At 43.8% G+C, this 1,095,682-nt stretch overlaps 2 protein-coding genes, 2 long non-coding RNA genes and 3 pseudogenes across 8 annotated transcripts; 3 read left to right on the top strand and 4 right to left on the bottom strand.

The window, feature by feature from the left end:
* Positions 1-152,971: 152,971 nt before the first annotated feature.
* GRID1 (glutamate ionotropic receptor delta type subunit 1) lies at positions 152,972-849,330 on the bottom strand. Of its 4 annotated transcripts, XM_019444809.2 has the most exons (17): positions 848,831-849,329; positions 846,526-846,681; positions 690,819-691,103; positions 620,604-620,809; positions 412,595-412,648; positions 379,540-379,710; positions 366,371-366,532; positions 364,777-364,896; positions 273,277-273,378; positions 271,619-271,816; positions 267,793-268,117; positions 266,454-266,592; positions 195,738-195,933; positions 171,469-171,635; positions 166,023-166,263; positions 165,672-165,762; positions 155,896-156,009 (listed from the first exon to the last, which is right to left on the bottom strand). In XM_019444809.2, exons 1-16 carry the CDS (start codon positions 848,907-848,909, stop codon positions 165,673-165,675), a joined length of 2,691 nt encoding a protein of 896 aa, XP_019300354.1. In that variant the 5' UTR covers positions 848,910-849,329; the 3' UTR covers positions 155,896-156,009; position 165,672. The 4 variants fall into 4 exon arrangements, with proteins under 4 accessions (XP_019300349.1, XP_019300352.1, XP_019300353.1 ...); XM_019444804.2 differs by lacking the exon at positions 165,672-165,762 and having other exon boundaries at positions 152,972-156,009; positions 848,831-849,328; XM_019444808.2 differs by lacking the exon at positions 165,672-165,762 and having other exon boundaries at positions 155,879-156,009; positions 165,937-166,263; positions 848,831-849,330.
* LOC128779014 (uncharacterized) lies at positions 475,653-481,246 on the top strand. Its single transcript, XR_008424851.1, has 3 exons — positions 475,653-476,175; positions 480,788-480,866; positions 480,959-481,246. It is a non-coding gene; the product is annotated as an uncharacterized LOC128779014 (long non-coding RNA).
* Positions 849,331-931,160: 81,830 nt separating the features above from the next.
* On the bottom strand, positions 931,161-1,024,380 carry WAPL (WAPL cohesin release factor). 2 transcript variants are annotated; one of them, XM_019444811.2, is made up of 19 exons: positions 1,023,956-1,024,380; positions 1,020,680-1,021,200; positions 995,107-996,150; positions 992,648-992,748; positions 959,539-959,634; positions 958,103-958,255; positions 957,719-957,855; positions 956,890-957,001; positions 954,785-955,012; positions 951,198-951,309; positions 950,319-950,416; positions 949,292-949,368; positions 944,746-944,921; positions 944,098-944,213; positions 943,513-943,677; positions 940,675-940,882; positions 938,132-938,220; positions 933,829-933,924; positions 931,161-933,513 (listed from the first exon to the last, which is right to left on the bottom strand). In XM_019444811.2, exons 2-19 carry the CDS (start codon positions 1,021,176-1,021,178, stop codon positions 933,448-933,450), a joined length of 3,573 nt encoding a protein of 1,190 aa, XP_019300356.1. In that variant the 5' UTR covers positions 1,021,179-1,021,200; positions 1,023,956-1,024,380; the 3' UTR covers positions 931,161-933,447. The 2 variants fall into 2 exon arrangements, with proteins under 2 accessions (XP_019300356.1, XP_019300355.1); XM_019444810.2 differs by having other exon boundaries at positions 992,648-992,766; positions 1,023,956-1,024,379.
* A 111-nt stretch (positions 1,024,381-1,024,491) lies between these two features.
* LOC109264251 (uncharacterized) lies at positions 1,024,492-1,028,212 on the top strand. Its single transcript, XR_008424852.1, has 2 exons — positions 1,024,492-1,024,893; positions 1,027,852-1,028,212. It is a non-coding gene; the product is annotated as an uncharacterized LOC109264251 (long non-coding RNA).
* Positions 1,028,213-1,053,950: 25,738 nt separating this feature from the next.
* Positions 1,053,951-1,059,296, bottom strand: LOC109264252 (heat shock protein beta-1-like; annotated as a pseudogene).
* A 6,530-nt stretch (positions 1,059,297-1,065,826) lies between these two features.
* Positions 1,065,827-1,066,579, top strand: LOC109264253 (regucalcin-like; annotated as a pseudogene).
* Positions 1,066,580-1,076,219: 9,640 nt separating this feature from the next.
* Positions 1,076,220-1,076,573, bottom strand: LOC109264517 (60S ribosomal protein L34-like; annotated as a pseudogene).
* Positions 1,076,574-1,095,682: the final 19,109 nt, after the last annotated feature.

A 1,095,682-nucleotide genomic window follows, 5' to 3' on the forward strand; every position in this document is an offset into this window, starting at 1 on the left:
AAGGGTACAACGCTCTGAGTCACTAATCACAAAAAGAAGGGCTACCATGTCTCTGCCCAGAGTGGCTGGCAGGAGAGAGTGAAATAAGACAGAAGTACCTGGCATGAGGCGGTACAGATGTGGTGCTCTAAAAACCAGTGTCCTCTGCTTGCTGAGGAGACATTGTCAACGGTAGCAGTTCTGCCCAACAGCTAGGAGGGTGTTTTCCATCCCTCTTCTTCCTTTAAAACTAGTTCGTTTTGTATGTGAGATTCCACTTCCATATGACCTGCCTCCATGTCCAGGTACAGGAAAGGGAGGGAGACTCCCAACCTGGCAGCCGATCCACAATGACAAACCTGGGGGATAGGGGCTCCCAAGAGCTGGAAGGGAGGTGGAGAGGTGCCAGGCTCTGTGGGGCATCTGATTGCCAACCTCATCTGGAGCCTGTCTAGAGCAGGGCTGGGGATCTTATGGATGCTGGAATGGAGAATGAAAGAGGCTGTCTGCAAAGGAAGACAAAAATGCAGCTGGAGGAAAACGAATCAAGCGACCCTGTGGCCCCTAGACAGCAGGCAGTAAGTTTGATTCTTGATTTTTCTAGTTCTGTTGGTTTGCTCCTTGATGTGGCCCTACACCTTGAGCTAACTACAGTATCTTTCCAAGAGAGCCTCCCCTTTGTTCATTGTATTCTAAGAGGGTTTCTGTTCCTTGCTATTCGGTGAGCCCTGAATTGAACAAAACACTCAGCCATTTCTGAGGGACTATGAGTTCTAGAACATTCCTAGCATTCTCTTCTACTGTTGGTGAAGACACACCAAGTCTGGCCCCCCTATGTTCTGATGCTGTGTAGTTTATGGGCTTTAGTAGAAAAACTTGAAAGGTCAGGGTATCCTAACATCACTGAGCAAGAAAAATGCCATGAAAATTTAATGTACAGTTAAGGATCCCAAATTTTAAATATTCTCAAAAGCCGCTGTCCTCATTTCTCCTGAAGATATGACAGCTGCGTGTTATGTTCTGAAAAGACATCACACAGGCAAATACCATGGGTGACACATGACATACATGTGCAGTCAAGAGTGACAGCTTATGTCTCTCTGTTCTTTAATATGTAGATAAAATTGATTCCAAATTTTATGCTATTTCTGTTCTGAAGTTTAATACTTTTACATTTTTGTGACTTCCCAGGGGCTTCTGTGTTTATGTCACCTCATTTCTCGTCTATGGCTTTTTGATAACTTACCGCTTCCAGTGATTTACTTATCTCTGCCCTGAGCTGACCTGACATGGAACTCAGCCCCTGTCCCTTGATTTCCCACAAAAAGCATCCATGCATTTTGGCTGTGCGGCTGCTGTCCTTGAAGAGGAATGACAGCACTGGACAGCCAACAGACTAAAAGCCAGTGACAGATAGCTCATCCTCTTCTTGGGAGGCTTGAAGTCCCCCTGCCCTCTCCCTGCTGGCAAAGCGTGTCTCAACTGCTGACTTCTCCCGGAGCTCCCTTCCCCCTCCTCCTCTCTCCTGGTTCTCCTCCACCTGCGTCTCTGCTCCTCCTTCCGGTTCATCCCTTCCACCCGCACTTCCTATAAACCTTCCATTACACAGGTGCCTCCCCTTGATACACTTCAACCCATTCTGACAATCCCTCCAGGGCCGCCAGTCATATTCAAAGAGGCCCAGTAAGGCTAGTTTTTAAACAAGTACAGTTCTCTCCCTGAATGGAATTCTGCTCCCAACATCCAAAATAACATTATTTTCCTCACCCTGGCACAACCAACTGAAGGAAACAAGGCCCCGTGGAAGAGCTCAGGGACCTCCTTCTGTCCTGACCCTCCTTTGCAGCTCCATCCCGGGCACTTCCCTTCAGACAACCAATCTGCCTGGAAACAGAAGTCCACAGTCCCCACAACAAAGCACAGGCCTTGCACGGCCTGGCTTCTTCCCACAGGCCTCTCCCTCTGCCTGGAATACCTGACCTTTTCAACTGTCAAATTCCCCTCATCCTTCTAAACTGAGCTCGAATACCACCTCCTCTGCAATTTCTCCCCCAGTACTGGGGACAGAGAAGGAATTAGATGCTTCTTCCCCTGAGTTCCCTCGTTTTCATCTCTGAAACAATCGCCCCATAAATCATGATGTACCTGTTTACTGTCACTTCCATGAGAGCCGTTCATGAGAGCCAGGTCTCTAACCCCTGTATCCCTGCATATTTTGCAGCTGGCAAATAACTGCTGCTCTGAAAGTGTGATCTAAATGGGTGTATAAATGGAGAGTAGGTGATATGTATACAGTGCTTACTATATGCCAGGCAGTATTCTAAGCTTCCTGTATATACTAACTCGTTAAACCACCTTCTCACCACAACACTATAAATATTATTGGGTATTTTACATGTGAGCACCCTGAGGCTCATCAGTGTTAACACACTTATAAAAGATGACTCAGGTAGAAAGTGCTGGAACAGAAATCTGAATGCAACCTAGGCTCCTAATAATCATGCTGGTCTCTGAGAAATGAAAATTTTGTTTGTCAGTGGGCAGGGAGTGATGAAGGGGTTCTTCATGGACCACAGTATCAGGTTCACTCAATCGCATAGTAGACATTTACGAGGGGACTGTGTTGACACTCTGCTAGAATCACAGCTCACAAAGGCAACTGTGTTCTTCTAGAGCAGAGACTGTTAGGCTCTCCAAAATCAAGCGGTTTTGGTGGAAATTCCTGACCCATCTTCCAAATGCAATAGGAAGTATCTATCATAAACACGCAGGGCTCCATAAAGGACAGCCATTTTCAGTCTCATTGTTATGTAGTCTAATGTAGGAGAAAGATACACACACACACGCACACACACAATAGTTTCATCAGGCTGGTGGGTGCTACAAACCTTATAGGCTCATGTGAGACCACTAGCTGTTGTAAGGACTTGGGGTACACCTTGGCCATCCAAACAAGTACCCCAAGTACCTTGGCTAGTGCCAAGGAACTAAAGGCCCAACAGGGACCCAGAACCTTGACTGTGGGCCTCTGGCCCTGTTGGACTGGCCAGGTTGGGAGGAAGCTGACACTTTCTAATGCTTTCATGCCATTTGAATTGTGTCCTCTTTGCCAAAAGAAATGTTAGCCTCTTTGCTAAAATCAAACTCTAAAGGCCTCATAAAAACATTCCAGTTCCATAAGCCAATATTGACATAAGGACAATGAGAAGCATGTGTAAAGAAATTTTATTTGAGCCCATAGAAATAAACATTCACTGCTCTCATTTGTTGTTAGAATCACCATCCAGTAGCCAGTGCGGATCCTCTCTTATGGACACATGGGGAGAATGTGAGTTTGCTTATGATATTACTTACAAGAGAGGGGACACTACTTGAGCCCGTTTTTGAGCTTCTCCCAAATAGTACAGATAATATTAATTTCTGACAGTTACCAGTTAGCTGTTGCTGCATAACATACCACACCAAAATTAATAACTTAAATAACAAATGTCGTATTTCTCAGGAGTCAGACAGGATGGTTGGGTGGTTGGTTGATCTTGGCTGGGCTTGCTCATGCATCTGTGGTCAGCTGGCTGGTCGGGTGGGACTTAACTGGTCTAGGATAGTCTCAGCTGAAATGACTGTTCTGCTCTATGTGTTTTGTTTTGTTTTGTTTTCGTTTTTGTTTTCAGCATGCTAGTCCAGGCTTGTTCTCATGGCGGTCGTAAGAGTTTAAGAGAAAAGCAGAAGTATAGAAGGTCGCCTGAGACTGGGAACTGATACACCATCACTTCTGCCACTGTCTTTTGGCCAGAACAAGCCCCAAGGCCAGCCCAGATTTCAGGGTAGGGAAATGAGTGCCATTTCTTGATGGGGAAAACTGCAGAGTCACTTTGCCATCAATGTAACACACTGCTCAGTGGTGACAGGGTGAGCAGTTTAACTACCATTTGCAAAACACCGAAGACCCACTATTACCTAGGTTATTAGTATCCTTACTTTTAAGATGAGGAAACTGAGACTCAGAGAAGCTAAGCAACTTGGCCAAGACTACAGAGCTGGAGATTCAGAAACCTGAAATTTAAAGCGAGATTTACTGGACTCTAAAGCCTATGCTTTTTCCATTTCACCGAATGGACCTGACAGCCCTCTATGCTCTAAAATATTGATGTGAAGGAGCAACTATGCTTGGCACTGGGTGTTCAAGAGGGATGTGTGACGGGGGCGGGGGGGGGGGATTAGCCTAGGCTCTGGGGAATAGGTAGTGTCCAAGCACACAGGCTGGCACAATGGAAAGAAAAATCATTTTAGAATTAAACACCCCTGGGTCTAAACAGCTATAAATCTCTTTCTTCACCTTCAAGACGGTGATAGCAGTTACTCCCTCACAAGGCTGTATGAAGGATAAATATGCTCTGGACCACCTGGTTTCAGGTGCAGGCTCTAACACTGGCCAGGTATTTAACCTCAGGCAAGTTGCTTTGGTTCCCTGTGCCTCATTTTCTTCAACTATAGAACGGGCATAGTGGAGATCCTCGTCTCCCAGGGTTAGCATGAAGATTGAATGCATTAACATGTACAGAGTGCTTAGAATGCTTGGCACCAAATAAATGGTGTTATAATATAATGATTTATAAGAAATAAATATTAGGTCATTCAGATGACCAAAATATATTTCTCAGATATATTTGGTTTTCATCCACAGTTCCTAAAAATGCTTCAGAGCCATAAAAGTGAAGTGGGTGTCTTGTTATTAATAAAGATTACTTTTGGACCCCACCCAAGGATGGGGGCTGATTGCCAGGAGGACCAACTATGTGATCTGAAGGTTGAAACTTGCAGTTGCACTGACCTCCCGGGATGGAAGAGGGGCCGGAGGCTGAATCAGCCAATGACCAATAACTTGTCAATGATGACTATGTATCGAAGCCTCTAGCAAACCCAAGAGAACAGCTGTTTGGCCCTTCTTGGATACCGTCCACACTTGAGGAACCAGAATGCTTGCATGTGCCACTGAGCTGGGCCCCAAGCACCATGAGGACAGAATCTCATTTGTTCAGGACCTCACCCTGTGTATTTCTTCATCTGGCTGTTGATTCATATCTTTTATCATATCCTTTAATAAGCTGGTAGACAGAAGTATTACCTTGACTTCTGTGAGCTGCTGTAGCAAATTAATTGCACCTAAGGAAGAGGTCATTGGAACCTCCGATCTGTAGCCAATCAGAAGCACAGATAGCAGCCTGGGGCTTCTGACTGGTGTCTAAAGTGGTGGATGCGGGGCAATCTTGTAGGATCTGTGGAATCTGATGCCATTTCCAAGTAGATAGTGTCAGAATTGAGTTGAATTTGAGGACGACCTACTGGTGTCCAAGAATTGCTTGCTGTTATGGAGGGAGGACCCCTCACATTGGAACTAGGCTGAGAAACCTGGGAAGAGTCATATAATAATCAACATGCAAACATGCATACGTATGTACCTATGGTGACACAGAGTTAGAAAGGGTCATACAAAGTCAAGGCACTAAGCCCTATACAGAAGCTGGCGAAGGGCTGAGCACAGAGTGAGAACCTGGTAAATGATGACTGTGCCATTAGGGTTTGAGAAGACTGAGGGGGCTGACAATCAAAATCAGACCCTAACATCAGACCCTCTGTAAAGAGTCAGTACTTCTGCCCAGCTGAGGGGCAGTGATGGACGGGGGTTTCAAAGCTGATTTATGGGAATATGCTTGGAGGTATGTTGTCCCTCTGAGGGAGATAATTGTCATGCTCTTTAGAGATATGTAGCTCAGGGGGCTGCTTATGTGTAGTTGTTGAAAACTAGAGGAAACAGACTATAATTAGCAAGAAAATAACCATTTCATATTCACGCATAAATACACGCACATCTACACAAATGCACACATTTCTAACTGGATACTTGCTGTTATTTGAGGGGAAAATGGAAAAAGCTGATGTTATGGGTTGAATTGTGTCCCCCTAAATTCAGATGTTGAATTCCTAACCCCAGCACCTCAGAATGTGACTATACTTGGAGATCAGGCCTTTAAAGATGTAGTTAAATTAAAGTGAGGTCACATGGGTGGGCCCTAATCCAATATGGCCAATGTCCTTATAAGGAGAGGCTATCAAGACACAGACACTCACAGAGTGAAGACCATGTGATCCATAAACCCAGGATAGACGGCTCAGAAGAAACCAACCCTTTGACACCTCAATATTGGACTTCTTACATCCAGAACTATAAGAAAATTAATTTCTGTTGTTTAAGCCACTCAGTCTGTGGTACCACGTTAAGGCAGCCTGAACAAAATAACACAGTCAATAATTGGCCGTTAACTCTATACAGAATTTCCAGTAAAGAATTTCAGCCTGCTTTCCCAGGTCAGGAGTGCCATAGATCCTTGAAGAAAAGGGTGAGGGTCTGGCCCACAGAACTGCGGGGGAAAAGGCTGAGCTGGAGGCACACTTCCATCCTTCTCACCCTAAGAGGTCCTTCTGAGGCAATCCCCCCCCTTTTCCTGCCAGTCAAACCCCTGTTTCCAGGCTCCTCCCCTGGTCTGTGCTCATGGTCAAACTTTGGCTTCATCCATGCCCAAGATCTACCACTGTGGCACCAGCCACTCTCCTCCCAAGCCTGCCTTCCTTCTCCTCTCCCACTGGACATGGCAGAGCTGGTAGACACAGACCCCTGTGGGTTATCCCTGCTCTCCACCCCTCTCCTGACTTCTGACCTGAATAAGTGTGAAGGGAGCACACTACGCGTATGTCCGTAATACCTGCCGGTTCTGCAGGGTCCCTTGGCTTGGAACTCACTTCACATTAACATGAACATGTTGACATTTTTAAGGTTAATGATCCAGTTGCTTATAAGACAGGTGGGGTTTGAAATCAAACCGCTCATATGATTTGGAAGCCTGTGAAACAGGCTTTATTATGCTGCTCAGTAGCATCCGAGAAAACTAACTTGTCCTTTGGCACCAATACAATCATCTAGGACCTGTGTCTTCCATCTAATTTGCACTCGAAAAAATTTCCCCAAGTCTTCTCACTTCAGCAAGTGTCTCATGGTTTTTAAATTGATGTCCATCGTGATCCAACTTGTTGCAGTTGTTGAAGGTAAGGGAGAGACTTGCTGGAATTGAAGAATATAAATCGCTTTACAAGGAATGGTCCGCAATGAAAAACAAAGAAATTATGCTGAGTTATAACAACAGTTACAATTAAAACTGGGAGCTTTTCGGTTGCATTACCGGCAGCACATTGCCATTTTTCTTACTTCATGTTAGGAGATTGTGAAATGTGGGGGTCTTCCGCATGTCCCCCTACCCCTGACATCTCTGGAGAGACAGTCCCTCTTTCTGTCTGCAAAGTGGGTCCTGAGTCACTGCAGCCACTCTGGCACTAAAATAACCACACCACACTGACTTCCACAAAAGGCCCATTCCTCCTACTCCTGAGCCCCAGCTGCCCACCTACTCTCTCCTAATGTAGAAGAATAGGCTGAATTTCACCTCCCTGTTTGATTTTCTATTTTCTTCTTTTGAGGCTGCTTGTATCAATTACAAAATAAGGCATGCTAGTTCTGGCACATTTAAAAATGCAGTTGGAAAAAATAAAGAAATACTAGTATCACAACTTCTCTCCACCCCCCAAGCCCATTGAATTGAGCATTAGCATTTGGGTCAATGTGTATCCTGCCTTGTCTTTGTCTCTGCACGAAGATATAAACAGACACATGAAGTATGAGGATATTGTACACATACCTCTGCACCTTGATTTCACATACTATCCCCTCATGGCCACTCCTCTCACCCACACACTCATTCTTCCTTTCTGACAATAGCATAAAATTTCATAGTAAGAATGTTCTGTGGCTTATTCACCTATAACCTTCCAGTGAATACTTAAGATTGTTTTATCTTTGGTTTTGTTGTTGTTGTTGTTGTTTGTTTTATTTTCCCATTTGCTTTGGATACTGCAAACATTGTTGTGTTAAGCATCCTTGTACATGTATGTTTGTACTATCAACGTCCAGAAAGTCAAAATATATAGATATTTTCATGCACTTAAAACCTTGATATTACTTTCCTAAAAAGCTACAGGGATTTACAGATCCATCAGCAATGCATATATTCCCCCATACCTAAACTCGGGCAGATATTATCCAGCCAGCCTACATATCAAGATGCAGGAATTTCTGATATATTTAGACAATTAACCTTTAGTCCAATGTGCAGTTTGGATTTTCAGCTACAGATGCCTCTAAATTTTCTTTAACTTAAACTAGTTTTACTCGTATTTTTTCACATGTAAGTAAAAGAGGCCTAACCAATATATTACCTATTTTGCTATATTTGGTAATTTTCCAGTCATACACTCTGAGTTTTCTTCCCTAAAATATGACTGCATCCAACCATTCTGCAAGTTTTTCCCCAAAATTTCACCTATAATTTGTGTTTGTTGGGTAGTTTTCCTGCTAGTATATTGGGTTAGATATAAATGTCTTAATAGTTTAAGATTTTCTTGAGAGCAGGAGGCATTGAGCATTTTTTCAGGCCTGTATGACCCTCAATGCCCTGTACTCTATATTTCACCTACAAGTGGTGCAAAAGACATTTTTGGGGAAAAAAGTAAAGGAAATGAGATGGAAGGAAGAAAGGAAGGAAGGGAGAGAAAAAGGGAGGCAGGAAAAAGAAAGGGGATGTGAATAAAAAGGAATAAAAATAGAAATGTGTTCATAATCCTTTATTTAAAAAATAGATTTTTTTCTATATTACCCAAGGTGGTGATGCTAGTCTCTGAGTTTATCATAGCTTTCCTATTTGCTAAGATTTGAGGGGCTGCCTCTACCGATGACAACAATTCATCTGTATTCTTCTCTTTTCAAAAGTTCTTACATGGGAGTTGGGAATATTTGAGTTTAAGATCCTTGATCTTACACTTAATAGCTGATTGCCTTAAAAAAGTTGCCTTGTTCTCTGGGCCTGTTCTCCCCACTTTAAAGTGCAGTCAACAGCAGTACCCTTAAAGGTTACCCGTGAGACTCCAATGGGATTACAGAGGCAGAGGCCTGACCCAGAGGATACAGTAAAGATACATGCCAACCTTGTTCAGTCACTCCTGCTCACCAGATTTATTTTGACAGGCCTCTTCTAACCCAGACGTTTTCAAAAAGAGAAAACATTAGAGTGTGAAGAGGCTCTCACGCATCTCACCTCCCTGCCTACTCTCCTTTTAGTTTCCATGTTTATTCAAGCCCACAGTGTGACTGGGTACCAAGCTGCTCCCTCTGTGCTGTGGATTGTCATCTAGGACTTGGCATTCCTTCAGTTCTTCTGGATCACAAAGCTCCTTGACAAACTCATGAGTGCATTGGGTCCTTAACTCGGAAAAAGATGAACACAAAGCTTTTCATAACTATGTGCATGCAATTTGAGTGCCACAGGCACCCAATGTGAAGCCCGTCCTCAGACCTCATTTAAGGGCCTGGACCTGGAGAGTGGTTGGCAACAGGCAGGTCTACTCCTGCATCCTCTATGGTTGATATTCTGTATCAAATTGGAAGCTTCCATGGCAGCAATGTTTTCATCAGCCAGCATCTGCCCTAATAGCACCCCACATTTGAATTTCAGGGCCTCACCTGCAGTGTGAGTGGTAATGTCCATGTTGGGCTTGGCAGAGCTGACTACCCATCCTCATCCAGCAAGGCCTAGATGGAAGATTATGTCTGGGATAAATGGGGAAAGGAGGTCCAGAGAATTTCCCACACTTTCTCTTTTGCTAACAGGAGAAAATACAAAGTGGCTCTATCTTATTTAAACCCCACAACAAACCTGAGAGGGAGGATGTTGTTCTTTATTCCAGATATGATGTGGGAGCCTGAGACAGAATGTGACTAGGTCAAGGCAACATCCATATTAGAAGGAATCAGGAACCAAATCCATGCCCAAATCCTATGCTTTAATATTCCAGTGTGGTTTAGCCACAATCAGGCTGTGATGCATGTTTTAAGAGTTAATAGCCTAGTAATTAAAAGTAGGATGCTAACCAAGAAGAAGAAGGGAGGAATCCATCCTCAGGAGTGATTTCCTAAATATCCAGAGACAAATCCAGAGGACCTGGTGTTGTAAGAAAAACTGTGTGGGGCTTCACTGACCATTAAGACTCCAAAAGCAAGAATGTAAATGAATGGGATGGAAAGAATCCTCGGGAGAAAAATCTCAGTTAATCTTATCATAAATATAACAGTGCCCTGTCCAAGTTCAATCAGCCAAGTTGTTGTGTGATTTCCTGCCGAGAACCCCATAAGTGCTGGTGGTAAGGATGGAAATGTTAACAGTGCATGGTCCTGACCCCCAAAGAGCTCACAGCCTAATGAGGGGCAAATAGGCACAACACCAAGTAATAATAAAGTATCTGTAAAAGTGTATAAGGGATGATGAGAACAAGTAATTGTGCCTTAAACTGGTGAAAACCCCCTATAAGATGATGGTGCTATGACAGCTGGGTGTTAAATATATATATATATATATATATATATATATATATATATATATATATATATATAACATAATTTATATATTTAATTTTATTTTATACACACACACACACACACACACACACACATAGCTGTTTGTCATGCAGAAAAGAAAAAAGGGAGACATTCCAAGCAAAGAAAAGAACATGTAGGTGGGGACTGTATGTATTAGGAACAATAATCCCTAAAACATCAGGGGCTTAGGGAAAACAAGGATTTACACTAGTTTACTTTACATATACAGTGAGGGTCTGGGATGGGGTTGGGAGCACATGGGTGCTGCTCCAAACAGTCACTTAAAGGACATAAGCTGGATAGGCAATGACCTTTAAGGTCACTCGGGAGAAACACTTGCTGTTAAATAACGCAACCCAGAATTGAAGCATTATCCCCGTTCCTATTTAATTGACTAGAACTAGTCACAAGACCTCACTTAACTGCCAGGGAAATGGGAAGTGGTGTTCTCACAGTACTGAGGAAAGAGAGAAGACCCAGATCTGTTTGCACACTGGCTATCTCTTCCAATTGTCTAGAACAATGTAAAGAGCTGGATTCACTGGAACAAGCCATGTGTTGGGAACATACAAGTACAGTGTGCACTGAGCAGAAGCTTTGGGATCATTTTCATCTCTAGTTTCTGTACATCATTTTGCCCTCACAATTGAATAGGGAAAAATCATATGCATTTGTATAAGAAACAAAGGAAAAACTAATGTTTTTCTTTGTGTTTGTTTTGGGTTTTTTTTTGTTTTTTGGTTTTTTTGGTGTTCACAGACCTTCAGAAACCTAAGCCTGCCTCGAACCCTAACCCTGCACTTGAGCCGCCTTGTGGCATGGGCCCTCACTTCAGCCCTCGAGGGAGATCACGAGACCAGAGTCGCTTCCGTCCTGGCGATGTCCCTCGACCGAACCCTAACCCTAGCTAAGTCTGTCTCTCCAAGGGGATCCAATTCCAACGTCAAGATAATACAGAATCTAAGAAAATGACACATGTGGGTAAGAACGCATAGCACAAATGAGAATAATCCTATTCTGAAAAACTCTTTGAGGTGAACTTGGTAAGATCCTGGAACACTGGTTTCCCAACTTCATAACTCTGACCAACTATCCGAAAAGCATCTTACCTTCTCCATTGTATGCAACAGGCACCTCAGCCTGGCATCTTTCAGAGTACCAGGGTAGCTCCTCGGCCCAAAGCCCTGCCTCTCTACCCTCCACACCCTCCAGCACACTGTGTTCTGGCTTCTGTGGAACTTCCTAGCTCCTCCTAGACCCAAAGCTTTGTTCTCTCCCCACTATTGCTCTGGGGCACACGTGTTCTTTCCTGGTCTTGGCCACCTTCATATTCTCTGTTTCACATCCTAGGGCAGTTTCCCAATATTCTTCCCTGCACAGTCATTTCACACTCCCACTAAACATTTTCTTCCCTGTTTCTGCTCATCCTGTCAAAAGTGGAACTTCAGGGAAAACACACCATACTCCTGCCCAGCCCCAGCGCTCAACAACCCCAACTTAATGGCCGCAGGACCCTCCCATTCAGCTTCTCCACACTCAGGCATGCTCCCTCACATCCAAACTCCCCACCTTTACTGGACCGGAAGCCAGAGAACACAGTGGTTAAAAGTACAATCTCCAGAGTCACACTCAACTCCTAGTTATTTAACTTCTTTGGGCTTTAGTTTCCTCATCTGAAAAAAAATCTGGCTAATAATAAGACCTACTGTTAAGTTTCTGTGATTGGTAAATGCAATTATGTATAGAACAGTCAGCAGAGCCCCATCAAAGTGTAAGTGTTCCATATAATCTAACCACCATCATCATCACCACTACCCCATGCCCAGAATACCAGTCACCCCAGCTTCTCCTGGTAACTGGCCACAGAGCATTGTGAACCTCCACGACTTCATGTACCACAAGTTTAGGAAGGAAATGATCTTGCTCCAAGCTCCTGCCCACAGGCCCCACACTGGCATGTCAGACCCCGAGACAGTGGCCATCAGGTTTAGCACCATGACAGTTTCATAGCAATGGTGGGGAATCGGATTTCACTGTATGACATAGAAGGCCATTCCTCAGGAAACAGACATCACATGCACGTGGGTGAGGCTGAGTTTGAAAAGCCGGAGAAGCAAGCAGGTATCAGAAACAAGATCCAGGAGCTCATGTTATCTTAGAGATACAACTAACCTCAGCCTGTCAGTCTGTAAAGCTTCCTGAATCCTTCTCTCTCGGATGGATAAAATTCCTGGTAAAACACAACTCAGGGGAAAGTTTTGAATTCATATAACACTGTGCTACATTTGTCACAAACACTTGTTTCAACAGAACCGGCTTTGTGTGCTTACTCCTTACCCTGGGGATACAACGTGAACAAGAGACACGAGGGCCCTGCTCTGTGGACTTACCCTTTAGCAAGAGAGCTAGTTACTAAACAGGTGAAACATAAATAAATAATAGAACTTCAGAAGATGGTCAGGTCTGCAGATGAAATATAACACGGTGATGAGGAGAAGGCTAGAGGGAGAGGGGATTGTCCAGAAGGTGGGGGGAGGGAGTAGCATGTGGCCATTTGGAAGACGCAAACTACTGTCACCAAAATCTTGTGTGCATGGGACAAAGACACACAAAAGCAGGGCAGTGTGGAGGGAGGGCACAGTTGATGTGTGCTGACATTCAGGGGGAGTTCAACAAAGTATAGGTGTTATTATGTCAGAATCTATTGAGGGGTCATCAAAGGGTGGCCCAGGAGCAGAGTTTCTGGCCTGGGGGCAAAAAGAGCCAGATAATCATGACCCTTTCGGGGGATCAGGGGGTGCACTGTAAGCAAGCTTGGGGTGGCTGTCCTCTGCGTTCGAGGACACCACAGCTGCTGCCTGCACACGGGGCTTCAGGTGAGTGGGGCTGGCTAGGAGGCAAGGAACCCTTTTTGCATTAAACACATTGCTCTGTTTTGTTCTCAAGTCAGATCATAAGCAAGCGGGTATTGATCTCAGAATATGGGCATCCCTGGCTTTGGTGTGAGCGAAATGCCTGAGGACAGATGATTGTCACCGCACAGGATGACAGAACAGAGGCGAGCGGCCATCTCCGTGGACCAGGCAGCGTTGCAGAGAGGAGCAGCTGGCAGCCTCCGGTGTTTCCCAGGAAGCTACATGAAAATGGCCGAGCCAGAGCATCTGGTGAGGTCAGAGCCCAGGCCGGGCACCTCCAGGCCTTTGTTCTTCCTCACTAATTGTGCTCCTGCGGGTGTCACGGATCAGAGAGGAGGTGCCAGGACCACGGGCTTGGGAAGCACAGGTTAACAAGTGCACATCCACATGCAAGCACCAGAAAATCAATTAGGAAAGGCCAGCAGGCAACCACCGGCCTTCAGCCTCCTCTCCCGGTGCCTTCCCAAGATGTGGGGAAGATTTTCCTGTTTCCTATGAGCCCTGTCACAGGCAACAAAATGAATTCTAGAAAAACTATGAAGGAGGTCACATGGGGCCTTCCAAACCCCTCCCCTCTGCAAGGGATGCCTCCTAGAATGCTCAGCTGAGGTTCCCGGGAAGGGATTCCTGAAAGTGAGAGCCAATATTTATAGCTCAATGTGATTCTTTTCTGGGGAAAAGGTTCACCAATTTCAGGTTGTCTCAAAAGGGCCTATGATCTGAAGGAACTTTAAGAGGCTCTTAGAATTGTCACTATTTCAGATGGTATTCAGAGCCTGGGAATCACTTCTCAGGGAAGGAATCTTTCTGCTGAAGGGTTGGGAGGTGAAGAAGGACAAACAGCCAAAAACTGTACCAGCTGCTTCACACCTGGATCACACAAGTTCACACCTGGATCACATCACATCTCCCATGAGCTGCAAGTTTGCATTATTTTCCCTAATTTACAGACAAGGGAACTAAGGCTCCAAGCAGTTCATCAGCTTGCCCAGAGTGGACACACACTATGACAGAATTTGGACCCAGGTTCTCTGATTCCAAACCGTGTTTTTCCTACCTCGTCACAGTGATTCTTTCAAATGACAGGGGCTGAGGAGTTGGATCTCAAGGTATGACCACATCAACCCACCAGGTCTGTTCAGGGCACTCCTAATCAGCCCACACAAGAGTCTGCCCTCCCACTCACAGTGGGTCCTTCCGGAACCTGTAGGTGCCTGGATGGACTGGTGAATAGAGGTCCTACTGGCGTAAGAGTAGAGGACAGGAACCCAAAGAGCAGAGTTTTCATCCCATTCAAATCCCCATGTTACAGATGAGGGGATTAGGGCAAAACCTGCAAAAGACTTATCCAAAGTCATACCTGGTTTTGGTGCCTGCACACGGCCAGGCTGGAGGGGAGATGTGGCCTTGACCTGCACAATGGAGGAAGGGCTTCTTTCTCTTGGCCTATCTTACCTTCTCACACCACTTGTTGGCTCTGGGTCAGACCTAGGGGGTCTTATTTCACAGTTTAGGTGTTATCCCTGCCTCTATAACAAGGAACTCCGGACAGAGCATGGCTTTGAAGTCAAATCAGTCTGGATTCAATCTCTCTCTCTGCCAAGGCTGACCTATGTTACTTAGGGAAAATGTCTTAACTCCTCTGAGACCCTCAGTCTCTTTCTTTCTTTCTTTTTCCTTTTTTTTTTTTCTCTTCTCAGTCTCTTTCTATAGAAAACGGGGGAAATATTCATCTCACAAGGAGGTTGTGAAGATTCGATGAGATCAAGCATATAGAGCACCCAGTAGGTGCTCAATACATGATAGATACCCTCTTCTTATATTCATACATTTCTCTTGGCTGCAGCTGAGTCAGCAGAGCTGGCTGGACTCAGAGACTGCCCCGCTGGCCCCAGGTGGAATCCTTGCCCTTGGGCTGGTCACATGATCTTCCCTTGCCAGTTGCTCTTTAAGAGGAACCAATTTCACACTTCCAGATAGATCCACACTCCAAATTGTGTTTGTTTTAAAATAATGAATAGTGGCATTATTATCCCCACTGCTCTCCAGGGCGCTCTGTTCTGAATGTATTCCTTTTGCATTAGTAGAGCTTCATTGCGGCAGATAAACGAGCCAGTGCCTGAGCTGAATGCGCGGAAGAAAGGATGGCTCACCCTGCCTGTTTCCCGTCTCTCCTGGTGAAACCTTCCCAGGAGGCTGCCAGCAAGGCTTATGCTGCCTGGGGAAGCAGCCAAACGTTTCAGCAGGCGCCCAGAGCACTGAGCAGACGGGAAAGGAGGGAACAGCCAGGTCCGTGTCATCCCCTGCTTCTCCGTGACTCTCAGGTAACGACCCGCAGCAGGTGGAATTGTTGAGGAAGCCTAAAAGGAACTGAGGCAAGGACAGAATCGTGTATCTTGGATGAAACAAATCAACAAAAGTGTTGCCTGTGCATTGAACACCACGTAAACTCAAGTTGCTCAAACTCGTGACAATGTGGCCTGTCCCAGCAATGTCAATGATGCAATCCCTGCTCAGAGAAATCACAAGCCAGGGGAGAGTCCTGGTTCAGCTATGGTGCTTTTCCTTTTGTGACCTCGACCCCAACCACGTCTCCATGCTTCCTGTGGAGATACTGTATAAGTGGGGGTAGGGTGACAATCATCACAAGGCTTCTGCTGATTTTAGGAGCAGAAGCTGAGGCAACTCTTTCTGTTTGTCATTTTTCACCCTTAGGTGGGTGGAGTGAGAAATCACAGAGAAGCCTCCAGTTGGACAGGCATTACCAATGGATATGTATGTAGCTTAGTGCTGGGTCAGGGCTAGCAAACACGGGGGGATGGTATTTCTTTTTTGTTGCTGGTATGGGTTGAATTGTGTCCTTCCCAAATTCAGCCTAACCCCCCAGCACTTCAGAATGTATTGGAGATAGAGTCTTTAAAGAAGTAATTAAGTTAAAATGATGTCATTAGGGTAGGCTCTAATCCAATATGACTGGTGTCCTTATCAGAAGAGGAAATTTGGACAAAGGCTTGCACAAAGGGAAAACCATGGGAGGTACAGAGAAGAGACTGACATCTACAAGCCAAGGGCACAGACCTCAGAAAAGACCAACCCTGCCAATGCCTTTGATGTTGGACTTCTGGCCTTCAGAACTGAAAGAGAAGAAATTTCTTTTGTCTACGCTACTCAGTCTGTGGCACTTAGTCATGGCAGCCCAAGCAAAGCAATACAAATGCCATCTTCTCTCCCACCCTATAACGAGAGACATGGTTAGGACAGCTCTGAGCCCATCAGGAGGCTGACAAGACAGGACGACTATGTGCACTTTGGATGTTATATTCAAATACCATTATAGATGCGGTTATAAAGCTAACTTGACCAACTGAAGGAAGGAGACACCCATCATAAAGCACTAAATGCATGTTCTTTCCCTCACCACCATCCTATGACATCTTCTCCATGCATATGGTTTTTAAAATTCTGGGATTATATCGCACAAATTTATCTTTGCCTTATTTTTGTTACAACATTAATTTGCTTCAAGGAAACATTATATATATTATATATGGATAATATATATAAATACACATAATATATTATTTTTATTAATATATATCAATAATATGTATATTAATATATATTATTTTTAGGACCCTCTTTTCAATTTCTTCACATTTTTAACATATTAGGAGCCTAAGAAATACGAGTGTCTTGGACCTCGATTCTCGATTAACCTCTCAGTGGCCCTGTGGGAATTTATCTCTCTTTTTTCCCAACTGCTTTCCCTGGCATCTATCTCTTGGGACAAATGCTTCCATCCCTGGCATTCCTCTCTCTTTCTTCCTGCATGTGTGACCTTTCCAGGATGGTGGAATGAAGCTCCGAGACACATTTAGGTTTTCGAGAGGAGGAGGTCAGAGCAGGTTACCTGCCCAAGGTCAAGGATTCTCCAACATGCAAGCAAGCACTCTAGTCATTCCCAGTGACTGGAACCGAAGTGTGTTAGGAAGAAAGTACTGCTTTGCCAGCTTTATTCTCTGCACACATATTTCCCATGAGAACCTCGCAGGAAGAGGTGACTTGTCAGTGGCATCTACAGCTGATTTGATTGTTCCTGATTCCTCTTCCCAAATATCACAAAAATATCAGCTGAGTATTTTCAAATAGCCCTGCCATCCAGCATAGTAGCAGCTATAACATGATTATCATTTTGCATCTATTCCAAAGCCCCAATAAAAGGACCTCCAACCAAGCTGGGGGATTGTGAGGATGCAGAGCTGAGCTTTTACGGATCCATGCATTGATTGTTGTCTGTCCCATGTCATATATCAGCAGAGAAACAGAGCCGCATCCCCCTAATGAGGCCCATGAGCCAGAAGCACTCAGCTGATGGCGTGTCCTTGGATCTCTGGCCTTCAACTGACTTTCCCTTGCTTACAGCCTCTGGAGTGTGAGTGTCCCATCCTGATGCCAGTGTCGGGAATCATGCACTGAGATGTCTCTGCCTGGGCATCTCCCTTGGTTTGCTTTTGTTTAGCATCCATTGGAGAACAAAGCTGTACTAGCTTCATCTAGTTCTTCAGTCTCAGATTTGTGGCATGACCTAGAACTCTTTGTGTAATCCTAAGCAAGGTGCTGGCAGAGCCCACGGGACCATTCTTAATAGGTGGGGCTTAGGTCCTTGCAAGATTATTACTGACTCAGTCATCTTTGCTGAGGAATCCCTAGCCCTCAGCCATCCCAGGCTGTACAACGAAAGAATTTTGGATGGAATTTGAGGCAAGAAAGCTGATTTTTTTGGTAAACAAATGCAGTGACACCTGCACTACCATTACTGAAGGACTCTGTGGCAGCAGAAGGTGCTTAGGTATAGTCCACACACCCTTCCCATCACAAACCTTTGCTGGAGTCTATATGCTGGGTCCTGCTCTGTGCACTGTGGATCTGGTGAGGATGGAGCAGGAGCTCAATGAATACCAGACAATCACACTATCTGTTAGAATCGTGTTAGAAAAGGGATACACACTCAAATTTGCACACTATATCTTCAAAGATACAGGTAGGGTTTAGGAAAAGTGAAGCAAACGGTGGTGCAGTATCCTATGTGGTTTGCAACAACAGGATGGGTTTTTACCTCCCATAAAACAGTGAGGTGTAAAGCAGAAGGCCTGAAAGGGGCCCTGGACTTTACCCAAGGATGCAGCCAGTCTGCAATGATGCCACCAGAAAGAACAGCCAGAATAAATGTCTCTCTTCTTCTTCTTCTCTTTAATCTCCTCCTGGAGCTCCCATTGGACAGACTCAACCCAAAAGCTAGTGGGCAAAGGAAATGATCAATGGACTCCATATAGCTCGGCCTCCAGGGACACAGAGCAGAGCAAAGAAGGGTGGGGAGCAGAATTAGAGAGGCAAATGGAACATGCCCAGCACACTTCCCAAAGACTGGAGCTATATCTAAGAAAAAAGGAACCCTGAGGACAGGCATTTAATCCCAGGTAGAAAGATGGGGAGAAATAGCAATACATGCCAATAAATAACTACTCAACCCAGCATCCTTTGTACTCTTTCAAATGAAATAAAATGTGGCTACAAACTTTAAGGATTGTAAGACACAAAATTCTACCAATGACTCATTTCTCATTACAAGAGCGCCACTTCCATATTCAATACTGGGAAATAAGAGACCGGGACACTAATTAAGAAGATCGATTAAAAAATCTCATATAGGTTTTAAAAAATGTTAATATTTCCTGCAGGCCTGGAAGGGAGAGGAAGCACTTCAATAGGGAGAAGGTCATAGCATGTAGGGTAGAGTTTGGACAAAGGAATCAGAAGAATAAAGGTGTATTCAAGGGTTGGTGAATTGCCAGGAACGTTGCAATGCATAGTATACTGGGAGGGAAATGTGGCGAGATTCATATGAAAAAAGTAGACTGGTGCCAAGTTGGGAAGATTTTGAAATGCCAGACAAAGACTAAGAGACTTTATTATGTATGCGACAGGGTGTGCTTGCGCAGGGAGTAACTTGCTCATTCTGAGATGTTCTGTGGCACCAACCTCACTAGGTATCTTGGGTATAGGACAGATTGGAGGACACTGAGGCTGAATGCAGAAGGTCAGTCAAGAGGCAAACAGTGAAGAGGGAAAATGACTATGGACAGTGAAAGGAGGAAGAAGGACAGCTGCAAAAAAAAAAAAATTATAAGGTTGGCATCAAAGCACATTAGCACCTACACACCAATGTGAGGTGGAAAGGGAAAAACCAAACCTGCCTCTGAAAATTGAGTATCTTTCCATGAAGATGTTTACGTCCTGTGTTATAACATAGCAGGGTTATTTGGGAGGGAAGTGTAACTCAGGTATAAAATTAATTTGCTGCAGGACATCCGAACTGAGATGCTAAATTTGATAGCTGGAGATATGGATCTAATATGAGGAACTGCAGTATGGTGATGGGATTTTCAGAGAAGTAAAAAGTAAGATAAGGAAGATGTAGTCTGGAACCAGTTAAGGGTTTGAGATGTTTGACATAAAGCAGCTCTGGCTGAGAATGGTTCTACAGATTATCTGACAGATACAACGATGAATGTTGAGGGGGAAGTAGGGAAGAAGACTCCAGTAGTGAAAAGGGTTTAGAACTAGGTAACCAGGATTTTAGAAGTGTCATTTGCTAGATGCTAAAATGCTCTGAGATAAAGCAGAGGAGAGGGGTCCCAGGATTACAGGATAAAGTTGTATGGAGGACCAGGCTCTTCCCAGGTTGAAGTCCACTTATCTCTCTGGATCCAGCTGACTGTTTCCTTGCTTTAGGAATGAGAATGTATTAGCTTCCTATTGCTGATGTAATAAATTCCCATAAATTTAGTGGCTTAAAACTATACAAAGTTATTACCTTATACTTCTGGAGGTCAGAAGTCTGAAATGGGTCTCCAGGGTCAAAACCAAGGTTTCAGTAGTGTCACATGCCTTCTGGAGACTCCAGAGGAGAATCCATTTCCTTGCTTTTCCCAGCTTGTAGGAATTGCCAGCATTCTTTGGCTCATGGCTCCTTTCCTCCATCTTCAAAGCCAACAAACTAGCATCATCAGTTCTCTCTCTGATTATGACTCTCCTTCCCTCTCTCACTTATAGGGATGCCTGTGAATTCATTCAGCCTACCTGGATGATCCAGGATAAACTTCCCATCTTAAGGTCCTGACCTCAATCATATCCAATTTACCATGGAAGGGAACCTATTCACAGGTTCCGAGGATTAGGATGTGGACATTTTGGGAGTCCGTTGTTCTTGTTGCCATAAGGAACACAATTTTTCCTACTTGGAATGCCCCAGAATATTCTATGCATGCTTTAAAATACAGCTCAAATAGCATGTCCTCTATCATTTGTTCAGTGACACCCCCAGGCAGAGTTACTCTCTTTCTTCTCCCTGCTATGATGGGATCAGATCCAGCTCTCAGAACACCAAGCAAGTTTTACTGTCACTGTGACCATCCCCTCTGACAGTGAGGGCAAGTAACTTGGTTCAGTCATTTCTGTACACCCAAGGACCAGCACAGGTCCTGGTTTTCAGGATGGGTAGATTTCAGGAAAAGAAAAAGGAAGAGAAAAAGAGGGGAAAATGTAAGATAAGAGAAAAATAAGAAGAAAAGTGAAAATGGTTGAGTCTATCTTATACAGGCCTTTAATTTATTTTCTTGGTTCATCCTCCAAATAATCCAGCATTATGGACATTATAACCCCTATTTTACACATGAGCAGACTGGGCTCAGAAAAGACAATTGCCTTGTCCAAGGTTGAGCTAGGAAGCTCTGAGCTGTCCACATCCTGCCTGGATTTATCACTGTATTATCAACATTATCCCCTTAGTGGACTCCACCCCAGCCATACCAAACTCCATGCTGTTTCATTAAACACATTCACTCATTTCCAACACAGTCCCTTCCAATATGTTGTTCTATCCTCCCGAATATTCTTCCCTCCTTACAGTCACATCCCTCGTTCTATAGCTTTAGGTTGTCTGCTCAAATGTCCTCTCTTCATCAAGGACTTTAACGACCATTTTCTAACAGGTCCTTCCCCACATACTCTCAAACTCCTTACTCTAATGTATTTTTCATCAGAAGTTTTATCAGCTGAAATCAAATAATATATTTTTATTATGATGATAGAGGTCCAGGGAGGCAGGGACTTAATCTATTTGGTGCATCCCTACCTCCCTAAAACCTAAAACAGGTGTCTGGAATACAGTAGGTGGTTCTCAATAAATATCTATTCAATAAATGAATGAATGAGGTGAAAAATACCATCGTGACACAGAAATGTTGAGAGGGAAAGATTCCAAAAAGCACAAGCTGAGGAGGAAATTATTAGGCATTAAGCATTCAGGCTGATTCTTAAGGCAAGATTAGGAAAATAGAAATGGAATATTCAGGGGCACCTGTGTGGCTCAGTCACTTAAGTGTCCAACTTTGACTCAGGTCATGATCTTGCGGTTGGTGAGTTTGAGCCCTGCAGTGGGCTCTGAGCTGACTGCGTGGAGTCTGCTTGGGATTCTCTATCTCCTTCTTTCTCTGCCCCTCCCTCACTAGTGCTCTGTCTCTCTCTCAAAAATAAATAAACATTAAAAATTTTTTTAAAAAAGAAAGAAATGGAATATTTCATTTGCACCAGAAGCAAAGTATGGAGTTTGTCAAATGTGTGAACCCTCCACAGAATATTAAAGACATGTACTCAATGCATATAGACACTTTGTTCCCTGGTGGCCAGCTTAATTCTGATCCAAATGAAATCTAACATTTTGTAAAGCCAAGTTGTGTGGCCATGGACGTGCTCTGGAGCCAGGCCAGCTTGGACTTCATAGCCATACTCTGCTGCTTATCAAACTTTGGCAAATCAATTACCCTCTCTGACCCCAGTTTACTTTCTCATATAACTAAGATGACAAATTCTAGTTTCCAGGGTTTTCCTAAATGTGCAGTTAGAGAAGGTATTTAAATCACCAGGTACTTAGAAAATGCTCAAGAAATCTTAGTTCTTCCCCTTTATTTCAACTTTCCTAACTGGCCTAGACTCCGTCTAGATTTTTTGTTTTTGTTTTTTTTGCAAAGTGTGCTGACATGTTTTTATTCTCAGTAATTTCTTTAAACTTCAGGGTTGGATCTAAAGATTATTACTGTCTCCTTCAGCTGCCCCAAGGGGATGGCTGTGTTTTAATGGAATCGCATTCCTCCACGGAGCCTGCCCTGAAGGGCTGTAACTAGGGGCAGCCATCAGCCCTTGCTGTTCCTCACTCGACCTTGAGTATGAAGGAGGGCATGTAGTTCCCTTGGGCCAGCCAAGTATACAGGGAATCAGATGATGTGAGGCCAGCCAGAATTTGGCTTCCTGTCAGCAAGCCTGCCTCCAGCATCCATCCTCTCCCCACAGACTAAATGTGCCGCAGTGGGAGAGAGTTCCTGCAGAAACCTATAGGCCCTTGGGCAAGAAGCTGATCCCATTACCCATCAGTCTTCATTACAATGAGAGAAATTAGAGCTGGGAGGGTCCCATGGGGTGCCCAAAACTGCCTTCTTCCCTTTCCTGAAAAGGCTTGTTCCCACGTTCATCCTACAGCAAAGGCTTCTGAGAAACACAAAAGGCTAACAGATTTTCTCACCATTTCAAGTCCATTTCAAGGAGCCCAGCTCTCATCCCCTTCCCTGCTTTCTTCCATCACTTCCTGCTGTTTAACCTAGTCACACACAAAAAAGGCCAAAGTAGATACTGGGATTACTTCTTTTTTTTTTTTTTAAATATAATTTCTTGTCAAATTAGTTTCCATGCAACATGCAGTGCTCATCCCAACAAGTGCCCTCCTCACTGCCCATCACCCACTTTCCCCTCTCCCCCACCCCCCATCTACCCTTAGTTTGTTCTCAGTCCTTAAGAGTCTCTTATGGTTTGCCACCCTCCCTCTCTGTAACTTTTTCCCCCCTTCCCCTCCTCCATGGTCTTCTGTTAAGTTTCTCAAGATCCACATATGAGTGAAAACATATAGTATCTGTCTTTCTTTGCCTGACTTACTTCACTTAGCGTAATACCCTCCAATTCCATCCACATTGCTGCAAATGGCCAGATTTCATTCTTTCTCATTGCCAAGTAGTATTCCATTGTATATACAAACCACATCTTCTTTATCCATTTGTCAGTTGATAGACATTCAGGCTCTTTCCATAATTTGGCTATTGTTGAAAGTGCTGATATAAACATTGGGGTACCTGTGCCCCTATGTATCAGCACTCCTGTATCCTTTGGGTAGATTCTTAGCAGTGCTATTGCTGGGTCAGTGTTATTGCTATTAGGGTAGTTATATTTTTAATTTTTTGAGGAAACTCCACACTGTTTTCCAGAGCGGCTACACCAGTTTGCATTCCCACCAGGAGTGGAAGAGGGTTATACTGGGATTACTTCTGAATTAAGAGGGCAGACATCCAGCCCCAGACCATAGAACCCAGAGAAATGCATATCCAGGTAGAAATGCGTATTCCTGGTGAATCTGACCCTCTGCTATGGCTGGGGCTTCTGCTTTCCCCAACCTTTCTGAGCACCAGAGAAAATCAAGAGAAGGTCTTGGTCTGTGGCTCTCACAGTGGGGTTGCCAGACCAGCAGCATCTGAATCATTAGAGAATGTATTCAAAAGGCAAATTCTTGGGACCCAGTCTAACCTACTGGATCCAAAGTTCTGAGGGAGAAGCCAAACCATCTGTGTTTTAACAAGCCTTCTAGGTGATTCTTATGCACATTCAAGTTTGAAAAACACTGATCTAGAAATACTAGCCCTTTGCAAAGTCACTAAGACTCTGAAGGAAAGGGAAAGCTGAGGAGAGAAGTCATAGTGAAGACTGAGACCTGGTGATTGGAAACACTGGCTGGCTTGGGACATACCACTGGCTGACCCTACCCTGAAGCCCAGTAGTTACAGCTCTAAGCAGAAAGACCCCAGAAAAGAGAGAACTCTGAGAGGCTTGTTCTAAGTCACAATGAATTCCTTAGCATTCAGGTTAGTTCTATTTGGGGGATTTGTGAATAATGACCTAGTATCACCTTCTTGATGACCCTCAGGCTTTCCCAGTATCAGATTATAGGAGGGGAAGATGGAAAATCCTAACCATTCGTCCCCGACGTTTACTTGAGCTTTCCTTTTGACTGATTCCTTCATTTTTCTTCCTTTCTTTCTTTCTTTTTCTTTCTTTCTTTCTTTCTTTCTTTCTTTCTTTCTTTCTCTCTTTCTTTCTTTCTTTCTTTCTTTCTTTCTTTTCAGTTCTATCTTCCTCCATGTCCTATGGTCTTAGTTCAGGCAAGTCACCACATATCTTCATCTAATAAACCTTTTACCTTTCCTATACCATCTCTTACTTCCTTTCTGAGAAGCAGGGAACAAATTAATATTTATTCATTTGATATTCACTACACGCTGGCATTTCACCAAGCCAATGACATACATCATCCCATGTAATACCCAGACAATCCTGCAAGGTAGGCATTATTACTAATTTTTTATTTAAATGAAGCAACTGAAGTTCCAAGGAGTGAAGTTACTTGAAAAGGAGACTGCCTGCTATGGAATGGAGCTGTGAGCGATCCTACTGCCCCAACAGCTTCTCTCTCCATGTCTGGCTCCAAAGCAGATTTCTTTTTATATTGAGAAATTTATTACATACAAGGGTAAATACATAAATCATATAAGTGCATTGCATTAGACAGGAATGACCAGTTTATCCTGCGATAACAAACACATCTCAGTAGCTTCGCACGTAAGCTATAGTTCTCACTCCCACAAAGTCCACTTCAGGTCCAGAGATTTCACAGGACACCCCTTCTGAGTAGCTCAGAGGTCCAAGCTGCCCTCATCTTGACATGAAGCCAAGGTGACAGGAGAAGAGAGACATATGAGGTGCTTCCCTCGCAATTCCTTAGCTAGAACTGATGCCATGGTTTTCCCTAATGGAAAGGAGGCTTTTATGTAATCAGGAAGAGGAAAAGGTTTAGTTTAATGATTTTTTTCATTTTTTATGAATATAATTTGTTGTTAAATTGGCTTACATACAACACCCAGTGCTCATCCTAACAGGTGCCCTCCTCAATGCCCATCAACCATTTTCCTCTCTCCCCCACCCTCCATCCACCTTCAGTTTGTTCCCTGTATTTAAGAGTCTCTTGTGGTTTGCCTTCCTCCCTCTCTGTTTGTAACTATTTTTTCCCCTTTTCTTCCCCCATGGTCTTCTGTTAAGTTCCTCCAATCAATTTCTTACTCATCTTTATAGACTCTAACATTTGTCTGTATTTTATAAAAAATAGAGAGATTTTCTGCTCTTGAACCTTATACAAACAGAGTCAAAATGCATATAATTCTTTCATGGCTGTTGTTTTGGTTCAATATTATGCCACTGAAATTTATTCACACTGAAACATGTAACTCTAATTTATTTATTTTCATTTCTTGGCAGTATTGTATAAATATACCAACATTTATTTGTTCTACTGTTGAAGTAAATACAGATTTTTTCCATTTGTATGGTATCATGAATGATGTAATATGAACATTTGTATATGCATGTTCTCATGAACTTTCTCAAGAGTATTTTAGAGTATATACCAATGAAATTATTTGCTAAGCCAAAAGTTATTCTCATTTTAGTTTCACTAGAAACTCAATGACAAATTGTTTACCCATAAATTGAATTGGATGATAATCTGTGTTATTGGTGATGTGTAGCAATGAAGACTATCATCTACTTCCAACAGAAAGATATATCGATAAAAACCATTTTTAAAAACAGTGTAGAAATGAGTCCCATGCTCAGAAGCAATATTGTTTGGGATAAAAGGATAGTGAATGAATGAATTTCACCCATAAATCTCTGGGTGGTGATCCTGGCAAAAGTATTGGGATATTAAAAGAAGTCCATACCTAAAACAAAAGGTTCTCTACTGAGTACAAATACATCCATGATGGAAAGCCCACTAGTGATGGAAGAGGTCATTGTAATTTATCTGCCACTAGGTAGATGACTGATTATTCTGTAGAATGTGATTGTATTGGAGGCTCAACATTGTTTTTTGTCGTTGTCAGGTAAACACATAAAAGAAAAGATGGCCAGGTCAGTTTTCGTTAGGGGAAAATTGTTGAGCCCATATGTAAACCTCCATCTCTGCTACTTTGGTCTCTTCATTCTTGAATTCTATGAACAAGTACTTTAGTGGCCAAGAAGAGAGGTCAACCACAGCCCCAATTGTGTCGTTTTGTCAACCTAATTATCAAAAGACTCCTCTACAGTGGATTCCCTTTGATGTGCATTCACACAAAGAAAATGAGTATCCTCTCATCAGTGTCTATGTTGAGAGATCTTTCCATATACCATTTTTTCAGATTCTTTGTCACTAATCTTCAAATCTTGTCATTCCAAGTCCCTGACCATTAGACATGACCATTAGCTATTGCCCAGGAAGCACTGCACATTTACACCTCTGACTCTTTGCTTTTTCAAAGTGAGTAAACAAATTCACTGACAAGTTTTGCTCAATGAGAGAATATACTTGCCCCATGGTAATTTATGGCTACTTTTAATTGGGCTATAAAACCTGGCTGGTGTGGGCACATTGTCAGAATGAATTCTAAATCAGGAATAAAAAAATTGGCCACAGGAAACTCTTATTAGGTTGAAGATATGAGTTGAATGAGAGATGTTAACGTGAAACGAGTAAATGCCATGGGAATCTGAATCACTTGTTCATTCAGCTCACTTGTTTTTGTCAGTGTCTGCTCAATCCTGATTTCATATAAACCACTTCCAGGCACTATTAAAGTGCTGAAGAACATGGCTGACATCACAATGTGATCGATTAGATAGCAACTTAGAATGTCATTGTCATATATTCAATTACTACCAGGCTCCAGTAAGAAGCCAGAAACCTTCTCAAAACAACAACAACAACAACAACAACAACAACAACACTTGATGAGTGCCATTAGAAAAAGTATAAAGTTGGCAAACACAGGCTCCCGTCTCTCCCCAGAAATACTAAGAAATAAGCAAAAACGGTAAGAGTCAATTTTATTAGAACTCAAAAACAGACCAATGCCTACAACAACTAAGCAAACACTAAATCAAGAAAAGTACAATTCCAAAATAGTAGGAAAACTTTGTGACATTTTTACCTACCCTTGCTTCAATCCCCTTCCCAACACAAGTGTGGCCTCAAAGACTGCAGCATGCACTCCCAATATGAATATATGTTCAACATCATTTATTCATTCGGGAACTGCAAATCAAAACCACAAAGAGGCACCACTCCACACCCACTAGGCTGGCTATGCTTTCAGAAGTGGAAAATAACAATTGTTGGCAAAGGTGTGGAGATACTGGAACCTTCCTACATTGCTGATGGGAATATAAAATGGTTCAGTTGCTATTGAAAATAGTTTGGCAATTTGTCAAAAAATTTAATAGAGATTAATCATATCACCCTGCAATTCTCCTCCTGGATACATACCCCTAAAAAGTTGAAAAGGGGACTCAAACAAGTATGTGTACATGCATTTTTATAGCAACAGTCAAAGGTGGAAACAACTCAAGTGTTCCTTAACTGATGAAAACGGATCAACAAATTGTTGTACAGTGGAATATCATTCAACCAATAAAAAGGAGTAGAGTATTGATACATGCTGTGACATAAATTAACTTTGAAAATATGCTAAGTGGGGGAGCCTGGGTGGCGCAGTCGGTTAAGCGTCCGACTTCAGCCAGGTCACGATCTCGCGGTCCGAGTTCGAGCCCCGCGTCAGGCTCTGGGCTGATGGCTCGGAGCCTGGAGCCTGTTTCCGATTCTGTGTCTCCCTCTCTCTCTGCCCCTCCCCCGTTCATGCTCTGTCTCTCTCTGTCCCAAAAATAAAAAAAAATAAAAAAAAAAAAAAAAAAAAAAAAGAAAATATGCTAAGTGAAGAAGTAAGACATAAAGATCTAGAATATTGTATAATTCTATCTATACGAAATTTCTTTAGTAGATAAATCCATAGAGACAGAACACAGGTAAGTGATTTCAGAAAATCACAGGAAAGAGAATGGGAATAATCCACATAGTAAGGGATTTTATTGTAGAATGACAGAAATGTGTTTGAACTTGATGTGGTCATTGCACGACACTGTGAATGTGCTAAATGCCACCGAATTGTTCACTTTAAAATGATGAATTTTATGTTAAGTAAATTTCACCTCAATAAACTATGAAAGGAGAGTAGGGTAGTCATGTCTGGACAATACATGTCTTTGCTCCAAAAGTCTAGTGATTTTGTGCTGTTATTTTCCTATCACAGTTTGCCAAGAGCTTCATACAGCATCCTACAGACCACAGATTCTTCAAGTCCTATTGGATCTTCTCCACTGCAAGGCACAAGTGGCAAAACAGGAGTCCAGCCCAGTTACAGAAACTCTTTTGCTGTGTCCCTCTCAAAACCAGTGGATTCTTAGACTCCGCAGTAAATGGGTCATAGCACATACTCAAATGAGATATATATTTAGCCTCCGTAATCCAAAACTTCCCATACAAAAGGGTTTTGTGCCTCTTTCTGTGGACATGAACAACATGTTCTTTATTTTGGAGAGAAAAACTCAACATGCTATGGACCACAGGATCCCTGAAAACTTCACCCATGTGTCAGTTCTCTGTAATTTCATTATATTTACCTGCCACCTCCACATGTTTATTTATGTTTCACAATGGAGATGGTAGTGATATTACTGACCACATTAAAGTAAGAAGATAAGGGCACCTGGGTGGCTCAGTCGGTTAAGCGGCTGACTTCAGCTCAGGTCGTGATCTTGCGGTCTGCGGGTTTGAGCCCTGCATTGGGCTCTTTGCTGGCAGCTGGGAGCCTGGAGTCTGCTTCCAATTCTGTGTCTCCCTCTCTCTGCCACTCCCCTGCTTGCTCTCTGTCTCTCTCTCAAATAATAAACATTAAAAAAAATTTAAAGTAAGAAGACAAAAATATGATAAGGCTTCAGTAACAACTTCAAAAGTTAACTTTTTTTTTTAAAATGATGCCTGTGGATGATGATTTAATTCATTCATGCAGAAGTTATACTTATGTAATGAACATGACTTTTCATTTAGATCAAATGACTAGATCTAAATTAATTTCATTTATATCCGATTCCAAATTTTCTTATGAATTTAAAAAGGGGTGCAGAATAGTTGCTATTAAGTTGTCTTCAGTGGCAAAAAGTAGATTTTATAAATAGTTAAATGATGTAAGTCTTATGTAAATATTATCAGATGCTTCAAAAAGAAACCCAGTCAAGTTAATTTCAATAATGGATCAAATATTAGTCCATTCAGAGAAGCTAAATAAAGACTAGTTAGAAGTTAATTCTGTTGAAGGTAAAATATCTGATGTTACTATGACTGCAATTTTAAATTGAGCTAAACATTCAACTTGAAGAATTATTTTGTTTTTCAGTAAAAATACAAGTAAAAAATTTAAAGAAGCACAGCCTCATGACAAGTAGAATATTTCCACTAAGTTACCATACCAAAGAACAAAAGTATACTCAAAATTATTTGCAGTACACACAATTCCTAATAGCATTCAAAGAAGCACCAATATTCTAAAGATGGAGGTAAAAATTATAGAAAAATACATAAATATTTAAATATACACCGAGTAAATAAATTATAGAATTAGTGTGACAAAGATGTTGACTACAAAAATTCAGCATGGCAGCACATACTTTCACTCTTTGTTTCTTTTTTTTTTTTTATTTTTTTAATGTTTATTTTTGGGAGACAGAGAGACAGAGTGGGGGAGGGGCAGAGACAGAGGGAGACACAGAATCTGAAGCAAGCTCCAGGCTCTGAGCCTTCAGCACAGAACCAGACGCGGGGCTCAAACCCACGCAGCACAGGATCATGACCTGGGCTGAAGTCAGACGCTGTTCAACTGACTGAACCACCCAGGTGCCCCTCACTCTGTTTCTTAACATTAACCAGTTTTTAGTTATGTTTGGGCTTCTGAAAAACTACTTTATAAATCAACTTAAATGTCCTACAATGATATTAAACACTGTTTAAATCAATCTTCTCTAACTGGCATGCATTTTTATTAAAAATCAGCTGTAAATCTTTAATCAGCATATTCAACAAGGGGAAGACAAAAAAATTCAGCCTTTGAGTTTTCAGTAAATTGAGACTTTTGAAAGCAAAGCTTGCAAACAGGTAGACATTTAACTATAATCTTGCAAAAGCAAAAGTGAAATTGAACAAATTAAACAAAGAGAACTCAAATGGTGTTCAAGATTTAAGTTTTAAATTCTGTAATTACTCTTTCAAACATCTTAACTGTGGGAGTTATCTTTTGATAGAATTTCTATTTTTATTTCAATAAATTGATATGCAACACCAGAGCAGAACTTAATAGAGATGGCCTCTGGTTTTGGAGCATCTACGTTTGGTGAAACTCTCAAAATAATTTGACAAGATTTTAATTGTAAAAATATTTTTCAAAGAAAGGTACATTTGACTGAGGCAAAGTAACAGTCCTGTGAAAATACATATAGTCTAAAATAGACACCAATTTTATTGCAAAAATTAGAATTATGAACAACCTCCATTTATGTTGCTAAATATAAACATCATCTTTGAAATTGCCAAGTATGTCAATGCTCATAAAGAAAGTAGCTTTTCATTTAAAAATATTATGGTCAATATAAAAAGATTAATTCAAAATATTGCTATTTGAAGTTTATTAACCATAAAATGAAACCTTGAAGAAATTTTCCATTTTATTTTAATAATGTAGTTAAGACCATATGAAAAAAAATACAATATTCAAAAATCCAAATGAGATACATAGGCTAAAAAATTGCTTAAGATACATGAACATACAAGAATACATTATTTTCTTTAATGGTACTTTTTTTCATTTTAGATATTCAACATAAAGTTTGTTTTGTTTTAATATACACAGAAAGACATCCTTACTTTGTTTTAGAAATAATGAAAAATATTTTTGAAAAGAACCATTTTATACGTCTGAAAATATAACAAATCCAAATTGTTAATCGAAAATTACAAATTTTATTCAGTAAATTATATGGTCAGTCTAGCCATCAACTTCCCCAATGCCTGACCTTGAACTAGTAATTATCAGATGCCAAAGATGGGTCATTATGTTTTCTCCATGCCCAGCTGTGAGAAGTAAGGGAGATAATTCATTTTCAGAAATACCAAATAAAAGCTGTGGTGTCTGAATGACAATAGGCTTACAACCTATTGGAAATACGTACAAACTCTCATCCCCACACACACAATGGAGTCCCAAACCCTTAGACACTTCATTTTCTGGTTCTTCTGCCCCTCTCTCTTTTACAGGTCTATTTTCACGGGCTTTGCAATGAACATTCACCAAAGAACAAAGAGAGGAGGGACTGAAAGTCTCTGTGTTACCTCAGGTAATGTACATTTTTTCCAATCAGACTACTTTTTGCCTTACATGGACACAGGCAACATCCAGGTAAGGCTGTAACCTCTATAGTATTCAGCCAGTGAGGAACCGGTGGCGGGACTTGCATGCTAGGAGATAAATTGTCTGCTCTAATTGTCCTGAGTGTGCCTGTCCATCAGACACCTGTTCTTTCAAGAATGTTGATTAAAACTTCGCTTCACGGTGCTCTGAGTCTTTGTGTCCCTCCTTTGACTGGGTCAATAGGCTTATTTCTAACACAATCTCTGACAGCTAAATGCATACAAATAAACATATAGCATGAGATAGAATATAACTTTAGGGATTAAGCCAATGGATCCTGGTGTCACGCCATTAGGGTTTGAAGCCCCAGAACTGCCACTTTCTAGTTGTGTGACCTTGCTTCAATATCCTCATTTGTATAATAGTCTCAGCCACGTGACAGTCAAATCAGTCAATAGGTGTAAAGCATTTACACAGTGTATAGCACATAGTGAAAACACAACAAGAGGGGCTGATCTCAGTTTTACAATCTTTTTTACTTTTTTTTATTTTTTAATGTTTATTTTTGAGAGAGAAATAATGAATACACACGTGCATGAGCAGGGGAGGAGCAAAGGGAGAGGAGGACAGAGGCTCCAAAGTGGGCTCTGTACTGATATCAGAGAACTCATGAACTCACAAACTGAACCATGGGATCATGACCTGAGCTGAAGTTGGACACTTAACTGACTGAGCCACCTAAGTGTCCCTCTGAGTTTTACAATCTAAATAACTACATTATTACAAGCTTGATTAGAATTCTCTGCTATCCACAATTTCCCTTCCACTCATATTGATGTCCCTAAGTCCCTTCTTTCCATAAACATGAGAACTGCCACTGTCTAGCATCTTGAATTCTTTCAACTTCCTTCTATTCCTTGTATCCCCAGCCATTTTTTTTTCAGTTACTCTGTCTGATTCCTTCCATATTTCAGCCTGCCTTAAGGCAAGCCAACCTCAATTTCTGACTCTCTTTGTTCGATTTGCCAAATCTGTGCCTCAACTATAGCCTACCTGTAGCAAGGACACTTCTGAACCCAATCCACCAACAGATAGGGAGGTTGTACGTATGAATCAAAATTTGCTGATGGGACTTTCACAGGCTCAGAGGAAAACTACAATGGATTTCTCCTGCCATGGATCCCCAAGCTAGAAAACAACAGATTCATAGATGGTGTCATCCTTCACAAGTCCCCAGGCTCCAGTCCAGTAGTCCTCCTGTTTTGCTTCAATCCATGGGCTCAACTAATTACTAAGATGGATTCATATGTGAGTATGCCAAACACCATCTTTATTTGTCTGGATTTAGGATTCTAGCAAAAGGGAAGCAAGAATGGCTTCTAGCCCAGGGATGCATTTGCAAAAAGACAAAGCAAACAAAAGGAATAGACTGGCCAGAAGTTCTGAACAAATGCTTCTCTTGATAACACTTACTAGTGAAACAAACACTGAATGGGATGGCTGTGCTTGCTTCTCCAGGTAAGATAAGCCAAGTGTTTTTAAGTCAAATCCTCACCTGCATGAGAGAGGTTAAGACTTCCTGGGTGCAAGGAAGTGAATTCTCATTCTATCCACAAGTTGTATGGGTGTCTGGGTCTAGGTAATTGAATCACAAGTGCCACCCAATTTTACTAAAGCTAAAGTCCTAATAAGAGAGGCATAGAGTGTTTCCTCCAGTTTCAGAATCTTGGGAATTCCAGTGACAATTTCTCTTCTCTTCCTGAGGCATGCTCGTGGCATGTTGGTGACATGTTTGTTTTATCTGTGTTCAAATATATTCATCATATGGCTAAGAACTGGCACCCTTCTCTGTTCCTCCTTAAGATGAATCCCTTTTCCCTATTGGTGATGACCCTTCTACTCTCCCCTAATACCTGGCTTGTTTGCTCCCAGTCTGGTCTTCTCTCAACCCCAGACATTGGTCACATTATTTCCTAGTTTCCTGTTGTGATGTTCCAGCTCTTCTGGCTCCCACATTTATGCATCCACCCAACTCTCTCTGTGACTATGGAGTAGGGAAAGGCTCTCCTATTTCCCAGAGTCCCCTGGAGCAGAGGGCTCTTGTTCCACAACAAGCAAGGCTGCCATGTGCTCTTTCAAATCCAATCTTTGGAGCTCAGTCTTTATTACACTCAGCAAACTAGACTAATCAACTCTAGTACTAGTACCAAGATTACATGCCAAACGTCCTTTTTGCTCTCATCATTCATTCAATGGTCATTTCCTGAGAATTCACCTTTCACCAGGCTCTGAGTTAGAAGCTAAATGTATGGGTATGAAAGATACTGTTTCCATTTGTATTATTTTCCTGGGCTACTGTAACAAAGGACCACAAACTGGGAGGCCTCAATAACAGAAATTTACTGTCTCACTGTTCTGAAGTCCAGAAATCCAGAATCAGTGTGTCAGCAGAGTTGGTTTCTTCTGGAGGGCTCTGAAGGAAAATCTGTTCCATTATTTCCTCCTAGTTCCTGATTCTCGCTGGTAATCCTTGGCATCCCTGACTTGCAAATGCATCACTCCAGTCTCTGCCTCTCTCTTCACATGGCCTTCTTTTGTGGATTTGGAGTCTACCCTGGTCCAATATGACCTCATCCTAAGTTAATTAATTAGATCTGCAAAAATCTTCTTTCCAAGTAAGTCATATTCTGAGGTTCTAGGTGGAAATAAATTAGGGGAAAACACAAAGTGAGTGCACAGCTCTTGGGGAGCTCACAGTCTAGTGGTAGATTGGGATAATTAAGGAAGAAATTGCCATCTCTTTTAATGTGAGCTGTGGGAGAAATAAGCTAGGATGCTATGAAAGCATGAAGGAAGAACACCCACCTAGCTTGGTATTAGAGAAAATTTCTCTAAATAGTTATATTTTTAAATGAGAGTAGAGAGATAAATAAAAATCAGTTAAGGCAGGGCCATTTGGAAGGATTATCAGAAAATACTAATGCCCCAATAGATACTGGTGACCATGAATCTAAAGTAGCACCAGGTCAGGGCACCTGGGTGGTTCAATCAGGTAAGCGTCCAACTTTGGCTCAGGTCATGATCTCACGGTTCATGGGTTTGAGCCCTGCATCAGGCTCTGTGCTGACAACTCAGAGCCTGGAGCCTGATTTGGATTCTTTGTCGCCCTCCCTCTCCCTCTCTCTCTCTCTGTCTCCCCCTTCCTTGCTCACTCTCTGTCTCTCTGTTTCAAGAATAAATAAATTGTCAAAAAAAATTTTTTTTAAGTAGCACCAGGGCACCTGAGTGGTTTAGTTAGTCGATTAAGCATCTGACTCTTGATTTTAGCTCAGACCACCATCTCACAGTTTGTGGGATAGAGCCCACCAACACAGGCTGCACACTGATATCATAGAGCTTTCTTGGGTTTCTTGTCCTCTCTCTCTGCCCTTCCCCTCTCTCAAAATAAATAAATAAACTTAAAAAAAATTAAAGTAGCACCACTTTTCAGGTTTGTCTATTATTCTGTATGTAGGTGTACCCAGAAATCCCAATACAAGAAAAATGAAGGCAGATGATTTTATTTATCCAGGTTCATGGAATTGTTAGGGAGAGAAAATGGGGGTGAGGACATTGGCCAGAATGCTCTATAGGAAATGAATGAACTTGAAAGGACATTGATAGATGGGATGGCATAGAAAAGCAAAGGTCTGCCATCTCAATAATGTGAAGGATTTGATGAAGGCCCTAAGTGGCAGAAGGCATAGAAATTGAGCTCAGACAGTAGAAAGATTCAGATATGAGAAGATCCCAGGTGCAGGGAGGTCAGGTGGATATTTTTGCATGCGACCTGGAATGAAAGCAGGTCTTAGAGGTGTTAAAGACTGTAGACCAGGTGGCCAAATTGCTCAAATTGTGATGAATAACTAAATGGATGGTAAAAAGAAAGCAGCAGAAAGTTTTAAATTTAGACGTCATGAGCCTCAAACGATAACCACCATAGTTGCTAACATTTATGAAGCGCTTTCTGTGAGCCAGGCAGTGATATGTCTATTAACTTAATCCTCAAAATGTCCTTGTGGGGGATCCACTGTTCTCCCCAATTTACAAATGAGCACTGGTCAGATAACCTTCCAGTAAGCAGTACAGCAGGATTTTCTTCCAGGCTAGCTCCCAATTGGGCACATTTAGCCACTGCTACAAATGAGAGAGGACTGGTAAATGTGAATACAGAGTGATAGATTGAAAGGGGAACTGAGGAGTAAAGAGAAGATGAACACTTTCTGGAGAGGTGGCCAGAAATCAGTGTCAGTAGGGGATGTGGAATCTTAGTTTCATCAGGTAGAAAGAAAATTTAGTGAGGACTTTGATGATGGGCATGTACCTATTTCACATATAACAAGATCTTAAAGGTTCCAGTGCTCAAGGAAGGTCAACAATGCAAACGTAGATTTTTGGAAACAGAACTGTAAAACAACATCGGGTGCAGAAAAGGCCTGTACCATATTATAGATAAAGACTTGTGTGGATGTGAAGCAGGATAGATTATCTCATTTTAAGATTTCACAGGTAACCTAACTAAAGAGGTAAAACATCTCTACTCTGAAAACATAGAAGACTTACAAAAGTAATTGAAAAGGATACAAAGAAATGGAAAAGTATTCCATGCTCATGGATTGTAAGAACATTGTTAAAATGTCTACACTACCCAAAGCAATATGTACATTTAATGCAATCCCTATCAAAATGCCACCAACATTCTTCACAGAGTTAGATCAAATAATCCTAAGATTTGTATGGAACCACAAAAGACCCTGAGTAGCCAAAGCAATCCCTAAAAAGAAAAACAAAAGTGGAGGCATCATGATTCCAGATTTTAAGCTATATTACAAATTTGTAATCATCAAGACAGTATGGTACTGACACAAAAACAGACACATAGATCAATGGAACAGAATAGAAGATCCAGAATGGACCCACAACTATATGGTCAACTCATCTTTGACAAAGCAGGAAAGAATATCCAATGGAAAAAAAAGCAGTCTCTTCAACAAGTGGTTTTGGGAAAACTGGACAGCAACATGCAGAATAATAAAACTGGACCACTTTCTTACATCATACACAAAAATAAATTCAAAATGGATGAAAGACCTAAAAATGTGAGATGGAAAACCATCAAGATCCTAGAAAAGAACATAAACAGCAACCTCTGATCTCAGTCTGGGCAACTTCTTTCTAGAAACATCATCAGAGGCAAGGAAAACGAAAGCAAACATGAACTCTTGGGATGTTATCAAGATAAAAAGCTTTGGCACAGCAAAGGAAACAATCAATAAAACAAAAGGCAGCCTATGGAATGGGAGAAGATATTTGCAAATGACATATCTAATAAAGGGTTAGTATCCAAAATCTATAAAGAACTTATCAAACTCAACACCCAAAAAACAAACCACTCAGTTAAGAAATGGGCAGAAGACATGAATAGCCAACTCTCCAAAGAAAACATCCAGATGGCTAACAGACACATGAAAAGATGCTCAACACCACTCATCACTAGGGAAATACAAATCAAAACTATGACAAGATACTACCCCACACTTGTCAAAATGGCTAAAATTAATACAAGAAACAACAGGTGTTGGTGAGGATGCAGGAAAAGGGGAACCTCTGGCACTGCTGGTGGAAATGCAAACTGGAGGATCCACTCTGGAGAACAGTATGGAGGTTCCTCAAAAAACTAAAAATAAAACTACCCTTCAATCTAGCAATTGCACTATTAGGTATTTACCCAAATAATACAAAAATACAGGTTTTAATGCACCCCAATGTTTATAGAAGCTTTATCAACAATAGCCAAACTATGAAGAGAGCCCAAATCCCCATCGATTGATAAATGGATAAAGAAGATGTGGGGTGTGTGTGTATTACTCAGCCACCAAAAAGAATGAAATCTTGTCATTTTCAATGACATGGATGGAGCTATAATGTATTATGCTAAGCAAAATAAGTCAACCAAAGAATGACAAATATAATATGATGTCACTCATATGTGGAATTTAAGAAACAAAAAACAGATAAACATATGGGAAGGAGGGTGTGGGGATAGAAGAAAGGGAAACAAACCACAAGAGACTCTTAATAATAGAAAACAGGGCTTGAACTCATAAACTGTGAGATCATAACCTGAGCCAAAGTCAAGAGTCTGATGCCTAACCGACTGAGCCACCCAGGTGCTGCAAGAGACTCTTAACTATAGAGAACAAACTGAGGGTTGACAGAGGGAGGTGGGTGGGGGATGTACTAAATGGGTGATGGGTATTAAGGAGGACACTTGTGATGAGCACTGGGTGTTGTATGTAAGTGATAAATCACTGAATTCTACTTCTGAAACTAATATTGCACTGTATATTAACTAACTGAAATTTAAATTAAAAAAGGAAAAAAAGAAAGAAAGAAAATAAATTGATACCCTCCCCCCCCAAAAAAAAAAAAGGTTTCACAGGTTAGGGGCACATGGGGCTCAGTCAGTTGTGTGTCTGACTCTTGATTTTGGTTCAGGTCATGATCCCAGGGTCGTGGGATGAAGCCCCACATCAGACTCCACACTGAACATGGAGCCTGCTTGGGATTCTCTCTCTTTCTCCCTTTGTCCCTCTCCCCCACTTGCATGCTCTTTCTCTCTAAAATAAAAATAAATTAAATTAAATTAAATTAAAATAAATAAATAAAAATTAAAAATTAATAAAAAGATTTCACAGGTTAAATATAAAGACTTGGAGAGTTTAAAGTAAAAGCAATAAAATTATGCAATAATGGGTAGACCCATTTTTTAGACCCATTTTTTACTAACGAAAAAAATGACAATCCATTATGATAAAAATGTCATATAACAATTCTATATGTCTAACAGTACATAAAAATTCAATTTTTAAACCCAATAATACACTCTCAAAATAAAAAATTAAGTAGCAAATCCTGACAGATTTATGTATTCAAGTTTAATCAAATAAATAACCATATTGCAGATAATGGGGCTCATGTTTCTCTTCCTCAGGAAAGAAAATTACAAATAAGAAAGTGGAAGAAACTAGAAAGTACGTTTAGGTTTGGTTTTCATTTGGAAGTATGAACATAAACTCATGTTTTTTAAACATAAAAAGATTATATAAATAGATGACAGATGATTGATAGAAGGATAGATAGATAAATATATGATAGATGGATGGATGGATGGATGGATGGATAGATGGATGAATAGATGGATGGAAGGAGGGGAGAAGGAAGGTGGGAAGGTTGCCTAGAGGAGGCAAAGACACCATTGAAGTAATAAACGTACCTAAACCTAAACCTAAACGTACCTAAACCCTGAAGTAGAAATCTTACTTCTACTAAGTTTTTGACTAAAAAGAACCAAGACTTTTTGAAGAACAGTCTGGTTCCAGGGTGAAGGAAGAAAAAATACAGAATCAATATGACCCATCATTCTTTACTGTTAAGTGAGAAAATGCCAGTAGATATGTATCTTGTTGAGATATAATTCACATAACATAAAATTCACCATTTTAAAGTTTTAAAGTGAATAAAAGTGGGTTTTAGTATATTCACAAATTTATGAAACCATTATCACTATATAATTTCATAAATTTTTCACACCCCAAAATAGAAACCCCAAGCCCTATAGCAGTCACTCCTCGTATCCCCCTCCCTGCAGCCCCTGGAAACAATGAAGCCATCTCTGTCTCTATGGATTTGCCTATTCTGGACATTTCACATAAATGGAACCGTATAACATACGTCCTTTGGTATCTGGCTTGTTCCACTTAGCATAATATGTTCAGGTTTATTCATGTTATACTGTGCATCAGTATTTTACCCAGTTTTATTGCTCAATAATATTCCATTGTATAGACATGCCATATGTGTTATCTATCCATTAGTCGAGTTGTTTCCACTTTGTGGCTATTATTAATAATGCTGCTATGACCATTGCTGCATACTTTTCACAAATGTGTAAGAATAAGAGGTTTGAGGATGAATAAGCCAGCTTTGGAGGTGCTGGCAATATGCACTGTTCATTATACCACCTTGCTTGGGCTTCGTGGTGGGCTTAGTGTGGGATGGGAAACAGAATCATGGGTAAACCATTTGCCAAGGGCAAAAGCCGACCTTAAAATTTAATTTAATTAATGACTCATTCTCCTGGGTGGGAGAGCATCTCTGAGCTTCTACCTCTAATCAAGTGTGACCTCATGAAAGGAAAGACAGGCCTGCTCTGAAAAGTCATAGAGCTCCGGCACCAAAAATAACAACTACAGTGCTGTTTCAATGTATACTCGCAAATTCAATATATGAAGATAAAATATTGTGGAGAACGTCAGTGGGCATCCAGTGTTTCCTTCCCTGTATTCACTTTATCCACAAAAAGGGGGACTTTTATTTAACTCCCCAGAAGATGAAAATATTGGAGTGAATACTTAGCTTTTCTCTGAACTCTTGTATTTTCTCTTTCTGTACTTAATTAGCATCTAAGACACTCACTAGCTTTGAGGGAGTGCTTACTTTGCTCCAAAGCTGTAATAAGACACCACCCCATGCTCTCACCAGCCCCCTTACTTCCTGACATCTGGGTCTATGATAAGAGCATTGAACTCTGCTTTCTCACCTCATGCACTAAAACCTGGGCAAGTCTTTGCACCTTGCCCCCTCCCTTGTAGGAGAGAAAACTGGTGGCCCTCTTTTGCCTTTAGCTAACTGGAACCCTTATATTTAAGGATTACAGGTGCATCCCAGAAACACATGAGTCATGTAGATATTCATGTTTTTTGCTTTTGCTCTGTTATAACTCAAGAGAGAAGGAGAAGGTATCTTAGTCACTCTCTCCCGACTTCAACAAAAGCAATTCTATAATTCAAGCTTTCAGAGATTCTAAATCAAAATTAGGTATGCAACAGTTTTTGAATATTGTGACACATCCCCATAGATCAGCTTCATCTTATACCAAGAATAGAAGAGAGAGAGTGTGAGGGAAGACCTAAGAGAGAGTTGGTAGAAGGGAAGGGAAGAGAGTGTTAGGAAACCCAGTGTTTTAGAGTGGGTAGTGCCTCCTGGCTCTGGCTGGCCAGCCCAGGAAGGAGGTGTGTGGGCTGGATGTAGAATTAATTGAATTTCACAACTTGCCTCCCGTTCCTGCTGACACAAAGTGCCTTGCAAGGAGGGAAGCATCACAGGAGGCCAACACAATGGCAAGACCAAGGCTGGGCACTGCTGTGAGCCTTTCTTTATACAACTCCTGGCTCAAAATAGCTTGCCTATTAGCGCCCCAGCCGAGTGCCCCCACAGGCAAAGCAGGAAGAAGTGTGCTGTCTCTAAGATACAGGCTGCCCTCTGCTCCAAGATGAAACCATAGATCTGCAGTAGCCCCTTCTGCTCTTGGAGCCACAGAGGCCTCACCTGTAAAGAAGGTATTCTGATGGCATGAATCTGAAGTTCCTTCTAGCTGTGACACTGTGTTTATCTAAGGATCAGCTCAAGACCTCCTCTAGCATCAGTCTCCCATCCCCATGAATGTGCAGTATCTGTGCATACTTAGGGCACATGCTTCCTGCTTCATTTCTCCACTTAGATATTGACCAAGCACAGGACACGCTTTGTACCTTACATGACTTTCCATAGGTTGCCATATGCCATCTTCACAAAACTTAGTGTGAGGGATGAACAAGGAGTCCCATTTTCCTAATAAGGAGATAAAGGCTGAAAGAATTTAGGGGACTTACCCGATGCCTAAAAACTTGTAAGAAGAGCTGGAATTAAAATTTAAACTATAAACTCCAAAGTCAGGGGCTGTTTCCACAGAGCTATTCTACCTACATGAAAACTGAATTGCTTCTGTGACCATTCCCATTTTGTCATTACTAAATACATGTTTATTAATGAATGGCTGTCTAAATGAATATATGATTTATTAGGTTAAATGCATTGGAGCATTTGATCAGTGAACAGAAACATTATTGCTAATAACATTTTTTGCCAACAAATTCTGACTTCTTCAAATAACATTTCTAAAAATACTCTGTGCGACCTTCATTTATTCATGCATTCATGCATTTAAAAAATGGCACCTACAAGACGTAGGCACTGTGCCAGGGGTTGGTCCAAAGAAGAAATGCTCCCTGAATACATAGCACACACGGTCTTGTGGGAGGACAGCCTAAATTAAATGAGTATGAATTCACAACAGGGATATGTGCTGGGAGGAAAATTTGCCCTGGGAGTTAAGAGTGTGTCCTGGGGAGTCAGGTCTGGCTTTCCCGTGGATGTGTTGGTTCAGCTGAGATGACCAGGATGTGGAGACATTAACCAGGTGGAGGGGGCCCAGAGCAGACTCTGTGTAGCAGACAGCATGTGCAGAGGTGCCTCAGGAGGAAGGAACTGAAAGAAAGCTACAGAGGCTGAGATGAGCCTGTGAGGGAGATGAGGTCCACATTCATTAAGGACAGAGACAGCCTTACTACTGGTAACTGTGAACTTTGCTACGCTTACACTCATCTCAACCTCCGCAGGTACCCTCACTCTGGGGAGCTCCTTCTTTCCAAGGCAGGGCCCTCTATTCACGCCCTGCAGCTCACTCCCACCATCTTCCAGGGCTTCACATTTTGTAATTTCCTCTGGGTTCAACCTCATCGATGTCCCTTTCTCTTGGGCAGGATTATTGCTAGTATGCAAACACACCCTACTATCTCCTATCTTAAAATTTTTTTTTTCAACGTTTTTTATTTATTTTTGGGACAGAGAGAGACAGAGCATGAACGGGGGAGGGGCAGAGAGAGAGGGAGACACAGAATCGGAAACAGGCTCCAGGCTCCGAGCCATCAGCCCAGAGCCTGACGCGGGGCTCGAACTCACGGACCGCGAGATCGTGACCTGGCTGAAGTCGGACGCTTAACCGACTGCGCCACCCAGGCGCCCCAACTATCTCCTATCTTAAACAAAAACTGAATTAACTGATCCACACATTCCCTTAACATCTGTTGTGGTGCTTTCTTTTTATAAATAAAATTCTTTTTTTTTTTTTTCCAAGCGTATTTATTTATTCCAAGAGAGAGAGAGAGCATGCAAATCAGGAAGTGGCAGAGAGAGGGAGAGAGAGAATCCCAAGCAGGCTCTGCATTATCAATGCAGACCCTGACATGGGGCTTGAACCCATGAACGGTGGGTCATGACCTGAGCCAAAGTCAGGCACTTGACTAGCTGAGCCACCGAGGCACCCCTATAAATAAAATTCTTTATAAAGAGAATTCTTCATGAGCAATTTCTCACCTTTCATTCTCTTTTTCTTTCTCCTCCTCTCACACACAGAGAGACAATTTTTTTTATTGGAAAATATAGCACACATTTATAGAACCCCAAGAACCAATTAATTACCACCCAGGTCAAAAACAGAGTAATAGAACAGTGTCACCACCTTAGGGCTCTCCCCTGCTCTTCCCTGTTCTCTCTCTCTCTCTGCTCTCCAAAGTTAACTATTCTTATTTTACTTAACACTTTCTTACTTTGCTTTGTAGTTTTACCACCTGCACTTGCATCCTTACCTGCCATAGTTTAGCTTGCCTGATGTTTTGTATTTACATAAACATAACCATGTGGTAGGAAATTGTTTGAATCTGCTTTCTTCCGATCCACACCACGCTTGTGAGATTCACTATTGTTACACAAAGCTGTAATTTATACATTGTTATTAAAAAAATCTTCCATTATATGAACATTGCTCTTTATTTTAGCCATTTTTTAATGTTTATTTATTTTTGAGAGAGGCAGAGAGAGAGACAGAGAGACAGTGAGACAGAGGATCCAAAGCAGGTTCCATGCGGTCAGTGGAGACCCTGACGTGAGGCTCGAACTTGTAAACCATGAGACTGTGACCTGAGTTGAAGTTGGACGCTTAACCGACTGAGCCACCCAGGCACCCCTCTTTATTTTATTTTTGATAGACATTGGATTTTTCATAGTTTGGGGCTTTGAAAATCTTGCTATGAGCATCCTTGCACCTGCCTATTGGCATATATCTATAAAGGTTCGTTTTCGGATGTACAGGTACAGAAGTGAGGGATTGTAGGCTGTAAATACCTTCCACTTTAACATATAATGCCCAATGTTTTCCAGAATAACTCACACCAGCTTACACTCTCACCAGCAGAGTTTCTTTTGTTGTACATATTTGTCAGCACTTAGAAATAGTAGTCATTTTTTCTTTTTCTCTTAGCCATTCTGGTGAATGGAATGTTGGATTAAGTTATGATTTAATTTGTACTATTCTGATTACTGACATAAAATTGAGCACTTTTTGAAATATATTAATGGCCAATTGAACAAACAACTTTGGTAAATGTTTGTTCAGGTATCTTGCCCATTTTTCTATTGAGTAGTCTATTACATTTTCTCAGTGAAATAGTTAGATTCTATATGTAAGTGCTTTATTGGTTATATGGGCTGCAACACATTCTTCCAGTCTGTAGCTTGTTTTATTTATTTTTTTCATTTCTTAATAATGACCTCTGTTAAACAAAAGGGATTCACTCAAAATAGTCCCATTTTCAATATTTTCCTTTATATTTACAGATATTTATGTCTTATTTTAAAAAGCTTTTCCTACACCAAAATCATGAGCATATTTTCATACATTATCTTCTAGAAAAATGTTATTGTGTTGTAATTCATATATAGATTTACAGCCCTCTTGAGATTTACTTTTGTGGTAGGTACAAGACAGGGTTCAAATTTTGTTTTTGTCCATTTGGACAATTTACCCACTACTATTTACTATTTATTATATTCTGTTTATTTTCCTACTGCTCTGTAATTCTTCCTTAGTTTAAACCAAGTGACTATGTATGAGTAGGTATGAATCTGGGCTGTTTGTGATTCCTTTGGTCTACTTGTATAATTTATAAAATATCATACTGCATTATGTATGGTATTTGGGATAACATTCTTTAAAGATATTCTTTATTAGATCAAGACAATTCCCTTTCATTCCTAGGTTGCTAAGACATCAAAGATGAATGGATGTTCAGTTTTATCTCTGCCTCTTTTGCAATGATCATATAATGGTTCTTTCTTATTCTGTTAGTGTAATAAGTCACATAATTTTTAAATAATCAAACTAATCATTTCACCTGGAATTAACCCAACATGGTCATGATACTTGATACTTTATATATCTATAACAGGTTCTGTTTGCAAAAATGTCTTAGGTTCCCTGATCTATCTTCGCAAGTGAGATTTTCTTCTATTTTTCATTTATATAATGTACTTGTCATATTGTGATATTAAAGTTATTCTGGACACACAAAACAAATACAGCAGTATGTTCCTATTCGGAGGAAAAATTTTTATTTTATTCCAAATGTCAAGAAAGTTTTCATTTTATTGCATTTTATTGTAGTGTTTATTTATTTTTGAGAGAGAGAGAGCAAGAGCGAGTGGGGGAGGGGCAGAGAGAGAAGGAGATAGAGAATCCCAAACAGACTCCACACAGCCAGCGCAGAACCCAACACAGGACTCAAACTCACAAACGGTGAGAACGTGACCTGAGCCAAAATCCAAAGTCAGATGCTCACCCAACTGAGCCACCCCAGTGCCCCTCAACATATTTTTTTTAAAGCAAACAGCTATAAAGGATATTTTAGGGAAATGTGAGTGTAGATTAAACTAATGGTGATTTTTTTTTGATGTATGGTAATAGTGATGTGGTTGTATGGTAAAATGTCCTTTCTCAGGGGAAAAACGTACTAAAATATTTAGGAGTGAAGTGTTATGATGCCTGTAGTCAATGTCCAAATGTTTGACAAGAGTGTGCACGTATATAAAGAGAGATGGAATGAGTGTGGCAAGACATTAAGAATATCTGAGTAGAAGGAGTATAGGAAGATGGCGGCGTAGGAGGACGCGGGGCTCACAGCGCATCCGGCCGATCACTTAGATTCCACCTACACCTGCCTAAAGAACCCAGAAAACCGCCAGAGGATTAGCAGAAGGGAGTCTCAGGAGTCAAGCGCAGACTAGAGGCCCACGGAAGAGGGTAGGAAGGGCGGCGAGGCGGTGCGCGCTCCACGGACTGGCGGGAGGGAGCCGGGGCGGAGGGGCGGCTCGCCGGCCAAGCAGAGCCCCCGAGTCTGGCTGGCAAAAGCGGAGGGGCCGGACAGACTGTGTTCCGACAGCAAGCGCGACTTAGCATCTGGGAGGTCATAAGTTAACAGCTCTGCTCGGAAAGCGGGAAGGCTGGAGGACAAAGGGAGGGAGAGCTGCTGAGCCCCCGGACGGCAGAGCTCAGCTTGGCGGGGAACAAAGGCGCCAGCGCCATCTCCCCCGCCCATCCCCCAGCCAAAATCCCAAAGGGAACCAGTTCCTGCCAGGGAACTTGCTCGCTCCGCGCAAACACCCAACTCTGTGCTTCTGCGGAGCCAAACCTCCGGCAGCGGATCTGACTCCCTCCCGCTGCCACAGGGCTCCTCCTGAAGTGGATCACCTAAGGAGAAGCGAGCTAAGCCTGCCCCTCCAGCCCCCGTGCACCTTGCCTACCCACCCCAGCTAATACGCCAGATCCCCAGCAACACAAGCCTGGCAGTGTGCAAGTAGCCCAGACGGAACACGCCACCCCACAGTGAATCCCGCCCCTAGGAGAGGGGAAGAGAAGGCACACACCAGTCTGACTGTGGCCCCAGCAGTGGGCTGGGGGCAGACATCGGGTCGGACTGCGGCCCCGCCCACTAACTCCAGTTATACACCACAGCACAGGGGAAGTGCCCTGCAGGTCCTCACCACGCCAGGGACTCTCCAAAATGACCAAACGGAAGAATTCCCCTCAGAAGAATCTCCAGGAAATAACAACAGCTAATGAACTGATCAAAAAGGATTTAAATAATATAACAGAAAGTGAATTTAGAATAATAGTCATAAAATTAATCGCTGGGCTTGAAAACAGTATACAGGACAGCAGAGAATCTCTTGCCTCAAAGATCGAGGGACTAAGGAACAGTCACGAGGAGTTGAAAAACGCTTTAAACGAATTGCAAAACAAAATGGAATCCACGATGGCTCGGCTTGAAGAGGCAGAGGAGAGAATAGGTGAACTAGAAGATAAAGTTATGGAGAAAGAGGAAGCTGAAAGAAAGAGAGATAAAAAAATCCAGGAGTATGAGGGGAAAATTAGAGAACTAAGTGATACACTAAAAAAAAATAATATACGCATAATTGGTATCCCAGAGGAGGAAGAGAGAGGGAAGGGTGCTGAAGGGGTACTTGAACAAATTATAGCTGAGAACTTCCCTGAACTGGGGAAGGAAAAAGGCATTGAAATCCAAGAGGCACAGAGAACTCCCTTCAGACGTAACTTGAATCGATCTTCTGCACGACATATCATAGTGAAACTGGCAAAATACAAGGATAAAGAGAAAATTCTGAAAGCAGCAAGGGATAAACGTGCCCTCACATATAAAGGGAGACCTATAAGACTCGTGACTGATCTCTCCTTTGAAACTTGGCAGGCCAGAAAGGCTTGGCACGATATCTACAGTGTGCTAAACAGAAAAAATATGCAGCCGAGAATCCTTTATCCAGCAAGTCTGTCATTTAGAATAGAAGGAGAGATAAAGGTCTTCCCAAACAAACAAAAACTGAAGGAATTTGTCACCACGAAACCAGCCCTACAAGAGATCCTAAGGGGGATCCTGTGAGACAAAGTACCAGAGACATCACTACAAGCATAAAACATACAGACATCACAATGACTCTAAACCCATATCTTTCTATAATAACACTGAATGTAAATGGATTAAATGCGCCAACTAAAAGACATAGGGTATCAGAATGGATAAAAAAACAAGACCCATCTATTTGCTGTCTACAAGAGACTCATTTTAGATCTGAGGACACCTTTAGATTGAGAGTGAGGGGATGGAGAACTATTTATCATGCTCCTGGAAGCCAAAAGAAAGCTGGAGTAGCCATACTTATATCAGACAAACTAGACTTTAAATTAAAGGCTGTAACAAGAGATGAAGAAGGGCATTATATAATAATCACAGGGTCTATCCACCAGGAAGAGCTAACTATTATAAATGTCTATGCGCCAAATACCCGAGCCCCCAGATATATAAAACAATTACTCATAAACATAAGCAACCTTATTGATAAGAATGTGGTCATTGCAGGGGACTTTAACACCCCACTTACAGAAATGGATAGATCATCTAGACACACAGTCAATAAAGAAACAAGGGCCCTGAATGATACATTGGATCAGATGGACTTGACAGATATATTTAGAACTCTGCATCCCAAAGCAACAGAATATACTTTCTTCTCGAGTGCACATGGAACATTCTCCAAGATAGATCATATACTGGGTCACAAAACAGCCCTTCATAAGTTTACAAGAATTGAAATTATACCATGCATACTTTCAGACCACAATGCTATGAAGCTTGAAATCAACCACAGGAAAAAGTCTGGAAAACCTCCAAAAGCATGGAGGTTAAAGAACACCCTACTAACGAATGAGTGGGTCAACCAGGCAATTAGAGAAGAAATTAAAATATATATGGAAACAAACGAAAATGAAAATACAACAATCCAAACGCTTTGGGATGCAGCGAAGGCAGTCCTGAGAGGAAAATACATTGCAATCCAGGCCTATCTCAAGAAACAAGAAAAATCCCAAATACAAAACCTAACAGCACACCTAAAGGAAATAGAAGCAGAACAGCAAAGGCAGCCTAAACCCAGCAGAAGAAGAGAAATAATAAAGATCAGAGCAGAAATAAACAATATAGAATCTAAAAAAACTGTAGAGCAGATCAACGAAACCAAGAGTTGGTTTTTTGAAAAAATAAACAAAATTGACAAACCTCTAGCCAGGCTTCTCAAAAAGAAAAGGGAGATGACCCAAATAGATAAAATCATGAATGAAAATGGAATGATTACAACCAATCCCTCAGAGATACAAACAATTATCAGGGAATACTATGAAAAATTATATGCCAGCAAATTGGACAACCTGGAAGAAATGGACAAATTTCTAAACACCCACACTCTTCCAAAACTCAATCAGGAGGAAATAGAAAGCTTGAACAGACCCATAACCAGCGAAGAAATTGAATCGGTTATCAAAAATCTCCCAACAAATAAGAGTCCAGGACCAGATGGCTTCCCAGGGGAGTTCTACCAGACATTTAAAGCAGAGATAATACCTATCCTTCTCAAGCTATTCCAAGAAATAGAAAGGGAAGGAAAACTTCCAGACTCATTCTATGAAGCCAGTATTACTTTGATTCCTAAACCAGACAGAGACCCAGTAAAAAAAGAGAACTACAGGCCAATATCCCTGATGAATATGGATGCAAAAATTCTTAATAAGATACTAGCAAATCGAATTCAACAGCATATAAAAAGAATTATTCACCATGATCAAGTGGGATTCATTCCTGGGATGCAGGGCTGGTTCAACATTCGCAAATTGATCAACGTGATACATCACATTAACAAAAAAAAAGAGAAGAACCATATGATCCTGTCAATCGATGCAGAAAAGGCCTTTGACAAAATCCAGCACCCTTTCTTAATAAAAACCCTTGAGAAAGTCGGGATAGAAGGAACATACTTGAAGATCATAAAGGCCATTTATGAAAAGCCCACAGCTAACATCATCCTCAACGGGGAAAAACTGAGAGCTTTTTCCCTGAGATCAGGAACACGACAGGGATGCCCACTGTCACCGCTGTTGTTTAATATAGTGCTGGAAGTTCTAGCATCAGCAATCAGACAACAAAAGGAAATCAAAGGCATCAAAATTGGCAAAGATGAAGTCAAGCTTTCGCTTTTTGCAGATGACATGATATTATACATGGAAAATCCGATAGACTCCACCAAAAGTCTGCTAGAACTGATCCATGAATTCAGCAAAGTTGCAGGATACAAAATCAATGTGCAGAAATCAGTTGCATTCTTATACACTAACAATGAAGCAACAGAAAGACAAATGAAGAAACTAATCCCATTCACAATTGCACCAAGAAGCATAAAATACCTAGGAATAAATCTAACCAAAGATGTAAAAGATCTGTATGCTGAAAACTATAGAAAGCTTATGCAGGTAATTGAAGAAGATATAAAGAAATGGAAAGACATTCCCTGCTCATGGATTGGAAGAATAAATATTGTCAAAATGTCAATACTACCCAAAGCTATCTACACATTCAATGCAATCCCAATCAAAATTGCACCAGCATTCTTCTCGAAACTAGAACAAGCAATCCTAAAATTCATATGGAACCACAAAAGGCCCCGAATAGCCAAAGTAATTTTGAAGAAGAAGACCAAAGCAGGAGGCATCACAATCCCAGACTTTAGCCTCTACTACAAAGCTGTCATCATCAAGACAGCATGGTATTGGCACAAAAACAGACACATAGACCAATGGAATAGAATAGAAACCCCAGAACTAGACCCACAAACGTATGGCCAACTCATCTTTGACAAAGCAGGAAAGAACATCCAATGGAAAAAAGACAGTCTCTTTCACAAATGGTGCTGGGAGAACTGGACAGCAACATGCAGAAGGTTGAAACTAGACCACTTTCTCACACCATTCACAAAAATAAACTCAAAATGGATAAAGGACCTGAATGTGAGACAGGAAACCATCAAAACCTTAGAGGAGAAAGCAGGAAAAGACCTCTCTGACCTCAGCCGTAGCAATCTCTTACTCGGCACATCCCCAAAGGCAAGGGAATTAAAAGCAAAAGTGAATTACTGGGACCTTATGAAGATAAAAAGCTTCTGCACAGCAAAGGAAACAACCAACAAAACTAAAAGGCAACCAACAGAATGGGAAAAGATATTTGCAAATGACACATCGGACAAAGGGCTAGTATCCAAAATCTATAAAGAGCTCATCAAACTCCACACCCGAAAAACAAATAACCCAGTGAAGAAATGGGCAGAAAACATGAATAGACACTTCTCTAAAGAAGACATCCGGATGGCCAACAGGCACATGAAAAGATGTTCAACGTCGCTCCTTATCAGGGAAATACAAATCAAAACCACACTCAGATACCACCTCACGCCAGTCAGAGTGGCCAAAATGAAGAAATCAGGAGACTATAGATGCTGGAGAGGATGTGGAGAAACAGGAACCCTCTTGCACTGTTGGTGGGAATGCAAATTGGTGCAGCCGCTCTGGAAAGCAGTGTGGAGGTTCCTCAGAAAATTAAAAATAGACCTACCCTATGACCCAGCAATAGCACTGCTAGGAATTTATCCAAGGGATACAGGAGTACTGATGCATAGGGGCACCTGTACCCCAATGTTTATAGCGGCACTCTCAACAATAGCCAAATTATGGAAAGAGCCTAAATGTCCATCAACTGATGAATGGATAAAGAAATTGTGGTTTATATACACAATGGAATACTACGTGGCAATGAGAAAAAATGAAATCTGGCCTTTTGTAGCAACGTGGATGGAACTGGAGAGTGTGATGCTAAGTGAAATAAGCCATACAGAGAAAGACAGATACCATATGGTTTCACTCTTATGTGGATCCTGAGAAACATAACAGAAACCCATGGGGGAGGGGAAGGAAAAAAAAAAAAAAAAAGAGGTTAGAGTGGGAGAGAGCCAAAGCATAAGAGACTGTTAAAAACTGAGAACAAACTGAGGGTTGATGAGGGGTGGGAGGGAGGGCAGGGTGGTTGATGGGTATTGAGGAGGGCACCTTTTGGGATGAGCACTGGGTGTTGTATGGAAACCAATTTGACAGTAAATTTCATATATTAAAAAATAAAAAAAATAAAAAAAATAAAAAAAATAAAAAAAATTAAAAAAAAAGAATATCTGAGTAAAGGGTAAATGTTCACTGTACAGATTTTTAACCTATTTATGGGCTTGAAAATTTCTAAAAATAAAAAGACAAAATTAATGGGAGGGGGGAAGGAAAGAAAGCTTTCAACTTTCACCATTTTCCCCCCTAAATATTGATAGAACTTTCCAAGGACATTCAATCTAGGTATGAATTTTTCTTTGCTAGAAGTTTTTAAATTCCAGATTAACCTTCTTTAACATTCAGGGTACTCTTCTAATTTTCTCCTTTTATCAAGTTTAGCATTTTCTTTTTTTAGGTATTTCTTTATTTAGTCTACATTTCCAAACTTAATATTGTAATGCCATTCATCATACACTCTCATTATCCACCCTATGTTTTTAGCACCTATGTTGATGTTTCCTTTTTATTCCTCACAATGAATAATTGAGTCTTCTTTTGTGTGTGTATATGTGTGTATGCATGCATATGTGTGCATATGTGTGTGCGTGCGTTTGGGGCATTAACAATTTTATTAGTCTTTTTAAGGGATAGCTTTTACTTTTAATCTCCTCCCTCCATGTTTCCAATCTCACTTCTATTCTTATCTTTATGGTTTCCTTCTCTAAAAGTTTTATGTGAGTTTAATTTGTTTTACTTTCTTAACTTCCTGAGAAAGAGGCTTAGGACACTAACTTTTCAGCTTTTATTTTTTTGTGATATTCATATTTAAAGTCATAAGTTTTAGGGGCACCTGGGTGGCTCAGTTGGTTAAGCGTCCAACTTTGGCTCAGGTCATGATCTCATGGTTTGTGAGTTTGAGCCCTAAGTGTGACAGCCCTTTGTGCTGACAGCTCAGAACCTGGAGCCTGCTTAGGATTCTGTGTCTCATTCTCTCTCTGCCCCTCCCCCACTTGTACTCTGTCTCTCTCTGTCTCTCAAAAATAAATAAATGTAAAAAAACACTTTAAAAAATAAAGTCATAAGTTTTACTCTAAGATTGTATGTACTGACATCTCCAAAATTTTAATGCGAATTTTCATTATCATTCATTTCAAAGATTTTCTAATTTTATTTGATATTTATGTTGATATATGGGTATTTGGAACCATGCTCCTCAATTTTTAGACATATGGGAATTTCCTCATCATTTTTGTTACTTAGTTACAGTTTAGTGTGCCTCTGGTCAATGAGCCTACTCTAGAATTTCAATCCTTCAAAATGTGTTCAGCTTCCTTTTACCACTCAGCACGTGGTCAGTATTGGTAAAGTTTCCATGTATACTTGGAAATAAGGTTCATTCTGTGTTTGCTGCATGTGATATTGTGTAGATAGCCTAATCTGTCAAATTCGCTAATTATTCTGCTCAAATCTTTCATACCCTTACTGATTATTTTTCCTGGTTCTTTGACCAGTTACTGAGAGAAATGTTAAAATTTCTGGATATGATTTAGATTAGTCTTTTTCCCTTTGTACTTGTCAGTTTTGGCATTAAATTAAAAGTTCTGTTAGTAGGAGCATGCATATTAGAATTGATAATAAAGCTGTTAGCATTATAAAATGTCTTTCCCTCACTGAATATTTCCAGAGCTAACCACTTTCTTGAATTCCAGACTTCTACATCCAACTGTCCACTCAACAGGTCTACCTGATGGTCTAACAGGCATTACATATCTGAAACTGAAGTCCTGGTTTTCCCTCTTAAACTCATTCTTCCTCTAGATTTTTCTCTTTCAATAAATAGCACTGCCATTCCTCCAGTTGCTCAGATCAGAAATATAGTTATACTTCATGATTTCTCCCTTTCCCGCCAATGTATTGGCTTAATACCAAAGTGTTGAACAAGCTACTTTCCTTCTGGAGGTTCTAGGAGATAATGGGCTTCTTTGTCTTTTCCAGCTTCTAGGTGTTGCTTGAATTCCTTGGTTTGTGGCCTTTCCTTGCATCTTCAAAACCAGTAGGCTACCATGTTCAAATATCTCTCCTACTCTCATGTTCATGCCTCCCCCTCTTATAGAGACTCTCGAAAATAGAATGGGTCCATTCAGATAGTGCAAGGTAATCTTCCCATCTCAAGATCCTTCACTTAATCACATATACAATATTCCATTTTCCATGTAAAGTAACATATTCACAGGTTTGGGAATCAGTACCTGGGCATCTTTGAGGGTCCATTATTCGGCCTACCACAGTTGGTGTGAAAACTCAGGCTAAATAATAGAGGCCAAGCAAACAAATTTCTTTCTCCATGAACCAAGGTTTACAGAGGTTCTATTGTGTCCATGGCACCACTGTTGTGTGGATATCCAGAAACTCTGGAATATGGTTTGAAGTCTTTATAGCCTGAAATTCAAACTCTCCAAATTTCCCCACTATTTGCTTCACCAAGCAGAATGACCAGATATCTATCCTTCCTATCTCAGACCTGGATCAACATTGTTCCCTCCCTCTCCTCTCTATCCTTTTTTCCATATTCTGATTCCTTCTTTTTAATCATATGGTAGTGCTGTCTCAAGAGTACTACTTTGGAAAAGATGATAGGGGTCTTAGATTCAAATGTGCTAATATTGCATATAGACTTTAAATCCTAATAAGACTGTCAACTTGGAGGCATTTAGTATTTTTTACATAGAAATATAAGAGGGGTGCCTGGCTGGCTCAGTTGGCAGAGCATGTGACTCTTGATCTCAGGGTTGTGAGTTTAAGCCCCACATTTGGCATAGAGATTACTTAATTTTAAAAAAATCTGTTAAAAAAAGAATACAAAAAAGAAATATAAGAATTATTGTCTCTTTCCTTATCTTCTGTAGAACTAATCATATCTTCTCTGTCTCCTGTGCAAGATCAATATTCTCAATGCCATCACTGGAATTTTCAAAGCCTGCATACTTAATCTTTTTCTTTTCTCTCTCTCTGCTCTGTCCTTAAGCAACATTTTTCCTAGTACTTCAATTAAATCTAGATTCAGAAGACTATCAAACTTTCTCCAATCCCACCCAAGATCTGCTACAGTATAGCTAACACAAAGAACTAATTTTTGTGAGTGAAAGAAGGCACTATAGATTATAATACAGGCACAGCTGACATAAAACTGACTATCTGAAGCAAACCTGAACATGTGTCCACTCGGAGTATAACAAAGTTGATTTCTCGGCTTGGATGTCCCTGATATCTCTCAGACTCCATATCTTTAAATTTAAACTCAGTCTTCTTTGCCAGTAAGCAACCTCTTCCAGTATTGCCTACCTTAAGAAATGGCATAAACATTCAGTTGCATAAAAAGAAGAAGCCTAATTGTCATTCTTTACACCCGTTTCTCTCTGACATCAAGGTTTCTCTCCCTCTTCACTTTCATATACCTAGGTCAAGTGAGCATTGGTTCCTTATGTGGACTGGCCTCCATGCACCCATTCTTGCTTTACTTGGGACCCTTCTCCACATACCAGCCAAAACGATATTTTCCAAATGTGAAAAGATCATGTCAAACCCATTTCAATCTTATTCCCTTTAAAATCTTCCTTACTATTAAAATAAAGACTAAAGTCTTTAAAAGGACTTCAAGCCTTTTGTTGGTTTATTTATAAAAACAGGTATCTGTTGACTACTTGCTCTGTAGTTAACATTATTCAAGGTACTGGAGGTGCCTTGAGCAAAAGAGCAAAGCAAACACAGTTCTTTTTGAGGGCCTTTTTCCTACTGGAGGAGACAGACAAACGAACAAAAAGAAAAAAAGAAAAAGAGATAAAGTAATTTTAAGGTATGATGACAATAATGGAAAAACATTAGAATGAGATATTAGGGAATAAGCAGACAGGGAAGAATAGCAGAAAAAGAAGTCAAAGTATAAGGAAGAGTGTGTGAAAATATCTCATGTTGGAAATGACATGGGGAGTTGAAAAAAGTAATGTAGTAGAATACAGTGCATGAAAGGGAAAACAATACAAAATAAGGTAGGAAACATTAAGGCCAGGTCCTGTACAGCTTGGCAGGCCATGGTAAAAAGACTTGAAAGTTCTCGGTAGCCAGAATAATGGACTCTCAAACGCGCCCTCATACTAATTCCCAGACCTATGAATATGTTACCTCCATAGAAAATTACCTATTTGGGAATTCTGACCTCCAGAAATGTAAGAGAAAAAATATGTGCTGTTTTAAGTCACTAAGTTTATGGTAATTTATTAATAACAATAAGAAACTAATATGCCCCCACACACAGGAATATAAATTGATATGTACTTTTTCATGTTCTGCAGTCATAAGCAATGACTCGTTTCAAGAAACACTTTTCAAGTGCCGAAGTCCCCGAATGCCAAGTGGGGCTTTGCCTTAGAAAACTAGCTAATATTACACATACTTTTAGATTTTAAAACCAAGAAAGAATGGAAAATTTGATCCCACAGAGGTTCCTTATTTGAATCACATAGCCAGACATTGCTAAATTAGCAATAGAACCCAGGTCCCCTTATATCACTATCAGTGCTCATTTTTTTCTACTGGCCATTGTTTACCAAACCTGTGCCTATTTTCTAAGTCAACTAAATTTCATTCTGTTTGAAAAGAATATTTCATTCCTTCCTAGAATTGTTGATTTATAATTTATATTATAGGGTAAAACTTAATAGTTAAAATGTATAGTTTATAGAAAAGAAAAATGTCTACTCATTCATTAATTCAGTCATTTGTTTACTCCATAATCCGTTTACTTATTCATTCATTCCCCAAGAAATTAGTGAATGGCTAGGATATGCCAGACATTGTTGTAGAGACTGGATATGTTGTTGACTAGTTAATTTTCATTGTAAAAGGAGAGGACACATAATAAAGACCCCAAACTGAGGTACCTGAGTGGCTCAGTATGTTTAGCATCTGATCTTGATTTCGGCTCAGGTCATGATTCCAGGTTTGTGGGTTGGAGCCTCATGTCAGGCTCCATACTGAGCATGGAGCCTGCTTAAGATTTTCTCTCTCTCTCTCTCTCTCTCTCTCTCTCTCTCTCTCCCTCTCAGCACGTCTCCCCAGTTTGCACTCACTCTCTATAGAAAAAAAAAGGACGCAAAATTAAAAAAAAACAAAAACAAAAAACTGCCAAGCACTGGTAATAGAAGGTACTGGAGACCTAGAGTGGTCATAAGAGGCTCTAGGAGGAGATGATATTTAAGCTTATGCCCAAATGAAAAAAAGAATCCAGCCACAGGAGAAGACTATTCTAGGTAAAGGGAATAACAAGTGGTACAGGGTGCTGCCTTATCACATGGATTTAATATGCAGTATGGAATGCACTGGGTAAGACGGTCTTGGTTATAAATTGCGGTTTTATTGTAAAATGGATACGTCAGCGTAAGCAAGTCACTTATCTGAGACTCCATTTCTTTATCTCTAAAGTGGGAAAAAAGTACTCCACTGAGTTGTGGTGAAGATTAAATTAGATAAAATCTGTGGAAGTGTTTAGCTTATAGTGTAGAGGCAATGCATTTTAGATTCTTTTCCTTGGAAAGACAAAAAACATAATGCTTTGCTCCAGTGCAGTTCTGCATTTCCAAGGCACACTCCTAAGATTCAAAGGGACACAGGAAAGAGGAGCCAGAGGAGAAGAGCCAGCGAAACCACAACCTGTTTGCAGCTGATGGGAGAGACTGAATGGTGAGACTAGGTGGTAGTCAGTCAGGGCTGAGGAAGCATCTCCATTCCAGAAGAGACAGAGCATTGACACGAAGAATGTGCGGCAAAGAATGTGCTGATCAGGTGGTCAGCATCACAGAGGGGAAAAAGTATAAATTGGACAGCATCCACGTCTCGTTCATCAGTTTTAGAACAATGTCCTGTGTTTGATTATTTTCCCAAACCGGCTAATTAAAAATGTCTTTTCCCAGTAACAGACCATGATTGACAACACTGTCTTTTAAACCTACAGCTGTTAAACCGTGTGTTTCACTGATTCTAACATTTGTACTTATAATGGATGACTTGGGCATCACTCTGTGAAATTATCTAAGCCAAACCTTGTGTGTGTTGCAACGCCCTCTCTAGACTCTGTGGGATGAAAAGCATCAAGCCCTGACTAGTGAGTAGGCTGAGGTCAGCCACAGCAGAGCTGGGGCTTATGGCGGAACACCAAAAGCTCACAATGGTGCACGTCAAGCACCATTAGGAGGTACCGTCACAAGGCTCCCGGCAGGAAACCTAGACAGTCCTAGGAGGAGTGCTCAGAGCAGTTCCCTAGAGGAGGCAGAGAAACCCAGACTCAGAAGGGCAAATGAGAATATTATTAAACATCTGCCATGTGCCAATTCTCCACAGGGGATTACTGGGGATTCAAAATTCAGTAAGAAATGCTATTTTTTCCTTAAGGATGAGGTCTCTTTGTGTCAGGATCCCTGCTCCACCACTACCATCTGTCTTCCATTTGTACCTTTCATTGAGACTGACCTCCCCAATGCCATCTCAGCCTGCTACAAGAGCAAGTCCTTGACCTTTTGCCTCTCCCTTGAATAATTATGACAAATGAAGTACCATTTTCTTGTCACTATTTTTCTGTTCTGTCTTAGTCTCCACTCTCGGATCTTTGCCCTTGCCTGCCCCTTAGATATGTTGGTCTCCTGAGACTACTTTCATGTCTCTTCTCTTCTCTCTTTTGCATGTTCCTGCTAGTAATTCCAACCATGCCCATGGAACCAGCCACCAACCAGATGTTGAACACTCTGGTAGAAAGGTTTGTTCCTACTCAAAATTCACTGTCATGTACTTGGGTCATCAATAGACAAGTGAGCATAGGTTTTATTCTCTTGACAGCTCATGACACCAAAGGGACAATTTTACATTAGCTGGCTACCTTGCAACCCAAACGCAGACATCACAAACACAGGTGATTTTAATGAATCTAGAGCAACTTTACCTATGTGTCCAACTTATTTCCATACATGTTAGCAATTTTACAATTAGAAACAGCACAAGTCCTGAGTCCATGGTAAGGAAAAGCACATTAACTCACACATCAACTGGCATCTCCTGGCCTTTTGATACCCTGTTAAGATCATCTAGAATCCCCATCCCATATCTGGTGAAAATTTCACTTTCTCAGATATTGTTTTTAAATACAAAATAGGGGCGCCTGGGTGGCTCGGTCAGTAAAGCGTCCGACTTCGGCTCAGGTCATGATCTCGCGGTTTGTGAGTTCGAGTTCCGCGTCGGGCTCTGTGCTGACAGCTCAGAGCCTGAAGCCTGCTTCAGATTCTGTGTCTCCCCCTCTCTCTGCCCCTTCATGCTCATGCTCTGTCTCTGTCTCTCAATAATAAATAAATGTTAAAAAAAATAATACAAAATAGACTGAGGTTCTTAGGATGGCCTTTCCTCTGATTTCAGCTAGTACTGGAGTTCTATAGTTCCTAAATTACTGCTTCCTTCTATAAATGTTGTTTCTGATTCTATAGCATATTTCTATGAAAAAACATTCTCTTCTTCTCTCTCCGGCTCATTGTCTTGTTCTCACTCTCTCACACACACTCCTTCATTCTTAGCTGTAGATTTTACTGGAAATTGTGTGTGTTTGAATGTATGATAGACTTTACGAAAACTGGTTGTCAATGGGAATAGAAAGATTAAGAAAGGCTTTAACTTAGCAACAATGTGAAACAATAGACACCTTTGTTCTTAAATTTTCTTCTCTTGAGAACTTCCTATCCAAACAAGATGTCATAATCTAGTTTCTCTCTAATTCTTCTAAGAACAACTATAACTCATGGAAATAATGCAAGAGCTGTCAGGAACTCTGAAAGATGGGAAGTGAAAGGCAAACTGGTTAGGAAATCCAGAACTGGAGAAGAAGGTAAGGGCAGGTAGTCTTAGGTGCCCTCACCCCACCCAGCTAAGGAAAGCAGTTCAGGCCCAGCATTTTCCAACATCCAACTTAGCAACATAAAGCAGTCCAGGTAGGATCATTCCTCTGCCAGACTGAGTAAGAGTCTCTCTGATGACACCACATAAGTTTGAAAGTACCGCCAAAGGATACGTTGCCATAACAAGAGGCCAAGTCTGGGAAGCACTCTTCATTCCCATGGGCTGTAGATCCCCTTGACCCACTAAGAGGTACCAGGCAGACCTGCCTGTGAAACCCTTCTAGCTCTTCAAGAAGTATCAGCAGAGATCAGTGAAAGTCCCACAAAACATGATAAAAACTCTGCAAATTAAATTGTCTTTGAAACCAAAGCCACCAAAGTTGTTCAAAACCTTCATGTTATACCTGAACAGGTGACTGCCTGCTAAAAAAACAGATTTCCATAGAATCCTGAGAATCCTAACATAATAGTAAAAATGTCAGGATAAAATTTTTAAAATATTAATTAGTACCAAGAATCAAGAAGTTTACAACTTGAAAGAAAAAAGATAATCAACTCATAACAATATTGAGATGAATCGGATATTTGAATTATCTGATGAGGATTTTAAATAAGCCATGATAAAACTGCCTCAACAAGTTAGTAACCACTCTTTTGAAACAAGTGATAGAAATTCTCACCAAAAAAAAAAAAAAAAAAAGGAAAAGAAAAAAGAAAAAAAAGAAATTATAAAAGAGAAACAAAAGAGAATTATAGACCTGATTAATGTAATAACAGAAATGTTAAAAATTCATTGGGTGGACTCAATCTACAGTAGAGTGGATACGACAAAGGATAGAGTCAGTGAATTTGAGAAGAGATCAATATAATGTATCCAATTTGAAAAAACAAAACATATAAAAAAGCAGATTTAAAAAAATAGTCTCTGCTACTTGTGAAGCAATAACAAAACATCCAATATTTATATGATCAGAGTCCCAGAAACAAGGAGAAAGAGAGGGGGCCTATAAGAGTATTTGAAGAAATAATGGGGCTGAATAATTCCCAAATATAGTGAAAGACATAAACCTTTGGATTCATGAAGGTGACCAAAGCCTAAATAGCATAAACCTAACAAAATCCACACCAAGACACATAATGATTAAACCTCTGAAAACTAAAGACAAAGTACTGAAACCATTCAAAGAGAAACAACACATTTCCTATGGGGGAAATCAGTTCAGTCTGGACAGAACTGTTTTCTTTTCTGACATCATGGAGGCCAGAAGGAAATGACATGATATTTTTTAAGTGCTTATAGAAAAGAACTATCAACCTGGATTTCTATATTCAGTGAAACTCTCCTTCAAAAATAAGGAGGAAATAAAATACACTCTTAGATGAAAGAAAACTAAAAGAATGTCTCACTATTCTCCTGTCTTTAAAGAATAACTACAGGAAGTTCTTCAAACAAGAAGAAAATGACAAAAGAAGGAAACTTGGCACATTATTGAAGGATGAAAACACTGTGGAATGAACATAAATATGGGTACATACAACAGACAATGTTTCTTCTCATGTGTTCTTAAAGTCACATTTGACAGGGGCGCCTGGGTGATTCAGTCGGTTGAGTGTCTGACTTCAGCTCAGGTCATGATCTCACAGCTCATGAGTTCGAGCCCTGGGTCAGGCTCTGTGCTGACAGCTCAGAGCCTGGAGCCTGCTTTGGATTCTGTGCCTCCCTCTCTCTCTCTGCCCCAACCCACTTGCATTCTGTCTCTGGCTCTCTCAAAAATAAACATTAAAAAAAATTTTTTTTAAGTCACATTTGACAATTGAAACAAAAATTCCACACTGCACTTGAAGTGGTAAAATTTTTTCACTTGACTTGACTCACCACCACAGATTTTTCACTGACAATTTTCCTCACAGAGTTCTTGGCCTCACACTATTTTTTCAGGTTTCTTCCCCTCTTTCTAGTTTATTCCACGAAACTCCGTATTTTTCTCCCCCATTAAACTAAGTCATTCAATTCTCCCCACCCTTATCTTTAAACCAACCTTCAAAGCAACCTTCAAAGTATTCAGCAGAATAAGAAGCTCTTTCACCATTTTTAGTACGAAATTGTGTTTCAAATAGGATTTGCTCTCCTTCCCTAAAAAAAATTCTCATGCAACCTTTTGCAAAGATGCTCCATAAATTCTCTCTTCTGAAGGTCAAAAGAGCCTATGCTTTTATGGTTTTTCCTGTTTGCTCTCACATACTTTTAGTGACCTTAACTAGCTTGTCTACATCACAAGGGACAGAACAACCAAACCCTTTAAACTTCCTTTCCTACACTCCCTTCCGAACTGTTTTCCAGCTAGATTCAGGCAAAGGGAAACAAACACAAAGGAAGAAGAAAGAAGTCAGGGTATTCTCTCCCTTCTTTGTTTTATTTATTTATTTATTTATTTATTTATTTATTTATTTATTGGGAGAGAGGGCGCAAGTGAGCAAACGGCAGAGAGAGAGAGAGAGAAAGAAAGGGAGAGACAGAGAGAAGAAGGGCTCACCCAGGGTTCATGCTCACCGGAAGTGGTGCTTGTGCTCACCTGATGTGGGACTGGAACTCACAAACTGTGAGACCATGATCTTGGCCAAAGTCAGATGTTTAAAGACTGAGCCATCCAGGTGCCCTCCCTTCTTTGTTTTAACTTAAGTCTATCAGAAGCAGAAACTCTGGCTGCATCTTTCCCATGATTTCCATTTCCACAAGCCTCCCACTGTGGTCTCAGAACCACAAAACAGGCATGCCACTATACCAATTTCCAGAGACTTGAAGGGCTCCAGGCCTCTAGGGCTCTGAAAATACTACCTATTTCTTTCCATTTTGCACTGTTTAATTCTAGTTCATCTCATTGTCCTCCAGTTAGCTTTTTTAGCTCTTCCAACAGTGACCTATATTCTTTCTTTTCATTCTCTAGTTCAGAAATTCAAGCCGGGTAGAACTGCACAGCTCTGCTTGATCCAAATGGCTTTGGCTGGGGTCACTCATTGGTTGTATTTGGCTGTGGCTAGGCTGAACTTCAAGGTCTAAGAAGGCTTTACTCAAATTTTTGGTACTCTTGTACCAAGACTAGACTGGATTTCTTCACATAATTTTGTTAGGGCTCCAAGAAGAAAATAGAAGATATTGGTTTGAGGAAATCACAAGGCCAGTGCAGATTCAGGAGAGAAAAAATAAATAGGCCCTACCACTTGATAGCAATGGCAAAGTGTCATTTAAGAAGGCATAAAGAATAGGAAACAAAACAAAGGGGTGTATGTGAGAGAAACCAAGAGACTCTTAACTATAGAGAACACGCTGATGTTTACCAGAGGGGATATGGGTGGGGGATGGGTGAAATAGGTGATGGGGATTAAGGAGTGCCCTTGTCATGATGAGCACTGGATGATGTATGGAATTGTTGAATCGCTATGTTGGACACCTGAAACTAACATACATTGCATATTTGTTAACTACACAAGAATTAAAAAAAAAAAAAAAGCATAGGAAATACTGCTTTGGTTGTCTTTGGAAATAATCTACCATAGAATTTTTCTTTTTTCAGTTTTGGACTATTATATAAAGCTTTTATTTACATCCTTGTGTGTAGGTTCACCCATGTTTTGGTGAACATATAAATACACTCCTTTTAACTGTATATCTGTCAATGGAATTGCGGTTAGATGACTGGAGTATTTTAAGCTTTAATAGATAACTGCCAGTTATCCCAAGTATAGATGTTTTGACTGTTGCAAATCCTCATCAACTCTTGAAATCAAGGGCATTACTAATTTTAGCCATATTGGAAATATATAGACATATTCCATTTTGGTTTTAATTTTTATTTCTCTAATGCCTAAAGATGATGACAATATTATCATATATTCATTGGACATTTAGATAGCCTCTTCTGTAAAACACCTGTTGAAGTAATTTTCCAATTCTTAGTTCTATACATTAAGTTAAATTGTTTTCTCTTATTGATTCATATGTATTCTTATGTCAAATTTCTACACAATATCTGATAGATTGATAGGTGTTAGATAGATAGATGAGGCATGCCTATTCATTTTCTTATTGCTGTTTTGGACAAAGAAACTAATTGAATTAAAGTCCAGCTTATTGATTTTTTTCTTTAATTATTTATTTTGATTATGAAATCTTTGTACATTCCACGATCATTGACATTGCCTTATAATTTATTCTAGAGACTTCATTGTTTTATTTATCACATTTAAGTCTATGACCTACTTCAATAATTTTGTATGTATTGTATGAGGTCAGAGTTAAGGTCTATGATTTTTTCTGTCTACAGATATCAAATTGTTCCAGCACCATTTATTCAGGAGAGCAGCTTTCCCTTATCGAACACAAGTAGTGCTCTTCTCCTAAGTCAATATGAAAGCGTGTAAAACAAATATGTTTTCTGAGCACAGGGGCTTGAAATGAGAGATAAGAAGGAGGATAATTTTAAAATCTCTAACTATTTGAAATTTAAACAAAACATTTTGAAATAATCCATATTTCCTAGAGGAAATCCCAACACACATTAGGTAATATTTCAATTGAAAATAAAATCCATAATGAAAGTCAAATATTGTTTGGAGGGAAAAAATTAAAACAAATATGGTAAAATGCTAGCAAGACTAATGATGAAGAAAAAAGACAAAATGAAACTTAGGAACATCAGAATTTTCAAAAGGAACTCATTACCGATCCTCTAGATGTTAGATTATAACATGATATAAACAGGCCTATGCCAACACATTTGTTAATTTATATAAAATGAACAAAGTTGTTGAAAAATCACAATTTACAAAACTCGACACAGAAAGAATAATAATATATAAATGTTTAATTTAAAAATCTTCCCACAAAACTCCTGACCTAGAAGATTTTACTCATAAATTCCTCAAACTTTTAAGAAAAAAAAATAATACCAATTTTACATAAATTCTTGCAGCACATATAAAACCAGGAAAAATTTCCTAATCATTTCTATGAGTCTATCATACACCTGAACTAAAAACTGACAAGAACATTACAATAAATAAAATTATGTATCTCTTATAGGCAAAGATTCAAAAATCCTTTAAAATGTATTACAAATCAAATCAAATCCACACCTACGCACATGAAGGCAGGAGTGACTTATGTTTAACTGAGGCACCAGCATCCAAGAGCAAAAGTTAACAGAAGACGAAAAGAAGTCAACAGAGGCAGGGCTACTAAGAACTGAGATCTTTCTTGAATAAAGTCCTGCATTATCCCACCAGTTCAAGAAGCCCAACCAGCCAAGATGCTGCCTAAGAGCAAAGAGAATATGAAAATTATTGTAGGAAAGACACCATAGCCCATGACTAGGTACAGAAATAAGACTGTAGCAGCTATGCCTAGTTTTAAGTATAAAAGTATCCATCAATCATTTCTTTTATTTTTTCCTTTCCCCTATTGTTTTGAGTGAGGTGTGTTAAGAGGTGCTTACATTTACATTTCACTTTATAGATCAAGAGACCATATCAAGCCACATCTAGAAGTTAAAGCGAGGATGGTATATCACCTAGAGATGTTAGACTTCAAGCTGGGTATAGTGAATAATGGGACATGTTGCCTCCCCTTCTGTCTCATGAAGCTGCTGCTGTGTGCAAGTTAATAAAACTGAAGAATGAACTCTGAGTAGCAGAAAAGCAGACTGTGTTAGTCTAACATCTGTTTGCTTTCAAACCAGAGTCCAGAAAGGAAGCCATGCGAAGGCATGGAAGCAGGATTAGGAAGAAGCAAAGCCCTGGACAAAGGGAAGTCATGTTTTCGACAAGTCCTTAGTGAGGACTAAGGAGAAAAAGCCAGGATTGTAATTCCAGTAAATTTTGGGGGGGCAGCAGCAAACTGCCAACAACAGAGCCATGAGTGAATATTTCAGCCCAGGCAGAAGTTTTAGATCCCTCTTTCAAAACCCATGGCTCCCCTAAGCAACACCAGAAAGAAGCATGGAGCATGACATGGTAAGGCAGAGGAGGCTGGCCACAGCATGTGGTGGTCAGAGAGTGGGGTCATCACAGGAGGATGAAGAAAAGACAAACTTTGGAGTCAGGTAGGTCTGGACTGGAGTCTGAAAACCATCACCCTGTAGTAGCTTGCCTTTCTCGCCTGGATTCTGACTTATTCACATTCAGAGGAGAATGTCGTGAGCTGAAAAGAGGATGTGAGTAGCTTGGGACTTCTGGCCAAGATTTAAATACAGGCAAGAGGCTACTTAAGGGATGAGGACTGCCTTAGCAAGACACTGGGCTCTTCCTCTGGAAACTGGGCCCCCTTCAGAGCAAAGAGAAAGTGATGGGGAGCTAGAGATGAACAGGACTAGAGTTGAAGAATGGATAGGAGCTAACAGACCCAGGTCAAAACAACAATAATTAATGGAGAGAATTTCAGAGGCAAAGTTACTTTCATTTAAAGATAAACTGTAGCCCCAGGGTATGCACTGATAGAGTGTTACCAAATGATACCAAATTCACAGAAAATATCAAATCAAACACTTGGGAAGGGGGGAAAAAAAACAAAGGAAACTATCCTACTGTTTTGAAGGCAACTGGCTTCCTCAACTTTAGAGCGTGTAGCTGCCAGCCCATGCAAGCGAAAATAGATGGGAGGAGAAAAGAAAGATCTGAAAAGACAGCAGGGAGAATAACACTAAACAGCACTGGCCAGCCAGAAAGATGAAATACACTTGATGAGCCTTGAACACAGGAGGCGGTTGGCCTGGGACTTTTCTGCTCTGTGATGGAGGCTACATCTGTGGCCAGAAGGATTGCTGTGTACTGAGGCTGTGTTGGAGAGAATGTTATTAGGGCTAAGAAATAGGAAAAGCTCCCCAGAGCAACTACCCAACCTTCAGAAACGGTCTAAGGAAAAGAAAGTATCTGAAACTCCCTTTCACAAAGACGTTGATCACACCCGCTGTGCTCTTTGCAGTGATTCCGCTACAAAGTCACAGCATCTGGTATACAGAGTTCTGCCAAAGCAAACAATCTTGAGTTCCTACTGTCTGCCCTGGCCTGTACCCTGCAGGGAGGAGGGGGGAACTTAGAAAAAGCCACTGTCCTCAAGAAGCACACTGTCTAAAAGCACACACTTAATTATGTATGCAGAAAAGTCACTGCAGGAACGGAGAGATGGTACTAATATTTTGTGAGCTCCTAGTACATTTCAGCCTGTCTGGTACTGCCCTTTGCAGACTTATCTTGAGAGGCTCTTTCCTTTGGCAATTTATTTGTCTTCTCTTTATACTCATCCCTTGCAATCTAGGGGCTTCGCAATTATATCTGTATGTCCCCCACATCATCCAGTCCAGATCTTATATTGGTGGCTTGGGGCTCCACGCAGGACTGATATTGCAAATATCACCCAGCAGATCAAGCAACTGTGTTAGCAGGGGATTGTGTCAAATCCTAAGTGAACTTTAAGTCTTTCTTCAGCTATGACGTTCATAGCTTGTATAAGCCACAGCACAGGACAGGGTTCATGGTATCTTTTTCAACCTTCCTTCCCAGGTGCAATCACCCCACCATTACCCTTGTTTCATGCAGTGTGCTGCCTTGGGCCCCCCACACCATGCAGAGTGTGTTTGGTTCCCATTACCCCACAGATGTCACACCTCTCTCCAAGCTGCTTCTGCCTGCTTCCAGACTTAGAGCTCAGCAGGCCTGTGACTTCCGTTCTGCTCACCACAGAGGACTTCTGTTATGCTCTGGGCCCCCAAGAGTCTCCTCTTTGGGAGCACAACTCATCCGCCACTGATGTGTTTAAAGCAAAGGGAGATTCATGGCATGAACTCCTCAGTGTTCTCTGTCATCTCATTTAATCTCCATGATATTCTGGGGAGGTCAGGAATGCCATAAGTCATAGTCTAGATTTCATATAAAAATTATTAGAATAAAAAAGTTGACAGGCAGATGGTTATATCAAAAGAGGTAGGAGTTAATATCTGTCTTTTACCAGATAAAAAAACTGGCTCAAAAAATTATGACCTGACCAAGACCAAGGCTCTACTAATATTAAAACAGAAACATGACTCCATATCTGTTGGGATCCCGAGCCTGTAGACAGTGTTACTGTCATGGTTAAAGGGAGCTGGAGTTCCTTCCAGTCAAGTGCACATGGTCCTTATCAGACCTTGAAAAATGTGTAAGGAGTGAGGGCTTTTTAGACAGAGGGAATGTAGATGGGCAAAGTTTTGGAAATCAGAAATACCAGATACATTTCCAGAAAGGCCAGTCCTCCATACTAAAGCATTCTACTCTACATTTATCAGTGAGTTAGTGCATCTATACCCTCAACTTCAATAAATTCACCGCTTTCATTACATATTAGTATGTACCAACCATTAGGTACTGAGAATGCAAAAGATGAATGAAATCTTGTCCTGTCTGTAAGAATCCCACAGACGGAGGAAAAAGCTAACTTAACAAAAATGTTCCCCACTGCCCAGGCTACATTAGAAGCATACAGAAGGACATGATCAACACTGCTTAGAAAAAAAGAAAGTTGTCACCAAGGAGCTGGTTCCTGAATGATACACGGAATCGCAGGAGGTACAAGAGATGAGGGCTGTGAACATCCCAGGATCAGGGAAGAGCACAGGCCAAAGAGAAAAGCACACAATCCTACTTTCACCAATTGAATGTGGTCCTCTTGGCCAGATCCCTTCCCCCACTGGGCGAGGATAGACTTGAGAAGGAATAGGTTAGGCTGGGAGTAGTGGTTTGGGACTCAGTTCTCCTTCGGCTGACCCCAGCAGAAGCTATAGCTCAGGAGGCCTCAGGAACGCACAGGTCAGGAGCAGGTGGGCCACCGGGGCTGAAGGTGCCATGTTGCTGCTCTCCAGTCCCAGGCTTGTCACTGGCCTCCTCCCAGAGTGCTCCCTGAGCTGGTGTGTGGTGTCTAACACTGAAGCGAGAACACTCACTCCTCCTGCTGCCCATCCCTGTCTCCACAGAGCATCCCAGCGACTGCCTTGTTAGCCACTTCCCATGTGAGGCAGAAGCACCCAAAGGGGTGGCTTGTAAGGAATGGTTTCACACTATAGAGCTGTCAAAGCGCTGGTTTTGTGTTGTTTTTTTATCCTGGATACTTGCCAACAAACTGCAAGCCACCTGACGTGCTCCGGGCGAAAGGTGAGGGAAGAGCATGCAAGGAGGAGCCTGACATCCAAAAGAAAGGCCCAGAAGGAGAGGGATTGGGGAAGTGAGGTGGGGCAGGGCGGTAAGGGCGGCTCTCTATGCTGGATGCATTTTTCCTTCTGTTTTTGTTTGTTTTCAAATTCTTCACGTTGTCTGACATCATACCCAGCATGTCCTCTAAGGCCTGTGATGACTATTTCTAAATGCTATTGTTTTGGGCCACTTTTCTTTCAGTCCAGTTCGATAAATGTTGACCCACCCTGCTCCACTGCAGATTCAAGAAGAGGCTAGGAATTGGAATTTAAAAGAAAATGAACTCAATTCTCATGGAACTCACAATCTAATGAGGAAGAGCATCTCACACAACGCATAATATGAATAAAGAGCCCTTAAGTACAACAGAAAAATTAAGCACAGTTGGACTTACCAAATCACTATGTTGTACACCTGAAAGTAATGTAACGTGTCAACTATACTTCAATAAAAAAAAAAAAAAAACATAATTAAATACAAGGGCTGATGGATGTAGAAAAGGGGAGCCTAGGGGAACTGAGCAAGGCTTCTTAGAAGTGGTGCTTCCTAAATTGGATATTTAAAGATAAGTGGGAAGTATATTTAGTATTAATAGCATTATTGATAATGATAATTGCTCTCAATAGACATATCACAAAGTGATTATGCTGAATAACACTTCGTTACCGTGAATGTAACAACTGCTATAATATGAGGGGAAGTTAATGGAACCATAATCGAGTTAGGAAACCAAGCCAATCCTCTAAATCTTTAATAGATCAAATAGACAAGAACAATGGGTTTTAGAGAAACTGAATAATACACTAAATAAAACTTATTTGCTACATGTGTATATTTTGTACTCCACAATCTTTTTAAATGACTGTAGGGTATTGGAAACAAAATAAAACATAATATTACACTGTAGACATACTCAGACGCTAAATACAGCATGAAAGCTGACATTACATTAAAATAAAATATTAATTAATTAATATGAACACCTTTACGAGTCTTTGTAAATATCAATAAAACAAACAACATTCTGATACATTTAACTCAGGGCTGAAAGATAAAACATCGGGAATAAGGTAGTGGGCCCGACTACAGATACAACTGGCTCCTATTTTAAGGATTTTGCATATAGGTTCATGAGGGATGTTTCGTCCTCGATAATGTATGTGTCTCATTTGGGAACAGGATAATACTGAATTCGTAACATGAGGTAGGCATCCTATAAGAGTTGCGTAAGACTAGAATTCTTTCTTCCTGAAATGTTTGATAGAATTTATGAGTGAGACCATTTGGGTCTGGAATTCTTGTCTCTTATAAAGCACAGAGTTGGATCTTGCCTCTTTTTTTTTCCCCCTGAGGGAAAAAAAGAAGCTGTGACTTTAAATTGGAGAGTTTAGTCCGATTACACTCTATGTGACTACTCCTGTGGTTGGTTCAAACTCAGTCTTGTTATTTATTTGCCATTTGTATCTTCTGTTTTTGTTCTTCTATTGCTCTTTTCTCGCCTCTTTCTTTCTTTTTGGTGGGAGTGGGGGGATTAGTCAAATATAATAATCTGTTTTATTTTCTCTCTTAACTTCTTAGCAGTATGTCTTTTGTTGTTTTTTTAATAGTTGCTGAAAGGCTAACAAGATGTATTTTTCACTTTCAATATCTAGTTAGATTAATACTGTGCCACTTCACACCTGAGGCTTTCCATTTCTGATGTTACAACTTTTCACTTTACTTTTCACACCTCCTACTTATCACCTTTCAAATGGAATAACTAAAGTGTAATTTTATGTACACAATCCTTTCTTTAGTGGAGAAAGCTATTGTGCTTGTTTATTTCTATATACACTATAAATTCTACTTATGATGTCATTATTTTTATTTTAAACAGTTAATATTTATAGGTATTATAAGTAGAAAAAATGAATATTCTTTTATGTTTAACTGCTTATTTTCAATTACTGTTGCCTTTTCAACTTCCTAGATATCTGGGTTTCTCTCTGGTATCATTTCCTTTTGGGTTTAGGATATTATTTCAAATTTCTTCTATTGTGGGTCTGCTGGTGACAAATTCTCCCACCTTTTGTTTGGCAGAAATTTTCCTTATTAAACCCTCATTTTTGAAAGATATTTTAGTTTACATATTATTCGGGCAGACTGACTCCACCAATACCCCATGCTTTAAGGATGGCATTCCATTGTACTCTTGCCTCTGTTTTTTCATGAGAAGTTAGTACAGTCTCAGGAACAGAACTAGACTTTTTTAGCACTGAGTGCTTTCGAGATTTTTCTCTTTCTTTTTGGCTTTCAGTGGTTTAACTATGATATGCATTCAAGTGATTTTCCTTGTATTTATGTTGCTTATAGATCACTGAGCTTTTTATAAATCAATGTTTTTCATAACATTTTTGTAACTTTTCAATTACTGTATTTCAAGTTTTTTTTTTTTTCTGAATTATATTAATCTCTTCTCCTTCTGGAAATCCTACTTATGTATGCATTAGACCGTATGATACTGACCCACATATCCTTAAGGCTCTGTTGAATTTTTTAACTATATTGTATCTCTTCTTCTGATTGGATGATTTCTTTGGATCTATAGTCGAATTCACTGTCTGTTTTCCCCTTCTTTCTTCAATCTGCTGATTCAATGAATTTTTCATCTTAAGTCAATTCCCAAATTTGTAGTTAATTTCTTTCTATAGTTTCCATTTTTCTGTAGAGATTCCTGATCTCTTTAATAAATAACTAATTACTTTAAGTTCTTTGAAAATATAGTTTTAGGTGTTTGTTTGTTTTTTTAACCCTTTCATAGTAGCTGCTTTAAAGCTTTGGTTATTTTTTGTTAAATCCATATTAATGGCCAACTTGTGGTCAGCCTCTACTGACTTTTGCCACTGACTATGTGTCACATTTTCTTGGTTCTTTTCTGCATTCACCAATTTTTAATTTTATACTGGACGTGGCTGTTTTAAGTTGTATGGACTTTGGATTCTGTTATCTTCCTCTGAAGAATGTTGGCTTTTGTCTTAAGAGGCAGTATGATTACTGGCTGCTCACCTTTCAAATTGAGTAGGTTTGGTTTACATTTTAATATGGAAGATCTGTTGAAAGCCAAATCTGTTTCCTCAGCCTCTCCAACTTGGCAAGATTCAACCTCCATACTCTGAATCTCGTTAGAGTTTGCTTTCAGACTTTGTTAGAGTGGTCAAAAGTAGGTCTTGCTTTACAGTACAATCCTTCCTTGTGAAGCAAGGCACTTCTGGTGTCTCAGCTAGATGCCTCCAACATCCCTAAGCACTGCTTAAACTCTAGTATCTGTTTCATTCTCCACTCTGTAGCAACTATATCTTCTAGGTCTCACTTAATCCTTATAAAACCATAGTTCTTGGGGCGCCTGGGTGACTCAGTCGATTGAGCGTCCGACTTCAGCTCAGGACATGATCTCGTGGTCTGTGAGTTCAAGCCCTGCTTCGGGCTCTGTGCTGACAGCTCAGAGCCTGGAGCCTGCTTTGGATTCTGTGTTTCCCTTTCTCTCTGTCCCTCCCCCACTCATGCTCTGTGTCTCTCTCTGTCAAAAATAAATAAACATTAAAAAAATTTAAAAAAAAACAAACCATAGCTCTTCACCAAGGATTCATGGGGACCCAGGAGGAAACCTGTTCAGCTTCTACCCTCTAGAGGCTGCCTCTCAAATTCCAACACTTTTAACTTCCTCAAACCCTGATGTCGTCTTCTCTGATCAGGGGTACTGTTGTTCCCTGCCTGGACTCCAGCTCATTCACTGCCATTAGGAAATTATCCCCCAGAAGAGACTCGAAGCCGCGATGGGGTTTTCCCCATGAATATTTCTTCTTTTCCCAATGTGGTATTGCACTAATATGAGATTACCTCATATATTTGTCCAATTTTATGTTTGTGGCAAGAGAGATGATCTAGTGCCAATTCCTCTACCATTGTCAGAAACAGAAATCCCATTACTTTTACTGTGGTAAAAAATATGTAACATAAAATTTACCACTGTAACCTTTTTTTAAGTGTACAGATTGGTGGCATTAAATATATTCAGTTCTCCTCTCTCCCTAGCCACAATTATTCTACTTTATGTCTCTATGAATTTGACTATTCTAGGCACCTCATATAAATGGAATCATACAGTATTTTACCTTATATGAGTGATTTATTGCCCTTACATAATGCCTAATGCCTTCAAGGCTCATCCATGTTATAGCACATGTCAGAAATTTCTCCCTTTTTAAGGCTAAATAATATTCCATTGTGTGTATATACAACATTTTACTTATCCACATGTCTGCAGCTTGAGACTTGAGTTGCTTCCACATTTTGGATAATGCTATTATGAACGTGGGTGCCCAAATATCCCAAGTGTCTTATTGTAATTCCTTTGAATATATACTCGGAAATGGAATTGCTGGATCATATATTAATCCTACTTTTAATTTTTGAGTAACGAACATCCTGTTTTTCCACAACAGTTACCATTTTTATACCCCAACTAGCAGTGTACAAGCGTTCAATTTCTCTACATACTCACTAACACTTTCTGTTTTCTGTTTTTATGATAATAACCACCCTAATTGGTTTGAAGTGGTATCTTATTGTGGATTTGACTTACATCAAATGATTGTAAATGATGCAAATGATTCACACAATCATTAGCAATATGAAGCATCTTTTTATGTGTTTGTTGGTCATTTGTATATCTTATTTAGAGAAATGTCTGTTTGAGTGCTTTGTCCATTTTTAACTTATTTTTAGTGGTTGAGTAGTAAGAGTTCTTTATATATTCTAGTTACCAGTCCCTCATCAGAAGTCCTGATTTCATGCAGTAGCCAAATAAATGTTTTAAAGACTTAATTATACCCTACCCTTCCATTGCTTAAACCTCTTCAGAGGTTACCTGTTGTATGTAGCATGAAAAACTTGTCATTGCCTACCAGGTCATGGTCAGAGCTCTGTCTGCCTTTCTAGCTAAGGGATCTTATGATGATTTCTAAAATTTGGAATCAGTATATTTGTACCTGCCAGCTTCCTGGATTTCAACTGTCTTGGGTCTTCACATGACCCACTCTTTCTCATTTTCTACAATTTAGCTTAAATATCGCCTTCTCAGAAGTCCCCCACGGATCACATTATAAATGTAGCAAAACTCCTCCCCTGTTATTCTTTATCACAGATATTGTTTATTCTCTTGGTGCTACTAACCATGGTGCTAAATGTTGCATTTATTTTCTTACACATTGTTGATTTCTCCTGCTATCAGGGGAGATATATACCTCCCTCACTATAATGTATGATCCATGAAGGGAGGACAGTATAGCAGCCATTCACTCTCATATCACCTTGACCACAAATGCACAGAAGCCTCAATATCCACAAGTTTATCGATATTATTAACCACATTTGCAGAAGAATCTTAATAGTTCCTAAGAAATACTTTGATACAATTAAGCATCTATGCTTGGTAAAACTTGGAAATCTGAGACAAGGTAAGGTAATGTGCTATTGCCAGTGTTACTGGAGGTCAATATGGAAGTGGCACCCAATATAATTGGTGTCAAAATAAGAGCTGTAAATGTTAGAAAGTAGAAAATACACTAACCAGAATAACTTTACAATGGGATTTACTGATAGCATAGGTTAGTAGTTAAATGTTGTACTCTAACATTAGAACACCTTGATTAGAAATCCTGGTTTGCCGTTTACTTGCTTTACCACTTGGTAACTCAACACTTCAGTCTCAGTAGCAATGAGATTTGTAATTCACATAGAGCACAGTGCTCAGGGTCTCAAAACCTAGTAGGGACTTCATCAACGTGAGCTATTATCTTCCTAAATAGTGTTTCTAACATGAACTTCCATTGTGTGTGTAAGAAGAAAGGTCTCTTAAAAACAAATATTGCAAAAAAGGAAGGAATACAGAAGAACCCTGAAATTCAGAATTGATGCTAATGCTGCTGCTGCTGCAATCTTTTCTCTCTTGCTGGAACTTCATCTTTGTCATCAGGGTCTCACCCTTTTTATGGCACTAAATCTGAAAGAGAGCAGTAATCACTGGGGGGGGGGGGGGGGCTGGGGACACACTGGGGTGGAGCAAGGAGAAGGGTATGCTTAGCATTACTCTGCAGTTATTACCAGAGCTAGGCTCTGAATGAAACAGGGTCCCTGGGCTGAACCTTCTGCCATGTCGCCTGTGAATAACAGAAGGTATTGTTCTTGCTTATCTTCTTGTCCTCAGGACCTAGTTTGTGGCCTAGTGCTTGATTAATTGTGTTCGAGAAGGGAAGGAAGAGAGGATACATGGGAAGAAGGAAGGAGGAAGGGCAAGTAGAGATTTTCACAGACCCATTCCGTCATGTCACTAGTGTTATATTGGATTCCTTGCCTTTTCTTCTTTGGCAGTGGTTCTTAAAATAACCTAAACCTATGATCCATGAAACTGAGGAAGAAATCAAATCAGAAGTAATCTGATTTTGCTCTGACTCCCTTTTCCTATTGTCTCTGAGGCAATTGGGAACAACTGAGAGACTGTTCCGAGTGAGGGAAATTAAGTGTGCTCTGTCAGATTTTATGTGTGTGGCTTCGGGATAGGCCTGTGTTTCAAGCCAGTCCTATGGAATTTTCTGGAAAGTATTTAGGCTCAAATTTTCTCTCAATCCTTCAACATCAGGAGAAATAACCCAGTGGGTTAGTTTTTTAATTCATGCTCTTCATCATGTGTACCTCATGTGGCTGAGGAAAGACTTTTCCATCCATCAGAGCACTAAACAATTAGCCAAAGTCTTTGAGTCTTCAGTGACAAAATTAGCCTGTCTTGTTTAGACAAATTAGGTCATGGGCAAAGCCCGAGTTCATAACAGTGGAGATTCCCAAGAAGACACTTCACAGAAACCAGTCACAAGACTTTGCTGTGGTGAAATGGGTCCAGCCCTGTGCTCTGTTTTGCTGATTGTGAGGCTATGGATGAATGTGAGGCAAGGGGGAGAGCAATGCACATCATAGAAGAAGACACTAACCTCTCCCTCCCTTTCCCTTCCATATTCTGTGCACTGTTCTAGATTATTCTGGTCTGGGAACAGCTGGAGGGACAGGACATGCCTAGTGCTGCTCTCAGGTCCTGAGACTGCACTCAGCTGTGCTGAGAATGAAAGCTCTTCCCTTGAGGACTTTGTCATCCCTCAGATAAAACAGCTCTAAAGCTACTGGCACAGAGCAAGCACTGTTTAGTGCCATTAATGGTCACCGACTATACAAGAAACAAAAAGGAAAGCAGAGATCATGAGTTTTGAACTGGTCAAACGGGTGTTTTCTGACACTGGAAACAGTCTAAGTGAGTAGAAAGTAGTAGAAAGAGAGGATACCTGGAGATTGAACAAAAATAATGTGTGCTTTTGGGTGGGGAGAGGATAGCAGGTGGGGCACAGCCAATCTGGTCAGAAGGTGGGTGGCAGGAAGGAAGCAGGTAAATAAAGGCTGGTAGACAAGGGGAGACAATATAGAGGGGACTTGATCTGGATCCCCAACTTCTTAGATTTTAGAATCACTTTGCAAGTTGTAACATTTTTTCCCCCTTAAACTATCATGGCACAGTGACAGATGGTTCAGAAATGCACTTACATTTAATTCTTTCCATGGGCCTGGATAGCAGGTATTATTATTCCCATTGTACAAATTAGGAAGCAGAGATGTTTGAAAGATGTTAAGAAATTTTTCTATGGTCTATTACAAAACTTGTGGGTTTTCTTTTTCCTTCTAGTACAACACCCCTGATTTAGAAATCCCTCCTGCTGGTAATCAGTTAGTCATGTAAGCAACCTGACCTTGGTTTCCCATTTTATGAAGCATGGTTGTCGACCTCAGGGCTCCTTGAGACCTCACCTTACTCCAAAGTTGTAGGCATCTCAGGTAGGGACAAGGGGAGAGGACCTAGTTAAAATGCATCACAAAAACATACAAAAATTGAAGTTCATTCTTGCGTCCCAGAAAACTGATTTGTTGTCTTTTCTATGTAAGAGCATGGTCATTTGAATGCAGAAAATTAGCCCTTCCAATCTCACTTGGGTTGGTAACTGTATGAGCTTGCAATTTCTTTAACATCTCTAAGCTTCTGTTTCTTAATCAAGCAAATGGGGATAATTGTACTGACTTAAAAATCTGTATGAAGGATCAAGTGATATGCTCTTTTCATTGCTTTGTATAATAAGACTACAACCCCTTCCTCCCACATCTTTACGAATCTGGGTCAGTCTGTTGCTAACAAAAAAAGGAGCCCCACTCTGGTGGTTTCTGCTGGCCCAGTTCTCTGTAGAAGGGTGGAAGGGAATTCACCCATGCCTGTCATCCCTCGAGTCTCCAAGAGAGAGATGAATAGTTCTTGCAGACACAATCCCAGTGAGATCTGATGATTGAGGACATATTCAGAATATAGAATCACCTTTGAGTTATTGGGCAGTGGCCATGGACCCTGGGCATGGATGCCCGGTGAAAATGTGCCAGAATAGCAGATATCATGCAGAGCAGAAATGTTTAGAATGCCCAGATATTTACCTTTAAAGGAGGAAGCCAGGCTAACAATGTCACAGGCTCTCATTAGAACGCTAGCACCACTGGCTGAATTATAAATGAATCAGGAATGATCGTTTGGAGTCACTAATACGTGGCAATTTCTACCTATGTTCTCCCCCAGGTTGGCAATACAGAGCTTTGCCCAATGTCAAAGGACAAATGTTATGGACTAAATGTTCGTGTCCCCCCAGATTTATATGTTGAAGTTCCTGCAGGCTTGGAGATCATTTCTGCCCCATGCCTCAACTCCCCATGTGAGTTGGTAGTCATTATCATGTGACCACTGCCTCTCCTACATGTGTCCTAGCTCCACTGCACACCGAGAGGCTGCTTGGAGTTCTCAGCACGATGGCCTGCCTCATGCCCAATACAGACAAAGCTCTGTCACAAAATGGCAATGCCAGGATGACACAGGACACTGCCAGCTGATACAGGATGCCGTGTCTGTACAGCCCATGCTATTCTCACACCTTCCACAAGGAAATGTGGCTCACGTTTCCATGGGGAAGTGTGTCATAAGACACGTGACTTCAGATAACAAAACACGACAATTGTGGAGAACCCACAATTAAATGACAGGCAATTTAACTGCAGTTAAATTTAACTATAGTTAAATTGCCAGACAATGAAGATAGACCAAAACGGCAATCTTGTTTAGGTCTTTGTGCCCAGTCCCCTTAGGCACATCTTGCAGCCTACTGGGATGGAGAACGCAGCTGGAGGCCCAGAGCTAGGCTTTCCCACATCACTGGTGCCTTCCTCTCTTGGCTTATTTTCATCACCTTCCCTGAAGACACACAAACAGAATCCAAAACTACTGTGACCTGAGTGTGTACCATACGGTACAATCAGTAAAAGTGCATTAAGAATCAAATTGGTCCTCCACTGCCACTTTTTGGAAAATGAGAGGGAGGAAAGACTAGGAACAAAATCACAAAGCAATAGCTGGAGGCCAGTGTGAACTTGCCCCTGAAGGAAGCTTCTGTGGGTGGGCTCAGTGTCATGATGCAGGCTCACATCTTGAAGAAGACACCTGTAAAACGTCCTTTCCAGAAAACAGCATTTTCTGGAAAGCAACTTGACAATATGCAGTTGAAATCTTAAAAATGTCTAAAACTATACCTCCACTAACTCCACTCCTAGTTTATTGTAAGGAAACCATAAAGACATGTGAACTGAGGTTGATTTCAACACTGATCGTAACCATGGGAACTTGAGAATAACTTAAAAGAAGAGAAATATGGGAATAGTTAAGGAGATTGCAGTGGGAACAAGCAATGGAAAATTATGCAACCATCAAAAATGATGTTTACAAAGAATCCTTAATAACATAAGGAGATGTCTTTAACTGAATTTTAAACCAATTGCTGCACATAAATCTAAAAATGCCATGTGATCTCAAGTGTTTTATCTACCAGTTGATGGCTACACCTGGCTTAAAAACTCATTGTGAATACATAAAAATTATAAATAGTGGTTATTGTGATTTTGAGTTCCAAGTGAACTAAGTAGTTCTTTTGTTGTTTTTAAGTATCTTGCAAATTATTTGTAAAAGATATACAATGCTTTGATAATCTCAGTGAGAAATACATCATTTGGAATAAAAAAAATGTATCTACTTCCTTGCCTCAACCTTCTGCTACACCAAGTAAGACTGCCTTTGAGATAAAGGGCCCTGTCTTTTTTCTCTATAACCAATGGCCTTCCCTAGCTCCCAGAATGAGGCCTTGATGCCCCATAATGTAGATTCTCTGAGGTTCTCTAATAATTGCTCTTTGCCATTCAAATGGCCAGCTCAGGTGCCCATTCAAAGCAGTTGCTAGCAGGGGAGGGGGCGGGTCAGAACAAGCAAGATAAGCGTCAGGTGGCAGCAACAACAAAAAAATCCTCTTTTGGAAATGGTTTTTATCTCAAAAGGGAACTGAAGACTGGAATCACATTTCCAGCATTTTCTGGATTTTCTAAAGCCTTGCTACTCAAAGTGTGGTCCCTGGATCAGCATCATCAACATCACGCAGGGGCTTGTTAGAAGTACAAATTCATGGGCCTCATCCCAGACCTACTAAACTGGAATCCTCACTTTAACAAGATCCCCAGGGGATTCTGGGCACATTACAGTTTGAGAAGTGTTATTCTATAAGGTATGTTTGCAGCAACCTGGTATAATATAATAAGCACAAACTGATGAGATGGGGTATCTGATCTTTGGTACCAGCTATAGGGATGAAAAACAATTTTCTTCCTCTGCCCCATCTTAGGTTCATTGGCTGGGGCCCTATAAATTAGACTGAAAAAAGATACCTTAACAAGAAAAACAAACAGAAGTTTATTACCATGTACATCCCCCATACACAGGAGAGTATCAGTGATGAGTAACTCAGAGGGGGTGGTTAGGATATGGGCTTATGTAGCATGTTAACACAAGAACAATACATTTTTAGAGAGGCAACATGACAAAAGAAAAAGGACTTTGAGCTTCTAGGGGTGGTAAACTGGAAAAGCAAATATATGGGGAAACTAACAGTAGATAAGGGATGGTTTTAGCCAAGTTTGTTATATAGAGTCCTATGGTACTGTCTCTGGGCTGATAAGAGTCTAGAGTTATCTCTGATGATTAACTTCTGTCCTCCTGGTGGGGTAAAGACACCTGTACAAATGTATGTCCTACTTTTAGGCCACAGGGGGAAGGCATAGAGCTTTTCCTGTATTTGTTTCTTCTCAATTGCCTTCAGTTCAAAATGCCAAAGTGCCAAATATAGGGGTGGTATATTCTTCTACCCTTCCCAGCTCTGTAATCAAAAGGCAGCATGACCTTGAAAAACTGGATGCTTTTAACTGAGGGATACAACACACTTAGATTTTCGTTTCTACATCTGAAAAATGGGGATAATAAAAGCTTTCCATTATAGGGTTTGAGAGAACTGAATTAGGCAGCATAAAACTTCTAGGAAACTGCTTGGAATAGATGCAGTATTAAATAATTTTTATCATCATTATTATGATTATACATGACAGTTATAAGGATCAAAGAAGATAATGAAGATTCAAGGCTGCTACAGATGTAAGAGATTCGTACGCAGATGTGAAGAGAAATTATTTTACAGATGTTAGGAATCATTCTTATCCAGAAAGCCAGCTGTGAAGCGCTAGCTGGGAAAAAGATGGAAAATACACGCTCATTGGAGAGTTTGCGTTCCTGGGGCCTAATTTCATGGCAAGAGTCAGTGGAAGCAGGAGCCCAGCAGAATGAAGGTTCCACAGACCTTCCCTCATTGTTCTCACTCTGTTCCTTCGCGCTCAGGGAGGAGGATTTTTCCTCTTGGATTTCCTTACTAGGAGGGTTAAGAAAAGTTGCAGTGCAACTATCCTCTCACATCCCACCCAGCACCACTGCCAGGCAATGTGCTCATCCCCAAGGCTGCTGGCGAGTAATCTTAGCAAATGTTTTCCATTTTCCAACGTGAGGAGGCTCTGCCTTGATGCCCTTGAATAAGGAGGAAGAAAATGTCTAGGCATTACACTGGCCTCGTCAGCTGTCAAGCAAAGTGGCCAACTGCCTTGGACGGAGAATTGATAAGGGAAAACCTTTCAGAAATGGTTCAAATCAACTCAGCAGGAGTTGAAGAAAAGCAGCAGATGATGTTCTTGGAAGGGGGGCTGAGTTTGAAGGTAAAGAACAGAATGGGCCCAAGCTGGGAATCGTGGACAAAGATAATCCAGTTCCCCTGGGGGTGGGTGAGAAGAGGAGTGTGAGAGGAGCAGAGAGGGAAACCCATGGGGATATGGCTAATCAGTGTTCTCCCTCTAGACTTGGTTCCTAATAATTTAAATAAAATTTCAATTTTATTAATCAGAATTCTGGTGAAGTCAATAATGAAGCAAATGGACTCTAACAAACCTGATTCTTAAAATTCAAAATTCCTGACGGTGCCACAGGGACCCGACAAAACCAATTTGGTTTTGCTCAGTGCCACACTCAAAGGAGGCTGCAGATAAGCATCTTCCCTGATGTTCCTCTGACACTGAACTTGTGATTCTCCCCTCTCCCTCTCTGCTAAGTGGAGATGCTTTCTCCTCACCTCCCTCGTAGCACTCTCTCTGCTCTCCCGTTGCCCCTTTTGGTTTGGTGGTTCCCAAGCTGAGCTGGTGTCTCCTAGAGTTGCATTATCTGTTTTCCAGCAGAGGTTTTAAACTCTAGCACCTTGAGGGTCGGGGAAGGGGAATGAATGTGTTAATGAGGCAGAGTGAGGGCCAGAGGGCCTGGCAGGTGCAGCAGGAGCTGGGGTATAGCCATTGTATCTCCAACTTCACCACGCTCTTTGGATATTTGGCAGGACTATTTCAGGCCTAAAAACAATTTGCAGGCCTGAAGATTTCTTGCTTTTATCTCAATCTTAGCTGGACTTCCTGGCAATAGCTGATGATCCAGGAGAATCCAGTCCCAAAGTCATGTACACAAAGCATGCACACAGATGCCCTCAGTGTCCCCATCAATTGCTCCCAAACTGTCTCTCCTTTCCACCCCAGCTGCAGCGGATGGTTTCATATCAGCTCAGGCTCACCTTGAGGGATAGCATTCCACTTCCAGTAGGAGCCAGGCATCTGTCAGCTTTGCTTCTCGGCCAGGACCTTGTCCTGGACACCATGGTTATCAGCTCAGCCTGTGTGTAAGCACAGCCAGAAGTACAAGGGAATTAGGCCAACCTTTCCATCTCCTTCTCATGCTTTCTTTGTTCCTACACATCAGTCAGCCATGTCTGAGCTGCTCAGTGCATCCCTCAAAATATCACGCTCTCAAAAGCCTATGCTTTGTCCTTCTTCTTCCCTTATCCACCTGGCTGATTCCTACTCATTTTTCACAATTCCACTCATTTTGTAACTTTTCTAGAAAGCCTTTCATCATTCCCCTACCCACCTCTGTTGGGTTCCTTCTCTGTGTTTGCATTCTTTGGATCCTGCCAGCACAGAAGTACTTACCAGATTTTCCTGTTATCAGTAAGATCTTCTTTTTTCCCACATACACTGCAAGCTCTGTAAAGGACAGAAGATGTGTCAGTCACCTCTGTATTTGCATGCCTCTTGCGTGACAAACAGCTGGTACTTGGTAAATATTTGTTGAATGAATGTGTGAGTGCTTTGCAGTTAAATACACTATCTTGCATAAGACCAGTATCAAAATACTTTGTGAGAATGTATTTGCCACAGAGAAATCATTCAATAAATGCTGAATTCTTGAGCTAAAAAAACAAAACAAAACAAAACAAAACAAAAACACTCAAGAGAGTGAGGTAAGTGAATATAAATGTAACAGAACTGATAAGAGTTTTAATTAATGAGTCAGAGAGTGGGTGAGTGTATGACTGACTGCTTCATAGAACCCATGGGGTTACAAGAAAGGGCCAGAATTAGCTGGGGGGAGCAATATTACTAATTTAAGAAATACATATGGGATGCTTAATTCATGCCAGGTGAAATGTTTAGTAAGACCGAGCTTATATGATAAACTACCTCAGTATTCACCAAGATGTAATGTCTTTGAGAATAAAAGAATGCTTACTTGGTTTGAATATGTCTTAAAACTTTTAGTATCTTGAAGGTAAAATTTGAGTTCAGGGCAATAGGAGATCCTGGCAATGACAGATCCTAGTTCCACTGCAGGTTTTGATTGACAACAGGTCACTGGAACCTGATGTTTCTCTGCTTCAGCTTAACCCTGACTCTAACCATTAAGGATAATTGTGAAAATTATCAGGACTAACTGCAATTTTGTTAAATGTAGATAGGAGGAGAAAGTGTCAAAGTCCTTAGGAATCTTTCAGTCAAAAATTTTAATGTGTTGCTACCTGGCCAGAGTCCTAAGATCTTGCTGTTACAAAGGCAGAATTGATGTTGCCCTGGTGTTGATTTTGTAACTTCTCTTCGTCATCTGCAAATGTCTGGTGAGGCAGCTTGTTAAAACAGAAATGTCAAGAGCTTGGGAACCAAACTGAGTCTTCCTTTTACTCAAATGCTTTGTAAACTTGAGCAAATTGGTTTTTCTCTTGGAACCTTGGTTTATTTACTTGAAACAGGGGGCAAAATCATCTTTCTTGCAGAATTGAATGAGTTAAGTCAAGTGGGCCTGGCCTGGTGACACAGATTCTTTGGTTGACCAAATTTTAGTCAGGCTGCTGAGCCTTCTCCTGGTCTCATCTATGTGCACTTGCTTGTAAAATCCAGTTTTAGCAAGAACCCTGCTAAGTCAGTTTAGCAAGAATCCCTTCCCCTCTGTAACTCATTGGCCTTCTCCTCCATGTCCCCATCCCCCCACTCTCTGTCCCCCCAAGGAGAGATCAGATCCACCTAGCCTGGCTCCAGCAAGAATCCTGTTAGGTCTAGCCAGAAGCCCCTTACTCCTGACATTTCCTCTAAGAAATTTTCCATCCACTGGCCTCACCCTGCCCCTTGGCTATAATGTTCCATTTGCACATTTGTATTCAGAGTTGAACCCAACCTATCTCCCCCATTCCCCTGCTGTAAAATCCCATTAAGGTTGGCCCATGGCAATGGTCCTAAATAAATTCAGTCTTAGCATCTTTGACAAATGGCACTGGTTATTTTTTTTCCTTACCACCTGTCCCTGGGAGTGGGGTACTGACAAGTTTCCCCTTTTCCTTTCCCCAGAATCCAGATCCCTGCTGTTGGGATTCTTCACTTTGCCTTCTGAGATTCTTGATGTTTGTTTTTTGTTTTTTGTTGTTTTTTTTTTTTTTTTTTGTGGTTTTTTTGCTCCCTACCTACTCCTCTATTCAAAAGTTCAGTGTTAGAAAGAATTAAGAGGTAAAATAATTTGGAGCAAAGGACCCCCAGGCAAGAATTTCTTATCTTCTCTTTGTACTTTTAAGGTCTCCAGAGTGGCAGAGTTTTTTGACAGCACTCACTATGACTTGGATGACACTGACCTGTGTCCCGGAAAGAACTGGAGATTCTGGAATTTTTGCTTTCCATTATGCAAAGTGAAAACATTTGAAATGCATGCATACACGTCCATTTGTTATCATACTTTATTTCTGATTGCTACTTCATCAGCAATAGCTTGGAACACGTCAGCTTTCCATCTCTTCCTCTGTTAAGCAAGTAATGATCTGTAAACAAACATTTGAAGAAGTGCTATTTAAAAGGACTTCTTCATCCTTTTGTAATGTAAAGACTATTTTTCTTGTGCAAATGAGTCCACACCCACTAATTTAGTTTTTTCAAGCAGTATGTTTAGGGGTTCCATTTACCTCTTCTGTGTAGAGCTTAATTACACATGAAAGGTATGTATTAACTTTCCATTGCCACTGTAAGGAAATGCTTCAGATTCAGCATCAAAAAACAAAATTTTGTTTATTAGCTTGTACTTCTGTAAGTCAGAAGTCTGAGAGGGTTCCGCTAGGTTCTAGGCTCTGGGTCTCACGAAGGGAAAGCAAGAGTGGCCTGCCTGGAGCCTTTCGTGGAGATTCTGGGAAAGGATCCACTCCCAAGCTCATATAGATTGTTGGCAGAATTCCATCCTGGCTGTCAGCAGGGGATGACCTCTGCTTCTGGAAGCCACCTAGGTTCCTTCTCACATGGTCTCCTACCTCTTACTCTTCACAACTCTCTGAATTTTCTTTCTGCCAGAGAAAGTGTTGTGCTTTAAGGCTCATGTGATTAGATCATGTCTACCTGAATATTCTCCCTTTTGTTACATGTAGGGGCCAAGGGGAAGCCACCTCAAAATGTGCGACTTTGGCATATTGATTATTTTAAATTAAAATTACGTAAAAGGCAGCTGGCGCAAGAAGGACACTCAGACCCTCCTCTACCCCCTTCTGAAAGCAGGAAATAAATGTTCCGTGCAAAAGGTATCTGTACCAGGAGGTAAAGACACACCCTTATGACCAGAAATAGGACCTTTAGAGCCAAGAAGGCTGTATTAACAACTTTGGTCACTTTTTACTAATTTACTCCCTCCACCCAAATTCTGATAGGGAAAAGATAGGATAAAATAGACAGAGAGGGAAAGGATAGGAGCTGAGGTCCCAGGGTGAGGAAAAACATGTTTTAGAACAATGCTGGGAGTGTCTGACCTTAGCAAACACCCTCGGGTGTAAGGTTCCTAAGAATGTTATAGAAACCACCTATTCCCTCTTCAAGTTCCCCTCAAGAATTTGACCAAAGACCTAACTAAAAATAAGTAATAGACCATAAAACTATGACCCACAAGGAATGGTATGGCCATAGACCACCCCTCATGCAATAGAAACAAGCCAATCAGGAATGCACAACTCAGCACCTAGAGTTGTCAAGCCAACGGGTAAAACCTGAGAAGGAACAAGGGGGAAGAAAAGGGAGTGGTGATAGGAACCATATAAAACAAGGACCCTCACCTGTGGTCCTGGGCATTCACTTTTGAATGCCCTTTCTCTGTGGAGAGAGCTTTCATACTATTCCTACTTTCTGATCTTATACTCTAATAAACTTTTGCCTGCTGCTCATTTTGTGTCCACCTCTCCATTCTTCAAAGTGGTGAGACAATGAATCCTGGGTTTTGAGGTAAACAATACTGCAACAATTCTATTTAGAATTTCACTTGAGTGTGAAACTCCCTATGTTTTCTTTGTCTTGTCAATTCCTCATAGATTTATTGTCTCTTTGTCTAAAAAGTATAAAAAATGCCTGCTTTGGTTATTTCTTTGGGTTTCAAATTCATTACAGCCAAGCAATGAAACTTTGGGTTTTTTTCCTCTTTAAAATATCTTATGTCAATTTCATTCTTTGTTAAAGAAGACCTTGAAGGGTAGAGGAAGACTTTTTCCTTCTCTACATTGGTCAAGTATGCTATATAGCACAACACAACCATGGGAATAATATCTCTGCATATTCACAGGTTCCAGGTATTAGTATGTAGAATCTTAAGTGCTGTTGTAGAACTTGTGCCTACCACAGATACGTCTCTACAGAAGGATGGTTTCCCTCTCTGTTTCCCCTTTCAGCGTTTTCTTAAATGTTTTTGAGGAGGATACCTCACATTGATAGACAAGAAAGACTGACTAAAAGTGAGCAGGGCACCAGTGGCAAAGTGAGAAATCAAATAAAAACAGAGATTGTTCAACAATTTTCTTGAGTTAACATTGTCGAAAAATCAGAGCTTGTGAGACTGAGTCAAACTCAATTTCCTAACTACCTGGCTGAGACTGAGGAGGAATATATACAAAGTAAAATATCTTTGTGTTAGGAAGAATCATCTTATGGAGCCTGATGTTTTAGCTAGGTTGTCTGAGGTGCTAGATTATGTATATACTGCCTGACAATGCCCTGTGATAGGAGTAGGTAGTCAACATTTGTCTATCAACTATTAAATTATAAAAACAAGACCAGAGTAAACAGTTATGGAGAAGACTTATAGGTAAGAAAATTCCTAATTAAAACTAGATGTTGATTTATGAATTGATTTATAAAAATATTTTAACTATGTATTTATTTATATTTAAATATATGCCACAGTGTGCCATCACCAAGGCTGAAATAGTTTGTTAAAGTCTTCCATGTGCTCTAGGCAGACAAAGCCTCTCCTCATCTAGACAAAATACAGTATGAAAAATATCTAGCCCACAATCCTGGTCATATTCACTTATTTTTCAGCAAATGTCCATGGTTTACAGTGTGTTAGACAACCATACAGTTTCGGGAAACACATTGATGTGGGTTTGAGAAAGTCACAGATGTGGGTCTGGGAAAGTCACCAAGGTGGGTCTGTCCAAACTAGTCCCAGTCCTCATGGAACTTCTATTCTAGACCTGTGTGAAGTAAGCAGCCACACAGGTGCAAAGTTGGGGCCTACAGGACAATGGCAGCTGTCAGAGTAGCGCCCAAGGTAAACATGTATCAAGTGCTGGAGATCGTGTGACAGACAGGCTTAGAGTTTGACAGTTAAAGCTGACACAGTGTCTGTTATGCACGAGGAGTGCTCCATTGCCTCCTGGAAACTCCAGACTTCACCTGACCCTGCCTGGGAAGGTGATAGAATCCATCAGGAAGAGTTAACCTAGTGGTATTAAGCAGGCATATCTAGGAAATGTATGAGCATCGCATCATTCAAAGTATGTAACAAAATTTGGTCTTGCCTAGGACTTTGGGTAAGATAGTGCACAGGGATCTAACTGCCTCTACTTCCATTAATTTTATTAGAAGAATTGATATGCAATAAAAATAAGGAAAGGTTTTCATCAGACTTGGGTTGTAATCAAAAGTAAAAAAATAAATTTCAGATGGGGCACCTGGGTGGTTCAGTCAGTTAAGCATCCAACTTTGACTCCGGTCATAATCTCATGGTTCGTGACTTCAAGTCCTGCGTTGGGCTCTGCGCTGACAGCTCAGAGCCAAGAGTCTGCTTCATATTCTGTGTCTCCCCCCTCTCTCTGCCTCTCCCCTGCTCACACTCTCTGTCTCTCAAAACTGAATAAACGTTAAAAAATTAAAAAAAAAATAAATTTCAGGGCTTTCTAAATTATACCTTATTTTCATCCAGGGGAAAATAAACAGGTGAACCTGAATTTTCAAGAGGGTCATTGAGTAGGCTGATAAAGCACAGTCAATGAGAGAATTGGTTCATAAACAAACTTCAAAAATTAAATTTTATAAAATCTTGGCTGATTAGGATTTGCAGATGCCAAGTGAAAGATGTGGGAGCAATTGGGAATTGCTGTTTTGAACTTAGGTAGGAAGGAGGGAAAAGAGAAAAAAAAACTATCACACCCCCAAGGAACATACAGCCACCCTCCTGGGACCGTTGTGTCCCCATGAGGGACATGAGAAAACCCTGATGGAGTTTCATTCCCCAGTCACCATGAGAGACAAGGGGCAATTCTGCAAGGCAGAACCAACCTCAGGCAGCTCTCCTCCTCCATTCCTCACCTGGCCAGAGCATGTGTTCTCTGATGACCACTGTGAGCACTTGGGAGGGAGCTGGGGCATGTAGGTATGAAGGCACAAAGCTGGGAACTGTAACTATGAGAATGAGACAAACTCATCTTGTATCCATTGCCCAAGGAAGGAACATGGGTAGTGAGGAGAATGCAGAGTCCATGGCCTTCCCTCTCAAAAGCAAGGTACTCACACTCAGGCTATCTATGGGATTAAAGGAGGGATCCAAAGTGAAGCAGCCCTGGGTTCAAATGCCAGCTCTACTGTTTATTACATGAGTGACCGGGACCAGGATGCTGGACTTATTTGTGTTGCAGACTCTTGTACATGGGGAGACTATTGTTATTGATCTCCTGTGTTGATATAAGAATTGAATGTTATAGGTATGTTAATCTAGCAAGTGACTGTCACCCGTTCCCACCCTTATCCACCCCAGTTTATTTTCCATACATCAATACAACACTCAAAGTGAACTTTTAAAATCATGGACAGGACTATGCATTTCCCCCATTTAACTCTTCCATGGCTCATCATCCCCCTGAGGGCAAATCCACAAGCCTCCCCTGGTCTGCACAGCCTGCCCATGGCTGCTGTTCCAAACCCATCTTTTTCCCATTCCCCTTTGACTGTTGGGCTACAGCTCCACTGATGGAATCCCTGCCCTTCTACTTGTTAAGTATGCCCCAACACAGGGCCTTTACACATGCTGTTCCCTCTTATACAATACTCTTCCTCAAATATTTACATGGCTCACCTTCAGTTCATCAAAGTCTCTGCTCACAGGTCAAGCTTCAGAACACTCTTCCCCGACCAATCTACCAAAAATAACCAACTCTTTATGCTTTATCTGCTTGCCCAACTTTTATATCTTTCTTAGACACCATACATTTATTTATTCATCTATTGTCTGTTTTCTGTAACACTCTGTAGGTTCCATCCTCCATACCCCAATGTCTAGATCAGCGCTGGCAAACAGAGATAATCTATAAACGTGAGTTACCTTTGCCCTCATTTTCTCATTCCCCATCCTTTCTCACAAGTATAGAATGTCATTTCAGAAGATAGAAGGATAAGAATTGTGTTTTCATACCCGAAGGAGTCAAGCTGCCCAGCTAGGACAGCTAGCACCTTCACCTGTGAACTCCATATCAAGATTTCATGCTGTCTACTTCCTCCTCTGCACCCTGGCCACACGGAGTTTTCCTGAGCCCTGTGACCATTCCCACTGTCAGGAGGAAGCAGGACATGATAGACCACTCCCAGAACTGCCTGCCCCATCTTTGGGCCTTCCGTTCCTGCTCCCCAGTAAGCGCCTAAGTTTATCAGGAAGTTCTTCAGTCTATAGTTAGTATCATTATAGGTGCCTGGTAAGCTTTATGAACCTTTATGGCACTTGATACACAATAAATAATAATATACTGTCAGATGATTACTGCATGACTGCTGCTATGATGAGCCATTCAGGAGGCAGTCATAACCATGAGCAAATAGAAGAGCAAACAAAGAAACAATCTGTTGTGCTGCACCTAAAAATAAATCTAGCAACACAGAGATTCATCAGGGGTTGAAATATTTTGTTGACAAAGCCACAGGGATAATGGATCTGTTTAAATGTACCTTCTTTTTTTTTTATACAGCTTCACTGTGGCATGCTTACATACCTTTCTTCAGGCCTCACAGTCACATGAAGGCAGAGGGGGCCACTTAGGCCCAGGGAGAGGGCAGGCTTGGATCCCTCCCTGGTCATAGTTTGTGACTTGAGGGAATGACTCAGATATATTTGATCTGGAAAGCTGGTTTCATTCTAACTCCCCAAGGCCAGCAGTTGGGTGCTCAGAAATGGTCAGCAATGAGTGTTTCGTCCTTTAACAGACCCTCGTCACTTTATATATCATGGGCTCTAATTCCTTCTTTCTAATCTCTTCTACTTGTTACAGGGACTGGAGAAAAGGGGGGCAGTATTTTGCAGTTTTTGTCCCAGTAAAGGTATGTTGCTGAATGTCTGAATGCCTAATAGCAGCACAGCACAAAGTGCCAAAGATTGGATTCTATTCAAAAACTGATGGAAGGGCGCCTGGGTGGCTCCATCAGTTAAGCGTCCGACTTCAGCTCAGGTCATGATCTCATGATTCATGAGTTCAAGCCCCGCATCGGGCTCTGTGCTGACAAATCAGAGCCTGCAGCCTGCTTCAGATTCTGTATCTCCCTCTCTCCCTGCCCCTCTCTCTGCTCATGCTCTGTCTCTGTCTCTCTCTCAAAAATAAATAAATCTTAAAAAATTTTTTTTTCAAACTGGTGGATATACTGTAAGATCCCGTTGGCAGAATAACCTGGAAATGACAAAATTATAGTGATGGAGAACAGATCAGTGGTTTCCTGGGGTTAGGGTTGGGGGAGGGTATGACCGTTCAGAGGTAGCATGAAGGAGTTTCTTTGTAGCGATGGAAGAGTTCTATACTTTGACTGTGGTGGTGTTAGCACAGATTTATACCCATGCTGAAATTTCACAGTACTATACGCCGCCACCACCGGCAATGCCAAAACCTGAGGAAAACCAAATAAGGTCTATAGTTTAATCAGTAGTATTTTGCCACCGCCAACTTCCTGGTTTTGAAGACGCACTGTGGTATGTGAAATGCTATCACGGGGGAAAGGTGGATGAATAGTCAGAAACTATTGTTTTTGCAACTTCTGTGGGTCTCAAGTTATTTTAAAATAAAAAGTTAAAAAACTGCAAAAAATTTTTTTTACAAAACCTGATGGCAAGTTTTCAGGTCTGTTAAGTGGAGTAACTATGCTCTCATGTCTCTCTCACTGCTGTGACTTCAGTACCTAGAGGAGCTGATTTGGGACTCTGAAAGTAAATAGTAGCAGGTGGATTGGGAAAGAAGACCAGAATTCAAAATACCATCAAAATAGTGGTGAGTTTACCCCCTTTTTTTCCCCCCTCCAAGATCCCTTGGCCTGTATGTAACTCAAACTGAAACCTAGAGGTGGCCATCAGAAGAGAGACACCTCCAGGGGTGCCTGGGTGGCTCAGTCGGCTAAGTGCCCGCCTTCAGCTCAGGTCATGATCTTGTGGTTCATGAGTTTGAGTCCTACGTTGGGCTCTGTGCTGATAGCTCACAGCCTAGAGCCCATTTCAGATTCTGTGTCTCCCTCTCTCTCTGCACCTCCCCCGCTCATGCATCGTCTCTCTCTCTCTCTCCTTCAAAAATAAATAAAACATTAAAGAAAAAATTTTAAAATAATAAATTTAAAAAAGAGAGAGAGAGAGACACCTCCAGGAAGAACCCTCTGGTCCTCACTCCAGGTGCTGGAAAGGGAAGTCTGAAATTGCAAAGAGAATGTGAAAATCTCCTGGAGTTTTGCTGTTGTTATTTTCATTTGTTTGTTTATTTTCTCTTCTCTGATGTCTCATGCCCAGTTCCCAAGCAATAATATGGTGGAAGTGGCAGAGGCCTCTCCAGTCAGTGCAGTTGGGTTCTCAGGAGTGTAGGGTTAACCACCATTGCTCTTTTTTCCTTGTCCTATTTCCACTTGACCCCAGATATCAGTGCAGTCTTAGAAGTACAGGACAGAGGAGTGAAAATCAAGTCACAGCACTTTGGAAGATAAAAAGGAGGAGCTCTGGGGGCCCCTTGGAATCTGTTAAAAACTGATGGATATATTGGACCCGGGAGACTGTGAAGAAGGAGGATATCAAGAAACCCACCCCACAAAGTAGTCTCGGAACTCCTGGGCTCGCTTCATGTTACACACACATGGATCTGATTCAACTGGAGTATCAGAGAGATTTAGAGAACTGAGCTAACAAGCAGATCATTGTCCAGGTTCCCAGCTGAGTACAGGGTGGCACACACCTGGGACAAATCTGACTAGCACTGTAAGACTTTGAACACTAAGCTGAGATTGGATGCACAGCCCACAGAAGGTAAGTTGAAACTTGTAATCTCTTCCAAGCCAGGGCAGTTGACTACTAAAAGAATAATACCAACATTTTCCATAGTATTTAAGAAGACCCAGAAATACATACATAATATTCAAAATACCAGGAAACAATCCAAAATTACTTGCCTTACAAAACAAAGCAAAACAAACAAACAAACAACAAAACAACACAATGGGAAATGCTCAACTTGCATGGGAAAGATAATTAACAAATGTCAATATAACAGTGATATTGGAATTACCTGATAAAGACTAACAAAAACAGCTGTTATACAAATGATCCAATAAGCAATAGTAAACACTCAAAAAAGGGAAAAACAGAAAGACAGCAAAGAAATAGAATATGAATACATAAAGAAGAACCAAATAGAAATTTTAGAACTGGAAAATATAATAACCAAAATTAAAAACTCATTGGATGGGCTCAATCGCAACAACAGAGAGAAAACAGATTGGGAAAAAAAAAAATGAACAGAGTTCCAGAGACTGTGTGACAATAAGAGAGTTCACATTCATGTCATTTGAATCCTAAAAGTAGAGGAGAAAAAGCACAGTGTTGGAGAAGTTTTTGAAGAATAAATGGCTGAAAACATCCCAATGTTGGCAAAAGACATAAATCTATAAATCCAAAGCCAGTAAAACCTAAACAGGATAAACCTGAGGAAATCCATACCCAAACACATAATAATCAAACTGCTGAAAATTAAGGCAAGGAAAAGATTATGAAAATATTAGAAGAAAACTATACATTATCTTTAAAGTAGCAGTGATTTCAAATGACTGCATATTTCTCATCAGAAATCATGAAGGCCAGAAAAAGTAGCTCTTTCTTTTAGAGTCAAGCGCAGTAGTGAGAAGCTGTGGGGGTGGGGGGGAAGGGGAGGGGAGAAGAGTAAAACAAGGAGTTGGTCTATAAGTGAATGCAAACCATCAGTTGAGATAACTCACTACCTTCAAACCAACCAGAAGCACCACATTTGTTAAATGATGAAAAGAAAAGTCCTATTTACCAAGAATTTTACCTACAGTGAAAATATCCTCTATAACTAAGATAAAATAAAGACATTCCTACACGAAGGAAAATTGAAACAATTTGTTATTTGCAGATTTGCTTAAAAACAATTGCTGGTGAAAGTTCTTCAGACAGAAGACAACTGATATCAGAAAGAAACTTGGAACTTCAGACGTGAAGGAAGAACAACAGATAAAGTAAATATCTTGGTCAATGTGATAGATTATTCTCCTCTTCTCAAGTTCTAAAAATATATTCAGTGGTTGAAAATGAAAAAAATTAACACTGCATAATTAGGTTTTTAATATAAATTGTAGTATGTAAGACCACTATAATGTAAAGGAGGGAGAGTAAAAGTTCTAAATGATGATAAATTTTATAAATTCCACTGGATGTGCTAAAATATTTTGGTGTCAATAAAAAAGTATGCATAGTGTAACTGTGAGAAGAGCCACTAAAAATGCATACAAATAGATAAGGTCAAAATAAAAATACATAAATTAAAATATAATTTTAAAACATAAAATTCACCCAATGACAGCAAGAAAGGAAAAACAGAGGAATGAAACATAAAGGAAATAGTCAGAAAACAGACAAGAGAATACTAGGACTATATCTAAACTCAATAATTAGGTTAAATGCAAATGGTCTAAATGCATTTGTCTCAATTAAATGAAAGAAGTTTTCAGAATGAAATTTTTAATTTTTTAAAATGTTTTATTATTTATTTTTGAGACAGAGACAAAGTGTGAGTGGGGGAGGAGCAGAGAGAGAGGGAGACACAGAATCCAAAACAGGTTCCAGTGAGATCATGACCTGAGTCCAAGTTGGACACTTAACCAACTGAGCCACCCAAGTGCCCCTCAGAATTGATTTAAAAAAAGTTTTTTTTAATGTTTATTTGTTTTTGAGAGAGAGAGAGAGAGAGAGAGAGAGAGTGTGAGCAGGGGAGGGGCAGAGAGAGAGGGAGACAGAATCTGAAGCAGGCTCCAGGCTCTGAGCTGTCAGCACAGAGCCTGATGTGGGGCTGGAACTCACAGACTGTGACATCATGACCCAAGCTGAAGTCAGACGCCGAACCAACCGAACCACCCAGGCACCCCCAGAATGGATTTTTTTTAATGACCCCACTTCATGCTGTCTACAACGACTCACTTCAAATATAACAAAATAGGTAAAAGGATAGACAATTATGTCTCATGAAATCATTAATCAAAAGAGAGCTGAAGTACCTATATTAATATCAGACAAAGAAGATTTCAAGGTAGAGAAAATTACCAGGGATTATAAGGGTCATTGCATATTGATCAAAGATTCGATTCATGAAAAAGAAACAGCAATCCTACATGCATATATACCCAAGAACAGAGCCAATATGCAAAAACTGACAGAAATGAAAAGAGAAATGGGAACTTTCACAGTATTATTTGGGGAATTCAATGCACATCACTGAATAATAGAACTAGAAGTCAGACTATTAGCAAGGATTTTGAAGAATTAAACAAAACCACCAACCAACTTGATCAAAATGACATTTAGAGAACATTACCCGACAATAAAATACACACTCTTCTTACATCCATATGGAACATTCACCAAGATAATCAATATTCCATATCATAAAACAAACCTCAATACATTTAAAATAATTAAATCCTACAAAGTATGTTTTCAGATCTTAATGAAACCAAACTAGAAATCAACAGATAGCTGGAAAATCTCCCAACACCTGGGAATCAAACAAAACACTTTAAAATAACATGTAGGCCAAAGAGGAAGTCCCAAGGTAAATTAGAAAAAAAAAAGTGAATTTATATAAAAATTAAAATACAAAGATATCAAGAGTTTGAGGAATATTTAAACAGTGCTGAGGGTGAAATTCATAGCAACCAATGCTTTTATTAGAGAAGAAAAAAAGTTCTCAAATCAATAATCTGTGCCTCTAAATTAATAGCTGAGAAAAGGAAGAGTAAAATAAACTAAAAATTAGCATAAAAAAGGAAATAATAAAGATTAGAATTAAAGTCAATAAAATTGAGGACAAAAAAATAAATATTAATGAAAGCAAAAGTTGGTTCTTTGAAAGATTAATAAAATTGATAAATGCCTATCAAAACTGATAAAGAAAAAAGGAAGACGACACAAGCTACCAATTGTAGAAATGAAAGAAGACATGTTCCTAAAGATGCCATAGATTTTTAAAAGGATAACAAGTGAATATTCTGTCCAACTCTTTGCATTCTAGTCAAGAATTAACATGAAATCATTCAATTCCTTGAAAATTGTAAACTACCCAAATCACACATGATGAAATAGATAACCTAATAAATATTAGAGAAATGGAATAAATATTACAGAAATGAAATTTATAAGTTGAAAATGTTCTGAAAAAGAAATCCTCAGGCCCAGATTGTTTTACCGGTGAATTATATGAAATATTTAAAGAAATAACACCAATTGTACACAACGTCTCTTAGATAATAGTACAAAAGGAAACATCTCCTAAATCATATTATGAAGTCCACATCACCTTGTACTAAAACTGACAAAGACAATAAAAAAAGGAAAACTACAGACCAATATCCTTTATTAAAAAATACAAAACTATCAACAAAATATTGCCACATTACATGAAGTAATGTAAGCATAATCATAATACACCAAAATCAAGTGGGATTTTCCCCAAGAGAATAAGGCAGGTATTTTGAAAAACATCAATGTGATTCACCATATTCAAAGTGCAAAGAAAAAAGATACATTATCAGAACAATTGATAAAGGAAAATAATTTGAAAAAATTCAGTATTAACTCATGAAAAAATGTAGGAACAGAAGGGAACTGGATAAATTGAACTTCACTGAAATTAAAAGCTTCCGCTCTAAGAAAAACATGGGTAAGAGAATGAAAAACCAGGCCACAAAACTGGGACCAAATAGTTGCCAGTCACATATACATTAAAAGTCTATGAAGAACTTCCAAAATACCTGAACTCCTAAAATATATAAAGAACTCTTAAAACTCCAAAACAAGAATGCAAACAACTCCATTAAAATGGGCAAAAGAGGAGAGGGGCCAAGATGGCGGAACAGCATGGAAGTTTTTTCTGCATCTCTCATCCCTGAAATACGGCCAGATCAACACTAAACCATCCTGCACACCTAGAAAACTGATTTGAGGATTAACACAACAATCTATACAACCTGAACCACAGAACCGGGCAGGTATGCAGCGTGGAGAGGTGAACTGGGGGAGAAAACCATGGAGGGCAGGGAGCTGTTTTTACTAGTAGAGAGAGGATGGAGACCGGGCAAGGGTGGGGGTGTTTGGTGGTGGGGGTGAGTACGGGAAGCATCCCACCACCCAAAAGCAGCTGGAGAGAAAAGAGTACACAGGGACTGAACAAAAAAGGAGAAAGGAGAAAGGAGAGGGTTTAAATTCCATTAAGAGTCTATAAACAGGGGGAGCACAGAGTCTGAAACTCTGCAGCTCAATACCTGGCAGTGCTCTGGTGAAACGGGCAAACCCCAGGAGCGGAGTGAGGTCTGGAGGTCTTCAGGCCACATGGGGAAAAGCTGTTTCCCTGCTGGGAAGACATCTGGTAGAGGCTGTGTGGCTTCCCCACAGGCAAAGGTGCCAGCAGACCCCAGAGAACAACCACATTCGCTGGTGCTGGAACAAGAACATTAAGGGGGAAGCCTGGCACCAGATGTGCTTTGTGATTTTCCATAATCCCTGAAACGCTACTGCTCCATAATCGCATGAACTTTTTCTGGGGCGGGCTGGCACCCAGCTGCAGTCTCTGAGCATCAGAAGCAGCACGGTCTCCCCAAGTTCCTGGGTGTGGCCAGCACCCAGCCATTGCTCGGTGAGACCGTCCCCTAGACGGTCGGAACGGGCCAAAGCCACAGTCCCTCAGAAGTGAGAGGTTTGGAAACACAGCCGCATCTGAGATAAAACTCAGGATGGAGGTGCTGACTGGCAATGTGAGGGCTTAATCACGAACAGTGTGAAAAGGGAGTGGACTGAAGCAGGAGACAAAGGAGGGGTGAGCAAATGATGGTCAGGGAGAACAGAGTTCTGATACTAGAGACTGCGTAGCTGGGTGACGCCATTTTCACTGCTCCCGCACATGCAAATGAATATCTATAGGCGCCACAATAATCCACCCCAGTAAGCTAAGCAGCACCATCTAGTGAAGAATGGAGCCATTACGCTAAGCCCCACCCAACTGGGCCAACCTAGCTCTTCAGGAACAATACAAGTCTCTCTGCCTGCTTAGTTTACAAACTATAAAGTGCCTCATAGTTCAAGTTCTATGGGAAACTGATGTAATTTCAATCATGCTTCAGTCTGTTTGCTGGTCCGTCTACTCATTTTTTTTTCTTTTCTTTTCTTATTCTTGAATACAGAAAGAGAAAAAAATTATTTTTATTTTCCATTTCTATTAAAAATATTTTTCCTTAATTTTTTCTACTATATTTTTTACTTTTCTTGGTACATTTTTTAAATTCTGTTTTTTTACTTCAATCATTTCATCTTATTCTATTTCATCATATTCATTTTTTCAAATTTTCAAGCATTTTCCTTTTTTTTTCTTTTCTTATCTTTCCCTTTTTTTCTCTAATCTGTCAAGCTCCTTTCAACAATCAGACCAGAACACACTTAGGATCTAGCATCCTTTATTTGTTTATTTGTTTGTGTGTGTGTGTGTGTGTGCGTGTGTATGTGAGTGTGTTGTTTTTCATTTTTTAATTTATTTTTTTACGTTATAATTCCTTTCCTTTCTTCAAAATGATGAAACAAAGGAATTCACCCCAAAAGAAAGAACAGGAAGAAATGAAAACCAGGGATTTAACCAACACAGACACAAGCATGATATTTGAGCCAGAATTTAGAATCACGATAATAAGAATACTAGCTGGCATTGAAAAGAGATTAGAATCCCTTTCTGTGGAAAGCTAGTTATGATGAAATAGAAAGTGCTATAACTGAGCTGCAGTCTAAAATGGATACCACAGAGGAAGAGCAGCAAATCAGCAATAGAGAGGACAAACTTATGGAGAACAATGAAGCAGAAAAAAAGAGGGAGATTAAGGCAAAAAAGCACAATTTAAGAACTAGAGAAATCAGTGACTCATTAAAAAGGAACAACATCAGAATGATAGGGATCCCAGAAGAGGAAGAGAGAGAAATAGGGGTAGAAGCATTATGTGAGCAAATCATAGCAGAAAACTTTCTTAAGCTGGGGAAAGACACAGACATCAAAATCCAGGAAGCACAGAGGACTCCCATTAGATTCAACAAAAATAGACCATCAACAAGGCATATCATAGTCAAATTCACAAAATACTCAGGCAAGGAAAGAATCATGAAAGCAGCAAGGAAAAAAAAGTCTCTAACCTACAATGGAAGACAGATCAGGTTTGCAGCAGACCTATCCAAAGAAACTTGGAAGGCCAGAAAGGAGTGGCAGGATATATTCAATGTGCTCAATCAGAAAAATATGCAGCCAAGAATTCTTTATCCAGCAAGGCTGTTATTCAAAATAGAAGGAGAGATAAAAAGTTTCCCAGACAAAAATTAAAGGAGTTTGTGACCACTAAACCAGCCCTGCAAGGAATTTTAAGGGAGACTCTGTGAGGGGAGAAAGGACAGAAAAACAAAATTAAAAAAAAAGACCAAAAGGAACAAAGACTAGAAAGGACCAGAGAACACCACCAGAAACTCCATCTCTACAAGCAGCATAATGGCAATAAATTCATATCTTTCGGTACTCACTCTAAACATCAATGGACCCAATGCATCAATCAAAAGACATAGGGTAACAGAATGGGTAAGAAAACAAGATCCATCTATATGCTGTTTACAAGAGACCCACTTTAGACCTAAAGGCACCTACAGATTGAAGATAAGGGGATGGAGAACCATCTATCATGCTAATGGTCACCAAAAGAAAGCCGGAGTAGCCATACTTATATCAGACAATCTAGACTTTAAAATAAAGGCTGTCACAAGAGATGAAGAAGGACATAATATCATAATTAAGGGGTCTATCCACCGAGAAGATCTAACAATTGTAAATATTTATGTGTCAAATGTGGAAGAACCCAAATATATAAATCAATTAATCACAAACATAAAGAAACTCATTGGTAATAATACAATAATAGTAGGGGACTTCAACATCCCACTTACAGCAATGTACAGATCATCTAAACAGAAAACTAGGAAACAATGGATTAGAATGACACGCTGGACCGGATGGACTTAACAGATATATTCAGAACATTTCATCCTAAGGCAGCAGAATACACATTCTTCTCAAGTGCACATGGAATGGTCTCCATAATAGACCACATACTGGGACACAAATCAGCCCTCAACAAGTACAAAAAGATCGAGATCACACCATGCATATTTTCAGACCACAATTCTATGAAACTTGAAATCAACCACAAGAAAAAATGTGGAAAGATAACAAATACATGGAGGCTGGAAACCATCCTACTAAAGAATGCATGGGCTAACCAAGAAGTTAAAGAGGTAATTAAAAAGTACACAGAAATCAATGAAAATGATAACACCACAGCCCATAACCTCTGGGACACAGCAAAGGTGATTATAAGAGGGAAGTATATAGCAATCCAGGCTTTCCTAAAGAAGAAAGAAAGGTCACAGATACACAACCTAAACTTACATCTTAAAGAGCTAGAAAAAGAACAGCAAATAAAACCCAAAACCAGCAGAAGACAAGAAATACTAAAGATTAGAGCAGAAATCAATGCTATCAAGACAAAACAAAAACAAACACAAAAACAGAACAAAAACAAAAAAACCCAGTAGAACAGACCAATGAAACCAGAAGCTGGTTCTTTGAAAGAATTAGCAAAATTGATAAACCACTAGCCAGTTTTCTCAAAGACAAAAAGGAAAGAACCCAAATAAATAGAATCAAGAATGAAAAAGGAGAGATCACAACTATGACAGCAGAAATACAAACAATAATAAGAAAATATTATGAACAATTATACGCCAATGAAATGGGTGATCTGGAAGAAATGGAAAAATTCCTAGAAACATACACACTACCAAAACTGAAACAGGAAGAAAAAGAAAATTTGAACAGACCCATCACCAGTAAGGAAATTGAATTAATAATCAAAAATCTCCCAAAAAAACAAGAGTCCAAAGCCAGATGACTTTCCAGGGGAATTCTATCTAACATTTAAAGAAAAGTTAACATCTATTCTCTTGGAGCTGTTCCAAAAAAATAGAAATGGAAGGAAAACTTCCTAACTCTTTCTATGAAGCCAGAATTACCTCAATTCCAAACCCGGATAAAGACCTCACTAAAAAGGAGAACTATAGACCAATTTCCCTGATGAACATGGATGCAAAAATCCTCAACAAGATACTAGCCAACCAGATCCAAAAATACATTAAAAAAATTATTCACCACGACCAAGTGAGATTTATACCTTGGGTGCAGGGCTGGTTCAGTATCTGCAAAACAATCAATGTTATACATCACATCAATAAAAGAAAGGACAAGAACCACATGATCCTCTCAATAGATGCAGAGAAAGCACTTCACAAAATACAGCATCCTTTCTTGATAAAAACCCTCAAGAAAGTAGGAATAGAAGGAGCATACCTCAAGATCATAAAAGCCATATATGAAAGACCCACCGCTAATATCATTCTCAATGGGGAAAAACGGAGAGCTTTCCCCCTAAGGTCAGGAACAAGACAAGGATGTCTACTCTCACCACTGTTATTCAACATAGTATTGGAAGTCTTAGCCTCAGCAATTAGACAACACAAAGAAATAAAAGGCATCCAAATCAGCCAAGAGGAGGTCAAACTTTCACTCTTCACAGATGACATGATACTCTATATGGAAAACCCAAAAGATTCTACCAAAATACTGCTAGAACTGATCCGTGAATTTAGCAAAGTCGCAGAATATAAAAATCAACGCACAAAAATCAGTTGCATTCCTATGCACCAACAATGAAGCAACAGAAAGAAATCAAGGAATTGATCCTATTTACAATTACACCCTAAACCATAAAATACCTAGGAATAAATCTAAAAAAAGAGGTGAAAAATCTATACACTGAAAACTATAGAAAACTTATGAAAGAAATTGAAGAAGGCACAAAAAAAATGGAAAAAGATTCCATGCTCCTCGATAGGAAGAAGAAATATTGTTAAAATGCCAATACTACCCAAAGCAATCTACATATTGGATGCAATCCCTATCAAATAACACCAGCATTCTTCACAGAGATACAACAAACAATCCTAAAATTTGTATGGAACCAGAAAAGACCCTGAATAGACAAAGCAATCTTGAAAAAGAAAACCAAAGCTGGAGGCATCACAATCCCAGACTTCAAGCTATATTACAAAGCTGCAATCATCAAGACAGTATGGTACTGGCACAAAAACAGACACTCAGATCACTGAAAGAGAATAGGGAATCTAGAAATGGGCCCACAAACATATGGCCAACTAATCTTTGACAAAGCAAGAAAGAATAGCCAATGGAATAAAGACAGTCTCTTCAGCAAATGGTGCTGGGAAAGCCAGACAGCAACATGCAGAATAATGAACCTGGACCACTTTCTTACACCATACACAAAAATAAACTCAAAATGGATGAAAGTCCTAAACGTAAGACAGGAATCCATCAAAATCCTAGAGGAGAAGGCAGGCAAAAACCTCCTTCACATCGGCCACAGCAACTTGTTACTCAACACGTCTCCAGAGGGAAGGGAAACCAAAGCAAAAATGAACTGTTAGCAGTTCATCAAAATAAAAAGCTTCTGCACAGTGAAGGAAACAATCAGCAAAACTAAAAGGCAACTGATGGAATGGGAGAAGGTATTTGCAAATGACATATAAGATAAAAGTTAGTAACCGAAATCTATAGAGAACTTATCAAACTCAACACCCAAAAAACAAATAATCCAGTGAAGAAATGAGCAAAAGACATGAATAGACACTTCTCCAAAGAAGACATCCAGATGACCAACCGACACGTGAAAAAATTCTCAACATCACTCATCATCCAGGAAATAGAAATCAAAACCACATTGAGATACCACCTCACACCTGTCAGAATGGCTAACATAAACAACTCAGGCAATAGATGTTGGGGAAGATGCAGAGAAAGAGGATCTCTTTTGCACTGCTGGTGGGAATGCAAACTGGTGCAGCCACTCTGGAAAGCAGCATGAAGGCTTCTCAAAAAATTAAAAATAGAACTACCCTACAACCCAGCAATTATAGTACTAGGTATTTATTTGAGGGATACAGGTATGCTGTTTCAAAGGGACACATGCACCCCAATGTTTATAGCAGCACTATTAACAATCGCCAAAGTATGGCAAGAGCCCAAATGTCCATCGATGGATAAATGGATAAAGAAGATGTGGGGTATATATGTGTGTGTGTGTGTGTGTGTGTGTGTGTGTGTGTGTGTGTGTATGTGTGTGTATACACACACACAATGGAGTATTACTCGGCATTCAAAAAGAATGAAATCTTGCCATTTGCAACTACATGGATGGAACTAGAGGGTATTATGCTAAGCAAAATTAGTCAGAGAAAGACAAATATCATGTGATTTCACTCATATGAGGACTTTAGGATACGAAAAAGGTGAACATAAAGGAAGGGAAGCAAAAATGATATAAAAACAGGGAGGTGGACAAAACATAAGAGACTCTGGAGTATAGAGAGCAAACAGAGGGTTGATGGAGGGGTTGTGGGAGGGGGGATGGGCTAAACAGGTAAGGGGCTTGAGGAATCTACTCCTGAAATCATTGTTGCACCATGTGCTAACTTGGATGCAAATTATAAAATATAGGGGCGCCTGGGTGGCTTGGTCGGTTAAGCGTCCGACTTCGGCTCAGGTCATGATCTCGCGGCCGTGAGTTCGAGCCCCGCGTCGGGCTCTGTGCTGACAGCTCAGAGCCTGGAGCCTGTTTCAGATTCTGTGTCTCCCTCTCTCTCTGCCCCTCCCCTGTTCATGTTCTGTCTCTCTCTGTCTCAAAAATAAATAAACGTTAAAAAAAAAATTTTTAAATATAAATAAATTATAGGAAAAATGGGCAAAAGATCTGAACTGACAATTCACGAACAAAGATCAACAGATGGCAAATAAACATATGAAAAAAATGTTAAATATCGCATGTCATTAAGTAATGGCAATTTAAAATAACAATCACATACCACTTCACACCCTATAGCATAGCTTACATCTAGAACACTGGCATTAAATACCAGTGAGGATTTGGAGCAACAGGAACTCTCAATCATTGCTTGTGGAAATGAAAAATAGTACAGCCTCTTTGGAAGATAGTCTTACGGTATCTTACAAAGGTAAACATAGTCTTATCATAAAATCCAACAATAGCTCTCCTCCTTGCAGGTCCACACAAAAACCTGCACATGAATTACATGACTGCCAAATCTCGGAAGCTACCAAGATGTCTTTCAGTAGGAAAATGGGTAAATAAACATTGGCTCATCCAGAAAATGGAATTCAGCACTGGAAATGAATGAGCTATCAAGCCAGCCACATAAAGATGTGTAGGAACCTTAAATGCCTATTACTAAGTGAAAAAAAATTAGTTTGAAAGGGCCACATATTGTGTGATTCAAACCATATGACATTCTTAATTAGGCAAAACTGTAGGGAAAAAAGATCAATGGTTGCTAGGGAGTGAGAGATGAATAAGTGGAACACAGGAGATTTTTAGGACAGTAAAGCTATGCTGTGTAATGGATACTTGAAATTTGCATTGGTCAAAACCCATAGAATTTACAACTCAAAAAGTGAACCCTAATTTAAACTATGTGGTTTCATTAATAATAGTAATATTGCTTCATCAATTATAACAAACGTAGCACATTAATACAAGATATTGATAACTGTGTAGAGGGGATGGGGTAGAGGGGTAGTATATGGGCAATCTGTACTCTATGAATTTCCTGCAAAGCTAAAAGTGCTCTAAAAATAAAGTCTATTAATTAAAAAGTCATAGAATCATACAATAAAATAAAATTCATGTTACTGTATTGATCCTTTAAACAATAAGTTAAAAATAAAAGTCGTTGATTCTTCCCCTTCTTTCACTCCATTCATTAGTGTCAGTTAATCTCCATCTTAGAAGACTTATCAGTCCCGTGGAGAATTTTTCCTTCTTCCACAGTCAGTTTAGATTTTCTAGCTGATCATTTTCTTTACTTTCTTGCCATTACTCTTGCCTCTCTTTCCTTTTTGCCAACCCCACCTGGCAATTGTGCAACCATTCAACTATCTTCCTTCTTTACCTCCACACAGAGGGCACAGAACATGGCTGGAGAAATTCCCCAAAGCAGATCCTTGGGGTGGTGGTCACTTCAGCATCTCTGATTTCTAGGATGTGCCCATCACGACTCATTGTCCCTTTTATATAATTCTCATGAGATCTTCTCCCACAATGGTGACCGTAAAACTTCTCCATTTTTCTTAACTGTCTGACCCTACCATCATGCTTCCCCTCAGCAGTTGGCATTTTATCACAAATGAAATAGAAGTCATCACATGAGATCTATCACAAGTTCCTACTATTGAGCTGACAAAGGTAGCCTCATCCAGAATCACTGTTCCTTGTTTCTGCCTATTAAAATGAAAGGTTTATTCCTTCCTCAAAACCTCATCCTATTAATTACTCTTCATTCTGTTATCATTCTATTATTCTCAAAGCATCTCTCTCTGCAAGACTTCTTCCAAAAGCATTTTATACTTTATCAATTTTTTTTCCACTTGGAAAAAAAAATCCCTCTTCAAATAAACATTAGAGCTTTTATCCTATTCTCTCTTCTCCTTATTAATAGCTATCTACAGTCATTACCTCTGATTCCTCACTTTCCATTCACCTCTCAATCCAACTCATCTGATTCTTTGCCATAAAAATTGTACTCACAAAGGTACAGCAGTCTGATGCCAAATCTAATGGGCACCTTTTCACCTTTATTTCATTTGATTCCTTCTCAGCTTTTAAAACCCTCACCCCCTGGTTTTTGTGACTTAATGACACTCTTATTCCATGGTTCATTTGTATTTATTTGTGCTTCATCACAGCCTCCACTGTCAGCTTTTGTTGTTTTATTATTTTTAAAAATTTAAGTTTATTTATTTTGAGAGAGAGAGTGTGGGCGAGTGAGTACAGGTGGGGTAGGGGCAGAGAGAGGAGAGAGAATTCCAAGCAGGACCCACACTGTCAATGCAGAGCCCAATGTGGGGCTCGAATCCATGAGCTGCAAGATCACGACCCAAGCCGAGATTGAGAGTCAGATGCTTAACCGACTGAGCCACCCAGGTGCCCCATTATTGTTTTATTTTTACATAAACATTGGTCTTCATACTGTACACATGGTCTCTAGACAACTTCTTTCACTCCTGTACATTCAGTTAAGAATATTAATTTCTGTGTAGGTCTCTCTCCTGAATTTCAGTTTTATAATCTACCTTCTACCAGTCTCCTCTGTTTATATTTCCAAAAGTACCTCAAAATTAAAATATAAATCTGAATTCATCACTCACTCTTATTCTCCAATAGTTCCTGTATTAATTGTCAATCAAATGATGCAATCTGTAATCCTTGGGGGATCATTCCTAACATTCCTCTGTCCAACTCTTCACCCCCAGTGAATTCATAAGCCCTGTTGGTTCTACCACCTAAATATCTCTTGAATACTACGTGTTTCTCTCCAACACCAATCAAACCCAAGTCCCCCGCCATCATATATCATGTGAATTATGAAACTAGTCCCCTAACTGGCCTCTTACCTTCAACTTTTCCACCTGTGATGTATTTTTTTCCCCCACACAGCAACCAGGGTTATCTCTCTCAGGCAAGGTTCTGATCATATCACTTCTCTGATTAAAATACTTCAATAACCCCTCTTGTGTTTAAACTAAAATGTTATCTCCTTACCAGAGTTAACAATCTTTCACAGTTTGACCCATCAGAACTGTCATGACTCACCCCTCACCACTTCCCAGAAACACTCTGTTGTCCAGTGCATCCGAACTATGTACAGTATCCAGGGCTCACTGTTCCATCTCATGCCTCCAGGACTTTGAGGATGGTGCCCCCACTCCAGAAGGCCCTTAAACTCATTTTTTTTAAACCACACTAGTGTCTATGTATCCTTTATTGCTCAGTCCAGATACCACCTTCTCTAGAATTCTTTTTCTGGTATAAGTGCTGCAACAATACGCTGTATTTATTTTTATCAGCCCTTGTCACACGATGGTATAATGGTTGGTTATTTGTCTGCTCTTACACTAGTGGAAGTTCTTGAGGGCAAATTTAAAATGCCGTGTCTTACTTATCTCTGTGTTCTTGGTGAGTCCAGTAGATAATAAAAAAAAAAATGTTTAAATAAGTTAGGACATCAGGAGGGAGGGAAGGAAGGAAGAAGGGAAGGGAGAGAGGGAGGGTGGGAGGGAGAGAGGCAAGGAAGGGCAGAAGGAGAGCAGGGGTGGGGGGAGGAGTACTATTCAACCACAAGCCCTCTAAATTTACAGCTATGTAAAGTTGCATAAATACTAACAGATACTTTGTTCCTGGCATGGGATTATGGGTGATTCCCCCTTGTTTTGAAACACTGTTTTTTTAATGTTGTTACATTGCTTCTAATATTAAAAAAAAAATTAATTGTGTTCTGCAGATGCCTGACAGGTACTCCTGGTTTGGCAGAGACTGCTCCCTGTTCTTTAAAAGGTGTTACCTTTTCTTCATGGCACACACTTGCCTCTCTCTGTTAGTATGCCATCAATCAGGTTCTGGCAAAGAGAATGTGAACAGTAGTGATATGTGCTACTTCAAAGCTTAGTCCAAAAATAGCTTCCCACAGTGAGCTCTGTTCTCTCTTTCTGTCTGGAAGGTGACTAGAGAGAACTTCAAGAACCTTAAAAGAGAAGAACCATAGATGAAAGAATCCCAGGTCCTTGAATGATGGCTTGGAAATCTACCCAACTAAAATCCTTGATTGGACTTTAAATGGGTGAGACATTGGTTTCTATTACAGCAAATGGTTGAGGCTTGAGAATTTATATGTATGGAAGTTAAGCCAAAGTAAAACACTTTGTGAACAATTTAATATGGTCTCATCTACAATCTGAGGTCACCTTACTTCATAAATGGCTTGGTCTGAGGCACATGAGAAATTATCACCAAACATGATTCCTGCAGCTCTGGGATCATGAAATTTATAATTTTAAAAAAGATACCAAGAGTTTATTCTTTTTGTTTAATTCTTTTAAAAAATTTTGTTTTTATTTTTAGAGAGAGAGCATGCAAGTAGGGGAGAGGGGCAGAGGGGGAGAGAGAATCCCAAGCAGACTCCATGCTCAGTACGGAGCCTGACATGGGGCTCCATCCCATGACCCTGGGATCACGCATGACCTGAGTTGAAATCGAGACTGGCGTGGGTCGCTTACCCAACTGAGCTACCCAGATACCCCCAAATTGATAATGGAGGTCTTACTGTCCATCCTCTTCGTAATACACGTGAGAACACTGAGGTGCAAAAAGGGGAAGGCTGAGTCCAGAGTGACTGGGTTAAGTCTTGTTTTCAAGTCTCCCACTCACAGGTGAAAATGTCCTATCTGAGACAACTCACACTCCACCGAGTACCCTGGACAACACATGTGCTCTGGTGTTCTAAGTGCAGTCCTTCCCCCTCAAACCCCTGGGACATTCCTCCTGAAACTGAGTCTGTGGTTGACGAGGATCAATTTCCTAGATACAGGAGAACAGTTCTTTGACCAAAAACAAGCTGCACTTGCCTGGTCGAATGATAGAACTTTTAGAGCAACCAGTCCTCAGCCCCAAAAATCTTTGTAACCATGGGTGACAATGAACTTCCTAAATAAGATGCAAAAAAAAAAAGCACCCAATGATGAACTAATTTTGCTACATAACATTTAAGAATTCCTGTTTGACAAAGGATGCTGTAGATTTTGTTTATTGACAATGGACTAAACGATTGTGGCAAAATAGAATCCCTCATCCACTTGTGGTAGAAGTATAAGATGAGATGAGTTCCATTTGGAACTCTGATGTAGAGCTTTCTGGGAATACCTAGTGACATTACATATGTGTACATTCTATGATCCAGCAATGCACGAAGCAAACTCCTGCACAGGTCTACAAGTGAAAAGGTGGAAGGAATTTATCTGTCCCTCACAGGAAGAATAAAAGTAAAATGCAAGGGATGCATACAGGATGCAGAGCAGCCCTTGGAAACATTGAAGAAGTTCTGCATACAGCTACACAGGTAATACTAAAAATGAAACAAAACAAATCCTGAGGGAATAAAGTATAAAACAAAGCAGCATGTGTACATATAATACATACATATATATGTATGTTTGATGTAAATTTAAATACATAGCAAACAGCATAAAATATATATATATATTTTATCAAGGAAGTTTTGGGCAAACAAGTGTATGCACAATGTAACAAAAGCCCATATACCTGCCACTCAGTTTAAGGAATAAAACATTGCTGATAAAACTCACCCCACATGTAGTTGGAAAGTAAATCTCTAAGAACATATTCCTCTCTCTCCTGACCGGAGTTTAAAGCTAGTCTGACCTTGCCGATCATTTCCATTCATGTGCTTATACTTTTACTAAATGTGTATTTGTGCAGAAGCAACCTGTTTTATTACTTTCCGTGTTTAAAGCTTTACAAAACAAAAAAAGACATCATATTGTACATATCCTTCTTTTTGAAACTACCTTGATTTATTCAACATATCTTTTAATTAAAAAAATTTTTAATGTTTGTTTATTTGAGAGAGACACCGAGACAGAGACAGAGCACGAGCAGGGGAGGGGCAGAGAGAGAGAGGGAGACACAGAATCTGAAACAGCCTCCAGGCTCCACCTGTCAGCACAGAGCCTGATGTGGGGCTCAAATCCACAATTGGTGAGATCATGACCTGAGCTAAAGTCAGACACTAAATTGACTGAGCCACCCAGGCACCCATATATATATATATATATATATATATATATATATATATATACACACACACACACACACACATATATATATATATATATATATATATATATATATACACACACACACACATATAGTGCATATATATATATATGAAAAACTTTATATATATATATATATATATATATATATAAAGTTTTTCATTTGAGAGAGAGAGAGAAAGTGTGAGTGGGGGAGGGGCAGAGAGAGAGAGAGAGAGGAGAGAGAGAGAGAGAGAGAGAGAGAGAGAGAGAGAGAATCCTAAGCAGACTCTATGCTGCCAGCACAAAGCCCGATGCAGGGCTTGAACCCATGAATCATGAGATCATGACCTGAGCCAAAGTCAGAGCTTAACCAACTGAGCCACCCAGGTGTCCCAACATTATATTTAAATTTTTTTCTGTTGTTACTGGTACATCAAGTATATTCATTTTGGCGATAGATGTGTATGAATGCACATATATTATTTTTGCTTGTCTTGTTGATGGCCAGATTGTTTCAATATTTTTGACATTACAAATAATGCTGAAACGAGCAGTTTTGGGCATATGGCATAAAACCACAACCGGAATTCCTGTGGCATTGCTGTTCATATTTCCCTAGATATTGCTAATGATTATCCAAGGTGGTAATACCAATTTACATTCTCATCAGTACTGCACAAATGTACCTGTTCCTCTACAGTCTGGTCAACAAGCAATACATTCAGTTTTACATGCAGTACATGTAGTTTTAAAATTTTATTTATCTGATGAATATGAAAAGTCATCTGAGGTTGAAAAACTTATTTTTACTTACTCATTGGGATTTGCCTTTTCCTATCTTTTGTCTATTTTTCCATTTTTGTCTGTTTTCTTATTGCTTTATAGTAACTTTTATATATCGTGAATATTAATCCTTTGTCATTTTTATATATTATAAATAGCTTTTTCCTTTGTGGTTTATCTTTGCAATTTGTTTATGTTTTTGATACAATAACTTTTTTTAATAGTCAAACTAATCCACATTTTACTCTGTTGTTAATATTTTTCTTGGTGGATTCGGGGTCTTCTGAGTGGCTTAGTTGGTTAAGCATCTAACTTCGGTTAGGTCATGATCTCATGGTTCATGGGTTCGAGCCCCACATCAGGCTGTGTGCTGACAGCTCAGAGCCTGGAGCCTGCTTTGGATTCTGTATCTCCCTCTCTCTCTGCCCCTCTCTGCTCATGCTCTGTCTCTGTCTCTCTCTCAAAAATAAATAAACATTAAAAAAAAACTACACTCTTCTATACCAAGGTCATAAAGATATTTTGCTATATTTTCTGCTAAACATTTTTTTGAGTTTCACTTTTCACATTTAGATCTTTGACTGGAACTGATTTGTTTTTATAGTATGAAGAAGGGATACAATATTTTTTTCACTTCAACTATTGACTCCAAAAACATTTACTGACTCATCCCATCTTTCCCAATGGATTTGCAATGTTAATTCTATCACATGTCAATTTTCTGTTCATTCAGCGTGTTTTTATTATCTACCATGCATTTGAATATGTTCAAATATGTATATATGACACTCAGGCATAATTAGTATATATTATAAATATTATAATATTATATATATTATAAATATATATTACATATAGATATATATTTTTATATTTAAAATTTATATACTATATATTAAAATTAAAATTTATATTATATATAAAAATATATACTATATATATATACTAATATATATTATATATATATAGTATATATATATATACATATATATATATATACTATATATATATATATACTATATATATATATATACTATATATATATATAATAATTATGCCTGAGTGGCATTCTGGGTTTCTATTCTATTCCCTTATTTCAGTTAACATCTCTCTTCCTAAAAATATCAAAAGTTTAAAGATCTCTTTTAATGATTATAATATTTCACTTAATCATAATAACTATCAGAGAAGATTCCCTCCTCTTATTACTCTTTTTCAAATTATTCTTGGGCCTTTTATTATATGTATATATATATTTGGTATATTAATATATTTATAATTTATAGTTATTATAATATATTTATTTATAATATTACAATATATTCAAATTATATAATACATTTTAAACTTATGAAACATATAAATCATATAATATTTATAATCATATATGTGAATCACATTGTTAATTTCTGTGACAAATCTGTATCTTCATTTAGATCTTCTAAAAGCAGAGCCTGAGAGAGATGTTCTTGTGGAAATGTCTCTCTTAGGAAGAGAGTGAAGGAAGTAAATAGGGCAGGAGACAGGTCTCCCATGCAGCTAAGGGCAATTCACCAGACAAGGGGCAACTGGGAGTGTTATCAGTCAGCATTCATGGCAGTTAGGGGACGCAGCAGGCTACCAAAACTATCTACTGAAATCTATTCATTTTTAAGCATGAATATATACTCCCAGCCATGTAAATTTTATACATTATGGTAACTGTTCTGGGAAAAAGAAATTGAGTTAGGGATGGGTGAAATAAAAGCTCAGAGGGCATATTACAAAGTGAATTAAGCCAATCTAAAAAATTACATACAATGTAACTTCAACTATAGGACATTTTGGAAAAGGCAAAACTGTGGAGGCAGAGCAGTGAAAATACTTTCTGTGATACTATAATGGTGGACCCATGTCATAAATTTGTGTAAACCCATAGAATATACAACACCAAGAGTGAACCCAAATATCAGCAATGGACTTTGGGTGATCATGATGTCAGTGTAGTTTTATCAATTGTAACAAATGGACCACTCTGGCAGGGGATGTTGATAATGAAGGAGGCTATAGGCAGGGGGCTATAGGGGAGATCTCTGTGCCTTCCTCTCAATTTTGCTGTGAACCTAAAACTTCCCCAAAATTTTTAAGAAAAAAAAGAGGATTTTATACTGGGTGATTGAATGGTAGCATTCTAATGATGCACATCTCTGAGACACAATAAAAGACTGATATAACTAAATACACAGTAAGCAATAAATACACAATCCCTTCCCCAACCACAGTTACACTTTATAAACAGATTTTCCAAAACTGAGGAAATCTTGTGAACAGCCATTGTCTACAATTTAGGTGATTTTTTTCTTAAGCTTTCGTAACTCTGTACTAATGAGTCTGTGTTCAGCCACCATTCAGTTGTAGCTTTTAATTGCAAACTTTAGAACACTCTAAATTAGGGGTGAGTGAAGCCAAATTCACTAAAACCCAATACATGCTGATGGGCTTAAATTTTTCCCCAGTGTAGACTTATATTAAACCTCAAATCCCACATAAATTTGCATTATGGAGAGTGTAATTCTTATGTTCTGATTTATTTACGCTTAACTCCACAGACGCATTGTTTGCTAAGACTTGTTTGATGTCCAAGATGTCTTGGGAGTGGTATTTTTCTAAGTTGGCTGTTTTGCCAACAGAATACAATGTATGTTACACAATTTACCCATTGTGTCTTGATTCTTGATCATCCAAATGCATTCTTTCATTTCTATCATGTCATTATTGACATTGCTACTCCCCTCACTTGAAAATACAAAACAATCATACTTGTCTAACTTGTATAAAGGTAGCCTAGAATCAGAAGTCCAGCAATATGGTGAAAGAATTAGCAGAAACCTCTATCCCAATGAATTATCTATTCTGCAATTTAGAAGAAAAGAAAACCCAGGAACAATGAGCAAAATTAAGTGGAATTAATAATAAGCCCTTTAGATGTCACTGCAGGAGCCTGCAGTAATAGTGTGACAGATTGAGGTCTCAGAAGGAAGATCTGGCATTTCAGTGCTGTCTTAGAAACAGAATAGTTGGCTTTGGGCTCACATGAGTCAAGGCAAGCAAATGAGGTCTATTTCAGAACCAAAATCATGGAAGGGTTATCCTGAATGACAGGAGAAAGAAAAGAGCTGTACCCTTCTCTATGACACTGAGAAATGAGAAGTGAGCATGCTCTTGCCTAGGATTTTGAGTGGGTAAAAATGTCTTCTCTATATCCCATGGAAATTAAACTCATGGTAATTCAAAGAGGAGAAAAACAAAGTAAAATCTAGTTTCAAACTATTGAAACTCTTTGGCAGAAGCAAATGCAAAGAGATTCATATTAAGTGCTATACAAATTAGAGTGCATAAGGTGTCTACAGACAAAAATAGTCTCTGCTGAAGATCTGGTTGCAAAAAATAAGAAAATGATCCACAATGAGGGAGAATCAGAGACAGAAAAAAGAAAATTAAACCCAAAAAGAAAGCCCAAAAGAAATATATGAAGACTGTCAATATGACAAGAAAGAAAGAACTGAAAGAACAAAAATATAACATAAAGCATTGACAAAAACAAACTGTGTTCTTTAGAAAGAGTAAAAAATTATGAAAAAAAAAATTTAATGTAGGGGCACCTGACTGGCTCAGTCAGTAGACCATCTGACTCTTGATTTTGGGTTGTGAATTCAAGCCCCATGTTGAGCATGGAGCCTACTTTTTAAAAACCTTTTTTTAAAAATACTAATGAAAAGAAAAAAGAAAGGAAAAATTCCCAAAACCAGAAAGGGGAGGATATTACAATTAAAAATGGAAGTTATTAAGATCCATTTTTTGACAATAAAATTCATAATGTAGATGAACATATTCTTAGAAAAATCATAATTTACTAAAATTGACATAAGAACTAAGAGAAAATGTAAATAGTCATTTCTGTGTTAAGGAAATTTATCGTTTAAAAAATGGACTCCTCACAAACAAAAGGGTAGTCCCATAGGACTTTTCAAAGTTGCTAAACTTGTATTGGTAGAATAACACCAAGCTTACAGAAATCTTTCCAGAGAATGGAACAAGAGGGAGCACTCACCATTTTATTTTATTAAAACATAATCAACTTGGTTTTAAAACACAATGAAAGCATTATATTAAAGTAAAAATAGGGGTGCCTGGGTGGCTCAGTCAGTTGAGCACCTGACCTCGGCTCAGGTCGTGATCTTGCGGTTGAAGAGTTCGAGCCCCACATTGGGCTCTGTGCTGACAGCTCAGAGCCTGAAGCCTGCTTCAGATTCTGTGTCTCCTCTCTCTCTGCCCCTACCCTGCTCATGCTCTGTCTCTCTCTGTCTCAAAAATAAATATAAACATTAAAAAAATTTTTTAAATAAATAAAAGTACTGGCCAATCCTACTTATAAATGATAATTTAAAAGTTAATATTTGCAAAGATATGCAGTAATATATAAAACTGATAACATTTTATGTCTAATTTAAGTTTATCCCAGGACTACAAGGTTGATTTGACATTAAAAAACAAAATGTAATAGGACTCAGTAACAAAACAAAGATGAAAAATATTATCTCAAAAGATGAGTAGGTATCATTAGATAAAAGTCAACCTCTACTGATGACACAAATTACAAATTCTCAGCAGGTTGCCTGGGTAACTCAATTGGTTGCGATTCTGACTCTTGATTATGGCTCAGGTCATGATCCCAGGGTCTTGGGACTAAGCCCCGCATCAGGCTCTGTGGTGAGTGTGGAGCCTGCTTGAGATTCTCTCTCTCCCTCCACCCCTCTCCCCTGTTTGCTCTCTCTCTAAAAATTAAACAATAAAAATAAAAAACAAAAACTACTAGCAAACCCAGAATATAAACATTTGCCTCAATACTCAAAAATGACTTATGACATTTAGCAACTAACAGGTTTGCTCTTATTCTTTCTATTCAACATTGTAAGGCAAGGAAAATAAAGCAAATGTATAAGGATCAGAAAGTAAGAGTTAATGATTTTTACATGATGTGTAATTTACAAATGCAATTTCTAATAGCAAACATCATTGAATAGAGCAGCACAATAAATTTCATGATATTCATACAATGGAATAGTATGCAGCTATAAAAATGAATGAACTAAGGCTTTTCATGAAATCATTATTGGCTCTTATAAATACATTGTTGAATAAATAAGTCAGACACACAAAAAAATGTCTGTATGCTTTCACCTATAAAATTTCAAAGCTGGCAGGACTAATCATTGATGGTAAAAAGCCTGGATATTTGATGTATTTGAGGCAAAGAAGAGTGTAATAACTGAGAGGGGACATGAGGGATAGTTATGGGTTTTGATTAATCTTTTATTTCTTGGAAAATATAGAGAGCACATGAATGTATTCATTTATAATTATTCACTAGGCTATATTCTTACCTTTTTTTTTTTTACTTTTCTATATTATAGTCAACTTTAATTTTTTTTGTTTACAATCCAACAAAGTAAAAAAAAAAATTTAAGATTGGTACTTCTGTGTAAGAAAATATGGGAAATTAATATCTATCTACCAGCACTATCTATCTACACACACACTTATATTTGAAAATAGAAACACTGAAGAAACAAACAAGAAGCAAAGCACAGTCGTTATTTTTAAAAGGAAAAAAGAAAAATCGAAATAAAAATTCTCACATTACACTTTTTATACACTTTTGGTTTTGAACCAAGTGATTGTTTTACATATTCAAAAATAGACTAAAAAGTTACACCTAAAATGAAAAATCAACTGAAACAGACCTTCTCCTCTTGTTAGTATTTAGAAAGTTTCAAGAATCCATTGTTTTTACACTATCAACAAAAACAAGCTGGTTATGCAAGAAAATTAGAGTTAAAAAAAAATCAGAAACTTGAGAACACAAATGTACTAAATTCCAGAAAAGATTAAACACATTATAGGATAAGAGAAACTTATGGCTCATGGAGATTTGTGAAGGGGGAAATATTCTATCATGGATGAGGTTTAGGAGAATATATGAAAACTGTCAACGTACTTGCCATGGCCGTGAATGGCCTTGTCTGATAGTTCGAAATTCTGAGCCACCTTAGCCACATCTCACCCACCCACCCTCTGGCATGGATCTTCACTGGAGGCTCAACGGTGGCATGTGAAAAGTTGGATGCAGGACAAGAGTTGGGAGAGATCGCAGTGAGGTGCATTGACCCTTCCCCAAGTACACAGCAAATATCCAAGAGCAAAGGCAGGAAAGGAACAAAGAGAGATTAAATGATCAAGACAAATACTCAAGACCAGCCAGGCTTTCAAATGAAAGGCTGAAGGCAGAGCAGGAGAGCTTAACTATAGTTATTTTTACACTCCTCTCTGAGTAATTGATAGAATAAGTATACCAAAATTGGTAAAAGACAAGATGTGAAAAATGCTATCATGCAATTTGACCTAAATGGCATTTATAGAACATCCCACCTCACAACTGAAGATATTCATTATTTTCAGTTGCATATGGAACTGTCACCAATATAGACCAATATTCTAGGTCATAAAACAAGTTTCAATCAATACAAATGAGTGGAATCATGCAGAATGTATTCTCTGGCCAAAAGCATTTTAAATTAGAAATAAACAGCATTAAGAGATCCAGAAAATCCCCAAATATGTGGCAATTTAGTAACACCACTTTAAATAACTCATGAGTCAAACAAGTTATCAAAAGAAAATTGAAAAGTATTTCAAACTGAGTGATAATGAAAACTTGACATTCCTAAATGTGTAGGTTATAGCTAAAGAGGTGCTTAGAGAAAATGAAATTGCTTTAAATGACTATAGCAGACAAGAAAAAAAGGTTGAAACTAATTACTTTAGCTTCCACCTTAAGAAGCTAGGGGGGAAAAAAAGCAAGTTGTACCAAAAGTAAGTAGAAGGAAAAACAATAAATACTGGAAGTCAGTAAAATAGAAAAATGATAAATACAAAAATCAGTAACTCAGTGCTTCAAAAGTAGTAATAAAATGAGTCAAAAATCTTGCAGAATGATTAAGACAAAGAGACAACACTCAAACTGCCAAAATCACGGATAAAAGAGGGGATATCCTTACAGGTCTATAAACATTAAAAGGATAATAAAGGAGTGGTGTGAAAAACTTTATGATAATAAACTCTTTACCATTGCTAAAATGAACAAATCTTTGAAAAGTAAAACTTACCAAGGTTTAAACAAGTAGAAAGAGAAAATCTAAAAATCTAGAAATCTCAAAATCTATTGCAAAATTCAAAAATTTAATTTAATAATTTATAACTTTTTAATAATAAAAAAAATCTTCCACAAAGAACAATCTGGGCCCAGATGTCTTAATAGCAATTCAATGAAACATTAAGAGAGAAAATGCAAATTCTATGTAAGCTTTCTCAAAATACAAGGGCAATTCTTTTTTTTTTTTTAATAAATTTTTTTTTTAATTTTTTTTTTCAACGTTTTTTATTTATTTTTGGGACAGAGAGAGACAGAGCATGAACGGGGGAGGGGCAGAGAGAGAGGGAGACACAGAATCGGAAACAGGCTCCAGGCTCCGAGCCATCAGCCCAGAGCCTGACGCGGGGCTCGAACTCACGGACCGCGAGATCGTGACCTGGCTGAAGTCGGACGCTTAACCGACTGCGCCACCCAGGCGCCCCACAAAGGGCAATTCTTTACACATTTTATAAAACTGTCATAATACTGATGCCAATAACAGACAAAGACATTCAAAGAAAAATATTACAGATCAATATCCTTCATGGACAGGGACACAAAATACTTAATAAATAAAATATTAGTAACTCTTTCCCAGCAGTGTTTAAAAAGGATAATAAATCATGAAGTACAATTTATCTCAGGAGTGCAAGGTTGTTTTAACATTTGAAAATCAAGCAATGCAATTCACCACATTAAAAGAATGAAGAGAGAGAAAAAAATGATTATTTCAGTAAATGCAGAAAAGCATTTGATTGAATTTACCACCTCTTCATGATAATAACTCTCAGGAAACTAAGAACAGAAGAGAAATTCCCCATTCTGATAAAGTACATTTATGCTACAAAAACAAAAACAAAAACTCCTCACTGTAGTTAACATCATGCTTAATTGTGAAATATTGAATGATTTTCCACTAAGTTAAGGAAGAAGGCAAAAATATCTGCTCTCCTAATTTGTATTTAACATTTTATGGGAAGTCTAAACTAGTGAAAATAAAGGTGGGGGAGATGCTGGGAGGAAGGAGAAAAGGAAAATAAGTATTGGAAAAGAAAAGACAAACTTGTTGACTTATTATTTGCAGAGAGATGATTTACACAATTCCCTATGGGTTCTACTAAAAAACTACCAGAAGTAAAAATTAAATTTAGCATGGTCACAGAAGTCAACGTCAATATACAGTAATCAAATATAATTCTAATTCTCGCAAGTAAGAATGGACAAATAAAATTTACAAAACAATAGTGCCACCAACAGTGTCATAAACGTATTTAAGAAAAAATTAAAATATGCAAATTTCCCATACTAAATAATATGCAACATGCAAGTTTCCTGTCCTAAAGACTATAAAATAGTACAGAAAGAAATTAAAGGCAAAAATTAAAAGAAAGAGAGAGGTATCTATTATATCCATATTTTAGAAAACACAACAGGGTTGAGATGTCAATTCTTTGCAAATCATCTAGATTCAACGCAATCTCAGTTAAAATCACGTCAGGCTTTTATTATTTACTTACTTCAGAAATTGGTAATATGATTCTAAAATCACTATGAGAAACAAAGGACCTATAATAACTAAATCAACTTTGACAAAGAATAACAAAATTGGAGAACTTTCAATACTTAATTTGAAAACTCAAAAAATCAGGGGGGTGTATTCTTAGGCTAAAGACAAATAGGTCAACCGAGACACCAGAAATGGAGCCAATAATCAACTAATGTTTTACAAAGTCACTGTATTAGGTATCCCTGTATTGTAAATTACCACAAAACTTAGTAGCTCAAAACAACAAACATTTATTATCTCACAATTTTTGTGGGTTGAGAATTTCAGTACTGCTAAGCTGGGTCTAGGCTCAGAATCTCTTTCTGGACTGCCATCAAGGTATAGCTGGAGCCTTAGTCATCTCCAAATGCTCCTGGAAAAGGATAGGATTCAAGCTCACTCATTTCATTGTGAACAAGATTCAGTTCTTGGCAGGTTGTTGGACTGAGGACATCAGTTCTTTGTTAGCCAGTTTCTTCCCACATGGGCCTTTCAGAAGGGGAGCTCATAACACTGTAGTCTGTCTCATCAAAGCAAGAGAGGAGTCTGAGAGGGAGGGAGGGACTAATGATGTGCAATATTTTTGCATGGAACTAATTCTGTTATCAGTGTTGTGATGTTTCTGTTCAATTATATGACTTTTAAAATTAAGTTGTTACTGCTTTTTATGTATACTGGTTGCAAGTATTTTGTCAGCTCTATGTGCTATAAATATATTTTCCATCTTTGGCTTGCCTACACATTTTACTAAGAATTCTGATCAAAATACCAATAAAATATGATTTATCCATATAGTTTTCTTTTATGGACTTTGCTATCTATGCTTTTTCTAAGAAATTTTTGTCTACATCCACATCACAAAGATATTCTCTTATGTTTTCTACTAAATGTTTTATTTAACTTTTACATGTAGATCATTGATTCTTTTTGAATTAAGTTTTTTTTAAATTTTTTTAACATTTATTTATTTTTGAGAGACAGAGAGCGACAGAGAACAAGCAGGGGAGGGGCAGAGAGAGAGGGAGACACAGAATCCAAAGCAAGCTCCAGATTCTGAGCTGTGAGCACAGAGCTCCATGCGGGGCTTCAACCCACGAACCATGAGATCATGACCTGAGCCAAAGTCTTGACGCTCAACCGACTGAGCCCCCCAGGTGCCCCTTGAATTACGTTTTATGAAGTAGGAGTTGATGTTAATTTGCCTTTCCTTTATGGATATTCTCTTGGTGGTGTTCTCATAACATTTATTGAAAAGATTTTTCTTTCTACATTCAATTGATTCCATGCCAATATTGCATGAGATCACTTATAACAAAAAATTGAACTCATAGAAACAGTGCGTAGAAAAGTGGTTGCCAGACAGGCGTTATGGGTGCAGGAAAATAGGGAGAGGTTGATAAAAGGTACAAACTTTCAATTGTAAGATAAATAAGGTCTGAGGATCTAATACATAACATGGTGACCATATTGATAATACTATATCATATAATTGAAATTTACTAAGAGAGTGGAACTTACATATTCTAAGAAATGGTAAATTTGTGAGGTAATGGGTGTGTTAATTAAGTTAATGAAGGGAAACCTTTCACAATGTATACATGTATCAAATCATCACTTTGTACACTTTAAATATCTTATAATTTTGTCAACTATACATCAATAAAAATAATTTAAAAAATAAAAACATCACCTCTAAAGAAATTAATAGTGCGGGTCTATTTCTGGGCTCTCTTTTCTCTTCCATTAATCTGTTTACCCTTATACCAAAACAACACTATCTTATTACTGTAGCTTTATATTAAGTCTTGAAGTCATAAACTTTAATTTGTTTATATTTGTCTTATTTTTCAAGACTGTTGTAGCTATAGGGTCGTTTGTAAATTTTTACAAAACACTAATTGAGATTTTTATTAGAATTACCATAAACCTACAGATCAATTTGGGAAAACTGAGATGATAAAATATGGAGACTTCCTATTCATAAACATGGCATGTCTTGCCATTTAGGTCTTCTTTAATTTCTCTCAGCTATGTATTAAATTTTTTATTGCATGCCTTTCGATATACCTGTACCTATTTTATTTACTTTTATCCTATTTTTAAATAAATTATCTTTTATCTTTATTACATATTCCATTTTCTAATTATTTGCTGCTACTCTATGGAAATATATATATTTTGTATATTGCTCAGGTATCCTGCAATCTTACTAAATTTACTTACTATCCAAGTTGAGCTTTTCATAGATTTCTCAGAATTATTTATTTAAATATCATGCTGTCTTTGAACAAAGACAGTTTTACTTCTTTATTTTATTTTACTAATTTTTTATGCCTTTTGTTTTTTTACTTCTTGCCTTATTGCACTGGTTGGGACCTCTAATACAATGCTAAATAGAAGTGGGAAGATCAGACACCTTTGCCTTGATCTCTACCACAGCTAACAATGTTTAACATTTTATCATTGAGTATATTGGTAGGTGTAGTTTTTCAAAAAAAAATTTTTTTTAACATGTATTTAGTCTTTGAGAGAGAAAGAGAGAGCATGAGAGAGGGAGGGGCAGAGAGAGAGGGAGACACAGAATCTGAAGCAGGCTCCAGGCCCTGAGCTATCAGCACAGAACCCGACACGGGGTTCCAATCCATGGACCATGAGATCATGACCTGAGCTAAAGTCACTCAACCAACTGAGCCACCCAGGCGCCCCTAGGGGTAGTTTTTCATATGACCTTTTTCAGATGGAGGAATTTTCCTTTTATTCATAGCTTTCTGTGTATTCTCAACATGAATGGGTTTTAAATTCTATCAAATTATTTTTAGGCATCAATAATGACAATCATGATTTTTCACCTTTGTTCTGAAAATCTAGTAAGTTACATTGATTTTCAAATGTAAAAAAGATAATTTAATTCCTAGAATAAACCCTATTTCATTATAATCTACTATATTTTTTTCATACACTCCAGATTCAATTTGCTTATATTAGGCTAAGGATGTGTTTCTGTATCCATGATGCTATTGACCTGTAAATCTTTTTTTTTGGGGGGGGGGGGTTATATCTTTGTAAGATTTTGCTATCTGTGTTATGTTTTCTTTGTAAAATAAGTTGAGAAAATTTCCCTCCTATTTCCTAAAAGAGTTTGTGTAAGATTGGCATTACTTCCTCCTCAAGGGTTTGATAGAATTCACAAGTGAATGCAAATCTTATTTGAACATGACTGAAATTCTTTTTTTTTTTTTTTCTTAAGTTCTTTGGCTAAATAGACAACCATTCAGAACTTCTAATTCCTTTTGTGTCAGTTTTAAGATGTGCTTTCAAGGGGGTGCCTGGGTGGCTCAGTTGGTCAAGCAATCAACTTCAGCTCAGGCCGTGATCTCATGGTTCATGGGTTTGAGCCCTGCATTGGGCTCTGTGCTGACTGACAGCTCAGAGCCTGGAGACTGCTTTAGATTCTGTGTTTCCCTGTCTTTCTACCCCTCACCCCCTTGTGTGTGCGTGCACTCTCTCTCTCTCTCCCTTTCTAACACACACACATAAAATAAAATAAAATAAAATAAAATAAAATAAAATAAAATAAAATAAAATAAAATAAATAAAATAAAATATTTAAAAATGTGCTTTCAAGAAATTAGTTCATTTAAGTGGTAAAATTTATTGGTATAAAACTATTAGTTATAGTTTCTTTCATTTTTTAAAAAAAATTTTTAACGTTTATTTTTGAGACAGAGAGAGACAGAGCATGAACAGGGGAGGGTCAGAAAGAGAAGGAGACACAGAATCCGAAACAGGCTCCAGGCTCTGAACTGTCAGCACAGAGCCCGACGCGGGACTCGAACTCATGGACCGTGAGATCATGACCTGAGCCGAAGTTGGACGCTTAACCAACCGAGCCACCCAGGCACCCCCTTTCATTTTTTTAATAACTATAAAATCTGTAGCAATGGTGCCTTTTATAGTCTTGATACAGTTATTTGTTTTTCCTCTCTTCTTGATCAACCTTGCTCAGGGATTATATATTCATTAAAAAATTTTAAAGAAAATTTTTACATTTGTTAATTTTCTGTTTCATTGGTCTGTTTACTCTCACTGCTTTCTTCTCATTGTCATTTATGTTATTATTTTAATATTTATTACCATTATTTTATGATTGCTGAATATTTCTCATGAGTTGATACTTTCATTATTATGAAATATTCCTCTTTCTTTCTAGTAAATCTCTATGACTTGAAGTCTATTTGGTCTACTATGAATATCACCACTGAAATTTTCTTTTAGCTATTGGTTTCATGGCATTATTTTTATCAATTTTTACTCAACTATTTAAGTATATTTAAATTTTATCTTTTATAGACAGTATATAGCTAAACCCTGTTGTCATTTAAAAAAATCTAACCTGATAGCCTGTGTCCTTTAATTGAAGGATTTCATCCTTTTCATTTAATGTAGTTATTGACATGCTGGATTTAGGTGTATTTTATTTGTTTTCAACTCATATATTTTTTGTTTTTCTATTATTCTTTTCCTCTTTTTTTGTCTAACTTTCTTTTAATACTTGATTTCTCTGTTAGATTTTCAGCTATACATCTTTATATTACATTTAGTAGTTGTTCTAGAAATTACTGTAAGAATCTTAATTTAAAAGTTAATATTATATAACTTTGCCTTGCCATGAATAGAAGAAGCTTGCCATAGCAATAGTTTTATTTTTCATTGTCCTTTGCACTTTTATTCTCATATATATGTAATATAATACTGTATTATACAGCTACATCTATATAATTGGTAAATAACTGGGCAGTGATATTTGTCACTACATGAATTTCTTTATCCCCAGGAACATTTTACCCAAAGGATTTTGCATCCATTTGCTAATATTTGCTTCAATAAGTTTTTATATTTGGGGTTGCAAATTGGCGATTTTCGAATTCTGTCTTGATTAGCTGTCACTTCCCCCACCTTAGAAACATCTCTACAGTAATTAAAAGCTAATGAATAAACAATAGAAAATTATCATTTCAAAGGTAAACATTTGCAGGCCATGTGTTCTTTTTGAAATGTTCTATATAATGTTGGAGTGCTAGACATAAAGGCCAGTCTGACTGGAGTTTCCTTCCTCAAAGCAGGATGGCATCTCCAGGCCTCCATGAAGTTCCAAGAGCCATTACCCAGAGATATGCCATGGAGCTCTAAAGTTCTCATGAGTTGGTTCTGGAAATGTCCCTTCCTTGTTAACTCAGTTAGAAATGATTAATATCCCAATGGGGACACTCCCAATGGGAGTCGGCTTCTGGGTTGCAGTGGATTAAGGTGTATGTATCCGCACCCGATTAAATGCTTGCCAACCAGCTTCTGTAAAAACAGATTTCATACCCAAAGGCATCTTCTCTTTTCTGAGCTGATTATCCTCTTTCAAGCAAAGAAGAAATAATCCCTGACACTCTTGTGCATTAGTGTTGCAGAGCCTATTCCATTTTATCTCTGCCTTATTTGCTTGGAATAGCCAACTTTCTCCTTAACAGGAATTCAAAAAAGTGCTTTTTTAAAAAGAAATATAAATTTTCAGGTCAAAAAGGTCAGCTCTTTTGAGAACCATACGGTACCCTATAGCTCAGACACTTCAAACCAGAGTAATGTCATCCCCAGCCATTCTTCCCAGTAGAAGGGCCTCACTGGGGTAGTGGGATAACCAACTCTGGATTTTTCACAAGTCCTACAGGCGAGTAAATTCTTTCAGCTATGTGTAACTCCTTTTCCCTACTAGCTGACTCTCAAATGTAACTCTACTACTTCCCAGTCATGGGTCCTTGATCCATGGAATCCTTCTCCCTACTTTATATTTAAGGATGCTGAAGCTGAGAGAGATAATCCATTATAGTGACAAGCATTTAGCTGCCCTATCATGTCTCCTTACCTTTTTCCGGAGCCTCTCATGAAATCTGCATTGATGACTCATTCCTGACTCATTCCAGAATGAGGGATTTCCCATACGCAGAATTTTCAGTGCAAAACCATGATAGTTGTAGGCAAACTAAATGGCTGGACACTCTTAACCCTTACTCTTGGGCTGAACTACAATTTCTATCTTTTTTTTTTTTCCTACTAAGTAGAAATCTCATTAATTCTACCTAGTTAACCAAATGCAATATTTCTGCCAGAACCTCTCGAAACCTCATGCACTACATCCTGATACCATCCCAGTGTCATTCTGGTCTTCCTCTGTCATCCAATTTTTTTAGGTTGTTCAAGCCAAAGAAAAAGATGCTTGCCACCCCTCCAGTGTGTCAATCTCCTATGAGATTCAAGGTGGACAGACCTTGATCTCTGATCTTCTTAAAACTTGCCAGGAGATTTCTTATGGACTGTATAGGTGACTATCAGTCCCAGGGATTCTCATCATCATCTTTCCAATAGGCTTTGGGCTCCTGGATGACTAGTACCCTGCTCTTACATGCCAGAGTCTCACCTTGGTCCCAGATGTTCCCCACATAGGTAGGCTCTCAATCTATAAATACATAATCTGTTATTTAATTTGTTCAGATTCCCTAGTAATCCTTGTAAAACAAAAACAAGAAAAACACATATACACATAAAGGGGAAAACACACCAGCAGCCCACTAAGCTTGTGTACCTTAGACTCTGTAACACCTGGATTCACAGCCCAGTTTCACTGCTTTGTGTGATCCTGGGCAAGTCATTTACTTCTTTGAGTCTAGTTCTCCTTGCTGCTGTAGGACAGGGTAATGATTAAATGATTTACTATCAGTAATGTACTCATAACTGTACCTGGGAAACAGTGGGAACTTACGAACTGTTCAGTTTCTTTCTTCTCTTAAGCTATGTACCAGGACTTCTCTTCCCCAGGTCTTTTCGTATTTGGTCACTATGTGTCCTGCATAGAAGATGGAGAGAGTCTGTCCCCTGCAAGATGACACTGGGCTTTAATAAGTTGCCAGCTGGACTGTAGGGGCCCTGCAGGTGCTGATTTGGTCGGTTTCTGCAGGGGTAACACAAGTGTCATCTTGCAGGGGCCAGACTCTCTCCATCTTCTATGTAGGACACATGGTGACCAAATACTCCTGGGAAGTACCTGGAGTCACTCCCAAGCCCTCCTGAGTCCTCACTGACTACACAGTGCTGAAGGCACATGTGGGCACTAATTGAATAAAGCTTTCTCAGAATCAATATGGCTTGACTCCAAGTAAGACGACTATTTAAATAAGCAAAAGGAAATGCTACTCACTGGCCTCTGCTGTTTGTCTCCTAATTGCTAGCATATTGGGCTGACTCGGAACCAATTTATGTACAGAAACCAGACAATTAAAAAGGTCTCATTACTAAAACCTGGGCATCCTTTCATGCAAATGAAGCACTGTGATATACATGGGATGACTTTGATCAAAAAACCTGAACTCGGCTGCACATGTACCTCTAGTTGCAAACAGGTCCCAATGGGGTTAAGCCTTGGGCTACCTTTGCTAAGTTCCTTTTGTGGCACAGAGAAAGCAAGAGCACCATCTCCAGTCTACAGCTGGGGCACCCATGTCGGTAATGGAGACAAAGCAAGGATATTGTCCTCTACCCGTGTGCATTACCCTTCCTGTACCCCTGGTCTCAAGTCTTCTCCACTCCCAAATCCTGCACCTCTGCACATCTTCAGCTACTCACAGTCACAGCCATGCTCTGAGGTCACATCATGATCATCATAAAAGAGTAGAAATATCCACCTGCTCCTACAAAGCTTACCATATTCTACATTGTGCTAAATGCTTCACATGCATTATCACATTTGAGTCTCACTGCAAGCTTGGGACATAGGAACTAATATTATCTCTACAGATTAAGCAACTGAGTTTCAAGTTCACACAGCTAATAACTAAGAGGCAAAACATATACACAGATGTGTATAAGTATATACTTATATCAGTTTCCCACTGTGTCTTTTCTGCAATCTCTGATTTAACATTTTAGTCCGTGTCTAAAGTCTCTCTCTTCACCTGTCCCAATAAAACTGCCCTAATTTATCCTCCTGGAGAACTCCAGTGCCCCTGCTTTTTCTTCCCAATCCACCAATCTCAGCCCAGCTTCACTTCCTTCCCTGTCAACATGGTTACTGATGTCAGTCATTTCAACTACATGCTTACCAATTCCCTCCACTCCTCTGATCCCTTAATCTTTCTCAGCATAGACTCTGATGATGTCCAGACCCCGATTAATACAACCACCTGTTTTTCCCTTTGCTGCCCCAGGGATACAGAGTGCTGCTGGAGAAAATCCATGACACATGCATGAATTCAGGCATTGTTAAGCTTTCAGGCTCACTCAAAAATCCTTTATCCTGCTCATGTTGGATCCCTTTCCTATTCACCACAGTGATGACTCTTAGTCTTGTCTTTATCTTCAGGCACCCCACCAGGCTCCTGCCCTCATTCTCTCAGCTGATGAATAAGTGGTCGGTGTCACTGAGAAAATTGAGATCGTTAAGTGTGAACTCCTTCAACTTTCCTCTAAAATCCCTTTACTTTCTCTATTTATGTACCCACAAGTCCCCCAGATTTCAAATATCCTGGTCTTCAGTAGGACCTCACTTTGTCAAAGAGATCCCTGGACCCTGCCGTGCCACTAAGTGTCCAGTGAGTACTTATGTTTACCATCAATCATTCCATTCACTCCTGAGTCCCCTGCCATCTCCCCATGGTCCCTCTAGAAAGAATAAGTCCATAGTCCCCACTCTATTCCTCATCTTAATGGAAATGTATAACTTTTAATAGTGCTTAGCATACCCTCTTTTTGAAACTTCCTCCTGTGACGGTGCATTTTTTTTTTATCTTAGGGCAGGTTGCTCAGGGTTGTCTCACTCTACCTGCTTCCCCTCCTCCACTGGTTAGATTTTATTTACATATATAACTGAAAATACCATATATAAGCTGATGATTCCAAACCAATTTCCCAAACCCAGACCTCAATTAAACACAGAGACCTGCACTTATATAGCAAATAATTATATGTCAAAAATTAAACCCAACCTCCTCCTTCTAAAATAGTTTTCTGTAATCTCTGTGTTAGTTAATGGCATTCAAATGGGTAAAATGGCTCAAGGTCAAAACTTAATAATGACATTTTATCTTTTCTTATTAGGTACTCCCACACACATGCCCAGTCAATATCAAGTCCCACAGATTTAATCTCATTCATCCATTCCAAAGTATGTATTTGAAATCCTCTGTGTATGAAGTAAATAATTACACCTGCAACAATGCACAACTTCAGGGGTATCATGCATTTTGTGCAACACGATAATTTTGAGGTATTGTACTACACATGGGGGATATAAGGACATGAAATAATTGACATTCTCTGCCTTCATGGCTCTTTAAATCTAACGGGAGAGCATAGGCATCAATAAGGTAACTATCAAGTAAATGAAACACTGCAAAGATATAACAGGAAATGATGATTGAGCCAGAAGTTGAAGGATGAGGGAAAGATAAAGAGTTGAACAGGGTGGGATAAAAGGGTTCATGCAGAAAGTCATACAGGCGAATGTCTTGGGGCAGAAGCACCATGAAGCATACTTGTTACTGAAAGGCCAGTGTGGCTGAAGCAGAAATTGATGGGGCGGGGTGGTAATTGTACAAAATGGGACCAAAGAATAGAGGAGAATCTAACCACACAGAACATTAGACTATATAAACAAGTTATGTCTCTGCCCTCAGAGTACTGGCAAGTTACTGAGGGAAGATGTAGATCATTTTACACCTGGAGACATCTACAGATTTTAAGCAAGTGAGCATGTGTGTGAGAGAGAGAGAGGGAAAGAAGGAAAGAACAAGACAGACAGAGAATCAAATTTGAATTTTGAAAAAAAAAATTCTCTGCTTCAGTGTGGCAACTAACTTGGTGAGGAGCAAGGGTAGATGTCGGGAATGTTAAGGCAGCTATGGCGGAAGAGATGTGATGGTCTCTTGGATCAGTGTGAGGGCAGTGAGACTAGAGACAAGTAGATAGGTTGGTGAGTCATTTGGGAGGTAAAATCAACAGGACACAGTAATGTGTTGAATATGAGGGATAAAGAGGAGAACAAAATATCTGATTCCTACATAGTTTCCTGGCTTTTATAATTGGATGAATGCTGGTGCCATTCACTGGCTCAGACAACAAGGGGAGAGGATTATGTGATGTGGGGGAGTACTAGGAGACTGTTAAGCTGATCTTGATTTAGAGCATATTGGTTTGCAGGGACTTTCAGTCTTCGGAGGAGATTATACAAGTGTGAAACTCAGAAGGGAGATGAGATGAGGCTGCATATATGTGTATGAGCTATCTGTGTGTAGCTGATAACTGAGGTTATGGTATAGGTGAAAATGTTCAGGGAGAAAAACTTGAGTGACCTAGGAAAAAAGCACATGACCAAAGTCTGAGAACAACCTTTACTGGTAGAGTAAAAGAATGAGCTCAGAAAAGAGACAAGTGGCAAGGGAAGTACGAGGAAAAACCAGAAGAGTGCTGTCTCATGGAAGCTAAGGGCTGAGAGTGTTTCAAGAAGTAAGGAGTGATCATCAGAGCCAAAAGGTGCAGGTCAAGAAAGATGGCATACAAAAATACTTCTATTCGGTAGAGCTACTTGGAGGTGGAATTATGTGAACTAAAGTCATATAGGAATGGTTGAGGAGTAAATAAGAGATAGGGACATAAGAACACATTCTTTTGAGAAATTCAGTACAGCCTTCCTTTATTGATTTATTACCCTTCATTCTTTTTCAGAATTATTTTGCTATTCTAGTTCTTTGCCTTTCCATTGCCTTTATAACAATCTTATCCATTTCTACAAAATTTTGCTGTGACTGTTATGGTAATTGCATTAGCCTCATAAACTATAAACTATAAACTTACCTTATAGCCAGAGCTATAGCTGGAGGAAATGTGCAACTAAGATTTGACTTGTATTTAATGCGAAGGGCTTGAGCACAATTAAAATCTAATAGAAAAAATCTAGTTAATAGGAGGAATCTATGTATAAGGGAAAGGAAATGCTGGGGAAAGGAGTGGATGGGATCTAGTATTCAGTAGGAGGTTTGGTGTTGGTTCCCAAGTGGAAAGTCTCCTCTGTTATAACAAGAAAAAGTAAAGGGGGAGCTGCTGAGAGAAGATGTAGGTCATTTTATAGGTTTGTAATTGGGAAGACAAGGGAATTCTTGTTTTGGTGGCCTCTATTTTGTTTCATTTTTTTTTCTGTAAAGTGGACATGAAGTAAAATAGATTGAGCAAGAACTGCTGCAAGGAAAATGGGGTAGACATACCTTTCCCTATTCCTTCCTCTAACTACATTGTATATGAAATATATTCTCACATTATATATAAAGCAAATAGAAGAAGACTCCGAAGTAGAAGGAGAAGATGGCAGACTGACTGGGCATCGGGATGAGAAGGAACAACACCACAGTGAGTGAGTTCCCTGGGTTTTACTTTTTTCTTATACATTCCAGACATGTTGCTTAAAAAGCCCACAACCTAGGAACAGAAATATTCACAGACAAAACAAAACAAAACAAAACAACCTTCAACAAAAACCTGCTCTTTCTAGCCAAAGGACCAGGAAATAGATAGCCTAGCAATACAGAAAACTATAGACAATAACTGCTCTACTATAGTAAAACATAATAGGAAAAAAAGGTATGCCTTTACCTCAACTCATACCAACAAAAGTCATATGAGGATTCTATACTTCTATCCTTGTCAGGTTGTCTTTGGTTGTTGAGAGGGGCATATTGGAATCTACAACTTGATAAAAAAAAAGACCTATAAAAAAATCTACATCTGTCATTATACTTAATCATGAAATAATGAACCAGGAACAAAGCATCCAATTTAACATAGTCCTGGATGTTCTAGGCATGACAAGAAGAGGAAATAAAGGACATACATGTTGGGAAGGAAAAAATAAAACATATTGTCTCTATTTGAAAAGGACTTGATTGCCTACACAGATAATTTCACGAAATGTACAACTTCTTAGAACTAATACATGAGGTTCAATAAAGTTGCAGGATACAAAATAAACATACAAAAATCATATTTGCATATAATAGCAGTGAACACATGGATACCACAATTTAAAATATAATACCATTTAGGGGAGGAGCAAAAGTCGTGGAACAGCATGGAAGTTTTTTGTGTCTCGCATCCATGAAATACAGTCAGACCAACACTAAACCATCCTGCACACCTAGAAAACTGATTGGAGAATTAACACAACAATCCGCACAACCTGAGCCACAGAATTCAGCAGGTATGTGGTGTGGAGAGGTTAACTTGGGGAGCCAGAAGCCGCGGTGGGCAGGGAGGTGCTTTTGTGGGGGGAGAGAGGACGGATATGAGGGGGAGAATATGGGAAAAGCACCCCTCCCCAAAAGCAGCTGGAGAGAAAGTGGATTGGAAACAGCCACAGGGACTAAACTAAAAAGGGAGAAAGGAGAAAGGAGAGGGTTTAAATTCCATTAAGACTGTAAACAAGGCGAGCCCAAAGGCTGCAACTCCTCAGCTCAATACCTGGTGGTGCTCTGGTGGGAAGGGCAAATCCCCAGGAGCAGAGTAGGGTCCGGGAGGTTCTCAGGCCACATGGGGAAAAGCGGTTCCACTGCTTGAAGGACATTTGGTAGAGACTGTTGAAGTCACCTGGTCCCAGCAGACCCCAGAAAACGGCCACGTTTGCTGGTGCTGGAACAAGGTCGTTAAGGGTGAAGGCTGGTACTGGATATGTGTTGTAATTTTCCATAATCCCTGAAAAGCTGCTGCTACACGATCTCGCAAACTTTTTCTGGGGTGGGCTGGCATCTGGCCATAGTCTCGGGGCACCGGCAGCAGCAGGGTCCAGCGGGCATTCCTGGGTGCAGCTGACATTCGGCCATTGCTCATTCGGCCACTGCTTGGTGAGACCCTCCCGCAGAGAGGCGGAACAGGTCAAAGCCGCAGTCCTCCGGAAGTAAGGGGCCGGGGAAAACAGTCGTATTTGAGACAAAACTTGGGAGAGAGGTATCTGCCTGGGGCATGGTCATGAAGACTGAAAAAGCGGGGAGTGGACAAAAGCTGAAGACAGAGGATGGGTGCACAATTGCTGATCTGGGAGAACGGACCAGGTAGCTGGGTGACACCATTTTTACCACTCCCACGCATGCGCATACGCACCTACAAGCCCTGCAACAATCCACCCCAGTAGGCTAGCAGCGCCATCTAGTGGAGAATGGAGCCATTACACTGAGCCCCGCCCAACTGGGCCAACCTTGCTTTTCAAGAACACAAGTCTCACCGCCTGCTTAGTTTATGGACTATAAAGCACTTCATAGTCTGATTTCTAATGGAAAATGAAGTAATTTCAGTCCTATTTCAATCTGTTAGCAAGTCCCTCTATTCAATTTTCTTTCTTTTTTTTTTCTCTTTTTCACTTCTTTTTCTTGAATACAGAAAGAGAAAAACTTCATTTTTATTTTCAGTTTCTATTAAAAATATTTTTCTTTATTTTTTTACTATATTTTTTACTTTTGTATAATTTTTTTCAAATTCTATTTTACTTCCATCGTTATATTTTAGTCTGCTTCAATGTATTCACTTTTTCAAATTTTCAAATGATTTCCTTTTTTTCTTTTTCTTTTTTCCCTTTTTCATTTTTCTTTTTCTTGAATGCAGAAAGAGAAAAACTTCATTTTTACTTTCAATTTCTATTAAAAATATTTTTCTTTAATTTTTTACTATATTTTTTTACTTTTATGTGAGTTTTCTCAAATTCTATTTTACTTCCATCATTTTATTTTAGTCTACTACAGTGTATTCACTTTTTCAAATTTTCAAATGATTTCCTTTTTTTCTTTTTTCTCTTTTTTGTTTCTTTTCTTTTTCTTGAATAGAGAAAAATTAATTTTTATTTTTAATTTTTATTAAAAATATTTTTCTTTAATTTTTCTACTATATTCTTTACTTTTGTGTAAATTTTTTCAAAATCTATTTTACTCCCATCATCTCATTTTAGTCTACTTCAGTATATTCATTTTTTCAAATTCTCAAACGATTTCCTACCTCCTCCCCTTTTTTTCTCTAATCTGTCAAACCACTTTCAACACCCAGACCAAAACACACCTAGGATCTAGCATCATTTATTCAATTTGTGTGTGTGTGTGTTAATTTTTTAATTTTAATATTTTTTTATTTTAATTTTTTTAATTTTAATTTTTCTACCTCATTAATTCCTTTTCTCCCTTCAAAATAACAAAATGAAGGAATTCACCCCAAAAGAAAGAGCACGAAGAAATGAGAGCCAGGGATTTAACCAACACAGATACAAGCAAGATGTCTGAACCACAATTTAGAATCACAATAATAAGAATACTAGCTGGCATTGAAAAGGGATTGGAATCCCTTTATGAAGAGATAAAAGAAGTAAAAACTAGTCAGGATGAAATAAAAAATGCTATAACTGAGCTGCAATCACAGATGGATGCTGTGGCAGCAAGGGTGGATGATGCAGAACAGAGAATCAGCAATATAGAGGACAAACTCATAGAGAATAATGAAGCAGGAAAAAAAGAGGGAGATTAAGGCAAAAGAGCACGATTTAAGAATTAAAGAAATCAGTGGCTCATTACAAAGGAACAACATCAGAAACATAGGGGTCCCAGAAGAAGAAGAGAGAGAAATGGAGGTAGAAGGGTTATGTGAGTAAATCATAGCGGAAACTTTCCTAACTTGGGGAAAGACACAGACATCAAAATCCAGAAGCACAGAGGACAGCCATCAGAGTCAACAAAAACCGACCATCATCAAGGCATATCATAGTCAGATTCACAAAATACTCAGGCAAGGAGAGAATCATGAAAGCAGCAAGGGAAAAAAAAGTCCCTAAACTACAAGGGAAGACAGATCAGGTTTGCAGCAGACCTATCCACAGAAACTTGGAAGGCCAGAAAGAAGTGGCAGGATATATTCAATGTGCTGAATCAGAAAAATACACAGCCAAGAATTCTTTATCCAGAAAAACTGTCATTCAAAATAGAGAGATAAAAAGTTTCCCAGACAAACAAAAATTAAAGGAGTTTGTGACCACTAAACCAGCCTTGCAAGAAATTTTAAGGGGGAATCTCTGAGGGGAGAAAAGATGAAATATATATATATATATATATATATATATATATACACACATACACACACACGTATATATGTATATATATATATATATACATATATAGGAATATATGAATATATATATGTATATATATATGAATATATATATTTATATTGAAAATATATTGAAAATAAGGGGATGGAGAACCATCTATCATGCTAATGGTCAAGAAAAGAAAGCCAGAGTAGCCATACTTATATCAAACAATCTTGACTTTAAAATAAAGACTGTATCAAGAGATTCAGAAGGGCATTATATCATAATTCAAGGGTCTATCCACCAAGAACACCTAACAATTGTAAACATTTATGTGCCAAATGTGCAAGCACCCAAATATATAAATCAATTAATCACAAACATAAAGAAACTCATTGATAGTAATACCATAATAGGAGACTTCAACACCCCACTCACAGCAATGGACAGATCATCTAATCAAAATATCAACAAGGAAACAATGGCTTTGAATGACACACTGGACCAGATGGACTTAACAGATGTATTCAGAACATTTCATCCTAAAGCAGCAGAATATACATTCTTCTGCAGTGCACATGGAACGTTCTCCAGAATAGACCATATATTGGGACACAAATCAGCCCTAAGTAAGTACAAAAAGATCGAGATCATACCGTGCATATTTTCAGACCACAACACTATGAAACTCGAAATCAAACACAAGAAAAAATTTGGAAAGGTAACAAATACTTGGAGACTGAAGAACATCCTACTAAAGAATGAATGGGCTAGCCAAGCAGTTAAAGAGGAAATTAGAAAGTATATGGAAGTCAATGAAAATGATAACACCACAACCCAAAACCTCTGAGACGTAGCAAAGGTGGTCGTAAGAGGAAAATATATAGCAGTCCAGGCTTTCCTAAAGAAGGAAGAAAGATCTCAGATACACAATCTAACCTTATGTGTTAAGGAGCTGGAAAAAGAACAGCAAATAAAACCCCAAAGCAGCACAAGACAGGAAATAATAAAGATTAGAGCAGAAATGAATGCTACCGAAACCAAAAAACAGTAGAACAGATCAATGAAACCAAAGCTGGTTTTTTGAAAGAATTAACAAAATTGATAAACCACTAGGCAGTTCGATCAAAAAGAAAAAAGAAAGGACTCAAATAAGTAAAATCAAGAATGAAAGAGGAGAGATCACAACCAACACAGCAGAACTAAAAACAATAATAAGAGAATATTATCAGCAATTGTATGCCAATAAAATGGGCAATCTGGAAGAAATGGACAAATTCCTAGAAATATATACACTACCAAAACTGAAATAGGAAGAAAAAGAAAATTTTAACAGAACAAGCACCAGTAAGGAAACCAAATTAGTAATCAAAAATCTGCCACAAAACAAGAGTCCAGGGCCAGATGGCTTTCCAGGGGAATTCTACCAAACATTTAAGGAAGAGTTAACAGCTACTCTCTTGAAGGTGTTCTAAAAAATAGAAATGGAAGGAAAACTTCCAAACTCTTTCTATGAAGCCAGCATTACCTTGATTCTAAAACCAGACAGAGACCCCACTAAAAAGGAGAACTATAGACCAATTTCCCTGATGAACATGGATGCAAAAATCCTCAACAAGATATTAGCCTAACTGGAACCAACAATACATTAAAAAAATTATTCACCATGATCAAGTGGGATTTATACCTGGGATGCAGGGCTGGTTCAATATCCATAAAACAATGTGATTCACACATCAATAAAAGAAAGGACAAGAACCATAGGATCCTCTAAATAGATGCAGAAAAAGCATTTTACAAAATACAGCATCTTTTCTTGATAAAAAACCTCAAGAAAGTAGGGATAGAAGGAGCATACCTCGAGGTCATAAAAGCCGTATATGAAAGACCCACCGCTAATATCATTCTCAATGGGGAAAACGGACAGCTTTCCCCCTAAGGTCAGGAACAAGATAGGGATGTCCACTCTCGCCACTGTTACTCAACAAAGTATTGGAAATCTTAGCCTCTGCAATCAGGCAACACAAAGAAATAAAAGGCATCCAAATTCACCAGGAGGAGGTCAAACTTTCACTCTTCGCAGATGACATGATACTCTATATGGAAAACCCAAAGACTCCACCAAAAAACTGTTAGAATTGATTCATGAAGTCAGCAAAGTTTCAGGGTATAAAAACAATGCACAGAAATCGGTTGCATTCCTATACACCAACAATGAAGCGACAGAAAGAAATCAAGGAATTGATCCCATTTACAGTTGCACAAAAAAACCATAAAATACCTAGGAATAAACTAACCAAAGAGGTGAAAAATCTATACACTGAAAACTATAGAAAGCTTATGAAAGAAATTGAAGAAGACACAAAAAAATGGAAAAAGATTCCATGCTCCTGGATAGGAGGAACAAATATTGTTAAAATGTTGATACTACCCAAAGCAATCTACATATTCAATGCAATCCTTATCAAAATAACACCAGCATTCTTCACAGAGCTAGAACAAATAATCCTAAAATTTGTATGGCACCCAAAAAGACCCCAAATCGCCAAAGCAATCTGGAAAAAGAAAACCAAAGCAGGAAGCATCACAATCCCAGACTTCAGGTTATACTACAAAGCTGTAATCATCAAGACAGTATGGTACTGGCACAAGAACAGACACTCAGATCAATGGCACAGAATACAGAACCCAGAAATGGGCCCACAAACATGTGGCCGACTAATCCTTGACAAAGCAGGAAAGAATATCCAATGGAATAAAGACAGTCTCTTCAGCAAGTGGTGCTGGGAAACCCTGACAGCGACATGCAGAAGAATTAACTTGGACTACTTTCTTATACCATACACAAAAATAAACTCAAAATGGATGAAAGTCCTAAACATAAGACAGGAAGCCATCAAAATCTTCGAGGAGAAAGCAGGCAAAAACCTCTTTGATCTTGGCGGCAGCAACTTCTTACTCAACACATCTCCAGAGGCAAGGGAAACAAAAGCAAAAATGAACTACTGGGACCTCATCAAAATAAAAAGCTTCTGCACAGTGAAGGAAACAATCAGAAAAACTAAAAGGCAACCGACAGAATGGGAGAAGATATTTGCAAGTGACATGTCAGATAAAGGGTTAGTATCCAAAATCTATAAAAAACTTATCAGACTCAACACCCAAAAACCAAATAATCCAGTGAAGAAATGGGCAAAAGACATGAATAGGCACTTCTCCAAAGAAGACATCCAGATGGCCAACTGGCACATGAAAAAATGCTCAACATCACTCATCATCAGGGAAATACAAATCAAAACCACAATGAGATACCACCTCACACCTGTCAGAATGGCTAACATTAACAACTCAGGCAACAACAGATGTTGGCGAGGATGCGGAGAAAGAGGGTCTCTTTTGCATTGTTGGTGGGAATGCAAGCTGGTGCAGCCACTCTGGAAAACAGTATGGAGGTTCCTCAAAAAACTAAAAATAGAACTACCCTACGACCCAGCAATTGCACTACTGGGCATTTATCCAAGGGATACAGGTGTGCTGTTTTGAAGGGACACATGCACCCCCATGTTTATAGCAGCACTATCAACAATCGCCAAAGTATGGAAAGAGCCCAAATGTCCATCGATGGATGAATGGATAAAGAAGATGTGGTATATATATACAATGGAGTATTACTCGGCAATCAAAAAGAATGAAATCTTGCCATTTGCAACTACGTGGATGGAACTGGAGGGTATTATGCTAAGTGAAATTAGTCAGTCAGAGAAAGACAAAAATCATATGACTTCGCTCACATGAGGACTTTAAGAGACAAAACAGATGAACATATGGGAAGGGAAACAAAAATAATGCAAAAACAGGGAGTGGGACAAAACATAAGGACTCATAAATATGGAGAACAAACTGAGGGTTACTAGAGGGGGTGTGGGAGGGGGGATGGGCTAAATGGGGAAGGGGCACTAAGGAATCTACTCCTGAAATCATTGTTGCACTATATGCTAACTAATTTGGATGTAAATTTTAAAAAAATAAAAATTAAATTAAAAAATTAAAAAATATAATACCATTTATTTTAGATGTGAGACACTTTAGTGTAAATATAAAATATGTATAAGACTTTATGCCAGAAAACTAAAAACTGTTCATGAAATCACAGAAGATCCAAATAAAGGAAGATACATACCATGTTCATAGGTTGGAACACAATATAGTAAAGCTGTCAATTCTCCCCAAATTTATATACAAGTTTAATGTAATTACTATAACAGTCACAGCAAGCATTTTGAAGATCTGGACAAAACTGTTCTAAATGCAATGGCAAGGCAAAGAAATAGAATACCCATATAATTTTGAAAAAGAATAAACGGTAATAAATCTGTACGTCTGGTTTCAAGACCTATCATATAGCTACAGTAATCAGGATTGTGTGGTATTGATAGGGGATGTGCATATAAATCAGTGGAACAGAACAGTGAACCCGGAAATCACTTATGTAAATATGCCAAACTAGAGATGAAAAAAGAGTAAAAGTAAGTTAATAGAGGAAAGAGAGCCTTTCAAACAAATGGTGATGGAGCAAGTGGACATCCTTAATCAAAAAAATTGAAACTCAACCGAAGTCTTATAGCGTACACGAAAAAATAAGCAAAAATAAATAACAAACTTAAATGTAAAATATAAAAGTATAAAACAACTTATTTAAAGAGAAAATCTTTGAGATGTAAGGCCAGGCAAAGAGCTTTTAAACTTGACATCAAAAGCACTATTCATAAACGGAAAAACTGATAAATTAGACTCTAACAAAATTTAAAATGTTTGCCATACGAGAGATCCTTCAAAGAGGATGAAAAGACAAGCAATAGTCTGGAAGAAAATATTTGCAAACCTGTTGGTTCAAAACCCTCTCAGGGGATTTCTAGGTGAAATCTGTAAATGGACCCTGTATATGAAGGCCAGGGAGAGACCGAAGAAAAGGCAGGTAACTCCAGATCGGTACGTGGCAGTTTTAATAAAAAGGGAACTTACATACGAGGATCATCTTGAGCTGCAGAAAGAGGAATGAATCCTCTCATCCACCCACCTTGCCTGCCAGAATCTCAGAGTTTATAAAAAGGCCTTAATTGGATTCAGGCATGTATACCTTGCAGGTGTTTTCAGTACATCGCTATCTCAAGCCTATGTTCTCGGAGCAGTCTCTGGCAGTGGGAAAGACAAGCAGAACCCACAGCCTAAGGACAGGGGAAGGGTGAGAGGCATCCAAGTGCCCAGGTCCAGCACATGGGTCCCTTGGTGATCAGGTCTTTTCAATGACCTCTCCCAACAAAACTACATAGCTGACAAATTACTAGTATCTAGAATGTATAAAGAACTCTCAAAACTGAACAGTAAAATAATATAATTAGAAAACAGCAAAAGACACAAAAAGACATTTCACCAAACAGGATATTCAGATGGCAAGAAAAGATGTTCGATATAATTGGCCATTAGGGAAATAAAAATGAAAATCACAATGAGATATCACTACAAACCTATCACAATAACTAAAATAAAAAATAATGACAACACCAAATGCTAGAGAAATTGTGGAGAAACTGGATCACCCCCATACTGATGGTGGGAAGGTAAAATGGTGCAGCCACCCTGGAAAAAAATGTGCAGTTTCTTATAAAACCAACATGCGACCATCATTAGCAATCACAACCCAGCAGTTTCACTCCTAGATTTTTACCCCATAAAAATGAATACCTGAAGGGGTGCCTGGGTTGCTCAGTCAGTTAAACATCCAACTTCAGCTCAGGTCATGATCTCACAGTTCATGGGTTCAAACCCCGTGTTGGGCTCCCTGCTGTCAGCACAGAGGTCACTTCAGATCCTCTGTCTCCCTCTCTCTGCCCCTCCCCTGCTCTCTCTCTGTCTCTCTCAAAAATAAATATTACAAAAATAAAAAAAAATAATACTTATATTCACATTAAAATCTGTGCATGTATGTCTGTAGCAGGTTTATTTGTAATAGGCAAAAACTGGAAACACTCAAAATGTCCTTCAATGGGTGAATGGTTAAAATAATAGTGGTATATGCATATCTTTAAATATTACTCAACAATAAAAAGGATCAAAGCATTAATATGCATAACAACCTGGAAGAATCTTCAGGGAATTATCCTGATAAAAGCCAATTCCCAAAAGTTATACACTGCATGATTCCACATAAGTAACATTCTTGAAATGACAGAATTATTTATGGGAAGGAAGAACAAATTAGTTGTTGCCAGGAGTTCAGGAGTAGCACTAAGAAGTGGGTGTGGTTATAAAAAATAATATGAAGAGTGTCATGATGGTAAAGACATTCTCTATCCTGGCTAGATTAATGTCAATATCCTGTGGTAATAATGTACTATAGTTTTGTAAGAGGTTACCGCTAGAGAAAGCTGACCAAAGAGTACCTTGGATCTTTCTGTATTCTTTCTTATAATGACATGTGAATCTATAATTATCTTAAAAAAATTTTTTTTAAGTTTAGTTTAAAAAATGTTCAGTGAGGGAGAAAAAGCATGTTCATGCATTTTAAAAATATGAAGTTTCTGGGGAAAGTGAAGATTGAATTGGCCAGAAAGTCCTGGTAGAATTTCCAGGTCTCTTTGAGACTGGGGATCATGCATTTATAATGACAGCAATCTGCTCAGCTGTGTAGCTTTCATCACTGGTGCTCTACTGTCTGGGTTAGGAATAAAGAAAGCTGGTGGTTGAGTTTATTCAGAATATAGTTGTCACCTAACAGGTGCAACAACAACAAAAAACGAAGGAGAACTTTTCTGAAATTGATCTCTGCTGCTGCCTCAGCTCAGAATCATGGTCTCACTGTCTGAGCTACAGCCAGCTCCTCTCCACTTAATCCCTGCTGTCACCCCTTCCCCCATCCCACCACTTGATCCAGTGCTAGAGAGAGCCTTAGGAAAAAGTAAACTGAAACATATTTTCCCTTGCTTACAACTCCCTGGTGGTACGCCATTACATGGGGAGCATTTTTTCAGAAGTGCAAACAGGCTTTGGCCCTTCAGAGTTTATAGCTCACTACCTCTTCCAGATGCTGCCCACCAGTTACCAGGCACACAATGCTCAGCATCCCCAAGCTCTTCCCTCACCTGCCTTGTTATTTAGATGGCTTGCTCTTCAGATGCTTGGGTCCTGAAGAAACAAAGCCTCCTGTAAATATGTCCCCATAGTCCCTTATATGTAAGTCCATTGTATAAGTCGGAGTTCTCCAAAGAATCAGAAATAGGGTGTGTGTGGGGGACATGGAAAGAAAGATTTATTTTAAGGAATTGGCTCAAGCAGTTATGGAGGAGGCTGGCAAGTATGAAATCCATAGGACAAACTAGCAGGCTGGATACCCAGGAAGAGCTGATGCAGCAACTTGAGTATGAAGGCTGAAGGGAAGCAGACTCCCTCTTTCCTGGGGACCTCAACTGATTGGATTGGATGAGGCCTATTCCCGTTGTGGAGGGTAACTGCTTTATTCAAAGTCTATTGATTTAAATATTAATCTGTTCTAAAACATACCTTCACAATGACATCTAGACTGTGTTTGACTAAATATCTGGGAGCTGTGGCCCAGCCAAGTTGACACATGAAACTATCCAACACATCCACAGGAGCCATGTAATTTGTCCTTCTAATTGAAGCTATTAATAACTTCTGGAACAATAGGCATAATCTAAGACTATCTCTGGCAGACTAGGATGTAAGGTCATTCTCATTACAGCTTCACTGCAGTATACTTTGATATCTCCATGGGTGTTTCTATGCATCTTTGGATCCCCAGAAGACACTGATGCCCTGCATGTGGTTGTGTTTGACAAACGTTGACCATTTCTCCTGGCCCATCCTGGTTTTCATTTATCTCTATGGTTGGTCCTCACCATGCAGTCCATTCGGGTACATGCTCCCCATCCATCTGAGATCTCCCAGACTCATATAACAAAGAACAAATTCTGTTGAACTCTGCTAAGACACATGTGAAACACCTCCAAAGGAATATTACTGAAAAACAAGGAAAGAAAACATAATTATCCCAATCTAAGCATACTCAGGTCACTTGCTCGGGTTCAAGGATAACTGCTTTTGAGCTGATGGCCACTGTACTCAGGCCCCTACTCTTCTGGTCTGAGTATTACATTGAGTCTCTCAGACCTTTATTCTTTTTTTAATGTTTATTCATTATTGAGAGTGTGAGAGAGAGCGCGCGCGTGCGCATGAGTGGGGGAGGGGCAGAGAGAGAGAGGGGGCACAGAGGATCTGAAGCAGGCTCTGCACTGACATAAGTGAGCCTGATGCAGGGCTTAAACTCATGAACCACAAGATTATGACCTGAGCTGAAGTTAGATGCTCAACCAACTGAGCCATCCAGGTGTCCTGAGTCTCTCAGACCTTTAAATTGGCATCCCTCTGTCCTGTTTTGGTGTTACTGCTAGGTTTGCTCAATCCTTAGAATGTTCCAGTTCCTCTTCCCCCAGCTTCCAGTTTTTTGCAAGGGGCCTCCCCACAACTAAGAATATCTGAAGAATCCAAGTTAAAAACGGGCAAAAAACTTGAATAGACATCTCACCAAAGGGGATAATGGCAAATAAGCATATGAAAAGATACTCCCCATCATATGTCATCAGGGAAGTGCAAATTATAACAAGATACAACTACACATCTTTCAGAATGGCCCAAATGCAAAATGCTTGGTATATCTTGGTATAAGGAGCTAATAATCACTGATATTTCAACCTAAAAGAATTGAAAATTTATGTTCACATAAAAACCACACAGATGTTCATAGCAATGTTATTCATAATTATCCAAACTTGGCATCAAGATGTCCTTCAATGGGTGAATGGGTAAATAACCTGTGGTATATCCAGGCAATGGAATATTATTCAGTGCTAGAAAGAAATGAGCTGTCAAATAATAAAAAGACATTGAAGAACCTTAAATACCTATTACGAAGTGAAAGAAGCCAATCTGAGAAGGTGCATGCTGTATAATTCCAACTACATGACATTCTAGAAAAGGCAAAATTATGAGGGCAATAAAATGATCAGTGTTGCCTATGGTTAGGGGGAATAGGAGGTAAATAGCAGGAGCACAGACTTGGAGGGCAGGGCAACTGTTATGTATGATATTTTCGTGATGGACACATGTTAGTATAGGTTTGTTAAACCATGGAATGTGATCAACTCTGTTGTAAACAGAGGGACTTTGGGTGATATGATGTCTCAATGCATATTCATTGATAATAACAAATGTGCCATTCCAGTGTGGAATGCTTATAGTGGGGAAGCCTGTGCATGTGTGAATAGTGAATACATGGGAATTCTAATTTCCGTCCAATTTTGCTGTGAACCTAAAAGTGCCCTAAAAATATAGTCTATTAAAAATAGTGATACTATAATAAGGATGAATATGTAATATGTGAAAGGTACACAAAGCTTTTAAAAACATAGAACAAAAAAGCACATAAAAAACATAGCCAACAGAAAAATATATATATAAAATCAGACACCTAGGTGATCTAGAATTTGGACAAAGCAAAAAAATTGTGATCAGTCTTTAAGAATATCTAGAGTGAAAGAGGTTGTTAAAAAAATAAATGATGGAAAATGCAGCAAAAAGCCTACAGGTATTATAGATCATGATTTTTCAAAAGTACAAGCTTGAGGGGCTCCTGGGTGGCTCAGTCAGTTAAGCATCTGACTTCAGCTCAGGTCATGATTTCAAGGTTGGTGAGCTTGAGCCCTGCATTGGGCTCTGTGCTGACAGCTCAGAGCCTGGAGCCTGCTTCAGATCCTGTCTCCTTCTCTCTCTGCTCTACCCCTGTTCACTATCTGTCTCTCTCTCTCTCAAAACAAAATAATAATAAACATTATTTTTTTTTTAAAAAGTACAAGCTTGAATACACATACAGCCACAGAAGGGAAAGAGGGGTTGAAATTTTACCAAAACTGGTAAGTGATAATAATTCATAGATACAAAGAATTCTAAAGCACCAAGCATAAGAAATTTATTCTAAAAACACACCTAAGCACATCATAGTAGCATTGCTGAAAAGCCCAACACAAAGTGAAATCCTAAAAGCAGCCAATAAAAAAAAGACATATTATGTTCAAAGAAGAACAATAGTAATGAGACATGACTTCAGCAGACACTCTGGAAGCCAGAAGACAAAGGAGTGATATTTTTAAGGTGTTGAGAGAAAGTAAGGGATGACCAAGAATTCTGTACCCAGTGAAAATATCCTCTGAAAGGAAAAATAAAATAAAGATGGATTTCTAGACTTCACCCAAAAAAGGTGGTGATATTTGCCATCAACAGATCAACGGCTAAAGAAATTCTTAAGGGAATTCTTGAGGCAAAAGAAAAATTTCAGAAAGAAGAGACATAGAAAAGATACATATATTGATAAATCTAAATGATTCCAGACTGCATAGAGCCATGATTATATCTCATCTTACTGAAAATAATTGTAGAATCAAAATAACAAAAGGTGGGGAAAAAAGTGATAAATGAATTTAAGGTATTTTAAGGTCTTGGCCTTGTCTTGAGAATAGTAAAAGTACATATTTCTATTTTTAGGGTGTTTCCTTTAAAAGTTTGGAACATATAAGAATGCATAACCAACAAGTTAACAGAGATAGGATATTGAATAACAAAGCATTATTTGAACCATAAGGAAGGCAAAAGGGACATAATTAACATAGAACAGAGGAAGAAATGGAAAAAGTAATATGATTATAGATTTAACCCAAATATATTGAATGTGAATGGACTAATCACTTCAATTAAGGATTTAAGAACCTGTAATAAATTAAACACCCACACACACACGCACTTATGTTAAACTTTAATATGCTTAAAAATGCCAGATCTTAAGTATAAGAATGCAGAAAAGTTGAAAGTAAGGGGTGAAAAGGAGTCAATTTTATTTCTTCAAGTTTGTTTTTGGGTTCAATGCAGTTTACTTTATTTTAACCTTGTTTATTTTTTTAATTTACATCCAAGTTAGTGAACATATAGTTCAATGCAGATTTAATTAAAATCTCAAGAGGATTTCTGTGGAAATAGGATAGTGATTCTAAATCTACGTGTGAATGCAAAGGATGGACTTATACTACCAGATATTAAGACTGACTACAAAACTACCATAACTAAGACCGAGTGGTATTTGTGCCAAATGGACATACAGGGCAACAGAACAAGATATGAAAATGGGCCAATACGTACAAGGTATTTAAGAAAAACGTGAAGCTGCAATGTTGATGGCAAAGGAAAAAAATTTTTTCCTATGGATGGTGCTGGAATAATCAAATATCTGTATTTTTGAAAATGAATTTAACCTCTATTTCACATCATACTTGAAAACCAACTCCAGAAGGGTTATAGATGTAAATATGAAAGGCAAAACAAAGGATAACATCAGAAGAAAACAGAGGAGAATAGCTCCCTGAACTGGGTTAGGTAAAGCTTTCAGAACAGCACATACCAAGCGTTGAGGATAAGGGACAAGTGGATACGTGAGCCTACATTGAAATGAAGCACTTTTGTTCATCAAAAGAAAGGGAGTGAGAAGGCAAGCCATGGTGTGGAAGAAGAGACGTTTCACAAAAGCACACGTAAAGGCTCAATCTCACTGCTCATCAGGAAAATGCAAGTTAAAACCACAAGTAGGCATACGACAGTCCCCCCCTGGAATAGCTGAAATCAGAATACCTGACAGCACTGGTGACAGTGAAGATGTGGAACACGTGTGATTCACAAGTACCCAAATCACAACATCACAAGTACCCAAATCACTACAGGTATTTCTGAAAACCTTTTAGCAGTATGCACTTAAGGTCAAACAGATGCATACCTATGACCCAGCATTCCAACAGAAAGGCATACATAAATTCACCCAAAATCATGCACAAAAAATGTTGATAGGGACACTGTTTGTACTAATTCAAAATGAAAACAAACCAAAAGTCTGTCACCCATAAAATAGACACATTGTGACATTCACACAGTGAAGTCCTCAACAGCAATGAAAATGAACCTCATGCAGAATCATAGATAAGTCTCTAAAGCCAATGTCGAATGAAAACAAAACCAAAAAAGGATAATTGATTCTATGTATACATATTTTAAATGTATATGAAATTAATTAGTGGTTAAAGAACTGATAGTCATGGCTACCTTTGGAGTTCTGGAGGTTTCAATCAGGAAAATGATTGTGTTCTATTCTTGTTTTGGTTGGTGGCTACAGAGAAGCGCTCACCTTGTTAAAATGAATCGAACTGTACAGTTATGATTTGTGCATTTTTTTGGCATGTATTTTGTGATTTTTTTTTAAAAAGTATATTTAAGAACTGTGGCCTTGTAGTCAGGTACTTTGCAACCCTGTTTCCTACATTCATCATGGTCATCTCCAATTGAACACTTGGGCTGAGCCAGCCACTGATGCTGGCACAAGGTGCTTTATTCCAAGTCTTATTTCATCCTTTGAGATGGGATTGCTGCCCTTGTTGTATAGATTTCAAAGATGTGGAAACTGATGTTCAGAGGGGTTAAGTGACTTACTCGTGGTCATATATAGCTAGAAAATAGTAGAACCTGCCTTCAAAACCACATCTTTCTGATTCCAATACACTGCCTTTATATTCTTTGGGGATCCATTCAGAAGAATGGCCTCCAACAACCAAGTTAGCTTTGTAGGATACAGAGGCAGTCCCTCTGCCTCAACTGTGAAAAGGCAGAGGAATCTTTTCTCCACAAATGCCACATACCCCACTCTGCCTACCTTTCCCCACAAATTTACAGTCTGTGGCTGAGCCCCAGATCTTGGGAGGTGACCCTCTGTCTGATGGTGTCTTACATCTATATTTTCTGAACATACAGGGCAATTCAGGGTGGAAAGAGCACAGGTTTTACTTAGACTGACAGGTGAGTTGGATCACCTTGAGCAAACCACTTGATTATTCTGAGTCTCATTGTCCTCATTTGTCAGAAAGAGATTTCTTAATTTTCCAATGTAAGAAATGATTTAATTCTTCTAGGACATGATAGGCATATGATCCACGTGAATCCCTTTTCTTTCCTTTCTGGATCCTGCTGTATTAAATAAATATCTTTCATCTCTCCCTCTTGCCATACCTCCATACTCATTCCCCATCCTTCTCCACCCTGCTCTGTGCCCCAGGTTGGTCAGTGTGAATGCCTCAGTGGGCACCCTGTCCTCTGCTCCTGGAATTTGCAGGAGATTGGAGGCAGGGGGCCCGTGAGTTCAGAGGATGGGTCCCTGCAGCTCGCTCCTGTGGGATCACCATCGATGGCTCATTCTCTGGAAATGGATTCAGACAGCCCTTTCCAACCTTATCTCTCACAGTGAGAAGACATGCCCCCTCCCACTGTCCTTTCTGGCCATGAGAGCATAAGAGATGCTGCTGTTTCAGTTCCCACGTGTCTCCACTATCCTGTGGCTTTCCGTGATGTGTGGCATGCATACATCTTTGTAAATAGTTCCTCTCCCCAGATCCCTCAGTTTCACTGTGTCCTTTCATACTGGACAGGCAGAATCCATGTTGACCTAGTGGTCTGCTCCGTCATTTCCTCCTAAATGTGAAAAGCTCCATTCTCCATGAGGCAACTTAGCTTGTCCATACCACAAGCTGCTGACTGAGGAAGACTCGGCTATTGTGAGCTTCAGACTGAAGGAAGTGGCAGAAACTAAAAAACAGGCACAGACAGAGTGAATGTAAAATTATCTCAGCACATGTGCTTTTTGTCACTCCAAACGGATGCATTATTTTTTCCCCACAAAATGTGAGGAATTTGGGTCTTACCTCAGGAAAAAAAGAAGCTGTCATGCCAGGAAGCCCCCGAAGGTCTGAGGTTTTATGAAATATATCCCAAGGACTCATCAGTGCCTCTACTAGCTTTGGAGCTTCTCTCTCCCGGAGCCTGCTTCTTCTCGTCTGCATTTCATTAGGAGCACACCTGGAAGTCAGGTGCAGCGAGCGCATTGACTGAACAGCTCACAACCAAATCATGCCTCTGCAGGATGCTGGGCTGCTTTTCATTTGTTTTCTAGGAACACTCACCCTGAGTGGGTCTCAGGAACAGAGGTGGGGCCTGCTGGTACCATCAGGTCCCTACAGGACAGGAGTGGGGCATTCAGCAAGCATCCTGGTGCTAAGGGTAGAAGTGGTAATGCTGTTTCTCTCTGCCCCAGCAGGTAATTCCACCTCCTGCCCCAGCTGGCAGGACCTGAACACTTTGCGTGACGTGGTTGGCTAACAGAGCCTTGCAGTTCCCACCGAGAAGAGTAATGCTGTAGGTATGCCGATCACCCCAAGAGCTGCCTTGGGCAAGAGTATGTTTGTGCAGGCGCCTTACCTGCATTATCCCTGGTCCTCACCACAGCTCAGGACTCAGGGACCATTCTATGGGTGGGGGGACACAAGGGAGGTGTCCTTGTGATAGCACGGTCTGGCCTTGATAGCAATGGGACTGGGGATGCCTGTGTGATGAGTGACAAAAGCCAGATTTTAAGCCAGATCTGTCTGATGCCCAGTTTGTACCTATTATGTGAGCACTAGACCACACATTTGGCTCTACCTTAATGCAGAAGAAAGTAATTTCACCTCCATGAAGCAAAGGTAAGTAAGTATGGTCTTGCTTGTCAGGAGTCAGCGCTGGCCTTTGGGATCTGTGTAGGTTTCTAGAGGCTCAGATGTTGGAAGAGGGGAGCTTATAAACTGGGCAAACTTCACTCTGTGGATCACAGACAGCACTGCAGATTCATTCTAATCACTTCAACTCTGAGATCACACAGCTAGAGAATCCAGAACCAAAATGTAAACAGAGTTTCACCTATTTTATTGACCCTCCGCATTTGTCTCGTGTTGGGTCTAAGAGACACAAATCCCTTCTTCCTGAGCCTGCCACTCTGGAGGCCTGGCCTAGGAGAACAAAGCAGGTGCAGATGTCCCACAGGCACCACGCTGACACTGGCAATGCGAAGTACTAATGCTGGGTCACGAGGAGAAGCTCAGTCTCTGCACACAGACTTCCTTGACGTCATATCCCTTCCCCACCAGTAAGCACGTCATTAAACTGCTCGGAGCCTCATTTTCCTCATTAGCTACCACAAACGATAGTAGTAGGAGCAGATGAGATGATACAGGGGAAGCTCTGGTACGTGGTAAGCACTCTATAACTTACGGCTCTCATTATGATTACTAGCTATGAAATTCTCACAGAAGACAGAGATAGATATTACTGTCATTGATATATGATCGAAGCAATGGAATTCAAAAAAGTAAAACAAAAACAATGTGCTCAAGATGTCACAGCCAGTACACACAAGTAGGATTCCAGCCCACAATTGGCCAGTTTCAATACCCTGTGCCTTGTCTGGACCACCTTCCCAGGCATTAGAGCATCAGCATCGGCCCTTTGCCCCTGCATCTTGCAGTTGGCCATGTGTTCTGCCAGTGGGGCTTGCCCGCCTCTGGGTTAAACCTCAGGGCGCCTTATTTGCAATGCATTTCCCACACCCCTTCCTCTGTCCACTCTTCTGTAATTATTACACCCCTCCTGGAGACAGGCACTGAAACAGGATTACACCTAACCACTGGTATTGACAGAATGGCACACCGGGGCTTGCCTGACTCCTGGCTCTTCAGGGCAGTGACTTAGAACTCTTAGAAAAGAATGTCAAGAATATATTGGAATACATGGGCCCTGTTCCTGGAAAAAAAAATGCGTACACATACTAGCAATATGACAAGCAATTGTAGAAGGTTCTCAGACACCTCTGTGATCTATCCAGGGACTTCAGGGGAGGCATTCCTGATCTGGGGGAGAATCCTAAAACTCGTTAGAGTACTCATCAGCCATAGAGCTTCCGTGGACCTGACTCACAGTTTACCCTGTGCAGGAGGGGAGGGGAGAGGGACCGTGATAGAAGCAGGCCATTTTTCCATCTTAAGTGAATCTGGTGGACCCTGATGTCCTGCCTGGCCAAAGGCAGTATCAGTGGAGCAGTTGAGAGTGACCCTGTTATCCCAGGCCAGCCACAGCCACTGCAGGGGTGCAAAAGCAGATACTCACCAACATGCCCTGAGGCCACTGGAGAAGAGGCAGCAGATGTGGAGGCCAAGGGCAGTGGCAGGGCTGGTGCCACTGAGCCTTGGGACAGAGAAGGCCAGCAACTGTTTAGGGGTTGAGAGACAGCCAGTGTGCTCCCCACTCAGGGAGGACCAGCTGCTCTGATAGGAACAAGCGCTACAGAGTCAGATAGCAGAGGAAGTGTGAATCCCAGCACTGCCACTTACCAGCTTTGGACCCATGCCTTTTTGAGTCTCATTTTCCCTTCCTATAACTTTTAGATAGAACTTTCTACCTTGCGGGACTGGTGTGAAGATGAAAGAGCATTTGTATGTAAAGGGTATGATACAATCCCTGCAACACTACACTTGATCAGTAAACAAGCTGCTGATATGAATAAGATAATGGGTGTTCTTATTTGGAAGCCATTATGATGCCTTGGAGAATGCGTATTTTGGGATTCAGGTTGAAAATCAGGAGTAGTTCAGAGCAAGTGTTTGGTGGCAGAGGATGGTTTGCTGTGCACACACCTGGCCAGAGAGAGGCCACTTTGCAGGAGACCTGTCCCCCTCCATAGCAGCTGATCGCAGAGAACCACTTGGCTGATTGCATTGAGATCATACACTGGGCAAGGCGGCCCTGAAGCAGCCTCTTTCCTCCACTGGACTATTTTGCCACATCTGATGAGCATGACTTCATCTGCTTGCATTGCCCAAGTGCCTTGTTGTGTGCTTTCAAAATTTATATACATGTGACTGAACTAACGCATATGGACCTCAGTGTCTGTGTGTACAGGGGTACATGCGCCTGTGTATACTTATTTTGTGTATTGATAAGACTCGCTGTTGGTGAATATTTTGTTTTCCTCTGAGCTTGGACATCTGGTTGCCCTGATGACTGTATTCTTGAATCTGCCAGCAACTCAACCCTCCTTGAGACACATTTGGTTGTTCACCCTGGTACGCCCTCTTCCAGATCCTGACCATTGGTCATTGCAAATTTCTGTAGCAGGAGTTTTTCTTGTTGTGGAGAGAACCTCTCCTCTCTCTGGGGCTCAGCACCCAAGGTCAGGTTCAGAGATGAAAGAATGAAAGCTGGAGAGAAGGTCTGACTGATATCATTGATAATTGTTCCTTCCTCTTTTGTAGGACTGTTAGCCTGATTTATTTGGAATTTGTGCACTTTTTTTCATAACTGATCTCTCTGGCTACGTACCATGGAGAGGGGGGAAAATATAATAATTAAAGTTATTAGCATAGAAAATTTTTGCCTATTTGGAGTTTCCAGGTATGAAGGGTCAGCATAATAAGAACCCAACATGATTTCATTTATTAAAAGCAACTAATGGGGTGAAATAAAATAATGTTTTCGGTATAAGGAATGTTACATTACTAACAGAAATGCTCTCTTTTATTGTGTCTCTTTATCTATTATTTATTTATTTTCCTTAAGGAAAGGTCAGTTAAAAATTCTTGGAACTTTCATCTATCTCGTGTTGCCAAAGCTAAGAGCACAAAACAAGGCTTTTGTTGAGACACAGGTGCTAATTCATGAGCACATGTCTATGGGAGTGAAACGTGAGCTCCCCAAGAAAGGGAACTGAAAATGAAGGCAGATGCCCGTGAGTAACCCCTTCGTCTCAGAAGCATAAGGTCATGCAAAGCCCCACGTTATCCACCAGACCTTGCCCCTCTCTATGATTATTAAATGAGAACCAAAATAGCAGAGGAACCAAATATCCCTTCTGTACCATCATGGCCATCAGGCCCAGTGATCTTGTCTTCCTTGGTGTGTCTTTGGTCTTCTTTCAGTGCTGGAGAAGACAAAATTAAATATGGAATTAGTTCTACCTTGGCAAGATTTGGGAAGATTTAGAATTTAGGAACTGGGCAGTTCCTTAAGGAAACATAGCCTTTGGGAGAGCTGTCCAGATCCATCTGTCTATTCAGATAATCTGGGAGTGTCTGCTGGGTCTCTGCCTCCCTGCCCCTCAGCCTTTGGAATTTGCACCCGTTTGGTGCATTTGGAGATGCCTCTCATTGGTGCAGGGGCACAAGAACAAGGACTAGACGTTATCCTTTCAGTTCCTGGAAGTTGAGATCTTGAGAATGAAAACCAAACTCCTTGGGTTGGCCCTATTTGGTATAAGGCTGACAGAAGAGCCGCTTCTCCCTGGAAGGCCTAGAAGTCAGAGGGGAACCTTGTGATACAAAAAGTTGGGGTGGGGAGTATATGAATCTGGGGCGTCCAGGGCCCATGCTGATGATTCCGGGCAGATTAATATTTATTGGAGAATGGTACCTACAGACACATCCTCTGAGGGTTGGCTATTGAAAAGCCATGCCATGGTCCCTCAAACAATGACAGTCCCTTAGCCCTTAGGCCTAAGCACAGAGAAACAACTTATCTGAGGTCAGAGGAAGTGTAGGGATGAGAGAGGAAACAAAGTCAACTGACAGTTAAGAAGTCGTTCACTCCACGAGGCCATGGGAGCACTTCTCCATGCAGTATGGATAAATTCTCTCCCATGAGTTTTCTAATAACTCACATTTTACAGGAAATTGTTAGGTTAATCGAAAATTAGAATTGTTTCTCAGCCTGTCCCTCACGTTGCCCCCTGGTTGATATGGGGGGACTCTGGACATATACCGGGTAAGGAGGGTGTGCCTCCACCCCCAGGCATGTCTGAGACCCACTTGGTCGGAGAAGTCTCTCTCACCACTGCCCATGCCAATAGGACAGAACTCAGCTCATGACCACAGCATTCCCTGGGAACAAGCAGATAGCATTTCTTCACCGAAGAGAAGAAGAGGGTAGGGAGCAAAGTCAAGTTTTATTATTAAACAACTTTAATCCAAATGCTGATTATTATTTGCAGTGTCTGAAGGCACAAAATATACCTAAAATGTATGGAATAGTCTAAACAGAGTTATAAATCCAAAGAGCAAAGCATGAAAAAAAGATACATTCTGAGCTGACACAGAAATCTGAGTTGGGATTTTTTTTTTTTGAGAACTTACTTGAATATCAATCATTTCCCCTCATGCCAAGGGTAGGAAATTTAAAAAATAACATAAACATGGTGAAGAATAAATAACACCATGAGGTGTTAAGGGCTTTTTTTTTTTAATAAGCAGGATGCCTTTTCCTCAAAGGTATACTCTCTCTCTCTCTCTCTCTCTCTCTCTCACACACACACACACACACACACACACATGCACACACCCACACACACACACACACACACACGCACACACACACACCTGCCATCTCTCTCCTCTCCCTTACACCCACTCTAAGCAAAGCTGTCCAAGAAGACATCCATGGTGTACCCCAGAAGACAGATCATCTCAGGAAAAAACAGACTTGGGAGTGAGATAAGGCAGTGAGACCAGAATTTGATTAAAAAAATAGATATATATGAAAAACTGACCATCCAGGGCAGGGCCCCCCAAAGTGCTGATGGAAAGAAAATGAAGCCTGCTCTTCCTCAGGGTAACTGTCGCCCACCTAGGCTTCACTATGCGCATGCACCCAGCTCCTGGTTCTCCATGCTCTGATTGGAGAAATGTCAATGGATTGCCTGGGTAGCGCTAACATCAGGCCATTCTCAGCATCCAGAGATAAATAACATAATTATAAACACTCTCCTCTCCAGGGTGCTTTTAGCTGACTATGTGATGCAGCCGTTCCTTTCCGCTCAATCATGTCAGTCAGGACTTCAGGAAAGAAATCAATCCGGGGCTAGTTATCACCCTCATAAATACACCTCTGGAGCAACTCTACAAGGCTATAGGAGATGCAGTCAATAGTCTTTGTATTGTTCCATGACCACAGATGGGCTCTCAGCTCCCTGATGACTGCCCAGCCAGGGATGGGGAGGGGAGCCCAGCCCTCTTGGTGCCCAATGTGGGCTGTGTGCACCATCCTGGCAGGTTAGGAGAGCAGAATCACCTTTGTCGTCAGCTCAGATTACTCAAACTGCTCTGCTCCTACTGGTTCTATGTCTGGTTATAAGGTTTAATTGTCCCAAGAAAGACAAGGGAGGGAGGCGTGGCTATCTAGCTGTCTTAGCCTTAAGGAACAGAGCTACCAGTAGGTTCCTTAGCTTGGGGATAATCCTGGGAATCTCAGTGAGAGGGGCCCCTGCCTATTGGCTGGATCACCGCTTGAAGGCTTCTTGTCTGGAGAAGGGGGCAAAGCAGGGAGTAAGGCCTCACACTGTGTTCTGGCCCCATTTGGCAGACTGCCTGCAGGGTTTCGGACCTGGAGACATCCTTTTAATTCTGGAGTTAGTTCCCTGGGTGATGAAGAGTTACTTGTGTTTACATCACACCAAGTTCTGCTGCTCCTTCTCTAGGAGCCAAGGCTCCTTCCTATCTGAACAAACTATTCCCAGCACTGCCCACCGCCTAGAGTACTGGTCTGCTCACCTAAGGCACCTCCCTCCACTCCTCCACCATAACCCTTTGACCCGAAACCACAGGTCACAAATCCCAGGGGTTATTCTCCCTCTGCCTGGTCTCACCACCTCACCTGGTCCACACACTACAGCTAGCATTTCTCTATCCCCATGGACAAGGACAAGCCCACCACTGCCAAGCCTCCCAAGGCAATGATGGAGCCTACCTGCCTTCTCCCACATTCTATCACTTGTTGATTCTTCTAATTAGGAAAAGAAAGCAAAAAAACACAAGGCCAATAGTATGACCCTAGAGCATGTCAGCATCAAAGCCCTCAGAGATGGTCGCCTCATTGTGGGTGCTTCTCTTGGGCCCACTGCACACTGTGTCATGCAGTGGGTGAACAAGAGGACTCCCCAGGTTCTGGAAGTCTCCTAAGTCCCAGGCTGACAGGAACAGCTGATCACCGTATAGCCCTGTGGCCTGGGGTCAGACCAATGCTGGCTCACTGTTTATCTACCCAAGAGGATTAAAGAGGAACCAAGGGCCAAGAGCAGAGGAACTTGGCAGGAAACCATGGGACATGGCAACAAGCAGCATTTGGGGCTCCTCTAAAGGGACTGGCTGCTTATCTTCCCCTCTCCCCCGGCAGGAAGGGGCTTCTTATCTGATCACCCCTCCTGCCTTCAGAAAGGCCCAGGAACAGGGGGCTTCTTTGGCACTTCAGAATGATCACAAGTAATTTGCCTTTTTATTCATATAGAACAAAATTTACAAAGTCATTCATACAGTTTTTGTGGTTTTTTTTTACTGACTTCGAAAATTGGGAATATTCAAAATACACTTTTACCCCACTCCATTCTGTCATTATTTACACATATGTACAAGAAAAATGAAAGAGTCTTTGTGTGTGTGTGTGTGTGTGTGCACGTGTGTGTGGTTTGTGTTGTTGTTTTCTTGTATTAAAAAGCTCTGCTGGTCGGGTGGGTGGATGGGCGGGCGGGAGGGCAGGCGGCGCGGTCAGATGGAGGTGCCATGGGAGGTGTCCAAGGCCTCTGGAAGGACGCCTCCCGGCACAGGCTGGAAGGACATGGGGATGGGGGTCTTCACCGGGCTCTGGCGGAATAGCCCCCCATTGGGCGACCTGTGTTTGCACTGCATGGAGGGCATGGTGGCCGAGCTGCTGAGGGGCAGCGGCAGATTGCTGCTAGGCCCTGACGAGAGTGTCCGGCTGGGGCCGTGGCTGCTTTGCTCTGGCAGAAAAGTGCTGACCGAGAGCTGTGTGTTCTGGTACTCTCGCGTCGGCTCCAAGGCTTGGCTGGGAGCCAGGCCCCCCATCTCCAGGGCCGAAAGCTCAATGGACGCTGGGGAAATCTGCTTGTGAGCAATGTCTTCATCCATTAGACTGTTCATGCGCCGGTGAACCTGCTCCAAATTCACTTCTTTGTCCTGGAGGGAAAGCACAGGAAGGTCAGGCCAAGCCCTCACATGAGCCAAGGCTGGCTTTCTACAAACTCTGGGAGGCCTGGAGACCCTAGGCATGTTAAGCCTGGTAGACACTAGGTGAGCACTGCCCCCCCCATTCCTCCCATACCCCCTCACCTACATCTGGGTGAACTTCAGTTATCTGGGAACTGGTGGCCTAGGACACTGCCCCAAGGTAGCAAAGACCCAGAAAGCAGGCCTTGGCAACATGTACCTTCCCTCCTCACTTGGCCTAGAACCACGGTCACACTCAGAGGCAACCCCTGCGAGAAGATGCCTTGAAGAACTGGCAGAGACAGAAGGAGGAGAAGGGAGTTCCCGTGGGAATAAAAGGAACTGGTCCTTGAGCCCCCAGGGTGTCCTGTGTATTTACCACGGAGTTCATAATGCTCAAAGGGCCTGATGTGATCATCCCCATCAGACACAAAAGGAGGCTTGGGTTCAGGAAGGCCAGTGACCTCCCTGGAATCACCACCCTTGTGAATGGCAGAGGCAGCAAGGGAAGGCTGAAGCAGGAAGTGGGCGCCTGGCTCACCCTAAAACCCTTGTTCTCTCCATCTCCAGAGATGCCAGCAAGCAGGCATGTCCTTGTCTCCAAGGCCCATGGAGCTGGTTCCTGGATGAGGAAGATGGTGGAAATGGTGAAGAATGGGTCTTTGCAGGGCTTAGATGACTTTCCCAGTATCAAGAATGTAGAGACAGCCAAGAGGGTGACCCTGACACTCGACTCTTTCTCCATAATGTAAATGGTGGCAAGGAAATGGTTTTGTTTATTTGTGTGCTTAAGAAAGAGAATAAAATTCACTTCAAATAACTTGATGTTTTGTCTACAATATCAAAATAAATCAAGGAGGCCAAACTGCTTGAAAGCTCCTAAAAGACAAAGATGAGGTACTCTATTTGCTCAGTTCCCCCCAGTGAGGTGGGGCATAAGACCAGGTGTCCACAAAGGAGCCATGCCAGCTCCCCAATGAGGTTCAAAGTTCCACTCCTATTTTTAGGCAGCACGAGTGCCAATGTGACAGGCAAGGTCATGCCTACCACCCATACTTCCCTGATGTCAAACTCCTAGAGAAATACCATGTCAAAGCTCTGCTCTGAGATAGAACACCACAGGCAGTCTAATGGTGACATCCGTACAATAGAGAGAGGAGCCTGTCCCGGGCCCATCTTATAGGGCAGTTAGAAATACCACAGATGTAAAGGCCCTCAACGGGCTTTCAAAAGATAAAAGAAGGAACCACACAAATCTAGGGGGCCATTCCAGTGGCTGTTCTGAGCTCCTAGGAGGCTGGTGGGAGAGGATCTTTCCCAGGAAGAGGCCACCCTGAGTAGCTGGTGTGAATGCCCCTCTCCCATGGGTTGCTAACCCCCATGAAGTCTCAACCCAGCCTTCCTCAGGCAAGGAAGTTGCCTCTGCAGTTTACTCCTTCTTCTCAGTGGCCCCTGGTGTGGAGAAGGCAGGGCCACTGCTCTCTCCACACCTCTGCTGAGCTCAAGACTGGTAGTCAGACATTGGCTTCTGCCTTTTCCAGAACCTTTCACAGAAAAAGAAAACTGACAACCCCCACAAGAAAATAAGAAACTCATCCCAGGCCAAGAGGAGACCTGAGAATAAGAAAGCCAACTGATTTGAGGATGGAAGGTACTATGGGGCATGGCTCCATATCATAGATGGAACAACATCAGAATTCACTGGCATAGCTCCATGGGCAGAGCCGACATTCCAGGGATCTGAAGCCCCACACAGCTGAGCTCAGCTCACTGATGCCGGGAAACCAGCTCCAAGTTGAGGACACCACTGGGTGGCAAGTGTCCTGGGTAAAATCAGGGAAAGTGGCTGGAGACTACCAGGCCTTGACTTAACCTGACTAAATGTAATGCATGCAATGTCTTTCACTGACTCTTTTAAGGCTGTAAAAAACTACAAGACACCAAATTCAAGTTCTCTTAATTACCTTACAACATGCTGATCCAGCTCTGTACAACTTTGCCTTTTTCTTTCTGTTTTATCTGCTTTGTTGTTAGTCTTGCATATGAAACCATTTTAAATAGTTTTTTAAACTGCTATAGTAGTCTCTGGCTGTTTTAAGACCACCAAGCATCAATTATCCCTTCCTAAGACCATGGTCTGTTTGCTTTGAGGGAATTACTTCTCACTGGATAACAGTTTGGAAGGTGCCCTGCCCGCCTGTAGCTAAGACGAAGGACCACTATGCAAACAAGGACAATAGGAATGAACTGAATCCTGAACAAAGAGATAAAGAGACAGAAAAGAGTTGACTGTCCATCCAATAATGCAATAGTACTTCAACAAACTTTCTGCTCCATGACTGTCCTCCTAGATCTTGCCCCCCCCCCCCCCAGGTTCTCTGGACAAGTCTGACTCCTGCCCACCACCCATCCTGCTTCTCCAGCCTTCTCATGGTTGCTGTGTGCCCCTGATAAACTCTGGGACAGATAAATCTGTCATCTCCACTGGCCAAACTCAGTGCCACAGCTGTGTTGGTAAATATCTGCATCTATAGGCTATTTTCATTTCAAAATATGGGAAGGGCAGAAGACAAGTATCAGAGATCCTGGTAGCTGGATTAGTTGAGAGAGAATTTCAGAAACTTTTAGGGTCTCATAATAGAACCTTCCTTTCTCTTTGCAGACAGCAAAGCTTGGAGAAGGCTTGATAGCCAGCTGTCCCTGCTGGCAAAGTCTTCAGTTTCCACTGAAGAAAAACCGATGACCAATGGACCTGGATCGTTGGAAGAATGGGGTAGTTGCATGATCTCACCATTTCCTCCTTTAGATTTTCTTTCCAGGGTTCTAATAATCCTTTTGGGGACACAATGAAGTCACATTTAAAAGTGGACTAATTTGGAGGGGAAGGCAAGTATCTTGGTCCCAGTCCTGTTCACTCTGGCAGTTAAAAGAAAGGGTATGACCCTTTTTCTCAGAAAGTATTCAGGAGATGCTCCCCATTTTGCAGGGGTCTAGAGATAGAGAAAGGAGAACTTCCTGTCCAAGAAGACCACAGGAAAGCAGAGAGTTGAGAGTGGGGACAAAGTGAAAGGAGCCCTCTCTATCGAATGCCAGGGCCACAAAACAGAAGGAGAGCTTTGGGGGAAGACCAACAACCCAAAATACTCTGAAGAAAAATGTGAACAAAGGAGGTCTCTGAGATGAAATCCTTCACCCGAGAAGTATAAGGCAGAAGAGGTTCAGGGGATGGAATTATAAAAGTGGTTGAGACTAGGCACCAATCTAGCATAATAATCACAGCTGTGAGGACTTGATCTGGTACTACCAAAGCATCTAGAATAAAAACCAGCCCAGAGCGTAGGTATGGCTACAGCCCAATTACCTGAGAATCAGTACTTTTGGAGGAAAGAGCTTGAATATAGTTTCCTAAATCCATATATGTTTCTTCTTGCCTCAAGTTAAGGACAAACGAAGCAGTTCCAAGGACTGTAAAGCTGTGCAGTGAGTGTCAGCTTCCAATTGAGGTTAGTCATTAGCCTATAACCTTTCCACGTCAGGACACAGAGAAAACATCCACACTAACTGAACAGACTTTCCTGGGAGACCTTCCCACCCCAAATGGCAGTGAAGTAATTAATCCTCTCTGCACCAGTGGGACCTCATTCTATTCAAATTCTGTTACCGCTGGTAGCTAGCTCCAACACAAAACAAATCCCAGAAGAACAAGGTGGCATCGTGACCTGCCCATATTTGATTGTTTAACTGGACAGAAAATGAGAAAAACTTACGAAAATGCCTCCCCACCCCCCAACACAGGTAGTCTGTTTGAGCCTCCAATCTATTTCTAAGCTTCCTGCTTCTACCGCCGTCTAGAGGTCAGATCTGAAGTGCAGAAAACTGAAGAAAACCACCTTGTATGGTAAAGCCTGGAAGCATCGTCTTGGATCACCTGGGGCCACAGACTTAGCACACACTAAGTCATTTCCAGTAGTCCCCGGCCAAGGAACGAGGAGGCAGAAATAATCCACCTGCTCAAGGAAAGAGGCAGGAGTGATTTGAATAATTATCTATATTTTAGACAAAATGGGACATTCTATTATGTTATGCAAATTCAAATAATGGACTTTTTTATGTGAACTACATCAGTTTACATCCTCATTATCTCAAGTTTTTGGTGTTCAACCGTACGGAAACTTGCTGCTGTCTTCATTAATTTACTGTAGGTAACTGACCTAGTCAAACATCCCTGAATATGACATAAAATCCACGGACTGCATTTATCCACGAATCCGGCTGAATTCCAGCTCTGTGTTTCTCACCTCATATTAAACATGATGACAGATGCACCAAAAGAGGTTACTGGGGACCCTCTCCCAGGCATTGTCTTGCAGAGAGATAAAGTTCTGTAATTAAGCCGCTGTTCACCAACGTGGAAATAATTCAGCGTACTGGAAAATGGTAATTAACTAAACTATCATCTATGTAACAGCCAGTTACACATGGGACTCGTTAGAACAGGCTTTGTTTGGTGTCCAATGGCTTTTACTTTAAGTTGAGCAGGAACAAAATGGGACAGGGGACTTCACACCTGACTGGGATGGTTGTAGAGGTGTTCTCCCATTACCACTGACACCAACCGGGTTGTAAATGAGACCCAATGGCCGGGGGAAATGCCATCAATACGAACTTCTTAAGTGTTGCTCTAAAGACTTGCCCAGCCCTAAAGGACTGGTCTGGAGGTCTGAAAGTAGTGGCTAGGTAAGAGCAAAGAAATTGAGCAGTTAATGAAGTGGTCTCAAGAGATGATGGACAGTTTTCAGAGCATCACTGGGAAAGAGTTCTGATGGATTCTGTCACAGATTCCACAGGGGAGGGCAAAAAGAAGAGAGAGCTGATGGACATCTCCCATCATACGTGGTAGCAGTAGGTGTACCTGGGGTGAACTGAGGCTAAGGGTGAAGAGATTCGCTCAAGGTCACACTACTTCATGCTAAGTGGAGCATCAGGATCAGAGTCCATATCTACCTGCCTCCAAAACCTGGGCTCTTTCCAACTATGCCAAGCTGTGTGTTCCCAATTTCCCCTTGGGAGGATTGTGTAGACCAGTGGTTTTCATCCTTGGCAGGATGTCAGAAGCACATGTGGAGCTCTTAGAAACTACAGTTGTTCAGATCTACCTAATAGGACCCTTTGGGGAATGGAGCCCAAGCATCTGTATTTCTAAAAACCTCCAGGATTAATCACCTCTGATGTGCAGCCAGAACTGAAAGTCATTGATCCAGCTGAAATGATTACACAACAATTTAACATTAATAACGTTTTCTTTATAGGAGCCCAGACTGGTTCATTCATTCGATAAACACTTTTGAGCTCCTACTACCAGATGAGCTAATGTTCTTGGTAAAGCATCCATCTTGGTCCCTGGCATGTAGAAGGTGCTCAATACTTCGGCTATATTCATCACCTCTTAACAAGAGGCTCCGCTGTTCCAGACACTGGGCAAAGTGATGGCAATGCGGAGGTGGAGAAGTGCCAACAGACTCCAAGCAGGGAGAGGCAAGTAAACCATTAGCAGCAATTTGGAATCAGCCAGCATGAGTGCATACACCCAGGGAAGAAGCCCATAGAGGTGAGCAGGGGAGATTTTACAGAGGGGAGTGATGTCTGAGCTGCTTTTGAGATACACATTTGTGTAAGATAAGCATTCACTCTCTTCTTGCTAATAGCTCCTGGGATAAGCGCTTAAATGCACACTTGCTATCCTTACCCTCATGCTAAGAGGTCTGATATCAGGAGTGTAGCCACTGGGCCAGACTCAGTTTGTGGCCGAAGAGACAAACTGGGGTGCAGAGGATGTCAATGCCTCGCTAGGAGCCGGCATCCTGGCTCAAGGAAAAAAGCCCAAGCTACACTTTTAATTCCCCAAATCCTCTGGCAAATGTCAGGCAGGAACCCCTGTTCCTGCACACACCCCATGGAAGGCCCAGTGGCAGACACAGCAATCATATCCCAGTTCTGTCCCCGCCCATTCTGCTGTTCATTTCTCTAGGGCCAAAGATGTCTTCCTCCAATGCTCTTGAAGGCAATCAGGAGAGTTAAGAAGATAACATGTAATCTTTCTGGCACAGAGAAGGTGCCCTAAGATGTGAATTGTCCTCCCCACACCCCTTACTGCCCATCACAAGGTCCTTGGGAGGGAATAGGGCCTTGGCCACCATTCGCCAAGCATGTCCCATGGGCAGGTGCCGCTTATGGCACTTTCCATGCCTTCCCTCATTGAACCTCAGAGCAACCCCGTGAGGCTGGCATTAAGGAAGAGGGGAAAGGTACAGGAGAGAAAAATCTCTACATGGAGTTGGAAGAAGCATCAGAGGAGTGAAGGCAGAGAAGGGTGCAGAGCCAAAGGGGGTGTCCCCTGCCACAAATCCTCCACGGAGAGCAGGCGTGTGCTTCCCGGCCACACAGACAGCAGCTGGCCCGCCGGCTGCTACTCTGCCGCTGCTGCCCGGCCACCCTGGCCTCTGTCAGCTCCTGTCTGCGACGGAAGCAGGGACGGGGTGGGGAGGGCAGGCAAGGCAGGAAGCACAAACATTCCAAGCTCCCAGCCCAGTGACGGATGATTCATCCCTCACTCTTCATGTCATCTCCCATTTGTGCGGTTCTCATCTTTATTTCATGAATATTTTATTCTTAGAGCAATGGCTCCACTTCCCCCATAAATCTAGAGGGTGGCTCTTTACTGCAACCACAGAGTCTGCTGCACTCACCTGCACTGGGTAACTACATAATAGTCTGATTCCTTAGAAAAAATACGAGCTCAAATCCACATGAATATTAAGGGGTTGAACGCACATTACTACTCTTCCTCAAGTAGGTGTCTAAAGTCTGAAGACATCTCAGCACAAGCCATTAAACACAACTAGAACTACACCCAAAGACAGGTTTCTGGCTCTTAAGAAATACAGCCAGTGCCCCAAAATGAAGCATTCTAAGGTAAAGCAGACACTCTCACCTAATTGAGAATGCTGCTCCATAAAACACGGCCAACCAGTAACACAAAGTGGTTCTGGATTAAATACCGTTAATATTTGTGGAAGGTTTGAAAGATATGCTTCTAATATCCTGTTGTTTCAACCCCCTCCTGGTTCTTATTCCCTCCATGATGAGGGCTCAACCACTTGGCCTGACATCCAAGTCCCTTAGAGCAAGTCCCTGCTCCCTGATCCAGTGTCCTCCACTCACATCCCCTTGCTGATGGCGACACTCCAGCCCCCACAGCTCCAGGAGGTGTGATGACTGTTTACCTCCGTGTTGTTCACCCTACCCGAAAGGCAACTTCCAATCTCACCTCCAGCTCTAGGATCTGTACCAACCCTTCAACACTTCACTAACTGGGAGGAGCTCTTCACTAACTGATACCCCTGCCCTCCCTATGACCCCAGGCTGGGCTGGGTGCCCCTCAGTACATCCATGGTACCCTCTGCTCACTTGAGAATAGCCTTGATCAATGGAGGCTGCTTTGGTCAACCTCTCTACCACATCTGCTCCTGCAGAGGTAAGCCCCCTGGGGACATGGACTGTTCCCCCACAGGCATATATTTATGAAAGGAAGAAGAGAGACGGAGAAATTTCATTTGAAAATCAGAAACTCATAAAAACAGAAAAAAGATGGGGAATATTTCCCTCTTCTATCATGCAACCCTTAGCAACACCAGAAGGGGCTGGAGGAAAGGCAGCTACCATGCTTTTGCAACCTGTCTTTTCACTGGTCCTCATTCCTGTCTGGAAGCAAGTTGGGGGCAGGTGCAGAAACTTCCATATTTTCTAGGCAGGACCAATGTATTTCATTCTCTCTTATGCCTCAGATCCTGGGCTTATGCAGAAGCCAGAGGAGAAGACAGAATGCTTTGCTGACAAGAAGAGAGCTGTTCCTCACAGCTGGGTCATTTCTTGGTCTCCTGGTCTTTTCTCTGTATTTCTCTCTTTCACGTCTGCCTTCTATATCTCTCCAAAAATCAATCCACTCACCACTCCTTCTCTCTCTCTCCCCTCTCCCTTCTCTCTCTCTCTCTCTCTCTCTCTCTCTCTCTCTTACACACACACACACACACACACACACACACACACACACAGAGTAATCATTCACTTTGGCTGCCCAGGCTAGGCTTGTCACTAAACACTAAACTAGGGGATGTGAAGGGACATGATGACCAGAAGCAGATGAGAATGCCCTGTCCAAAGGAAGAATGGCCTCTCTCTGCACCTAGTTCATACAGGACATTCTGGAGGGCAGAACCTGTTTCTCCTGGGCACCCACTCTGCCCATGCCATCCCAGGTCAGCACTTCCATGACAGGGAGATGCTCACCCAACCAGAGAGCCTCTCCTGCTCCCCTGACCCAAGGGCATGTGCACTGAGAAGTCAGGCTGTGGCTGATTGGGTCTGGAAAAAAACAAACCCAAACCAAACAATATGGAGAGTGAATGCAATGGGATCTTGTCTTCCCTTGTCCCACTGGGGATGGCTCCAGGACCACACTACCCTGGGTACATGCTGAGGCTTCTGTACATATAGACTTGAGGCTGGTAAGGGGACATATATGCAGACTTTCCTAAAAACTACTCATCGGAATAATTCCCAGTCCCTCTCAATGACTTCTTCACAAAAAAATTTCCAGGAGCAAAAGAAGTTCAAGCAGAACCATTAACTGTTCCTTTCAGTGGCTTTCCCTTAAGTCTCCTCCTTCCTTCTCACCCGTGGCCCAGGGGTGACCAGAGAAGCACTGAGGCCATGGGAGACCCAGGCCTTTTCCACTTTGCACTTCCTTGCAGGGAAGCACACAGAAGGCAGATGAGGAAGATGGATGTCCCCAGAACATTTCCAACATGCTGAATCAAATGGCAAGATCCTTCCAGCAAAAACTAAGTGTGATGACAGAGAGCTTGCTGCCTGGTATGAATGGAAAGTCTGTCCTCACCCCCACCTTGCCAGGCGCTCCATTACAGACTGATATGGGGTATGGCCAACCAGTCTCTCCACGCTGCAGAGATGGTGGCCATGGCGACACTGCCTTTCTGGATTTGGCGCTGGTTACTTTGTTGCTTCTTGTTTGAAATTTACACCTGTTTGTAGCAACATAATCTGTTGATTAGAATTCAGAAGAAGCTGAGGTATAGGCAGCACAGAGGGGCAGCCCTGCAATCCAGTGGCTCGGCTTATGTCTCCCTGCCTGTGTGTAGGTTTCCGCTGGCACAGATCATCCCCAAATGGCACTCCTTGCCACCCTCCCTTAGGGGAACTGGCTCCAGGGTCCCTTGGTGGAGGCTTCATATAAAAAAATGGACTCAAAGAAGAACAAAACCCCAATGGAAGGAAGTGTTGTGGAAAGAATCAGCTTGTGGTTAGCACACATAAGGAGGGATTTTGTGCCAGAACTTGAAGTCTGGACAGAGCCACAAAGTTCCCTGTGCTGGGTGTTCCTGGAGGAACATGGGCAAGGCCGGGCCCTATACGGAGGGGGAAGGGAAGGGGAGAAGGGGCGATGGGAGGGGAAGCGGGGGCCAGGCCCTACTTGCATGCTGGAAGAGCAGAGCCCTGTGGCCCTTGATGTGAAGGCAAAGAGAACCAAGAAGGAATGAGATCTCCTCTCTTACCCTACAGTTGGTCTCTCCAGGTCAGGGTGGAGGCACATGGGCGGGGCAGGGTGGGGAAGGGCTCTCTGGCGCTGCTCATGCTGTACCCGCTCTATAGATAAATACAGGACTTTAGTGGCCATGGCTGGTGCCTCGGCACTTTGTTCAAGCATAAAAACATCCCCTACATTTGTTCTCTTGCTTTAAAATCAAAGTAAAACAATGACACCATCCCCCCAAATAAAACACTGCCGCCTCTAGACAAGTGACTTCGGTAAATACTAACTGGAAGAAAACCGCCCGCCGAGTGGCCCAGTATGACTCTCCTGCCTCTAGGATGCAGAAAGGAGAAGCAGGACTCAGGGCACGGACCTCTTTGGGGGTCTCCTGGTGGCACCGGTTGCTGTTCCACCACAACTCCAGGGCAGCCACCAGGCAGGCCAGGAGGAGGCCGATGGCCAGGATGCAGAAGACCCCAGCGAAGCTGTGCAGCTTGAGGGATTTGCCGTCGGCCTGGGCACTGGCGTGGCTGGTGAGGTCACAGCGGCCCATGTGAGGCCACCACTTTTGCTTGAGCACGTCCAGGTCCCCAGTGTCCTGCAACTCCAGGATCCTGCAAGATACAATCCACATGAGCCACAGCCACCGGCCTCATCAGTGTGGTCATGGGGGCTTTGGCCCATTCCCCACCATGCTGGCCCTTCCACAGACCACGCTGAACCGTGGTGGCTCTTATTCTGTCCCAATTTTTCCCTCCCCAATCCATTCTCCCACTGTGAGACAGTGCTCTTCCCAAAATACACATCAGGTTTGTCTTTCTCCTTAAAAGTCTCGATGCCCCCTCCTACCACTGCCCATGGATAAAGTTCAATAGCAAGCACATAAGGACCCTTCACATGGGACTGGGAGCAAGCTCTGGGGATAAAATAGGAAAATATAGAACTGGATGAGGCGATATTTGGACTGTGGACTTGCAAAAATGCTTTCTTTAAACCTTCAATCCATTGTAAGTTTCTCCCACCAGGATTCCCCAAATCACTCATTCATTCATTCGATTTGAGGAGTATCTGCCTTGCGCTATGTGTGATGTTCAACACTGCTGAGGGTGCAGTCCAGAGACACATACATGGACCTTGAAACAATTAGAGCAATCAATGTGGACACCGAAGCTGTGATCAATACCATGCCACGAAAGTACAGGTGCTAAGAAATGGTGCACTGGGTGGGTGTCCAGACCAGGGGGGTTACAGGGCGGACCTCATCAAGGAAGTGACAGGTAAGCTGCCACCTGAAGGAAGGTTAGTCATCAAATAGCTCACACTTGTCTGGCATATTCTATGTGCCAGGATATATGCTAAGTGCTTGACAGATAGTGTTTAATTGTCATGTCAACCCTTTGAGATGGTTCCTTCCATTCTCCTATTTTTATACAGAAGGAAATGGAGGCACAGAGAGGTGAAATATCTTGCCAAATTCACTTTGTGGTTGGCAGGGATGGCATTCAACAAGAAGGAAAAACTACAGCCATGCTTGAAAGTCTTGTCTGGGCTAAGTGCTCAGCATGTCTGAGATGCTAAAATACGGCCACAGAGGCTGGAGAGTGATGGGTGAGGAGGAAGATGGTGGGAGAAGAAGCTAAAGCAGGAAGAGCAGAGAATGTCGGTTCTGAGAAGGTATGAGAGGGAGTCTGGATTCCATCCTGATCACCAAGGTGGGGCAAACCCCTGGGCTCCTGTAGTCCCCATGCAGGTGTTTGGATGGTGGTTTTCCTTCTTGTGGCATTTTATGGACTCCCTCTGTAATTCAGTGGTCTGAACAGTGAGCTAGTAGAATCTGGTAGTCCCCAGCCTCCTCATACCCAAGCTTTTCCATCTGGGGAGGGAGACTTTCAGCCTGGTACGTGGTGATATATCCAGGTGATAACACCTGCTGTGACCTCTCTGAGCCCATATTCTCAGCTCTCTGGGTGTACACAGTTCAGGAGAAGTGGTTCTGTACAGCCAGGAGAAGCTCACTTCCAACTGTCCAGTTGAGCAGTCTCTGCCCTGGACCTGCATTGCAGGCCACCTGTGACCATAAGCTGAGGCTGAGGTCTATGGGCTGTGCATGCATGCATGGGCTGTGGCTGTTGGAGAGGGAAGGTGACAGCCCAGAGGGGGTCCTCTGACCTTTCACCATCATGGATCCAGCATAGCAAGGCCTTTCATAGGCTGTGAATAGCTTGGCTCGGTACAAGAAGCAGGGAATGGAGGCACCAGATCTCAGCTGGGTATGACGGAACAAGTGACTTGCTCCTGCTTAAGCTTGGCTGGCTCATCTTTGCAAGATAGATCCACGACCCCACTAGGTGAGTAGATCCTTCAAGATGGGCTGTGTGTTACTCTCCATGGTTTCTCCTGAGCAAGCAGAGTGGCGGCACAACTTGGGCCATCAATGGATGTTGGCTGCATCAATATGTGTATGAATATATTAATTGAATCATGAAAACTAATCTAAGCTAAAATGGCCATGGTGAGATAATGAGATAATGTCTGTTAAGAGCCAAGGACACAAGTCAGCACAAAAGACTTAATATGCCACTGGTGCCTGCAGGGACTTGGTCATTGAGATAAATGCATGATTGCCATGTGCACCTGTGCGCCTTGGGTTTGTGTTTGGTATGCCATTGAGCACAAGATATCTCACATGGCACATCCCATGATCACCTGGGCAGCTTCAGTGTCCCATACCTCTGTATGGCGCTGGTCATGTTACAGAAGCTGGCCACTGGTTCATGCTGAAAGGCCACTATTTAAGTCTATGCTGGCAGGTCTGAATAAGCTGGGCCTCCTGGCAGTTATAGAAACCCCAGGGCTGGATATGCAGGATCTCAGGGCTTTGAGAAGACTCGTGGGTAGACTAATGGCTCGCTGAGGAGAGACAGCAGAGCTTTGTATTTAGCACAGATTCTGCTCTGATGGACATCATGCAAACACAGACCGTGCCATCACACAAGCCATGGTATGCAACCTCTCAATTTCAGTGCTGTTATTACTAAAATCTGAGATCATAACAACTCCTACCACAGCATGACTGTGGAAAATGGAAAAGGGACACATGGGCACCACTCAGCTCAAGATATGGCAAGTAATAAGAGCTCCATAAAAGCTGGTAAAATTTGCACAGTCTGATGGCCATGCTGACCAGCAGCCCTATCCAGTCCAGTACTGACATGCACTGCCTTTTATTGAGAACATAGTAGGGACTGATCATTTCCCATTGTTGTAATCCTCCTAGCAGCCTGCAAAGTAGTTCTTAGTGAATCAGTTTTACATCTTGAAGACCTGAGGCTTGGCATCTAGATGACTTGTTCATGGTTGCAATTAGAAAGTGGCAAGATTATTCTTCAGAGCTGGGGCGTGCTGACCCGGGAGGCCATGCTCTTTCCAGATAATCAGGCTGCTAAGTGCAGTCAGCGGGCTCTCTGAGAGTTAGGTTCTGGTCTACGGGACCACGAAACTCTGGCCAGAGCATAGCTGTAGGGTCTGATTTTTACTCCTCCACTCACTGACTGCAACATCAGGCAGGCTGCTTAGTTCTACCGATGCTTCTCTTCTTCCTGCTCCTTTTAATTGTATGCATTTTTATGCCCAATATTATTTCAGGAAGAATGTAAGGCAGTTTATAGGGAAACATAGAATAAAGTAAAAACAAACAAATCAAAAAGAAAATTTAAACATGTAAGCAACAGAGGAAAGATAAAACAAGTCACGGGCACAAAATCAGTCCTAGAACGAGGCTAAACTAATGCACACCATAATAATCTATACTCCTGCTTATGAGTAAGCCGGAGCGATAATAGCCACTTCCTGAAGCCAGTTGTTCTATTTTCCAGACAGATATAATTGCAGGTGCTTTCCTCTGGTCAATAGTTGGGGAGCCTGCTACACAGTAGGTGCTCTATAAATGGCTATTAGGTTGTTAAACATTTATTGAATGCCTGCCCTGCATGCCATGGTCCACAAACAGGCTACAGCACTCAACCCTGCCATACACACTTAGAAGGCACAGCCTATAGAACCTGTCCTCTGCCAAAGCAAGGGCGTGTACCCATATTCAAGGAAACAGCTTAGTTTCCAGGATGAAGGGAAAGAAAGTTACAGCAGTTCCAGATAAGACCGGGATCTGTGATTTCTGTGAGGCCTTTTTTTCCCTGTAAATGGCATAGTGCGTTGCTTCCTGGATCTGCCCCCTCCCTCCTCTCAGGCATGCCCCAACTAGAGGCAGCTCACGGTTCTGTAGGCATCATACAACGGAGAGCCTCTCAAAGAACCACTGGCAGTCGTACATTGACGACCTGAGGTCAGAGTGTTCCTTCTAAGTAGATACCCATCTGCCCAGGTAGGGGAGGGGGGATGCTTTCAGCCCAAGAGAGGCTGCAACACAGAGACTTAATATGCACTCTCCTCCCAACTCTGCCAGGAGCTGGATGAGTGAGCCTCTCTGAACTTCAGGATGTTAAATGAATGACCTCTAACAACTCTCGCCCTTCCAAATGGATTATCCTCAGTGCTGGGATGCCTGTGTTTACCAGTCAACTGGTGTTGCCCCTAAGCCTGGGTACCATGCCAGCTTTTTCATTTGGACACATCTGCTATTTTGGATTTTGGTGGACCAAGATAGCCTGTCCTTTGGGATTCCTCTCTAAGCTCCTTAGTCCTGCCCTCTTCACTCACCAGGATGTCACCTCACAGACATGTGTGGGTGATGGGCCCAAGGCACAGATGTCCTTAGGAACAGGAGCCCCAGTGAGCAGGCCACTGAGCTCACCAATGCTCCTCACTTTCACCTTGTCTGGTAAGGCCAAGACCCCTAGTCAAAGACTAAGATAAGTTTTCTGGCAGTAAAAGCAGGGTGTTGATGACAGACTTTTTTTCTCAAGGAAGCTGGCCAGGAGTTCAGATTGAGCACTTGGAAACTTGATCATGCCCAAGGGTCTAGAGTAGACCAGGCTCAAGAAGGGATGGACTCCCACCAGCAAATTACATGGGAAGCTTAATAGGCCAACACAAACTAGACACAATGTTTCACTTCTGGTGGAGGGTATCCATGTGCCTTTGCTTGGGCTAGAATACCCAGGCCTATAAAGCCCTCCTCCCCTCTTACCCCGGCCCTCCCCCTACCATTTGCTAGTATTAATTACCAGGAGGCTGATCTGGGGAGGATGGGGAGGAGGCAGGTCCCTTGCCTGCCCCAGCAGATAGCGTCTGCCCCCTCAGCCCATGTGCACATGAATATGCAGTCAATCTGCTTCTCTGACCACACTTTTTTTCAAGACCACATTGACTCTTCCCTCACTGACTTTTCCCACTGAAAGCCAATTTTAGAACTTCCTAAAACTTATAATAATAAGTAAGTATTGGGCCCTTCTTAGATCCAATTAATTATTCACTTAATTTTACATTACTGGGCCTATCTGGCTACCTCCTACTCACCCTTCAGGCCTTAGGTGCCCTCCCTGGCCTCCTGGTTCTGATTAGCTGTTTTCCTCTGCCCTCCTCCACTTCTAGAATAGCCTCTCCATTGTACTTACTTCCCTGTGCTGGCATTGCCTGCCTGCATCACAGTTCCCACCGAGACTATGCACCTTCATGAGATGGGACCACATACTTCCTCTTCGTCGTCCCCGGCTGGCATGGGACTAGTTGGGGTGGATGGAGGATCATGTGCTGGTGTACAATCAGGGCTGAGGTCACGTGAGGAAGAACCAAGCTTGTGTTGGCTCCTGCCTCCTAAGAGAAGTTTATCCTCTAAGCCCCCCTTAGCTGACGGTGCCTACCTCTGGGAGAAGAGGTCCCTGTAGGGGCTGCCGTGCTGCAGGGCGATCCCGTAGCCCTTGCTGCTGACGCTGTTGCCAATGACAGTCACAGAGCAGTCATCATCTGTTAGGGCTGCGTACTCCACCACTGCCACATCCCACAAAAAGGCGTAGTTCCCCTTCTTTGCCTGAAAGACCAAAATCACCATGGAGTCAGGTAGGCCTGTATCAGTTTTGAGCACCAAGTAGCTCAGTGATGAAATTTGCAGGACCCTCCAATGCGATCCCCTGCCGACAAGCCAGCACAGCAAGCCACTGGCTTGCCACTCGCTGTGTTTAGACACAAAAGGCTGTGATGCTATCTCCAGTATGCTCCAGGAAAGCACACGTCACACAGAGAGGTAGGAAAGGTGAGTGGTAGGTGAGCTCTAAGGCTAGCCACCTGCTCACAATGGCAGGGACCTATTTCTCAGATTAGCAGGCTCACCTTCAAAAGTGCAGGAAGTCTGACCCAGGGAATTGAGATTTTCTGTTCAGAGATTTAGGGGGAGTGTAATAGTACGCAGTTAGTATTTCTACTTAGAACCTGGCTGAGCCCTGCTTAGGGTGAATGCGGAAGATGGCCCTAGATTTAGTGCCCTGAGTGGCTATGACTTAATATCTAAGTCATAAAAAATATCTATATATAAGTCATGAACTTGAACTTGCTATGCATAGGGAAGAACCCATAAAGTCAGAGTCCTGATTATTATGGTGCCAGGTTGCGTTTCTGCCACGTGCCTTCTACTGCCCACACAAGAGTGTCCCCACACATACGAACATGCACAAACACATACATACATGCGCAGACACACAGGCACACAAGCAAGAGTGCACACACACACGCACAGCCACACACACACAGGAGGTTTCTATATCAGTGCAGTGGTTGCAGATTATTTCATAAGGAATTTGCCCGTGGCCATGCTGAAGTCCCACCCCATCACACCCATCCATAGAAGACCTTCAGTTATATCCTGAGCCTTAACTCTGACTTTGCCTGGAACTTGGACACTCAGGGGAAATGTGAGCTGCTCTGCTTTTTGGAAGGAGATGCAAACTAGACATTGTCACTTGGCCAGCTTAAAATAGAGCATAATGTTCTTAATGTAGCCAAGTGCCTGGTTTTTATTCTAGAGTGAGCACACAGTTGTCTCTTTGCCACTTCGTCCCTCTTACCACAACTCACACTGGGTGCTGTAAGACCTCAGTCTGGGCTTGGTGGCAGGCCTGAAAGATCACAGACAAGAGATCAAGCTGGCACGCTACAAGTTTTGTGGCATCATCATGGGCATTGTGCTGATCTCTTGCTTCAGGTGAGTCTTCATGTCCACTGAGACTTTCCAAAGAGTGCTATTGTTACTTAGGTGAAGGTAGTCAAGATTTTACTTCTTTTAGGACCCAAAGTGCCCGTGGGCCAAAATGGCTCATTTTTTCTTCAGAAGTTTTCCATCAAAAGGATTTGTGAGCAGAGCATGGCGCTCCCCGGCACGAAGAGGCTGCTCCTGGCCATTCAACAATTTTTCCCAAAGACCTTGTAAGAAATGACACACGCACCTGTGCCACCCATGGACTTGTACCTCCAGGAGCAATCCAAATATTACATCAAAGCTGCATTCCATGGCCAAGCCAATTTCAGAAGTCCCTAAAGGACTTTGACCCAGGTTGCAAAATTACACTCATTTCTCTCCTTCCACATGGGAAGATAACAGTCTTTGAAATTTTTTCCTGCTGGCAAACAAGTTTTCTCTTGAAAAGATATAAATTTTCAACCTCTTAGTATCCAAGTTTCTCAGCAAAATGTTGACTTATGACCTAATATTTGGCTTTGGTCTCACTTTGGAGCATTTCACATCCATGCTCGCAATTCAACATGACAATCAGACATTGTTATTTGGACGGTTTCAAAAGGGCATGTCATGTTGAAGGAAGAATTAAGATCAGGTTCGTTTCCACCTTTCAAGTGATGTTCCAAGAAGGAAAAGGAAATAGACTGGCTCAGATTGAGTGGAAACCGACTGACAAAAACCTGGTGCAGCCATTCTATGGGGGTACTTAGCTTCCTTCAAGTCACAAGTGTTTGCGGCTCCGGTTTGGTCTCAGTGACAGGTGAGCGCAGCTGCAAGAAGGAAGCATTTATTGTCTTGCTGACCTAAGCCGAGAAGCCAGGAAACACATGGGTAGGATGCTGACAATGTCTCAGCTGCAAATCCCTTAACCAGGAAGGCTGTCGAGAAAAGAGGGGAGAGTAGTTCTTTCTTGAAGTGGTGAGTCTTCTCATTTTTAAACAGACACTAAAGTTACTATTATGTTTATGTCTGCTTCAAGGAGCATGTGGCCAGTCCCTAATATACTTGACAATGCCTGAACAGGGGGTCTGGAGAGACTAATGTGCCCCATCTTGTTTGTGGACCACATCAGAGGCTCCAGATGCATTGGGCTCTAGCCTTATGAAAATACTCTCCATCCCCAACATCTCTGCCCCAATTCCTCAGCATCCCAGAGCTTCCTATGTCCTCCTCTTAGCCCCATGCTGAGTAAAATGTAGCAACAGATCCCTCCCTGTGCCTCCCAAGTCTGTTAGGCTCCAGGGAAATTTTCTGGACCTTGTAGATATCTCCCCATCTTCCTGGTGTGTCACAGACCCTGTGTAACACAGAAGTCTTCTTAGGCCTGGCCATGCTCTCAGGAATATTCAGATACCAACTATAAGAAGCCCAAACACACTACCCATCATGGTTATGTCCCCTTTATATAGACGTTCTTGTCTCCATGAAGAATGAGCTCCACACACACACCTGCCCCAAATTTGAAGACATGTTTCTCCCTAATAGGGCCCAAACCAGCTTTCCATGGTTTGTAGAAAACCACAATTTGTGGAAAACTACAATCTGTGCTGCTTATCCACAAATCTTGGTGTGTGTGTGTGTGTGTGTGTGTGTATACACAGAAATATACGTATATGCATAAGCATATATATACACAAAATTAAAGTAGTATAAAACAATAGGATAGATACAGTATTATTATTGTTCTGTATACATGTGAAATGTAATATGCCAAAAGATGGATAGGATTATTACATAATGGAGTGGTATTAGTGATTCTTAGGACAAGCTGGTTAAAGGTTTTTCTTTAATCTTGTTACACAATCTATGTTATCACACACTATACAGGCACCAAGTCTGATCTCCGTTCCCCTGTGTGCCCTTGCCCATCAACACAACACAGGGGCCTGGCAGAGCTCTCCAATTTCCCGGCTATTACCCAAATACAGCCCTTATTTCCCTGGGCTGCATCTAAACATTTTGCTTTGTTTCATTCTCCCCTTTCCCTAAAAGGGAAAGAAAAGGCAATTGGTTTAAAGATAAAAAATGAAAAGATGTGAAGATTCAGGGATAGAAGGAAAAGAACAGCTTTGATATTAGACAAAGTCAAAGGCATCTGAGCATCCATCCCCAGGAAGTCAGGATAGCAGCAGGTAGCAGGCCACCCCTGACATATCTCCCTGTAAGTACCTTAGCAAACAGGATCCAAGCCCTTCCCTGAAGTCCACTCTGTGCCCAGTCCACATGTACGCTGGAGTACAACGAATGGAAAGGGATGGAGATATGAGGGTGCCTGGCCCCAGCATTTAGAGCATCCTCCCTAACATTTGGGGGAATGTGATCAGCCTCTATGGCTGGAGGAAGGTTGGGCACAATAAACAAAGCCACGAGTGAGCTGGGATATTGGAGGACTCCCTCTCCATTGCTCCACACCAATAATAAAATGAGATTGCATTGCCTTTCATTGCACAGCTGATTCTGCCCTTCACAGAACTCACTTGGAGCACAAACTTCCAGAGACAACAGCCTTCGAGGCAAGAACTTCATTATGCTCTTCTATTCCATTCTAACTGCTTTTGGAAAGGGACAAGCGACCACATTGTTCCCCCAAACAAGAATGCTGGGACTACAAACAGCGAACACAAATGTAATTGGAAAGAAAGTGCTGAAGGAAATCAGGTGTCTACAGTGCCAGCTACAGGGAAGGTGCAGAGCACCTGCTGGGTGCCGGGACTTTCAGAGCCCTGATTCCTTTGCCATCCCTGGTATAATTCTAAAGGGCAGAACATCCATCCCCTTTGACAGATGAAGGAGAAACAAAGTGAGTTGTCCCAAACAGACCCAGATCATGAAAGGCAGAGCCAGGTTAAGGTAAGCTAGCACTCCGGCTCCAAAGAAGGCTGTGCTGTCCCCTCTGCCCTGCTTGGACCCATGAAGGAAGGGCTGGGGAAGTTGGTCCTGGTGTCCTTGCCCTCTGAGCACTTCCCAGGGCAGTGCTGCTGGTGACAGAACACACTGAGATGGCAATGACTGTCTTTCTCCAGCTTTGGAAACGTGGTGGCTTGTGGAACTGCTGAACCCCTGTGAAATGGAGGTCACGGGCCACACTGTCTCTGGATGGGGTTGTCAGGATATCAGGGACTCCTTGGACACTTGATGCATCCTCATGTGCATTCGCCAACTGGAGGCACACCTTAGTGTCTCTCCCAGAGTCCACTTTCACCCAAAGCAGAGCTTGGCCCTCTCAGGTGTCCCAAGTGTTAGCTCCCATGGTCATTTCATGAACTGGCAATGCATTGCCATGCACAGCCTGAACCCTGGCTACAGTGACACCTGCACCAAATTACAAGATGCACAGTGAAAACCCAGACCATCTGTGGAGAAAAGGACAATTTTACAGTCTGCCGGTAGGAATGTGGGCTGGCACGATATTTCTGGAATGGCAATTTGGTGGGGAGACTCAAACGCTCTTAAAATGTGCATATACAGCAATTCCACCCTTAGGGATCTATCCTAAGGAATTATTCAGTTTCTGAAAAGATGTTTGTACAAAGATTTTCAGAGTAACACTGTTTAAACTAGAAACAATTGGAAATAATCTAAATGTTCAAAACTTAAGAATCAACTGGGCAAATGACAGTATTAAATGATGGAATATTATATTACCATTACCGTGGAGTCTTAAAGAGAGCAATGATCACTAAGGGAAACAATTGTCTGTGGCAAACAAGGGCTAGCCTGGATCTGGCTCCAACAGTATGGATTTGAATCCCAGCTCCACTGCTTTCTGACTGTGTGAGTGCAGGCAAGTTGCTTAACATCTCTGGGCCTCAGTTCTCATGGACGCAAAATGGTCCATTGTTCACAGAGTTCTGATGAGGATTAAATCCCTCGATAAATGTGACATGCTTAGAACCTTGCCTGGCATATAGTAGATGCTAAATACATGAGAACCAGTATTATGCTGTTTAGTGAAAAAGAATCTGTTACACTGGAGTATTTGCACTGTGATATCCTTTTTAAATCATCATGTAAAAATAATGTTTTTATGTTTATGAAGAAATGAAACCAAGCACCAAATACCAACATGGTCATCTTGGGGTGATGCCACCATGGGTGACTTCTGTTGGTTTCTTTTAATCTGCTGTGTTGCCCATGTTTTCTACAGCTTGGCAAGCATCTCTCCTGTGACCGCACTGCCCCAGAGGGGAATTTTAGTGATTCGGCCCCCCTCCTGAGCACAGTGTAGTGAAAAGAGAAGAGTTGTAGACAAAGACAAGTGCAGGGCTACACCCCCAGCTCTTCAAGGAACCAACAATCTTGGGGACCAATAGCTGTTTCCTAGAGACCTATTCTGACTGTGAAATTACAAGACACAATGCACTGTGCCTGGCAATAGTGAGGGCTCGATTCAAGCTCTCTCTCTTCCCTTCTGCAGTCCCCAGCTTGATTCAGGAGACCGATCTGTCAGCTGTTATGGGAACATCTATCTTCCCACACCACCCCCCCCCACATCCATTCCTCCACCTTGACCAAGTCAGCAACATGCTCTGTGGGAGTCTATGGTATGTGTATGGGTGTGTGTAAGTATGAGTACATAAATGTATGCAAATGTGTGTGTGTGTGTGTGTGCGCATGCATGCGTGTGTGCATAAGTACCACAGACCCCAGGGAAGCAGGAGAGAAGTAAACTCAGGTACCAAGTGCCTGGAGAACCACAAAGAGTTTAAGATAAACAGACTAACAGCAGGTAAGGAGCCTACCTCTCCTGGTCTCTCAGAACAATGGACAGATCGTCCAAAATGACATGCACATGTAGGGCAGACAATCAACAGGACTCTCAGAGGTGTTCACAAGCTAATCTCAGGTGGCTGTAAAGAAACCTGCCACCCATGAAGTGAGAGATAATGACCATTTACCTAGACCAGCCCCCAGAACAGGAAAAGCAGGAAAACCAGGGAAGGCTCCATGGGAGGGGGAAATGGCAATATAACACTCCCACAATTCGTGCAATTGCTGCTCTTCTGAAGTGTCCACGGGGCACAAAGTCAATCTGGCTCCTGTCTTCAGACCAGAGTGAACAGGATGGAGCTGGACAGTGAGATAACACAATCAAAGCGGCAGCAAGGCCATCTGGTATGGGGGTGTCCTGAGTGTGTGTGTGTCTGTGGACATGAGTGCAGGTGTGAGGGCAAACACGCAAGTTTGTCATGGTGGTCGCAGTGAGGCTGCCCATTACCTGAGGGACAAGACTGGGATAAGGGAAATGTCATAAGGCTACAGCAGCAGAAAATGGCTTCTGATGGCCAGGCATTAGGCCTGCAAGATTTCTGCAATGATTGCCTGTCCCATCCTAGTATTCTTGTATCCTAGAGTAACAAAGTCAGTGGCAAGGAGCTCACCAAGGGGTAGAGAGAATGGCAAGTAATTCCTCAAGCCACCAATGCCCTTACTCTTATATTGTCTTTTCTTTGATTCTTTAACTTCCTTTATAGAATTTTTAGCTCCATTTCATAATGAGAAAGGCCTGGTATGTCAATGATAGCAAAGGTCTGGACACGGGCAGATCAGGTCTTCCCCTAGTGTTCTTGGCCAGTCACCTGAAATCTGAGCCTACATATCCTCATCTAGAAGGTAGAAATAGCAAGCCCACACAGGCTCATCACAGGAGGAGACAGCATGGAAAGTGTCTGATGCATAGAAGGAACTCAAACAATAAGACACTGTCCTCATGATCATGATAATCATCATCAGCATCATCCTTATAGCTTAAAGCTTGGACCCCCATCAGCCTGGTAAATTAGAAAGACTGTTAGCCTGGGTCACAGTCTTGGCCCGGTTACTGACTCACTACTGATTTGTAAATATGGAAGATGAGCCCAGATGGTCCTTCAGGTCTTCTCCTGCTTTAACATCCTCAAAGTGTATGATGTAGACCAGTGGGTCTCAAAGTATGTTCCCTGAACCAGCAGTATCAGCATCACTGGAGAACTTAATAAGAAATGTAAATTCTCAGGCTTCATGTCAGATCCACTGAATAAGAGACTCTGGGAGTGGAGCTCAACCATCTAATAATCTCTCTAGGTGGTGCTGATGTGTGCTCAAGTTGAGAGATCCAACAATACAGACCTTTGTGTCCATTAATTTCTGACCCTCTCTTGAGAGCAGGTCTAGAAAGGGGGAGAGTATTAATGGCTCTAGGGTCTCGGGTTGGGGCACTAAATGGAGGAGCAGAAGTCATGGAGTCGAGAGACCAAGACTATTGAAAATAAACACTAAAGGAAAGTTATGTTTTACATCTTCTTCCTGCAAAGTGCTCTACTTGGGTCTTTCTCATACATTCTCTTCTTAGAAAGTTCAAAATAAACTTCTACAGCACAGACTGTGTCAATTTCCCAAGAGGATCAAGGCTCAAAACGGACTATGCCCAAGACCACAGAATCAGCTATTGACAGAGATTGAATGTCTCTCCAGGTCTCCTGGACTGCAAATGGCCTTCCACTCTCCCATATCAAAAGTTCAACATCTAAGTAGCCCCAAAGAGTCACACAGAGCCCCCTGAGCAGCTGTCTCTGGTATCATACTGATTTTTTTTCTCTTCTGCTACCAAATTCTTGCCAAGCTTTTGTTAATGATGTTCAGCCTCCAGCACCTGACTCTATGGAAGCTTTATGGTTGCATTCCCTTTTTGCACCTCTAACACTTTGGGACAGACAGTCTTATTTAGTGAATCAAGTATCGTCTTAGTGGAAGGAGGTTTCTCACATCTCCAAGGGAGATGGAGCTGGTTCAGTACAAAGGAAAGATAAAAGTCCTAACTTGGAAGAATCAATGGCTTCTTCCTCAAAGTCTAAAACTGCACACCATCAGCAAAACCAGGGGCCATAAACAACCTTCCCAGCAGGGCAAAGGGACACATTGATTTTCAATGATTTGTCAAAACTTTAAATTGTCCAAAGACCATGATAAACAACAATCTAATCTGAGTTCTTCCATGGGAAAGATTAAGAATGATCTAAAAGAAAGAGTAAATTGGTTTGCTTAGATACAAAATAGATTACAAAGAGAAAATACAGAATGAAAAATGTTATCCTGGGGAAGGGAAACAACTTAAGAATATATGAATTCAGGCAGCATAGAGAACAGGCATCCACGTGGTCAAACATTCTCTGAAGAAGCATAGGGATAGGGCCATGCAGCTACTCCCTGCGCATGCGTGAGTGCATGTGTTCACATGCACACACACCCACACAAAGGAATGTAAGCCCCATGGCCATGCGTGTCCTGTTCATTGCCCTAGCATGATGTCTGGTATACAGTTGGTGCTGAATAAATATGTGTAAAGTGACTAATGAAGAACTGAAGGCATGAATGCAATGATATGGGGAAGCCTGGGGTCTTGAATCAAAGCAAGCTGGGCTGGATATGTCCTGAACGCCCCTCCAGATTTCTCCTTCACCCTTATCCATCCCGTTCTCTCCTCCACAGGCTGACCTTCCTGGACAAAGGCAGGAATGCCTATCAAAAGGCATTCCTGGGCCTCTGGCTAAGAGTCACTTTCTAAGATCCATGTCTAAATCAAATATTAATACTAATAAAGCAACAATCATAACAATAAGCACCACTTGTTCAAGTGCACGTTCTCAAACTTAAGAGGGCATGAGAATCATCTGGAGGGAATGTTAGAATACAGACAACTAGTCTCCACCCTGCTTCCCTCTCTCAACTTCTGATTTACTGGGTATAAGGAGGACTCAAAGATTTCATTTCTAACATGTCCCAGATGATGCTGACATTGCTGGTCCAAGGACCACACTTGGAGAATGACAGTGTTAAAAGACACCCTACAAGGCACTGCACCAAACCCTTACATCACCTCTAATCTTTATGATAACTCTGGGAAGACCCAGGAGTATTAATCCTGTATTTCAGAGGAGGTAACTTTGTCCGGGAATTATCTTACAAAGGTCTCACCTCTGGCACAAAAGGGATGTAAGAACCAAACCCGGTTTTTGTTAACTCAAACCCCTCACTCTCCTCGCCTCCTTCATGCTGCTTTAACTGAGCACTTGACTTCTTGGAGACAAAGTTCAAACGAGACCCATGAAACCACACCCTGAGGCCAAGGTGACTTTGACATCTGCGGCCACTTCCCCCCTCTCTGTTTCTTTAGCCATAAAATGTTGTTGGGAACTAGCAACTCAGACTGTGCCAGAAGGAGAGAAAAGTAGTAAAATTGTGTGTGATCACAATTAATATTAAAGACTACCCCTGAAAGTGTTGGGAGGCCATCTCTGTGGGTTTAATGTTGAAGAGTCTCATTGCTAACCCCATTTGCGGCTTAAGTATTCCTTTATGGCCTTTGCTGAAATGTCAGCCTTGAGAGAAATACCTCACACAATAGTCTGAAAGCACTTTGAGGAGCTACGAAAGAGGTCACATTCTGACCAAAAAGATTGAAATGGAGTCCTATCTCTCACAGAACAAACTCTGAGCTCTACCTGGCAGGATGTACAGCTTTGTAAAGTCAAAGAATCAGAAAGATTCACCACCAGAGGGGACTGGCGGGGGCACTGGGTGAATAGGAGCCTGCCACATGGCCCAGGGACAACCAGCCCTTACTAGAAAGCACTGTGATCACTTCTCATCACTTCTCACATAACTAAGCTGAGGTCTGAGATATGGGCTGTACAGAATGAATCCAAGACCTCTTCCATATGAGGATTCTTCAAATACTAGAGATAGCCAATTTCACAGCTCAGGGTTTTCTTTACCAGGCTCCACACCATTTCTGGTTCCTTTATCTGATTCTTGAGAGGCATGATCTTCAGGGCTTTTACTGCTCTCATTACTGTCCCTGATTTAAGGTCATCTACCCCTCATCACTCTCTCTCTGTCCATCTCTGTGTTTGTGTGTGTATGCTCTCTCTCTCACACACTAAAATTTTAAAATGTCAGGTTCAAAGCCAATCTCAATACCTTTATATTGGAAGGTAAAGAGACGCCTCATTAGAGCTACCCATCCCAGGGAAAACCACTACTTCTACCCAAATAGGTTTTATATTATTTATGATGCTAGGGATGATGTGATGGTAATAACAGTAGTAACAATAATGAACTTGTGGATGGTAGAAAGAGTCTGATAATCTTTTGACAAACTGTTTAACCTTTTTTGTGTTTTGCATTCCTCATTTGCAAAATGAAAATATCACAAAACGCCATCAATGGTGAAGACAGAGTACATAAGCACCATGTCACATGGAATAGTTTCTTTATAACTGTTATTTTCTTCCCTCCCTTTCTCCCTTTGTTTCTGCACAAACAACATTATACCAGCAGAGCGGAAATAAAAATAAGCTAAACAAAAATTGCCAATGATCTGGCTGATGCAATAAATCAAAATTGTTTTCATTAGCAATCGCTTCTTGATTTGGAATCAAATAACAAAACAATTCAAAATGTAAAAAAAAACTTAAATCATAAAACCCAGAGCAATAATACTCAGCGGAACAAACAGAATGGAATCAGCCCACATTTACAGCCAGCACGAAGGTGAAGTGCATCAGACCTGGGTACAAAGCAAATTACGGGGCAGAGCAAATCTGAAAAATAAAATCAGATTTAAGGGGAGTGAACATCCTCCCACCCTCTAATGAGGAGCATGAAAATAATCAAAGTTAGCATGATGGCACAGATATTGGTTCGATTCCAGAGCTTACCCTACCAAATTATTAAAACTGCAAAAGAAAGTAATTGAAGAATTCATAACGAGATTTGCTTGGCAATGCTCAAAACCCAAAGCAAAGTAATTTAATAAGGGAGGCACACTGGGGGCTTTCCTTGATCTTTGGACTGTATTATCCCAAACCAATCATCATCAAACAGAATTAAGCAGCAGGGTGTTATGAAGGGACCAACTTAGTCAATTGTATAGGAACCTGCTCCAGGAGACTGGCTAAGTCCCACTGCCCTCTGTGCCCCTCCTCACCCCCTTCCTGCCCTCTCTGCAACTAGGTACCAACAATCCTCCTCATTTATGTTGAAGAAAGATGCACATGCCTACATTTCTGCACACTCTCATTTGTTACTCATCGAACATTTGTTTGATTTAAAAAGGATAAAAGGCTATGGATGTCCATGTGCTTTGCTGCTATGCCTACCTCTGCTCTAGGCCCTGGGAACAGACGAATGAATAAGAGACAGCCCTGACTCTAAGGAGCCTCTGAATCTAGCGGGGGATATGACAAAGCAGGGCACTAAAGATGGGGTGGCATCTGATGAAGCTGTGCTCTAGTATGCACAATGTGATAAGGAAGCCCCTGGCCCTGCCTGGAGGAAGGAGGAGCTGGGGGTGGGGTGGAGGGCCAGGGACTCAGGAAGAGTGAATGCTTCTGCTAAGGCTGGAGGAATAACTAGGAACCAGCCTGGCCAGCCAAGAAAGGGAATGATGTTCCAAGCATCAAGTACCATGGTGGTGTACCAGGAAAGGGAGAGAGACAGGAAGTGCTCAGGTTTCCAGGTGAGTGGAAGGCAGGAGCCAGTTTTACTCTGATCATGCTTCTCCTTCCATTTCTGCAAGATGCCACAGATAATGATACAGGTGCTGGAGTGAGAAAAATACTGAGCTCAAATCCTGGGTCCCAAACTGACTCAAGACTGATTTTCAGGAAGTGCCTTGCCCTCGTCAAACTTTAGTTTTCTCATTAATAAACAGGTTGTGTTGAAGAACAAGTGAGCTAAAGCATGGCAGAAACTTAACACCACACCTCAGTCATCCTAAGTCTCTCTAATGGTAGCCATCATGGTTATATTAATCTCTGGATTAACATTGACCCCAGACCCAATGTTTGGAAGGAAATCCCTGGATAAAGTAAGAAAGGAAACAAAACTCTTTTATTTTATGAATAACATATGTGCAAAATAAGCCTTTGCCTTCATTTTGACCTTACATCAATTCTCACTCAATTTTAGGAGGAAAGTATCAAGCCCACTTTTATATATTAACCAAACTCAGCAATAGTAAATGAGTTAATGTATGAATGAATGAATGCATGAATGAATAAGAAACAAAATAGTTCAAATAATAAATTGTTGCAGAAATAACACATCTTGGAAGGGGTTTATATGTGTATCAATCTGATTATTAAATAAAGGTAGATGTCTAAGCATGATCTTAAGTCTAAGCAGGATCTTAATTTTCTCAAACCCACCAAAATACATGGATCATTGATGGCAATACCTCATGTGTACCAAGGGTGTGTGTGGGGAGAATGAGTTGAAAAGGAAATGATTTCTTCTTCATTTGAGTTCCCAGAGATAATAAAGCAAAATAAAGCAAAAATACATATGTACCTATATAAAAAGAAAAAGAAAGGGGAAAAAATCACAATCGAGAACATGAGAAAAATAGAAAAATACCAATTTGTAAAAAGATTCTTCCTACCAAAGACAAATCCACGAGGATTTGATGGGGAAAAAAATGTGAAACCTGAGTATTCTTTTGATTCCAAATATAAGAATGTAATTCAAAGTTTTACTTTTGGCAATACTCAGCAATATTTTGTCAAGAGCTTTCAATGTTTATATCCTTTTTTAATAATGTAATTCTACTTTTGAGAATTTGACCTGAAGGGATAAATGTAGTAACTGAAAAAACATTTTACATGAAGGTGTTCATTATAATGCTATTTATATTTGTGAAAAATTAGAAATGGCCCAAATGATAATCAAGAAGAAAATGTTTAAATAAGTTATTTTACATCTATTTGATGAAATATTAATTTGCCACTAAAATAATTTTTATAAAGTTTTATAACAATATTAGAAAAACAGGATAAAATATATTTTCTAAAACATCATAATTATATACAATTTTTGTACAGATTCAAAAAAGACGAGACAGAAATGTACACAAGAATTCCTAGAGCCTTATTTAGGTGATGAGAAAAGTTTGGTTGGTTCTTTTCTGCTTATTTTTAAAAACATTCTAAGCTTTTCTTAATGGTGATATATTTAAATTATAAATGTATATTTATATATAAGATTTCCTCTTAAAGCCTCATTACTTTAAATGTTGGCATGGATTGGAGGATATTTAACTTTAGTGCACTTGGAGTTGGGTTGGGCCACAGAGTTAAAGCAGGTGAATGAAGAAGGCTCAAGTATATTGCATGGCCAAGACAGTTAGGACTAAGGCTGAGACCCCAGGAGGGGGTTCTTTAGACAGCAACTGTTCAGCAGGGAAAACACCACTGCCTTCATTCTTCTACAAGGAAACTATACATTCAGTAGAAATAAAAATGCACTTCGTTTACATGGCATTTAACTGTCTTTTTTGCCTCTCTGGTTTTCCTTCTTTTTCCATGTATTTAATTTTCTGCTAACCAATTTTCTCTCACGTTCTCACACTTGTATTGTCAAAACTGAAAAGGAATTGAGGCGTTTGGATTGCAAAATGTGTGTTCACAACAGGACTACCTTAGGAAGCTTTCCTCAACTTCACTAAACAGAATACATCCCTGCTTTCCGTCCCCATAGCCTTTCCCACATTAAATCACAGCCATTTGCTGTCTTCCAGAACTCAATAGGGATACCTTAAAGAAAAAGACTAAAAGTCTCACACTTCATATTTTGAGCTTAATGAAAATGCAATACATAAATACCATGGGATGCAGCTAAAACAGTGAGCAGAGGCAAATTTACAGTTTTAAATGTTTATATTAGGAAAGAAAATGAGCAAAATTCAATGGCCTAAGTCTCAACATTAAAAAGCAAAAATAAGTAAGAGCAAATTAAAACCAAAGTGACTAGAGGAAAAAAATTTTTTTTAATTAAAAAATTTTTTATTTTAGAGAGAGAGGGAGAGAGCACAAGCAGGGGAGGGGCCAAAGGGGAGTGAGAGAGAATCTTAAGCAGGCTCCACGCTCAGCACAGAGCCCAATGAGGGGCTTGATCCCACAACCCTGGGATCATGACCTGAGCCAAAATCAAGAGTCAGACGTTCAACCGACTGAGTCACTCAGGCACCATTAGAAGAAAAAAAAACTTAAAAAAAATCTGAAGTCAATAAACCATAACAACAGAGAAAATTCAATAAAGTCAAAAGTTGGTGTTTTGAAAGGAAAAACTATGTTTGTGGATTAGAGGAGCCAATATTGTGAAGATATCAATTTTCCTCCAAATGATCTATAGATTCAGTGCCATAGCTATCAAAATCTCAGGCATTTTTGAAGAAATTTGACAAGATGATTCTAAAGTTTAAGTGGAAATGGAAAAGATCTATGAATACTCTTGTAAGAGAAAAGGTTGCAGGACTTATACTACCTGATTTAAGGAGTTATTAGAATTATTATAAAGCTACTGTAATCAAGACAGTTTTGTATCAGCATAAGAATAGATATATAGATCAATGGAACAGAATAAAGAATCCAGAAATAGGCCAACAAATATATGGCCAGTTGATTTTCAGTCAACATATCTATTTGTTAAGTAAACACACACTTTGTTTTTGTCTTTAAAATAAATGCTAGGTCAATGGGACGCATATATGGGGAGGAAAAGTGGACCTGGACCACTTCTTTATTCCACACACAAAAAACTACCTTGAGATGCAACATAAATGTAAAACACAAATATATGACATAAATGTAAAAACTAGAAGAAAACATGCAACTTTAAGGTAGGAAACTTTCTCAGACTAGAAACAAGAAGCATTAAACCATGAAACAAAAAGCCCTGCTCTATGGGGTTTTATCAAAATTTTAAAATTCTATTCCTTGGGGTGCCTGGGTGGCTCAGTCAGTTAAGCATCCAACTCTTGATTTTGGCTCAAGTCATGATCTCATGGTTTGTAAGATAGAGCCCTGCATCAGGCTCCATGCTGAGCATGGGGACTGCTTGGGATTTTCTCTCTCTCCCTCTCTCTCTCTCTCTGCTCCCCTCAAGATAAATAAATAAATAAACATTTTTAAAAAATCCTATTCCTTAAAAAACACCATTAAAAAAATGAATGGGTAAGTTACAGACTGGAACTTGATATTTGATCCTTAGTATTTGATCAAGGACTTACATCTAGAATATATTGAAAACTCATCTAAATCTATAATGAAAAGATGCAGTGCCCAGTAAAAATTGACAAAGACTTCAGCATACACTCCCTGAAAGAAGCTATGTGGATGGCCAATAAGCATGTGAAAGAGTGCCAGATACCATTAGCCACCATAAGAATGCCAATTAAAGGATGGGATACCCTTCACCAAGTCCACATTTTTGCCATAAGCATCTTTGCTATAGATATCTTTGTTGCAAGCATTTCTGCCACATAACTAGTTGGTCATGAGTCACTTTTGCCATAAAAGATAAAAGAATGAAAAAGAAAAGAGGGGCACTAAAAAGCACACAATGAAACATGAAAAAAATAAAATTATTAAGCAGATCCCAATTTTCCAAAAACTAGGGTGCATATTTGCAACTGAGCTTTGCATTGCATTGTGAGAGCCTTTTGCACTGTTGTTTGTTCTTGGCATATTGACACATGTCCACTGATAGATGCTCCAAACTTCTATGGAAAATGTGATAGGCCAATGCTGTAATGCATTTGTAACTAAATTTTGTCATTGTTTTAGCTGATCTGTCATCATTTTCTAGTGTAGTCTAGTGTGCAATCTGGCTTTACCACTCTCTTATTTCACACTACCAGTAAGTTTTATCACTTTACTTTCTATCAAGTCAACATACAGAGTTGTCATCATCCTCTATTTTAAGACCACCATCTCTATGTGTTACTGCATAGACCACTTTGAGGGCTAGCTGAGATTTATATAGATCATTATGAGGACTAGCTAAAATTTATATAATATAAAAATGGAAAATTTTTCAATGGAGAAATGAAAGCGGACTGTCAACTGGTTATTTTATCTTTTATGGCAAAATTGCCTGATGGCCAATTAGTTATTCAGCCAAAATGTTTGCAGTGAAAATTCTTGCAGCCAGATGCCTGCAGCAGAACTACCTCGGACCATCCTTCACACCTACTAAATTGTCTACAGTCAAAAAGGCTACAACACTAAATGCTGGTTAGGATGTACAGCAACTGGAGCTTACAAGTATATAAGTCAGGTATTACTAGTGGGAGTAGAAAATAGAATAACCACGTTGGAGGTGGTTAGGCAGTTCCTTACAGAGGTAAACACACATCTGCTCCATGATCCAGGAATTCTACTCTTTTGTATTTGGTAAAGAAAGATGGAAACATTTCTCTACAAAAATCTCTGTATAAAAACGATCATACAGTCTCATTCTTATTAGCCCCAAATTGGCAATGTATGTCAGCTGAAGGATGAACAAATACAATGAGGTTTGTTCATACAATGGAATACTATTCAAAACGAAGAAAGAAAAAGAAGTATCCGGAATTGCACAGTTAAACCTCACTGCTGCTTCACTGAGGAAAGAAACTGAACACAAATACACACATTGTACACTATTCTATTTATATAAATTACAAGAACAGGTAAATCTAATCTGTGTTACCAGAAAGTTGTAAGTGGTTGCTTCTGGGGGTAGGGAGAAGTATCCAGAAAGTGACACGAGGAAACTTCCCCAGGTGATGGAGAGTTTCTATAGCTTCTTTTGGGTGGTGATTACACAGTTGTATACAATTGTCTAAACCCATGAAACAAATACTTAGCATGTCTGCATTTTACCGTATGTCTTGTTAGAAGACTACATTCTATTTGTCTTTGTATTTTTATTATCTTCTTTTCCTAATACACAGTTTGCTGAGGTCTACTGAATGTCAACCTTATGCTTCCATGACAGACACTTTCTGCTGTATGAATTGGTAAGCTCACAGCTAATCTGGGCAGGCTCTTCTCAGTCTCACAGACAGCTCCGAGAGGTGAATTCACTTGACCAAAGGCAAGCCACAGATTCAATTAAGTCAAAAGTGGAACTTAAATTCACCTCTCCAAACTTCTAGGCAGAAGCTATTCAAACTACATTTCTTGAATGGATGAATAAGTGAATAAATGAATGAATAAAGAGACTACCCAACTTGAAAAACGGATATAGTGCCTTTTGAGCAAGTATAAAAGCTATAGAGATGAATAGTTATCCAGTGCGAGTTCTCAGAAGGAAGAGGTATATAGAATCCCTGGTCTACATTGACTCGGAAGCAGAGAAAGAACAAAATATGTGTCTTAGAGTATGCCTATAAGACCCATGGCTGCTGCGGAGAGTATGTTGTTCCTTTCATTACACAGGGCTACCTAGTTTGTACCAATCCCTTTACCAGGAGTCAGATCTGCATCGAGAGTTCCTTTCATCAACTTGACCAAAACTTCCTGATCACTGCACCTAGCATCCCCCAAATACAAAGGAGTATCATTCCTTAGAAGCTTCTTTCCCCTCCTCAGTAGGAACTTCCAGCATGCCATGGAACCAGGATGCTTCCTCACTTTGCTCCCTCCAAATGAAGAGCACTGTGGGCCACCAAAGTTCCTTGACCTCCCCTGGAATGCTGCAGTCTTTCTGGAGACCTCAAGAAGGACTTTCCTGTCACAGGGTATGGTCTCAGACCCTGTCCTTTTCTTCCATGGGGTACAGTCCCTGACATTGAGCAGGGAGTACGTGCAATGGGAGCAGCCCTTGTCATAGAGCAGTGAGCAAGGGGAAGGGATAAGATTCAGGTGCTAATGGGTGATACCCAATCTGGTCCAGGGTAAGCATTAGATCAGCATGGAAATAAATAAGATTTGTGGGCCTGTTTTCTTCCTGAATTTGCATTCACACTTTATGACCTCAACGATATTTACTGAGTGGAAAAAACCACCTTCTGTTACAACTGCTGGACTCAAAAGCTACTTCCCTCTGAAAAATACTATCTCTAGCCACAGGGTCTGAAACAAGCTACTTGTCTATCTATTCAAAGAGCTTGATGAGCAGTGAAGATTGACATTTGAACCATAAACACTGTATTCTATTTGACAGTGTTATTAAATATTAGGTCTGATTTATGGAAAGGCTTAATAAATTGACAGTCCAGGTCAGCCCTGGCTCTGCACCGAAATTGGGTTATGCTGGATGTTACTTGATAGTGTTGATCAAACTAAAGGAAAAAAAATCCACTAACAACATTCAAGTCTGATTTCTTGTGACAAAGTTATTACCATATAAATTTGAACCACTTGTTAGCCCAATTCTGCATCTCAAAATTTCTCTAATTGATATTCTTAGTAGTTTGGAAATCAAAAGATAAATCCAGAGACTTAGAAAACCTTTGCTAGGGCTTGGAAGGACAGTAAGGCCTTTAAAAATGAATGTCAGGTAAACGTCTTGTTACTTTAGTGTAAAAGAGGAAGGGAAATAAAAGCATGAGTAAAGAGTATGCAAGGGGAAGAGACACACTGAGATACAGAAATGGGAATGTCACCCCATGGGAAGCAAGGTTGGAGTGAGTCTTGGCTTGGATTGTGCCATGGCTTACTCAGGTCCATGTGACTTTGAGCAAGCCACTTCATCCCTCTGTGAGGGGGATCCCTCAGGTCCCATTTCTACACGATGTAGATAATGATAATCAAGTTCTGTTTATGACGAGAAGAATAGTATACGTAGATCCTCTGGCACAGTGCCTGAAACACAGAGACTGCTCAACAGATTTCTGGGGAGACTAGGCCAGGCCAAGAGCAGAGCTGGGTCCTGGTGGAGTGAGGGAGAAGTCCCTGGGCCACCAGAGTTAGACCTGAAGAGGACAAGAAAGGACAGTGTGTAGGCAGACGACACACCACTAGATGGTATAGAGATAAGAGGATATGTTACTAGATATGCCTACGTGCAACTGGGTGGCCTAGAGCTAGGTGATGTGTTACTGCATGTGCCTATGGGCTGTTAGATGATGGACAGCTAACAGATGGTCTCCTTACTTGCTGTGCTCATGCACTCTTAGATGATATAGAGCCAGATAATGAGTACCCGGATATGTGTATGTGCTTTTAGATGACATAGACCTAGGGGTGGTATCCCTGGCACACCTGTTACTCTAGACCAGGGGTCCTCAAACCTGTTCTGTAAAGGACCACATCATATCTATTTTAGGCTTTGGAGACGATATGGTCTCTGTTACAACTACTCAACTCTGTTGAAGTAGTAGGAAAGATACCACAGATAGTTTGTAAATGAAAGAACGTGTCTGTGTCCCAATAAAACTTCATTTACAAAAATAGGCAGTGGGCAAGATTTAGCCCATGGACTGTAATGTTGCTGACATCTGGTCTATTCTTTGCTCAGGTCTGGCAGGAGCAGGTGGCTGAGAAAAATGAAGGCAGCTTCTTTCCTCTTGAGGACCAGCAGGGTTGCTTTCCTAAGAGAAGGCTATTAAGGGACAAGCCTGAAAGGGACCCTGGAGTTATTTTCCTTACCCCTCCCATCGAGAAGTCCATGGAGGGTAACCAACTGATGGTACTGATGGCACCAACTACATTTCAGATTTATGTGTCTCTGCTCAGTCAAACAGTAAACAGATGACTCATTTAGGGACAACCCAGTATTTATTGAGACTTACTGGGTGCCAGGCAGGTCTGTTATAAAAACTGTATGCTGTGGGTTCTTAGTAAATAAATAAAACTTCCTTCCCCTTACAAATTCCTTCCTGTTCTCTTCACCAGGGCCTGGAAAGGGCTGCCCCCTCCTTGTCTGAGTGGCCACCAGCATGAAGGAAAGGGTCACAGAGGTGGGGCAACCATGACATAATCCCTTTCCCTGGTTCTGATACTGTGGAAAAGTAATCACCTCTTGCTAAGCAATTTCCCACATAAATTGGTTTCAAGTCATTAAAATCTGCAGCATTCCCAAGGAAAAAATAATCGCAGCTCTCTGAGGTTACCCTCCACACCAAGCTCCTTGACTTTAGTAGCAATTAGACATCACTCCACTACCAAGTACTCTCCAGAAATGGAGCCAGAGCCACCAAAGAGTAACTGGAAATTACAAGTGAGGTCATCCTCCCTTTGCTTAAGAAGTTTCTGGCAATGTCCCTTGGGGGTATCCCCTCCTCACCTTTACCAGGCTGCCTGTGCTGCACAGAAGCAGGCTCTCTTTGGCTGGATTTCTCCTTATAGCTCCTGAATTCAGGACATGAACCTCACTTGGGGCATGGTCATCCCCAGCCTGGTCTGCAGCAGGTGGGTGGGATTCACAAGGTTTCCAAAGCTGTAGCCTGGGGTTGGGGGGTGGGGTGGGGCTTGAGGGGCAGCTCCATAGGGGCAAGAGATGGGAAGAGTTTTAGGCAAGCATTTAGGTGCAGGAGCCCCCCAAACAGGCACATGAAGAGGACCTGAGAGCAAATCTGAGCTCTCCTTCCAGTAAAAAATGCAGCACACTCCATTTTCTGACAATACCATAAACTTACTTTTATGACACTAGTTATAAAACCCTTAACATTTGTCTAGTGCTGGCAGTTCAGTTTTTTCTTAAAGATCCAAATGCAAGAGAGAGATTTGTGACCCCAAAGCTGGTTTGGGGTTTATAAAATGAAGGTGTCATAAAAGGAACACATCCTATGTACTGGAAAAAAATTAGATTCTGTGCCACGAAGCTATAGGCATTTATAAGGAATCCTTTATTTGCATCTTCCACTACTCACATTTTTTTACATTGTTTTATTCATGAGATAAGACCCTAAATATTACCAGAGGGTGAATGATTTCCAAAGTGCCAGCAATGGGCTAGGGGTAAGTAGGATGACAAGTAAATATTCCCCTGATGACCCATCTCCAGATTTATCACCCTCCAGAGGGCTCTATGGTGGTGTTTGCTGTCTTATGGTACACCGGGAACAACACTAGGCAGGTTTGGAGGCTTTCAGAGACAAAAGGGCCTGACATCTGTGGGAGCCAAACTCTCCCTGGCTTGGTCAGGACTCACTCATTTGGAAGGGAAGGGAGGTGCACAAACTAGGATTAATCACCTGAACCCTTGGGTCAGGACACCCATCCTTTTGTCCAGGAATGGCCCCTTTTTTAATTAACTCATTAGTTATTTATTATAATGAGAAATGAAAAAAAATTTAAAAAACCCCGTGAATCTAAAGCTAACACTGACCTTGACTTGCGATTCAACCATTTGCTTTTCTCCTCCCTGTTGCTCTGCCTCTCCCATCTATATGAACCACTATCATGAATTCTGTATTTTATCATTACTTTCGATGTGTGTATGCGTGTGTTTTATACATTTTACATGGGTATTAAGTCGTATGTTGTTTTCTATTCATTGATCCATATGAAACTGCCTTGAACGCTTTTTCTGACTTAATGTTATTCTGCTAAGATTCATCCAAGGTGTTACATGAAGCTGTAGTCCATTCATTTCATTGCAGGTCATATTTTTTTTATCTTGGTAAAGCTCATTTGGATGGTTTCCAGGGTTCTGACTATAAGCAATGCTACCCTGACCTTTCTCACTTCTGAAGTGCATGCAGGAGTTTCCTTTGGGTAGATACACAGGCGTGGTATCACTGGGTCATAGGGTATGTGGATGTTCTGTTTTATAAGAGAATAACAAATTCATTTCCAAAGTGGTTGTACTGGGTACACTCCCACCAGCAATTAACCACCTGTTACTCCCGTCCTCTCCACCACCTTTCATTTTATGCAGGTCTAATTGGTGTAAAATGATATACCTTTATGTTCTTGATTTGCATATCCTAGACCACTAATGATTTTGAATATCTCCTCCTATAATTACTGGCCATATGCATTCCCTCTTCTGTGAAAGGCCCGTGCAAGTCTTTTGCCCATTTTTCTGTTAAACTGTTTTAATTTTTCTTACTTTTATAAAAGTTCTTCCTCTCATCTTGATATTAATCCTACATTGGTGATAACACGTTGTAAATATCCTCTCCCAGTGTGCGACTTGTCTTTTTATTTTCTTTAAAGTGTCTTACGACAAATGGAAGTTTAATAAAGTCAAAAGTAGCCATCTTTTCTAAGAAGTACTTTTTGTAGCACTGTTGCAATGAATCTTCATAAAAATGCTATATGGATGGGAGTATTGGCTGTCTATGAGAGACAAAGAAAGCAGAGAGCGGAAACTCAAAGGCCATTTGGCCCAGGCCTTACATTCATAAAAAGCCTTAAGTCAACTTTGTATTCATTACTTCCAAATGAGGTCACCTACAACCACAGAGAGTCACTTATTAGGGATGAAGGAAGACCTGGCAGCTCGAGGTTAGAGTGCCATCCTTTGTAAATCACTAAAAACAAAGAGATTTTAATAAATCTCGTAAGCATGGGGATAGCATATTTACATTGCAGCCTATTATTTTTGTTAAGGTATCACTTGGTTCAACGTAAACATTCAAAATTTACCATAACATATAATTTTGAAAATTTTACCTTTAAAAAAAATTTTTTTTAAATATTTTTATTTATTTTTGAAGGAGAGAGAGACAGAGCATAAGTGGGGGAGGAGCAGAGAGAGAGGGAGACACAGAATCCGAAGCAGGCTCCAGGCTCCGAGCTGTCAGCACAGAGCCCGACGTGGGGCTCAAACTCACAAACCGTGAGATCATGACCTGAGCCGAAGTCAGATGCTTAACTAACTGAGCCACCCAGGCACCCCTGAATATTTTACCTTTCTAAGGAGACCTCCAAAGGGCCTCTCTCAACTCTGAGAGGTTCCAGACAGGAAGAGCAGTGTGCTCCATTCACATAGTTGGTTAGCACAGAGCTGGCATTCACACCCAAGTGTGTCAGGCTTCAGAGCCCAGACGCTTTCTACTGTTTCACGTGGCTAAATTACAAGGAGAAGCCATCATGAGCTAACTGCTCTGTGAGAACAGAAGGGAGAAGAGGAGATGTTGAGGCAGGGTGGAATGCCCGTCTGCTCAGAGGCAGGAGTCCTAGCCACAGGTGCACGTCTTTCTTACACCATTCACTAGGGACCTCCGGGACAGTAGGCACCGCATGTGAGGGTCACTGGATAGCAGGATACTACCACCAGTAGCATCCTTAGAGGACACCTGCCTTCATCCTACCACCTTCCTCCTCACTGACCCCTAGGGGCTTTGCAGCATACAATGGGTAAATGCCAAACACAGCCTGGAACCCCAGGCATCAGGACCTAACTACGAGTGTGACCCCACATCTCTGATCCTCACCTGTACAATGGGATAACAATGATTAATTCAGGCCATTGTGGGCAATTAAATGAAATAAATGAGCAGAGTCTAACCCACTGCCGAAGAATGACGGTTGCTACTATGTCCTTCTTCTCTCTGGCCCTGGCTTCCTTGCTCCCTGCTCTCTGTCAGCTTCCCCCACTATGGCCTCCATCCTAGGTTTGCTGCCCTCACCACCATCCCCTAAGAACACCTCTTTTCCAAAGCACAGTTCCACAGACAGGCCCAACTGGCCAGCCCTTGCTCTGGGCCTTCTGCCCCTTAGATGTGGTCTTCCCCTTTCTAACCCCCAGCTGCCCACAGTGTGCTCACCCTCTCCTCAACCTTGTCCCTTCAGTCCCTCCACCTCTTAACTGGTCCTCAGCTTCTGCTTTTGCTGGGTGTTCTCGCTTGGGATGCGCAGGCTCCTCAGGGCTACCATCCTATGGGCCCATGAGGAAGGAGGTCCATATGTGGGGGCTTACTCTGCCTGCTCTTCACTGACCCTTTGGAAACTTAGAATATACTTAATGAGCAGCCCCTCTGCTTCTGTTGCCAAGAATGGGCATCTACCTAAAGAATGTGTGCATCTCCTATGGACACTCAGATGCCTGTGAGAAATTTCTATCAAACTGGCTGAAGATGATCACCCTGTAGATGACAGGGCTACTCAAAGGAGTTGCTCTGAGAAGGTGTCTCCTACCTTGGAGACGATGGTGCCCACAGCCAGTCATAGCACACATGTGGCTAGGTGGCCAGCTCTCACCTACCTTCCTGATGCCTTCCGAAGGGCTGGACACACAGTTGTCAGCCCCTCCGTTCTTGCTGATGGTCCTCCAGAGTTCAGCAAATGTGCTGTCTTGTTCCAGGGGGTTGGTGCCCTTGGCTCGGAAGTACTCATACACAGCAGAATCCCGGACGGTACCGTAAGACATATCAACTTGTTTGGAGAGGTCCTGGAATGTCCTGAAATGCAAAAAGGCAGTGGAGCATGTGTACATGTTGCACACTGCAGGGATATAAATGGGCTGTAAAGTCCTCCTGAGGACCGAGACCAGCTGTGGCCCGCTATCCACATTCATCGCTTCCAACTTCAAATAGCTCGAGTTTCTCAGCCCAGAGCATGACTTATCAGGGCCTAATTCTACCACAGTTATGTTTCTTCACTGTAGATTAATTCAGTAAGGTTATTGAATACCTAAAACCAGGTCCTGTGCTGAGATCAAGGGGCAAAAGGATGAATAAGACATCATCCCTGCCCTCAAGGAGCTTCTAGTCTAGCCAGAGAAATATATAGACAGACAATCACAATATAGGAGACAGGGCAACACGGGAGGCTGGATACTAAAGGTCTCCAACTCCAATGCCTACGGCACAGGAAGGAAATACATGTTGGCAACATGGATGATGATGACTAGTCCCTGACACTTAGAACTGGTGTGGGCAGAGGCACACACTCAGGTGGTGCCAGTGAATACGCATGTCCCCTCCAAAACTTGTGGCTCTTCTAGAGTTCCACCCATTGTTGCACTTTAAGCATTTCCCCTCAGTTTGCCTTCTAATAAAGAAAGAAAACTGGATTTTTATATGAATTCTCTTGATTTTTAGGTGCTATTATTGAAAGATGGTGGAGATAAATCAAAGCATTTCCAAGAGCCTTGGGTTTATTGTACATGAAGGAGAAGCAGGTAGTTCAAGTCAGGTGCATGTTGGAGGCGGAGAGTGCATCGGGAAGGCCCACCAGCAGATGTCTGAGCTAGGGGTCAAGGAGAGGCTTTCTTGGGGGTAGGAAAATAGACCAGGAAGGACCAATTGGCACGAAGCTCTCACTTGCCTTAAGTGAGCATCACCTGGTTCAGTGTGTTGAGAGAATGCCACATATAGAATAAACTGGCAAAAAAAAAAAAATCCCCAAATGCTTTGTGGTGAGCCAGCCTCTCTCTCCAGGCTCCAACTAAATCACTCTTTATTTCTCTTCTAGAAATCTGTTTCTCCTTTGTAACAACAAGGATCATCATCCCCACTTCTCCATGAGTCACCGTTTCCACGAGGAGATTCCATCTTCTAGACCTGATCTACCCAACCCTCCATCTTCTGGTCTCATCTCCAGCTGCTGCCCCTGCCTCCATGCAACTCCACAGCCAATGCTGAAACGAGAAATCCCACACAGTCCCCATCTATGGCACCAGACCATGGTGCTTCCTCAGCCTGGAACCCGTTTATCTCACTCATCCACCAGATATTCTTCTGCAGACACCCTGAAGATCTGGGTGCCTCTCTTCCCCATGTGAAGCCATCACCTCCCTGTGCCATCTCTATACTTTGTACGGTTTCTATGGCTGCATAATATCACTGTGATTTGAGAGAACAGCATCCCAGAGTGAGAGGAAGCAACATTTCTGGAGTCCAACCACCTGCCTTACCTCCTGTCTCCACCAGCACTGATACCGCAGGACTGGCAGGTTAGCTAAACTCTCTGTGCCTCAGTTTCCAAAACACTTAAAACAGGGCTAGAAGTAGAGCTCGTGGCAGAGGGCTACTGTTAAGACTAAGTGAAATAACGTGTGTTTAGCTTGTAAAGCAGCGCCTGACGCAAACTGAGTGGCCAGTAACTAGTAGCAATTATTCTGCATGGTAGACTATAGGAATCTGGAGAACTAGAGCTGAGGCAGCCTCCTTTTTACATCCATGGCACTGGATCCAGGGCTGACACCAGTCTTCACAACATGCACACAGAGGAGCCAAAAATGGGTGCTTCTTCCTGCTTTGGAGATGCACTCCATGGAGTTCCTTTAGGCCCTGCTACATGGCCCAGAAACAGAGCTCAGTGTTTGTTTCAATACATTACAGATGAAAGGAAACACAAAATAACAAATTCGATGAAGAAATCTTTCTAATTATTGTTCATTATTTATATCTAATTGAAGCAAGATGTTCCTTTGCTTGAAGGGCCCCAAGGGTTGTAACTCTGTCGTAATTTGCCTGTAATGAAAGGAAGGGGGGATCTTTTTTCCCACGTTTTTTATTTTTCTCATGGTAATACAAACAAACACAAGGCTTTGATGAATGGGAAACATCAAGATGAATTACACAGTTGAGTCTAAATACTGAACTGCTCTAAATTACTGCAGTTTCCATGAGTATGGAATGAATGCGTAACTGCCAAGGAGCTCAGCACTACTGTTCCATCCCCACATTTGAAATGGAGATTTTCTCTCGCCTCTTAGTATTTATTCATGACGGTGCCCCTGGCCAGAGGCTCAGGGATCATCTCTGGATGACAAGTAGGCAGCCCAAATGTTTATGGCTTCATGTCCATTTCTGTCCCAGTAGACCTCACTGCTCCCGCCCCCAAACACCACCTCCTTTTGCTGTGCCAGCCTCATGGCTCAGCCCCATGGCCTCCATATATCATCTTTCATAGCCATGAGTCCATGCAGAGGGATCTCTCTTATCTCAGATGCACACACACTCTTTCAAGGAAAGTTTCCAAGCTCACTAACATGCCCAGCACACAGTAGGTACTTCCACCATACTTCTGTGTAAATAACACTATCAAAACATTCAGAGGTTTAGGCAGGAGGACTCCACTCTTCATACACCAAAGCCATCATTTCCTTGGGGCACTCATCCTCTCATCAGTTTTGAAAGGGGGAGGAATGAAAGAGTATAGGTGCAATGGGCCAACCAGGCTCCGAGCCAACACTGGCAGTCAGGGAAAGACAGATGTGCACATCAGATAGCACACCCATCTGAACAAGCAAGGGATGCTTAGCTTGGAGAAGGCATCACTAACACACTTAATTTAGCATGTTTCTCAAAGTAGTCTCTTCAGCAATGACTTCTAGAAAGGGTCCCTGCACCCTCAACACAGAGAGATGAAGATCTGCCCATCACTGGTGCTATGTCTATAAACCTCAATCATGCATGCTGACAACTGGTTAGAGTCATTCAAGCAGTTGTCCCACCAACAGCTGCTGAATAGCCACTTGGTAAGGCACCGTGGCACACACAGCAAGGAATGAATGGCAGGCATCCTCATGGGGTTCACAGTGAGGGATGGGAGAATGGTCAGAGGAGTAAAACAGTAGTCACTAAACAACATGAGAGAGCTGACATAGAGCTCTGCATGGGGGACCCTGGAAGCAAAGGGGAGGTGCAGCTGGCTATGGCCAGAGTTAAGGAAAGACTTCGTAGAAGAGAAAATGTTAACTGAGCCATGAAAGATGGGTAGAGGTAGCTAGATGGAGAATCAAGGGGTAAGGTGTTCCACTAAGACAAGATATGACCTGAGAAGGCCCTGGTGGCCCATCTGGAACACACACCATGGGGCAATTCATATCAGCTAACACAATGCAGTGTTGGAATCATGCAGATATGGGTGTGAATCCTGCCTGTGGATACCTTAGCTGTTTGAGGTAGACCAGTAGTTCTCGAAGAATGGTCCTCAGAGTCACAGCATCAGCATCACCCAGGGCCCTTGAAGAAATGCAAGTTCTTGGGCCTATCCCAGTACTACTGAATCAGAAACTTAGGGGTGGTACTCAGCAATCTATATACTTTTTCAGCCCTCCAGGTGAGTGTGGTGCATGTGCAGGTTTCAGAATCACCTACTGAGACCCTAGTTTTATTCACTCATACTTTTCTCACAAATTTGGTGAAGATTAAGGATCACAGACATACGTCTGGTGCATGGTCAACGTTTAAAAATGGTGGCCCTTCTGCTAGGCTGTCAATAAGCAGTTCAAATGGTCAAAACAGAGAACAGTATAAAGGACTAATCAGGGTTGGGGCTGGGATGGTCACACCTGGATGGAAGCAACCGAGGACAGGCAGCTTTTTTAGACTTTTCTACGTTCATGAGATTGAAGCCTGCCTTGGCATCTGCCCATTTGCCTTCCTAGTAAGAGGCCTGTGGTCGAGTTTCTTGCTTCCATGTTATTGCCAAGGTACATGCAAATTCCTCCTCATCAGCATCCAATGGGTTGCCTTGTGAACAGTACACATTTTAGGTACCCAAGATGCCTAGAGTGACAACCTGAGGAATTCTGAATCCAGAGTAAGCATGGAGACACCAAAACTCCTTTGGCAGGCCATATGGACCCTTGTTTTTGTGAACCATGATGGGAACTGCCTAGCAGAGGTTTTTCCCGAGAAATTAGTAAGTGCCTGGGTGAGGGAAGCTTCTGGGGCGGGATGTCTTTATTTATTTATTTTTATTGAAGTATAGTTGACGCACAATGTTACATTAGTTTCAGGTGTATGACATAGTGATTCAACAACTCTATGCATTAGGCTATGCTCACCACAGATGTAGCTACCACGTGACACCATATGGTTTTATAACACCATTGCCTGTATTATGGAAGGAAGTCTTTAAAAGAATCTTCGCCAGGCTGCCCTGTCTGGGTTTGCATTCACTAATGAAGTGCCACATTGCAAGCATGCACATTCTGCAGCTGACCCTGGCTCCCTGTAGTCTACTGCTTATCTCCTTACTTTTTCATCTTTTAACAACCTGTAGTGTTGGAATCCTTCCATGGCAAGGCTTAGCCTTTCCTCCAAGCCTACTTTTGAGGAGGCTTTCACTCAGTTGTGCCCTATGGAAACTGAGTTTGAGACCAATGGGAGATGCTTCTTTATATCTCCTGGCCCGGATGCTAATTTTGGGAGTCTCCCCTAGCTGAAAGCATAGCTGACTCCTACAAACACACCAGACTGCCTTGCAGAAAGACTTTGCAAACATCCTTTGTCTCTGAGAGCAGTTTCCTCCAAATAAACATGCACACGCACTTTCTGGAAGTCCCACAACATCTCCTTCAGCTGTGGCCAAGGACAGTCTACCCAGCTCGGCACCACCTCCCTCCCCATACCTTTCTCCATAAATCAATCTTACTATTTCCTAGATATGTTTTCATTAACAAAGAGATAAATGTGTTTGCCACATGAAAAAAATCAATAATACAGAATTTATAAATACATCTTTGCATGTTACAGAAATATTTATGTTAGCAATGGAGATAAATACACTTGTAACAGGAGCAGAATCAATATACAGTATATGTAAAACAGATTTTAACAGTTGTGGGCTTGCCATAATCACAGGCCTGGTAAATCTAAATCCCAAAGCCCTATTATTCTTCCTTAAAAAAGCAAAGAAAATAGTGGAGTGACCCAAAAGGCATGGGAGGGTGGGGACGCTCATCCTAATGTGAAGCTACATGAACTAAAGCCCACAGATGCCTTGATGATCATCCCAGCAGCCTCCTTTTTCTATTGCTTTTGTTTGACTCTACAGGAGATGATGCTACCTGAGTCATTTGGGATGGCTTGGCTAGGTTTCCACAGGCTGCTTGCAGGACCAGTGCTCTCAACTCCCCACCATTTGTCTGCCCCTCCTCAGTCTCTTCACCAGGGCTTCCCCCTGTGCCTCCAGCCTCTCTGGTTCCTCTCTCATGCAGTGTTCTCCTACCCGAGGCTTTGCCACCTTTCCTGGTCTCTCCTCCCCCACACCTGGGGCCGTTAAGGTGGACAGGACCTCGGAAGAAGGCTGACATACTCTGAGATGCCTCTCAACCTTGGGCTCTGAAAGGCTTCACAGGTGTCTTCATGTTTCCACTGATTCATCCCAAAACACCTTTTCTAAGCATCTGCTTGTGTCGAGCACTGCTCTAGGTGAGGGATACAGCATGAACAACACCAAGTTCCCGCTTCTGGGGCATTTATGTGGTAGAGGTAGGGAGACAGAAACAAACATATGAACAACAACAAAAACAGATGGAATGCCAGGGTCAGCACGCTTTCTGGAAAGGGACAATTTTACATATGTGGGCAATAAGGGCCACATACGAATCTGTCACATATCCCTTGGTTTTGTGTGTGTGTGTGTGTGTGTGTGTGTGTGTGTGTGTGTGTGTGTGTGTGTTTTAGAACACTAAAAATGTTTCAAAAAAGAAAAACAGTGTAGTTTGCAGGCTGCTGATGTGGCCTGTGGGGGCGTAGTCAGCAGACTTCCAATGTCATGTATCCAGTGATCAAAAGTACTATGAAGATTAATAAAGCAGAGTAAGAATTATGGAAAATAATGGAGGACGAGATTAGATCAAGGGTGTAGGGGGCGTTTAAGCCATTGGAGTTCACACTGAAGGCATGTACTTCTCCAGCACTTTGAGGGTGCCCTTGTGGGTGGGACAAGACCTGGAGAAGATGTGCCTTCCAAGAGCAGAGGCTGGCAGGCTGGAAATCTGTCTCCTCCTCAGGAACAGCACCCTCAACATTTGCCAGGGCCCATCATGGAAGCTTGGGGGAAGTTGAGGCGGGGGCATCACACACACTCTTTTGTATCCAGTCAGTCATGCGAGTGACTGCAGTTCTGAATCCCAGGTGGGGAACCCTCTGAGGACATTTAATGACCCATCAGGATGAGGGCGGTGTAGCTCATGACAGGAAGACACGCACTTATAGGATATAGAAGGCCACAAAGCCCTTCTTCAAATATGAGCCCTGGGGCCAGCCACACAGGGCCTGGCATGTACTGAGTACCCAGCAGAGCCACACTCCTCTCCCTCCCCAACCTTCCCTCCACACCGCTTTCTTTCCATAGTCCATGTTTTTGAATGCTATGGAAATAAAAAGATGCCCAAACTAAACTGCTAGGAAAAAATGTATTTGTATACAGCCGATCTGCATTCTGGTAAAAAGTAACCATTAATAAATGTAAATAAATATAAGAATAAACACAGGGGGAATAAGCCCTGAACAGTTGTGAGATTTCCACTTTTTACAAATGTGTTTCTATAAAATTTGCGTTTTTAATTACATTGTAAACAGAACGCAAATCCTTAAAAATTAAAAATCCTTCTGCTACCTAAGTGACAGCTCTGGGCCTTGGGAACTTAACTGTGTGCTGTCCTTGTCCTCCGTGTCCACCCCCTCTGCCAACTGCCCAGCATGGTCCAGATCCACTGCGAGGAGAGGGGCTCCTCTCCTACCTCATCAAATACCTGCCCTTCTGGCTATGAGAAGCAGGCTCCAAGGGGCTCTGATAGTTGTATCTTCAGTCCCCAGAACAAGATGAAAATGCCCAGCCTAACCCAGAAAGGCCTGAGCCATCCTGAGAATCCAGAGCCCATTAGGACTGAGGCTCCCTCACCAAGGCAGTCTGAAATTTCCCTCATGGGTGCATCTTCTGGATTGAGCTCAGGTCTGGTACCCTGGCAGCCAAAGTTTCTGAAAGGAAGGCATATGTGGTCATGTGTTTCAGATTTGGGAAACTCAGTCTGTACCCTGTAAGTGAGCAGGGCTCAGTGACAGGTCCTGAGGGATGGGCTGTGACTGTCACCTCAGCCTGGGTCAGATGCTGCTGAGCCGGGTAGCAAACTGAGGCCCTGGCATGTGTCAGAGGCTGAACGTCCATATCCTCCACTAAGTCAAAACCAGGGCAATACCATTGGCAAAAGATGCTCAGTCTCGATGCCTCCTGCATTCCAGATCCATCGTCTCTAGCCTCTTCTCAGGCCTCCAAGCCTTCCCCTGGGCTCATTATCTGTCCACCATGCTGTGCCCTGCCTTCCTCATTGGACTAAAACCCACCCGCCCTCCAGGAATCATTTCAGCTGACATCTCCAGTAGGAAGAATAGATCCTCCTGGATCCAGGCCCCATTCTTGTGTTCCCAGGGTAGCCTATCTTTGCATCTACCCCTTTGGACTTCATGTGTCCATCAACATGTCTGCTCCCCACCTCAACAGTGAGCTCCCTTGGGGCTGGACTCTGTCCACGTCCAGATCCCTGTCACTCCACATATGGTCTAACAGACAACAGGTGCTGACTTTGTGTTTCCTGAAAGAATCAATTCTGGTTTAAAACAACTCTGTGCTTATAGCTGAATATGATGGAGAAAAAAAATCCAGGCTGGATACCAGCACAGTGATGGGTCTAACTTTAGAAGCACAACTGCTAACCTCAAGTAGACCCTCATGCAGCCTGGTGTGCTTCCAAACTCCCCTGCCCAATTCATCCTCTCACTCTCTTAGATGACTCTCAGACCATGACCCCACTTCCCATTTCTTAAGACAGTAGATGCAATCAGTAGAGAACTTTGCTTCTTTATAAAGAACTTTCTTTCCTAAAACCACTGAATACCTGCTGGCCCAACGTTTAAAATGGTGGTCAGTCCTTGCTCCTATTTCTGTCATACTGTGTCTATCTCCTGGAGCCCACACTTCCTTGCCTTCTCAAATACATTGCTCTTCCAGTTGTCACCTCTATCTCCAACATCATGAAATTGCCTCTCTCTACGGATCATTTCCATCAGCATGAAAACACATATATCTTCTATCTTTAAAAACAAAACAAAACAAAACAAAACAAAACCCCAAAAAACAAAAACTCGTTCTTTGAAATCATACCCTTCTCCAACCACTCTCCAGTTCTTCTGGAGAGTCATCTATGTTAAGAGTCTCCATTTCTCTGTTCCCATTTTTCATGAACCTACCTTGGTTAAGTTTTCATTTCAGCACTGAACTGAAGCTGTTTTTGTCAAAGTCATTGATGATCTCCCAAATATGGTGGCCATTTCCCACTCCACACTCTACCCCAACCAGCAGAATTTGACAAACTTGATCACTCTGTCCTTCCTGAAGACATTCCCTCATTTGGCTTCTGGACATCACTCTTAGTTCTCTCACCTTGCAAGTGCCTCCTTATTCCTCTCCTTTCTACTTCTTCTCTTCCCACACTCTGAATCTTGGGGTGTCCCACGTGCAGCCAATAGATTCCCTCTCTTCTCTAGTGACATCCCTTTCCCCATGATTTGGTCAAGTCAGTTGGCTGTAAATACATCTATACATTGATGCCTCCAGTGGACCACCCCAGCCCTGACCCACCCCATTGACTCTAGGCAACTGCCCACACCTGACAGCTCCATCTGGATGGCTAATAGGTCCCTAGACAGAACACGTTCAAACCCAAGCTCTTGAATTGTGAACCCCAAAATCTACCAGCAAACCTGTTCTTCCTCTACTTTGTCCATCTCAGACAAACACTATTTTCTGAGATGCTGTGGACGAAAGCTTTGGAATCATTGCTGTTCCTCTCTTCCTTGCATATCTCACATATTAACTTAGCATATTTGCTCTCTTCTATCATCAAGAGAGATCCAGAAGCAGATGCTTTCTTATCACCTTCACCATGCACCACTCTGTGTCTTATGTGGATACTGAGATCATCTCCCTAATGGTCTCCCTGTCTCCACCTTTAACTCTACAATATTCCTCAAGGGAATAGGTGGAATGATCGTTTCAATATCTAAGTCAAATCATGTCACCTCTTCGTCCATAACCCTCCAATTTCTTCCTATCTCTCAAAGAAGCATCCAAATCCTCACAAGGTCTGAAAAGTCCCACATGGTCAGAACCCAACACCTCTGCTCTCACCACAATGGCTTCCCTGCCTTCCTGCCTTGGGATTTCTGTAGCTGTTTTCCCCTCAGCCTGATATACACTTCCCTCACATCTTTAATTGGCTCACTTTCTCAGTGTCTTGTGTCTCTGATCAAATGTCACCCTCTCTGTGAGGCCTTTGCTGACAACCCTATATAAAATACCACCCGTCTTAAATTATATGATAAAAGCAAAGAAATATATCACAGGCTTTTGAATGTCAGTTCTTCCCCTGGAATGGGACTTGGTTGTTTGGTTTATTGCTATATCACCAGTGCCTACAACTGCATGACCACACCATCCTGGTTTGCACAGGGCAGAGAGATTTCCTGGGACATAGGACTTTCAGTGCTAAAACTAGGTAAGTTCCAGCCAAATTGGGATAATTTGCCTCCCTACCTACAATACTGCCTGGCACTTAGTAGACACTCTAATAAACATGGGTTATTATGTGCATGAATAATATATTAGTGAATTCATTTTTATCACTTTCCAAATGTGTAGGTTGTATATTGTATTGGAAAGGTCTTTTTCTTGAGTTGACCAGTCTCCTTTCAGGACAGGTGTGGGCTAGTCATCTGCCGAGAAGCAGACATAGTGATGGCTTGAGAGTTTAAACAGAAGAACTGTAGCCTTGGGCCAGGAAACCCAGCACAGAGCTATGTGGTCAGAGCTATCCCAGGAACCAATCACCAAGGAGCTCAGGGATGGGGCCGGGTACTCCCCAGCCTTCCTCCTCAGGATACTGAAGCTTCAAGATCCAGTTTCTTTGTGGATCTAATGGAAATCAGCATTGGCTGAGACAATCCTCTTGAGCCTGAACCCTGCAAGCAGCAGCTGTCTGCTTACCCAGCTCCTATGCCCCTTGGGCTCAGTGGGAGCCCTGCACAAACAGCCCTGCCAGCCGGCCGTACCTCCATGCCAGGAATATGGCAGACTCCCAGCTCTCAACACCCGCAAATATTTGCTGCCACAAATCAATACAAAAGCAGGATGCACCATTAACCTTTAATATATCAGTGCTGGGGCTCTTAATCCATTATGAGGCTGTCATGAATGTGACCGAAATGCAAATCAGGACAGCAGCCCTTCGGGAAGATGTGAAGGTGCCTTCATTGCCTCCTGGCACAGCCTGCATCCCCCTCTGCTCCAGAGAAACAGTCTGAGCCTCTTCTCTCTCTGCTGGCTTTTGTTTTCACTGTCCTTCCCTCCCTCTTCTCCTTTCCAGATGTCTGACTGAGCCCCTCAATTATGTCAGCTTCCCAGGCAGTCAGTCACTTGATATGCTAGAAGAAAGCTATAATAATGCTAACTTCCAGACACTGTGCTAATACATCATTTGTATTGCTTCATTAACTTTGGCCATACTCTCACATAAAGTTATTATTATCCCCCCATTTTAGAGATGAAGAAATCAAGGCTCAAGGAGATTAAGTAACTTATGGAAGGCTACAGAAGCAGCAAGTAGAAGGAAGAGCTGTCTTTCCACTCTGCACTGCTTGACCCCAAAACCCATGCACTTGATTGTCATCCTATAGCAATGTCAAGAAGCCCACAGCCAAGTGTGCAGGATAAATGAGCAAACAGACAATCAAAAATATCATGAAAAACACACTGTTAGAAGTAAGCTCAGAGTTATTGGGACAAGATGTGGACCTGACTAAAGCTCAGCAGATGAGAGACTGGGGTGGGGACGAGGAGCAAGGGTTAGCAGTAAAGGTGAGGCTTAAGTTCTGGCTTAAGGAGAAAGCAGAAACTGACACATGGAGGAGAGGAATAAAAGATGTTCTGGGCAAAGGTGACTGTATTTTCAAACCACTGATGTTTGGAGAGAATGAAAGCTCTGGGAACTATAGCAGGCTACTAGAAGGGAGCAGACATGGTAACATAACTAAGAAGCACTAAGGATGGACCAAGGGCATAATTACTTATAGAATACTAAGAGGGCAGTATGATGGGATAGAAGTTCAAAAATGATGGGAAATGAAGTACTGATCACAGGATCCGAGAATGTGTGAGATGGGCAGGAGGGCACATTCTATGCACAGGGCAATGGGGAAGTTACCACAGAAAGCTGTCACATGTGCTTTAATTTTTTTTTTTTTTATTTTATTAAAAAAAATTTTTTGAATGTTTATTTATTTTTGAGACAGAGAGAGACAGAGAATGAACAGGGGAGGGTCAGAGAGAGAGGGAGACACAGAATCTGAAGTAGGCTCCAGGCTCTGAGCTGTCAGCACAGAGCCCAACGCAGGCCTTGAACTCACAGACCATGAGATTATGACCTGAGCCGAAGTTGGAGGCTCAACCAACTGAGTCACTCAGGCACCCCTAAATTTTTTTTAATGTTTATCTTTATTTTTGAGACAGACAGAGATAGAGCATGAGTGGGGGAGAGGCAGAGAGAGAGAGGGAGACACAGAATCGGAAGCAGGCTCCAGGATCTGAGCTGTCAGCACAGAGCCCAACGCGGGGCTCGAACTCCTCAACTGAGAGATCATGACCTGAGCTGAAGTCGGATGCTCAACTGACTGAGCCACCCAGGCGCCCCTCTCACATGTGCTTTAGAAGGCAAAACTGAAGAGTACTGGTGAACCCACGTGCTTATATGTGTGTGCATGCATGCATGGGCACATGTGTTTAGGGCCTGGGCATGTGCATGTATGAATGTGCATGGAAGGACCCCAGAGCAGTAAGAAGAAAGGAAAGAGGGAAGGGGGGATTGCTGGAGGGCTGGGAGACTCAGACTAAGAGAAGTCATGCACTGTGACAGAGTTTTAAATAAAGGAGCAGCTAGGGGCTCTTCAGTCATGGAATGGTGACCTCGTAGGAGGAAGATTTGTGTGACAGAGAAACCAACCAATGCAGTGAGTGCAGGGATCACAGCACAGGAGACATCTGCCCACCTGAGCTTGTTTATGAACCTGGGTAGTCAGCACTCACAGTGCAAGAAAGCAGGGACTCAAGCCCTCCCCATGTGGGGAAGCTGGAAAGAAAACACTAGCACATGTGAGCCTGTTACTGAACAAAACAAAACCAACTGTAATTAAATGTGAAGCTACAAGATGCTAGCTGTTCTGAATCAGCGTGCAGAAAAATTGCTCAAACAAGATACAGACTGATGGAAAGGTTAGGGAAGGGAGTTGGGAGGAGAAGGTATGTTCTATTATTGATGAGTCTTGTTTGGGTGCAGGGATGGCAGGGGCCCTACCTCGTGCCAAGTGCTGTAATAAGGGAGGGCTCATTTCATCTTCAGACTGTACCTTTGTGATAAATTATTCATCCTACCTTATAGATGAGAAAATTATGAGGTTTTTAGGGCTACTTTGTGCCAGGACCAGGTTGAACTTGCTGGTCTGCCTGATGTTGAGTTTTTCTCTAAGATGCTTGAGGGATCTTCCCACACCAGCTCCAACTAAGGATGGTGTCCATGCCATGGACCATGGACCATTCACTATAGCTAGCTTTCTCTTGGACGAAATCTCTTCAAATGCCATTAGCAATGCCAGGTGCCAGACACACCACGTCAGGGGCCCCATGAGCCTCAGCCTGGCACTCTCTCTGGCAGGCACCACTGGGAGCTATGGGTGCCTTGATCAGAGGAACATGGCATACACTGCAGCACCTGGATGCTGGAAGAACTGAGCACAATCCTGCTTTTAGTTTAAAATAACTACCCATCCCATGAACTTCCCAGGGTTTGGGAAGGACACTCAGGACAACTCTGCCAGTGTCCAACAGTAAACTCTATGATGGGAGCAACACACCCAGGTGCAGAACACTAGATCAACCACCAAGGGGTACTTGTTGGAAAAGCACACTGTGGCTTCCACAGACCAGAAGACAAAGAGAAAGACACCAACATTTAGGGGGCATCCAAACATATCCATGCCTTATGTTATTCCCTCTTTATTGGATCCTTCTAACAACTCTGAAGGAAGCTATCACAGTCCTCATTCTTAGGACCCTGAGAGATGAACTAACTTCCTCAAGAGTTAGAGACTCATACCAACCTACCCAGGACCCTACATCCAGCCAGCACTAGAGTTAGGCATATAAACCAGTCTGTTATGGCTACAAAGCCTGGCTCTACTTGACCTGTTATACTCTTGAGAAGCATGAACAACATGGTCCAGTTTAGTAATATCACACTGCAAGTCTGGTGCCTGGGTTCTGGGCTCTGCCCAGGGTACATGGTACTTTCCTACTCTGAGGGGCATCCATAATGGGGCGACCATACAGGGCAGGAGTCCAAAACCTTGACACTGGAGTCAGACTCTGGTTGCGAATTTCATGCTACCACTTGCTAGCTCTGTGGCCCTGGACAAGCTCAGTCTCTCTTTGCATCATTCCTTTCTATACAACAGGGATCTTCACGGATTGAGTGAATTCAGGAAGCACTGAGGACAGTGCTGGCCCATGGAAGACACTTAGTATACAGTCATATCCATGATCCCAATTATGCAATGAGAGATTTGCACATTATAGTTATAAAATGCCAATCTTCATGACAGGTTCAGAAACAGCTGGTTTGCCTAGCATAGGGTTTGTTTGTTTTGAATTTGAATCCCTTTAATATGAGCATGTGATTTCTGGGTCACCACAAACCCCAGAACTCTCCTTGGTCTTAAACCTGCACTGACATTCTTGCCTGGCCCTGTAAACATTTGTGATTGGAACCCCTGGCCAAGATGAGATCTCAGGTCTTCCCACCATATTTCACGACTCTATGGCCTGGGTTGGCACTAAATCCTTATCTTATTTAGGATTCTCTCTTCTGACAAAGCAGCACCATAAACTGTTTTCTCTGAAACATAGCTGTTTTCTCTGAAAGCTGGAATCTCATTTTGAAGTGTCTGTCGGGACTCAGAGCTATTGTAGGGAAGAGTTCACAAAGAACAGGCCTCTAGCAATTAAAATTCAGTTTGTCTCGACGCCAGGAGCTTTGCTCCTAAGGAGCACTTACAGCCATCTCCCCAGACGCAGGGACTGCTGAGGCTTGTCTTCAAGTCACGTCAAGGCCACAGCCACACCACACCCAACAGGGCAAAGCAAATTAACTACCTTCAAAGGTTGCTGTGGGCCTCCCTGACTCTTAGCAACATAATATTGTCCCCATAGTGCCTTGGGATGAAAGATAATGCATGAAACACAGCCACAAGCCCAAAGCAGAGCCCATCCCTTCCTCAGTAGGACAAGAGGGTCTTGCAGCAGGAAGAGTTGATAGTGAATATTAGGAGGAAGCTGTCTGCAATCTTCAAGAGACAAGAGCCTATCATGGGATCCCTCAAAGGACTGTGTTATTCAAAGTCAGTGTGCTTTCTTTGTCCCTTCAGAGAGCTGTGTCTCCCTGAAATGTCTCCTTCTTGCCACATTCACAGGGAATTGGACCAGGCAGGACAGAAGCTGCCTCTCATTCTCTAGGATTTAGAGCCTGGAGCACCAGGACCAAACTCTATCTGGATGTTTATGTCCAGATCACAAGATTCACTCAGTGAACAGAACAGTTTGTTTGAGTGGATGAATGATGCATAAACCACACATATCTGCTGCCTCATGCATGTTTCCTCATCTTCTCTTCTATTCTGGATGTTCTGGTCAGGTAAATAAACAGGGGATGCTTAAATCTCTGTATAAAGGAATTTTTAAAAATACCCATCATGGGTTTGACCAGCCAGGCTTGACAAAGCAAAAGTAAAGGGAGCACTAAAAGTAAAGGGATCCCTCCCAGTGCATCCAATGCCAAGCAGAGACAGGCTCTAGGCTCCTTGTAGACCACAGTACTTGTCTTTAGGGAAGAGGCCACATCCCTCCCTCCCCCCATGCCTGAATGAGCCATGTGCAGCATTTTCCTGATGGGAGGCCTAGCAGGGGAACTTGGCTGACCAGAACACAGATGCATGCTGAGTTTTAGGAGGTGTGGTTCCCTGCTGCATGGTTTAACAATGTTTTGAGTGGGAGGTTATGATGAGTTCTGACCATGATGATTGTCTAGACAACCTCCATGGCTTCACATTTTTTTCAGAAGAAAGGGGCCCCTCCTAAATACAACTCCCTAGGCCTTGCACAACTTGTGTCCACCTGGTCCTCCAGCCAGCACCCCTACACTTTCTGTCCTGACCACACTGTTCCCTAAGCCCACTGGGGAGCTTCCTCTCACCTCTGGTCCTTCTCATATGCCATGTGGGCCACTTCTCCTTCCTAAACACACAGGTATCTCCTCATATTCTAAGTCTTGGGTTACATATCACTACCTCCAGGATTTTGTTTAAGACATTCTCTCCATTATGGATTGAATCATGTCCCCCAAAATAGATGTGTCAAGAGTTGTAACCTCCCAGTACTTCAGAGTGTGATCTTATTTGGAGACAGAGTCTTTACAGAGGTAACCAATTTAGATGAGGTCATTAGAATAGGTTCTAATCCAACTACTGGTGTCTTTATAAAAGGCAAATTTGGACACAGTCACATACCCAGGGAGAATGCCATGTGAAAATGAAAGCTGAGATCGAGGTAATGCATGCATCCACAAGTCAAGAAATTCCAAAGATTTCTAGCAAACCTACAGAAGCCAGTAGAGACACAAGGAATAGATTCTCCCTCACCGACTTTGGAAGGAACAACCCCACCAACACCTTGTTCTCGAACTGCCCAAGCTGGGAGGCAATGAATTTCTGTGAAGTAACCCAGTTTGCAGTGCAGGCACACATTTTATGGTGCTTCACTCTACTGTGCTTGCAGATGTTGTGTGCTTTAGAAATGGAAGGCTTGGGGTGGCCCTGTTTCGGGCAAGGCCATCAGCACCATTTTTCCCAGCAGCATTTGCTCGCTTCGTGTCTGCCACATTTTGGTAATCCTCATGATATTTCAAACTTTTTCATTAGTGTTCTGTGTGGTAATCTTTGTTGTTACTATTGTAATTGTTTTGGGGTGCCACAACAAAACCCATAGATGATGGCAAACTTAATCGATAAATGTGTGTGTTCTGACTATTCCACTAACCAGCCATCCTTCATCTCTCTCTCTCTCTCTCTCTCTCTCTCTCTCTCTCTCTCTCTCTCTCCACCCCCTCGGGCTTCCCTATTTCCTGAGACACAATACTGAAATTAGGCCATTTAATAACCCTATAGTAGCCTCTATGTGTCCAAGTGAAAGAAAGAGTCACATGTTTCTCACTTTAAATCAAAAGCTAGAAATGATTCAGCTTAGTGAGAGAGCAGGTCAAAAGCTGGGATAGGCCAAAAGTGAGGCCTTTTGTGCCAAACAGCTAGCCAAGCTATGAATGTAAAGGAAAAGTTCTTGAAGGAAATTAAAAGCACTACTCCAGTGAACACACAAATGATAAGAAAGTGTAACAGCCTTATGGCTCATATAGAGAAAGTTCTAGTGGTCTGGATAAAAGATCAAACCAGCCACAACATTCTCTTAAGCTAAAGCCCAATCCAGAGCAAGGCCCTGACTCTCTCCAATTCCATGAAGGCTGGGAGTGATGAGGACTCTGCAGAAGAAAGTTGGAAGCTAGCAGAGGTTGGTTCATGAGATTTAAGGAAAGAGGCCATCTGAATAACATAAAAGTGCAAGATGAGGGTGCCTGGGTGGCTCAGTTGGTTGGACATCCGACTTCAGCTCGGGTCATGGTCTCACGGTTCGTGAGTTCAAGCCCCGCGTCGGGCTCTGAGCTGACAGCTCGGAGCCTGGAGCCCGTTTCTGATTCTGTGTCTCCCTTTCTCTCTGCCCCTCCCCCACTCATGCTCTGTCTCTGTCTCTCAAAAAAAAAACTAAATAAATATTAAACAAAATTTAAAAACAAAAGTGCAAGATGAAGCAGCAGGTACAGATGTAGAAGCTGCAGGAAGTTATCTTGAGTATCCACCTAAGGTAATTCATGAAGGTGGCTACACTCAACAACAGATTTTCAATGTGGACAAATAGCCTTCTATTGGTGAAGATGCCATTTAGGACTTTCAGAGCTAGAGAGAAGTCAATGCCCGGTTTCAAAGCCTCCAAGGATAGGCTGACTCTCTTGTTAGGGGCCAATGCAGCTGGTGACTAAGTTGAAGCCAGTGCTCATTTACCATTCCCAAAAATCCTAGGGCTCTTAAGAATTATGCTAAATCTACTCTGCTTGTGCTCAATAAATGGAACAACAAAACCTGAATGACTGCACATCTGTTTACAACTTAGTTTACTGAATATTTTAAGCCAAGTGTTGAGACCTATTGCTCAGAAAAACAAATTCCTTTCATAATATTACTGCTCACTGACAATGCACCTGGTCACTCAAGAGCTCTAATGGAGATGTAAAATGAGATTAATGTTTTCATGCTTGCTAACACAACATCCATTTTGCAGCCTGTGGATGAAGGAATATTTCAACTCTCAAGTCTTATTATTTAAGACTTACATTTTGTAATATATCACTGCCATAGATAGGAATTCCTCTGACAGATCTGGGCAAAGTGAACTGAAAACCTTCTGGAAAGGATTCACCATTCTAGATGCCATTAAGAACATTCAGGATTCATGGATAGAGGTCAAAATGTAATCAATGTTAACTGGATTTGAATGAAGCTGATTCCAACCCTCAAAAATGACTTTGGGGGTTCAAGACTTCCATGGAGGATGTTAACGGAAGATATAGTGGAAATAGCAAGAGAACTAGAATTAGAAGTGGAGCCTGAAGATGAGACAGAATTACTGCCATCTCATGATAGAACATTAATGGATGAGGAGTTGCTTCTTACTGCTGAGCAAAGCAAGTGATTTCTCAGGATGGAATCTACTCCTGGTGAAGATGCTATGAAGACTGTTGAAATGACAACAAAAGATTCAGAATATTCCACAAACTTAGTTGATAAAACAGCAGCAGCAGCAGCAGGGTTTGAGAGGATTGGCTCCAATTTTAAAATGTTCTGCTGTGGGAAAAATGCTATCAGACATAAGCATGCTACAGAGATATTGTTCATGAAACAGTCAACTGGTGCAGCAAAGTTGACTGTTGTCTTTGTTTTAAGAAATTGCCAAAGCTGCCTCAAGCTCCAGCAAACACCACCCTGATCACTCAGCAGCCATTAATGTAGAGGCACAACCCTCCATTAGATTATGACTCTCTGAAAGCTCAGATGGTAGTTCGCATTTTCTAACAATAAAGTTTTTTAAAATTAAGGTATATACATTGTTTTTTAGGCATAATGCTATTATTGTATACTTAATAGATTACACTGTAGTGTAAACATAACTTTTATATGTACTGGGAGTTCCCCAAAATTCATTTGATTCACTTTATTGGGATTTTTGCTTTATTGTGATGGTCTGGAACTGAACCCCCATATCTCTGAGGTGTGCCTGTCCTCTGTTATGGCAGCCCCAGGAAATGTATACACCTTTGTGCTCTGACAATCACCAACACTTCCTCCATCACACTCTTTCCTCACTGCACTATATTGAGTCACTGGTTTACCTGGTTCTCTGAATCTGCAAGTGCCATTCTATGAAGGTGGAGATGATGTTTTTCTCTTTCACATTTTTATCTCTGGAGCCTAACACAATGCCAGGCGCACAACAGGAACAAAGGATCTCTTTGCTGTAGGAAGGTGTAAATGAATGAGTGAGAGAGTGAATTAACAAATGGGAAGGACAATCTCTGGTTATGGGCCACTCTTATATTATGGTCGTTGTGTCAATTACATGGTAATATTACTTGAGCACTGTTACCTCACTCCTGCCCAGCCCAATAACCGTGTGATGCTCAATAAATGTGTGACGAATGAATAAATGAATAACTGTATCAATGAATGTGTGAAGAGGCCTGGGCTCTCTCCTGGAATGTAGAAATCACAGTTTCCCTTCTAGGATGAGTTCATTCCTGGCATCACACTCCTAGAGATGAACCCAGCCACATGGAATATTCACTCGATCTTGGTGTGTAGAAGAGCAGGAACACGGAGATGTTGAGATTCCCAGTAGAGAGCTCCTAACTGGGAGGCAAAAATCATGGCCCCTTGCACAGTTAGTATGAGAGTCCACATGCATAAGCCTTCAGCAAGTGGAATTATGCTGTTTAAAGAACACTTACTAGAGGTGCCTACGTGGCCCAGTCGGTTAAGCATCTGACTTCAGCTCAGGTCATGATCTCACAGTTTGTGGGTTCAAGCCCCGTGTTGGGCTCTATGCTGACAGCTCAGAGCCTGCAGCCTGCTTCGGATTCTGTGTCTCCCTCTTTCTCTGTGCCCCTCCCCTGCTTGTGCTCTCTCTCTCTCTCTCTCTCAAAAAAAAAATAAGCATCAAAAAAATAAAAAACACCTACTATGTGTCAGACACTGTGTCAAATCCTCATGAAACCCAAGGGAGCTAGGCATAAACATTTCCAATTTCCTATGAGGAAGCCAAGACAAATGGGATAGGGGACTTGTCTATGGTCCTGAAGCCGGCAAGGGCATGAGCAAAGATTTCACAGTGGTGTCTGACTCCAAAATGCTCTTCCTTTGAAACTAGAGGATTACTTTGAGGCTAGACTTCCATCTCCAATTTCACAGTATAGGTTTTCAGTTTTTCATCCCTTGTAATGACTGAATGTGTTCATGTTTTATCATTCCACATGGACTGAAGAAGTATTTTCAAAGTCCCCGCCAACCTTAGCTGTGTTCGGGGAACCCAAGCAATGAGCTCATTCTCTTTGCTGAAGAGTGGAGCTTGAAACCACAGCTGTGGGTACCTTGGAGGTCGTGGAGGCAGCAATACTAGAATCAAAGAAAATGAAACTCGAAAGGGCCAAATAGGTCCCCTCTCTACTTGGAGAATTTCCTTTCAACTTTCAACATGAATATTTTATTAAGTGGCATATGTCAGTGAAAGCACTGGCTTTGATTCAAACAAGCAGACATTTGAATCCAGGCTCTGCTACATACCAACTGTATGAACTGGTTCTCTGCCTTGGTTTCCTTATCTGCAATAATAGCTCAATGTAGTACAAATTAAATAATAGAACGTATGTAGAACACTTAGACAACTTGTAGCACATAACTGTATTGTATAACACAGTGTATATATGACGTACATACCTATATAGAGAACACATATTATATCAGATAATATAGTAAAATAATAGTAATTCTTCAATAAATGATACCCATTGATGTAAATGGGTGTGACTGATATTTCAGTAGACTCCTCCACAGGGGCCACATACTCCAGTTCCCTTTCCACATAAGCAAACCCCAGCAGCTCTCAGGGCCATGCTGGGGCAGTGGTCAGCCCACAGCATGCATTCAAAGCTCTGGGCTGAGCTCACGATAAGGGGCATCAGCACATAGATCCAAAGGCCTCTAAAGCACCACTCTGGTCCACATTGCCACTTTTCTCTCCTTCTTCCCGTGACTGTAAAGAGTTACCATGGTAATTAAAGAGTGAGATCCTAATTCTTATGATATTAATTAAAGTGAAAACCGCAGATGGTGTTTAATAACAACTTAGTCCCAGCAGGTTCCAGGCACTTTACCTAAATCAAACATATCATAAAGTTGGCATGAGAATCACAGAGGCTAGCCCTGCCACATCTGGCCCGGGACACACGTTCTCACCTAGAGTGAAAGTAACAAACCATCTCTATTACTTATGCAGATATGGCCTTAAATTGCCTGACAGTCTGATTCCACCCCACCACCTCCTGGAGCCAAAAATAAAGGAGTATTGATTGCAAAGATTAATAATGGAGCTTAAGAAGGAAAATGGTGCAAAACACCTTTTTCTCTCCTTTAGTGATATAAATGCCTGCCACCCCTGCAACCTAATTTTGTCACCCAGAACACGGGAGTGTATTAATTAAAGTGACACCAAGGACAGGAAAATCTGAGCTCTTGGGGTGATGACTGGAAATACATAAATATGCATCTCCAGGCTGTCTCGGGAAGGGAGGCACGTGGCCAGGCAAGATCAGCATAATTTCACCATGGGGAAGGTGGAGAGGAGTGTGCACAATTTACCCCTGGAGGTCACAGCTCTGATTCCAGTGACTGCATCTCTAGACCAGACGCCCCCTCTTTTGTAAGAAACCAGACCATCACTTTTGTAAATATCCCCTTATATGACCTGGGGAGTAGCTAATATTTAATGGATAGTTATTATATACTCAATTAATTTTCACAATATACTGACAAAGATAGAGTGGTACCATTTTATAGATGAGGAAACTGAGGCCCAGTATGGTTACTCAATGTCTTGGCCAAATATCAACACCATATTTGACTAAAATAGGAGGCAGAAGAGGCCAGGGTAGAATGAACAGGTTTTATCCATGGGAGCAGTCCTGGAACAGGGTTGGAATTTCCCTCTACAAAACCATCACTCGCTACTGTCCCTCCCATCAGCACTGGGACACTCACATCCCAGCCAGGGAGGCCCTTCCCCACAGGGAAGGACAGGTACCAGCTGCCTTGGGTGGAGAAGTGTAAGATTCATGAGGAGATGATGGATGATTTTAGAGACTCTCATGTTTGCATTGTTTTATTCAGGTCAATTTCATTGTGGTCAGTGAATCAGTTTTCACAGCCCCCTGTGCTCTGTGCCCTGATTTCCAAAACTATAAGAGATCTGACCTCAGCTTATCCTGAGCTCCCTTACCATCATCACTTGTTGAGCATCCATAAGCATCTAAAACATCTAGTTCCAACTGGACCTCGTGGTGCCCATCCAACCCTGCTCTTCTCCTAATACTCATGACAGCTATGGGCATCACCAGCCCCCCAGTCCTGGGCTGCCCCTTCACTTCAGCCTTTCTCCCACCTGCCACACCCAAAAAGTCATGACCAATCCATCTCTCTCAGATCTCTCTTCCTCAAACAATGCCACTGCCCTAGTTCAGGAAAATACAGAAAATGTTCATTGGGCTGTAAAAAGAAGAGAGCCCAGCAGAAGCAGAGAGGAGCAGACAGAGGAGTGATAAGTCTCATTAACACAGACAAGTAGAGGAGATCTCACCCCTCCAGTATCCTTCTATGACCCCAGGTTGGGGAAGATGACCTTATATGTAGCACACTCTTCTTTAACCAAGTCTTATATACAGTATATGTCTCATACTTGCTTGATTGCTCCCCTAATAAGCTGTTATCTAAAAAAAAAAAAAAGAAAGGTAAATCAAAGAAGATTATTAGTAAGTGCTTACTAGGTACAGAGCACTGTTCTCAATATTTACAGAATAGCTTTTTAGGTAAAATCTATTATTCTTCCCAATTTACAAAAGAGTAATCTGGGTCCCAGAAGGTTAAGTTGCCCAAAGTCATGCCTCCATTAAACATTGGGTCCAGGATATAAAATCAGGCAACCTGTACTTGTAGTCATGCTTCTGTGCTTTAAGCTCCATGAAAATATTTGACAGGTCTGGCTTCTTCTCCACTGCATCCCCAAAACTGCCTGGCACACAGTAGGTGATCAATAGAAATGTCAGTGGATGAGTAGATGAGTCCAGCCTACCCCAATGCAATTCACGTCATTACATAAACCCTGCAATGGTTCAGGAAGACTTTGCTTCTGGCCCTGCTGCATGACTCGGCTTCCCTTCCCTGCAAGACACGAAACCTTCTCCCTCCTCACCTTTCCATCAACTCAGCCTGAGCCAGTGTCTGCAATGGGAGAGCACCCACCATGCCCAGGCAAAGCCCAGCCCTGCAGAGATCACATATACCTTGGCAGCTGAGTTCTCCCCAGGCTCAGAGGAAAAGCCTGTGACAACCTGCTGTGTATTTTGACCATCATTATTATGATATAAGGCACACTAGCCATGTGAGGGCATCAGGTACACACATGCATCCCAGAGCCTGTCAGACACAGGAAATGCTCTGATGCAGAGGCTCCAAGGGAAATCCTAAACAGACAAATTCAGCTCCAGCCCTGCCCTTTGCAGCCAAAAGCAGAGAGGGGAATAAAAGAAGGCTATACACAGAGATTAAATTTGTTTCTGTGTGTGAGCAACAGAGTGTGTGGTTATGACATTGTGTGTGTGTGTGTGTCCACCTCTGAGTGGGTGTGTGTGGGCTAATGTGTGTCCTCTTGCTGTGAAACTCTGCAGCAGAGGGAAGGAAATGTGTCCATTCTTGACCCTAGACTGAGGCCTGGTTTTCTTAGTATGCTGAGCTGAGAGAAGCCAATTTTGAGAAGTTCTACAGAAACTATTTTGTCAGACCCAAGTCAGAGCTAAGTTGTTGTTAAGCTCACAAACTGTTAGAGTATGGGAAGACACTTCAGGAATCTTGTAAAAGGACAGTCACTTCTCCAAGGACACACAGCTGGTAAGGATGCCAGCACTCTCCGCCCTATTCAGGAGACTTTGTATAATGTCTGAGGGGTTGCAACAGAACCCACCAAAGCTAAAAAGTAGACTTCATCCCATGTTTTAGCAATGCAGTAAGAGAAGGATCCTAAAAGGAAGGCCACCAGTATTCACACTCAACGTGGCACATCAGAGAGTCACATTGGTCACTGTGTTCTCAACAGCTCATGACCCTTCTGTGAGTCCAGAAACCAAGTCATGACAGTGGACTTGGTCTAAGGGGCCCAGATCTCAGGAGGCCAGAGGGAAAAGAAGTGACCCAGGTTGGCAGCCACTGTGGATTTGAGTCTGCAAAGTCAGGTGTTTGGAAAGTATTATCGAAGTTAGGAATCCTCTTGATTCCCGTAGGATTAATACAGGACTAATCACTGGATTCCCGGGTCCAGGCTTGAACAAGCATGAGGCGCTAACCAAGTTTGACTCAACTTCCATGGTCAGTGGCTATTTCATGGCCATAACCCAAATTCAGGACATTGTCTTCTCTTCTGGCTCCACTAAGTCCATCTCAGGTGGGGCAGGGGGTGGGTAGAGGGAGAGTATGATAGTGAGGTCTCCTGCTTATTGAGGACTCCCCATGTGCCAGACACCGTGAAGAGCACTTTACAGACATCATCTCTTTACACAATCATGGCACCCATTGAGAAGATCCAATTTTCTAATCTGGCTTACATTAAAAATTTTTGACTCCACCTTCCTGTGTCTCTATGTGTACTACTTGCCATACCTGTTCCAGTTCACAGGTGACTTCCTTTCTGCTCCTTTCCATCCACTTTTCTAGACTGAATGTGTGAGCTTGCCCTCCTCTCTGGGCCATTTCTCTGGCCCATGTGCCATGACTTGCTCATTAGTTAAAAAGCTGTGTACTGGTTTGTTCTCCTTTTATATGACTTAGAGGAAAAAGTCTACATCTTTCTCCACTTGGAGAACACCTTGAACATATCCTGCTGCACAACTCAAAGCTCTGGAAATATAAATTATAAAAGTGCTATTTTGAAGACTGATAAATGATAAAGGCTTATATCTCACATGACATTTTATAGTATTCCAGGAATCAGCACATAGATTACATTGATTGATCAAGAGGAGTATCCTATGAGATCAGCTGCAGTTAATTATTCCCATTTGAAAGGTGAGGAAATGAAGGTTCTGAGAGGTGAAGGGTTATTCTGGACCACAGAGCTAGTGTTTTGTGGAACCCTATCACCTGTCCTTTTAGTCATACCAATAACACAAGAAAAGCTAAGAGCTGACACTGTAGATTTTTTCAGGTGCTACATAAATCCATCCATAGCAGAGACAAATGGATTTCCTGCCAGTGACACACCCAGTGTATGTTAATATGATGCTCATTCATTATTAATGCAAATCATAACCAAATGCACACCAGGTCTTTTACCCTAGGAGGAGATATATGTAGGACAAATCCTAGGTGTGGAAGTGAGGAATGGAGAGAATCATTCTGCCTTAACTGCTGATAAATTCCATTGGAATTTATTGAAAATTATTTTTTAGAACTCATTTCTGGGTTCACGTTCAATGTTCTATCAATGGCTTTACAGCTGTTTCGGAGGAGATAAGAGACCGTCCATCAGGCTCAATGCTGCTGGTTTGTGTCATTTCCTCTCAGGAAAATTGCCCAGCAAAAAAGAGAAACCTATCTCAGAGAAAGTTTCCAGAAATTATTCACACTATTAGAGCGTCCAGAAGGAGGCTACTGTTAGTGTCTACCCTGGGGCGGCTCACACATGAGAGACGTGGCTGGGAGGGAATGATGAGATACAGCAGGGCTAGCAACTGACCCTGCATGGACAGTCTAGCATGCAAGTGCCCTCCTCTTCACCCAGTTTCTCCCAGTTTAGGGGGTAGTAAAGAACTCGACCTGAGGCAAATTACTCCAGGAGGAGATTGACATTCCAGTTGGAGAGAAGGCTGCTTTGAGGAATGACACTGTATGAGTGTCACTTGAGGGGTTGCCTGATCCAGTCCTGTGGATTGTGGCTCAAGATCCTTAAGGGAGATGTCTGAGAGAAGGACAAAGCAAGTTAATTAAAATGCGTTTATGTGGTGAAGAAGGAACACCTACCTCTCTTCCATCTTTATCTCTCCCAAACAGAGGGAGATCATAAACACAATGAAGTCAGCATTCAAACTTCAGGGATTAGAGGAATGATGTCCCTTCACCATCCAGCAGGGCCCCTGTATAAAAATGCTGCAAAGCTTAGTGTGACATTAACAAGTATAGACAAAATTGGGGGTGTCTGCTGAAGGTGTGTGTGCAAGAGCAGGGCAGGCTTGGTTCTTGACCTGTGAGGGTGAAGTCAGAGGCCAGGGGTGGAGTCAATGTCAGGGGGCCACAGGGAGGCACAGTGAGCATTCCAGGCACCCTGTGAGGGCTGGGACCCGCAGGGGAAGCCATGATGGAGAACTGAAGTTCCAAGATCAGGCCCTGAGTTCAGAATCCTGGGCTTGGTCAAAGGGCAGTTTTCAAGTTCTCCCTCCTGCCCTGTCTGTGGCCAGGTGGTTTTCACTAAGAAGCCTGTGCAGCACATAGGGGACAGCTGCAATGGGAGAATTTTTGTGGCAGCAAAGAACATGGGTATATTCTGAGTCCCTGCTCATAGAATGAAGAACAGTCATATGTGCAGAGGACACTGTTTGCATCCTTCCTGGATCCCTTTTTGCAAGGATGGATCCATCCCTCCTGGAGCACTGCCCTCCATAGAGTGTTGCTGCCTCCCCTAGAAATGACCCCCTCTCCCATCTCCCCTGCAAGGGGCAGCCCATAGCCAACAACTGAATGATCTGGAACTGTAAAAGGCCAGCCCCTTTGCCTGATAATAGGACCAACTCTGTGCTCTGTGGGGCTACCCTCACACCAGAGCTCTCATGGAGGATCAATCTGGAGCTAGTTTTCACTTGATATCACATCCTTGTTTAGCAAGGTTTCCCTGCCTTACCCTATTTCCCTAATTCTGCTTCTCTTGAGACTCTACTTTCACACACACACACACACCCTCCTAAACCATGTGGGCAAGAATCCTGGGCTCAGGCTCTGCTTGCTCAGGTTCCAGTGAGAGGCAAGAGGCCTGGAGCAATGGGGTCAAACACACCATAATGGAGATGCAGACTCCAATGAGCTTCTCTGAGCCCCAGGATGGCAGATGGAAGTTAGAAAGACGTACATTTCCAAGTTATGAGGCACAGAACTGAGCAATGTCATAGGCACCCATTAAATCCTACAGGTCTGACTTAATTGATAAAACTCCATATTTTCACATGGTTGGCTGTTTGCATGCTGGCATCTCTGTTCTCTCCCAAGTCCTCATGACCCAGGATCTATGAGGACAATTAATTTCACTTGCTCACCAGATTCAAGCACAATAAGTCACTGAATTTGCCATTAGTTAATGGCAGGCAGAGTTATCAGAACCATACTTTTTCTGTTTGGGGAAAAGATGAAATAAATAAGGCCTACGATAAAACCTGGCTCCACAGTAGATAATATTTACAGACAAGTTGAGAAACAGATTCTTTAGCCCCTATGTTAGCACATGCTAAACTTTCCTGATGATTTAGGACTGGGTGACAGGCCTCCTCTGGTAATCTCAGAGCAGGGATTCCTAATCCCCAAAACAGCCAGGGTGACTTCAGTGTTAAGCCTGGAATCTATTTCTAAAGCAAAATCTCAAGAGCCAAAGCATTTGATAGGACAAGAGATAAAGTAGGACTAGGGCAGGCGTGATGGCTGTAGACCAAGTCCCTTGTTGGCCAGCACACCCAGTACCAAGTAGCCAGTGTGCAGGAGGAAGAGGGCACAGTCTGAGTCACCCTTGTGATTTGGGAGTTGGAGGAAGAGTAAGGTCAGAGGTCAATGAGTTCCTGGATGTGTCAAGAACTGGGAACTGAAGAAAAGGCAAAGAACAGAGAAGCAGTAATCTTAACGGAGGACATACCATGTGCTAGATGCATTCACATAGTTGTCTTTATTAACGTTTTCATCCTTATAGAGAAAGGATTCATATTTCTATCTAAGAGTCCAAGGAAACAAAGCCAAGAAGATAAGCCTATATTAGTCAAGGTGATTTTCACCAACTATAGCTCTACACTCAATTCTTTTCTGAAATCCTAGAACTTCTAGGATGGGATCTTCTCTGGAGAGAATGGAGTCTTGGGTCTGACCCTGAATCTTCCCTAGGAAGTAGTGCTTATGAGCTGAGCTGTGAATGAAAAGTAGAATATTAGGTGTACATATGCTACAAAGAACATATCAGAAAATAGGAACAACATAAACAGTGATGGGATAAAGGGCCCAATGAACTTTAGACTGTTGAGATTTAGATAAGTGAGTTGATAAAGCTGCATCTTGAGACACAAAAACCAAGATGCTGCAGAGGGTGATGGTGCCAGGGAACGCTCAGACATGAAAACAAAACAAAACAAAACAAAACAAAACAAAACAAAACAAAACAAAAAAACCAAAAACACATGCACAAAAACAAAAAGCAAAAAACAAAATCCCTGGAATCTGTGGAAGGGATTTAACTAGGACACGTGAAGGCAGGATGCTGTTTCTCATTCTTCAGTGACAAGGCACTCAGACGCCAAGAATCCCATTTCTCCATTACTCCTTACCCTGCTCCTGCAACCAAACTTAAAGTTGGCCAGAGCTAAGGCAAGGCCTGGGGTAGGCTTCCTGGCAAGAATGGAGTCATTTTTAATGAGCCTTTCAATTGAAGTCTCAGTGGGGCAGGAGGCTCAGGGCCCTGCTGAGTGCCAAAAGGAATGACCGCCTTCCCACTGGCCAATACACCTTAAGAAGAAACCAACATTGGAATGATTCAGCAGAGAATCATTGTTGATGCCCTAACGGAAAAGATAAAAAGGATGGACATAACACACTCATTTGACTTCTCTTCCAGCCTTCTTTAAACATATTCAAAGACAGTTATGACCTCAGGCTTCCCTTCTGTCCTTTATCAGCTCTAGGAGCACAAATAATAAATGTGGACTTCTAGAAGGATCAATACCCAAAGACAGGCTTAAAGCTTGGCTTCTTCTGCAGCTTGTGGCCTGTGGAGAAGACTCATCTCTTCAGGTGGTCTTTGTACCTCTATTCTCTGGTTCCCTTCTCAATCTGAATCTTACCATTAATCTCATTTCAAGAGACTTTGCCCTTGATCAGCCCCTCTTTCTCTTACCTCTGGTCCCTCTCAATGTAAAAGCATGTTCAGGTCTGCCTCATCTAAAATCCATAACTACAACATTCAAATCTCCCTGGATAGCTCCTCTCCCCACCTCCGACCCCACCGCCACCACCTCTGCAAGCTACTGTCTCCTTTCCCTTGCCTCTCACCCTTTAAGGTCTCAATAATGATATATCCTCACTTCTTCAACTTTGGTTTATACTCCTTGAAATTTAAATTACACCCTTAGCATGCAACTAAATTTCTCTCTCAGTGGATAAAGGAGAATGAGCTACACTCAGCCAAGTCCCACGCTGCTGCTTAACATGCCTCATTATAGGTAATCTACACCTGCCATAAGAGAAAACAGGCTCTCAAAGAATGCTGATGACTTCATATGTCATTTAATCCAGTGTTCTTTGTAGTTTCTCATGCCCCATCAGATACAGGGATAGAATATCCTCCTGTTGGCAGCAAGGCCTGACTATCATGGCAATGGTTCCCATGGTAGTGAGGAGCATAGCTGCAAACCCCAAAGGGAAACTGATATCAACACCAGACCAAATGCCTCCCCTACCCCTACTGCATCCCCACAAAGCCTGCTCCCTAGAATACCATAGCAATCCAGCTCCCTGGGCCTCTTCTCCACCTCCCTAACCACAGACCTCTCCCCTCTTCCTCAGTCACACCTTACATGTTACTGCTGCCCAAGGTCCTATCCAAGCCCTACTGCTTTATAGTCTACAGTATCTCCACTTGAAATTTATTAACTTTCATAATGATGTGTGGAGGTCTTAGCGAAAGACTCTGAAGGCTCTGGGTTTAGCAGTTCTTACTTCTCCCAGATGAACAGGTGCACATTTCTAGCTGTTCCTCAATTCATTCTAGAGGGATACAGGAAGGCCTCTTAAGAAGGTAACAACTGAACTGGTATCAGATATCAGTGCCCTGGAGAAGCAAGAGAGCAGGGCCTTCCAGGGAGATGGAGAAGGGCAAAGAGCATGGGATACAGAGTGAGAGATCCCCTGGTCTGCTAGGCAAAATTGTATTACTGGTAGGGGTAGGGAAGTATATGAGATCAAAATGGTTCTAGAGAAAATGCTACCCAGCTACTGAAAAGTAACAAAAACAGTAGTGATATAACAAAGGCAAAAAGTGTCTCTAAACTAATTTTAGGACACAATGGCAAATGATCTGCAAGAGTCACTGCAGTGATGTTAATTCACTCCAGTCCCCACCACTAAGGCAGTTCCAACCCTGTGTAAGAATAGCCTGAGAGTGGTGAGCAGGTAACAATGATGAAGGCCTAGGGAAGTGGAGTGGGTCAATGTGGGTGGTTAGGAAAGTGTCACGTGGCACTGGGAGGGCAGCTTGATCTCTACTGCATCCACCACAGCCTTGACCGCAATAGACTATAGGGTAACCTACACCACTGACCTGTTCTTCCTTGCTATGCCCAAGACTTTTCCTTCGGCCATTCCAGGGAAGTCTTGGATCTCTCAATAATAATAAAGGGTACATGTGAAGATAAGTAAGCCTAGAGGGGTTACACCAGCTCACAGCCTCTTGCTGCAGCCTATTCACACAAACTCATCTCCCAGATGTGCCATGTGCCGCCATGATCATGGTTGACTCCTGATTGAAACCCTCATTCACTTACTCATTAAGTGTAGAAATCCTTGATCTTGTATGCAAGGCTCTTTGTCCAGGGACATGGCCCAACCTCATTTCAAATTTATTTCCCCAGCTCCCTTACGAGCCCTATTCTCCACCTAATCTGAACCCAGAGAGAGAGAAAAGGAACACTGAATGGATTCTCTGTGCACTTCCTTGGGGTCCAGCACTATATCCAACACTTTTAAATGCATTCTCTTTTTTTCCCAATCCAAACAACCCTCATAAATCAGATATCAGCATTTTCATTTATCTCTGGAAAAAGAAAAATGAAAAATAAGATAAGAAAAGTTTAGTTTCACAGGGTTTATTAATTCCTAGGGCAGGGACTCAGACCTTTGTCTGACAGTTTCCACATCTTTTCTCCTTTCAGTACAACATGATGCTTCCCCAGAATACATTGTGGATTCTCACCTCTGCTATTACCCAAAATGCATTGCATGTACCTGGAATGCCCTGCCACTCACCATCACTTTCTAGATCTTACATCTCCTTTATGGCCCATCTCCCTTCCTACTACCTCAGCCAAGAATAATTATTTCCTCCACACTGCCTTTGACCCACGCATCTGACACATCATTCTGGGTTGTTCTGCTGGAATTTCTGCTTCTTTCCTACTTCCCATGTCAAACAAGAATCTCTCTGATGGAGGGTCCTTTCCAAGGGTGACAATAGTTGCTCTACTCTCCTCACACATGCTCAGCACAGTGTTTACACAGAGCTGATGCTTAACCAGAGTTGAATGAACATTGGGGTACCTCAGGCAATTCATGCTCCCAGTGAAATCCCTGCATGAGTCATGTACTAGCAAGCACGGGGAGAGCATCTCATTCTCTTTCTCATCATGGGATGCAGTTTACTTTAGGTGGGGAAGCAGCAGAGAGAAACAGGTACTGGATGATGATGACTAGAAAGACAGACTTACCCTCTCAGAATCAACAGCCTTCTCTGCAGCAAGAGACAAGGATTCCAAACAAGAGCTCAGGATGAATCCCAGGCCCAGCGCTTCCATGAGCTGTCAGGTAACAGTGAGTAAGTCTCTCAATCTCCTAGATCCTCTGTTTTCCTTTTCAGTGAAATGGGGATAATATGGTACACTCCTCCCAGAGAGTTAAGATGATAATATGAGATTATGTTTGTAAGACAAAATTAGAGGGTCTAGTGCATAGTAGGTGTGCAGCAATTACATCCTATGGTTGATAGGGTGAATATTCAACAATGGACTCTCAAAAATCCATTAGTAAAAGTAAACTTAAACGTAAATTAGAAAAAATCAAAGTAAATTAGTTACCGAGTTAATAAATAAGAAGTCCTGAATTGTAGCATTCACCAATTTCTATGGTATAGATGCTCCTACGATGGCCAATTTTAAGTGAGCAACATGATGCCACAGAACTATCACTGGTCAGCTCCAACACGCCATTGCTTATGACACACACACACACACACACACACACACACACACACACAATGTTAATTCCATTTGCCACTCCCTCCACTTCCTACAAACACAGACAGACTTCTTTGCCAGATGGAACAGGAAACAATAACTATGGTATCCAGTGGAGTGTGAATAGGAGACTGAGACCTGAGGCACCCTTGCCAACAGAGGTTGAGGTCTCCTACCAAACAACCTGCATGGCCTCAGCAATCCAGAGACCAGACTGGATTAGTCTCTGTGTCTGGGTGTGGCCATGCTCATGGAATATAGGTGCTTGGAAAGAACAACAAGGCTGCCTGTTATGAGAATTCTCTTTAAAGGCACAAGAAAAGCCTCCTTCTGGCATCCCCCGAGGAAGATGGATCATGGCTAGACAGCTCTTCAGAAATTTCCCAATTTCCAAGGATATGAATCCTTCATTTTCCTCATGATTCATTTCTACTTTGTTTCTCAGTTTGCCTCAGCCAGTTTTGTAAAGCAACTTCTTTCTACAACCAGTACCTAAGTGGCACTCAGTTTCCATGGCAACAAGTTGGGCTAGTAGCTCTCACACACCCGACTTATCACCACTCCCAGATAAAGAACAATTCCAACAGATATTTCTCCTATCTCTAACTGAAATCTACTCAACAAGAGAGACATCACTTTACAGAAAGTTCTAGAGGTTGTTGTAGATATGCAGAAAAAAATAGAAAAAACAAAATTTCACTGGACAAAAGTGAACATGATCTCCTGCCACATGTTTTGAGGGATGTGTGAATGTTAAGACAGGGTGAAAACCGACTCTCTCTCAGTGGCAATATACAAATCCCATTGGAGAGAGAATCTCTAAACCTTAAGAGAGGAATTTTTAAAAGTTCTGATCTAAGAATATGAATATATCTTCACAATATTGTTTTAGAGCCCTTAGTAACAACTTGACATGGGGCATATTAAATCCTGAGGACTGGAGAGCTAAGATGAGGTGCTATGGACCACACAAAGGTCATGAAATCAACTCTAAGGTATACTTATTTCCTCCTCTCCTCATTAGAGGGAGAAAAAACTTGCCATACAATCCTCAGGGATTTTTCATGGCCACTATACATGAACAAATGTTTGAAAATGCTTCAGAGTAAAATCTAGAAACTGCCTCTAGTAAAATATGACATCAGAAAAGAAAACTTGAATAGTCCTACAAGCATTAAAAAAACGAATTCCAGGGGCGCCTGGGTGGCTCAGTCGGTTGGGTGTCCGACTTCGGCTCAGGTCATGATCTCGCAGTCCGTGAGTTCGAACCCCGCGTCAGGCTCTGTGCTGACAACTTGGAGCCTGGAGCCTGTTTCAGATTCTGTGTCTCCCTCTCTCTCTGACCCTCCCCCATTCAAGCTCTGTCTCTCTCTGTCTCAAAAATAAATAAACGTTAAAAAAAATTAAAAAAAAGTTTAAAAAACAAAACAAAAACAAAAAACAAATTCCATACTTTGAAACCTTCTTACATTGAAAACTCTTGGCCCAGACAGCTTCACTGTAGTGTTCTACCAAGTATTTAAGAACTAAATAGTTCTAGTCTTCAACAAACTCCTGCACATAATAGCCGATGAAGGTTTTCTCCTGTGATAAACAGTGGCTCAATGCTTATTAAACCTATTTCTTCTTAATGGACACAAGGGTACGTTACATCCTGCACCCTTCCTGGCAGTTAGGTTGGGATCATCTGATTAGATACAAATTAATGGCATATGGGCAGAATGTTAATTCTTGGAAACCACACATATGAGAGTCTTACAATATATACATATTATGGATCTCTTAGTCATCCCTATGCCAGTGGGGAGTCACCTGAACTATACTGGACTCTAATGGAAGCCAGAATGAATTGTATTAAGACATTTTGGCATGTGGTTATTACCACAATATAGCCCAGACTAACCTGACAGACACACATATTCCAACACAATTTATGAAACTATCATAACTTTGATAATAAAATCTGACAAAGATAGAAATGAATGAAAACTTATAGGTCAAACTCAAACATAAATATAGATGCAAAAATCCTAAACAAAATACTAGGATAATAAACACAATAATATATTTTTAAAGATAAACATTATAACTTAATTTGGTTTCTTTCAGGAATACAAAGTTGGTACAGCATTAGTTATATCAATGTAATTTACTACATTAATACACAAAGCAGAAAAAGAAAACTCTATGATCATCCTCACAGAGGTAGAAAAAGGATTTAATAAAATGCAATATCTATTCATCTTAAGAAAAACAAAACAAAAACTCAGCTTCATAGGAATGAAGGAAATTCTTAATGTTTATCTATAAAACATAACACACATCATTCTAAATGGCAAAATACTGAAAGGTTTCCCTCTGAGACAAGAAGCAAGATGAATAGGCCCACTCTATTAGCTTGGGCTTCCATGACAAAATACCATAGGTTGGCTGATTTAAACATCAAAGATATATTATCTCACAGTCCTGGAGATTAGAGGTCTGAGATCATGGTAGGGGTTCTGAGGGGACACAATTCTATCCCTGGCCTGCCAAAATTAATGTCCTTTTTACATTCCAAAGACAGTATTCCATTACCACAGTCCCAAAAGTCTTAACTCATATCAGAATTAATTCTAAAATATAAAGTCCAAAGTCTCATCCAAATATTGCCTAAATCAGATATAGGTGAGACTTGTAGTATGATTCATCCCAAGGCCAAATTCCTCTCACTGTGAACCTATGAAATCAGACTAGTGATGTGCTTCCAAAACACAATGGTCTGCCAGGCATAAGATAGGCATAAACATTCTAAAGGAAAAAATTGGAAGGCAGGAAGGCAGGCAGGCAGGCAGGCAGGCAGGCAGGCAAGAAGGAAGGAAGGAAGGAAGGAAGGAAGGAAGGAAGGAAGGAAGGAAGGAAGGATGGGTGATGGGTTGCAAACAAGTCCTACACCTAGCAAGGTAAATTCCATTAGATCTTAAGGCTGAAGAACGATCCTCTTTGGTTACTTTGCCTGTCACCAGCTCTGCAGGGCCAACCTTCTCCTTTGGTTATGAGTGCCCTGCCCCTGAGCTTCTCTGGGTGCAGCGCCCCTCTTCTCAAAGCACTGGGCAGGGTCATCTTAACCCTGTGAAACCAGAGAGATGAGCCCCATTCTTTGAAACCAGGCAGGAAACATCTTTTCCCCCTGGGCCTAGAATGGAAATGGCAGTACTGATGATTTCTGAATCACCTTCAGGTTCATTTTTCTCTTTCCTTGAAGGACAGTGCATATTCACAGCCAAATAGCTCTATGGTTCAATCTTGCAGGATCCAAGAAGTCCAAGATGACTTCCTTCATTCCACCTAATGTTCTCTGAACCCTTTGGTTCAAACTGGAAATGTTTTTGCTGGTATATTCCCACTCTATTCCTGGCTTCTGCTGAGATGGCTGATTAAGTCCATGAGTCACACTCCTGATCTTTTTATTAAATGGTTGTTCATCCACATCCTTAGTGTTCTATTTAGAATAAGCTTTCTCATATTTGGCAATATGGATAGGCTGATAATTTCCCAAATCTGTGAGTTTTATTCCTCTTTGCTTAACAATTTATTCTTCAATTCATCTCTCCTTTCATGTCTTACCATCACCAATCAGGAAGCAGTAAGATGATCCTTCAACACTTTGGTTAGGAATCTCAACTAAATACCTCATTTAATTGCTCACAAGTTTTAGCTTCTACAAAACACCAGAACACAGTTCAGCCAAATTCTTTGTCATTTTATAACTGCCTTTCCTCCAGCTTCCAATAACGTTCCTTATTTTTTTTTTAATTTTTTTTAACGTTTATTTATTTTTTGAGACAGAGAGAGACAAAGCATGAACGGGGGAGGGTCAGGGAGAGGGAGACACAGAATCTGAAACAGGCTCCAGGCTCTGAGCTCTGAGCTGTCAGCACAGAGCCTGACGTGGGGCTCGAACTCACGGACCGCGAGATCATGACCTGAGCCGAAGTCAGCCGCTTAACAGACTGAGCCACCCAGGCGCCCCATAACGTTCCTTATTTTCATCTGACACCTCACCAGAGTTGTCCTTAACATCCGTATTTCTAGCATACACCTAAAATTCTTCCATCCTCTAACCATTATCTAGTTCCAAAGCTGCTTTTACATGTTTAGGTATTTACTATAGTAGCACCCCACTCCTCAGTGCCAACAACTGTATTAGCTCAGACTACCATAATAAAGTACCAGACTGAATGGCTTGCAAAACAGGAATTTATTTTCTCACAGTTCTAGAAGCTGGAAGTCCAAGATCAGGGTGTCACCAGGGTCAGGTTCTGCTGAAGGCTCTCTTCTGGTTTGCAGATGGCCACCTTCTCACTGTGTCCTCACATGTCAGAGATAGAGAAAGAGAGAGATCTCTCTTCCTCTTCTTATAAGGCCACAATACTATCAGATTAGAGCCCCATCTTTATGACCTCATTGAACCTTAATTACCTCCTAGAGACCCTATCTCCAGATACAGTCACATTGGAGCTTAGGTATCTTCAGCCTGTGAATCTTGGGGAGACACAATTTAGCCTATAGCAGCCACTAACATTGCTTTTATTCAAGATTATGCTGGAAGTCGTGTTTTGTTCATTAAAGGGGAAGAGGGAATAAAACTCTAAGAAATGGAAAAAATAAACAAAATCCTCATTTTTCACAAGTCATATGATTATGCACATAGAAATTCTAAGAAAATCTAGAGTTAAATTAGCATTAATAAGACTGTCCTGAAAAGTAACTAGATTTAAAATCAATATGCAACTAAATTGCTTTTCTATATACCAGCAACATAAATATTCAAAATAAATTTAGAAATTATAAGATACCATTTAAAATGCCATGAAAATTTCAGGTACCAAGTAATAAATTTAACAAAAGTTGTCTGTCTTTATGGCAAAATCATTATTGAGAGAAATTAAACTGAGGAAGAAAATACCTAAACAAATGGAGAGATTGCCCTTACATGGGTTGGAACATTCAATACTGAAGAAAAATACAATAAATAAAAAATGGAAAGACAGATATACTATGTTCATGAGTAGAATGACTCATGTCATAATTAGACCAATTATCTCAAAAATTATCTGCAAATATGTGTATCTTTTGTTTTTGTGAAATCTAAGAAGCTGATTTTAAAATGTATATTAAACAGTGATGAAGGCAGTTCTGGAAAAGAAAAACCAAGATGAGTGTGGCAATTACACAGGTATTACAAATAGATCACTGGAAGAAAAAAAAAGAAAGCCCAGTGACAGTCTCTGGGACATACAAAGACTTCTTATGTGATAGAACAGGCACTGGAAACTAGGGGGGCTGGTCAAAATCCTTAAAATTTTATAGCACAAAAAGTGAACAATAATGCATACAAATTTTAAAAATTGGCGGGAATCCAGAATGGAATAGAAATTGCAACATAGTAATCTAACTGTAATACAAATGTGTGGCATAACCTCCAAAAGGCTGGGGGAAGAATAAGCTAACACAAGTAACTATGGAAAATGGTGTTTTACTGTGAAGTGTAAGGGTCAAGACAAAGGAAGTATCCAAAACATTGTGTCCTGATTGGTAAATTTGTCTCTCATGAGAGTATGGGCTAATAATTCTGAAACCGCTGTGCATATATACTGGAGTTCAACAAATAAATAAATGAATGGTGGATAGTTAGATGGATGTTTCTGACCATTGGAGGGAGAAATTACAGAGAAGCAAAGGGAAGAAACCAGAATAAAACACGTGGTACCAGATTAGAGTCAGGGACAATAGTATGAGTTCATGTTTAGCTTAGTCAAGGTCCATATGAATAAATAAAGAAATGATTATAGATACATGAGTTATACACATACAGATACTTCCTAACTCTAACTTCTGAGAGGGTGTAGAAGTGGTGATGCCCAATAGCAATGAGCACACATAGAGCCCATATGTTAGATTCTAATACCATTCTTAAATAAAGATCCTTGGAGAAATGTCTGATCCTGGGGCTGGGGCATGGAATATATAAGATGATTGTGGAGCACCTCTGTAATGTCAGAAAACAAAAAAGTTCTCAGAAATCACAAGAATGGGAGTGTGCAAAAGGGACACAGGAGCCCAACCAAAAGAGCTCTCAATGGCCAAAGGTGAAATAATTTGAGAAACAAAATAGATATAGTAGTACTTGAAGATTATAACTTAAGGATAAAATATTCATGAGTCCATAATAACAAATTAATAACTGAATAAATAAATAAATGTGGACAAGAGGAATACTTCTCCCTTAAAGAATTCCAAATAACTTATGTAGATACTCCCTCCTCCAGGGAGTGGAAATTAATATCCCTTCATACCTGAGTGCAGGTTGTGCTTAATGACTTGCTTCTAAAAGGTAGAATATGGAAAAGAAGGAAAAGTAACTCAACACTGAAGAAACCTGGAGAACCCTACTTTGGCCAGGTGAACAAAACTAATGGAACCAGTAATAAGCAGCGTCTATATAATGTAAACCTGACATGATGTGATGAGAAGGAAAAACCCATGGAAAAAAGAAATCAGGAAAATCCTGAGAAACATTCGACAAAATATCTGACCAACACTCCTCAAAACTGCCAAGGTCATGAAAAACAAAGTCTGAAGAACTGTAAGAGACCCAAAAGACAAAGGAGACATGACAATTAAATGTAATACGTTATCCTGGATGAGATCCTGGAACAGAAGAAAGACACTGGGGCAAACTGGTCAAATCCAAATACACCATTGCATTTAGTTAATAGTAATATACTAATGTTGGATTTTAGGTGTGACAAAATACCATCATAATGTAAGATGTTGACAACAGGGGAAACTAGGTAAAGGGTACACAAAAATTCTCTGTACTAGTTATACAATTTTTACATAAATATAAATTATTCTAAAAAAAGATTTACTTAAAAGCATCAGAGGGGAAAACTTGAAGTCTTCAATAAACAGTGCATAAAAATTGTTTATTCATATGACTTCAATGATAGTCTCCAAAATAAATTCAACATGGATAAAAACATTTATGTGAAAAATCAATAACACACAATTTTTAAAACAAATTACGTGACCTGGAGTTAGGGATGATATTTGTTAAATAACACACGAATAGAAGAAACCTGAATGGGGATAACTGATAAAGTTGAATGTATTAATAATGAATCTTCTTCGCAGTACAAGACACTGTAAGTAAAATAAAATATAAGCCACAGATAGGAAGAAAATATTTGTGCACATGTGACAGATATATGTATGACTGATAAGATTAAAACAAATAATCCAGTTGAACAAAAGCAAAAAATATAAATAAAAGATGTGCAGAAGGATAAACCTAAGTAAAAATAAACTTATGAAAAAATGCTTAGCCTCACTTGTAACCAGGAAACTGCAAATTAATATAGTCATAAAATATCTTGTCATACCCATCAGATTTTCAAAAGTGAAAAGTGTGAAATCATCAAATATTCACAAGGTTGATAAACAAAGGGTACTCTGTTACACAGCTATTAAGAATGTAAATTTCCAAAACCACATTACAGAGCAATTTGGCAATATCTAATAAAATTAAACAGGCCTACATCAATGAGCCAGCAATTCTATTTCAAGGTATGTATCCCGAGAAATAACATCCATGTGTTCATTCACAGGACACATACAAAAATGCATTCCACAGTGCTGTCAATTCTGGCAAAATATTGGAAACAACCCAAATGTTAATAGGGAGACAGGTAATATAAATATAAATATATTATATACTTACATATTAAAATTGTGTATTATATATTACATATATTTACATATTTCAAATATACTGAATATATTAAAGATATAGGTATTAAATATATTAAGATACTAAAATATATTAAAATGTTTTACAGATGCATATTATATACGGTACCATTTTATGTATACAGTTATATGTGAGCTTGGCAGACTCTGAATTCATGTCCATAAATGCCTCTGGATAGAATAGAAAAAAAAATAAAACAGGACAAGTTTCAATGTGTGTTCAACTCTGTAAGATTTTATTTCAAAAGCATAATTTGAAGCAAATTGATTAAGTAACATTGCTTCCATGTGGGTGGTGGGGCATAAGTGTTTGCTATATTATTTTTAAATATTTCTCCCAACTTAAATGTTTTGTGTGAAATCCAAGACAACTAATGAGATGTGAACTGTGATAAAAACACAAATATTGAGCAGGTCCTGAATTAATTTACTTACAGAACTAATATTTGGCAATTCTGGGTTACTGTGGTTACAGAAAAGTGATGCAAATGTCATAATTTTTTTACAATGTAAATATAATAACTAGCAAAAATGAAAAGTAATGCTTAGGAAATGGGAGGCGACCTATGTATGGTAATTTCCTGGTACAGATTCAAATAATGGAAGCCTGTAGTTAAAGTGCACGTGAATTTCTTCAGTTTTTCAGATTTAATTGTATAGCCACAGAAGAATAATTTAGAAACTAATGTTTTCCTATGATAAAAAAAAAGCTATCAAATTTCAGCAATACATTTAGTTTTACTTACATTCATTTTTTCCTCAAAGTTAAAATAAATTATAATCATTTTACTGAAAACAGATTTGATCATATGATCCCATTGTTTTCTAGATTGCCTCTTTCTATCCATCTATAAATATGCAGAGCCAGATATCTAAAATGATTTTCTGCAAATAAAAATATTAAGTATTTAAGGCAAAGTGGAAATTTTTTGATAATTATTTTTTTTTGTATTTGAATTTTTATGGTAAAAATAAAAAATATGGGGCGCCTGGGTGGCTCAGTCAGTTAAGCGTCCGACTTCACCTCAGGTCACGATCTCTCGGTTTGTGGGTTCGAGCCCCACATTGGGCTCTGTGCTGACTGCTCAGAGCCTGGAGCCTGTTTTGGATTCTGCCCCCCCCCACCCCCCCGCCATGCTCATGCTCTGTCTCTCTCTGTCTCTCAATAATAAATAAACGTTAAAATTTTTTTTAAATAAATAAAAATTAAAAATATATATTTATTTTAAAAACATCCATTATTTTAACTCATAAGGCAATGAGAATGAGATGCAATCTGCAAGAAACAGTATGTGACGAGGAATTTTAAGGAAGGGAATATCAACTCAATTGGAAAAGTTCAAGAACAATTTGAGGAAGAGCAGTGTTTACTCCGACCTGGAGGAATGCTCAAATACCACAAAGAACAGAGGATTGAATGTGTGGTGGGAAGTGGAGGAAAGCAATCTGAAAATGACTGGTTTGCCCACAGTGAAATGCCTGCATTTAAAAGTGTAGGGATAATAGTATATTAAAAACACAGTTTCAATAGCAGAAGCTAGCCATTAATACAGCATGTGAAAAGTGCTAGGAAAGTGAGGATTGTTCACCGAGTCTGGCAGATCACAGAAGATTCACAGAGAATGGAACACTGGAATAGATTCTTGAATGGAAAATTATGAGGTTTCCAAGAAGACAAGAGGATTAAAGTATTCTGAGATGGGAAAAAAATGAGAAAGCACAGGAAAGAGAGACAACTTTTTGAAATTATAATATGTGTGAGGAGGACTGGGGAAAGGTGGGGGCTCAAAGGTAGTAAGGATTGTAAGGGTATTCCCTCCTGTGCTTTCTGAAAGAGTTTTGACTTCCAGCAGCGCAACACTAACAGACTTTTTCTTGGGTGCTGGGAAATAACATGATCAAATTTGTCTTTTAAAAAGGTACTTGGAAGGTACTGGATAAAAGAAAAGCAGAGAAGATGGGTTTCAATATATCCAAAGGCAGAAGGAAATCATCCAGGTGTATGAACACATGTTCCCAAGGTACAGTGAAGAAGCGAAGATTTTGGGAAATACGAAAAATCTAAAGGTGGCAAATGATTTCCTGTGGGAAAAGAGGACAGGCTGGGTTAGGGATGACTCTGTGACCAGGTGGACGGTGATGCTCTTCAACTAATGAATAATGTTGGTGGAGTGGTTCGGGGGTCAAGCTAATGAGCTCAGTGTTGAACATGTTGAGTTTAGGTGCCTGGCGGGGACCAGGGCCACAGATGTCACATCTTCAGTATTTGCTGGTAATTGAAGCCTTCAGAGTAGATTAGATTGCCCAAGAAGAGTGAGCTAAGCAGTGAGCTGAATGTGTAAGTCTGGAAATATACCATGTCAGGCATCCTCCAGCCTGTCCTATACTTAAGTGGCTGATTATTTTTAGGTAGCCTGTCAGATTACATTTATCCATTTTGTTGGTTTCAGCACTTTGTTCCATCTTGTTGACATCATTTAGAGTCTTGATTCTACCAGTCAACACATCAGCTATCCCAGACCTTCCATTTTAAAATGGTTTCTCACTATCACACACTACGCTCTCAACCTCCTTATAAAATAACTATAATAGGAATAAATGGTCACATAATCACTTAATAATTACAACTTTGAAAATAGCAAATGTGCCACTTCTTTTACAAAGGTTTTTGGAACTGGTAGAAGATAAAAGCCAGAAGTGAAAAGTCAATAGGATGAAATGTCAAGGAAAATGGTTAATAAAATGAATTACCGGGGGAAAAATTGTAGTTACTCAAATGAAATTCGTACTGATGGTAGAGAAAACAGAATAGGTGGTATGAAGGTGAAGAACACGTCAAAAGTTGCCTCTGAATCCAGAATAAAAGAACAAAGAAATGGAAGGCAAGTGAAAATAAAATGCTAATAGTTACAAAGACTAGAGACCAGAACACTACCTTCAGAATATATTAGTTACAAAGATAGTAAATAACTGTATTTATAATTAAAGGGAAAAAATATCCTCAAATACAACAAACCAACAAAATATAAAAGCATGACAACCGAGAGATTCACAACATTTGATGGAAATTCAATGAAAAGAAACATACACTACTTATGTGTGTACTAATAAGGAACGACAGGAATTCAAGCTTAAAATTGGTAGGAGAGTAAGGAGCCAAAGGAAGAAAAATAAAGTTGGTCATTCACACCCTGTGGAGTCCTACATGGTAGAGATACAAACTTAAATCCAGTCAGTTATCCTTCATATTATAAAGAACCAGAAATGAAACACACATGCAGGAATCAAGGAGTTTAGAAGAGAAAATACCTATATTCTGTTGTTGAAACACCTACTGAAAACATACTTCAACCAATCAAAAGTTAAACTGACAGTAAGAACCTAACTACAGAAAAGCTGTATATAGAATGATATCTAAATTAAAAAAAAAACTTATTGGCAGGAGCTACACCCAACTTATCAAAATTATCTTAAGGAGAAATATTTTAATAATCCATACCTATTAGAATTGGCCATGAATTGAATCTGCAATAAAATAATTACACATTGAAATACACAGTCTTGCATTTTTTGTGCTTTGATATGTGTATTTGTCTTTAATAAGTTATTTACTTTTAAATAACAAGCTTTGTATTAAACATTTATATATCCTTAAATTTTATATTATCTGTGAAATTGATTAGCATGTCTCTGTTTTCTTAATTGAAGTCTTTGATGATTGTTAAATGCTATGGTTCCAGGACTTTGGGCCACTCTCCTAGGCAATCATTTGACAAGTTAAGCCAAGTATTATTTTATTAATGTTCTGGGACCACTTTTAACCAATTGCAAATCTGTGTAACAATAAACCACATTTTCCATCTTATTCAGAAGATTACTGCATATGCCCATCAATTGCACTGCTGAAATCAAGATATACTATGTCTATAGAGTTATCCTAATTTGCTGGTCTAATAACCCTATCAAAAACAAACAAAAACAAATAGGAAGATGTCAGCCTACCCCAACATGATTTTTTCCTGGGGAATTGATACTACTCCTAGGAATCTTTCCTAAGTATTCACAAATCTCCTTTCAAATGCATCATTTATAAGTTTTTCCATGGTTGCACATGAAATTGGCATATCAAATAAAAAATTCAAAATTTCAACTGCTTTTCAAATATTTAACCATCACCAATAATCTGACACCATTCCCATTTTCAAATATGAGCAATATACTTGCATATATTTCCGTAAGTTTCCAATGTCTTGGGATAATTATCCAATTGCATCTAGAAGCAAGATTTTAAAAGGCATCAAAGGAACAATGAATCTATTTATTGAGGACCAGCTGAGTGCCGACATCACGGTGAATCTCACAAAGTTTCCTTTAATTAACTGATATAGCACACCACTGAACTGGCAGAGTTGTGTATATTTTGGAATTGAGAAAGCAAAGACTCTGATCCATAAAGTGACCACCTAAAATCATGCATAAAGCATGCCATGATGCTTAGCACAACATTTGGATCCATTGATTTTTATATTGCAGCAATGATTCTACTTAACCATCCATCAATAGCACGCAGTATTCCCTAAGTACTCACCTTCTCTTTCCTTGAGACACATTTTTAATCAAAATTAGGGCTTAGAAATTAATTCTTCCAAAACTTTACATTTGTTTTCTCAGCAGTTTTCCCTAAAGTGAATTCAGTAACTTGGCCCTACCTGCATGTGTTTTCACAGGATGCCCCCTGTTTTGTGCCCTACCTTTCAACTTCTTGTTTTCTTGTAGCCATCTGACTCCATGGGAGAGCCCCAGGACATCCTCCTCTCTCTTCCTCACTAGGATAATTTGTGATTAGACCACTACCATTTCATTCTTTAAAGGTGTTTCCTTTTAAATTTCCTGTAATCTGAGATAACAGTCAAGTACCCCTAGCTCTTCCTTCTCTTTCATGTCTGTTACAAAAAATTTCAATAAGGTAGTTTCTCTTCCTTTCAAATTTCCATTACTTGCATTGTCAGCAAATCATTTCCTTTTCATAATAATTAAAATGAGAACACCTTCACATGGTTTTAAATTTGCCACAAATATCTTGGTTGTTTTCCAAGATACTTGACCTCATCTTGTTAGAAGACAGTCACTGAACACCAAAAACACCTGGGTTGGCTGGAAGATTAAATGGTCCCACAGTCACTGAACACCAACAGCAGTGACCACTTCATTTAAACTACTTGTTTCCACTTTAGTGGATGCTACAGTCGGGGTCCCATTGCACACTGGGTGGTCTCACTTCAAGTTGTCCCTCTCAGTGGTTCTTGAGACAGCCTCTCTGGCACCCAAATGCCCCCCATCACACAGGACAAGCCCAATAAGGAGTTTGTTCTCAGCAGAAAATATTGTCCCTAATTTCACTGGCAGCCCCATTTATGCTACTTTCTCTCTAAATCCATCCATTTCTTCCTCCAACTTTCAATGCTCATTTTTGTTATTACTTATTTTCTTATTGACTCTAGGTTACCTGAGTCTGTCAAGTTCCCTCATTTATTCATTCATGCATTTACCTGACCCCTACTAAATTCTAGCTAAGTGTCAAGCCCTTTGCCTACTGTGGAGAATTCTAAAATGAATGTGACATAGTTTCCACCCCCAAAGAGCTTGTGGTCTAATGAAGGGAATAACCTATAAATGAATAGTAATAATTCAACTTAATAAGTTCAATGATAGAAACACAAAGAGAAAAAATAAGTGAAAGTTAAAACTGAATTTAAGAAGCTCTATATAGAAGCTGCCATAGGAAAAAAATAAGAAAACCATAGAAGATAAAAAAAAAAAACTAAAAGGAAACAAAACTACATCATGAAAAATACAATTCTTAAATGAGCTAAGTACAGGACATAAAATGAGATACCCACTAAGGCTTAGCATTCGAGGCAGCACAGAACATGCATGTAGTTAAATAAAAGTAAAACTGGAAAGGTGGCCAAGGCCAAGCAAAGATGCTGTGCTAAGGAAGATGAATTTTAACCGGAAATGTATGTGGAGTCCTTGGAGGTTTAAACACCATGTACTGACTTGATCAGAACTTATTTTATAAAAGTGTTTCTGCTGGCAATATGGAGAAAGTGTTGAAGAGGTGAAAAGAGTAGAGATAAAGGAAAGTCTGAAGGCTGTTGTAATAAACTAAGTGGTCATTGAGACCTGGACATGGTAGAGAGACTATAGAAATGACAACTATTTGAAACATTTAGGAGGTAGAATGAATATTACCTATTGACAGAGTAGTCCCAGAGAGTACAGAGCAGGTAGGTATTTAGAATCATCCCAGTTTGAGGGGTGTCTGGGTGACTCAGTCAGTTAAGCATCCGACTTCAGCTCAGGTTTTGAACTCACAGTTCATGAGTTTGGGCCCTGTGTTGGCTCTGTACTGACAGCTTAGAGCCTGCAGCTTGCTTTGGATTCTGTGTCTCCCTCTCTGTCTGTCCCTCCCTCCCCCACCCCTCTCTCAAAAATAAATAAATATTAAAAAAATTAGAATGATCCCAGTTTCTGCTTAATTAATAAAAATAAGATTCAGGGAACCTGGGTGACTCTGTTGATTAAGTGTCCAACTCTTGATCTCAATTCAGGTCATGATCTCATGGTTCATGAGTTCGAGCCCTGTCAGGCTCTGTGCTGAGCATGGAACCTACTTGGGATTCTCTCTCTCTCTCTCTCTCTCTCTCTCTCTCTCTCTCTCTCTCTGTTCCTCCCTTACTCCTGCTCTCTCTCTCAAAATAAATAAATAAACTTTAAAAAATGATATTCGAGAAGAAAGGAGGTTGAATGAATAGGTGGAGCAGAGGACAGTTTCAGTACAGTGAAACTACCCTGTATGCCACTATAATAATGGATACATGTCATTATACATTTATCAAAATCTATGTAATGTATAACACAGTGAACGACCCTTAAGTAAACCATGACATTTAGTTAACATTGTATCTGTGCTGGCTCATCAAATGTACAACACTAACATAAAATGCTAATGAAAGGGAAGTTGGGGGTACCTGTGTGGCTTAGTTGGTTAAGTGTCCAACTTGGCTCAGGTCGTGATCTCACAATTTGGTAGTTTGAGCCCCGTATTGAGCTCTGTGCTGACAGCTCAGAGCCTGGAGCCTGCTTTGGATTCTGTGTGTCCCTGTCTCTCTCTGCCCCTATCCCACTGGTGGTCTCTCTCTCTCTCTCTCTCTCTCTTTCTTTCAGAAATAAAACTTAAAAAAAATTAGGGAAATTTGTGGGAGAGAGTATAAAGGAACTCTCCATACTTCCCATTCAATTTTCCTATAAGCCTGAAACTGTTCAAGAAAATAGTTTACTATTAAAAAACAAAATATAAAGTGCGAGAAGCACCAACTTGAGATCTCCCAGCACACTGGGCATGACACTTTATGTTAGCATTGAGGAGGGTCATCTCTTGAGCATAGTCCATAGAGTAAGTATGGGAAAGCCCTGTCTTTCCACTTCCTTGAGAACCCACCATCTGCCTCAGAGGGCTGGACTCCATGCTTCTGAAATTCTTTCACAACATGATGCTGCAGCTGTTGACGTGACAGGAGAGAATGGGGCATGCACCCCATCACAGGAGCTGCACAATACATCTGCCCCTTACGAACCCAGCTCCCTTGAATCATATGATTTTTGCACTCATAAGCCTGAGCACGAATACTGATTCTACAGCCAGTTTGTGCATATGGATGACTTAGCACAGCTATCAAATCTGGAACTTTTCAATTCATGAATCTCAGGGTTCAGATGTGAAACACTACACACACAGCAAACTGCATTTCACACTATTCTAATGGATCCACGAATATAGGAGCAAAAAAGAATAAGAAGGATGAAAAAAATCAAAAGATGTGGAAAATCTCCAATTTGGCCTTTAGAAAAAGGTGTCCTGTCAACACTTTGCCCAGTAGGAGACCAATATGTATACACAACATATGCATTTGTCCTCAAGATAAAAATAGAAACAAAAATGCCAAAGTCAACTCTTTTTCATTGCATACATACAATATGCACATACACACATTGTTACACAATGTGATAACTTCTAAGAAAGACAAGTACTGGAGTCTCTAAAGAGAAAAACAGAAAACGGTGATTTAAACTGAGGTGTATCCAGGAAGGCCACTCTGGAGGAGATGATATTTGAGCAGAGGCTTAAAGGATGGTCAGAGTTGACTAGGTAAAAATACAGAGACGAGTATTCCAAAAATATAAATTAGCTTAAGTAAAAGCCACAGAGTAGGAAACTACCTGTGACCTTTGATGAGCATACAGGAGCCAGGGAAGCAAAAATATTGAGAAATTATAGCAGGTTAAGTTAGAGAGGGCATTCAGAATGCCCCTACAGCTTTGTAGAAACTCTTGAAATAAGGTAGTATTGGTCTTCCAACTTAGTTCTTCTTTATCAAAATTCTTTCCCCCATACTAGACACTTTGTATGTGCATCTGTATGTATATATACATGTATAGTCTACAGAGTAGACTCTCTTTCTCCTCTCTCTCTCTCTCTCACATACACACACAGTCTTTGGAATTTTGATAGTGGTTGCATTAAATCTATAGCTCAGTTAGGAAGGTCTTCTATCTCAACAATATTGAATATTCCAATCCAATCCATGGATATTGGATATCTTTACATTTATTTAGATCTTTCAATTCTCTTGGAAACATATTTCACTAATTTTTTCACTGAGGAAAAATCTTTTACATCTTCACATCTTTTAAAAATACATTCCTGGGAGGAGCCAAGACGGCAGAACAGCATGGAAGTTTTTTGTGTGTCTTGCATCCATGAAATACAGCCAGACCAACACTAAACCATCCTACACACCTAGAAAACTGACTGGAGGATTAACACAACAATCTGCACAACCTGAACCACAGAATTCAGCAGGTACGTGGCATGGAGAAGTGAACTTGGGGAGCGAGAAGGTGCAGGAAGGGAGGTGCTTTTGTGAGTGGAGAGAGGACAGAGACTGGGGGAGGGGGAGAATACGGGAAAAGCACCCCTCTCCAAAAGCAGCTGGAGAGAAAGTGGAAAATTGGACACAGTCACAGGGACTAAACTAAAAAGGGAGAAAGGAGAAAGGAGAGGGTTTAAATTCCATTAAGACTGTAAACAAGGGGAGTGTAAAGGCTGCAAGTCCGCAGCTTGATACTTGGAGGTGCTCTGGTGGGAAGGGCGAATCCCCAGGAATAGAGTGGGGTCCGGGAGGTTCTTGGACCACACGGGGAAAAGTGGTTCCACTGTTGGAAGGACATTTGGTAGAGACGGTTGAGGCCACCTGGTCCCAGCAGACCCCAGAGAACGGCCACATTTGCTGGTGCTGGAACAAGGTCATTAAGGGTGAAGCCTGGTGCCAGATGTGTGTTGTGATTTTCCATAATCCCTGAAAAGCTGCTGCTACACTATTTCACAAACCTTTTCTGGGGCGGGCTGGCACATGACCATAGTCTCGGGACACCGGCAGCAGCAGGGTCCAGCAAGTGTTCCTGGGTGCAGCCGACATTCGGCTATTGCTTATTCAGCCATTGCTCGGTGAGAACCTCTGACAGAGGGGGCGAAACGGGTCAAAGCCTCAGTCCTTTAGAAGTAAGGGACCAGGGAAAACAGCCGCATCTGAGACAAAACCCGGTAGAGAGGTACTACCTGGGGCCTGGTCACAGAGAGTGAAAATGTGGGGAGTGGACGAAAGTTGAAGAGAGAAGACGGGTACGCAATTGCTGATCTGGGAGAACAGATTGGGTAGCTGGGTGGCACCATTTTCATCACTCTCACGCATGTGTATACACAACTATGAGCCCAGCAACAACACACCCCAGTAGGTCACCAGCGCCATCTAATGGAGAAAGGAGCTGTTACACTGAGCCCCACCCAGTGGGCCAACTTCGCTCTCAGGAACACAAATCTCACCGCTGGCTTAGTTTATGGACCATACAGTGCTACACAGACTGATTTCTAGGGGAAAATGAAATAATTTCAGTCCTACTTCAATCTGTTAGCAGGTCCATGTTTTCAATTTTCTTTCTTTCTTTTTTTGTTTTCTCTTTAACACTTCTTTTTCTTCAATACAGAAAGAGAAAAAAACTCATTTTTTTCAATTTTTATTCAAAATATTTTTCTGTAATTTTTATTACTATATTTTTACTTTTCTGTAATTTTTTTCAAATTCTATTTTACTGCCATCATTTTATTTTAGCCTACTTCGGGGTATTCACCTTTTCAAATTTTCAAAAAATTTCCTTTTTCTTTCTTTTTCTTTTTTTCTCTTTTTTGTTTCTTTTCTTTTTCTTGAATGCAGAAAGAGAAAAACTTCATTTTTACTTTCAATGATAACACCACAACCCAAAACCTCTAGGATGCAGCAAAGGTGGTCATAAGAGGAAAGTATATAGCAATCCAGGCTTTCCTAAAGAAGGAAGAAAGATCTCAGATACACAATCTAACTTTATTGTGTTAAGGAGCTGGAAAAGGAACAGCAAATAAAACCCAAAACCAGCAGAAGACAGGAAATAATAAAGATTAGAGCAGAAATTAATGCTACCGAAACCAAAAATCCAGTAGAACAGATAAATGAAACCAGAAGCTGGTTCGTTGAAAGAATTAACAAAATTGATAAACCACTAAGCAGTTTGATCAAAAAGAAAAAGGAAAGGACCCAAATAAATAAAATCAAGAATGAAAGAGGAGAGATCACAACCAACACAGCAGAAATAAAAACAACAATAAGAGAATATTATCAGCTATTGTATGCCAATAAAATGGGCAATCTGGAAGAAATGGACAAATTCCTAGAAACATATACACTACCAAAACTGAAACAGGAAGAAAGAGAAAATTTGAACGAAACCAGCACCAGTAAGGAAACCAAATTAGTAATCAAAAATCTGCCACAAAACAAGAGTCCAGGGCCAGATGGCTTTCCAGGGGAATTCTACCAAACATTTAAGGAAGAGTTAACACCTATACTCTTGAAGGTGTTCTAAAAAATAGAAATGGAAGGAAAACTTCCAAACTCTTTCTATGAAGCCACCATTACCTTGATTCCAAAATCAGACAGATAACCCACTAAAAAGGAGAACTATAGACCAATTTCCCTGATGAACATGGATGCAAAATTCCTCAGCAAGATATTAGCCTAACTGGATCCAACAGCACATTCAAAAAATTATTCACCATGACCAAGTGGGATTTATAGCTGGGATGCGGGCTGGTTCAATATCTGCAAAACAATTAACGTGATTCATCACATCAATAAAAGAAAAGACAAGAACCATAGGATCCTCTTAATAGATGCAGAGAAAGCATTTGACAAAATACAGCATCCTTTCTTGATAAAAACCCTCAATAAAGTAGGGATAGAAGAAGCATACCTCGAGATCATAAAAGCCATACATGAAGGACCCAATGCTAACATCACCCTCAATGGGGAAAAACAGAGAGCTTTCCCCCTAAGGTCAGGAACAAGACAGCAATGTCCACTCATGTCACTGTTATTCAACATACCATTGGAAGCCTTAGCCTCTGCAATCAGGCAACACAAAGAAATAAAAGGCATCCAAATCAGCCAGGAGGAGGTCAAACTTTCACTCTTTGCAGATGACATAATACTCTATATGGAAAACCCAGAAGATTCCACCCCAAAACTGCTAGAATTGATTCATGAATTCAGCAAAATTGCAGGATATAAAATCAACGCACAGAAATTGGTTGCATTCCTATACACCAACAATGAAGTGACAGAAAGAGAAATCAAGGAATTGATCCCATTTACAGTGGCATGAAAAACCATAAAATACCTAGGAATAAATCTAACCAAAGAGGTGAAAAATCTATATGCTGAAAACTATAGAAAGCTTATGAAAGAAATTGAAGAAGACACAAAAAAATGGAAAAAGATTCCATGCTCCTCGATAGGAAGAAGAAATATTGTTAAAATGTCAATACTACCCAAAGCAATCTACATATTCGATGCAATCCCTATCAAAATAACACCAGCATTCTTCACAGAGCTAGAACAAATAATCCTAAAATTTGTATGGACCAATAAAGACCCCAAATAGCCCAAGCAATCTTTAAAAAGAAAAGCAACGCAGGAGGCATCACAATCCCAGACTTCAAGCTATACTACAAAGCTGCAATCATCAAGACAGTATGGTACTGGCACAAGAACAGACACTCAGATCAATGGCACAGAATAGAGAACCCAGAAATGGACCCACAAACATATGGCCAACTAATCTTTGACAAAGCAGGAAAGAATATCCAGTGGAATAAAGACAGTCTCTTCAGCAAGTGGTGCTGGGAAACCCTGACAGCGACATGCAGAAGAATGAACCTGGACCACTTTCTTACACCATACACAAAAATAAACTCAAAATGGATGAAAGTCCTAAACATAAGACAGGAAGCCATCAAAATCTTCGAGGAGAAAGCAGGCAAAAACCTCTTTGATCTTGGTGGCAGCAACTTCTTACTCAACACATCTCCAGAGGCAAGGGAAACAAAAGCAAAAATGAACTACTGGGACCTCATCAAAATAAAAAGCTTCTGCACAGTGAAGGAAACAATCAGAAAAACTAAAAGGCAACTGACAGAATTGGAGAAGATGTTTGCAAATGACATGTCAGATAAAGGGTTAGTATCCAAAATCTACAAAGAACTTATCAAACTCAACACCCAAAAAACAAATAATCCAGCGAAGAAATGGGCAAAAGACATGAATAGACACTTCTTCAAAGACATCCAGATGGCCAACCGACACATGAAAAAATGCTCAACATCACTCATCACCAGGGAAATACAAATCAAAACCACAATGAGATACCATCTCACACCTGTCAGAATGGCTAACATTAACAACTCAGGCAACAACAGATGTTGGCAAGGGTGCGGAGAAAGAGGGTCTCTTTTGCATTGTTGGTGGGAATGCAAGCTGGTGCAGCCACTCTGGAAAACAGTATGGAGGTTCCTCAAAAAACTAAAAATAGAACTACCCTACGACCCAGCAATTGCACTACTGGGCATTTATCCAAGGGATACAGGTGTACTGTTTTGAAGGGACACATGCACCCCCATGTTTATAGCAGCCCTATCAACAATCGCCAAAGTATGGACAGAGCCCAAATGTCCATCGATGGATGAATGGATAAAGAAGATGTGGTGTACATATATATATATATATATATATATATATATATATATATATATATATACATTATATATATATATACATTATATATATATATACATTATATATATATATATACATTATATATATATATATATATATATATATATAATGGAGTATTACTTGGCAATCAAAAAGAATGAAATCTTGCCATTTGCAACTACATGGATGGAACTGGAGGGTATTATGCTAAGTGAAATTAGTCAGTCAGAGAAAGACAAAAATCATATGACTTCACTCACATGAGGACTTTAAGAGACAAAACAGATGAACAAGGGAAGGGAAACAAAAATAATATAAAAAAGGGAGGGGGACAAAACAGAAGAGACTCATAAATATGGAGAACAAACTGAGGGTTGCTGGAGGGGTTGTGGGAGGGGGGATGGGCTAAATGAGTAAGAGGAATTAAGGAATCTACTCCTGAAATCATTGCTTCATTATATGCTAACTAATTTGGGTATAAATTTTAAAAAATAAAAAATAAAGTCAAAAAAATTTTGTTTGCTACTTGTTGGTTGTTAGTATATAAAAATACAATTGATATTTGTATGGAGACTTTGTTTCTTGTAAACTATGAAGATTTATTTATTAAATTTAATTTTATTAGAAGATCATTAGGATGTTCTTCAAAGACTATTATGCCATCAGAAAACAAAGACAAGGTGGGGTGACTGGGTGACTCAGTTAAGCATCCGACTTTGGCTCAGGTCACCACCTCACGGTTTGTGGGTTTGAGCACTGTGGCAGGCTCTGTGCTGACAGGTCAAAGTCTGGAGCCTGCTTCAGATTCTGTCTCCCTCTCTCTCTACCGCCCCTCCCCCAATAAACATTAAATTTTTGTTTAAAAAAAGAAAAGAAAGAAAGGGTTACTTCTTACTTTCAAGTCTTCTATTTCTTTTATTGCTTGTTGGTCAGGCAGGAACACACAGAACAATGTTGGTGGAAACGCAGTGAAGATGTCATCATTGAGTTAGTAGTCAGTCCCCTATGCTTGTTATCAGCATGGAAGTTTCCTTTAATTCACTTATTTTTTAATAATGAATGGGTGTAGAATTTTGTCAGATGCTTTTCTGTACATTTGAGATGATGATGGAATTTTTGTCCTTGATTTTATTAATATGGTAGTAACATTGATTGGTTCTGAAATACTGAAAGAAGCTTGTATCCCAGGGAAAAAACTCCACTTGAATATGACATATTATCCTGTTTATACATTGCTGGATTCAAATAACCACTACTATTTTGTTGAGGATGTTTGCATCTAGGTTCACAGGGGATACTGGCCAGTAATTTTCTTTTCCTGTAATATCTTTTTCAGCTTTGGGTATCAGAGTTAGGCCAGTTTCATTAAATGAATTTAAAAACATTTTCTCCTCTTTATGTTCTGAAAGAGCTTATGACTTGTCTTAGTTCTTTGAATGTTGGATAGATCTCAACAGTAAAGCCATTTGGCCTCGATTTCATTTGTGGTAAGGCTCACAATCCATTATCTTTAATACATAGATATTCAGATTTCTATCTCTTTTTAAATCAATTTTTGTAAGTTGTGTTTTAAAAAAAGATGTATCCATTTCATCTAAGTTTAATTTATCGGCATAAAGTTGTCAAATAACTTTTAAAATACTGTCTTATTATCTTGTTAATTTTTTAAAAAATTTTTATTTATTTGAGAGAGAGACAGTGAGCATGAGTAGGGGAGGAGTAAACAGAGAGGGAAAGAGAATACCAAGCAGGCTCTGGCTGCCAACAAAGAGCCCAGCGCAGGGCTTGAACTCATGAACCGTGACATCATGACCTGAGCTGAAATCAAGAGTTGGATGTTTAACCAACTGAGTCACCTAAGCGCCCCTGTCTTATTATCCTTTTAATGTCTGAAGGATCTAAAGCAAAATCCCCTCTTTCCTTTCTGATATTGGTAATTCAGTTTTCTTTCATTTATTTTACTGTTTTTTAATTTGTTTTTCTTGATGAGTCTTGCTTGGAGTTTACCACTTGGAGTTTAAACTTATCAAAAAACCAACTTTTGCCTTTGCTACTCTTCTATTATCACACACATTCCATTTCTTTCTTTAAAATTAGTTTGAGTTTGGCATATTCTTATTTCTCTATCTTTTAAAGGGGGAACTAAGAATCATGAACTTAAACATTCTTCTGCTTCTTTTAAAAAATTTTTTTTAACATTTTATTTTATTTTTTGAGAGACAGAGAGAGACAGAGCAAGAGAAGGGGAGGGGCAGAGAGAGAGGTAGAGACAGAATCTAAAACAGGCTCCAGGCTCTGAGCTGTCAGCACAGAGCCTGATGTGGTGCTCGAACCCACTAACATGAGATCATAAGCTGAGCTGACGTCAGATGCTCAACGAACTGAACCACCCATTGCCCCTTGTTTTCTTCTTAATAGGCATTTAAAACTATAAAACTTTTCTTTAAGCACTATTTTAGCAGAATTACACAAATTTTGATATGTTGTGTTTTCATTATCACGTGGTAAGAAATATTTCTTAAACATTTCTTTTGTTTTTTTTTTTCTTTGACCCACAGGTTTAGAATTATGTTATCTAAATTTGACTGGGGATTTTCTAGATTATTTATTTTTATTGCTTTCTAATTTAACTTAATTATACTGATAGAACATACTCTGTAAGATTTTACTTTTTTGAAACTGGGTGAAATGTAACTTTAATGGCCCAAGAAATCATCTGTCTTGGTGGATGTTCCATGTATACTTGAAAGAAATGTCTATTTTGCAATCATTGGGTGTAGTGTTCTATAAATGTCAACCATGTCAAGTTGGTTTATAGTGTTGTTTAGATCTTCTACAACCTTACTGGTCTTTTGTTTACTTGCTAGGTCAGTTTATAATGGGATGAAGTTAAAATTTGGACTATTTTAGATTTTTCTGTTTCTCCCATTAGATTTGTCAAATTTTACTGCATACTTTGATGCCTCCTTATTAAGTGAATACATATTTAGAACTGTTTTTCTGATGAAATTGCTCCTTTTATTGTCACACAATATCCTATTTTATCCCTTGTAATACTGTGTGGTATACAGATGACCTTTGAACAACATAGGTTTGAACTGCATGGGTCCACTTGGATTTTTTTGGATACAGTATAGTACTGTAAATGTATTCTCTCTTCCTTATGATTTTCTTAATAACATCTTCTCTTCTCCAGCTTACTTTATTGTAACAATACAGTATATAATACATATAACATAAAATGTGTGTTAATTGACTATGTTATCAGTAATGCTTCTGGTCAACAGTAGGCTATTAGCAATTAAATATGGGGGAATCAAAAGGTATATGTAAATTTTTGGTTGTGCAGAAGTCAACACCACCAACCCTTGCCTTGGTCAAGAGTCAATTGTGAAGTACTTTACTACTGAGATAGCCTAACCAACTTTCTTATGTTTTTTGTTTGCATGGCATATCTTTTCCCTTCCCTTTCAATCTACCTGTGCCTTTAAGTTTAAAACTCTTGTAGACAGTGAAGTTTTTCCTGTTTATAGTTGTTAATGATGGAAGTTTTAGTCAGGTACCTGCTACTCCATCATGGCAGGTACAGGAATTCCCGCATTCTTTTTTATGAGTACCATTTATATGCACCACCTTCCTTTTCCAGTTTGTGGTGCCCCGAAGGAAGGAACTGATGTGTAGCTCTGTTAAAATGCATTTGTTAGATGCAGCCAGTGACTTCAGTCTATTGTAATTATATAGATCTTTTTTTTCTCATCAGAGGCATTGCTTTCCAAACTTTAATATAAATAAAAGTCACTTGGAGACTTAGTGAGACACAAATTTTAAATCGGGAGATCAAAAACGAGGCCTGAGATTCTAATCTATGTCAGCAATACTGGTCTGTGAAACATGGTTTGAATAGCAATAATGTATAGGATTTGCTAACTTGCAAAGAGTCATTCGGGTCTTCTCAGCAAGGTTACCAACCTAAATGACTTGATGGTAGAAGGTATGTATGTGAGAGTGTGAAACCAACAGATGTAAAAAAAAACACACAAAAAAAACCCAAAAACAAACACACAAACAAAAACAGAGGATAGCAGGACCAGATGTAACCAGAAGAGTGCTAGCACCACCAGTCATTCAAATTTAAATATTTAAAACACTATGATCTACAAATTAAAAACAAACAAACAAACAAACAAACAAACCTTGTGAGGTAAATTCACATCATATCCAACTGTTTATAATTCTTATTCAATGTCTTTATCCATATATTAATTGTAAAAATAAACACTTGATGTCCAACTTAATAATAAGCCATGTGTAAATAGTCTTTAAGTTCATTCTTCAAAGAGCAATTGATCTACCTTGCGTTTGACCATGACTTCTTAGATACAACGCCAATAGCATGATCAATAAAAAAAAAACCCTGATAAATAGACTTCTTTTGGCCTAATTGATAACTAGCCCTATCCTTCATATTATTCCCCATTTTATCCACAAATATATCTTAAAACGAGATAGGTCTTAGGAAAGCCCATATATATATATATATATATATTTCTCTCTTTCTTTCTCTGTATATATTTTTAAATATAAATAATAACTTACTAATATATAAACATAAATATATATTTATAGTTAAATATAAATGATATAAAATAATAATTATAAATAATATATAAATGTTTAATTATTCATCTCTCATAACCCTTTTACTTATTAATACATAAAGTTCTTCCATGTCTTTCCATACCTTGATAGATCATTTAATTTTAGTACTGAATAATATTCCATTGACTGGATGTACCTGAGTTTATTTATCCATTCACCTCTTGCTTCCACATTTAGGTAATTACAAGTAAAGCTGTCATAAAAATTCATGTGCATGTTTTTGTGTAGATATGTGTCTTCAGTTCATTTGGGTACAATGCCAAGGAGTGTGACTGCTGGATCACATGGTAAGAGTAGGTTTAGTTTTGTAAGAAACTCTCAAACTTTCTTCTGAAGCTGCTGTACCATTTTCCATTCCCACCAGAAATGAGAGTTCCTGTTGTTCCACATCCTCACCAGTATTTGGTGGTGTCAGTGTTTTACATTGTGACCACTCTCATAGGTGTGTAGCAATATCTCATTGTTATTTTATTTTTCAGTTCCCTAATGATACATATTACACATCTTTTCATATGGCTCTTTGCCATTTGCCTATCTTCTTGGTGAGATATCTGTTCAGATCTTTTTTCCCATTTTTAAAATGGGTTGTTTGTTTCCTTATTGCTCAATTTTAAGAGTTCTTTATATATTTTAATTAAAAAAAATTTTTTTTACATTTATTTATTTTTTGAGAGACATAGAGACACAGAGCACAAGTTGGGGAGGGACAGAGAGAGAATGAGACACAGAATCCGAAGCAGGTTCCAGGCTCTGAGCTGTCAGCACAGAGCCCAACGTGGGGCTTGAACTCATAAACTGTGAGATCATGACCTGAGCTGAAGTTGGATGTCCAACCGACTGAGTCACCCAGGCACCCCAAGTTCTTTATATATTTTAGATACTAATCCTTTATTTGATATATATATTTGCAAAGATTTTCTCCCAGTCTGTGACTTGTCTTCTCATTCTCTTACCAGTATCTTAGTCACAGTTTTAAATTTTAATCAAGTCCAACTTACCAATTTTTCTTTTATTGATTGTGCTTTTGGTGTTGTAGCTAAGAAATCATCACCACACCCAAGGTCATCTAGATTTCAGTTTATCACAAGACTGCAAATAATTATAAAAACATTTAAAATAAAAAGCTTACAGCAAGTTTTGTGTGTATAAAGATCATTTTTTACATCAGGAAGATTGGAAGGAAAACCAATCGGAATAAATTAGATTGTCAGTGTGTTCAATCTTTTTATTTTCCTTTCTGAAATTGTATGAATGTGTGGGCATAAGACAAAGCTCTTATCATGGATTGCCTATCTTTCCCTAGCTTAGCACAAGAATTTATCTGAAGGAAGTATATGCTTATTTTAGTTTACAAATTTGATGTTTCCAAATTCTATGAAAAGAAGAAGAAACATTTTAAACACCATGACTAGGCCATCTATAGCAACCTCTCCGTTTTATATATACAGAAACTAAGAATGAGAAGGGACAAGTGACTAATGTCATCTACCCAGCTGGTGACAATACCAAAACAGAGTTGTCTATTTCCTAGACTATCATCTTCTCACTCACTTCTCCCAGTCATGCTGCTTTTCCTCAATCCAGGAATCCAAACCTCAGGGCTATTATTTTGACTACCAATATCCTTGTCAGCAACAACAATTGTATCTAGACTTATATGATCTTTTCTATGTGCCAGGTTATATTCTAAACTATAACATATATTTGTTAATCTCCCCTCAATAGTCCTACGAGATAGATGCTATTCTTACTCCTATGTATAGGTGGAAAAGTGAAGTACAGAGAGATTAGGTAAATTACCCAAGATCACACAGTTAGTAAGTGGGAGAAAAGATTTGAACCCCGGCAATCAAGCTTTAGTGTCTATGTCATTACAACCACACTCTGTACATCTCTTAGTCATGCCACTGTGCTTCTGCTTGCCAACATGAGCCTCCAGGCCAAATGGGATCCCTCTGAATGTGATCCTTCTGAATTCTACTCACCTAGAACTTTAACCAAAGCATTTCCTAAATACAGGGCATTGATGCCTGCACTGCCAAACCACCTGCCAATGCTACCATTTTCAAATGAGTCTGCTTTCATCATAACGGGTGAAGATCAATCTGTAATTGCAATGGAGAGGAAAGTAATTACATTTTGAGGCATGTTTAGTGAACTAAAAGTAAGATAGGCCCTCATCCCTGAATGGGCCTCATACACACTCCAAACGAAAAAGCTAAAAATTGCTTAAGGTAACTGTTTTATATATATATATATATATATATATTATATATATATATATATATATATGTATATCTGTTCTCTAAAAAATTTCAATCTCTCTTGGATACCAGCCTTCCCTATGTCTTTAAAGGAATTTATAGGTTTTAAAGACCAGGACATTTACATGGACAGTGACTATGAACATTTATAAGGGGTATTACAATCATTATTGAATGGTTTTATATTAGTTTGAAAATGTATAGGCTGAGATCATTTAGATTAATAAGAAAGATTCATCAGTAAAGAGAGGACATATACCCATCATTAACCTTCCAGATACCTACTAAAATGACTGTGTAATTTTTTAAACTATAGGAAATAATGTATCATGAACTTAAGGAAGGATGCTACCCACTTATCAGATATTTTGGGAAAGCAAATTAGTGGGAGATAGTAATGGAAGATTCAAATTCATCTTGCTTTGAAAGTGCATCATCTCAGTGGATTTCCCTTTGTATATACGTGGACAAAACAGTTGAAAGTAATGGAGCAGTTGAAAGCAATAATGGAAGGCCCTGGAATTCCTCTAACTTCTGCAGAATACAGTGTTCAGAAATCCCAGTTCACTGGCATTTATCTCTGACACAGAGAAGAACATTTCCAGAAAGAAGGTTAAGAAACACTGTGGCTTTTCTTACAGTTGTAGAGACTGCATCAGTCAGGATTCTAGAAACAGAAACTTTATCAGGGCAAAAGCACTAAAAAGGAAAATTTTCCATTAAGGCACAGGACTGGTAATGGGAATTTATGTCACAGTTTCTAGTTAAACTCATCAGTCCAGGTTACGATCTGAGGGGATGATTCTACCTGCAGCCAGGTTAACTATTAGGAGGCTCACAGAGTCTTTACATATCAGTTTATGGAACAAGTTATCCAGAATCAAGGAAGAACAAACTAGACATCAAAACAACAAAATGGAGGTACAAGGAAAGGATTTAGTATGAAATAAAAAATATGTAAATATTTTATATTATATTGCATTGAAGACACTAAAAACATATTGTTTGAAAAGTATATGTTAAAGAAAATATAGTTTTAAAAATATTTGGTTTTGTGTAGGCATAATTCACTATAGTAAAGACTCTTACAACTGAAAATTAAAAATTCCATAAAGAGTGGCAGAGACATAAAAAGAGGTACTAACAGAGTGATAGGGAGAGAAAATGAAGGGTAAATACAAACATAAAAGGAGAATTTATATACTCATTAATGTTGTTGAAAAGGAAATGAACACTGGAAAAAATCTAATCAAAAATTTGGAAGACAAACTGAAGAACTCTCAGAATAAAAAGTAAAAGGATGATGAATTGAAAATTATCAAAGAGAATACAACAGACATGGAGGACTCATAACATCAACATATGAAAAGTTGAATTTCCTGGAAACAAAATGAAAACAAATGAAAAGAATGTAATACACAAGGAAATATTTAATAGATAACAAAATTATTGAGCTAAAGTTATCAGGTTGTTTTTGCATGTAAAAATAACTCAGAATTCTAATCATAATTAATAGCATATAGGCCAACTCATTAAATATTGATGGAAGTTTTTAAATTCAATGATGTTATTAAGGTTAATTACGAGGAAGAAAGCATAGAAAAGGAGGAGAAGTAAAGGAGGAAGAAAAGAAGAAGGAGGGGAGAAAAATGAAAAGGGATTAGAAACAGAGAGAAGAGACAAGGAAGAAGATAAGCAGGGAGATAAGGAAAAAGTGGGAAATAATGGAAAGAAGACAGAGAAGAAGGAAGAAGGGGGAATAGTTAGGAAGAGGAGGGGGAGAAGGATAAAGGGAAGGAGAAGGAGGATAAAGGGAAAAGGAAGAAGAAAGTGATGAATAGAAGGGATAGGTGGAGAAAGGAATAAGAGGGAAGAGGAGAAGGAGAAGGAAGGATTAAAGTAGAGGGAGGAAGAGGAAAGGCAGCAAGAAGGGTATGAAGGAGAGAAGAGAAGGAGGAAGGAGAAGAGGAGGGAGAAAAAGAAGATGGAGAAAAAGAGGAGAGAACAGAGGAAAGAGTGAGAAGGAAAGATAGGAAAAGAAAAAGGAGGGGAGAAGATAGTGAATGGAGTATTCTCAGGCTTCTGTATAGCATTACACACAGGAAAAACAATGGAGCAAATTCTATAGAATCCATACACTAGAGCAAATTCTATACAATATTAAGGGAAAAGTTGTAACACAAGAATATTATACCCAGCTAGGTTTTAATTCATGCATAAATGCAACAGAAAACGATTCTCATATATATTATCTAAGAAAATATACCACTCTTGCTAGATCTATTGCTCAAATAACTACTCTAGCTGAACAAAAAGTCACCAATAAAGAAATGAACAATGGCTAAATTGCAGAATAGAGAGATTCAACAATCACTGAAACCCCTGGAACATAGGCTTCAGTCCAAATAATGACCATAAATGCAGATGGGATAAAACAAAAGAATGAAAATGTCAAACATATATATTAGAGAAACTATTATATATTAGAAGAAGGAGGATGAAGTGGAGAAGGAGACAAGAAATAACAATAGTAAACTGGGCCTAAAAACTCAGATTATAATACCAAAACATGATTGAGTAGGTGGAAGGAGAGGAGGGAAAAAAAGTATGCCAGTATCATCTTCCATAGGAAGAGATACAAATATATGGTTTCACATTTGATTCTGAAAGAGAAATAGCAATGCATGTAGATTAAGCATAAAGGAAACCACTAAAGAGTAAAAGATGATGCTTACTTTCCAGTTGTGGTGGTGGAGGGTGGGGAAACCACAGTAATAATAATGGTAATAGAATGCTAAACATCATAAAAACAATTTAGAATGTATAAGTAGAAATGATAGAAGATTAAATATATTTATATTATACTACCTGTCAATTGTATGCCAATAAATTGGAAAACCTAAATGAAATGAACAAATTCCCAGCAACACACAATCTACACTAAAGAATAATGAACACCAGGATGCCTGGGTGGCTCAGTCGGTTAAACATCTGACTCTTGATATTGGCTCAGGTCATGATCTCACAGTCGTGGGGATTGAGCCCCATATCGGGATCTGTGCTGAGCATGGGCCTGCTTGGGATTCTCTCTCTCTCACTCTCTCTCTGCCCCTCCCCCCTCAAAATAAATTAATAAACTTAAAAAAATAAATAATAATAAACACCAATCATCCTCAAGTTTTTACCCAAAAAATTCAAGAGAAGGGAACATTTCCTAACTTATCCTATGAGGCCAGAATTATCCTGCTACAAAATCCCAAAAAAGGGAAAAGAAAACTACAGACCAATATTCTTGAGTAATATTGATGCAAAAATCCCCAACAAAATACAGTAAACTTGGTTTGCGAGCACAGTTTGTTCTGGAAACATGCTTATAATCCAAAACACTTGTATATCAAAGCGAATTTCAAGAACCATTGGCTCAGTTGTGATCATGTGACATTTGGTGTCACATACTACTCATATTGCAAGACATGGCTCATTTATCAAGTTAAAATTTATTAGAAATGTTTGCTCATTTTGCAGAACACTTGCAGAACAAGTTACTCATAATCCAAGGTTTTACTGTACTAGGAAATTGAATTCAATAGCATAATAAAAAAAATTATGCACCAGGACTAACCAATATATTCTTGGAATACAAGGATGGTTCAACATACAAAGATCTATCAGTATAAAATAGTACGTTACCTGAATGAAGGAAAAAAAACACATCATCTCAGGGGAGGAAAAGCATTTGACAAAATGCAATACCATTTCATGATAAAAACTCAACAGACCAGGAAGAAAAGGAAACTACCTTAATATAATAATGGCCATGTATGAGAAACTCAAAGCTATCGTCATACTCAATGCTTGTCCTCTAAGGTCAGGAACAAAACAAGAATGTCCATTTTCAACACTTCCGTTCACCATAGTACTAGAAGTCTTAGACAATTAGGCAAGAAAAGAAAAGATTTTCAAATTGGAAAGAAAGAAGTAGAAGTATCTCCGTTGTCAGACAACATGACCTGATATATAGAAAACCTTAAAATCAGACACACACCCAAACACACAACTATTAGAATTAATAAATGAATCAGCAAAGTTGTAGGATACAAAATCAATGCACCAAAATCAGTTGCATTTCTATACGTTAACAATGAACAATCTGAAAGGGAATCCAAAAGCAATTCCAGGTAAAATAATATCAAAAAGTATAAAATACCTAGTGATACACTTAAAACCAAAAAAAAAAAAAACAAAAACAAAAAACCACATATAGTGAAAACTAGAAAATTTTTCTGAAAGAAATTAAAGACACAAATAAATGGAAAGACATCTGTGTTCATGGACTGGAAGACTTCATATTGCTAAGATGTCAATACTACCTAAAGCAATCTACAAATTCAATGTAACCTCTATCAAAATTCCAATGGTGTTTCAGGAAGAAAGAGAAAATTTCATTCTAAAATTCCCCCTCCTACAGGGGACCTCAAATAGCCAAAACAATTTTGAAAAAGAACAAAGTTGGAGACCTCAAATTTCTTGAATTCAAAACATATTACAAAGCTATAGTAATCAAAACAGTGTGGTACTGGCAGAAGACAGACACATAGACCAATGGAATAAAGTAAAAGCTCCAGAAATATTATCACATTATATGGCCAAATGATTTCAAACAAAGGTGTAAAAACCATTCAATGAGAAAAGGACGGTGTTTTTAACAAATGGTGCTGGGAAAGCTGGGTATCCTCATGCAAAAGAAGAAGTAGGATCCTTAACTTAGTTCATGTTAAAAAATTAACAAAATGGATCAGAGACCTAAAAATAAAACCTAAAACTGTATAACTCCTAGAAGAAAATGTACGAAAAATTTCATGACATTGGATTTGGCAATGATTTCTCAGAAATAACAAAAAAGCAAAGGCAACAACAACAATAATAAAGAACAGATAATATGGACTTCGCCAAAATTAAAAATTTCTCTGTGCCCAAGGACACTACCAACCGAATTAAAAGGCAACCCATAAAATGGGAGAAGATAGTTACAAATCAATATCTGATGAGATAGTAATACCTGGAATATACATACAAAACTACAACTCAGTAACAAAAACAAACAAACCAATTAAAAATGGGCAATAGATTTAAATAGACATTTCTCCAAAGAAAATATGCAGAGGGACAATAAACACATGAAAAGCTGCTCAACATCACTAATTATTAGGAAAATGGCCAGTCAAAACCAAACTGAGATACCACTTCACACCCATTAGGACAGTTATTATAAAAACAAAAACAAAACAGAAAAACAAGTGAGGGTGAGGATGTGAAGAAACTAGAAATTTTGTGAGTTGGTGGTGGGAATGTGAAATGGTGGAACTGCTGTTGAATATGATAAAGTAGTTCGAAAGAAAGAAAGAAAGAAAGAAAGAAAGAAAGAAAGAAAGAAAGAAAGAAAGAAAGAAAATTAAACATAGAATTATCAGATGATCCAGTAATTCCACTTCTGACTGTATACCTGAAAGTACTGAAAAGATATACTGAACATATATCTGTACACCCACGATTAGAGCAGCATTATTAAATAGCCAAAGGATGGAAGCAACTCAGGTGTCTATCAACAGATGAATGGATAAACAAAATGTGGTATTAGCATACTATGGAATGTTTCTTAGCTTTAAAAAGGAAGGAAATTCTGACACATGCTACAACATGGATGAAACTGTAATATATGCTCAGTGAAATAAGACAGTCATAAAAGGACAAAAACTGTACTACTTCACTAATATGAGGCACCTAGAATAGTCAAATTTATAGAGACAGAAAACAGAATGGTGGTTTCCAGGGTCAGGGAAGTGGGGAATGGGGAGTATTGTATAGACTTTCAGTTTTGCAGTATGAAGTATTCTAGAGATGGATGGTGATGTTTGTAGAACAATGTGAACATACTTAATGGCATTAAGCTATACACTTAAAAGTGATTAAAATGATAAAATTTCTGTTATGTATATATTACCACAATTTAGAAATTAAAATTAAAAACTATAAACATGTATTTTAATAATTATTCTAATATCTAAAGTTGTCTTAAAACAAATTGTGAAGTTTATCCACTAAGTTGAAAACAATAAAAAATAATAATTTAGGGGCACACACCTGGGTGGCTCAGTCGGTGGAGCATCCAACTTTGGCTCGGGTCATGATGTCACGGTTCACGAGTTTGAGTTCTGCATCAGGCTTGCTGTGTCAGCACAGAGCCTGCTTTGGATCCTCTGTCCCCCTCTCTCTCTGCCCCTCCCCACCTGCACTCTCTGTCTTTCATAAATAAACATTAATAAAATAAAATAAAATAATTTAAAAATTAAAAATACAGGAGACTTTCCATTGAATAAATTGGGGAAAAAATGTTTAATCACTTCCTAAAAAGTAAGGGATCAGACAGCTTCAAAAAGGAGATGTTGTGGCAGGGGTGGAGTGGAACAGAGTGACATAGGAGAAACATTTTTTTATACTATTAAACTAAAGTTTGCTTTACTCCAAATTAAATTGTTATGAATTAAGATGTTATTTGAAATGCCTGGGGCAACCACTAAAAATATAACCCAAAAATATATAGTAAAAGAAACAGCATAAGAATTAAAATGGTATATAAAATATATCTATTTAACACAAAAGAAAGCAGTAATGGAGGAAATGAGGAACAAAAGAGGTGTAAGACATAGGGAACAAATAGCAACATGGCAGAAGTGAGTTCTTCCTTATCACTAATTACATTATATGTAAATGGATTAAAGTCTCCAATTAAAACAGAGACTGGTAGAATGGATTAAAAAACATAATTGAACTACATGTTGTATAGAAATGACTCACTTTAGATTCCAAGACAGATTGAAAATGAAAGAATAAAAATATATTTTGTGCAAAGAATAACCAAAAGAGAACTGGAGTGGCTACACTAATATCAGACAAAGTAAACTTTAAGGGAAAAGTTTTTATAAGAGACAAAGAAGGACATTATATAATGATAAAAGGGTCATTCGATAAGAGTATTAAAAAATTACAATTAGAAACAAATCTACACCTAACAATAGAGGCTCAACATATATGAATCAAAATTGATAAAATTGAAGGGAGAAATAGGCAGTTCTGAAAAAAATGGTCAGAGAGTTTAATATCCCACTTTCAATAATTGATAAACAACAACAACAGAAGATCAGCAAGTAAATGGAAAATATGAACAGCACTATAAACCAACTAGACTTGAAGATGAAATAGACAATATGAATTGCCCTATAGCTATGAAAATTTTAATTATTAATTTAAAAGCTCTAAGAATATGAAATCTTCTAGATGGTTTCCCTGGAGAATTATACCAAACATTTAAGGATGAATTAACACCAACTTTATATAATCTCTCCCAGAAAAGAGAAGATAAGGGAAGACTTCCTAAATCATTTTATTTATGAAGCCAGTGTCACCCTGAAACCAAAACTAGACAAAAACAGTACAGTAAATAAAGTGCAAACCTCTATTTCTCGTGAAGGTCAATGCAAAAATCCTCAATCAGAATATCAGCAAACAGAATCCAAAAATATATGAAAAGAATCATAGATAATGACCAGGTGAGATTCATTCAAGGTACGTAACATTTGAAAAACAATCAATGTACTCTATCATATTAATAAGCTAAAGAAGAAAAATCATATGGTCATGTCAAGCAATGCAAAAAAAAAAAAGCATTTGAGAAATCCAATACCCATTCATGATAAATAGTCTCAGCAAGCTAAGATCTATCAGTTTAATGCAATTTCAACTATAATTAATGCAATTCCTATCAAAGCCATGGAAAAATTCTTTATAAACACAGACAAGCTTACTCTAGAATTTATGTGGAAAGGTGAAGGCCCTAGAATAGTTAAAACAATCTTAACAAAGAAAAATAAAATAGGATGAGTCACTCTGTCCATATATTAAGGTTTACTCTGTAGCAATAGTAATCAAGATAGTGTAGTATTGGCAAAGGGATAGGCACATCATCAATGGAACTGAATGGAAAAATGGAGAACTCAGAAACTCACACATGCCCAACTGATTACTGACAAATCACAAAAGAAATTCAATGAAAAAAGGATAGTCTTTTTAATAAATGATGCAAAAGCAATTGGACATTCATAGACAAAACCATGTGTGTGTATATATATATATATATATATATACAGTTTATAAAAAATTAACTCAAAATTGACTGTGGACTAAAATACAAAATGTAAAATTACAAAGCTTTTAGGAAAAACACAAAAAACAGGAGATTATCTTCATGGTCTATGGCTAGGCAAGAGTTATACTTGACACCAAAGGTATGATCCACAAAAGAATAAATTTATAAATTGGGCTTTACAGAATTAAAAACTTTTCTTTGTGAAAGACCTTGTTAAGGGTTGAAAAGAGAAAGTACAGAGTGGAGAAAATATTTACAAACAACATGTTTGACGAAGAACTAGTATCTAAAATATATAAAGAACTTTCAAAACACAACAGTAATAGTTAAACAATCCAATTAGAAAATGGGAAAAATACATAAATGGATATTTCACCAAAGAGAATAATACTATATCGATAGCAATGAGCACATGAAAAGGTGTTCACCACAACTACTCATCAGGGGAAATGCAAATTAAAACCAGAATGAGTTATCAATCCATGCCTATGAAAATGATAAAATAAAAAATAGTGAAAATACCAAACGCTGGCAAAGATGCAAAGAAACTGGATCATTCCCACATCACTAGTAGTAGTAACATAATATTCCACAGTCACTCTGGAATACAGCTTGATACTTTCTTATAAAACATGCAATTACCACATGATCCAGCAATTGCACTCTTGGATATGTAGCACAAACAAGTGAAAATTTCTTCACACAAATATCCATAGTGACTTTATTCATAATTGCACAGAACTGGAAACAACCCAGATGTCTTTCAAAGTGTGAGCTGGTGAACAAGCTGTGGTACACTGGATACCACTAAGTGGCAAAAAGCAATGAACTATTAATAGACACACCAACCCGGATGAATCTCCAGAGAATTAAGCCGAATGAAAAACGCAATCCAAAAGGTTTGATTCCATTTATATAACATATCTGAAATGTCAACATTTTAGAAGAGAGAACACATTAGTGGTCACCAGTGGTTAAGAACAAGACTAGAGGGGAAGAAGTGTGACGCAGATGGGTGTGGTTATAAAGTGAAAACACAAGGGATCCTTACAGGAATAAAATTCTTTAGCACCTTTACTATGGTGGTGAATACACAAATCTACGCATGTGAAAAGATTGTGTAGAACCAAATATGCACACACATGCACAGAGTAATGAGTACAAGAGGAGAAATCAGAATAGAATCAGTCAATTGTATTAATGTCAATACCCTGGTTGTGATAAGATACAATAGTTTTTGCAAAATGTCACCACCAGGTTGAAACCAGTTAGAGAATATCATGAGATCTCTCTGCATTATTCCTTATAACTGCATGTGTATATGTAATTATCTCAGTAAAATTGTAAACCAAAAAATAAAACTGGATAATTTCATACTAAATTTTGAATCCTGCCCAGCATCCGAAGTGTTTTAAATAGGCAGTTGGGAGTTGTATCAGCTGGTTAAATGTGGATGACCAGTAGGGCTATGGATCAAAAGAATCCATATAATGATAGTATGATGAATTCAAGGAGAAATCACCGAAGGCAGGGACACAGAAAACCTTAATCAGGGATCAAGTGAGAGATGACAGTGAAGCCAACAAGGAAATGCAGACTAGATCTGTGCCTTTGGTCACCTCAGCACCCACATTTCCAATACCCCTTCACTTTGCCCAAGTTCATTTGCAATTTACATAATATGTGGGAATCTCCTGAAACAGAGGCATTTCCAATTTATTTCACCATGTTGAACTAATTCTTTTATGCCATATTTTTACCACTTTGATAAAACAAAGAAACGTTCTCATTCCCCGGTTTCAGTAATTTTATAATTTTATAAATATATGTGAAATAAGTTTTCCAATCACTGTGATAATGACAGGTTTTTAAAAATAATTTTAAGGTGTTTGAGGATTTGAAAAAAACATCTTACACTTGTGGTCTTAATTAATTTTAATTTAATGTTTAGAAAATTTTGATTAAATAAGTTTGTAATCAACACTTAAATGCCTGAGGAAATTTAATTTGTTAATTTTTAATGTTTTGATTTCTTAGTCTTACAAGCAGCATTTCAATGTTCAGAGAAGTATTATTTAATTCATTTATACATTTATTTAATTGTGTATGAAATAAAATACAACAGGAGTGAAGTTCCTTATGGGCTAAAGATCATAATAATCAACTTGCAGATCTGGGATCTAAGTCATCTGCCTCCATGACACCAGGCTGCCCTGGACAAGACTACATGCTCTCTTTACAGCCCCTCGGAGCTGAGTGGTCCTAATCTAGAAGGATGACTGGATCTTACCTTATGGGGTTGTCCATCCTGGACACGGTAAGGAATGCAGCAAGATTCGCCGTGTAGGAGGAGCACACGATGAGGGTGAAGAGCCACCAGCTGCCCATCACGATGCGCATGGCCATGGAGTTCACTGAGGATTCGCCACCTGCAGGGGGCCAGCACAGTGGATTGGTCCTGGGCTTCCACTCTTACTCCCATCCCCACAGAAGTACTCCAGCCTGAAGCCTGGCTTAGGGAACCACCACTGGGGATGGGCTGGGGAACAGGGGAGTGATTTGCTGACTGGTTATGGGGGACCACCGTGACAATTCTGGGAAAAAACCCAAAGCCCGCCAATCTCAGAAAGGAACGAAGGCCCACCAGATACGAAAAAAACGTAGGATTGGCCTTTTAGTGATGTGGTGTTTGTCGAAATGCCAAGGATAGAGTTCTGAATATCAAATCTTCCAGTTAGAAGACTCAACCTCCCTGTGTTGTTTCCAGGGCTGCAACCTGCTGTAAGATCCTTTTCGAATTTCAGATTCATAGAGAGTAGTCTCAGGAATTCTGTAAATATAGAATTACCTCCTACCTGGAGGGTTCCCCAGCTTTCTTTCAAACCTCAGAAATGAGATATCACTTTTATTAATATTCAGCCCTCACTAGACGACTTTTTTTTTCCCTAGGATTTTCAGAAATCATTGCCTGTGACTTGCAGTCAGAAGCTGCCCCGTTGAGGCCAATTATTTCTCCCTGGTCCCTTAGGTGGTAGCAGAAGAAAGCTTCTCACTGACTGTTCTTATATAACCTTGCAAACAGGTGCTACAGGCTTTGCCATGGTGCAAATAAGGCCAACACTCACATTAGGGAACTTTGCAATTTGTTGTTTTGGTCCAAACTGCATAATCCTGTAACTCACCAAGTGCTCTCCAGACTTCACAAAGAAAGGGGACTTTGTATCTCAAGAATGGATGGAGTACTGCTTAGATGATTACAAAACAATTGTGATTTTTTTTTCCTATTAAGACTTCAAATTTAAGTGAGATTCAGTTTCATCTGACATACCCCATGTGCATAGCAATCAATCTGATGTGGGAGGGGAGAAAAGTGCAAAGCAGAACTCCAAAGTCAATTTTATCTAAAGTGCAGAATTAGGCTTTGAAGTTGAGTTCCTTGTCACTTCATTTAATTTCTATCTGATATAACTCAGAGAAACTGAGTGCAGCATGATATCAGTATCGTTCTAGAGATTAAATAAAACTGCATTTAAAAGGACTTTGGCAAAACGCATCTAAGGAATCTGCCAACGGGCAAAGTTCTTCCAGGCCCGCGGAGCTACAGCAACATCAGGAAACCAGGAAAGTACCTTGCTGTACGAAGGCGCCGTAGACTATCCAGATGGCACTGTGCAAGGTGGCCGAAGCGGATGGTCGGGGCTGGGCAGCACTTTGAGCCCTCACGGCCTGTATCCGATTCAGCACAAATATGAGCACACCCACCACAGGGATGGCGGCTGCAATGCAGGCCCAGACAGCAAAATCAAATGGAGCAAAAAGAGAGAAGATGCTGATTTTCTCCTCGGGCTTCTTGATTAGGATCCCCACTGAATAGTCCATGTACCGCTTGCTGAAGTCCACAACGCTCTCCCTCTCCGGGGTGATCGTGATGGCAGAGATGGCCAAGTCTGCTCTCTGAAAGGCAAAGTCATCTGATCAGAAAGCAGTCCTCAGGTTCCTGCTGGGTCCCACCCTGTGTCAAGGCTCGCCCTCTGCCCTTTGGGTTACTCGGTCCAGAGGAAATGGATTCAAGAGGTGACACGCCGTGACCTTGAATACTGTAAAAAAAATAATCCAGCACTAAATTGTCTGCTTGAATTGTAGTTTGTCTTTACTTTCTTGTTCTTCTCACAAACTATCACTATCTTCTTCCTTTTGCTGGTATTTCCCTCTACTCCATCCCTGCCCCCCACCAAGAAGTCCCTTCTCTCTTCTTCTAGGCTTATCTGCATCCTTCTTATACCTCCATTAAGCCTCTCCAAACTTCCATTAGCCCACATGATGTCTCCCTTTTCCGAGGTTCTTCAGAAATTATACAGTGAGTTGTACAACTACTTTATATCTCATCAATGTCTCAGTCCCTGGTTGTTTTGTATGTAGACTCTATGCCAGAGAGTAATGTCCTCCAAGCAAAAAGGGGTTATCTACTTCTCTTGATTGTCCACTGCCCTTAATTCATGGCCTCTCAGACATATGGGTTGATTCTTCATATAGTAAAGCCACGTTGTAAAGAGACTCTCTGGGCACTCTGTACTGTGACCTCTAAAGCAACTTGCAAGATTTCTGCTTTCCAAGATGGGATTAATTTTAAAATAGACAAAGACTCCATTAAGATGGAGTTAGATGTGAGATTAAAGCTGCCAAGACTGGTGGAGGTTAGGATACTTATGCCTAGATGGATGGTGGCAGCCAATAATGGGCCTGGAGTCCCCACTTAAACCACTGGAGCACTAAAATGTATAATGACCATCCTGATCTTGACTCTTGGACCTCTAAGTGGGAGGCATCAACAGAACTAGGTTTATTTTAGGGGCGTTTAGGTGGCTCAGTTGGTTGAGCATCCGATTCTTGATTTCAGCTTAGTCATGATCTCAGGGTTGTGAGACTGACCCCTGTATCTGCACTAGGCATGGAACCTGCTTGAGATTCTTTCTCTCCCTCTGCCCCTCCCCTGCTCATGCACAGACACACACACACTCTCTCTCTCTCAAAAAAATAATAAAATAATAAAAGAAAAAAATATCTCCTCAAAAAATAAAAATAAAAATAAAAATAGGTTTTAGAATAACCAGCTCTAACAACTAATTCAACCTATATATGTAAATTGGGAAAACATACACAGAAAGATTTTATCAGAAAAAAAATTATCAGGTCTAATATATGGGCTAGAGGGGCAGCAGATATACTGATATTGTAAACTATGAAATCCAAAAAATAATATAAAAAAATAATAAAATAAAATAAAATAAAATAAATAAAATAAAATAAAATAAAATAAAACAAAACTGAAATCCAACAACATATCTAGAGCAAGGAGAAAAAAATGTTGGAGGTAACGTTGGTGAAGGTCTCCTCTTAGAGTTGTTACATTTGCATCTCTGGTTCTTGCCTCTTTTTTCAAAAACTCAAGATCCAGGGATTTATTTTTAAGGATTTAGAGAGTTCAGACCATAATTAAGGATTAAGAAGAGATCTAGTGGAGCAGGATAGGTTTACAAACATAGGAATAAGGAAAAGTAATTAATTAAACCAGGTCCAGAAGAAGTACAAGGGATCAACTCATGACACAGGTAGAGGGATGGCTTGTAACATGAGGAAAACAATCTCTATGGGATATCGCTGAGGGGCCCAACAGAGGACAAGGTAAGGAACTTGGGCTGTCCTGAAGACCTAGCTGAGGTTAGAGACCACACATTGTTCACATACCCATCTGAGCAAATTTGTGATTTTCTCCTCTAATTCCATGCAGCAACTTGGATGTCAGAGTCAGCGGGTAGATAATATAATCAAGTCAGGGTTTCAGTACAATAAGAAACCCAGAACAAAAAGAATCACAAAAGATGAAGGGAACAGCATTATCTGATCAACCACTGAGGGCACACCAGGCAGGGAAGGATGCAGTATCACAAGGGCACAAAATTCTTACAGAAGGATGAAACTCAGTGGAACAGGGCAGATACAAAAGACCATATATCATATGACTTCATTTATGTTAAATGTTCACAAAAGTATTTCTATAGAGATAGAAAATAGATCAATGGTTGCCTAGGGCTGGGGTTGGGAATGGGATTAACTGTAAATAAGTATGAGGGATATCACTGGGTTGATGGAATTATTCTAAAACTAGGGGCACCTGGGTGGCTCAGTTGGTTAAGCGTCTGACTCTGGCTCAGGTCGTGATCTCATGGCTTGTGAGTGTGAGCCCCACATTGGCCTCTGTGCTGACAGCTCAGAGCCTGGAGCCTCCTTTGGATTCTGTGTCTCCCTCTCTCTCTCTGCCCCTCCCCTACTCATGTTCTGTCTCTCTCTCTTCCTCAAAAATAAATAAACATTAAAAAATTTAAAACTAGATTATGATGATGGTTGCACAACTCAGTAGATTCACTAAAAATCATTGAATTGTATATCCTAAATGGGTGAATTTCATATATAAATTAATACCTCAACAAAGTTTTTTTAAAAAAATCTTAGGGGAAATTGGAGACATTTGGTCTGCCTTTATGAGTTTATAAAGCGAAGCACCAATGTTTTAGGAGCAAAGGTTCAAAAGAGTCAGAAGGTTAACAGGCAGTCGTCATGGAGTGAGACAGTGACAGTAGTATGTAGGACGCTAACAAGATGCATCTGTACGGGTGCTGATTTGGAGCACAAACAAAGGTCACTGGAGGTGAGGCGGTCAAAATGCTGGCAGCCCAGGGTTGTCCATAGGGATGTCAGAAACATCAAAGTTGGTGGCAACATCAACACTAGAGAGGGAAGGCTTTAGCAGATACCACCATCATAAATGATTGTAAGGAAATGACCCAGAGGTCATGGGAGGACAGGAGGCTTGGATGGGAACACAGTGAACTGGCCTCATACCATGAGTCTCAATGAGGATACAGGCTCTATAGGAGACAGGAAGAGTAATTATTTGAAACTAATTTGATGAGGTAGGGAATGCTGTATCACTTACACACAACAATACAGACACATGCACACACCCATTCACACACACACACACACACACACACACACACACACACACTTGCATATACACACCCCACCTGTGGGTCATGAGGGAGAAAAGAATAAGCATTCATTAACTTCCCATGAGAACTAAGTTCTTATTTCAGCCCAAATATGGGGGTAGGTTTCAAGAAGGGTGTATTATAAAGCAGGCTCAGCAGATAGGCTCAAAAGGAAAGACAGCAATGAGCACTGAAGGAAAACACAGAGTGCCAGGAAATGAGAAAAATAAAAGAGCAGAAATGGGTGGGTTGAAGAAAAGAGAGTCTTAGTGAGTGAAGAGTGAGTGGTAGGCTGTGGTTTATTTAGTTAGTTCCAAGGTTCTAACTGCCTAATGGATCAAATTTAGATATCACCCCAGAGGCAGACTAGGGTGCCCCTCCCCATGGTCCTGCTTTTGGGACCTACCTTGCTGATGAGCTCCCCGATCATTCCGTTCCAGGAGGTGTTATGGAGCTGGTGACCATACCTGCCATCAGGGGCTTGGTAAATCTCATATTTGAAGCCCAGAGCTTTGGCCAATGCATCCAGGACATCTATGGAGAACCCTTTGTAGCGCTTGGGCTGTCCAAGGATGTTCTCAGCCACCATCACGAAAGGCTCTTCCTGAGGACAACAGAATGGATGTTCTTCAATTAAATAACAGATTCATTAACACATATATTTCCAGGGTATTATTGGAAAGATCAACCTGATGAATCATAGCTTTAGAATGTTTCCCAACATGGGCATGTATATGCGCAATTTAGGGCTGGAGTCTGAACATCTCTGCCCTTTTTTAAAGCAGTTTATGGAAACTCAGAGCATAGTACGTAGGAAGATCCCTGCAACCAGCATATTGATGGAGGAATGGAGATTTACTTGTCCTGTGTGATGCTATCCCAACTTCTGCCCAGAACCCCATTGCCAGAATGACATGATTTGTTTTTATTCCTTCATTTGTGACATTCAGGACTCCGTCCTTAGGAAATGCCATAATTCTTCAGGAGCCACATAAGAACTGTGGTTACTTCTCATCCAGGATAAAGAACAACAATAAAAGCTCTATGATATTTGATTGAGAGAAGACAGAATTATATCTATCAGATTGTACTAGAAAATGGATTCTGATTCATGGGAGAATGTCATACCATAAGTCAAAGGACAGGACAGAATTAAACCCCACAGTGTCCGAGCCCAAAGCCACATTCACACATTCTGTGCTTTGTCATGTGTGCTCCTGTAGGGCATGCGATCCTCTGGAAAACACCTCAGCCTCCCCCGCCACAATCCTGTGAAACTGACCAACAGTGGACTTTTGGCAAATAGCCTCAGAGAACATACCTCATTAATTTAACTGGGAGTGTGTGTGTGGGGGGGGGGGTGGGTGGGTGGGTGGGTATAATGCCTATTATGTGATGTGCATTCAGGGAATGCAGGAACACTGCTGCCAAAGGCTTCTAGAGCCAAGGAGATGTCAGTGCCTGATGCGACAGAGGGGACATTTGAACCATGTCTGGCCAGCTGATAAGAAGTAAATCTAAAATGTCTCCTACAGCTCTGGAAAGGTGAAGGAAGAAATTGAAAAGAAGATGATTCTAAGGTCTCTTAAAGATCTAAAAGTCTATGATTCCAGGACATCCATGCAGAAAAATTGCAACAAATGGTTTTCATTATAAAGTCTGCGCCACATGGGGGTCATCAGCGGGATTGGGTGCTGGAAGAATGTCCTCCTCCGAGCATCTTTCTGGGGACTCTGGCTACCAGCAAAGTTCTCTTAAGGACCACGAGTAGGTCAACATACTGTTTACATCCAGGAGCAGGTAGAGATGGGCCAGCAGTGGATCCAGATTTGTGATCTTTCTGTAGAGCAGCCCAGTCACCTCCCATGGAAGGCCCTGGGGCAGAATATCCGATCTTACTCTTACATCATTATTTGCAAAATTATTTGCCAAAAAGGCCTTATGAACACTCAAGCCACTACTCAAGATCCCCTTCTCTCCAAACCCGGTATTAAACCAAATGGAGAGAAGCCTCTAGCTCAAAATCCTGAATGGTGAACCTCCCCAATATGCCCATGATCCTACCAAGACAGTCACCACTTTGAGAGTCAGTCCTTGGAGGCGGCTGCCCATGGGCCTCTCTTGCAGGCTGCCATTCAGACCTTTCTCTGAGTCCCACGTCGCCAACTGTGAAGGAAAAAGGGAGTGTGAGGGACAGAATGGGCACCTGTGTGCACCTAGGAACTCGTCTCCTAAACTGGGATCTTGAGTCAGGCAGAAAGGCGGACAGCAGTCCAATCCATTTCCCAGACACTCAGAGCCATCTTCAAACCTTAGAAAGAATACAGGTGTGATAGAAAGTTCCACTTCTTCCATCAGCTCATCTGGAACTCAAGGACCTGCCACGTCTTTAAAATAAAACCAATTGGTAAGAACTTGTTTCTAGAATGAATATTTCTGTATAATTTTATTCTGCCTGCCCACTGAGGTCATGTCACTGTGTCTCCCACAAAGTGTCTTCTTTCTTAATTACAACTTTACTTGCCTGGGCCAGAGGGCCCTTGAGTTCAGCCATCGCTGCCACCAGGGCAGGATGACAATCAGCAGTGAACCAGGTAACAAAGACCCACATGTACAGCTTGTTTTGCACCCTGATGCCTAGTGCAAAGGTCAAGAGCTCACTGCCTGTCTTCACTGTAATGCATATTTCATAATTTTGCTTGATATGCAGGTATAGGCTAAGAATACACATACTCTGATCCACCATATTTTCCTGAGCTTGCAGAGTTTATCCAATAGGCTGATGCATCTCTGGCAGGCACCCTGAGGTGGTCAAGGACACCCTATCCTGGCTCAGAAACAACAGGAGACACAGAAGTTCTTGGGACCTGCTTCCCCTCTCTGCATCCCTGTAGCGTCCGGGCAACCATGATGAACTTTTTTGTCTGATCAATGATTCTCAATCATTAATTGGTGAAATGTAAACAAAATACAGATACCAACCCCCATCTCAAGGGAACTTAATCAGGATCCCAGCACTGAGGGATTTTAATACTTCCCCAGCAATCCTCATCGAGAAACCCTGTTCTTCTAGGTCACCGCATATTAGATTCTCTTAAGAAGGCTTTTAAACATATTGAAGGCTGGGCCTCACCCCCAGAGATTCAAATTTAATTGGTCTGTAGTGGGCTAGATATGAATATTTTAGCTTCCCAGGTGATTCTAATGCACAGCCAGGATTGTAAACCACTGCTATAGATTAAAGCAGTGATCCTCAAACTATAATATGCACACAAATTATCCAGGGATTTAATATGCACTTTCTGATTCTGGAGCCTGTGATTATTCCTGTCTAACAAGCTCCCAGGTGACACTGCTGCTGCTGATCTATGGCCACCATTTAAGTAGCAAGGGGTTAAATAATCAAATAATCAAACCACTGCAGGCAGCATCTACTCTTCGTCAGAGAAAGTCCACAAGTCCCCTAGTTAGGCTGAACAGAAGAACTATTCATCTGTGGAGAAATGTCACCAGGTGTCCTAAAGAAGCCACCAGTAGTACCACCTAAGGACACTTCTATTTTCCCAGCATGTCCTGTAGCCTTGATGTCTACAGCAGGGTCTGCACACTGAGCTCTGACTGTGAGGCCACAGTTGCAAAATCTGTAGGACCATTCTACCTGGAAGATACTAGAACCCCGAGACCTAAAGCAGGAACATCAGAATGAGATACATGGTTGTAACCGGGTTTAAAAGGAACGTGGAAACTCCAGCTGTCACTTTGCACACAATGCCAACTAAGACTCACTCCATCCTAAGTAATAGGATACCTAGTGGTGATGAATGAATCATTTAGTTAAGAGCATGGCCGTGTGCTCTGAGGAGCTCCTCACAGCCACCACTAATTAATTTCAGAGGCACTGCAGTAAAGAGCAAAGTTAAAATCTACCCAAAGTCCTGTTCAAGGATAGCAAAGATACCATGCTCTGGTAACTGGTATCATCAGAATGAAAGCTCATGGCTATTTCTCCACTGGGTCTCAGGAAATAGCACTGGGACCCAGAATCACTTCCTGCATCTGGGTCAAAATTCTGGTCAAAGGGAAGAGACAAACCCAGACAAAAAGAGTCAAGGTGTTGATTCCCTACATTCTTTGGACCCTCTGACATGGACGAGGGGACTCATGATGTGCATTTGGGCTGCCTGCATCTTATTCGCATAACTATCAGGCATTGGAGCTGCTTAGCCCTGATGGGTAACCTGCACCGACTGAGTTGGGTGGTGTTAAGAAGGTCCCTTGGACCACCTCAATGACTGAAAGAGTCATAATGAAGGCTATCTTGTCCTAATGATAACATGTGAGTTCCAAGTACAAGATATTCTGCCTTGCAGCAAGACTTGAATTCCTAACGTGCTGCCAAACCCCCTTGGCACAGGTGAAGGGGCATCTCAACTCTGTGCTACCCTGGCTTAGATGAGCAAGCACCTGGACTGGGGACCTGTTTGGCCTTGATCAAAGAAATTTTACCTGGCTGTCTAGTGGGATTGTAATCAGTCATGGGAATGGAGAACGGAGGCACAGGAAAAAGCAGTTGGAATGAAGCCCTGTCCTTCTAGAGTTTTAGCTCAGCTGTGAGAAAGGCTCTGCCTCTCAATGCCTGTCCATACAACCCTCTTTTTCTAGCCCCCTGCCTGGCTCAAGGCAGCAGCACCTCTGCCCCAGAGTATTGCCATAGCCTCCTCACTGATCTTGTTACCCCCAACCTCTCCCTCTTATAGCCTCCTCCATCATGCTGATATGTATCCTTGTAATAAACAAACTGAGACACGATCTGTGTCAATGAAAATTTTAGAACAACTTCCCATTTCCTACAGAATACATTCAAACATTCTGAAGCTTGGCCTAAAAGAAAGGCCTTCCTCATTGAGATCCAAGCCTGACCATCAGCTTACTTCAGTTTACGTAGGCACAGTCTATGCCAACCCCACCAAACCCTGCACCTTCCTCATGCACCTCACACAGCATGCTTCTTCCTGACCCTACATGTAGTTCCTTCTGCCTGTAATATCATCCCTCTTTGGTTGGGTCTGGTACATTCTTATTCATATTTTTTAAAAATAAGTTTCCACTTTAGAATAGTTTTAGATAAACAGAAAAGTTGTAGAGGCAGTTTAGAGACTGCCCATATACCCTACACCCAGTTTCCCCTATTTAAGATGTTACATTAGTGTCATACATTCATCACAGCTAATGCAATGTTTAGCCCAATTTCCAATTATACACAGCTGCAGTAGAAAGCATCTCCAGTGTCTTCCATATTGGACCTCAGTCCGTGATCCTACTGTGCTATTTGGGTTTGTTATCCTGTCCACTGAGATTAAAACCTTGTCTTCATAAACTGTCTAGAAATTTGGGCCATTGGACTAGACTTTACCTTGCTTATTCTCATCTTAGAGTTTCCAACCTTGCTTTGAATGCCATGTTCTTCTCTCAAATGTCAACTTACTCTGTATGGTAAAGATTTGGGGAAGAAGATAGGAAGTTGGAGATATGAAGGCAGCATATGTTCAGTAGTCAGCTGACTGATATTCTGGTTGTTTCTACCACTTACCTGAACGACCTCAGACAGCATGTTTTACTGTGGTGCTTAAAACACAGAAGGCAGTCTACAAATATTTTTTAAATAAATATGACGCCATTGAGATTCCATTTTCTTATATAAAAAGTAAAATAAAAGTAACTTCCCTGCTTACCAAATGTTCAGGGGCTATTCAAAAGAAACAATTGCTTTGAAATAATCTGTTATAAAATAATAATGACAAAGTAAAGAATCAGGATATAAAAACTGTGCAATAAAACCTTAATTATGTTTCTTTAAAAGGGTGGTGGTAAAAATGGGAGGAGCTTTATTAAAATGTAACATGGGAATATATCCAGGTGGTGGAATTATGAATAATCATTACAACTTCTTGACAGTGTTCTATGTTTTCAACAGGTTTTTCACCTACTTACACAGGAAGGAAAATAAGCTGTTGATTGAAATAACTAGTATATGTGACAAAATCCTGTCACAGGTATCTGTATGACTAAGGACTGAATGGAGGGGAGTGATCAAAGTCAAATAATTTGTTTGTCAAGGCCAGTCTGAGGGTCAGAATCCAATAAATCAGTCCCCTTGGCTGCCAGGAGCTGTGGCCAAGGGGTTCCTAATGCCTAGAAGAGGCAACTGTGGGTTCATCCAGCATGACATCTCCCATTCTATGACCTCTCCAAGATGGTGTGGACCCCATGAGCCTACTGGGTTTGGAGATGGGGAAGTGGCCACTGCTGAGGTCTAGCTCCATGAAGACAATCCTTCTCCACCAAGAAAGAAATACAGCAATCCTAAGGCAAAGCCATTTAAATCAAAGCTCAACTACATGAGAGGGAAAAAAATCCTCCAAGCCTGTAATTACCCCTATTTTTTGTCTGAAAGTATTTAGGACTTAAAGGTTTTTATTTTTGTGTGTTTTTGTTTTTTAATGCAGACCTCTCTCTCCCTGGCCTTCAGGGCATCCTGTACTCTGACAGAGAAAGAAAAGATACTTCAAAGTGAAACCAAAATTCTGCCTTCAAACACATCAAAGTACAACCATGTTCCAGGATCCAAGATCCTTCAGTTGGGCAGGGAAGTTTATTATTCCCTCACATCAGCCTGAAGCCGAGTGCCCCAGGCTGAGTGAATCCCCCCATTTCTACAAAGCCTTGTGTTCTTACCCGAATCTTAAGACGAGAGCAGTAAACCTTCACCATTTCTAATGAGACAGAGAGAGAGAGACAGAGACAGAGACAGAGACAGAGACAGAGAGAGGGGAAGGAGTAGGGGGGGGGGGGCAGAGAGAGGAGACACAGAACTCAAAGCAGTCTCCAGGCTCCATGCTGTCAGCACAGAGCCCAACGCGGGGCTCAAACTGAGGAACTGTGAGATCATGAGCTGAGCTGAAGTTGGACGCTTAACCGACTGAGCCACCCAGGCGTCCCAAACCTTCATCATTTTTGAGCCATCCCTCTGAACACTTGATATATAAGACCAGAAAAATCATGGTCCAAACAGAAGACTCTAGGGGGATTTTTTAAAAAATAAAATAAAGCCTTTAAATAGATTTCCAAGCTTGCCGCCGATCAAAATTAGGAGACTGTATTCTGCCTCCTTCCTGAGGCTGCCTGGTTCTCTTGGCTCAGAATGGCGAGGAAAAAGTTTCAGTCAATGAAACCAAATGAGGCTGATAGGCTTGATAAATGGGAAGCCAGAAAAAGCTTTCCCCCGTAGAAGTCCTGACACTTACTCATACAGCTGCAGACCATTTCATTTGTACATAAGTGCATCTACTCTGACTTCCCCTTGTATTTTGCAGACAGAATTTTGTTTATGGGATCGATGAATTTTATGGCCACAGACACCCACTTTTGACAGCTGACCTGTCAAGATCAGTGCCTGAAAAACTAATTTCCAGCACTGTTAAACAATACGAGAACTGCCACTATTTGATAAGACAGCTCTGGTTCTCATTCATCCAGGAGGTCTGTTCTACCCAGACCAGAAGCATGGATGGAGCCAGAGGTTAGAGCACAATCATCCCTTGAGAGGAGATATATGGTCTCAAAATCTGATTATGACAAACAACTGTTCAAGAGATCAGCCAATTGGAGAATAAATTTCATAACCCACTGGTCTCAGGAAAATATATTTCCTGAGTTAATCGGGGTGTTCTTCACGTTAGCGTTTGAGTTGTGAGATGTGGGGATTTGGGACTCTGTGGCCCTGTATTTAATAAATGCAGGGCTATTAACCATAAATGGGAAAGGCCTCCTTTGGAAGACTGGGCTTTGTGGTCTATAATCTAGTTACAGAGGTCTCTTGAAGTGCCATCTCTTTTCATGGGGAGGAGGGACGAGAGGAGAGGCAGTCTAACTGCTTCACAGCCCAGACACAGGATATGACCAGTTCCATATACAGAGCCTCACCAATTCCTGGGGAGAGAGTGAGGGAAAGAAAGAAAGTAGGTTTGTTTCATCTCAAATCTCATATTTAACTATATCCAACAAGACAGTAGATCAATAACCTATATTTCACATTTTACAACTGGTGACCAATCACTTCAGTGGTAAGCTTATCTCAAGAGAGCACTGAAGGAAGGAAGTGAAGTTTTTACAACCAGGTTGGTCATACCTCACAGCCATTGCCGGAATCCAATTTGAGCTATACCCTCATTGGCCAGTGACTGCTTTCAGCTGAGCACACAGCCCTGGCTGGGATATGGGCATCAGTAGTGATAGCCACAGTGGGTTTATAATTATGGCAGTGCATGGACTTTTCTAAAACCATAATCCTTCTATTAGCTTTTGTTCCATCATCCCTTTTTATTAGAGAATAGATGAGTTCAGTATATGTTTGAAAGGATCATGGCCCTGGGTGGGAATGGCGTAAAGGGGGAACCCACATCTTGAATCAACTTGAGTTGGGGCATTCAGCCAGCAATGATTTCAGAGAGTCAACTGCACATTTTAAGCTTCTAAATGCAGGGACATGTTTAGACACAAAAGAGCATCTTGGAAACAGAATGTAAGAATCTGAGCATAGAAAATAATTTGTAGCCAGGGTTTCTGAAGTATGGTCTAATTTAAAAGTTCATTTGGGAATTCCAGTATATCAGGGCCACTAAGGTATGGGCCTTGGAGAGTATGAACCATAGAAGATGACCATCAGGTCAGATGTACCCATTAGACCACTCTTGAAGCGCCAGATGTACTATAATGAGAAGAGGAGACTCACATGAGAGTGAAGGACTTACAGTGGAGAACTTAAAGTCTCAGCCCAGGACCCTGTATGCAGGGAATTGAGCATGTGGTGAAAGTTACACACTCTTAAAACAAAATCCCTACAGAATTTGTGTTAAAGATCCAGAGGACAGAGCCATGAGAAAATGAAAAGAAGAATAAAATAGGCCAGAGAGCTATCACAAATGGGGGCTTAATGAAAAACCTTTAGCAAGGATGAGAGAAAGATATTCCCTCCCCCCCTCCACAATGGTACTGGAGAGGAGAACCAGGAAAACTAGCAGAAGTGCCATCAATATTGGCAACCAGGTCATTCGTGATGGAGACCATGAACATGCCCCAGTGCTAGCCACCATTATCTAAAAGGACAGACACACAGGACTCACTGTGCCCACAAAGGGATAGAAGGACTGCCCAACTCCAGTGGTGCCAGTGATGGAGTCTTTCTGTCACATTAACAGTAAGGACAGAGGCAGTTCCACTCTGCCTAAGATGTAGAAATCAGCCAGACAATGTTGCATTCATTGAAACAAACAAAAATTCAGATAATCAACAAAACTATATTTAAAAAAATTTAGCTTCTAAGAGACCTGTGGTCACACAACCATCATGAATTTCAAAAGATGAGAAGCCCCTCCAAAGAGTCACAGGACACAAGAAATGTTTCATCTTTGGCAGAGTATGGAACAAGAGATGTAACAGTGGATAAGAAGGAAAAGGACTGAAATTTTACCAAAATTTTAAAGGCCAAGTGTGGGCTAGCATGAGAGTGAGGCTCCCTGGGATCCTAGACACAACAGAGGCCACACCTATTCATCAGCTCTTTCCTCCAAGCCTTTAGGGAATGGAGTGGAAGAAGGAAAAACAGAACAGAGCATCCAAAAGTTGTAGGACAATATCAGATATATGTGTATCTATAATATTATAGGACTTGTATCTGCTATATATGAATAAATCTTATAACTCAATTATAAGAAGAAATTGCAATTTTTAAAAATAAAGGATTTATTTTTCCAATAAATATGTGGAAGGATAATATGAACATGAAACTATATATGCTCAATATCATACGTCATCAGGGAAGTGCAAAACAAGACTACAAGGACATATCACTAACCTCCTTAGAGTGGCCAAAATTAAAGACTGACATTATCAAGTGTTGGTGGGGATCTGGAAAGCAAAGGTACAGCCACACTGATAGACAGTTCGGCAATTTCCTAGAAAGTTAAACACTTCATATTAAGTATGTCCACACAGGGGTCGGTATGTGGATGTTCATAGAAACTTTATTCATAATAGCAAAAAACTGGAAACATTCCAAATGTTGATCATGCTCATCAGTGAATGGATAGACAAAATGTGGCATACTTATACAATGGAATACTACTCAGCAATAAAAAGCAATAGGCTACTGACATGTGCAACAGCACAGATGAAGCTTAAAAGCATCACACCTAGTGAATGAAGCCAGCCACAAAAGACTTTATGACTCTATATACATGATGTCCTTGAAAAGGCAATATTGTTGGTCCTGAAAATAGATCAGTGGTTGTCTGGGGTCAGGAGTTGGAGGAAGGTATTGAATGCAAAGAGGAAGAAGGGCTATGTGGAGTTGTCAGAGCTGATTGAAGAGTGTATACCTAAAGTAGTGAGTTTATTGCACACAAACACAAATACACACACACATTGCTAGTGATTTGGAAAGGGATGAAGCCATGTGCTGGAGAGATGAAGTAGTGGCACTAACCTCTCAAGTGACCCACCTATGACCTTTGGCAAGGATGATGACTTTTAAAGCAAGGATGATGATATGATACTAACTCTGACTGATGTCAGTACACTTGTTCATCATTCTTGGACTAGCTGAAGTTAAATGAGTATCAAGTGGCCAAGAAATTACCTATCAATCTAGAAGAACTGAATGTATCTTTATAAAGGTTTAGGAAGAACATGAGTGCAGCTTTACCTTCAAATAGTTCCTCAGTGTGTGGGGGAGAACATATTTCATAACATTGTATGTAGTATGATCTACCTTTTAAATGTTTATTTCCTTTTGGGTGATAGTTCACATGCATACCTAAGACAAAAAGGTAGTTTTAAGTGGCTATTTCTGGCCTTGGGTAGGACAATAGGAATGTTTACCTCTTGTACTATACTATCCCATGATGTATGGATTGTTTTGTGGACAGGAAGCATCGCTCTTATAAGCAGAAGAAAAGCAATAAAGCTATTTTCATTTTGAAACTGCACTGCAATCTAGCTTGTAACTGTAATGTTGATTTTGTATCTTTCTCTAAATGTTTTAGATGTATTGGTTTTGTCTCTCTAAATAAATGGTATGTTCTAGCAAAGGCAGTGTTTGCAGTTAGCCAAGCCAAGCTGGACACCTACGGCAAGTTACTTGAATTGGTCATATGCTTTCTCTGGCATCAAATATCCCCACCTATTATCAGTTATTAATAGACATTAGTTATTGTTATTGTCAATACTCTCTTTGCTCTTAGGTCTCTACTATGCCCAGGTCCATACCAGCAGCTTACAGAATTCTTGCCAATTTGAACACACTAGAATCACTGGCACCATCCACACTATCTACACTCTACATCAGTCTGAAGTCTGACAAGGTTTACCTCCCAACAGCCAGCACTAGGCGTCTTTGCATTGTTAAGGCAGCATGTGTCTCTCACCATACTCGCTATAAACTCTTGGCTCTCTCCTCTCCCTGAAACACTCTTCTCTTTCTTTGTTCTCTGACTCCTAGTCACCATTTAAAGATCACTCCTTGCACCTTATACCAAGAGTAGGTGTCTCCCTTTGGCAACCCCATCCCATAGCACTTGATGCTGATGGAAATGCTTTTCATGATACATTCAATTCCATGTCTATCTATTCACAAATCTACTATATCACTTGTATGGCAGGGATTATCTGTTCTTCATTTCAACTCACTCAATAAAATTTTATTAGAAAAATTAATGAAATTGACCATCCCCTGCGTACTTCCTCATTAACTGGTCAGAATTTCACACTTTTCTGAAACTCAATCCTCCAGGTACGTCCCATGTCTCAAGTTCTGCAAAAAGGCTTTCTCAGCACTGATTTATTTATGATGGTTGTAAGTGCCCAGGCTGGATTTCTCTTTTTCCTGGTTTTGTTTTGCCAATTTACTTTAAGACTCTGAGTCATGAAAAAATGTTAGTAAAATGAACAATTCAGAAGACATTTCTTAAAACCCACTTTTTATGTCTTTACCTCCAGACCCTCGTTACACAATGTGTGGTCTATGCCAGGTCACCTGGGAACTTGTTTAAATCCAAGAATCTTGACTGTACTCCATGTCTATTGAGTCAGTGTCTGCATTTTAACAAGAATCTCAGGTCACGTATAGGCACGGTAAAGTTTGAGAAGCACAGTGTCTAAATTGTGCCATCTTTATTTCTTACCTGGAATCTTTTTATAAGTTGCTTTACCTATTTCTCACTGCCTCCCTTAACTGCCTTTTATCGAAACCCCACACGGAAGCCAGAGTTTTCTTTCTTTTTCTTCTTTTGCTGAAAATTATTTTATTTCACTCTCCTTTTTAAAATTCTCAAGTGGCTCCCTGTGAAATCAGATTAAAAGCATATATCCTTTTCATAGCCCATATAAGTCTCCAAGCCCTGGTCCACGCCTGCCCTTCAACCTCATCTCATGCCACACGTCCCACCTGCATCCACCGATGCTGGCCACTTTTCAGTTACTCTTCCAAACCAATGTCTTTCCTGCCTTGGGAACTCTGTGTGTGCCCTTCGCTTCCCTGATAACTCTTATCTCTATCCTTCACATCCTATGGTTGGCTCTTTCCCATCTGGCAGATCTTACCCAATGAGTTATCCTCCTGATAAAGCCTCCCAGGTCACTCTTCCAAATTCTCAAGCGCAAGACTTATTTTCTTTATAGCTCTCAAATGTTATCATTTCTAATATCACCCTCCACGATAGGAGGGTGTTTTGCTTGGGTTTGCTCAGCACCATGCGTTAAACATCTGATACAATTCCTGGCATATAGCAGACTCTTAACAAGTTTTTGAGGAATAAACAAATAAATGAGTAACCTAGTCTAGGGGTCAGCAAACTTTTCCATAAAGGGTTAGAGCAAATACTTTAGTCTTCTTGGGAAATATGGCCTCTGTGGTCAACCACCCAATGAGTGTCGTTGGGTTCCAATAAACAAAATAAATGGCAGGCTGGATTTGGCCCAAAGGCTATAGTTTACTAGTCTCTAATAATTGACACCTTTATTTCTCTTGTTCCCTCTGTCTAGAGAGCTCTCCCCTCCAGCTGAACCTTTCAAAACATTATCCTTTTTTCAAGATTTAATTTATCATTAAAAAAATTGTTTAATTGTTATCCTTTCAAGAAGCCTCATTTTATCTCTCCAATCAAAAGTGACAGATCCTCCTACATCCTTAAAGCCTTACCCTTGCTCCTTTTTCATGGCACTGATTACATTCAGGTTTCCTTGACAGTTCCCATAGCAGATTGTATTTTCTAAAGAATGTTGTGACAATATTTCCCACCCCACCTGCTCTTCTATAATGTGACTTCACCACGCCCTATCAAGAAGTGAAGTTTAATTCCTCTCTCTTAAAATCCGGTCTGAATCTGATGCTACTTGTCTTTGAGGCTAGGTTTTTTAAAAAGGCCATTAAAGATTCTGCCCGACTCTTGAGATACTTGCTCTAGGACAAGACTTCTCAACTTTGACATCATTGACATCTGGGGCCAGATAGTTCTTTGCTGGCGGGGCAGGAGTTGGGGGGCGGGGGCTGTACTGAGCATTGTAGGATGTTCAGCAGCATCCCTGTCCTCTACTATATGCCAGTAGCATCCCCTCCACCAGAATAACAACCAGAAATATCTCCAGACATTGTCAAATATCCCCTGGGGGATATAATAGACCCCCATTTAGAATCATTTATCTAGGAGAATCCAGCTGCCATGTAAAAAGTTCAACACCCTGAAACCACATGGGGAAAACACCGGAAAAATCACATGTAGGTATTCTGGGTAACAGTTCCAGATGAGTACAGCCTTCCAGCTACCTCTGCCAAAGTGCTAGACATGTGAGTGAAGCATTTTGAACCCTTAATACCAGCCCATCAGCCGGACAAGTAGCACCAAATGACTTCATATAATGTTAAAAGATTGTCAAGCCAAGCCTTAACCAAATGTCTGACATGCAAAATACATAAGATATGATGAAATTGTTGTTTACAGTAATAAATTTGGGTACATTTGTTATGCAGTAATAATAACTTGAACAGAATTTGGTACCTGAAATGTGGTGTCACTATAAAAAATATATAAAGTATGTAGAATTGGCTTTGAGACGATGTAGCAGAAAAACCTAGAAGGACCTTGAGGAGACTTTTAGTAGAAGCAAAATAAACCCTGAGGGCACAGATTATGAGAGTTTAAAGCAAAGCGAGAAAATAATACTGGAAGTTGCAGGAAACAGTACCATTGTGATATAGTGACAGAAAATTTAACAAAACCATCACCTGCAATAATAAGGAACATCTACTTAATAAGCTGACGGATCTGGCTAAGAAAGTATCAATCAGAATTTTATAGTATTCTGTTTCCTCTTAGCTGCGTATCATCTTGTAAGCACAGATGCATAAATGGTTCCTAGGTGAACTACAGAAGGAATTTTTTTTTCAAGCAAAATTTAGAGAAAATATATAGAAGCCAGGATTTGTAGGATTCAAAAATGAAACTTTCTCAACCCCAGTCTCTTCTAGCCAAAAATTCTAAAATAATAGAGGTTCTCAACACAAAGAACAAATCCCACATACTACCCAGAAAATGTGGCCCCATGAAATCAAGGGTACGACTATAAAATCCTTTCTTAAGGTTTTAGAAAATACTCAGGAAAGCATCTGGTAGACCTTTTAGGGAGACCAATCTCTACAATCTGAAAGGTGTGTGTCTCAGACCATCTCTGTTAGACAACAGAGCTACTGTGCCCCATCACAGCCTGTTGGGGAGCTCCAGATGGAGATGAGCCCGATTCCAAGAAAACTGTGGGTATGGTCTTCATCTGGTATAGCGAACAAACAACACACTTAATAAAAACCCACACAAATTTTAACAGAATTATAATGACAGAAGCATATCCAGGTCAGACTAAATGGGACAGACAGAATGAAAAAGGAAGAGAGACTTCAGATCTCCAAGCTCCTACAGGCAGGAAGCAGCTGTGAAAATGACACAGCTGCAAACAGAGTACACATTTTGTGGAAAAGTAAGGATAACTTAGGAGGCAGAATCAAGAGCTCAAAGGAGATCAGACAGAGAATCATTTGTGGGAAGCAGTAACAGGCCCTAATTAAGGAGCTAATGACATGAGCCCAGGTGGATACGAGAATTACTATGGCCCAGTGACCACTATGTGCCTCCTATCTCCTCCCTCTCTTATGAATGGGGATGTTTATTGCAGTAATACTACTGTGGTCTTATCGTTACATATATTGAATGTGGAGAGGTCAGATAACTTGTCTCTTTAGACTGAGGTCTTCAGATTGAGGGGAACTACACTTGGAAAGCTACATCCAAGAATCTGAACCAAGGAACTTCATTTTTACTTTGACCTAATCTAGATGACAAGATCCTGGACTTTGAGCCAATGCCACAAGGGAACAAGGCTCTGGGCTTCTTGAGGGAAGGAATGAGATTATTTTTCACGTACAGGGGTGTGTGTGGATCATTGTGGTTGGACGAAGGAATGAATCTTCCAGATTGTGTGTTCACAAGAGTAGCAACAAAATCATCTATCTCATATGCTCTTCTAGAATGTGGCTTTACCATGTCCTCATCAACACGTGGAGCCTAACCCCTCTCCTCTCCCTTGAATCTTGACTGGTTTCATGTGTAATTTATAAATTATGGTGGAAGTAACACCCGTGTGATTTCTGAGGCTACATTCTAATGGCCATGCAACATCTATTTGGTTCAATTGTGACACTTGCTCCAGGAAAAGCCAGCTACCATGTAAGAAATCCAACCATACACTGAAGAGGCCACACGTAGGTGCCCTGGCAGATAGTTCTAGATGAGCTCAGCCTTCCATCCTCTCTGTCACAGTGCCAGACACGTGAGTGAAGCCCTCTTAAACTCTCCAGACTGGTCCATCAGCAGGCTGTGCAACTAAATGATCTCAGTCAATGCCACCAGGAGCAAAAAATCACCCAGCCAGGCTCTACTCAAAGTCTTAACCTGTAGAATCTGTGAGACACTGTTGCTTGAAGCCACTAAATTCGGGGGTAGTTTGCTATGCATCAATAATAACAGTTTGCCAAGCATTTGTCCTCATGCCCATCTTACAGGCATGCCTGGGTCATTCCTCTCTGTGTTCTCACAGCACCTAACAGGTGGACTGACGGCACACAACAGGTTAACCTACAAAGGGCTACAAAGCACTACAAAGCACTGCCACACATGACATCTCATTCGAGTGCCACCAACACTTTGTGAGTGAAGTAGAACAGGAATTATTATCCTCAGTTTTGCCAGTGGAGAAACCGAGGCTCAGAGAAGTTACATGACTTGCTGTGTGTCCATTAAATAGTTTTAGGAGGCTGTAAACTCTGGACTTCTGAACCCAAGTCCACTGGACTTCTCTTATAAAATGCTTCCTCAGCACACAGTAGGGTCTGCATGAACATTTACTCGTTTCACAAAGATAGAAAGAATGAATGGGCCCAAGATGTTAATTTTGATGGTAATGGAATCTCCTCTACACTCTGGAGTTACTAATGAGGCATTGAAAGAAGGCACCTCCCTGAGGCCAGCATTTTGCCAGGTCCCATTTTCCCCAAATTTTATTTGATATCTGGGAGCCAGATCATTGCACCAGTATAACTTGGAAACCTCACAGGCCTCAGACCTCCTTCTTCCTGCCCCTTGCTTTTAGCCCAATACTTTAGAGATCTCTCCAACTGCACAGAAGGCAAACAGACTCTTATTCCCTTAGCACCAGACTCAATTATTCTTACCCAGAAAATGTATATAAGGGTGGCGATAAGAGAGCTAAACCCATCCCTGAAAGTGGTTTGTATAGATAACCTGGAGTTGATATTAGGAAATGGGTGTCAAGAGATGGAGATTTTGAAAACATTTCATGTTATGTGGAACAGTGGAAGCCTAGAGCAGAGACAGTGTGGGAGGAGAAAGACAGCTCTTCCCATTTCTAATTTTCCCTTTCACAGTCCATAATCAGAAGGTAAAATGATGTTTGCTTCTGTACCAGTGATTCTTATTTGTATTACACATGTAACTCAGATCTGAAGGTAGCCAAATAAAGCATCTTTGCTTCTACAAGAGTGAAAACACAAAATGATCAGTACTCAACTCTGTAAAATTTGGTGGGTGCTCTGCATTTGATGAGCTTCAAGACTGTGTGCAGGGAAATGAGTCACAGGAATAAAAGACATCTGGCCATCTTGGCTGTGTGCACCTGAAGGTTGGAAACCGAAGAGTGCCTCTTGGTGGCCTCTAGAGACTCTGGACTCACATCGAATACTCAGTAAGGGCATTTCATAAAAGGACATTGACAAGTGAACGGAAATGAATAGAATGGCACAGAATGTTCACGTGACTCCTTATTGAAAGGCACTATGGTAGAGTATAATGTGGTATGGTTGAAAAACTTGCAAATCAAGGGTATGATTGCCTGGAACATAATATATGACCTTGGTCAATAAACTTGAATATCCTGTGTCTCATTGTCATCACTTGAAAATTGGGGTAGGAATTTTTTATATCTACCATCTCTCCTAGTGAAACCATGTATGAAAAAGCAGGTTGAGAGAGCTATAAAATGGAACAAAAAGTTGATATTGTACTAATAATATTAAAGCAATGTTTATCTTTTGCAGAATGAGTTTGGACTTGAATTTGAATCCTACCTCAATCATATGCTAATTAAGATAATGAGCAAGCTGCTTAACCTTTTTTAGCCTCAAGCTTTGCTTCTTTAAAGCAGGGGATATAATAGCACTGATAGGTTTTTATGAGTTTACAATCCACCAATGCTCTCTGATCACTTCCAAATTTATATTCCTAGATCACCTTTCCTTCCTGGACTCCAGACTCCAATGTTCAGATTCCAAACTGACATCTCCATTTGAGTACCTCATAGATAACGCAGAGTGAAAAATCTCCAAAATGTAATTTTTCATCCTCAAACTCCCCAAATATACATGATGCGCTGTTCTTTTGCTTTCTTCCTTGTCTCAGTTAAAGCACCATCATCCGCCCAGTGGCTTAAGCCAAAGATGGCAGCATCATCTTTGATTCTATCTCCCATATACAAGCCATCTGCTTCTTACTCTGCTTCTTAAATACATCCCCAAACCATCTCTACTGCTGCCTTGCAAATCTCAGCCACCATTATCATTTAGATCACTGAAACTGCTTTATAAATAATCCCTACTACTACTTCTGTTCATGGCCAGGCTCATGTGGTCACAGGCAGTTATAGTTGATCAAATATCAATATGTTCCCCTAAACTTCTCAGCCTCAATGAGGTTGGGGCTACCTCTAGGGAATATCTTCTCCATGCAGTGACTCAGGGATCCACGCTACATCTATCCTGTGATTATACCTTATCGACATATGACTTCCATGACACCAGTGGAGAGATGAAAGAATAAGCACACAAACTCGCATATGTGCTGGACCAAAAGTAAGAATCCTCTTGGCAAACATTCTCATTTGTTTGACCTCAGGCACAGGGCCTCATGACGAGTGGATGGATTTCTGCGGGAGGTGAAAACCAAGGATGACTGAAGTTTGCTTAAGCAACCAACTTTGTGTGACCAAGAAATAAACTTATTATATCAAGCCTCTCACAATAACACACTCTGGCTTATCCTGACCATAGTGCATCCTTCACACAGCAGGCAGAGTGACATTTCAGAAGCATCAATGATTTCATATCACTTCTTCATTTAAAAGGCTCCCTGAGCTCCCAATTAAAATAAGATCCAAGTGCCTAAGCATGACCTATTCTCCAAGATCTGGTCCCTGTTTCGTCCTCTCATAGTATTCTATCACTTCTTCCTAGTTATGTAAAACAGCTACACTGGCCTTCTTTCTGTTTCTCAGACATTCCAAAACTATTTCTAGTTTAGATCCTTTGTACATGTTCTTCTTCTGGAAGCGTTTTTACCCTGAATTATTCTGAGTTGGCTTCCGTGCATCATTCGGTCCTCATTTTCTCCAAAGGGATTCCTTGCCAATTCTATCCAAGCAGACTCCCTCTCTATCCTGTTTTCCTATTTCATTTCTGAATAGTATGGATGACTACATGAAATTATCCAACTTATTATTTAATTGCTAAAATGTATATAAATGTATAGTGTATCTCCCCTCACTGGAATACAAGCTACATGAGGACAGAATACTTTTGAACCATGCTCAGCCAGACCCTCAGCACTTATTAAAATGCGGAGCACAGAGCAGGCACTCAATAAAAACTAATGATTATTACCATCATTAAAACAAACAATGCAGAAAGGCATGCCTGTTTTTATAGTTAGCTGAATTCCAACAGGAACATCTATCCCAGTGCAGACAGGTGACTGGAATGTGGATCTGGATGAATCCTAATTTAAGATCATATGGAGCCTTCCCTCACCTAAAATTCAGAGAGGATTCAGCCCTGCTCAGAAGCACATGACTCTTCTGACCCACTATCAAATTTGGGCATCTGATTACCTGTCATGATTGTTTGAAAGGTGTGATACTCTTATGTCAAAAACAGGGAGTATGACCTGGTCTCACAGACAGAATGGCCCACAACATAAAACAGTTTTAAAAACTGAAATGAAAGGAAGCCAGTAATTTTATGGGAAAAAAAACCCAAATATATCCACAAAAGAGAATATGCAATTATCTAACAAGGATGGGAATATGTTCAATTTAATATCACGAAAAAAAATAAGTTGTAGTCATGTGCTATCTCTTGCTTACAAAAATATTTTTTAAATTGTAAAATACCTGGTGCTGACACAGTAAAATGAGCACAATTATAATACAGGCTAAATTGACCCTCTGTGGAGGGTACTTAAGAGCCTAACAAATATACCTCTTGACCAGCCGTTTCAATTCTAGGGGACTTTCATAGGGAAGGAGTTCTATATATGAATGACCAAAAAAAAAAATACCCCCAAAAATGATCCTCAGAGAAATAAATATAATGGTGAAAATAAATAAAAACGAAACTTTAATGCCCAATTATATGAGAATTGTTAAGTAGTTATGGTCCACCCCCAGGTATATTATACAGCATCAAAAATGATTATTAGAGATTGTGATAACATTAGAAAATATGTCCCTAAATGTTGGGTGGTAGTAATGAGAAAGGAAATCTTGTCACTGTTGAAGAAATGTTTAGTTAGTAGGAATAGAATGTGCTCTGTCAGTGGGTTGAGGGGAAGCTCTGGGAGACAAGGACATGAGATTGAAGGAAGATTCTGGGTGTTTACATTCTTACAGTCTCAGGAAAGAAGGGAGCCAAGAGTGGATCAGAATCCAACTAAATGGAGCAGAAAGTCTGGTTAAGTCTGAATTGCAAAACCACCTCTTCTGGTTGCCCCGGTTACTGGCCTCCTTCTCTGGATAATGACATTATAAATGGGCCAAATCACATGCAAATGAAGCAGGCAGATACTAGGGAAGAAAGAGTTGGCCCTAGGAAGCTGTGTCTTGGGGCAGGTCTGAGGAAGTCTGGGAAGGGTCTGTGCAGGAGACAAAAGGTGGCATTAAGAAGAGACGATGGCACATTCAGAACATGAAGGGGTTACTACCCCGAAGCTGGAGAACACCAGATCTGCTGTCACTCCCACCAAGGTGGTCCCATCACAGCCTGGGCTCACACACCTCACCTGTTCAGTCTGGTGTCTTTTGTTACTTGGAGAAGATACCTCAGCTCCAAAGAATGGGACAGCTCACTGTTCTCAGTGGTTTTGGGGGTCATTGTAGGTAAAGGTGGGGAATCAAAACTACATGATTTCAAAAGAAAAAGAAAACGTAAATGATAAGTACATGCTCTTATTACATCCATATATATTTAATAATATATATATGGTATGTGATATGGGGATATATATTTCCAAGATTGATAGATACAAAAGTTAGTAATTATTCCTTTTAGTAATGAAATTATTCCTTAATATTTTTCTTTAGCATTCAATGCATTTTTTAAATGTTCTCTAATGATCTTGACTTGCTTTTATAATGAGAAAAATAAACTGTAATTTTAAATTAGGCCATGCTTTTATGCAAGAAAGCTCAGTGTTCATTGGCAGAGAAGCCCAGGGATAAGGCCATGCCAGTGACCAGCTGAAAGTCATCATCCCCACATTTGTGCTAGCCAGCCCACTCTGGCCAGGGAAGAGCCACATCAGGTTCCCCAAATGGCCTTTCTTTAATCCACATTCCTTAATGAAGCTTGGAATAGACAAACTGTAGAAAGAGTCGATGTGCCCCATGAGTGTATCTTTATGATCCTTGTAATTGGTACAAGACCAAAGCACACACAATCCCAGCACTCAGGCCCTTTATGAGCTAGGATTGTTGGGGAGCACAATCCTGGGCCAGCACTGAGCTCTGCTCTTGGAGACACCCTCCAACTGGAGAAAGAACAGAAATCTTGGCCTGCAAGATTGGGGTTGAGATGTGTCTGACCACCTTCTCCAAGGTTGGGAAGGTTTTGAAGGTGACCTCGTGCCAGGGTCTCCACACTTCCTGGATATTACTCCTTCAGTGAAAGAATGTTAAGCCTCAAAACAATATATGAATGCTTATCTGTCATATGTAACTATATCATATATAAGATACATATATACAAATATATTATATATATTATAAAAGAAATATAATGTAGAATTTCACAAGTGGAGATACAGGTACAATAAGTTATTGTTAAATGTCTTGTTGGACTTGATAGACCATATGATTATTGGAGAATAGTTCAAGAGTCAATATACACTTAAGGCAAGGTTCATTATTAACTACTATAAATTTAATTTGTCATCATAAATAGTTCTATTGATGACTTGGAATTTGCTTTTAAAGTTTATTTATTTATTTTGAGAGAGAGAGAGAGAGCAAGCAGGGGAGGGACAGAGATAATCCCAAGCAGGCTCCGCACTGTCAGCACAGAGCCAGACGCAGGGCTCAAACCCTGGAACTGTGAGATCGTGACCTGAGCCGAAATCAAGAGCCGGCCGCCTAACTGACTGAGCCACCGAGGTGCCCCGATAACTTGGAATTTTTTAAACCAACTTCCTGTAATATCCGGACAAATTATCATTGTTTTTGCTTCCTTATATGGTTGACAGTGAGCTCAGCTTTAGATCTGAAGCAATGTCCACTCTGCCATTTTCATACTGTTAGCTGTGTTTGCCTTATTAGTATTATCTTTAAGCTGTAAATTATTAACAGGTAACTTTTAAGCTATTTTCTTCCTCATTCTTAAGGATTATTGTAGTTATAAATTCAGTATTATCCATAAATTCTTAACGGACAAATATGAATTACAATATATTCTAATTTACTGAAATCAGATAAAAACTTGGGCACTCTGGCAAACCATCTGTGTTCTGAAATCCCTACTTTCCCCTTGGGGTATCCCACATTCCACACATCAGTGCTGCTTAGAGTGTCATCCGTGGAGCAGTGCCAGCCCTCAAACTGTTTCTAGTCCTCAATGAGATAAGCAGAGAAATCAGAAGAAAGTGTGTATAAGCACCTAACACTTTGACAGGTTACACTGTGAGAACTAATTTATTAACTAAGAGAGGTAGGAGGCGCCTGTATATTGCATGTCTTTTTTTTTTTTAATGCTTATTTTTGAGAGACAGAGCGTGAGCAGGGGACCAGCCGAGAGAGAGAGAGAGAGAGAGGGAGACACAGAATCTGAAGCAGGCTCCAGGCTTTCAGCTGTCGACACAGAGCCCAATGCAGGGCTCAAACCCAAAAAACCACGAGATCATGACCTGAACCGAAGTAGGACGCTCAACTGACTGAGCCACCCAAGTGCCCTGCATGTCTTTTATTTCATTTTATCTTTTCAGGAAATTCATTTTATTATGCTTCATGAAAATGTTGGTTGGTGGCAGATCAAGAATAAGAATAATTAGTCCTTTATTACAGATAACTGAGAAGCACTGCCATATGACACGTGGACAGTCGGATATGTGGACAGAGGGCAGAGTCAGGCACACAGGCAAGGCCAGGGCCAAGGCCGAGATTGGCGGGGCTGCTAAAGATACAACAAGCCACCTTTAGATTCAGACAGTTCATTACTTATATGGATAGAGATAGGAAGAGTAGCCAAATGTGCTAGATCCTGGGTCTTTTTGCCACACACCAAAAACGATGGCCCTGAAACAAAAGGGCTTGCATGATTGTATCAGGAACCATGCAGGTGCCCTGCTGCTAAAGAGCCTATTCTAGACTTCAGTTAAGCGGTTTCATACCCCTCAGCTATACTCAGTACACAGAAAGCCCTGTAACTCATCACCGCCTGAGAAGCAATGAGAAAGCATCTCAGGGCAGCCCCCAGGAGAAATAGGGAGGGCAGTGGGAGATTATTATAGCAACTCTTCCCAGGTGTCCCTTCTTCTCCTGTTCCAGGAAGGTCACAAAGTATTCCACTGACACGTACATAAGCTGCAGTTACAGCCTCTGCCTGTGTGGCCTGTCTGGATATGTGCAGGGATGTGAGAGCATCATGGGAGAGCTATTCCCTGACATGCACATAGCAAATACTGTAAAGCTTCATTTCCTTCTCAGGTTTTAGGAAATTAAAAAAACCTATAAAGAAATGTTCTAATTTTATCCTCTATCACCCAACGGTCCATTTTGCTCCTGAGATCATGATCTCGTGAAATCCGCACATGACACCAGAATCCACACGACAGCAGCCTCAGTGACTACTTAGACACTCAACGAGTGGAGGTGGAGGGAGCTCACTTCTATCACAGGCATCATTTTCCAAATCTGGGCAATGGTTCACAGAGTTATTTCTTCTATTGAATCTTCAATATATTCATTAACTAAACAAACATTTATTAAAGCCTGCCACATGCCAGAACCTGACAGACACAGGTCACAAAGATGAATGAAGCACAATCCCTGTCCCAGGGAAATTTATGATCTGGAAGGGAGAAAGATACAATAATGCAGAGTAATTAAAATCATGGGGTACATATAAAAGGAGGGTTTGTCCATTGCATTGTGGAAAGTCTGAGGAAAGAATGATCCTCTAAGCCTTGAATACTAGGGAAAGTTATGGCAAAGAGTGAGATATGATATTAAAGAGTGAATAGGATTTCCCCAAGCAACGAACAGCAGAAAGGTCCTTGCTAGTTAAAGAAGGCCATACACAACATCATGGAGGTCAGAGAGAGCATGCCATGCTGAGAGCACCTCCTTCCATCCAAAAAAAGTCCCCCTTTCCTTGGGTTCCATCCTGTGGACCAAGAAGGAGACTGCAAGGCATAATAGAGGGAGGAGGTTATTCTTGGGAGTCAAACTCAGGTTCAAATGCTAGTTCCCCTGCCCCACTTGCACACTGCGTGATCTTGGGCAAGTAACCTAGCCTCTCTGTTTCTGTTTCTTCACCTGCAAAATAAAGTAATAGCTAAAAGAGTTACTTACAGGATTAGGGTCAGTTGTATATAAAATGACTGGTGTACTGAAAGTACTAAACATATTTTTATCATTGTTATGGTTTTTCTGCAACTACTTGGGCTGTTTCTGAATCAGTCTAGTTTTTCTGACACATGACAGCCCTCCTGGTACACTCAAAGCAGCCTGCTCATGCACCTGGGAGGTTTCAGGCTTTTCTTCCCACCAGCTCCTCCAACTGTTCCTCATGAGGCATGTTTCAGGGTGACCCTTTGCAAACACAATCCAATATTGCTTCATACGTTGGTAGACGAGCACCTAGAAAAGGCCCTGGACTCCAAGCCTAGTCTGACCTGAGCAGGTGTTTCTGTTACCTACTGCAGCAACATAAACCACCCAAAGCCTACTGGCCTAAAGCAGCTACAATTTATGATTTCTAACAAGTCAGTGGGTTAATGGGGCTCGCTGGGGGACTGCATTCAGCTGGCGGAGCAGCAGGGGGCTGGGGTCACAGGGCCCTGCTCTCCTGTGGTTCCAACTTGGGGTCCTCTGGGTGTGGCTCACTCAGGGTAGCATCCTAGTGCATGACGCAGAAGCTGAGTGGCCTCCTGAGACTCTGAAACTTCCGCAGTGTCCCTTCTGCCACTTCCCATGTGTCAAAGCAAATCACTGGCCAGCCTAGTCTCCTGGGGTAGAGCAAGAGACTCCCCGTCTGGAAGGAAAGGAAGGCAAAAAGCAAGCGCCAAGGGCGCACATGCTAAACTGAGGAACCTGCCACCCTTAGAGAGCCTAACACAACAGGGGACAGTGGCATTCTCACCCTTGGGGCTCTAACTTGGCACTGTGTTCAGGCACACATGGGCACCTGTGCAGGGGGCCCAAGGCACAGCAAACCCCAAAACACACATGATAGGGTGGCTCTGATGCCCAGCTCCCTCCAGAGATCTGCATCTTGGTGACCTAGACAGGAAAGGTCTGACATGACTCTACTCCAAATGACATAGGCCTCTCCCCCGGCCCCCCACCTCAGTCCCCTTACTTTAAAACAAGGGAGTGGCATCCAGACTTCTCAGAGCCCTTCCATGCCTCTTCGAGGACACACTGAGCCACCCAATGAACTGGATACTACCAGACGTACCTTTGAAACTTCCCTCACTGTGATCTCCCTCCCACCCATTCCATCCCTCTCTCTCTCTCTCTCTCTCTCTCTCTCTCTCTCTCTCTCTCATCCCCCAGCTACACGTGTGCAAAGGCATCTGGCCATTTGTCCATCTGTCCTGTACACCGGCCTATCCACCTCTTCTCTGTTGATTGAATCACCAAATATATAGGTTATCCCAGGGGCTGCTGAGCCCTGCACAAATATGAACCCCTCGAATCCTCATGACAACCTAAGGAGGTAGGTACCATTCCCGACTCCAGGTACAGTAGGGAGACAGAGGCAGGGAGTCATTTTCAAGCATAAGGGGGGGGGGGATAACATGTATTTTTTTTTTTTTTAATCAAGATGAGCTCATGGTCTGCCAACTACCTGCACAGAGACCCTCTAGGGGTTGAGCTGTTGGGTTGTGTCCCAAGCTAAGAGCAGGATCTAACACATTAGAAACAGGCCTGGGAACTCAGGATCCCCCCGTCTGCAGCTGCTCCTTCACTGGCCTCCTCCCTGCCTGAAGGCCTCTAATGCCTGTGGGGGCTCTGCTGCTCCCTCCCTAGGAAGAATCAGCCCTTCCTCTAGGAGCACCTCGCTGTTCATTATCTGGGGGTAAGAAGTAAAGACTTCAAGGCCCAGCCAGGACTCCATCCTGACAAAGCCCAGCTGAGCTCTGTTAATGCTGAGTGGAGCTGATGCACACGGGCAGGGTCGGGGCAGGAAATCCCTCCATCTGTCCTCTGGGGGAGCTGGCAGGCACGGAAAAAACAGACTCCTCAGTCTCCGATCAGGGAGTTGAGGAGAGGTTTCCAAGTCCAGGTGGTCTTACAAACTTGCAAAGCATCTCCCGGTAGTAGCTGCCCTTAGTCCTGGAGGAAGTGGGGAGGAAGCTGAATTTCGACACAGTTCAGGAACAGCTTCAATGGCGTGACAGCCTGTCTGGGAACACTGGAGAGTGGGTACAGGAGGTGAGGGGGGGCATGTACTATGTACAGAGGTTGAGCTGAACCAGGTTCTAATTCTAGCTGCATTCCAAACATGCCGTGTTAACCTGAACAAATTATTTTTTTAATTTTTTTTTTTTTGCATTTATTTACTTTGGAGAGACAGAGAGACGGAGCACAAGTGGGGAGGGGCAGAGAGAGAAGGAGACAGAATCCAAAGCAGGCTCCAGGCTCTGAGCTGTCAGCACAGAGCCCCGACGCGGGGCTCGAACTCACAAACCACAAGATCATGACCTGAGCCAAAGTCGGACGCCTAACCGCCTAACCCAGGTGCCCCTAACCTGAACAAATTCTTAACTCTCCAAGCCCCAGTTTCCCTCCCTGCAAGGTGGGGGCAATCATCTCATCTGTTCTTAGATTACATTATGAGGGCACTAAAATGTATCTAGCACATCCTTGGAGTTCAGTAAGGCCCGCACATGCCTCTATGCCAGGAAGTATTCTAAGGGGGAGTGGAAGCTCCAGCCAGACCAAGAAGGCCCAGTAGGCAGGGCCGGGGTCACACATCTGAGTACTCCCTGCACAGCCTCACACAGACCAACTGTCCTTGGCACCGAGGAAATCCTTGAAGAGGCACCAACAGAGGGAGTAGAGAATCATGGTCAGAGGGTATCTCTGCACCCAAATTCCTTGATTCAATTTCTGTACCCGCCACTTCCTAGCTACGTCATTTTGGGCAAGTTCCATAGCTTCTTTATACCTCAGATTTTTCATCTGTAAAGTGAAGTTAGTAGGTGTTTCAATTACCTTTTGCTGCATTGTTGAACAATTGCAAAACTTAGTGACTTAAGACAAAAATCGTGTTCAGTTTTTTATTTGCTCATGCTTTTGCAGTTTGGACAGAGTCTGGCAATAGCTCATCTCTGCTTCATGTGGCATCAGCCAAGAAAGGTCGCTGGGGTGGCAGGATTCACTTCCAAAGTGGACTCACTTCCACAGGCTGCAAGGTGGTGGGCTATCAGCTGACAGCTCAGCAGGAGCCACTGGCCAGGGCCTCAGTTTACCTCCACACAGTTTCTCCTCACTGCTGAGCACAGTGGCCTCGGGGTCATCAGACTTCTGATGGGGCAACTAGTTTCTGCCAGAGCACAGAGTAAAGGCTGACAAGTGTCATAAGGCTGAGGCCCAGAACTGTCACAGTGCCACAGTGTCCATTTTGCTACATTCTATTGATTAAAGCAGGTCATAGGTCAGCCCAGGTTCAAAAGGGAAGGGACAAAAAAGGGTGCAAATACCAGGAGGTGTGAGTCATCAAAGACCACCAGAGAAACACTCACCATCGTCCCATCTCCCTCACCAAGAGGATTAAATGTATGGCTCTTGACAAATCGTGAGTGATCTGCTCATACTGAGAGGTGGGACAGTGGAGTAGCCAAAGCCATAGAATGTAGCCAAACTGCCGGAGTCCCACCACTTACCAGTGATGTGACCCACGACATCTAGTTACCCCTATGCCCCCCAGAGTCCTTATATATAACATGTAGGTCATAACAGCACTTGCTTCTAGAATTGCTTATGAGGACTCGGTAAATGGGTGTTTGCAAAGTGTTAACAGCACACTTTAAGGGGCACCTGGGTGGTTCAGTTGGTTGAGCATCCAACTCTTGCTTTTGGCTCAGGTCACGATGCCCAGGTCATGGGATTGAGCCCCACATCGGGCTTTGCTCTGAGCATGAAGCCTGCTTAAGATTCTCTGTCTCTCCCTCTCTGTCCCTCTCCCCCCACCCTGACTTGTGTTCTCTCTTTCTCTCTTTAAAAATAAAAAAAAGGGGGGTGCCTGGGTGGCTCAGTTGGTTAAGCCTCTGACTCTTAATTTCAGCTCAGGTCATGATCTCATGGTTTGTGCGATCGAGCCTGCCTTCGGGCTCTGTGCTGACAACACAGAGCCTGCATGGGATTCTCTCTCCCTCTCTCTCTGCCCCTCCCCTACACATGCTCTCTCTCTCTCTCTCTCTCAAAAATAAACATTTAAAAAATAAATAAATAAAAATAAAAAAACACATACGTTAACACTAAAATGAACAAGCATTAGTGTTTAACAACAACAAAGTGCCTGCCACATAGCACACGAGACAGAAGTGCTTGCTGTTATTATAATCCTAATCAAAGCTAAGTCTAGTCTCAGAGTCTTCCCCTTGATGAAGTCACTAGCATCAGCACTTCCCACCAAGCAAAGTGACTTCCACAGAGATATTGTCTTCTGCCTCATCCCTGAAGATCAGTCAAGGTCGCTGAATGCCTTTCCTGCCCTCTACCATCCTGGTGCTCCCTGCCAGGCAGTTCCGTTTGATGGGACTTGCTCCTGGCTCCCGGGCCAGCCCTCGGCCTGCTATATCCTTGCAACCCCACCAAATGGCTAAATGCACCTGTTCTTGGGGAAAGACCGGGAGCCCCACCCAAGCCGGTCCCCCCCACTCTGTCTTCCTGAGTAGGAGCACACTTGCTATGTTTTCTCCTCTTCGTGAGCAAGCAGCTCCCTCTAGAAATACATCTCCCTGACTTTTCTTTCACTAATCACAGCATGGAAACAACCTCTGGAAAACCAGAGAGAACTGTCCTCCTGGGTGGTAAAAGGCGATTTGCTCAGTGATAGAAAAATAACATTTTTTATCCAATCCATAATTAGGTCTAGGAGAAACAAATTAAGTGAAGGCAAAATTATGTTTCTTTAAAGCATGAATACTGATCTGCATAATGATGTACATTTAATGGTTTTAATTTCCAAGGGAAACTATTTTTAAAATGAGTTTGCAAAATGTATTTTTCCCTTCAATTCTGTGTCTATAAAGTTAAGTCCCCAGGCCTGGTGCTGTATCACTCCAGCCTGTAATCCTAGCTAATTAGTGATGACATTTTAAACTTAATACAGCAAACCATCTTCCACCTCTGAGGGCACCCTGCCACGCCAGGTGAAAAATTAGCGCAAGAAAGGAAGAGTCCCTAAAGCATGGTGCCTGGGGATGTGCTCTCACGTCCCATGTCCCCACCATCTCCTACCATCCCCAGGCCCATGTCTTCTCAGGCGGGGAGTGGGGGGCCTTGAGAATACCAGTGTTGGTTAGTATGAATATGTAAAATGGCAATGCTGACATCCTGTTCTGTCAGGAGGTCTGTAGCTTACCTCCTCGGGAGATGGTGTCATAACAGAAAACTTGGAGACAACCAGCCCTCCCTGACCCCTTAGTTCAGCCACACGTGAGAAATATGAAAATGCTGACCTGAAACTGTTTTTGACCACACATGGCAATTTTATAGGGTTCAGCTTTACTAAACGCCTACATATGGGAAATGCTCAGTAGATTTCAGATGTTATTCTTACTCTCATTCTTACGAACTGCATGATTTCGGCCACTTACCTGGGAATTGAGACAGTAGCACCTAACTCCTCAGGTTGTTTGGAGAATCAGATGAAATTACGTGAGACAATGTACTGAGCACTCTGCCTGACACACCAGCCTATTTCCCAACAATTTCATCCTCCCGCTTTGCCAATTTTGGGTTGGCTCCATTCGTTTGCTGCCAAGAAAACTGAATTAACTACACACAAGTCATAGGGACCTTGCACCCCTCTACCGGTAAGCCTGCCCATGTCTTGGAAAAGCAATTGCAAATGGTCACACTCATTGTATTAGCTAGTGAGACAGAGGTTGACAAAAATATGTATTTGCAATGTTCTCCATGGTTTCTCAAGCACCACCTACATAATTTTCCCATTTTCTCTCTCTTAAGAACTCCATGAGGGAGGGGTTACACCTCAGTTCCCAGTGTGGTAGCCATTCTGCTTGGCCATAGTGATTTGAGGATCATGGACCTTCGTAAAACACCCTTGCCAGGAAAGCTGTATCACATGGATGCCAAACCCCAGCAGGGTCACTGAACCCCACCTGTGGCAATGAGGTATTCAGCCAAAAGCAGAGGCAGAAGGTCTTGCTACAATATCCACACATTTTCCCACTCACCACTCACATCCACAAGATGTGGCTTCAGCCTCACGGCACTGATGATCCACTAATAACACTTTTAACCCAAAGTTAAAGGTTCTGGCTTTTGGATCCCTAATAAATTTTTGGTAAACTCTTTAAAAGATAAAGAGAGTCTGAGCTCATCTGAGCAAATAAAAAGTAACTTTTCGTGCATATCCCAGGAAGGCCAGAGCACCTGCTACATGCTATTTTGGTTTGTCCTCTTAAGGATGCCTGCAGCCAGCTTTACAATCCTCATTGAGCCCCAGAAAAGCTAACCCATTAGCTCCTGTCACACGTCAAGTGGAAGATCCAGGTTTCAAAACACTAATGTTTTTGCCTCAAGTTTTATAGATCACACCCCCAAACCGAAGACCACAGCTTTTGATGACAGCTTGTTAAGGCTTCTGCATGGATAAGGATGTAGTACAGAGGGACGAATGGACTCCTGTTCCTTCCAGTTTCTGATCATCCATTCAAACAGATACTTATGGAGCCCTTTCTATGCTGGGGTGGTGCTGGGAGCTGAGGAGCCAGCGTGCTGAGCAAAGGGTGTGGCTACTTCTCTCATGGCAGACAGACGTCCCATGGTGAACAGAAGAGACAGGCATATAAAGTAGCAGTGGTATTGTTGTGCTGTGCAAGTCAGTGCACGGCAACCAACCCAACCCAAGGTCATGGGGGAAGCCTTCTAAAAGAAGAGACAATGACAATAGGTCCTTAAGGTTAAGTGTTAGCCAGCCACAGGGAGGAAATTGGGATGGAGGCCATGGGACAGATAAATCTGACATGAATCCCCAGCAGGTCAGCCCCCCATAACATAAACTCTGAAAACCTTGGAATCCACATTGCTCTGGTCTATCTGTCCTCCAGTTTAGCAGCTCACTTGACTATTTCTAGCTGAATTTGGCAATTCGGAAGAGGTGAGGATACCACAAGAACACAGGACAAAAGAAATGCTTAAGACAGGGAAACATTTTTATCAGCCTACTTGAAATGTAGTTTGCTGCTCTCCAGTATGTTGAAAACATTGAAAAGCCTTTACAAATATCTCAAACATCTGCCGAGTGGGCCAAACGCCCCCCTTCCCATTCGCTCCACCCACAATCTCTGTATCCATCAAGCCTCATATTACACGACGCTCAATTACAACATGTATAATTTTGCACCATGTTCCTCAATCAAGGGCCCTTGCTGGGGCAGTCTTTCCCCCACCGTCCTCTGGGTGCGCACGGTGATGCTGATGAAATGCACGTGCATGATAATTAAATTTGGCATAATTACTTTTCCAAATGATCACTGACACTCCATTGTTCCAAAAGGATTAATCCTCAGAGCCTTCCAAATGCAGTCTGTTTCCTGGATCTAAATGAGATTTCAAAGAATTTATAATAACCACAATCCCTAATGCACACTTTGATATATCCTTTCTTTGTTACAGTCATTTGCTGGTAAAATCCTGCTGAATTAGAATTCTCCTAGGGTGATGAGGTACCTGTCCACGGATGCCAGCTACTCTGTCACAGACATTTCACTCCCAGATCGGCCCTGCTGGAGGGACTATGCCTCAATCCACTTCTTCCTTTCTACCTAAGCCCTGCCTACTCCACATGCCAGGAAGAAATAGAACAGGCTGCTTGCTCCCTTCCTGCTGACAGAAAAAGCTAACTGGGGCTTGCCAGGACGCAGGGAAGGCAGAGGGGAGAAGAAGAGAATCCTCACTCTTGAGGGTATAAAAACGCCTGATAGTAAGGTTGGAGCATGTGCAAAGAGTGAGTGCCAGCTATGAGACAGGTGATTTGCAAGATGCCTTATATACATTAGCTCACTGATGAAGCAGTGTGATCCCAGGAGACAGCTATGTCTCCCCTCACCTCCCACCCTCCCCACATACAGGAGGCCCTGAGCAGCCTCGCTGTCAAAACCTAGCCTAAAGCCACACCCCTACCACACCTACCTCGGGGCAGACTAGAATTTGCAACTATATCTCTGGGGCTAGAAATCTCATGCTCTTTCTGGAAACCGGGAAGCCACAGCAGAACACAGAGCATCTGGGAGAGGGGCTGCGTGGGGCCCCTCCTGCTCTGGGTGTGGCCAGAGCAAGAGGTGCCACTCTTCTTCAGAACTTGAGATTTGACTTTCAGAGGACAGGCAGAGTGCCCCGGACTCTTGTTCTCCATTCGCCAGTGACCCCCGAGCCAGCTGCCCAGGCCACAGCCCTAATCCCCATTCTTTCTGGTTTCCTCCTCCTCATGTTCTCTGTGTTCTACTCCACAGAAAGGATGCTATGGCCCTCTGCCCAAGGAGGCCCCCTGGGACTGTAGCTAGCTACAGTACGAAGAAAAGACACAACCATAGATCTTCTTCTCAAGGTTATGAGAGGGGAGGACCCAGGGAGGCCCATTTGCCCTATCATGGAAGGCCCCTGGCATTGGGTTGTCTGACTCTCCATTTTCCCATCACACCTGACAACACATCACTATCCTCCCACCTTCTGGTTTCCACAACGCAACCTATCTCACAAAGCATTTCCCAAATGCTAGGTAGATTTTTCATAACAGTACCAATTTATCTGGCTAAGAAGACTCCAAAGTGACAAAACATCAGCAGCAGATATCGCCAACACGGGTCTCATTTATAATACACGTTTGTACCTTATTCACTGAAAATGGATAGCACAAATGGCACTCACAAGGAGATTTGGGTATTCCTGCAATTTTAAATAGCATCCTCTGCATTAGTTAGAATCTTCAGTATTTAGACAGATTTGAATATGTATAACATTTATTAACTGTAACATTAGCTCTGACATTTCAATTTAATCAGTGTTACTACAGACAAGTAAAGTAATTCTCTCATACTCATACATAAACAGTATTATCTTTTCATTTCCAAAAGGTACCATTTTGTGATATAAGACGCTTGGGGAATAATTTTGTCTCTGTGTGAGAAGGTAGATGAGGAAAACACGGCAAAGTCTCTATGAGACTGCATTTAAAGATTAAATAATACATAAATTACAGAGGAGGGCACAGAGAAGACCTCTGGAGACTGCAGGATGCTCCCACATTAGTTCGTAATAAAAGTTAAATAAATATGTTTTCTGCCCACAGGAATCCAGTTTGTTCAGGAAAAGGATGATGAGCCTCTCAAATGATGACACTTTCCATGAAGAATGACAAGAGGTGATCTGAGATGCTCAGTAAATCCTTCCCAGGCCAAGGGGCAGCCGCATTTAATAATCAGAGAGATCCAGTGTCTCTCCACACTGCTGGGTGCCATTCTGCAAAGTGATTGTTCTCAAGGGCAGCACAGAGTCCCTGTGAGGTGCACCATTTTTAGTAGGGGTACATCTGGCAAATCAACCCATCACAGGCCTGAAATAAATGCAGGGCCTTTGCCTGGAAACTCATGGCACTTTTTGGCAGTATTCACAAACCCTCAGTGAGAAACTACAAGGACAGAGAAAGCAAACCCAGGAGGAAAAGACTTCCCTGGTCCCCTGAAGAGCCAGCCTTCATGGCATGGAGAAACCCAGCCACTGGGCTGCTGTAGGAGTCCACAGGTGCCATAGGGTCCAGAGAAAACTAGAATCCAGGATATGGTGGGTAGAAAGAGGCAGATGGATGCCCAGCCTGTGCTAACGGGGTTGCCCCAAACCCTTGAAAACATACTTAAGGCTTTATTTCTGAATCTACTCTAAGTTAGTAAACCTGTGTCCTCGAGTTAGCCTTCGTCCATCTGCACTACGTTAGTACCTTCACCCCAATCACAGAAAGCAGCCAGAGTTTGCTCTGGTTTTAACTTACACTTCTGGTTAACGTTGGATGTTGGCCAGAGTATGGGCACAATTCAAGGAAAAGAGAAGAGTAAAGGTGAAAACAAAAATCAGGATCTACTTGTCTGAAGGCAAGACCTCTATGGTTCTAGAATATTAAAGGGTAGTTTGACTATAAAGCACAGATGCACCAAGCATTTTTCTTGGTCCCATGGAGGCCAAAGTAGTAATGGTTAAATGGTCTCTTTCAAAATGCCTGGTGTATCTTCATACATGGTATTAATTTAGAGCTTATGATGTGCTACACAAAGCAACCGACATATGTCTCATTTAATCCTCAACCTCATACATTCATATGATTATGATGATCTCAATTTTTAAGCTGATGAACTGAGGCCCAGCGAAGTGAAATAACTATCCCACGGTCACACGGCAACATATTGGGAGCTGGTGTCTGCCTCCAAATCCCTTATGTTAAACCCCTCAGAGTGCACAGGAAGCGATCGATCGTGGCCACCCCCCATGGAGTTCTGCATGAGGAGGGAGATTTAACTAAAGGGAATTACTTGGGCCCATGGCTCTTCTGTTGGTCTGGCCTGACCAACTGCTGGGGGCAGGGGGAGGGGGGCCAGCTATGTTCCCCCCTGCCCTTTTGGTTTTATAAAATGTGCAACATTTAATATGTTTAACTGAAATCAATTAAGACCACTGTTCTCTCCAACTCTCTTTAGTCACTTGCTCTTACATCTACTGGTGGTGGAGCAGATGATAAAAATTTGGGGAAGCCAAGTTTCGGTACATTTGGTTTGAGTTTAGTGGGACATATTTGTGTGTCCTAATGTCACTTCGGCGCAGAGTTAACTTATTGCCACCTGACTCAGGGTGGCAATCCAGAATTACTTTTAGCCATGCTGTGTGCTGACTCATCTGGCCTCATAACACCAAGGTGCACAAGTGAGGTCATGTCCAGCCTTGACCATCAGAAGTATGTGGCAGTGGTGGAGAAACTAGGTTTGAAATGAGAAAAATGGAAAAATGTTCCAGATCTTACAACTCACGTATAAAAACCCCAAATTTGACAGTAATCTTAAATTTATAGAACTGCAACAATGATGGGAAGCTAAATAAAACTTTTCTAAATAAATGCTAATATAAAAAACTTTCAATCAACCGTACCGGAGAAAAGATTTAATTATCTTTCTATCCTTGCTATAGACAAATAAATTTAAAAAGATCATCATATGAAGGTAAAATCAAACATTAGCCAAAAAAAGAAAGGGGAAAAAGTATTATAGAACTGTGCACCAGGCAGAGTGTGTGTGTGTGTGTGTGTGTGTGTGTGTGTGTGTGATTTTCTTGTATTTGTCAATTTTTTCATGTCTTTTATGATTTGTGTTATGATTTATATTCTCGGTGTATAAATATTCAATTTCACACCTGATTTTATATTCACAAGTTCATGTCCTTTTCCTTAAAAAACAATCCTTTGATGTTGCATACGCTTCATGTCTCACAAAACGGGGACCTCCCCGGCCTGCGAAGCTAACTAGAAGTGAAGAATCTTTCCTTCACGGGGTAAGGATACATCTACACTCCTCCTGTTTCCTGTAAGCAAATCCACATACGTGATTGTCAATCCCGAGCTCTAGAATTCCTTTATAATGAGCTTTTGGACCTGAGAGAGAACTAGGTCCCAGGCCTTGGTATCAAGGCAAGGTGGACTCCTCACCCACAGTTCTTTATCTTATTGTAAAGGTTGTAACTAGTATTTCCATTTTAGCTTTGCCTGCCAGAGCCAAATCTGTGTGCAAGGTAGCAGGTGAATGAACTTGTATAATCCACATTTCTGTGACTCTACCCTCCTCACACGCCACCATCCTCCACCCCCGGCTTTATTAATCTTTTGTCCTTCATGATCTTGGCTCTAATTCCACCAACTACTCTTATCTTTTTTTTAACTCTCTTTAGCTGCTTCCTCTTCTTTAGTGAATCAGATTCATGAAAAGTACACATAAGTTAAAAAGCATATCTATATACAAGAAGCAAACTTATCTTTACAAGGGGGCAATAAACTTTATACAGAGATGCATAAATAGACAAACAGGACCCAGAAGTCCTGAGTCATCTGCATTTTGCTGGAGTTTTCAGCTCATTGTTAATCATTCCATCAGCAAGAGTTTTAGACCAGGGGACGGATAAGGGCGAGGTGGCATTCAGGGAAGGGACTGGGCATTCCTTCTGTTATCTTTTCATATGCTTGACAGCTGACATTTTCCTCCACCTTTATGCTCTCACTTTCCAAATGTAGCCTCTATTCCACCTGTGGATATTTCTTTGGGCTGGCGGCACCCATCCTATCCTGAGACAGAATCACTTGGTAGAAATCAACAAGCCATGGAGTATTTGCCGAGAGCTCTCTGCTAGCAAATGGCTGTGGCTGGTACTGGTGCTGTAGCCACCATGAAGGCACATTAGACACGTGGAGCATTTAAGGTGATTTTTTTGTATGAAAAGAAGATTGTGGCCCAGGCAGGTAACCACAAAGGCTTGGAAACCCAGCAGGTGATGAAGTTGAGGAGTGCAGAGTAATCCCGGACAGAACAGGAAATGCAAACACCAGAAGCCCTGACAAAAAGATTTATCACCTTCCTAGGAAATCCCAGGCTAAAATCCATTAAGGCAGGATGAAAGTTGAGAATGTTTTGCCCTTAACCAAACCCTAAGAAAGTACAGGAAATATGAATTATTCAATAAACGGTATTGGGACAACCAGGTGGCCATCTGGAAAAATATTAAGTGGGATCCATTCTTTACACTAGGCACACAACACACCACAGTGAATTCCAAAAGGATCAAAGCTTCAAATGGAGTAAATTAAAACTCCAAAAATACTGGGAGAAAACATGGAAAATTATTTAAATCTGGAGTCCATAAAGAGAAAAGAACGGTAATTGGACTACATAAAAACCTTCCATGTGGTAAGAAGGTAATAATAACAACAATAATAATGATAATAAATAAACTACCAATATTCTGAAGAAAATATTAGCAAAGCACAACACCATGGGTAATCTCTGTTAAGTGTAAAAACACCGACAAATGAATAAGAGTGAGACACATCAAAAGCCCAATTTTTAACATGGAAATGTATATGAATAGCAGTTAACAGAAAATGGTTCTAAAATATCTTGGACAGATACACAGAGTCTTGTTTGAGAACAATAAAAAATACAAACTCCAATTATTCTATGTTACAAATTTTCATCTGTCACATTGGCAAACATATCAGGTTGGTAATGCACTGTGTTAACAAGGCTGTGGGGAAATTGTTCCCTCCATACATTGTTGGTAGATGTAGAAAATGACTTGACCCCTATGGAAGGCAAGTTGGCAATATTTAGCAAAATTGCACACAAAATAATCCTTTTAACCAGCAATTCTATTTCTAGGTATTTCTCTTAAAGTGATTCTCACACTCTTCTGAATTAATATACGTTCAATGTTGTTCATTCAATGATGTTTCCAGTAGCAAAAGATTGGAAACAGCCCAAATGTCCCTCTATTGAGTACTGGTAAAATAAATCATGGCCCGTTCACTCACAGGCAAGTACTGCAGCAGTAAACAGAAAAAAAAAATCTGCAGTAATGCACCTGTAAAAATAGAAATTGAGAAGTTCTTTCTGAGCTAATATGAGGGAAATTTTCACTCTACACTTTTACACGCTTTTCAAAAAGAGATTTTTTGAACCATGTAAATGTATTACACAATCAACTATTCACAAGTTAAAAAAATTTCTAACCTGATGAACTTTTAGAGTAATATTTGCCTGACTTCTACACCATCAGAAATACAGGCAAATACTTTACGTTAGCGGTGGTGTTAGTGAGGTGGCTAGATGGAAGCTGTGGACTGAGAGACTTAGGTGTGCCTCCTGACCTTGGCACTAACCCTTCCTTGTTCCGGGCCAACCCACTCAACACCCCTGGGCCTTACATGCTGGAGGAGACAGTGGGTAAGTAAGGACTTTGCTGCTCTGAGGGACGGCTATAAAGATTTAGCAAGCAGCTCCTGATAGTGCCAGCCAAGAACGAGCACTTGACATGTGTGTATGAAGTAGAAGCTTACCTTCAAAACAATTCTGTTTTAAAATAACAAAAGCGAAGCTTAGATCAACTTCATGATTTCCTCAACAAAGGACAGGGGAGACAATTGACAGAAGACAAAATATAAAAGATTAACAAATAAATAAATAATACTCTTCCACTCCCTCCACTTATGAGAAAAAATAGAAACACGCTTTTACAAGACAGGTCCAGGATCTTGGTTGGGGCAGAGCTGATGGTCACCTACGCAAAGCATGGGCATGAGCTGGTGTGGCCTGTGAAACTTGGTACTTACAGTACCAAGGGGACAAAGGGGAGCTGGAGATTCCTAGATGGAGGGCATCTACCAAGCCCCAACTCACGCTGTCATACCTGGATCCTCCTATACAAACAAGCAAGCACTAGTGGTGATCAGAGTGCCTGAGGCCAGGGGTCCATTCTGCCCTGGGCCCCTCCTTTCTCACAGGCAGCCAGTAACTTTGTTACTGGTGCTTTACCCACCTTCCACCTATAGTCCACTCATCAAACCCATTCACAAATGTGTCCTCACAATTCCACATCACAGCGGTCCCAACTCTGCTCTACATGAGAACCTCCTGGGAGTCTTTAAAGTAGATGAATGGCCGGCTCCCACCCCCAGACTTAAGATTCAAGTGTATGGAGTGGGACCTGGACACTGGAATTTTTAAGAGCTCTCAGAAACCCATATCCTATTGCTATCTAATTTTATTTCGTTGAAGGTGTCATTATCTGTCTTCATGGAGATTATAAACTACTGGAGGAGCAAAGATTATTATAACGGCAAATACCCTGACTTTCTTCTACTAAAGAGAATTCTTCATTGGCCACAGCTCAGGATAGAAGGACAAAACAACCCCAGGACTCTGCAAGTTTGATCACTTTTCAAATCCCATCTTTCAGGCAAACTGGGGAAGTTGGTCACTGTAGCACAGGATAGGACATCAGTCAGCAGTAGTAGACAGATGTTTAATATCATTAGATACACACAAAGTTTATACCTGAAATCATGGGAAACATAGAGGAAAGAAAAAATCCACACCCCAAATGTATTTCTGTCCATGGCCACCTCGAGACACATTCACTCAACCAAATTCTTGGGCATCTAAGTACCAGGTTCATGTTGTCCACAGGATCTACAGATGAGGCCATGCCCTCTGTGGAATGCCTGAGATGAGTACACAGAGGATGAAAGCAGGATACAATGGGATAAGGGTGATCACGGAGGAGGGAAGAGGTTCTGAGGACCATGGGGAGCCCCAGCTCCAGTAGAAGGGGCCCCAGAGACATGAGACTAGCTGTGAGCTCAGGCTCTTGGGATGGGCACATCCTATGCACCATTCCATCCTCTGAGGCAGGAGGGAAACCCAGCGGGGCTCACACGCAGGGGAGCAGGGGCATGGAGTGATGGGGTGATGAGCCAATGGCTCGATGAGGTAAGACACAGGCAGCAAGGGAAGCCAAGATGAGGTGGCAGTGGATGACACCTGGCAATGAGACTACAGGTCCAGGTTGTCAAGATTGTGTAGTTATCCATTATATATACATACATGCATGCATATCCACACATGTACACGTACATATACACATATATGCAGGTAGTTCTAGTCACAGCTAGTCACTGTAGGTCCTTGAGACATTATGATGGGCAAAAAAGATACAGTTCCTGACCTCAGGAAGCTCACTTTCCAGTGGATGAGAGAAACCCATAAGACATAATTTCACGGCATGGGGACAAGCATGCCTCACATGCTGTGCTGACATTTTGGGAGTTTAACTCATCGTCAACAGGAAACCAAGAATTCCAAGCAGAAAGAAAGACCTCTCTCAGCAATGACCTTTGGAAAGACTCCTGAGCTGGAAGACAAACATGAAAGCTCCTGAAAGCTGGGGCGTGACAGACATGAACTGGGAAGAGTGTGGAACAATACAATATCCCCGGGACATAACAATATTTGGAAGGGTGTGAAGGGGAAGAAAGCACCAAAGTCTGACAAGGAGCTGACTATTTAAACAGAAATGTTTTTAAGCTGTCATCCTTCAAAATATTTTCGGCGAAGCAGGATGCCTTTCTTTCTTCCTGCTGTTCATGCACCCGAGTTGCTGCTGGAGAAAAAGTTGGGTGAGGGTGCTCTGACACCTTTCATGTGAGGGAGATGTCATAGCTCGCGAGCCCCTGTCCTTGTATCATTTGCTGGTGTCTCTCACTTCACGAAGGCTCCCAGGGCAGACACACAAAACACATCAAATGGAAACAAGGCTCGATTTTTGTTTCCCTGCCTCACTCTTTCAGAAGACTCCAAAGCCTGCTTTGGGAAAGTGTAAACTGTGTTACCCAGTAAGAGCTTTGCAGTTCTCCTGCCAGGGTCTCATCCCCGCCACTGGGCTCAGATGCTTACTAAACACTGACTCGGGGCCAGGCTCCCAGCACCCCCAGCAGACACTACTCCCATGTTCCAGAAGGACAGAGACCAACAAGACCATAAACTGCTCAGCAAATCCCAAAGGACAGGCTCAGCCACTCCTCTCCCTGCCCAGCGCGAGCTTTTCTGTTTTAATTAAAACATGTTGAATACCAGGAAGATTGGACAACGTTTGACAGCGTTATCTGCTCTACCAGCAGAAATGTGATGAGGTTAATCACACCATCTAAAGAGGTCCTAACTGCCCCTTCCAGGCATGTTCCCCTCTCAGTGTGCCCCCGAGTGAGCAGTTGGCAACATCAGCTAATCTCACAGCTGCAGAGACAAGGGTGGAAAGGGAAAAGGAAAGCTAAATGCCGAAATGATGGGTGGCTCCCATGATGCCACCATGTTGACAAAGCATCGGGACCTGCTTGGCTTTGCACACAGGAGCCTGGCGGGGTGATGGAAAGATGCCTGCCTGGGAAGGGCAGGCTGCAGCCTGGGGCAGATTCTGATTTTATCTACCTTCCACAGGCACGAGCCCCAACCGGGTGCTCTGTCACAACTCAGGTGGGGCCAGGTCAAGACAAGGTGAAATAAAGGGAGCAAAGCAGCCCTACCTCATGGCACTGCACAGAGTGGGAAGAGCATCACAGGCCCCTCGCCCAACCCCAGCCCAGGGTTTCAGGGCACATCTGCTAAGTGGAAAAGAGGGTCTGCTAGACCTCCCATGGGCACTGCAGACCAAATGGACTCAAAGCCAAGGCTACCAACAGCTGGAAGTCTGGAACATGCTGACTTTCAACTTCCAACAGATCACCTCAGTCCCAGAAATCAAGTGTGCTTGGAGGAGAACCACTGAGAACCTGTGTCACAGGGAGAGTAAGAGGCTGGTTCTCATCCTTCCCCACTCAGCTATAGGCCCTGTCTCTGCCAGCCACTGCCCATGTGACCTTGGGCACACCACTTAAACTCAGTCTGCCTGAGTCCCCCTAGCAGTAAAATGTGGATGATAATCCTTCCTAGGGGGTAGCTGCCAGGACTGAGAGGTGATATGTATGAGGTGCTGGGAACATAGCAGGCCCGACAAGAGATTAGATGGATCAGTGACACTCATACGCCAACTTCCTTAACACCCCATCTGGAAGCAGACCATCTGGGTCCAGCCCTGTCTCCGCCCCTTTCTGAGCTGTGTGATCCTGGCCGAGCTACACCTCCCTGTGCCTCAGGCCCACATCAGTTCCTAAGTCACAGAAAGATTATGAGGACTCAATCAGCCATTAGATATAAAGTGCTTCGAAGAATTTCTGGCACATAGTAAGGGCTTAATAAAGATCTGCTGTATTACGACTTCCAGGGTATGTGGTCTTGTTGAGAGAGACCAGGATACCCTGCTTGGCCCAGAGGGTGGTTCCATATGGGTACACATGTGCTTAGAAACTCAGGCGGCAAGGGAAGCAAATAATTCTCTGTATCACAGGAAATGTTTCCTCCCATCCCTGCTGAGTGCCAGGAGCTTCTTCTTAACACCCCAACCAGAAGCGGAGACGGAAAGGTAGGTGCTCCCAAGATTAAGAGCTGGCATTTGAATCTCTGCTCTCAGATTGAGTGTGAAGGCAGCAGAGCTCAATTTTAAAAAGTCAGTATCAAATCAAGGATAATTTTTCCTCTTCTAGAAAGGAACAAAAGCTAATTGCCCCAGACTTCTGAGTCCTAATATCATTTGAAGAAGAACATTTCCCTTCAAATATTGAGACACCTCCACACGCTCCCGCTACACTATATAAGCACTTCTGGTACCACCAGAAATGAATTCTTTGTCCTCTAAAATCCACAGTTGTTTTTTTTTTATAGTGTCTCTGACAAATGAATAATCTTTGCTTTTTTTAAATGTGGCACTATTGATGACAGAAGCTACAATCTAGTGGTGGTTGACCAGAATAAAACACAGTTCAGATAAGAAAATGCTCATATGATGTTAATGAGCAGGAGTGCTCATTGGCTCTGGAGTCTTGGCTCTGGAAATGCTAACTTGTTCCTCTAATAGTCTTGAGTAAAACTTGTACTTAATGAACACTTACTACATGCCTGGCCCTGTGGTAGGCATTGTACACAAAGAATCATATTCAATAAGTCTGTGAAGTAAATGCCACTGTCTCCATTTTCTGGCAAAGAAACAGGGATTGATTGTGCATTAACAAAAAATAGTGCAGACTAGTTTTTCACACAGTCAGTGACTGATTGGACCTAGATTTGAACCCGGAAATGTCTGGTCTCAGAAGCCATGATCTTAATCACTAAGCCCTGACAGGGTCTGACAGAACTTGCTAATCGTTCAGGAGGCCAGGAATTCTCAATAGCATTGGTTTGACCTATTTTTGTTAGTCTTTTGTCGAAAAATTAATCTTCCTCAGGGCATAAATTAAAAGTTTAATTATAGTAAATCCAAATTAATATTCTTTTAAGTGTTTCATGACATTCCTATGTTAAAAAGGCAACCAGGTCTGAGAACCACTAGAGTGAGCATAAAATGAAAATGAGAGCAACAATACTAATTACAACAATTAACAATTAACCTTCAGATTAGAAAGGTGTCTGCACACAGTAGTCTGAATCTATATCATAACATTATGCTAAAGAAATGCTTGAATTGTCAGCAACCAATGTCTTTCATGAGATCTCTGTGGGATGGACAGTATTATTGCCTGTTGACAGCCTGAAAACAGAATCTCTTCATTTGGAAAATGTTGATTGAGCATACCAGACATTGTTCAAAACCTAAACAAAACAAGCAAAAATCACAGCTTTCCTGCATGCTATAGGCTAGTGGAGGGAGTTAGGCAAAGAGCAAAGCAAAAAAAGTCAAAATAAAGAGTGTGTTACAGAGTATGATGGTTAGTTTTATGTGTCAATTTGATTGGGCCACAGGGTTGCCAAATATTTGGTGAAACACTATTCTATTTATGTAGGGGTGTTTCTGGATGAGGTTCACATTTATATCTATAGACTGAGTAAAGCAGATTGCTCTCCCCAGTGAGGGTGGGCCTCATCCAATCAGTTGAAGGCTTGCATAGAATGAAAAGGGCTGACCCTCCCCAAGTAAGAGAGAAGTCCTCCTGCCTGACTGCCTTGAGACTGGGTCATCAGCTTTTTCCTGCCTTTGAACTCAAAGTAAAACATCAGCTTCTCCTGGGTCTTGAGTCCGCCAGCCTTCAGACTGGAAGTATACCTTCAGGTCTCCTGAGTCTCCAGCTTGCCAACACAGCCTGTATATTTTGGGACTTGTCAGCCTCCTTAATAATATACATTATATGTGTTTAATATGTGTATAATTATATATATTTAATAATATATTCCTATTTAATATATTTAATAATAACATATATATCATATACAGAATATTTATTTGTCTGTTTATTTATTTCTCCTGTTGGTTCTGTTTCTCTGGAGAACCCTAGCAGACTAATACAAATGGTTGTAGGGGAAGGATGGTGAATGTTCAGGTGTTGACATTTTAAGTGAAGTGAACAAAAAAAGGACTCATTGAAAAGGAGATATTTAAATGAAACCCTGAAGGATTTGAGGAAATAGGCCAAATGAATATCAGGAAGAAGAGCCATTCCAGGCTAAAGGAACAGCAGGTGCAAAAACTCCGAGGAGGTATGTGCCTCATAGATGTAAGGATCAACAAGGAGGCCAGGGCAGCTGTAGTGGTGTTAACACCACTACAGCTGCCCTGGCCTCCTAGAGGTCAGAGGTGACAAGTCACCATGGTCTCGGGAGCCATCCTAGACAAGATTCATGTACAAGCCTGTGTGTATGTCTGTGTATCTGGGTAGGTATAAACCCACTTCCAGGAGAGATTTAGGCCAACTTACAACGCTAACTGCAATAACGCTGCATACATTGACATGGGATCAAAAGAAAGAAAGTAAGTAAGGATGAAAACACACTGGGGCCAGCCCCTGACTAGAAATCAAAGATGGTCTCCACATCTCCAACAGGTGAGCCCCACTTTTGCTCCCAACCTCCTAGGAGTCAGCACGAACAGGGGCATGATGTTAGTCACCGTGTTCCTCATATCCGGAAGATACATGCAAACAAATAGCTCTGGGCATTATGACTATTTTCGGCATGATAATCAGAAAGACTTTCCTGGGGATCATAATCCCAGACTGTGAAAAACGTGGCCAATAGCAGTCGCAGCCTCCTTGCAATGAATGCTATGAAAAGCTTTCCAGATCCTGTTTCTTAGGTGGCAAAGTAGAAGGCACCCTAACCAGTTCTGCCAAGTGTGCAGGGAGGACTGGGCATTTAAGGGCGCCATCTTCAGATGCACAGACTGACTTAAGAATTTATTTTAGTGGTGCCTGGGTGACTCAGTCGGTTAAGTGTCCGACTTCGGCTCAGGTCATGATCTCACAGTTCATGGGTTTGAGTCCCACATCGAGCTCTGCACTGACAGCTCAGAGCCTGGAGCCTGCTTCAGATTCTGTGTCTCCCTCTCTCTCTCTTCCCCTCCCCCATTCACACTCTGTTTCTCTCTCTCAAATATAAATAAACATTAAAAATTTTTAGAAAAAAAGAATTTATTTTATAATATTGAGGAGAGAGACCTCTGCTATTCATGTAATCCTGAGTGGGGCGGGGGGGGGGGGGTTGCAGCTGATTTGTGGACAGAAAGAGCGAGGGTAACCTTGGACTGTCCAGGCACTGCCCACAAACCCTGGGAGTGTAGATCTCTGCTTGCTGGTCAAGTAGTGACCTCAAAGCCTTAGCAGGAAATACAGCCAGGTAGAGATGACATTCTTTTGTAGAAACCATGGGTGCTAACTGACAGTCTCACCTGTGCCCTGAGGCAAGCCAAGGATTATCTCTGGTGGGACCAGGAATCACCTCAGGAAACTACTGGGAGTCAGCTTCCGTGCACAGGCACTTGGGCAATCAGGGACTGATTTCATCTAACACGACCAGAATTCTTTTACTCTGAAAAAATATAGTCATCATCACCAGACACTTGCTTGAGCCAAAATAACCCCCCACAAGAGCACCCAGAGAAGTGCAGCCTTTGAGAAAGGATAGCCAGACCAGAACACATGAGGAGACCATGTTATGTGGAAGAGGTTGGCTAGTTCAGATTGGGGTGCCCCTGACATGGCAGGGTAGATGTGGGCCTATTAAGGATAAGAGGATGCAATGTTTAATTTCTGGGTGGTTTCCTGCGTAGGGTCTGTGATGTAACTGCCCTCCATCATATCAAACGTTCACTAAAATCTGCTACAGATGAAAAAGAGCTGGGGAACACGTCGCAAAGAAAGTAAACGTAGACTTTAGGGAAGTTGAAGAAATGTGGACCTTGTCTTAGAAGAACTCTTTTGGACGGCTTATTGCTCGACCAGGAATCTCCCAGTTCAAGATGTTAAAAGCATGTCAGCTCCATGTTAAAGAATGTTTGACTCTCGTCTCAATAGCGGGGTTCAAGCTTATCTAGTAATATATGTATATACATCAAACACAAGCTCTGATCATTGGTTTATATAAACTGATCCTCAAGCCCCTAATCATACACGCATACTCCTCAGCACCCACCTTGGATGTGGCCGTGGAGGTTGACGGGTAAAGGACAAACCTCTAGAGAGAGAGTCAGGAGCCGCAGAGGACATGAATCAGGAAGTTCCCCCAGAGAGCAGAACTGGACCCTGACTGAGGAGCTTTGTCTACTGCCAGGGCAAAAGAACTCACGGGGCTGCCCTGGGGATTCAGCGTAGCTCCAGATGACTGCTATATGGCTCCTTTTCTTCCTCCTCCTAAGTGGGAGTGTTTATCACATTCATCTTGTCCCAATTCCAGGACTATGGATGAGGGTTTGGGGGAGAGGGCTGCAGACAATCAGAGGTACGGGCTGGCTTGTTTTAGTGCCTAAGGCGCAGCACCACAAGGATCCTCATCATAAACTAATGGAATCCAGAATCCCTGTCCTTTGGACCTGATCCAGAGACTGGATGGGACCTGAGTGCCATTTTTGATGATGGAGTGAGTACGTGCTATAAGAGGGAAGAAAGATGAAATATTATATGGTGACCAGAAGGGCGGATGGTGGCACTGTTGTAACTGACTACCAAATTCTTTTCTCTCTGAACACACAGTTGGACTGCATTCCAGCCTCACTTCCATTTTAGCATGGCCATGTGACTGAGTTCTGCTCAGTGAGATATGACAGGTAATACTTCCAAGCCTGACAACAATTCTCCACGGAGATTCTTGTGCTCACCCCCATCTGTAGACAGGACACTCTTGCCCTGCAAGCATTGCTTTGGGACAAGCTGTTCAGTCTGAGGCCAATCACATTCTGTCTCCGACACTCACATGCAAGAGCACACGTGTATACACATACACACATGATAGTGATCAGGAACACCCATTGTGGATTTTATACGAATGAGAAACTTGACAAGGGTGGAGGAGCTTTTATTTTTTATTTTTAAATTTTTTTAATATTTATTTATTTTTGAGAGAGAGAGAGAGAGACAAAAAGCATGAGCAGGGGAGGGGCAGAGAGAGAGGGAGACACAGAAGCCAAAGCAGGCTCCAGGCTCTGAGCTGTCAGCACAGAGCCTGACGTGGGGCCCGAACTCATAAACAGTGAGATTATGACCTGAGCTGAAGTCAGACACTTAACTAACTGAGCCACCCAGGCACCCCAAGGGTGGAGAAGCTTTTAAATGCTAAGGCTAAATATTCAGGTAGGCAATGCCCTATGCTGGTCTCAGCACACCCCCAAACCTTTACTGAAACTCTGCTAATGCAACAGCCCTGTGTTCGGGTCACTTCTGTACCTCAAAGGATAAGAGTCTGGTTCCACAGTGGTTCAGAGAAACCCCAAGGAAAGAAATGCACAGTAGGACATCGAATGAGCATGAGATGAATCCACGGATGTGGGGAAGAGAGGAGAAAGACAGTGACGGGGAGCAAAGCAAGCTTCCCTGAGAGGCCCAGAGCTCCCGGTATGGACAGGGGGAGGGATGGGGTTGCCACCACAGCCTGGATGAGGACTCAGCCATTTTTACATATTGATAGAAGCATGACCTCCAGAGTCTGAGGCTTGCAGGTGGAAAGAAATCTGTCTCCACCAGTCCTTGAGGACAAAGCTGGTGACTTCCTTTTTCCCTGTTTCTGGTGGCCTGTGCATCCAGAGAAGCAGCTCCATTGGACTTAACGGCAAAGTCTCCAGTAATAAATGGTTGGCACTCGACTCTACCACCATGACCAGCATCATCCCCAGACTTCCAAACCCTGGAATTGCCCTGGGAAATTTGTCTGGCTCAGGATAAGATTGAAGACAGAACATTAGCTCCCTTTCAATGGGAGGAAAAGGAAAAATAGCCACCAAGGTACATCAAACAAGTGCACACATACACATACAACACACCATATTCACATGCTCACACACACACACACACACACACACACACACACACACACACAATTTCTGGCCCAACTACATAATGCTAGATAAAATGAAATGTTTTTCATAAGTTTTTCCACCAAGCAATCATCTTTCCAAAAATGCACAGGCAGTGAATCCCAACTCACAGATAGAAAGCTGCCCAGATCAATGGCCAGACTAAGTGGCATAACATTTTTTTAATACTGCTTTTATGTCATTTGCCAAGCACTCATTAGGCACCTACCATGTGCCAGACATCACGTTAGGCATTTGAGAAACTGGGAGTAGAGGAGGGCATCCCCATCCTCGGAGGACTTCGCAACCAGACTACAGTGGCCACCTCCTGGGAGCTGGAGCCAGTGGTAACTCTGGCTCTCACGTCCAAAAGGACCCTGTGCCTGGGGAGTCACGCCTGGAGTTGATGTGACAGTCCTGCCTCTTTCCCAATGGCTCATTGGGCCACCCATCTGCAGGTACGCTGGACTCCAGAAGAAAGTGGGGGCGTCCTGGGAAGGTAGCAAGGAGCTCAAAAAGGCAAAGGTAGTCTCCACGAGCTGTGAGGCAGGCTTCTCCCCTTCATCCCTCCCCACTCTCCCACCTCACCCAGGGGCTTATTTCTATTGGCAATCTCAGTGGTGCACATCCACATTTAGATAAGTGGCACTAAAATAAAATGGACTGTAATTATTGTTATAGATTACAGTAATTACAGAGGGGGAAAGGGCCGATTAGATTAGCACGCCCACCCCCCACCAGGACCCGGCTGATATGAAGGAGATTTGTGCAGAGGGCGATAAACCTGCTGTGAGCGTTGGATGTCACTACAGCCTCCCAGGGCCCAGGCTGCAAAGGGCAGGGAGGCTGAGGAGGGGCAGTGGGAGGGAGAAGCTTTTAACGTGGAAATAAATGAGCCATTAGAGAATGAGTCCTCTTGCCAGGCTGCCTAGGGGTCACACGTAGCCAACCCTGCAGTCCATGTGAGGGGCAGAGTGATGGTTGGGCTTCGCACCATGATCTAGTGCAATCGGGGACTGAGTCCTCCCAGCTCCAGTCTGCCATCTCCCATCAGGGCTACAGAGGTCTGTCTAGAGCACAAGACCTACCAAGGATGACTGAGATACTGTCAAGTGACTTAGACTCTCTCTGAGCCTTGCTGTCCTTCTTGGTGGATGCAGAGACCATTCCCATTCATGCAACGTTGTAGTGAGATCACAGAAATACAATGTCTAGGACAGACTATGCCTCGCAAGGAGAAGGGTCTGGTAAATGTGACTGCTCCTTCCCCTGTCCCAGCCACTCCTGTCTCCATTGAATCTACTGGGACTGTCATCCTCAGGGCCAGTCTGGCCTCCTGACCTGAACAATGCTGACCTTGGGTGGAAGAACACAGCCAATGGTTGCCTTGGCCATGAAATCTGCATTGTCCTCTGAGTAATGGCTCTGCTGTCCACCTGTACCCCATTCATAAAAGGTCCTGTGGGTAAGGCTACCACCTGAGCAGCTCCTGGCTTATTCATGGATTGGGTATCCACCTTGGTGCTGGCCTCCAGTGTTCCCTCTCATTCATCTGTCCTATAGGAATTACAGCCCTATTTTGAGTCCTGGGTCAGGATAACTGGGAGCTGATGTCATGGGTATCTCCTACCCAACCAACCCTATTTCTCTTCCCAGAGCCTGCCTAGCTTCAGTGACATTTACCACTACTTGGACACTCAGGGCCACCCATTTGTCTGAAACAGGCATATGCCCAGCCAAGCGTACTGCCCCACCTGCTGGACCCCCGCCATCTCCCAGGTCAGACCATCCTTTGGCCAGCCTCAGTAGGTGTGTCTACTGCCAAGGCCCAACACTTTATTTTTTTTAATGTTTTATTTTTGAGAGAGAAAGAGAACCGGAGTATGAGCAGGGGAGTGGCAGACAGAGAGGGAGACACAGAATCTGAAGTGGGCTCCAGGCTCCGAGCTGTCAGCACAGAGTCCGACACAGGGGTCAAACTCGTGAACCGTGAGATCATGACCTGAGCCGAGCCAAAGTTGGACCCTTAACCCATTGAGCCACCCAGGTGCCCCAAGGCCCAACACTTTCTGATGCTCTGCCTTCTGACATGCATCAGCTGAGGGCCCCCCAGAATTCCTTCCCATGCATGATATTTCTGCCCCTGGATCTGAGAAGGGGATCTATGGCTCACAGAATCCATTCCAAAATCACTGCCCAGGGTTTGCTACTGGTTACACTCTCTGCCCTCATCTCCAACTACGCCTGCAAAATGCTCATCACATCATAAGTATCTGCTTACTCATCGGTCACCCTCAGAAGGCTATAAACTTCATGCAAAAAAAAACGTTATTTTGCCTTTTAATTACCACTTAGCAGAGTGTCTGACACATGGTAGACTCCAATTAAGAGTTGATGAATGAATGAAAAAAAAAATAAGAAAGTATTAATGTCTAGAATCTTCCCAGCCTTTAACTTTCTTCATTTACTTCTTCTCTGTTGGGGGAAACTTTCCTTATGGAATGCAGTCAGGGGTAGGGAGGCTCAGTGAGTCTGGCCAGAGGCAGAAAGTGCTCAGTGCAGGACTATACGGTGCACTGACAGACAGTGATATGAGTACAGTGCTATATGGTGCACTGGGCCCAGCAAGTCAGGAAGGAAGGAGGATGACTCCCATTTGCTCTGCGGAAATAACACATTTGAACGGAGTCTGAAAGCACTGGAAACTCTTGGCTATGTCAGGCTTATCATAAGGCCTGGAGACACAGTCTTTGTCAATGTAAGTAAACTAGGAGGTCTGAGATTCTATATGGCCTCCTCTTACCCGGTAAGGGTGGAAACCCTAGGCTTGACATGGGGCTTGTACAGCTTGGCTTGTGTTGCTCATCATCTCTGCTCCTTATGTTCACCAAGAAAACTTGAATCCAATTTAAACGCTTTTCTGAGAATCTGCAAGTGGCTACCAGGCCAGTTTTTCAGGCTCGGTGTTTTGCTTGTTGGCCCCTGCCCTCTGAATAGAAAAACAAAGTACTGATATAGCCATGAACTGAGAGCATTGGCAATGCTGCCACATCACCTCACCAACCAAGCTCCCATCCCTATTTCCCACTGTCACACATATTTAGGCTAGCATTTCCAACACATTCAACCAACCTTGACCCAGGAGCATCCACAGTGATATAGAGCCTCAGAAGGATAACTGCATAGTGGAAAATCTTGGAACCCTGCCTCCCATGGAACAGACCCCACCCAAGGTAGCCTCTCTGGTTGCCCTCCACATTCTCCTGATGTCCCTGTTGGCCTCTCTCAAAGCTAATATCTGATAAGGTAAGTCTGATGTGGGTCCTTCTGTACCATGTAATGCCCATGATCAGATCTCACTAGTAGGGGGAACAAGGCAAGGTCAGTCACTTTCCTCCATGTCCTAAATATACTGCTGAGTTTGACCCCCGTGGCCTTGGTTCTCTACTCAAATCCTTATCCCCAAATCCTTAAGAGCCCCCTCAGGCATGCAGGCTCCTATGCCAGCACTTTGCTCTTCTCATGAGGCGGAGGCGGGGAGGGCAATCATGATCAGAGAAGATGAAGTCCCTCTGTTGAAACATAGCTGCCGTACCCCGGCATCCACCCAGCCAGATAAGCTCCCTCTGCTTTAAGAGGCAGAACCATCAAATCCTCCTGAGCCCCTCATGCCTCCAAGAGGACCCAGACTCTCAACTGGACTAGTCTCAAAGTCAGGCTCTCAGGCAGAAGTCCCGGGAGCCCTTGGGTAGAAACAGAAGTTGTAAAGCCAAAGACATCATAGAAGCCATCCAACTTCCATCAATCCCTAGAACTCTCAAGATTTGTCACACCTTGGCGCCTTTGTCTCTTCCTTTCCTCTGCCAGCAACATAGTTCCCAAGCCTCTTTATGTGGATTTCATCCACTCAATGTTTAGGCTTCCATTTGTATACTACATCTTCAGAAACAACCCAGCAGAGCACCAGTGGGAGCACAGCCTGCCCCATCAGAACTGTCCCATCAGTTCTGTCTCCATCAGAACTCCTCCTGTTTCCTTCTTAGCATTTATCACGACCTTTAATTCTTATGTTTAGGGTGTTCTTGCTATGGTCTGTCTCCCTGATGTCCTCTCTGCAGCACCTGACACAGTGGCTGGACCAGAGGAGGGCCAGTGACAATTCGCTGGCTGGTCACATGAATTTATTCTCTGATGGAAGGCAAACACTAAATGTTTCTAAATATAAATCATCAATTGAAGATGTCTTCAGTCCCGACTATCTGGGAAAGCTCATCACTTCCTGGGGTACCTGATTTGTTTTTGCCATAGAACACCCTGGTACTCTGACTGGAACTTGTTTCCTTCTTCAGTGTGGTTAGTAGCAGGCTCCCAGGTACATAAGAAGTATCTGTAGCTGACCTCTAATAACTGCACCATCTGAGAGGGTTTGGGCAGCTTTAAAGGCTTCAGCTCAAGTCAGGACTTGCCTGGGAAATACAACTGGGCTAGAGAATGTGGGAGGTGGCAGGCAGAGTGGGCGCATGCGTTTTGTATTCTAAGTTTTCAGCTGACTTCATCTCGCATCCCTGCCCTCATTTCTCTTTGCCCTGATTTCCCCCATTTCTTGATTATGGGGGCGAAAAACCAACTTCCAGTTGTACATGAATATTTCTGTAAGCTGCCACTAATCCGTTTTTGGCATGAGGCAGGATATAAATAAATAAATATAAATAAATAAATAAGCTCTGTCTTCCCCCCAGGGTGCCCCACTCCACTTGGATTTAGGTCATCCACATGTCTATGATCTATTTTCGAATTTCAGGATTCTGGCTATGTAAGCAGGAGCCACAGAGCTGGCTCTGGGACCAAGACACCTGCCAAAGCCGACACTCAGCAGGGCCCTGCCACTAGTGTGCAGGCTGAGACCAGCCCCAAGGGTCTGGGAAGATGCCAATGCAGCCCAGAGTGATGGGCAGCCCACAGGAACTGGCAGCACAGCAAATCCAGAGGAATAATTGGGGGTCGCATCTCTCCCTGGCCTGGAAAATGGGGCTTGGGGACAAAGACGGTCTCTGAGGGTGAAGAGAAGGTTTCACAGCTCCTGGTGCAGTGGCCAGGATGAAGTGTGGCACCTGGTATCCAATACCTCACCTGGCTGCACAGGTAGGTTTCAGGTGATGACCTCTAAGCACGGCCTTATGGATTCCATTGCCAAGGTTAAAGCAGCAAGCACCCTCAAGTTTCACAACAGAGAGGGAGGTTTGGGCTGACTTCAGACCTGCCCACGGGGTGACAGTCACGGAGGCACCCACGCGATTTCGGTGCCTCTCAAGCCAGCTGGCAGGGGTTCACAGCAGAGGAGCAGCAGCAGCCCAGGCCCCAGCCTCAGCCAGTCCTCAACATCCCCACGCTGTGGCAGATGCAAAGCCTCCCTCTACCCTGGGAATACAGTCCAAGTGCACAAGTGTGGTTTACAAGCAGCCGAGTGGTTTGGGCCTGCTGCTCTCCTGCTCCAACCACCCTGAGGAGCCTCGGTTCCACGATGGCAGCAACCCCCCTTCTCGTGCCTCTCAGGCAGTCACACCTGCTCCACCACCTGCAGGGAGGCCTCTCCCTCTTCCACAATCTTGCCTGGATCGGCTCCAGGACTCCTGGCTTAGATGTTACTTTGTCCAAAAGCTTTTCTTGATGCCACCCCCCTTCCCCAAGCTGGGCTGGGACCACTGTTGTATGTTCTGTAGCACCCTGTCCCCCCCTCACCCCCCAGGCACAGCACTTAAAGCATCACAAGAAACATCTACCGGATGGGGTAAGGACCAGCCTCTAAATGTGGGAGGGCAAGGCCACGTCTCCTTTTGTCCCCTGCCATTTCTCTAGCACCTAACCCCATGACTGGCAGATATCAGGAACTCAATAAATACAGATTGAGCAGCAGAATGATTAAATGAGATGACACTCCGCCAAGCAGCAGCACTTTGTCACCAGGCAATTGTCCTCAAGGGACCTAGTTCAACACTCAGGGGCCATTTCAGGCCCTGACAAAGGGAAACTGGCAAGAAACAAACAAGGTCTAGGTCTGTGGGGGGACAGCAAGACAGAGGAATTACAGGGGAGATTAGGAACTGGCCAAAAGTTAGCAGTCATAGAGAATGGGGCTAGTGGGGCAGAGAGGAGGGCAGCAGGTGAGATAAGGTGGAGACGGTTCAAGCCCCATCAGGAAGAGGACCAGGACACATTGGAGTCACTGGCTTAAGTGGCTCCACACACTGGGTCAGACCAGAAGATGCCTTGGAGGAAGTGGCCAGGTGCTTAGTCCAACCTGCCTTCTGGCTTGATCAGGCCACAAGGGGATAGACACCACCCTACTCGATGAATAGACACCCAGAGGCTGACAATGGAGGTGGCTGCTGAAAGACATAAGGCTTTTACAGAGTCAGGCACCTTGTTGTCCTAGGGATCTCTGGCTTGTCATTCCTCCTCCTCAAACCCTTCCTCCCTTCCCCCCACCTACTGCCCTGACCAAGCCCTCATCACGGCCTGCGCAGAGTTTTCTGCCCCTCAGCTCTCACTCTACTGTTAGAGAAGCCCTCTGAGAGGCCAGCTAGCCACATTCCGGCACTTTCCAAGCAGGGATGAGAGGCTCATCGCCTGTGGCTCTGGTCTTTCTGTGGGCCTGGTGGAGGGTGGGGGTGGGACACACTCTATTGCCTCCATAATCTGCTTTCCTTCGAACTCTGCCTTTCCCAGAGACGATGAGGGCCGCTCACCCCAAGGTAACTGGAGCACACCTGCTGGGCGGTGGCACTCGGGTGAAATGACAGACGCTAAAGAGCAGAACACAGGTGTCCCCACATGAGTGTTGCAGGGAGCCCATGGAAGAAGCGAGCAATGTCACCTAAGAGGCCAGGTCAGGCCCCCCCACCCCACCCCGGAACAACAGGGGGCTGGGCAGGGGAGAGGCCATGCTGCGGCCTCTCCCAGTCCCAGCCAGGAGACATGCTTCAAGATGTGGTGGAGCGAAGGAGTCGAGGACAAAGAGCTCAAGTCATAACAAGGAGAACGTAGATCTGAAGGCAATATTCTGAAAGCCCCTTCAAATTTTGAATGCTTAAAATTATGGAGACAAACATACCTTGCACCAAGTGAGCTCAAACTCTGTGAGAGGGCATCACCAGTTCCCACGGAGCCCAAGCATTGCCCCAATTCCCCCAACCCCAACCCCGATCCCTCCCCTCACTTAACAGGGAGCAGGTGCCCCTCAAAGAGGGGCAACAACCAGGAAGGAATCAATAATGAGCAGAATTTTCCCCCAAAATGGGCAGAGGAGGCAGGGGCAGGTATGGGGAAGAAAGGAACGTCTCAAAGAGCAGACGATAAAAATGTAAAATCCACCACTAGGGATTATCCTTCAGGGAGAGGAAAAACAAATACAAGGATAAAGAGTTTAGATAAATATTCTCTCCAGTCTAAGAGACGTTGTAGACAACACAGTCTCTGAAAGGGAAAGGAAATCTGGAAGACTAGAGTAGAGGGAAGAGAGATTATAAAACCACAGAGATGATGAAAGGAAATGGTGGGGCTCTGGAAAGAGAAGCCTGGGAGACCCTGGGCCTCAGTGCAGGGGCTGCAGAGGGAGGGCAGCTGCGAGGTCCCAGCCATGGGGCAGAGAGCAGAAAGGTGCATTTATGGGCTAGGCTGTAACTAAAGCTCTCTGTCTACTTCCAGCCAAGTCACAGAGCACACCTTTCCCCAAACCCTCCTTCCTCAGGCCTGGGACCTCGGCCCCCACTGGAACTGTGGCCCAGCCTGCTGGATGATCATGACGATGATGTCCCCACTGTCAGTGCCACCGGAGAGCCATCTTGACATGCAAAGTTCCTGAAGGCTGCCGCAGGAGAAACAAGCTGTAGCTGTCAGTTCTGAAATGCAGACAGTGTTGTCCCTGTCTCCGGATGATGCCACAGGACCCGGGGCCTCAAATAAATCTTGTATTGATATTTCCACCAGTGGAGGGAGCCCTGGCGAGGTGCCTTTCAATATTTTTTAAATGATTTTTCCTCTTGGCTGTACTTCATAATAAGTCATCAGACACTGAAAGCCAGAATCCTCTTTCTTGCTGAAATGATTTGTTCTCTGGCAGGAGGCAGGGTTTATTACTCTGGAATACAGCTCACGATCCAAGCTGAGAGTTGCCGAAGGCCTCGGGCCCCAGTCTCCCCCTGCCCTCCTCCTGGCATGGGCTAAATAGAGCGACAGCTGAAGCTCTGTCTGGGCACCTAGATCCGTGGGGCAGGTTCCGAGGCAGGGCCACCCCAGGCCTTCTCAGTGGAAGGTGGAAGCCTCTCCTGCATGACATCCCCGTGGCATGACAGAAATAACACCCCAGAGTTCTGCAGGGGGAGCCACCAGTGACTTGGGTCTGATGTCCCTTCCAAGAAAACCACACAAGAGTGCAGGGCTCCTGAGAGAGCGGGCCAGCAGAGCAGAGGGCGATTCAGGTCCTTGCCCAACAAAAACACAACAGTGACCCTGCTGCAGATCAGCTCAGATTTAATCAGATGGCTTCTCGGGCTCTACCACACGCTCGCCCCACACCATTCCCACTCAAGGCAGGCACCCGGCAGGAAGGAAGGAGAGCTGCCCGTGGAGAGTGGTGTTCCCCATGGGTCAAGATGTCCAGGTCTCTGGGAGCCCTGGCACCACCAAGTCCTGCTGAAAGCTGTTGATATGGCCCCTTTCTTTTTACCACCTTCAAACAAGATAACTGTTGATGGATGGTGTGCCTGATGCTCAGACTCCACAAAGGAGGGCATCCATGTGGGCATCAAGGAGATGGTATGCAAAGCCCATCGTACCTGGCTCTGGTCTCTAACACGCACTGAGGTTGCGATCCCACAAATGGTGAGCAGGTACCTCATCCTGCCACCAAGCACCCACATGGCCTGATACAGGTATTAATAGGCTCCCAATAGGCTTCCAATATCAAGGATATGAGATTGCCCAGCCTGGATCCAAATATGCAGAACCCTCCATCATGACAGATAAGAAAATGCTGTGTTGCTTGTTATTTGTCCGGTGTGGTATTAAATCTGTCTCCATCTTTATGACTAGTTTTAGGAACCACTGACTACCTCAGAATCTGGAAGAGGCTCACAATTACAGAAACTTAGAATTGGATGGACTTTTGGAGGCCAATAGCCAAAAATCCCACTGGCAACAGAAATCCCCTCATAGCATCTGGACTCTACTTGAATACCCTCAGTGATGGGACACTCACTACTTCACAGGGCAGCCCCCTATCTTCTGACAGCTCTGTTAGAAACTTCCTTTAGTTGAAAACTGTCTTCCTATAATATCTTCCTTCTGGAAAAACACAGAGCACACTCCCCCTCGTTTCTAAGACATACTGTCCTAGGACTACTTCTAGGGACATGTGTGCTTTTAGGAGGTAAGGCCTTAATTATCAAAGGTCACCTAATCCTCCCAGGCAGTCTCAAGAACCATCTCCTTTCTTGGATTCCGTCAAACCCTTCAATGCTTTCCAGCATCTCTGCCAGAGCCTTGGTGGATGAACGTCTCTCTCCTAGACTATTTCGGCCTCCACATCTTCCCTCATGCCTCCAGGCTCTCTTCTCCCAACCCCTCACCACACAAAGTGATCTTTCTACAGTGAAACCTAGATATTATATAACAGGTAACCTGCATGGAACTCAGAGAATATGACAGGCGCTGGGCTAAGCCCACCATCTTATTTTAAAAGTCCCCATTTAATAAGTGAAGAAAAGGGTCTTTACCACATCTCTAAGTAGCTTTCTCAAGATGAACCATCTGGCAAGTGCCAGATGTTAGCTCCCAGCTCCAGTGTTCCTTGCACAAAGTGGGTGCACCCCCACCTGTTGTAGGTCAGCACCCGAAGATGGCCCTTAGCAGCCTCTTTAGGCCCATTTTCCATCTTCCATCTTCCTTTCCTCAAGGGTTCTGTGTCTGGCCACCCTGAACCCACTGCCCCCAGCAGCAGCAGCTATGGCACTTTCTGACACACACCTGTGTGCTTCAAGCTGCACACCCATGGCCCCTGCTTCCTCTGCAGGGAGTCCTTAAGCCTGCCACCACCCCGGCAGCTCCCGTCCACCCAGCAACTCAGGTGTGGTCTCCTCAGTCAAGTTTTTCCTGAACCTCGAATAATCACTTCCTCTTCTGGAGCCTTCTGCCCCAGCCCCTGTTACATGGCAGGCCCTTGTGTGTTCATGTATCTGTCCCCACTCCAGATGTGAAGCCCTTGGAGTCCACCCCTACCTTTTATTCATAACTTTATTCACAGAATCTAGCACAAGCCTGGAAGGTCAATGAAGATGTGCATGAAGGAATCCAGTCCTGCTTCTAGACTGCTGGCTGTCACATGCTGTTCTCCAACCTCAGTGCAAGGTGGTCTCTGCCGGGCCCCGTCTTCCAGGCTTCTTGTTTTGGTTTAATATCAAAGTTAATCGATATTATCTTTGCCCAAAGTGTAACATGTCCTAGACACCCCATAGATAGTAACCGCTACAGCTATTGCAAAGAAAACAAAGTTCCAGGAAGATAAGGAAGAGTATATTGAAACATAAGAGCATTATTATCTTAGGAGACAGACCCTGGTATGAGGAAAAACCCACAGGTCTTAGGTTGAATGATTTAACCCAGCATTTTCTAAAGTGCACTCTACAGAGCACCCCTCAAACAGTACCGGATCCTACGTGGGGGATAGTAACGGCAGCAACAGCAAGGAAAGTCCTGTGAAAAATAAACTTTGGAAGAAAAAAAAATGGTCATGATGAAAATTAAACAGATTTCTTTACTACAAACTTCTAATATGCTAATGTGTGCTGTGAATCATCATAAGATAGATTGAACATACAGTGTTCCTCATACTTAGCTTTCCCCAGAGTCCCCTTCCTTTGGGAAGCATCTTCTTGAAGTGCTGTTGCTCAGAACATACTCTTGGAAATTCTGTATTAATCTCTCTGTCAGGACAGGTGTTTCAGTGGATTGTTTTTACCCAAACGAAGGCTGTAGATTCTCCCCTGCTGAGGTTATTTGGTTAAGCCTCCACCAGTCTGCCATAATGATTTGAATATCAACTCTGTCACCCATCATTTTAACCACTTAACATGATCAGTAATCTAATCATTTACACAATTTATAATATCATAGGACAAAGACATGCATAGCTATTTCTATCCCGGAGACTGAATCTCAGTGTGTCAGTGTTTACGGAGAAAACGTGTGTCAGACAGAGTTTTCAAGCTCATGTGCACAAAGAAGTCAATCCTGACTTCCTTAATTCTTAAGCATGTTTCTAACCCTGTCCCTCAGCGACAGCCAATGACATCACACCAAAAATATTTCACGAAATAGGTGTCCATGAAAGAAAGCGACTCTCAACAAAGGAGGCATGCTCCATGTCCGTTTCCTCAGAATATAAACATTAGAATGTCTAAAGGATTGATACAGTGAAGAGCTTTCAGGTAATCTACTAACTGTATCGGTTCTCCCCCCCCCCCCCCAGATGCAGATGTAGTGACAAGTTCATGGTTTTGCTTCTAAACAAGTACCTGGGGTGCAGCCAGTACTTACCACTGGGTGCCAATAGAGCCAGGTGCTCTGAAAGCAGCTGAGCCATAGATAAGACCATGCATTTGCCTGCTGTAATCATGAGGCCACAGAGCTGTGCCCTTGAGGTCAAGCACTCATGGAGAAGCAGAAGCTGGCACACTTCCAAGTGATTACTCTCCCAGCCCCCAAAGAGATAACAAGTTCAGTGTGGATTATTTACCAACCTTTTGCACTATTTAGCTAGGTCTCTGGGTTTAAGATGGCAGATGGCACATTCTCCCCCAAAATCTAACTAAAGTATTTATGAAGACACAGAAATGATTTTTAAAAAAATCGGTTGAGCATCTGACTTCTGCTCAGGTCATGATATCGTGGTTCACGAGTTCGAGCTCCCACTTCGGGCTCTGTGCAGACAGCTCAGAGCCTGGAGCCTGTTTCAGATTCTGTGTCTCCCTCTCTCTCTGCCCCTCCCTTGCTTGCACTCTGTCTCTCTCTCTCAAAAATAAACATTAAAACATTTTTCAAAGAAAAAAATGAAGACAATGCGTCAATTCATCTTATTGTAAATATTGGGGAAATTTCCATTGAATAGAAGTTTGATGGATAAGGATTGAGAAATACAATCAGTGGACTGCCTATACTTTTCTGCAAAAGACAGGACAGCCTCGTTTTTCTGAAACATCATCAGTGGATATTCTAACATCCACTTCTTTGCTTGCTCTTGAGATTGGAGCCAGGGTCTACACTAACTTGAATAGCGTGCATCAATTCCCTTCATGTGTGCTTCCTGCTCCTGGGTGGCCAGATGATCTTCTAGATTTTCCCAAACATGTGACAGCAAAGGTAACCAGAAAGTGTCCTGTAGAACATCAGTCTTACAAGGGGCATCTCAAAGAGCTTCATCTAGCCCCCATCCCAATGAGCTACACAGCCATCAAAGGCTCTCAGAAGCCATTTACCAAAAAGTCTTTTAGAGTTTATTTCATTCGATTTCTTTTTTTCCTTTTAATTCACATCCAAGTTAGTTAGCACATAGTACAATAATGATTTCAGGTATAGATTCCAGTGATTCATCCCCTATGTATAACACCCAGTGCTCATCCCAACAAGTGTCTTCCTTAATGCCCCTTACCCATTTAGCCCACCCCCTGACCCAAACCTCTCCAGTAACGCTCAGTTTATTCTCCGTATTTTCTCTGTATTTTAAGAGTCTCTTATGTTTTGTCCCCCTGCTTGTTTTTATATTTTGTTCAATATTTATTATATGCATTTGAATTCATGGCATTTTTACTTTCCACTTAACATCTACACACATTGGAAGAACTACTGTTCCCTGAAACATATTTTCAGAAAACGCTCTAAATTCATTCAGGGAAAACAGTTTCCAGAGAACTACAGGGCAAGAAGTGGAGAAGAAAGGGAACAGGCAAGGATACACTGTATCCCAAGAAACGTAGTCCCCACCAGCAAAGCTCATTTGGCCAAGACACTTTCAGAAAGAATCTTAACATCTTACAGCAGGCACCGTGGTGATTACCAAGTAATCTGTGTCAAGTGCCAGGGAGAATGACCATAAGTAGAACAACGTATAATATAGTAAACAATGGCTGCAAAATAATTCCGAGGACATTTCTTTTTTTATGAAACTGTTACAAAGAACCAAAAGAAGAAAACGAGCTAAGAGAAAAAGTCACAGGAAAAGACACAAATATAAAAGCTGAGCTCAAGAGGGGAGTTGGTGAATTAAAAGAGGGAAGGCTTGCAAATAAAACCAAACCTCTAATCCCCGTGTTCAAGTCTACACTGGAATTGACAAAGAAGCTATAGAATGGGTGCAGTGACACCTCCTTTCCCTGGCAACGTGACAGACAGAGGTGACAAGGGCTAGGGTGAAAAGCAGGGGGAAGATAGAGAATGAGGAGCAACACCAGAATTACAGAAGACTCTTGGGAATATATGCACAAACCAGCAAATATGCACAAATGTTAACAAAACCAAGGAAGACACAAAGAAATGCTTTTTGAATTTTAAACGAATCGATGGTAAATCAAAAGGATTTATAAGGCTCAAAACGAAATCATTTCAATTAAATCTAGACACATTCTGGTAAAAAAAAATACTTTAATTGAACAAAGAGTATATGCTGCGATAAATTCTCACAAAAAAAAAATACTGTTGACTAAAATGCATCTGATTTCAGATTTTCCCTTTTTTACATTACAAACAAAAAAAAAGTAAATGTCTCCAGCTTGTGTAAGAACACAAGAAGTACATTATAGGTTAAGGAGGGCACTGTCAGATATAAAAGGCTCAGAAATGAACAAAAGGTGACATACTTGGAAAAATTCCAAGCATATAACCCAGCCACCTGAAAGAGATAACAGGAGTCCAGAAATCAAGATTTGCAAATCATGGCAGAAAAACGATGACACTGAACACTGAAATAACTGAAGCAAATAGTTTATATGTCTTAATCTCTGCCTTTCCGATAATTATATGCCAATTTGCCTCTTTCATCTGCCATGCAAGTAGAATATCAAAAGACAAACAACAACAACAAAAAACCAAAACCCATATTAAATGCCCTCATTTGGAACACCGGAATGCAAGGGGTGGGATGGTAGTAGAGGCCTTCCTGGGCCATGCTGGTCATCACAGAAAAGGAGAGGAGAAGAGCAAAGGAAGAAACGGGAAAAAAAAGCAGTCTAGGGGTGAGGGGGTGAGGCATGGTGGAGGAGAAAATAATGAGGGAAGTCTGGAGATAAATTTTTCAAGACTTAAATAAAGACCCTGAATGCCCTGAATTGAAAGCACAACATGGTTAAGATACAGGGAAGTAACAAAACGTACGAATCGGTATTGTAATGAAATTTAAGGATACCCAAAACAAAGGAAAATATTTGAACTGTTTCCTCAAAGAAAGAGCAAATAACCTATCAGAACCATTCGACATCAGACTTCTCAGCAGCAATGCTGGGTTCACGAGACAACGGAGTTGTCTTAAGGCTTTGAAGCAAAGGGACATTAAATCTCGAATTTTATATCCAGCCAAATTGCCTTTCAAATACCATAAAATAACTGTCAGACCTACAAAGCTTCATTAGGTTTGTCGCACAAAAGCACATTTTAAAAAGACTCTGTGAGAAAGTACTCAAATACGAAAAGGAACAAATCTAGAAGATGTTGTAAGAGATTCATAAAGTAGGGGAGAGAAATACCTGTAAAATTGTCTTTTGTATTTCAAAAGGATAAGAGCACCCCCAAAAGAAAAGGACAAAGTAGATCCATAAGAAACCAAAATGAAAATTCTAGAAAATAGCAAGATGATGTGGGCAATGGGAAAAGCTAATAGTACAAAGTAGCTACATATTTATCACTTGGGAAAAGGCAAAAGACATTTTAATTTTTTTAATGTTTATTTATTTTTTTGAGAGAGAGAGAGAGAGGGAAAAAGTGCGAGCAGGGAAGGGGCAGAGAGTGAGGGAGACAAAGAATCTGAAGCAGGCTCCAGGCTTTGAGCTGTCAGCACAGAGCCCAACGCAGGGCTTAAACTCACAAACTGTGAGATCATGACCTGAGCCAAAGTTGGACACTTAACCAACTGAGCCACCCAGGTACCCCTAAAAGGCAGAAAAAGTCAATAATTTAAATCAAACCTTCAAAGAATAGAAAAATCCATATTTCTTAGTAATCATAATAAATATTATTTTCAGTTCAAAGACAATGATTGGGGGGGGGAAATCCACTGTGGGTTGTTTACAAATTGTGTTTTAAAGGACACAGAGAACTTAAAAGAAAAAGGATGAGAAAAAAATATATACCAAGCAGTACTAATTAAGAAAAAAAATTAAACCAACATTAAGGCAAAAAGTATAAAGAATACAGAGAGTCACTACAAAATGTTGAAGAGTTTAATCAAGAAGATATATGATATGTCTAAACAAACATATACCTAATAATTAGCCTCAAAATGTATAAAGCGAACATATACAGAATTGCAAAGAGAAATGTAAAAATCTAGCAACATAGTGATTAATTTCCAAGAAGCTACTTCAATCACTGGTCAAGTAGACCAAATAATTACCAAAAATGTAGATGTGAACAGCAAAATTTAATAAACATATAATTACGCACTGGAAAATTTAAAAATATACATTCTGCTCAGATACATAATGGTATATTTTTAAAAACCAGTGCATACTAAACACGAACAAATTATTTTTGACCAAAAGTATAAGTTAATAATAAAAACATAAATAAGATATTCCTGTGCGTGTGTGTGTGTGTGTGTGTTAAGTACATCTAAATAACTCAGAGATCATAAAAAAAAACTCACAGTGGATAATTCAAAACCATATAGCACTAAATAATCACCACCAACACTACCATATAACACAATTTATAGGATGTAGCAAGTGATAATATGAGGGAAATGTATAGCTTCCAATTCTTATATTGAAAGAGAGAAAGACCCGAACATTTAGAAAGAAGATGACAATAATCCCAAAAACATATAAGAAAGGACATAAAGGTAAGAACAGAAAAAAACAAAATATGTGTATTTATTTACTAAAAAATTATTTTTATAGAACTATTTGCCACACACTGTTTTAAGTGTCTTACATTTTAGTAACTCATCTAATCCTCATAACAACTATATTCTTTAGGAAAAGGTGGAAACTGAAGCACAGAGAGCTTAATTAATTTACACAAGACCACACAGCTAATAATTGCTATAGCCAGAATGTGACTACAAAGTCTGGGCTATTTGTTTTGTTAAAATAGAAAGAATCAAATCAAGGATGAAAGTTATTTTTTTAAAAAAAGAATAACAAAATAGATACACTTCTTGTGTTATTGATTTTTAAAGAAAAAGAAAGAGAGGGAGAAAAGGTACACATAAAAAATATTATGGGGATGCCAGGGTGGCTCAGTTTGTTGAGTGTCTGACTGGATTTCAGCTCAGGTCATGATCTCAGGGTCATGAGATGAAGCCCCGCGTCAGACTCTGCACTGAGTGTGGAGCTTGCTTGGGATTCGCTCTCTCCCTCTCTCATGCTTGCTCTCTCTCTCTCTCTCTCTCTCTCTCTCAAAATAAATACATAAACTTAAAAAAATATGAATGAAAGGGTAACATAGCAGAGATTAAAAAGATGAGAATATTAACTCTTTTATGGGAATAACTTACAAAAATTTGAAAAAACATTTGTTAAAACTAACACATAAATAAGCCAAGAAGAAATAATACATGAAAGTTTCTATAACTCTTACAGAAATTTTTTTTCAGAAATTTTAAAGCAGTAAAATTTTTCCCACACATAAGTTCTTGACGGTTTTATAGGCAACTTACAGTAAATTTATAAAGCACATGTTCTTTTTTTTTTCAATATATGAAATTTATTGTCAGATTGGTTCCCATACAACACCCAGTGCTCATCCCAAAAGGTGCCCTCCTCAATGCCCATCACCCACCCTCCCCTCCCTCCCACCCCCCATCAACCCTCAGTTTGTTCTCAGTTTTTAAGAGTCTCTTATGCTTTGGCTCTCTCCCACTCTAACCTCTTTCTTTTTTCTTCCCCTCCCCCATGGGGAAGGGAAGTTAAGTTTCTCAGGATCCACATAAGAGTGAAAGCATATGGTATGTGTCTTTCTCTGTATGGCTTATTTCACTTAGCATCACACTCTCCAGTTCCATCCACGTTGCTACAAAGGGCCATATTTCATTCTTTCTCATTGCCACGTAGTACTCCATTGTGTATATAAACCACAATTTCTTTATCCATTCATCAGTTGATGGACACTTAGGCTCTTTCCATAATTTGGCTATTGTTGAGAGTATAAAGCACTTGTTCTATAAAAGATCTAAGAGGGAACAGACCTAGCCCATCTCCTGATCCAAGATAATTCTGATCCCGAAAGACACAAAAATAGTGCAAGAAAATTTCACCAAGCCATTTCTCATTTATAAACACAGATGCAAAATACCTAAACAAAAATATCTGAAACAAAATTCTGAACAGCTGATGGAAAAAGCCATGTCATCACCTCACAGAGGCAGAAAAAGCTTTCCATGATACTCAATACTTATTCATGATGACAATCAGGATACATTAAGAAAAGTTCTTTAATCTGGTAAAAGCTATCTGCAAAGTACCTTTAATAAACACAACTTTAATGGGAAAACAGAAAAGCAATCACTTTAAAATCAGAAGGATGAGAGGATGCTCACTATTACCAGATTATACTAGAGATTACAGAATATACAATAAGAGACAGAGAAAAAAAGACTTAAGTATTATTGATGAGGAAATGAGTCATTATTTTTAGACTACACATTCATTTATATATAAAACAAAATAATCTTGAGAAAAATTACTAGCTGTAACAGATGAATTTAGCAAGAAGAATGATTATAAAATCTATTCCATCTGAAGTCAATTGCATGTCTATGCACCAAACCATTAGAAAAAAATATATTTAAAGGACAGCACTTACAAGATAATTCTATGAAAATATGTACAAGATCTATATGGAGAAAGTTATAAAAAAATCACTGAACATCATTAAAGAACTGAGAAAGTGAATATTTAACCCATGATGAAGGAAAGACAGACATAATATGCTGAAGATATCAATCATCCCTAAGTTGATCTACATAGGTAAAGAAATTCTAACCAGAAAAGCAATATTTTCCAAGGAACTCAGAAGAATAAAGAGCTAAGAATGCCTAGGATATTTCTGAAGAACTCAAGGAGAGGACCCAACTTAAAATATAGTATAATTCATATGATTCATTATCAGGCCATAGAAACTATGATAGTTCAGTATTAGTACAGGGATAGACCAACTGACCAACATAACAGCATAGAAGGCCCAGAAAAAGATCCACATATATATGGAAATTTGTCACGAGGGAAGAGGAGGCATGATGTATTATGCACAAAAATCACTTTCTGATAGATTCAGACCTTGAGTTTCAAAGGAAAACATTTAAACTTTAATAAGAAGTACTCTTAATCCCAGTCATAACAGAGTAATCAGTACCATATTAGCCCTTCCAACACAAATAACTAAAAAGTTGCACTAAATAATATGCAACACCTATTTCAGATATCAGACAAGAGGCAGTGAAGAACTATGATCCTTGAGAGGAAAGAGACAGATGAGGAGAGCCTTACAGAATCAAGCAGGGTAAACACACACACACACACACACACACACACACACACACACACACGTCCCACCAAGGCACATTATAATCCAACCGCTAAAAGAAAGAGAAAATCTTAAAAATCAACCATAGAAAAAAGAAATACTATTTAGAATAGGAAAATGTATGAAAATGCTACTGCAGACGTTTTACCAATCCCAGTACAGGCCGGAAGATAATAAAGCAAAATTGTTAGTGGCGAATTTTTTTTTTAATTATCAAAGTAGAATTCTCTATGCGGCAAAAATAAAATCCCTCCAAAAATAAGAAAAAGTAAAGCATATTTACAAACAATGAAACTCCCAACAAAAACTTTTACAGGAAAATTTTCAGGCTGCTGGAAAGTCATATCACATTGAAATGTGGATCTATAAATAGATTTTATCTTTGATTTATCTGATCAATAAGGGGCGAAGGAAACGATATATACATATATGTGATTTTTAATTTTTTTCATTTTTAAAAGACACTTGAATGCGTAAAACAAAATTAATAACAGTAAACTGTGGCTTTAAAAAGTAAGTAAAAACAAAATTAATGACAATAAAGTATGGGATGGTGGAAACTGGAAGTATTATCAAGTGTTCTTACATTGTACATGAATTGGTACAATATTATTTGAGGGTAGAAGGTGATAAAATGAAGATTATTATAAATCCTATAACAAGCATTAAAAATAAATGTAAAAATTAAAGACATATATCTAATAAACCGATAGAGGAGATAAAATGAAATACTAGACATAATGCAAAAGAAGATAGTAACAGAGAAACAACAAAAAAATCCAGATGATACAGATAGACAAACAGCAAACTTGTAAGTTTGGACCTAGTTTAGTTTAGATTTAGTAAGTTAAACTTACTAAACCTAGTAAGTTTAGACCTAGATCTAACCATATAAATACTTACAGCAAATGCAAATAAAATAAACACACAAATAAAAGGTAAAGGTTGTTAGAATAAATTTAAGCCAAATATGTTGTCTAATAAAGAAGTGTTTACATATTGAGGAGAGCACCTGTTGGGATGAGCATTGGGTGTTGTATGGAAACCAATTTGACAATAAATTTCATATTAAAATAAAGAAAGAAAGAAACAGATTAAAAATACAAAGATTAAAAAAGATATACCATGCGAACCCTAACCATAAAAGGGGTGGGGGGTAGTGGCTAAATTAATATCTGATCCAGTACCCTGGAGAGCAAGAAATACAGATTTTTCTTTTCTTTTCTCTCTCCTCTTGCCTCTCTCCTCTCCTCTCCTCTCCTCTCCTCTCCTCTCCTCTCCTCTCCTTTTCTACCCTCCCCTCCCTATGCCTTCCTTTTCCTTCCTTTCTTGCTTACTTTCTTTCTCTTTAACTCTCTGTGTCCAAGGACCAGCAAGCAAAAAGAGAAGACACCACACTTATGGGGAGGTGGTATAACACTATTTACATGGTGGGGGCAGAGAGGAAACCTGTGATCCATTTGGGTGCCTCTTGGTGCTGCCTTGACCAATTGTGACTGTGAATTACAAAGTACAGCTACCCAGCCTGAGAAGTATTATTCCTAGGAGCTCAGACTTCTTAGGGTTAGGGTTTAGTTCATACCACTAGATAAACCGTTGAGCCCAGCAGAGATGATATACGAGGGCAAAGAGAATTAGAGTGGATCAAGAAGTGAGGGAGGGAAGCAAACCATAAGAGACTCTTAAATACAGAAAACAAACTGAGGGTGGATGAGGGGGTGCGGGAGAGGGGAAGATGGATGAGAGGCATTGAGGATGGCACTTGTTGGGATGAGCACTGGGGGTTGTATGTAAGCGATGAACCATGGGAATCTACCCCAAAAAACCAAGAGCACACTTTACACACTGTATGTTAGCCAATTTGATAATAAATGATACTTAAAAAAATAAAAAATAAATAAATTACATTAAAAGAAAAGAAGTGAGGGAATGAGCACCAGTTGTGGCTCTGAGTTCAAGGCCTTTTTATAGTAATAAAAGTAATGATGCATCTATGTATGCACCTGATAAAAAACTATTGAAATACAGGACCGAAAAATGACAGAAAATTCTAATATCCTTTTCTCAGCAATTGGTATTTTAAAAATATCAGTAGTTACACAGAAGACTGAAGCAATACTCTGTACAAACTTGACCTAACAGGCATGTATGGACACTCCATCTAACAACTACAGTGGAGATGAAGTCTACTCACCCAGATAAACTATTGTTCTTCCACCAAACAAGTCTCAATAAATTTAAAAGAAATGAAATCATACAGATAATATCCTGTGACCAACAAAAATCAGTTAAAAAATTAGTAACAAAATATTTTTTTAAAAGCTCTAAATAATGAAAATGTTCAAATATATGTATAAATAAACAATGGGTCAAAAAATCACAATGAAAATTAGGAAATATTTTGAACCAAAACAAAATGCACAACCGATATAGCAAAGTTTGTGGGAAATACCTAAATCAGTACTTAGCAAAAAAGCATAGTTATAAATACTTGGGCAGCTCTAAAAAGAAGAAGGCATGAAATCACTAGCCCAAACTTTTCTTTAAGGAGATAAAAAGAAGAGCAAATTAAAACAGAGTAGGTAGAATTCAGAAAATATTAATATGGGAAATATATGAAATTGAAGAAATGGAAAAAAATATAGTCATAAATTGGTTCTTGAAAATGTCAATTAAAAAATGATAAAACCCTTCTGGACCCATCAAGGGGAGAAATAAAATGAAAGAAAGTATAAATTACCAATATAGGGAATAAAAGAGGGGACAGCACTACAGATTCTACAGAGATAGAAATAATGAAGAAATGCTAAAAATAAAATATGCTGATAAGTTTGAAAGCCTAAATGAAGTGGAAAAAAACACTTTGAGATTAAAATGACCAAAACTGACATTAGAAGAAATAGGAATTCTGAATAGATCATAACTATTAAAGAAATTAAATTCATAATTTGAAAGTTTCTGACAAAGAAAACATAAAATTCCTTTTGAGGAAGAAAAAAATATCAATTTCACACAATTTTTTTAATTTTTACTTTTGCTTTTTTTTGAGAGAGAGAGAGCACAAGCAGGGCAAAGGGGGGGAGAGAGAGAGAGAGAGAGAGAGAGAGAGAGAGAATATCCGAGACAGGCTCCAATGCTCAGCACAGAGCCCAACACAGAGCTCAATCCTATGACCCTGGGATCATGACTTGAGCTAAAATCAAAAATCAGGTGCTCAACCAACTGAGCTACCCAGGTGCCCCTCACATAAATAATTTTAGACAACAGAAGGATACTTTCTAACTCGTTTGATATGGCCAGCAGTATCCCCATTCTAATAATAAAGACTTTACAAGAAATAAAAATGACAGATCCATATCCCTCATAAAAGTAAATTAAATCCACCTATGTATAAAAAAGGATACATCATGATAATGAGGGCATTTATCCTACAAGTCCAAAGTTGTCTTACCATTCAAAAATCAATCAATATAATTCACCACATTAACAGAATAAAGCCACAAATTAACATGATAATCACAATAAGTTCAGAAAAAAACTTGATTACATTCAAAGTTTATTTACGATAAAAGTCTCAGCAAAGTCAGAACTGGATAAGAGCATGTTGAAAAAACTTTCATTTCACGTCATACTTAATGGTAACAGTCTGAATACTTCCCCACTAAGATCAGGATAAGGAAAGAATATCAACTCTCACCATATCTTTTTTTTTTAAATTTTTTTTATTTAATGTTTACTTACTTTTGAAGGAGAGAGAGACAGAGTGCGAGTGGGGGAGGGGCAGAGAGAGAGGGAGACACAGAATCCGAAGCAGGCTCCAGGCTCTGAGCCGCCACCACAGAGCCTGATGCGGGGCTCGAACCCACAAACCGCGAGATCATGACCTGAGCCGAAGTTGGACGCTCAACCGACTGAGCCACCCAGGCGCCCCTCACCATATCTTTTTGACATCTTATTAGAGATATAAAAGGAAAGGTGGGGAAAAGAAGAGAGGAGGGAGGAAATAAGGGAGGCGGAAAGAAGTTGGCTGCCTTTATTGGTCATCTATGTAGAAATCTAGGAAAAAACTACTAGAACTGACATATAATTTTAACAAGATCATTGTATATAATGTCAATATGTAAAAATCTAGTGTATTTTACATACCAGCAGTTACCAATTAAAAAGTGAAATTTAAATAACATTTGAAACTGTACAAAACATAAAATACATAAAGATAAGTTAAATAAAGTATATGTAAGACCTATATGTTAAAAACTTCACAATATTGGGGCACCTGGGTGGCTCAGTCAGTTGGTGTCTGACTTTGGCTCAGGTCATGATCTCACAGTCTGTGAGTTCGAGCCCCGTGTCGGGCTCTGTGCGACAGCTCGGAGCCTGTAGCCTGCTTTGGATTCTGTGTCACCCTCTCTCTGACCTTCCCTTGTTCATGCTCTGTCTCTGTCTCAAAAATAAATAAACATTTAAAAAAAAATTTAAAAACTGCACAATATTGTTGAGAGAAATGAAATAAAACCTAAATTATTTGCTATGTTCATGGATGAAATACTTAATATTAAGATGTCTAATAAACCCTGTATTGATCAAAATATTTGACAATCCTCCAAAATATCCCAGCAGGTATTTTGAGAAACTGACATTATAATTCTAAAGAAATTTTATTATTATAAAAATGTAAAGGACCTAAAATAGATAAAATAGTTTTTACTGAGGAGAACAAAAGTACAAAATTTTTATTACCTAATTTCAAGGTTTACCATAAAGTTTCAGTAATAAAGTGTGGTATTAGCATAAGGACAGATGTATAAAAAAATGAAACAGAATAGAGTCTAGGAAAAAAAAACCACATGTACATGCTCAATTGATTTTCAGTGAAGATACCCAAGCAATTCATTAGAGCAGCTTTTTCAACTGTTAGATAGCATATGTAAATAAATAATAACCTAATAACCTTGATGCCTACTTCACACCATATGCAAAACAATAATTCAAAATAGTTAACAGACAGAAAAGTAAGACCTAAAACTACAAATTTTCTAGAAGAAAATGTAGGGAACAACATTTATAGCTTTGCGGTAGGTAAATATATATATATATATATATATATATATATATATATATATATATATACACACACACACACACACACACACACATACACAAATTGGATTGCATCACCATTAAACACTTACCCCCTTTAAAGAATACCATTAAGGAAATAAAAAGGCAAACTATAGGCTGGGAAAAATATTAATATTACATATATCTAAAAATGACTGGTATCCAGAATATTAAAGAAACCATACAACTCAATAAAAGAAGACAAGGAACCCAATGTTTTAAATGGGCAAAAGATTTGAATAGACACTTCAGAAAAGAACACATTAGGAACTGCAAATAAAATGATGCTCAAAATCATTAGTCATTACAGGGGAGGGACTGGAAAACACAGAGATGCTACTGTACAACTCCTACATGATAAAAAATGATACAAATTTAGTAGCCATACCAAGTTTTGGCAGAATGTGGAACAACTAGACCTTTCACACATTGCTGGTGACATTGAAAAATGGTATAGTCAATCTGGAAAACAGTTTGGTAGTTTCTCAGAAAGCTAGACACACAAGTGCCATACCCCTAGATATTTACCCAAGACAAATAAAAGCATTAAGTTCACATCCACATCACAAATTGTATGTGAATGTTCTTAGTGGCTTTATTCATGATCCAGAATTGAAAAGAATCCAAATGTCCATAAAATTGTGCTTCTATTCATGTAATGGAATACAATTCATCAATAAAAAGGAACAAACTACTCACATGCAAAACAACGCAGAAAAACTCACAAACATCAGGCTAAGTAAAGAAAGTTGATAGGAAAGAGGACTATGCACTTTACTTACATATTCCAAAAATAGATAAAACTAATCTGTAATGACAGATATGAGATCATCACTTGTGTATAATGTAGGTGGGCACTGAATTCAAAGGAGTATGGAAATGTTCTACACCTTAAATAGAGTGGTGATTCTCCAGATGAACACATTTACTATTACTCATCTAAGTGTGCAGTTAAAATGCATACATTTTATTGTCTGCAAATTATGTCTCAACAAAATTTATTTTAAAAGCTCTTACTAGAGGGGTGCCTGGGTGGCTCAGTCACTTAAATATCAGATTCGTAATTGGCTGGGTCATGTTCTCAAGGTTCATGGGATGGAGCCCCATGTAGGGCTGTGTGCTGATAGAATGGAGCCTGCTTGGGATTCTCTCTCTGCCCCTCCCCCACTCACATGTGTAGGTGTGCGTGCATGTGCTCATGCTCTTTCACTCTCTCTCAAATAAACATTGAAAATTTTTTTTTTAATTTTCAAACTTTTACTAGAAAATATAAAAAAACATCTTTTTACCTGAGATTTAGACAAAAAATACTAATTTTAAAAGTAAAGAGAAATCATCCTTGCTTTATTAAGAATTTATTTTATTTATTTATTTTTTAAAATTTTTTTAACGTTTATTTATTTTTGAGACAGGGAGAGACAGAGCATGAACGGGGGAGGGTCAGAGAGAGAGGGAGACACAGAATCTGAAACAGGCTCCAGGCTCCGAGCTGCCAGCACAGAGCCCGACGTGGGGCTCGAACTCATGGACCGCGAGATCATGACCTGAGCGGAAGTCGGATGCTTAACCGACTGAGCCACCCAGGCGCCCCTATTTTATTTATTTTTAAGAATGAATTATTTAAAACAATTTTTTAACGTTTATTTTTGAGAGAGAAAGAGAGAGAGAGAGAGACAGAGTGGAAGTGGGGGAAGGGCAGAGAGAGAGGGAGACACGGAATCCGAAGCAGGCTCCAGCACAGAGCCGTCGCGGGTCTTGAACCCGTGAACCATGAGATCGTGACCTAAGCTGAAGTTGGAGGCTCAACCGACTGAGCCACCCAGGCACCCCAAGAATGTATTATTTTAAAGACACCATAAAGATATGGAAGAAAAAAAAAACCATGATACTAAAGACAGATGATAGCTGCATGACTTAAAGCCAAAAAGGCATAAGTTCCAGGAACAGATGAACACTGAAGAACTCCCAGGAACCAGTGAGAAAATCAGAAATAATCCAATAATCAATAATAAACAGAAAAAAATGAGAAGTGAACATTAACAGGAAAAATGTGCACTAAATAAACATGTGAAGAGACACTCAATCTTCACGGTGATCAGGAATATGCAGATCAAGGTGGAAACATGATAACAGCTGTACACGGTCTTGACCAGCAAAAATAAGAAGTCCAAGATATAGTCAGGGTTCAGAAGATGCAGGGCAACGGGGTATCATATATACTGCTGGCAGTGTAAATTAATACAGCCACTTTGGAAAACAAACCACTATTATAAGTTGATTTTTTAGTTAATTATTCACAACCCAGCAATTCCATGTCTGTATACAGTCAAGGGAAACTCTTGTACATAACCACATGTATGCCAAATAATATTCAGAACAAGAAGGTTTATAACAATGAAAAAAACAACTAGAAATAAATCAAGTGTCTATGTCCAGGCAAATAGATAAATAAATCATATACTCCAAAAATAAAACATTATACATCTGTAAACATTAAACAACTTGTCTACATGTAACAAACTTCATTAACATAATGTTAATTTAAAAGTTAAGTACCAAGAGAATATTATAACATCATACCCTTATTTGAAAGTTCAAAACTATTTAAACAATGCATCAAGCTAGGGTGCGGGGCACAAATAAATATGTGAAAAATCATAAAAATAAGTAAACTACCATGAAACTTATTCAAATGCATAAAATAACCATTTTCAGGCCTTTATATACCAACCAATACAAGACTGCGTTTGAGATAATGAAAAAAAAAAAAAAAACATGAGACGAGCCTGATATTCACACTAGATCTTCTTACCTGAAGAACTTTTTCCATCCATTTTGCATGGAAATCAAACAAGGGCATGGGATGGCAATCTCACTAGGTGAAGAGAACAGCTTGTAGTGCTGAGGTGAAACAAAATTCTGAAGGATGTTAAGAAAGGGAAGAAACTGAAGTGACAAAGTACAAAATACCTCTGTATAAATTATGCACATGTTCGTAGATGACTCCTAAGGTATGAATCCAGCTTGCAAAGAATCTACGAGGATGTGATTGATGCACTGGGAGAATGGAGAAATGAGCAGATCTCTCAGAGGACACAGAATAGTAGAGACAGGTTAAACCATAGGCTAAAAACTTGAGTTTAAATATCTTGATGCATACCAATCACTTTCAACTGAGACCACAGGAGGCCATGTCCTAAGTCTAAGAATCCAGTTCTAAGAGTGAGGGAAAGACTACAATAGAATCATTATAACAAATTCTAAAACTAATCTCAATAGTATTAAGATAGTATGTTGGTTACTCAGATGTCTTCAAGTACAGCATTTCATAACCATCAGAGAAACACAATATAAGCCAGATCCTACAACATAAATCCCATACTGTCAAAGATAAAACAAAAATTACTACTATAAGTGTTTAAAAAAGAGTAACCAATAATCAAAAAAAATAAATCTTTAGTAGATTAATACTGGAGATAACATACCAAGATTTGAACATAAATAGTACATCTAGGTCATGTCTATATGTTAACATAAACAGAAGAAATGAGAAAGAGTCTGGATAGTTGTAATTTTTATACAGGTAATCTGAATCCATAAAAAAAGAATTATAAAGACAGTCAAGAATTGTAAAATAAAAAATGTAAAATTAGATATTCACTGAATCAGTGCAAAAACTGGTCCCAAGAGAAGATGGGGCTAGTTAACTCAAAGACATGTTTATACCTGATATTCAAATAAAGCTCAGAGAGTGGAAAAAAGGGGGAAATACAGTACAAAAGACATAGGTTCCTGTTAAACATATCTAATAAATGTTTAATTGTCTGAAAAAAAGAGAGAAACTGTCATAAGCAACATTTAAAGAAATAATAGCTGAGAAGTTCTCAAATCTAATGAAATACATCAAACCATTGAATATAGCAGGATAAAGGGGAAAACACTATACCTTCCTAGATACATTATACTCAAACTTCTGAAAATCAAAGATGGAGAAAATCTTGAAAGCAGCTTAAAAAATTGTACACACACACACACACACACACACACACACACACATACTCCCTGGAAAGGTGCAACAATAAGAATGGTGACTGACTTTTCAAAATAAAATTTATGTAGATAAAAGACTAATGAAATTATATTTGTAAAGTATTTTTTAAAATAACAGGAAACCTGATTTTGATACCTGGAGAAAATATACTTCAAAAAAAAATGATGATGAGGGTACCTTGTGATAATGGCCATGAAATAAAATGGTTGCAGAAACCCTCTTGTAGCTAGCAAATTATAAGCACTTTTATTAGTTATTTTCTTCTCTTAATTTATTTAAAAGACCAATGACTGGAGTTCTAGCTAGTTCATGTTGGCATAAATCTACTCTAGCCCATAGCTCCTGCTTGATGGACCTCTAATTTCTCGGCAAAATGCAAAAAACAATCACTTGAGGACTCTAACAGGTGACAAAAAATGTAGGCAGAATGTGGAAGGGCGTCCAAAGTTAGAGAAGCAAACTGCATGCAGACGAGCTTCCTCTCTCTCTCTCTCTCGACAACAGACAAAGAGATGGACTAGACACAGATAGAGATATATGTATTACTTAATTGCACATATATGCATATGCATGTATATATAATATATATACATATATATTACATATACATTTATATATATATATATATATATATATATATATATACACACACATAAACCCCACTCCCCATTCTTGCTCCATTTTACCCTTTAGGGGGCTCTTATTATGATCAACATGGTGGTGTTGGTGATAGCAATGGTACCTAAAGGTAGCATGGAAACCTGTCATTGCTCTACATTCAGTGAGCCTGAACATAGAACAAAAAAAAATTATCCAATCTGAAGAAACAAATAGGGGCAGAAAAGGTTGAGAATGAGAGAGCCTGAGAACCTATTGGACAATATTAATATTGATATATGTACCATTAGAACCCCAGAAGAAAAGAAAAAGGTTTTCACACAGACACATACATACACACACACACACACACACACACACACACACACACACACGACATTTAAAGTAATAATTACAGAAAATTTCCCAGTATTGGTAAAAGCTATACATTTGTGAATTCAAGACATTCAATGAACTTCCAAAAGCCTATACACAATACATCTTAATCAAGTTGCTGAAAACCAAAGGAAAAAAATTTTGCAGCTGGAGGAAAACAACACGTTACATACAGGGGAACCAGGTTTGGGATGACCATGGGTGTCTTGCAGAGAATACAGAGGTCAGGATAAAAAGCTGTCAACTTAGAATTCTATACCAAGTTAAAATATCCTCCAAGAATAAAGAATTAAGATCTTCTCAGAAAAAGGGAAACTAGGAGAATTTTTTGCTAGAAGACCTGCACTACAAATAATGCTAAAGGAATTGTTACAGGCTAAAGAAAAACAATTTCAAAGGGAAACGTGGATCTCCCAGGGTAAAAGGTGAATAAAAAATAAATGGTAAATACTTAAAGATTTTTTTCCCCACCGGAAGTACTTTTAAACAAGTATGACTGCTGAAATTTAAAAAAAATCATTATATTGTATACCTTGGTTTTCCAATGTATGTAGATATATATAACTCCTATAATAACACATAATAAATTAGAGATAAGCTGAGAGAATTATAGGAACCTATATGTTACAAGGTTTCTACATTTTATGTAACATAGTGCAATATTAACTCTAAGTAAACTGTGAAATACAGATAAATATAGATACAGACATATAGGTATATAATGATAGATCCCTAAATAAGGCCCTTAAATATTGGTACAAAGAGATAAGACCCAAAATGAAATAAATAAACTAAAATGGAACATTAAAAATATTCAAATATGTAATCCAAAAGAAAGCAAGAAAGGGGGCACAAAATACCAACATATAAAGAAAATAAAACAAATAACAAAATTGTAGACATAAATGCAACTCTATCGATAATTAGCTAAGATGGTAATGGTCTGAACAGATCTTGACAGGGTGGACAAAAAGGAGCACCTTACTATGAGCTCCCTATAGAAGTCATAATTTAAACTTAAATGCTAGACAGATTGAAAGTAAATAGGTGGATAATGGCAAAACTTATTAAGTTTTATGGAATGTAGCCAAAGCACTGCTTATGGAGAAATGTGTAGCTTTTAAAGCTTACATTAGAGAAAGACTAAAGATACAAAATTAGTAACCTGTTTCCATCCTTAATTAGAGAAAAAAAAAGAGCAAATTAAATCCAAAAAAACAAAAAAGAAGGGGAATAATAAAGTTGAGAGAAGCAATCATTGAATTTGAAAACAGAAGAACAATAGAGAAAAATCAATGAAATCAAAAGCTGGCTTTTGAAAAAATCAGTAAGACTGATAAAACTAGTAAGACTGACCAAGAAATAATGACACAAATCACCAATATCCCCAGTGAAAATGAGACATCACTACAGACTTTAAAATGATAAGGAAATATGGGGTGCTTGGGTGGCTCAGTCAGTTGAGCATCTGACTTTGGCTCAGGTCATGATCTCACAGCTCGTGAGTTCAAGCCCCATGTCGGGCTCTGTGCCAACAGCTCAGAGCCTGGAGCCTGCTTTGGATTCTGTGTCTCCTTCTTTCTCTCTGTCCCTCTTCCATTCACTCTGTCTCTGTCTCAAAAATAAATAAAACATTTAAAAATTTGTTACATAAAATAAAATAAAATAAAATAAAATAAAATAAAATAAAATAAAATAAAATAAAATAAGTAATAAGGAAAAAACAACTTATATGATTAAGGACCAGTTCCTTAAAAGACATAAACTATCATAATCCCTCATGAAGAAATAGATAACCAGAATATCCCAAATATATATTAAATGCATAAAATTTATAATTAAAAACCTTTCAAAAAAGAAAATTTCAGGCATAGATGATTTCATTGATGAAATCTACCCAACACTTCAGGAAGAAATAATGGCTACTTTATACAGTCTTTTCCAGAAAATGGAGGGAGCACTTGTGGGTGTATGACACAAAAATATTCGTTGTACAAACTGAATAGTAATAGCTTGTAGGGTTTTAAAATACATGCAGATCAACAGTTATGAGAGAGAAAATAATATTTTAAAAGTAAACCACTCAAGGCAAAAAAGGAAGAGAAAACAAAGAATATGAAGTATGTGGATCAAACAGAAAATGAATAAGAAAATGATGACCATAAACCCAAACAGATTAGCCATTACTTGGAATGTAAACAGACAAAATAGCATCAATCAAAAGTCGAGAATTGTACTGTACCGAGAAGGGGATTAATAGCTTTAAAAGAAAAGAAGAAAAACAAAATTAAGTTATGTAACCAAACATATCAAGAAGCCATTGAAAAGAATAACAAATCATAGTAAAATAAATACAACTAAAAGCCCTGGACATTATGTAAGAGGCAACCAAAGGAGACCTTTGAGAGATAGGAAGCAGACAGCAAATGGGTCAGGGACCTTAGGACTGGAAGCACACAGTGGCAGAGTGTCTTATGGCCCCCAATCACCAGAAGAAAACATCTCAGGCCTGGAATTGGAAACTTCCAATCTAGCCCGAGGAGGCTAATTCTTCCCCAGTCAGTCCAGCCCAGAAGCACTGGCCTGGGAAATCCCTCAGGAGCTTCTCCAGCAACAAATGGCCCAGCCTATGAAATGCTTCTCTTCCACATCAGCCTGAGTCTCTGGTGACCCATCATGAGACACCTGGGCAGTTGGGCAATCACCAACAGGGGTGATTCCACCACTACAAGTGCCCAATCCACTAGGCCTCATTGTCTCCATAGGTCTGAGAATCCCCATCTCACTGACAGTCACCAGGTAGCATTAACAGGGTGAATCCTGCCATAATCAGGGCTCAGCCAGGGAAGTGCCCTCTATTCCCCAGAGGCAGGGTGATCTGACCACAAATGCCCAGGCTTGGGACGTGGTCTTCACCTTCATAGGCCAGAGACTCCCTTCCTTTAACAAGAGGTAGCAGGTGACCCATCCTAGAGAAAACGCATTCACTCTCTCAGGAAGCCTGAAGAGGGAACAACAGAAACCCCCGAAGCACCAGATAAACTAAGCCAACCAAAATAACATCAGCACTTAAAATTAAGTAGTCATTGGAAACACAGCAGACAAAAGTAGGACAGACTTATGTGCTAAAACTAAAGAGGGTAACTCCCTACTAAAATAAAAGATTTAAATAGAACACAGCCTCCTAAGAAAATTACCACAATGTTCGGAATATAGTAAAAAAAAAAATTACCCATCATACCAAGAACCAGCCAAATAACAATTTGGATGAGAAAAGACAATCAACCAATGCTAAGACCAAGATGATCAGATGTTTGAATTATCTGATAAGGATTTTAAAGGTCACCATAAAAATGTTGCAACATGCAATTACAAAGTCTTTTGAAACAAATGAAAAAAAAAAAGTAGAAAATCTCAGTAAAGGGAGTATAAAACAGAACAAAATGGAAGTCATGCAACTGAAAAAATACAATAACAAAAATTTAAAAACTCACTGGGTTGAATCAATCATAGAATTTAAATGGCAGGATATAGAATTGGCAACTAGAGAACAGAGCAACGAAATTTATCCAACATGAGTGGCAGAGAGAAAATAGACTGAGAAAGAGATGAATAGGACCTCAGCTAGGGACTTGAGGGACAAAAGACCTAACCTTCATTCCACTGAAATCCTGGAAGGAGAAAAACAAAAAAAGAAAGAAAGAGTATTGTTAGCAATTTCCTGAATTTCATGAAAGACATATAAACCTACAGCCTCAAGAACATAGGAATGCAAACAGGATAAATTCAAAGAAATCCACATCAAGACACCTCATGAGAAGACTTCTGAAAATCAAAGATGAAAAAAAAAAATCTTTAAAGCATCTAGAGAGAAACTATCTAGAAGAAAACCAATTTCAATGACAGTGCATTCTCCTCTGAAACCATGGAGACTAGTAGAAAATGGTACAACACTTCTCCACGTATCACTTCTCCAGAGGAAAAATAAGAACTCTCAACCACAAATTCTGTATCTGGCAAAACTATCCTTCAGGGATGAAGAAGAAATAAAGACATGATCATATGAAGGGAAACTAAAAGAATGTGCGGCTAGCAGACCCTTAAGATTGCCAAAGGACATTTATTAAACAAAAAGGAAAGGATAAAATAATTCTTGGAGCATCAGAAATACAAAAAAGAACAGCAAAGAGCAGAAATGAGTATACACATACCATAGACCGTCCTCTTCCTAAGTTTTATAAACCATATTTGATGATTAAGACATAAAATATAACACCCTCTGCTACTCAAGACAGTGATATTTGAAAGTGAAGAAGGGAGAAGGGATGTAAATGAAAGGAAGATTTCCAGACATCACTTGAAATGACAAAATGCTGATATGAGTAGACTGTCACATGCGCGCATGTGCGCACACGTACAAATGAAACTGAGGAAGTCTGAAACTGAATCAGATTCATGAACTGTATCAATGTCAATATCATGGCTGCTTTGCTGTACATGAGTATTACAAGATGTTACCACTGGGAGAAACTTAATAAAGGGTACACTTGATCTCTATATTTCTCTATATTATTTCTTATAATTGAATGCTAATTATGTTAATCTCAAAATAAAAGTTTAATGTAAAGAAGAATATTCTAAGAAGAATGAGAAATCAGAAGGTACCAAACTTTCCAAGTATTGGAACATATTATAAAATATGAACATATTATAAAATAATAATCCAAACAGCAAGGTATAGGATTGATATAGAAAAAGAAAAATCATAAACAGCATCCAAAAGGGAAAAAAATCTATATGATTTACTATATTTACAGGAAAAAGGAAAAATATAAATTTTATAATTATCTTAGTAGATGTAAAAGAGCCTTTGACTGAATTAATACCCCTTTCTTTTTTTTTTAAATTTTTTAACGTTTATTCATTTTTTCATAGAGAGAGATAGAGGGTGAGTGGGGGAGGGGCAGAGAGAGAGGGAGACACAGAATCTGAAACAGGCTCCAGGCTCCGAACTGACAGCACAGAGCACGACGCGGGGCTCGAACTCACAGACCGTGAGATCATGACCTGAGCTGAAGTCGGGCGCCCAACCAACTGAGCCAACCAGGTGCCCCTTAATACTCCTTTCTTGATAAAACTGTTAGCAAACCAGAAACTCAGGGGAATTTTCTCAATCTTAAAACAAACACCTACTAAAAATGTGCAGCAAATATAATGTAAAATTGTGCATTATAAAAAGCTGTCCTCTGAGACCAAGAACAGGATAAGAATGCCCACTATCCCTACATTTATTCATCTTGAATTAAAGACCCTAAGTAGTGTGATAAGGTAACAGGAAGGAATAAAGCTATAAAAATGGGAAAGAAAAAATAAAATTCTCATTTTTCATATATGATGTGACTATGTATACACAAAATCTTAAGAATCTGTAAGTAAACTATTGGAATAAAGCTGAATACTTCACTAGAAGCAAGTTTAATATACAAAACCAATATTTCTATATACATACAACAAACAAGTAGAAAAATAAGTTTGATTATATACTATCTACAATACAATCACAAATATTAATATGGGGTGGGGATCAAACAAAAATTATTCAAGATCTCTACAGTACAAAACTACAAAACTTTCCTGAGGGAAATTAAAAATCTAAATAAATTGAGGGGTATAGTATGTTCACGAACTGGATCACTCACTCAATATTTGTAAGATGTTAACTCTCTAAGGTGATCCAGAGTCCATGCAATCTCACTGAAAATCCCAGATTTTTGTGGGGTGCCTGGGTGGCTCAGTTGACTGAGCATCCAACTCTTGACTTTGGCCCACATCATGATCTTATGGTTTGTGAAACTGAGCCCTGCATCAGGCTGACATTATTTCTTTAATATATCTTGCCTCCAAAACACACCATACACAGAGACTGATTCCAGATGTAATGGAGATACAAAGGAGAAGTGTAAAACAAAACATTTAGAAGAAAATATAGGATGACAGCTTCACGTTCTTAAATAGGTATACATCTTTTAAACAGCACACCAAATGTAGTAAACAAATAGGGAAAAAATAGTCAACTAGATAAATGAAACCACATTAAAATTCAGGATTTCTGTTCATTAAAAGATGTCATTAAGAGCATTAAAGAGGCAAGGCACAGCATGTGAGAAAACAATTCCAATATATATAAAGGACAACATATCTAGTTCACCTACAAATCACTAAGAAAAAGGCTGAAAACCAAGTTTTTAAAAAAATGCATGAAAGACCTGAACAGGCATCTCACAAAGGAGATCTCCAAATGACCAATAAACACTTGAGAAGAAGCTCAACATCATTAATCATCATGGAAATGAAATAACCCCAGTGAGAAACCATTACCTACCCAGCAGAATGGCTAACATGTGAAGGACTAACAATCCACGTTAGTTCACTGAGGGTGAGTGAAGGACAGATGACGCTCTTAGGGAAAACCCATAGGTATGTAAGCTGAAAACAAGCATTTTAGAAAAGTGTTTAGCTGTATTTGTTGATCACACACATACTTTCTGACCTAGTAATTCCATGCTCAGGTATATATACCCAACAGAAAGACATATACAATGCATCTAAAGACAAAACCATGCACTTAAGAATGTATGTTCCCCAAAAACATGCATCTAAGAATACTTAAAGTGGGATTGTTGGTAATAGAAAAATCTGGAAACAGCTCAAGTGCCTTCAACAACAGAATAAAGTATGAAATAGTCACAAAAGGTATATTATACATCAATATATATTAATTATGTCTTTTTATTTTCTGTGTTTCTGATGCTTTGCTATCCAGGGTCCTGCTAATCCTTAGAGAGACAGCCCCTTCTAGGACTAGCCAATTCCCAGTGACAGTAAATGACTCTCTTGCAGGGGTGCCTTTCATATGCAAACTAACCAATCCAGAGCCTGTCTCACCACCCCCAACCACCTGCTTTATGGAGCATTTTCACTCTGGGCTACTATTCCTTTGCCCTCATCCTAGGGTGAAATATCAGACAACTCAGAGCAGCCCCTACATCCCAGAGCCTGTTGAAACTAATGTCATTTCAAACCCAATACTGACTCTGCTTACCCTGTCTCACTATTCCTGCAAAAACCACCATAAAGGCTCTTGTCCACATTTTCCCCCGCGCCCTTTGCCTCCTGACTGACTCTGGTGCTTCCCTTTGTAGCCCTGTGTGGTGTGACATTTGGCCACCTCCAGGGAACTGTTAACAAACTATCTTTTCAACAGTAGGCATCTCCTGATCTGGTGCCCTCACCATACTTGATTAACAATAAAACCTACATTTAAAAAATTTTTTTTTAATGTTTATTCATTTTCGAGAGACAGAGACAGAGTGTGAACGGGAGAGGGGCAGAGAGAGAGGGAGACACAGAATCTGAAGCAGGCTCCAGGCTTCAAGCTGTCAGCACAGAGCCTGATGCGGGGCTCGAACTCATGAACTGCGAGATCATGATCAGATATTTAACCGACTGAGCCACTCAGGTGCCCCAAAACCTACATTTTAAAATACAGTAAGAATGAATAGACTAAAAGTACATACAATAATAATAATGAAACTCACAAATGTGACATTGAGCAAAAGAAGGCAGTTACAAAAGAGTATGGAGTGTGTGCATTAGATGTCAATAGTATTTCCGCTGGTGGATGTAGTGACAAGAAGGAGGCACAAGGGTTATGCTGTAGTCACTGACGATGTTCTGTTTCTTGATGGGGATGCAGACATGCATGAGAATGTTCATTTTTTGAAAACACACTGTGATTTACTCATGATTTAGGCACTTTGCTATACGAGTGTTACATGTCAGTTTACATTAGGAAAACGACTAAGATTCAGCCACAATTATATTCAGAATAAAATAGAATGCATTCCAAAACGGGAAAGAACAAATTATCTGATACCTCATGGAATAAGTTTAAAAATCAACAATAAGACAAACACTAGGCAGCAGGGAGACGCGAAGAAAAACAAATCAATTAATTAGAGAACATAAAATACAACAAAATTGATTAAACAAATTAGACCTAGTTCTTTGAAAAAGATCAATAAAGAAATTCTGTCTAGTCTAACCAAGAAATAAAGGGAGACAACACAAATACACAACAGTAGCAATGAAAACAGAAATATTTCAACATATAGATACTTTCTAAATTGTTGCAAATATTATACAGAGTTTTAGTAATGAATTTGAAAACACCAGTGTTATACAAGATTTTCTGTAAAGTAGACTACTAAAAATTACTCAAAGAAATGTAGAAATCAGGAAAGAGAATTTCCAAAACATCAGAGTAATAGCTCTAAGACCAACAACCAGCCCAGGTAACTTTAGGAGTTAAATGCTTTCCAACTTTACAGAGCTCTGTCCCTCTAAGTGCAAGAGTGAACGATTCTCTACCCATGTTATGCAGGGAGTACAAGCCTAACACAAGTTGAACACAAGCATCTGAGAGGGAAACTATAGGTCAATGTCACATATCCATGTAGGTGGAAAATCTCAATAGCAATAACAAAAAAGCAAAACCATCACTATATAAAAATGGGTAGCCAGGCTCAACTCCTGGGAGAGGTTTCCTCATTTATAAAAAGGAAACAACACACACAAAAAAATGACCCTCTTCTTCCACTTGCTACTGTCTCTCTGGGTATGACAGCTGGAACTACCACAGCCATCCTGAAATTATGAAGAAAGCTCAGACTACACCCTGGGGACAGGCAAGTAGAAAGATGAAAAAGACCCAAGCCTTTGATCTGGGCACAGAACGTCTGCCTTGGCCAACTCTGGAGCTACCCTAGCACCAGTTCTCTTTTTATGTGAGATAATAAGTCTTCCTTATTGTATAATCCACAGGAGATGAGCATTCTGTTACCTGCAGACAAGTGCATTCTAAAAGTATACAAAGATTAATTATATTGAGCCTGAGAGGGGAAAAAAGGGAGAAAAGAGTCTAAGAATGTTTTAAAAGTCAATGGTGAGATATGGCAAACTTAGCAGAGCACATGATAAATGTGATGTTCAAGTCAACAGGGAAAGGAAGGATTCCTGAATAGTAGGAACCAACACTGAATAACGTAAAAGTTAGGTCATCACATCACAATTTATCCCAAATCAATCCCAAGTAGATGGCAGATTACACGGAAATAAAATCAAACCGTAAAAATACTAGAAGAAAGTATGGGTGAATAGTATCTACTCTGTGAATTGGGTACGACTTTCTAAAAAATACCAATACATAAACTGTTAAATGTCTCTGTGTGAAATTATTTTCTTCAGAGGCAAACAGTTAATGGGAAGAAAATATTTGACACAAATAACTATCAATTCCCTTCTGAAAGACTGGTTATAGGAACTGACAAGAAAAACTTCATCCCCAATATAAAACAACAAAGGATCTAAGGTGTAATTTACAAAATATGAAATACAACTGACCAATGACTATATTTTTAAGTGCACAATTCCACAAGAAATGGAAATTTATCAACATTATTTTTACATGCTGCTATCAAATTGGCAAAAATGTTTAATATATCACTCAATGTTTTAAGCATAGGATCCAACAGAAACTTCCATATACTACTAGTGGATGTGAAAATTATTAAATCTTTCTATAATCAATTTGAAAATAGGTATCAACTATATAAAGAACTTTAAAAAATTATTACCCTTGGTTTGGTAATTCCCCTCCTTAAGAGGTAGAAGGACATAAATATAGATGCAATAAAATTGCATATATTTTGGAAGTCCATTCCAACATTATTCCATAGTATTATGATATAAATGCCTAAACATTCACCGTATAGGAAGACAAAATAAGTGATGGCTCCTTGTAAGCTGAGAAATGTGTTTCCATTAAAAATCATAGTAAAGAAGAGTGAAAGCAATGAGAAAATGCTTCCAATATAGCATGAAGTGGGAAAGTCAGGATATAAAATGTATGTACAATAAACAGCAATTTGATCAATATACATATCACTTTCTCTATCGCTATGAACAGAGCAAGGGAAAAAAAGAAAAAAAAAGAAAAAAGAAGGCAAAAGCACCAGAAATGCCAGCAGTATTTATTCCTCGATTCAGAGATCATGGCTGACTTTTATATTCTTCTTTTCATTTATCTGTATTTTCTAATCATTCTACCCTAAATGAGCATGTATTGATGCTATCTTCAAAATGAAGTGATACATGTACTTAAAATGAAATACTTAATTGTATCTTTTCCTTATCCCTTTACTCGGATCAAGCTGCAGGGTTTGTTTTGGTTCTCAGCTCTATCAAAAGTGGTTCTGCACAAGGGTTCGGAACGGTTGACATTTTACTCGGGAAATATGCTTCAAGAATGCTAATCCATGACGAGACTGAAGTTTATTTCTCTTCTGTGACTCACTGGGCACAGCTGGGAGCCTCAATCAGAGCAGCTTCATAGACACACTGCACAATACTCTGGCTGGATTCTCCCAGCCCCACCACTGCCCATCTCTCTTTCCTCACTGCTCAATCTACGACGTAGCTCCTGGTACCAGCTGCTGGAGCCGCCAGGTAAAGGATTCCACCTGTGCTCTAAGAGGCAGTCTCTACTTCATCACTAGAGCTATCCTATCTACTGGCTGCTGCCTCTTCCACCTGGCCTCACTGCTTAGAACTTCTGAACCCTGAGAATGTGGGACGATTTGTTAACACAGTGTGGCAGACCTGGGCAAGAATGTTAATGATGCATGTTCAAACCCCTGGAGGGCTGGGGTCCTAAGGCATGGCGATCACTACATGATGAGCAATTATGACTCTGAATTATCAGCAGTCACGGACCCTCCCAGGGACATGATATCAAGGAGGGCATTTGATTCCTGTCCAAAGCCAGCTTTCATGAAGAATGGAAATTGACAGAGAAAACGGAAGAAGCATCTTAAACTGGTTAAAGGAGAATGAAGGCCTCCTAGTTCCTCGGGTAATTACTGGAATGAGGAGGCTGAGCCAAAGGCGTTGGTGGAACTTCAGCAGGCTCTAGACCAACAGGAAAGGGCTCTGAGGCCCTAATGCTGGCTCTGGAGGTGGTGGGTAGGGTGGGATGACAGGAGGATGGGGTGGAAAGTAGTCTAGAGGGGGTCATGGAACTACATTGTCCTGAGTTCAGAAAAAATGCCCCAGGTCCTCTGCTACAATCACCCTCAGGTAATCTGCCCTCCAGCCCCAGCACAGTCACATGATTGCTGGTGCTACATAACTGAGTCTTTCCAGTCTCTGGGCCTCAGTTTCCCAAGAGGAGCTGCTCAAAAAACCACAGAGATACTGGGGATGGGAAAGATGGTGCAGGGGAGCTCAGGGTCCCCTACCCCAATTCCCTATCTATGGCAACCACTCCATGTGTGCTTCTACAACTATTTAATGTATTTGGGTTCCAAGAAGATTCTGCTGGAACAGATTTTCTAGGACCAAAGTAAAGCTTGAAAACACTGGACTAAATTCTTTCTCAGTCTCTTGGCTCTCTGTCACAAGGAACAGAAACAGCCCGTTCTCTCTCATCACACCAGAGTATTCTTTGTCCTGGAATGCCAACACATACAGCAAACTCATAGGCTTTCCTGATGCTTTCTGCCCACCTTCCCACCCTCCTGGCCAAGGAGACAGGCCAGCCTCCACGAAGCCAGTGAATCAGGTGGATAGCGCCCATGGGAAATGAAGTTCAAAGGGCCTTCGGGCAGCTGGCAGTTTCCCTAGGGTGTCACTGCTGCAGGGACTCTTGTGTTAGTGGAAGAAAATGTGTCTCCCACATCAGTATCATTGGGATGGAAAAGGGTGGAGATCCTCAGCAATCATGTCACAGAAAAATGTTTCTGCAAGGCTGTAGCTTGTGTCATACTTGTGGGGAAAAAAGACACCCACGTTTTCCTTCTTCCTTTAATCACACCAAAACAGTTTTAAAAACAAAATTTCATCAGAGGCCAAGTTCCCAGCACACTCTCCCTCATGGTCTTTATATAAGGAGTAGATATCTGGTCCCATGCATGGAAGGGGGAACGGTCAGTGCCGGTCACACAGAGCCCTCCTCCTGTCTCTGGCCTCAGGCTTTGGGTATAGCCCAGGGAGCTTCAAGGTGGAAGGCCACGTTCTTTTTTTTTTTTTTTTTTAAGTTCATTTATTTTGAGAGAGACAGAGACAACATGAATGGGGGAGGGGCAGAGAGCAAGGGAAAGAGAGATGCCAAGCAGGCTCCACACTGTCTGCACAGAGTCCGACATAGGGCTTGATCCCATGAACCGTGGGAGTATGACCCAAACCGAGACCAAGAGTTGGATGCTTAACCAACTGAGCCACCCAGACACCCCATGGAAGGCCATGTTCTAAGCCTGCCTAGAAGTGTCTGCTCTTTTGGGGTCTGGGATGGAATGCTCGGAGATGGGGTGTGGCCCCACCTGCCAGAAGCTGATGGCCCACACCACACAGGAGAGTACTCACTGCCCAGCGCTGTATCAGGGTCATTACACCAACTGACCCCCTGATTCGACCAGGAGACCTGTATTATCTGCACCTCCCATCTGAGAAAATGAAGGTTCAGAGAAGGGAAGTGGCTGCAAAAACTCAGGAGAAGCAGATTCAGGAGTGACACAAAGGCCCCCAAGTCAGTGAGACAATATATGTGTAAGGCACCTATGTTCACAGTAGGTGTTCAATAGTCCCTGCTCTGTTCCCTCCTGTCCTATGCTAAACAACTTTCCATATCCCAACCTTTGGTAACTTCCTGACAGGTGGTTTCCCACAATCCCACCCAGTTCATGTCATAAGCTAAGGACATTTGCCTGAGTAAGCCTGTGCGTGGGACTCTCCTTTGCAGATTTCTGTCTGAACAAAGAGAAAGCCAAGTAGAAATCTGTGGAGCTCTGATAGTAACAAGCATGCACCTCCAGGTAAAATGCCAGGCCAAGTCCTATGGGAGCCTGACGTGACTTTCCAGCAAAGCCTGCTCCCCATGGGGTTGCTTGGTGATCACCCATGCCAGACAGCTCCAAGCCGAACACAGAGATGATTGATATTTTGCCGGGAGTTACACAGCAGGCTCGTGACATAGACCTTTGATTTTGCCATCCAGCACTCCCTCAACAAGAATGCACTTCCTGGATGAGATAATTTAATTAGTATTTGTCCAGCACCCTGCAGCGAAAGGCAATCACCTACCCCTTCCATCCTCTGAAGGGGCTGAGTAATCCACTGTCTCTTGATGCCATTTAATCTAAAACGTCTGGGTGACTCACCCTCCCTGAGATTTCCCTCCAGAGTATTTACCTTAAGAAAACATCCATTTGTTCCCTAATTTAAACAATTCCTCTTGGTTTAAATCTTAAAGAAGCTACTTGGTTTTTGTTTTTGTGCCCGTGTTTGTTTGTTTGCTACAGTTATTTTTAAAGTTATAAATACATATGCGTATTTATATATACCTATATACTTGTATATACATATGTACGTATAGGTATACATATATAATTAAGATATATTTATTATAATAACAGCTTATAGAATATATAAGATATAGAATTTATATAAATATAAGTAGAGAGAGAGAATAGAATATATACATATATTGAGATAAGCACCATTTTTGCAGAAAACCCCTGACCCTGCTCTAACATGACAGCATCTAGCAGTCAGCCCAATTGGCTCCTGTAACCATTCTGAATTGGGTGTGGCCAAAGAGATGCAGTTGAGGGGGGCTCCTCAGAGGTGCCCCTGCTTCCTTAGAATGAATGATCTCTGCCTTTGTGTGTTTCAGGACCCTAACCCTCAAATCTGCTCTCCACCCTAAACTTTACTTTTAGGTCACACCAATTTCCCAGCCCTACCCTTCACAGCTCTGTCTTCTACCAGGAACCATAGCCCAGAGCTGCCTTCAAATGCTGCCCTAAGCCTAAGCACTCTGCCCCAGTCCCCTTGCCTTGCTTCATCCTGAAACCTCCCAGACCTTGTTTGAATGCACCCTGGGCCTGAATAACAAACATTTGCTATGGTAAATCCCATTCCCCGCTTTCCAGATAACTTCTCCTTAGCAGAGATAAGCTGCCAGGCAGACAGATAACAACTGGGATATGCAGTTATTAAGGTCAGATTTTAAAATGACAAAAGGATACATTTTAAAATAAAGCCCACTTGAAAATCAGCTTCCCTTCCAACTCAATTACATTCAGGCCTCCTGCTCTCCGAAGCTCCTTAGACTGAGAGATTCCAGCTCCCACTGGCTTCGGGGGTATTGAAGGAGAGTTGCCATGGCAACATGGAAGGCCCAGACACCTGAAACAGGAAGTGGAGGACACGGTGCCTCTGGGTCTCTCAGGCACCTGGAGCTGCCAGTGTGGCCCTATGAGGCAGGGGCCCCCACAGCCAATGTTCCCACCTACTGTGGGACCTTGTTGAAGCTAAGCTAAAAGAAGGGTGATGGGGACAGCAAGGGAGCCAGCAGGCAGGGCCTGAGTGTCTCCAGCCTCTCAGGACCACGGGGATGAAGGCACGTATGGTAGCAGATGTGAATAGTCGCTTTAGCAGGTAGCTACACTCTGCAAGACCGTGTTGTAACAGAGTGACTAAAAGGGCTCCCCGATGCTGGTTTCTCCTCACCAGGTGGAAGTCCTAACACAAGCCAACTTCTGTTGCCATCATGACTGACCCAGACCAATGCTGACCACCCATCCCTGGCCCCAACCAAGCCTCACAGCTTTGGGCATCCCTAGTAGACATCACAAGCCACCCCTGATGCCCTTGACATTCCACATCACACCTTGGTCCTCCAGGGTTATCACACCATAGTAGCCAACTCACTTTACGATGGCACAAACAAACCTCTGAGCTCGAAAATATCATCAAACCATGTTTGTCACTGTTGCACCATGACCAATTATTGAACCTCTTATTATTTAAATGACCAACCTATGACTCCACCTTCTGTCATAAGATGGGCTGAAACCCCCCAACTCCCACATCACATATGGACCCCCAGCCATCCCAGTCTCTTGGTGGTGACAACCATCCCCAGCATGTCCTCTAGCCCTTACACCCTCCACCATTCCATACATGTATCCTTCTACCTGCTCCTCAAGGAGCACAGCCAAAGAATCCCCTCACCCAGATTCTCAATATCCCAACAGCACGTTAGCTTTTCCTGCCCCTCCACCACCCCCAGCTAATGCTGGAGGCCAGGCTAGAGGGCTCATTGCCAAGAGAGCTCACTATGCCCTATTCATCTTTTGGGCACTAATTAGTAGAGATGTCCTCCTTTCAAGTGTATAGAAATATATGTGTGTGTGACTATATGAGCCTGTGCCCGAGTGTATGCCAACTAGTTAATGGCCCAACAAACACTGGGCCTTCTATGAGGACCATTCCTAGGAGTGCATCTAAGCCAGCTGGGTGACCTGGCCCTGGGCAGCCAGCCACAGGCCTTTACCTGCAACCCCATCATCAGCCCCATACTGGCTCACAATGACCACATCTGAAGTTCTTGGATAACTGTTCCAATAACTTTCTTGCTACATTGACTTCTTGGTCCTAATACCTACCAGGCTCTTGACTTCACAAGCCTCCCCTTAACTTTGGGGTTCCAACTCTGAGGAAAGGCTACCTTCCTCACCCCCAAGTCTTCAGCCCTGAAAATCTCCCATAGGAGGAGAGAGAAAAAGGCAAAGTATCACCAGAAAGAGACCCCAGGCCAGCCACTTGCATTAGCACCAAATAAAGTAGACTAACCCCACCCTGAGCTATGTGGCTTGTCTGCCTCTCCCATCTCCCTCCGCTGGGCTCCACTGCTCCCTGCTTCCCACACTCCTCGTGGCTCATTTTTCTGTTCTTAGATCTGGGGGGGAACTGGCCGTAACCGCAGACTCCTGCCTCAGCCACAGTTACACCTGTCCCTGCGGTTGGGCTAATTTTGGCCACTCTGGGGAAAATACATTGTCCCTTCCAGCCTCAGCCTAGGCCTGCATGGTTGGCCATCCAGGGCCAAGCAGTGAGACCAGGTGGTGCCAGGGGCCCTGCTGTACTCAGAGACTGTATTAGCAGAACTTCCTGGCTGAAAACTACTCTTAGCCTTCTCCACACTGTGCCCCATAAACACCAGCATCAATGGCAGCATCATCAGAGAGAGACAGGAAGAGGGGATTTTTGTGCTGGTTAACACCTGCTCAGAACACAGAGCCAGGGACCCAGCCACCGGAGGAGAGGGAGAAGGGTGCCCTGATGCTTACCTTCCGCATGTCTTTGCCAAAGGTCTCACTATAGGTTGTGCCGAGGATTTCAAACTGGACGTAGGGATTCGAGCTGTCCTCCCGAAACTCCATCACCCCTGTGAGGCCAGTGATGTGGCCCTGCAGGAGAGAAGGAAAACCCATTGAGGAAAATGTGGATGGAAGGGATAGAGTCCCAAAGACAAAGAAGGGAAGGAAGTAGTCACCAAGAAGGGGACAATCAAGATCTCGAGGAAGCACCAGACAGGCTATAAATGAGGACCGGGCTGCTAGCAGTCCTATAGCCACAGAGCAAGATTGACACTTCCTAGACCGCTGCTCACAGGGGAAATCCCTAAGGCTTGCACTTGACATTCATGTGGTCAGTATGATTAGAGCACATGCTCTGTGCCACATATCGTGCTTGCTATATAGGTCAAAAAGTGACAGTTCTGTCTCCACCCTCCTGGAGCTCACAGTCTTCCCGTGCATCCTGCTCCATGGGTCACCTTAGCCTGAGCCAAAAGAAAAGTCAAAGGTCAACAGAGCCTTTGGGCAGCAAAGCATGAGCACTAGAGGCCAACACCAGCTCAAGTCCTGGTTTTGCCACCTGTGTCACCTTGGGCAAGCCATCTCCCATCATCTCCAGCCTGAAGTTATTTAGATCCACATCACAGGGCCTGCAAGGGCCAAAGGATAAAATGTGTACAAAGCACGGTGTCTGGCACAGACTGGCTGTGGTGGGTGTGCAAGCCCTGCCCCCTTCTCAGGCCATTCAGTGGGTTCTGTAGAAGCAGGTGGCAGAGGGGCTGAGGGAGCCTATGGCAAACCCCCTCTCCCTTCAACCCCCCCTCCCTAGGGTGGCAGTTCCATCCAGCCTTGTTCTCCCATAGACCATGAGCTGGGAGAGTCCCAGATCCTGAGCTGGCCAAAGAGGGGCCCCAGCTCTGGCTCAGGCTGCAATAGATTCAACCAACACCAGAATACGTTCACTGCTATTGACAGTGCACACAATTTATTGTGACTACAATTCCTAGCACTATAGATTTCCCTAAATGCTCTTTTGAAGCCTCTGAAAGCCAATTCACTCTAACAAGTCTTCTATGGATTACCCAATTCACTTCAAATTCAGCCTTCCAACTTGGTGTCATGCCTGAGTGTGTGCGACAGGTCATAAATGCAGAACACATGTGCATACACACGAACACACACAAGCTAAAGTCTTAGCGATCAGCACGTGTACTGCATACTGAGACAGCCTCTCTTATGAATAGTGGCCACCTGCATGGTAGGGTATCTGGCTCACAGGAGCTGGGCAGTTGCCTCCATTGGTTGCTTAAGCAACTCTAAAGTCCAATCTCCTTGTAGAAAACAGAGAAAACAATAATAATAAATCTATGAAGCCCAACTCACCAGCCCTAAATGCTGGGAAAGGAAGAGTGGCAAGGAGGGAGGTCTGTGGGGGGCCTGCAGGGACAACCACACAAAGAGCTCAGTTTCAGACCACCTGCTCAAGGGTGTGTGTGTGTGTGTGTGTGTGTGTGTCTGCACACATGTGCATGCAAGGAAGGACCTGTCTTCAGCCTTAGCCCAATGGGTGTCCCCTTATACACACCTTTTTGATCGTGTCCAGCATGGACCTTCCTCCATTCCATGGCTTGGTGGACTTGCGTATACAGTTCAGGCTCGCCATGCTATGCCACTTCCGGTCCTCCAGCTTCCGGTGGAAGGCATTGGCCAGCATCAGGACACTGTCATACAGGTAGAGGTTGGAGATCTGCAAACACAAAGGCAGTGAAACCCTTTTCACTGATGCATTTTCAGAGAAGGGGAGCAGCAGAGGCCTTGGGTGATCCAGGATGCCAACACTAACAAGTGGTACCAGTATCTATACCACAATCCTCTAGCTTCTAGTTGTTCATTCAAAAACCTTGGGGCACCTGGGTGGCTCAGTTCGTTAAGCGACCAACCTTGGCTCAGGTCATGATCTCGCAGTTCGTGAGTTCAAGCCCCATGTCGGGCTCTGTGCTGACAGCTCAGAGCCTGGAGCCTGCTTCTGATTCTGTGTCTCCCTCTCTCTCTGTCCCTCTCCCATTCACCCTCTGTCTCTGTCTCAAAAATAAATAAACGTTAAAAAAAATTTTTAAACAAAAAAACCAAAAACCTGGCCAGGCACTGGAGTCTTAAGCAGAATAAGAACTAGCCCTGATTCAGGAACTAGAGTGGGAAGTGGATCTGTACATCATGAGAACCAGCATGGTCATCACCATGGTTGAGACTTGCACCCAGGCTTTGTGCAAGACTGGACTGGGGCATCCTGCTCACATAACACAGGATGGAGGGAAGGATAGACAGAAAGCTTGGTCTAGAAGGATTAGTAGGATAAAGGGTAGAGAGCATTACAGGGAGGCAGAATTATGCAAAGACATGAAGGTACAAAGGAGTGGGGTCAGATAGGGCAGGGTTCACCAGCAGTGATCATATATGAAAGATTTTAGACTTTGTGGACCTTATAGTCTCTTTTGCAATGCTCAGCTCTGCTCTTACTGCAGAAAAGCAGCCAAAGACAGTATGTAACAAAGGATGTGCCAATAAATCTTTATTTTAAAAAATAGGCAGTAAGCTGGATTGAGCTGAAGACTACAGTCGGCCAAGCCTTGGGGTAGAGGGATTGAAAACAGTGCCAAATATCTGTATTAATGGGTACAGTAGAGATGAAGTGGGATCAAGGGGGAGGTAGGGATCAGGGATCTAGCCATGTTGAGCCTCATGGGCCATGCTAAGGAGTAACAACATAGGTGACTTTAGGGAGAAGGATGCCATTGGTGGGATCTGTGCCCAGAAATCAGATATGTGCCTTGGAAAGCCTGCTCTGATCCCCAGATAGGCCTGGGGTCAATGATGGCCTGAGTGACACTGGCAGCTTGTGGTTATAGAATATCTGAGGACACAGAGTCTGCTCTGCAGTGGCATCACTGCCAGCCAGGGGATACGTTTGGGAATTTCAACTGTGCACATATGAGAACTATCCCTCTGCTTAGCTGCTAAGTAGAGATGGCTCATAGAAGAAACAAAGCCCATCTCAGAGCTCTTGAGAGCATGATTGCAAGGGAAAAGCTGGTACACTGGTGAGGAGAGCTGTACAAGAGCCCTGGTATCCAGGGATGGGACAGGTCCAGCTCATCCTCCTGACTACAGTTCAAGACCCTGATCCAGATGAATCTGAACACCAGCACCTGCCTTCTCAGGGGCCCATCAAGAGTCCTCTGTAGGATGGAAGGCAGCCCTGTTCTCAGATGTTACCTGCACACTATCACTCTCCTCCAAGGGAGGTGTCATGAAGCACAAAGGTAGGAGAGTCAGGGGAGGGCATGGGTAGGAGGTAATGTCCACCCTTGTTCAGGTGTGTGGTCCCTCCTGGGTAACTGGTGCACAAACAACCATCAGCCAAAGTGGGTCAAGGGGATGATTCTCTGCACACCTAAGCAGCAAGGTGTCTGCTAAAAATATTTCAGAAAAACAAAATCACTGGATATAAATAGGAAAATGTGTCAACCTCTTAGGACTCCTGGGAGAATCAAATAAGATCCTTGGTCTGCAGGACGAACCCCTGCTGCCCTCCAACTTTACCCCTCACCACTCCCCAGTATGGCCCTCACACCCCAGTATCTACATGCCTTATCCTCCACCTGCAGTTTCTTTCCTCACCTGTCTTGGACTGGGTGCTCCCAAAGCACAGCCCCAGGCAAGAGCTTGGGTAGCATGGACCGTTTTCTACAAGTGAAATCAGAGATGGGCTAAGAGAGCCGGTACTGGACATCAAAACTATCTGCTCCATCACAACTGTCCAGTAACTCATGCTAACCAACCCTCAGGGGCATTTCTGCTACACCATGTCAAGCAGAGCTGACTATTTCTTCTGTGGGTGTCCCTGTGTCCTGCCCATTCCTACAGAGCCCTGCCTTATCCACCTTCAACCTATGTCCTTACAGTGGACACAGGGATGTATGCCACTAAGGCCTTCATAAGAAATGGGTGGAGGATGGACAGGCGATGTTGCAGATGTGGCAGGAGTGTGTCTGGGACACCTGAGCACCGCTGACTTAACCAAGGCCTCCAAGTATTTTGGTGCCTGGTGACATTTTCCGGGGCCCTGAAATACACGTGTGCTTACCTGACAGCAGAGAGAAGTCACTGCCATCACGAAGAATTGACCTCCTGCCTTACAGGCAACACCAGGGTAGAACCGTACCTCTCGATGCTCGAGCCCTGAGCAAGCATTTCCCTCCTGAGAAGGACTAACCCACTCTCTGTGCTTGTCAAATCCCCAACCCTCAGGAGCCCCTACCACTGCAAAATTATTTTTGACAAGTCCACCTCCCCTCTGGAATACAAACTCATAATGGAGATGTTGTTTTAGGCCACTTGGAACAGCACAGCCCCAGTTGTGACCCAGACCAGCACCCAAAGGAATCCCTTTTTGCCTCCAGCACTTCTATTCACAAGGAATTAAGGTACTTAACAAATGAATGAATGCAAAGAGGCTGGCAATGAAGAGGCAAAAACAGGATGTGACTCAGAAAGGCCAAAGGAAGCCCTCAGCCTTCCCACAAGTATGTCTGCTGGGAAGGATGAACACATTTTAGTTCAAAGGAACAAGCTTTCAGTTCAAAGGCTTTAGCAATGTTCTTTTCCAGATAGATATATGTATCTGGAAATATATATATATATATATATATATATATATATATATATATATATATCTCAAACATGCATATATACAACTTTTATATAAATATGTATATATTCATATATAACTCGTATATAACTTTTATAAATGAAACATGTGTGTGTGTGTGTGTGTGTGTGTGTGTACATAATGTATGTATGTATGCAACTTTTTTCTTACTATCTCTAAACACAGCATCCAGCACCAACCAAAGCATACAGATGGTGTTTAATATACATTTGATGGATGGATGGATGGATGGATGGATGGATGAATGGATGGATGGATGGATGGATGGAAGGCTAAATGAATAGATGAATGAGGGGATGGGTAGGTGAAAGGGAGGAGGAGTGGATGGATGGAAGGATAGAGGGGGAGATGGATGGGTGGATGGATGGATGGATGGATGGATGGATCTCCCGCTAAGAGGATACACAATGATCTTGGTTCCCCAAAAGAGAAAACAGTAGGAAGAAGAGATTGGGCGCCTCCACTTTGACTTGGCAGAGAACCTCCTTTGTTCAAACAGCATCTTGCTTTTCATTTACAGCCTGCTCAAAATGTCTTCTCGATCCCCACTTGGAGCTCCACCTTCTCTCACTCCTGTCCCTTCTCCTGATAAGATGCTATGTCAGTACTTCTCCCTGCTGTGGGCAGACACTAACACCCTGTGTTGATCTGTGGCCCTATCTCTGCTGTTCAACTTCAGCATCCTCACACTGAGAAGACATGTGTGGGGATGCAAAGGGAGAGCACTACCCTCACAGTCTTGTTGTCTGGAGACTGGAGACGGGACCTTCAGGGGAAAAGATCAAGAGCAGATAGCAGAAAGGCAGCCTCTGCTTGGGGCTCTGTCTGGGTCCTGATAAATATAAGGCAAGCCTTTTCTCAGGGTGGGTGGGTGGAGACCAGCATCAGGGCATGGTCATGAACAGCCCCTGAGCCAAGAGTGGTCTGGAAGGAGAGAGGCTCCAAACTGTATGAACACTCACTCAATGTCAGGTTCAAGGGGCTAACAACCCAAGCTGGGAGCCCCAGGCCACAAGGGCAGAGAAAAGGGGCCTGGTTTGAGGGAATGCTTGCCTCTTTTCCCTCACTTCTCAGGTAAGACACAGCACAGTTCATTCAGAGCAGACAGACAAGCAGAGCAGATACTGTCACTATTTAAACCCTCATCCCCTCTGGCTGGCCTAGGGACATTGCAGCACAAAAGTGACAAGGAACCAAAAAAAAAAAAAAAAAAAAAAAAAAAAAAAGACATTTCAGGTGAAAGTAGACCTGAAAAAAAGACAGACCAAAGTTTGAGGCCAAGGGCATGGCAGAATAAAGACCTGGATGCAAAGCAAATGACCTGGGACCAGGTCAGACAATATAAAGTCAGAGGCAGACAAAAGCCACAGCCAGGCAAGGGGCCTGAGGCTGGAGCCTATGGCCTCCATTCTGAGTGGGGACAGAGCTAGAATGGAACCCAGCTGGTTCAGTTAGCCACCTTAGAGGTGTATGCCTGATCCCTCTTTCACTGCCGTACAGCACAACTCTTACTGTACTGAGTGTGCAGCTTAGCCGGGTGGCCTTGCAGGATGAGCAAGAGTTTTGGATTCATCCCAGCCTGGGCCAGCTCTGCTCACTGCTATTTCTCCTCTAGTGCATGGAGACAGCAGGTGCTCAATAAATGCTTATTGAATTAGTGAATTGAATCTCCACTTGCACTCATGCAGAGTGATGTTGAACAAGTCATTTAATGCTTAAGACTCACCTTGATGACAAGAAAATACAATGTGATCAGCAGCCCTGGAGAGGTGCACCCTGGAGGGGTGGCCCTGAATAACTCCCCTGAGAACTGTGGGATGGTAGTACTCATGCGTGCCAAGTACGGTCCTAACTTCTTTGTGTGCAGCTTTATTTTAGGAAGGAGAAGAAACAGGAAGAAATGGAAGGGGGAATACAAGACCTACACAGGCTGCTGACTTCAATGTGGATGGTCTGAGAGCTCCTCCATCCAGAGATGGTGCCCCATCTCTGAGCCCAGCATGAGTCTGGGACACAGAAGCCTCAGAACCACTGGGAAAAGAACTTGTATCTGCCAACACCACTCGTCCTCTTCCCCAATGCCCCTTGGCCTGAATGCTTTTCAAGGAGGAGCAGGAGTTGTGTCTGGATTTGTAGCTTGTGGCTGGGAAGACTGAGCAAAGATCCCCCTGAGCATTATATCCCCAGTTCTGCCTGCACACTGCTCACCTGGACACATGTCCCTGGTCTCCTCCTTGCCCCAGCAGCCCCGTCACAGCTGCCATAGCCCCCTGGCCTGAGCCAGACCTTTCGGGTCTGCAAGGGCTGAGGTGCTGCAGAGCATCTCTTTATGGGAAAAGCCAGTCCTCTGCCTCTGGGGTGTTCTGTAAAAGGTTCCAATATCGGAAGGCCCAGAGTGGGGGCCTCACTATGCCTGACTCAGGCTCCTGAAAGGGAGGTGGCTTGGCCCATTGCAGTTGAAGGTCTGACATGTGTCCTGCAGGGCTGGCTCAACCACAGGAGACCACCCAGGTGTGCAGGAGAAAGAGGGAGGCAGGCAAGCAGGGCTAGAACAGGGGCAGCTCCAGCCCAGCCCTGTGGGAAGCACCATGCTCTGTACTCTGCCCTGTCACCTGTCCCTCGCCCAGGCTTAGGGGCTTCAATCCCAAGGAAGCTTCCTTATGTCCTGTCTATGTGGTCATCTCCTACAACCACAGTGTGGTTCAAGTGCCCTCATTTCTCCCTGAGGAAATAGTAACTACTGGTTACCTTGTCTCCCAGCCTTGGGCCCTCCCCCACCCCTGCACAGAGTTGTCTTTCCTGGATGCACATCCTGCCCTGTCACATCTCCAAAGGCCACACCCTGGTCCTCGGCACCCTAGCGGCTATCCCCCTTTCTGACTGAATTCCCAACATTTCCCACCTCCCACCTCTAGCCTCAGACACACTGAACTCTGTCCCTGTTCTCCTGGGCCCCTGGGCTTTTGTATATGCCATTCTTCCCAACTGGTACCTGCTACGGAATAGAGATGAAACTTCCCCATTTATGCAGAGTTTGTGGGAATTAAGACAGAGAGCATTTTTGAATGTCTAACATAGGAACCGTCACATAATCAGCGCATAATGAGGGTTTGTGGAATTAATGAATGCTGAATGAATAGATGTAAATCTGTTTTTAGGACAAAGAACACCAAAGTAAAGATATACCAAGGTATTTGCAAAAAGAATGCTTCTCAGAATACGACTGATGGAGGGCGCACCTGGGTGGCTCAATCGGTTAAGCATCTGACTTTGGCTCAGATCACGATCTCACAATCCATGAGTTCGAGCCTGGAGTCAGGCTTCGTGCTGACAGCTCAGAACCAGGAGCCTGCTTCAAATTCTCTGTCTTCTCCTCTCTCTGCCCCTCCTCTGCTCACACTCTGTCTCTCTGTCTCTCTCTCAAAAATAATAAACATTAAAAAAAAAAGAATATCATTGATGGAGGATACAAGCCATGCTGAGAAAAGGGTATAGGAGCTCTGGACCAATATATTCCGTGGGGAAGTGTCCATCTCCAATCAGAATCTGGGGTATGCATTTCCAGGAGATGGGAGCATCCTAGCAAACTTGTATTTCCAAAGCCAATAACCTGTGCAGGAAGTGGGTCTTTGGAAGGGAAATGGGAAATGTGAGGACACATTTCTCGGAGGTAGAGGAGAGAATTTGGCCAGGAGGCCTTGATTGGGGCTTGCAGCCCTTGAGAGACCCAGGTAGACCTCTTGGCTGCCCAATGATCAAAGACCAATCCCATGAAGCCAACTGAGGACCTTGGATATGGAAAAACAGATTTTATTCTTTTAAGAGTTGGCACCAGAATCCCCACTACATCAGTAATTATATTTTATATAGTTATATTTTATATTCCTGTGTTAGCAGGGGCAAAGGCTACCAGAAAGATTGTTAAGTTTATCTTCATGAAAAAATAAGGAGAATTTACTTTGGAGTCAAGACCCAGAGGAAGAAAATAGAGGATGGATAGAGAAGTCAGCAGGAAAGAGAGTGTGAGGTCCCGGGGTGGGGGGACAGGCAGAGAACATTCCTCAGCAGGAAAGGACTGAGGACATCACAGGCTGTCTGTGCCACTACAATGCCAATACCCTACCCTGACTCTTACCATATGTGACAGCATATTCAAGACTTAGATTTGTAGGCAAAGCCAGGAAAGGTGCTGGTTTCACATCTGAGTCAACCCTAATTTGAAGGCAGCCCCATGAGAAGGCTGGATGATCTGTTTACTTACATGAGTCCCCAGAAGCAGCATTAGGACCAGGAGTAATGAAAAGATAAGCCCCCCCACCCCACTCATAAAATATGCTAAGGAGACCTATACTCTTCAGATCCTATTTGGACCCTGCAGGCCAAGACTTGTGTCCACCTCCAACAGACTGGAAGAGACAGGCCCCCAAAAGACAATGGCCCCATTGTGGAGCCAGCTGCCTGACTTTCCAGTGCTCCGTGCATGTTTCCCTGTAGTAAGTGTGAGGGTGCTCCAGCCGTGTCTCCGTTATACTCCAGGGCCCAGGGTATTTGCTGTGCAGCCACATTATCAGGGGAAGAATCATGCTTGAAGGCAAAGGAAGATGAATGGCAGGCCAGGGTCACAGCCACGCGAGCCAGCTGCATCTCAACACCAGACCATTATCCACCCCACACCAAAGATAGAAACATAAGAAATGTTTTCATTAAGGAAGTCTGCATTTCCTCCAGGCTTCTAAAGAGCCCAGTTTTCTCTTCCCTCCATCATTAATCAAGCCAAGTGGACTGTTCAGGGAGACCTCACAGGGGCAAACAGCAGGAACTGACCTCCGACCAGATCCTCAGACAGGCTCTGGTCAACCAGCAAAGTCAGACAAACAGCCGGCAGAGGGTCCAGCTGGGAGGACAAGCTGACGCCCAGATGTCGCAGCTTGAGAAATCCATCTCCAGGCGAGGCCTTTCTGCCAGACTGCTGCCAGCCTGCCCATCCTGAGACAGGGCACCACAGCCAGGCCTAGCGAGGGAGCAGATGGTGGCAGAGGGCAAAGGAGCTGGGGCTCTCTGCTCATCGGTGAATCCAAGGGGATGGAAGGCAGAGTGGGGAAGGGCATTTGTCCGTACCTGAGGCTCTCTGGCCTCCAAATGTGCATGTGGACATCTGTGGCCAGAACAGCAACCAACTGCAGCCAGAGAGACCACCTGCGCAATTGTCTCTGACAAAGGCATTGAGGATCGTGCCCCACCATGCTCCCGTTATGCTTCATGACTGACTGTTGCTACATATTCAACCAGGGTGTTTAGGGTAAAAAAGGAAACCAGTGAAAGTGACATAAAGTCCAAGATAGCTATGGTGTGGGGTGGCCCACTGCTACTCCAGAGAAAAGGATTCTACTGGCAGGCTGACAAACAACTTCTAGCCAGAGAAGAATACAGAAAGCCCTAACGAAATAGGGGCATGTGGGAAGGGGGGGTTTCCACATGTTTTAGTAGACTGAGCAAGGGAAGAATTATTCCATCTATCAAGCCATTCAACAATTTAGAAATTCACAAAGAGGAGAAATTCCAACTCGAGGGAGCATTTTATAATAATACCACATTAGCCCCCACAGCTTAATTCAAGGATCAGGCTCCATGGTGACCAGACAACACAACTTCTATCAGTTGTCTGTCCCCCTTTGGAAGCCCATTTGAATAGAAATGACATGACAATGTGACAATATGTCTGTTGCAGCCCTGAAGTCACCGGACAGGGCAGTCATGGAGACCGAGTGCTTTACAGATTCTCCTCTCAGCAAGGCTGCCCGTGAAATCTTAGCAAAGTCTCAAGGTTCTTCCAGACTGGTTATCACTTTTATTACTGGCTGAGTCAGACAAGCTCTAAAACAACTTGTCAAGGGAACAAGAATGAGAAATACCCAAATGAGACAGTGCTTTGTAGGGGAAAATAAACAACAGCACACCGGCAAATGCAAAGCTTTTGGAGCTACTACAAGTCACTTATTTTGGTATTTTTCCTCCAAGGGACTTTGTACTAAATAGGAATCAAATTGATTTGCTATAATAGTGCTTGGTTGGCTCTGGAGCACAGAAAGCTCTGACCACAGGACTAATAGAAGAAGATGGAGTTTCTGAGACCAGTGCAGTGGAGAAGCCAAGAGACGGACGATCTTGTAAAAACTCCCCATTCTTGATGGTTCTCCTGAAAACATCTAACCCAGAATTATCATCCCAAGAGCAGCCATCCGGGGGAAGAACTAAAAGATGGACTTGAGAGCTCCACTTCCCAAAGGATCTTCATTAATTTCATCAAGACAAAGTTAATAATCCATGACACAAATGTTTTATTTTTTCTTGAGTTAGTTGTTCTAAACATGTTAGAGTCTTCTCGATAAATCTCACAGCTAGAGGCTAGTAGAAATTAGTTTGTCTTCTATACTGTCATTAAGAAATAAAGAAGTGGTAATAGCTACTTGGGAAACTCGAAGAGAATGGCTTATAAATGAGATGAATCTAGGAGCTGCCCAAATGGTTGTTGGGCGGGGTGAGTAAAGTAAATCCATGTATTTTCCTCTCACCACACCCCTTCTCGAGGCAGAGGCAACAAATGGAGATGGAGATTCTTTTCATAAAGTTTTTCATTTATATAAATATATATAAAGAGACTTCTAGAGACAATTTAACTTGTGTTAAGATCTGCATTATTAACAGATCCACCCCATCAGTCCTTACTGAGGGTTTCCAATGAGCAGAGTCTTGTAAAAAGGGCTCAATGGGTCTCCCCAGACATGGCCTCTCCTCTCCCACAAAAGGCAGCTCTGCCTGAGTGCCTGCAGGAGTGGTGTGGACAGAAAGCAGTACACAAGGCCTGTGATATGGGTCTAGACCCAAAGGAAATGCTCTCCTACCTGCTGTGTTGCTCTTACAGAGCATGCTCAGGGGGGTGCCTGGGTGGCTCAGTCAGTTAAGCTTCTGACTTAGCCTCTAGTCATGATCTCGCGGTTCACAAGTTCAAGTCCCGCATCTGTCTCTCTGCTATCAGTGCTTTGGAGCCTCTGTCCCCCTCTGACTCTGCCCTACCTCCAGGGGTTCTCTCTCTCTCCCTCTCTCTCACAAAATAAATAAATAAATTTTAAAGAGCATGCTCAGGAAGACAAGTGGATTATACCTTACAAAATTTAAAAAAAAAATGAGGGGTGCCTGGGTGGCTCAGTCGTTTAAGTGTCCGACTTCGGCTCAGGTCACGATCTCACAGTTTGTGAGTTCGAGCCCCGCATCGGGCTCTGTGCTGACAGCTCAGGGCCTGGTGCCTGCTTCGGATTCTGTGTCTCCCTCTCTCTCTGCCCCTCCCCCGCTCATGCTCTGTCTCTCTCTCTCAAAATAAATAAAGATTAAAAAATTTCTTTTTTTAAATGAGACCATGTTTGCTGGAAACCCCGAACACACCTGACCACCTCCTCTGTAATGACATGAATAGGTCAGTCTTATTCTAAATGCTTTCTATACATTCCCTCACTTAATTTTTATTATGTCCCTAGGGGGTAGACACTTTACATTCCAATTTACGGGACAGGAAATGGAGGCACAAAATGACAAGTAAATAATAAATATTTCGTTAGTTACTGGAGTTCCTGGGATTTGAACCCACACAGTATGGCTCTTGAGCTGCTGCTGCTGTGCGGCTGCTACTCTTACTATTATTGCTGCTACTGCTATTACTACCAGTACTGTTACTGCACCGCTATTACTACTCCTGCTGTTATTACTACTGTTGCTACTACTAACACCACTCCTGCTACTACCACTGCTGTCGCTTCCACCACCACAAGATGTCTCTGATGTCACTCTTCCGTCTTGCTCTTGATGGAGTGCCTGGGTATCAGCAGGAACAGACAGAGGGAGGTAGGGTGGCCAGGGTTCCAGGTGTGATATTGCATTTACCATATTTGATGATAACCAGCCACACACCTCGGAGCTGTGCCTTTGTTTACCCTCTTCACAGCTGTGGGCCATGTTAGTATGCTCTCCGCCAGATTCCTCATCCAGACTGCCGGTCTCCTTTTCTCTCCTGTCCTCCTGGACACATGCTTTGCATCTAGAGTATCTAGTATGCCACCAAAGAGCCCACATTTTAGTCCGTGAAAAAATAAGCAATCATAGGCCTTAATAAGAAGAACTTCCATTCTCCCACCACTCACAACCTATACAACACATACTTGTGCAGTGGAAAGGGGCCCCTCCTGCTCTCCTTAAGTAGAAAGAGTGCAGTGACCAGGCAAGAACTGGGAAAAATTGATGGGGCAGTGGCGTGGAGCAGGGACAAGGCTGGAGAGGGATGAAGCCCATCAAGGGGAGACCACGCCTGGGAGTAAGACCCTCCTAGGGTCTGACCACCCAGAGAGTGATGGGGTCCCCGCACCCTCCTGCCCCAGGCGAGGATACAGGAATGGGCACACACTGACTGGAGTCAATCATCTCACTCTGCTTCCATCCATGTCGAGAGCACGGAGAGAAATGCAGAGGCCCAGTGAAGGGGACTTACTTGGTCCTGACCTCTTCTTCCAAGCTCCAAAAAAGGAAGAAGGCAGAACAGGCCAGCCGCATCCAAACATATAAAATCTTGCATTAAGCACCTTCCACCCCTGCCCCATATGCCCAGGACTCTCGGGTCCATGAGCCCTGCAGGGGCCTTGGTCTGCTCTCTTGGCCAATCCTTCACCATGTTAGAAAGACCCCAGACATTGTGGTGGCTCCCGGGAGCAGTGGACATGGGGGTAGTGGGAATTACTCCAGCTAAAATCTGTGTCTGCTACATTCCCTCCTCAACCAAGAACATATTTCTAGTGTTTGCCATCTTTTAGGGTATGTTTCCCTTCCCCCTCCCCAAACATAAGATTATAGAATGGATTTGATGCTTTGGCAAATTACACATGTACCCAGACCACTCCAGAGATTCTAATACTCCCCCTCCCCAAAATGTGTGCCTCCTGATAAGGTTAATACCAAAATGTCCTGGGATGCAACAGATACTCAGGTGGTAAATACAGCATATCTCTGTCCTGAAACCTGATTTCCACTCGTCATGCCTGGCTGGGTAAAGAAGGTATAACTAGTTTCAAATGCTGAATGGCAAGCATATCACATGCACAAACTTCTGGGTAATTTCTGCAAACCCAACTGGGAGAAATTTCCTTCTGTTATGTGTCTCCCACCAAGCATCAAGCGAAAGTTTCCTTATGCATGGAAGTCTTAATGGAGAAGTGGATTCTGAGCTGCCAATGGGCAGTCTCCACTGTGTTTCATTGCTATCCTCAAACATCCAGAGGGAAAACGACCTCTCACAATAGGTACACAACTCGCCATCCTACTCCCTGGCCCCAGGGGAAGCTAACACTGATTGCATATATGGCATCAGGTGTGGTAGAAGCACTAACTGGAAGCACTCTGTACCTGTTGCGTTGGATGGAGTACAAGAGCTAGGCATGTCATGGTCCTGCCCTCGGGCCTCCCCCCGCTCAGCTGGGACTCCAGGAATGTCCTGGTTGGCCTACACCTTAGCACTCAGCAGATGAGCTGGGACACTCCCTAGTTGTTTCACAAGAGCTATGTCTGTATTACTGACTTTCTACAGGGAAGACCCTAAAACAGTTTCAAAATGCTGACTCCCCACAGGAAGGCTCCATCTCCAATCCTGCCAGACGAACCCATCACCCACAAAGTAGTCAGCGCAGAAGCCTGAGAGACAGTAATGTCTTTACTCCCTGAACATGTAACTTTTAAATACAAGAGGCACCCAGTGAGCTCATATGGCCCGTCTGCTGACAACAGGCATAATTGCCTGCTAATGCGGCTCAGAGGCACTGCCCAGTTGACTGGTTTCAATTTCAGCAAATGACAGGGTTCCAGTAATTAAAGTTGGTGGGCAATAGTGCTCAGCTGAAGCTGTGGCACATCTTTGCCCGTTACCTGCGGCAGGCCAAGGGCATGAGTGAGACTCCCTTCTGGAGGGAGCTTGACAGGTGAGCACTGACCTGCAGCATCTGGAGGTAGCCTTCCTGGGGGTCACAGAGCAGGGAGGAGATGCGATGGTTGTTCCTCATGCATTTCTGGTTGTCCTTTGCAGATGGGAAGATCTGCCTGACCACAGTCATCCTGCCAAGGGCACTGTGCACCAGATCCAGGATCTCTGGGTCGCTGATTTCCTGGGAAGATAATCAGACCCATGCTTACCATAGACTCACAAACTGCGCCTGCAAAAGGCCCATCAGGAGGTATCAATGGCCAACAGCCTAAATAGACAAAGGGGTCAAGGGACTGGGCCCACGTCACACAGTTCATTAATAGGTTATTTTTAAATAATACTTGCTAACCCTTAAAACCCACACAGAATTACTCAACAGCTGTCCTGAAGACCAGAAAAAAGATGTCTGTGGCCAAGCCACCAGTGCGTTAGCTTCTATAGGGTCAAGCTCTGAAGAACCCATGCTGTCAATGTCATGGTAGGCATCAGTTGGAAGTAAAAGCTAAACTTCCTGTTGGGGGTCATCTCCCTGAGAGAAACAAAACTGGTTTTCTCAGACAAAACTGACCAAAATGCCATGAGTTTCCCCTAATTCTTTAATGATTAGCTTCGCTTTTTAAGATCTGCATACAAATTTTGAAAATATATACACTCATTCATTCACTCATTCATTGCACAAAATCTGCCCAACATCTCCTGTGTGGTTTGTTCTGTACTAAGTACTGGGGACACAGCCTTGAATGAGTCAGGCCTAATCCCACCCAGTAAAGCTCAAGGTTTTCGTAGCATGAAATAGGCTGAGTGTTGCAATAAGGAAATCTAGGGGCACAGGAAACCCATTGTGCTTCCATGTTAGATGTCTGCTAAGCTCTTTACACACATTATCTCATTTGGTGCTCACAACAATTTCAGGAATTCTAGGAGGTACATCCTATTACTATCCCATTTTGACTGAGCACTTTCAAGCATGGAAATAGTAAAGGCAGCTGGCCACAGGGAGCTCCTTCCAGAACGAGGCTTCGATGAGGAATTAGCACTGAAGCTGAACCTGAAAGATGAACTTGTTAGGCAAAGTGCTCAGAAGTATATGTAGAGGGAAGGGGCAGTTCAGAGCTGAGTCGGTGGCAGTGCTGCTGAAGACAGAGGCAGCGGGTGACACCCTGTGGCACCGGATTCCTGGAGCGGCAGCAGGGCATGTGAGTGCCTCGGGCAGAAAGGTGCAGTGGTCAGACGCAACCCTCAAGCTCCTGTTCAGGGCCAGATGTGGGGGAAGGGAGAATAGACCCAGCTAAGGGCAGTGAGGAGCTCTGGCAAGGTTTAGGTACAAAGCAGCTACACTCAGATTTCCATTTCAAAACCCTGTGGCTGCTTGCCATACAATGATATGAGAAGACAAGAAGGAATTAGAATTGCTTCAAGGCTAGGAGCAACACAGGAATGACAAAAAATACAAACTAACACAAATAAAGGGTTTTAGAGGTGGAGTCAGGTTAAGAAAAGTTCTTGTTTATTGTCTCTCAAAAGGGATGGCTAAATCAGTGGTTGGTTGCAAGTCAAAATTTGAACTGTGACTATCCGTGTTTTAAAATAGGTCTTGGGGCGCCTGGGTGGCTCAGTCGGTTGAGCACCGACTTCGCCTCAGGTCACGATCTCGCGGTCCGTGAGTTCGAGCCCCGCATCAGGCCCCTGTGCTGACAGCTCAGAGCCCGGAGCCTGTTTCAATTCTGTGTCTCCCTCTCTCTGACCCTCCCCCATTCATGCTCTGTCTCTCTCTGTCTCAAAAATAAATAAACGTTAAAAAAATAAATAAAATAAAATAAAATAAAATAAAATAAAATAAAATAGGTCTTAAATCTTCCTCATTACAGATGACACATTCTAGCTTTGAGGCAATGAACTGGTATAAGTGGAGGTAATAAGGTTAGAAATTAGTGATGGGGAGGGTTCAAATCACTTAAACAAGAATGTTGATGGGTGAACTGGGGTAAAGTCTCTGTTCCAGGAACTCTCTTAGGAACCTGACATAAGCATGAAGACTGACCAGTTGAAACAACATGCTGGATCTGGGAGAAAGTAAGACATTGAGAGTCATATCCTTTTAGAATGATCGATAGATATAGTTCCCAAGGATGTGGAAATGCAGTAATCTCAAAAGAATTCAAGTAAATCTGGGTTTAAACTACTAAACTTTGTATTTCAGACCAAAGACTATTTCAGGGAAGATAATCTTGTTGGATTGGGACCAAAAGCCCAGAGGTGGGGGAAAGTGCAAAGGTGAGATGGGCCCAGAACCAGCTAGGCTTCAGGAAACAGAAGACAGACTATAGTTGAGCAGGATGTTTGTACTCTGCTCATAGCTGCCTTGCTAACAGGTCCCCTGCCCTGAGCATCCAACAGTGGGGTGAGGGAAATCACATTCTGATCGAACAGTATGTAGGACCGTACGAAAGGGCAACGATGGGCCAGTTAGCTCTACTTGGAGAAGGAATACAGAAGATTGGGGGAGGAAATTGTTTTTAACTCAAAAAACCATGAGGTCAGGAAGAACATAATTTGAACTATGCATAAGAGGGTTAATCAGAGCCCGCACACCTTGGAGAGGAAACGGGAAGTCACATACCTTTTGTTTTTCTCACATACTCATTGATTGCAGAGCCATTGTAGAGGCTCTTTTATTGAACCTCTCCTGCATTCTCAACTTCCTGGTAGGTCAGTGACACTGCACCCCAAGCGGGACCCTGCAACTCTGTAGGGAGTCTGACTTACAGGGTACATAATACCTTTCTGGAAAGCACGCCCATCATCTTCCCTGGCAACCTGCAGCAGAATCAGGGGTGAGTGGCTAAGTGAGCCAAGGGCAGCCCCAACATAACGGGGTGGGGGACTTTGCTTCTGCTCCCAGCTGCTGTGGTCTCTATACTGTTCTTTCTCCATTCTTCCTGCCCAGAAATCCTTACAAACTTGGCACAGTTCAACCCAACCCATTAGCTGCATCAATGAGGATCTCTGCAGACCCCGTCTCCGATGGCCCAGTTCTCATCCACCCCCTCTGGGTCAAAGCACACACACCATCTTCCAGTGTACTCCTCCCTGCCTCCCCATCCTTCTGGGCCTATTCTTAGTGTCCAACACAGAGATAGTTGCAATCAGAATGTAAGAAGTGCAGGTAAAAGAACAGAAGAACAGAAGCAACTCCCTCGGGTCCCTTGAGGGCAATGAAAAGAGTCACCTCTTCTCCCAAGGATGTGTCCCTCCCCTTGGAGAATTCCAACCCTACACCATCTGTCAATTCCAGGAGCTCTGTGTCAGGCTCTCTCCCGTGCTGTTGGTACCACTGTGTACCAACAGAGTACAGACAGGGGTTCACTCACTCCCTGCACCCAGCCTCCACAGTTGGCCAGCCTCTGGACCCATGTGAAGACATCCAACCTCTGGGCCTTCCTATGGATGCAGAAGGCTATCCACACAGTCACTTTATACAACCCACCTGGAGAACAAACTTTCTCTTTGTCCCAGTTAAACATTCCTTCCAGAGAGTGCTGGTGATGAGCCGCAGAAGAAAGACAATGTGTATATATATACTGTGTGACCTCCACTACCCTCACTAAAATCAGCAAGTCTGCAGTAGCAGCAATAATGTGTCATACCCAGATGCCTACTGGGGTGCACAGGCTCAAAATAAATCTTGCTTTTGTTTTATGACTTTGTAAGTTTACACCGCGAAATATATATTAGGCACAAACATTACATACATTAAGTATGAATAATCAAATGATCAGTGTGCCTTCTGCCAAACTAAGAAATAAAGTATACCTTGCATCTTGGTTGGATCCCTCCCCCCAAATGCTTACCCCTTCCTCCTTACCAGCAGCTAACTTTGTCATGCGATGAGTTATGTGTATAGCCCAAATAACGTATAACTTTGCCTTACACATTTTTGTTTAGCTTTGTGCGAACTAAACCACCTGCAGGTCCCCTGTGATTGTGTTTTGACACAATTGGTTCTCAAACTTTGTTGTGTATCTGCATCACCTCAGGAACTTGATAAAATGCAGGTCCCATTCTTCACCCAGCAAAGTTTTCTGTTTTCTCCATGAGCTCTCCAGATAATTCCAATATTCAACAAACATTTAAAACCCACTGGTTTAACATTTCCCTAATCTGTTCATGGCAATGGGTACAGCTTAGTTTCATCGTTTTCTTAGCTGTACCCTACTGCCCTGTATGCCTCTGTCACCATTAATCCACTCGAGTGTTGCTTACCATTGGAACATTTGTGTCCATTTGCTACTACAAAGCTTCTGTGCACGTTTTCCTTGTGCACGTGTGTTGGTGACTTGTATGAGAATTTCTCTAGGATATATACCTAAAATTAGAATTCCTCAATAGGAGAACATAAATATGTTCAAATTTACATAGTAATATCAAATCTCCAAAGTTATTGTACCAATTTATAATCATGTCTGGTAAAGAGATTTCCTGCACCCTTCCCTGCACCTGACATTATTGTAGGACTTCCTAATGTTTGTCATCCTGGTGAGTATGAATTGGTGCATCATTGGATTTTGATTTCTACTTCCCTAATTCTTAATAATATTAAATATCTTTCATATGTTTATGAATTATTTGTGTTTCTTTTCTTGTATTTGTGTTTTTGTCCCATTTCCATTGGGTTGGGTCTCTTGCATATGGATTCATGGGAACTTTTTTTTTAATTCCAGATAATTCTTTGTCACATGTTATAATTATCTTCTCCAGTTTCTAGAACGTTTAGTAGAATTGGCCTATAAACTCATCTAACCTGGTATGTTCTTTGTAGGAAGTTGCTTTATTACTCATTAACTTTCCTTTTGTATATAGGGATTTTGCTCATTTTTCCTTCTGTCCTTAGTCATGTTTTCTTCTAAAAATTCAGCTATGTTGTCCAAACTTTCCAGTTGATTGGCATATGTTGTTCACAATGTCTCTCTACTTCCTCACTCTCTAATGTATCCAAAGCCATGCGCTCCCATCCATTGCTAACAATATTTATTTGTGCCCTCTGATGACAGAAGTTTATTTTATAAATACTTTTTAAAAGGTAAGTTTTGACTTAACTGATACTTTTTTATGTGTTAGTCTTCTGTTTCATTAATTTCCACTCTATTATTTTTCTAGTTTCTTTGGATTTATTAGGTGTTATTTCTCCAACTGTTAAGGTATGCAGCTCAGCTGTGGAATCTTACACATTTTTTTCTTTTCTAATAAAGTGGTTAAGACAATAAATCTACATCCAAACATTGCTTTAGCTGTGTCCCATAAATTATACATACAAATTGTATCACTCATTTTAAAATCCCATTTTGATATATTTTTGACCCATAAGTAATTTACTAGGGATTTTTCAAAATTTTCCAAACATTAGGGTATTCTTTTTACTATCATCCTATTGATTTCTAATTTAAATGCATTGTGCCCTGAGAACATGGACTGTTTGAAGCTAATCTTTTAAAATGTATTGAACTTTTGCTCTGTGGCTTATCACGTGGTCAGTCTGCATGAATGTTTCATGTGCATTAACTGTCCTGCTGTTGTTGGTTTCTGTGGTCTACTTTTAGGTCCATTAGATTAGGAATTAGTCTATTTCTTTCTGTATTCAGCCTATATTTTCAAAAATTCAAAAAACATATTCTGAGTGTTTTATTAGTTATGCATAAGTGGAGAACTAAAACTCCTTCCTGAATTGAATCTTTTATCATTATTTAGATATCCTCTTTATTTCTAGTAATTCATCTTGCCTCCTACTGTATTGTGTCCAATATTAATACAGTGATACCAGTTTTATTTTGGTTACGAGCTGCCTGCTCTAACGTCTTCCGCCTCTTTGCCATCATCCATCTTTCTCTGTCTCACACTTAAGTTGGAGACTATTAAAAACAAAATATACTACATGCTTTTTACATCCATCTTTGACTTTTTAGTAGAAATCTCAATCCATTTGTATTGGACTATGATTATCTATACATTTACATTGATTTGTACCATATTATTTACATTACATCTTATTGTTTCTTTTTTGTGTGTTTTTTTACTTCCCCTTAGAATGATTTTTCCCCTATTTTCATTATTTTACCCTCTTTTGGAAGTTTTGTTCTCTATATTATTTTTTTCTTGGTTATCTTAGATATTTTTAAATGCATACTGAACAAAGCATGAGGCTAATCAGTATTTTATTCTCTTCTCTTCAACATTTCTTTCCAATCACCATCATCCTGACTAATGTGATAATAATATCCAGCATTTTAATTCTTTCTTTATGCCTTCCTATTACATATAATTCCTATTAATTTCCCATTACTTTTAGAATTTCCTTTAATGTCGGTTTGTTAGTGATAAACTTAGTTTTTATTTGCTGGAAAATACCTTTTGTAATCTCACTCTTGAAAGATAAAAATCACAGTTGATTACTAGTTTCTCTTAGCACTCTGAATTTCATATGACACTATCATCTGCCTTCCATTTTTGTCCACTATATCTGTTTCCTATGGTTGTAATACCAAATTATCACAGAGTTAGCAGCTCAGAACAACAGAATTTTATTCTACACAGTTCTGAAGGCTAGAAGTCCAAAATCTGTTTCACTGGGCTGGAATCAGATGTTGGCAGGGATGTGCTCCTTCCAGAGGCTCTACAAGAGACGGTTCCCTGCCTTCCACAGCTTCTAATGGCTTCCAGCAGTGCTTGGCTTGTGGCCACATCACTCCAGCCTCTTCCTCTGTGACCAATTGCCTTCTCTTCTGTATTCTTAAATCTCCCCATGCCTCCTTTTATAAGGACACTTGAAATTGCATTTAGGACCCACTCAGATAATCCAAGATAATCTCTCTACCTCAAGATCATTAATTTAAACACTTCTGCAAAATCTCTTCTGCCATGTAAGGTAACACACAATTTCCAGGGATTTAGGCCCTGGATATCTTTGGGAGCCATTATTCAGCCCACTAACTCCAGACATTAGGAATCCATTTAACTGCCATGTTTTTGAAGAAGACCTGTGTTTTCTCCCTGGATGCTTTCTAGATTTTTCTCTGTCTAATGACGTCTCTAGGCATGGATGTTTTACTTTTATTTTTATCCTTAGGATTCCTAGATCTGGGGTTTAGTTTCTGTCAATAATTCCTGAGAATTCTTGACCATAATATCCTTTCATGTTATTTCTTCCCCATCATTTCCTATTTCCTCCTAGAAATCTAATATTATCATTCTATCTTCCATGTGTCTATATCTCCCTTTCATATTTTCCATCTCTTTGTATCTCTGGTATGTCTTCTAAATAATGTCTTCACATTTTCCAGTTCACCAATTCTCCCTACGTATGTGTCCACTTTGATTGTTAATTCATCCTTCACATTTTTTAACATCAACTATTAGTTCTTTTAATTTCCTGAAACTGTTTATTTTTCAATTCTGCCTCATTTTTAAATAGCTTTTATTCCTTGCTTATGTTTCCAGCATCTATTTTTAAACATATTTCAGCATACTTACTTAATAGTCTATGTCAGATAGTTATAATATCTAAAGTTATTTGAGATCTGATTAAACTGTCCTTTTCTCCTCCCTGGCTCTCACTCATGGTGGTTTGTTTCCTTCTTTCTTTCCTTTGTCTCTATATTCCTCTTTCCTTCCTTCTCTCTTTCTCTCTCTTTTTCTTTTTTTCTTTCTTTCCTTCTCTTGTGTGTACTCTTAGTTTCCTTAGAACTTCCTTATGAATTCCTTGAAGTCTGACTGGAATTCACATTACTTTATTTGCATTCACTTCTACAACCTAATCTACTAAGGTTAGAGCACTACTGGCCTACAGCCATTGAATTTAATATTAAACCTTCTTCAGAGCTTCATTAGGCACCACAGGTGGTATGACTTGGGTCACAAACTCAATGGGACTCATCAATTGTCAAGAAAATTCATTCCCATCATGCAACTCCAAAGCCAAGAGAGAACATTTCCTTGCTATTCCCTTCTGTGCAGTGAGTTCATTTCTAGTTAGCCTGTATACCAAGGATCTAAGTTTCTAGCTTTATGAGGAAATCTCTCATTAGGCCCCACATCTGATTGGTTCTTACACTGATCTCATGTGTTTTGTGCCCCCAAACAGCCAGAAAAATAAACGTTCAAGGTTTCTGCAGTTTGACCAATAGATTCAAGGCCAAAACTAAATCTGAAGCTCATGTATTTCCCAAAGTTTCAATTTTCACCTCATATTAGTCCTCTGTGGACATTACTTTTGACTGCTAAGTGATCCATTTCAAAATACTTTTAAAGTATATTATACCCTGCTTTTCTAGTTCTTTTGCATTTGGGGGCATCATTCAGGCTAAATACTACTAATCCTTTTATACAGAATTTTCTTTTCTTAGAAGAATGACTCCACCCTTTTCCTGGGACACACACCCACCTCCCAAACTCCTCATATGTTTTGGCTGTGTGACTAACTAAACCTCAGTTATCATGCTACAATTTCTATTTACTTCATTTGACTGCCTTTCTCTAAGTTCTTTGTCATTAATATTGGAAGGAGAGCCATTTCTGAGGGACCCAAGAGAAGCACGTGCAATCTTCTCCATTTGCTCAAATCCCAATTGTATTCTTCAATCATCTCCCATTGTGCATACAAAAAGGTAAATATTCTGCAGGTCCCAAATTAATATTTTGTCTCTTGCTCCAGAAACATTTCCCTAAATTACTGTTACCTTGCCCTCCTGCAACCTAATAGCTTCCCCCCATAAATCATCTCTCATCAATATTGCTCACTCAAGAGATCATCTCTGTGAAAGATGATGGCATCTTGGACTAGGGTTGTTGCAAATGGACCATCTTTAGACAGAGCTTAAATGCTGAAGCTAGACCACATGCTGACTATGGGATTGGAAGAGAGCGATGGCAAAGATCGCTGAAACTTTTTTCAATGTAAGAAATATTTGTAGTTTGATAACAAAAACATTGTAACAGCTAAAACAAGCAGAGGAAGAAAACGGGGATAGAATTGCCAGTGAACACCCCATTCTTCAAGTTATCAGCGGGGAAGAAAGACTCTTATGCTTTGTAGCATACTTAAAGGAAGATTTCTATGAACACAATAAAATGTGAGACCGAATAATAAAAATACTCACTGCCTCTAATTTTGTCCTGAACATGCACACTGAAACCTAGACTATCTTCATTTGGAGGCAAGTAAATTATCAGGAAACCTCCACACATCTCCTTGTACAAAGAGGTAAGACTAAAGAAAAGTCTGACAAATTCGAAAGAAAAACCAAGCCTCACATCCTCTCAGAAGGCATTACTTAATTCACTGATTGAAAGCAAAATTGTCCTTCATAGAGGGCACAATAAGGAACCAAATGAGACCTGATTGTCTCCATTCAGAGACAACCTGTGTCTCTAGCCAGGGCCTCTGGCTGCTTGGGGCTGGGGGTGGCGGAGGGTGGCGGGGCTGCCATTCCAAAAAAAATGTTAAGCATACAAGTATGTGTGAATTTTCCTGTGGAGAAAGCCCATGAGCTGTATTCAATTTTCAAAGAGGCCTTTGACCCCAAAAAGCTGAGGAACAGGCAATACCAAAGCCAGTAATGGTTTTGAAAGTGCCCCTTGTTGCTAACTATGGGAAGAACAAAAACGATGAGGAAACATCAACAGAAAAATTGGGAGTTTTCATGTCTTTCAGATTCCTCTGCTTCCTCCTCACTTCCACACAGGCCTCTGAGGTAATAACAAAAACCAGAGGCAATGGGATTTACATGATGAACTATGATGCAGCTATAAAAATCACTGAGTAAACCCATAATACTACAGTATCACCTGCACCATGCAGATAATAGAGTTAAGGAAGACAGACCAGAAAGGAAAAAAAGGAAGAGCAAATTACAGAATGATACATCAAATACGGTACATTTATAGTAGAGATATGTGTAATGCAGTAAAAACAAATGTGAAGGACACATGGCAGCTTCAAGAGAATGGTTGCCATAGGGGAAATAGAGGGGAATAGCAAACCGATTTGCTGCCTCACTTGCAGTCTTGCCCCTCCTCCCCTATGCTGCCATAACCCTAGGGTGAACAGCTGCCCTTCCCTCCACCATGGGATTTGGGGTGGTGGGACGTCATGACCGCTGCACCCACAGCCACAGGTGCATCCTGCTTGCTCTGAGCCAACCTGGATGGTCCTACTACTTTAGGCAGTCCTTGGAGAGGGGACACAACTCTATTTCTGTTCAGATGTGAAGGGGGTTCTCCTGGAAGGATTCTGAGATGGTTTGTTCAATCCTAAAATGACCACCAAGAAAAGACAGCACCTTTCAGCCTCTGGAGGTTGACTCATGGGGAAATTCCATTTGATGGTGGGCCAAGCACACTGAACACAACAGACCCCTGAGGAAACTAGTTAGCTTCTGAATCACCCTGCCCTGTAACCTCATGACCTACCTATGAGCCTCCTCTAAGGTGAAACGATAAAGCTTCAGACCATTTAACGAAACTAGATTCATACTTTTCTATTACTTGTGGTAAAAAAAAAAAACAAAAAAACCTGACTGACACAGAATTTAATGGGACTTAATGTAAGTGTGTATAGACAATTATATCTGAAATGGTCAGCTTCTTAAAAATTGAGATCTCAAATATGGCAACATTTGAATGATGGACAAGGTGTTTAGATATCATGCCCTGTAGCTCTTGGAAATTTTTATTTAAAACAGAGAGAATCACTGAAGAAGCCTCACTCCATGTCTGCTTGAGTAGCAAAGAGGATAAATTTTCATAATGAGGAGAAATCTTCAAAATAGCAATTAAAATGGTAAGGATCTCCTTTTTCTAAATACACGCTTTGGCAAACCTGATGCAAAACTCATGCACAAATAAGTTTCTGTCTGATCTTTAAGACTTCAGTAAAATTTCTGAACCCTCTGATACCAGGGGAAAATATTATTAAACATTTATATAGAGCTCTAAACTTATATAGGGCTGTGTAATCACATTATTAGTCATTTCCTTTTATTCTTTAGAAAGGCCTAGATCTATCAAACATCTGTGTGATACCAGCATTATTCCATTGCTGGAGAAATAATAAAGTTTGTTTCCCTCCTAACAACCATAGTGCCAGTAATCTAAAGTTGATGATAGTAAGGAAAACTTCACAGACAAAGCTGGCTTGAGAGAAGTTGAGAAAAACAGAAGGAAGATTCAATAAAGTCGTGATTAAAGATTTCCTCCCACTGAAGTCAACAGACTTTTTAGAATGTCTGCTGTTTTCAGATCCCCACAGAGTGCTTAAGGCAAGGCAAGCTAAGGCTCCATAGAGACTAGGACATCCTGGTGAGGTGGAGAGGGTGGGAGGAAGCTGCCGAAGCTTGGTGCTGGTTACATTTCCAAGACAGAGAAGGTGGGAGGAGGGCACTTTCTGCATGGTGGTTCTGACCAGAGACATCCTGTCTCATTCATCATCCCCTAAAAACTCATGGGGTATGCAGCAGTCTCCCTATTTTACACAGGATATGGAAAGTTGCCATAGAGGATGCCCTTGCTCCCCAGAGTGTGGTCCAAGAGCCAACAGCATCAGTATCAACTGGGAGTTTGTTAAAAAAAAAAAAAAAAAAAAAAAAAAAAAAGGCAGAATCTCAGGCCCCACGCTGGACCTATCTACCCAGAATCTGCATTTTGACAAGATTCTCAGGTGACTCATAGGCATGTTCAAATTTAAGAAGCACTGGTCTATATTATACAGTGAAGTGAAAAGAGTGTCGAATCTGGAATCAAGTGTGTATGGGCTCCAGTCCTAGCTTATCCTCTCTCTGGTTGTAGAACTTGGACAAGTAACTTAATTCCTTTGAGTGTCATCTGGAAATGGGGTAACTACTTCCCCAGGAGCTCTGCCTTAATTCAAAGACTTTCATCCAATGGGACCCAACATGTCTAGCACAGAGTCTTGCGGTGAGTACTTCTTATCCTTCTACCTCAGAAGCTAAAGCTCTCTGTACAGCCTTTGAAGGCCGGCAAAACATCTGCCACAGCCTGGCCTCAAGGAAGACAGACCAGCCCTCTTTCTGCCCCTCTTTCCACTCCATGGCCCCATGCAGCCTCATGCACACCCCTAAGGGAGCCCATAGCAGACCACCCCAATCTGCACATACGGAGCTCTTTCCTGTCCCTCCTCTCCAAGAGATCCTGGGGTTCACTTGACTCCCTGCCAAGACATCAAATCAGAACTCAGCCATCCTATCACTAAATATAATGGCCCATTAATTGAAAATTCATATGGCTTCTTTTATTTTCATAAATGACACAAATGGGTTCTGTTCACAGGAAAGCCAGCATCCTATTCTGCCTGCCCTTTTCACCCAGGGCTGCCCAGACAGGCGGCAGAGCTCTCCCCCCATCCCACCGCCTCCATCACAGTCCATTTTCCTGAGTGGTCCAGTCAGAACGGCCAGTAGTGAGCAGCTGGCCCTGTTCCCTAAAGACCTGCCCCTAACCTTGGCCCTAGGGTGAAACAGATGTCCCCTCAGGTTCTCCCCAGGCCTACCAGCTTATCAGGAGAATCTGCAATCTCACCCAGAGAAGACCAAAAAGTCCCCTGGGGTCTTGCATTTTTAGTGGCTCTTTTGTTCTATTTCATTTAATTGAGTTTTTATTTCATCACATTTTATTCTATTATATTTGACCATGAACACAAGGTGGACATCTGCCCTCCAATGAGCCAGGGGACCCACACATGTCCCCAACATTTACTGGAGACAGTAAAGCTTCTGGCTGCAAGTTATTTATGGATGACAGCTGGGCTGGACTGGGCTGTCTGTGAGATTTACCCCTGCTCTCTCTCCTTTTTTTTCTTTCATGTCTCTTACTTCCACTTTCTCCTTTTCCATTTCAACTCCCTCTCCTGGATCTCACTCTTCCTTCTTCCCTGTGTGCCCTGCCCCCATCTTCTCAGGTCTTCCTGCTCCCAGCAACCTTGCAAGTTCTGAATTCCCACAACCGGTATCACTCACCTCTGCTCAGGCAGTTTCCCTTAATTCCAAGGGACTCAGAACATCTGAGGTAGGTCAAAGCAATTCCCAGAAGTGGTTCGCTGACTGCTAACCTTACCCTCACTTCTTCAGATGGGATATGCCTGAAATATCCTCTATATTGGGCCTGAAACCTATTCTTCTGCGGGTCTAGGCCCGTGTATTAAAAGCACTAATAATTGTAGGGACAAGCTAAAAATAGTTAGTCTGCCATTTGGAGGGAGGAGCAAATCTAGTGTCTACACAGTTCAACAACTCAGGTCAGAGTCTGAGAAAGAGTTCTCCAGGTAACAAACCCGGCAGGCAGTCACAGGCAGAAAAGTGATCCTTCACGCAACCATATGCCCCCAGGAGAACACTACAGACGTCACCTGGAAAAACGGGTGTCAAGAGCTGAATAAGGCAACTCCATTAACTTAGATCCAAAATCCATAATGAGCCTCTGGCCCTTTATTGTATACCCACAACCCTGATTCAGATGTGGAGGCACTGTGAATTCTGTGTTCCCCACAGAACCAGAAGGAAGCTGCAGGTGCTAATCCATTGCTCCATCTACACTGGGCTCAGAACTAAAACCAGCTCCTTGAGGCCAAGGTGTATGTCTCTCATATTCTGTTGTCTTTCTGATACTGAGCACCAGGCCTGGTAAACACTTAGGAAGAAAGAAGGGAAGAGAAGGAGGAAGGAAAGAAGGAGGAAAAGGGAGAAGAAGGGAGGGAGGGAAGGAGAGGAGGGAGGAAGAGAGAAAGGAAGCAAAAGTGACCCTCAAAAATTTTAGTATTTGAAACTCTGACCTAAGTAATTCTCTAACATAAAGCCAACGCTCTTCAGTCTGTTGTTAAATTTTTAAAAGCTGATCGGGGTTTCAATTTTCAGCTTACTCCCCAGGCAAATATTCAAACAGAAAAATAAATATAATAGCCGCTGATCCTTCATGGCATTCATTTGCTTGCTTGCTACAAACCACTTCAATTATTTTGTTTGCAATACCTATTTGTTTGTCTCAGGAGAATATTTAAATCTGCTTTTATTTGTGCACAACTCTCCCCACCACCAGGAAAATGTTTCACATTACCACTTCATGGTTTTTTAATCCCCAAGGAGCTGATAGAAAATTATAATTGTTAATTGCATTATAATTTAAAATCCTGAAATATTATTTAAAAAATTTCCAAATATGATTTTAAAATAAGACTTCATGATTCAGAGCCCTGGAATGGATGGCTCTCAAGTTTACAGCCCCATGTTTACCATATCAAAGCCCTTACATCTGAACTGGAGCCCACTGTGTAGATTTAAATGTAAAGATCTGAGAATATAAATTTGGAAGAATAGAAGGTATGTAGCATGGTACTTAACTGACCATGATGGACTTATAGGGACTGAACTTACCATTCACTTTAAATAAAAAACAAAACATGAAATGACAGTTTTCAGACATTAGACAACAGGCATAACTAAAAAGTGTTAACCCCCAAAAAAAGAAACAAATGAAGTGAGCCTGAACTTCATGCTAACAGAGACTTTCCAGGTTGCAGCAGAGGAAAGGGAAACCTAGGCAGAGCCTGATGGTCTCCATGAGTTGAAGAGAGAGTCTGGGTTTTGAGGAAGCCAAAACAATTGCAATTCATAAGGCAGAATTCCAGAGAAGCGAGAGCTACACAGAAAATGCCCTCCAGAAATCTACTGAAAGTTCCCTTTGAATCTTCAGCTGAGTATTGGTTAGTGCATGTGAGTGAGGTAACTACCTGAGTCTAAGGAAAGAACCACCTGGTAGGATCAGGTTTAACAATCCGTAATAATGGGTCACATTAGCAACAGCAACAGACCAAAACTGTTTTTGACCTAACAAAGCTTCAAAGCAATTCTCAAAAAAATAAAAATGTTCCAAAATAACTTAACCCTGTCCTGGGGGAAGAATAGAGGTGGGGGTGGGGCATACTTAAAGAAGAAAAGGAATCAAGCACCCAACCATGTAAAATTCACAATGTCTGGCATCTAATCTAAAATTACCAGGCATGCAAAGAAATAGGAAAATACTCTCCATAATGAGAAGAAAAATCAATCAGTGGAAACAGACCCAGAAATAATACAGATGGCAGAATTAGTAGAACAGGACATTAAAACAGATATTATAAATAGTATAAACACACACCATATGTTCAAGAACATAGAGGAAAGTATGTACATGACAGGGAGAAAAATAAAAGACGCAAATTGAATTTCTACAAATAAAATATGCAATGTCTGCAATGAAAATTACTCTAGATGAAATCAACAGCAGATTAGAAGAAAAATAAATGAACCTGAAAGTACCAAAACAAAAACTCCCAAAATGAATCACAGAGGGAAAAAAAAAAGACTGGGAAAAATCAACAGAGCATTAGTGAGCAATGGAACAATTTTAAGCAACCTAATATACATGTCATTTAAGTCCAGGAAATAAAAGAGATAAAGGGAAAGACAGAAAAAATATTGGGAGAAATAATGGTTAAACAGTTTCTAAATTTGATGACATCCACACCTAAACACACAATCAGAGAAAAAGAAAAATCTTAAAACAACCAGAGGAAAAAGATCCAATATGCAGAGAAAAATGAAGATAAGAATGATAGCTGATTTCTCATCAGAAACAAGGTGAACCATAAGTCAGTAAAATAACACCTTTAAGGAATGAAAAACACAAGGTGAAGAATTTATCAGAAGCAGATCAGAACTATGAGAAACTTAGATACAATGGACAACTTCCTTGAAAGGTGCAAACTACCAAACCTCACTTAGAAAAAAAATGTATAACCTAAATATATCTACTAATAAAGCTGGACTTGTTGTTAAAAATCTTCCCATGGTGGAGGTAGGTGGGTAGGTGAGGAAATTTCAAGGCCCAGGTATCTTCACTGGTGAATTCTACATATCAATTCTACACAAATTCTTTCAGAAAACTAAAGAGACGAAACAGATTCTTGTTTCAGGAGGCTAGTACTACCCTGATAACAAAACTAGACAAAGGGTTTACAAGATAAGAAAACTACAGATGAACATCCCTCATGAACATAGATACAAAACTTCCTTAAAATATATTTGCTAATATTTTAGGTAAGTGTAAATCCAACAACTCAAAACAAAACAAAATAAAACCCAGAAACATGATGAGGGCAAGTGGGGTTTATCTCCAGGCTGTAAGGTTGGTTTCACATTTGAAAATGAATTAATTTAGTACTCCATATCAACAGAATAAAAAAAGAAAAACCATGTGAATATATCAATAGATGCATAAAAAAACTGGCACAATCCAGTCTCTAATTCTGTTAAAAACCTTCAGGAAACTAATAACAAAAGAGAACTTCTTCAACCTTATCAAGCATATGTATGATCAACCTATACCTAACATCATAATTAATGGTATAAAGCTAAATGTATAGCCCTAAAATCAGGAAAGAAGTAAAGATGTGCAGTCTTTTTTTGTTTAATTTTCTAATGTTTATTTACTTTTGAGAGACAGAGACAGGGAGTGAGTGGGGGAGGGGCAGAAAGAGAGGGAGACAAAGAGTCCAAAGCAGGCTCCAGGCTCTGAGCTGTCAGCACAGAGCCCAATGCAGGGCTCAAACTCATGAACCGTGAGATAATGACCTGAGCTGAAATTGGACTCTTAACCAACTGAGCCACCCAGGCATCCCCAAATATGTGCAGTCTTAATAGTTCTATTCAACATTGTGCTGGAGGTTCTAGCCAATGCAGTAGGGCAAGAAAAGAAATAAAAAAGATCTGGATTTGAAAGGAAGAAGTAGAACTGTCTTTATTCACATATGACATGATTGTCTATGTAGAAAACTGTAAATCTACAAAATAAAGCCACTAGAACTAATGTATAAGTTTAGCAAGGTTGTGACACAGATGCAAGGTCAATATTCAAAAGCCCTTTGTATTTTCTACATGCTAGAAACAACTGTAAACTTAAATTGAAAAAGCAACACCATTTACAATTATATCAAAAATATTAGAAACATAGGGATGAATTTAACAAGACCTGTGCATTTAACATTGCAGAACATTGCTAAAAATAATTGAGGATATACATAAATGAAAATATATATCTTGTTCATAGATCAGAAGACTCAATGTTGTGAAGCTCTCAATTCTCCCTCAAATGAGCTCTAGACTCAATACAATTGAAATTAAAATCTTAGCAGGCCTTTTCTACAAACTGACAAGTTAATTCTAAAATTTATATGGTCGGGGCACCTGGGTGGCTCAGTCAGTTAGGTATTCAACTCTTGATTTTGGCTCAGGTCCTGATCTAACGGTTCATGAGTCAAGCCCCACATTGGGCTCTGTGCTTCCAGCACCAGCATGGAGCCTGCTTGGAATTTTCTCACTGCTCTCTCTCTCTCTCTGTCCCTTCCCTGCCCTGTGTGTATGTGTGTGTGTGCGCACGTGCATGCGCATGCACGTGGGCACGTGTGTGTGTGTGTGTCTCAAAATAAATAAACAGTTTTTAAAAATAAAATGTATATGGAAATGCAAGGCAAGAACTAAGGTGAGGTACTTGCACAAACTTGAGGGTGAGTTCCCCCTTAAATTTTTTGCCTTATTAGGTGCCTCACTTGCCTCATCCTAGTCCCAGGCCTGTGAAAATGTGAAGGATGTAGATGGGTAAAAGCACATTTTTAAAGAAGAAAAAGGTGAAAAACTTACTCTACTTCATTTCAATACTAACTATAAAGCTACAAGCATAAAGACAGCATGGTACCAGTGTGAAGATAGACATATAGGTCAATGAAATAGAAGAGAGACCCTAGGAATAGATCCAAACATTGAAGGCCAATTGATACTCAATGAATGATCCAAAGGGGAAAGAGTACTATTTTCAACAAATGGTACTGGAAAAATTAAATATTAATGCAGAAAATAAATCAGAAGAAAATAAAAATTAATCTCAGCCCTTACTTCACACCATATACAAAAATTAACCAACAAATATACATAACAACATGAATGCATTTCAAAATTATTCTGAGTGAAATAAGCTAGACAAAAAAGAGTATGTACTGTATGATTCCACTGATCTAAAATCCTAGAAAATGCAAAGTAATCTACACTGACAGAAAATGGATCAGAGGTTACCTGGGATTGGGTGGAGAGAGAGAGAAACTGGTTACGTGGGAACAGGAGAAAACTTTTGTGGGTAATAGAAAGGTGCATCTTCATGATTACTGTGATAGTTTCACAAATGTATATGTCAAAACTCCAAGACATAACTCATCAAACTGTGCAGTATCTTTAATGTCAGTTACACTTCAAAAAGTTTGTGAAATAATAAGAGTGTATGCACTAGAGTCATACTGCTTGGTTAAAATCAAGAACACCCTACATAAAATACCACTCCCCCCCACAAACACCCTAAAGCCTCCTTTTCCCTTCCTCAGCTTTAACACTTGCTACATGCTTGCCCTTTGGCTAGTCATTTGTCCTCTGTGTATATCAGTTTGGTCAGCAGTGTCTGTCAGCCCTGTCTTCAAACTTTCAGAATCTGAGTGCATCTTACTACCTCTGCTCACTTATCTCATCCTGGTCCAAGCCATCATCATCGCTAATTAAAGGCACTAATTTTTAAGCTTTCTTTTTCCTTTTTCTGTCCTTTCCCACCCTAATGCCTACAGTGTATTTTCAACACAGAATTTAGGGTGGTCCTTCCAAACCATAACTCAGATGGCATCACTCCTCAGCTCAAAATGCTCCAGTGGCACCTCAGCTCACTCAGGTTAAAAGCCCAAATCCTTGTAGGAGCAGATTCAGCAGAATCTCCTCGTGCCCCTCCTCACATATTAGCACCCTGCACTCCAAACCACTGCCCAGTTAGATGTCTACCCATAATTTCATCCCTCAAGCTCACCACACTGCCCAGACCTACAGCTCGTTGCTGTGACTACTTTTCACCTGAGGGGCACATCCTTCCCTGGGCTGTGTTATGTGAGCAGAGGTACAAAAACTTAATGGATAATAGATCCCTTCTTCCTGAAACCAATATCTGGAAGAGGAAACAGCATTTCATATTAAACGAAACCATTATGCTAAATTGGAATTTCCCTTGGAGGCACCAAGCTTTAATGATATGAAATTCCATAGTGAAGAGCCTGGCACACATGCAGATTCGCCAAGGAAAATGAGAATTAATTTCTTGACTAAAAAACCAGAAGAGTTAAAATCGAGGAAAAGATGATTTAGTGAGGAACGTTTCCTTGAGGGGGAAAGGGGAACAGGGATGTGATTCCACTCCTCATGAAAGGAAGGAGGGCGCCTGCTCCCTCACTGCAAGTCTGCTTGGGGGAGCTTCACTGGGGCCATTGAAGACTCTCACAAAACAGAGCCAGGGCCTTAAGCACAATACTGTGAGTTTAATCATAAAAGCTACTTTATGTGTCTTCTATGAGCCCACTGATGCTGCTCATTCCCTTCTATTGGATAAAAATTAGAGAAATTTTCATGACTTTTCTGTGTATTAACCAAGGTTAATAGAAAATTCTTTTTTTAAAGTTTATTTATTTTGAGAGAGAGAGAGAGAGAGAGAGAGCAGGGGAAGGGAAGAAAGAGTGGGAGAGAAAGAGAATCCCAAGTAGGGTCTGCACTGTCAGAGTAGAGCCCCATGTGGGGCTCGAACTCATGAACTGTGAGACTATGACCTGGACCAAAATCAAGAGTTGGACACTTAACCAGCTGAGCCACCCAGGTGCCCCAAGGTTAACAGAAAATTCTGTCTGGGTACTTGGGTGGCTCAGTCAGTTAAGTGTCTTGATTTAGCTCAAGACTCTTGATTTTGGCAAGTCATGATCTCACCGTTCCCGAGATTAAGCCCTGACTTGGGCTCGGAGCTGACAGTGCAAAGCCTGCTTGGGAATCTCTCTCTCCTTCTCTTTCTGCCCCTCCCCTGCTCACTTTCTCTCTCCCTCTCTCTCTCTCTCTCTCAAAATAAATAAATAAACTTTTTTTAAATATGTAATTTATTGTCAAATTGGTTTCCATACAACACCCAGTGCTCATCCCAAAAATAAACTTTTTTAAAAAAAAGAAAATTCTATGCCACTTTAAGTTGTAAAACCAACTTTTGATTCAGGAATTGATCTAATCCAATATAACAATTGGAAGGTTTATTTCTTCAGTGCAGAAATTTTGTCCCTTATAAGATAAATGAACATGCATCTCCATTTAAGGTAGGACTGGACTGGCTCAAAGGCAGCACCACATTGAACAAGACCAACTTGAGCTTAAAATTCCAGCTTGTCTTTATACAGTTGTGAGACCTTAGTCCTTTTCTGACCCTCAAGTTTATAATCTTTATTCCAGTGTTAGTAACATCTCTCTCAGAAGGTGGATGCAAGGGTCAGTCATATAACAAAAGACTAATATCTCTGCACAAAAGACATGAGCAACTAAAGTCACAAAATTAGAAACATGCATGATCAAAAATTAAATGTCCAAAGTGTTTGGCTTGGCTAATAAGCAAAGAAATACAAATTAACACAATGCAGTGAGCCTTTTTATCTATAATATTGATAAAGATGAAAAACAATGATAGTCGTGTTCATAAAACACAAGAGTGGGACGAGACAGGCACTCTGATAAAAGAAGCTTAGGCTCATTGAGGGCTCCCATACTTTGAAACAGTATTTTTACCATCACTAGGAATCAGACATGTCAGATCTAGGTTGAAGTATGTTGACTGCAGCATTATTTACAACAGCATTAACCAACCTAAGTTTCTAAAAGTGGAGAAGGTTTGCAAAAATTATGATTCCTCCAAATGACAGACTACTACAAGACCATTAAATATTATTCTGAATGCTAATTACTGACAGGATAAATTGTGAATGATACATTCTTAATTGAAAACAATAAGATACAAAGCTGAACATAACAGAGAAACCTCAATTTGGCAAAATAAACTACATATATAAGGCTATTGGAAAGGATAATTCATTAGCATCTTAATTTGTATTTTGTTTTACTATTGTAGAAGATTCAGAAAAGAATAGAGCAATTTCCCCCTGCTTTCCTTCTACCCATGTCCTTCCCTCCCTACCATGCATGTGCCCACATATATACATGGAAGTAAGCAATACTACAGACTCTAGAAAGTTTGTGCTCTTCTTTCTCCCAAGATATTTTCTTTCAACAAAGATGTGAACTGACAATGATATTGGCTGGGAAGTTTCTGTGGCTTAGAGAATGGGAATAGTCAAAGTGGCTTCAGCTGGGAAGCTTCCAGTTAAGATAGAAAGGGGACAGTAGAGGGGTCTATGGGTCTTCCCATTCCCTGATACGTGATAATCCAGGATGGGGTATCAGACAGGAGTGGCTGGTAGCCATGTAGGAAGCCTGAGCCCAATGCCTGGGGTCCTTCAGGCTCAGAAAAAAAAACAAAAACAAAAAAAAACAAAACACCATGTCCAAGCTTGAGACCCAAAGTGGGTTGAAACTTCCTGAGTATCTAGACAGATTCTCTATGATTGATCTTGACAGTGCAAAATCCAAGGACCTTTGCACAACCTTCAAGAGGAAAAGGAGGAAGCTATCCTGTTGTAATGGGTTCAAATTTCTTGCCATCCCTTTAAATGGGATTTCACGGATAAATTTAATTTGTTTTGAAATAATGTCTACAAAGCATCCAAAGCAGGGCCTGGCACATAGTAGGTACTCAAATGTAAGTTTCCTGCTTCGGGGAGCAACCACTTGGCTCACTGTTCCTGCAGTACCCCACAGCAGATAAGCAGAGATCTGAGGGTAAGAAAGGAGGTCATTCAGACCCCACTGGCCTCACAAGGTGGGCTCTTTAGCAATTCTTGACCAGAAGCCCCACTCTGCAGCTGGCCAGGAGGAGCACTTGGCTCCTCAGCCCCTCATCACCTTGGCAGCCAGCAAGCCAGTCTTCAGGGCTGCAGGAAACTGCGGCCTAGTACTGATCAATGACAAGTAAAGGGTTTCTTCCCTCCTCTTGCTGAAATTGGACAATATTCATATGGGATTCTTCAACCAGCTTAAGAGACAGTCTTCCCCAGTCCACAGAACATCTTCTGGTTTGAGACAGTGGAAAAAATAACCAAAGCAAAGCCTACTGTCTTTATGAGCCCTTGAACGTTATTTAAGACACTTCACAAAAAGTTTTGGTGTTCTGAATTGTCTCCTGCCTCCACCTCTGCTTCTATGTTCCAGTTTTGAAAGCACACTCCTTGGGAACCCCACCAGGAGCCTCCTATCCCTCCCCCGCCCCACGCTGCGTAAAGGCGGTAGCTGCGTGGCGCATGAGCATGCGCGCATGTGCTTGCTGCTCGCCTCTCCATGTGGCACACGGTGATTAACCAGCCTGGCACAGGAGGTGTAATAACAGACTAGAAGACACAGATAATAGGATCTTTCTGGCATAAGCAGTGAGTTCATCGGAATCCATCAGAACCCATTTGTGAGAAGAGCAATGGATGGGAATGCACAAAGGTAGACGCTAACCTTTAGTTTTTGGATGCATTTGCTGCACATGGGGAGTAAAGCTATTTTTAAAACTCCCTAAGTGTCAGTACTCCCTTTCCCAAGCATCCTTCTGTCAAAACTCTGCAAAAGGATAACGTACTTGTTGGGGACAATTGATTCACATCTAAAACATGGAGTCTGATTCCACATCAATGGCAGGAATCTAGCTGAGCCGTTCTGTCTGCAGGAAGCTTGAACTTGGTTGCAAAAGGTAGAGGATCTGGAGTGGCCCCTACAAGCATTGCCTAGCTGTAGGTTTGTGATCCAAGAGTATATGTTTCTCACCCATGATGCCATAAGCTCTCTGAGAGTGAGGAGGATATCTCTCAAATGTGCATGAGCATCCCAATGCCTCAGGGGTGGTCAGTACATGTATGACAAACGAATTATAGATTGTCAAGAGTTGCAGATCCTGGTAGGGAGACAGGACATGGAGGAAGAAGTTAAGGACCAATGAAGAATCACTGCCTGAGTTCTCTGGGGGAGTTGGAAAAAAGAAAGGTTATGGAAGAAATTCATAGGTGTTGCAAAGTGAGGGGAGGGTAATTGGATGGAGTTTTAAAGGATGTATAGGAGTCTGAAAGGGAGAACTAGGGCCCCAGGAAGCCCCAAGCACAGTTAGAAATGTTCCAATCCGAGGTCACCCAGACGATGAGTTAAGCCATGGCTCTGTCCCCTGGCACTCCTCATGAAGACATGCACTGACCTGTTATCAATTCCTCAAATCTGGGTATTTCCTTAAGTTCCAAAGATGAACTCCCCTGCAGGACATTAGTGATTGGTTAATAAGAGGAACGCTCCTTCAAGAGTACTTGCTGTGTGCCAGACCCTGTGATGGGTCACTTCTGGTGAGTTATCTCACCTAATATTCACAACTTTCCTAGGAGGTAGTATCATGAACCCCATTGAGCAGATGAAGAAAATAAGGCTTAAGGAAGGAAGTATCCATTGCGTGTTCCCAAAGATTGATCTAAAACACAAGGGTACATCACTACTCTCTTAGTACTATCCCCCAACTCATCTGTACAGCTCCAAGTACTCTTCCCATGGGGCTCTGAAAAGGGCTGGAGAATGATGTTAACGTTATACACAATGACAATTTCCTCATGTATCTACAACCATAAGTGTTAAATTTCATAGATTCCTTTTGGCTGAGGAAGGATAATAGGTACATTCTGAGTAATGACTGGAAGTACATTTTTAGCAAATATGGTTTGTTCCCTTCAGATACTACTCATGTGACAGGTATTAGCTTAATTGTATGGGCTTTTGCAGGGCTCTTTCATTATTTCCACAGGAAATCTAAAACAAACAAAAAAAGGTGGTACTATGTAAAGTAACATAAAGGGAAGAACTCTAATAAAGGTTTTATAAGAAGAAATTTCCATAAATGAGAACTGTATTACCACTTCCAAATGGTAAAAACATTCTAATATTACTGGGGTTCAGTCACGTACTTAGTGTTTAGTTAGTACTGAGTATGAGGAGGAAAGGTAAGAGAGGGGCAGTGTGGCATAGGTATTTATTTCTTAAATTTGGAGTCACCTACACCTAAGTTCATATCCTGACTGCCACTTCCTAAGTGACATTGAAAAGTCAGTCCATCTCTCTGAGCCTCTGTTTCCTTATCTGTAAAATGGAATAATATAAGTTGAGGTACATGGAGACTTGGTCCTCCAACTCTTTCCAACCATTGACCCCACAGGTCATCACATCCTCATAACAATAGCACTTGGCACCAATGTTCTCTCCCTCACCTCAGAAATGTTTTTTTCATTTGACTTCCAGGTAAAGAAACCATAGATACTAATCATATTAATATTCACATTAAATTTAAATCATCTAAGCACTGCAATTAAAAGGCCAAGTGTTACAACAGATAAAATAGCAATATCAAAGTATGAGTGGCTTTCAAGAAACATGCTATATTTTAAGCACAAGGAAACAAGTAGGTTAAAAGTAAAAGAACGGAAAAAGACATATTAGGCTAACACTAGTCAAAATAGATCTGTAATAGCTGCAGTAATATCAAATTATATTTCAGAGTGGAGAACATTTCAGAGCAGAAGGATAAAGAAGGTCATTTTGTAATGATAACAGATCAATTAATCAACAGGACATAAAATCCTAAACATTTATGCCTCTTGTAACGAAGCTTAAAAATACATTAAACAACAACGGATAAAACTACAAGGAGAACAGACAAACTCACAATTAAAGTTGAATATTTTGATACTCCCCTCTCAATAAATGATAGAACAAATAGACAAAAAGTCATCAAGGATACAGAAGACATAGACAACCCTATCAACTAAATTGACCTAATTGACATTTATAGAACATTCCACACAACAACAATAGATTACACATCTTTTTCAAGTGCACATAAAACATTTATCAAGACAGAAAGTGTACTGGACTATCAAATAAGTCTCAATAAATTTTAAAAGGTGTAAGTATGAGAAACTATATTCTTTGACCACAGTGGAACTGAATTAAAAATCAATAAGAGAAAAATCCTTTAAAAATCCCCAAATATTTGGAAACTAAATAACACACTTCTAAATAACCCATGAGTCAAAGAAGAAATCAAAGGGTAATATAGAAAGTATTTTAAACTGAATAACAGTGAAAACACAACATAGCAAACTTTGGGGGATGCCATTAAGTCACTTGAGGGAAAGTTTATAGCACTAAAGAAAAAGTTCTCAAATCAATGATCTCAGCTCCCCCCCCCAAGAGAGATATAGATATAGATGGCAAATAGACACATGAAAATATGCTCAGTATCATTAGTTAGTAGGGAAATTAAAATTACAATCATAATGAGGTACCATTACATACCACTATAATGGCTAATATCAAAAACCTGATCAAACCAGCTACTTAACATAATGTGAAGCAATTGGAATTCTCATACCACTTGAAAGATTCTTAAAAAGTTAAACATACATCTACCATATGGCCCAGCAATTCCACTTGTAAATATGTACCCAAGAAAAATGAAAGCATATGTCCATACAAAGGCTTGTACATGAACATCCACAACAGCCTTATTTGTAATCACTAAAAAATCTAGAACAACCCAAATGTCCATCAGTGAACAAACAGATACTCAAATTGTGATGAATTCATACATTTGAATACTCCTCAATTAAAAAAAGAACTATTGGTATACATCGCAATATGGGTGAATCTCAAAATAATTATCTGGATGGAAATAGCCATAGCAAAATAGGAAAAAGAGTACATACTGTGTGATTCCATTTGTATAAAACCCTGGAAAGTAGGAATAATCTGTAAGTGCCAGGAACAGATCAGTAATTGCTTGGGGAGTGGGAGAAGGTGGGGCTGGAGGTGGGATTACCAAGGGGCACTTTGTGGGTCACAGACATGTTCACTATCTTCATTGTGGTAAGAGTTCATGGGTGACTCATATGTCAAATGTAAATTGTACACTTAAATATATGCATTTACTGTACATGAATTAAACCTCAATAAAGTTGTAAAATTTAAGTGAAAAAATAGATGAAGAAAGGAATGCTGAAAACAACAGTGCTGGGTGCTTGGGTGGCTCAGTTGGTTAAGTGACCGACTTGGGCTCAGGTCATGATCTCATGGTTCATGAGTTCAAGCCCTGAACTGGGCTCTCTACTCTCAGCACGGAGCCTGCTTCAGATCTTCTGCCCCCGCTCTCTCTGCCCATCCCCTGTGCACGCTCTCTCGCCCTCTCTCAAAAATAAATAAACATGAAAAAAAAAAATGTCTGCATCTGTAATATCTGATAGATCCGCTGGCGTTTCAGAGGTGGATAGGATGTGGCCCCTGTCCTCAAGGGCTCCTCGGTGGGGCTGAGGAGAGAAACAAGCGGCCCAATTACAACAAACATAATTGGTTTTGAGTGTTCCTAAATTAAATTTGTAGACAGTAAATGGTACAGGGACTTCATATCCAAGCAGAATTGGAATCTTCAAAATGAAAGGAAGAAAAAAATTGAATCTTCTCCTGACCTTTCTCTGTGTCCCAAATAGAGATTTCTTAAAGCTATTTGATTCCATGTTCATATCATGGTCTTTCTTCTTGTTTTCTTCAATTAGTGTATTAGCATTTCTTTCCCCCTCATTATTCATGTATAGCCTCATCTCATTTTCATTTATTTTAACTCAGCATGTGTTTGTGGGTGGGGAAGATTTGGAAGTCTGGACTAACGTTTTTCTGGACTGCTGACAGAAATGCCCTTTGGGGCAAGCCGACGTCTGCACCCAGGGATCCTCATAGAGTATATGTTGGTGGCAAACCAGTGAAAGTAATAAGGTGGGGGCTGAGGCCTGAGGGGTCACAACACAACAGCATTCTGGGCAGAGGCTCGCTGAAGAGGTCCAGACCCTAGGATGACCCTGTGCTTGGGGTAGTGATCTCTTAGGATACACTCAGAGCAGCCCTGTAAGATAAGAGGTGGTTGGAACTAAGACCAGAGAGGGCTCTGAGGTCAGCACATGAGCAACCTCATGAGTCATGTGGAAGAATGTGCACTCTAGCCTCCGGGTCCTGACACTCCACCACCTGCCAACAACCTATTCAAGAGCAGAGGGGAGCACACTGAGAGAAAATGCACGAGTGCAATTGGAACAAATGCACGTGACAGTGTGCACGGCCCCATCCTTGGAAAGCACATCTTCAGAGACCGAAGATGCCTGTAGGAGACACCCATTTCTCACTCTTTAACTCTAACTTAGCCACCCTCTTTGATCACAGAATCCTTTTTCCACAAAGCACCTACAAATTAGCAGAACATATGCTCCCAAATGCAATTTGGAGACTGCTGTAGGAAGCCCAGCCAGCACTTCCCCTGCCCTTCTCCCTGGCTGCTCCGCCATCGGCTAATGGCTTGGACTGGGGCTGAAGGGAGCATGCGTGTGCCTCAGAGGAAGAGCTTGTGCCCCATGGGACTCATAAGTGCAGGGAAAGGGGATGCCGAGAGCAGGGGGTGCTGACAGCTGTAGCTCATAGAGCAGAATGACAGCTTTCTGAGTCCATGAAAGATAGGGACAGTTATAAATGCTCTTCTTCCACATGTAGGCAATTAGACAAGCAGAGTCAAGGTGAGGAAGCAGGAGGCCGGCCAGCAGCAGGAGCCTTGATGCACACAAATTCTCTGTGTGTGACTCCCTTGTGCTGGGAACTCTAGGCAGCCTGACAGAAAGGAGGTCCACTTACAGGTTGTTCAGAGAATCAGGCACATGCATCATAGTTGCATGCACAGGGAATCAGGCACAGAGCATCATAGTTGGGGCAAGGAGTGTACGACAGTAAGACAATGAATAACTCTAATGGGGAAATCCAGGAAGACTTTTTGGCAAAGGAGATGTTTAGCAGACCCCTGCTGGAATGTAAGACCTTGGCAATCAGACATTCAGGAAGAGCATGCCAGGTATAAAGGGAGATCCCGGCAAAGACAGAGCCAGGAAAGGAAAATAAATAGAGAAAACAAGTCACTCCTCTGCTTGCAGGGATGAGTCATGGGAGAGTGAGTAGAAGGGTAAGAAGTACATGAAGGTGTACAGGTGCAGTCAGGGTCACCCTAGACAGGTTCTGAGGCAGGGCCCATGATGTTGGCTTTTCTTCACTGAGTAGGAAGCCAACCAGAGGGGTGGAGACATGGGCCCCTGGGAATGGAACGCTGAGTGAGGGAGCATTGGGGAGAGATGCATTGAGCTGGAAGTGGTCACAAGGCTTCCAAGCAGCTGAGTCTAGAAGGCATCTGGACCTCTGGATCTGGAGCTCAGACACAAGTTCTGAAATGGGCATGGGATGTGGTGGTCATTGATGTCTGCTGGAAATGTGGCAGGGGTGCCTGCCAATTCTGTCTCTTCCACCTACACAGCCCAGAGCCTCACTCACTGAGAAACCTAAGAACAAGGGTTACATATGAGCTTCTGAACTGCTTTCTAAACATCTTAAACCATTTCCATCAAAACATGCTTTGGGTGCATGTCTGGAAGAACTACTCTAACAGTCTGAGCTGTTCAGCAACAAACAGAGCACTCCAAGTCCCATCACACTTAGTTCCGGAAGACGCTGAAAATTATATATATATATATATATATATTCCATAAAAGAATTTCCTCCAAAAAGTTCCCAAAAGACATATCCTCATGGAAAGGGCATTCTCTTCTGCATTCAGACTCCACCTTGCATTGAGGACACCTGTCCTGCACACTGGCTCACCTGGGATCTGCTGAAAGCCATATGGAGAAGAGACACTCCAGACCAGCTGGTGAAGAGGTTCTGGAAGCTACCTAGCTCATCCAGAGCCATGTGTGACTGGTCCTCAACTGGCAACTTCTGGTGAATGACCCAGACTAGTCCCCTCCATCCCTAAGCCTCGAGTTCAATTGTTGCCTTTGTCTTTCCTCGAAAGCCTACTGAGAAATGTTCTTCAAAGGAACTTGCTCTATCCTAAGTATATCAACCTGCCTTCAACCAAACCTTATTAGGAACCTATTATTTGGGGAATGTTTGGGTGGCTCAGTTGGTTAAGTGTCCTAGTTGTGATTTCGGCTCAGGTCATGATCTCACAGTTCATGAATTCAAGCCCCATGTAGGGCTCTGTGCTGACACCAGGGAGACTGCTTGGGATTCTCTCTCTCTCTCTCTCTCTCTCTCTCTCTCTCTCTCTCTCTCTCTCTCTCTTTCTCTCTCTCTCTCTCTCTCTGCCTCACCCAACCTCCCCTCAAGCATATATACATGTGCTATCATTCTCTCTCTCTCTCACTCAAAATAATTAAATGAACTTAAAAAAGAAAAGAACCTACTCTTTGCATAAGGCACTAGGATTCAGTGATTAGCTAAATTCTGACCATGTCTTCTAGGGACTCATGACCTAGTGGCCACCTTGACAACTGGTTCAATTTGCTTTCCACAGGTTTTTTCGAATCCCCCACCCTCCTCCAAACTAACATATAATTTAAATAATCAATGAAAATATAGTTTAGACCCAAAAGTACATCTGCTTGCCAGTGTTCCCACAGTCAAGCCCAGAGACCTGCAAAATCTAAAAACTATCAGTGAGGCTCACATGCTCACAAGCCTTTCTCTGCATCCAATTACCCCTTCTCCAAATGAAATAGACCTCATGTATACAACACCAATATTCACCAGTGAAGGAGTATATGTATTAAGAAAACCACCAGATTAAGGAAAAAACAAAACAAAACAAAATCACGTGCCTTTGAGTGTTTCTCTTGAATCCAGGAAAATTCATTAAGGAAGTCAGATATAGAGGGAGAAACTAGAAGACACAGCCTGTGAGGAATGAGGGAGCAGGGGCAGAGCTGGGGACCACAGTGCAGGCCTCCTTGGGGGAAAGACATGAGGGGAAGAGGCACCAACCTGAGTTTGTCAAACAAACTGAACTTGCTTCTAAAGAAGTAGGGAGCAGCTCAGGAAATGAGAAGATGGGGCCCCGATACTGTTGCTGAATTCTGGAGACCATGTCGGAAGCACCAAATGCCTTCCCCTGCTTCTCTTCTTCCCACTTTATTTTATCCTATCCATCACATACGACAAACAGCAAAGCAACTGGTAAACATTGTCTGTGGCTCTGTATTTAGATAGAGTCTAGAATGATACAACTATCATAAGAATAATAGGACTTTTGTTTCCAGTGGGGCCATTATGTAACAGGAAACAGCAGTTCTGAATATGGCTGGATCCTAAGGGTAAATCTACATACAATTGAGAGAACAGCTTGCTCATTAACCAAAGGCCACACTGGGACCTAAGGGTCAAAGCTTTATAGGACGACATACCTCCAGATCACAGACTTCAAGAATGTACATGAGCTGACACCAAAGCCAAGAGTGTCTCCATAAGTGTGCATACCTGAGTCCTACCTACTGGCCTCACTGAATTAGACCTTGACCACAGTTTAAGGATCTTTGTCAGGGCCGTATGCATAATAGCATCATTTGGTAGAAATGGCTTTGTAGTCAGTCTTCATACAGAATCCCAAATGCACCATTTAATCATTGTATGACCTTGGGCAAGTGATTTAACCTCTTGGGCCTGCCCTTTCCCAACTGTAAAATGGGGATGATAATAACTGTCATATAGGGTTGTTGATGAGGTCTAAGGATGGTCCCAAATATAAAATGCTCTGACAAGTGCCTGGCATATAATAGGTGATCAAGAAATGGTAGGTGTTGGAGTGCCTGGGTGGCTCAGTTGGTTAAACTTCGGACTCTTGATTTTAGCTCAGGTCATGATCCCACGGTCATGAGATTGAGCCCTGCATCGGGCTCCAAGCTGACAGTGCAGAGCCTGCTTTGGATCCTCTCTCTAGCCTTCTCTCTGCCCCTCCCCTATGTGTGCTTTCTCTCTCTCTCTCCTTCAAAATAAATAAATAAACTTTAAAAATTAAATAAGTAAGGGATGCCTGCTAGCTCAGTCGGTTAAGCATCCAACTTCAGCTCATGATCAGGTCATGATCTCGAGGTTTGTGAGTTCGAGCCCCACGTCAGGCTCTATGCTGACAGCTCAGAGCCTGGAGCCTGCTTCGGATCCTGTGTCTTCCTCTCTCTCTGCCCCTCCTGCACTCATGCTGTGTCTGTCTGTCTGTCTCTCTCTCTCTCTCTCAAATATAAAAGTAAAAAAAAAAACATAAAAAAATAAAAATAAATAAATAAGAAATGGTAGGTGTTACCCTTTCATTCTGAAGAAGAATAGCCTCCTATAGAAAAGGAAGCCAAGAAAGGAGATCACTTCTGGAGGAGGATACACTTAGCCCGGGGATATTCACATGATGTGTGCCCCAGCCCACAATGTGCTGCTGACTGTCGTGGGGCACAGCTATCCTCTTGGATGAGGCTGTTCTAGTGTGGCTGACATCTGTCAGCCTGACTACTCCTGGTGACCCTAAGTAAGTCCTGGGGTCCAGCTGCCCCAGCAATGCCCTTGCGGGCACTTCAGCACTAACCATTCTGAAGTCACTCCTAGCCATGAAGAGGGGCTCAGGAGGGACAGAGGACCCTGGAGGTGAGTCAGGATGCAGCGGAGAAAAAAGCATACAGGTTAAAGATGCAAAATCAGAGTGCTTTTTGAAGACTGACAACAGAGGAACACTGACGATTCAGTTTGGAGGAGTCACCAAAATATTCAAGCTAGCACCAGACATTTGCCTTAAGAGGCACATGAAATGCATCCCTTCTCTGGAACAAAGAAAAACAGACTTTGAAGAACCCATAGAGAAGATGACAAAGCCCAGAGGATCAAAACTTCCCAGGACCAAGGAGGACTCCAGCAGGCTCTGAAGAACGGGGAGGTGGCCAACATGTCCCTTCTAATTAGCAGCACAACCAGCCACAACCCGAGGTAAATGGACAGTTAACTTGCATTGTCCAACAGGCCCGGGTAAAGCTAATAAGATGTGAATTTATGGAGGAAAGCCATGAAAAGTGGGCCTTGCAAAAGTTACTATCTGATACTACCTGCAAAATTATTAAAATAAGCCACCCAAAACTCTTCCAGCCATAGAGCACTGAGCTAATGAAGAAACACACATCATAAAAGAATAAATTACCTCTATAATAAACCTTGCATCTTCTAGAATGAGGCCATTAGAAATTGATCAGTTAATTTAGGAGAAGCTGAAGGCCAAAGCCCTGATGAAAGCATGCACCAGGAACCGTCTTCCGGAATCAGCTCTGTTAACAGCATGCTGGGGTCACACAGGCTGCCCTAGTGGTGTTTCCTGAATGGGCATGTGGTTAAAGACCACTCACTTGGAATGTCTGCAGTGTGGAGGAGGTCAGAGCCAGGCAGGTAAAACAGGTGAAGAGAGGACCGGGCCACAGTGAAAACTTGGTGTTCCCCTTCTTCCCAGCACCCAAAGCAGTGGGATGGCCTGTCATGGGAGAGACTTCTCATCTACCCGCTTTAAATGGCTACACTGATTCCTGCCCCCGCTAGGTCCAGGGGCGTGTGCACACACGTACACACTCACACACATATACATCTACACTGTCACATATGCTGACATACGTGTTTTCACATATACTCCCACATGCAGGCACTCATACATACACACATTCACAGTCATGTAACACACAGAACTGCAAACTCCTGCATGAAATGCAGCCTCCTCCATCCCCCCTCACTCCTCTGCCCCACTCCCTCTCCATCCCATCTTTTAACCTGCCCCAATCTCTCCAGCCCCCAACCCCCTGACCAGCTGTCTCTCCTCACTCTGCACATCTAATGCCTGAAACCACTTCTCTTCTGACTTCATGTACTCCAATCTTGACTCTTTCCCTGGTTCTCACCTGCTCCCCTGAGCATCTTGGCAGGTCAGGTCCAACTCTCTGAGACCCTGTGCTGCACGGTGGGGCCCTGGAATTCACTCCAGCATCCCAAGTCAGAATTGGCCCCAACAGCTTCCCACTGAGCTTTCTCAAGGGGCTGGGGGCTCAGTGCAGGCTGCACCCCTTCCCACTCTGGGGCTCTTACCTCATTCACAAAGACCCAGTGGCTGTCCTTGGAAGCCAGATTGGTCTCTACGGCCTGCAGAAAGAAAAAGAAAACAAACATGAATAGAAGCAAGCCAGAAGCTGGTAGACACGCAAGATGATTGCCGAGACGGGGTTTGATAAACATTGTTCTTGGAGATTTTTTTCTTCACAAAACATGCCATCCCCTGAGCTTTCCCTGCCTTAGCTACAAGACGCATCATTTGAACACAGATATCTGATTTCCTGCTGTTTTCCAAGCTCTTACGCAGTAGCCCTCAGCAAGGTGGAAGCTCTGGTTCCTACAGGCATCACAGGGCCACCAAAGGTGAGGGCTTTCCTCTCCCCTCTCAAAAGAGTACCTGCAAATGCTTTTCTGAAGGGGAGCTTAGGGGGATGATTCTCATTACTGCCAGAGGCTAAAAATCTGAAATCTGGAATGAGGGATTTATGGCAGCTTGTCCAGCTGCAATGAATGACACCTGGGAGAACAGCAGCTCACAGCTGGGGTTCTGAGCTGCCTTCAGTTCTAAAGAACCCATAAAGGACCCATAGAACTGGCTCTTTCTTGCTTCTGGGCAATGACCCTACTCCCATCATTCTCTCTTCTAGCACTTTGTTCTGTTTCTTTATAGCACGTGCTATTTCTGTGCTTGAATATTAGTGGCTTATTTATTTCGTACTATCTATCTCTTTCACCAAGTTGGGGTCTCCATGACGACAGGGGCCACATCTTGCGTGGTATCCCAGAACCTTACCCTTTAACTGGCACATAGTGTTCAATATATGAGTGAATATTGCTGTTGAATACGTGAAGAAAGTGGAAGAGGGTGAAAATAAGGGTTCCTTATTTCGTTTCTCATATGTTTTATGGGTGCTTTTATCCTCCTTTAACTGGAAAGCCATCAGATTGAAAGGAGAGAAGGAACTGATCATTGTCAAGCATGTCCTGTGAGAGCTCTCACAGCTAGCATGTGTCAAGTACTTGCTGAGTACCAGGCACTGTGCCAGGCCACCTATGAACGTGGGAGAGAACTATCAGATTGTAGTCCTCTTTTATTTTTACTTTTTTGTGTGTATTTTTGTGATGTAATTTTTATTACTCTTTTTTATTTGAAAAAAAAACACAGAGAAGTAAAAATGTTCAAAATCATCCCATAACCTTGCCCCCTTTTTAACAATGTGCTAAATGGGGTGCCTGGGTAGCTCAGTCGGATAAGTGTCCGACTCTTGATTTCAGCTCAGGTCATGATCTCAGGGCTCGTGGGTTTGAGCTCCATGTTAGGCTCCATGCTGGCAGCACAGAGCTTGCTTAGGATTCTCTCTCTCCCGCTCTGTCTGCCCCTCCCCTGCCTCACATGCGCACGCTTTCTCTCTCTCTCTCAAACTTTAAAAAATAAACTTTAAAAGACAAAATAAAATATGCTAAATGGTGAAATGTCCCTTTTACCCCTCCGCATTTATCCTCCAGAGATTGTTAAGGTGTCCTCTTCTAGAAGGTTGTGGTCACATCTGCAAGTACATATCTATGTACCCATATCAGACAGATGTTTTTATTTAAATGAGATCACGAAATATGCATCAGGTTACAACTATCATTTTTTTACTTATCAATATATCAAGAATATCTTTCCTCATCAGTACACAGAGCTCTGACTCTTTCTCCTTAACCATGAGGCATAGAGGGCTAAAGAGCCTGCCTGCACCAGCAACCCAGCTATATGTGGGAGGTACATCATTGCACTGTCTGTGCACGGGCTTCTGTTAAAACTTCATCCACACAAAGAATGGACACGTTTGTTGGCCAGCACAACAAGCATGTGGAAATAGAGTCTGTGTGAGTGTCCCAGCTCTAGCATCCCAGTCCTTTACAGAAAGCTCCCACAGGACACCAATGGTGGGCACAGGGGTCTTTCTGGGCCATCTGGGGGTTAAAGACACAAACTCCCCTTCTCCAGCCTAGAAGTGAGAGGGTGCCAGCCCCTGTGAAGACAAATTAGGATGGGAGTCTGGACTGGGCTGGAAAGGACTGCCTCCACCAGCTGTCATTTAACCCCTCTGGTCTCAGTTTGTTCATCTGTAAGACATATATAACGCTTGCTTCCTCTTGTCTGCCAATATCTTCAGTCCTCAATCTCAAGAAGCAGCAAATACAAAATGGCGTCCATACAAATCCCAAGCCTTTTTCACAAAGCAGAGAAGGGAAGTGGCCATCCCCCACCTTTTGTAGGTTCCACCCTTATTCCTTGATCCATCACATTCTTGGAACCTGGAAGTCTTCTGGAGCCACACAAGTCCTCCTCCTTATGAGCCATGCCCCCACAAAACTCTCCCCTCCTAGGCTGCTCCATCCCCCACCTCAGGAAGGAGGCTCCAAGTCTTCTCTGTTCTGCCCCTGAAAGAAAGGATCTCCAGAGATGCCAAACTCCTGTGGGGCCATGTCCCAAAGATAATTTCTCCCCATTCTACAAACTCCACAAACCAGGCCCTCTCCCTAGAAGCTATGAGGACTTAAGGGCCAGTTGCCCTCTGAGGAGCCTCAGATCCTCAGAGGAGGTAACTATCAGGGAACTTATAGGTTCCAGAACACTGGAACACTGAACTGAATCTAAAGAGATGTAGATTAACAAGGCTGCACTCAAAGGCCTGCTCTGGGTTTCCAGGAACAGAAGGGCAACTGGGGAGAGGAGACTTAGAAGAAACACTGCTGGGGCCAGGAGTTGACTACTGGGCTACACCACTTAATGGAGGACACCACAAATTAGACTTGGTCACGGAGTAGGCCAGTGAAAGTATAGGTGTCTTTAGGCACGTGAAGAATTGTCATGGGCAAGAGAGACTGGAATTGCTCTTTGCAGCCTCTCAGAGTTTATTTAGGACCAAGGTCTCCAGTAATCTGGGAGGCAGGTATCAACACTATGTAAGACAGAATTTTCTGATTTTCCAAGTAGTTCAAGATGGAATGGGGCTGCCTCAGGAGCAGTGAGGTCTCATCAGGGGAAGTGCCTTAGTGGAAGGTGAACGGCGTGTCCCTGAAAGGTATTTAAGTATCAGCATAGAAGCTGACCATGGGCAAAAGGCAAGACTTAATCACACACTGACATTCCAAAGCAATGATTTTCAAGTCTGGCTGCATGTAGGAATCTCTTAGGGAGCTTTTAAAAGTGAAGACCTTGAGGGGTACCTGGGTGGCTCAGTTGGTTAAGCATCTGACTCTTGATTTTGGCTCAGGTCATGATCTCACAGTTCATGAGTTCGAGCCCAGCATGGGGCTCTGAGCTGACAGCATGGAGCCTACTTGGTAATCTGTCTCCCTTGCTCTCTCCCCCTCCCCCGCTTGCTAGGTCTCTCTCTCTCTCTCTCTCTCTCTCTCTCTCTCTCAAATAAAAACCTTTAAAAATTTTTAAAAAGATGTATTTTTAACAAATGTAGACTTTGGGGCCCAATTCCTTGGGATCCTAATTCACTGGGAATGGTGATATGCCTGAATCCTGTGTTATTTCAGAGCTCTGACCCTGACTCTTGGCCTCTGCAGCTGGGAACACTGCTCCAGAATGTTTGGTTCTGTGAATCTGAAGGTACAGGTGCACCTGTGCAGGAGAACGGTCCTCTGTGTACCCACAGAGCCAGCAGTGCAGAGGACCTGCCACAGCTGCTGGGACATCCCAGGGAACAGGTGGGACCCTGGCTACCCTCAGGAGTTTTTCTACCTGGTCTCAGACTCATACATGAAATATACTGATGGAGAGAATTGATCAGAAAACCCCACAGGACAACTGGCCAACTTTTCTGTCCTACTTTCCTCATCAATTAAGCTCAGCTAATTTGTTAAGCCTCTTTTCCCCACACAGAGATAAATAGCATTTGGCTGTAGCCTTTTCCAGAGGATGCAACTCACCCAGAAGCTGAGCTAGACTGTAAGAAGGAGAAGCTACTGCAGATTTGGAAAGAACACCTCCCCCCCTACCCCCTAGTTACTGGTGAGCTGCCAGCTCTGTGGGAAGAGCCCTAAATGCTCACAGCCCAGTGGGCAGTGCCCCTCGCAGCACCACTAATTCCCCGTCTAAGCGCTATCCTTTCCTCTTCCTCCTCAGCCATGTCTGCAGCAGGTGCAGCTGAGTCCTCCCTTCCGTGGCAGGGCCAGCAGGGTAAGGGGGAAGCAGGCAGGCAGAGCATGTTGGAATCCCAGTTCTGGCACTGCTTGGTTGCGGGCTGCTGGCTGAGCTACTCCACCTCCCTGAGTGGCAGCTCCACGCCTTTAAGGCGTTCGAATGCCAACAGTGCTATCGATGCTCTGCCCACATTCCCCCTGAATCCCATTAGGGTTTTTGAGCACACTGGCTCCCTGTGTGCATTCATGCCCAACGGCAGATACCCGTGGCTCAGGCTGCCAGAACCCCGCACAGCACTCACTGTGCCTGGGAATTTACACCCCTCAGCAAGGACAGAGAGTGTCACATATACAAGTCCCAGATGCCCTGTTCCCAGATGGGGACTGCTTCAAGTGTGAGCTCTGCTGGTTACAGAATTTCTCCATGGACTGAGCCCAAACTGCCTCATTGCTAGCACACCAGCTCTGGCTTCCTTCATTTCCCTGCCACATTCCCACTCCCCTGCTGTCTTTCTTTCTTTCTTTTTTTTTTTTTTTTTATTCCCCTGGGAACACTTCTTAATAAATCATTGTCACACAAATCCTCACTCCAGATTCTGCTTCTGGGAACCCAACCTGAGACACACACCTCCCACCCTGGGGTTATCATGGGAATTCAATGAAATTATGTGAAGCTTCCAGCCCAGAGAGTTGCTCACTACAGATAATGAGTGAACATGAAGGTGTCCTCATTCCTTCCACTCAAGACCCCAGCCTGGTCTTTGTTCAATGGTTTCTTGAATGTGTAGACATGTATAGTCTCTCATCTATTCCCTCCTTCACTCAACACACTGTGCCTGCCACACACCAGCTATTGTCCTAACTCTCCTCAATACGGGTATGAGCCAGGAGCCTCGTCCGTGCCATCATGGAGCCAACAGTACCAAGATAACCGACAATAAACACAATGTGGCGAGTGTGATAAGTGCCCTCTCCTCCAGGAATCCACAGACCCTTTAAGGCAGCACAACGTGGGGCCTCACTTCACCTCGGCAACGCTGTGAGTCCATTGCTATGAAACACCATCGGCACGGGCAGAGAAGTGTTGAGCTGACTAGACAAACAAAGGGCAGCCCTTCATTCTGTGGGTGGGGAAGGGAGTGGAGTAGGCTATTTGCTCTGGGTGGGTTCTGGTCACTCGTCTCCAGCAAGTAGGGAGGCTACGTTCCTACAGCTGGGCTTCTCTGCAGGAGCTGGGCACCAGGACTGTGGGGCAACCCTCAAAATAACACAGTGGTAGGCAATAGAGTCCTGCGCAACAGTAGGAGCTCCACCTAGACCCTGTGGGAGGCAGGAACGAGGTCACAGTGACCCCAAGGAGTCCCTGCAGTGTCATGATGCCTTGACACAGCACCAGCAGCCCTGGTTAAGTTGCTGCTGTGAGTCCCACAAGGCCTGGCCAAACCATCAGTGGCTGACTTTCCAGCTCTTGTGGTCCATCAGTAGATTGGCCAACACAGAACTTTAGAAGAAGAGCTGAGGAGGTGGAACCTTCCAAGGCTCATGCTGACTCCTGTTTGAGCCACTTTTATTTTTTTAAAATGTTTATTCATTTATTTTGAGAGAGAGAGAGAGAGAGAGAGAGAGAGAGAGAATCCCAAGCAGGCTTCATGCTATCAGCATGGAGCCCAGTGCAAGGTTTGATCCTACAACCACAAGGTCATGACCTGAGACGAAATCAAGAGTCAGACGCTAGACCAACTGAGCCATCCAGGTGCCCTGAGCCCCTTTTAAATAGAAGACCCAAGGAGCTTACCATGGCACGTAGCTCATAGAAAGGGCTGGAATGGTGGACACAGGTAGCCAGCGGTGAGGGGCATCACCTATAGAGACAGAGCCAGGTGTCTACACTTGTCCTGACACCCACACACCACCTTCTTGAGAGAAAAGCACACTGTCATAGCTACACGCCTCTTAGGGAAGTGGAAGGCATCTGTCCCTCCCACACCTAGAGAAGAGAAAGTGTCCCCTCATCCATGAGCAGCAGCCCCTGTCTGAACCTTGCTCCAATCGCATCACCAGAGCTCTCGTATAGGTGATGCAGGACACCAACAGGCCATCCTGCAGGCCCCCTGGAGGCCAGGGGACATTTGAATCCTGTCCTGGCTATTCAGCCACTCTGGTTCCACAGTTTCCCTAGAGAAGTAGATACAGACAAAAGCCCCCGCTCCCAGCTCCCCAAAGCTCTGGACAGGAAGCAGTCCCTAGTGCTAACGGGAATCGTATATGCAGGGTGGCCCGTCTTGGCCACATACAGGTGGAGATCAGTTCTAATATCCAAATCCCTCTAAGGAGGCTGAGAAGACAGCAGTTCTGAGGGGCCGGAGGAAGCACCTCCAGTCCAGTCCCCTGCCTCTGCCTGCAGCCTTTCGCACAGGACCAAGTCAGGGCCATTTCCTCCAATCAAGCACCCCACCAGACTCTTCGATACTACATCTCCCCCACTTCACAACACACACACTTTCCTTTACTCACACGCCCTAATGAGCCAGGCAGAGTTCTCATCCCTGTCTGTGTGGCGGGGAGCCGGGACCTAGATCTGGCCTCGTAGCTCACACAGGTCCCTCCGCTAGTACCTGGCAGAGACTGGATTTGAACTCGGGTCTCTCAGTCTCCAAATCCTGAGTTCTTTTCCATCAGTCACGCTGCTCCTCAACAGGCCCACATAGCTATCAGAGCAAGAATGTGAGCCTTTGGGCCTGTGCCCAGCCCCTGACAATGGGGACAAAATGATCTTTTTTCTCATAACCGAGAAAACACCGTTAGGAGCGGCAGTGCCTTCCTTCTCCAGGTTAACTTGTTCTCATAAGCCTGAGACCATTATTCTACTTGCATTTCTTAAGTATGAGCCTGTTTCACTTTATCTTGGCCTAAAGGAATAGTAAATGGAGTGGAAAGAAACCTCCACATGGAAGCCTTCCAGCAGCATAGCTGAGGATTTATTTCACAAAGTGCAAATGCCACCGATTATTTATGTATGTGTTAATTGTTGGCCACTCTTCTCTAGGCACCCCCCAACACTGGGAGCCTGAGATAATGAAAACTTGTCAACAATTAGCATCTTTTTAAAACCCCAGCTTGTAACATTTCAGAACATTCCCTCCATGGAGCGCACAGCCTGGCATTTTCCCAAGGACAGATAGCACGCTAACTTTAAAGACCCACTGCTGCCTTTGCAACAACATGCTATTTAGGAACAATTCTCTGTGTGCGATGTCACCCTTCCGGAGCATGAGGGAGTGCAATGCCCCCCATCGGCAAAGAAGGGGAGTAGCTGGCTACAAGACTACAGATGATTCAAGGAGCCCCTTTACAAGGAAATCAGCAAAGCAGCCACCATGTGGCCCAACTTCAGAAGCTATGCCCAGAACCATGAGCAAACCCATAAAGGGCAGCCACTGCTGAACTACTTCTGGCCACTCTGGGCTTTCCAGAGACTTGCCTCCTCAAGAAAAGGGCCCGAGATGCTGGCCCAGCTACTTCTCCTGTTTACCCTAGCCTTGTTTCCAGAACTTCCTGGGGCCTTGCTCTTACTGGAAAACTGCCTTAATGTTCTCCCCAAGTCGATGGCTCTTACTGCTGGCTCCATCCTTACTCCTAGGTCCTACTGGGGAATCCTGGACCATATGTGGGTTTCTTTTCTAGTTTCTTCTCCCAGTCTCTTCCCAGGAAACAGCTCCTCCTGACCAAGCAGGAGTTACCTGTTCCCACCTCACCCATCACTCTGCTAGAGCTTTCTTGAAGCCGAGGGCCCTCACCCTTGGTGGAAGCAGGAAACACAGCCACCTGAGCACACAGACAGGCAGTTTAGCCTGTGTGAGTTGTTGGGAAGGTTGGTTGCTGGAGGATGGTGAAGACAAGGCAATTGCACCAGGCTACACAAGGCCATCTGGGGAAAGTGTGACAGAATTAAGCCTGTGTGGCTTTCCAACCCGACTCTGGGGGACACTAAGAGGGCATTTGCTGAGGGAAATCTGAGCCTGCTATTGGGAGTCTGGGGAAGGTGCTGGCTGCAGACTGGGTGCAATTGTTGGCACTTTGTGAACACCCCCCTATACCCAGACCCTGAATTAAGCCCTCTGCACACAATACTTCAATGAGTCCTCACAACTGTCCACTGAAAGTGGCTTCTGATCTGAACAGAGAGATGGGGAAACTTGCCCAAAGCCTCCCTGCAAGTCAGCATCACAGAGGCACACAACCTGCCCTTCTAGTGTGTCATGCCAACTTGAGGACAAACTCACTCTGGCCACTTCTTGGGGATGTTTCATACAGAAGCAAGAGTCGAGATGGAAGGCAATGCAGATAGTGATGAGGCCCGGATAGGAAATCTGGGAAGCCACAGAGACTTCTGCAAAGTTGGGTCCCGGATTCTACAGTTTCCTGCCACCGTCAATGCCGTGATCCTCCAAACTCCTGGGTCACGTGGTCCTCTGGTCGTACATGGGGAGGAGCCTCCAGTCCCTCACTAAGGGCTAAGGCCTGGTCTAGATACCATGCAGGCCCTTCCCAATATGGCACCTGACAGACAATGAACTTTGAAAGATGTCCATGGAATCAATGAATAAGTGGATTCACACTCCCGCAATACTTCCCTGGTGTTGAGTACGACAAAGGCCAGGGACATCAATAGGAAGCCCCCAGTACTCAGAAGGGGTACTGACATACAGGTATTTTTTCCTTTGCATGGTACTATGTTAACAGAAACCCACGCATCCAGGACCTGTGTCCTCATTTTGCACCATTTGGATATGTACTTGAGTTTTGGTTAACACTGTTCTGTCAAAAAAGTACCGCCTATTTGAAAATAGCACCCTTTTCCTACATATCTGAGAGAAGGTGAAATGAAACAAAGTGAACTTGAAAGGTGGATAAATGCAAGACATGGTGACCTTTGGAAACATGATCACATTTTAGAGTTCTATATGGGGATATAACTGTTTCTTCATTTGGGCTGAGTGCTGGAACTCCTGATGTAAGCTCCCTTATATCCTGCTTAACAACATAGTAAGTTTTGGAGTAGTCTGGTCAATCAAATGGCATTTGAGGGAGGGGAGGGTGGGTGATGGGTATTGAGGAGGGCACCTTTTGGGATGAGCACTGGGTGTTGTATGGAAACCAATTTGACAATAAATTTCATAAATTTAAAAAAATAATAATAATAAATAAATAAATAAATAAATAAATAAATAAGAACGCCTTAAACTCAAAAAAAAAAAAAAAAAAAGACAGCCCTGTAATGTAGTTTGGTCAATCAGCTGGCATTTTAAAAGCACTGTAACACTGAAGAAAGGATACTCATTGTTAGGTTTTTGGGGTTTTTTTGTATCGTTGTTGTTGTTGTTGTTTGTTTTTTACACTGGCTTTGATCTCAGAAAAACTATTATGTTGCTATTGAAAAAAAAAAGCAAGCAAGCAAGCATAATTGACTAAACACATGTAAAAATCTGATAGATCTGGACAATTTCTCGTCGATCATTAGACCTCCCTGGCCTTCGTCTTCACTGTTTACCAAGTTTGAGATAAACAGCTCTTTCAAACCGCCTTCCCACTCTGTGTGGAGGGCAGAAGTGCCAGCTCACAGCCTCCGGGGATGAAGATTCATTACAGATCATTTGTGGATCCTTCAGATGAAATAGAGACAGGTTCCAGGGCTGTGCTGGAAGTGCAATTTACTGTAATAAAAAGTGAGAATATGCTACATGTGGACAATTTATGAGGAAACGTTAATATCAGCAGAAAAATGAAATGGAGTCTGCTCACAGGCACGACCTGCTTAATAAGAGCAACTTGGAGAAAGTAAAGCCAGGCGCTGCCGATAAGTAGCAACTGATGGATACTCGGATTTTAATAAATGGTCCATAATTTCCCCACCATCTGGAGGGCACAGACGCCAAATAAGACCCTCCCATGTTCGACTCTTACAGACACCCAGGCTTTGTCCTGCTGGGAGGGCAACGGGAGCCGGCTTTTCTATCGGATCTTGTCTCACGGAGAAGAAGGGCATTCCCACCATTGGCCGCATGGCCACGACCGCACAATGCCTTTTGAGGACGGAGAGGTACAAGAGAACAAATCACTTCTGAGCTTATTTACACTCCGGTTTGGCGAGAACAGCCGCCAGCCTCTGCAGCGGGCTGTGAACAATCTCGTGACGCGGTCCCCCAGAGGCCAGGGGACACAGCTCTTGGGTGGCAGGTGGCTGCGCTGAGCCATTTCTCATACGCCCTGCTGTTCAGCTCTAGCTTAAGTGATTTTCAGATATAAGCAAAGCAAGGTCCAAACCTGATTAAAAATGTTTTCTTCTCCCTCCCAGGGGTATTTACACGTTCATGCTGGAGCTTGAGAAGGTGCTGCCTGCATCCAAAGACTGGCTCTAGGGACTCGCAGCATGAGGGGCTATGAAAGGAAAGGAAGGGGTGGGGACCATCTGGGGCAGAAAACTCCCTCCTAGGGCCACTGGGTCACATAAGGCCCCACAGACCTGCCCCCTTGTGTGGCTGTCAGCCCCAGAGACCAGACCCACAGCAGACGTCCACTGGGAGAATATCTACACTGCCGGGGCTGCTCAATTAAAGCATCAGCGTTCAAGGTTAATACCGTGACCCCTTCAAATCCTGCCAGGCAAGCGGCTTCTGCACACGGATCTAATTCCTTTTCTCAACCTAAATTGTTTTTAAAAGATGGAAGCGTTTGAATTCTTTTTAAGGCAATAAAGTTGAAAGTAGCAATTCTTTACCAAGCTGATAAGAGCTGCTGGGTGTAATTTGTATTCTTTTTTATGAGCCTGACTTTTTGGAGAATGGAATAGAAAGAAAAATATCTTCTTTTCAGTTCTGGAGACAAGAGCTGCTTCTTCCTCAGAGTGCCGGGGAGGAGTTCTCTGGCTCAGGAATTGTCAGGAAACAAGTTCCTGATTTGTGACATGGGAAAGCCAGGGAGGTGCCCTGCATTGGAGAGGGGGCATAAAGCTTACCCAGGCATTCTGGCCCTAGTGAAAATGCTTCTAAGAGGCCATGGGCGGGGCTGTGAGGTCCTGGGGAGTAAGGAAGAGAGGATATTGCAAATTCACTGAAAAGAGAAAGGGGAGGATCTATTTCCTTTAGAATCCACAATATAAACTATTCTACAACCTTTGAGACAGTTTCTCTCCAAGTACAAAGCCTCTGTGCAGTTGGGTCCCAGACCTGGACATGGCCAGGAACCTAATTTTAGCCCCAAATCCTCTGGGCCCAACAATAAAGACACGTTAACTCTTGGGGTATCTGGGTGGCTCAGTCGGTTGAGCATCCGACTTCAGCTCAGGTCATGATCTCATGGTTAGTGAGTTGGAGCCCCACATCAGGCTCTGTGCTGACAGCTCAGAGTCTGGAGCTGGCTTTGGATTCTGTGTCTCCCCCTCTCTCTGTCCCTCCTCCACTCACACACTGTCTCTCTCTTGCTCCTCAAAAATAAATAAACATTAAAAAAATTAATAAAGCCATGTAACTCTACATTCAGCTGCTAGAAGGGGTAGACACAGAAGCCAAATACACATAAGCTTTGTCCTCAGGGGGGTGTGGCCCACCTACCCCACCCTCAACCCCCTTGGATAGCACAAAGCACTTAGAAAGGCCCTACCCATGAATGAGACATTGCTTGGAGATAAAACTCTGGGCACAGGGCTTCCAGGCTCAGTATCTCGAGTAGAAAAAGCAGTGAGAAAACTTACCATAACCATGTCCTACACTTGCCTTAGAGCTGCAGATCTGAAGCACTACACTGGTTTCATCTAATTTGATGATCTCGGTGACAAGCATAAGAGTAGGAGGCAATCCTATCTGACCCCCAGGGCAACTCTAAACCTTGAACTCTCCAAATACTCCCATCCATGTGCGCACACACATATACAAACACACACACACACACACACACACACACACACAATTCCATTTCATACACCTTATAGGGGGAAATGGGGCACAAGTAAAAAGATCAATGAAACAACAGGCACAAAATGCCAAGGGTAGGCATTATTGCATCCTTACCAAATTCCTATGTCAGATTCACACTGGTCTTTCTTGTTTTCACGACCAAATGTTCCACATGGCCTCCAAGGTGCTTATTCCAAAATGTAAGTTTTCTATCTATATCGGCACTATTTCTTGCAACAAATCCTGAAGGTGACCATTTATGATCCCCTTTGAAAGAAGAAGAAGGTGAAGCTTACAAAATAATAAATGTCCAAATAGCTAGCTCTTTGGGTTCACAGACAGGAAGAGCATCATCTCTGCCCAGACTGGAGAACTCAGGAGCACAGCTCAAATAATGATAGCACGAGATAGCCTGTGAGCACATCTGGAGTAGCTATGTGTCCCACCAGACACCAAGGATGGGGAGACGCATGAGGTCTCAGCCCCTCCCCTCCAGTCATTCAGTGTAGACTTGATGTTTCTTGACTCTGTACTTCCTAGTACCAGGTTGGCTATAGCCCAAGGGAAGGGCCAAGTGCCAACCAGTGCTGGTCTGGCAGTTCAGGGCTTGGGGGAGTGGGGACGGGGGAGGACAACTGGCACAAGCCAAGAGGCCTCAGGCTAGAAAGGGACCCAGTCCCTATAAGCTTCCTAAGGAATCTGCCTTATCTAGAGAGAGAGCAAGGCTTCAGGGAGGCCCAGAGGTGAAAAAGAGGCTTTTTGGATTCATCTACTTTGGGGAATCATGGGATTAAAAAGTCAAAGAAGCAGGTGTCAACCTTGAGAAAATCCATGAGCAGGTATGAGAGAGATAACAGCAGGGTCCACCCACCCATTTAACAACCGTGTACCTGGGCTCCTAGGAGGGGCCAGGTGCTATAATCAATCTGGAAAAGGAAGTAAGGGAGTCTTGGGCCTTATCTTTGAGTGAATCCAACCCATTTCGAGAGACGACCCATCCAGAGAGAAAATTCTACTAGATAAAAGGAGAGATTGCAGTGATTGGGGAATGTTCAGTTAATGAGGATCGAGATACCAACTTCCTCCTGGAGAGTAGAAGTCCCCATGCTGGGGCTAGGCAGTAGTGGGGCAGATGGCTATCCCAGTCTAAATTGACAGCATGTGTAAGCCTGAAGGTGAGAGGGGCCATTAGGTTAGGGAATGGTGGCTGAGTCACATCTTGTGAATAAAAATTTGATTCTGAAGTTAGTAGGGGAGCCAAAAATCAATTATAATCAAAATTGGCCATGAAGACTTCTTAGCTCATGGATAAAGTGTAGTACAGAAAATATAATTTGTGTAAAGAATCCTGGATCCATTCCCCTCACCTTTATTAATCAACGTTTCTTTCTCACCCTCAATTAGAGCTTCATTTTCTTCCCTGAGTGTATCGACTAAACTATCATCCTCGACCCTTGTCCAGCCCTCGAAAGCCATGCTCCCAATCCTGTCCTGTCAGATTGCTGTTCTGTCCAGTCAATTGAACCAGATAGCTTTGGAACCTCTTCCTACCCTACAAGTGAAGATGGGAGATCTGCATTCCAGAGAGGTCAGATGGGCCATGTGGAGAAGCCCTGGACACTATGCATGCATTCTTTCTACCACTTTCTTTTACTGTGTCCAGCTCTACTGTGTCCATTGTCTATTGATGAGGTCAATTGAGAATTGTCTGGCCTAAGTACCTATTGTCTAGAGTTAAATCTGCACATGAAGCATCCCCACAAGTGGTTATTCTGTGGCTGAAAATCAAAGGAGGGAGGATCAGTGGCATGAGGCATGAGCTCTGACCTGAAATACTGCCAGGTCCCACACAGCAGGGCCTATGCAGTGGAGCCTGGCTTTTACTCTGTTAAATGGGAGCCCCAGATTGTGTCCTATGGAAGAGAAGAGGCTTAGGAGTTTCCAAGAGTTCTCCTATTGTAAAAGAAAAAAAAATCTATGCTCAGAAAGTGTGGGATATACTGCACCCTGAAGAAACGCAAAGGACACTAACAGAAACATCCTTAGAACTTTAAGGGCTACGTTGTGGACCCTCCAGAACATTCATATGTTCAAGTCCCAATCCTCAGTCCCTCAGAACATAACTGTATTTGGAGATAAGGTATTTAAAGTAGTGATTAAGGTAAAATGAGGCCATTAGGGTGGGCTTAATCCAATATGACTGGTGCCCTTATAAGAAGAGTAAGAGATGCCAGGGTTACATGCTCACAGAGAAAAGGCCATGTGAGGACATGGGGAGATGACAGCCATCTACAAAGCAGGAAAGGAGGCCTCGAAAGAAACCAACCCACCAGGCACCTTGATCTTGGACTTCTGGCCCCCAGAACTATAGGACAATATATTTTTGTGGTTTAAGCAACCCCGACTTGGTACTTCGTTACGGCAGTCCTAGCAAACTGATGCTAAAAGTTGTCTTGAAAACAAATTGTGATCAGAAAGTTTGAAGAACCACAAAGCACACTAACAGAAAAGTCCTCATATTACAGAAAATCATCGAACTTGGCTGAACCCCATGTTTATCAAACCCATCTCCCTGGAATACTAAGTTTCTTTGTTCAAGGAACATACAGGTATTTCACAGGATACTAAGGTTGCAAACAGTACGGGGTGGGATAAATGGTACTCCAGGCCTTGGGAGTCTGGGAGAGGACATTCAGATGGGAAGTATATGGTCGATGTGAATTCCAGATGGGCCAGACTGGCCACATGGAAGTTCACAAGCATGAGAAGTGTAGGGAATCAGTTGGGAAGCAGTCCCAGTGGTCTAGAAAGCTGGTGGTGAGGGCCAGAACAGAGTGAGGTCACCAGGCTGGAGCAGAAGGGATGGGGTGTGAAATGTTTAAAAGAAAAACATTAACAGGATATGGTCATCAGTTGGAAATTGAGCGAGGTGTGAAGGACAAAAAGAAATCAGAAATGACACTAGATGCAATCACATAAAAACAGAAGGTGGATCAGGCTCAGTGAAGAACATTAATTCAGGCATAACCTCCTGGACAGCAGGAAGTCAGATAGGTAAGTCCTAAAAGTTTGGAAGAGATCAGTGATCACGGGAGTGAAGAGGGATCAGGCAAGGGCTTACCTCAGGCAAAAGGTGAAGGTGCACAGGACAAGGCAGATGACAAAGCATCAAGTTAACCTAGAGTCCCCATCTTCTAGTGTGAGCACTGGCAGTGTCTAGCTTGATCTACAGACACATTCAAGTGGCTCCAGTTGTAGGACCAGTGACCTGTGGAGGCTGGGAGCCAGACAAGCATGCCAGGAGGACAGGGACTTCTTCACCTTAACCTTGTACCACTGTTGCTTCTACTGGTGCAGGTCAAGCCAGCACCTTCCTGGAGACTGCACAGCACACACCCAGTTGTATCACTTTCAACCCCCAAGAATGTATTTTTTTTAAATGAGGCGTTTACACACACATGCGCACACACACATACTCCCCTACCTCCCTTCTATACCCTGTACTGATCCAGAGGGTTCTAAACCTAACTGGAAGACTTCACAGTATCCTTGTAGATTTCATGCTTTTAGAATCACTCTGCCACTCTATCTAAACTGTTGAGACCACTTTGGAACATCTTCCTGCTTTGCAACATCATCAGACTTCTCTGGGCTTCATAGTTTTCATCTGAAAAGTCTGATAGATAGGCAAGAGTGATTCTTCATTCTCAGTATATTCTAAGATTCTATGGGAAGGTCCCTGATGGTTTGGGGAGCTGAGTGGTTTGGGAGAAAAGAAAAGGGTGTCCCATATGGGAATGAGAACCAGTTGTAGGGTCTTGGCCACCCAATACCAGAAAACTCTTGATTTGTAGAGATGCCCATTGTATGTGTCTGGGCCAGAGGTAAGGGGCTTCAACGGGAGAAGGACCCTCTTCCCAGCATACACAGGCCAGCACAGAACCTAAGCTTAGCACAGTAGATTCCCCTGAATTGTGAGAAAGTGACACATGATCTAATTGAAAAGTTAATCCCAGGGATGAGGGCAGTGTTATGAGTCCAATGATGGTGTCTTATCCAGACTGGGCTCAGAACTGACCTTGACCATCTCCCCATCATCTGGCCTTCCATAGGTTTCCAGCCCTGATTCCCCATCCTTCTGCCCACCTTTGTGAGCTGCCCAATATCATCTGAATACCTTCCTTTCATTTCCTATTAACTCTGTTTTAAAACTTTTTACAGGCAATAGGGAAAATAATACTTATTTTTAAAATCTGCCCCTGATGCATAGGGGCAGATTTTAAAAATAAGTATTATTTTCCCTATTGCCTGTAAAAAGTTTTAAAACAGAGTTAATAGGAAATGAAAGGAAAGTATCCAGAGCCTAAATGTCCATCAACTGATGAATGGATAAAGAAATTGTGGTTTATATACACAATGGAGTACTACATGGCAATGAGAAAGAATGAAATATGGCCCTTTTCGTGGATGGAACTGGAGAGTGTGATGCTAAGTGAAATAAGCCATACAGAGAAAGACAGATACCATATGTTTTCACTCTTATGTGGATCCTGAGAAACTTAACAGAAACCCATGGGGGAACGGAAGGAAAAAAAAAAGAGAGGTTAGAGTGGGAGAGAGCCAAAGCATAAGAGACTCTTAAAAACTGAGAACAAACTGAGGGTTGATGGGGGGTGGGAGGGAGGGGAGGGTGGGTGATGGGTATTGAGGAGGGCACCTTTTGGGATGAACACTGGGTGTTGTATGGAAACCAATTTGACAATAAATTTCATATATTGAAAAAAAATGGGGAAAGAACACGAAAAGGCAGTTATCAAAAGACATACAAATGGGCAATAAACATTTATTTTAAAAATAAAAAAAAAATAAACAGAATCTGGATATCAAACACTAGTAAGACCAATGTGCCGAACAAGAACATAATCAATATTTTTAAGGGAGAATAAATGGAGTAATTGCAAAGCACAATGAGACAATCATAAACCATAGTTTATAAACATATTATCCTTTACAAAATCATAGTTTAAAATGAAGCGGTATTAAAAGCCCTCCTTTGGCAGATGGCAATCCCTGGCCCTGCCCCTACCCCTCGCCCTGCCCTCCAGAGGCAAACACTTGTAACTCTTTTAGCTATTTCTTTGAGATTTACTTCCATGTTTTTCAATCTTATGTTCACACTGCTACACTTGGTTGCTCGATTTTAGACATTAGCATTATCCATTATCCTCCTGATATGGTGATGAGGACTTAACTTTCTACACGACCCCTCATCCTTTCATTTTCTGTCCTACTATTCTCCACTTACTTGTATCACAATTTTTAAATAAAATCAAAAGTGGTGACTTCATTAGGACTATGAAATACTATCCCCTACTCTCTCTCTCTCTCTCTCAAAATGAAGCTGCTTATACAACTTCAGCTTTTCTTGCATCAACAAGTGCCTTGATTTGTATTTATTTACACACGTGCTGTATTAAACGTGCCCAAATGCTCAACCATATGAAACAGTCTTCCAGTTTCCTTACATCTCAGAAATGGCCTGTCGGAGCCCTCCCTCCCCTGCTCCTACGCAGATGTCTGGTCTTCGGTTAGATCACCTGACCCCTTCCTTTCTGCTCTTCTGCTTGGAATTTCTGTATCTATTATTGTTTACTTTCATCTTTTTGGGCTTTCATTTTATTTTTCTGAAGTCTATCCTACAGTATCTTCCTAAGAAATGGTACATGAGGCATAAACTTTTTAGGCTTTGCCTATATGGAATTTTTTTAATGTTGCTGCTATATTGATTGATTGATTGATTGATTGTTGATTGATTCACTTAGTACCCTTAGACACGGTAATCTGAATTCTTCCACAGAAAGTTTCTCCAGTATCTTCTAGCATCCGGTGTTACTCTTTAGCATCCTAATGCCATTCTGATTTCTCTTGTTCCTGTTCCTTTTACATCACCTGCTCTTCATCCTCCTCCTTCTCCTCCTTTTCTTCTCTCTGCCTCTGTCTCCCTCTCTCTCTCCCTCATGCTCTGAAACTTGCCATTGCAGTGCCTTGAGATGGGTGTTCTTTTCACTTATTTTGGCTAAGAGCTAAATGGTCCATGGGGCTTTTTAGTCTGGAGACACATGTCCTTTAGTTCTGAGACATTTTCTTGTTTGTTTCTTTGATACTGGCCTTTTCTCCATTAGTTTCAGTTCTCTCTCCAGAATTTTTCTTAGAAGAATATTGAACTTCCTGAATTAAGCCACTCATTTTCGTCAACTTTTCTCTCTCAACTTATACTATTACTTTACCCTTGGTTTTACCTTTCTCGATTTTGTCTAATACTTTAACTGGATTTTTACAATTTCAATTGTCACACTTTGTTAATTCAGTTGCTATTTGGTGTTCTCTGTTCTTTTTCATAGTATCTTGTTCATGTCTTAAGGATACACATTTATTTTAGCTCTTTAAGATTATCAGTGATAGGGTGCTTGACCTTCTGTTCCATGAACTAAGTTTTGCCCTGGATTCCTTTTTATGTTTGTTTTATATTTTTTTATTCCTCAAATGCACTGTGATCCTGAGCTGTCCATTTATATTTAAAGTGAGGCATTCCAGAGTGTAGCCACTCTGGAAAACAGTATGGAGGTTCCTCAAAAAAATTAAAAATAGAACTACCCTATGACCCAGCAATTGCACTACTAGGTATTTATCCAAAGGATACAAAAATGCTGATTTGAAGGGGCACATGCACCCCCATGTTTATGGCAGCACTATCAACAACGGCCAAAGTATGGAAAGAGCCCAAATGTGCATCAACTGATGAACAGATAAGGAAGATGTGGAATATGTACATATATATGTATTTAAAATGTGCTAAATGGGGTGCCTGGGTGGCTCAGTCAGGTAAGTGTCCGACTCCTGATTTCAGCTCAGGTCATGATCTCATGGTTTGTGGGTTTGAGCCCCTTGTGGGGCTCTGCATTGACAGCACAGAACCTGCTTGGGATTCTCCCTCTCCCTCTCTCTCTGCCCCTTCCCTGCTCATGACAGAGACTCAAATGTCTGTCTCTCTTGGAATAAATAAACTTGAAAAAAAAAGAATGCATTTTCAAAAGCTTTGGGGTGGTGAGGCAGCCTGCCCAAACTTTGGGGTGAGGGAGGGACAGCTGCCTTCTCTGCTCTAATCTCCAGCCTCTGGAGGCTGTTGGGGCAGCATGTTCTTTGGTAGAACATGCAGCTGAACAGGTACAATTTCACAGAGAATTCTTGATCAAGTCCACGGCCCATTTTAGGCTTAGGCTCTGTTTATCACTCCTAGAGGGGAAGGATGTCAGATTCTTATCTGACAACTTCATTCCACAGCCCATTTAAATAAACAGGCAACCCAAGGTAAGATGAGGAGAAAATCCATCGGTATCCTCAGATTGACATTATATCAATGGATGTGCATGAGGTCTGGGGATTTATAATAGCTTGTTCAAAGAAATAGTTCAAACATACTGGCTCACTTTGATCAACACATTCCTCTAGAAGGATGAATGATTTACAAATCTACAGAATACAGGGATCTGGGCTCCATCAACAGAAATCCAGGATGAGGGTTTCTTAAGCATACTGCCCTTGGTAAGGGTGAGCCTGAGGGCAACAAGGCAAGCCATACATGATGTCTCTTTCCCCAGTTGTTATGAGGAGAGGGATGACGGACAGAGAATACATGTTATTTGTGGACAGGCGAGCTTTCTGGAGGGCATCTGACAGGGAAGTGAGAGAAGACTGGAGGAGTAGGAAAGGCTTCATGGATAGGCTGGGTTGGAAGGGTGAGGAGCCTCGGAGAGACTTGAAGGAAGAAGGAGGTCAATAAAATCCTGGGTAGGAAGAGTGATGATGAGTAAAACTGTGTAGGCAAGAGACCAAAACATCCCCCGTTCTCAAATATAACAAGTATACATACAAATTGCTCTGCATCCAAAGTGCCTACAGTATGCCTCCAAATAGTGGCTGTAAGTGCCCCTAGTGGCAGAGATGGGAAACACCAAAAAACCCACAGCAGAGATTGCCGCTCACCGAGAACATGCTCAACCAAAATGACGGGTCAGAGCTAGAGTCTCGGCCATTCCTCTGAGAGACTCAATTCTCATGTATGGCCCCCAGCACCATGCATATTCAGGAGTGTGTCCCTCCAAGGCTAAGATTTCTTTGCAAAACCTAAACATATGGCTTCTTCTTTGACTCTAGTACATGATATACTACAACTACAGTAACAAAATCACATTTTCCTCAACGAAACTACTTCATGTATCATTTCCTGTACAAGTATGATGAGAATTTAATTTTTCCTAATCCTTTCAAGTAAAATACCTGTGTGTCTTTTAGAACAGAAGATGCAGTTAGTATGAACAAAGCAGTGAAAAGCTTCTCCTGACCTGGACGTACTCTGGTAGATGGGATGCCAGCAAGGTCAGCTGAGGTCACCAGCCAGGCCCAAGCCCAAGTGCCAGATAGCCTACCTACTGTAGGAAGTTCTTATGGGAGGGGGTGTGCGGGGAGGTCCTGTACCTCTAGGCTCAATTTGGTGGGCACTAACCCCTACCCACAATTGAGCCCCAAGGACCTTGGTTGGGATAAACCCACCTTGGAACTTTAAGGCTTCTTGAGTTTTCCTGGCTATTTTGACAAAGATGAATTCTAAAGTGAGTTCATGTCAAGAAGAAAAATGCCAGAGGAAGACTTCAGAGAAGTGAGTTTCACAAAGTCTAGAGGAATAGGTTCTTACACTGAATGTCCACTAATCACAAGCCATGTCCTAGCCAAGTGTTGTACATAGATGACCTTCATGAATCCACACAACAGCCACCTCCTCAGGGGGTACCATCATCCCTATCATTAAAGAAAAGACAGTTGAGGCCGCAGATGTTACATTACTCACCCTAGTTCACATAGGAAATAAGAGAGTGAGAGCCAGGAGAAGATCCCAAGTCTACTGGTAGCCAAAGATTCCTCAATTGTTTCCTGAGGGAAACTGAGGCAGGGTAAGACACTACCTGAAGAAGGCTGGAAAGCCTCAGAGATGGAGCTCCAGCCTAGGAATCACAATATCCTTCCTCTGTGTGGCTGGACAGGGAGCTCTGAGAAGGACACATGGGGTTGCCCACTCTCTAAACAGAGGCAGCCTGGAGAGCCAGCGAGCACAGACTGTCAGCCTGGTTCCCAAGGAACAGGAGCTGTTCTTGAGTGACCACAAGTAAGCCTGTGTGCCAGGCCCAGCATAGGCCACAGCTCAGCCCATCTGTCTACTAACCCTGGTAAAAGAGCTGCTAGGACTTCAAAGATACCAGTCATCATAGCTAATTACACTCACAGCAATATCTATACACCAGGCACTGTACTAAGTGTGTTCCATACGCTGATTCCCTTAATTCTCTCAGCAATCTTATAAGGTGAGTACTGTTATTAGCTCCATATTACAGAGCAACAAACTGTGGCATAAAGTAATTCTTGAACTCATCCAAGGTAGCAGAGCTAGATAGTGGTAGAGGCCCAAATTTGAATCCAGCAATCTGGTGCAAACGCCCAGATTCTAACCATTCTCTGTACTACCTCTCCCTATACCAAGAACGTACGAGTTCTGACATGCCTAACTGATACACACAAAGGCCTATAATATCCAAAACCACTGTGTGAGCTGGGAATACAAATATGATAATGGCCACGCCTACCATTCAGGATCTTACTGCCTTTAACACAGACAGAGAAACAGGTATTATGAGACAGGAGCTCTCTGGAGGGGAGGGGTACACAGGGCATTAGGGAAGTGCATAGCAAGGTACCTAACTTGACCTCAAAGAGTCAGGGAAAGTTTCTTGGAGCAGACCATGCTAGAGCTAGATCTTAAAAATGAAATAGAAGCTAGCCAGCAAGACAACCTAAGAAACACATTTTAATTCTTCTAAAGCTTTTAAGCTCTACCTTGTGCCAAGTCAAATACCTAGGAAGCTCCAAGTCTGAATGATATCATTTCAACTTTCCACAGAAAAATTTGCACTGAACTAGAATATCACATTGTTTATGCCTTTGGCTTTCAGCCAGGGCTGATATAAGAAGCAGTCATATGAATCACATTTGCATTGTTTGTAAAACTGCTAGCAAAGACACTATCCATTATGTTGTTCTATGTCCCTTATCTACAGACTGATGTGATAAATGTCTCCCAAAGCACTAAACTAAAAAAAAGAAAGAGAAAAAAGAAAAAGAAATAGAAACCTCTCTCCCAATGGATTGGTATTCTTCTTTGTAGTAAGCACTGAGGGTTATGCATTCTATCCGGTCTATCATTGTCCTGCCTACCAGGAAGCTCAGAACCGAGGTCAATATTAGGAGTTTCCTTTAGCTTATGTGTTTTGGCACAAATATCCCTTTTGCCCTTGATTATCTGGCTCTTAACATCATAACTTTATTTTAATGGATTTAAGGTGTTAGGTCTTTTTGTAACTAGGCCTCTACTTATTACTATTACTGTGGCACAGTGCAGCATATAGAAAACAGTTGAGCAGGCTGGCTTAACACTCAAGGCCACGCTGCTCCCCAGCTCACTAATACCTACAATATCCCATTATTTATTTTCTTCAAACCCTGAGTGTCCCTTCATAACCAGAAGGGATGGGTCCAGATCTACAGTTAAATATGAAAGGCCCACGAGCCAAAATGGCCCCCATCTGCTGCCTGTGGGATCTGTGATGCGGGGTCTCCTCTCGGAAGAGAAGAAAGAGTTGTACATCAAAACCCTGCAGGCATGACCCCCTTCAGGGCTTCAAGAAAATTCTGAGGACAGGTTTTTCAAGAACTCCAAGCATCAGCACCAGCTGCTGAGAGGCATTTGAGATAACTCTGGCGAAGAGGGTTGTGTAGCTAGGTTCACAATGTGTGTGCTCATGCATGCGTGTGTCTGTGTCTCTCCAAATCCCCCCTAACTCTTGTGTTCCATCTTAGCATGACCAAGGCTTCTTTTATTCCCATTCACAAAATGAGGTGGCTATGAAGCATTACAAGGACGATACATATGAACACCTGCCATCAGCTGGCACTTAATAACGATTACCTCTTTATTTGCTCTCTCCATGCTAGACTGCAGTCTCCAGGAGGATGAGGACTGTTACTGACTGTTTTAGTCCCCAGTGCCTAAAGCAGATCCTGGCCTTTAGAAGCCACCAGACAGATACTCATGCTAAGAACACAATACTCACTTGATAAATATTGCTGGAATGAATCAATGACAACAAACAACAGATCTAAACAGATGACATGATATATAGCTGAGTTGCAAATTTACTCCTTTACTCAATGTGCAAAGATAACATAGCCTCCATTTTCCAGAACGTTCTTCACAATTCTCCATCCCCACCCTTGAGCACCAGAGAAGCAGATATGTCTATATGTGTGTCTCAGGCACTTCGCGTTCAGCTGTCTCTAGTGGATGTCTTCTAGATATCTTCCCCTTGGCCCTGTTCCTTCTTCCCATGATGGGTTTTCATGACCTAGTGGTAGGGAGGGCTTTGGAATGGAACATCCAGCTCATCTGATCTAGTCTGTCTGTTCCTTCACCCCATATGATGGTCTAATTGGCAAGTTTGGTGGTCAGTTCCCTGGTTGGGTGAGGACCTGGTGGTCTTGCCTCGCTAACCTGGTTCCCGTGACATTCAGACTTCTGTTAAGTTTCTGCCATGTCTTCCCTTTGACCACAGATAACATAGTCCTGCCCCAGTACAAAGGACATTTCATCCTTCTCTGGGGCAGTTCTGAACCCAGTGGTTTTCCGCCATCCCCAGAAGACATTTGGGAATGTTCAGCTCCCTTATCTATTTTACATACCTCCTGGTCTGGCACTGGACACATGGATGGATAAACAGTCCTAAGGCATAGTGTATGTTCCTTGCATCTTACACAGTCTCAAAAGGCTGTTCTTTACCCATCTGCCTCCCAACTTCTAGGACTGTGCCGGGCACATAGTGGGCACCACGGAGTCCTGTTAAACTCAAGTGAACCGTCTGGAACTAAAATATAACTGAACTGATTTGGAGTGGATATGGTTCACTCCTTATTTCTGAGTTCATATTAATGAAAACTGGACCTTTTGAATGCTAGCTTATAAACTCTTTTCAGGAAAAAAACTTGGCTCTAGTCTGAGAGAAAAACCTTACATTCAATATTTTTAGTGAGCTATTTTGGGGTTCAATTAAAAAACAGTTAAAAGAGAGTGTGCTTTAAAATGATATGAATAGGGGCGCCTGGGTGGCTCAGTTGGTTAAGCGTCCGACTTCAGCTCAGGTCACGATCTCGCGGTCCGTGAGTTCCAGCCCCGAGTCGGGCTCTGGGCTGATGGCTCAGAGCCTGGAGCCTGCTTCTGGTTCTGTGTCTCCCTCTCTCTCTGCCCCTCCCCCGTTCATGCTCTGTCTCTCTGTTTCAAAAATAAATAAACGTTAAAAAAAAAACATTTAAAAAATAAATAAATAAAATGATATGAATAAAATCTCTTCTGGTACTAAGTTTTAAGAGTACTTTAATAAGTTAATTTTAATTCATATTTGTTTTTTGAATCAAAGGAGTTTAATTTTATAAATTAAAACAATGCTTTGGTTGCCTAGAAGTGGCCACTTCCCAACTTTACTGGTGGGAACCGGCCCAGCCCTGGAGAGCAGATTTTGAGAGATGCAGTAAACCATCATCCCCACCTGCTTCGCCCAAAACCTCCCTCAGTCTCTTAAAAGTACATCAGATTTGCCTAGCAAGCTTTAAAAAATATCTGCATCCAGACTCCACCTCTTCTGGCTTAATTAATCTGGTGGGGTGTGACCAAGCACTAGCACTTTGAGAGAAGAGCAAGAAAGCTAGAGAGGTACTATGGGGCAATCAGAAGTGAAAACCTCCCACACTCACACGCTAAAAACAGCTGTAGAAAGTCAAAATGTAGAGCAGTCTGGGGTCATTCGCTATAGGCACAAAAAAACAGCACCCTCTGATTGGCCCCTGTGAGTTTCAGGAAACCAAAGCTGATATTCAAAACACTGACCTATAATTAGAACAAATGAGTCTTCTGCCTTTGTATCCAGCAAAGCAGCTGTAGTGAAGGCACTGGCCACCCCCGGCCCATCTCGATCTTAAGAAAGATAAGGATCTCCCATATGGCTTCAGCCCAGTGGTTAGTCTAACTGTTACTCTCATGGCCCAATGCTTGTGGTGGGGGAGGAGGGTCTCCCCTCCAAATTGTGAGATTTTTGATGGCAAAGGTGGAATCTGATAAGTTTCTGTAACCCCATGTCTAGCCCAGTGGTCCTCAACCAGGAGCAGTTTTGGGCCCCCAACCTCAGGGAACATTTGGGAATACCAGGAGATTTTGTGGTTGCCACAACTTGGGGAAGGAGGTGTTACTGGCATCTAGCGGGTAGAAGTCAGACACACAGCTAGACATCTTACAATGTACAGGGCAGTCCCCCACCACAAAAAATTATCTGGCCCAAAATGTCAATAGTACCTAGGTTGAGAAACCCTAGTTTAGTCTAACACTTGACAGAGCTGACACTAAATATCAGAAAGATATTCCCATTAGGAATTTTTTCTTCCCATACATATCCATCATCCAGATAAGGCCAGCATGATCTATAAACATCTAGAATCCTCATGCCAGATTTGTTGGCCATCTGGTCTCAATTTGACAACATTTTGAACTTAATACATAAACCAACGGAGTTCCTTCAGGAGATCTGAATGCCTCCATTCCAAAGATGCTCCCAAAGCTCTTGCCAGAGGAAATGTGAATGGGAAAGACTGGCTCCCTAGGGCCAGTTCTCCAGGAATATTCACCTGAATTAAAGATGGAAATACATGAACACATTTACCTATAAATAGGGTCCAATACTGAGGGAAGGATTTTGGTCACACTCATGACCCCCTATTGGATCACCAGCATCTAAATGCTCAGCTGGGATGAAACTCTATCCTCTACACTTGCCCTGACCCTCCATACAGCAAGTATTCTCCAATTTTTCATATTATAGATTCTAAATTTAGAAAAAAAAAAAGGAGAGAAACTGTTATTTTTATTTGAGCACTTACTACGTGCTAGGTGATGTTTTATGTGGCTTAGCTCCTTGAATGCTCACAGCAACCCTATGGGGTGGTCTCTATGGTTATGTCTATTATACAAATGAGAAAAATGAGGCTCAGAAACATGATAATATGCCATAATACAAAACAACCAGGATTTCACTCCAGGGATAGTGAGTAAATACATTGAAAATGTACAAAAGCCTTTCCAGTTATAACCCACAGTATTTAGAAGGTTTGAGTGGTTGTCAACAACCCAGTCCTCTATGGGACATCACCTATAGCAACGTAACAACAGTGGAGTGGGACAATCAGAGATAGTCACTTAACCTTTGACTCAAAAAGTTTTAAAAGATTAAAACATACTGGGACGCTTGTGTGGCTCAGTCAGCTAAGTGTCTGACTTCCGACACAGGTCATGAATTCCCAGTTCGTGGATTCAATCCCCACGTAGGGCTCTGTGCTGACAGCTCTGAGCCTGGAGCCTGCTTCCGATTCTGTGCCTCCCTCCCTCCCTGTACCTCCCCTGCTCATGCTCTGCCTCTCTCTCTCTCTCTCTGTCTCTCAAAAATAAACATTAAAAAATTAAAAAAAAAACCTAAACATGCTAATGCCAGCAATAAAAAAAAATCTCTCATATTGAACCCAAAGTAGTCACACAGAAATGCATTATGTAGTATTACTTTTTAAAATTAATTTCCTAAAAGTAACAAAAATTAATCAAATAAACTTGAGCATAACTGTTCAGAACTGCCAAGGGCTGGCTATTTTAAGAATGGGCAATGATAGGTGTAGCCCCTTAGAAAACTGGACCTTGCCAAAGGACTGTGCCCTGAGGTCAACCCTCTATAGATGGGTCATTGCTCAGGTCATGTTTCACCTGGTGCCTTGTCAGTAGGATCCCCTCTCTGCCAGCTCACCCAAACTGTGGAGGCGTGGAGTAGGGGGGTGGGCGCGTTCCCTCTCACCTGAGTCAACAGCTAAGTCCAGTCATTTCCTTCCCATCTCACTCTATCCAAGCAAGAAAGCCTTGCAGTGCAGACTGAGGTGTTCTTACTGGTTTAAAGGAAAGTCACCTATCTTAGTTGTCCATTAATGCTGCAACAAATTATGCCAGATTTAGAAGCTCAAACAGTGCAAATTTATTATCTTGGGGTTCTAGAAGTTGCAAAGCCAATATGGGTCTCCCTGGCTAAAAATCAGGGTATTGGCAGGGCTGTATTCTTTCCTGGGCGCTCTAGGATAGAACCCATTTCCTTGCTCTTTCCAACTTTCAGAAGCCACTCTCATTCCTTGGCTTATGGCGCCTCAAAATCAGCAGCATTGCATCTTCCTGTGCCTTTCTTCAGTAGTCACACCCTCCTCTGACTCTTCTGGCTCCCTCTCTAACTTTTCAGGACCCTTGTGATTACACTGGGCCCACCTGAATACTCCAGGATACTCTCCCTACTTTACGGTTAGAGGATTAGCAATCTCAATTCCATCTGCAACCTCCCCTTTGCCATGTAATCTAATATATTCACCCGTCCTAAGGGTTAAGACATGGCTTTGGAGAAAAGGTGACAGGGAGGCCGTATTCTACCTACCACACCACCTCTTAGATGGGTAGCAAACTGTCAGAGAACTTTGGCCCCCACAAGAATTTAATTGAATTTGAAAGCCTTGCTATGGGGACATGCCCCATCCAGTTTGCCCAGTTCCTACCACTCTCTAATTCCCCAGCCTCCTGCCCTCATTTATCTTATTTGTCTGGACCAAGGAGGCATTTGGGTTTTCCAACCCAGGTTTAGTTGAATCTTCAAGAGGGAGGACCAGTCTTGCTTAGCTTGGGGCTCTTTTCTTAAGAAGCCAAGCTCACAGGCGTGATCTTGTGAATGGACCCCAAGAGCTCCTGGCACCATGCCATCCTCAGGGCTCTCCAATGCTACTGGAGTGAATAATGAATGTAGATTCTGGGATACACATGCGCTGATGTGACTTCCAAAAAAGAAACTGGAGAAGCATTTGTTTCCATCGATGTCTGGGTGACTTACAGCTTTAAACATATATCTCCAGGATGATTTATCTGAATTTTATAGATCCTAGACTTTTCTCAGCTGAAACCCAGTTACTGCTTCCACAATAACTCATTGGATTGATCGCTTTAAATTTAAAGGGGCACTGGGAGAACTCTGGCTGCCCGAACTGTTTAAATCTTGTCCTCTGTGGAAGGTTCTGTTATACTTCTGGATGATCTGAACACAAAGCACTACAGGTCCATGGTAACAACATGGCGCCAGTGGGGTGGGAAGTGCAGCAGAGACAGAGGCAGAGCTGGGATGGAGAAGAGTGTCAGCCAGAATCCCCGAGAGCAGAGCAAGGCAGAGGCTCTGGTGCCCAAGGCTCTGAAAGGAGCAGCTCAAGTGACAAGAGCTTCTGTGCAAGAGTGGTCATAAACCAGAACACAGAAGGAAGAACCTGGTAGGACCTAAGAAATGCCCTGCCTGGAAAAGGCAAGGCAGGATGAGGGAGAGGAATTTTAGTTATTAAGCACCCACACATGTCAGGTACTTTATGTCTACCTGTGACATTCATTTATTCTTCCAACCTCGGGAGGATTGGCCTTAACAGTTAGGAAGGAATAGGTTCAAATCTCAGCTGTAACTTACGCTAGCTGGGTGTCCTTGGGTAAGTTAGTTAGCCTTTCTGACCCCCGTCTTCTCATCTGTATTTAAAAACTACTATTCTGGGGCATCTCGGTGGCTCAGTCAGTTAAGCGTCCGACTTTGGCTCTGGTCATGATCTCATGGTTCGTGAGTTCGAGTCCTGCATCGGGCTCTGTGCTGACAGCTCAGAGCCTGGATCCTGCTTCCAGTTCTGTGTCTCCCTCCCTCTCTGCACCTCCCCAGCTTATGCTCTGTCTGTCTCTGTCTCTGTCTCTGTCTCTCTCTCTCTCAAAAATAAATATTACATTTTTTTTAAAAACTACCATTCTGTATTTAGAAATTATTATATATCAAATATAATATATACCTCACAGAGCATGTATCTTTTAAAGGGTGTTTTCAAAAAACATTTAATAGCATGGGAAAATGCCCTTTGACAAAATTAACAGGGAAAAAAAGTAGATGGCAAATACCAATATAATTCTTATTTCGTAGAAAGAATATATACACTTTGAATAGATGCCCATCTATATATTTTGAATACATATGCACGTATACATATGAAAGAAAATAAAAATATTAACGGTAGTTATTTTCATGGTGGGAATTCAAATGATTTAATTTTTAAATGTACTTTTCATATTTTCCAAATTGCCTACAATGAACATGACGTACTTTGAAATATTTTTCTAGATTTGCATTTTTATTGCAAAAGTGATCCATGTTCAGGATAGGAAATTAAACTTTGCTACCACTGGGAACAGCTTGTTATGAATTCTTGCAGATGTTTTTCTCTGCATATCTAAATATATATGTAGACGGCATGAGTTTCACAGGCCAAAAATTCAGGTGTGCAAAAGAGGGCAGCTTTAGTTTTCTATAACCGAATTTCCTTTCTGTCTCAAGCCCCCAATCCACCTAGTGGCAGAAACTTTAAGTAAAAGAAAGTACACTCAGGCAAATAAGGGTTTTCTCTGTGTATTTAACTTAATCCCCCCACTTCTACCTGGACTTGCATCTTCATCCAAGGGGGCTGACATGGTAGCCAGGTTTGTGGGGATGTCTCGTGCTGACTCATGATCCAATTTTGCTAAAGCGAGCAGAGGTCTACCTTTTGCCTGGCCTTGGTCTGCAGAATCTATGCCAACTGACAGGTCTGGGAGACCTCAAGTTTCCCAAATCTACTTAGCAATCATGTTGAATATTCTGGAACACCCCTTTCTTGACTGGAAGCCCCCTTCTGGTCGAGCAGCTTTGGACCTCCATTTCACACGGAAAACTTCTGCATGCTCTCCCACATACCCCTGAAAGGTGCTTTCTCGGGCTCTCTCAGACTCCGAAAGAAATTTCTACTCTTCTGAAGCTGCAGCCACCTCGCTCTGCTCAGGAGACGTTTGCAAGGTCTGCCAGCTCACTGAGTTCTGGTGGGGTCTCTTTGACTCACATCACCAGTGATCTGGGACCTGTGATCCAGACTTCCCTTCTTCACTCTGGGAGAGACTCAAAGACAAGTCCTCCCCAACACCCCACTACACTCCAAGATCACTCTCCGCTCAGATCCTCCCCTCTCTGAGGCAGGTATGATCTGTGATCTTCACCTTCTCTCTCTGGGTCAGACAGCCAATTTGGGTATCTGAGGTGTATGACATGAACCTGATGTCGAGAGCCCTTTGACTCAGCCTGGAGACGACACAAGCCTTTGCTTCTGGCCAAGACTTTTATACTTTGCTTCACAGAGTATAAAATTTGTTTCGAAATTCCAAAGCTGAAAATTAACTTTCGTCCTGTGGTCTCGTATTCTGCACTGGCATTATACCCCTTCCTTGCAGCAGGACCAAGAAATGATCAAATTTGAGGGGGCTGCAAGCGGGGAGGGGCTTGGCACAGAAAGAACAGAAAAACAAATCTGTGAATATTTTAGAATACTCACTTTATTTGTGCCTTTGGATATGGGAATATAAATACCCTGAGAGTTTAACAGTAGTATAACACTGGAATCATACCACACATACTTTCCAGAGATCTTTTCTTCACTGAACAATATGTCTGGAAATTATTGGGCAAATAGATTCTTTGTAACAGCTGAGTAATATTCTATTGTCCTGTTTGGTTATCTAATCCTCTTTTCCAAAAATAGAGTAGTCCCCAATTTGTCACTATTATAATGCTTCAATGAACATTCTTGTTCATTATCTCTTGTTCACTTGATCATCTGTCTCTGCAGGATAAACTCCTAGATGTGCAATTGTTATGTCAAAGGATATCTATTGCTCAATAGCCCCCATCAACAACATATATATGGGAATATTATAGGTTTAAAAAATTCAAGTCCATGTAAAAAATGATATTTTACTTAATAAATCAATGTAATAAAGAACGACTGAACGAATCAGAATAAACCAAAGATGTATGTATATATATCATATTAAAAAAATAAAACCATATGTCAGATAGATTAAAATGGAAATAATAGAAGTGCCTGGTGGCTCAGTCAGTAAGCATCTGACTTCAACTCAGGTCATGATTTTGAGGTCTGTGAGTTCGAGCCCTGCATTGGGTTCTGAGAGCTTGGAGCCTGCTACGGATTCTATGTCTTCCCCTCTTTCTGCTCCTCCCCCGTTCATGCTCTGTCTCAGTCTCTCTCAAAAAAATGAACAAACATTAATTTTTTTTTTAAACTGGAAATAATAAAATGGCTAAACTATGAGGAGAAAAAATACCAGAAACAGGAGTATAACCTCACCTTAAAATAAAGAAGAACTTCTTACCCCAGATTATTTTTAGTAAGATACCTATAAGATACAGTAAGATACCATAAACAAAGCCAAGTGGTACATGAAAGTCAGGGAATATATTTATAGGGTATATGACAGGCAACTGGTTAAAAACATAAACAAAGAGCTCCCTCAGAATTAATAAGAAAACAAAAGGGCAAAGATTGCAAAAAGCAATGCAGAGAAGAAGAAATTTAAAAAGACTAATGTGGGAGATGGCCAACAAGAACCACGGATTCCACCCACCCATCAAGAGATGGAGTCTATTTCTGCAACCCTCTCCCCACCGCCAGTCAACCGGCCACGTGACTTGCTTGGCCAATGGGAAATTAACAAATATAATGCAAGCAAAGAAAAGCACTTGGTGCTGAGGCTTGCCCTGTGTTGCTCCTCTGAAGAACCCTGCCACAGTCACCCTGTGGCCCTAGCTATCGTGGTGGATGATGAGAGACATATGGCCCACTCATCGCCCCCCACCCCCACTCCAGCCAACAACTAGCAACTGCCAACCACCAAAGCTGCTTAACTGACCCACAGCTAACCACAGACCCCTGAGGGGGCTGAGCCAAGGCCAGTAGTATAAGTGCCCAGCTGAACCCAGCCTCAATTGCTGACCCACAGAATCATAAGCTAAAGAAACAGCTGTTGCTTCAGGCTACCAAGTTTTGGGGTGGTTTATTATGCAGCAAAAGCTAACAAAAGCAGCTAATAAATAAAATGTTCAAATTCACAACCAGCAAATTTAAGCAGAACATCATTTTTTTTTTTACCCATCAAATTGACAAAAATGAAGAAGAATGATCACTTCAGTTCAGGCAAGGATGTGAAGAAATAAATATTTTCATTCATCGCTGACAAGAGTGTAAGTTGTTGCAAACTTATTTGAGAAGTAATGTGACAATACCGATTAAAACTGAAAATACATGTACCCTTTGGCCACTTTGGGGGGTTTATCTTTCAGGGAAAAGATGTATAAGAATGTTTATTGGAGCATTGCTGGCATCTGGTGGGGGGTGGGGGCGGCGGGAATCAACACAGAAAGAACAGAAGAAAGGAGAAGGAAAGAAGAGAGTGAAGGCAGGGCATGTACATTATGGATTATCATATAAATATTAAAGGAATGAATTAGAGCTACATCTACTAATTTGGAGGAATAAATTTGATTTACTGTTGAATTTTTAAAGCCATTTACAATGTAATGGATATAATTCTATTTTTCAAAAATAAAAAAGATGACATATGTGTACATGTTTTAGCAGAATACTATTTCATTTCACCAATTCCTTTTATGCAGTGGCCCCCTAAAGACATAATAATGGAAATAATGCGTGCCATAGTGTATTATAGAAACAGAGGTTAATTCATGGCTTTTGAGTTTCAAATTGAGGTCCTCATCTAAACTATGACTGCTAAACATCCTACCTGTGTACACATATCAGTAAGACCTTTGAAGCAGGTGTCCCATTACACGTGTATAAAGTACTTAAAACTTAGGTACATCAATTACCACACAGTATAAAACATATGCAAAACTATGAATATTCAAAAAGAGCCAAAAAGGGAAACTATTTTAAATAAAATATATTATATAATGCATTAATAGTACCAAATCGCTTTTGCTATTGCTAAAAACACATCCTCAATCATAAATAATTTTTAGTTAGAGCAGTGTAATTGAAAACGCTTTCCTTTTTAAAAAATATCTTGGTTTCACTCTTTGTGAATCAAAGCCCTGATACCAGCTTCGATTGAATTCAATACTTCATTTTAATCGTTAGTGTAACTGAAAGTGGGAACTTACAGAGTTTCATAAGTCCAAATGGAAGAAGTTCATCTTTGGTGGTATTGCTTTGCTCAATCTCAGCCACAAAAAAAGATGCTCAAAGTTGGCTAAAACATTTTCATCTTCCCAGGCGTTAATCATTCCTTCTTGCAAAGGCTTCAGAACACACTGAAATTTCATGTTTTTAGGAAATCATTTCAAAACACTGAAACTTTCCACTCTGGAAGATTTTTATATATGGGTTAGAAAATACTGTTTCCCAGGTGTTTTTTTTTCCAATTGCAGATATGAGAGGGGTTTCTTAAATTATTATTTGTGGATGACATATGTTGTTTTCAGCAGCAGCGAGATAATAGAAATATTTCCAAACATTCATTTTCAAAATGCTCAAGAGTGAGAGTTTCTTTCAAAAAGCAATTATTTCTCATGCATTGTTAAAACAGGATATCCCATTGAAGGGACAGATTGAATATATTTAATTTTTTCAAAAATAGCTGCCTGGTAGCATTTGACTAATACTGGCATCTCAAACATAGGTCAGTAAACTTGAGTATCTGTCTTTTTGTGAAACAAAAATATCTTAACATCAATTTCAGCAAGTCTTTTAAACACTGTGCCGTGAGGTCTTCACTGAAGCTCTGGGTCATGGGAGAGATTTCAAAATCTCTCCCCATTTCATTACAAAGTATTGTAAAGAATGCTACCCTTTAAAGGTGTTGTTGTTAGCAAAACAATCAACCAGTGGTATCCCACAGCAGGTCAAATGGGATGTGCTGCAGGACCCTGAAGACACAGACCGGTGTGGTCACCACTCCAAACGCTCCTCACTGCCCACTCCATTTAGCCCAACTACCAACTCATATTAAATAACTGGAAAGTTTAGTTCCTTTCTTTTTTGATTAAAACCATGGAAGTTTTAACATTTTCCTCTCATACCCGAGACAATCAACCATACAACCCACTCTGGAGATCACTGCTCTAAATAACCCATTTGGAAAAATACTTTCTATGGCACAAGGAGATAAAAACACCTTGCTAAGGCAAGAAGAGAGAGCATGAAGCACTTGAACAACAGAATCCAATGCGGTCTCTGAAAGGTGTGCTGTGCCAGCTCACTGGGTCCTGACACCCAATCCAAAGCCATCCCTGTGGAAGAGTGTTGAGGGAACTTCCCGGTCTTGGGTGGTTGTAAGGAAAGGGGACCTGGCCTTTGATTTCACTGGGAGACTATGATAGGAAGAAGCCTAGTGCTCCCAGGCATCCAGGAAGGCAGATGTGCAGCAGCCCACAGAACCCACACACACTTGCCAGTGTAGCACCCAAAGCTGCCTGGTGACCTGGGAGTTGTGGATGAAAATAATCACAGATGCAGATGAGAAGGTCACAGCAGAAGTGTCCACAATTAAAGACGTGGAAATGAAAATATAGCAGGAGAGACGAGAGCAAGCAAATTCTAGAAGGAACAGAGGAAGGGGTAACAATTTCCCTCAAGGTAAAAATTTAGGCCATCTATAGACACAGAAAGTGACATGGTCTTCATTTCTGAACTTGTGGCATGAGATTAATATGCACTATGCATGTTATAAATTTGTACCTACATGGAGATGTGCAAGGATATCCTCCAGGCTGGGAACAGGGACTAGTTCAGCAGGCTGGGATTGGAGGGTGGCATGCGGTGGGGGTGGAATCACTGATTCATGCTCCTTTACATTGTTTGACTTGTTCTGATGGCCATTTATAACTTTTTCATTCAGACAAAATATAATTTAAAAACATATATGTGAGTGTTTCCCTACAGGCTGGCTGGTTTTTTGAGTGAAGCTGTGTTCGCAGATTGCCCCAGAACACCCAACAGATGCCCTGAGGAGTTGTGGTTTGCCCCCAGGCCTCCACCGAGCAACACTGCACACGGGATGCCTGTTGATGTTTCTACAGGCTGTTGTTCCACAGGAAGATGGCCAGAAGAGGCACCCAGATGCTTCAGTCAACTTCACAGAATTTTTCTCCAAAATGCTTAATAAGGAGAGAACCACCATGTCTGCTAAAGAAAGAGGAAAACTTGGATGCACGACAAAAGTATACGAGAATAGCCTCCTGTGACCTTGTTCTTGTTTCGTACTTCATGTCACCCAGACGTCATGGGAGAGCATCTCGGAGATGTTGCAAAATTACTGGGGGAATGTTGAACAACTCTGCAGATGGTAAGCAACTTCATCATAAGTCTGTGATCCTAAAGAAAATTTTGAAAACAGTATTGCTTTGCGCGTTCAAAGAGATTCTGACCTAGGAAGAAAGGAAGCTGTCCTAACTGCAGTGTGGTATCCCAGATGGGATCCTGGGCCAGAAAAAGGAAATCAGTGGAAACACTAGTGAAATCCAAGTAAAGTCTGGGGTTTGATTAATGGTAATGCACCAAAGTCAGTTTCTTAGTTTTGACAAATGTACCGTGTGGGGTAACAAGATTGATGAGATCAGATCATTAACATTAGGGGGAACTGGGTGAAGGGAGATGGAGAACCCTGTGTACTATGTTCAATAACCAAAACTTATTCCAAAATAGAGTGTATTTTTAAAAAAGAGAGTGAGAGAAGTTGGGGCGCCTGGGTGGCTCAGTTGGTTTACCGTCAGATTTTGGCTCAGGTCATGATCTTATGGTTCGTGAGTTCCAGCCCCACATCAGGCTTATTACTGTCAGCACAGAGCCTGCTTTGGATCCCCTGTCTCCCTCTCTCTCTGCCCCTCCCCCTGCTAACACTCTCTCTCTCTCTCAAAAATAAATATACATTTTAAAAAAGAGAAGAGAAACAACAAAAGGAAGAGAAAGAAGAGGAAGATGAGGTAGCCAAAGATAAATTGATGGATTAGTTGTTTCTAATGCAAGTTTTCCTTTTCTCCAAAGGAATGAACTCATGTGCACATCTCCCATGATTTTTACAAAATATTACTGAAATAACAAAGATATAAAAGATCATTTGTTTGCAGAGTACTAAATCTAGCATTAAGATAACCCTGTCTTTCAGGAAGATTTGCAATAGCCATTAACCTCCTATGATACAATTTGAGGGCTGTAAATTGGCATGGAAATTTAAAGCAGGCCGTGTATAACACAAATTATATATGGGATGGCAGTTTTGCTTCTGATACAACTTATATTAAATCATTGCTCTGTGAAATGAACACAGTTTATAATTGACAAAAAAAAAGTTGCAACTGTCTTGACATTCTGAATGCTCCTAAGCATATGTTATTTTTTAAATCAAAACATGTGTTTCATGGAAAAAAAATTTGTATGTAATAACCTCCCCTCCTCAATCACTTGAATATTCTGAAAGGTAATGTGATAGTGCATTGTTGCCTGAATTTACATTTTTATTATTAAATACTACTTTTTATGATCAAGAATGTATACAAAATAAAAGAAGCTTCAAGCCCACATAGGATGGCAGACAAGTGGAGCCATGAGGACACAATGCTGACTCTGGGCAGAGAGGACAAGGGAAGAGTTCTTGCTGTGAAAACAGAAGAGATGCCCAGGAAGGAGGCGGTGGGGTGGGGAGGGGAGAGGTCAGCCCTCCCTTGGTATCAGAGTGAGAAAGTCATGAAATAGGCTTTTAAATTTTTATAATAAAAATATTAAAATTATTAAATATTATTATTTATTATTAATCATTAAATAATTATTTAATTATTAAAATAATAATATTTATTAAAATAATTATTAAAATAATATTTATTAAAATATTATTAAAATGATAATTATTAAAATATTTTATTATTAAAATAATATTTATTATTAAATAATATATAAATATATAAATAATAATATTTATAAAAATTCCAAACAAGTCTTCATTAAAAATTCCTTTCTCTCCCCTAATCTCATTCCCCAGAAGTAACTGCTGGTAACTGCACACTTTTGGGCATCCTTCCAGACTCTTTTTATGCATATACAAAGATATAATATTAACAGAAATGGAATCATACACATACACTATTGTATAATTTGCTTTTTTTTTTCATGAAACAATAGATCATGGACATTTTCCACCCTTTGTGTATGTAGGTCTAAGTTATTCTTTTGAGAAGCTGCATTGTATTCCGTTTTATGGATAAACCTTAAATTATTCATCCACTCTCCTATTGATTTTCATTTACAGTGCTTCCAGTTTCTTGCTATTATAGATGATGCTGCCACATTGTTTGTGCTCTAATGAGCACAATCTTTACATCAAGCCCTCTGAACTACCATCCTTGCACTTCCAAAACTAACTCTGTGTTTTTAGACAGATTATTTAACCTCCTTGAAACTCAATGCCCTCATTTCAATTGGAGATAACGTCTACCTCTACAGGGAGGTTGTGTGAATTAAATGAGTTTATGTTAATGAGTGAAATTGAATGAAAAAAAAATGCCTGGTGGTTTACCTAGTACGTGTGTGTGTGTGTGTGTGTGTGTGTGTGTGTGTGTCTATAGATGGAGGAGGAAAGAGAGACAGACAGACGGAAACAGACACGGAGGGATATAGAGATAAAAATGGGTGGACCAACACATGGATGGATGGATGGATGGATGGATGGATGGATGGATGCATGGATGCATGGATGGATGGATGAATGAAAGGATGGAGAGACCAACCGACAGATGAATATATGCCTGTTAAGTAAGGAAACCTAACAAGAGTTACTCCTCACTAACAGGACATGGGGGGAATTTCAATGATCAATAAACTTAAGTTCCTTCCTTTTCCACTTACAGAAATAGAGAGCAGAAGCAATAGGGAATTTAAATTCTCTAAAGGTATCTGCTTGAAGAGCCATTAAACCAAGAACAGTGGTTAAGACACCTGGAGGTGACAGTTGCCCACCTCAGAAGGTAGAGGAAGGGATGGAGGAGATGGTACTCTTCTGGATCTAAGAAGTGGTTCAGGGAATAGGAATGGCCAGAACATTGAGAAAAAGTGGCCCTGTCATTTTAATAGCATGCACTAGCCAGGGAGGGTGAAGCTCTATATAATCACAAATGTATTCCAGACTTTGGCCAGAGGGATTGTAAAACACCCAGAGAAAAGCAAGACTAAGACTCTTAAAAATGATACAGCTTCAGATGTGGGAGGCTCCCAGAATCCAAACCTGACCAGACTATAATAAATAGTCCTGGCAAGGAATAAAAGGGGAGAATATCTCAAAAGGCCTATGAGATAACAAAATATGCACAGCCTTGCAACCAACTTTGATTCATCCTCTAATTTAATCAGTTCTCAAATCCCATAAACCTTATGCCTGGTATAAACCTCCAGCAGAAGTGATCTTCCTAAACTCACTGTTAATGATGCCAGGCCCTATATTCCTCTGTGATTTACAGAATAAAGTCTGAAGTCCTGGCCTAGAATTCAGAATCCTCCTAAATCTGGTCCCATCCTGACTTGTACCTTGGCCTAGAGTATATACACGGTGGACACCTAGCGTTTGGGGCCTGTCTAGCTCACCCATTCCATCTGGAAATGGTCCCTATAGAACCTCATCTGGTTCTAATCAAATAGCACTCACAAGATACCACTCCAGAGTTGGCCACTAGAGGATCCCAACCTCCTCTTCTCAGTGACCAACTCACAGCATAGGAACATAACCCAAGTCAGACCAAGCCCAGCCTTTCTAAGAGAGGTGCCAGATGAACGTAGGGACAGATTCACCCTCTATGTTCCTTGGGATGAGAAGTCATTAAAATATGGGCTGGGGCTACCAGCCACCATCCTACCCACCATGGGGAAAACTGGTCCCTGAGCCCCATAAGAGCAGGGGAGTTCTGTGTGGCACACAGTGCACCCTTATTTGTCGAATGAATGGATGAATGAATGAGACAGAATTGAGTTTGATCAGCAGGCAAATAATAGGACAGACAGATTCCTGAACGTGTGCCTTTCAGACCTCCAAATTAAGTTCACTTACATATCCCATTTCCGCATTTCTGTGCACACTAACTGAGCTGGGTTTCTGTCACATACAACCAAAAGACTCGCCCCAACACATGTTCAAAAGCTCAAAGCTCTCCAGATTTTTTCATTTGCTAGGTCTCTTATGCAGTCTTCCCAGATGCTCCCACATCCAGGTACCCTCTATGTTTTTTAAACTCCAATCGCACGTTATTTAAACCTTTAAACATTTATTATTTTCTACCTTGATCTAAAGCTCTTTATTGCCACAGCTGCAACAGATGCCATTGGTGCCCCACCTAGATGTCCCCCAGGATCCCCTTTACTGGGCCAGCTGCTACAAGCCTGCCCCAGAGGGTACGGGTGCTGGGCTAAAGGCTCAGACCTACAACCTTCCCCAGGGACAACTGAACCCCAGAGGTACCTGGGAGTCAGTTACCTGTAGGGCCACAACCCAGCGAGCATTGGCTGAAGAACCAAAGCTGGCCATCACACCTCAAGGCATGCTCCAAGCATCACTCCTGCTCCAGGGGATCAAGCTGGGTTTCTCCGGAATCCACATTCTAGAGTAGGCCCACCCCTTCCTCCGTGCCACGCCCCTCCCTCCTTCTGAGTGTTTCGCTTCCCCAGGAAGTAAAATGCTCACTGATCTGCAGGCCATGCTGTGCAAATAAGGAATAAGGTCTAAGGTAATGTCCCATCTCCCCTAACAAATCTCTTAAAAACAAGCTGTATGTTGACCCCTTTCCATCCCTTGTAGCGCAGTGCGTTCTTGGAACTGTGAGACACAAGCATGAGGGGCTGTGTGAATGAGGAACGAGGGAGCACTCAGCAGAGTTAACAGTCTGGAGTAAATGAGGAGGAGTAGATGATAGGCATGGTGCAAACCTGTAAACACAGCACAAGGAAGCCAGCTTCCAGAGCAGGGCGGAAATTTCAAATCAACTCAGAGAACAACAAAAATGGCCTTTTAAAAAGCTCTATCCAGAGGGGAAGCTAGACAAATGTGCTGTTTTAGAAATTCTTTTCTTTTACTGATCCTTTTCAGTGTTTCCTAAATCCCCCAGTTTAAGTAAATTCCCAATGTATCCGAATTCCCCCAGTTCATCTGTAATGAGATGGGCACTTTTGTATCAAGCGTGACATGGAGGCAATGCCTTCAGTATCTGTGTGAAACCTGTTTTTTAAGGAGGTTTGATTTCCTCCAATACTTTCCTCCCTCTCCAAATAAACTCTTCTGCCACTTTAATTAACAGAAAGGGGTCTCGCACATTGAACTACAGTTTGGTGCTGTGGGCTCTCTGGTATGCATTTCCCCCCACTGATCTGAGCTGTCATCTTAAGAGAATTATATAGTTTATAGAATATTTGGTAAGAAGAAACTCCCAGACTACAAAAAACAAAAAAGGCTTCCCCCTGGGCAGAATCCCTGGACTCTGGAGTATTCTTGGCTTCCCAACATTAAACTTTTAGCATGTATCTTTCTGCCTTGCTTCAGCCCCTGTGGGCTTTTAAGTGTTTAACCATTTCACAGTGTCTCTAACTTAGGTACATCCATAATATGCAAGAAGGCACAGACATAACTCCTTCCCAGCATAATACATGCACACCCTCACATAAATGTTCATCCAGAAACATCATACTCTCCGGTTTTAATATTCATCAGCTTCTTCTCCACCCAGAATTTCTAATTCTCAGTGTGGGACAATGTTTTCCTATTAAACATTTTCCCCTAAGCCTCATTACCTCTCTGTGGTAGAAAATCATTGTAGTGCTTTGGCTGTCTTTGCAGGAAAGGAAATTAATTTACAAAAGAGGGAAAAATAATTTCCAAATAAATTCTTCTAAACTTGGGATTCGGCACTTCACAACCAAGTCAGATAGAAGGGAGGCTAGGACTGCTCCACAAATTTCGGAGAGCAGGTGAAACTGACCCAGAATTAACAAGTATACAAAATGGAGGCAAGAAGGAGAGCCAGCCAGAAGCTCTGGCCCCAGAAAACCACACCATGAAATGCCATTCATGAAGATAATAATTGGGTGGTACTCTCAGGATGTTCAATTAAATATAAACTTTAAGAGCAAGGACTGCACTTCCACTGCAAATCAGTAAATGCCAATCATTGTATCAAAGTATGCCAAGTGATTATCAACATCGTCTCTTTCCCATGTCCTAACTATTTAACAAACAGAGAGTGACTAATAGTAGTGGGGAAATCTTCAGAAATTAAGGCTACATTAAAATATTAAGTCACAAATACAGAAAATACAATGACCCTTTAATTAGCACTCCTGGCAGGCAAAAAAAACATCTTTATACCTTTTTATTATAGAAGAGATTAACTCACCAAATACAGATAGTTGGCCCTTGCTAGAGTTGAGAAAGCTGTCCCTAAACCAACAACATCACTATGCCACGTGGCTCCTCTGATAAACTCTGCACTCTAATATGACCAGAAAATAACAAAACCTGGTGATGTTCATCCCTACATCAGCCTTCCAGGTCCTCACAATCTTGCTGAACTGTGTTAAACCCCAAAAATGAAGATCAAGGGAGTAAATTACGTGGATGAGTGTTGAAGTCGTGTGAACTCAGACACTTACTAATTGTGCAATCTACAATAAGTCATTTAATCCCTCTGAGCCACAATTCCCCAAGGTGTTGTTGTGAAATTCAAATGAGGTCCTGGATATAAAGTGTCAAACCCATTGCAGACACTCTCTGAACGTTAGGTTTTTCTCTCTTTCTAGCACATACTCTGAAACAGGTGTAAAAGATTGGAGTTTACAGATACAAGTATACTAAATGCTCCTACACGTAACTATGGAAACTTGGCCCCTTCCCCTGGGAAAAGCATGCATGTGCTGGAGTGGGGAGGGGAGGACCGCTGACCCCCCTCAGTGACTTATGGCTTCAGATGATGAGCTGCTGGGGGTCAAAGGAGAGAATCCATCCACCTGTCCCTTGGATGGTGCAGAAAGAACTTGCTCACCCATCAAGAACTAGGACAACAGAAGCTTCCAGGACCTTGGCCCAGAATCCCAGCTCACAGGGACTGGTGGTAGTATCAAGATGACAAACCCCTAGCCATGAATAAGCAACATATACAGAAATCAAGAGGCCCCTCAGAACATGCATCTAGATTGCATGGAAGTACCAAGAACCTGCATGCAAGGGCCTCCTTCAGGAATAAAACTGGTGAAATCAGTAAAGGAGGGTCTAGCCCCATACCTGGCCCTCTGCCTAGAAAGGTCTCTGCAGTCAATGCAAGAATAGCATGGCCTGGGAACATGAACTCATTAAGGGGATTGTTCTGCTAAAAGACATGGGCAGGGCAAAGGAAAGAAAAGTATTTCCAGGCCTCCAGTTTTGCCTGGGATAAAAAAATAAAAAAAAAAAAAAAGAAAGAAAGAAAGCTCTAGCCAGCTACCAAAAGAGTCCAGTGAGGCAGAAAGGTCTCTGTAGACAGACAGGTGGAGGCTTTGTGCCTCCAATTCCTTCATTCAGCCCATCCATTAGTTAATAGCTTTACTGGGCATCCTACATGCCAGATACTTTGCCCCTATCTGCCAAAGTCATAGCACACACAGTACAGCCAACCCGTCCCTCAGTCCTTTCCTTCTCACCCACCCCCAGTACCCATATGCTGCTGGACTCCCAGAGAGCTCCTCCAGCTCAGCTCACAAGAGGGCCAGCTGGCCAGCTACCAGCCATCATGGGCCCCCAGGCCCTTCCTAATTCTCAGTATGACAAGAAAACTGGGATCTGACAAGCACAACAGTTTCTTGTGAGCTTGACCAGCTTGAGTGGCCTCCAGACACCCTGGCAGAATTGAGTCTCAATTCTGGACCTCTATGTAAGGGCTAAAGTCCAGACATGGTTACTCAGGATGTATGATGCTTGATATACTGGACAGCCTCACTACCAGCCAGACATCTCATCCTTTCTCCCTTCAACACCTGTTATGCTCATGTTCCATTATACACATATTTTTTTCTCATTTTAATTTTAACCAAAATAACTTCCTGAATCAGACTGTAAGCTACTGCCTCAAATGGTCTGTCCCTGCCAGACAAATACTGGACTCTAGAAGTCCAGAGCAAGGTCCTTACAACTGGGCACCACTGACCACCTGAGCCTTTCTTTGGCTGTGCCAACTCCTTTCCCAAACAATTCCTATTCCAGCAAGCTCCTTCTAGCCCAAACCTCCCTAATACTCTTCTTCCCTGGACACTCATGAGACGCTAATCCTCACTCTTTTCAAAGTTCAGGAGGAGGTTTGCAACTTCCATACGTTCTATGAATGTCATGTATTAAGAATTTAAAATAGATGTTCCGGATTTCTCTTTTAAAATGGGAGCATATGGGGATTAAGTGCAGTTTTGACCCCAAGAGACCATCCTAGCCTTGTCTGTGCTCATGCATGTGGTCTGATCACCATAAGCCGACCAAACATTCAGTAGTATCAGAGAAACCGTCCCTACATGGGCCGGTACTCTACAAAATCTAATTCAAAGAGGTCCACCAAGCTAAACTGAAGATGCCCTTGCTCATGTTCATGAGGTCAGTGCAGAACAGGTGGGGAATGGGAAGCATCAATTTGAAAAGGGTCCAGAAAGCTACCATCACCACTGGGTTTTTTAGTGTAAGCAACAGAAATTAATTCTAATTAAAGTTGGGGAATTATTGGAAAGAATCTGGGAACTCGCAGAATCACTGCCAAAGGCTGGTGAATGAAGCTGGGATATAAGGCAGCTCCAGAGGATCAAAGAACAAACTACAGAAGTGGACTTTGGATCAGGAACGGGGTAACCAGTCTGCTCCCAGACCCATGCCCCCAGATGAACGAACTCTAGCTGGTTCTTTCACCCTCCAATTTTCCAAGCCCCACAAAAAGCGTGTGATCAGTCAGGTTAGGCCTTGGTGCTCCCTCTGGTTGTCCCAGTCAGTGAGAAGAAACAGGCCCTTCTGGCATCTGTAGATGGGAAAACCCACCCCCCGCCCGTCCCCAGAATATACACAGGGGTAAATGGCAGTTCTCCAAAAGGAAATCCGAGAGCCACGGAAGGAGGAAAGGATAAATATGCCCCACAGAGAAAATGAAAATAAGAACATCCCAAACACCCAGGGCGCACCTGCCTCAGACACCCCACCTCCCAGCCAGGGTTGGCTTCACAAGCCTCCACGTTGTTTGCTGTGCACCATGCTCTCTCCCTGCACCCATCTCAGAGGTCAGCCACACTCCCCCCAACAACAAACGCTTCCCCAGAGGTGGAGAGACCAGGGGTTAATGGGAAGGAAGTAAGGGTTAGGATGTTTTGTCTGTCTGATCAGATGAAACTGCCACTCAGAGGCAGCTTTGCAAAGTCAGCAATCACCTGCCATGGTGAGACCAGCTGGAAACAGGGACCTTCTCCCAAAAGGAGGATTACAACTTTTGATTAAAATGAAAATGGAACATGTGAGGTCAGGAAATGTGCTTGCTAGTCATGTTAGTGATGCCAGAATCCAGCGAGTGGGCAACAAAAGCAAACCTCCCAGACCTGGGGCCATCGTGCTCAGGACAGCCCCCACTGACACCCTGCTGGTTAGGTCAGCCAGGCCCACTCCTGGATCCCACATGGCTCCTTCATGGACAGGTCTGCAGTTTGAATTAGAATTCCTTGGGTGACTATTTATGGATGATAGCCTCTCGCTGGAGCACAATCTCCTCAATGGCAGGGACCCTGTCTGGTCTTTGCTCCCACAAATGTCACCAGCATTTAGCGTCTGATACACATAAGTAGGTGCTTAGTAAATGTGTTGAGTTAGGCAATGAATGAATAAATGAATGAACACATGGAGCCTGACTCGCTTGTTTTCCCACAGCTGCATTATTCATGTATCACTCCTACCTCAACGTGGCCAAGGTTCTATAGAAAATACTGATTTTCTTGAATAGTGTGGCAGCAGAGATTCTAAACGTGGATTGAAGGGAGAGTGTGGGATGGAAAGCAGGTGAGCCTGTGCAGGGAAATCGGATTCTATTGGAGAAGGGGGTTGTTACAAACTACCTTCCCTCCCCCACAGGTAGCCCGGTACACTGAAAGTAAGTGCACACAACATGAAATACCATACCCATCTGCTGCTCCAAGGCCCTTGATGATCCCTGTGATGGTTAATTTTAGGTGTCAGTTTGACTAGGCCACGGAGTACCCAGACATTTGGTCAAACATTATTCTGGGTGTGTCTGTGAGGGTGTTTCTGGATGAGATTAACATCTGAATCAATAGACTGAGTAAAATCAGTTGACCTCACTAATGTGGGCGGGCCTGATGCAATCAATAGAACACTAAATAGAACTAGAAGGCTGAGCAAGAAGGAACTCCTCCTGCCTGGCTGTTTGAGCTGGGATATTGCTCTTTTCCAGTCTTTGGACTCAAACTGAAACATCAGGTCTTTATGGGTCTCCAGCCTGTTGGCTTTCAGACTGGAATTTGTACCCTGGCTCTCCTTGAGTTCCAGGCCTTTGGCCTCAGGCTGGCATTACATCACTGGCTCTCCTGGGTCTCCAGCTTGCTAACTGCAGAGCTTGGGACTTCTCAGCTGCCATAACTGTGCTCACACAGTTATTCCTCATAATAAAGGTTATTCCTCATAATAAACCTCTTTATATATATATATATATATATATATATATATATATATATATATATATATATATATATTGTGTTTCTGGAGAACCCTAATATAGCATTCCTCAGTAACACCTCTCCACTGATTTGGTGACTATGGACCCTGTCCTGGGAAACATTGGGCCTCCCTCTAACCCAGCAGACAAAGCAGGGGAGACGTGGTACAGCAGGGGGTCTCCAGGACATTGCCCAGCGCTCTGCCAGCACCAGCTTTGAGGTGTGCAGGTCACAGTGTTGACAAATGGATACATCTATGCGCCCACCACCATAATCATCACCCTGGAAAGTTCTCTGTGCCCTGAGTAGTCAGCTCCCACCCAACTTCAGCCCAGGAAACCAGTGACCAGCTTTATATCACCATAGATCAGATGAATCTTTTCTAGGGCTTCACATACATGAAATCATAGGTACATCTGGCTTCCTTTGCTCAACATAATGTTCTTGAGATTCATCCTTATCACCATATGTATCAAGAAGCTATTTCCTTTCATTACTGTGTAGTTTTCTGTTACCCGAATATATAACCATTTCTTCAGCTATTCACCTGTTGATGGGCATTTGGATATTTCCAGTTTTTTTCTGTTATGATTAAAGCTTCTCTCAACATTCATGTCCAAGTCTTCATGTGAACCTATGTTTTCATTGCTTCTGAGTAAATATTTAGATGCAGAATAGTAGGCTCATAAGGTAAATTTATGCTTAGCTTAATAAGCAATGGTCAGACTGTTTACCAAAGTGATTACCCTATCTTCCATTCCCAGGAGCAAAGTTTTCGTACACTCTGCCCCCCGCCCCAACCCTGAGACAGGTGGAGAGGTGCTCATGCCGGGTTTATAGGGCATGCAAGCCAGAAGACATTATGCCTGTATCACTGCATGGTGGGCCTTCCCAGCCAGGTCTGGAGCCCCCTCCTTGCTGAAGGCTTCCTTGGCCCTCAGTTTTGTGCTCTCCTCTGTACCTCCATGTGCACAGTGACCCACATGTACCCACATGGCAATGGCCATGCTGGGGAGGGAGAGCACTGTATGTTTCTACCAGCCAAGGGCTCAAGGACAGGGCTCTGTTTTATTTACCTGGGTATCTCTCCTCCTGACCCCCAACCCCTGACAATCTTGCACCATGCCTGGCTTTACCACTTTCTGGTACATGTGTGATGAATACCTGAATGAATGAATGAATGAATGAAGTCTGTTTTAATAACTTCTATCTCTATGCCCACCTCACTCAGTTGGACCATTGCTTTCTCCAGTTGGGTGTGTGATTTGAGCACTGACCTCTCTTGGGGAAAACCTTCCTTTCAGTCTTCTGAGAACACTAAACCTGATGTGGACTTGACCACTCGGGGAGGGAGAGGGGCTTCTGCTGCATTCCCTACTAACCCCTGCCTTCACCAAAAGGACTGCCAGAGGGAGGCCTCCCTGGTGGAGCCTTTCTTTCCACACACACAGTCTTTGCTTCCACACTGGAAAACAGGTCTCCTGTATGGTTGTCCTGGTCATGGGAGTAAAGAGCTCCAGAGTTGGGCCTCAAGAATCTCAGGAGAGGTCCCCACCTTGGTTGAGTGGCAAGACCATTCTAAGCCCAGGTTTTCTCCTCCAGAAAGAACAGAGTGGTAATAACACATTCACAGCACTTCTCTGAGATTAGAATGAAATCATGTATATGAAAGTGCTTTAAAAACACTAAATTACTCCCCAAACGTAAGGCCTATTATCATGCAGGACTTGGTTCTCCTCACACAGCCTGCCCACCAGTATCACCAGGCTCATTAGCTGTGCTGAACACATCCTCATGTATCTGTCAGTCTAGAAGCCATGAACAGACTCACTGTCAGCACCCACCGGCGACCTTGTATGAGGAGCACTGTCAGGCCGAGACCAGTTAAGGTGGTTTCCCACCACTGGGGCTCTGAGGCCAAAGGAAGCATATGCTCCAAGGCTTCAGACCTCAGGACCTATGAGTTACACCATCCTTCTTTCCTTCCTTCCTTCCTTCCCTCCCTCCCTCCCTCCCTCCTTCCTTCCTTCCTTCCTTCCTTCCTTCCTTCCTTCCTTCCTTCCCTCCTTCCCTCCTCAGTGTTCTTTCCCAACATCCACAGATTTGCATTTTTGGCGACAAAAATACTTAATATCTGGTGGCTGGACCTGGGTGGTCCTCCCTACAGCCTTCTCTTCCAGTTTCCACTTTGCTTCTCCATTTAAATATTTTTTTTAATGTTTGTTTATTTTTGAGAGAGAGACAGAAAGAGCATGAGCAGACTCCAGGTTCCGAACTGTCAGCACAGAGCCAGATGTGGGGCTCAAACTCACAAACCACGAGATCGTGACCTGAGCCAAAGTCAGATGCTCAATGCTCAAGTCTGGGTGGCTCAGTTGGTTGAGTGTCTGACTTTGGCTCAGGTCATGATCTCGCAGTTCATGAGTTTGAGCCCCACATTGGGCTCTGTGCTGACAGCTCCAAGCCTGAAGCCTGCTTAGATTCTGTGTCTCCCTCTCTCTCTGTCCCTCCTATGCTCATGGTCTCTCTCTCTCTCAAAAATAAATAAATATTTTTTTAATTAAAGAAAAAAAAAGAAGTCAACCTATAGCTGCCTATCTCTCAAATCAGAAAAAGTCCTTGCTCAACTAAGTGGCATTACTAAGTACCCGGCAAACCCCATGACTGTTCAAAAGCTACACTTAAAAGTGATGTCCAGGGAAGCTATATTGCTTACAGCCAGACTAGCTCCCCAAATGAGGATGGAGGAAAGAATACACCATCACAGTGTATCCAGGCACTCTCAGAGCTCTCAGCAGGGATCCTGAAAAGCAAGATGAGGGAGCTGGAGAAACCACTATACCTCAAGGGCCACCCTTGCTCCAATGAGGTTAGGTGCCTTAAGCTCTGAGGAGGGCCATGACAATCTCGTACCTAACTAGTATGCAAGGGCCCAGTCCCAGAAGGTGACCACAGTCCTGCTAAGCATGCAGAAGCAAATATGGGAGCCCTAGTTCAGTAAGCCTTTCCTCCCAAGTTAGCGCAGACCTCACAAGCTCCTGGAGGGAAAGTGTCTATAGAGGCTGGGAAAGGGGCCAAAGTCTCACATGACTTCAGCAGATGAACAGAACAAGGACTGCAGATGCAAATTAGGCACTGGACAAGTTGGAATGGGACATCCTGAGTCAGAAGGCTAAAGTTTCTTATTCAATATGTAATCATGATGCTGCCTACTCTGGGCACATTGATCACTGGATATCAGGGCCATAATCTGTGGACTCTCAGCTCTTTGGGGTGAAGACACTAAGCATACTGCTCAGGTTTGGGAGGTCCTGAACTGGCAGAGGGATTTAGGAACTGATGGAATCAATCAGTACTAGCCTGCTAGATTCCCTCTTCCTCCCAACCTACTATACCTACACTTAGTTCAACACACAATTGTGAAGCCCCTACTCTGGGACAAGCTAGCAACACAATGATGAGTTTCTATGCTTAAGGCACTCACAGTTTACAGGGAAATATAGGCACATGGGCAGATAGTTTAAAATATTATGCTAAGTGCTCCATGGGAGATAATTATCTGTGAGCCTAAGAAAAGATGCCCAACCCAGTCAGGGGAGTCTGGAAGAATGATCTGTGTTGTTGATGCCTGAGACAAGTATTGTTTATCTTTTATTCACTGCTGCTACAACTGTATTGTGGATTCTGAGACATGTTGCTAAAGGCAGCTGAAGCATAGATTCCATGGAATTCTTCATGTGGAACAAGCTACATTTTTCAGACACAAAATGATTCTTCTGACTTTTTCCTCCATGTGCAACCAGGTCCCAGGCCCTAGGGATTCCACTACTGAATTTCTCTCTCCACTCCAACCGTTCCTGCCCTAGTTCACTGCCACTGCCTTAGTCATCACTTCTCTGGTCATCACTTTTCCACTTAATTTGTATGGCAATAATACTACAAACAGCTATATTAAAGTTTTTATATAATATTAAAATTAAGCCACTATTAACCTGAACTAGACTGTTTTAAGTTAAAATGTTAATGTAATCCTCAGGGCAACCACTAAGAAAATAACTCAAAAAATGTATAATAAAAAACAAAAACAGAATTAAAAGGCTACACTAGAAAATATCTACTTAATGTAAAATAAGGCAGTAATGTAGGAATAGAGAAACAATGATATAAGGTGTACAGAATGCAAATGGCAAAATGGAAGATGCAAATGATACTCCATCAGTAATTACATTAATTATAAATGAATCAAATACTCCAATCAAAAGGAAAAGACTGGGATTTATGAATTTTTTTAAAAATCCAACCAGATGCAGTCAATAAGAAACACACTTTAGATTCAAAGATACAATAGGTAAAAAGGAAAAGATGGGAAAAGATGTACCATGGGAACATTAACCAAAAGAGACTAATATCAGAGAAAATAGACTTTAAGATGAAGTGTTAGAATAGATAAAGACAGATATTTTATAATGATAAAGTGTCATTCCATCAGGAAGATATAATAATTATATCTAATTGCATTACATATATAATTCTATTTAATTCTAATTTTATTACACATATATCATATAACTAGAGGTAATATGTTATATATGAGATATACACATGTAACAACAGATCCCCCAAAACACATGAAAAAGAAACTGATGGAATTGAAAGTAGAAAATGATCACTGAACAATAACAATTGGAAACTGTAATACCTCATTTTCAATAATTGATAGAACAACTAGGCAGAAAGTCAACATGAAACAGACCTGACCAACATTATAAACCAACTGGACCTAAAAGACTTCTGAGGACCCTCCATGTGAAAAGAGAAGAATGCGTATACTTCTCATGCACACATGGAACATTCTTCCAAGACAGATCATATACTATACCATTAAACAAGCCTCAATGAAATGAAAAGGGTTAAAATCACATAAAGTGTATTATCTGGCCTTAGTGAAATTAAATTAGGAATCTAAAACAGAAAGAAATGTTAAAAATCCATGAATGTATGGAAATTATACAACACACTCCTCAATAACCAATATTTCAAAGAAGAAATCTCAAAGGAAATTTAAAGATACTTTGAGATAAATGAAAAAAAGAAAAACATGGCATGCAGTGAAAGCAGTGATTAGAGGGAGACTTCTTTTTTTAAAAAAGAAAGATCTCAAGTAAGCAATCTAGCCTTCCCTTTAAGTAACTGTTAAAAAAAAAATTAAGACCAAACTAAATGCAAACAAGCAAAAGGGAAGAAATAATAAAGCTTGGAGTAAAAATATATGAAATAGAAAATAGGAAAACAATAGAGAAAATAAGTAAACAAAAAAGTCAGTTATTTGATGAGATCAGCAAAATCAACAAACCTTTAGCTAGACTGACCAGGGAAAAAGGACAGAAGACTCAAATTAGTAGGATTGGGAAAGAGAGGACATCATTACCAACCTTACAAAAATAAAAATAATTATAAAAGAATTGTATGAATAACTGTATGGGTAACAAATTATATGACTTTGGTGAAAGGACAAATTCCTAGAAAGACACAAACTATTGAAACTGTCTCAAGAAGAACTAGAATGTCTGAACAAACTTGTAAGTTCATCCAGTAAGTAAGTAAATTGAATTAGTAATTTAAAACCTTCCCACAAAGAAAAGCCAAGGCCCAAATGTCTTCACTGACAAATTTTTATTTAAAGAAGAATTAATATCAAGCTTCCACAAACCTTCCTCCACCCACCCACCCGCCTATCCCCCCAAAAAGGAAGGAACACTTCCCAACTCATTCTATGAGGCTATTATTACCCTGACACTAAAATCAGGCAACAAGATCACAAGAAAGGAAAAATGCAGGCCAACATCCCTTATGACTATAGACCCAAAAGTTTTCTTTTTTTTTTAAATATAATTTATTGTCAAATTGGCTAACATACAGTGTGTACAGTGTGCTGTTGGTTTTGGGGGTAAATTCCCATGATAGACACAAAAGTTTTCAATAAAATAATAGTTAACTAAATCTAGCAGCATATAAGAAGGACTATACACAATGATCAAGGACATTTATTCCAAGAATGAAAAGATTTGTTTAACGACTGAAATCAGTCAACTCACTATATTAACAGATAAAGGACAAAAACCACATGATTATCTCCAATGATGCAGAAAAAGCGTCTGAAAAACTCCAACACCCTTTCATAATAAAAATATTAAACAAATTAGAAATAGGAGCAAACTTTCTCAACCTTTGTAAGGACATCTATGAAAAATCCACAGCTAACACACTTAATGATGAAAGACTAAATGCTTTCCCTCTAAGATAATGAACATGACAAGGATGGATGTCCACCATTGGATATCACTTCTACTCAGCATTGTATTGGAGATTCTAATCATGCCAATTAGACAAGCAAAGAAATTAAAAGGCATCTAGAAGTAGGAAGGAAGAAGTAAAACTATCTCTATTTGCAGATGATAAAAACTTGTATATAGACATTCCTAAGGGACCCCCATAAACAAAACAGAGCTAAAAACTATAAAATATATATATATATAATAAAATAATGATTTTTAGTTATCAGGGAAATAGAAATTAAAACCACAGTGAGACACCACTATACTGCCTTCCAAAGACCTAAAATTAAAAAGACTGACAACACTAAGTGTTGGTGAGAATGTAGAGTAGCTGAAACTTTCACACATTGTTTGTGGGAGTAAGAACTCCTGAAACCATTTTGGAACAAAGTTGGGCAGCATCTTCTAAAGCTGAACATATGCCTATTTTATAACACAGCAATCCCATTCCTATATATACATCTGAGAGAAATAAACATATGTCCACCAAAGACATGGACAAACACATTAGCAACAGACTTATTCATAATATCACAAAATTAGAAATAACTCAAATGACCATCAACTAGGAAATGGATAAATGAATTGTGGTATACTCACATAATGGAATTCTACAAAGCAACAAATACCAGATAGACATAACAATACAGAGCAGTCTCAAAACATTATGTTGCACGAGAGAAGTCAAACATAAAAAGTACAGCCTGCATGATTCCATTTATATGAAGTTAAGGCAAAACAAACTGACAGTGAAAGAAGTTAATGGTTATCACCAGGTGAGAAATAGATGAGAATTGGACTACTGATGGACTAATTGATGGACTAATTGATGGACTAACTGAACATGATGGAACCTTCCGGAATACATGGTGTTCTACATCTTGATCCAGGTGCCAGTTACATAGGAGTGTACATATGTAAAAACGGAATCAAGCTGTACATTTAAATATCAATGTTTTTATGTACTTTACAAAACTGGGATTTAAAAAGTTTTTTAAATGACATTATCAAAGATGAAATTAAAATATATTAAATAACATCAAACAAAATGAATTATTTAAAAAACTGCATCCAGGATTCTAGCCTAGGTCTGCCCCAGCACCTAGCACACATGTCTATTCCCCCATGTCCCATGGGCCTCAGGCTGTGTCTCAATAAAAGCAACCAAGGATTTCCTACGCATTTTTTACTGACTCAAAATATTGATGGCTCATAGTGAACTCTTAGTCAACTAAAATTTCCAAGTCTGTTTTCCCCTATGCACAGCTAGGACCCATTGTCCTCATTCTGTCCTTTTACAACTTTAAAACATTTTTAATATTATTATTATTGTTACTTGTTACTGCAAGATGTAACAACCCTAATGGAAATCAAATGCAAAGGGAAAAGGAAATTCTCCCCCAGGCCAACCATCTCACAAATTGTCAAGTTCCAGAGCCCTCCAGTCCCTGTCCACTTACATATTTAATTTTTATGTACTTATAATCACCCCATAGATACAAGTCTGCTATTCTTTTTTAAATGTACATACTGTTACATCATAAATATTTCCCATAGTCTTTATAATTATAATTTTTATTGGCTGCAGAATAAGTCTATAGGGTGACTACACCCATAATTTTCTTGGCTATTCCCTGCACTGAACACTGAGGTCATTTCCAATTTTTCAGTATGATAGATAGCACTGCAATGAAATGCTTATGTATTCGTGCATTTCTCATTTAAATTATACCATTAGTCTAAATTCTTAGAAGCAAGATTATTGGGTCAAAAGGTATGATTTTAGGTATGTTTTGCAAAATGGTTTCCTAATTGACTTGGCCACCCACAATGAATAAACAGTTTTACCACAACCTTGACAGCATTATTATAACTTTTAATCACAGGCAATACACATAAAATTATTTCATAAATTCCATTTTATTTTGTAATTCTGTGATTACTCAAGTAGTTCTCCATCTTGCCATGTTTGTTTTTGAAATGCTGGTATCTGACACAGGGCCAGGTACAGAGAAGGAATTTGATAAACGTCTTTTGAAGTGAACTAACTTTATTTTTTGGGATGTCAGTTGTTCATTCATGCCTTTTGCCCATTTTTTAAATCTAAGCTCTAATGTATGCCTCACTGATTTGAAAGAGGCAAAGTAAGTACTTCCAACTTGTCATATATATAGCATTTGTTACTCTACCCTCCACTATCTTTCTTCTTTTTTTTTTTTCTATAAAATTAGTTCTAAATTTTTTTAAAGTTGTGTCTGCAGTAGACCCTCAAACAACATAGGTTTGAACTGTGTGGGTCCACTTATATTTTATATGTGGATTTTTTGGACAAATACAGCACAGTACTGTACTTTCTCTTCTTTATGGTTCTCTTAACATTTTCTTTTCTCTAGCTTACTTTATGCTAAGAATATGGTCTATATATAACACCGGTAACATATAACATATGTGTTAATCAACTGTATATGCTATCAGTAAGGCTTCCAGTCAACATTAGGCTAGGTAGTCAAGTTTTAGGGGAATCAAAAGTTAAATGCAGGTTTTTGACTGCACATGCGAACCCCCACTCTGTTCAAGGGTCAACTGTATTTGCCTTTGTAATATTTTTTATCACTTTACATTTTCGAAAATTATCTGAAAAATCTTGTGACCTATCTTTTCCTTATTTTCCAGGATTTTTTTTCCTACTTAATTCCTTAATAGAACTGTTACTTATTTTTGGCACACGATGAGGTGTGTAGCTTTTTTTCCCCCAAAATAACAATAAATTCTGCCAAAATCATTTAGTCAACAATCCTTCCTTTCTCCATGGTGTTTGATTCCTCCTTTATCTTCTATTAAGTTATTTTATGTAATAGGATCTCCTACAGACTTTGTTGTTGCTATAAATTTGTTTTGCACAGTGTCTCTTTATGTCTCTGATTTAATTATTGGTATATATGTTCTAGAGTCTGTTAATAGTTGTCCCCTTCATTATTTCTTGTTTTTTAAGTATTTTATATTGACCAGGTTTCCCTTGCCAGTGTAATTTTCTTTTTATTTATTTTTTTAAGAGAGAGAGAATGCGAGTGGGGGAGAGGGACAGAGAAAGAGAGTCTTAAGCAGGGGCTCCATCCCACGACCCTGGGATCATGGACCTGAGCCGAAATCAAGAGTTAAACACAGCTGACTGAGCCACGCAAGTGCCCCTTGCCAGTGTAATTTTCTAATCAATTTGTAAAAGTCCAATTAAAAAAATGATTGGGATTTTGATAGAGATTGAACTACAATTATAAATTGAGAATAGACTTTTTTATATTTACCCGAAAGACTCTATCTGGGACTATTGTAAGTCACCTCAATTATTCTTCTTTATTTTTTTTAGTGAGATATGGTGAAATGCCAAAGAGCATGGACTCTGGAGTAGATTATCTGGGTTTGAATGTCAGCTCATCTACAAACTGGAGCTATGTATCAGTTAGTGTTGCTAGGTGACGACCAGAAAATCTTGGTGGCATACAACACTGAGGACATACTTCTCCCACTGGCAGGTCTTTGGGTCAGCTGAGTGGCCCCGTTCCACATTCTCATTCCTGTGGCTCAGGTGAGAGGACACTGAGTACCTGGGGCAGGCTCTTCTTGTTGTGGTCAGAAATGGAGGAACAAGGGGAAACATTCCCCACCCCTGAAAGCTTAGACTCAGAACTTTCACATTCACTTTTGCCCACATAACATGAGTCAAAGCAAGTTCATGGCCAGGTCCAGTATCAATAGTGCATGGAAGTAACTTATTGGAGGATATTTAGGGATAGGAATGAATACTTTCTGGACAATAATTTCATCTACTATACCATATGACCTAGGGAAATTTACCTAAAACCCAAGGTTCAGTTTTCTTTTTTAATAAAATAGAGATTATCACCCTGCCAACTCATGGGCTGCCATGAGGACTAAATAGAATAATGTCTGAAAATCACTCAGCATCATGCCTGATGAGTAGCAGAACTCAGTAAATGTCAGGTATTATTATTCTTTATAATTCTAGGCCAAACACTGCAATTGGCCTTTCGAACCTTTCAGGTTTTGCATGTTTTAGATTTTATCTTGTGTTCTCTGACACATTGTGCCAGTCATTGGAGATATTTGGAATCATCATCTCCCAAGTAAGTAAACAAATTCTGACAGCACCATATTACTTAGGCTTCTATATATTACACAGTGGGCTTGTGTGGCACTGATTACAGAGCCATCCTTCTTGACTTGTCATCATGTAATGTTTGATCTTTGTGCCATAGCTCTTCACAGACAGTGGACATGTTGAAGGAGACAGAGCCAATATTGAAGTCCTCTTTTGATTGACATCAATCAGTGGATCAATAACCTCTGGATATATGCTTAAAGTTATACATCAACCTAATTGACCTGTTTAAAATTCTATGCTTCCCTGTTTCCTCTAGAAGGGCCTCATACAAATCTGAATAGGCATCCCCAGTCCTATTATATATTCTTGTCCTGAGTATGAATTTCTCCAAAATCTCCATGTATGGCTCTGTTGGTTTATTCAGACATTCCCTATCTCCACTAGAGGTATTCACGATTATGTGCCCACATTCATTTCAGAGCCTCTACAGCCCAAAGAGTCATCTTTCCTTATTTTGACAAAAATATTGGGATTTCTTTGGGACTTTTGCAATTCCCCTTACCAAGTTGTAGGGTGAGAGCATCTTTTGCCCAGCCTTCCCTTCCTGGCTTCAGAAACTGAAAGGTCATCTGGGAAATCTGTCACAAGGCTCCCCTCACTTCCACTTCACCAAATGGTTCCTCCACACTGTCCACATTTAGGGCCAAGATAGCAATTGTCTTCATCAAATCCTCTGTCATATAGGAAATAAAATTGCCAAAAAGCTATAAGATGCTTGATGAGACCTAGCAGATGGCTAGTTTGTGACTGGGATCAGCTTAGGGGTCATCCTAGAATTTTCAAACAGGGGAAGCCAACTGGCCTCCCTGTGGACATTGAGCTGGGGCCAGTTTATAGTAGGCTAGGCTGGAACCCCAAATTCCAAGGACTGGCTTTTCTTGGTCCAGACTTGTGGTCAGTGAGTCTCCAAGTAGCCCTACTTCAACAAGTTCTCATAAGGCAAGAGACCATCGAGAAGATGATCAAGAAAGTCAATGCTCAGGGCACCTGGGTGGCTCAGTCAGCTGAGCATCTGACTCTTTATTTCGGCTCAGGTCATGATCCCAGAGTTGTGGGATCGAGACCTACATCAGGCTCAGCACTGAGCATGGAGCCTGCTTAAGATTCTCTGTCTCTCTCTGCTCCCCTCCCCAACTCATGCTCTCTCTAAAGTAAAAAATAAGGAGTTAATAAAAAAAGAAAGTCAATGCTCAAGGCCAAGCTCTTACATAGGCCATCTGCCCAAAAACTAGGTTCATTTGTGCTCCCCCAAAAAGATGATAGTGATTTTTTCTTGTAATATATATTTCACCTATAAGAACAGTTTAACCTATTTAAGACTTTTTCCTTTATTACTCTTCCAAAATCTATCACTTGAATGGCGTGCCATTGGTGAGAGTAAGGGGAGCCCTGAGAGAGCTCACCGAAGGTGCAAGGGCCCTCTCTCTCTCTGTTCACCTCGCCAGCTAACCGCTGGGTTGGCGAGCATCGTCTAATAGACATGAATGCCTCCGCACTGTATGTCTCATCCTTCTCAGAACCTGGACAAGATTGTGCTATTCTCTTCCTTTCTTCTCATTAATATAAAAGCCTTTATTTTCTCTAATTTGATTATTGAGTTTTTGTTCTGTTTTCAAGCAAAAACAAAATGACCAGCGATCAAACTGTGATCATTTCCTGCAGAGATTAATCTGTCTGTAAGGCCGTGTTCTGCTGAGCACTTTGATCCACATTAATCATGCCTCAGGACCATGCTCCATCAATACAGCACAATTACTAGAGTGGCCAGCAATGAAACGATTTGGAATCACTGCCCCAAGAAGTAGCGATTCCTCTAGACCAAGGGAAGGCAGTGAGAGCTATTGCTCATCAGACCTATGCCTGGTCCTCTTCAGAGATGAAAGAGCGAGCTACTGCCTCCTTGTCTTAGAAAACCTAACCCAGCCAGCTAGCCTCCCTGCCCCTTGTCACCCCTTGCCCTGCCCTGCGTGTACACCAACAGAGGGGTGCTCACATTCCAAGCTGATTCCCAGGAGACAGAGCCCTCCTATCTCCCAGTGTCCCTACAGCAGCTGCTCTGTCAGCCATAGCCACATCTCCTTCTTTCTGTGTATGCTCTGCAAATTTGTGCCTTCAGTCCTGACAGTCTTCAAAAGCCCCAGATAACAGGCAAAAACAAAAATCCAGAGTTCCTCAGTCCCCGGGAAAATATACCACATTGGAACAGTTTGCTCCAACCATAATGGGTACTGATCTGTGAGCCATGGGACCGTAAGTGATCTGAAATCATCAAAGGAACCATTCTCCTCCTCTTGCCGTATATGGAAGGCACTTAGGGAGGACTTATTTCTAAGCAGCAAGCACTGGCCCATGAATTCCAGTGCAGTCTTCTCCCTGAAAAAACCCAGCTCTCAGGGGAGAGGTGAAGCCCATAAAACCTATGTAGGAGCCAAGGATGCTTAACACACTTGATTTGGGGGACAGCCCCTCCTCTGTGAATGTCAACGAATGTCTACGTTGTAGCGTTACTACAGTTGGAAGAAGACTCGAGATGTAAAAATGGTTGGAGAAGTGAGTGACGTGTAGTAGATGCTTAGAAAAGGTTTTTCTTCCACTCCACAGCCTCTTGTGGTGAAAATGCAGATGGTAGAGGCCACACATACTCTGCCCCAGGCAGATCAGATGGTGAGGAGAGAGGGAACAGGCTTCAGGGAAGAGTCCACAAGGAGGGCTAATAGCCAGGCCTGACCCAAGGGTACACACCCCATCTAAAGGGGCTCCAGTAGACACGGTGAAAAACACTGTGTAGGCCACACAAACACATCTCTGAGCTGAGTTCAGCACACGGGCAGTGAGGTTTCAATTCCAGAAGAGAGAAAGATCTGGAAAATGCAAATAGTTGTGGAACATTTCTAGCAACATAAAGGGAGCAGGCCGAAGCAAGATCCCCATGCAAACCTGCTAAGCCTAGAAGCTCTCACTTTTGCACATGCACCCTCAAGGCTGACCCCTCAGGACACAATGCTGTGAGATTATCTCCTTTGCTTCCCTGGATTAGATTACAAACCCTCAAATCCCATGTGGAAACACCAGGCCAATCTATACATCGCAAAAACCCACTACCTGCTAAAGTCCCTCCACTGAAGGTGAAACACTAACTACTATTTAAACAGACTGGCAAGGCTGACCTCAGTATCCAATGCACTGGAGGATGGGCATGATGGCAGATATGATAACCGATGGCCATGGCAGGGCCCTCATGAGAACCAGTTCAAGTTGGACCAGAAGGCCAAAGCGGCCCTGGAACTTATCCAACTCTCTAAAAGCATTTTGCTAACCTTCTGGAGCTCCCCCAAAAACCTGGGGTTATCCTTATAATTCTTGCTTGCTATATGAAATAAAGCCATCAATAAATGGTGGAGAGATGGACATTTTTCCAGACCATCCAGCATCCCCCCCTCCCCCCACTCACCCTGTGATCAAAGAAATATCCCGAAAGCCACATCTTTGGGGTTTGGGTTCAACTCCATGTAGCTGCCAGGGCTACTCCACTCATCTCTGACTGGCTGCCAGACTAAAGGACGCAGAACAGCCACATGATATGCTGGCCAAAGTCTGAAAACATATTGCATTTGCTTGTAAACATTTTCTCAAAGGAACCGGAGTAGCTTACACAAAGAATTTATCTAATCAACTGATACAACATAAATAAAGCATAATCAATTAGAACAAGAGAAAAGGGAACTACAATTGTACCAACATAAGAATTAATGGCCTTGATCTTCCTGATAGTAAGAACAAAAAAGGGAAATACATTCAGTTGCTTGGCTCATGATGCCAGGGAGGAGGAAGCAGATATTCACTAAGTTCTGAAAGACACACCTCCAAGTTGTGTAACGAAGAGTTTCTTCAAGGGAAAAAGCAAATACTCATTGAATACCAACTACATACTGGGAATGCCATGACACCCATGACATACAGGGACATCCCAGCCTGTAGGAGTTTATGAGAACATGACCAGTGTGGAAGGGGTGGTGACCAGTGTGCCAGCCAAGTCCAGCTCTGACTCAGCCCCTGGCCATCCTGTGCAGAACACAGCCTGCCCAACTGTGTAGGAAGCCTTGTTTATGCACATCCTCCCTGCATCCTTATAGGGACCCTGCAAGGACATGGCTCCACTCCACGGGTTTTAAAAAAGGAGAGAGACTCAGAAAGAGTAAGCATCTTGGCCAAGTTCAAGTCAGTGAGCGGCAGAGCTGCATTCTCTGACTCCCATGTCCAACCTCCTCCCACTACACCTAAATAAATAACAGTGCCAGACACAGAGACTATGGCAAATTCCATACCTTGTTTTCTTGTGGGACCCATGACAAAAGCTACCACTGTATAGGGGACTCTGAAGGCCCTAGGGGCATAATGAATACCAAGTTCAGAGCTTTCTAGTAGACTGGCTCCATGGATAGATCTGAGGACTAAGGGTGCAAAAGCACAGAAGAAGGGTTGCATGAGACCTGTGCTCTGCAACCCACCCTCCCCATGCCCCTGATACTCATCAGCCCCACCCAGAGAGACCCCACCCACAACCACATCTGCATCTCCGAGAGTGGGACCCAGGTGCTGATGTTTTGTAGGTCTCCAGGTTTCTCTATAAAGAGAAAAACAGGTATTCATTTGTTAGGATTACTGTAACAAAGTACCACAGACCTGAGTGGCTTAGACAGCAGAAATTCATCTCTCCCAATTCTAGAAGTTCAAGATCAAGGTTTCTGTAGGCTTAGAGGATAAGATCTGTTCCAGTCCTCTCTCCTTAGCTGTGAATGGTGTCTTCACATCGTCTTCCCTCTGTGTGTCTCTGTGTCTCTGTGTACAAATTTCTCCTTGTATAAGGACACTATTCACCCTATAGTGTTCCCATATAGTCACCCTAAAGGCCTCATCTTATGTTTTTATTTTATTTTTGAGAAAGAGACAGAGTGTGAGCAAGGGAGGGGCAGAGAGGGGAGACAGAATCTGAAGCAGGCTCCAGGCTCTGAGCTGTCAGTGCTGAGCCCGATGCGGGGCTTGAACTCACAGAGTGCGAGGTCATAATCTGAGCCAAAGTCAGACACCCAACCAACTGAGCCACCGAGGTGCCCGCCCTAATGACCTCATCTTAACTTGATTATCTACACAGACGCTATTTCCAAATAAGGCCACATGCTTAGGTACTGGGGTTAGGACTCCAACAGATCTTTTTTGAGGGGACACAACTCAACCATAACCAAGGGCTACAGCATGGATATCCTCAGCGACAGATGATAGTCCACAGGGATCAGGAAGCGGCCAGGAGGCCAGGCTTCCTGCCAGGTTCCAGGTCTATCCACTGGCCTAAACCAAGCCACTTTTGTCTATTGGCAAAACAACCTCAATAGCCTCCTACCTGGTCTTCAATAGTCCACAACTGTCACCTCTATCCAAGCTCTACATAGCAGCCAGAATGAACTTTTCAATCAAACACAAATATCATAATAGCAGTCATGGCTTCAAAGCCCTCAATGGCTGCCTATTAGTCTCAGGAGAGACCAAAGCCACTCCATCTTTGTTATGTTTCAAACGTTGTACTAGGTCCTGAAATGCTCTCCCCTTCCTTCCCCTCCCACCTGGGACTCACCTAGATCGGGTCACAATTAGGTTCCTCACCCATCAGATCCCAGCTCAGAGGTCTTCTCCCCAAGGGTCTGGTACCACACCACAGCCCCCAGCCTGACAGTATCAAGGTGTTTTGCTCCCCACTGGATCCCCAGCACCTACAACCAAGCCCAGAATGACAGTGTTCAGTATTTATCAAGTGAAAACAAAGTATGGCAGTGATGCATTTAAGTGTATTATCCTGGATTACTTTCTCTTCTTCTGTGAATGTTTAAGTACTTATTATGCCTAAGGCATCACACTAGGAGCCTTAGATATCAAAACAAACTTTAATTCCATGTAATAGATGAAGAAACTGAATTTCTGAACCAGGTGACTGTGCAAGGTCACACAGCTAACACATCTGACTCCAGACCCTGAGTTCTCAACTACAAGGCTCTACTGGCTCTCACAAAGCTGGGAGTTATCCAGGACAGCTCTGATTCCTCCTTCTGTAGCTCATCTCTGGGTGTTTCTTGGGCAGCAGACAAACCTCTGCTCCTTCTCCATGGAAAAACACCCATGTGTTCCCATCCAGAGGTCATGAGGCAAAAGGCTGATAAGAGAATAATACAGCCAACAGTGCTGGATGTGTCCCAAGTGGGATGGAAAAGGGGACCTGCCTCCTAAAGACATCATCATGAATTGAGCCCTGGATCTGGAATCCCAAAATGAGGCATCAGGTATTACTTCTGCTACTTATGGAACAGGAACTTGGGAAAGTTACATGGCTTCCCTGAATCCCGCTTTCCTTCTCTGTAAAATGTGACAGAATATTTCAGTGAGAACTCAGGACACCATGAACACCTAGCCCTTGGTTATGGTTGAGTTGTGTCCCCTCAAAAAAGATCTGTTGGAGTCCTAACCCCAGTACCTAAGCATGTGGCCTTATTTGGAAATAGCGTCTGTGTAGATAATCAAGTTAAGATGAGGTCATTAGGGCGGGCACCTCGGTGGCTCAGTTGGTTGGGTGTCTGACTTTGGCTCAGATTATGACCTCGCACTCTGTGAGTTCAAGCCCCGCATCGGGCTCAGCACTGACAGCTCAGAGCCTGGAGCCTGCTTCAGATTCTGTCTCCCCTCTCTGCCCCTCCCTTGCTCACACTCTGTCTCTTTCTCAAAAATAAAATAAAAACATAAGATGAGGCCTTTAGGGTGACTATATGGGATCACTATAGGGTGAATAGTGTCCTCATACAAGGTTTTTAGGGAGAACATGCCAGCCACCGTGGGCACACAGGAAATGACAGCTGTAAATCTCAGGGGTAATGACAGGGATAAATCTCAGCAAACCACCATTCAACAGCAGCCAATGGCTGCAGAGAATCAAGAATTAACCCACAGGCTGCATGTTCCAGTTCAATCCCTGGAAGAAATGACCACCAGTAGCCAATCACAAGATACATACCTCTCCACACCTGGACAGGAATAACCCACACTTCTGCAAGCAACACCTTTGGTCAGACATGCAGCTGCAAGGTAAGGCCTGCTTGCTTTTGCTCCATTTTATGCCTTGAAATGTGCAGGCAAGGGATATGAGCCACAGTCACTCTGGGGGAAAAACCCTCATGGAGTATCAGCCTTTGTGAAAGGGAATCTGGAAGTATCTGGCTACCAAGGCCGCTGACTTCACAAGAGCTTCATTGGCTGTCCAGCTTTAGATCAGTGCTCAGCAGCCACTAGGAACCTTGGCAAAGGACTTTATGCTGGTCTCCTTCAAATGGTGCCAAAGTTCCTCCAAGTTCTGCCTTCTTGCCCTGGGGTCCCATAGGCCTGAGTCCTAATGCCCAGATGTCCATATTTGGATCTTCTCTTTCCTTTACTGTCACTGTATTCCATCCCCCATCCATCACTTCTTGATCCTGGTGTCCGTTCAATGAGTCATTCCTTCACCAAATGCCTTGAGTGCCAACTGTGTGTCAGCACTATCACCAACATAGAGGACACAACAGGAGCAAGAAAGATACAGTTCCTTTTATTGCAGCCTGGTAGGAGAGAGACAATCAAGTGACCTTCCAACTAACATGTGATATAATATTGGGTCATGACAAACACTATGGAATAAAGCAGGGCGAGGGCCAGAGGAGAACAGGGACAAGAAGGGCGGTCAGGGAAAGCCTCTCTACGAAGCAGTATTGCACAGAGGTTCCAACAAGGTAATGAAATCAACCTGAGGCCATCTGGGAAAAGAGTGATCCAATTAGAGGGGACATCCAGTGCAAAGGTCCTGAGGTGGGAGCTTGCTTAGCATATATGAGGACCGAAAAGGAGGCACCAGAGGAGCATGGAGGGATAGAAGTCAGACAGAGACAAGGCCAGGGGGAGTAGTGGCCATTTTGTGAGGGCATTGGAGGTGATGAAAAGGACTCTGGATCTTTTTCTGAGTATGAGTGGACATCACTGGAAACATTTTGAGCAAAAATGATCTGGGTTATATTTAAGAGGGTCAGTTCAGGTGCTCTATGGAAACTGCCTATAGAGTTCAATGGTGAAGTGCAGCTACCCTTGAGGACTCCTGTGGGCATAGTCAGTCAGTGAGAGCTGAGGGTGTCACAGACAGTATTGCTGACAAGGAGGAGGGGAGCCTAACCTTAGCAGCTGTGTGATTCCAGACAAGTCAGTGGTTTCTCAGAGCCGCTCTCTGCCTCGGACAATCCCATTATGACCTCAGTTTCTAATAGGAACACAACAAGATAACATATGCAACCAGCTTTGCATAGTGCCTGGCTCCTATCAGGACTGTGTTCCTGCCTCCACTAGTGTCTCTAACTTTCCAGCAGAATCCCTTCCCATCATGGCTGTTGCAGCTGGAAAATACTCCCTCCGAGGAGGCTGGAAGTTTTTTAGTGAGAGCAACTCATGGGCAAACATAGGAAAACTCAAGAATCTCTTACATCAGGACCTAAAAACCATCACAAAAAAGAAATCCTGGCACTTTTATGGCTCCCTAAAAACCCTTTAGAAACACACGTGGTATTTTTCTCTCAAGGCCCTCTGTGGTTGAACCAATTAGCCAACTTGAAGGCCAGGAACAACATAGATCTCCAGAGGCTGGTGGTCCCCAGAGAAGGAGGAACTGCCTGAGTGGGAGTGGACGTTGACCATGAACTGGATACAGGGCTCCAGGGTAGCAGGTGGGCAACCCTACTCCTGTACCCACCACCTTGCCTAAGTGAGTATGACTGGGTTGCCTCTGCTGAGTCGATAAGTGAGATGATGGAGTCTCTCCCCACATGCTGGTCAGCCCTGGGTGCAGGCTAGGACCCAGCTCAACCAGGAAATCTGGGGAAGCCATGTGCACAAGACAGGGAAGAGAAGACAGAGCAGGGCACATGTGCTAATTCACCAGGTGAGACTGCGCTGTGTGCCCCATGCGCTGGAGTAACTCCTAAGTTCATAGTGGCATATCGCCTCAGAAATGAGCCTAGTTAATTTTCACAGACTCTAATTTTCACCCCTCTAAGATGGGCAGGACATAAAGGATTATCCCATTTTAAAGGGGAGAGAACTGATGTTCAGAAAGGGGTTGTGGAGACTTGCACAGAATGAACCTCCTTCTGAGACCATTTGGGAGTCCTAGCTGCCAACCTCTCCTCAGCCAGTGTGTCACATCCAGGGCTGTCAGACTGAATGAGCCTCTGGGCTCCATGGATGGGCCAAGGGAGATCCAGGGAGTCTCCCAGGTGGAGCCTGGCTCCTCCTCAAGGCCATGCTCCATTGATCAGAGACCTTCCCTTGCCACAACTCTATCAAGCGCGAGAGAATCAAGGCTTGTCACTAGGCCATGGCCTTGGGGGACTGCACAGAGAAAAGGGCTCCTTCTCTTTGTTCTTCATGGCACAATATTGTTTTCTCCTGTGGCGCCTGGACTCCTCAACCTCAACATAACCAAACTGTCCCTTCTCCTACATTCCCCTGTCTCCTCTAGATACCTGGGCTTCAGCCTCTCCCCTCCACCCCCTGCCAATCTTCATGGCCACTGGATTTCAGGAAAGTTGCCTGAACCCAGCCTTCCTCTCCACCACCAAGTGGTTTCAGTCACCACTCTTCCTGGCCACACCGGGAGGCCCTAGCATACACCCCTGGCCTCCTCCCTACCCTGCTAATCTTTATGCTTATTGCTAGCGACTTTTTCATAGGCTCTTAACAGATTCCCTTTACCCCTGACTGCACAGCCTGGTGGCCTCAGAAAAGACCTGGGACCAGACAATGTCGAACAAGGAAAAAATACAAGTTCTCCCTCCTTCTTATAGACTCAGCATACCCAGCCTATGCCCAAACCTGGTGAGGTCTAATCCATCCACCATCTGAACACTTGGGACCAAGGCACAAACTGTTGATGCCTATTAATAATGAAGCCCAGATGCTGAGGGGTCCTGGGGAGGAGAGCCTCCCCCAAATGCTGAGACTTCTCCTCAACAGTACAGGCAGGTGAGATGGGCCTGGTCCAGAACCTGGAGCTGAAAGGCAGCAGGCAGGACCCCTGTGAAAAGCTCTCAAAAACCTGGGTGCTGGTCAGAGCCCAGCATGTGCCAGACCCTGGGAAGAAGTATCAGAGCCAGACAGCCCCACAGAAGTCATCAGATACATCACATTAAGGTAGTGAAACTGAGGCCCGGGAAAGGGGGAGGGAAGCGTCCTCCGTCAACAGCAAACCCAGGAGCCCTCATACTCCAGACAAAGAATACCTCCTACTTGCAGCACCTCATAGTTGAAGCATCCCAAACTTAATGGAGAAAACCCTGAAAAGGTAATGAAGTTGTCTCAGACTGCCTTTGTCTTAAAGGCAATTGCCTGCAGATGGCTAGCCCAGAATATTTCCAAATGAGATGCCCTGGGAGAACCCTTGGTGGGCACCAAAGCAGTCAGTCCAAGAGAAAAAATAATAATGCAGGTTGTTGTCTAAAGCACTTGTGTGCGCATTCTGTTTGGGGAAATAGCATTAGTCACAGAGGCAGCACTGATGGGGGGTGGGGAGAGGGGGCACAACTGGGGAGAGCTTGGGGGAGGCAGCAGCATAGAGAAGGTTAGCATCTCCGCCAAAGCCTGCCTACAACCTGCCCCACCCGCCACCCACACTGGTGGAAGGGAACTGTCTGATGGGGTGAAAGCATATCAGGACCCTGCACACTGAGTGAGGAAGTGGGCAAGGATGCTGGGGTCTCCTGAAACTTTCCCCAGCTCCTTGGTCAGCTCAGCCTGCCTTTGCACATGAGTGTAACACATGTACGATATTCATTCATGTGCTCAAGCATTTGCTGAGCAATAAATCCAGAGAACTGTTCTAGGTACTGAAGATACAGCAAAGGGCAATGCAGATAAAGCTTCCTTCTCTCATGTGAATGGGGGGAAAAATAACAATGCCCATTTGTTCATTTCATGGAGCTAGGATTCTTCCCATTCCCCTGTTCCACACCCTGCCCCAGAGCAGCCCCATTCTGGCATGTCTGCATCTCCCAGCTATGAGTGCTGATTCTAAGGGAAGACCACCAGCCTGAGCTCCAGGATGGCTCAGAACTTCCCTCCCTGCCACACCCTAAAAACCCCATCCATCTAGGGCCAGTCACTGGAGGAGGGGGTGCACCACAACAGACACCAGAGTAGTCACTCGATGCCCAGTCCTTGTTGCTCCCAGCTCGCCAGCCTTCCAGCCCAGCAGCCCGAGTGGTCTCTATAAACCTACCCTGGATGGGGTTGCACACCCACCTTCTAAAAGCTCACTCATTGAAAATCAGACCCTCTCTCTTCCTCTTCCTCACTCACACAAGGCCTCATCTCCCTCCTCCGGTCCCCCCTCTCTCCTCTCAGCCTCCCTGCTTCCTCCCAGCCTCCTTACCTCCTCTTAGTCTCGCATCCCTCCTCCCAGCCTCACCTCCCTCTTGTCAGCCTCACCTCTCTCTTCTCAGCCTCCCCTCCCTCCTCACCTCCTCAGCCTCCCTGTCTCCTCCCAGTCTCACCAACTTCCTCCCAGCCTTACTTCCCTCTTCACAGCCTCACCTCCCTCTCCCTCATCTCCCTGCTTCCTCCCTGCCTCCTCTTAGCCTCACCTCAGGCTCCTAGCCTCACCTTACCCAGTTCTTTATCTCTCTAGGCCTCCATTCCTTCTACCTGAATCCAGGATGCTCTTCCCCCATCACTGCCAGCGTCAAGCTAGCCCTTCAGATCCAACTGTAAGTGACACTTCTTCAGGAACCTTCTCAGATGTGCATCCAGAACAGACCCCTCACAACCCATCTTAACACACTTCACTTTTCCTTCACAGACATCGTGATTTATACTGTTTTGGGGACACAGCAATTATTTGCCTGATGTCTACATCTCCTACCCACTGAAAACTCCATGAAGGAAGGTAAAAAGCTGAGTTTGTTCACCAATTAATCCCCTGCACCTAACACAGACTGTACAGAGGCCCTTGTGAGGAGTTTGAGTTTTATTTTAAGTTTAATAGAAAACCTTTGAAAAATCTTACACAGTAGGTGATGAGGTCACATTTATTGTCAGTGACTTATTGAACAACCAAAACCCAAGAGGATAAAAATATTAAAAGTTTCTTTTCCTTTAGTCATTCACCTTGGTTCCAGAATGACACCCAAAAGTTTAAGTCACTTTTAATTATCAAGAGGTCCAAGCTTATTTCACCCCTTTTCATGCCTTCCTCCACTGTCTCTCATGCCATGGCTAATCTTTGTCCTGGGGAGGAAGCATGATTTCTAAGAGATTCCTTTCATATCCTTCCCTACTCCTCAGGCCTCCCTTCCTAGGGCCTGCAGGAACAGGGGGCAAGGATAGAAACATGGCCAGTGTTGTCTGAGGTGTCCAATCACCTGTATATGAGGTGAGGTGTCCCTGGCTTCCATCTGGTTGGATCTAGTTCCTTATTATGTTGGGGGGTCTACTGCATGGAATGTGGAAAGTGAGGAAAAGAAGGATCAGGGAGATTTCTGTTTCAGGCTCAAGTATCTAGATGGTTGTTGGAGACATTTTGTGAGGTGGGATGTTGGGAAAGGAGGAGGCTGGAGAAATCCCTCTGGGGTCTCTTAAGGCCAAGGTATGTGGGAAACATGCCTGCAGATGTCAAGGCTCAGAGGAAACGTCTGGGCTAGAGACCAGCATTTGGAGTAGTTTGATGTGTAGAGATGACAAGCCCCTGGGATAGATGAAGTCACCAAGAAAGGAGAACAGAGGAAGGAGAAGTAGCACAGATCTGCCCCTTGGGAACTGTCAAAAGTTCAAGTTTGGGCAGGACATTGGGGGGAGCCTGTGAAGCAGAAAGTTGGCAGCTAATGACAACATGGTGAAAACCAGAGAAGAGACTATCATGGAGGTCATGCTCAACCTTGTCAAATGTCACAGCAAGGGCACCGAAGAGGGAAAGGAGCTTGGGGCGGAAATATAAAGATGGCTGGCTTTGACAAAGGTAGTTTCAGCGAAGGGAGGGTGACATCAGTAGCCACACTGTGGTGGGTTGAAACGTGGACAGAAGGAGAGGACATGGAGAGGTAAGAAACAGGGCAGTAGCTGGAAGGGAATGGAAAAACGGGTAAGGGGTTTGCAGTTTTGCTTTTCTGATGGAAGATTCTAAGACAAGTTTCTAGGCAGCGAAGCAGGAAAGTGGGAGAGGTGGAATGCAGGAGAGAGGTATAAAATGGGGAAAGGCAAAATCCCAGGGAGGGTAAAAGCTTGGATCCAGAGCCCAGGGCAGGAAGTGGCCTTTGCAAGGGGAGGGAGACCTACTTCCTCCAGGACAACAGGATGGGGTCATGAGCCACAGGATGCAGATGCAGGTGGGGTTATAACTTGGGAGCCTGGAGATGAGACATGGCTGGGAAATGGGAAGGGCAGTGGATTGGGGATTGAGAGCAGAAGACAGAGTACAACACAGGGGTTTCGGGAGGACATGTGAATGCTATAGAGGTGAGTGCTGAAGAGTCAAACCTGACACCCAGCTCTCCTCTTCATGGAACACCATGCACCTGTGCAAGTTGGCCTCCAGGTTCATCAGGAGTTTTGTCTGATAAATATCACAAAGAAAAGTGAACAGGGAAATTGGGCAGGCAAGGGAAGGATTATTAATGAAACAAAATCATGATGTTTAACTCAGGAGACAAGGGTTTTGTGAAGAATGTGGGGTTAAAGATCTCACTGTTCCAGCAGAAGAACTGAGGGTAGTTGGAGAACGGTAGGTTGTGCTTGTGATTTTGGATACGGGGTAGCTGTCGCCAGTGGGCTTGTCTAGAATATGAACTCCACGAGGCTGAAAGGCTCAGGTAAGTGAGGAGGTGCAACTGGAGATGAAGAGGTTATGGAAATGAAAGGTCGAAATGTGAAAGTCATCAGGAATGAGGCAGATCTGGGATGGGGAGAGAGCAAGCCCGAGAGGGAATAACACCCTCAACTTGACAGGCTGTCCATAGAGGATAACCAGGTGTCGGTTAAGGTAAGTAGGGGAAGAGAAGAGGTGGAGGTCAGGGTGTCTGTCGGCTCCAGGGTGGCAGCTGCCGAGGGAGAGAGGATGGGTGGGGAAGCAGATAGCAGGTGGAGGTTTGTGTAGGCTCAGGGACAGCTGTGACTGAAGTCAGAACAGTAGGATGGAAATTAAAAGATGCAGAGCAGTTGGTAAAGTGTCCGACTTCAGCTCAGGTCATGATCTCACCGTCCTTAAGTTCGAGCCCTGTGTCGGGCTCTGTGCTGACAGCCCAGAGCCTGGAGCTTGCTTCTGATTCTGGGTCTCCCTCTCTCTCTGTTCCTCTCCCGCTCATGCTCTGTCTCTCTCACTCTCAAAAATGAATAATTGTTAAAAAAAAAATATGCATAGCAGAGACGGGACAGTTTTAGAGCCGACATCTCTAGTGCTCTGGTTGACGGTGTGATTAATCCCAGGACACTACCTCAATTGGGTGATTCTCTGTACAAGGGCCACCTTTCTTTGTATTGTAGCCAATGTTTTCAAAGGACAAATATGTATGTTAATCAAAGAAGGCTAGGGAGGGAATTAATATTGAAAAACTACTGGTCCCAGGACATTTATATTTATGTCTGTTTAATCCTCTGATAAGTACGCAGAGAAATTATTACTGTTCCACTTCACACATGAGAACAAGGTTCAGAGAAAGTAGGTACCTCATCCAGGGGCCCCCACTAGCAAGTAACAGAAGAAGAAGAAGGAGGAGGAGGAGGAGGAGGAGGAGGAGGAGGAGGAGGAGGAGGAAATGATGAAAAGGGTATTATTTAGATTTATTTAGAACTTCCTGTCATAGGCCTGCCATGGCTAATTGCTTTTACTCACACTGTCTTATTTAATTCTCATGATGAAACTAATAAACTAAATTGCATTATATACCCATTTTATAGATGGCATAATTATGACTTAGAGAGTAATGAGATCTGTCCAAAGTCAAAGGCAGACACCCATATCCTTTGTTGGACATGATGTCTTTTACCCACAGAAGTCATGCTCTAAGCCCCACTCATGCAGAGAAATGCCCCATCAAGAGACCAGTTTAAATATAGAGCAGGTGCCCCTGCCATGGAGATGGACGCCACATCTTTTAACCTCATTGGACTCTGGCCTGCTGAGCCATCCTCCATGATGAGTCAGCTAATCAGACACATGTCCTGGGCCAGGGGCTACAAGCTGTTTCAATTTTTCAAACACAACAAACAACAGGAAAGAAAAATGATCAAACCAGATCCAGAAAGAGGCTCGACCCAATGCCCCCAAATAGCTCTTCCAGTCAAGAGACAGACCCTCCATCTGGGCTTACAGATGTTGTTCAGTGACCCTCAGTCAGGCAGCCTGGCCCCTCAGGGGAAGCTGAGAGGATCGCATAGTGACGGTGCCTGTGAGTGGGCAGTGGCAAAACAGGGCGGTTCCCTGGGAAGAAAGTTGCAGGATTGAGGTTGCCTGAAATCCAGCTGATAACTGCCAATAACTGCAATTTCTACACCCAACATGCCTGCCCTTAAGTCGTGTACCTGGAATCAGAAGCTGAGGACCACAAGATCCCCAGCTGTTCACTTCTGTGTAACCCTAAAACTGACCAACAGTGAGATACTGGTAGACCCTGGGATGAAGAAATAGAGGTATCTCATGGCCAGAGCATCATGCCTGCACTTCATCAATTGGTGAGGTATTAGATGCTCAGCACAAGTATGCATCTGCAAATGGACTGAATGCTAGGTTCACCCCAATGGTCTGGGAATAGTGCTGAAACCTTATCTCCAGGTGCCCAGGCAAGATTAGGAGTGGTGGCCTCTGGTTTTAATGAGAGAATCTTCTACAGACAAGAATTCCCTACTTCTAAATGCAATATAAGGTTCTTAAAGCAATGAAAAGCAACTAACGTTGGGAGTGTTAATAAGAACACAGTATCTTCAGTCCAGATGCCATTGGGCTTATACTTTTTAACATTTCTGCCAGCCCACACTTGGCTGAAACAGATGCAAATGTAAAACCAACTTTGATATCCCCTGTTTGGTTTCATAAACTTACTATAAATGTTTCAAAAGCACATTTTTGTGTTTTATATTCTTTTTGTTTATTTTCATGTTAGACTCGGGGTTTTATCTTATAAAGTTGTTTTCCAAAAGTAGAATCTTGCACCCACAGAATATTGAGGCTTCACATACACAACTCAATGTAGAGGCATCATCTAGAAACAAAGTAGTTCTCTGGTATCATGAGCCAACTCTTTGATGTGCCCTCTATCAGCTATCCTATATTTTGTTTCTGGGTAGACCAAATGTTCTAAGAGCATCTGGCTAGTGGAGCAGTCCCCAACTAGTGAGCAGCTACATCCTCTGCATTCCATCTGTTGGCTCTGTCTTAGTTCCAGGGACTTCACCACTATGGCTACACTATTCAAGGGTCTCCACCTCAGAGGCAAGGAAAGGTTATAAATCTCACTTAGAGGGCTCCATTCAAACTACTCAAGGGAAAAAACATCCCACAGCTGATTGAGAAATGCACATCTGGTTAAGAAGCATTGATATGGCATGTTGGAGTAATCACACCCAACCATGATTCTTTCCCTGGATGTAGCCATAAAACCTAGACAGAATGCATGGATCAGTATTAGAGGAATCTGAAAAATAAATAGTGGCAGTCAGGTAAGGGAAGAGGACAAGAATTTTAAGTTCCACTAAACTGGATTGAAGTTTAACAAGTTTTCATTTTCTGTTCCCCTTGCTCCTCAGCCTTGGAGATAGGTACAGCCACAAAAGTGTACAGCAGGGCAAGATCACAAAAGCCACAGCTATCTGACTGAAGGACCATCACAGGAGATCCATAAGAACAGGAAAGTACTGGGGATATCACACAGAGGGAGGAGCTTGGGAAAGCAGTTCCATCAAGTTGTTTATAAACTTCTGGGACACACCCCTGAGCTTCTCATAAAAGGATAAGATACTAAACAGGATGTAAAAAAAAAACCTGTGAAAACAAAATTTAAAGACAAGTTACCATCCAGATTCTAGACTGGTCACTGGGTGATACACAAATGGGACATATCAAAAGAGCACTGCAAGTGCTTTGAAACTGAACTGATTTTAGAAACAGTCCATAGGCAACACGCTAGAACTTGTGGCCTTAACCTAACCTGCTAAAACAAAAATATTAGTATCCAAAGAGATCAAGAGTTTCATAGCATAATATTCAAAATGCCCAAGATAAAATCCAAAAATTCCCAGAATAAGAACCAGTAAAATCTCAATTCATATTTTAAAAAAAGACATTAATATCAAGAGGAGATATTGGGGTGCCTGGGTGGCTCAGTTGGTTAATCATCTGACTTTGGCTCAGGTTATGATCTCAAGTTCATGAGTTTGAGTCCTGCGTCTGGCTCTGTGCTGACAGTTCAGAGCCTGGAGCCTGCTTCAGATTCTTTGTTTCCCTCTCTCTTTGCCCCTCCCCCACTTGCACTCTGTCTCCCTCTCTCTCAAAAATAAGTAACATTAAAAAAAATTTTTAAGAGAAGATGTTGAGATGTTCTAGCAAAGACTTTAAAATGACCTTTAAGGGGCACCTGATTGGCTCAGTAGGTTAAGCATTCAGCTTTGGCTCAGGTCATGATCTCACATTTGTGAGTTAGAGCCCCACATCAGGCTTTCTGCTGTCAGCACAGAGCCCACTTCAGATCATCTGTCTCCCTCTCTCTACCTCTCCCCAACTCTCTCTCAAAAATTAAAATAAACATTTAAAAAATAAAAAAAATAAAATGACTATTTAAAAAGTTCTAACAAACAATTGTGAATACTCTAAAAACAAATGGGAAAATAAAAAGTCTCAGCAAAGAAATAGAAGATATAAAAAAAAAAGTAGAAAAGTTAAGCTAAAATATACAGTAATTTAGAAAAAATAAAAACTCATTGGATCAGCTCAATACAAATTTCTCAGTAATAGCATCAGCAGACAGATAATCAAAAAAGATATAGAAGAACTAGACAGTCCCATCAACCTACTAGATCTTATTGGCATTTATAGAACACTTCAAACAACAACAAAATACAATTTATTACCAAATACACATGGAACATTCGTCAAGAAAGACCACATCTCATATTATAAAGAAATCTTTAAAAATTTAAAACAGTTAAATCATAAAAAGGCTTTCTGGCCATAATGGAATTAAACTAGAATTGTTGAGTAACAGAAAAATAAAAAAGGAAATGTCTAAACATTTGAATACACTTATAAATAATCCACAGATCAAAGAGAAAGTCTAAAGAAAAATTCAAAAATATTTTAAACAAAAATAAAAATTTGACATTTTACAATCTGTGAAATGCAAATAAAGTAGTGCTTAGAGAGAAATTTGTAGCACTGAAATACGTATATCAAAAAGAAGAAAGAACTCAAAACAATAATCTAAGCTTCCATCTTAAGAGACTAGAAAAGGACGAACATATTAAACCCAAAGCAAGCACGAGGCTGGAAATAAAGATAACATCAGAAATCAAAGACATTGAAAACATAAAAACAACACATAAAATAAATGAAACAAACCAGATTTTTTCAGAAGACCAACAAAATTGATAAACCTCTTGAAAGACTAACAAAAAAGGAGGGCACAAGTTACCAATGTCAGACATGTAAGGAGACATCACTACAGACTCCACAGATGTTAAAAGGAAAATAAGGGAATAAAATGAACAACTCTACACCCATAAATTCAGCAACTTAGACGATGCAGAGTAATTTGCAGAAAAACACAAAAACCAAAATTCAACCAAGATAAAATAAATAACCTGAATATTACTGTAACTACTAAATAAATTTAATGCATAATTGAAAGCTTCCCCCCCCCCACAATCTTCAGTCATAGATGATCTTATTGGAAAATTCTACCAAACGTTTAAAGAAGAAATAAAACCAACGTTACACAATCTCTTCCAAAATACAGAAAGGATACACTTTCTACTTATTTTATAAAGCCAGAATTCCCCTGCTATAAAAATCAGACAGTACAAAACGGAAAACTGCAGATCAATATTCTTCAATAACATAGACAAAAATAGACAAAGACCAATACCATATGATTTCACTCATATGTGATATTTAGAAACAAAACAAACAAGCAAAGGGAAAAAGAGAGAAAGAGAGAGAGGGGCAACCTTCTTAATTATAAGGAACAAACTGATGGTTACCAGGGAGCAGGTGAGGGGATAGGTTAAATATGTGATGGGGATTAAGGAGTGTACTTGGCATGATGAGCACTGGGAGATGTATGGAACTGTTGAATCACTATATCGTACACCTGAAACTAATATAAAACTGTATGTTAACTAACTGGAATTGTAATAAAAACTTTTTTAAAAAAACATACACAAAAAGATCTTCAAGAAAATATTAAATATAAACAAATTGAATCTAGCAACATATAAAAAGAATATTATGACCATGTAATATATAACTCAGAAATACAAGACTAATTCAATCCTTAAAAGTAAAGCAATATGTTACACTATTTTAACAGTCTAAGAAACAAAAACTACATCAAAAATGCAGAAAACTCATTTTGCAAAATTCAGCATGATTCATGATAAAAACTCTCAGCAAACTAAGAATAAAAGATAACTTCCTCAACTTGATAAAGGGTACCAACACACACACACACACACACACACACACACACACACACACGGCTAATATTATACTTAATATTGAAAGACTGAAAGATTTTCTCCTAAAATAAGAAAAAGGCAAATATCTCTACTCTCACCATTCCTATTATACATCTTATTAGAAGTTATAGCCAGTGCAATAAGGTAAGAAAAAAAACAAAATATGTATTCCAAGATAGCAGCATAGAAAGACCCTGAACTCACCTCATCTGACAGAAACACAGAATCTATAGCTACATATTGAAAAATACTCACCAAAAAATACTGAAAACTAGCTGAATAACTCTCTTCAAAATAAAAGATAAAAGAACCATATTGAGACAGGAAAAGCAGAGATGTGGTCTTCCACAGTGCAAGGACACAATAGAGAGGACTCAAAATCACAGTGAAAGAGAAGTTACAACTGATACCACAGAACTACAAAGTATCATGATCACTGTGCATAATTATATGCCAACAAACTGAAAAACAGAAAAAAATAGATAAATTCCTGGAAATATACAATCTTCCAAGACTGATCATGAAAAAAATAGAAAATCTGAATAGACAGACTACTAGTAAAGAGATTGAAAAAAAATAACCAACAACCTCACAACAAATTAAAGTCCAGGACCAGACGGGGTCACTGGTGCATTCTACCAAATATTCGAAAATTTCATACCTATCCTTCTAAACTCTTTCCCCAAAAATTGAGTAGATGAGAATGCATCCTAACCCACCTTACAAGGCCTATATTAGCCTGATATCAAAACGAAACAAAAACACCACAAAAAAAGAAAATTACAAGCCAATATACCTGATGAGCATAGATGCAAAAATTCTCATCAAAATATTAGCAAACCAAATTCAACAATACACTAAAAGTACCATGTCCCAGCACCAAGGGGGATTTAGGACACGATGCAAGGTTGGTTAAACATCCACAAATCAATCATGAAACACCACATTAACAAAATGAGAATACAAACATATGATGATCTTGGTAGATACAGAAAAAACATTTGACAAAATTCAACATCCATTTATGATAAAAAAAAATACTCAACAAAGTGGGTACCTCAACCAATAAGGGCTATATATGAGAAACCCATAGCTAACATCTTACTTAATGGTAAAAATATCAAAGCTTTTCTTCTAAGATCAGGAACAAGAAAGGATGCCCACTCTCATCACTTTTATTCAACATAGTATTAGAAATCCTCATCATGACATTTAGGCGAAAAAAAAAAAAAAAGGCATCCAAGTTGGAAAGGAAAAAGTAAAACTGTCACTATTTTCAGATCACATAATACTATATACAGAAAACCCTAAAGACTCCACACACACAAAAAAAAAACCTGTTAGAACTAATAAATGAATTCAGTCAAGTTGCAGGACACAAAATCAATATATAGAAATCTATTATGTTCCTATACATTAATAACAAACTATCAGAAAGAGAAACTAAGAAAAGAATACCATTTACAAGTGCATCAAAGAGAATTAAATACCTAGGAATAAATTTAACCGAGGAGGCAAAATATTTATACACTGAAAACTATAAGACATTGATGAAAGACATGGAAGATACACAAATAAATGGAAATATATTCTGTGCTCATGGATAGGAAGAATTACTATTGTCAAAATGTCCATACTACCCAAAGCAATCTACAGACTCAATGCAAGCCCTATCAAAATTCCAATGACATTTTTCATAGAACTAGAACAAATAGTTCTCAAATTTGTATGAAACCACAAAAAAAAAAAAAACCCATGAAAAGCCAAAGCAATATTGAAAAAGAGGAAAAGAGCTGGTGATATCACACTTCCTGATTCCAAACTACCCTACAACACTATAGTAATCAAAACTGTATGGTATTGACATAACAGACACATAGATACAGAATAGAGAGCCTGGAAATAAATCAATATGTATATGGACAATAAACTTATGACAAAGCAGCCAAGAATACACAATGGAGAAAGGATAGTCTCTTCAACAAATGATGTTGGAAAAATTTGGCAGCCATATGCAAAAGAATGGAACTAGATCACTGTCTTAAATCATACACAGAAATAAACTCAAAAAATATTTGAATGTAAAGCATGAAACCATAAAACTCCTAGAAAAAAAAAAAACACAGGATGTAAGCTCTTTGACATTGGTCTTGGTGTTTTTTTTTTTAAATCTGACTCTAAAAGCAAAGGTAACAAAAGCAAAAATAAGTGGAACTACAACAAACTAAAGAGCTTCTTCACAGCAAAGGAAATCAACAAAATGAACATCAACTTACTGAATGAGAGAATGTATCTTCAAATCATGTATCTAATAAGGGGTTAATAACTAAAATATACAAAGAATTCAAACACCTGAAACTAATATAACACTGTATGCTAACTATATTGGAATTAAAAGAAAAGAAGCAATGAAAGGAAGGGAGGGAGGGAGAGAGAGAGGGAGGGAGGCAGAAAGTACTCAACTCAACAGCAAAAAAACAATCTGATTTGAAAATGAGGAAAAGATATAAATACTTTTCTTTTTTTAAAAAAAAATTTACATTTATTTATTTTTGAGAGACAGAGGGAGACAGCATGAGCAGGGGAGGGGCAGAGAGAGAGGGAGACACAGAATCAGAAGCAGGCTCCAGGCTCCGAGCTGTCAGCACAGAGCCCAACACAGGGCTCGAACCACAAATCGTGAGATCATGACCTAAGCCAAAGTCAGACACTCAACCAACTGAGCCACCCAGGTGCTCCTAAATAAATACTTTTCAAAAAAAGACATAAAGGTGGGCAACAGGCATATCAAAAGATGTTCAAAATCACTATCAGGAAAATGCAAATCAAACCCACAATGAGATATCACCTCACACTTGCAAGAATAGCTATTATCAAAAATTCAAAAGATAACAAGTATCGAAGAGAATGTCGAGAAAAGGGAACCCATATACGCTGTTGATAGGAATGTAAATTGGTATATCCACTATTGAAAACAGTATGCAGGTTCCTGAAAAAATCAAAAACAGATCTACCATATGATCCAGCTATTTGCTTTCCAGGTATTTTTTTGAAGACAATGAAAACACTAATTTAAGAAGATATACACACCCTTCCATTCATTGCAGCATTATTTATAATAGCCAATATGTGGAAAACAACCTAAGTGTCTTATTGAGGGATGAATGGATAAAGAAGATGTGGCATGTTTGTACAATGGAATACTACTCAGCCATAAAAAAGGAAACATTACCATTTGCAAGAACATGTATAGACCTGGAAGTTATTATGCTAAGTGAAATAAGTCAGAAAGAGAAATACAAATACACATAAGAGACTGTTAAAAACTGAGAACAAACTGAGGGTTGATGGGGGGTGGGAGGGAGGGCAGGGTGGGAGGGAGGGCAGGGTGGGTGATGGGTATTGAGGAGGGCACCTTTTGGGATGAGCACTGGGTGTTGTATGGAAACCAATTTGACAGTAAATTTCATATATTAAAAAATAAAAAAAAATAAAAAAATAAAAAAAAGAAATACAAATACAGTATGATTTCACTTACATGTGGAATCCAAAGAACAAAACAAAACTCACAGATACCGAGAACAGATTGGTGGTTAGGGGTTGGACAAAAGGGCAAAGGACAAAAAGGGTCAACTGTATGGTGATGGATGGCAACTAAACTAATTGTGATCATTACTTTGCAGTGTATAAAATATTAAATCGTTATGTTGTACACCTGAAACTAATATAATGCCATATACCAATTTTACCTCAATAGCAACAACAAAAAATTAAAGCACGTGAATTGAAAAGGAAGAGGAGTGCCTGGGTGGCTCAGTTGATTAAGCATCCAACTTTGGCTCAGGTCATGATCTTGTGATTTGTGAGTTTGAGCCCTGCATCAGGCTCTGTGCTGACAGCTCGGAGCCTGGATCCTGCTTTGGATTCTGGGTCTCCTTCTCTCTCTACCCCTCTCCTAATCATGCTCTGTCTCTGTCTCTCTCTCAAAAATAAATAAACATTTTAAAAAAAATTTTTTTAATAAAAGGAAGAAATAAAACTGACCTATTAACAACCAATAAGATTTCTATGTAGAAGCCTCAATTAACCTACAAAACAATTCCTAGAATCAAAAATTAATTTTATCAAAGTTGGAGAATACAAGGTCAACACACAAAATATCAATAGTATTTCTATATACCAGCAATGTAGAACTGAAAAACAAAATTTAAAAATAATGCTATTTACAATAGCTCCCCAAAATGAAATAAATTATAAAGCTAATATAACTTATGAAGGATCTGTACAAAACACTAATACAGGAAATCAAAGACCTAAATAAATGGAAAGATAAACTGCGTTCGCAGATGGGAAGACTCAACATAGCAGTGATGTTAATTTTCCCCAAATTGGCCTATAGATTTAAAGCAATTCTGATTAAAATCCCAGAAGGATTTTTTAAATATAGACAAGTTGTTTCTAAAATGTATATGGAAAGGAATGGAATTAAAATAGCTAAAACAATTTTGAAAAAGAAGTTGAAAAAATCACTATCCAATCTTAAGACTTACTATAGAGCTGTAGTAATCAAGACAACATGATATTAGTGAACAGATAGACAAGTAGATGAGTGAAACAGAGTAAAGAGCCTAGAAATAGAACCACATAAATATGGCCAATTGACTTTAACATTTCAAAAGCAATTCCATGCAGAAAGGATAGTCTTTTCTACAAATAGTGTAAGAACAACTACACATCCAAAAACAAACAAAAAAAACATTGAATTCAGCCTCACAACTTATACAAAAGTTAACTCAAAATGGATCATCCATTCTGGAAAAGTCTGGCTGTTTTAATAAAGTTAAATATACACTTACCATATGATCCAGGACACCCACTCTTGGGTGTTTATCCAAGAGGAATGAAATTGTCAGACAAAAACATGAACATGAGAGTTTTTAGAATCACTATTCATAGTCACCAAAAATTGGAAACAAACCCAAACATCCTTCAGCAGGTGGATGGATAAACACACTATGGTTGGTCCAATAAAATACTATTCTACAAAAAGATGAGTGAACTATTGACACATACATGGATGAATCTCAAAGGCATTATTCTGAGTGAAAGAAGCCAGTTTCAAAAGTCTACACACTGTCTGATTCCATTTATATGACAGTCTTGAAATTATGAAACTATCATGAAGGAGAACAGATCAGGGGTTAGGAAATTCTGAGGCCATAAAGGAATAGCATGAAGGAGATTTCTGATGAAATTGTTGTGTATCTTGATTGGGGTGGTGACTCCATGTATCTCCACGTGTGTTGAGATTCAGAGAACCATAAAAAAATAATAATGAAATAAAATCACAACAAAAACATGACACAAATAGGACAGGCCACTGTAGCAAACCTCAATCAACCTCCGAGGCTTTGTGCAAGAGCTTCTTAGGTTAAAAACTTACAAACAAGACAAAAAACACATTTGAACCAGAAGACACAGAAGTAGATTGACAGAGCATTGAAGAGACAGATGTGGACCCTTGAGGATGTCCCCTGACTTCACATCCAAGCTTACTCCTCCCAAGCCTAGAACACTGCTCAGCCACATTTCCCTGAACACAGTGAGTCCTATGAGCACTGGTCCTCAAGTTTGTTTGTATACAGAGTCTGAACTAAAGGAATTTGGCCTTGCAACAGAAGGGCATCTATTATAAATGCAGAGATGCGGCTTCAGTAGTGTCTGAGATACAGCCACAGAATGTAGCTTCCAGTGATCCAGAAAGTTCCCTTATCATCTGCGGGATGTATGTCTTACAATTAGCTGGATTGTTGAAATGACAGGTAGAGCAGCCCTGTTAGTTTGCTAGGGCTTTTGTAACAAGGTACCATAAATTTAAAACAAAGAAATATATTCTCTCACAGTTCTGGAAACCAGAAGTCCAAAATCAAGGTGTCGGCAGCATCATGGTCTCTCCAAAGCCTCTGGGGTAAGATCCTGCCTTGCCTCTTCCAGTTTCTGGTAACCTCGGGCATTCCTTGGCTTGTGGCCATATGACTCCCAATTTCTGCCTCCATCTTCACATGACTGTCTTCCCTCTGTGTCTGTGTCATCATATGACATTCTCCTCTCTGTGTGTCTGAATTTCTCTTTTCTTATGAGGACACCAGTCATATTGGACTAAGGCCCACCTCAATTAGATCTCATTTTAATTTGATCACAGCTGCAAGGGCTCTGTTTCTACATAAGGTCACATTCACGGGTACAAGGAATCAGAACTTCCACATAACTTTATACAATTCAACCTATACCATCAAAATTTCATAGAAAATAGGAAATGAAAGGTAAAACAACAGTACTGGCATTCATTTGTTGAATGTACTGATAGCAATTGATTCTAAAGAGGTTGACAAGCATTGAGTCTCTGCTCTCCTTATCCTAAATCGCCTTTTCAACTTGTTGGGAAAAACAAACCTTCCCTTGAGTTGTATGTTTTTATATAATGCAGGCTGCACCTCTTTTTAAAGTTTTCAAACCAGCCCTCACTGATGTACAATTTAATGATTTTTTACACTTGCTTCTGCTATGTTTCGATTTCCCAAGTCTCAGCAAAATCCTTATTTAACCACTTGGCCTTTTCACAAAATTATCACGGTACTTACTGGGCCTGGGAGGGATATAAACAAATCTCTCTCCCCTTACAACCCCCCAGACTCAGCCACGTATTCTATGAGGAAGGAGCCATATTTGTCGCTGTGTTCTTTTGTTTAAAGGTACTATGCTACTATGTCAAACTATGCATACCTGAAAACATGGAATTAAAAATTTTTAATATACTGAAACAAAAATAACTTTTCAAAACTATGGTTGGCGAAGATCCTTGGACCTTCCTCCATTGGTTTATATACTCACCTGGTAAACATTCACTGAGCGTATAGGATGCTCTGCACCCTATATCATACTAGGGGTACAAATAGGACAAGCCATAACACTGATGAAAATTCAGTATTTTGAGTGTTTTCACGGGGTGAGCATAAGGTATCTTAGGATCTTGGTGCTGCTCCTAACTCCTCCTGAGAGTAAAGTGTGACTGTCCTCCAACTAGTTCAATTCTTGTCACCAATTCAATGGCAAACCCATAAGGATAAGAAATTCTTCCTCTCCTTATATCTCCCTCACCAAAGCAACCCAGAATCAGACCAGCTCAGGACCTCTAGGGCAACCAGAGGCACCTGACGCATTCATTTAACAAATAGAAGTATACAGAGGCACCTGGCTGGGGCAGTAGTTGGAGAATATGACTCTTGATCTTGGGGTCATGAGTTTAAGCCCCACCATGGGCATAGAGATCACTTAAAAAAATGGAAGTGTACAACTGCAATATGCCAACCATGGTGTCAAGCAGTGGAGATAGAGGAGAATGGCAGGGCAGCTGTCCTTCCTGAGCCATTGTCTACTGCAGACTGGCTCCTAGGAAGTCAGGGAGCTGGGAGAATGGGGAGGCCTTGGCACATCAGCTGGCTGGGAGAGCCCACGAGGCAGCCAACAGCTGCTCATCCAGATATAGCCCTGCTGTCCTGAGAACATGTCACCTTATTCAAAAACAAGAAATATTTTTAATTCTCTGGCACTTATGCTCCACTTAGAATTATTACTTCAGTCACTAATCAGGGGAACCCAACCGCTCCAGACTCCTGAGAGTTCAGGCAGCTTGTCAAAGGTACAAAGGCTACCAGCAGCCATCAGGACTCGGGGAAGCTGGCTCATGCAGCCCCAGGTGGGCCTGATCATTCCATCAGGCCCAAGGGATTGGCATCTAGTTTGCCAATCTCCACCAGGCCCAAGTACATGGAGAAGGCTGCCATAGCAGACCCCAAATATGAGAGTGGCTCTCTTTCTATAAAGCTTTGGAACCCAATGGCCAATGACTACCCAAACAGATGTCCAAACATCTGCAAATAGGGAGATGTACATTATAACAAAGCACCACTTATACCCATCTGACAGACAAGGATTTTAAGTCCAGCAACACAGGTGTGCCTGAGTGGCTCAGTCGGTTGAGCGTCCGACTTCGGCTCAGGTCACTATCTCATGGTTTGTGAGTTTGAGCCCCACGTCGGGCTCTGTGCTGGCAGTTCAGAGACTGGAGCTTGCTTTGGATTCTGTGTCACCCTCTCTCTGCCCCTACCCTGCTCATGCTGTCTGTCTGTCTGTCTCTCTCTCTATCTCTCTCAAAAACAAATAAACATTTAAAAAAAAAAAAGCTTTCAACTCCAGCAACATCAACCAAGAGTTGCCAGGATGTAAAAAACAGAGTACAACTAACTTGGAGAGCTTTTTGTCCATACCCAGGGAATCTGCCAGCATGAATGAGCTACAGGGCAGCCCATCACACAGGGCACAAGGGAAGCCATAGGATGTGTTCATCATAGTGCTGCCTATTACAACAAAACATTAGAAACTCCCCAGCGTCTACCAGTAGAGGAACAGGAAGGTAAACTATGCATCCAGAGGAATCCAATCAGCAGTTAAAATGAAACAAATCTCTGTCTATTCAGATTTGTTAGATTCCCCCAAACATATTGCTATGTGAAAAAAAAGCAAGTTATAGAATATTATGTCCAATATGCTACCACATTCTATCATTTGAAACAGAAAACACTGCTATATCTTGTTAGTGAATATGTAGTTAAAATGTAGAAAAAATAAATGCCAAAGTAGATGCCAAGTTTAGGACAATGCTGCATTTGAACAAGAAGAAAGGTATAGGAGTTTGAGGATAGAAACAATGGAGGCTTCAACTATAAATTACTTTTTATTTAAAAAATTGGAAGCAAACACATCATATCATAATGGTAGGACTTATCAACCTTTGGAGCTGAGTGATAGAAACACCCATGTGTCATAGGCACTAACTTATGCTTTACATACACTACAGCATTTAACTCTCACTACAATGCTGTGAGGGAAGGTATTATTTACCCCCATTTCACAAATGGGGCAACTGAGACACTGAGAGGCTAAGTAACTTGCCCGAAGTTACACATCCAGGATTTAAACCCAGGCCATCTGGCCCCAAATCTGTGCTCTTAACCACTCTGGAATCCTGACTCTGTGGAATGGACATGGAGGTATATTGCAATTCTCCCTGACGTTTACATAGGCTTGAAAATTTCCCTAATTAAAATCAAAGAAGATGTAGAAGTGCTACAAGAAAGAGCTTCCCAAAGCCCCCAGTTAACTTCATGTGTCAAGTTGGCTGGACCACAGTGGCCAGATATTTAGTCAAATATGATTCTGGATGTTGCTGTGAGGATGTTTTTGGATGATATTTACATTTAAATCAGTGGACTTTGGGTAGAGTAAATTGCCTTCCAGAATTTGAGTGAGCCATCTAATCACTTAAAGGTCTGAGTAGAACAAAAGGCTGACTTCCGCCAAGCAAGAGGAAATTCTCCAGCAGATGGACTTCAGAAGTGGTCGGCGATATTAGCTCTTCCTGGGGCTCCAGCATGCAGACCCACTCTGCAGAATTTGGATTTGCCAGCCTCCATAACTGCATGAGCCAATTCTTTCAAGATCTCTCACTCTCTCCAGATAGATAGATAGATAGATAGATACATACATACATACATACATACATACTATATAGAGAGATACACATTATATATACATATATATACATACACACATGTATGTTCATATATACACACACATGCACACACACGCATGTGCACATCCTACTGGTGTTGTTTCTGTGGTGAACCCTGACTAATACACCCCCCTCCAGCTCTTGCCTAGAAGAATGTAGTACAGCTGTCAAAGGACAGATGGAAAGAGTCCTGGCTGGGTTGCTCCTACTCCCTCCTATCTGTGGAGTCTTGAGAGAAAGAATCCTAAAGAAGCCATTAATTATCAGAACATCACACTCCAAGGTAGCTATTGCTAATCCCATCTTATAGGGAGGAAAACTGAGGAGATAAACAGCTTGTCAAGTTCTCCCATCAGGCAAGGAACAAAGCACATTTCCCTAAAGCATACAGCAAGGGCTATCTGTGGGTGCACCTTGACTTTGCCAACAGTCAAACCCAAATCAGACAAATCCCAGGAATCCTAAGAGTTGATCAGTTTGGGTACTAGGGCCACTGATGTGAATTTGTTTTTCACTACAGAGATCCTATGCTTAGCCCACAGCCTGGTCACCCTCTTCCCCCAGGACAAATATTTGTATGTTTTCCAGCAGTCTACTCAATAAGTACCTTTTAAATGGACATGTACTTGTTAAATAAAGCAAAACTTATAGATACCCCCTACCTCATATGGGGCTTCCCTTAAAACAGTAAGAAGAGAAACCAAGGACAAGGGTAAATCCTGCTGGGGAGTGTAATCATGTAGATTAGGTAGCAGATGGAAGAAAGTGTGGTTTCATTGAAATATCTAATAACAAAGAACAAGATACCCAGACTACAAGAAAATAGCACAAAGAGAAGTGAAAGCAAACATCTACAGAAATCATTATTAAATTAACTGCCAAGTTCACGGGGTGCCTGGGTGGCTCAGTCATTTGAGCATCCGACTTCGGCTCAGATCATGATCTTACAGTTTGTGAGTTTGAGCCCTACATTGGGGTCTGTGCTGACAGCTAAGAGGCTGCAGCCTCTTCAGATTCTGTGTCTTCCTCTCTCTCTGCCACTCCCCCACTCATGCTCTGTCTCTGTCTCTGTCTCTCTGTCTCTCCCTCTCAAAAATAAATAAACATTTCTAAAAAATTAACTGCCAAGTTCAGACAAGGAATCTCACAGCACAGTCAAAATCCTGATGGGGACACAGTGATGGCTCCAATATACACACTCCTCAGTGTCAGAAAACAACAATCACCTAGGAACCTTGAGTAACTGAGCAGACAGTGAATTAAGACAATATACAGGAATGTCTAATTATGGGGCATAGTTCCTGTGATGACTATGCAGAAATATATGAAGACTCACAGCAGCAGACAAAAGAAATATTGCAATACGAGGTCCTGTCTGATCTATGAAAACCTGAAATAAATGAAGATACATACCATACTCATGGATAGAAATATGTACAATTATGTAGAGTAAATTCTTCCCAAATTTATCTGTATATTTAATTCAACTCTAGTCAAGATTCTAACAGTATTTTCATGGGCCCTAACAAGCTGATTCTGAAATTTACATGGAAGAATAAAGAACAATGAAGAGCCAATACACCTCTGAGAAAGAAGACTGCTGAGGAGAGAGTTTTTTACTAGGTCTCAAGAATTATTAAGTCATAGGGATTAAGACATTGTGGTACTAGTGCAATAATAGACAAAATAACCAACAGAATAGAATACAAAGCCCTGAAACAGATGCTAAAGTTATACGAAAATTTTCTAGATGACAGAAGTGGCAGATCAGGTCATGGGACACATAAGGAACCAGTCAATGAATGGAGCCAGAAAATACAGGTGTCCACTTGGGAAAAAAAAGTGAACTTCAATTCCTAACTCACTCCAAACACAAAAATTAACTATAGTTGGATGAAGAACTTAAATGATAAAAGTCAACTTTCACTGTTTTATGTAGATAAATATCTTTCTGATCTGGGGATGAAAAAAGACTTCTTAGAAAAAAAAGAAAAAACAACATAAAATAAATGGTTGATAAATTTTGACTATATCCAAATTAAGAATTCCTATATATCAATGAAAACTTTCAAGACAATAAAAAGGCAAATAGGAAAATAATATTTGTTAACATTATAACTGATAAGGGATTAATATCAGTAATATATAAAGAACTAAAAATCAGTAAGGATCTTTGAACCAATAGAAAAAGGATCAAAAGACATAAATAGGCAGTTCACAGAAAAGGAAACACCTGTGAATAATAAAGCTATATAAGATCTGTATTCTCTTTGGTGATCAGAGAAATGCTAATAAAGACCATAATACCATTTTACACAAATTCTGTAGACACAGATGAAGAAGCCTCTGTGTGTTGTAGAGTATATGGAACAAGAGCATCTCCTATATGTTGCTGGTAGGAGCATAAACTGATACAGTCAGTTTAGAAAATAATTTGTAATTTTCTTGTAAAATTAAACATTCTGTCCCCGACAATCCAACAATGCCACTCCAAGAGAAACTTGGACATGTATAGCAGGAAACATGCACAAAAATGTTCATAGCAGCACAGTTCATAATAGCAAAATCTTGGCATCATGCCTAATGCCCATCAACAGGAGAATGGATTAAAAGGAGACACCATTCACAATAGCATCCCATTGTAATGTACACTACTCGAATATTATGTAATGAACTCTGGCTACATACAGTAATAATGAGAGTGTGTCATAAACCAGAGATTATGATTAACCCAAATCTGAGGTGTCCAATATAAATGAAAAGGAGTAGGAAAAAAAAATTTTGAAAGGACACCTATCTTTCCCTGGTCAGACAAATGCTGTGATCTCATCCTTGCAAGGGACATAAGTGTTTATTGAAGGGGAATTTTTTAACAGCAAGTCCCTTCTGACATTCCTCAAACCAATACCATAAATGAAATTTCTATGCCAGCATCCCAGAGTGAGATAAATTGGGATTTAAATGGCAGAGAATGGGGGCTTAGCTGCAGCCATTTTTATATATGCATGCATTCAGGCAGAGCAAAGAGAGGATACTACAACCCTGATGGTAAAAGTTAACAGGAACACCAGGCTACAGAATTTGGGAAGGAAATGGCTTCTAATCAGTCTGTCTGATGGAACCGATTGCCTGAGATAAAGCCAGGCCATGCTGTTGAAGATGGATAATTGAGACTTTATTGGACAAATCAGCAGTGATAAAAGAGGTAACCTTGTTGCCAAGAAGGAAGGTAAATAGAGCTGGAATAATGGTAAAAGCTGTTGTTAGATTCCAGTTTTCCAAGCACGATTTATGCTCCTCCTCTGCAAAGTCTTCCTCACTTTCCTAAACAACTTCAGAGAACCAGGATCATGGACACATTACCCAACCCAACCTAAGCTGAGGTCTGTAAACTGCCTAAATTATCTCTATCAGACACCAGAATGGACAAAAATGGGGATAAACCCAAAAGTTCGGTCACTATCATTAGGAGATAAATAAGCAGAGAGGTTTACAGGGGTGAAAACCCATGTCTCAATGGTCTCCAATGGCTGTCACAAAAGTGCTATCTCTTTCCACTTCCTGCACTCCAGACAGTGATTTCAAACCAACAATTACCTCATCCAGTTTTGATCAGGCACAGACTAGGATCCAGAACAAAAAGATCCACACTACTGTCAAACATCCATTCAGAAACAAATTCAGTTCACTTCTTGGCTCAAACTCCCCCTTCCCCCAGGGGAACTCCCCCTTCCCCCAGGAAGCTATCTCTGATTGCCCCTAAAACCTTTGAAGGGCCTCGTCCAACGGCTGACTACAGTATCAGTACTGTGCATACTTTGATACTTAGACAATGAGCAATCATTAGAATGAGTATCATGATGTTATTAATTCATTAGACAAATACCATTAAATATTACTCTGTGCCAGTCAGTGCACTGAGAACTGGGAATACAGCAGAAAATGAACACAAACAGGGCCCCTGCTGTCTGGGGGCCACTTGCTGGCAAAGGAAAAGCCCTTCATCAGATAGTCATAATACTATCATGATTAAAAATCAAACTAAGGGCAATGAAGGGCAAGCAGGACAATGAGGGACCAGATCTTGTTGGCAGGAGTGGGAGTGAGGTTAGGAAGTATTGTCTAAATTGTTTTTGAATGATGAAAAAGAAGTAATCTATTGAAGGGGTGTGTGCATGTGTATTTACACAATGTACGTGTGTGTGTGTGTGTGTGTGTGTGTGTGTGTGTGTGTGTGTGTTTGGTGGAGGAACAAATAAGGCAGAGGAAATAAGTGCAAATTTAGGTAGTAGATGGACCATAAAGGCCACATTTTCAAGATTCCCAAGTGTCCACTGAGAGCTGAATGGATACATAAAATGTGGGGTGTATATATATCTATATCTATATATCTGTATCTATATATCTATATCTATATCTGTATCTATATCTATAGGTATATATCACACACACATACACATATATATTTATATATAACAGAATATTACTCAGCCATAAAAAAACAATGGAATCTTGCTATTTGCAACAACATGGATGGATCTAGAGGGTATCATGTTAAGTGAAATAAGTCAAAGACAAATACCATATGAGCTCACTTATAAGTGCAATTTAAGAAACAAAATAGCAAATGAACAAACAAGAAAAAAGAGTCAACAGAAATCAGACCCTTAAATACAGAGAACAAACTGGTGTTATCCAGAAAGGAGGTGCATGGGGGGGGGGGCGTGAAATAGATGAAGGGGATTAAGAGTCACTTATCGTGGTGAACACCAGGAAATGTATATAATTGTTCAATCACTGTACATACTGCACGCCTGAAACTAATATAACACTGTAAGTTACCTATACTTGAGTGAAAAAAAAGATTCTGGTCTTTACTCAAATTCAATGGAAATCTTAAAAGGAATTTGGGGTAGGAGACAGTAGGCGCAGGAAATGACTTCTGCATTTTGCCTTTTGGAAAAAATCACTCTGAATAAAGAATTGAGGTGGTCACAGTTAATATGTGAGAATAAGTTAATAGTCTATTGCAATAAGAAATAATGGATGATATCTGGGACTGATATTTGGGCCCCACTGGGGGTTATGGTAATGAAAATCTTAGTGGGATTCGGGAACGAGAAGCAGAAAATGAATACTTTGCCATGATGAAATAACTCCTTAATTATCACCTGTAATCATGTGAAATAAAATGTCTGCTAGACTTGGAACTCCATGAGGTCAGGGATTTTCCTCAGCTACTTTTTTTTTTAACCTCTGCTGTATCCTAACACTTAGAATAACACCTACTAAACAATAGATACTTGTTAAATAGTTGTTGGGTGGATGGATGGATGGATGGATGGATGGATGGATGGATGGATGGATGGATCCTAATTGAAGGTAAGCCTTTGGTCAACTAAGGCTCCACTCCCCAAAAGCAATATGAAAGGCTTGAAGAGATAAATGATGATGGAGTGAGTTATAGTGACAGTCTCTGACTGTACTGTGTAAATGGGAGAAAAAACAACAACTCAGATCTCTGTAGAAGCTGAATTATAATATAGCTGCATTCACAACCTCACCAAGTCTTTTATGGTGAAGTTGGGGCATTGGCTGGGAACCAGGAGGGAGCTGAGAATTAAAAGGGATATTAATGGGAGAATGTAAGATGACTAAGAATGGCCTCACTACCCCAACCCTGCAAGTCCCCATTATGAGCTGAAACAGCCTCTCCTCCCTTCCCTATTGCATAGTCCTTCTTTGCTTGAAGACCCAAACATCCCTTCAATTTGGGTTCTACTTTGAAACAAGAAACTCATTTCCATCATCCCTAACACCACTCCCAACTATAACACACACACACACACACACACACACACACACACACACACACACACTTCATTGTCTCTATATCTGTAATGAGATTATTACCCCAGCATCTCCTGGAAGATCAATTACAAAGTTAAGCGTGGGAGAAGAAGGCTCACTCATACAAAAATATAGCAGGTCTTAGCTAATTTACACCAGAAATATATATATAATGGGCCCTGAGAGGACCAGAACAAAGACAGGGGAACTTTGTCTGACAAAGACAAAGACAGAGGACCAGAACAAAGACAGCTGAGATGCCAGAACTTCCTTGACATAATGGAGATGAAGTAGTCCAAAGACCACAGAATACTGACACCAATTTACCACATGCTGTCTCCCCCTACTCACCCTTAACCACACACACTCCCAAAAGCCACACCCTTCCCCAACTGTCTATATATAAAATGGTGGGAGAGCCACCAGCATTTTGGGAAAATAATTCAGTGCCTGGTCTATATAGGCTAAAAAGTGCTTGTTCAACTGTAGTTGAGGTCCCTGATTTCAACAGAGATGGGCAGAGGCCAAGTGAAAGCACCCAAACCCCAGGGGTAAAGTGTGCTGGGTGCCTACAGGAAGCAACAGGACCAGAGGGGTCCATTGTTCTCATCCACAGGGATTGCTGATGGTGATTAATTGACCCTGAGGTCCCAAAAACAAAAGTAAATTCAGGCGACCTACTAAGATCTTACTTAATTTGTATAACTGAGGGGAAAAAGAGGCCTTGTTTAAGCCATAAAAAATGAAACCACAGACTGTTTTCATACAATCTCCAAATCCTAAATCTCTTCAATAACCCTGAACCTTTTAAATGAAAGGAAGCCCTGAACTCTCCCTCGAGTATCACAAATATTGTGAATATTCTTCTTAGCCTTTCTCAAAGGGACGTGAAACTACTTATCAGGATCAATTTGCACTGGCAGACAGGAAAAACCATGACCTACTGGGTATTATTGAATCTTGTATCTTGGCTCATCCTGATTCCTAGAAACCTGGCTCATCACTGGTGCATCCGTCAGAGTGGGGGCTATTGGAGGTCAAAAGAAAAATCGAGTTTTGACCTAGGTCAGCCTCATAGAACGTCCAAGGGACCCCAGACCTTCTCAATGGTTGTTTCCCCATTTCTAGAGTGAATGTGTGAAAAAGACATCTTCAGCAATCTGATAAACTTCCTAATTGACTCCCTGGAAATTGACTAAGGGCTAATAACGCAGAAAGGGCAAATGGAAGCCATTTATTTCCCTCTCCGTGCTAAGATCAGAAAACAAAGCACTGCTCCATCCCAAGGGAAATCAGGGAATGTAGCATCGTTACTAAATATTTGAAAGGTGCAAAGCAGAGATCCCAATTACATCCCTACATAACTTTATAGGCTGGCAGATGCAAAATATGAGTCATATGGAGTAACAGTGGATTATCATGAACTTAATCAATGGTAACTCCAATTTAGATCTGCTGTTTCTGATATAGTCTCCTTATTGGATCAAATCAATGCAGACCTTAGCAACTGGTACACACTTATTGATCTGTCAGTATATTTTTCCACTACCCCCAACAAGCAAAAACTGCTATAAGCAGTTAGCTTTCTCCAGGAAGATATAGCAATAAAGCTTCACTGTCCTACCAGAGGGCCATATCAACTTTCTGGCTCTAAACCACACAGTCCACACAAATTTGACTGTCCAATCATCTAACAGAACACCATCCTAGTCCAAGACATGGGTAACTTCATGCTGATATATATATATAATAAGGTCAAAAATAACTTCAGTGAAAGTGTAGGAACTTGAAAACTTGGTTAAGGTTTTTGGACTCCCAGTGCTCTGGGGTCTTTCAGAATATGCACTGCAAAATAAAGATTAAGATGTTGCTCCTTGTATCCCACGTTATTAATAAAGAATCAATGCTGCATGGGTCTCCTTGGATTTTGGAGGCAATAGATACCATGTTTAGGTGAGCTGTTCCCATCCACTCACTGGATGAGTTGAAATTCTGACAACTTTGAATGGGGCCCCCAAAAAAGAGTAGGCTCTCTGCCTTGTCCTGGCTGCAGTGCAAACAGCTCTGACACCTCTCCTAGCTCAGGATTCAAAGTGGCTACAGTAACTCAGGATGCTACATGCAGCCCGCATAAGTACAGCATGCCTCCACATGCATCCACATCCCCACAATAAGGTCTTCTCATTTGCTATCCACAACTGGGAAATATCCTTTCCCCAATTATTCAGATAGCCCACTTCTTCAACTTTTACATCTTTGTTCAAGTTCCAACTTCCTAATAGTCCCTCCCCTTACCACCATATTTGAAACTGAATTTCTCTTAATGGTTTACATCTCCTTTTCCTGTATTTTTTCCCATACAACTTGTCATCAAATGACATACTATATCCTTATTTATTCTATTTATTGCCCATCTCCCCAGAATTTCGCCTGAGCGGAAATTCTCCTGGGTTGTTCACTGCCCCAGGCCTCTAAAGCCAAGCCATTCACATAGCAGGTGCTCATAATGTATGTGGGTATTGGGCAGCCACACGAGGATAATGTAGTGACCATTTGGCTTTGTTTTGGCTCTGTAGCATCTGAACTCCCTTCTAATTTGGGGACAATTCAACCATAGCTTTAGTATTTCCAGAAGAAAAGGTCATTCCTCTTACTAAGGATGTTGAATGGGGCCAGATATTTTCTCTCCCAACACCCTTGCAGCTACAGTGAAAAGTGGGGATTGGATAATCTTGCCAAACTCTTCAACTCTGAGGAAAGTACACAAAGAAGTTTAGGAGAGATTGGCACCATCATAGTGCAATCAAGAGTGCCACCATGGTGGAAGTGATGAGGTGGAGTAGAACTGGTAGCCAGAGTTCAGCAATGGCCCTGACACTTCAACCAAGGTGTCACTGAATGTGTGACTTCACTGTGTCCTCTGTGGCTCACACTCCCTTGGTTGGTGCCCATCTCCCTGATCAGATTTTCTAGACTTCCCATTGATTCTGTGAGCTGTCCAACATCATAACATTTCACTATTCTCACAATTTAGGTTACGGGAGTGACTTGCGCTGTTTGCAAGCAAAACCCCAAAGGTACAAGAAGCGAGGGAGAGGGAAGGATCAAGGATATGGTCAGAAAGTAGGGGCTGGGATGAAATAGTTTCAGAGGATGCTAAAGGCCAAGGTGGCCATGAAGGTAGGAAGCTGAGGGGCAGTGGAGGGGAGGGTCACCGGAAACAAGGCCAAGGAAATAAAAGGTCATAGAGTTGAAGAGTCACCACATGGTCAGTGAAGTCACCCAGCATTATGTCTGGACTGGGGCTGGCAAAGGAAGATAGTTATCCAGTTATCCAGGGCCAAAAACCTTACACAAAAGAGAGGAAGTAAACAGTGAGTGTGTTAAGTCATCACATTGACCCCAAGGCAGCATATCTTACAAGGGTATCAGAGATCTCCATTCCTGAATCTCTCAGACCTAGAACAGCACGTATGTGCTGAGGAGTCACAGGAAGCCAGCCTTCTTCATGTTTAACCACATGAGTAAAAGTTATAAATAAGAGTTCATCTCTAGAACTTCTCTTTAAAGTACACGTATGTGAGCATACAAATTTTTGTCTCATTCACCCTATTTTTATGGTTTAGTTATTTTTTTATTTTATTTTTTTAGCTTTTAATTAGGTTTTTTTAAATTTCAGAGCAGTTAACATATAGTATTATATTGGTTCCCAGTGCACAATGAATATAGAATTCAACAATTCTATACATCACCCAATGCTCATCATGATAAGTGTACTCTTTAATCCCCTTCAACCATTTCCCCCATCCCCCCACCCACCTCCTCTCTGGTAACCATCAGTTTGTTCTCTATAGTTCAGAGTTTGTTTTGGGGCGCTGGGTGGCTCTACTGGTTAAGCATCCAACTTCAGATCAGGTCATGATCTCACGGTTCGTGGATTTGAGCCCTTCATCAGGCTCTGTGTTGACAACTTGGAGCCTGGAGCCTGTTTCGGATTCTGTGTCTCCCTCTCTCCCTGCCCCCCACCCCCCATGCTTGGGCTCTCTGTCTCTCTCTCTTAAAAGTAAATAAGCATTAAAAAAATTTTTTAAAGAGTTTGTTTCTTGGTTCATCACTTTTTTTCTTTGTTTTATTTCTTAAATTCCACGTATGAGTGACAGCATATGGTATTTGTCTTTCTCTGATTGACTTATTTCTCTTAGCATTATACTCCTTAGCTCCATCCACGTTTGCAAGTGGAAAAATGTTATTCTTTTTTATGGATGAATAATATTCCATTGTATATAGCTACCGCATTTTCTTTATCCATTCATCTGTGGATGGACACTTAGGCTGCTTCCATAGTTTAGCTATTGTAAATAATGCTGCTATAAACATAGGGGTGCATGCACTCATTTGAACTAGTGTTTTTGTTTTTTTTGGGGGGGGGGAAATACCCAGTAGTGTGATTCCTAGATTGTGGAGTAGATCTAAGTTTTTGAGGAAACTCCATACTGTTTTCCACAGTGGCTACACCAGTTTACATTCCCACCAACAGTGCAAGAGAGTTCCCTTTTCTTCACATCCTTGCCAACATCTGTTGTTTCCTGTGTTGTTACTTTTAGCCATTCTAACAGGTGTGGAGTGGTAGCTCATTGTAGTTTTGATCTGCATTTCCCTGATGGTGAGTGGTGTTGAGCATCTTTTCATATGTCTGTTGGCCATTAGAATATATTCTTTGGAGAAATGTCTGTTCATGTCTCCTGCCCATTTTTTAATTAGATTGCTCATTTTTTCAGTGTTGAATTATATAAGTTCTTTATGTATTTTGGATACTAACCCTTTATCGGATGTGTGATTTGCAAATATCTTCTCCCATTCTGTAGGTTGCCTTTTAGTTTTGTTTTTCTTTGCTGTGCAGAAGCTTTTTATTTTGATGTCGTCCCAATAGTTTATTTTTGCTTTTATTTCCCTTGCCTGAGGAGATATATCCAGAGAAAATGTTGCTTTGGCCCATGTCAGAGACATTACTGCCCAAGTTCTCTCCTAGGATTGCCTTGTTCACTCCTATCACCCAGGGGCCTAGAACAGTGCCTGGCACAGAGCAGATCCTGCATAAATATTTATGGAATATAAAATAAATGAATGAACTTAAATTTCTCTTCCATCCATTTCATGTCTTCCTTGTTTCTGTAATACTTTATTTCTGCGGCTCTAAAGAATAGCTGGCCATATACCTTGGTCCCTTTCTCTCTCTCAGAGCATTGGCTTCCATTTCTGAACTCACCTCCCTCTTTTATATGTACTATTTTGTCTTTCCACAAAGCCAGAACCATTGGGCAGAGAGACCACAGACTTGAGAGCCAAGACATCATTTCTCACACTCAGCATCCACAGGACAAGTGTGCTCTGATGAGGGGCAATTATCAGTCTTAAGTCTGGCACTGACTCATTCATTCATTCAATAAACCTTTACTGAGTGCTACCACCTGGCCATATGCTGCTAGGCTGGGAACTAAAAAGGGTCTAAAACCCCAAGAGGAGGCCATGCGCACATAACCATGGAGATCAAAGGGTGCAGAAAAAGATTGGACTTGCTGACAGGTATTTCTGGGTACAAATTCTACCCCAACACTTATTTGCTATAGGGAGACATTAAGCAAATGTCCAAACCTATCTGAGGCTCAGTCCCCTCATTTATCTGTGAGGATACCTAAATCTAAAAGTCCTGGCATGTGGGTAAGTATCAAGAGACATCTCTCACCTCTCTTTGCTCTCCTGTCCCCTTCTTTGCATGTCTCGTTAAGACTACTTTGTGGCTGGGCACACAGCAAGTGCTCAAAATATGAATTGTTGGAGAAGGCTGGGCTGAAGGGTCCTATTTCAGATTTTGGTGAGCCTTGGCTCAGCCCTGACCACTGACTCACCTTTTGCTGCAGACTCAGTTACCAGTCTGTGAAGGCAGGAATAGGCTTCCCATTGCCCCAACCTTATTTGCAGAAACTAGGATTCACCAGCCACTTTCTCTGGAACCCTTGAACAGGCACTCCTGGGTCACTGCCCAACATCACAGCCCATTTGGCTGTGTTGGTCCTGGTATCCCCAGGACAAGGGGTGGGTATGAAGGGTCCACATCCAATCTGGAGAACCATACTGTCCAGCTGACAACTCAAACATCCTTTTAAGTTTGAACCATTTGAATAGATATAGCAGTCTTGACAATTGAGAATGATTTGACAGCTATGCATGCTGCAGCAAGAAAAGCTACCATGGGGGTTCCAAGTGGGGAAGACAAGGAAGAGGTGGGGAAGATGCTGGTCCTTTGCATGCTTTGGAAAGCCACCAAGAGAGAAGGAGGAAGAAAGACAGGGAGGATACTGGCACACCCTCCAGTGTTTGGCCCAGATGCCACACCATGTCAGCATAGACCTGCTGCACCCATGCTGCTCAAACAGACTCTTCCAGGTACCTCACCCCCAGCTGCAAGATGGTTTGCTTGCCTCACATCTCTGGGAAAGGAGGAACAGTCTAGGACAATGGTCACACCCAGGCAGAATGATCCCAATGTGGCAATTCAGGGGTGAGCTGGCTCTGGGTCACCCTCTTGGCCATGCGGATACAGACTCCTCATGAGCTCCTTTCCACCATGAGCCATAACCAAACCCCAGCATCAGAAATGTCTTCCTGTAATACACTAAAACTGCCTCAGCTTGGTCACAATTCTGTGACCACCTGTGGTAGATGCAAGTGAATCGGTGACCCACTCTCTGGCCCCCACAACTCTGTGGAGTGAGACAAGACAGGCCTGTGTGAAGCAGTCAGCAGATGCTGCAAGACAGACAGCAACCCATGCCCGAGCATCTGGGGAATCTGTATCTAGTTACATGCAGCCTTCTTAGCACCACGTGACAGCATGCCTCCCATTCCAGCAAGCCATTGGTTCTTTAGTAAGCCTCCAAGGCCAAAAGCAAACAGCTGGCTTGCTACAGCCCACATGACTACAGGTGCCCATGTCTTCTGCTGGGCCCAGACTCAGCCTTCTGGAGCTGCAGAAGCTGTACCTTCCAAACTTCCAGGGAGCATCCACGGGCCCACCAGTTCTGCACAGATAGCCGGAATGCTGGGACTACAGACACACCCCCAAAACTTGCTGTATGGGGGCTCTGGCCTGTCTCCCAGCCCTGTCAGAGGCTGAATGGCAGAAGACTGCCGTGGGTTCAATGGTGGCCACCAGCCACAAATCTTGGGTTCTGACACCATTGACAAAATACGTCCCCTCCTTCCTCATGATGCAACCAGATATTTTTCCACACTTGGAAAACCCCCAGAGAGCATGCACATCTAGTCCACAAAGGACCTCCTCCAAAAGGACTGAGGAGCTTGCAACCCCAAATTAGGATGCATAGTCAGGAGACCTAATACTGGATGCCAGACTGTGAGGACAATCCAGGACACTGTGGCTCTTATCAGACAGGAAGGTGCCTCATGAAGGCGGAGCTTTCTCTCTCCAGTGACAGTGCATGGGGTGGACATGAGCAGCCCGAGCCAGGGGCTGGCAGCTCTCTGGAACCCACTTGGGAACACATCTGGACCAGGCTTGGCTTCTGCACTGCAAAGCCGCCTAGGCACCTCAGCACACCTCCTGCTCTCCGTGCTGACGACGGCAAGCCCTGCCTCACAGCTGCTCCTTCCACCCGAGGTGCCCTCTGCATGACACCCCCTTGACATGACGGTGCTCCCACAGGCACCACAACAGCAGGCCCCCCAGTGCCTCAGCTATAGGCTCTCATGGGATAGTCACTGCATCTCTGTCAGGAAAGAGGCAGCAACCTTGAGCTCCTGTGGAACTTGGTGGGGGGAGCTTTAAGACCTAGGATGTGTCCCCTTTTCCTGCCCATGACCCCATGCCCACTCCAATCTGCTCAACTCCAACCAGGCTGGGTAAGCAGGCAGCCTCTGTGCTCTGAATTGACAGTGAGGAAAAGCAGTTCCCACGCATGGAACATCCTTGCCAGGCCCTTGTCAGACTGTCCACCTGATCCTCCCAGAAGCCTCTCAGTGCAAGTTAGCATTCAGGTGCAGAACAGGTATGTGACCTGCTTTGAGCCACACTGTCATGCGGTAGCTAATAAGTAGCATAGGATCCAAACAGGGGTCTGACTCCAAGCCAGGTCTTCACCAGCCAAAAGAAGGCAGACACATTTACTCAGGGCCACAGGGCATCCTGGTGGGCACCCTGGGCAGGCATGCCGACAGTAGGGGTGCCCTAGCTGACCACCTGCCCACTGGCAGCCCAGGGCCCTGCTGGCTCCATCCCAGCGCTTACAGATGGGAAACAGCAGTCCCAAACACACCGAAGCCTTGGCAATGCCCTAACCCAGAATAAATTAGCTCTCCTCTAATTGTCCTACCACGGGGAGAAACGTGACAGACCTCATACATCATCTAAAGCCAAACTCAATTTGTACCCATTTATAACACAAACATGTCTCAGGTGTAACATCAAAGGATCTCATTTAGTATTCTGCAAACTCACCTTCAAGAGCTGGCAATGCACTGGCACAGGCGAGATGGCACAGATCACTTATGAGCAAACTTGTTCCAACGTGGGAGAAAAAATTAGTTGACTTTAGATGGCAGGGGGGAGACCCCTCCCACATCTGTAATGTGCCCAACAGGAGTGAGGATGGAGTCTGGCACAGGACAGGAACATAAGTTGCATTGGCCATTCCCACCTCCCATGATCGGCAGGATGGCTCCAGGCCACTGACAGATGGACAGATCAGCCTGAGTAGGGTGAGCAGCCCACCCACTCAGTTCCAGCCCGCGGGTCCCTCGGTGATCATGGACATGGCACTAGGCACAGCCTGTAGGGTCCAGGGGACTCGAGCTGAACTAAATTCAAGTCTTTGCCCAGGGACCTTGTTGCCATTTCTTGGCTTCTCTAAGCCTCCCCTTCCAGCCTATTAAAATGAAGTCAAGGGCAGCCTGGGTGGCTCAGTCAATTAAACATCTGACTCTTGATTTCAGCTCAGGTCATGATCCCTGGGGTGCGGGACTGAGCCCCAAGTTGGGCTCTATACTGGACATGGAGCCTGCTTAGGATTCTCTCTCTCCCTCTCCCTCTCCCCCTGCTCTCTCTCTCTCACTCACTCTCTCCCTCTCCACCTCGCCCCCACTCAAAAAAAGGAAGTCAAGTGTGTGAACGTGACTGCACATCAGAGGAAGTAACAGAATGGGAGAAAAAGTAGAAAGTGCTTTGTAACCCACCATCATTAATTCCATCCCTGCCATTTGCAAAATCCTAAAGCACTATGTCATTTCAGCCAGCACCAGGGCCAGCATGCAAAGCCAGCCAAGTACTACCAGGCCTCCCTGGGGAGGTAGGATAGCACCCCCTGGGAGCAGCATCCTCCTGGCTTCTAATGGGTTTGGCCACCATGGCAGCTAACTTTGGGGCCTTTTGTTAAATAGACTATGTCCACTGAATATGCAAACAGAAAAGTGCAAAAATCCTAAGACTGATGCATTTTTATAAGAGAACACACAGCAATAAGAAAATTGGATATTAGCAGCCCCCCGAGAACTCTTGGGGACCACTTTGCAAAGTGTTACCACCCTTTCTGATTCTCAAGCCTGGGCCAGCCTGCCTGGGAGGAGGATCAAAGTGCCAGAAAGCGGATCTCCAATGCAAAGACGGCATCCGTGATCAAAGCTGGAGACGAATCCGCTTGTAATCGCGAGGTTTGATTTAAGGCCTTGATCTCCAAAACGGAGGCCAGTCAAATTAAGAAAAGGCATTCTTTTCCTTTCTGGACCCCTCTGGGTTTCTTGGTGAGACTCTCAGGAGAGACTCCTTGATGGGCAGGCGGCTGCTGCCCACAGCTCAGCCCTGTGCTGCGTGCCGGGCGGCCTCGGGAATGCTCTGATGATAAGAGGCTTTGATGGAGCAGGTGCCTGCCCTGATGAGCAGAGATTCAATGAGCAAATTTCTTTCCCCCCAAAACACATGGATGGCACTCTGAGATGTCTGGTTTTTTTTTTTTAATTTTTTGTTTGCATGTTTGTTGTTTGTTTTTCTTACTCTTCTGCTTGAAGTTTTTTGAATAGACTTCATTTTTTTAGAAAAGTTTTAGGTTCACAGCAAAATTGAGAGGGAGGTACAGAGAGTTCCCCTATGCCCCCTACCCCCCACACCCTCCCCAATTATCAATATTCCCCCACCAGAATGGTCTATTTGTTAGAGCTGATAAGCTATGCTGACACATCACTATCACCAAAGTCAGTAATTTACATTATGGTTGGTGTCTGTTTTAAACCTACAAATTTGTCTTATTTACCACAAAAGAGTATTCTCTAGGTGAAGCCATAGGCTTCTCAGACCAGAAACTGAGCCAGGCCTCCTCAATTTTCTAATTTTCTAGTAGCCACCTTAAAAAGACATAAAGAAATGGGAGAGATTAATTTCAGTAACATATTTTCTTCACCCCAGTATATCCAAAATATTCACATGTCCACATGTAATAAATATAAAAATTATTAACAAGATATCATACACTTGTACTGAATCTTCTAAACCAATGTGTATTTTATGCTTATAGCACATTTTAATCTAAATGCTAAATTTTCATTAGAAATACTTGATCTAATTTTAGATTTCATAGAATTTGCCCTGGAAAAGTACAGTCACATAATCAGGTTGTTCCAAACATACTTACAATTTTTCTAATGCTTAAGTTGAACATGATTTTTTTTATTTAAATTAATTAAAATTAAATATTATTTAAAAACTCAGGTCCTCAGTTGCACTAGCCACACTTCAAGCACTCAGCAGCCACATGTGGCTGGTGGCTCCTGTGTCAGACAGGGCAAGGCCAAGGGAGGCCCACAAGTCAGCCAATGCTGGCTTTCACCCACAGTGGCCATTATTCCATGGTCCCAAAGCTGATTAAAGGTGTGAAAATGACAGCAGATCTGAAGTTCTTCTTTTCTGATGGTCTCATTGAGGGGCAAGTTCAAGGCTATGAGACTACCAGGGACTGGATGGTACTGCAGATGGCATTTTCAAGATGAGCAGAGACCAGGCCCAAACCATGGTCACATGTTGGGAAGGCCCACAGGAGATTTTAAACCCCTCCCTCCTGGGCAGACCGACTCCAGCTCTCCTGGCCTCCTGTCCAGCCCTGGGCACTCAGAGGTTCCCCCGCAACCTTGCACTGCCACCTCCCACTCTGTCCTCAGGATCTCCCCTGCCCAGCTGAGGAATATGCACAAGAGTCCCAGCTCCCCTCCCCACTAATGTCTGACTTGCTCCAAAGGTGAAATGTGTGCTCCAGAAAAGGTTGAGAAACTAATCAGTTCAGGACAATCATTGCCATCCACAAGAGCAGTGAAGCTGGCCTGCAGACTCACAGTGGTCTGTGCTCTGCTACAAGCACCTGGGTTAAGGCGGGGGGAGGGTGAGCACCACCTCAATGAATATTCACAATTCCAAGCTGAGCACTATTACGGTCCCATTTTGCAGAGCAACCTTCACCTCCACTACCTTTGCCCAGCCCATCTTCCCTGTCTCCGTCCCTGGGTCCTTTTCCTTTTAGACTATCTCTCTGATCAACTTGTTCCACACCCACTGCTCCTACCACCCAAGTCTCCAGTGCAGACCCCTCTCTTGAATACCACTTCTTTACCACCATCTGCCTACTAAAATTACCTGCGCGTGTATCCCACACAAACACTGAAGGCTCAAAAGGCCCAAGGCTGGACTCACCATTTTCCCCTGGCCAGACACCTTCCTCCTCCTCACTACTTGTTCTCCACGAATCATGTACAATTCACACAGCCACACAGGTAAGCACCCAGGCCTCATCACGGCCTCTCACTTCTGTCTCATCTGTCTCCTACCAAAGTCAATTACATGTGTCCCCTGCACGTGACTCAGTTCCCCTTCCTACCTCTAGCTGCATATTAGAAGGGGCCTCCCCAGCTCTCACTTAGGTTACAGACAACAACAACAACAACAAACTGCACACACTTACACACAAAATAATAATCACAACCACATCTGAATACCAAGTACACAGTGATCGAGTGCTCATTGATTGTGCTGAATTAATAATGCCTTCCTCTTCATTCCATCGTCTACAGCTCTGTGAACCAAGGCCAGCCAGTTATGTCTCCAGGGGTTGCGGATGGTCTAAGAGCTGTCAGATTTCCCAGTCAAGGGCCTCCACCTTCCCTCAGAGGATGGTGAGGAGGAGATGGGTGCCCACACTCTGCCAACCCACTAGCCATGGACCAGTGGAGCAACAGCCGGAATGGTCAGTCTGGGATGAGACTCCTCACCCCAGTTCCCAGATTGGTGACCAAAGACAGCTCTACCTGATTAGCATCCTGCAGAGTAACCTCTCTGCTCTCTGTGCTACCCCTCTTCCACTGCCCCCCAGCTGTCGGGTGAAAACAACCCATTTAAACAAGTCCGAAGTAATGGCAAGAAACAGGATAATGAGGTAGCCAGCCCCAGGCCCCCAGGCAGCGATCACTGTGTGTGCAGAACAGAGTGCACAGGCCTCTCCGTCGCTCTCATCTGTCACACATCAAGTAAGAAAAGATCTATTTTTTCCCCAGGCAGCATGCCTACAACTTCAATTGGCCCAAAATATGCTTGGCTAAATTTGCTTGTGTGATTCTCTAAATGGTACACAGTGTTCTATAAGAAGGCGTGAGAAACCTCAGCACAACATGGTGGGAGCTGGGGTTCTGCAAGGTGAGTAGTTCTGAACAAGGTGCAGGGTTCCTGCCAGCAAACAGCACCCCTGAATTCTGAGCCTCACTCCTCTGGCTGGCTGCAGTCAGATGGCCCTATGGCCACCACACTTCTTCCCAGTGGCCTCACAGTAACCCTCTCCTCTCTGCCCCTGGAGGCCTCCTCTCTGAGCACGTAGCCCAATCTTATCACTCATTGCTCGTCCAGGGGATAGGGGAGGCTGCTGGCTCCCCAGCACAGGGAGACAGTGGGGGTGGGGATGGAGAGGTGGTCGGTCCCATCTGCCAAGATGTAAACAAGGAAAACACCCAAACACATCATCTGAGGCTCAGGGGTCTTTACACCAGACTAAATCCAGAAAGCAGGCCTGGGGAGCAGGGGTTGGGGGTGGGGGTTTGCAATGTCAGTCCCAGTGAGCAGAAACCTGAAACAGCACCAGGTTCTGAAACTGCTTTAAACACAGAGCATATGATGAGAGGGGCTCCAAATACAGAAATGTGTCCCCAAGTGGCCAGCAATCTTTGGGAAGAGGATGTCCCAATGGAAGGAGAGAGCCACAGAGCAGCCTCCCTGGAGTCCGACAGGACTGGACTCAAATCCTGGATCAGTCAGTGACTGGGGGACACAGCTGCCACTCCACTCCCTGAGCTGCAGCCTCCTCAGCTCTGGGCCAGGAATAGAAACAGTATCACCTCTCCGATTTGGGGGGATGGGATAATAAAATGCATATAGTGCACTTAGCGCCTGGCACATAGTGGGTCCTTGAAAACAGGTATTCAGGCAGTTCCCTTGTGTGGGGACTGTGTGATGGCAGGAGAGAAGTTTGCATCCTGCTAACTACTCAGCAATGGTGTGCTTGACATCACCTGGCTCCAGTAAGCAGACCAAGCAGTCTTCTGCTTGGTGACAGAAGTGACTTCTCCCTGGTAGGCCTCCTACAGTCATAGTCACGGGACCCACCGGGTGGGCATCGCTATACATGCCAAGTTCTTTTCAAATGATATCACTTTGGTCCCCACCACAGCCCTAAGAGAGGACCCAGACTCTCTTCATTTTACCTTAGACAGGGCAAGCGTTTCCTTCAAGTGTCATGCACACAACCAGGAAGTGGCAGGGCTGGACTGGGAAACCAGGGCACAGACATCAGGGTCTGTTCTCTGCACTGTGTCAGCAAGGGGAGCCCAGGCTACTCAGCCAAGGTGAGCCCAGCACACACTGGACTCCTCACTAAGAGTAACCCAGTCTGGGCACTCCCGTCAACCTGCAACAGTATATCTGGTCCATCCACTCCCCAGGGCCCCGGTAAAATTGAATTTCAAGCCCTCAAGACTGAAAGCCAACCCCTGGCCTGGGGAACCTGTTTCTTAGCCTCCTGCCTCAGGATCTAGCCCCTCTGCACCCCAGAGCAGGCAGCCAGCCCCTCTCCCATGCCACATTACGACGCAGGTCCCTAGTGCAGTGAGACCATCCACAGCACTTCTCCCAGGCCCACAACTATGTTGCCAACACATGCAACACAAACCCATCTAAGCCCAGAGTTTTGATGACAATTAGCTCAAAATAACATATGTGCAACATCTATATTATTGCATAATTTATATACATTTCACACTGTTTGTGGGGGATATATGCACCCAGAACAAGCTATTTGCATATAGATGGCGGGCTGTAGACATATGCTTGTATCTGATAGGTAATATCTGAAATACACACACACATTGCTCTTTCAAGAGCTGAAATTTGCTTGCTTTCTACCACGACTTGAAGTGCACTGATCCTTTAACAGTTTTTTTTTTCCTTTTTAATTATTACAATACTGAATTGTCCATCTCTGAACACATAAATAATTTTTAACAGCTTGATGAGCTGGAGCCGCCAAGTATCAGGGAAAAAGAGGACGACAGCTTCACGAAGCTTCACCTCAGAGAACTTAGGAGTCAAGTTCACTTTTGTGAAAATGGCTCATGCTAATGGTTGCCAAAGAGAAAGCCATTCCCCCAGTCCGGGTCACAATCAACTGCCAAGTCGATAAGCTCAATGACAAAAAACCCTGTCATTTATTGATTAAACGCACATGCGGTTTCTGGCCTCTGCCAGAGGTCAGACACTGCACTAGGCATAGGGATCTCAGAGCGAGCCCAGAGGTGAGAGACAAACCTCTCACAGAACCTCGGACAGAACCTGGTACACTAGGTGCTCAACGATTGGCAATGACTGCGATGTGTCTACGGTGGCAAGTCTGGCCCTAAAGTGGAGACGGACACAGGCAGGGCTTAACTGCGAGCTCAGTGCATGTGGCCTCTGAATGCCCCTTTCTCAGCCTCCGTTTCCTGGTCTGTAAAGTGGGACCAATGCCTCCAAACTCATAGACATGCATGAAGATTAAGAAATGACATGTCTTTTTAAAAATTTTTTTTAATATTTATTTTTTTTTAGGTGCGGAGAGCCAGAGATAGAGGGAGACGCAGAATCTGAAGCAGGCTCCAGGTTCTGAGCTGTCAGCACAGAGCCTGATGTGGGTCTCGAACCCACGAACCACGAGATCATGACCTGAGCCGAAGTCACACATTTAACTGACTGAGCCACCCAGGCGCCCAAAGAAATGACACGTCTAAAGTGCACTGCCCTGTGTCCGGCCCATGGAGGAACCAAGGGAGGCAGGAAAAAGAGTCCTATCAGAGAATCTCCTAGCATTAGGTTATTTTTTAACTGCTGGAAAATAGGCATAATAAAAACTTCACCATTATAGCCACTCTAAAGTACAATTTCATGGCATTTAGTACATTTACAGTGCTGTGCAACTACGCCATGTGTCTTGTTCCAGAATATGTGCTTCATCCCCAAAGGAAACCCCATGACCACTAGCTGTCACTCTCTCTTTCTCCTTCCCCCCAGCCCTGCCAACCACCAAGTTGCTTTCTCTCTATGGAGCTGCCTATTCTGGATGTTTCATATAAATGGAGTCATATGGTATCTGCCCTTTTATGTCTGGCTTCTTTCACTTAGCATAATGTTTTCAAATTTCATCCAAGTTGTAGCATGATCGACACTCATTCTTTTTTATGACTGAAAAATATTTCATTGCATGGATATACCACATTCTATTTATCCAGCCATTTGAGTTGTTTTCACTTTGGGGCTATTGTGAACAATGCTGCTATAAAACCCTCTCTGGTTTTAGTGGCCGGGACCAATACTGCTTCAATTTCAGGTGCTGTGTTCCTTAACTCACATCATCCTATCATCCTTGTGGGGTCTGGAGCTCCTCCTCCCAATAAGGCCAAGACTTCTTCAGGTGAAGCCAGCAGCTGATGGCTTTTCTATTCGAACACGGTCTTTGTTTTGCCTACACATCAGCCACCACCTTGTGTTTCCTCGGTTCCAGCTTCCTAATTGATTTATTGACATAAAATCCACCCTCGCGTCACTATAACAGTCATTACAGAAACCGCTCATCATCAACCTGTAACTATCACCATCGTGAATTTCTTGTTGGCTGCATACAGATGGGGAAAGAGAAGAAACATTGGGTGAGCGCTGAGTTGGTGCCAGGTGCTGTGCTGGCTCCTTTATCTGAGGGGGAGGAGTTAACATCCCCTGTCACATGAGTGAGAAAACTCAGACTCAAAGAGATGAAGGGATTGTCTCAAATTACACAGCTAATGAAATGCTAGGGGAGCATTCAGCCCCACAGGTGTGTTTGGCCCCAGAGCTGCCCTTGAAATACAGCGCAATGCTTCCTTGATGGAATAATTATTAACAACGGGCCGTCTTAGCCTGCTTCTCTGATTGTACCTGTTTGCTTTCCGCCCTCTCAAACTGAGTACCACTGCATCTCCGTGAATAAACAAAGCTCCTGTCTTTGTATGCTGGGTTTGGGGGCAATTCTACCCACTTCCTTCTGAGAAGGTAATGGAATTTTATATACTAGGCAAGGTGGAATTGGGGTCCTGGGCCAAAAGATAAGACCAGGTCTCTGCAGCATCCTTAGTTACCGTCTGACGTGAGGGGAGCCAGTCCACCAAACTGGTCCTCATCTTCCTGTCAGCAAAATGGGCTTCCGTCTGCCCTTATAACGCCCTAGGAGCTGTGGGAATTGTCTCTAGATATTGGTATCTTTAGCTAGTTGTGTGCATATTCACATGGAAGACCTGAGCTTAAATCTAGAGAAGGGGAGTGTGGGATGTTTACTTACCAGAGACAAGCTAATCAGAACAGCAAGGGCTTCCCTTTAGGACCACCCTTCAGCCAGCACCCAGAGCCCTGGGACATCCATTCTCTGAGAGACCATCTGGTAGAAGGAATTCAGGAGCCGTGGAAAAGGGTATATTATCCATCTCAAATGGCAGCCTTGTAACTAACTAAATAATGTTTGTACCATCATGAGCCAAATACCCATACTTTTTAGAAAATGTCCCAGGTTTTCTAGCTGGAGACTTCCAAATTGGGATATTCAAAAGTCAACATGTTCCCATGAATTCTCAGGGGTGACAGGCAGGAAAGTGGGCTGCTTCAGCTCCTATCTTCAGTTCTTAAAATAGCCCTTCTGCTACCAGTCCCCAGACCTCTTCTCTTCTTGACTTTCACTCCTTCCCTCAAGGTCCGCCTCACCTAGTATCCTGGCTTTTTTCATCTGTGTGATGATAAGTGTCAAAGTTGAATCTGCAGCCCTGACCTCCCCTTGATCCCCAACACAGTATATCTAACTGCCTCCTCCAAGCCTCCGAATGGATGTCTAGGGTGCATCTCAAATGTAGCATGTTCAAAACAAACTTCTGGTTTTCATGTCCCTCCTAAGACCTGCTCCTGTACAGTCTTCCTCATCAGGCATGGCCACAGCATTCTTCTCGCCACTAGGACCCAAAAGCAATGTGCCATCCTTGGCTCTTCTTTTCTCAAGACTCACATCCACATTGTTGGCAGGTCTGTCAACCTGCCTTCAAAATGCATCCAGAGTCAGACCATTTTCCAGGTTTTCCACCTCTGGCCCACTCCCAAGTCAAACTCCCTAACACCTCTGCCTGGATTATCTCAGTAGTGTCCTAAGAGGCCTTCCTCTCTCCCTCTCCCAGTAAGGTCTGTACTTCCCGGTGTACCTACTCAAAACCCTAGAATAGCTTCCATCCTGGAGTAAAATCCAATTTTCTTACCAATCCCACAAGGCCCTACCCCACCTGCTGCCAGCCTACTTCTCTGACCACAGTTCCACACCCAATTGCTTCCAGTTTCTTGAACATACTAAAGACACCCCTATTCAGTCTCCGCACTTGCCATTTCCTTTGGACCCCTGCTCAAATGCCCCCACATCAGGGACCTCCCCTACCCTTCTCTCTAAAATAGGACTCTCACCCCTTTCTCTTTTTTTTTAAGTTTATTTATTTATTTTGAGAGAGAGAGAGAGAGTGCACGAGCGTGAACAGGGGAGGGGCACAAAGAGAGGGAGAGAGAGAATCCCAAGCAGTCTCCACACTGTGAGCACAGAGCCTGATGTGGGGCTTGATCTCAGAAACCGTGAGATCGTGACCTGAGCTGAAATCCAGAGTTGGATGCTTAACCAACTGAACCACCCAGGTGCCCCAGACCCTTTCTTTTCTCCTTATCTTTTTTCCTTCACTATATGTCTCTTATATATTTTTATGGCTATCTGGTTATTATCTGTCTCACTTCACCAGAACATAAGTTCCATGATGAAGGGGGGCTTAGTCTGGTTCACTGCAGTATTTCACTGGCTGGCATATAGTAAGTGCTCATTAAATATTTATAGGAGGGGAGAACAAGGGAGGCAGCGAGCGGGGGGCCGGTGGGGGAGGAGGATTTTATAGACTCAGCAAGGTTATGGAATCAGAATCCTAAACAAAAGAGTAGAAGCCCAGCCCTGATTTACTGTGTGACTTCTGGTGAGCGAGTCCACTGAACAGGTCCCAATCTTCCTACCAACAAAATAAATATCTGTTGACTGCCCTGGAATGTTTTAGAGATGATGAGAATTGTCTTTTGATACTGGCATCTTCACCAATCATGGAAATTCAAGCCCGTAAATGCAAGCTCACCCAAATTCATCCAGCTAGAAAGTAGAGAATCCAGAGTGTGAGCCCAGATTGTGATGCTCTAAAACCTGTGCTCTTTCTCCAACAATGAATTGCATCTCTGGGCAACATTCTTTGTAGAAATTGAAATCACTATCCCGAGTCAAGCAGGGCTGGAGACAGATAACATTTCCAAGAAAAATGTGAAAAATAAATGTTATGGTAACAAATTGCCCATGATCTAATTATCATCATCAAACATTTATTAAGGGCCCATGAGCACATGGTGCCCTGCTTGGCAGGCTCCTCAGAGGGATAGAGAAAACTAGAACAGCAGACAATGGGAGGCCCATTAATATGAATGATGCTTCAGCCTCTGTACTGCCCATGGGCTGAGGAAGAAAGCAGAGAGTCAAAGAAGGCTGGGAATTAAGTGTAGACAAGATGGAAATTGGACTAATTTTTAAAAAAACAATCTAGGCCTGCAAGAAAACCTCCTGAAGCCCTTATAAGAGAACAGCACCCTTGTCCTACAGAAGCAAGGACTGGAAGACAGCCCCAAGGAGCACCCAGGCAGACAGACTGCTTTTTTCCCACCACAGCCCCAAGCTGATGAATCACCCAAGCCTTCTCAGTTAGGGGCTGGAGCTCCAGCCCTGACCAACTACCAGGACAGCAAGAATGATAGCTCTCTCCCACTGCACCCAGAGAACGCATGGCCCATTGAGGGTCCCACCAAATGAAAATGGTAACCACTCCCTGTCACAGCAACAGGTGCCAAATCCCCACAAATATCAGCTCCGATGTTAAGATGTGCTGACTACACTTCCTAAGAGAGGCATCACCCAGTATCACCTCATCCCCATCTTCCCTGGTGTCTCCCCTGCAGAAAATGCAGAATCTATTCTAGACTTGGCTTCGTCAGGAAAAGTTTTCAGGAGACAGGTTTATTCAAGTTTATAACTTCAGAATTACAAGTTAGCTTATATTAAGCAAACTTACCCTTCAGAGTAATCAAACAGAAAGCCCAAGGCTCCTGCTATGTGTGTTAATATTTGATTTTTTTTTAACGAGGTACTTATATGTGTGCTAACACAGCTAATGGCATTGAGGTAACAGATGTCCTTCTGAGTTGCCTGGGAAAAGGGAGGGCTTTAATGCTGAACTGAGAATTTTAAGTTCTATGGATGTGTATAAGTGTGTATGTGTAAAATATGGGATATGTAAATCTTTAAACAGGATCTGTATTTTATAAACAAATGAACCAAAGGGAGGCTTAGCATAGGACAGGGAAAGGGAAGGAAGGATACTCCCCCCCAGCCCAAGCTACTAATGGCAGACATTCTGCTGAGACTTTTCACAGACATGACTTCACTGAATCCTCCCAGAGCCCTGCTGGATGGCGTTGTCTCCATTTCAGAGGTGAGGAAAATGAAGGCTCAGAAAGGTTCCATAACTTGCCCACAGTCACTCAAGCCCATTTCCAACTAGTTCCAAAGCAAACATTCTTTCCGCAATACCACACTGTCTCCCAGGAACCAGCTGAAACTTCACTTCTTGCTAAGGGGCCCTCCCCTGAGCCCCCACAGCATCTGGAAGACTCCCTGTAATCATGTACTATTTAAACTGTCTGTTTTCTCATTGGTCTCCTTTACCAGACTATCCGTTTCTGAGAACAAGGGCCTTGTCTATCTTTTCACTTTTGTATTCCCAACTGTGCCTGTGTGGACGGGCAAATAGACAGGCAAGGGGATGGATGGATGGATGGATGGATGGATGGATGGATGGATGGATGGGCAGACAGACAGATAAGCAGATGGGTGGCTGGATGGCTGAGTAGATGGATGGGTGGACGGATATATGGAATCACTGGGGGCTGAGTGGGTCTAGGTTCTAGCTTTTGGGGATCATGGTTATTTGTTCAGAAGCCTTTTGGGAGCCAGGCCACCTTGGACAAGGGCCTCTCTACCTGGCCAAAGGGCAGTGACCATAGCCACCCTTTATCAGCCCCCTTTATTTTGTCTACTCTGTTCTAATAGGCCTGTTATCCCTCCATCACAGCTGATGATGAGATTTTACCTAATAGCCCAGGGATGGATTTCTCTGGTCAAAGAAGCTTTCTGCTAATAGATGCTATTCTTATTCATAGAGGTTTCTAATCCTCTCCTTAGTCATGCTGAATTATTTGCCTCAATGTTATCCTGCAGGATTGAGTTCCAAAGGTTGATTAATTGCATGTTGCCAAAAAAGGGGGTTCCCGCGTGTCTATTTTAAATTTGCAGGCTTTTAATTTCATCAAGTGTCCTCTTGACTATGAAAGCACTGAGAATGAGAGTGCACTATGCAGGATCCAGTGCGAGCTGGGGGCCTGCAGGTCTCAGAAGAGGAAGCACCAGCCTGGCGATCACAGTGAACAGGGTCCAGAGTCAAGAGCTGGCAGTGCAGAGTGGGTTTATGAGGTATTCCTTGGGTCCCTTCTCTCAGGACTAAACTTTTTGGGCATCCAACATTCATTTTAGTGAGCACCTATTAGATGCCAGGCCTTGGGCTAAGCACCAGGTACACCCTGGTGAACAAAGCATACATGGTCCAGGAGGCAGACAAACCATGAGAATAAAGTAAATAAATAAATATGCTCATAATTTAATACATATAGCATAAATACATAAATATTAATAAATAGATATTTATAAGCTGAGATACACACTCCCAAAGAAAGTAGCAGGTGCTTTGGTAGAATAACATGGCAGGGGGGGACAAAATATAGGGAAATATCAAAAAACTGACATCATCAGACACTTGGAGCCTAGACTGCAGCTTTGGAGAGCCTCCTGCCATCCACACCAAGTGGCCCTGAGTGTGACCTGAGAAGGCAGGACTGTGGGGGCATCTTGCTAAATGTATTATAATCAGTTTAGGGGGGACAGAGGGGAAGGCAATCAGCTTGGAACTGGGGAGGGAAGCTCAAAGGGACAAAAGTTGGCAGCACCCATTCGGGGGCTACCAGACAAAGGGTACCTAGGACCCCAGATGTGGGGCACACAGGTCCTGGGTGATGGTTCAGACAGGAAACACTCCCACTGTGAGACAGGGCTCCCTGGCCAGGCTCTCGGTAAGGGCAGAAGGGACAGGTTTTGCAGTCCCAGGAATTCTGGCCTGGGGTCACACACGGGTTTCCTTGGCTGGAGGTTTCCTTGCTGGGCATTTATCCTGGGAAGGGAGTTCCTCTAAATGTGCAGACAAAATCAAGCTTCTAAGAATTCATTCCAAAGACCTAAGCCTGGGGGCGCCTGGGTGGCTCAGTCGGTTAAGCGTCAGACTTCAGCTCAGGTCATGATCTCACGGTTCATGGGTTCGAGCCATGCATCAGGCTCTGTGCTGACAGCTGGGAGCCTGAAGCCTGCTTCACATTCTGTGTCTCCCTCTCTCTGCCCCTCCCACTCATGCTCACTCTCTCTCTCTCTCTCTCTCTCTCTCTCTCAAAAATAAAATAAAATAAACAAACAAACAAAAAAAGATCTAAGCCTGCACCCTGGTGAATCTTCCCCAAAATGCCATTCCCTAGAAGTCTTGAAAGCTAGTCTCTGGCACTCTGACCACACCCCTGTTCACCTTGATCCTGTCATCTCTGGCCCCAGGGAGGCCCAGGTATAGAGCTAGTGTTTCTGGAGAGCCAGGACACTCCACTGTGGCCAGCAGAGGCCCAAGGAAATAACCCCATGCAGCCTCTCAGTTCTCAGTGGGCTTGGAAACCAAGGGCTTTGGACCCACCCCATGAGCCCCCGCTCAGAACTTTGCAAGCCACGTGAAAGCATCCAGCAGCCAACAAGCAGGGGCCCTGCCCCGCCCACTGAGTGTGAGAGGAGCAGCCTGGGGAAGCACAGAGTCCAGGCAGACTTATGGCCTTACAGGGCACAGTGACCATGAGCTGCAATATGCATTCATGACACAGGTAGCCGAGACACCAGGCCCAGGGCTTCTGTAACCTGGAGGGAATGTTCTACTCCCCCACACCCTGCCACTTCCCATTTAGTGGTTCAAACAATGCAAGCTACATTACAAATCAAAATAAGCAACATTGCATTTTATAATTAGCCACAACTTGACAAATTAATTAATACAGCAGCACAGTGCGTTCCCTGAAGCATGGCTTACTATATTTTGCTTAGAGAATATATGTCTCAAATTACAGATGTATTATTAAAAGAACTTATGCAATCAGAGTGAATTCTAAAGGTGCCCTTTTGGTGCCACTTTCTGGGACAGAACAAGGGGTTCAAGGCAGCTAGAAATATCATCAAACCCGCCATCCAAGCTTCCAACCACAACGGTGTTTGCAAAGATTTGCTTTTTTTCCTGGAAGGGGAACAAAGGCTGTCAAGGACCGAGACCTGGCCTCTGGAAAAGAGTTAATAACAATTAGTTACTTGAGGCAATGTAAAGTGAGAAATGCTGAGCCTTGGGAGCAGGCTAATGATCGAGGGCATCAGGCTTTGGGGCTGGAATCCTGACTCAGCCATCTGTCAGCTGTGTGGTGTTAGGCAGGCTTCTCATCCAGAAATTGATATGGTAATAATAATACCTGCCTTGAAGGCTTACCGTCAGGACTGATGTGTTACTTCATGCCAAGTGTTTAGACCAGGGCCTGGTCCATAAGAAGACGACGATGCACTTCCATTGGAAGACTGAAAGCATGTTGTCTTAGGGGAAGCCTTATGGGCTGGTGGCCTAGATGCCTCATCCTTTCCTCCAGGGACAGTCGAGGGCCTGTTCTTAGCCTTATTCATTCAGAAACTTAAAAACTGCTTCTCTTTGGGGAAACACCAAGTCACTCAAATGGATGTACACACCAAAAAGTGAGTAAGTGGCAGTGAGAGCAATAACCAATGGTGTGCTAGTAAATGTGCAACAACTCTCAGGTGGTGGGGGTGGAGGTGAGGGGGAAGCCCTGAGTTGGAAATTTGCCAGGCTGGAAATCCTCCCACCATGACCGATTCCCAGCTGTCAGTGTGATGTCACTGAACACAGCAGAACTGGGAACAGATACACACAATCAACACGCCCAAGCAGGTACGAGCTGGTCCGGTACACCAGCAGCTAAAACTGAGCCTGGGGTTGCAATCTTGTATCCACGAGACAAGCCACATTCCTGGGAGGGGCGGGGGGCGGGAAGGAGAACTCCGGGGCTGCTCAGAGGTAGCAGGTGAGTCATGGGATAAGTGGAGTTAGCCAAATGCACAATTCTCTGTAGAGCTGATGGTCTTCCAGAAGAGCCTGGAAGTCCACTGGCTTCCGGTGCTGTGCTCACAGTGGTGATGACACCATCATGCTCCTGCAAGCCCAGGGGTGTCCCCTTCCCCACTTGCAGGGTGTTTAAATGGACGCAGCTAATACTGGCCCCTGCAACTCTCCTTTGCCTTCGCCTCTAGGAGGCAACCTCCGCTTCTCAGTCCTTCTGAAGTTCCCATTTTGTCCTGACACCAAAGCCACTGCTCTCTCTCACACATGTCCATGCAGCTCTATTTTGTGTTGGCTAAAGTGGTAACTCTCAGAAGATGGTTGTTGCTCCTCTTTCCTCGTTCTTGGTGTAGGGGAGTCACTTGCAACAGCCCTTACTCTTCTCTTCAACAGGCTAGCTTTGTAACTCCGAATCCTACTCAAAGCCATTGTTATCCTTGTGGTGACAAACCAAGCTATTAGCAAGTCCCATCATTTGGCTTTCTAAGTGGTACACTCCGTCTCTACTGACACTTCCTTCCCTTAGACCCTCATCATCTTCTGCCGAGACTACTCAATGGTCCCCTGGCTAATCACCTTTCTTTAATCTCACTTCTTCTCATCCTTCCCTCCTCTACTCAACTAGAAAAAGAATTCAAAATGGAAATCTGACCTTGTCACACACACCCCACTTATAAGCTCTCTAAGGTAATTTCTCTGTTCCCCCCCAACTCCTACCCTCAACTTTGGTAGTTCTGGACTACATGCTGGACCCCATGACAGCTTACAACTCTGTGTCTTTGCATGTGCAGTTTCTTCCACTTGAAGTTCCCTTCCCCACCCCAACCGGACCACCTGGACAATTCCTCTTCACCCTTCAAAACCCCTTTCTGGGCATGCCTGGGTGGTTCAGTCAGTTAAGTGTCTGACTGTTGGTTTCGGCTCAGGTCATGATCTCATAGTTGTGAGTTCGAGCCCCACTTTGGGCTCTGCGCTGACAGTATGGAGCCTGCTTGGGATTCTCTCTCTCTCTCTCTCTCTCTCTCTCTACCTCTCTCTCCTTCTCAAAATAAATAAATAAACTTAAACAAGAAAAAGAAAAACCCTTTCTGATGGTAATAAATCATTACGAGAAACAGCTTGCTCTCTCTACCCATGTTTTGTCCTCAAATCTAAAGAAGGACTTTCACCCCTTTAAATATATTAAGGAAAAAGCTGCTGTTCTTCCTTTCACCTTTCCCAGCTCCTTCCCTTAGGAAGGGGGAGGTTTAGGGGTCCCTGGGTGGCTCAGTCAGTTAAGCATCCAACTTTGGCTCAGGTCATGATCTCACAGTTCATGAATTTGAGCCCTGCATCAGGTTCTGTGCTGACAGGTAAGAGCCTGGAGTCTGCTTTGGATTCTGTGTCTCCCTCCCTCTCTCTCTCTCTCTGCTCTTCATGCTCTGTCTCTCTCTCAAGAATAAATAAACATTAAAAAAAATTTTTAAAGGAAGGAGGTAGTTTAACCTGCTTGGTAAGGGGGCAAGAGCTTGACACCCACTGGCTCACTTATCTCTAGTGAGTGAGGAGAAGAGTGAGGCCCGAGGCCCAGGCCAGTTGCCTCCGCAGTTGCTTGAGTGGAGGCTGGATCTACAGACAGACTGTCCCCACATGTAGGGCCCAATGAATGCATTTAGGGGAAAAGAGCAGCAAGTCCATTTTGACCTCAGCTCTAAAACAGGTCTTTTATTCAACAATAAAACAGTGTATTTTATCCCTATCTGTCTCTTCTGTATGTTCCTCAATGATCCAGAACTCACTGAAGAGTCAAGTATGAACAATTAGCCCCGAGAACACAGAACTTGTGTGTCAGGAAGAGATCTGTATTCAGAGTAGTGATTATCTGCTAATTTGTCAGTTTCCCCCAGTGGACAGTGAGCCCTAGAAGGATAGGGACTGAGTCTTTTTTGAATGGAATGCACTCTAGAAGCACAGAGTGCCCGTTCCTTTTCAGGTGGGACATCAACAATTCTAGGACCTGAATGCTTAGGAAGAGCAGGGCTAAGATGATCTCTGGGCTGCAGGACCCAGGCCTCCTGCAGTGCAAGGCAGGGATGCACCAGCCATGGAGGGATCCAGATGTGGCTCCTAGCCCACTTTCTCCATGGTCCTGCCACCTCCTCTGTTGCTTGGTCTCTTCTCACCCTGTCTCTCTCTCACTCACTGCACATCTGTGATATGGCTGCTCCTTGGTGCTAAGGTGTCAACCATGCCTGGATCTCAGAGGCAGATGAGTCGTGTTCTACCGACTCAACCACACAGAGACCACTCAGAATACCTCAGACCAGTTTTTAGGGCAGATCTGCTAAAATATGCTTCTGCAAACCAACCCAGAGTGTCAGTAGTTCTGCAAGGCCTCGAGCCCCTGTACAGCCTCCTTCAAGGACTGAAGTCTTGCAAACACCACAGCAATAGAAGAGACCATCCTCCTGCTTCTACCATCACCATCAACAAGGGCTCAGAGACAGGTGTAAGTCCATGAGCCAAAGCCTGTCCATGACCCACAGGGAAGAGGCTGATCTTATTTAGAAACTTCCCTGGCTGGTGCTATTTATGAGGTGGCAACATAAAACAGGGTAGAAAGAGGTAGCTGATGGTTTTCTATTCCTCGTAAAGCCAGTTGGGGAATCCACCTGAGACAGCCTGGCTTTCTCAGAGAGCATGGGCTCTGCATTCACACTTCCTGGGTTCAAATCCCAGCTCTCTTTCATCCTATCCAGGTAACCTGGGCCAGTCCCTTGACCACATCAAAACTCAGTTTCCTAATCTATAAAACCTACTCTGTCACTCACAGTCATTGAGAGGTCTAACAGGGAGCACACATGTAAATTTCATTAAACCCCAGGGTTATCCACTTTGATATCTTAAGGGAGTATATAAGAGCTGTGCTGTCTGCTGGAACCCTGATGAAGTCCTGCTTCTGTTCCATCACTTTTCAGCTGGGATGTTAACACCTCACACAGCCTGTCACTGAGGGACAGCCTGCCAGGCCCTCCTACCTGGTAGGCCCTCCCCTCTGGTTCTAGCCTCATCCTGGGCACCTCTCCAAGGAGACCAAGCAAAGCCAACCATCTTGTCCAGTGGCGGCCTCTCCAAGCAGTCTCCACCCTGAAATAGGAACAGGTCCACCAGCCCCTCAGGCTGGACCACATGCAATGGGGAAACTGTGTAGGTGCCAGAGGGGCTTAGATGGGCTTCAGTCAATCCTATAAAGTGCTGTGGGGAGCACAGAGGTTCATCTAGTCCTAAGCCTTCCATCCAGAAGACTGTCACCACCCCCACTGAGTTAGACAGGAGGGTTGTCTCTGTGTTTGGAGTCTTTTCTCAGCCAGAGGAAGTCAGCCTGGACTGGCAGCCTGGACTGGCAGCCTGGCCTTGGGGCTCCCAAACACCACACTCATGGCCCACACAGCTTCTGGCAGCTCCGGGCCTCTGTCCCAGGCACTCAGCCCGGGGTGACTCTCTCTTCTCTCTACACCCTGGATCTTCCACCTCTCTGGCTCCCTCAGATGACCACAAAGAATCTGAGGACCAAGAACAAGAAAAGCGCTCCCTCTCAATCCTGATGGAATTAGATCAGCATAAAGAAGATCTTCCTGACCAGCCAGTGGGTTGGGAGCACACACTGAAGGTATCAGGAAGCCCAAGGCAGCCTCCCCTCGGAATGTGGCCTGAGGCTCCCTTGCAAGGCCCTTGCCCGCAGCCCACTGACCCCTGCCCTCATTACTGGCTGGATGGGGCCTGGAGGCACAGGAAAGGGCAAAGGTGGGCAGGCTGCAGGCTATAGGTGACCTACCTCAGTTCAGCATCCAACTGGAGCTTCAATTCAACCTCTCGCAAATTCGCAGCTCAACTGAATTTAATAAACCCCCCTCCGGAACTGAACACTGCATCATAAACAACCCGACTACCAGATTTTTGACCACTCTCACAAAAACAATTTCTTCTTACATCTCCGATTTCTGTTTCCCAAACACCAGCCGTCATACCGAATTTCACCAATCTACAAAAAGTTGTACTTTCTGGAAACTTAAATAACCAGAGCCTTACCTGAAAGGTGAGTTATCCCATGTGATATGCACCTATGGGATTTTACACTTCAGTGGGAATTAATGCATGGCAATAGAAAATGAAAAAATATTTTAATATGATAATTGAGGACTTACTAAACACCATATACAACATGTATTCAATATTAAGGAAGCGAGTAATATCTTCTCATGTTATACCAGATTCACATTTGTTTTCGACAGTGCACAAAAGAAACATCAGTTGTTTTACCAGGTTCCAATATGGAAACACAGCTCGACACAGTAGGATTGTGAAGGTTAAGAACTAAACTATGCTGTGTTAAATCTCTACACCCAGTGCCTAACAAGTGCCAGGTACATAATAAGTGCCAGTGTTTGCTGAATGAAGGAGTGAAGAAATTAATGGCATTCCAATGCATCAAGTGTTTAATTTTCAAATCCCAGGCGAACACCCACACAACCTGCCTCCTTTCCCTACTCAGTAATCACAGCACATAAACTTGTAAACCTGCATTGGCCTAACCATTTCTGACGTGCCAGCGAGTGACTCTAACTTTGATTATATTTTAATTGCCAGCCCTTCTGCAGAGCCAGGAAGGCCTGAAACACTGTTAATCTACAGAGGATACACAATTTGCTTAGAAAAGAAGAACTAGGTGTTTGTAAAGGCAACTCTGTCCCTGCATCAGGCTTGTCTCTACTACAGATCTACCAAGAGCTATTACAGATCACCCAGTTTTCCCAAGGATCCCGACACCTCACCTCCCATCGAAGACCTCACACAAAGGGGAAAAAAAGCCTACTAATCACAGCACAAAGGTGCCATTACAGGGTCCCCCAGGGACTGCCTGGGATGTGTAGAAGTAACATGGGACAGGGAGGAGAGGAATGTGAGTGATTTCCAGACTTTCAGGGAGCCTCATGGAAATCACACATTCCTCTGCAAAAGGAGAAGTCCAAACTCTTCGTTCTCGGGTAGAACTTGGAGGTCATTTTGCCAAGTTGTCTCATACAGGTCAAAAATACATTCCATCGACACTGCCGAACTGGATGCTGCAGCAGGGAGCCCTGGCCCAGTGCTCGACATCCTTGGGCCCTGTGTCAATGCCAGACAGAATCATGCAAATTCATCACACATTCATTCCCTGGATGTTTACCTGGAAACTGCCATATGCCAGGCCCTCCTCACAACAATGGGACATAATGATTTACAAATCCCTGCTTTCATGGATCCTGTAGCCTACTGGAAATTATTTCAGCACAGATAACACTTACTGAGTGCTTATCATGTACCAGATACTGTTCTTAGAGCTTTATTTGTATTAACTCATTTAATCCACAAGTAACCCAATATGGTTGATTCTGTGATTATCTCCATTTTTCACATGAGGAAACTGAGGCACAAAAAAGCTAAGCAACTTGCCCAAGGCCACACAACAGTTAAGGGCAGAGCTGGGATTGGAAGCCTGACTTTTTGCCTCTGGAGTCGTCACTTATAATCAATACAGCAGTTTAACGGGGCAGAGGTCTGGATGTTCTGAGTTACCACATCCATGTGTTCTCCAACAGTTACTGCAGAGCAAAATGAACATATAATGTGGGGATCAACAGGTGGTCAATAGGTAATGAGGTGGGGAAAATTATCCTGACAGGTTAGACTGGGATTTTTCTCAGGGAGAGAATTGTCTACTGAGGACAACATTTAACATTTGTTTAGGGCAACAGATAAGCTGCATAAGGCCTGCATGTTGACTGGCCCCACACTTCTGAGAAGCTTGTAAAATAGAGAATTTGGACTTCCTGGGACAGTCTGGGGGACACAGGATAAGGAACAGACATGGAGGGAGGGAAAGAGAGAGCAAAATGAGGGCAGGAAGGCGAGGCTGACCTCCTCAGGATGCCCCACCGGTAAATCTTGAGGCAAGTCTACCAATTTCATGGCTGATTAGTGTGAGGATTGTTCTGTCTGTTGTTGGAACCAGAGGAGGGCTAAGGTTCCCAATGGAGAGGCACGGTGCCAGGCACAGGCTGTACTTGCTGAAACCGTGGCTCAGAGAGAAAAGAGGCCAGCAGATTATATGGTTATATGATGAGCTTTGGACTACCACTGGCCATGGACTTGGACACCTTGGTCTCAAGATACAAAGTGGCCCGTGACTGTGTTCTTGGTTATAGCCAGCATGACCATGTCAGATGAGACAGTCAAGAATTTCTGTCTTCCTTCTCTTCTTAAAGTTTATTTACCCAAAGAGTTGTCTGATAAAGATCATACATAATAGTTAAACCCTAGGGGCGCCTGGGTGGCTCAGTCAGTTGAGCGTGTTCAGCTCAGGTCACGATCTCACAGTCTCTGAGTTCCAGCCCTGCATCGGGCTCTGTGCTGTCAGTTCAGAGCCTGGAGCCTGCTTCGGATTCTGTGCCTCCCTCTCTCTCTGCCCCTCCCCTGCTCATGCTCTGTCTCTCTCTCTCTCTCTCTCTCTCAAAAATAAATAAACATTAAAATTTTTTTTTAAATAGTTAAACCCTAAACTCATCTTGATCTATCTGGATTGGTCTGCCCATGCCAACAAAGGAGGAAAGAGGGCCAATTATCCTGACAAGTGACACTGACAAAGAAGGAAATACCATTTGCTCATCCCTGGACAACTACCCCCATAAAACTCCCAATTATTGATCACTTGTATGCATTTAAACGTGTGCAAAGAATCCCTGCAATAAGGCTGCAAATGCTTAGGCCCATTTCACATAGAAGACATGGAGACTCAGCGAGGTCAAATCCTTGCTGAGGCCCCATGGGTAGCAGGCAGTCAAGTGGGGATACCATCCAGGTCCGTCTGTTCGACAGCAAAGGCCACGTCCTGTCCCCACTCACACTTCTCTCTAGACGGGCCACTGGAACACTGGTGGCAGACTTCTCCACAGCTCAAGCATCAGAACAAAGGACTGCCTCAAAACTAATTAGCTGCTCATATTCAAAACCAATTAATCTTAGTTAAGCTCACTGAAATCTCACCCTCAGTGACTGAAACTACTAAACCTGAATTTGTCATCAAAGACAACTCCTCAGCAGGAAACCTACTTGTCTAAATAACTAGGCCTCCCGAGCCACCTGGGCCCTGGTGGGAGAAGGGAGAGCAGCAAGGGGCTGAACACTAATCCACGAGCATGGAGCAGAGCCAAGCCCCAAGTACATGGACCCGAGCCGCGCGCACATTATTAAAACATAGGCTGAAAATCATTTATTCTGCATTAGGTGATTAATAGTGCCAGTCCTTTCCTTGCACATGGCAGCAGCCCTGAGAAATGATGAGATTACTCCCAGCGAATGGAGATGTTAAGGGACTGGTTACTACCAGGGCAGAGTGTACGATTTCATGGTTAATTAGGACTTGTGGAGGGGAGCCCTGTTACATTACCCATCCTAAACAGAGTTCCTAACCCTGCCCCTCTCCTTGCCTTTACATTGTGATGAAGTAAACTTTAAGGGTTGGGAAAAGCCAAGCCGCTCTGGGCTGATTAGAACCCGGCAATGATTGCCGGAGATGATTTTCGTCGTCACCGTGGGCTGGCCAACTCCTGGTGGCCTCTGAGCCACACCCCGTGCCCTCCGTAGTAGTACAGCAGAAGCACTGGAGACGTGGTTTCCAGGGAGAAAAATGACTTTTAATCAAGACTGGGAAATGGAATTACATGTGTAATTAGATAGACACAGCCACAAAACCACAAGCAAAGGAACGCGCTGTAATACTGCGCTTCCGTTCTCCGCGGCCAGCGAGAACTTAGGCATAAACTATGCTGATGAAAGCATTTGGATTTGCGTTCTCTGGCTGACCGGAACTTCCCAGGAGGAAAATAAAGGCTGCTTTGTCCTCATTGGAAACACCCCATGTGGCGATGCGGTGGCTGGTGGCTGCATTCCCTTTGTCGGCTCCTGCTTTTTGCTCTCCTGGCCCCAGACCTTAACCTTATCACTCGGGCAGACAAATAAACACATGTATAGGTTTTCTTCACTTTGGAAAGCAAACTCTGAATGCCTAGTGAAGAAGATAAACTATTTTGGGGCCCCAGGATCAAAGGTCACCAGTTAAGGGCTCTAAGTGCTATTCATTTCATTTCAAGTTCATTGGCATATGAAGCAGAGCGCCATATTTTTTTTTTTAATAGAGACACTGACTTCTTTGACCTCTGAAGGATCGCTTGAGTACCAGTCTTAGGCAAAAGTAGGGCAGACAGGCAGCCACTGCCTGAGATTATGAGTCTATTAACACAATCCTTTCCTTGGAGGTTTGAAAAGCCTCACAGGGGCCTCCAAGAGAAAAAGCACTAAAACCCCAACAGCTGCAACTGAATATTCTAAGTCAGAGAGACTGGTAGGGTAGGCCAGAGCGGCTCCTCCAGGACCAGAGGCAGGAACACACAACAAGACTTGGAAATAAAACCATTTCAAGGAACAGTGGGGCCAGGTCAGTGGCCTGGGCTTAAGACCCCGAGCACAGGGTCCATGGCAGAACTTCCAACTTGCTGCCAGAAGGCCTCTCCCCTCCCAAGCCAGGAATCTGAGTGAGTGCTTGTGCGTAGAAACGCCATTTAGGACAGGAGGAAGAAGATCTGTGAATGTGGCCTAAGGCCACATTGGCAGTTTATTCGTGACACATCACGCTGAAGACTCACCTTGTTTGTAATGTCAAGAAATACTACTGCTGTGGCTATGGGACACCGCAGGACATGTGGAAAGTGTACCAGCTATAGAGCCCTACAGGCCTGGGGACTCATCTGTTATTCCTTCTCTGTTCTGAGACTCAGTCTCTTCCTCTATGAAACAGAAGCAGTGACACACCTTTCTCACAGAATTAGTGCAAGAATTGAAAATAGAAAAAAAAAAAAAAGAGTCCTTCTGTATATGTCAAGCCTCTTGCCAGTCACCTTATATATGTCATCTCACTCTGGTCATTCCATGAGTGTGGCATGGAAGTTGATGTTCAGAGAAGTTAAGCAATTTGGTCCATTACTCAGAAAACAGCAGAGCTGAGATGGGAACTTGGTGTGTCCACAGCAGCTCTAGGGTGTATCACCACCACATGATGCTAAGTGAATGAGTGAATGCCAGGCCTGCAGCAGCTTCTCGTGTAGCATCATGACCTCGCTGTCCCCCACCCCCACCAACAGCTTAATCAGATGATCAGGACGGTGGTGGGGAGGTTCTCTCTTACATACTGCATTGATCCAAACCAAATTTTATCCTGTTACGTCTGACCCAACATGCTAGCAACATACATATTTTTGACCCATAGGATTTCCTTCTTAAAGACATTATTCCTGAATAAGGAGTCCTGATACTAGTGAGGGGGCTATTGTGTGGCCCAGAAAAGCCTGGCCTGATAGTGAGGTTGGGGGGACTAAGCCAGAAGGCAGAAAACAAGTCTGGTATTATAAACCAAGGACAGACATATGTATGCATAGGTTAGGCAGAGGCTGCTTCTCACCACCATTGAGAGAATTCAACCATTAGATAGCAATAGGGACCCCACCAGAATCAGGGTGATCCCAGATGTCATGCATTTTCCAACATACCAGACCTGTTGGTGGGTCTGGCTGCATTGCTTGGCTTTGACTACCACTGCGACCAGGTTCCACCCTAGGAGTCTTACTTGTCCAAGTCCTTAAGAAATACAAACTCTTCTTGAAACACATTCAGGCCCTGCCTGCAGCTCCACCCTTCCCTTTCTTGTTGCCACTCAAGTCTGTCACACTGTTGTCAGGTATTCTTTAACAGAATGTCCACATCACTCCTTCCATAACATAGAATGTCCAACTTGGTCCTTACATTACAAAGAATGTCCACATTGTCCCTCATGTTACACAGAATGTCCACATCCCCCCATTACACAGAATGTCCATGTTGGCCCTTACATGGCTGGTTTTAAAAGGTGAGAAGTTCTCTCACCTTTCCCAGAGAGTCATGCTTGCATATTAAGCACTTGCCAGGGCTCAACCTCAAATGGTCTGCTTATACAATCCTGTCAAAACCTGGCAGGCAGTTGGGAAATGACAGGATCTATGCACACAAAAATCTGGATACAGCCCCACAAGACTCAGCCAGGTGTGATTTCACAGGGCATATCCAGGAATCTCTGGAGAATTAAATCAATAAATGCATGAGGGTGACCATGTGACAGGTTTATAGTGACACTTTATAAGAAATATCTGTTTCCAATTATTCAGTTTTTTAAAATGAAGCACAGAATATCTCAACTGGCAAAATTGATTTGGACCATGCAATGCTTGAAAGTTTGTCACTAAGTGATTTTATACATTTTGAACATTTATTTATTTAAAAATGGGTGGGAACTTTTTTTATTTTTAATGGGTAAATGGCTGACCCTGTAGAAGAATTCTGGAAACAAATGAAAAAATGCTGAGCTACTTCTAGTAAGCAAAAAAGGAGACAATTTAGTAATATATCAGGAAATGAAACCAACCCAAAAAGGTCAGTAATTCTTATCTTTACAAAACATGACTAATTACAAACATTTAGGAATAAAAAAAGAAGATTCACAAACAAGGGTAGAAAATGAAATACTGGGGCACCTGGGTGGCTCAGTTGGTTAAAAAAAATCCCAAATCTCGACTTCAGCTCAGGTCAGGACCTCATCAGTTTGTGAGATCCAGCCTCTTGCCAGGTACTTACAGTACGGAGCATGCTTGGGATCCTCTCTCTCTCTCTCTCTCTCTCTCTCTCCCTCCCACACATGCTCTCTCATGGGCACTCTCTCTCTCTCTCCCTCTGTCTCTCATTCTCTCTCAAAATAAATAAATGAACTTTAAAAAAAAAAAAAGAAAATACCTAGGAATACACCGAACTAGAAATGCATAAATCTGCATGAAGAAAATGTTTAAACAGTACCAAAGGATGCAAAAGAAGGCTTGAAGAACATGGAAACACATGCCATTTTTTGAGAGCAGGACTCAACATCACAAAGATTTGGATTGTCCCTAAGTTAGTTTACATATTGAAAGCAATTTCAATATGATGGCCATAGGCTGTTTTTCTGGCACTAGACAAGCTAATTTTGAAGCTCAAAAGAAAAAACAAACAAGAAAAAAACTTTGAAAAAAACCTAATAATAATAATAATAATAATAATAATAATAATAATAGGAGGGGGTTCAGGGAGACATAATCCTACCAGGTATGAAAATATACACATTAGAAAACATCACTAATTAAAATAGTGAAGCACAGACATGCGAAAGATCACAGGAAAGAGTGGTCAAACAGAAAAGGATTTCCAGAAATAGACACAATATATGCAGGATTTGAGTATATCATAAAGGTGCTATGGCAAATCAATGAGAAAAGATAAAATTTTCAGTAAATGGTATCAAGAGTCCACATTTTCTAAATGGATCTTAGATTTAAGAGTTTTAAATGCAAGCACAGAAGTACTTGTAAGAAAAATAGAGAAAATCCTTTATCACTTTGTATTGGGGTGTATTTTCCTGTGAACTAAAATTCAGAAGCCGTAAACGAAACGATTGAAAATTTGACTATATGAATAAGAAAACTTTGTCATGAAAAAAAAGCAAAGTGAAAACAACAGCAGACTTGGGTAGAATACTTCCAACTCATGCCAAAGACCAGGGGAGAAAATCCCTCATATAAAGAGCTTCCCAAAACCAATAGAAAAATAAGCAAAGTATATGATTCACAGAAAATGAAATACAAATAACTCCTGAGCATGTGAGAAGATGCTTAATCTCACTCAAAATAGAAATGCAAATTAAAACTCTGCTCTCATACTATTTTTAATCCACCAACCTGGCAAAAATCCAAAAGTTTGAGAACGCATTCTGTTGACAAAACTATGGGGAAAAGAGGTACGCTTATTCATTGCTGGTGAGAGTGTAAATTGGCATAACCCTTCTGGAAGGGAATTTTGCAATATCTATCAAAATTACAAATGCAAAAATCCTTTTACTCTGCAATTCCATTTTTAGGATTTTATCCGATACTTGCAAAAATACAAACTGACCTGATTACAAGATTATTCTTTGCAGCACTGCTTTTCACAGCAAAAGACTGGATAGAACCTAGATGTTAGCATTAGGAAGCTGGTTAAAAAGGCTATGGCACATCCATACAATAAAGTACGGTGCAGCCGGGAAAGAGAGTAGGAAAGTCCTTATATACTAATACAGAAATATGTTTAAGGTGGGTTACTGAGTACAAAAGTGAAGTGTGGAACACGTATAGACAGCATGCCCCCGTTTGCACAGGATGTTGGGTGGGGGTATGAATTTATATTCACGTCTGCTTCTAATTCATAGTGAAACTCTGGAAGGACCCCTTCCCAAAATTAATAATGTGTTTATCTGAGGGACTGGGAAGGGGTAGAGCAAAATGGAGCTTAGGAGAATTCTGACTCTACAAAACTGACTTTTACAAAAACCGTTAATTTTTGAACCACGGGAATCCATTATCTATTCAAAAAGTAAATAAACATGTTAAAGTTACGTTTTCAAATGAAAAAAAAAAATGCTAATGGAACAGATCACAGAGTCCGCAAAAATAAAGTGACACTCCAGAACTGCAGAGACAGAGAACATGCAAGAGGGGAGGTTAAAAAAGAGAAAAGAGCCCACTCTGCAGGACAAAAAAAGGCAGAAGTGCCAAATGCAAATATTCGGCACCATTTAGGAATAGATTGAAAAGACTGAATAGACGAAAAGATTGAAATACACACCCCGGGTGTTTCTGAACTAGTCATACACTTTGTATAAGACTGACATGTGTGTCTGCATCTGTATATATTTCATAATTCAGAGCATTTTAATGAGCAATGAATGCCCTCTGCCCCCAGCAACTGTACATCTCAAAATCTTTTTTTAAGGAAATCATTAGGAAGGTGCTCAAAGACTTAGGTACAAAGCTGTATCTCACACTCAGATGCTCAACAATAAATGACTCGTTAAATAAATCATGCCCTCCTGCACAATGGAATGCCAAGCAGGCACCGAATTTATGCCAGAGAATATTTAGTGATTGTGAAAGATGTTTACTCTCTGCTGGCAAAGATATACACTAAAATATTCACCGCAGTTATCTCTGTGAGTCGTATTATGGATGACTTTTATTCTTTCTGCATATTAATATTTTCTAATTTTTCTACAATGAGTATGTATTACTTGTGTAATAAAAAAACAATAAAAGTTATTTAAAAGAGGGAAAAAAAGGAAAAGCCCAGCTTAGTTGATCGATATCCAAGAGAGTGGCTCTAATGGCCACCACTTGTCTAGATTCTCTGCTTCAATATTTTTAAAATTGTGCCATGGTGAAATCCAAAAGCTTTCCGCAGAGGCTGCAGAGGGCAAGAGGGAAGGAGGCAGGAAGCTCTGCTCCACACCCAAGCCCTCCCACCCCTGTGCACACAGACACACCCACAGTAACACATACACTCAGTCAGAGCAGCTCCACTTTCTCAAGTTTTATAAAGAGGTGTTCTGCCTAAGATTTAACTTTAATAAAAGAGCCTGCAGATGAAAAAACACACATACTATCCCATGAAGCTTTGTCCGGATGCCATGTCTGAGCACCAAGAAAACACTTAACTCTCATTACCCCTGAAAAAGACTTCTCGGAACTGAAGTAATGAGTCTGAAGGGCTTTTATCCTGGGCGGATGAAAGCACGAGCGAAGGCCCGGAGGTGGGATTCAACAGGACTCACTGGGAGAAAAGGGTGGGCTTGTCTGCCTACAAGAGAGCAGAATGGGGGGCAGGCAAAAGCACAGTGGGCATCTGAGAAACAGAGAAGTACTGAAGCAGAGGCCTAGTCCCTCCTCTCAGCAGGTGCCGGAGCATAACATGGGTCAGTCTTTGAGAATATGCTAGCCACATCTCCCATCCGAGATGCCTTGGTGCTGGAAAGTCAGACTCGGGCTGACCTTCCCGAACTCTAAAAGGTCGAAGTCAGCATCTTGCTGACTCCCCTTCTAGGGGAGGGCCCCACGTTTATCCACAGCTTCTGTCCTCCTGAATGTAAAGGAGGCATTAGTGTGTCCTGCCAACCTGAGGTCAGATGTGCTTCTCACTTTGGTCACTGGCTGGATAAAGTGACTGACCCTGTATTAATTCTGAAACGTCATCCAGCTAATAATAATGTAATAGCAGCTATCACCTAACATGTTTTCACTACTGGTCAGGCACTGCGATATCATCAACAATTTTATTTAAGCCTAATAGCAAGGGTAAGAGGTATCGTAAAGACTCACTGTGAAAATGATCCCACTTCTCTACTACTTCCTGTATCTGTTCTCTTTGTCATGTGACTTTGCAGCTCCTCCCATTACAAGGTGGGGTCTATATTTCATCTCTTGACTCTGGACAGATATTGTGACTTTCATGGCCACAGACATGATGAAGTGCCAATTTTTTTTTTAACTTTATTTATGTATTTAGAGAGAGACAGAGACAGGGTGTGTGTGTGTGTGTGTGTGTGTGTATGTGTGTGTGTGTGTGTGAAGTGGGGTGGGCAGAGACAGAGAGAGATGGAAAGAGAGAATCCCAAGGAGGCTCCCTGCTGACAGCACAGAGCCTGATGTGGGGCTTGATTCGATGAACTGTGATATCATGACCTGAGCAGAAACCAAGAGTCTGACACCCTGATGAAGGGCCAATTTTTTTTTTTCAGGTTTATTTTTGAGAGAGAAAGCACAAGTTGGGGAGGGGCAGAGAGAGAGGGGTACAGAAAATCCCAAGCAGACTCCATGCTGACAGTAGCAAGTCCGACATGGGGCTCAAACCCACAGACCATGAGATCACAACCTGAGCCAAAACCAAGAGTCTGATGCTTAACTGACTGAGCCACCCAGGCGCCCCTGAAGTGCCAATTCTAGGCCCAGGCCTCAAGAGCCATTGTAACCTTCCATTCACCTCTATTTCCTTCCCTTGGGATCCTGACATCCCATGAGAACAAGCCTGGGCTAGCTTGCTGGATGATGACAGACCATGTAGAAAGGAACTGACCCAGCCGAGGCCACCCTAACTCAGTCAGCTGGCCACAGACATGGGTGAACCCATCCAAGACCAGCCAGGCTGGGCCCAGATCAGCAGACCTACTCAGTGGACCTATAGATTCATGAGGAATAATATATATAATTGGTCTGTTCAGGGACAGTTTGTTTAACTGTATTATTGTGATAGTAGATACCTGGATACAGGTGAGTACCATCAGTGCTGCCAAACTCGAGAAAAGAGAAATTTTCCTGCTATGGAATGAATGTCAGTGCCCACCCCCCCAAATTCATATATATGAAGCCCTAATTCTCAGTGTGTTGGTATTTGCAGATGGGGCCTTTGGGAGTTAGCATTAAGTGAGGTCCTGAATGTGGGGCCCGTCTGATGGGATTATTGCCATTATAAGAAGAAACAACAAGAACTAGTGCTCGCTTGCTCTCTTAGTCTCTCCCCACCTCTAACTCCCTCCATCTACCATGAGAACAGGCAGCAAGAAGGCAGCCATCTGCAAGGCAAGAAGAGGACCCTCGCCAGGACCCAACCACGTTGCACCCTGATCTTGGACTTCAGCCTCCAGAACTGTGAGAAATAAATTTCGATGTCTAAGCCCCCCCAACCCAGCCTGTGGGATTTTGTTACTGGAGCCTAGGCAGATCTCACAGCTAGTAGGTGACAGAGTGAGGATCCAAAGCCTGCACTCCTAACGAAGAGTCCAAGGCTTCCTGCCCAGCCCTGGGGCAGTGAACAGAGAAGGAAGACTCCACTTCCAGGAAATTTTTCTGCCACACCCTTGGGGCAACTCTCTGCCTTGAGCTATCCTGGAATCCCAAATGTCTTAGGCACATGGAATTTCAATGCTGGAAACAGACTTGGAGGGCATTAACTCCAACTGCCTGGCTACGTAGATGATGCCGAAGACCAGGTGATTCAAATGAATGGTTCAAGGTCAGACTGTATATAAAAGCAAAGAAAAGGTTAAAGTAAAGGTCTCTGAGCCCCCAGGGAAGTGCTCACTTGTCCACACTGGGCTCATCTGTCTCTCCAGGAGTAATTTAAATGAGAAGGATCATTCTTCAAGAATTCTCATCTTGCTCCCAGCCCCAGCACCGCAAGGGTTCCAGTCTTGAGCTCCAGCAGCCAGAACTCCTATGAGCTACTTATAAATTCCAACTGAATCTAGTCCCTTCCCCAAACTCTTCTCCACAAATCAGCCTGCTGAACCATGCAGTCAACATAGCATGGGCAGATGGTAGGGCCTGGCTCCCTATTGGACATCCAGGGGAATGAAACTGCTTTGGCCTACCAGCGTCATAAAGGCAGCAGCACCCTGTGCCCACATAAAAGACAGAGCCCCTCGGTTACTTCTCCAAGGCCATGCAGAAGATCTGGTAGCAGAGACTGCAGCTTATGTAGGCAGTTTGGCTGTTGCCATGCATATGGTAGCCTGGCAGCTACTTCCAAGAGCTTGCAAACCACATAGCAATCAGGAGCCCCTAGGGCCTGGGGCCCATCTGCTGTGCAAAGATAGAGCTTCATTTCAGATGCCACGAAGCATCAGAGGACATTGTATGCTTCCCTCTGAGCTGGAGCACTGCCCCAGCCTTTAGGCTGTGGTGGAACTCTTAGAGAAGATGAAGTTCACTCAGCATACAGGCAAAGTGCTGGGGCTCTGGGGCTCTGGGGACATTCTGATGAATGAGGTATGACTCTGGCCCTCAAAAGCCCCCAGTCAAGTAGTGAGAGTCCTACAGAGGTTTATACAATTGTGGGCATGCACACACAGCGACTAATTCTGGTCTGGAGAGAGCGAGGACAGGAAGGGCATTCCAGAAGGTTTTGGGGGGACACCTGTCTGGCTCAGTTAGTAAAGCATGTGACTCTTGATCTCAGGGTGGTGACTTCAAGCCCCATGTTGGGCATGGAGCCTACTTAATTTGAAAAAAAAAAAAAAAAAGAGGACATGACCTTTGGGCTGGGAGTCCAAGAAGATCTTTCCTGCCATCACGTCTCTGGAGATTGCGCAGGAGCTGTCTAAGATTGAGGTCAGGCGTGATGTACATGAGAACTCTGTCTCCGGTGTTCCCCAAATGCTGGCCTCCTATATGTGCCAGGCTCTCCAGCACCTGGGCTCACCTCTTCCTTCCATGACCCACAAAATGGCTTGGATTCCCACTCTACTTACTGCCACTACGTTGCTTAAAACCACACCATGGCTTTCCTTTTTATCTGAAATGAGGTTACAGTCTTCAGTATGGTCCCAAGGGCCTGCAGGTGTGGCCTTTGCCCACTCCACTATGGCCAGTCTCACCCTGCTTCTCGGGTTTCCCGGCACGGTGGTGTTCCCTCAGTTCCTCAAGCCGAATCCTCACCTGCAGGATTTGACACATGTGTCTCTTGCCCTTCAGTCTCGGCACAAAGGTCACTTCAACAGGGGAGTCTCCCCTGACCCTCCAGTTTGGGTCAGCTTTCTCAGATTTAATCCCTCATAGAACCATGTCCCTTTCCTTCACTGTATTTTAATACATCTTGAAGTTATATCCCTCTCATAGTTTTTCAGTTAATGTCTGTCTTTCCCACTAGTCAGTAAACCTCATGAAAGTAGGAATCACATCTGCTTTTGCTTACGTTTGTAGGCTCAGTATCTAACACAGTGCCAGGGACATGGTATACACTCAGCAAATACCTGATGAATTAATGGGTGAATGGATGAGCACTGCAAGAATTCTAACTGGGAGTTCTGCTCCAGGGAATGGAGAATCCATTGTGTCTTAGGTTGGGCGTCTCCAAAAGCAGAGCCTATGACAAAACCTTGAGTATAAGTCAACTTATTTTGGCAGTGAAACCAAGAAGTGCTAGGGGAATGGGAGGGAAGGGAAGGGAAGGGAAGGGAAGGGAAGGGAAGGGAAGGGAAGGGATCCAGGGTGCATAAACGGGACTCCTGGACTAGAGGGCTGGGGCAAAAGGGAGGAAGAGAGAGAGAGGCTGGTGGAGCCGCTGTGTGTATGACAGGTCAGGTGGGAGAAAGGAAGAAATCTGCCCATTTCTGCTTGGTTTTCTACTTGATTTCTGGTGACTCCAGCCCCAAGACCCAGGCTTACTGACACAAAGGTTATCAGGTCCAACCTCTCTGTTTCTACTACTGGTTCCCCATGAGCACACAATTTCAGGTGGTCCAGTACAGGAATCTTTTTAGAGAACTCTCAATTCCCGGCTCCATGGAATACCAAAATTGGCTGATTGCACTGAAAGATCCAACTCATTCCCTCCAGAGGAAGAAGTGGTACTTTATAAGGAGACCATGACCCACACAGGTGAGACTCCAGGTGTCCATGTGCCTTTATTTCCTGAACCTATCATATTTATGCAAAATGACAGAAACCAACATCTGCCAGAGGGCGTTCAGGACCCAGGAAGCAGGTCAAGATTTTACGAATAGCATTCCTCCTCCACCAAACTTCTTAATCCACAAGCACCATGTGCTCAGCCAAATGTCCAGCAAATGTCTGGGATGCCTACTCTGTGTCTGGCACTACATGGAGCACTGGTAGCACAGCTGTGAAGGTAGAACAAATCCCTGTCCTTGAAGAGGTTCTAACCCAGGGGAGAGGACATGTAACCACCAAAATGCATGTTGAAGGAAAGTATTCAGACCTACAAGAGCATAGCATGGGGCAGAGCACTTGGCGGGGGGGGGGGGGGGGGGGGGGAGGGAGGGAAGGAGCCTCATCTAGAGGCCAGGGAGGCCTCCCTGAGGATGGATCATCACCAGATCGACGTAAGTGTTAATGGGAAGATGAAGGAGAGGGGAAAGCATGCACAGCAGAGGAAATGGTATGTACGAAGCCCTTTGATGGGAGAATCGTGACAAAGTGGACAATGAAGACAGGTGTGATCTGAGACAAGGCAGACAGGGGAAGCAGGTGTGGCCAGTTCAGGTCTTGAGTCCCACTGTGCAGGAGGATATCAAAGAACCCCACTTCTAGGGGGCCCGCCAACCTCAGATGTGAGAGAAGGTAGGCAAAGGTGAGGCAGGGCAGATGCAATGGGACCCGGGCAAGTGGGTAAAGAATTGGCCTTTCCGGAGCACCTCTTATGTAGCAGGCACTGTGCCACATGCAAGAATTTAGAAATTCTTAGATTCATTCATTCATCCAATTCAACCCAGAGCTACTGAGCCACTACTTTACTCAATGGCCAAGTAGAAGGCAAGGGTAATTTTTTTCCAAAATCATCACTCAGAAAAAGAGTGAGAGAACTTATATTCAAATTCCTGACAAACTTTCTCCTATTAAAGGCCAGTTCTCTCATTTAGTTTATTTTCCACAACAAAGTACTGTTTGGGGAAAAGACATTAGCCTGAAATGACCTCAATCAATGCTAGTTTTGGATGCCTATAAGAGGTTGTCTGATAGAATCGTTACAGAAAGAGGCAAAGATATTTAACCCTACTTAATAATTTTTCCTGAGTATGACCTTAGAATTGTAAACTGGGGATATTGTTCTAAACAAGCGTTAGTACAAATCACTTTCAAAAGCAAGTTTTATTGTGGAGATCATGACCATGAACATACCTACAGAATAATGTGGAAGGAAGTGGTTAAAAAGGAAACACTCTCCTAATGTTGTGCAGGTAAGTGCAGGTGGCTTGGGATAAAATCTCCAGTGACAGAATTTTACACAGATCCACAGGGTGCCAGATCTCAAACAACTATGACAGAAGTGGAGATTTCTGTGGCTTGGAGAACTGGGTTAGTCGCTCCATACAGTGGCTCTGGCAGTGACAGTACTATTGCCCAAGAGGACTGGGAAAGCTTTGAATAAAATTACTCCATGAAATGCAAGAGGAAGAAAGCAGTATTTCTTAGTGCACTATTTTATATAACATATGAGTTTAAATATGTATTGGTAGCTAAATTAATAAATCTAATGCTACAGATAGACATGTGACTCTTTGATCTACCTCCCTAAGAGTTTACATGTTCAACTTCAAGTTGACCCTCTCCCCTGACTACAGGATCTCCCCACTGCGAAAATGCAAAAAGCACTTTCTATTAGGAAAGGAGCTGCTCTCTATTCCAGCATTTATGGGAACTGGTGACAGGGGACGGAATGGAAGCTCACCCAGTTCTACACACCAGATGGAAATGGCCCTGCCAGCCAGAGCACCCTATATGCGCACCCAAATTTTGCAGGGAGCAAACCCCCATTTACTGATGAGGAACTGGGTCCAGAGAGGCCCTGGAAGCTGACCTGCTCAAGAGACTTTAGCCCAATTTGCTCCACTCTGAAATCTTTCACCTAGCTGCTTCCCTGCAGCAGGACTTGGCCTTGGTGACCCACCTTCCTATTTCAGCACATGAAGAGTGCTCCAGAGCTAGACTAAACCCCTAGCTGTTTTCTCTGTCTCTCCTGAGAATATGACACCCAATCCAAGCTCAAGAAACATAGCCTCCAGGCCACAGGCAACCGCCCCATGTGTGGCAAGCCCCTCGGGTTCCTTGGATCCTCTTGGGCTAACTTTTGAACCTGTCCTCCATCCACTGGTGGCTCTCTCCTTTACAGAGGTCACTGTCCTGTTAGTATAGCTGATCCTAACTGAGTCAGAAGATGAGTGAACTGAGCTTTCACCTCTCAGCCACCAGCAGATCAATGGGCCTTTCCCAAGCCCTTCCCAAAGTCCCCAAGGGAAGGAGCAGAGCAGCCGTGCCCTCGGCAGGGCCCCCCGCCCACCCCCTGTTGCCTGCACCTTCCTTCTAGTGGCCTCATGCTCCTTGGTACCAGACCATCCACCTTCAGGAGATGGAGGAAGGAGGGAGGCACCAGGATGGCCCAGTACTGATAAACTACAACCGTGGACCTGTTGTTATAATAAAGTTATATTAGAACACATGCATACCCTTCCTTTATGAATTTTCTGTGGCTACTTTCAGGCTACAAGGTAGAGTTGAAGAGATACAACAGAGACCTTAGGGTCTTCCAACCAGTGATATTTAGGTTCTTTAAGAAAGAGTTTGCTAGCTCTGGTTTAGAAGAATAGATAGCAAATGTTAATATCAAAATGTTAATGATGTTTATCGCAAGATAGAGGAAAGATAGGTAATTTTGGTTTTCTTGGGCTTTTTCCTTTATGGTTAGTTATATATTTTTATTTATATATATTTATATACATATACATATTTCCATTTTTCTACCACAATAATGTGTAATCTTCTAAAAAGCACATAACTTAAAAAAATAATTTCTTGGCATATTTACATTAAAAATAACTTCACTAATGCTCACAGTGATTTTCCTCCATTTTACAGTCGAGGAACCAGATTTGAGAAATGTCTAGCAATTTGCCCAAAGTCACACAGCAAGTGGTACACGTGAGACCCCAATCTGGGTCTGTCTGGCCCAAAGACCTTCACAGAACCACAATGGAAGAAAGGCCCCAGGCTCCCCTCCTGAGAAGATAGCGACAAAGTGCATCTGTCTGAGAAGCATCACCACCATAAGCCCAGAGCCCCTCCTCCCAGAAACTGGCCTTGATAGGAAGCATCTCGCTAAGCCTCTCTCGAGGCTTCAGAACACTGCATGTGGCTCACTGAGTGCACAGTGCCTACCTCAGCCTGGCAAGACCACCATAGTGGATACCAAACTGCTCCCTCTATCCCAAGCACGGAAGCCCTGAGGTCAGCAGGAAAAGCTGGCCATGCTGAGGTCAGAGACCACATCTAAACCTCCCCAGAGCTCCAGGGCTCTTCCCTGCCCACCTCCCACCTTCTCCTCCAGCTCCACCTCCCCACCACCCCTCCCCAGGCATCCACTCACTGCTCCAGCCAATTAGAAGGCTCTGCACTTCCCCACTCGCGGTGTTTGCACACAAGGTTCCCTTTGCAGGACAAGTGCTTTCCCTCCCCGGCCACTTGGCAAATTCCTACTCTTTCTTCCAAAGACAGGTCACAAACTAAAAATGCATGGCGGCTACAGATGTGCTTTCTCAGACTCGCATGGCATTGTAAAAATCAGGGCATTTTATGTAAAAAAAAAAAAAAAAAAAAATTGAGATTCCCAGTCTTCCCAGACCAAATGAAAGATCTAGTAACACTCATCCCACATTCCCACACGGCAACCATAGGCTGTGGCTGAGTAGCAGCTGTTCTTTTGATAGGGTGCATGCTTCTCAGTCGGCCATGGACCCCACCCATGCCCACATCTATTTACGACTACAATCCCTGCATTAAGTGCTCTGGCACAATGACTCTCTGTGCCCAGCAGTAGCAGCACCACCTGGAAACTTACTAGAAATGCAAATTCTTGACCTACGGAATCAGAAACTCCAGGGGCAGGGTCCAGCAATCCATGTTGTACCAAGTGACCCAGGGGACTCTGATGACCACCCCAATCTGAGAATCCCTGCTCTGGCACTGTAGGGTCTCACCCAAGCAAGAGGCCAGCTGTGTCTCCCACCAGCCTTCTCCACCCCTGACTTCCAATCTTCCATCCTCAGTCACAGCACAGCTCGGTCCTGTGTCAGCTAATGACCACATGCATTGCACCTCTGTCACATACACTCACCTGCCCTGTGGCCACCGGCCATTTACCTGTCCATCTTCCTACCCTGTGAAATCCTTTTGGGTGAAGGCTATCCTGATCCCTCCCTCCCCAGCACCGAGCACAGAGCCAGGCCCCCAGTGGGAGCTGAGGGTCTTCTCCAGAACACAATCAACTCATTTGGTGATATTTATGTTCCCTTAATTACTGAAGCAAGAGTGACCGTGAGGCAGCCTCAGCCCTCCTCTGACATGACAAGGATATCGAGAACCAAATGCTTGCAGCTCCAGGAGAAGTGATATTTCAGCAGAAGATGAAGTAATTCCTATTCACAGCATCTGTTAATCACTCAAGATCCTTCTAGATTCAAGGGGCTATAGAATGAAAGGTGTTATTAATGAAACCATACAGACTAGGAGGCAGTTCTGAATAGCAGCCCTCCTTCCTAACAATGCCTTCCCCGGCAAGTTAATCCCCTTCCATTATTTCAAATTCTTCAAGTGCTAGAGAAGTCATGTAGGTTGTTTTCCGAATAGTCACTTAGCTGACAAGCATTTTCTAATTGACAGAACACTCTGAAAAGACAGATTGAAGAGGGGGGAGAGAGGTATTAAGATGGTGCAATTTCCCACACACAGCAGGAGGCTAAGTTGACTGAAATGTAAGATTTGGAAGAAAAGTTATTCATCATACCCCTCAATCCCACAGCCCCTTCCAGGAGAGAATTCAGAGATATTCTTCCATGGGTGGCTCCGATCCAAAGACCAAGGATGTGCCCAGAGGGACCACATGCCACCCACAAGCTCAAACCCAAGCTGAGAATTGAAATCCAAGAGCAATAATAAAAACTGTTACTAATAGTTGAGCAGCTAATATGTGCCAGGAGCTTTCCAATAGGGTGTGTGCTGTGGGGTGGGGGCCCACACTTATCCCTAAAAGGGAAAGATTTTTCCCCATTTTCCAGATAAGAAGATTGAGGAAGGCATTCAAGTTCACAGAGCATGTAAATGGCAGAGCTGAGGTCAAACCCAAGTTTGCTAACTTGAGAGGCTCTGTGTGCTCTTTCTGTCACTGGGCCACCTCCTCCCACCTCTTAAGGAAATGCACTTGGTGTGACTGCAGAGTGGTGATGGGCTCGGGTGGCAAATACCCTAGGCCACTGCGCAGAACCTGTCAGGCACCATAGGTGCTGGCAGGGCCTGGGGCTTTTCGTGGGCTGTCGTCACACAACCTGGATGCCCCTGGTGCTCACAGAGCCACTGGACAGCGCTAACCTATCAATCACCCCTCCTTTAATATCACGTGGCCTGATGGATTACCACCACGCCCCACTGGCCTTCAAACCATGCGTGCTTTGAACAGCTAGTGAAACATGCAGGATGGCTCCTCGTCTAATGTTTTCAGATTTCCCGGAGTGAGATAATGCCTCTCAAGAGGGAATGCACACTGAGTTGTCCCAAGCACTGATAAGGTGTTAATAAACCTCAGCAAATGCTGATTAGAGGGGGCTCCAGCAGCACAGAGGTGCTGGAGGGTTGGCAATGAAAGCTGGGGAGCTTCTCAATTTGGAACTGATCCCTGGTTGGCAGCAGAAAGCATTTCCAGCGCCCCAGGGCTGCCCCCACAGGTCCGGCAGTCCTGTGACTGGTCCAAGGCATGGAGTCTGAGCTCCACAAGAAGGAACAGATAGTGTCAGCAAGGAGAGCCTCACAAACCCCACCCCAAAATGCCAGAGAAATCGACACACGTCCCTCGCGCCCCAGGTAACCATGAGGTACTGGGTATTTGGGAATATAGTTACAACTTCCTCGAATGGACTTCCATTTATAGCTGATGGCAAACTCTTGGGATAAGAAGTTTCAGAATAGGCGCGGGGGCGGGGGGGAGGGGGTGGGTGTAGTGGATGCTGCTGGTTCCATGCCCAGATCCCTTCTACTAGCTGGTGTGCCCATCTCCAGCTGCTGTTCATGCAGGCTCTGCCTTGCCCAGAAACACCAGCAGGTTACCTCCTCCTTCTGGGAGTGGCCTGCAGCCAATGAATGGCTGCAATGCGACCCAAAAGTGCAGACCTTCATCCTCGAGTTGGGATAACTTTGTGGTACAATTCCTACTCCAGGAGCCCCCAGCTTTGCAGAGTTTCTTCCCCTGCTCCATCCCGCTTCCTTCGTACCCCAAAGGCTCTCACCTGAGGGCTGTCCCAAACACATCACTTGTGGGGTGCCAGGCTCTGCTTCCAGGAGACCAGACTTAGCCAGAGGAAGGGAGAGAGATGAGAACTACTAACTTGTGAGCACTCTTACGCACTGGCACGGTGTTAGACATTTCCCATACATAACTTCACGAGCCTTCCTCAGTAAACTTGTGAGGTATGGGAGAACATCACCAACCATAGAAAAGGAAATGGAGGCTCTGAGTGGGAAAGTGACTCAGCCAAGGTCACACGGTACATAAATGGCAAAGGCAAGATTGATGTTGAAGTCAAAGCAAGTCTGTTTCCATGACACCACATTGTTCCTCATGTTTTCTATGAGCTGTGTGACATCAGAAGAAGAGAGGATGGAGTTTATAATAAGGATACAGATCTGAAAAGGTACATAAGGGTAAGAGCTGGCAGACCAGCAGGAAGAAAGAAAACCTCCCACACTGAGTTGAAGCAGGCGCTCAGATCACCATTCTGTATGTTCCTCGTCACCCCCAGTGGAACCTAAGGATATTGCCTGGCAAGAACCTAATCACTTGCCACCTCTCTGATTCTCAGTTGTACAGCATATCCTACATTTTAATTTAGCATGCATATTTCACTGGCCATAGACTGAAGCAAATGTTTCCACTTTGGGCTCCTGCCTAAAGGAGCTAATAGTTTCCATAAAGGTAAAGAAGACTTCTGTCAGCGACAGTGCCTTCTGATACTGTCACACATTCTAGCTTAATTAAAACGTGCTCCACGATGCACATCTCGGGAGAGACAACCTGCTCAGATGGTGTCACCCAAGGATACCATCCTTCCTACTAAGAAGGCAGGTAGGCTAACTGCAGTCCAAACAAACCAACAGTGAAATGTGCCACCTCTGTGCAGGTATTAATTACTGTCCCAGGGACCTGCTAGCTGACAGGCAGAATGCCGTGAGCAGGAGTCAAGAGGTGGATGGGAAGCCCCTTTCTCAAAGTCTCACCACTCTGCAACCACACACCCTGCCCCCAGTGTCTGGCAAGTCCTGGTTCCCATTGCCACAATCAGCAATTCCCATCGGGTCTGCGGTCCCTTTGCCTCTGGCTTGATTTGACCTGAAAATTTCCCAGGAAATCCAAGGGCAGGGGGAGTGTGTGCAGACAGTTGGGGAAGGCTGGGCCATGGGGAACCCAGGACAGGCATAAAACATGTTCATGTATCCCTAATGAGAGCTGCAGGCAGGAGGGGGCTCCACTCACCCAGGCCAGGTTTGCAGCCACGTCTGCTGCTGCAGACACAGAGATGGCTGCCGGGTGCACTTGGCCCCAGATGTGAGCAGAATTCTAAGTAGGCTCCAGCTCAGGGGTTGGGGAACTCCAGAACACAGAGCCAGGCCCTGAGAACACTGCATTTGAGAGCACTACCCTCCCTCACAGAGGCCCCAAATAGCCAAGAAGCTTCATCAACAAGACAATGCCAAATTCCATTTTTAGTGTAGAAAATGTCCAGGAAGTCAAAGGCAAGCTAGTCCAGCACTGTCTTCATTTCCCATTGGCCAGAATATTCCTCTATGCCTTAGTCGGGGTCCCATGGAGGGCTGAGGTTGTTCCTGGTGCAGAAAACCCAGAAAGCCCAAGCGGCTGGTGGGTGTGTGAAGGGAGTGAGGCCACTTGTTCTTGACCATGGAGAGAGAGGGATACCCAAGAGGAAACTCCTGGGTCATTGTGGGTCTTGATATGGTGCCTGCCAAGGGTAACAAGCTTATAGAAGGAAAGGAAGGAGCCCAGGTAAGAAGTTGTTGTGGCCATGCCAGCTCTCAGCTTTGGAGCCAGAGAGACTATCTCTCAGAAGGTATGTGGAACAGAAACCAGTTTATCAGCCTTAGTAATGACAGCATTTTTATGTATATTTTATGCATACCTTGTGATTACCTCATTATTTCCCTTCAAAGTTCAGAAAAGTTGAAGTTCAATTCTTTCTTGGCTGGTCTAACCAGAGGAATACCAAGCATGCAGGCTTAGAAGACAGCATTGTGTGGTTGGGAGTGGTCATTGCCAGCATCCCCAGGAGCAGAGGAAATCAAAGCATGAACCCCTGATGGGAGCAGAGTTGGGCTTTATGGGCCACCCCCTTTACTTGGCCCAACCTCTCATGGAGAGTTTTACTCCCTTTCCATTAAAGGTACACAGCTTCCTTTGGATCAAATGAAGATTGACATCTTTCTTTTTATAGGTTATGACAAACATTTTCTGAGCACGATTATATGTTGAGTTGTGTGCTACCTGTGTGAGGGAGATGAGGCAAGGATGCTGCCCTTGAGGAGTTCATGGTCTACTCAGAGAGAGAGATACCCCTAAACAACCCACAATGTTACTACAAGATGGTGGCCGGAGAGAGTGGAGGAAGAAGCACCACAAGAGCAGAGGCCAGGAGAGGAGAGGGTGATGAGGACAGGACTTGGGTCACTTGGTGTTGATGACAGAGAAGAGGAAGGTGAGAACAATGGGGGGGGGGGGAGTGACAGAAGAAGGGTTGACAGCTCTTTGAGGACCCTATCAGGGATAAAGGAACATGACATTATTCTGGGGCAGTGGAGAACCACAGAAGGGTTTTACGCAGAGGCGTGACAAGGTAAGTTTCATATTTTAGACTTTCAAGTTTAAGACAGTGTCTGGCAACAATCCATAAGTCAGCCAACTTCCCTCCAAAAAAAATGTATGACAACTCAGACCAAGATGAAAATGGTAAACTAAGATTTATCACTAACCAAGGGCCAGATGCCAGGAGAAACTTCTGCAATTTGTAACATCTAAGTTGCTAAAAGAAGACTCATGGACAAGACATTGCTTGGCAATTTTTCAGGCCAGTAGATTTTTTTTTCCCAGACAGTACCAGGTATTTCTTCATCTTATCCAGAGGAATCAATGCCTACTCTCTCTATCTCTTCATTCTATTGAGTAAAGAAATACAAGCACATTTCAGGAAACATAGATATGCTTTTTTAAATAGCATAGGTAATTAAAGACCATATTGTAGGAGTAAAATAAAATATTCATTCCAAATTACTAAAGAAATCACCTATGGAATCTCAAATCACATATCAAAATATAAAACCAGAAAAACAGCAAGAAAACAAAAATATAAATAAAATATCAGAAGTAAGACCAAATATATCTTTTAGGAAGACAAATACAAGTAAGTTCTCAAGCTGAGCCAAGAACTAAAATCCAAACACATGCCAACATTAGTAGCCATGCTTAAAACAAAGCAGTTCCATCCTGATCAGCATGGTGAATTTATCTTTCTAATGTGCCTTTGTTCATGTGTTTTCATCAATCTATCCTACACTCTTTCATGGTCTCAGACCTCAGTCTACACCAAGGAGACATGTTAACCCCTTTGCTAGTGTAAGAAAACAACTAACCCACTTGCCCTCACTTCAGCCGTACTACGGCTGCTTGTGAAATGTACAGATCCCTGTATAGCACACACTGTGTCTACACAGCATGCAGGTGACATGAAATTTTTTTATTCTATTTTCTCATCCACCCAATGCCAAAGCCACAATATTTAGAAACACAGAGCTAGCTGATAGAATTTTCCCTTCTTCTCCAGATGTGTGGCTTTGTGAGTCTTAAGAATCAGGAATAAACAGAGAGCAACAGCTCCATTTACATTTCCTACTGGTAACTTATTAGTAAAGGAAAAATCTTTGCTTGTTGACGGGATTGAGGAGGAGACACAACACATTACACCCCCAGATATTTCAGCAAGTAAAACAAATTCTAAATAAAATGATTAGCATCTATGCAGATTAATACACATGTTCATAATGTCATCTTTCTCTCCATCAGAGTGACCCTTAGGATGGGACCTGTTCATTCAGATCTTTGCAGCAGGAAACCCAGTGCTTACTTCACTTACACACCAGAACGGGGTGGATGGAGGTATTTTCCGTGTCCTGGGACAGTGGATGCCACTCAGATAGGAGCCGCTGCCTCCTGCAAGTGTCACCTGTGGTCCCCATTGTTCACCCAACAACAGAACTTTGTCTGGTGGAGTTCATAAGGATGCGGTTATATAGCCTAGAAACAGAGTTTGCTAATGAGGCTGTTTTCTTGCCTCCTGAACCAGAGGAAAAAGGAGGGCCAGGTGTCCTGCCCTGCTAGTGGGAAGTTGGAGTGCATATCTTTCCTCCAGAGACAACCAAGGACACTCCCAGGCCTCCAATGAACTCCAGGTCACAACGTAGACACCACTCAAATGCCTGCTTGAGGCTGGGCCAGACAGCAAGAACCTATGTCACTGGGCCCTAATCTTCTCAAGAGCAAAACTCAGGATCTGGACAAAAGCAAGGATAGGAGGAAAGAACATACACATGCTGCATGGCTGACCAGTGTGAGTGCCCAGACTCTCCTCTTGCTTAGAGAAGTGTGGACAGTCAGGGCAGCAGCTGACATGAACCAGATTTCAAAGGAGTGTATCCCAGCAATCTGTGATGGGAAAGCAGAACACAGCTTGCCATCCCTGCCTGGGAGACATCCCCATTATTCTGAGCAGAAGTGGCCAAAAAATCAAGTGTACATGCAGTCTGTAGACCCATTCTTCACCAAACCATTATTTTCTTTCAGTCTTGGAAAAGCACACCACTCTGAAGACAAAGATAGCTGTATGGTTCAATTGTCAAAACACAGTAGAGAAAACAAGCCCCTCCCTACCTTCTGAATCCTGGGGAATGTCTTTAGGAAAGGGCATGGGTGTTATTACAATCTGACCTCAGCTCCTAGCACAAGGATGGGGCAGGAGAGGGCTCCAATGCCTTTGATGGGGGACTGAATGAATGAAAGATTGAATGAGTGTTCATGTATGGATGTTGGAAGGAAGGAGTAAAGAGTGAATATCATTGTGGTTGATGAATGAATGAATGAATGAATGAATGAATGAATGAATGAATGTGTGACTGAGTGAACCAGAGTAGGAATGATTAATTGAATGGATAAATAACTGAGCATTATGTGCATGTTGAATGAATGACTGAAATATATAACATGAATGAATGAGCTTCAACCTGAGCATAACTTTCCACAGTGAGAGGTCTGAGAAGCAGGGTCCCTGGCTCAGCTCACTCGCCATGGTGCTCACCAAAGGCTCCTCACTCACCACCACCTCACCGTGCCACTTTGACTCAGTGGCAGTGCTTGCAGCCTATAATGGGTTGAATTGTGCCCCCTAACAATGTATATGTTGGAATCCTAACCCCAATGACTCAGAATATGACCTTATTTGGAAATAGAGTCTTTACAGAAGTATTCAAGTTAAAATGAGGTCATTAGGAAGAGAAGATTGGAATATGACTACTGTCTTTATAAAAAAGTAAAATTTGGAGACAGACATGCACCCAGGGAGAATACCATGCAAAGAAGGAAGAGATCGGAAATGCTTCCATGAGCCAAGGAAGGCCAGAGACTGCCAGCAAACCACCAGAAGCCAGGAGAGGCATGGGGCATATTGTACCTCACAGCCCTCAGAAGGAATCAACCCTTCCAACACCTTGACCTTGGACTTCCAGCCACCAGGACAGTAAGATGATAAATTTCTGTCGTGTAAGCCATCTTATTTGTGGTACTTTGTTACGGCAGCCCTGGCCAACAAATACACAGCCATGATGAGATTCCCCTCAGGACCAGGAAGCACTAATGGCCACCATGACACCAGCAGTGTGGATAGCTTGTTTCAGAGCAGATGTCCAAGGGAAGAGGCAGGCACATGGCAGCTCCTTAGGGAAAACACAGCAGATCCCTCCACTCATACACAAAGGAGAAAGACACTGCAGACTGTGAGCCTGGCCAGGTATTTGGAATATGTTCAGAGGAACTGGAATGTGAGGAGCGCCATTAGGCAGCTGGAAAGAGGCCTGCTGCCCACTCTGCCCCAGCCCTCCCTGTACTGTTGTAACTGCTGAAGTCTTCACTCTCCCCATAGAGCCCAGCCAGTCAAAGCCAAGACTGTTATGCATACCCCCAATTCCTGCTCCAGGACTGGCACTTAGTAGGTGCTCAGTAAAGTTTTGAAGGACAGACAGAAGCAAGAAGTTAAGGCTCATGGAAACTAAACCAAAATTGCTCCTGGTGCCCAGAGGAGGCCCCACTACATTTCTCAACTTGTTCTCCACCACTACAAGTGAGTGAGAGATGACATTAGGTGGTATATAGGCAGACATTTTTAATAGTTACATATTTAATTGGTTTTCATTGGGAAACTATTCACTGCTACTATATCAAATCCATGATTTCACAGAAATTATTTCTGAAGATGAGGCAACATTGAAGAAGTGAATGGGTTTGAAGAAAAATGGTACATAATGAACAAGATATGGCAAACTGTGAAAGTCAGTCATGAATCACTGGGGCTTGAGCCTGCTGCTGCTATCAGCCAATAGCCTGGCCAAACCTGGTGTATCCATCAGCGTTCTCCAAAAGAAACAAAATCAACAGCAAGTGTACTTAGAGAGAGCAAGAAAGAGATGTACTTGAAGGAATTGGCTCACATGATTATGGAGGCTGGCATGTCAAAATCTTTAGGGTGGGCGGTCAGGCTGGAAATCCAGAGAACAGGTGATGCTACAGTTCATGTCTGAAAGCTGTCAGGTTGCAGACCCAGAAAGGACCCAATGTGGCAATTCAAGTCAAAAGCCAGCCATCGCGTGTAGAATTCCCTGTTGCTCAAGGGAAGTCAGTCTTTTGTTCTATTCAAGTCTCATCCATAAACACCCATAAAGAAACTTCTAGAATACTATTTGCTTTCATATCTGAGCACCATGGCCCAGCCGAACAGACATAAAACTAACCACCACACCTAGGGAACGGAAGTTCCAGGAGCTGATGGAGAGGACTGAAGGCCAACACAGAATGGTTCCCCCAACCTCAGTCTAATCAGTGGTCAACACAACACTGGAGAAGAGTAACGCTGACCTTCATTCCTGGACCCCAGGCCAACCCCCCTCATTGCTCTCCTGACTTCCAGCCTAGTCCGCTCCAAAACTGATCCATAGGTCAGATTTTAGCATTCACAACTCAAAGGCCGTTTCTTTGACACCTTCCTCCTCCCTCCAAATCACCTGCAGCATAAGCTTCCACTCCCCACCATAGTCTCCAAAGTCTTCCTGACTTGATGGCCACCAACTTTTTCATGTGAAGGCTCCTGATCCAATCATTCTAAACCATGATGCTCCACCTGAGTGCCCCCTATAATCCCCAGCCACCACATCCTTGCACACCTTACATCTTGCCCCGGGAGTGCCCGCCCCCTTCTCACTCGATCTCATCTGCCCCTCATTATCTGGGACTACTGCTCCATGAAGCATTCCCTGATCCCTGCAGACAGAATCATGTCTTTATTTTCTACGTCTCCATATGCACAGACCTGCATTAAAACACACATTGTGTGACTCTGGTGATTTGTATATATTCAAAGAAAAAAGAGGGGTCTGTCCCCACCCTCATGTGACCACTGGCTGAGCCATCTCCACTTGTAGATTGGGAGCTCCTTGTGGCCTTCTGGGGACATATATTGGAAAACAAACATCAGGATGGGAGGCTGGTGAACAAATGGCCGGAAGGAAGACAAATCATGGATGGGAAGAAACCTTGGTTTCAGAGCCCAGACAGGGCCTGGACATTAAGTGAAAAGTAGAGTGGCTCACTTGGCCTGGCCTACAAGCAAGCCCAGGTAGCTCCAGTTCCAAAGCTCATCCGGAAGATTCCTCTGAGGCTGCCCCAAGGGCTTGCAGGAGCCAAATCCTGACCCACAGCCAGCCTGTTGGCTTTAGCGCTCAAGGGCTCTCCAATACATGGATTAAAGAGGGATCTGGCTGTGCCGGGGCTGGCACTCACCTCTCCCTTGGCAGGGCCTGACCAAGAGCACCTGCAGGCCGTCTCCAAGGAAATGCACGGGGCTTGATTTTCAACGCCATCACTAGAAAAGGGCTGCAATCACACAGCTTATCTTTCCCAAAGGCCAGGAGACAGTGACACCTCCAAGGATATGCTTAGCAAAGCCCTGGAACGAATTGAACGGGCAACACAGTCAATCCTTTCCTGCCTGGGCTTTGTGCCTCCTTTTAGTGTCCTGCCTTGTTCACTGCAAAAACCCCTAAGTGTAAACCCTGTAAATCAGAAATGTCCCCGTGTCATGGTCAGCAGCTGGTCGCCCCGGGCACAGTCAGGAGACGGAGCAGGTGTTCCCTGCGCCTGCAGCAGCCTCTCCACACGCCACCCTCTCCTTGCTCTGCTTCCCTCTCAGTCCCTCCTCTTCGCCCTGTCATGTAAATCAGGCTTCACACCTTCTCTCTCAAAAGCCATGATGTTCTGGAAAGCCTTGCCTCATGTCCTCTGTCTCCCCTGAACAAGGGATCAGACACGGGATCGATATGGGAGCACGCCGCTCTGCGTGCAATGCCATCCCATTCCACTGTTCACGGAGCTCTGGGCACGACTCAGGGCCAGGGCCGGCTGGGCAACGGGAGACACGCGCGAGAGCGCAGGAGAGGCAGGCAGGCGTCCAAGCCCAGCCTTGTCCAGGAGGCCAGCCCCTCCCCTGGGCACTGCAGCAAACCCCCTGGGGACTGTGCTCACCTTCCCCCACCTCTCCCAGCACCAGTGGCAGGGAGGGGAGCCAGCAAGCCTTTCCTTGTGCAGCCTGCCTGGAGCAGGCCCCGTGTCAGGACCCATATGGACTCGCATCCACCTCTGGAAGGGCTCAGCAGGCACAAGCAGAGGCGGCTTCCAGAGCAGAGGTGCTCAGCAGTGCCCTAGCCCAGGGACCTAAGTGACAGACCAGCAGCTGCAGTTCCCTTCACGGACATGAAGGGGTTTCCCTTCCTGGGGCCTCGTGCTCCCTCACGGGGCCACAGAGTGTGTTTCAGAGAAGTGAGGGTGGGGAGGTGGGCCTGTCACTTCTAGGAAGCCCCATTACCAGCCTCCACAGCTCAGGCCAAATTGCTGGGGCTGTCTGGGGTGAGCTTACTCAGGGTGAATTACTCAGCCCTGTTTCGGCAGTGGCCTGGACTATAGGGGCTGATTACCCTTTGAACACAGCTCAGAAAGGGAATTTCAGAAGTCAGCCTCATTCTCCCTGATGGAGGTGGAATGCTTCGGGCGGATGGGGGTGAGGCCTGCCTGCAAGTGGCCAGGGCGATGCACTATTGATGATTTAATCATCCATTTTTCTCTGGGGCTTATTCCACGGCTCAGCCAAATCAAGGGTTGGAGCACTGGGCTAGAGGGAGTAAGGCATCCATCAGACCAGGAAATGAGGGAGAAAGAAGAAGGGAAAGAAGTCAGGGTCCAGACAGCAGAGCTGTCTCAGGATGCAGCTCCCTCCACCAAGAGGAAGGAGTTGGACAGCCTGAGGCCCGAATCCCAGTACCACCAGTGAATGCCCTTGACCAAGCTATTCCACCTGTCTGACCCTCTGTTGCCTCCCATGTATTTGGTGATAAATAATATCTCCGCCATGGGCTGGTTGTCAGGATCAAATGAGTTAACAATGCAAAGTGCCTGGCACACATCAGGCCCTCGATAAATGGGGTCACTGCCCCCCCTCGACCTAACAGGCACAGAGAAAATTAACAGCCATTCTGTTTGAAGTGGTGTTATCTCCTTTCTGTATATTTTGGCTGAGCTCCCTGGCAGTGGGTAGTCAGTAAAGTAAACCAAGGGTGGAAGTGTCCCAAAGTCCAAGTGAAGGAAGTGTTCTCTGTGCAGGAAGGTAACAGGCAGAACCAAAGACCGTGGAGAGGTGGAGTCAGATGAAGGCTTGGGCCCACAGAGGTCACTGTTGGCCACACAGGAGCAATGCCTGGGATGGCGGGCATCACCTGACTGGAAAGCATCTGAGTTTGGGTCTCCAGAAGCAAACTCTGACATAAAGATTCAAGTGCAAGGGGTTAATCTGGGAGGCTCAATAAACATCATCAGGGAGTAGGGAAGCGATACAGGGAAGGGAAGAGAGCCAAAAATGGGGATTATTAGGAGGCTTCCACATAGAGACTGGCACTTCCTCTTGCAGGGAATCCCCAAGAAGCAGTGTGGGCCTTGGGATTATGCCACTGTGGGACAGGGGACGGAGTATCTATATACCACTCCCAAACACTCTTCAGGTGAGGGCAACTCCCAGGTGTGTTACTTCCCCGGTACTTCCTGCCTGCTATGAGGGCAAGCAGAGCATGGCCTTTGATGTTCCAGAAAAAAAAAAAAAAAACCCTTGGGCACAGAGGGGCAGACGTAGGCAGAGCCGTAGGAAATGGGAGGATCTGGAGGGTGTGGACCAGTCATGGCCAGCGCCTGCTACACAGGAACTCCATAGGAGAACAAGAGGAGATGAGGTGCAAAGAGCAAGCACAGATAACTGTCTTTGAAGAGTTTTGCTTCAAGGGGAACAGAGAAACGGGGCAAGAGACAAATATGGGGCACAGAGAGGACTGTGCAAAGGTGAAAAGCATTGCAGCGTGCTCGAGAGCTGGTAGATATGGTCCACCTGGAAAGGAGATATTAACAGAGAGGGAGTTCTACCCTTGAGCAGGTGACAGGGAATGGCTTCGAGCATCCAAGGAGAGGGGATGCCTTTATCGGGCCCACAGAGTTCATGCACAGCATCAGGAGCTCATGGGTACCACCAAGGGAAGCCGGAGGGCATGGCAGAGGGTACACAGATCAGCCTCCGTCCTCATCCATCCTGTTTTCTCAGAGATTTAAAACGTATGGTAATCCGGGCTATAGCAGCTTCATTCATGATTGCCAAAACTTGGAAGCAACCAAAATGCCCTCCAGTAGGTAAATGGATAGATAAACTGTAGTACATCCATACAGTGGGATATTATTCAGCCTTAAAAGGAATGAGCTCTCGAGCCATGAAAAGACATGGAGAAACTGTATATGCATATTACTAAGCCCACTGTTACTAAGAAGCCAATCCGAAAAGCTATAAAATGCAAGGCTCCAACTATAGATACCCTAGAAAAGGCAAGACTACAGAGACTGTAAAAACATTAGTGGTTATCAGAGGTTAGGGAGAGAAAGGGATGAATAAATTGAACACGGGATTTTTAGGGCAGTGACACCACTCTGTATGATACTACAATGGTGGATACATGTCATGATACATTTGTCCAAACCCAGAACATGTACAACACCAAGAGTGAACCCAGATGTCAGCTATGGACTTCGGTTAATGACAACGTTTCATTATTGGCTCACCAGCTGTAACAGACGTACCCCACTAATGCAAGTGTTAATAGGGGAAGTTGGGAAGGAGAGTGAGGGGGCGTATGGAACTTTGTACTTTCTGCTAAATTTTCTTTAAACCTAAAACTATCCGAAGAAGTAACATCTATTAATTTTTTTAAAAGAAAAAAAAACAGCAAAGAATAAGTACAGAATAAGTTTTGGAGAGTTGAGGAGAGGGAACATGTGAAATATTCATCTAGGAAAGTGGGAAAATGAGCGGCCTGGGGAGGGTGGTGGGATAGCCAGGAGGCATTAAGGGTCTACAGGACGTGGGCAGCCAGATCATAGAGACACCAGCTCCAGCCTGGTTGCGTGTTTTTCCCAGCCAGGTACAACGGCAGGTGCACAGCAGGGAGGGAGCTGGGTTTAACCAGGACCGGGTTGTCCTAGACAAGCGGGCTTCTTCAGATGTGCTTTGTCCCCCACCTCCCATCCTCGTCATCGCTCACCTACATCACTGTAATCTGTGATACTTTCTCCCTGGTTCCTCTCCATTGAGACTCCAATCCATCCCCAACATGCCTACCAGAGGGAGTTTCAAAGAAAATGCATCCAAGAGGGTCACTTCCACTCTTCACAATCTCTGCTGGTGCCCGGCTGCCTTACAGGATAGACACCAGGCTCCTTCCTCCATGACACACAAGGAAACTGTCAGCCACCCTGGTCCAAGCTGACTGTCTTCCTCATCTGCCCATTCTCCCCCATACCCTCTGCTCTTGCCATGCAGAGTTTCTCACATGACTCTGCTTTTGCACACACTGTCTCCTCTGTCCACCCTGTCCTGACCTTTCTTTGCCTTTATCCTCAACACCCGGCTCACGTGGTCACTCCACAGAGTGACACAGGTGGCTTGTGGCAGCAGTAGTCTGGGCTTCTGTTTCTATTCCCGCAGCTCTGATGGTGCAATGGAAGGGCTTGTCTGCCTTTCTGCTCCACTAATCCAGGAGCTTCTGGGGGTGGAAGACATCACATTATTCATCTTGTCACCACACCCAACATAAAGCCAGACACATCGTGGGGGCTCAGGAAAGTTTGCAGAATGACCGAGTGAAGGTAAAGGATGGAAATACCACCTGGCCCAGCTCCCACCCAAACTTGACATTGAAAGCAGCATTTACTTCCTCTCTTGACCATTATATTCTCGTGCGGAGTGATTTCTGAAGCATCACTTGCTGGCAGCTGCCAGCTCTGAGAAGGGCACAGGGGCTACGTGGGGCTTGGCCCTGAGCAAGCCACAGCCTGAGAGCTCTGGCAGCCATTGCTACCGTGGCACGCCCGGCAGAGTTCTGTTTCTGTCACTGCCTCGCGCGCTGCTGTGAGGCCACAGCCAGATAAAGTGCCCCGAGGATTTCACCAGTGCTGACACACAGTAGGTGCCTAATTACTGCCATTTAACTCCCTTCATCGAGGTAATGGGACAATTCTTGTCAAGAAGTCTGCTCTTTCAATCTTGTTTCAGGAGCAGTCATTCCCCTAGGTGATAAAAGATAGCTCTAACTTAGACTGCTTTTTCACATGATACAGTAAAAGGCCATCCTAACTTCAGATCCAGATCTCTTGGCCATTCTGAGATATGAAGGGGCTGCCGCTAAATCACAAGTAATATAAGTTATGTCATTGTCTTCATCACTGGGAAGAAGAATGATAAATCTGCCGCCATTAGCTTCAGGAATTGGGCCACCTTGGCCAACACCGCCAATGACCTCCGCTCAGCACATACCTCGCATGCAGCTGTCTGCCTGAATACCCCACCTCCACACAGGCCAAACTCCGGTGCAGCTCACATAAGTTGTGCTTCTGTGTTCTCAGCTACAAGGCCCTGCGGCAGCATTAGGTGCTTCCGAGGATTGTGCCAGCACCCATGAAAAGCTCTTCTGGTGTCCTAGGTCCAGCAGCCCCAGGGGAGGAGACCAGGCTCTTCTCCCTGAGTCTAGAGTCTCTGTTATCAGACCCTGGGGACCCTCTTGGGTCTAGGTGTTATGCATTCAATCCACAAAAATGCCTGAGCATATCCTGTGGGTCAAGCCTGGACATGACAGGGAGAGTAGTGCTGGATGTCCACAGCATGTTCCCTCTAGAAGCTTACAGACTAGCAAGGCAGGAAATACACACACAACCAAACATAACCAAGGGAAGCACAGTGGACTGAGGGAGTGTGGAAGACAGGAGCCTGAGCAGGCTGAGCACATCAGGGAAGACTTCCTGGAAGAGGTCATGGCTGACCTGTGTCTTAAAAAGTAAAGAGGCCTCATACCCACTAGGTTGGCTACTATCAAAACAAAACAAAACAGAAAATAACAAGTGTTGGTGAGGATGCAGAGAAATTGGAATCCTTACTGTTGGTGGGAATGTCAAATGGTACCGCCACTATGGAAAACAATGTGGCGGTCCTTCAGAAAATTAAAAATAGAATTACCATATGATAAATCCTTCACCCAATGTGTCCTCATTGTTCATTGCACTACTATCAAAACCAGAACATTGACACAGCATTATTAATTGAACTACAGACTTTATAACAATTTTGCCATCCAAAGTGACTAGTTTTTAGTTTTGTGAGCTGAGGTGCTACCAGATGAAGTCTGGATCTCAGGGGAATAAAATTTATGATGAAGAAAAAAAAAGAACTACCATATGCTACAGCACTTCCACATCTGGGCACTGTCTAAAAGGATTGAAAGTGGGGTCTCAAAGAGATGTCTATCCACCCATGTTTATAGCAGCATTACTCAGCATAGCCAAAAGGTGGAAGCAACCCAAATTTCTCTCAATGGTTGAATGGATAAACACAATGTGGTACATACATAGAGTGGAATATTATTCAGCCTTTAAAAAATGAGGAAGATTCAAGGGCGCCTGGGTAGCTCAGTCATTTAAGCCTCCGACTTCAGCTCAGGTCATAATCTTGCAGTTTGTGAGGTCAAGCCCCACATCAGGTTCTGTGCTGACAGCTCAGAGCCTGGAGCCTGCTTCAGATTCTGTGTCTCCCTCTCTCTCTGCCCCTTGTCCGCTCACACTCTCTCTCTTTCTCAAAAGTAAAGAAACATTAAAAAGAAGATTCAACTTAAAAAAAAATGAGGAAAATTCTGACATAGGCTACAATATGGATGAACATTAAGGATGTGATGCTCAGTCCACAGTCACAATAAGAAATAAGGTAGTCAACCAAGAGATAAATACTCTGTGATTCCCCAGATATGAGTGGAATATGACTACCTAGAGTAGTCACAGAGAGAGGAAATAGAAATATGGTTGCCAGTCCACTCTGGAAAACAGTATGGAGTTTCCTCAAAAAATTAAAAATAGAATTGGGGCGCCTGGGTGGCGCAGTCGGTTAAGCGTCCGACTTCAGCCAGGTCACGATCTCGCGGTCCGTGAGTTCGAGCCCCGCGTCAGGCTCTGGGCTGATGGCTCAGAGCCTGGAGCCTGTTTCCGATTCTGTGTCTCCCTCTCTCTCTGCCCCTCCCCCGTTCATGCTCTGTCTCTCTCTGTCCCAAAAATAAATTAAAAACGTTGAAAAAAAAAAATTTAAAAAAAAAAAAAATAGAACTACCCTACGACCCGGCAAGAGCACTACTAGGAATTTACCCAAAGGATACAGGAGTACTGATACATAGGGGCACGAGTAGCCCAATGTTTATAGTGGCACTTTCAACAATAGCCAAATCATGGAAAGAGCCTAAATGTCCTTCAACTGATGAATGGATAAAGAAGGTGTGGTTTATATATACAATGGAATGCTATTTGGCAATGAGAAAGAATGAAATCATGCCATCACAGCAACATTGATGGAAGTGGAAGGTATTATGTTAAGTGAAATAAGTCAGAGAAAGACAGATATTATATGTTTTCACTCTTATGTGCAACTTGAAAAACTTAACAGAAGACCATGGGGGAAGGGAAGGGGAAAAATAGTTTCAAACAGAGAGGGAAGGAGGTAAACCATAAAAGACTTTTAAATACAGAGAACAGACTGTGGGTTGATGGGGAGAGGGGTCAGGGGGGAGGGGAAAATGGGTGATGGGCATTGAGGAGGGCACTTGTTGGGATGAGCACTGGGTGTTGTATGTAAGCAATGAACCATGGGAATCTACTCCTGAAGCCAAGAGCACACTGTATACACTTGTATGTTAGCTAACTTGACAATAAATTATATTTTTCAACAAAAGAAAGAGAGGAAGGTGGCTGCCAGGGGCTGGGGAAGGGGGAACAGGGAGTCAGTGTTTAATGGGGATGGAGTTACAGTGGGGAAGATGAAAAATCTCTGGAGATGGATGGTGGTGACAACGGTCGCACAGCCATGTGAATGTACTTAATGTCACCGAACTGTATGCTTAAAAATGGTTAAAACGGCAAATTTTATGTTATGTGTACTTTACCGCAATTTAAAAACTAAAGTAATAAAAAAACAAAAAGGAGTCTCCAGGGGATAGCGTTTCTGGAAGAGGCACCACGATAACTCACTCCCACTGCATCTAAGAAACTCAGAGTTGGGAGAGTAGGAACACCTGTCCTTGGAGACAGCAGGAGAAGCCTGCAGGGACAGCTGTCAGTGAGCCGTCAGGGTCCTCAGTTTGTTCTCCTGGGGTTTGGGGGCTCATCCCGCACTGCAGTGTGCTCTGACCACCCACATATGCCTGCCCTCAGAGCTTCTGCCCTTCTCCGCCCATTGCATGGGCCCTACCACACCAGTCCGAGGAGGACACAGTGCCACCAAAGGATAAGAAGTTACAATGGGACTAGAGGGGCAAGCAGGTGTGAGAAAACACTGAAATTAAGAGGAAAAGTAGAAATGCACCTAGGCCAAAGTCAGGAGAGGAAGGTTGCTGAGGCCAGCATGAAAGTTAAAGGGAACCCCGTACACACCCCCCCCCCCGAGTAGACAAAGCCAATAGAGTCGAGTCTTCCCGTAAAACAAACAGAATCACAGAGAATGTCCGACGTCTCCTTCATTGCTTGGCCACCCAGGAAGGCCAATGGCACTGTCACCGCACCCAGCAGTCCTCGTGATCTTGTGGGTCCCAACAGTGCACAGAGCATCCAGGCACAAGACATCCGCCCCACATGCCCTGCTGACCACACATTCCGTGGCACTAAGCTGGGTGCAGGCTGGGGATTGGGAAGGCTTCCGATTGTCTCTGAGCACAGTGCCCTGGAGCAGAACCCAGGCCTCCTCCACCACCATCAGGGCACCCACGTCAGGCACTGCTCAGAGCCCAGACCTCTCCTCAACCCATGGACTCTCCAGCTGTCTGTGCTGCAGTCCTTTTCTGTGCCTCAAATTTGCCAAGCCCTTTGGAACCTCACAGCCTCTGTTCTTAGGAGTCTCCCCCACCAGGAATGCTGCTTCCTGATCCCAGGGCTGGCTGGTGCTCGTCCTTCAGGCCTTGGCTCAAATGTCACTGCCTCTGAGGGTGCCTTTCTCTCTACATCCTCACCAACGCTTGTTACATCTTGTCTTTTGATTGGAGCCCTTCTGCCAGGTGTGAGGTTATATTTCATTGTGGGTTTGATTTGCATTTCCCTGATGATGAGTGACATTGAGCATCTTTTCATGAGTCTGTTGGCCATCTGTAGGTCTTCTTTGGAAAAGTATCTATTCAGGTCCTCTGCTCACTTTTTCAAATTGGATTCTTTGCAATTTTTTGTGTTGAACTGTATAAGCTCTTTATATATTTTGGGTATTAACCCTTCAGCAGATATATCATTGTAAATATCTTCTCCCATTCAGTAGGTCATCTTTTTGTTTTATTGATGGTTTCCTTCACTGTGCAAACACTTTTTATTTTGATGTAGTCCCAACAGTTTATTTTTGCTTTTGCCTGAGGAGACATATCTAGAAAAATGTTGCTACAGCTGATCTCAGAGAAATTACTGCCTGTGCTCTCTCCTAGGATTTTTATGGTTACAGGTCTGACATTTAGGTCTTTAACCTATTTTGTGTTTATTTTTGTGTATGGTGTAAGTAAATGGTCCAGTTTCATTCTTTTGCATGTAGCTGTCCAATTTTTCCCAGAAGCATTTATTGAAGAGACTGTCTTTTCCCCACTGTATATTCTTGCCTCCTATGTTGTAGATTAATTGGCCATATAAGTGTGGGTTTATTTCTGGGCTCTCTATTCTGTTCTATGATCAATGTGTCTATTTTTATGCCTGTCCAGACTGGTTTCTTTTCTTTTTCTTTCTTTCTTTTTTCTTTTCTTTTCCTTTTTTTTTTTTTTTTTTTTTTTTTTTTTTTTTTTTTTTTTGCTTAGAGATCTTTGTATTTTTCCATTTTATTTTTTTACATACTTTTTATTTTTTAATTTATATCCAAATTAGCTAGCATATAGTACAATAATGATTTCAGGAGTAGAATCCAGTGATTCAGCCCCTACAAATAACATCCAGTGTTCATCCCAACAAGTGTCCTTCTTAATGCCCCTGTCCACACTGTTTTCACTACAACAGCTTTGTAGCATATGTTGCAATCTGGAATTGTTATACCTCCAGCTTCGTTCTTTTTCAAGATTGTTTGGCTATTCAGAATCTTCGGAACCATCAGGCACTGCTGGTGGGAATGTAAACTGGTGCAAAAACAGTATGAAACCACTGTCAAACATTAGGGAAGTTCCTCACAAGCTCAGAAATACCATATAATCCAGTAATTCCACTACTGGGGAGCTATCCAAAGAAAATAAAAAACACTAACTTGAAAAGATATATGCAACCTTATATTTATATGGACGCAACATGAATGTCCATCATCAGATAAATTGATAAAGAAAATGTAGTATACACAATGAAATACTACTCAGCCATAAAAAAGAATGAAATCTTGATATTTGTGACAGTAAGGGTGGATCTAGAAGGTATTTTGCTAAGTGAAATTAGTCAGACAGAGAAAGACAAGTACCATAGGATTTCACTCATATGTGGAATCCAAAACACAAAACAAGTGAATAAACAAACAAACAAAAAGCAGAATTAGACCCGTAAATATAGAGAATAAACTGATGGTTGCCAGAGGAAAGGGGATGGGGGGGTGCAAAATGAGATAAGGGGAGCAGGAGATACAGGCTTCCAGTTATAAAATGAGTAAGTCACTGGAATGAAAGGTACAGCATAGGAAACACAATGATGTTATAATAGCATCATATACTGAAAAATGGTACCTACACTTGTGAGCATAGAGTGACATATAAAGCTGTTGAATCACTGTGATGCATACTCACAACAATGTAACATGTGTCTCCACTATACACACATACATACATACATACATGAAATGTCACCACCTCTGAGAGGCCCTCCCTGACCACCCAGCTATTTTCTCTGACATCCCCCGCTCCTTCCCTCTACAGAGTTCATCCCTCTCCTTAATTATCTGTCCCACTTACATTATCTCCCTTGATTCACTCAGTCATTTACTTTCTGTCTCCTCTAACAGCATATTAGTTCCATGACGGCTGGGGTCTTGGCTGTCATTTTTGGCCAAGCACTCAGATTCAGTACTGGGCACACAGAAGTCAGAAATATTTGTAGAATAAATGAACAAATGAATATTATCTGCCCAGCACTTTTGTGCCTGTCATCTCATTTGATCTATCAAGAAATCATTTTGAGATAGGAATTACTGTCTCCACTTTATAGATGAGGAAAGTGAGCCCCAGGAAACTGAGGGCCAGTCATACAGCAAAGCAGTGGCAGGGCTGGGATCCAAAGTCACGTCTGTCTGAGGGTCCTGCAGAGCCCAGGGGGACACAAGAATCAAATGACAGAGTGTGTATGTGAGCACGTGTGTGTGTGTGTGTGTGTGTGTGTGCGTGTGTGTGTTTGTGTTTGTGCCTGTGCCCCTAGGCCTGGACCTGGCTCTATCCCAAAGGCCCAGGAGCTCTTGGAAGAGAGAGACCTCATCATTTTCATACTTCTCAGTCCAGAACATTCCACGGGACTTTCAATTGAGCTTCAGTAACAGTTTGCTGAACTATTACTCAAGAGCTGCGTACATGTGAGCTCTCATTGAAGTCCCTTTGTTTTTCAGCATGTATGTCAGGGGGGAGTCAGTGAGCCTCTAGGAACCAGCTTAGCAACAGTTTAGGGTTAAAAAATGAATGTGCTTACACAGAGAGCATGAAGCATGGAACCAACACAGTCCTCTGATGTTTCTTCAAGGGCTCTACACACAACCTGTCTGGGCCTCTCCATCCAGCCTACTATGTCACCTTTGTATTGGAAGATGAAATGTATATCTGCGTGAGTGTGTGTGTCTGGGTGAGTGGAGTCTTGTGTGTGAATCTGGGAGTGTCTGTGCATGTGTGTGTGTGGACCTGCATGTGATGTATTGCTGGGTCCATTTATGGCTATGAATCTACATGCAGATCTGTATGTATGTGTGTGTGTATGAGTGTGTATGTATCCTGCCTCCCCCTCCAGACTATAAAGTCCTGACAAGAGAGATACCAGGTGGGATCTTTCTCTGTTTTCCATCACTGACCACTTCCTGGGTATCCAATAAGTGCAACTGATTAATTTGTTAATTAGCAGATGAGCACAGGGCTCGCCTTTCCCCTGGATCCCTGTCCACACAGCTTCCCAGAGTCACAGTGAGACAGCCCCCACTCCTCCACCCCACACCCATTTGGCCCAGCTCCCTCCATCCCCCTTGGACCGCTGATACTCCCCCCTGAAAAGTTCTCAAGGGTCTGCTCCGGCTGGTGGTGCAATCACCAGCGAGGCCAGTGCTCCCCACCCCCTACACCCTCCATCCACTCATGCAGGGCACGTCCTGCGGTCAGTGCAGAAGGAGGAACTGTCTGCAGAGTCCCCAACACTGGCTGCCTCTGTCCTCACCAACAACCGCGGACTGTTCCAGCCCCACAAACGCTTCCGTGGCTTTGTATCCATTAAAGGCACAATCTTGCTCAACCAATTAATGAAGCACCTTCTCTCCCACAATTCTTAAATTTCCCCAGAGCCAAATGTAAAGTGTATACAATTACACAGCTCACAGTTTGATAAAGGAAGGCTGACATCTTTAATAATTCTCAATGAAGGAACATCCTGCGAAGGAATTGTTTAATTAAAAGACAACAATGGGATAAAAAGCAAATAAAAAGGAAAAAAAGAGAAAGATTGCAACTATTAATTCAGAACTAAACAAATACCTTCCACTTGAGATTCCTTAAATACCTTCCTAGAGTTCAGATATACTTGTTTAGCATGCAAATGTCCGGCATTAAACATGTCTGAAAAATGAGCAGCTATACTTTGACTAAATTTCTATCTCCCCATTTAAAGAACAGCAGAAATGTCCCAGGAACACTAGAATTCCAGCTCTGAAGGAGGGACTCTGCTCTGACTCTCCAGGACAAATTTGTGAGGCTGAGGGAAACCTGGACTCAACAAAAAGATGCTTTACTAATTGAGGGCAGGCCAGAATGCAAAACTCTGCTTCAGGGAAATGGAGTTAATGTACATTTCCTTATTCTTCCCAGTAAGTGCAAGTAAAAAAAAAAAAAAAAAAACAAAAAAAAAACCAAACATCATACAGAAATAATTTAAGATGAATCTGAGGAGAGGAGTAAAGGTAGACCAGCTAGGGACCATGGGACCTGAAGAACATGGGAATTAGATCTCCAGGTTTTCTTTTCACTTCATATATTCTAGACCCAGAGCTGAAGAGTTGGCAACCCAGAAACACCAAAAGGCATAAGCAAAACAAACAAACAAACAAACAAACTGCTATTTCTAGCCAAAGGTCCAGGAAATGGACAGCCTAGCAAGACAGAAACAGACAATAACCACTCTACCCCAGCCAAACACCACAAAGCACAGTGTTGCCCCTGCACTCACCCATACCAGTGAAGGCACAGTGGACCCCTTAGACTTCCACCTTTGCAGGCTGTAACAAGTTTCCATTCCTCAACCAAGATGATGTCATAGGAGGTTTAGCAGTGAGTCAGGATGTTCACCACCACCCAAGGATAAAAAGGCCACCCTCCTCTCCCCCTGTGGAGGCCAGATGGGACCTCAGGAAGATGGAGTTGAGATTCCCAAGTTTTCTGCCAAGGAGAAGCAAGAAACCCACACCTCCGCTGTCAGCAGAGGCTAGGAAAGCATCCTGTCCTGGACTTTATCTTCCCTTACCAGTAATGAGATGACAGCACCACCCCAGAGTGGTGTCATAAGGAACCAATGAAAACAGAAGGTCTAAGTAAAACCCAGAGCTTCATAACATAGTACCCAAAAATGTCCAGGATTCAAATGAAAATCACTATTCATACCAAGAACCAGGCAGAACTCAAACTGAATGGAAAAAATCAAGCAACAGATTCCAACAGTAAGATGATGGAAATGTTAATAACAATCTGGCAGAGATTTTAAAGCATCCATCATACAAATGCTTCAATGGACAATTGCAAATATACTTGAAACAAATGAAAAAATAAAAAGTCTCAGCTAAGAAATATAAGATATTAAGAAGAAACAAATGGAAATTTTGAGCCAAAAAATACAATAACTGAAAATAAAGCTCAGTGGAGGGGATAAACAGCAGAATGGAGGGAATAAAGGAAATACTCAGTGAACTGAAAGATACAACAATAGAAACCACCCACTGTAAACAACAGAGATAAAATAAACTGGAAAAAAAAGTGAACACAGCTTCAGGGACTTGAGGGACTGTTAGAAAAAAAAAATCTAACATTTGAGTCATCAGAGTCCTAAAAGGAGAAAAGAAAGAGGGTGGGGCTGTAAAAGTGCTTGAAGAAATAATGGTTGAAAACTTCTCACATTGGGCAAAAGATATAAATCCACACATTCAAAAATATGAGTGAACTCCAAGCAGGAAAAACACAAAGAAATCCATAGCAAGACACATCAGTATCAAACTTCTAAAAATTAAAGACAAAGAAAAATTCTTTAAAGCAGCAAGAGATAAAAAGTACCTTATCTACAGAGGAAAAGCAATTCAAATGACAGTAGATTTCTCATCAGAACCACAGAGGCCATTAGGAAGTGACACAACATTTTTCAAGTGCTGAAAAAAAAAACTATATCCTGTAAAAATATCCTTCAGGAATGATGGGAAAATAAGGGTATTCTCACGTGAAAAACTTGAGAACTTGTTGCCAGCATACCTACCCTAATGGCTAAAGGAAGTTCTCTGAATAGAAAGGAAATGACAAAACAAAACACCTTGGAATATCACAAAAAATAAAAGAATGAGGTAAGCAAAAATATGAGTATATACAGTATACTTTCCTTCCCCTCTTTAGCTTTCTAAATTATGTTTGAAGGTTGAATAAAAATTATAGCACTGTCTAATGTGATTCTAAATGTACAAAGAGTAAATATGTAACATAAGATAATTACATATTATAAATGGGAAAGGTAAAAAAAAATAGAGGTAAGGTTTCTGCACTTCACCTGAACTGGTAAAATGTCAACGCAGATTGTAACGAGAGACAGAGAGAGAGAGAGAGAGAGAGTGTAGAGAAAAAGTGATACTTAGAGCAACCACTTTCACAACTAGGCGAAGAGAAACACCTAAAACCTCTACAGATTAATCAAAATGGAATTCTAAAAAACATTGAAGTAATCCAGGGGAGGCCAGAAAAAGGAAACAGAGAAGCAAACAAAACAAACAACAAAACAATAAATAAAATGGCAGACTTGTGCTCAAATATATCAATTATGACATTAAATGCAAATGATCTAAATACAACAACTGAAAGACAGAGACTGGCAGAACAGATTAAAATTTATAAGCAACTGGGGCACCTGGGTTGCTCAGTCAGTTAAGCGTTCAACTTCGGCTCGGGTCATGATCTCACAGTTCATGGGTTTGAGCCCCACATCAGGCTCTGTGCTGACAGCTCAGAGCCTGGAGCCTGCTTCAGATCCTGTGACTCCCTCTCTCTTTATCTCTCCCCTGCTCGTAATCTGTCTCTCTCTCTCAAAAATGAACTTTTTTCTTAAATTTTTAAAAATTATAAGCAACTATATACTACCTATAACATTTGTTGTAGGAACATCATTCCAATATAACAATATAGAGGTTGAAAGTAAAAGGATGAAGAAAAACATAGCATGCAATCAAAAGAAGGCACGAGTGATAACATTAATATCAGATAAAGTAGACTTCAGAACAAAGAAAATTACCAGAGACATAAGGGACATTACATGATAATAAAAAGGTCAATCCATGGGGCGCCTGGGTGGCTCAGTCGGTTGGTCATGATCACTCAGGTCATGATCTCACAGATCATGAGTTCAAGCCCTGCAACGGTCTCTGGGCTGACAGCTTGGAGCCTGGAGCCTGCTTCGGATTCTGTGTGTCCCTCTCTCTGCCCCTCCCCCACTCATGTTCTGTCTCTCTCCTTCAAAAATGAATAAACATGAAAAAAATTTTTTTCAAAGGGTCAGTCCACCAAGAAAATACAGCAATCCTTAATGTGTATACACCAAATAGCAGAACTGTAAAATATGTAAAGAAAACCTGATAGAACTAAAAGGACAAGTATTCATATCACAATTATAGTTGGAGGCTTCATCCCATCTCTCTCAACATTTGGTAGAACTAGACAGAAAATTAGCAAAAACAGATAAGTACCTAACAGCACCGTCAACCATATATGTATATATCCTTATTTATAGAACACTCCATTCGACAGCAAAATACACATTTTTTTTCAAGTGCCCAGAGAACATAGACCAAGAGAAACCATGTCCTGAACCATAAAACAAATGCCAACGAATTCGAAAGAATGGAAACTTTATAGAGTACATTCTCTGACCACAACAGAATCAAACTAGAAATTAATAACAAAAAATAACAGTAAAATATCCAAATACTTGGAAAACAAACAGCACACTACAAAGCAGCCTATGGGTCAAAGAGGAAGTCTCAAGGAAAACCAAAAATACAGTCACCTGAATGAAAATGAAAATACAACCTATCTAAATTTGTGGTGCACAAAGTAATAACAAGAGGAACATGTATAATGCTGAAAGCACACATTAGGAAAGAAGAAAAGCCTCAAATCAATAAACTAAGCTCCCACAACAAGAGTTTAAAAAAAAAAAGAGCAAAATAAACCCAAAACAAGCAGAAGGAAGAAAATAATAAAGATAAAACCAAAATCAATGAGACCAAAAACAGAAAAACGTAGAAAGGATAAAAAACAAAAAAAACAGTTAGTTCTTTGAAAAGATCAATAAAATTGACAAACCTCTAGCAAGACTGACAAAGAAAAAAGAGAGACACAAATTACCAATATCAGCAATGAAACAGGGAATATCTAGACCCACAGACAACCATAGGAGAAGGGAATATTGTGAACAACTCTACACATCAAGATTGGACATCTTAGATGAAATAGCCCAATTCCTAAACACACACACAAACAACAGCAACAACAACAACAACAACAACAAAATATACAACTTACCCAATATGGACTAGAGAATCTTCTAACCATTAAGAAAGTGAAACCATAATCTTAAACGCCCCCCAAAAAATCTCCAGACCTAGATGGTTTCACTGAAGAATTATATCACATGTTTAAAAATGAATGCTAATTCTACACAATCTCTTCCAAAAGATAGAAGACGGGGAAATGTTTCCCAATTCATTTTATGAAGCTAGCATCACCCTGATATCAAACCAGACAAAGACCATAGGAAAGAAGGAAACATTAGGCCAATATCACCCATGCATGCAGATGCATAAATCCTTAGCAAACTATTAGCAAATGGAATCCGGTAATATACAAAAAGGACTAGACAACATGACAAAGTAGGGCTTATTCCAGGAATGCAAGGATGTTTCAAAATTTGAAAATCAATCAGTGTAATAATCCACCATATTAACAGGCAAAAAGAAGAAAAGTCACGTGATCATATCCATCAAAACAGGGCATTTCACAAATTTCAATATCCATTCATGATAAAGACTCACACAAAAAGGAATAGAGGGGACTTCCTCAACTTGGCAAAGAGCATCTACCAAAAGACCTACTGCTAATATCATATTCAATGGTGGGAAAAAAACTGAATGCTTTCCTCTTTCGTTTTCTCCTTATTTGATATGGCAAAAAGCAAGAATATCTGTTCTTACTCCTCCTATGCAACTTAGTACTGGAGGTTTCAACCAGTGCAATAAAGCAAAAAATGGAAATAAAAAGCCTACAGATGGGAAGGGAAGAAATAAAACTGCTCCTGTTTGCAGATGACATGATTGTAAAGAAAATCACAAGGTATCTAGAAAAGAACTTTTAGAAATAATAAATGAGTTTAGCAAGGCCATATCATACAAGATACACATATAAAAACCATCTGTTTTTTATATACTAGCAATGAATATATGGACACTGAAATTAAAAACACAATACCATTTACAATTGCAAGAAATAAAAGAAATACCTAAGTGTAAATCTAAACAACACATGTATAGGACTTGTATGCTGAAAACTACAAGATGCTATTGAAAGAAATAAAAGGAGAGAGATTTAAATAAATGGAGAGACATAGAATGTTTATGGATTGTAAGACTCAACATCAATTCTACCCATATTGATATACAAGATATCAATTCTACCCATACTGATATACAGGTTTAAGTAATTCCTATCAAAATCTCAACAAGATTTTCCCTAGATGCAGACAATATTAATCTAAAAAGCAAAAGAACTAGAATAGCTAAAACAATTTTGAAGAAAAAATAAAAAGAATAGACAGGGAAGAATCAGCCACCTCAATTTCAAGACATATCATAGAGCTACAGTGATCAAGATTGTGTGGTATTGGTGGAAGGAGAAACACACAGATCAATGGAACAGAATACACAACCCAGAAATAGTCCCACACAGCTGTGCCAAACAGATCTTTAGCAGAAGTGCAAAAGAATTCAACAGAGGAAGAACAGCCTTTTTTTTAAGTTTAGTTATTTATTTTGAGGGGGGAAAGCAGAGAGAGAGAGAGAGAGAGAGAGAGAGAGAGAGAGAATCCCAAGCAGGCTCCTTGCTGTCAGCACAAAGCCATCAACATGGGTCTGAATCTCACAAATTGTGAGATCGTGACCTGAGCCAAAATCAAGAGTCGGACACTTAACCAACTGAACCACCCAGGTGCCCCAGCACAACAGCCTTTTTAACAAATACCGCTGGAGTAACTGGACATCCACAAGCAAAAAAAAAAAAAAAAAAAAAACTAAATAATTAAAAAACTAACCTCAAACTAAGTCTTATACTGTATACAAAAATTAACTCCGAATGGATCATAGACTTAAATGTAAAACCTAAAACAATAAAATTGTTTTAGGAAAACAATATGAGAAAATCTTAAGGATGGAGGGACGCCAAGGCAAAGTATTCTTAGACTTGACACTAAAACATGATCCATGAAATTAAAAATTAATAAATTGGACTTCATCAAATTGAAAAACTTCCTGTACCTGAAAGATCCAGGGACCTTTCAAGCTGCAAAAGGATGAAGAAAAACAAAACAAAACAAAACAAAACTAGGGGCGCCTGGGTGGCTCAGTCAGTTAAGCATCTGACTTCGGCTCAGGTCATGATCTCACGGTTCGTGAGTTCAAACCCCACTTTGGGCTCTGTGCTGACAGCTTAGGACCTGGAGACTGCTTCAGATTCTGTGTCTGCCTCTCTCTCTCTGCCCCTCCCCCACTGGAGCTCTGCCTCTCTCTCTGTGTCTCAAAAAAAAACATAAATAAACTTAAAAAAAACTAGACTGGGAGAAAATATCTGCAAATCACATATCTGACAAGGAATATGAAGAACTCCCAAAACTCAACAGTAAAAAACCAAACAATCCAATTAGAAAATGGGCCAAAGACATGAAGAGACATTTCGCTGAAGAGCCTATACAGATGGCAAATAAGCACATGAAAAGATATTCAATATCATTAGCCACTGGGGAGATGTAAATTAAAACCACCGTGATCTATCATCAGGTACCTATTAGAATGGTTTAAATTAAAAAATAGTGACAACATCAAATGCTCATGAGGATGAGGATAAACTAGATCATTCACACATTGCTGGCGGGAATAAAAATCGCCACAGCCACTGTGGAAAACAGTTTGGCAGTTTCTTAAAAAAAAAAAAAAAAAAAAAAAAAAAAGCAACTACTACATGACCTAGGGGCTGCACTCCTGAGCGTTTATCTCAGAGAAGTGAAGATATGTTCACACAGAAAGCTACACATGAGTGTTTACAGCATTATTCGTAACAGCCGAAAAACAGGTAAAAAAGAAAAATGTCTTTAAATGAGTGCCTTGTTAATAAGCACTTCTTGGTACATCAGACCATGGAATACTACTCAGGTCTGAAAAGGAATGAACTATGGGTACAGGCAACAACTGTGTGCATTATGGATGTGTGCGACAATCCCCAGGGCATTGTGCTGTTATGAAAGTTAACTCCATCGGCTACGTGCTGAATAATTCCATTTATACAACATTCTTGAAATGACAAAATTACAGAAATAGAGAACAGATTTGCAGTTGCCAGGGGTTAAGGAGGGATGGAGCTAGGAAGGGGAGTGTGTGTGGACATAAATGGCAAAACACAGCATCCTGGTCATAGAAATATTGTGTATCTGGATTGTATCGATGTCAATATCCCAGCTGTGATACTTTACGGTAGTTTTACAAGCTGTTACCATTGGGAGAAACTGGATAAAGGTACAATGGACCTTTCTGTATTATTTCTTACACCTGCATGTGACTCTACAATTACCTTAAAACAAAAAGTGCAATAAAAAAAAAAGTTGAGGGTAAAGTCCAGAATCCAGGATGTCAAGCATCCCTAAAGGTCACCTGTATGAGCCACCAGAAACTGCAGAAACAAGTAACCCAGTTCCTGAGTCTCATGGCACTGAAAAGTGGCTCATGGCACTGAAAGAAGGGAGAATGATGAAAGCAGGATTGTCCTCCCAGAAGACCACTTCTCCAAGGTGCCCAGATGGCAGAGGGTATACTCCATGGCATCCCATCGTGGCCACTGTCCTTTGCTGCCCTCACAGCACTCTGCCTTGACAGGAGGAAGGCATGAGGCTGGGATTGTGAGGGAAATGATGGCAGAATCACCCAGCTCCCAGGGCACAGCTCTGGCTCATGAATACACTAGCAAGATAATGACTATGAAGTGGGCAACTCTGGAAAGACCTTCCAGCCGAGCCATAGACTCTAAACATGCCAAGCTGAAAAGCTGCCCAGCAAGTCTCCTGACCAAGGTACCTTCTGGGGAACCCTAGGTTTACAAGATATTCTGGGGGAAAGGTTTCAATGGTCAAATTAGTTTGGGAACCATTGTATTTTGCGTGCCGTTCTGACAACTCATACTGTAAATTAGCATATTAAAGGCACTACCTTTAGTATAGAAATCCTACCATAAAGAATCTGTTTAAGTGTATTCAAGCCAGCCTTTCACAATTTGATTGGTCAGAGAAGTCTATTGCCATACAACTTCCTTTTTAATTACAAAAAACACACTTTGAAAAATGATGACCTATTCCTACCTTCCACTGGATTCAAGTGACCCAAAAGAATGGTCACTGGCCTCTGCTTGGACACATGTGGCAGTAAGGAGCTCCATCTCACTAAGCAGATCCTTCTATCAGTGAACAGGACAGTGGACATGGCTTAAAAAACAAAGGCTCTGAAGAAAAATCATCGTGTACCTGAATTTGACTATAGTACAAGAAGGAGCTACGGGGCCTTGGACAAATGGTGTAAGTGCTCTATTCCCTCATCTGTAAACTGGAGCTAATAATGCCTGCTTCACGTGGTGGCTATGAGTATTCACTAATAGTAATCGTGATCATACTGACTTTTATTGATCACTTATTATGGGCCAGTAATGTGCTTGATGGTTTCCACCACCCTAAGGGCAGACATTCCCATGGTCAGAGAAGGAAGCCGAGACTTGGAGATGGTAAAGAGCTCCCTGAGGTTACTGTCAATACTGGTAAGTCGCTGCACTGAAATCTGAACACAGACCATCCAACACCAATGTTTGTGCTCTTCAACAGAGCGAATGCAAAACACCCAGCATACAGTGGATACTCAGTGGAAACATTCTGTCACTTCTCACTTTCCAAAGCCCTGTTAAGAATGCAGTGCCTGGACTTAAACATTGTACCCAGATGTGCCCTGCTCACTCCAACAACACCAGGGCTCTCATCAGCTAATGGTGCCTCAGCCCCACTGAGCTTCTGTGCAACCTCCCATGACTGCCCCCAGGAACGACCTACCCTAGCCTTGTCCCACAATGTGGGGCTCACAAAAGCATTGTCTTGATTTGCCAGAAACCTAAGGGCCAGTCTGGGGATATAATAATTAGTGCGAAATGAACATGCCAGTAGTTATCTCTTTGTGGAAGTAGGTCTTAATCATCTTGGGCTGCTATACCAAAATAGCTTAGTTGGGTGGCTTAAACAATAGGCATTCATTTCAAACTGTTCTAGAGGCTGGGAAGTGCAAGATCAAGGTGTCAACAGATTCAGTTCCTGGTGAGAGCTCTCTTCCTGGCGTGTAGATGGTTGCCTTCCTGTTACACCTTCATGTGGCATAGAGAAGAAGCTCTCCAGTCTCTTCTAACAACACTAATCCCATGGTCAAGGCTCCATCCACATGACCATATCTCAACCTAATTACTCCCAAAGGCCCCACCTCCAATACCGTAATGCTTGGGTTAAGGCTTCAACATACAAACATTCCATCTATAGCAGGGTGTTGCTAAAGGACACGGTCTCAGGGCGCCTGGGTGGCTCAGTCAGGCGTCCAACTTAGGCTCAGATCACAAACTCGTGGTTCATGAGTTTGAGCCCGGCATCGGGCTCTGTGCTGACAGCTCAGAGCCTGGAGCCTGCTTCGGATTCCATGTCTCCCCCTCTCTGCCCCTCTCCCACTTTCACTCTGTGTCTCACTCTCTCAAAAATAAACATTTTTTAAAAATTTTAATAAAATAAAAAATAAAAGACACAGTCTCAGGAGTAGAGTCAACAGAAGAATTTTTCATTATAATAGATATTGCTAAATTACCATCCAAAATATTTATACCAATTTACACTCACCAAGAGTGTATTAAAGGGAACATTTGCCTGCAACTTCTCTATAACTGAGATAGAAAAATGTCAAAGATATGTTGCTAAATGAAAGAAAAAAAAACAAGCAAATGCATGCTATGATCCAACCTTTAAAAAAACTATAATTACATGACACTGTATATGTTGGGAAAGATGAACAGATGTATACTCAACTCTTGATGGTGATTATCTGTGAAGGTGGGAGACAAGCCTTGTTCACTTTCAATTGCATAGGGAGTGATCATGGTTGAAGTTTATGAAACTGTTTTATTAAGTCTATAAGGAGAAGAAAAATATTCAAGTTACTTAAAGAGAGAGAGAGAGAGAGAGAGAGAGAGAGAGAGAGAGAAAGTGATAAGGTATTAAATGTAAAACAAAACTAAAAAATTCCAGACGTGAAGAAAATGAAACCAAGTGATTATTCTCCAGCACAGCTCATCATCAGAAACCACCCCTGGGTTTTCAACAGAACGAATTCCAGATGAAAACACTACATAAGAAGGCAGTTTCTTGACCCAACTTTAGTGACCATAGCACTTCTATTCCAGCAGCATCCAAGTCTCCATTTACACAGCTAAATGAATAGCTCCTAAGCTGTTGGTCTATATGAAAGGGGTGCATGCTTACTATTAAAAACAAAATTAAAATCCCCATATTCATTCTACTCTGAGGCAACCATCATTACCTACTTCATTTTACTTACTTCCAGATTTGGTTCTCTGCAAGGATCCCTAGGGTATCTTACATATTTGTAATAAATGATATGTATGTAGTAAGATGATACAATCTTGTGGCTTGCTTTTTCCCTCCCAGTCTAATATGCTCATCTCCTGCATCTTGGCAAATGTTCATGGAATGGCTGCAGGCACGATACTCCATCACGTGGCTATGCCATACTTTCCGGAAACACTCTCCTAATGCTGGCTCTTCAGATTATCACCAGTTTTTTTTTCATTCAGCTGTTTTGAACTACGTCATCCAGTAAGCTTTCTGTGTAATTAGGATAATCCCTTAGGAGAGATTCCTAGAACTGAGATTTCCAGGTCAAAAACAATATAAACATCTTTACAGTTCCAGATAGTCATTACTAAATTGTCTTCCAGAAAGTCTTCCCCAGTATGCAGCGGAAGAGACAAGTGTCACCAAAGTCTCACCAGCACGGGGTGTTCTGTAATTGAGTGGTGAAAAATGGCATCCTGTCTTAATTTGCTTTGCTTTGATTACAACTGAGGTTTTAGTGGTTTTCCATATGTTTGTTAACAAGCTGAATTTTCTCCTGTGATTTGCTGGATCCTGTTCTTTGCACAGTTATCTACTCAGGATAATCAGTATCATATCTTAGTTTCTCTGAGTCTGCTTTCTCACACTTCCGCTAAGACTCCCCTATTTCCTGACTCCTATTGGTGCCCACTTCAAATAATAATAGGAGTGAAATTTTAGATCTATGGGGCACTCAACACAAGCACTCTGGTCTGATTTGCACAACAGCCCTATTTGTAGGACGAATGGGATTTGTAATCCCCATTTTACAGAGCAGAAAGCAGAGGCCTGAAGTGATTACATTGGCTTCTCCCCATCACATGGCCACTAACTGGCAGGGCTGGGACCTGAAAGTGCCCTTCAATTTCAGGAGAAAACGTAGCACAGGGTTATGAGTCCAGGTCTATATACCAGCTCTGCTCTAACCACTTGCACCACCCCGGACAAGTACAGACCTCTCCAAGCCCCAGGAAAACAGCAGCAATTTCCTCCAGGGGCAAGTGAAAGGGCCAAATGAGATCATGGGCGTGCGAAGCCAAGCACGGTTCCTGGCTCACCATAACTGCTCTATAAATCATTCATTTCATTTCATTGCTGATGTCATGGGGGCCACTCTGCTTGGCCCTGGGAATGCAATGATGAGCAGGAGTTCGAAGTCTGGCAGGGAAAACAAACAGACATAGTCCTAACTGCCAATCCACGTGGCAGGGCCCTCACAAAAGCATGAACAAGGCACTGAGCGGGCACAACCCAGACCCCCTGTCCCCTCAGCAGGGCAGACTCCATCACTCAAGGTCAAATTCATCCTTCTGAAGCTTCACATTTGAGCAGTCTGGCTCCTCCAGCCCATTGTCATCCATGAGGGGTCATCAGACCAAACAGAATGACTCTCATAAATTTTTACATGCCCCATCCATCAAGCCCTCCCTCCATGACTCTGCTCTCAGCCGAAGGAGCCTAGATTTTGCCTGACAATATGCGTCTCTGATTCTCTCTGCCCAGAGACCCAGCCACCCATTCTCAGGGTCTGACTGCTTCAGAGTCTGCAGAGAGCTGTCCCTCTGGGGGTCTCAGTCCCACACTGCACCTGGCTCCTGGGGAGCCAGGAGGGAGCTAACCTTCAACATGACTGAGGGACTAGGCTCTGATCCGGTCATTTATTCTGACTTCACAGGGCATTCTGATGCACAGGAAGAGGCCAGAGCCCTGTAACTAGCATGAAGGGAGATATGGAGGTGGCAAAGCATTAGAAAAACAGGTGAGTTCTCCATCAAAGAGATCCTGGCCTACCAGGTGACTCAGAACGAATGACAGTCTCTCTGTGCCTCAATGCCTTACCTCTGAAACCAGAACTAAAAACAGATCTTGCTTCAAAGGTCTACTATGCGAATTATCGTAATCATGGACATAACTGAGGCCTCAACTGTCCCAACAGCATTCAAACTGTAGAGTAATAAGAGCCACCAATTACTGAGCACTTCCTGTGTGCAGGAATGTAGTTTAAGCGTATCTCATATATCATGTTAATAATGTCTTAGCATAACCCCATTCAATCATTTAGCCAAATATTTATTGAGCATGTTTCTAGGTGCTGGAGATACAGTAGTGAGTGAAACAGACAAATGTCCCTGCTCTGATGAAATATACATTCCAGTAAGAAAGACAGAAAATAAACAAGATAAATAAGCAAAATGTATGATAAACTATACTGCCATGAGTGTTGAGGAGAGAAATAGCTAATGTCAAGTTGGGGGTTAAAGTCTGAGAAGGTTGGTCAGGGAAGGCCTCACCGGGAAGCTGACAGTGACAGTTTGGGTTATCGGTAATAAATTCACTCCTCCACCACGTGGGTGGTATATACTACGTAACTCCACTTTGGCAAATGGAATGTTAACAGACATGAGACAAGCAAAAGCTTAAGATATTTTTGTGCAGGCACTTGCCGTCTTGTGCTTCTGCCATGGCCAAAAGAGAGCATTCCTTGGGTAGCTACTGTTCCTCCATATTTAGCTCCAGATGAGATGCCAGGAAGCAGACCCACAGGTAGAAAGAGAACCTACCAAGTCCAACTGGGATCAGTCAGCCCAGCCAGCTGGCAGGGATGCACGAGATGCTGGATCTCAGTGGGATCTGGGGTTATTTGTTACATAGCATTATGCAGTCATTGCTGACAGAGGAATTTTGAGTAAAGACCTTAAGGAAGTGAGAAAAGCAGCTACATGACTATCCAGAGGAAGACTGTTCTAGGAATTGAGGAAAGCAAGAGTAGAGACCCAGCTGGCATATTCAAGAGATAGGAAAGAGGCCTGCGTGACTGCAATGGAGAGACTAAGGAGAAGGGCAGTAGGAAATGAGGCCAAAGAGATGATAAATGGCTAGACCAAGCGAGACTTTACCTGCTTGGACGAGCAGGTAATTTATCATCCAAACCAAAACACATTTTTAAAATTGAAGTATAATTTGCATGTAGTAAAATAGATTCTTTTTGTCCAATTCTATTTGTTTGATAAACTTAGACAGTCATGTAACCAGCACCATAATGAAGATATATAACACAAAAATTCCCTGTGCCTCTTTCAGTCAATGCCCCTAGCCCCGGAAAACACTGAGCAGGTATCTGCCCATATAGTTTCACCTGTTTCCAAACATCATTAAATGGACTCATGGAGTACAAAAACCTTTTGGATCTGGCTTCTCCCACTTGGCATATGCTTTTGAGAATCATATCATGTTATTGTGTGTATCAGCAGTTTGTTCCTTTTCAGTGCTGAATGATACTCCATTGTATGGATATACCACAATTTGCTACCCATTCGCCGGCTAAAGGACATATAGGTTATTTCCAGTTTGGAACTTTTATGAATAAAGCCGCTATAAGCATTTGTATGCAGCAAACCAGAACAAGGCTGAGAGTGAGTAATTCTTCTGGGGCAAGAGGTGTAAATGGGGAGCAGCCCAGGCAGATCAGAGAGGGTCTGCCTTCACCTGACTAGGGTCAAGGCAGGGACTCTGGCTGTCACCCCTGTGAGATGGGAAGCTATGGAAAGATTCTGAGCAGAGGAATGATGTGGTCAGCTGACATTGTAGCAGGTTCATTCTGGCTATAGGAGGCAAAGGCAGAAGCAGGAAGACCAACTACAAAGCTACTGCTGGAACACTGGTGGCTTAGACCAGGGAGCTGGACTCCCCAGTGGCCCGGAGTAATCTAATTCCAGATACCTTGAAGATAGAACCACTAGAATTGTTGATGGACTAATTATGACGTATGAGAAAAAGAAGCATCAAAGACAACACCAAGATTTTTTACCTGAGCAACTGACAAAAAGGGTGATTGGCCCATTTTACAGAAAAGGCCACCACCCCAGGCTTAGAAGGGAGAAGACATTTGCTCACAGCCACCCATCAAAAGGGTAGAGCCAGAACTCATGTTCCAGTAGCAAGCTGCTTGGCATCACCACACCATTGGCCTATGTCAATGAGAGAAGCAACTGTCCTCCTAAGGAGAAATCACACATAGGGAGGAATCCTAACATGCACCCAACCACACAAAAACCACCTCAGTCCAGGGCTAACCATTCATGGGAGAACTGACCTCCCTCCCCCGAGGGAGGGAGCTGGGCCTATCCCTCAACTGTTCACTATCAGAATACAATGCCCAGGGATGGGCAGGGGAACAGGAGTACAAAGTGAGGACAGGCAGACAGAAGGGGCTAGCCACCCTGGTCACACTCCGTGCTCATCAGTCTACTGAGCCAGTGTGCATCACAGGGGAGGAAGGCCAGGAAAAGAGGCAGTGTTAGAGCCAGCCTCCACTCTGCCCCCAAGGCCATCCACAGCAGCCTGGCTCCTTCTGAGGACAGAGGCTGGAGCTAGCCCTGAAATCCCTCTGGGGCCCAGCTGGGAATTCTGGACCCCTCAGTAGTTCCATGTGAGCCCGTGATGCGGGGTATAGCCCTACCTGCCCGTGGGCCTCAGCTCAGTGCCCGGAACAAGATTCACAATTTGCCATCTAGGAAGACTCTACCGCACTCCCAACCAGGACCATCATCCTGGCTCAGGTGCCCAGGCTCCCAGATGCAAGCATCAGCCATGGGGGCTGGGAACTCCTGTGGGTGAACAATGGCACTGTGACACATGCAGCAGAGACATGACTCCGCTGCTGAGCGTGCAACACCATTCAGGAAGGGACAGGCCCCCCTCATTTCACAGCACCTCACATTCTTCCCAGCCAAAGTTCTTCAGAAAGAGTATGCCCTACACCCCAAGGGTAGCAAAGCAGAGGGCACAGTCACCCTGATACACTGTGCACCTCCCCACACCCCAACCATGTCATTGGGAGGAAGAAAATCATTACTAAGCACTGTTGGGTTGATCCCCGCACACTGGGAAATAAATTAGTCATCCAATGATGGATGCTGGACACATCCCTCAGCATTCCCACCTCCATCTCTACACATTTATCACAAATTGTTCATCCCGAACCTCAGAAGGATGGTCCCCTCTGCCATACTTCCCTTGTAAGCACTGCCTTATGGTGTGGCCTTCAGAGTCTGTTCTGGCCACAAACACACACACTCCAGTCTGTAGAGGGGTAGATCAAGCTCATTCCACTGGATAAAGCAGGATCCCACTGTCTGATGGACTCTTCAATATCACGCTTGAGTAAAGCAGACTTGAAGACACATGAACTGGATTCAAATCCCAAACCTGCCACTCGCTGGCTGTGTAACTTTGTGCAGGTTACCTAACCCCCAAGCCTCGGCTTCCTCACCTATAAGATGTCTCTCTTGGGCCGCGAGAAATAAATGTGCTCATGTATAAACATGCCCTGCGGATAGAAAGATCTTGCTCTTCTTGCAAAACTGCTGGCCAGCCCAGTTCGGAACCTAGGGGGCACCTGCGTCTGTGTCCATCCTCCACCTGCAAACCACCTCGGCTCGGAAGGCGAGACCTCAGCCAGTGCAGGGCCTCCTGGATTCTTCTGAGAAGTCCCAATAACAGTCCCACACCTGTATCATTTAACCTACGGGGGGCACAGCTCACACCCACTTGCTTGGTGGCAACCTGGCATCCTCTCCTAGGGTGCAGGTCTCTGCTACAAGGACAGCCCAGACAGGGGCATGCCCTCCACATCAATGTGTCCCAAATTCCCAAGGCCCAGCCCTAGCTGGAATCAAGCAGGCAAGATAGGTAGGGCCAGCTCATTTGTGTCCAGAAAACAGCTCATGTCATACCTCAGAGGCAACCCTCGCCAGACTGAAAGCCAGGAGCTATCTATGCCTCTCTGTGCCTTCTTCGGTGGGACCCCCACTCCCATCCCATATCCCCCAGACCACAGGCTCTATCTTGGTCCTTCACTCTCAGACACATGCCTGCACCCAGGCTCACACCAGGTTCAGCTGAAATTCAGCCCCAGTACCTTACTCCCATGACCCTCCAGAGCCCGAGACAGTGCACCAGGCCTTTCTGTGTGGCCAACCATCGGGCAGCACACTGGAAGGTTGAGGGGTGGGGAGGCTAGGAGGGCAGAAGGCAGCAAGCTGGAGCTGGAAAGTGAACAAGACCCACAGCAGGTGACAGGGCTGTGACAGGTCCCGTGCCCCCACGCGCCTCCACCTGCTGCTCAGATTAATTTACCTGACGAATCAATCCTGCCCACTTCTGACTTCATGATTTATTCACATAATTACACCCAAGTTTTTGGGAAAAAATTATGATTTACAGGAGCTGTGAAGTTCTAGATGAGGGTATCACCACCTTCCCAGGAAGTTGAAGGAGTGCTTCCAATTCAATGGGCTATGTTTGCACAAAAAGTGTTACCCCAAATATCTGGCAAGAAAACCGAATGACACGGGCACTGGGGTAGCTTCAATACGCCCAAGAAGACCCTGAGGGAAGGAAGGCCAATCCCAAGCCCAGAGGGCCACAATGTATGCCCATTGCCCAGGTGAGAAAACTGAGGCCCGGGGCACTAAATGCTCTACTTGAAGTCCCACAGTCAGAGTTGGTCAGAGGAAATGTCTCTGCTACAAAGGGCTTGTTTGTCTCATCATACTTTGCTGTCTCCCAAGAGCATCGTGGATTCACTCACTATTCTTGCCTTCCATGCCTCCCAGTCCTCACGCTTGAGACATAACCTCTGAGGCACACATCTAGATTATTTTTCTTCAAGGAAAGCAGAGCACAAGTGGCCAGCTGCCCCTTGCCAGGGGTGTCCTGGGCACATGGAGCCTTCCTTCCTTGTTCAGCAAGCACTTAATAAGACCCTTCTGTATGCCAGGCACCAGACTGGCACTGTGGGGAGAAAGGCAGCCACAGTTCCCTTCTCCAGTGCAGATGAGAATCCTGTAGGCAAGACTGACATTAGTCAAATAATTATCTGACTGATATATCATCGCAGAGGGAATCAAGGAAAAGCACAGGGAGACGTAAGCATGTCTAACAAGCCTGGGTTCCTCAGGATGCCCAGGAAAGGCTGCCCTAAGGAGCAGCCAACCAGGCTGGTAGAGAAAGGATGACTGGGGTTACGGAAGTGTGCAAAGGGGGCACAGAGCAATGGGAGCTGCTCCAGGAAGAGGAAGGCAGTGTGAGAAGATTCTGGAAAGGCCCGTTTTCTCATTTGTAAAAGGAGGGTGATGATACCCACCACTGGGTGTGGTATCAAGACAAAGATGATGCCCGTTCAGGAGCCCAGCACCCTGACCCTTCTGACCCACTCCTGGAAATTTCCCACCAGCAATAATCCAAGGAGAAAAATACAATGTGACACACAAAGATTGTCACTGAAACACTGTCCGAAAAAGAAAATTGACTGAAGAGTTGGAAACAAGCATGATGTCCAATAACAGGAAACATTAGGTGGGTTATGGAACATCAATTCTTCATCTCAATGCAATCATTAAAAATGATCATTAGGAAGGCTTTGCAACAACACAGGAAATGTTTATGCCAGGATGTTGGGTCAAAAAAGCAGAACATAAAATTGCATCTAGATTATGAGTATCTCTATCTAAAATAGGTGCGCATATGGTCAGAGAATACAGAAAATGAAAACAGCAACTGGGCTAGGCAGTGAGGTTATGAAATTCTTCCTGATGTTGTCATAGTGGTTTTAAATAAGCAAAACAGGAGTTAGGGTATGAAGAGGGACCTGCCTGCAGGAGTAGGGTTGGGGGGACCAGCCTGCAAGTATGAGGATGGGAGGAGGGACTCACCTGCAGGTGTGAGAACGGGAGGAAGGACCCACCTGTAGGTGTGAGGATGGGAGGAGGGACCCTGCCTGAGAGAGTGAGGGTAAAGGAGGGTCCTGCCTTCAGGTGGGGGTTGGGAGGAGAGAGACATGAGTTCAAGTTAAAGTTCTGTTCCTGGGAAGCACGCTTGGGCCAAGTCTTCTACTTCTCATTCCTGCTCATTGATAGATGAGCACAGGGGTGTCTCCGTGAGGTCAAAGGGCATGTCTAGGGATATAATGGAGCAGGATGGAGGTTTGAATGGCAGAGTCAGGAGGTGGAGCAGGTCTGGGGCTGGGCGAACTTCCAGGATGAGGTCATAGGAGTTGGCAGCTCAAATGAGATATGAATAAAAGGGTAAAGGCACCTAGAGGTGAAGGAGAAAATGAACTGATGGTGGCAACAAGGTAAGGAGAGGGGTGGGTTCTTGAAGAGAAGGTTTCCAGGTCAAAAGAACCCAGACACCTCTGGTGGCTGGGGTCTAACCTGCCTATGGAGACCCCAAACTCTGGCCAGGTTACATAACTTTTCTGTGTCTCAGTCTCCCCAAATAAAATGGGTAGAAATTTTAAAACTACCTCCTGGAATTGAGTGGCTTGAATGAGACAAGACACAATAAATGTTCAGAAAGCAGCTGGCCTGTGGTAAGCCTCAGCAAGAAGGAGCTGTTATCACTGCCTGCTTGGAATAGAGCTTCATTCACCGAATTGCCCTGTTATCTCTCTGGGACCGGAAACTTCCATGAGCAAAAAGGTACACACATGCGCGCGCGCGCGCACACACACACACACGCACTCACACACACGTTTATAGATAATATGCATACACACACATGCAGGCATGCATGCATGTAAATACACACGTGTACGTACATAATATGCATACATATGCATATGCACACACATGCACAGGGACCTAGCTCTGTGCCCACCAAGGAGGGACGTGCAAAGGTGGAGTGGCACCAGGCTCACTCTCCAGCATTCCCACCAGACCCCTCTCTTTTTTTCCACTCAGCGGTTGTTTACATTTTCTTATCTGTCTTACTTAGAGTCTCTTCTGATTTCCCACATTCTTTGATTTCTCCATCCTGTGTTTGACAGGGGAGGTCTCTGATCATTTTCAAAATCCAGTCGGCACTGTTGGGAAAAGGCGCACGCATCAGAGGGCCACGGCGCCTCGGAGTCCGGCCATGGTTTTGTGTGATGACTTGGTTTCCCTGAGTTGTTTTGGTGCAGCTGCCACCTTCCCCCGTCCCCACCCTGGCCCACCTGCCTCTTGGAGCCCCTTCCCTCCTTCCACGCTACTGTCTTGTTTCCTCCTCTGCCCAGTCTGGATGGCCTCCCACATTCAAGACCAAAAGGTGATTCTACTTTCTCTTTTCATCCTTTTCTTCTGCTTTCCTCCTGACCCTTTTCTAAGCAAACATTCCTCCAACTGTAGTCATAGATTTATCCTGCTTCCAGGTGGCTTCCTTCCTCGGTAAGTCAAAACAACCATTCCCTTAACTCCAGTGAGGGCCTCTGCCTGGCAGTTATCAGGACCTGGTGACCGAAGGGAGGAAGGAGCAAATCGATGTGCAGAAAAAAAGAGAAACTCCATGTTCAGGGATGATACTCTCACCCCTGCCCTGCCAGGCATGAGCACGGCTTAGAAAGCTCTCAGCAAAGAGCTCGGGCTCCCAACATGCAAGGCCTCATTAACCTGCTCCAGAAGTCTCTGTCATCAAGCCCAGGGACAATGGCTGCCCTCAAGGTCACAGTGACCACACAGGTTCAAGGCTCTCTCCACGCCCATCCCAGCTCCTTCTCACACACAACTCCACAGAAGGACAACCACACTCACTACTTTGTGTCCCAAAGCCAGACAGGCCCTAAAGCCACTACAGGCAGTAAGACCAGGACATGGCAGGACTGGCCTCAGCCCTAGGGCTCCCTCTTACTTGGTCGATGTTCAGGCCTGGGACTCAGTGTTGTTGAAAGCTCTCTAGATGCCTCTAATGTGTGGAATAGGCTGGGACCACTGGGCTTCCAAAATCTGGAACTATGGATCCAGATGGATGGGATCCAAACCCTATTTCCACAAACAATCTCCAGGAAGTTACCAGCCTCACTAGGCTGCAGCATCCTCAGCTATCCAAAGGAGAATCAAAACAGCACTTCTGGTAGGTAATGAAGAAAATACATACAAAGAGCCTCACACAAAGTAAGCATTGAATAACTATTTAATATTACCATTCTTAATTTACCCCGGGTCATCCCATCCAAGTCCAATTCTCTCTCCATTCAGTGCAGCCTCCGCAAAGGGCTTTTCAGATGGAATGGAAAGGCCTCCAGGGCCCATCTATGGGGTTGAGCCCACTGCTCCAGGTAATGAGAAAGCTGGTTTGGGTCACAGTACCTGCCACAGGGCTCTCGAAATACCCCACTACAGCAACCACCTGCTGGGAATGGAGGGATAAATGGTAGGCTGCCTAGACATGATAAGCAGTAGGCTAAGCACTAGCCTTAATAATAGCCGTGACTTCTACTAGACCTCCAGTCTCTACCACCCAGAAGCCCAGGTTTCACTGCAATGCTCCTAAAGGGGCCCAAAGGGACAGCTATAACTGAACCAGGCTTGGAACTCCATGTTGGTTCTCATGGTCCATACCTCTTGCTCACTTTCCCCAACTGACATTGAGAAAAGAACTGGCCTCATACCTTCCATCTGAATGAAACTCTGAAAGAGTCAGCCAGATGGGGTGGGTACCTCAATAGCAGCCAACAGACCCTCAGGCTCAGAGTGTCCATATATGTGGCAACTTAAAGAAAGGATCAATGCAATAATCAGGTTTAACAACCAGATAAAATTCTTCACCCATTCATTCATTTGTTCATTCAGTAAGCAGTTATAAGAGCCTCCTCTGTGTCAGGCATAGTGCTGGAGTAAGGAACACAGAAATGAATATGACTCAGTGTATCAGTTAGCTATTGCCAAAATAATGCTGTGTAACAAACCACCCAAAACTCAGTAGCTAAAACAACCATCAATTACTCTCTCAGATATGTGGGTTGGCTGGGGAAGATCTGTTCCTCACTGCCAGTTTGTGGGTCAGTCATTTCAGTGGCTCTGCTCTGACTCTTGCATTTCTCATGCTCCTGGGACCAGTGGGTTATCCAGGGCTTATTCTTTCTCTTTGTGGTAGAAACTCAGGAGAGGTGGAAACATCCAATACCTCTTAAGGTCCAGGCTCAGAATGGACACATTGTCACCTCTGCTACATGCTGCTGCCACAAAGAAAGTCACGTGGCCAAACCCAAAGCTAAGGCACAGGGAAGTATACTCTACCCACCATGAGGTCACAGCAAGAGTATGATGAACTACTGAGGTTGACCATTCAATTGGCCACACCTGGCCTCTGCTGTTCAAGAGTTCCTACTGGCCTGCACAGAGAATGCAATGTATCAAGAATAATTTAATGTGGCCAATCACTGGGGTCATTTGGGACCTGGAGTCCTTTCTAGTCTGAAGGACACCTGTCCCTGTTCTCATTCCCCCTTTGCAGGCATTCTGTAAATTAGACTGAGCAATTCTCACCCCATTTGACATGTGGAGAATAGGCAACGCGGAGGGATAAAGGGACTTGCCCAAGACACACTCAACTGCTCAATTCTCCCCTATTATTTGCATTTGGTGAACATACTTATTTGAAAAAGGAAATGGATCTGGTGTGTGTAGCTTCCCAGGCTAAGAGAAACTAAAGCCAGACTAGTCTAATCAGTCATGCCACTTAAGGAGGTCAAAAAATTCAAACTGATGGGAAGAAGCACTTATGATATGGCACAGCCTTAACCCACAGGAAAGCACCATCTTTTGGAAAGAAAACAGAAATTCTAAAGGGCCTTCCATGCTCTGGGCAGGTTATAGATGTCATCTCATCAAACTCTCCCAAGAGCCCTGTGAGGTGCCCTGAGGTGCTAGCTCCATGTGATGGATGAGGAAATGGCCAATCATAGAGACTAGAGTCCATGCCAATAGTCTCACAGCTGGTGAATGGCAGGGGCAAGGCTGCAGGGCGACTCCTTCTGTTGCAAGACCTGAGTTGTCACTAAATGCCGTAGATGACTCAACTCAGGAGTCGTCCCTGTCGGCCCAGGTGAGGACAGAGCACAGGCAAGGCCAACAAAGAACAGATGGGCTTGCAGAGAATCCTCAAGCACGTCCTCAGGACAAGGGGTGGCCCGGCTCCCACTCACAACTTCCTGGAACCGATCTCATTGGCCAGTTGCAAGGATATGTATTCTCTTCCCAGCTCCTCAAGTGAACATCTGTTTTTCTCAAAGCTGTGAATGTCACGTCAAGAATTTCCAATTACCTTCCCCTTGGTTTTATTTAGCATCAGTGTATTGGAGGCATAATTAGTCTGAGATGAAAACCTGTATTGTTCCCTTCTCCTCTGCAATGAAATAGGTTTCCAAATGTGCTAACAGAGAGGATCCTTCTCCAAAAATGACAAACAGCAAGTGAAGGATGAAAGCAGGAGTGAAATACAGATTGATGACAACCGTGGCTGGGTTGAGGCGGGAGTGGGGGACGCGATGGCGGGATCTGCCACAGAGCTCCTGCTTCAAATCTCACCTCCTCCTTGCCTTCTAATGAGGATGGGCCTTTTCCACAACATAAAAGTGATGCTGATGGAGATGAAAGACCAATTTCCACTGATATGTTTTCTAATGATGCATCATCAGAAGGAAGTGCCTCTGGGGACTGCTGACGTGAAGGTATCGTGAGAATTCTTCTCTGTCCCCACCATGCTCAGAGCCTGAGGCCCTTGGCGGAGGTGTGTGAGCTTCACATTGGCTCAGTTTACTCAGAATTGGAGGGGGAAAATACACTCACATTTTTACACAAGTCGAAAATGCCCCTAGAGTTCAGTACTCAAGGTACGACAACTCAGAGGCTCTCATTGACCCCAGGACTTGCGGGAGACTAGATCTTTAGCCTCTGGTTTGTCCAGTACTTATCAAATCAAGTCTTCAAGGGGAATTGATTCCTGGAATGTCTGCAGTGATATGTATTTTCCTCCCATTCTTATAGGCCCGTCCCCACAAAACAGCCAGAGGAATCACAAAATGGGACACAGGTCATGTCACTGCCTTATAAAAACCCTCTAATGACTCTCCATTGCACTTAAAATTAAACGCAGCTCCGGGGCGCCTGGGTGGCTCAGTCGGTTGAGCGTCCAACTTCGGCTCAGGTCATGATCTCACGGTTCGTGGGTTCGAGCCCCACGTCGGACTCTGTGCTGACAGCTCAGAGCCTGGAGCCTGCTTCGGATTCTGTGTCTCCCTCTCTCTCTGCCCCTCCCCCACTTGTGCTCTGTCTCTCTCTATCAAAAATAAATAAAATATAAGGCTGATTCCAATTTAAAAATGCAGCTCCTCACCTGGGTTGCAGACCACAGGTGGCATACCCTCGCCCACCTCTCTCACCTCGTGAGCTCTCTCTCCCCACCTCCCGCGAAGCTCCAGCCACACAGGCATACTCTTTCTGCTGTTCTTCCAACCAGCCAGCCTTTATTACCACCTCGGGACCCTGACAACGGAAAAGGTCTCCCTTATGAAAGCAAAGGACTTCACAGGCCTGACTCCACCAACCAGGTTCTCAACTCAAAAGGCAGAGAGGATGGCCACACAAAGTCAAAAGTGGCTCCAGTCACCCCCTATCACCTCGTCCTGTTCTTAGGGAACTCTTCAGCTTTATATTATCTTGCTGTTGTTTCTTCCTATTGCACTTACAAAGTAGGTTCCAGAGGAATAAGACCTCACCTGTCTTATTCTCTGCCCGCTACCTCAGCACCTTACAGGGTTGCAGAGTATCTGACACACAGGACGTGCTCAATAAGGATTGAGGAACTCAAGACCAATGAGGGAGCTGGTGGGATCTGGCTTTTCAAAAGGACCACAAGGTACATGCATGTTATCTTCAGATGACTGAGGGGCTGACATGGGGAAAGAACAGTAAAATTACCCTGTAGCCCCAAAACACTGATCCAGGACTAACAGGGAGAAGCCACGAGACAGATTCTTCCTAACATCAAGTAGAAGTTCTCTCACTGTTGAGCTGCCCAATGACACAATAGGTTTCCTTAGTAGATAGTGAGTTCCCCATCTCTGGAGGTATGTAAGCAGAGGCCACTGCTGGAGTCCATGTACTGGAAAGATAAACATCCTGCTAAGTTCCTGAGTCCACGAACCATCCTCAACACCCACTGTGGTTTCTTTCATCTTGGTCTTTTATTCTCACTGCCAGATCACAATCCCCTGAGCATGGCAGAGACTTGCTCTCTGGCATGGCCCCACAGGACCTTGCACCAGGCAGGGTCATGTTAATGGATGGAACACACACGTCCATCAGACACAGTGGAATAGATGTGTCTGACTCTCTGTAAGTGAAACCAGGAGGTTCTAGGCAGAGCCAACTCCATGGGGCCCTGGGTGGGGGTGGGCACCATGCTGACAGAAATGAGCTTGGAGCCTCCACCTTCCTCCAGGGACACAAGCCTCGAGAGCAAACAGGGAAGGAGGTGTAAGAGGTGGCAGTCACCAAACGCCAACACCTGGACCCCAACTGCTTAGCTTAATCGGTCCTCCTGCCAGCCGCCATGAGGGGGTGACATGACTTCCATACCACAGACAATGAAACTAAGGCTCAGAAAGGTCAAGCAGCTTGTCCAAGACCTACAGTGCATCCGGGGAGCTGGGAGTTGAGCTCAGTTCTGACAGATGCCACAACCTGCATTCCTGCCACTTGGCCCCCACCAGATCAGTCACTTTGCTTCCAATCTCGGGCCTTCCAACCTCGGAAACATTCTCAAGTCATTCTGTCTTTTCCTCTCCCCATCTTCTGAGAAGCTGAGGTCCCTCAAATACCCCCCCCCCCAGGTTGAGCCCGTCTTAACTGCACTCAGCTCCCTGTTCAATCATCCAACCCCAGACCCATTCAGAGGAAGCTGGTTGAATGAGCATGTTCCCACAACGCCTCCTTCCACCCATGTGCAGAGCTTCCTGCACGTGCCATAGTCTCCTTCCCATCACCTGGCACAGGTGCTCACAGAGGTGCTCAGCTCAGATGTGCCAAATAACCATGGCAGGACAAAGGCACATCGGAATATCCTCCCTCCCAGCCCACGAACAGGACCCAACAATGGCCCCTGTGTCTTCTCCACCTCCTTGGGCTTCCTAGGCTGGTTCCTGAACTTTTGTGGGGGTAAAAAGCGGGGGGGGGGGGGGCAGAAAGGAGGGGAGGGGACCAGAAGCAAGAGCACATGTGGACCATGTGACATATCTGGAGATTTGGGGAGCCCCTGTCTAGTAAGAGATAAGGGGGAAGAGAGTGACAGAGAACACAGATTCTAAGCATTGTTGCTGTGAGTTATGAATTGAACCCTCCGACTCTCTTCAAAAGATACCAGAAAAGAATTGCTAGGTACAGCATTACTTTTGCTGGTTTTCCTCCTAATATGACTTTACTGACACTGGGATGTGAGACACCATAGTTTCATTTGGATTACAAAGGAATGAAACACCATCTCCTGGGAAAGTACCTATGACTTACTGTGCTGGATGTATTTAGAATTCGTCATGCAAAAAAGCTTAGCTCTTTTTTCATCTCATAGAAGAGCCTATTGCCTCCATGCCACCTTCTGCTAAAAAAAAAATCCTTTGAGCAAAAATTCTGAAACTATAAATGTCTATTTTAGTACTCAACTATGAAAGAATCTGCAAATATATGCAAATACATTTAATAAAATGTTTTGGTCATGTTAAAAAAAATTCAAAAGAGATGAATAAACGAACACATGAATGAGAACCTGAAATCCATTGTTTAGCTCACAAAGTTTTAAGTCTTTCCTGCCTATGTTTGAAATGATCACAGCTAACACTTCCTAGGTAAAGGTTTGCCCTAGGTGAGGCAACTTTTTGCATATATTAACTCGTTTAATCTTGACAACCATCTATGAGGTAGGTAATAACATTACCTGCATTTGCAGGTGAGACATTGACCTTAGGTCCCACCATTAGTGAAGGGTAGAGCCAGAATTCCAACTCAGGAAGATGGCTCCAGACTCCTTTGCTTAGACAACTCTACTAACCTGCGCAGAGATCCAACTCGCTTGCCAAAAACGCCTTACAGAGCCAGCTACCCCACCACACAAGGTCAGTCCCATCCCAGCCACTCCTGGAAGAAGAAGGCTACAGGGTATTACCCTGGGAGGCCAAAATATGTGTATATCTTCCAACAGCTTCAGGATACATAGCAGAAAAATCAACCAAATGCAGCCACCCCCTCCTTGGCTATAATCAATAAGTGCTTACAAAATGTTATTTCCTAGAAACACAGTAAAATAACATGACAGATAGGAGTGTGGAAAGGACGGAGCCTCGAATGTTGAGGCTGAGGCACGTCTGCCATGCCTCCCCCCAGAACCCATCATGTAAATGCCCAAAAGCAACAATGCTGCTCTCTTTCCTTGTCCCCAAAAGGGCATTTAGGGAGAAACACTTCAACACGCGTAAAAGTGCTTGTGGGTTTGACTTAAATTGAATGAAGTCTCTACTTTGTGGGAAGAAGAGCACAAACAGGCCACGTGGCCAGGGGCTACGGCTCACAGAGCGGAGGCTGAGACTTGCCCACCTGGGAGACCCAGGCTGTGGCTCAAGTCATCCATCCACCAGCAATCAGACTGTCCCTTGGAGGCAGGCCCAGAGGGGCACAGTTGGCCCAAGGCATGAGTCGTCAAGGAAACTTTGAGTCTTCTGCCACTACCCTGTCTACCACCAACCCCATAGGCCACACCTAGCTAATTTTCCCATCAGAAAGAGAATTAGAATCTCCTGTGCCAACAAATTCCAAATAAAGTATGTAGATATTGCACCGTCAAGGAGGTAGAACATAACCCCCTACTCCTTAAGTGTGGGCTGCACATAGGGACATCTTTCCAAGGAGTACAGAAAAGGGAAAACGAAGAGTAACTTTAGAGTGGAGAAACGTGACAAACGCTACCTCAGCCGGGTGGTCAAGGTCAACACCAATAGTGATCAGTCATGTTGATAACACGCACACTTGATACGACGTGATAAGAATGGCAATTTACCTCCGTGGTCTTTCTCCCCCAAACCTATAATCCCAGTCTAATCATGAGAAAATATCAGATAAATCCCAACTGAGGGGTATTCTACAAAATACCTGACCAGGACTCTTCAAAACTGTTAAGGTCATCAAAAGCAAGGAAATTCAGAGAAATTGTCACAACCAAGAGGGGCCTAAGGTGACAGGATGACTAATGTATTGTGACACCCTGGGTGGAATCCTGGAGACAAAAAAGCACAGCAGGTAAAAACTAAAGAAATCTGAAAGCATGAACTTCAGTTAACAAAAATATATATCAATAATGTCATTAAAGGTGACAAATGCACCGTACTAACATAAGATGTTCATAATAGGAGAAACTGGGCGTGGGGTATGTGAGAACTCTGTGTACCGTCTCTGCAATTTATCTGTAAATCAAAAACTATTCTAAAATTAAAAGTTTATTTTTAAGAATTGGAGTCTCATCCTGAGTTCTGTAGAATATGCTTCCAAGACAGTCCTCAAAAGTGTTCCTTCTCCCCAGTTATCTCTGACTTCCTCAGTGCTATGTCAACATTCACCCAAATATTGGCAACACACTTCCTCCCTGGCCCCAGGCCCCCCCATCCAATCTATCAGGTTCCCGGAGGCCACTCAGAGCTTTGACAACTCAGATGTGATGAGGCACACCTGTGTTGCAATGGCTCCCTCCGTCTTCAGGATTGCATCTGATCCCCAGCATGGAATCTGGGGCCCCTACTCTCTCACAGCCTTGCCCTTACTCTTCCTTGACATCCCTCTCTTTTTTTTATTAGCACTGTTTTTCTTTTAACTGAGGTATAGCTGACACACAATGCTACATTAGTTTCAGGTGTACAACACAGTGATTCAACAACTCCATACGTTATGCTGTGCTCATCACAAGTGCAGCTACCATCTGTCACCATACCATGCTATTATAATACCATTAATTATATTCCCCATGCTGTAGCTTTTATCCCCATGATTATATTCATAACTCAAAACCTGCAGCTCCCACTCCCTTTCACCATTTTGCCCAGCCTCCTAACCCATCCTCCCCTCTGGTAACCATCAGTTGTATTTATGGGTCTTTTTCCGCTCTTTGTTTCTCTTTTAGATTCCACATATAAGTGAAATCATATGGTATTTGTCTTTCTCTGTTTGACTTATTTCACTTAATAAAATACCCTCTAAGTCCATCCATGTTGTTACAAATGGCAGGACTTCATTCTTATTTATGGCTGAATAATATTCCATCCCGCAATCGCGCACTCGCGTGTGTGCGCCCGCACACACACACACACACACACACACACACACACGCACCCCACATCTTCTTTATCCATTCGTCTATCGATGGACACTTTGGTTGCTTCATATTTTGGCTATTGTAAATAATGCTGCAACAAGCATTGGGTGCCTGTATCTCTTTGAGTTATTTTTCTTTTCCTTGGGTAGATACCCAGTAGTAGAATTATTTCTATCTCTAATTTTTTTTGAAGCACCTCCATACTATTTTCCACAGTGGCTGCATCAGTTTACATTCCCATCAACAATGCACAAGGGTTCCTTTTTCTCCATATCTTTACCAACATTTGTTATTTCTGGGCTTTTTGATTCTAGCCATTCTGACAGGTGTGAAGTGATATTTCATTGTAGTTTTTATTTGCATTTCCCTGATGATGAGTGATGTAGAGCATCTTTTCACGTGTCTGTTGGCCATCTGTATGTCTTCTCTGGAAGATGTCTTCTTTGGAAATGTCTATTCAGGACCTCTGCCCATTTTTAAATTGGGCTATTTGTGGGAGATTTTGGTATTAAGTTGTATAAGTTCTTTTGTTTTGGATATAAATCCCTTATGAGATCTATCCTTTGCAAATATTTTCTCCCATTTGATAGACTGCCTTTTTTGTTTTGTTGATGGTTTCCTTTGCTATGCTTTTACATGCCTCTCTTGATGGTATCATATCAAAATATCTATTGCTTTTTCTCCAAAAAACTAATCCTCTAGCTCACCTGTGCTTCCCTTCCATGTTCCCACGTTTGCTAGTCCATCACCTGGGATGGCTTCTCTCCACTGTTTTCCCTGATTGTCTTGTACCTGTCCTTCAAGATTCAGATCAGACACTGCTTTCTACAGAAAGCCTTCCTTCACTCCAGGATGGATGTGTTGGCTTTGGTGGATACCCCAATCATGCCTACACTTACATCTATCCCCCACTGTTGACGGTTGCCTTCTCTCCGTGAGTACAGTTACAGTGCTCTCACCATGCATCTCTGGTGCAATCCTCACCAAATCCTTCTTTAATAATGAGTACATCACTGGAGGAAAAAGATGCAGTGAAAAATCACAACCAGCAGTCCAGACCTTTTGTTCCTAGGTATTAAATTACAAATTCTACTCTTTAGAACTCCATTATTCTCACTAGAGTCCTATATAACTACATTCCATTATATGGCAATGTAACGGATTACTAGATTTAATTATAACAGGATAATTAATGTCAAGATATTGCCCGTTTGGACATAAATATTAAATACTGGCTTCAGTGTAACTATTCTCTAACTGTGATTACCGGGCTTAGAAACACCAGTTTTTGATGAGAAGTACCTTTGTCATGAGGGAAGCAATGCCAAGTAGAACACCTGTTTTGCAGGCTGCTACTGGACCCGAGGCAGCATGTCTCCTTCCTGGCTCGAAGTTGGGCTCCCGGCATCCCTGACCCTGTGATGAGCTCCATCTCTCACACCCTCCAGTGCAGAGCACCAAACCTTGCCTTGCTCTGGCGGAACTGAGGACCTTAGGCAGAGGAATTTCTCAAGGGATCATCCAGGCCCATTGGGAGGTCCCTGAGTCACATATGCCTTCATGACCTCCTTTTCCCTCCAAAACAAGAAGTAAGAGCAACCACAAGGAGTAAGGGGCTCTCAGAGGCTATGATAAGGCAGAGACAGCACAGCCAAGCCCCAAGTGTGCTAAGCTTGCTGTGGAAAAGGAAGGCCCCACCTTGGTATTCCATCCTTCTAGCATGCCCTCTCCCTTAGCCACCTGGCTGGGGCTCCAAATTTACAATGACTATGATTTCATTCTGTGCCTTGACAAAAACATTGCCTCCTGTGAGTCACCTTTAGGCCACTCTCACATAATAGGACTATGAATGTCCACAAAAGCTAAATACAGGATGCAATATCCCACCTGACGCCCTCTTTCACCCTGGTTCTAGCCAGAATTATGGAACAGATATGTCCAAGCTTCCACTTAGCTTATACCAGAGCTGTGGGCAACTATGTAAGAAATCCTGCCACCCTAAGGCCACCCTGCTTTGAGGAAGCTCAAATAGCAAATTCAGACAGACCACAAGAAGAGGGAGAGATGCCCAGCCAGCTTCCGGCTTCTCCCATCCCTCACTCTTCCTGATCCAGGGGTTGTATGACTGACTGAAACTTCATGACAGCCTCTGAGCCAAAACCACCAAGCTGAGTCCTTACCAAAATTTCGATCCAAAGGAAACAGGTGAGATAACAAAATGATTTTTGTTTTAAGCCACTAAGTTTTGGGGTGGTTTATCACACAGCAGCAGATAACCAGAACAAAGGTCCAACCAACATCAGAGCCATGGTAGTGAACAAATAGCCCTTAGATCCTTCTTCCATGAGCCAAACTTGACTTCAGCTTCCTACACAGCCCCAGTCCTGTTGTGAACAGAGAAAGATGCTCTGTCTTTCCCCAGTGTGCTGATGCTCCTGGAACAAACATCTCCCTGAAATAGTCATTCAGACCCCACAATCACAGGGCCTGGGATCCCCAGGCCCCTTTAACCCCACATAGCAAGGACTCCTTGTCCCTACCTCAATCTCAGTCATCAATCCAGAAACAAAATAAAAATTTCCTTTGAGCATGCTATGATCGAGCTGAGACCTCTGGGTTACTCGTGTCTCCAAGTAAGATCAAGATAATGCCAAAGGCAGAGGTTCTTTTTTTTTTTTAACATTTATTCACTTTTGAGAGAGAGAGAGAGAGAGAGGGCACATGAGTTGGGGAGGGGCAGAGAGAGAGGGAGACACAGAATCCGAAGCAGGCTCCAGGTTCTGAGCTGTCAGCACAGAGCCCGACATAGGGCTCAAACCCATGAACTGTGAGATCATGACCTGAACCAAAGTTGGATGCTTAACTGACTGAGCCACTCAGGCACCTCCAAGGGCAGTGGTTCTGATGGGAAGCAAAGCTGCATCATCATCATCATCATCATCACTGCCACCACCACCAGCATCACCATTATAACTATCGCCATCATGATCATCATTATCACTATCACAATCACTGTCATCATCATACCCATTGTCATTATCACCAGCATCACCATCATAATCATCACCATCATCATCACCGCCATCACCATCACAGTCATCACAGCCATCATTACCATCACCATCACCACCAACATCAGCATCACCATCATCATCACCACCACCACCACCACCCTCATCATCAACACCATCACTAACATCATCATAACCATCACCATAATAACCATCATCACCATCACTGCCAACATCATCATCATTATCACCACCACATCCATCATCATCACCATTACTATCATCATCATACTCATTGTCATCATTACCAGCATCGGCATCACTGTCATCATCAGCCACCACCACAACCATCAGTATCATCAACATCACCACCACTGCCATGTAATACAGGGACATGTACTGAGTACTCATTATGTACAAGAAACTGACCTAGACACTTCAAGAATACTAGCTTGTCAAATTCTCATCACATCCTCATGATGTGGTCCTCCCTATATGCTACTATCCCCACCTTAGAGATGAGAAAACAAAGGATTGGAGCAGTTTTTAATTTGCTCACAGCCACCAGCCTTAAGAGCAGTGCTGGGATTCTAACTTCAAATGCACTAACTCCAAACACCATGTGCAATCTTACTTTCCCTGGCTCCTCTCTCCTCAAGCCCACTCCATGGTTCTTCATCCAGAGTTTCTTTAGAAATACTCTAGTGGAGACCCCAGGCCCCCAAGTACAACCTTGCAGGGCCTCAGTCTCATCATCTGGAGTGGTGACAACAGCCTGGCTCTGGACAGAGTGTCAGACCAGAGTGAGGGGCACCATACCATGGGAGGGAACAGGGTGAAGTCATTTACTAAGACCTACTCTGGGTCAGACAACACTGGGCATTCACCCCACACATTGTCTCATTTAACTTCACCACAATCCCGGGGGTAAGTAGGGATAAGCTTCCCTATGTTGTCAGTGCACTCAGATAAAGAGAGTAAGCCCAGCTGCATAACTTCCAAGCCTTTACTCCTGTTGCCCCAAATGTCCTTCCACCTTGAGGATGGGTCCCACGTGCCACATGCCAAATCCCCTATCTGACCCTGTCAGAGAAGCAGAGTTTTTCTCTGCACATTGACTTAGAGCAATTAATGAGTCAGGGATATGTTTGCTTTGCATTTCCTGGGCAGGTGACCATTCTGGGCATGGCTCTTTTCTCATTGAAAGATACCCCAGACAAGTGGAAGAGAGACAGACGCACAGCCCTGGACTAGATTGTCCTTGCTCAACCTCTTCCTGGCTCCAGAACCCAATCTGAGTGCCCAACTAGCTTATTATGCAACTTCCCTTCTTTTGGAAGCTGAAACTTGCCAGATTTGAAAGGATACCTCCCTTCATAGAAAGAAAAAGTCATGATTTTTTATAAGTGCCCACTAAATGAAATGTGCAAATAGCATTCCCCATTACACAGAAAAAAATTTATGTCTGAGGTTTCCCACTCTGCCATGACTATAGCCCAGGTCCCCTGGAGAGTGGAATGAGAGGCAAGAATAGGATTGGAATCCACAGCATGAGAAGGGGCACTATGTAAGTCTATCCTGTCCTAAGGGGAATGCTGCCGCCCAAGCCCAAGGAGCAGAGGTCACAGCTGTGGCCACACAGGCACGGCCTAGAACCTATGGGTGATGCTGAGAGCTGGCAGGGGGGTGGGGTGCAATTGGGAGGAGCAATGGGTGGGATGGATGGCAAGGGAATCCCACAGTACTATCTCCCACTACACTGGTGGGCCCACTATGGGGGCGGGGAGTGTCACACAGGCCCCAAAGTGTCAGTGTGGAAGCAGGTCAACAAGGGCAGGAGATGTGAGCAAACTCTCCCCCATCATACAAACATATGCACACAAACATACAATGGCAGCACAGATTTGTTTACCTATTGGCACAAGTGCAAACAAACGGAAGCCCACAGGGGGCGAGGCCTGCGCTGGGCTCAGGGGCTGTCCTACCCAACTCCCATTAAGTGGTAGCGGAAAGTTAGCTGTGGGTTGGGTTAGCTCTTGTTGCTGCTTGCCTGAAATCCCTGGCAAAGGATGGGGAAAGGCCGTTCTGCAAAGGGTGTGTCCTCTCAGCCCTTCCAGAAAGAGAATCCTTGGAGCAGCAAAGCAGTCCCATTTTCACATACATTAATAAGATGCAAAGCTCTTTAGGCTGATTGCTTGCTCCTCGCAGGAAGTCACCATGGGTGGCTGCCAGGAGGCTGTGCTCACCCCTGAGAAGTCGCTGGGTTGTCACATGAAGCAGGGGCCTGCGTGATTTCCTGCAGCAAGGGCCCATGCAGGGAGTCCCAAATAAGGCTACCTACCCAGGGCCTGTGCCATCCCCATGGCCCCAGCAAGCCGAGGGGGCAGAGGGAACACCTCCCCCAGAGTAGCCCTAATCAGCTCCACAAACATCGGCTCCCTGTGGCCTGACAACTATGATCTACTATCTCCTTAGACTTCCCATGTCCCTGAGTTACTTCCTATAGAGTCGAACAATGGCAGAGAGGACACCTGCACCCTGGTCCCTTTCCAGATTGTGCTGCTGACCTGCTCACAACCCTCCTGTGACTCCCCATTAGATTGAAACCAAGTTCAAAGTCCTCCAATGACCTGAGAAGTCTTCTGGGCTTGGACCCATCCCATCACTCTTTGTCTGACTCACCCAGCACCAGGCATACCCTCCTCCTCCCGGATCCTCCATCATGCCACGCTCATTCCAACCTCAGGACCTTTGCATGTGCCATTCCATCTGCTGAAATTGCTCTGCGGTCAGATCTTGCTTTACATGTTCCATCACGCCCTTCTGGTCCCTCCACAAACACCTCCTCCCTGGTAGCACCATCCCTGATCACTGCATCTAAAACGATGTCACCACAGAACCACTCTCTTCTTACCTTGCTTTGTCTTTCTTCATAGAGGTTATCACTACCTGAATTACTGTGGCTTTATTCATTTGCTTATTTATTTAGTGACCACCCTCTGCCTCCTCTGGAATGTCAATCCTTTGAAGTCAGGGACCTTGTCTGTCTCAGTCACTCTGTATCCATAGGACCTACAATAGGGCCTGATCCATGTTAGCTGCTCAATGAACTTTTTGATCCATTTGAAGACCAGCAAACTGAGACCTGGAGAGGCGCTAGTCTGTAGGGTGCAGCATCCCAGGCAAATCTGGGCTGGGCTGGCTCAGACATTTATTGCCTGGGACTGTAGGCTCACTTCCTGTTCTCTAAATCACATCTCACTTGCAAGAAGAGACTAACCCCCACCTTTCAGGTGCCTCCCCAGTCCTCAGAAATGGCTAGGCAGAGTAGATTCGCAGCGAATCCCCAAATGCATCAGCCAGGCCTTTAAAAAATTGCCCAGTTCCCTTTATCATACTCAGTAGCCCTCCCAGAGCCCTGGAAAGCTATGACAACGCCCATGAACAGAGCTACCTGCCAGGGTCAAGGAACTACCACCAGCACTGTCGAGCACTATTAGGGGCACAAACCAAAACCCAATGATAACCCTCTGTCTAAAGAGCTGACCTCCACATGCTTAAAGACCAAGACCTTCTTGCAAATACAAAGAAGGATCCTAAGGTAGTTTAGCAACACCCTGGCACCAGCCAGCAAGGATAAGAAGAGTATGGGATGCACAGAAAACAAGGGTGGTACCTAGAGGATCCAGGGGAGAAGCAGGAACTCTCAGGAACAGTGCACTAAGGATGACTGCCAGTGCTTAGTGAGAAAGGCCTGAGAAAGGAGAACGGGGCTTACTTCACTCCATTCCCGTATTTAATATGCTTACGTTGATGGCATATAAGCCATAAATCAGACGTTGCCACTCAGCGGTCTGCAAGCCTTATCAGCCCTGCCACAGGCAGAGCTGGCCAACAGAGAGCTTAAAAGTTTTGTAATTAGTTGCCAACATTTAAAAATTAAGAGATTTCACAGTAAAGTCCAGATTTCTGGCTCCTTTTGAGACACAGAAAGCACTGGCTATACCAGGCCTTCACGTGGGAATCTCAAGGGCAACCTGACTGTCCCCTTCAGGGAAGGCTGTGCCCTCCAGGCACCCACGGTTGGTACAATCTCGGCCCTTCTTACAGCCCACCTGCTCTACACTTCAGTATTCCTGTCTGGAGGTCACAGGCATTAGGATTTGTGACTTGGTTGTCCCTGGCTGGTGTTCCAAAGGGAGGCTGCAGCTATTCTTATCTAATCCTTTGTTTGTCTTCAAAAGCCCCAAGTTACAGAGCGCCCAAGAGTGGTTCATGTGGTTACCTGGGCTGGGTGGACCCACCTGACTGCCACCGAGCAGCAAGAGGACAGCAGACACACAGCTCCCTTGCCCGCTCTGCTGTGCTAGCCATGGGGCTGTCTCCAACTGGGTGCTCACGGTTTGGGCACCCACTTCTCTTGCTTGTGGTTCTTCCCAAGCAGTTAAGCTTGCTAGCTCTTCAGGGGCAGGGCCCGTGTCTTTCTCCACCAAAGAATCCAGTGCAAGGGGTCCAGGGAAAGGGGCCCGTTGTGTTGGTGGTGGTTGGCCACCCAACAGGCTGTTAAAGGAGGGCTTCTCATCCCCAGAGTAATTCTGCAGGCAGAAAGTACAGCAGCTCTTTCTCCTTCTATCAGCCCAGCAAGCAGCAGCTCTGAGAAGCTACTAGTAGCTGTGCCTGCTTGGCCTGGCAAGGGAGAGCCCAGACGGCGAGGGGGGGGGGGGGGGGGGAGATTCCCTGAATGCTCCCACCTGCTCCTGGGCACCAACTGCAAGTGCCCAGCCAGCACAAGGGGCCTGAGGGGGCGCTGAGATGCCCTCTCCTCCCCCATCCCCCCATGGACTCTAACATCTCTCCAGGTGAGCACTGGGATGACAGGCCAGTCTGCAATCCCAGCTGCACTGGCCGAGGGCCGTGAACATTCTGTCACTTTTTGCTAATCCCATCCCTTACCACCCGGTTTTCCTCACCTGGTTCCAGGAGCTGTGCTTTCTGACATAGAATGCGTGAGGAGCCATCCTGCCAGACTGGCCATAGCCCTGCTCCTCTGAGCCGCTAACACATGTGCCCTTGACCCCAGCAGCCCAATTGGTTCTACAATCCCAGCCAAACACTTTCTACAGACACAATAACAAAACTACCATTCACAGAGCACCAGCCCTGCACTGGGCCTTCTCATGGGCTTTATCTCATTTCAGATCCCACAGCAACCCTCAGGGAAAGTAATACTATTCCAGTTGACAGACCAGTAAATGGGCCCAAAAAGATGGCACTGAGAGTGAGCTGGGACCTGACTGTGCATCTATGTGTTCCAAAGGCAATGCCCCTTCCTCTCTGTGTTGCCAGCAGCCCTCACCCCTGGGGAAGCACCATTGTGCCCCCAGCTAAGCATCACAGATTCTCAGATTTCTTCTGCAAAGAAGGGAAAAGGTGGGGTGTGGGAAGGAGGAGGCAGAGAAAGGGGACACACTCAGGGGTCTGCCCTGTGCCTTGTTGCTGAAATTAAAGTCATTCCTGTCCTGCCTCTCCCATTCAGGAGGAGCTGAACCCCTCCCCTCCACACCTGCCAGCATACCAGGGCTTTCTATAAGGGGCTGGGGGATACATGCATGTTTCTCCCGGTGCACGTTTTCCTCGACATCCTACTTCCAACTGGTTCTCTTCTCTCATACTGTCACACGGGTCTGTCCCAGCAACTCCTTTCTCCCCAATCTCCATGGCTCCAACCACGGACCACAGCCCCTGTCCCTGGCTTTCTCCCTGACATCACTCACCAACACAGACACTGAAGATTCCTAACACACTATGAGGAGGGAGATGCCACAGCAAACAGCCGAGAAATGAGCATTAGACATGCCTGTTAACAGGCCATCAACCATGCCCACTTCTCTCCTTTGGTCAATCGACCCAGCAGCAGGTCACCATGAGAACCCCTAACATCAACGATGAGTGCACTTCAAAATTCAGAATGTTGACCTTGCCTGGAGTCAAGCAGATTTTTCACTTTTCTCAATGCTCTGTGTGGCCCATATCCTTACATTGGCTAAGACTCATCCGTTTCCCTGTCTAAGCAGCAGTCACTGGGTACCTTCTGGTGCCCAGCTCTCTGCTAGACAGCCCCTCTGGGGCCCAGCCCTATGAGGGAGGAAAAGGAGAGAACTGCAACCCAGAATATTCCCCACGCTTAATTATTACAGTAACCTTGTAGGTCAAGTGTCATTTTAAAGCCACTGTACAGAGAGAGAAGCAAAGCTCAGAAAGCCTCATGGTGAGGACACAGGACCTGAACCAGGTCTGTCTGGAACTCTGCCCCATTGACCACACCACAGAAGGGTTAAGGGGACCTTGGGGTCCTATGGACGTTGCTCTTCCAGTTACCAAGCAGGGAGGCACAGGCAGCCTGCCCAGCCCCTCGTGCTCCCTGCAGGTGTGTTAGCAGAGACAGGACCATGGGATCCAGGGGGGTGTCCTGCATTCCCCAGATGATCTCTCAAAGGTGCCCAGTCCACATTCCCCCTTCCCACATGATCTTCAATGGCGATGTTCATCAAGTCCACCCTTTGTCATGTTCTTGGAGGAAAATGGGCTTCCCCTTGATCTGTCAAGAACAAGCTTCCTCCTCCTCCCAACAGCACATAGTAGAACAGAGCTGGGCTGTGAGTCAAGGAGTTCTGAGCTCACATCCCAGCTCTGTCACATAATCTGGGAGCATGAGCAGGTCCCACAACCACCAGTTTCCAATGCTCTGTGATAGCCCTTCCTTCCTAGCATTGCTGAGATTGGGTGAATCAGTGGGTCCTACATAAGCAAGCTTGATAAATAAAGGCCTGTTCCATCTCTCCCTCTGTTCCACATCCCCCTCCTCACCACTTTCACCCCAAAGTTGAGCCAGGTTGAAACAAAGTAGGAGAAAGGAGGTGCCTGGTCCTCATCATCCACACACCTGCAGGACACCTGCTTGCTCCTAGGAAGCTCGTCTGCACACTGGGACATGGAAGACAGATTACAAAATGCCCCCAAGTCACTACCCTTTAGTGTACTACCCTCTTTGCATTGTGACTTTGCACTTCCCCCAAGAGGAGTGTCCCAGGAGGCTCCCTCCTCTGCCCCTTAAATCTGGGCTGATCTCTTGGCTTGCTTTGGCCAAGAGATCGTACAAAAGCAATAAGGCACCAGGTCTGAGCCTGGGCCTCAAGTAGCCTGGAGCACTTGCATTTTCTCTCTTGGAACTCTGCTGCTGTCACATGAGTAAATGTGGATGAGCATGTACCATGAGAGACCCACGGCCTCGTCACCCCATCACCCTAAAACTGCCCTCCTAACTGGCCAGCCCAGCTGAATGGCCAGCTGACCACAGATGCATCAGCAAGCCCAGACAAGATCAGGCATGGCTACCCCAGGTCTGCTGACTGCCAGACTTAGGAATAACAACAAAGGCTTATTGTTTCATGACACTGAGTTTGGGGTGGTTTGATGGCGGGTGTCTGAGGCCAAGTTCTTGGTGGCACCAAGCAAAGGCACACTGGGAGCAATGCAGAAGACGGCAACAGAAAGCTTCTCTGTGGGTTTCTCTGTGGGCTGCACGGCACAGAGAGCTTTTCTGAGATGAATCCAGGCAATTGGAATAACCTGGCCTCACCTCTGCCTCTCTTAACACAGCTCAGCCTTCCTCTGGCTTCCTGCAACGCTGGGGAAATTCTGCTGCTTCCCTTCTGGGCTCCCCACCCCGCCCTTCAATCAACAAATGGGCTGACTCACCACCTCAGGGGAGGCCCCCCAGGCGGAACACCCTTGGGGATCCAGGAGCAGAAAGGGTAATTGAGTCATTCCACTGCTACAGGCTGTTTCCCTTTGTAAATACCTATTTCTCATGTTTGCTGCCTCCCCAGCCAGAAGGGGCTGAGAGACGCCCACAGGGAGGAAGTGACAGTTTGCTGGCTATTTAATGGCCCACAAAGGAAGAAGGAAAGAACACCAGGTGTCTCCAGACCTGCACTTCAGGTTCATGATCTCACTCTTTGACCCCAGGAAGAGACAGAAAGGCCTCCCAGACAGCCAAGTAAGACCTTCCTGAGCACCAGGAATGGGATGGCATGATTCAAGATGCAACTCAAAATAGAAACAGCACTCGAGCAGAAAACAAACACCAAAAGACCCAGAAACATTCAAGCATTGTCCCTTGATGAGAGCTTGGATGCCTGTTTAAAATATTAGAAACTCAAACATTAAATGCTTTCAAAACACTATCTTACTCAGGTGCCCCTGCTTAGCTACAGTATTAAGAATGTGTTTTGTCTGCCCACTAGGCAATCCAGCTTCTAGAGAATGTTTGCATGCAGCCGAGGTCAGAGCTCCTGGGATTGATTGCACCCTTCATCCACCCGTGTGCCAATCATCATCCATAGGCTCTGAAAAGGTGATTCACAAAGATGAACATGTCCCACCTCCTAACCTCACACGTTCCAAGGCCCCATGGGGAGGGGAGTACAAATGACAAGTAGTCACAGCAAGAGTGGTGGGTACCGCGGATGCCCCCGGATGACAAAAGGCAATAGAGGTGTGCTAGGAATGTGGAAGGTCCCACAGGGAGGGAGCCCACAACGGCTTCCCCAGTACGCATGGGGGTCCACAAGGATCAAGGGCAGTGCGGACAGAGAAAGAAGGGGACAGCGGCCATGTGGAGTCTCTGTTCTCTTCCCCATCTCAGCCCCAGGCCACCAGTTCTGGCTGCCTTGAGCATTCCTGAGCTCCAAACCTACCAGAACAAACTCAACACAGTATCTTTTCCTCATAAGCTTATTTCTAAGAATTTCGGGGGGGGGGGGGGCGGGGGGAGGAAGCATTTCTCAGACTCATAGCACTTTTGCTGAAGTACTAAGGCTTTAAAATCCGTAAACAGTAGGATATAATTAAATGCAAATGCAGGGCCACATTTAAAAATTAATCTTCTATAATTAATTAGTAATTTAAAATATTCTGGTAAATGATACTTAAATGGCACAGAATTATCCTAGCTCTGAGTGATAAAGTCGCCTGCTGAAGCTTTACCATGTTGGAGTAAGAAATATTTGCATATATCATGTGGGACAACAGAACACTGAGATTACTTAATTTTCCTTTGCTATAAATGTATTAAAAAAGCACAGTCTTTATATTCAAATTGTGGGAGCAAACTCACTTGCTGCAGCAAACTCTGAGAAGCAATTGATTCAAAGCCAGGAGTTAACCCAGCCTGTGCTTCTAGTAAGGATTAAATTGGCCTCCAGCCACACTCCTTGCCCGGGAAGCCACTCTGAGCAGAGTTGAGGAGAAATTTGGGGAGTGGCCTTTTCCACCTCCGTCCCTTATATTCACCGGTGCCTCACAATCTGGGTGAAAGGGGACCCCCAGTCCCAAGCAATGGGGAGCTGTCCTACCAATAGGCTGCTCCTCTCACTGTTTTTCTCTCCCATCCTTCTGGCTACAGAAAGAGATCACCGATATCTAACTGCAAAAGCTAACTGCCACCTGCTGTAACCATCACTTGCCATTTCTCTCCCAACATTGCAATGCCTTCCCCAGACTGCTCTGCCACCAGCAATGCCTTTACCCTGGTGTGTGTGTGGGTGTGTGTGTGTGTGTGTGTGTGCACATATTTATGTATAGGTGTGGGGGCTGAGGGGCTGTCTGTTAGGCTGTGCTCGTCTGAGGGTCTGCTTGTACGAGCTATGAGGCTGGTTAGCCGTATCATTGCATCAGCCTGTGTCTGTGTGCGTGTGTGTGTGCATATGCGTGTGTGTGTTTGTGCCTGTGTCACAAATGTCTAGTCTCCCACACTGGCCTGCATGGCTGCTTATCGTCAGTCCTCTCCCAACACACTCACCTCTCTGCACACTGCTCCCCCTACCCCGTGCCAAAGCTGGGCCTGGGAATGTCCCACCCACAGGGGCAGCCACTGCCATTTGCCGACCCACCCAGGCCTAAGGCAGGGTTCTTAAGCAAACTTCACCCTTCCCAATAGCAGAAGTTTTAAGACCAAGGCCCTTGCTGACAGGCTGGCCGAGGACTTGAAGACAAGCTGAAAAGGCAACGAAGGTACACACAAGCTCTTTCTATTAGAGGTAAGAAATATAAAATATCCATGCATTTATTCCCTCAGCAGCCATTGTGGGCTAGCCTTGTGCTGCTCTTGAAAGACACAAAGGTGGACACCACCCAGCCCTGTCCATGAGGGGCTCACTTTCTTGTGGGAGGGACAGGGTGCCCAATATCTACAGGCCGCACCGAGCTGGATGGTGTGCGAGCTGCCGGGACCTGCTGGCTGCTGTCTGCCTCAGGAACTGGGCAACTCTTCTCCAAGAGTGCACAAATGTTTCAAATACTTTGTTTCTTACTCTTTCCAGAAAAATGAAAGAGACAGGGAGGGAAGGGAGAGGAGGAAACAAGGAGGATACAATAGGAAAGAGGGAGGCCTAAGTCCATCTAGAGGCAGGGGCACACAAATGACAAAAAAGAGCTGAAAGAACAAAGTCCTGGAGTACCCCACCCCCACCTCTGGAGGAATCCTCAGTGGATGAGAGCTCTGGGATGTGCCACCTAGGCCAGCCACTGCGAATGCCCAACACGACTATGGTCATGGTGGTGGTAGCCACAATATTTAACATCATGTGGGTCTCCAGGAGGAGACACCACCTCTGTGTCCCCAGCCAGTACTTGAAATGGCTCCTGGTCCATAGTAGGCACCCAATCTGTAGTAAATGGTTGGGTGTTTAGGTAGGAGGATGGATAGATGGATGGAAGGATGGATGGATGGATGGATGGATGGATGGATGGATGGATACACGCATGCATGCATGGACAGATGGACACATGGACAGATGATGGACAGATGGATGGAATCACCTCCAGGAAGACGAGATGAAGCCCAGGACCAAAACTGAGTGTGCACTGGAGGTCTCCCCATCAAACCTGGCCCAAGAAGAAGGGACAATAAGACATACATACCCTTCTCAGCACTGGGGCCGTGGTTATGGAATGCACTGTAAGCTGTTAGCCTCAAAGACTCTGAAAAGGACACCAAGAACAAACTGGTCCTGAAGTTTAGACTCCCCACCTTGGATCAGGGACCCCTTCCTGCTGATACCCCAGACTCAGCCTCAGCCACTCTCCACCCTGTACATCCATTGCTGAAACCACATGACGCACAAGTCCCTGAAAACACTGGGGCTCTCCAGACTTCTGTCCCCCAGCATCCCCTTTGGCCATGGAGTTAATGAAGGTTCATTCCTGTAGACCCAGCCCCAGTGTCACCTACTCCAGGAAGCATCCCTGAGCATCTGGCCACCCCCATCTCTCCCTGGCCAGAGGGCATTTCTTCATCCTTAGCACTCTCACAGAACCTGGTCCACACCTCTGCTCTGACAGGTGAAGGAGTCTGTTCACACCTCTCTCCTCCCCACCAAACTGGGAGCTCCATGTGAGCAGGGACAACAGCCTCAGTGCCCAGCACAAAACTTGACATGGCACTCAGGCTCATTAAATTCTAGAGAAATGAAAGATGGAACCCACAGACAGAAGGAAGAAGGTTCCAACAGCCACAGACAGGATTCCCAGGCAAAGCCTCTGCCCTCAGCCCCTCTCAGGACTCCCACGGCCCTGGAGTGAGGAGAGGACACTCACATCCCCAAACCCCTAGCGGGTGGTTCAGGCTGACAGGCTACATGGGGACAGCAGCATAGTGGGTATCACTGCATAATGAAGCCCCACTTAGCAGTCAGTGGTCTACAGACATATCAAGGCCCAGCTGAGGATAGAATGAGTCCAACTCACTTCCCAGTTAGGGTGATTAAAAAGTGCTGCTTACCCTTACTCAGAGATCCAATGGCAATCCCAGAGCAAAACAAGCCTTTCAGGAAGAAGGATTCTCTATGGCCTGTGCCCTCAGCAGTCCCCAAGGGCACTCCACAGTGGGCTCCAGGTCTGGGACCAAGGGACTAGAGTGCTGTCACCCCTGAGCCCAGTTTCCCCAAGGGAGGCCTTTTAAAAACAACGCACTAGTGTGGTGGTTGTGTAGACTGTGATAAAAAGATCCCAGAGGAGGGAATGTGGATTCAAGACTGAGTGATGGAAGGTGAGGGGATCTTGAGGTGGGGCCTGTTATATGAGCCCACGTGCCTCCCCCCATGGCCTCGGCCTGCTTGTTCTGCTGACACCCACCCACTACCAAGGCCAGACTCCCCCACGGCTCCCAGCCAGGATGGCTTCTCATAAAGTGGGATCACAGAGATGCCGGTGGTGCGTGGGCCCCCAGGCTGAGCCCCCCACAGGGAATGCACACATCCTGGACACTGGACAGAGACACAGCTCCCAACACAGCATGTGGACAGCCTGGCAAGTCCCAGGCGGCCAAGTCCACATCATACAGAATTTGTCACTAGCGATAGCGAAAGTGCCAGCCTTCCCAACAGATTCACATGTAGCAAAATGTAGAAGATTCAGGCAGAACCATGTTTCTCCCTCCTCCCATCAGCCGGGCTTTTTGAGTGGGGAAGGGAGAAATTACAGTCGGGAGAGCTACATACCCCACCACTACTGTCCTGACTGGGTATAATATCCACGTGTCTTCAATAGCTGTGGGGCTCTCAGGCCATTTACTGCCCCATAACAGTGTTCTGAGTTTCTTAAAATTTAGGATCTGTCCCATCAGTGGATCAGCCTTGCTAACACCCTCTATCCTCATTATAACAAACAAGAGGTGGGCTCGGTCTGCTCAGAAAGCCCAAGCAAGGCCTCCAGGCAGTGAATGAAGGTTTTGTGCAGTGATGACCTCCCCAGGTCTCTCCCAGAGGATCTTCTGGACTAGCCAGCCATACATGTCACATTCACCTTCCTTCTCCTACTGTGTTTAGTAGATGCCCTAAAATTCTTTGAGCATAAGCACCCTAAAATCCTCTGCCAGACCTTGGACAGAGGCAGTTGAGCCATATCCCCCAGCATGAAGGGAGCATGGCCACACTGACCTACCACCGGCACTATAATATTCTCTCCTCCCAACAACATGGCAAATGGGGACCCTGGAGTGGGTAAAATCTGGATTTGACTCCTGCCCAATTACCCGGTGGCTACTTATGTGACCTAAAGCCAATCATTTAACTTCCTCAGCTTCACTTGCCCCATTTGCGGACCATGACAATTAGGGAAAGCACACAAAGGGCCAGGACCATGGTGGGTACCCAGGAAATGAAGCCTCCCCACCCCCACCCCAGGCATATGAGATCAAAAACCAAGACCCTGACCAGCTGGAGCTGAAGGCAACAAAGCCCAGGTGCCATCCTTCCCCACGGTCTCCGGCCAGCACTCCCAGGGGCTTGTCACTCTTGCCCTGCATTCAGAGTAGCCCCTCCTGGGGCATCCCCAGCTCTGCAGCACCCAGCAAAGCAAAGACTTTGCAAACACAGTCGGGGGGGGGGGGGGGGGGGGGTTAAGGGGGGGAGATCAAGAAGGCAACAGGCCAAAGCCAAGCCAAGTATTTCCAACACTGCAGAAGTTTGCATAATTATCCACTTGGAAATAATATCTTTAGGCCAGTCTTGTTTGCATCTTAAATCCTTGCAGGGCCTAGAAACAGAGCAAGGGCTGAATTCATCTGGAAGGGAAACAGTGAATATGATGTTTCCTAAAAAGCTATGTACCAAATGCTTTACCATCGCTCTAGTCTCCTTCATCCCTACTTTACAGATGAAGAAACTGAGGTCTCACCGGTGAGGCAAATCACCCAAGGTCACAACGATACTAAGTGGAGGAGTTGGGACTTGACCCCAAATCTGCTGAACTCCGAAGCCAATACTCTTCCCACTCCCAAGCTTAACAGCAGAGCAGTGACAAGGCAGAAAGGAAGCAAGCAGAGGAGGCAAGATGTGGGCAAGAAGAGAGAGGAAGAAGCCCAGCAACAGAATTAGTGGACACCATCACCAGAGCAGACTCCGGCCGGGGGAATTTAGCAAGGACAAAAGCTTTCCTGTGAGCAGACACCGACACATGCGCCGCTGGGAACATTCTGAGAAAGCCTGGATGCATTAGAGCCGATCCCGGGCTGCCCATTACTGGCCTGAATCACTTCCTACAGGGAAACGTGTTCCCGAGAAAATGCCGGGCGCCGACAGGACATCATAGCCTGGCTGACCACCAGCGTGATCTGGGCACTGATTAGGCCAAGAGCGGCAGGGCTGGCAGCCAACTGCACCAAATTAAGCGTTCCGAATTTTAAGTTCTCCGGCGGTAGGCTCCGTGCCGGTTCCTGATGCGTAAGGTAGCATTCTGAGTAATAATTAATTAGAGGGGAAAGCGGAATAAGCAACCAAAGTACATCAACTGGAATTAGTATAATTCTTTCCCTTCATTTTCCTTTCAATCAGAGAGAGCCAAACAGGTGACTGGGGTTGGAAAGGAAATCGCAGGGAGCATTTGGGCACCGGGCGACCCCTCTGGTCCACCCCTCCTCCCAGGCACACCACACCCCCAGCACAGCCCCCGCCCCCAGAAACCAACCCAGGCCAGAGAGGCACCTGCCGCTTCCAGCTCGTCACCTTTCTGCCATCAGGCCGCCAGGGCTGGCACCATGAGCCAACTCAGAGAGTATTTCTCGTTGCCTATTCTCAAGACACCAAATTCTTTGTTAAGCTGCTGGGCCCTGTCTTCATTAGAAGGCCCTAACCCCCGATAGAGGTGTTTAAAAAAAATGCACTGATTAGCCCAGGCACCAAAAATACAAGCACGCACACCAACTATCATTTGAGATTATGCAACCAACACCTCCTCCAGGTGCTAACAAATACCAAGGCAGAGCTGCCCACCTCTGCAGAGAGCTGGAAATTTATTTTATCCCTAGAGGCTTACACCTGTCAGCAAAGAGAGGAAAATTAAAACACCACCACCACAAACAAACCACAGCCTGGGTTTGGCCTCAGGTATCCCTGGCAGAGACTTGTAAACGGGCTTCCCGCCAGCTGCCCCCAGCCTCTCAGGGTCCATGAAGGCCTTGGGTCACCTGCTGGGGATCAGTCGGGAGCCAGGTTGTGCTCGGGGTCTCTTTCTGGAACATGCTGTGGGCCCAGCACCCAGGAGTCCCCACGTCCAGTTTGCTCCTGCACGAGTGGGCTGTGCCTGGCGGCCACCTGGGCCACCCCACAGCACCCCGGGGAGAGGCTCCTGCGGCCCCAGGCCCCACCACCTACCTCATTGATGAAGGAGTGGGCCCCCTGCGGGCTGAGCAGAAGGATGGCTCGGCGTAGTGTGTCCCGGTAGCGGTTCAGCTCCTCCGTCTTCATCGTGGTGAAGAGACTGGTGAACACGTGGCTAATGTTCTTGTCCACCTTTTGCAAAGAGACGTCAAGGCCCAGCCGCGAGGCCTGATCCAGAAAGCTTTGGAGCCCACGGATATCTAAGCAGTGGAGAAGGGGGAGGAAAGAGTGAGCTTTAAGCAGGAAGGGTCTAACTCCAATGCTCCACGCCAGGTACAGGCCGCTGCCACAAGCCACGGCTCACGTCTGCCACAGTGACCACTGAACAGAGATGGAAAACACCCACACATCTGTTTGGCCCCAGGGTGAGTGTCTCCCACCATGAGGAGCATGGCCCACCATCCAAAAGGTCCTGTGGCCGGAAAACCCTTTGTGATGACCTCCCTTTCTCTCCCTATTGCTTCCACCCAACAGGAGCGAAAGTTCTAGCAGTTCTGTCCTCCACACCTGAGCTGCCCCCTCTACAGGATGCTCTGGGCCTGCCCATGTCACACAAGGTGCTCTCTCCCGGAGCCTGGGATGCCCATGGGCCACCATGGGCACACCCTGCCCCATCCACTCCCCCAGAATCAAATTCACAGTAAACAGTATTAATTCAACAAGAGCGCCTTTCCCAACCCATTGCTCTCCCAGACTTTCCCTTCATGCCCATTCCACAAACTTCTTGAGCTTGCCAGGCACCATGCAAGCTGCTATAGTGAACCCTCAGATGCCCACCTTTCCAGGATGACAGATTCACCAGTAAGTCTAGTCCCAGCGAGACGTAACAAGAGTGGTTATGGAAAACCAGACACAGTGCCAGGGAGGAGACCAGGGCGCCATGGAAGTCATGACTGGGGTGCTGGGGGGAAATGTGCAGGGGGTCCCAATTTCCCACCACGGGGGAAGCCCTGGAATAGGCTCTAGGAACTTGCCATGGACTCTGACACTTAGAATTTTAGATAGTTCCTTAAACACATGGGCAAATCTTCCATCCACTTTGTGCCTCAATTTGCTCATCTATAAACTGGGGATGTAAATTTCTGACTTCCATTTTCACAGGACTATGAGGAACCACAATTCTTCAGGGTCCCAGTTGTTTGTGTCCCAGGGGCCAGCACCTAGGAGGCACAGAGAACCAACCTCCTAATGGTTTGCGGGGAGGGCACAGTAGTGCCCCAATAAGAGCCCTGAGAGCCTTTCTAGGGATGGTAAATGCAGGACTAATATTCAATCCTGTGGCACCTGTATTCAAGTCCAGCCATGACCTCAGCCAGCTTTGCCCATCGGCAACCAGGCCCCTGAAGCACAGACACTTACCCAGAGCTGCTTGCCTGCAATGCACGGGGGTCCCAGTGCTGCTCTGCCCACTGAGTCACACAGGAAAATGGCACCAGGCAGCAGGTCAGGCTCTCTTCATCAAGCCCTTGCCCCCTCCCCCAAAGCTATGAAGTATGAAAAGGTAACAGAGATCCTGCCACAGCGCCAGAGGCTCCCGACACACAGGCCCCTGGCTATCGACACCCCTCAGATTCCCAGGGAGGCCAAGCAGTCCTCACAGCCTGCTTGGGTCCTTAGAGACCTGGAGTCCCAAAGCCTCTTGAAAGAGAAGCTAAAAGAGGTTTTTAAGAAGTCCTCTTAACCGAACAGAGAGAATGACAGGGCAGAGGTGCAGAGATGGCTCAGGGTGTGGAGGTGCAACAGGTGGAGGGGACCCCCAGCTAAAAAACTCAGTCAACCCCAGCCACCCCCTCTCCTGAGCACAGCACAACCCGCCAATAATAAGCTTGAACACCTCGGCCCAAGCAGACACCCAGGTCCAGCAGCCGCTCCCATGCTAGGCAGGCAACGGCCTTCTATCTGTGCCCAGGATGGTCTCCCCCTGGATCTGGGCTGTTCAATAGAGCAACCACTAGCTACATGGGGCTGTTTAAATTTAAACTTAGATTCATTAAAATTAAATAACATTATACCTCAGTTCCTCAGTCACACTAGCCACATTTTAGGTACTTACCCACCACATCTGGCTGGTGGCTACCATAGCGGGCACCACAGATAGCCATCATCTATGATGGATCACTGCAGAAGTTCTATTGCATGGTACTGCCTGAAAAACTATCTCGTAAACAGCATGGTGTAAATGATGTTCCCAAATATGGGAGATCAGCTGTATTTAGGCCCCTGGTAATGGCCTCCCTCTTCCTGTGCCTCGTGCCCTGTCACTCTGAAGACCCTTCGAGCCTCTACTCTGGGACACACGACCTGCTCTGACCTATAAGACAGCTGTGACTTGGTGCAAGCAGAGGTCTGAATAAGCATTTGTGCATTCTGCTTCCGCTCTTGGAGCCTGCCACCACCATGAGAACACCCGGGGCTGGCCTGCTGAAGGGATGCGGACACACGTGGAGACTCAGGTGGGCCCCCAGGCAGCCACCCTCAGTCACAAGTCAACCGCATCCAGCTACTCGAGCGAGCCTAGAGCAGAACTGTCCAGTTGATCTACAGACGCACAACAAATAATAAATGACTTGTTCTAAGCCACTAAATCTTGGGATAGTGTGTTTCTCAGCAATGCATACTGACAGAGCGAGTTGATCAGACAACTTTATCTCGTATAGCGTATGAGAACTTCAATGAAAGAACAGGGCTTATGTCTTAAAAGTAACTCCACACACAGCTTTCCCATGGCACTGCCCACGTGGAGCTGAGCGTGAGCCAGATCAGGCAAGGTCACAGCCTCTGTGGCCCTATCCCTTCACCTGGACACCAACAGCCTCACTGCCCCCATGGCTTAATCTGACCCAGATGTGAGCACAGCTGACAAGACACTGAGGGCTGACTGGGACAGGCATGAAGGTGGCACCCTCAGACCCACATCTACCAGTTCCCACTCCTCTTCTGCACCTTGCAAGGCCATCACAAGTCTTTAAAGTGGCAGAGGGGCACCTGGGTGGCTCAGTCAGTTGGGCATCCAACTTTGGCTCAGGACATGATCTCACAGTTCATGGGTTCAAGCCTGGCATAGGGCTGTGTGCTGACAGCTCAGAGCCTGGAGCCTGCTTCAGATTCTGTGTCCCCCTCTCTCGCTCTGCCCCTTCCCTATTCTCTCTCTCTCTCTCTCTCTCCCTCTCTCAAAAACTGAATAAACATTTAAAAAAAAAATTTTAAGTGGCAGAGACTAACCATGTCTGCAGAGGCATGCTTTCTGCACCTCAACATGAGCACATGCACAATGAGGGCTCCAGCATGGCTCTGTGTCCATGCCCTTGTGTCCATGAGTCCAATAGGGCTCTAGGGACCTCATACGTCATGCCAGCATGGCTAGTCCTCCCAAACAGGGCGAGAAGTCCCCTGAGGTCCCTTCCCTGAGGTCCCCCTGCCTAAAACCATCTCACCTATAGGACTGTTCCACTTTCTTAGGGAACAGGAGGTGCCACTGTGTGCAGGCAACTGTCTTGGGACCCCCAAGTAGACACAAGGACATGCACACATGGAAAATACAAGTCGTCAGAGCTCCTGCACACCTTCACCTGCTCTGCTTCTGCCTACTGTTCCAGGCAGCCCCGGCTGGGACTGAGCCATCACAGAGAATTTAAGTTCCCTGTCAGCAGCTGGCTCCTCACCCCTGGAACAAGCGATGAGGGCTGAAGGCACACTCCCCAGGGACCACAGCCCCTGGCTATAACCACCTGCTCCCACTTGGCTGAAAAGGTCAGCTCTCAGCCTCTGAAGCTCTTATTCAACTCCACATGGTGAGGGCTGGGAGCACAGAAACATGTGAGAGCTTATGCTAACTTTGCAGCCCTCCTGACATTCCCCAGGAACAGGGCCAAGGAAGCCCACTTCTCCAACACAAGTCCTTTTCTCCCTACAACAGACTGGGTTTGCAATGCCCCCTACCCCCATCCCCTCAAGAAATCCATCTCTCCACTGCTGCTCCCCAGGAAGGGAAATTCTCCAAGAAGGTAGACTAGGGAACAGAGCTGGGGCTACTCCCATGAGCAGCAGAGTGTGCACCCCAGGAGCCCCTTGGCCCCCCTGGAGTTCTGGACCTTGGCCCAGTTCCTCCCCTGCAAGGTCCCTGTGCATAATGCCAGCCCAGGCACCACTCCTAGTGCACCTCCTCCAACCAGACCCACCCCCACTGGGCAGGGAGCCGATGGGATATCCCCAGCCCCAGCCCCAGCCCAGAAAGGGCAGGAAGAGGTAAATGGCCCACAGTTGTCCAAGGCCACAAGGAGAGGCATAAACCACGAAAGAGGGCATCGGTCACCCATGGGGATGGGGAGAGGGTCCCAGGAGAGGCATCCAGCTCCCCAGAGAAAAAAAACCGTATAGGGAGCATAGGCAAGTGCACTCCTGTGAGGAATGTGATACGACGGTGCCCCACCACAGGCCTCAGCTTCCTTGGCCCGCCCTACGGGCTCTCAAGTCTTTCTAATATCTGAAACTGAACAAGCCATCCAGTGGAAATTTATTCATCCCTTATTTTCTCCTATATTAACTAAGAGCTTTCTCCATGTTGGTCCCTCTCCTAGGTGCTGAGAAACAAGAATGAATGAGCCCACGGTGTTCCTGCTGTCAAAGAACTTACATTTCAGGGGCTGGAGAACAGACCGGAACAAATAAACACCATGCTAAATAGATAATTTCCAACAGTGGTAAGAGCTCTGAAGAAAATAGATGTTGGGCTGGAGGAAACTGCAGGAGGTGGGGGTGGGAAAAGCCTCTGCAAGGAGCATCAGTGAAAGAAGACAGCTCTGGAAATCTCTCAGAGAAGAACGCTGCAGACAGAAGAAACAGCATGTGGAAAGTTCCAGAATGAGGCATCTGCGACACTACAGGAAGAGGGCCTTGCTCACTTCACGATGGGGGCCAGGAATAGGGAGGACCAAGAAGCCCGAATGGTGGAGCTGCAAGGGAAGGAAGCTGGGTTCCATGGGCACCGGGGAGCACCTCCCACAAGTGGAGGAGGGAGAGACACAGGTCCCAAGCGCCCGAGTCCTGGACCTCCTCCCTCAACACACCAGCTTCCTAACTGAAGGCCCATGTGCCCTCTGGCACTTCCCCACCACTCACCTCTCTGTCCAGTGCCACCCACACCATGCTGCTCTAAAGTTCATGCCCATGTCATCAGCAAACAGGGATCCTCCTCTTCATATTCCACAGTGCCCAGCCTGGAGCACCGGTCTGTGAAGGCCTCTCCTCCCTGGGCTTCCTGACACCGTGTGCTCCTTCTGCTCCCACTGTTCCCCAGTCCCATCCCCCAACACACACTCCTGTCCCCATTCCCAGATACTCCTCGGCTTCCCTCTGGCATCACCCACTGGCCAGTCCAGGTGGGAGAACATCAACACCAGACACACAATCCATCCCCACAACCCCTTTCCAGTTTCGGGTACCATCAATACCTCCCCTGGGACTTCTGCCACAGCCTCCTAAGAGGTTCCCCCAACCCTGGGGTCTTCCCCTCCAATACCTTATGCCAGGATGGCTTCTAAGTTCACATCTGCTCACAAAAGAGCCCTTCTCTAAAACTTTCCATGAATAACACAAGTTTATTTTAAAGTTGCCAGGAAATTAACATCCTCAAAAGCATCAATCAATTACAAACAAACAAAAAGCCTTCTAGAGACTCTATTATTGTACATAAAGAAACCCCATACACCTTAGCCTGTGCATAAAAGACTCTGTGGCCCTAACAGCTTTGTCTGTGTTGCTTTTGTATCACCAACACCTACTTCCAACACCACCACCAGAAACCATGCACCTAAACTCCAGGAGAAGAAGCTCTTTGCCCTTCCCTGGACATTCCCCATAAACACACACACACACACACACACACACACACACACACACATTCATACCCCCACTCATGAGTGCATACTCTCTGCTCCCAATTGGGGTGCTCCCAATTGCAAATTGACACAGCCCCACCCCTCCGTCAAAACCTAGTGAAAGTCATGCTCCCCTCAGAGTTTCAAAACTCACGGACATGGGAAGCAGAAACTAGGGCTTTCCCATTTCTCTCTCCCATCCCCGGGCTCAGTGCCTAGCACAGGCTCAGGGACAGTGTAAGTTTGTGGAATCAAACTGACCCAGAGCAAGAACCAGCCTGAAGCCCCGCATATCTTCCGCAACCACGCAATGTCATGTACTTGGTAGAAGCCCAGCCATTGGCAAGGAATTGAAATTGGGCAAAAGTTTTTTTTTCAAAATCTAAGGTTGTAGCTGTGATTATCCCACCACTCCTTCTGGAAAAAAAAAAAAAATCAGATAATCACGGGTACTTTAAATACTTTCATTCTGGAAAGTAATTGAAACAAAAGAACACATTTCAAATTGCTTCTCCTACTATTTTCAACTTCGAGAAAGGTCCAAGCATTGAGAGTACTTATGAAGAATATTTTACCATCTGTGATATACAGATAAATGTATAAAGGCCACCACCTCACACCCTGGAGAAGTTCAGTTACAACTGCTTAGGGATTATTGGCAAATCTTCCAGAAGCTGAGACACAACTTTGATTGTATGGACATTTTTTTTTTAACTTTTTTCTTGGGATGTCTGGGTGGCTCAGTCAATTAAGCATCAGACTTCAGCTCAGGTCATGATCCACAGTTTGTGTGTTCAAGCCCCTCATCGGGCTCTGTGCTGGCAGCTCAGAGCCTGGAGCCTGCTTCAGATTCTGTGTCTCCGTCTCTCTCTTCCCCTGCCTGCTTATGCTCTGTCTCTCTCTCTCAAAAATAAATAAACATTAAAAGAAAAAAAAACTTCTTTCTTATCTGGCCCCCAAATATAGGTTTCACAATTTTTCCCAGATGTAGTTTATCTTAATCCAAGCTCACTCCAAAGACCCCTGCCCGGGCTCCTCTCCTCTTTCATTGCCCTCCCCTCTCCCCACCACCAACCCAAAATGCCAGCATCTTTGTCACAGGCACAGAAGGGCTAGAGAAATGGGTGTGGATGGAAACTGGGTCTGCAAGTGAGGAAGCATCCACCATTTCCAAAAGAAAGGATCACAAAGGCCTACCCGCTGTGGCTCCAATCAAAGTAATAACCTTCCCTTTGCTCAGAATCCATTGTGTGCCTCACCTCAGTTTCCCACCTATGCGTTTCCTGCTTTACTTCTTCCTTCCTTCTTTCCTTCCTCCCTCCCTCTTCCCACCCAACCACCCTCTCTGCATCCTTCCTTCCATCCCGTCTTTCTTCCTTCCTCAAATACTTCCTGAGCACTGTCCTGGGCCAGACAGGCTGGGCACCAGAGCAGCAGCATTTTAAGACTTTGCAGCCCCATCCTCAAGGAGCACTCAGTCCTGCAGGTAAGACTGAGCCTGAAGCAGAGTGGCTCCCCTCCCCCATGTATTGAGCATCTCCTATGCGCCAGAATGTGTTCCGTTTGCAGCCTGCATTTCATGGATGAATTAATTCATTGCAGTCAATCTATGTAGGTGTGATTTTAAAAAAAAATCTCTATGGGAGTCAGGCGGGCACAAAGCAGGCTCTCAAGAGTTCAGCAAAGGGAGGAAGAGATGTGGCACATCCAGCCAGTTTCGGTAAAACAGGAAGACTGTCAGGTGGTGTCCCACAGTCCTCACAGCACAGTGCCACTGCTCTGTCTTCTTGCCGAGGGTCTCGTCTGGGAGGGAGAACCATCTGTCCTGGTCACAGTCTCAGCTGCCCAGAAAACAGCCACAGCCGACCTGGCACTGGGAGTCCTCCAGGGTGACATCTCATCCCCAACCCCCCAAAACGCATTAACCATGACTTTATTTTCTATATTCTGATGCTGTGACATCCGGGGTCTTGCTGACCCGAGAGGGACCACCCCTCACAGGATTAGCCAATCTCTAGAAGTAGGAAACTGCCTACTCCAGAGCACCCCTTTCATGTGCAAACCAGCCCCTCCACAGCCCACACACAACCACCTTGGGGTGCTCTCACACTTGGAGTGCTCTAATCACCCCAGAACCAGGTGACCGGGGACACCCTTGTGCTCCCGGGCCTCCTGAAATTATTCAAACTAGGTCATCTTAAACCCACTTACTCTACCTCACCCTTCCTTTCCCACAGAGGTCACATTAAGGGCTCTTGCCCACAGTTCCCCTTCTCCCTCTGCCTCCTGACCAGCCCATGTGCTTCCCCTGGTGGCCCCCCATGGCGTGGCATGCCCCCTCCTCCTGGGAACCATAACAAACTATTTGCAATGGCTGTCATGCTATGTGTTGGTCTCACCATACCTGAATGATAACAAAATACCCTCCCCCCTGGAGACCTGGGATAGAGCTTGGGGAGAGGCGCATAGAAGCAGCCCATTGGCCCCCCAGTGGGGGACACAGAATAAGCACAGGTGTGGGTTCAAATCCCACCACGCACTAGCCAGATGAGCTTGGGCAACCACCCATCTGAGCCCATCTTTTCATCTGTAAAACAGAGCAAAGCCCACCCTCCTCACAGAAGCACTACGGTCCTTCCGAGAGGGGCAGACGTTACTGCTGGCACAGTGCAAAATAGATGTTCAGTGGCTGTCAGCTGCCTTCCAATCTCCTCATCAGCACCAGGAACGCTCCAAAAAGGGTTCCCAAAGGAACAAATCATCTCTCTTGTTCTAGAGGCTCATCAAGAAGGGAGGTGCCATCCTGACAATCGGATGGCACAATGGAAGACAGAAAGTGTCACTTCTCCATTCTGCGATAATGGAAATTCCAAAGCTGTAAAGTGGCTGAAGGAAACGGTCTGTCATTGGAAACTCTCTGAGAAAGAAATCGAATATCTGCCTATAATAGGGGCCCATAATATCCACAAGACTTCCACTCAAACAGGTTTCAGAGCCAGCCAGGAGGCCATATGAGAGGAGATTCCACAAAGGGGAAGAAGTGTTCTGGATAAATCCTCATGAGGGCATTCACAGGGCGTGTGCACACACATGGTATTTCAGACACAGGGATCCATGAGTGAGCCCTACCCACCGCCCCTGCCTGGCCCTGGGAATGGAAGGCATCACCTGATGAGAATATGCTCATTTCTAGCCATTTCTCTGTTCCTTTCCATTTGAAAAACAAATATAAGGGAAAAACATTTTAAATAATCAGGCTGGAAGATCGAGATTAAAAACAATTTAAAATAAACATCTACTCTGGCACTTTGGAAAAAACATACCACGCTGCATTAAGTGCTTTGAATTAAGTAAATTACACCAAGTAACTAATTTGCATAATGATCAAAATTTGCATTTTACACATGTTATGATGAAAATGGGTTTATAAAATAATTCTTCACCAACTTCTGCTCCAAGTTGGGTTCCAGTATTTGGATAAAACTCCGTGGTGCTGATCTGCTACTGTCTTTCATGTTTCAACTCTCTGGCTACTTCAATATTTTTTTTTCAATCTGGCAGGTCCCTTATCCCCACTGTAATAAATAGTGCCTTTGATTTGCAATTCTCTTCCATCAACATAGTGAGATCATATTCGTAAAGAATCTGTAATATGCTAATCATTCTTAGAATTTTCACAAATAAAGTTTGATGTTCCTGACACCTTTTACTTACAAGGTATTTGGTATTGATTTTAGCACTTCTACTCCAAGATTTTTAGAACTGGTTTGCAAACCCCTGCAGCTTTTCAGGGGTTTTCAAACTCAAACCTTTTCTTCCACCCCATCGTGTGTTCCCACTACCCTTTGTGGCTTCTTTCCAGGGCCAACAGGCACGTTGGGAAGTGAACAAAACCCCACTGGACATGTCCACAGGGGACTGAGCACAAGGTCCTCAGGAGACTGGTTGCCAGCCCCATCAGGCCACTGCACACCTTCAGGTCCTTAGGACCTATGAGACTGGCCCAGAGCTAGACTCCCTCTCCCAGAGCTATTGGGCGCTTAGATGCTTCACATCGTTTCTCCTCCATACCCTGTGCAGCAGGCATAACCATCCCATTTCATAGATGAGAAAACAGAAGCCAGGGAAGTTGGGACCCTCCAGCAACACCACATGTCCAGCAAGAGGAACAACCCATGTTCATGCTTTGAGAAAGTTCTAGGTATTTTCCTGGACTTTTCTCTAAGTTAAGTAGGATCCCAAAGCAAATCCAGAAAAGTAGCTTCCAAGTATTTACCCAGAAGAGCCCCATTTGAATTTCTAAGGGGCCCCAAATCCAAGGACGTTTCTTTTTGTTAATGCCACAGACAGACGGCCTCCCCCCATGGCATGGCAGAATGGACGCCACACACAATAAGGATGATGAAATACATAATGGCACTTGCTGATTACGGTCTGACTTTGTGCAGGGCACGACGCTAAGCATTTTGCATATATTGTCTCTTTTGATCCCCACGACCCCCTGATGTCTGGTCAAAGTCATCCAGCCAGTTAGGGTTCAAATCCAGACCTCTTCCCCCACATTCACCAAGCAGTCAAAGACACCTGGAAAGGGATGAGAAGGAGGCAGGTCAGTGCCCCCAACCTCATGCAGATGCTGAGCTAGGTGCCTGACACACAGTTCGTCTGAGCCTGGAGCACCCCAGGGAATTACCAGATTATGCCCATTTCACAGATAAATCCCAGGCTCAGAACATAGCTGAGATTCAACTCCAGACTCACCCACCGCCAGAGGCTCTGCTCTCTGTGCCTCATCAAGGCATGGGACTAAACTGGTAGAGGCCAGAGCCTCCCCCTGACCCCGGCCCAGGCTTACAGAATAGCTCCACATGAAGCTCCAGGGAGACCACACAGCATGTGGTCAAGTGCCAGAGTCTAGCTTTTATGAAGGGCAAGAAATGAAAATGTGATGGCATGCCGTACCAGCTGTTAATTTGCAATCAGTATTAATAACTGACATTACACAGTGAACTGCAGCATCTTCATTAATTCTGTAAATTATCACTCTGAGGAAAAGCCCACACTCCTGGAAACAGCAGCCTCAACCGGTCTGACTTGGGAGCAACCCTGGGCTGGGTTCCACATCTGCAGACCTGCTCAGGGGATGCCCAGGGACGCTGCCTGCTGACCCTACTCCTGGCCCATCCCAGGACCAGCAGCAGCCTCCCACCTCCCAGTGAAAGGGATGTAGGGCTGGCCCCACAAGCACCTCACTCACTCAGGCTTTCTCCAAGCTAAAATCTAGTGCCCACACCTTGCCATGCCAATTGTGGGGACTAGAGAAATGGAACAGAGAAGCAGCCCAATGGAAATAGAGGAGCGATGCTCAAAGACATGCTAGGACCCATGGGAGGTAACCAGGAAGGAGCCTCTTTGCCCAGACAGCGTCTGTGGGAGCTAAGGCCTCCAGAAAACCTTCAGAGAGCTTGGCACAGAGGCTGGGGGTTGTAGGGTGGGGCAGTCTTTTCTGTGTCAACAAGAGAGGGAAGATTACTCCAGGCCAAGAGGACAACAGAGGCAAAGACCTCACAGAACTCAACGGCCCACCTAGGGGACCTGCTGATGACTCTGTTTGGCCCTGACAGTCATGTGGCCTGCTGTACCCCCAAGGAGGATGGCCAGGGTGGCACTCTTGGGACTGGCCAGAAAGCAGCAGGACAGTAGGAGGAGCAGGGTGGCCTATAAGTTAGCTGAGGCCAAGGCCCGTGGCCCCAGCTATGCCAATTCCACCCCTCCTGTCCACTCTACACCAAGTCTCTGAGGCACAAAAAGGACCAAGGGAGAGCAAAGTCCATGCTCTGGAGTCAGTCTAGAGCCCCAGTGTGTACCTGAGTGCCCTCCATGGCCAAACCCACACGGCCTGAGCAGCTGCTGGCCCCCTCACGTGGGTGCCTTTTCAAAACAGGGCTGTGGCTCCCACACGGGAGAAGGATTTGGGCTTTGGGGTCTGACACCAAGAGATGGACTCAGCCATGTTGCCATCTCTTGCCTTGACTGGTCTCCTCTGCTCTCTGAGCCTCAGTTGCCAGCTCCATAAAATGGGCAGAGTGATGCCTCTGATGCAGTACTATTGTAAGGAGCAAAGCAGATGACACACACAAAGCACCTGAGACAAAGTCCAAGTGTGGGAAGGGCTGCACACGATGAGCTCACCTTCCCAGGGACACTGCCACCTACACTGCCACCCCACCCTTCCTGCTCCCCACCAGTCCTGGCATAGGAAGCCTCTGTCTTCACGGCTCTCTGTTGACCTCATGACAAATGTTCTTTTATTTATGTATTTAATTTACATAATGACTCTCTGATATTTACTCAGATTTCATTTGTTTCGTTTGGAACTTGCCTTTGAAGAAGCAGTGCCAACCAGAGCCAGGAGTGAATTGCAGCAAGGGGCCCGGGGATGCCATCATCCCTCCCCAGGAGCCTCCAAATGCCACCTCTGCAGAAGTACCCAGCTCTGCCCAAGCATGGGCACCATGCAGAGCCTCACACTCCCTATGCCAGAAGGATGCCGGGTTGGGGTGGATCGCTGCCCCCAAAGCAAGCGGGAGAGACACATAAACACCTGTCCCAGAAACAAGTCTATGCCAGCCCCAGAGGGAAGTGTGGACAGTGCCAGGCAGAAGGAGGGCAGGAGTCCTTTGCTCAGGGAGCTCCGGGGAAGGGGCCGAGCTGGGCATCAGGCTATGCTGGAGTCAGGGGGCAGCAGGTATACAGATGGCACTGCCAGGGCCCTCTTTGGTGCAGAGAGAGTGGGGTCCTGGGGTGTCATGCAGATGAGGCCAGACTCCAGGGCAGGGTAGGCCACAAAGGGAAGTGGGAACACACGATGGGGTGGAAGAAAAGGTTTGAGTTTGAAAACTTCATTTGGCAGTTCTGTAAGAGGGGGTATGACCTAGAGGGCAAAGGCCCAAAGGTTACAGAAAGCCAAGGCCACAGTGCAGGCAGGGCCCAGTGGAGCCCAAACCTGGATGGGAGCACTAGAATGGAGAACAGGGCCTTTGGCTGCAGAGAAGGAAGGCAAGAAGGAATAAGGGATGACAGATGCAGGTTATGCCTACAGGGCCGATGGATGGGGAACAAAGGACAGAAAGGAGGGAGGCGGGAGGAGGGGGCAGGAGGCTCAGCCCTGGAAAAATAGCCACACACAGCCCAGGCCCCTGCTGGGCCTCCCCTCCTTCACCCTGCCCCACACACACACACACACACAGACACACACACACACACACACACACACACACACACACAGACACACACACATGTGCACACTCACAAGCAGAGACACTCATGTTCGCACTCACACCTTCACATATACCCTTGCTCACAACACGTAGGCTCACTTGCACACTCATGCACTCACACACACATTCACTCACACAGTGGTGTGCTGGAACCAGCTCGTGCCACCTCATGAGAGCCTGTTGTTAAATTCTCAATTTTGTGAGCCAGGTATTAAACACTGCCCCTGTCGATTAAATTATACAAATTTATAACTGAACAAATGATATTACGAAACAAACTGATAAATACGCCAAGCTCACCACTTCCTAATTCTCTGCTGCATTTTACTCTTATCTATGTTATCAATGTCCATTGTGCCTGAAATACCACGTAATGGCACGTCACGTCTTCCCAACTCAACACCCGGTGACATCATGGCGCTCCAACTCAGCCACTGTGGGAGTATTTACACCCCAGGAACCAGCAAAAACTGTAAATCAGGGTTTCCTGTTTTCTCGGAGAGCTGCTTGTTAAGCATCGACCAGCACAGCACTGCTCCCCAAGCTCACACACTGTCACTGCCCACTCACTGGCACGCGTGCTCACATACCTGCACCCACACTCACCCATCCACACATACACTCATGCCCACACCAACACATACCCCCACGGCAGCACTCAGCACACATATACACACGCATGCACGCGCACACATTCACACACACAACGCACTCCCCCCTCTTACACACACACCAGCATGTCATCTCCCCTAATGTCACGTGGAAGGTCGGAAACCATACCCACGCCCCCGCAAGACCAGAGGCTGCTCTGGGGATGAAGGATCGGAGCGGCACATCCTGCTGGCCCCGGTCTCCCCCAGCCTCCTCGGGGCCCGGGAGCTGACTCCCCCAGAAGGTGTCCGTGCTCCACCCAACTCCCCTCCCCAGGCTGCCTGGCAAGCAGAGGCTCGGCGTCCCACTCTGGTGCCTCACTTTGGCAATTGCAAATAAGTCGATGGTATAATCAGTGGCCAGTGGAGGCTGGGAGCCCTGCAAGGAGGGATAACATGGCTGGATACCCCAACCCAGGCAGCCAGGCCATTCTGGGAACAAGCCCACACAACTCCACTTTCAAAACATGCCTGCTAAATCCCAAAATTAAACCCACATCTATATTAATTAAGAGCCAGGATCCGCAGGCCTGATAGGACTGCCGGTCCATCCATCACCAGCTCATTAACTCCCACCAGAGCCTCTCAGGCCAGATTACAAATGGGACTCAGGGTGGGGGCCAGGGGAAGCAGGGTATTATCCTGAAATATAATTTGAACTTTCCTTCTAAAATACCATCCTCAGGCTGGTCCATCACACATCCACACCCGCTGGGGCCACAAGCAAGGGCTGGACTGTGGGGCCGTCCATCACCAGCTGCCAGAAGGCTCTGGAAATGCCACAGCAGCTCGAGAGCTCCAAAAAGGATGGGGACGACTGGACTAACAGTATGATCAATGCCAGTGGGACAGGCCACAGAGACAGGAACACGACTGCCAGGGTCAACGCCAACTCTGCTCCTCTTCCCAAGGATAAATATCTCCCCACTGGGAGTGCTGGATGGAGAGGAGGGGAGCAAAGTCCCAGTTAAGAAGCACCTTCCGCGTGCATCCCCATGTGCTCTCCTCACAGCCAGCCTGTGAAGGCTCTATTCTTTACAGATGAGAAATCTAGAGCCCAGAGAGCTTCCGTCACTTGAGTAATAGAGGCTGATCCAGGCAGATCTGACTCCACCCTACTCTGCTGCCTCCAGGAGAGCAAACACAAGAGAACGTGGATCCCCAGGGACCACAGTCCCATTCTCCAGGAAGACCTGTGACTCCTGTCTGACTGTGAACTGGCCTCAGTACCCAAGGGGGTCCATCCCAGCAGCAGGAGGTGTCTCTGGCCAGTGGCCCAGGATTCTGAGTGTCTCATCCACCACTGCATATGCTGAGCACCACACACAGTGCTGGCATATAAGAGCAGCCCAATAAAGCCACATGGGGAAAATGTGTGAATTAACTAATGAAAGGCAATTCTCTGTCCAGAGGTGGAAGCTAGACCCAAGAAGATCCCCCTGGATTGCAGCAGAAGCCATGCAGGGGCTGGGTTGTGAAGCCGATGCAGAAGGACTGGCAGGGTTGCCATTGTAGGCTGTCTATGGCATCATCTCCAGGAGCAGCAACCACAGAGGATGTCCTGACATCTCCCCATCACATCGACCACCCAGCAACCCCAGAAGGGCAGTTCTATCATTGTCCCCATTTTCCAGATGGCAAAACTGAGACTCAAGAGAGGTAAGTTCTAGAGCCATGATTCCAAAGAGTCCCTGCCCTTAGCCTCGGCTTTATGGGGACACTTCTGCCATGCAAAAGCCCCTCGTTGATAGCCTCCTTTGCCTTCCAGGAAAACCAATAATCAAAAATAAACCCACACTCTGCCCCGTGTCTTCATCCCAGGCCAACACCACAGGCTGTACAGTGCACTGAAGGCTGGGGACAACCCTACGGTGGCCCTAGGACCTGGCCCCCCGAGACTGAGCTGAAGGTTCAGCACCCACATTATCAGGCTCTAGCGAGCCAGGTCAGCGGCCAGTCTGCTATTCTCTGCAGCAGGGGCCAGGCAGCCTCCATCAAATGGGCTCTTTCACAGCCCACAGCTGCCTTTTCACCAACCTTGCAAGGGCAACTGGAAATGCACATTCCGATTCTGAGTCAGAGTTTTCATTGCGATCATAGTGATTTTCAGTTCAGAAGGAAATGAGCACCCCAGAAAGCATTTAGAATTAATCCTAGCATTCTGGAATAGCAATAAAACCCTGTTAGGAATGAAATATTTGCAGTTTATCACAAGCCCTGTCACCAGGAGAAAAGAGAGATCCAATTGTCTGTTGGTTGGCATGGGTTCCTGGGGCTGTCAGAGGTGACAGAGCTCCTGCAAAGCTCCCCCTTCTCATCTGCACTCCTTGCCCTTTCCCTCTGACTACATACATCAGCACAAGCGAGGGACAGGTTAACAGTGCCCAGGAGTCTCTTGTGGGAGGGAGCTGCAGACTGCGGGAGGGAGGAGAGCCGTTTGTCTCCTGTGGGGCTCCGCTATGTGCCCTGGAGGCAGGTCTGAGGTTCTGCTGCACAGAATGCTGGCCTGGGGAGGATGGGAAGGTGGGGAAATAATCAGCGAATGAGGATAGTTCAAGGCCTTCAAGTGTTTCCACAGCTGCTGATGGGTAGGACCAAGCTAGGACCAAGTCCCCCAGACACATGCTTTGGATCTCATGCTCCTTCTGAAAGCCAGGAGGTCAAAACCTATAGAATGCCATGCATATGCTGGCCTACTAACTCCTTTACAGAGACCCTCTGGCTTTCAGAGGACAGGACCAGCATGGGATCCCACAGGGTAAAGAGGGGCTCTAAGGTGATGTGGTTATAACCACAACACCTGCAGCAGTGGGGACAGAAGCTGCCCAAGGGGCCTGTGTTTTACTGAAATTCACAAGTCACCTTCTCTTCAGGGTCCTGACCAGCCCCTCCTCTCCCCTAGATGATACCATTCAGTCCCATGGCTTCCAACACCATCCGCACCTGACTTGTATCATTACCCTGGACTCTGCCAGGATTTCCGAACTCACCTCTTCACTTGGGAACAGGCATTACAAATGTAATCCAGCCCAGAATGAACTCCTGACTTTCAATCTCCACTCCAATAAATATCACCACCCACCCAGCTGCTCAGGCCAAAAGCCTGGGAGTCTTCCTGGAGACCTCCCCTTTCCTCACTCCTCACCTGCAGTCCACAAGATAGTTGAAACCCAACCTCTCCTTGCCTCGCTGGTCCATGCCAGCTCCTCTCCCAGATTCTGACAGCCTCCTACCCGGCCTCCCTGCCTCTACACCCAGACAGTGGTTTCTCTAAGCATGAAGCAGACATGTCTCTGCTCTGCTCAAAATCCCGTCAGTGGCCCGATAGCGTGCTCAGGATGAAACCCCAGCTCCTCACCCAGGACCTGAGAGGCTCCACATGGCACAGCCCCTGACCTCATCTCCAACCCAGCTTCCTTCTCCTTTCTCTACCCCCTTTCCTGCCCTGCGGCCACACAGCACCACCCCCACCCCTTTCCTTTCTGAACACTGAGAGCTTGTTGCCACCTCAGGGATTTCGCACCTACTGTTCCTTCAGCTGGGAACAGTTTTATCTTACCCAGTTTTTATCTCACTGCCTCCTTCCAAGCACTGCGGTATCGATTCACATGTCGCTTCCTCAAAGGGACCTTCCTTGAGCCGCCAGCTGGCCCCTCTCACCCCTACCTGTCACTCTGCCATACCCCTGCCCCTCTTCCTCATAACACCTCTCATCCCCTAAAATGATCATCTTCATTGATCAGTCCTCGTGTCATCTTCCACTGTGTCCCCAGGACCCACAGCAGTGCCTGGCACAGAGCAGGCACTTTGGGGATGTTAACTAAAGGCCCAGGTAAAACCTAGGGGCAGCAGGCTGCAGTGGGAAGAGCCCACGTTTGGAACTAGACTGCTCCGGGTTTGAAATCCGCTCAGCTCGGTGCCTCCTGGCCACGTGGCCTTGGACACATCACTTCAAACCTTTCAAGGCAGCAATTTTCTCATCTATAAAATGAGAATAACAATACCTGGAGAAGTTGATGCCAGGATTAAATGAGATAGCAAGTTGTAAGGCGTTTGGAATGAACTTTGCCAACAGTCACTATTTTTATTCATACCAATAACAGCAGATGTGAAAACACCTAAGTGAAAGTGGAAATTGGAAAACTGACAGGTGAGCGGGGAAAAAGGAAAGGCATGTACGTCCACCAGCGTCCACTCTGCTGGCCCGGGGGGAAACCACGGAGATGAATACGCATGCACGCTGCCCTCAAGCAGCCGGTGGGCCGGGGGAGAAGCCAGATGTGGAAATGCTATGTCACGCGGCCAAATTAATAGCCACATCGGAGGCACACGTGGCAGCCACATGAGCACCAGGGAACGCCCCGCCTCTACGGAAGGCCTGCCGCAAGGGAAAAGCATGGGTGCACAGCTTGTGGTCTGCCACACCGATCCCTCTTCTTCTGGAAACACCTTCCTGCCCTTATTCTGGGGAATGTCTCCCTACTCTCCCCCAATCCTGCAGTTCTACGGGAGCTGCCAGCCAGAGCCCCCTGTGTCCCACATGCTGGTTCAGCGGCAGGCACGTGATCCAGGCCAAGCCAAAAGAGCTGTCCCCGACTTTCTCTAAGTGGAACCAAGAGGGATAAGCACTCTCACGACAAAGCTCACTCGCCATGTGAGCTCAGGGGGTGAGAGCTGCCATGTTTCTTGCCAGATGGAGAAAGCAAGTCTGAGGGAATTTGCCAGTGTGCCGATGGAGACACAAAGGAGGGGAGAAAGCCCTGACCATACCTAAAAAAAAAAACTGGCTTATGTAACCATGGGGGCTGCAAGTCTGAAATCTGTAGGGCAGACTGCAGGCTGAAAACCCTCATGTAGCAGCAAGACTGCAGTACTGAAGGAGAATTTCTTCTTCCTCAGGGAAAGTTCTGGTCTTAGGGCTTTGCAGTTGATTGGACGAGGCCCACCCAGACTATCAAAGATCATCTCCTTTATTTAAGGGCAACTGATGGTAGATGTTAAGTCCACCTACAAAACACCTTCCCAGAGACACCTAGATTAGTTTGACTGAGAAACTGAGTATTATTGCCTCAGCGAGTTAACTCATAAAACCAACCACGGCAGGCGTTAGGAAGAATATCTTTGAGGAGGCAGTCAGGGCAGTAAATACTGATGACATTTTCAAGACACCTGGCTCTGAGGGGCTATGGGAGCTTGGAGAAGAGGCAAGATGGATGGCAGAGAAAGGAGCTAGGTTTCTCCTTGCCCTGTGTGGATGGGGGAAATGAACAGGAAGGACCTGAAACAAGGAAAGACTGAAATTACAAGAAACAGAGAAACTGATCTGACGGCAAGGCCCCTGAACAGAGCAGAGAGGATGAGCCCGGGGCAGGGGCGGGGGGGGGGGGGGGGGTCTCTCATTATCCACTGCATCAGAGTGACAGCCAAAATCTTCACAAGCAGCCCAGCATGGAAATACATGCTGGAACAATAAATGTGCTCCAAATCCTCACCACACCCTCACCACACCATCACCCCAATGTTGTAGATAAGGAAATGGAAGCCCAGAGACATTGAGTGACTTAATCAGGGTCCCATCTCTAGGAAGCAGGGCTGTGGAACTTGATACAGGAAGGAATGAGGAGGGGATGGGGCAGATTCTAAATACTGTATCCTTCTTGTTGGGACACCTAGAAACCTACACAGAAGCCCTAAGACCCTCTGCCTTCTCTCCAGCTGAGCTGGAATAAAAGGAAGTTTGCCCTGAGGCCCAGGGCCCTGGAGCCTCTGAAATCTCTCCTAAAGAGGAAGCGCTCAGCACAGATCTGAGCAGGACTCCCCATGCTCTGCAGGGTCCCTCTGTCAGACAACACAGACACACAGTAGGTCCTTCAAGAAACCCAGTATCCCAGTGTAGAGGCCATGGGGCAGGGAGATGACCAACCTTTTTCTCCTCAAAGCACAACTGGTGGCTTTCCACCTGCATGACTTCCTCCCACAGGCAGCTCAGAGTGGGGACACTTGCCAGTGACTTAAGTCCTTGGGCCACTTCTGCCGTCCCCATGGAAGAAAGCAGGCAAAAAGAGCAGGGACTGAAAGTGAGGTTACCCTGGGAAAAGCTGGAATCTGCCCAATTTATAAACGCTAGTTGATAGCAGGCAGTCAGTGAAGGTGTCCATCATCCTCTCCATCAGTATCAGTGGTGAATATCAGGGGGACTGCCCGCTGTGGACAGGCTCACAGGGGTGGTGCATCCTGACCATCGGGGCAGCCTGTCTCTGTCTGACTCCCAGCTGCACCCACAGGCTGGCTGAGTGTCTCCCCCAGAGGGATACTGTAGCCCTGGAGCATGGACCCCAAGAGTCTAATAGTTAACAGTTATTTCAAGGGGCCCATCCAAGCTGAGAGTGTTCCTGGGACTTTTACTGTGTCATGTCATGCCACCCCCAATTTATCCAGTGAGCTAAAGAAGATGCTGCCTCACCAGTCCTCCCTCTGCCATATTTGTCCCCTGGGCAAATATGTTCACAAGCCCCAAGGGCCCCTGGTTCCTTTCGAGAATAATCCCCAATCCTTGACCTGAACTGAGCCTGGGTGTGCTGACCAAAGAAAGGCCTAGCCTTGGGAGTCCAACAGCCCTGGGCCTCAATCTTGGCTTCCCCATCCAGTGGCTGAGGTGCCTCTAACCTCTCTGAGACTCAGTTTTCCTGCCAGTAAATCCACTGATTACAATAAAAGAGCGAATTACTCTCTGGGGTTATTGTGAAAATTAAGTGGAAAATGCCAAGATGTTGTACAAATGGCAGCTACAATGACCATCACCAGAAATTCCCCGCCCCAGACTCACCCACCTCCTGACCCCCCAGAAAGCAACATGTATGATTTGCCCCTGCCTGCTTTGGCCTTCAAAGGCACCCCCAGTCCTGACCTTTCCAAATTCTCTCTGAGCTGCAGGACTCAGTTCCATCCCCTCCTGAAATGATACAAAGGAGCATGTGAAGTGCTCAGAGATACAACAAAGGTGGGAAGCTGTTCGATCAAATGCAAAGCAAAAATCAGGGGATCTGTCTCCCAGTCAGGCTGTGAGCCACAAGAGGACAGGGAATGGGTGTTCCATAGATAGCCACAAGCCACAAGTGGCCACTGAGCACTTAAACCATGGCTAATCCAACTGAGAACGGCTGTAAGTGTAAAACAGACGTCAAATTACAAAGGCTTAGTACAAAAAAAGAATATAAATGATTTCATTAATACTTTTTTCTGTTGATTACATGTTGGAGCAACATTAATGAACTAAATGAATACACTGAGCTAAATGAAATATCTTAAACAAATTTCACCGGGATCTTCTTACTTTTTAAATTTTAAATTATACATGTGGTTCACATTATATTTCTGTCAGACATCCTTAGGCCAGAGCCTTGTCTGCCCCACAGGACACTATCTTGCTCAGCATCGCTGGTCGGCATGCTTGGAAGAGAGGCAGGCTGGTACAGTAATTAAGTCAGCCAGGGTTCAATATCACACTCCACCCCTTGACATTAGACACTTCGCTGAATCTCTCTCTGCCTCTGTTCTCCATCTATGAAGTGAAAATAATAAAATAGTAAGCTCATAGGATTCTTAAAAGAACTCAATGAATTAATACCCATGTAAAGCAAGCAGATAAGTAACTAGCATGTCCTAAGTCCTGAACTGGCTCTATTAACACTACCACAATCCCCTTCATCAACATCACCAGCATCACCACCATGATCACCACCACCATCCTCACCATCACCATCACCATCACCATCACCACCATCACCATCACCACTGCCAGGACCACCATCACCACCATCATCACCATCACCCTTGCCACCACCACCATCACCACCATCACCATTACCACCACCATCACCATCACCACCGTAATCACCACTATAATCACCACCATCATCACCACTGCTATCACCACCATCACCACCATCACCACCATCATCACCACCATCATCATCACCATCACTACCATCACCATCACCACCACCATCATCACCATCATCACCTTCATCATTACCACCACTATCACTACCACCACCACCATCACCACCACCACCATCACCACCATCACCATCACCACCATCACCACCACCATCATCACCATCATCATCACCACCATCACCAGCACCCGCACCATGTGTGCCAAAGCACACCTGTCCATCCCATATGGACTTCAATCTCTAAACTAGGGTATTGGTCAGGCTGGGTCTGATTTCCATCCTGAGGGCCCATTCATAGGTATATACTAAGCCCAGTTCTTGCTGCAGTCCCTGAGTGAGGGCAAAGGTACCCTGCATATGCCACTGTGTGCCTATCCTCTATCCCTGTTAAGCAAACTTCTCCAAAGCATACATTCCATCTCAACCATGTGGAATTCCCAGCTTGGTCCAGATCACCTACTCTGCCCCTGCTCTCCCGGCTGCCATGCCTTCTGCAGGCCAACCCTAGCACTACCACTCTGCAGCTACCCTTTGGGAAAGCTGACATCAATGGCTTATACAACCATGCCACGAGGAAGGAAGTTTGATGTGTACCTTCTGCCATTCAGAGGGAAGGAAAGAATAAGGCATAGTCAACAAAACGTGTGAAGACAGAGTGGCCAGAAGCTAGCAACCTGCTAATGGTCACCACTCTCAAGCCTGAGCGCCTGCCCAAAGCTCTGCTCCAGACATCCTGAGCAGTGAGAAGCTCAGCAGTAGCAGCCCCCAGCATTACAGGGAGAAAAAAGCCATCTGCATGCATTAAGGGCCTGCTATGTGCCAGGAGCCATGCCCTACCCATTTAGCCTTCAAAACAAAATCCTTCCAGGTGGGAATAAGCACCCTCATTTTTTTAGATCAGTAGCCTGAGGCTCAGAGAGGTGAAGTAACTCGCCCAGGCTCACACAGGGCATAAGTGAGAAAGCGAGGAATGGAATTTAGAGGAGTCCAGCTCATAAGCTTTTCTCTTAGAATCGTGTAGTCTATTGTCGAAGTACACACTCACACACTGAGAATCAAAGCCTCTTATTCTTAGAGGCCAAAGCCTTCAGCGATTTCTCAGCATCTGTGTGGAAGTTCTTCCCAATGCTCAAGATCCAGGGAGTTCTCGTTAAGAAGTGTTTGCCCAGCTGGTTCTCAGGAAAGCTGTGCCTCCATCACCGGCCTGCCACTTCTCAGCTATCACTACCAGCAACGACAGACAGTCTGACTGCATGAAACCTGAAAAAAGCTACAACCACACAAAGCCCTCTTCCCCTGGCCACCTGAACTAGTAACCCAGAGAACCTGATGTGAGCCATGCCCCTTGCAGTAAGAGATGGCATGAGAAAATAAGCTGATGCCAGGGAGTGTCCGAAGAGAAAAACAAATTCTGGGCCACAGTCTGAGATCCTACCACATTCAGGTGGCTCTGGAAATGTGAAGATTTTTATGCTCAGATTTCTTTTTTTTTTCCATCAGATTTTTTAAAATTTAAATCCAAGTTAGTTAACATATCATGTAATAACGGTTTCAGGAGTAGAATTTAGTGATTCATCACTTACATATAACACCCAGAGCTCATCCCAACAAGTGCCCTCTTTAATACCCATCACTCATTTAGCCCATCCCCCACTCCCCTTCCAGCAACCCTCAGTTTGTTCTCTGTATTTAAAAGTCTCTTATGGTTTACCTCCCTCTCTGTTTTTATCTTATTTTTCCTTCCCTTCCCCTATGCGCATCTGTTGTGTTTCTCAAATTCCACATATGAGTGAAATCATATATTTGTCTTTCTCTGACTTATTTCACTTAGCATAATACACTCTAGTGTAATCCACATTGTTGCAAATGGCAGGATTTCATTCTTTTTCATCGCCAAGCAGTATTCCAGTGTGTGTGTGTGTGTGTGTGTGTGTGTGTGTGTGTGTGTGTGTGTGTATCACATCTCCTTTATCCATTCGTCAGTCAATGGACATTTGGGCTATTTCCATAATTTGGCTATTGTTGATAGTGCTGCTATAAATGTTGGGGTACATGTGCCCCTTGGAAGAGGGGAGTAGGAACACTTGGAGAAGTGACTCGGTCTGAGAAGTTGAGCCAGGACAGGCAGCTTATAGGAAGGGACGGCATTTGTGAAACTTACTCTGTGCCAGGTGTGGGGGCAAGTAGTTGACATGTGTTTACCCACTGAGCACTCCTGGTTCCCATGAGAAATGCCCTAAAGCCCATCACACCACACACACAAGAACACTGAGGCTGAGACAGTACCCTGAGCCAGGAAATAACCTCTACAGCTGAGGCTGGGACCTTGCGGGAGGGTCGTTCTAGGGCACAAGTGCTTGAGGGGGTCTCCAGGAGGGCTTGTCTCTGCATCGGCCAGAATTCACCTTCCCAAATGTACTGCAGACCTCTCAGTGGAGAGGCTCGTGAACGGATCCTGGTGGTCACGAAGGAACCGAATCGCGGAAAGGGCCGGGGGTGGGAGGGATTGATAACAACATCTCTATCCACTCAGAAACCAAGAGGAAAATGAAACAGAAATTACATCCAGACCCTTCCTGCTAAAACCAAATCAATAGAGAAGGCAGAAAAACAAGTGTGTTTTATTTTCTACGAACATCCAATTGTCACACTCTGTTTACAGAAGGAAAATGCTGGTGGCCACACAGGCAGCACTCAGGGCAGCTGGCTGAAACCAGACCTGTTCTGAGGATGGCAAGACATAGAACGAGCAGTGGGGCTGGGCCTGGATGAGTTTTTTGAGGGTGCAATTAGCACTTCTAATTGAAATTAAGTGTTAAATAAACGGAAGTGTGTTGGTATTAGCAATTGATGCAGATGGCTCCCAGGGTCCTGGGCAGCAAGGCCCAAGGAGATAAAAGGGAAGAGAGTGTGGCCATCACAGGGAGGGACTGACCCAGGAACAGAGACACGAGAACAGGCCGTCTTCACTGTGTCCCTGCAGAGGGTCCGGGAACCCTCACCTTTCCTGGACCCAGGAGGAGGCACTGATGTACCTGCAACGGTGACTGACTAAGAGCCCAGTCTGCCAGTTTCCAGCCACGGCCCCTTCAAGAAGCCATGAAACCAGGAGTGTCTACAAGGCGAGATAGGATGGCAGTGTCGAGCACACCCCTCCTCAATGTTCCTTCTCAACTGTCCTACAGGGTCATCAGCAGGGATAGCCAGAAAGCCCCAGGCCGGCCAGGGCTGACTAAACCTCACAGAGCTCCCACACAGGACCAGGCTGTTCTGTGCGGGGCAGGGGTGCAGAAGGAGTCACTTTCCACTGCCCCAAGTCTGAGGCCTGCCCTCCCCAGGCCCCCCAGGCTGCCCAGGGTGAATGGAGGGTGGGGACTGAGATCAGAAGGAATGTGGATTCTGCATCTCAAGGGAGAGATTGCCACTTTCCCAATACACTCATGGTATCTCAGCCCACAGGCCTGACAGCTTCCTTTGGGGCCCTGGACGTCCTGTTCTGCTCTTCCAGCCACAGCCACAGCCCTGCTCTGGCTTGCAGGGTCTCCATGCTTCTCCCAGCATACCTGCTCAGTCTGCCTTTGGGGCTCAGCCGCCTCTCCCTGCCAGGGGTCAACCTTATCTCATCTGCTCCTCCCCACCCCCAGGCTCCAAGGCCACCATGCCCCTGCTCTGCCAGGAAGCCCAGCACGAAGGAAATCCATATGCTCTGCTAGGCGGGTGGGGGCCCCAAGCCAGCACCTGCCTTGCCCCAAGCCTTCCTACTCCATACTTCTTAATCTGCACTGCTCCACAGGTGGGCAACCTTTCAAAGACCAGGGAGGTGGTTTCAGAACAGTAAAGTGGTGTGCCCCATGCCCCTCAGCCTGGAGTGTGACAGAATTTGAAGTCACACCAGGCAGGCAGGTGCTGCCTTAGAGCTTCCCTGCTGACATGCAGGCAGAACCGGATGCTGCCCCATGGACCCAGAGCTCCAAACCAGCTTTCTTCCGTCATCGGGCCTTCCCATAAAATACAGCGTCTGAGCAAAGGCCCTTCCTTCCCCATCACCCAGACCCATCCTCGCCCTCTCCAGGACCCAGGGGCGCTTCACTTCTCCACAGCCCCCCACACCCTTGCCCACCCACCAACACATGCCCAGCTCCATGTCCAAACACTCGACGGCTTTACGCTTTTGAAAAAATGGTCCCCAAGACCCTTCTCATGCACAAGAATCCCTCTGTTTCCAAAGACTGGATTTGCAGAGCTGGGAATGGAAACTGGGGTTGCACCACCATAGGCCTTACCTAAAGTAAGCTCCTGAAAACAAAAAAAAGTTGGCTGGGTTACGTTTGTGTGCTACAGCTCTTTTCGCTGGGGGCATCCAACTACCCTTTGTTTTCAAGTGATACGCAGTCTGCTGGCTGCTGGTTACCTGGTCCTGTCCACACCTGGAGGACTCACGCAGGAGAGGACGAAGTGGGTGCCACACCCGCTGAATCCCTGCTCAGTGGCAGGGACTGTGGGGGCCACCTGTCTGTGGTCTCTTATTTAATCTTCTTTCTGCGGAAGTACGATCAACTCAGCTGCATGGGATGAGGGGATGAAGGGCAGAGGGGATAAGCAGCTGCTGAGTGACTGCCTTCAGTGTCACCACACTGTCCATCTCAGAGGGTGCTGGTGTGGCAGGGAAGGGTCTCCGGCCTGAGGCCCCTGCACCACCACACCAGCCCAGTGGGGGCCTTTTTGGAGACAAACCCCAGCAGCACTTTTGTGGACGCACCAGGCCAGGCAGAGTGGGAGGGGCCGTGTGAGCTCAGCGAATAGATTACCCGCTTCAATTATTTTATCTAACGATGACATTTGTACTGTAAAAGTCAGCACAAAAATCAATGAGTTTTAAAGGACAAAATCTGGGGGAGGCTCCAGCCCAGCGACCTGGAACAGCAGCCCAGGAACCAGGAGGAAAAAGTCTTAGAACTGGGAGGAGAAGGAACTCCCAAGCTGCCAGAACCTGGGTGGGCCCACCTCCACCAGCCCCCTGTAGCAGAAAACAGAAAAGTCGGTGCTGAGACCCGGCCCTGGACCCTCAGCTTGGGACAAATACGTACCGAGTGGCACCTGCGTTCCAGGCAGCCTGCTCAACACAGGCACAGAGGGCAGTCCCTGCCCTCACCCAGCACAGCGGAAGAGACAAGATATGTAATGAAACTGATAACTGCACAACTACTATCAAACGAGAGCAAAGTCTGCTGGTCGGAAAGGTCAGGGAAGGCTTCCAGAGAAATGACTTTAAGATGACGCTTGGAGGAGGGGTATGCAAGGGAACAGCATTCAGGCAGATAGAAGAGTAAGAACAGAGGCTATGAGCTCAGTCTCCTCGAGGACCTGAGAAAAGCCCCTTCCTCCAACCCCCGGGATCCACATTATCCAGCCACTCCCCCGGGGCCCCAAGGGGTAGAGGATAAAGGTGGGTGTGCGGCCTTCCTCCTTGCACATCAGCAGCACAGGGAGGCCACATAGGCAGTGGTAAAGCACGGCTGTGCATGGTCCTAGAGGTTTGCTCTCAGTGCACATTTCCTGCTCTCCTTTATTACGTCCTGGGGGTGAGGAGCCCCAAGATGGGCCGCGAACCCTGGAACAAGGTAAAGAGAAGCAATCGTGTCACATTGGCAGCTCGTGCTGTGTCACTCATGCTCAAGCTTTGTTAAGGAAATGCATGAGGAGCTCTAGTTCTCTGTGAAGAACAGAGGCCCAGGCTGCACCAAGGAGGAAGAAAAACAGAGCTCATGGGCTGTGCAGGACCAAGAGGCAGAACTGTGGCACTGTTTGCTGGCTTCCTGGAGACAGCGGGCTGGGAGAAGGGGAGAGACACAGAGCATCTGGATAGACCCTGACAGGCAAGGACTAAGAGTCAGAATCTGCTGGAGCCCGGGGGCTGAGGAGGTGCCTGGGGCTGGAATAGTTTACAAAGAGATGGACACAATTTTGAGATCGTGGTTAGGTAAGGTTGGGACTGTGGCTAAAGATAGGAGTTAGGACTGGGGTCAGTCTGAGGATAGGGGTAGGATGAGTGTTGGAGCTGGGATTCAGCAAGGTGAGTGGAATCCCTTCCTTTATTCCCAAATGTTAAGTGAGAATCCATCGCATAGACCTCTTTGTACTAGGGGTGAATTGGAGGAGGAAGCATGGGGTAGGGGGAGTTCTGATGCAGAGGGGAGGTTCTAAGGCAGGGCAGGTACAGCTATGAGTTTCTGGTAGTCCTGGGAAGTGATACCCAAGCAGGCCCCTGGGATTTGGGAGGTGAGACTCACCTCCCTGCTCACACCCCCAGAAAGCCTGAGCGGTGTGGTGGCTCCCACCACACTCAGATGAGGTCTGAGTCACACTGTTGGACATCAGAGCCCAGGGAAATACCTGGGCTGAATGCTGGTAGAATTCTGAAGACTGGAAGAATGCTGAAGACACAAGAAAACATTTCAGAGCTCATTATGCCCAAGCCAACCATGGAGTAACCTCCAACCCCCGGACTGGCCTCCATAACAGGAGATGTATCGTTCTCAACTGTGCTTTTTTGTCACTCTCATCATGTAGCACCATTCACTGAGCCCCGAGGCCAACTCCACTGGCACTTTACATACAGTTTTTCACTTAGTTCTCACGAGAGCTCTGGAAGGTCCACATGACTGTCCCATTCTGCAGATGAGCACCCTGAGGTTTGGAGAGCATATGTCACTTTGTGTAGTCCCACAGCTGGGAAGTGTCAAAGCAGACCCTGCAGCAAGGATGGCCAATGGCTGGCCCAAGAAGTTGGCTTGACCGACATTTAAAGTTTAGGTAAGAACAAATACGCTATCTCTGCTTTCTCAACCCTGAAGGTTAAGTGTGACCAGAATGCAGTTTCTATCTGTCCCCACAGCCATAGCAAAGTTTTTTGCTGGGAAGTCTCTATTTCCACGTTGTCTGTGGTAGTAGGTCTGCTTGGATCCTACCCCCAGCACCTCCTCACTTCTCAGGTAAGTCTGAGCCATGCCTCAAACCCAAAGTCCTATGTTCTCAGGCTCCCAACCTGCCTTTGTGTTGGGAACCTATGGGTGCCTCCACCTGCCTACTGCAGGAAGGATGCTGGGGTTCTTCTGGCAAGAAGGGAGGCTGAATGATGAGTACCCCCTGCCAGCCCAGAAAAGGCCCAGGCAAGTGGGGCAGAAGGAGAAGACCCCTCCCCCATTACAGCACTGCAATCTTACCCACAACCCCCAGAGCCATGTTGTCGGGGAGCCCACAGTCATTCCACAGTCTGAGTGCTGGTTGGTCAGAGAACCAACATGGGGCTTCCAGTGAGGAAGAACAGAGGACCTGGCCCTGGGAGTGAATCCAGCTACGGGTGGAGGCAGACTGCTAGCCAGTTGGAATCTGGAGAGGTCCCCCCCTCCCTGCTCTGTTTTCCTGGGGATGGGCAGTGGAGAGGGGGCCACATAGGCAGCCTACATGCCTTCATATCTTCGGAATCTCTAAGGCAGCCCCACAAAGAGTACTTGTCCCCTCTGGAAGAGAACCATGACTCTCCCCAAGATGCAGAGAATAGCTCCCATAGGTCACACACACCCCTGTCCCTGGCTCTCCCCAAGGACACCAGAACCAGGCAAATGGACCCAAGGTCCTGTGGAGAGAGAGGAACTGCCACAGGGGTGGCAGAAGGGAGGGCTTCTCCAGAGCATCCTCAGTTCTGACCAACAGGCTGGGCCTGGACCATCCCATTTAGTCCTCACCAAGGCCAGGCAGGCTCCACAGCATTGTACCTGTTTTCCAGATAAGGAAGCTAAGGATCTCCTAACTTCTCCTCCTCACAGTCACTGTGGGGTCAATCCTCCCCAATCTATTCCTCAGCCTGAGGTTTTGGGACACAAAAGAGGGCTGACTGAACAATGGTTTGGGCCAACTACAATCTGGGCATCCTGCCTGAGCAGCTGGGGCATCTGTGAGACAGAAGACGCTACCTTCAAGGGGAGGAAAGATTCAGGACTGAACCACTGGGACCAAAGGGAAGTATGGGTTTTCAGGGAAGGAAGCAGCAAAAGAAGCCACATGGACCCCATAGCTTCTGAGCACACCATTCAAGGGCACGAGCTGTCTGAGTATGGTGAGGGCAAGAGAAGAAGAGAGCAGTCAGGGCAGGCTGCCTGAAAGAGGCAGACATAGGCATCAGTGGTTTGAAATTCCTCACAGGCATGAGTGCAGCCCAAGAGGTCCAGACTCCACAACACCAAAGGGCAAGATCAGCCTGCACGTGGCTGGGCCTTGGTGTCGCTGCCTCAGGCAGTGTGGTGACAAGAGAAAAAGAACATGGGCCCTCAAGTCCAAGACAAATCTTTCCCCCGGCATTTATGGGCTTGTGACTTTGGACAGAAACTGAATTACGCCGAGCCTCGGTTTCCACTTCTGAGAAATGGGCACAATGACACGTACCTCACCAGGCTGGTGTGCAGAGCCAGTGAGACAATGCAGTCTCGGTAAAGCAAGTTGTTCCTGCCTTTGTCCATCACATAGAGATGGGCAGGCCCTGCCTCAGCGGAAGTCTGTGTTCCCCTAGGGTGCATCTGAGCCTGGGAGTGAGATACCCCACCACTGGTCCCAAGATAATTGCCAGCACCCAAAGAGCCTACTGTTCACACAGCTGCTGAGGCGGCATCCTCCTCACATACTCCAGCCCCGAGGCAGCCCCAGCAAACCCAGGGAAAGCAGCAGGGGCAGTGGTGAACTGGTGAAGGTTTAACCATGGGCTCTCTGCAAGTGAATAAAAAGATAGGTAGGTGATAGATTGATAGATCGATAAATCGATCGATTGATAGATAGATAACAAGTCCTTGATTCGCAGTGTTTGCAGACTTCCTTGGTGTAAATGCTTCTATTATGATCAATTTCAAGCTACCAAAGTGACATCGCCAAGCACAGAGTTAGGAAGCCAGCTGGTGGGAGCCACTTCCTGCGCACTCCTGCCTGGTGGGGGCGTCCGGGGGGGTGTATCCGCTTGTGCCTGGTTCTATTTCAGAGGTGCAGAGCAGACGCCACCAAGGAGAAAACAGGAGTGGAAACCAGAGAGACCCCAGGGGACGCTAAAGAGCAGTTGGCAAGGCCTGGTGAGTCAAGCAAGTCAGAGAAAAGCCAAATTCCTCCTAAAGTTTCCCAGCAGAGATCCAGGCTGCAGTTTCAGAAACATAGCCCCTCCCACACCGAGGAAAGGCTCCCATTCTAGAGTCAAAGTGCCACCACATCGTGCAGACGCCACATCCCAAAAGAAAGAGCCCAGTGGCCACCCATGCAACTCAGCCTGGGGCTCTGAGAACACATCTTCTTCAGGGTACAGTCACCTCACTTGTCCTGTTTGCTCAGGGCGCTGTTGGTGAGAGCTGGCAGGGGAGGAGAGGGGCGAGGAGGGGCCCATGCACGGAGCAGCCACCTGGCCCTCCGCGGCTGAGAGCAGTGCTGGGGCTCTCGCCGGGCACCCCTTTCCCACCATCCTTAATGAAAAGCAAATTTCCCAAGGCTCTGCCAGGAAGTTCCCAGGCAAGGCTAGGACTCAAGGGAATCAGGAAGCCAGCAGGCAGTGACGTGCAAGCCAGCACCCAGTGCCCCGGGACTGGGCTCCTGCACCAACTCAGCCAGAGCAGCGGTGGGCATCTGCTCCGCAAGCACTCACCCCGCCTACTGCTGCCCGCAGAGAGTATGGTTCTGACCTGGGCTCTACCACCCACGACCTGGAAGTCCTTGTGCACATCCCGCAGTTTCAGTTTACTCCCCTATAATGTAGAAATGACAGCCCTCCTCTCCAGAGTGTGAGTGACCTAGCACACTGCCTGCCTCCAGAGGTCCCTACCTCAAGAGATGCCCACATCCTGCCCTTTGATGAATGGGCCCACTCTCCTCCCTGGCGGGCAGCTCTTCTCCAGAAGGATACACGCCTCTGCTCCCCCAGGGCCAGGGGAGCCACAGAGAAGCAATCAGCAAAGGGCCCAGGGCTGAGCAAAACCTCACCAGTGTCCTCCGTGCGCACACGCTCTGAGCACCAGAGGACAACCCCACTGACATGTTTGGTTGACAAAGAAGGAAGAGTCCTGCCCGAGGATGTGTCAGAGCAGAAGGGAAGCTATTTTTGTCCGTGTTCTAAAAGCTGAATGGATTACTGGACCCGAGCTTCCTTCTATTTTCAGTAGAAAACCAGTTATAAACAGCATGTTTACTCACAGGTTTTGCTCTTCACACAAGTCAGGAGAAATGTTTACTCTCCATCCTTCCGCCCCCTACTAATTAAGTGCTCTTGATTTCCCTGCCTTCAGACCTCCCATTTGGCATGTCTTCTCTCTGAGACAGTGGTTCTCAAACTCTGCGGCATATCTGAATCACCCAGAAACTTTCACTAGTCTCTGTACCCTGTACCAATTACATCAGAGCACCCAGAGGCAGGGCTCAGGCATTGATGTCCTTTAATTTTTTTTTTTAATGCTTATTTATTTTTGAGAGAGAGAGAGAGAGAGCACACGAGCAGGGGAGGGGCAGAGAGATGGGGAGACACAGAATCCGAAGCAGGCTCCAGGCTCTAAGCAGTCAGCACAGAGCCCAATACGGGGCTCAAACTCACAAACTGCGAGATCATGACCTGAGCTGAAGTTGGACGCTTAACCAACTGAGCCACCCAGGCACCCCCGGTGTTCTTTTAAAACCCCCAAGTGATTCTGATATGCAACCACTACTGGAAGCAGGCTTTGGCCCTGCCAAGGCAGCCAAAGTTTATACTGAAGGGACAGTACTCCTTTGCCTAAGGGACCTGGGGCAGCAGAAGCTGCTTAGACCTTCCACCCTGAGCCCAGGGCTTTGGTCAGCAAGCCTGAAACCCCAACATCAAAGCCAATTCTGCAGGTCAGGTCTCTCTCTGTCTCTCACCACAGTTTAATCAAGTAAGGAATTATTGAAGGGAGAGAGATAAATTAGGAGATGGTGAATCGATTAGATTAATTACTATTGGCTCTATACCTGTTAATGGAGGCGAGAATCTAAAGGGTGAAGCTGTACTGAGATTCAGATGTTCCCCTAAGTTCTATGACCTAAAAAACCACTGCTGGGAAATACAGGACAGTCTAAGGACAAAGGTATGAAGGAGAACAATACAAAAAAATACCACACTGCCCAAATACTGCCCAAAAAATTCTCAAGCTTCTTTAAGAGACATTTTTTTAAAGACCAAAACTGTGGAGAAATGAACAATATATTTTAGGGATACTTAGTAGGCTTTTTTTAAGTTTACTTATTTATTTTGAGAGAGAGAGAGAGAGAGAGAGAGAGAGAGAGAGGCGGAGAAGGAGACAGATTCCCAAGCAGGCTCCACGCTGTCAGTTTGAAGCCTGATGCGAGGCTCAATGCGGGGCTTGAACTCACAAACTGTAAGATCATGACCTGTGCTGAAATCGGACACTTAACCGACAGAGCCACCCACTCACCCCTGCTTAGAAGGCTTTTAATTCCAGACCAGAGTATGATCATTAAAACCCTGAGATGGTAATTCTGCCTAAACCACTGACTTCCAGAGTAATCATAGCATGATACGTATTAAACACTTCAGAAAGTAAATGCTGGAGGAAAATGCCCCCCCAATGATTTCAGTAAAGCACCTAGAATTATTAACCCTGCATGATGTGCTGGGCCCTCTTCTAAACATGTTGCACATGGTATATTATTTCACCCTTAATTCTATGATGTGGGTGCATTTTTTTTTCAAACAGCTTTATTGATATATAATTTACATGCCACAAAACTCATCCATTATATGTGTACAAGTCAATGTTTTTTTTTAATTTCATTCAGAGTTGGGCAGCCATTACCACAATCTAATTTTAGAACATCCCATCATCTTAGAAAGAAACCTCAGTCCATTAGCAGCCACCCCCTGCTATAATCTAAACGTCTGTGCTCCCCTCCCCCATGCAATCCTAATGTGATGGTATTGGGAGGTGTTTAGGTCATTAGGGTGGTGCCTTCCTGTAAGATCAGTATTGGGAGGTCCCTCAGTCATGAGGCTGGAACCCTCTTATGAGGTGAGACCCCACAGAGCCCCATACCCCTGTCTACCACGTGAGGACAAAGCCAGAAGTTGGTAGTCTCCAACCCAGAAGAGAGCCTTCAGACACCGAATTTGCTGGCACCAGGGTCCTGGGTCCGCCAGCTTCCAGAACTGTGCGAAATAAATGTTTGTTGTTAATAAGCGACCCAGTCTATGATATTTTTTTATAGCGGCCTGAATTGACTGGGATACCCCTTATACCCCTCATCCCCACACAGCCCCTAGCACTCTCGGTCTCTATAGATTTTGCTATTTTGGGCATCTGGTATAAATGGAATCACCCAATAGGTGGTCTTTCATGACCGTCTTCTTTCACTTAATGTGTTTGAGGTTCATCCACATTGTAGCATTTTCCAGTACTTTATTCCTTATTGTGGCTGAATAATGCTCCACTGTATGTGTATATAGTGGTTGCTAGCATAACCCTCACTTTGCAGATGCAGAGCTACCCAAGGGCAGAGGATGAGTACGTGCACAGCCAGGAGTCTGCCTCCAGAGCCTACCCTTAAGCCACCATGACCCCCCCCACCATAAAGTGCTGGCCTATTTAAGCCCACAGTATGACTCATTTTCCTGCAAAACATAATATGACTATATTATATGCATGTAATTTTGCAGAAGTATCCAGAGATAAAAGCAAGCTGTCTAGGAAACCCGATTGATAGTTTCCTGTTCTCATTAATAGTTGTTCGTTACTTATCCATTCATCCTGCCTGCCATCTGCTCCTCTCTAGCAGGCAAGTGATAACACCACCTAAGATTCCGGGAAAGTTAAGACATAAAACCTAAAATAAAGACAAGCAATATTCTTTGCATAACTACAGAAGGATTGCTAACATACGCTTTTATTTTACTGTATATTATAGAAAATTTCAAACATTGAAAATGTGTAAGGAACCCCCAGGTACCTCTCAGTGTCAAGTCCTACCACGTATACGTTCAAAGAAATCTCCAACACCATATCCTTCATTTGCAAACATTTCAATTGTATCTCTAAAAGACAAGGGATTTCTTTAAAATACATAAACACCATGCCATGAGTACACCTGAAAAAGTGAAGAATCCCCTCAACATGTTCCAGTATGCAGTCAGTATTCAAATTTTCCATAAGCAGTATTTGTATGTTTTTTTTTCAAATCAGGATCTTGATAAAGTCCATGATATATGGCCAATTGGTGTATGTATCTCATGTATCTTGGGTCACTTCAGTCTCTACTTTGCCTCCTCTGTCTGCTTTTGTCCCCTAGAGCAGCACACCAATGTTCCCCGAGGCCTTTGAGAATCATGAGAAGTTCTATAAAGACGTGCACGTGGATGTGTGTATGGATGCACATATGTAGATAAAGATGTCAATATAGATACAGATACAGTGCCTCGGCATACTGATCTGGTTATGCCCTCTGTTTTTCTCTCCCCCTGTTCTTACTTCCTTACTCCCAGGGGGCATTTCCTCCATTTCCCTACCCCCACCGAAGCGGGGGGTGGGGGGGGGGGAACCTCAAGGAAATTGCTGCCCTTAAATTTGAGAAGATTCAGGGCTAGTCTTTCATTTCTCACTTCTGAAATTCTAGATGGATCCAGCTTGGGAGAGAGTAAGCAAATGCCAAATGCAACTAAAAAAAGCCAACTGGAAAGAGGGGAATACAGGATCAGAGAAAACTTTTGGTAAGAGGGACCAGGAGAGAGAAAGAGATTTGGAGAGGCCCACAAAGCCAGGCTTCCCTCTCCCCCCTGGTTTACCACCCACAGGCCACCCATCCTTCAGCCATCCTGCACACTTTTTTTAATGTTTATTTTTGAAAGAGAGGGAGAGACAGAGTGCAAGTGGGAGAGAAGCAGAGAGAGGGAGACACAGAATCTGAAGCAGGCTCCAGGCTCTGAGTTGTCAGCACAGAGCCCAACGCGGGCTCAAACCCACGAACTGTGAGATCATAACCTGAGCCGAAGTCGGACACTTAACTAACTGAGCCACCCAGGCGCCCCCATCCTGCACACTTGAGAGACCGCCCCCCAGAGGATAAGGGTCTGGGAATGGGGGACCAGGAGGGCCGTAGGCCCTGCCCAAGGTAGACAGGAGCTATTAGCAGGGGCAGTGGTGGCCATATTGCCCCCATTACACAGAACATAAGAGCATGAACTGACATGGAGATGGAGACAGGCATCATCTGAACAAACACTGATTAAGTACCTACCCTTCTCTGCCAAACACTGGAGATACAGAGATAAGCAAATGCTGGATATAGATGGACAGACCAATACACCAACAGATACAGACGGACGGAGGGATGCACACTTTCCAGATTGCTGCCCACACACACACTCACGTACATGTACATATGCACATGCACAAACTAGCTGCTAGATACAGAAAGAACTAGAGGCACAGATGCTGAGTACCCTGGGCCCAGTGGGGCAGGGGGAGGGGAGTGCCTAGAGCCACTTCCTGTCCAGGGCACCCACCCCCAACCCCCATGACTCTGGGCTCTGATTCATGCTGTTCACTCTGCCACAAACACCCCTCACCGTGCCTCCTGTCCTCTCCACCTCAGACTCCAGGGGGCCCTTCTAGACCCTACCCCCTCTTCAACTAACTGTCATCCCACTACACTGCCTGAAACTGTCAAGGACAGTCTTTACTTTGTCCATAAATGAACACACCAATGAATTTAGACACATCGATCCCAACCCTAATAGGAGCTAATGGCTTAATGGTCAGCAATGAAGGTTCTGGAAATTTGGGGTTGTCAGGCAGACCTGGTTCCTACACCAGAGCTGCCTCTCACGCACGAATTATGTGGTCTTGGATGAGTTGCTCATCCCTCCTGTGCCACAGTTTTCTCAACTGTAAAATCAGGTGATGATATTGCCATGAGCATGAAACCAGATGAAGAATGAAAGGTTTCCGGCACAGTATTTTCCACGGAGTAGGTGATCAATAAATGTTTCCTGAAGAGCAGCCCTGTGTCAAATACATCAGGGACGTCCCCAGCTGTCATGCCAGGAAGAAGCAACCTCAGATATAGCAAAGAGCTTCAGCCATCAGGAGCCCAAACCTGCCCTCCCCCCCACACCCTGAGCTCTGACCATCAGCAACAAAGGCAGCAGGCTGCCAGGTGAGGTCCTGGTGCAACCTGCATGACCAAAGAGCAGATACAAGATAGGGATACTAGCTCACACCCTCCCTAGCTGCCAGCCTTTGCATCCCTCCTGTGCCCTGGCTGAAGCCATGTGACACCCCAAAACACACATATACACACACACACACACACACACACACACACACACACACACACCTTTGCAGGACTAAGAACCCACCCTGTGGGGATTCAATCCCCTGTGGGGATTCAAGCCCTCAAGCCACCTGGGCTCCAGGATCACGTCTTCCTGGCATGGAGCATCATACTATAACAGAAGCCTGAATGTTTTGCCATTAAATAGCTGGGACCTTGGGAACATTATATAATTCTGCTAAGCCTCGGTTCCTCATCTGTAATATGGGTACAATAATTCCTTCCTAAATGAAAAACAGACTAGATGCGAGAAATCCTTGTTGAATGAATGGGTGGATGGGTAAATAATCTACCCAAGAGCACAGCACATTAAACTAATAGTTGTGAGCTCCCTTTCCCAGCTGATCTGGCATAGATATTGTGTGAAACCCTGCTAAGTGGGCTCTAGCCTGGTCCCCACACTGCCCCACCTCCCATGACAGGACATCCACCCTGCCTTGCTCTGCCTAGCTCCCACCTTGGCCCACGCACTGCTGACTAGCTCCTGAACTTGGCTCTGACTTGTCCCTAGTTACTTTCAACCTTCTTCAACAGCCATTGGTAGCCTGAATGTAGCCTTGGTCTCAGCCTATGGACTGCTCTCTTCTAGTGTCCCCACCAGCCTGGACATTGGTGCACCCCACTCCAAATGCAACCACCTCTCAGACACCACACAAACCATTTCTTCTCAAGCGAACCACAGCCAAACCTGCCTCCAGTGCCGCTCATCCACCTTCTTGCCTGCTCTGACTGTCCTGTTACCAGAGCTACGCTGCCACATCCCTGGAGCCAGCACTGCTCCACCCCACCCCTGCTCATGCTGGGAGTCCTGGAGGTCATGACCATGACACTCAGACAGTGGGGAAAGGACAGCCCTGCAGATTTCTTCAGTGCGGAGCTCATTGGCGGCCAGCTGGTTAATGGTGCCAGGAAAGGCCAGACGAGGCTCATCTCACTTATGACTTATGCATCTTGAGTACCAGATCTCATCCCCTGCAGCCAACTTAAGGGCCTCATACAGCCAATTGTCCCTTCTCTCTTGTAGGCAGCATGCTTTCTGCAGAGGCCTTCCATCAGACCACACAGGCACACTGTCATTCCTCCTATCTTTATAAAATCATCCCTCCCTGACACCACCCCCCCCTCCAAGATTTTGCCTCCCTTTACAATAAGATGTCTACAAAAGGTTGTCTATACCTGCTGGCCCCACTCCCTGTCTTCCAATTCCCTCTAGAACCCACTCCTGTCAGCTTTGGTCCCACCACCACCCCGCAACAGCTCTTGCCAAGGACCTCAAGGACAACTCTGTTGTAAATCCAACAGTCAACACTCACGCATTTTCCTCCACAACCCATCTGAACCACTGGGTGATGCTCATTCCACTCTCCCCCAAAATGCCTCTTGACCTCTCCTCCTGGTTATCCTCCTACTTTCTTTGGTTTTTAATTTAAATTCATATTAGTTAACAGAGTGTAGCGATGGTTGCAGGAGTAGAATTTAGTGATTCATCACTTATATATAGCACCCAGTGCCATCCCAACAAGTGCCCTCCTTAATGCCCATCACCCATTTAGCCCATCCCCCCAACCACATTCCCTCCAGCAGCCCTCAGTTTGTCCTCTATATTTAAGAGTCTCTTATGGTTTGCCTCCCTCTACATTTTTATTATTTTATTAATGTTTATTTATTTTTGAGACAATGCGAGAGACAGAGTGCAAGCAGCAGAGGGGCAGACAGAGGGAGACACAGCATCTGAAGCGGGCTCCAGGCCCTGTCAGCCCAGAGCCCAACGTGGGGCTCGAACTCATGAGCCGTGAGATCATGACCTGAGCCAAAGTCAGACGCTTAACCGACTGAGCCACTCAGGTGCCCCCCTACATTTTTATTTTATTTTGCCTTCCCTTCCCCTATGTTCAGTGTTCATCTGATGAATGGATGAACGAATGGGTATTCGTTCACCTGAACAAATGGATGAACTATATATATATATATATATATATATATATATATATATATACATATATATATATACACACACACACACGTATGTATATATATCTGTATGTATATATATATCTGTAAATATACATATATTTATATGTATACATATACATATGTATACATATTATATATGTATATACATACATATGTACATATATACATATGTATATGTATGTACATGTACATATATACATATGTATATATGTATATATATCTGTAAATATACATATATCTGTAAATATATGTATATTTACAGATAATATATAATGGAATATTACTCAGCAATCAAAAAGAATGAAATCTTGCCATTTGCAACAACATGGATGGAACTAGAGTGTATTATGCTAAGTGAAATAAGTCAATGAGAGAAAGACAAATATCATAGGATTTTATCCTCCCAACTTTCTTGGCTGCTTCTTCTCAGTCCCCTTCACTGATTTTTGGGGGCATCATCTCACACATTTATCTGTTTATTTGTCTACTATCCACCTTTCTGCACTAGAATAGAGTCTCCATGAGGTCATGTTCGTTACCATATTCACAGTGCCTAGAGCTGTGTCTGGTGTATGTTTGATAAACATCTGTGAAATGAGCCCATTCGGGGAGACTGGACCACCATTCTTGAGGACTAGCATGTGTCCAGTCCTGGGCCAGATGCTAGGATACAGAGGTAGACATAGCATGGTTCCTGCCTTCAAACATCACTCTCTGGGGGATGGGAGTAAGAGGATAGAATATGGAAACAAATTAAATATAGCACAGTGTTAGAAGCAATGTAGGAGTCATCAAAAAAAAATGTTGGAAGAAGAAAAGAGGAACAGAGATGTTCCTTGAGCTGGGTCTTGAAGGGCTGTTAAATTCACTGGATTATAAAGTGAAAGGAAGGCTTTCCTAGGCAGGAAGATGAGCATGTGCAAAGGCACTGAGACATAGAAAGGTGGAGGCATGAGTAGGGAGCAGTGTACAAGTATTCTGAGAACTCAAGCACTGCAGGCTGCTGGAGAATACCAGCAAAAATAGGGAGTATGGAGAGACAATATCAAGGAGGAAGGGAAAACTGGGTTAGGAAGGGTCCCAGGTGTCATGCTGCAAACCTGAACTGGATCCTGAGTCAAGGGAGAGACACCAAAGATTTTCAGGCTCAGATCTGACCAATCAGATTTATGTTCCCAACTCCCCTCTCTTGGCCAAAGGAGTGGATCAGAAAGAAAATATGGTTGAGAAAGAAGAAGAAGAAGAAGAAGAAGAAGAAGAAGAAGAAGAAGAAGAAGGAGGAGGAGGAGGAGGAGGAGGAGGAGGAGGAGGAGGAGGAGGAGGAGAAGGAGGAGAAGGAGGAGGAGGAGGAGAAGAAGAAGAAGAAGAAGGAGGAGGAGGAGGAGGAGGAGGAGGAGGAGGAGGAGGAGGAGGAGGAGGGAAGAAAAGATACCAGTTGAGGTCACTGTCACACTAATCTAGGTAAGAAACGATGACGGTCTGCAATGGTGGGGAAGGAGAATAGATTCAAGAATGCTCAGAAAGAGCTGGGGATCAATCGGCAGAGTGCCACGAGGGAAAGCAAGGAGTATCACCTGGGTGACAGTGGTGCCACCAGCCAAGCCAGGGGGGGATCAGATCTGGAGCAGAAATGGTGAGTTCAGACACTGTGTCTGTGAGACAGCCCCAGGCACATACGGGACGGCCTCTGTCATGTCACTGTCTGGTGATCTGATCGTACAAGCAGGAAATACCAACAGCTCCTCTCTCCCCCACCCACCCTGAGCGGGGAGACAGGAGCAAGTCCTCCAGGAACAAGCACTTCCAAAATAGTAAGAAAATCCAAGGAAGGAAAATGCTGTGTCTGCTCCTGGAGAACTTATTTGTTTTTAACACTCAGTGAGAAGGGTTATTTAGACCAATTATAGTGCATTGTCTTTTCCCTACTCCCTCCAACTATGGTTGTTTTCTGAGCCACCCCTGGGAAAATCCTGCCCAGCCTCCAACTTATTCCTCTGGTGGCTTCAGGCAGAAGTGTGTGTGCGTGAAAGAGAGACAGAGACAGAGACAAACAGAGAGAGGGAGGACCTCAGTCCATACAGGGCGGAACATGCTGCCTGCAGGAAGAGACTGAGTCTCAGCCTTGAGGGGCACAACATGTGAGTATGTTTTCCAGGTAGGAGGCCTCTGGCTTCCTGTAAATTTTCCTGACGTTTCACTTCAGAAGTCAGGTGAACGCAACAAAAACCAAATCTCCAAAGTCAGTTCCCCACATGACAAGATTAAACGACTAGTTTTAGTAGCCAACTCACCAGAAGCCAAACATCCCCTGTCTCTCAAATGCCAAATGGCAATAGCGAGGGTTTTTCCCCAAGTTTTATCCTCATCTTGCTCCTCCTCCCACCCATCATTTGCATATAAACCAGCATGAGAGGGAGGGGCAGGTGGAAGAAGACATCCAAGGCAGAGGCAAGGGCTGAGGCAAAAGCGAAATTTGAAAAACACCTTCAAGCTCTCAGCAAACTGGTTATTCAGTGACTGGCTCTAAGGGAACATTGTCTGACTTTTCTCAAATGGGTGCAGGGCCACTGGTGAGAACATCCAGGGCGTGCCCATCCACATCCATGGGCCGTGTGGCTGCAGCTGGTGGGCCCCAGGAAGGGTTTCAGACAACTGCCACGGAGGACAGACCCATTAGAGACCTCGCTCCCACGTGCCGTCCTCCAGGTGACCAACATGTAACTTCTTCCTCAGAACCACCTTCTGCACATGGTGAACCAGAGGTCCTTAAATGAAGCAGCCCCTCGATCCACCTTTGGAGCCTGGGAGCCACAGCCAGGCATTTCCCAGGCCTCTCTGACTTTGAGAGACTATTTTCTCTCCCCTCCCTAACCCACCTTCCTTGCAGCAGACACCTTCTCCCCAGCATCCCAGCTTAATTCTGAGTGGGATCTTCTATCCCAGAGACCCTTAAAATCTGGGCCATGACAAGGAAGGCCTCAAAAAGTTTTCTGATGGGGAGGGCTTCAGCTTTGAGCTGAGGGCTTTGACTTTGGGCAGGCAGGCACTACAGAGGCTGCAGGGTCTAGTTCATCCTCGGGCCTTACTCCAGCCCCATTCTCCTCAGGCCAGTCCAGGGTCCTAGCCTGGCCAGAGCACAGAAAGTAATGGAAAGCACAAGGGTTCAGGTCATCAGATCGAGATGGGCGCCTACCAGTCTCCAGCAGCTCTGACCCCTTCCCCTCCATCCTTCTCACTCTCCTGGGACCCAGTGGAACACTTAGCCATTCAAACTCACTCAGGCTGTCCCTGATGATGTGCCAGGCATCTTCACCAAGGCTACATCCTCTAATTCTTACCACAGCACAAGCAGGAGGTCACTTCCCTGCTTAGCTTTCAAGGGAGGAAACCGGTTCAAAAAGTATCCCTCCCTTGCTGGAGGTCACACAATTTGCAGGTACAGAGCCACAATGTAGTTTTGGATTTCACTTTCCCTGACAGATGATGGTATTTTGTGGAGCCCCAAAGCCCCTTCTTCGCCTTGGCTCCCCCAGTCACTGCTCCAACTGGCCGTGGGACAGTGTCCTTCCATCTATGGGAACATCTTTATGAAGCATGGAGCCATGGCTCACATAAACTCTGCCCTGTCCCAGGCCCATCCATCATCAACAGCCCCAGATGACCCTGCTGGCCCAAACCAGTGAATCATGTCTTAATAAATGTTGGCTAGGATTTCAGCCACCTTAACCAAGACAGATTTGACAGTAAAAAGTCACCACATGACCATCCCCATACAATCCTCCAGGGGATCATGAGGAAGCCCATCTTCCCCCTAAAAAAGCCAGCTTCCTACAAAGGGAGAGGAGAAGGGGACTCGCATTATTCATCAGCCACCCCTGCCCAGATCGCTCTGCTGCACATGGGAGAGTCCCAGGCTCTGAGTCCAGGAAGACTCCCAGCAGGGTCTATATCACTCTTCAAGACCTAGGGCATCACTAATAAAATGGAGTGCCATCAACCCAAAACAGGCAGAGCAGTGTGGGGCCCACTAGGGCAAGGCACAGCAAGAGCAGGGCTAGACAAAGGAAGGGTGCCTCAGATGGTGGCCAAAGGTGAGGTCACCCGCCAGCAAGCCTGTGAAAGGGAGGCTCCAGCTGGTACCTGGGAAGGAGACCCAGGGAACACATGGCCAGCACTATGTGAGGGGTCTTGCAGGGATCACCTCAATTACTTCTCTCCTCAACCACACGAACAGGTATCCCTTTCCCCATTTTACTGACAAATGGCATGGAGCCTCCCGGTAACCAAATGGCTGCCCAGGGTATGCTTGGCCTTATTCTCTCTGTAGGGAAAGTGACTCTGAGATCCCAAAGGTTGTCCTCAGAGTGCCTCATACTGACCACATACCAACAACAGTCAGAACCTCTGGTCTGCTGAGCACATAGGTCAGGTCCTAGGGTCAAGGGCAAGGACCATTTGAGGGACCAATGGTGTTAACACCGCGTGCTCCCTGCTCCAAGCTGGGCTGGGGCAAAGGCACAGGCACCAGGAAGCCTTACAGGAGAAAACCCAAGTGCACCTACTCCTAAGTGTTCCCCTGAATACTCCAGAAAAGGCCCCATCTCCTTCTGGGCTAGAGGCAGGAGCAAGGCAACTATCAGAGCCTTCTCTAATGCCTAAGGACAGGCCCTGAAACTGGGCAGTGAAAGTCCTCTGAGACTGAGAATGAGAATCACAATTGGTGCTCCCAAGGGTGCATGCAGCATCCTCCTGAGAAGGGCCTAGGGAAATTGGGGCCAGACCAGAGAGGCCATGGGCCCTGGCAGAGACCTGGTTGAGCTCAGAGCAGGCTAATCTGGAGGATCCAAGATGGCGCTAGGACCAAGGGCAGGCAGGGTGGGAGTCCTTGTTTGGACGTTAGCCATGTGGAAGGCAGCAAGGCCCAGAACTTGAGGCTCCCTCAGGCACATGGGCCATGAGCAGGACAATCTTTCAGACTTGGTGCCCAGGGGGCTCCTGACCAGCCTTTGTTGAACTGGACCAGCCCAGGAAAGCAAAGGTTTCTGAGCATGACCCATTTCCTGCCCCCTCCCAGGTGACTATTGACATCTGCAGGCCCACACACCCTGGCTCCAACCAGTACCAGTGCTCTATTTAAATTAAGTAAAATGTTCTTCATCATCTCTCAGGTCTTCTGACCATTTTGTTCGACAGCAGATGTCCTGAGATGCTCAGCACCAGATGGCAGTAGACATTCCATGGCTTCCTGGGACCCTCCAGCCAAAAGACATTCTGACTGTGACCCACACAGGTGAAAAGTGCCCTGGACTTGGGGGCCTGAAGATTTGGGGAGGCTTCCAGGGGAGGCAGACAGGAGCCTAGTACATCAAGGTCATCCACAACCAACACCACCAAAGAGTGACGAACTAATGGTCACAGACATCTGCCCTGCAGCTCTGGGAAATGTGTGCCAGGCATTGGCAAGAGGTTCAGCATTGAGCCTCTGCATATGGCACAGTTCTCTGCCCAGGCTGCCCAGGTGGGTAGGGAGAAGAGAGAGAGGCTGGCACTGGTGGTGCAACTGCAGAGAGCCCCAGAGGCTGGTGTGCAACACCCAGAATGGGGCTCAAATGACCCACAAGACACCTAGAATGATTCCCGTAGTGTCCATGTCATCTCCCAACAGAGGTGCAGGAGCAGGACACATTCCCTAATATGCCCCAAGTCTCAGCGCCAGGTGGGCTTACTTTTGAAGCCCTCACCCAGACCCCCAAGATGTGCTTCGTTACCTGCACCTGCCTATGTGGCCAGCACTCGAGGCCCCACGCTGCACCCTACAGAGCCAGGCAACCAGGCTGCCTGTGGAGCCCTGGGCACGGTCCCACAGGAAGCCAGATAAGAAGCAGCTTCCAAACATACACCGATGTGAACCGGGAGAGGGTAGCAACAGCTCAAAGCTCAAAGCCCCACGAGGAGAAGCGAACACAGGTCTCTCCAGGAGTGAGCTGAGATAGAGGGACAAGGAGTAAATGGTCATGGTGGGCCCAGGAGAGAGTGAGGAATAGACACACCTGTGCCCATGGATATGAGGACGGCTGGTGAACTAGAGCCACAAGCTTCCTCTTCCTTGGAATGTGGCCACTTCAAGCATTTGGTGAAGACTATGGACTTTTCCCAGAGAAAAAGTAGAAAACACATGGGCACACACATACTTGTGCACACAGACACAGGCACGCTTTTCCATACAACCTCATGGAGCTTCTAGAGCTTATGAACCCAAGAAGACAGCCCCTGAAGAGAGGACGTCAGATGTATTTTGTGCATTAATAAGAACAAGTATTATTAATCACTTTTTGTTTCCTTACTTATTGATTTTCTGTCTCCTAGGCTAGACTATAAGTTCCATGAGAGCAGAAACCTGGACTCTGTCATTCTCTGAATCCCCAGTACCTAAAACAGAACTTGGCATACAGAAGGCACATAATAAATACTTGCTGGTTGAATAAACAGATCTAGAACTTTCTGCTTGCGCACTCAGAAGCCGCTACGGCCTTGCTCTCATTAATCACCAAAGTGGCGTGGTGCTAACCACAGAAAAGATGTGAACTTCTTTATGAGCTGGACTCGGCAACTTCAGACTCCCTGGCACCAGAACTAGACCCTGGCATCAATTCCACATCAGCCTCCTCAGAAGCAGACAGCCCTGGAGCCAATCGCTAGCCCTTCCTGTTGGGAGTCTGGGCTGAGACGGTAGGGCATGCAGAATTCCAGGGTCTGCAGGTGCCGCCTGGAAGCCTTGCCCTGAGGACACTGCCCACTGGCCCTGGAGCCTAGCATGTGTACCTCTGCCTCTGGGCCTTGGTATTGCAAGGCAGTGGTGGGGGTTCCACACTGCTCACCATTGATATCCACTAATGAATTTCTTTGTGGAAAGGAACAAACTGCTCCACAGTGAGACTGGCCAAGGCCGCCCCAGCGTGCAGGCTGGTGTCTCGGGCATGCTAATTACTGAGCTGTCTGAGTACATCTGATCAGCCTCCCCCACCACTGTTCCATAACCAACACGCTGATCTGTCCCCACCTGATGGCTTCCAAGCAGGCCGGGGGACCTACTAATCAACCCTAATGTGGACAGTTGAGAAAGGAAGAAAATTATAACCCTGAGATTAAACACCGTGATGTCAGCTCCTAGAAGATCGTGATTCACTTAGCTTCCTTTGTAGTGCATTTCAAGGACTATTAGCTGAAATCGCTCATTGCATTCAGGTCCCCAGATATAATCCTGGCTGTTCCACTCTTTCTTTCCCATGTGTGACAGAATTCCAGCAAGCCAGCATGACACAATTGTGTGGTGGACGTTATACAGGTGGATTATCAAACTAACACACCTTTGGAAAGCATAAAGGGTATGCAATTGTTTGAACGAATTCAGGCATGATCATTTTCTTAGCATGGAAACACAACCCCTGTGATGGGCAGCAGGGTATCTGGAAAAGGCAATGGAATTTGTTTAACAGCTTTATGGTAGTATAATTGATATGCAATAAATTACAAATACCACAGTGTACAATTTAAAATATTTTTGACATACATATCACCACAGTCAGGATGGTGAACATATTCATGACCCCCCCCCAAGTTGTCCTTATGCCCCTCTCTGTTCCTTCCTACATACACCCTGTCCCCAAGCAACCACTGATCTGCTTCTGTCCCTATAGAATTATCACTATAATTATCACTATAATTCTAGAGTTCAATATAAATGGAATCATTCAGTATACATTCTTTTTGGTCTTCTTTCGCTTAGTCTAATTGTTTTTAAATTCATCCATGCTGTTGCTTTTACCAATAATTGTCTCCATTTTATTGCTGAGTAGTATTCCACTGCACAGATGCACCACAATTTATCCATTCACTTGTTGATGAACACTTCAGTTGTTTCCTATTGGGGGCTATTACAAATTCAGCTGCTATATAAGTTTTTGTGTGGACAGGGGCAGCTGGGTGGCTCAGTCAGTTAAGCATCTGACTTTGACTCAGGTCATGATCTCGCGGTTCATGAGTTCAAGCCTGCCTCAGGCTCTGTGCTAACAGCTCAGAGACTGGAGTCTGCTTCAGATTCTGTGTCTCCTCCTCTCCCTGCCCCTCCCCTGCTCATGCTCTCTCTCTCTCTCTCTCTCTCTCTCTAATGCTCTCTCTCTCTCTCTTTCTCTCTCAAAAATAAATAAACATTTTTAAATTTTTTTAAAGAAGTTTTTGTGTGGGCATAGGCTTTCATTCCTACAAATAGAATGACTAATATGATAGGTGTGTGGCTTGTATAATAGGTAACTATTTAAGGAACTGTGAAATGCCTGGGTGGCTCAGTTGATTGAGCATCCAACTCTTGATTTTGGCACAGGTCACGATCCCAGGGTTGAAGGATTGAGCCCCATGTCGGGCTCTGTGCTGAGCATGGAGCCTGCTTGAGATTCTCTCTCTCTCTCTCTCTCTCTCTCTCTCTCCCTCTCTCTCTCTCTCCCTCTACCCCTCCGCAGCTTATGCGCACTTTCGCGCACACACACATGCTCTCACTCTCTCTCTCTCTCAAAAAAAAAAAAAAAAGAAAGAAAGAAAGAAAGAAAGAAAGAAAGAAAGAAAGAAAGAAAAAATAAAGAAAAGAAAAAAAAACCGTCAAGCCCCTTCTCCAAAGGGGCAGTGCTATTTTATATTCCTAGCAGCAGTGTATAAGAATTACAGTTGCTCTGAACCTCACTAATGCCTGGTATTATCCTCCTTCTTTAATCTCAGCCACTCTAATAGGTACGTGGTAGCTTTTAGTTGCAAATTTTTTTAGTTTATTTATTTATTTTGAGAGACAGAAAGTGCATGTACGTGAGCAGGGATGGGGGGTGGGGAGAGAGGTGGGGGGGTGGGAATCCCAAGCAGGCTCCACACTGTCAGAGTGGAACCCGACACAGGGCTGGAACCCAGGAATCTGCAAGATGATGACCTGAGCCGAAATCAAGAGTCAGATGCTTAACTGACTGAGCCACCTGGGAGCTACTTTAGGTGCAGTTTTAATTTGCATTTCCCTAATCACTAAGAAGCATCTTTCCATGCGCCTATTTGCCATCCATATATCTTTGTTTGTAAAGTTGTATTCAAATATTTTGCTCATCCTTCATTATGGTGTTTGTTACCACTGAATGTTAAGAGTTTTCTACCTTCTATATGTGAATCCTTTATTATATATGTGATTTGTAAATATTTTCTCCCAGGCTGCGGTTTGTCTTTTTATTCTCTTAACAGTGCCCTTCAAAGAGCTTAATTCTTAAAGAGGTCTTAATTTTCATGAAATCCAGCCTGTCATTTTTTTTTTTAAGGATTGTGCTTTTGGTGTTTTATCTAAGAAATCTTTGCCTAACCTAAGGCCACGACAATTTTCTATTGTGCTTTCTCATAGAAGCTTTATAGTTTCAGACTTTTCACATCTGTGATCCATTCTTCACTTATTTTTTATATATAGTACAAGGTAGGGATTGAAGTTTCTTTCTTTGCACAAAGATATTTGCTTGTTCAAGCACCATTTGTTGAAAAAAATATACTTTCTCTACTGAATTACCTTTGTGCCTCTGTTGAAAATCAATCATCCATATATGTGGGAGTCTATTTTGGGGTTCTCTATTCTGTTCCAGTGGTCCACCTGTCTATGTTTACAGCAAAAACACACTGTCTTCATTAATGTAGCTTTTTAATATTCTGATGTCATGAAGTTAGTTCTGCAAATTTATTCTTCCTTTTCAAAGTGGTTTTGGCTATTTGGGGTACTTTGCATTTCCTTATTAATATTAAAATCAGTGTGTCAATTTCTACTCCACACAAAAGCACACTGGGATCTTTATTGGGATGCAATGAATCCATAGAGTAATTTGAGAAGAATTGATATTTCAATACTAATGAGTCTTCCAATCTGTAAACATGGTGTATCTCTCCATTGATATACGTCTTCATTTCTTTCAGTAATGTTATATAGTTCTCAGTGTACGGGTCTTGCTGATTTTTGTCAGATTGATCCCTAAGGATTTCACATTTTTATGCCATTATAAATAGTATTTAAACAGTATTGTTTTTGACTGCAGTCATCGATTCCTAGCATATAGATATAATTGATTTTTGTTTATTGATATTTTTTACATTGTAATGTTGCTAAACTTGTTAATTCTAGTAGCTTTTTTATAGATCACATTGAATTTTTCACCTAGATGATCATGTCATCTGTAAATAAAAAGCTTTAATTTTTCCTTCCTAATCTAGATGTTTTGTTTTGTTTTGTTTTGTTTTGTTTTGTTTTGTTTTTGGCCTAATTGCACTGGCTAAAACCTCAGATACAATGTTGAACAGATACAGTGAGAGTGAACCTTTCTGTTTTGTTCCTGATCTTAAGGAGAAAGTACTGTCTTCATCATTAAGTAGGAGGTTAGTTGGAGGTTGTTCATACATGCCCTTTATAAGATAGAGAAGTTCCCATATATCCCTAGTTTGCTGAGGGTTTTAATAGAACCAGATGTTGGATTTTGTCAACTGCTTTTTTTCTGAAGCACAATCATATGGTTTTTCTTTTTAAATCTGTACTCATGGGGGAATCACATCAATTGAATTTTTAGTGCTAAAGCAAGCTTGCATCACTGGACTAAGTAAGCCCCACTTGGTCATAATACATTATCCCTTTTATATGCTGTTGATAACATTTTGTTGAGGTTTTTATGGGTCTGTGTTTATAAAAGATAATGGTTTAGTTTTTTGGTAATGTCAGTTTTAGTATCAGAGTAATACCAATCTCATAGCATTCCCTTCTCTTCAATTTTCTGGAGGACCATATAAAATTGATAATATTTATTCCTCAACTATATGGCAGAATTCAAGAGTGAATCCAGCCTGGTCTGGAGTTTTCCTTCTCACAGATTTTTTAACTATATATTCAATTTCTTTATCAGATAATAGGACTGTTCAAATTTCCCATTTCTTCTTGAGGGTGTTTTAGTAGTTCGTGTCTTTCAAGAAATTAGTTCATTTCAGCTTGCTTGTCAAATCTGTTGGTGTAAAGTTTTTCACAATAATCCCTTATTATTCTTTTAATGCCTGTAGAATCTGTAGTAATGCCACTTCTCTCATTCCTGATGTTGGTAATTTGTGCTTTCTCTTTTTTCCTGATCAGTCTGTCTAGAGGTTTATCAATTTTATCTTCAGGAAGAACCAGCATTTGGTTTCATATATTTTCTCTATTGTTTTTCTGTTTTCTATTTCTTTGCTTTCCACTCTGATCTTTTTTTTTCTTCTACTTATTCAAATTTCATTTGCTATTCTATTTCTAGTTTCTTAAGTGGAAGGTGAGATCATTGATTTGAGACCTTTCTGCCTTTCTAAGAGGCAAAAGAACTTGAAGCCACATAGACATCAGTTTTTGTAACTTTTTGGCTACATGACCTTAGTCTAATTAAAATAACATGTCTGAACTTCAGTTTTATCAACTGGAAATGGGAGCAAAAGTACCTACCTTTTTTTAAAGTTTATTTATTTATTTTGAGAGAGAGTGTGTGCACAAGTGGAGGAGGGGCAGAGGGAGAGGGAGAGAGAGAATCCCAAGCAGGCTCTGCACTGTCAGGAAAGAGTTCAGTGTGAGGCTTGAACTCACACCGTGATATCATGACCTGAGCCAAAGTCAGACACTCAACTGACTGCGCTACCCAGGTGCCCCGAAAGTACGTACCATTTAAAGCTGTTATGAGAATTCGTTGAGATCGAATTTCAAACCCAGGACCAAATTTTAAATCCAATACTAGCACAGTAATTCTTCAATATGTGCTTCTTACCTTCCTATCACAAGCAATCATCCCCATCACCTCCTTGGGTGACACCTAAGGGCATATAAGTACCCCACAGCCACAGATACAGAAATTGATGCAGTCACAAAAGTCCAGCAGACCTGATCTATTCATTCAGAGAGTGCAGAAACCAACTCCCAAACAGAACCACCTGTTCCTGTGGATTAACTTTAGAGGTACAACCAGAAACCCAAAGACAACGTTCCATGACACCAATGGGCTTTGTGGGCATCCCAGAGAATAACCAAGAAAAGGTATCCCTAGGCCCTTTCAACTCACCTTAGCATTTAAACCTTCAATTAAAAATCTTCAGAGAGGGGCACTTGGGTGGTTCAGTCGGGTAAGCCTCCAACTTTGACACAGGTCATGATCTCACAGTTAGTGGGTTCAAGCCCTGCGTCGGGCTCTGCACTGACAGTGCAAAGCCTGCTTGGGATTCTCTCTCTCTCCCTCTCTGTCTGCCCCTCCCCCCTTCTCAAAATGAATAAATAAACTTTAAAAACAATCCTCAGACAGCACAGATCTTTATGGATTGTAGTAGGGAAAATATGGTCTGGATCTGTGACCTCAGACTAGTTACTTAATCTTCCAGAGGCTCAACTTCATCACCGGCAAAATCCGAGACATAGATGGAGTACCTTACCCAAGTTTGCATTAGCTACAAAGGGTGGCCTCAGACAGTCTGCACCAGAGCCCAAGTGCTAAACCACCATCCACTGCTGCTAATTACACTATCCTCCCAGGGTTTCGTGAGATTTAATGAACATATCCAAGGGGCCCAACACTGAACAAGGCCAGGAAATGTGAGATCCCGGAAGGAACCAGAGGACCGGGGAGCCACAGGCAGAACAGGTGACATTCGCGGCAGCTGCACAGGTGGGGAGATGCACTGGGGCCACTCTTGGGGCTGCTCTTGTTCCAGTGGAGATATTTACACTGCAGGAGGCACCACGTCTGCTCGGGCTGAGCTGAGCCTCGAGCTGATTTGCACCTGGAATTGACTATTATTGATTCATTTCCATATGGCAGCTTCACGGGAGAAATAATTCAAGAAGCGCCCACCACCCATTTCTAAGAGCTTCTACTCTGCACCTGCTACCTAAGACGTGCAAGTAGAGATGCCAGAGCCATAGGAACCACCGCAGTCCTACTAGTGGTAGGGAACTAAGAAGAAGAGATCCGCCCACAGTCCACTGATTGGTGATGGTGGATCTGGGTGGAGACGAGGGTCTCCAGGCTTTTGCCCTGCCCTGTCCTGCCCATCTTTTGCAGGCCCAGGAGACAGATCCTCAAAGAGCACTGATGAGTGACACATACATGCTCAAAGTGACACATGGGACAAAGTGAATATTAGAGTGAGCATGTGTGGCCACACACACACACACACACACACACACACACACACACACAGAAAAGGAAGCTGTGGCTGTTCCACCGACAGATACCTCAAGAAAATGTCAGTGGTGCCCTCAGGGCAGGAAGGTGTGCACAAAGGGGAGGGTGTGCAAAAGGGAATTTGATTTTTAGTTTGTACAGGTCAGTGTTTACCCCTTCACATATTCTCATTGCCAGAGAAACCTATTTACTTTGGGGAGCCACTGAGAGCCCTTGCTTTGGTGCTCTGGGTGAGGGGGGAGCTTGCAGCTGATGTCACCTTCCAGGCCCTTCATTTTTGTCTGCAAACTTACCTGACTTTATCTGCCACAACCCCCAGACTCAGACATTTGATGCTTTACTGAGGCCTGTCTCCTCCCAGGGAGACCCCTCCTTGTCTCCATCCACCCAAATCCTCCCTGAGCATCAGGGTCCAGCGTGGGTTTCCTCGTGATCCAGCCCCAGGCTGGATCCACTATACCCTTAATAATCCTCTGCGTCACCATCTCGTCCCCACCTCGAAGCAGACAATAAATACTAGAGAGTGGGACATGCGGTGTGGCACTAAACTGACTCCCCAAAATAAAAAGCCCTGATGTGTGTAGCACCTGCTGATCTCCATGGTGTGAATACTCACACATGGCCGATTTCTGCTACCAAAGTGCTGTCACTGAGAAGAGGCAGCCCAGTGGTCCTTGTAAGCCCATGCACAGGGTTCCAGGGGACCATGCAGACCTCCACCCCTCACTGCCCCTGTCCCAACACAGGTGGGGGTCCAAGCCTCACTGTGTCATGGCCACAGCCTGGCTTTATGGCCAGGGCCTCTGGTCACTGCAGCTCCAAAGTGGACCCCCTGGGCGGAAAGCTCCCACAGCCCCTGTTCCAGTAGGGAACAGGCTGTCCCTGGCACACCGGCCCTGTCCTGCAGGTCCACCTGCTACCTCATACTCACTTTGATCTCCCCCCACCACAACAAGCCAGGATAACTGGAAGTTCACAGAAGAATTTCACCTTGAGCTGCCCTGTGCCCTCCAGGGAAACCTTGTGCCGACATGGAAGGAGGGAAATTTATTGATCTTCCTCAGTGACTGTTAGCAAGATTCATAGCCGTGGAATACATTCATCTGCACCTATGAGTCTAATTACCACAGGCATCTGAGATGCATGTATGTGTGCATGCATGCTCGTGTGTGTGTGTGTGTGTGCGCGTGTGTGTGTATGAGCCTCCAGATCTCTGGTCCTTTTACTTCTGTTACATCTAACCCATTTCACAAAATAAGCATTCGCTCAGTAACTCCTCCATGCTCCCAGCTCCCTTAGGGTGGTCCCTCTGGGAAGTCTCCGCTCCCACTTGGCAGTCCTGGCTCCCGGACCATCTCTCCCATTTGTCTCCTAGCCCTGGGTGTCCTGGTACCTTCCTACAGTTGTTAGTCTGGGATGCTTCCACATCACCCCTGCCAAAACGTGTCAGTGGCTCGCCATGTTAAACTCCCCCCTCTGAAGGACGCAGAGTGGGCTGAGTCTCCCTGACTGCACCCTGCCTAGTAGCCAGGACACGAGGAGTCTCAAGGAATAATGAGAACAGGCTGGAGAAAGGAGGTGAGGGACAGACCTTGAAGGTCATAGGACCACCTGAAGGGATCTGAACTAGGCTCCTGAGGAGGAGGGGTGCCACTGTCAGGCTCTAAGCAGAGCGCTGAACTCAGGAAGGTGACTTTTGGTGGCAGGGTGAAGAATGAATGGATGTCTTCCGAAAGGTACAACATGTGAATCTACACCACACACACACACACACACACACACACACACACACACACACACGTGCGCGCGCGCACACACACGCACACAGGCTCCCAAGAGACCACACTCTTCTCCAATAACCTCAGAAAGCAAAGTGGACAAAGGTGGAAACAACCCAAATGTCTACTGACAGAAGAATGGCCAAATAAAATGTGTTCTGTACACACCATGGAACATTATTCGGCCTTAAAAAAGAAGGAAATTCCCACACATACTATGACATGAAGGAACCTTGAAGACATGGGGCTGTAAAATAAGCCAATCACAGGCAGATAAATGCTGTGTGATCCCACCTGTGAGGTACCTAGAGCAGTCAAATTCACAGGGACAGAAAGAGGGTGGCTGCCAGGCACTAGGGGGCACTAGTGTTCACTGGGGACAGAGTTCTGGTTTTACAAGGTGAAGAGTTCTGGAGATGGATGGTGGTGATGGCTGCTCAACGCTGGGAATGTACTAAATGTACTGAGCTACACACTTGAAAATTACTCCAATGGTAATTTTTATATTGTATATGCTTTACCACAATAAAAAAAAAAGGCAAAAAAAATGCAAAGTGGGAAGTTCCCAGTGTTGAGAGATGATGCAAAGATCTTGGGAGAAGGGGAAGCCTTTGATTATGACTTGTCACCCAAAGACTCTTGCCCCCATTGGAGGTGAACTAAGAACAAGGACCTTTCCTGCCACAGTGCCCCTGGGGGACTCTGAGACATGGGAGAAGTCCCTTCTAGTCCAGACCAGCTCTGACTGGTGGACAGCTCCTAATTCCTGAACCACCTTTCCTGACCAGAGGCCCTGCTCCTGGGGCAACTTAGAGTGGACTGGACTCCTCGACTCACATCAGCCCTGCCCCCAGGCCCATCCACTGCTCCTGCTGAGAGCTTGGGGTCCCTCCTCTACACGCTCATGTCAGCCTGAACTCATCAGCACCAGACAGGCGTGATCCCTTCAAAGCAAGACACAGGGACCACCCCCCTCCCCCACTGCCCGCCCCCACCGAGCGACCCAAATTCCCAAATCGTTTCTCACGAGAGCTGCGGCTGACCTCAGAGGGCCCCTGCTCCATTTCATCTGGTTCTCTGATTTTGGATTTTGGCCCTGAATTTCTGCCTAATCACATTTCTCCTCAGTAACATCGCAGCCAAGAATTTATCTTCCTCCAAGCCATCAAAAAGCCGGGGACCAGGACAAGGTCTGTTCTCCTCCAAAACACTTCTCTCCCTGTGTGCCTTATTTTGGTACCTGGCAGCTCACCACCATCCTTCTAGATTCCTAATTAGAAAACAGAGTCCCCTGGAACTCGGCAACCCTGCTTTCTAGCAATACATCCCACAGAAATACGCAGACACGTGCACGAAGCTGTACGTTCCACGCAGAGCCGCCTGCAAGTGCACAGTAACTAGAAGCCACCTAAATGAGGAAACGGATCAATAAAGCCCACAGTCCACCCTGCGGAATGCTGGGCGGCAGGTGACGAGAGCAAGCGAGAGCCAAGTGGGCCGGCACGGAGTGAAAAGCTCCAAAGCACCCCAAGCGGAAAGCTCGACACAAAACAATACACGAAGCGTGGTCCTGCTTCTGCTTTTGAAAAGAGCCACGTGCATGAATGTGAACATCTGCACGTATGTGTGACGTGACCAGGAAAGTCCTCTAATTACCTCTCAAGAGGAGAGCAGGTATGTGGGAGAGGGAGAAGAGGGAGCGTGGGGGGCGTATAGTTTTCCTTGATGCCCATGTCGTTTGCGTTTTTTCAACAAGAACAGATTCATTTCCTGTGTTACTTACAGAATTAAAAGTATCTTCAAGGAAAAGAAAGCAGAGTGGTCTACCTTTCCATGTTTCCTCACCACCCTTAGGATACACAGCCCCTCAGCCACCTGGTTGGGCACTCCATGTCAGTCCTTGATCCCAGAGACTAGACTCCAGCCAGGCATAAACCTAGGCCAGCCCAGAACATCTCTGTTTTCTCTCAGTCTGGGCCCCACACCTGCCCTCCACCCCCTGCCCAGGCCTCCTCACTCCACCAGGACTCAACTCAGCTCCAGCAGGCCTCCCCAGGCTCTGCCAGGCGGGCAGAGCTCACCCCCTACAGCTCAAATGGCCCTCATCGCTCGACCTCCATCACAAGCCTTGTCCCCGCTCATGGCAGTTACCCTTGGGGCCGAGGAGGCAAAGGCCGCACCCGCCTCACTCACCTCCAGCTCTCCACACAGCACCTGGGCCTCACACAGCACCTGGAGTTCAATGGGCATCTGTCCGATGGAGCCAGGCTGACTGGGTACAGGAGGCCCCGCTCTGGACAACCAAGAACGCCAGAACAGGTATCCACAGATTCCATGACCTCTTTCAAAGCCAGCCTGCAGGAAGCTCCCATAGGGCAGTCCGGCCCCTGCCCTCTGGGGCTCTCCTGGTCCTGCAAAAGTGGGACCTGCTAGGGACCCACCAGACCATGAGAGGGCTATACTCTGAACAGTCAGCGAACTGGGCTCGACTGAGAAACAGCCAAACAAAGCCCACCTCTGCACGTGCTTTAAAGCGAGCCAGGGCACCGGGGTGGCTCAGTCAGTTAAGCCTCCAACTCTTGGTTTCAGCGCAGGTCATGATCTCATGATTCATGAGTTTGAGCCCCGCATCAGGCTTCATGCTGACAGCGTGGAGCCTGCTTGGGACTCTCTCTCTCACCCTGTCTCTCTGCCCCTCCCCCACTCACTCTCCCTGTCTCTCTCCCAAAATAAGTAAATAAAAACTAAAAAAAATAAATAAATAAAGTGAGCCAGAGCTACCGCCCATCTGTCCTCGGTCCCTATGGCATAGATCCGGTTGCTCTGGGGGAATCCTTTGAAGTGCTGCAGAAGCCTGGTCCCTCTGAAGAGCCAGTCACCCGGCTTCTTTCTTCCAGAAGACTCAGAGCCCTGCAAGCCTCCCTTCCTTGCTGCCAAGAGAAGGTGGTTGCGGGGGTCCCTGCCACCCTCCCAGCCAGCACAACCACGGTGGCCCTGTCTTGATTTTCTAACTGCCACTTTCTTAACCTCAGCATCTGTGAGCCTCATTAGAAGCCTCTGCAAACCCTCTCCGGATGTGCACAGGAAAGAAACAAACAAACAAGCCAACAGGCAGACAAGGCAACCCAAAACAATTAAACCAAAAAATTAAAAGACAGCATGCCAGGCCGATGTGAGGAGGTAGGTAAGGACAGCAGGCAAGTCCTCATGGGCACGACATCAGGCCACTTGGAAGATGACTTCCAGCAAGGAATTGGATAAACAGAAACCCACAGGGAAAGCAGTGTGTCAGGTGTGACCCTAGCTTCTGGTTCTGAGTGGGCTTGTCACCACTCCCAGAGCCTCCAGTGAGGTGGACAGCTGCCACCAAAATCAAAACTCCCAGTCTTCTTCTTACAATGGAGAATGGCCATGCAATGCAATTTTGTGCAATTTCGTGCAATTTCAGCTTTTTCACATTCCAGGATGAGGCGACCAAGGAGGTCAGGCTTCCGTATTGCCTGACATTGCCACCGGGCAGGAGAGTTCCCACAGTTGGGCAGGCCTCCGTGTCACAGCACACATCTCACATCAGAAGAGGGGAAAGCCGACCACGGACACGAGTCACCCCTGGCCAGGCCACCTGAGTCTGCATGTCCCAGCCCCACCCACCCTTCTCACGGATGCCTCACTTCCCAGCACTTGGTCATGTAAACTGCCGGCCCCCCCAAACCTCCCTCCTGTTGAGCACGCCATTTCACATCCTGATTGTTCCTGGGATTTCCTTGCCCCCTCCTCTGCCCGAAACCCTCCTTGCTCCCAGCTATAATTCAAACTCCACCATCTCCCTGGGCAGTTTGTTCAGCACTAGGCTCAGAGGCCAATAAGCTGGTGCTGTCCTGGGTACTGAGGAGGAACAGGAACAGTGAAAAGTGGCCTGGGGTCACCGGGAGCTCCATCCTTCAGACCCAGCATTTCATTTCGACTTCCCCAGAACCCCTGAGGTAGGCATCTTTATTATCCCCATTACCGAAGGGAGAAAACTAAAGATGAAAAAGATTTGTCCACGTGCCCAGAAATAAGTCTGAAGAAGGCTGAGGCAGGAATGACACCCAAGTCCTCCAGCAGGCTCCCCACAAAACCAAGGCAGAGACTACAGCCTTCATCGTGATATGAACATTTGTTCCTCCTGGGAAACTGTGGAGAGAACTTTCAGGTGAACTGAGCCTGTTTGAACTCTCGTCGGGCCCTGGCCTCCAGATACACAGAATCTCCCTACACACCTGCCAAAGGAGGAAAATATAGGCAGAAATTCAGTGGGCTGAACACACTGGTTCACTGCTGACACTGGAGGAGGGCGAGTCTTTGGCTTTGTACATCTTTGGACTCCATAGAAATTATGTATCACTGTTGTAACTGGAAATTTTAGACAGACTTCCAGTTATGGAATGAGTAAATCAGGGAATGAAAGGTACAGCACAAGGAATATAATTTGTAATAATGTTATACCTTGACAGAATGCTGCTACATTTGTGGCGAACACACCATAACATACAGCCTTGTCCAATCACACTATGGTGTACCTGGAACTAATGTAACATTGTGAGTCAACTATACTTCAATTTAAAAAAATCTCAAATAGGGACACCTGGCTGGCTCAGTCGGTTAAGTGTCTGACTCTTGATTTCAGCTCAGATTATAATCTCACGGTTTGTGAGTTCGAGCCCCACATGGGGCTCTGGGCTGACAGTGTGGAGCCTGCTTGGGATTCTCTCTCTGCCTCTCTGTCTTCCCCTCCCCTGCTCGCTCTCTCTCTCTCTCTCTCTCTCAAAAATAAATAAATAAAATAAACCTTAAAAAAAATCTTTTAAAAAATCTCAAATAGGGGTGCCTGGGTGGCTCAGTCGGTTGGCATCTGACTTCAGCTCAGGTCATGATCTCACCGTTCATGATTTCGAGCCCCACGTCGGGCTCTGTGCTGACAGCTCGGAGCCTGGAGCTTGCTTCAGATTCTGTCTCCCTCTCTCTCTGTCCCTCCCCACCTCTCTCTCTCTCTCTCTCTCTCTCTCTCTTCTCTCTCAGTAATAAATAAACATTAAAAATTTTTTTTAAATCTCAAATAAACAAATGCTTCCTAGAAGAATAAATGGGCAATGAAATGTCCCAAAATACTGATTCCTTCATTCACTCTCTTGTCGAATATTTAATGAGCACCTACTATGTTCCAGCTGCTGTTCTAAATGTTGACTATGCAGCATCATTCAACAAAACAGACCAAATCCCTGCCTGTACGGAACTCACATTCTAGTTGGGGTAAGACACACATCAAAAAATAAATAAATGGCAGTGGATTTAATGAAAACAAATAAGGCAGGAAGGGAAAAGGGGTGCCAAGAGGAAAAAGAGTTCATCTTCAAAAGAGTTAGTGAGGGAAGGCAGATGGGATTAAAGCCAGGCCCTGAAGGTGAGGAAACAGCCTGAAGATATATAACTTCTTGGTGGGAAGAGTGTCCCAGCAGAGAAAACAGCCAGCACAAAGGTTCTGAGGCCAGACTGCATCTGGTATGTTCACATAGCAGCAAGGAACTAGAGTGGAATAGATAGGATTGGGGGGAAAGGGGCCATGACAGTGGGCAGGACATGAAGGCAGGGCAGTGGCTGTTACTCCCGTACAAAATGGAAAGCTCCAGTGGCCATAGTGGACCTTTGGGTTAACATCTCAGGTTCCCACAGGACACTTCACACCTTCACACCTTCGGGTGCCCCAGTACCTTCCTGCCTCCTGAGACTCCCAAGGGGAAGGATGTTCCAAAAACTGTTTCAGAGATCCTGTCTGGATGCAAGCCAAGCCAGTCCCACCAGCCGCCCACCCACAGAACCCTGCTGTAGCCTCCAGCCAGCCTGGTCAGCGCTGAGCACCAGGCAAGAGAAACCCACTTCCCAGGCCTCAGCTGAGATCCCCTTGCAAAAGGCAAAGGAAAACTTTTAAAGCATAAGGTCCCAACCCCACTACTGTGTGCCAAGCACATGCTAAAGGCCAGGTCCCACCACCAGCCTAGGAGGGAAGTGCTGTGATGCGCATCTTACAGACCAGGAAAACCAAGGCTTCAAAGGGTACACGGCTCCCCCAGGATGCAGTAAACAGTGCAGCAGGGACTTGAACCTAGTTCTTTCTGACACTACAGCCTGTGTTCACCATCACCCCAATGAGAAGGCTTCTCTGTCCAGTGACCAGATGTCAGAGCTCTCATCCTGGCTGGAGACGGCTTTGGCCTGAGTACCAGCCACGGTTGCCAAAGGGCTTCCCTGTCTCTCCTTGCCCCTCCCCTGCCATCCACACCTCCCAGTCCCACTCCCTCTCTCCTGGCCAGCCACACTGACACTCTAGGTCCCTAAGAACCCTCTTTAGGAACAGAAAGGCAGCTACAGGGAGGCTGCACATGGGCCCCAGGCACAGGGCCTGTGGCCACCCAACCAGTGCTGAAGTGACTGGGGCCAAGGACAGGTGACCTACAATTCTTTCTTCAAAACATATGTTGCTATATCTGGCAATATTCTACCCCTTCATTGGGCTGGTAGTTACTCTGGTGCATACATTTGTCAAACCCATAATATCACACACCTAAGGAGCATATTTTATTGCATGTCAGTTACACCTCAATATAGTTCATTACAAAAAATGAAGGCGCTCTCGTGACATTGCTGGGTCCTGTTAGGAAACAGCCATGCTTTCCCTGACAGAATGGTAGGAGGTGATTTAACTGAGGCCTTGAAGAGGACACGGTATTTCATTTCACCGAGGGGCGGGGGACAGATCCAATCTGAGCCAATGGTCTTCCCAGATGTTGGGGCCACATCACATGGTACTCTTCCTGGAATTCTGGCATTTAACAACAAAACCTATTTCCTCTTGTGTGCTGGGGTCAATGGGATCAAAGCAATCAGGACCAGCAGGAGAGGGTTGACAATGGGGCCATATCTGTCTTCCAAGGGGGACTTTCTGGCATGGTGTAGAAGAGGAAAGCACAGAAGGTCTGGCCAAGTTCTTGCTGTGGCAGCTACTGTGGCCTCCAGCTGCATAAGGGGGCATATGTGGGGGCCAGTGCAGGCTTGTCTTCCCGTTCTTTATCCATGCCTGTATCAGGCCTTTCCTCCCATCCCCAGATGCACTCTGGAATCTGGCAGAGGGGTGAGGGAACTTCAGACTTAATGAACTTTAATCTTCTAGGGAATGCTACAATTAACATGCCCTGAAGTATAGTTGCTTTGTAATTAGATGGAAGAACAAAACCCAAAACACTCGTCCTGGTAAAGTTATTGTCGAACTTCTTGGTAGGTTTCCTAGCAATTAAACTCACTTACTCATTTCATCTAGAAAAAGCATTTATTACTTCAATTTAAACTAATGCCATAATGATACAATGTGTGTTATTAATGAGATCCTCAGTTGTCTGGCCTGCTTTGCCAGGGGCCAGAAAGAAGACGCTGTTGGTGCAGAGCATTAAAACAGCATTTGGTCTGGGGTGTCTGGGTGGCTCAGTCAGTTAAGCATTGGAGTCTTGATTTCTGCTCAGGTCATGATCTCACAGTTTTTCAGATCCAGCCCCACACTGGGCTGTGTGCTGACAGTGCAGAGCCTGCTTGGGATTCTCTCTCTCCCTCTCTTTCTCCCTCCTCCCAACTCTCTCTCAAAATAAATAAATAAACTTTTTTTAAAAATAGCATTTAGTCCAAATGATTCTTTCTTCTGGGGAGTTTCACTTCAAGAAGACTCAGGGGTAAGGTCCAATGGCTGACGGATGTTTGCTATGAAAACCAGTCAGGCTGTCCGGCTGAGGAGGTGTGATGGCTCACTAGAGCCACCTGTGACCATGTAGTGAATGTCCCCTGCAGGCGAGACACCTGACCCCCAAACTCTGTCTCCCTATGTACCAAGAACACAACCAAGATGTGGTCCAGGCCTCAGAACAAGCCACAGCAGAGATTCACCAGCTCAGAGGCCAAGAGAAAAGAAGCAGCAATGGGGCCCCACACTGGCCACAATTCCTGAGTAAATAAGTCTGACCGAGCACTTAAACATGTGCCAGGTGCTGGTCTGAGCCCTTTGCATGTTTTAACTAAATTAATCCCCACACTGACCCTATAAGCAGGGATCGTTATTTTATCCCCACTTTATAAACAAAGAGACTATGGCACGACTTGGGGGATATGCCCATTGTCACAGCTATAGAAGCAGAACTGGGATTCAACCCCGGCAGACTGTTCTTGAGCCCATGCCCCTAACCGCTACACTCAAGGTAATCCTGAGCCAGAGTGGAGGGGCAAAGAGCTGGACCTCTCACGGCAACCCTCTGCAGAGGCCCTGTCGCCACACCCAGTCCTCCGATGGAAGAGCGCCATGTACCTCCACTCCCGGTTCCCACACACAGTTTGCTATTATCACACAGACCACCTGCTTTGTGCCACAAACTCCGCTGAGTGCTTGCTCTCATAGCCTATGAATTCCCATCCCCTTCCAAAGGTGAGGAAACTGAAGCTCCAAGAAGGTCTCCATGGGCAGTAAGAAGGAGGGAGGGGTGGCAAGCCACATTTTTTTTCTGTTTACTTATTTTTTGTACTTGGTACAAAACTCAAAAGGTATTTTTTTTAAGTGCTGTGAAAAGCAGATCTCCCGTGTCTGTCCCAAGTCATTGTGTTTCTCTCTCTAAAACAACATTTCACCACACGGATGGTGTGTGTACTCAAATACATATACACAAGCTTGCTTTTACACCGAGCAACCCTCCACACCTTTGTTCTCACTTTGCTATTGTCAGCTAACAGCGTCACGTGTTCGAACTCTTGCCTCACAGTACATAAAGAACTAGTATTCAACTATATATGTATATCCTAATAGATTAACCAATTTGCTGAAGATGAGCATTTAGGTTGTTGGCAATTTCTGCTGTTACCAACAATGCTACAATAAATCTTTGTGTATTAAGAAGAGAGTCTACCTGCAGTGTTTGCCATGTGGACCCAGAGGCAGTGAGCACAGCCATGATACCCAGCTTTGGGAATCAGACGTGGCCAGCCCCCTGTTCCTCAGCTGTATGACCTAGAGTGAGCCTCTTTACTTCTCTGAGCCTCAGTTTCCCCGTAAAACAGGAATGGTGCGAACCCACCTGGAAGTGTTGCCAGGAAATGATGTAAGCTGGCACTGTTAAAGTGCCTGCATCGTGCTTGGCGCAGAGCGAGGGCTGGAGAGACAGGAGCTGTTACTCACTGACACCTAAGTCAGCTGGGGCATTCAGGTCCTGCCAGCAGCTTGGACTCCAGGCCTGGGGCTTGTCCTCAGTCTAATCACAGTTCCTCTCTATGCGTTACTTCCTTCTCTTTCATGAGCAGCCAGTGAGTCTGGACACAAGAGCTGAAGGACTGGGGCCATCCAGAGATGAAGACCCCCATGTCCTCTATCTGCCCTCAGGCCTCTGAATGGGCATGAGAAATAGGCCCAACGGCACCACCCGAGGTAGCAAGGTACAGCTTCCAGGGATTTCTGGGGGTCCTAAGCTCACTGTGAGCCTCTAAGGCCTGCCTGGACTATAGTCCAGCCTCACCCCTGGCCACTAACCACAATCCAGGCATATGATCTGTCTCTTCTTCACTGCTTCCAGGCCTTCCAGTGTGCTCTTCCCTCTTCCTGGGACACTCTTCCTACTCTCCTCCCTTTTGCTCCCAAGCCCTTTGTTTACCCAACTCCTAATAGTCCTTAAGTCGTTGCTTACATGTCACCTCCTGCAGGAAGCTCTCCTTAACCACCTTGCCACAGGCTGCTCAATCACCACCAAGAACAAGATTGGCCCTGGGCCATGGCAGAGTCATGGAGGAATGTCAGGCCACGGCTTCAGGGAAAGAGGCAGCCTAGCATCAGGAGCCACATGTGTCTTATGCTGGGACCTAACTGTAGGTACCCAGCCAGGAGGGCAACATCTGTCCTCAGTGCAGAGAGTGAGTTTTTGGAAGGAGAATATGACATTTGGGCAGGGAAGGACTCCTTAAATGAGAAGAAAAAGAGCTAACTGTATAAAAGGTGAATAAATCTAACAACAATATAATATAGAACTTCTGTGCATTAAGACAACTAACTGACAGAAGTTATCTCCCATACTTAAAAAAGAAAAGTCTCAATGTTTTGAAATGGGCAAAAATTTTAAATGGTAAACAGGCATTTCATAGAAAACAAAAATAGTTCATAAAGATAGGAAAAAATGCTCAATTTCATCTGTTATCAAGAAAATGTAAATTTAAATCATACTAAGATACCATGTCACATGAAAATCTTAAAAGTAAAAAGAATACCAGGTGTCGGTGAGGTTGGGGAGCTTTGAGAATTCTGGAACGTTGCAGACAGCAGTGTAAACAGGTAGAGATGCTTTGCAAAACAATGTGAAATAACCTAATAAATTGAAACATGCCTGGATAAAATACTCCAGCAATTCTGCTCCTCAGGATGGACTTTCAAAAAACTCTTTCACAAACTAGTGCAGCCACTCCAGAAAACAGTATGGAGGTTCCTCAAAAAGCTAAAAATGGAACTACCCTACGATGCTATAATCACACTACTGTGTATTTACCCAAAGAATACAAAAACACTAATTCAGAGGGATACAAGCACCCCAATGTTAAAGCAGCATTAATTACAATAGCCTAGATATGGAAGCAGCCCAAGTGTCCACCGACTGATAAACGGATAAAGAAAATCTGCTATATTATACAATGGAATACTACTCAGCCATAAAAAAGAATGAAATCTTGCCATTTGCAATGACATAGAAGGAGTTACAGAGTGTTATGCTAAGTGAAACAAGTAAGTCAGAGAAAGACAAATACCACACGATTTCACTCTTATGTGGAATTTGAGAAACAAAACAAATGAGCAAACGGAGGAAAAAAGAGAGAGACAAACCAAGAAATAGACTCTTAACTGTACAGAATGAACTGATGGGTTATCAGAGGGGAGGTGGGTAGACAGATGGGTTAAATAGGTGATGGGGATTAAGGAGTGCATTTGTTGTGATGAGCACTGGCTGATTAAAATAAAAACTTTTAAAAAAAAGAAATATTGAGAATATTTAAAACTTTAAACTTTAATAAATTAAAATGTGAATAAGTAAAAAAAAAAAACCTCTTGCACAAACATCAAAAGAAAAGTACAAGAATGTTCTAATTAGCATTATATGCAATAGCAAAAACCTGGAAATAACTCAAATGCCCATAACAATAAAATGGATAATAAATCAGATGATACTATGCAACCATAGAAAATGATTGAATACACCTGAATTGGATGAATGGCTCTCAAAAATCTAATTTTGAGTGAAAAAGGCAGTCACAAAAGTGCATAGAAGTGCTATTCCATATATTTAAAGTTCACAAACAGGCCAAACCTAAGCAATATGTATTTCAGGATCCATACCTGTATGATAAACTATCAAGAAAAGCAGGGAACTGGCTAGCACACTATCAGGTTAGTGGTTACGTCCCCTCAGTAAAGGAGGACATGATAGGAAAGGGATGCACATGGTTCCTTTACATTTTTTAAACTGGTATGGATTCATGGGAGTTTACTTATTATCATTCTTGTAACTTGGCATATACATTGTTACCATGTGTGACTTTTAGTTGTTTTTAATAATTTAAAAACTAGCACAAGGGGTGCCTGGGTGGCTCAGTCGGTTGAGTGTCTGACTCTTGATTTCAGTTCAGTTCATGGTATCGTAGTCTGTGAGATAGAGCCCCGTGTTGGGCTCTGAGCTGACAGCACAGAACCTGCTTGAGATTCTCTCTTTCCTCTCTCTTTCTCTGCCCCTTCCCGGATCATACTTGCACGTGCTCTCTCTCTCTCTCTCTCTCTCTCTCTCTCTCTCAAAATAAATAAATAACCTTTATGTATGTACATAAATACATAAATACATAAGAGCACAAATAGACAGTGGGCACTCACGCAGATCCTGACCCACCCCCAGCCTGCAGGCTGGTCCAGGGGCCAAGAGCAAGCTGCTGCACACTGGAGACGCTATAGAGAAAAGAGCTCTGGTGTCCCGACTTCACATCCCAACCCTGTGTAGCTTTAGCCAACTTCCTCTGTTTCTTTATCTGTGAAGAGTTCTTAGCAAAATCATCGTCCGTGGTGGGGACACGGTGAATATTTGTTGAATGAATGAGTCAAGACATCCAAGATTCCATCGTAACTACCACCCTCATCCAAATGTATTCCTGAGGGGGAAATAGTGGCTACAGCTTCTAACACCCACCTCCCCACACACACAAATGAATATCCCAGAATTTGAAGTGGCACATCAGAAAGTTCTCTGTTCTGTTCGATCCAAACTTTTGGTATTTTAATGTTACAGATTTTCTCTCCCAAATGTCAGCTTCTCTTCTATTTTTCCTTTCACTGTCACAACAAGCATACAAGTATTTTCAATGGAATTTTACCAAATGGCACATCTTACATTTTGTAAACTATATACATGCACACTCCTCTTCTCGCCCCTCTGCCAAGTTCTGTCTCAGGGCCCGGTGATTTTGCTTCTTTGACCCTCATCTCCTGATTCAAATGCCCAGTCCTAAGGTTCCACCCAGAGCAGATTATTCCTGGGCTTAAAGGGAGGCCAGGGGGCAAATGAGGAAGCATCAGGCCTCCTTAAGCAACAGGGGGAGCTTCTGTGTGACATTCACTAAAGCCCTGAGCACACCAGCCTAGGAATGCCAAGTCCATTCCAAATCACTCTTCCTTCCTTCTTGGCATCAACTTGCCCGGCTGGGGACAGGAAAAGGAAGCTGGAGCCTAGCAAACCTCAGATTACAGAAATAGGATGGTGTCTTGGCTAAGGGCGTGGGCATTAAGGTCAAAAATAACCTCTCTGGGCGTCATGTTCTTTATCTGTAAAACACAACAATAATCCCACCTCAGAGAGTTATTGAATGGCATAAATATATATATATATATATGTAATATACATTTAATATACATAAAGATACTTGCAGATCAGCATTTAAAAAAAAAGTTGCCATATCCCCAAACCACTTCTGTTTGACTTTGGAAGGAATAAAACAGTCTTTACACTCAATTTGCTTTTTAATTGGGCTCATCTGCAGCTAGTGCTGTAGTGGTGGGGTGGAGGAGGGGACCTAAAGAGCTCTGGAGGCACCATTTGTCTTGGGCATATCAGCAGTGTAAGCCCACCTACTACTCTCAGACAGGCCAATGCCAGCCATGCTGAGAAAGCACTCACAACCCGCACTCATGAGCTGGAGATACCGCATCAAACAGCACATGGGTTGGAAAACAGGCCAGAGACTAGACTGTTGCATGAGCAGCACAGCCAGGACAAGCAGTGGAAGTCAAAGTGGTTACAGTTTACAGAGAATATTTTGGAGCAGAAACCTGGCCTCAGAAGCTGTCAAGTCAGCGGACCGACGTCCAGGGCCCACAAAGGTAGGAGGTGTTGCACAGAATCCAGTGAAAGAGCTTTGGTCTCCAGAAAGCCTAAAGCCAAACAGATCAGCACCCAGGACAGCGACAATCAAATGTATGGCAGCACTGAGACATCGCATTCACCCCCACCATCCAGATCAGAATCAGCAAACATAGCAGGTTGCCGCCAGTCCCTCCCCTGCACCATGCAAACCTCATGGAGGAGTCATGGCATTTTCTATGGCTGAGCCCACATACAGCCTCAGAATCCTTCTGAATCCTTCCCAATACAGCTTTCAAGGCTCAACCAGTTGCTGGTCTACTAGAGGAAAGCTATTGGTTTACCCTGTCTTCATGGAATCACTGACAAAGGCCAGTCTGGTTGAAAACTAACTTCAAACCTCACCAAAGGTAGCAAAAGTATCCAAGTCAGAAAAAGAGGCACATCTTTAGGCTTGATTGGAGGTGTTGGGTAGGAGGGGAGAGATGAGGGGCAGGGAGGTGTGTTTGCAGAATGAAACATCCTAGCCCACCTCCCCCACCTCAGAGGTCAGACTACCCGGTGCCTTGTCTTTCTTCCCATTTTTTCCTTTGTCTTCTGTGAAAATTTCTTGAAATATCCATGTCCTCATAAATTAGATGCTTCATTCACACACTGATAATTTCTTGGGGCCAACTCTGTGCCAGGCATGGTACTAAGCAGCAGGGACACAGTAGTGAATAGCACCTGGCCTGCTCCCCCGGAGCTTACAGCCTGGTGTGAGAGTCAGTGTCCATCAACAATTAACCCTCATTAGTTTGTCAGGACAAGCTAATAGCAGGCCAAGAGAGTGAGATGTGTACCTCACACATGTAACCAAGGAGCCAGCTCCATAGGAAAGAGAGGAGCCTTCAGACAGGTAGGGATCAGGGCCCCTTTCCTTGGAAGTTCCCACCTCCCAGGCCTTGGGGAAAACCAAGGCTTGAAAAGTTCCTGTAGGCTACAGCACAAAGGGAACAAAGATGTTGGAATAAGGGGGGTTAGGGGGCTTACAGACCCTACCCCACAGCATCCTCCAGCCCTGGTGGTGTCCACACCTCCCAACAGCCCAGCCTCAGAGCAAACTGGATGCCTGGGTTGAAACATCAGTATGAAGCATTCTCAGGGAAGGCTGAGCCTCTGAGAGACACCCTGTGGGCTCCGGGGGGCTATGCCATGACCTCCAATGCCCCCCCCCACCACCACCCAGGGCCAGAGATTGAATGCAGGTGGGAGGGAGAGGTCAGGCCTTGGACATAGTCTAGTTCAAGTGCTTGAAGCCTTGAGTCACCCTTGTCTCCATCACCACCTCATTTCACTTCAGCACAGTGACTGTTTGCTCTTCTAATTCCTCCTGGAAGACTCTAAACAGCATATTTGCTCAAGAGCTGGGGACAACATTCCAGTCTTAGAGAAGCAGAGTATTTAGGCAAATGCAAACATATGCTGGTTTCTCTTCTTAGTTACATTCTTGGCAAAGGAATTATTTCACCAAGAGACAAATCAGGACTTTCGAGGGCCCATTCATTCCAACCTGGCCCCAGCAATGGGACTGCTGACCCTTACCAGTCCCCAGACCCTTTAAAGACATGTAATGTGAGTGGCAGCAGCTATAAAAGGGTGGCACAGGGATCCCTGTGAGGGAACTACTCTATGTCCTGACCCTAGTGGTCACCTAGTGGTGATAAAATTGCACAGAAGTGAATACAGACACCCAAGTGCCTATAAACTGGAGAAGAATGAAAAAGGTCTCTGGATTGCATCAATGTCAAATGCTGCTTATGATATGATATGAGTTATGCAACGTGTTGCCCATGGGGAACCTGGGTGAAGGGTGCAAGGGATCTTTCTGTATTATTTCTCATAATTGCATGTGAATCTCAGTTATCTCAAAAGTAAGTCTTTTTTAAAAAAACACATAATGCGGAAACCGTTTCATCTTGGGAGTAGGACTGGCCTGTTTTCACAGAGCAGCCATAAGAAAACCTAAAACTATTTCTCCAAAGCCCATTTTTGTGCATTTTTAACAAAGTATGATTTTTTTTTCACATGGGAGGTCTTCAAAAAAGCCACATTCAGCGACATCCACATGACCTTACCTGGCCCAATGACCCTTAGGGTGCCCCTCCCCTGACCTATGCCCCAGCCTGTGACTCTGAAACTCAGGGCAGACCATGGTAGAGGGAGGCAAGGGGCTGGGAGGGCCAGGTGACTGTCCAGTGTGAAGGACAGTCTTTGAAGAGGAGTCTTCTGGGAGGACCATGCTGGCTGGCCTCTGCCTCTACCTATATGCAGCCCTTCGGATCCCTGCCAGCAGTTTATTAATATTTTATTGAAAACTCTAAGATGATTCAAACTTCAGCTGTCATGATAAGGTGTTGTTGCTAGGCAACATTCGTGCTTGTCTACAGATCTGTTTTTGCAGCTCTTCCCCCACTGGCAAAGCTCAAGGTTAGGCCCTAGCACCCCGAGACCCATACCGCTCAGACCCCCAACCACCATGTGCACCCAGCCCACTCTGAAGCACTCAGCCACCAGCCAATGGCCTGGCTCATGGGTCTCCCAATGCCCAACGTGCCTCCCAGGAGCCACAGAGTAACCCCTGCCCCCAACTCACCATACTCGCTGTCGTAGAACATGACAAACTTCTGCCAGCGCAGCTCTGTCACCAGCCTGAGCATGACGTCATTGAGGCGCACGGGCGGTCTGGAGGCCAGCGTGTAGGCCTCACCGTCAGGGCTGGGGTTCAGGTGGCAGGCAGTGCGCGGAGACCCCCCTGGGTTGCGCTGGACAAAGAGGTGTGGGATATGCATCGCATCTGTGAGTGACTGCAGGGCGTTGGCAGACGCACAGCCAGTGGACGTGACCAAGGCCAAAATCCCCTGGGTCATGAGGTCACAGGCTAGAAAGAGAGGGAAGAGAGAGGGAGGGGTCAGCACGGGGACAATGCTGCACTGGCTTCGATCCACATGGCCCATGCCTAGCAGCTCATGCCCGGGGCCCCAAGAAATGCTGCCTGCCTCCAGAGACAGAACTACCCCGGGCCAGGCCAGGAGCTCTCACATGCAGAGTCTCACTGATGCTTTCAGGGATCCTGCCACCCAGATGTTCTTACACCCATTCAGCAGATGAGGAAATGGAGGCTGGGTGAGGCAAAATCATTTGCTCAAAGGCTACTCAAAGAGGGACGGTAGGACGAGAATCCAATGCACATCTGCTTGAAACACCCATCAGGGTTGCTAAATTAGCCATCCTGTTTCCCACCTGGGATATGAGCCTTTTAAGAGCCAAGAATTCATTTTGTGGATCTGTGTGTCTCCAAGGCCAAGACATAAGCCGTGAATATACTGTGTGCGCTATGATTGTTGGCTAGACTGAACTGATTGAGGCTGAAGGGAATAGATTACATCAGAAAGTCAGGGAGACACTTACCCCAGAGGACTCAGGTTTCAGGCAAAAAAAAAAAAAAAAAAAAAAAAAAGACAGCACTCCTAGGTCTTCTGGCCAAGTCCACTTAATTTATATCATAAAATACTGGGTCAAACCCCAGATGAAGCAGTCAGTTCCAGAAGCCCAAGATTATTCAAAAGCCAGTTGATAATAACAAAGGAAGATGCACAGCAACTAGGTGGAGGAGGAGAGGGAGGGAGGGAGCCGCCAGCAGCCTGTTCTTGGGCTGAGGCCCTCGCAGCGCATCTTTTGAAGTCATCCAGTATTCGTGAGGGGTGCCCCTTTTAGCCACAGACTTACGTCTTTGGGGGACATCAGACCAATTAATAGAAACATGCACCGCCCAACACTGCAACCCACTGCTCTGGTTTTGAAGCAAACATTTATTAATAATGCTTATGTGATGGAGGGATGTGGGAGAGCAGACGCAGCTTCAAAACACAGCCTGGGAATGTCAGCAGGCCATCTGCCGCAGACGGCAGACTTTTGAGCAACTTTGACAATGCGGTTCTTTCGGTTGAGAGCCTTTGGGTTTATGTAAACGTCTCAGACCAGGCTGAGAGGAGACCAGGAGCAGAGGAAACAACCCCAAGGAGAAGGGAGTGGGGGCCTGGGAAGGTGAAGGAGGAGAGAGGCCCTCCACACCTCCAAACCCCAAAGGCCGGCTGCTCCCCACGCAAGGGCGCTCACTGGGCACATTCATGAGCATCAGCAGGACGGTGACTCAAATGCCCGCAGTGCTCCCTGCTGGACCCTCAACCCGCACACACAATGCAGGGGCAGGGGCAGGGGTGGTGAAATGAGATCCTCTGATGTCTCTTGGGAGTCACACAGCCATCCAAATGCTCTGACCAACTCCCATGCAAGCTTCACATGGCAGTTCTCTCCCAAACAAAAATCCAATTGCGTCATGCTCCTGTTTAAGGCCTTCAGTGGCTCCCAAGAGCTTTGGGGACAGTCTTGTAGGCTTCCCAATGCCTGTAGCTTCCTGCTCTTCACATGCCCCTGCCCACTATGCCCAGGCCAACCAGCCCCGTTTGAGCCCCTGGAACCCTCCACATTTTCTGTTCCCTCTTGCAACTTTCAACTTGAGTGAATACTCAAGACTCAGACTCTATATCCCCAGACTGGCCAGCACCCCCCTGTCTTGAGCTCCCCCTACACCCACACCTTCCCTATCAGGGCATGATGCATGGCTTGTGTAATTCTCTGTCTCTCCTAGGACCACACACTCCAGGGAGCCATGTGATGCGCCTGTTCTGTCCATCATCCTTCCCTAGACACACACCGTGTCCAGCACATGGCAGTTGGCAAAGACTGGTGCAAGAATGCAGTAAGCCTGGACATTTTCATGCCCTCTGGTCAATAATTCCACTTTAGGCACCTATCAAAATTATGGGAGTGGCTCTGGATCCCAAAACATTCATAGGATACTTACCCATGCTGTTGAAATATTGCTCACAATCTAAAAGATGCAGATAGGTGACTGGTTATGAAAAACACTCCATTTGTTGAAAGCATATGTAGCCTTTAAAATTATTGATGAAGATACTAAGGTAACATGGGAAAGTGCTTGTCATAAAAAAGTTATGTGAAAATAATACAAAACTGTATGTCTTTTATTACATCGATGAAATAAAACTCAACACGCATGAAAGACAAGGAGAAAATATTGCAAAATGCTAAAAGTGCATTTTACAAGAGGCCTGAACTGATTTTCCTTCTTTTCCATATTTTGCCAAAATTTCAAGTCATGAACAGATAATTCTTTTAGAAAAGAAAAATAATCTTCCAATAATGGGTAAGTTGTGAAGCTATATAGGAGGAGGGACTATTTTCTGAGAATTTTCCCTGTGCCAAATACTGTTGAGTACGTGTGTGTGTGTGTGTGTGTGTGTGTGTGTGTGTGTGTGTTGAGTACTTTATGTATGTGTCATTGTGTCCATTTTCCAGATAACAAGTTGTGAGGCCACACAACCAATAAGAGACAGGGCTGAACTGAAATGCCATCCAATCTAGAAAACACTTCTGAGAGGCAGCTAAGTGACAACAGCAGGGCACGAAATTATACACACCCCAGAACTGTAACTAGATAAAAAGCTTGCTTATGGAAAAGGCAGGAGAAAACACCAAAAGGCAAAAAAATAACAAGGTGTGGTGATGCTGAATGGATTTCTCTTTATTCTCTGGTACATACTTTCTTCAATGCCAATACACTGAATTTCTAACTCTAAGAAGTAATCATACAAAATAAACTGGACATCACAAGGATGGAAAGCTGTCCAGACACCCAGCCCAGGACACCCACAAGAGTGCTCCTGGCTGCCATCACTCACTCCCGGCCCTCCACTTCCCACCCCATCCAACTCCCTCCCAGGTCATCACCTGACTTCTGATGGCAAACCCTGTGCCCATTCCATATACACCAGTTCTGAAGTCATTGAACCTCTCTGAACCTCAGTTTCCCCATCTGGGCAGACATCCCACCATCACTGCAGACTGCTTCCTTCCCCTCTGTGTGTTTCATACATATACTCAGCGCCCCCTACTGTGTGCAAACCCCTGCAATGGGCACTGGGGGAGCACAGGGCACCAGCCCCAATTCTGAGAAGCTTGGATCCACCAAGAAGACAGACCCCATGATTCAGCCTGTGGGGAAGGAGAGATGAAGCTCCTTGGGACCCAGAGAAGGGTGACCTCAGGGTCTCAGAGAAAGAGGATTTAAACCAGCTGAGATGAAGGAAAACAGCATGACAGAGGGATGCAGCATGACAAAGACACAGGGGCCAGGCAGCAAGAACATGCTCAGGGAACAATTGCCTGACTGGTCACTTTGCCCCAGTCCTGCTGGTAGCCAGGGACACCAACTTCTTGGCTGGGCCTGGGCTCACCAGGGCAGCAGAAGAAGCCCTAGAATCTCACTAACCAAGGTTCTGGTTTGGGCTCCTCTGGTCACATGGGGTGAGAGCTCCAGTGATCCCGTCTGTCCTATGACGTGGCCGGTGCTGTGCCTGGCATGTCCTACCCTGAGAGTCCCGGGTCTGGAGAAGCCTGGATCAGCAGGATGCTGGCATTTCAGGGAACACTGGCAGGACTGTGATTGTGAGACTGTCCCGGAATGCTGACGGAGCCCATGGGTCCTTTGTGAGCCTCCGTTTTCTAAATGAGGATAAGAATCTCTACCCAGCAGAGCTAGGGGAATATGGACTTAGGACATGGACAGCAAGTGCCAACCCTTGCTGTGTACAGGAAAGAGGTTAAATAGAAGCCAGTTTCCTGCCACTCTCCTTGGGCATCCCCATCTCCCCCATCAACGTCCCCACCCAAGTCATGCCCAGGATCCCAAGAAACAGTAGTTAAGACAAAGAGCGCCCTCACTCCTGCTGCTGACAGCCCTCGCCGTAGAGGTGGGCACTACTGCCCCACCCCTCGTACAGCCACCTGCAGCATCATGCAAACTCCTCAAGCCGCCAGCCTCGGAAACTGGGTGGATAATTAAGGCTGGAAGCTTCTCCCAGGCGCTAATGGAGAGGCCCGATGCAAGTCAATTTCCAATCCGTTGTGAATGGCCTGCTAATTGGGGCACTGTTGAAATGATGGTTATTTAGAGGCTCCTAACATAAAAATAATATGATCAAAATACATCAGATCAAAGCCAAATCAGCTATTAGCTTAATCAAGGTTGTGTGCTCATTCCGGGACAGGACATACCCCCAGTGCAGAGAGAGATGCTGAACCCCAGTGACAGGGTCCCCTGGCCTGAGTCTGAATCTGGGCCCTGCCACAAACATGCTGTGGGACCTTGGGCAAAGTGCCGGCCCTCTCTGGGCCTCTGTGTTTTCTCTGTCATGTAACAATGATTGCACCCACTTCACAGGGGTGTTGTGCTCATTCCGTGAAAGGTCTTGGTATGTGAAGAGCCATTCGCACCGCCTGGCACGCAGTAGGGATGCAGAAGTCACCACTGTTATTACCTCTCCTGCTTAGACGTGTTTCCGCAGCTCACTACAAGATAAGAGCCTTTGTTATAATTCTTTGCCTCCAATATCATGTGGTCATAAAGCTGATCTCTCTCTTGATTGCAACAATGCATGCTTGATGGCTTGATAAGGACACCCTGAGAGTGGCTCATCAGCTGGGAAAGCAAGAAGCAGAGCTGAATGTGATGATCAGATTCGAGCCCCCTCCCCAACCCTGGTGGCCTAGGAGAGCAGAGGGTCTCTGCAAAGATCTATGCACTGCCCAACAGCGTCCCAGGAATCGGGAGAAAGAGGGTGCTCAGAGCTCAAGCTTGGGCCCAAATGAAGAGGACCCATGGGCTCTGCCAGCATTCTGGGACAGCCTCACAATCACGTTCCTGCCAGTGTCCCCTGAGATGCCAGCATCCTGCTGATCCAGGCTTCTCCAGACATAGGACTCTGAGGGTAGGTCATGGCAGGCACAGCACCGGCTATATCACAGGACAGACAGGATCTCCAGAACTCTCACCCCGTGTGAGCTTTCTGATCTCCTGGGGAGAACACTGCAGCACAGAGAGGGCTGGCCGGTCAGCCAGGGCCACCTAGCCAGAGAGCACAGAGCAAAGAGATCATCAGAAGCAGACCACCAGGAGCCTCTAGAGCCAGTCCCAGAAGAGACGGTGGCCAGCAGGGGACAGAGCCCAGGATTCCGTGGCTAATGCTAGCCAGCACTTCCCTGGACAGAAACGCCTAGGACAGCTCCACACTCAGGGCAGGCCCCAGGGGAGGAGCTGGCCGGCAGGCACAAGGCCTCTCTCTCTGCTGACAGCAAATCCTTGCCGTATCAAGTCACTCGGTGCCTGCAGGTGGACACTATTGAGAAGAGAAGTATCCCCAGACATTGAGGTCACTCCAGGTACTACCCCCGTTTCATGTCCAGTCTTCTCCATCCCCATCAGGATTCCTGGAAAATTCTCAGGCTAAAATTGGTTGGGAGAAGCAATACCCCAGAAGCCTTGGGCTAGAAGAGACAATTTGTGGTGCCACCACTCAGAAATGATGGCCACAGCTGTCCCAGGCCTCCCCTCCACCAGGTGCCCCTGGCATATCCACACTGCTCCTCCCGAAAGACCAGATGTGGCCCGGCATAAGTGAGATCCACCCACGTGGGCCCCTCAACCTCACGTGCCAACTGGCCTCTGGCTAGCCCCTTCAAGAATCATGAGACTCTTCCAGATGGACAAGGCAAGAGAGAGGGCACTCCACCTGGATAGGAGCAGAGGTGCCCGGGGAAGCCTGCCAAGGCTCTGCTCATCTCAGCAGGCAGCAGATGGGAGAGCCAGGCTCTGGGCAGCCCAGGGCTTCGCCCTACCCTACAGAAGGAAGGGTCTCTCTCTCGGGTGGGAGTCCAGCAGGCCAGCCCCAGGAGCTCTAGCACCTCTGCCTGCCCCGTAAGTGGGGCTCCCAGTGACAGCTCGTTATCGTAATCATCTTAACAGCCATGAGCACTCACCCTCCCCTGAGCCACCCTCATTATTGGTGCCCTTCCTTTCCTCCTTTAAGCTGGCACTGCTTTATTAATATTTGAATTCTAATGGCTAATGCTTTAAATTAAGGTAGCATTTATAAATACTTTATAGTCAATGAATAATTGACCAAATTTAGTATTGTCATAACTCATAGTAAATTATTGATCTATGAAGAATAAATATTTTTTCATGTTTTATTAAGACACTTAAAAGGTAAACAATACCATCAAATGGTGGGGGGCGGAATGGGTGACAGTTCCAGACAAAGGCAGGTGCTAGAGCTCTGGTCCCTATAGTACATCGACCCTCCCTAGCCACTTACCATCAAAGGGCACCCCCCCCAAAGGGGAGAGTCACCAGGGTCTTTACCCTCCTCCCTCTTGCGCATCCTGTCCTACAGACCTGCTTACATAACACTCCCAGTGGCTTCCTCCTGCCTTCACTCCCATCTCCTTGCTCAGTTCAGTGTCTGTCCATCTGTCACTACAGCCACTCCATTGCAGACAACCTCACTCCCCTCTCTCTCCTTACGTGGCACAGCTGGTGAAATCCCAACCCGGGGTCAGCCCCCTTTCCCAGGTCTGTGAGCAAACAGTGGAGAGTCAGAAAGACCCACATGTCCAACAACGTGGTGACCCTTGCAAAGCTGTGTCACCTAACTCACCCTGCCATTCACCTTACACCCTCTCCACCACCTTCTCTGCCCACTCTCAGACCTCCCCAACTTCTCCCCCAAGTGCAGCTGATGACCTTGCTTCATTCTTCATGGATAAATGGAAGCCGCAATCAAAAGGAACGCACTCCACTTCTTGCCACCACATTTTCACATCTGTCTGCATTTGTGTTAGAAGCTGAAGAAGGCAGCCTCTCCCGTCGGAGGCCGGGCCCTGCTCAGGAGCTCTGGGTGCTCCCACCTCTTGCTTTCTCCCAGACCAGACCCATCACTCACCCATCAGTCACGCCCTCTCTCTACGAAATCATCAACCTTCCTTGTATTTGATCTGTCCATTTACAAGTTAAACCTCAGCCATGTGGATGGTTCCATAGCTGTGACTCCAACCCACAGCCCTCTCCTGGGGTGCCAACCCCCAACCAGGGGAGGCTCCCTTGCTGAGTTCACTAGCAACTCAAACTTGGTTTATCAACACTGAGGTCCCTGGGGTGTGACCTTGTCCCTCCTGGTCACCAATCTCTTCAAAAGAGGCACCCCTCTCCACCACTTGTTCTTGACCCTTCTCTCTCCCTGACCCTCTGCACCCAAGCCATCATAAAGTCCTGGATGTTTTATCCCCAAAATATGCTTGGGTCTGTCAACTTTCTTCCACCACCTTGGTCTAAACCACTACGACATCCCTACTGGACCCACATGCATCCAACCTCCCCCTGGGATCTACACACCATCTATGCCAGTGGAATGGCCTTCATGAAACACCAAGCAGACTGTGTTGTCCCTGCTTAATTACCCACATTAGCTTCCCACTGGCCTTAAAATAAAATCAACATCCCCAAACAGGCCCTGCAAGGCCCTGCATAACCCACACCCATGCCCTGGTAACTCAGACACTGTAACTCAGACACTGCTTAACTGCTGTACTGCTTACACATGCTGTAACACATGCTTACACACTGCTTACACATGCTGTAACTCAGACACTGCTTCTCCTGCTTCTGGGTCTCTACGAACTCCCTCTGCTTACAGTGCTCCTCCTGCTAGCTCTCTCATTCTGTGCTTTTGTGGGTAACCGTCACCCCCCAAAGAGAACTTTCCACAACCCTTATTTTCCCTTGCTGTACTTGGCCTGCACACCACCCACCAACATTTGCAGTTGTGGACTATTTTGAGCAGCCGCCGCCAGTCATCTTTCTCTGAACCATGAGCCCATGAGCAAAAGCGCCTGCATACCGCTTACCCTCCGAGCCCCTGGCCCAGCGCCCGGCGCAGCACAGCAGAGCAACAAACTATTTAATACTCCTAACAACTCCGCAAAAGAAGCACTATCGGGGTCCATATTTCATTGGTGACACAGAGTTTTCAAACCTACCAAGGTCCCCGGATACTCATGTCCTCCCAAAAGGGTAGCCATGTTCCAAAATTTGGAGAAGGGGAGTTTCTTAATTCACCAAAAGCTCAGAGGGTGCCAAGGGGACACTGGGAGAAAAGTTGGCTGGGCCTGAGGAGGAGGCTCCTCCAGGAGGAGGCTCCTCCAGGGGGAGCACCCCCAGGGTAGGAGATCCCACACCCCTCTGGCCTCACGGTCAGCCCAGGCCAGGGGACCAACAGCAGCAGGGCCAAAAGGTCCCACTGGATGTTGGACTGTAGCCTGAGGCAGGTGGGAAGCTGGGGCAGGCAAGATGCACAGAGACAACCAGGAGGGTGGGGTAGAGCTGGCAACACCATGCCAATCTCTGGGGCCTCATCCTTATGCCAATTAATGAATCAAAATTGATTCCCTGCCCCCACAGATTGGAAACACAGGGAACACTGGGTGGGATCGTGCTGGCTTATTTATAGCTCTCCAGCTCCTCGTTAATGATTTTTACTGCTCCGCCAATGGAACGCCAGGCTCCCGGGCCGGATTCGTACAAAGCCTACACTGTGGAAGTTAAATCAGGACAGTGACAAGTCCTGGGAGACTGAGAGAACCTCGAAAGCAGCCAGGCACCCAGGAACCTCCTGTGGCTCTCTCTGCACCCCAAGCCCAGACCTCCCTTCCTGGACGCCCCTCACCCTGCCTCCAAATGCCACTCCCTACACCTGATCACATCTCTTATCGCCTACTTGTTTCCCTGCCTCCCAGCATTTCTTTCTCCAACCCACTCTGCAGACCAAAGTTCAGCAACCAAGCATGCCCCAAAATACCTGCCATGCTCCCCACTGCCTAGGAGTCAAAGTCCAGTTTGTCAGATCCCCCAGGACCCCTCAACTCCACACACCACTTGGCACCCATCTGTTGACCAACCTTCACAAGCCCTGTGCTCTCCGCTGGTCACCACACCCATCCTAATCTCTAACTTTGCACATGCAGATTCCTTTTGCTTGAAATGCCCTTCCTCCACCACTATGACCTTCAAACTCCTACTTCTCCTCCAAGACCCACCCCAAATGCCTCTTTCCCTATGGAACTTTCCTTGACTTCCCCTTGCTAAGGAAAATTAATCATCCCTTTCCCTGCAGGAAAGTACTGCGTCCTAGCATACTTCTATCAAGCATGTATTATTTAACTTCATGCTTAATTGCTAGGGTCCAAGAAAAGAAACTGAGTTTCATGGCTTTCTGTATCTCCAGGCTCAGGGCCTGATACAGAGATGGTCAGGGGATGTTCACGGAAGGCATGAGTAAGTGAAAGCACAGATGCATAGAGAATGAGTGAAAAGCTGGAAATGCCAGTGCTATAAGGTAAACGAGTCACCCAGAGAATCCGTGGGATGGGAAACATGTCAGGAATGATGCAATGGAAAAGTCTGCCTTGTCAAAGAGCAGGGCTAGCTCTGGGCAGCACAGTGAGTGGGCTCTGGGGCCTCCTGGACTTGGCTCAGAATACAATCCTTGCATGGATGAGCCAGGGCGCCATGGGATACTCACTTCATCTAATCCTGCCCAAGACGGAGGGACTGCTTAGAGGAAGAGGAGAGTTGGAACCTTGGAGGAAGCAACAGCACTGTTCTGGACCTGGCGAGGCAAGGGAGAGACACAGCCAGATCCGAGGAGCACCGGTTCCACAGGCCCCGGAGGAGGGACAGTTCGGGGCCTGAGCCCGGGTGGCAGCCTGGCTCCGAGAGAACAGCAATGGACAACTGGCAGCACAGAGAGGTCTCTGGAGAACTCGGTATTCCCGGGACACGCACTAAGGGACATGGGGCACCCCTGCATGGCCATACCTCAGAGTACCCAAGAAGGTGTTTTCAGCTCTAGAGCAAGAGTGAGAAGGAAAAGACTGTGGCAGTGTCTGGGCTGGGGATAAGGACACAGCCCTTCTGCTTCTCTGGACTGTGGAACGGGAAGATGGGAGCCTGGCCACAGATTGCCACCAGGTGCCATCCATCTAATCACTGAACCCATAGCCTCCCTGGGAAGTGGGTACCACTACCTCACTCTAGACAGGGGCAGAGACCCACAGTTAGGGTGTTGCCTGAAGTCACAGGGGAGCCTGGGTTCAAACCCTGAGCTGCCTCTCACCCCAAAGTTAAACACAGGGGCCCAGGAGACAGGCAGGCCCACTGCTACAGCTGTGTGTTCTCAGGCAAGTCACTTAAGCTGGCTGAGCCTCAGCCTTCACTTATAAACAGGCTAATAACAGCCCCATCTCTAGGGCCACCACAAGGAATAAATGAGCTAGAGGCCAAGGATGGATGTACCCAACAGGCCGGATCACGAAGCCTGACCTCAGCCCCACCCACAGCCCTGGGCTGCCCAAGGCCAGTTCCATGTGTGCCTCTCCCCTTCCTCCACCTGCATTTTTCTTCCAAAAGTGAAGGCCATCCAGTCACCAGGCACCCCCTGGCCTGTGGTCCTTCCAGGCCCAACACAGCCCTCTGAGACAGGGAATTGAAGCTCAGTGAGGCTTCTGGATCTCCCTTCCCATCTCAACCTATGTCTGACTTTTCTAGCTCTCTCTGGCTGGCTCTCTCATTCTCCCTGCTATTGTTTCTCACTTGCTGAGCCTCAGTTCTCCCTCAGAGTGCACACGTGGTGTGTGTGTGTGTGTGTGTGTGTGTGTGTGTGTGTGTGTGTGTGCGTGTGCATCTCTCTCCCCCACCAGCCTATGCCCTCTCTCCCCAGTAGGACCGACTGCCCTGGAGGGACACAACCCCATGTCTACGCTTCAGCTCCCAATCCCCGTGCTGGGTTTGGAATTTGACCCGTGGATGCCCAGCTACTAGGCCCTCAGCACTCCAGTCTCTCCACCCACAGAGGATTAGTGTCACAGGAACAAGTGTCACCTCTCAGCCTGCGCCCCTTCCAAAAAAACTGGGAGGGCACAGAAATGTCCCCATCCTGCCAAGCTCCAGCTCTAAGTTCTAGCTCCAAGATCTTGCACTTATCCTGTACTTGGCCTCCCCACAGACAGACAAGAGGCAACCTCCAGGCTCTGAGGTGCAAAGCAGGGACTCGGAGGCTATCCTGCCTGTGTCACATTCATATCTCCGTTACCTGCATTCCCCTGCAAGCAACTCACCATTCCGGACCCAGGCCAAGTGGCTCTTCCTCTTCAGGGGCCTTCTTCACCCAGTCAGGACAACAGAGGCCCTGCCTCTACTGTCCCCCTGCTTTACACACAAGTGCAGTTCAAACAGTATCATTGTTTGTTCATAGACCTCTGTCACATACTGGACTGACCCCTAAGGATCTCTCTGTCCCTAGCACCAAGTCTGGGGCTGGACCCTCAGATGCCTCAGGGGAGCAGCAGGGACAATAGGACAATGGGGGATGGGCATGCTGCTGGCACTGGTCCACCCGCCATCACAGGGGCAGCCCAAGATGGCTGCTCTCACCAGGCAAACCTAATGGCAATAGGTCGTCACCACTCTGTGGGTCCGTCTCTAGGGTGAGTGCCCACAGGGATGCCCACACACACCTCAACAGCCTGGGCAGGTCAGGTACGAATGGATCCAGTCCTCTGTGCTACTCTGTGGCCTGTCACCTGGTGAAGACCAGCACTGAAGCACTGGCCCAAAGCCATCCCGATGGGCAGGGACAGCCTACTCTCAAGGGGAGAATGCCAGCACTGAGCCCCCAGCTTCTGGCTTTACTGACCCAGATAAGCCACTAGTCCATCCTGCCACATTCCCTTACTCTCCCACTGGGAGGGCCACGCCTGACCTCCAGATGGGAGCCTTGAGCTCAACACTGTCACCTGCACAATGTCCCTCAAACAGGGTGTTTGGACTCCCTCCTTAGGCATCACCCCTCCACAGCTCAGCCCCTTCTCTCACTCTGCCCAGCCTAGATGCCCCCCACCTTGGCTGCCATCAAGCCCCCATGCCTTGCAGCCAAATCCAGGGAAACAGACAGCGAGAGGCAGCCCCTCATGCCTCCCTAACCCCTCTGCCACACAGCACCCTACATGGTAAGGGCAGGAGTGGGGAGCTGGGGCAAAGCCAGAGAGGTGGCTGTGACAGATGGGGCTGGTTATACCCCAAGGCCCTGCTGTGTTCACCATATCTTTGTCATGCTTCTTACATGGAGTGGTCCAAGAAGGCTGGTGTCCACACTTACTGGTCCAAACCCACAGCTGATTGTGAACAGAACATTGTGGGGGGTGGGGGGTGGGGGTGGCTTCACAAATTCCTGACATGTGTCTTACAAATGAACTTCTTTCCATTCAGCCCATTACTCTTCTCAGGAGGCAGCAATTACAAAGCCCAAACCCTATCCTGTCACTTAGCATCCAGGAGCCTGGGCCAGTCCCTTTTCAGAATATCGGTGGCGTGTTATCTTTTAAAGTAGGAGGACAAGGGGCGCCTGTGTGGCTCAGTCGGTTAGGCGTCTGACTTCGGCTCAGGTCATGATCTCACGGTCCGTGGGTTCGAGCCCCGCGTCGGGCTCTGTGCTGACAGCTCAGAGCCTGAAGCCTGCTTCTGATTCTGAGTCTCCCTCTCTCTCTGCCCCTCCCCTGTTCATGCTCTGTCTCTCTCTCTGTCTCAAAAATAAATAAACGTTAAAAAAAAAAATTTAAAGTAGGAGGACAAGGAGGAATGGGTCACAGCACCCGCATTACACACAAGACATGAAAACAAAGCCTCTGGCACAAAGTACATCTTGAATCAATTCTATGATGCTAATTCCTTCCCCCTTGGGAAGGATCCATTCGCTCATCCATCATTCATTCACTTATCAGGTACTTAGCACCCTCCCTCCCAGCTTCTTTTAAACTAGGCACACACGGCTGCAGAGGACAGCCAATGACACAAAGGGGAGGGTGGCGGGCTGCTGTCCAGCCCACTGGGGCTGAAACAGAAAGAAACGAAGCACTCTTTCCCTCTTAGAGAGATGGAACAGCCCAGTGGTAAGATGATGGGTGCCAGAGCTGAACTGTCCAGGCACCCCAATCCCTGCTCTGTGCCTCAGGCTGCGTGTGGCTCTGGGTAAGTCACACCCTCTCCTCGAACATGCCCCACCTCGAACACAGGCTAACCACAGTAATTCCAAATCAGATAAATGCATTTAACCAAGCAAAAGCAAACACACAAACAAGACCCACAGCAGCTACCTCCTAGGATACTAACAAGACTCAAATGAGTTAGCCCCCACCAGGAAGTACAACTAACTGATCATCTGCACAAGGAGTGAACTAAGTAAGACCAGAGAAGAAAGCAGCCCAGCCAGGTTCAAAAACAGGCTGCCTGTGAGTGTCCCAGGCCACCCTCGGCCCTTCTGTGCATTTCCCCAGCAGGGGCAGTTCTGCTGGCCAGGGACGAGTGGGGCAGCATCCAGCCTGGCCTCTACCTCCCAAAGCCTGCAGCTGCTTTTCTCATTCACCCCAAGGCTGCACATGGCCTTGATATCTACCTCCGATCTCATTATCATCCTAACAGCCATCATGACAGCACACAGCCTCCAAAACTGAAGAGACAGTGCCACTTTTAGAGAATGAGTCTAGAGGGGGCAGCTGCCTCAGCTCCCAGCAGCCACCACCTGACAGTCTCCCAAGTAACGGGGTTGGTGTGGGTACTGGCCCAGCCCCCGAAGGCAGCTTTCCCTGCATCACCAGGGAAAGGAGGCAAAGCCCTCAGGACACAGACGATGGCCCATGCTACCCTGGCCATTCAGGCCAGGCCTGCTGAGCCCAGCTCTGAGGAGGCTCACTCCTGAGATGTGCAAAAACGTGCCCAGCTGGCCTGGGGACATTACCTTCCTTGGCTCCCAGGTGCTTTGGAGCAGACAGGGAGAGAAATCAGAAATCTCCTGCAGCCAGCAGGGATGAGAGGGGATCCTTGCCAGTGATAATGAAAAATTTCACAGTAGCAGATGCTTGGAGAAAATTGAAAAATACAACAAAATTCACAAACCAGAGAGGAACTTAAGAGAAACGTGATCAGTGGGGCTGTTTTCCCATTGGCACCTTTCCAGGCATGAGAAGACTGACTGGGAACCAGGTCCTCCTTACTAGGTAATTCAATTGCCCCCCACCCAGAGCCCCAGAGGCCACCACAAATCTCTCCAAGCACCTACTATGTGCCCAGCCAGGATCCATGCCAGGAACACAGAGGATGCAAATATGGCCCCAGGTCCTAGAAACGCCATCTGGAGAGGGAGCTGGGGCATGGGCCGGGACATTGTGGTCCCGTATCCATGGAGGGATGTCAGGCAAGAGGAGTGTGGGTAGGTAGTCATGAGGCCTGGGATGGCAAGGGGGCTTCACGGGGGACAGGGCAGCTGATGCCGGGACAGAACACAGACAAAAAGGGCACCAAGAGAAAGAGAGCAACTAGGCTAGCAGCATGCCATGAGCCGAGGCATGCACATGAATGGCATCTGGGGATCTGCCAGGAGGGAGCCACTCATGCTAGGGTGAGAGGGAAACAAGGAAGGTGGGTTCAGAGTGGAGGTCTTGCCCGCTCAGCTGAGGGGCTTTGTTTTCATCCCATGAAGGAGGCTTGGAGGGTTCCTGAGCACAGGCAAGGCCTGCTCAGAGCTTACCTATGGAAAAATGGCCCCAGTGAGGACACAGCAAGAAGACTAAAGGCCTAAGCTGACTCCTCCTGCTTCCTGTCCTGGCAGGACCCAGGCCAGGAAGTATGGAGGCAGAAGGCAAGGAAGACAGTCAGGGCCACTGCAGATCAGAGGACAAAGTCAGCTAGATGCACAGAATGGGGGGCGGGCAGTCAGGCAGACCTAGGAGCCAGGCTCCCCCACAAAGCCAGCAGGACTGGGGGTGAGGCACCTGTCGCCTAGTGGCACACGCTACCCTTACACGCCATTGCCTGGCATCCTCCACAACCCTAGGAGGGCATCACCATCCCTCCCCTCTACAGAGGGGAGAGCTGAGGCTTGGCAATGTGAGATCTCTTGTCAGGTGTGGACCACCCACCTCCCCCCTCCCGCTAGTAAGTATGAGGCCAAGAACTCAGGCCTCCCAAGAGGCACAAGCTGCCCACCCCAAGCCTGGGCTGAGGGCCCAAGGGGCAGGGCAGGATAGGAGCTGGTGCCTTCCGGCCCTGTGGGGAGTAAGGCCAGCCCTTCAGCCCGCAGTCGGCGTCTGTGATGTCCCCGGAGGCTTGAGAGAGCTCTAAGAGAGAGAACTGTATGCCAGGAAAGGAGCCAGTGGAGGAGAGTGGATGAGGTTGGAAAGGAAAAGCGGGCCCCTCACCCACCTCTAAAGGAAACCCTATGGAAGCCATTCATGTCTGGGGCTGAGCCTGAGGGACACAGACACACTGGCACACCTGGCACCCAGTAGGCAGGCTCACCTCCTGAATGGGGTAGAGAGGCCTCTAAAAGATGCACTCCACGAGAGCCGGCCTGCCACGCAGGGCATGAGAGTGGAAGGAAGACCCTAAGTGCAGGGGGTCTGTCACCGGGACTGATCACGTGTAAGACCGCTGACAGGGACAGAGGGTATAGTGTGGGCAGAGCCACGTCATGAAACTCTCCAAGCCACAGTGGGCACAGTGGGTACATGAGCCTTTCCCTGGAGCCCAGCTGGAAGGGAGTGGGCGCCCCTTCCTCACCATCATCCAGGCAGGAGCTGGCAGTGCCAGGGGCACGTGCACAGAACAGCACCATCACCAGGTGGGGGCACGCCAGCCTCCTGTGTGAGTCTCCGCTGGCCAGAAGAGGAGCCTGGGGACTACTGTTCCGTGCCGCAGGCCTGCTTCTGGAGGGCGCTGTGGCACATGGAACCAGGGCAGGGAGGCTCTGAAAACCAACGAGAACCACCCTCCTGCCCCCAGAATCCCAACACGATATGCGCTCGTTGTGATTTGCACTCCCTCGGGGCATTTTCTTGCTATGAAGCAGGCTCCACTTGGATGGCTAGGCCTAGAAAGCTCCAGAGGTTTAAGTGAAGCCCAGCTCCAGCCCTGCCCTGGCCATAAAAGTCAGCGCCCCTCTCTCCTCTGCTCAGACACCCTCCCTGGAGAGAGACAAGGAGGCAAAGGGGTGGGAGGACACGGCCACCAGCACACACAGCAGGACACGCCCCACACACCAGCGAGCACACACACACCCACTTGGCACTGAGACTTCCCATGCGGTGCGGGCGCCTTCATGCTCCAGCCCACTGACCCCTGCCAGGATTTGGCAGGGATGGTTCTGGGCAGATCTGGAGATATCTGAACTCTGCGGCCTCCTCAGCATTGTCTCTCCTCTGCAGGGACCTCCACCCCAAGGAAGGGCAGTCCAGCTCAGCCCTTCGGACAAGCCCTTCCATAAGCCCACAAAAGTGGGCACCCCTCAGGCGGTCCCGAGACTGCTCTCCAACATGTGGCTGAGGTGGCACAGGCAGCAAGTGACAACCATGTGCTGTGTCTCATCACAGAGACACAGTGATGCTGTGGGCAAAACGGGCCAAGGGAAAGACCTACCTTCCTGAGCAAACTGCTCTGTTCACAGCAGCTCCCCTTCCTTTTCTTGTTTGGTTTGCCTTACAATCTTTTTAAGTTGTTTTTTTTTTTTTTAATTCTGAGAGAGAGATAGCATGCATGAGCAGGGGAGGGACAGAGAGAGAGAGAGAGAGAGAGAGAGAATCAGCACTGACAGTGCCTAGCCCGATGTGAGGCTCAAACTCACGAACCTGTGAGATCATGACCTGAGCCAACATCAAGAGTCAGATGCTTAACCAACTGAGCCACCCAAGCACCCCTTGCCTGACAATTCTGAGGTAAGGATTATTGTCACCATTTTTCAGACGAAGACACTGAGGCTTAGAGAGCCAAGTCACTCCTTTAAGGTCACATAGCAAAAGGCAATGGAGCCTGAGTCCAAACTCAAGTAAGTCTGATTTTGCAGATCCTGCCATTCCCACACTCCCAAGTGGTACAGGTGAAGACCGAGAAGCAGCAGGTGAAGATCAAGGACCAACAGGCAATAGATCGATGTGCAAAGTCCCCCGGAAAAATGAAAGAAGGAAAACCTTCCTGTTCTCATCCCAAGCACATATCCCCACTAACTGGCCTCCATATCCTACCAAACCCCCAGAACTCCCACCCACTCATGCCCCCTCCCCACTCCTAACATACACAGACTCACAAAACTACTTCCTACACCTATTTAAACTATTGGTTGAAGGAAAGTGCTGCCGACCAGCTGAGTGAGGCTATGCATCAGCACCTGTCTGGGCAGAGGCTTACCAGAGAAGAGTATCACTCCCCACCCCGGCTGCCCACACTCCCACACAGTTAATAGGAAGATGATCCCTAAAGCTCAGAGCCTAGCAATGTGCACAAGGAGATACAAGAAGACGTGGGCACTGGGTTGCTGCTGTCTATCCTGGCCATGGTCAGATCCACAGTCACCCTACCCTACCAGCCTTGCCTGGGCCTTCCCAGTATGGCAGCTTCTGCTCTAACAGGGCCATATGGAGGCTGGGCATGATGGGATATGGGGGGACACACAAATAGGTCAGACCCAGCCCATTCCTCCCACATAGCACCTGAGCCCTACACCTCCATCATGCCCCAGGGGCCCTGACCTCACCTGGGGAGACAATCAGCTGACATCCATAATACACCCAAGATGCACTCCCTCAACATAGCCTTCCAGAGCACTGGCCATTGTCACACCAACACCCAAGATCCCTGTCCCTCTCCTCCTCCTCCTTCAAAGCTCACCTCAAGTGTGCCCTCCATGAAGCTTCCCGGGACCTTCTCAACCACCCCCCCCACACACACACATACACACACACATACACAGAGTTCAGCTCAGTCTGGCACCTGTCATTCTGAATGATCGCCCTCTGTCTCTGCCACCAAACTGTTAAGGCCACTACAGGATCCCCAAGGTTCAGGTGACCAGGGAATGTTTATTGAAGGAATGAATGAAACTGTTGAGTTAGATCAAGCGGAGATGCTGAGGACTAGCACATACCACGTATTGATTTTGCCCTACAGAGCTGTGACTCAAGTTGTCCAGCTGAGGGCCCTGGTGTGAAGCAGGGGGAGGAAGAAGGAGGGATGCCATTTCCCAGTCCTTCCCACAGGCCGGCAAGTGAGCTGGACATACACAGAGACTTGGCTAGGGCCCCAGGTAAACCACAGACCTGAGATCCAAGCGGCGCTCACCGCCTCCACTCACTCCCTGCATTTCTGCAGCTGAGGCATCAGCAAAGGTGGATGCCCAGAGCAAATGCAACACCTTTTTGCCTTAAGTGGGTGACTTCTTGAATGGTTTTTACCAGGATATAACACCAAGGGAAGCACCGTGCAAGGCTGAGAATTACATATATTTATAGTGTTTAGGCAGATCTGTACTCAGACAAGGACTATCTCATTGCTCACCACAATTTGCACTCTCCTTTGAAGCAGGTTTTTTTGCAAGGAAGGAGGCCTGACACCTGGCAGTGGCCGGGAGACAGCAGTGTCTGGAGGTGCCTTAAGAGGTGTTGCTATCCTGGCCCCAGCCCCACCCTAGGCCTAGCCTGAAGCAGGGACAAGAAAGCCGAGAGGCCCTAGGTTGTCAGAGAGAGACACGGGAAGATCTGCTAAGAATCTACCTTCACGGCATGGAAATCCACACCTCTTTGAGTGACAGGACCATCTCTTAAAGTTCAAAAATGGCTCCGACCTGAGGTACTTGTACTTTAAGTTTCCATTGATTGAGAACATTGCTAATGAGCAGATAAGCCTTCAGTATGTGTGTGCCAGGGTCAGGCTGGGAGCATTCGCGGATTCATACCCCCTTTCTACGGACCTGCAACTGGGTAGCTGGGCTGACGGGGCCCAGATCGAAACACGAGGAGCAAGGAGAAGGTATGGATAAAAGAGAAGAATCACATCAAAGACATCCCAGAAGACTCCCAGGGTCATACACCTGGAAAGAGGGGAACACTCTACTCCTTCCCACTCAACCCTGGCCACCACACATAACACACATACACAACGCATGCGCGCGCGCACACACACACACACACACACACACACACACGCCTGCACCATACACACCCATAGCATTCACATACCCCCACACACACACACAGAACTGACACATATGTGAAACTATTGGAAGAACCATAGGCAGAGCCCGCCCAACCCTCCCACCCTCTGTGCTGCCCAGAGGAGTGGGAGTCTTTGCCGCAACAAGAGGCCCCCCCTGGGCAGGAACCCCAGAGTCCGAGCCAACCTCCTCTCTCCTGCCTTTCAGAAGAAGCTCAGAGGAGCGGTCTCAGCAGATAGATGACCCAACCGCATCTCTCCCACAGCCCACCCTGAGTCCAGCCAGCCTGCAGCACTAATTAGGAAACTGAGAGCCAGAGGTCACCAGGACAGACAAGTGTGGAGAAACGCCATGCCTTGGCCTTGCCATTTTCCCTGGTTTGATGCTGTGTGCCCCGCCCCCACGGGCTCCGGTGCCCAAAGTTCACCCTTCTCGGCGTAACCAGACACCTGGGGCAAGAGCCACCCTGAGCTGTGTTTATGCAGCTCATAGAAACAGCCCACGACACAACAAAGAACTGCCAGGAGAATGCGGTCATCTCCAAGATGTGCCTCCCCTGGCTGCCCGTGGGGCTGAGTGTGGTGGCAGTGGGTCCACCTCCTGGTGGGGAGAGGAATGACAGCAGGGACCTAGCGGTGGGAGGTGTGGTCAAGAAAAAGAAGTCACAGGACAGCGGTACCCTATCCATTTGAAGAGGCCCTCCTTCTGGGGCAGAGGGTGGGCCTGAGGTACCTCAGGAAATGCACAAGCCCAGCATTAAGAACTCCCGCAGAGCTAGCTGGACAGTGGCTCAACCTACACTCTTTGAGAAGAGAGAGAGGGTCCCAGCACAAGGCAGGGAGAAGGGCTCTGAAGCAGAGCTCATGGTCCTTTCATCTTCCTGCCTCCAGCCTTGCCCCTCTGGCACATTCCTCACCCAGGCAATCTTCTAAAACCCTCAAGGATCCCCATCCCTATGGGACCTGCCACTCCAAGGCCTGGCCCAACACCCTCATAAACTGAGCCTCATCCAGCTCTCCACTCCTGTCCCCAACACCTGCCCCACCCTCATGCTGCATCACACAGGTGACTTCCTGCTCTCTGCTGCCCTTCTTCCCACCTCTGAGCCCTCATCCATGCTGGCCCTCTGCAGGGAGGGCTGTCAGCCCAAGTCCCACCCATGAAGTTCCTGTGGGGTTCCCAAGACACAGCTCAAGCTGTGGACCACCTCCCAAGGTAAGCCAGTGCTCCCTTCCATCATGGGGCCTCAGCGCATCATCCCCACCACTAGACCATGCACAGTGCCTGGCATATAGTTCAGTGAACACTGAAGGAGGCAAGGAATGAATGACAATAGAAGGATGGATGGATGGATGAATGGATGGATGGATGGATGGATGGATTGGTGGATGGATGGGAGGTAGATGGATGGATGGATTGGTGGACAGGTAGATGGGTGGATAAAAGGGAGGGAAAATGCAGACAACCAGGGGAAGTCTGACCTTGCTCCAGCCTTGGCCCCCCACCCTCACTCCACACTGCCAGAGCACAAAGGCACTTAGAAGGATTAAGCCTCCTTGATACAATTGGAGCGGCTGGAAATAGCTCTGTGCAGCCTGCAGACGCTGCCTCCCAGCAATCAGCCTCAATCAACACCCACCTGTCCCCGCTGCCAGTTAATTCCACCTGACACCCTGGCCGGGAAACTCGAAGCCGCCAGGTGTCGGCCCCATATGAAGGATCGCAGGGGCTGGATATGCTCAGCCAAGGCCAGAGCAAAGTCACCCTCCTGGGTCCCCAATGTCCTATAGGGACAACAGTATTCATGAGCTGCGGCCCACAGCTGAGCTCAGAGACCTCAGGAGATCATATACCCCCAAGGGAACTAGGTCAGCCTCAGGAAACAAACGTGTTCCCCTTCTGCCCCAGCCGCTCTCCTCTCATATACCCAACACAATTCATGCCTTTATTTTTTTTTTCAATATATGAAGTTTATTGTCAAATTGGTTTCCATAAAACACCCAGTGCTCATCCCAAAAGGTGCCTTCCTCAATACCCATCACCCACCCTCCTCTCCCTCCCACCTCCCATCATCCCTCAGTTTGTTCTCAGTTTTTAAGAGTCTCTTATGCTTTGGCTCTCTCCCACTCTAACCTCTTTTTTTTCTCTTCCCCTCCCCCATGGGTTTCTGTTAAGTTTCTCAGGATCCACAAAAGAGTGAAACCATATGGTATCTGTCTTTCTCTGTATGGCTTATTTCACTTAGCATCACACTCTCCAGTTCCATCCACATTGCCACAAAGGGCCATATTTCATTCTTTCTCATTGCCACATAGTATTCCATTGTGTATATAAACCCACGGAAGAGGGTAGGAAGGGCGGCGAGGCGGTGCGCGCTCCACGGACTGGTGGGAGGGAACTGGGGCGGAGGAGCAGCCTGCCGGCCAAGCAGAGCCCCCGAGTCTGGCTTGCAAAAGCGGAGGGGCCGGACGGAGTGTGTTCCGACAGCAAGCGCGACTTAGCGTCTGGGAGGTCATAAGTTAACAGCTCTGCTCGGAAAGCGGGAAGGCTGGAGGACAAAGGGAGGGAGAGCTGCTGAGCCCCCAGGCGACAGAGCTCAGTTTGGTGGGGAACAAAGGCGCTCACCAGCACCATCTCCCTCGCCCATCCCCCAGCCAAAATCCCAAAGGGAACCAGTTCCTGCCAGGGAACTTGCTCGCTCCGCGCAAACACCCAACTCTGTGCTTCTGCGGAGCCAAACCTCCAGCAGCGGATCTGACTCCCTCCCGCTGCCACAGGGCCCCTCCTGAAGTGGATCACCTAAGGAGAAGCGAGCTAAGCCTGCCCCTCCTGCCCCCGTGCACCTTGCCTACCCACCCCAGCTAATACGCCAGATCCCCAGCACCACAAGCCTGGCAGTGTGCAAGTAGCCCAGACGGGCCACGCCACCCCACAGTGAATCCCGCCCCTAGGAGAGGGGAAGAGAAGGCACACACCAGTCTGACTGTGGCCCCAGTGGTGGGCTGGGGGCAGACATCAGGTCTGACTGCGGCCCCGCCCACCAACTCCAGTTATACACCACAGCACAGGGGAAGTGCCCTGCAGGTCCACACCACTCCAGGGACTATCCAAAATGACCAAACGGAAGAATTCCCCTCAGAAGAATCTCCAGGAAATAACAACAGCTAATGAACTGATCAAAAAGGATTTAAATAATATAACAGAAAGTGAATTTAGAATAATAGTCATAAAATTAATCGCTGGGCTTGAAAACAGTATACAGGACAGCAGAGAATCTCTTGCTACAGAGATAAAGGGACTAAGGAACAGTCATGAGGAGCTGAAAAATGCTTTAAACGAAATGCAAAACAAAATGGAAACGACGACGGCTCGGATTGAAGAGGCAGAGGAGAGAATAGGTGAACTAGAAGATAAAGTTATGGAAAAAGAGGAAGCTGAGAAAAAGAGAGATAAAAAAAAATCCAGGAGTATGAGGGGAAAATTAGAGAACTAAGTGATACACTAAAAAGAAATAATATATGCATAATTGGTATCCCAGAGGAGGAAGAGAGAGGGAAAGGTGCTGAAGGGGTACTTGAAGAAATAATAGCTGAGAACTTCCCTGAACTGGGGAAGGAAAAAGGCATTGAAATCCAAGAGGCACAGAGAACTCCCTTCAGACGTAACTTAAATCGATCTTCTGCACGACATATCATAGTGAAACTGGCAAAATTCATGCCTTTAAAGAGTTGGTACCTCGAGGCAGGATTTTTAAGGGCTTCAGGTATTGGAATATGGAGTGTCTTCAACACCAAAAAATGACAATGCAAGGGAATGAAGGAGAGGGGTAATCCCCTCCAGATCCTCTACTTGCCCAAGGGTGCCCCAAACAAGGATGGGCAGTATGGAGGCAACTGGCACCCCCAGTGGGGAGGGGCCACCTTGGTCCAGAAGGGGCTTCTGTGCCTTCAAAATAGGGACTATGTGAAACTCAGGAAAGGGGCCCCTTGTGACCTCCTCTAGGCCTTTTACTTTGTAACCATGCCTCCCGGTCCCCTAACCCCTCGGTCTCTCCAGTCATATACCTTCCATGCCTCCCACAATAACCCCAGCCACTCAGCCCCAGCAAGTGCACAGGGCCAGCATGGACAGTGCCCCACCTCCTTGGGCAGAAGGGAGACCCCCAAAACACCAGGGACCACTCAAAGAGGGGGTAGGGTTCTGAGTAAGGACAGGGAGTCAGGCTGCCAAGTTCAAAGCCAAGCTCTGCCACTTCGTGAGCTGTGTGACCTTGGGTAAGACACATAACTTCTCTGTGCCTAATTTCCACACCAACAAAATGGGCTAATAGTAGACCCACATTCACAGGGCTAAGTGAGTAAATATTGATAGTCCCCAATTTACAGTGATCGGACTTAACAATTTTTAAATTTTACAACCGTGTGAAAGCAATAAGCATTCAATAGAAAGTGTACTTTGAATTTGAATTTTGATCTTTTCCCAGGCTAACGATATGTAGTATGATACTCTCTTGTGACGCTGGGCAGTGGTCTGGAGCCTCAGCTCCCGGTCAGCCACATAATCATGAGGGTAAAAAAGCAACACATTTACAACCATTCTGTTTTTCACTTTCAGTACAGCATTCAATAAATTACAGGAGATACTCAGCATGTTGTTATAAAATTGGCTTTGTGTTAGATGAGTTTGACCATCTACAAGCTAATGTCAGTGTTCTGAGCACATTTAAGGTAGGCAAGCCTAAGCTCTGATGCTCGGAGGGTTAAGTGTATTAACTGCATTTTCAACTTAAGATATTTTCAACTTACAATGGGTTTATGAAGACATAACCCTGTCATAAGTCAAAGATTTATAGTATGATGGGCTAGGAACAGAGCCTAACCCTCAGGGTGTCCTCCGTGTACTTTGTTATGATCTGGAGGGGGCAGTGGAGGCGCTTCTGGGAGCAAGGGGACTCCCATCATTCCATCCCATGGAAGCTTAATGCCTAAGGAGGTCTGTCATGCCCAGCGCTGCCTGGAACACACAACTATACAACTGTCTCACACCTCTGTCTACTGCTGCTGGAGGTCATGGGATTTTCCTGGATTCTGCTCCACTGTGGGGGCCCCAGTGAGGCTCCAAGTCATGCTCTGCTGAGTGACTGCAGTTCTCAGGCATCCCACCCATTCCCCAACCCCTGTACCCTCCAGGAGGGCTTCCTGGAAAGGACAGCAGAGGCAGGCACTGTACCCCCAATGCTGCCCTGAAAGCATGGCCAAGGCCAAGTCCAGGGGGCTGAATAGCCAGGCCAGTCCTCCCACTCTGGCCTTGGTACCTGCCGTAGGCTCCTCCACAGCCTCCCCCTCACCAAGTCTGGCCTGGACACCTCTTCTCCAGGGGACTTCCCTGACCTGCCCCAGCCCCCAGTCTAGGCTATGTCCTCTGTACGGATGTAGCCACCATACACCCTGCCCTGTTCTCAGAGCACTCTCTCGGCACCTGGACACACCTGTCTGGTTCACCTTGCAATCACCACAGCAGGCCCTACGGGTGTTTGTTGACTGAAAAATGACCGCTAGTAAGTTATGGAGCAACTCCCTCCAGGGCATCCCAAGCTCCTGGGACCCAGTTAATGGAAGACACTCCTCCTCCCTGCCTCAGCCCTCCTATCTGTCTGGCACACCCACCTCTTCACACAGCCCAACCTGCCCCCGCTTCCTCAACCTGGCTCCAGACTCCACCTGGCCTGGCCCTACAGTTCCCGCCCCATCCCAGAGCCTCTGCTTGCCTCACCAAAAGAGTGACAGGGGACAGAGCCATCACTGGCCCCCACTATTCTCTGGTCATACTCACGGCCACCTGTGGGAGTTTTCATCATGATCTCCATTTCACAGATGAGGAAATGAGTCTCTGAGTGGGGAAAAGAACGAGAGGAATCCCTGTGCCACCTCTCCCCAAATCCTCACCTCCCCCAGAAGCCATCAGGTTACATGATACACAATGCAAGAGCAGCAGACAGATCTCTTATGGTTTTTCCTGATCAATTCTGGATGAGCCACCATCAACACCAAGCCCAGAGCAAGGAAGTATGCACTCCCCTCTGTCTCCACACCTGAACCACCTCACCATTCAAGATTTTGCCATTTTGCGTGCCCTATTACTTCAACCCTCAGAATTCTCCCCTGGCCACTATAAACTATAAACTATAAACACTATAAACTTGAGGTATATACTCATACCTCAAGAACTTGCTCAGTTATCACCTCCTCCAGGAAGTATTCTCTGGTTTCTCCTAGGTCCTTCTCTGTGTTCCCAGAGCTGCCTCCCACTCTGGTCTGTGAGCTGCTCCAGACAGGGCCATGTCCCAGCTATCTATTCATCCTCTGCCTAGGACTGGCAGGAAGGAGCTTCGGCAGACGGGCTCCTTCCATGGATGGGTACATGAATGATGCACACTCACCACTGTCCTGCAGTGTAGACAGAGATGGGCACCAAGTGGCCCTGCATCCATCCAAGCTGCCATCCCAGATTCCCTGAGACTTTCCTGAGGACCGAGTCTCTCAACAGTGGGCTCTTTCCAAGGTCTCTAAACACAACTCTGGCTCCAGCAAGCCTGGAAACCTGTAGTGATGGCTGGGGACAGAGGAAACGCTACCTGCCTAGTCAGGCTTCCAGAAGGGGCTTGTGATGCACATTTTGCAAATGGCAGGAGACATGCATGTCAGAAAATTGTCCTCGATCGATTTAAAATTCTAAATGGAAATGGTTGGTTTGCTGAAGTCCCTATTAAGTTGCCTGAAAATCTGAGGAGAGTGTCTCCTGGGAGAGTGGCAGAGGGTCTGAGGCCAGTTCCTGCAAAGTCAGAGACAACTTCTTAACCTCCTGCACCCAAGACAGAGAGTCCAGCTCTAATGACCCCTGAACTAGCAGGCCACCCATAACCCTGTTCCAGCCCCACCCTGCAAACCCTTGTGCCTCGAGCCAGGAGCAGACTGAGCTTCAGCAGGCACAGGAGTCCTACTATTCAACCATTCTCTCACACCGCAAGCACCCACAAAAAGACCACATCACAGTAGGTGTCCAAACAGGGCCACACTTGATGTTTTGCACGAATGGCATAGTTGGATCTTGGTGTCTCTCAGGGCCTTGGTTTTCCCAGCTGACAAATGGGAAGAATACCCTTTCAACTCTTCCAACTCTGTCTCAAAAGCATATTTGCTACCATGGGAGATAGCAGAGGGCTAGCAGCTATCACAAACCACTCCCAGGGGTCATTAGCCACCCAATGCCGATCCAGTACGTATCCCCTGCGGTTCACTGACTCACCAGCAAAATCCTCCACAGTAATCTGCATTTGTCAGTCTGCCTCCCCAAGAAAGCAGGCACTCAGAGCCTCTGTTACAACTCCCCATGAGCAGCACACAGAAGGCACTCAGTAAGTGCTTGCAGAGTGGGAGACAGAGTGAGGGCTGAACCCGTACTGCAAACCCTCATGTGCACCTGCACTGACAGCTCTTCTCCCTCCTGAGGACTGGGGGGCCCTGTTCTCACTGTTCTCACTGCACTTGGAGATCAGAGAGGGGAAGAAAAGATAGAATAAGAAGTCGTGGGAACCCCGAATCCTAACTCCCCTCCTCTGTAAGAATGCAGCAATGGAAGGCCAGAAAGGGGCCTGGAGTAACAGAACAGCCATCCTATGGGGGCCATGAGAAACACAAGGCTGAGCAGCTCTTGTCCTCCAAACACAGGAACATTGCTCCTTTGGGAACTGATACACTGTGGATTCTCCAGCTGGCAGTCTTTTGGCATCTCTCTGAGCCTTGGTTTTCCAGTCTCTATAATGGGGACAGAGTTGACGTGAAGACTCAGTGATGTTTCATAAGCCCGGAGTCTGCACAGTACCAGGTGAGGTGAGGCAAGGCGGGACTTGGTACAGCCTAGCCTCCTCACCTACTCTATGTCCTGCCCTCCCCACCACTACACCACCAGTGGGACAAATCAGGCCAGCCTCTGAAGGACAGAAACACTGAGAAGCAGTTGGAATGCAAGGAGGAGGGTTTAGTGGAGGGAAGAACACTATGGTACAAATGCCCATTTTTAAGTTTTTCTCAAAGAATAAAGAATGCTTAGCAGGGCTCAGAGTGAGGCTTCCTTTTCAGGGTATTAACAATTTGTATTTTTTACTATCCATCTTCCTCACAGTCCTTTGCAGGGAGGGGAAGTCTATAAGTATTTTTTTTTTTTTAAGATACGACTGAATTTTGATGAACTCAGCTAAGGGAGTGCTTTGCATATGAATGGGAACTGATTAGCCCCACACTTTCCCACAGCCGAGTGGCCTCCAACTTCAAGCGTTCAGAGAGTTAAAAAGTTGAAGCAGCCACATTTATGTGGCTCCTCTAATAAAAAAATCATGCAGCATTTATTATTAATGCCCGGCTCTGATAAATATCCTCATCTAAAATTCTTCACTTGCCGAAACCCTTCTGTATAATTTCTTAGGATAACCAGAGGGAGCACTTCAGCCAGACCTTTGCAGAGACCATGGTGTCTGTTGGTGGCAGGGGGACAGGAAGCAAGACCAGCTAAGTGCGAGGCAGCCGTGTTCGGGTGGGAGCTGTGTCAGCCTCAGATGGGGCTCTGGCTCTGCTGTCACAAATCCACCCTGGCTCAGCACAGCTAATGAAAAGATTGGACAGATTAAATACCCATGTGAGGGGCACCTGGGTGGCTCAACCCGTTAAGCTCATGATTTCACGAATTCGTGAGTTCAAGCCCCACGTCAGGCTCTGTGTGAATGGTGCAGAGCCTGCTTGGGATCCTCTCTCTCTTTCTCTCTCTATCTCTCTCCTCCCCTGCTTGCACACTCTCTCTCTCAAAATAAATAAACTTCAAAACAGAAATACCTATGTGAGATGGCTGGGAAGCAAGGCACTGGCTTTCTATAATCTGGAGGCATCTGCTAATTGACACTAGCATCCCCCAAATCATGGTGTGGTGTGGCGGTCATTCTCGAGAGGGCCATCCTCCCGTTCCTGCCTGCTCCAAGTGTTGGGCTCTGATGGTCATAGCTGCCCCTTCCCCAGCAAATCATCCTCGCCTGAGGGAGCCGCCTTGCCCAGAGTTGATGGCCTCACTTCCCACCTGAGGGTAACTCACACCCAGTGGCCAACAGTCATGGTAGGAGAGAAGCCTCCTCCGCTTCACCCCTAGAGGGGACAACCCTATGTCCCAGAGTCCCCACACAGGGTCAGGCTGCCCTTACATGACACCATGTCCTTGCTTGGCACTTTCCCCTTCTCTAACCTACTTCTTTCAATAAACCATACCCCCCAACCACTGTCCCAGGCTCTGCAACCAGGGAGATTGAGCGGAGATGACGTGACCTCCCTCCAGAGCCACGCCTCTGCTCTGGAAGGCAAACCACTAAGGACAGTAGTATCATCAGGACTTCTTGTCTTCTGGCTTCCTTTGGAATCTGGCCAAGAGGACCCAGGCAGGAAATGACAGGGTGAGAGGAGAGAGGTGGGGTTCTCCCCTCTCCCTCCTTGCAATGGCTGCCTCTGTGCCTAGAAACTGTCCCCACCACCCCCCCCCAACTCCCAAAGGAGTAGGGAAGGAAACAGCTCCCCCGTAGCATGACCCCAGGTGCTTTAACAAATCTGTTGGTCTCCTTAACCTTGCCCGCACTTTTGTAGAGACTCACTCATTTCATTAACCTCGCTCCGATTACCCTTTGAGCACACCCTCCCTTTCCTGCCAGCCCTTGACTGGTATGAAACCAAAGCTCCAGCCCTCCCTTGCCTTCTCAATGTAAAATGGGTAGTTTCGTCACAAGTAGCCCCAGGAAGAGAAGCACGCAGCTCTCAGGGTTATTGAGACTCCCCCAACCCCCCACTTCTGCTCCCAGCTAATTTACCTTACACGGAGCACAGCTCTCTGCACTATATAATGGGCTCTCCTCCCCAGCGGGGCCATAAGAATGAAAGCCAAGCAAAGGAATTGATTTTCCCAAAATCCCCAGTGCATCCAAACACTCGCAAGTGCCTGAACCCTCAGCTTACCCGCTCCTTAGTAACTAACAACTTATCAAGGATGCAATGTGAAGCAATGGATTAAAATTTCATGCATTTTGCTTCAAAAATCTATAAAAACTAAGTTTCTTGGAAGGAAAAAAGAAAACCCTCTTCTCCAAGCAACACAGAAAGCAAGCCCTCCCCTGGCTGGTATTTCAGTGTAAATCTTTAATTTCATTTGCTGCTCTGTCCTCTGACCCCCGCAGTATTCCATAAATATTTAGGCAGCAAGCACCAGGCTTGTTTTCCACTTTGGAATGCTAATGATGGAAACAGGGCGCGAGAGAGAGCGGCTTCTGGAGTCCAGGGCCCATCAGCAAAATACAACAGACGTTCTGGAGGCCCAGGGAGCCACAGGCTTCCTTAATGAACCTGCAGGTGCACTGATGGCCAAACCACCAGCCCAATCAATAGCACTAAAGACACCTTGAAGGGAGGGAGGTGCCGTGGAGAGGAGAACGGACGTGCAAAACAGACTTCGCAGAGAGGACCGAGAGCTGCCAAGCCAGCACCCCCAGGCTCCCCACCCCTAAATCCAGACCCTCACATATCCCTGCCACATGTACACACATCCCTGAAAATCTGGGACTTCCAGATGGCACTTCCCAACTTCCCAGTCCTTCACCAGCCGCCAGACGTAATCATAACTTCACCCGTCCCTCCACTGCAGAGACCAGACATCTCTTGACTCCCGTCCAGGCTCATCTCTCCATCTCTACCTGGCACTGGGGGGCCAGAGGCCAGGGCTCTGCAGGAGGTGAGCCTTGGTTTGAATTCCGCCTTGGCCATTTGCCAAGCTGTATGGTCTTCAGTAAGATTTCATTTAACAACTTTCTAGAGGTATAATTTATATACCAAGACATTCACCCATTTTAAGTGTGAAGTTCTTTGAGTTTTGGGAAATGTATACAGTTGTGCAACCATCATGACTATCCAGTCCTCAGACACTTCCATCACCCCCAGGAAGCTCCTTCATGCCCATCTGCAGTCAATCCTTACTTCCAGCCTCAGCCCCAGGCAACCAGTAATCTGCTTTCCGCTTCCACAGTTTTGTCTTTTCGAGAAATTTCACATAAACGGAATATACAACATGTAGTCTTCTGTGCCTGGCTTTTTTCACTCAGAATGAAGCTTGTGAGGTTTTATCCATGCTGCGGTATGTCTCAGTGTTTCATTCCATTTTACTGCTGAGTAGTATTCCACTGAAGAGATATACCCAGTTTTGTTTACCTGTTCACCAGTTCACCAGATGGACATTTGAGTTGTTTTTAGTTTGGAGCTATCATAAATAATGCTGCTAGGAACATTCTTATACAAGTCCTTGTATGGACAGATGTTTCCACTTCTCTCGCGTGAGTTCCTAGGAGTGGAATTGCCGAATAATATAGTTAAGTATATGTTTTTCTCTTTAAGAAACTGTCATAGTGTTTTACATTTAACGGCAGCGGATGAAGATTCTGGTTGCTCCACATCCTTACAACACTTGTTACTGTCTGTCTTTATTACAGCCATCCTAGCAGGTGTGAAACGGCATCTCTGTGTTTTGATTTGCATTTCCCTAAGGACTATTGGTGTTGAGCATCTTTTCATGTGTTTACTTGCAATCTGTATGTCTTCTTCGGTGAAGTATTCGTTCAAATCGTTTGTCTATTTGGTCCTGGGTGGTTTGTGTTCTTGAGTTATAAGAGCTCTTTATATATCCTGGATACAAATTCATGATCAGATATGTGCCTTGTAAATATTTCCTCTTAGGCAGTATTTCCTCCTCTCTATTTCTTCATCGGCAAAATGGAGCTCATCATAACAACCTGCCACGCAGAGATGATGGTGTGAAGTGCCTGGCATGAAGCCTGCCACACAGTAGCCTTTCAATAACTGGAGATGTGGTCTTTACCTTTGACTTGAGGTGCCCAGTGTGAGCCCTGGTGCAGAGGAGGACCTCAGCCAGGTCTGGTTCCCAGCCATGCTGGTATCCTCCTGCACATTCTCTCCAGGATCCCCCGTCTACCCTCAGCAGCACCAGCCCTGGTCCTCGCAGAGCTAAGTGCAGGGCAGCAGACAGGACCTCATGTGAGCACTGAGAAGGGAGCCCAATCTCAGGGGTGATGGGATATTAGCAGGGGTAGAAGGGTAAGATATCCTGGCAGAGGAGAGAGCATAGAGAGCGACAAGGTGCACGGCACATTCTAGATACCCAGAGCAGAGGTGCACACCTGACAGGGAGTGTGGCAGACCCAACGGTCAGGCTCACCAGGGGCGTGAGGGGTGCTCTGGAGAGCCAGCCATCCTGGAGCCCCTGGGGCATCTCTGCTGAGATAGTGACACGTCAAGATGCATTCGTGAAGAATCTTTAATTCTTTAGTCCTCTGCTCCTGCTTCTACACCCCCTCTCCCTAGAAGGTGTCCACAGCCCAGGGAGAGCCAGAAGGTAACCCCCGGTGCCAGGGTCTGTGTCTGGACACTGTATCATCCCTTCACTATAGTCATGAGAGGAGGTGACATTATCCCATGTCACGAGCAGAGCTGTGCCCCCAAAATCCATATGTTGAAGCCCTAACCCACAGCATCTCAGAATGTGACTATATTTGAAAAGAAGGCCTTTAAAGAGATCATTGATTTAACATGAGGTCATCAGGGTTGGTCCTAGCCCACTATGACTGGTGTCCTCATAAGAAGAGGGGATTAGGACATAGATTCACACAGAGAGGCAAGACCGTATCAGGACGCAATGAGAAGATGGTCCCTCACAAACCCGGGAGAGAGGCCTCAGAAGAAACCAGTCCCACTAACACCTGGGTCTCTGTCGTCCAATCTCCAGGACCATGAGACAATAAATGTCTGTCACCTAATCCCCCAGTCTGTGGTACTTTGCTACAGCAGCCTGAGCAGACTGATACATTTCCAGATCAGGAAATGGGGGCTCAGAAGGTGGCAGGATGCCTGAGGCCCACAGCTGGGGAGAGGCCGGCCTGGGCCATCTGGCTTCAGGCCCTAGGTCTCCATCCTGTCCCCCCGACGCCACCCCAGCACACACCCCACTAGAACGCGGAACCTTGCCTGGGACCGTGCTGGGCACACAGATGGGCTCAGGGCACCATGAGGGGCGGGGCACGTGGAGGAGAGAGTGGAGAGGGAGGCAGGTCAGTGAGCAGATGGGAAGCAGGCTCCCAGCAAGACCTTAGGGACTATGTAAGGACGTGCCCTGGGGCCCTGCTTCTTCACAGAGGGAGCAGCCGGCCATGCCCTGGGGCCCCAGGGGCATATCCAAGACCCACAAAAAGTGGATTTTAGCTCCAGATGAGGAAAAACCAACTGCCGACCCATAAGATGTGTTCCATGGTAGAGAGCCAGGGCAGCCACAGCACCCAGAGGGGCCACACACAGGCCTGGAAGCTGAGGGGATGCTTTCCAGACCCCTCCACCTCTGGGGCAATACCAGCTTGGGCTCCCCTAGCTGCCAGCACACAGCAGAACAGCAGCCAGAATGTTCCAGCATTCCAGCCACGGCATCAAGGCCACTGCCAAGCAGTGGCTCACCTATGCCTGTCTCCAGAAGAAAAAGGATGGGAACCCCAAACTAGCCTCAGAAAGCCCAAAGCACAGAACAGCAGGAGGGCCACATGCAAAGCCATACCCCACACACACACCGAAAGGCACGGAAAACACCCTTCCTTCCCCTGAGCACCCCTAAACACCACCTGCCAGGTGGAGTCTAAGCCCCTGAGAAGGGCCCTCAGTCTCCTGAGGAGCTGCAGCCTGAGTGGACACTCTCTCTTTATAGATGCACATGAGGAGACAGTCTGATGCTGAAGTCCAGGCAATGGGGCTTTGGGGAGAGGTCACCATCCTGCTGAGTGGGTGGCTGTCACCCATGCTCCTGGAAGGGATCCGAAACTCATGCTTCAAGCTGCCCCCATCGCCCACCAGATGAGAGTCATTCACTCTCCGACCATTCCCATCCTGCTCAGCCACCTGCCCTGGGCTGGCTGCTTCCTGCTTCCCCGACCTGCTCCAGGCCTCTGAGCCATGTGTGGTTACTCTGGTTCTTCGTGGTAACTCCAGCCCCCACCCCAACCCTTCCACAGAAAGGCTCTGACCCCTCGCTGACCCTGGCCACAGGGACCCCTTCATCCCAGGCAGCTTAGAAATGAGGCATCCCTTACAGGTGTGCTGTTTCAAAGTGGGTACATGCACCCCAATGTTTACAGCAGCACCATCAATAATAGCCAAAGTATGGAAAGAGCCCAAATGTCCATCGGCGGATGAACGGATAAAGAAGATGGGGTATATATCTACAATGGAGTATTACTCAGCAATCAAAAAGAATGAAATCTTGCCACTTGCAACTACGTGGATGGAACTAGAGGGTATTATGCTAAGCAAAATTAGTCAGAGAAAGACAAATACCACATGACTTCACTCATATGAGGACTTTGAGATACAAAACAGATGAACCTAAGGGAAGGGAAGCAAAACTAATATAAAAACAAGAAGGGGGACAAAACCTAAAAGACTCATAAATATGGAGAACAAACAGAGGGTTACTGGAGAGGGTGTGGGAGGGGGGATGGGCTAAATGGGCCAGGGGCATTAAGGAAGACACTTGTTGGGATGAGCGCTGGGTGTTATACCTGGGGGATGAATCACTGGAATCTACTCCTGAAATCATTATTGCACTATATGCTAACTAACTTGGATGTAAATTAAAAAATAAATAAATGAATAAATAATTTTTTTAAAAAAGGAAAAAAAAGAAAGGAGGCATCCTTATGTTCCCCCCCAACAGTCACTCTGGGCAGCACCCCAATAAGACAGAGCACCACCATCAGCCTGTCCCCCTTCCCAATGGGCAACCAGAGTCCCCAAGTCTTGGCCAGTCCACACTTCCCTTAAGCAGGACTCCTTCACCACTATCTGACCATCAGGGAGTTAATAGCACTGACTTCATCCCAGACTTTACATAGTTTTTTCCACTTTTTCGTTCAATTAATTATTGCAATATCAATAGATCTTTAATTTTCTCATCAGTGCGTAATGGGAATAAGTTTCAATTCCACAATATAATTAATTAGTTATGAGTGCACAAGCACAAGGTCCTACTCAAAGTCCTGCATGTACAAACTTCTGGCTGCTGCCCCCAGGAGGCCGGCACCAGCAGACAGATGTCCTTCCCAAAGCTTGAGGACACATGGCCCAGCCTGCCCGGAGAGGTGACAAGAATACCCCAACCCGACCTGCCAGAGCCCAGGGAGTTCACCAGATCTTCAGGGGGCATCTCCTGCGTGCTGACACCCACACTGGGCCCCTGGGCGAGGGACCAAGCTGACACTCAGGGGCAGCCCTGCCTCAGGGGCTCACATGTTAAAGATCACAGAGATATGGCACAGACAGCTGGAAATAATGGGTGCTAATTCAGTTACACAAATCTTTGTTGAGCATCTACAATGCGCCAAGCCCTGTACCAGGTTTTGGTGACACAGCGGTGTCTGATGGAGGCAATGACCCCACTTGGCAGAGGTTAGGGGTTTCTAAAAGCATGACTCAGCTTTGAAGACTGAGGTGGGTTTACCAAGTAAAGAACAGGGTCAGGCATCCCAGGCAGAAGGAACAGGATGTACGAGAACCTGGAAACGGAAGGACCATGCGGTCCAGGGAAATGCAGTCGGTTTTTAGATCCCAGAGGGAGTATTGGGGGCCCATACAATGCCAAGAAGGGTATAGAAGGACAAGACTTCTTCCCCATCCCAGCGCTGGTCACAGAGAGCCTTGGGGAGCCAGGCCAAAGGTCAACCAGGCAGGAGGCCCGACACACTTGCACTTCCAGGAGGGAAAGGGGGTGTGGGGGAAAGAGTTGGGGTGGGAGCCTCCAGAGCTGCCTGCTCCAGGTGCGATGCCCCATGGGAAGCTTCTTCCTGACGGGCCCCGGCTCAGCCTCACTTGGATGGCTCCTACAAGTCCATATGGGTAAGACAGCTGACAGTGTGGGGCCCAAGCTCGGAGGCCCCCAGTAAGGGAAGTGGTCCATGCCAGGCCCACGAGCTTGGTGCCAGCACCAGGCCCCCTCTTCCCAGAGGGCCCCCAGGAGCACATGCTCCCCACCCCTCAGCCCCCAGCAATCAGAGCCTTCCCTGTGCCTGATACGGGGCTAATGGCTTTACATGGGTGAACGTACCCCTCCATGTGATGACACTGCAGGTCACAGACGAGGAACTCAGGCACAGCAAGGTGACTTGCCCCCAGTCACAGTGACAAGTGGCTGGGTGAGGATCTGACCCTGACGGTGGACGAACAGATGGACACAGCCTCTCCACCAGCCCCTCACCTGGTCCCTCCCACAGCCCTGCCCACACACCCACCCCTCTGGCACGGCCTGAGACCTGGCCCAAGCTCCCTGTGCCTCATCTGTAAAATAAGGGTCCTAAGGGCACCCACTTGCCAGGGTGAGGATGAGGATGTCATTCCAGGGACAGCGCCTGGCACATGGCACAAGCACAGTGCATGTCGACAGTCATTCTTGGTGCCATTGCTGCTATGGTGGACGTTGTGGTTGGTAGCAAGGATCCTGGCACAGGTGTAGTGCCATCAGGAATGGGCACCAACCCTAAGGAAGAGGAGGAAGTCTGGCTTGACAAACCAGAGCTCAGTGGGGCAGGTCTCCAATGGGGGAGGCCAGAACAGGAGTCAGGTGTCCTCAGATGAAGCCTTTGAGGTCTCAGTCACTCTCGAGCCCCACCACAGGCCTGTGAACCACACTGCCAGCCTCCAACCACCCTTCCACGTTCATCCCCATGGCCCCCAAGCCACCCGGCCAACTAGGTTCTGCGTGCCAAGCTCCAAAGGGGGCTCAGCTCCTCACATCACCCTGTGAGCAAGGCAACATCACCCCATTTAACAGATGAGGAACCTGAGGTAAAGTAACAAAAGGAGAATGAAAGGAGCTCACAGTTGTTGAGCAATTGCTCGATGCTAGGCCCTGGAGAAAGAGCTTCAATTGCAATCTTTCCCTTAATTCTCAGAAACAGCCTCTGAGCTAGGGACGGTTGCTGCCAGTTTGCGGATGGGGAAGTCGAGGCTTGGAGATGAGAGTTACCTACCCAAAGTGGCACAGATACTCACAGGCAGGTGTGGGATCCCCACCCGCAGGCCTATTGGCGGCCACCCTTCTGTCACTCACAGCCCCCAGCACAAGCTCAGGCTCCAGGGTGGAGAAGGGGCCACCCGATCCTTGAGGATGTCTGATGTGGTCTCCCCAGCCCTCACTGCCACCCCTTCCACGCACACACACACACACACACGCACGCACGCACAGGTGCACACACACTTCCTCCCTTCCTCTCTGTGTCTCTGTTCCCAAACCAGAGGCATAACTAGGAGGACACTGGAATTTTTTTAAAGCAACCCCACTCCCCACCAGCACCACCTTCCCCAGCTACCCCCAGAGGAGACAGTGGCTACACGGGAACCCCTGGCAATGTCAGTAATCCCATCAAAGTCCCCAATTGGCAAAAGGGGTCTCGGGGAGGGGCAGACTCTTCTTCAAGGCATCCAAGGCCAGGCTCAGGGCTCAGCAGGGCCAAGGCAGCCCCCAGCCCCCTGAGAGGCCCAAGCACGTGGCAGAACAAGAACTAGAATTTGGTAGAGTGACATGGGGATTTGACGCTAGAGCCCTGATTTCTCTGACTGCTACAGATTAAATCAGGGATAATGTCCCCCATCTAGGAACCGGATTCGATGCAGCTTAAAATCTGCTCAGATGCCGCACCATTATGCTAAGCAGCTCGGCCGTGAGGGGGCTGCACTGCCTGCCTCGTTCATCATCCCTGGCAGCAGAAGCACAGCCAGCCAGGCCACCACCGCTCCAGTGGGAAACAGGAGGGGCAGCGAGGCCCAGGGTACCTTCCCCCTCTCCTGGACGGACAAACAGATGGAGGGCAGCCAGGGCCCCCTCTCTAGTCCCACAGGCCCAGAGAGGCAGCCACGATGAGAGGCTGCGTTGCAAGACACCATTTCTGAGAGCCTGAGCTGAGCTAGTACTCGAATATCCTCTGAGATGTAAATTATGTGGGTTGAACTAATGAGCTATATATGTATCTTTCATCCCCTAATTAACTGTGGTTTAATGAATTTCTCAGCGCATTGCTGCCAGAATAGCCTTGCAGCCCAAAAGATTTTTTCCCCTCCATTTCAGGTAAATATTTAAACACCCCAAATTAAAGAGAGCACCCGGGCCCAAAATTGGAGGTTTGATGCTATCCAGAGTAATTAGACCCCTGTCTCATTGATTCAGCATTTTCATTTCTTCCTTTCTCTTCCGAGGGCAATGGCGGGTAACTTTGGCACCAGGAATGTGGCCCAGTGCAGGGCCTGAGGCTCCTTGCAGACCAATGGGCCTGTGTCCAGCTCTCCTCACTTAGAAGTTCCTCTCCCAGGCTCTGGGGGACTGGCTCCACCCAGGGAAAGGGTGCAGGAGATACTATCCACCCGCCATCCTGAGTTGGCACAGAAATCCTCAGGGCAAGAGGGCCCGTAACGTGACCTAGTGTCCTGGGAGATAAGGATGCTGCCCACCCATCTTAGTGGGCCATCCTAGGGCCCACTCCTCCCCTCAGATGGTCAACTATTCCCAAGGTTCATTAGCATTATTATCGTTATCTCCTATTATGATTAGCTTTACTCTATTACTTACAGCCAACATGCATCCGATGTTTAAGGCACTATAATCTGGGGACCAGGCCTGGCCAGAACCATCCCACTCCAGGCCTCTCCGCCTTGGGCTCAGGGCCAGCTAGGGAAGCAGAGGACACTCTGCCCTCACCTCTCTCCACTGACCCTGCCACTTCCTGCCCTTTCTGACCAGAGCCACTCAGGCAAAGCCAAAGGCTCCTGGGAAGCCGCATAGCCCACCTGTGTTCCCTGAGGGCCTGCTGTGGGCATCTCTCCTCACTCTCCCCTAGCCTCTCTGGTGCCCGGGACATGTGTCTGGGCCCTGAGAGAAGCCCAGGTAGGGGCTAGACTCCAACCACCAGAAGAAACAGGCAAGGGAGTTCCTGATAAGGATTCCATCAGCTCTCAGTACCCCAAACCCAGGCACCCAGAGGCCAGCTCCCAGAGCAGTGGAGTATAACCCTGGAAGGAGCTGGGGGTCAGTCCAACCACACGGGACTACAAAGCCCAGAGATTCCCCTCACTGACACCCCCATTGCCCACCCAATGCCCCTGTTCCAGCCTACTGGCCTTGTCTCCTCCACACCTGTCCCTCGCCCCAGGGGTGCTACTGCCCAGGTCTCCCCAGGTCACCACTGCCCAGAGCCCCTTTCAACCCCATGCACCCTGCACAAGAGACCCCCTCATCTTCCTGACACCACCTAAAAGCTTATTCCAGGCCTCCGTGTCCTCACCACAGTTACCTATTCATAGCCACACCCCACCCAGGGCCTCCCCCAGCCAGGGTAGGCTCCTGCCCGCCCCTCCAGCCCACCCTGCTCACATCACGTTCACCTAGATACCATTATGATGAGTCAACCTATGCAGAGCCCTTAGGCAGCTCACCATGCCTGTGACAGCTTCCAGTCACTAAGTAATAACTCACACCAGCCCCATGAGGGTGACTGATGGCCCCTCTGCACAGACGAGGAAAGGGCTCTCCTCTCCAACTGCAGACAGGACCCATCTACTTTAGAGTCCCCAGTACCTGGCACTGTGCCTGGAACACTGTAAGTATCAACAAATACTTGCTGGCTGGATGAGGAGACAGACAGATGGACAGACAGACAGACAGAGAGATAAGTGGGTGGGTGGATGTATAGATGAATGGATGGATGGATGGATGGATGGATGGATGGATGGATGGACAGATGGACAGATGGGTGGGTGGAAGAACGTAAGAATAGAGGGATGGACAGACAGAGAGACAGATAGACACAAAGACTCTCAAACTAATCACTAAAAAGAGACCCCAACCAGTCTCCCAAAACCAAAGGGTTGGCTGTACACTGTCTCCAAGGACAGCAAGCCAGGAAGAGAGGCCCCGGGGCTCCAACAAAAGGCCATGACTGGCAGCTATGCCCTCTAAGGATCGCTCCAAAGTGGGGGAGCCAAGATGCGAGAGGCAGGAGCTAGAGTCCGAAGTCAAGAAGGGGAAATGAGAGGAGTGTGGGAACCAGCAGCACTAAGCACAGCAGAGACCAGCTCAGGCCAGGCCCCAGGAGGCCCCAAGGAGCATCACACCATGAGCTGGAGAAATGGGCTGGGCCAGAACTCCACCCTCGAGCAGACCTGGCAAAGTCTGAAAGGGCCAGCATGGGCCCGATGCCAGGCCCTCTGAGCACCTAGCATGAGTTGGTAGCTGTGTTTACCTGTCTCCAGGCCCTCCAGGCCAGACTGGAATGTGTTTCTCACCACTCTAAAGGCCAAATGCCAGCACAACCTCTAGAGACAAGTGATCAAGAAGTCCCTGCTCTGGGGATGCCCAGGTGGCTCAGTAGGTTAAGCATCTGACTTCAGCTCAGGTCATGATCTCACGGTTTGTGGGTTCGAGATCCACATCAGGCTCTGTGCTGACAGCTCAGGACCTGGAGCCTGTTTCAGATTCTGTGTCTCCCTCTCTGTCTGCCCCTCTCCCACTCAGGCTCTGTCTCTTTCTCTCTCTGTCTCTCTGTCTCTCTCTCTCTCTCTCTCTGTCTGTCTCTCTCTCTCTCTCTCTCAAAAATAAACACTAAAAAAATTTTTTTAAAAAGTCCCAGTCCTGGAGGCCCCAGCATGGCTGGGCAGTGGAGGGACACTGTCCCAGGGCCCAGGTGAAGTTAGCACTAGGCTGGCAGGGAGGAGCGGGTGGTACGTCCTGGACAGAGCTAGGGCTCCTCCTTTGAGCAGAACAGGAGGCCAAGGGGTTTGGGCCTGCATCTGTATCCCTTCTCTGGAGCCTAGGGAATGAGTCTTAGACTCAGGGACCACTAATAGAGGGGGCTGCCCATGCCTCCCATTGCCTCCCACCTCCACTGGAATGTATAGAATTTCCATCCTTGCTTATTACACTCCTTCCCAAGAACCCACAAGCAAAGCATGGAGATGGCACAGAAAGAGTGGCTTCCGAGGCAAAGGCAATAATGAGATGGCTTCCGCCAGCCAGCAATCGCCTCCACCCACCGACACTCCCCACCTCAGCAGGCTGGGGGCCGCCTGAGCACCGAGGCCTCACTCACTCAGGGCAAGGGAGCATATTCCACACATCTGCAGCACCAAACTAGGAGGAAGAGGGCTGGGGAGGGGTGCTGCCTGGATGGGTCGAAACAACAATATTGTATGGATCAACCAAAAATAACCATGAGTTTCAGAATTAGCAGATTTGGAAGAAATCTCTACTTTCCGCTCTGGTCATATAACCTGGGATAAATCAGTCACTCTAGGCCTCAGCCCCCATCTGTAAACTGGGTGTGACAATCCCCGCCTTCCAGTTACCACCAGGATTGAAGAGGCTGGAGCAAGCACATCAGGCCACAGTGCCCTGGCCCGCTGTGGGTGCCAGCACCTGCCCCTCTACAGGAGGAACCAAGACCAGAAGGGGACGGAGGCCCGTACTCTGGTGCAGAGCAGCACACGCGGGTCCCCAGAAAACCCTCCTATCCCCAAATACTTTCCCCTTCAGATGGGAAGAGGGTCCCATATTCCTTTGGAGATGGAGGGCTCCCAGAGTGCCCCTTCCTGACAGCAGGGCCTGTGCTCTGGGGTGAGGACTCAGGGGCAGGAAAGGACCCAGCATTTGGCCACCACAGACCACCAGTCCTCCCTTGCAGAGCAGAGCCAGATATTCCCCCCATCCAGGTCTCCACTTTACCCTCTCCAGTCTCTGAACACGGACCTGACTGTGCCCCTGTTCGACCCTCAAACCAAAGGCCAAACAGTTCATTTCCTCACTGAGGGTCTTGTCTACCGTCCAAGCTCTTCTACCACTCTCCACCTCCATTTGTCCTCCACTGATCCCGACTCACCTCCCTTTCTCCACCCTCTCCCCTCCCCCACAAGCAGAGAGCTGTTCCAGGCCTCTACATCTCTGTAGACAGAGGGGACTGCCTGGGACCCCTTTCCTTCAACCACCATTGGCTCCATAGAGCCAATACCTTCTTTAATTTCAGACTCAGCCCAGCACCCCCTCCTTGACAAAACCTCCAATTTCCACCCAACTACTGCACTTCCAGGTCCCCTTACACAAGTTTGCTTGTATGTCTGTATTTCTAATCCCTAGTTACATAGAGGGCCTCATCAATGTTTGATGAGTGGATATAGCTATGGATAACTAGACAGATGGATGGATGGATGGATGGATGGATGGATGGATGGAAGGAAAAAGGGATGAATGAATGATTACACAAAGAGATGAATGAATGATTTCATAAGATGGATGAATCGGTTGAACAAGAATGCCACCTGAATAAGATGCGAAGGCAGGAGCCAATATGGACATGGTTTCCAGGGTCAAAGATTCCCTCCATGCAGATGGGGCTCCACCAAAGTGTGAATATGGCACATTTCCCTCTTTTCAGAGCATTCGGGGCAGCCCTATGCAGAAGCAGAGGGCTGGACGAGGTGACCTCCCCAACATCGCTTAACATTAAGCTTTCCCCGTCTGCTGACTTCCAGCAGCTCCTTCATTTCCACGGTCACTTTCTCAGTGCACAGACTGGGATAGATGGGGAGGCCTCGGCACTGGAGTGGGCAAAGGGAAACCCTTCCAATAAGCAGCAGGATGCCAAGCCTCCAACTGTTTCTACAGATCTCATCTCCGCAAAGGGACACTCAGCAGGCTTGTCCAAGGGCTATTTTAAAATGGTGTGTATTTGACATGCAATGTGACGACATAACAACAAAGGATGCAGTCTTGGGGCTACAGCCTATTTCTACAGGCCCTCCCCTCTGCCAGGAGCTGGTGCCCTCAAGCCTTGAAGGGCCACCTCCCAGCTCTTCCTGGAAAATCCTAGATTTGTGACCTTCCGTTCAGCTCCTATAATGCCAGACCCCAGAAGGAGAGGCCTGCGGGTCTGGAGTCAGCACTGCCACCGGACTTCACTCAATCCACGACCAGGAAGGGCAGCACAGGAGTGCCTCCTCCAACGGCCTCACACTTTGGAATTTGTCTGCTGATCACTGCCAACAAGATTCAGAGCCAGGATGAGGTGGCAGCCAGAGTGAAACAGGCCCGCAATTACCCAGCTGCCTCAACGGTCACTCAACAGGATCACTGGAAATCAGGGAGCACGGACACCTGACCCAGACATGGATACCTCCCACCCACCTGCGCATGCAGGCGACAGCTCAGGGTCAGGCACCTGCTGAGGCTTCTCTAGGTCCAGCTGAGCCAAGGGCTGTCCTGGAAAGCTCTGTGAGCCAAATCTCCTACAGAACATCCTGATGGGCGCTCTCAGATCCTCAGCGAGGTGCCTTCAGCAAGACCTCTCGCAGCACACGCATCCTGATGCATCTCACATCATCTTCACTGCCACTCTAGGAGGTGGGATGAGGGTCCCCATTTGATATGTGGGGAAACACACGTGTGGGGCCTACCTGAAGTGGCCCTGCTACTAAGTGGCAGAGATAGGCGTAGAGCCCGAGTCGTGCTGACCCCCAGGCCCACTGGGGCTCTCCCTCAGTCCCGCAGACCTCTGAAGAAGTGATGGGCTCAAGGGGAGGCAAGGTGATGCCAGTCCTCTCTCCGTCCAGATGCTGGACTTGGTCCAAGAAGAGTTCTGCTATCATGCCCAACCTGGAGGACCTGCCTTCAGCCTCAGGCTGCCCAGCTCCCTCACATCCACTTAGACCCCTGGTGAGTGGCACCTACCCAGTGAGCCTCCTTGGACTCCCCCAGGCAGCTCACATGCCTGCCCTCGCCATGCTTCCTCCTGTCCCAGCACCCCTGGTCCTCTCCATCAGAACACCCGGGACATTGCACCATACTAATTATTGATGGGGCTATGCGACTGGATCTGGAAGGTGCATGAATAAATGGATGAACAAACGAATATGTGGTTTGGCACCAACTCTGCGTTGGTGTGCAAATCCTTCACGAATCCAGGAACAGACAGGAAATGCGTCTTCCCCTAACAAGCTACAGCCAAAGACTTCTATTTTCCTAGGCCAAAGATGCTCAGCATCTATCATCTGTGATGGTAGCTGAGTGACACCGTCTGACGCCTACCGTGGACGAGTGGCGGAAGGATGTATTTACATAGTTTGTGCTCCCTGAAATAACATTACATCTCCGGGGGCCTCCAGCTGCGTGTGATACTGGTGCACAGTCTGAATTACCTCCACGATGATTTCATGCTGAATTTGCTGAGTCTCCAAGCAGAGTCATAAATGTAAAGGAGGAGCGTTTCTCTGGGCCTTCACCACATCTTTCATCCAGAAAATAAGTGGTGATAATATTTGTAATATGTTTACTGACAGGACCAGGGGCTCTGTGCAGATAACTCTTTTATGACACAAAGTACTTAACTAAGATGGAAAATGGCATTACTCATGTTAAATTCAAAATGAGCATTTTGTCCCAGATTGCTAGAAACCCAGTAAATGTCATTAGCTATCTGAGGTTACAATGAAATCCGCAAAGGGTTACTCTTTGGTAATTACATTTACTGTAGCTATAGAAACAAGGGACATCAGACTCAGCCGGCTGACAGCTCTGTCTTTTCCCCCAAAAGAACGGCTCATCTGCGTGTTGTCGTCTCCAAAGACCAGGCTCCAAATCATGCATCTCAGCAGCCTGCTCTTGGGAGGATTGTTTTCCCCACAGGCACCAGGCCGGAGCCCCAGGACACGGGCTGCTGTGATTCTCAATTGGAAACTGATGATAAAAGACAGAGATGAGGAAAGATGCCCTTCCTGTGGTTTCTGCATTGAAATGTGCCTCCTGAATGTGTGTGGGGAAGTTATGCTTCCTGGGGCCCTCCTTCTGTGGCAGATGCATTATTCATGGCCAGCCTGCTATTGTGCAAAGCACTTCCCCCCACAATGCCCCACGCTGCCATTTCCCAGCCTGACCTTAACACCCTTCCCTCCAAGACCAAGAAACATGCCCAACCTAAAGGAGGCCTCGGGTCTCCACTGGCCTTCTTAGACCCATCTGAGCTGCAGGCAGGACCTGAAGGCTTCAGGACACAGAGGACACGACGCACAACTTGGAGCCAGAGGTCACTTCTGCCTCCATGGCAAATGGACTGATGGAAGGACCCTATTAGCCAAATAGACGGACCGGCACCTTCCTTCTTCACCTGTAACTGCCAGCACCTTCCCTCAGATCTGTGACAAGACACCCCCTTCCCTCATTTCATGTGTGTGATGGCCAACAGCTTTCCTCACCAGCTGGTAGCCCAATACCTTCCCTCTCCAGCCACACATAAAGCCACCAGCTCTCCTCAGCACCTACTAACACTAACACTTTCCTTCGCCCCTGTCACAGCCAGCACCCTCCTTTGCCTCTTACATCTATAGCCAAGAGCCTTCCTCATTACCTGATATAAGCCAACACCTTCTACCACTACCTGTGTGAGCCAGCACCTGTGGGTGTGACAGTAAACACCTTTCCTTGCAACTGGGTGGCAAGCAGCACCTTCCCTCACCACCTGTGACAGCCAACCTCGTCCCGTAGCACTTTGACAAACATCTCTCACCACCTCTGTGTGACAGTCAACACCTGGCCTCACCACCAGGAACAGCTGACACCTGCCTGCCCTCATCACCTGGAAGTACCGGGATTTTCCCCAATCACCTTCCTCTGGGTCAGGGGTTCTCAAAGTGTGATTCCCCAGACCAATAGCATTAGCATCTCCTGGGAACTTGTCAGCATTCAATTTCTTGTAAATTCTCAGGCCCCACCCACACCTAATGAATCAGAAACTTTGGAGGTGGGGCCCTGCAATTTGTGTTTTCTAGAAAGATTTCCAGGTGATTCTCATGCATATGAAATTTGAGAACCACAGTGGCTGCTCTTTAAAAATCACCTGGGGAGCTTTCAAACACCCTGACACGCTGGTTGCACCCCCAGAATATAGAGGCCCCAGAGTCACTGATTTTACAAGTTCCCGGGTGGTTCCATGTGCGCCTGGGGCTGAGGGCCAAGCTCTGGACCGGCATGCTTCTCCACAATGGCACATAGGGCCCGGCAAGCTCCTAGCTGTGCTGCTGGCCATCATCTGTCCAATATCCAACAGCTGCCTCTAGGCCACAGAAATGCCCAGGGGACCAGAGTTCCCGGCAGCAGAACTGCCAGGCCCCACGCCTGTCACATGGGCCCAGTCAGTGTCCCTGAGAGCAGAAGGATCCCGCTGGCTGTGCCTGTCAAGGCACTGCTCATCACCTCACTGACAGCTGCCTGCACTGACAAGGGAAAGCCTCTAGGACCCAGATTAAGGACCAGCCCCCAGGGCAGGCTGCATGAGGGAACCCACTGTGACAAGTCCTGCTTGGGCCTGTACCCTTGAAGCCCAAGACCAGGCCTGCCCTCAGTAGCCAACATCTCTCCCTCATGCTCCCCACCAAATCTCCAGCCCCGTAGACCCTCTACCACTTGAATGTCACCCCACTGTGATCCCTGCCCTCTGCTTCCTGAGAAATCACGATTATTTGAGAAAGGCCTAGAAGAAAACAAGCCAAAATGCAACCCTGATTGGGTCGCAACGCAGTGGGTTTTTTTTTCTTTCTTTCATTTTCAAAGATTCTGTCACACAAATATTATAGTACACTTATACTTTAAAATTAATAACAAAAACAGATTTACTCTATACTTTGTGGCCTACGTCAATGTCATACACGCACACACACACACACACACACACACACACACACACATGCACACACCGGCCCCTTCAGGGATACCTTCTCTGGCCTCTCCACCCTTGGGATCCCTTGGCATCTGGGTGCACACATGGCTAGGCTCTGAGCACCCACAGCTTGGGAGGCCCTCCTCCTGCTGCTGTCACCAGCTCTCTTGCCCAGTGCCCAGCCTTGGGCGGCAGAAGAGTCCCACGCTCTCCCTAGGAATCCTGGGATATCCTCAGCCTTGAATGTCAGGTAGAGGCCCTGCATATGGCAGCTATGGAGACTAACCATGTGCACTCACCTGTGCTGGGCAGGGCCGGCAGGTGGATAGACAACTCAAGAGGAGTTCCAGGGCCCTCGCCTCAGCTGCCCAGCCCAGAACACACTCCATCTCAGCTCTCCGCAACCCACACACCCCGGAGCACCACACCACCTGCCCCAGGATGGACACCATAGCCAGTCACCAGAGCTCCTGGAGAAACAGGATCATTCAGATCACAACCCGACCTTCCCTTCAGAAGCAAGCCTGGAACAGAAACTGCTCAGCTCTTCAGAAGTTAATCAAGTCCCCCAGCCCCACAGGTGTGTCTGCTTGAATTCTATCCATGTGTCTTGCTCCCAACAGCGTCAGGCAGAGGGGCAATTCCATGGGCACCCATCAAACCCTCCCCCTCCTGGGGGCTCTCCTCCCACAGGAATGGGCCAGCTAGCTCCCACAGCATTGACTTGCAAAAATCAAGTATCATCATATCCCCACAACCATAATTAAAGTCACTCCGCTGGCAAGAGAATCCACAGGTGACAACAGACAAAGAAGCCCTCTCTCCATTTCCGGGAACCAGCTCCCAAACAAATATTTAATTCACAGAATCTGGGGGGACCTTAATAAGTAACTGCATGTAGCACCACACGGAGGTTCGGTAGCACTTTTGTAGAAGCACGTGCAGTCAGAGCCTGACTTGGGAAGCTGCTTATTCTGCCTGCACCTCACGATCCACCCTGGTAAGTGTCCCATGAGGCTGGCCTCCAGGGACTCTACTCCCGGGCTCCCTCGCTCCCCTGGCTCCTCCTTGGCTTCAGCCACTAAGAGGCATCAGCAGAGAGAGAGCTGAGCTGGGCCCAGATTTGCAATGGCCGTGTTCCCCCATCTGAGGCCAAGGCTCCCATCGGGCAACTTCCTCTTGCCTTCTGCATCCTTCTATCCTTCTCGCAGGCTCCGTAACACTGCCCCTTCCCCTGCCCCTTCAGGCCCACAGATGGTGTAGCTCCCTGTGACTGCTGGTCCCTCAGTGTTTCCCTGTCTCTGGTTGGTTCCTCTTCATTCAACTCTGTTCAGTGATCCTTGGGAATGTGTGATCAGTTTCTTGCCCAACACTAATTTACCTGAAGAATCTGCACATTAAGGTTTAGAGCTGGGTTTCGGCAAAGTAGTCCAGAGTCTTCTCTGAGGTGGGGTGGGTGCTAGTATAATTAGGTGGATTCAGAGATTAACCAGATCCAAAACAGGATGATTCATAACAACCGGCAAAGTGTCTCTAGTGACATGCCTCAGGGCTCTGTCCTCAGATCTGTCCATTCGACTTTTATGAGTGACTTGGCAAAGGACACTGATTGCTACTGATCCCACTGCACAGAGAGTTAATTTACTGAATGGCAGTGTTGGTATCCAAAAAGATTTTGGCCGTCTGAAACAATGGCCCATATTCAGCAAAATATAACTCAGAGATAGATAGAGACTTAAAGGTTTAGAAGGCCAAAGGCATAAGCACAGAAAAAGACTCAGTGAAAAGCTTTGGGGCAGACTTGGGTTCAGCCACCTTGAAGCTGAGTGTGAGCCAACAGACTGATGTGGCCACTTCTGGGTGAATTAACGGTATGACAGCCAGGATAAGGAGAGAGAGCCTCCACCCCCCGCCCCCACCCAGCCGTGGCCAGTTTAACAGGCCAGATGTCAGCTGAGAGCTGAGTTCCACTCTGGTCTGGGCTCTAACGGAGCAGGGACAGTGGTACTATGGGGAAGGCTTGGAAGGCAACAGCCAGGCCGGGTGTACAGGACACAGAGACTCGTCACGAGGTGTGGCTGAAGAGACCAGAGAAAGCCTGGGAAGAGGCCAGCCAAGTGAGAAGGTGACATGAGAGCCAGCTCCAGACACCTAAAGGGATTATCTCCAGGAAGATAAAGAACAGGGGAGCAGTGCCAAGGACTTTCTCCCTCTGATCCAATTAAAACCGTCTGCAATCACTGAAAAAAAGAGCACCGGCAGCACCCACAGTGACAAGCTGAAAACGTGCCCAGCCTCAAACCACACACTTCCTCCCACCAGCCAGGGTGCTGGGTGGGTGTCCCGCTCCAGGCTTACAACCCCTAGCTTTCCACCCCGAGGCAGCCACCAAATCCCACAGCAAAGCAGGGAGGAACAACCAAGAAAACACAAAGAGGAATAAATAGGTAAAGGAAGTAAAATCTCTACAGTCCAAGAAGAGAAAAGAGGGAAGAAAAGAAAAGAAGAGAAAAGAAGAAAAGAAAAAAGAGAAAAGAAAAGAAAAGAAAAGAAAAAAGAAAAGAAAAGAAAAGAGAGCAGGACAATTTCAGAGCAATCATCAACCCTAAAACAGACCCACATAAGAAGATTTTGGAAAAATGCTACCAGTTGTTTTCAATGAGAACAAAAAATACATTACATCAATTGAATAATAGAGTTCAAAACAAATTAATATCTCTATATAAATCGGTGGTTGCCAGAAGGGAAGGTGGGTGGGGGAATGGGTGAATACAGAGATAAAGGAGATTAAGAGGAACAAACTTCCAGTTATAAAATAAATAAGTCACGGAGATGAAAACTACAGCACAGGGAATATAATCAATGACATCGTAATAATGTACAGTGACAGATGGCAACTACGCTTATAGTGATGAGCGGTGAATAGCATATAGAAGTGTCGAATCAATATGCTGTACACCTGAAACTAATAGAACACTGTAGGTTGATTATACTTCAGTACTAAATTTTTGTTTCAATACAAAATTTTTTTAATTAACATCTCTGTGATCGGAAGCAGCAAAAAACAGAATCGGCATTATTGTATCAGAAAACATTATTATATCAGAATTATATCAGAAAACAAATTATATTTATATAATTTATATCAGAAAACAAAATTATATCAGAAAACAAAAATCACATTTGAGACAATTAGTATTAGTATTGTATTCGTCAGTTGAAGCTAAGATATGCTGTCATAATAAGCAACCCCCACATCTCAGTGGCCTGCATCAACCAGAGGTTATGTACCCCTCACGCTACGTGTTTATTGCAGCTTGGCCACAGCTCTGGTTTATGGCATCTTCATCCGGGCTGAGGAAGCAGCCCCCACCTCCCCAGGCAGAAGAGAGGACAAACATGCCAGAACCATGCGATGGCTCTTAAAGCTTCTGTTCAGAAGAGGTTTAAGGTATCCACACCCCTGTTTCATTGGCCCAAGAAAATCACGTGGCCAGAGATGACACTGTCAGAGCAGAGCCTGTACATCCTCCCACTGACAGAAGCACTGAATATCTTGAACAATAAGACAGGCTACCACACATATCCAGAACATGGGACGAATGAATAGAAGCCTTGTTTCACGGGGAAGATGATCAACAGAAGAGAAAATGCTGGAAGAACCCAATGTGGGGGCTCTGATTCACAGAGAACACGTAAGAAACAGACTGCAGCTATATTCATAAGCCCATCAGAAGAGTTACAGGAATTGAACAAAGAACTGATATTAGAAATCAGAAGGACACAGTGTGCCAAGGAAAAGTTTATACACAAAACGGCATGCTAAGTTTCATGACTGAATAACGTTTAAATTTCAAAGAAAAAGAGAGGGAGATATTCTGATGAGGGAAACGGTGCACTTGTGGGCTTCACAGAAGTGGGTGCTGACAGGGGACTCGTCACATGTCCTCCCCAGCTCTGCCTTCAACGCTTCAAGAGGGGGCACCTGGGTGGCTCAGTGGGTTGAGTGGCTGAGTATCCAACTCTTGATTTTGGCTCAGGTCATGATCTTGTGGTTCATTAGATCAAGCCCCGCATTGGGCTCTGTGCTGAGAGCATGGAGCCCGCTTAGGATTCTCTGTCTCCCTCTCTCTCTCCCTCTGCCCCTCCCCCACTTGCTCTTACTCTCATGCATGCGTGCTCTCTCTCTCTCTCTCAAAATAAATAAACTTTAAAAGAAAAAAAAAGGCTCGAGAGAACCCATAAGAACATGGACTTGCTTCCTTTCATGAGCTCAGCCCCTGCCCACGGGCAGATGAGCCAGGCCACCCCCCAAAAAGTACAAAGACCAGACTGGTTGCTCTCAAACCTCAGCAGCTCTCCTGTCACTCAGAAATCTGGATCTGCCCACATTCACTGAGGACAGTCTAGTGCCCATCCTTCCTAAGTTTTATCTGCAAACTATCTGCGTGCAAAAACAAAATGTCTCTGAATCATTAAAATGATTAAACCATACACATGTATATAATCATATATAAAATTACATAAAGATATTAACACATAAATTATAAAGAAAAACAGGGGAAACGCAGGTACCACCAACATGGCGGGAAACACCTGGAAGTGTCAAATCAGAACAAGAGTGAAATTACTTCCAATTTAATCAAGCCGAGAGCCCCGCTGGAAAACTGCACCCCCAACAGTTTACGTCTGTGTCAGGGCATGTGTAGGAGAAGGGGGACAGATGAGAGAGGGAGAAGGAGGCAGAGGTAAGAGGAAGGAGAAGGATGGGAAGAATCCAGTACGAATGGAGCAAGCCAAGGAGGCTGGTTAGAGGCCATGTCCTGACCTCTGTCCAGAGAAGGCTCCCAATGGTGATCAAGAAGGTCCTTGGAACCACCCAGTAGGGTCCCCCCCGCAGGAGAGATGGATGTGGGAAGCACACAGGAAGGACCTGGCTCCTGGAGAAGCTAGCTAAGATAGGACTTCCCACCGCAATACCTTTCGGGGGGAGCATGTGAGAACCCAGGCAGTGGTTTCTCCCTGGGAATTAACACGCTGACATGTATTCAACAAAAAATCAGTCTCTCATGAGCTTTTCAGTGGGAGTCATTCCCACCCAGTCCTAAGACAGCCAAGAGTCTGCCCCTGCCCTCTCCCCACCTACGGAGTGGCCTGGGCAACAACCACCCTCCTCTCCTATGCCCCGTTCTCTGCCCTACTTCCCACAGGGAAATTCAAACACTGCCTACATGGCTTCTTGCCACTTTTGACCCAGCGTTTCTAAGCACTGACCCCTGTGCCAGGCACTAAGCTACGCACCGTGGATATAACTTCATGATAACCTTTATACCAACTCTTAACAGCCAGCAGGTACCCGTATCACCCTCATTTTAGAAATGAAGAAAACAAGGCTCAGAGCAGTTAGGTAACTTTCTCCAGGTCATGGAGCAAGTAACAAAGCTAGATTTAGAACCCAGATCTGCCTCTGAAACCTGAGATCCCCACAAGTGTCCTGCTGAGTGCTCCTCATCAGAGCTTTTCAGTGATCCCTGCAGCACACGTCAGCCTGGACCCCAGCAAGGTCTTCAGGAGTTCATGATCTCAGTGGGGACACAGACAGACACACTGAAATGAACTACACCAATACCAGGTGACATCACAGGAGGCTCGAGGTGAGGCCTGAGAGGGCCATAAGGAGCTGGGCCAGTGGAATAAGGGAGTGAGAGGAGGTGGGAGCTGCACCTCCAGAAAATGGAAAATCACTGGTCAGCCCTGCTTCCCCAGAGTCTGCTTGGGAATGTGATAACCATGATAACAGACATGGACAGTGATGGAAAGCAAGCCTCCCAGGGGAGGCCCCCACAGCCAGACTCCACAATTACCAGCAGCTCACCGGCAGCTCTGGAGCTGACAAGACAGACAGTTCCTTCACTTGCGATACAGGAAATATTTTGTGTTTTCTGCCTCGGCTTTAATTCTAAGCTAAACAAAGACAAGGTGGGTGGGAGATGGAGTGCTGCCCAGGGAGCCCCCTTCATGCCTCCCAAACATGGTTCCAAAACCAGAGGAATAGTAGGGACTGGGGCTGCAGGGGACATGGCTGCAGTCCTGGGAAGCAAAACACTACCTGGGGAGCAAAACACTCAGCCACTTCGGGCAAGCCCCAGGACCGTCCAAGCTCTGTGCATGGTGGCTTCCCTCTCATACCCCTGGGAGGCAGTATAAGTATTATCCCAATTTTGTGGATGAGGAGATGGGCTCACATGGATTATGTGACTTGCAACATCAGAGGAGGACAGAGCCACATTCCAACCCACGAGCCCAGAGCTCTATCTTGGTAGGGCTTGCGGGACCCTAGGAAAGAGGCAGGTCAGACAAGGCATGCCAGCATGGGAAAGGAGTGGGGTTCAATATCGGCCACAGACTGTCCATTTTGCGGCGAGGATTAGATGTGAAAAGCACTAACACCAAGCCTGGCACTGGGAAACTGGTCAGTAATTGCCACCACTGAGAAGACTGAAAGCTCCTTGAGGGCAGGGACCTCATCTGCTCTGCCCACCTGGGACCCTAGTGCCCAAAGGGTGCCTGATGATCCTGCTGGGAGACGCCTAGGGATCTGTGCCCCATGGATCTGCAGCAGGCTTCATCTCACCAAACCCAACCCCAGGACATTTTCTGGACTTTCCTTTCCCAACCTCTGGGCTGGATCAGTCAGAAACTCTGGGGCAGCAGGTGAGGAGCAGGGAGAAGGCACAACAGAGGAGGAAGAAGGCAGAGCAAGACGCAGGCAGCCCACTGCCCCAAAGGCCAGATTCTGCCACATGCAACCCAACTTTGAGGGCTCTGGGCAGGTGCACATAAGTGGCTCACAGGGACATGCGTGCATCCAGGCAGCCACCGGCACACTGGTCAGCCCTGCTCCCCAGTCCAACTCCCAGAAACCATAACATGGCTGCCCTGCTCACCATCACATGTCCAGAGACCAGCCCTAGGCATTTCATAAACATTGTTGCAGAACATTACTGCCCAGAGCCTACTATGTGCCTGGCACTGCTCCAGGAGCTTCCCTCTTCATAATCAGTCTTGCAAAGTGAAAGCAGGTGGTGAAACTGAGGGTCAGAGAGGAAGCAATTTGCCCAGAGTAACACAGCTAGAAGGTGACAGCAAAGAGTCTGGCCTCCACTCATGCTCTATCAACTGCCACACATGGCTTCTAGAAGGAGGAGAAGGAAAAGGGAGAAAAGGGCTGTTCTGGAACAGAAAGCAGTTACGCTCCCCTGACCAGCTTCTCTGAGCCACGCTCTTACTGTGCCCAGGGCAGCCAGGGCAGCAGCTCGAAATCTGCCTTAAATTTAGCCCAGGCCAGGGGCGCCTGAGTGGCTCAGTCAGTTAAGCGTCCGACTTTGGCTCAGGTCATGATCTCACCGTGAGTTCGAGCCCTGCCAGGCTCTGTGCTGACAGCCCAGAGCCTGGAGCCTGCTTCAGATTCTGTGTCTCCTTCTCTCTCTGCCCCTTCCCTACTTGTGCTCTGTCTCTCAAAAATAAATAAATGTAAAAAAAAAATTTTTTTTTTTTTTTTTTAATTTAGCCCAGGCCAAAGCCAAGTCTCCCCTAAGATTCTAGTCCCACCCAACCAGGAGCCTGCCAGGCTCCGGGCTGACCTTGGTGAGCCAGGAGGAAGGCCTTGTTCGCCCAGCCACCTTGAGGAGCTTCGATCTTTCAGCCCAGCCCCCTGGTCCATGCCACGGGGTCAAAGTCCAGAAGCACGCACCACCCCAGAGTCCCCATCCCTCCCCTCTGCTAGGACACCAAGCTTGCCGAAGCAGGAGGCGGCGCCTTGGCGGAGCTGCGCCCACAGCTCCGCCCCCAAAGGTTGGCTGTGGCTGCCTGCGCTGTCCAGGGTTCCCGCACTCCCCGTTTGCGTTATCTCATTATCCCTCCTCACCCTAGGTTCAAAGCGCCGTCAGCCCTATTTCAAGGATAACAAGAGCTCAGAGAAGTTAAATAACTTGCCAAGATCGCACAGCTGGTGAGCCGACGTGCAAACCCAGGGACGTGAAAACGCAAAGCTCTAACCACAACGCAGCTCACTGCCTTTCAACGCGCCCAAGTTGCAACCGCATGCCTCATGAGACTCCTGCATTGTGCACACAACTGCAGGCTCCTTCCCCCCAAAGCACAGAGGCTGGCGACGGAGAGCCCGGGAGCCAGAGCCCCTGAGGCCGGTACCCTCGCCCCGGGCAGGAAGCGCCCCTCGCGGCGTTCCCAGGCCCGCACCGGCCCCCTCCCCCGGCGAGCGGAGCCTGGAGCATAGGCTGCATTTGTGGGAAACAGGGACTCAGCGCGCTGAGAGGGAGTCAATTTATTCTGGAGAAAACATCTTTGTTCTGCGAGTGAAGGGGAGCCATTCCCAACAATTTAATGCTCTGTTCGCGGGCCCGGGTGCTGGGGTTGCAGCGCGAGGCTTGTTCTTCGAGGCAGAGCCGCACATAATGAGGCTTCTCACTGCCGCTCCCCGCCATCCTGCCAAAAACCAGAACGGTTATTTATCCATTAATCTGACATTACACCCCCTGCATTTTATCTGCTTAAATAAATTTGGTGGTTAGAGTGTGTGCCTGGCGGAGAAACTCCCGCATTCAATTTCCTACGCGCCAACGCGTGCAACGTTGCTGTTATAAACTCGCCTTTGCCATCTTGGGGCCTCCGCGGTCCCAGCAGCGGAAGATAGGCCTCTCCCAGCTCCACCAGATCCAGAGCCCAAGGGGCAGTTCTCCAGAGACTGTCTCGGTCTGCACCTGCAGAAATGAGTTACCTGCTGGATGGTCCTTCTACCAGGAGACAAGCCACCTCCTTCTGCTGTCACCTACAGACAGCAGGGAAGTGGGGGGAAACCTCAAATCTAGACCCCTAGCTTGGGCTGGAATTCTGGCTGTGCCACTCAGGAGCTGTGTGACCTTGAGATGTCACCACCTTTCTGTGCCTCTCAGTTTTGCCACCTCCTTCCTAGGGCTATTGTGAGAAATAAGAGCTAATATTTGTTTAAGTGCTTAGAACAGTGCCTGGCACATAGTAAGTGTTCAATAAAAGTTGGTTTAAAATATACATAATGTTTAAAATCCATGACAAGCATTTGTAAGCAGGGTTTTAGAGATGAGCTAGACTACTAGGTCCTAAATGTGTCCTGAATTAAGAAGAAAAGTGAGTAGAGCACTGACTTTCCCCCCCTCCCCCCCACACACACCACCATTTCACTCGGTTAATTAAGAGTGGTCATGGTTAGGAGGATTCATGGAATATTTCATTTGAACAAAGGGTTCTGCTGCTTGAAAATGTTTGAAATCCTTTTTCCCCTCTATGGCTTGCATTTTACAGAGGAGCAAATGGAAAGCCAGAGAGGGGAAGGGACTTGTCCAGAGCCCCCAGCAAGTCCACAACAGAACTGGAAGCAGAATCCAGGCCTTCTATGCCCAAGGTCAAGTTTTTGTTTTGGGTTGTTTTGTTTGTTTGTTTGTTTGTTTGTTTGTTCTGCAGCATTAGACCTCCTGCCCATTCACCTCAATTTCAGTAAGGATCTCACCAGGTACCCAAGGCCGGGTCAGAATGACCCAGGACGAGGTCCAGCTGGGCCCCCCCTCCCATCAGCTGCAGCACCACCACCACCCCCCACCAGAGCTGGAGCATAGCCCAATGGCAGGTGAAATCCTGTAACCCCCAGACTTTAACATCCACACTCAGGAGCCTGGCAACCCCCTGCCCGTTTGTCCTTCATTTATTTCCTTTCATCCTCTGCTTCTCTGCAGCATCTCCTTGGCCTAGAAACTTGATGGAACTACCTACCTTTCCTCTCTACATCTTGTCTGCCCCTTAACACCCTGTACCCTCAGCCCCATGGCTGCCTGTGCCCTGCCCGACAGACCGGAACCCAGCACTGAGTGACACCTGGGCCCGGCTGCCCCACCCTCACCCTCACCACACAGCTTTGGATGTAGGCCCCTTGGGTGCAGCACTGCCCAGCTCACACCCAGCCGGAGCTCACTACACTCCTCCAGGGGCTGTCCCCAGCCAGGCCCATTCCCTGAACACCTCCCAGAGGGCTGGCAGCTCCACCTAGAGAAGGTCATTTCCACAATCTTCTTGCTCAGGAGAGGCCGGCCCAATGCCCCACGCAGACTGTTGAGGTGAGTGGAGAGCGAAGCGGTGAGTCTGGACCAGAGAGAGGAGCTGTGTCCCACGCAGGAGCCGCTCTGCCCAGGCAGCTGCAGGCCCAGCCCCTGCCTCCTTCAGAGCAACAAAGAGGCAGGCATGCGGGCAGACAGACGCCCAACACAGAACCTCCCACTCGCTCGCTGTGCCACTACTCGCCCCCTCTTCCCCGACCCCACAGATGAGGAAGCCCCTCCAACCTGCAGCCAGCTGTACCCTTTGCCAACCAGAAGCTCCCAGGGGAGGATGGCTGCCCACTAATCTCCAGAAAATCCCCTGAGGCCTGGGACCAGCCAGGGCTAGCTGAACTAGGCCAGCCCTTTTCTTTCTAGCCACATTTAAGCAAGTAAAAGTGTTCCAGGCAAGAAGAAATCCCTCCCCCGGGGGGGGGGGGGGCGGGGGCGGAGAGTGGTTGCAGGCAGACTGGAGCTGCTCATCACTCCTGGGCAGCTGGCCTGCCTGGACCCCGGTAGGCACATGCTCCTGACACAGTCTCATCTTAACTGTCCTCACTAGTCTCCTACTTCACTTACCTGACTATTCCCTCTCTTTTGACTCACGTCCGCCCTCAAGCTCACCCCTGATCAACAGCTGCTCCTGGGAAAGTGAGCAGAGTCCTGAATCCCATCAGCTTCTGTCACCAGCAGGACCCAGCCCCATCCCCTGATAACCTGTGCCAGGCACTATGCCAAGTGCTCTGAAATCTAAGACTTAGCGAAGTATAACCACCCCCCCCGCCGCCATTTTACAGATGAGGACACAGGTTTACCCAGAGCACAAAGCCTCTAAGTGGCCCAGTCTGAATTTAAACCCAGATGTGTCTGAATCCAGAACCCCAAGTCTCACCACCAGCCCTGCCAGCAGCCAGCCTGCCCACAGACCTGTTCTTGCCTCATGAATGAAATCAGACATGGAGTCTCACTCCCACAGCCACAGAGGATGGAGGAGAGCTGGGCTCTGTGGGTTCTGACTGGGGGTCTGTCTTCCTTCAGGGCCACTAAGACTCACCTGTCATTGGCAGCAAATGGAAATCAGCATTTTGCAGCAATAAAAGGCTGCTCCTGGTTAGACATCAAATGAATCAATCTTCTCTGACAGTTAATTTTCATTTTGCAACTTTCCCTGGTGACAACGGCAAGTAATGACCCCTGAGCATCTGCAAAGTCGTGGAGCAGCAGCCCAGCCTCCCACACCCCTGGCTCCTGGCTGCCCTGGCTCAGACCCTCCCTCCCCTTCTGTGCCCACTGCTTACTCCTGCCCCTTTCCCTGGCCCCCAAGACCCAGCCCACAGAGACACCTCTCTGCCCAGGAACCCCTCAAAAAGGCTCAAGCCCAAGCTGTCCTCCCAGGGCAATGAGACCAGAAACAGACGCTGCAGAGCTGGGACAGGCACGGAGCTCCCTCATCCTCACTGATCCCTCCCCACCACCACACTATCAATGATCTTCTCCAAATACCCCATCGTCAGACTCCGCAACATACCTCTGGCCCCAGCTGTGACCCCGGGACCTGCCATCAACCCCCAAGGCACAGCACCAATGACTCTATCAGGAAGTTCCCCAAGTACATCCTTCTCCCTCCCCCAGGCCCCATCACAGAGCATTCACATAAATGGCACCCCTGACTACCCCCAAGTGTCATCAACAACCCCAAAACCACCACATCTGACCCCCCAAATGCACTTCACAGATTCCTGGCATTTCCACACATCTGAGGAGCCCCTGCATCTGGCCCAAGGCTTCCCCTATCTGTGCGTGGGGGTGGCAGGGGCAGATGGGACAGATCCTTTCCCGGGGGAAAGCTGTCTGCCCCATTCGCCCGACCCCCAATCTCTGATGGGCTGTCAGCTCAGCTCAGGGCCTCCCGACCCAGCTCTGCACCTGCTAAGAGATGATGAGGGAAAGGCCCACTCTGCCCTGGACTGTGACTCCCTAGTGGGCCCCAAAGCCAAATGCAGCCGCTTTCCCTGGCTCAAAAAACCCTCTCAGCCTCCCCCAAACCCTGGGACCCACAGCCATAAGGAAGCCTATGTTCACGGAAGCGTCTTCCAATGATCCCCAGGCCCTTTCCAGCAGGGCAATGGCATCAGGGACTGGACCTCCCTCTATCCCTCCACTTCCCAAAATACTCAAACTCTTAGAGGAACTCTTCCCCTAGCAACCCACCCCCATCCGCAGAGCCCCTGACCTCAAGAACAATACTAACTACCACTCAGTGAGTGCTCCTGTGTGTATTAGCACAGCTCCAGCTGGGCTGTCTATTCATCATGGGGCCACGTCAGCCTCACGTCACTGCATGGATCCCAGCCCTGGGACAGTGCTTGGCACACATCAGACAGCAATAAGCATTTACTGAATAAACGAACAGATGGAGGGCTTTCCACCTATGTTCTCACGAAATACCTCAGCCACCCTGCAGGCTGGGTATTACCCCAATTTGAGGAAACAGAGCACAGACTGGGGCCCTAAACTCACACGGCCGTCAACTGGCAGAGCCACATTCCAACACAAGTCTCTCCTAGTCCAGAGCCTCTGCCCAGCTCTGACCCACAGAGAGCCCCATTCAACAGGGATGCCACCGAGAGGCGGCTCAACACAGCCTTGCCCTGCTCAGGACAGAACTCCGCTCCAGGCACTCTGAGTACTCATTTCTTCCTGACACCAAACCACAACTCCAGGAAGTGCAGGCGGCAGCCCCTGGCATCTCCCTGGCAACCTAGGAGCTTTTGTTCTTGAAGAATGAAGCTGATTCATCTCCCCCCACCCCCACCCAGGGTGAACAGCAGGGGCTGCCAGCAGCAGAGAGGGGTCTAGACCCCTGCTGCAGCCAGGAGCAACCCAGGCTGAGCTGATGCACGCAGGGAGGGGCCCTAGCCGGGTTTCCAAACCAAGCGTTCCCAGTGCCCTCCATATCCACTAGCCAGCACCCCACAACCAGGGCCCAGCAGGGAGCCACGGCAAGCCAAGAAAGCCTCACTCCTGACCCTCCCACCCCTCCGGATTTTTCCTCTCCACCATAATCCCACAGGCCTCCAGGGCTCTAAACGAGTAGCCCACTGGCCCTCACCCAGCACCTTGCCCTTGGCTCCACGCCTTTGCACACCTGTCCCTCAGGCTGCAAAGCCCCTTGCTTTCTTCTCCCTTGCTGGGGATTTCTCATGGTTGAACCAAGGGCTCAGACATCGCTTCCCCACCCCCAGTTATTCTCCGTAAGCAAAATGCCTCACTGTTCTTGTGTACCCCACAGTCCTGCGCTCCCCCAGAGGCATCCCTTTCTTAGGGCTGGGGCGTCCCTCCACTAGATGGTGAGCTCCTGGAGGCAGAGAGCAGGGCCCCTCTCCACCGAGCAGTCCCAGCTCCAGCATGGAGTGAGGGAACACCCACAGGAACTGTGAAAGCCAGTGCTGAGGGGACGGCACAGAGCATCCACTGTAGACTGTTACTGTCCGACATAATCCCGTATACCACTCAGTCAAGCCCGGTGACTGACCTACTCCGGCCAGTGAAACGTAAGCAGTTGTGACAGATGCATTCATTCCAAGCAGAAGTTTTGGGTCTCAGAGCTGGTTCTTGCTTCTCTGCCCGTATCGTGAAAGGCACTTTGGATGGTGGTTGCTTCTCAGCCTGGCTCCTGAAGGGAGGAAGATGGCAACGGGCCAGCAGTGCCCCCACACCAGCCCATGATGGACATGTAGCCTGTGTGAGAAATAAGTCACCGAGATTGGAGGCTGCTGTCACTGCCACATAGGCTAGCCAGGCCGGGTAATGCAAGGAATGAGAAAGCATATGCCTCCTGCACCTGCCCAGGACAACATAGGTGTCAGGACTTTGCAGGATGCCACTAACACGCCCCTGGCTGCCTTTCTAAGCAGCCCTAGTGCACTATGATGACCCCATGACAAATTTCTAAAAAAGGAAGAGAACCAATGGGGCATGTTAGAAAGATTGAGGTTTGGAGGCAGGCAGATCTGAGTTCAAATCCAAGCTAGGACATATCCATGACTTTAAGCAAGTCTCTTCACCTCTGTGAACCTCAGCTTTCTTATCATACAATCAATACCTACCCCCCAGGGCATTCTTAAGATGTGAGGAGTACAAACACTGCATGTAAAGTGCTTAGCACATTGGGCAATCTTCCATTGCCCATACTTGCCAGTCCCTCCCATTAGCTCCAAGATGCCTGAGGGGTGGGGAGCAGGGTAACTCCATCCAGCCAACTTAGGACAGACTGTATCTGAGATGATGCCACCTGTCACCTACACCTGGCATAGAGAGGCCCAGGCTCCTGCTGTGCTCAACTCGCTGAGATCATCAAGCCAGTGCCCCAAGTTATATCCCCCACCCCCACACCCATGCACACAGACAAATGGTGGTATTCTGAAAGATCCCATCTCGGCCTCCTCTGGGGCACCTGAGCCCTGGCCTGCATGGACCCTTTGTTCATTAGTAGTCCTCCCATCCTCATCCTCATGCCTGCTCTGGTCCTTAGTCCTTCCTCTCCTCCTCCCTGACCATAGCTGGCCCTTTTCTCAGGCTCAATTCCTAAACAAAAAACACTTTAGAGGCAGGTTGGCAGCAATGTTGTGAAGATAGGAACACATCCTGTTGCTTCCTGCTGTCCTAAGCTTTCAGACTTGTCTAATTAAGTGGAACAAGAGGGAGTGATTCCTTTAAAATTTTTTCTTTTAATGTTTATTCAATTTTTTTAAGAGAGAGAGAGCATGAGTGGGGTAGGGGCAGAGAGAGAGGGAGACAGAGGATCCAAAGTGGGATCTGAGCTGTCAGCACAGAGCCCCACTGCGGGACTCAAACCCACGAGCTGTGAGACCACGACCTGAGCCAAAGTCGGACGCTTAACTGACTGAGCCACCCAGGAGCCCCAAGAGAGAATGATTCCTAATGAACAAGGGTCCCCACAGGAGCCAGAAATGGCATCTCTCAGAATGCAGTGCAGAAACCAAAGCCACCATAGCCCCTGTCTGTGGAGGCTCCAACTCTGGCAGGCACAGGGACTTGGGACTCATGAGAAATGCCCATCAGAGCATCACACTGTGCAAAGACACAAACCAAGGATTCATATGCAGACACAGAAACCACATTTGCTGATCACCTCCTAGCTAGCTGCCTAGCTGTTAGGCACGCTGAGGGGTGCTTGACGTGTTCACCCCGTGAAAACCCTGCATGATGCCTGCCATTATCCCGTTTTACTGTGCACGAGGGCACCAAGGCTTCCTGCAGGGGAAGGGCCAAGGAGGCTCACATGTGGGTCTCAAGCTCCTTCCTACAACCACCTCACACAATTAACCATCCTCCTCCCTTAATGGCTGAACGAATCTATCCTGATTTGTAGGCTTTCCTGGAACAGCATTTATAATTGCGTTCAGTGTAAAATGTTTTAAATGAATCTAATTCTTCATAGTTTGGAAACACGAAACATCTGCTTTGTCTCAGCCACTGTACCTCTTGATTAAAACAACTATAAACCATTTCTCCCACCCCTTTAGCCCTTTAGATCATGGGCTCCTTGAAGGTAGGGGCTATGAATTATTCTACCCAATACCCACAGGAGCCTGGCAGAGAGTATCAATCAAGAGCAGATTAAAAAACCAAATTTTTCCTTCTCCTCTCATTCCAGCACCTACCTCCTCTCCACCATCCCTCACATCTTCACCCTCTCCATTCCCTCCATCATTAAATAAACTCAAATTATCAATATTAAAGGAAAAACCTCGACTTCTGCTTCTAACCAAGATGGATTAACAGGGACCAGATTTACCCTCCTTCTTGAAACAACCCCCCAAAATGGGTAAAATATATGAAACAATGGTTTTCAAGATACTGTCGATGAGGCAACAAAGGACAGTGATCCTTGAGAGACTAAAAAAAACAAGGTGAGCCCTACAATGGCCTCAGCTTACTACCTTAAGTTTCCAGAACAACACAGGAGGGGGAGGGCACAGGCAGAGTCCAGGAGATGCCGTGAGTTGATGATTTGAATCTGAGTATCCAGGGAGACTGAGGCAGCCAGAGGCACAAGACAGAGTACCAAAGAGAGATGTACACAGGGAGAGAATTCTGGGGATTTTCCAAAAGACCCCACTGAAATATTCAGCAGAGCTGATCTTTTCCAAGGTCAGGAAAAGAATCACCAAAAAGATTTGAGGGACTAGTACTTCACACAGGGCCACGAACAATGCTATTTCCAATAAGAATCCCATGATCCACATTGGGTAGAGTGCATAGAAAGCTCCTGCCTCAGCAGTAATAGCTGTGATCCTGCCCAACAAATGGTAAAAGCAAGACTCAAAAGGATCAAACTGTTTCTAAGTAATTTAACTGCATCCCAGAATAAAGCTCAGGAATATTTCTAGGAATACAAAAATATCCATCACAATATTTGGAACCACATCAAAACTCACGAGGTTTACAGAAGTAGGAAAACACAGTTGACCTTTGAACAACGTGGGAGTTAGCGGTGCCAATCACCTATGCAAAAATTCATGTATAACTCTTGGTTCCCCCAAAACTTAACTACTAATAGCTTACTGTCAACTGGAAGCCTCACCAATAACATAAATAATTGATTTACCGTATTTTGTACACAATATGCATTACATGCTGTATTCTTACAATAAAGCAAGCTAGAGAAAATGTTATTAAAAATCATAAGGAACAGAAAATACATGGACAGAACTATTTGATATTTATTTTTTAAAAAATCTATAAGTAAGTGGATCCACACAGTACAAACCCATGTTGTTCAAGGTCAACTACACTACCCATATGAAGAGAAAATCAATCAATCCAAACCAAACCAGAGCTGGCAAAGATGTCAGAATTAGCAAACCACGGTATTAAAACAGTCATTATTACTACATGCCATATGTTCAAAAGTTAAACAGAGGCATGAAAGATTGAAAACAAGATGCAAATTAGACTTCTAGAGATAAAAACTAAAATGTATGAGATTAAAAAATAAACTGAATTGGATTAGTGCCAAATGAGATATAGCAGGAAAAAAGAACTTAAAAAGATGACAAAAGAAAGTATCCAAAATGAAATACAGAAAAGAGGAAAAAGAAAGTGAAGGAGGGAGAGAAGAAAAGAAAAACAGGAAGAGGAAGGAAGGAAGGAAGGAAGAGAAAGGAGTGAAAAGAAAAGCAGATTAATGAGCTGTGGGGCAACTTCAAATGGTCTAACATATGTGTGATTCAAGTCCCATAGAAGAGGAGGGGGAGAGGGAAAAGAAAATATATTTATAGAAATAATTCATGAAAAATTTCCAAGTTTTATTAAAACTATACACCCACAGATGTAAGAATATTAAGAAATCTCAAGCACAAAAAACATAAAGAAGAAAACCACATCAAGGCATATCATAATCAAACGCTCAAAATTGGGATACAGAGAAATCATAAAAGCAGCCAGAAAAACAAGAAAACTTATTACAAAGAGCAAGGATAAAGATGACAACAAATTTATTATCAGAAACAGTGCAAAGGAGAAGACAATGGAGCAACATGTTTAAGGTGCTGAAAGAGGAAAACTATAAACCTAGAGGTTTTTTTGAGAAAGCATGTGTGTGTGCACGCATGCAGGGGCACAAGCAAGTGGGGAAGGGGCAGTGGAAGAGAAGAAAGAGAATCCCAAGCAGGCTCCACACCAGCATGGAGCCCAATGTGGGGTTCAATCCCATGACCATGAGACCACGACCTGAGCCAAAATCAAGAGTCAGAGGCTCAACCAACTGAGTCACCCAGGAGCCCCTCAACCTAGATGTTTATATCCAACAAAAATATCTTTCAAAAAATAAAGGCAGAGCAAATAGCAGAGTAAGCAACTCTAAGTTCTTATATCCATAAAGAAACATGAAAACACATACACACACACACACACACACACACACACACACACACACACACACACATACACACACGTAGAAATGGCCAGAACTGAGGCCCCTGACTGTCTCAGTCGGTAGAACATGCAATTCTTGATCTCAGGGTTTTAAGTTTGAGCCCCACACTGGTTGTAGAGGTTACTTAAAAGTAAAATATTAAAAAAAAAAAAAAAAACGAAAGAAATGGCTAGAACCAACTTTGTCAGAACTCTGGAAAACAGTCAAAGGTTTATAGCAACAAAGAGAATAGTTCACCAAAAAAAAAAAAAGGGGGGGAACGTGAAAACAACAGGAAACCATTGTGACATTTCTACTCGCCTTTGCTCCACTCAATCTCCAGCATGACGGCAGTCTTGAAGTGGTCACAGCCCATGTTCCCAGTTAAAAACCTTAATCCCCGATTCCACAGAAAGCAGAACAGAGCATGTTCACAAATTATTCTACATGTCTATTATAAGATGTCTGGGAGCTACCCGAAGGACTGACACAAGGCACTCATCTATATTTTGCAACTCAGAATGTAAACCAAAACTCACAGGCATTGGTTGGAACACTGCAAGATGAACTAATAACCCACACACAGACACCTGGGGCAAAAGATACACTTGGGAAACTACTTGAGACTCAGGAGGAAAAGCTGAAAGAGATTCTTTGGGAAATTAAGACATTCAAAAGTACCCATTGATAGGAGGGAATTTGGAAAGCCACACCATACCCAAGGAAAGATACATGCCCACAAGAGACCTGAGAAGACACTAAGATTTCACCTCAGGCTGATCCACAGACTCGGAGCAAGCCTGGCTAAGTGCTCAAGGAGTTCTCTAGCAGAGAGGCAATCTGCAAAAACTGGGAGAAATGTTTGGGGTTTGGGGTTTGTTTGTTTGTTTTTCATTTTTACTTGTGTTTGTTTTGTTGTTGCTGTTGTTATTTTTCTTTGATTTGTTTTGTTTTTAACTCCTGGCGTTCAAGGAAATCTCTCTCAAACCATTCGCTGAGCACAAGCTAAAGGAACAGAGACATCAGTATAAAGTCTTTTCTGGGTTTTTTTTTTATGCTTATTTATATTTGAGAGAGACAGAGAGTGAGCAAGGGAGGGACAGAGAGAGAGGGAGACACAGAATCTGAACCAGGCTCCAGGCTCTGAGCTGTCAGCACAGAGCCCAAAGCGGGGCTTGAACCCACATTGGTTCGTGACCTAAACCGAAATCAGACACTTAACTGACGGAATCACCCAGGCGCCCCATAAAGCACAACATAAAGTCTTTTCAAAAAAAGTTTGAGGGTGCCTGGTTGGTTCCGTCAGTTAAGTATCCAACTTCTGCTCAGGTCATGATCTTGCAGTTTGAGAGTTCAAGCCCCATGTCGGGCTCTGGGCTGACTGCTCAGAGCCTGGAGCCTGCTTCCGATTCTGTGTCCCCTCTCTCTGCCTGCCGCTCCCCTGCTCATGCTCTGTCTCTCTCTCTCTCTCTCTCTCTCTCTCTCTCAAAAATAAATAAACATTAAAATTAAAAAAAATAGTTTGAAGGGCATCTGGGCGGCTCAGTTAATTAACCATCCAACTCTTGATTTCCACTCAGGTCACGATCTCATTATCATGAGATCAAGCCCCTTCTCAGGCCCCGTGCTGGGCATGGAACCTGCTTAAGATTCTCTCTCTCCGTCTGCTGCTCCCTCCACCACTCTCTCAAAAAAGTAAAAATAAAGTTAAAAATAAATTTAAAAAAATAGTTTGGATGGGGCACCTGAGTGGCTTAGTCGGTTGAGGGTCTGGCTCTTAATTTCGGCTCAGGTTGTGATCTTGCAGTTTGGGGGATGGGGCCAGCATTGGGCTCTGCATTAACAGTGTGGAGACTGCTTGGGATTCTATCCCTCCCTCTCTTTCTACCCCTGCCCTGCATGTGGACACTCTCTAAATAAACAAACAAACAAACAAACATTTTTTTAAATAAATAAATAGAAATAAAAATTGTTTTAAAAAAATCACTAAATAATAGACTACTCAGCCTTCAATAATTTAAAAAATATTAAAATTTGGGAAAGGGGGAGAATCTAATTTCTCAGCTCTAGCTGAAAACCAAGAGGAAGGCTCAAGTCTTCATTTTAAATATTAAGTAATTAGAGGGGGCACCTGGGTGGCTCATTCGGTTAAGCGTCCGACTTCGGCTCAGGTCATTCATCTCACGGTTCGTGGGTTCGAGCCCCACTTCGGGCTCTGTGCTGACAGCTCAGAGCCTGGAGCCTATTTGGGATTCTGTGCCTCCCTCTCTGCCCCTCCCTGCTCACACTCTGTCTGTCTCTCTCAAAAATAAACATTAAAAATTTTTTAAAAATAAATAAATAAAAATAAATATTAAGTAATTAGAGACACCAAAGAAGCAAGATGTTCATTAAAGTACCTAATTATCATAATAATGTATTCTGCTTTGGTTTTGTTTTTGAAAAAATAAAATAAAATTATAAATATAAATGTAAATATAGGGGCGCCTGGGTGGTTCAGTCGGTTAAGTGTCCGACTTCGGCTCAGGTCATGAAATTCATGGTCTGTGAGTTCGAGCCCCACATGGGGCTCTGCGCTGACAGCTTGGAGCCTGAAGTCTGCTTCAGATTCTGTGTCTCCCTCCCTCTCTGCCCCTCCCCTGATCATGCTCTGTCTCTCTCTGTCTCTCAAAAATAAACGTTAAAATGTAAATATAAATATTCTCCCAGGAATGTATTGGACTCTATTTATAAGTAATACAAATTTTCAAAACTTAAGTGTGATTGACGCAATAGAAGGCAATGTAAATAAATGTTCAATTAAAGCCACAAAAGGCAAAAGATAGAACAGGAACAAAGAACAAGGGCAACAAACAGAAAACAGTAACAAATTTGATAGATATTATTCCAACTATATTAATAACTATTTTGTCTTTTTTAATTCTGAATTTTTTTTAATTTTTCTCATGAACCATGAGATTATGAGCTGAAGCCAGAGCCACTGAGCCACCCAGGCACCCCTCAATAATCACTTTGATGGGAATGCAAACTGGTGCAGCCACTCTGGAAAACAGTATGGAGGTTCTTCAAAAAACTAAAAACAAAACTACCCTACAACCCAGCAATTGCACTAGTAGGCATTTATCCAAGGGATACAGGTGTGCTGTTTCGAAGGGACACATGCACCTCCATGTTTATAGCAGCACTATCAACAACAGCCAAAGTTATGGAAAGAGTTCAAATGTCCATCGATGGATGAATGGATAAAGAAGTGGTATATATATACAATGGAGTATTACTCAGCAATCAAAAAGAATGAAATCTTGCTATTTGTAACTACATGGATGGAACTGGAGGGTATTATGCTAAGTGAAATTAGTCAGAGAAAGACAAAAATCATATGACTTCACTTATATGAGGACTTTAAGAGACAAAACAGATGAACATAAGGGAAGGGAAACAAAAATAATATAAAACCAGGGAGGGGGACAAAACAGAAGAGACTCATAAATATGGAGAACAAACTGAGGGTTACTGGAGGGGTTGTGGGAGGGGGGATGGGCTAACTGGGTAAGGGGCACTAAGGAATCTACTCCTGAAATCATTGTTGCACTACATGCTAACTAATTTAGATGTAAATTTTTAAAAATAAAAAATAAAATAAAAAATAATAAAAAAATAAAATAAAGAAATTTCAAGCTAAGGATTTAGAGGAATATTTTAATTGAATGGACTGACTCTTGGTTACGGAATACAGAATTAACAAAACCACTCTGTCACTGAGGACTGTTATCATTAAATACTGCTGAAAAAGTAAAAGACCTAAATAAATGGAGAGATCTACTGTGAAAAAATAATAATAATAATAATCACTTTGAATCTCAGTGGTCTAAATGCACCAATTAATAGAGATTGTCAGAATGGATCAAAAAACATGACCCAATTATATGCTGTCTATAAGAAATCCACTTTAAATATAAAGACATGTATAGATTAAAAGAAAATGATTAGATAAAAATATACCATGCTAATACTAATCAAGAGAAAGCAGAAGTAACTATTAATTTCAGACAGAGCAGACGTGAAACTAAGGGAAAATATCAGGGATAAAAAAAGGTATTACATAATGATACAGGGGTCAATTCTCCAAGAACACATAACAGTTTTTAATGTGTATGTACCTAATGATACAGCATCAAACTATGTGAACAAAAACTGATAGAACTGTATGGAGAGATAGATGAATCCGCTATCATAGTTGGAGACTTCAACACCCCTCACTCAGACATGGACAGATCCAGCAGGCAGAAAATCAATAAGGATATAGTTGGACTCAACAACACCATCAATCAACTGGATTTAATTGACATCTATAGACTACTTCATCCAACAACAGCAGAATACACATTTTTCTCAAGCTCACATAGAATGTTCAAGATAGACCACATTTTCAGCCACAGAACACACTTCAACACATTTAAAAGGAAAGAAATCACACAATGTCTTTACTGAGACCATAATGGAATTAAACTAGAAACCAATAAAAGATAGCTGGAAAATCCCAAGTACCTATAAATTAAACAACACCCATCTAAATAACACATGAGTCCAAGAATATTTAAAATATTTTGAACTAAATAAAAATGAAAGCACAATTTATCAAAATTTGTTAGATGCAGGGAAAACAGTGCTTAGAGGGAAATTTATAGCATTGAATGCATAAATTAAAAAAGAAGAAACACCTAAAATCAATAATCTAAGCCTCACCTTAGGAAACTAGAAGGGCAAATTAAATCTAAACCAAGCAGAAAAACATAATTGATAAGATTAGAGCTGAAATCAATGAAATTTAAAACAGGAAATCAATAGAAAAAAAATCAACAAAACCAAAATGGTTCTTTGAAAATAAGAAATAAAATAAAATCTACAAAGTCTCTAGCTAGGCTAATTTAGAAAAAAAGAGACAAGACACAAATTACTAATACCAAAAATTAAAGAGTGAATATCACTATAGACCCCATGGAAATTAAAAGGATAATAAAGGAACACAATGAACAACTCTATGCCCACAAATTTTATAACCCTGATGAAAAGGACCAATTGTTTAAAAGACAAATCCCACACAGGAAGAAAGATAGATGATCTGTCTAGACCTACTATCTATTAAGGAAACTGAGTCAATAATTAATAACCTTCCAAAATAGAAATCACCAAGCCCAGATAGGTTCACTGGTAAATTCTACCAAACACATAAAGAAAAAATTATACCAGTTCTCAACAATCTCTTTCAGAAGACAGAAGCAGAGGGAATACTTCCTAATTCATTCTATGAGGGCAGCATTACCCTGATACCAAAACCAGACAAAGACCTTAGGAGGAAAGAAAACTACAGACCAATATGTCTCCTGAACATAGATGCAAAAATTCCCAACAACAGAACATCAAATCCAAAGAATCATACCCCATGATGAACTGGGACTTGTCCAAGGTATGCAAGGCTGGTTCAACATTCAAAAAATCAATTAACTCAATCCACTACATCAACAGACTAAAGAAGAAAATCACATAATCATACCATCAGATGCAGAAAAAGCATCTGACAATATTCAACACCCCTTTGTAATAAAATAAAAAAAAAGTCTCAGCAAACTTAGAAGGGAGCTTCCTTAACTTGATAAAGACTGTCTACAAAAAACCTACAGCTAACATTAAACTCAAAGCTTTCCCACTAAGATCAGGTACAAGGCAATAATGTCTTCTCTCATCACTCCTTTTCAATATCATAGTGGAAACCCTTACTAAAATTCAGTAATGCAATTAAAGGATATAAAAAGGTATACAGATTGGGAAAGAAGACCTAAAACTCTTAATTCACAGATGATATAATCATCTATGTAGAAATTCCAAAAGAACTGACAAAAAAATCCTGGAACTAATAAATGATTCCAATAAGTTTGCAAGATACGAGGTTAATATACAAAAGTCCATTGCTTCCCTATATACCAGTAATGAGCATCAGAATTTGAACTTAAAAACCTAATACCATTCATATTCACACCCAAAGAAATGTTTAGGTGTAAATATAACAAAATATGTATAAGATCTATATGAGGAAAACTGAACAAAATAAAGAACTAACTCTATGGAGAGATTTTCCATGTTCATGGATAGGAAAACTCAGTATTGTTAAGACATCAGTTCTTCCCAAGTTGTTCTATAAGATTCAGTGCAACCCCAATCAAAATCCCAACAAGTTATTTTATGGATATTGACAAACTGAATCTAAAGTTTATACGGAGAGGCAAAAGATGCAGAGTAGCCAACATAGCATTGAAGGAAAAAAACAAAGTTGGAGCTCTGATGCTACTTACTATAAAACTACAGTAATCAAGACAGGGTGGTACTGGCCAAAGAAAAGACAGATCAACAGAACGGAGATCTCAGAAATACTCACATATAAATATAGTCAACTGATCTTCGACAAAGGAGAAAAGGCTATCCAACGGAGCAAAGATTGTCTCTTCAACAAATGGTGCTGGAACAATTGGAAATGCACATGCAAAAAACTGAATCTAGACACAGACAAAAATCAACAGCCTTCACAAAAATCAACTCAAAATGTATCATAGACTTAAATGTAAAACACAAAACTATAAAATTCCTAGAAGATAAAATAGGACAAAATCTAGATGACCTTGGGTATGGTGATGCCTTTTTAGATACAACACTAAAGACATGATCCATGAAAGAAATAATTGATAAGCTGGACTTCATCAAAATTAAAATCTTCTGTTCTGTGAAAGCCAATATCAAGAGAATTAGAGGCAAAAGCTACAGAGTAGGAGAAAATATTTGCAAAAGACACATCTAACAAAGGACACTTATATAAAGTATGCAAAGAACTCTTAAAACTCAATAATAAAAAAACAAGCAACCCAATTTAAAAAATGGGCCAAAGACCTTAAGTGAACCCTCACTTAAAAAGATATACGGATGGCAAATAGGTATATGAAAAGATGCTCCACATTATATAACATCGGAGAAATGCAAATTAAAACGAGATACCACCATATACCTATTAGAACAGCCAAAATCTGAAACACTGACAATAGCAAATGCTGACAAGGATGTGGAACAACAGGAACTCTCATGCATTGCCTGTGGCAATGCAAAATGGTCCAGCCACTTTGGAAGACAGTTTGGAAGTTTCTTACAAAACTAAAAATGCTCTTACCATGCAGTCCAGCAATCATACTCCTTGGTATTTACTCAGAGTTAAAAACTGTATCCACATAAAAACCTGAACAAAGATGTTTATAACAGCAGCTTAATTCATAATTTCTAACGCTTAGAAGCAACCAAGATGTCCTTCAGTAGGTGAGTGGATAAATAAGCTGTGGTACATCCAGACAACGGAATATTATTTAGTGCTAAAAATAAATGAGCTATCAAGCCATAAAAGGATATAAAGGAACCTTAAATACATCTATGGGTTTGGTTCCAGACCACCACAAAAAGCGAGTATCACTATAAAGCAAATCAAATGAACTTTTTGGTTTCCCAGTGCACATAAAAATTATGTTTACACACATTATAGTCTATTAAGTGTGCAATAGCATTATATCTAAAAAAAGAATAATGTGCATACCTTAATTTAAAGATACTTTATTGCTAAAAAATACTAACCATCATCTGAGCTTTCAGCAAGTCATAATCTTTTTCTGGTGGAGAGTCTTGCCTCAGTGCAGATGGCTGCTGACTGACTAGGGCGGTGGCTTCTGAAGGTTGAGGTGGTTTTGGCAATTTCTTTAAATAAAAGAATGATGAAGTTTGCACATCAACTGACTCTTCCTTTCACAAACAATTTTTCTGTAGGATGCGACGCTGTTTGCTACCATTTTGCCCACAGTTGAACTTCTTTCAAAACTGGAGTCAATTTTCTCAAACCCTGCCACTGCTTTATCAACTATGTTTATGTACTATTCCAAATTCCTTGCTGTCATTCAACGATCTTTACCACATCTTTACCAGGAGCAGATTGCATCTCAATACACCACTTTCTTTTCTCTACCATAAGAAGCAAATTCTCATCTGTTAAAGTTTTATCATGAGACTGCAGCAATTCAAATATGATAATAATGAAAAGGTTTGAAATATTTTCATCGTTACCAAAATGTGACACAGAGACACAAAATGAGCAAATGCTGTTGGGAAAATAACACCAATAGACTTGCTTGACACGGGGTTGCCACAAACCTTCAATTTTTTAAAAAATGTATTATCTGTGAAGCTCAATAAAGCAAGGCATGATAAAAGTATGCCAGTACTAAGTGAAAGAAGCCAATCTGAAAAAGCTACATACTGTATGATTCCAACTATATGACATTTTGAAAAAGACAAAATGATAGAGACAATAAAAAGACTAGTGTTTGCCAAAGGTGGGGAAGAAGAGATGAATAGAAAGAATACAGAGGATTTTTAGGGCAGTGAAAACACTCTGTATACTATAATAATTGATATCACATCATAATGATTGTATATGTCATTACACATTTGTCCACACCCACAGAATGCACAACCCTAAGTTAAACTACAGACTTTGGGTAGTTACAACACGTCAGCATAGGTTCAGCCTCAGTTAAAAAAAACAACTATGCTTCTGGCATTCTGGTGAGTAATGTTGATAATGGGAGAGGTTATGCATATGTGAAGGCAGAAGTGTATGGGAATTCTCTGTACCTCCCTCTCAACTCTTTTGTAAACCTAAAATTGCTAAAAAAAAAAAAAAAAAAAGTGTCTTTAAAAACAAAGAGCAAATTACATCCAAAGTAAGTAGAAAAAAGGAAATAATAAAGTTCAGATCAAAAACTAATAAAACAGAAAAACAATAGGAGAATCAACAAAATGAAAAACTAAATTTTTTAGATTAATAATATGGATAAACCTCTAGCCACACTGATCAGGATAAAAACCAGAAGATACAAATTATTAATACCAGGAATGAGAGGGGCACCTGAGTGGCTCAGTCAATTAAGCACCCAACTCTTGATTTCGGCTCAGGTCGTGATTTCACAGTTCGTGGGATCAAGTCCTGCTTCAGCTTGTTTGGGATCCTCTCTCTCCCTCTCTTTCCAACCCTCCCCCCACTCATATGTGCACTTTCTCTCTCTCTCTCTCTCTCTCTCAAAATAAATAAATAAACTTTTAAAAAATATATCTGGAATGAGAGAAGTGACATAACTACAGAAGCCACAGATATTAAATGGATAATAAGGGCATATTATGAACAACAATAAATTCAGCAACATAGATGAAATCAACCAATTTGAAATATATAAACCACTAACGCTCACTCAAGAAGAAACAGGTAACTTGAACAGACTTAATACCTACTGAAGAAATGGAATTTGTAGTTTAAAAACTTCCAACAAAGAAAACTCTAGACCTCTGTGGCTTCACTGGTGAATTCAATCAAACATTTCAGAAAGAAATGATACCAATTCTACATAGACTCTTCCAGAAAATTTTAAAGGAGTGAATACTCCCCAATTCATTCTACTAAGCCAAAATTACCCTGATAACAAGTTATCCTGACAATCCCAAAGATATTATAAGAAAAATAATGAATTATATCAATATCCCTCATGAATACAGATTGTTTTTTTAATTCAGCAAATCAAGTCCAACAGTATATAAAAATGGTAATAAATCATGATTAAGTGAAATTTAATCCCAGGAATGCAAGAGTAATTTAATACTTGAAAATCAACTGATGTAATAAACCATATTAACAATTATATATATAAATAATTTATAATACATATATATGTGTATGTACACACACACACACACACACACACTCATTCATCCTAATAAAAACTCTCAGAAAACAAGACAGAGAAGGAAACGACTTGATAAAGGACATCTACAAAAAACCTATAGGTAACACCATACTTAATGGTAAAAAACTGAATGGTTTCCCTCTAGGATCAGGAAGAAGACAGGGATATTCACTCTCATCACTTTTATTTAACACTTTACCAGAAGTTCCATCATTTCAATAAGGCAAGAAAATGAAATAAATAACATCAAGAATGGAGAGAAATAAAACTGTCTTTATTCACAATGTGATTATTTATGTAGAAAATTGGATGGAATACACACACACACACACACACACACACACACACACACACCCCTAAAACTGAGTTTAGCAACATTGCTAGATACAAGATAAATATATAAAAGTCGTATATAAAAGTCAGGATACTAGCAATCAGAAGTCAAAATTTTTTTAAATACAATTCACTATAACATCAAAAACATCATTTAGAGACAAACCTGACAAAAGTTCTACCATGACAACCTCCTCCTTTTCTTCTTCCTCCCTTTCCTTCCCTAACTTGCTGCTCCTTCAATGATTCCTTGTTCTTTCATTTCAGGAGCAGAGTCAAGGCTAGACTCAACAACTCCTCAGCGTGGCCAGCAAACTCAGGGCATCATTGTTACTAACTGCAATGAGACTTATAAAAGTTAACATGGGGATCATTCTTTATAAGAATCCTTATGAAAGCCAGAGGAGCAAGGCCCTCCTCTCTCAGTCATGAGTAACCTGCATTGTAATGGTCTGGTGGCTCTCCATGTGTTCCATCTCTCCTCTCAATTTATTTTACAAAAGTTCTCATCATATCCCCTCCACTATGAAACCAAGTATAGCCTATCACAGCTTTCAAGGTTATGATCTGGCCCCTACCTACCTTTCCAACCTTATTCCCCTTTTCACTGACCCTTCCACCAGCTAAACTGATTCACAGTTCCCCAAACATACCCCACAGCGTCCCCTGTCAGTTCATAAAATTTCCAAGTATTTTCTCTCGGCCCCTTCCTCCTTCCCTCCTTGGATGGTCCCCACCCAACAACCTCAATTACTCTTCCTTCTACTCACATACAAGTTCTCCCCTGCACTCAGAGATAAGCTGAAAATGTCTCTTCCTCCAGGAAGCCTTACCTGACTCTACCAGTCAAGGGAGTCGCTTCCTCTGAGTTCTCAGGGCACTCCGTCCCTCAACTGGGCTGGGAGCACTTTCCCTTTGGGACATGTTCCTTATCCGATACCTGTACTGAAAATTTAATAGACAGAGGCAGAGACTGTATCTGGCTTATCTCTACAACCCTAAAGCACTTCCAACAGGGCCTGGCACACACAGAAGAAACCATCAGTAAGTGCTGGAAGGAAAGAAGGACGGTTGCTCCTTCCGGGAGGAAGAAAATGCAACACTTGGATGAAAAGAAGCAGAAAATGGTTATGGGAGGGTATCTGACATTCATCTTGTTCCTAGCACTGAACTGCTCTGATTGCAGAAGCTGAGGTACACAAAGGAGTTGCACCCACCACCAGAGTCAGAATCTGCTAAAGGGTTCCAAGGTGCAGCAAGGAGGGTAAGCTCTTCAGGGAGAATTTCTCACCAGGGCGGTGCTAGGCTGGAGGGAAACTACAGCACTCACATGTCTGCATCTACTCTACTCTCCTGCTCACTAGCCAGGTGGTTCAGCTTAACGCAGGCCTTTCCAGAGTTCATTTGAAAACTCAGTACAAAAAACTATCACCAAAAGTGACTTTGTCCTTCATGAGATTTTCCAGACTCAGGAGAGAGTCATGTCCAGCAGCTAGAGGGAGGAAGCAGCAAGGACTCTAGACTCCCTGCTGCCCACATACCACCTGCCTGAGGCCTGGGGACCAGTAGTCTTAAGCCTTCACTACAAAAGACAATCAGCTGGGGCATTTAAAAAGTGTAATTGTCCATGCCCCACCTCAAGAAATGGAATTTCAAATACTCAGAGCCTGGGCCCATCCTAAAAGCTCCCAAGGGGATTCTCCTGAGCAGCCAAGTTGGAAAGCTTGGCCAACCTACAGGTGCATAGAGAGGGCACCTGCCACTATCTGCAAGGCCTGCTTAAACACCATTCCTCCCTGTACCCCTCAGTGGAAAGCAGGATAGCCCAGTGGTACAGAAAGACCCTACCATCAGTCACCTAGGTTTGCATCCCTACCCTACAGAGTGGGACCTTGCAAAGTGACTCTAACATTTAAAGTCTTGGCTTGCTCATAGGTAAATTAAGAAAACAATCCTCACCTTGCATGGATGCTAGGAAAACTAAATGGGAAGGTATAATTCAAAACCCCACAGAGACCCTAACACACTGTACATGTTCAAGCCATGCCCTCACATGGTCAGCCTGGCCTCTAAAGGTACAGGTAGAGGTCCAGGTGTACCCCTCTCTCCATGGGTGACTTGGGTAAGCCATCAGACCCCCCTGGGCTTCTGCTGCCTTATCTGTAAAATGAAGATAACTACAGACAGTAGCTGAGCCTTTCTCCTTCCCCTTCTTCTTCTTCTTCTCCTTCTCATCCTTATTATGATTATTATTATTATTATTATTATTTTATTTGAGCCTTTCTTTTCTTCACCCTATCAGGGAAATCAGACACAGAGAGCCTTTGAGCATAGCCCTTCCATGGCGTCCATCCTCACAGGGGCCCTATGGTCCATCTCAGGCAGCAAGTCAAAAAGTACAATCTGTCAGCAATCTCTTAAATCTCCACCAGTAGAGGGAGAAGGTTGGTACATAATTAAGGAGTCACTGTGAGCAGCAACAAGATGCCTTAGGATGTGGGAACCCAAGGATGGGCACAGAGGGCTCTTGCCAGAGAGCTGCTGTGGACAATAACTTCCCACCCCCCAGACATGCCCTAATCCAGGCATCTTGGCCCCTCCATCTTCCTCCTCATCTCAGCAGTCCCCAAGCCCTCCCTGGAGGGTCCCCCTGGGACCTCAGAGGCCTCCTCTCCCCACTGCTATGGCCCCATATCAGTCATTGTCTCTCACCTAAATATTCACACCAACCTGCTTCCAGCCCACTTTCCACTCTTAGCAAGAAGGACCCTCCTAAAATTCAAGTCTGTTCATATCACTCACTCTTTTGCCTAGAATCACTCAGCAGCAACCCATTTGGCTGCAGTGGCATGAAGGGTCCTTCATGGTCAGAGTCAGACCTCTACCTACCAGTCCACCCTCACCTCTTCCCATCCCCTAACTCATACCAAACTGCTTGCACTTCCTCTAAGACACCAACGCCCCCTATCCTGGACATCGCTGTGCCTATGCATGCTGTTCCTTGGCCTGGAATGTCCTCCCCAACCTGTGTGCCTGGCTGATTCCTCCAAGGCTCTGCTTTGTCACCACCTCCACCAGGAAGCCTTGCCTGAAGACCCCTCCCCAGGCCGGGTTAAGAAACCTCTGAGCCAGCCCAGTTCCTATGCTGTCACTGCAGTTGTGCTGCTGTTGACAAAAGTAAGAGAGAACTCAGACCCTCAGAAAGCTGGGGAGGACTCAGACCCTCTCAAGACCAAGCCCAGGACTTTCACTCCATTCAGTTCACTACAGGTGGCAGGTGCACACAGAGTCTAGCCCACTGCCTGGCCTGTGGGAAGACTTCAGAAGAGTTGAGCCAATTTTAATGGAACTGGCCTAGTTGGGCAATGAGAGCTGGGCTCAGGCACTCAGTTAGAACAAGCTGTAGTTGTATAGCATGCTTCTCTCTCTCTCTCTCTCTCTCTCTCTCTCTCTCTCTCTCTCTCTCACACACACACACACACACACACACACACACACACCCTGGCACATACACCTACACACACATGCCTGCACACACACCAGCACACCTGCACACATACACCTGCCCTTGCACATTATGTGCACAGACACACAGCCTGTGCCTCTCTTACAACCACTACATTTCAGTTACAGATGGAGACCCCTCCCAGCAGCTCAGCCGCCTCCTAATCAGGTTCTACTTCATGGAAGCTCAGGGACTGCAAGGTTCAGTCTCCAAGCCAGAGACTCCAAATGCTCCTCTTTGAACAAATCCAGAGCACCAGCTGGCATAAGAGCACCCACTTCCACCACTGCTAAGCTGAGGCCACCCGATCCACTGCTGGAATAAACCAATACTTCTGCCAGCTCCTGGGGTGGGAGTGGAAAAGGCAGGGTAGTAAAAAGGCCACCAAGCACCATCACACACCAGGGCCACTCAGACAAGAGCAGGCCTGAATGATGCTGACCATGCTGTAGCATAGCTCAACAGGTGACAAGTGGGGCGGGTGGGGCAGGCAGAAAGGTCAAGTGAGCTCCCCAAGAAGAGGCGGATGCTATGGGGGAGACCAGACGTGGACACTGTCTGCTGTCAGGCACCAACATCCCAGGCCAGAGTCTGAGGAAAGGGCAGCATCACAGCAGAGGGGTGAGGTCAGATGCCCGGTGGGCACAGTGGTACAGGGGTCACTCGGGTCTGGTTCCATCAGACCCACAGGGTGGCATGGGACAGCCTTATCACTCACAGTCTTAGTGCCAACACCTACACAACAGGGACAATAGCAGTGGAGTTGCCGGAGGGTGCAGAGAGGCCATGCCCAGGCTTGTACCAAGCCCCATGGGCTGACAGCCCTCCCTCCGTGGTGAGGTCAGGAGAGGACCTGGCCCTTCTGGTGGTCAGGGACCTTTGCCCCTGCCCATCCCAGGCCATGGGAAGGATCCAGGATGCTCCTGTAAACACCCCCCCCCCCAGTACCTGGTGAGGCCTTGTGTCCCCCAAGCCAGGGCACTGTTGCCATCAGAGTGACACGTAGGCATCAACCACGGTCTTGGGCTGCCAGCGGGGGAGTTCCTGGATGGTGTCCAGAGGGTTTCCCTGTGCATGATGCTCACAGAGAAACCCCGTGGTGACATGCTTGCCTAAACCAAATGTGACATTCTTAATGACCCCCAAAGGAGATGCAGCCAGGGAGACTTCGGACACAGAAACAAAGGGAGCGGCTTCAGCAAACCTGCTGCTCAAATGCCCAAGCCCAGAGCCCCTGCTTAGCGCATCAGCAAGAAGGGAACCTGTGCCAGGTGACCTGCAGGTCAGGCCTGGGGGCAGTGCGGGATGAGGAGGAGACAGAGGGCAGCATGGGGTGGGCAGTACAGGGTGAGCATGCTTCCAGGGCCTCAGAGAGACCCAACACCGCACCCCTGAACTTGGCCTTCCGTTAATAATAATCCTAAGTCCACTAACTTGTGCACAGTGTCACCACACACCAGCACTGCTCTGAGATAAGTAGATACAGATGCAGGTGTAGATGCAGGTGTAGATGAGTGCAGGTATAGGTATAGATATAGATCAGATATATGGATAAGCATAGAAAAAGGTGTAGATTAGACGTAGCTATAGAGATAGGTGATAAGCATATAGAGGGAGGCAGGCATATAGGCTCAATCTTAATCCTCACCACAAACCCGTAACAGGACTGATATTCAACTGTACCACTTTACAGATAAGGAAACAAGGCTGGGAGTGAGCCTGGACCACTACCCAGCAGTGACTGTGGGAGTTTGGCCCTCATCAAGGACCTAGGAAAGACACCTCGGGGACCAGCCTGTTAACCCCACCTCTGGACAGCCAAGGGACAGATGGAGGCAGTCACTACCACCACTCTGTCATCAGGGAAGATTCCTGGACCAGATATCCTGCCCTCCCCTGCCTTTTCACCAGGTTCAGAGAAACCACCATGGGCTCCACAGGGCGCCAGCTTCAGCCCACAAGTAAGGCCACAGCTGCCGAGAGGGAATTTGCAGCAGGAATGCCCTCCACAAAGGGCAAAGAGGGAATGCTTCTCAGTAGCTCAGCATATGGTTAAGATCCTGGAATCAGATCAAAAGACACAGGATGAAATCACAGCCCTGCCAGGCATCAGCTATGTGACCGAGAGTTACCTGACTTCTAACCTCGCTTCCTCATCTGTACGGTGGGGATGACAGCAGTATCTACACCACATGATGGACTCGACACAGCTCTGCTCAGGGCCTGGTGCCCCACAAATGCTTCATCAGCATTGCCTGCTTTCCTGGTTACTGAGAAGCAATCGGTGTCCCAGCATGTGGAGAACCAGAGGGGGAGAAATTAGGGCCCTGTGGGAACCCCCCCAGTCAAGAAGCCCCTGGGATTGGGCCACCATTGCCTGGGCACCTACAAGGCCCCAGGCCCTGAGCCACGGACATGGTCATGTGTGTTTGCTGAGTCAAACTGGGCTCCTGTAGGTCATGCTCCCTGTTCCCGGGAACCCCTCAGGCCAGTGGGGGAAGTGGACACAAGACACATGACTCCTCCTGGTGCAGTGGGGACCTGGGGAGCAGGACAGAGTAACCACCCTCCCCAGGGACTGGAAGGCTCCACAGAGCAGGAGCCTCAAGGAGGAGAAGCTGGGATCCAGAAGGATGCACAGGACAGGCCTGGAGACATGGAAGTAGCTGGAACACCTGGGGCACAAGAGGCAGGGTGGAGGGGACACAAAGCCAGACGGAAAGCAGGTATGCCACACGAGAAGCCTGAACTATAAAAGGTCACCAAATTCTCCAAAGTATTCCTAAAGAGCTGGATCAGGTCATTCACTAATTCACTCCCAACTGACAAGCCGGTGCCCATCCTCAAGGCAAGAGATAATTAAGGACAAGTCCAGAGTACTGTGCCCAGCCCAAGTAACGGATCGCTCAATTAAAGGGAGCTACTGCTATTGTTTTATCAAGTGCTTTTTGCAAAAAAGAAAAACATGCACATGAACGACTGCACAGTGGTTCAAATGAGCTGTATGGACTGTGCCAGGACCACACAGCAGCAGCCCCAGCAGTAGGCTCATCCTGAGGACACAATGCTCAGGCAGGCCTGCCACACATCAGGGGCTTGCCCCCCACCCCCCGCCTCTGACCACGAGCAGCTGGGCCATCAGAGAAACCACAGGACAGAGCTGGCCAACCCCCTCTGCAGAGCCCGCCCCAGCAGGATGACCGCCCATCCTGGTTCGCCTGGCACGGCCAGCTGCACTTGTTGTCTGGAATAGTTATTAATAGCACCACCTTTCCCTTTCAGAAGTTTCTAGGTTTGGGTGACAGCTCATGTGATCAAACTCACCTCTGAGCCATGTGCTTTTAGCTCAGAACTCCGTTGCCCTGGGATTTTCTGAGATTACCTAGACACCCAAGTCAGAAGGCAGCTGCAATCCAGATCAATAGAGGAGGCACGGAGACTCCAGGAAATTTCTGTTCAGTACCTCACTGAGGCAGGGCCCGGAATTTCAGGGTCACATCCTCCAGCTCTGACATAGGCCCCATGCAGACCCAGGGCCCCTACCACGGCTGCTCCATCCCTGCTGTGTTCTGCCTCCACCAGAGGTGCTGATTGCTGAGTCATACCATTGCCTCCTGGGGAACAGGCACCCGTGGCTGTGCCTGTGGCAGCCTGAAGATGCCATGCCTAGCGAGACCAGAGTCTGTGCACACAGAGGGAGGATGGGGCTCTCACTGTGACCACGGGGTTGCATTCACCCCCGGTCAGAATCTCACCAGTGATGCAGTTCCCTGCCACGCTAGAGCTGTGCTCTGCAGCAAACACCGAGACCTCAACGTCTCCTGAACAATCACCCCCTCAGCTGGAAGGACCAGGCACAGCCTGCCAAGAACGTGCTCAAGGAGGTTGAGAGAGCCCATTGTCTCCAGTTAGGACTTTACAAGGATAACAATGGTGCCTTTGGCTTGGAGAGTGTGTGTTCATTTACATATCTGAGGGAGGACGTTCTCTCTAGCAACATTCAGCTCAAGACATGGGTAATATGCCCATGAGGGAGGCTTTTATGGGGCACTGTCATTCTAGTACATGATCACCATTCACTTTAGAAACTTGCTCTTACTTGCCTCAGAAAATGGAAACAAGGTAGAACCTCATGAGGACCCAGAAGTCCTGCTGAGCACCCATGCTGGCCCTTCAGGTACCTTTGGAGAAAAGTGTCTTGGTTGTATCATAGCCGCCTCAAAACGGCACCTTGGTCTTCAGGTTCCCTCTCAAACCCCACTGCAACCATTACTACCCCAAGCCCCAAGACGGCAGCACACAAATTGCCAGGAAACGTTGCCAGGGCCTTTCTCTAAGCATCGCTAATGGCTGCGCCAGCCTCATGAACAACAGGCAGTGTAGGCAGTGTAGACGCAAGACAGCCAATTCAGCCCGCCACCCCGTTCAGCCACAGGACCTGGCCCTATACACCACTCGCCTCCCTTATGTCCGCCCCAGCTTAGATGTGAACAAAAATGTGCTCTGCCCCACCCTTTTGCTCTCACTGGGCCCCAAGGGCCTACCTTCACTAGAACTACAAGTGTGACAGGTGAATTCCTAAGTCCCTGTCATTCAAGTTCAGCAGACAGAGACCAGTAGACCCCACCATGCTGATTGGGAAAAGTGTCTGACAAAGATCAGTCAGTATCCATGAACGTCAGCCCCAGCCCATGAGAAACAGAACTCCTGAAGCATGCAGCTGCTTAAGGAAGACAGGAAGGTCTCATGAGACCATTGCCATGGTTATTAACATTTACATATGAATCCCTGATAAACAAAACATTAACAAGCTGAACCATCCATAATTTACAATCCCCCTCACTCTCCTGTTGTGTCCTTAGTGATTCAGTGCAGACCAAAATCAAGCTCTCTTAACTCAGCCTCTTCCACCCTCTGTGGACCCAGGCCCACCCAGACCAACCCACTCTCCTAATTGTTGCTGGCTTAATCTTCTAGAGACAGCTCTGATCTCCTCAGTTCCTTGCTTACCAACCTCTGATGGCTCTTGCAGGGCCATCCCCTTCCCAGTCTCCTATCCCCAATTGTTTTCGCAGGGCCACACACCTCTACTCCTAGCCCAAGACTTCTGGGGGGCTGGCCCCACTCCCCTACAGAGCGGTGGCCCACCCCAACCAGAGTGCCAACCCTCACTGATTGGTTCAGGGATGGGTTGGTGACCCAAGCTTGGCCTCACAATATCCCCAGAGCCTGTCTGGAGCTTTTAGAACAGAAGCCCTCACTCGTGTTGAGATTGTGGACACCAAAGCCCAGATAATCTGGTGCATCTGGTGATCGCCTTTGTCACCAGGTAGGAAGGGCATTCCTAGAGTGAAGACAATTGAGAGGAGAAGCAAGACACACAGAAGGAGCAAGAAAGAGAAAGCAAGAGTCTTAAGGATAATATTTAACCACTGGATCCAGCCATGCCTGAAGCTAGACATGCCCTTGAACCACCCAGTCTTTAAGCTTCAAAAACTTCTCTTTTCTACTCAAACCAGTTTATCTTGGATTTCTGTCACTTGTAACTAAAATAGTCCTGAGGAATACAGCTTGGACCATGACTCCAAAAGGAAGTGGACTTGATGACAGATAAATAAGTAATCATCCTGAACTAGAAGGCTAATACAATGAAGGGAAACCGCAAAGTGCTCTTGGGAGCACTGAAGAGGGAGTATATACTCTGTCTGAGAGCTATGGGGTGTCATCCAAGTTGTCTCTTAAAGGACATTCCAGGTGAGGGAACAGCAAAGACAAAGCATGAAAGGCCACAATGTGTCAGGGAAACAGGAAATAGTACCATGGGGCAAGGCATGGGGTCACTATGGGAAGCACACATATCTTACTGCAAAGACAACAGAGAGAAAAGTTGCCATCAGACCACACTACATCCCTGAGGCCCAATCCAGAGAGAAAGCAGCCCTGGAAAGAAAGCCCTCCCAGGGAGGGCAGTGAGATCCTGACAGTCCAGTTCCCAATCCAGCAAGGCAGAGGAAAGAACAGCAAAGGTGCCAGTCTCCAAGAGTCTCACGGGACCAGGAGAGCTCAGAAAGATCATAGGAGTCCTAGCACCCTGCTCCCAGCAGCCCAGAGCCCACCAGGAGTGTGGCCACTCCAGGCCACGTACATGAGGCTCAGTGATAAACCACAGGTGCAGGGGAGGTGGGAAGCAATGCACAGGAGTCTCCAAGTCCACAACCCACACAAGCAAGTCAGAATGGAAGGAGCCGGGAACCCAGGCCCCCACCCCCGGGCCCCATACACTCTACAGCCCTTGGCCTGGCCCAACGTTTACCCCAGAGACAGCATCGGAGGCTGGCGGGAGAAAGGGGAGCTGAGGAGCCCAAGGCAAGCAGGGGTCCCTCAGAAAAGGGACAGGCTGAGTTAGGGACCACGTCTCCTCAGGCAGCACCAGGCAGCAGCCTGCTCATCACCAGCCCTGCCTCAGCCCAGGGACACAGGGCAATAACCCCACTCACCCTTTGGGCCTTGGTGTAGGCCATAATCCTCCAGGAAGCCCTCCTGACACTCCTTCCTGGGCTGCTCTCGGCTGCCATTTTGCCCCTCAGCCCCGGTGCTCATCTCATCTGCTGTGGGGCTCAACAAAGTGCTGAGTTTCTGTTTTCATGTCCATCACCCCTCCAGACAGGGTTCCTGGGAACAAAGATGGCATCCAGCTCATCCCCACGCCCGGAGCGAAGTACTGTTCAATAAATGCCAATCGCACACCCTGACCTCGCCATGTACAGACACAGCACATACCAAGGTCCTTCGGGTGAGGGTGGGTGGCAGAGATCCAACACACAGGCCCTGGTGGAGGGGTCAGCATGCCCATTTGACAGAGAAAAACAAGGGCCATGACCCCACCAGGGCCCCAAAACTAGGACTCAAACCGAGGCCAGAGCTTCCTCCTTCCCTTGGTTGTCATCATCACCTGGAGTCTGGGCTGCCAACCCTGGAAACCAGGCAGAGACGGGGGCTGCAGGGCCCACACACCATAGGAGAAGCCAGAGGCTTCCCCTCCACAGACACCCCTCATCCCCTGGCAGGCACGGGGGAAGCAGAGACTGCAGGCCTGTCTGGGGAAGGAGGCTGACCCCAGCACACTCAGGGGTACACACCCACCATTCTGCCCACCAGCCTTGCTGCGGGGATGGTGGCCCATCCACAGGCTCCAAGCTGCAGGGAGCTCTTTGTTTGCTCATCTGCAAGCTCCATTTCAAGATCTGTCAGGACTGATGGCAGCCAAGATGCACAGGGTGACAGAGTGATAAGAAAAATGGATTCCTCTGTCGCCCTGCAGCCACATGCCCCAGGGAAGCATCAGTGGGAAGAAAGACTGTGATCTCAGGAAAGCAGAGCCTACTGAATTTGTTGGTAAGCTCATATTGACGGCTCAGGGGTAAGTGTCGGCCACGGGCTCATCATCCTCTGCACCTCGCTGCCTGGAGAGAAACAGAAACCCACTGCCCCAGGGCTGAGAGGAAGCCTACCTGGGCCCAGGGCCGTCTCTTCACCGGCTCCCTCCTGCCTTTCCTCAGGGGACAAGGTGTTTCTGCGAGTATGTGAGTGTGCATGTTTACGTGTGTGAGAGAGTGTATGTGAGCATGTGAGTGCAGATGGTTGTGTGAGTGTAGAGTGAGCATGGGTGTGTGTAAGTGTTTGAGTATGAGTGTGTATAAGAGGCAAATGGGGACAGACAAACGGACTTACTGAAAGATAGTGCACGGGGCCTGGGCTCTAAGAAAACCACAGGCCTTACTGCCCCAGTGGCCTGGCCACGAAACACCCCACTACAGATGCAGGCCTCGAATTCGCTCCTGTCCCCGGCACAGTGCTCAGCCCAGAACAATGTCCAACAGTTGTTGTGGGAAGGTCCCATGATGCCCGGGTTCTCCCAGATACCCAGCCTTTTGTACAGACATACAGTCACTTCTCTTCTCTCAGAGGCCCCCTTCAGGGCTGCCACAGGATTCCTGGGGGCTCATACACACACCAGCAGGCGGGGAGAAGGAGCAGTCCCTGCCCTCCCTGTGTCCTGCCCCAACCGGCCCCTCACAGGTGGGCACCCTTGAGGCCCCACAGCCCTGGTCCCACAGCCGCCCCCACCAGCTTGCTCACAAAGCCCCACAGGAACTTTTCAGAGCCAGCAAACGCCCTGGGAATCAGGGTGGGCATAAAAGAAGAGCCATTTGATTTGATTACTTGGCTCTGACAAACAGAGCCATTTACATGTTAAAGACTTTTTTCTTTTATTTTATTATTCTGTATATTACATTTCAAACAAAACCCTCAAACCAGTACTGGAGCAAAAGCCTTTTGCATTTTCCACAAAGCAAGCTGTTGTTCCTAGCCCTAGGCCTCAAGCTCAGGGGTGTGGCACCATTGGGAGTGGGGACAGCAAGTATTCACCTTGTAGGAGGGCTGGCAACACTGACTCCATCTTTGGCCCTCTGTCTTGCTCAATGTTTGCTCAATGGCCTCTCTTGGGGCTACATGTTCTGGGCCCCTTGGAGACTAACACACAAACCTTAGAAATGCCCAGCAAGGCTGGGATGGGGGGAGGCTTGCTTTGGCTTCCCCAGAATCTGTTAGGAATAACACAGACCTTCCCCTTCCTGATGCACAGAGAATGCCACAAGATCTCATTAAAGGTTAGCTGTCAGGTGCACACAAGCCCTTTGAAGTGCATGTGAGCCCTCTGATCTCACTACAGTGCCCTTCTGTGTGTCCCCTCGCTCTATAAACTGCAGACTAAGGTCCGGATTTTGTGGAGAGAGAACCATCCAGCTGCTGTGGCTCATCGTCTGCCTGATGCCCCCCATCAATGCGTTACCCTGAACAAACTCTGTGTAAACTGCACGGAGTGGCCCCAAAAGTTTTCTGGCCCCAAAGTACCTTCTCAGTCTGGGGGAACTTTACTGGCCCCCACCTTCTAACAAACCCGCATCCAAATAAAGCTTGCAGAGTAAAGACACTGTCCTTCAGAGGAGTGTCACCACCAGCCATGCAGAAGGTAGGCGACACCTGGGTAGGCAATGCAAGGACGCAGGTGGAGTGGAAGGCATTCATTCATTCATTCACCACTCATTCATTCCACAAACACCACAGGCACTCACTCTGGCCCAGGCGCCGTGCTGGTTGCAGTCGATTCACACCAGACACACCTCTCTGATGTCTCAGACTCACACTCTAGTCCAGACAATACCAAGTAGATTATAGAGCATATTCATTGGTGATCCCAGTGAGAGTAAAACTAAATCAGAGAAGGGGATCTTGCAAGCCAAGGGTGGGAGATGGAGGGGCACTGAAAGGAGGCTGGGGACCCTCCTCCAGGGAATGCTTAAGCAAAGCCCAGTGGACAAGGGAGGAGCTTTCTGAGCTCTGGGAAGAGCCGCTGGGGCAAACTCCTTATGGAAGGCATATCTGGTGCTCGAAGGCAGCAAGGACCACTGTGGCTGAAGGCAGTGAGCAAGGGAGCCTGTGGGAGCTGGGCAGGGGTGGAGAGGCAGGGCTGCAAAGGGCCTGCCCACCACCACCCCACCACCTCACCACTTGCCCCCCCCCACCCCTGTCACAACCTCAGCTTTTGCCCTGTGAGATGGGGAACCACTGGGGGCTTTGATCAGAGGGGTGGGGAGATACAAGTTGTTTGTATCGGCATCACTCCAGCTGCTGTGTTGTAAACAGATGGAAGGCGTGAGGACAGAGGCCATTCTGATAATCTGGGTGAGAGATGGCAGTGGCTCAGAATACAGCCGCAGCCTGTGGGGTGGGAAGTGTCACCAGCAGGAAGGATGGGTGCCTGGGGCATGAGAAAAAGAGGAGAGTGAGGGGGACCCCAAGAGGTTGGGCCTGAGCACTGGGAACGACGGGCAGATGAAAAGGATTCAGGAGCCTGCTTGGGCCAAAGAAAGGGCTTGGCTGGGGACCTGCATATCTTAGAAGCCTATTAGCCACCCAAGGAAGCAACCTGGCCGTCCAAGTGACAAAAGAGTCTGGAGTTGAGGACAGAGGCCCCCAGAGTGGCACACTTAGGAGTCATTGGTGTGTATGCAGTATTTAAAGGTATCAGAAGGTTCAGACTACCAGGGAAGGGAGTGTAACTGGAGAAGAGAGACATCCAAGGTCTGAGGTGTGGGACACCACAATGTGTGGCTATCAGGGAGATGAGAAGGACCTGGGACACTGCACTGTGTGGCAGTCAGGTGACTGAAAGATTCAGGAACGAGCGGAAGGGAAGGCATTGGAGGTTGAGGGCAGATCAGCAGTAAAGGGGTGGGACATGGGGCAGTAACAAAGGCAGAGTAGGACCAAGGAAGACACTGGCTGAGGCAGGAAGCCTCCAACACCTTCCCTCTCCTGTGCTAGCAGAAGACCATCCCCTGCTAGCAGAAGACCTGCTTCCTACATATTTCATTGAGAAAAGAGAAGCCCGAGGAATAGAAATAGAACCATCCCGTGCTCACGGGAAGGTGTTGGAGGGAAGACAAAGAAAGTCAAAAGCAACAGCAGAGTGAATGGACTAGAGAAATGCATTGTGATGCAGCCAGCATGCACAAGTGTCCCCTGAAGTTGGCACCAGTGAGACTGGTCGACGTGGATGTCCCTGTTTCTCCACCAGGAGTAGCTGGTTAGGGCTTGGCCAGTGATGGTATCACATCTGAGCTTGCCCTGTTCATCTGTATTTCCAGTACCTATCAAAATTCTACAGGTACTCAACAAATGTTTGAGAGAAGGAACAATCACATATACCAACGAGACATATACCGTGACCACCTGGCACCACAGCCAAAGAGATCTGGAAATCACAGTGTTCATCCAGGCTGTGGAGGGCCATTTCAATCAGTTGATTCCGAAGTCACCTCCCCCACTTCTCCTGCAGACTGTACTTCTGATTCCTGGCTCCTTCACCAGGGAGGTACCTGAAGCTAGGATCGGCCTTGCCCTAGCAAGCCTTACTGGGAAGCAGGCAGCCTCCCCCGTGCCCACTCTGCCAGCCTCCTGTTATTCACTGAGCCTTCCACACCATGGCCAGCAGCTACAGCCAGTCTCCCATGCCCCACACACTCCTCAGGATGGCTGAGAACCTACATTCAGTCCCCATGGTTCACCATTAAATGGGATCGTTAGCAAAACTCTGCAGCAAGAGGGGAAAATGCTTCTGAGATAATATAAGAGAAGCCACAGGGTGTAAAATGGATCACCACTGCGGTTATAGCTGTGTACATCTGTTTGCAGATAAGTTCTAGAAGGAGCCACAAAAAAAGTGAAATCATTTGCCTGTTAAAATGATGAGATTGTGGGTTACTACCTTGTTTGTTTTTTTAATTCTGAAAATGTTATTACCTTCTTGGTTATACAATAAATACAAAATATAATTTTTATTATTTTTTTTTTATTTTAGAGAGAGCACATGTGAGCAGGGGAGGGGCAGAGAGAGGGAGGGAGACAGAGACAGAGACAGAGAGAGGGGGAAAATCCCAAGCAGGCCCCACACTCAGCACATAGCCCAACGCAGGACTCGATCCCATGACCCTGGGATCACAACCTGAGCTAAAATCAAGAGTTAGATGCTCAACCAACTAAGCCACCCAGGCACCCCAAAAAGTATAATATTTTAAAAATGAGTTATTCTACTACTATATTCTAGACAGGCATAAATATAAAATAAAGTGAAAGGAGATCCCATTCACAGAGGCAACAAAAAATATAATTATTTAAAAATAAATTTGGGGCACCTGGGTGGCCCCATCGGTTAGGCGACCGACTTTGGCTCAGGTCATTATCTCATGCCCCGTGTCGGGCTCTGCACTGACAGCTCAGAGCCTGGACCCTGTTTCAGATTCTGTGTCTCCCTCTCTTTCTGACCCTCTCCCATTCATACTCTGCCTCTATCTGTCTCAAAAATAAATAAACGTTAAAAAAAAATTTAACAAAAATAAACTTAACTAGAGATGTGCGTGACCTACTAAAGAAAACTAGCAGGGGCATCTGGGTGGCTCAGTCGGTTGGGCGTCCGGCTTCAGTTCAGGTCATGTTCTCATGGTTCCTGGTTCGAGCACCGCGTCAGGCTCTGTGCTGACAGCTCAGAGCCTGGAGCCTGCTTCTGATTCTGTGTCTCCCTCTCTCTGGCCCTCCCCTGCTCATGCTCTGTCTCACCCTCTCTCTCAAAAATAAATAAACATTTAAAAAATAAATAAATAAATAAATAAATAAATAAAAGAAAACTAGCAAACTTTATTGGGAGTTATAAAAGATGATTTGACTAAATAGAGAAAATAACCATTCCCAGCTGGGAAGACTGTGTTATGAAAATGTCAATTTTCCCCAAAAGTTAATTTATAAATTTAATTCAATCCCAATCAAAATCTCAAAAGGGTTTCCTAAAGGAATTAAATAAAATCATTATAAAATCATTTTGAAAATAAACAGATGAGAATATTAAATAAAATTCCATAAAGGAAAAAAATGAGAGGAAACTAGATATAAAAATAGGTTATACAGCAATAATAATTAAAGTACTATATAACTGGCACAAATACAGAGATATGGATCTGAATTTAAAAATCCAGAAATAGACCGAATTGCCCATGATAATTTCATGTATTACAAGGTAGACATCACCAAACAATGGAGACAGGAATTCTTGATTAATAAACTGTGCTGTGGCAACTGGCAGTTTCAAGGAAAAGTAGTTAATTCAGAAACGCGCTTTACCTCACACGCCAGAAAACAAACTCTGGAGGGATTAAAGAGTCAAATGAGGAAGTCAGACGAAAGAACAACTTAGCAGGAAATATTTATCTGTTCTCTGGAGGGAGTGATAACTTTTCAAGTTTCAAACTGATAAAAGGAAGTACGAAAAAAATAAATAACAGATTCAACAACATAAAAGCTTTGTAGAAAGGGAACAAGATAACTAAAATTAAAATAGTCTAAGAGAATATTTGTGGCAACGTGTCAGGCTGAGTGTTGATAGCACCATAATATAAAGAGTTCACACAAACCGGCATGAAAACTTCAAGATGCCAACAGATGAATGGGCGGAAGGAACAGAAATCCGCACGAGGAGATAGCTGAGGCAAACACACACAAGGAGAAAGGCTCCATCTCTCTGGTAATCAAATGGGAAATCACTTCACGTCTATTAAAATAGCACTAAAGAACAACAAAGGTTTGTCAACGCAGTGCCAAGTGCTTGTTGAGTTATAGTAAAACTGGTCTTCTCATGCAGCTGATGGGGAAATGATCCTTTCGGAAAACAACTTGGCTTCACTATGGTTCAAGTACCATGAACATGGCCAAACGATCTGACCCAAGAATCTCCCTTTTTCTGAGAAAACAGTTAGAAGGAAAAGGCTACTTCAAGATGTTCAACATGGCATGAAGTAGAATACCCAGAAACCAGAAACAGTCTCAGCAATCTAAACCTCTAACAAAGGGGCATATTTAAATAAATTAAAGAACATCAACTTTAATGGCCAATTTATGCAGCCATTGAAATGATAATTAGGAAAACTCGGTAGCTACAGTGAAAAATGTTTACAGGATAATAAAGAAAGCTGTAACCAAATCTGCAGTTGTGCTATGATTGAAAATATGCCTATGGACCAAGGGCTGGAAGGGAATAGAGACAATGAAAATAGAATCATGGGGCTTGGTTCTATTCTTCCTCTTCCAATGGAATAGCATTTTTGTGTGTTACATAAAAACTTAGACACAGGAATCTCTTTGGCTGTGTGGTCAGCCTCACCTGACACTCCTCTCTGAGCTCCAGAAACTGTCCTGGGGCTGAGGGGTCATGTCACCTCCTGGCCATTCTGTCAGGACCTGGGGCCCATTAGGACTGGCCGGCCTGGGCTCTCTGGGAGCTCCGGACCTCTGCTGTGCTTCTCCTAGGATGCTCGAAACACTAACCCTAACCCTGGAACAATCCTGGGAACAATCCTGGAACAATCAACAACATAAAAGCTTTGTAGAAAGGGAACAAGATAACTATTGTTAATAGTTAATAGACAAATTAAAACAGTCTATCCTCAGGATTCATCCTGAAACACGCTCCATGAAGCTTCCTCAGCAACCTCCCTCGACCATATACAAACTCCACTTCATAGCACAAACAGCTGTTCTGGACACAGAGCTCCCAGCACGTCTGTGTTGTGTTCCTGTTTAGCCTCAGGGGCTCCTTAAGGACAGCGATTCTGTCCAGTCTGCCTTTGGAAGTCCAGCACTGAGCTCCCACCAGGCACAGAAAGTGTATCAGCAGAGACACTCTGCTTCTCACTGACACTCACAGCATCAATGGCCATCCCAACTGGATGATGGGACAGACCTGCAAGCTGGAGACGGTCTTGAGGGCAAGAAATGCTGGCACCACTAACTCGCCTCTCCCTGGGTTGGCCAAGCTTCTGCCTGGACCCAAACAGAGAGGATATGTAGTGCGTTCAGTAGTCTCCCCCAAAAAAGTCACATTTACAGGGAACCTCAGAATGCAACCTATTTTTGGAAATAGGATGTTTGCAGATATAATTAGTTAAAATGAAGTCATATTGGATTTGAGTAGACCCTAAATCCTTATATGGCCCAGGGTCCTTATGAGAAGAAGAGAGCACACCCAGAAACACAGAGAGGGAAGGTCTTGTGACAATGGTCATAGAGACCAGAATGATGCATCAACCAGCCACGGAATGCCAAGGGCTGCTGGAAGCCACCAGAAGCTAGGAAGAGAGAGGCAAGGAAGGATTCTTCCCACAAGCCTTCAGAGAGAGCATGGCCTTGCTGACACCTTGATTTGAGACTTCCAGCCTCCTAACACCGGGAGATAAATAAATTTCTGTTGTTTTAAGTCACCCAGTTTATGGTAGTTAAATACGGCAGCCCCGGGAAGATGGAACAGGATAGTGCCCCAGTCTACCTGGAAACAGCCTTTCTTCATAGGGAGCTCCAGGACCTGGCCAGGTCCTGCCCTGAGGCCCACCCACCAGCCAAATCAAGGTCCCACTAGAGTCATCAAACACTTATAAATGAGGCTGCAGTAATTTGGAGTAGAGCCTCTGAGGCCCAGGGACTCAGAGCAAAGCATTTGCCTGGGCTCCACCCCAGTGGAGCCAGCCATTCCCCACCCCAACCTCCCTGCCTCTACCTGAGCACAGCATGGGGCCCAGGAAGCCTGGGCCAGGAGGAAAAGATAGAAGACAGGCCCACAGCATCATGGGGCACAGGAAGGGCAGAAGCTTTGGAAGCAGGCAGACTGAGTTCAAATTCCACCTCCACCATTTACCAGCTGGGTGGTCTTAAAGAAATCACTGAAAATGGAGGATCATGTGAGAGTAGGGAGCCTGGCATTCCTGTTCCCCTCTACTGCTGGTCCATTCCATAGAGCTAAAATATGTGTGCAGGACCTGGAGGGTCCTCCCTCCCTCCCTCCAAGGAAGGCAAAAGGAATAAATCCTTATTTGAAAAGTAAAATAAACCCTCCACAAGAGCCAAAAAGAGGCAGCTGAGCTAGTTCACCATGGGGGCCAAACCACAAGTCACAGGTAAGCTCAGAGGTACACTGGCCTACAACCTAGAGGCCACGACGCCCCAGCCTGGCCGTGCTGCTGGGGCCCTAGCCGACTCTGGCTCAGGGCAGCTCATTGACTTTCTGCTTCAGGTTGCACTGAAGAAAAACCCAAAATCAATCAGCCCCATCTATCTATATCTGCCACTGACACCCTTCATTTCCACTCATTTTCCTTCCTGTTGTGCTAATGGTGTGTGGCTAAGCCACAGTATAAAAGAAGATATAAAATTATACAGCATTATCTTTCCCCCGAGCCTGAGCACATGTGCTTTTCTCTCCAGCTCTGCTGATTCTTTCAACAAGGGAGTGGACACAAATCTCACCCAGATTTAGACCCATTTCTCAAGGGGCCCGCTGGTCCAACAGATGGGCCCTCAGACACAGAGTACCATTCTAACCTGTATCCCAACTTTTCTAGGGAAAGGAGCAGCAGGGACCACAGAAGCCTGGGCAGGAGAGAGCCAGCACACGAGCCCCTTGCTTTGACTTGCCTCTGAGCTGTGTTTGCCTGAACCACTGGCATCAGGGGTTCCAGGGGTTGGCAATCATCACTAGTAACTGACCCCAGGATCCTCCTCCACAATCAGGCTCTTCACCCTTCTTGAGAGCCCAGTACTATTAAAGAGAACAGCTGATCTGATTCCATAGAGAGAACACATTCTAAAATCTTCGGTTGTTCTGTACCTGAAGGAGCCTCTTAAGACATCAAGGCGACCCCCACACCCCCAAAAATGGGCTTCTGACTCAGGGCATGGTTCATTACCTCCGGCCCACATCCTACAAGCCAATGTCATAGGAAAGTAATAGGGGGGATTGTTCTAGACCTTTGCTACTCAAAGTGTATATCCATGGACCACCTGCAGCATCACTTAACAGTTAGAAATGCAAACGCTTGGGCCCCTCCCCAGCCCCCTGAATCAGAATCTGCATTTCAGCAAGAACTCCAGGTGCCTGTACATACATACGAAAGTCTGACAAGCACTAGTCTAAATAAGAAGAGACTTAGAAGAAATAACAACAAATGGCAACATACAGTCCTTGATTGAATACTGACTTAAGCCAATCAGCTGTAAGAGATACTTTGGGGGCAACTGGGGAAATTTGAATATGGAATGTTAGATTATAGTAAGAAATTATGATTATTCTGCTAGGCATGATAATGGTGTTATGATTATATAGGAAAATGTCCTTAAATTTTTAGGGATACGTACTTGAGTATTTAGGGATGAAGTGTCATGTCTGCAATTTACTTTAAAATATTTCAATAACAGGGCACCTGGGCAGCTCAGTCAGTTAAGCATCCGACTTTGGCTCAGGTCATGATCTTGCAGCCCGTGAGTTCAAGCCCTGCGTCGGGCTCTGTGCTGACAGCTCAGAGCCTGGGGCCCACTTCAGATTCTGTGTCTCCCTCTCTCTGCTCCTCTCCCTTCCTTCCTCCCTCCCTCTCGCTCGCTCTCTCGCTCTCTCACTCTCTTGCTCTCTCAAAAAATAAACATTAAAAAATTTTAATACTTAAATAACAACAAAAAAATAGATGAAGCATATACATAGCAAAATAGTAACACCTGTTAAATCTAGGTGATGGATGTGGGTGTCCATTATATTATTCTACTACTTCTCCGTATGCATGAAAAATTTGTATAATAATCAGAAATAAAGGGTTCTTTTACTTCATTAAATAGATCTTTCTAAACAAAGAGAGAGAGTAGTGCTCAGGTAGGAGCCTGCTCCGGTGAGTCCCCCTCTTGGCAGGGATTAGGTTCAGCAGGTAGGCAGTGAGTGCGGAGGGTGTAGGCAACAGGTGAACACATGTTTCTTGAGCACCTACTACCTCCTAGGCACAAGAGTAGTTAGTATTTGTTTTCCTCATTTATCTTCACATCACCCCACAAGGTCGGTCTTTTTTTTTTTTCAAGAAAGAGAGAGAGCATGAGCAGGGGTGAGGGGCAGAGGGAGGGAAACAGAGGGAGGGAGTGGAGAGAGAGAGAGAGAGAAAGAGAGAGAGAGAGAGAGAGAGAGAGAGAGAGAGAGAGAGAGAGAATGCCTCCCAGGCAGGCCCCACGTTCAAAGCAGAGCCTGACACAGGGCAATCCCACAACTCTGGGATCATGACCTGAGCCAACACCAATAGTCAGATGCTCAACAGACTGGACCACTCAGGTGCCCCAAGGTTGGTCTAATTAGCTCCATTTTATAGATAGAGACACTGAGCTGCCTACCAGACACCATATCACCCCACATCACACAGCTATTAGAGACTAGGGTAGGACTTTTGGTGATAGCCCCTGTCCCCTCCAGCATACCAGCAGCCCGCCTGGCTCCACAGGGAGCTATTTCAAAGGCCTCACCCAAACTCCCTTCTGGCCACCACAGTGCTGGCAGGACGTGCAACAAGGCTCATCGTGAGCTGTTCCTACCTACACTGGTGTCTTTCCAGACACTGCCTCCTAGTCCCGCCTCTGCACCATGTCTCCTGGCTAATTGACCTCACGGCTGCTGACCTTTTAAAGACCCAACAAATTTTCTCCTTTTAGTCTCAGATCATTACTTCTTCTTGCACTGCCCTTTTCAATCTCCAGCCTTTCCTCTGGCTGGATGCTCGCACAGGGTATCCATTGGCTGTGCCATGTGAAGATATAATCTTAAGTGTTCTCAACCACCTCCCTAGCAGGCTGTTAGGGCCCCTGACCCTGGTGGCGACCCTCCCTGCTCTCCACCTCACTCAGAGGAGGCACATCCCCAGCTCACTCCACTGCACTTTTCCATACTGCCGATCTGCCCCGACTCCTCCATAACCTGCTTCAAAATGCACTCTGCCCCTTGGCACACCACATGATCTATGCTGGGGAGCCCAGGAGCTGCATATTGAAAATGCACGAAGACAAAGGGAGGGCATGAGCAGGGACCTGATTAAAATGAGGAAGACATCAGCAGAAAGAATTCCTCACCCCCTTCCTACCCTTGAACTCATGCTTCATGTATACCATCTTCAGCTGCCGCATTTGGCTTCTCATTTCTATACCCCCCAGGTCTGCTGCCGGAGTCCCGCAGAGGGCCTCACCTGCTCCTGGACCCCAGATATGGACCCAACAGGAACATGCTGAGCCCCACAGAGCTCTGTATGTCTACTTCTCCCAGCCCAAAGGGCATGACAAGTGCCAGAGCTTCAAGCAGAGGTCCCCCCAAAGACAGGAAGAGAAATTCAGAGGAAGCTAACACTGTGCCTACTCTGCCATATCTGTGATCTCAATCTCCAGCATTCCTGTAAAACACAAGCTATTGTCTTCATTTAGCAGACAGGAGAAATAAAGAAGGATGAGGTGTCTTGTGATTTCCAAGAAAGTGGGGAAGCAGACATCAGAGCCCATACTGCCACACTCAAGAGCCACATGCTCTCCGTGGTCAGGGTGTAAAGTGTCCGCAGATCTAAAACTCTCAGATTTAAACATGGACTACAGGAGCATTTTTAAACCACTGGATGCCATTGTCCCCATCTTTGATGACTGCTTTTGTGTGTCGACTTGCTAGGCTATAGTGGCCAGTTATCTTGTCAAACACACTAGTCCACACGTTGCTTGCTGTAAAGGTATTTTTTAGATGTGATTAAAATTAACATTTAAATCAGCAGACTTTGAGCAAAGCATACTATCCTCCACAATATGTGTGGGCCTAATCTAAGCAGTTGAAGGCCTTAAGAGAAAAGATTGAGGTCTTTGCAGAGCTTCAGACTTGAGTCTGCTTTCAGATCCAAGACTGCAACTTCAGCTCTCTCCCCTGGGACTCTGGCTTGCTGGCTTGCTCTGCATATTTTGGATTTGCCAGTACCCACAATCACATGAACCAATTCCTTAAAATTAATCTCTCTTTCCCACTCTCCCTTGCTCTCTCTCCCTGTTTGTCTCTCTGTCTCCATCCCTGTTTCTCTCTCTCTCTCTCTCTCTCTCTCTCTCTCTCTCTCTCTCTCTCTCAATGGATGGAGAAAAGAAAGAGAGAGAAATATGCATGCCCATTGGCTGTGTTTCTCTGGAGAACCCTGACTAATACACCACCTCCTAGAAAAAGCCCTCCCTCAAGATCCTGCTACTGGTCAGAAGTATGAGGGTGCTGAAAGACAAGCAGAGAAGCAGGGTCTGTGCCTGCCCTGATGTGTGCCCCATAAACCTTTCTTTATTTCTCTTAAAGTGACTGGAAAGTGACATGGCTAAGGATTGATCTTGGCTTTATGATTGTGTAAAACTCAAAAGAACTGTTAGTTTATAACCATGTGGTTTTCAGACCTCACTCCCCATCCCTCATTCCCTCCTTCCCTTGGAAGCAACAGAATATCTAACATCTATATCAGAGTCCCCAAAGGCTGTAGGAGTGGAAGCACAAGGGGTGGTGCCACCAGAGCTGAGAACATCTCTGCACAGAGAAGCTCCTCCATTCAGCCTCTCTGGACGGAGAGAAGAGGGTGGGATCATTAGTCCTGGCATCAGCTCCCAGAAACTATGGGAACTGGGAATTCCAGTGAGGTCTTCCTCCAAGGCCAGACCACTGTGACTGCTATGGAGACTTCAGAAAGGAGGATCAGACAATGTCTTCAATGCCCTGGGAAGGTAGGGCTGAGACTCCTACTGAGCACTTTCTATAATTTGTCTCTACGCAATTACTCTATAAAGTAAGCAACACAGTCCCCATTTACAGCTGAGGAACAAGCCTCAACCTGAATCTACATTTGAGGAACAGGCCTCAGCAAGAATTGTCACAAGCCCTCTTTCCAAAGACCTTGTAACAAGATGGTAGGAAGCCAGGTTTACAAATGGGTGTTTTGACTTCAAAACGCATGGTCCTGTGTTCCAGCCCAAAGCCTTCTACCAACACTTGGGGATGATCAGTGCCCCAACATTTACCTTGACCACATTTTTAAATTATCCTTCCTCAGATGTCTCCCAGTCAAGAAAAATGCTAACTCCACCTGACACGTGAATGTAGAGAAGAGGAAATGCCTTCAGGGATCATCCCACCTAGACCTCTCAGTGAATCTTTAGGCAAACATGGGATCCCAGCCTTTACTCCAAAACTTGAAAGAAGAGTCATCCAACCCAGTTGGCCCAGTTTGGGGCCTCTCCTGCTACAGCCCCAGGCCCCAGCTGACCCCTGCTTTGACCCTGAAGCACACAAGACCTGTAAGTATTAATGGACCCTGGTAGCTTATCTAGGGCTCTCTTGAGCCAAGGTCAATGGAGAAGGCTCTTTGTTTGGGTAACCTTCCCCACTCACTGTCCTCTGATTTAAAATAGCTCCTAATCACATTTGGCATTCCCTTATCTGCTTCTAGGAGACTTCCAAATCCCAGGGAAAGACAGAGGCAATATTTGGAAACTCCCAAACATATACCTGTGGCAACCTGGGCTCAGAAGACAAAGAAAGGATCTCCTAGATGGTAAGACCCCATATGTCTGGGCTCAATTCCCCCCATTCTCTCTCTTGCCATAAGTCTGGATCCCTAAAGCCAATGGTCAAATCAATGGGAAAAAAAGAGAAAAAAAAAGCCACACTCTGTCCATGGACAGGATGTGGGGTGTTCTCAGATTTGAGCCTCGTGGATGTAAACATGGACTAAAGGATCATTTTTAAGCCACTGGATGACACTGTCCCCAGTTGTGGTGGTTAATTTTGTGTGTCAACTTGGTTAAGCCATGGTGACCAGCTGTTTGATCAAACACTAGTCTAGATGTTGTTGGAGGAAGAGAGGGGGACAGGGAGGAAGGAGGTCCATTTCCCAGGCCAGAAGACAAGGACCTCCCCTGACACAGAGATCCAAACTCCTAAAGATATGCAACATAAAGAGCTCCAAGTTCTTGTAACAATAAAAGTCCCAGAGAGAGGGCAGAGCATCCTCGGCAGTCTGGACTCTGGAGCCAGATAGTTTGACCCCAGAAGTACTGGAGATAATGGCTATCCGAGGTGCTGACCTGCATTCCTGAAGTGTGCTTTGATGAGCACGGGGATTGGAAGAACCATTCTTTATCCCCACACCTTGCTGCCACTTTGATGTGAATTCTACTGTCCAGAATTCAGGTGCCAGGTCTGTCCTCACCTCCTGAAAACCTATCCTTCTTGCCTGCTCTCCCCAGGCACTTAACTTTCCATCTGGACTCTGCTCCAGAAGCAGCTTATCTTTAGCTTCATGGACCCATGAACTGAGTCCACATCTGAGTGGCCAGCTGGGTTCTTCCACTCCCAGACCTGAACTAGTGTCCACCATACTTTGGAGTGAGACCCTGACACTTGGCTGTGGCCCTAGAGCCACTTCCAGAATTTGTGAATATTTGGTTCAAGTGGGCTATTGCTTCTATACATTCTGACGAGTTGGGGAGTCTATGCCCAAATGTACTAGTGGAATAAGAACACAAAACACCCAGCCTCAAGTCATAAATCCTCCTACATGGTGGTGTTGATCAAAAGAGAAATATGTTGTGCTGGAAAAGGAAAAGATATTAGGTTCAATAGCAAGTATATAGAATATTCTTGGCTAGAGGGATTCTAAACATATAATTATTTCATTACTTATGTTTGGAAATAGTCCCTATTTTATGTTAATAGGATGATGATATAGTAAATTAGTGGATTTAGGAGAACTGGTCTTAGAACTTAGGATTTATAAAGTCATAGGAGAGATAAGGGATGGGAAGCTGCAGAACATTAATTTTCTTGAGACTACAAAAGTGAGGTGAGCACTAAACACAGCTGGTTTTGAAAGAGTGAAAAAGTGGAGCAGCTGACTCTGAAACCTGCAGCCCAAAAATGGGCTTCCTCCTCATGCTAATGAATGATAATTAACAAAGCCATAGTAAATGAAGTAACCAACAGCATTTGGTCCTCTAAAAACTACCCTGGAGGAGATACTAGGATGGAGTCTGGAGGTGTTGAGTAACAAAGAGAGGGCATAAGGGTAAGAACCATGGTGATCCATAAAGGAATCAAGTGAACCTGTGTTCTAGAGGGTGCTGGGCATGGTACCTGTCTGTCATGTCTCCTACAGACACAGTTTCAACCAGGGTAAAGAATCAGAGATGTCCACACTGCATCATCTGTTCTATCCACAGCACCCCCACCTGGAAGGAACCCTAGACAGGAGAGGACAGCATTTGTTCCCATGAAGGCTCTTATGAAGGACTTAAATTACCAGCAGTGTAGCCTCTGGTTTCCATAATTAACACTAACAAAGAACCCACCCAATGGAAGTCCAATAAGTGGAGTGGGGTCAACATCCTTCAACAGAATTCCTTCTGAAACATACCTGTGCAATTTGCACACAAAGGTTGCACTAAAGTTCCTCCTACAAACCCCCCTTGCTTTGAGAGACCATCTTCTCCATGTGTCTTTGAAGCCAATCCTCAATGAGCTCAGCCTATAAAACCCTGCCCACCACTCCATCCCTGCAATATGCACAAACCCAGGACTGAGCCAACTCCACTCTATTTCCCCACCCCCACCTTCTCAGAACTCACAGCCAGATCTGTTCAACCCCACCACCACTCCCTTAGGTCCCAGCTGGCTTGCCTGAAGCCACCTGGAGAGTAATAGCCTCAGGTCCACCATCAGGACTGCTTCAGGTTGTTTCTATTGTCACCCAAGCCAGAACCCAATGCACAGGCCAGTGCCCCACCATCCTCCTCTCCTGACGGCTCCACCCTGACTCAGAGCAATTTAGTGACAGCCCTCACACCCTCCTTTCCCCTTCCCCAAGCCAAGATCCTTCTAACCAGGCCCACAGTCACTAATGAATTCTCACTATGAACAGACACAGCCCAATGCCTCAAATCTTTCCATGCCCTTCTCAATGGACTAGACCCCAAGGTGCTTCCCAGGACAGAGTCATGGAGTTTCTGCATACACTTGGACTTGGTATCTCCTGCAAAGCACTCTCATCAGGGCCAGCATCTGCAGTGGGTGTTTTCCAGCCCAAGGTGGGGAACAGCAGTGGGAACAGGGCTCAATCAGCTCGCAGCCTGTGCATGACCCCAACAAGGAGCCTTGAGTCCCCAGGACCCCAATCACAGTTTGATGCATCAGCCAGCCCTGCTCTTGCAGGGAACCCCAGTATCTAAGTGATGTGCAGAAGGGTAAATACAGGTCCAGACTCCAAGTTTCCCACTGCCTAGTTTATGGTGTCTGCAAAGAGGCTAGAAATTCCAGAAGAGGCCGTTGATCGCACTCAGGCCCCAGCTAGACACACCTACTGCCCTTCTGTCATCTTGTCCCAGAGACTCCACATGCACTCCAGTCAGCTAGAGCCTGAAATGTCCCCACTTTTATTTCTGAAGCTTCCAAAAAGCCAAAGTCAGAGGAATTCACAACTTGGCCAGCTTTGCTAATACCGTGCAATGGTCTGCACAGTAACAGCCTGTTATCTCTGAGCCCAGATCTCTCCGTCCCAGACAGTAGAGGCTATAGGAAGGTGAGCATGATAGATTTCCAGCCAATCCATCCTGAAACAGCCTCGTGGGTCAAGAGGGAGGAGGAGAAGCAAGAAAAGGAGGTGGGGAAGAGGACGAGGAGAAACAGCAGAGAAGGAGGAAAAGGGTTAGGAGGGACAGGCTAATATTTTCTGAGAACCTCCTCTCAGGTGCCACCCTGTGCCAGCCAGGGAGCTAAGACATCATGTATTGCTATCTTGTTCAAACCCCCAAGAGTCTGTTAGGTTTCCCTGAAGTTTTCAAATGCCAGTGGGAGAAAACCCTGGGGCAGCCGGAAGAGCTGGTCACAGCAGATGGGGGCCACCCACATCCTTTTTCCCATAATGTTCCATTGTATCACGCACGGGGTGTGATCCCCCCTCCACAAAAAATGCTCCATCAAAGCCTAAGGGTGTTACTGATTCCCACACAGACCTCCCTACTCCAGCCAGGCAGGACAAATACCTAGACCACACCTTTCTGACCCAACACTAGACAGATGTCAGGGGCTTCCCAGTTCCTGAGAACACTGGACCACCAGAGGGAAGAAACGCACCATGATTCTTCTCTATCCTCCCCCACCCCCTGTCCCTCCATCCCTCCAACTTGAGCTCAAGTTCAGAAGCTAAGTCAAAAACCCATCAGCAGCACAACTATCTGTTTTGATGAACAGGTTTTAAAACCCACGGGTCTACAGTTCTGAGGGTCCCAAATGACTCAGTCCAAGGTACCTGCCCCACATGGATGAAGTGGGGAGCCCAGAGACTCCCTTGGGCCTGGCCTCCGCTTCCCAGCACTTGTAATTTGTGCAAAGTGCCTCCTGGCTGAGTGCCACCGTGCAGGCTCTTTCTGCTGACAGGGGCACTTTTGTAAAGTTCAGACAGCCTTGGCTACTGTTAAGTTAAATGTGGGCGAAAACAAAGCAAAGCTATTTCCAAATGTTTCCAGGTGGTTTAGCTCCATCAAGCCCAGATGACATCAGAGTCATTTCACTTTCAAAACAGAAATTCCCTCAACCCGGGGAAATGACTTTCCATGGTAGTGCTGAAAAGGGAAGGCAAGAAATGCACTCTGTGGACCCCTCCCCCTGCCCTCAGCTCGGTGTTCCTTTCTCTGTGGACCCCCACCCCCCTGCCCTCAGATCTTCGTCCCTTTCTCTGTGGACTCCCCCTGCCCTCAGTTCTCTGTCCTTTCTCTGTGGACTCCCCCTGCCCTCAGCTCATTGTCCCTTTCTCTGTGGACCCCCCCTGCCCTCAGTTCTCTGTCCCTTTCTCTGTGGACCCCCCCCCCGCCCTCACCTCGCTGTCCCTTTCTCTGTGGACACCCCCTGCTCTCACCTCGCTGTCCTTTTCTCTGTGGACCCCCCCTGCTCTCACCTCGCTGTCCCTTTCTCTGTGGACCCCCCTGCCCTCAGTTCTGTCCCTTTCTCTATGGACCCCCCTGCCCTCACCTCACTGTCCCTTTCTCTGTGGACCACCCCTGCCCTCAGCTCTCTGTCCCTTTCTCTGTGGACCCCCCTGCCCTCAGCTCGCTGTCCCTTTCTCTGTGGACTCCCTCTATCCTCAGCTCATTGTCCCTTTCTCTGTGGACCACCCTTGCCCTCAGTTCTGTCCCTTTCTCTGTGGACTCCCCCTGCCCTCAGCTCATTGTCCCTTTCTCTATGGACCCCCCTGCCCTCAGTTCTCTGTCCCTTTCTCTGTGGACCCCCTGCCCTCAGTTCTCTGTCCCTTTCTCTGTGGACTCCCCCTGCCTTCAGCTGTCTGTCCCTTTCTCTGTGGACCCCCCTGCCCTCACCTCACTGTTCCCTTCTCTGTGGACTGCCCCCCCACCCTCAGTTCTGTCCCTTTCTCTGTGGACTCCCCCTGCCCTCAGCTCGTTGTCCCTTTCTCTGTGGACCACCCTTGCCCTCAGTTCTGTCCCTTTCTCTGTGGACTCCCCCTGCCCTCAGCTCATTGTCCCTTTCTCTGCGGACTCCCGGTGCCCTCAGTTCTCTGTCCCTTTCTCTGTGGACTCCCCCTGCCCTCAGCTATCTGTCCCTTTCTCTGTGGACCCCCTTGCCCTCACGTCACTGTCCCTTTCTCTGTGGACCCCCCCCCTCAGTTCTGTCCCTTTCTCTGTGGACTCTCCCTGCCCTCAGCTCGCTGTCCCTTTCTCTGCAGGAGCTCCGGATGAGAGCATCCACCAGCCCCTCCCAACGAGCAGATGCACCCTCTCTTAGTCAGCCAAGGGGAAGTGACTGCTTTCCTTTCCTTCCCAGCTGCCCCGCCAGTCCTGCCTCTCCACAGACCATACAAGGGGGGTCGCCTCAGACCTCAGACCCCAAAGGCCAGGCTCAGTCCTGAGGCAGGGAGATGGGAAGAGCTGGAGCAAGGGAAGGGATGCAGGAGGCAGGTTCGAATCCTGGCTTTATCACTTACCAGCTCTGCAACTTGGACAAGATGCTCCCCTTTTCTGACCCTGGAAGTCACAGTTGGTCACATCTCACAGGAGAATAGGGAGACTGAGCTCTTTGTAAGTGGTTAAGTATAGTCAGGGCTACCACCTGCCACACCCTGGAAGCACCATGATCAGTGACTACAGTGACCAGTGCCCAGGGTTGTGCCCCCTGCAGTGGAGGGCGTGGCAAACAAATCCCAGTGACAACATGAGCAGTGACACACCCACACCGGTGCCGCAGGACAGGAAACCAAGACAGAGGATACCAAACCCAGGGGCTCCTTCCCCAGTACCACAAGGCACTGTGGCAATGGTACCACAGGATGAGCCACAGGCTCAGCCACAGCATGGGCTCCAGGGCTGAGGGAGAGACTGAGAGACGGGGCAGACCCAGGAGGAGAAGCAGCCTAGGCAGGAGGCACATCTTGTGCACGGAATAAGGCTGAGGGTGAGCAGTGTGGGGAGGGCACCAGGACCTGGGACATAGCAGGCTCTCTTTTACTCCCCTGCCATTAATAACACATTGATTATCCCAACAGCTGCCATTACCCAGCACTAACTATGTGCCAGGCACTGTGCCAGGCTTTTTACACACACCTTCTCAGGCCATCCTCATGACAGCCCTGAGATGCTGACAGATAAACATACAGAGGTTCTGAGATGCTCCACAACTGCCCCCAAGTTACTCAGCCACCGGGTGGTGGGGCTGTAATTGGAACCCAGGCCCTCCTGCCTTGCCCATCTCTTGGCCTCAGCTGAGTATAGGGATGTTTACGTGATGAATGGAGGACTCTCCAGGTCTCTGGGCTTCTCAGCTCAGGTCCTCTGTCCCCCAACCTTTCAATGTGCACAGGATCAGTAAGAGCCACCTGGGATGCCTCCTTCTCCAGGTCTCCATGGCAGTGCAGCATGACCTAGCACAGGATGCCATGATGTCCCAGGACTGAGCTGCACCCTGGGTCTCACTCATCCCTGACCACCCCTACCCATTGCCCAGGCTTTGCCCCCACCAATCCTGACCTCTCAGTCTAGGTTCCAGGCTCCAGAACCTCAGTGCCAAAACCCAGGAAACTCACAGGACAGGAACAGCCTCCTCCTGGCTGGGGAGGAGGTGAGAGCTGGGCTGTCCCCCAGCTGGGGCACCCTGCTGCCCCCGCATCCTCAGCCCATAGACTTGCTGTCCTGGTGGCTGGCTCTCTGATGGACAGCCGGGCCTGCCAGTGCTTGTTGTTTCTGCTAAACTTGATGCTATTACAACAAAACCCCTGTATTTCTTGCAAACAATTTTCCCCTTTGCAATCTCATAAATTAATTCCCTCCTTTCGAGCTGACTGGCTTCCTGCTAATCTAACCGCTAACCTATCACCATCCGTAAACTAAATGATCCGTAAACACTCTCACATCTGTAGCCTAATGCACTAAAATTACTTTTCTGTTTTTTCCTACTTTATCTTTCTTTGCTAAGGCCAGCTCAGGTCCAGCTTCCTCTCTCCTTCCTCCCAAAGACGGGGCTTGCTGCTCTTCTCTCTTGAGGCTCCATTCCTCACCCCTTGGGCTCCTCCACCAAGAGCCCTGGGCACCAGGGTCTAAGTGATGAGGACTGCCCTGCCTGAAACATGGGTGGCATGGAAGTGGCTCTGAGACCAGGGCTCCTCCCAACCCTGTGCACCTATGTCCAGTGGCCAGCTGTTCCCCCAACCCCTCGAGATAGGATCAGCTGTGCCCACTGGGCCTAGCCTGGGAACATATCAGAGGAAACCCTGAGCTGGCCTAGAGACAGGGGCAAGGAAGCTTTAGGAGTCCCGGGGATGTTTCCCGCCAGGCCTGGGAAATCCTGACAGAGTGCCCTTGGAATGAAAGGGTGAAGGGGCTGCAGGAAGCATCTGCTGGTCACCAGAAGACCCCTGAGGAGGTAGCTCTCTAAAGGCAGCGCTATTATGAAGCCGCTTTGATTCTTAGGCCCACAGTCTCTCCTCCCAGCACCTCTCACAGGTAAGCCAGCTGTCCAACCCTCTGTGCTTAGCGGGAATATGGTGCTGCCTTTCCATCACCCTGCCCAGTCCCCTAAGACCCACTGCAGGAGCATCAGAAAGGCCACACGGGCATGGAGCCCAGACAGAGGACCCAGGGCCTCATGTCTCAGCCAACAAGTCGCTATGTCTGTTCACTCCACAGGGAGCACTCCTGAAGAACCACCCTCTGTCTTAGCCTGCAGTCAGGGATCCCCACATAATCTGTCCTCCCAGGACTGACCTCCTGCCCTAGACCCATTGCTGATCTGATCTCACTGTGATGTCTCTAGTTCAGAGCCGCCAGTCTCTGCCAGATCTCCAGGCGCTGCCCCTGTCAAATAGCATGACCTTGGACCAGCCACCCACCCTCCCTCAGCTCCATCTCCTCCTCTATGGGGCTGACACCTCCCCAGATGTCATGAGGATGAAGGTCATGGCTTCCCCTCAGCCTTTGTCCTCCAGACCCCATGTCATGGCTCTCATCTTGTCACTCAGGCCAGGCACAGCCATATCCCAGGCAGGACTCTCAGACTCCAGGTAGCCACACTCACCAAGGAAGGATGGCAGAGGCCACAGGTAAGAGAGAGACTTTCAGGGCAGGAACCTGATCTGGGTGGCCCAAGGAGCAGTGCAGGGCTGCTTCCTTTCATGGGTCTCAGGCTGGGCAACTCCTCCCAGAACCTCTACAGCCTCTCCGAGTCCCACAATGGGGCTGAATTTTTGCACATCTGGCTGTAGCTTAATTTTATATTATTTAGTCTCATCACCCACCCGATCTGCCTCCTACCCAGCAATCCATCCTTCCACGCCCACTAACCATCCACCTGTAGATCCATTCATCCATTCGCCCTACTCTTCATCCATCCAGCTTCCCACCCACCCACACATATATCTCCACCTATCCATCTTCTCCTTCAGTCACTCTTATATATCTCCCTCCAGTCATCCAGCCATTCATCTACTCCCATCTATACTCCATCAATCCACTCATCCACCCAGCCATCCCCATCCTCCATCCCATCCATCCATCCATCCATCCACCCATCCAACTCTAATCAATCCTCCATCAGTCCTCCATCTACCCACCCACCCAGCCAGCTGGCCATCAACTCAATTAACCATTCATCCACCCATGCATGTATACATACATCTACCATCTTCCTAAACACCATCTGTCAACTCTATCCACTCATCCGTCTAGCCCCCATCTACCCATCTATCCATCTACACATCCAGCCATTCACCATTATCCACCCACCTGTACCATCCAACCAACCTCCATTCCCCCTGCTCGTCTCCTAAGACCGAGAAATCCTGTCATAGAATGCAACATTGGTGGGCGGTGGTTAGCATGGCCATGGACCCAGCCCATGGCTACCCTATTCCACTCTGGTTGATACTGGGAACCTCTACTCAGTCAACACCCCTCACAACCATTAGGCACAACACTCTTGGAAGTCTTCCCTGATCCCCCAAGCAAATTCTGTGCCTCCAGCATGTTCTATAAGGATCACACTGGGCTCACTCTGCACCCTATCTGCACACTCCCATAAGCCAGGGCTGCCACCTGCTTCATGTCAAGGACTTCACAGCCCTGACTTGCAAGTAAGTCAAATCATATGTCACTGCCCCCTCCAGAGTCTCCAGAGCTGTGTGACCACATATAGCAGTCCAGCCTGGCCCTTGAGGCTCTATACATTCCTGAAACCAGATGAAAGAACCTTTCCCTAACACTGAACCCCAAGGCCCCTCAAAACTGCCCCCAGCCAAGTTAGAACAGCACAAGCAAGATCTTCAGGCTTGGTAGGGCTAGACCCTACAGAAGACAGGTACACAGAGCCCAGCCTAGAATGACTCAACAATAAGTGCGTAAAACCTGAGTGCTCCTGGACCCCGGCCATCTGTTGCTCCAAGGTCATCTTTATGGGCATTGCTCACAAACATATAATCCCTAAACTACTACCCTGTTCATCCTCCAAATAAGGGACTTGTCTTGGTCTTGTGTAGTTTCTGCTGAGGCAAGGACAGGCTGAAGTTCAGAACAGCCTACTCCAAGCTAGTGCTCCTCACACTACAGTGTGTACAGAATCACAAGAACCACCTTGGCTAAAATCCCAGGCCCTTCTGCAAGAGACTTGATAGGATTGGTGGGCACAGGAAACTGTATAAAAGTCCAGCCTTGGTGATTCCATGATACCAGTGGCCCCTGGGCCACTCACTAAAGAACTAAATATCTAGGGGTGCCTAGATGGCTCAGCAGGTTAAGTGTCCAACTCTTGATTTCAGCTCAGGTCATGATCTCATGGTTCGTGAGCTCAAGCCCTGCACTGGGCTCCACACTGAGAGCACGGAACCTGCTTGGGATTCTCTCTCTCTCCCTTTCTCTCTGCCCCTCCCTCTGCCATGCATGCGCCCCCTGAGCTCTCTCTTTCTCTCTCTCAAAATAAATAAACTTTAAAAATACAATTAAAAATACAATTAAAATAAATAAATGAAAAAATAAAGAACTACACATTTAAGTCCCCTCAGAAGAGAACTGTCTGGTTGCCATCCCTCACCTCCATGCAAAAGGCAGACCCCCCACTCATTCCCTCCACAACTCAGCCCCCCACCCTCTGCACCAGCCCACCCTGGGCCCTTGGTCAGGGCCTCAGGACTCAGCCCAAGTATGGAAAGCTGACTCTTTGTTCTGACTTCCTCATTTCCTGATTCTGAACGCTGGGCTTGCAGCTCACTGCTAAGACCAGGCTGTGCCTTGTCCTGCAGGGTCAGACCCCTGAATCCAGAACCTTCTCCATCCAGGCCTACATGCTCCCACCTGCATGGATAGCCCCTCTTCCCCCTGCACCTACTCTGAACAAGATAGACTCTGCAGAGTACAGGAATGCAGTGAGTGTGTGCTCTGTGGGCCTGGGAGTTTCTCCAAGTGTTATGAATAACCTAAGGAGAAAGCACTTGTAAAAATTATGACAAATAGCTTGACAGTGTTTTCAATTACCCACAATTACATCTCACCTTCTAAAAATGGTTTGTCCACACTGCCATTTTTCTTGAGGCACCCATCTGGCATTCTCACACCCTGCCTCTGCTGGGATAGCAAGGAGAGGTGAGCAGCCCAGGTGCGTGAGGAGCCCCTGTATGTGGCGATCTAGCCAGTGCTCCTGGCTGGGCCATGAGGGCATGTGGGCCCCCTCCCTGAGCTCTGCTTTAGTGAGCAGCCAAGGGATACCTCCTGGGTTGTGTCCATTTAGCTTATACAGTCTGAAATGGCTTCCCAAGTGGAAATAAAAGGCCCCAGGTGCTTAGGGTACTTCACCCAGCTGTCAGCCAGCTCTTCAGAAGCATGAAAAAGGATGTAGCCCACCTCAATATAGGCAGGTACTAGCACTGACTCAGTACCTGAGTACTGGTACCATGTGGCTGTTTGGCCCCTACTGCTATGGACCCCAGTGCCCACTCTGCAAGGGTGAAGAACCCAAGGGCAGAGGTGTCTTTAACCGACACCCCCCAGGCCCTTCTGGTGGTCTTAACCTCCTTCCAGCTTATCCTACAGCAAAGACACCCCAGCCTCTCTCTTAGATCATGAGGGACCAAGCCTTTCACTATTCTGTCGATAGATTCTGACCCCTCTTTCCAGCTGTCCCCATTGTTCCTGAGCAAGCATACGAGGCTGGTGCCTCCCAAAGTGCCATGCCCCCTGTTAAGAGTCAGCACAGTCAGGCATCAGTAGGACCCTCAGGGTGAAAGAGGCAAGGGGCAAGGACTTTGGGGCCAAGGGACACACTGGAGCTAAGCAGCCAGCTCCCGAGCTGTCTACCAAAGTCCCTCTCCATTATGGAACAAGGTTGACCCCAGAAACTATGTCTCACTCTGGCTTTCATTCTACACATTTCACTTAACTTGGACTCGGTCAAGGCCACAGCTGCCACACAGAAGCCATGCCAGGGCTGGAAAATGCCTCCTCTGTCCTCAGCAAAGTGCTGTGCTCTGCTCCCATGGCTACCCCAAGGCTCCTGCCCTCTACCTGCCAGGGCCAGCCACACCCACGGCGACCAAGCTGGTGAGCTGCAGGTAAAGTTCACACCGTTGCCCCCTCCTGCTGTGAAAATCCCACTGCCAATATCCTAGGGATGTTCTGGGGACTGTCCCCAGAGAACACAACCAGCTAGGCCTAGCATCCTCCCCATCCACCCCCTGCTGAGACACATCCAAGCCATGGGGCTGGGTCTGAGGTCATGGGCAGAAGAAGAGAGTGTGGGAGAAAAAACAACTAACTCTTCCTGAGACCCTATCATGAGCAGGACCACTTGCTAGACACTTCATTCATTCATTCATTCATTCATTCATTCATTCAACTGAACACCTACTGTGTACCAAGCACTTGGGATTCATCTGAGAACCAAATAGATTTAGAACCCTATCCTCATGGAGTGTGTATTCTATCAGAAAGAGGGTGTGAAATCATGAAAAGATGCTCAATGTCACTCCTCATCGGGGAAATACAAATCAAAACCACACTCAGATATCACCTCACGCCAGTCAGAGTGGCCAAAATGAAATCAGGAGACTATAGATGCTGGAGAGGATGTGGAGAAATGGGAACCCTCTTGCACTGTTGGTGGGAATGCAAATTGGTGCAGCCACTCTGGAAAACAGTGTGGAGGTTCCTCAAAAAATTAAAAATAGACCTACCCTATGACCCAGCAGTAGCACTGCTAGGAATTTACCCAAGGGATACAGGAGTACTGATGCATAGGGGCACTTGTACCCCAATGTTTATAGCAGCACTCTCAACAATAGCCAAATTATGGAAAGAGCCTAAATGTCCATCAACTGATGAATGGATAAAGAAATTGTGGTTTATATACACAATGGAGTACTACATGGCAATGAGAAAGAACGAAACATGGCCCTTTGTAGCAACATGGATGGAACTAGAGAGTGTGATGCTAAGTGAAATAAGCCATGCAGAGAAAGACAGATACCATATGGTTTCAATCTTATGTGGATCCTGAGAAACTTAACAGAAACCCATGGGGGAGGGGAAGGGAAAAAAAAAAAAGAGGTTAGAGTGGAAGAGAGCCAAAGCATAAGAGACTCTTAAAAACTGAGAACAAACTGAGGGTTGATGGGGGGTGGGAGGGAGGGGAGGGTGGGTGATGGGTATTGAGGAGAGCACCTTTTGGGATGAGCACTGGGTGTTGTATGGAAATCAATTTGACAATAAACTTCATATATTGAAAAAAAAAAAGAAAGAGGGTGTGAAAAATAAATAAGCAAATACCTACATCTAGAATAGTGTGTTATATGTGATAAGCATTTGATGAAAAAATCAGGGAAAAGGAAATAGGGACTGGTGAGTGAGCTTTAATTTAAAATAGAAGGTTAGGGTAGCTTTCCCTGAGAAGGTGACATTTGAGAAAATACTCCGAGAAGATGAAAAAAGAAGCCATGTGAGGGTCTTGAAGAAAGCACTCCAGACACCAGGAGCAGGGAGTACAAAGGCCCTGAGGCCAGACCATGCCTGGGTGCTTGAGGAGCAAGGAGAAGGCTAGTGTGGCTGGCATGAAAAGCACACAGTGAAAAGAGGCAACAGAGGGCCAAATACTGAGGGCCTCATGGGCTTGAACTCCAAGAGAAATGGAGGGAGCCTTGGCAGGTTATAAGCAGAAGAATGATGTGACCTGCTTTTGGGTTTTTTGTTTGTTCTGGGGTTGTTGTTGTTGTTGTTGTTGTTGTTGTTGTTGTTTGGTCTTATTTATATTTAAGTAACATTCTTGAATACCAGTATGTAATGGCTGGAAGAAGAATTTGAGTTTAAAACTAATTTTCTCCTAGAATATAAAGACATTCAATATTGCTGATTAGGAGTTTGATGTCAATCCCATTCTCAATGTTTTGAGGATGACTTTTTTTTCTTTATTGACATATAGTTGACATACGTTATACTATTTTCTGGTATACCACATGCAGATTCAACAGCTCTCTGCACTATGCAATGCCCACCACAAAGTATAGTCACCATCTGTCACCATACGAAGTTATTACAATATTATTCACTATATCCCCTATGCTGTACTTTTCATCCCATGACTCATTTATTCTATAACTGGAAGTTTGTACCTCTTGATCCCCTTTACCTAGTTCACCCATCCCCCCCTTCTTCCCTCTGGCAACCACCTCTTTGTTCTTTGCAGTTATGATTCTGTTTCTGTATCTGCCTTTGTTTTCAAAGCATCTCTATGACAACTAGTCTGAGAAGAAAAGCCCAGAGACCAGGCAGACAGATCAGCCTCACCAAAACTCAGCACAGACCAGGGAGGAGTACAACAGGGCCGAGTCTCAGAGAGGTTAAGTAGCTGACCCCAGATCACTCAGCCAGAATCAGAGGGCCAGGAATCCATTCTGGGTCTCCAGCTTGTTGTCTCCAGGACCCTGCAAAGGCTCTGCCTACCACCACGTGGCTGGCCCAGCCCTGCACATTCCTGGAGACAGCCCCTGAACTGGGCAGGAAATAACGCAGTGACTGAACTAGCTGAGTTCTGCAGTCCCTTCCAGGCCTGCTCTGGGTGAGCCCAGGGGGTGCAGAGTGGGAGTGTATGGTTCTCCCTCTCTCCACCACTCATTCTGCCTCCACCAAGTCCCCGTGGACCTCTGACTGCCCACATCAATCCCAAGAATAAAGCATCCAACCTTCCAAGAGGCACTAACTTGAGCCATGACTCTGAGCAAGGAGCCTCCGTTTACCCATCTATAAAACGGTCATGCTAATGGCCCCCTCTGAGGATTCTTGAGACAATCTGGGAGGTGGGAAGTCTTGGGGCCTGCAGAGTTGCTGATGAGGACAGTGACTGCGGCAAAGATGCTGATGGCTTTCAGGAGCACTTGCTGGTCCTGGTACTCAGGATGCTACAGGTGCTGCCCTCCCCTCCCCTTCCCCAGACTCTATCAAATTCCCTCACAGAGTCAGATCTTAAAGCATGAACTGCAGTGAGAAACAGCTGTACCAGGAGCCCCCTCACTCCTCAGGACAGAAGCAGCAATAATCAAGCGATAAAAATGCAATTACATCTTTAAACCGCACCCCTCGTGATCACTATCCCCACCCACCCCCTGGGCACAGGGCATTCCAGGGCCGCCCCTCACATCTGGGCCCCGTGACACGTGGCGATACATGTAGCAGAAGCAGGAGAAACAGAGCAGGCACCATGATAAAACTCAACGTATAGATTACTGTAAAGCAAGTTTATAAGTACAAACTTTCAGACCAGCCCTGCTGGGAATGAAATTCCATTTCATTTGGCTCTGGCTCTGAGATGAATCACTAAGCGAATGAGGCTGGCAGAGTCTCCGGGAAAAGCCCTCTCTCTGCACACGAATGAAGAGTGATACCCAGGCCACCTCCCGGGAGAGCACTGTTGATTCCCGAACATGGACTGGAGGTGGGGAGTGGGGGTGGGGGGCCCTCGGTGTAGACGGGGGCAGAGTGGACACTTTAAAACACACAGTGACAATACGGATGAACCTTGAAAACATGGTAAGTGAATAAGGTAATCACAAAAGGACAAATACTGTATGATTCCACTCCTATGAGGCACCTAAGGCAGTCCAAATCAGAGATGGAAAGTAGAGTGGTGGTTACCACGGGCTGCAGAAAGAGGGAATGGGAAGTTGTTCATTGGGTGTGAAAACGACAAGGATCCCCTAAGGATTCTCTTAGGAAAACACCGATCTTCCTGGGCTTATATGATAGGGGCTCATCGCAATAAACCCATTTTTTAAGCTTATTTATTTATTTTTGAGAGAGATAGAGAGCGAGCAGGAGAGGGGCAGAGAGAGAGAGAGAGGGAGAGAGAGAATCCCAAGCAGGCTCCATGCTCAGCACAGAGCCCTACGTGGGGCTCCATCTCATGACCTGAGCCAAAACCAAGAGTCACACACTTAACCAAATGAGCCACCCAGACACCCCTCAATAAACCCATTTTAAGTGGAAAATATCATAAGTTGAAAATGCATTTAATATACCTAACCTACCAAACATCATAGCTTAGCTTAGCCTACTTGAAACATGCTCAGAATGCTCACTGAATTCTGAATGTGTACTGAATGTGTACTGAATGTTACAGTAAACACATTCAGTAAAGTGTTATTCTGTCTGTCCTAATACCTCTATATCCTCAGGTGTTAGTTCTGGTAGTTGATGGATTTGACTTGCCTCTTTCAATGTGTAGCTTTTCTTAAATATTGGTGGTTGATTCTGGGTTGTGTTCTTCTCTTTGGGTTTGAAGTCCTGTTGGACTATCTGTGAGGCTAAACACAGCCCCAGCAATGGGGGGCTGGGTTGGGTCCCTGGGTTGCTGCATTGGTGGTATCAGATTCTCATGTTTGGGGTGTGAGGATTCCACCTCACTGAATGTGTACTGACAATGAAAAACAGAATGGTTCTAAGTGGATCAGTCATTTACCTGTGTGACCGTGTGGCTCACTGGGAGCTGCAGCTTGCTGCCACTGTCCAGTGTCACAAGAGAGGATCATACTGCATGCCATTAGCCCAAGTAAAAATCAAAATTCAAAATTCAAAGTGCGGTACTGAATGTTTATTGCTTTTGCACCATCGTAAAACTGAAAATTCGTTAAGTCAGACCATTACTACTCAGGGACTGTGTGTAGTCCCAAATGTACACAAAGTTTCAGGTATAAGATGTTCACTGCTACATTTTTTTATTATAGTAAAATGTTGGGAAGTAAAGGGAACTGGATGAGTCAATTAAGGTATTGCCACTAAAAGAAATATTATGCAGTCACTGAAATAGTGATTACTTTTAGTGACCTGGGAAATGATTACCATATCACAGTAATTATATGGAAGGAACTGTATGCAACATCATGAGGCCCTTCTAGTACAAGGTCATCCATAAAAAAACGAACAGAGATTGGATCAAAATGGCAGCCCAAGGACATGTTCGACCTCTCCTTCCCAACACAAATGCCTTAAAATGACAACATTAAAGGTAAATAATTTTTTAAAAACCTGCACCAGTGATAGGAAACAAGAATGGGTCTCTTAAGAGGGCATTAATCATGAGGAATCTCTGAAAGGATGAAGGCTCATGGGTTCATATTGGAAATGGCACCAAAGCCCAAAGACACTCAAGAGATAGCTGCCATGAGGTGGCAGTTCTGAGTTGGAAAGCTGAGGGTATGGTGGCACAAAGGAAAGCTCTGAACAAATTTGAGAGTGGTTAAAAAAAATGGAAAGTGGAAATGGTAGGGTCTTGGGAAAGGCATTCAGGTGCACCCCACAGTGCAAAGCAGCGAACTACAAAAGTGACTGCCCACAGGAGCAAGAAGTGGGAGGTACTTGATTTCCAGGGGGCAGGCAGCTTGACAGTGGCACCAACACCCAGGAATCCTGGTGGAATCCTCACACCCCAAACATGAGAATCTGATACCACCAATGCAGCAACCCAGGGACCCAACCCAGCCCCCCATTGCTGGGGCTGTGTTTAGCCTCACAGATAGTCCAACAGGACTTCAAACCCAAAGAGAAGAACACAACCCAGAATCAACCACCAACATTTAAGAAAAGCTACACATTGAAAGAGGCAAGTCAAATCCATCAACTACCAGAACTAACACCTGAGGATATAGAGGTATTAGGACAGACAGAATAACACTTTAGAACAAGGAAACTCTTAGTGATGGGAGAGGTATCGCATCCACTAAAGAAGGAAGAAGAATGAACTAGATCTGGGAACCAAACACTTCGTTATCAAAGTATAAAAACAGGCTGAATAGCAGCACGGAGCAGCTGAAGATCAAATTCCTGACCTGGAGACTGAGACAGGAATTCTCCCAGATGGTGGTACAAAAGCTCAGTGACAGAAAGGATGAAAGGAAACAAAAGGGAATGGGGGTTTGGGAGGGTATAAACTCTCACCACCACCTAAAAGGAATTCTCAGGAGATATCTGAAAGAATACAGGAAATTAGTAAAATAAATAACCTCAGAAGGACGCAATCCTCAGACTGAAAGTACTCACCACATGCAAAGCCAGATTCTGTACAAAGACAATTATTTAGGCACAAAGTGGAGAAATTTCAGACTCAAGGGAAAAAGGAAAAATGGCAAATTCTTCCAAAGAAGAAACAACACAGATTGCATTGCCTACAGCAGAACAGAAGTTACTGACTGGTGTCAACTTCTTGCAAACCAGGCAGCAGGGTGTGCACTGTACCCCTCTTTCTTTGTTGCGGGGCCCCTCCTCACTCTGCCTCACTTTCCCCATCCAATGTGTGGGGAACAGTCCCTACAACAGTTTCACATCGTTGATGTCAGAGTTACATGGGTTGACATGCATAAACCCCAGACACAGAGTGCCGGCTAAGTAAGACTTAGCTCTTACTATTTATGTGATCAAACACACACAGGCCAATGAAACATTAGTATCTCAAAAGGCGTGTTTAGGGGAGAAATGGCATAAAACTTGAATACTCAGCCTTTGGAAAGAAAACAGGAATTTTCTGACATGTGAGAAACCTCATCGCCCACAAACCCTCTTGGAAAGAATTACCAAATGGTACGCTCCAGCAACTACAAAAATGAATCCAGACAGAGACTAGACAACTGGTTGGCAGGCGCTGGGGGAGAGAGGAATGGAGAATGACTGCTAACAGGGAAGGGGTTTCTTGTGGGGGTGATGAAAATGTTCTGGATTAGGTAGTGGTGATGGTTGCACAACCACTGCAAGTGTACCGGAAATTACTGAATTATACACCTGAAAATACTTAAAATCATGATTTACAGTATGTGAATCTTGCCCTAATGACAAAAAAAATGAATCTGAGAACAGGATGTGGAATACAAGAGCAGCAGTGGGAAAATTTTTCTAATTTACTGTTAAAACCATTTACTGACTATTATTAAAATTTGGAACAAAATCCCAGTTGGGTCTCATCTTTTAAGTGGTGATAAAATTCAAGTGTGGAAGCGTCAAGGCGTATTAAAGTTCTTGATTTGTTCAGGAAGATAATGGAAACACTGATTATGTGGTGAGAGACAAATGGGAGCCTAAATAGATCTTTAAAATACATGTCATCATACAACAAAAATATAACGTATTATTTGAACCCTTAGCAGATGGCTCTCCACTGGGAACAGAGGGAAGGGGCATTTGGGATTGTCATAGTGACAGGCAGGGGTCTACTGTAATTCAGTGTCCAGAGCCAAGAATATTAAATGTCCTCCAAGAAGGCAAAAGTATCACATCCCAAAGGACAGTCTTTCCAAAATGATAGCAGTGCTCCTATTGAGAACATTGCTTTAAGGAACAAAAAACCGGGACAAGGAAACCCCAATCAACCTAACAAAAGGCAAGAAAGGGGGAAAACTGCCCAAGAAAGCATAGTAAGTGAGAAACACAAAATAAGATGGCAAGAAAAGAGTCCAAATGTGGCAGTAATCTCATCAAATGTAAATAGGGTAGCTTCGCCTAAAACCTCAATAAACGAATCAGATTTTTTAAATTATTTTTACAAAAGATACAAACACCCAGAAAGGCTTAAAATAATAGGTTGAGAAAGGCAATACTAAGCAAAAGGTAAGCCAGAAAAAGGAGGTGTTTATCAGACAAAATGGAATTCAAGGTAGAAAGCACTCAAAGGAATAGCCAGGGAAATTTCATATTGATAAAAGATAAAAGCCACACCAAAAAAATGGAACAGCTGTGGCATTTTATGAACTTTACAACACATCTGCAAAATAAAGCCAAACTAACAATAATTAAAGAGGATTCTGACAAACCCACAATCATAACAGTGACTTCAATATTTTTATTTCTGATTCAGTAGGCAAAAAACAATAATATGGAAGATTTGCATATCTCACCTATAAGTTTATCTAATAATATATATTTATTAAATACTTCAACTATGTTCCAGCTTTTGTTTTATAGTTTTGTATATATTAACTAATTTAATCCTTCCACAATGCAACAAAGTAGGCACTACATGATATCCATTCTACTCATGATCAAACTAATGCCCAGCCACCTGCCCACCATCATGCAGCCAGTGGGAGGCAGGCTAGGACCCAAGTCTGCCCTAATCTGCTCTCAACTCAACTCTGGGCTTACTCACGAGACCCAACAGAGACAGCACAATCTCTCCCATGCCACCCAGCTCTCCAACAGTGGAAATCTCAGTGAAATCCTAGAGAAAAAACTATTCAGAAATCCATCATACATTAACTGAGTCCAATGCAATAAGGTTGGAATTAACAACAAAAAGAAACTGCCCCCATCTACCTACTTAGAAAATTTAAACCTTTTCTTTATGTGTGTGTATATGTATATATATATATGTATATACGTGTGTGTATATATACACATATATATGTGTGTATATGTGTGTGTATATATACACATATATATGTGTGTATATATATGTGTATATGTGTGTATATGTATATATATATGTGAGTGTATATGTATATATATGTACATATACATATATATACGTACATATATATATACATATATATGTACGTATATATATACATACACACCCGTATATGTGTGTGTATATATATGTGTATATATACATACATATATAACTGCTCGCTTATGAACTCATCACACACACACACACACACACAAAATTCCAAAGTATTTAGAAATTAATTTGAATCAGGTCACCTGTGGTATTTGACCAAAATAATACTCTCAGTAAAACCCTTGGTAACTCTTAATGAAGAAGGGATCAAAAAGAACTACCCTAACCAAATAAAGGCCATCTCCTAGAAACCCACAGCAAGCATCATACTTAATTGTGAAACTTTAGAATATTCTACCACTATCAGTCCTAGACAATGTGATAACACCTGAAAAAGAAATACGAATAAACGTGAAAAAGGAAACAAAATTGGCATGAATTGTAGAAAATATGAGCATCTACCTATAAGCTTCAAAATAATCAACTAATAAACTGTTAGGAATTCACATGAAAGTTCAACAAAACTCACGGATAAAAAAAAAAAAATCCATAGGCAAAAATCAATAGCTTTCGTGTATGCCAGCACTCCCAATTAGAAAATGCAATCCAAAAGAAAGTTCATTCATATCAGAAAAAAAAAAAAATCTATAAAATCCCTGGGGATAAACCTAATAAGAAATGTGCAAGACCCATAAGAAGAAAAACATAAAACTTTACTAAAATCATTAAAAAGACTTCCAACTAAATAGAGAGACTCACATGCCTCTGGATGGTAACTATCAGTGTATCAAGATGACAGCTCTCGCTTTATTAACCTATATATTTAAAGCATTCAGTGACAGACACACCATTTCATTTATAACCAGTGGGTGACAAGTAGATGATTGTTTATGAGAACTACATTCATTTTCTGAGCATTTATTTAGTTAATCAAATGTTTGAAAGTTCTAAGAAGGACAAGATGGTCTGAACCACATGAACAAAAACTGAGAAATCAGAGAACATTAATGAAATCGTGAAAAGCAATTCAAATAGACCACAATGACACCAAAGGGCATAAAAGAGAAGAATGGCCACTGGAAGAAAAGTAATGGAGCACTACTGGCCCAAGCAAATGGTAGTACCAGGCTCCGGTTAGAAGCGAACGTAAAGCCCCACAGACACACATAACATAGGAGGTACACCCCACGGCTACAGGCACCTCACAGGTTAAACTGAAGGCAAGGGTCAAGCATGTGCCAGACTACCCAGCAGGCAACCAGCAAAGTGGGAAGCCCCAAAACAAGAACATATTTTAAAAATAATTTGGTTTCAGGACATCTGGGTGGCTCAGTCAGTTCAGCATCCAACTTTGGCTCAGGTCATGATCTCATAGTTCATGAGTTTGAGCCCCTCTGTGCTGACAGCTCAGAGCCTGGAGCCTGCTTTGGATTCCGTGTCTCCCTCTCTTTCTGTTCCTCCCCCACTCATGCTCTGTCTCTCTGTCTCTCAAAAATAAATAAACATTTTAAAAATTTAATTTAATTTAAAAAATAAAAATAATTTGGTTTCACAGTCATCCTGAAAAAACCTAATACTTTTCTTGGACATCCTTGCATATATGTTACAGTTTGGTGCTGTTTTTATTCTCAATTAAATATGAAGGTAGAGCAGCCTAAAACCCCAGGGCTCAGAGATTCCACAGGTCTCACTGTAACTCTGGATATACACTAGTTATCTCTACCCAGTTACTCTGCCTACTGCTGGAGACCACACGCTTCAACAACAGCATCTTAAAGAATTTATACAAGCAGCAAGAAAGTGCATCAAATCCACATGAGAACAACCCCACCACGTCAGTGGGCCCCCATCAACCCGTCATCGTCAGTATTGAGTCTTGGGCAGCATATACTGCCCTTTTAAAAGTTTCATCATTGAGGGGCGCCTGGGTGACTCAGTTGGTTGAGTATCCAGCTCTTGATTTCAGCTCAGGTCATGATCTCACAGTTTGTGAGATCGAGCCCTGCGTCAGTCTCTGAGCTGACAGTGTGCAGCCTGGTTGGGATTCTCTCTCTCCCCCTTTCTCTCTGCCCCCCCCCCTCAAAATAAAAAAATAAACTTTAAAAAAATAAATAAAATAAATAAAAATAGAAAATAAAAGTTTCATCACGGAGCACTGAGGCCAATGCCTCTGTTAACTGTGTTTGCAATGAACTATTTGGATCAATAAATATGTGATAACATTTTGATTAACAATTAAGATCTACTAGAATGGCATACATGATGTATGTGATATAAAAAGACTCACATCAATTAGGGAAATGCAAATTGAAATAACAATGAAGTACGGCATGTCAGCTATCAGATGGGCAAAACTCAAAAGGCTGATAATATCAAGTGTTGGCAAGAATGTAAGAAAGCTGGTGTTCTTCTTACAATGTCAACTGGGAGCGCATATTGATTCATTTAGCTTTCTAGAGCACAATTTGGCAGAAGCTACTGAAAAATTTAATTGTGCATGCCATTCAGCCAACCAGCTCCACATCTTGGAATCTACCCTGATGAATACTCATCAGCATGTGTAAGAATTTTCATCACAATATGGTTTGTAATTGTGAAAAATCAGAAATAACTTAAATATTTCTTAACATGGAAACATGTTATGGGATTTTTTAAAAAGTGATAGATTTATGGGTGCTTGGGTGGCTCAGTCAGTTAAGCATCCGACTTTGGCTCTGGTCATGATCTCATGGTTTATGAGTTCAAGACCCACATCAGGCTGTGTGCTGACAGCTCAGAGCCTGGAGCCTGCTTCGGTGTCTCCCTCTCTCTCTGCCTCTCCCCCACTCACACTCCGTGTCTGTCTGTCTCTCTCTCTCTCTCTCTCCCTCTCTCTCTCAAAAATAAACATTTTTAAAAAGTGATAGATTTATATGAAATAACACAATGAGCTCACCAAGACATATTAGTGAATAAAAATTAGCAAGGTAGAGTATAATATGGGTAGTCAGCATTATTTATATATTCAGAAGCATTATTATTATTGCTTATTATTAGGTATTATTTATATATACAAAGCAAAACTCTGTGCAGTTATCCCTGCTTTCCAAAAGTTCTCAAGATGCCATTTCAATTTCACCAAAGACCTACATTAGTACAGTAACAGCTTTTTTTCATAAAAGTGCAAATCCTCTTTGGGTTTCTTTCGGTTAGCAAAACAGATACTACTGTAGGTCTTTCATAAAAAGCAAAATGGTGTCATTTGAACTTTTGGGAAGTAGGGGATACTCTTTGCTTTATACCATTTTGGCCCATGAAAAGTTTCAGAGGAATGCTCTTATCTGTATTCCATTTTGTATGTACATAAATGTAAATACCGAGAGAAAGTTCTGGAAGGATATACAGCAAACTGATTTCAGTTTTCCCTCTGAGGAGGGAAATGGGACTTCTATTTCTTTTCATTATCCTTAACTCTTTTACAGTGACACTTATCTGTGTGTTATTTGTGACATTTAAAGAAACAGAAGGACTAAGGTTTAAGACAAATCCAAGTGAAGAGAATGAGCTCAACCATATGAGAAGGAAGTCTGCAAAGACCAGAGGCTAGAAGATGTAAACAGCAGTTCTCTGTATGGTTGTGGTCCTGGCAACATTTATCTATTTTCTTGTGCTTTTCATTAGGTCCTAATTTTTCTATGAAGTCTAGGTATTGCTTTTACAACCGGAAAATTTCAGGAAACATGTTCATATGCAAATGGATGGTGCCCCATTGCTCCCACTGGGAGAAATTCCCTATAGAGTCTCTCACATTTTGAGAATTAACTCAGGGTCAAGAGCCCCAGGACTCAGCACCTGTCTTGGCACCCTCAGACTTGCCATGCCAGTGGGCCAAGAGACACTGGACTCAGGGACTCACTGAGTGAGGCCCTTTAGCTCTGTTTATGGCCCTCTCCATGAGGGCCCTGGCTCTCCTCTCACCCCCAGCCCTCTACCTGTCAATAAGCCCAGAACTTCCCCATGCTGCCGAGTGCTTGCAAGAGAATAGGGCTTGAGATTCAGACAATGAACCGCACACCCCCAAGGTTGCCACCCCGGCATGGGTAGACAAAGCCAAGAAGCACCAAGTGAGGAAAGAAGCATGGGCATGGAGTCCTCAGCAAATATCTGCCAGCATCTTCTTCCACATGTGGGGATAGACGCAGCAATCTCTTCCCACCCTCTGAAGTGAAATAATGAGCTGGCTGCCTGGCTCACCTGCCCTCCCCAGCCCTGCCAGCCTCACACATGCATGCTGCCTGTGGCAGGCTCCACCAGGCTGCCTCTGCCCCCCGCTGTGGCCCTGCCACATCCCTAAGGACCATGTCAGGATTTCAAGGACCCTCTGAGGCAAGTGAACATGCTGTGGTTACAGAGCACCACCAACCCCTAACGAGCCAGGGGTCTATGGCCCATGTGGTTGGAGGACAAGAACCCTAACATGTCACCATGAAACCAAGGAAGGAAGACAGTTATGTCCAGAATCAGAGCCTGTGGGCTGCCTTCCATGGGTAGAGCTTGGGGCAAGGCACGCCCTGCCTTTCAGCCAGAGGATGAGAGCAGGCCCAGGGAAGGTGGGGGGAGGGGGGATCACTCCATCTGGCACTGAGAGAATGGCCCAAATGACCTTCAGTATGTATATGCTACCTTCTGTGCCCATCTCCTGCGCTAGGCCACTGACCCCGTCACCAGCAACTGGCAGTACGTGCATGTCCCAGCTGCAAAATCCCAGGGGACGGGGCCCTGCTGGGGTCTTGCTGTTCGACCCCACATTCCAGCCTCCTCCTCACCCATACTTTGGACAGGTCCAGATTTAACCCCAGGGACCCAGAGCCTTGATCTTCCTGGAGAAGTTGGAGGGAACCTCCTCCAATGCAAATCAGCCACAACAGGGCTTAGCAGCCACATCATCAAGGGCTCCTCACTGTCCTTAGATTCAGTTCAACAGCCTGAGCATTGCAGCCTCCTCCCCGGCTCCTGTCCAGACCCCATGAGGCTGCCTCCATGATGCCCCTTCCCGACACAGAGCTGGCCAACAGGCCTTGCCCTCCCTTCCCATTACCTGTCCCTGAAGTCCCCCACCCTGTCTCTGGAGCAGTCAGGCATCAGGGCCTGTATCATGGATGTGGCTGTGAGCTCCCTCAGGACAGGCCCTCATCTGTTTCCTCTGAGTCCCCAGCCCCAGGGAGAGGCTCAATAAATGTCAATGAATGAACCAGACACCCAGGGCTTCCCTCTGACCCCAGACTCACCATTCCCATCCTGGGGAGTTGTATGCATACCCCTTCCCTCCTGGAGCCCTTCCCTTCCTCCTCTGGCTCTCCATCCTGCCCAGTGGAGATCTTCAGGCAGGCACAGGACACCCCTGGCAAAGAGCAGGTGGCACTGCCCTGCCTCACAAGCTTTGTCCCCAGTCAGCAGGCTGGCAGTGCCACCAGGGCTGAGCAGGTCTCCCCCTACACAAGTTCACCCACAGCCTGGAGCTCAAGAGAGGCCATGGGAGCAGAGCCCTGGAGACTGCACAGTAACAGCATGGTTGACCATACCCACTCCCCAGCCCTGACTGAGCTGAGTGAGGCAGTGGCCGTTAGGGTCCCCACAGTGCCGAGCAACAGGAAGGCCTAGACAGTCCTCATAGTTCGTGCAAGGCCACGTAGCCGGAAAGCAAGGCTGGAAACTAATCTTGGTGTGGCACACGGCAAAGTCCAGGTGAGGCCAGGTGCAGGGTTTCCTGGAAAACAGAAGCCAGGAAAGCCTGGCTGGGAGTTGACCCACAAGTACGGGGCGCCTCCTTCATGACAGGCAGGCCCACTAAACATCGAGCACGTCCCAGCATGGGAAGTGAGGCTGGAGGACCAGCTCAAGGCCATGCAGCAAAGGGGCAGATTGCAACGCCCAGGAGGCAGCCTGTCAGCCTATAACCCTGCTCGCTGTGGTGAGCACAAAGGAAGAAGAGAAGAAAAGCAGGGTGGCAGGAAGGGAAGGCAGGCTGTGTGTCCTGGGCTGGGCTCAAACCCAGGCCTCCTGAGAGGATGTCCCATCACAGAAGGACTGCAGGGGTAGACAAGCGGGGGAGGCTGTGACCAGGCCAGCGCACGCAGGCAAGGGCCAGGAGACGACCACGGTCACCAGTGCAAAGCTGCAGGCGTGGCTTGTTCTTGTGGGATGTGCTACAAACCCCACTTCTCCTCACCCCTCACATCTCCAGCTGTCAGAGCACTGTGATTTCTGTAAGCACCTCCCCAATTCCCCCTGGGCATTCTGGTCAGGCTGGGCACCACTGAGTGGGGCAGGAAGCACACCCAGAGCTGCCCTGACAGGGTCTCCCACCCCGGCCACTACACGACTGAGCCTGAGCAGCTCCAAGAACAGCGAGGAGGGTGGCTCAGAAGATCAGTTGCCACGGCGGTGCCCCCTACCCCCCCACCAGGCACCCACAGCACCATTTGAAACTTCACAGCCGGAGTCAACACTGCTGAACATTCCCACCAGTGCCCCAGCCACGCAGGGCTGGAGGCGGACAAAGACTGCCAGGCTCCCCGCAGGGTTACCCCAGGACCCCAGGAGCAGGTAGAATAAGAGCCCAGACTTTGGGGTGACCAGACCAGAGTCCCCAACTCAGCTGTCATTTCTACCCCAGCTCTGTTCCCCGGGGCAGGCACTGAGTCTCTTGGTTTCCTCACACGTACACAGGCTGTCCTGAGCAAAAACACACTAGTGCCTGTAACGCACCTGGCACAGAGCGGATAAAACAGGGCTGCTTCGTCCTCTCCAGAGAAACGGGTAGCCGGCCCACCGTCACTGTTAGATCTCACTGGACATAGCAGGGTAGGCAGAGCTGAATCAGATACAGACCCACTGCCCCGGACACTGGTCATCTTGTCCGATGGGGATGTCACAGCAGGAATTGACTGTAGGGGACAGACCCGACACAAGCTGGGGAAGTGTGGGGGCAGACCTGCAAACCAGAGCCACCTACATATGTGAAAACAAGCTGAGTCCAGACCATTCACTTCAGAGCTTCAGAGATGGAAAAACTGGATCCCAGGGGTAGTACGACTTCCCTGAGGTCACACAGCCAGCCAGTAGGAGGGCGGGGCGTGGAGATGGCTGGCCGTGGCCTTCCCCACCCTCTCGGGTGGACTGGCTCTCTCACAGTCTTCTCCTACTCTCTAGAATCAAGATGGACTTCCTGCCTGAGGAGGGAAGGCTACTCGGGTGAAGGATGGGGAAGACAGTCCATGGAGAGAACAGGGAGACATTCCAGGAGGAAAAAACAAGACAGACAGAAGCCAGCAAGTGGGAGAAGCAAGGGTTAGTGGGGCCCTGGGAAGGGAGGCTGGGGATCCCCTTCTGTCTCCTTCAACACCACGTGTGGTGGACACTGTGCCCCAGATGCCTCTTCTGGAATTAAGGATTCCTGGGACACTGCTTTCTGATGCTCTTTGCCGACAGCCTCCAAAAGGGACCGCCCCAGCTGATGAGAAACCCTGTGCCCAAGCCACATCCCATTCCTGAGGCAGCCGCCCCAGGGCTGAGTGGCAGGGGGCATGAAGGTCCAGCCCTCTGTCCCTGAGTCAGGAGGCCTCTGTAGGGTCACTGCATCTTGTCTTCAGAGCCCCCCGGGTGTCCTCCCCTGGGATGGCCTCACCCCCCTCTTGCCTCTTGCCCAGGACTCTGTCCCTTTCGTTCCTTCCCCAGGTGTGGACCCCAAGAGTGCCTGCTAATAGAACCTTAAGAGCCAAGCTCCGCATATATTTTGGAAATTAACCCCTTGTTAGACATATGATTTGCAAATATTTTCTCCCATTGCCCCCTGTTGACTGTTTCCTTTCCTGGGCAAGTTTGTAAGTTTCTAAGTAGTTCCATTTGTCTGTTTTTGGTTTTGTTGCATGTGCTTTAGGTGTCTTATCTATGAAATCGTTGACAAGACACTTATCATGAAGCTTCCCCCTGTGTTGTCTTCTAGGAGCTTTACAGTTTTAGGTCTTACAGTTAAGTCTTTCATCCATTTTGAGTGGATTTGGTGATTTTTGTGTATGGTGTAAGGATCTGATTTCATTCTCTTGTATGTGGACATTCGGTTTTCCCAACACTACTGGTTGAACAGACTACCCTTTCCCCATCGTGTGTATTATTGGCACCCTTGTCAAAAATCAGTTGACCAAACAAATGTGGTTTATTTCTGGGCTCTCTACACTGTTTCATTGGTCTACGTGTCTCAATAGCAAACAAACAAGGACAACAACAAAGACACTAATAACCCAATGAAAAATGGGCAGAGTACCTGATCTCCAAAGAAGACAAACAAATGCCCAACAGGTACATGAAAAGATGCTCACATCATCATCACAGAAATGCAAACCAAAACTACAAATGAGGGGCACCTGACTGGCCCAGTTGGAGGAGCGTGCAACTCTTGATCTCGGGGTTGTGAGTTCAAGCCCCACACTGGGTGTAGAGATTAGTTAGATAAATAAACTTCAAAAAAAACCCTACACATGAGATATCACTTCACACCCACTAGGATGGCCACAACCACAAACAAACAAGCAAAGAAGAACAACAAAGTAAAGGGTATGGAGAAATTGGAGCCCTGTGCACTGTTAGTGGGTCCAGCCCACTTTTGAAAACAGAATGGAGGTTCTTCAAAAAAAAATTTTACAAAGAACTACCATATGATCCAGCAATCCCACTTCTGGGTATATATATCCAAAGGCAATGAAAACAGGATATCAAAGGGATATCTGCACTCCCGTGTTCATTGCAGCTTTATTCACAATAGCCAAGATGTGGAAACAAACTACGTGTCCATCAATGGATGAATGGATAAAGAGAATGTGGTGTGTCTGTAAAATATTATTCAGCCTTTAAAAAGAAGAAAATCCTGCAAGATGTGACAGCATGGATGAACCTTGAAGATGTCATACTAAGTGAAATAAGCCAATCATAGAAGGACAAATACTGCATGATTCCACTTATATAAAGCATAAATGACAAAGTCATAGAAACAGAACAGAATGGTGATTGTCCAGGGCTGGAAGGAAAGGAGAGGTGAGGGACACCGTTCAAGAGCTATAAAGTTTCAGTTGTGCCAGATGAATAGGTTCTAGGTTTATGCCATCAGTCATGTACCTACAGTTAACAAAACTGTATCACGCACTTAACCTGTTAAGATGGCAGCTCATGTTAAGCATGCTTACCACAATAAAATAAAAATTTTAAGTCATTTAAAAAATGTTTTAACTTGTTTTCCAAACTCCCCGCCTCATCTCTGTGGGGGATGCCTTTCCCCACCTTCCAATAATGCTTTCCGAAGTGCTGCCTCCGGGACATCTCAGCCAGGAGCTCTCACAGGCAGCCCCAACTCATCAACTTCCCCAGCTCCTCCCCAACTCCTCATCTCAAGGATGGCAACCTCTACAGGCCTGAGCCCAGACTCAGCCTTCAGCCTGACCCCCCCTTCCCTTACCCCAATGGCCAGAATCCAACCTCCATGCTCTTTCCCTGACCTTCACAAGCCCCTCCTCACTTCTCCTGGCTGCATCATCAGCCTCTCTGTCCTACCTTCCACCAGGGTGATCTCCCAGAAACACAAATCTCATCAAATAACTCCAGCTTCAAATCTCACCCAGCTCCTCTTTGAGATCCAGCTCCTATCCTTGGGATACCCACTTATCACTCAAACCTCCAGCCACATCTCCTTCCAGACCTTCTCTCCTGGCAATGACCCAACAAACCACTAGGCACTCCTTACACATCCCATACAACTCCCCAACTCTGCTTAGATGCCATCCCCCCACCACCATCTCCTATCCTTAACTTCAGACAATTTAGCCAACTCCTATTCACACCTCAAAACCCCAACTCAAGTGTCCCCCAGGAAGCCCTCCCTGACATCACTAAAAAACAAAACTTCTCCCCTAGTCTAAGCCACTTCTATGATAATTTTCCATTTATTCCATGAACTGTAATTGTTTCTTTCCCACATAGATCCACTCTTCCCCACCAGACTGGGAGCATGTTGAGGGGAAAAATTGTACCAGAGTCATTCTGGAATCCCCTGCATTTAGCACAGAGCCTCCTTTACAGCAAGCTCTCAATAAACATTTGTTGAATGAATGAATGAATGAATGAATGAATGAATGAATGAATGAATGTTGAGAGTATAACTGAATGAATAAATGAATAAATCCACTCTAGCACTGGACGCCAGCCATCTCCTTGTCCCCTCCCCCTTCCTCTCCCTCCCCTCTCCTCCCTCGCCTCCACTCTTTCTTCATGTTGTGCTCAGCCTGTCCAGGGCAGGACCCTCACCTCCTACATCACTCAGAGCAAAGGCTGCTTCCCCTCCCTTTTGCCCCCTGCCCCCTTGGCTCCCTCCCAGCCCTTCTAGCCCATCCATCTGCTTGACTAATGAATAGAACAACCTGTGCTCCTTTTCCAGGGAATGTGCCTGCCTTAAACTGCTTTGAAGAGCACAGCACCTGCTCGCATATCAATTAAAATTATAATTAGGTGGTGAAAGTATATAATTAAAATAACACGTTCCATCTCCCTCATTTATTGCTGCTGCTGGCTGTCAGGATGAAGTGAACCCGTTCTTCAGAGTGGGGTGGGGGCAGGAATCACTCTGGTCTCTGAACACACCATGCTTCCCTTCCTAGTGTCTCTTCTCATACAAGAAGCAGATTCTCAAGGCTGCCCTAATCAACCTGAGTGAGAAGTGTTTTCTGTCACTTAGCCTTTACACACTCCCTGTACCTCATTACATATGGCTCATATCACATGTCAGATTGTCCAGGCCTCCATGACTTTGTACATGGAGTGCTATCTGCCTAGAATGCCCTCCTCCCATTTGTGTGTATTAGAAACTCCTATTTACCCTTGAAAACCCAATTTTGATTTTCACCCATGCTGGATTATGAGAACACAACGGGGAAAGATGTGTTATCTACTCTGAGGAACATACATTGTTGTCCATGATGGTCCCCGTGCTCCAGAGAAGTAAACTGAGTCTTCCTGATCCTTCCCCATGGCTGGAGGGATCTCCACAGGCCCCCAGTGGAGGGCAGGGAGAGGAGGCGCCCTCCCGACATCTTTAGAGAGGTGACCATGGGTCGTGCAAGGAGTTGGGAGGGCTGTCCCTGCTCTCCCCCATGTGCCATTCACAAAGCATCTCTTCACACAACTCCTACTCATGTGTCAAGGGCCTGCCGTGTGGGGTCCCTGTGCTGGGTGCTGGGGATACAGCAGTCAATAGGAGAGACCTCATGAGCCTGTGTTGTTATTTTTAAGATGAGGACAATCATAGCTACTTTCCAGGGCTGGTGAGGAATAAAATGACATAGCAGCATGTCCCAAATTGAGTTCTGCACAACTAATTCTACAAACTGCTGTGGGAGAAACAGTCTCTGTTGTTGCATACATTGTGACCCAGCTAGATGCTTCTCTTGGAGACATCACCATGTGCATTGGCATACTTAAGGCTCTGAGAAGTCCTGCAGTAAAGAAGCCTGTTAACTTTTGTGAGCTCAGTTGTGAACTCTTGCGGGCTCAGTTGAATGTGGAACTTTCTTTGGCAGAGCGTTTAATCTTGTATAATTACTGCTTCACAAAACCCATTTTGGAAACGCCAAGACAGCATATGTAATACCCCACGGAGTACCCTGTACCTGGGAGGCACTCAATAACCGTGAGTCTCTCTCTGCCTTGGTGTCCTGAAGAAGGCAGAGGGACAAAGCAGGGCCTCAGCTGCCCACAAATCAGTGTGGTGCAGCTGCCAGTAGCTGTCACACTCAGATTTTAGTGGTGTTAGCAATGAAAGTCAAAGTAAGTTTAATTTTGAAAAGGCAAGGAGTGATTTCCCCTATACTATGCCAAAACAGGACTGCAGCAGCATGAGCTGGGTGCTGGGCACAGCTCCTGGCTGGGAAAATCTCCGCATAGCACCATCAGATAGCAGCTGGCTTCTCCCAAGCCACACTCCTGTTCTTCTTAGCAGAATATGCCACTTGATGGATTTACCTGTCAGGGCCACTAGCTGGCCCCCTGGATGGCTGTGGATTTAACAGGCCTGTGTTCTGGAAAAGATGTCCCTGCAGCCACCAAAGTGGAAAGGGACTGAGGGTCTGGGAGACCCCAGGTTTGGCTGAGCGTGGTTTCCGTGAGTCCTCAGGAGCCAGGGAAGGGACGGGAGCCCAGTGGTCATGTGAACATCACACCTGTTGAGCACAAATGTCACCCCTAATGGAGTCAGGAAGGTGGCAGGGCCTGTGCTGGCCACAGACCACTTCAAGTTGCCTTCCTAGGAATTCGATCATTGGACTTCTGGGGTTTTTTTTTTAATTTTTTTAACATTTATTCAATTTTGAGAGACAGAGTGTGAGTGGGGGAGGGACAGAGAGAGAGGGAGACACTCCGAAGCAGGCTCCAGGCTCTGAGCTGTCAGCACAGAGCCCGACGTGGGGCTCGAACTCACAGACCATGAGATCATGACCTGAGCCGAAGTCAGACGCTTAACTGACTGAGCCACCCAGGCGCCCCAGATCATTGGACTTCTTAATCCAATGCCATGTCCTAGAAGGAGATTTGTTTCATTGTGCTTGCAATAAAATATACATGTGCACACATTAGAAATCACCAGTGGAGATCAGGCTGGAGTGAGGGCTTCTAGGACCATCAATGTGCCAGGATCACAGCATGTGAAGCCTACTGGTTCACGTACTCTTCTGAAGAGCCCAAGCAGGCAGCCGAAGAAGAAATCGGAGTCTCTCTACCACCTGGCCTGCCCGCTGTGACAACGAGGGCTCCTTGACACCCCTACCAGCTCCACACCTTCCCAGACATGGACGGGCTCCCTGCCGCCATCCCCTGGGTGCTGGAGCCCAGTGGTGCCCCTGCCCAGCCCAGCCTCAGGGCTGGCTTTCATAATAGGTACTAAAGTGCAATGATCAGATGACAAAACTCATTTGCCAGGAGGCAACATGCAAAGTCATAACCAGGCCTGGCTCCATGGGAACATGGCTACAAATTATTTTTGACAGTTGTTTTATTTCGTGTGAGCATTGCCCATTCATCTGTACACATTCTAGAAAGACCCTGTCCCACACCACAGCTGACTGCCTGGCCCACTCTATCTCACTGACTGATCAATCAACAAACAGACTGACCACAAGCCCAGCCACCAAGAATGCAGCCCAGCACTAGCTAGAGAGGCCCCCAGCAAGTCCACCACCCCTCCAACCTAAGTGTGGGCAGGACCAGAAGCTGCCTCAGGGTATGGCAAGAGCTGGGCGCCTCTGACCCTTGAACTGTGTGCCCAGGAGCCTGTGCCCAGGACATCCCTCCAAGGATGTTGTCCTGTAAAGGACAGGCAGTTCCAATCACAGCTAAGCCCCAGCTACAACACCACAGAATCCCCTGTCTGGGGGGGAGACACTGATCCACCTTTGAGACACCCCTTGGAGCTGTAAAGGTAACAGGTGCTGTCCTGACCTAAGGGAACTCCTTAGCAGTAGGGAAAGCCCAGGCCAGCCCTCAAAACAGCATGGTGAGGACAACAGAGTCCCATGAGGAGTACTAATCCTCACGGAATGGCCTCTGGTAGTGGCTGTACCAGTTACAGTTCGGAATGACCAGCACATTTATTCATTCACATTATTCTGCCAACAGCCCTTCTCTTGCCCTTTGAGTACTTTTTCTTCCAATTCCATGCAGTCTCAAAGAGGAGTGAGGCACACTGCTAATCAATAAGGATACCCACATCCCTGGTGCACTCACTGGTTCCTGGATGGGCGTATGACTCAGGCTGAGCCAATCAGGATGCTCCCATCCCTAGTAGACCTGACTGGTTCATGGATGGGCTCATGACCCCAGCCAAGCCAGTCAAAATCTTCTGAGGTCCTCTTCCCTTGGGGTGGAGAGAGAGAATAGGTCTCTTTCCTCTGGCATTTTTGCTAAGGAGGAAAAATGACCTTCAAATAAGGAGAAAGCCTGGCAAAAAAATGAAGTCAGATAGACCCACACAGTCCACTCCAGAGCCCAAGATCCAGTCTTGCCTGAGCCCCTTTTGGCAAATGCCAGGGTGAGCTGGATTCTTGTCTCCTGTAAGTGAAGGAGCTCTGATCAGTATTCATTTAGGAAACTTGTTGCTCCTTCCCATCTCAGGAGTCTACCTGCCATCAGAACCCCATTATGATGCCCACCCAACACCTACACAGTGCCTCCCCTGTTCTATTCCAAGTTCAGCCTAATCCTTAATGTCCAGCAGCACAGGCATCCCTGTCAGGGACCCTGGAGACCCTGGCTGACCCCATGACCACTGGTAGTTGAACTTTCAACTCTGTCCTACTCCTCTGTTACTTTGCCTCGCACAGCTCTCTCCTTGCTGCTCCGCCCACCTACCCCCCCCCCCCCAAGCACACACACAACACACACTCCTTCCCTCTGTCACGAGTTCCTAAAACTGTAAGGCCAGGTCAGTCACCTCTGCATTCCTCATAGCACCTAGCACACAGCAGGTGCCTGGCATGTGCTAGCTGCCCTAATATGTGTTGGGATGGGGATGGGGCCACCTTCAGTGAGCACAAATACCCCAAGTGCCAGGTGCTATGTTTATCCCCATTTTATAGATGAGGAAAGTGAAGCTCAGGGAGCTTAAATAAGTTACTCAAGGTCAAAAGCTGGAAGAGCTGGGGTTCAGACCTAGCTGGCCCGCCTTCAAAGTGCTATCTCTCACCCACTCTTTCCATTAGACAATGAGCTCCATCCATGCACCTGCCATGTCCACTGCCCATCCCAACACCCAATACAGTGCCTGGCCAGACCAGACACCAGTAAACACCTACAGAAGTGAAGGTGCCCTCCTCCCCCCCACACACCCAGCAAGACTGCACCTGGGCATCTCCCAGCAGCCTCCCAGGGGTCCTGCCCTCCAGAGAAAAGCCCCCTGGGAGGAGCTGCAAGGGAAGGCAGGAAAGAAGGCAAAGGATGAGACAGGAGAAGCCTCCAAGGCTGGCAAGGGCCAGGCCAGAGCACCTCAGAGCCCCATGCAGGAGGATGGGGTGGGCCAAGCTGGGGTGAGTGAGAACTGGGGCAGGCACACGCTGCTGCCCTTGGGATGGACTCAGTGATTACCCAGTGCTAGCTGTAGCCACACGAATGAACCTGCTGCTCCCAGAGGTGGGGTAGTTCCCACTGGACTCTGAGGCTGAGCCAGGGGCTGTACGGAGGGGGGCGGGGAAGTTCTCCTGCTGAGAAGGTCCTGGAGCCCTCAGGGATGGTCACACTGAGCACCCTGAAGAGCAGTGATTAGGCCGACCACACCTACCTAAAGAGCCCAAGAAAACAAAAGAGGGAGAGAGGAGAGGAGGAAGGCTGGGAGTCAGCAGCAGACCCCAGGAGACCTTTACAGGGAAGTAACCTGGGGCGCCAGGGTGGCTCAGTCGGTTGAGCAGCCACTTCAGATCAGGTCATGATCTCATGGCTTGTGAGTTCGAGCCCCAAATAGGGCTCAGTGCTGACAGCTCAGAGCCTGGAGCCTGCCTTGGATTCTGTGACCCTCTCTCTCTGCCCCTCCCCGACTGGCACTGTCTCTGTGTATCTCTCCCTCTCTCTCAAAAATAAATAAACATAGGGAAAAATTTAAAAAAAAAAAAAAAGAGGGAAGTAACATGAGGAAGGAGGTGCCAAGGAGCCAGCAGGTGGGGAGAGAGGCCGCTCTGAGAGATCACAGGACAGCATTCTGCACCGGGGTCTGGCAACCAGCTCAGAGGTATTCAGTCCTGACTGGGCACCTGCTGTGTGCCAGGTGCTGTCCAGAGACGGGGACCCAAAGACAGCAATCCCTGCCCTCCCACAGCTTCCACTGGTGATGGGGGTGAACCAACAAAAAGAAGGTCAATCATCTAGATGAATGGCCTGTTACAAGGACGCTCATGACACACTACAGAGAAAAACAGGGCAATGTGGGAAGTGCCAGGGAGTGAGATAGGTACAGAGTGAAAATCTAAAGAGGGTGTCGGGAAAGAACTCTCAGAGGTGGGGACATTCTGAGCATAGACTGGGGAGAGATGAGAATGAGCCCCACAGATATTTTAAGGGAGAGTGCCCCGCCCCCCCCCCCCCCCCCCCGCAGCAGTCAGAAGGCTCCAGGGGTCATGGGTCAAGAGGTGGCATGGAAACCACACCTGATGCAAATGAGTGGAGCAAGAGGGAATTTGGATGACCCACCAGCTGAGAGCGTGGGAATGAATTAGCATGAAATGCATGGAAAGCGAAGCCCCAGACGGCCACAAAGTCAGTCATTAACTCCAGGGGAAACGAAATGTATACAAGAAAGGCAAAGGCTTCCCCCGCTGGGCTGGGGCTGAGCTGCGATGGCACAGGCCTAAGGCAGCATCCCAGAAGGTGCGACACAGCTGGGAGGAGATGGGAAGTGAGGGTACAGGGGGAGGCAGAGCCCGAGAATTGAATCCCTCCCCTGAAGCAAGAAGCCCGTGCCAGAAAATCACAGGTGCAAGCCAAGCCCGTTCCTGGGATCTACGCAGGTAAACACCTAACATCCACTCACAGACAGGTGCTGCCACTGGCGGGGACAATGCAGGGAAGGGAGCTGCTGTTTTTCTAAACTTTGTGGAAATTGTCAACTCTTTAAACTACCTGCATGTATAATTTTGATTTAAAAAAAAAATGAGAGAGTGAGAGAGGAAGACAAAGAGTGGACAAGAACTCCCTGCTCCTTGGGGCTCCCAGGGCAGCCAAAAGCCTGCAGGGGAGAAAGAGCAGAGCGGCTGGGGTGAAGACTGGAGGCCAGAGAGGCCCCCTGGAGGAAGTGGCCTGAGGAATGCATGGAGGGTGCCCATCGAGGAAGGAAAAGGCCAGAGCTCTCTGCCTCCCAGAGCCCACCCAGGTCCATGTTTCAAGGTAAGCCCTAAAACACAAGAATAAAGGGAGCACAGTGCTCTAGGAACAGAGAGAAAATCCTACTGCTGACACAGAGATCCTGAGGGCATGCTGGGAGGTTCCCGGGTCCTCCATGCCCCACAAAACTAGCCAGAAGGACAGCAGAGAAGATGGGGCTAATGCCCCATGGCAGCCACACCCCCTCTGCAGCCAGAGGCTCTGGGCACTCACACTGCACTCCCCTCAGCGCATTTCCAGAAAGGCCTGCTCAGGGTAATACTTCACCTGAAAGAGCTGGAAGGTGGCATTTCTGCAGCCAGTGAGAGTGGACAGTCCTTCCCTGCAGAGCCCCCAGCCCCACTTCAGCCTGAGCATCCCCTTTCTTATACTTTCCAGAGCTACTCCACTTGTCACCAGCTGTAAATGGCAGACCACATGTGTGTCGTGAAACCCTACAGGAGAGACCACGTATCGTGAAACCTCAGTTACATTTCACAACACGTGGTCTCTGGCTGTAGGCTCTGCATTTACATCTGTGTATGCAGTGATCAGGTGCCCCTATTCCCCAGGCCTGCCCGCCCGGAAGAGTGGGGGGCTGTGCTGGGGCTCTGGGCTGGGGCTGGCTTCAAGAGCATGGTCATGGGACTCTGTAGCCTTAGCTTGGAGCATCTGGGCTGCGTGGCTTCCAAACTGCATCTCCAGGCTAGACGGTTCTGCATCTACATCTCTTACTCTGAGGAGCTGATATAGAGGTTTGGACCCTGGGGTTTTGCCATGGTGATTTTTAGCTTGCTATTCTGGGGTTTCTGAGTCTAGCAAAGGGGTCCAGTTAAGGGTGCCAATTCTAGAAGTTCTAGCATGGGTCAGGAGGGGCTTCTGAGCTTGAAGTTCTATGCTGGGGGGAAGGGGCTTATAAAAAGGAGTTGCTCTGGGCTTTTCCAATGGAGGGGTTGATGTGGGTGAGGGGCAGATGGGCCTCCCAAGTCTTGCCCACCTCTGCTCACTCCTAAACCCTTGGGGAAGATTCTGGCCTTTTCCCCACACCACTGCTAAAAGACCATTAACCAATGGGACCCCAAACACAGTGCCCTTGTATTCCAAGAGGTGGGACAAGAAGCAAGGTCTGAAGAAGGAGGGATTCTCACTGCCCTCATGGTGAAAGGCACACACCCCCTCCCTGAGATTTCAGGAGAGGCACCACTGAGCAAGTTGCCACAGCCAGCATCCGGAACAGAGAGGGCAGCAACACACAAAGGCCACACAGCACTTCTAGCTGATCCCAGATACTGATCCCACCAATGCCTCAGCCCTAGGCAGGATAACCAAGGAGGCTGAACCCCACTCCCCACAATGCACACACATGCCCACACACAACATCTCACTGGGTCCCCAGCCAATGGCCAAGAGGACCTGGAGCCTTATCTTCCAACCTGATTAGCCTGACTGGGGCAGCCCCACCCAGTTACAAGGTGGCCTGAACCAAGGCTGGGCCCTGATAAATACCCACAGGGGTCCTGAGACAGGGCCAGGCCCCCAAGACAGAGTAGGGAGGGCAGGGCTAAGGGACATTCTGGGTCTGCAGAACAGGAGATGTGGCCTGGTCCAGCCCACCCTCCAGGAAGCCCTAGGGACTCCAGCCTGGGTCAGACCTCGGTAAGCCCTTGTCAGTCTGTACCATCCACAGAGAGCGAGCCCTGGGTAGCCCTGTGTGCCGCGAGTCCTGTCGGGCAGTCCAACCCAAGGAAGCACTGACCATTGGAGACGTCTCACTTGAGAGGCATACACACAAGTGTTTGTTTCTCTGGAAAGTGCCAGATGTTCAAGGATAAAGATCATGGCTTTCCTTGTTGCGTATCCTCAAGTTCAGGGCCAGGCCCACAGTAGGCACTCAGGACATGAATGAGTGAATTACTGTATATTTCCTTTCTAATACCTTCACTGAAGGATCAACAGAGAAATTTATGTGAATGCGGTCAGAGCATCACTTGTGCTCTCAAAACCTTATTCCAGGGATGGGGAGACTCTCCGAATTCTATCCACGGTTTGGGCTGAGTTTTCTGCAGACATTTATTTGCCTTCTCCTAAGGTGATAGAACCTCCCAACACTCCTCTGGAGCTACCTCATCGCTAATTCTCTCAATTTCCATATATAAAATAAATCTCTTAACAAAAACCTGTATCTACAGTGTATGGAACAAAGGGAGATTTCAAAGCCCATTAACTCACAGAGATGGTATGTTACTGGGAGAATATGGGCTGTATAATTAAAAACAATTTAAATCCGATTATAAAAACACAGTGGGCTTTACTGTCTGCCACCATCTCACTAAATGGAAAGAAAACCAATATCTTGAGTTTTTTTTAAATTACTGTAAAATTATGAATTAGAACATGCACAGACCACTGCTTTACTGCTTCACGTTACTGATAAGATGAAGTGAAATACTCCTTGCAGAGAAATATTCCTTACAGAGAACATAAGCTATCTTCAGCTCAGAGCTCTGTGGGGTGTATGTAGTATCTGGCAGGTGAGACGCCTGAGTCAGGAAAGGAGATGGTCTCCACGCAGCCAGTGTGAGGATGGGTCCTTTCTGAAGACCCCAGTCTCAGCATTAGTGATGTCTGGCTGTCACTGTCCTCCCTACGCTGAACTCCAGAGCCCAGTGTCTGGGGGAGGGAAAACCAAGGGACAAGGGGTTTGTGATGAAGGAAACTGGCAGTGAGAAGCACCCCCATGAGCTCACCTACCATGAGCCAGGAAAGAGTCCAGCTTTCCTGGCTGAGGGCGATGCCCAGCCCTCAGCATCCCACCTCTCCATCACCAAGGGCGGTGTTGATTGGCTGGTCCTGTCTGCATATAAGCATCAGCCAGGAAGCTCCTAGAGAATATTGGTGCCTGGGCCCTACCTGGGCTTGTAAAATCAGAATCTCAGGGGTGAGCCCTGGGCACAGGTACTTGTCTGAGATCCCTGTGGGTGGGGACTGGGTCTGCTATGCTTACACAGCCCTAGCACAGTGGCAGGCACAGGGTTAGCCCTTGGTAGACATGTAAGCAAGAAATGAATGGGCACATACTGTGTGCATGTCCTCTTTATATACCACTCCTTTGGATTTCATAACCATTCTTCAAGCTAAATGTCAGTATCTCCACTTTACATAAGAGGAAATAGAAGCTAGGAAACATAGAGAAAGTGCCATGGATCACAAGCCAACAAGAAGCACAGGAAGAATTCAACCCAACCAGGTTACCGGCCAGGGCCAAAGGCCATTCAGGAACTTCCCATTACGCTTCTCCCCTCCCCATCTCAGTCCATCAGAATTGGCCAGGGGGCTTCATGTGCCCCCACGCTAGGCCAGAGGCTGGTGGAGGAACAGGGACAAACAAGACTCAGTTGCTAGGCTGTCCAACTCTAGTGATGTCATCAGATAGATGACACTGGGGATAGATCCAGACACCAAATCCTCCTATGCCAGTCCCTTTGGGGGCCAAAGCACACTTGCAGGATATGATTTCAGGAAAGTCCCTGCCCTGATGCCTGAAATTTCACCATCAAGTCATTCTAGGAAGTCTGGCAGAATCTGAGTATCAGTCAACTTTTATGGCCCAGGTCACATCCCCTTAGTCCACCTTTGGACTGTTGCCGTGGTGACTGGCTGCGAGCAGGTATAATGCAGCAGCGCCTCACCTCCCCTGCACCAGGGCTCCCTGCCTCTGCTGGCACCACATGAGCTGCACACAGGGGCCCACACAGCCAAGCTGCTGTGCAAACCTGGAACAGCCAGGGAGGGAATGCCCTTGGACCACCCTGACCACTGGGGAGTTGGCTGGTGGATAAATACTCTCCTGTCCCTTTGCTAGGGGGGCAATCCAAGAGTTGGTCTGCATGGTCCTGATGGGGATGGGCCCCACTGCTGGGACTGGCTCCGACTAGCTTTCTCTCCTTCCCTGGTTCATACTTCCTACCCCTTTAGAACACATTCCAAAGTATACTGCTACACATCTGCCTTTGTCTCAGGCTCTGCTTTGGGCTTGGACAGGGGACCTCAGGCTTTGATATCTGTGAAAGGCAGGTACTCTTGTCATTAGCAGATGTCATCAGGTGACTCCAAGAAAGGCCCAGCTTGGGTTGACAGGAACAGAAAAGCCTGGGGTTACCTCACCTGCCAGCAGGAATTTGGGGCTCTGGGCCCTGCTCCCCCAGCCTAGGTGGGGCCAGGTGGCATTCCCAGAAGAGCCTAGCAACCTGCCCCTCCTCTCCCCTCCACCTGACCCATCCATGGATGACCAGGCAGTTGTGGGCATGAGAAACAGGAGCCAGACATATAGGAAGGGCCACACTATGCAGAAATCCTGAAATCTCCAATAATGACTCACTCTATATCTGGGATCTTCAAGGACAAGCCTCTATCCTCAGCCCCTGGGAGCAGAGCATGGAGGTCTACAAGGGAGGGAGTAGAGTGGAGGGAACTGACTGTCCCCTTGTGTTCCCCATCGTCATGGGTCTCCTCCCTCATGACTCAAGGCCTACATCTAGGTATACATCTCTGGGCCCCGAAGCCTACAGCCTACACCCCCTGCCTGCCCTAGGGGCTCAATCCCCAAAGCCTGGGCCACTTCTGCCAGGACAACAGAGCAGAAGCTCTAAGACCCCCGTAGACCTTACGAGGCTGTCAGTACCCTCCTCCTCCACTTAATCCCAGTCACCCTGGTCAGATCAGTGAGCTGATCTGTGATCTGAGCCTTTGCTCAAGCTCTTCCACCACCTGGAATGCCTACCTCCCTTTCTTTGCCTGACCAACCCCACCCCACCCCCCCATTCCTCACTTAGGACTTGACTCAGGAGTCACTTCTTCCAGAAAGCCTCCCATGATTGTTCCCAAGCCCCGGCTAGGTTAGGTACCACATCATTGCCTCCTTGGGCTGGCTTCATTCTCTTGTAGCACAGGTCACGTTCCAAGCCCACTCGACTATCCCTGCCGCTCCCAGCTCTGTGGCCGCAGCGTGCAGGATGGTCAGTCCGGAGGGCCTGGCCCTCACTGCTGGACACAGCCCGCCAGGGCTCTCCCAGAGAATAGTCTTGGTGGGGCTGGAGACCATCCTCTCAGTCCTGGCCCACCTCACACCTCATAAGGATGTTCATATTTCTTCCTCGACCCCTACCACCTGCTTTCTCCAGCTGAAGTTAATAATTTGAAAGTAATTAAGTCCAGCAAACCGAAACCGATTAAGTACAGACTGGCAGTGGCCGGCTGAGCTGCACGGCCTCACGTCTGCCTGGACCTGTATTTGGAGGGCAGTGGGGTGGGGGCCTGATCCCAGGTCCAGCCTCCAGGGACCTGACCACCCTGTGGCAGAGATAAACCTCTCCACGCAGCCAGCCACCTAATGAGACTGTCAGGGGACCTCTTAACGAGATTAGGCAAGGCCGGAGCTCTGCCTCACGGTGTGTGGAGGGTTTCTATTCAATTAGTCATTCAGAGCAGGGCAGACATGGCCCAGGAGGCTGCAGGAGCCCTTGACGATAGGGCCAGCAACTCCTAGTTTGTCGTGGTGGCCCAGCCTCCGGGGGCAATGGCCCCACTATGCAGAAGGATGAGCAGAACCAGTCCAGGACAAGGGGCAAGGCCAGGTCTCTGGCTACCAGCCCAGGGCTCCTTCCCTCCTTTGGAGGGAGTTCTCGGGAGCAGCCACAAATGGGCCACTTGGAAAAGGGAGGAAAGACCCCAGCCCACAATCGGTGTGGGGATAGAAAAGACCTACTGGGTAGGCAAGGCTGAGCCTGGGTCCAAGGGAAAGGTCTGTGGCTACGTAAAAACTGGGGGCCGAGTGTGTAAGGCCATGACCCAGTGCCCTGCTCTCTCCTGCAGACAGGGTGTTCACATCAAGCTCAGAGAAAGGGAGAGGACCGAGGTCACCCAGGAGCTGCAAGAGCCCAGGGAGCAGTGAGTGACACCTCCTGAGAATAAGGCCCTGCCTCCTATCAGGACTTGGGGGTGCTAAGGGAGGCCTGGGTCACACCACACCCACAGAGACCCTTGGGACACTGGGGAGAAAGGGACTCAGGTCTCAGGTCCCCTCCTATCTTCCCGCTCCCCAGCGCTGGCCCCACCAGTCTAGTCCCAACTCTTCCCTCACTGTCCTAAACCCACCCTGAAACAAGTGTCACCCGCCTCTCTCAAAGCCCCCTGGCCCTCAGGCCAGCACAAGTGCCCCTCCCCCAAGGAAACCTTCCAGAAGGGCTCAGCCGCCAGCCTCCTCTCCTTTCCCCACCTACCCCGAGCTCAAACCCTGGCTCCTCCCTCTCTCAACCCTGCCCGAAAGAGAGGTTTCTAGTCAGCATGCTCTGGGATCTCTTGGCGTCCACTGGGTATGGCTCCAGGGCTTTCAGTCCAATCCCAATCCCAGCGGCCCATGGGCAGAAAGCTGCTCAGGGCAGCAAAGAGAAAATGTGAGGGCATGCTACTGTGGGCCCAGCATCCTCTCTCCTCTCCCAGTGACATGACCACATATGCTCTACCCCTTTCAGTCTTAGCAGGGGTGCTGAGGCAGCACAAGCCTGACCCATCAGGGCATCCCACTCCTCTGGCACAGGACTGATTCCGGGAGGAGCCCGTCCCCATGCCAGACCAATGAGTGGCAGTCCTGGGACTCTTATGAGACTCCTTTTAAACAACCCCCCTCTTCCCATGGGCAGGGACCATGGGGCTGGGCTGATTAGACAGCCTGCAGCAGGCAGGAGCACTGAGTGGATGGGGCTGCCTGGGAAGGAAGCTCCACAAGGATGTGGAGATGGAAGCAGAGTCCTGGGGATACAACTTGAGCCCCTGGATCCAGCCATGTCTGAAGTTACACAACCTCTGGCCTTTGCCATTACATGGCCTGATAAATAGCCCTGTTTTGCTTAGGCCAGTACCTAAGGGTTTCTAACTCCCACATGATTAATACAGCTAATAGAGACGGTGATTTCAGACCCTCAGCAGGTTTCCCTGATGTGAGGTTAGGATGTGGTTTTTCAGATGGTCCAGCTTAGAATTCCCACAAATGCATGGGGCAACAACTTCCTCCCAGGCCATGAGAGGCAGAAACTCTCCACAGCCTCTAGGGCACTGTGGGTCAGCCGCCTTGCCACAGTCCCAGCGGGGTCCTCAGAACATACTCTCAGCAGGCAACCTGACATGCTCCCCCAGGGAGGGGTTCTCTGGGGAGATGATCCCTGGACCCACCCACCACTGGGGTCTCAGCCAGTGTGCAGGCGTGTGTCTGTGAGTTCAACGGGGCACTAGGTATACACTCCTGTGTGTATTTGCAGGCCCACACGTGTAAGTGCCAGAGGGACAGTCAGATAGCCATTCAACAAACAGTTGCCCCAGTACTGCATGTGCCCAGGAGTCCTGAGATGCGGAGCTCATGGTGCCTGCACTCACAGACCTCACAGGCAGTGACTAGGACATGATGGGAGACACACAGGACAGTGTGGCAGCAAACAGGAAGCCCCAGCTAACGGAGAAGAGCAGCCAGGGGAGGCCTCCTGAAGAACCTCCCCAGCTAAGACTGCAAAGTGATGGGGAGACTGGGGCACAGGGGCAAGTGGGTGGACAGAGTCAGGGGAGAACCAGGCCCTCTCTGCTGGCACAGCAAGTGCACCAGGGCATGCAGCAGGGACAAGGCTGGACCCCAAGGACCCAAATGCTGAGCACAGACATCATCCTGCAGGTCAGGAGCAGAGGGGTCTGGCCAGACACGAGCGTCAGGAAGAGGCCCTGTTGAGCTCTGAGGGGCAAGGCGGGGCAGGAGCCTCCCCACTGGTGGCAGGCGCCTGGATGTCTGTGCACAAACAGTGTCCCGGAGGTGAGGGCAGGGCACAGCAGGCATGGGGCCCCCATCTAGCTTTACCCCACCATCTAGAAGCTGCCCTGGAGCATTCACCAGGACTGATCAATGGGTGCTGATACTCATCACAAACCTGCCGTCCTCCTTTTAATGAAGTTAATTTTCTTGACAGGAGCTAAGCAGCCTGACACAGTCAGACCCCCTGAGCTGCGCTCAGGCGGGCATCTCCTGATGAGGTTTTGATCATTAACAACAGAGCTTCAAAGCCCCTCCAGCTCCCGAACACTGTGAGGGCTCCAGCTCCTGCTTCCTCGGAGGCCAGTGTGGCAGGGATAGCAGCTACATCTCTCGTTGTACAGAGACAGCAAGTTCTCTGTTCTCTTCTTATGCCTGACCCCACCATGAAGGGCCCTACCCTCAAGGCCCCATCTCAACCTAATCATCTCCCCAAAACCCCACTTCCAAATACCATCATGTTGGGAGTTGAGGCTTCAACATATGAATTTGGGGGGGACCCATGCAGTCCACAGCACTTCCAAACCTTCGCTGGCCTTGGCTTGCAGGCCCTCCTCCAGCTCTGGATACCAGAACCCTGTGCTGGCTGCTGACCCATGTGGCTGGGACCCCCAGAGGGCCACTCCCTGGGGTGTGCAGGCAGGCTGGCTCCCACCCTCACCCCACTGACATGATGCCAAAGTACCACCGTGGATGCCAACAATAGGGAAGGGCCCAGGCTGTGGCCCTCAGCCTCTTCCTGAGCTTAGTCAAGTCAAGGTTCCACAACCACAATGACCATCCATTGGAGTGATCTCCAAGGGGCCCAGGGGCAGGAGCACATATCTGGGTCCAAGGATGTGCCTGCCCCAGGAGGAACGGGGAAATGATATTTATTGATCGTTCCTCATGAGTGTCCCTCAGAGCTGAGGACATAATAGGGCACAAAAGAGAGCAAGTCCCTCCCTTCCCACAGCCCACAGCCTCCAGGAGACATCACCAAACACAGGAGGATGGGGGCACGGGGCAGGGCCAGCCTCCTCTGGGCATGGGGGGACTCCCCAGGGATGCCACATCTGAACTGAGACCTGAGGAGGGTAAAGAGGGACAGGACTAGAGAGGCTCCAAGCAGCGGCTGGAACTGCTGGCTCTTTCTGCAGAACTTGCCCAGACAGCATGTGTATCTACAACACACACACACACACACACACACACACACACACATGCTCGTGCACACATACTCACAAGCACACATACTTGTGCACACGCACATACATGTGCACACACATGTATACACTCACATACACCCCCATACACACACACTTGTACACACACATGCACACACAGGGCAGAGGTGCTCTGCCTCGATTCCATGGGATGCCCGAGGACCTCCTCAGCACTGCCCAGAGGTGTGGCCACCGTACTTGCCTGTCCCTGGAAGAACATTGGCCATAGGTGCCCTGTGCAGCCTCAGTTCAGCGCTGTGAGCCATGCAGTTTCCTGTGTCAGCCCTCGAGAGCCTTTATCAGATACACAGGAGAAGCCCTGAGCCAGCCCTGAGCCAGCCCTGAGCTGAGGCTCCAGCTGGGGGCTCAGTGACAGGGAGAGACGTACCCTCAGGCTGGCAGCCTACATACAGGCCTCAGGGGCAGCCCAGGGAGTTGTTTGGACCACAAGAGCCCCAGGGAGAGGCGAGTGAGAGCAGGTGCCCTGGGAGCCAACCAGGACTGAGGAGAAGTAACATTTGATGTCCGCAGTCGTGACAGGAATGGAAGGCAGCAGGACCTAGCTCTGAGCTAAGTCAGGATCACCTCAGCTCCTGGCCCCAGCCCTCTAAAATGGACACCAGACAGACAAACGCAGGGAGCTCAGACCAGGGCCTAGAAAGTGACCCCTCTCTCTCTCTTTCACTGTGCCTCTGGGTACCCAAACAAAAGGACAGAAGACAGTCCCCAGCCCCAGTCCAGGGACAGAGCCAAGGCAAGACCTCAAGACTGAGCAGGAGGAGCTCATGGGAAGCAGACAGCCTGCAAAGCCAGGCCAAGGTCAGGTCCACAGGGGCTCAGGCCATGCAGGGCGAGCAGATGCATAGGCTAAGCCAGGAGCACCGGCCACAGTGGGGTGAGGATGATGTCCACCCAGCAGGGCCCATGTCTCTACCCTGACCAGGCAGTTGGTGGCACCCAGGCAGGCCCAGAGACCAAGGAGTATCATGTACCCTTATCAGGGACCCAGGAGGACAGGACAAATGGTGGCCAGGACACAGGGAAAACAAATGCCTACGGAGTGTCCTATGTGCCACCACCCACACACTTAACCCCAGCACTAGGCTGAGCACTCCTCTGCTGGGCATTCCGAGGATGACCGCTTGCCGAAAGCCTCCTTCCTTCCAGGCATACCTCACCTGTGTAGATCTATCAACACGACACCAAGGTAACCCCACTTCACAGATATTGAAATTGAGGCTCAAAGAGGGCAAGTGACCTTTCAAGACCATACAGCTAATCACTCACAGAGCTGGGATTTGATTCCAGACCTGTCTGAGCCCTTTCTACCCATACAGAGCAAGTAGGCTGGGCCAGGCAAGCTGGATTCTGGCTGTTCCATGCACTCAGAACAGCAAGGTTGCAGCATGATTGCAACAGTGTGCAATGACAGTCTCCAGGGTCCCTGAGCTCTGGCCCACACAGATGGCTCCAGGTAGCTTCCATATGAGCCATGTCATCAACAGCAACCTGCTTCCCTGCCCTTCTGGGACACCAAGAAAGGCCAGACTCAACTCTAAGCTGCCCTAAATGCTACAGGGGCTGGGGGAGCCTGCCCAGCCCAGGTCACAAAGGGGAAGGGGGCCAAGAGCCCCTTGGGACCACTCTTCTACCTCTTCTACCTCTTTGCTTGGCCTTTAGCCAGGCATTTTATTAAATTTCCTCAACTGACCCTGTGAGCTATCTGTCCTCTGTGTTGTCACTCCCATCTTCCAGTTGAGGACACTGAGGTAACCTGCCCAGAGTCAAACAGCAGAGCAGGGACAAGAACCCCAGTCTATGAGTGAGAGCACAGGGCTCCTTCTGCCCCCATCTTGGCTTCTGAGCACCACATCCTCCCGTGTGGAGGAGTAGGAGGGCCGGGCCGAAGAACAGAGGTGGAGAGGCAACATCCGGCTGCCCCTGCCTGGGACCAGCGAAGGACTGATGTGAGGGAAGCAAACAGGGTAGACGGGACTGGCCAAGGCCACATATGCCAGATCTGGCTGGAGGGGGGGCGGTACAGCCTGGGCTGAGGACCACCCTGGGGCCCCAAATGGCAGTCCCTGGCTTCACCCCTTGGGAGCCTACCTCACCCACAGTCTGGACCCAGAAACAAACAAATGGAAGCCATCTAATCACTGCACAGCTACCCTGCCTGTGCTCTAGGCCCAGAAGGGACAATCATGGGTCTTTCTCTTCCCACCCCATGGCCATTGGCCACAAAACTGGCTGTTTATAGGTTGGAAAGAAGGTCTTTAGAGAACTTAACTGATGAGATATTGGACACGGACCCAGATGCCTTCCTGGGCCCCATGCCTGTCAGAAAGGCTAGACCCCAGAGAGAGAACCTGTCACTGGCCAGCCCATGGCAGTGATGAGTCTCTGCTCTAGCCCAAAGCTATAGTGAGAGCCAGCTGCTGCTGTGTGGGGAAGGCAGGGGTGAAGATGGCCTGGGGCAGGGGAATTCTGTGAAAGGAACAGGACCACAGGAAACCCTGCCAAGGCCACAGGCAGCTGAAGTCTGGCTGCGGGGGCTCACGGATGCTGGGTTCAGTGATGGCCAGGCCTTAACCCCCATCTTCACCTCAACACTTAGGAAGCAGCTAACCCAAGCCTTCTGAAGCTGTGCCTGTCTGGTCCCTAGTTTACAGAGGACAAGGCTGGTAGACACAAGATTCTCTCTCTCTCTCTCTCTCTCTCTCTCTCTCTCTTTAAAGTTTATTTATTTTTGAGAGAAACAGAGCATGAGCAGAGAAGGGGCAGCGAGAGAGGGAAACACAGAATCCAAAGCAGGCTCTAGGCTCCAAACTCAGCACAGAGTCCGACATGGGGCTCAACCTCACGAACTGTGAGATCATGACCTGAGCCAAAGTCGGACGCTCAACTGACTGAGTCACCCAGGTGCCCCAAGATTGTCTCTCTTTTGAAAGTCCAGTGGGGGCTGGGAACCCAGGCTTCCTGACTTCCCCCAACACCAAAGCCCAGAGTTTTCCGGAGCAGAGGGACGTGTAAATGAGTGGACAAAGGGGAAGTGATGGGAGCAATGGATTTGGCCCAGATGGGATCCAATACCTAAGCCTGTTTTGGGTTGTTTCTCTGTTGTTTTAATAAGTCCCCAAGGAAATGGAAGGACTGTTTTGATATGAATAAGTATTTGGTTTTTTGTGTTTATTTGTTTGTTAAAATTTTTTAATTTAAAAAAATTTTTTTAACATTTATTTTTGAGAGCAAGACAGAGTGCGAGCAAGGGAGGGGCAGAGAGAGGGAGACAAAATCTGAAGCAAGACCCAGGCTCTGAGCTGTCAGTACAGAGCCTGATGACCCACGAGATCATGACCTGAGCCCAAGTCAGACACTTAACCGACTGAGACACCCAGGCGCCCCTGTTTGTTTGTTTTTTAAAGTTTATTTATTTTGAGAGAGAGAGCACGTGAGCAGGGAAGGGGTTAGAGAGGGAGAGAGAGAAAATCCTAAGCAGGCTCTGTGCTGCACAGAGCCTGATGCAGGGCTCGAACTCATGAACCCAGAGATCATGACCTGAGCCAAAATCAAGAGTTGGGTGCTTAACCAACTGAGCCAGCCAGGTGCCCCATGAATACGTATTCGTGTCATTCACCAAATGTTTCCAGTTGTCCCTCCTTCCAGGCCCACAGTAGGACTGTGCTTCTTGGATGACTTATGACTAGCTGGAACCATGTGAGTAGTTTTGGCCAATAAGCTATAACCAGAAGTGACACATGTCCTCCCCCCCCCCCCCACTTTCAGCTGAGACCCCCAGAGCTCTCTTTCCATGTGGCACAGCAACTGGCAATATTCAAGCTGAGTGACCATCATGAGCCAAACTCCATGCTGACCAATGCCGGACATGTAGAATGAGAAGGAGATAAATTTTTGTTATGTAAAGCCACTGAAATGTTGAGATTGTTTGTTGCTACAGCTTAACTTAAGTCTTCCTAGCTGATACAAGGGAACCATAGAACAAAACCAGGGGGCAGGGACCTCAGTAGCCAAGTCTGAAAAAATTCATATCCAAGGATCGCACTGGGTTATAAATGGTTCAGGAATAGGCAATACAGACTAAATGTTTCAAGTTTTTAGCATTTTCTGGTAATGAAAAGGCAAAGTAAAGAGGGAATATGGCTGCTAGAGGGGACCAAGCTAGGGGATTTTTGACCTGGAAACTACAAGAATTTGGAAGGAGTCTATCTGCCCTTATAAGATACAGCTCCAGGTGCTAAGGGCCAGTCTTAGTTGTCCTCCACAAGAAATCTGGAGAAATGGCCCCATCAAGCTGCTCCAGACAGGACGGTTGTTAAAGTCCCCCTGTCACCAAGAAAGGGACTAGCAGCAGCTCAGAGGCAGCCTGAGGACAAGTGTCTCACTAGACCCACACACCCCTGGCCTACATGCCTGGCACTAATAACCATCTATTCACAAATTGCCAGTTAGGTCCAAACTCCCAAACTGGGGATAAGGATATGGCAACAGGGATACTAAAAGGAAGCCTCTAAAACCCAAACTATGAGGATGTGAGTGAGGCAGGTGTCCATAAAGTGAGAGAGTGTGTGTGCATGTGTGTGCCTGCCTGTTTGCACACACAGGAGTGACCCTAGAATGAAGGAGAATTCTGGAGCCCGGTTACTCAGCTGAGGGAGGGATGGAGACCACTCCTTGACACAACCACAAGCTGGTGAGCAATCCAGAGAGGGGACTAGATGGTTCCCTGTCCCCAGGCCCCCTCCAGAGTGGAGCCATCACTGCCTGAAGCCACGGCCACAACCATCTTCCAGCCCAAAAGTCTTGCTGGCAGCAGGCCCTATGGGACCAGGAAGAGCTCCAAGCAGCAGCCAAGTAAGACGGACTCAGTTAAGGCCCCCCACCTTGGGCTCTAGGTGGGCATGGTGGATGACGTGGGGGAGGAAGGAGGGTTTGAAGCACCTGCCCAGAGAGAAAAGGAGGTATGGGCCTGTGTGGTAGATGGGCCTTACAGTCTGGCTCTTCAAAAAGAAGATTCTCCTGGGACCTTCCTTAGGCACAAGCAGCTTCCAGGCCCAAGGAAGGAAGTCAGTGCATCACTGGAGAGCACAGGTGAGTCTATAGAGGCCTGCAGGCTTACTGCCACCTCCAGAGCAAGCTTGGTAGACATGGAAACACGGCCATAGGTCCCACGTGCCTCTAGCAGGTCTGGCTAAGACCAGAAGATGCCCCCCAGCAAGCAGGAGAGCAGTCAACCGTGCAGAAGAAAGGAAAGAGGAGACAACGTGCACTGGCTATGATGGGCACTGACAGGTGTGCCAACATGGCAGCAGGGCGATGGCCCGCAAAGACCCCCCACACCCTAATCCCCACAACTGTGACCACGTGAGGCTTCACGTCAGAGAATTAAGGTTGCGGAGGGTTAATTAATCAGCCAACTATAAGACAGGGAGGTTGTCCTGGATTATCCTGGCGGGCCCAGTGAAATCACAGGGTCCTAGGGAGGGAAAGGCAGAAGAGTCAGAGGCCAACAGGAGATAGGAGGACAGAGGCGAGATCAGAGTCACTCTGTGAGAAGGACCCCACCCACCATTGCTGGCAGAAGACGGTGGAAGGGGTCCAAGAGCTGAGGAAGACAGGCAGCCTTTTGAAGCTGCAAAGGCAAAGAGACAGATACTCTCCTAGAGCCTCCAGAGGGAATCAGCATCTGGACTTCAGTCCAGTGAGACTTGTATCAGGCTTCTGACCTACAGAATCGTAGATGATAAATTCCTGCTTTTGACCAACTAAATTTATGGCAAAATTTGTTTCAGCACCTGGGGAAAATTGCTCCGGCCAAGTGGCTGGGAATGACGGTCGCGGACCTACACACATCTTTATGATATCACCAACATCACACTCAGAAAGCCCCTGCTGGTATCTCCTGGGCAGGGACCCATAAAGCCCCTCCCAGAGACAAGTGGGTCGGCCAGAGGGTCTAGATGGATTTGCCCTCACTGGCCTTATCCTTCTGAAAGGAAGCCATGGAAGATGCCAGAGGCATCAAAGCTCAGGGCAGGAGACCTTCTAGCAGAACGTCTACATCCCAGCATGGCACACAGGAGGCAGGATGACCATCTAGGAGAGACCAATATAAAATGAATGACCAAGGCCATCAGATAGGCACCAACATGCTCACTGTTTTACTTTCACTTTATTTCATTGTCTCATTGTTTTATTAGGAACACCAAGCTATACTTGGGTAATTTTTACCTTGTCTTCCTAAAACACTTTTGTGCTTATTGGAACTAAAAGGAATATTGCCTCCCATGCACATTCCTCTTTCCTTCCTCTTCCCTAAATTGTTATCTTTCCACTGTATGATAGATATGTCCACAGTATAACCAATAACTCAAATCTTTTACTTACAGTAAAAGATAATACTGTGAACAGAGAAGACTCCTGCTCAGCCAGTTCTTTTATGCATTTACTCATTTATATGATATTCTCTTTGAGCAAGCACTTTAAAACAATATGAAATTTTTTTACTTGACAAATTAGTGTTTCTTCTAGTATCCAGAAGACAAATTTTCACTTACTATGAAGATGGGCTTTGCCAACTGAATCTCAGGCACAACATTATAAAGATTTAAATGTCATTTCGGTGTTACCATTTGCTAACTTTAAATCCTCATCAAACGCATATTTTATTAAATGCGACCCATTCTTTTACATCAACTGACCAGGTGTCTTGAAAGGTAGTTTGTCAGGAGCTTGTACAAAACCAGCCTGAAGAAATCGTAGGTATAAATCTTAGTACCAACAAATCAAAGCAGAGTTTCTTGTTCTCTTCAGTGACACTTAAGCATACCTTAGCATATAAACGACTTCATTTTTTAAAAAATTGATTGTCTTGAATATTGAAAAATATATGCAGCCGCTAAGCAGTGTTTACATGTATGTTGTAGCAATTTCAGAAAGAGCCAATAAGATGTTACATGGAAGAAGAAAAAAAAACAGGGTATCCAGCTGAACAGAACAGAATGGGAGCTCTCACTCAGCACTTAACAAAATACAGTGAGTGAAAAAAGACTGGAAGGAACTGGTAGGATTCTGAACGATTCTGTTCTGCCTCGTGAGGCTTTCCTGTCCCTTTCATGTTTTATATAATGAACATGCATGGCCTTTTCCTTTTCTACATTTTTTAATTGATTCATGCTCACTGTAGCGATGCGTTTCTTTTATAATCAGGGGGGAAAAAGTTTAGCAAAATGCTGAAAATGGAAAGGTCAGTGAGAGTGTGCTCTCAAGGAATTCACCAGCTTGAGAAACGATGTGGCTGAAAATATCAACAGCCTCAAGAGAAAGTGAGATGGATTCACAGCTGGGTCAGGGGACAGAGAGGGAATTCATATTTACTGAACACCTACCACAGGCCTTCTGCAGACAATTTATACATGTCTTGTCTCATTTCATCTGCATGATAATCCCATGAGCCAGGTACTATGGTTGGTTCCTTTTAACAGATATGGGAACAGAAGCTCGGAGCAAGGCTAGGACATCTCCATCTTGCACATGAGGTAAGACAAATTTGAACCCGGTTTCTTGGACTGTAGCGACCAAGCTCTTATCCTTGCATGGTGCTGCCTCGAAGGCAAAGTAGGGACAGGATCACCTCAATCCCAAATGTACTGGGGGTCCATTGGGATCTTGTCCAGCCCATGATGGAAACTGAACCCCGGTGTGCCTCTGCCCTCGGTCCATGGCCACTCTCCACCAAGAAGTCCTTTCCTTTCCCACCCAAATTATATCCACCACCCACGGCCTGCTGCAATGATCATCCAGGCCCAGGAAAGAGAGAAGATATCCACCAAGCAGGACCACACCACAGGATGGACAGCAGCCCAGAGCACAGAAGGAAGGACATGCAGAGAGTTGAGTGCCTGCCCAGCTGAGCCCCAGGCTAGGGACAAGGAGCCTCTGAGCACTGCTCTGCACTCCCTGAGGCCGTTGAGGGGCTGGCTCTTCCTATCCCTTGTCAACATCCAAGGTCTGTGCAAGGTCATGGGATAACAATGTGGATTTCTGCCCACACGGCTCATCAGTTGAAAGCACATACCAGCTTTAACCAGCACACACTCTCTGGGCAGCAGGCATCCCAGTAGCACCCGGTCAGTATGCTTCTACCCGGATGTCATCAGACATCCCTCAGTCACGAGGATCCAACTCCCTCCTTCTGGACAGGTACACATGCTCCCCCTCACACCCTCTGAGACTGTCAGCCTGTATCCCTGGAGCCTGAGACATTCTTCCAATCATAAAAATACAGAAACTGAGATCCAGAAAAGCAAGACCCCGGGTCTCCAGGACAAAGGTGCCCTGGGGCTTGAAGGTTGAATGGCCCACAGGTATGTTTTGTTTGGCTTATTGTTTAAATGGTTTGATTCGTTGACAACAGTTAGAAATCAGATTTTATAATTAAAGTCCAGATTTGGGGCTCCCCTTACAAAAAAAATCGGCACATCTACTATACTAGGATTTTCATTCCCAAATGGCAAAATCGGCTACGGCTGTATAACAGCTGCTCCTTTTAACAGAGATGACCTCTCCAGACCGCACGCTACAGGCCCTGCAGGGTCCAGCTGCCCGGTTCACCTATGTGTGTCACCTGCCTAAGACTGTAACCCTGGGCAAGAGCATCATCTTCATTCCCTGGAGACCTGCTGTTGGAGGGAGGGGGGATGGGCGTCATTCAGGAGCAAAATGAATGAACATGGAATACTCCAAACAGCAGAGGGGAAGTCAAAAGAAGCAAAATATGTCAACAGAGAATGTGGAACAGCCAAAGCAGCATGTGGAACACAGGCAGGATCACCACCACACTGTGAGCCCCTGGGTGCAAGAAATGCATATGTCCACCTGTGTCCTCAGCTCCCAAGCACAGAGAATGACTGTCCACAGAGACAAATGTGTAGAAACAGTGTCAAGGGAGCAAGAAGCACTGTCAAAATCATGGCATGTGACTGGATAAGTCCGTGTCACCCCGGATCCCCACCCCAGTTAGGGTCATTCCTGGCTAAGGAGGCCCCACCCTCCCTGGCTGGAGCTCACACCAGATACTTGCAAGGAGGTGTAAGGAGATCACACAGAAAGGAAGTCCAGGGGTGGGCCATGTGAGGGCAGGGGCTGTGGTAGGCCACACAGACACCAAAGGATGGGGATTCCCCCTTCTGTACCTCAGTGGACATCAGACAATAGACGTCTGCCAAGGCTGGAAGCAGCAGTCCCCACGATGGCCAATGCCAGCTTCACCCCACTCGCCACCACTCCAAAAACACACTCAAAACTCCAGGCCTATACACCCACTTTAAGGCATCCTTGGGCCTTCAGGACTCACAGTTGAGCCTCCCCCTTCTCTGCTGCACCCAAGAATAGGAGACTCCCAAAGACCTCCTTCTAGCACAAAGTTCTCTCCAGCACCAGCTCTGACCTTCTGGACACAGATCAGAGGCTTCACTGAATCACCCTACCTGTGCAGGTACCCAGGAGCCCAGCAGCCAACATATAACCCAAGGCAGCAGGAGGGCTCTGGGCCCAGCCACTGGAGGGATGGGCTGGGGGGTGCAGGAGCTGGCCTGGAACACTCAACCAAGCCACCTCTTACCTTTACCGGCTGTCCTGTCAGTCCCTCCTGGGAGGAATCCCTGCATCCTGTGCCACCAGCTGTGTCCCCTATCCTCACACTCCAGGGCAAGGGCCTCAGAGTCAACCCATGGATACGGAGAGCAAGGCAGAGCATAGAAAAAGGTACCTAGGCTAGGCAGATGCCAGAGGTGGAAGGAGCCCTAGGCCCTGATCAGGAAGGTGGCTAGTGACATGGAGGAGGAACGGGGCTCCAGAGCCCAGCCCTGAGCCAGGTGAGAAGGAAAGGAAAGAGAGACGAGGGGGAAACAGAGGGTGCAGCCGTTGAGAACACCCCCGCCACGCACCCGTTAACCCCCTGCTGGCGGGTCCAAACCGAGGCAGCGGCTGCAGGCCACGGCGGCCGCACAGGCAAGGGCTAGGATTCCCTCCCCGCAACCCGGCCGGCCCAACTCCGCTTCGTTTCTGGTCAAACAGCGCCCACCTCCGGCCCAGGCGACGGCGCCTCCGCCCGCGGCAGGGACAGCGAGAGAGAAACCGGTTCCTCCAAACCCGGAGGAGAAGCACGGCACAGACACGCCGGCCGAGGCACTCAGTGGGCGCAGGGCACAACATGCCGTACGTAACAGATTGTGCTGCGTCGAGGGGAGTCGGAGGGCTCCGGCGCCAGGCGCTCCTTTGCTTCCAGACGCGGAAGACCCCTGCCCATGGAGGTCAGGGGCGGTGCACCGACACAGGTACCCGGCACGCAGACACGCCCACCCACAAACACTCAAGAAACAAAGACGGCCCTGAGCTACATACGCCTGCGCCGCCAGCGCTGGGCGCACACACGCGCGCACCCAGCTGTAAAAGAACCGCACAATCCCGCAACACGCCCGGCAAAGAGCCCAGCTCGCTGTGCTCACAAGCTCCCGGCTCCAGCTCGCCGGCGCAGAGCACTCCTCGCGCCACCGTTTGGTGGGCGGGCGAGGGCGCGCGCAACGTGCTTGGCACCGCGCGTCTGCCCAGGTGCACAGGGGGCTTTGGGTGGCCAAGCCCGTCCCAACCCCGCGGGTCTCCGCTGCTGCGCCGCCTGGCAGGCCGCGGCCCTGTTTAGTTAGCCCTGGGCGCCGCGGCCACTCACCTTCCTGAACGGCCTGGAACGGGTTGTTGGCCTCGATGACCTTGATGGAGTAGGTGATCTTCTCGCTCTGCAGGATGTCATCGTTGAGGCTCAGGTCTGATACGGCCAGCTGGAACACCCTGTCGTCCTTGGCCGCGTTCTCCTCGAAGATGGCACCTAGAGGAGAGGAGGGGTCAAGACCCGGCCTAGAGAGGAGCTCTCCCTCCCCACCCCACCCCCACCCTAGCCTTGGCCCTCGGGTCATGATGCTGGCAGGTCGGCTGGTTGCCTGGTGGGGAGTTTCTCGGACTGGGGTTTCAGCTTGACAGGACAGTTTAAGGCTCTCCTCGTCAACCAGCACGGGAAGACGTCCCCCACACACTGAGTACATGTGCACACAGTTGACACGAGTTACACATTGCATATGCTGCCACCAGGTCACACATGTGTCTCACAACCAAGCCACCTCGTGTCCCAACCATGCCCCACGGACTGAGGCAAGCTGGAGTGGCCTCAGGCAGCACCTAAATGCCTTGATATGGCCCCTTGAATCCCATGGCAGGAGCCAGGAATTTCCCCTGCAGGGCAACGGTCCCAGACCCCAATCCCAAAATGGAATGATGACTTCCTTCTGCCCTGAGATCCCCCTTTGAGTGAAGCTGAGTAAGCAGGTCAACATTGAGTTTGCTGCACCTGGGGGCTTCTTTACGCAGGGGCCTGGATGACCAGCAGGTCAGTCCCATCCTGGTTCCACTTAAGGCTACCCAGCCTGGCTCCCTGGGCTCCACCCCTCCTTGCTTATTCCTGCGTGTATGTGGAAGGAGAGGGGACTGTACCCTAGACCACTTCCCTTCAGACCCAGTAGAGCTGAGGCCCTCATAAGGTACTGCTCTTGAAAGGGCCTTCTAGAACCGCGAACATCTCCAGGGCAGCCTCGGGCTGGCCCTTTGCGCGCTTAGCACCGCCTTGGCGGACTCTGCGCTTCCAGCGGAGATCGGTCCGATTCGCCAGAGCTTGGCCCTGCAGCCTGGGCAACTCTGGAGTCTCCCCAGCCTCGCCAGGCCCCGAGGGTCCCCACGGTCCCAGGACTGGGCCCGATGATCCCGGGAGCTGGGGACTGGGCGGGAGGAGGGAGGCCCGGGTTCCACGTTACACCCAGAGCCGCAATGCTGACCGCGAGACCCGAGGCCACCCTCCCCCCGGGCGGGAAGCATGTTTGGCGCCGGGCCCCTGCGGGGGGCGTTGCAGCTCACCCAGCCGAGGCCTACTCCCTCACCACTCCTCCCCACCCCCCACCCCACGCCCTGCCCGTCCCATCATCCCTGCCTTCTCACACCTCCCAACCCCCAGTTTCTCTGTGCTCGCTGGTCTTTCCCAACTTCCGGAAAGGCGACTGCAGAGGGGCTCCCCCAAAGCAACCGCTCTCAGCCCCCCAACCTGGCCCAACTTCCTGGGATTCCTCCCCTGTCGCCACCAACTCCCACACACTCCCCTTCCGCGCGCCCCCTCCTCTTCTCCTCTAGCTCATCTCTCCTGGTTCTATCCCTCCATCCATCTCTTCCCGCTCAGCGCACACACACACTCCTCCCCACCCCCCGCCGCCCACGCTTTTTCCCCCGGCTCCCACCACCTGGACCGTCTGCCGGCCCCCAAGACTTGGACCACGGGAAACTCTGGAACTGTCCAGGATTGGGCTGCAGTCGCCACAACCAGAAACACAAACACCCACACATATACTGCGAGATACACAGACACACACCGGGGAAACAGGCAGACACTGTGTCCACTCTAACAGGCTGACAGTCGTGCACGCACCAACGCTGGCTCAGATGGACCCACACATCCCAACGCCCTCTCGCAGTGACACCAACACGGTGCCAGGCGCACACACAGCGATACACGCTGACAACACCCACCCACCCACATTCACACACGGTTCCGGTCGGGGCCTCTTTGATCCTGCCCTGCCAACTTGGCGAGACCCGGGGCCGTGCCCGCCCCCTGCCCCCCGCTGCTCGGAGCCCGCCGACGGCCCAGCCATGGGCGCGGGTCCGGACGCGCGTCCAGCCCCGGGCTCCCCGCAGCCGCGGCCCTAAGTGTCGGCAGAGGCCGCAGGGATTGGAGCCCCGGGGAGCGGCGAAGAGCCCGCGGGAGCGCGGCGCGGCCCATGCACAGCTCCTCCGCGGGGCGGCGCGACACGGCCCTTCGGGGGAGCACCGCCCGCCGAGCCCCTCGGCCCGGGGAACCGCCAAGTTTGGACGCCGCGCACCCCCCACGCCGCTGGGGCCCCCGCCCAGCCTCGACCCCAGCTGCCCGCCGCGCTCACCGATGTGGATGATGGAGTCGGCCCGCACCGACACGCACTGGCATATCCAGGGGAGAAGCCACAGCGTCAGCGCTTCCATGTCCCCCGGGCGCGCGGCTCATCCGCCCGGGCCCGGGGCGAGGCCGAGGGCAGCGCGGAGCGGGGAGGCGCCGGTCCGGGTGCAGTCCCGGGCCGCTCCCCGGGAGAGCCGAGCCCGCCCGTGCGTCTTCTCCCGCGCGCCCGCCCCTGCGCCCTGAGCCCGCCCCAGCCCAGCCCAGCCCAGCCCAGCGCGGTCGGGCTCCGGCTCCCGCTCCCGCTCCGGTGGCGGCTGCGGCGGCGCTGGCAGCCCGAGCCGAGGCCGGCGAGGCGGGGGCGGCCCGCGGCGGCGGCGGCGGCGCTTCCCGCGGCTCGGGCGGCTTCGGAGGCGGCGGAGGCGGCGGCCGGGCCGGCGCGGCGGCTCCGGGCTCGCTGTGTGTCTGAGCCCCAGCGAGGAGCGAACTGCGGAGGACGCCCCCTCCCCTCCCCCTCCCCCTCGGCTCCGCTCCCCCTCCCCTCCCTGCCCGCCTCCCTCCCCTCCGCCCTCCTCTCGGCCACGTGACTGCGGAGCCTCAGCCTCGCCGCGCGGCGCTCGCCCGCTCGCGGCTCGGAGGGGGCGCCCGGTGCTCCGCGCTCCTGGTCCGGGGGACACTCGGGGGCCGGCATGGCAGCAGGGACCGGCCGAGTCCGCGGCGCGCAGACACTTGGCGGCCCTGGGTCTTATGCCCACCGTTCGCTGGGGGCAAGAGGATGGAGAAGGGTCGGCCACAGCCTGCCCTCGGGGGATCTCGGAGCGCCCGCCGACCTCAGCCTCCGAGCGTCTCGGGCCATGCCCCCCGCCCCGGACAGAGAGCCCTAGCGGAGCAGCACCAGGGGTAGCGGAGAGAGAGAGAGACGGGGCGGGTCTCTGAGGCAGGCTCCGGGATGCAAGGGGAGCCAAAGGGGACCCGACGCAGCCGAGCGTCGCGGAGCAGAGCCAGAGCCGAGGCTCGCACCCTAGCTAGCGGCGCAGACCTCGGTGGGAGCCCATCCCCCGCCCCGCGGTCCCGGCGTTCAGCCGCGAGTCAGGCAGAAGGCTCGGACTCTGAAGCCTAATTCATGGCCGGAAACCGGCGCAGCCGTGACCGCGGCGCCTGGACGTGAGGAGCCTTCCAAGCGGCCGGCGTACTCAGACTCCCCACTCTGCACGGAGCCTTCACGCGCGAGCCCGGGCTGAGAGCCCGCTCCTGGCGGCCCGCGCCGAACCAGCTCTCTCTGCCGCCTGGTGAATGCCTCCGGCGGGCCACCACCAGATGCAGGGTTAACCAGTCTGGGCTCAAAAGCCTGGGAGGAGGTGGCAAGACTGATACGCAGCTCCCCCACCCCCAAGTCCCAGACTGGGCTCCACGTGGCACACCCAAGATTTCGCGGAGACAGCTGAGACTTCCTGGACCCCAATTCAGCGGAAGCTCGGTCTGGGCGCGCCTGGCAGAGCCTAGTGTAAGGGGCCGCTGGAGAAAACCCAGGAGCGCCCCTTGGCCCTGTAGTCGGTCAGCCAGAAGGTACCTGCCATGCCTTGCGCTGGAAGCAAGGGACCTGGAGAGGCTTAGCAACAGACCTTGCCTGGAACTCCCCGTGCAGTGGGAGAGGCGGACACCTAAACAGATCATTAAAAGATGTCAGGAGGACCTTGAATGAGCCATGTATACACGTGGCCAAGCATGCGAAGAAGAGCCAGGGATGGCTTCCTGGAAGAGGTGACAGTTCTAAAAGCTGAGTGGAGGTTACCAAGGGAGAAGGAAGAGAGGCCTCCAGGCATTGAACACTGGTTATCCAGCCAAGGCAGGAAGATAAAGAAGTGTGTGTGTGTGTGTGTGTGTGTGTGCGCGCGCGCTGTGCGCGCACACGCGCATGGGTGTGTGTCTCTCAAGCTGCCAACCACGGAGGAGTCATTGACAAATGTTACTTTGGAAAGGTGGGGGAGGTGGCTGTGCAGAGAGGACCAAGTACAAGCTTGGAGAGCAATGAGGCAGCCCTTGCAGTGGCTGCTGGGGCTGACTCAGCCTGGTGGGGGCAGCCTGGTGGAGAGTAAAAGCTGGGGTAGAGAAATAGCAAGGAACCACACGAGCAGGCAAACAGCTTCCAGGATGAGGGACCAATGGGCAAGAAGAGAGGAATGACCAGGCCTGAAGGCAGTTGGGCTTGGGGGCTGGGTGTGGTGCCCACACAAATGCACTTCCTCGAGAAACCTATCTTTGGGGCCTTAAAGTATAAAGTATGCCCCACCCAGCCTCTCCAAACCCCCACTCACCCATGCCTCCATTCTTATCCTCTCAAAATTCCACCATTTGCTGGCCAAAAAGTTATAGAAAGTAGAGAAATAAAGGATGGACTTTATTATATAACAATTTGGTTCTTATGAGACTGTCCACCTTGAAAAGATAGTGGGTGTGGTCGTCCAGTAGGTGCTCAAACCTGAGGTCAAGAGCCACAGGGTCAGAAATCCCCAAACTCAACTTGTTTGGGCCTCTGCAGTGTGTTAGTAAAGTATGTGATACTTCTAACCCAGTTAGAAGTTTCCTTGGTGTATGTAGTAGCACTAAGAAGAGGTAGCATGATTGTAGCAGGCCAATCCTCAAGACCTCCCTTCTAAATATTAAGAAAGCAACCTATCAATACACAGTTTTGAGGAGACTTCTGTCAGTTTCTAGTTTGGATGATGAGGTCCCTCTGTTTGGGGCCATGAGGGTTGTGACTCGGGTTGGAACCCCCTGGGAAGCTGTTGGCCTGGGGCAACCTCCCCTCCTGTCCTAGGTAGCCTCTCCTCCTCTACCTTCCACAGAGTGGGGTCCTCCGCCATCCCCAGATGCTCATCTCCTAGTGCTCATACTCCTACACTCCCCAGCCGGGCTGGATTTCCCTGCCAGGCTGGAATGGCCTGGGTTCCACTTGCCTGGCCACAAGGGGAAGTCTGCACAGGTCACATTTCTCCTGGAGCTGGGAGGCAGGCCCAAGGGTCACTCCTCCCTATGCACACCCACCTCTAGGCAAGACTGTTAATCCTCTCTGCCACCTGAGGTTGGGACTGCCAGCTTTCAAGGACATTGGCTATTATTGGGGGCTTTATCAGGCTCATCAAACCCTTAATTACTTATTGATCCCAGCCAGTCTAGTCCCTCTAAGCCCTAATAACCCCCTGACACCACAAAGCTGCCTCCCCAAAACCAGGCTCTTGGTGAAGCGGTTCTACCTGATGAGTAAGATCACCCCCACTGTAATAACTTGGCTGAAGAAGATAGATTAGCAAACTCTGGGTCATATATTACCTACCCATTGCACAGAAAGGAAAACCAAAACTCAGATAAAGGAGTGACTTACCCGACGCATCAGGTCAGTTGCTGGCAGACCCAGGACTCAGTCTTCTTGATTTGCTCCTAACTACACAAAGATGTATTCACAGAAATTAAAAGTGAGTCAATAAATCCTTCTTTTGCACAGAGTTCAGCCAATACAGGTGATTACTTTTACTAAAGAGATATTCAGTTATACTGATTGTAACTACATTTATTTAGCATATACCACAGGTGGGCATTGTGCCCAGTACACTACATCTTACCTGTGAGGTGGCACTCCCATTTTGCATACAAGGAAATAAAAAAGGCCATAAAAAGATCGATTGCCCCTCAGGAATCTCAACTGGAAGGCTGCTAGAAGCCAGTAGTTTACTGCTGAAGCTACAGACAAACCTCAAGGCAAAGTGAGAGGCCATGGTGGTTGGCTAGGAAGCCATGATCATTGTAACTTAAAGCTTTGTCATTCCAGAAATGCACACCTCTCCTTTCTCAACCCAGCCAATAACTGTGCTACGGAAGGGCCAGCTGGAATCCTGTCTGCCCAACCCCTGCAGAGGTGCCCCTCCCCAATGTTTCCTCCCAGAGAGCCCCCCAAATGAGATATGATACTGTACCCTGAAAAACTGCCTTCCTCTTCCCTCCCCAGCATAGAGCCCACCCGGAACTTCTAAGACAATTCAGCCCAGGCCCTACGTGAAGGTTGCTGCTGGCAAGAAAGACCAAAACCCGGCTTGGGGGGATTCTCTGCAGGCTTTGACAGAGAAGACATGGTCTCCCAAGTACACTAGGAGGAGGCCAACCCAAGTCCTGAGGTCATCTCCCTAAGGTGGGGTCTGCCAGCAACTTAGAAAGAGCCAGGCTTGGAGCCCTGCAGCCTGAGTTCCAGGCTGGGCCCGTGGGCTCCAGAAAACCCACCCTCTGCCAGGATTCTGAGCTCAGAAAACTTCACTGCCACTTGCCCCTTTTAATCCACTGGGTTTTTCTTTAAAACAAAAACAAAAACAAAACAAAACAAAAAAACAAAAACCTGTATTTATCGCTTATTCCCCCTTTGGCTCTCCAGTTCTATGTAAATGGCCCACCTCCACTTTGTCTTCCTTACCCTTTCTTGCCAACCTCTTTCATCTCACTTTCACGGTTTCTCAGCTTATATTTATTTTATTTGATCTTCTTTTATATTACCATATTTTTTTATTTTCTTTTACTCTTGGTTAGCCTCATGGGCTTTTACTTTCAATTTCCCAAGCCAGCAATCTTTTGCATCGCTCGTTCTACTATTTGAGCCTTCTATTCATTTGGTTTTCCTGAGGTTGGGGATGGGGGAGTGGAGTCACCAGGGCAGGACCCACTTGTATGCCCCATTCTCTGCCCACACTCAGGTGCTGCACCTTCTCCGGGTACCCTCTCTGCTGCACTGCCAGTGGCACAGTATGGCACCCATGGCTGGCAGCCCAGGTAGAGGAGGACTTCTGCTTGCTGGAACCATTCCCAGTGAGGAGGAAGAAAACTGTACATTAGTGTGTCCTCCCTAGATAGAGCACCTTATTTTTGCAGGGTAGAGACCCCTTCTTTATCCTCATTATATGGTCAGGAAACTAGGGCCCAGGACAGGGCTCTCAGTCTGCTTAAAACCAAGGTAGTCTAAACAGTTACCCGCATAAAAAGTTACTTCCTTCGAAAAAACAAGCTGGACCACAGACGTTTGGTCCCTGGACCCATGCTCTCTAGGCAGGGTGGGTGGTAGAACCAAATACCAGCTCAGGCCCATCTGGGGCTCTTATACTGACTTCCAGGTTCCCCTTGGCCTCCTGAGAGTCCAGCAAGGTCCATCCTTTCTATAGGCTCCTCTGAAGATCAGACAAGGCAGGCCAAAGAGCACAAAAGCATTACCGCATGCCAAGGGAGAGCGAAAAGAAGGAAGGAAGGCTCCCAGGAGGGATCCCTGTGGCCTGTCATTCTTAGTCTCAGGCCTCCTGGGGCAGTCTGAGTCCCAACCTCCTCCAAAGCAGTGATCCTCCAGGTGTGTGTTCCCCAGCCTGGATCTGGAAGGTCTTCAGAGGAGGCTCAGGGCCTTTGGGGCTCTAGACCCACCCCACTTCCCATGTCTTGCACGTGGGTATTCTGGATCCATTGCTTGTGAGGAAAGCGTTCCACAGATGAGAGTCTAAAGTGTAAAAATCACAGCCCCAATGAGTCTCTCCCTGAGCACAAAACCCCTCCCATGTTGCCTGTTGGAGTCCCTGCTTCCCAGTTACACGGCCTGGGGAGGCTTTTCCCTCTTTCCCCAGCCCCTGAGCCTTAGCTTTTTTGCATTCGGAGGAGCTCCCAATTCCCCAGGAAGGACCAAGTAGCAGGGAACTGAACCCTGGCCTGTCTGTCCGTCCCTACAGCCAAACTCAGGGCTCCACACCCTCAACAGCCACTGTCCAGGGCTCCAGATCCAGGACACAGAGCTCCGCAGATGCCCCCGTCCCTCCCACCACCGCCCAGGGCTCTTCCTGCCCCTGCCCTCCACCGCAGTGGGCTCCATGCAGGTTGAGCTGAGACTGTGGACTAAGGAGAAAGGTACACATTTCAAGCAGAGAGAACAGCAAGAGGGAAAGAGTGGAGGGAGAAGCACATGAAGAAATGCACAGGGGAGAGAATGTGAAGGACAAGTTGGTGGAATGCCCTGGGCAGAAGTTGCCAGAATAGCCCAGGTGAGAGATGCTGAGGCTAGATTCACTGGTCCCCATACACAGAGCAGCACCCCGGGTGTCTCCACAGCCAGAAATGTGTCAACTCTGTGTCTTCAGTGGGTGTCCTAGGGGAGGGAGCCAGAATGCCACTGGTGTGCAATGGAGAGTCACGATAGAGGGGTGAGGCCCTTGTCCCCGGCCACCAGGGAGCTCACAGGAGACTCCAACCCTGGCTCTACCAAGAACACTCTGTGCCAATCATATGTCCTCTGCCCTCCGCAGGGATGGGGCTGCAGGTGTTCACAGGTGAGGTGAGGCTCACTAGACCCCAGTCCTGGCCTGCTCCACACCTGTAATGGGGTACTCAAGTGTCAACCCGCACACCGACTGGGAGCTATACAGTGGAGACCCAGGCCACTTTGTTGACTGAATGTGAGAGGCCCACCGCCTCCCACCTCATCCCATCCTAAGCCAGGTGCAGCCCAGCAGCTCGCACCAACCCGGACCTGCAGTCTCTCAGAGCTAGCCCCTCCTATTTTCCCATCTGAGTGGGGATTAGGGAAACTGTATCTGCCTGGAGCCCTGGGTCGTCTGGCAGATAACCTCTTCCCCAAACCCAGGCCTCCTGCTAGAAACAAGCCCTAACAGATCAGATCACCCTGCTCATGGACACACCTATTTCCATAAGGAGGTTTTCTGGCCTGTAAACCTCTTCTTTTATCTGGAGATGAAATGAAATTGTGATTGATTTTTTTCCAGTCTAGTTGTCATGACGCATTTAGCACCCTGTAAACCCAAAGGACGAACGTTCTACCTCCCAGGGATGTTCCTAGGGACTCGGCTTGGAGCAGGGGCTGCCCAGTCGACTTCAAATGAGGTGGGGAGACAACACAGGCCCTGGAACCACTGGTAATAGGCTGTGCAACCTTGGGCAAGGTCCCTAACTTCCCAGAGACTGCTCTGGAAAAGAGAGTCCCAGGGTGTTGGTGGGAAAACAGGGATGGTAGGAGGGGGCAGAAGCCCCAGCAGGAGGCCCCCAGGGGAGGAAGGGAGCCTGTCTGTGTCTAACCCTTGCCACATTCCATGCCTGGGCACCACAAACACCTCACTGAGAGGGGGTGCCCACAATGCAAGAAGGAGAAACAGTGGAGATGGGGACAAGGGTCTGCAGACTGGAGGCCCTCACAGTCTACGCCTCCCAGCTCCTCTTCAACCGTCTCCGGGATCAGAACAGGTCAATGACAAAAGGGAAGGAGGGGGACACTTCCTTAGGAGATGAGAACAGAGGGGAGGGGCAGGGCTCCACCACAGAGAGGCCCAGACCTCCTGCTCATAAGGTTGGTGGTTACCACAAGGCGCTGTGAGAATGGGCTTCTCATCCCCAATCTGTAGACACGATCACTGAGGCTCAAAGCAGTAAAGTCACTGGACAGTTAATGGGTATGATATACTGAAAGGTGGCCCCTCAAAAGATATCCACATCCTAATCCTCAGAATCTGTAAATGTGACCTTATTCAGGAAAAAAAAAAAATGTCTTTGCCAATGTAATTAAGGAATTAAGACGAGGAGATTGTCCCGGATTACCTGGGTTGACAACAAATGCCATCACAAGTGTCTTTATAAGAGAGAGACAGAGGTAGACACACAGACAGAAGGTGACGTGATCACAGAGGCAGGGATTGGAGAGATGCAACCATAAGCCCAGGGACCATCAGCAACCACCAGGACCTGGAAGAGGCAAGGACACATTCTCCCCTAAAGCTTCTGGAAGGAACGTGGTCCCACCAGATTTCAGACCTCTGGCCTCCAAAACTATGAAAGAATAAATTTCTGTTGTTCTAAAGCACCCAGTTTGTGGTCATTTGATACAGCAGCCATAGGACATGAACACAAAAAGGAAGCCAGGATGCGAAGCCAGGTGGGTCTGGCGTGAGCCCCCGGGGGCCTGTGCAGGGGGACAAACTCCAGCTTGTTTGCAGAGAGAGACCCAATGGCCAGTGGGCCCAGCTTTGCATTAACACACATCCACCCCTCTTGCAGACCAGCAAATAGAGACAGCTAGGGCAGGCCGGCAAGGCAGCCCGCGGAGGGAACAGCCCTTATGGGGCAGCCATGGACTTGCACTTCACTGCGTGTTCTCAGAGCAGCACTAGCCTGAGGTGGTCCACACACCAAGAGGCACCGGAATCATCAGGAGAGACCTCCAGCAGTCCAGCTACTGTGGCCTTCGCTCTGCTCTTGTGTCCCATGTAGCAATCTACTCCTACCCCCTTTTTAAACCCCCAAAAGCCCTTTTCTCCTCTATGCAAAAGCTTGTTTTAGGGTCTGGCTTGATTTAGAAAATGCCAGAAGACGTGGAGAAGAAAATTATAATCACTCATCACACCACTTCCATTTTCTTCTGCAACCTCCTTCAGCTAAAAGCAGCCATGTGACTCTTTCTGACCAATCAGACATTGGCTGAAGCTCTGCTCCTGGGTAATAAAAAGGCAGTGCCTCGAAGGGGAAAAAGTTGGCTCTTCCCCCTTCTTCTCTCCAACCTGGAATGTGGATGGGAGATCCAGAAGAGAGGCTGCCATCTGGTGACCTTGAGAAGCCAAGCGTGGGACTGACAGCCTCATCCCAGGATGGCAGAACCACCGGATGAAAATGGTAGGCTTTTTCAGCTTTGGACACATGAGACAGTTAAGCCTTTGACTATTTAAGGTACTGCAGTAAATTGTCAGTTATTTGTAATACAAATCCTAACTGATATCACCAACCAGACATAGCCACTGTTGACATTATGAGTGTTTCCTCTGTGCTTTTTTCTACTCAGATATTTTTTTTTAAATAGAAGCAGACAGAAGTACCACTATCTGAAATTATTTAATTTTTGCTTGTTTATTGTCTGTCTCCTCCCTCTAGAAGATAAGCCTCATGAGAAGAAGAATAGTATCTACCTTGTTTATAATTGTATTCTCTGTATCTAGAACAATGTCTGGTATGTCTAGATGTTCAATAAATGTTAGTTAAATCAATGAATTAATTAATAAGTGAATGAACATTCTAATATGAGCACTTCCCTCGCCATGAAATTGTTTTCTGAAAACATGATTTTTAATGACAGATTGCAATTCTAGTTCACAGACCTATCATACTTTATTTAACCAGTCACTTGCTGTGGGATGGTTTTTTCCCACTTTTACCATTATAAACAATGCCCCTGTAAAAGTGCTTATACAGGCATGTTCAGCTTTTATGCAATTACTTTTTTTAGGATAAATGCCTAGAAAGGTTATGCATAATTTAAATCTCTTAATATGTATTTCTAAAATTGCCCTCAAAAGCTGTTTTTTAAAACCAATTTACATTTCCATGACCGATTTATGAAAATGTTTCTCTGTACCTTCACAACACTAGGCATTGTTAATTTCTTGTGTTTTGTTTATTTTGGTAAGTGAAAAGTTGGCTCTCAAAGTTGTTTTAATGTGCATTTCCCGCTCACTGGGGTCACTGAGTGCTCTCTGTCAGTTCATGGTGCTTTGACAGGTCTTTTCCTGTCCCAGGTTCCTAAAGAAGGTGAACTGCATCTGTCATCATCTGCTAGAGGTGTGTGACCACAGATGGTGACGGTGGGGTCCCCTTGGCCAGTGTTCAAGCCCCTCCAGGAACTATGAGGGAGGGTAGCCAATGGCTAGAACCCTAGAGTCCTTGAGACCCCAGGACAGGGATCACTGACCTGAGACCTTCTTTAACTCATGCCAGGCCACTCCTGTGGTCCACTACTAAGAGCCATGTGAGACAGATAGGAGTCCTGATGCGAGGCCAAGAGCCTGGCACAGGCAGGGCCAGGACTGATGTTGGAGCCAAGGGAAGCTGATGCCAGGCCCTGGGACACCTAGGAGGCTGTTAAAAAACTTCTGAGGAGCATAGAGTAGGTTAGAAGAACAAACAGGGGAGCATTCCAGGAAGGACAAGCAAAGGCGCTGAGCAGGTTCAAGAATGGCATGTGCTCACGCCCAGATCAGCCCTCTCTTTGGGACCACACAACCAGCCACAGACTGGATCAGAAGCCAGTGGCCACACTTTCCCTCAGTTGGTCGCACTTGCCCAGATAACCCCCGGCCTGACGCCAGCCCTGTCTAACCTACTTTCTACGGAAAGCCGTGGCGGAGGTTAAAACATTTCCTGCCCGTCACTCTGCAGCCGGCCTGAGCCAGGCCCTAGGACACTGTGCCATTACTCCCATTTCACAGATGGGGAGATGGTGCATGGGAAGCAGAGCACGCGAGAGCTCCTCCGGGCTGCACAGAGGCAGAGAAATAAGGAAGTCGCGGGGGCCAAGAGCCTCGCGCAGGTGAAGGAGAGACGCCAGGCCAGGAGAGGAGCCCGGGGTCCAGCAGAGACCGCGCTCACCGAGCCCTCTTGCTCACGGCGCCGGGACAGAGGGGACAGTGCGAGGCAGCTCCCAGCTTCAGAGGCTGGACCTACTGCGCTGCCCAGAGGCAGCCGTGGTGCAATGCTGCCCCCTGCTGGCGGCTGGGGAAGCAGGCCCGGCTGCGACCCGCAAGAGGTCACTGGAGAGAGGGGGGAACAGGGAAGCAGGCGCCTTGACAGGACCTGGGAGAGCTGAGGGCAACTGGGCTGTTGGTCAGAAGCCAGACAACCCTGGTCTCAATGAAAATAACAGTAATAGCCAACATTTACTATGATCCAGGCACAGTCGTAATACTTTACACACATTCACTCATTTAATCTTCACCCAATCCTTAATTAGGAAGGCAGGCTAGTTATTCCCATTTTGCAGAGGGGGAAACTGAGGTACTAGAAGGTTATGTAACTTGCCCAGCTAGTAAGTGGCAGAGTAGGATTTGAACTCAGGCAGTCTGGCTCTACAGCCCTTTGAACCATTTGCTAGTCAGAAAGGGGACTGGGAGAGTTTGCTTTTATATGTCCCAACATAGTGTCACTTTCTGCGATTTCCTCCCAAGGCCAGGCGACCTCTGCAGAACAGCAGACAGGTGTCCTATAGCACCAATTATAAACCCACCCTCTGCTTGGCCACGTGGAAGGACTGAAACCCTGGATTTCCTATGGACCTGGGACTACTCCGAGCCTCTCCAGGGAGCTTCCAAAGGCTAGGATCTAAGCTTGCCCCAGAATCCAAGGAAATGGGCTGGGTCGCTCTCATCTGAGGCCACCCAAGATCCAGAGCAGGAAGGGGGCGCAGGTGAGCCTTTGTGAAGAGCACTGTGTGCAGTGTTCTTCCTCCCACAGCTGGCGGCTCTGGTTCTCATCGTCTCTCAACCTGGTTACTGCAAAAGCTCAGTTCTCTCCAAACCACAGATCAAATTATGACATCCTGCTTAAAACCCTTTCCTACAATTCAACAACAACAAAAAACAAACAACCCAATTAAAAAATGGGAAAAGGGGTTTGCCTGGGTGGCTCAGTTGGTTAAGCGTCCGACTTCAACTCAGGTCATGATCTCATAGTCTGTGAGTTCAAGCCCCGCATCGGGCTCTGTGCTGACAGCTCAGAGCCTGGAGCCTGCTTCGGATTCTGGGTCTCCCTCTCTCTCTGCCCCTTCCCCGCTCACACTCTGCCTCTCTCTCTCTCAAAAATAAATAAACATTAAAAAATTATTTTTATTTTAAAAAATGGGAAAAGGAATTAAACAGACATTCCCCCAAAGAAGATATATAAATGGCTAATAAGCATGTGAAAGATGCTCAACATCTTTGTCATGAGGGAAATGCGAATCAAAACCACAGTGAGATAGCACATCACACCCATAGGATCAAAAAAATATCAATCAATCAATCAATAACACATGTTGGCAAGAATGTGAAGTAATTGGAACCTTTATGCACCATTGGTGGGAATGTAAAAAAAGTGTAAGTGCTTTGGAAAATAGTATGGCAGTTCCTCAAAAATTAAAAATAGAATCACCACACAAGAAAAAGAACTTTGTAATTATGTGTGGTGATGGATGTTAACTAGACTTATTGTGATTATTTTGAATCATTAAGTTGCACACCTGAAACTAGTATGTCAATTATATCTCAATTTAAAAAATCCTAGCAAAATACAGACTTAAAAAAAAAAAAAGGATTACCATGTGGTCCAGCAATTCCACTTCTGGGTATATACTCAAAAGAATTGAAAGCAGGATCTCAAAGGGATATTTGTATACCAATGTTCATAGCATTCACAATAGCCAAAAGGACAGGGGCGCCTGGGTGACTCAGTCGGTTAAGCAGCCAACTTCAGCTCAGGTCATGATCTCACAGTTTGTGAGTTTGAGCCCCATGTCGGGCTCTGTGCTGACAGCTCAGAGCCAGGAGCCTGCTTCAGATTCGTGTCTCCTTCTCTCTCTCTCTCTCTCTGCGCCTCCCCAGCTTGTGAGTACTCTCTCTCTCTCTCTCTCTCAAAAATAAAAATTAAAAAAAAAATTTTCACAATAGCCAAAAGGAGGAAGCAACCCAAATGTCCATTTGGTAGATACGTGGATAAACAAAAGGTGTTATATATATTTATTGAATATATATAATACGTATACTGAATAATGGAATGTTATTCAGCCTTAAAATGGAAGGAAATTCTGATGATTTTTATCAGAATTGTGGATGATGTTCATTATGTGAAGTGAATAAGCCAATCACAAAAAGGCAAACACTGTATAATACCACTTAAATGAGCTTCCTAGAGCAGTCAAATTCATAACAACAGAAAGTAGGCTGGTCATTGCCAGGAGCTGGGGGGAGGGAGGAGGGGGAGTTGTCTAATGGGTACAGATTTTCCGTTTGGGAAGATCAAGAAGTTCTGGATAAATGTTCAACTCTGCATTTCTGTGATAGCTGTTTTACTCAAAATTGATTTGAAAATTAATTTTGTTGAAATTTTTTCTATTTAATCATACAAAATGGTGTTTAATGTATGGAAGTATGAAACACATAACTGAATTGTCCAAATAATATTTCAATCCAGTGTATTTAGGTACCATGAATGTTGTGAATGATAAAGCATACTAAAATGAGTTATATTTCTCACCACTAATAAACATAATAGCTCCATTTTTTTAAAAGCTCCATTTGTTTTGTTTCTTATATTCCTCATATGAGTGAAATCATATGGTATTTGTCTTTCTCTAACTTATTTCACTTAGTATTATACTCTCTACCTCTATCCATGTTGTTGCAAATGGCAAAATTTCATTCTGTTTTATGACTGAATAATACTCCATTGTGTGTATTTACCACTTCTTCTTTATCCATTCATGTATCAATGGACACTTGGGCTGCTTCCATAATTTGGCTATTGGAAATAATGCTGCAGTAAACATAAGGGTGCATGTATCCCTTTGAATTTATTTTTTTGTATTTGGGGGAGGGAGGGTAAATACCAGGTAGTGCAATTACTAGATCATAGAGTAGTTCTATTTTTAACTTTTTGAGCAAACTCCTTACTGTTTTCCACCAATTTGGCTGCACCACTTTGCATTCCCACCAACAGTGCAAGAGGGTTCCTTTTCCTCCACATCCTCCCCAACACTTATTCTTGTGTTTTGTTTTGTTTTGCTTTGTTTTAGCCATTCCGACAGGCATGAGGTGATATCTCATTGTAGTTTTGATTTGCATTTCCCTGATAATGAGTGATGTTGAGCATCTTTTCATGTGTCTGTTGGCCATCTGTGTGTCTTCTTTGGAGAAAAGTCTGTTCATGTTTTCTGCCCAATTTCTAATTGGATTATTTGGGTTTTGGGATGTTGAGTTCTGTAAGTTCTTTATATATTCTGGATACTAACCCTTTATCAGATATGCCATTGGCAAATATCTCTTCCTTCACTAGGCTGCCTTTTCATTTTGTTAATGGTTTCCATTGCTGCGCAGAACTTTTTACTTTAATGTAGTGTCAACAGATTATTTTTGCTTTTGCTTCCTTGCTTCAGGAGACATATCTAGAAAAAAGCTGCTACAGTTGATGTCAAAGAATCAACTACTGCCTGTGTGCTTTTCTAGGATTTTTATGGGTTCAGGTCTCACATTTAGGTCTTTAATCCATTTTGAATCCATTTTAGTGTATGGTGTAAAAAAGTGGTCCGGTTTCATTCTTTTGCAAGTAGCTGTCCAATTTTCCCAACACCATTTGTTAAAGAGAATGTCTTTTTCCCATTGAATGTTCTTGCCTCCTTTATTGAAGATTAATTGACCATGTAATTGTGGCTTTGTTTCTAGGCTTTTTATCCTGTTCTATTGATCTATGTGTATATTTTTGTGCCTGTATCATACTGTTTTGATTACTACAGCTTTGTAGTATAACTTGAAATCTGGAATTGTGATACCTCCATCTTTGTTTTCCTTTTGCAAGATTGTTTTTCCTATTTGGGGTCTTCTGTGGCTCCATACAGATTTTAGGTTTATTTTTTCTAGTTCTGTGAAAAATGCTATTGGTATTTTGATAGGAATTGCATTAAATCTGTAATTGCTTTGGGTAGTATAGACATTTTAACAATGTTTGTTCCTCTAACCCATGAGCATGGAATATCTTTCCATTTGTTTGGGTCATCTTCAATTTTTTTCATCAGTGTTTTATAATTTTCAGAGTACGGGTCTCTCACCTCCTTGGTTATGTTTATTCCTAGGTAGTTTATTATTTTTAGTGCAATTGTAAATGGGATTATTTTCCTAATTTCTCTTCCTGTGGATTCATTATTAGCATATAGAAATGCAACAGATTTTGGTACACTGATTTTGTATCTTGTGACTTTAATGGATTCATTTATCAGTTCTAATAGTTTTTTGTTGGAGTCTTTAAGGTTGTCTATAGAGAGGAGCAGGCCATCTGCAAATACCGAAAGTTTTACTTTCTTACCAATTTGGGTGCTTTTATTCCTTTTTCTTGTCTGATTGCTGTCACTAGGACTTCCAGTACTATATTGAATAAAAGTAGTGACAGTGGGCATCCTTGTTTTGTTCCTGATCTAAGGGAAAAGCTCTGTTTTTCCCCATTAAGGATGATGTTAGCTGTGGGGTTTTTATATGTGGCTTTTATTATATTGAGGTATTTTCCCTCTAACCATACTTTGTGGAGGGTTTTTATCATGAGTGGATGCTGTACTTTGTCATGTACTTTTTCTTTGTTTATTGAAATGATCCTATAGTTCTTAGCCTTTTTCTTACTGATGTGATGTATCACATTGATTGATTTGTGAATATTGAACCATCCTTGCATCCTAGGAATAAATACCACTTGATGGTGGTAAATGATTTTTAATGTATTGTTGGGTTCTGTTCTGTTGGCTAATATTTTGTTGAGGATTTTTGCATCTATGCTCATCAGAGATATTTGCCTGTAATGCCTTTTTTTTTTTTTTTTTTTTTTTTTTTTTGGTAACATCTTATTCTGATTTTGGTATCAGAATAATGCAGGCCTCATAAAATGAATTTGGAAGTTCTCCTTCCTCTTCTATTTTTTTGGAATAATTTGAGAAGAATAGATATTAACTCTTCTTTAAATGTTTGGTAGAGTTCACCTGGTCCTGGACTTTTGTGTGTTTGGAGTTTTGGATTATTGATTCAATTTCATTGCTGGTAATTGGTCTGTTCAAATTTTCTATTTCTTCCTGATTCAATTCTGGGAGGTTATATGTTTCTAGGAATTTATCCATTTCTTCTCTGTTGTTCAATTTGTTGGCACATAATTTTTCATAAATTATCTTATAATACTTTGTATTTCTGTGGTATCAGTTGTCATTTCTCTTCTTTCATTTCTGATTTTGTTTATTTCAGTCCTCTCTCTCTCTGTCTCTCTCTCTGTCTCTCTTTTTAAACTGAGTCTGGCTAAGGGTTTGTCAGTTTTATTGGTATTTTCAAAGAACCTGCTCCGGATGTAATTGATTTGTTCTACTGTTTTTTTACTTTTTATTTCATTTATTTCTGCTCTGATCTTTATTATTTCCTTCCTTCTACCGGTTTTAGATTTTGTTTGTTCTTCTTCTAGATCTGTTAGGTATAAGATTAGATTGAGATTTTTCTTGCTTCTTTAGGTAGCTTGTATTGCTATAAACTTCCCTCTTAGACCAGCTTTTATTCCATCTCAAAGATTTTGGACTGTTGAGTTTTCATTTTCATTTGTTTCCATATAATTTTTTATTTCTTCTTTGATTTCTCCATCGACCTACTCATTGTTTAGTAGCATGCTATTTAACCTTGACATATTTGTGCTCTCTCCAGATTTTTTCTTCTGGTGGACTTCTACTTCCATAGTATTGTGGTCAGAAAAGATTCATGGTATGACTTCCATTGTTTTAAATTTGTTGAGACTTGTTTTGTGGGCTAATACAGAATCTATTCTAGAGAATGTACATGGGCACTTGAAAATAATGTGTATTCTGTCTTAGGATGAAATGTTTTGAATATATCTGTTAAATCCATCTGGTCCAATGTGTCATTCAAAGCCACTATTTCCTAGTTGATTTTCTGTCTGGGTGATCTGTCCATTGTTGTAAGTGGGGTGTTAGAGTCCCCTACTATTATTGTATTACTATCAATTACTTCCTTTATGCTTGTTATTAACTGCTTGAAGTATCTGGGTGCTCCCAGGGGAAAGTGGGTGATGGGTATTGAGGAGGGCACCTGTTAGGATGAGCACTGAGTGTTGTATGGAAACCAATTTGACAATAAATTATATTTAATATAAAAAAAAGTATCTGGGTGCTCCCATGTCAACTGCATAAATATTTACAATTGTTATATCTTCTTGTTGGATTATCCCCTTAATCATTATATAGCATCCTTCTTTGTCTCTTATTACAGTCTTTCTTTTAAAGTCTATTTTGTCCAATATAAGTTTTGCTACTCTAGCTTCCTTTTCACAACCATTTGCATAACAAATGTTTCTTGACCCCTTCACTTGCAATCTGCATATGTCTTTAGGTCTGAAATGAGTCTCTTATAGGCAGCATATAGATGGGTCTTGGCTTTTTATCTATTCTGTCACCCTAGAGACATAACAATTTTAAGTTTATATGTACTGAATAACAGAGTCTCAAAATATAAAAAACCTAAAATTATAGATCTACAAAAAGAAATAGACAAATCCAAAATCATAATGAAAGAATTTAACACACGTCTCTCAGTAATAGAAAAAGCAGTCAAAATCATTAAAATTCAGTGAAGAAGTAGGCAATTTGAATAATATTATTATTAACACATTTGATCTAATGGACACATATAGAATTCTGCACCAATGAGAGCAGACTACACATTCTTTTCAAACATACATAAAACGTTTACAAAAAGATCATGCTTACTTGAAATAGTATTAAACATAATTCCTGAAAATAATGTAATTAACTTGGTAACTGATAACAAAAAGATAATTAGAAAGCCTCCATGTATTTGAAAATTCAGAAATCTACTCCTAAACAGCCCAGTGGACAAAAAGGGAACGACAAATGGAAACTAGAAATACTTAGAACAGAATAACAACAAAAATACTACATATCAAAATTTGTGCTTCTGTCAAAAATACTCCTTAGGGTACTTAGAAAAAGATTTATATAGTCTTGAATGGAGAAAGGCAGAAAATTAATGAGAAAGCATCCATTTCAAATATTAGAAAAAGAAAAGTAAAAAACTCAAAAAAGTAAAGAAAATAATATAGAGTATAAATTAATAATATATAAAGCAAGCATACAATACATACAATAGAACAATAGAGATGTTTTTAAAAAAGCCAAAAGTTGGTTCTCTGAAATTATTAATAAAGTTGAAAACCCCTGGTAAGACTGATCAAAAAGGGAGAGAGAGAGAGAAAGAGACAGAGAGAGAAAGAACACACACACACACACACACACACCCAAGACTAAGAAGAGAAACTTAAGATCCTATAGACAATAAAAATAATGAGGAAATATTATGAACACATATTTGAAAATTCAGATGAAATGGATAAATTTCATTGAAAAATACAAATTACCAAAACTTATACCAAAAGAAATGGAAAGTCTGAGTAGTCCTATAATTATTAAAGAAATGTAGGTTGAGTGTCCAACTCTTGATCTCAGCTCAGATCTGATCTCGTGGTTTGGGGTTCAAGCCCTACATCAGGCTCTGCGCTAATGGTGTGGAGCCCGCTTGGAATTCTGTCTCTCCTTCTCTCTCCCCCTCCCCAGCTTGTGTTTTCTCTCTCTCTCTCTCTCTCTCTCTCTCTGTCTCCCTCTCTCTCTCAAATAAATAAACTTAAAAAAAAGAAAAAAAAAAAAAGAAATGTAAATCTTCCAGGCCCAAATGGCTTCATTGGTGAATTCTGCCGAACATTTAAGAAAGAAATAATGTCAATATTACAAAAACTTTTCCAGAGAATAAAAAAAAGAAAAAGAAAACACAGCCCAGCTTATTTATGAAGGCAGTCTAACTTTAATACTAAAACTTCACAAAGAGAGAGAAATAAAAATTACAAGTCAATCACTTTCATGAAAGTAAACACAAAAATTCTAAACAAAACATTAGCCAACAAAATCCAACAATATACAAAGAGGATAATTCATTATGACTAAATCTGGTCTATTCTAGGAATGGCGGTTGGTTTAACATTAGAAAATCAATTAGTGATATTCACCACATTGTAACGGACTGAAAGAGAAAAAAAATAACATTTATAGTCATACCAAAAACTATGAAAAACGTATGGATTAAATGGGACAAAAAATGGAGTGCCTGGGTGGCTCAGTTAGTTGAACGTCTGACTTTGATTCAGGTCATTATCTTGTGGTTCGTGAGTTTGAGCCCTGTGTCAGGTTCTGTGCTGACAGCTCAGAGCCTGGAGCCTGCTTCAGATTCTGTGTCTCCATCTCTCTCAGCCCCTCTGCTGCTCACACTCTCTGTCTGTCTCTCAAAAGTGAATAAATATTAAGAAAGCGGGGGGGGGGGTGGGGGAGGAGACAAAAAGTGGGCAAGTAGAAATCTATTAATAAGGATAAAGGAGTACCTAAATAATGGCAAAAACATATGATCAATAAATATTGGAAGACTAAGTATGGAGTAGGTGTCAATGCCAATCAAAATCCTAGCAGAGGTGGGAATGCAAACTGGTACAGCCACTCTGGAAAACAGTATGGAGTTTCCTCAAAAAAACTAAAAATAGAACTACCCTACGACCCAGCAATTGCACTACTAGGCATTTATCCATGGGATACAGGTGTGCTGTTTCGAAGGGACACAGGCACCCCCATGTTTATAGCAGCACTATCAACAATAGCGAAAGTATGGAAAGAGCCCAAATGTCCATCAATGGATGAATTCATAAAGAAGATGTGGTGTATATGTACAATTCAGTATTACTCGGCAATCAAAAAGAATGCAATCTTGCCATTCGCAACTACACCAATGGAACTAGAGAATATTATGCTAAGCAAAATTAGTCAGAGAAAGACAAATATCATATGACTTCACTCATATGAGGACTTTAAGACACAGAACAGATGAACACAAGGGAAGGGAAGCAAAAATAATATAAAAACAGGGAGGGGGACAAAACATAAGAGAATCATAAATATGGAGAACAAACTGAGGGTTACTGGAGGCGTTGTGGGAGGGGGTATGGGCTAAATGGGTAAGGGGCATTAAGGCATCTACTCCTGAAATCATTGTTGCACTATATGTAAACTAACTTGGATGTAAATTTAAAAATTAAATTAAATTTTTAAAAAATCCCAGCAGATATTTTGGTGGAGCTTGTCAAGTGATTCTAAAATTTGTGGGAAGTGTAAAGGGCCAAGACAGCTAAGTCACCCTTAAAGAACAAGATGGGAAAACTTACTCCACCAGATAGTAAGACCTATTACAATGCCAAAGAAGTTCATTGGTATTCATGAGCTAAGGACAAATAGACTGGAACAGAATGGAGGGCCCAGAAAGGACACTTACAGAAACAGTTGATATCTGGCAAAGTGGACCACAGAGCAGTGCGGAAACTTTATTCTTCCTCATAGATGGTACTTAAATAAACTAAATAAACATATGGGGGAAAAAAACTACTACTTCACCACCACACACTAAAGTAAATTCTGGGTGAATTAAATACCTAAATAAGCAAGACAAAATTAGAAAGCTTTTAGAAGTTTAGAAAGTTTTTTTTTTAATGTTGGTTTTTTTGTTTTGTTTTGTTTTGTTTTGTTTTGTTTTGTTTTGTTTTTTGAGAGAGAGTGGCAGCAGGGGAATGGCAGAGGGAGAAGGAGACACAGAATCCAAAGCAGGCTCCAGGCTCTCAGCTGTGAGCACAGAGCCTGATGCAGGGCTCCAACTTGTGAACCTCGAGATCACAACCTGAGCCAAAGCTGGTTACTTAAGCTACTGAGCCACCCAGGTGCCCCAGAAAGTTAGAAAGTTTTTAAGAGAATATTTTCATGACTCGGAGAGAAAAACTTCCTAAACAAGATTCAAAAAGCATTAGCCACAAAGCAGGGCGGGGATAAAAAGAGTGAAAAGAAAGCCATGATGGAAGAGCTCATCCCAAAACATGTAACTGACATTGGACTAATACAAAATATACACAGAACTCCTTAGTAGGAAGGAGTTTTTCAATAAGAAAAGCTCTACAACTGCAAGAGATGAAAATGATTATAAATTTTTCCTGCTCCTCTCATTGAAAGGTGGCATCTAATTCCCCATTCCCTTGAATCTAGATTGGCCTTAGTGACTCGTTTGACAAATATTAAGCAAACCCTACACCCAAAGTGGGGTTTGAATTCACAGCACCAAGATCAAGAGCCATACACTCTACCAACTGAGCCAGTCAGGCACCCCACATTTGACAAATAGAACGCTGCTGGGACGTGCAAGACTAGATCAAAAGAAGCCTTGCATTTTCCACCTACACCTCTTGCAATGTTTGCTGTGGGGGAAACTGGCTACCATGTAAGAAGTCTGATTGCCCTGAGACTTTGATGCTGTGAGGAAGCTATTCTCCAGCAGGTCCAAAGAGCAGCCATTGAAACATCCCAGCTGAGGCTGCACCCTGCTCAAAGTAAAGATCCATGAGCCAAGTAAATTATTGTTGCTATTTAAATCATTAAGTTTTGGAGTGGTTTTTCATGCAGCAATAAAGAACCGAAATAGCAACCCAATAGAAAAAGGGGCAAAAAATTTGAATAGGCACTTTTCAAAAAAGGAAATCCATCAATGATGAGGGAAATGCAAATTAAAACTGGAACGAGAAACCATCAGACATCCACCAAACTACCAGAGTGTAAATTTGTATATCCACTCTGGAAACAGTTTGCTACCATCTATCCAAGCTGAGGATACACTAGGCCCTCGTCCAGCAATTCCACTATCCCCTAGAGACACTTCCACACGTGTACACAAATGACAGACACATAGATAAGCTAAAACTACAGAAAATATGAATGCTTAGACAGCAGGATGTCCACCTTTGTTTCATGCGTGAAGAAAGAGCAATTTAAAAACAGGTGATGTTGAGAAGGGCAAATTTTTTGTTCAGAAGTGTGCCCAATGCCATACTGTGGAAAAGGGAAGCAAGCCCAAGACTGAGCCAAGTCTCCATGGTTTCTTTGGACAAAAGGCAGTCCAGGCCGCTAGGTTTTCTTTTTTCTACGTGGGACTCCATCCCACGACTGTGAGATCATGACCTGAGCCGAAATCAAGAGTCAGACACTCAACCGACTGAGCCAGCCGGGCACCTCAGGCCCCTGGATTTTCTTACCTGGATGCCATGAAGAACAAAGGCATTGCTTGGGAGAAGAGACACTGATGGAATATTGGAGAATCCCAAGAAGTACATCCCTGGAACAAAAATGATCTTCACTGGCATTAAGAAGAGAGGAGAGAGGGCAGATTTGACAGCTTATCTCAGGAGCTGCTAAGGAGTAAAGTTGGCCACTGCCTTATTTATTACAAAACAAAAATGTCTCATGACTCCTTTTATGTGTACCGTATTTAAGTTGATCTCATACACCAGAATCCAGATCATGAATGGCTGATAAAATATTTCTTTTGGACAGTCCTGATTTAAATAAGATTGGCTTATGGTTAAATGCATGTGATCAGTTTTTTGAACTTTGATAGTAATTCTGGGTCAGCAAGTGCTGTCACTGGTTTCCCCTTCTAGAGATACGATTGGAGGGGAGCCTGGCCGGCTCACTTGGTGGGCGACTCTTGACTCAGGTTGTAAGTTCGAGCCCCACGTTGGGTGCAGAGATTACTTAAAAATAAAATCTTAAAAAAATAAATAAAAGGATTGGAATTGATCAGTAATATTCGTCCTTTCATAGAGATGGTAAATGCCATCTCTGAACCTATCGGAGATTGGTTTTATATTTAGATTTATGTAACTGGTCATATTAATATATTTAAATACTGAGGAAATCTTTTCACTGTCTCATAGAATAGCAAGATTTAGCTGTATTTCAGGTTGTGTTCGTTAGCCTGTTAAAGGTAAGGGCTGAGGATAAGCTGGCAATGTCCACTTTATCTTTTTGATCTTAACTGTGCCAATTTAATTAAAATTCCCTGCATCTAAAATGTTGCCTTTTGCTTAATGAAAGGCATTTTAGTATGGTTTATGTATAATATTACATAAAGAATATTTACTACTTCACACATTTTACAGATAATCTATAAGCTCAGATGCTTTTAAAATTCAGTGTGACAAGTTATAGTAGCAAACTTGGCTTCTGAATTCTTTACTAAGTCAGACTAAGTTACAATTCAGGATTGTCTTCTAAGCAGCTGTTCAGGAATGCAACTGCAGAATTACGGCATACGCACGATTGGTAATGGTGCTTTTGCCAGCTCATTAGAAGGATTAAAGTAGAGGAGATATATCATCAGCACAAATTTGTAAATTATATGATAAAGCTTAAGATAATTAAAAACAAAATCACAGATCATGAAAAAAAAGAAGATATCATGTTCAGAAACATAATGTTGAACAAAAGAAATGGAAACAAAACAAAACAGAAAGACTATATGTAGTAGGGCTCCATTCAAATGAAGTTAAATAAGGGACACCTGGCAGTTAAGCACCCAACTCTTGATCTCAGCTCAGGTCATGATCTCGCTGTTTGTGAGTTCAAGCCCCGCATCAGGCTCTGTGCTGACGGCACGGAGCCTGCTCGGGATTCTGTCTCCCTCTCTCTCTGCCCCTCCCCCACTTGCTCTCTATATCTCTCCCAAAAGTAAATAAAAATAAACTTTAAAAAAATGAAGTTGGGGGCACCTAGGTGGCTCAGTTGGTTAAGCAGCTGACTGGGGCTCAGGTCATGATCTCACAGTTCAAGAGTTCGAGCCCCGCATCGGGCTCTGTGCTGGCAGCTCAGAGCCGAGAGCCTGCTTCGGATTCTGTGTCTCCCTCTCTCTCACTTCTCCTCCCCTGCTTGTGCTCTGTCTCTCTCACAAATAAATAAACATTTAAAAAAATGAAGTTAAATAAGCCAGAGAAAGACAAATATCGCATGGTTTCACTTCTATGTGTAATGAAAAACAAAACAAAAAAGAAGTTGAAATCCTAGAAACAAAGAGTAGAAAATTGGTTGCCAGGCAGAGGCTGGGCCTGGGGGAAATAGAGGTGACAAAAGGGTACAAACTTTCAATTATAAGATAAGATCTGAGGCTGTCGTGTAACATGGTGACTGTACCTGATCACACTGCTTTGTGTAACTAAAGCTTGATGAAAGAGGAGAAATTCAGTGTTCTCGCACACACACAAAAGTGAATACAAAACGCTTGGGTGGTTCAGTCAGTTGAGCATCTGACTCTTGATCTCAGCTCACGTCTTGATTTCAGGGCGCTAAGTTCAAGCCCCACACTGGGCTCCACACTAGGTGGATATTATTTATTTAATATATATATTAATAATTAATAATAATTATATATATGGTGGATAAATAAATATTATTTAAATAAATAAATAAATAAATAAATAAATAAATAAATAAATGTGGTGATGGATGTGTTAACTCAAAGGGATACCTTTCACAGCGTATACGTGTATCATATCATAACATTGTACACTTTACATGTCTCACGAGACGAGCACTGAGTAATGTCTAGAAGGAGCAAATCACTGAGCTGTACACCTGAAACTAACATAACATTGCATGTCAAGAGTACTTCAGTAAATACATAAATAGATAAATGAATAAACATCTTACAATTTTATTTGTCAGTTATACTTCAATAAAGCTGGGGGGGGATTAAGTTTTTAAAAATCAAATGAAGTTAAACGGCAGCCCAAAATGATTTAGGCATACATTTAGGTGGTAAAATTAATATTTAAACTGTTATCAGTGAGGCCAAATGGTGGTTACACCTAGGAAAGGATTCTGATTGGAGAGGATCACTGGAAAGATTTTTTAGGGTGTTAATAATGTCCTTTTTTTTTTTTTTTTTTTGCCCTGGGTGATGGTTACATAAGTACTTACTTTATTCATAAAATGGTACACATGTGTTTTGTGTGCCTTTCTATAAACACATTTCACAAGTTAAAAAAAAAATCGTGGCGGGGGGGCAGGGAGAACTTCCACAAGTTGCATCTTGGCACACATATCCGTTCTCTCTCTGGTTGCTATGAATAAAGTGTACTCACTCCTGGAAAATCAAGCGTTCCAACATAGGATATTGTGTCAGCAACTCTCGCCTCTCTCGCATCAATATGTTTCTCTCTCTCTTGTAATTGGGTGCCTCCCATCCCCTTTAGTCATGACCCCATCTCTCTCCTTCCCTTTAAAGCAGACATCATCAGGAGCGCTTGGGTGGCTCAGTCGGTGAAGTGTCTGACTTTGGCGCAGGTCATGATCTCACGGTTTGTGGGTTTGTGCCTTCCGGCATCGGGCTCCATGCTGACAGCTCAGAGCCCGGAGCCTGCTTCGGATTCAGGGTCTCCTCTCTCCCCCTCCCCCACTCGTGCTCGGTCTCTCTCTCAAAAATAAATAAACATTAAAATAAATAAATAAACATTTTAAAAAATGTTAAAGCAAACACTGTCGGAGGTTTGTTTAGACTCACCTCCAACTCCTCTCTCCTGGCTCTCTCTAGAACCCACTCCAGTTAGGCTTTACCCCCACCATTCACCCAGACTGCTCTGCCAAGGTCACCAGTGGCATCCATGTTGTTACATCCAGTGGTCACTTTGCAGTCTTCGTTTTGTGCCATCAGCAGTTGCTACAGCTGACCATCTCCTCCTCTGTGAAACACTCTCTTCACTTGGCTCTTGGGCTCCCCCTTCCTGGTTTTTCTCTCACCACCCCAACTATTCCTGTCCAGTCTCCTCTGCTCCCCCTCCACCCCCACACACATGCCTTTGCTCTTTTCTTTCCACACTGACTCTCTGGATGATGTTATCCAGTTCCAAGGCTTTAAATACCATCTACATCATGACTCCCAAATCTTGATTTCCAGCCTTGCCCTCCCATGCATTTCCATCTCTTTAACCAATCAGCATCTAACCAGCATCACCACTGATAGGTCAAAATTCAGCTCTAACTGGACATGTCCCAGGGGAGCTCCTCATCTCCCTGTCCCCAAACCTGCTTCTCCTACACCCTTCCCCATCCCAGATAATTGCATCCTCCCGGAAGTTCAGAAACCTACGCCTTTCCCTCAAACCCGGCATCCAATCCAGCAGCAAATCGTATCCTCTCTAGCTTCACCTTACATCTGAAATCCAGCCACTCCTCACCCCTCCACCACTACCGCGGGTACTGGCCCCACCTCTCCTCTCCTGTGCCCTGCAGTGTGTTCGCCATAGCAACAACCACGGAGATTCAGTTATTGTGTATCAATCCTGTTCCTCCGGGGTGGAGAGCCCTTCCCCCCTCCTCTTTCTCCTTTCCTTTTAGAGAAAAAGTCCCCCTCCTCATGAGGGTTTCCTCCCTGGCCTCATCCCAGGTGCTCTGCCCACCCCTGCCTCTAGCACCTTGGCCTGTTTGAATCCCTTGAACACACCTATGCATTTGCTGTTTGCTCCACCAGAAGGCTCTGGGCCCAGATATCTACCTCTTCAAGTTTTAATCACTCGCTCCCTGTCAGGGAAGCCTTCCCAAATCGCCCGACTTAAATTTGCAGCCCTCTTTCCAAAGTCCCTATCCTCCTTTCCTGTTTCATTTTCCCCCAAGGTCTTGTTAATATACCATGCTTTTTAAAGCCTATGTATTTTATTATCAGCCTCTCCACACTAGACTGTAAGCTCCAAGAGGCAGGCTTTTTGTCAGTTTTATGCACTGCAGCATTCCCAGTCCCTGGCACATAGAAACGATCAGCCGCCACGTATCAAAAGAAAAAAGGTGATTTGCATAACCCGCACTGTAAAGCTGCAGGAGTGAGGACTTGCATCCATCAGCGATCTGATGAAGACCTACCTGGTTAACCACTTAGGAAACTGAAGGGGCGGGGCCTGAGATGGGCGGGATCCGTATCGGGAAGCCACGCCTCCAGTTCCGACCTTGCTTTTTCCAGGAATTCCCTAAATTCCTAGTGGAAGCCAGCTAGGTGGCAGGGCCAGAGGAACAAGAGGGCGCCTCTTCTCCTGGGGTGGCGGTCCGCGCCAGGCCTCTCAGGGCCGGTTGGCAGGACCAGCGTGTAGATCCGCTGCTGCCGCCAGGGGGCGACAGAGCCCGCTGGGCACACCTGAGCGCACCTGGGCGCAGGGGGCGAAGGGAGCCGCAGGGCTCCTCGCCTGAGTTTGCCTGGAGCCGCAGCCTCCCGCCCCTTCCTCATCTGAGCGCTGGGGCCGAGCAGGCGCATCTGACTGCTCTGGACCAAGACATGGGGGAGGAACTGCGGGTCCCAAGCGGAGGGACTCCGGCATTTGAGCTTAAACCTGACGGGTGAGTCGTTATCCAGATAAAGTGTTCGAGTCTGGGGCGTTTGAAACTGGGTACGGGACTGTTCAAGGGAGAACAGTCAAGGCCAGTGTGGCTCAGCTGAGGGGAGCAAAGCAAGGAGGGCTGCCAAGCGGAGGAGAAACTCGAGGTCTGGCCGAGGATTTGGGCTTTTTCTGAGAGAGCCACTAATAATTTTACTGTTTGCTAGCAGAATGACAGGATCAGATTTGTCTTTTAAGCATCCCAGATACACCTGACAATCTCATTTACTGCTCCCTTTATATTTCTGTCCGTAAGTGCCTCTCCCAAAAACTGAGGCTGGCTGTAACACCAGATGTTTCTGGTGATGGCAGGCTGTCATCTGCCTGCCTATCCCTGTGCCACACTATGTGCCCAGTCAAAGAAGCCGACCTTGCCATCCTCAGTGCCCAGTGAAGGCAGCACCCTCCCTGCCCCCAGCACTGTGCTTATGGGTGTGAACAGCCGAGCCAGACTGGGTTTGTGATGTCAGTTCCTGCTACCTGCATGGCCTCCGGCAAGTTTTTGTGTCTCAGTTTCCTTGTCTGTAAAATGGGAATTATATCCATGTCATATGATTGTAGGGAGGCACTTAAAACAGTGCCCCGTATATTGTAGAGGGTTTGCTATTTGATTAGGAAGAACCGTGACGGGGGCGGGAGGGAGGGGAGCGAGTCCCTTGGACCTACTCTAACTGCAACCACAGATTTCTTTAATAAGCTCACCAGATTTTACAAGTTAAATTTCTTTGCATCCCACCGTACGTCCTGTGAAAGCCGCCAGGTGGAGCTCTCACACTGGCAGCCCGAGCTCCGCAGAGGAATCAGGTAGGGAAGGAAAGTGGGCGTCAGAAAGACCTGGGATAAAAGACCAGCGACCCCGCCCCTCCCCTGAGGGCTGCGATGCAAATGGCCTGGGCTCCCGCGTTTACCGAGCTTCCCAGGCGATTGTAGTGCACCGCTAGGGCTGAGAAGCTCTGACCGAGAGAGGTCCAGCTGGGAGAGAAGCGGTGGTGGAGGAGGGCGGGGTGCTGTGTGAGCGGCGAGCTCAGGAGGAGGAGCGAGGGAACAACTGCGACTCCGGCCCTAGCGTGGGAGCTTGCAGCATGCTCCGGGAGCGTGCAGCACCGGGGGGACTGGGGAAGAGGCAGGCGCTCGAGCTGCGGAAGTCAGGGGCAGCAGGGCTTGGACGTGGCCCCCAGAGGTCACGGGGGACCTTGGCAGACAAGACGCTGGGTGCAGATAGAAGCCAAAACCGAAAGCAGAGGCACCGAGGGAGATAGGCAGAGGAGGGTGTGAGCAGCAGGGCGAGTGTAGACAATTCCTCTTAGAAGCCTGTAGGCGTAAAAAGAAGGGGAGGCAGCAGACGGTAGCTGGAGGGACCTGTGGAGTCAAGGGAAGTTAGACTTGTTTTTTTTTCTAGGGTGGGGCCTCCTGGGCATGTCGGGGTGCAGGGAGAATCCTCCAGGAGAAAGAGAAAGGAAGGCGGGGGCGTGGGAGCAGGTCCCCGCGGGAGGAGAGGGCGAGGCTGAGCACTGTGGGCCCTTCTCGGAAGAGGAGGCAGGTGCTGTGGGAAGGCCCCGTAGCTTTGGTATGTAGTATCGGTTACTGGGTTAAGTACTGCGCTCTAAGCCCTGGTTGACTTTTCTACACTTTGATAGATATCTGTTTCCGTTAATGATGTATATTTCAGTTTCAGTGTGTTTTTTACATAAATTATTATAATGGGATGCATAGCGTGTTGCCACTTGCTCTTTCCTTGCATTTTTTTTTTTTTTTGATATTTAAATGTGTTGCAGGTGGAGTTCTTTCTCTCTGGCTTTGCTGCTTTACAGCAATCCATAGTTCACTTACCCATTCCCCAACCAAGGTAGAGTTGAGTCATTTCCATCCACATTTCTAGGATGATCACTAGTGACCCGGTAAACATCTTGGTGCACGTGTCCTAATGAAGATGGGAAAGGGCTTCTCTAGAGCAAACACTTACAAATGTCTCCATCGTTGTTTGCAGACCTAAGTAGAACTGCCAAGTTCCTCTCCAAGTCCACTCATTTATATTCCAACAAGCAAAGTATAAGTCTTCTGATTCCATCAGTCTTACCAGCTCAGTGTATTATCAGGCGTCTTAATTTTTTGCCAAATTTATGGGTATGTAAAAATATATATCTCGTTTTTTAAATTAGCATTTCCCTGTTATTACTAAGGTGGAGATTCTTCAAGCCAGTCATATTTTCTCCTTAGGGAAATGCCCGTTCTTATCCTTCACATATTTTTGATAGAGTTGCCTATCTTTTTCTTACTATTTTCCAGGAATTTGTCATATGTAGGCTAATTGTCAATTATATGCACTGGAAGTACCTTCTTCTAGTCTGTATTTTGCCTTTTCTCTTTATTATTTCTTTATAAATTTAGTATCAGATTTATCATTATTTTATTTTTTAGGTTTTGCTTCTTATAGCCTGCTCTTCCTTACCTCTGATGCCATAAGAAATATTTCTACATTTTCTTTAAAACATTTTACAATTTCATGGTTAGATTTTTTAATCCATCTGGAAATTTCTCTGGAAACACTAGCTAATGCCACTAGTTTTGATATGCAGTGTTTTCAGTATAGTTTAGTTTTAAATGGTTTTCTAATATCTATTGTGTTTTTTTGACCCCTAGATTATCTAGGATTCTTTTTTTTTAATATTTATTTATTTTTGGGAGAGCACAAGCAGGGGGGATGACAGGGAGAGGGGGGCAGAGGATCTGAAGCCAGCTCTGCGCTGACAGGCTGACAGCAAGACTGATGTGGGGCTCGAACTCACAAGCCTCCTAGGAACTGAGAGTTCATGATCCGAGCTGAAGTCGGATGCTCAACCCACTGAGCCACCCAGGTGCCCAAAGGGTTGCACTCTTGATCTCGTCTCAGGTCATGATCTCACAGTTTGTGAGTTTGAGCCCTGTGTCGGGCTCTGCACTGAGAATGGAGCCTCCTTGGATTCTCTCTCTCTCCCTTTGTCTCTGCCTCTTCCCCGCCCCCCTCAAAATAAATAAATAAACTTAATAAAATAAATATAAGTATACTTGCATACAATGTTCTATTCCTTTCAAATGCACAACTAGTGAGTCAGCAATTCTGTTCATTACTCAGTGCTCATCACCGTAAGTGTTGTCACCATCTGTCATCACACGGCATTCATGCAGTATCATTGATGATATGCTGCCCTTTTCATCCCATAAGTTATTTAATTTGTAAATGGAAGTTGGTATCTCTCAATCTCCTTCAACTCTTTCACCATCCCTCCCCCTCCCCCACCTGTCTCCCCTCCAGCAACCACCAGTTTCACTCTGTATTTATGAGTTTATTTGGGAGGTTTTGGGGGATGGGGGGGGGGGAAGAGAAGCTATTTTGTTTAGTTTTGGTTTTCTTGTTCATTTGTTCTGTTTTTTAGATTTCACGTCTAAGTGAAAACATGTGGTATTTCTTTTTCTCTGTCTGACTCCACTTGGCATTACCCTCCAGGTACATCCATGCCAGGCTCTCATCCTTTATTATGGCTACCATTCCATTGTATGTATATTTCCATTGTATGTATATACAGCACATCTTCTTTATCCATTCATCCATCAAGGGACAGTTAGGTTACTTCCATATCTTGTCTATAGTAAATAATGTCGTGATAAACGTAAGGGTGCATATATCTTTTCAAATTAGCGTTTTCATTTTCTTTGGGTAAACACTCAGGGGTGGAATTACTGGATTCGATGATATTTCTGATTCTTTGAGGAGCTACCATATTCTTTTCCATGGTAGTTTCACCACCAATAGTTCACAAGGGCTATTTTTCTCTGCATCCTTGCCATCGTGTGTTTTTTGTTGTCTTTTGGATCCTAGCCAGTCTGCTGGTGTGAGGTGATACCTCATTGTGGTTTTGATGTACTTTTCCCTAATGATGAGTGATGTTGAGCAACTTTTCATGTATCTGTTGGCCATCTACATGTCGTCTTTGGAAAAATGTCTATTCGGGTCCTCTGCCCATTTTTAATCAGATTCTTTGTTTTGTATATGTGTGTATGGGGGGTTGGGAGTTGGTGTTGAGTTGTTCTTTATATATTTTGAATATTAACCCCTTATCAGATTCACTATTGGCAAATGTCTTCTCCCATTCAGTAGGTAGCCTTTTCATTTGTCAGTGGTTTCCATTGCTTTACAAAAGCTTTTATTTTGGTGTGGTCCCAGTTGTTTATTTTTGCTTCTGTTTCCTTTGCCCAAGGAGACATACCCTGAAAAATGTTGCTAGGGCCAATGTCAAAAGTTTGCTGCCTTTACTTTCTTCTAGGAGTTTTATGGTTTCAGGTCTCACATTTAGGTCTTTACTTTTAGTTGTTTTTTGTGTCTGTTGTAAGAAAGTGGTCCAGGGGCACCTGGGTGGCTCAGTCAGTTAAGCTTCTGACTTGGGCTCAGGTCTTATCTCACTGTTTGTGAGTTCGAGCCCCACATCAGGCTCTGCGCTGATAGTTCGGAGCCTGGAGCCTTCTTCGAATTCTGTGTCTCCCTCTCTCTCTGACCCTCTCCTGCTCATACTGTGTGTCTCTCTCTCAAAAATAAATAAACATTAAAAAATTTTTTAAAAAAATGGCCCGCTTTTGTTATTTTGCATCTATCTCTCTAGTTTTCCCTGCACCTTTTATTGGAGAGACAGTCTTTTCCCCTTGTATGTTCTCACCTCCTTTGTCATACATTAAGTGACCATATAAGCATGTGTTTTCTATTCAGTTCCATTGATCTATGTATCTGTTTTTGTGTCAGTACCATACTATTTTTGATTACTATAACTTTGTAGTGTATCTTGAGATCTGGCATTGAGATACCTCCAGCTTTGTTCTTCATTCTCAAGATTGCTTTGGTTATCTGGAGTCTTTGGTAGTTCCATGCAAGCTTTAGGATTACATGTTCTAGTCTGTGAAAAATGCCATCGGTATTTTGGGGATTGCATTGAATCTGTAGATTGCTTTGGATAGTACAGACATTTTAACTATTAGTTCTTCCAGTCCATGAGCATGCTATACTATTCTATTTATGTAGCCTTCAATTTCTTTCACCAGTATCTTCTAGTTTTTAGAGTATACGTCTTTCACTTCCTTAGTTAACTTTGTTCATAGGTGTTTTATTATTCTTTGTACAATTGTAAATGGCATTGTTTTCTTAATTTTTCTTTCTACTCCTTTGCTATAAGTTCATAAAAATGCTTCGTTTTTCCATATATTAACTTTGTGTCCTGCAACTTTACTGAATTCATTTGTCACCTTTAATAGGTTTGGGGGGGGGGGCGGCGGCATGTGGGTGGCTCAGTTGGTTAAGTGTCCAACTTCAGCTAAGGTCATGATCTTGTGGTCCATGGGCTCGAGACAGCGCGGAGCCTGGATTCTGTGTCTCCCTCTCTCTCAAAAACGAACATTAAAAAAAAAAAAAAAAAAGATTTTTTTGCCTTTGGTGGAGTCTTTAGGACTTTCTGTATGTAATATCATCTGCAAATAGTGACAGTTTAACTTCTTCCTTACCAATTTGGATGTCTTTTATTTCTGTTTCTTGTCTGACTGCTGTGGAAAGGACTTCCAGTACTATGTTCAATAAAAATGGTGAGAGTGGACATCTTTGTCTTTTTTTTTTTTTTTTTAATATATGAAATTTATTGTCAAATTGGTTTCCATACAACACCTAGTGCTCATCCCACAAGATGCCCACTTCAATACCCATCACCCACCCTCCCCTCCCTCCCACCCCCCATCAACCCTCAGTTTGTTCTCAGTTTTTAACAGTCTCTTATGCTTTGGCTCTCTCCCACTCTAACCTCTTTTTTTTTTTTTTTTTTTTTTCCTTCCCCTCCCCCATGGGTTTCTGTTAAGTTTCTCAGGATCCACATAAGAGTGAAACCATATGGTATCTGTCTTTCTCTGTATGGCTTATTTCACTTAGCATCACACTCTCCAGTTCCATCCATGTTGCTACAAAGGGCCATATTTCATTCTTTCTCATTGCCACGTAGTACTCCATTGTGTATATAAACCACAATTTCTTTATCCATTCATCAGTTGATGGACATTTAGGTTCTTTCCATAATTAGGCTTTTGTTGAGAGTGCTGCTATAAACATGGGGTACAAGTGCCCCTATGCATCAGTACTCCTGTATCCCTTGGGTAAATTCCTAGCAGTGCTATTGCTGGGTCATAGGGTAGGTCTATTTTTAATTTTTTGAGGAACCTCCAACTGTTTTCCAGAGTGGCTGCACCAGTTTGCATTTCCACCAACAGTGCAAGAGGGTTCCATTTCTCCACATCCTCTCCAGCATCTATAGTCTCCTGATTTGTTCATTTTGGCCACTCTGACTGGCATGAGGTGATATCTGAGTGTGGTTTTGATTTGTATTTCCCTGATGAGGAGCGACATTGAGCATCTTTTCATGTGCCTGTTGGCCATCTGGATGTCTTCTTTAGAGAAGAGTCTATTCATGTTTTCTGCCCGTTTCTTCACTGGATTATTTGTTTTTCAGGTGTGGAGTTTGTGAGCTCTTTATAGATTTTGGATACTAGCCCTTTTGGACATCTTTGTCTTGTTCCTGATCTTGGGGGAAAGCTCTTGTTTTTTCCCTAATGAGTATGGTATTACTATGGATTCATCATGCATGGACTGTTTTGTGTTGAGACATGTCCCATCTAAACCCACTGCTATGAGAAGTTTTATCATAAATAGATGTTGAATTTTATCAAATCCTATGTCTGCATCTATTGAGATCATATTGTTTTTATCCTTTGTTTTGTTAATGTGATATATCATGCTGATTGATTTGCAGGTATCAAACCATCCTTGCATCCACAGAATAAGTCCCACTTGACCTTGGTGAATGATCCTTTTTTTTAAAAAAAAATTTTTTTTAACATTTATTTATTTTTGAGACAGGGAGAGACAGCATGAACGAGGGAGGGTCAGAGAGAGAGGGAGACACAGAATCTGAAACAGGCTCCAGGCTCTGAGTTGTCAGCACAGAGCCCGATGCGGGGCTCAAACTCACGGACCGCAAGATCATGACCTGAGCCGAAGTCGGATGCTTAACCAACTGAGCCACCCAGGCACCCCAGTGAATGATCCTTTTAATGTACTGTTGATTCATTACGATATAATTTAATGTATTATATTCAGTTTGCTAATATTTTGTTAAGGATTTTTGCAACTATGTTCATGAGGGATATTGGCCTGTAGTTTTCTTGTAGTGTTTTTCTCTGGTTCTGGTCTCAAGATAGTGCTGGCCTTAAAGAGTTAATTTGGAAATTTTTCTTCTTTCTGTTTTTTTTGAATAGTTTTAAAGAACAATTAATGCCTATACTTCTCAATGCTTGATAGACTTCACCTGTGAAGCCATCTGGTCTTGGACTTTTGGGAATTTTTTGATTATCAATTCAATTTCATTACTAGAAATTGATATGTTTGTATTTCCTATTTCTTCCTGATTCTACTTTGGAGGATTCTGTTTCTAGGAATTCATTCATTGCTTCTTTGTTATCCAATTTTTGGCATATAATGTTTCATAGTACTTTTCTTTAATGCTTTGAATTTCTGTGGTGTCAGTCACTTCTCTTTAATTTCTGATTTGAGTCTTCTCTCCTTTTTTTTTCTTGGAGCTTGGTCAAAGGTTTTATCAATTTTTTTTTTTTATGTTTTCAAAGAACCAGCTCTTGGTATCATCGATCCTTCCTAATAGTTTTTTGTTTTGTATTGTTTTCTAGTCTTCATTTATTTCCTTTCTGATCTTTGGTATTTTTTTCCTGCTACTAACATTGGGCTCTGTTTGTTCATCTTTTTTTCTAGTTTCTTGATATGTAAGACTGTTCATTTGAGATTTTTCTTGTTTCTTGAGATAGGCCTGTATCACTATAAACTTAAAACTGCTTTTGGGGGCGCCTGGGTGGCTCAGTCGGTTGAGCGTCCAACTGCAGCTCAGGTCACGATCTCGCGGTCCGTGAGTTCGAGCCCCGTGTCAGGCTCTGGGCTGATGGCTCAGAGCCTGGAGCCTGCTTCCGATTCTGTGTCTCCCTCTCTCTCTGCCCCTCCCCCATTCATGCTCTGTCTCTCTCTGTCCCAAAAATAAATAAACGTTAAAAAAAAAAATTTTAAAAAAAAAACTGCTTTTGGTGTGTCCCAAGGATTTGAGACATTGTGTTTCCATTTTCATTTGTCTCCACGTTTTGTTTTGTTTTGTCTTGTTTTTTGTAATTCTGGTTTCATACTGCTGTGGTTGGGAAAGATGTTTGATATGTTTTCATTCTTCTCAAAGTTTGGGAGAATTGTTTTGTGACCCAACATATGATCTATGCTGGAAAATATTTCATGTGCACTTCAAAAAAAAAAAAGTATATTCTGCTATTTTTGGATTGAATGTTCTGTGTATATCAGTTAAGTCCATGTGGTCTAATGTGTCATTTAAAGCCAGTGTTTTCTTATTAATTTTATGTCTGGATGATATTATCCATTGATGGAATTGGGGTGTTAAAAGTCCGCTAGTATTATTGTGTTATTGTCAATTTCTTCCTTTATGTCTGTTAACATTTGCTTTTATGTATTTTTGTGCCCCTGTGTTGGATGCATAGATAATTACAATTGCTATATCCTCCTGTTGAAGTTATTCCCCTTTATCCTCTTTGTTTCTTGTTACAGTCTTTGTTTTGAAGTCTATTTGGTTTGATGTAAGTTTTGCTACCCCAGGTTTGTTTCATTTCCATTTACATGGGGTATCTTTTTCTATTCCTTCACTTTTGGTCTGTATGTCTTTAGGTTTGAAATGAGACTCTTGTAGGCAGCATGTAGAAGAGTCTTCCTCTTTAATCCATTTAGTCACCCTTTGTCTTCTGATTGAAGCATTTAGTCCATTTACATTTAAAGTAATTATTGGTAAGTATGTACCATTTTGTTCATCCTTTTCAGATTGTTTTGTAGTTCTTCATTGTTCTTTTTCCCTTCTCTTGTTTTCTTCCTTTGTGATTTAATTACTTACTTTGTGTTATGCTTGGATTTTGTGTGTGTGTGTGTGTGTGTGTGTGTGTGTCTATCTCTTATAGGTTTTTAGATTGCGTTACTGTGAAGTTCATATATAACACTGTATATAGCAGTCTGCTTTCAGTTGATGGTCACTTAGGTTCAAACACATTCTAAAAACACTTAATTTCACCCCTTCTTTTACATTTTATTTTCACGATGTCATGTTCTATGTTTTATTTCATGAGCCTCTTAACTAATTTTTTAATGTTTATTTATTTTGAGAGAGAGAGAGCATGCATGTGAGCAAGTAAGCAGAGGAGGGGCAGAGATAGACAGAATCCCGAGCAGGCTATGCACTGTCAGAGATCTCACAAAGTGTGAGATCATGGCCTGAGCTGAAATCAAGAATCAGACACTTAACTGACTGAGCCACCCAGGCACCCCTCTTATCTAATTTTTAGACATAATTGCTTATACTTCTTTTGTCTTTTGACCTTCATACCAGATTTATAAGTGATTACTCTATTTCCTTTATTTTATGTTTGCTTTACTCATGAAATTTTTTTCTTTTCATAATTTTTTTCTAGTTATGGCCTTTTCTTTTCTGCCTAAAGACCCTTTAACATTTCTAGTAAATTTAGTGGTGATTAACTTATTTAACTTTTGTCTTGGAAACTCTGTCTTCTTCAGTTTTGAATGATAACTTGCTGGATAGATAATCTTGGTTGTAGGTTTTTTTTCTTTCAGTCCTTCTCACCTGCAAAGTTTCTGCTGAAAAAAAAAACAACTGATAGCTTTATGGTTCCTTTGTACATAACTAGTTGCTTTTCACTTGCTGCTTTTAATATTCTCTTTAATTTTTGATGTTTGAATTTTTACTTGTCTTGGTATGGACCTTCTTGGGTTCATCTTGTTGGGGCCTTTTGTGCTTTCTGGACCTGGATGTCTCATTCCTCTTCCAGGGTAGTAAATTCTTCAGCTATTATTTCTTCAAATATATTTTCTACCTCTTTTTTTCTCTCTTCCTGTCTCTTAAGCAAATGTCATTACACTTGATGTTGTACTAGAAGGCTCTTAACCTATCATCTTTTTAAATTCTTTTTCCTTATTTCTTTTTAGCTTAGGTGCTTTCCATTACCTTGTCTTCCAGACTGCTTGTTTTTTCTTGCATCTTCTATGCTACTTTTGATTTCCTCCAGTGTATTTTTCATTTCAGTTATTATATTCTTCAGCCTTGATTCTTCATAGTTTCTCTCTTTTTGAAAATTTCACTGAGTTCTTCTCTCCATTATGGTGAGTTTTTATGACAATTACATTGAACATTTCTTCTGGTAGACTTCTTATCTCTGTTTCATTTAGTTCTTTTTTGAGGTTTTGTCTTGTTCTTTCATTTTTTGCATATTCCTTTCATCTCATGTTGTTGATTTGTTGTGTTTCTATGAATTAGAATAGCTAGTCTCCTACTTTTGAAAGAATGGCCCTGTGTGGGAACTTCCCTTGTGTATACTATATGTACCTACCTTCTTTGGCTGGCTGGAGCTGTAGCAAGTGCAGGCTGGGGTCACAGGGCACTCTGCATTGGGGTCACCCTGTTGAGGTGGCTGGAGCTGAAGCAAGCACTGGCCACTGGGTCCAGGGTGCTCTGTGAAAAAGATGCAGGATAGCTGGCAGGATAGCTGTAGCTAAAGCAGTTGTGCGGTCGGTGGTTCTAGGGCCCTCCGTACAGAAGGCATCCTGGTGGGTCACCAGAACTGAAGTGGGTGCAGGCCACAGAGGGGAGAGTCCTAGGGTGCTCTCTGTAGGGGGTGCCCTGGTGGGATGTCTGGTCCAGTGCATGCTTGGACCAGTGATCCCAGAGTGCCCCATGTTGGAGGCACCTTGGTGAGATGGTTGGATCTGAGGTGGACACAATCCAGGTAATCTCACGGTACTCCATGCCAGAAGTGTCCTAGCAAAACAACTGAGGCTGACACAAGTGCAGCCTGGGAGTTCCTGGGGAACTCCACACAGGAGGTGCCCTGATGATTCATCTGGAGCTGAAGCTAGTGTGGGTTGGGATGTCCCAGGATGATTTGTACCTGTGTAGCCTTGATGGGATGGCTTGATATATAGTGGGTGCTTTCTGGTGATTTCTCAGTGTATACCACACTGTCACCACAGTGGTGGGAGAGCCGAGCTCTGGTGGGCACAGGTATTGGAAGCCGTCTTGGAGGAGCAGCTGGAGCTGGCATTGGATAGTAGCCTGGGACTCACTGAGATGGCAGGCCAGGTAGACAGCCTGGATCCTGCTCTGTCTGTGCTTTCAAGGTGGAAGAAAAATGAAAACACTGATGCTCACCAGCACCTACAACACCAGAGAGCATTCCAGCAGCTCCCCCATCATTTGGCAGAAGTTCTATGGCTAGTTCCTTTATCTTCTAGTTTCCTTTTAACTCACGGCTTATTGTTTTGTGCCCCAGAGCTGCCAAAGCTCATGTGCACTAGCGGCCAGAAGCCCCTGAAGCAGCAGGTTGGCTAGAGCACTCATTCCTTGTTTTGTCTGCGCCATCAAGGTGGAGGGGGAATGTAAACAGTGGCACTCACCAGCCCCTCCAACCCTGGAAAGCATCTCGCAGGTCCCCCACTGAAAGTAAATTCTTTCATATTCTGGTTGCCCTTTTGTACCATGGCTTTCTCCCTATAGCTCCTGGCAGAGGGATCTGCTCCAGGTTTCTCATACTATCCTCCTCACTGTGGTTCACGGCATCAGTGTGGAGTCCCTGTGTCTCCATCTCTCCTGCCACTCTCCATGTGATCCCTCCATCCCTTGTTGTGCAAAAGCTGTTCAGTCTGCCCTCATTTCATCTTCAGGAGAAATTACTCTATATGTAGGTGTAGATTTGGTGGGTTCGCACAGGAGGTGTGTTCGGGGTTTTCCTATGTCGCTATCTTGGAGCTTCACCCTCCCTTAACCAATTTTTGTAGATATAGTTGATTTGACTGCTTTTGTTTTTTAACCTTCATAGTAGGTGTATTGGTGATTACTACCTCTTTGTTTTACAAAGATTACTATCTTTGTTTTTACCAGTGAAATTTTTTCCTTTTTATAATTTTCTTCAAGTTATGACCTTTTTTCTTTTCTTTTTTTTAATTTTTTTTTAATGTTTATTTAGTTTTGAGACAGAGAAAGACAGAGCATGAACGGGGGAGGGGCAGAGAGAGAGGGAGACACAGAATCGGAAGCAGGCTCCAGGCTCTGAGCCATCAGCCCAGAGCCCGACACGGGGCTCGAACTCACGGGCCGTGAGATCATGACCTGAGCTGAAGTCGGATGCTTAACTGACTGAGCCACCCAGGCGCCCCGCTGACCTTTTTTTTCTTAAAGAAGTCCCTTTAACATTTCTAGAAAGGTTGGTTTAGTGGTGCTGGACTCCTTTCACTTTTGTTTGGGAAACTTTTTATCTCTCCTTCAATTTTCAACACTAACCTTGCTGGATAGAGTATTTCTTGGTTGTAGGTTTTTCCCTTCAACACTTTGAATACATCATGCCACTCCCTTCTCACCTGCAAAATTTTTGCTGAAAAATCAGCTGATAACTGTATGAGCATTCCCTTGTGCATAACTAATTGCTATCCTCTTGTTATTTTAAGATTCTCTTTAATTTTTTACTTTTTAATTCTGTGTCTTCATGTGGACCTCTTGGTGTTTATCTTCCTTTGGGGCTCTCTGTTATTCCTAGAAGTGGATGTCTATTTACCTTTCCAGGGTGGGGAAGTTTTCAGCTATTATTTCTTTAAATAAGTTTTCTGCCCCCTTTACTCTTCTTTGGGGATGCCTATAATGTGAATGTTAGTGTGCTTGATGCTGTTCCAGGAGTTTCCTAACCTATCCTCATCGTAAAAAATTCTTCTTGCTGCTTAGCTTGGATGATTTCCACCACCCTGTCTTCTAGATTGGTGTTCCATTCTTCTGCATTCTCTAGTTTGTCATGGATTCCCTTTAGTGAATTTTAAACTTAATTTTTTAAAATCTTAATTCCAGTATAATTAACATAGTGTTATATTGTTTCAGGTGTACAATATAGTGATTCAACAATTCTATACATTACTCACTGCTCATCACAATAGGAGTATATTCTTATTTTACCTATTTCACCCACCCCACACCTACCTCCCCTCTAGTAACCATCAGTTTCTTCTCTATAGTTAAGAGTCTGTTTTTTGGTTTGTCTCTTTTCTTCTGTATTTCTTTTCAAAATTATTATCATTATTATTGTTGTTATTATTATTATTTTAGAGAGGGCACGCAAACAGGGGAGAAGTGTAGGGGTGGAGAGAGAGGGAATTTTAAGCAAGCTTCGCACCTAGCACAGAGCCTGATGTGGGGCTTGATTCCATGACCCTGGAATTGTGACCTGAGCTGAAATCAAGAGTCAGACACTCAACCAATTGAGTCACCCTGGTGCCCCTGTTTTATTTCTTAAATCCACTTAGGAAGAAAATCATATGGTATTTGTTTTTATCTGACTTATTTCACTTCACATTATACCCTCTGGATCCACCCATATTGTTGCAAATGGCAAGATTTCATTCTTTTTATGGCTGAATAATATTCCATCCAATACACAACATTTTCTTTATCTGTTCATCTATCAATAGACACTTACATTGCTTCAATAATTTAGCTATTGGAAATAATGCTGCAAAACACAGAGATGCATGTATATTTTCAAATTAGTGTTTTTAAATTCTACAGGTAAATATCCAGCGGTGGAATTACAGGATAATTCTATTTTTAATTTTCTGAGGAACCTCCATTCTGTTTTCCACAGTGGCTATAACAGTTTTCACTCCCACCAACACTGCAGGAGGGGTATTTTTCCTCCACATCCTTGCCAACACTTATGGTTTCTTGTGTTTTTGGTTTTAGCCATTCTGATAATTGTGAGGTGATATCTCATTATAGTTTTGATTTGCATTTCTATGATGATGAGTGATATTGAACATCTTTTCATGTGTCTATTGGCCATCTGTATATCTGTGTTAGAGAAATGTCTGTTCATGTATTCTCATTTTTAATTGGATTATTTACATTTTGAGTGTTCAGTTGTATAAGTTCTTTGCATATTTTGGATATAATCAGATATGTCATTTGTAAATATCTTCTCCCTTTCAGTAGGTTGCCTTTTCATTTTGTTAATCATTTCTGTTGCTGTGCAGAAGATTTTTATTTTGATATATTGCCAACAGATTATTTTTGCTTTTGTTTCCCTTGTCCCCTCAATAGACATATCTAGAAAAATGTTGCTATGGCTGATGTCAGAGACCTTACTGCTTATGCTCTTTTCTAGGATTTTTATGGTTTCAGGCCTCACATTTAGGTCTTTAATACATTTTGAATTTATTTTTGTGTATGGTGTGAGAAAGTGGTCCAATTTCATTCTTTTGCATGTAGCTATCCAGTTTTCCCAGCACCATTTATTGAAAAGACTTTCTTTCTTTCTTTCTTTCTTTCTTTCTTTCTTTCTTTCTTTCCTTCTTTCTTTTTCTTTCGAGGAGACCATCTTTTACCTGTTGCATATTCTTACCTCCTTTGTCAAAGATTAATTCACCATAAAATCGTGGGTCTATTTCTGAGCTGTTTGTTCCATTGCTTTGATTACTACAGGTTGGTAGTATAACTTGAAATTTAGTATTCTGATATCTCCAGTTTTGTTCTTTTTAAAAATTTTTTGTTTTGTTTTGTTTTTGTTTTAGAGAGAGAGAGCACATGAGTTGGGGAGGGGGCAGAGAGAGAGAGAGATTGAGAATCAATCCCAAGCAGGCTCCATGCCTGGCATGGACCTCAATCTCATGATTCTGGGATCGTGACCTGGCTGAAATCAAGAGTCAGACATTCAACTGACTGAGCCACCCAGGCACTCCATTATTCTTCTTTTTCAAGGTTGCTTTGGCTATTGGGGTCTTTTTTGTGGTTACATGCAAATTTTAGGATTATTTGTTCTAGTTCTGTGAAAAATGCTCTTGTTATTTTGATAAGGATTGCATTAAATCTATAGATTGCTTTGGGTAATATAGACATTTTAATAACATCTGTTCTTCCAACCATGAGCATAGAATATCTTTCCATTTGTTTGTGTCATCTTCAATGTTTTTCATCAATGTTTTATAGTTTTAAGAGTACAGGTCTTTCACTCCCTTGATTAAGTTTATTCCTAGGTATTTTATTGTTCTTGCTGTAATTGCAAATGGGATTGTTTTCCAAATTTCTCTTTCTGCTACTACATTATTGGTGTATAGAAATGTAATGAATTTCTATACATTTATTTTGTATCCTGGGACCTTACTGAAGTCATTTATCAGTTCTAGTAGTTTTTTGCTAATCTTTAGGGTTTTCTACAGAGAGTATCGTGTCATCTGCAAATAGTGAAAGTTTTACTCCTTCCTTACCAATTTGGGTGCTTTTATTGGTTTTTCTTGTCTGATTGCTATGGCGAGGACCTCCAGTATTATGTTATATAAAAGTGGTGAGAGTGGACATCCTTGTCGTGTTCCTGATCTCTCAGTTTTTCACCATCATGTATGATGTTAGCTATGGGTTTTTCATATATGACCTTTATTACGTTGAGGTATGTTCCCTCCAAATATACTTTGTTGAGAGTTTTTATCATGAATGGATGATACTTTTGGATTGTACTTTTTAAAGTACAAAGATGATACAATGGATTGTACTTTTTAAAATGCTTTTTCTGCATTTATTGAATGGTCATATGGTTTGTATCCTTTCTTTTGTTTTTGTTTTTTTTTTAATGTTTACTTATTTTTGAAAGAGAGCGTGTGTGTAGAGTGCAAGCAGGAGAGGGGCAGAGAGAGAGGGACACAGAATCTGAAACTCCAGGCTCTGAGCTGTCAGCACAGAGCCCAATGTGGGGCTTGAACTCACAAGCTGTAAGATCATAACCTGAGCCGAAGTCGGATGCTTAATCAACTGAACTACCCAGCATCGCATATCCTTTCTTTTGTTGATGTGATGTGTCACATTCTTTGATTTGTGAATATTGAACCACCCTTGCATCCCAAGAATAAATTCTACTTGATTGTGATGACTCATTTTTTTAATGTATTGTTTTGAGTTCTGTTTGCTAATATTTTATTGAGGACTTTTGCATCTGTGTTCATCAGAGATATTGGCCTATAGTGAACTTTTTTTGTAGTGTCTTTATCTGGTTTTAGAATCAAGGTAATGTAGGCATCATAAAATGAATTTGGAAGCTTACCTTCCTCTTGTATTTTGGGGGATAAATTGACAAGTATAGGTGTTAACTCTTCTTTAAATGTTTGGTAGAAGTTGCCTGTGAAGTCATCTGGTCTGGTTGGGAGTTTTTAGATTAGTTTTTCAATTTCTTTGCTGGTAATCAGTCTGTTCAAACTTTCTATTTCTGCCTAATTGTTTTGAGACATTATATGTTTCTAGGAATTTATCCATTTCTTCTAGGTTGTCCAATTTGTTGGCCTAAGTTTTTCATATTCTTATAGTCCTTTTCAAAATTGTTTAAGTTTCATTCTTTATTTTGAGAGAGTGTGAGCGGGGGAGAGGCAGAGAACAAGGGAGAGAGAGAATCCCAAGCAGGCTCTGCTCTGGGAGCACAGAGCCTGATGAGGGGCATGAACTCATGAACCACAAGATCATGTTTCTGTGGTATCAGTTGTTATTTCTCCACCTTGATTTGTGATTTTGAGTTCTCTTTTTTTATTTATTTTTGGATGAGTCTGGCTAAAGGCTTACCAATTTTGCTGGTCTTTTTAAGGAACCAGTTCCTGGTTATATTGATCTATTGGTTTTTTAGTTTCTATTTTGTTTATTTCTGCTCTAATCTTTTTTTAAAAAAAATTTTAAGTTTGTCTATTTTGAGAGAGCAAGCACATGCCAGTGAGTGAGGGCAGAGAGAGGGGGAGACAGAGAATCCCAAGCAGGCTCCATACTGTCAGCACAGAACCTGATGCGGGGCTTGAACCCATGAACCATGAGATCATGACCTGAGCCAAGATCAAGAGTCAGATGCTTAACCGACTGAGCTGCCCAGGCACCCCTTTCTGCTCTAATCTTTATTATTTCCTTCCTTCTACTGTTTTATGTGTTATTTTTCTAGCTCCTTTAAATATAAGGTTAGGATGTTTAAGATTTTTCTTAGGCCTATATTGCTGTAAACTTCCCTCTTAGCACAGCTTTTGTTACTTCCCAAAGATTTTTGGACCGTTGTGTCTTCATTTCTATTTGTTTCCATGTATTTTGTTTGTTTGTTTGTTTCCTCTTTGATTTCTTGGTTGACTCATTCATTATTTAGTAGCATGTTATTTAATCTCCATGTATTTGTGTCCTTTCACATTTTTTCTTGTGGTTGATTTCTAGTTTCATAGCATTGTGGTCAGAAAAGATGCATGGTATGACTTTGATCTTTTTTGATTTTGTTGAGGCTTGTTTTGCGGCCTAATATGTGATGTGTTTTGGGGAATGTTCCATGTGCACCCGAAAAGAATGTGTATTCTGTTTTAGGATATAATGTTCTGAATACATCTGTTTGATCCTTCTGGTTCAATGTGTAATTCAAAGCCACTGTTTCCTTATTGATTTTCTGTTCAGATGATCTATCCATTGATGTAAGTGGGGTGTAAAGTCCCCTACAGTTATTATATTACTACCAATTACCTCCTTTAAGTTTGTTATTAGCTGCTCTATATATTTCTGTGCTTTCATGTTGGGTGCATAAATATTTATAAATGTTCTATCTTCTTGTTGGATTGTTTCCTTTATGATTATATAGTATACTTCTTTATCTCTTGTTACACACTTTGTTTTAAAGTTTATTTTATCTGGGGTGCCTGGGTGGCTCAGCTGGTTGAGCGTCCATCTTCAGCTCAGGTCATGATCTCTCAGTTTGTGAGTTCGAGCCCTGCGTTGGGCTCTGCTGACAGCTTGGAGCCTGGAGCCTGCTTCGGATTCTGTGTCTCCTTCTCTCTCTGCCCCTCCCCCACTTGTGCTCTGTCTCTCTCTGTCAAAAATAAATAAAATATAAAAAAATTTTTTTAAATAATAAAGTTTATCTTATCCAACGTATGTAATGCTACCCCAGATTTTGTTTCACTTCCATTTGAATAATAAGTGGGTTTTTATCTCTTCACTTTCAGTCTGCATGTGTCTTTAGGTTGAAATGAGTCTCTTGTAGACAGAATATAGATGGGTCTTGCTTTTTTATCTGTTCTATCACCCTATGTCTTGTGTTTGGGGTGTTTAGTCCATTTATATTCAAAGTAATTATTTATAGGTATGTACTTGTTGCCATTACTTGTTTTATGATTGTTTTTGGAATTCTTCTCTGTTCCTTTCTTTTCTTCTCTCATGGTTTGCTGGCTTTCTTTAGTGATAGACTTGGATTCCTTTCTCTATTTTTTACGTATCTATTACCAGTTTTTGATTTGTGGTTATCATTAGATTTATATATAACGTCTTCTGCATATAGCAATCTACACTAAGTTGATGGTCGCTTAAATTTGTTACTGAAGGCACTAAATTGTTACTCCTCTCTCCCTCCACATTTTAAGTATATGGTATCATACTCTACAACCTTTTATTTTGTGAAAACCTTGACTGATTTTTTACAGATATACTTGATTTTACTGCTTTGTGCTTTCTGTTTTTCTTACTCCCACTTATGCTCTTTCCTTTTCCACTCAGTCTCCTTTAACATTTTTTTTAAAAAAACGTTTTTATTTATTTTTGAGAAAGAGAGATGGTGCAAGCAGAGGAGGGGTAGAGAAAGGGAGACACAGAATCCAAAGCAGGCTCCAGGCTCTGAGCTCTCAGCACAGAGCCCAACGCAAGTCTAAAACCCACAAACTGTCAGATCATGACCTGAGCTTAAGTTGGACGCTCAACCAACTTAGCCACCCAGGTGCCCCCCCTTTAACATTTGTTATAGGGCTGGTTTAGTGGTCATGAATTCCTTTAACTTTTGTTTGTGTGAGAAACTCTATTTCTCCTTCTATTCTGAATGACAGCCTGCTGGCTAGAGTATTCTTGGTTGTACCTTTTTTTCTCTCAACACTTAGAATATATCCTGCCACTCCCTTCTGGCTTGCAAAGTTTCTGCTGAAAAATCAGCTGATAGCTTTATGGGTTTCCCTTGTATGTAACTATTTTCTTTCCTCTTGCTGCTTTTAAAATTCTCTCTTTGTCACTACTTTTTTGCCATTTTAATTACTATGTGTCTTGGTGTGGACCTCCTTGGGTTTATTTTGTTGGAGACTCTCTGTACCTTGTGGATCTGGATTTTTGTTTCCTTCCCCAAGTTCAGGAAGTTTTCAGCTATTATTTCTGTCCCCTTTTTGCTCTCTTCTCCTTCAGGGATTCCTGTAATGCAAATGTTGTTATGTTCAATAGTATTGCTGAATTCCCTTAATCTATTCTCACTTTTCATTATTTTTATTTTCTCCTGTTCAGCTTGATTACTTTCAATTACTCTGTCTTCTAGGTCACAGATCTATTACCTTATTCATCCAATGGCATGGTCATTTCCCTGGCTTTTTGAGAGGAGGGTTGTAGAAATTCTTTTTATGTATTTTTTTTTTGTTTTTCCATTTTTTCATTGGTTTTTCATATTCTCTAATTCACTTATGGTTTCAGTGCAGTCATTTAGGTCTTTAACCTAATTTTATATTTATATTTTATAACTTAATCATGTTGTATAGTTTTATCAGATTATTCTATTTCCCGAATTTTCCCAAAATTCTGGAGGTTCTAATCCCCCCATTACCACTTTATTAAATGGGTTTCAATCAGAAAAGAATATTGAATCTTCTCAAATGCATTTTTAGGCCCCAGGGAGATGAACATATAGTACTCTTCTTACATATCATTTCCTTTATGTTCCTCCTGGACAAAGACTTTACTTAAAATAAAATGTTAAAATAAAATGTTCCCATCTCCTTCCTCTATTTTATTTATATCCATAACACTTATCAGACAATAGCTGTCCAAATCACAGTCTGCCTTATTCCTTTGGGGCTGCTGTAACAAACTGCCACAAACTGGCATATAAACAACAGAAACTTATTTCTCACAGTTTAAGAGGCTTGGAAATCCAAGATCAAGATGCCTGCAGATTTGATGTCTGGTGAAGGCACATTTTCTGGTTCATAGACAGCCATCTTTTCACTGCACATTCACATGGTAGAAGGAGCAAGGTGGCTTTTCCCAGGCCTCTGTTAAGGGCACTTATCCCATTCCTTAGGCCAAAGCCCTCCTGAAGACCCCTCATTCTAATATCACTACCATATGGGTAGGATTCCAACATATGAACTGGGGGGGTGGGGGGGGGGTGGATATAAACATTCAGTCCATAGCAGAGGCTTAGGAATTCTTCTCCCTCAGGGGAGTCTTTTCCTTCCCCAGAGCCCAGACAATAAAGCTTCCTTGATGAGTAGAATGTTTTCTTTTTTGTTTTTAAACATGTTTTATTATTTATTTTTGAGAGAGAGAGAGAGAGAGAAAGAGAGAGAGAGAGCATAAATGGGGGAAGTGCAGAGAGAGGGGGGTCAGAGGATTGATAGCAGGCTCCGCAGACAGCAGAGAGCCCAATGTGGGGCTCGAACTCACAAAGCGGGAGATATGACCTGAGCCAAAGTCATACACTCAACTGACTGAGCCACCCAGGGGCTCCAAGTAGAATGTTTTCAAGTCAATCTCCTATTAGGGGCACAAACCACCCAGGGACCTGGCCTATTGTATGTGTATCCCCATCCCTAATCCCTGCCTCCCATCAGAAAGCAATGAAACTTAGTCACCTTGGCAACATAGACCCATAGCTGAACCCCCACCCTGGCAGCTGAAATATTGAATCATAGTCTTGCAACCCAGGATTTTCCCTTTCCTCTTCACTAAGGGGACTTTGCCTTTCTTCTGAGCTTGTCTAGGCCGTCACATGTCTGGGTGTTTGTAGCACAAGGGGGTTTGGACTGTCTTGCCTGGACCAGGACCTGTTACATTCCCAACAGTTGCAATGTCCCTTGTTAACAATGAGAACAGACCCAGGCCTTGAGTAGACAACAGTCTCTGTTTTTTATGCAGTCATTTTTTCTTTTAATGCTTTGTGTACATGAAAAAATAATTCTGGCTCTCCATTGTTTTCTTTTAAAGTATCCTGTTAAAAATATAAGAATTCTGGGAAGATGGCGGTGGTAGTGGAAACATAGTTTTGTGCCTTCCAAAATTCCCACACAAATACAAACAGAGCAGTAAGAAATTAAAACCAAAACCCATGGACAGTCTTTACAGGACTGGGTGATATGGTATATCCCCCATCACCACAAAATAGAACTGGGTGGACAAGAGCCATGAGACCTGTAGTACATCACGATGAGTATTAGGGAAAGCAAAAGGAATCAATAGGGTAACTAGAGGCCTGAGGGCCCTGCACACTCTCAGTATAAGAGCAGAATGAGCCCCCACTCACTCCTGGCAGGAGAGCCTCTCCTGGGCACAGTACGGGGGCAGAGCGAGGATGTGCAGCTGAGACTGGGAGGGCGTGGCTCACCCCACCGGTGGGCGAGGTAAGGCTGTACAATAAGGTCTGAAGGTCTGTGAATTCTCACACTAAGCTGCCTGAGCTCTCTTGGCAGTGGACCCGACAATAGACGGCAGCTGACAGGAGTGGAATCAAAATTAAGTGGGATGGGAAGAGGAAAGACAAAGGAAAAGCTCCAATTTAGGGCTGGAACCAGAGTGAGGCCAGAAAGGCTCTGTCCTCAGGCGCAAAATTTTAGGGAGCCTCAAACAACTCAGTAATCAAGGTAAATGAGATTTTAATGCAATACTTTTTTAAAAAGCAAATTTAATGCCAAAAAATCCTTGATGAGCAAAATCTCAAACTTTTAAATGAAGAGAGAATCATTAACAGTTCTGTGCTGAGCCAGATGGGAGCCTGAGTCAAAGGGGAAAATCAGTAATACTGACCCTGCCTTTATTATGCTGTTATAGAAGAGTGATCCACCAGCCCCCCTGAGGAATGCACTGAATAATCAGCTTCCAAACCAGAATAACTAAAGAGACATTATGGTAAGAGGTGGTGGTGAGCAGTAAATCCATATAGTTACTTGTAGAATTAAGATTACATGAGAGTCAAAAAGAGATGATACTATGTAACGGCTTTACGTCCTGAGAATGTAGTTATGGTACAAACAGAAGAAATGGAGAGTGGAATTTAAATATTATGCAGAAAGAGTTAACTGTTTTCAGAAGTCTAGTTCTGCTATTTTTTCCTAGGATATAGTAGTTTTTATTTTTTTAATTGAGGTACAATTGACATAGAATATTAGTTTCAGGTGTACAGCATAATGATTTGATATTTGTATATGCTGCAAAATGATCACTACAGTAAGTCTAGTTAACATCCATTACCATACAGTTACAAAAATGTTTTTATCTTGTGATAAGAACTTTTAATATCTACTCTCAACATCTTTCAAATATGCAAGACAGTATTAATACTGTCTGTAGTCACCATGCTGTACATTCTATGCCCAGGACTTATTTATTTTATAAATGGAAGTCTGTACCTCACCTTCACCCATTTCCTCCCTGTCCCCACCCGTGACACCATTAGTCTGTTCTCTGTATCTGCGAGCTGAGTGTTTTGTTGTTTAATTCCACATATAAGTGAGATCATGTGGTATTTGTCTTTCTCTGTCTGACTTATTTCACTTAGTATAATGCCCTCAAGGTCCATCTATGTTATAGCAAATGGCAAGATTTCAGTCCTTTTTATGGCTGAATAATATTCCAGTGTGTGTGTGTGTGTGTGTGTGTGTGTGTGTGTGTGTGTGTGTGTGTGTACACACCACCATTTTTGTAATCCACTCATTCATCTGTGGACACTCTGGTTTCTATATCTTGGTTATTGTAAATAATGCTACAATGAACATGGGGGTGCAGATATCATTTTGAGTTAGTGTTTTTGTTTTCTTCAGAATAAATGCCCAGAAGTAGAATTGTTGGATCATATGACACTACTATTTTTAAGTTTTTGAAGACTCTCCATACTGTTTTCCACTGTGGCTGCACCAATTTACATTCCCGGCAACTGCACACATCGGTTCCCTTTTCTCCACATCCCAACATTGGCTATTTCTTGTCTTTTTGATGCTGGCTATTCTAACAGGTATGAAGTGATATCTCACTGTGGTTTTCATTTGCATTTCCCTGATGATGAGTGATGTTGAGCATCTTTTCATGCGTCTGTTGGCCATCTGTATGTCTTCTTTGGGAAAATGTCTATTCAGATCTTCTTCCTATTAATTGATTTTTTTTTGGTATTGAGTTGTATGAATTCTTTATATACTATGGATATTAACCACGTAGCAGATACATCATTTGCAAGTATCTTTTCCTATTCAGCAGGTTGCATTCTCATTTTGTCATTGGTTTTTCTGGGCCAAAGTTTTTTAGTTTCGTGTAGTCTCACTTGTTTGCTTTTGCTTTTGCTTTTATTTCCTTTGCTTTTGGAGTCAGATCCAAAAAAATCTTCACCAAGACTGATGTCATGGTGCTTACTGCCTATATTTCCTTCTCAGAGTTTCATGGTTTCAGGTCTTACATTCAAGTCTTTAATCTATTTGAGTTAATGTTTGTGTGTGGTATAAGATAGGGATCCAGTTTCATTTTTTTATGTGTGGCTATTCAGTTTTCACAACGTCATTTACTTTTTTAAGTTTGTTTGTTTATTTTGAGAGAGAAAGAGTGTGAGTAGGGGATGGGCAGAGAAAGAATCCCAAAGCAGGCTCCACACTGTCAGCACAGAGCTCAGTCTCACAAACCATGAGACCACGACCTGAGCCAAAACCAAGACTGAGCCAAAACTGACTGAGCCACCCAGGCGCCCTCCCACAACATCATTTATTAAAGAGACTCAGTCAGTTGAGCATCCAACTCAGTCAGTTGAGCGTCCAACTTCGGCTGTGGTCATGATCTCACAGTTTGTGAGTTCGAGCCCTGTGTCAGGCTTTGTGCTGACAGCTCGGAGCCTGGAGCCTACTTCAGATTCTGTGTCTCCCCCTCTCTCTACCCCTCCCCTGCTCATGTTCTGTGTCTCTCTGTCTCTCAATAATAAATAAATGTTAAAAAATTAAAAAAAAAGAGAGACTGTTCATTCCATTGTATATTCTTGGTACCTTTGTTGTAACTTAGCTGGCCAGATATGCATGGGTTTATTTCTGGGCCCTCTATTCTGTTCCACTGATCTAAGTGTCTCTTTTAATGCTAATACATACTGCTATATGAGTATGGCATTGACTGATATAGCTTTGTAATATACTTTGAGTGTAGGGAGGGCAATGCCTCCGGCTTCGTTCCTCTTTCTCAAGATTGCTTTGGCTATCCAGGGTCTTTTGTGATTCCAGATAAATGTTAGGATTATTTGTTCTGTGGGAAAATGCCATTGGAGTTTTGATAGCGATTCCATCGAATCTGTAGATTTCTCTGGGTAGAAAGAACATTTTAACAATATTCTTCCAACCCAAGAGCATGGAATAAATTTTCACTTATCTATCTTGAATTTCTTTCATCAGTGTCTTTTGTGGTAGTACTGTGATTGTTATTTTGAACCCATGTGTACATAAATTGAGATAAAAAAATAAGTGACTAATTGGATATTCTAATGTAATTATTCACTGTGTCCTTGAGAAGCAGGTTTCCCTGTGTGGAAGGGGAAATATAGATGTAACAGAAAAGGTTAAGTAAGAACCCTGGAGTCCTCAGTTGGAATTGGATGGAGAAGCATGAGTATTTTATCATATATGCTATTTTTAGGTTTTCTCACCAAAAAGACCGTTCTATGAGCAACCCAGCAGTAAGGAGGATTCCTAACATTCCAGCCGTGGTCTTCACTATTATTTCCCATTAAAAGAAACCAGGGCTTCTTGGAGAAATGGCTGATTCTAGTCTTGGGCAAGAAATAATACAAGATGAGCTGGAAACATCTGGATAGCAAGGAAACCAGATAGCAAGGAAACACTCATCCTAATGGGGTCATGTAGGAAGGACTTAAGAGTTAACCTGAAGAAGTTCCCGCTGGCCAAAGATGGGACAGTTTGAACATCAGTAATGATAATAACTGCAATGTACTGAAATCCATCAAATATGTTTAAATCCTTAACTTCCTCGCGGTATTCTTAAAAACTAATTTATCGAGGTGCCTGGGTGGTTCGGTTGGTCCAACTCTTAATTTTGGTTCAGGTCACGATCTCACAGTTGTGAGCTAGAGCCCTGTGTCAGGCTCATGCTGAACGTGCAGCCTGCTTAAGATTCTCTCTCCCTCTCTCTCTGCCCAACCCCCTCCTCCCCTCCCCCCACTCATGCACACATCGTCCCTCTCTCTCTCTCTCTCTCTCAAAATAAATAAACATTTGAAAAATAAAAATAAAAACTAATTTATCATCTTTGGAGGATGACAGTGTAGCAGTTCATTATCTTGATTATGGGCAAATAAATGAAAATTTTCAGCTATCCTGCCTTTCCTCCAGGAACTGTTTGGGTGACCAAATAGTAAATGAAGGGAGGTGTCCTTATAAAATCAACCCAGCTCCTAAATGAGAAAGAAATGATGGAATTAGAATTTCGCCATTTTTCGCAATGAATTAATGAATGTAAGCCTTGAAAAGTTGAATATCCTCTCTGCCAACATCTTGGAAAAAGAGACAAGCAGACATTATGTGCTCCCCAATGAAAGAGCACATCAACACCTAGAGTATCATCAAAAATCTCGATCCTGAGTCTGATCAAGCCTCTGGATCTAGTGGTCAATTTGTAGGAGCTCTAGGGACCAGGGGATGTGCTGAACTGTACTGAGAAGGCCATCTGCAACATCCGGGCTGGAAAACCCTACAGGGGAAATGGCTCACTTGCTTCCCCAGATACATTGTAATGAAAAGAGAGATGCAGAAGGAACCTGCAGATTAAAACTTTTAAAAGACATGAGCAAGGCTAACCTCTAGCATCTAGAGAGGCACCTGAATGATAAACACTGTAAAGAACCTCAAGGGGAGTAACAACTATAAAGTCAGGGCACTGGGTGGGTACTTTTGGAAGGAGGCAAGTGGGTGAGATTGGGATGGGACTTAGGGTCGGTAATATGGAGAGGCCGGAAAAGTACTATTTCTTGGTGATGGCAAGGTTGTTCATTTCATCATAATTTCCTAAGCTTCACATTTGTTTTGTGTCATTTCCTGTATATTGGACATTGGATTCAAACTAAGAACTAATAACCGCCCACAGAGGCGGAGAAGAGAGGAAGGCTCTGGGGGCCTCCACTCATGGCTGGGTTGGGGAATGTCTCGGGACTCACTGCAGGGGGCGCTGCAGGCACCTGGGACCCAGGCCGGGACTGCAGTCTCCGGTGCGGTCAGAAAACTCAGAAGTGGAACGAGGGAGGAAGAGTGGGGCCAGCTCGCGGGGAGCGCAGCCGGGAGGCCGGCGGGGAGCCGGGGTCGGGCGCGCAGGCCGGGAGAACCAGCCCGGCAGGCAGCAGGTGGTCCACCCCGCGCAGCTGCCCGAGCCACCGATCCTTTAGTGACCCGACTTTTTTCTCCCCAGAAACCTTTGGGGATTTCCCCAGTGTGGCGCTTGGGGGCCCCACACCCACACCTTCCAGGCGGGGAGGGCGGAGGCCACCGGGGAGGATGGAGGCCGGGACTGGTGGTGCGGGGACGGAGGGGGGCGGGATGGGGGCTGATGACCCCCGCCTCGGGGGAAGAAGCAGGAGAGGTGGCTGGGCCCGGCTTCCCCTGTCGGACGCCCACAGACTGCACGCCCTCCCGATAACTCCCCCGAGCAGGGGACACCCGCCACCTCGGGCCCAGCGCCGCCCCAGGGTGCTGGCAAGACTCCAGGACAGGACCGAAAAGGGCAGGACAGGCGCGGGACCTGAGGCCTTGCTCCGCACCCTCCAGCCCCCGCCAGCTTCCTCTCCAGGCAGCCCCCCCCCGGGGGAGGGGGAGGGGCGGTGAGGCCCTTCCGGGGCCTCCGATGGCACCACGGGGACGCAAGCTAAGCGGGGCTTCTGGTCCCGCCGCGCTCTCTCCACCGGCCAGCCTGCGTAGAGCCGCGCCCGGGGACAGGCGCTGGACTCTGAGCCCACCAGCGGCAACTCCCACCCTCGCCGCCGCTGCTCCTTGACAGGTTTGAGCTGGGTTTGGGGACCGAAGGCGGCCCAGCTCGGCCGGTCTCCAAGGAGGTTGCACCTCGGGATGGGCCGATGGGAGGGGAGGACACACCAGTAGCCCTGAGCAGGGAAGTGCCCGAGAAACAGAACCAACCAGACCCGGTGCCCAGGGTTGTCCCCACCCTACCCCGGTCATCCTTCAACCCCTCATCCTTCCCTCCTTCTTCCGCTTGAACCTCTGTCCTCAACTCTCTTCTGTGCCCTTCCTCAAAGGACATCACTCACTCCCAGGACCGCACCTTCCAGAGCTCTCCCCCACCGTCACTGCCCCAGACTGCCAGATCCGCCTTCGACTCCTCAGTCTGCTTTCTATTGGGCGTGGGGCGCTGTTCTAAGAGCTAGGAGAGGCTCTGGGCGAGACAGACTCGGTCCCTTCTCTGTTGGTGGCCTCCAATCAGTGCCGGGGACAACAGAAACTGGCGGGTATACTTCTGTGTCAGCTAGCAACAAGGACCTTGAAAACAAGTTAACCAGGCGAGGGATGGGAAGAGGTGTCTTAGGTGGAGAAGGCCTCTGCTAAGGGACAGGGGTAGCCGAGATTTTTCGTTGCTTATCCTTTTCTACCTGGTGAATGTTGGCCTATGTACATCTCTTAACCTTCCAAATTTCTCTTCTTCTTTGAAGAGAAAGTATTTCAAAATAAGCAACAATAAATAAGGCTGTGGGGGTCATCTGTACATAAAATAGGATATAATTTATGGAAAAAAAAAAAAAAAGGCCAGAAGACATCCCAAATGGGTACCTCAGAGAAGAGAAACCAGATTAGAAGAGTGAGTCAGTGGGACTCCAGCTTTATCACTGTTTTGGTTTTTTCACTTTAAAAATTAAGTTTAGGGATGCCTGGGTGGCTCAGTCGGTTAAGTGCCAGACTTTGACTCAGGTCATGGTCTGTGTTCTTGAATTCGAGCCCTGCATCAGGCTCTGAGATAGCAGAGTTTGCTTCAGATTCTCTGTCTTCCTATTTTTCTGCCCTTCCCCTGCTCATGCCAGCGCTCGCTCTCTCTTTCTCAAAAATAAATAAACCTTAAAAATTTTTTTTTTTAATTTCAAAATACAGTAAGCATATATATCCAGTAGGGAAACCTGAAGAAGAAAAGAAAGGCAGTTATCCTGGAGAGGAATCCCGGAGGACTGTGGGCATCTTTAGGAACCGCAGGTGCTTCTGAAGAAACGATGTGGGCAGAACCTTCTTAGTGAGTGGCAGCTTCAGCGGTTGAGAGTCAGGTGTTGGTAATGCCTCTGAAGTAGGGACAGAGGGGCTTGTCGATGGAGCAGGGGAGCCATAGCAGAACATAGGAGTCATGGGAATAGCAGGACTGCAGGCAGGGGACCAGTGTACATGTGCTCCTGAGGGCTGGTCACCATTGCTGAGATGTGTCCTGACTTCCAGCGTCTCCATCTCTAAGGGACCTGAGAGGGTGGTGGTTCTTTGCAGCCTGAGAGGACCTAAGGAGAATCAGCCTGCAGGTGAAGCAAGGGCTTCTGGGGAGCAGAGTGTGAGCGCACTGACACCCAAAGCAAATATGGTTTTGTCGCAGTGTGGGTCACTTGTAGCTGAGAGGTAAAAAATGTTTGAGAGGTAATGAGAGCAAACTGCGCGGATCCTTGAATGCCAAGGTGATGTGTTCAGATTTCGGAAAGGCTGGACAGCCATGGCCAGTTGTTAGTTAGGTTAGGGCAGAGGCAGTTTCAGAGCTAGGCTGCAGATTGATGCATCTGGAAGCCAGGGAAGGTGATTGCCTAAGGGCCAGCCTAGAGACTTGTTTGCCACCAGCATGAGAGTTCTACAGAGACATGAAAAAGACCTGAATGAGGTTCTGGGGATGGAAAAGCAAGGGTCAGTGTGACAGATGCTGTGGAGGTCAGCATCATAGGAACTGATGTGGCAGGAGATATGGGTCAGGCTTGGTTAATCGTGTGGAGAAGCCCAGTGAGACAACTAGTAAGAGGAAAAGAAATTTTCTGTAAGAGCAGAAATGAAGCAGAGCCAGGCTTCATGAGAACAAGGTTGGGATCTGAGAATCATTAGGATCAAAAGAGGCAACTCTTTGCGTGTGTGTGTGGGGGGTGGGGGGGTGGGGTGGGGAGTCTACGTATCTCCTTCCTGTGACTCTGCCCTATGCTCCATGGTTCCAGGTTTCTGCTCCCTGTGACTTCATCTTGCAGTGATCCAGCATTGCCATGACCAATTCTGACCCCTCATCTCTGTGGCTTGGAAGCTCCTAGGCTCCACACTTTTGAACACAGGTTAGGGTCTTGACATTGGAATACTTGGCCAGCATCGAGCCACATGTGCATTGGGTCATATGTCTACTCTTAGCTGAGATCACCCAGGACTCCCCTTCCTGAGCTTTGGCAAAGCACATTAGGTCAGAAGTTGAATGACATGTCTCATAGAGATGGCAGAGAGAAGCAATCAAAGACAACAGCAGGGACAGTCCATTCTTACTAGAAAATGTTGCTGTATTTCACTGGAAGGAAAGCATGAGGAGGACCATTTGATGAAGTTCAACACCAGATCATAATTTAAAAAGAATCTATACCAGATATTATTGTCATGGGAAAATGTTAAAATTCCTTTAAAACTAGAAATATAGAAAGGATTGTCACAATTACCACTTCTATCAATGTTATATTGGTGATGCTAGCCAATGCAGTAAGAGAAGAAAAAAATGTATTTAAAAAATGTATAAAAAAACAGTGAAATCAAACTTTCATTACACAGGTGATATTGTCTAATAGAAAACCAAAAATAATCTATAGACAAATTATTGTAGTAAGAGATTATATGAAAAAAAAATTTAATTACATTTCTATATACCAACAGCAGTTAGAAAACATAATCTTAAGGGGCACCTAGGTGGCTCAGTTGGTTAAGCACCGGACTCTTGATTTGGGCTCAGGTCATGATCCAAGGATCGTGCGATCCAGCCCCGTGTGGGGCTCTGCACTGATAGCATGGAGCCTGCTTGGGATTCTCTGTCTCCTTCTCTCTCTGCCCCTCCCCCAGTTGCATGCTCTCTCTCACTCTCTCAAATAAATAAACATTAAAAGAATGAGGTCCGTTTTCCCCAAATTGACTATAGAGTCAATGTAATTCTAAGTAGAATTCCAAAAGTGTCTATTTTGAGGAACTTGACAAGTGGATTCTGAAATGTATCTGGAAATGCAAAAGCCTAAGAAGAGTCAAGTAGCCAAGACATAGGGAGAAGGTGAATGAAGGATCTGCTTTACCAGGTATCAACATTTATTATAAAGTTACTATAACTAAAACAGCGTGGTGTGGGCAGAAGAATAATGGAACAGATAGCCCAGAAACAGCCTCAGAAGAGCATGAAACCTTTACATATGACAAAGGTGAGGTTGAAGACTATATTAGTTTCCTGTTGCTGCTGCAACCATTTGCCACACATTTAGTGGCTTAAAGCAACACAAATTCATTGTCAGTTCTGGAGGCCAGAATTCTAAATATGTCCACAAGGCTGTGTTCCTTTCGGAGGCTCTAGGGCAGAATGTGTTGTTATGCCTTTTCTAGCTTCTAGAGGCTACCACATTGCAATCCCATGGCTCATGCTCCTTTCCTCTTTCTTCAAAGTGCATCATCAATGTCTACTAAGTCTACTCCTCACTCTTATGAGGACCCTTCTGACTACATCAGGCTCACCGACACAATCCAAGATAACCTCCCCTTCTCAAGATCCTTAATCATAGCTGCCTATTTCCTTCTGCCATATAAAATAACATTTGCAAGTTCCAAGGACTAGGAAGTGGACATCTCTGAGGAACCATTATTCAGCTTATCACAAAGACTGACAGAGAAGGGTCAGAACTGGTGCTGGGCTAATTGGTTGTTCACATGGGAAAAATGAAATTGATATTTTTAACATAAAATCAATTCCAAATAGATCATGCACTTACATGTGAAAAGGAAAGTTCAATATTTTTAGAATACAGAAGAATGTCTTTATCAACTTGGGTAGAGAAGGATTTACAGACATACCCCATCATAGGGTGTGCCTTGTTTTATTGCGCTTTGCAGAAATTGAGGTTTTTTTTGCAAATTGAAACGTTGTGACACCCCTGCATCCAGCAAGTCTATTGGAACCATTTTCCCAACAGCATTTTCTTACTTTGTGTCTGTGTCACATTTTAGTAATTCTCACCATATTTCAAATTTTTTCATTATTATATTATGATGATCTGTGATCAGTGATCTTTGATGTTATTATAATCGTTTGGGGGTGCCACAACTGTGTCCATCTAAGGCAGCAAGTTTAAATCATAGATGTGTGTTTTCTGACTGCTCTACTAGCTATTCCACCCCCTCCTTCTGCCCCAGGTTTCCCTCTTCCTTGAGACACAGCAATATTGAAATTAGGCCATTAGGGGCAGCTGGGTGGCTCTGTCAGTTGAGCATCCAACTCTTGATTTTGGCTCAGGTCATGATCCCAGGGTTGTTCGATCGAGCCCTGCATCAGGCTCCACATGGGGCCTGCTTAAGATTTTCTCTCTCTCTCTCTCTCTCTCTCTCAAAAAAAAAAATGAGAAATTAAAAACAAAAATAAATTATCCCAATTAATAACTCTACTATGGCCTCTAAGTGTCCAAGTGAAAGGAAGAGTCACCGTCTCTCACTTTAAGTCCAAAGCTAGAAATGATTCAGCTTAGCAAGGAAGGCATGTCGAAAGCTGAGATAGGCTGAAAGCTAGGCCTCTTGCACCAAATAGTTAGCCAGGTTGTGAATAAAAAGGGAAAATTTGCAAAGGAAATTAAAAGTGCTACTGCAGTGAATACATAAATGATAAGAAAGCCAAACGGCCTTATTTCTGCCATGGAGAAAGTTTTAGTGGTCCAGGTAGAAGATCAAACCAGTCACAACATTCCCCTAAGCCAAAGCCTAATCCAGAGCAAGGCCCCAACTCACCTCAATTCTGTGAGGACTGAGAAAGGTGAAGAAGCTGCAGAAGGAAAGTTGGAAGCCAGCAGAGGTTGGTTCATGATGTTTAAGGAAAGAGGCCATCTGCATAGCATAAAAGTGCAAAGTGAAGCAGCCAGTACTGATGCACGAGCTGGAGCAAGTTCTGTAGACGATCTAGGTAAGATAATAAAGACAGCTACATTCAACAACAGGTTTTCCTGTAGAGGAAACAGCCTTATATTGGAAGAAGATGCCTTCTAGGACTTTCAGAGCTAGGGAGAAGTCAATGCCTGGCTTCAAATCTTCAAAGAACAGGCTGACTCTTTTCATAGACATTAATGCAGCTGCTGACTTTGAGTTGAAGCCATAGCTCATTTGCCTTTTTGAAAACCCTAGGGCGCTTAAGAAGTATGTTAAATCTACTCTGTGCTCTGTGAATGAAAGAACAAAGCCTGGTGACAGCACATCTGTTTACAAGAGGCTTTCCTGAATGTTTTAAGCCCACTGTTGAGACTTATTTCTCAGAAAAAGGGATTCCTTAAAAAATATTACTGCTCACTGACAATGCACCAGGTCACCCAAGGGCTCTGATGATGTATGCTGAGATTAATGTTTTCGTGCCTGCTAACACAGCATCCATTCTGCAGCCCATGGACAAAGGAGTAATTTCAACTTTCAGGTCTTGTTATTTAAGAAACGTATTTTGTAAGGCTGTAGCTGCCATCCATAGTGACTCCTCCAATAGATCTGGGCAAAGTAAATTGAAAACCTTCTGGAAAGGAGTCACCATTTCAGTTGCCATTAAAAATATTCGCGATTCATGGGAAACTGTCAAAATATCAACATTCACGGGACTTGGAAGACGTGTATTCCAGCCCTCATGGTCAAGGCTTCTGTGGAGGAAGTAACTGCAGAGGTGGTGGAAATAGCAAGAGAACTGGAATCAGAAGTGGAGCCTGAAGATGGGACTGAATGGTTGCAACCTCATGACGGAACTCCAACAAATATGGAGTCGCTCCTCATGGATGAGCAGAGCAAGTGGTTTCTTGAGATGGAATCTACTCCTGGGGAAGATGCTGTGAGATTGTTGAAATGATGATAAAAGATTTAGAATATTCCATAAATTTAGTTGATAAAGCAGCAGCAAGTTCTGGGAGAACTGACTCCGATTTTTAAAAGAGTCAGACTGCGGATAAAATGCTATCAAACAGGCATCACATGCTCCAGAGAAATTGTGAAAGGAAGAGTCAATAAATTTTACTGTTGTCAACAGATTTTACTGTTGTCTTATTTTAAGGAATTGCCACAGTCGCCCAGCCTTCAGCAACCAGCACCCTGGTCAGTCAGCAGCCATCAACATGGAGACAGGACCCTCTACCAGCAAAAAAATTATGATATGCTGAAAGCAAGTCTAAAGTATTAATTAAGGGGTGTACATTTTTAAGATTTAATGCTATTGCACACTTAAGAGACTGTGGTATAGTATAAATATATATTTTACATGCATTGGGAACCCAAAAACTTCATTTGACCCACTTTATTGTGGTGGTCTAGAACTGAACTCTCAATATCTCCAAAGTATGCCTGTATTAAACAATATAAAATAGTTCTAATCATAATAAATGCAACTACACAAAAATTAAGAACTTCTATTAGAAAACACTGTAAAGAAAGTGAAAAGTCCAGCCCCAAACTGGGAGTGTATGTGTGTGTGTGTATGTATGTATGTGTGTGTGTGTGTGTGTGTGTGTGTATATATATATATATATATATATATATATATATATATATATATATATGGCATAGAGCTTATTTAAGAAAAAAATATTTAAATAAAACCAGAGATTTTTTTTAGAAATATGAAGAAATGACATTTTATGTCCACAAAATTAGAAAAACATTTAAAATCAGATAATTCGAAGTGTTGGGGAAAACATGGGACAATGGGGGCAACTTTAACTGCGGGTGGAAGTATAAATTGGTACAACCATGTTGGAAAACATTCAAAGGCATTTGGAAAACCACTCTGGAAAATTCAGTATTTTGTAAAACCCAGTATGTGCACATCCCATGATCAGGAGAGTCCACTCCTAGGGATACACCGTAGAGAAACTCTTGCACAGGTGAACAAGGAGATATTTGCAAGATGGACCACAATAGCATTCTTTGAGAAAAAAAAATACTGAGAACAAGCCTTATTTCCATGGATGTGCGAAAAGCACAAGTGTGAAAACTCCATGTAATAGAATATTATCCAGCTGTGGGACTGGACCTACACCTATCTGCAGCAATAAAGATGAATCCTAGAAGCAAACAATGAGTGAAAAAAAGAAAGCCTCAGAAGACAACAAAAACACTGTGAGACACTATTTTTATTCACCTCCATGACAAGCAAAACTGAGCAACCTGTTGTTTAGAGATGGACTCATACTAGGTGACAGTTTTTTAAAGCATGGGAATGTTACAGTAGTTCTCTCTAAGGGAGCAGTTCACTTAAGAAGGAGCATGCTACCCCAAAGCAGGGCTCGTGTTCTACTTTGGGATAGCTTTACAAGTATTCATTTTATCATAACGTACATATACATTATATATTTTTAAAGTTCTGGTTCATTAAAATTAAGTGCTTATGTTAAGCTAAAGACATCACTGATAGGAAAGCCAGCAACTGAGAGAATGCGTTTGTCTGACACAAGAGCACCGACGGATCACCAAGAAGAGGACAAACAACTCAATTAGAAAATGGGTAAAGGACCAGAGGCACTTCATAAAGAGGGTATCCAGATGGCTAATAAGCACATGAAAAAGTGTTCAACCTCATCACTCATGGGGAAAATGCAAATTAAAACCTCAGTGAGTTACCACTACCTACCCGACTGGGCAGCTAACATTTAAAGACTGACAGTATTAAGTTCTGACAAGGATAGGATAGCACCCAGAAATAGTCTTTAATAGACTGGGGCAGGAAGGGATGCCTGGGAGACTCAGTTGGTTAAGCATCCGACTCTTGACTTCAGCTCATGTCATGATCTCACGATTCGTGGGATCGAGCCCCACATAGGGCTCTGTGCTCACAGCGTGGAGTCTGCTTGTGATTCTCTCTCTCCCTCTCTCTCTGCCCCTCCCACACTCGTTCTCTCTTCTCTCTCTCTCTCAAAATAAACATTTTTTTTTTAAATAGAGGGAGCATAAATTGGTTTACCCAGTTCAGAAAACTGTTGGACATTATCTACTGAAGTTAAACCAATGCCCAGCCTTATGATCCGACAATTTCACTCCTAGACATTTGCCCAAGAGAACTGAATGCATTATGTCCACAAAAGACATGCATGAGAATATCCATTACAGCTTTATTCATAATAGCCCCAGACTGGAAACAACGTACACGTTCATTAACAAGGTAAATAAATTGTGGCACATTCATACAGTAAAAAAGAAATTACTGATACAACAACATGGATGAATCTCTGATGTTATGTTGAGCAAAAGAAGTGAAACACATACATGCTGTGTAATTCCATACATATGAAGTTCAAGACCAAGTTATTCTGTGAAGATGGAAGTCAGAATAACGGTTACCTCGTGGTGCCGACGAAAGTGCACAAGGGAACCTTCCGGGACAATGGAAATGTTCTCTAGATTTGATCTGAGTGGTAGTTACATGGTGTATACATAGGTAAGCAATTAAGATTTGTGTATTCTGTGTAGGTGATATCTTTTTTTAAAAAAGTCCTAGTACTGCCTTCCAACCAGGTTTCTCCTCTCGGCATGCTCTGTGCAAGAATCCTGGAACCCTTGACATTTTGCCTGAGGAAAACTGCAGTCACAGTGAGCAAGCACAGCAAGGAAACCCAGTATCATTGGGGGCACAAAATGGCTTGCAAAATAAATAAGAAACCAGAGGACACCATCGAGAGGAATGTATTTCACTGACGAAATGGAGATAGGTAGAACAGGAGAGCTGACTGCCTCCTGAATTCACTTGTTTATTCGACAAAGACTTCTTCAACTTTTGACACGTGCACACATCGTACAGTTCTCCACTAAGAATCAGGCCACCTTATTCACCCCTCAGCAACAGAGCTGGCTTGACCTTCCTTCCCCTTCATGACCAGGCTCCCTCTGTGCCTGCCTCCACTCCCTCGCCTTTTCACCCCCTTCTCTGTGCACCTTGTATATCTCATGAGTTTAGCTTACTTGAATTCAGCCTTGGCCGATGAATCTATGCATCTTCCCAGCTCAGGCTCTTCCTAATTAGTGTCTGTCTTAGCTGTAGCTGTGTAACAAAGTACACCAGAATTTAGTAGCTTCAAACCGTTTTGTCAGCCCTGGTGCTGGGGGTCAGGGATTTGAGCAGGACTCAGTGGGTGTGGCTTCTCCTGCACATGGTGTCATCTGGGTGGCTCAGCTGGGGCTTCCCCCTTCTTAACAAGGCTGACTCATTAGGAATTACTTGAACACATCAGCTCCTTCCCCACTGAGCTCTTACAAAACTTGCAGATAATGCCTGCAGATAATCCCTAACCCAAACATAAACAAATGTCAGATGTCCTCTGTGTTTCTAAACAACCATGCTTAAGGAAACACACAGAGGGGCGCCTGGGTGGCTCAGTAGGTTGGGCGCCTGACTTCGGCCCAGGTCATGATCTTGCATTTTGTGGGTTCGAACCCCACATGGGGCTCTGTGCTGACAGCTCAGAGCCTGGAGCCTGCTTCGGATTCTGTGTCTCCCTCTCTCTCTGCCCCTCCCCTGCTTGCATTCTGTCTCTCTGTCTCCCCAAAATAAATAAAGTTAAAAAAAATTTAAGGAAACACACAGGACAGTGTCCATTCTATGATAAGAGACTAAGGCTGGTCTAAAAATATTTTCTTTCCTTTTTGTTTTTTAAATTTTTTAATGTTTATTTTTGAGAGAGAGAGAACACGTGCTAGAGGGGCAGAGAGAGAGGGAGACAAGGATCCTAAGGGGCTCAGTGGGTTAAGAGTCAATGTCGGCTCAGGTCATGATCTTGCAGTTCAAGTTTGAGCCCCGTGTCAGGCTCTCTACTGTCAGCATGGAGCCCCCTTAGGATCCTCAATCTCCCTCTCTGTCTGCCCCTCCCCCCTACACATGTGCTCATTTCTCTCTCAAAAACAAACACTTAAAATTAAAAAAAAGGAGAAGAAGAAATTTTATCTTGGGTAAACCCCATACTGAATGATTAAGTCACTCCCTTCCCTTGAAGGGAGTATTCCCCACTTTACCCAGCTTCTTCCTCAATTTCTCTTCAGATAAGATCTTCATAAAATCAAGGCATCAGTACAAATGGGGGTGGAGCAAAACAGAAATAAATGTCAAAGCTGCACAGATAAAATACATCCATCAGCCTTCTGATCCAGCAGATTATTTCAGGAGACACCCACGGAGCTCTGACAGGAAGTTCCTGTGCCCTGCACGGCTGGCAGACTCAGGGAGCACCTGCTGTCACAGGACAGGCTTGGAGAACTGGGTCACAGCCCTGAGTTTAGCCCTTCCCTTCTAACTGTGAGCCTGGCCTTCTCTAGGCCAGAGTCCCCACACCATCGGTGTGACCGTGAATGAGACGGGGCACATACAGCCCGCGGCACTGAACATAGCACCTCATAGGTGTTCAGTAAACGTTGGCTTCTACCGGGACACCTGGAGCAGCCCCACCCTCCGGACAGCTGCCCGAGTCTGCCCACTTTATCAAACCAGGATAAAGTGGAACCAGGCCGTGGGCTGTCCGCACTGGGCACTGCCTTTTGCAAAGGAGTGGTTCATTTTCCTACAGCACGAGGCTGTACATGCCTGTGGCTCCCCGCCTCCACCCGCAATACGTACATCACCATCAAGTCATTTTACCAGGTAGATTCGATTAAAACAACACTGCATTACTTTGATGGGCAGAAGAGATGTGTATGCCACATCATAAATGACTTGTTAACATCTAGGCAAGGCGCAAAAAAAACCTTTTTTTCTTTTTTTCTTTTCTTTTTTTTTTAATGTAAGCTCTATGCCCACTGTGGAGCTTGAACTCACAACCCCGAGATCAAGAGTTTCATGCTCTACTCTAAGCCAACCAGGTGCCCCCTCGCCTCCTTTTTTCTCTTAACTTCACATTGCCTCGAAAATTAGTTAGAAGATAGCTGGTACACATTTCATGAACTCTTCCAGCACGGACCTGGAGCCCCAGAACTGAAACAACAGCTTCTTCTGGAGGTATCTAAAAATTGAAACCTGTGCCAGGCACACCCTAGAGGCTCAATAAACATTAGCAGTTTATCCTAAAAATTATCCTCCAAAATGCACCCTAGGTTTGGAAAGGAAGATGAATGAGGTAGTAGTTGGAAAAAGAACAGGTACTTTAAATAGATGGGCTTCCTTTACTCTGGTCTCTCATGTATGTGATTTTGCTATGTCACTTACTCCTAAAACCCTAAAAATAAATGTCGTATTTAATATTAGGCCACCGAAGCTATTTCGGGACGGACACGCTAGATTGTGCAGTCACTCACGCTTACCAGTTCAGAAACTGTTCAGTGATCCAAAGGTCAAAGGCAGGATGTGGTTGACAGGGGTCTGGCATGTGTAGAGGGAACGTTCAGTACAGGTGGGCCATTTTTATGAAGATAGGCTTTCATTTTCCCCTTGGAGAACAGCCACGGAAAACAGGAAAATCTTGGAGCAAGCACATGTGCTTAAGTAGCGTCCCGCTTTGCATTATTTTATTTTCCGTGATATGCTGTATCGAGAGAGTACTGACGATGACAGTACTGAAGCCCTGAGACTTTTTTGACATTTCAGTTTAGCCACCAAAAACGATTTGATGTTTCCCGTGGCCAATCATGTGAGCATTCATGCTCAAGTGCTTTAGAAATTGTTCCATGGTCTGAAGGTTCAACTCAGGATGTGGTTTCCACCCCGAAGCCAGGCTCAGCTGCCACTCACTTGACTTTCACAATTTAGGTTTTCTCTCTCCCAAATTGTGTGTGTATGTGTATGCACTTTAAAAAGTCAAAACTTTTACCATGAGGGACACCCAGCTGGATCAGTCGGTAGAGCAAGCGACTCTTGATCTCAAGGTCATGAGTTCAAGCACCACGTTGGGTGTAGAGATTGCTTAAAAATAAAATATTAAAAAAAAAAAAAGTTTTACAGTGAAAAAGCTTACAATGAAAAATAATAGTTCTCTGGGCTCTCCTCCAATACATGCTGAGCTTGTTCCCCAGAAGCATCCGGCACCGGCCCTTTTGGCTATTTCTTCAGCTCATGTCACCTCTGTATTTCTAGACAATATGCTTACACTATTTCTTGATTTTTCCACGGATTGGCTGACCTAGAAGATTAGGATTTCTCTCTCCTATGTCCCCTGCCTCCACATACTTATTCTCCCCAAACAGCTAGATCACAGGTTTGGGGGAATCAGTGGTTAATATTCATTACTGCAACCATGTACGCATATATTACTCCCAGACGAGCCATATATACATACCACAATTGCACTTCGTCTTTCCTTGTGCAACTTTTTTCTGACCTCTAAATTAATAATTTACTTTCTTTTCTAAGTATCTCTGATTCATCCCACATTGCCAAATGTCATGTAAATCACTTCTCAAAACATTCAAACCAATGAGCTATCCTATCAGCCGAATTTTTTTTTTTTTTTTCTTTTTCTTAACTGTGTCTGTCCTTCCTGGAGTCCTGCTTCTAATTAGTCTCATCCCTGGAACTTTAAATGGTTTCTTCCTTGCTGTAAGAAATCAGAATTTATTTTAGAAATTGGTGGAGATAAAAATAAAAAGTTATTTTAAGCTAGTTCCATCGGGACCCTGTGCATTCAAACATGAATAAATCCTGCTTCCTGCTCTCAACGAGCTCAGTCTGGACCAGGAAAGCCGTGAAACAGAAAGATGCAGGGATACTTACAGACAAGGGAAATACGATGAGAGGTTACCCCAGAGAGGACAGCATGGGGTACTGAGGCCCCTGCCTTTGGAATCAGGCAGATCTGGGTTTGAATCTTGATTCTGCCTCCTCTGGGACCTCAGTTAACCACTTAACCTGCCAGAGCCTGGATTTATTTCTCTGTGAAATGGGTACCACTCTTCCTCCCAGGATGTTGCAGAGGTGATGTCAGAGAAAAGACACATGAAAGCACATGGTACCAAACTGGACCCTTGAAATGGCCCTTCAATCTCAGCAGTCTCAGAAACACTCTCCAAATAGAATCCAAGGGTTACATACCTTATGATTTATGTCAATATTAATTGAATGCTGCCATCATCCTCCCAAAATCACCATAAAATTTTCTTGCACTTTTACAGTTTTGTAAAAGAAAAGGAAAGAAAAGCCAAATGTTACTGGAAGGCAATGACTTCATTTCAGTTTACGCCCACTTCAGAGCTTGACTCAAGTTTTGTGTGTCAGAAATTCCTTGCAGTGGTTGTGAGAAAAATCCCCCCAGTAAAAATTCTGATGTTTCATATTCTAAGAGAAGTATACATTTTTTTAAGTTTTTAAAATTTTTTTTAATAATTTTTTTAAATGTTTGTTTTTGAGAGAGACAGAGCACGAGTGGGGGAGGGGCAGAGAGTGAGAGGGAGACAGAGAATCCAAAGCAGGCTCCAGGCTCTGAGCTGTCAGCACAGAGGCCAATGCCGGGCTCGACCCCACAAACCATAAGATCATGACCTGTGCTGAAGTTGGACACTCAACTGACAAAGCCACCCAGGCGCCCCTAAAGATTTTTTATTTTTAAGCAATCTTTACACACACTAGGGGGCTCGAACCCATGACCCCAAGATCTGGAATTACATGCTCTACTGACTGAGCCAGACAGGAGCCACAAGAAGTATATATGTTTTCAATCAACCGTCCATTAGTATTACTTGAAATTAAAGGGACGGTTTTAACAGTGTGATGATCCTATGGCACCTCGCTCAGCTTGGCTCTCCATCAGAGGGTCAGGCTCCTGCTGTTCATGCTCCTGCTTTTCCTCCCAAAGTCTTCGTTGGTTGTCAGCAAATAGTTGTCACATTCTCATCATATCCTTGCATAGAGTTACTTTGAATTACATCCTTGCTCCTGGTGTTTTTCAAACACGTTATATACCTTCAATTATTTGGAAATGGACTCTGTTTTCAGTAGTATTTGCTCTTTTCCAGGATAGTTTATTTTTTTTAATTTTAATGTTTATTTATTTTTGAGAGAGAGAGAGACAGAGTGTGAGTGGGGGAGGGGCAGAGAGAGAGGGAGAAACAAAATCCGAAGTAGGCTCCAGGCTCTGAGCTGTCAGCACAGAGCCCGACACAGGGCTCGAACCCATGAACCGTGAGATCATGACTTGAGCCAAAGTCGGATGCTTAACTGACTGAGCCACCCAGGTGCCCCTTTCCAGGGTAGTTTAAAAGGATCAAGACATGCACAAAAAGAACAAGAATTATTTCCAAGGTTGCGTTTATCTATTAATATTATGCTCATTGAAATATACATTGCATGTTAGCCCCTCAAGAATTCTTAGTTGCAGATACCATGTTAATATTTACCACTTGCCAATGGCAATAAGTGATGATTTGCTCCCACAAAAGTCAAGTTTCCACTGACCTATTAGGACAGTTTTAATTAAATTAAGTGTGGTTTGCTGGGACACTCTTGAATGTAACCAGATCATTTATGATCAATACTCGATACTTAGCACCCTTTGTGGACAACTACTAAGTAGCAATGCCAACAATACCAACTTTTTGTCTGTTCATGATTTTCTGTCCTTCTAATTTTAATTTTCAATACATATGAACAAATATATTTTCAGTAAAAAGAAATCAAAGCATTAAAGATTTTTTTAATGTTTATTTTTGAGAGAGAGAGAGAGACAGAGAGAGAGAGACAGAGAGCACAAAGAGCACAGGGGCAGAGAGAGAGGGAGACAGAGAATCCCAAACAGGTTCCATGGTGTCAGCACAGAGCCTGACAGGAGGCTGAAACTCACGAATGGTGAGATTGTGACCTGAACCGAAATCAAGAGTCAGATGCTTACCTGACAGCCACCCAGGTGCCCCAAGTCAATAAAGTTTAGACGAAGTTCACCTTGACATCTCCCTCATCTCATCTTCCCCCCGAAATAATCACTGTTATCGCTTGGCTATGTAGCCATCGAGAACTTTTCTATCTATGCACTCACAAGCATACATGCACATTATCTATACTTTAACTGATTATTGTATACTGTACATATTACTATGCAACTTAAATTCCCCCCCCCCCCCAACAGTATGAGGTTGAGTCCTTGTCAGTATAAGGACAGTGCATGATATTTCAGAGATTCCCCTTCTAGGGAACATTTGGGTAGTTTTGATCTTTCACTATTCTGATGTTGTAGAGAACATATTCATATTCACTCTTTGTGTACAATGCAAGTGTTTTCTCTGGTGGATTGCTAGAAATCAAATTTCCAGGTCAAAGATAGACATCTGTAAAATTTCAACTGACCCCATTAAATTAACCTCTAAAAATTTTATACTCAGACCCACAGTGTATGAATGTGGATCTATGGCCCTACATCCTTACAGAATTGGTAATATCAATCTTTTAAGTTTTTGTGATGTGTGAGAAGTTACTGTAGGTCATTAATTGTAAAAATATTGATTGGACGCCTACTATGTGTCAGTCGCCGTCTGGACACTAGAATTTAGCAGTAATGAAAAAGACAAGGCCCCACCTTCATGAAGTTTGCATGCTAGTAGGGGAGAGAGATGAGAAACAGATGAATAATAAAAATATATCTGGCAATGAGAAAAGGTGGTGAGAAATAGTTGGATTCCAGGTATATTTGAAGATAGAGATGAGAGGATAATGGATAAATTCAATGTAAAGCCAGTGGGAGGGTCAAAATTATTCCAAGTTGGGAGCATAGGAGCTCAATGGAAGCAAAGAGACACGAAAGTTGGATGGGTTAAGTACAGTTGGGGGTGAGGAGGGACCCAGAGTTCACTATAGACCTTAGGTATGAGATATCCTAGTGGGAAGGGCGAATAGGTACCTGGATATAGACGTTCAGGGAAAGGTTTGGATTGAAGTTCTCAATTTGGGAGTCATCAACACAGAGACAATACTCAAAGCTATGAATTTGTATAAGACCACCAAAGAGTGAGGGAGAATCGAGGGCCATGAATGGAGATCACGGGCGCTCAAGAAGCTTCTATACCTGCACCCTGATTGGTGTTTGTCCTAACGTAAATTCAACTTGTTTGTGAGGTATTAACATTTTTTTATATTTTGCTAGAATCAACTCACTAATATTTTATTTAGCGTTTCACATCTAAACATGGAAGACTGGATTATAATTTTTCTTATAATGTCCTTGTCAGGTTTTGATATCATGGGCAAACAGTGGTTTGGTTGGGAAGTATTTCCTTTTTTCCCCAATTCCCTTAAAGCATTTGTGTAGACTGTTATTTTTTTCTTAAAATGGTGAAAAGTCAGGTGCCTGGGAGGCTCAGTTGGTTAAGCATCCGACTCTTGACTTCAGCTCAGGTCATGATCTCATGGTTCGTGGGTTCAAGCCCCACATCAGGCTCCACACTATCAGTGTGGAGCCACTTAGGATTTTCTCTTTCCTCTCTCTGCCTCTCTCTCTCTCAAAATAAATAAGTAAAGATTCAAAAAACTGGTGAAAAGTCACCAGTAAAGGTAAATGGGCCTAGTGTTTTCTTTATAGGAAGATTTATTATTTTTTAAGAGATTCATTGAGGTATAATTGATATATAAAAAACTACATTTATTTAAGGTATACAATTTGATAAATTTTGACATAGGTATAACCCATGAAACCATGACCACAGTCAAAATAATGAGTATTCTTATCACCCCCAGAAGTTTTTTCATGCTCCTTGGGAATCCCTCCCTCCTACTCTTCCTTTCCCTTACAAATCCACATAACTGTTGATGTGTGTATTGTATTTACTTAAAGATTTTATTGAAATCTCTTGCCCATTTGTTATTGAGTTGTTTTCTTATTATTGAGTTTTGACAGTTCTTTATATATTCCGGTACAAGTCTTATCTGATAGGAGATTTGCAGATATTTTCTCCTAGTCTGTGGCTTATGTGTTGGCTCTCTGAGCAGTGGCCTTCTAAGAACAGAAGTTCTTAATTTTGATAAAGTCCAAATTATAAATTTATCATTAGAATTCTGAAAATTGGAGCGCTTGGGTGACTCAGTTAAGCATCTGATTTCAGCTCAGGTCATGATCTCGCAGTTCGTGGGTTTGAGCCCCGCGTCAGGCTCTGTGATGACAGCTCAGAGCCTGGAGCCTGCTTCGGATTCTGTGTCTCCCTCTCTCTCTGACCCTCCACCCACTCATGCTCTGTCTCTCTCTCTCAAAAATAAATAATAAACATTAAAAAAAATGTTTAAAGGAATTCTGAAAATTATTGCTTCATATATTTTGAGGTCATATTACTAGGTAAAAAAAAAAATTTTTAATTTTTGTATCTTCCTTGTGAATTGACCATTTTATCGTTAGGAAATGAGAATCTAATGCTTATGACTTGTAGTACTTTTTGCTTTAAAGTTTCACGGTTATTTCTTCTGGAATGGCAAATCCCTCAGGGCAAAAGTGATTGTGAGTGCTGGGTTCTTCCTCCTCACCTTTTCTGAGGCCAAATAATGTCTTACTAGTCTGTTAACCTCGTCAATTCTTCTGTAAAAAGATTTTTCTTTTGATTTTTTTCCAGTGTTTTAACTGTCTTCAGCAGAATGGTTGGTCTGAATTCTGTTGGCTGCTTGTCTTTTGAATTTCCACCTACCACATTGCTAAGCTATCTTTTTATTTCTAAAAATCATCTATGAACATTTGGATTTTCTATGTAGACAACATCTACATAGATCATCTGTAAATACTTTCAGGCTTTATGTATTCCTTTCAAACTTTTGCATCTATAACTATTTGTCTTATCACACTAGATAAGACCTTTAATATAATATTAAATAGAAGTACTAACATTGAAAATCCTTGCTTTGTTCCTGAATTTAAAGCAAATGCTTTTAGGATCTTACTTAAGATGAATTTCTGTAGGTTTTTATTGGATACTTTCAATTGTTTCAAGGAAGTTCCATTCCTACTTTGTTAAAAGATTTTTTTTCTTTCAATATCTTCACTTTTGGGTGTGGAGGAGATAAGTTAAATAGGTGATGGGGATTAAGGAGTGCACTTGTTTCGATGAGCACAGATATCTATCTTTGCATTTGATTTATTAATATCAAATCTTCAAATAAAATATTTCTTTTAGCTACTCTTTTGATTTATTTTGAATATATATCTTTTTTTTAAATTTTTTTTTTTTAACGTTTATTTATTTTTGAGACAGAGAGAGACAGAGCATGAACGGAGGAGGGTCAGAGAGAGGGAGACACAGAATCCGAAACAGGCTCCAGGCTCCGAGCTGTCAGCACAGAGCCCGACGCGGGGCTTGAACTCACAGACCGTGAGATCATGACCTGAGCCGAAGTCGGCCGCTTAACCGACAGAGCCACCCAGGCGCCCCTTGAATATATATCTTTGAGTAGTACTTGAGTTTAATTTTTGTGCATCCACTTAGAAGAACCCATGGTTTTCTTCCTTTACTCTGTTAATGTGATGAGTTGTTTTTTTCTGATGTTCACTTACTGTTGCATTCCTGTGATAAATCCAACTTGGACATGTTGTATCTTTTCTATATTTTCTAAAATTGCCATACTCAATTTGCTAGCATATTTTAAAGGAATTTAGTGTCTATGGTTATGGGTGGGATAACCTTACAATTTCTTTTTTCCCTGTTGTCCTTATTTTGTTGTATACAGTTCACTGAGTTTTTAGGGTGTTTCTCTCTTTTTCAGTGCTCCAGAATAATTTGCATAAGATTCAGATTATTTACTTCCTGAAAATTTAGTGGTAACAGCTTTCAAAACCATTAACTTTGTTATATGTGTTACAGAATTTTTTTTAACACTAATTCAATTTCTTTAGAAGTTATAAAACTCGGGCGTCTGGGTGGCTCAGTTAAGCATCCGACTTCGGCTCAGGTCACGATCTCCCCGTTCATGAGTTCAAGCCCCACGTTGGGCTCTGTGCTGACAGCTCAGAGTCTGGAACCTGCTTTGGATCCTGTGTCGCCCTCTCTCTCTGCCCCTCCCCCTCTCACACTCTCTTACTCTTTCAAAAATAAACATTAAACAAAATTTTTTTAAGTTATAAAACTCTTGTTTCCATTTCTTTTGGTGTCAATTTTTGTTCACTTTATTTTTCTAGATACTTATTCACTTCATTTAAGTTACTGAGTTCATTAGCATATATTTAGTCCAGTCTTCAGTTAATGTCTTTTTTTCCCCCCCAGTAAGAGTTTTCAATAGGAAGCTACCAAATTCCTTCGCCACAGTTTCTGGCCAATATCTGAGCAATGAATAGCTCCAGAAAGTGCTTCAAAAATATTTGCATAGGGGCACGTGGGTGGCTCAGTGGGTTAAGCAACCAACCGTTGATATCGGCACAGATCAGCTATCTCAGACTTATGGAATGGAGCCGCGTGTGGGGCTCTGCACTGACATTGCAGAGTTCGCTCGGGATTCTGTCTCTCCCTCTCCCTCTCCCCTGCTGGTGCTCTCTCTATCAAAGAGTAACGACAACATTTATATAACTCAGATGTTGCAAAGGAAATATTGGTTTTATTTTAACAATTAAAAGAAATTTGAGGCACCTGGGTGGCTCAGTCAGTTGAGCAACCGACTTTGGCTCAGGTCATGAATTCAGGGTTGGTGAGTGTGAGCCCCACATTGGGCTCGTTGCTGACAACACAGAGCCTGCTACAGATCCTCCGTCTCCCTCGCTCTCTGTCCCTCCCCTGCTCACACTCTCTCTCAAAAATAAGTAAACATTAGGGGCGCCTGGGTGGCTCGGTCAGTTAAGCGTCTGACTTTGGCTCAGGTCACGATCTCACGGTCCGTGGGTTCGAGCCCCGCATCGGGCTCTGTGCTGACAGCTCAGAGCCTGGAGCCTGTTTGGGATTCTGTGTCTCCTTCTCTCTGTGACCCTCCCCCGTTCATGCTCTGTCTCTCTCTGTCTCAAAAATAAATAAACGTTAAAAAAAAAAATTAAAAAAAAAATAAGTAAACATTAAAATAATTGACAGAAATGATTGCAGTTTAAACAGTCTTACCAGAAAATCAGTATTGCCAGTGAAAATTGGAAACAACTTAGGAGTAGAAGCTGGAACTCCTATAATTTCTTCATTGCCCCTTTATTTACAGTCTATCCAAATATGACTCACTAATGTTATTCGTTTGTTTAGCTGAAGTATGATTAACATACAATATTATATTCATTTCAGGTGTGCAACATAATGATTCAACAATTCTGTATATTACTTATTACCACAGTAAGGGCAGTCTCCACATGTCAGCAGGCAACATCATTACAATATTACTCACTGTATTCCCTGTGCCATACTTTTCATCTCTGTGACTTCTTTATTTTATAACTGGAAGTTTGTACCTCTTAAGCCCCTTCATCTAGTTTATTCATCCCCTACCCACCCACCTTCTCTCTGGCAACCATCAGTTTGTTCTTTGTATTTAAGGGTCTGGTTTTGTTTTGTTTTTTAGATTCTGCATATAAGTGAGGTCAGATGGCATTTGACTTTCTCTGACTTATTTCACTTAGCATAATACCTTCTAGGTCCATCCGTGTTGTCACAAATGACAAGATCACATTCTTTTTTTATGGCCGTGTAATATTTCATTGTATGTATTTCCCACAATTCAATAGATTTATCCATTCATCTGTCAGTGGACACTTAGGCTGCTTCTGTGTCTTGGCTATTGGAAATAATGCCGCGATAAATATAGGAGTACATGTATCTTTTTGAATTAGCATTTTCATTTCCTGGGGGTAAATACTCAGTAGTAGAATTGCGGGCTCCTATGGTGTTTCTTTTTTTAATTTTTTTTGAGGAACCTTCACCTTGTTTTCTGGGGTGGCTGCACCAATTCACATTCCCACTGACAGTGCAAAGGGTTTCCCCCGCCACCCCCCCCCGCCACATCCTCACCAACACTTGTTATTTCTTGTCCTTTTGATTCTAGCTATTCTGACAGGTAATATCTCATTGTGATTTTGATTTGCTTTTCCCTGGTGATCAGTGGTGTTGAGAATATGTTCATGTGTCTGTTGGCCAGCTGTACATCTTCTCTGGAAGAATGATGATTCAGGTCCTTTGCCCATTTTTAAATCAGATTCTTTGTTTCTTTGGTGTTGATTTGTAGATGTTGGATATTAACCCCTTATTGGACATATCATTTGCAAGTATCTTTTCCCCTTCAGTAGGTTGCCTTTTCATTTTGTCAATGGTTTCCTTTGCAATGCAAAAGCTTTTTATTTTACTGTAGTCTCAATAGTTTATTTTTACTCTTTTTTCAATTGCCCAAGGAGATATGTCTAGAAAAATGTTGCTATAGCCACTGTCAGAGAAATTACAGCCTGTGTTGTCTTCTAGTTTTATGTTTTAGGGCTCGAGTTTACGTGTTTAATCCATTTTGAATTTATTTTTGTGTTTGGTGTAAAAAAGTGGTCCTGTTTCGTTCTTTTGCATGTAGCTGTCCAGTTTTCCCTTCATCATTTATTGAAGACACTGTCTTTTCCATGTTGGATATTTTTGCCTTCTTTGTCATACATTAAGTGGCCATGTAAGCATGTGTTTCTTTCTGGGCTGTCTATTCTGTTCCATTGATCTAAGTGTCTGTGTGCCAGTACCATACTGTTTGGATTATTGCAGCTTTGTAATATATCTCGAAATCTGGGATTGGGATATCTCCAGCTGTGTTGTTTTTTTCTCAAGATTGCTTTAGATATCTTGGGTCTTTTCTGGTTCCATACAAATTTTATTTTAATTTTTTTTCATTTTATTTATATGAGAGAGAGAGAGAATGCCAGCAGGGGAGGGGCAGAGAGAGAGGGAAAGAGAATCCCAAGTAGGGTCAGCACTGTCAGTGCAAAGCCCAATGCAGGGCTTGATCCCATGACCCTGGGATCATGACCTGAGCTGAAATCAAGAGTCAGACTCAACCGACTGAGCCACCCAGGCACCCCCATACAAATTTTAGTATTTTTGTTCTAGTTAAGTGCAAAATGCTGTTGTTATTTTGATAGTAGTTGCATTGAATCTGTAGATTGCTTTGAGTAGTATGGACTTTTTACCAATATTAATTTTCTAATCCATGAGCATGAAATATATTTCCATTTGTTTGTGTCCTCTTTAATGTCTTTCATCAATATCTTTTAGCTTACCGAGTACAGGTCTTTTACCACCTTGGTTAAATTTATTCCTAGGCGTTTGAATATTCTTGCTGTACATGTAAATGGAATTGCTTTCTTAATTTCTCTTTCTGCTACTTGAAATATATTCTGTGTATAGAAATGCAATCGATTTCTGGGGTGCCTGAGTGTTCAGTTGAGCATCTGACTTGATATTGGCTCCAGTCGTGATCTCATGGTTGTGAGATTGAGCCCCACGTTGGGCTCCGTGCTGAGCGTGGAGCCTCCTTGGGATTCTCTCTCTCCATTGCTCTCTGCCCTTACCCCGCTCTTTCTCAAATTAGATACAGAAACTTTTTTTTTTTTAATGTCTATTTTGGAGAGAGAGAGTGTGAGCAGGGGAGGGGCAGAGCAGGGATGGGGGTGGGGAGCAGGGACAGGATCTGAAGTGGGCTCTGCACAGACAGCAGTGAGCCTGATTGGGGGGTGGGGGGAGGCGGGGCTCGAACTCACTGTGAGATCACGACCTGAGCCGAAATCAAGAGTTAGATGCTTAACTGACTGAACCACTCAGGCTCCCCAATAGCTTTTTCCTTTTTTATTAAGTAATCTCTATGCCCAACTTGGGGCTCAAACTCATGACCTTAAGACCAAGAATCACACACTCTACTGACTGAGCCATCTGGGCACCCCTCTAGTGTTATTACATTAATAATAGCTATCAACATTTTTTCTGCAAGTTTTTTTTTTTAATGTTTGTTTATTTGAGAGAGAGAGAGGCAGGGGGAGGAGACAGCAAGCAAGCGCTCAATCAGGAGACAGGCAGAGAGAGAGGGAGACACAGAATCTGAAGCAGACTCCAGGCTCTGAGCTGTCAGCACAGAGCCTGATATGGGGCTCAAACCCACAAACCCATGAATTGTGAGATCATGACCTGAGCCAAAGTTGTACGCTTAACCAACTGAGCCACCCAGGCACCCCTCCCCAAGTTTTTCTGTTGAATGTTTTAATGTCTCCTGGACAAAATGGAAATGGATTGAAAGACCAGTTGTATTTTTAATTTTACAAGGAATTTATAATTTGGAAAATTTTTCTAAAGTGATGGTAATTTACATTCCCAGCAACTACATTAAGAAAGTTTTAATCTTGTGCCAGCATTAACATCTTTTGAATTCTGTCTGTTCTACTGAATACAAGTACTATCTTGTGATTTAAATTGGCACTTCCATGATGACTAATGATGTTGAGCACTTTTACATGTATTTATTTTTCATATTTTCATCCTTTATGAAGTACCTATTCAGGATTTTTGCCCATTTTAAAACTGGATTGTTTGCTTTTTATTATTGAGTTGTGGTTCTTTACATATTCTGGACACAAGTCCTTTGTCAAGCATACAATTTGTGGATATTTTCTCCCAATCTGAGACCTGCCTTTTCATTTTCTTTTGAAGTTTATTTATTTTGAGAGAGAGAGAGAGAGAGTGAGAGAGAGAATCCCAAGCAGGCTTCACACTGTCAGCACCAAGCCTGATGTGGGGCTCCGACTCAGAAACTGCAATATCATCACCTGAGCTGAAATCAGTCGATGCTTAACCCACTGAGCCACCCAGGCGCCCCTTGCCTTTTCGTTTTCTTAATGGTGTCTTTTGATAAAAGTTCTTGATTTGGATGAAGTCTAATCCATTTTTTCCTTTGTTGGTTATCCTAAAAAATCTTTGCCAATCCCCAAATCATGAATATGTTCTTTCATGCTTTCTTGTAAAACCCTCACGGATTTAGCTTTTACACTTAGGTCTATATGATCCACCTGGTATTAATTTTTGTCTTTGGCATGAGGTTGTAGGGGGTCAAGGTTTTTTGGTTTCGTTTTAATGGATATCCAGATGTTTCAGAACCATGTTAAAAATACTTTCTACATTAAAGAGTTTTGGTGCCTTTGCCAAAAATCAATTGACCATTACATGTAGGTGTTCATCTAGGCTCTTTTTGTACTGATTTTTTCTCCCTGCGGTAGGTAATATCGCATGGTTTTGACTACTGTAGTTTTATAGTGAAACAAAGTTCGGTAGTATATATCCTCCAGTTTTGTTATTCTTAAAAGATTATTTTGACAACTTTAGCTCCTTTGCATTTCCATGTGAATTTTAGGTCAGTTTCTAAATTCTAGTTTAAGAAAAATAAAAATAGAAGTGTTGAGCTTGAACATCTCTGCCTTGTTCTTGACCTTAGGAGTGAAGTATTATACAACGGCACTTTTTATATATGCTCTTTATCTGATTAAGGTAATTCTCATCTATTTCCAGTTTGCTGAGGTTTTTAAATTTTCATTTTAATTCCAGTATACTAATTTGCTGAGGTTTTAAGATCATAAGTGGTTATTGCATCGTCAAATACTTTTTCTCTGTGTAGAGGGGATCATATGATTTTAGTCCTTTGGATATAGTTCATTATGTTGATTACAAATGTAAAACCAACTTTGGACTCCTTTGACAACTCCTTGGTTGTCATGTATTATGCTTCTTATATACGAGTGGGTTTTATTTTCTAATATTTTATTATTAAAGACTTTGCATCTATGGTCATGAAATGGTCTGGTTTTTTTTTTTGTTTTTTTTTTCTTTCCTTTTGCCTCTAATATTAGGGCATTATGGGTGAGCCTCATACCACGACTTGAAAAGTACCTCCTTCTATTCTTTCTCGATAAGTCTATTTAAGATTGATATTTTCTTAAATGTTTTACAAGGTGCCACTAATCTTCTGGGATAGTACTTTTATTTGTAGGAGGTTTTTAAAATATAAATTGCTTTTTGAAGATACAGGGCAAATAAATTTGAGTCCGTCTTAAATTTTTCAAGGAATTTGTCCAATTATAAAACTTAATGACTTAATCATAATGTTAATATCCTTTTAAAGATCTGTAGCGTCTATAACTGATAGTCCACTTTTCATTCCTGACATTGCTAATTTGTGACTTCTCTTTCTTCTTGATTGGTCCTGCTAAGTGTCTACCAATTTTGTTAATTTTTCAAAGAACCAAATTTTGGCTTAGGTAAAATTTCTCTTTAGTTGTTTTATTCTTATTGCTTTCTGCTCTTAGTTTGCTTTCTTTCTTTCAGCTTACTTGGGCTTAAATTGCTCATTTTATCCCTTTAGTTTCTTCAGGTAGAAATTTAGATGTTAAGCCTTCTTCCTAAACATTTTAAGCTAATTTTCCAAGCACTATTTTACCTGCATCCCATAGATTTTATTTGTATTTTGTTATTCAATTCCAACTATTTTCTAATGTCCTTTGTGATTGACTCATAGGTTATTTAGAAGTATATGGGCGCCTGGGTGGCGCAGTCGGTTAAGCGTCCGACTTCAGCCAGGTCACGATCTCGCGGTCTGTGGGTTCGAGCCCTGCGTCAGGCTCTGGGCTGATGGCTCGGAGCCTGGAGCCTGTTTCCGATTCTGTGTCTCCCTCTCTCTCTGCCCCTCCCCCGTTCATGCTCTGTCTCTCTCTGTCCCAAAAATAAATAAAAAACGTAGAAGTATATATGACTTTTTAGTGTTATTTTCTAGATATTGTACTGTATTGACTGATAGAATTCCTTGCAAAGGGTCCAGTCATCTGAAATATTGAGATTTGTTTTATGACCCATCATGTAGTCTGTCTTGGTGAAAGTTTCACATGCATGAGAAGAACTGCTGAGTAGCGTCCCATAAATTTCAGTTAAGGTAGTTGATCACTCAGATCACCTGCTCCTACCGATTTTAAAAAATAAATCCTATCGATTCCTGAGGGGCGTTAAAATGTCAAACTATAGTTGTGACCTTGTCTACTTCTACCTTTTGGTTTTTGCTGTATTTTAAAAGTTCTGCTAGGTGCATAATTATTCCTTACTGATACATTTTCCCTCTCCCCTAATCATTATGAAATGTTTTTAGTCCTAATACTCATCTTTTGTCTTAAAACAGTCACTCCAACTTAGTGCTTGCATGGTCTATCTTTTCCCATCCTTTTTCCTTCAAAAACTATTTGTATTTAGCATCTCTTTCTCAAAGGATTTTTTTAATGTTTATTTTTAAGAGAGAGACAGACAAGGGAAGGAGGGGCTGAGAGAAGACAGAGGATCTTAAGCAGGCTCTGCACTGTCAGTGCAGAGCCCAATTGCAGGGCTTGAATTCAAGAACTGTGAAATCATGACCTGAGCCGAAGGCAGATGCTTGACTGACGGAGCCCCCCAGACACCCCTAGCACATCTCCTTTTCAGTCTGACAATCTCTGCCTTATCATTGGGAGTATTTGGTTACTTACATTCATTAGAATTATTGGTACTGTTAGATTTAGTGGATATTCTTGACTTATTCCTGTCTTATAAAAGGATTTCTTTGCTTTTACTTAAATTTGCTCTTGGTATTTGTTTTCTGTTGTTCTCATTGGTTTTTGTTTTTGTTACTCTTCCCCGTCTTCCTTTGGTATACTCAAATACTTTTCAGTGTTCCATTTTCATTCTTGTAAGCAGCTCTGGCTATATGCTTTCACATTGTTTTTTTACTAGAGGCTGTAGGGGTTAGAACATGCATCTTTATTACAATCTACTATTAAACTACTTTACACTAAGATTTATGAACCTTTCAACAGCATAGTTCCATCTACCCACACCCTCTGTAATACAACTGTGGCTAACAGTTCATTTTAGACCATTGAAAACTAGGTAATACACAGATACTGTTTTCTATTTTTGCTCACATCAGTACAGGGCCTTTGGGGTATTCAAATTGCACAGAAGCTAAGGGAAGAGACGTTTGACCAGGACACTTGATATTCTTCTTTGTTCAAAGATTTTTCTAGGGGAGCCTGGCTGGCTCAGTTGGAAGACATGGGACACTTGTTCTCAGGGTTGTGAGTTCAAGCCCCATGTTGGGTGTGAAGACCACTAAAAAAAAAAAAAAAAAAAACAACTTCATCTAGAAAAATTTTAATCTGTGCATCCAATATCAGATTAATGGACACTGAATTATGCAAACTCTTCCAGTTCTTCCTCCTAACGTAACAAAATACCAGTGGTACGTTTGAAACATTTTAATCACACTGGTTTGTTCCATTTTCTCCCTGCTTTAGTCACTAACAAGGTATTAACTACTTTAGAAATAATTTTAGAGACTTGCAGTTAAAGGGACCCAAACCCAAGGACCTCAGCAATAGGAAAGCTATTATCCCAGGTGTGGACAGAGTCACAGTAGTCTACTCTGTTTAGAACATTTTCATTTCCTGACCGTGGAAACAGAATTGTTTGGTGAAAGCTACCATTTACCAAGACCTAGGTTTGAAACAGGGTGCTAATGCTTCATACGCACGGTTCCGTTTAGTCTTCACGGTCCTGAGGTCAGGGAGAGCCCCATTTGTGGCTGAGTAAGCAAGATGCAAGTCGTTTGGGAAACTGCTCATACATCAGCACTTATTTTCCAAATGTATGTGTGTGATTTAGGTCTTTCTATATGCATAGCCTGCCCGCTTCCACATGGTTATACATGTTGTGTATGTGTGCAAAAGGGGAGAGTGGATGCGAGCTCACGGGAGAGGCCCCTTCAAATCTAGTTTTGAAAGCAGTGAGGAGAGGTTGACGAATCCACTTGTGCAGCAAACTTAGAATCTGACATCTAAGAAAACTGAAAAACTAAAAGCAGCTGTAAAACAAATCAACAAAGTCTTGGGTCATATTCAGAGGGGCAAAAAGACTAAGGCAACTTAACAAATCCATCACGGGCCTAACTACATACAAGCAGAAAATCACCATCCCTAAACGAATCCAAGTTAAGAGTTGACATTCGGATGAGTATGAGGAAGGGAGAAGTTATGTAACGTTTAACAAAAACTGGTTAAATTTTATGTGTATGTTGAAAGGGAAATTCACGTAACACATCATATCTCCCCTTAGTCAGCTATATCAAGTTCATGAGCTTTCTTCCTCCAAAACAGTTCAATAGATTTATGTTAAAGACAACATGTGTATTGAAAGTAGCAATTTTATTTGAGTTAAAATTATTTACAAAAACCCAAAGACATACTTCATGAAACTGGTACAAACTATTTTTTTCCTGCCGTTGGCTTTTGCTCCAAAGATCACAGCTGAGAAATACTGTATAAAATAAAAATAGGATTGGATTCAGAAAAGTACTCTACTGTTCTAATTTCCAATTGGTAGTATTTACAGAAATATTTACAATGGAAAAAAGGTTACTTTAAAACTTTAATTTGCAAGTCAGCCTCAAGTACCCTAAAATGCAGAGTTCTCTGAGGGTTAAAAACACACAAATGCACTGCAGTTGGTGAGGTGATTTCTCCCCCACCACCCCCACCACAATCTGCATCTCTATCAGTGCTTGACAATTAGTTATTATTTAAAAAACAAAACAAAATAAAAAAAACCTGTTAAACACGGAGGTAAATCAATTCTCAAATGATTACCAGTGTAACAGAAAAATGTAGTTCGCCCTGACTGTTCTCATCCAAACATTTTAGAAGACTCTTTACCATCTGCCACAAGTCAGGTTTCTTAACCAAAAATCTGTTCAATTCCTAAAGCCAATGATTAATATCAATGCATTTTAAAATTATTAAACAAAATATATCTAATTCAATTTTATGGATATCATTTACTGATATACTTTTAAAATAGGTCACTACACTAGCATTTATACTCAGGGCAAATAAAACCTCGGTCCTTCCCAAGTTACACTGGCATAACTAGAACTATGCTGTTAAGAGGTGATGGGTGGGGGTTGGGTGGGTAGGAGGAAGAAAACAATTTGCCTGGAATCAGTTACTTCCTTATAGATTTCCCAACAATCTGCATTATCAAAAATAGGAAGACAATAGAAGGCAGCCACTGCATTAAAAAACATTACAGCTGGCACTGATACAAGAGCCCCGATTTGTCACTTTATACAAGGAAATAACAAAGTCTAAATGGATAACAATTAGACTTTTAGCTATTTTCCTCAATACACACCAAACTAATATATTTTTATGGCTTCAAGTTTTACAAATCCAATGAAGAAACATGATATAACTACCTGAAAGGTATTTAAAAGTATTTATGAAAGAAATCTCTGGAAAGCCTGTATTCAGGCCCAATCAACAAAAAAAGTTTAACCAGTGGTCTGAACAATAATTAACATAAGGAAGAGTTGCAATGTTGTGAAATTAAATATATAAAATGTGTTTTGTGTGTTCCATGACTGTTTTCCAAACACACTGTTCTATGAACTAAGAATTTGAATGAAAAAAAGGATCTTCTCTGAACCAGCAATTTAAGGCTTTGCGTTTATGCATTTGATCCTGTCACTCTGTAGAAGAATATACACATTATCTGGAAACATGAATTCCACATTGGTGTTTTAGCTTCCTTATATTTATTGTACTGAACATTAGAAAATATATCTAGAGAGCCCTCCCTCAAAACAATGTTTCAAGAGCCTCCTCTAGCATTAAGCGTAAACTACCCTGGGTTTGTTTGTCTATTTTGCTTCATCCTTTAACAGGGCACATCATCTTACATAATATTCCCTCAAACTGTTGTTTTCTTGTGTCTATAGCTATGACTCATTATGGTATGATAATATGGTCATGGTCTCAAAAGTGAAAAACAGCTCAACAACCCAAACCAAATCAAAAATAAAAAAATATACTATTAATCCCTTGTGTCTTTGGATTCCATCTAATTTTAAATATAGACAGTAGTTCAGGGAACAACAACAAAAAAAAATTCACAAAATTATTAAAAGCTTTATTTACGATTGGAATCATTCAACAAAAAAGCAAAAGCAAATGAGCCTGAAAAAGGAACTAAGCTGTTGTCTAGAATGTCCTCAAAACATTCGATACCTCAGTAGCTAAGCTGCCTTTGCACCTGGCTGGCATGACAACAGTGGCTCAACATACACAGCAGTTGCACTAACAGCAGCACAAATTTTCCCCTTAAAACTTGCCCAGAATGAAGCAAGAGAAGAGGGGAGAGTATAAACTCTGCCAAAGTTAAGTGTATTTAAATACTGCATGGAATTGTTAACAGCCTGAACCTTTTCCCTCATTTTTGATAGTTGCAGATTGATGTAGTAACTGTCATTTAGCAAATGCAGAATGCATGACGAAGAAATCAGGTGGCCTTAAAAATCCAAACATGAATGATACGGATGAATGTTCTTGGTATATCTTCAAGGACTTCTTTCATGACTTTTCTTTGTCTAAGAATAGCTCCAGCATTACCGAGCACCTGAAGCAAAGGTAAAGCAGCTAGCAATGTTCCAAGTATTCAATCACTCTAGAGATAGATTTCTGGCCTGTGGTTCCAACAGCACACTGAAGGGAAGGTGGGGAGGGGCAGAAAGGAAGTAACAGTTAATATTTAACCAATTTTATCAAGCATCAAATCAAAGCTTAGAATCTTTGGCTTTACTAAACTGAACACTATCAATCAGAACATAAGAAGATTAAATTGTGGCTTTGATAACATAATGCCAATATATTTGGCCATAGTAATGAACCTTAAAAGAACACATTAAAAGAGAATCCCTTTTCGCTTCTAGTCACTATGGCCATACAGCATTTTAATTCCTACCGTTTAATGACAGTATCATATTTAAGACCACACAAGCTGCAACAGAAGCTACTTACAGTAAGATTCATGAAGCTCAGGAATTTTTTGAGCATCTCTGTCATTATTGAAAAGTCCCCTTCTGGCAGATATTCCCGCACCGTGGTCACATTGATCTGAGGAAACAGATCAAAGAAACATGGGTCAGGCAGCAGAAAACAGGAGTCTGCCCCCGGCACTGGGTTGTTGGTGTTGGCACACACCCTGTTCGAAACTTCCACAAGGTCCTTGAACTCCTTGGTTAATGTGCAATTTCCTTTTCTACCCTCCTAAATCTGCCGGTGTAGGTGTCCATTCCCTACTCCATCCCATCCTCAGAAAGGTAAAACTGGGAAAGGCTACAATGAAACACTTGTGTCCTTATTTACTTTTGTAAACCTACAGAGAAAAATGCCTGAGATAACAAAATGCACTGTTGGGGCGGGGGGCGGGGGGGGGGGGGCGAGGGGGGGCAGGCATGTCAAGAAGACAAGAGGGAAGTTGAAAATGTCCTCAGAGGTGCTTATGAAATAAAAAAAAAAATTCCTCATGTTCCTATGTAGGCTAGGAATTAACTAGATCTTTCCAAAGATAATCTAGTTTCATGAGAGAATGTCAGCAATGCCAAGAAAGGACATTAAGGTGTTTCCCTTCACTGTTAGCAAGAAGCAGCCAAACTATATATATATAACCAATCTGTTACAAGGAAAATATATAACTTGCTTAAAAAACCTGTTCTATTTCAATATATTTTTGAACTGTTTTAAAGGTTCATAATAAAAGGAAAGGCTCTTTTAAGAAGGTTCACCTATAATAAAAAGGCTCTTTTAAGAAGGTTCACCTATAATAAAAAGCACAAAAGAAAATATGTTGTCCTGAGTTTGGGGCCAGAAGGTGGGGGCTGAACTTCGGATTTTCGTGATGGGGGCAGGTAATGAGATTACATGCTATGTTTTTAAGACATTTGCCAGCAGTCCCCTCTCTCCCTTTGTAAAACAAATTCCTGTCAGGGTACTTTTGAAATTATAAAGAAACAAAATAATGTATGGATACAGTTTCAGAAAAGATCTAATAAATGTTACTAAAATAACTACGCTAAGTTATGTGCTATCAATCGCCCATAATCTAAGTGAACCACCTCCCCACCGAAAGCCAACTAAGCCCCCAGCTGTGCATATTTACTCTGGAGTTAATCTTGCACCTAAAACAGATTTTACAAAATGCTTAAAAAATATACTGAAGTGATGAATGTTATAAGGACAATCATGATGGAAACTATAGAGCTAAATGAAAGCTAATTTAAGAATGTCTTTAAGCAATTTCTAGGAGAGCAGCATGCTAGCATAGTGGTGGCAAAAGCAGTAGCTATGGTGCTATGAAGACTGCTCAGTAGAAAAGCGATTTCTATGACACAGAATAAATGATTAGATCCAAGGTTTTGAGTGAAAGCCTCAATAATCAAATCCCTTTCCATCAAAACAGAATGCAACATATAGTGGCTGGGGCGTGGGAAGGACAGTCACAGCATTTATTTTTAAACAGAGAGCAGCAAGTACAAAAAGAAAAAAATGAGAGGGGCTCTGTCAGAAGAACATGCGACTCAATCTCGGGGTCATGAGGTTAAGCCTCATGTTGGGTTGTAGAGATTACTTAAATAAAAAGAAAAAAATGAGAAATGGCATGGCCTATTTGGGAAATTTAGAAAAGTACCCAAGGGGAAGAACAGATTTGGAAAATGGAGAAGGCAGTTTTAACAAGTTTTACATGAAGCCATAAACAAAGTTATGATTCCCTAAATGACTGGGAGACAAGAAAGGTGGTCTTAAGAAAGCTAGCTATGGTGCAGTGTCCAAGATTTCAGGAATGGAGTCAAGAGAGCAGGAAAGACAAAAACGAGTGAGGAGACTATTACAATGCACTAGATACATGGTATGCAATGGAAAATGACCTAAGCTCCTGGGGTTCCAAAGCATGCAGCCCTTTCCCACAGGCAGCTTTTACTATAATATAACCACCTGCTTTCTTGTGTCTCTTTTACTTACACATTCAGCAAACCAATTTCCATTACATTTTATGTATCAGCTAGCTTTCTGGGGTTAATCATAATAATACCCCAAGGCAATAAAGACATCCAGGGTTCTATGAATTCACAACTGCCTACAATTTAAGGACCTTATGACCTCTTTAGAGATAAGAGATACAGACAAATAGAAATTTATACATGAGAAAAATGGCCAAAGGTAAATTATATGTGGTAATACCACAAATTAATTTCTAGACCTGTTATTTAAGAAAGAATATAAATGAAACTAGGGTGTGTGCAAAACAGAATACCTAAAAATTGTTAAATTTAAATAGTATGCCCACTGTTTTTGACACCTGCCTCTTCCTCTTTCCCCTCTGCTTGATAAGCATTTCTCATCTACCCTTAAAATCTCTGAATTCAAGGGGGCGCCTGGGTGGCTTAGTAGGTTAAGCGTCTGACTTCAGCTCAGGTCATGATCTCAGGGTTGGTGGGTTCCAGTCCTATACTGGGCTCTGTGCTGACATCTTAGAGCCTAGAGCCTGCTTTGGATTCTGTCTGCCTCTCTCTGCCTCTGCTCGTGCTTGCTTGCCCTCTCTCTCTCTCTCAAAAATTAAACATAAAAAAAAAAAAAAAAAAAAAAACAAACCCTTTTTTAAATCTCTGAATTTAAGGAAACAAAGAAAAGGGCTGAGCTGAAAAAATCTTGCAGGGCCTCTAGAGCCATGATGAGAACTTTGGTCTTGATCTTGAAAGCCATGTGCCAGGAAGGGCCACAACGGAGCAGGCTAGTCTGCATTTAGATCAGAGCTTGACTAGAATATAAATATGGAAGAGATGGATAAGAAAGGATCAGAAAAAACATTTAACACAAAAGAGAAGCAAACTTGGGGCACCTGGGTGGCTCAGTCAGTCAAGAGTCAATCACCTCTTGATTTTGGCTCAGGTCATGATCTCAGGGTTTGTGAGATCCACATGGAGCCTAACTTGGGATTCTGTCTCCTCTCCTTCTGCCCCTTCCCCTGCTTGCACATGCTCTCTCTCTCAAACATTAAAAAAAGAGAGCGAGAAGCTAACCCAAAATTTCACTATAGAATAGACTTCCATTCTTGCCTCCTGAATGCCCTTGCTCCCAAGGAAAAGAACTTCCCTTTCATTTTAAAATTTGGCTCGGCTCTTCACTAGACCTTCCCCTTAAAAAGTCCTCCCAATGACTGTCTCATTAGCCAGAACTGTCTGCCCTCATGCTGACTCAGCCCTACCATCTGGACACTAATACTTCTAGTTAAACCATCATAATCTAAATCTTCCATAGTAATCCCATTTTCCCTGCCAGTAAGTAAGTTGTTTAAACAAAAGCCATGTGAGCCAAAGTTGGCCAAGATAAGAGGACGTCTACTTGGTGCAGTGGGTGTGGAGGGATGGGGGGCGGAACTCTGCTCTTAAAAAGAAATATACAGGAGGGAGGCTACCTTCTTCTATTGGACCTTATTTAACTAGAGGAGACTGGTAGCTAGAGCCAGTATGGGGCCAGGAGGAGACCAAGCACAAGACAAAACAACATGCAGAGGGCAGTAGGGTTTAAAGACACATTATCTGAGTCCTTAATAATAATATCACTGAGACTAGAATTTTCCTTCCCCCCACTCCCCCAGCCCCTCTGAGACTAAAGCCAGCTCAGCACAGGTTTTATATTATGCTTTTACTTCAACCAAAGCCATTTCAATAAATTCATCCATCCATCAAAAACTTTCTCATTGGGGCGCCTGGGTGGCTTAGTCAATTGAGCATCCGACTTCGGCTCAGGTCATGATCTCGTGGCTCGTGAGTTCAAGCCCCGCATTGGGCTCTGTGCTGACAGCTCAGAGCCTGGAGCCTGCTCCATATTCTGGGTCTCCCTCTCTCTCTCTGCCCTCTCCCGCTCATGCTGTCTCTGTCTCTCAAAAACAAACATTAAAAAAACAAACCAAAAAAACCTTTCTCATTAAATCCGATGTACTCTTATTTTGGAATAAGAAATAATTAATACCTTTAAAAGTTCACCAAATAAGGGTGCCTGGGTGGCTCAGTTGGTTAAGTGCCCAATTCTTGACTTGGGCTCAGGTCATGATCTCATGGTTCATGAGTTTTGAGTCCTACATCCTCTCTCTCCTTCTCCCACTCTCTTTCAAAATAAATAAGCTTTTTAAAAAAAGTCATAAAATATTTGAAAGCTTTAACATGAAGATGAAAATAAAGTAATACATAAGTAAATTAGGTAATGGTATGAAGCTGTCACAATGGAATCTTTTCAAGACACATAATACTGAACCATTACTTACTGGACTCTCCTGGCAGAGACACCCGAGAAGCAGCGCTGTGTACGAGGCCACTATGCAATCTTCCATGTGTTTGCCAGCATGCTGAAGGGCTAAGAATATTTAAACAAAAAACTGTAACGGTATATCAAAACAAACAAGAAACCACCCCACAAAACCACCAATTCTGTTATCTTTTCTTCAGAACTGCTTAAACATCGATAAATGCCACTAGAAAAATGGGATATCCACACAAATTAACAAAAAATTACTCAAATAGAAGAGGGACCTTAATATAAGCATGAAAACCATAAAACTCTTAGACAAAAATACAGGACTAAATCTTTATGATCTTGGGTTAGGAAATGGCTTCTTAGCCACCACACCAAATCCACAAGTGACAAAATTAGATAAACCAAACTTCGTCAAACTCAAAACTTTTGCATTTCAAAAGACACCATCAAGAAAGTGAAAAGACAACATAGATAGGTAAATGAGCAATAAGCAGGTGAAAACATGCTCAATACCATTTATTCAATAGGGAACTGCAAATCAAGTAACATATACCTTCACACCCACTAGGATGGCTAAAATGAAAAAGACAAATAACTATTCGTAAGGATTTGGAGAAACTAGAACCCTTGTTATGTGGCTGGCAGGGACGTAAAATGAGGCAGTCACTTTGGAAAACAGTTTGATAGTTCCCTAAAATGCTAAACATTGAGTTAACAAATAAGCCAGCACCTTCCACTCTTAGGTATATACCCAAGAGAACTGAAAATATATGTTCACACAAAAACTTGTATGTGAATGTTATGTCATGGCAGCGTTATTCATAAGAGCCACAGGTGGACCCAACCTGAATGTCCATCAATTGAAGACTAAAGTGTGGTACATACCAACAATGGAATATTATTTGGCCATAAAAAGGAACTTATGTACTGGTAACATGTTATAACATGAAAAACATTGAAAACATTGGGCTAAGTGAAAGAAGCCAGTCACAAAGGGCTACTGTTATTATTCCATTTACAGGAAATGTTCAGAATAGGCAAATCCAGAGACAGAATTAGTGGTTGCCACTGGCCAGGGAGGGGAGAACAGAGAGTGGTGGCTGCTAAATGGGCATAGGGTTTCTTTTGGGGATGATGACATGTTCTGAAATTAGGCTGTGGTAATGGTTGCACCTTGTGAATACAGTGAAAACTACTCCAAAGTTTCCTTTAAAAGGCTGAATTTTATCTTGTTGTGGGCTGAACTATTACCCCACCCCCTGAATATGCTGAGCTCCTAACCCCCAGTGCCTCAGGGTAGGAGGTGGATAGGGTGTTTAATTAAACAGGAAGTTGGTTTAAATGAGGTCACTGGGGTGGGTCCTCATCTGTCTGTTATCCTCATAAGAGGAAATAAGAACAAAGATACATTAAGTGAAGACCATGTAAAAAGACAGGGAGAAGATGGCCATCTACAATCCAAGGAGAGATCAGCTCTGAGACCAACCCTGACACCTTGATCTTGGACCTACAGCCCCCAGAAGTGGGACAGAATCAACTTCTGTTGTTTAAGCTGCTCGTCTACAGTTACAGCAGGTCCTCACAAGCTAACACTTAGGCCAATAAAGCTATTATTTAAAAAGAATGCTACACAACCAAAAATATTACCCCAAAGGAAACATGAACACTGAGAAAACGGAACAGCTGGGGCGCCTGGGTGGCTCAGTTGGTTAAGCGACCAACTTCGGCTCAGGTTATGATCTCGCAATTCAGGAGTTCAAGCCCCGTGGTGGGCACTGTGCTGATGGCTCAGAGCCTGGAGCCTGCTTCAGATTCTGTGTCTCCCTCTCTCTGCCCCTCCCCTGCTCATGCTCTGTGTGTGTCTCTCTCTCTCTCTCTCTCAAAAATAAACATTAAATTTTAAAAAATTTAGAGAATGGGACAGCAATTTTTTACAATATTAGAACTAATGGCATTAGTGGAACCGTGGACATAAGAGAAAGACTAGGCTCAGAAAAAGACATTTGCTGGGGCTTGCCTCCTAGCTTGGTAAAGCTCACCATATTATTTAATTTCATAACCAGAGTGACATGAAGTTACAAATGGCTATTTTGCAGTACGTGCATAAAAAGTAAACCCAGTATCAGCTGCTGACAACAGTGGATAATAAATGTAATGACTCCATCAGTTTATTCCTTACAGTGCTTGCAAGCTAATACCATTTGAGAACTGTTACTGTAATTTCTGGTAACAGATCTCACTTTATAAAGTGAGACCCATAAAAAAATCTCAAAACTGTAAAAACCTTTAGGAGTCCCAATGTTCAACCACTCTCTTTTCACTGAGTAAAGCCCAGCCTGGGAAAGGCAGACCTTTCGTACACTGCACACGTGCCTTCCTCACCGCTAGGAAACCAGCAAAGAAAAATTCCTGTGAGCACCGAAATATGAAAGCTTGTCTGCACTGAACTAGAGAGGCCGAACAATCATAGCAAGATTATGACAACACACGAATTAAAAAGGTGTTAAGAGGGAAACATTTTCAATTTGAATACACGACTTAAAATAAATGTACCTTTATTGAGGTCAAGTTCTTCATCGTCCTCCTCCTTCTTCTGTTTCTCTTCTGTACCATCGGTCTTTTCAGTTGATACCCACTGTATTTCTCCACTTGTTTCTTGCCACTCTCCACTCTTATCATGCTGAGTGGTGGGAGCATCTTTGATCAATTCATCTGTTTTACTTTCTGCCAACTGAGCTGCTCGTTCTCGCTCAAGGAACAGCTGATAAAAATTTTTTTTTGAAGATCATTAAAAGAACACCAACCAACATGTATGTACCCAAATATAAGATCTGTTTGCTTTCAAAATCACTAACCCTAAGAAGCGTGCTGTCTGGTTAAAAAGGGTAAGTTACGATAAAAGGCTTTGTTCTACATCCACCTGAAGGCAAAAAAGAAAGTATAAATGCTATTGGGATTCAACCAAGTAAATTAAATGTATCTACTAATGTTATAGGCATTCCGTTTATAAGAATGCAAATCTCAACATGTGCCCTTAAATTGGATAATAATGACAGGATATTTCAAGCAAAAATACAAACTTGATTTAAAAAAAAAAAATTTTTTTAAGCCTGAGCAGACGGGATAAAATTAAGAAAGGACACTAAATAAAATTATATAACATTAACACACACACACACACGCATGCACACACCTATGTAATATTAGGGAAAAGCAACATGGCTTCTTTAAAAGAAATCTAAAGAGATAAACAAACACCAGTAAAAATAAAAAGCAAAAGGTCTCAGAGAAAACACTCAGAACTGGATCGATCTCAACTGATATTATTAACAATGAAAATGTAATGGTCAGTGGAAGTACACAGGGAAAACTCTTAAGTCAAAAGGGAACGTACTGAATTCCTTGCCTTCATGTACTTTATTTTCCTTGTGCTGGGCTAGTGCTGAATGTACAGAAAGTATTTACTGATAGAATCTGGGGAAAACTCCAAGTTACTAAAAACAACTACCTGAAAATCAAATGCCAAGTAAATCTCAAAAAGTTGCTGAGTATACAGAAGAGTGGTATAGAAACTTTTAATACCCTTAAGAAAATAAAATTTGAGCTTTATACAAAAGCCGTATTTCTTAAAATTGGTTCAAGAATCTCTAGGGGTCCCCAAAATCCCTTTAGAAAATCTGTGAGGTCAAAAATCACATTCATAACAATAAGAGGTCAACTGATTTCTTTCATTCTCTCATGAATGTACAGTGTTTTCCAGAATCTACATACCATGTGATTATGTTAGTGCTTTGATGGCTAAGGGAACGAAGGCCTCTGTTTTATAATTTTCTGCTTTGATTTCAAATTCAGTAAATATCAATAGATCAAACACACAAACAAAAAATTTTTATAATTTTTTTTTTAATGCTTATTTTTATTTTTGAGAAAGCGAGTGAGTGAGCGAGAGAGAGCGAGAGCACGAGCAGGGAAAGGGCAGAAAGAGAGGGAGACACAGAATCTGAAGCAGGCTCCAGGCTCCAAGCTATCAGCACAGAGCCTGATGCAAGGCTCGACCATGAACCGTGAGATCATGACCTGAGCTGAAGTCGGACCCTTAACCAACTAAGCCACCGGGGCACCCCAAACCAAAAATTCTTTTTAAGTTCCCAATAATTTTTAAGAGTATAAAAGAACTCCGGGATCAAAATATTTGCTAAGAGAATGATGGGGTCATAGTTATGACTCAGGAAAAGATCAAGTTGTTGTGGACTGATTACCTTCTTTAAAAAGGTAGTTTCAGGGGTGCCTGGGTGGCTCAGCTGGTTAAGCACTGACTTTGGCTCAGGTCATGATCTCACACTTCGTGAGTTCAAGCCCCATGTTGCACTCTGTGCTGACAGCTCAGAGCCTGAAGCCTGCTTTGGACCCTGTGTCTCCCTCTCTCTGCCCTTCCCCTGCCTGCACTCTGTCTCTGTATTTCAAAAGTAAAATAAACATTAAAAGAAAAAAAAAAGGTATTTTCAAAAAGGCCAAAAGGATTAACAGGATAGTAAAAGTTTTGGAAACAATGAAAAGGATAGTTCATTATCAATTCTAAACATGCAAATTGTCATTTAAGGAAAGAAAAAGGTAGTTAGGAACCTAACCTGTTAGACTGGAAAAGAAAAACTACAGTGCCCACTATTGTTCAAGAAACACAGCCATGCGGTTTTTTGGGAGAAGCATAAATTGAGGACAGGGAGTGTGTTTGGTAACCGGGATCCACTGAATTGAGGACATCAATTTTTACTTATTTATTTATTTTTAAGTTTACTTATTTAATCTCTTCACACAATGTGGGGTTCAAACTCCCAACTCCACGATCATGCTCCTCCAACTGAGCCAGCCAGATGCCCCACAGGGACATTAATTTTTAAATACAGTTATTCGTAACACAATTCCTAAGCCAGGAAATTACTCCACAGACATACTCTGAAAAGTGTGCACCCCACCCCCGCTTCCAAAAACGGGAAAGGTATGGCCCAATATTTAGAAACACAAAAGTCCGAGACACGGATCACACGAAGAAGTAAATGCTAGAGGACTTGAACTGGATGGGATTGGGGCTGGAAACGGATTCTTGACCTGCAATCTTTTGATAAAACAAATACGCCTTGTTTCTGCTTTTCACTAACAACGCCTAAGGAGTGATTATTATAGTTAAACTGTCAGTGGAGTGCAGTAAGGAAGGGTATACATTCTAACCCGGTGTACCTTTCAGTGAACTGGCGAGGGTGAGCTAGAGTGAGACACCCATACACACCCACAAAAGAAAAGGGGAGGGAGAGAGGCGGGAAAGGCACAAATGATGAAGAAGTTGGACAACGCAACAAACTGAAGGTGTTAGCTTGTTTTGAAGTTGTTGCTTACCTGCACTAAAGCCTGAACGGCATGAATTTGTCCAGCTATCCTTAAACTATCATCTCCTTCTCCACTACAGAGGGAAGAATCAAAAGAACATGATGTTTCCATGTTGACAAGACAGTGCCGATTCCGAGCACTATACTCCACTAGATTTATCAGTAGACCTAAGCCCTACAAAAATTAAAACATGCATATTACCACAGGTGAGAATTAAAAGCAAATCAACACAGTATACATAACTTTTATTGGCAGCTAGAAACCTGTGTTCTGCCATCCACTAAATGGTTAAAAACCAGTGTGAAAGATAATGATCTTCACAATGATTTCACTGCTTTTTAAAAATCACAACTTTTAGGTTTGTTAGTTTTGTTTTTTTTTTAACTTTTAGATTGTTTTCATACTTAATACTTTTTTTATTTTTGCACAGAGCCCTTCCTGGCTCTCTTTTGTATAATATGAGGTGTGTTCACAAGTAGTCCACTGAAACCCTCAATATACTGAACAGCTGGTTCTTAAACCCAAAACTAAGATGAAGTTTTTATCATTTTAATAGATTAAATACTAATTTCTGAAATAGTCACTCCAACTCACCAGCACTCGGATATCAAATCTCTGCTCCTGAGGTAGGTACTTTGGAACCTGAAGCACACAGTTCATTGCTGTGCCAATCAAGCCATCCTGTTCTCCCGTTTTGGTGCTGCCCCACTCTGAAAGAGTTAGGAATGTAAGGAATATGAAAATTGTTATGGATTCTTCTCTAGGACACTACCAACCAATATTCATTAACACTGATATAAAAAGTTAGAAATACATAACTATTTCTTTATTAAAAAATATTTTTGACCATACTATTTCCAAACCAAGCTACCAGGCTGACCCTAAAAATACTGGGGTGCCTGAATGGCTCAGTAAAGCATCAGACTCTTGATTTCAGCCCATGTCATGATCTCACAGTTTGGCAGTTTGAAGTTCCATGATGATAGAGTACAGCCTGCTTGGGATTCTCGCTCTCTCCCTCTCTCTCTGCCCCTCCCCTCCTCCCACACATGCTCATTCTCAAAAGTAAACTTAAAAAAAAACAAAAAAAAACCCCTACAAGTAGTTAAATCTATACATGAGTGAGTTACATGATGGCAATTAAAAAATCACTACATCGAGAAAAGAAATAAGAGGAATAACTTGTTTTTACATGTAATATACAATCTTTCAATGAGAATACATGTAGAAAATATAACTTACCATTGTCATTAGTTAAATTGAGCAATACCCCAATGATGGCCCTCATACAGTCTTCCACTGCTTTGCCCACATGGTTGGTTACATTCTGGTGAGGCAGAGGCTTACTGTCAGGTAAGCATATACTGTTCTCAGCACGGTTATACTGCTGAATCAATCCTTCACAATGTTGTAATGCTCTTAAGAGAAAACAAAATGTAGACTATTATGCTAAACAAAATTAGTTATACTAAGAATTTCTATTTACTTGGACCTTAATGTTTTAAATGTCATAAATGCTGCCAAATTAATCTCTATTAAAGAGGTATAATGTATTAACTATTTAATCATATACCAAGTAGGTGTAATATCACACTAAGTGCTAAATTTTATTTTGAGAAAACTCGATAATTTAAATTTTTCTAAGTTAAAACTATAAACTCAGTGGAGAAGCTTACACCTGTACTACTTACAGTTGTCCCCACTTTACCAATCTCTCCAAAACAGACCTACCACAATCCTTCCCTAAACAAGATAATTTAAGAACTATACTTCTGAATTTCATTTAGATGATTTTCATTTAGGATGCAAACTCTGAGCAGGTAAAGAATATTATTTGTGTTAATAATGCATAATAGGGGCGCCTGGGTGGCGCAGTCGGTTAAGCGTCCGACTTCAGCCAGGTCACGATCTCGCGGTCTGTGAGTTCGAGCCCCGCGTCAGGCTCTGGGCTGATGGCTCGGAGCCTGGAGCCTGCTTCCGATTCTGTGTCTCCCTCTCTCTCTGCCCCTCCCCCGTTCATGCTCTGTCTCTCTCTGTCCCAAAAATAAATAAAAAAAAAAAAAAAAAAAAAACTACCTTTAAAAAAAAAAAATAATGCATAATAAATAACCTTGTATAGATGATATTAAATACTTCATAAACATTAGAGTACATCATATTTTTTTAACATGAGGTCATTTAACTGACATGTCTCCTGGCAGCCATAAGGTTTATCAGTTACATTCCAAGGATTTTCCAGATGCTACCCAAAATAACAAGGAAATATAATCTTTAAGTGAGCCTAGTATTTATGAAGACTGTCTTTAAATCACCAAGTCCATTAGTTCAAAAAAGTATATGCTCTCTCAGTTGATTATATATACACCACACAAAACTCCTAAAGAAAACTGTACTGTAACTCATCCTTCTCTAGCCTCTCCTGTTAAAACACATTATTAGGAAGGTGTTCCTCATGTCTAATCTAAAATAATTTGTTGCTCGGGCTTGTGGATGGCTCACTCAGTTAAGCATCCAACTTCAGCTCAGGTCACGATCTCGTAATTTGTGGGTTCAAGCCCCACGTCAGACTCTGTGCTGATAGCTTCAGATCCTGTGTATCCTTCTCTCTCTGCCTCTCCCCTGCTCACACACACTCTTTCTCTCTCAAAAATGAACAAACGTAACATAAAATAAAATGAAATAAAATGAAATGAAATAAAAAATAAAATAAAATAATAAAATAAAATAAATTTGTTGTTTAGATGTTTGAGGATGTGAGCCAGAACTAACTGTGCTATTATTGTTAACTGCCTTCAGTAGTACTGAGCTAAAACATGGTTTTGGTTGGTAAATGAGGGGAAAACATCAGAGGTATATCATTTTATCTTTCAATATGCTATCCCTGCATTTATCAGGGTCCTACTGAAAAGTTTAAAAAGTCAGAGGAGTGTTACTTCACAAACATCCAATTCTGACCCTTACGGCTACTTCTAAGATTTTTGACAGAAAATTCCTAATCACAATGAAAGAGATGAAAACTGTCATATTAAATACCTCCTGAAAGACACCATGTGTACAGGGGTCATGAAATATACGTTTTTAAAGGAAGAAACTGATTTAACCTGCAGGAATACTCTTTGGTAAGGGAGAATAAAACATAATAACAACTAGAACACAAGCCTTAAAGGTACTAAATGTGATACAAAATTTACAAATGTAAGGCCAAAAAATAAGACCCAGGGGAAACCTACAGATCTACTGGAAACTAAATACTACCAGAAATTTGAATACTGACTGGATGTATGATAACATTAAGTCAATAATTTATAGGGTATGAAAACAGTATTGGGGTTACACCACTCATTCATTCATTCATTCGTGTGTTTAGAATTTTGGGGCCAGTGCCTGGGTGGCTTAGTCGGGTAAGTGTCTGACTTTGGCTCAGGTCGTGATCTTGCAGTTCCTGAGTTTAAGCCCTGCATCGGGCTCTGTGTTATCAGCCCAGACTGCCAGATGATTTTAACTAAGAAATTAACTTTAAAAAATTTTAAGTAATATTTACACCCAACGTGGGGCTCAAACTTACAACCCTGAGATCAACAGTCACAAGCTCCACTGACTGACCCAGCCAGGCATCCCTGTGGTTACATCTTTTAAAGAGTCCTCTTTTAAGAGACTTTATATACTCAAGTATTTAATGGATTAATGAAATCTGTAATTTGCTTCAAAATAATTAATACAGAAGAGTTATCAACAGGGTTACAAATGGAAACAAGACGGGCCATGGTTGATGATTATCCAAGCTTAATGGTACATACATCAAGATTTATCATATTAGTGGGGCACCTGGATGGTTCAGTCTGTTAAGTGTCCGATTCGTGATCTCAGCTCAAGTCATGATTTCAGTTTTTGTGAGTTCGAGCCCTGCCTGGGCTCTGTGCTGACAGTGCAGAGCCTGCTTAAGATTCTCCCTCTTTCTCGGCCCCTCCCTGGCTCGCACTCTCTCTCAAAATAAATAAATAAACTTAAAAAAAAAAAAAAGGATTTATCATACTACTTTGTCTATTTTTGTCTTTGTTTGAAATGCAGTAAAATAAGGATTAAAAACACATGAACTCGAGTCAGGCTACAGTGGGCTTTTGATTTCATTCCAAAGACTATGAACACACATCCAAGGCCAATAAGGAACCAGAGATTTGGGCCATTTGCAACTATGTGGATGGAACTAGAGGGTATTACGCTAAGTGAAATTAGTCAGAGAAAGACAAATATCCTATGACTCGACTCATATGAGAACTTTAAGATACAAAACAGATGAACATAAGGGAAGGGAAGCAAAAATAATATAAAAACAGGGAGGGGGACAAAACATAAGAGACTCTTAAATATGGAGAACAAACAGGGTTGCTGGAGGAGTTGTGGGAGGGGGGATGGGCTAAATGGGTAAGGAGCACTAAGGAATCTACTCCTGAAATCATTGTTGCACTATATGCTAACTTGGATGGAAATTAAAAAATAAATAAATCCTTAAAAAAAAAAAGGAACCAGAGATTTGGCATTGGGGATTGTATTTACAAAGCAGAGATTTGGGAAAGTTAAGCCCCTGTGGTATTGGGCTGGACAGGCTGAAGGTGAGATATCAAGAACTAAGATGGAGATATTAGGAAGAGGCTGTTGTACTAAACTTGAACCAAGGCTGGAAACATAACTGGAAACTTTATGTGAACTGAAGTGATAGCATTAACCTAATGTCATGCAAGTTGGGCAGAGAGAGTACAATAGAGAGAGCTACATATAGATCTGGAAAAACACATATAAAGGACAGGAGAGGGTTAGAAAAGGTCATTTACAATAAAAATAAGGACTAATACTTAGTTTTTACCATATCTAAGAATTATTTATGCATACACATATATATTAACATCGTAATATATACATTGTATACAATAAGACATTTAAAGACATTTAAAAATCATTTAAAATATTTTAATATTTTACAAATATACCATTTAAAACATATTTTTGAAAATGTTATATATAACATATATTAGCATATATACAAATTATTTTTAATAACAACAACCTTAGGTAGGTAGATGCAATTATTACCCCCTTCTAAATCACTTGTAGCAAGTAAATGACTTGCCCAAGGTCACAGGGCTAAAGTTATGAAGCTGGGATCCATACTCAGTCTTTCTGGCTCCATAATCTGCACTCCTAACTTTTGTACTACACTCTACTACCTCTTGTTCACAGAACTTGACAAAAGTGTTTTATGAAGGAAGGTGATACAATCATACTTCCTTTATGGTCAACTCAAATGCCTTTTTTTTTTATATATACACTTTATTTTTTGAGAGACAGAGAAGAGACAGAGTGCAAGTAGGGGAGGGGCAGAGAGGGAGACAGAATCCAAAGCAGGCTCAAGGTTCCAAGCTATCAGCACAGAGCCCAACAGAGGGCTCAAACCCATGAATGCGAGATTATGACCTGAGCTGAAGTTGGATGCTCAATTGACTGAGCCACCCAGGCACCCCCTTTTTAAACTGTTTTTAATGTTTGCTTATTTTTGAGAAAGAGAGACAGAGACAGAGTGCGGGTGGGGGAGGGGCAGAGAGAGGGAGACACAGAATCCAAGGCAGGCTTCCAGGCTCTGAAATGACAGCACAGAGCCCGATGTGGGGCTCAAACTCACGAACTGTGAGATCATGATCTGAGCCGAAGTCGGAAGCTTAACCAACTGAGCCACCCAGGCGCCCCTCAACTCAAATGCTTTGAATAAACAGCATGATATTTCAAAAAAACTTACTTAGCTGAAGAAACAATGAGCTGTGAATCTTTATATGCTATCAAGTAGCTTTGATTCTCTGGGTTATGTACTGTTACCTAAAAGGGAAAAATATGAAATAATTGTGGCAATACACAGCTTTTATTCATTTACATACAACATACGATCCCTTGTACAGTAAAGACAAAGATAGGGAAGAATCAGCCCTTGTCATCTAAGGGAATAACCAACATGTTCCATATTTAGAATAATAGAGCTATTCCTTTGTTATAAAATTAAAGCATTTTTACAACTGTTTGCTCATAAGTAACATTCTGAACTACACGTTCACTGTAATGAATTACCAATCACTCTCAATGTCAGAAAAGAGCAGTCTCTAACTTATAAACTATTAAAGTCCCTAAATGGATTAATTTAGAATAAAAAAATGCTACCTGTTTAATGTAATGCACCTGAAGCACTCTAAAAGAGCAGGAAAAATTTCAATTTTGTCTACACCAAGAACTTTTAATTCTATATTATCCTGAAATGCACTGCCAGCATAAATTATAACCTACACCGAACTAGGTTTAATCATTCATAAAAGCCAAAGAACAAATATACTTATGGCATACACAGTTCAACAGTAGCATTCTTCAAAGTCAAATATTATTAAGAGCTGTGATTACGATCTGGCTCAAATAGCTAAATCAAGAAAATCCTTATTGATTAAAAAAAAAACAAAACAAAAAAAAAACCTGACAGCTCTTAATTATCATTTTCCACAAACAATATATTTAAGCAGAATTCCACACTAAGGAAAGAACAAGGACATTTTATAATAAAAACAAACTTAACCTGCAAGGTTTCCTAAAGAGTGACAATATGCATCCTTAAACCAAACTGGTTATTTAGCTTGTTCATTAACACTGGCTGCTCAACGAATGCATTATAATTTCAGTTTGGATTAGCAAAGTAAACTTTTGGGATACTTCATAAAAAATATCTGACGGTCTCTCACCCACTCAGTCACAATTTTCTCAACATAGTTGTCCATACTTATACTCACACTTTCTAAAACTCGTAAACATCTCTCTGCTCCCCATAATGAGGCTACTAGTTTCTCTTCATCTTCATCACTACTTAAATGATCCACACATTCTTTCACTAGGAGAAACAAAATGGATACAAAATTAGTATGTCTCATCACCTCAATATTTATCTCCTTAACTAACATTAAACGCCATCTGCACCCACGAACATGCCAGAACCTCTCTGAATATAATTTATTCTGAGTTTTATAGAACACCGAAATGTTGAAATATAGGAGACTCTTATTGTTGCTCTTTTATTTCCATAACTCCCCAATATCAGAGTGCTAATGGCTTTTCCTTTAAAAGTCAGAGATTTGCAAGATGCTGCTAAAAGAACAGACCTTGGGGCACCTGGGTAATCAGTAAGTTGAGCATCCAATTCTTGATTTTGGATCAGGTCAGGATCTCACGGTTTGTGAGATCAAGCCCCACGAGCAGAGTCTGCTTAGGATTCTCTCTCTCCTTGCTCTCTGCTCCCCCCCTCCCCCCCGCCCCGGTTACATTCACGTGTTCCCTCCCTCCCTCTTTCAAACAAACATTAAAAAAAATAAAATAACAGGGATGCCTGGGTAGCTCACTTGGTTAAGCATCCAACTCTTGATTTCGGCTTAGGTCATGATCTCACGGTTTATCCCTTTGTGGGATCGAGCCCCGTGTCGGAGCCTACTTGGGATTCTCTCTCCTCCCTCTCTCTCTCAAAATAAACAAACATTTAAATATATATATATCTTAAAAAAAAAAAAAAGTAAAATATGTTTAAATTGATGCCATTATTTTTTTGAAGTATGTAAATAGATTATTTTCTTCAGGCTTTAAGTAACATTAAAAATGTTATATACATGTGTATGTCATACCTTTATCTACAATATGATCCAGACCACCCAAAAGCCGGAGTTCTTCTTTAAACCAGTCTCCTGCTCGTTTAGAAGTAAGGGACAGCAAGGTCTCCATAGCTAAATGCCCAGTCTAAAAATCAGAGGCATCATTAATGAATATTGAATCTTGGTGAGATTTCTGAGGCAACACTTCTACAGATTGTTTTACTTTAGAAAAGTTCACTGCATGCTACCAGCCCATAGTATTTTTTGTAACAGTAAGTGCTTTCATAAGTAAAACTGAACTAATTTTTATCAGACTAGTCTAAGTTGAAGAAACACTTTAAACCACTGGCTTGTTTTTACAGAGAAAACCCCTTATTAAAAGTAGTCTATCTAGGAGCAGCTGGGTGGCTCAGTCCATTAAGCATCCAACTTGTGGTTTCAGCTCAGGTCATAATTCTGCAGTTCATGGGTTTGAGCAGCCCTGCATCGGGTTCCGCACTGACAGCGTGGAGACTGCTTGGGATTCTCTGTCTCCCTCTTTCTTCCCCTCCCCTGCTCGAGATCTCTCTCTCAAAACAAATAAATAAGCTTAAAAGAAAGAAGTCTATCGACCCCTGGCTGGCTCAGGACATAGAACATGCGGCTCTCGATCTTAGGGTTGTGGGTTAGAGCCCCACATCAGGCACGGAGCTCACTTTAAAAAAAAAAAAAAGTATCATTTGTCAATTCAATAAAATAAATGCTGATACTGTTCTTTCTATAGAACAGAGGCACAAAGATAGAAAAATAGGACTGTTGAATCAAAGTGCCTATGTATTAACTGTAATACACTATATTGGAATAATTTACCACAAAGGTTGTAACATTTAACTCTAGGAACAAAGTGTGGGTGTTATCAGTACACCTTGCTTTTGAATCCTCAAAAGCACTAGCTATCACTTTAAATTTTTGCCAAAGGATAAAAAATGATTACCTTATTGCTTTGGTTTGAATTTTTCAAACTACAGTAAACTTGTACATTTTTTCCACATATTTATAAGCTAACTGTATTTCTTCTACTCTGAGTCCCTGTCAGTAATTCTTTATTTTCCTTGCAAAGCTGCTTGGGATTTTTTGTTTGTTTTGTTTTTAAATTCTGTATATTTTCTTATCTCTTCTGAATAAAAATCCTGTTACTTTTAGGGTTTCAGATTCACTAGTCTTGAACTTGACATGCAGTGTTAGCAGCCTGGATACACATGATATGTCTATCATGACAAAATTATATGTAAATAATGATTGAAGACCAGCACTACAGTAAGCCCAGGACAGTAAAGTCAGTAGTATTTACAACCGGACTAGAGTTTTTCTTTCTCTTCATTTGCCTTTAATTATTCATTTTCTTTCTTATTATGTTTCTTTTTAAAAGCATACAGCCACCCCCCCAAGAAAGAACAATCTGGTTCCTGTAACAATATGGAACTTCAGCTTAACAAAATTAGCAAAGCTGATAAGACCTGGTTTTCTTTCCAAAGCTTCTTTCCTTTCAAAGATACAAGTTTACATTAAGTCCTCCTGGTTTGGAACTGAATATAAATATTTAGAAATTGAAAAAACAGAGCTTACCAGCAAAAATCTTACTAGTATTACAGATTTAGAGGAGATCTAGAATATTTTAGTCTATTCATTAAAAAAACAAGGTTGATGTCCAAGGTGACATATATAGAATGAGAAATTGTCACTATAAAAACAGATTCCGTTTTGCCCAATTCTCATTCTAAGTCCCTGAAAGAGTAATTTAATGAGATCAGTTCAGGTATATTAGCTCAAGAGTCATAGTAGTAATAAAGCTGAAGCCTAATGAGGATTTCTTTGTTAAGGACGAAAGGGAATAGTAATTTGATGCCAATATACAGCAAACAATCATTAAGTTTTTATGCTAAAAGAGGCCTTGGTTTGTCTCTATCAACATAAAAAGGATTGTTTGATATGTTAAGCTATATTCATTAAAAACAGCCTACAAATCAAACATTTTATATGCAAACTGGAATAGTCCTTAAAGAGTTAAAGCACAATCAAATCATTAATCAGAATACTAACCAGCAATTGTTAGCTCTCAGTTATGTGAATTATACCTGAAAACATAATATATTTTAAATTCTCTTCCCAAGGTGCATCAGGAATAGGAATGTATTTTTAAGAAGTTAAGCAGTTAATAAAAAACCAAAACTAATGTGTAGGGGAACAGTCACTGTACAAAACAATGTCTACTGTACAATTTAAAACAAATACAATATTCAAGTATAGCTGAAGTTGGGAGGAAAAAGAGGCATCCTAAAATTAGCAACTGTGTTCTCATTTTAACCATGTAAGTAAATTATTTAATACAACATAAGAAAGTTATTATACCGCTATTTGCCACCCTAATAAATTCAACAAACCATAGAGAAATTTCAAGGAACAAGTTTATCATCATGCTATTTAACAGCAAATGCTTGGAAAGGATCTAAATGTTGAACAATATGGGAAACCCCCACAAAAAAGATACATTTATTCAATGATGCAGAAAATAAAAATCTCAAATTTATTTTCATTATCATTAAAAAATTTGTACACATTGCAAAAGGTTAAAGGAAAATAAAAATTACATATATATTTTAATGTAGTATACAATGTGGTGACGTACAGGGATCTTTATCCACCAGCTGAGCATAACAGCTATTTTCCCAACTTTACTAAGTACTGAATACATTCAATTCTATATCTTGTCTTTTAGTGTTAACCTACTTTCCCCTCAAACCCCACTTTATACAAATCACTCTACCTTAATTAAACAGAGCACTACCCCTAAATCATATTTAATTAGTACAAAGCATTCTATAATTTTTGAGGCAAATGCTGCAGTCTTCAGTTTATTAGTAGTCAGTAGAAAAAACAATGCTAATACAGTTTTGAGATTGGAAATATCTCAAAGTCAGATTATATATAAACAAATAACCTTTTTTCAAAATGACAAGGCCAATTATCTTCTACTGACCTAGTAACCTGTGGGGATACTACTGATTCTACAAGTAAAGCAGCCAAAGGAAAGGAGAACTAGAATCAACCAGAAGCAACACAGTCATCTTAAACTTCGGGAGTTGTGTTGAGCCTAAGGGTTACTGGCCATGACCCCAATTGCTGCAGGCAGGAAACTTCTTTCAGAGCCTTGGGCCCTTGAGGAGTTAACCAGACACCTTGAGATACTCTGGAATATGTGAATGCTCATTTAAACGGCCCCTGAAAATCCTCTGGATCTTTATTCCTGAAACCTACAGAGAATAAGAATTCAAATTCCTAACAGTCTAAATATAGTTAATACACTAAAAAAATAAACAAAACAAACAAAAAACAAACAAACAAAAACAAAACAAAAGGACAGACAGAACGCAACAGAAAATTTACTGGCAAAAAATCTAAATATAGATGGGCTAGTTTAGGCAGGGAACAGAATCATGCTCAGAGCTAAGCCTTAGAAGAACTTGCCCAATTGTTGACCAGGAGATTAAATGATCTGTCCAAAGTCACACACCTGCTGTGACTAACTTAAAACTTTCTGAAAGTAATTTTCATTTTATAATGGACGGAAGGAAGAAACCTACCGTTATATTTTCTAGATCAAGATGCTTGTTGTGGACAGTTTCACACAGTCTTCGAATTTTCTCTTTGATTTTGTTCATGTCTTTTTCATTCAGTAGCTTAGCTGAAGAAGCATCTTGTTCCAGTTCCAGAAGTCGAATCATTAGATCTAGGCTAGCTCTATCAAGATCCATGTTCAAACGATCTCTACTCAATATGTACATGAGGGCTGCTGTACAAAGGGACAGATTCTTCAACAGACAAAAATAAAAGTTAATGTACACAACTGGTGACAATTTCATTTATGAGACTGTTTTGAGATTTGTTGGAAGCCTTAAAAATGTTATATTCAGTGCAAACTGCCCCCTTAAGGGGCATACTCTAGGAAAATATAAATTAAATGAATAAAGGTCTGTTACTTAAAATTTTCCTTTCTATCACTACTTAAAATTTTCCTTTCTATCAGTGCTCCCTATATGCATGCTCCCAAACTAGAAAAATGTTAAGTGGAATTACATATTTTCTTAGCCATTCTGTGCTAAGAGTTTATAAAACATTTTTTACACACACCTGTTTTTATACAATAGTTCACCTTAGGATATAGTTGATAAAGTTGAATTTCAATTTTAAATCAAGAGCATGTTTTAAAATCTGTACCACTTAGGTTATTTTTTTTTTTTTCTATGAAATAAACACAGCTGAGTTTGTGTCAATACTATAAAGTTAAAATGCTCAAATAAACATATTTAGACTCATTTCTTTAAAATAAATCAAGCAGGAGGTGCCTGGCTGGCTGGCTCAGTCAGTGTCTGACGCTGGGCTTAGGTCATGATCTTGCAGTTTATGGGTTCAAGCCCCACATCGGGCTCTGTGCTAAAAGCTCAAAGTCTGGACTGTGCTTCAGTTTCTGTGTCTCCCTCTCTCTCTCACCCTCCTCCACTTGCACTCTGTCTCTCTCTCTCTCAAAAATGAATAAACATTTAAAAAAAATGTTTTCACATTAATATAATGTGCTCTCAAAATCATTGAGATCAGGCAGTTATTAACATACTCTGCTTATAATAGATACTAAAAGCCAGAGTACTGAGGTAATATATTTTAGGTAACCATTAATATTAACAAAATGGTCTACGTTGGGATAGTCTAACATTTGGAATATTTTGTACTTACACTTATTTCATATGTACAGAAACTTAATTATCTAAAGATTTAAACTCTGATTCTCCCAAAGTAGAAAATTTTTGACTAGGTGACTAATTAAATGCTTACAGAACAAATTATTTTTAGAAATTAGGATGTCACAGTATAGGCCTTGGGAAATCCACTGCCCCCAAGAGCACACACTAATGCCTTGGTCCTCTCCTAACTGTGTAACAAAGCAAATTAATTCTTAGTTCTTTTCTCTTCCTCTCATTGTTCTGTATCTGCTACAACTTGGCAATGGAGTTCTCCCAACTCAGGGTTAAGTACACTGTTTTCAGTTTCAGAATATTCACTATCAAACTGTGTCACCTAATCTGCATTTAAAACATAATTTCCTTGAGCAAAAATATAATAAAATGATCTGAAAACACCACTACTGATAATGATAAATAATTTTTTTCCCAATTTGAAAAATGTTAAACCCAACTTTTATTACATATGCTTGATTTTTAAGAGATAGTGTCAAAGCCATAATGAAAATGAGATTTCTTTTCACAATGGGCTAGAACTAGATTCAACATCCAAACAAAATGTCTAAATATTTTTTTTAATTTCAAACCATTTTTCTCATGCTTTCAATAGAGTAATTAAAGATTTTTTTTTCAGCATCTTATGATTAAAGGAAATCAATGCATACAGAATTAAATATTCAGTATAGCATGGCATAGTATGTTAGGTATGAAATCAGAATGATGTTTTAATAGTATAAATTAACAAATTAAGAGAAAACAGGGTCATGAGAAAACATCCTTAAATAATGTATTAAGCAAAAAACTTCTAGCATTAAGCTCTATATATTCAGCAAATAAAACTAACTGAAACCAAAATTAGGAAATACTCATATATGAATAACCAATATTTTTCAATAGCTAAATAGACTAAAATTTTAAAATAATGCTTCCTAATCCCAGAAACTTAAAAATACCTGATGGTGCTGGGAATCATCCAAGGTTTTAAAAACCATTGCTACCATTCCGTGTGCTCTCAGGTGCATTCGAAAACTGGGCATGGCACATTTAGTAGCCAAGCTAATAACACTAGGAGAAAACAGACTAGGTTAGGGGGACTGAAAATAGCTAGTGCATTAGTTTTTTGTTTGTGCAATACCAAAACAAGCAAATGGGGAGAGGTGAGGGGTGTCAAAGCACTACCCATTGAGATCACAATATAAAACACATGGGCAAAATGAATTATTAAAAACCTGTTGATGCACAGTGATTAGGTATGCTATATTAAAAAATGTAACTAACACACAGTAGTCTTTAGTGTATTACTACTATCATTAAAAGCGAAAGGTCTCAGCTACTTTTTGTAACTAACACTTTTGTTGTATCAGGACTATAGATAATGTTTGATTGGATATATTCCAATTGACTGGATAATTCAAACTAAGATATTCAATCTATTACAGTATGCAAAAGATGATCCAAATCAAAACATGCTTAAAACAAATTTATTACTTGTCTAAAATTTAGGGATGAAAAATAACTTTTTTAATGATTTTTTAATGTAACACTTCTTTTAAGCATCTGTAAACTGAAGCCTGTACTATGCTAAATGGCTACGATCATCCAACTTTCCATTGTCCATGTAGAATCAAGTTCCTCATGAGAAATCAATCACATTCTAACTTATCACTGACTATAAAATACATTCATGATAATAAACTCACAAATGTTTGGCTCTACTCGGCTGGAAAGTGTTAATAAGATATAGCATGCACATAATTATCAAATATAAAAATAAGATCTTACCTAAGGCAACGTGTGTTTAGAGGCTGAGTGCTCTTTAAGCCACTTAACAGGTACTCAATGTCATCAGTGAACTCTTGATTTTCACCAAATTCCACCACATCATTGAAGTGCTTCACATGCTGAACAACTGTATATAACTGCCAAGAAAAATAAGTCCACCTCTTTTATAACCACGAACTAGCAACTTAAATCTACGGGCTTGCTGTACTTCGTTTAAAAGTGTATAAAACAATTCAATAGATGGCAACTAAAAGAAATGTTTTTAAAATCATTGGTAGTACTAGGAAAAGATAAGTTTGTGGATATCTGTTCAAGACATTAAAAGGCTAAATGTTACATACAAAAATCTATCCACGTGCAGTAAAACTGTATATAGCTGCTTACTTCTTTGTCTTCTTTTCTGCATTTCAGTGCAGTAACTATATCTTGGTAGGGCTGAGTAGGTATTGTCACAGTTTTTATCACTTTGGGTGGTGGTGCAGGAGCCTTAAAAACTCCATCATCTTTTTGATTTGGTTCCTTTGAAGACAGCCTCACCTATTAATAAAGGTATTAAATTATTGTTCTAAATAAATATAAAAAAATAGTAATAACTCATCTACCTAGTAAATTTGGCTTAAAAAAAAAAGTGGGAAAAGCCTCTGAAAGGTCATAAAGGGCTACTTTGAAATTCCATGCACTACTAGGTAAGACTCAACAAAAGAACCACTCGGGAATTCTTTCTGGTCTTTTTTAACCTCAGATTTCACAGACAATCTATTATTTGTCTCCAGGACCATTAGAAGGAATAAAGAACCACAATTACATACATAACACTGAGAAAAGCTAGGAAAGGGAGAATCGAACTACAACAGATAGACAAAAGAACTTTTAAAGTACAAGAATCCGGGGGCGCCTGGGTGGCTCAGTAGGTTAAACATTCGACTTCGGCTCAGGTCATGATCTCGCGGTTTGTGAGTTCAAGCCCCGCGTCAGGCTCTGTGCTAACAGCTCAGAGCCTGGAGCCTGCTTCAGATTCTGTATCCCCCCTCTCTCTGCCCCTCCCCCAATCATATAATGTCTCTCTCTGTCTCAAAAATAAACAAACACTAAAAAAAAGAAAAGGTACAAGAATCTTCAATTTAGGGTATAAATAGTCATAATAAAAGGCTGGTATATAATTACTAATACACACAATGATGATTCTATACTAGTAAGCACAGTTGAATATACTCAACTTAAGGAGACAGGGAACTGTATATATAGAGATATCTATCCCTAACTCTTTTGAATTCATCACTTGATAGCTCCAGATGACTGAGGTATTATCATTAACCTAGAAATATTAATCTACGGTCCTTTCAGTTATTCTGAAGAAAATAATTTGATAACCGTTTCAAATGTGTTTTGAACTGAAAGGTATTACTGGAATGAAGGATAAAGCTCTCCTCTGAAAAGTAAATGAACCACTCAAAGCTACTCTAAGATCTATGTAGGATGTAATTTATAATATAGCTCTAGTAGCTAATTACAAAATTCAAATATAGAATAATTTACCCTTAAAACACTAAATACAGTAATTCCAGAAAATGTGGGTCAAGGGTAAAAAGTGGTCCAATATTTTTTAAGGCTCTTATCTATAAACTAGTAGCACCAGATTTTCCATTATCCTGTCCATAATCCTCACTTTTCCAATGATTAAACTGAAGCCACTCAATTTTAATGAGGAAGTCCAAAACACACTGTTGAAATCAAAGATTTTCAAACTGTGAATAAAGATAGCAATGGCTTAATTTATAATCTATTAAACAAAAATGAAATAAAATGTACAGTTCACTTACTGTGGCACTCTGAGGTTTTACTATTGGTGGCCCAGGCAGCTCTTCCGAGTCTGGATGGTTCCAATGTCTGGCATTATATACAGCTTTTGTAGGAGACTAGAGAGATGAGAAAAAGGTCGCCTGTTTCCTTATTTTGCATCATTATAAAAGTAACTCATTTAATAAATAAAAATTCACTAAGAATAACTTAAATACATAAACATATATCCTAGACAAAGCAGGACAGACAATACCTAGCTTGTATTCCCACCATGCTCTCATGCCTATGGAATCACTGTGGTATTCTGCCACAAAATCAACAATTAGTGCTGTGGGCAACTATTACCAATCTTGTACTAACTTACTTATCAACACAGTCTACTGTATACACGTATACTGTATTCCTCCTACTACTGGTTCATGCTCCATATTCTTCCAGTGGTGGAAATAAAGCAGCTTATGAAAAGTAATAAAGTTCTGTATATTCATATGTAAGTGAAACTATGGGGGGCCAGATGAATACCATTACTGAGAAGTTTTCAAATTTTTTAAAAGTAGTTACATATATTTAAATAGTTAAGTATTAGTAGTAACTATTAGTGTAAATTAGTAGTTACAAATTTTTAAAAAGTAGTTACATATATATATTTTAAAAAGTAGTTACCATATATTACATAACATATATTACATACAGTGGAATCTAAAGCAGTACTACGTAATACATATATGATTTCTGCAGCAAAATGTCTGCATATTCACATGAAGTGGGATAAAGATATAAACGAACATGCTCCACCTCAGTCCAGGTTAGTGTGCTGGCAAATTAATTTAATATAAACTTAAAATAACTTTCAATTTTAACATTCTCAATTTCAGAATTGAGAATAAAGAACCATGAACCCCTATAATCAAATCCATAGATTAAATCTGTATGAAAAGCACAAAAATCTTCACTTTTAAAAGGTGACTGATTGGGGCGCCTGGGTGGCTCAGTCGGTTAAGCGGCCGACTTCGGCTCAGGTCATGATCTCGCGGTCCGTGAGTTCAAGCCACCGCGTCGGGCTCTGTGCTGACAGCTCAGAGCCTGGAACCTGTTTCAGATTCTGTGTCTCCCTCTCTCTGACCCTCCCCCATTCATGCTCTGTCTCTCTCTGTCTCAAAGATAAATAAACATTAAAAAAAAAAAAAGGTGACTGATTAAACAAAAGCTGAGAACACTTTTGCCATTCTTTACAAAAGTTATGTTTCAAGTTTGTTCTTTAATCGTCAAATAAATGTTTGATCTCCTTAAGAGATCTTCTGTTTATAAGAATATAACTCACACTTTCAGTACTACAGACAAAAAATAGAAGTACAAGTTGGGAGGTGCCTGGGTGGCTCAGTTGGTTAAGCACCTGACTTGATTTTAGCGTTCAAGTCATGACCTCATGGTTCTGTGGGTTCGAGTCCCATGTCAGGCTCTGCGTTGATAGTGCAGAGCCTGCTTGGGATTCTCTCTCTCTCTCCCTCCCCTGCTGGCACTAGCTCACTCTAAATAAATATACAAACTTAAAAAAAAAAAAGTACAAGTTGGGAAACATACTTTTAAGACAGGCCAAAAATTTACATAACAAATAACCTTCTTCCCTTACTAGCTGCAGTAAACGAACATAACAGGAATCAAGCATCAAAGTTATCTTTTTCCAAATACTATCTTTAAAACAACCATGTTGTGACATCAAGGTAACAGTGTAAGCTCTACAATAACTAGTTTATTGAAAGATAAAGTTTAAGTTGATTTGCCTATTAAATGTGTCAGAAAAATCGTAATACTAAAAGGAATCCTACTTTGAAACTTGCATAGTCTCTCACCTATACTACGTATATAAACCCATTATTCTTACAAACCGGCTTACATAAAGTGAGGATGCATTAGTAATCTAAAGCAATTTATGCACTCCAACAATGATTTAATCAGGCCTCTTGAGGTACTACCACATAGAGAAGATCCAGCATGAATTTTAAAATCTAGCTCTCAGGGTGCCTGGGTGGCTCAGTCGGTTAAGGGCCGACTTCAGCTCAGGTCACGATCTCGCCGTCCGTGAGTTCGAGCCCCGCGTCGGGCTCTGCGCTGATGGCTCAGAGCCTGGAGCCTGCTTCCAATTCTGTGTCTCCCTCTCTCTCTGCCCCTCCCCCGTTCATGCTCTGTCTCTCTCTGTCTCAAAAATAAATAAACGTTAAAAAAAAATTTTTTTTTAAATCTAGCTCTCTACTTCTTACTGTTCTTCTCTCAAACATCAGCTATATAATCCATATGCCTGCTAGTTGTTAGATTCTTCATTTAAGCAACTTCTGACACCCAAAGCATAGTATTGAGCCCAGGAAGATAAAGGACATTTGGAAAGAACAGGTGCCTCAAAGCCCAATCACTATACTTCTTTTTAAAAAGCACTGATCTCCAATAATAATCTTCTGGATAATAATAAGGTATCTGGTTTCACAGGTAACAAAACAGCAGGGCAGATCTAAATTAAATAGACCACCTTCCAATTAACTGTGAGTGGTGATATACCTAAGCAGACTTAGGAACCAGATGGTCTGTATTAAAATCCAGATGAACAGTGAGCTCTACTATTAGTTACTAAACATTTTACTTATCTGAGGATTAAATGAAAATATATAAAACATTTAGAAGAGTGCCGAAAAGAATATGTGCTCTGTTAAGTATTACCTATTATCAATAATATTAATGGTAATAGTTGCTAAGTGATGATGTGTAATTCTGACACTAGCATCTCCAAAAGAAAATTGGGAGTATGTGGTCTATTCATCTAACAGAGAATTGCAATGAAGAAATGAAATAACTGACATGAAAACACATCTTACCAAGTATTACTGTTATAAAAATCAGACTGGGATACACTATTCTAACTCATCTCAAAAGTCTTTGAACAATATCATTGATGAATACAGATGGAAAAACTCTCAACAGAATACTAGAAAACTGAATTCAACAGCACACTAAAAGGATCATATACCATGACCAAGTGGGATTTATCAGTGGAATGCAAGAAAAATTATCAATGGAATGCAAGAATAATTCAAAATATGAAAATCAACCAGTGTGATAAATCAAACTAACAGAATGGACAAAATTCTGTCCATCATCACAATTTGGTGCAAAAAAAAAAAAAAAAAAAAAAGCATTTGACAAAACTGAACAGCCTTTCATGATAAAAACACTCAACAAACTAGGAATACAAGGAAATTACCTAAATATAATAAAGGTCACATATTAAAAGCCCCAAACTAACATACTCAACAGTAAAAAACTGAAAGGTTTTCCTTCAAGATCAGTATTAAGGCAAGAATGGCCATTCTCACCAATTCTATTTAACATAGACATACCAAAAAGGAATTAGGCAAGATAAAAAAAATAAAAAATATACAAATTGGAAAAGAAGTACAATTTTATCTGTTAATAGATGACACAATCTTGTGTGTAAGAAAACTCAAAAGATTCCACCAAAAAAACCCCAAACTGTTAGAACTAATAAATATATTCACTTAAGTTGTATGATACAAACTCAACATACAAAAATCTGTTGCATTTCTATACAATTAAAAAAGAACAATCCAAATCCAAAAAGGAAATGAAGAAAATCCCATTTACAAAAGCATTAAAAAAAAAAAAAAAGAAAGAAAGAAAAAAGAAAAAGAAACCTTAGGAATAAACTAAGGAAGCAAAAGACTGTACACACTGACAGGTACAAAACATTACTGAAATAAATTAAGGAAGACACAAATAAATGGAAAGACATCTTGTGTTCATGGATTGTAAGGCTTAATATTGTTAAAATGGCCATACTACCCAAAGGGATCTATAGGTTCAATGCAATTCCTATCAAAATCCCAATGGTATTCTTTACAGAAAAGATAAAACACAAACTTAAAATTCATATGGAATCACAAAAGACCTTGAATTGCCCAAACGATCTTCACAAAGAACAAAAAAAACTGGAGGCCTCACACTTCCTGGTACCAAAACACATTATAAGGCACCTGGGTGGCTCAGTTGGTTGAGCACCCGGCTGTGGCTCAGGACTACATCAAACTGAAAGGTTTCTACACAGCAGAGGAAACAATCAAAAGAATAAAAAGGCAACCTATAAACGGAAGAAATATTTGCAAACCATATATTTAATAAGGGGTCACTATCCAAAATATATAAGGAATACCTACAATTCAATCTCACAAAAAACCAAATCAAAACTGATTTAAGAAATAGGCAAAGGACTTGAACAGAAATCGCTCCAAAGAACAGAAAGAAACAACAGGTTTTTGAAAAGTTCATCATCACAAATCACATGTGAAATGTAAGTAAAAATCGTAATAAAATATCACCTTACACCCATTAGAATGGCCATTATAAAAAAAAAAACCCAGAAAATAACAAGTGCTGGCAAGGATGCAGAGAAAAACTGGAATACACGTGCACTGGCTGGTGGGAATTTAAATGGTGCAGCCACTATGGAAAACAATTGAGGAACAGGAGATTCCTCAAACACGTTAAAATAGAACTTCCCTCAATAGCCAAACTATGGAGAGAATCCAAATGTCCATTGATTTATGAATGGATAAAGATGTAGTGTGTACACACACACACACACACACACACACACACACACACACACACACGATGGAATATTACTCAGCCATCAAAAAGAATGAAAAAGAATGAAATCTTGCCACTGGCAATAACATGGATGGAGCTAGAGAGTATAATGCTAAGTGAAATAAATCAGAGAAAGGCAGATACTATTAGATTTCACTCATATGTGGAATTTAAGAAACAAAACAGATGATGGGGCAGCTAGCTGGGTGGCTCAGTCAGTTGAGCATCCAACTTCAGCTCAGGTCATGATCTCGTGGTTCATGGGTTCAAGCCCTGCATTGAGCTCTGTGCTGACAGCTCAGGGCCTGGAGCCTGCTTCAGATTCTGTGTCTCCCTCTCTCTCTCTCTGCCCCTCCCCTGTTCACACTGTCTCTCTCTCTCAAAAATAAATACACATTAAAAATTTTTTAATTAAAAAAAAAACAGATGAACATATGGGAAGGGGGAGAGAAGAGAGGGAAACAAAACACAAGAGACTCTTAATGAAATCAAACTATGGGTTGACGGAGGAAGGTGGGTGGGAGATGGGCTAAATGGGTGATGGCTATTAGGGAGGAAACTTGTGATGCGCACTGGGTGTTGTATCTAAGTAATGAATCACTGAATTCTATCCCTGAAACCAATACTGCACTGTATGTTAACTAAAAAATTTAAATTAAAAAAAAAAAGGAAAAAAAATAGAACCAATTATCAAAAAAATTCAAATCAAGATCTTGAAAATTTTTTACTCTAATGGTCACTGTAGCATTATTCACAATAGCCAAGAGGTGAAAACCTATCAAAAGATGAATGGATAGGGGCACCTGGATGGCTCAGTTGGTAGAGCATGCAACTCGATCTCAGGGTTGTGAGTTTGAGCCCTACGTTAGGTGTAGAAATTGCTTAAAAATAAAATTTTAAAAAAGAAAAAAACCACGGATACAGAGAATGTGATATATCCATACAATAGACTATTATCAGCCATAAAACAGGAAAATCCTATCATATGCTACAAGACTGATAAACCTTCAGGATGTTATGCTAAATGAAGTAAGCCTAACAGGACTAATACTGCATGATTCCACTTATGTAAGGTATGTTAAGTAGTCAAACTCATACAAAAAGAAAGCAGAGTAGTAGCCAGGACCTTAAGGGAGGTGGGAAATAAGGGGCTGCTGCTATTCATTGCATACAAAAAAATAATATAAAATGAAAAACTTCTAGTGTTCTGTTGTATAACATTGTGCTTATAGTTAACAATAATACTGTATTGTACACTTAGAAATTTCCTAAGAGGGTAAATTCCATGTGGTGTTTACCAAAATAAATTCTTTTTGAAAAGCCCCTAAAGCCTAACAGGATACAGAATAACCAAATAACTTATATTAAAGGGATATATTCAAGGAACTTTCTATTTACTCTGTTGAACAAAGAGATTTAGTAATACTGTTATTTTATTTTTTTAATGTATTTATTTATTTATTTTTGAGAGAGAGCGAGCAGGTATGGAGGCACACATGGGGAAGGGGCAGAGAGAGAGAGAGGGAGACATAAAATCCAAAGCAGGCTCGCAGCTGCCAGGACAGAACCCTATGTGCGGCTCAAACTCATGAAAAGATGAGATCACGAGATCATGACCTGAGCCGAAGTCGGACACTTAACTGACAGAGCCACCCAGGCACCCAGTAATGCAGTTATTTTAAAAGTTTTTGTAGGGTGATTGGGTTGTTCCATTGGTTAAGCATTCACCTCTGGATTTCAGCTCAGGTCATGATCTCAGGGTTTGTGGGATCAAGTCCCACATCTGCTTGGGATTCTCCTCTCTCTCTCTCTGCCCTTCCCCCCACTCATGGCTCATGCTCTCAAAATAAATAAACTTTAAAAAAAGGTTTTGACTTTTTACCATTTTAGTGCTTAACTAAATGAAAGTGGATCTAATTAGATCCTCAACTATTATTTCAAAGTTTTACGTGATTAATATAGGTTTAATAAAGGGAGGAGATGAAGATACATACTATTATCTAAAAATTAAAATAAAAAAATCTGCAGGTAGCATGCACATGGACACACAAGGGGCAATGGTTGGGGGGTAAGGACAACACTGACAGACTCTGAGCTCTTTACATCATTCCAAAATGATATATGACAACTGCACATGCACTGAAGTGAATTGTTTATGGAGACTACACAAAAATACTACGTCACATGCTAAGGTCACTCAGTGAAAGTGACTGTGTATAGTACCTGCAAAAATACCACTTAAGAATTGACTTTTCATGGAAGATGAAATCATCCTTATCATTCAGCAACCTAGCTAAGTTTAAACTAGGTCATTCTGACTGCACCACTACACTAGGCTTACCTTTAATCTCGTTAATTTTATTCTCGCTTAAAAACCAGACATATCACATTAAACAAATTCCTTAACTTTTCGCTGTGTTAAAATATTTGTGGGTTCTGTTTGTGCTGTAATCTAATAAGGAGAATATTACAAAATAAGTAAGAAAGCTCCTTAAGAATACTCAAACATTTGGGGTGCCTGGGTGGCTCAGTCGGTTAAATGTCCGACTCTTGGTTTCAGCTAAGGTCATGATCTCACAGTTTGTGGCTCAGAGCCTGCTTGGGATTCATTCTCTCTCTCTCTCTCTCTCTCTCTCTCTCTCTCTCTCTCTCTCTCTCTCAAAACAAACAACAAAAAAGGAGCACTGTAACATTTTTTAAAGTTAAAATGTTCATTTATTTTAGACAGGGACAGAACGTGAGTGGGGAAGGGGCAGAGAGAGGGAGACAGAATCCAAAGCAGGCTCCAGGCTCTGAGCTGTCAGCACAGAGCCTGATGTGGGGCTCAAACTCACAAACCATGAGATTGTGACCTGATCTGAAGTCGGAGGCTTAACCAACTGAGCCACCAAGGCGCCCCTTATATTTCTTTACATTTATTTATTTTGAGAGAGAGAGAGAATGTGAATAGGAGTGGGCAGAGAAAGGGAGAAAGAGAGAATTCCAAGCAGGCTCCACACAGAGCCTGATGCAGGCTCAAACTCACAAACCGTGAGATCATGACCTGAGCCAAAACCAAGAGTCAGACTCTTAACCGACTGAGCCACCCAGATGGCCCAAGAATACTCTAACATTTTAAAGATCTGGAATCATTTTAACATATTTCAATCTTAGTAATCTTAAACACATACTATTTTATTCAACTATCCAGGGGCACGACAAACAAGAACCCTAAGTACAACACTCTACTAGAGCTAAGGGAAAAACATTCCAGTAACAGACCTATGGGAGCATTTATCCATGAGAGAGAATCCAGTTTCTATGAGAACAATGGATAAAAATTGGGTCTTTACAATTTTAATGCCAAGGCCATGCTTAACAGATTGGCTTATTGAATCATAATTACAAAGCAGAGGAAAGAATTCCTTCACCAAAAGCTAAGAAGAAATGACAATATTATGCTATCCTTCACTGAGATGGCTCCCAAAAGGGAAAAAAATTGGATAATTGCTTTTAAGCCATATGAATTTTTTTAACAGTACCAAATTTATTTCTGAGTTTTAAAGAAGACTATGTACTAAATGAGGACAAAAATAGTAAGCTGATTAGAATTCATCTAGTCTTACCCACACAAGGATATCATGAGAACAGAATCACACTCTAACCAGTAATTCAATCAGCAGGCTGTACAACGAAATGAGTTCTGAAAGAATCAAGTGCTGCAACACACAACTGTGTGTGTGTGTGTGTGTGTGTGTGTGTGTGTGTGTGAGTGAGAGAGAGAGAGAGAGAGAGAGAGAGAGAGAGATCACATGCACACATGCGCCTGTGGTACTTTAGTGGCAATTCAAAAAGGGGAAATTAAGTCTGGCTTTAAAAAAACGTTAAAGAGTTAAAAAAAATTTTTTTAATGTTTATTTATTTTTGAGAGAGAGAGAGACGCAGAATCTGAAGCAGGCTCCAGGCTCTGAGCGGTCAGTGCACAGCCCATGCGGGGCTCGAACTCACGGACCGTGAGATCATGACCTGAGCCAAAGTCAAACACTCAACCGACTGAGCCACCCAGGTGCCCCTTAAACATTAAGGAGTTTTTTAAAAGATGGATGATAGCAGAGGAAATCTGAGGGAGAAAGGTTTACAAAGATTAAGATAACTGGGGCGCCTGGGTGACTTAGTTAAGCATCCAACTTCGACACCTCACGGTCCCTGAGTTTGAGCCCCGTGTTGGGCTCTGTACTGACATCTCAGAGCCTAGAGCCTGGAGCCTGCTTTGGATTCTGTGTCAATCCCACCCTCCCCAGCTCTCTGCCCTTCCTCCACTCATGTTCTGTCTCACACAAATAAATATTTTTAAAAAAAAATTTTTTTTAAACAAAGATTAGGATAACTTTTAGCTTTTTATTTATTTTTTTTAAAGAATGAGTGATATCTTTTTTTTTTAATTTTTTTTAATGTTTATTTATTTAGTTTTGAGACAGAGAGAGATAGAGCATGAACGGGGGAGGGTCAGAAAGAGAGGGAGACACAGAATCGGAAGCAGGCTCCAGGCTCTGAGCTGTCAGCCTAGAGCCCGACGCGGGGCTCGAACTCACGGACTGTGAGATCATGACTGGAGCCGAAGTCGGACGCTTAACCGACTGAGCCACCCAGGCACCCCCTTTTAGCTTTTTAGAACTTTCCTTTAATTATAATCACATAATCTCAAGTTGTTCCACCCTATTACAAAAAAAACCCTTAAAAAGATTTTCATGTGTTATTAAATATTTAGGTTAAATTATTTGAGGAAAAAAAGGCAGATATCCCTAAATTAAATAGAAAATGTACTTCTGTGATGCCTGGGTAGCTCAGTAAGTTGAACATCTGACTGTTGATTTCAGCTCAGGTCATGACCTCACAGGTTCCTAAAATGGAGCCCTGCATTGGGCTCTGCACTGACATCATGGAGCCTGCTTGGGATTCTCTCTCTCCCCCCTCTCTCTGCCCCTTCCACGTACATGCAAAACCATGTGCACGCATGCACACTCTCTCTCAAAATAAACAAACACTGGAAAAAAAAAAAAACACACTGCTAAGAACAAGACATTTATAATAGATTAATACAGAGCACTATGCAGAGAATACAGTCTATAAGTACAAGGGAGAAATCTGAGCTTAAAATCTCTTCTACTGTATTCAATTAAACTCCGTAAATACCTTTGAAAGAAATGGCCTATTTTTATGAAAAAATTGTTAATTCCTAGCTACATGAAGAACAAGGCACACTACTACTCAGTTATTTGTTGAGTATACATCAAAAGTGTAACTGGTAGCAATGACTTTATAGAAACAGGCCATGACCGGGGCACCTGGGTGGCTCAGTCGGCTGAGCATCCAACTCTTGATTTCAGCTCAGGTCATGATCCCAGGGCCATGGGATCAAGCCCCATGTCAGACTCTGCACTGAACGTGGAACCTGCTTAGGATTCTCCCTCCCTCCCTCTCTCCCCCTCTCCCTCTAAACTAAAAAAGAGGTGGGGGCAGGGGGGACGCTTCGGTGGCTCAGTCGGTTAAGCATCCACTTCAGCTCAGGTCAGGATCTCAGGGTTCATGAAGTTCGAGCCCCTCATCGGACTCTCTGCTGTCAGCACAGAGCCCACTTTGGATCCTGTCTCCCTCTCTCCCTGCCCCTCCCCTGCTTGTGTGCTCTCTCTCAAAAATAAACATTAAAATAATAATAATAATAATAATAACAACAACAACAACAACAAAATCTTTTTAAAAAGAGGCTGTTGTAGGGGTGCCTGGGTGGCTCAGTGGGTTAAGCGTCTGACTTCGGCTCAGGTCATGATCTCGCGGCTTGTGAGTCTGGGCCCCAGGTCAGGCTCTGTGCTGACAGCTCAGAGCCTGGAGCCTACTTTGGATTCTGTGTCTCCCTCTCTCTCTGGCCTCCCTCACTTGTGCCCTGTCTCTCTCTCTCTCCCTCTCTCTCTCCTTCTCTCTCAAAAATAAATTTTAAAATGTAAAAGAAAAAAAAGTTAAAAAAAAAGGTAGGCTATTGTCATGTTAGAATTTAAAATATCATAATTTGTGCATAAACTGCAAAATATCCAGATAACAAAGCATAAATTCAATCCTTGGCACTTTATGAAAACTATTACAACTTAGCCTACAATTCAACAACTATAAAAAATACTACAATGAGCCATGATAAAATTATCAGCTGAATTAGGGGCATCATGTTTTATAACTAAAAATGTCATTAAGTATATAATGGACCAGATGCTTTAAGCTGAGGATTATCAAATTTAGAAATATGAAAAGAGAAGACATAAATATCCTGAGACACCTATGGCTTGACAACATTCATTTCCTCTTCTTTTTCTTTCACAATATGTAGTTAGAGGAACACCTGGGTGGCTCAGTCAGTTAAGTGTCCAACTTTTGGCTCAGGTCATGATCTCACTGTGAGTTTGAGTCCTGTATTGGGCTCGCTGCTGGCAGCAGAGTCCACTTTGGATCCTCTGTCCCACTCTCTCTCTGCCCCTCCCCTGCTCAAGCATGCAGGCGCTCACTCTCTCTCAAAAATAAATACACATTTAAAACTGTCTTAAAAAAAAAAAATAGGTAGCTGCACACATGCTTGTCCTGATTTTCCAACCTCTCTTGCTGCTTGTGTGGCACATGACTAAGTCCAAGTCAATGATGAGTGAACAGAAGTACAGTACACCTTGTGGGTCCTGGTCTAGGAATGGATCACTGCTCACACCTTCCCATTCCTTCTATACGCTTTAATAGTATAGAGATGACAGAACACTATCACAGAGGAAACTCGACTCTGACAATACAGCAACTTGAAAATAGTCCAGAGGTAAACAGCCAAGGACTGAGAAAAGTAAGCTACCTACTTAAAAATTTATTTGGGGTGTCTTTTATAGTAAGCAAAGCTAAATCCTAAAACACCTGAATAATCTTCAGCTGAAATTAGGACCAAATAATTATAGTGATGTACTGAATATACAAAATTTTACCAATACTGTATTTGTGTATCTACATAACCTACACATGTGTAACTACAATTTAAAAGATGTAAACAGGGGCACCTGCTGCCTGGGTGGCTCAGTTGGTTAACTGTCCGACTCTTGATTTCAGCTCAGGTAATGATCTCACAGCTCATGGGTTCAACCCCACATCAGGCTCTGCATTAACAGTGCAGAGCCTGCTTGGGATTCTCTGTCTTCCTCTTTCCCTGACCCTCCCCTGCTCACACATTCACTCTCTATCTCAAAAATAAACAAACGTTAAAAAATAAATAAATAAGAGATGTAAACATGTAAGAGAATGGACAAACAAAAAAAAAAAAAACAGGAAAAAATGCAATCCAAACCCAACATAAAAAAAATTAGAACTATATATACTCTGAGGATAAACCCAGAGTGATTTCCAAGAGTTATTAAATTTAAAAAAACACAAAAGAGCACATACAGATGCTACCTTTTATATAAGAAGGAAGAAAAATGAGATAATTTGTGCTTATTTTTTAAAAAGGAAACACAGGGGTGCCTGGCTGGCTCAGTAGGTAGAGCATGCGACTCTTGATCTCGGGGTTGTGAGTTCAAGCCCCATATTGGGCATGAAGCCTTCTTTTAAATAATGAATAAGATAGGAAACACAGAAAGGATAAAGTAGAAAATAATGAAGTTGGTTCTCTACACAAGGTAGGTGATGGGCTGAAACATATCTCAACGACGTGACTCTTAACTTACCTTTTTGTGTATTTGTGACTTTTGGAAGCATGTTACCACTGTAAATATTCAAAAAACAAATCAATAAGAATGGAAGGGGAAAAAAAAACTAAAACTGGAAGCAAGCCAGAAAAAAAAAAAGAAACGTATTCATAATTCAAATGAATACCAAATACACTGAAGAAAAAACAGAAAGACAGACTAAGAGGCAGACAGACAGAACTAATCAAAGCAACTTACAAACATACTATTTCACTTAATATCCTCAGTGGGTAGCAGCATTGGGTGGGGCAAATACAGGATTGCAAAAATTAAAATAAAAATCCTGAGTACATTAGACTTATTGTAATACATGGACAAAGCAATTCTCTATTTTAGGTGTATTGTAGATATTGTATTGTAGGTGCATTGAGTCAATGTGTTGATGTTGCTGGGAGTCAAGGTTAAGAAAGAAGGCAAGAAAGAACCCTATGGGGATAGATTAATATTGGAGATAGTATGCATTCGTGATTTTTAGAACAGATATATGCATATGCAGAAACATGTATGCAGGTGAACATATACATGCATGTTTTCTACTGTCATCTGCTAAAAGGGCCAAGAAGCAATGAGCACATCTAGTGCCCAGATCCTAGTCTCTAATACCACTGCCCATAGGGAAGAGGGACTCATTAGAGAATGAAACTGATTCCAGGGCTAGAGCAGAGGTACAAGATGAACCTGGAATATTGTGTTCTGCCAAAAAAGTACAGAAGTGCTCATACAGAAGATGGTATGTTACAGGCACAAAAGAGTCAGCTTTAAGAGGCCAAAAGAGGACAAATTTAGCTCCAAAATAAGTAATGAATTATAAGCCATTAAAAGAGAGAGAGATATTCATAAGTCTATACTGATAAAAGAAAAAAAAAGGGAGATGGGCTCATGCAGAGTGCTGAAGAATGTGGAGGGAGTGTGAGAGATGGGGATTATTTTGTAACCAGCATAGTAATAAACACTGGATCATCAAAGAATCATCATGTATACTAAATCTAAGAGTATAGTCTAATGAAAGGGTATTTGAATAGTCTTAAAGTATCTCCTCAAAGACTGCTTTTTAGTTGCAAGGGAAAAAAATAGTTATATACAGTAGAGGAATAGACAACCCCTTGTGTGGGTGATCATAATGAACATCCTCCAGATGTGATACACTGAAAAGAATACACCATCACTTATGCAGTATCTGGATCTAGAATGAATAACATGAATCCAATCAAGATGAAGCTTGAGACTAAACCAAAATGAGATGCTTTTTCTTTAAGGGATCAGGTGTGTCAGAGTCATAAAAGATAAAGATTATGGAAACACTCCAGTTTTAGAAGAGACTAAAGAGATTTAACAGCTAAATGAAATACCTCGCCCTAGACTGGATCCTGTACCAGAAGAGAAGAAAATGCTACAAAGGACATTATTGTGTCAGCTAACTAAATTGAAACAACAGTTTAGGTAAAAATATTGGAACAATGTTAAATTTACTAGTTTGAGTACTATGATGTGGACCTAGCACTGAGTAGGAAATGCACACTGTATTTAAGGGTAAAAGGCCAGGATATATGTGACCTAAATATCCAAAAAAAAAAAAAAAAAAAAAAAAAGTACGCAAGTATATGGATGTATACAGACAAATATAGACAAAGAACAAATGAAAAAAATACATGTTACGTTAGGATAAGGAGTGTTCTTTGCACTATTTTATTTTTCCAACTCTTCTGTAGTTTTGAAAATATTTCTGGGGCACGTGGGTGGCTCAGTCTGTTAAGCATCTGACTTCCACTCAGGGCATGATCTTGCAGTTCGTGGGTTCGAGCCCCACATCAGGCTCTGTGCTGACAGCTCAGAGCCTGAAACCTGCTTCAGATTCTGTGCCTCCGTCTATCTCTGCCCCTTCTCCACTCACATTCTATCTCTTTCTCTCAAAAATAAACACATTAAAAAAAAAAGGTGGGGGGGAAGTATTTCCAAATAAAAAATTTTAATTTAAATTATTTTCCAAATTAAAAAAAATGTAAGTTCTCTTAGGGACACCTGGGTAGCTCAGCTGGTTGACTGTCAACTCTTGATTTCAGCTCAGGTCATGATGTCGTGCTTCTTGAGTTTGAGCCCTTCATCAGGCTCTGCACCGACTGCAATATGAATGCTGGGATTCTCTCTCTCTCCCTCTCTCTGCCCCTCCCCAGATCCTGCTTGCTCACACGCATGCCTCCACTAACATGCACTCTCTCTCTCTCTCTCAAAATAAGTAAACTTAGAAAACCTGTAAAATAGAGAAAGTAGAAATTAGGGCACCTGGTTAAGCTGGTTAAGCGCCCAACTCTTCGTTTTCACCTCAGGTCATGATCTCACGCTGACAGCATGGAGCCTGTGTGGGGTTCTCTCTCCCTCTCTGCCCCTCCCCTGCCCATGGTCTCTCTCTCTTACTAACTTAAAAGAAATTTTTAACTTTAAAAATAAAACAAGGTAGAAATCTTTTACCATTGTATCAGTTAATATTTTAATTTCCATGAAGCAATTATATCAAATGCAGATAAATTAAAGAAAGTAGGAAGTCAAAGAGTAATAAAAAAATGAATACAACCTTAGAACAGGCAATCTTACAAGTGGGAAGGGATAAAGATATCCTTCACTAATAAGCTGAAATTACTGTTAATTAAGTAACCTACCAATAACAAATGAAAGTTTTTTTAGGCTTATTTTTTTTCCCAATAATTTCTACACCCAATGTGGAGCTCAAGTTCATGACCCCAAGATCAAGAGTCGCATGCTCTTCCGACTGAGCCAGCCAAGTGCCCCAACAAATGAAAGTTTAATAGCAATACCTTACTTGGTTGAGATACAGAAAAAAATAAAAATATAACCCATACTTGGCCCAAGGGTGGTAAGGGTTTTCTATTTTTAATAGTCCTTCCTAAAAAGTAAAGGGGCCACTAACAACCATCTCTGCCCCAGCTTCTAAGCTTGAAGTTGTATTTGTGGTAGGCCCTAGGAAATCTATCAAGACAAAAGGCTTGAATTTTGTCTTCACCTCATTCTATTCCTTACTGTTTCTTAATATAATTTCCTCATTTATTTTTAACCTGGTCCTACCAAACTTCTATCTGTATATTTTCTCCAATGTTTTTTATATAGGCAACATATAAATCATAATTAAGCATAAATAGATACAACTGTATTTCAATTTAATATAAAATTTCAAATCAAGTCAAATTAAAAGGCTAAAACAGAAAAAACAAGAGACAGAAACAAGAGTGGACCATTAGTTTTGGAGATAATTCTTATATGCTTTTTTTTTTTTTTTTTTATGCTATTTTGAGAGAGCGAGAGAGTGAGAGCGAGAGAGCGAGAGAGCGAGGGCGAGAGAGAGAGAGCGCGCGAGAGAATCCCAAGCAGGCTGTGGAACCTGGAGCCTGATGCAAGGCTCGATCCCAGGAACCATGGAATCTTGACCTGAGCTGAACCAAGAGTCAGATGCTTGGGGAACCTGGGTGGCTCAGTCAGTTAAGTGTCAGGCTTCAGCTTGGGTCACGATCTCATGGTTTGTGGGTTCGAGCCCGACACTGGGCTCTGTGCTGACAGCTCAGAGCCTGGAGCCTGCTTCAGATTCTACGCTTGCCTCTCTCTCTGCCCCTCCCCCACTCTGGCTCTCTCTCTCTAAAATAAATAAACATTTAAAAAAAGTTAAAAAAAGAGAGTGAGAGAGAGAGAGAGAGAGAGAGAGAGAGAAATGCTTAACTGATTGAGCCACCAGGTGCCCCGATTCTTTTATTCTTAAGTCCTCATGAAGAGAAAAAAACCTTATTTTTTAGACTTCAAGGATATAGAACATAATGACTATCATAACACATACATGAATCTAGAGTTTACATTTCTGGACACAATGTTGTAACAGGGACCAAATTCACTTTGCCACATGAAAATAACAAACTGAACAAAATCTATGAAACAGTTTTCAGACAACGGACATCAAATAGCATATAGCACAATGATCCCTAAGAAGGCAAATATATAAGGTAAGCCCTATAATTGCCTGGGTTCCCAGGGAGTGACACAGGAAGGAAGAATTCACAGTCCAACCAGTAGCAGTCTCTCTTACGGAGATGGAACCAGGAGCCCGGGGAGATGAAGGTGGCTAGTTTGTACAGCACAGTACCAGAGAAGAGAGCTGTTCAAAGAACTCTGGATATACAAAGGGGCCCCACCGAATATGTAGCTGAGTAATGATGAGCAAATATGTGAAGAAAGTACCTAAGGGAAAGAACTTCCCTCAGAAAAGCAAGGAAACAATCCCTAGGCTGTTCTTTCTCAGAGCTGGGGCAAGTTCATGTCCCCACTAGCCACAGTGTAAAGCCTTGTAATTCAGGGGAATCAGGTGATACATTTTTTTTGGGGGGAGGGTGAACCCTAAAAGCTGCTCACCCATCTAAAATTTAAATGCCTTGTAAGGATCAAACATAACTTAAATGTATCTCAGAATAAGTCAAATCATATAAGGAAATATCCAATGCCCAACAAAGTAAAAGCCTAAATGAGTAGGATTCAATCAAAGATTATGAGGCATGCAAAGAAGTAGGAAAATACGACCCATAATACGAAAAATCAATCCACAGAAACAAACCCAGAAACAATACAGATGATAGAATCAGTAGACAAGAACATTAAAAAATAATTATAACTATATTCCAGATATTTAAGATAAAGGAAATACTGAATATATGAAGTAGACAATAAAAATACAAAACAGATCTAAACTTTCAGGATGAAAATTGTAATGGTTGGGATTAATACCTGATACACACTACAGAACATCAAAATGCAATAGCAGAAACAATCAAAAATACAACAGAAAACAAACAGACTCTTAACTACAGAGAACTGATGGCTACCAATGCGGAGGTGGGTGTGGGTGGGGATGTGTGAAATAGGTGATGGGGATTAATGATACACTTATCACAATGAGCACTGAGTAATGTTCAGAACTGCTGAATCCCTATACTACTGGGAACTAATAGAACACTGTACTGTTAGCTATACAGGTAAATAAAAATACAGTAATACAGATTTTTGATTCATTAAAAAAAAAGAAAAAGGTGAAAATATCCCATTCTAGCTTGGAGGATCTAAGTTACTTTGAAGAGATGCACAGCTTTAAATAAAGAGTTTCTGGACACAACCCACAATTACTTTAACTTCATAATTTCCAAGTAAACTGGACCCCTGGGTCCACTTTGCAGCCCAAACCTCAAATTGATCTCTTCACAAACAGCACCACTTTGCTGTGAGCCTCTCAGACACCGTTTCATTTAAGTTTCACCCAAACTCCCCAGTTCCCCCAAAATTCTACAAAAACTATTCTTTGGTAAGATGCTCCATCATTCTTCTGGTGTGCAGTATGCTTTATTGCCATAAGCCAATAACATTCTGTCAGACTACAGGTTTTAGCAGCTGATTTTTGGCTGACTGAGGTAGGACTAGTGTAACTCAAGTTCTGAAAGGGGGATAAAGAAAAAAGTATTTGAAGGATATTGGCTGAAATTTTTCCAAATCTGATAGGCTTACCAATTTTGAAATAATAAATATATATGTATTTAGTACTAAATATTCCTTGCTGAAAGATACTTCCATGAATCCCAGCAATAAACATTTATGAACTCGTTCTGTAGCTCAGACACTGAGAATGTGAAGGTAAAAAAATATGGTCACCATCCTCAAAAAATTACACATCTTTTGTTAACTTGTGATCATCATTAGCATGAAGTCATCAGAGCATCAAGAAAATAAAGTCTAGCTAAGAGTTTTCTGGATGTCTGAATCCAATGAACTCTAAATAAAATATATTACAAACTGGAAAGACAAATTCCAAAAAATAAGCACCCTAATACGCATGTACACACTCTTTGGCTAAGTGTCAAATGTATGTCAAAGCTATCAGGTTCTTGATAACCTACAGCTATTATTTTTTCATTTCAAACTTCATTTTCCAGGAAATAAGTTACAGAAAAATATTTGGAACTTTCAAACTTTAAAGGCACTTGAACTATAGAAAATGAAAAGATTAATAGTACTTTTATTCTTTATTAAAATCCTTCCAGACTAAAATATTACAAGAAAAAAAAAAACACCACAAGAATTAATCAAGAAAATAATTTGTATTTTCCTAAGTCTTTATGTAAATCAGATCAACAATTTAAGTACCTGATTTACTATTTAAGCTAAATTCTACCTATATAAAAAGGTGACAGTTGCTTCTGCTTTGAAACAAACACAATGATGAAATATTAAGACTAACCAAAAGTTCTCATAGAGAGAAAAACATTCTACCTCAGACAGCCTTTTACAGACTTATTCTTTTTTGTATCCTCAGCACCTAACACAGTGAAAGCAAGTATTATATGTTTAATAATAAAAACAATCACAAAGAAAAGCCAACTAAAACTGACCTTCTTTCACACCCTGGATCAGCCAGAACATGCTCAGCTTCAACAACTCTTTGGATCAGCCACCTAGGAGCTATAAATGGGTAGTTGTGGCTTTTTACTTGTACACTTTGGCCAGTACCCCCATTAGCAAGCTGATGGCTAGAGTCTTTTTTTTTCCAGGCACCACACCCATTTATATCTCAGGTTTCTAGTCCATGAGAATATAGTAAATTTCACACTACCACCTTGATGACTGGATCCCAGGATGATCAGTGAATCCCCAGGCACAGAACAAAGGTAATCATGGGTAAAACAATTTGATAGAAAAATAAGCTACTTTATGAGAGTGAATTTTAACTGCTGAAGGAGGATACTGTGAAGGAACATCTGCTCTTGGGTGGGAGGTGGAACTACTTGTCCTTTAAAAATCTCTTCTGTTGTAAGAGTTGACAACCTATATAAATTCATTTTATGAAACAAAAAAATGGGCTTATAAAATTATAAAGTTACACTTAACTTTAAAACTGCAGCTTTATGTAATCTTAACAAGTATAATATATAGCCACAATTTACACTGATAATCAAATTTTATTTTATTTTTTTTAATGTTTATTTTTGAAAGAAAGTGAGAGAGTGCGGTGGGGGGGGGGGGGGTGGGCAAGAGGATCTGAAGTGGGCTCCTCACTGACAGCAGAGAGCCCAACATGGGGCTCAAACCCATGAACCATGAGATCATGACCTGAGCTAAAGTCAGATGCTCAACTGCCTCAACCCAGGAGCCCCAATCAAATTTTAATTCAATTACTCAGAAGCCCACTATTCAGTATCATACTGAATGACAGAAAGGAAGAAAAAAATAAAGTCCACAAAGTTCCTTTGAGAGTCAGATAAAAGATGCTACCAGATGGGCCCAACACTAAACTATAGGAAAATGATAAAAATGAAGATACTGGGTAAGTATTTGAGAACTGAAACAGAGACTGACAAATACAATTAGTTTCATCAGTGACCCAGCAGCAGTCTTTACTAGCAAAATAAGATGGCCAAACTCCCAGGTAAAATATAACCCTCCAAGCACTGAAGATTAGTTAGGATGATCACACAGATAATGGGGCAGAAAGAAAAGAGGGCAGAAAGGCAGCAGCTGAATGGAAAGCTAGAAATCAAACAAAAAGCAGGGAAAGCAAAAGAAATTAAGTATATTAGCACATATATGACAACTGCAAATAACAGAATGCAGGAAAACGATATCCAACAATCAGAAATAGGATGGCACTTTTTTTTAATGTTTATTTCTGAGAGAGAGAGAGAGAAAAAGAGTACAAGCAGGGGAGGGGCAGAGAAAGAGGGAGACAAGAGAATACGAAGTGGCCTCTATGCTGGCAGCAGAGAGCCCAATGCCGAGCTTAAACACACGAACCATGATATCATGACCTGAGCCTAAGTCTGACACTTAACCAACTGAGCCACCCAGGTGCCCCAGGATGGCACTTTAAAAACAAACAAAAAAAAAGGCATCAAAATTGACAAATGACCAATAAAACCATATATAGAAACAACAGGCACTTAAATACAGATACATTCCAACCTAATTCCTCAAACTCTCATTTTTTCCCTCCCTAGCAAGTGACAACTTTTCTGGGTAATCATTTCAACTATTCTTTTTTTTTTTTTGGTAAAGTTTGTTTGTTTATGTATGTATGTTTATTTTTGAGAAAGAGACAGAGCGTGAGTGGGGCAGGGACAGACAGAAAGACATGGAATCCAAAGCAGGTTCCAGGCTCTGAGCTGTCAGCACAGAGCCTGACGTGGGGCTTGAACTCATGAACGTGAGATCATGACCTGAGACGAAGTTGGATGCTTAACTGACGGAGCCACCCAGGCGCCCTTTATTTATTTATTTTGAGAGACAGAGAGAGAAGGAGGGAGAATCCCAAGCAGGCTCCACAATGTCAGCACAGAGTCCTACTCGGGGCACCACAAACCGTGAGATGACGACCTGAGCCAAAATCGAGAGTCAGACGCTTAACCAACTGAGCCACCCAGGTTGCCCCTCAACTATACTCTTACCAGAAGTTTTCCTCACCCTGCTCATCTTCATTCTGCCACATGTGTTCCCCTACCCAGCCCTCAATCCTGTGAACAACCCTTCTCTGTATCCCTGGTTAGGTGCTGGGAAAGATTATCACAGCAGCATACTTAAAACATAAATGTTTTCAGGGTGCCTGGGTGGCTCAGTCAGTTAAGCATCCGACTTCGGCTCAGGTCATGATCTCACCACTCGTGAGTTCGAGCCCCACATCCAGCTCTATGCTGACAGCTCAGGGCGTGGAGCTTGCTTCGGATTCTGTGTCTCCCTCTCTCTCTGCCCCTCCCCTGCTCATGCTCTCTCTCTCAAAAATAAACAAACATTAAAATTAAAAAAAGTTAATGTTTTCTAACATGAGCAGATGGGGAGAGGGAAGAGGGACCTCCTCTTGACTAGTGGCACTAAAGCTGAGGAGATGGCCTGTGTTGTCAGGAAACTGGTTATTACACGAAGATTGAGAAAATATATAAATATGTCGACAATAATGGAAACCAGATTTCTGTCAGCAAAGTGAAGTAAAATGTGGAAAGGCTAGAATAAAACATGGTGTTACACTCGAATTTGAGTTATCAGTGTGAACTCATGGTTCTAAATATAGATACAAAGTGTATGTGTGTGTGTGTGTGTGTGTGTGAGAGAGAGAGAGAGAGAGAGAGAGAGAGAGAGAGAAAGGAAGAGATGCATATATTTACATGTGGAGAGAGAGAGAGAGAGAAAGAGATGCTTCCCAGCTCTGTCAACTCAAAGAAGGCCTAGAATGACAACACAGGAGAAACAACCATACCTAATGACCAGACTTTTATTTCTAAATACCATTTTCCACTTTTCCACTGAACAAAACAGGGGCCTTTAGATAAATGGGTGATGTCAGGGCTAGGAATGTATATGATGAGTCTTGAACATCTCAGCAGGTCAGTAAGAAATGCAAAACAGTTGGACACATCACAAGTCAGTTTGAAGAAACATCCACCTGCCAAATCCACAACAATCTGAGTGTTGAAATAATGGTAGTATCATTTAAATAACAGTAACAGGGGAGCCTGGGTGGCTCAGTCGGTTAAGCGGCCGACTTCGGCTCAGGTCATGATCTTGTGGTCCATGAGTTCGAGCCCCGCGTCGGGCTCTGTGCCGACAGCTCAGAGCCTGGAGCCTGTTTCGGATTCTGTGTCTCCCTCTCTCTGACCCTCCCCTGTTCATGCTCTGTCTCTCCCTGTCTCAAAAATAAATAAAACGTTAAAAAAAATTTTTTTTTTAATAACAGTAACAAATGATTAAATAAAACAGGAATCCATGTTCATACTGACATAAAGAAATGAATATATAAATATATACATTCACATATTCTTACATACATGGATGTGAGGAAAAGATCTATCTTAGAGGAAAAGGCCAACTGCTAATAACTGTAGAAGGAATGATGTAATTAGGAAAAATCACTCAACAACCATCACAGTAAAAAACTGATCTGGGCAAGAATGAGTGCTAAAACTAGTGGATCAAAGTTTAATGAGGAAAGCTGAGGAACCTGACCAACACCAAGGGATCAGTTAATATCAATAGTAATGGTACAAACACAACTGTGTGCCACCTGATATGATGCAATGAGAACAGAACATCTCTTCTGTGGTATTTCTACCAAATACATATAACCTAAATCACAACACAAATTGAGGGTCATTCTACAAATAACTGATCTTAACCCTTCAAAGATGTCAAAGCCATAGAAAGACCAAGAAAGAAAGATGTTCCAGATTGAAGGAGACTAGAGACTTGTCACAACAAAACACAACATGTGATTCTGGACTGGATCACGGGCTCTTTGGGAGAAATGTGGGGCATTTATTTTGCCATAAAGCCATTATTGAGGCAATTGGTAAAATCTGAATGGATCTGTGACTTAGACTGTATTACAGTATCAATGTCAAACCAACTTCCTGGTTGGGAATGCTGTAGCTACAGAGGAGAGTGCTCTTGTGTTTTAAAAGTACAGACTAAGGGATTTAGGAATAATGGGCATCAAGTCTGCAACTTATTCTCAAGACACACACACACACTCCAATGGGAGGGAAGCCCACTTTGATCCCCACAAGACATTTAGCAATATCTGCAGACATTTTTGGTTGAAACAACTGGTGGTGGGTTGGGCAGTGGGGAGAAGGATTGGAGTGGGAAGCAGGTTCTACTAGCATCTAATGGATAGAGGCCAGTTACTAAATATCCTCCAATTTACTAGGGCCAACACCACAAGTAAGATTTATTGAGTCCAAAACATCCACAGTACCAAGCCTAAGAAAAGCCCAATAGGTAGGAAGGCTTGCCACCACAAGCCACCTCTTCACTTGGAAATGAGGTCATTAGTGTCTTTAAATCTAATCAGATTAGAGAAGACCCAGATACTCCCAGTGACCTATCAGCTACATGAAGGTGTTTCTATTATAATGGAGAACTGGAAAACGGGAACAACGGCTGAGAACATTTTCTACACCCAGCTACTTACCGCCCCCCCTTCCTTCTCCTCTGGAGATTTGGGGTAACCTACATAAAAATTCCTTTGAGAATTGAGCTTATCTATTTTTTTTGCACAGACAACATGAATCCTAATTTTTATATATAAAACACCTATCATTTCCACTGTATTAATTTACACATATGTTTTAACTAAATGCTTAAAATTTTGATCCACTTATTTCCTCTATTCCTTTATACTCATCAAAACTCTACAGGTAAAATTTCCCTTATTTCTGTTTCTCAATGGCTCTCTCCTTTTTAACAACTCTGAAGTAGTCTTTTAGTGTCCTGAAGGTAAATGGATGACCTATTTCCTATGAGCTATTTTATACCATTTAACTTCTTGTTGCTCTCTTCCTGAAGTAAGCTTCTAAATCCTTTACCTAGATATTTTCATAAGAGTACGTAACTTCCATGGGATCTAAAACATTTTTATTATTTTTATTAAGGTACAGTAATGATCAAAGTTTCTTTTTGAAAACTGCTGCTCCACCTAAATAGTACTAATATATGTGAAGAAATTGTGACACAATCCCACTTAAAATAAAGAGGGTTTCGGCAAATATTTCAGTAGGCTGTTAAAAAAGGAAATCAAGGGGCGCCTGGGTGGCTCAGTCGGTTGAGCGTCCGACTTCGGCTCAGGTCACGATCTCACAGTATGTGAGTTCGAGCCCCGCGTCGGGCTCTGTGCTGACTGCTCAGAGCCTGGAGCCTGTTTCCGATTCTGTGTCTCCCTCTCTCTCTGACCCTCCCCCGTTCGTGCTCTGTCTCTCTCTGTCTCAAAAATAAATAAACGTTAAAAAAAAAAAAAAAAAAAAAAGGAAATCAAAACACTGAAGTTAAGCCTCTTCAGGGAATAAAATGTTATTTAGGACTATTGTTTTTAGGTGTGCTTCACCCATATTACATTTTTCAAATGAGTTCAATTTCATAAGTTCTTTTGGTTTTATAAATTAACAATCACTTTCTGGGGGCGCCTGGGTGGCTCAGTCGGTTAAGCGTCCGACTTCAGCCAGGTCACGATCTCGCGGTCCGTGAGTTCGAGCCCCGCGTCAGGCTCTGGGCTGATGGCTCAGAGCCTGGAGCCTGTTTCCGATTCTGTGTCTCCCTCTCTCTCTGACCCTCCCCCGTTCGTGCTCTGTCTCTCTCTGTCTCAAAAATAAATAAACGTTAAAAAAAAAAAAAAAAAAAAAGGAAATCAAAACACTGAAGTTAAGCCTCTTCAGGGAATAAAATGTTATTTAGGACTATTGTTTTTAGGTGTGCTTCACCCATATTACATTTTTCAAATGAGTTCAATTTCATAAGTTCTTTTGGTTTTATAAATTAACAATCACTTTCTGGGGGCGCCTGGGTGGCTCAGTCGGTTAAGCGTCCGACTTCAGCCAGGTCACGATCTCGCGGTCCGTGAGTTCGAGCCCCGCGTCAGGCTCTGGGCTGATGGCTCAGAGCCTGGAGCCTGTTTCCGATTCTGTGTCTCCTTCTCTCTCTGCCCCTCCCCCGTTCATGCTCTGTCTCTCTCTGTCTCAAAAATAAATAAACGTTTAAAAAAAAAAAAATTAAAAAAAAAAAACAATCACTTTCTGAATTTTTCTCAGATACTATCCATCAACAGTAAATAGGTCTTCAGCCTACTAGGTTATATGACCCGATTTACTTTAGGCCAGACAGATTCCTTCATAATCGGGTCAAGTACGTATACACTGCTGCCTTCTAAGCCACATTAGTAGCAAAGAAATGACTCCAATATTAAAATTAAAACTAAGTTAAAAACCTGAACACAAATGAGTAAAAATGATTGCAAATGAATATCAAATTAACAAAAGCACACAAGATAAAATTACTTCAAAATTTGGGAACACATTACTATGACTTCATCCTTAGTGAAATAATCTAAAGACCACAAGAACTGGAAAAATCTTAAACTTCACTCAATGTACTTATTTTTCATAATAATACTAGTATCGCCATTTTAAAAATAACATATACTGTAAGAATAAAGCACGTAAACTAAGTACAAACTTTCATAATCTTAACATTTGAAATGAAAACTATCAACATGAACTCATAGTTTATTTTTCTACATGTTTCAAAAGAAACTATAAGAAACAAATACAGCCAGCACTCAGATCTGGGTTTCAAAATACTATACCCATACAAAAAGAACCAAGGATCCTTGCATAAATGGATGATTCTGTGACTAAAACAGGTAAAATATAAGAGGAGTCTCAGGGGCGCCTGGGTGGCTTAGTCAGTTGAGTGTCCAACTCATGGCTTTGGCTCAGGTCATAATTTCATGGTTCAGGAGTTTGAGGCCTGTGTCGGGCTCTGTGCCTCTAGTGCAGATGCTTGGGATTCTCTCTCTCTGCCCCTCCAGCACTCTCGCAAAATAAATACATAAACTTAAAAAAAAAAAAAAAAAAGGATGAATCTCAAGTCATCTCTTGTGCAGGAAGCAAGGGAAGTACTCAAAGATGATGGGGTTGGGACTCCTGGCTGGCTCAGTCAGTGGAGCATGCGACTCTTGATGCTGAGGTTGTGAGACTGAGCCTCACATTAGGTGTAGAGGTTACTTTTAAAAATAAAATAAAATCGTAAAAATAAAATAAAATAAAAAGATGATGGGGTTATAGCAAAAGGACACAAGAGATACCTTGAAATGGTTCACACTGGCCAAATCTATTGTAAATACATTTAATAAGTAAAAGTTATTGAGTCTTCTCTGCTGTCAGCACAGAGCCCACTTTGGATCCTGTCTCCCTCTCTCTCTGCCCCTCCCCTGCTTGCTCACTCACTCTCAAAAACAAATAAACAATTAAAAAAAATAAATAAAATTCTTTTAAAAATTGAGGGGCGCCTGAGTGGCTCAGTCGGTTAAGTGTCCGACTTCGGCTCAGGTCATGATCTCGTGGTTCATGAGTTCAAGCCCCACATCGGGCTCTGTGCTGACAGCTGAGAGCCTAGAGCCTGCTTCAGATTCTGTGTCTCCCTCTCTCTCTGGCCCTCCCCTGCTCACGGTCTGTCTCTCAATAATAAATAAATGTTAAAAAAAAATTTTTTTTTAAATTACTGAGTCTTGAGGCATGTGGGCAGTTCAATCAGTTAAGCGTCCAACTTCGGCTCAGGTCACGATCTCGCAGAATGTGAGTTCAAGCCCTGCATCAGGCTCTCTGCTTTCAGTGAAGAGTCGACTTTGGATCCTCAGTCTCCCTCTCTCTCTGCCCTCCCCTACCATGCATGCACACGCGCTCTCTCTCAAAAATAAACAGTTAAAAAAAGTATTGAGCCTATAGGGTAGAAGAGAATGAGAGCAAAGGAGTAGGGAGAGGAGGAAGAACATTCTTTACAGAATTCCAGTTTTTAAATGCAGAAGAAACGGCAATTAGAAATCTCACCATTCTGCAACCATCAGTGTAATAAATGATGCAAGCAACAGTGGATGCTAAAATGATGAAGTGAAACATAATGGGGAACAGGATATTCGCATGGTGCCAAGGTGGCACCTAGAAGCTTACTTCTAAATTATTACTAAATTATAAAAGGAAAAATATGCCTTTATTGGAGAGCTGGTGATCACAACCTTCATTTGGTGGTCAAACAATATTAAGAGTAGAATAACCAGGTGTTATGTAGCTTCTGACGTAAAGCAGCATACACAATTATCACTTTGACTTAGTCTTGTCGAAATGTTTAACCCAAACCTAATCAAACTTACAGAATTCCAGTGGTCTATGCAACTAAGCTACTTTAATATAGTGGAGTAATGACTTAAAAGACATCACCAGAGGAAAAATCATATAAATTCTGAATGTGGAACATTCTGTAAGGAAAATAACATGAATTCGTTAAAATAAAATCAGTGCCACAAGAATTTTTAAAAGATGGGACTGTTTAAGACTCAAGAAATATTAACAACTAAAAGATTATGGTTTGAGGGAAAAAGAAAAACTAAAAGACAATCAGGAGATAGCTGGAGAAAATGAAATACGGGCTAGATATCACATAATATCAAAGAATTTCTATTTTTAAAAAGTTCATTAGAGAGAGAACACGCAAGTGCAAGCAGAGAGAGAGAGGGAGAGAAAATCCCAACCAGGCTCTGCACAGTCAGCGTGCAGAGCAGGCCTTGAATTCACAAACCACAGTATCAGGATCTCAGCTGAAATCGAGAGTCGGATGCTTAAAAGACTGAGCCACCCAGGCAATGCACAGAATTGCTAATTTTTTTAAGTACTGTAATCATATCACCACAGTTGAATATGAGATTGTCTTTTTTCTTTAAAAATGTATGCCATCTATAACTCCACAACTTTCAAATAAGACAGAAAAAAGTTACACATACATTTATATACGGTAGGGGAGGAGATCATGTATATGCAACTGAGTCAAGATATTAACTGGGAATCAATCTAAATAGAGGATGTGGGTATTCATCATACTGCTTTCACATTTTCTAAATATTTTGACTTTTCATAATAAAAAGTCTAGAGGGAGGAAAATAAAGTAGAATGCTATAAATCAGCAGTTCTCAAAACATGTGCTAGGCATCCACGAAACTCAACCATTTTCACAACAAGATGGTTATTTGCCTTTTTCACTGTCTAGTCATTCATAAGGACAGTGCAAAAACAATAGTAAACAACAGGTAAAGCTGTTGGAATCTTAGCATGAATCTAGATAGGGGCTCCAAACTGTGTAAGCAGTCATATTCTTTACTGCCAGATACTTCGTAGTTTAAAAATAAAATGCAGTTTCATATAAGAAAAAGCCTCTGATGAAGGAGTAAAAATTATTCATTTTATTAAATCACAACTATCAAATACACTAATATTCTGTGCAACAAAAAAAGTATGCATAGGGGCGCCTGGGTGGCTCAGTCGGTTGAGCGGCCGACTTCGGCTCAGGTCATGATCTCGCGGTCTGTGAGTTCGAGCCCCGTGTCGGGCTCTGTGCTGACAGCTCGGAGCCTGGAGCCTGTTTCAGATTCTGTGTCTCCTTCTCTCTCTGACCCTCCCCCATTCATGCTCTGTCTCTCTCTGTCCCAAAAATAAATAAACTTAAAAAAAAAAAAAAAGGAAAAAAAAAAAAGAAGTATGCATAAAACACTCTTGCTGCATACAGGGGCACCCAGGTGGCTCAGTCGGTTAAGTTGGTTAAGTGACTGAATCTTGATTTCAGTTCAGGTCATAATCTCACAGGTTCGTGAGTTTGAGCCCCATTCCACGCTGACAGCGCAGAGCCCACTTGGGATTCTGTCTCTCCCCCGCTCTCTCTGCCCCTCCCCTACTCGTTCTCTCTCTCAAAATAAACTTAAGAAAAAAAAACCCACTTCTGCTACATACAAAGTACAGTGGTTTTGTCGAAGAAGAACATGTAACTGCTCAAGCTGCAAGCTGAACTACTCACATTTTGCCTGGAAAACCATTCTTTTTTAGAGTTGGGGAGGGGCATAAAGTGAGGGAGAGAGAGAATGCCAAGCAGGCTCCACACTCAGTGCAGAGCCCGATAATGGGCTCAATCTCACAATCCTGAGATCATGACCAGAGCCAAAATCAAGAGTTGGACACTTAACCAACTGAGCCACCCAGGCACCTCTGGATCACCATTCTCTATCTGAAAAACTAATTGACAAGCTATGCTTACAGGGCTGTAATACAGACTTGGTATTAGGCACACATTTTCTCAAATATGAACAAAGTGGACCTATCACTGTCATTCACCCTGAAGTATTTTCTGCCAATGAAAACATTTCAACTTTTAAGCAACTAAAATTTTAGGCCTTTTACCTACCACTATGAAACTGATAGCTTCCCAATACTTAAGACTTCTGATGACTTTGGCAGTGATACTGTGATTCTGATACCATATAATGAGATGTGTCACCATTCGAAAGATCTGCACATCAATTAGTGTAACCAGTATTTTCCAAATGACCAATGGATGATGTCACAAAGTATGTACGTGTAAAAATTCCATTCAAAGTGAAGACAAAAAAAAAAGTGAAAGACCGACAGATTTCAATGTAACAATATGAAAGGTTCATTGGCATGCTTTTAAATTCCAAACTGCAACTAATCTTTAAGAAACTCCTATTTGTTGAGTCTTGGTATCTTATGGAAGAACAACATTCACAATTACCTGAAAAGGCTATTAAAAATATTTATCTGTGTGAGGCTGGATTTTCTTCATATATTTCAACCAAAACAGCATTAATGAAATATATTGAATGCAGGGGCTATGAGAATCCAGCTGTCTTTCATTAAGCCAAACTTTAAAAAAGATTTGTAAAAAATGTAAAACAATGTTATTTTTCTCACTTTGAGAAAGTAATTTTCATAAAATGTTATACTAACATGTAATGGGTTGTCATTTTAAGTGAATTATTAATATGTATTTTTGAAATGTTTTCACTTATAATTTGATACTGATCTGCACATATAATCAAAAGGTCTTTAAAAAACAAAAGTTCTTTGTGATTCTCAGTAAATTTTTTAAGATTATAAAGTAATCCTGAGACCAAAGAAGTTGATAACTATTGCTCTGGAATTAACACATGCCATGCACAATTTCATACAAACCAAAGCGGCACCTAAGCATTAATGACTATAGTCTATATATTCCATACAGACTATATCCCACACTGCCCTGGCCCCTGGGCTCTCACCCCAGAGCAAAGCTCTGAAGTTTTAAGTTTGTTGATATTAGCACCGGGGCGCCTGGGTGGCTCAGTCGGTTGAGCGTCCAACTTGGGTTCAGGTCATGATCTTACAGTCTGTGAGTTCGAGCCCCGTGTCGGGCTCTGTGCCGAGAGCTCAGAGCCTGGAGCCTGTTTCGGATTCTGTGTCTCCCTCTCTCTCTGCCCCTCCCCCACTCGTGCTCTGTCTCTTAATGTCTCAAAAATAAAGATAAACATTAAAAAAGATTAAAGAAATAACTCGAGTTCAAAAAAAATTAAATTAAAAAAAATTAGCATCAAGCACTTTTTTTTTTTTCTGGTGAGGGGTTGGTCACATGAAGGGGTACAAAAGTATAGCACAATTACTTTGAAAAGATTCCAAATTAGCTCTTTACAGAGGTAAAAGAATAAAAATAAAATGAGGCCATTAAGACTTGGCTTTACTCATTCTTGGACACCCTCATTCTTGAGCTGCTCAAAAGCAGTTCAATCTGCAAAAGATGTTGACAACTTGCAACTTTCAACAACAAAACAAAGAACAAGTTATATAAGGAATTTTTTATTGAACAGGTAAAGTCAAGCAAATTATTCTGAATACCCATGCTGGACCATATTAAATGACTTACATAATGCATAAGAATGGACACCCCCCACACCCAAAGAATGAAGTTGGACCCTTAACTTACACCATATACAAAAATTAACTCACAATGGATCAAAGACCTAAAACTATAAAATTCTTAGGAGAAAACATAAAGGAAAAGTCATGCATCTGATTTGGCAATGACATTCTGGCAGCAAAAGAAAAAGCAAATTGGGACTTTACTGAAATTAAAAACTTGTGCATCAAAGCATACTATCAAGAGAATGAAGGGACAAGTCACAGAATGAAGGATCTATGTGCAAATTATTTATCTGAGATTAATATCTAGACTACATAAAGAACTATTAACAACAACAACAAAAAAAACTCAATTCAAACATGCACAAAGGAGCATCTGGGTGGCTCAGTCATTTAAGCACCCAACTCTTGTTTTCAGCTCAGGTCATGATCTCACGGTTCATGAGTTCTGATGTGTCACTGCAGAGCCTGCTTGGAAGTCTCTCTCCCTCTCTCTCTCTGCCCCTACCCTACATGCTCCCTTTCTCTCTCTCTCTCTCTCAGAATAAATAAACTTAAAAAAATTTTTTAATTAAAAAAAAATTTAAGGAAAAAAATCAGGGGTGAGAGGCATTAAGGAGGATACTTGGGATGAGCACTGGGTATTATTATATGTAAGTGACGAATCACTAAATTCTATTCCTGAAATTATTACTGCACTGTATGTTAACTAATTTGGACTTAAATTTAAAAAAATGTTAGGGGCTCCTGGGTGGCTCAGTCGGTTAAGCGTCTGACTTCAGCTCAGGTCATTATCTCACACTCCGTGAGTTTGAGCCCCACGTCAGGCTCTGTGCAGACAGCTCAGAGCCTGGAGCCTGCTTCAGATTGTGTCTCCCCCTCTCTCTGCTCCTCCCCTGCTCATGCTCTGTCTCTGTCTCAAAAATAAATAAAAACGTTAAAAAATGTTAATGAACAATTTTGTAAGATTAAAAAAAAAATCAAACATGTACAAAGGACTTGAAAAGATATTTCTCCAAAAAAGATATACAAATGACCACTCAGTACCACAAAAAGATGCTCAACATCACTAGTCAGGGAAATGCAAATCAAACCATTAGATATCATTTCTCACCCATTAGAATAGCTATTATAAAAAAAAGAAAGAAAGAAAAAATAGCTATTATCAGAAAAAAGGGGGGAGCACATGGGTGGCTCAGGTGGTTGGGCATCTGACTCTTGATTTCAGCTCAGGTCTTGATCTCAGGGTGTGAGTTCAAGCCCCGCATTGGGCTCTGCGCTGGGCGTGAAGCCTACTTCAAAACAAAACGAAACAACACAACACAACCCAGAAAATAAGTGTTGGTGAAGACATGGAGGAAATGGAACCCTCTGCTGGTGGGAATGTAAAGTGGTTTAGTCAAGGTATAAAACAGTGAGCTAAACACACACCTACTCACTCAAAAATTCTACTCCTATTTATCCAAAAGTATTGAAAGCAGGGACTCAAAATGGCCAAAAGGTGAAAACAACCCTAGTGTCCACCAACAGATGAATAAACAAGATGTGATAAATACGAAATGTTCCTCTAAGAGAAAGAAGACAGGGAAAGAGGGAGAAGGCCATGTGACGGAGACAGACAATGGAGTTACGCAGCATAAGCCAAGAAACACCTGGAGCCACCAGAAGCTGGAAGAGGCAAGGACAAATAACCCCCTTAGTGTCTTTTAGAAAGCAAGACCCTCCCAACATCTTAATTTTGGATTTCTAGCATGCAGAACTGTGACAGAATAAACATGTTTTAAGCCAGCCAGTTTATGGACAACAGTAACCTTCAATATATTTATATCACATAATAGAGGAGTTGTACCAGTGGATGGCAGAGTCTGGTCTTCTCTTCAATAAAATACCCTTGAAAAACAACAACAAATGTAGTATATACATACAATGGAATGTTCTTCCACCATAAAAAAAGGACTGAAATTCTGATATGTGCTACAATATGGGTGGACCCTAACAACATTATGCTTAGTGAAATAAGCCAGACACAGATAAGGTAAGAATTGTAAGATTCCACTTACACGAGATAACTAGAATAGGCAAATTCATACAGACAAAAAGTAGAATAGTGTTTACCACAGGCTGGGAGGACAAAGGGGGAGTTATTGTTTAATGGGTAGAGTTTTTGCTATGATGAAATGTTTTGGATATAGATAACGGGATGGTTACAAAACACTGTGAATGTATTTAACGTTACTGAATTGTACATATAATAAAAATTATGCTAAGTATATATTTTACCACACTTCAAAAAAATGCTTACAATTTTTTTTAAAAATTGACTTACATTCTTTGAACCCAAAATTTGTTAGTAATTTTCAGATTAAAAACTCCAGAACTGAGTCCTCCAATAATATATAAATAATACAAATCACTGATAATGCTTTACTTACCCGTTTGGGACCACTAAAAATCTTTCTGGTGTTTTCTTTTGATTTATCTCCTTGTTTATTTGGGGGCTTCTTCACACTTTCAGGCACACCAGGCAAATCCTCTGTAAAATCCAAGTTTTCTGAAATGGTAATCAAAACTAGCTAGCTTTCCAATATTTCAAATTATCTCCCAAACAACCTATGAACATTTGGGGAGTGGCATTTTGCAGGGTAAAAGAATACAGGAATAAAAAGCACCATTCAGTTGACAAAATATCCCTAACGATATTAAGTCTCATTTTGCCATTCTCACCCTCCTGGCCTGCGACCCCAACTTTAGAAGAAAATCAGAAACCAAGTTAGTATGTATGTGCTTCAGTTTTATTTTCTGTAAATGGCAAAACTGATTCTTTTCTAAAATAACTGCTGGGTATCTACGGACACTGACATTGGGCAGTCTAGTTTAAATATACACACAGTTATCTACCTTTAACATTTTTCTAGAGCTTAAGTATACTGAATCATGCTGGCCTTCAAAGAATGTCTGCTTGCACCTACAAAAGTCACATTAAAAAAAAAAAAAAGACAGCTATTTTTGGCAAAAGATATAAAATGACCTAGTACAATGTAGCTCAATGATTTGTGGGTCTTCATACAAAAATAACCAAATAATTAGATAAATTCCTAAGCAGTTAAAATTTCTTCTAGCCTAAACAAAAAAGTAAAATAGGAAGACTTTTCACTATCACTAGCCCAACCATTAAAAATGTTCGCTATTTCATGGGGCACCTGGGTGGCTCAGTCAGGTAAGTATCCGACTTCGGCTCAGGACACGCTCTCAACCGTTTATAAGTTCGAGCCCCGCATTGGGTTCTGTGCTGGCAGCTCAGAGCCTGGCGTCTGCTTCAGATTCTGTGTCCCCCTCTCTCTGCCCCTTCCCTGCTCATGCTCTGTCTTTCTCTTCCAAAAATAAACAAACATTAAAAAAATTTTTTCAAAATGTTTGCTATTTCATACATCAGTTGAAGACCCTGGATGTATCAAATGGTCTCTAATTTTTTAATTTTATTTGGTAGCAATATGAAAGAAGTTTTTGAAAGGGAGCCTGATGATCTCACATTTCAAAGCTTAAAAAGTTACATTACCCCAAAATGTAAATTTCAGCCAGAGATTTTTCAATTGCTGATCAAAATAACTTGCTACCAAAGTTAGAAGAAAGAGCTAAGTAAATTGCAGGAAGAAAGGAGCTCAGGTTTTGTGCATGATTACTTATCATCCTCCTGACAAAGCAACCCTAAGCTGTCTGCCCAGTCATCTCATGTGACTAGCAAGGATGCTGCAAACTTCAATTCTCCAGAAGAGATTCAAGACAACACTGGCTGAATTGATAACCCCCTTATTTATTTATTAATTTTTACAGTTAGAGGAGTAAGGAGTGAGCCCTTAGGGACTATTCTTATATGCCTCTAGTTTTGAAGAGTGACTCTAATCTAACAAAACTATTTTTAGGCCAAATAAAGCAAAATAGTAGGTAGTCTCAAGTATGACTTATAATGTACACAAGAATCTATATGTAAGAATACTATTAGAATTCTAACTCACCATAATGACACTTCTTATATGACTTAACAAGACAAAAACGTTATTTAACAAGTAAAGCGATACAGAGAAACTATGTATTTGGTTAAATATATATAAATATAGCCCCTGGATCCCAGAGGCTTTTGCTTACTCTTCCTCACTCAACAATCAATCCACTTCACTAAGCCCTTGTCAGGTAGTGACTTAATTATAGCGAAGCTAACCTACTTGTGTTGGTCTCTCACAGTAGTAACTATCAACTCCTTGAGAGCCTCCAGTCATTACTGGCCCTACTATCTTAAGAGACAAATTAAATTTCACTGGTAAGAGTGAATAAATACTTAACTAGCACTTTTCAATTTTATTAAATCAACTCAAGAGGATGATTTTTAAGATTAACATTTACTTTCTAACTTTAAACTTAAGATTTCTTGACAATGTTTTAAAACATTAGTTTACTTTTGAGCCAACTACAAATGCTTTTAATCAATTTTAATTTTCTAATATTTCCCTCATTACAAACCATCTATTATCTATGTAGTTCTAAATGTCCAAAATCTACCAAGTCCCCAACTGCATTTGGATTTTCAAAGTTGAAACATCAAGATGTCTAATATCCCTGTACACACACACACACACTAAAATTCTCAAGTGCTAAAGGCAGAATTAAAACACAAATATTAAAAAACCCAATCTATAAATTGATCCTTACAATGTGGAACTTGATTATGAACATTTAAAACACTGTACCTCTGGATAAGGTACAATCTGTGGTTCTAAATAATACTTCTATTAAAATTAAACATAACAAGTTAAAATTAAGTACCTAAGCAGAAACTCAGTAGCTGTTGACTTAAACTTAAAATGCATTTACTTGTAATAATTTTTTTAAGTCTTACCTGCATTATTAGTACTAGACTGACTGTCCTGGGAATTATCACTGTTTTCAGGAGGAGGCTGCAAGGAGGGTGATGGAGCTGTTTTAGTTCTTTTTTTGCTTGTCTTTCTTTCCACTTGACAGTCATCTTCATCATCATCTTCACTTTCACTGAGATCATCAAAGCCAAAATACTTAATTTTGTAATTAGAACTCCCAGAACCTCCTTCATCACCTCCTGTCTCATCATGATCTTCAAAACCAAAAAATTCAAGTTTAACATCCTTTTTGGATTTAGTATTACTAGGTCGAAATCTAGTAGTGGTCTTAGAAGTCGCAATATCTGCCTTTTTTCTTAGACGGCCAGCTTCTCCCAAATCTGCAGGGGTTGATGCAGTGAACTCATCCATGCTACGTTCCATAGTATCCTGTATGGTAACATTACAAACTGACAAGCAAGATGGATGTAAAACAGTGTAATCTCTAGTCCGTCCAACCGTCCCTCTAAAACTGGTCCCAGAACTTACACTGCCTTTCTTTGCCTGATTCAGGCCATCTTTACTTGATTCACTGTTTGCTTTGGCTAAGGCCTGACTGGTGCCGTCCATTAGCTTATCAAAACTTGATGCTCCTTGTGAGGATTTTGCTTTATTCGCCCTACAGTACGTCCTACAGTTGCTTGGCCTAAGAACACTTTGCACGATGTCTTCTTCAATGGCTTCATTTAGATTTTCCAACCGGTTTTTAAAATCTTCATCCTTCATCTCCAAAAGAGGATCACTATCCAAACCTAAAATACAATCTTCTGATCTGATATCTTCAAAATCATTATCCCATTCATACAAACCAGTTCTTACAGATCCCTTGATGGAAGATATTTCTGATGGAGATTCTGACCTTTTTCCAAGTTGGGAGTTCCAAGTATCATTTGTTTCCTTGATTTCATCAGCTTTGTATCCAGAAGCTACTGTTGTTTCTGCATTGGATTTCTTAGTACTGTCTTCAGCATTTTTGTAAATATGGTGACTATTCTTTTCATATTCTTCACTAAAATTCTCCACTTTATCTATAAAAATTAAAAATAAGTCAAGGATAAAAATTTAAGTGACATCAATGTAAAATTTAACAAATAATGATATCTGGCTAAGAGCACAGAATCAGTCTTGAAATAACTGCAATAAGGTTAAACTGTAAAGAAATTAATGAATGTTTACATATTTGACATTTCCCCTTCCACCTTTTAGTGACCTCTCCCTAGTCATTCAAGTCCCTTAAAATCGTTATCCTTAATTCAAGAGATTTCAACAGCGTTAAGCAACTAGATCAATTCAGAATTAAAGGACTCAGCAAACCTTCTTGGAGATTATTATGGGTTTTTCAAATAAAAATGCTTGAACTAAAATTTATTTAGTAGAATCTAAACAGTGTAACACAATAAATGAAAACATTCCAGCAGTTTATTTCTCTGGTGTAGGGCTGCCCATAAGGTATGCCAGCTCTGTCTAGAAACCCATCTCAGGGTCAGGTTTCTTTCTCTAATTCTGTTTCCATTCTTTCTCCTAACCCTAAAAGCCATATAACTTCAAAGATTTTTTTTCTTAACAGCTGCTCTGGTGCCTAAGTGACTACAGTGGCTATCTATGCATATCCGCAAGTAGTAAATCTTACAGTTACTATTCATTTTGTACTTGGGCAATTCATTTTTACTATCTTTAATTTCTATCATCATAAACATTTTTTGTTAGCCTTTCTAAACAAGATGAAAATATGACTCAAACTGGTATTATGATTAATTCTCCCAGAACTTAGCAGTAGAAAAACAATGGCAAAATGTTTATGCCAAACTTAACTGTTTATACTTAAAAAGTGCACTTACATTTAAGAAAAGCCAAATTACAGATCCCAATTAACAAACCATCAAATATAGGCAAAGGGATGATTACATGAATTCAATGCACAATTTTTAATACTACCCAATGGCTTTAAATCTAATTTAACTTGTTAGATTAATATTTACTTACCTTTAGAAGGGACCTAATACCTGTTTTAGTCTTAGATATTTTCCAGCAGAAAGAAAGGAACTATAGCTTTCATAATCTCAGAAGTACCAATCACTAAGCCTAAGATACTGAAAAGTTGAAAATTAAAAGGTGACTCTGACATCTGAGTCAAGCAAAGTCAAGTCTAAATCAAACCAGAAGAAATACCACCACAGCTTTTACTAACAAGTGAAAAGAGTAGGGTAGCTGAGTCTGGAGACTTACGATGCCCTGGTTAAACGAGCTCTTCAGAGCTCAGGCAAGACCCCTAACTTCAGGAGTTTTCCTGAGGGCTTTAATTTCCTCATCTGTTCAGAAGGGAAGTCACTGACCTAGGCTACTTTACAGCCTTACCGAAGGAATTATTTCCTAATGAATACATTATGGGAGTGCTTAGTATGTTTAGCTTCACAAAGGTCTGTGAGATGTCATTAAATGTATTATCACATCACTTTTGCCACTGCATAGCACTCTACCATCTTAATGCCAAATTTTATGTAGGCTGTTTCTAATTGTTTTATGTAATAAATATCTTTCTGACTAAAAAACAAAGAACAGCATTTACATGAACAATAAATGTCAGTATCCCTATTTGTAAAAACTAATACTTCAGGAAGCACCTGGGTGGCTCAGTCAGTTAAGCATACGACTTTGGCTCGGGTCATGATCTCACAGTTTCTAAGTTCAAGTCCCACATCAGGCTCTGTACTGACAGCACAGAACCTGCTTCCGAGCCTCTGTCTCCCTCTCTCTCTCTGCCCCTCCCTCCCCCAAAATAAACAAACATTAAAACAAATAAAATATAACAAATTAAAAAAAAAAGAAACAAAGAAAACTACTACTTCAGGGCACCTGGGTGGTTCAGTCAGTTAAGGTTAAGCATCCAACTTCGGCTCAGGTCATGATCTCGAGTTTGAGCCCTATGTTGGTCTCTGTGCTGACAGCTCAGAGCCTGGAGCCTGCTTCTGTGTCTCCCTCTCTCTCTGCCCCTCCTCTGCTCATGCTCTGTCTCTCTCTCAAAAATAAGCAAAACATTAAAAATTAAAAAAGAAACTACTTCAAGTTTCACTTTTATTACTCCCATTTCTCCTAAAATCAGAGAAAATACATGTTGTCATGTTGTGTTACTATTCTTATAAATAAGCCATCTTTCCTATGTCTAACTTTGTTGTGTGCTTATTATATAAATCTACTTTAAGTACAAAGTAATAAAGAGCCCTACAGAAAATATTCTCATTAAAAGTTGTAACTAAAAGTTACATTAGCAAGTATAATCAACTCATCTATTCAATTGTATAGCAAAAACAACCCTACAGATGAATTATTAAAATACATTACCTATTTTTAAATTTCTAAACATACATTACCAACAGAGTTCTGCATAATAAATGCTGTCCAAGTTCTCCACAAGAGTATTCTAATATATAAAATAAACACCTTCCCTTCATCATTTAGCTCTGCAACAAGTATTTACAACTATATCTTTAGAAGAGAGAGCAAGGCTATCTTATCCTAAAATGCAGAACAATTACTTTCAACTGCTTTCCTCCCTCAAATATCCCAGCTTCTCTGTCACATAAACTCATTTGGTATCTTAAAACATCAAGTGTTAAAAAAAAAAAAAAAAAGTAAATAAATATCAGTTATTTTCTTCCAGAGAAGCTATGCATTACTGTTTTAATCTAAATTGACTATATAAACAGAAACATGTTCCTAGCTAAGACAGGTTTAGGAGTTCAATGAACGTGTGCCAATTCTGCCACTTTCTGGCTAAAACAAAGCCTTAAGAAGTTCAGGCTATTTCTTCAGCAAAAAATTAACAAAATATTTCTGAAGGGCAGGTTGAACAGATAAGTATATTTTACAAGTTATACAACATCACATAGATGCAAATTAACATAGCTATTACCACTCTGCCATAATACAGGACGTATTTTTAATAATCTTTTAGCAAGATTTTTCTTAGTGGGCTCTAACCTGTAAGTTCATCAATTCTCCTTTATGCGCCCTGTGTCTACCAGCTTCACGCAAGGAATCCAAAACTACATTCTAAGTCCTACTGTTCCTCAAGCTAAGTGTGAAGACTGGATGTATAGAAAGTTCTTAATTTAAAACTTAGCCCAGCACTATCCGCTATCAGATACTTAATAAATGTCTCTTAACATCACTTGATTTTAACATTTTCTTATTTAAGTAATCTCTACACCCACCATGGGGCTCGAACTCACAAACCCAAGATCAAAAGTTGTACACTCTTCTGACTAAGCCAGCCAGGTGCCCCAACATCACTAGATTCTAGCATCACTAGTTACTCAATCTTTAGTACGTTAGCTAACATATAAAGGAGGGAATTTATCGTAATGAAGGAAACACATGACAAGCATGATGTTAAACAACATAGCTAAGCCAGTAACTAGATGTGCAAAAGTTTGGCAAGCCGTATTATCTCTCTAGGCCTCATACTGCTTATCTAAAACACAGAAAGCAATGGCACATAAAAGATTAATTAAATGCCCACTATTCCCTTGAGGATTCTTAATTTGAAAGGAAATGGATGATTCCCTTAGCAACAGAAACACAAACATTATCAGTCATTAAAATACTAGGAGTATACATAGTTTTGTAAAGAAAAATAAATAGGTGGGGTAACAAGTCTTCTGTGAATGAAGGATACTCCTTGAAGTATTTAAAAAATTGGTAAGTTTGATCAGAGATTTATGAATGGGTTTCACAGTTTCTTCACATTTTGTGAAACTGTATGAAAATGTGCACACATGTCTCAGGGAGAGTATGCATAGTTTCAGCAAATTTTCAAACTAAAAAATATTTTTACTGGCTTAAAAGAGAGAAGGAGCAAAATATATGCAGGACATCAGTGTATATTGATTGTGGAATTTCAAATCTCTATGGGAAAGATGGATTATTCAATAAAGGTACTGGAATATCTCAGGGAAATAAAGTTGGATTTTTACCTCAAGTATTACAATATATCCTGGATTAATCAAAGACTTAAATACAGAAAATGAAACTATACATACATTATAAAAGAGAATTTTAAAAAATACATTACACTGGAATGGGGAAATTCTCAGATACAAAGCCCATAATCCATATTAATTTACACAAAATCTAAAATTTGAGCATGTTAAAGTTAAAAGAAACAATAAAATGTGAAAAACCTAACTGCAACTAGTATTACCAAAAAAGAGGTAAATTTCCTTCACTTAACAAGAGTTCTTACCTATCCAGATGCATTAGAGACGTACATATGGGGGTAAATGCAAAGTTTTTAGAATACAGGAGTGTATCTTTAGGACCTCAGGCGGGTTAAGTTTTTTTAAACCAGATACAAAAAGCACTAACCATAAAGGAAAAGAAAGAAATTTCACCAAAATTAAATCTGTCCATAAAACAATACTATTTAAGAACTACCAAACTAGAGTGGAGGGTATTGAGACTATATAAAGAATGCATATAACTAATAAAAAGATGCCTAATTAAAACATGATCAAGAGACTTGACAACTCACTCAAAGAGAAAGGATATTCAATAAACATATAAAATACATTAAAAGATGCTTAATTCATTAGCAAATTAAAACCATAATAAGATACCACAACACAACCATCAAAAGAGCTAAAATTCACAATATCAAGTATTGTGGGGAAGGTAAAGCAGCTTCAACTGGTGGTAGAGGAAACTGAACTTTGGCATTATCTATAAAAACTAAACATAACACTTAGGACACAACAATTTCATTTCAAAGTACTTACCAAATAGATACTCGTGCAAACATACACCAAAAGATGTATTCAGCTGAACCATATGAAATCTCTGTTTTAAAAATAATCAACTAATAGCAATTCCACATGGTTCAGCATAACAGAACTATGCCCATAGCAACATCATTCTAAAACAATGAGATCTAAATATTCATTAACAGGACAGTCAATAAAGTGGTCTGCTCATTCAAAGAAATTCTACAGAGTAGTAAAAGCCAAACTACATTTCTAGGGCAACTGGGTGGCTCAGTTAGTTAACCCTCTGACTCTTGATTTCAGCTCAGGTCATGATCTCAGGGTTTGTGAGATCGAGCCCTGCATCAGGCTCTGTGCTGACAACACAGAGCCTGCATGGGATTCTCTCTCTCTCTCTCTCTCTGCCCCTCCCCAGCTTGTGCACACAAGCTCTCTCTCAAAATAAATGTTTTCAAAAATGTACATGTCAGGGGCGCCTGGGTGGCGCAGTCGGTTAAGCGTCCGACTTCAGCCAGGTCACGATCTCGCGGTCCGTGAGTTCGAGCCCCGCGTCAGGCTCTGGGCTGATGGCTCGGAGCCTGGAGCCTGTTTCCGATTCTGTGTCTCCCTCTCTCTCTGCCCCTCCCCCGTTCATGCTCTGTCTCTCTCTGTCCCAAAAATAAATAAAAAATGTTGAAAAAAAAAATTTAAAAAAAAAAAATGTACATGTCAAAGAAATAGACTTACCCTTGAAGCAAGCAGTTTTATTTACACGCATTTACTCTAAAATGAGTATGAAATTAACATAAGTGAAACTCACAACTTTGTTTCCTGGTTTTTGCTTTCATACACAATATGAACACCTACCAATAAAGAACAACTTAAAGTATCATACAGCCACATATCTAAATACTATGTAGCTATTTAAAAAGAATGAGGCAGATCTGTGTTATGTAGAGATAAGGTCATTGTTAAGGATGGGATGAGGGACAAGACTTTCCTATCTCTTGAATTGCCTACAGTCTGAGAATAGTCTGTTCATACGCTTAAAACATAATAAAAACTGCCAAAGATACATATTAAGTACCTTAAAGAGTAACAATGGTACTGCAGTTATCTTTTTTGGAATCCTTATCTTTTAAAGAATTCTATCTATGTATGAAATACAATGTCTGGAATTTGCTTCAAAATAAGGGAGACTTTAAAAAGGAGAGTAGACAGGAGCGCACGAGTGGCTCGGCAGTTAAGCATCCAACTTTGGCTCAAGTCACGGTCTTTGGTTCATGAGTTCGAGTCCCTCATTAGGCTCTGCTGACAACTCAGAGGCTGGAGCCTGCTTCAGATTCTGTGTCTCCCTCTCTCTCTGGCCCTCCCCTCCTGGCACTCTGTCTCTCTCAAAAATAAACAAACATTAAAAAAAAAAAAGTATATAAGAATAAAAATGAAACAAGACTGACCATGAATTAATGTTTACTGAAGCTAGATACATACAGATATACACATGTAACTGTATGCTAGTATGTATATGCATACTAACAACATATATACTTCTTTCACCCTTGTAAGAAAGTGAATATATTTCCTTTCACTTTCACCAAAGCCATCAACACAGATGAGGAAAAACAGGCCCAGCGAGGCTCATGACATGAACAGTTACCAATTAAACAAATGGCCAAAACACCCCATAAAAAGATCCACCCTGAGTTCTATTACATTTTACTACCTTTGGTAGCAGCTAAAAATTGAAATACTAAAGCAGATAAACCATCATAATCCACATTAATAGAAGAGATCCAGATAAAGAACTTAAACATCTAATGTTTTGGACAAATGTGTATCACATGATTTGCTGAAGGTTAAATTTAAACAAAACCTTTGACTTTTGACAAAGACGACTGCACAGACAGATAAAGAGGCTTTGGAGACGATTACTGACTAAATACAGGTGAGGTAACTAGAAAAGTTAATTTGGGCAGTAAGGGGTACCTCCATCATATGCAAGCTGCCTTTAAATATCAGAGTGGTTGTCATGAGAAGAGAGAACAAACATATTCAATGTGTAAAGATCATTCAATTCATTGAAACTATAAGGACTAATGAGCAAAAATACTAAAGATCAATTAGAACTGTCCAACAAAGGAATACCTAGGGAAGAAGAAAGTGTACTCCCTTGCCATAAAAGAAGTATTTGATAAAATGGGACTTGATTAAAATCAGTTCTGCTCTGCAGAAGACACTGTTAAAACAATGCAAAGACAAGCCACAGACTCAAGAGAAAATGTCTGCAATAAATATACTTGATAAAAGACCTTTATATAAAATATATAAAGAACTCTTTAAAGTTCAATGAGAAAATAAACAATCCAATTAAAAATGAGCAAAAAAATGTGAACAGGCATCAGCCAAGAAACTATACTGACATCAAATAAGCACATGAAAAATGCTCATCATTAGTCATTAGGGAAATGCAAAAAGCTAATAATTTCCTTAATATATTAAAAATTCTTGGGGCGCCTGGGTGGCTTGGTCGGTTAAGCGTCCGACTTCGGCTCAGGTCACGATCTCACGGTCCGTGAGTTCGAGCCCCGCGTCGGGCTCTGTGCCGACAGCTCAGAACCTGGAGCCTGTTTCAAATTCTGTGTCTCCCTCTCTCTGTGACTCTCCCCCGTTCATGCTCTGTCTCTGTCTCAAAAATAAATAAACGTTAAAAAAAAAAAAAATTTTAAAAAAATTCTTGGGTGCCTGAGTGGCTCTCAGTTGGTTAAGTGCCTGACTCTTGATTTCAGCCCAGGTCATGATGCATGACCTCGGTTCATGAGTTCAAGCCCCACATTGGGCCCTGCTTGGGATTCTCTCTCCCCTCTCTCTCTGCCTCTACCACGCTCATGCGCTCTCTCTCAAAGTAAACTTAAAAATTTTTCTTTAATTAAAATAAATTCGTACACATTAGTAAGTCCAACATCTCACACACACAAAAAAGTTGGAGACATAGACAATTTATAGAAAAAGAAACAGAAATGAATAACTTATGAAAAGATACTTTATTTCATACACAATTAAAAATCAAAGTACAAAAAAGGGGCACATGGGTGGTTCAGTCAGTTGACCATCTGACTTCAGCTCAGGTCATGATCTCCCAGTTCATGAGTTCCAGCCCCACATTGGGCTCTCTGTCAGGTTGTCAGTGCAGAGCCCACCTCTGGATTCTCTGTCCCCGACCCCCCCCCCCCAGCTCCTTCCCTGCCTGCACTCCCCCCCAAAATATATATATATATACACATAAATAATCAAAGTACAAAAAAAAAAAAAATCAAACTAGAGGGGTGCCTGTTTGGCTCAGTCAGTGGAGCATACAACTCAATCTCAGGGTTGTAAGTTCGAACCCCACATTGGATGTATGGATTACTTAAAAATAAAAAATAATAAATTTTTAAAAATCAAAAACTAAAAAAGTACCCAATGTTATATGTTCATTATTTCTCAATAAAGCTGGGGGGGGGGGGGGGGACGAAATAAAACCAGGCTGAACTATACCTATACTTACTTAGCCCTCAGTATGTGCCTGGTACTGTTATAAATACTTTCTGCATCTTAATTCATTTGATTTCACAGTAACTTTTTGTGGTAGGTACTACTACCAGTTCATATGCTTTTATCACAATTTCAACACCCAGAAAGCTCTGAAAACTAAATTTTTTCATAATACATTCTGAAGCAAAACCTGACCTCACCTAAGTGAGGCTATTTAGAGTATCCTACTTAGAAATGTATTTTCTTTTTCTGAACAAACACTGATTAGAATGCTGTCTCAGACTCTGATGGGGTATTGATGTAAAATATACACACTTTCTATTTTCCAAATTAATCCTGAATTCCAAGACAAATCTGGTCCCAAAGGTTTCAGATAAAGAAATGTGAACCTGCATCCCATTCTGCAGATAAAGGATAAGAGACATAAGTTACTGTCTGACAGTCACACAGTTATTAAGTGGTATCTGAAAAATAAAGCAACTTAAAAAGAAAACAAAAATACCGGAAGCAACCCAAAAGTCTCACATCAACAGAAACCATTTAAGGAATTTATAGCACATACAGAAATGGACGTGACCATGCAGCAGCATTTTAAATTAAAAAGGGGGGGCACCTGGGTGGCTCAGTTGGTTAAGCATCCGACTTGGTTTCCACTCAGGTCATGGTCCTGTGGTTTGCATGTTCAAGCCCCACATCAGTCTCTGCATTTTACTTAAAGATTTGAATGGTAAAAGGCATTAAAAAAAAAAAAAAAAAAAAAAGCTTTAAATGGTAATTTAAGACATCTTTATATTTTGGGAAGGGAAACAACCAAAAATGAACTACTGGGGCACCTCATCAAAATAAAAAGCTTCTGCACAACAAAGGGAACAATCAGCAAAACTAAAAGGCAACCAACAGAATGGGATAAAGTATTTGCAAATGACATATCAGAGAAAGGGTTAGTATACAAAATCTATAAAAAAAATCAAACTCAACATCCAAAAAACAATTCAGTGAAGACATGGGCAAAAGACATGAATAGACACTTCTCCAAAGACATGGCCAACCAACACAAGAAAAAACTCTCAACATCACTCATCATCAGGGAAATACAAATTAAAACCACAATGAGATACTACCTCACACCAGTCAGAATGGCTAAAATAAACAACACAGGCAACAACAGATGTTGGTGAGGATGCAGAGAAAGATCTCTTTTGCACTGCTGGTGGAAACACAAACTGGTGCAGCCACTCTGGAAAACAGTATAGAGATCCCTCAAAAAATTAAAAATAGAACTACCCTACGACCCAGCAATTACACTACTAGGTATTTATCCAAGGAATACAGGTGTGCTGTTTCGAAGGGGCACATGCACCCCAGTGTTCATAGCAGCTGACAATAGCCAAAGTATGGAAAGAGCCCAAACATCCATCAACGGATGAACGGATAAAGAAGATATGGTATATATCTACAATGGAGTATTACTCAGCAACCAAAAAGAATGAAATCTTGCCATTTGCAACTACGTGGATGGAACTAGAGGATATCATACTAAGCGAAATTAGCCAGTCAGAGAAAGACAAATATCATATGACTTCACTCATATGAGGAATTTAAGATACAAAACAGATGAACATAAGGGAAGGGAAGCAGAAGTAATATTAAAACAAGGAATGGGGCAAAACATAAGAGACTCTTAAATACAGAGAACTGAGGGTTGCTGGAGGGGTTACGGGTGGGGAATGGGCTAAATGGGTAAGGGGCACTGGGGAAGACACTTGTTGGGATGAGCACTGGGTGTTGTACGTAGGGGATGAATCACTGGAATCTACTCCTGAAATCATTATAGCACTATATGCTAACTTGGATGTAAATTAAAAAATAAATAAATAAATTTAAAAATAATAAAAATATTTTTAAAAAACAAGAAAAAGGCATCTTTATATTTTATAAAGTATACCAAAACACCAAAGTTACATGTAATTTAAAAGATAAAGCCATAAAAAAAAAAGATAAAACAGTAAATATCAAACAGCTTTCAAAAGTGCTACTCAGCTGGGCCCACTACACAGATAGTCCAAATCACAGAGCAGTCCTGGTCAATTTAACCTTCCCACATGCCCCATCAACATTACCTATGGAAAGCCTTAACTATGACAACGTACCAGCAACGAAGGAGCTTGTTCACTCCAGTGGCTTTTTTTTTTTTAAATGTTTGTTTATTTTTCAGAGAGACGGAGACAGAGCTCCAGTGGGGGAGCAACAGAGAGAGAGAGAGACAGAGAGAGACAGACAGGGAGAGGGAGGGAGAGGGAGACAAAGGGGGAGGGGGCGAGAGGGGGAGGGGGAGAGGGGGAGGGGGGAGAGAGAGGGAGAGAGAGGGGGAGAAAGAGGGGGACGGGGGAGAGGGGGAGAGAGAGGAGAGAGGGGGGGAGAGAGAGGGGGGGAGAGAGGGGGGGAGAGAGGGGAGAGGGAGAGGGAATCTGAAGCAGGCTCCAGGCTCTGCGCTGTCAGCACAGAGTCTGACTGCAGAAATCAAACCCACAAGCAGTGAGATCATGACCTGAGCTGAAGTCTGACGCTTAACTGACTGAGCCAACCAGATGCCCCTGCTCCCATGGCTCCTGCTCAAGATGCCCATCTCTGCCTACCTACCAGGAGACAGGAAACATACCCCAGTCACTCCTCGACCAATGCACCTACCTTCCAAGTGGCAATTAACTCTTCAAATTAATACAGACACACCCAGAACTACGCTAAAACCTTTCAAAACATATATAGGCACAACTGAGGTTTAAAGATATTCATTTCTCAGGCAACTGGGTAGGTCAGTTGGTTGAGCATCCAACTTCAGCTCAGGTCATAATCTTGATATTCATGGGTTCAAGCCCCATATCCAGCTCTCTGCTGACAGCATAAGCCTGCTTTGGATCCTTTGTTCCCCTCTGCCACTGCCCCACCCTTCCCGTGCACGCACACACACACAAATACATACATACATACATACATATACACACACAAACACACACACACACACACACACACACACACACACACCCTCTCTCTCTCTCTCTCAAAAATAAACGTTTAAAAAAAAAAAAAGAAAAAATTCATTTCTAAATCCTCAATTCCACATGTACTCTGGTCCAAAATCTGAAATGCCAACCCACCTGGGATTTAATCATTCTCCCACATTATAAATAATGGCATATTGCTCACCCATTCCTAATCTTACTGTGATACATTGCTCCAATTCTGGCATAACCTATAAAAAAATAATATGATAGATTACCGGCTTCTGTGCTTACTACGTAACTCTAACGTATGGGTAACATCCTTTGCATGTCAGGCAGTTTCCAATTGTTGCTTTCAAATAGAAACTGCTGTAACAACTCTTCCCCTTACTTTTGTCACTATGCTTTCTCAATATTTACATGTATTAAGAAACAAGAATAGATTGATACCAAAGCTTTTTATTATCTAAGCAATGACATTCATACACATGCACTAATTGGAAAAAGTCCTGCCCATCAAGATGTACATTTCCAATAAATTCCAAAATTTCAATAAATTTTGCCTTTAAAATGTATAGTATTCATAGTTGACCAACATGCACTAATAACTGTGCTCATAACAATCTAGAAGAATTTTTAAATTTAAACATATATACATATTCCTGTACAAAGAATTATGAAAAGGATGAATTATTAAATAAACATAAATACGTGCATTAGGATAAAATTCTGAAGGCAAAGTGGAATAGAAATACAAGCATCCGACTCCTGATTTCAGCTCAGGTCATGATCTCAGGGTTCATGGGATCAAGCCCCGCGTCAGGCTCTATGCTGACAGTATGGAGCCTACTTAGGATTCTCTCTCCCTCTGTTCCCCTCACCAGCCCCTGCCACGTGGATGCTCTCTCAAAATAAGTAAATAAAGTTAAAAAAAATTACAATTTCAAAAAGATAAAGGGGCACTGTAAATCTTCTGGCTGTGAAAGAACTTGTTTTGTTTTTTTTTTTAATATTTGAAAGTGAACAGCAAATAATTTCAACATTTCCAAGTAAGAAGGCGATTATGATAAAAGACAGGAAAGCAGTCATTCTGGGGGTGAAGGAAGAGACAGATGGAAGAGATTCTAGAGTGGTTGCCAAAATTCTATTTCTTAATGTGGGTGGTGGTTATAAGCATGTTGCTCTTATAAATAATTCATTAAACCAAACAGGTATTTCTATACATTGTATTGTATGGTTTTCTGTATCTGTGTTTTTATAATAGAACGGTCAAAAAATCACAGATACTTAAATGTTTTATTTTAAAACATCAATATTCATAGGAAATTCTTTTTTTTTTTTTACAGGAAATTACATCTTTTGCAAGCATTTAAATTTAAGATCAATATTTTCATAACCTAGGTACTTACCCAAGAGAAATGAGGAAATATGTCTAACAAAAATCTAAATGTGAATGTTTATGGCAGCTTCATTCATAATTGCCCAAAACTGAAAACAATCCAAATGTCCTTCAACTAAAGAAAGAATTTGGGCATATATAGAATGGAGTATTACTCAGCAATTAAAAAGGAATGAACTACTGTTACGTGGAATACTCTTAAAAGCATTATGCTAAATAAAAGAAGCCAGACTGATTAGACTACATACTACATGATCCCAGGTGTATGACATTTTGGAAAAGATAAAAACTACAGGGACAGAAAAGAGATCAGTGGATGCCAGGGGTTGGAAGTGAGACAAGAGACTGACCAAAAAGAAGCATGAAGGAACTTTTGAGGTAACAGAAATATTCTATATCTTGATAGTAATCAGTTATATACATTTTCATAGAACTATATGGGTTTGTTTTTAAAATACTACACCAGGTATATTCCACTTGTCCTTCCAGATCCACTCACCACCCGAATCTCAGCCCCAGGAGGCTGACCTATATCAAAAAGTTTCCTTCCTTCTTCCACTGGGTTTTACCCATAAGGAGCCCCAGCAGGATGAATGGAGGAACTTTAGGTTCAGGTATGATACCACCCTGCCCCACCCCGCCCCACCCCCCCCCCCCACCTCCCCACCCCCCCCCCCCACCTCCCCACCCCCCCATCCCCCCTCCCTCCCACCAGCACTTTCCTTATTAGGCCTCTCAACAAAAGGATACTGCTCCCTTAAGGTGGCTTCCTCTATACAGCTCAGATATTCCCCCTGTCCCTGTGAAAATGGGTGATAATAGCTTCACTGCTTGCTAACCAAGTCTAGGGCACCACCCCTTGTGATTTCCGTAACATTTTCCCCACAACTTTGTAAATAGTCCCTTTATAAATACACTTTCTTGGTATTAGCCTAATTGGGGCATGCCGCCTATTTCCAGCTGGGATCTTGACTGATAAGACTCAAACTTAAAAAAATATATAGGGGATATATGAAGCAGGGACAGTTTTCAAACACTTTTCAGACAATGAGTGAACAAAGAAGGTTTGAAAATTGCCATCAGAAAATTTGGTTCTAAAGACACCATGCTTCTCATCTGTTTCTCTGGGTCATGATCCAAAATGTAAACTCATCTTGTCATCTACCTTCTCCCAAACACTTTAATACTCAAAACGTATCGGTACTTCTTTCCAATCTCAAAATCCAACAACCAACTGCCATCACCACCCAAACCCTTAAGTCTAAATCACGCAGGACTCAGTGATCAGCACACTCACATATACCTGGGGGCTCATTCCCTCTACCACTTCCGGGCCCTAGCTGAACCCTGACTACATACATATGCCTCTTACCCTGCAGCCCCATTCAGTATCTGAGAGTAGGATGCTTTGGGGTCACTAGTATGCTGACTCTCCAGAGACTTTTTATAAAACTATTCCTACTCCACCCTCTTATAAAAGCCCATCCTTTTGAGGCTTGTGTCACTTAGCTAGTTACCCTCTAATCTTCCCCAAACTCGTCATTTAACAACCTCTTATTCTTCATTTAAGGGTTTTACATAGGATTTATAACCTATCCCTTATGCCAGTCTTGCTACCATCCTGAATTCCATCAAATCCCAATCCCCTGACCTCACAGTTCTTTAAGCTTCTCCCAAAGACAGTCTTTTACATTCCAGCTCAGCCACCAGTTCTCAGTTTCACCCGGAAACTTGTCATGTCCTAGAAGGCTTCACCTCTTAAATATTAAAATCTAGTAACTCACTTCTCAATCACAACCTACCAACTATCCAACCTGTTCCAGTAACCCCATTCCTGACTTTTATTTAACAAGACTCTCAGGGGGCGCCTGGGTGGCTCGGTTGGTTGAGTGGCCGACTTCAGCTCAGGTCATGATCTCATGGTCCAGGAGTTCGAGCCCTGCGTCGGGCTCTGTGCTGGCAGCTGGGAGCCGGGAGCCTGGAGCCTGCTTTGGATTCTGTGTCTCCCTGTCTCTCTGCTCCTCCCCTGCTTGTGCTCTGTCTCTCTCAAAAATAAATAAATGTTGAAAAGAATTAAAAAAAAAAAAAATAAGACTCAGTATACTGACCTCTCCTTTCTCCTATCCACCAGCCTTGTCCAACTCCTAAAAGTTTTAAATTTCACAATCATTTCACTCACTCTGGACAATACCCTAAATTCTTTCTTCTCTACCTATTCACACCACATCTTGTCAGACAAAAATGACAATCCAGGATAATTCTAATTTTCCTAATATTCTACGTTCTGTGCAGGTTCTGGCTAACAGGGCCTACTAAAGCAGCGGGGGGGGGGGGGGGGTTTGCACTCACAATGAGGTAAGTGACCATAAGTTTTTAATGATACAGACTTCACTAAGGCTTCATTGACGTCCAGAAATTCTCTCTATACAGCTCCTGCTTTCATTTTCTGCAACACCTGCTTGAACCCTTTATCCCTCCACTCTAGCCCCCACATTTCCTTGCCCTTATCTTCCTTTCAGGGATAATCTCTTCTATCATTTCATGGGGGAAAATAATGTCTTCATCCATAAAACCACTCTATCTTCCATCCTTTCACTAAGTTCACATTCTCATCCATCTTTCCTCCTACCCAGGAAACATGGTTCTCTTCTTCCAAGACCAATCTCCCCACCTTGTGCTTTGAATCCTATGCTCTAAGGCTCTACTTTGCAATCAAACCTTCCAGAAACCCTCATCACCTCATAACTTTTCAGAACCTCTCTTCTCCCCTTCAAATATCTTTAATAAGTTGTGTACACTTGCTACTCCCATATCCTATGTACTCACTACTCAGACTGTTCCAACCCAAGCTGCACACTCCAATGCCAATTCTGCAGTCCTCATTCTTGTTGATTTTGCAAGTAGCATTCCAGTTCAGTTGATCCTTCATGAACACCTCTCTACTGGCTTCTATAAAATACCACTGGCTCAATTTTCCTACTGGTGCTCTAGCTGCCTCTATTCAATTTTCTAATCTAGTTTTTTTTTCTTCTTCTCTCCATCAATTAAGTATAACAAGTTCTTCATTATTCAGTGCTTTCTCCTCTTACATTCTCCTTAATGACTTCATCTAATCATATAATTTCAAGTAACATTTACATGCTGAATCTCAAATTTATCATCTCCAACCAAGTCTTATCTACGTTCATACCAGCATACCCTATGCCTCACAAATGTCTCAAATCCAATGTGCCCAAACCTACACTGATGAACCTGCCCTCAAAACATCCCCTTATCTTGGGGCACCTGGGTGGCTCAGTCAGTTAAGGTCTGACTTCGGCTCCGGTCATGATTTCACAGTTGGTGAGTCTGAGCCCCGTGTCTGGTTCTGTGCTGACAACTCGGAGCCTGGAACCTGCTTCAGATTCTGTTTCCTACCCCCCCCCCCGCCCCTCCCCCATTCGCACTCTGTCTCTCTCTCTCTCTCTCAAAAATAATAAACATTAAAAAAGTAAGTCCCCTTATCTCAATACCACCATCTGCTCACATGTTCACATTAGATAACTGAGAGACATTCTTAATGTCTCCTCCTTCCTCACTGTCCACGCCACTAAGTTCTGCTACTTTCATGCTTGCTCAGTGTAGCAGTAGGTCCCAACTTAAGGGTCAGCTTTGGGGGACCTGGGGGGCTCAGTTGGTTAAGCATCTGACTCTTGATCTTGGCTCAGGTCAGGTCTCACGGTTAATAAGATCGAGCCCCATGTCAGGCTCTGTGCCGACAGCATAGAGCCTGCTTGAAATTCTCTTTCCCTCTCTCTGCTCCTCACCCACTCTCACTCTCTCAAAAAAAACGAGTAAACTTGAAAAAAAAAAAAAAAGTTGAAACACTGTTACAAAATTTTCAAGAAGTCAGCTTTGCCCCTATCCCTCACTCAGACCATACACTCTTAAAGGACCCCACATTTTTCTTTTCTTTTTTTTAAAGTTTATTTATGTAATCTCTACACCCAATTTGGGGCTTAAACTCACAGCCCTGAGATCAAGAGTCCCATGCTCTTCCAACTGGACCAGCCAGGCACCCCAGATCCTATATTTTTCTGTAATTTTCAGCACACTTCTTATTCTCTATTCAATCTCTGTCTTGCCCACTAGAATGTGAATAAGGCAAAATCTTGTTCATTGACATACATGAGCATTCAGCATACACAGGACACTAAAATAATAGCTGAATGGCTGGAAGGAAAGCAACCCCCAGACTTTCCTATGAACAAATTCATCCTCCTCTACCATCAGCGCTCTGGAAAAGTTGAGGACTGTTTCCTGGAGTCAAAGATTGGGCAAGAAAAATGTGTGAATCACCTGGCTCTAAATTCTAAAAATATGGAATGCATATGGAAAATCTCTGAAAAGCATCAAGTGTTGTACAAATGTGTTGTCACCGTTTTAAAAGCAGTTATTACCAGCAGAAATCAGTAACTCCATTCCTAGAAGGCATGGACTATGCTCACAGTTTCTACATACTACCTCCTATGGCTGGTATTCAACCTGGATCCGAGAAGAAACTTGTCAGTGGTCACGTGCACTTTTGTTATTGCTCAGACCTTGAAAATAATCCTCCTTTTGGGCGCCTGGGTGGCTCAGTTCATGATCGGGTCATGATCTCGTGGTTCATGAGTTCGAGCCCCACGTCAGTCTCCGTGCTGACAGCTCGGAGCCTGAAGTCTGCTTCCGATTCTGTGTCTCCCTCTCTCTCCCTGCCCCTCCTTTGCTCATACTTTGTCTCTCAAAAATAAGTAAATGTTAAAAAAAAAAAAAAATTTTTCCTAAAAAGAAAATAATCCTTTTACTAAGAAAATATTTTACAAGAAATTAAAGTTCTGGGGCACATGGCTGGCTCAGTCAGAAAAGCATGTGCCTCAATCTCAGGGTTGTCAGTTCAAGTCCTATGATGGGTGTACAGATTACTAAAAAAAATAAACTTTAAAAGAAATTAAAATTCCACTCATAAACAAAATTTAAAATTACAGTGTGTCTTTCAGAATTTGCATACTAAATTTCCATTTGTATAATATATATTGCAAAAAATGAAAAAAGTAGAAAATACTTATTACTTGTAAAAATAAGGTCAGTTTTATTTGCTAAGTATTATAATTACTTAGGCCACATTTTTCTTTTTAAGTTTATTTATTTATTTAGAAACAGCAAAAGCAGGGGAGGGGCAGAGAGGGAGGGAGGGAGAGAGACTCTCAAGCAGAATCTGAGCTGTCAGCATACAGCCCCACACAGGGCTCAATCTCATAAACTATGAGATCATGACTTGAGCCGAAATCAAGAGTCGGACACTTAAAGGACTGAGCCACCCAGGCACCCCAGGCCACAATTTTTATTGAAAAGAAAAGTATTCAGGGTCACCTGGTGGTTCAGTTGGTTGAGCGACTGACTCTTGATTTCGGCTTAGGTCAAAAGGTGCTTGGGATTCTCTTTCCCCTCCCCTGCTTGCTCATAAGTGTGCTCTCCTCTCAAGATAAATAAATATTTTTTTAAAAAAGAAAATTATTTAAATAGAGGCAAGAGGGAATCTAGAATGTGTTCCTATCAATTATCTCCAATGCCAAGATAAAACTAAAACTGTACAGTGACACTATTTTTTTAATATACAAAATTTATTGTCAAATTGGTTTCCATACAACACCCAGTGCTCATCCCAAAAGATGTCCTCTTCAATACCCATCACCTACCCTCCCCACCCTCCCACCCCCTATCAGCCCTCAGTTTGTTCTCAGTTTTTAAGAGTCTCTTATGCTTTGGCTCTCTCCCACTCTAACCTTTGTTGTGTTTTTTTTTTTTCCCTTCCCTTCCCCCATGGGTTTCTGTTAAGTTTCTCAGGATCCACATAAGAGTGAAAGCATATGGTATGTGTCTTTCTCTGTATGGCTTATTTCACTTAGCATCACACTCTCCAGTTCCATCCACGTTGCTACAAAAGGCCATATTTCATTCTTTCTCATTGCCACGTAGTATTCCATTGTGTATATAAACCACAATTTTTTTATCCATTCATCAGTTGATAGACATTTAGGCTCTTTCCACAATTTGGTTATTGCTGAGAGTGCTGCTATAAACATTGGGGTACAAGTGCCCCTATGCATCAGTACTCCTGTATCCCTTGGGTAAATTCCTAGCAGTGCTACTGCTGGGTCATAGGGTAGGTCTATTTTTAATTTTTTGAGGAACTTCCACACTGTTTTCCAGAGTGGCTGCACCAGTTTGCATTCCCACCAACAGGTGACACTGTTATTTTAAATGTAAGCCTCTAAATATGATAAAATTAAGTTCATTCACATCAGAATACAGAAGAGAACACTTTGTTTCTCGAATCTTCTATTAGTAATCTAAGTTATTCACTGAACTGTGATTTACCCTCCATAAAATGGAAACAAAGCCTGACTTACATAGTTTTGATTAAGAATCAATTGATATATAAGATATAAGAGCTCAACACAAAAGTAGGAACTAAATAAATAATTGGTCTCATTACTTCCCTTAAAAGAATTTTAGGTGTGACATATACATTCTAAACAACAGGGGCGCCTGGGTGGCTCAGTCGGTCAAGCGTCCGACTTCGGCTCAGGTCACGATCTCGCGGTCTGTGAGTTCGAGCCCCGCGTCAGGCTCTGTGCTGCCAGCTCAGAGCCTGGAGCCTGCTTCAGATTCTGTGTCTCCCTCTCTCTCTGACCCTCCCCCGCTCATGCTCTGTCTTTCTCTGCCTCAGAAATAAATAAACATTAAACAACAAATATGTCCAATACCTAAATAAGGGTTAGGAGCTCTTGGTGATGCTACACTTTCAGAATTCTTTACTAATTCTCATTAGTGGTACCTGAGTGGCTCAGTCGGTTCAGTGTCTGACTTTGGCTCAGGTCATGATCTGTTAGTGAGTTTAGCCCCGTGTCGGGCTTTGTGCTGACAGCTCAGAGTCTGCAGCCTGCTTCAGATTCTGTGTCTCCCTCTCTCGCTGCCCCTTCCCTGCTCGCTCACTCGATCTCTCTCTCAAAAATAAATAGACATTAAAAATTAAAAAAAAAAAAAACACCCTCAATCATCTGTACTTTATCCAATGCGCAGATGAAAATCTCATCTCACCTCACAAGTTCCTGGGCTACTTTAAGTTTTCAGGAATAGAACAATTTATTTCCCTTTCCTAAAATCATCTTCAGGGGTGGCTCAGTCAGTTAAGGGTCTGACTTAGGCTAGGCCATGATCTCGCGGTTTGTGAGTTCGAGCCTTGTGACAGGCTCTGACAGCTCAGAGCCTGGAGACTGCTTCGGATTCTGTGTCTCCCTCTCCCTGCCCCTCCCCCGCTCGTTCTCTCTCTCTCTCTCTCTCCCCCCCCCTCAAAAATAAACATTCAAAAAATAATAATCATCTTCAGTTCCAAATCAAAGTTCTTAAATTCCTGACAATAATATCCCTAACACACAAACACTCAGTACAGCTTTAAGCAAATGGAAAAAATGCATTGGCTACAAAACCAGTCATGCAAATTAAGAGCCTATGCAGTAGTTATCTCAATATTTGGCAAGATGTGTAGACTGAATCCCAGCTGGCTGGCAAGGAAAGTGTGCCAAGTGGAAATATAAGTCTTTGCATACTTTATTCTAGAGTCCAGATTAAAAACCTGTAGCAGAAAGCACAAAGATGGAAAATGGAAGTAGCCTCATATAAAAGGCAAGAGAAACCTTTCATCCTTAATGCACACAGCCCTGGATACCACACTTTACAGAATATTCCAAGATCTTTTAAAAGGACAAAACTTTAGGTACTGCTAACAGTCATTTTTAAGTGGCAAAGCTGTTTGAGAACTCAACTTAAAAGCAATTACAACTGAAGTATTTGCACATAAAATAAGAAGTCCTGAATCTGCATTAAAATAATCCAGGGATTAGAGGATAGGAAGTGGAAAGAGTAGTGTGTAGAGTAGATAAAATAAGGTTTGCCATATATTGACAACTATTGAAGCTGATATAAGTTTTTTATTTTTTAAATCAAGAGTTAGGACATTGAAAAAATTGTTTTTAATCTCTATTTTTGCGGGGGGGGTGGGGAGAGACAGAGTGTCAGCAGGGAGGAACAGAGAGAGGGTGACACAGAATCCAAAGCAGGCTCCAGGCTCCAAGCTGTCAGCACAGAGCCTGATGCGGGGCTCAAACTCACTAACTGTGAGATCATGACCTGGGCCAAAGTCAGACGCTTAACCAACTGACTGAGCCACCCAGGCGCCCCAAGAGTTAGGACATTTTAGCAACTCAATCCTTCTCTGCAGTTCTCATTCACAGTTTATAATCTAGATTCTGGTTCTCATACCTATCAAAAATCTATCTGGGGGGTGCCTGGGTGGCTCAGTCGGTTAAGCGGTCGACTTCAGCTCAGGTCATGATCTCGCGGTCCGTGAGTTCGAGCCCCGCGTCGGGCTCTGTGCTGACAGCTCAGAGACTGGAGCCTGTTTCAGATTCTGTGTCTCCCTCTCTCTGACCCTCCCCTGTTCATGCTCTGTCTCTCTCTGTCTCAAAAATAAATAAACGTTAAAAAAATTAAAAAAAAAAATCTATCTGGAAAATGGCAACTATAATACATTTTATCATAACCTTATTCTGTGTTTCCTCTTCAAATGAGCCACAGTTTTTAAAAGTAATACCTGGTATAAAATATTTTACCTATAATTTTAAAAGTAGCTAAAAATTAACCACATATTCCCCTGTAGAGAAAGAGATGCACTTTAAAACTTGATGCCAGGAGAAATTTTTACAGTAAATTTGAGCTTGGATAAGCCCTTTTCACCGAAATAATTTCACAGTGAAAATGATCTGAAGGAGCAGGCACTTCCCACAGGAAGGATACAATGGAACTTAGCTACTACACTACGAACAAACTACAATAAAATTTCTCAAAGGTTCTTTCTTGAATAAAGTGTGTAAAAACGACCTGCAAGGGTTTTCTGAGACATTACATGTACAAGCAGTTTCATCTTAAGTCCAAAACATTGTCATTCTCGAAGAATCTTTAATCCAAAAAGACCCCCTTTATCAAAAATTTAAGTTTAGTAGGGTGCCTGGGTGGCTCAAGTCGCTTAAGTATCCTTTTGGCTCAGGTCACAATCTCACGACTTGTGTGATGGAGGCCCGCGTTGGGCTCTGTGCTCATTGGGCTCTGTGCTCACAGCGTGGAATGTGCTTGGGATTCTCTCTCTCTCTGTCCCCACACCCCAACAAATAAATAAACATTAAACACAATTTTTTTTTCACAAATTTAAGTTTGGGTTTCTAAACTTCAATTACAACCAGAAGGCTTCTTTCTGCATGAGAGTAAAGGCAATAACAATATGACAGACAGTAATGCAAGAGTCTAGATACAGGGAAACGCCCAAATGTTAGAGGGGAGGGGGAATGAAAAGCAAGGTCATACCATGTAAAAATATTTCCAAAACTATAACTAACTTACACAAACCTATAAATGGTTTTTAAGACCTCAGAACTACAACTACCATGAGAACTAAAAGCACTCCTTCAAAGTTCCCTTCTTATCCTACAGGGGGCTGCTAGGGTTGCTGTAGCTCTAGGTGGCCAAGGGAAAGGAGAAAAAAATGTTCATAGTGCTACCCCATTCCCTTTACACTAAGGATGACCTGTGAAGGAGGAAGAGGGATAAGATGTTCTTGAACATCTATCTGTATTTTAGTACCCATTTTCTACTCATAAAACCATCACATGGAGTTTGGATTCTTAAGTCCACAGTGTCAGCATTAGAACTACAATTTAGCTTTATCAGACTGGGAAGCTAATATCTCATTTCTACAGAAAACTGTTTCCAATTCCCACCAAACAACTTCAAATGGCAGTTTGGACATACACAGATGTATATGCAATATAAGCAACTTCTATCTATGTAGATTTAATTTCTATTGTCCCTCTACCTAAACACTTTGCCTGCTAGTGATGCCCAGTTCTCCAAAAGTTAGCACTTGGGGAAGCTGTGTCTGCCTTCTTGACCAGTTTCGCCACTTCCTCAGCCTCACGTTCCTTCCTCCAGCCTATCTGCCCCCATTGTGGATTAACTATCAGAGGACAAGAGAGCAGTAAGAATACTGGATAACGCAAGTGGAACAGCACTCTCACAGCCTATCACAGTGGAGGTAATGTAGTATGTGCTCAATATGTTGAAAATCAATAAATGAATATTATTCCAAATCTGCCACTAGCCAACCTTGGACAGTCACTTGACCTCTTTGAGCCTCATCTGTACAGTAAGGAGAACTGAGTTAGTTTATTTTGGTTCAACAGTCCTGTGACTTATAATACATGCTTAGAAGCTGAATTGGGAAAGTTTTTAAGCTGTTTTTTATTTTTTTTAATGTTTATTTATTTTTGACAGAGAGAGTGAGTGCAAGCAAGGGAGGGGCAGAGACAGAGGGAGACACAGAATCTGAATCAGGCCACAGGATCCAAGCTGTCAGCAGAGCCTGAGGTGGGGCTTGAACTCACAAACTGAGAGATCATGACCTGAGCTGAAGTCAGACGCTTAACCGACTGAGCCACCCAGGAGCCCCTAAGCTGGTTTTTTTTTTAGTGAAAGATTAACCTAACCTTAAGTTTTGAACAATGTGTCAAGAGAAATGTGGGCAAAGCATAAGGACAGCCAAATCAGAATTAACCAAGAGGATCAAGGGAATGACAATAACAGCTGGCTCGCTCATCCTCTCATCCAAGGGTGAGAAAGAGTGAAAAATGTCCAGCATTTTTAGTAAAACTATGCAAGGCAAAGTCTTTTATTATATTGTTTGAGGCACTTATATTAAGCCTCGAGGACAAACTCCTCTTGAGAATTCAGTACTAGGAAAGTTTTGTCTTTACTTCCTTTCAAAATATGAGATCTATATAACCTTTCGTATCACCAAACTTTGCCAAGAAGTCGGAAACTAAGGTCTGTTTTCAACTACAGTGCCATCCTTGTCCTATTGCTAATAAAGCAAGCACACTGTCTCTCCTGCTACCTCCAAGCTTAGTTCTTTAGTGTTTCAGTTAATTGCACTTTTACCGTTTACCCGAAGTCTCAAATCCTTTACGAAGGGAGTAGAGGTAAAACGGATAGAATATGTTATTTTTCGAATGAAGCCTAGATGCCAGATTTACAAATTAACACTTTAAAAATACAACTGGTTTTGTGGATTAAAATATATTAATACAAGTTGCTACTGGCACCAGACTCCACAAATCTCAAATTGCAATGAAGTTCAATTCCTCAATGTTTCCACAATACCTCCTTAATCTTTCTAAACTAGTTTTGAAAAAAAGTCTAACACTCCTAAACCTAATCCTCATTGTAAATGCTCATCTCATTTTCATTATCAGTAACAATACAAATCTTCCCCACTAATGTAAGATACTGTGTCATCCTAACACAACAAAAAGACATGTTTCTTACTAGAAATGGAGTTGGGGAGGAAGGAAAAACTGTTCCCAAAATGCACCACAAGTAACAGTCTGGAAACATTAATATCCAAGCTGCTTAAGTAAAATTTCAACCCCCAATTGGTTTCTTTAATGTTTTTAAGTCTCTTCTACAAATTATCTAAAGCCCCCATTAATCACAAATGCAGGAAGAAAACCCAAGCAGCAGGATATTTTAGAATTTAAAGCATTTAATAATAAATGGCATACACAAAGGTCTCCTGGCTCAGAATAAAGAAATTCAAGGGGTGCCTGGCTGGCTCTGTCAGAAGAGCATCCAACTCTTGATCTCAGGGTCATGAGTTCAAGCCCCATGAGTCAAGTTGGGTATAGAGATCACTTAACCAAAAAAAAAAAAAAAAAAAAAGAGAGAGAGAAAGAAAGGAAGGAAGGAATTAAAAACTTACCTGAAGTCATTAATTTAGCACAGCTACTTTTGCTTGCATCATCTTCTAAGATTCGGTTTGTGCTCTTTTCTTTCCCAACCAAAGTTTCTTCCAAATGTAAGCATTTATCAGACCCAACGCTGTCTTCACCAACTGCATGACTAATTTTGCTATTAGCTTCAAGTACAGAAGTGACATCTTCCAGCTGAGCAGCTTCACTAGATTCTGAATGAGAGGAACCCTTACCCTGGGCTAAATTCTTTGAAGAAACTGGTAGAGACTCATCATCACTATCAAATCCAAAAGGATCTCCAGTATTTTCTTCTTCCACCTTAGGTTTCTTCGGAATTTCTTGGATATCTGGTTTGAAATTGGGCCTCTTCTGCCCTAATTTAGCCATAAATGTTGTCTCTCCCCATTTTGTGCTAAGGGTGGTCCGTTTGTTGGAAAAGACTTCATCAAATTTTGAACTGCCATTTCCTCCTTTCCTACTGTAGGTTTTCCCAAATCTGGATGTCATTTTGACACCTGTTTCATATTCTCTGTGGGGGGGAAAAAACAAAAGAAAATATACAATCACCAAACACTTAACCAGCGTTAACACTGAATATAAAAATAACCCAGGGATTCTCCCCCATGGGGGCTTTTCAACAGTCAAGATACAAACTTTAAAAATGGTTGAATACATACAGGGAAGGTGTATAAAGAGAGGGGCTCATTTTTTTATTCTACATACTTCCATATCTAATTTTTTTTTTTTATAATGAGTACATAGTCATACACTTACAAAGTAAGCAAGCATAAGGATTAATCAACTTATCCACAAAACCAACTTAAGAGTGGAATATCCATTTTTTTTAAGTTTCAAATGAATCTATGTACTATTCTCATAAATATCACTTTTACCTTAAGAAAATAATCTGAATAGGGTCATTACTCCTATAAAATCTTATGCACAAAATGTTAATTTTTTTCAGTATCTCAGAATTATCAAGTAATTGACTCAATTAGGTCTTGAAATGTCAAAGCATTTATTCATAGGAGGGGGAAAAAGTCGGGAAAATGGTGCTACTTTCTTATGTATTAGAACCTGCAGCCTTTAATACAATCTTAAAGATCCTGATCCTTGGTCTAATGTAGTTTAAACTGTGGCTTGAAAAATATTCTCTAGTCGGTCATCTCCCTAATCACAAAAAAACGTATTCTATCTTCTTTGTCTTCAACTGCAGAGTTACGTTTTCTGAAGCTGGTGAATTCCAGCATATTACACCAGTCTGCTAATTATTAAATGAAGCATCAGAAACCTGTAAATTTTCCTCTTTGCTTTATAAAGGATAAGTGGGCTCATCTGTTGTATCTACATAATAATAACAAATACTATAACAAAAAAAATTCAAAATAGTAAATCAAAAGAATAAAACACTTTTTAAAGTAACAGTACTTCTTAAACACTATCAATTCTTATCATTTCCTACACTTTGACCTCCTAAAGTTTAAATGTCAATTTATTAAATATACCCAAAACAGATCACTGTCTAGATTTGGGGGAAAAAAAGCTTCATAATTTGAAATTTAAAATATGACAAGTAGAATAATATTTGACTTCTACTCTTGAATACGTTTTGGTCTATACTTTAAACATATTTTTCCTTTACTAACTTAAACTCTTGCAACTTATGTCACTATAAACTTAGTTTTATGTATATTCAATGATAATTTTCCTCTCTCGTGTTTGGCTAGAAACCAATTCTAATTTGACAAAGTAATAACTTAGTCATCATACAGATCTGCATTAAGAAAAAATAGTGTGAAGACCTTTTAAAATGTCACAAAACTTTTTCCTGAGATCTACTGTAGATTGACACTAAAGAATCTTTGGCTTTCCTGTTAGGTCCAGTCTAAACAAAACTAAGTATATTTGGCAGCTGCAAGAACAAAAGAAAAAAGTCATTTCATTCCTTCAAGAATTTAAAGCCCTCATCTACAGACCTGAATTTACATGTACACCAACAAAGCTGAAACATTTTGTATACACTCACAAGGTAACCACCTAAAAATGCTGACTAAATGACACACCAAAAATTTAGACTTGAGCTCCTTTGGGCCCGCAGGAGAAAAACTAGTGGTCTTGCAGTAAAATGGTCTTGGAACCACAAAGCATTCACTGTTGCAAGTTGAAAGTCTGCAGATGAACACTTGATATGAAAGAGTTAACTATTTTAAGCGATAAGAAAATCATGCTTGTTTTTTAAGTGTCCACGTCTTTTACAATTATGTACTAAAATACTGATGAAATAATGTCAGCAATTCTCTAGCTTTAAAGGATGTGGAATGGAAAGTGTGTAGATGAAAAACACTCGGTTAAGAATTAAGAACTGTTGTATCTGAGCGGCAAATACATGGGAATTCATTATGTAATATCCCCTACTTTTGATTTATTTTATAGTTTTCCATGTCTGTCTGTAAAGTCACTAGACATACTATCGCGATAACATTATTAATGCCTAGAGTGTAAAGTACGTACAAATTAGTGTAAGAGTGCGGACACAGTTGACATACTTTAAGTATATCTCAAGTACACAAGCTATCTTGCTCAGTCAGGCTTCAAACTCCAAAGACTTTCCTAACTAAAAAGGAAAGAATGATTCACAACTAAGTCTTTACAGTCGTTGGGCCCTTGCCTCTCTGCCCAAAACCAGGTCGAATTTTCAGGAACGTGCGCTGGGATTAAAAAGTCCTCACACTTAACCCTCAACCAAGTGTAGCTTCTTTAGGACCCCCAGGGGTTTAGGGGCTTCCACCAAGGAGTGAAAGCCGGAAAGGATGAAGCTAACCACCTAGAGATTCTCACCTGGGGGCGGTCGGTGCACCGGGGGGGGGGGGGGGGAGCAGGAGACGCGGTCCCCTCCCTCTGGAAGCTCACGCAACTTTTCTCCTCCCCACCCCCACCGCCAGGAACGGGATGTAGCTTCCGACGCCCCGGAAGCCTCTGCCACTGAATCCCCAGGGCAGTGTAAGGCCTTAGTGGCGGCCAGGGGCGGAGGAAAGACGGCAAAGGATTCAGGGCTGAAACCAACGCACTTGACCGCGCTTGGGGAGGGAGGCAAATCAGTGGCCGCCCGAAAGGAACTCAGAAAAAGGAAAAATAAAAGAGGGAAAAGAGAGTTCTCCAGGTCGTTCCCCTGCCCAACTTCCTCAGAGGCTGTGTGGGTGAAATAGCGAGACTTCCAGACCCCTGCCTCCCCCACCCTCCCTGGCTCCCTCCGGGCCTAGGCAGCCGCCCGAGACCTCACTTACCCTCGGCGCCTGGCGGGTGCTTTGGCCTCGGGCCGCCTCCGCCTCTCCTGCTCCCAACGGCCCACGGACGGGCGCGGGAGCCCCGCGCGAGAGAACAGGGCCGGCTTGTGCGCGAAGAGAGGCAAGGGGCTCCGCCACCGTCAGAACCCGCGACTCCGCTCTGGGTAAATAGGAAACCCGGTGGAGGGAGGGGGGGGAGCGGCGGCACCGCAACTTCCCTCCCCGCCTTGAGCGCCGCCGGCCGGGCCCGGGCCTAGGCCTCTCTGGCCGCCGCCGCCAGAGCAGGTACCGGAGCCCGCTACGTGCCCCCGCTAGGCCGCCGCCGCCTCCTGCGCCGCCGCTTCCGCCGGTGAATGGTCAGCGCTGGAGTTTGAACAGGGCCCTGAACCATCTCAACGCCATTTGCGCTCCCGGCCCCCACCTCCTTCCTCCAACAGCCGCTCGCTCCGTCACTCCGCTTCCCACAGGCCCCGCGCGGCCGTCCGACCCCGCAGCCAATCGCGCGGTCGCTTACTCAAACCGCCGCGCAGGCGCTGCTTCCCGCATGCTCCGGCGCCCGCCATTGGCCCGGCCGCAGCGCCCGACGGGAGTTGTAGTCCGGGTCCGCGAGGGCGCTATACTCGCGGCTAGGCGCGGGAGCCGGCGGCGGGAGGAGCGGTTGTGGCGGGCTTTGCCCGCCCGGGCTCGGGAGCCCGTTGCAGCTCCTGACCACGCCGGGAGACGCAGGTGCCGCCAGGGAGGGCCGGGGGCGCAGTGCAGGCAGCTGTGTCAATCGTTTCCCCTCCAGGGACTCGCCCGTGTCTAGGGACGGTGGGTTGTGCAGCTGCGCCAGGCCTGCTGGGGCCGCGGCCTGGGAGCGCGGAGGCGCGGATTTCGCGGCTGGGAACCGCCCTCTACCCTGGCGAGTGCTAGGCCTGGCGAGTGCTGGCCCGACGCAGGTAACGACTGCGGGAACTGGGAAGCCCGGGGCACTGGGCACCTAACGCCGCGAGGGATGTCGGCTCCGGCGCTTGAATGCTCCCGCGACCCCTCCGCTCATACTTTCATAGTTCTCCGGTCTGCCCTGCACGCGTTAAGAGAGACCCCAAGAATACTGGATAGTATTATCGTTAACTTTGTTGTGTGTAATAACGCTAACGTGGTTATGTAAGAATTTTTTAAAAAAGTCTGAAGTTTTGACGGGTAAAAGGATTATGACTCTGGGATTTACTTGAAAATAACTCCTACAAATACCGACCGAGGGAGAATAAAACCAGTGGGGTGTTTTTCCATTGTTGTGTAATGCGTACACAAGGGCTGATTATTCCAGTCTCACTAACGTTTCTGAAATTTTCCATAAATGAAAAATTTCGAGAATTGAACCAGTGATTGCCTCTGGGGAGGACAGGGAGGTGGGAGATTGATGGGAGAAAAGAGTTAATTTTACACTACGCTCCTTTGTGGTCTTTGGGTTTTGGTTTTGTTTTTTTCGGGTCAATGTATTGATTATCAAAGTTGGAAATTTGGATGGGGGGATCTTTTTTTTTTTAAGGCTGCCGTGGGAAAACAGCGTTCTAAAAAGTAGCACAATCGTTTCGTGCTGAGAGGTGCATGATTCATCTGGCTTGGACGGCCCAGCTGTTTGGTGGGTGGTTAATGGAGATACACCTGGGAAATTAGGAAACTAATTGCTTCTCGTGAAAAGCCCTCCCCTTCTTCCGCAAATGGATGATTTGCCTTGAATGCACCCAGAAGTTAACCGGGTTCCTCCAAGTATATTCAGGAAACTCTGAGTCAAGAAAAAATAGTTAAGATATCCTGCAGCCCTTCGCACTAGAAATTTAAGGTGGATTTTAGCATGGCTGAACTGTTTTACTTTTGCCCTACTGTTTACAAAATGTATATTCTGACATTTAAAGTTTCCCAAATATTGTAACAGTACTTTTTCTTGATAAGTCAACTTTTGATAGCTTATGTGACTGGAAGTTATAACAGGTCTGTGCATTCCACTGTGGGCAGTATGCGCATGGCTTGTATTTGGGTCAGTTTTGTCTTTTCATTTTTTTTATTTTTTTGAAGGATTTATTTTTGAGAGAGCCAGCAAGCGTGAGTGGGGGAGGGGTAGAGGGACAGAGAGAGTATCCCAAGCAGGCTCTGACCTATCTGTTCAGAGCCTGACTAGGGGGGTTGGAACTCAACAACCTTGAGATGATGACCTGAGCGGAAACCAAGAGGTGGACATTTAACCGGCTGAGCCACCTAGGCATCTCAGTTTTGTCTTTTTTTTTTTTTTTTGCTTGTTTATTTTTGAGAGAAAGAGGGAGACAGAATCTGAAGCAAGCTCCAGTCTCTGAGCTGTCAGCACAGAAGCCCTATGTGGCACTTGAACCCATGAACAGCAAGAGCCAAAGTCAGACACTTAACCAACTGAGCCTCCAGGCGCCCCCCACTTTTGTCTTCTTAAAAAAATCAGCATAGGATCTTATTTTATCAGTTTCTTCAGAGATTGTAAGCAGAGGTGCAAGCTGCACTTACTATAATTATTTAGATGACAGAGTACTGGGTGCTAATTAAGGGGTCATTATCATCAGAGGCAAAGGCTAAGATCAAAAAGCCGAAAGTGGTGCAGAGATGAGACCATTGCAAGATCTTCCTGTGGAAGAGTGCTGTGAACCCTCCTGGACCAAAGGATGCATTTTTTATGACCTAGCCTGGTTAGTTGGCTGGGTCAGTGACTCCACATGAAGCTTAAATAGAAGAGTTAATTTTTTATAGAAAGAGATAATCCGTGGAGCCCATTTAGGGGCTTCTTGTGCAGTAGTTGTGTTATTGGAGCTTAGTAGAGTTAAATTCTTGCTGCTCAAAGAGTGATCCCTAGTCAGCAGCATGGCATACCCTGGAAGCTTAGTGGAAATGTGGAATCCCTGTCCCCAACTCCACTGAATCAGAATTTGCATTTTTAACATGATTCACCAGGTAACTGGCCCATACGTTAAAGGTCAACAAGCCCTGATTTTTGAAGTACATCTATAGCCTTTAACAGAAGTCTAATCTTTTTTGTTAAGGTGGGGGAAAGGAGGAAGAGAAAACATTAAGAACCTATTATACATCAGGTACGATGCCAGCCTCTTCATTTGCATCCCTGCCTGTTATCCCTGTTTTACAGGTGAGAAAATTGAGAGGTTGGCATTTGCTCAACGTATGGTAACTAATAAAGAAATCAAACTTTTTCTTGAACATTGGATATCCATTATTATAGACATTGTTGAATCTGGTAGAAAATGGTACGTGATTTGAAGAGTAGGAAAGTGTGTGTGTGTGTGTGTGTGTGTGTGTGTTTAGTCTGTGGAAGCTTAGTGTATTAATACTGAAGAGAGCTGTGCTGCGGCTCTCTGCTCTCCTGTGCCTCACACTAAAGACTGCCTACGCCAGGGCCCCTTCTGGAGGCAGTTCAGTCTCTGGGCCTTCAGGCCACACCACTCCCTTTACCTTTTACCTCCCTGATTCCAGTGAGGCAAGTGAATACCCTGAAAGCCCCACTCCATTCCAGTGCCGTGGCCCTGAGTCCCACACCAGAGTGAGCAATGTGGACTCCAGTCTGGATAACACGTGGGAAAGCAGCTTTTTGGATGTTGGTGGTGGTTTTCCTTTGGTTTTCTTAGTTCCCTCAACTTATACTCTGCCACCTGCCTATCCCCATCCCCCACCCTCTCTCCCTGCACCCCCCCCCCCCAGATTAGTTCACTTCACTTCATTCAAATCTGCTTCACGCACATATTAGGTAGCAAATAAGGGCTTTTTTGTTTGCTAGAATGCCTCGGTGTCTGATGTCTGATTTTTCTCCCCCATTAAATTATATTTATGGCAGAGACTAAAATCATAGATCTGAACCACACTTGTACCCTTTGATGCTACAGGCTGCCCTCCTGCGTGCTGCCTGGAGGAGGGTAGAATCTCCACTACCTTGAGCTCCATCCACTCAGGTGGACTCATCCTTTGCTTCAGTGGAAGAAAGAAAATCCTGCCAGGAAAACTAATAGAAGAATCTGTTGTGCCATTGTTGGGTCTCTGTTGCAGCCCGGACGTGAGAACTGTCAGAACTGGAATTGCTAAGTAGAACTGTGTAATCTTTTTCTGATAATGTGTAGTACAATGTATCACAACTTTCAAAATTCACTTCAGAGAGCTTGAAGTCAGAAATTTCCACACTGGTTACAGGAAATGTTTCCTTGTTTTAGGATGGGGAATCAGAATTTATAATAAAAATTATAAATCATACACTTGCACGTTGTGGTGATTGTATTACAGTGCCCTACAAAATGAGGGCCAGGCCCTGCCCTTACCTCCCTGACACTCCCCAAACATTTCTGTTCTGCCCAGTATGGAAAAGGAACTTTTCAATCAATCTCCCATGGACCAGCCTGTTTTGTTTATTTATTTTTTAATGTTTGTTTATTTTTGACAGAGAATCCCAAGCAGGCTCCATGCCCTTGGCACAGAGCCCAAGGCGGGGCTCAGACTCCCAAACCATGAGATCATGACCTAAGCCAAAATCAAGAGTCAGACACTTGACCAACTGAGCCACCCAGGTGCCCCAACCTATTTTAAATTGTAACACCCCACTCCCAAATGCTATTTCTACTTTATTTTTCTTCAGGGCATTTATCTCATCTAACATATCTCATGTTTTTTTGTGTTTGTTACATACGTATCTTCCCTATGAGGGAAGGGATCTTTGTCTCCTCTTGTATATCCCTACCTCATGAAAGAGTGTGTAGCAATAGTAGGTGCTCAATAAATATTTAATTGCCTGCCCCCCATTGGCTTCCTTTCATGTTAGATTGTGTCTTGAAAGGAAAGTGACTTGAAACTGTCAGTAGTAGTTGACTGGGTTTTCCCATGGGAGAGAGGAGTGCTTTCTGGACTAACCTGTTCTTGCTTTGGATAGGTTTTCATCCTGAGAATTGAGAAGATGAATACTACTATAATCACAATTGTCTTGTTTTCCAGTATAATTGGAATATGTTCTCCTGAGATGGTGACATCCTTTGGGGAATAAACTGCTGTCTTGGTAGTTGAAAAGCAAAGCAAGGAAAATTCCCTGGGGACATATTGCCTGACAAGGATTGGTACCCAGCAACCTCTAAAGGTCTGTCTGGCTACCTGACCCTTGTCTCCAAACAGCCATCTACTCCCCAGTGTCCTCACCCCTAATGTTCTATGATATTCCTCCTCCCCAACAAAAACCCTCCTGGGGCTTCCCATCGCCAAGACTAAAATCCAAAACCCATCTTGTGGCCTGTAAAGCCATGGGTGATCTGGCCCCTGACTACTCCTTATCCCTCTCCATCTTACCAATCCTGCCTCTGTCTACTAGAACCTGCCAAACCTGCTCCTGCTTCAGGCCTCTGCTGCTGTTCCCTCCACTAGTCCTGGAGATAAGCACATGACTCACTCCCTCACCTCTTTTAGACCTCCGCTCAGGTGTCTCCTCAGTAGTGCCTACCCTGAGGTGTTATTTAAGTTAAATCCCTCACCCTGCCAGCCCAGCACTCTATCTCTCCTTTCCCTGTCATTTTTCTTCGTGGCAGACTTCATGTTTGCTTTACTTATTAACTTGTTTATTATTTGTTTCCTTCCACTAGAGTATAAACTCTATGAGGACAGGGATTGCTGACTTGTTCACTGCCATGCACCTAGCACACTTAGAATAGGACCTCACACACAGAAAGTAGGCTATAAATGTTGACTGAATAGCTCATAAATTGTGTTCAACTTTTCTGTATCTCCACTAGTTTTTTGTGTGTACTTGACCTATCAATAAGAGCAAAAGGTACACTGAAACCTCCCAGTATAAGAGTAATTGTGTCAATTTCTCCCTGGGGTTCTATTTTTGTTTTTATACTTTGAGGATATTTTATTGGGCACACACAAACTTAGAATTTTTTTTATAACATCCTGGTGGAATTGAAAGCTTTTTAAGTGCTTTGGGAGATTAATCACAAAAATCGCCTGAATTTTCCATCCTTCCCTGTATGCACACCTTTTGTAATGTGACTTTGCAGCTCCTCCCAGAATCTGGGCTGGCCTTGTAACTGGGGTTGGCCCAAAGAACATGGCAGAAGTGATAGAGTTCTGAGCTTGAGTCTTAAGGAAACTTGAACGCGCCCACATTCTTTCGTGGACCTCCGCCTCTGCCATAAAAACAGGCCTGGGCTAGCCTGCTGAAGGCTGAGACGCCACGTGGAAAAAAGCTGAGGTCATCCATGCCAGTCAACAACCAGCAGACCCCAAACACGCAAGCCAAGCCAGGATTAGCATGGCCACCTACCTGACCTGCAGCTGCCCACAGATGTGTGTGTGAGCCCACCTGGGGCCAGGTGAACTGCCCAGCTGACTTTAGGCTCATGAACAATAACAAATAGTTCTATGTTAAGCGTATGCATTTTGGAGTGGTTTGTTACACGGCATTATCGTGGCAACAGAGAATTGATGGTTAATGCCTCCTCATTTGGTTCTCAGCCTCAGAAAGGCTTTCCTGACTACCCAAACAAACTAAATCAGCCTCCCAGTCTATAATACCACTGTATTATTTTCTCAGTAACACCTCACTCTCCAAAATGATTTGTTTACTTCGTTTTTCTCTGTCTCCCATACTAGACTGTCACCTATGTGAGGACAGAGACCTTGTCCGTTTTGTTCCCTGCTCTATCCTCTGCACCCCGCATGGTAACTGCTTTGTCCTGCTGCGTGTGTCCACTGGACGCTGGAAATGTGACTAGTCCAAGTTAAGATGTGCTGAAAATCTAAAATACACTGGATTCCAAAAGCTTAGGGCCAAAAACAAAAGGATATAAAGTATCCGAATAATTTCTACAGTGATTAAATGTTGAAATGATAATATTTTAAATATATAAAGTAGAATGTCTTACTAAAAATTACTCTCATCTGTTTCTTTTTACCTTTTTTTAAAAATGTTTATTTATTTTTGAGAGGGGGGAGGGGCAAAGAGAGAGGGGGACAGAGGATCCAAAGCAGGCTCCGCACCCATAGCAGAGAGCCCTACACCGGCCTCAAACCCATGAGCGACGAGATCATGACCCAAGCCAAAGTTGGGCACTTAACCAACTGAACCACCCAGGTGCTCCTCTTTTTACCTTTGTTAAAGCGACTACTAGAAAAAACAAATTTGTGACCTGTATTATATTTCTATTGGACAGTACTGATACAGAAGTTCAGTAAATGTTTATGGAAGAAAAATATTTGTTAAAGGCTTGCTGAAAGAAATGAGAAATTAAGCCACAAAAAGACATAAAAACCTTAAATACATATTAATAACAGACAGGAACCAGTCTGAAAAGTCCATGTAGCATATGATGTTCGGGGAAAAGACAACACTGTAGCAGTTGGTGGTTGCCAAGGGTTTACAAGGAGGAAGCTGGGAATAATGAATAGGTGACGTGTGGGGGAGTTTTTAGAGCGATGAAACGATTTTGTATGATACTGGAATGGTGGGTACATGCTATTATGCATTTGTCAAAACCCATAGAAGTGTACAAGACAAAGACTGAACCTCATGTAAACTATGGACTCTAGTTAATGCATCATATTGGTTCATTGATTGTAGCAAATATACCACACTAATTCAAGATAATAAAAATAAACTATGAGGGCAGGGATGGAAGTATGTGGGAGCTCTAATATACCCTCAATGTTTCTGTGAACCTAAAACTACTGTAAAAATTTTTTTTAAAGCTTTCAAAAAATGAATTCACCCAGGGCACCTGGGGGGCTCAGTTGGTTAACCGTACAAGACTTGATTTCAGCACAGGTCGTGATGTCACGGTTTGTGAGTTCTGGCCCCACATCGGGCTCTGCCTGCTTGGGATTCTCTCTCTCTCTCCCCCTCTCTCTCTGCCCCTCCCATGCTTTTGATCTCTCTCAAATAAATAAACTAAAAAAAAAAAAAAAAAATTTCACCCTTGCACAGCTACCAAATAAAACATAAATTTAACCACTTCCCTCTTTTAGAACAAGTTTGGTGACTCCCCATTTTCTACTAGAATAAGTTCACCCACTGCCTGGCCCTTGCAGCCCCCATGATCTGGAAAGTCCTTCTTCCTCTCTACTTGTGGAACCCAATGAGTCATACACCCACCCATATAAATCGAACATACTCTATTCCTTGTTTCTATAAATGCTAAATGAAAAGTAGACACAGAAAAATGTGCATGTGAAGGTTTGGTCATATTGGAGCTTTGTGTCTCTTTCTAAGTAAGTTTGGAAAATGGATATGGAAATGTTGAAGAAGAAGTCTGATAGCCACAGGCAGGCTAGGGATTAATATCCTTGAGATGGAAACAATGGAAGCAGAACAAGGCTATTTAATGTCAGTGAAGATCTGCTGGGGCTCATCTCCCAGGAAGGAGTCAGTGGGATACTGTGCTGGGAGCAAGATCCATCCCAGCAGTGAGGTGGTGTTAGCTGACCGCCCGCCTCCCGTGATAGGAGACAAGCCACTGGGCTGTCACCTGCTCTGAAAGCCAATCTGTCTCTGACTGCTGCTCACCCAAGCCAGGATACCAGGGTGATTGAGTTTCAGGTATTTCACTTCCAGAGCAGATGACAGTGTGGCAGTGGCATTTCCCTCTCTATCACCATATAGTGGGGCCTCAGGAGAATGCGTGAGAACACGCGTGAAGTGTGCAGGAAGTGAGCAGGCTTCCAGGTGCTGTTTACAATGCAGATTTCCCTACCTCTCCTCCTTTTCAGGAATGTTCTAATTTCTGACCACTTTGCCAGTGGGAAACTTAAGGAATACCGAGCAAGGATAAATGACTTACCCAAGATCACTCAGCTACTTGACAGGTGTCTGTTTTTCTCCAAAGGTTATGGACATAAAGCATATGCTACCCTAGGTTGTTAACATCACACCAGGTAGAGGAACCCTATTCTTTTGCTGTCCTTTCCAGCCAGAGGTCCATGCCCCCTGGAGGAGTAAGGTTAAGACCCCTGGTTAAGACCTCAGGGGTGTTTAGAGGAAGAGACCAGGTTGGAGTCAGAATGGTCTTGTGCCTGCGGGAAGGTTTAACAAACCTGGGAGATAAAGTATCTGTGACCACTGAGGGTAGAGGGTCAGATGAGTGTCTACAAGGCCAGGCTTATTTACCAATAGGAGGCCAAAGCACTCTGTCTTAACCAGGTGATATACAATCTCTTTCCACCCCGTCCATCAGGTCCTCTGACAACATCCAGATGTTATTACTAGGATGAAGGTGGGGGGTCCTCTACCATAAGCTGTTTGTCCTCCCTTCTCGCTGTCACTCAGCTGATCCAGGGAATCCGCAGCTGACACTTGGGGCAGAGAAAACGCAGGAATTGGGATCTGTAAGAAATGCTTATGAATAACCTGGGCTGGCATTTCTTCAAGTGACAACTCCAGCGTTTGGGTGGGTAGGAGATCTCCTCAGTGAACCCTCACCCCTCTGTGTACTCCCCCGCCCCCCCCAAGCCCATAGTCTGGGCAGTTGGGCAGCTCTGAAGATTGCCTGGGCTGAGGGGCCTCTCCCAGGAGAATGGGAAAGAATTCTTTCCTTTGTGTGACTTGCTTCATTATATGAGTGTTACTGACTCCCATGGTTGAAAAATGATCATTCCTTTATTGGGTTTGCCCAGCTCCAGGCAAAAGCTTTTGGAAGGCCAGGCTGTGCCTGGGAGGATTTAGTGGATTAAAGAATTCTGAAGTTCGGGAATTGTGGGGACCTGGCTGCGTTCCAGAACCACAGTGGTGCCCTGGTCACCTCCACAGCCCCTCCCCAGCACACATGATTCCCGGGCACGTGGAGTCATACGTGCACAATTGGGACCCCATATCCAGCGGGGGCACATGCCCCAATTTGCTCTCTCCCTGCGAGGATGAGTGGAGAGTACGTGATGTTCCCATTCTAGAAAGAAGCAAGTTGATGGCTTGTGTCATCTCATCACAGGTTACTCCACGCGCAGCGCTTCGAACAGTGCATGGCAGAATGTCAGCCCTCCTCCCAAAGTGACCGCGGGCACCATTATCATCGTTAGCAGCTGGGCTGGGCAAGGAACCCAACTTGATAAGATTTTGGCAATAACCCTGACCAACTATCGAATGTGTACAGGGAAACTCACGCCAAGGCTTTTGAAAAGCACCCGCTGGGACACCCTTTTGTGTCCTCCGCAGGCGCAGTAGCCGAGCGAGTTACGCTAAGGCCGCCCGGCCAGAGAAACCCAGCCTCGCGGTGGTCAGGGCTACCCGAGGACACCTGAGCCCTAGCGGCCGCCTGGCTAAGGAGCTGCGGGCCGTGTTCCAGCCTAGGAGGACCTGGGCGGGGCCTGGGCTTGGCTCCGCCCGAGCGCGGCCCAGCCGGTGCTCCACCTGTGACCTGGATTCCTCAGTGCCAGGAGGGGGCGGAAGGCAGCGCCGCCGGGGTCCTCGGCCTGGAGCGTGCAAATAAGGGTCTCTTGATTGGGAAAACTCCAAATCCTGGTATCGGTGCACAAAGCAGTCTTTTTAAAGCGAGTGGCCAGGGCTGTGTAATAATTTACCGCGTTTGTCTACGCACTCCTGCCTCTCTCTTTTAGACCTACAAATGTTTACCCTGTTCCCACCCAGGCCGAATGCCGGTTTGTTTATTAATCCCAGAGGTTTCAGCCGGTTTTCAAAGACACAGATCCGGGCCTAGAAGGAAGCTTCAAAACATTAACATTTCAAATGAAAGCGCTCCGGAGTTGTGGGGGAGGGGTGCGGAGTGGGGGCTGGTGCCTCGGCTGCTGGTACCAGGGGCTCCACTTTGCCTGGGGGCGGGACCCTATATTTACAAGACAGAAGGCGCCGCTTGGGGCCGCCTTTGTTGTGCGGATGACCTCGCGGGCACTTCCAAGACTGATCGATGGCCTGGGGGGCTAAGCGGGGCTGTCCGGCCGCGGCCCGGGGAGCGGATGTGGTGTGATGAGCCAAGGCCCATCCAGGAGCTGCACGGGGCCGGAGACCGCGTCAGGGACGCTTTCGCCCGAGCGCACCGGCTTTGCTGTCCCGCGCGGTGCTTGGGAGCGGTTGGGGGACTAGCTAGCGGCGGCGGGATTGGCCCGTCCACCTCCTCCTGGGCTTTGATCTCTTCACCCGAGGTTTCTGGCTTAGCTAGAACTGCTCCTGTCACCCGGCACCTCCGTTCCTCCTGCCCACTGAGTCCCATCGCGGTGCGGCCTATGACGCTCCAGGAAGGAAGCGTGGGTGCGAACCCGCAGTCGGGAGCTGGCCCTGGGCGCCCAAGGCCGCCGGGCGGCGCGTCACGAGCTGCCATGCCCATCCAGCCACACTTCGCGCCATCCGGGCCTTTACATCCAGGTACATGATTCCTGAACATCTTTGCCGCACTCAGGTCTCCAACGGTCACTTCTGCGTTGCTTCCTCCGTCCCGCTGAAGCTGATGTACACAACAAACCGGATGCCTCGGGACCCGGAGTCTTCTCCGCCCTCAAAACCCTTAGCGACCCCTAACAGAGAGCTCCTGGAAATTGTGGTTACATTTGTAATTAGCTGTGCACCCTTGGCCTCCCCAGGCCTTGGCTTCCCTCGCGACAGGGTCCGGGGTCTCCTCCAGAGAATGAATGTTTGCATGCGGGGTCTCCTGTACTCACCTCAGGCTGTGCTTCCTCTCCTCCAGAATCACGGAGATACTCCCCAGAGGACCCCTGGGATTATGGAAAGGGAATGAGGTGTCAGTTTTGGTAAAATGAGGGCAATTTATACCAGTCCCCCCTTACCCCCCCCCCCCCCCCCCCGCCAAGGGTTTTAGGAGGTAGCTCTGAGTTAGTGGCCACCGACTTCAAGCTCTGTTGTTAAATTGCAAGGTCCTATACCAGCCGGCTTTTGAGTTTTATTTCGCTCTGCCCAGAAACTGCAGTGGGTCTCCTGACATTGCAGAGACTCCACAGTAGTCTCAAACTTTGAGGAAAGGATGTGCTCTGTTAACTCGGTGCCCTGAAAAATACACGTGATCTCCCAATTTCGCACCTGGCTTCAGGCTCCAGGCCATGAAATTTGTCCAGGTCCAGGTTTAAGAATCCTGTTCCAGAACCTTCCCAGGCTCCACTTATTAATCCTCCTTGCTCCTGCCAAACTGGCTTACCTGTTATTCTCCAGCAGGTGTCTGGGCCATGCAGCTTCCATGTTTTTGTATAGCAGTCAGCTGCCTACAGGAATGCCCCCACTTGAAGTTCTTTCCCCCACACTCTCCCCTGCAGCCAGGGGTCATCACCCCTCAACTGCTACAGGACTGGTTGAACCTTCTACCTGCAGCCTACTGCCTCCTAGCCTTTGTCTTCATTGGGTTTGTCTCAGTCCCCATGACTGACACCACTTGGGACAGGGCCTTGACTTCCTTCTTCTGTGTCCCCTCTCCACCCCTTTAGTCCAGTCCACTCTCAGAGTTTATCAGGTTGCACTGGTGACTTTTGGACCCATTTGATGACTTGACCTTCAAGATAATCTCCCAAGTGCCAAGGATGGTTCAGAACTTGCCAGAAGACACACAGAATAAGTTCTTTTTTTTTTTAAGTTTATTTTTTTTTAGTAATCTGTGATATGGGAAACAAAGGCAAAAGGAAAATACATTTCCTTACTACTTACAGCCCATTGACAAGTCCTTGAAATAAGCAGAGTGACCTTCCTCCAAGAAATCAGCTGCCTCCATGTTGACACTTTGCTAAGGGCAAAGGGCAATCTTAGCCTGACCCCCCAGAATCCTATGAGTCTACTTTAAACATATAAAAATTCCTTTGGAAGCTTCCTTTATCTCTATCTGGCAAGATGTATGTTGGTAATTATACTCCAAGCATATGGACCACTGATACACATCTGAAGGGTCTAGGACCCATTTGATGACTTCACCTCCAGGATAATCTCCCTAATGCTGCTTTGGTGCCACCAAGGATGGTTCAGAAATCTCCAGAAAGCACACAGAATAAATCCTTTTTTTTTTTTTTTTTTTTAAGTTTATTCATTCGAGGGAGGGAGAGAGAGGGTGGGAGGGGCAGAGAGAGAGAATCCCAAGCAGGCTCTGCACTGTCATTTCAGAGCCTGATGGGGGGCTCGAACTCAAGAACCATGAGATCATGACCTGAGCCAAAATCAAAAGTCAGACGCTTAACCACCTGAACCACCCAGGTACCTCCCCCCATTGTTTTAAGTTTATTTTTATTTATTTTGAGAGAGAGAGAGAGAGAGAGAAGCGTTTGCTCACGTGCATGCGCACACACACACACACACACACACACACACACACACAAGGTGGGGAGGGGGGCAGAGAGAGAGGGAGACAGAATACCAAGCAGTCACTGCACTGTCAGCACAGAGCCTGATGTGGAGCTCAAACTCATAAGCCGTGACATCGTGACCTGAGCCACCCAGAATAAATTCTTAAGCACCAGAAACTCTGCAGGATTCTTTTGCCTACAACAAGCAGCAGGGCTGGAGAACTATTTGGGATGTCCCAAATTGAGGTCTCTGCTAATATTCTGTGGTTTGCTCTGAGCTCAGTGGAGTAAAACCACCAATAGGTGTTGATGGAGGACTACTGCGGGCCAGGCAACAGGTGGAGTGATAGAGGTATAAAGAGCCTGCGGTCTAGAAGATGTCAACCATACTGTCTGCTCTCAAGCAGCAGTTCTTGAGCTTCTCTCCCCACTGAATTAGTTTCTCCTTCCTCTATGAACCTTTACTTTCCTCTCTTGGGGCACTTACTCCACTATCATCTGTTAGGTTGTTTGTTTTTTTTTTTCTTATGTTCTATGTGTGTTTCTTTTTATTCTGGTTGATATTGATCTTTCTGAGTTCTTCAATTTGGTATTCCTAGCCCCTAGCACACTTTTTTTTCTTTAAAAAATTTTTTTTAATTTTAATTTTAATTTTTTAAAATTTACATCCAAATTAGTTAGCATATAGTGCAACAATGATTTCAGGAGTAGATTCCTTAATGCCCCTTATCCATTTAGCCCATCGCCCCTCCCACAACCCCTCCAGTAACCCTCAGTTTGTTCTCCATATTTATGAGTCTCTTCTGTTTTTTTCCCCTCCCTGTTTTTATATGATTTTTGTTTCCCTTCCCTTACGTTCATCTGTTTTGTCTCTTAAAGTCCTCATATGAATGAAGTCATATATTTGTCTTTCTCTGACTAATTTCACTTCGCATAATACCCTCCAGTTCCATACACATAGTTGCAAATGGCAAGATTTCATTCTTTTTGATTGCCGAGTAATACTCCATTGTGTGTGTATATATATATATACCACATCTTCTTTATGCATTCATCCATTGATGGACGTTTGGGCTCTTTCCATACTTTGGCTGTTGTTGATAGTGCTGCTATAAACATGGGGGTGCATGTGTCCCTTTGAAACAGCACACCTGTATCCCTTGGATAAATGCCCAGTAGTGCAATTGCTGGGTTGTAGGGTAGTTCTATTTTTAGTTTTCTGAGGAACCTCCATACTGTTTTCCAGAGTGGCTGCACCAGCTTGCGTTCCCATCATTTGTTAGTTTTATCAGGACTCACAAGAGCCAGACTGGTACCCACCTAACAGAAGGCCACCAAACAGGTGATGGTCAGGATAGCCTCCCACCCTGACTCTCAAAAGACATCAAGGAAAGGGACAGGATTCCAAAGCTAGGCACTGGCCGATCTGGAGTGGTTGGCCCTGGGGACTCTAACATGTGTTTTTTAATTTGGTTTTCTTTCTTTCTTTCTTTCTTTTTTTGTTTGTTTGTTCGTTTGTTTGTTTTTGGTGTAGCAGGATATAAAAATTATACCTAGCTCTCAGACCTTGGTTTCAAATACCATTCTGCAATAAAAGGAACCAGAGACTCCTGGAGAAATGGCTGATTCCAGGACTGGGGCAAGAAATGTGTAAGACTGTGTAACTGAACCAATGTGAGTTCATTCCTGGGTGAGTCTGAAATTGCACCAGGTTGAGTTGTTGCACAAAGAAAACTTTTTTTATTTTTTTTTTTAATTTTTTTTTTTAACGTTTATTTATTTTTGAGACAGAGAGAGACAGAGCATGAACGGGGGAGGGGCAGAGAGAGAGGGAGACACAGAATCGGAAGCAGGCTCCAGGCTCTGAGCCATCAGCCCAGAGCCTGACGCGGGGCTCGAACTCACAGACTGCGAGATCGTGACCTGAGCCGAAGTCGGCCGCCCAACCGACTGAGCCACCCAGGCGCTCCAAATAAAACTTTTTTTAAATGTTTATTTTTGAGGAGGGGGGCAGAGAAAGAGGGGAACAGAAGATCCGACGTAGGCTCCGCTCTGACACCAGAGGGCCCAACACGTAACTGTAACTCCCAAACCGCAAGATCATGATTTGAGCTGAAGTTGGACACTCAACTGACTGAGGCACGCTGGTGCCCCAGAAAACTTTTATTTGCAGCAATTAAGATCACAGGGAATGGCTTCCAAAGCTGAGACTCCTTGAGCAAGCGTGGGTAAGTTCCTTTTATTTAGGGTTAGGATGAATATTTAGACAGGGAAGCCTTGTCATAGGGTAGAGGCAGGCATAGGGACATAGGCACATGCACCTTAAGGAAACTTGCCTATACACCTTGTATGTTATGTAAATGTTCCTCTTTGGGCAGAGATTTTAGCATTATAATGAGATAAAGGTAATTGTCAGTCATTCTGCAGGTCACTCTATGGTCCATCTGCACAGGTATGAGCCAAGGGTTAAGTTCAAATTGGTCTGGGTGGTTTGGGCTGGCTGGAGGTCTTCTCAGGGCAGTCGCTGTGACTCAGAAGGCAGTTTGCTTTCCATTTGCCTGAGTTAAGAGGAAAGCCAGAAAGAAGAGTTTAAGGGAAAATGTGGGACAAAGGTCAGTGAGGACAAGCAGGTGGACAGTGCAGGTCAGGTCTTGGGGTCTAGCTGGTGACAGTAAGCCTGGAGTATCCCCTAGTGCCAGAAAGGAAGTACTGAAAAATGAACAAAACCCCACCAATGCTGGAGGTGTCCGAGGGACACAGACGCCAACTGAAAGAGCTCCTGATGGCTAAAACTGGAGGAACCTGAGTAATATGAATAGCACTGGATTATATATAACCCAAAATATAAAATAAATATCCATGAGTCATGCTGATATAAACAATTGAAAAAATAAATACATGGAAAAGAAGAGACAAATCTTCCATGCAGAAGAATTCCAAATAATGTATATTGCTGGTATGAGTAGGATAAATCTTGCAATTATTTTTCTGTGCAATGCTGCTTCTGGGTTTCAGCTGTAATCTGACCTTTGGACACGCTGGGTTTTATCTCTAGTTTGGTGTGTAGTTCTCAGTCTTGGCTGCAAGTTAGAACCTCTTTGGGAGCTGCTAAGACCCAAATTAAATTGCACCACAGACCAATTAAATAAAAAATTCTGGGCATGGCCAAATGTCCATCGATGGATGAATGGATAAAGAAGATATGGTGTATGTGTGTATATATATATATATATATATATATATATATATATATGATGGAGTATTACTCGGCCATGAAAAAGATTGAAATCTTGCCATTTGCAACTACGTGGATGGAACTAGAGGGTATCATACTAAGCGAAATTAGCCAGTCAGAGAAAGACAAATATATGACTTCATTCATATGAGAAATTTAAGATACAAAACAGATGAACATAAGGGAAGGGAAGCAAAAATAATATAAAAACAGGGAAGGGCACAAAACAGAAAAGACTCTTAAATATGGAGAACAAACAGAGGGTTGCTGGATGCGTTGAAGGAGGGGGATGGGCTAAATGGGCAAGGGGCATTAAGGAATCTACTCCTGAAATCATTGTTGCACTATGTGCTAACTAACTTGGATGTAAATTAAAAAATAAATAAGTTATTTAAAAAAATTAAAATTAGGGGTGCCTGGGTGGCTCAGTCGGTTAAGTGGCCGACTTCGGCTCAGGTCATGATCTCATGGTCCGTGAGTTCGAGCCCCGCGTCGGGCTCTGTGCTGACAGCTCAGAGCCTGGAGCCTGTTTCGGATTCTGTGTCTCCCTCTCTCTGACCCTCCCCCATTCATGCTCTGTCTCTCTCTGTCTCAAAAATAAATGAACGTTAAAAAAAAATTAAAAAAAAATTGAAATTAAAATTAAAAAAAAATCTGGGCCTGCAATCCAGAGATCCAGTAGGTTTTAAGATTCCCCAGGTGGTTCCAATGTGCAACCAAGGTTGACAGCCACAGTTCCAGGGGTAGGCCTGGAGCCAGTACCAGTGAGATTGGCCTCCTTTTGCAGGTGACTGGCTCCAGGGTCTCTAAGGGGTCTTCAGGCATGAGGTGACTCCTCAGACATACCAGGCTGAGTGTGGTTAGGAGTACTGTAAACCTCACTGAACTTGTAAGAATCCTGTTCTCTCATTACTGCCTTAACTTGCACCCAAGAAATGGTAAGCCTATGAATTCAACTGATACTGTAATTTTATCAAATTACTGTTCAAACATTGGGTCTGCTTTTTGGCTCCCTCATCCTGTGACTACAAGAGGTTAGCGATTATTTTAGCACAATCATAGAAAGTCCCTGGGCTGTTCCTTAGATTAAGAATTTACAGCATTTTCCTTCTTTCTCTTTCTTTTTAACCTTGACACAATCTCAGACTTCCTTTTTTGTTTGTTTCTTTTCCAGAACCATTTGAGAATAAGTTGCTGACATGATCATCCTATAATACTAGAATTCAGGCTCTCTCAACCAGGGTTCCTCAGCTGGATGACAGAAGAGGAGAAAATGATTTGAGTGACTATTCCAGTTCTCCCACGGATGTTATACGATTAGCAGCATTATGCTAAGGAGAGAGTTAATGCATATTATATTTGGAATGCCTTCAGATACTAGGGCTTACTTCTCTCATAGAAAATTAAATGTGGGAGCGCTTGGATGGCTCACTCAGTTAAGCGCGTGACTCTTGATTTTGGCTCCAATCTCACAGTTCGTGAGTTCGAGCCCCACATTGGGCTCTGTGCTGACCCACAGAGCCTGCTTCAGATTCCCTCTCTGCCCCTCCCCCACTCTCTCGCTCTCTCTCGAAATAAACTTTGGAAGAAAAAAAATGATGGAAAGATGGGTAGATAGATAGACATACAGAGAGACAGGGTGTGTGTGTGTGTGTGTGTGTGTGTGTGTGTGTGTGTGTGTTTCCTACTGCTATCCAAGGAGCCTGGAAGAGCAGAGTCCTAATAGCAATGAGCACGCATAGCACCCAGAAATACCATTTCCCCTAAAAGGATCCAGTGTTCTATAGAGAAATGGCAGATTCCAGGCTTAGAGCAGGAAACATACAAGATGAGCCCAAAACATTTTTTTAAAATTTTTAATGTTTATTTATTTTTGAGAGAAAGAGAGAGAAAGTGGGGGAAAGGCAAAGAGAGGGAGACACGGAATCTGTAGTGGGCTCCAGGCTCTGAACAGAGCCTGATGCGGGGCTTAAACCCACGAACTGTGAGATCATGACCTGAGCCAAAGTCAGACACTTAACCAACAGCCTCTCAGGCACTTCCCAAAACATCTTTGTAAACCAGAAAGCAAACACTTGCTCAAGAATGTTGGGAACATGTCAAACAGACCTATGAGCCAGTATGAAGGGGCTCCACTGATCAAATCTGGGACAATTTGAGCCAGTCAAAATAAAAAATCACATAAAGAAAATATATCCCATTGAAATAAAATAGGAAAGCACAAGTCTATATGATATGCATTGATAAATGAGTAAATTGATGAGGAATGGGGTACTTACAGAATTTCAAAATATCCACCAAATACTTATTAATTTCAAAGGGAAAACAGTGCTTTACAGTGGGGAAGCAGACACCCACGAACCGTGAGATAATGACCTGAACCTAAATCAAGAGCCGGTCGGTTAACCAACTGAGTCACCCAGGCACCCCTATCTTTTCATCTTGAGAGCTGTGAGTTCACACTCATACCTACAGTTCCCAATCCAACGTCACAGGATTATGTTATTTTTTTCTTTCCATATTTATAACTCACTCTTCTGACAGTGAGAAGCCTGGCTCCAATTATCCTTAATATATTTACTTATGTGATCAATCCCCTGTATGCAAACCATCTTCCAGCACTACTCCCACCCCCACATGAGCACAGATGCCTTCCTCAAATACACTTGGACTCCAACTCCCCCACGCCAGTCTGTCTTTCCCACATGGATGCCTTCTTCATCCTGCTCAGGCTCTGAAAACCCGTGCCACTCTTCCCTTGTACGTATATGCCCTCCTCACTCTGCTCAGGGTCTGGGACACCACAACCGAGCTGTCCCTACATATCTTTTGTAAATTTAAAATAGATCTGCAAATTCTTTGATATTCTCCCTTCAGAACATGTAACCTATTTACCCCCTCCTTGACTATGGGTTGGATTTAGCAACTCACTTTTTTTTTTTTTTGAATGTTTATTTATTTATTGATAGAGAGAGAGAAGGAGGGAGAAAGAGAGCACATGTGGGGAGGGGCAGATAGAGAGGGAGAGAATCCCAAGCAGGCTCTGCACCACTGTCAGCATGGAGCCCAATGTGGGGCTCGAACCCAGGAGACGTGAGATCATGACCTGAGCCAAATCAAGAGTCAGATGCTCGGGCACCTGGGTGGTTCAACTGGTTGAGCGTCCGACTTTGGTTCAAGTCATTATCTCGAAGTTCCCTGTGTCAGGCTCTGTGCTGATAGCTCAGAGCCTGGAGCCTGCTTCAGATTCTTTGTCTCCCTCTCTCTTTGCCCTTCCCCCCACTCTCAAAAATAAATATACATTAAAAAAATTTTTTTTAAAGAGTCAAATGCTTAACTGATGCCATATGACTGTCTAAGCTAGTTCATTTTTTAAAAGATCTCTTCTTCCTGGCTCACTCTCTGGGATCACTGGTTCTCAGGGAAGCCGGTTGCCATTTTGTAAAGCTACTCAACAGTCCTGCGGAGGGAGTCATGTGTGGATAGGCCACATAGAAAGAAATCAACTTGTTAGCGTTGACTTTCAGGCATAAAGTGAGCCACCGTAGAAGCAGATCCTCAAGCCTCAGCCAGGACTTCAGATTATTTTAGCCCTCAGCTGTCAATTCTGCCAGGCTAGGCCCTAGACATTGCAGAACAGAGACAAGCCAGAGAATTCAAGTCTGAATTCTCAACTCACAGAACCTGTGAGATAGTAAATGATGATTGTTCTAACCTACTAGGTTTGAGGGTAATTTCCAATGCAGCACGAGAGGGTATGCTTCATTACCCTGCTCAGGTTGTGACATCCTCACTGAGCTTCCCATCTGCAGTGCTGTCCTTCTCACCATTCTCAGTCTCGGACACCTATGCCAGGCCACCCTCCTCCACAAATGCTCTCCTTATCCATTCAGTCACCAGTACCCCACTCTGTGCCACCAACACTCCTTCCACTCCAGGTACAAATGTCTTCCTCTGTCCTACCTCATGCCTTTAGGATTGAATTTTCCAGGAATGTAAGGGAAGAGATGAGATGAGATGAGAAGAGATGAGAAGAGAAGAGAAAAGAAGAGAAGAGAAGAGAAGAGAAGAGAAGAGAAGAGAAGAGAAGAGTAAAAATAAACAGAAGTAGAAGAGGTATAAAATGTTATGACCTTGTGCTTCTCAATCACCTTCCTTCAATTGTCCAGCAGAGTCCAAACCAATGGCATCACCCGCAGTCCTTGAATTCCTTCTTTCCTCTATGATGTTTTCTGATGTCAGTCACTAGGAGCCCCAGAGCCTTGCCTCAGTGGATATTTCATTACAGGTAACCCTATGCAATAGTTAAGTCAGTGATTTCATCACCACATGACAGAACCTGCAAGTTCCCATCCCTAAATAATTACTGTTAGTTATCTATTGGTGCATAACAAATTACTCTACAATTTAAGGTATCGAAACAACACATACTTATTATCTCACAGTGTCTGTGGGTCAGCATCTGGGCACAGTTTATCTGTGTCTTCTATGTCAGTGTCTCTCTCAAGGTGGCAATCAAGGTATCAGTCAAGGCTGTGGGATTATCTGAAAGTTGACTCAAGAAGGATCTATGTTCAAGGTCTCTTACCTGGTTGCAGACAGGATTCAGTTCCTTATGAACTGTTGATTAGTTCCTTGCCATTTGGACCTCTCTAACATGACAGCTTGCTTCATTAAAGCATGCAAAAATAGAAGGTCATGGGGCAAGATGGATGTCACAGTCACAGTCTTTTGTAACTTAATCATCCCATCACTTTTGCATATTCTATTTGTTAGAAACAAGTCACTAGATCTGGATCACACACTAGCTTAAATACAGGAGGAGAGGAGCTTTGGGAACCATCTTAAAGTTTTTTTATTTATGTTTATTTATTTTTGAGAGACAGAGAGAGACAGAGTGTGAGTAGGGGAGGGGCAGAGGAAGAGGGAAACACAGAATCTGAAGCAGGCTCCAGGCTCTGAGCTGTCAGCACAGAACCCAATGCAGGGCTCCAATCCATGAACCGTGAGATCATAACCTGAGCCGAAGTGGGACTTAATTGATTGAGCCACCCAGGTGCTCCTAAAAACTGGAGCTTAATACTATGAAGCCATTGTCTGAAAAGCAGGATATCTATATTTGCTCATTTGGAAAATTGTCAACAATATATTACTAAGTGAGAAAAGCAAATTCTAGAACATGAACCTGTTCTGAACAAAAATTCAGTTACATTTAATTCCAAGAAGTTATCAACTTTTCAAGTATCCAGGAACAAAATCCAGCACAAACCATAATGGGGAAAAAATAAAACTTCAGAGTTATTTATTTATGAAATTTGGACATTTTTATTTTATTTTATTTTTAAAGTAGGCTTCACAGGGGCATCTGGGTGGCTCAGTTGACCGAGCCACTGACCCTTGATTTCTGCTCAGGTCATGATCCCAGGATCAGAGTCATGGAATTGAGCCCCACACAGGGCTCAGCGCTGAGCATGGAGCCTACTTAAGATTCTCTCCCTCTTGACCTCTGCCCCTCTGCCCTGCTTGTGCTTGCTCTCTCTCTCTAAAATTAAAAAAAAAAAAATAATAATAATAATAATAATAATAAAGTAGACTCCACACCCAACATGGTGCTTGAATCATGACCCTGAGATCGTGCTCCAGCAACTGAGCCAGCCAGGCACTTCAAATTTGGAGTTTTGGGGTTTTTTGTTTGTTTGTTTTTTTATATGAGTTCAAAAACTCATAACCCTGAGATCAAGAGTTGAATGCTTTACCAACTGAGCCAGCCAGGTGCTCCAAACTTGGAAAATTTTTAAAGAGACTTAAAGTAATATCCCAGAACATATTGGACAGCCCAAAGAGAATCAGTATTGAGGGTTCTACCCCTTCTATGCAGAAGGAACTTTATTGGTTTTCTCTGCTATGTCGCACATTATCTCAAAACTTAGTGACTTAAAATGATGGCAACAATTTTATTATTATCTCTCCCTGTGCCTGTTGACGGGGCTCAGCAGGCAATTCCCAGTGGCATCTCTCGTGTAGTTGTAATCAAACCATGGCTGGGGCCTGAGTCTTTCTCATGGCTGGAACCTCAGCGAGGGTTTCAGCTGGCTCACCTGTCTGTTGCCTGGCATCTGGATTTCGTCTCATGAATGTCCTAAGAGGAGAGAGGCAGACAGAAGCTGATCTGCTTTTATGACCCAGCCTTGAAACTCATGGCACATCACTTCTCTATTCTACTGGTTGAAAGCAAATTACTAGGGGCAGCCTGTATTCATGGGAAGGGGAATTAGACTCCATTCCTGATGGAGAGAATCTTTAAGAATTTGTGGACATATTTTAAAAACCACCACAAGAGTCATTAAAGGAGACTGCTCAGGGCTCTGCAAGCAAAGGCTTCCTGGGCAAACACAATGGCAGCTGAATGATGGGGAGGGCACATACCAACTTCAGGAGACACAGAAGTGGTGATGGGCCCTGGACATGCAGTGGTGTAGGGCACAGAGCAGAAGAGTCCATCTGCTGTGCCCAGCACTGGACCTCATCCCGGGTGCCCGATTTGCCCATTGTTCAAGTAGGCCCCTTCCTGGGCAGTGAAGTCTGACCTGGCAAAGGACTCAGACAGACCTGTTTCCCATCCCAGTTATGCTACTACTATCTCTCAAACTTGGATAAGCTACCCCCTATCTCTAGGGGTTATATCAGCCAGAGTCCTAGCAGAAAACAGATGACACACTCAACTGAGTAATCTGAGGAGAGTTTAATAAAAAGACTGTTTACAAAGGTGTGAATAAGGTGTAGAGTAACCACTGGGGGATTGTGCAGTACTCCGACTGGGGACTAGGGACTAGGAACAATAGGGCTGTCTGTCACCTCCCCTGGGCCTGAAGGACAAAACCTGGAGACAGAGAGGGTGTGCGGAGGGCTACCCTACAGGCGGTGGAACCATGGGTGGCAGGACAAAGCCAGCCAGTGGGAGTTCTGCAGTGGGAACTGGGAACAAACTTGTCACGTGCTCATTCTCCTGTGTAGTGCCCCCTGCAGGTGCACCCAACTGGCCAAACCCAAGGGGAAGTCCCAGGAGGAGTGCGCTGGTTAGTTCTGTCTCGACAGCTCAGCCTCTGGGGCACACAATGGTTGGAGAGGGGTGGGAAGCTGATCTGGAGGGGCAAACAGATGCCAGTCACAGAGATTAAATGGAAAAATGAATGAAAACTGGCCCAGAGAAGACACTCTGTAGCCCTAAGCTCCAATACTCTGTTCAAAAGATGTAGAAAAGGTGGCGTTTCCCATCCACTGGGCTCTACCTTGCGTTAAAATGCATTAGTGTTGGGGCGCCTGGGTGGCTCAGTCAGTTGAGTGTCCGACTCTTGATTTAGGCTCAGGTCATGATCTCACGGTTTGTGAGTTCAAGCCCCTTAATCAGGCTCTGTGCACTGAGCCTGCTTGGAATTCTCTCTCTGCTTCTTCCCTGCTTGAGCTCACAAGCGCGCTCTCTCTCTCTCTCTCTCTCTCTCTCTCTCTCTCTCTCTCAAATTAAAAAAACAAATTAAAAATCCATATGAGTGTGTCCTAACACAAAGCATTTAAATAAATGAATGTTGGTTGTTTCCCCATAAGGAGGAAAGGCAAACATAGCCTGCTTGAGGCATATCACAGCCTTTAGCAGCATCTAGTGGTGGTTTAATGCATGGAAAAATGTAGGATTCAGGATATCCCTATCAAGCCATTACAAACCTCAATAATACTTTCCATCCAAATTTCATGAATTATCCAGGCTTCCCAGAATTTGGACACCACAGTTTAAATCAAAACTTCCTTGGAACGCATCTAAAGATGCAACCAGGCAAAAAGCACTGGCAGAAGATTCAGAATAAATTTCATAATCATAGTGAGATGTGCTGCCTGACAAAAATAAAAACTGATGGGGGCTCCTGGGTGTCTCAGTTGGTTAAGCGTCTGATTCAGGACCGTTTGGCTCAGGTCAGGATCTCATCGTTCGTGAGTTGGAGCCCTGCATTGGGCTCTGTGTTGACAGCTCAGAGCCTGGAGCCTGCTTCAGATTCTGTGTCTCCCTCTCTCTCTGACCCTCCCCCACTCACTCTCTCTCTCTCAAAAAATAAACAAACATTAAAAATAAACAAAGAATAAATAAATAAAAACTGATGGAGAAGAGACTCTCCACTCCCATGTTCATTGCACAACAGCCAAGTTATGGAAACCTAAACATCGCTGAATGGGAGAATGGATAAAGAAGATATGGTATATCATATGACGGAATATTTTTCTGGCAGAAGAAAGAAGGAAATCCTGCCATTTGTGACGATATGGATGAAACTTGGCAACAGTACACCAAGTAAGATAAGTCAGACAGAGGAAGACAAATCTTGTATGAGATCTTTCATATGTAGAATCTAAAACAAACAAACTCAAAAAGACAGGGGCTGAGTTACCTGGGTGGCTCAGTCTGTTGACCCTTGGTTTAGGCTCAGGTCATCATCCCAGGGTCGTGGGATCGAGCCCCATGTTGGGTTCTGCACCAAATTCCATTTAGCTCATTGCCCCACCCACTTCCCCTCCAGCAACCCTTAGTTTGTTCTCTGTACTTAAGAGTCTCTTATGGTTTGCCTAATTCTCATTTTTTTAATTGAGATATAATTGACATATAACGTGGTGTAAGTTTAAGCTGTACAACATATTGATTTGATGCATTTATATTGCAACATGACTGTCACTGTAGTGTTAGTATCTCTGTCATGCCACACAATTATCATTTCTTCTACTGATGGGAACAATTAGGATCTAACCTCTTAGCAAGTTTAATGTTTACAATATGTGATACAGTTTCGTTGTCTGTAATCACTGTACTGTGTCTTAGACCTCCAGGAAACACTTACCTACTATTGCAAGCATGTACCCGTAAGCAATCTCTCTCCCATTCTCCATCCTCAGCTCCTTTCTTAAAAAAAAATGTTTTTTAATTTAAAAGACATTTTCTAAGAGAGAGAGGTGAGTGCATGTGCACACAAGCGGGGAAGGGGCAGAGAGAGAGGGAAAGAGAGAATCCCAAGCAGTCTGTGCACTGTCAGTGCAGAGCCCAACGTGGGCCTCAAAGTCATGAACTGAGATCATGACCTGAGCTGAAATCCAGAGTCAGATGCTTAATTGACTGAGTCTCCCAGGAGCCCCATATTCTGCTTTGTTAAAACAAATGTGCTTGGGTCTCAGAAGGGTCAGAATGTGGAGTAAAAAACTCAGATCGGACAGGCTTGGCTATGCATCCCGTGTTTAGTGAGGTTATGCATCAAAAGTAATTAGGCCACAATGAGGGCACCTGGGTAGCTCAGTCAGCAAAGCTTCTGACTCTTGACTTGGGCTCAGGTCATGATCTCACGGTTCATGAGTTTGAGCCCCGCATCAGGCCCTCTGCTGACAGTGTGAAGCCTGCATGGGATTCTCTCTCTCCCTCAATCTCCGTCCTCCCCCACTGGTTCTTTCTGTCTCAAAACAAATAAACTTTTTAAAACAGAAAGAAAAGTCATTATACCACAACAAGATACCACTTCATACCCTTTGGGATGGCTATTATTAAAAAAATGAAAGATAAGTACCGGTGGGGATGTGGAGAATGTGGAACACTTGTATGTTACTGGTAGGAATACAAAAAAAGATGCAGTTGCTGTGGAAAACAGTACGTGGTTCCTCCAAAAGTTAAATATAGAATTACCATATGATCCGGCAATCCCACTTCTGGGCGTGTACCCAAAAGAACTGAAAGCAGGAACTCGAACAGATATCTGTACCCCAACACTCACAGCAGCATTCTTCCCAACAGCCAAAAAGTGGAACCAACCCAAGTGTCCATCAACAGATGAACAGGTTAACCAGTAGTGATGGATTTGTACAATGAAATATTATTCAGCCTTAAAGAAGAGATTCTGATACATGCTATGACATGGATGAAGCTTTGAAAACATTATGCCAAGTGAAATAAGCCAGATTTTAAAAACCGAAATATGACTCCACTTATATGAGGGCTGTAGAATAAGCAAAATTATAGAGACAGAAAATAGAACAGAGGTACCAGGTTTGGAGGGAGGGAAGAATGTGGGGTTAGTGCACCGTGGGTTGTTTGGAATGATGAAAAAGTTCTGGAAATGGAGATGGCTGAACAACATTATGACTGCACTTAATGTCACTTAAGTGTATACATAAAAATGGTTAAAATGATAACACATTTGTACCGTGTCTTTTACCACAATAAAAAAGATGTATAGATCCAAATGAAAGAAAAAAAGCAGTTATAAATCGCTTTATTGAAGTTTTATTGGGGTTTTCAGAGGAGTGAAATTAGATGCACGTTTTTAGTTCACTTCTCTATCTGCTCAGTGAACATGTGTTAAATGAATAAATGAGTCACGTCTAAAAGAAGTTTCTTTGGATAGACCCAGAGGAGCAATCACACATACCTTCACCCCCGAAGGCCTTTGTCCCATCCATCTGTCTTTTGAATTCAGAAGCACCATACGAACTCATGATCATTATTTAAAAAAAATCATACAACTTCAAATTGTAACCATGTGCCAGAATGTTCACTCTCACAGTTTCTCTATGCTACCTTACCCTCAAGTTTTTACCTCCAATCGCTAATTGGCTAATACCATCACGTGTGTACGGGTCAACGCTCCCAGCAAGCTTCAGATCCAGCCTAACCCAGGACCCAGGACCAGCAGCGTCTTCTCAGGAAAGCCACCCACCCCACCCCCCACTGCTGCCCTGTAACACACACACACACACACACACACACACACACACACACACAATTCTAAGATTTATGGGACTGTTTTACCCTCTTCTCTATTTCTTTTCCATCAGAGGTATAGGCTTGAGATCCTGGCTAGGTTGTCAGTTCCCTTATTTCCTCTGGTTTCCAGCTAGAGAACCCCTAATGCAATCCAGAATCAGATTCTTCAAGCAACAGAAACCAATTCTGACAGATTTAAGGAAAATGGAACGTATAGAATGAAACTAGGGAGATTTGGAGACACTGGCCTGGAAAATAGGCAGGTCCAAGGGAGGCTATGCAGTCAGAGATGCAGCAAAATTTTATGCTGTAAAATGAAACCAGAGATGTAAAGTGAGGCCACTGCCGAATCTGTTTGGTCTGTCAGCATGGGACGAAGGCTATCACCATTGGACCTACTGTTAACCCTGGATGCTACTAACATTGGTTTTAGGATACTGTCACTGTCCCAGGACACAGATGGTGGCTTTGCTACTGGTGATGACCTAGAAAGGATTCTTCATACCATTAGCTCTTATTTCAGGTTCTGGGGAGGATGCAGCTGATTAGCTCTGACCCTGTGTCCTAGGAGCCTATGCCCTATGTGCAAAGGCAGCTGGAAAAGCGAGTATTTGGCCATTACGGCTTCCGTAGTGGAAAATGATCATCTCTGCCTTCCACCAAGAGTCATAGGCAAGTTCATATGCTTGACATCCTTAAAAGAAAGAAAGCTCCATTTTACCCATCTTCACCTAGATTTTTTTGCAGCCTCTGTGATACTGGGCTAGTCACTGCCCCGGCATCACATTTCCTTGCAGTGTACCACAGAGTTCCAGAAGATTTAAAGAAAAAAATTTTTAAAAATCAACTGGAGGATGACCTCTGACATTGGCAATGAATGATGCTTGCTTGAATGGAGATGACTGTGTGTGTGAGTAAAATAAGTTTATCACATCCTCACTAGATGTGATGATGCCATTGTTGCTGGGTTTTTCATAATTCATTTTTTCATAAAGGTAATACTTGCTTCAAATGTCGAAACAATATTAAAAGGTCTGTGCTTAGAAGTCTTGGTTGCACTTATACCCCCAGCCAGCTCATTACCTCCCCACCTGCCATCTATAGAGAACCACTTTTATTCACGTATTGTGAATCCCTCCAGTCTTTATTTATGTAAATAGAAGTACATACAAGATGTCATGTACAGCATGATGACTACAATTAATAATACTGTTTTGCAGGGGTGCCTGGGTGGCTCAGTTGGTTAGATGTCCAACTCTTGATTTCGGCTCAGGTCATGATGTCATGGTTGTGGGATGAAGCCCTGCGTTGGACTCCATGCTGAATGTGAAGCCTGCTTAAGATTCTTCCCTCTCAGGGTGCCTGGGTGATTCAGTCGGTTAAGTGTCTGACTCTTGATCTCTGCTCAAGCTATGATCTTGCAGTTGGTGAGTTCAAGCCCTGCATCAGGCTCTGCACTGATGGTGTGCGGAGCCTGCTTGGGATTCTGTCTCTCCTTCTCTCTGCCCCCTCCTTGTGCTATCTCTCTCTCAAAATAAATAAATATAAAAAAATTAAAAAAAAAAAGATCCTTCCCTCTCTCCTTGTGCCCCTCTCCTCTGTTCATGCATTCTCTCTCTTTAAAAAAAAATATTTTAAAAATACTGTATTGCATATTCAGAAGTTGTTCAGAGAGTAGATCTTAGAAGTTCCTATCATAAAAAAAACTGTTTTATAACTATGTGTGGTGATGGATGCTAACTAGACTTACTGTGGTGATCATTTTGCAATATGTACAAATATTGAGTCGTTATGTTGTACACCTGAAACTAATATAATATGTCAATTACACCTCGATAAAAAAGTGAATATAGATAAGTTTCTATTATTCATGAAGTTGTACACATCAAATTTGTACAGCTTTTTGTATGTCAATTATACCTCAATAAAGTGGCTTAAAAACATATTTTTTCTTATTTCTCTCTTTCTTACAAAAACAGGTAGCATGCTATTTACACTATTCTGTTTCTGCCTTTTCTTTTTCATTTTTTAAAATTGAGGTATAATTGACATAGTTGGCATATAGTTTCAGTTAACATCTGTCACCAACCAGTTACAAATTCTGTGTGTGTGATGACAACTTTTTTTTAAAGTTTATTTATTTATTTTGAGAGAGAGAGAGAGAGAGAGAGAGCAGGGGAGGGGCAGAGAGAGGGAGAGAGAATCCCAAGCAGGTTCCACACTGTAAGTACGGAGCCCCATGCAGTCTCGAACTCACCAACTGTGACGTCAACTTGAGCCCAAACCAAGAGTCAGATGCTTACCCCACTGAGTGACCCAGGCACCCCAAGAATGGGAAAATTTAAATCCACCCCAAAGCTAGCCCATCATAAAAGTTTAATGAGCTGTATAATTTTCCAGGGTTTCAATGTATTTATAGATTTCTATTTTTATACAGAAGGATTCATTGGGAACATACTAGTTTTTAATCTTTTTTTTTTTTAACTTGACAATACTTGGAGGACATATTGACTACATCAAGAGGTACAGATCTACCTTATCCTTTTTAATAGCTTCGTGGGCTATTGTATGTTTAACCAAAAGTTGAACCAATGTGCTCTTTTTTGAGGGTGTGGGGGGTGGGGTGGGGAGTTGCTTAGAACTTTGACAAAAACAGAAGGTAAAGTATGAAAAGAGCTTACGGGTTGGCAGGTGGGGATGGTCAGAGGTGGCTACTGAGGGGGAGGGTGTACAGCAAGGCTAAGGCCTTCACTTGGCTCCAGGCTTCCCGGCTTCCCAGCTTCTGGGGCCTCAAGCTGGCTGGGCATCGAGGCCCCCACGGTGAGCCTGCCCTCAGGGGACAGAGAGGAGGAGACCAGGGTGGGGTCCACCCCGGGGGGGCAGCGTGTAATTTTGAGCGAAGCCCGGGGAGAAGCAGCCATGGCCGTCCTACCTCTCTTCGAGCTTGCCAGTGATCTTCCATCCACTACGCATTCCTCGCTCTCGACCGTCGGCTCCTCGGAGGCGGAGCGGTTGACTTCCAGGGACACGCGCCAACGGTCTGCGGCTGCGGGATCTTCCAGACGCCGCCGCTGAGCTAACCGGCCGAGCCCGGGGCCGCCGGCGGGCGCGGCCCCCGCGGCGGGGCCCTAGACCGCGGCCACGGGCAGCGAGCGCACGTAGAACGGCCACCCGCTGTGGCCGAACCGCTGCGCTCACTCCCCGGGCAGCCCGGGCCGCCCGCAGGCCTGGTGGGAGAGGCGGTTGTGGGCCGAGTCCCGGTCGCGGAAAGGGTCTGAGCTGGGGCTTCGCAGGAGGGAGAAGGGCACTCGGCGCTCGGTCGGGCTGGCTCAGCTCCGCGCGTCTGGCGGAGGCTTGGAGGAGTCCCAATCTACTCTCTTGTTGGACTTTCCCCCGGTTTTCCTATAATAAATTTCCGGTAGTAAATAATGCTACAACGAAAATCCTTGTACGTCCATTTTAGTTGGGCAGATGTTTCCATAGGATACATTTGGAGAAGTGGAATTGCTTGATCGAAGAGTATACAGATTTGAAACATTTTTAAATTATTATTATTTTTTTTAATGCTTATTTATTTTCGAAAGAGAGAGAGAGAGACAAAGTGCGAGCAGGGGAGGGGCAGACAGAGAGAGGAGGGAGACGCAGAATCCAAAGCAGGCTTCAGGCTCTGAGCTGTCAGCACAGAGCCCTAAGCAGGGCTCACACTCACAATCTGTGAGATCATGACCTGTGCAGAAACCAAGAGTCAGACTCTTAACGGTGGGAGCCATCCAGGTGCCCCTGAAATTATTCTTAGTCGTATAAAATTATATGCATAGTCCTAGAAGGTGAGGGATAGTTTCACTAACACTGGGCATTTCTTAACTTTTTATGAATTGTATTTTTCTTTTTCTTTTTAATGCTTATTTATTTATTTTGACAGAGAGAGAGAGAGAGAACGAGCAGGGAAGGAGCAGAGAGAGGGGAGAGAGAGAATCCCAAGCAGGCTCTGTACAGAGCCCGAGGTTGGAGTCCACCTCCCCAACAGGTGAGATGGTGATCTGAGCAGAAATCAAGAGTCAGCCACTTAACTGACTGAGCTACCCAAGCAACCCTGAATTATATTTTTTCATGTTTTTTGCCCATTTTTCAATTAGGGTGCTTGTCTTCTTTTTGGCTTATATGTGTTCTTTGTCTATTAAAGATAATACACCACCAAGATATTGACAAAGTCAACCGTAAGCTCTGATTGATGGGAAGACCAGACACAAATCACTTGCTTAAAATTACATACCTAAAATTTATAAAAGAAACTCAGGGATGCCAGGATACCCTGCAAAGAGATTAGAAGCATTCTGCAGAACAGATGAGGGATATATAAATTCCCATGTCCCCCAAAAGCCTCTTCTGGGACACAGTTGCACATAATAAATCTGTGTGTGGGGGGTCATATCATACCCTCTGGAAACTCAGTTGCCCCTCCTCCAAGGCCAGTTTTCTGTGCATAAAACTGAAGCATTTCTGCACCTAGTCTAGTCTGAGCTGACTTCTTGCAATTTGGGGATGCAATTGCGCACAGTCTGCCTACAGTGTGGTACCCCAAAGCCTGGGCCAAAAGGATTTCTTGATTTATTGCTGCATGACTCTTTATATGTTAAAAAAGTAATTGATTAGGAACAAACGGACCAAGGCAGAGAGGAGAATGGGACTCAAAGGGCTCTATCTCCCTTAATCCCCATCAGCTCTCCTTAGGTGTCCTCTCATCATTATTCAAATAATTACATAAAATGTATATTGTTTGTAGTAAAATGTGTAGGTGAAAGCATCTTTGGAAGACTGCAATTTAACTGAACTGGTCATACACTATCTATTTATTTAGGGTGCAAGTAAGCGAGGAGCAGAGAGAGAGAGAGAAGCGGAGCTCACAGGAAGCGGGGCTCGTGTGTACACAAACTGGGACTCGTGCTTAACTTGATGCTGGGCTCGAGCTCACCTGATGTGGGACTCCAACTCACAAACTGTGAGATCATGACCTGAGCCAAAGTCAGATGCTTAACCAACTGAGTCACCCAGGCACCCTATTTATTTATTTATTTTTAAATTTTTTTAGAGAGAAAGAGCACGTGAGAGTGGGGCAGAGGGGCAGAGGGAGAGAGAGAGAGAATCTTAAGCAGGTTCCATGATCACTGCAGATCCCAACTCTGGGCTGGATCCCACAGTCCTGGGATTATGACCTGAGCTGGAATTAAGAAACACTCAACCATGTGAGTCACGCAGGTGCCCCAGTAATACACTATTTAAGTGAAAAGGATTTACATGCCGTTGCTACGCAAAGTGCCTGTGCCTCTTCTGGAATCGCCATTGGGTGGAGGGAATCATCTCTCTAAAAGGTGACCTGGGCTCCCCAGTTGGGTTGGGCAAGTCTGGCTCTGAGGCTGGACAACCGGTGGAGGACAGTGTGAGGAGAAACCCCTTCCCTGGCAAACCCTGGGTGCCTCCAAGTGCCTTATCACCTCTCAACAGCTTCACTACTAAATGACAAAAGAAGGTGGGGAGTATCTGCTTGAAATGATACTGTGGGCCCTGGCCTGCAACCCTGAGCGCCCTTGCCCCACCCCTGGTTTCTGTGAAGGGGGTATAGTGGATACAATGGGTGCCCCCTTCTGGTGATGGGTGCATGTGGACCAGAGTGGGAGGAAGCCTGGGCCCATCATCCAGGGAGGGTTTGAAGTCTTGTCTGAAACTTCAGCCAGTCCATCTCTGCTTGTGTTTTGTTTTAGGAAGCTGATTTCAGTTCAACTGCTTGGATGTGGGTTTCAATACCATGATGAGTTAACTTCTAAATAGGAAATTTGAAAATACAGTCTTTGTTCCATCTTGAAAAATTTAATGAAAATGTATCTACCAGATATTAAATTGTTTCCCTGCTGCAAAGTTCTGCTTATTGAATTTGGAGATGAATTGTTCTCCAAGGACAAATAGATATATTCTGGTTTTGTATTGGGTCCTGCTCAGGCCTGAAGGGGAGCCAAGGGAATCCTCCTCCCCAACTGCCCCACCTCTAAAAAGAAGACCAGGGCATGCCTTCAAGCCAGCAGGAAACATCATGGACAGTTCTTATTGCTGTTTGACTTATTTTTCCCCCCTCTATATAATATATTATATATATATTATACATATATATATGTTATATATATATATACACATATATATAACATATATACGTATATATGTATATATATACATATATATGTATATATATGTATATATACATATATATGTATATATATACATATATATTATACATATATATACATATATATTTCCCCCCATATAATATATAATATATATATTATACATACATACATATATATATAAATGTTTATTTATTTTTGAGATGGGGAGGGGCAGAGAGAGAGGGAGACACTGAATCTGAAGCAGGCTCTAGGCTCTGAGCTGTCAGCACAGAGCCAGAGGCAGGGCTCAAACCCACAAACTGCGAGATCATGTCCTGTCAACTGGGAGATCATGACCTGAGTGGAAGCTGGATATTTAACCGACCGAGCCACTGAAGCGTTCTGCCCCCCCCCCCCCAACTCTGTGGTTTCTGATTAACTTTTTTCATTTTTTAACATATTTGTGCACATGAAAGATCACTTTTACAGATGCAGTCACTGAGCGCCAAGACCTGTGGTGTCTGGCCCCAGATCCCGCAGCAAGTTGGGACCAGTGCTGGGACTGGAGGCTGAGTTCAGAAATGCACAGAAAGAGGACAAGATGCCAGCAGTCTTCTGTGCCTGCCAGGGGGTTCCAGCATTTTCTAGTCATCCTAGCACCAGGGGCCTCACCAGGTCCCTGAGCGAAGTGCTCATGGAGACAAAGAGCACCTTAGTGTGGTGGTGCTGAAGCCCTGTGCACAGATGCCCACCCTTTCCCACCTGCGGCAGGCACGTGGCTGATGGAGGCCCCCGGCCCCAGCTGGGACTCTGGGAACCCCCCTTCCCCACATCTGTGCCTGTGCCCTGGGAGCCAGCACCGTCACAGCCGTCCTGTCCTAGAACGGCCAATCCTGTATCAAGGCTCAAATGCCTCCTCCTTCCCTGGGCTCTGCAACTGGAACCGGCTGTTGGAGCAATTCATTATGGCTATTATTGGGGTAATTAATTAGTTACCCAGGTGTCTGCCAGCCCCACCACGGGTCTGCGAAGGCAGGAACTGTTTCTTGTACTTCTTTGTAACCCCAGTGCCCAGCGCAGGAGGGCCGGAATGGTGCTCCCTCTCTTTTTTGTGACCAGTCTCCCTGTGGGCGCTGTTCCCTCTCTGAGGAGTCACAGTGCCACCCAGCGGCAGGCTGGCTGTACTGAGGGTGTTCGCCGAGGGCCCTTCCGCCCCACCCCCTGCTGGTGGGGGCCACTTAACTGCCCGAGTTGACTGGTGGATCACCTTCCCCGCAGGGCTTTCCGGCACCCCACCACTTAGGGCAAAATGGAAGTGGAACGGCAGAGAAGCATGCCCACTGCCTTTGGGATCCTTGGGCACAGAGACTTGACTTCATGTTGCTGTAGCTGGTGGAGGCGCGTGTGGTTCTCCCTGTCCTGCTGTCCTTTCTCCCTTCCCAGGCTATTAAAATACACTTCGAAGGTTCAGTTCAGTCACCGCCTTCTTCCCCCCTGCTCCCATGCATGCCCCCACAGATCCCTAGCTTATGCAGCCTAGATTCAAATCCCGGCTTCGCACATTATCCGTTGTGAGACTACAGGCGAGTTACTTAACTTCACTGGCCTCAGTTTATCTATAAAACGGGAATAATAATAATACTACATGCCCCATGGGGTTGTGAGGGATAAATGAACCCAGACTGGTAAGGTACATGTAAGTGTAGTGCCGGTTTAATTTGTACTTTTGTTCCTCAGTCACGTGTACCACTTGGGGGCAAGGACTGTGTCTGATCCATTTTACCTTCACTGCGCTAGCATCTGCCAGGAACTCAAAAGGTGCTACATCTGCCAGATGCAGGGCAACAGGCAGCCTTTGATTTGGGTCTTAGTGAGCAGTAGGTGGCAGAGGAGGTCCCTCATCCTGGTCCTGGCTGTGATACTTTCTCACTGTGTGGCCTTGGATGTGTCACACCATCTCTGGGCCTCAGTTTCCTCATGAGCAAGTGGAGGGGGTTGGGCTATACTGTTCCAAGTCCTTTCTGACCCTCTTGGGGGCCCAGGCCTCCTGATACGTTTTCCCTCCCTGAACCTCCCTTACCCGCAAGCCTTTGTTTGTTTGTTTGTTTGATTGATTGGCAAGACTCTTAGTTACAGGATAAGGCTTCCCTGATCAGGTAAATAGATGAGAGCTGTACTCCAGAGAAGAAGGAGTGATTTTGGCTTTGAGAGAGAGAGGAGCAGCTCTGGGACAAAGGGAAGGGATATATTCCTTTCTTAGGAAGGATGTATCTATTATAAGGTGAAGCCAGGAGCAGAAACACTGTAGGTCTGGGGGCACCTGGGTAGCTCAGTCAGTTAAGCATCTAACTTCAGCTCAGGTCATGATCTCGCGATTCCGTGGGTTCCAGCCCCGCGTCGGGCTCTATGTTGACAGCTTGGAGCCTGGAGCCTGCTTTGGATTCTGTGTCTCCCTCTCTCTGCCCCTCCCCTGCTCATGCTCTGTCTCTGTCTCTCAAAATGATACATAAACATTAAAAAATTAAAAAAAAAAAAGAAACACCATAGGTCTGGGTTCAGATGGAGGAGTAAAGGAGTAAAGGGGTGACTACCACAGCTGGGTCTAGGAGAGGATGGGGTTACCCTGGTGTATGCAGTTTCTGAGCCTGGGTACTGACTCTCCAGACTGGTAGGAACTGATAAGAAACACTCTAACAAATATGGTGGATACTAACCCTGCAGGCAAGGAGGAAAGTCATCTCTGATGAAAGGTGCCAAGATCTTGGGGGAAGTAGGGGCCACGAGCAGCTGAAGAATTATGTTAAACAAATCTATGATTTGTAATATAACCTACGGAAGGTAAGGGTCTAGTGGTGCCTGGGTGGCTCAGTCAGTTAAGCATCCAACTTCAGCTCAGGTCATGATCCCACAGTTTGGGGGCTGGAGCCCCGCGTTGGGCTCTGTGCTGACAACTCAGAGCTTGGAGCCTGCTTCCGATTCTGTGTCTCCTTCTCTCGCTGCCCCTCCCCCTACTTGTGCTCTATCCCTCTCTCTCAAGAATGAATAAATAAACATTAAAAAATTTTTTAAAAAGAAAAGTAAAGGTCTAAACACGTGTGAATTTTCTAATTCTGAATGGATTCTTCAAAGCTATTTTCCTCACCTTATCTGTTTTTAGACCCATATCTTGAATTTTTAATTTGTGCTATTATATTTTTCACCTTCTGAATCCTCAATTTCTGGTTGTTGTTTTTTTTTTAGATTTTATTTTTAGGTAATTTCTCCAGCCAACATGGGGCTCAGACTTAGAACTCCAAGATCAAGAGTTGTATGCTCTACTGACTGAGCCAGCCAGGCACCCCAATTTCTGGTTTTTTTTTAGTTTCCAACTTTGTATCAAAAATTCAATTTTTAGGGGCACCTGGGTGGCTCAGTTGGTTAGGCAATTGACTTCGGCTTAGGTCATGATCTCACAGTTTGTGAGTTCAAGCCCTGTGTCAGGCTCTGTGCTGACAGCTCAGAGCCTGGAGCCTGCTTCAGATTCTGTGTCTCCCCCTCTCTCTACCCCTCCCCTGCTCACGCTCTGTGTCCCTCTGTCTCTCAATAATAAATAAATGTTTAAAAAAATTTTTTTAATTCAATTTTTATCTTAATGATCGTACTAAGATAGCTTTTTTTCTCATTTATGTCTAATAATTCCCCTGTCTGGACAGTCTGTAGAAACTCTATCATCTATTGTTTACATTGGTTCTTGTTCTTACTTTATCTCCTTCTGTGTCTAATTGTCTTTGTGTGCTGAAAATTGTAATTGAAAATTTTATTGAGGTAATTTTTTTAAGTCTTTAAAAAAATTTTTTTAATGTTTATTTATTTATTTATTTTTTTTTTGAGAGAGAGACACACACAAGAGTGCGAGCAGGGGAGGAGCAGAGAGAGGGAGACACAGAATCCGAAGCAGGCTCCAGGCTTCGAGCTGTCAGCCCAGAGCCCGATGTGGGGCTTGAATTCACAGACCATGAGATCATGACCTGAGCCGAAGTTGGACGCTTAACTGACTGAGCCACGCAGGCACCCCTAGTCTTTTTTTTTTTTTTTAAGTATATTTATTTATTTTGAAAGAGAGAGAGAGAGTAGGGGAGGGGCAGAGAGAAAGAGTGAAAGAGAATCCCAATCAGGCTCTGTGCTGTCAGGGCAGAGCCCAACTTGAGGCTTGATCCCACAACCAACTATGAAATCATGACCTGAGTTGAAATCAAGAGTTGGATACTTAAAGCAACTGAGTCACCCAGGAGCCCCTAGTGGGGTAATTTTCAGACTAGGATAGTATCATCTTCCTACGGAAAGGATTTTCATGGACTTTTGCAGATGTGTAGGGGCATTAGCAATCCAGAAGCACCTTAAGCATTTTTAGTGCCTGAAATTTTTCTGAATTACCCAGAGTACTTGAAACTGAACTGAAATATGGGAGAAAGCTTACTCTTCCTTCCTTCCTTCAGTTTACTCTTCCTTCCAGGGTGCAGCCACTCAGGATTACAGTCCTAAGCATGGGGTAGTTTTCCAGAATTGCTCCTGCCTTGCAAAGCCCTAGATTCCAACTTACATGACCTTAGCTCCCTCAGCTTTTTAGCCACCTCTTCTGATTGCAAAAGTGGCCCAAATACTGAGCTCTCCTCTCTGGAGTTTCACCTTTTCTGAGCTATTATCTCTTGCCAATAATTGGCAAGGTGATTCCTTGCACTTGTTAGCTTTTTTTCTGTTATAGGAAAAAGCTTTTTATATTTCATATGAATTATTTTAGTTGTCTTCAGTAGGAGGGTAGTTCTGAATTACTTAGCTCACTATTTCTGAAAGTGAGGGTTCTTTACTTGGTTTAAAATTGTTTAATGGCTTGGTATCTCTCTAGAAGATTGTGGAATGCGGGAAGGCTGATAGCACTGATGATCTGAAATCATATATTAGATACCCAAATACAATGATTTTTAAAAATTTTATTTTAATTCCAGTGTAATTAACAGACAGTGTTATATTACCTTCGGGTGTACAATATAGTGATTCAGCAATTCTGAACATTACTCAGTGCTTGTCACAATAAGTGTCCTCTTAATCCCCTTCACCTACTTCACCCGTAGCCCCACCGACCTCCCCTCTAGTAGCCATCAGTTTCTTCTCTATAGTTAAGAGTCGGTTTTTTTAGTTTGTCTCCTTTTTCCTCTTTTCGTTTGTCAAAGTACAATGATTTTGAGTATTTTTCTTATAATTCAATACTGAGGCACTGAAAATTATATGTAACTATTTGCTCCAGGATTTCTGATCTTAGAAAGCTGGGTTTGGGAAAAAATTTTTTAAATGTTTTATTTATTTTTTTGAGAGAGACAGAGAGAGAGAGAGCAAGCTAGGAAGGGACACAGACAGAGGGAGACACAGAATCCAAAGCAGGCTCCAGGCTCTGAGCTGTCAGCACAGAGCCTGACGTGGGACTTGAACTCACGAACCATGAGATCATGACCTGAGCTGCAGTCAGACGCTTAGCTGACTGAGCCACCCAGACGCCCCTGGTCTTTGGAAATTTTAATTGTGAATGTTTGAATGTTTTTTAATTTTAATTGTGAAATTGTGAATGTTTAATTGTGAATGTTTTTAATTGTGAATGTTATAAGGAAATTTATAATAGAATTTTTTAAAGTTTATTTCTTTATTTTGAGAAAAAGTGAGAGAGAAAATGAGCAGAAGAGGGGTGGAGGGAGTGGGGGACAGAGGATCCCAAGCAGGCTCTGTGCTGACAGCAGAGAGCCTGATGTGGGGCTTGAACTCACAAACTGTGAGATCATGACTTGAGACAAAGGTGAGTCAATCAGTTGATTGAGCCAGCCAGGCTGTCTGTCCCTATAACAGAATTATTGATAATTAATAGAGAACTAGTTAAACTGCTTCCATAAGATGGGATATTGTGCAGCCATTAATAATGTAGGATGATATCTAATGGCTTAGACAACTAGTCACATCATATTGAGAAGTGAAACCAGTCAATCACAATATGATCCCTCTTTATGTATTTACATATATTAGAAATATCACTGAAAATATATTCACTAAAATGCTATGTTACGGTTATATTGGTTATGTTGGCAGGGTGAGATAGCTAGTGATTTTTACCCACTGGTTTTTGCATCTTTATATTTTTATAATTTCCTAAAATGAACATTTATTACTTTTGTAACAAAAGTTGACTTATGAAATAAAATTGGCTGCTCTTATTATGTTGCATTGAAATTTTTATCTACATAAATAATACACCATTCAGATTTAAGATGTTTTTATGAATATCTAGTATATGTCAGCTTCTTTCAGACATATATTTTCATTAATGCTTGTAAGTGTTTAAGGTTCAATCACAAATGCAGTGAAAGTAGGGACAAAGCAGTCTGAGCTCCTTTCAAAAAGAAATCAAGGGTGGGACACCTGGGTGGCTCAGTCAGTTGAGTGTCTGACTTCGGCTCAGGTCATGATCTCAAGGTTTGTGAGTTCAAGCCCTGCATTGGGCTTTGTGCTAACAGCTTGGAGCCTGGAGCCTGCTTTGGATTCTGTGTCTCTGCCTCTCTCTGCCCCTCCCCTGCTTGTGCTTGCTCTCTCTCTCTCTCTCTCTCTCAAAAACAAATAAACATGAAAAAAAAGAAAAGAAATCAAGTGAACACATTGATTGATGCAAGATAAACGGTATGATTTTCATAGTCAGAAAATATCTCCAACATATTAAAGGCTAAGTGATGGATACTATAATTTACCCTAGTAAAACAGATGTTGAATTATAAAAATTATACAAATACTGCAAAAATAGATGATATGAGAATGGGAAAATAACAGTAATATTCCTATACTCTGCTGCAGCAACAGTTAACATATTAAGATATGCAGGCTGTTGGATTATCAATTCCAACCACCTGCTCCCTTCCCTATAAGAGGATTATATGTGTAATCTGCAGTGCCTTCCCAAAGGTAGAGTGTACTTTCCTATTCCGTTGTCAATATGACTTGCTTTGGCCAATGAAATGTGAGCAGGAGTAATATATACCACAGTCAAGCAGAAACTTTAAGAACCGTTAGATAGTTCAGTCTCATCTGTTGCTTGTTTCCCTTGGCCATAAAAATGTCATTTCCTAAACAGGGACCGATCCTTCAGGTTGGTCTCAGAATGAGAAGAAACATGAAGCAGAGCCACCACCACTAATTCATAGATACCAACGTGTATTGCGAACGAGAAATGTGTATTATTGTAAGTCAATGAGATTAGTGTGGGGGGATGTTTGTTACCACACCAAAGCTAACTAATACATTATTTCCTCACAAATACAGTAGCAACTCTCTTACACTGAATTGTACTTTTAAAAAAAATTATTTAAAAAAATTTTTTAACATGTATTTATTATTGAGAGACAGAGAGTGAGCAGGGGAGGGGCAGAGAGAGAGGGAGACACAGAATCTGAAGCAGGTTCCAGGCTCTGAGCTGTCAGCACAGAGCCTGACGTGGGGCTTGAACTTACAAACTGCGAGATCATGACCTGAGCCGAAGTCAGAGGCTTAACTGACTGAGCCACCCAGGCGTCCCCCAAAAATTTATTTTTAAGTAATATCTACACCCACTGTGAGGCTCAAACTTAAAACCCTGAAATCAAGAGTTATATGCTCCACTGACTGAGCCAACCTTGTGCCCCTGTTTTTTTTTTTGTTTGTTTTTTTTTTTAAGGTAATCTCTATGCCCAATGTGGGCTTGAACTCATGATCCAGAGATCAAGAGTTGCATGCTCTACTGACTGAACCAGCCAGATACACCTTAACTGAATTGTACTTAACTGACTTTTCAGATTGACAAGTGTTCTCTTTTCCTTCTTTAAAACATATTCACACACACACACACACACACACACACACACACACACACACTAACAATGCCCATGGCATTGAATATCCAAGGCTGGTAGGCTACTTTCCATCATGAGTGTTCAAGTCTGCCTGATTAGCCAACAAAGTGACCCAAATCAAGATAGATGCGAGGGCTATCATATAAACTAGTTTGAGGTTCTGAGGTGGTTGGCTGTGACTCAGTGTTAAGAGAGAGAGCTCTGGAGGGAAGCTGCCAAAAACCAAATTTCAACTTTACCATGTGGTAAATATGTGACCTTGGTCAAATTACTAACACAGACACCAATATTGAGAGCTACTCATTTTCAAGGACTCTTTCAGAGAACGGTAAATAATAATCTAGTCCTGAGCTGGCTCTCCAAGGGTCATTAGCATCAAGATCTCCCCACAATGACAATATCTTCCATTAGAATTGAGTGCATTTTGCTGGAGAATTTCAGGCGTGGTGAATCTCCAGTGTGGGAGGAGGCATCCAGCTTTCTGCTCTTCATACATATTCCTACAAAAAAGGCTTGTCAGTGGGATTCTCTCAGCAAGTGCAGCATGTGACCATGGATGCCTCCGTCAGCTCTGTGGCCCTTTGCCAATCAGGAGGCTATGTCACCACCATTGGAACAAAGTTCTGTGCTATGAACTGGAAAGATCAGTCAGCAGTTGTCCTGGCCACAGTAGATAAAGACAAGAAAACTGGTCTGCTGAGAGATACTTTGCTGGCACCATGGCTGAGGAAATGGCCCCCGCAGTTCTGGAGTCGCACCAGGGGTCCCTGTACTCCCTCTTTCCTGACCACTGCCTGGAAAAGTACTGTGACCAATAGTTTGGATGGTCCCTGGGCCAAAAAATCTATTACATTGACAGCTTGTCCTACTCCGTGGAAGCCTTTGACTATGACCTGCAGATAGGAAAGATCTCCTACTGCAGATGTGTTCACAAGCTGGAAAAAGAACAATTCCCAGGTGGAATGTGTATTGATACTGAGAGGAAGCTCTGGGTGGCCTGTCACAATGGAGAAAGAGTGATGCACTTAGATCCTAAGACAGGGAAAAGACTCCAAACTGTGAAGGAGCCTGTTGATGAAACAACTTCATGCTCCTTCTGAGGGCAGGACTTCTCTGAAATGTTTATGACCTGTGCCCAGGATGGAATGGACCCCATGCATGGGTCTTCTGCAGCAACCTGAAGCTGGTGGAATTTTCAAGATAACTGGCCCAGGAGTCAGAGGAATTCCTCTTTATCCCTATGTCAGGTCTTCTTTCCTACTGGAAGAACTTTTGTTAAATAAAAAGTGATTTGAGGACTTTTGAAGCTCTAGAAAATTCTAGAGCTAAAATTTCAATCTAGTTACCAAAAAATGTATAAAGAAATTACATTATGAGTAGGGTTACATTTTTATTTACAATTTTTAAAGGTAGATCATTTTAGTAAGGGGTGACAGGTAGTTTTTTTATTTTATTTTTTAAAATTTACATGCAAATTAGTTAGCATACAGTGAAACAATGATTTCAGGAGTAGATTCCTTAATGTCCCTTACCCATTTAGCCCATCCCCCCTCCCACAACCCCTCCAGCAAGCCTCAGTTTGTTCTCCATATTTATGAATCTCTTCTGTTTTGTCTCCCTCCCTGTTTTTATATTATTTTTGTTTCCCTTCCCTTATGTTCATCTGTTTTGTCTCTTAAAGTCCTCATATGAGTGAAGTCATATGATTTTTGTCTTTCTCTGACTGACTAATTTCACTTAGCATAATGCCCTCCAGTTCCATCCACGTAGTTGCAAATGGCAAGATTTCATTCTTTTTGATTGCTGAGTAATACTCCATTGTATATATATACCACATCTTCTTTATCCATTCATCCATCAATGGACATTTGGTCTCTTTCCATACTTTGGCTATTGTTGATAGTGCTGCTATAAACACGGGGGTGCATGTGTCCCTTCGAAACAGCATACCTGTATTCCTTGGATAAATACCTAGTAGTGCAATTGCTGGGTTGTAGGGTAGTTCTATTTTTAGTTTTTGAGGAACCTCCATACTGTTTTCCAGAGTGGCTGCACCAGCTTGCATTCCCACCAACAATGCAAAAGATATCCTCTTTCTCCGCATCCTTGCCAACATCTGTTGTTGCCTGAGTTGTTAATGTTAGCCATTCTGACAGGTGTAAGGTCGTATCTCCTTGTGGTTTTGATTTGTATTTCCCTGATGATGAGTGATGGGCATTTTTTCATGTGCCAGATGGCATATATCCAGTTGGCCATCTGGATGTCTTCTTTGGAGAAGTGTCTATTAATGTCTTTTGCCCATTTCTTCACTGGATTATTTGTTTTTTGGGTGTTGAGTTTGATAAGTTCTTTACAGATTTTGGATACTAACCTTTTATCTGACATGTCATTTGCAAATATCTTCTCCCATTCCGTTGGTTGCCTTTTAGTTTTGCTGATTGTTTCCTTTGCTGTGCAGAAGCTTTTTATTTTGATGAGGTCCCAGTAATTCATTTTTGCTTTTCTTTCCCTTGCCTCCAGAGACATGTTGAGTAAGAAGTTGCTGCGGCCAAGATCAAAGAGGTTTTTGCCTGCTTTCTCCTTGAGGATTTTGATGGCTTCCTGTCTTATGTTTACGTCTTTCATCCATTTTGAGTTTATTTTTGTGTATGGTGTAAGAAAGTGGTCCAGGTTCATTCTTCTGCATGTCGCAGTCCAGTTTTCCCAGCACCACTTGCTGAAGAGACTGTCTTTATTCCATTGGCTATTTTTTCCTGCTTTGTCAAAGATTAGTTGGCCATATGTTTGTGGGTCCATTTCTGGGTTCTCTATTCTGTTCCATTGATCTGAGTGTCTGTTCTTGTGCCAGTACCATACTGTCTTAATAATTACAGCTTTGTAGTATAGCTTGAAGTCTGGGATTGTGATGCCTCCAGCTTTGGTTTTCTTTTTCAAGATTACTTTGGTTATTTGGGGTCTTTTCTGGTGCCATACAAATTTTGGGATTATTTGTTCTAGCTCTGTGAAGAGTGCTGGTGTTACTTTGATAGGGATTGCATTGAATATGTAGGTTGCTTTGGGTAGTATCGACATTTTAACAATATTTGTTCTTCCTATCCAGGAGCATGGAATCTTTTTCCATTTTTTTTTGTGTCTTCTTCAATTTCTTTCATAAGTTTTCTATAGTTTTCAGTGTATAGATTTTTCACCTCTTTGTTTAGATTTATTCCTAGGTATTTTATGGTTTTTTGTGCCACTGTAAATGGGATCGATTCCTTGATTTCTCTTTCTATTGCTTCATTGTTGGTGTATAGGAATGCAACCGATTTCTGTGTGTTGATTTTATATCCTGCAACTTTGCTGAATTCATGAATCAGCTCTAGCAGTTTTTTGGTGGAATCTTTAGGGTTTTCCATTTAGAGTATCATGTCATCTGCAAAGAGTGAAAGTTTGACTTCCTCCTGGCCTATTTGGATGCCTTTTATTTCTTTGTGTTGTCTGATTGCAGAGGCTAAGACTTCCAATACTATGTTGAATAACAGTGGCAAGAGTGGACATCCCTGTCTTTTTCCTGACCTTAGGGGGAAAGCTCTCAGTTTTTCCCCACTGAGGATGATATTAGTCTTGGGTCGTTCATATATGGCTTTTATGATGATGTTGAGGTATGCCCTTCTATCCCTACTTTCTTGAGGGTTTTTATCAAGAAAGGATGCTGTATTTTGTCAAATGCTTTCTCTGCATCTATTGAGAGGATCCTATGGTTCTTGTCTTTTCTTTTATTGATGTGATGAATCACCTTAATTGTTTTGCGGATATTGAACCAGCCCTGCATCCCAGGTATAAATCCCGCTTGGTCATGGTGAATAATTTTTTTAATGTATTGTTGGATCCAGTTGGCTAATATCTTATTGAGGATTTCTGCATCCATGTTCATCAGGGAAATTGGTCTATAGTTCTCCTTTTTAGTGTGGTCTCTGTCTAGTTTTGGAATCAAGGTAATGCTGGCTTCATAGAAAGAGTTTGGAAGTTTTCCTTCTGTTTCTATTTTTTGGAACAGTTTCACGAGAATAGGTGTTAACTCTTCCTTAAATGTTTGGCAGAATTCCCCTGGAAAGCCATCTGGCCCTGTACTCTTGTTTTTTGGCAGATTTTTTATTACTAATTCGATTTCCTTACTGGTTATGGGTCTGTTCAAATTTTCTATTTCCTCCTGTTTCGGTTTTGGTAGTGTATATGTTTCTAGGAATTTGTCCATTTCTTCCAGATTACCCATTTTATTGGCATATAATTGCTCATAATATTCTCTTATTGTTTTTATTTCTGTTGTGTTGGTTGTGATCTCTCCTCTTTCATTCTTGATTTTATTTATTTTGGTCCTTTCCTTTTTCTTTTTGATCAAACTGGCTAGTGGTTTATCAATTTTATTAATTCTTTCAAAGAACCAGCTTCTGGTTTCATTGAGCTGTTCTACTGTTTTTGTTTTTGTTTTTTTTTGTTTTTTGGTTTTTTTTGTTTTGATGGCATTACTTTCTGCTCTAATCTTTATTATTTCCTGTCTTCTGCTGGTTTTGGGTTTTATTTGCTGTTCTTTTTCCAGCTCCTTAAGGCGTAAGGTTAGATTGTGTATCTGAGATCTTTCTTCCTTCTTTAGGAAGGCCTGGATTGCTATATACTTTCCTCTTATGACCGCCTTTGCTGCGTCCCAGAGGTTTTGGGTTGTGGTGTTACCATTTTCATTGACTTCCATATACCTTTTAATTTCCTCTTTAACTGCTGGGTTAGCCCATTCATTCTTTAGTAGGATGTTCTTCAGTCTCCAAGTATTTATTACCTTTCCAACTTTTTTCTTATGGTTCATTTCGAGTTTCATAGCATTGTGGTCTGAAAATATGCATGGTATGATCTTGATCTTTTTGTACTTACTTAGGGCTGATTTGTGTCCCAGTATATGGTCTGTTCTGGAGAACGTTCCATGTGCACTGGAGAAGAATGTATATTCTGCTGCTTTAGGATGAAATGTTCTGAATATATCTGTTAAGTCCATCAGGTCCAGTGTGTCATTCAAAGCCATTGTTTCCTTGTTGATTTTTTGATTAGATGATCTGTTCATTGATGTGAGTGGGGTGTTGAAGTCTCCTACTATTGTGGTATTATTATCAATGAGTTTCTCTATGTTTATGATTAATTGATTTATATATTTGGGTGCTCTCACATTTGGCACATAAATGTTTACAATTGTTAGGTCTTCTTGGTGGATAGACCCCTTGATTATGATATAATGCCCTTCTGCATCTCTTGATACAGTCTTTATTTAAAGTCTAGATTGTCTGATATAAGTATGGCTACTCTGGCTTTCTTTTGTTGACCATTAGCATGATAGATGGTTCTCCATCCCCTTATTTTCAATCTGAAGGTGTCTTTAGGTCTAAAGTGGATCTCTTGTAAACAGCATATAGATGGATCTTGTTTTCTTATCCATTCTGTTACCCTATGTCTTTTGATTGGAGCATTGAGTCCATTGACATTTAGAGTGAGTACTGAAAGATATTAATTTATTGCCATTATGTTGCTTGTAGAATTGGGAGTTTCTAGTAGTGTTCTCTGGTCCTTTCTAATCTTTTGTTGCTTTGGATATATATATATATATATATATATTTTTTTTTTTTTTTTTCATCTTTTCTCCCCTCAGAAAGTCCCCCTTAAAATTTCTTTCAGGGCTGGTTTAGTGGTCACCAACTCCTTTAATTTTTGTTTGTCTGGGAAACTTTTTATCTCTCCTTCTATTTTGAATGACAGCCTTGCTGGATAAAGAATTCTTGGCTGCATATTTTTCTGATTCAGCACATTGAATATATCCTGCCACTCCTTTCTGGCCTGCCAAGTTTCTGTGGATAGTCTGCTGCAAACCTGATCTGTCTTCCCTTGTATATTAGGGACTTTTTTCCCCTTGCTGCTTTCATGATTCTCTCCTTGCCTGAGTATTTTGTGAATTTGACTATGATATGCTTTGTTGATGGTCGGTTTTTGTTGAATCTAATGGGGGTCCTCTGTGCTTCCTGGATTTTGACGTCTGTGTCTTTCCCCAGGTTAGGAAAGTTTTCTGCTATGATTTGCTCACATAACCCTTCCACCCTTATTTCTCTCTCTTCCTTTTATGGGACCCCTATGATTCTGATGTTGTTCCTTTTTAATGAGTCACTGATTTCTCTAATTCTTAAATCGTGCTCTTTTGCCTTAATCTCCCTCTTTTTTTCTGCTTCGTTATTCTCTATAAGTTTGTCCTCTATATTGCTGATTCTCTATTCTGCCTCGTCCATCCTTGCCGCCACTGCATCCATCCGTGATTGCAGCTCAGTTATAGCATTTTTAATTTCATTCTGGCTATTTTTTACTTCTTTTATCTCTGCAGAAAGGGATTCTAATCTATTTTCGACTCCAGCTAGTATTCTTATTATCGTGATTCTAAATTCTGGTTCAGACATCTTGCTTGTATCTGTGTTGGTTAAATCCCTGGCTGTTGTTTCTTCATGCTCTTTCTTTTGGGGTGAATTCCTTCGTTTTGTCATTTTGAAGGGAGAAAAGGAATTAATGAGGTAGAAAAATTGAAATTAAAAAAATTAAAATTAAAAAATATTAAAATTAAAAATTAAACACACACACACACACACACACACACACACAAATCAAATGATGCTAGGTCCTAGGTGTGTTTTGGTCTGGGTGTTGAAAGTGGTTTGACAGATTAGAGAAAAAAAAAGGGGAGGGAAGGAAATCGTTTGAGAATTTGAAAAAATGAATACACTGAAGTAGACTAAAGTGAGATGATGGGGTAAAATAGAATTTGAAAAAATATACACAAAAGTAAAGAATATAGTAGAAAAAAATTAAAGAAAAATATTTTTAATAAAAATTAAAAATAAATGTGAATTTTTCGTTTTTCTGTATTTAAGAAAAAAGAAATGAAAAAGAGAAAAAAGATAAAAAAGGGGAAAAAAGAAATCGTTTGAAAATTTGGAAAAGTGAATACATTGTCATAGACTAAAATAAATTGATGGAAGTAAAATAGAATTTGAAAAAATTTGCATAAAAGTAAAAAAACATAGTAATAAAAATTAAAGAAAGATATTCTTAATAAAAATTGAACATTAAAACGAATTTTTTGTTTTTATTCAAGAAAAAGAAAAGAATTGTAAAAGAGAAAAAGAAAAAAGAAAAAAAGAAAGAAAGAAAATTGACTAGATGAACCTGCTAACAGATTGAAGTAGGACTGGAATTGCTTTGTTTTCCCCTAGAAGTCAGTCTATGTAGCTCTTTATAGTCCATAAATTAAGCCGGTGGTGAGACATGAGCTCTTAAAGAGCGAATTTGGCCCAGTTGGGCGGGGCTCAGTGTAACGGCTCTGCTCTCCACTAGATGGTGCTGCTAGCCTACTGGGGTGAATTGTTGCAGTGCTTGTAGGTGCGTATGCGCATGCGTGGGAGCGGTGAAAATGGAGTCACCCAGCCACCCAGTCTGTTCTTCCAGATCAGCGATCGTGTACTGGTCCTCTGTCCAGCTCTCGTCCACTCCCTGCCTTTCCACTCTCCGTGACCAGGCCCCAGGCAGTACCTCTCTCCCAAGTTTGTCTCAGATGTGGCTGTTTTCCCCAGCCCCTTAACGTCTGAAGGACTGCGGCTTTGACCCGTTCCGCCCCTCTGAGGGAGGGTCTCACTGAACAGTGGCCAAATGAGCAATGGCTGAATGAGCAACGGCCGAATGTCAGCTGCACCCAGGAACGCCCACTGGACCCTGCCGTTGCCGGTGCCCGGAGACTGCGGCCAGGTGTCAGCCCATCCCAGAAAAAGTTCGCAAGACAGTGTAGCAGCAGTGTTTCAGGGATTATGGGAAATCACAACACACATCTGGCACCAGGCTTCACCCTTAACGATGTTGTTCAGCTCCAGTGAATGTGGCCATTTTCGGGGGTCTGCTGGGACTAGGTGGCTTCAACAGTCTCTACCAAATGTCCTTCCAGCAGTGGAACCACTTTTCCCTGTGTGGCCTGAGAACCTCCCAGACCCCACTCTGTTCCTGGGGATTCGCCCTTCCCACCAGAGCACTGCCAGGTATTGAGCTATGGAGTTGCATCCTTTGCGCTCCCCTTGTTTACAGTCTTAATGGAATTTAAACCTTCTCCTTTCTCCCTTTTTAGTTTAGTCCCTGCGGCTGTTTCCAATTTCCACTTTCTCTCCAGCTGCTTTTTGGGAGGGGTGCTTTTCCTGTATTCTCCCCCTTCCCCCAGTCCTCTCTCCGCCTGCAAAAGTGGCTCCCTGCCCACCGGCAGCTTCTCTCTCCCCAAGTTCACCTCTCTGTGCCACGTACCTGCTGAATTCTGTGGTTCAGGTTGTGCAGATGTAGTGTTAATCCTCCAATCATTTTTCTAGGTGTGTAGGATGGTTTAGTGTTGGTCTGGCTGTATTTCATGGACACGAGACACACAAAAAAACTTCCATGCTGTTCCGCCATCTTGGCTCCCTCCCCCCAAATCTCCTCCTTATTTTTAACCTAAGCAACCAATATGGATCCTTTGTCCATAACCTAATCTGTTGTGACCATGTCACAAGTCCCAGGGACATTTGTTTTTCCCACCCTTTAGTAGACAGTGCTTTGAAGGTTCCCTGGGTGTTACACCAGCCTCACACCTCCACAGGGGGGTCAAGCAGGTCCCCATTTCCACCTATGATAAATGTACCATATGAAAACTTATTTCCTTGAGACGTTTTTGATGGCAAGTAGGGAATTGGAATTCTCAAGGCTTTTGCTTGTTCTCGAGAAATGAGTTTTTCAAGAAACCCGTTGGGTGACTCAACAAGAGGCTATAAGGGACATAAAAACACTGGGGTTGTTTCACAAAATGTGGAATAAAAAAACCCAAACACTTATAGATGGAAATATTACTTTGTAAAATACATGGTTTCAAATACGAGTAGTTAAATTAATAAACTAGATGAACACAGACATAACTATTTCTTCTATGTCTCAAAAGTTTTACATATTCATGATGAATAAAAGTTGGGAAAATTGAGATATTTTGGTAAGGAGTTGTCATGCATTGGGTTATATAAGGTGGTTTTTCAGTTACAGAAGGAGACTCATTTCCTGAGAAGACTCTGACTCCCCTGTCCTTCCACATTTTATTTTATTTTTTTAAACATTTTATTTTATTTTATTTTTTAACTTTGTGAAGTCACTCCTCTTTCTTTTTTTTTTTTTTAATTTTTTAATGTTTATTTATTTGAGAGACAGAGCATGAGTGGGGGAGGGACAGAGAGAGACAGAGACACAGAATCTGAAGCAGGCTCCAGGCTCTGAGCTGTCAGCACAGAGCCCGACGCGGGGCTCCAACTCACAAACCGTGAGATCGTGACCTGAGCCGAAGTCAGACGCTCAACTGACTGAGCCACCCAGGTGCCCCAGTCACTCCTCTTTCTATTGCTCTTGATTAGTTTTCCCACTTTTTCCACACAAAGAGTTTTCTGGAATATGCTCTGGATTTGGTCTCCGGTCATTGACCATCCTCAGGTACCACTGGCTCTGCTCCCCTTTTATCTGAGGTTCTGCTGGCTTCTCACTGATTCTCTTCCCCTAGTTTTATACATCCTTCATGATACATGGGAACAACTGCTCAAGTGCAGGAGACAAGGCAAACCCAACTCCAACGACCTCAAACATTAGGAGTCAGGGAGTCAATTTCCTTTTTCATTACCTCCTTAGCCTGGAGGGATACTCCAGTGGTTTCTACTTGGCGTTTCCTATTACAATAAGCACTCTTTAAATCCTGGAGCAGCTCCATGGCAGTCAGGCCTTGGGGAAATGACCCTGATGTCTGCTGCCTCATAGGACCTGCCGTTGACACTGGTCAAATCTTCAATTGTCACCTGGTGCTATTAAGGCCATGATTAGTGGACCAAGTTGGTGGTCTGAGTATTAAGGAATCAGTTCTATCTCAGAGTGAGGGTCAATTGTAACTGAAAGTTTGGGGGGAATCCTCTCTACCTGGCACAGTTTCCTGGCAAAATCACCACAGGTTTTTGGTGAAAGACTAGGAAGAAGGTGCGTAGTATGCACTTGTGCTGTTGAAGTTCATCAGGGGCCTCTTAAGTCTGCAAATAGGCTTACCAGGGGCTGCAACTCTAGTAAAGTTGGGCCTCTATTCACCCGACCTAAAGTACATTTGATTATACAGTTTATATGCAGTTGGATGATGCTGTTGACCAAATATTTCCTACTCTCTACCTTCAGGGCACCTGCCTGTTTGCACTTCTTACCCCCTTGTGCTTTAGTGGGGAACACATGACTAGTTCTGGCCAATCAGTTATGATCAGATGACGTGTGCCACTTCAGGACCAAAGCATCTGGTCGCCAATTTGTCACCTTTCAGAACAATTCCTCTGCTTGTGAGTCTGGCAATGTTCAAGATTGTGACGGTCCCATCAGCCTAAATCCTAGAGTGAGAAAGTCAAGTGAAAGGGATCTGGCAACTAGCAATAGATACACAACATGAACAAGAAATAAACTTTTGTTATCTTATATCATTAAGATTTTGACATAATCGGGGCACCTGGCTGGCTCAGTTGGTTAAATGTTTGACTTCAACTCAGGTCATGATCTCTGATTTGTGAGTTCGAGCCCTGCATCTGGGCTCTCTGCTGTCAGCATGAAGCCCACTTTGGATCCTCTGTCTCCCTCTCTCTCTGCCCCTCTCAGAAAGAAAGTCAGACTCTCTCTCTCTCTCTCTCTCTCTCTCGTGCACGCCACCAATGAATCAAATGAATAAAAACATTTATTCAAATGTTTTGAATGAACAAAAATGAATAAAACATTAAAGAAATTTAAAAAAAGATTTTGACGTAATCTAGTGTACTTTTGTTTTTGTTGCCTTTTTTTTATTACTCAACAAAGCTTCATTTTTTTATTTAGCTTTCTGACTCTGAGCTTGTGCCTTCAACACTTTCACAACATCTTCAATAAGGAAAGCACACTTGATCCTGTCACAAACACACTCAGCACACAAGGAGTCACCCTAGGCCCTGCCGACGTGTTTTTTTAGTTCTAGGCAACCTCATAAGTTCATAAGAACTGTAGACCTCACAACACAAACTCCTCCAAGTCAGCCTGGGTGCGTGCCACACGTAGATTTTGGTGCTTTCCCAACCTACCTGGTATAAAGGCAAATGGCTTTATTACCAGGGGTTTAGGACAGGCTAGTTTTGTTAGAGGTTGTATTGTAGGACAGCCTACAATGATGTGTCAAATGCGCCACCATTCTGAATGCCTATGGATGCTGCCCCCAGAAGAGAGTTAGCATACTATGATCGACCCAGAAACTGATGCTGGGAGATGAAGCATGCCTCAACAAAAACCTGACTCTTGTGGCTTTGACTTAGGGATCAACTCATGGAGCAAGAAAGCTGACTTTGGAAGCTGTTTCATATTGATACAGTTGACAAAACCATCACCTGCAATTACTCGGAAGGTAGATAATGAACCTAGTAAGCTTGTGACCTGATAAGCTTGTAGCTTGTAGCTCCAGAAGAGCCTAAAAAAAATATGTTAGTAGCTTGTGTTGGTTGGTGTTGACTGCATATTACACGATACTTCAAGAAAATGATATACTCAGGAAATAATGAACTAATTTATTGTAAGCAGGAATGGAAGGGAAGAGAAAGTTTTGGCAGTCTTAGTTCCATCCTGAGGCCTCCTCCTTTGGCTTGTAGAGGGACTATCTTCTCCCCTTTGTCTTCATGAGGTCTTTGCATGTGTCTATGTCCTAATTGCCTCTTCTTCTTCTTCTTTTTAATGTTTATTTACTTATTTTGAGAGAGAAAGAGAATCCCAAGCCGACTCTACACTCAGTAGGAGAATAGTGCAGGGCTCAACCCCATGAACCGTAGATCATGACCTGAGCCAAAATCAAGAGTCAGCCCCTTATCCAACTGAGCTACCCAGCCCCCCTCTAATTGTCTCTTCTTATAAAGACACTAGCCATACTGGAGTAGAGTCCACCCCAATGACCTCATTTATCCTTAACTATCTCTTTAAAGACCCTATCTCTGGGATGCCTGGCTCACTCAGTCAGAGGAGCATGTGACCCTTGATCTCAGGGTTGTAAGTTCGAGGCTCATGCTGGTGTAGAGATTTCTTAAATAAATAGAACTTTAAAAAAAGACCTTACTTCCAAATATTCTGAGGTTCTGAGGATTAGGACTTGAACACATGAATTTGGGGTGGGGGGTGGCACAATTCAGCCCACAAGACTCTCCCACCAAGCTTGATGGGTTTAAGGTACCTGGAATTAAATAGATGGAGATGAGAAGAAAGAACTGTGGTTATGCTACTGCAAATAAAGCTGATTGGAATCAAATTGTTTAGAATGATAATGAAATGTCTGGGGCGCCTGGGTGGCTCAGTGGGTTGAGCATCAGACTCTTGATTTTGGCTTAGGTCATGATCTCATGCTTCATGGGATTGAGCCCCATGCCTGACTCTGCTTTGATAGTGTGGAGCCTGCTTGAGATTCTCTCTCCCCCTCTCTCTCTCTGCCCCTGACATCTGCTCAAATGCTCTCTCTCTCAAAAAAAAAAAAAAAAAAAAAAAAAAGAATGATAATGAAATGTCACTCCATATCTATGGTAGTTCTCCTTGCCTTAAATCTAATTTGATCATAGTAGAGCCTTATCAGGTGTTTTTTTTTTTTTTTAAATGATTAGTGTTTTAGATACAGTGCTTCCATTTTGTTTTCAGTTTATGTATAAACAACAGATAGTTGTGTTTTGCTTTATTGTCCAAGATGAACTCTCTGCCTTTTAATGTTTTCCCAGTTCTATTGAGAAATAATTGACATATAACATTGTATTAGTTTAAGGTGTGCAACATCACGATTTGATCTATGTATATATTGTGAAATGATCAGCACAATAAGTTAACATCCATCACCTCACACAGTTATACATTTTTTTATTGTAGTGAGAACTTTTAAGATGTACTCTCTTAGCAACTTGCAAATATACAATACAGTAGTGTTAACCAGTCACCATGTTGTACATTACATCCAGAGAACTTATTCATCTTGCGAGTGGATGAGTTGGTACATTTTGACTACCTTCACTACCCCCACCTTTCACCCTTTGCCTTTTAAGTTAATTGGATTTAATAATTTTTATTTAGTGTAATTTTTATATGGTTGAGTTTAAGTATTCCATCTTATTGTTTATTATTTGTCCTATTTGTTCTTTGTGTCACTTCTCTTGGGTTCTTTTGGGTCAACTGAGGATTTTTTAGTATTGTAAGCATTGCAAGCATTTTTTTTAGTATTGTATTTCATCTCCTTTATGGCATTTTACCTACAGCTCTTTGCATTTGTATTTTAGTGATTGCTCTAAAAATTATAATATGCAAACTTAATTTATCAAGTCACTGAAATTCTGCAACAAAGTATTTCAGATATTGTTTATGCTTAGTTTTAGAATTTACACTTGGTTTCTTTTGTGGAATTTCCACATCTCTCCTGAAATTCCCATTTCTTTACTTTTTATGTTTATCTTTTTTTATACATTCTTCAATGTACTTTCCTTTAAAGTTTATTTATTTAGTGGGGGGAGGGGCAAAGAGAGAGGGAGATACAATCCCAAGCAGGCTTCCCACTGTCAGCTCAGAGCTCAATGTGGGGCTCGAACCCACAGACCATGAGATCATGACCTGAACTGAAATCATAGTTGGATGCCTAACCGACTGAGCCACCTAGTGCCCCTGGAATACTTATTTTTATTTTTATTTTTATTTATTTTTATTTTTTTATTTTTTTATTTTTTTTTATTTTTTAATATATGAAATTTACTGTCAAATTGGTTTCCATACAACACCCAGTGCTCATCCCAAAAGGTGCCCTCCTCAATACCCCTCACCCACCCTGCCCTCCCTCCCACCCTGCCCTCCCTCCCACCCCCCATCAACCCTCAGTTTGTTCTCAGTTTTTAACTGGAATACTTATTTTTAAATCCTTGTCTGCTACTGTCAATACCTTTATCATCTGTTGGTCTGCTCCCAGTGACCATTTCCCTCTATATTATGAGTCACATTTTCCTGCTTTTCAGCATGGCCAGCAAATTCTTAATGGCTTCTGAATATTTTGGATCATACAATTTAAAGACTCTAAATTTCATGATCTTCCACTTACAAATGTCAAGTGTTATTCTTGGAGGAACTTAAACCACAGGCAGATCATTTTGATCCTGAAGGCTTGGTTTTAGACTTTTTTAGAGTGGGTCTATTTCAATTTTGCCCTTAGTCCTAGGATGTAGTCCTTAATTCCAGGAAGTGGTCCTTACTTTTAAGGTGTGGCCCTTCCGGCGTTTCAACAGAAAGCCAGAATGTTTACCAGGCTTCTCTAACTTGACAGGATTTGAGCTCCAAACTTTTGTTTCTCTAGCATTGGACAGCGGTTGAAATTTCCATTCAGCTTTCACCTTCCTCTGGATTCCTTGGAGTCTTGCCCTATACATGTGCAGTAGGAGTCAGCCAAGGATTTCAGAGGAGTTTGTACACAGATCTTGGGGTTCTTCCTCTGGTACATCTTTGTTTCTGGGATTCTCCCCTCAATTTTAGATGCTCTGAGGCCTTGACCTCTGATTCCTCAGCTGGGTATGTTGGCCTCTTTTTGCTTGAGATCTATCCCCACCTCCACTCCACCCACACCTACCCCCACACCCCCACCCGGCTGAGTCCTACACTGCAGGGACTGAGTGACCTGGGAGAAAAGTTGGGTAAATGGGGATCTCACTCCACGTTCCTCCCTTTTTTTCAAGGATCATATGCCCTTCAGTTTCTGCCCACTTCTGGTTGCTCTTGAATTCTTTCAAACAGTTGGTTTGTAAACCGTTATATTTTGTCCAGAATTCATAATTGTTATCAGTGGACAATTAGTCTAATAGAAGCCACCACTACTAACTAGAAGTGGAAAGCTCCTGAAGACTTGTAAGTCTGATCATTGCTTTTTTAATGCTCATTTCTTTATTAGTGAGGTGTAGTGCTTTTTGTTTCCTTATTGGCCATGTATATTTCTTTTATGAATTGGCCATATTATGTGTTTTGTCCAGATATCTATTGGGATGTTCATTTATTTTTGTTAGGACTTAAATATTAGTAACATCAACTCCCTTTTCTCTCATACATGTCATAAATGCTTTTTCCTGGCTTTTTTTTTAATTAAAAAAAATTTTAATGTTTATTTATTTTTGAGAGAGAGAGAGAGAGACAGGGTGCGAGTGGGGGAAGGGCAGAGAGAGGGAATCCAAGCAGGCTCCTGGCTCTGAGCTGTCAGCACAGAGACCATGTCAGGGCTCAAACTCAGGAACCAAACCGTGAGATCATGACCTGAGCGGAAGTTGGACGCTTAACTGACTGAGCCACTCAGGCACCCTTTTACTGGCTTTTTATTTGCCTTTTAACTTGGTTTATTGCATTTTTCCATAGATAATGTTTACATTAAAAATTATTTATTTATTTATTTTGAAAGAGAGAGCATGAGCAGGAGATTGGGAAAGAGGGAGAGAGAGAGAATTCCAAGCAGGCTCCACCCTGTCAGTGCAGAGCCTGAGGCAGAGCTCAAACACATGAATCAAACCTTGAGATCGCGACCTGAGCCAAAACCAAGAGCTGGAAGCTTAACCAATTGAGCCACCAAAGCGCCCCGATAAAATTTACATTTTTATGTAGACAAATATGTCAATATTTTCCTATGTGTCTTTATTTTTCCTGAAATGTCTGGGAAAGGTCTATAAGATTATGAAAATATACTCACATTGGGGCACCTGGCTGGCTCAGTTGATAGATATGACTTCATCTCTGTGGTGAGTTCAAGCCACCTGTTGGGTGTAGAGATTACTTAAAAAAAAAAATCTTAAGAAATATATATTCTTGCATATTTTTTTGGCTGTTTAGTTTTGCTGTTTTGTTATGGCTGATTTCATTTTAAGATTTTATTTTTAAGTAATCTCTACACCCAACATGGGGCTTGAACCCACAATCCTGAGATCAAGAGTTATACGCTCCACCAACTGAGACAGCCAGGTACCCCATGACTGACTTTTTAAAACCATTAAATCTTTGCTCTAAGATTTGCTCTGAGATTTTTGTGAAAGTGACATCTTTTTTTTTTTTTTAGGTTTATTTATTTATTTTGTGTGAGAGAGAGCAAGCAGGAGAGGGGCAAAGAGAGACAGAGAGAGAGAGACAGAGAGAGAGAATCCCAAGCAGGCTCCGAGCTGTCAGCACTGAATCTGATGTGAAGCTCAATTTTACAAACCATAAGATCATGATGGGGGCCAAAATCAATAGTAGGATGGTTAACTGACTGAGCCACCTAGGCGCCATGGGACATCTCTTCTTAAAATGGGTCAAAATCACCTATTTAAATGTTTAACTATGTCATTTATTGAAAAATCTATCCTTTTTCCAGAGTTTAAAAGTGTAGCCCCACCACATATAAATGACTAGATGTGTGGTTCTGTTTCTGGTCTCTGTTCTGGTTTCTGTTCCACTCATCTGTTTATTTATCCTTCTGCTAGTCCCACAGTATTTTATTACAGTAATTTTCTGGTACATATTTTATTTATATCTGGCAAGACACGGCCTCTCCTTGTTCTTTTTTTTTTTCTTCTTCTTTTTCCAAGAATTTCTGTTTGCATGTGTTTCTTCCTGAAGATGACATTTTACAGCCAATCCCTTGGGTTATAAAAACTATGTGTGAATTTGTTTCTGTTGCGGTGGTTCAGGCAGCAAAGCCTCTCTAGCAGGATTGTCACTGCTCTAAGGCACCTGCTCGCCTTGTTTACCCACAAAGGCAGCCTGTGAGGGTCTGGGGTCGCTGAGGTTGGACAGAGGCGTGGGTCTGGCTAAAGTGGGGCCTCCGCAGCACCCTGAGGTGGTGATGAGGCCCAAGCCACGGTGCACGGCCTCCCCGGAGGGCTGCCTCTGATTGCGGGCGGGGAGTCTGGAGATGGACAGGAGTGGGACCTCTGGGTCTGCGCAGGTAGTCCTTGCTCGCGGGGTGCCCCTCGGAATGCCCAGGCCGGCTTCGCGTGCTGGTGGTGCATCTGGATGGGCGCCTTCTGCTCCTCTGGGGGTGGAAGGGGCCAGCAGGTGGGGCTCTGAGCGGCCTCAGGGCTGTGGGTGCAGAGCGAGTCCCCCGTGATGCCACGTGCCACGGTTGCAATTAAAATCAGGACCTAGAGACAGATCCCAACTGTTATCATTATTACTTAATATTGTTTAGGACACTCAAGCAGAGAAAATGAGGAAATGAAGTAACTGATATGACATCTGGTAACAAGAAGTGAAATCACCTATTTCTCAGATAACTGGACAACTGAAGAGACCCTAGTTAAAAAAAAAAAAAAAAATCTGGAATAGGTGAATCTGGGAAGTTTGTTCAATCAACCTAGACATACCAAAATCTGTGGCTTTTGTCTCCTTTAGCAACAAGAATCTTTATAAATTAATTTCACAAGAAAATTACATAAGTTATATTTTAGACAAACTATAAGATCTCAGTGAAACACAGAAAATAAGATATGACCAAATGGAAAAGCATAATAATGATGGGAAACTAAAAAATACATGTCAATTTATTTTTTTTTAATTTTTTTTTAACATTTATTTATTTTTGAGACAGAGAGAGACAGAGCATGAATGGGGGAGGGTCAGAGAGAGAGGGAGACACAGAATCCGAAACAGGCTCCAGGCTCTGAGCAGTCAGCACAGAGCCTGACGCGGGGCTTGAACTCACGGACTGCGAGATCATGACCTGAGCCGAAGTTGGACGCTTAACCGACTGAGCCACCCAGGCGCCCCAATAAATGTCAATTTAAAAAAAATCAGTATTTTCCATTGAAAGCAATTCCAACCATCTCAAATGATAATTATTGTCTTTGGATGGAGAACTATTTAATAAAATAACCCTAAGAGTTTATCTGGAAGAGTAAATGCCCAAGAGCAGTCAAGAAATACACAAGAATAGGGGCACCTGGGTGGCTCGGTTGGTTGGGCACCCGACTCTTGATCTCAGCTCGGATCTTGATCTAAAGGGTTGTGAGTTCAGGCCTGTGTTGGGTTCCATGCTGAGCATGAAGCCTACTTGAAAAGAAAAGAAAAGAAGAGAAGAGGAAAGGAAAGGAAAGGAAAGGAAAGGAAAGGAAAGGAAAGGAAAGGAGGAAGAAAGAAAGAAAGAAAGAAAGAAGAATAGTGAGGGAAGACTTAGCTTACCAGATATCAGAACATATTCTAGAACCCCTATAATCAAATCAGTATGACATTGCCATAGGCAGAGATAAATGGATCACTGGAACAGTTAATTAGAAAACCCGGAAATGCATTGCAGCACCCATGAGAATAGAATATATAACCCAGTTGGTAGCTCATTGTAGTGGAAACAGAAAGGTGTATTCAATAAGTGGTGCAGGCACAGTGGCTGGCTAGCTGAAAGAAAAGAAACAAGTATCATCCCCCTTTGCTGCTGGAACATCTTTAGCTCCAGTTCCATGGACCACATTGCATGAATGGCTGCACCAGCGAGGTGGGACACCACTGCTGTCCAGGTATACTTACTCAATGGCCTGCCAGGCCCTCTTCTGGTCACTGACGTTGCAGCAATGACTAAAGAATGAGCCCACCCCAGAGGCCCTCACCCATGTGGAGAGAGGGGCAGCATGGGGAGGTAAGGTGTATAATGGAACCCTCTATAAAATAAATGGAGAGGGAGATACAGTTGCCTGGCAAGGGATGTGTGACCCGAGTTTGAAGAGTGAGCAGGCATCTTCACTGCTGAGGCTGGGGAAGGGCGGGTCCATCTCAGAGGCTCCCGAGGCTGCTCCCCAGTGACTGACTGACCGGCAGCCCAGAGCAGACCTCCACATTGAACGTCAGAAGCACCAGAGAGGGGCCCTGAGGGATCCAGTGGGGATCCAAGGGCCTGGCCAGGCAATGCAGGGGACAGAGCTGACTGGCCGTCCATGTTCTATCTGTGTCATCTGCACTTCCCCCATCAGTAGAAACCAGAAGGTCCAGAAGAGGGGGCCCTGGCCTCCAGCCAGGCTCTCTGTCCCCTGGAGCCTGGCTTGGTCTCTGCAGTTGTTGTACGAGCTGGTTCTGTAACCTGCCCAGAGAGGGATCCATGTGTGTGGTCCAGGGCCTGCTCAGGGAGGTGAGAAGAAGTCCATCCCAGGAGCTCCAGACTGGCCTGACAGTGTACTCGTATTCATCAGTGGCCGGAAAGTCTTTGTTCCTTTGTATTTTCCATTAAATGGTAGATGCTGGCAGAATCTGCGTTAGCTGCACTTCCTTGAGGAAGGGCACCCTCCTCTGGAGCTCTCTGGCGGGTATGGCCTGTGGTTGTTTGGCCCGTGTTAGTCTTATCTCCTCAGCTCAACTTTGTCTATCAGCCCTGACTTCCAGAGCAGAGAAAGAGGAGACTGAGGACGATGGGGGCAGAGTTGGTGATCTGCAGGGGCTGTTGGGAGTCAGGGACAGATTCTCGGATGTTTCTGTAGACTTTGGGTGTGGGGAAGTACAGTGGGGGTATGAGGGACAGCTAGTGATCAGGACTAGGAAGAAGGAGGGGAAGAAAGGGGCACACAGCTGTCCCAAGAAACAGGTGTGTTGGTGCCAATGCACAGGGATGGGTGGGCTGAATGTCTCCAGGAGGAGCTGGGGCATGCCAGCTGAGTGGCTCCCAGAGTGCCACAGCCCGGCAGATGGAGCAGCACTCACCTGTGACCCTCCTAAGGGTGAGTGGATTTACTCCATTAAGCTCACCAGAAACCGAGGTCAGAAAGCCGACAGCCTGGTTTTCCCGTCCCCCAGAAGAATGTTTTCCTGAGTCAGGGTCTACACCAGAAAACATGCTAGTCTCTAGAAGACACACTCATGTTAAACTGATGAGGCTTTGTAGGGGGCCAGAGGGGACAGCCTAGGGTCTCCAGCCACCTCAGGCCATACCCGGCTCCAGATGGCTGAGGAACTCAACTTCTGAGCTCTCCGTAGCCCACTTTGGGAAGCTCAGGGCTAAGGGTGCAGGCAGGCAGTCCCCTCTGCTCACACGACACCACCCCTGCACACCCCCTTCCTTGTCAGGCACATGATACCTGGGTAGCTTTCTCTCCATAGAGCATAATCACACCCCAGCACCGCCTGCCAAGGAGACCTGATGTCACCAGGAGGAGTGATGGAGGCTCCCCAAGATTTTAACCACACTCTACCACAGATGAGTCCAGGCTTGCTTATGTTAGCGGGGGGTACTCATACACCTGAGTATGTGAAGTCCTATGAGTTCATTTTCCAGGGGCAATGTTTTTTCTATGCTATCCAGGTCCTTTGAGAGCATCTCAGTTCTCTCCAGTATACTCCCTTTGTCATATAATACACAGCAGAGAGGCTCCTGTCCAGTCTCTAGGCAGGGGTATGGCTCATATTAGAAAACAATGAAAATGTCAAATTTTAAAAAATGTTTATTTATTTTTGAGAGAGAGAGCATGAGTGGGGGAGGGCAGAGAGAGAAGGGGACAGAGGATCTGAAGCAGGCTCCACGGATCTCAGAGAGCCCAATGCAGGGCTCGAACTCACAAACCATGAGATCATGACCTGAACTGAAGTCAGATGTTTAACTGACTGAGCCACCCAGTTGCCCCTAAAATGTCAAATTTTATCAAATGTTCTCTAATTGTCAATGAAGATGGTCATAATTTTTCTCCTTTGAACAATCATTGTGTCTGTTCTATTCATCAATTTCCTAATGTATCTATCCATGCAATTCTGGTAGAAACCACACTTAGTCATGGTATATTAATTTTTGATGTACTGTTAGATTCAATTTGGATTCTTGATTTGCTATCTGTAAGTGCTGTTAGGCCTTAGTTTTCTTGTATTTTTCTGAGTCCTGGCTTAGGAAGAATGCGGGAAGCCCTGATGTTTATAGGGAATTGTGAACTTAACTAGCTACTGAAATAAGGAACAACAGACAAAATCACTGCCTCCTCCAACCCCTCCTGTAACCCCCATCCAGTGTGGTAACCATTGTGCTTGGTTTCCCCAAATTTACTCTCCCAATTCCCTTAATGATTCATCTAAGTCACTGCTGTCTAGTAGAACTTTCTTCAGTGATGCAAATGTTCTATAATATGTGTTGTCCACTATAGTAGCCGATAGCCACGTGTGGCTATTGAGCACTTGAAATGTGACTAGTGCAACTGAGGGAATGGATTTTACTTTTGTTTAATTTGTTTTAATTTCAATAGCCATATGTGGTTCGAGGCTACCATATTAGACAGTGCAGATCTAAACTAATTGTGGTCCTAAGGCCATTTTCCTTGATAGCAGTTTGTTTAGGAATGGGCATTTGACCCTATCTTAAGGGAAAGATACATGGGACCTTCCTAATAAGAGGACATTCTTCTTCTTCCTTGGGGTATCATTTCTGAAAATGACGCTTCCATCCCTTAAGCTTGGATCACTCACCAATAAATGAGACCATTTTATCACAAGCTTGAGATGATAAACCAGTGCAGAGGAAAGCACAGTTAGAAAAACCATACAAAAGCAGACTGGGAGCCCTGGTGGGCTGAGACTACAGCATCTGGTTCTGGTTGTCTGTTACTGTGGAACAAGCTACCCCAAAGCCTAGAGGCTTAAACCAGCAACCACTTGCTTATTTCTCGCAATTCTATGGGTCAGGAATTTGGCAGGGCTCTGCTGCACGATTCTTCTGTGCATGAACTGAGGTCACTCGTATCTAACTGGCAGATGGCAAGGTCCTAGGCGGCTTCCCTCATGTGGCACCTGGCAGGTGTGGCTGGAAGTCTGAGCTCTGATGGACCATCAACTGAAGCAGATGCATGTGGCTTTTGCCGCAAGGCAGGCTGAGTCATCAGACTTTCTTGCGAGGCAGCCGGGGCTCCCCACATAGAATGTCCCAAGAGACAGAAAGTGGAAGCTTCCAGTCTCTTTCTTTATTATTATTATTATTATTATTATTATTATTATTATTATTTTAAGTCTACTTATTTTTGAAAGAGAGCATGAGCAGGGGAAGGGCAGAGAGACAGCGAGAGAGAGAATCCCAAGCAGGCTCTGCACTGTCAGCGAGAAGCCCGGTATGGGGCTTGAACTCACTAACTGTGAGATCATGACCTGAGCCGAAACCAAGAGTCAGATGCTTAACTGACAGAGCCACCCAGACGCCCCAAGCTTCCAGTTTCTTAAGGCTGGGGCCCTGTCTGGTACAACATGACTCTCACCATATTCTACTGGTTAAAGCAGTCACAGGACTTGCCCAAGTTCAAGGAGAGGGCATTTCACATCTCAATGGGAGGAGTGTCAAAGACTTTGAGGCCATGCGTTGAATCTACCACACTGCAATGCTTACTGTGAACACCACTTTGAGTCAGGGCAGCTGAAACCATGTGAATCCCACTCTCAACCTGCATATTTCTCATCTCCAAAATGTTCACTCTTGCCCTCTGGGCCATGGAAGAATCTGGGCAGTGGGTTCCAACTCCTTAATGCTGCCCCACCTGGCCACTCACCTCTCCCTTTCTGGTCTACTACCTATTCTTCTGGGGTCTCAGGCCCTCCTCTGGCACTTCCTGGCACCTCCCCATGCAAACCAGGTTACGGAACCTGAGTGGGTGTGGGGCCAGACACCCTGCTCTGATGGACAGGTGTCTTTTTCTCCTACAGCTGCCGAGAAATGCTTGTGCTAGATCCAGTCCGTGCCCCTCCCTGTTTTTACTCCATCACTGTCTACCCGATGTTATAGGTGATCCTTCTGGAGGACCACCTGCTACTGCCACATCCTCGAGGCACAGGGAAGGTTTGGATCTTCATTGGAGCGAGTTTGCTGAGCTGGGCTCAGCCTTGTGGGGCAGGCCATGTCTGCCTAGTGTGCTCCCCCCACCTGACCCTGTAGAACCCCTGCCCCCACATTCTTGCTGCATGTCTCTTCCTCCTATGCTGGAGCTTGTCCCTACTGGGATGCAAGCAACTGCAGCATGCATGTGGGCCTGCTGGGCCAGGCTACAGAGCTGTGGGCTGCAAGACGGCAGATGGGGTGGACCACTGGCTTCTACCCACTGGCTGGCTTATCCCACCAAGCTGTGTTTTGTGCCAAAGGTGCACCACCACGGCCTTGGGATTCAGCTCTTCTGGTGCCTACTAGGGCCATGAGGGGCGCCATGCATAAGCACAAGGGTAGAGAGCCCCCTGGTGTGGGCACCCAATAAACACAGCAACTGGGAGACGGGACTTTGTTTTCCCCTTCTTCCTCTGAGGCAGACTTCTCAATGCCATGGTGGTTCATACAGCCCCCCTTCAGATGTCTTACTCAGCTCAGCAGCAGTCACTGTCCCTATTATAGCACTGTGGCCAGCTTCCTCAGCCCTCCCTCAGGCCTTCCCTCCCACTTTGCTTGCCTCACTCCTGCTTCCCTGGGATTCACTCCTCAGAAAGTGTTAGCATCTAAGCGTTTGCCTTAGACACTTTCCCAGAAAACGCAGGCTAAAACAAAGCTCCTTCTTCACACTTGGTTTCACGAAAATCCTGTGACATCAGTTCTGATCAACGCAAAGTCACTTAGCACCTCCTCCTGTTTGCTGGGCACCAGGAGAGACCTCGGGGACATGGTGGCGAACACAGCAGGTGTGGCCCTTGCACCCAGGGCCCTTGGGGTGGGGGACGCACCAAGGGAGACGAGGGGGACAGATATCCTACTATGCCATAGAAATTGAAAGAATAGGAAGGGCAAATTCTAGAAGACTTATGTCTATTGGTGGTCAATTCTAGAGCCTGTAAGCAGGAGAAAGGGGGCTGTGGCTAGATTCATTAGAAATTCTGTCCGCCACGGGGCACCTGCGCAGCCCAGTCTGTTGAGGGTCTGACTCTTGAGAGCCAACTCAGCTCAGGTCATGATCTCACAGTTCGTAAGTTCGAGCTGTGTGTTGGGCTCAAGCCCTGTGCATTGCCTCCTTGGGATTCTCTCTTTCCCTCTCTCTCTGTGCCCCTCCCCTGCTTTCTCTCTCTCTCTCTCTCTCTCAAAATAAATAAATAAATAAATAAACATTAAAAAAAAATTCTGTCTGCCAGACAATCTCTTTCCTGAAAACCTATGAGAGTGGGCGGGCCACCAGGCTGACGAATGACTGCCGGGGTCACAGCAGTGTCGTCTGAGAAGACACTGACCCAGGCTCTTTTGGCACCTTGTGGCCAGTTCTACCACACTGGCTGGAGGACAGGACATTCGGTGGACCTGAGAGAGGATGACAAGTTTGGAATGTTAAACCTTTGAGGGGAGGGGACCCTCCCTATCCCCACAGAGGGTGGACCAGAAGTTGGGAATCCACTTGTGATGACCTTGACCTTTCATCCCGCTCTGGGATTCTGTGCCTCACTAAACCCCAGTCTTTGGCAGAATTTCATTCTAGTTGCTTGTTCAATGCAGCAGACATTTTTTGGTGCTCTGCCCAGGTCCTGTGGCCACCATTCACTGGGCCTGTGCACCCACCCACCTGCTTCTAACGGCTGGCTTTTGGGAGTTCTTCACCCCTGGAGGGAGCTCAATGCTTGGGTATTTAGGTACCTGCAGGATAGCCCACAGCAAAGAATTGCTCACTCAGCCTCCTTGTCCTGAGGTTGGATTAAATTCCAAGGGTAGATAGTTTACACCCAAGAGTTCCCAGTAGTATCTGGTGGAGGCTGGGACTTTGCCTGATATGACACCTTTGGATGCCTTGCATGTTCCCTCCTCTTATACTACTCCCAGGTCTAGCTGGACCCTTCCCAAACTGACATTTCACTGTTCTTACATTTGAAGTCCTGGGAATTCCAGATCAAAAGAGGCAGGAGCATCATCTGGGTGGGCCCTCAAGAGGTGGCCAAGAGTGCCCCTGCTCCCAGGACTCTATGCCAATGTGTAGGGGGCAGGATCCAGTGGCTGGCATGGTAAGGGGAGGGCCTGCAGGGCACCAGCCACAGTCCTTCCTCTTGTAAAGTTGCAGGGTTACAGGAAGGAAGGCTCAGGGACCCTTTCCTGAGCCTCACCTGAGTCAGCCGTACCCAAACACAGTGCTGCTTCATGGTCCCATCAGGAGCCAGCTCTGAGCACAGGATGGCTGAGGCCAGAGCCAAGTCCAGGGCTGCGGGGGAGGAACAGAGATGTGGAGGTAGGTGGTTCCTTAATGGACCTCCCAGACAATTCCTGCTGCTGTGGCCCTCAGGGAGGTACCTAAGTGCTCAGCTAAGTACGTCCACCCTGCTCAGGGTGCCCCCAAGGCCCAGCTCTGAGGGAAGGTTTTGTCACTCCTGATACGGGTTTCCTCTTCAAAGCCCAGCCCTGCTCCCAGCTCCTGCAGACTTTTGTCTTTGTGTCCTCAACAGGCACTAGACCCAGGAGGGCCAGGAGGGAGCACTGTCCTAATTGTGAGGCTCAGAGGTGCCCGAGGTGCCCAATGCCTCGCACCTAGGCCTCCTTGATTCTGGCCTCTCCAGGGGCACTAACCAGAGGCAGGAACAGCAAGATCTGTAATGGAGAGAAATGCAGATCAGTTGTCTGCCATGAGGTTGAAAACAAAATAGTCAGGGATCCCCCGGCCTGGATCCTTTCTCATGGGGACACATCACTTCTGTACAACAAGTCTAAAGATCAGAAACCTGAACCCAAGGACACTCTAGCTCAGGGTTGGGCTTCTGGGGAGAGGAGTTTGAAGCTCCTATTATGCTTTTCCATTAGATCTGGGGTTGGGAGGGCATGTATTAAAAACTCCCAGGTTTTTAGTCTCAGGGTTCTGTAAAATCAAATAATGTTTTTCTGTCAAGTCTCCACATTTAGGAAGTTTGTTCTAATCTGGGCTTTTCCATTCAGCGCAATCCAGCCAGGTGCTGTATGTAGGGGTGGCCATGCTGGGGATCACGCTGGGGAGGGGAGGCCACAGATGATGGGGGATGCCAACCCTCAGAGCAGGGGTCTGGATCCCTGATCCCACTAGAATCTTGTTTCAGGAACTTTGGGAATATAAGCCTCCAAAAGGACCAAGCTGATGTACAAAGATGCTTATGGAGAAACTTCAAAGTCATGGGTCGCAATAGTCAATTAAAACTTCCCCATCATAACTGTCCCCTGGTAACTAACAACGTGAGCTACAAAATAAATAACAAAACTCCAGCTTTTGGAATAGTTAATCATTTTTAGAAGAGAGAGCAGAATACAGATGCCCTAACAAAGATGGGCAGTGCCTCAGTGTGGTGCTCCTTGCCAACTCCTGACTCTACCTGTGCCCCCTCAACCTACAGAGAAGGAGAAGAACATAAAAGACCCTAGCCTTGCAGTGTACCTCAGAGCATAAAGCAAACTGGAGACTTCTGGATCAAGATGGCAGATGGAACACTCATATCTAAGTTTGTTGTCTCTCCAAAACTTCCACAAAAATCACAGTCAGTGGATATTTGAAAGGCATCAACCTCCAAAGATGGGGAGAATGGCAGAGGAAACCACAAACCATCTGGAACCTAGAAGCAGGTGGATAAATGGAAACTGATTCAGTAACCCTGAGAAAGCCAAGACCTAAACTAGCAATGGGAACAACCATGAATCACCCACAATCACTTGATTACGTGGTGGGATCCACCAAAGGCTTCACTGTGAGCAGAACCAGGTATCTCGGAAGAGGTGAGGGGGAGGGAGGAGGCCAACAGGGGGATCGCAGGATGCTGTTTGGAGCCCTTGGCGTCTTCCCCATTCTGCACAGCTGTATCCCCATCATGTAGAAGACTGAAGGATATCCTTGGAGTGGGCAAGGGAGGTACTTGGGGGATCTCTGCACTGAGGGGGGGGGTGGCCATCAGACAAAGGTACTGAGCATGGGGCTACTGAACCAAAACAGGGGCTAAGTAAATACTGAGATGCGTTCTCTCCCACCATCCCTCTTCTCTACTCGGCTCCTCTCTGGGAAAACTGGTATCAGGGTCCCCCAACAAAGAACCCAGCCAGATATCCCTGTGAAGAAGTAGGCATGAGGAGACTCACCGAGTCTTCAGCTTCTTGGGAGGAAAAACACCAGTGTACTTCTGCAACATGGTGGCCGGCTGGGGAAGAGGTCCAAAGGCCAGTTTGGGCTCCTCTGAGGTGGCCTTGGAGGGCTGTCAAGCAGCTCTGTGATGTTCTTTCTAGAATGTGGGGGCCCTTAAGCCTCTTGGCTTCTGCTTTGGGTCTTTACCCAACAACAGGAAAAGTCCCTTTCCACATCCTTCTAAACAAGATTCAGTGACATAAGCCTTTTGTTTACAAATATGGAGATAGCTGGCAGAAGAGATACTAAGGGATTGAAAATGGTTGCTTCCAGGAGGTGGAACTAGGGAAGTAGGAGGGTTGGGACAGGGGACGAGTTTTCATAGAAGCCTTTCTGTATGATTTCATTGTTAAAGGATGTGCTGGTATCAGTTAGGTCACACAAATAAAAACTACAAAACAATCCCAGGAATTCTCTTGCCCTGGCCTGTCCTTGGGGCTTTGTGAGGCAGGGGGGGCCCTCACTCTTCAAACCCATCACATGGTTACTTACTCACCCCACCACTCCTGGGGACACAGAGTCCCGAGCAGGGAACACATGGGCAGGGCTGGCCAGAGCAGCTGCTGTGAAATTGTAGGCTTCCTGGTCCTCGGGGAGAAGCTGTGAAGTGTTTGCTTTCAGAACTAGAGTTCTGAGAAGCTTTTAGATGATGAGGGAAAGGCCGAGTCCCTTGGTGGAGACCACAGCATCTCGGAATGAGAAGAGCAGAGAGGCAGGCCCAGCTGGAGGGTCTGTGTTTTGGGGCATGAGTCTGGGCCTCCACCTGCTCTGCATTGGGAAGGGAGGACCCCTAGGTTCTGCAAGTCAGCCCCACCTGGGTCCCATCTCCTAGTCTCCAGGTCACCCCCATGCTCTGTTCAGCCCTCTCCAGGAGGCCCAGCAGCTTTCTGGACCTGGCCTGCAGTGAAGGCCACTTCTAGTTCTCCAGTGAGGCACTAAGCTCACTTGCTCAGAGTGAGCTGGATCAAGATGGCAGATGGAACATTCATCTCTAAGTTTGCTGTCTTGGGGGCAGCACACCCTGGATCCACCCTGCCACACCCTGGGTCCCCTTGCCTCTGGGTGGCCAAGGCCTCCTATAGACTCTGTCTCCACTGGATGTTGGTGAACTCTGTTGCTTGCAAGGAAGCGAAGTTTATCTGGGCAAAGGGGAAGGCAAGACTTACAGGCTGGCACCAGGGTTCAGGGATTGGGATGGATGGGGGACCCTGAGGCCTGGCAGTTCTTGCCAGATTCTGGCTGCATCTGGGGATCCAGACAAAGCTAGATAACCAGGCCTGAAGGATCCAGGGGCTTGTCACAGGCAGTTGTATCCCAGTTCCCAAGATCTCCAGGCAGCCTTTGTGGGGTAGTCGGGGGAGGACCCTTCTAGCCCCTCACAATCGTGGCTTCCATGCCCTGGTCTCTGAACATTTGCCTCAACTTCTACTCCACAGTTCTTCTTTTTTTTTTTTTTTTAATTTTTTTTTTTAATGTTTTATTTATTTTTGAGACAGAGAGAGACAGAGCATGAACGGGGGAGGGGCAGAGAGAGAGGGAGACACAGAATCAGGAGCAGGCTCCAGGCTTTGAGCCATCAGCCCAGAGCCCGATGCGGGGCTCGAACTCACGGACTGCAAGATCGTGACCTGAGCTGAAGTCGGACGCCCAACCGACTGAGCCACCCAGGCGCCCCTTACTCCACAGTTCTTAACCGTGGTGCCAGGGACCACTATGGAGTCCCGGGGAGCCTATGGAACCCTTTCCAGGCGTGTTGCATAAAATGCATAAAATCAAATACACAAGATTACCAAGGAAACCAATCACAGTGAAATATTGTTACTAAAAGATTAAATAATAAATGTGTGAGAGAGTAACGTGCATGCTTCCTAACAAGTCAACAAGGTCTGGTGGCAGGTGTAAGGAGGGCCCATAATTGAGAAGTAGTGCTGAGTAAAACCAATCGTGTGCCATTATGCAACAACCCTACCATCACGTAAAAGTAGCAGTGATACCCACTGGTGACCAAGGCACAGGTTTTGTCCACACTTGTAATGAAGGAAAATGCTAAATTTCAGCCAGAGGTCCGTGCAAACAATATCATTTTTTAAATATATAATTTATTGTCAAATTGGTTTCCATACAACACCCAGTGCTCATCCCAACAGGTGCCCTCCTCAGTGCCCATCACCCACTTTCCCCTCTCCCCCACCCCCCATCAACCCTCACTTTGTTCTCAGTGTTTAAGAGTCTCTTATGGTTTTTTTCTCACCCAAGTTCACGGATGCCCTGAACTCTACCTGCAGACCCCAGGCTAAGAACCCTGCCTCTTCTGCCTGCCTTCCATACTTCATAGCTCTGCTCATCACAGCCCTTGCCACGTACTGGATTCCTCAGCATCAGGGATTTTCTGTACTTTTCAGGGGCTCAGGTAGGTCGGGTTGGAGCGTGGATTCAGACCTTGACCAGAGAAGGTGCATGTCAGAGGAGGGGGGAGAGTTCGCTCCTGGGTGCAGGCTGCTTGCAGCCACAGCACTGTCCAGAGCAGATGGAGCCAGAGCTGAGGGCACTGGAATGAATTGTGGGTTGGGGACAGGACTCACCTGTGAGTCCAGGTGTGTAAGTGGAAAGCAATAGCATAAAGATGCAAGTCTTTATGCTTAAAAAATGTTTTAAAAAAATCCCGGTTCTTAGGCCATATCCTAGGCTAACTAAATCAGAGACTCCAGGGGTGGGCTCCAGGTGACAAAATTTGTACTGTGCCAACATCGAAGTCAAGGCTTCCTCTCTTCTGCCTCGGCAGCCCCTGTAAACTTGGGGCCCCAATTATGTGTGAGGCAGGCCAGGGCACCCTAGGCATTTCCTCATGAATGAAGCAAGTTTTAACACTTTCATTCTATGGATGAAGAAACTGAGTCTCAGAGATTTCTGTTCCTTGTGACTTCCAGATCCTGACAGCAGATAGGGGTAGAGCTGGAAGGCCAGCCAAGGTCGCCTGACCTGCTGGGCCAGCATGAGAGGAAATTTTACAATGTTTACAGCTTTGGGAATCCTCCTGCAAAGGTAACAGGTCCACAGTCACATAAAAAGACAAAGCCAATTCAAATTTAGGGATTTCATCCAAAATCTTCCAGGTCCACGCATGCAATGCTCAAATAAATGAGGGCTTATGGGTTTACTCACTGAGAACGGACCCAGACATGCATCATAGGCTGGAATCACTGTTCACTGAGAACATCTCTGTGTCTTGTGTAGATTTCCATCCTGCCGCATACCTTGTTATCTCTGA

This window comes from Panthera pardus, unplaced genomic scaffold, assembly GCF_024362965.1.
Source record: "Panthera pardus isolate Hobbes unplaced genomic scaffold, ASM2436296v1 HiC_scaffold_22, whole genome shotgun sequence".
NCBI classification, from domain to species: domain Eukaryota; kingdom Metazoa; phylum Chordata; class Mammalia; order Carnivora; family Felidae; genus Panthera; species Panthera pardus.

Bases quoted from the DNA above. Each gene is read 5' to 3' on its own strand.
- GRID1 (XM_019444804.2), bottom strand. From the start codon at position 848,909: ATGGAAGCGCTGACGCTGTGGCTTCTCCCCTGGATATGCCAGTGCGTG. The intron at 271,817-273,276 runs GTAGGATCATGG...TGTTGTCCTCAG, and splicing joins TCAAAGTGGTGACTGTCTTG to GAAGAGCCTTTCGTGATGGT. The intron at 266,593-267,792 runs GTACTTTCCTGG...GGCCCCCTGCAG, and splicing joins CGGCGCCTTCGTACAGCAAG to GTGGCGAATCCTCAGTGAAC.
- WAPL (XM_019444810.2), bottom strand. From the start codon at position 1,021,178: ATGACATCCAGATTTGGGAAAACCTACAGTAGGAAAGGAGGAAATGGC. The intron at 959,635-992,647 runs GTAAGTAAAGCA...TCATCTCTCTAG, and splicing joins TTTTTAGTGGTCCCAAACGG to TCTCCTACAAAAGCTGTATA. The intron at 944,214-944,745 runs GTAAGTTATATT...TAACTCTTTCAG, and splicing joins CAATTTAACTAATGACAATG to AGTGGGGCAGCACCAAAACG.